Source organism: Heterodontus francisci, chromosome 7 (assembly GCF_036365525.1).
Source record: "Heterodontus francisci isolate sHetFra1 chromosome 7, sHetFra1.hap1, whole genome shotgun sequence".
NCBI classification, from domain to species: Eukaryota; Metazoa; Chordata; class Chondrichthyes; order Heterodontiformes; family Heterodontidae; genus Heterodontus; species Heterodontus francisci.
In genome coordinates, this window is record NC_090377.1 from 74,017,249 (window position 1) to 74,979,823 (window position 962,575).

The 962,575-nt window shown below is 43.2% G+C and overlaps 5 protein-coding genes and 1 long non-coding RNA gene across 13 annotated transcripts in view; 3 read left to right on the forward strand and 3 right to left on the reverse strand.

Annotated features, from left to right (window-relative positions):
* Positions 1 to 22,521: 22,521 nt before the first annotated feature.
* Positions 22,522 to 186,485, forward strand: LOC137372068 (mitogen-activated protein kinase kinase kinase 20-like). Of its 3 annotated transcripts, XM_068035428.1 has the most exons (20): positions 22,522 to 22,637; positions 23,723 to 23,903; positions 38,294 to 38,381; positions 61,684 to 61,785; positions 72,614 to 72,679; positions 74,567 to 74,595; positions 74,686 to 74,823; positions 86,980 to 87,066; positions 103,934 to 104,008; positions 106,774 to 106,880; positions 113,686 to 113,821; positions 122,533 to 122,577; positions 123,176 to 123,206; positions 123,298 to 123,437; positions 126,055 to 126,117; positions 144,182 to 144,274; positions 162,529 to 162,645; positions 170,356 to 170,430; positions 176,678 to 176,822; positions 181,182 to 186,485. In XM_068035428.1, exons 2-20 carry the CDS (start codon positions 23,745 to 23,747, stop codon positions 182,033 to 182,035), a joined length of 2,550 nt encoding a protein of 849 aa, XP_067891529.1. In that variant the 5' UTR covers positions 22,522 to 22,637; positions 23,723 to 23,744; the 3' UTR covers positions 182,036 to 186,485. The 3 variants fall into 3 exon arrangements, with proteins under 3 accessions (XP_067891529.1, XP_067891531.1, XP_067891530.1); XM_068035429.1 differs by lacking the exons at positions 22,522 to 22,637; positions 23,723 to 23,903; positions 38,294 to 38,381 and adding an exon at positions 44,665 to 44,756; XM_068035430.1 differs by lacking the exons at positions 122,533 to 122,577; positions 123,176 to 123,206; positions 123,298 to 123,437; ... (4 more) ...; positions 176,678 to 176,822; positions 181,182 to 186,485 and adding an exon at positions 114,955 to 117,673.
* A 26,255-nt stretch (positions 186,486 to 212,740) lies between these two features.
* Positions 212,741 to 228,688, forward strand: cdca7a (cell division cycle associated 7a). 4 transcript variants are annotated; one of them, XM_068035432.1, is made up of 11 exons: positions 212,761 to 212,863; positions 217,466 to 217,570; positions 218,778 to 218,897; positions 218,998 to 219,123; positions 219,805 to 220,074; positions 221,083 to 221,160; positions 221,719 to 221,904; positions 223,797 to 223,937; positions 226,460 to 226,609; positions 227,180 to 227,316; positions 227,408 to 228,688. In XM_068035432.1, the coding sequence occupies exons 3-11, from the start codon at positions 218,838 to 218,840 to the stop codon at positions 227,436 to 227,438; spliced, it is 1,179 nt and encodes a 392-aa protein (XP_067891533.1). In that variant the 5' UTR covers positions 212,761 to 212,863; positions 217,466 to 217,570; positions 218,778 to 218,837; the 3' UTR covers positions 227,439 to 228,688. The 4 variants fall into 4 exon arrangements, with proteins under 4 accessions (XP_067891532.1, XP_067891535.1, XP_067891533.1 ...); XM_068035433.1 differs by lacking the exon at positions 212,761 to 212,863 and adding an exon at positions 213,480 to 213,500; XM_068035431.1 differs by lacking the exon at positions 217,466 to 217,570 and having other exon boundaries at positions 212,741 to 212,863.
* A 1,344-nt stretch (positions 228,689 to 230,032) lies between these two features.
* Positions 230,033 to 793,498, reverse strand: dnah9l (dynein, axonemal, heavy polypeptide 9 like). Its single transcript, XM_068036275.1, has 83 exons — positions 793,450 to 793,498; positions 792,622 to 792,661; positions 791,485 to 791,688; positions 784,187 to 784,358; positions 781,723 to 781,822; positions 770,135 to 770,346; positions 763,034 to 763,267; positions 747,099 to 747,266; positions 746,718 to 746,834; positions 744,350 to 744,484; positions 736,005 to 736,010; positions 733,074 to 733,198; positions 732,756 to 732,951; positions 732,522 to 732,626; positions 719,083 to 719,472; positions 716,937 to 717,269; positions 710,260 to 710,514; positions 692,484 to 692,650; positions 690,987 to 691,209; positions 688,530 to 688,646; positions 668,771 to 668,857; positions 668,502 to 668,660; positions 667,288 to 667,371; positions 667,048 to 667,206; positions 666,813 to 666,935; positions 666,606 to 666,728; positions 663,001 to 663,225; positions 662,613 to 662,704; positions 654,554 to 654,680; positions 629,119 to 629,271; positions 627,482 to 627,715; positions 626,572 to 626,703; positions 616,986 to 617,146; positions 612,698 to 612,854; positions 612,081 to 612,226; positions 611,879 to 611,995; positions 609,158 to 609,296; positions 608,972 to 609,064; positions 585,746 to 585,940; positions 580,758 to 580,835; positions 578,401 to 578,533; positions 557,073 to 557,200; positions 529,113 to 529,261; positions 528,855 to 529,005; positions 528,425 to 528,556; positions 517,660 to 517,833; positions 515,328 to 515,532; positions 511,904 to 512,069; positions 511,021 to 511,123; positions 496,029 to 496,268; positions 481,462 to 481,623; positions 476,741 to 476,934; positions 469,306 to 469,468; positions 469,099 to 469,222; positions 437,298 to 437,440; positions 431,507 to 431,668; positions 428,945 to 429,178; positions 428,365 to 428,511; positions 427,644 to 427,757; positions 427,415 to 427,558; positions 424,992 to 425,174; positions 387,782 to 387,883; positions 380,574 to 380,708; positions 380,034 to 380,207; positions 353,718 to 353,953; positions 344,723 to 344,845; positions 344,413 to 344,617; positions 321,392 to 321,556; positions 316,317 to 316,457; positions 316,053 to 316,223; positions 315,699 to 315,821; positions 307,857 to 308,050; positions 305,244 to 305,392; positions 286,223 to 286,350; positions 280,379 to 280,606; positions 271,370 to 271,561; positions 268,069 to 268,188; positions 262,807 to 263,049; positions 259,929 to 260,111; positions 257,203 to 257,318; positions 231,537 to 231,649; positions 230,428 to 230,568; positions 230,033 to 230,284 (listed from the first exon to the last, which is right to left on the reverse strand). The coding sequence occupies exons 1-83, from the start codon at positions 793,496 to 793,498 to the stop codon at positions 230,037 to 230,039; spliced, it is 13,113 nt and encodes a 4,370-aa protein (XP_067892376.1). The 3' UTR covers positions 230,033 to 230,036.
* Positions 793,499 to 827,015: 33,517 nt separating this feature from the next.
* LOC137372070 (transcription factor Sp3-like) lies at positions 827,016 to 906,297 on the reverse strand. Of its 3 annotated transcripts, none has more exons than XM_068035437.1 (7): positions 906,033 to 906,297; positions 905,781 to 905,872; positions 905,502 to 905,597; positions 877,844 to 879,314; positions 860,604 to 860,823; positions 840,825 to 841,024; positions 827,016 to 827,782 (listed from the first exon to the last, which is right to left on the reverse strand). In XM_068035437.1, the coding sequence occupies exons 1-7, from the start codon at positions 906,280 to 906,282 to the stop codon at positions 827,454 to 827,456; spliced, it is 2,658 nt and encodes an 885-aa protein (XP_067891538.1). In that variant the 5' UTR covers positions 906,283 to 906,297; the 3' UTR covers positions 827,016 to 827,453. The 3 variants fall into 3 exon arrangements, with proteins under 3 accessions (XP_067891538.1, XP_067891537.1, XP_067891539.1); XM_068035436.1 differs by having other exon boundaries at positions 905,502 to 905,606; XM_068035438.1 differs by lacking the exon at positions 905,502 to 905,597.
* Positions 905,663 to 933,553, forward strand: LOC137372072 (uncharacterized). Its single transcript, XR_010975360.1, has 3 exons — positions 905,663 to 907,124; positions 926,381 to 926,456; positions 932,831 to 933,553. It is a non-coding gene; the product is annotated as an uncharacterized lncRNA (long non-coding RNA).
* Positions 931,023 to 962,575, reverse strand: part of ola1 (Obg-like ATPase 1) — a 246,597-nt gene continuing 215,044 nt past the window's right edge. Inside the window, exons 8-11 of the mRNA XM_068035439.1 lie at positions 951,277 to 951,417; positions 949,490 to 949,586; positions 945,962 to 946,084; positions 931,023 to 932,282 (exon numbers count right to left, since the gene is read on the reverse strand). Of these exons, the coding sequence (XP_067891540.1) occupies positions 932,181 to 932,282; positions 945,962 to 946,084; positions 949,490 to 949,586; positions 951,277 to 951,417 (463 nt within the window). The 3' untranslated portion in view covers positions 931,023 to 932,180. The remainder of the gene's footprint in view (positions 932,283 to 945,961; positions 946,085 to 949,489; positions 949,587 to 951,276; positions 951,418 to 962,575) is intronic.

A 962,575-nucleotide genomic window follows, 5' to 3' on the forward strand; every position in this document is an offset into this window, starting at 1 on the left:
TCCAGTGTTTATACAAGGTCTATTTGGTTTCCACAGGACTCCCATATCAAATAGGCTCCTGAATTCCTCGGTCTTGAGTAGTAACCAGAAGTCAGTTTAAAGGACCAACTGATTGATTAATTCTGCAGTTTTGAAACTATTACTATCCCATTTAACTTTTTTCTCTCTCTCTCTCCTGGCAATGGTTAAGTACTAGTTAGCTGTAGCCTAAACCTGCCTCCACTCCCATCCACGCATGCTAAAATACAGAGTAATGGAGATAGTATGAAGTGGCATTGAGCAGATGCTCCTTACAACCACTTTCTTCTACATCACTGCTAGTTCATTAGCCATCAAATGGGGTCAGGTGCTGGGCTGCTCCATCACTTGTCTGCAGATTCATGGCTGTTCGTGGGGTTTCCTTTTCCCCTTTCACCTGTGACGACTTAGTCCCATTCTCTTCTTGAGAAAACATGCTAATGGGTTAAAACACCTTTTGACATTTCTAAAGTTCCCCCTTTTCCCCACCTTACTGTGACATTTCCCTTTAATTTTCCCAGTCACCTTAAATTTCACAAACACAGAATCTCCAACTCCTGCTGAAAAATGTTCTATACACCTACCTGGATTTGTGAATAATTGTGCAAATGGACTGACAGGAAATTTGTGATATTAGGATCTTATCAGGAAATCGTACCAGTTCTTAACCATTTAGACACTTTGTCAGTGAATGACAAACAGCCTCATTTTTTTTCATCATCAGCTGCAGCATCAGCTTACAACTGATACAAAAATAAATGCAAGAAATGATTTTACAATATTTGACTCTGTCCTGCATATGCTACTAGGTGCATATTGAAGATTGCCATTCACCAGCAAGATTCAGGTTAACTGTTTTGTCTACTTAAATCCAATAAAGAGTTTGACACAGAGCTGGGAGAATCACAATAAAACTGAGTCGGAGCTGCGAATTTGGTAAGACTAGGAATTCGGTGAAGAGGGAGGCAGATCCTCATGCCCAACTCAAAAGGAGTGGAGCTGCAGAACCTTCGAACAGAGTGGTTGAGTCTTAGGATTCGAAGTGAAGTATCTAGATATCTAATTGAGGTTCTTGGCAGAACTTTCTCAAGTTAGTCCCTGGCCAAATGGCAGGACCATTAGCAAGTCAAGAACCCACTGAAATCTCTAGTGGGCTTTGCTGTGGCTATTTAACTGAGCTATGGCATTAGCAACCCGCTTCCAGGTTCCCCATCTAATCAGAGAGTGTGGGCAGGATCACGCTCTGAATCTGTCAACGGAACATAGGAGTAGGAGTAGACCATTCAGCCCATCGAGCCTGCTCCTCCATTCAATATGATCATGGTTGATCATCCACTTCAATGCCTTTTTCCCACACAATCCCCATATCCCTTCTTGTCATTGGCATTTAGAAATCGGCCAATCTCTACTTTAAACATACTCAATGACTGAGCTTCCACAACCCTCTGGGGTAGAGAGTTCCATGTGGCTGAGGAGAAGGTTGCTGGTGTTTCTTCTGCTGCTGCTGTTGGTTTTCTCTTATTTTTCATCAGAGGTACAAGGTTAAGCTGCTCCCATGCCGGTGAAGGTTGACTGCAGGGAAATACAGCTGAAGGTGAATGAAGCGCAAGACACGTGAAGTGACTTCCAAGCAGTTGGCAATCACCTGCTAAGCATTGAAAGAATGCTCTGAGAAGGGGTGCTGTGAACAGCAGCCTCTCACCTGGCCATTGCTGCAGATCTTCAGTTTCACTAATTAAAGGCTTCCCAGCCTGTCAGTTTCACTGCACAATCACTCCCAGTTGTGCACTTGCCTCAGTGACTCTGGCAAGTTGCTGACAGCTCAGGCAATGGGTCTGCTGGTTAAACCAGAATCTTTGGTTAAAACAGAACCTACTGATGTATTCGAATATTTAAATACCTTACCTGACAGCTGTACAGGGCTTTGCCATTCACCTTTGAACCTACTGGGTAAAACCCGGAAGAGGGAGGCTGATGTCAGGTTCCTGATCTAACGCCACTTTTAGGAGGTTTAACTCCCCGCATGCACCCAAACCTGCCTCCTCCCCTTTCCTGTAAGAAGTCCATCCTGCTTGTTTAGTATCTCAGTGGTTCATGTTAAACTTGGGTAAATAATTTACTCTTATGTTAGTTTGCTTTGAGGAGCAATGCAATTAGATAAATAATCACCCTATATTTCAGGAGTTTATTTTAAGTTTCAAATTAGAATGGAGTGACATCTACGACCTGTAGCTTGCAATTCTTGTGCCATATGGGAACTTAAGGACACTTCAGATGTCTTGACAGCTCATATTTGCAGGAAGTGCCTCCTGCTGCTCGAACTCATGCTGAGGGTTTCTCAGCTTAAGGAGCAGCTGGATTCACTGCAAGGCACGTGGGTGGTTGAAGGTTTCCTGGAATGCAGGTTATAGCAGGAGATAGTTACCTCACAGTCAGATGGAGTTCAGAAATAGCAAATGGATGGCCGTATGGAAGGTAGGAAGAGGCAGGCAGTGCAGAAATCTTTCAGGAGTGTGGCCTATCAAACTGACATTCAGCATTGAATACTGATGAGGATGACATCACTTTGAAGGAGTGCAGTCCCAAGCCTGGAACCTTGAGGTAAGGGACTGCATCGGGGTACAGAAAAATGTAGGAATGCAGTACTAATTGCAGATTTAATAGGGGGCTAAACAGACAGTTCCACCACTGTCAGTTTGAGATCTGTATGTTATGTTGCCTCCCTGGTGCCAGAGTAAGGGACATAAAATGGTTACAGCACAGAAGGAGGACATTTGGCCCATCAAGTCCATGCCAGCTCTCTGCAAGTGCAATTTAACTAGTCCCATTCCCCTGCCCTTTCCCCGTTGCCCTGCAAATTTTTTTTCAGAAACACTTCCCTCTAACTTCCCTTTACACTAGTATTATCACAGTCTATATTAGGATAATTAAAGTCCCTCATTATCATTACTCTATAGTTCTTATATCTCTGTAAATTCCCTAAAAATATTTACTCTTCTATATCTTTCCCACTAGTTGGTGTCCTACAGAATACACGCAGTAGTGTAATGGACCTCGATTGTTTCTTAACTCTAACCAGGAAGAATAGAAAAGCAGCATATTATCTAAATGGTGACAGATTGCAGAATTCTGAGATGCAGAGGGATCTGGGTGTCTGAGTACATGAATCGCAAAAGGTTAGTATGCTTGTTCAGCACGGAATTAGGAAAGCTAATGGAATGTGATCATTTGTTACGAGGAGAATTGAATACAAAAGTAGCGAGGGTAATGCTTCAGTTATATAGGGCATTGCTGAGACCACATTTGGAGTACTGTGTACAGTATTGGTCTCCTTATTTAAGGAAGGATGTAAATGCGTTGGAAGCAGTTCAGAGAAGGTTTACTGGACTAATACCTGGAATGGGCGGGTTGTCTTATGAGGATACGTTGGACAGGCTAGGCTTGTATCCGCTGGAATTTAGAAGAGTAAGAGGCGACTTGATTGCAACATATAAGACCCTGAGGGGTCTTGACAAGGTGGATGTGGAAAGGATGTTTCCTCTTGTGGGAGAATCTAGAACTGGGGTCACTATTTAAAAATAAGGGGTTGCCCATTTAAGACAGAAATAAGGAGAAAAATTTTTCTCTGAGGGTCCTGGGAGTTTGGAACTTTCTTCCTCAAAAGGCAGTGGAAGCAGAGTCTTTAAATATTCTCAAAGCAGAGATTCTTGATAAACACAGTGGTGAAAGGTTATCGGGGTAGGCGAGAATCTGGAGTTGAGGTTACAATCAGATCAGCCATGATCTTAGTGAATGGTGGAGCAGACTCTAGGGGCCAGGTGGCTTACTCCTAATTCAGTTACAGCCAAGATGAGGGGGGGAGGTCACAGTCACCCCTTTTGCCCTTCCTCTTATTTGACAGCAACAGGGTTTATTCCTTTTAAACAGTGGTTGTGCTTACCATCTTAGTGAGTGTTTTACCTTTTTCCTTTAATGTGATCATGAAAGAACCAATCGGACAGGTTTTCCTCAATTTAAACAAGAATGAGGGAGATCTAAACCCGATTTTAAAATAATAAAAAATACGCTATGCATTCATGCACACACTCACACGAGAATCACAAACACAAATAGATTATAAAGTGTAAAGTCGTTTTTTTTTGGTTGCATTGATGTCCAGAATAAATAAAAGTTAAATACACCGTTGGTGTGGTTGGATGATTTGGTGGTCTTCTGGCTGTAGCTGCATTTTTGAAGTCTTTTGCTGCTCAAAGTGCACTTTGTGGCTGGCCTGCTTTGCTCAGGGTTTTCTTGAAGGCATGCTGGTCGCTGGCTGTCTTTCCCTGGTCTCTGGCTGTAGCAGTCTGTAGGCTTGGAGTTTCCACAATCGCAGATGGTTTTCAAATTTGATGTTTTCTGGGGAGAGAAAGAAAGGGAGGCACACAGCTTTCTCTGCTGTTACAATCTCCGTTATTGCTTGTCTCTTTGTCCAAGGGGGAAAAAAGCTTCCCTGAGATAGATAAATGGTCACATGACTGCTTCAGATTTTCTGGAATCTTCTAATGACATTCAAGGTCAGGAATTGGCTCCACATGCCCAGGATGACAATTACACTTGGAGGTGGTTTGCCCTTTCAAAGTCAAGGTGTTAGGATTGCCTTGACTGCTGTACTAATGAAGCAATTTTAGGTAATTCAATCACTTAGAACAAGCAAGCCTCTGTCCTGGGTCCATGCTGCTCAAACCTCTGGCTCCGGGTGAATCTTCTGAATATGAAAAGGTGTTTCAGATGCAAATTGCAGTGGCCATCTTGGTTGCCAGTTTTTTTAAAAGTTAACTATAGGGGTTTTCCCAGCAAAAGTTTGATGTAAGATTTCCACCGATGAATGAAAAATTCCTCATTTGGCATTTCAGGTTTTCTTGACAATTCATATGTGCGTATGGCCTATCCCACCCCCGGGAGAATCCGAACCGGGAATCCTGGCATTGGGTTTCACGAAACCCGCCGTTGTCATGAGAACAAGATCCAGCCCCATTTCTGGGAAAAAATTAACAGCCACTTGGGCAAACCTGGAATAATAAGGGGAAGCAGCACTTATTTGTTAAGGGCAAATCATGTTTGATTAACCTGATTGAGTTTAATGACAAAGGAACAGAGAGGGTGGATGAAGGCAGTGCAGTTGATGTTGTGTATATGGACTTTCAAAAGGCGTGTTACAACATATTCGGCTTGTTAGCAAAATTGAAGCTTATGGGATAATGGGGTAATAGCAGCAGCAACATTGATCCAAAATTGGCCAAGAGATAGAAAACAGTGGACAAGAAATTGCCTCGCATACAATGGACGCTTTGTGTCGCTCCAGTTGTGTCCTCTGCCACTTTCTGCGCGGTATTCTGGCAGGATAAGGGCGCATGCAGCCCAACCGGTTGACTCCAGACTCCCAAATTTGGAGAACAAATGTCCAGATAGCATCTGCATTGTGTACTCAAGAATAAACAATCATGAAGCTGCAAAATGGGCCCTGCAATGGTATTATTTAAAGGGCCAGATTGATTGCAGGTAAGGTAATATTTTAATACTTTTTCTTTTGCAAAGAGTTTGGAAGTACTTTGGAGTGCTTTTGATAATTTTCTGGATTGTCAGAGAGTGTTACTGCATTCTTACAGTAGGGCAGAAGGATAAATGACCTGTCCACACAAGTTTAGTTTAGAGATACAGCACTGAAACAGGCCCTTCGGCCCACCGAGTCTGTGCTGACCATCAACCACCCATTTATACTAATCCTACACTAATTCCATATTCCTACCATATCCCCACCTGTCCCTATATTTCTCTACCACCTACCTATACTAGGGGCAATTTATAATGGCCAATTTACCTATCAACCTGCAAGTCTTTGGCATGTGGGAGGAAACCAGAGCACCCGGAGGAAACCCACGCAGACACAGGGAGAACTTGCAAACTCCACACAGGCAGTATCCAGAATTGAACCCGGGTCGCTGGAGCTGTGAGGCTGCGGTGCTAACCATTGCGCCACTGTGCAACAGTGCAAGGCTGCAACGAGTAGGGGGATGCAACAGTGGCTGTGCCTCTGACAGGGAGGTGGAGCAGAGGCTGTGGAGAGAGTAAGCTTTGCGCCATCCCCTTTGCCTCTCAGTGACCTGGCAAGTGAACCATCCTTTACCCCTTGCCTAGCAGCAGACCACTTGTGTCTGATGACTCACCATGTACTTCGCTGGACCAGGACTAACATCCTCACAGGGAGATTTTCTTGTGTTGCTGGGGAGGGTTTAAACTAGGTTGGCAGGGGTTTGGGAATCTGAGAGGGAGCTCAGATTGGAGGGAAGCAGAACTGTTAACAGGAAGTAGAATAGTGAAATTAGAAGGCAGACAAAACAAAGGCAAACATCAAAAAGGATCAGAACAAGGAATAATGTTACGATGAAGTTTAGGGCACTCTATCTGAATGCATACAGCATTCCCCAGATGGTAGATGATTTGAAGGCACAAATAGATGTAAATGGGTATGATTTAATTGCCATTATGGAGACCTGGTTACAGGGTGACCATGACTGGGCACTGAATATTCAGAAATATTCGTCATTTACAAAGGAGGGGGAAAGGAGGTGATGTAGCACTGTTAATGGGGGACAAGATCGGTATATTAGAGAGAGAGGATCTTAGATTAAAGGAGCAAGATGTAGAATCAGTTTGGGTGGAGCTAAGAAACAATAAACATTGGTGGGAGTTATTTATAGTCCACCAAACTGTAGTGGTAATGTTGGGCACAGTATAGAGCAGGAAATTAGAACTGTATGTAGCATGAACAATACAGTAATAATGGACGATTTCAATTTACATATTGATTGGGTAAACCTAATCAGCACTAATGCTGTGGAGGATGAATTCCTGGATTGCGTACGAGATGGGTTTCTGGAGCAGTATGTTGAGTAACCAACTAGGGATCGGGCTATTTTAGATTTAGTATTATGTAACGAGAAAGGGCTAATTAATAACGTGCTGTAAAGGAGTCAATAGGAAATAGTGACCACACTATGATAGAATTTTACATTAAGTTTGAAAGAGATCTAGTTCATTCTGAAACTAGGGTCTTAAATCTGAACAAAGGAAACTATGAAGGTATGAAGGGCAAGTTGGCTATGGTGGATTAGGAAAATACATTAAAAGGTTTGATGGTAGACAGGCAATGCCTAGTATTTAAAGAAGTATTATATGGTCTACAACAAAAATACATGTCTCTAAGACACAAAAACCCAATAGGAAAGTTGTATTAACCATGACTAACGAAAGAATTAAAGACTGCATTAGATCAAAAGAAGTGGTTTATAAGGTCACCAGAAAAAGTGGTAAGCCTGAGGATTGGGAGCAATTTAGAATCCAGCAAAGGAGAACCAAGAAACTGATAAAGAAAGGGAAAAGAGAATATGAATGCAAGCTAGCGAGAAAGGACTATAAAAGCTTCTTTAGGTATGTGAAAAGGAAAGGATTAGCAAGGACGAATGTGGGCCCATTACAGGAAGAGGCAGGAGAATTTGTGGTGAAGAATGAGGAAATGGCAGAGAGACTGAACAATTAATTTGTGTGTGTCTTCACGGAGGAAGATATAGAAAATGTTCCAGAAATACTAGAAAACCAAGTGACTTGTAAAAATAAGGAGCTGAAAGAAATTAGTATCAATAAGGAGGTAGTACTCGAAAAATTATTTGGATTGAAAGCTAATAAATTCCCTGGACCAGATGAGCTACATCCCAGAGTATTGAAGGAGATGGCTATAGAGATAGTGGATGCATTGGTGGTTATCTTTCAAAATTCTGTAGATTCTGGAAAGGTTCCTGCAGACTGGAAAGTAGCAAATGTAACCCCACTATTTAAGAAGGGAGCAAGAGAGTAAACTAAGAACTACAGACCTGTTAGTTTGATGTCGTTAGTAGGGAAAATGTTAGAATCTATTATAAAGGATGTGATAACTGGACATTTGGAAAATAATGGTATGATTGGGCAGTCAACATGGATTTGTGAAAGGGAAATCATGTTTGACAAACCTGTTGGACTTTTTTGAGGATGTTACTTGTAGTATAGATAGGGGAGAACCAGTGGATACGGTGTATTTGGATTTTCAGAAGGCTTTTGATAAGGTCCCACACGGGAGGTTAGTAAACAAAATTAGAGTACATGAGATTGGGGGTAATATACTAGTGTGGATTGAGAATCGGTTAACAGACAGAAAGCAGAGAGTAGGAATAAACGGGTCATTCTCATGATGGCAGGTTGTTATTAGTGGGATATCACAAAGGTCAGTGCTTGGACTACAGCTGTTCACAATGTACGTAAATGATATGGATATGGGGACCAAATGTAATATTTCCAAATTTGCTGATGACACAAAACTAGGAGGGAATGTAGGTTGTGAGGAGGATGCAAGGAGGCTTCAAGGGGATTTGGACAGGCTAGGTGAATAGGCAAGAACATGACAGATGGAATATAATGTGAATAAGTGTGAAGTGATCCACATTGGTAGAAAAACAGAAAGACAGAGTATTTCTTAAATGGTGAGAGTTTGGGAAGTGTTGATGTCCAAAGGGATCTGAGTGTCCTTGTTCATGAGTCACTAAAAGCTAATATGCAGGTACAGCAAGCAATTAGGAAGGCAAATGGCATGTTGGCTTTCATTGCAAGGGGTTTTGAGTACAGGAGTAAAGATGTCTTGCTGCAATTGTACAGAACCTTGGTGAGACCACACCTGGAGTATTGTGTACAGTTTTGGTCTCCTTATCTAAGGAAGGATATGTTTGCCATAGAGTGAGTGCAACAGAGGTTCACCAGACTAATCCCTAGGACGGTGGGATTGTCTTATGCGAAGAGATTGCAGAAACTGGGCCTGTATTCCCTAGAGTCTCGCAGAATGAGAGGTGATCTCATTGAAACATAGAAAATTCTTACTGGGCATGACAGGGTAGATGTAGATAGGATGTTTCCTCTGCCTGGTGAGTCTAGAACCAGGAGACACAATCTCAGAATAAGGGGCAGGCCACTTAAGACTGAGATGAGGAATTTCTTCACTCAAAGGGTAGTGAATCTTTTGAATTCTCTACCCCAGAGGGCTGTGGAAGTTCCATCATTGAGCATGTTTAAGCAGGAATCGATATATTTCTGGATACTAATGACATCAATGGACATGAGGATAGTGGGGAAAAATGGCATAGAGGTCGATGATTAGCCATAATCTGTTTGAATGGCAGAGCAGGCTCAATGAGCCAAATGGCCTACTCCTGCTTCTACTTCCTATGTTCCTACTGATCCCAACTCTACATTAGCCTCCAAGTACAAAGGCAGTATCAGAGCTGGTGTTTGCAAGTGTCAGATCAAGTGATGGGGCCTCTTCAGTTGTGCTGTGCAGTTGCTCTCTTTTCTGCTCCTCTGCCTGGGCAAGTGGCATTTACCGGGTGCCTGAAAGCAGGAACTCAGAAAGGGAAGGTTGGTGGGGTGGGAAGCAAGAGATCCATGGTCACACCATCTGCAGCTTGCTCATCATGCCAGATAGCAGGATGAGGGTATGCTCGGACTGGAGAAGGGCATAAAGCAGAAACGTACCATCATCCTCAATGTTCTCAGCGATGCAAATGCCCAATGATGCGGAGAACCATCTCCTCCATAGGGCTCAGTGGATGCAGGCGTCCTTGTCCCTCACCAGTTCTGCTCTGCTGCTTTCTATTGTGTGCTACATTGTCCTGCAAGAGAAAGGCAGAATGTTGGTGTTACGACCATGTGGTGTGACATGGGTGGTTCCCACTGTTCAACTCCCCAACTAACTGCAGCAAGTGTATTGGAGTTTAGCCCCTTGGGCCCCTTGGTGTTTTATTTTTTCAAATAAATAGACAGCAACAGGTTTTCTTGTAGGTTTTAAAAAAACAGAAAGTCAATTGTTTATTGATCAATACGCCTTATCCCGAAATTGTCACAATCGCATCCACTCATGCATTTGCTCACACACACAGACACACGCACAGACAAGAACAGACAGATAGAGAAGAAAAAAAGGAAGGCGACTTTTAGTTGGTGGGTGGGGCAGGGGGGGAGAAGATTATGATAAACCTGTTGAGTTTTCTTGGAAATCAAGTTGTTGATGGAACAAAAACAAAAAGTGCTGGAAATACTCAGCAAGTCAGGCAGCATCTGTGGAGAGAGAAGCAAAACCAACGTTCCAGGTCTGTGACCTTTCACAGTTCTTGATGGATGCAGGCCTGAGATGACTGCAGATTTCTCTCTTGATTGAAGGTTCAATTGAAGACGGTGGGTTACTTCTAGCTCTCACTGCTGTATAATGTAGATGTCGGAGTCTGCAATAGGTCATGTGATTTCTGGCTTGACTGGAACACAAGTTGTTAGGATGTTACTTCTCTCTCTATCTGGCTGTCTTTTTTTAAGGTAAAGCTGTTATCGCTCACCTCCTATTAGGAGATGCTCTGGTCTCTTCCTCATAGTGATCATACAATGCCTGAGGGCGTGGCTACTTCACACCTCCTTTGTTTCAGAAGAAAACATTCAATAATGGAATGTTTTATGATAGGTGTAGGATGGGTTCAATTGACACTTCTTAGCTCTGAATATTTGTCCGTTGTCTTTGTTGGACAGTTTGAATACACAAAAGGCCAATCCCTTTTTCTTTGGTGGCCATTTTGGACCACTATTCACTTTTTAAACTAAAAGTTTATTTTTTGAAGACAAAGTCTGTTTTTCATAACTGTGATGAAAACCACACCTGCCAAAATGAGACATATTAATTCTGTCATATGGAACATTATTTTTGAGCTGATACTGGACTTGAAATAACTTGTTTAAAAAGATCACAACAGTGGCTGAAAACATGGCTGCACATTTGCATCCTAAAAGACAGTTGCCTGAAGAAGACAATGGGAGTGCCTCCCTGATTCAATTAGCCAGATGGGTTTATCAATAGAGATGATCAAGACACATTGAATGTGTGAGAGCCAGCATTCCACCTCCCCAACCCCCCACTCTCGACTGACAGCGTCTAGTAATCTGGGGGGAACCCACAAACCTCACAGGAGAGATTGTTCCAAATAAGGAGCTAGTCACATGACTAACCTGCTGGGCAACCTGGGGTTGTTTGAACTGTGCCACACAGAAAGGAGGAGACTGCAATTTGAAGACAAAAGAAAGGAAGGTCTCTCCCTGTCTCTCAAGCAAAGTTCCAGGGACTCACGGAAGTAACTTAAGCCTCAAGACAGAAGACCAGTGAAACAAGTTTGAAAGTGTGCACTGGGCCCCACTGAGAACTGCAAGACTTGACTTCAATCAAAGACTTTACATTCAATCCAAAACCAGTAACTGAACTCCAGCTATTACTTCAAACCTTTCCCCTTCTTTCTCCTCCCCTGTCTCTATATGCATGTGTGTTTATCGCGTATGCATGCTAGTGTGGTCACGTTGCGTATTCTTAGTAGTTTTAACTGAGTTAGAGTTTTAAGATTAATAAACTTACGCCTTTCTTGTTTAAACCTGATAAAACCTGTCTGGTTGATTTCTTTGCCATTACAATTAGAGAACAGTCAGCAAGGACTCACTGAGAGGGAAGCTAAAACACAGTGTTTTAAAAGTTAAACCCTGTTGCAGCCAAACCAGGAAAAGGCTGATAGGGGAGCCCTGGACCCCTGCCTCACCTGGTCATAACAATAACTCTTCGGAGTTAGTCCATGATTGTTGTGTTATCCCACTTCTGGTGTCGGTGACGTTGGTAATTATGTGGTGCTGTGTTTGGGTGATGTGTCTGCTGTAACTGAATAGTTGGAGGTATGTGGAGGCACGAAGTGTTGGGTATCATGCTGGCAGCATGAGTAAGTGTGTGAGGGTGATGTGACGTCTCCAGATGTTAGGCATGCGGCCTGAGTGTCAGGGAGTGCTGCTGGGTGAGTGATGGGGGTGTGGTGCATTGAACAGTGAGAGAGGTTGGTCTTGTGGTAGGTAGGACATGTCATGTGAAGATGTATTCACCGATGTTGATCACCCGCACAAGGTCATTAGACTGCTTATGCTTCAGGTCCTCAGGTCCAGACTCTGGAAGTTGACATTCCTGGCCACCTACTCCCACTCCCTTCTGAAGGTGGTCTTTGAGTGTCTCCTGCACCACCTCACCCATCCCACAGACCTAAGGTGTCTCTTCTCCTACTCACATGCACCACAATTGCCTCCAGCATAAGATCCATCACTATGGATTCCCCTCTGCCCTGGTGTTGATTTTGCATTGCATTTTGCATCTACATTGCAGCAATATTATTGAGTTCATCTTCCCTTTAAGTTACAGCCTGTCTTTAAGAAGTGCAGGCTGGCTATATCACATGGTCAACAAACAACACAGCCTGGCCCTCCTGCTATATGCAGAAGCCTCAGGCAGTATTTGGGGTCGACAGCAACATGGGAGCCACTTGGGCCAATGCCACAATCATTCAGATGAGGTGGGTACATGAAGTTTGTGTGTTGCACCTTGATCTGAATAGACACAGGAAAGATGCCAATTGTGACCCCTGTGTCCAAAAAAATGGGGTTAACTCATTCTTAGCCCAGAGAGCTGTGGTGAATGGCTGTTTTTTGAACTGGACGGAGTTATACATTGGAGTTCCCCAAAATTCAGTACTAGGAAAACTGCTGTTTTTGATGTACATTAATGATGTGGACTTGGGGTTACAAGGCATAATTTCAAAAAATGCAGGTGACACAAAACTTGGAAGCATAATAAACGTGAGGAAGATAATAATAGACTTCAAGAGGACAGACAGACTGGTGGAATAGGTGGACACATGGCAGATTAACTTCAATGCAGCAAAGTGTGAGCTGATGCATTTTGGCAGGAAGAATGAGGAGAGATACAAGCTAAGTGATACAATTTTAAAGGGGTGCAAGAAGAGGGAGACAGGGGTGTTTTTCATAAATCTCTGAAGGTGGCAGGACAGGTTAATAAAGCAGTTAATAAAGCATGTGGGAATCTGGAATTTATTAATAGAGACAGGAAGTTATGCTGAACCTATATAAAACTCTAATTTGCTGAAGTATTGTCTCCATTTCTGGACACTACACCTAAGGAAGAACATGAGGGCTTTGGAAAGGGTACAGAAAAAATTTAATAGAATGATTCCAGGTATGAGGGATTACAGTTGGGAGCACAGCTGACTGGTGAGTCCAAAGAGCACAGCTGACTGGTGATTAAGTCCTGGTGGGTATTTTTCAAACTGGATTGAATTGTAAGTCATTGATTTTGCAAGACTTAGTTGTTTTTTTTAAATTATAGCAGTCTTCTAAAGTTTTAAATTTAAAGGGTTTAGTGATGGCAGGAGAGCTTAAAGCCGTGGTTTGCTCCTCTTGCTGCATGTAGGACTCCGGGAACATTTCCAGTTCCCGGGACCAGCATGTGTGCAGGAAGTGTGTCCAGCTGCAGCTCCTGGAAGCTCGTGTTTCAGAGCTGGAATGGCGGCTGGAAATACTGTGGAGCATCCGCGAGTCTGAGAGCATTGTGGATAGCATGTATAGAGAGGTGGTCACACCGCAGCTGAAGGGACTTGAGGAAGGAAGGGAATCGGTGACCACCAGGCAGTCCAAGAGAAACAGGCAAGTAGTTCAGGAGTCCCCTGGGGTCCCGCTAGCAAATCGGTATTCCATTTTGGAGGCTGATGAGGCTGGTTCCTCCAGGGAGTGCGGACAGAGCCAAGATTCTGGCACCGCAAGCAGCCTGTCTGTATAGAAAGGGGGAAAGAGAGGAAGAGCAATAGTAATAGGGGATTCTATAGTCAAGGGAACAGATAGGCGCTACTGTGGCCGTCAACGTGACTCCAGGATGTTGTGTTGCCTCCCTGGTGCCAGGGTCCGGGATGTCACTGAACGGCTGCAGGGCATCCTGAATGGGGAGGGTGAGGAGGCAGAGGTCATGGTACATGTTGGTACCAATGACATAGGTAGAAAGAGGGATGAGGTCTTGCATCAAGAATTCAGGGAGTTAGGCAGTAGACTAAAAAGCAGGGTTGTAATCTCTGGATTACTCCCAGTGCCACGTGCTAGCGAGTATAGAAATAGGAGAATAGCACAGATGAACGCGTGGCTTAAGAGTTGGTGCAGGAGGGAGGGTTTTAGATTCCTGGACCACTGGGACCGTTTCTGGGGAAGGTGGTACCTGTACAAGCGGGACGCTCTACATCTGAACCAGAGGGGGACTAACATCCTTGCTGGCGGGTTTGCTAGTGCTGTTGGGAAGAGTTTAAACTAATTTGGCAGGGGAGGGGATGCAGACTCCTAGCAGAATAGGGACACAGATAAACACAGGAAAGCGAACAAGTCAGAGGGAATACAGCGGAAGTAAGTTTCAAGGGAGTAAGACCAGGATGGATGGCCTCTACTTTAATGCCAGGAGTATTGCAGGTAAAACGGATGAGTTGAGGGCAAGGATTGACACGTGGAATTGTGATATAGTAGCCATCATGGAGACACGGTTGAGGGAGGGGCAGGATTGGCAGCTCAATATCCCGGGATATAGAATCTTCAGGCGAGACAGAGGAGGGGGTAAAAGAGGAGGGGGCATTGCAATATTAGTTAAGGAGTCAGTTACTGCAATAAGGAGAGATGCTATCTTGGAGGGGGCATCAAATGAAGCTTTATGGGTAGAGTTTAGGAATAAAAAAGGGACAGCCACATTGCTAGGTGTTTATTATAGACCCCCAGATAGTCAGCAGGAAATTGAGGAGCAAATATGTGCGCAATTTGCAGAGGTGTGTAAAAATAATAGGGTAATTATATTAGGTGATTTCAACTTTCCCAATATTAATTGGGATAGTCATCGTGTTAAGGGCTTAGATGGAGTGGAGTTCTTAAAATGTATACAGGAGAACTTTTTAGCTCAATATGTAGAGGATCCAACAAGGGAGGGTGCAGTGCTGGACCTAATTCTGGGGAACGAAGCCGGACAGGTGGTTGATGTGTTGGTGGGGGAGCATTTTGGTGATAGCGACCAGAAAATGGTACATTTTAAGCTTGTTATGGAGAAAGAAATAGACAAGTTGCAAAAAAAGGTTTTGGATTGGGGAAGAGCGAATTTTAGTAAAATAAGGCAGGATCTGGCCAAGGTAGACTGGAAAGAGTTACTTGCCGGGAAATCTACAGAAGAGCAGTGGGGGTCATTCAAAAAGGAAATGGGGAGGCTACAGGCCCAACATGTTCCCTCTAGGGTAATAGGTAGGAGCAACAAGCCCAGAAAACCATGGATGACCAGAAACATTCAGGGTACGATGAGAAGGAAAAGAGAGGCTTTTAGAAAATACAAGGAGAGCAAATCAATGGAAGCATTAGTAGAATACAGAAAGTGTAGGATGGAGCTTAAGAAAGCAAATAGGAGAGCAAAGAGGGGATATGAGAAAGCTCTGGCTGGTAAGTCAGGAAAATCCCAAGATATTCTATGTATATCAATGGGAAGAGGATAACCAGGGAAAGAGTAGGACCCATTAGGGACCAAGGGAGAAATTTGTGGGTGGAGCCAGAGGACATTGGTAGGGTGTTGAACGAATACTTCACATCTGTCTTCACCCAAGAGAATGAGGATGTTGATATGGAACTCAGAGAGAGAGAGAGATTGTGAGGTTCTTGAGCAAATTGTCATAGGGAGTGACAAGGTATTGGAGGTTTTGGAAGGCTTAAAAGTGGATAAATCTCCAGGTCCGGACAATTTGTGTCCCAGAATGCTGTGGGAGGCGAGGGTGGAGATTGCAGGGGCTCTGTCCCTAATTTTTAATTCCTCTCTGGCCACGGGGGAGGTGCCAGAGGACTGTAGAACAGCTAATGTGGTCCCACTATTTAAGAAAGGTTGTAGAGATAAGCCAGGGAACTACAGACCAGTGAGTCTCATCAGTGGTAGGGAAACTATTGGAGAAAATTCTGAAGGAGAGAATCTATCTTCACTTGGAGAGGCAAAATTTAATTAGGAATAGTCAGCATGGCTTTGTCAGAGGGAGGTCATGCCTAACAAATTTGATTGAATTTTTTGAGCATGTGACCATGTGTGTAGATGAGGGTAGTGCAGTTGATGTAGTTTACATGGATTTCAGCAAAGCCTTTGACAAGGTCCCACATGGGAGACTTATCAAGAAAGCAAATGCACATGGGATACAGGGTAACTTGATAAGGTGGATTCAAAATTGGCTTAGCTGTAGGAGATAGAGAGTGATAACATACGGCTGTTTTAATGACTGGAAGCCAGTGTCCAGTGGCGTACCACAGGGATCTGTGCTGGGTCCCCTATTGTTTGTCATTTATATAAACGACATAGATGACTATGTGGGGGGTAGGATCAGTAAGGTTGCAGATGACACAAAGATTAGCTGAGTGGTTAACAGTGAGGTGGAGTGTCTTCGGTTACAGGAAGATATAGACAGGATGGTCAAATGGGCAGAAAAGCGGCAGATGGATTTTAACGCTGAAAAGTGTGAGGTGATACACTTTGGAAGGAGTAATGTGACACGGAAGTATTCAATGAATGGCTTGACACTGGGAAGTTCCGATGAACAAAGGGACCTTGGCGTGTTTGTCCATAGATCTCTGAAGGCAGAAGGGCAGGTTAATAGGGTGGTGCAAAAGGGACACTTGCCTTAATCAATCAAGACATAGATTACAAAAGCAGGGAGGTCATGTTGGAGTTGTACAGAACTTTGGTAAGGCCACAGCTGGAGCACTGTGTGCAATTCTGGTCGCCACATTATAGGAAGGATGTCATTGCATTGGAGGGAGTGCAGAGACAATTCACCAGGATGTTGCCTGGGATGGAACATTTAAGCTATGAAGAGAGGTTGGATAGGCTTTGGTTGTTTTTGCTGGAGCAGAGAAGACTGAGGGGTGACCTGATCGAGGTGTACAAGATTATGAGGGGCATGGACAGGGTGGATAGGGAGCAGCTGTTCCCCTTAGTTGAAGGGTCAGTTACGAGGGGTCACAAGTTTAAGGTGAGGGGCGGGAGGTTTAAGGGGGATTTCAGGAAGAACTTTTTTACCCAGAGGGTGGTGACGGTCTGGAATGCCCTGCCTGGGAGGGTGGTAGAGGCAGGTTGCCTCACATCCTTTAAAAAGTACCTGGATGAGCACTTGGCATGTCATAACATTCAAGGCAAATGACTGGTGCTGGAAAATGGGATTAGGTAGACAGGTCAGGTGTCTTTAATGCATCAGTGCAGACTCAATGGGCCGAAGGGCCTCTTCTGCACTGTATTATTCTGTGTGATTCTGAGATGGTGGCACAGTGGTAATGTCATTGAACTAGTAAACCAGAGACCTAGGCTAATGCCCTGGTGACATGGGTTCAAATCCCACCATGCCAGCTGGTGGAATTTAAATTCAACTAATTAATAAAAATCTGGAATTGAAAGCTAATGGTGCCATGAAACTATCATCAATTGTCATAAAAACACAACTGGTTCACCAATGTCCTTTTAGGGAAGGAAATCTGCTGTCCTTACCTGGTCTGGCCTACATGTGACTTCAGATCCACAGCAGTGTGGTTGACTCTTAACTGCCCTCTGAAATGGCCTAGCAAACCATTCAGTTCAAGGGCAATTAGGGATGGGCAACAAATGCTGGCCTTGCCAGTGATGCCCACATCCCATGAAAGAATAAAAAATAAAATTCCATGGATAGACTAGAGAAGCTGGGGTTTGTTCTCCTTGGAGCAGAGAAGGCCAAGAGGAGCCTTGATAGAGGTGTTTCAATTATGAAGGGTTTAGTTCGGGTAAATAAAGAGAAACTGTTTCCAATGCTGAAGGGTTGATAACAAGAGGGCACAGGTTTAACCTGATTGGCAAAAAAACCAGAGGCGACATCAGGAAAATCTTTTTTACGCAATGAGTGGTTAGGATTTGTAATATACTGCTTGATAGGGTGTGGATACAAATGCAATAGTCACCTTCAAAAGGGAACTGGATAAATATCTGAAGGAGAAAACAATTGCAGGTATAATGGGAAAAGAGCAGGGAGTGGGACTAACTCGACTGCTCTTTGAAAGAGCTGATGCAGACTCGATAGGCTGAATGGCCTCCTTTGCACGAGCAATCTATGATTCTATGAAAGAGTAACATTTGAATAGAATGTTTGCCAGCCACTGCAAGTACGTCCTTTTTTTTGGTTGTTTGCCTTGAGTTCTAGTTTGGTTGTATTCTGTTTTTGCCCTCCATATAGTGCAAATTTAAAATGCTTCATTTTTTTTCTTGAAATGTATTTTTCTCCTTACAACTTGTGTCCTGTGGCACATGATTGCTCCTCGAGAAGGGTGCAAGTAGCCAGGGGTGTTCCTAAGCCTCTGTAAATGTTTTTCTTGAGTTGACATGTCAGCTGACATTATGTTGATTCATCCATTAATTTTATCTTCGCTTTCGGAAAACATTAACCATCTGTTTGGTTCTCCTCTTCAACCATAAAATGGTCAAGATCAGGACCTCACTGCATGGGGTTTCATAAGTATTTACCTTTTAATGGAAATGTAGAATGCAGATGCATCAATTATTTTACTTGACAGATCGCTCTGCATCCTATCCAAGGATTAGAACCCTTTGTGTGGAGTTGATTCTGTGTTCTGTCCTCCATAAAGATTAATGCACTAAAATACCTTTTCTTTGACCACACAGCATTAAACATAATTAACCCAGTTACAGGGATTTAAAAGCTACCCTGTTTCAATTTTGCGTAGCTATAAACTTTCACTAAAGAATCAATACTTGCAACATTGCCCCAGTATATCATGTTATAAAATGAAAAGTTCATTAAAACTGTCTTGCTGCATGCAGACTGAGCACAAATACACAATGTTGTTTTCCAGCTAAACATCTCCCCACATTTAGTCATAGAGTCATTTATGGCACAGAAGGAGGTCATTCAACCCATCAAGTCCATGCTGGTTAATAAGGTACATGCACACCTGTCCAGGTTTGTGTATCACCATTTATCAGTATGTATGAAGCAGCTATTTTGCCCATTCTACTCCTCTTGGATCTACATTTTCTGCTTGACTATCTTTGAACTCAGCTAGCACGTGGCTAGCATCTGGCTCCAAGCCCTGCAGAATTCCATTTGTCTACACACAGACTTTGTTCTCCCAATGTCTCCTGGTTCTCTTGCGTTCAGAATTTTGATTCCTTTCTCTCCTCCCTTTCCTCAATTTCAATACCTAGATCCTTATCTAACATAAGGTGCATTTTATGTGTCCATTAGTGTGTGCACTGCTGCCACTCTGGATCCAAAACTCCACCTACTCTCATTTCCTTTTTTCCCCTCTCATGATCCTACTTTGCTCTTTCCTCCTCTTCCTCTCACATACTCACCTTTCACCTCTGCTTACTCCGGCATCACACCTTTCACAAGTTCATCCCACTGTAACTCTTCAACCTCCCTCAATAGATTCATTGCTAATATCAAGCAAGAAATTGTATACACAACTGAAACCTAACAAGATGGTTCAGAATTGAGGTGCAAGTCTCTCCTGTCTCCCCCTTCCTCAGTGAAGAGGACGCATATCTCAGCCTATTTTTTGAAAAAACTTTGTCAATAAAACAATGGACATGTTATTTTGAATAGTTTTTATTGATTTACCTCAAATATTAATAATCTAGATATGAAGTGTTCTAATTAAAACTTTCTGCAATTTGAGGCAGAGGAAATGTTCAAAACTTAAAAGATTAAAACTTGAGTTATTTTCTCCTCAGTCTGTAAATTGTTTTTTTTTTTAAAAAGCAACAGTAAGCCTGGATTAGAGGACATAAAGTGATTTGAAACAGTAATTGAACCTCTAATCTTTGTGCAATTTATTTGTTGAATTGATTCAAATATTCAGAAGTAACAAATATGTTAGCTAACTATTTTAAAGCAGGAATGAGGATGGTTTACAGATGAATCTCCAAAATTTACCACAGGTGGTCACTGAGGAAAAATCTATAGTATTGTTTAAAAGTAAGCTGAATAAGTCATAGAATCAGTCTTGAGTAAGCAATGGTACTTTGTTCAACCAGAACAAAGCCTAAGCAATTTCTTGGGATATGCTACAGTAGAATCATAGAAGTTGCAGCACAGAAAGAAGACTTTAAAAGATTGAGTCCTATTAACTCTGATATTTTTCTAACTCCTTTGCTCTTATGCTAACCAGAGAATCATCAAATGATACACCACAGGAGACCATTCAGCCCATCTTGCCTATACATGCTCCTTGAAACAGCTATCCAATTAGTCCCACACCACAGCTCTTTCCCCAATTTCTGCAAATTGCCCACATTCAAGTAATTTATTCAATTTACTTTTGCAAGTTATAATGGAATCTGCTTCCACCACCCTTTCAGGCAGGGCATTCCAGATCATAACTCGCTACATAATTTTTTCCCCTCCTTTCACTTCTGGTTCCTTTGCCAATTACCCTCTGGTTACTGATCTTTCTGCCACTGGAAACAGTTTCTCCTTATTTACCCTATCAAAACCCTTCATAATTTTGAACACATTTATCAAATCTCCCCTTAACCTTCTTTGCTCTCAGGAGAGCATTTCCAGTTTCTCCAGTCTTTCCACATAGCTGAAGTCTTTCATCCCTGGTATCATTCTAGTAAATCTTGTCTGTATCCTCTCTTAAGGCCTTGTTATCCTTCCTATAGAATGGTACTCAGAAATGGCCACAATACTCCAGCTAGGGCCAACCAGTGTTTTCTAATGGTTTAGCACAGGATTGTCCAACATATGGCCTGTGGGCCAAGATCTGGCCCGCCAAAGGTTTCCATCCGCGAGGAAGAGGGGAGGGGAGGGAAGGGAGAGAGTGTGATCAAGATCACTCCTGATGGAACGACATCTATCTGGAATACTCCACATTGCTACATTAAGTGTGTGAGCAAACACTGACTACTTGTGGAAGCAAAAAATGCCAGGTATCTCACTAAATCACTAAATTACTCTTCTCATTTAAAGCTTCTTCACAAAAATTTACATTTGTTGATGTTTTGATGACTAGTAAGATACATTTTTAATGCCTTTATCTTTCCAAAATTGTCTCGCTGGCCCCCTATGTAAGACACAAATTGTAATGTGGCCCCCCACACGAAAAGGTTGGACAACCCTGGTTTAGCATAACTCCCTTGCTTTTAAATGCTATACATCATTTATAAAGCCAAGGATCCTGTAAGCCCTATTAATAGCCTTTTCAACTCACTCTGCCACCTTCAGAAATTTATGTATGTACATCCCCAGGTCTCTCAGTTCTTGTACCCCCTTTAAAATTGTACTATTTAGTTTATATTGCCTTTCCTCATTCTTCCTACCAAAATGAATCACTTCACATTTCTCTGCCTTAAATTTCATCTGTCTCGTGTCTCCTCATTTCTCCAGTGTGTCTACGTCCTCCTGAAGTCTGTTACTGTCCTTTGCACTATTTAAGAAATTTCTGAGTTTTGTATCATCTGCAAACTTTGAAATTATGCCGTGTATACTCAAGTTGAGGTCATTAACATATCAAAAAGAGCATGATTCCCAACTCTGACCTCTGAGGGACACCAGTGCACACTTCCCTCTAGTCTGAAAAACCGCTCGTCACTACTCTCTGCTTTCTGCCCCTTACCCAATTACATGTCCTCACAACTATTGCCCCTTTAATCCCACAGGCTTCTATTTTGTAAACAAAAGGTTATTATTTTTTAAGTCCATATACACATCAACCCTTCCTGTTACTTCATCAAAAAACTATGAGTTTATATCATAAAAGCAAAATACTGCGGATGCTGGAAATCTGAAATAAAAAACAAGAAATGCTGGAACCACTCAGCAGGTCTGGCAGCATCTGTGGAGAGAGAAGCAGAGTTAATCATTACTTTTTTTTCCATACAAATGCCAGAAAATATTTCTCTATTTAAGTAAATTGTTTGTTCTATTACCGATTAACAGAACTCTTTTTTTGTGGTACAGGTAGTGTAAAGGGCATTTTGCCAGTGTAGAAATTGTGTCCTTAGATAAGATAAACCCAATTACTTCAAAGTATGCCTTGAACATAAATTGAAATTAGTGAAAGCAATTTTAGAAAGGTATCAGGAAAAGTTTACTTACTGAAGGTTAGATTGGAATAATCTATAGAGCAAGGCAATAGAAGCAAATACATATTTAAAATCTAATTGGATAGCCTGATGGGAGAATGAATTTTAATAGACACATACCTTTTCTCAGTCTGACTTCCTTATGTTTGATGGGTGGAAATATTAAACCCCTGGGGAAATAGCACCCTCAAAAGCTCTCTCCCTGCTCCTTGGCCATATACCTGCTCATAGTCATATGTGTCAACTTCCAAAAAAATATTAGCTTACCAATGGCTTCAAAAAAAGATGACACAAGCACCGGCAAAGTTGTTAACTTCCAGAAGGGCCGAAGTGATTGGTGCCGCCACTCGCTGACAGTGCGGGTTGCCTGCAGGAGGTGCTGCTGCACTCATTGCTCTGCTGCCGGTGGAAGGGGCGGGTTTTCGGTGCAGGGAGGCTCCTGGTAAGCTTGTTTCCAGCAATTCTCGTCCGTGCTCCGCTTCTAGCTCATTCCCAGTCGGAGGCCCAGGTTGGAGCAAGTGCAGTAGAGGTAAGAAATGTTCCAGAACCGAAAGTCTTCGTTTAATCAATTCCCTTCTAGTTATGATCGTGTTATTTTTAAGTGAAGCATAAAAATAAGAAAGGTTGGTGCCTGCAACTATGTCTGAAGTTAGGCTACGACCGGTTGTACTTTCCTCAGCCTTATGCAATCGAATGATTTTTGTCAAATAGAAAGTCCATGTGTTGGGCAGCTTTTAGCTGGTTGAGGTTTTTCACTTTCAGGGATCCCAAACATTGAATAGGGCACTCACGTGACGGGTTTCGGCAATACGGCCTCCCACTTCCCAGAAGTGTGGATTTTACTTCAGGGAATGGCCATAAGTTTCACAAAAGTGGCATATTTTTTTAGGAGTTTGTTGCTGACATGTGATCTTTATATTGTTTAAATTTTCGGTAAGGGTTTTGTGGAGGTGCCCTGCCACTATGTCCAATTGTTCGCTCGGTGTGCGGGTAGTGATCACAGCGCCCAGTGATTGCGATCTTCGCGTTCCATAGCCATGATCAGCCTCAAAGCTGACAGACAGCACGTTACCCATCAGGGTCAGTGGAAGTACGACAGATCTTTTGGCGCGGGCTCTATTGGAAAAACAAGAACTTGCACTTACATAGCGCCTTCCACAGCCTCGGGACGTTCTAAAAGCGTTTTCCACTCAATTAGGTACTGTTGCTGTGTAAAAAGCCTACAACTTTAAAGTGGAAAACATGGGATAGTAACACTAACAATCGTTAAGGTTGACATTCTGATAACACAAACTTAACTCTGTCTATATAATAAAAGCAAAATACTGCAGATGCTGGAAATCTGAAATAAAAACAAAGTGCTGGAAATACTCAGCAGGTCAGGCAACATCAGTGGAAGAGAAGCAGAGATAACTTTTCGGGTCTGACCTTAAATCAGAACTGGTAGCTTTCTATTAACTTTTTTTGTTCGAACTCCCCCTCCCCTCCCAAAATGTACACGCTACTGGTGTGCATTTTAAGACGTTAACTTGCTGTGGTGGAGTTAATATAGTTTGGTTATAAGCATGCTGATTTCAATGGCATTTAATTCCTTACTTATTTTATATTTTACAGATTTTGAAATTGTCAGTATGCAATGTTGTCCTTCAGTCCATCGTTTTTGCAAATCAAGTTTGATGATTTGGAATTTTATGAAAACTGTGGTGGAGGGAGCTTTGGTAGTGTTTACCGAGCAACATGGTTGTCCCAGGACAAAGAGGTGGCTGTAAAGAAATTGCTAAAAATAGAAAAAGAGGTAAGGTTTAGGCATGTCATTTGTATTTTGTAGCTCTGCTTCCCATTGTCCTGTTGTCACTTTTTTTTTTAAAGGAATGTCTTGAATAAGAACAGACTGATTGCTTGAGCACCTTAACCCTTTCATTGCAATAATTCCATTGTGGTTTGGGGCAGTTCCCCTTCTGAACATCCCTTCAGTTTGTAGGGAGAGTCAGAACATGACCACGGACTAATATTACTTTTTAATCTAGATATTCACAGAATCGTTACAGTACAGAAGTAGGCCATTCAGGCCATTGTATCTGCACTGGCTCTCTGAAAGAGCAATTCACTTAGTGCCATTTCCCCGTCTTCTCCCCGTAACCCTGCACATTCTTCCTTTTCATATAACAATCTAATTCCCTTTTGAATGCTTCAATTGAACCTGCCTCCACCACACTCTCAGGCAGCACATTCCAAACTTAACTACTCACTGCACAAAAAAGCTTTTCCTCATGCCGCTTTTGCTTCTCTTGCCCATTTCTTTAAATCTGTACCTTCTCGTTCTTGATCCTTTCACGAATGGGAACAGTTTCTCTCTATGTACTCTGTCTTGATCCTTCATGATTTTGAATACCTCTATCAAATCACCTCTCAGCCTTCTCTTCTCCAAGGAAAACAGTCCCAACTTCTCCAATCTATCTTCATAACTGAAGTTTTTCGTCCCTGGAACCAATCTTGCGAATCTTTTCCGCACTCTCTCCAATGCATCTTTCCTAAAGTGCAGGACCCAGAACTGGGCACAGTACTTCAGCTGAGGCTGAACTAGTGTCTTATATAAGTTGCTCTTGTACTCTATGCCCCTGTAATAAAGCCCAGAATGCTGTATGCTTTATTAATCGCTCTGTCAACCTGTCCTGCCACCTTCAATGACTTATGCACATATACACCCAGGTCCCTCTGCTCCTGCACCCCCTTCATTTATTATCTGTACCCTTTATTTTATATTGTGTCTCCATGTTCTTCCTAACAAAATGAACCACTTCACGTTTCTCAGCATTGATCTTTATCTGCCACCTATCCCACCCATTCCAGTAACTTGTCTATGTTCTTTTGCAGTTCTACACTATCCTCCTCACAGTTCACAATGCTTCCAAGTCCTGTATTATCCGCAAATGTTGAAATTGTGCCCTGTACACCAAGGTCTAGGTCATTAATATATTTTAGGAAAAGCAAGGATCCCAACTCTGACCCCACCATTACAAACCTTCCTCCAGCCAGAAAAAACATCCATTAACCACTACTCTTTGGTTCCTGTCACTCAGCTAATTCTGTATCGTTTTGTTACCGTCCCTTTTATTCCGTGAGCTATAATTTTGCTCTCAAGTCTGTTGTGTGGCACTGTATCAAACGCCTTTTGACAGTCCATTTACACCACATCAACTGCATTGCCCTCATCAACCTCTGTTACCTCTTTAAAAAAACGCCAGCAAGTTTGTCAAACATGATTTTCCCTCAAGAAATCCATGCTGGCTTTCTTTACTTAACCCACATTTGTCCATGTGTCAATTAATTTTGTCCTGAATTATTCTTCCTAGAAGTTTCCCCACCACCAAAGTTAAACTGTGGTTGCAGGGCTTATCTTTACACCCTTTTTTGAACAAGGGTGTAACGTTTGCAATTCTCCAGTGCTCTGGCACCACCCCGAGTCTAAGGAAGACTGAAAAATTAAGGCCAGTGCCTCCACAATTTCCACTGTCACTTCCCTCAGTATCCTTGGATGCATCTCATCCAGTCCTGGTGCTTTATCCACTTTAAGTACTGACAGCCTATCTAATATGTCCTCCTTATCAATTATAAACCCTTCTAGTGCCTGAATTGCTGCCTCTTTCACCATTGCCTGGATTGCATCATCTTCCTTGGTAAAGACAGATGCAAAGTATTAATTTCCTACCTCAGCATGCCTTCTACGTCCATGCGTAAATCCCCTTTATGGTCCCTGATTGGCCCAACTCCTCTTTTTACCACCCTTTTACTTTTTATATGTCTATAGAAAATTTTGGGATTCCCTTTAATGTTAGCTGCCATTCTCTTTTCATACTCTCTCTGCTTCTCTTATTTGCTTTTTCACTTCCCCTCTGGACCTTCTATATTCATCTACTAAAGGCACACACTATTGAAGTTCACCAACTATACACCGTCACACTTATGTAAAGTAATATATTAAATGTAGACTTACTAGACCTGCCTTCTTGAACAGCCGCAGTCTTTGGTGGTGAACATAAGAACTAGGAGCAGGAGTCGGCCCTACAGCTGCTTGGATCTGTTCTGCCAGTCAATAAGATCATGGCTGATCTGATCTTGGCTTCAAGTCCACTTTTCTGCCTGTTCCCCATAACCCTTGACTCCCTATCAAAAATCTGCCAATCTCAGCCTTGAACAAATTTACTGACTCCACCACCACAGCTCTCTGGGTTAGAGAATTTCAAAGATTCATGACTCTCTGAGAGAAGAATTACCTCCTCAAGGGAAGAATTACCTCTTCAGCTCTGTCTGAAACGGGCAGTCCCTTATTCTGAAACTGTGTCCCCAGTTCTAGATTCCCACATGATGGGAGACGTCTTCTCAGCATCTACTCTGCCAGGCCCCCTCCGAACCTTCTGTTTCAATACGATCACCTTTCGCTCATCTAAGCTCTCATGAGTATTGGCCCAACTTGCTCAATGGATTGCTCTACAGAGAGCTGATATGGAAAGGGATGGGCCAAGTGGCGGCGGCCTGTATTGTAATAACTCTAGGACTCATGACTTTATATGTAGCTTCAGTGGTTCTGTTGATTTAAGTCAGGAAGTGTATCTTGTCACTGAGATATTCAGACAATTAATGTGTTGCTGTAATTGATTGTGTTCACTTGACATATTTAACCTGACCAGTTTTTCTGCTGCATGGAAGCACAATATTTTTGTGGTATTAGTGTCCAGTCTGTGTCAGTTTTTTCTTCTATTCGTTCATGGGATGTGGGCGTCACTGGCTAGGCCAGCATTTATTGTCCATCCCTACTTGCCCTTGAGAAGATGGTGGTGAGATGCCTTCTTGAAACACTACAGTGCTTTGGGTGTAGTTACACCCACTGTGCTGTTAGGAAGGGAGTTCCAGGATTTTGACCCAGCGACAGTGAAGGAACGTTGATATAGTTCCAAGTCAGGATGGTGTGCAGCTTGGATGGGAACTTGCAGTTGGTGATGTTCCTCAGCATCTGCTGCCCTTGTCCTTCTAGGTGGCAGATGCGAATGTTGAAGTTGGTGAATTGGGTGCCAATCAAGCAGGCTGCTTTGTCCTGGATGGTATCGAGCTTCTTGAGTGTTGTTGGAACTGCACCCATCCAGGCAAGTGGAAAGTATTCCATCACACTCCTAACTAGTGCCTTGTAGATGGTGAACAGGAGGTGAGTTACTCACCGCAGAATTCCCAGCCTCTGATCTGCTCTTGTAGCCACAGTATTTATGTGGCTGGTCCACTTCAGTTTCTGGTTAATGGTAACCCCCAGGATGTTGATAATGGGGGATTCAATTATGGTAATGCCATTGAACATCAGGGGGAGATGATTAGATTCTCTCTTATTTGAGATGGTCATTGTCTGGCACTAGTGTGGTGTGAATGTTACTTGCCACTTATCAGCCCAAACCTGGATGTTGTCCAGGTCTTTCTACATCTGTACCTTTGACTGTCATTGTGCTTGAGTCAAATCACTACAATTCCTGGGGGGAGTGGGGAAGAGGAGAAGTGAGAGGCCATTTTCCAGCTGGCTCGATATAGTTGGATTGGCATACATGACCACTTTGGTTTCCTCATAGCGAGTTCTCACAAGGAATGCTATGAAGAGAGAGATGGTGAACAACAGACTGAAACTTTTTCTGTGGGCATCTAAGCAGCTGTCTTTCTATGTTGACAAACAACTGACAATCATCATATGACAGAACATAAATAGTTGTACCAAGCTGGCAACATGTTATGAAAGAATACATTTTCCAGCCCTCTTGATCCTAGAGCCTCATTTAGTGCTACTACTGTGTTAGGTGTTTCCACTAGAATCAGTTCGATGGATTTGATGGGAGCTGCTTTGATTATGCTGATAGAGAGCTCTAATAAAGCTTGACGAATAAAATTCTGTATATGTTCTCACAATCTGCATGTGTGTAAAGAAATTCATTTCTGAATTAAATTTGTTTTTAATATATTTCATGCTACTGTGTTGCAAAAGACTACCTTTTATTTCATGGGATGTGGGCGTCACTGGCAATGCCAGCATTTGTTGCTCATCTGTAATTGCCCTTGAGAAGGTGGTGGTGAGCTGCCTTCTTGAACCGTTGCAATCCATCTGATGTAGGTACACCAAAAGTGCTGTTAGGAACGGAGTTCTATGTTTTGACCCAGCGACAGTGAAGGAATGGCAATATAGTTCCAAGTCAGGATGGTGTGTGGATTGGAGGGGATCTTGTAGGTGATTGTGTTCCCATGTGTCTGTTGCCCTTGTCCTTCTAGCTGGTAGAGGTTGCGGTGTTTGAAGGTGCTGTTGAAGCAGGCTTGGTGAGTTGCTGCAGTGCATCCTGTATTTGGTACACACTGCTGTTGGTAGTGGAGGGAGTGAATGTTTAAGGTGATGGATGGGATGCCGATCAAGCGGGCTGCTTTGCTTTGGATGGTGTCGATCTACTTGAAAGTTGTTGGAGTTGCACTCAACCAGGCAAGTGGGGAGTATACCGTCGTACTCTTGACTTGTGCCTTTGGATGCTGGAAAGACTTTGGGGAGTCAGGAAATGAGTTACTTGCCATATTACTTGCCATAGAATTCCCAGCTTATAGAGTCATAGTGAGATACAGCTCCAAAGCAGGCCCTTCAGCCCACCGAGTCCGCGCCGACCATCAACCACCCATTTATACTAATCCTACATTAACCACCCATTTTCCCTCTCACATCCCCAACTTCCCTCAATTCTCCTACCACCTACCTACACTAGGGGCAATTTTTACAATGGCCAAGTTACCTATCAACCTGCATTTCTTTGACATGTGGGAGGAAACCGGAGCACCCAGAGGAAACCCATGCGGTAACAGGGAGAACTTGCAAACTCCGCACAGGCAGTACCCAGAACCGAACCCGGGTCGCTGGAGCTGTGAGGCTGCGGTGCTAACCACTGCGCCACTGTGCCGCCCTGCTTCTGACCTGCTCTTGCAGCTACAGTATTTATGTGGCTGTGTGACTGTCAAGGGGAGATGGTTAGATTCTTTCTTGTTGGAGATGGTCATTGCCCGGCACTTGAGTGGAGCAGTTGTTTGTTGTGCTATGAATGCTGGACTTTTGTAACATGAATATGTTTTCAAAATTGAGATTTTTAAAAAAAGTTTGAGATGGAGTCCAAAAGTCAGGTGATCTCGCATCCACTCTGCTAAAGGACAAGACAGATCAAATACTTTTTTTTTAAATAAAAAGGACTGCAGGGGTAACACCTGAAGAACAATTGGTTTTGCCCTCCCTTTTCGTAAAACAAGGAGTCAGTGATTCTGAAGATGCAAATATACCGTCGATCGTGTTGTGTGGCACTATCACTGTGCTAAATTGGACAGATTTCGAACAGATCTAGCGATGCAAAACTGGGCATCCATGAGGCACTGTGGGCCATCAGCGGCAGCAGAATTGTACTCAACCACAATCTGTAACCTCATGGCACGTCATATCCCCCACTCTACCATTACCATCAAGCCAGGAGACCAACCCTGGTTCAATGAAGAGTGCAGGAGGGCATGCCAGGAGCAGCACCAGGTATACCTCAAAATGAGTTGTCAACCTGGTGAAGCTACAACCCAGGACTACTTGCATGCCAAACTGCGTAAGCAGCATGCAATAGACAGAGCTAAGCGATTTATTAACCAACGGATCAGACCTAAGCTCTGCAGTCCTGCCACATCCAGTCGTGAATGGTGGTGGACAATTAAACAACTAACTGGAGGAGGTGGCTCCACAAATATCCCCATCCTCAATGATGGGGGAGCCCAGCACATTAGTGCGAAAGATAAGGCAGAAGCATTTGCAACAATCTTCAGCCAGAAGTACCGAGCTGATGATCCATCTCGGCCTCCTCCTGAAGTCCCCAGCATCACAGATGCCAGTTCAGCCAAATCGATTCACTCCGCGTGATATCAAGAAACGACTGAAGGCACTGGATACTGCAAAGGCTATGGGTCCTGACAATATTCCGGCAATAGTACTGAAGACCTGTGCTCCAGAACTTGCCGCACCCCTAGCCAAGCTGTTCCAGTATAGCTATGACACTGGCATCTACCCAGCAATGTGGAAAATTGCCCAGGTATGTCCTGTACACAAAAAGCAGGACAAGTCCAATCTGGCCAATTACCGCCCCATCAGCCTACTCTCAATCATCAGTAAAGTGATGGAAGGTGTCATCAACAGTGCCATCAAGCAGCAATTGCTTAGCAATAACCTGCTCAGTGATGCTCAGTTTGGGTTCCGCCAGGGCCATTCAACTCCTAACCTCATTACAGCCTTGATTCAAAAATGGGACAAAAGAGCTGAACTCAAGAGGTGAGGTGAGAATGACTGCCCTTGACATCAAGGCAGCATTTGACCGAGTATGGCATCAAGGAGCCCTAGCAAAACTGGAGTCAATGGGAATCGGGGGAAAACACTCTGCTGGTTGGAGTCATACCGAGTGCAAAGGAAGATGGCTGTGGTTGTTGGAGGTCAATCATCTCAGCTCCAGGACATCACTGCAGGAGTTCCTCAAAGTAGTGTCCTCAATGACCTCCTTTCAATCATAAGGTCAGAAGTGGGGATGTTCGCTGATGATTGCACAACGTTCAGCACCATTCGCGACTCCTCACATACTGAAGCAGTCCAGGTAAAAATGCAGCAAGACCTGGACAATATCCAGGCTTGGGCTGATAAGTGGCAAGTAACATTTGCGCCACACAAGTGCCAGGCAATGACCATCTCCAACAAGAGAGAATCTAACCATCTCCCCTTGACATTCAATGGCATTACCATGGCTGAATCCCCCACTATCACCATCCTAGGGGCTACCATTGACCAGAAACTGAACTGGAGTAGCCCTATAAATACCGTGGCTACAAGAGCAGGTTAGAGGCTAGGAATCCTGTGGCGAGTAACTCGCCTCCTGACTCTCCAAAGCCTGTTCACCATCTACAAGGGACAAGTCAGGAGTGTGATGGAATACTATCCACTTGCCTGGATGGGTGCAGCTCCAAGAACACTCAATAAGCTCGACACCATCCAGGACAAAGCAGCCCGCTTGATTGGCACACCATCCACTAACATTCACTCCCTCCACCACCGACGCCCAGTGGCAGCAGTGTGTACCATCTACAAGATGCACTGCAGCAACGCACCAAGGCTCCTTCGGCAGCACCTTCCAAACCCGCGACCTCTACCATCTCAAAGGACATGAGCAGCAGATGCATGGGAACATCACCACCTGCACGTTCCCCTCCAAGTCACACACCATCCTGACTTGGAACGATATTGCCGTTCCTTCACTGTCGCTGGGTCAAAATCCTGGAACTCCCTTCCTAACAGCACAGTGGGTGTTCCTACCTCACAAGGACTGCAGCGGTTCAAGAAGGCAGCTCACCACCACCTTCTCGGGCAATAGATGCTGGCCCAGCCAGCAACGCCCACATCCCATGAATACATTTTTTAAAAGCTGTTAATACCTGGGAACAATGGAAGGCCCAGGTGCCTCAGCGAAACCGGACTTCTGGGCTTTGTATATTCGAACAGGACAATAAGCTATTGAATTTTGAGTCCAGATAAATGTAACCGATTTTCTGAAAGCCGGCAGGCTATAAGGGAAACAACCAGCTGAGGTGGCCTCGAGAGAGAGCGGTGAGGAGGAGGGGAAAGCACCTATTCTCAGAAGCCTGATGCGGCATACAGAAAAAGGCTGTGAATTCATGAGCCTGTTTTGAAAGTTGAAGCTGCAGATAAGTAGAGGACAAGCAGGATCACCAGGAATTGCCTTATTGATGGATGTCCAGGTCGGGAGTGCTCGGAGGAGAGAGCAAAGAGGACATTGATTTTTGAAAAGATCTGGGAGATCCAACCCATTGCAACGGGAGGAGTTTGGGACTTCTAACAGCAAAGGATTTTGCTGTCAAAAAGGATTGTAATGCATTAGTGTGGTGTGAGGTTTTCGTGTAATTTAATAAGTAAAGAAAATACCTTTCTTTGTAAACTGGGGTGTCAGCTACTTACAAAGTTCAATTTAGTTAATGGGGATTTCTTTTAGTTTAGTTGTTATAATGAAAGCCCTAAAATGTGAAATCTTGTCATGTCAATCTTTAAATTGGTCTGGGGATTCATATCTCTTATTTTAACATTAATGATCTCACTGAGGTTGTAACACTTGCCACTTACCAGCTCAAGATTGAATGTTGTCCAAGTCATGCTGTGTGTGGACACGGACTGCTTCAGTATCTGAGGAGTCATGAATGGTACTGAACACTGTGCAATCATCAGCGACCATCCCTACTTCTGACCTTGTGATGGAGGGAAGGTCATTAATGAAGCAGCTGAAGATGGGTGGGCCTAGGACACTACCCTGAGGAATTCCTGTCGTGATGTACTGGGACTGAGATGATTGGTCTTCAACAATCACAACCATCTTACTTTGTGTTTTAAAAATGACTCCAACCAGTGGCGAATTTTCCCCGATTACCATTGACTCCGATTTTTCTGGGACTCCTTGATGCCATACTCGGTCAAATACTGCCTTGATGTCAAGGGCAGTCACTCTCACCTCACTTCTTGAATTCAGCCCTTTTGTTCCATGTTTGGATCAAGGCTGGGAATGAGTCGAATTGCACTGGCAGAACCCAAATTGAGCATCGGCGAGCAGGTTATTGCTGTGTAAGTGCTGCTTGATTGCACTGTTGACGACCCATTCCATCACTTTTCTGATTGAGAGTGGACTGATGGGGTGATAATTGGTCAAATTGGATTTGTTCTGGTTTTTGTGGACAGGACATACCTAGGCAATTTTCCACATTGTTGGGGAGATGCCAGTGTTGTAGCTGTTCAGGAATAGCTTGGCAAGGACCACAGCTAGTTCTGGAGCAGAAGTCTTCAGTACTACTGCTGGGATGTTGTCAGGGCCCATAGCCTTTGCAGTATCCAGTGCCGTCAGCCGTTTCTTGATATCAACCAAATTGGTTGAAGACTGGCATCTGTGATGTTGGGGACCTCAGGAGGAGGCTGAGATGGATCATCCACTTGGCACTTCTGGCTAAAGGTGATTTTAAATGCTGAATTCAGTCTTGTCTTTTGCACTGACGTGCTGGGCTTTCGCCACCCCCCCACCCCATAACCCATCATTGAGGATGGAGTTTCCTCCTCTGGTTAGTTGTTTAATTGCCCACCACCATTCATGACTGTATGTGGCAGGACTACAGAACTTTGATCTGATCCATTGGTTGTGAGATTGCTTAGCTCTGTCGATCATATGCTGCTTCTGCTGCTTACCATGCATGTAATCCTGTATTGGAGCTTCACCAGGTTGGCACCTCATTTTTAGGTAGGCCGATTGCTGCTTCTGGCATGCTGTCCTGCACTCCTAATTGAACCAGGGTTGATCCCCTGTCTTGATGGTAATGGTACAGTGAGGGATATGCTGGGCATGAGGTTACAGATTGTGGTCAATACGATTCTGTTGCTGCTGTTGGCCCACTACGCCTCATGGATGCCCAGTTTTGAGCTGCTAGCTCTGTTCTGATTCTATTCCATTTAGCACGGTGGTAATGCCACACAACACGTTGGAGGGTATCCTGTGTGAAGACAGAACTTTGTCTCCACAGGGACTGGTCACTTATACCGATGCTGTCATGGACAGGTGCATCTGCGACAGGTAGATTGGTAAAGACGAGGTCAAGTAGGTTTTTTCCTCTTGGTTCTCCCACCACCTGCCGCAGGCCCAGTCTGGCAGATATGTCCTTCAGGATATGGCCAGCTCAGTCAGTAGTGCTGCTACCAAGCCATTCTTGGTGGTGGGCATTGAGGTCCCCCACCCGGGGTACATTGTGTGCCTGTGCAATCCTCAATGCTTCTTCCAAGAAGTGTTTAACATCGCGTATTACTGTTTTATAGCCGATGGGATTGGTAGGTGGCAAGGTGCCGTGAGATTTCATCGGGTTTGAAGTCAATGTTGAAGACTCCCAGGGCAACTCCCTCCTGACCGTATACCACTGTGTCGCCAACTCTGGTGGGTCTGTCCTGCTGGTGGGACAGGGCATACCCAGGACTAGTGATGGAGGGGTCTGGAATGTTGGCTGTAAGGTATGATTCAGTGAATATGACTGTCAGGCTGTTGCTTGATTAGTCTGTGGGACAGCTCTCCCAATTTTGGCATAAGTGCCCAGAATTTGAATAAAAGGCATATAATACTTAATGGGATTGAGGACGTAAATACATTTGGGCATGCTGGACCAACATACCAAGACGCTACAGGGTCAGGGTTGTCAAAGCTTACATTTAGGAAGTATTTCTTTACACAAAGTTAATCTGCTGCATGGTTTCTAGGAAAGGTGGTTGAGTCCAGGGCACTTGACTCATTTAAGAAACTGCTGGCTGCTGAAATGTGAATGCAATGTACATTTGGTGTTCTGGAACGGTGATTGAAGTGAAGGGCCTTCTTCATGATTGTATTATTTAAAAAATGAAATATTAATGCCGCTGCTAATCTAGCGAGATATGAGTATTTCGTTTATACTCCAGGGATATCTGTGTGCATTTGAATCAGTCCTAACACACGACTTGTAACTTAGGGTTTAGTTAATGCCGGGAAAAGCTTTTGGGGTATATCTGACCTCCACTGACATACTTCCTTTGGAGTAATGTAGATGCTGAAAGCCATATAGGAGTTCCATTACATGTGTACTAGCAACATTGTGATACATATATTTTTTCAAGCAGTTACTATATGAAAAACAAAACACTAGAGTGCAGTGTCTCATTAATCACTCTATCCAATCCAAGGACCAGCACCAAATAGGCACCCGAGATCAGATAGATGGTGAGTTAAAGGGTGCTGCCCAGTATGAAACCCTCTGCACTACTGAGTAGGATTAGGGCAACCCAGGATATGGCTCACCGGAGGACAAGCCTGGGTGCCAGTTCTGCTAAAGTGATACTGATTTAAGGGCTTAGCGTTCAGAAGAGAGTCACTTTCTGTGCACCAACAATTGTTCAAGGACAGCCTGCCTCAGAGCTACTGCATCCTGTCTGACAGTATGAGGAGTAAAGCCTGGTTCGAGTATAAAATTAAAACCCGACCCGGGCCCAACCCAAAGCCGACCTGGGCCGAGTCCTTCAATTTTTTTTGTCATGCCTGACCCAACCCGAAAATATCAAACCTGTTATTAGTACAGAAAAAAAATCGCGTCAAAACGTAGATTTGAAAGCAAACAATACAAAACAAAACCTGACAACAGCCAACCTGACCTGACCCGAGCCCAAATGCTGGACACAAAATACAGACCTGACCTGACCTGAACCCAACACGTAGTCGAGTTGGTCAGGCTTGGGTCGGGTAACCCGGCTTTAATGAGGAGTTAGCTTCTAGCTTGTGTAACGCTCGGGTGCAATGCATCAACTCTTCTACCTACTGGAGTGTATGGTCAACTCTGTGGATGCTGCAATCAAGATCTCAAAACAGGTGGCCATTGCACCAGCTCTTGCAGCTTTGATCAATGGTGAAACTGGTGCTATTTGGCACTGTGCTTCACCATCTTCTGTAGGCTGGGCGAGTATGTTGATAAAAGCTTCAATCACATTATGGACCACCTACATTCTGCTCTTCTGCAAATCAGTGAGATTGCTTAGTCACAGCCCCTTGGGACGGGCTTACATTGCCTTCTCTCTGACAGCAAGCCTGTCCTGTTGCAAGGAAGTCAACGTGGCCTGATTGTGCAAGCGGCATTTTTTGTTTTTGTTTTGAGATTTTCAGTGTGTGCAATTTTTTGTTTGTATTACAGTTGAATTGAGTCATTTTGTATGAGGGGAGGACAAAGTTTGGTAGTAAATGTTCTTTGCTCTTATGAATGAAGGAATGGAGTCAGAGGAAAATTAGTTCTCGAATCCTATAGATAATCTTATCACACATTCCTACAGCTTTGCTGTAAAGCTTCTTAAAGTCCAAGAAAATCTGGTTACCAAACATTTAGAATGACTCGTATTTCTTTAAAATTAAATATCCAGAACAAAATATTTATTCTTGAAATAAATTATAATACTTTGTAGAGCAAACTGTTAGCAATTTTACTCAGCTTAAATGATCCACTTCAGTTTGAAGGTTGTGATATCCTTACCAGTACAATTTATTATGGGGAAAAATGACTTTAAAGTATTTGAACATAACACTGTGTATAATTTATCATATTATTGAGTTTAGTGTTTAGTTAATGAGATCTAGCAGATAACATTAGAATTAACTTATTGGAGACTAATAGTAAAGAGTTCCAACTTTTCTTTGAATTAAATCTGACCTATAAATAATGAGTTAAATAATAAAATAAAGTAACTGATAAACAGAAACAAGGAGCAGGTAGAGCAGAAGGAAATATACACTCCCTTAAGGAATTAAAAACCCATGAGAAAAGTAGTCCATCTGTAACTAACTAGAGAAGTTAAAGATGGTATTAGATTAAGTGTTGCCAAAAAGAGGAGTAAGCCTGAGGATTATTAGCAAAAGTAAACGTGGGTCCAATAGAGGCAGAGACAGGAGAACTTATAATGTTGAATGAGGAAATGGCAGAGACATTAAACAAATACTTTGCCTCTGTCTCCATGGTAGAAAACACACACAATAATTCCTGAAATAGTGTGGAAACCAAGGGTCTAGTGAGAATGAGGAGCTTAAATTGATATTAGTAAAGAAGTAGTATTGGCGAAACTAATGGAACCAAAAGGTAGGAAAGTAAGCTGTTTGGATGCAAAGAAGCTGTAAAGCTGTATAGACAGGTTAAGTGAGTGGGCAAGAACAGCCAGATGGAATATAATGTGGGGAAGTGTGAAGTTATTCACTTTGGTAGGAGAAATAGAAAATCAGAATATTTTTTAAATGCCTCTAGCTGGGAAATGTTGGTATTCAGAGGGACCTGGGTATTCTTGTACACAAATCACAAAAGGTAATCATGCAGGTAGAGCAAGTAATTGGGAAAGCAAATGGTATGTTAGCCTTTATTAGAAAGGTATTGGAATATAAGAATAAAGAAGTCTTAGAACAATTATATAGGGCCGTACTTAAACCATTCCTGGAATACTGTGTACAGTTTTGCTCTCCTTACGTAAGGCAGGATATACTTGCCTTAGAGAAAATGCAATGAAGGTTCACTAGACTTATTCCTAAAATGAGAAGATTGTCTATGAGGAGAGATTGAGTAGATTATGCCTATATTTCCTGGAGTTTAGTTGATCTAATTGAAACATATAGAATTCTTAAGAGGTTTGATATGGTAGATGCTGAGAAGATGTTTCCATTGGCTGGGGAATCTAGATAAGAGGTCGGCCATTTAGGACTGAGATAAGAAGAAATTTGTTCACTCAGTGAGTTGTGAATCTTTTGAATTCTCCTCCCCAGAGAGCAGTGGAAGCCAATTATATTCAAGAACAGAGATCAATAGATTTTTGGATACTGAGGGAATTAATGGATATGGGAATAGTGCAGTAGGTGAAGTTAAGGTGGTAGATAGAAGGGCGGCGCAGTGGTTAGCATTGCAGCCTCACAGCTCCAGCGACCCGGGTTTGATTCTGGGTACTGCCTGTGTGGAGTTTGCAAGTTCTCCCTGTGAATGATTGGGTTTTCGTCGGGTGCTCCGGTTTCCTCCCACAGCCAAAGACTTGCAGGTTGATAGGTAAATTGGCCATTATAAATTGCCCCTAGTATGGGAAGGTGGGGATGTGGTAGGAATATGGGATTAATGTAGGATTAGTATAAATGGGTGGTTGATGGTCGGCACAGGCTCGATGGGCCGAAGGGCCTGTTTCAGTGCTGTATCTCTAAATAAAAAATTAAAAAAATAATAAAAATAAATAAATAAATAGATCAGCCATGATTTTGTTTAATAGCAGAGTAGGCTTGAAGGGCCAAATGGCCATCTTCTACTATTTCTTATGTTCTTAACAACTTTGTTTTTTTTTTCAATTCCTGCCAATAGTTTGGGGCTTTTGGAGCAGTCATGTCACGTTTAACTCCAATATTTTACAATTTTAAAATGTGGAGCTTTTAAAGGCCCAAAAGTACTGCAATGAAATTATTATATCCTCTTTGTATTTTAGTTGTTTGCGTTAAAATACCATAGTTTATTTTTGTTTGAATAACCTATATTGTGATTTCAAATTAGGCTGAAATTCTGAGTGTTCTCAGCCACAGAAACATCATTCAGTTCTATGGAGCTGTCCTGGAGTCACCCAACTATGGCATAGTAACTGGTAAGTTTTTTTTTATAACGTGCCACACAATTTTTCTCCAGAACTTAAAATGATCAGTGCTTTAGTGCAGTGCCATTCCTAGCCTTGTTACCTGTCATAATCCAGAAATTAATGTTTGTGTTTGTCTATGTCAATATTCTCCGATTCAAGAAAATATATAGTAGATTCTATTTTTACATGCATTACAGATCCATAGTTCTTGTGCTTGTAAATGTTGCCCAAACATATACTACACTAAATTCCTTTTGTACAAATTTAACACATATATTGCTTTCAATAAATAATGCAGTCTGCAATATTGGCTCTAAATTTCTCCACTTCTGTAAATTTATGTGTTTAAAAGGACTACCAAGACATGGTCTACTTTACCTCACAATCTCATTAGAATTTGTTTTTGAAATTAATTACATAATCTGTTCCATTTTTTCATGCATTTACATTTTCACCATGTATGAGTGTGTGCATTTATACCATTGAAAATTGATACTATAGCCGGAATTTTACACCCCATTCCCCCCCAAAAGAGCGGGAAGGTGACTGGAGGGTGGGGGTGCGTAAAATGGAGTGGGAGGCTCTGGTTTGGGGGGGGGGGGTGGTGGGGCCCTTCCCTTCCCAACCCAACCCGCTCCTGCCTCCGCTGCCACTTTACACAGGGCGGTAGCAATAAATGGCCTGCCTGCCCCAGGCCAATCAAGGCCCTTAAGTAGCCACTGGGTGGGTGTGGAGGGGGCCCCGCATGATCGGGCACCCTGTGCCCGACGGAGGGCCACCCCCGCTGCCCCAACCATCCCCAACACCGAACACACCTCCCAATCGACCACTCTTGCCTCGCCGGGGGTGATTGTTCGGACCCCAGTGAGGCAACAAAAACTTGCCTTCTTTTTCTGTGCTCCCCGACAACATCATCGCAAAGCTGCGTTGCAGTCCTAGCAGTGGGCACTGCTCCCAGTGGCAATGCTGGAACTAAGAGCCGATTGGCCGGCAGCTCCATTAGGTGGGACTCAGTGCCTCAAGCGGGTAGAAGTCCCGCCTCAGAACAATTAAAGGCCGGGGAACCGCAAAATACGGGTTGGATCCCCAGACCAGGCAGAAGCAGGTTCGCCACCGACTTTTCAGTCAGTGGACGGCTCCCATCCGCCAAGGGAAAAATCCTGGCTTATGTTGTAAATGTAATTTGGATCATTGCTATAGATACCATTTTTTAGACTGAAATGTGCATCTTTCATGTTTTAAATACCAAATTAGTTAGTCTTTCTAGCAAAGGGAAGTATTTTGGAAATGACATATTTGGATACTGTAAATTTTGTTATTTTGTTTGTAAGTATTCTGCAAAAACACTCATTTTACCCTTCTTGTGATGATTATCCTTACAATGAATGTTAGCAAACCCATATCACCTTTACCATGTCATTTTTGCACCATATTTCTCTTCCAGTTGTTCCAAAAACTTACAACAAAGGAACTGCACTACTAGTTGCAAATATGTGTGTTCTAACTTACGTAACACCCCCCTCCCCCCAACTGCAAATGTGTTGCTGAAGCACATGTGGAACATATCCCAATCTGAAAAAGGTGATGTTCAGTCTCTGTCTGAAACTGGAGAAACATCAAGCAGTCTGGAGCTTATTCCAAGAGACCAGCTCCTACCCCTTTCTCCCCCCACAATCCACCACAGATGATGAATGATAAGACCGCAATTGACATGACTGCAAGTAAGCATAACCGCATTCTAATCTGCCCCCTCCCCACCACTCCACCTCCCCATACTGATGTAAAATAACTAATACAAAGCAGGTTAAAGATCTTGGAATTGGATGCTATGAATTACTTGAGGATGAATTATCTTGTAACTCATTCCCAATCTATTCTGCATTTGGTAAGCAAGACCCAAATGCTGCATCCGATGCTAAATAATATGTGTAGGATGGGACAGGGTAGATAGAAGCAGATACTTTCTAGTAGTTGGGTCAAGAATGAGGGACAATAGATACGAGATGAAATGTAAGAGATTTAGAGTAGAGGGAAGGCGATACTTCTTCACTCTGAGAGGTTGTGGAATTCACTTCCGGGGTTGATAGTTGAGGTAGAAACTATGTCAGCATTCAAGACTGGATTGGGTAGATGGGTGCAGGAAAAAGATTGTAGGGATAGGGATACTGAGTGGGTAAGTATGATTAGCACTGTTTGCTCGCACAGAGTGTAAATGTTGACCAGGATTGATTAGGCCCAATGACCTGTTTCTATGTATGTCTCCTGTGTTTACTACCATTAAAAAAAGCTGATCTTATTAATAGACCATAAATACTGACAAGGCAAAGAATGTACTATCGTTGAATTGCATTATTGATTAAAGAGACAATTACTGCTGTAAGGAGGGATGATATCTTAGCAGGTTCCTCTAATGAGGCCATATGGGTAGAACCTAAAAACAAAAAGGGGGCTATTACTTGGCTGGGAGTGTACTACAGGCCTCCAAACAGTCAGGCAGTGGTATAGGAGCTGATATGTCGGCAAATCTCAGAGAGGTGAAAAAATAATAGGGTAATAATAGTAGGGGATTTCAGCTTCCCCTATATTAGAGGGGATAGTATTAGTGCATAAAGCTTAAAGGGGGTAGAATTCTTCAAGTGCATTCAGGAGAGCTTTTTGAGCCAGCACGTGGAGAGTCCTACAAGAGGAGGGGCGGTACTGGACTTAATCCTAGGGAATGAAGCCGGACAAGTGGTAGAAGTGGCAGTGGGGGAGCATTTCGGGGATAGTGACCATAACTCTGTAAGATTTAAGGTTGTTATGGAAAAGAACATAGAGGGACCAGAAATAAGAGTACTGAATTGGGGTAAGGCAGATTTCAATATGATAAAACAAGATCTGGCCAAAGTGAACTGGGAGCAGCAGCTTATAGGAAAGTCTACATCAGACCAGTGGGAGTCATTTAGAAGGGAAGTTGTGAGGGTTCAGGTGCAGCATGTTCCTGTAAAGGTGAAGGGTAGGACCAACAGGTCCAGGGAACCCTGGATGGCAAGGGATATAGAGGATTGGATCAGGAAAAAAAAAAGGAGGCGTATGACAGATTCAGAGCGCTGAAAACAGCGGAGGCATTGGAGGAGTATAGAAAGTGTAGGGGAGTACTTAAAAAAAAAAAAGTAATTAGGAGAGCGAAGAGGGGGCATGAAAAATCACTGGCGGACAAGATAAAGGAAAATCCTGAGGCGTTCTATAAGTATGTTAGTGGCAAGAGGATAACCAGGGAAAAAGTAGGGCCCATTAGGGATCAAAGAGGCAATCTGTGTGTGGAGCTGGAGGACATAGGTGGGGTTTTGAACGATTACTTTTCATCTGTGTTCACTATGGAGAAGGACAATGTAGGTGTAGTGATCAGGGAGGGGGATTGTGATGTACTTGATCAAATTAGCATTGAAAAGGAGGATGTATTAGCGGGCTTAAAGGTGAATAAATCCCCAGGCCCAGATGAGATGTATATCAGGCTGTTATGTGAGGCAAGGGAGGAGATGGTGGGGGCTCTGACACAAATTTTCAGATCCTCTCTGGCCACAGGAGAGTTACCAGAGGATTGGAGAACAGTGACTGTGGTACTATTATTCAAGAAGGGTAGCAGAGATAAACCAGGTAATTACAGGCTGGTGAGTGGTAGGAAAATTATTGGAAAAAATTCTGAGAGGCAGGGATTAATCAGGGATAGTCAGCATGGCTTTGTCAGGGGGAGATCGTGTCTAACAAATTTGATTTTTTTTGAGTTAGTGACTAGAGGTGTAGATGAGGGTAAAGCAGTTGATGTAGTCCACATGGACTTCAGTAAGGCTTTTGATAAGGTTCTGCATGGGAGATTGGTTAAGGAAGTAAAAGCCCATGGGATCCAAGGTAATTTGGCAAATTGGATCCAAAATTAGCTTAGTGCAAGGAGGCAGAGGGTGATGGTTGAAGGTTGTTTTTGTGAATGGAGGCCTGTGACCAGTGGGGTACCGCAGGGATCGGTGCTGGGACCCTTACTGTTTGTAGTGTACATTAATGATTTAGACATGAATATAGGAGGTATGATCAGTAAGTTCGCAGACAACATGAAAATTGGTGGTGTCGTAAATAGTGAGGAGGAAAGCCTTAGACTACAGGACGATATAGATGGGCTGGTAAAATGGGCGGAGCAGTGGCAAATGGAATTTAATCCTGAGAAGTGTGAGGTGTTGCACTTTGGGAGGACTAACAAGGCAATGGAATATACAATGGATGGTAGGACCCTAGGGAGTACCGAGGGACATTGGGGTGCTTGTCCATAGATCACTGAAAGCAGCACAGTAAGGTGGTTAGGAAGGCATACATGATACTTGCCTTTATTAGCCGAGGCATAGAATATAAGAGCAGGGAGGTTATGATGGAGCTGTATAAAACGCTGGTTAGGCCACAGTTGGAGTAGTGTGTACAGTTCTGGTCACCACACTATAGGAAGGATGTGATTGCAATGGAGAGGGTGCAGAGGAGATTCACCAGGATGTTGCCTGGGCTGGAGCATTTCAGTTATGAAGACAGACTAGATAGGCTGGGATTGTTTTCCTTGGAACGGAGAAGGCTGAGGGGGGCCTGATTGAGGTATACAAAATTATGAGGGGCATTGATAGGATAGATGGGAAGAAACTTTTTCCCTTAGTGGAGGTGTCCATAACCAGGGGACATAGATTTAAGCTAAGGGACAGGAAGTTTAGAGGGGAGTTGAGGAGGAATTTTTTCTCCCAGTGGTGGTTGGAATCTGGAACACACTGCCTGAAGGGGTGGTAGAGGCAGGAACACTCACAACATTACGAAGTATTTAGATGAGCACTTGAAAAGCCATGACATACAAGGCTACGGGCCAAGTGCAGGGAAATGGGATTAGTTTGGATGTGTGCTTGATGATCGGCGCAGGCGCGTTGGGCCACAGGGCCTGTTTCTGTGCTGTAAAACTCTATGAATCATGGATATGAAATTGTTATAACTTGTAGGCATCCTAAGTAAAGTGATTCCATTTAGTTGAAATAAATCCACAAATGCTATTTTTTGAAATTGAACTCTACCATTTTTAAAAAGAAATCTGGTGAAATCTGACTTTATGGGCAATTGGCAACAAAATAAAGTTGAGGGAAAGAGGTGGCAACTCTTAAAGGTGTGTATTTCATTATGGTGTGCGTTCTTGGGTTATATTTATACTGCAATGTTAAACTTGCTTAACTGCAGGAGGCAATGTCTCACTATTTGAGTTTAACATTACCTGAAGTATAAGTGTAGCACTCTGGCTTTACAAAGTGTTCACATGGTCCCTTGAGCCCCCTGGATACTTAATAAAGTTATTCAGAGGTTATTTAAATGTATTTCGAGTGCAAGCACTCACATCTGCACTCAATAACATTGGAGAGTAAGCTTTTCTTACATGTGGTTTCTTCCTCACAACCCAGTACAGTTTACCATATGTTTAGGATGTACTAATACTTCTTGTGCATATAAGTAAAAACATTATTTTGTACAGTTGCATTATATATATTTACAAATAGGCCTATGAGAGAAGAAGGTGGGAAGTTTTAGGCTCATTCTATTACGCTCTCAAGGTATATTTATGCTGCCTGAAAGAGGCTTGGGTTTACCCATATATGGAGTATTATTGTAGCACAGTGTCTGTAACCAATTAAGTGTACATTTGCCAGTTGAAATGCCCAATTTAAAATAGCATGCTTCACATTGATGTAAAGGATGCACCCATAAGTTTTTTTCAAACTTGGAAAAGATTGATTGTACTGATGCAGAAGCAGCATTCACAAAATTTATAAGTGATTGACGAGATTTTTTTTAGTACTTATATACATAACAGTTCTAATTTTGCTAAATATCCTGAGATGTTCTGCCACGTGAGGGCTGCTACAGATGGTGACGTTGTAGTTATGGAACCGCAGAGGCCATTCAGTCCATCATGCCTGTGTCAACTCCTTTTCTGGAGCCCACCTTCTTATCTTCATATCACTGTGCATCTTCCTCTGCTTCAACTATTTATCAATTTTTCCCTTAAATGCTGTAATAATCACTGCTATAACCATTCCCTATGTCAGAGCAATCCATGCTCCAACATTTTGCTATGTATCTAGAAATTTCTCCTAGCCCTTCTCTTTTTTTTTTTGAGTAGCAATTTTCAATTGATGATTTCCCAACCAGAGGAAATAGTCTTTCTCCACTTACTGCATCGGAAACATTTCATAACTTTAAAACCTTGTATTAAATATTCTCTTATTCTGCTCCATGGAACTAATCCTAGTATCTCTGCCATTTGTCCAAAATGCTCAACTCAGTAAACAGCAGCAACACACCACAGACAAAGCCTTAAATGGGAGGGGAAGCTAGGTAAGTACATGAAGGCGGAAGGAATAGAGGATATATTGATGGGATGAGATGAAGGAGGGTGGGAGGAGGCTTGCGTGGAGCATAAACACTTGCATGAACCAGTTAGCCCAAATGGCCTGTTTCAGTGTTGAAAGTTCTATGTATATACATGTGATATTGCAGAAATATAGTAATATGGACTTTTTGCCTATTTATATTCAAATATGTAGTCTCTGAATATTTGTCTGCAAGATGTAGCACAGAAGTGTTTTCCAGATAGTGGCTCCTTGAAGGAGTTGGCTATATCTAACTCTCTGCTTCTCTGTTTGAAGTCAAGCTTATCAGAAATGATCAGCTCAGAAATCATTGACTCCATAATTAAACATTGGTCCTTGTTTGGAAATAAACTTGACGTAACTTGTATACATGGCTTTTGTATGTGTAAAGGTATCATTAGAAGATACTGACATTCTACATTATTGGACTAAAAAGTAGTTTTTGTTCAAAATACTGGGTACTGTGGGTTACTAGCTTACTTTTTAGATTTTATGATAGATTTTTCATTATGTGCATCAGGAATTGTTCGTGGGTTTTACTGGATAATGAGTTAGATACATTACGAAGAGCCCTGGGATTTGTTTTATAATCCACAAGTGATCTATTTGCTGACGAATGATAAAATTGTGCATTGCGATCGGAGAGACAAGTGGAATAGTAAAAGTGTTTTGCAATTTTTCATAATTTATCTTATTTACACATGCAGTAAAATGAATTGGATTAAAAAAAGATTTAATATTCTTTGCTGCTGTGATTCCAGTGCACTTGGGAACAAAGTAAGGGTTAATTTGCTAGCTGTGCAGGGTGGGTTTGAATTTCTCTTCAAACACAAATGTTCTAAAGAAGAATAGCCCAGTAATTAGAATGTTAATGTGTTATCTCCACAAAATATGATGTCTTATGCACATAAGAACAGGAGCAGGCCATTTAACCTCTTGAGCCTGTTCCACCATTCAGTTAAATCATAGCTGATCTGTACCTCAACTACTTAGAGCATAAGAACATAAGAAATAGGAGCAGGATTAGGCCATTCAGCCCCTCAAACCTGCCCCACCATTCAATAAGATCATGGCTGATCTGTCCCAGGCCTCAACTCTTTCAGGCCTGCTCCGCATAACCCTCGACTCCCCGAGATTCAAAAATCTATCTACCTCCTCAAATACATTTAGTGACCTAGCCTCCACAACTCTCTGAGGCAGAGAATTCCAGAGATTCACCACTGTCTGAGAGAAGAAATTCCTTCGCATCTCAATGTTAAATGTGTGCCCCCTTATTCTGTAACTATGTCCCCTAGTTCGAGATTCCCCCACCAGTGGAAACATATTCTCAACATCTACCCTGTCGAGCCCCCTTAGAATCTTATATATTTCAATAAGATCACCTCTTATTGTTCTAAACTCCAATGAATAAAGGCCTAACCTGTTTAGCCGTTCTTGATAAGACAACCCCTTCATCCCAGGAATCAGCCTAGTGAACCTTTTCTGAACTGCCTCCAATGCTAGTATATCCTTCCTTAAATACAGGGACCAAAACTGTATGCAATACTCCAGGTGTGGCCTCACCAACACCCTGTACAGTTGTAACAAGACTTCCCTATTTTTAAACTCTAACCCCCTAGCAATAAAGGCCAAAATTCCATTTGCCTTCTTAATTACTTGCTGCACCCGCATGCTAACATTTTGTGTTTCATGCACAAGAACACCCAGATCCCTCTGTACTGCAGTATTTTGTAGTCTTTCTCCATCTAAATAATAATCTGCCTTTTTATTCTTCCTACCAAAGTGGATGACCTCACACTTTCCCACATTGAACTCCATCTGCCAAGTTTTTGCCCACTCGCTTAACATATCTATAATCCCCTTGCAGATTCTTTGTGTCTTTTTCACAACATGCCTTCCCACCTATTTTTGTATCATCAGCAAATTTGGATATACTACACTCTGTCCCTTCCTCCAAGTCATTAATATAGATAGTAATAGTTGAGGCCCTAAGACCGATCCTTGTGGTACCCCACTAGTTCTGGCTTTCCAATCTGAAAAAGGACCCATTGATCCCGACTCTCTGCCTTCTGTGTGTTAGCCAATCCTCAATCCACGCCAACGCGTTACCCCAGTACCATGAGCTCCTATTTTGTGCAATGCCTTTTATGTGGCACCTTATCAAACGTCTTCTGAAAATCCAAATACACTGCATCTACCAGTTCCTCTTTATCCACTCTGCTTGTTATATCCACAAAAAACTCTTAACAAGTTTGTCAAACATGATTTCCCTTTAATAAAACCATGTTGGCTCTGTTTGATTGCATTATGTTTTTCTAAATGTCCTGCTATTTCTTCCTTAATAATGGACTCTAGCATTTTCCCAATGACAGATGTTAAACTAACTGGTCTATACTTTCCTGCTTTCTGTCTCCCTCCTTTCTTGAATAGGGGTGTCACATTAGCGGTTTTCCAATCTGCTGGTACCCTACCGGAATCCAATGAGTTTTGGTATATTATGACCAATGCCTCCACTATCTCTGCAGCCATTTCTTTTAAAACCCCTGGATGCAGGCCATCAGGTCCTGGCAACTTGCCTGCCTTTAGTCCCATCAGTTTGTCCAGCACCTTTTCCCTCATACCTATATCCACTTTTGCTCCATATCCCTTGAAACTGAAGCCCTTACCTCAAAAAAATCTTAACGTTTCTGGTCTTGAAATTTTCAAGTAACTCTGTCTTTTGTGGGAGGGAATTTCAATTTTCCAATGCCTTTTGTATGAAAAATGCTTTTTGATTTCACTACTAAATGGCCTAGTTCTAATTTGAAGATTATGATCCCTTATTCTGGATTCACCCACTTCAGATGGAGAAGAACTATCAAATCTTTTTATCATTTTAAAGACTTCAGTTGGGTCACGTCACAACCTTCTAAACTCAAGGGATAAACAAGCCAAGTTTTTTTTTTTATTCCTTCATGGGATGTAGGAATCACTGGCAAGGCCAGCATTTGCTGCCCATCTCTAATTGCCCTTGAGAAGGTGGTAGTTGGCCACCACTTTAAACAGTTGCGCTCCAATTTTGCAGATGCACCAACAGTGCTCTTAGGGAGGGCATTCCAACATTTTGACCCATTGACAGTGAAGGAACGGTGATATAGTTCCTAGTCATGGTGGTGTGAGATTTGGAGGGGATCTTGCAGGTGGTGGTGTTCCCATGTGTCTTCTGCCCTTTTCTTCTAGCTGGTAGAGGTCATGGGTTCGGCAGGTGCTGCCGAAGGAGCCTTAGCGAGTTGCTGCAGTACATCTTATAAATGCTATACACTGCTGCTGCTGTGCACCACTGGCGGAGGAAGTTAATGTTTAGGGTGCTGGGTGGAATGCCAATCAAGTGGGGTGCTTTGTCTTGGATGGTGTCAAGCTTCTTGAGTGGTGTTGGAGCAGCACTCATCCAGGCAAGTGGACAGTATTCCATCACACTCCTGATTTGTGCCTTGTTGGTTGTGGGCAGGGAAGTCAGGAGGTGAATTACTTGCCACAGAATTCCTAGCCTCTGGCCTTCTCTTATAGCCACAGTATTTCAGTTTCTGGTCAATGGTAAACCCCAGGAAGTTGATGGGGGATTCAGCGATGCTAATGCTATTGAATGTCATGGGGAGACGGTTAGATTCTCTCATTGGAGATGGTCATTGCCTGGCACTTGTGTTGTGCGAATGTTACTTGCCACGTATCAGCCCAAGCCTGAATGTTGTCCAGGTCCTGCCGCATGCAGCATGGACCGCTTCAGTATCAGGCATTGTGAATCCTAGAATAGTTGTAGTATAGAAGGAGACCATATGGCCTTCTGTGTCCGTGCCACTCTCTGCAAGAGCAAATCAGCTAGTCCCACTCCCCAACCTTTTCTCCATAGCCCTGCAAATGTTTTCTCTTCAGGTGCCTATCTAATTCCCATTTGCAAGCTGCGGGATGGAACAGAGTGGAACGCAGCACTATCACTCATCAGCGAGCATCCCCACTTCTGACCTTATGATGGAGGAAATGTCATTGAAGAAGCAGCTGAAGATGCTTTGGCCTCGGACACTGCTCTCAGGAAATCCTGCAGCGATGTCCTGGGACTGAGATGATTGGCCTTCAGCAGCCACACCCATCTTCCTTTGTGCGAGGTATGACTCCAGCCAGTAGAGAGTTTCCCCTGATTCCCATTCACTTCAGATTTACTAGGGCTCCTTGATATCATACTCGGTCAAATGCTGCCTTGATGTCAAGGGTAGTCACTCTTACTTTACCTCTAAAATTCAGCTTTTTTGTTCATGTTTGGATCAAGGCTGTACTGAGGTCAGAGCCGGGTAATCTTGGCAGAACTCGAGGTGAACGTCAGTGAGTAAGTGCTACTTGATCACATTGTCAGTGACACCTTCCATCACCTTTGCTGATGATTGACACTAGACTGATAGGGCGGTGACTGACTGGATTGGGTTTGTCCTGCTTTTTGTGGGCAGCATATACCTGGGCAATTTTACATATTGTTGAGTATATGCTAGTTTTGTAGCTGTACTGGAACAGCTTGGCTAGGGGTGTAGCCAGTTCTGGAGCACAGCTGGGATGTTGTCAGTACCCATAGCCTTTGCTGTGTCCATTGCACTCACCTGTTCTTAATGTCATGTGGAGTGAATCGAATCTGTTATCGCTGGGGACCTCAAGAAGATGGGTCATCCACTCAGCACTCTGGCTGAAGATGGTTGCAAATGCTTCAGCCTTGTGCTTTGCACTCATGTGCTGGGCTCTGCCATCCTTGAGGATGGGGATGTTGTGGAACCTCCTCCTCCACTTAGTTGTTTAGTTGTCCTTCGCCATTCACAACTGGATATGGCAGGACTGCAGAGCTTTGACTCATCTATTGGTTATGGGATCATTTAGCTCTATCGCATGCTGTTTCTGCTGTTTAGCATGCTTGTAGCCAGTGTTGTAGTTTCACCAGATTGGGCACCTCATTTTTAGATATGCTGCTCCTGGCATGCTATCCTACACTCCTCATTGAACCAGTGTTGGTCCCCTGGCTTGATGGTTGTGTTGGAATGAGGGATATGCCGGGCCATAAGGTTACATATTGAAGTGGAATGCAGTTCTGCTGCTGATGATGACCCACAGCACCTTATGGATGCCCAGTTTTGAGCTGCTAGAACTGTTCTGAATATATTCCATTGAGCACAGTGGTATTGCCACACAACAGAATGGAAGGTGTCCCTCAGTGTGAAGACAGGGCTTCGACTCCACAAGGATTGTGGGGTGGTAACTCCTACCAGTACTGTCATGGACAGATGCATTTGCAACAAGTAGATTGGTGAGGACGAAGTTCATTATGTTTTTCCCTCGTCAGTTCTCTCACCCTCTGCCACATGCCTATTCTGGCAAATATATCTTTCAGGACATAGCAAATTCCATCAGTAGTGGTTCTATCTGTTATAATTTAAATCTTTAAGCTGTGGTAGCATTCTGATGAATATATTTTTCCTGAGCTGTAGTGCCCAAAATTGAACAAAATACTCCAAATGAGGTCACAACTGGAGTATAACTTTCTCACTTTTGAATTCCAATCTCTTGAAAATAAAAGGCAACATTCAGCTAACTTTTTTGATTACTTTTTGTACGTGTGCACTAATGTTTAGTGATGTGTGTACTTAGACACCTAAATACCTTTGCTGCACCACAGCTTCTAGTCTTTCACCATTAAGAAAATATTCTTTTGTCTGACTGTGATCCAAAGTGCATGACATCACACTTTCCCACATTGAAATCCATCTGCCATAGATTTGCCCACTCACTTACTCTATTTCCCATTGTAACCTGGTGATTGCATCTACACAACTTGCTATGTCTCCTAACTTGGTGGCATTTACAAACTTACATAATTTTTCATTTAAAATAACTCTCAAAAAACAATTAGCAGAACCTCGATGTCAACAACTTGTATTTCCATACAAGTTTCCAACATCAAGAAATATATGGTAAGGGTGAAAACTGTAAGAAGGCAAGGCAGGCAGGAAATAAACAGATAAAAGAACGTGCATTTATATAGTATATAAAAACAAGAAATGCTGGAAATACTCAGCGGGTCCGGCAGCATATGTGGAGAGAGAAGCAGAGTTAAAGTTTCAGGTCAGTGACCTTTCATTAGGAGTTCTGATGAAGGGTCACTGACCTGAAACGTTAACTCAGCTTCTCTCTCCACAGATGCTGCTGGACCTGCTGAATATTTCCAGCATTTTTTTATTTTCAGATTTCCAGCATCAGCAGTATTTTGCTTTTATTTAAGTGCATTTATATAGGCCTTTCAATTGTTTGGGATGACCCAAAATGCTTCAGGGTCACTGAATTACTTTTTGAAGTCTGATCACTGTTATGTAGGTAAACATACAAGATGGAATGGAAAAAAATACTTGATGTAGAGTAATTAAATCTGTCACAGATTTCTTGCAACTCACTGAGAATTTCTGTACTATGATTTGGTTTGAGTTTTGACTGCGTTTTTTATAACTTTTAAATTGTAACTACTGGTAGAGTTCTGAGAGGTGGCTCCTGAACAGAATTGTGGCTGGAGTGAGGCAGTATAAGCGATACAGCACCTAGCTGAAATGTGGCTGTTGGTTATGCTGGCTTGGTATTTCTTTCTCTTTTTCTGTCTACTTCTGGTACTTAATTGTTACTCCAGCTACAATTCACAACTGCATCCTCCAATGCCAGCAATCTATCCACTGTTGCCACTGCATACCAGATCCACGTTTCGTATGTTTTACTTGCATGCAGGCTCTCTTCAAATTTTTTGTCAAAGACTAACACAAAATTTGAAAAGAGTCAAGGATGTTTTAAAAAAAAAAAGCAGATCCACGACGAAGGTCTCCTCCCCGAACAGCTGATCAGTGCATATATACAGAAAGTTTTCTCTGGTGTCTCAAACGGCTGATCAAATTAATATAAGGATAGTGTTTGGAATAGATATTGGACACTAAAGCCTGTGAGATGCACTGTCGCCATCTAAATTCCTGCTATGCACTCCCAGCATGTGAATCTTTATGTTGCGAGTCCGAATGATAGAGTAGTTCCCTGAACAACTCATTTGTGTTTTCTGCTTGCTGAACTCTACAGAGTAATCCAGATATAGTAGCTTTGTGAGCTGCCAGTTGAGAAATTTTAGCTGAGGGTAATACTGGCCAAGCATATAGGAAAGTTATTTTTTATCATCAGGCAGCGGCAGAGTTACTAGCAGATCATATGCTACTGTCGTCATTAGAGAAAATTCCACTTCATATAGCCATGTGACCTGTCGCTCGACCCCTGCTGATCACCATGCATATCCAGGATAGTTGGTCTCAGCACAAGTGCCTTCCTGTTTAGTTATGAATGCCCGTAATCATATTTGAAATAAATCATTCTGTCTACTGGGAAATATACTTTGTTTACTTAAGTTGCTCTTATTTCCTGCAGTATCAAAGTCAAATTACTGAGAAATGTCATGTTGCTAGGAATCTGTCTGAAAATTCAATACTGATAAAGGCTGATGAATATATTGCAAATAACAACTCCAAGCCATGTACAAACTCTTTTAGTTGTGCACACACAGTACTTCAGATTTGATTGGCTGTCAGATTTGAATTCAAACAATTAATGGTTATAGTGACATGCAAATTAAATGTTCATTTCTAATCATTGTTGAAAGAATCATTTATTTTTCTGTGTAACTTCCGAATATGTAAAAGGCATGTTTTTTCTTTCATCAAACAAGTAAATGCTCCTAGTATTTGCATAATGTGCTATCATGTGAGTGAGAGACCGAACATGCAGTAACTTGGCTGTATTACACCTCTAAGTATATTAATTTGATAGTTGATCTGTCAGCTTGCTCACAGAGTTTTAAAAACATTATTCTCCCTCCAGGTATATCTGTTCACACTTGTGTCCCACTTGCTCATTCTTTAAGCACATCTGGAACAGCTTATGTTATTTGCATCAGCCTTTATCAGTAATGAATTTTCAGGCATATACCTAGCAACATGGCATTTCCCAGATTTAACTTGCATGCTGACTTTTATAATCTCTCTCTCTCTCTCCCTCAATTTGTTGCCATCATGTATTTGTCTCTGAGCTCCTGTCGGTCTTCCTGCCTCCCTTGCAGTCCAGTTTCCTTCTTCCATGTATTTCACACACTCGCTCACACTACTGCTTTACTGATTTAATGCCCAGGGCATGCGGCAACATGGCATCCAACATTTTGTGGAAACTGGGACTAAGTGAGGAATAGACTGAACAAGAAAGGGAGACTTTGTGTAGGAGCTGCTGTTTCACAAGAGCAAGAGAGAAATTGAGAGCTGAGGCTTGGGTGTGGAGGGAGAGGTGGAAGGTAGAGATGAAAAGATGCAGCAGGGCTAGGGCTTGGGACAATTGGCATACCGGGTAGTGTATTTACTAAGTCATTGTAGAGTCCTCTACATAATATTTTTTAAATTGTTACATCCACATATGTACTTCTATCAGATGCAGTGCAGAGAACACTACTACAAAAGTGGTCTGACAGCTTTAGATATTGTTGTAACCAGCTTTCATCTTGATACCACGGAAAAGCAAAGTTAGTCTTTTGAGGAGATGCATAAAGAATCCATGACAATTCACAGATTAAGTTTATCTTATAATTTTGTGCAGACACTACATAGTTGCTGCTGCAGACCCTTTCTCCGCAAACTTCAAATAGCAAGGGTTTTGCATAATTAAATGGGGGAAAACTGCTATAGCAACTGTGTTCCATGATTGCTCACCCTAGTTTCTGCCAGTTAGTCGTCATTTCCTCATAGTCAAGGTACTAACTCCCAATCTTTCTGGTCTCCATAGAAATTCCTTAATTTGGCAGTGTAGAGTGGTCCAGGCTATTACAATTCATGACAACTGAATTGATGGAAATGTCATTCTTAAAAGTATCACTATATAACTATACCTATCCATAATATCTAAAGTAAGTCACTTCCTGCTGTTTCCTCTGATCTTTAAATGGCCTCAGGATGTACTTCGAAGTAATTGGCCTTTAATTGATGTCCGGAAGTTACAACAGCTGGATCTGTGGCTTTAAAGAGATGCACGTTACACACAACTGCACCTTGGCAACAGAATAATACATTGTGCATTACATGGTGTAATGCATTACATGGTGTAATGCACTGAACCTTATGACAAAGCATATTGTACAACTTACTGTGCGTAAGTACTTGGAGAAGAGTCTTGAGCCAGATATTTTAAATGCTGCAAGGACATAGTTAATAGTGGGTACAAGCAGGCCATTTAACTCAGTCTCTGAGCACAAAAGCAGAATCCTGTGACTTGTATCAACAGGCAGGATTACCAAACCCTTAATGTGCAGATTGTCTGTGATTCCCTGTATGGAGCTGCCAAAATGCCTTTATCATCCACCGTTCAGCTATTGCCCAGTTATTCAGCTAGGATAGGTGACTTGACGGTTGAATCCTGAGGGACAAGTCCTACCCATTGATACTCTGGCTGCTGACAACATTCCAAATGATGGAGCAGAGGAGCCCATGCAGTGACCAGGCAGGTCATGGAGAAAATCTGAAAACTCTTCTTTGTAAAAAAAAAGACTGGCATTTATATAGCACCTTTCATGATCTCAGGACATCCCAAAGCGCTTTACAGCCAATTAAGTACTTTTAAGTGTAATCACTATTGTAATGCAAGAAATGCAGCAGCCAATTTGCACAAAACAAGCTCTCAAACAGTAATTTGATAATGACCAGATCATCTTTTTTTGTGATGTTGATTGAGGAATAAATATTGTCCGGTACACCGGGATAACTCCCTTTCTGTTCTTCGACATAGTACCATGAGATCTTTTATGTTCACCTGAGAGGGAAAAGGGCACTTTGTTTAATGCCTCATTTGAAAGATGGCACTTTCAATGGTAGAGCACTCCCTCATTACTGCACTGGAGTGTGAGCCTAGATTTTTGTGTTCAAGTCTCTGGAGTGGAACTTGCACCTGCAACCTTCCTACTCAGGAAAGTGTGCTATCAACTGAGCTGCAGTTGACACCATCATGGCCAAACATAGAACATTACAGCGCAGTACAGGCCCTTCAGCCCTCGATGTTGCGCCGACCTGTGAAACCATCTGACCTACACTATTCCATTTTCATCCATATGTCTATCCAATGACCACTTAAATGCCCTTAAAGTTGGCGAGTCTACTACTGTTGCAGGCAGGGCGTTCCACGCCCCTACTACTCTCTGTGTAAAGAAACTACCTCTGACATCTGTCCTATATCTATCACCCCTCAACTTAAAGCTATGTCCCCTCGTGTTTGCCATCACCATCCGAGGAAAAAGGCTCTCACTATCCACCCTGTCCAACCCTCTGATTATCTTATATGTCTCTATTAAGTCACCTCTCCTCCTCCTTCTCTCTAACGAAAACAACCTCAAGTCCCTCAGCCTTTCCTCGTAAGACCTTCCCTCCATACCAGGCAACATCCTAGTAAATCTAGGTGCCTAGACAGATCACTGAGTGTCCTGCAGTATGCTCTAGAGGAGGTGGTAAAAATTTGTGGTTACTACACACTGCAGAATTTACCTGGACATCCCTGGTGTGACGTCCATGGAATGAGAAGATCCTGAGATGCAGATCATGGATCTACGATCACGACCATTCAGGCGAGTCATCCCTTCAGGTTGCTAGGGCAGTTGGAGAGATGCTGAAACTGCCTGCATTAATCACTGAATATGAAAGAATAAAAGAAGGGTGACTGTGCAAATAAACAGTCACGATAATCTTTTGAGACACCACATTTTCGCCAGTGCCTAGATGAGCCTTTCAACCACATTCTCTCCTGCTGTGTCTGTCTCCTCGATGGAAAGTGGCAGTTTTTTGAAACTACATTCCAGGACCATGGGGCTGAGGTGGCTGTCACATACAAGGCAGCTGGCTGCAAGCATGGAGTTACTGCTGGCTGCTTTGCTGAATGGAGCTTCTGGGTTACCTCATGTTGCCTGGCATATCCCACTGATGTTGTGGTCGAAAAGGAACCCTGGCAAGTGCTGCCATTATGAAAGTCAACAACGTCAGAGCCTTAGGCTGTATCTGCTGCTTTGCCATTTCACCGTGGATCTACGGCCTCAGGCATCTGCTGGATGGCTGTGTGATGGCAGACACCAAATGCTGTAAGCCCAGAGTCAGCTCATGTCAGCAATTGGAAGGCATGAGTCAACCCTCAAATCTATCCCCCCCGCTACCCCCATTGCTGAAAAATTGCAGTCAGAGCCTCAAGTCATAGATGTGGGCTGCTGCATATTACTGGATATGGTTTCCAGAGCATTAAGGTACCTGTTCCTGGGTTTGGGTCCCATAACTCCGGGTCCTTGGCAACCATTCATCTTGCCTTTGACTCTTCCTGGTCTCTTGGACTATATGACTCAGTTGATTAGTTTACCTGGCTACATCTAACTGACTAACTACCCCTGAGCACTTGTGACTCTGCTGATCCCTGGAACAGCTGAAATGGTAGACGCTGATGTGGGACCTAGGAGCTGACGAGGAAGGTGCACCCCTAAGCTCTGGTTTTCTGCCTCCTCCACGTGAATCTCCTGCTCCGCCTCCTGGAGGTCCTCTCCTTTCTCCCATCCCCCCCATTCCCTCTCCTCCTCTTTGACTTTCAGCTTCCCAGCATCTATTGGAGGAAATGGCAAAGCCAAGCTTTTCCAGTACTGCTACAATGCTGGCATCTACCCGATAATGTGGAAAATTGCCCAGATATGTCCTGTACACAAAAAGCAGGACAAGTGCGACCCAGCCAATTACTGCCCCATCAATCAACTCTCGATCATCAAAAATTGATGGAAGGGGTCATCGACAGCGCTATCAAGTGGCAGTTACTCAGCAATAACCTGCTCACTGACGCTCCGTTTGGGTTCCACCAGGGCCACTCAGCTCCACACTTCATTACAGCCTTGGACATCAAGGCAGCATTTGACCGAGCGTAGCATCAGAGCCCTAGCAAAACTGGCGTCAATGGGAATCGGGGAAAACTCTCCACTGGTTGGAGTCATACCCAGCGCAAAGGAAGATGGTTGTGGTTGTTGGACGTCAGTCATCTCCGTCCCAGGATATCACTGCAGGAGTTCCTCAGGGTTGTGTCCTAGGCCCATCCATCTTCAGCTGCTTCATCAATGACCTTCCCTCCATCATAAGGTCAGAAGTGGGAATGTTCCCTGATTGTGCAATGTTCAACACCATTTGCGACTCTTCGGATACTGAAGCAGTCCGTGTCCATATGCAGCAAGACCTGGACAACATTTCAGGCTTGGGCTGATAAGTGGCAAGTAACATTTGTGCCACACAAGTGCCAGGCAATGACCATCTCCAACAAGAGAGAATCCAACCATCTCCCCTTGACATTCAATGACATTACCATCACTGAATCCCCCACTATCAACAGCTTGGGGGTTACCATTGACCAGAAACTGAACTGGACCAGCCATATTATTAATACTGTAATTACAAGAACAGGTCAGAGGCTGGGAATTCTGCAGTGAGTAACTCACTACCTGACTCCCCAATGCTTGTCCACCATCTACAAGGCACAGGTCAGGAGTGTGATGGAATACTCTCCACTTGCCTGGATGAGTGCAGCTCCAACAACACTCTAAGCTCAACACCATCCAGGACAAAGCAGCCTGCTTGATTGGCACCCCATCCGCCACCTTCAACATTCACTCCCTCCACCACCGACAGCAGTGTGTACTACCTACAAGATGTACTGCAGCAATGCACCAAGGCTGCTTAGATAGCACCTGCCAAACCCACGGCCTCTACCGCCTAGAAGGATAAGGGCAGCAGATGCATGGGAACACCACCACCTGCAAGTTCCCCTCCAAGCCACACACCATCCTGACTTGGAACTATATCGCCGTTCCTTCACTGTCACTGGGTCTAAATCCTGGAACTCTCTTCCTATACCACAGCAGCTCAAAAAGGCAGCTCACCACCACCTTCTCAAGGGCAACTGGAGATGGGCAGTTATGCTGGCCTAGCCAGCAATGCCCACATCCTGTGAAAGAATGAAAAAAAAGCATAATTTTAGAATGGTTGCGCATGTCTCTCTTGGCATGCAGCTTTTCATTTAAAGGGATGAGTAGTGCTGAGAGCACCAGAGATAACTGGCTTAGGTTCTAGCCTCACTACAGCATTATGCCACTGATCTTGGAGCTAAAATGGAGTGGCAAGCTATCAACTTCTCTTGGTGGACAATTGGGATTCTTAGCAGTGGGATCAACCCCCCAACAGCCAGCACAGTTCCTTTTGCTTGGGGTTGTCTGCAAATTTGCTCAGCAAAGATGAGAGAATGAAGGATGCAGGTCAGGCTGGTGGTTTATTACTGCATTTAAGGTGTTGCAAAGGTGGTGTGTTAATTGTTGTGAGGTTAGGGAGCTATGTAGACGTGAAAACTATAAGGTTGTATGATGGCTATGACTTTGAGACAGTTTGAAGTGCCAGATATGTGAGTCCTGCTTTGAGAGTTTGAAGTGTGTGGTATTCAGTGTGAGAAAGGAAAAAAGGGAGGGCATGGTTGAATGTATTACTTTTCAAGCTCAGCTCAGGTCAGATCACCTGATTTTTTTTTTTCCCCTGGCACTATTCGGCCGATTTTGAGTTACGTATGTGATGCTCCATGCCTCTGTCACCTCCCTCCACGTGCCTCAGTTGACTATTTGTCTTCTGGAAACCAGGTCCTGGTCCTACTTGGCTTTTATCTCCACAGGAGGGTCTGTAGGTCTACCTCTACAAGGTTACAGGTCTTCCAACAGCCAGATTGCCTGAAGACTCCTGAGAGCTCATTTCGCTCTGAAAATGGAAAAAATTATAAAACGTTGAAAAATATTCTGAATAAAGACATTTTTAAAAGAAATTAGAGCGCATTCTGCCACCTGCCTTACGCTCTCAAACCTCACTCGGAACGATGGCTGCTCCATGCTTTTATAGTGCTCCGGCCAAGACTCCTCTGGCCCCTATTAATTATGCAGAATGTACATGGTTTATTTATGCCAATTTTACGTTCCAGCATAGGCAAGTAAGATCTGCAAGAAATGCCCATTGGCAAGATTGGCTTGCAAACTGGTGCAAATAACAACGTATTCACATAGCAATTTTAATGTAATAAAACATCCCAAGCTGCTTCACAAAGGACATTATAAACAAAACTATGACAGCAGTCACATCAGGAGATATTCGGCAGATGCCCAAAACCTTGGTCAAAGAGGTAGGTTTTAAGGAGTGGCTTAAAGGAGGAGAGCGAGGCAGAGGGGTTTATGGAGGGTATACCAGAGCTTCAGGCTCGGGCAGCTGAAGGCACAGGCACCAATCGTGGAGCAATTAAAATCGGGGTTGCTAAAGATGCCAGAATTAGAAGAACACACATCTATTGGAGGGTTGTAGGGAAGGGGCCAGGAAGGGATTTGAAAACAAGAATAATTTTGCATTCGAGGCATTGCTTAATCAGGGGCCAATGTAGATCAGCAAGCGTGGGAATGATACGTTGGATTTGGTGTGAGTTAGGACAGGCAGCGGAGTTTTGTATGGCTTCAGGTTTACAGAGAATAGAAGGTGGGAGGCTGGCCAGGAGTACATGGAATAGTCCAGACTGGAGGTAACAAAGGCATGGATGAGGGCTTCAGCAGCATATGAGCTGAAGCAGGGATGGAAGCGGGCGATGTTATAGAGGAAGAAATAGGTTGTTCTTTGTGATGGTGCAGATCTGTGGGCAAAACCTCATCTCTGGGTTAAATACAATATCAAGATTGTGAACTGTCTGGTTCAGCCTCAGCTAGTTACCGGGGAAAGATATGGAGTCGGTGGTTAGGGAAGAGTTTGTGACGAGAACCGAAGACATCGGGCTGGATCTTATGGGCCCCCCTGAGGCTGGGTTGGGAGGTGGGGGAGGTGTGCCATAGAATTGAGGTGGTGGAGGGCCCGTCGCCGAGCAATTTTGCAGGGGCGGGATAGTCCGACGACAGCTTTCCTGTTAATGGCCACATAAGGGCCTCTTCCCACCGCCACTTGAATCTAACCAGTGGTGGGGGGTGCCTCAGCCATGCAGGGAGGGCACCTTGTAAAATGAGGCAGTCTGCCTGCAGGCTTGGGGGAAGGGTCCCTCCTTCATGGGCAATCTGTGGCCCACGGAGAACACCCGCCAGTTAAAACTACAACTCTGTGGACACCCTCCCCCTGGACTTCACGCCCCCTCCTCCCCCGTCAGGGCCTTCTGGACTGGCACCGGTGACCCCGCCTCACTTAACTGAGGTCGGGGGGTTCCAGTGCTGGGCCTGGGTCCGGCAGTAGCCACTGCTCCCAGTGGTGCTGCCAGTACTGTTGATCTGCTGGCCCTGTGATTGGCCGGCAGCTCTTGGAGGCGGGATCCCTGTCTTTAAAGAGTCAGGAATCCTGGCGTGGCATACTTAGGCAGCAAAACAACACAGGATCGCGGGGGGGAGGCGTGATCACAAAAAGGCCAAGGAGGGGTTCCTCCTGCCTTTTTGGCCCAGTGCCGAGAGCCCTGCCTCCTCTACAAAATCCAGCCCAATGGCTTTGGGCCTCCCAATATTTAGTTTCTGCTCATCCATTACTGGATGTCGTCAAGCAGTTTGACAATTTTAAGACAAGTGGAAGGTCGAGACAGGTGTTGGTGTGGTAGGGCTGGGTGTTATCGGTGTAAATGTGGAAACTGACAGCTAATGTCGCTGAGGCACAGCACGCACATGAGAAATGGGGGGCAAGGATAGATCTTTGGGGGCATTAGAGTTAACAGTGCAGGACTGGGAAGAGAAGCTATTCAAGGTGATTCTCTATCTATGATTAGATAGGAAAGAATGGAACCAGGCGAGTGGACGACATTGGAGAGGTGTTGGAGGCGAATGGTGTGGTCAGCCATGTTAAAGGCCGCAGGTGGGTTGGGAAGGACGAAGAGGAATAGTTTACCTTTGTCACAGTTGCATAAGATGTTATTTGAGACTTGGATAAAAGGTGTTTCAATACAGTGATGAGCAGAAACCTGATTGGAGGAATTTGAACATGAGTTCAGGGAAACAGGGGCATGGATTTGGGAGCCAACAACATGTTCAATGACTTGGGAGAGGAAAGAGAGGTTAGAGATGGGATGGTAGTTTGCAATGATTGTGGGGTTCAAGGTTTTGTTTTTGGAGAGAGGTGATGATGGCAGAGTTGAAGGAGAGGGGGATAGTACCGGAGGAGAGAGAGCCATTAACAATATCAGGTTACATGGGAGCCAGGAAGAGAAGTTGGGTGGTCAGCAGTTTAATGGGAATAGGGTCGAGTGAGCAGGAAGTGGCTCTTGGAGAGAGCGTGAATGGAGATAGGAGGGAAACTGGAGAAAGCTACAAGTTCAGGGCTAGTGCAGAGGAGATCCTTTGAGTAAGTTTGGCCAAGTGGGGGAAGGCTGGTGATCAGATGGTATAATTCTATTATAATGGCATAAGTCTGATTCCAGAAATTTATTGTCATTAAGATCTAAATGGAATAAAGTTATTCTGGATATATTGTGAATGACCTACAGCCCTGGGATTCAAAGTCACAATCTGTTTTCGATGCTAGTATTGTAACTATTGGTCTACTTTGCTACTTTTATTGTCACTTTCAATAAATATTTAACTCGTATAGAAACAAAATATATGTACAATGGTACTAATTTGTGCTTTAGTGTCTGTGGGCTGTTAATACCATTTTCTGTAATAGGTAACAGTTGTTTCGATTCTATATTGTACTTTTTAAAAAAAAAAAATACAGTAGTTGTATTTTTTTTAAACATTTTTTACAAAGTAATGGTTGATGGATTTTCTTTACCTTTCTTTATAGAATATGCTCCTGGAGGGTCACTGTATGATTATCTGTCGAGTGCTAAAAGTGAGGAAATGGACATGGATCAAATTATGACTTGGGCAACAGATATTGCTAAAGGTAATAAATCTTCATGGTCTCATTTTTTTTAAACAAAAAGACATATATATCTTCATATATTCATGTATTCAGAAACATGGGGAGCAAATCTTCTACGCAGTGTTATGTTGCTTTCCTGTGCTGTGCAAACCCACCTGAGTAAACCATTTCACAATACTTTCAAATCCAGATTAGTTATAATTTGATGATGCTTTTTAAAAATTCAGTGTTCCTGGGTTATCCACCTTCTCTCATTTAATATATATGTAATATATGCATTTTGCAAGTTACCTAATCCTGCAGAAGTAAAGAAAGGCTTACAGTGCCTTTCACAACCTCAGGATGTCCCCAAGCTCTTCAAAGCCATGAAGCACTTTTCAAGAGTTGTCATTGTTGTACTGTAGAAATCAATGTATCAGATGGCTCAGTGACTGTAGAGATCAGTTACAGGACAGTTACAGATATGTTCCTGCTTTGTGATGAGCTAACTGATCTCAGCCAAGGCAATGGTTCAGTCAGTGCAATTGACTTCAATCCTGGCCTAGGGGAGGGGATAAAAATTTGTCTTTTTTAAAAACTCCTGGTCCACTACTCAGTGACTCTGTTCGAAAGTTAATGTATGTGTAGACATTAAGTGAGGATTGAATCAGGCTCAGCGTAGGAAAACAATGTCTAGGTTCACATCTGATAAATAGCCATGTTGCTGAGATACTGGAAGGCTGCTGGCAACCATTCCTGAGCATGAATCATGGTGCTGAAGAGGGGAGAAAAGAAGAAATGGAGGGTTTGGGGGAGAAATTCTTAACAGTGCTGAGGTGATGGGTAGAAAATGCAGTAAATTGCTACAGACCTCACTACTTCCATATCAGCAGAGATTCCTATTTTTAACTCTAATCTCCAAACAAAAGCAGATGTGGACAGGAAGTTGGCAAAACCCTTTTTTGCAGTTACACAGCTATGTTCGGTTTCAAGAATTACAGCTGAGTTTATTTGAGAATCTCAGCCATTTTGAGCAGTGATCGTGGTTCTCTTACGGTTTGGAAGCTTAATATAACAGTGCATATATATATTAGAACTATACTTGATGTAGCTTATTACTGGGTCACAAATGTAGAATGGCTAATTGGGTAAAGTATAGTAGGCTGCCTGCTCCCGATAAACCATATCCCATCCAGTTACTACAGCAGGCGGAGATTGTATTTTTTAAAGCCCTGTTCTGCCCCACATTTTAATCTCTCTACATAATCTTTTATCTTTCCATTTAGTTGACTCATTTTGCTTTTGTTATTGTGTGCACTTCTGTTTGTTCATGTTTATTTATATGATTTCAGTCTTTCATTTTGCCTCTGCTGAGTTATGCACAACTTTCCCAGGAGTACTTACAGTGGCTGAGAACAGTACAAATTCAGCTAGTGCTGCTTGAAAATAGCAACATGGAGGGCATTGCTACTTACTATTGCCTGGCAGACATCCTGCATGCCAATCCTTTCACTTAACATCATCATCTTAATTTCTAGATCCCTGGAGCTGCAGAACAGCTGTTTGCTATGAAACAGGGACGCTGAGAGATATGAACATAAAAATCAGGAGCAGGAATAGGCCACTTGACCCCTCGAGCCTGCTCCACAATTCAATAAGTTCATGGCTGAACTGATTACTCCACATTTCCACCTACCCCCGATAACTTTCCACTCCCTTGCTTATCAAGAATCTATCTACCTTAAAAATATTCAAAGACTCTGCTTCCATTCCCTTTTGAGAAAGAGAATTCCAAAGACTCGCGACCCTCAGAGAGAAAATTTCTCCTCATCTCTGTCTTAAATGGGCGACCCCTTATTTTTAAACAGTGACCCCCCTAGTTTGAAATTTTCCCACAAGGGAAACATCCTTTCCACATCCACCCTGTCAAGATCCTTCGGGATCTTGAACGTTTCAATCAAGTCGCCTCTTACTCTTCTAAATTCCAGAGGATACGTGCCTAGCCTGTCCAATCTTTACTCATAAGACAGCCCATCCATTCCAGGTATTAGTCTAGTAAACCTTCTCTGTACTGCTTCCTACGCATTTACATCCTTCCTTAAATAAGGAGACCAGTACTGAACACAGTACTTCAGATGTGGTCTCAGCAATGCCCTGTATAGCTGAAGCATAACCTTCCTACTTTTGTATTCAATTCCCCTCACGATAAACGATAACATTCATTTAGCTTTCCTAATTACGTTCTGTGTCTGCAGACTAACCTTTTGCAATTCATGCACGAGAACACCCCAATCCCTCTGCATCTCAGAGCTCTGCAATCTCTCACCATTTAGATAATATGCTTTTTTATTCTTCCTGCCAAAGTGGACAATTTCACACTTTCCCACATTATACTCCATTTGCCAAGTCTTTGCCCAGTCACTTAACCTATCTGTATCCCTTTGGAGCCTCCTTATATCCTCATCACAAGTTACTTTCCTACCTATCTTTGTGTCATCAGCAAATTTAGCAACCATACCTTTGGTCCCTTCATCTAAGTCATTTATATAAATTGTAAAAAGTTGAGGACCCAGTACAGATCCCTGTGGCACACCACTCATTACATCTTGCTCACCAGAAAATGACCCATTTATGCCTACTCTCTGTTTCCTGTTAGCTAGCCAATCTTCTCTCCATGCTAATATGTTACCCCCTACACCATGAACTTTTATTTTCTGCAATGACCTTCGATGTGGCACCTTATCAGATGCCTTCTGGAAATCTAAGTATAATACATCCACCGGTTCCCATTTATCCACAGCACATGTAACTCCTTCAAAGAACTCCAGTAAATTGGTTAAACATGATTTCCCTTTCACAAAACCATGTTTTATAGGACTATTGAAAGGCATTGTGCATATGAATTATTATTAAAGTACTTTTATATTCCAAAAAATCCCCCTACATTTGACATTTCTATCTGTTTCGTGATGTGGTTTGCTATATTGTACTAGTTTATGAAAAATCTTCACTTTAATATTATGAGTTGTAACGTAGAACAAAATGATGTAAGCATGCAGCAACCAGGTTTATAAATTATCATATACTGTTGTTCCAGCATTTCATAGCAATCCTATTAGTGGTCTGTATGTATTATGGTCATAGAGTCATTTACGGCATAGAAGGAGACCATTCGGACCATCAAACTCATGCTGGCTCTCCATGGACCTATGCAGTCAGTCCCACTCCCTGGCTCAATCCCCGTAGCCCTGCAATTCTATTTCTCTAAAGTGGCATCCAACTTTCTCTTGAAGTCAGTGATCATCTCTGCTTCCACCACCCTTATGGGCAGCGAATTCCAGGTCATTACCACCCGCCGTATAAAAAAAAGTGTTTCCTCATATTCCCCCTGCATCTTTTGCCCAAAGCTTTCAATCTGTATCCCCTAGTCATTGTACCATTTGTTAATGAGAACAGTTTTTCCTTGTCTAACTCTTGTACACTTCTATTAAATCTCCCCTCAATCTCCTTTGTTCTAAGAAGAACAAACCCAGTTTTTCCAACCTATCCTAGTAACTAAAATGCACCATCTGTGGAATCATTCTGGCAAATCTCTGCACCCTCTCAAGGAAACTCTCATCCTTCTGAAGTGTGGTGACCAGAACTGGACGCATTAATGCAGTTGGGGCTTTATAAAGGTTCAGCATAACTTCCCTGCTTTTGTACTCAATGTCTCTATTTATGAAGCTCAAGATCTCATATGCTTTACTATCCACTCTCTCAATATGTCCTGCCACCTTCAAAGATCTATGCACTTGCACCCCCAGGTCCCTCCGTTCCTGCACACTTTTTAGAACTGTGACATTAAGTATATATTGCCTCTCTCTATTCTTCTGCCAAAATGCATCAACTCACACTTGTCTGTATTAAATTCCATCTGCCACCTCTCTGCCCATTCTGTTAGCCTAGCTATGTCCTGTTGCAGGCGGTTCAGATCATCCTCACTGTTTGCTGCTCCTCTTAAGTTTGGTGTCATTAGCAAATTTTGAGATTCTACTCTGTATTCCAAGATCCAAGTCACAAAAAAGGTCCCAGTACTGACCCTTGGGGAACACCAGTCTGAAAAGCAAGCATTTACTATGTCTTGCTGTTTTCTGTCCTTAAGCCAATTTTTTATCCAATTGGACACTGACCCTCCTATTTCATAAGCCTCAATTTTGTTAACCAGCCTTTTATGTGGTACCTCAGCAAATGCTTTTTTGAAATCTATATAAACAACATTCATTGCATTCCCTTCATCAACCTTTTCTGTTACTTTATTTAAAAATTCAATTAGATTAGTCAAGCATGATCTGTCTTTTACAAATCCATGCTGCCTATCCTTAATTAACTCAAACTTCTCTAAGCGTTCGCTGATATTTTCCCTGATTATTGTTTCTAAAGCCTTATCCACTACTGATTTTGTACTAACTAGCCTATAGTTGCTAGGGCTGTCCTTGCACCCTTTCTTGAATAAGGGTGTCACATTTGCCACTCCAGTCCTCTGGTTTCTGCCCCATTATCCAGGGAAGATTATAGCAAGCCCTTCCACTGTCTCCATCCTCACTTCCTTTAGTAACCTGGCATGCAAGCCATCTGGACTCGGTGACTTATCTACCCTAAGCATAGCCAACCTTTGTAGTACCTCCCTCCTCTCAATTTTTATCCTATCCATTGCCTCTATTCTTCTTCTTCTGATATTTTTCAGCTTCCATTTCCTTAGTGGACACAGGTACATTAATTATATTAGCCTTGCCCTGCACCTCTAAGCATATATTACCCTCTCTGTCCCTCACTCCACTTCTTACTACTCGCTTACCATTGACATGCCGGTAGAAGATCTTTGGGTTCCCTTTTATGTTGACTCCATTCTATTTTGATATTCTCTCTTTGCCAGTCTTATTTTCCTCTTCACCTCCCCTGTCAACATACTCTATGTGGCCTGATTCTCACATGATGAGTTCACCTGACGTGCATCATAAACCCTCTTTTGTTTTTTTGTTTCATCATCATCTCTATCTCCCTTGTCAACCATGGAGCCCTGGTTATGGTTCCCTACCTTTCACCCTTGTTGGAATGTTCCTAGCCTGTACCTGAAACATCTCCTTAAAAATCACCCATTGTTCCATTACGGTTTTCCCTGCCAGTCTTTGGTTCCATTCTACCCTGGCTAAATGCTTTCGCATTGCGTTGAAATTAGCCCTCTTCCAATTTAGACAATCTACCTTATTTTGCTCCTTGCTTTTCTGCATTACTAGTCTAAATCTTAGGTAAGAGTGATCATCGTATCATAAGTGCTCCTCAACAAACATTTGGTCCACCTGATTTCCCAGCACCAGATCCAGCAATGCCTCTTTTCTAGTTGGGCTGAGAACATACTGATCAAGGAAGTTCTCCTGAACACATTTCAGAAATTCCTCCCCCTCCTTTCCCTTTACTCTTAAAATTATTCTAATCAATATTTGGGTAATTTAAATCCCCAAATATCACCACTTTATAGTTCTTGTATATCTCTGTGATTTCCCTGCAGATTTGCTCCTCTCTCTCGCTATTTGGAGGCCTATAGAATACTCCTAGTAGTGTGATCAAACCCTTTTTGCTCCTCAACTCTAACCAAATGGATTCTGTCCTTGCCCCTCAAAGACATCCTCCCTTTCCGGTACTGCAATGTCTTCCCTAATCAGGACTGCCACTCCACCTCCCTTTTTTTCTCTTCTCTATCTTCTGAACCCTTTGGGCTGAATTTTACCAGCCCTCCAACGTCAGGGGTCGTGGCAGGGGGCCCGTAACAGTCTTCCGGGATAGGCCCACCACGACCCCTGACGCCGGGAAGGCCCCGCTGCATTTTCTCGGCGGTGGCAAGGCCTTGGTGCGGCCGCCCCGTGTTACAAGTAAAGAATAATTACTTACCTGGTAGCGAGAGTAAGGAGGGGGGGAGGAGTGAAATTTTCAGCGCAGTGGGTGTGGGAAAACTGCTCCGATTGGTTGTGGGGATTGTGGGAAGGGGTTGAGGGTCAAAGGTGCTGATGTTGGGGGGGTGGGTGTTGAAAGTCCGTCATTTAAAAAAATTGGTTTTGCAGGGGGATGGGTTACTTTATTAATTGAGCACTCAGTGCAGGGGGGTGGGGGCGGGGAATTATTTCTCATTTCAGTGTGGCGGCACCTTTAAAAAACATTTTTAATCTACCTGAAGGGCTTGAAGCCCTTTAAAAATGGCTCCTGCCAGACGCTGTTACCAGAGACTGAGTGACCACCCCCTCTACTTCATTGGGGGTGGCTGTTCTGCCCCCTCCATTTAAATGAGGCCCCGCGTGAAATATTATAGGAGCTCAGCGGCGGCCGTTCTGCGCGGCTGGACCGCCAACTTCAAAGCGCACTACCACAATTTGCGGTGTGCTGCTAAAATTCAGTCCTTCGTATCCTTGTATATGATGTCACTATTTCCAGAAGGAGTTGATTCGATCTGATTTTTATGTTGTGTGATGACATTGAAAGCTGTTTTGTGAGCACTTGCAACTATGCGGACTTAGCAACTGAAAATTTAACCTATTCCTTACAGGGAGATGGTGCATAAAAAATAGGAGCTGGAGTAGGCCATTTGGTCTTTTGAGCCTGCTCCGCCATTCAACATGATCATGGCTGATCTTCTACCTTAACTCCACCTTCCGTACTATCCCCATATCCCTCAATTCCCTTTAAACACAAAAATCTATGAACCTCGGTCTTGAATTTACTGAATCCACTGAGCATCCACAGCTCTCTCGGGTAAAGAATTCACAACTCTTTGAGTGAAGGAATTTCCCCTCAGCTCAGTCCTAAATAACCAATCCCTTATTCTGAGACTGTGACCCCATGTTCTAGATTCCTCAGCCAGTGGAAGCATTTTCTCAGCATCTACCCTGTCAAACCCCTTTAAGAATTTTATTTTATTTTTTTTTTACTTGGGTCACCTCTCATTCTTCTAAACTCTATACTATATAGGCCTAGTTTACTCAATGTCTCCTCAGGATAATTCCCTTATCCCAGGAACCAGTCTAGTGAATCGTCCTTGCACTCCCTCTCTGGCAAGTATGTCCTTTCTTAGGTAAGGGGACCGAAACTGCACACAGTACTCCAGGTGTCGTCTCACCAATACCCTGCACAATTGTAGTAAGACTTCTTTACTCTTATACTCCAGTCCCTTTGTAACAAATGCTTTGCCTTCCTAATTGCTTACTGTATCTTCATGTTAATGTCCTGTGATTCATGTGCAAGGACACCCAGGTCCCTCTTAATATAAACATTTCCCAGTCTCTCACCATTCAAAAAAATATCCTGCTTTTTAAAATTTTTCCGACCAAAGTAGTTAAATTCACACTTCGCCACATCGTATTCCGTCTGCCAAGTTCTTGCCCACACACCCAGCCTGTCTATATCCCTCTGCAGCCTATTTGCGTCCTCATGGCTTACTTTCCCACCTAACTTTGTACCGTCAGCAGACTTGGATACGTTACACTCAGTCCCCTCATCTGAGTCATTCATATAGACTGTAAATTGCTGAGGCCCAAGTACTGATCTTGACATACCCCGCTAGTTACAGTCTGCCAAACCGGAAATGTCTTGTTTATTCCTATTCTGTTTTCTGTTGATTAGTTAATCTTCAATCCATAATAATATATTGCCACCAATCCTGTGAGTCCTAATTTTGTGTAATAACTTCTTGTGAGGCACCTGATCAAATGCATTTTGAAAGTGCAAATACACCACATCCACTGGTTCCCCCTTATCCATCCTACTGGTTACAGCCTCAAATAAAAACTCTTAACAGATTTGTCAAACACGATTCCTTTCATAAATCCATGTTGACTCTGCTAAATCATATTATGATTTTCTAACAGTCCTGTTACCATGTCCCAAATAATAGATTCAAGCATTTTGCCACCTTCTGATGTTAGGTCAACTAGCCTATAGTTCCTCTCTTCCCCTCTTCCAATTTACCTACCCTTCAAAACACCTCCAATCTGTTTTTATATCTCTTGCTAGTCTAATTTCTTGGTCCTTTTTTATCTTTTTTTTAATCAATTTCTTGGTCCTCCTTTTCTGAATTCTAAAATCCTCCCAAGCCTCAGGCTTGCTGCTCTTTTTAGCAACATTATAAGCCTCTTCCTTTAAAATAATAATATCTTTAACTTCTCTTGTTAGCCACGATTGAACCACTTTTTCTGTGGATTTTTTGTGCCTTAAAGGAATGTATATTGGTTGCAAATTGTATATTAAATCTTTAAATGCTACCAATTGATTTTCTATCATCATGTCTTTTATTGTAGTTTGCCAATCCACTTTAGCAGGGACATGACGTGCTGTTCCAAAAGCTCTGAGTAAATACTTTGTATGGTGCAGCATTGACCAGGAAATTCCTGGGTTTAACCCTGTGCTCAGTTATGTTAACTTGCTTCGGTTAATCACTGAGATCAGTAAACTCACAACTGGTAGTCTCCGTCTCCCTGAGCTGGGGAGAGAGAAATCTGCTGGAGTTTCTACTCTGATTGCTATCCAGTAGTTCTGTTGAAAATATGTGCAGACAGCACAGAAAGTGCTTTGGTTAAAGTCACCAACAGCACCCTTTTTGACTGTAATCACAGCACTTTATCTCCTCTTTCCTCATTCTTCAGTTTTCAATATGGTTGACTACTACACACACCTCCATAGCCTTTCTTTCATGGTACTGCCCTCTCAGTGTTGGCTTCCTGCTTCCAAAAACGCATTGCCCTAACCCACCCTCCTGATTCTGACCCCTTCCACAGCTGCTTAATCAGGTTGAACCCAACCATACACATTCTCTGTCTCTTGTCGAGTTTGATTCTGAACTGAGCTTCAGACTCCATATCTTGTCCATCACCAAGACCATTAATTTTCAACTTAACTAATATCGCCACCTCTGTCACTTCCTCAGAATTCTGTCAGTGAAACTCTCATTCACATCTTTGTCACCTCCAGGTTCAACTCTGCCAGTGCCCTTCTCAGAGATCCCAAATGCTACCAAAATCTTCCAGAAGTTCCATCACTTCAAAAATCTGTCATTTGTATCTTATTTCACATTCTCATCTCACCTTCATCTTAGGTAGTCCCTCAGGAACGAGGATGACTTTTTTCTACTCCAGGGTTGTGAGTTCTTAGGTGACTGAATAGTTCAGTTCTGGATCTGCACACTCTGCCACAGATGGGGCAGGTGGTGTTTGGGGAGGCGAGTGAATGGGATTCTCGAATTTACGAATGCTCCTTCCGCTGTTTGCACTTGGTCACTGCCTGGGCATCTCGACGTTGCTCGACCTGGCTGGCACCTTCGCGGATCCTTCTCCATTTTGGGCAGTCTCGAGCAAGAGATTCAGACGAATTAGTGGAGATGTCACATTTTTTCAGGGAGGCTTTAAGAATATTAAACCTCACTTATCTATCACTTCTGACCTTACTGGTTTTGTGTCTCCTTGTGCACATTGATTTCAAACATCTCATTTTCATCTACAAGTCCTTACATAGCCGTGTCCCACCCAACCTCTGAAACTTTCTAATCCACACCATCTACTCTTGTGTCTTTGCTCTACTATGCACCTCCATCATCAGAGATTGATTCTTCAGTTGTTATACCACTGAATTCTGGAATTCCTTCTCTGGTCCCTCTGCCTCCATAGATTTCTCTCTACCTCCTCAAAATAAATCTCTCTGACCAGATTTTTGGCCAGCTCTCAATTATCTTTTCCCCCTCCCTGTCCCTTAAAGTGCCTTGGGATGCTTTTCACTGCATTAAAGCACTATATAATGTAAATTGTGTATGTTCAGGTGCAGATCAAGTGAGGACAGCTTAGGCTTGCCTGTGATATCTCAATAGTTGAATAGCCTGACATTGGCTGCTCCGGTTTGGACAAAAAGAATGGCCATTCGAGCATGGTACTGTTGGCCTCTCAGCACTTGAGGGGGATGGAGAACAAATGAAAAGGGCACTTGCCTTTCACTTAAGTCATATAACTTTTTATATTTTAACTTCTCCTTATTGTGACTTTTGCCATGACATGCCCTTCAGCTGCAACAGTGGCTGAGTGGACATTTCAATGCTGTTACTCACTCACTAGGTAATCTGTATTCTGTGGAATTTTTTTTTTAATACCTCTCCCATACTTGTCAAACATGTGGTTACTAAATTCAAGTGGCATTCCAAAATATCTTTAGAATATTTGCCATGGTATGTTAGCGAAGAGCTGTGATCCATCACTAGTTGAATTAGTTCTTATTTAGTCATTAAATGTAATACTACAGTGGGATTATCTTGTCAACTGATCCACACCGTACGTGCACGAAATAGAAAAATATATAAATATTGTTTGCCCATTGAAGGAATTTTTGAATCAATTTATAGAAATACACTGTCAATTTTGAATGGCTGCATAGACTTTTCTATATTTAGTAGTGTTGCTCTCACAGGTTTTCCTAGCTGGGTTTAAAAGTTGAACCTTAGAATTGGCCAGAGTAATAGAGATCACATTGATTTGACCATTTGGAGCTATATTTGTTAAGAATGACTGTGACAGGATACATCACACTTCTAAACCAAAAAGAGTGATTCACTTCTGATGAGTGACGTTTGGCTGTTCTGTATTTTCATCCCTTGATTCTTGGTGCTCTCTCCTTTCTGGGCTGCTTTCTGCAGTTGGTCTTGGTCTACAGAAAAACTGTTAAAATTCAACAACTGTTGTCTCTGCTGCCTTGCCTTTCTTTGTATCTCCTAACAACTTGCCTTTGCATTTTGCAGACTTGCTGCACTTGGGTGAATCCATTGTGTTACAGTATCTTCTGAAAGACTGTTTCATTTTTCCTACAGGTATGCATTATTTACATATGGATGCTCCGGTAAAGGTAATCCACAGGGATCTCAAATCTCGAAATGGTAAGCTATTAATGCACTAAATAAAAAATGTAAAATCCTTTCTGTAACTTTTTCTTCAAATAAATACTTTAGTATAAAGCTTTACGAATTAATTACATCAGAGGTCTGCAGGGAGGACCGCAGCCTCACAGCTCCAGGGACCCGGGTTCGATTCTGGGTACTGCCTGTGCGGAGTTTGCAAGTTCTCCCTGTGACCGTGTGGGTTTCCTCCTGGTGCTCCGGTTTCCTCCTACACCCAAAGACTTGCAGGTGATAGGTAAATTGGCCATTGTAAATTGCCCCTAGTGTAGGTAGGTGGTAGGGAATATGGGATTACTGTAGGGTTAGTATAAATGGGTGGTTGTTGGTCGGTACAGACTCGGTGGACCGAAGGGCCTGTTTCAGTGCTGTATCTCTAAATAAAATAATTTAAAAAAGAATGTTAAGTACAATGTCTTTGAATCATAGAATGGTTACAGCATGGAAGAATGCCATTCAGCCCATCGTGTCTGTGCTGGATCTCTGCAACAGCAACTCAGCTAGTTCTACTCCCCTGCCTTTTCCCTGGAGCACTGCAAAGCTTTTCAGATAATTATCCAATTCTGTTTTGGAAGCCATGATTGAATTAGCCTCCACCGCACACTCGCAGGCAGTACATGCCAGATCCTAACCACTTGCTACATAAAGTTTTTCTTCACATCGCCTTTGGTTCTTGTGCCAATCACCTTAAATTGGTGTCCTCTGGTTCTCAACTCTTCTGCCAATGAGAACAGTTTCTCTCTATCTACTCAGCCCTGGTCCTCATGATTTTGATTTTGGTGCAAAGAGATGTGTTGTTTTTCAACTGAGGTACAGGGGAATATGGCAAGGTTATGTCCTGTCATCCAAAGTTGTAAATTGCAAAGCCCACAAAACTTTAAAATTGTAAACTTCAGTTTAAGCTTTTAAAGCATTTCTTGCTGTATTCTGAATTAAGACTGAAGGATAAGGTTATTGCAGTCCTTGCCCTGGAGTATTCTTTAAAGAGATTTAAAAATAATGGCAGCATTCAGTTATAATAAATGTTTAAAGATAAAATATATATAGCATCAAGTAGAAGGAAAAGAAGCCCACGTGTTTCAAGGTGCCTTCCTATCACACTTTCTGTGGTATAATTTGTTTTTATTATGGTAAATCTGTTTCAGAAACACGCTTTGTATGCTCAATCCACTAAACTGTAATCCTCATCAGTGATGGCCAGCACATTCACGTAGAGAGCAGTATATCAATATACTAATTACTACATTTGACTTGCACTTTTGAAAAGTTACGTTATTTTAATCTTGGGCAGTGTTACAAAGGGCTTGTTTAACTGATCTTTAGTTCCTATGTACAAACTGAAAACTGCTCTCACTACTGTTCTCCAGCCTTGGCTACACTGTGTAGAGGCAGAAAGTGGAAACCAGGCCCTTTATCAAGTGAGAGAAAATCAATGGAAGTTGTTCACAGGACAAACTCCTGCACCAGTCAGTAGCTTGTTTGGAGCAGGTTGATAAACAGGTGAAGAAAGGATGAGGTCAATGTTCCAAACAAATCATGCCAACTTTAAGTAATTGAATTTTAGAACTACAAAACTGGGCATATTTCTGCAATTTATTCCTTTTGATAATGTAGCTTTATTGTACAATAAATGTTGTGATTCCAAGAATATTTCTGAACTGAATATTTTTCTGTTATTAAGATGATTTTGGTGACAAAAATGGAGGAGTGTTTCATTCCCCAGAGCTAATGTCTCATATCTTAAAAAACCGCAATATTAATTCACTAAAAACATTTGTTTGGTTTTGATTCTGTTCTGTGCATTTGAGAGAAACTTCCTAACTGAAATAATATCTGATCTGTTTCATTTTATTTTAATGTTTTATCTAGTGGTGATTGCTGCGGACAGTGTGTTAAAGGTGAGTCATCACAGTTCTATCTGAGCCTCTTTCGCAGTATTGTGGTTGAAAACGTGGATACTTTACATGGATGCTTTTGCTTTTCTCTAGATATGTGATTTTGGTGCCTCAAGATTTCACTCTCATACAACACACATGAGCCTGGTGGGGACCTTCCCATGGATGGCACCAGAGGTTATACAGAGCCTGCCAGTGGCTGAAACCTGTGACACATTCTCTTATGGTGTGGTAGGTATATCATGCAACACAAAATATGCCATTCAATGAACATTTTAATTATCAAAGCTGTTTATACTTAAAAGTGTTAGACTGTTTCACATCTGCAATATCTCTTAGAATAAGTAAAATCTTGAGAGAGAAAAATTAACTTTTGTATGTGTAATAGATAAAATCCAAGCTATCAAGTTTAGCTACTGTAGTAAACAAAACTTTTGGCGTGTTAATCATATCTAGGTTTCGCTGTGTATTTTTAATGCATTCCAGTATATTTAGGAAGAAAACTAAATACGCCATTTCCACATTTGGGAAAGGAGCTAATGTGGGTATAGATAGAAAAGCTGAATCACTAAATGTGTTGGACTGGAAATTCTGCTTTGGGCACATTCGGCAATTTAAGTACAAATTGTGCTCAAAACTGTGCAGGTTTTGACAGGTGTGGCTGAAATAGGCTGGGATTTTACAATAGGCGGATGGGAGCCGGCCACCAATTGAGAAGTCGGTGGGGAACCCACTTCTGCCTCGCCTGGGAATCCGACATATTTTGCAAGTCACCAGGCTTCAATTGGTGTGAGGCGGGACTTCCACCCGCTTGAGGTAGGAAGTCCTGCCTAACAGAGCTGCCAGCCAATCAGTGGGCCGGCAGCTCCTAGTCCCAGCAGCGCCACCGGGAGCAGGGGCCACTGCTGGGACTACAGCCCAGCTCGAAAAAGATGATGGCGGGGAGCCGGGAAGGCAGGTAAGTTTTGGTTGCCTCGCTGGGGGTAATCAGTTGGGCCCTGTCAAGGCAAGGGTGGTCGATTGGGGGGAGAAGGGGGGTGTGTTGGGTCTTGGAGGTGATTGGGGTAGCGGGGGTGGCCCTCCATCGGGCACAGGGTGCCCGATCATGAGGGCCACCCTGGGACGCTCGAGAGCCACCTGTGTTTGCCAGGCAGCTTCACTCGGTCCTCGGCCACCTGACCAGCCACGTTTAAAATCCACTTGGAGGCGGGCGACGGCCCTTAAGTGCCTTGATTGGCCTGGGGCGGGCTGGCTGTTTTTCGCCCCCACCGCCCTACGCAAAGTGGAGGTGGGAGTGGGTCAGGAAGTCCTCGCGGAGTCTCCCGCTTCATTTTACACCCACCACCCCCCCCCCCCCAACCCGTCACCGTCCCTCTCTTTGGGGGGACGTAAAATTCAGCGCGTAAGATCTGCCATGAACCAGCACAATCTGGTAACATCATAGAATGTGATATTTTTTAAAACTTGTTTTAAAACAAAAACTACTGCATATATTTAGAGTGGTAACTTGCTTCAGTTTTAATAATACAATTGAAAATGGGTTTCTCACAAAATAAGCATTTTTAGTCAGAGTAACGAGTACACCATGCAATCTTAAATAACTGAAAATTACTTTTTAAAAATCTGTACAGAACCATTTGCTTGTTATGTTGGTGTACAGTAGTCAGTTTCTTAGTAAATTAAAAAAAAATTAAAAGCTTTTAAAACATGCCCTACCCCCTTTTAAAAAAAATAGCTTAGTTTTTAAGAGCTTCCTCAAAGGTCTGCAAACAATTAACAGAAATTCCTAATGGTGATTAATTCGATCTGGGGATATGTCCAGTTTTATGGGTGGAGCCAACTTCTAGCACAATTTCTTTTAAAACTAGCACAAAAGATGACAGAAATTTGACTTGCACCGAATGTAATTTGCACTTAAAATTCTATATTCCTTTGCACTGGTTTGGCTGATTTCGGACAAATTGCGCTCAAAAAAAACTAATTCAACCCAGTGGAAACTCCTGCCACTTTTGTATTCAAAGCATTTAGTGCTCTGGTGGCAGTTTTTACTTTAATTGGATTGTTTGAGCAGTTGATTTAGTAGCTTTAAAAATATTTTTGTGTGCCTTGAAAGTTTTCCTCCTGTAGTACTTTGTTTAGTGTTCTCATTGATTAGCTTATTCAGTACAAATCTAGTTTTGGCATTTAACAGCTGTTTATCTTTTTTAGTTCAATTCCATTTTAAAGTATTAAAGTATTTTTAAATAACTACATTTTAAAGTGATAACACTAACCCTGTAAAATTAAAATGTACCCCTGCATTGGCGGTATATCAGTTTGTAGTAAGTAGCTTCTTAAAAAGGATTGTATGTTTAAGGTTTCAGCATTTTGGAGCAATCCCGTGCCCTACTTTCTCTCCATGGCCCTTAATCTTCCTCTGCTTTAAATATTTATCCATTTTCCCTTATAAGATACAGTGGTCTCGACTACTCCCTGAGGCAAAGCATGTCCTACTCCCAACAACTCTAAAGAAATTTCTGCTAACCTCTTCCCACATTCTGCGATCATTTGACATTACTGACCTCTTTGTCATCGACTCCCCAAACACAGGAATTCAATCCCTCTTCAACTTTTCAGCATAGAAACATAGGCTGAATGGACTCCTTCTGTGCCATAAATCTATAATTTACATGCCAACCGATAAAGAGCTATCTAGCCGAATCCCACCTTCCAGCTCTTGGTCCATAGCCCTGTAGGTTACAGCACCTCAAGTGCACATCCAAATATTTTTTATATGCGATAAGGCAATGGGTGCCAGACCCTCATCACCCTCTGAGTGAAAAAATTACTCCTCCCCACTAATCCTTCAACCACTTACTTTAAATCTATATCCTGTGGTTATTGACCTCTCTGCTAACGGAAATAGGTACTTTTTAATCCACTATATCTAGGGCCCTCATAATTTTATGTACCTCAAATCTCCATGTTGAGGCGCTCTCTTGATCCTCAACCTGCCTCAACAGTGCCCACCTCTGCCAGTGGGACTGCCAGCACTCTGATTTGGCTGGCAGCATAGGGAGGCTACCCATCGTCTTTAATTGGATGGCGAGCCCAGAGGAGGCCAATTAGGAGCCTGCCTCTGGTAAAATTGCTGAGCTGATCCTGCTGTCAGCATGTGTGGACTTGGGACTCCCATTTCATCCCAACGTCGGGATCCCAAAGCCTGTAGTAAAATCCTGTCCATTGAGTCATTACGGCACAGAAGTAGGCCATTTGGCCCACTGAGTACATGACGGCTGTCTAGAACAATCCAGTCAGTCCCACTACCCCGCTTTATCCCTGTAGTCCTGCATGCTTATTTCCCTCAATTGTCTGTCCAGTTTCCTTTTAAAATCATTGACCATCTCCACTACCACCACCCTCACAGGCAGCGAATTCCAGGTCATTGCCACTCATAGTAAAAAGGTTCTTTCTCACATCGCCCCTGTAGCTCTTGCCCAAAACCTTAAATCTGTGTCCCCTAGTCCTTGTACCATCAGCTAATGGGAACAGTTTTTCTTTTTCTACCTTATCCAAACCTATCATAATCTTCCACACTTCTATTAGATCTCCCCTCAATCTCCTTTGCTCCGAGAACAACACCAGCTTCTCTAACCTAACCTTGTAGCTAAAATCCCTCATCCCTGGAACCATTCTAGTAAATCTCCTCTGCACACTTTCAAGGACATTCACATCTTTCCTAAAGTGTGGTGACCAGAACTGGACACGATACTCTAATTGTTGGCTAACCAGAGCTTTATAAAGGTTCAGCATAACTTCCCTGTACTCAATATCTCTATTTATGAAGCCCAAAATCCTATATGCTTTGCTACTCTGTCAATATGTCCTGCCACCTTCAAAGATCTATGAACATGAACCCACCCCGCCCCGCCCCAAACAGGCCCCTCGGTCCCCTGTACACTCTTTAGAACTGTGCCATTAAGTCTGTGTTACCTCTCCCTATCCCTTCTGCCAAAGTGCATCATATAACACTTCTCTGTATTAAATTAGGGTCTTTAAAGAAGTAGCTGCTGAGATAGCAGATGCATTGGTTGTAATTTTCTAAAATTCCCTAGATTCTGGAAAGGTCATATCGGATTGAAAAATAGCAAATGTAACTCCTCTTTTCAGGAAAGGAAGGAGACTGAAAGCAGGAAACCAGTTAGCCTAACATCTGTCATAGGAAAATGCTCGAATCTATTATTAAGGAGGTTATAGCAGGGCACTTACAAACTCTTAACGTGGTCAAGCAGAGTCAACATAGTTTTGTGAAAGGGAAATCCTGTTTGCCTAATTTTATTAGAATTCTTTGAAGAGGTAACAAGCACAGTGGATAAAGGGGAACCTGTAGATGTGGTGTACTTGCATTTCCAAAAGGCATTTGATAAGGTGCCATATCAAAGGTTACTGGACAAAATAAGAGCTCATGATGTGGGGTGTAACATATCTGTATCAATGATTTGGATGAAGAGACCGAATGTATGGTAGCTAAATATGCGGATGACACTAAGATAGGAAAGTAAGCTGTGAATAGGACATAAAGGGGGAAATTTTATGCTGTTCCCCATGGCAGGTTTGGAGGTGGGGAGAGCATATAATCGGGTGGAATGGTGGCGAGGTCACTTTTGGGATTGTTTTGACTTTCTGGTTGGTTTGTGGACTGATTTTGAGTTAGTTGGAGATCAACCTGCCAAGGGAGAAACACCCAGCTCATCTTTCCTGCACCTCTCTAAGAGGCACAGAGAAATCCAGTGTCTCGGCTCCTCTTTCTCTACCTCTTTGGAAAAATTTGCGAATCCAGAGTGGGATAACTGAAACCCCTGATGCCACATTTCTCCTGGAAAGCCTACCAGACTACTTCTCGACATCTCCAGAACGAACTGCTCCAAAAAAGATCCCAGTGATCTGTCTCCGTATACCCTGACACCAGACAAAAAGGGACAACGGACATCATTCTATATCTTTTTTTTTCAATAATTAGCAAGTATTTGTCCAAAGTATTTTTTTTTTGTAAAAGAGCTCAGCAGAGAAAATCTCTTTATTTTTCAGTTAACCTGTGTGTGTGTGAGGGGCTAAGGTAAAATGGGAACTTTCATATTTCAATCTGTGTTAATGTGTTGCTTTGTTACTGCTAAGTCTGGTTTTATAATAAACTGATAGTTTGTTTATTAAAAAAACCTGGTTGGTGTATTTTATTCTGGGATAAAGAGTAGAGTATATGATTGACCATATTGGTAACTGGCTAAACATTTAAATATATGTTGTGACCTGTGGGAAAGTGGAACTAGAAAAGACAGTGCACTCCTCCCACCTCAGTTGTAACAGTATATTACTTAAATGGAGAGAAATTGCAGAATTCTGTGGTACAGAAGGATCTGGGTGTCCTGGTACATGATTTACAAAAGGTTAGTGTGCAGATACAGCAAGCGATTAGGAAGGCAAATGGAATGTTGTAATTTATTGCAAGGGGAATGGAAAATAAATGTAGGAAAGTTTTGCTACAGTTGTACAGGGTGTTAGTGAGACCACACCTGGAGTGCTGCATACAGTTTTGGTCTCCGTACTTAAGAACATATATAATTGCATTAGAAGCAGTTCAGAGAAGGTTCACTCCACTGATTCCTGGGATGAAGGAGTTATCTTATGAGAAAAAGTTGGACAGGTTGGACCTGTATCTATTGGCGTTTAGAAGAATGAGAGGTGATTTTATTGAAACATGTAAGTTCCTGAAGCGACATGACAGGTTGGATGCTGAAAGGACGTTCCCCCTTATAGGAAAGACTAGAAGTTGGGGACACAGTTTAAAAAATTAGGTGTTTCCCTTTTCAGATGGAGATGAAGAAGTTGTTTTTCTCTGAGGGTCGCTAGTCTGCCTCAGAGAGCAGTGGAGGCTGGGCCACTGAATATTTTTAAGGCTGAGTTTGATATATTCTTGATTGACAAGAAAGTCAAAGGTTATAGCAGGCAGAGAGGAAAGTAGAGTTGAGTCCGCAATCAGATCAGCCATTATCCTATCAAATGATGGAGCAGGCTTTAGGGCTCGAATGGCCTACTTCTGCTCCTAATTCATATGTTTGTACGTATGTAATTTCATTTGTCACTTGTCTGTCCATTTTGCGAGCCTATCTATGACCTGTTTTCAGTCGATTGGTATCATCCTCACTGGTTGCCACACATCCAAGTTTGGTATCATTGGTAAATTTTGACATTTTACTCTGCACTCCAATATCCAAGTCATTCATATATATCAAAAAAGGCAGTGTTCCTGGCATTGACCCTTGGGGAACAACACTAACCATCATCCTCCAGTCTGAAAAAAACAGCCATTTATCATAACTTGCTGTTTTCTGTCCTTAAGCCAACATTTTATCCAAGCTGACAATGATCCTCCTGTTCCATGAGTCTCAATTTTGTTCACTAGCCTTTTATGTGGTACAATGTCAAATGCTTTCTTAAAAACTATATAGACAACTTGCACTGCTTTCCCTTCATCAGCCTTCTCTCTTAGTTCATCAAAAAATTCAACTAGATTAGTCAAACACAATCTGCCTTTTACAAATAAAAGCAAAATACTGCAGATGCTGGAAACCTGAAAGAAAAACAGAAAGTGCTGGAAACACTCAGCAGGTCAGGCAGCATATGTGGAGAGAGAAGCAGAGTTGATGTTTCAGGTCAGCGACCTTTCATCAGAACTGGCAAAGGTTAGAAGTGTAATAGGTTTTAAGCGAATAAAGCGGGGTGGGGGGAAAAGAGGACAAAAGGGAATGTGTGTGATATGACAGAGGGCCAGAGAGATTAACTGACAAGGAGGTCATGGGGCAAAGGCAAAGAGAGTGTGCTAATGGTGAGGTGAAAGACAAAGCATTAGTGCGGAGGGAGTGTTAATGACAGAATAATGAGCAGCCCTAGCCAAAAGCACAAACATGAAAAAAAAGTAGGCAGGCACATGGTGAAAGACAAAAAAAAGGAACTAAATAAAATAAAAATAAAAAAGGGCCAGTCATGCTCTGAAATTATTGAACTCAATCTTCAGTCTGGTTTTGACATAGTACCACATAAAAGGCTAGTGAACAAAATTGAGACTGTGGAATAGGAGGGTCATTGTCAGCTTGGATAAAAACCAGATCATTGAAACACATCCTGAAGTGTCTTGCACTTCCCGCCTCTTCCTACTCTTCCAGATGGCCACCCATCTCCTGTCCTGAACACACACTGCCTGTGTGGTGGCCACTTCATGGAACGTATAATCCAGGAAACACTCATCCTCCCTAATGCTCCACAGTGACTCCAGCTGCCCCTCAAGCTTAGAAATCCTGAGCTCAAGCTCAAGCAGCTAGAGACACTTCCTACACATGTGGTCCTCCAAGACACATTAAGTGTCCTGAAGTTCCCACATGGCACAGGAATTGTAAGCAACAGGTCTCAGCTGTCCATCAATGATCTAAAGAAAAACTCTTTCCTCTTTTAGATTCTAGTTAGCACCTTGTTTAAACAATTGATTTAATTTTTTTTTTGAATACCAGAACAGCACCTCTTTCCTCACTGCACTGAATTCCCTCACTCACCAAATTCTCCGAGTTTAGTACTCTGTAGAAACAGTACTCTGTAGAAACAGTACTCCATGCTACTTACTTTTAGTAAGGTTTAGCAAAACTTTCTTGCTTTTGCAGTATATTCTTCTGTTGATAAAGCCAAGGATCCCATATCCTTTCTTGACAGCTTTCTTAACTTCATAGGTCAGTAATTGTTTGGGAGATTGGAAACCGAGTAGGGATAGACAGTTTGTTCTCTAATTGGTGGGATGTAATAAATGATGTTCCCCAGGGATTTGTTATGAGGCCACAGCTTTTCACCATATATAGTAGTGAGTTAGATGAAGGAATAGACTGTTGCACATTCAAGTTTGGAAATGATGTGCAGATGGGAGCAGGAAAATGCAAAGGAACTTCGATTAAGTCAGGACAAACATAAAGCAGATGGATTTCAGCGTGGGGAAGTGTGGGGTTATCCAGTTGGGATCTGAAAAAGACACATCAGAATATTTGTGAGACTGCGAGCTATGGAGGAGTAAAGGGATTTACGTCTCCAGGTACACAAATTGCTAAAACCTACTGCACAGGTGTAATAAGTAATCAAAAAGATTGTTTGCTTTTATCTTGAGGGTTGGAATTTTAAAGTGAGGAAATTTTGCTTCAGTTGTACAGGACTTTGGTCAGACACTATCTGGAGTACTGCATTCAGTTTTGGGCACCGAACCTCAGGAAAGATGTATTGGCCTTGGAAGGGGGTACAATGCAAATTCACCAGAATGATACCAGTGCTCAAAGGTTTAAATTATGAGGACAGAGTTTTTCGAGAAGGTGACCAAACAGGTGGATGAGGGTAAAGCAGTGGATGTGGTGTATATGTTTTTCAGTAAGGCGTTTGATAAGGTTCCCCACGGTAGGCTATTGCAGAAAATATGGAAGTATGGGGTTGAAGGTGATTTAGAGCTTTGGATCAAAAATTGGCTAGCTGAAAGGTGGTGGTTGATGGCAAATATTCATCCTGGAGTTTAGTTACTAGTGGTGTACCGCAAGGATCTGTTTTGGGGCCACTGCTGTTTGTCATTTTTATAAATGACCTGGAAGAGGGTGCAGAAGGGTGGGTTAGTAAATTTGCAGATGACACTAAGGTCGGTGGAGTTGTGGATAGTGCCGAAGGATGTTGTAGGGTACAGAGAGACATAGATAGGCTGCAGAGCTGGGCTGAGAGATGGCAAATGGAGTTTAATGCGGAAAAGTGTGAGGTGATTCACTTTGGAAGGAGTAACAGGAATGCAGAGTACTGGGCTAATGGGAAGATTCTTGGTAGTGTAGATGAACAGAGAGATCTTGGTGTCCAGGTGCATAAATCCCTGAAGGTTGCTACCCAGGTTAATAGGGCTGTTAAGAAGGCATATGGTGTGTTAGCTTTTATTAGTAGGGGGATCGAGTTTCGGAGCCACGAGGTCATGCTGCAGCTGTACAAAACTCTGGTGAGACCGCACCTGGAGTATTGCGTGCTGTTCTGGTCACCGCATTATAGGAAGGATGTGGAAGCTATGGAAAGGGTGCAGAGGAGATTTACTAGGATGTTGCCTGGTATGGAGGGAAGGTCTTACGAGGAAAGGCTGAGGGACTTGAGGTTGTTTTCGTTGGAGAGAAGGAGGAGGAGAGGTGACTTAATAGAGACATATAAGATAATCAGAGGGTTAGATAGGGTGGATAGTGAGAGTCTTTTTCCTCGGATGGTGATGGCAAACACGAGGGGACATAGCTTCAAGTTGAGGGGTGATAGATATAGGACAGATGTCAGAGGTAGTTTCTTTACTCAGAGAGTAGTAAGGGCGTGGAACGCCCTGCCTGCAGCAGTAGTAGATTCGCCAACTTTAAGGGCATTTAAGTGGTCATTGGATAGACATATGGGTGAAAATGGAATAGTGTAGTTCAGATGGTTTCACAGGTCGGCGCAACATCGAGGGCCGAAGGGCCTGTACTGCGCTGTAATGTTCTAATTCTAATTCATCTAATTCTAACAGATCACATAAAATTGGTTTAAATTCACTTGATTTTTAAGGGTTGAGGGGTGATCTGATCAAAGTGATTAAAATGATAAATAGATTCAATAAGGTAGATACAGAGAAACTGTTTCCTTTGATAGAATCCAGAGCAAGGGGACATAATTGTAAAATTAAGTCTAGTTCATTTAGGAGTGAAATAAGGAATCATGTTTTCACACAAAGGGTAGTGGAAATTGGGAATTTTCTTCCCCCAAAAATCTATGGGTTCTAGGACAGTGGGAGCTTTTAAGACTGAGATTGGTAGATTTTTGTTAGGTAGGGTAGCAAAGGATATGGAACAAAGTGGGTAAATGGAGGTGAGGTACAGAGAAGTAATAATCTAATTAGATGACCGATTAGTCTCTTCGTGTGAATAGCCTACTCTTGTTCCTGTGTTCCCAAGTATTATCAGGCTATTTTAACGCTATATCTATGGTTGGGATTGGGTGATAATTCTCCCTTTACACAGAGTCGTGAGGCTATGGAATTCAATTCCAGGATCAGTGCTTAATATAGAAACTAATTCAACATTCAGGATTAGATCAGATAGGGCATGAAGGGATAGGGAACCAGGTGGGCAAATGTGAACAGGACTGTTAGCTCATGTGGAGGATAAATGTTGATTAGACTCGTTAGGCAAATGGCGTTTTTCTATGTTGTAACTTCTGTGACTCTGTGATATCATCCTTGGCATTCTTGAAAATAAATGTTATTGTTTCTCTTTCTTTTAATCAAATTTAGTCAAATTAGTTTGACCTCTTTTTGCCATCCTTTTGCTTTCATAGCAGAATAGTGTTTTTGAAATGTTGACCTTTACATTTGTTGTAAGTAGTTATGTTTGTCTTCAGGTATTCTTAGTTGCAATGAAGAAATATAGTTTGTTGATCTGTAGTTTCCATCTTAACCACTGATCCTGGAATTTATTCCAAGGCCTTCTGACTCTGTTTTTCACCTACCTGAGCCCCCAGATTTATCTGGCTGTGTTGAAAACAGTCACAATTATAGAATCCTAAAATAGCACAGCACAGAAGGAGGCCATTTGGCCCTTCGAGTCTCTGCTGGCCCTTTTGAAGAGAAATACAGTTAGTCCCACTTCCCTCATATCCATGCAATTTTCCTGCTTCAAAAATTTATCCAGTTCCCTTTTGAAAGCTATGATTGAATCTGTTTTCCCCCACACTGTCAGGCAGTGCATTCCATTCCGAGTTTGATCAATTGTACCAAGCTCAGTGCACTGATATGGTCTTCTGGTATATATATATATATATATATATGGAATCACAATCCAATTAACTTCTGGGCGGTGTTATGGGAGTGGTCTCTTGCAAAGAAAGCTGCATGTAGTATCTGTATGTCACTAGAAGCGAGCTGCTTTTCTCTTGTTTGTGTTGATAATCCAAGTCAAAAAGCATCATCTGTAAAGACATTAGTAGATCTGTATTATCACCCAAACTCCTTTCTTAGACATGGTATCTCTAAATGTCATTAGTAACGACCTGCTTAATAACTGTTGTTGTTCTAGCTGTAGTCCCAAAGAACCATAGGCATCTCTCCCTATTAGAGACAGTTGGCCAGATATAACGAGTGGTGTGCCACAGGGATCTGTGCTGGGGCCTGGACTTTTTACAATTTATATAATGACTTGGATGAAGGGACTGAAGGTATGGTTGCTAAATTTGCTGATGACTCAATGATAGGTAGGAAAGTAAGTTGTGAAGAGAAAATAAGGAAGCTACAAAAGGGATATAGATAGGTTAAGTGAGTGGGCAAAGATCTGGCAAATGTTGTATAATGTGGAAAAATGTGAAATTGTCCATTTTGGCAGGAAGAATAAAAAAGAAGCATCTAGATGGTGAGAGCTCTGAGATGCAGAGGGATCTGGGTGTCCTGGTGCATGAATCTCAAAAAGTTACTATACAGGTACAGCACGTAATTAGGAAAGCTAATAGAATGTTATCGTTTATTGTGAGGGGGAATTTAATACAAAAGCAGGGAGCTTATGCTTCTGCTATACAGGGCATTAATGAGACCACATCTGGAGTACAGTGTACAATATTGATCTCCTTATTTAAAGAAGGTTGTAAATGTGTTGAAAGCAGTTCAAAGAAGGTTTACTAGACTAATACCTGGAATGGGCGGGCTGTCTTATGAGGAAAAGTTGGACAGGCTAGGCTTGTATCTGCTGGAATATAGGCGACTTGATTGAAACATGTGAAATCCTGAGGGGTCTTGACAGGGTGGATGTGGAAAGGATGTTTCCCCTTGTGGGAGAATCTCGAATTAGGGGGTCACTGTTTAAAAATAAGTGGTTGCCCATTTAAGACAGATGAGGAGTAAATATTTTCTCTGAGGGTCGTGAGTCTTTGGAACTCCCTTCCTTAAAAGGCAGGGGTAGATAGATTCTTGATCATCAAGGGGGTGAAAGGTTATCGGGGGTAAGCGGGAATGTGGAGTAATCAGTTCAGCCATAAACTTATTGAATGGCGGAGCAGGCTCGAGGGGTCAACTGACCTACTCCTCCTAATTCGTATGTTCGTATCTGTAGCTTGAAGGTTACCACTCTGCAAGCGTGGGGCAAGGCAAGGAGGAAGGCCTCCATGGGCTACCACAGCCGGTACAGGGGTTGAACCCGAGTTGTTGGCGTTTTTCTGCGTCCCACTCCAGCCATCAGCTAACTGACCCACACAATGACCCCCTTAATAGCTAGAAAAGCTAGAGAAATTATCAGCATTTTATTGTTTTTGTGAATAGGATTGGATATACATTCAAAGGTGCACTCTGTTTTGCAGGTTCTTTGGGAAATGCTGACGAGAGAGGTCCCATTTAAAGGCCTGGAAGGCTTACAAGTGGCCTGGCTAGTAGTGGAAAAAAATGAGGTACTTAGTATATTCTTATTAATACAATATAAAAAAGCTTGTTTTTCTGTGTGTTTTAATAGGTTTGAGTGTTTGTTATTTCTGTTGAAGCAGTATATATTTCTAAAATTTTGTGGTGACATCTCTCTCCAATACACACATGCACGCACATGCATAATTGTGTAGTGATTATTTACTGATTTTATAATCCGGAGGTCTGGACTAATAATCCAGAGAACATGGCAATTTTAGAACTTGAATTCAGTTTTTAAAAATCTGGAAATATAAAGCTTTTATCAATGAAAGTGATCATGAAACTGTTGGATTGTCATAAAAACCCAGCTTGTTCACTAATGTCCTCTAGGGAACAAAACCTACTGTCCTTGCCTGGTCTGGTATACGCGACTTCAGTTCCACATCAATGCGTTGACTCTTTACTACCACTTGAAGTAGTCTAGCAAGTCATTCAGTTGTATCAAACTGCTACAAAGAACAATGAGAATAAAACCTGACTGACCACACGGCTGCAACCGAGGCATTGAATCAGGACACGACAAAGGTGTGCTCAGCCCAGCCGACCCTGCAAAGTCCTCCTCATTAACATCTGGGGGCTTGTGCCATGCTGGGGGAGCTGTCTCATAGACTAGTCAAGCAACAGGTTGGCCCAGTCAAACTCACGGAATCATACCTGTTGGCTGTGTCTTGGAACTCTCCCACCCACGGAACAGATCCGGCAGAGGTGGTGGCAGCGGGCAGGAGGGTTGGTTCTGGGAATCCTCAATATTGACTCCTCACTCCTTGAAGCCTCGTAGCTTCTGGTCAAATATGAGCACGGAAATCTCTTGCTGATTATCACCTCCTGCCTTCCCTCAGCTAATGAATCATATCCTTCCTGTTGAACACTACATGAAGGAAGCAGTGAGGTTTGCAAGGACACAAAATGGATTCTGGATGAGTGAATTCAATGTCCATCACCAAGAGTGGCTTAGTAGTACCACCAGAAATCGAGCTGGCTGAGTCCGGAAGAACATAGCTGCTAGATTGAATTTGCAGCAGGTGGAGAGAGAACCAACACAAGGGAGTAACCAACTTAAACTCGTCCTGACCAATCTCCTCGTAATAGATGCATCTGTCCATGACAGTATTGGTAGGAGTGACAATCGAACAGTCCTTGTGGAGATCAAGTCCTGTCTTCAGACTGAGGACACCCTCCCATCATGACACACTCATCATGCTAAGTGGGATAGGTTAAGAACAATTAGCATCTTAAAACTGGGCATCCATGGGACGTTGGACCATTAGTAACAATAGAATTGAATTCAACTCAATTTGTAATCTCGTGCCCAGCATATCCGTCACATCTCCATCTTATCAAGCCAGATGACCAACCCTTGACCAATGTGCAGTGCAGAAGAGCGGCACCAAATGTATCTGAAAATGAGATATCAACCTGGAGAAGTTACAACGCAGGTTTGTATACATGCTAAACAGTTAAAAGCAGCATGTTACAGAGGGAGCTAAGCGATCCCACAAACAATGGATCTGGTCAAAGCTCTGAAGCCTTGCCCTATCATTAATGAATGGTAGCAGACATTAAGCAACTAATGGGAGCAGGAGACTCCATGAATATCCACAACAATGGATGAACACAGGCAAGGCTGGAAGTGTTTACAACCATCTACAGCCATAAATGCCAAGTGGATGAGCCCTCTGAGTCTCTTCCTGAGATCCCCACCATCACAAATGCCAGTTTTCAGGCCTTTCAAATCCCTCCACATGACATCAAACTATTGAATGTGCTGGACACAGCAAAGACTGCAGCCCCGCAAATTTTCAGGCTGCAGTGTTGAAGACCTGTGCTACAGAATTCAACATGCTCTTAGCCAAGTCGTTCAGTAGATCTCTTAAGTCAAAAAGCAGGACAAATCCAATCCAGCCAATTACTGCCCCATCAGTTTGCTCGCAATCAGTAGCAAACTAATGGAAGCAGTTGTCAACAATGCTATCAAGTGGCACTTACTCAGCAAGAATCTGGTCACCGATGGGCCACTTAGCGCCAGACCCCATTACAGCCTTGGTACGAACATGGGCCTGGATGGGTGCAGCTGCACAGCATTCAAGAAGCTCAGCACCATCCTGGACAAAGTAGCTTGCTTGCTTGGCACCCCATCAAATAGCCTGAACATCCATCCACTCTTCTGGCATATTGCGGCTGCATTGTCTGCTATCTGTGGGATATAATGCAGCAACATGCTAAGGCTTCTTCAGCATCACCTCCTAAATCCACAGTCTTGACCACCTAGAGGGATCAGGGCAGTGGGTGCGTGGGAACCTCCAAGTTCCCCTTCAGGTCACAGCATTCTAACTTGGGCTAATATCCCTATTCCTCCATCATCGCTGGGTCACATCCTGGAGCTCTCTACATAACAGTATTGTGGAAATTTAGACTGTACCAGTTCAAGAAAGTTCACCACCCTTCTCATAGCAACTAAAGATGGGCATTAAATGCTGGCCTTACAGCGAATGGCTATATCTTGAGAACCAAGACTTTTTTTTTTAAAGTTCATCAATGAATAATAGGTCTGTTTTGAGTTCAGCCGCTTAGTCTAAAAATTTACAATTTTTAATGACCTTATTGAAGCCTGCTTGGATTGGTGTCATCATAAATTACATTTTAGTTTTTAACTGAAATACTTCTGCTGCAAAACTAAAAATGTAATAAGAGCAAAATACTGTGAATTCTAGAAATCTGAAATAAAAACAGAAGATGCTTGAAATACTCGAGGTCTGGCAGCATCTGTGGAGAGAGAAACAGTTAAACCCTCAGGTCCGAGGACCAGTTTTGATAAAAGGTCATCAGCTTGAAATGTTAATTGTTTCTTCTGCTATTTCCAGAATTTTCTGTTTTATTAAAAATGTAATGAGTCTGTTTCATTTTCTGTAGAGCATTGCATCTGTAAGTGCCTGGATCTCCTTTTTAGTTAGTATTACATTATTGAAAGAAAATGGCTACGGAATATATGTGCATGTTTTGAAAAAGGAGAAGGTCTTTTGGGATTGAAAGGATTAATTGACTACGAATGATGAGCAAAATGATTGCATCTGAATTCGATGTGCCATTTTCAGAGGAATTTGCTGATAAATTTCACATGCTTCCTGCTGATGTCTAAAAACCAGAAGTAGTATTGTCTTTATTGTAATAAAGGAACTGGTTGTACAATATTCCTCTGTGGAGAGATATCTCTTAGCAACTAAGATACATCAGGTTTTAACCCCATTTGTCATGAATTTTGAAAACTTCTCTTAAAAAAGAAACTGTATAAAATATGCCCAAGTGTCTCACTATCAACATATAGTTGACAAGTTAATCCTTCTTGTTACAGATTTCTATTTTTTCTATGTTAAGGTCCTACAGTCTGAGGTGGTAATACATTTATATTTCTTTGCTTTTTTTCTCTGAACTGGGGCTAATGTGTGTTTGAAATGGTCTCTTTACAAATTATGTTACTGCATTTATTTTATTCATTCATGGGATGTAAGTCTTGCTGTCAAGACCAGCATTTGTTGCCCATCCCTAATTGCCCTTGAGAAGGTGGTGGTGAGCAGCCTTGTTGAACCACTGCAGTCCCATCTGATGTAGGTACACCCACAGTGCTGTTAGGAAGAGGGTTCCAGGATTTTGACCCAGCAACAGTAAAGGAAAGGCAATATATTTTCAAGTCAGGATGGTGTGTAGCTTGGAGGTGAACTTGCAAGTGATGCTGTTCCTATGCATGTGCTTCCGTTGTCTTAGGTGGTAGAGGTCGTGGGTTTGAAAGGTGCTATTGAAGGAGGCTTGACAAGTTGCTTCAGTGATGATTGTATCTGGTACACACTGCTGCCACTGTGCACCAGTGGTGGAGAGAGTGAATGTTTGAGGTGATGGATGGGGTGCCAGTTATTCTTTCACGGGATGTGAGCATTGCTGGCTAGGTCAGCATTTATTGCCCATCCCGAATTGCCCTTGAAAAGTTGGTGGTGTCCTAGATGGTATTGAGCTTCTTGAGTGTTGTTGGAGCTGCACTCATCCAGGCAAGTGGAGAGTATTCCATCACACTCCTGACTTGTAAATGGTGGATAGACTTTCACGAATCAGGTGAGATACTGCAGAATCCCCAGCCTCTGACTTGCTCTTGTAGCCACAGTACTTATATGGCTGGTCCATTTCAGTTTCTGGTCAATGGTAAACCCTGAATATGTTGATGGTGGAGGATTTAGCGATGGTACTGCTGTTGAACGTCAAGGGGGGATGGTTAGATTCTCTTGCTGCAGTTGGTCATTGCCTGGCACTTGCATGGTACAAATGTTAATTGCCATCTCTCAGCCCATGCCTCCATGATGTCCGTGTCTTGCTGCATGCGGGCGTGGACTGCTTCAGTATCTGAGGAGTTGAGAATGGTACTAAGCACTACAATTATCCCCATTTCTCACCTTATGATGGAGGGAGGGCCATTAATGAAGCAGCTGAAGATGATTGGGCCTAGGACACTACCCTGAGGAGCTCCTGCAGTAATGTCCTGGGGCTGAGATGGTTGGTTTCCAACAGCCACAACCATCTTCTTTTGTGTTACATATGAGTCCAACCAGTAGAGAGTTTTCCCCCTGATTCCCATTTGCTCCAGTTTTACCAGGGCTTCTTGATGCCATACTCAGTCAAATGCTGCCTTGATGTCAAGGGCAGTCACTCTCGCCTCACCTCTGAAGTTCAGCTCTTTTGTCCATGTTTTGGACAAAGGCTGTAATGAGGTTTGGATTCGAGTGGTCCTGGTGGAACCCAAACTGAGCATTGATGAGCAGGTTATAGCTTTGTCCATGACACCTACCACCACTTTGCTGATGATTGAGAGTAGACAAATGGGCCAATAATTGGCTAGATTGGATTTGTTACCTGGGCAACTTTTCACATTGTCGGGTTGCTGCCAGTGCTGTGGCTGTATTGAGCAGCTTGGCTAGAGGCACTGCTAATTCTGGAGCACGTCTTCAGTAATACAGTACTATAATGTGATCTTTTCTAAGTGGAGTATATGAAATAGTATATCTTGTGTCTGTCATTTGTTTTCAGTACAGCAAAATATCCAAAGGCTATGAAACTCACCCAGGAATCTCAATTTAAAAAGAATTCTCCCGAGAGTTCAGATTTAGGGCTTTGGTGATTTTTTTTTCCTCCCCCCCCCCCCTCCCCCCCCACCCAGTATTTACACAGTAATGATGAACTAGCTCTGTGAACTCGCTGCTCAGTCTCCTACTGTGTTCACACATGCGTGATTTTTTAGGCCTCTGTACACATGCAACTCTCCCATATGGTTTTCTCCCTCGTCTTTTAAATGTTTACTGTTTTTGTGCCAATTTTTCCGAACAAGTTATCAAATTTGCCCTGGATGCGGTACTGGTTTGTCTTACTAAGTCTCATTGACTGTAGGAAGTCCCTCAGGAATCTCCAGTTGTACATTGTAATTCTCCCCGCTATTTGAAGCCGTAGTGGAAATGTGGCAACTGGCATGTATCTAAAGCAACATGATGTTAGTCTCGTGTTTTGGTAACTTCTGCATTTACTAACAATTGAACTAAATCTTTCCTTACACACATTAATAAAAGGTTTTCAGTTTTGAGTATTTGCTGTATATCTATCAGAGGTAGAAGTGAACAAATAAAAAGAGGGACTAACGGCAGTGATTATTTCATAAATTTGAACTCTTTAGCAATGAAAATGTTTTTTTTTAGTTTTAACAGCGAGGAATCCAAAGCTAATCTTTTGGTCATCATGTAGGATAGAGGCAACCAATCCTTCAGCCTGCCAGGCCATCTGCAAATGTTGATGCAATCTTAGGGATTCCTGTAGATTTCGGCCAGAATTTTATGCCCCCCCAAAGAGCAGGTGTGGGGTGGAGGAGGTTGCGTAATATGGTGTGGGAGGCTTGGGGGTCCCTTCCTGATCCATTCCCACATCCTCTGCCATTTTACGCGGTGAGGTGAAGGCAAGAAACGGGTTCCCCCCCCAGCCCCAGGCCAATCAGGGCCCTTGAGTGGCCAATTAACAACCACTTAAGGACCTCCACCTGCTGCCACGAGGATTTTACGGTTGGCAGGTGGGTAACCAAGGCCACACAAAAGCCACCTGATAAAAGTAGGAGGCTTTCTGACGGCCTGGGGAGGCCCTCCTGATCGGGCACCCTGTGCCTGACGGAGGGCTCCTCCCGATGCCCCAACACGCCCCAGCCCACCCTCCCCCCACCCCCCACCTTGCCTGGGCCTGACTGATCGCCCCCGGTGAGGCCCCAAAAACTTACCCGTTCTCCGGAACTTCCTGACATCTTCAGTCTTCAACTGGGTTGCAATCCCAGCATTGGCCACCGTTCCTGATGGACTATAAGCTGCTGGCCCACTGATTGGCTGGCAGCACCATTAGACGGGACTTCCTGCCTCAATGAGGTGGAAGTCCTGCCTAAGACCAATTAAGGGCCTGGGGTACTGTAAAATCCAGTCTGGAACCCCAGGCCCAACAGAGGCCTTTGGATGGTGGACAGCTGCTGTCCGGCCACCGTAAAATTCTAGCCTTTTTAGACAATTTAGACCATTCCAGGAATCCTCCTCCTAACTTCCTGAGGATGTCCGCTACTCAAAGAAAAAACAGTACAATTATTTTAATGTTAGTATATAGCAATAGAAATATTGTGCCAGTAAATCAACAGAACCTTGCGAGATCTCCTGGTGGACCTCTTATGTCTAAGGACCCCAGTTTGAAGACCTATTATGGAGGGTATGATCACTCGTGTTCACTATGAAATCATTGTGGAAGGAATTTATTCAGATTTTTTAAAATGATCGAGCAGAAAGTTAAAGTTGTCACAAATGCAGACTCTACACGAAGCTGTTGTATAAAAAGCCTTCCCCAGGTGGATTGCTGTCAGGTTCAGGCATGCCTTCCCAGCCCCAAGTGCAGTTAGATCCTCCTCTCTACTTGGTAGCACTGCTAGGCCCTATTGAGTACCATAAGAGGCTAGGCTCCAGTGCCCCCTCCCTTACATCATCCCAAGCTGCCACATCCTTCTAAAGTAGTACTAAGCTTCATTGTCCTGCTAGGTCCCATCTTTCCCCTGCCTTACTCACAAGTGTTTTCACACCTCAACACTCCTTCACCCAAGTGGTCAGGTCCCAATTTTTCACTCCCCTCCCACAATTAGTGGCAGATCCTACCTTGTCTCCCACACAGCGAATGCTGCCGAGGCCCAAGCCGCCTATTCTATTCCTAAATTCATGCCTGAGCCATAAGTTAAACACATGTGCCAGACCCCCCACTGCCTCTCTTCATCTCATCCTATGAGCCTGTGCTAACTCCACACACCATCCTACTCCCAGCTGCTGTAACCTGGAACACGGATAGCTCAGGCGGTAGAGCATCAGACTTCTGAGGGTCCAGAGTTGTAGCATAGTGGTTATGTTACTGGGCTAGTAATCTAGAGGCCTGATCTAATGATCTGACATGAGTTCAAATCCCACCACAAAAGGTGGGGAATTTAAATTCAGTTAATCAATATCTAGAATAAAAAGCTGATATCAGTAATAGTTACCATGAAACTATTGGATTGTCGTAAAAACCCATCTGGTTCACTAATGCCTTCTTCTGTCCTTACCTGGTCTGACCTATATGTGACTCCTGACTCAAAGCAATGTGGTTGACTGTTGACTCCTGACTGCTCTGTGAAATAGCCTAGCAAGTCACTCAGTTGTATTCAAGAGATGGCTAACCACCACCTCCTCAAGGGTAATTGGGGATTGGCAATAAATACTGGTCATACCAGTGATGCCCATATCCTGTGAATGAATAATAAAAAAAAAAATCTCTTCACTGCACATGTTGCACTAGCTTCCAGGTGGCTTGGTCCTATGTTTGACAAAAGTAAGCAGTAGCAATTCAGTACATTAGTAAAAGGAGGCATGCTGAGTTATTCAAAGACATCGGAAGACGTACAGAAAATGTCCATAAGCCATGGGCATTTCCAGAGGCAACAAATCATCCTTGGTTCATTTTTGTCAAACCAAAATTACATAATATTTCACTTTCTGATTTGGTGAATACCTGGCAAAAGATACCAATGATTATCCAGCAAACCTCACAAAATCAACCAGTCGCTTGCTTAAAAGAAATTTCAAACTAGTTTGACATCCCACTAAAAGCACTTTTTTTTTTAATCTGTAAAATATAAAAACAAAATAACCACACCTTGTGCCACCAAAGCTAAGGGAGATCTCACTATGCCAGAAAAGGACTCTCTGCAATGTGGAAGAAAGCACTCCTGCCAGCACTTGAACCAGCAGCTGTTCACGTCAGTACCTATGAGAAATTGGAGAAAGGCTGATTGCTTCCTACTCAAGACAAGAGGAGAGTGGTTATACTGATCAACAACCACCTTCCCTTCAGTTTGTCGGCAAATGCCCTCAGATTTCCATCTTAATAAAATGTCAAATAGCAGGATAGCCCATATTGATGTTTCCATGTTCACCACATCAACATTGGGACAGACTGTCCACAAGCATAGGGAAGCCAGTCTAAAAGCACTGTAATGACATGAGCTTGAAGATGTTGGTGGACCCTCCACCCTACAGAAAAGGAATTAACATAGGAGCAGGAGTAGGCCATTCAGTCTGTCGAGCCTGCTCCGCCATTCAATTAGATCATGGCTGATCATCTACCTCAATGCCTTGTACTGTAATCCACAAAAGGATATACTATTACTTCTGAAGTAATACCACATTATCGCAAGCCGTACACCGTTAAAAGAGCCAGTAGTCATCTCAGAACAATTCCAAGTTATGTCCTAACCCTCCTCCAGATATTGCTGCCTCAGCTATGCCCTCCATGCTAACCTGGACTTCTGATCCAAACTAAACTCACTGTATTGCTGAGAACAGCTGTGAGTACTATCGAGCAATACTCTGATGAGGTCACCGTCTTCATCTTGCCAAGGATGATTTGCAATATAGAACAGAAAATAAAGTTAGAGTCTTAATCCTGAAAAGGTCATAATACAGGAAAAATGGGAACTAAACAAGTTACCAGTAGGTGCTGAAAACACCAAAGTATACCAGAGCCAGATATTCCAAAGAGAGTAATATGCTGAGGAGTCATCTCCCATACAATCTATGGCAGAAAATGCAAAATAGCAATATTTCAACATTTAAATGGGGCAATGGTAACATTGCCACTGCTGCTAATAAGAGAACGAGTTTGCAAAGTACTATGTCTTGTACTTGCACTAGTAACAAACCATGCAACAGGAAATTGGACAATACTTATATAACCGCCCCCTTCAACCGACCAAGGAAAGTGCACAGTTACTCAATGCCCTGTTCTCAACCAAGAACATTAGCTGCGGTTAGAAGCTTCCAATGTGGGAAAGTCTCAGGACTTAATGACTAACCTGCTGATTTTTACAAGTTTGTTCCAAGAACTTGTTTGTGGATTTTATTCCTCTCACTGAAATGTTACACTATGTGTTGGAGATAAAGACTCTCCCACATATTCTAAGGGCAGACACAATCACAATGCATAAGATGGATAAGGATCTGATGCAGTGCTCATCATGCAGAACTATATCCATCCTCTTTGCTGATTATGAAAACGGGTCAAGATTCTGACTTTCAGATTAAATGCAGTCACACTTGGCTTAGCCCACATCGACTGAACTGAAGTTTGTACGAGACCATCTCCTGAAGGAAACCAGTATGTGGTGATTTGGCGTGGTGCATCACTGGAATAACTGCAAAATGCTTATTCTAGTATTCTCCCTGGCAGCGAAAATCGCATTCCATTGGGTGGAGTGACAATTCCTCTTCACAGTGATCAAGAGAATGGCCTTTGACACATTTAGGAAATGGATTGCAATCCTAAACTCACACCCCACATCCACAGTATTTGTCAGTGGATTTGGATAACCTGAATACCCATTCTACTGGGGATCAGACAGCAATGCTGTCTATCCCCTCCTATCTGGCCTTGCATTGAATCTCTGGTATCATGCGTCAGAGTGAACCCATGCATCCCCAGAGTAGAAGCAGAGGGACTGAACATAAAATATCTGTTTTCAGCCCAACTATCTCAACCCCCAACATCTTTCAAAGCTTCAAAACATTTTGGTGACTTTCTGGTTACAAACTAAATTCATCTAAAACAGACAGGACAAATAAGAGAATATGGCCACTTTTCATAAGCAGGGGCCATCTTTAGATATCTTAGTAAAACTGTATCTTACTGAAACTTGCACCTCGACTGCTCCTGGTTAGGATGCAAACAATAAAGGCAAACAGTGTCCCTACTTCCTCTGCCTTTTTCAAATAGAAACATGCCTAATCATTCTGAGACCTAGACAGTTGCATCTACACTTTTTCTAGGAGAGCAGGAGGCCATGAATACAATACAGCACTTGCAGTTTCCAAAACATGAAGAGTTGGGCACTGTTAATGGACAGATCATATCCAAGAGATTGTGACCCAAATACTAATCCTTAAGAAAAATCCATGGCTTGTATTGGTCATCTCTGCATAATTTGATCATACTCCTGCACTCAGTCATACCATGACCTTACAATTCCAGGAGCCATCTCAGTATTTGTTGAGTCCCTGCCCACTGGAGAGGGTGGGTCCATTGCAGTGAGCAGGCTAGTGCAACACTCTTGCTGCTATCTACAAGAAGATGCATCCCCCTCTAAGATGAAATGTAAACCTCTCCACAACTGGTTGAAACCTGGACGATATATGCCAATCCAAACAGTTGGGGAAGTGGGGGGTGGCAATGTTTTACTATGGCTTCTACCTAATCTTGGGAAGTATCAACCAGTCTGGAGCCTGTCCTTTGGATTTCAGTCAACAGAAACTGCCCTTCTTGCCAGTAAAGCAACCTACTGGCCATAAATGACGCCTCCAACCAGCATATCCATTAAAATATCGGGCTTCTTTCTCCCCCACCCCCCCCCAACCCGACCCCAATCTCCAGGCCTAATTCACCTTGAGAGACCAAGACCAGACAAGTTGCTTCAAACCCCAACCCACATTGCTCCCAATGGAAGCAGGGTAATGGCAAAAAAAACCTGCATCAATTCACTCACCTCATAAACACTGTGCAATCAATTACATGACTTCATGTAATATGTATGTATATATACATGTAAATGTGTAATAGCTTCTTAAAATATGTCGATGTACTGTTTGAAAAATCTACTTTTAAATAAGATGAGGGGTCGGATAAGCTATTGGGGTCTTTTATATACAAAGTAAAGCAATTATGTAAATTAACACATTACTTTTGCTTTATTGCAACTCTAAGTACAACTCATGGATCCTCTTATATTTCAAAGCCTCTGACTTTTATAAAAATGCTCCACTGAGCTATTTGTGATAGTACTTGATTGGGATTTAAAATGGGTGAACTTCATGCAAAAATTGGATGAACAAATTTTTGTTTGTTTATATTATCTAAGGTAAACAAAGTGCTTTATGCGAGAAGTTTCAAAAGAATGCTGGCACAAGCAGCTACTGGATTACAGATCCCAGAATGGACCTTAGCTGCCATCCTCTAGCAGGGCTGATGTTTAGGAGGTTGTGGCACATGCTACAATCAGTCTTGCTCTAGATGATAAAACTGTATTGGAGTTTTAATGACTCAATTAATACACAACTCAACTTTCAGGTATTCAACATATTTTGGAGGGGGGAATTAAACATGTTATTTGATTAACATCTGACTTCTTGTCTATATGACCAGCCTCCATGTGCAGTTTTTCATACCCAAATGAATGTAGCAATCCCAAGCCCAGCATGTGACCAAGAAAATAAGAGCAAAGGAACTGCTCCCTTTGATCATGATGCCCAGAGCTCCTTATCCACAGGCTGCTGCAATGGCAGCAGGTACTGTGACCATGGTTGGGCTCTTGTATGAAACAGGATACATGAAAGAAATGAAAAATAAATTACAATAATAGTTAAAGAATTACAAAGCAATAATTATAATCTGAATACAGCAAAATAAATTGTTACAAATATGACTGCATTTTATAAATCACATTAAATAACTATAAAATGAAATGCTACCTATGCATTAGGATATTATTTCAATTATATTTCCCCACCCATTCTGCTTTTGCCCAGTGCCAGTGCCTGGCAACTGTTTCCTTGCAGAGTAAGGTTCCAGCTGCTTGATATCCCCCAAACTCCAGCCCTTGCTTCTGTTCCCTTCTAGTTTGAGACACCTTTGTCTTCCACCGACATGCTGTAGCAGCTCCTATACAGTTATTCCATATCTGGCCCTTGGAGCTTCCTGTATCTCAGTTGCTACTAAACAGATACACAGTAACAGTGACTTCACTTCAAAAGTATTAGATTGATTGTAAAGCAATCTTGGGGTGTTTTGTTTTATTTATTCATGGGATATGAGCAATTGCTGGCAAGGCCAGCATTTGTTGCACAACCTCAACGACCCTTGAGAAGGTGGTGGTGAACTGCCACCACAATGTTATTAGGAAGAGACGTCCTGAGGTCATGAGAGATGCCATATAAATGCAATTCTTTTTATTTAATGATAAGATTTCATTATTATTTACAAATTAATAAACTGAATACTGAAATGAATAGATCTCATTTTTAAGTTGATGTCTCTATTTGAATGTTTGCTGTTGTAACTCACCTACCTGCACACGTTCTCCGATGCGCTCCGCTCAGCAATGGGCCTGGCTTCACTCCATTTTGATCCTGGGCCAATGTTACTTACAGGTTCTTCACTACCCACAACCTGCACACTGCCTTATTGCCCACCTCTACACTTCAGAAGCAGTACTGCAGGAGATCCCCTAGTAAAATATAAATGGACAGTGGAACCTCACTAATGCTCCTTACATGAAGATACCGAAGAACAACTAATCATCAGGCATAATTTTTTTTTCAAGTTCTTTCATGGGATATGGGCACCATTGGCAGGACCAGCATTTGTTGCCCATCCCTGATTGCCGTTGACAACTGAGTGGTTTGCTGAGCCATTTCAGAGGGCATTTACGAGTCAACCACATTGCTGTGGGTCTGGAGGTGCATGTAGGTCAGACAGGGTAAGGACAGCAGATTTCCTTTCCTAAAGGACATTGTGATCCAGGTGTTTTTTTTTACAACAATCGATGATAGTTTCATGGCATCATTACTGAGAGTTTTCAAATCTAGATCTTTATTAATTAACTGAATTTAAATTCCACCAGCCGCATGGTGGGATTGGAACCTGTGTCCTCGGCATTAGCCTGGGCCTCTGGATTACTAGTCCATTATCACTATGCCACCGTCTCCCCGCCAAAAATAGAAATATACATTTGGGTCAAAGCCCTTCAGAAGTCAAGTTTGAGGAACGATCCCTATTGAAGATATTAGCCTATTTCAACTGATTGTAAATTTCCAGCATTTCTTTATTCCGAGTGTTCATTTATTTTTCTTTTAGTGACTAATTCCTTTCCCAGTGTTGCACAGGTTCATACCTAATTCTTGAAATTTTTCAATGAAGTAAAATAGGCTTGATCATTTTCTAATTTAGATACTATTCCCAATATTAGGTAATGCTATGAAAAATGTATCAATTGTTCGGACTAGTTGTCAGTGTGCATAGAGTCAATTAACAGTGATCTCAAGAAGAGCATGGTCCACTTGATACAATATTGCAATCACTCATCACGTACTTAAGTAGTGACTTATTTGTTCAAATTCTTAATTTCACTCTTTTCCTCCCTCTCGCCCCTTACCCACTCCTTCATCCTGTCTTCCTCCCCCTCTCTCACAAAGCTTGGGTGAGACCAGGCAGCCTGTAAAATAAATTCACAATCAGCTAACTTTTCAGCAAGAACTTTAAAGTGAGCTTGTGCCCAGGGCATCAGTAAAGTCGCAACTTTGTTGTTTTTCATTAACTGAAGCCCATAGGTAATTGATTTCATGAGGAAAAGAGCATTCTGTTCATTTATGTATTTTACATAAAATAAGCCAGTCTGTTGGGTGCAGTCATGCTTGTCTCAATAAAATTCTTAGTCTGTTTTCTGCGGAGAGAGAGGAGAGTACACGTGACATTTCTATAGGTGCTATATGGAATAGGCTTTTATGTTATGGTACCAGATCAAGCTATCATTTATCAGGTCGTTAAAATGCACTCCTAATTGGAGGGAACAAAAGGAGTGATCATTGACACAGAATCCAGGAAAATATCTATTGCAAAACCTGAAAATTGAGACAATGATGTGGAGAGTCAATACTGATTTTATAAATTACCGTGTTTGACATCCTAACTTTTTGTCCTTGGCTGTACACGATTGCGTTCCAAAGCCTCTGGAGCATTTATTTCCAAAAGGCCTATATTAACATCTTCCCCCAGTAACTTAGTGGGTAAATGTACTATGTGGTGTGTTTAAAAAGCTACATAGGGTAGTGACGCCGCAACTTTGATCTAAGTCCATGCTGAGTTAACTGACACGTGGCGCTGATAAAATTGATTTTAGTGTCCATTGGGTAGGATGGGAAAATTTGGCCTGGGCTTTCGCTCCTGTTTGGTATTCAGTAATTCTCGCTGGAAGTTGTACATGTGGACATTAGGTGAGGACACAAGCAGAATTAGTAGTAATGCTTCCTACAAGTAAACCAGGGCTGTCCAACATACGGCCCGTGGGTCACCATCTGGCCTGCCAAAGGTTTCCATCTGCCCGCAGGTGTATTTCAGAGATGAGAAATTTTCCATTGTCGTCGTCTTTCAGACTGGCTTTTGAATAAAATCATGCTGTCAGTTTCACTGCTGACAAGTGCTGACATCGGGAACAGCGATTTCCCAACTTCAGATAGATTTGGGATTTTCTGGTGGGTTCTGACTTCAGCCCGAATCTGTCCAAAGTTCAGAAACTGCTGTTCCTGATGTTAGCAACTGTCAGCTGTGAAACTGACAGCGCAATTTAAAAAAAAACTGACCAACTACAAAGTTGCTGTGATGAGCGCTCCCACACCCTGCAACTGTCAGAGAGGGTGGGAGGGACAGAGAGAGACACGCGCACGGGGGGTGCAGAGAGAGAAAGGGCATGGACAGAGAGGGGGGGGGAAACAACACAGAGAGGGGGAAACACATGGAGCGATAGACACAGAGAGAGAGGGAGAGAGTGACCAAGATCACTCCTGACAGACATCTATCCAAAATACTCTGCATCGCTACAGTGTGTGGGCAAACATTGACTACTTGTGCAAGCAAAAAAATGCCAGGTAGCTCACTAAATCAGTGTCTAACATAATGATGAGAAAGTAAGTCAATAAATTAATCTTCTCATTTAAAACTTCTTCACAGAAATGCACATTTGTTGTTTTGATTAATAGATAAATTTTTAATAACTTTATCTTTTTAAAAAAAAAATTGTCTCACTGGCCCCTTATGTATGATAAAAATTGTCATGTAGCCCTCCACACGAAAAGGTTGGACACACAGCCTGTGAAAGCTCACCAATGAAGATAAACTTCAATCGAGCCTTGGTCCAATCATACACAAAAGAGCTGAATGCCAGAGGTAACATGACATCAAGGCAGCATTTGACCAAATATGGCATCAAGGAGCCCTAGCAAAGTTGAAATCAGTGGGAATCCGGGGAAAGCTGTCCACTGGCTGGAGTCATACTTAGCACAAAGGAAGATGGTTGTGCTTGTTGAAGGCCAATTATCTAAGCCCAAGGACATTGCTGCAAGGGTTGCTGAGGGTAGTGTCCTAGGCCCAACCATCTTCAGCTGCTTCATCAATGACTTGCCCTCTATCGTAAGGTGATATTTGCTGATGATTGCACAATGCTCAGTATCATTTGACATTCCTCAGATACTGAAGCCATCTCTGCCCGCATGCAGTAAGACGTGGACCACATTCAGGCTTGGGCTGATAAATGGCAAGTAACATTTGCGCCACACGAGTTCCAGGCAATGACCATCTCCATCAAGAGAGAATCTAACCATCTCCCCTTGATGTCAACGGCATTGCCATCTCTGCATCCCCCGCAATCAACACCCTGGGAATGATCATTGACCAGAAACTGAACTGGACCAACCACATAAATACTGAGGCTACAAGAGTAGTTCAGAGCTGGGAATTCTGCAGCAAATTACTCATCTCCGGACTTCCCAAAGCCAGTCCACCATCTACAAGTCAGGAGTGTGATGGAATACCCTCCACTAGCCTGGATGGGTGCAGCTCCGACAACACTGAAGAAGCTCGACATCATCCAGGCCAAAGCAGCCTCCTTGATTGGCATCCCATCCACCACCTTAAAGATTTTCTCTTTCCACCATAGGCACACAGTGGCAGCAGTGTGTACCATATCCAAGTTGCATTGCATCAACTCACCAAACCTCTTAGAACCTTTCAAACTCACAACCTCTACCACCTAGGACAAAGGCAGCAGATGCACGGGAACACCAGCACCTGCAAATTCTCCTCCAAGCCATACAACATCCTGATTTGGAACGATATTGCCATTCCTTCACGGTTGCTGGGTCAAATTCCTTGAACACTCTCCCTAACAGCACTGTGAGTGTACCTACTGTAGCAGTTCAAGAAGGCGGCTCACCACCACCTTATCAAGGGCAATTAGGGATGGACAGCAAATGCTGGCTTTGCCAGTGATGCTCACATCCCAGAAACAAATAAAAAAAAATTGAATGAAATACAGAGTGGTGCTGACACTCTTGAAACCACACTACAGTACGATGTTGCTGTCTTCAGGAAGGAAGGAAGAAAATTATAAAGTACCAGCTTGGTTGATTCTACTATCCATGTTTTCTTAGGTTTACTTTGTGTAATAATTTGCTATTATTACAGAGATTGACCATTCCGAAGGGCTGTCCTGCCAGTTTTGCAGAACTACTGCATCAGTCCTGGGAAATGCATCCCAAAGTAAGTACTGAGATCTTAAACTATTTTTTACATTGAGAGAATGTGTTTGATGACAGAGTTGGATTGGGGGACATGGGCTATTGGGGAGGTTCTTCTACTTACAGCATTATCTAGTATAAATTTTGCAGCCTTGGAGACCCATATTTTCATGGGACCCAAAAGCTGCTGTCAATCAACACGTCACTTTCTACAAATGAATTAAATGGAAGAGAGCACTTCTCAGTACTGTTGGATCTCTGCTACAATGCACACATTGGGGACCTCTGTACTTGTCATAGAGTTATACAGCACAGAAACAGGCCCTTCGGCCCATCGTGTCTGTGCCGGCGCTATGTTTTTTAGAACACCAAAAGTATTCATGGGCTTGACAAATGTAACCATTCATCAGTTATGGTTCCTTCACACAGCCTGAAGCACCTAATGCAATGTTCCTAAAATGAACTGATTGTGAGATTGAGCAGTGTACTGTGTTAAAAACATATAGAAAAAACAGCTGCGGCTCTCAGATACACATTCCTATAGGGGGCTTTTATTTTGTAATCCTGTTATATTATACCAAACTCCATAGGCTGCCATCTCCCATTTATGTTACTCATCCAATGTGGTTCTCCTTAGGCCCTTAGGAGGTATGTTTGAGAAGACTGACTTGTTTTCCTGTGCATGCATGCAGCAAAATGATGCCACTCTAGCTCTTTGTTTCCATCAGTTTCTAATTGGGCAGCTTGCCATGATCAGCAGTATGCCACATCTCGGAGCCGCCACTATCCTTCTCGAAGCCAATATTACTAAATAGAGCTGCACGCTTCCCTCCTGTACAAATACAATCAGCATCAATTATCTGAAAAATCAAATACTATTCTTGCAGAAAATTACTGATAAGATCTTCGCCACTTAGCATGGATGAACTGTATTCTTGCTGCTGACATTGATGCCATGACTCACATTTAATAGGCCAGAATTAGAGCCAGTGAATCTGGCAGCAGCTTTCAAGATGGACACAACAGTGGTCTACTGCTGTCAGAATAATGAAGGTCATATTTATGAGTGCAGCTGCCAACAGGAGAAGTGTGCATTTACTATCAGCTATGCTCTTTTAACATAAAAAGACCTATAGAACTTTTGAATTCGGTGGACTTCACCAAAATAATTGTAGACTTCAGATATTGTATATTCAGCACGTGGATATTTAAAGCAAGTATTTCCGACATATTTTCTTTTCAAGTTTGTGTTGTTGGAAGTCAGTGCTTCACACATCCACCTTCCTTCCTTTGGAAAGGAACAGTAGTACTGTCAATCACAGTAACTACAATGTTGTCCATGTTTTGCGATTATTGCAGAACTGGGTTAAATTACACTGCAACATGCTGTAGTTAGCTTTGACATACTGATTCAATACTAAAAGATGTAAGTAGTGTGAAGGAAATAAAAGGTTTCAGTGATGTTATCCATAAATAATAAACTATTTGATATAAAAAAGAACATAAGAGCAGGCCATTCAGCTCTTGAACCTGTTCTGCCATTCATTTGAGATCATGGCTGATCTGTATCTTAACTCCATCCACCTGCCTTGGTTTCATATCCTTTAATAACTTTGTCTAACAAATGTCTATCGATCTCAGATTTAAAATTGTTAACTGAGCTAGCATTTACTGCTTTTTGTGCAAGAGGTTTCTACACTTCTACCATCCATTGCATGAAGAAGTGATTCCTAATTTCTCCCTTAACGGCCTGGCTCTGATTTAATGGTTATGTCCCCTGGCCCTAGATTGTCCCACCAGCTAAATTTTTCTCTCTAACCACCCAGTCAGGATCTTTCAAAATCCCAAAAAACTTCAATCAAATCACCGCTTTAATCCTCTTTATTCTGGGGAATACAAGCTTAGTTTATGTATCTCTCCTCACAATCTAACCCTTGGACCCCTAGTAATATTCTGGGGAATCTGCAATATACTTCCACGGCTAATATCTCCTTACTGATGTGCGATGCCCAGAACTGTGTGCAGCCAGGACTTTGTATAGCTGTATCGAAACTTCGTTCCCTTTGTATTCTAGCCCACTATGAAGGCTAACATTCCATTAGCCTTTTTAAATTATTTTTTGTACCTGACTACTACATTTTAATAAAAGCAAAATACTGCGGATGCTGGAAATCTGAAACAAAAACAAGAAATGCTGGAATCACTCAGCAGGTCTGGCAGCATCTGTGGAAAGAGAAGCAGAGTTAACGTTTCGGGTCAGCGACCCTTCTTCGGAAGGGTCGCTGACCCGAAACGTTAACTCTGCTTCTCTTTCCACAGATGCTGCCAGACCTTCTGAGTGATTCCAGCATTTCTTGTTTTTGTACTACATTTTAATGATCTGTGTACTTGAACTCCTAAATCGCTATGGATCTTCACTGTTCCTAGCTTTTCACCATTTAAATAATACTCAGATCTAACATTTTTTTTGGTCCAGCAGGGATGATCTAGTACTTAACTGCAATAAAATCCATCTGCAACAGTTTTGCCCATTCACTTAATCTATCAACGTCTCTTTGTAATTTTATGCTCTTGTCTACACTATTTTCTTTAGTACCAATCTTTGTGCAATCAAGTGCTATGGTCAGTCAGTTCTGGGACATCTCAACTTCAATGCAACATATAAATTTGTGCCAACTATCAACATCCTCATCTTCCATTTACATTAAATTTATAGATGACACTGTGCACAGTATAAGAAGTTAATTGATTATTGCATTTACATTTACTTCTTGTTGGTTCCTACAGAAAAGGCCAAATTTTAAGCAGATCTTAGGGATTCTTGAGATTATGTCACATGACAGCAAACTTCCGGACCAGTGCAACTCCTTCTTGCACAACAAGGCTCAGTGGAGGTAGGATTTTATCCTCTTTCAGCATGTAGGATGGTTAGTTTAATCTATTAAGCCTTTAAGCTTTGGAATATAGGGGAAATACCACAGCTAGGCTACTGTTTCTATATCATTGGTATGGTACCAAAAAAATGGCATACAGTCAGCGACCTGCAACCTGAGTGTAACTATCCTATTGTGCTACTTGAGGGTTTGTAGAACAGAGGCCTGCTGTCTCTGATGCAGTGTAAAAGGTGAGTTTTCCTCCCTTATATTCATGTTGTGCTGTCAACAGCTTGGAGTGCTGCATATCTATGGTCAACAGCACACTGTCAAGACAGAAACTTTATTCTGCAGTTCCACAATCTAAAATATGTAAATATGTTAAGTACTGATAGCTTTATCCTGTAAATGCTTTTTTGGAGGCTTCACTGGGGATTATCACTTTGAAATTAACTTGATTCATTCACCTCACAAAGTAACTTTAAACATTCCTCAGCTTTGTCATTATGTTTGATAATATGATTGACTACTGAAATGAATTAATAAGCACAACAGATGGTGGGCTGGAATACTGAAAGCATTGCCTTGACTATGGGAGGAGTCATGGATTTTTACTTTTTAACCTGTACAAATTTTATTAACTCAGCTATAGTCCGAAGGATTGAGTGATGCCTGATGAAATGAATTGCTATCTCCTTGGTGTCTTTGAGGGGTTGTATATGTTGGAAAGTCTTTGGTCATGAACACAGCAAAAGCTATGAATGTGGCATTATAATTTATTTACAGTTGATCATGATATATTGCCATTATTTCTTTTTTCTGAACTAAAATGAATTTTTAAGTATCAATAAAATTGAAATGCCGACCAACACTTACTGTTTGGGCTCACAGCTGAAAAATGATCACTTGGCTATGACATATGGAACCAAAATCAGTGTTTTCAGAAAAGGAGGGTAGAAAATTATTGAGAGGAAAAAAATATTAGTAAAGGACTATCAAAGCAAAAGATGTACAGGTGTATGAGATGAAGACCAAGTAGGATATTAAAATTATTTGGAATGATTCATTGACAGGAAGTTTAAATAAAATTCCAAGTTACATTGTTGGGATCAGTTGATGTGATATCTTCAGATTTCAGGTATGGGAAGTAGTTATATTTTGTATGGACTATAATAAATACTTGTTTGATGGTTCTCACTCACATCTGTTTTAAGCAAATGCTGGCATTATTCTAGGCAACGGTGATGTTAATTCAGGACTGTGTTGTGACAGCAGCTATGGTCAAAGTAGAAAGAAAATCTTGGCAGAGGAAAATGTTTAATTAAAAGTAGAACACACAAATGGCTTGTAATATATTCCATAAGTTTTGCAACCAAATTGTCACACCAAGAAACTCAATTAGAGCAAACATTTACTGTCTGCATGGAAAAAGTGAGCATGAGGTGAAGAGTTATTTTTATGTGTCACATGAGACCATATAAATAGCATTGCTCAATGCTGAAAACGTAGTGGCAGTGACTCAGTGGAGACTAATGAGCACTGCAAGGCTTGCATGTTGCAGCTGTATAATGATGACATCTGCGTCATTCTTACTAAAGTGTGCAGTTTGTTGCTGTGATCAATATACTGCACTATGTATTATCTTGTTTTAAGGATTGGGTCAGTACTGGGATGGGGATAATCATTTATAGATTGGACCAATTATTCATAGCTTCAATAAGATTAAAAATATTAAACTAATTTTCTTGAGCAGGAACGGTGGATTGCAAAGATGATGGATGAAATGGATGTAAGAACTAGTAAATTGTAGTCCAGTTTGAATAAAATGTTTTGGGTAAATGGCTCATTGGAAAACAAATCTGGCATGTGGGTTTCACAGAAAAATGCAGCTGACAGTGGAATATGATCCCAAAAATGATGATGAAAATCATGCAACCACATGTAATAAAAATTGGCTTTGATTTATTCCGTCAACGTAAACCTGGAAATAAGATATAAATAATATCAGGTTTTATAGTTAAATGTTAACTTACTTATCCCACAAATAATTGCTTAACAAGTTAAAGCAAAGGCTTTTAATTTAATTTATTGCTTAGTTGAGAGCCTGCCTGCCATGATGAGTTTGTTAGTGCAGGAGTAGTCAAGAATTATTAAAAGGTGCACAAGGGAAGGCTATTTTCCTTGCTGCTCAACACTTTTCGTCGAAGATGTGATTGAGATCAGGAACTCGTCTTGTGGCAGGTGGAAACATGCATTTTACCACAGTGGCTTTCGATAAGCTTAATCATGCAGAGGTAAGCTAGGCGCAGTAACAATTGAGTAACCTTGTGTGAAGCACTGAACTGGACAGCATAGTTCAATCAGGAGAGCATGCCTGGAGCAACACCATGCATACCTAAAAATGAAGTGTCAACCTGGTGAAACTACAACACAGGACTACTTGCATGCCAAACAGCGGAAGCAGCATACAATAGACAGAGCTACGCAATCCCACAACAAATTGATCAGATCAAAGCTCTGCAGTCCTGCCACATCCAGTCGTGAATGTTGGTGGAAAATTAGACAACTAACAAGAGAGGAGGCTCCACAAATATCATCATCTTCAATGATGGGAAGCCCAGCACACCAATGCAAAAGAAAAGGTTGAAGCATTTGTTGAACCTTCAGCCAGGAGTGGCGAGTGGATGATCCATCTCGGGCCTCCTCCTGAGGTCCCCAGCATCACAGATGCCAGTCTTTAGCCAAACAGCTGATGGCACTGGATACTGCAAAGGCTTTGGGTCCTGACAACATCCTGGCTATAGTACTGAAAAGTTGCACTGCAGAACTAGCCGTGCCCCTAGCCAAGCTGGGCCAGTACTGCTAGGACATTGACATCTACCTGACAATGTGGGAAATTGCCCAGGTATGTCCTATCCAGAAAAAGCAGGACAAATCCAACCTGGCCAATTACCACCCCAGCAGTCTACTCTCAATCATCATCAAAGTAATGTAAGGTGTAGTTGACAGTGCTATCAAGCACCACTTAAACAGCAATGCTCAGTTTGGGTTCTGCCAGGACTGCTCGGTTCCCGAAATCATTACAGCCTTGGTGCAAACATGGACAAAAGAGTGTTACGGCCACGTAGTGTGAAGTGGATGGTTCCCTACTGTTCAACTCCCCACCTGACCACAGAAAGTGTATTTGTATTAAGAGTTCTCCCCCACCCTTGGGGTTTTAGTTTTCAAATAAACAGACAGCGACAGGTTTTCTTGTAGGTTTTAAAAAACAGAAAGTCAATTCACCTTAACCCAGAATTCTCGTAACCTCATTCGCTTACGCATTCACTCACTCTGTCTCCCGTGCGCACATACACACACGCACAAGAAGAAACAGATATAAAAGGGAAGGAGGTAGGTGGGGTTTTGTAGGGGAGAAAGGTTACGATAAACCTGTTGAATTCTTTTGAGACTCAAGTTCCAGATAGTTGCAGGCCAAAGATGATTGTAGATTTCTCTCTTAATTGAAGGTTCTGTTGAAGATGGTAGGTCACTTCCAGCTCTCTCTGCTACATAATGTAGATGTTGGATTTTTTCAGCAGGGCATGTGCTTTCTGGCTTGCTGGAATGCCAGCTGTTACAAGTAGCTTCACCTCCTGGGTCAGTCTCTGTCTCTCTCTGTCTGTCTCTCTCTGGCTGTCTTTGTTTTAAGGTAAAACTGTGTTACCTCTCACCTCCTGTTAGGAGACACTCTGGTTTCTTTCTGGTAATCACACAATGGCCCAGGACGTGGCTACTTCACACCTCCTTTGTTTTAGAAGAAGACATTCAATTCTGGAATGTTTGTATGATAGGTGTGAGATGGGTTTCATGAACACCTTTTGGCTTTGAAGACTTGTCCTTTGTCTTTGTCAGACTGTTTAAGTACACAAAAGGTTATTCCCCTTTTCTTTGGTGGCCATTTTGGACCATTGTTCACTTTTTAAAATAAAGGTTCATTATTAAAGACAAAGCCTATTTTTTCATAACTCTTCAGAGTTGGTCCATGAATTTTGTATCATTGCACTTCTGATGTGCGTGACAAGAGCTGAACTCGAGGTGAGGTGAGAGTGATGGTCCTTGATGTCAAGGCAGCATTTGACCGAGTATGGCATCAAGGACCACTAACAAAATTGAAGTCAATGGTAATCAGGGGGAAAACACTTCCCTGGTTGGAGTCATAGCTAGCACAAAGGAAGGTGGTTGTGGTTGTTGGAGGCCAATCATCTCTGCTCCAGGACATTGCTGCAGGAGTTCCTCAGGGTAGCATCCTTGGCCCAACCATCTTCAGCTGCTTCATCAATGACCTCCCTCCATCATAAGGTCAGAAGTGGGGATGGTCGCTGATGATTATACGATGTTCAGTACCATTTTCAAAGTGAAAGGGGAAAAGTTTAGGGGGGATATGCGTGGAAAGTTCTTTACGCAGAGGGTGGTGGGCACCTGGAACGCATTGCCAGCGGAGGTGGTAGATGCGGGCACGATGGAGTCTTTTAAGATGTATCTAGACAGATACATGAATGGGCAGGAAGAAAAGAGATACAGAACCTTAGAAAATAGGCGACATGTTTAGAGAGAGGATCTGGATCGGCGCAGGCTTGGAGGGCCGAAGGGCCTGTTCCTGTGCTGTAATCATCTTTGTTCTTTGTTCTTTGTTCATTCGCAACTCCTTAAATACTGAAGCAGTCCATGTCCATATGCAGAAAGACTTGCATAACATCCAGGCTTGGGCTGAGAAGTGGCAAGTAACATTCGCGTCACACAAGTGCCAGGCAATGACGATCTCCAATAAAGAGAATCTAACCATCTCGCCATGACATTCAATGATATTACCATTGCTGAAACCCCACCATCAACATCTTGGGGATTACCATCGACCAGCCACATAAATGCTGTGGCTACAAAAGCAGGGAATTCTACGGCGAGTAACCCACTTCCCGACTCCCCAAAGCCTGTCCACTCTGCAGGTCAGGAGTGTGATGGAATACTCTCCACTTGCCTGGATGGGTGCAGCTCCAACAACACTCAAGAAGCTCAACACCATCCAGGGCAAAGCAACCCGCTTGATCGGCACCCCATCCACCACCTTCAACATTCATGCCCTCCACCACTGACGCACAGTGGCAGCAGTGTGTACCATATACAAGATGCATTGCAGCAACTCACCATGCCTCCTTCGAGAGCGGAGGGGGGTGGGGGGATTCCCCGTCTTTAAAGGGACAGGGAGCCTGGAGCCGGCCTGTTAATTGGCCCAGTGCCGTAGAGTCACTCCGGGGGTCTCCAGATAGCCGAGGCGGGATTCGGCCCGTCCTTTCAGTCCACCGTCGGGAGCCCTGTCGTGGGCACAAACTTCAGCCCACCAACTTCTGTTTTCTCAATGGCTCAGTGAGTAATGTACTGGCCAGTATGTTACTGAGCCATGGAAATCAAGAAACTCCCAGCTTGTCAATCCTTGATCTGTGTGAATTTAGCTGATCTGACCTGGCATAGCTGCAGGGGTGCTACAAATAGCCTCAGCACTCAGTCCACACTCTCAACATTTAAAATGAACCAACTTTGATTTCTAGTTGAGCGTTTGTTAAAATTTAAATCTCAAGGTATACAGCTCCTAAAATGGGAAATACAACAATTAGAAATCAACTTTCTGTTATATAAAAAAAATCAACATTAGAAAACTATAAAAGTTATGAAATTTGAGTAGCTGAGTCAAACAAATTCAGTTGCTCATCGTTTCAAATTACAGTCATGGTAGGGCAACTGAAAAGACATCACCAATATTTATAGATTTTACATCAATACTAACCTATCAGAAGCATCTGTGTGCTATGAGAGATGGCAAATCTATTTCTCAACAGGGATGTCATATGCATTGCTTTCAAATGGTCTCAGCAGGTCAAAACCAGCTGCTGCATTCTGCCAGTGAGCAATGACGTTAGGGACTTTCAGTTAAGTTTTTATAAAAACATAACAAAAATTCAAAATTTTTGTTACAAAATATATTTTATTATCCTTTCCTCTATAATCTCAGTTTTCCAGTAGTATGCAGCTTCTCAGCTATTCAAACATAAGTTGTTCATACTCAAGGAATGGGGGAGAAGTATTAGACTGTAGAACTGGGAGGTTGTGCTAGATATAGTGACGGTGGGATGGTTTACTTGAATTGTGGTAGTGGGAATGACAATGGTGGGTTGGGATTTTGTTGAAGCTCCTAACATCGGGCTGCATGACTGGGAGAGGGGGTAGGGGTGTGCGGAAGATTGCAGTGGCAGTGGCACGCCATGGAACCTGTGCCGGGATTGTCGGGCCCGATCTTCCCAGTGGCAGCGAGGCTCTGTGACGGCCCCCCGCCACTCTGTATAAAGGAAATATGTAGTCTGTTGAATTACCATATATTCCTAAGTGACGTATGCTGACCTGCTTAGCCTTGTTAACCATCTTATGCTTTAAAATTGGTGTTTAGGAACAGCCTGAGATTATTTTATGTAGAGCTCTCACAATAATACCAATTTCTACTTCCATGGCATGAATGGAAATTGTGGCCAATAGACCAATGCCACTCTGGGAAATGTTTCATACAAAATTTCTGCTCCTAGCCTGTTTTAAATATAAATCATGGTACTATAAGAATCATTTTTGTTTATATATTTACATTTATAAAATATTTAGCACTTTGTGGTAAATTCAAAATGTTGTGGCGCCAACCCAATACTTGTGATTACCTTGGAATTCAGTGAAATTTAATTAGAATTTAAGTGGGAATCCAAAACAATTTGTTCTGATTAGTGAGTGCTATGATTGTTTCCTACAGATGTGAAATAGAGGCCACTTTGGAAAGACTGAAAAAACTTGAACGAGATCTGAGCACAAAAGAACAGGAGTTGAAGGAACGAGAAAGGCGCTTGAAAATGTGGGAGCAAAATCTGGTGGAACAGTCCAGTGCTCCTGTAAGTGTTCATAGCTATGTACTGTCTTATTGTTCAGATGTTACATAACCTAACTGTTTTTAATATTGCAACTATTATTCACATTTTACTATGGTAAAAAAGATCACTTAATAAATACCTATAACATCAAAGAAATTATAACTCTTCGTTTGTTCTCTTGCATGTAAAATGGGTAATCTTTTTTACCAGCAAATATGGGACAAAGATTTTGGGTCTTCTGTTCTGTAAAGAATATATTTGCAGCCGAGCTCTGGAAGCCTTCTGCTTCCTATGCTTTACAGTGCTCCACTTTAACTTCTGAAAATTTTCTTCTATCTGCATCATTTGTGATGTGGTATTCCTGTATGTGAGAGAAAATCAATTTGTGACTGTATTCAACCACTGGCTGTACAGCATTTGTTAAAATATTTTTAGCTTTATGCAAGTTGAGGCAATTGAAAAAGCCGAACTGTACAAGCCTTAGTTTCAAAATCTGTATACTTTTCAGGAAGGTCTTCCTTATCACAGACTGTTTCAAATAGTGACAATGTTGTCTTAGTACATTTTGGTTCTTCAACGTTTTCCAGGGACGATCATAGTAGGTGCAGGGGAGACTGTTTTAACCAGTATCATAACTTAAGGAATATGTCTGAAAAGCCAATGCATTAGGAAATGATGAGACCAAAGGTATTACGTGCATATGCAAGTGATGGAAACAAATGGTCCCAATCTGTTTACACATATCTGTGTTCTGTTATGTAATTAATAAAATTAACATTGGTCTTCATCAAAAAAATCCAAAAGAAAATAGGAGAGATTCCTTGGATTACAGTAAATGCAAACTTACTAAATTAGTTTCTGTTGAAAGAAAACAACTGAAAAAGTTGTCTGGGGCACCCAAAGACAAAGCGATGTGTTGTTATAGGGCTTGTGGTCATGAAAAATCTCCAAATAAAATTGGTTGGCTGGTAATATTGCCCAAATTACATGGAAGAGAACTTAATTGGAAGATTAAGAACTGCTGCACGTATGGTGAGCAACCACAAAATAGAAAAGCATGTCAGTTTTGTGTTTTTTCTAAATATTCTCCAGTGCTGATATTTAACCTTTTCCCTCTTGTGTTCATCTGTGATCTTTCTCCTCTTTTTACTTAGCCTTTCTTACCAATTACTGCAAAATTTTCTGAAGAGTCTTTCTATGAGTCTAAGACAGAGGAGTCAAACAGTACAGAGCTGTCATGTCAGATCACAGCTACCAGTAACGGGGAGGTAGATGGCATGAACAAAAGTCTGCAGGAAATGATGAAAGGTTTTGGCAATATCCTGTCTATGAACCTAGCAGGACCTGTCATGCAGTCTGGGATTCAGATAAATATGCAAGCCAAACAGAATTCCTCCAAATCTACCTGTGTCAGAAAGGGGAAAAAAATCAATATGACGATGGATTTTGGTCACTGGTCACATGATAGTGATTAAATCTAAGCATATAGAGCTTTTGAACATTATTAAAGCAACACATAGTATTAAACTAGTGAATTGTTTGTTCTTTTTCCACGACAATTCTAATTCTTACACAAAAAATTTAACATTTCCGGTCTAGTGCCTTATTTTATGTTGTGAGCTTACATTATTTTTCTAAGCAGAATTTGTATGCATGGCAAAAACTGAAGCATTGTTACTTGTTAGAGTATCAATCTAAACACTGAAGAATTGCAACCATTTATGAAAAGAAATGTTCTAAAATTTTAAAATTCAAAAGTGGAAATATAAATGTAAGTGAAGTATTTCAACATTGAGTTTTCAATACAAAATCATTTTTATAAGATCTGAAACTTATTTATACAACATTTGAGAATATTAACATTATTAAAGGCTGTTTTGAAGTGGCGTGCTTTTCTGTGTTATGTTACCTATTTTCTATTTCCTGTTTTTCAATAAACTTAGTGGCTTATTTACTGTTGTCTGGGTTCTCTTTCCTTCTGGGTAGTAATTTTGAAAAAAAAGTTTGGTGTATGTCTACCTTCCAAAACTCTTTATACTATTTTCACTTCTATTTATTGCGCCCACGCTTTTAATCTACTCTGCTTTACAGTGGATGCCTACTTACAGATTCTCCTCTAACAAGAGTTCAGTCACCTTCCTAGCTCAGTTGGTGAGAGATATCCCTGCATTCTACCGCTGCTGAGTAAATCAGTATCTAGGACTCCAAATTATTAAAAGGCTGGAGTTTTGGCCATTTTTGAGAACCGTCCTCTGGACTATGATGTAAAGCAAACATCTTTGCTGCTCTGGTATGGAGGACTAGGTGATTCTCTTGCATTTAATTTTGTCAGATCAATAAATAAGTACAAGATTTTGTTGGTTTCTTCATTTGGGTTATTGTCCATTGCCCACATATTCTTGGCAATAAAATGCCAAATGCACAACAATCTAATTACTGCCATTTTGATCACCATGTTTTAATGTATACTTGTGGAAATCTGCTATTCTGGTCTAGTGCTGGGACTTAAACAGAGCTTACCTAATATTTACAGCAAATATCCAAGAGTGAATATTACTGTCAATCAATGACACAAGATAGAGGGAAACGCAGTGATCTACAAACTAATTTTAATGGGATTCAATTAAAGCTTAACTTATCTTAAAAGGAATTAACCCCAAATAGTTAAGTTGGATATTTCATTACATTCACCTTTTACTTCCTTTGCTTTCTCTGGTGTTCCTGTGGTCAGAGCACTCTATAATTGCTAATGTTGGCCCTAGAGAGAGTGGAAATATTGTTGAAGCCAAGCTTTACATTGTGATTAGAAATCCTCTGTGCGAGCATACTACTTGTGATTTTAAGAGAAAGTTAAGCCAGGATGACCTTGGAGCTTTAACTAAGCAATTAGAGTGCTCTGGCCATCATAATAAGAAGCTACAGAATAGCAGAGGGGAATAAAAATGAGTAATGTGAACACTGGCTTCTTGACTTTGTCGTTCATAGATCATTCATTGATCTCTGCTCATGTAGCTCATCAAAACCCTCATCAAAATCAGATTTAATCTTTTAATATCCTAAATTTACTCCTTAGGATATTGGGACAGATCTTCCATTTAAATTAACTGAAGAAAATGGAGTTTGTTTCATTTCTAGGCATACACTACAATCTGCCCAAATTTCCCATTCCCATTGTGTTATCTCCACACAATTCAGTAACCCTGGGTGCAAACCTAGAAAAATCTCTCCTATTATGTCTTGTAATAAATGTAAAGCTATAGCAATGTATTTAAAGGTATTTAACTGCTAATTATTGTGGTCCAATTAAAAACCAGCAGAAATGGAAATCCGAGTATCTATAACAAATGGATATAGATTTGAATTGTTTGATTCATAAATCACTACTGCAATCGTTTTATTAAGTCCCAGATAATTTATCAGAGTAATGATTAGCAGAAAATAAATCTGATTCCATTTTTGGGAAAGAAGTATTTTTTAAAAAACAAGTCTTATCGTATCCAAGTCTGCTATAGATTATTTTGCACAGCATTACATACGTTACCTTGTCTTACAGCAGGTAACTATTCCAGCAATAGATACTCCCTTGTTATAAAGTTCCTCCTCATATTCTTTCTTTGCTGCATGGAAAAACACTAGGAGAATACTGAATTCAAATAATTGCTTTTTCTGCTCCAATCTGTATCAAAACAAATTCGTCAAAGCATGGCCATGAACAAGTAAATATTTAATGCTGATCAGTTGTAATTGGTGTTGTTTCTGTTAGTCATCAAATTCTTGCTTATACCAAACATTGCAACGAAGAAACCAAACAGCAACTGGCATTTATATAGTACTTTTAAAGTAGTAAAATGTCCGAAGATGCTTCTATTTGATTTTGAGATAATAGATTATTTTAAATTGTAACTTTTTCTCTGCATTACCTAGTGTTTAATAGACAAAATAAAATGTAAAGAACACTCTGACTTTGTTATCTTGGTCTTAATGAAATTGCATAGTAAATGTGGACCACATGTGGTCGGTGTGGAATACTTGATAGATATGAGTGCCACCTACTGGATTTAAGATATTTATCACAAGTTCATGGAAAAATTAAATTTCTCCGTATTTCAGTCCAAATTCACTTTATTCCTCCAGTAACTAGAAGCATTACCTGATGTAACACTGACCTATTCAGACCAGAACATCCCACGATCAACACCTGGTCTTTGCTGAATTAGTTTTACCAGCTCGGCAGTCCAATTGGGCTCTGTGTTATTTGGTTAGAGAAAGGGAACATCAACCAGGGTTCCTGCTCGTGACTGCTAACCAGTGGCAAAACAACAACAACTTGTATCGATATAGCACCTTTAATGTGATAAAACATCCCAAGGCATTTCACAGGAGAGCAACCAAGCAAAAATTAGAACCGAACCAAAGAAAGAGATATTAGGACAGGTGATTAAAAGCTTGGTCAAAGAGGTAGGTTTTAAGAAGTGTCTTAATGGAAGAGACAGATTTAGGGAGGGAATGCCAGAGGTTAGGGTCGAGACAGCTGAAGGCATGACCATCAATGGTGGGGCGAAGGAAGTGGGAGCTGTACAAGAGGTCAGAGTTGAAGAAACACAGAATCACTGAGGGTTGTCGAGCTGGGGGCGGTTACAGAAGTAGCAGGGGCAATAGAAATGGGGAGAGACCTGACAATCTAGGTTCACTCATGAAAATGGTCTCGTGAAGAACTGGATGACTTGTCATCCGTGGACCTGTACCGCAATGTGAATTAATCTCTTTAGGAGAGAGGGATAAGGGGAAAAACTGATAAGTGAATGTTATCCTTCACTAAATTGATTCTCATTTAATGTCATATTTTTAGAGAATGGATGGGTAATCTTGGTTACTGCAATTATTTTACCTTTCAGTTTTTGGAATGTTTTTATCAAAGTGGTTAAGTGCATTTTTCACACAGTGTAGTTTTCCTTCAGTGGTCACAGTGATTAATAGTACCTTTTACCTAGTATAGCTCTATTCGTTTCCTGTTTAGCCTTCCCTACTTCCAGGCAGATACTGCCTCGGTGAAGACTTGAGAAGAGTATTGTCACCAGCAGGAGAAGATTGTTATTACTACTGGCTAATATAGTGTTGCTTTATGCACTGCTGAACATGATGAAACCAGATAAAAGTTAACCTCATCTCTGCTGCCTGAGTTGTTGCAGGTAATTTTCACATGCTAGATTCTACCCCGAGCAATATAGTGCTTTAGCTATGGATTACAAAGAAAGATCATTTTAATTTAATTGTTGGGGAGGAGGAAGAATACTTATTATCCTTACATGACTGCTACCTGCTGGAGTTTTCACAGAAGCTATCAAAGCAAATGGTCACTGCAGTGCACAAAGTTTACTTTGCAGAGGCTAATTTCTTTATTTAATCAAAGCAAAAATTTGGATTTTGCAAGATATATTCAGACAGAGCAGATGCCATATCCATTGCCATTTCTCAGAAGAATATTACACATTATGTGCGGTATCAATATGATTAGTATAGTGAGTATTTCTAATCTTTCAGTGTTCTAATTTGCCAGAAATACAAAGCATTCCATTTTCAGTTCATCCTAGTTTACTTCTGTAACTTTCAGCATTTCTAGATCAGTTATAAATTAAATAGTATACTTGAGCCAAGTTTAAAGGGAATTTTTGATTCATTCACAAATGATGGGTTGAAGAGGAAAATGCTGCAAGTGGTGACATATCTGGTGTTTAGGTATTTTGTATAAGCATAAAATGTTATTCTCCATGGTGAGATTAAAGTTAGTTGACCACATGAAGCATCGTGACTGAAGCAATTTTGGCTTTTATTGAAAACATTTGCTATAGTAGTAGAAGACTTATGTAGTTTATGGCATTCACCAGTACAATGTGACCATTACAGATTCCCCTGTCCTTTGTTAGTGAACTTTGCATAAACTGAAGACCACCAAATACAATTTTTTATAACACACATTCCATAATTAAGTACAAAATAATTCCCACCAAAATACTTAAAATATTTGCACAGAAATAAGTAAAATTGTACAAATCTGCTTGGTGAGAAGACGGGTTAGACACTAGCACACAAGTGAAGCTGGCCTGCATAAGTCACTTCTCTGTTGTGTATTAAAGTGGGTATTCTTTCGAGTTCTTTGCTGTGGACTATGTAATTGTTGATTTATCAAGGATTAGGTTAACTTACCACAGTTCCATACTGAATATATTTGTTAAATATCTGCTGTAGGGCTGAATCTTGTTCTCTTGTTGGAAGCGGATTCGGTGGCATGGTGAGGAGTGGGGGGTGGGGGTGGGGGGCGGAGAATCTCCATAGAGCCATCCAGCATGAAATCCGGCTCCATACCACAGTGTGCCGATTCTGTCAGAGGCAGAGTAGTATCGTAGCAGTACTGACGCTCCGACGCAACAGCATAATAATGTAAATATTTGAAATGCTGCTTTAAATGAATTTGAATCTAATTCACTGCAATCCAGTGAAGCTTCCTCAATTTTGTGGTTGACGTGCGACATTCACGTGCCTTCAGTTTTGTAACTTTGAAAAGCTGGTGCCACCAAGGCAAGAACCCTCAGTGCCACGAAAGGGAAGGTAACCTAACCAGAATAGCATAGGGGAAGTGAGATTTACAGTGGCCATTGCCGCTATGCCGAGTGTCAAAGCGGCTTATATGTGAATGGGGGGAACTCTGCTAGGGGCTTGTGTGTGTCTTGGGGGGACATGGAGGGGAGATCTGAAAGGGGCTTGTGTGTAAACGGGGAACACTGCAAGGGGTATGTATGTGACTTGGGGGGGCATGGAGGGGGGATCTGAAAGGAGCTTGTGTGTAAACAGGGGGAACGCTGCAAAGGGCGTGTGTGTGAATGGGGAGAGCATCAGTTGATGCTGTGAACAGCGTCATAATTGCCAACCCCGCCACATGATTGGGGCAATGGCCACCGCCATTATGCAAAATGGTGGCGGCGCAGCCACTCACATCAGAAGAGGGACTACCATCTTTTTGCACACCTGCTGCTGCTGGCAGCAGAATCATGAAATTCAGCCAAAATCATAAATCACTTTAAAGGTTCTGTGCATTCAAAACAGATACACCTTCAAATACTAATAAAATAACTATTTAATCAAATTAGTTCAGGCAATTTTCTAAATATTAGCAGTATTAGAATCTCTGAATATAATGTTTTCTGCATAGCCTTTTTCAGCATCGTAATCCAATCTAAAAAGTAATTTTTCTGTTCTGGAGATAAATTGTGTGAGAACTTGCTAAATTACTTATTTTACTGTAGTCCCAGGACCATTTTTTGTAATATGAATATCTGCAGTTGATATATGGAACTTATATTTCATCAAAATTAAAAATTATTTTGTTATATTTCCTTAATCTAATGCAACAAATATAGCTAAACACAATAAATTGCAAATGGATACCATGGGGTTAAAATACAAAATCTGCAAATGTTTAAAGGCAGTGCAGTACAGGAAGATTATATCACTGAATAATATATATGATGATGTAATAAAATGTAGTGCTATACAATGCAGATAAAGTATGTATTTTTTAAATGCTAGTGTCACTATGAAAGATAGATCCTTGCCCCAGATGATTAGTTATCTGGTCGAAGAAATCTAAGTGCATATTTTTAAATGAGACCTATTATTCAGATGTTAACAGAAATTTAAATAACTAATCAACACTTCTAAGTAATGCAATCAGGCCTCTATGGAGGTAAAAGCACTGTAAAATAAAAATCCAGTTAGCATTTTCTATTTCTATTCATAGGTATTGTGCAACTTTGGTGTTTGGAAAATATTCTTTAAAGTTAACCATCTGAGGTGACCAGGTACCTCTTTTATTATAGCATTAGATCCATCTCTGGGATCCAAGTTAGAGAATACTAGTGCTGACTGACATTCACGCCTCGCTACCTGATGTGCACAGTTACCCAGTCCTCAAGCTCAGCTCTGGGTATTGTCTGTCATATCAGACCATTTCACTTCAGGTTAAAAGAAACATGTTGGTCTGTCATGATCTATAATGCATTTCTCTTATTAACCAATAAAAAGCAATGTTGAAAACAACCATCTGGAATTTCAAATGTAAACGGTACCACCCAGTTAAAAGAGGAAGGTGTGGAACTGAGAGATATGAAAAGGGAGAAACTACAAAGATGATAAAAAGCAGCAGAGCTCTTCATTATTATGCTTTACAAAGTAGTCACCAGCTGTGTTACTAAAGTAAACATTTATGCCATGAAATTCCATCTTCATGACTAAATTTAAATTTCAAACGGCTGTAGTGATTTTACTCAGTGTATGTAGAAAACTGAAAATGCCTCTCAATTGCAATGCAGGAACATGACTTACACTCTAACAAGGTAGACAAGGTAATGGTGGTGGGGAAAGTACATGAATGTATGACAGCAAGCATTGATTAGTTTGAGATCTCAGCACAAAATCTCTTTCATATGCTTACTTAGATGTTCTTTTTGAACAAGGTTATTATGTCAGCTAATATTCAGAGATAACATTTAAAATAATATGTATGGGATGCAACACCTTTAACAAAGATATTAGATAGACAGCCTTTAATGTTCCATAGAGTGCAGTTTAAAAATCATTCCCCTGATTTTGTTTAACCTGTAAATCCTCATTTGTAGCCACTTCATTTGTTCCAACATGATCACATTGTAATATTTATACTTTAATTTTGTTTTCAGTTGCTGCCATCCTTAGATATATATTCTTGGACAGAGGAGGATGTGGTAAGCATATGATTCTCTCTTTGAAATTAAAACTCTGAACTTGGATACAACAATTAAATTGAGTAATAAAAGACAAACAATATGATTAGTAAGGAATATAATTTATCACAAAAGAGATCAAGTATTTTGGCAAGGCACATATATAAAAAAAGTTACTTGGGCAAGGTGATGGAGGGTTGCTGTAGCCTTTGGACAGTACAACAGCACAATATATCATCTTGGGAAGACGAGAGAATTGGATAAATCATCACAGTGTTTGTCATTTAGGCAGGATTAATGATGATTCAGCACACACATGTAGACTGCATTTGAGCCACTTTAACCAAACTATTATTGTTTTTGGATACAGCTGCTTGAAAGTATCACATTTATCAGTATTAGTATGAATTAACATTTATATCTCATGTTTCTTAACCTTACAATTAATATTTTCTTTCCATTGCTAATGTGAGCTTTTTCATTGGCATTAGCAATTGAAAATTTATTTATTTATGATCACCAGTATTTTGGAGATAAAGAACAGAAGTATATAAAATTAGAGATTATGTTTTGTCTTGTCTCAAATTATAATCCTGTTCCTTTTATTTCTTTTGTGCAGTACTTTTGGATACAACAACTATTAGATAAAGGTAAAACAGTTTGCTATCTCTTTGCATTACTTACTGGAGTTTCAGTTACTTTTGCAGATAGTATGTATTTTTGTAATTTTTTTGATCATAGGTGACACAGATTGTTTCGGGAAAGGTTATGCTGAACTGTTTAAAAATCATCACATCACTGGGCAAAGGTTACTTTTGCTAACAGAACAAGATATGAAAGACATTGGAATACAATCCAAAGGACATACCATTCACTTAAAGGTATGAAAATAAGAAACTCAAATGTTATACGGTAAGTGCAGCCAACAAAAAATTGTAAACTCGACAGTTCGGGAGCTTGAGCTGCAGACATTTTAAGTTTGTGAATATTTGCACTCATGAAGGTGAGGGATGCTGAGGAATAGAAGGCTCCCCCCACCCCCAGCTTTGATATCTAATGTCGACACCAAATACGTTAGTATTTTCTATTTGTATTTTGCACTTCCAACATTCACACTTCGTCTTTTAATCTTTTCTTATCAATTCAGTTTATTAATTTTTCAAAGATGTTCTGCAAATACTCCATTCCTGTTTGGAGAGTTGTGCTGTTCCCTAAAAACAGTGAAAAAAATTTTTTTATTCATTCATGGGATGTGGGCATCGCTGACTAGGCCAGCATTTATTGCCCATCCCTAATTGCCCTTGAGAAGGTGGTGGTGAGCTGGAGGGACAGAAGATGTTGATATTGTTCTTAATGAATATTTTGCATCTGTCTTCACAAAAGAGGGGGACAATGTAGATATTGTAGTAAAGGAAGAAGGGTGTGAAGTATTGGATGTGGTAAACATAGGGAAAGAGGAAGTATTAATGGGATTAGCATCCTTCAAAGTTGGTAAATCACCAGGGCTGTTAAAAGAAGCCAGGGAAGAAATAGCGGAAGATCTGACCATCATTTTCCAGTCCTCACTGGATACAGGTGTGGTGCCGGAGGATTGGAGAACTGCTAACGTTGTACCTCTGTTTAAAAAGGGAACAAGGGATAGACCGAATAATTACAGGCCAGACAGTCTAACCTCAGTAGTGGGCAAATGATTGGAATCAATTCTGAGAGACAGGATAAACTGTCACTTAGAAGGGCACAGATTAATCAAGGATAGTGAGCATGGATTTGTTAAGGGAAGATCTTGTCTGACAAACTTTTAGGAAGAAATAACAAGGAAGATTGATGAGGGTAGTGCAGTTGATGTGGTCTACATTGATTTTAGCAAGGCTTTTGACAAGGTCCCACATGGCAGACTGGTTAAAAAATAAAATCGCATGGGATCTAGGGAAATGTAGCAAGGTGGATACAAAAATTGGCTCAGTGGCAGGAAACCAAGGGAAATTGTTGACAGGTGTTTTAGTGACTGGAAGGCTGTTTCCAGTGGCGTTCTGCAGGGCTCAGTACTGGGTCCCCTGCTTTTTGTGGTGTATATATAAACCATGTGGACATAAACGTAGGGGGCATGATCAAGAATTTTGCATAAGACACAAAGATTTGCCATTGGTAGATAGTGAGGAGGATAGCTGTAGGCTTCTGGGAGATGTCGATAGACTGGTCAGGTGGGCAGAAAAGTGGCAAATGGAATTCAACTTGGAGAACTGTGAGATGATGCATTTGGGGAGGTCAAACAAGGCAAAGGACTACATGATTAATGGGAGAATACTGAGAGGTGTAGAGGAAGAAAGGGACCTTGGAGTGAATGTTCACAGATTGCTGAAGGTAGCAGGACAGGTTGATAAGGTCGTTAAGAAGGCATATGGAATCCTTTCCTTTATTAGCCAAGGTATAGAATATAAAAGCAGGGAGGTTGTGCTGGAACTGTATAAATCATTGGTTAGGCCACCACTTGAGTACTGTATGCAGTTCTGGTCACCTCATTGCAGAAAGGATGTAATTGCACTAGAGAGGGTACAAAGGAGATTTACGAGGATGTTGCTGGGACTGGAAAAATGCAGCTATGAGGAAAGATTGGATAGGCTGGGGTTGTTCTGCGAGGAAAAGATAAGGCTGAGGGGAGATTTGATTGAAATCTACAAAATTGTGAGGGGCCTGGATAGAGTGGAGGTAAAAGGCCTATTTACCTTAGCAGGGAGATCAGTGACTAGGGGGCATAGATTTAAAGTGATTAGTAGACTGGTAGGGGAGATGAGGAAACTCTTTTTCACCCAGAGGGTGGTGGGGGTCTGGAAATCACTGCCTGCAAGGGTAGTAGAGGCAGAGACCCTCAACTCATTTAAAAGGTGCCTGGATATGCACGTCAAGTGCCATAACCCACAGAGCTACGGACCAAATGCTGGAAGATTAGACTCGGTGGCACACTTTCGTCCAGCGCAGATACAATGGGCCAAGTGGCCTCTTCCTGTGCTGTAAACCTTCTATGATTCTAACGTTGGTGTTTTCGTTTCTGGTTTTGCCCCTGTTTGTATACTGCAAAAAACTGCTCTGTTCTCAAGAGTGGGGGAAAGGGTTTCCAGATGTGTGTTTGGACAAAATCCATTGCTATTTGAATTTCAGAAAACATGTATTCATACCAAGATGCATAGTGAATGAAATGTTTTGCTACAGGTATATATGCATTATCTGACTGAATGACAGATAGGCTTGAGGGGCTGAATGGCCTAATCTTGTTCCTATGTACCATTACACAAAAATAAAATTATTTCCATAGTAAAAAAAAAAGGAATATTTATTTCTGGAAGATAAGACACTCCAGTAGTCAAAAAATCAACCGTTTGAGCTCTCTCTCAAATATTTTCTAGTAAATTGACGTGTTGACTGTTAACATGTAGGTGGAAGTTGTTGAAAAAATGGAAGAGATTACCTGCTTTTACCAGACCCATCTGTGCTCTCTTTCAGACTGAAATTGAAAAACTGACCCTTGACTACTTGAATCTATTTCACTTTCCTCCCTTAATCAAGGTAGGCAAAGAAAAGTAATGTTATTTTCAACCACAGCATACACAATGTATTTTCAGAGGCCTTACTAATTTCTTCTTTGGTGCTTTATTGGTACTGTTGCATGCTGGATCATTTGTGATTTTTTTACTTCCATTTATCTGCTTTGTGAATAATGTGGACCTGCTTTTTTAATAATGAGAAAATGTCAGATGCAGAAGATTTGTAGAAACCTTATCACAACATGCATATGATAGATCTATTAAGCACCTGCTGATAAACTATAAATATATTTTGAATTATTAGTTCCAAACTGTGAAGATTTTTATATTTTGTACAGTCATGTTGATTACTTGATCATGTGGGTCAGATCTATAAGAGAATGCACAGCTACTGTCTATGGTTTAAAATTTGTATAGCACCCAATGAACCTGACCACAAAACCAGCAAGCAATGAAATAAGCTGATTATACTGCTCTGTGGTATAAAATTATAGACTACAACTAGCAATCGTGCAATGTCTTTTTACCATGGTTCATTTTTCTTCTGTATCAGCTGTCTCTGACTGATTCATAGTATATGACATTTATAGCATTAGTCCACTGATCAGATGAAAAAGTTAATAACTTCCTGAAAAAATACTTTATTTTTGGTGTGTTTTATATTTAGTGTGCAATCCTTTTTGGTCATCTGGGCCTTGAAATGACTGTGGCTGAGTTTGGCTGGCCAGTGCTGCTCTGTGTCAGATACCAAACAGTGATAGTGAAGATATTGTGCCCTCAGATTTGCTTTCCTTCCTGTGAGGACTTGCCTAATTTCTGCTCGATACCTCGCCACAGCAGTTCAGATCAGATTGGAATCATAGTCGAATGGGGATTAAATCAGCAAACCCCATTATTATGGTGTTAGAGTTGATATTCTGAAAGGATCAGATACAATGGCTTTAAGTTGTCTCATGATGATGCAACGCACTCCTGTTGCAATGTACTTCACTCATTATGAGACAAAGACTTTAATGTTTGTTACTATGTTTTGGCAATGCCCGTGACTCAGCAAGTTTATCCAGTCAGTAACTGGACTGGAGAGACCAAGCAGGTTCAGATTTGATCCCCAATCAACACTGAGTAGCTAATGTCTGGTGGAATGGTAAATCTATGCTGCACTCCCTCCAAGGCCAATATATGCTTTCTCAGTGTGGTGCCCAGAATTGCTCATGTGGTCTAACCAGGGCTTTGTATAGATGAAGCATGACTTCTATCCACCTTGTATTCTATTCATCTAGGAATAAAGGCCAGCATTCCATGAGCCTTTATGATTATTTTCTCTACCTATGCAAGACGTTTTAATGATCTCTGTTCTTGAACACTCAAGTCTCTTTGGACCTGCAGTGTTTCTAGCTTTTCAGTATCTAGAAAGTACCCTGTTCTATCCTTTTTAGGTCCAAAGTGGATGACCTTACATTGAAATCCATTTGCCCCAGTTTTGCCCATTCAGTTAATCTATCAATATCTCTTTGTAATGTTACGCTTCCATCCAAACTGCTTACAATGCTGTCAAACTTGGTGTCATCGGCAAATTTGGATATGTGGCTTTCTATCCCATCATCTAAGTTGTTAATAAATATGGTGAGTATTTAAGGCCCCAACACAGATCCTTGTGGGACACCATTAGTCATATCCTTCCAAATAGAGTACCTGCCCATTATCCCTACCCCCTGTCTCCTTCCACTCAGCCAGTTTCCTAACCAGGTCAATAATTTGCCTTCAGTTCAAATGTCTTCTAGAAGTCCAGATAAATAACATCCATAGACATCCCCTTGTTCACTAATTTAGTCACATGTTCAAAACATTCAATCAGATTCTTCAGGTACCCTTTACAAATTCATGTTGCCTCTCTCAGATCAGCTAAAATTTTTCAGGGTGTTCAGTCACCCTATCCTTAATTATAGACTCGCAATTTCCCAACAACAGATGTAGACTAAGTGGTCTATAATTCCTTGGTTTTCCTCTCTTACCTTTCTTAAATAGCACAGTGACATATGCAATTTTCCAATCTAAAGGTTCCCGAATTTAGAGAACTTTGAAAAATTATAATTAGGGTATCTGCAATGTTCTCACCTACTTCTTTCAAAACCCTAAAGCAAAAACAAAGCTTGTTTATTCTCACGACCTGTTATTCTCAGAGGTCTTTGTGGTCTCTGAAGATTTGGCTTACCATATGTGTCAATAGATTGCTGTTTAATATGTCATATTTATTATTTGAATGTTAAATGGATGCAAAGTCAGTTTTCCTGCTAATTCATGAAACTGCCCTAAGAATACCGGAACATGCTTTAAATACCATTTATGTGGGGAAACAAATGTTTGTCACTGTTCACCCTGAGCACTGGTACTTTTTTTCTCATACAGAGACTTGCCGGAAAAACTGAGTTAAAATTTTGATGAAAAATTTACAATGCTGTATGTAATGACTTACTTATGTTGTCTGATGCAACATAAATGAGATGCATGGAGTCCAGTTATGCTGAAGATCTCAAACAGGTTTATTACAACTAAACTAATATGTACAGTACAGAGCAAACTATTTACAGAAGCTTCTTCTAGATTTTACAGTTGCAGTCACTCTAGCTTGTAGTCACATGACTACCTCTTATTGCCTAGGTCATTAACATACTAGGTTCTTAAAGCAACATCACTCTTAAAGGCAATCATACAGCACCCCCTTGATTTACATAGAAACATAGAAAATAGGAACAGGAGTAGGCCATTCGGCCCTTTGAGCCTGCTCCACCATTCATTATGATCATGGCTGATCATCCAACTCAGTAACCTGTTTCCGCTTTCCCCCCATATCCTTTGATCCCTTTCGCCCCAAGAGCTATATCTAACTCCTTGAAAACATACAATGTTTTGGCCTCAACTGCTTTCTGTAGTAGTGAGTTCCACAGGCTCACCACTCTCTAGGTGAAGAAATTTCTCCTCATCTCAGTCCTGAAAGGTTTACCCCGTATCTTTAGACTATGACCCCTGGTTCTGGACTCCCCCACCATCGGGAACATCCTTCCTGCATCTACCTTGTCAAGTCCTGTTAGAATTTTAAAGGCTTCTATGAGATCCCCCCTCACTCTTCTGAACTCCAGCAAATATAATCCTAACCGATTCAATCTCTCCTCATACGTCAGTCCCGCCATCCCAGGAATCAGTCTGGTAAACCTTCGCTGCACTCCCTCTATGGCAAGAACATGCTTCCTCAGATAAGGAGAGCAAAACTGCACACAATATTCCAGGTGTGGCCTCACCAAGGCCCTGTATAATTGCAGCAAGACATCCCTGCTCCTGTACTCGAATTCTCTCGCTATGAAGGCCAACATACCATTTGCCCTTTTTACCACCTGTTGCACCTGCATGCTTACCTTCAGCGACTGGTGTACGAGAACACCCAGGTCTTGCTGCATATTCCCCTCTCTCAATTTATAGCTGTTCAGATAATCTACCTTCCTGTTTTATCATTATACTGCACCTGCCATGCATTTGCCCACTCACTTAACTTGTCCAAATCACCCTGAAGCCTCTCTGCATCCTCCTCACAACTCACCCTCCCACCCAGTTTTGTTTCATCTGCAAATTTGGAGATATTACATTTAGTTCCCTCATCTAAATTATTAATATATATTGTGAATAGCTGGGATCCTAGCACCAATCCCTGTGGTACCGCACTAGTCACTGCCTGCCATTCGGAAAAAGACCCGTTTATTCCTACTCTTTGTTTCCTGTCTGCCATACAGTTTTCTATCCATCGCAATACACTACCCCCAATCCATGCGCTTTAATTTTACATGCTAATCTCTTATGTGGGACTTTGTCGAAAGCCTTCTGAAAGTCCAAATAAACCACCTCCACTGGCTCCCCCTCATCAAATCTACTAGTTACGTCCTCGAAGAATTCTAGTAGACTTCCAAAGATAAGTCTCGTATGCTACAAGTAAGAACACGTGATATTAAATAACATCAAAATTATTTACACAGGTATAGGGATTATGAACTTTAAACGTGCTGAAGCTTAAGAGTCCATATATTGTTTTGGTGGTTTGACAACTCTTCCAGATGTGGTTATGATATAACTGGCTGGGGATGTGGCTTTCACCCGTGGCTGTTTTGTGTTTGCAGGCATATTGTCCATGTTTGGTTGTTGTCCTGTTGTTCTGTCACACCCTCAACATTGGAGTGTGTTCTTTCAAGTCCGCTGTGCGCAATTGGAGTATTGCAAACTTCTCTGAGTTGGCTTCGGTTCCTTCTCAACACTGCTTCACAAGATGTTGTAATCTCATAGGACCTAGGCATACTTTGGATACCTCTGCGGGTAACCATGTTCTCATTGTGGAGTGTATGAACCTGACCTTTTGTCCTACATGTAGCTGTGGTAGTTCCGCCCCTGCGTGTCGGCCATGCACCATCTTCATTCACCCCTGTTTTTCCAGCAGTGTCTCCTGCATCTCCGAGAATTTGGACAGATGATGGCTTGGCAGAGTCATCCACACTTTTCTGCCAAACATGATCTTTGCTGGTGACGGTAAGCCCATATCCATAGGTGTTCCTCTGAGGTAGAGCATGGCAACACGAAAATCTTGTTTTGTTGTCCTGCAGTTTAGGATAAGTGCTTTGACTGTGCGAACCATTTGCTTGGCAAGACCATTAGATCTAGGGTAATGTGGTGAAGACGTCACATGATTTACGCCCCATTTGGCGCACATATCCCTGAAAGGTTTGCCCGTATACATTCTCAGAAATGATTTCTTCAGGTGCACCAAATAGACTGAATATGGCACTTAATGTGTCTGCGACGACCACACTTTAAGTGTCTTTTACCTGTCCGGTAATTGGAAATTTGGAGAAATAATCAGTGACTAAAATAATGTCGTCTCCATTAACGGTGATCTTGGACCAAGGGACTGATGGAATCTCGTGAGGGTGTAGAGGTTCTTTTGCGTTGTTGTGGCTGGTGGCTCTGGCATGCCTTGCACATCCTTACTAACCTTTCGTGTCAGAAACAGTGTCTTGTGCCAGTCTTCTTGTTCATTCATGCCCATATGGCCTTGGTGAAGTTATGACAAGATGTCGGAGATCTTTGGGCGCAATCACTTATTTTCCCTTGAGGGTGACGCCTCTCAAGACACCAAGATCATCTCTATAAAGCCAAAAGCATCTGAGGGTTCTGGCACCCCTTTAGATAAGCCAGAGGTATTGATTCTGTGTAATTCCTCTTTTCTAACTGCTATCAGTATTTTTAGAGCCTGTTTTTCTGGTTCTGCAATCACTTTGTCTGTGAAGCAGAACTGCATTCTTTGTTTGAAAAGTTTGAATTCAGATAGGATATCAGTGGCCTTCCAGTTCATGCTGTGAAATTTGGTATCCATCTTTCTGCTGTTCTTTTGCTTTAAAACCTGCTTTAAAACTTGTTCTATGACTCTGCACTGTTTCTCCTTTAAGAAACTGTTATTTAGACCAGCTGCATGGATTTAGAGGAGCAGGTGTTTGATAGTGTCCTGTGTTTATCTTGCTTTCAGCACTTAAGCTTGTCTGTTTACACAGCTGTTCACTAGACAGTTCGATTGTTTTTTTTTGCTAGAGTTTGTTTTTGTTCTTCACGCTCAAGTGGTTTAATGTTATTTTTATAGTTGTGGCTGCGTGAATGGAAGCTCTTCTTCACACTCAAGTGATTTAATTAGTTTTTAAAACAATCATACAACAGAGTAAGCATAATTAATGAGCACTTTATTCACCTTCATTTTTTATTTTAAATTTCTTCAGCTAGTCTTTGTGCATCAGCCAACAAAAGAAGGCAGCTGTGGTACATGGGGTGAGAGCGTTTGGAATGTGGCCTTGGATGTGGAACTTACTGCCCAAGACTCTGATTTGAGCCAAGTCTTAGACCAAAGTCTTGAGCAAAGTCTTAGGTGGCACAGTGGTGCAGTGGTTAGCACCGTAGCCTCACAGCTCCAGGGACCCAGGTTCAATTCTGGGTACTGCCTGTGCGGAGTTTGCAAGTTCTCGCTGTGACCGCGTGGGTTTTCACCGGGTGCTCCAGTTTCCTCCCACAGCCAAAGACTTGCAGGTGATAGGTAAATTGGCCATTGTAAATTGTCCCTAGTGTAGGTAGGTGGTAGTGAATATGGGATTACTGTAGGGTTAGTATAAATGGGTGGTTGTTGGTCGGCACAGACTCGGTGGGCCGAAGGGCCTGTTTCAGTGCTGTATCTCTAAATAAATAAATAAAATCTGATGTGGGTCTGAATCGATTTAGAATTTGGAAGGGCTGTTTTCCAATTCCTGATTCAGTCAAATTGATATACAAGTCTCTCAATTTGAATAATTGCCATGTTGGGCGAGATCTTACCAACATTGTTTATAATTGCAAGTCGGGACCATTTCTGGGTGCCAACCCCCCCATGGGTTAGAGGCAGGCCAACATAGGGAACCTTCAGCTGGCCAATTAAGAGGCTGCCTCCATGTTCACTGGCCAATTAAAGACAGCAGTGAAGTCCCGAGGCAGGATGCCCAATAGGAGGGCCTGCAGCACTGTATAGCTGGCTGCCCATCAGGAGAGGTAGAACCTCTCCACAGATAAGGTTCTGGCAAAGGCTGCGGCCTTTTCAGTCCTGTGGCTCATTCATTGGGCCAGTGACAGGAGGCACCGATGGCCCTCTAGCCTGCCACCAAAATACCATTGACGTCAGAAACTAGTCCGTAAGTGGAGCTTTAATTGGCCTAATTGGCTACCATCTGCTGGGCATGTAGCTGCTGCTGCAATAAGCCTATCTCTGTCAAAAGCGCACGGAGGCGGGAACATGTTGGGGAACACACCTGAAATGCAACTCTTCAAATTTCCCCTCCTCCATCTCCAAAGCCACCTCCGTGGGGCCAAAGTTCTGTCTGTTAAGGTTTCAAAATTAAAATATTTAGCAATATTCAATGGTTATGTTGACCGGCTCCAAATTATTCTTCTCTAGGATTTCAGAACTACGGCAATGGATTTTAAGTTCCCGACGCACTGGGAGCCAGGGGCCAAGTAGCATGTGGGAAACCAGGAAGTAAGTGCAGCAGTTTTGTCACTGACCTGTTAACCGAGCCACTGAATTGCCATATTATTTCCCGGTTTCCCAACCAATTAGCCAATTGAGTGGGCGTGCTGATGATCCACGTGAGTCAATCTCAACTCCAGTACTTAAAGGAACACTTCAAACATGAAATTTGATTGATTTTGGAGTCAGGAGCAGAACAGAAGGAATTGGTAGAATGAAGTCAAGATATTCAAAGGCTGCACCTCGTCTTAGTGATGCCTCCCTGGGTGTGATGCTGAGGGCTGTAAGGGCCTGCTGGAAAATACTCTTCCTGAATTTCAGGAGGAAGAAGCCTGCCAGTGAAACAAAGACAGTGTGGTTGGAGGTTGCCAATGAGGTCAACAGCAGAACATGGTGCCACGCTCATGGATTCAATGCAGGAAGCAGTTTAATGATGTAAGCAAGACAGGAAAGGTGAATATAGTGGCACATTCACCTACATATCACTCCAACCCCCCCCCCCCCCCCCTGCACTCTGCCTTCTCAGGCCTACTCCAGCACAGCACTCCTCACACCTTGCAGGAACACCCATCCTTTTCTGTCTGTGTACTTCCTCACATCCCCATCAATCTATCCACCACTGACATTCACCCTCATCCTTAAGCAAAGTTATGCCTCCTTCTCAAAGTCACCATCAATAAATGCTTTCCATCTATCCATTCAACACATGGAATTACTCTTACTCTTACTCATAGGTCTCTCAAACTTCTTGCAGAAGAAGAGAACACAGAACATTTGGGTGAGGCAGAGAACCATGTGTGGCTCTCCCAGCCACCTCTCAGCTGACAGCTGCAGAGGAGAGGGTGTTGGACATCAGTGGAGTCTCACCAGAGATGGGTAGATGGGGCTTCCAAGCTACTTGGTGACAGAATTAAATATCAGGCATACAACTCAGTCATGCTGACTTGATGTCAGCAGTAAGTGAGATATGGGCCGGAATTTTACGCCACCCCCCCCCAAAGCGTAGGAAGTTGGCAGTGGCGGTGGGGGGCGGGCGTAAAATGGAGCAGGAGGCTCTGGGGGCACTTCCCTACCCTCTCCTGCATTCGGCGCCACTTTACGCAGGGCGGCAGCAGCAGAAAACAGCCCACCCGCCCCAGGCCAATCAAGTTCTTTAAGTGGCCACTTAACGGCTAACGACCACTTAAGGGCCTCTGCCAACCACCACGGGTATTTTATCCGTGGCTAGTCGAGCGGCCCGGGCCAGAGAAAAGCCGCCTGACAAAAGCAGGCAGCTCTCTGACGGCCTGGGGGAGGGGTCCTCATGATCAGCCACCCCGTGCCTGACGGAGGGCCGCCCCTGCTGCCCCAACCACCCCCAACACCCACCCACCACTGATTTGCCGGCAGCTCCATGAGGCGCGGGACTTCCTGCCCCAAGCAGGTGGAAGTCCTGCCTCAGAACACTTAAAGGCTGGGGAACCGTAAAATGCGGCTCGAATCCCCAGGCCAGGCGGAAGCATGTTCGCCACCGACTTTTCAGTAGATGGACGGCTGCCATCCGCCGAGGGAAAATCCCAGCCATAATCATAATGATTACTTGAAATTTTTTTACCTTGACAGTGTTATGAAAGTGCTTCTATTTTTAATATTTTTTGTGGACCCATGTTTTAGAATTGTGAAGATGGGTTCATTGGAGCACTGAGGTGATTCCATGGATGTTGGACTTTGTTTTTTTAAAGGATCACTGGAAGGACTTTGTTTAAAAAGAACATTTACTGGATGTCACGTCCTCAGCTAAGTAAACAACAGGTGCCTTCTGACTATGGGAGTTGTTTCCAAGAGAAGTGACATGTCAAGATTTATGGTGCTCAAGAATGGGTTTCATTGTTGAATACTGTTTTGAGTCAGGTGGAGGTCAGCCTGCTGAAAGAGAAGACCAGTTCATCTTTTCTCCACCTCTCTGAGAAACCCTGCAAAAAATCCAGTGCGTGATAGCTGTAACCTGAGAAGCTTCTGGAAGACTTCCTCTAGACATCTCCAGAACAAACTACTTCTGAAAAGATCCCAGTGACCCGTCTACGCATATTTGGGATGCCAGACTGTATGCCATCTGGAACATTATAGATCTTAACCTTTTTCTTCAAGAATTAACACCTTTAACTGGTGCGTGTGTCTATGTGTGTTGGGTATTTGGAAGGGAATGTATATATTTACTGTCATATTTCAAACTGTGTGTTAGAGCTTTGGATCTTTATTGATTAAGTCTTAATTTATAATAAATTAATACTTGTGTTGTTTATTAAAGAAACCTGGTTGGTGGATTTTATTCTGAAACTAAAATAGATAGAGTATATAATTGGCTGCATCGGTAACTGGGTACAAATTTCAATATGCGTTGTAACCTATGAAGAAGGGGAACTGGAGAAAGACTGCACTTCTCCCGCCTTGGTCGCAGCAACAGTTATAGTTCCTGTCTTTAATCTCCTAGAAGGTCTTCAAGCATCCCACAGAAGGTGGTGTAGAGGGCACGACGACTTCTCAGAGGAGGTCACTTACTTGGAGCATGCACCATCACAGGCCTCATGCTGACCAAGCACAGATCAGATACTCCCCTTGGTTGGACCGGTAAGGCAGTTAGCTGGGTTTTCACCTTGGATCTCACGCGTCTCAAGTGAACAAGAGCAGATGGTGGAGACAGGGACAGCAGTCAGGACACTCCAAGCTCTGCTCAACTGGACCACAGATGCTGTACCTCGGGGATTGTTAACAAAAAACATACTTTTTTTTATATTTTTCCATGGGATTTGAGTGTCGCTGACAAGACCAGCATTTGTTGCTCATCCCTAATTTCCCTTGAGAAGGCGGTGGTGAGCCACTTTCTTGAACCGCTGCAGTCCTTGTGGTATAGGCACACCCACAGTGTTGTTAGGAAGGGCACTCCCGGTTTTTGACCCAGGGACGCGAAGGAACGGTGATATAGTTCCAAGTCAGGATGGTGTGTGGCTTGGAGGGGGATTTGCCGGTGGTGGTGTTCCCATGCATCTGCTGCCTTTGTACTGCTGGCTGGTAGAGGTCACGGGTTCGGAAAGTGCTATCGAAGGAGGCCTGGTGAGTTGTAGTAGTGCATCTTGTGCGCCAGTGGTGGAGGGAGTGAATGTTTAAAGTGATGGATGGGGTGCCAATCAAGCGGGCTGCATTGTCCTGGATGACGTTGAGCTTCTTGACTGTTGTTGGAGCTGCACCCATCCGGGCAAGTGGAAAGTATTCCATCACACTCCTGACTTGTGCCTTGTAGATGATGGACAGACTTTGGGGAGTCAGCAGGTGAGTTACTCGCTGCAGAATTCTCAACCTCTGACCTGCTCTTATATCCACAGTATTTATGTAGCTGGTCCAGTTAAGTTTCTGTTCAATGCTAACTCCCAGGATGTTGATGGTGGGGGATTCAGTAATGGTAATGCCACTGAATGTCAAAGGGAGATGTTAGATTCTCTCTTGTTGGAGATGATCATTGCCTGGCACTTGTGTGGCGCGAATATTACTTGTCACTTATCAACCTAAGATGAATGTTGTCTAGGTCTTGCTGCATATGGACACAACTGCTTCAATATCTGGGAGTCGCAAATGGTACTGAACACTGTGCAGTCGTCAGCGAACATCTCCACTTCTGGCCATATGATTGGGGCAAGGTCATTGATGAAACAGCTGAAGATGGTTGGGTCTAGGACACTACCCTGAGGAACTCTGCAGCAATGTCCTGGAGCTGAGATGGTTGGCCTCCAACAACCACAAGCACCTTCCTTTGTGCTAGGTATGACTCCAACCAGTGGAGAGTTGTCATCCTGGTTAACAGTGTCTTCAATTTTGCTGGGACTCCTTGATGCCACATTCCGTCAAATGCTGCCTTGATGCCAAGGGCAGTCAGTCTCACCTTGCCTTCTAGAGCAGCAGCAAAGAATGTATGATGGACCGCCAGGTATTCCAGCCTCTCTGTGCATGCTTGCAGAGAGATTGAAGGAATTCATCTCAAGCATGAGTGCACGATGTTGCAGGCCTTTGTGATGATGTCTTTGTCCATATTGCAGTGGCCACCTGCAAGGAGCGTCAAACATGGCAATCAAATGAGGGCATGCAGGCCCTCACCAATGGCTTGCACACTGTGAGGGATGGTAGTATACTGGTTTTGTTGTCGGAGGAATAATCCAGGACCTGGATTGATGATGCAGTGACATGAGTTCAAATCCCACCATATCAGCTGGGGAATTTAAATTCAATTAATTAAATAAATCTGGAAGAAAACACTAATCTCATTCATGGTGACCATGAAACTACCGCATTGTCAAAATCAGTCCAGCTCACTAATGTCCTTCAAACAATGGCAAACCCAGCCCTGTTGACCCTGCAAAGTCGTTCCAACTAACATCTGGGGGCTTGTGCCAAAATTGGGAGAGCTGTCCCACAGTCTAGTCAAGCAACAGCCTGATATAGTTAAACTCACCGAATCATACCTTACAGGTAATGTCCCAGACATGACCATCACCATCCCTGGGTATGTCCTGTCCCACTGTTAGGACCGACCCAGCAGAGGTGGCGGCACAGTGGTATACAGTCGGGATTTCGAGAAACGACTGAAGGCACTGGATACTGCAAAGGCTATGGGTCCTGTGCTCCAGAACTTGCCGCGCACCTAGCCAAGCTGTTCCAGTACCGCTACAACACTGGCATCTACCCGGCAATGTGGAAAATTTCCCAGGTATATCCTGTACATAAAAACCAGGACAAATGTAACCCGGCCAATCAGTCTACTCTCGATCATCAGTAAAGTGATGGAAGGTGTCATTGACAGTGCTATCAAGCGGCACTTGCTTAGCAATAACCTGTTCAGTGACGCTCAATTTGGGTTCCGCCGGGGCCACTCAGCTCCTGACCATATTACAGCTTTGGTTCAAACATGGACAAAAGAGCTGAACTGAAGAGGTGAGGTGAGAGTGACTGCCCTTGACATCAAGGCAGCATTTGACTGAATTTGGCATCAAGGAGCCCTAGCAAAACTGGAGTCAATGGGAATCAGGGGGAAAAGTTTCCACTGGTTGGAGTCATACCGAGCACAAAGGAAGACAACACTCAAGAAGCTTGATACCATCCAGTACAAAGCAACCTGCTTGATTGGCACCCCGGCCACAAATATTCACTCCCTCCACTACCGATGCACAGAGGCAGCAGTGTGTACCATCTACAAGATACATTGCAGCAATGCACCAAGGCTACTCAGGCAGCACCTTCCAAACCCACGACCTCTATCACCTAGAGGGACAAGGGCAGTAGATACGTGGGAACACCCACCACCTGCAAGTTCCCCTCCAAGCCACACACCTTCCTGATTTGGAACTATATCGCCGTTACTTTACTGTCGCTGGGTCGAAATCCTGGAACTCCCTTCCTAATTTAAGGAGTTAGGGGCTAAATTAAAAAGCAGGACCTCAAAGGTAATAATCTCAGGATTATTCCTGTGCCACGTGTTCATGAGTATAGGAAGAGGAGAATAGACCAGATGAATGCGTGGCTGGAGAAATGGTGCAGGAGGGAGGGATTAGATTCCTGGGACATTGGGACCGGTTCTGGGAAAGGTGGGACCTGTACAAGCAAGACGGGTTACACCCAGGTGGGACCGGAACCGATGTCCTCGCAGGGGCGTTTGCTAATGCTGTTGGGGAGGATTTAAATTAGAATGGCAGGGGGATGGGAATCTGAGCAGGGAGACTGAGGAGGAGGAAACAAGGATAGAAACAAAAGACAGAAAACAAAAAGGCAAAAGTAGAAGGCAAAGAAATCAAGGGCAAAAAACAAATAGGCCCATAGTGCAAAATAATGCTAAGATGACTAAGAATGTTAAAAAGACAAGCCTAAAGGCATTGTGTTTCAATGGGTGGAGTATTCGCAATAAGGTAGGCGAATTAACTGCACAAATAGTTGTAAGTGGATACGATATAGTTGCGATTACAGAGACATGGCTGCAGGGTGACCAAGGATGGGAACTGAACATCCAGGGGTATTCAATATTTAGGAAGGACAGGCAAAAATGGAAAGGAGGTGGAGTAGCGTTGTTAGTAAAAGAGGAAATCAATACAATAGTGAGGAAGGATATTAGCTCAGAGAGTCCTGATGTGCAATCTGTATGGGTGGAGCTAAGAAACACCAAGAGGCAGAAAACATTGGTGGGGGTTGTATATAGACCACCAAACAGCAGTGGTGATGTAGAGGATGGCATTAAACAGAAAATTAGAGACCTATGCAATAAGGATGCAACTGTAATTATGGATGACTTTAATCTACATATAGATTGGGCAAGCTAAATTAGCAATAATACTGCAGAGGAATTCCTGGAGTGCGTACGTGATGGTTTTTTGGACCAATACGTTGAGGAACCAACTAGAAAACAGGCCATCCTAGACTGGGTATTGTGTAATGAGAAAGGATTAGTTAACAATCTTGTTGTGTGGGGTCCCTTGGGGAAGAGCGACCATAACATGATAGAATTCTTCATTAAGATGAAGAGTGAGAGAGTTGATTCCGAGACTAGGGTCCTGAATCGAAATAAAGGAAACTATGAAGGTATGAGATGCGAGTTGGCTATGATAGATTGGGGAACGTTACTTAAAGGGTTCACAGTGGATATCTAATGGCTAGCATTTAAAGAGCACATGGATGAATTAGAGCAATTGTTCATTACTGTCTGCCGCAAAAATAAAACAGGAAGGGTGGCTCAACCATGGCTTACAGAAGAAATTAGGGATAGTATTAGATCCAAGGAGGTGAAATATAAAATGGCAAGAACAAGCAGAAAACCTGAGGATTGAGATCAGTTTAGAATTCAGCAAAGGAGGACAAAGGGATTGATTAAGAAGGGGAAAATAGAGTATGAGAATAAGCTTGCAGAGAACATAAAAACTGACTGTAAAAGCTTCTATAGATATGTGAAGAGAAAAAGATTAGTGAAGACAAATGTGGGTCCCTCACAGTCAGAAATGGGGGAATTTATAATGGGGAACAAAGAAAGTGCAGGCCAATTAAATACATACTTTGGTTCCGTCTTCACAAAGGAGGACACAAATTACCTCCCAGAAATGTTGGGGATCATAAGGTCTAGTGAGAAGAAGGAACTGTATGAAATCAGTATTAATAGGGAATTGGTGTTAGGGAAATTGGCGGGATTGAAGGCCGATAAATCCCCAGGGCCTGATAATCTACATCCCAGAGTACTTAAGGAAGTGGCCCTAGAAATAGTAGATGCATTGCTGGTCATTTTTCAAAATTCTATAGACTCTGGAACAGTTCTAACGGATTGGAGAGTAGCTAATGTAACCCCACTATTTAAAAATGAGGTAGAGAGAAAACAGAGAATCATAGACCGGTTAGCCTGACATCAGTTGTAGGGAAAATGCTAGAGTCCATTATAAAAGATGTAATAGCAGAGCATTTGGAAAACAATGACAGGATCGGACAAAATCAACATGGATTTACGAAAGGGAAATCATGCTTGAAAAATCTACTGGAATTTTTTGAGGATGTAACTAGTAGAATAGATAAGGGAGAACAAGTGGATGTGGTGTATTTGGACTTTCAGAAGGCTTTCGATAAGATCCCACATGAGAGATTAGCGTGCAAAATTAAAGCACATGGGATTGGGGTAAGGTACTGACATGGATAGAGAACTGGTTGGCATTCAGGAAACAAAGAGTAGGAATAAACATGTCTTTTTCCAAGTGGCAGGCAGTGACTAGTGGGGTACCGCAGGGATCAGTGCTAGGACCCCAGCTATTCACAATATATATTAATGATATAGATGAGGGAATTAAATGTAATATATCCAAGTTTGCAGACGACACAAAGCTGGGTGGGAGTGTGAGCTGTGAGGAGGATGCAGAGAAGCTCCAGTGTGATTTGGACAGGTTAAGTGTGTGGGCAAATGCACGGCAGATGCAGTATAATGTGCATAAATGTGAGGTTAGCCACTTTGGTGGCAAAAACAGAAAGGCAGATTATTATCTGAACAGCGATAGATTGGGAAAGGGGGAGGTGCAGCAAGACCTGGGTGTCCTTGTGTACCATTCGCTGAAAGTAAGCATGCAGGTGCAGCAGGCAGTTAAGGCAAATGGTATGTTGGCATTCATAGCGAGAGGATTCGAGTACAGGAGCAAGGATGTCTTGCTGCAATTATACAAGGCCTTGGTGAGACCACATCTGGAATATTGTGTGCAGTTTTGGTCTCCTTATCTGAGGAAGGATGTTCTTACTATGGAGGGAGTGCAGCGAAGGTTCATCAGACTGATTCCTGGGATGGCAGGACTGACGTATGAAGAGAGATTGGGTCGATTAGGCTTGTATTCGCTCGAGTTTAGAAGAATGAGAGGGGATCTCATAGAAACCTACAAAATTCTAACAGGACTGGACAGACTTGATGCAGGATGGATGTTCCCGATGGCAGGGGAATCCAGGACCAGGGGTCACAGTCTAAGGATAAGGGGTAAGCCATTTAGGACTGAGATGAGGAGGGATTTCTTCACCCAGAGAGTGGTGAACCTGTGGAATTCTCTACCACAGAAAGCAGTTGAGGCCAAATCATTAAATATATTCAAGAAAGAGTTAGATATAGTTCTTGTGGCTAAAGGGACCAAAGGATACGGGGAGAAAGCGGGAACAGAGTACTGAGTTTGGATGCTCAGCCACGATCGTATTGAATGGCGGTGCAGGCTCAAAGGGCCGAATGGTCTACTCCTGCTCCAATTTTACTATGTTTCTAATAGCACTGTGAGTTTACCTACCCCACATGGACTGCAGCGGTACAAGAAGGCAGCTCACCACCACCTTCTCATGGGCAATTAGGGATGGGCAATAAATGCTGGCCTGGCTATCAATGCCCACATCCCATGAAATGATTTAAAAAACAAAATCTGCCATCCTTATCCGGTCTGGCCTACATGCAACTTCAGACCCACAGCAATGTGATTGACTCTTAACTGCTCTCTGAATTAGCCTAGCAAGTCACTCAGTTGAAACAGTCTAATAAGAATATAAGCAGACAGACTACTTGGCATCAACCCGGGCCTTCATGATAGTTTGGTCAGAATCTTGGAACTCCCTACCTAACAGCACTGTGTGAGTTCCTACACCACATGGACCATAGCGGTTCACCACCTTCTCAAGGGCAATTAGGGATGGGCAATAAAAGCTGGACTTTCTACTGACACCCGCATTCCAGAAGCAAATATAAAAAAAGGCACCTTAAATAGGATGCATTTGGCCATTTATCACCCCACTGATCTGCCGCAAAATGTTCTGCCGCTCATTGCTGGTAGGGAAGTGCGGGTGGGTCATGAGAGAGATGATGGTAAAAGTGGATGTGGAAGTGGGGACTCCAATCAAAGCACTTCCACTTCTCACGCAATGCCTGCCTCCCCAGTCAGTACCCTATATGCTGCCTCATTTCCCAATGTCCGAGTCTGCTTGCAGGTATGTTTTGAGTTGGAGAGAATGGGACATGTGAAGAGAAAGAGAATGGGACCAGTGAGAAGAGAGGTGGATTGGGATCAGTGAGAGGTGGAGGTGAAGTGCAACCTTTGAGGAGAGGGAGACTGGGATCAGTGGGAGGAGAGCAATATTCCCTCTAATGTGCGCATGCGTGTAGCTGGGTAGCAATCTAGGATTTACCACACATTGAAATAAAGAAGCCACTTACACTTCGTGAGGCCACTGTGAAAGTTCAGTGACTTTTAAATGGAAGTTGCCCGTGGACAAGAATGGAGCACTCAGAGAAGTTTGTAGCCTGCCCAGTACAAAGAAAATTTAGAGGGAACATTGATCGAGAGGCAAAGACGTTGAGGGTGGCGGTGATTTTGACAGCCACCAGTAAAACGTGGCCACCAGGTCCATTTGACAACAGGTCTTGTTCCAGCAGGCTACAAATGTCTGCCACCACCTGACACGACACTCTGAGCCTCCTGAGACACTGATGTTCCAACACGTCCAGGAAACCTATCCTCTATCTCTACACCCTGTGTAGCGGCTATAGTTTCCTGCGAGCTGTGCCTCTCCGCTGATGCCTTCTCTCCTGTGGAGTTGCAGGTCTGTTGCTGCTATTACTGGTCATCTTGGTCCTCAACTGAAGTCCAAAGTAAAACAGCATAAGTGGCATCCATGCTAATCTGATAGATCAGAGCTCCAAAGTGGAGAGCAGACATACAAACCTCTAAAGTTGTCAAAGTAAACTCTCAGCACAAGTGAACAAAGCCTTTCACACAAACAGGCAAGAAAGCAGCTGTGAGGTTTTGATACTTATTGGCATCTTTCCCTATCATGTCTTCAGCCTCCTCAGTTGTCACTGTGTTCTCGCCTTGATTTCGCTGGTGAGTTCCAGGAAGTCCAGGAAACTCAGGGACCCTTGGTTAAATTGAAAAAGACAGGTAAACATCATTGTAATTAAGTGATTAACATATGAAATTGATAACCTGTCTGTCCCAAGAGGGTTGCTTGCTCACAGCTTAACATACTGCAGTTAAATGTGGAAGTCGGCGGGTTGGAGTCAGCAACTCAATGCACTGTCGATTTCCTCTATTTTAACGTCGCACCGCCCCCCCCCCCCCCCACCCCCACCCGCTCCCAAAGCCATGTACTCCTCTGCATGTTAAAATTCAGTCCATGGGTTCCGAAGTTCTCTCCGACCTTTCTTCCTCTACCACCTTCAAAATTTTAAAACCAATTACTTGCATCACCTACTCACCACTTTCTGATTGAACTTTCCTCTTTTTTTTTCAGCCCTTGTTGGACTTGCCTCTTCATCTTGCTCTTTTTAAAAACAAAAACAAGATTTCTGCCTCACTTTCAGTAATAGTTTCAACGCTTCAAGTGTTCTTTGTAAATTTCTTTACCAGTACTATTTTACACAGGAGTACTATATATCCTTTGCAGTGCTATAATTAATAATACTTTGTTAGAAAAAACAAATATAAATTATTAAACATTTTCTTTGAAGGGAGATGATTCTGAGGAAGAAGATATTGGAGAAAAAATTGTGAGTCTGGATCTGCTTTTCGGTTATCATTTAAAACCAGGGCGAGGAACTCAGGTAAATCATTTCTGAATGCCATTTATGCTACTGTGCAATGGTAGGTATATGAGCTCTGCATAATGTGTCAAATCTCGAAACATTTGCTGGGGTTTCAACCTTATTACCTTTTCCCCAAAAGGTATAAAGTGCCACTCATTGAGAAAATACTGCAGAGACTTTGCTCCCAGCAAAAAGTTAGTAGTTGCTGGGTTTCCCAGTTCAAAAAACCCTACTAATAGCCTTGTTAGGGGAGATTTTCCATGATTGGTGCAACTGAGGCATCTTTGCTGCATTGCTGGAGCAAATCTAGCCAGCAGTGCAGCAAACTGACTGCCCCCAATTTTCCACTGTCAGTTGTTTTGAATAATTATTCATAGTTGCTTTTGCACTTCTGGCCTTGGAAACAAGCCTAATGTGGGAAGTGGAAAATCTGGTCAGCAAATCCAAGTTAAAGGAGTATCTGCATTAAAAGATAAATGGTTGCATGTGGGGATGAATATTGTCTCTGCATTTATTTCTTCAAAATTGACTTTTGATGTTTATCAGCTTTGACTAAGAATGACATAAATAATGTGAAAGGAAACCCAATGTGGAGGCACAAAGAAAATTCTTTGGACAACTAATGGAGTTTAATACCACTCGATCACTGCTTAGATGGCCAAATATACTTGCAGCTGCATGAGGTGGGAGTAAGGAATGTTGCCCCATTTGAAACCCTGGGCAGCAGTGCACAATTCCTGGCAGAAGGTGCTGTGTTTAATAAAAACAGAAAGTGCTGGAAATATGCAGCAGGTCAGGCAGCATCTGTGGAGAGAGAAGCAGAATTAACGTTCCAGATCTGTGACCTTTCATGAGAACTGGCAAAGGTTAGAAAATAATTAGGTTTTAAGCAAGTGACGGTGGTGGGGGGATGGGGGGTGGTTGGTGGGAAAGCTTTGGTGAGGAAGAGAACAAAAGGGAAGGTGTGTGAAAGGGCAGAGGGCAGGAGAGATTAAATAACAAAGATGTTATGGGACCAAGACAAAGAGAGTATTAATGCCTGTGGTGAAAGAAAAAGCATTAGTTCAGAGAGAGTGTTTATGGCAGAGTAACGAGCAGCTCTGTCTAAAAGGAGGAGTGGACCAGGGTGTCACGGAGGGAACAATCCCTTCGGAATGCTGACGGGAGGGGAAGGGCAAATGTGTTTGATGGTGGCATCACGCTGGAGGTGGCAGAAATAGCGGAGGGTGATCCTTTGGATGTGTAGGCTGGTAGGGTGGAAAGTGAGCCGTGGGAGTCGGCTACCTTGACTACACTTCCTCGCACCCTGTTTTCTGTAAGGACTCCATTCCATTCTCCCAATTCTTCCGTCTCCACCGCATCTTCTGATGATGCAACCTTCCACAACAGCACTTCTGATATGTCGTCTTTTTTCCTCAACTAGGGATTCCCCCCCACTGTAGTTGACAGGGCCTTCGACCGTGTCCGACCCATTTCTTGCACTTCTGCCCTCACCCGTCCCCTCCCTCTCAGAATTGCGACAGAGTTCCCCTTGTCCTTACTTTCCACCCCATCAGCCTCCACCCAAAGGATCATCTTCCGCCATTTCCGCCGCCTCCAGCATGATGCCAACACCAAACAGATCGTCCCTTCCCCTCCCCTGTCAGCATTCCAAAGAGATCATTCCCTCCACGACACCCTGGTCCACTCCTCCATCACTCCCGACACCTCGTCCCCTTCCCATGGCACCTTCCCATGCAATTGCAAGAGGTGTAATACCTGCCCTTTTATCTCCTCTCTCCTCAACATTCAAGGCCCAGGTGAAGCAGCGATTTACTTGTACTACTTTCAATTTAGTATACTGTATTCGCTGCTGACAATGCAGTTGCCTCTACATTGGGAAGACCAAACATAGATTGGGCGACCACTTTGCAGAACACTTCTGCTGAATCCGAAAGCATGACCCCGAGCTTCCAGTTGCATGCCATTTCAACACACACCCTACTCTCAGGCCCACATTTCTGTCCTTGGCCTGCTGCAGTGTTCCAGTGAACATCAACGCAAGCTTGCGGAGCAGTACCTCATCTTTCGATTAGGCATTCTATAGCCTTGCAGATTCAACATTGAGTTCAATAATTTCAGAGCATAACTGGCCTTTTTTATATTTTTCTATTTTATTTTATTATTTAACCATGTGCCTGTTTTTCATTGTTTGTGCTTTTGGATAGAGCTGTTCATTACTCTGCCAATAACACTGTCTCTCTGGACTAATGCTTTGTCTTTCACCAAAAGCATTAACACTCTCTTTGCCTTGGTCCCATGACATCTTTGTTATTTAATCTCTCCTGCCCTCTGCCCTATCACACACCTTCCCTTTTGTTCTCTTCCTCAACAAATTCCAACCCACCCCCCACCACCATCCCTTTCAATTGCTTAAAACATAATTATTTTCTAACCTTTGCCAGTTCTCATGAAAGGTCACAGACCTGAAATGTTAACTCTGCTTCTCTCTCCACATATATTGCCTGACCTGCTGAGTATTTCCAGCACTTTCTGTTTTTATTTCAGATTTCCAGCATCTGCAGTAATTTACTTTTATTTGCATTTTGTGGTTGCTACCTGTTGGATCTGAGAACAGTTGTACAGGCCTACAGTAAACTAAAAGGAATCTGGCATGCATGTCATCGCTAAACCAGGACTCCATGCTAGTATTATCTACCAGCCTGTTTGTCTGTTCCATCATTACTTATCCATTGCAAGCCCTCAGACCACTTTAAAGCTCTTACACTGCATTGCATGCATATTCATACCTTAGTACAACATGTCTTCAAGTTGCCATGTATAATTGAAAACATTGCCACACTCACAACATCTAAACCCATCATACCTCAAGTAATTTGTAAAAGAACCTAGCTGCATGATGTGCAATTATGTGCTGATACCCAGGTTGTTCACAGATATGTCATTGTGCATGTGCTTCTTCAACTTCCAACTATTTGAGACTTCCTTTCGCTTATATAACAAGATGATACATGCAGAATTACAACCTGGAGAAAGGCATTTCCTAGTTAAACGTGGATTGGGAAGGCACACCTCCTCTGATATGCCAAAGTAGTTCTGTGCTGTCTTTGGACTTGCCTACTTAGGTAGCAGACAGTCTGTCCAATCTGTTTCAAGTACAGGCAGACCTTCCGCTGATTATTCCTCTGGAATTCTTTCTTGTCCTTCAGCTGCCTGAGGTCAATTCCAAAAGAAATACCCATTCTAACAGCAGGGCCTGTTGCAAATCACAGTGAAAGCTCCCTGAATAGAAGTTGATAAAAGGTAAAAGAAAAGGCAAAATTAAACTAAATACAAAAAATTACATTAATGGGAAATAAACTGGAAAATTTACTGACAAGGAAAGATGGAACAGCAGTGGGAAACAATTTAAAACAGTGATTGATAGAGTCCAGGAGAAATATATCCCACTGAAAGCAAGAACTAACAGTAATGACACAACATGGATGAATAAAGAAAAAGGCATACACTAATTGCATAGACAACAAAGGAAATACGAAAAAGTGAAGAAAGAATTGAAAAAAACTTAATTAGGAAGGCAAAGTAAAACTACAAAGTTTAAATTATCAAGGAATATAAAAGGAAATAATAAACTATTCTACGGACACATAAATAACAAAAGAAAAATAAGAGTAGCGGTAGGGGTACTAAGGGAAATACATGATAAACTCACAGGTAATGACTGTGAAATGACAGAGATGTTAAATAATTATTCCGCCTCAGTATTTACCAGACTAACCTGGTTGCCATGACGTTAGAGGAAAAGATTTAAAAAAAAGACATCAAGACATTTAAAATAGAAAGGGGGGAGGTAATTGACAAACGAATTAAGCTTCAAGAGGATAAAATCCCTGGTCTAGATGGATTGCATCTGTGCATATTAAAAGCAGTTGGGAAGAGGTATCAGAGGCACTATTTTATATATATGTATGTAAAAATTAATTAGAAATGGGAAGAGTTCCAGAGAACAGGAGGACAGCTAATGTGATTCCCATATTTAAAAAGGGAGATAGAGCAAATCTGGAGAACTATAGACCAATTAGCTTAAAATTAGTGATAAAAAAAAGAATCCTTACTCAAAGATGTAATAGAAAAACATTGAGAAACTAAAAATGTAACAGAGTAGTCAAAATGGATTTCAAAAGGGGAGATCATGGTTGACCAACCTTATGGAATTCTTTGAAGAAGTAACAGAAAGGGTAGATAATTGTAATACTGTGGATAGATTTAGATTTCCAAAAAGCCTTCAGTAATGTATTGCATAGTAGACTCATGACTAAGGTCAGAGCATATGGAATCAGGGTACAAGTGGCAGAATAAATAGCAACCTGGCTACAAAACAGAAAACAGAGATTAGGCATTAAAGGTAGTTACTCAGATTGGCAAATGATGGGAAGTAGTGTTCCACAAGGATCAGTGCTGGGATCACAACTGTTCACCATTTACATAAACAATTTGGACTTGGGAATTGGAAGTACAATTTCAAAATTTGTGCAAGACTCAAATTGAGGGGTATAATTAATGCAGAGGATGACTGATAAAATACAGAAAGATATTAAACTTGCATGTAATTGAAAAATGAACTTCAATATAGATAAGTGGGTGGTGGTACATTTTAGTAGGAAGAATAAAGAGGCGACATGTATATATAGGGTAACGAAGCAGATGGATTTGTGGGTACAGATACACAAATCACTAAGTGTAGTGGTGCAGATTAATAAGGCCATAAAAAGTAAACAAAGCACTCTGATTCGTTTCTAGAGGAATAGAATCGAAAAAATGAGAAGTTATATTACGTTTGAACCTTGGTTAGACCACACTTTGAGTACTGTGAACATTTCTTGTCTCTACATTATAGAAAGGATATAGAGGCACTGGAGAAGGTGCAAAAAATTTACGAAAATGATACCAGAACTGAGAGGATATACTTATCAGTTGAGGCTAAACAGGCTGGGACACTTTTCTCTAGACAAGAAAAGGCTGAGGGGTGATGTGATAGAGACCTTTAAGATTAGGAAAGGGATTGATAGCGTAGACATAGAGAAGTTATTTATTTATTTTTTTTATTCAGAGATACAGCACTGAAACAGGCCCTTCGGCCCACCGAGTCTGTGCTGACCAACAACCACCCATTTATACTAATCCTACATTAACCCCATATTCTCTACCACATCCCCACCATTCTCCTACCATCTTACCTACACTAGGGGCAATTTACAATGACCAATTTACCTATCAACCTGCAGGTCTTTGGCTGTGGGAGGAAACCGGAGCACCTGGTGGAAACCCACGCAGACACAGGGAGAACTTGCAAACTCCACACAGGCAGTACCCAGAACTGAACCCGGGTCGCTGGAGCTGTGAGGCTGCGGTGCTAACCACTACGCCGCCCCTTTGTGAGGATACCAAAACTAGTGGCCATAAATTTAAGATAGTCACTAATAAATCCAATAGGGAATTCAGGAGAAACTTCTTTACCCAGAGAGTGGTTAGAATGTGGAACTCGCTACCACAAATAGTAGTTGAGGTGAAACTAGATAAGCACATGAGGGAGAAAGGAATAAAGGATTCTGCTAATAGGATTAAATGAAGGTGAGTGGGAGGAGGTTTGTGTGGAGCATAAACAGTGGCATGGACTATTTAGATTGAATTAAAACTTGGCTCGGGTATAAAATTAAAACCCGACCCGGGCTAAACCTGACCTGGGCCCGAGTCCTTCAGTTTTTTTTCATGCCAACCCAAACCTGACCTGAGCCTCAATGCTGGGCATAGAATATAGACCCGACCCGAACCCGACGCATGTAGTCGGGTTTTGTCGGGTTTGGGTCAGGTGGCCAGGCTTTAGATTGAATGGCCTGTTTCTGTGCTGTACATTTTATGTACCAAAAACACTAGTTCTCAATCAATTGTAAAACCAATTGACACATAGTTTTAAATAGACAGAAATTCACATTTCACATAAGTTTATGCTGCAGATTTTTTAATGATCTTATGATGCTCAAACATGCCAGGAATGCAAGCTTTCTGCTTCCGATCACTGCCAAATGCGAAGCAATGTCTCACTGCTGCTGTATTACTGGTGCTCTGCCTCAGCACCCAATTCTCACCGCCCAACCACATGCAGAAAATCTCCCCTCTTATTTCAAAAATCAGCTATATGAAGCAGTCTTGATGGAGACTACATTTTGTATACTTCGGTAAATGTAGTAAATGCTAGTTCTATAGTTTGGTGAAGGATGCTTTATGTTGGTTGTTTGGTAGAAGAGATCATGAGTTCCATAGATTCATAGAGGAGATAGCTTGTCATTTAGTTTGGCAGGGGATTTTGCATGTTCTGAAATTTGGTGAACAATTGTGCATGATCTGTACTTTGGTGAAGGATGCTGACATTTCTGTGGTTTGGTGGTGGTTGCTAGTTCTGTGGTTTAGTGGAGGTTCCACAGTCTGTGGTTTGGTGGAGGGTTTGAATTCTGTGGTTTGGTAGAAGTTTCACGGTATGTGATTTGATGGTGGTTGTTAATTCTGTGGTTTGGTACCACGGGAGCGGAGTGGAGAGGAGCAGAGCAGACCTGTGGGGAGAACGCCGAGAGCGGAGCCTATAAATCGAGCCCGAGGATCGAGGCCCAGTCTCTTACCTTCTGGGAGCGGAGAGTTCTTCCAGTGCGCCGGAGTTTTGAAAAAAAAAGAAAAAAAAGCTAACAGTGACGTCACAGGAGAGCTGCAAGGTGATTGGTTGGTGAGTCACTGCTGTTAGGGAATAGCTCTAAATAGCTGGGTAAGTATCTCAGGTAAGAAAAGTTTAAAGTTTATTTCAAATAAAGTAAGTAGTGCATTTTAGGGAGTTCTGTAGCAACGACGACCAGCGAAGAAGGGCCCTAGAGTAACTGATTTTATTGGACATTAAGATTTTCCAGAAGGTTTAATTTAATTTAAAGGGTTAAGTCATGGCAGGACAACTCAAAGCTGTGGTGTGCTCCTCGTGCTCCATGTTGGAAGCCGGGAACAATTCCAGTGCCCGGGACCAGCATGTGTGCAGGAAGCGTGTCCAGCTGCAGCTCCTGGAAGCCTGGGTTTCGGAGCTGGATCGGCAGCTGGGGACACGGTGGAGCATCCACGAGTATAGTGGATAGCACATATAGAGAGGTGGTCACATCGCAGGCTCAGACGCCACAGGCAGGAGGGGAATGGGTGACCACCAGGCAGAGCAAGAGGACTAGGCAGGCAGTGCAGGAATCTCCTGTGGCTATTCCCCTGCAAAACAGATATACTGCTTTGGATACTGTTGGGGGGAATGGCCTCTCAGGGGAAAGCAGCAACAGCCCAATTCGTTGCACCACGATTGGCTCTGCTGCACGGGGGAGGAGTAAAAAGTGTGGGAATGCAATAGTTACAGGGGATTCAATTGTAAGGGAAATAGATAGGCGTTTCTGTGGCTGCAAAAGAGACTCCAGGATGGTATGTTGCCTCCCTGGTGCTAGGGTCAAGGATGTCTCAGAGCGGTTACAGGACATTCTGAAGGGGGAGGGTGAACAGTGGTCGTGGTACACTTTGGTACAAACGACATGGGTAAAAAAAATAAATGAGGTCCTAAAAGCGGCATATAGGGAGCTAGGAAGTAAGTTGAAAAGTAGGACCTCAAAGGTAGTGATCTCAAGATTACTACCAGTGCCACGTGCTAGTCAGAGTAGAAATAACAGGATATTTCAGATGAATATGTGGCTGAAGAGATGGTGTGAGGGGGAGGGTTTTAGATTCCTGGGACATTGGGACCAGTTCTGGGGGAGGTGGGACCTGTACAAACTGGACGGGTTACACCAGGGCAGGACCAAGACTGATGTCCTGGGGGAGTATTTCCTAGAGTGGTTGGGGAGGGTTTAAACTAAAATGGCTTTGTGCCTTAATAAAGTGGATGAATTAATCACGCAAATAGATGTAAATGGGTATGATATAGTCGGGATTACAGAGACATGGCTGCAAGGTGACCAGGGATGGGAAATGAACATCCAGGGATATTCAGTATTTAGGAAGGACTGACAAAAAGCAAAAGGTGGTGGAGTTGCATTGCTGGTTAAAGAGGAAATTAACGCAATATTGAGGAAAGATATTAGCTCTGACAATGTGGAATCTGTATGGGTAGAGCTGAGAAACACTAAGGGGCAAAAAACGTTAGGGGAGGTTGTATATAGACCCCCAAACTGTAGTGGTGATGTTGGGAATGGCATTAAACAGGAAATTAGAGAAGCATGAGATAAAGGAACATCTGTAATTATGGGTGACTTTAATCTGCATCTCGATTGGGCAAATCAAATTAGTCACAATACTGTAGAGGGATGGTTTTCTGGACCAATACGTTGAGGAACCAACTCGAGAACAGGCCATCCTAGACTGGGTATTGTGTAATGAGAGAGGAATAATTGACGATCTAGTGGTGTGAGACCCCTTGGGGACGAGCGACCATAATATGATAGAATTCTTCATCAAGATGGAGAGTGACGTCGTTGATTCTGAGACAAGGGTCCTGAATCTTAGTAAAGGAAACTACGAAGGTATGAGGCGCAAGTTGGCCATGACGGATTAGGAAACATTACTTAAAGGGATAACGGTGGATAGGCAATGGCAAACATTTAAAGAGCACATGGATGAACTGCAACAATTGTTTATCCCTGTCTGGCGCAAAAGTAAAACGGGAAAGGTAGCCAAACCATGGCTTACAAGGGAAATTAGAGATAGCATTAGATCCAAAGAAGAGGCATATAAATTTGCAAGGAAAAACAACAGACCTGAGGATTGGGAGCAGTTTAGAATTCAGCAAAGGAGGACCAAGGGATTGATTGAGGGGAAATTAGAGTACGAGAGCAAGCTTGCGGGGAACATAAAAACTGACTGTAAAAGTTTCTTTAGGTATGTGAAGAGAAAAAGATTGGTGAAGACAAATGTAGGTCCCTTATAGTCAGAAACAGGGGAATTTATTATGGGGAATAAAGAAATGGCTGACCAACTAAATGCATACTTTGGTTCTGTCTTTACAAAGGAGGACACAAATATCATACCAGAAATGTTGGGGAACACAGGGCTTAGTGACAGAGAGGAACTGAAAGAAATCAGTATTAGTAGAGAAATGGTGTTGGGGAAATTGATGGGATTGAAGGCCGATAAATCCCCAGGGCCTGACTGTATGCATCCCAGAGTACTTAAGGAAGTGGCCATAGAAATAGTGGATGCATTGGTGGTCATCTTCCAAGATTCTTTAGACTCTGGAACAGTTCCTACAGATTGGAGGGTAGCTAATGTAATCCCACTATTTAAAAAGGGAGGTTGAGAGAAAGCAGGGAATTATAGACCAGTCAGCCTGACGTCGGTAGTGGGGAAAATTTTTAGAGTCCATTCTCAAAGATTTATAGCAGAGCACTTGGAGAACAGTGGTACAGAGTCAGCATGGATTTACAAAAGGGAAATCATGCTTGACAAATCTACTAGAATTCTTCGAGGATGTCACTAGTAGAGTTGATGAGGGGGAGCCAGTGGATGTGGTTTATTTGGACTTTCAGAAGGCTTTTGACAAAGTCCCACATAAGAGATCAGCGTGTAAAATTAAAGCGCATGGGATTGGGGGTAGTGTATTGCGATGGATAGAAAACTGGTTGGCGGACAGGAAACAAAGAGTAGGGATAAATGGGTCTTTTTCAGAATGGCAGGCAGTGACTAGTGCGGAACCGCAGGGATCGGTGCTGGGACCCCAGCTATTAACAAGATACATTAATGATTTAGATGAGAAAACTAAATGTAATATCTCCAAATTTGCAGAGGACACAAAACTGGGTGGGAGGTTGAGTTGTGAAGAGGATGCAGAGAGGCTTCAGGGTGATTTGGACAAGTTGAGTGAGTGGGCTATTGCATGGCAGATGCAGTATAATGTGGATAAATGTGAGGTTATCCACTTTGGTAGCAAAAACAGGAAGGTAGATTATTATCTGAATGGCTATAAACTGAGAGAGGGGAATATGCAGCAAGACCTAGGTGTTCTCCAGTCGCTGAAGGTGCAACAGGCGGTAAAAAAGGCAAATGGTATGTTGGCCTTCATAGCGAGAGGATTCGAGTACAGAAGCAGGGATGTCTTGCTGCAATTATACAGGGCCTTGGTGAGGCCACACCTGGAATATTGTGTGCAGTTTTGGTCTCCTTATCTGAGGAACGATGTTCTTGCTATAGAGGGAGTGCGGCGAAGGTTTACCAGACTGATTCCTGCTTTGGCGGGACTGACGTATGAGGAGAGACTGAGTCGGTTAGGATTATATTCGTTGGAGTTCAGAAGAGTGAGGGGGTATCTCATAGAAACATATAAAATTCTAACAGGACTTGACAGGGTAGATGCAGGAAGGATGTTCCCAAAGTTGGGGGAGTCCAGAACCAGGGGTCATAGTCTAAGGATACGGGGTAAACCTTTCAGGACTGAGATGAGGAGAAATTTCTTCACCCAGAGAGTGGTGAGCCTGTGGAATTCGCTACCACAAAAAGCAGTTGAGGCCAAAACATTGAATGTTTTCAAGAAGGAGTTAGATATAGTTCTTGGATCTCATGGGATCAAAGGGTGAGTGGTGAATGCAGGAACAGGTTTCTGAGTTGGATGACCAGTCATGATCATAATGAATGGCGGAGCAGGTTCGAAGAGCCAAATGGCCTACTCCTGCTCCTATTTTCTATGTTTCTATGTTGGTAGAGATTTCACGGTCTGTGGTTTGGTGATGATTGCTAATTCTGTGATTTGGTGGAGGTTTCACAGTCTGTGGTTTATGGAGGATGTGCTTCATGCTTCACAAAGATGGTATGTCGATGGTTTGCTTGAAGTCTCATTTATGTTACTTGATAGTATTCAAAGGAGCTGCAGTTAGAGTATAGAGCTCAAACTTTAAATATACCCTCAGTTTCATAAATATAATTGTTTTACTGGCATTTATGTATCTTATACATATTGAAATGAAGCTAGTTAGCACTGGGGAATTAAGCATTTTTCATATATTATTTTACCCAGTGACACTTTTAAGCACACCTCGATTAAAGCCTACTGTAGATTTGCTGCAGTGTAGAGCTCCCCCTACATCTTCCAAAAGTATTCCATATCCAGTCTCCAAGAAATATCCTTCACCAATATGGCATTTTAATTTTTTCATACCTGCTGTTCTTGTGGCCTATTAGTGTGACGTTGCTCAAATTCTGAAGGTTTGAGAAATATTTTGCTTTGTTGATTCCTGGTAACTTGGTCATGAATTCAATCTGCTTATCCACCATTGAAATCCTTATCCACCATCAAATAAAATATTATAACAAAAATTTTAAGCAAGTGGGTTATTGTAAACAGCTTAAGATTTTTGGTTTGTTTAACAGCTGGTCTTTCATACTTTTTCTAGGTCAGTGACTTTATATTCAGTAGAGTCTGTTAGATCTGATTTTCTGAGATGTTCATGATTCTAAAACTGTTAGGTACATTTTCAATCAACAATCCTATTTTTCTGCCTCCTGCTTATGTTAATTTTGCATTGTTGTTGCTAGTACAACAGAAATCATAATTAAAAGCTAATGGGCAATATGCTATCCTTTTGACTGTGCATGGGAGAAATCTTGACTTTAGACTTCATTGTAATCTTAATAGTTACTATATTGTAATTACATTTTTCCAATAGATTTATAAATGTTAAAGTTTTAAGAAAACCTTTCTTCTGTGCGTTTGTATATTTCAATATACAGTGAAATACCAAATTGCTTCCTCAAGTTGCATTTTATTTTCATGCTTTTTTCTGTAAATGACTCATTTTGTGTTCTCTAAGGATCCTATATCACATAGGCAGGCCCCATTTAAAACTGCTGCGCTGAGGCTGGTTGAATATAATCAAAAATGCCCCATTTAGTCAGAAGTCATTTTCTTTTCAAAAGGCAAATGTTATTTAATCTTTCAGCTGTTCATTGTGCCATCATAAATACTTTCTTTTTGCTGCAGTTGTGGGGCTGAAATGAGCCCACTAATTGCCTCCTATTTCCAATGACATGTGGTGGTTTAGTGGGAAGAGAACACAGCAGGGAGGAGGAAATAGGAGGCTGAGAAAATGAGAGCTAATTATTTTCACTTGCTCATGTCAGGTTGGTGTCAGGCTTGTTTTTACAAACTAGAAGGTTTAGCACTAAATAAAACAAACTGGCGTCATGTTTTTATATACTGGCAATGTCATGAAAGCAGCTGCACTGCAAATAATGCCTGCAATTGCATGGACACCATCTGACTTCCACTGTGTGTCTGTGCTAATGAGTATATCACAGTGGTGCCAAGTGAAAGGTGCTGAATTATGTATGATTCTTCATTAGTGCAGTAATAGTTCTGTACATCATTATGGGACATTGTTTCTCCTGAGGCGATTAAAAAAAATCCTCTGTTCAAGACCTAGTTGTAACCTCTACGTGCTAGTGAGGTCCACTTGTGTAGTTCTATGGGAGCAGTTTCCTGTAGATTCTTTTTTTATTTACAATTGTCCCAAGGGATGTTAGAACAGTAGGCAATGGCATTGTAAACAGAATGGAGTAACACAGATTAACAGATACTTATCTGATCTCAGGCCTCATTTCCACTTAAAACCAAGCACGATGACATTTGCTGATCTGTAGACCAGGATAATGATGCAAACTATAAATGTGCCTGCGCTTAGATGTTTGTCGTGTATTTTCAGTTAATACAGACAGTTTCTAAAGTTTTATTTCAGAACTTTCATGAGTCCTTTAGTATGCTAAATGAAAAGCTTTATTAAAAAGTTTAATTGGTAATTGTGAACTGTTTCAAGCATGCCTTGGTTGAGATATGTACACAAAACAGTTGCTACATTAAAAGCATCACAATATATTTTTCCATATAATGGCATTATTTGCACAATAATCTTCGGCCATAGAAAGTGGTGTGGATAACATTTGATATCTGGTCGATAATTTACAGGTGAAGTGGAGACAGCTGAACATTTTTTTTTACCTTGCATATCTTTCCCTTCCCTACACCACATATTGTTCCCTAATTAAAAAGATGGGCAAGAGACACCTGTTCCCTAGTTTCAACTTCATAATTGATTGTCATGAAGTAAATAAAAGTGGAAAGATATAGTGGCTAGGGTGGGGGTATAGCACAAATTCACTAGAATCATACTAAAGTTTAAAGGGTTAAATTCTGAGGACAGGTTGCATAAACTTGAGTTGTATTCCCCTGAGTTTAGAAAGTTGAGTGGTGATCTAATCAAGGTATTTAAAATGATTTAATAGAGTAGATACAAAGAAAGTGTTTCCTGTTGTGGGCGATTCCAGAACAAGAGGAAAGATCTATAGAGCAAGAGTGAAAAGAGTGAAATCAGAAAGTTCTTTTCCACAAAAGGGTGGTGGAAAAATGAAACGCTCCACCAAAAGGCTGTGGATGCTGGGTCAGTTGAAATTTTCAAGACTGAGATTGGTGGATGTTTGAGGTAAGGTTACCAAAGGATATGGAAGAAGGGCAGATAAATGGAATTGACGTAGCGATTAGCCATAATCTAATGGTGGGACAAGCTCAAGGAAGCTGAATGGCCTACTCCTATTTCTATATTTCCATGTTTTTATTGAAGAATTTGGCTGTGAGCCCAGTGACAAAAGAGGATGATTGTTCTTTCTGAGGTGGGAGCAGAATTTAACTGCACAGTGGGTTTTGAACCACAGTGGAGTTATCAGATTGTACATTGGCTGGTGTCCTGATATGACTTCTCCCATTTTTGTGCTTTCCCGTAATGCAGGATTGACATCAGGAATTCACTGTGTTTGTCATGCGAGTAAATGCAGACCCTCATTTCACTGTTCTCTGGCACCTTGGTGTCATTTAATTGTCCACAAAGTGATGATTTCACAATTCTATAAGAGGCCCTGTTTTTATTGCTGCAGGCACATGTATGTAGTTGGAAGTAAGGTATTAGCAATTGGGACTGATAAGAATCAATGCAGAAAATCGTATCATGCGAAAAAAGGAAAAAGGAGGATTCATTCATTCATGAATGGCATTGCTTGTGTGGCATAAAAATCCAGTGTATTTTTGCAATTTTGGGGTGTAGTTAGCCAAGGAGCATCGTTTGTACTAATAAATTGCAAGCATGGTTTACATGTCACAAAATACCTGCACAAATATGGGATTTATGTACCAGATTTTACAGTTAGTGAAGTGTGTGCATATTGGTATAATGAGTTTTGAACGGGTGACTGGGAGGAATGGATGCACAAAAGTATTATCTTATGAATTGGTATACCTTTCATAGTTTTTTTTTAGCTTTTTCAATGTAGAATCTACTCCACTTCAGCCTGCTGCTGTGTGGAATGCCTATTTCTACAAAGGATGAAAGTCATCAGACAGATTTAAACAACTTTTCTGGGGAGGGGGAAGGGGATCAAGAGTTCCACTTGCATAAATGCACACACTGCTGCCAACAGCGAACAAAGAGAAATCATCTGGGGCTGACAAAGGACATGTCACCTTGTCATGCCTCTCTTATAGATAATGCAATTCCTATGTACATCATGAATAAGCATTAAAAGGGAATGATTTGTACCCCTTCTGTCCACAAATGCATTTGTAACTTAAGCATGCAAGTTCAGTGAAAATACCTCCGTGTGTGCTCATATTATGAATGTGTCAAGTCACATGGATGAAAATCAATTCTGGCTCATTTTTAGCAAAAAAAATTAGAACACCGCTTTAGATTTGTAGGGAAGATTTCACATGAAAATTAGAAATGTTTGATGTGCAAGAAATGTTTTTTTTAAATTGCATGGTTTTTAACAAAACTAATATTATAGATATGAATACGATTTTTCCAGATGAGAGACAGTTGCAGCTGTGAAGTCTATGTAATGGTTTATGCTGGTCATTGAAATAGTTGAGAAAGATACAAATCATAGAATCTTACAAGAGTGTAAAACTATTCGACCAGTCATGATTTTGTCAGCTCTCTGAAATAATGCCTGTTACTGGCTAGTTACATAACCATTTGTAAGGAAAATAAAGTGTGCAACAAAAATCTGTTAATGGTCCATCTTAGTGAGTAACTACATTACTTGGTATATTACTAAACCTTAGATTTCAGAGAGAGTCCAGGTTTTGATCTCTGGTCTGTGCAGATTAGCTGATCTCAGAATCGCATTAGCGTCTCACAATCAACCTTAGTGTCTCCTGATTTCAGGAGGAAAGAAAATCAGCCAGGGTTTCCACTCCTGATCACTTCCACTGTTCCCTGCTGGAAGGTGTGCATCTGTGAACATCAGGACTGAGCCAGGTTACAACACCCTCACAGCCAAATAATCTACCCAGACTCAGTATCTGGGTTCATATGTGGAAAAACAGTAAGTTGGTGAGATTGTAGAAGATTAATGGCACCAGTGGAGCCAAGTTTAAGCACTAGTCACAACAGCCTGCAGAGCAAGAGAAACATTTTAAGTAAATGTATCGGCTACTACAATCAAAGTCAAATATTTAAATAGTTTTTTTTGACTGTTTCTGAAATATTGGGCTGGATTTTACAGCCCCTCTGACACGGGGGGTGTAGCGGAGTGGGGGGGGGCCAGAAAATGCCTCCAGCAGAGGCCTGGGGTCGCAGGGGAGGGGGATCGGGCAGCAAGGACAGGCTCTCAGTGAGCCTCCCCTTCCCGGTGCAGGTCCTTTGATCAGGCACTACGTGCCTTTTAATGAGGGACCCCCCCACCCCCACCCCCCCCCCCCCCCACTGGAGCTGGTAGGCAACCCACATGGTTTTGCTTAGCTTGCTCCCCATGTGGTGACAGGCCCACCCAATATTGCCGGCGGTAGTGAGGCCTTTTGGCAGTCCCCCTGTCGCTTGGCGACGGGAGCCAGATTTACATATTTTTAAAAATGCAAATGAAGGAATTAATTACTTACGCTCTGATGCCGTCCGTTCGGCTCTGATATCGGTGCCGATGGCCGGCACTTCCACGCCTGTGGATGTCCGCAGACCGAGGCGGAACACTGGTGGGGAGAGGAGGGAGCAGGTAAGTCTTTCTGTGCAGGGGTGGGGGAGTGGCGTCAGAGTAATTTAATTGGTCAAGGGGATGGTGGGAAGGGGTAAAGTTTAGAGTTTATGGACTTTGGGGGGAAAGGTAGGGTGCACCAGGTAAATGTTTTTGGGGGTGAGAGGGCAGGTACTTAATTCTATGGTTATTGGGGGTGTGGTGGTGGGAGAGGGTCAGGATCAAGTTATTTAATTTTTTAATTAAAAAATGTCCCTTTAAATTTTAAATTGATATGTAGGGCTTGAAGCCCTTTAAAAATGGCATCGGTGCCTGACGCCATTGCCAGGGACGAACAGCCTGGCCTTCCATGTCATCGGGATGGGCGGTCCGCCTTGGCCATTTAAATGAGCCACTGCGCTGATTAGCCCGGTGGCTTCGCGACGTGCAGTCCGTGTGGGCAGACCGTCATTTCTGAAGCTCACCGTCGAGATCGGCAGTGAGCTTATAAAATCCAACCCATTATATTCTTTATTTCAATTTTGTAACATCTAGAAAAAGGCTGATTTCCATAATAGATTTGGCTAAAACGCTAGCGAGAGCCCCGCGTCGCCTCCTCTGGAGAAAGCCTGCCGCATTACGCACCAATTAGGCACTTAAGTGGACAACGGTGGGCCTTCCCTGGGATTGAGGACCCCAGCAATGGAAATCCTGCTTGCTAAATCCTCTTTTACTGAGCAGCGCCATCGCAAAGGCGGTGGCTGCTGCCGGTGCTGGACTCACTGGAAGCGAGGGACCCAGTTCACAGGTGAGTCATGGCGGGAGGGTCGCTGTACGGTGGGGGTCACAGGGAAGGGGGATTGGGCAGCTAGAGCAGGCTCTCAGTGAGCCTGCGCTTCCCAATGCAGGTCCTTTGATCAGGCAGCCTTTTAATGAGGGACCTCCCCACTCCCCCCCCCCCCCACCAGCCCACCGGAGCTGGCAGGCAGCCCACATGGTTTTGCTTAGCTTGCTCCCCATGTGGCGACAGGCCCACCTGTTGCTGGGCTAATACCAGTGGAGACAGAATGAGGCCCTTAACTGGGCATTAATTACCCACTTATGGGCCTCAATTGGCAACGAGGCAGGTCGACTGTTCACAGGCCTTCCCTCCCCGGACTTAATTAGGGTGGAGACAGCAAGGTGGTGGGGTCTCCCCCCATCACCATCCTGCCTGATTAAATGCTGTCCCCCCCCCCTCCAAACCTGTGGTGGGGAAGAGCATAAAATTTCCCCCACTGTGTTTCATTTGCTTGCTTTTTTTGAGAAAGAAAATCACCAATCTATTAGGACGTACACGAATAGCTACTGTGCTGCTCTACTAGTAAGATGGAATGTATTGTTAATGTTGCTGGTTTTAGGCACTTTTAAATGGTTTCTCAACATATATAAAGCAAATGTAAAGCTTATTTGACCATTTAATATATGCTGAATATTTTTGTAATTATTCCATTTGGTTTAGATAATTTAACAACTCAATTTATATATTGCTCTATAAAGAGCTAATCCCTTGAGTCATCGTCTTTAACACAGCACACTCGTATGTCAATACGAACCTCTAGGCTGTGCTGTTGAATTAGCTTTCCCATGGTGAATAATGTTTATTAGATTGCCACTGGTACAAAATTAATTATAATTAATAAAGATTTTCTGAATAATTTCAAGTTAGGTATTGCTCCTTTTACATCCTTAACTATATGAAAAAAGATTTAATTTGAAATTTAAAGTATTGCAAAATTATATTTGCCATGCAATGTGCACATAGATGAGACTCATAATGATGAATGCATGCACTTCTGTGAAAACATTCGATCACATTTTTATAAACTATAGAAAGGAACAATATGTTACTTCAATAAAATAAATTTCTGTTGTAAAATATAGTAACATAAATTTGGTTAAATCAAAAATAACTTGGAAATCTAGAAATACTTGGAAAGTTAACTTAATGATAAACAAAAATAATTGTTTCAGTTTGGAAGTTTTTGCACATTCAAGTATGACAAACGATGTTTTTAAATCGAGTGCCAGGCCAACTCCCTCCGACCAAGTTTCAGTTGAAATGTTGCTTGTCATTGGACTTTTGAAAGAAGGTACAATTGGCATTTATATATGTCAAAATCCCATCTCTCTTTGATGGGACAACATACTCATGCAATTCTGTTACAACTTGTTTTTGTTCTTGTCAGGATGCTAAATGGAAAATGTATGTGGAAGTGGATGGTGACGATATTGCATTGACCTACATCAAGGATATAACTTTTAACGTTAATAGGCAAGATACAGATGTAATTAAAATAACCAAGGTAAAGATGTTTGTGCAGACATTTCGTGTAAATTAGTTTGATGCTGAATATTTAAGAAAATGTGCTTTAGCATTTTTGTGTATTAAGTTGGGTGTCATGTCATCAAATTAGAGTCTAGTTTCAAGAATTAGAATTTCCTGTAATTTTTCGGCCCCATATTCTTCATGTTTCTATGTACACAGCTTTATAGTAGAATTTGTAAATTATTACTGGAGATAAAAATGAAACAATATATAGCTTGAATTTATTTCTTTTTGTTGTGTCAGCTCCCAAGTGTGAGTGTATCAGAGCAATGATTCATCTGCTTAACTGTACCACGCAAAATATTATTTTATAGTACAGTATGTCTGATTGTCTCAGTGGTAGAAATCTTGTCTCTGAGTCAGAAGGCTATGGATGCAAGTCCTACTCCAGCACATAATCTGAGACCCCTTCTGCCTGTGCCAGTGGATGTAGAAGATCCCATGGAATTGTTTGAAGAAGAGCAGGGAAATTCCACTGATGTGCTGGTCAACATTTATCCCTCAATAAGCACCACAACGAATAGTTAAATTCATCTCATTGATATTTGTGGAATCTTACTGTGCACAAATTGGTTGCCTTATTTGCCTACAAAACAGCAGTGACCTGAGCATAATTCATTGGCTGTGAAATACCTTGCGATGTAAATCAAGATTCCTTCTTACAGTAATAAAACAGCATTATTTTGCTTGTACATCATCATGGAAATTGCACAGAATTACAACACTGGTCCTCCCTGTCTATGTTGGTGATTATCGCCATGACAGCAGCAAACCTAATTTCATGTGGCTGCCTTGAACCCATATTCCTTATATCACTTTCCATCAACCACCTATCTAACCTATCTTAAAAATTGACATGGTTTCTACTTCAATCACTAACTATGCATTCCATAGCCACTCTTCTGCTCTCTCTCCTAAACGTCTGACAATTAATCCTACATCTGTAGCCAACTATTCTTGAACCCTCAACTGTGGAAAATAGTCTATTTCTATCTAAAGTGTCTCGTCCCATTATAATTTTAAACACTTTTCTCAAATCAGGATCACTGACATACGCCAGTGTTGTAATCTGAGAAATGATTCCATTATTGATATTATATTTGGTGATACAGATTTTGCTGTATTAATGACAGCAAGACTGTCAGCACTTACTGTTATTACTGGGTAAAACTGACAGCAACTTGTGTCTGCACATGTGCAGTTAAAAGTGGAAATCTGGCAATTGCTGTCAGTGAAACCTTGCTCCTCCACAGCCGTACTGTTGCAATCTTCGCCAATGGAATTTGCACAGAGATCACTGGAATGGCGTAAGCCTAGGCAAATTACACACTATTCTCACTCTATAAACAGATAAAAAAGTCCGGGCTTGTACAGTCAGGAGTTACTGCGTTTTTAGTGACGTCGTAAGTGATCAATACTGCTGAACAACTTCTCTGGCACACAAAAGTTAATTGTACAGTTGTGGAGTCTGATTCCCTCAGAAGAAAATTAACATTGTACATTTAAAAATAATAATCTTTTCTTTGGTTTTGTATTTCTCTTTAATCTCTCACTTAGACGTAACAAATCCCCTGTAGTGGGCACCACATTCAAACAGCCGCCAGATGACTCGACGTCTTTGCTGACAATCCCACTAAAATTCTTGCGGCAACTTTAGGGAGGTGAACGACACAGAAAAAGGCCCTTCGACCCATCGTGTCTGTGCTGGCCATTAAGCACCTATCTATTCTAATCCCATTTTCCAGCACTTGGCCCATAGCCTTGCATGCTATGGCATTTCAAGTGCTCATCTAAATACTTCTTAAATGTTGTGATGGTTCCTGCCTCTACCACCCCTTCAGGCAGTGTATTCCAGATTCCAACTACCCTCTGGGTGAAAAATGTTTTCCTCAAATCCCCTCTAAACATCCTACCCCTTACCTTAAATCTATGCCCCCTGGTTATTGACCCCTCCGCTAAGCGAAAAAGTTTCTTCCTATCTATCCAATCAATGCCCCTCATAATTTTGTACATCTCAATCAGGTTCCCCCGTCAGCCTTCTCTGTTCTAAGGAAAACAACCCTAGCCTATCCAGTCTCACTTCATAGCTGAAATGCTCCAGCCCAGGCAACATCCTGGTGAATCTCCTCTAAACCCTCTCCAGTGCCATCACATCCTTCCTATAGTGTGGTGCCCAGAACTGTACACAGTACTGCAGCTGTGCCCTAACTAGCGTTTTATACAGCTCCATCATAACCTCCCTGCTCTTATATTCTATGCCTCAGCTAATAAAGACAAGTATCCCAAATGCCTTCGTAACCACCTTATCGACCTGTGCTGCTGCCTTCAGTGATCTGTGGACAAGTACGCCAATGTCCCTCTGACCCTCTGTACTTCCTAGGGTCCTATCATCCATTGAATATTCCCTTGCCTTGTTAGTCCTCCCAAAATGCATCACCTTACACATCTCAGGATTAAATTCCATTTGCCACTGCTCCGTCCTTCCTACCAGCTCATCTATATCATCCTGTAATCAAAGGCTTTCCTCCTCACTATTTACGACACCACCAATTTTTGTGTCATCTGCGAACTTACTGATCATACCTCCTATATTCACATCTAAATCATTAATGCACACTACAAACAGCAAGGGTCCCAGCACCAATCCCTACGGTACACCACTGGTCACAGGCTTCCACTCGCAAAAACAACCCTCGACCATCACCCTCTGCCTCCTAAGCCAATTTTGGATCCAATTTGCCAAATTGCCCTGGATCCCATGGGATCTTACCTTATTAACCAACCTCCCATGCGGGACTTTATCAATAGCCTTACTGAAGTTCATGTAGACTACATCAACTGCTTTACCCTCATCTACACACCTAGTCACCTCCTCGAAAATTCAATCAAGTTTGTTAGACATGATCTCCCTCTGACAAAGCCATGCTGACTATCCATGCTTAATCCCTGCCTCTCCAAGTGGAGATTAATCTTGCCCCTCAGAATTTTTTCCAATAGTTTCCCTACCACTGATGTTATACTTACTGGCCTGCAATTACCTGGTTTATCCCTGCTACTCTTCTTGAATAATGGTACCACATTCGCTGTCCTCCAGTCCTCTGATACCTCCTGTGGCTAGAGAGGATTTGAAAATTTGTGTCAGAGCCCCTGCTATCTCCTCCCTTGTTTCACATAACAGCCTGGGAAACATCTCATCTGGGCCTGGGGATTTATCCACTTTTATGCCCACTAAAACAGCTAATATTTCCTCCCTTTCAATGCTAATTTGTTATGTATATCACAATCCCCCTCCCTGATCTCTACACCTACATCGTCCTTCTCCATAGTGAACACAGATGAAAAGTGATCATTTAAAACCTCACCTGTGTCCTCCGGCTCCACACACAGATTGCCACATTGGTCCCTAATGGGCCCGACGTTTTCCCTGGTTATCATCTTGCCCTTAATATACTTATAAAATGCCTTGGGATTGTCCTTTATCTTGCCCACCAGTGTTTTTTCATGTCCGCTCTTCCGTCATGACTTATACCAGAATCCAGACCTGTGTTATTGAAGGAGACTATTTGATCCTTCAAGACTTCTGAGGGTTTAGCTCCACACCAGCTACCTCAGTTTTAATCCCTGTTTTGTCTCCATATTCATATGGTAGCTGTTATTCCCTTTGAAAATAATATATGGACCTTGAATCAACAACTCCTGTGGTGGAGAATTCCATATTCCAACCACCCAATTTGTAAAGAAATCTTTTCTGAACTTCCCTTGACCTCTTTAAAGCTCAGCTTGGGGTCAAACAGAATGCTAACATTTCATATCATTTAATTCATCCTAAACAAGTGACCGGAGGAGAGTTGCAGTCAGTCACAAGGTTCAGGTGAAGGGAACTTGGACACATCCACAAATTGACATTTGGCAGGCAGTCCGACAGCAAAGATGTAGCCTTGGGGTTGAGAGAAGTAGTGGAAAGTGTCATTAGTATACATATGGATAAAGACCCTGTACCTATTGATAATGTCCCTGAAGGACAGCTATAAGTGCTGACTAAGGATAAATCGGGGTGGTGTTGGTGTTGGTGTTGGTGGGGGGGCGGGGGGGTGGCGAACATCATAAGTGACTGCTGTGAAGGGAAAAGAAGCAATTACTGGAGATAAACAGGCTGCATTCTGACAGCTAGGAGTGAAATCAAATGAGGACAGTTCTATGGAGCTGGGAGGAGAGACGTTGTGGGAAAAGCAGTGCGGTTAAACACATTGAACACTGAATATAGGTTCAGGAGGACAAGGAAGAATAATGCACTGCATTCATAATCACAGAGGATATCATTCAAGACTGGCCAGGGTAGTGTCAGTGTTATGAGAACTGAAACTTCACTGAAGGGATTTCAATGAGGAGATTTGGCAAGCTGCAAAACTTAGAAAGGAAAAGGAGATCCGAGATGGAGTGATAGTTGCAGATAATGGATGGAAAGATAGACCAAGGGTAGGGAAGAGAATGATAATGACTAGTCTCAAGAAAATACAATCATCAGCTATCCACTTTCCAAAGGAGGCTTGCAGTACACTGGAGATTTTGCTTGTAGATGGAAAATTTCACGAGATTGCTTCAGACGATGTAGGTAAGAGTTCATATGTGAACTGTTTAAGAAGGGAGGGAGAGAGAAAACAGGGAATTACAGACCTGTTAGCCTTACATCAGTCGTTGGGAAAATGCTAGAATCTATTTTAAAGGATGTGATAAATAGACACTTGGGTAATAATGCTCTGATTGGGCATAGTCAACATGGATTTATAAATGGGAAATCATGTTTGATGAACCTGTTAAAATTTTTTGAGGATGTTACTAACAGAATTGATAAAGGGGAGTCAGTGGACGTGGTATACTTGGATTTTCAGAACACTTTTGATAAAGTCCCCCACAGGAGGTTGGTTAGCAAAATTAAAGCACATGGGATAGGAGGTAATATGGATTAAGGATTGGTTAACAGGCAGAAAGCAGATAGTAGGAATAAACAGATCATTCTCGCCTTGGCAGGCTGTGACTGGTGGGGTACCACAGGGATCAGTGCTTGGGCCCCAGCTGCTCACAATATATATCAATGATTTGGATGTGGGGACCAAATGTTGTATTTCCAAGTTTGCGGATGACACAAAACTAGGTGGGAAAGTGTGTTATGAGGGAGATGCAAAGCGGCTTCAAGGGGATTTGGACATACTTAGTGAGTGGGCAAGAACATGCAGATGGATTATAATGTGGAAAAATTTTAGGTTATCCATTTTGATACGAGGAATAGATGTGCAGAGTATTTCTTAAATGGTAAGAGATTAGAAAGTGTAGATGTACAAAGGGACCTGGGTGTCCTCGTCAATAAGTCACTGAAAGCTAACGTGCAGGTGCAGCAAGCAATTAAGACGGCTAATGTTATATTAGCCTTTATCACAAGAGGATTTGAGTACAGGAGTAATGAAGTCTTGCTTCAATTGTATAGAACCTTGGTTAGACTGCACCTGGAGTACTGTGTGCAGTTTTGGTCCCCTTACCTTAGGAAGGATATTATTGCCATAGAGGGAGAGCAACAAAGGTTTACCAGACTTGTTCCTGGGATGAAGGGACTGTCCTATGAAGAGAGATTGGGGAAACTGGGCCTGTATTCGCTAGAGTTTCGAAGAATAAGAGGTGATCTCATAGAAACCTACAAAATACTTAAAGGGATAGACAGGGTGGATGCAGCTAAGATGTTTCCCCTGTCTGGGGAGTCTAGAACCAAGGGACACAATTTCAAAATAAGGGGATGCTACTTAGGACAGAGATGAGGAGAAATTTATTTTACCTAGAGGGTTGTGAATCTTTGGAATTGTCTACGCCAGAGGGCTGTGGAAGCTCAGTCATTGAGTCTGGTTAAAGAAGAGATTCTTTATCTAAATACAAATGACATAAGGGGATATGAGGATAGTGTGGGAAAAAGACATTGAAGTGGAAGATCAGCCATGATCATATTGAATGGCGGGGCAGGCTCGATGGGCTGAATGGCCTACTCCTGCTCCTATGTTCCTAACCCATGGGAATGCTAATTAGCTCGTGTAGGTGTAACTGTCAAAATCTATCCAAGATTCTCATGCCGTATTCTGATCTACATTGGATCAAAGGAGCTGGAATCTGAGGAATGATTGAATTGCAGATTATTCCATCCAGCCTAGAAATGAAGAATCAAAAGGTAGAAAAGTTTCAATCTAATTTATTTTTAAAAATGACGACATAATGGTTTCTGCAGATACATGATCTAAAGTTTGTTTTTAAAACGATTCCTGTCAATTTTTCACCACTTCTGTCCTGAACCCGTTCATTCTTTGCATGGGAGCCAGTTACTCTTCAGTATCTTGCTCAATTGGCCATTGTCTATATCTTGAATGTGAGCGGCAGCAGGCTATTAAATTCGGGGTGGAGGGCACCCATTCAACTGGATTCTGTTCTCAGCCAATATCCACACACATGTGCTTGCCAAGAGTGATCTCTAGAAAATGATGAGGACCAGAGATCCTATCTAAATTTCCCCTCCCTATTTTAGGGGTGCTGAGGCCAATTGCAGAATCCTTTTGCTAGCTCTGATCAGTTAACTCAGCTGAGACTTTCTTGGTCCGTATAACTCAGCCACTTACTGAAATTTCAAAAATAAGGGGATGCTACTTAGGACAGAGATGAGGAGAAATTTATTTTACTCAGAGGGTTGTGAATCTTTGGAATTGTCTACGCCAGAGGGCTGTGGAAGCTCAGTCATTGAGTATGTTTAAAGAAGAGATTCTTTATCTAAATACTGAAAACAATCTTGGGTATTTAACCTAAGTTTAATAACATTTCACTGACAGCATTTTAGGGGTTCAGCCGTTTAGGACTGATGAATAATTTATTTACTCAATGGGCTGTGAACCTTTGGAATTCTCTGTCGCAGAGAGCTGCGAATGTTCAGTTGTCAAGTATAATCAAGACAGAGATTACAGCTTTTTGGATACTAGGGAAATCGAGGGATATGGGATGGTGTAACTGAGGTAGAAGATCAGGCATGGTCTTCTTGAATGGCAGAGCAGGCTCGAGGGGCCGAATGTCCTACTCCTACTCCTATTTCTTATTTTCTTATGTTAAGCTTCATTAATGCTGCCTCCATGCTTAGTGCACCACAAATCATTTGAACAGGAAGCTGAATTTAACTTAAAATATATTTATGCCATGAAACGTTCATTAAATTTATTTTTGTTGTATTGAAAAATAGATTTTAGCCCAAAATGCTATTTTTTTTAATTAAATGGAGCCACCCAAGGAGTATTCACGATTTCTGTGCACATTTGTGGCAGAAGTATGTGTGTTATTACTTGTTCTTAAAAAGTAAAAGTAATGGTGCAAATGATCTAGAAAACTTTAATTGTGTGCTGGTGTTGAGTCAAACAGTAACTTTTGTTCTAGCAATTATTATTTAGAAATGGTCATTACACCCTGTGTGGTTCTTTCACTAGTCACTATATTGAAAACCTGTACAAACATTAAGCCATCATATTCAGGCAAAGGTGGACGAAGTTCACATCAGTTTAATACGATGAATGGTCCAGAACCTTCCACTTCTTAAAAGTTCCAAATTAAATATTTAATGTGATGTCATGTTTTAAAGTGGTTCACCTATTTAATAAATATTCTATTTTCACAGCCTCCCTACCTAATGGAAAAGTGGATCATGGGAGTTAGTGACAACCAGATTGTCGAATGTATTGTTACTTATGAGGTGAGTCTTGAAAACAAGAAGTTTGTTTTATTTAAGAAGATCCACATATGTTGTATGTGAAGGAAGATTGAAACTTAGTGCTTTGAGAATAGTTTGAGAAGCCTGAAGAGATTAATTCTGATGTGATTTTGGCAGCCTTCAAATAATTTCTTTCTCCCTGCCACCATCTTTTAAAATGACTCTTGGGCCATTCCAGCCCTCCCACCAATCCCATGCTATTAGTTTTCTGCAGCCAAAGTGGCTGACAAACCAATTTCAAGCATTTACCAGTGCAATTCTGAAACTAACTACTGGAAGGTACATAGAACTGGTTCAACGTTAGCTCTCAATTTTCTTTCCCTCCCATAGGTAAGACCTCGCTTTTATATCAAGTAGACACAAAAATATGAGATGCGGAGCAGAGCCATGTTAGAGTGAAAGTAACAGTAACTAAAATATGCAGTTTATTTAGCTATAAAACTGAATTTACCTCCATCTGAACAGCATGCAGGATGAAATGGACTACTATTTAGTTCTAATAATCCTGTGCAATTATTCATACAAATTCAGGTCCTCACTATTTGTTGTGGTCAGATTTCAGCAGCATCCCGTTCCCTTTTTCTGTCTGATTCAAATCTGATAGCTTTTAAATTATGAACAGTTCATGCAGCAGAGTAGATAGAGCTTTAACTGTTTTTCTAACCATTGTTAAACCTGACCTGCAATATTGTTACAGGATGCCTGCAATGAAACATGTTCCAGCCCCCAATACTAATATCCCTCATGAAATCAGGAAATACTCAGTAGGTCAGGCAGCATCAGCTCTGAAGTTGTTACCTCCACACCAGAACTTCCAAAATGTCCTCCCTTTTTCATCCATGGATTCCCATTCACCATGGTAGACAGTACCTTCGAGCAGGTCTGGCTTATTTCCCATGCTTATGTTCTCATCCCTTCCGTGCCTCCCAGTTGTAAATGACCTCATCTTGTACCCAACCAATCTCCAGATCTAACAGACCATCTTCCACCATCTGCAATATGATGCTTTCGCCAAACATACCTTCCCCTAGCCACAATTCTCTGCATTCTGGAGGGACCATTCTTTCCTGTGACACCCTGGTTGCAAGTGATGGCGTTTTCATATATTACCTCTACTACCTGCTCTCCTTCCGTGCCACCTCCCCATGGAAGCTGCAATTCACTTCCTCCCACACCAATGTTCAGAACCCCAAACACTTCTTATGGGCAAGCCATCAATTACTGAGTATACTGTATTTCCTGATCATGGTGCAGCTTCCTCTACATCAGGGAGACTAAATGCAATTAGGAGGCCACTTGCTGAACACCATCATTCTGTCTGCAAATGTGACCACATGCAGGAACAGTATGGGTGGCAGGGGAGGGCTGCAGAGCTAGCTGATCAGTAATTTAGCAATTGCTGATCCTGCCAACTGCCGCACTAAGAGTTAGTGCTACAGTGACTTAATAGTCATCTCTTTTTTTATGTGTTGTTTCCTTCACTGTTCACAATCTGTGTCCTATTGAACACTCAGCTGAGCTCAATCCCACATATTTCCAGCTCTGCAGCATTGACAGCCTCCACGTTCTCAACCCATCTGCTGCTGAAATCCTCGACCATGCCTTTGTCACCTCCAGATTTGACTATTCCAATGGTTGCCCTCCCATCCAGCACACTCCGTAAACTTCAGTTCATCCAATGTTTTGCTGCCCTGGCCCTACTCACCCATCATTCCTATACTTGTTGACTTCCATTTGCTCCCAGATCCGCCGATGCCTCTAATTTTTCAAATTTTCATTCTCATGTTTAAGCCTCTTCATGGCTTCATTCCACCGCATCTCTGTATCCTAATCCACCACTACCAACCCATTCCCTAAACCCCCAAAATCTCCATTCCTCTGGCTCTAGTCTTTTGTGCATTCCCCCTCCTTTTGCCTCACCATTGGCAGCTGTGTCTTCAGCCATCGAGGCCCCACCCTAAATCCTTCTGCCTCTTCAATGCCCTCTTCTCCTTTAAGACTCACCTCTCTGACCCTCTTAATATCTCCTTCTTTGGTTTGGTGCACATCTTTTTCTGAACATGCCTCCATTTAAATAAAAATTCTAGATTTAAGGCACGATATAAATGCAAGTTGTTATGGGGCTGGCATTTTAGATATCTAGGCTCATGTTCCTAGATCTATCTTGTAGGTTCTCCACTTTACAGGGGAAGGACAGAGGGTACCAGTGCCTCCTGGGGTGGTCATTGTAAAGAAAAAAATTACAGCACAGGAACAGGCCCTTTGGCCCTCCAAGCCTACGCCGATCCAAATCCTCTATCTAAACCTGTTTTCTAAGGGTCTGTATCTCTTTACTTCCTGCCCATTCATGTATCTGTCTAGATACATCTTAAAAGACGCTATCGTGCCCGCGTCTACCACCTCCGCTGGCAAAGCGTTCCATGCACCCACCACCCTCTGCGTAAAGAAATTTCCACGCATATCCCCCCTAAACTTTTCCCCTTTCACTTTGAACTCGTGTCCCCTTGTAATTGAATCCCCCACTCTGGGGAAAAAGCTTCTTGCTATCCACTCTGTCTATACCTCTCATGATTTTGTACACCTCAATCAGGTCCCCCCTCAACCTCCGTCTTTCTAATGAAAATAATCCTAATCTACTCAACCTCTCTTCATAGCTAGCGCCCTCCATACCAGGCAACATCCTGGTGAATCTCCTCTGCACCCTCTCCAAAGCATCCACATCCTTTTGGTAATGTGGCGACCAGAACTGCACGCAGTATTCCAAATGTGGCCGAACCAAAGTCCTATACAACTGTAACATGACCTGCCAACTCTTGTACTCAATACCCCGTCCGATGAAGGAAAGCATGCCGTATGCCTTCTTGACCACTCTATTGACCTGCGTTGCCACCTTCAGGGAACAATGGACCTGAACACCCAAATCTCTCTGTACATCAATTTTCCCCAGGACTTTTCCATTTACTGTATAGTTCACTCTTGAATTGGATCTTCCAAAATGCATCACCTCGCATTTGCCCCGATTGAACTCCATCTGCCATTTCTCTGCCCAACTCTCCAGTCTATCTATATTCTGCTGTATTCTCTGACAGTCCCCTTCAGTATCTGCTACTCCAGCAATCTTAGTGTCGTCTGCAAACTTGCTAATCAGACCACCTATACTTTCCTCCAAATCATTTATGTATATCACAAACAACAGTGGTCCCAGCACGGATCCCTGTGGAACACCACTGGTCACACGTCTCCATTTTGAGAAACTCCCTTCCACTGCTACTCTCTGTCTCCTGTTGCCCAGCCAGTTCTTTATCCATCTCGCTAGTACACCTTGGACCCCATGTGCCTTCACTTTCTCCATCAGCCTACCATGGGGAACCTTATCAAACGCCTTACTGAAGTCCATGTATATGACATTTACAGCCCTTCCCTCATCAATCAACTTTGTCACTTCCTCAAAGAATTCTATTAAGTTGGTAAGACATGACCTTCCCTGCACAAAACCATGTTGCCTATCACTGATAAGCCCATTTTCTTCCAGATGGGAATAGATCCTATCCCTCAGTATCTTCTCCAGCAGCTTCCCTACCACTGACGTCAGGCTCACCGGTCTATAATTACCTGGATTATCCCTGCTACCCTTCTTAAACAAGGGGACAACATTAGCAATTCTCCAGTCCTCCGGGACCTCACCCGTGTTTAAGGATGTTGCAAAGATATCTGTTAAGGCCCCAACTATTTCCTCTCTCGCTTCCCACAGTAACCGAGGATAGATTCCATCCGGACCTGGGGACTTGACCACCTTAATGCCTTTTAGAATACCCAACACTTCCTCCCTCCTTATGCCGACTTGACCAAGAGTAATCAAACATCTGTCCCTAACCTCAACATCCGTCATGTCCCTCTCCTCGGTGAATACCGATGCAAAGTACATTGTAAAGTCTTGTTTTCCACTGATTGTGGAATTGTATGAAGTATATGTGGTTTTTTCTGTCTAGTTCTGCAAGGAAATAAATTTGCAAAAATTGACAATGAGGTCTCAAAATCCCCGATTAGAGTCATAGAGTCATGCAGGACAGAAACAGGCCCTTTGGCCCATTGTGTCTGTGCTGGCCATTAAGCATCTACCTATTCTAATCCCATTTTCCAGCACTTGGCCCATAGCCTTGTATGCTATGGCGTTTCAAGTGCTCATCTAAATACTTTTTAAATGTTGTGATGGTTCCTGCCTCTACCACCTCTTCAGGCAGTGTGTTCCAGATTCCAACCACCCTCTGGGTGAAATAATTTTTCCTCAAATCCCATCTAACCCTCCTGCCCCTTATCTTATATCTATGCCCCCTAGTTATTGACCCCTCCGCCAAGGGAAAAAGTTTCTTCCTATCTAATCTATCAATGCCCCTCATAATTTTGTATACCTGAATATAGTCCCCCCTCAGCCTTCTCTGCTCTAAGGAAAACAACCCTTGCCTTTTCAGTCTCTCTTCATAGCTGAAACGCTCCAGCCCAGGCAACATCCTGGTGAATCTCCTCTGTACCCTCTCTACTGCAATCACATCCTTCCTATAATGTGGTGCCCAGAACAGTACACAGTACTCCAGCTGTGGCCTAGCTAGCGTTTTATACTGCTCCATCATAACCTCCCTGCTCTTATATTCTATGCCTTGGCTAATAAAGGCAAGTATCCCATATGCCTTCCTAACCACCTTATCTACCTGTTCTGCTGCCTTCGGTGATCTATGGACAAGTACACCAAGGTCCCTCTGTATTTCCTGGGGTCCTACCATCCATTGTATATTCCCTTGCCTTGTTAGTCCTCCCAAAATGCATCACCTCACACTTCTCAGGATTAAATTCCATTTGCCACTGCTCCGCCCATCTTACCAGCCCATCTAACCATCCCATCTATATCGTCCTGTTATCTAAGGCTTTCCTCCGCACTATTTAAGACATCACCAATTTTCGTGTCATCTGCGAACTTACTGATCATACCTCCTATATTCACGTCTAAATCGTTAATGTACACTACAAACAGCAAGGTCTCAATCCCTACGGTACACCACTGGTCACAGGATTTCACTCGCAGAAACAACCCTCGACCATCACCCTCTGCCTCCTGCCACTAAGCCAGTTTTGGATCCAATTTGCCAAATTGCCCTGGATCCCATGGGCTCTTACTTTCTTAACCAATCTCCCACGCGGGACCTTATCAAAAGCCTTACTGAAGTCCATGTAGACTACATCAACTGCTTTACCCTCATCTACACATCTAGTCATCTCCTTGAAAAATTCAATCAATTTAGTTAGACACGATCTCCCCCTGACAAATCCATGCTGACTATCCCTGATTAATCCCTGCCCCTCCAAGTGGAGATTAATCCTGTCCCTCAGAATTTTTTCAAATAATTTCCCTACCACTGATGTTAGACTCACCAGCCTGTAATTACCTGGTTTATCCTTGCTACCCTTCTTGAATTATGGTACCACATTCGCTGTCCCCCAGTCCTCTGGTAACTCTCCTGTGGCCAGAGAGGATTTGAAAATTTGTCTCAGAGCCCCTGCTATTTCCTCCCTTGCCTCACATCTCATGGGATACATCTCATCTGGGCCTGGGGATTTATCAGATTAGCACTTGCCAGATCATGATGTCATCAGAAGTTCTGAGAATACATTATTTCAAATAATTTTTGCTTGGGCCACTTTGTCTTCTGGATATGCAAATACAATTTGAGTCTGGTGAATCTAAAGGTAGTGCATAATTACTTAGCAGGAGAAGTTAATGTTCCCTGAGGGCACAGTGGGTCAGTGCACCATATATGGAATTCAGTATTGAGCCAGCAATCAGGTAGATTCCAAGTTTGATCCCTAAGGCACTACATTTGGCAAATGCACAAATGCAAATACTGGACAAAGATAGGGTCAGGCTTCCCCATCCTTCTCTCTCCCTCCCCCTTCCACCCCACCATAGTTGGATAGCAGATTCAATTTCTAGGCTCATGCATAAAGACGATTTCCTTGGACAAGATATCAGAGGAGAACTGGCACCAGTGGACTGTACCTCAGCATGAGGCACTATCTTCGGTGGTGGTGCGGGGTGGGGGGGGGGGGGGGGGGTGGGGGAAGAGGGGAAATGTTGGGTTTAAATCTACTAAAAAAGATATCAGAGTATATTTCAAAAATCATGGTCAGAGTGTCTAAGATGTCTCTGAAATGTTTTCTATTGAAAATTATTCAACAGAATGATGTCAAAGCTCCAAAAACAACTAAGCACAATCACACCGTTAAACTGAATACTTTGAATACAGAAATGAAGGAGGTGGTGCTAGTTATCCAAGCCACGTCAGCAAACACAGAAAACAAGTTTCAGAGCAAGTGCCAGTCAAGTAAGTCATTTATTGAAACCGTTAAACTGTACTTTCTAGAATTGGAGGAAATCCAACAATATTATAGTGCAATTGATTTTGATGTCACTAATCCATATCAAAATAAACAATGCCAGAAAGTGTTCCTGCATGTACATCAGGGATAAGTTTAGTTGTGATGCCCCCAAATTGATGCTGACATTCATGCTGGGAATTTCCTCAGGGGTTCTCCCGATACTTGACTCAAAAGAAAACCCCAGATAAACTGTGTAAATGGGTTTCCTCCAATCTCCTGAAGTTCCATAAGAGCATAAGAAATAGGAGAGGAGTAGACCACACAGCCCCTCGAACCTGCTCTGCTATTCGATAAGTTGATGGCTGATCTGATCTTGGCCTCAACTCCATTTTCCTGCCTGTTACCCTTAACTCTTGACTCCCCTATAGTTCAAAAATTTGTCTATCTCAGTTTTGAATATATTCAATGACCCAGCCTCCACAGCTTTCTAGGGTAGAGAATTCCAAAGATTTACAGCCCTCTGAGAGAAGAAATTCCTCCTCATCTCCTTCTTAAATGGGTGACCCCTTATTCTGAAACTATACCCCCTAGTTTTAGATTCCCCCATGAGAGGAAACATCCTGTCAGCATCTACCCTGTCAAGCCCCTCAAAATCTTATATGTTTCAAGAAGATTACCACTCAATCTTCTAAACTCCAATGAGTAAAGGCCCAACCTGCTCAACTTCTCCTCATAAGACAACCCCCTCATTCCAGGAATCAAGGCAGCATTTGACCAAGTGTGGCTTCAAGGAGCCTTAACAAAAATGAAGTCAGTGGGAATCGACGGAAAAATCTCCACTGGTTGAAGTCATACCAGGCACAAAGGAAGATGGTTGTGGTTGTTGGAGGTCAATCATCTCAGCTTCAGGACATCACGGCAGGAGTTCCGTAAGGTAGTGTCCTAGGCCCAACCATCTTCACCTGCTTCATCAATGACCTTTCCTCCAACATAAGGTCAGAAGTGGGGATGTTCGCCGATGATTGCACAGTGTTCAGTACCATTTGCAACCCCTCATATACTGAAGCAGTCCGTGCCCACATGCAGCAAGATCTGAACAACATTCAGGCTTGGGCTGATGAGTGGTAGTGACATTTGACCCACACAGCTGCCAGGCCATCACCAACAAGAAAGAGTCTAACCATCTCCCCTTGACGTTCAACGGAATTAACTGCTGAATACCCCACCATCAACATCAGGAAGTCACCATTGATGACAAACTGGGAGAGGCTGGGAATTCTGCTGAATCCCCAAAATCTATCCAAGGCACAAGTTGGGAGCATGATCGAATAATCTCCACTTGCCTGGATGGGTGCAGCTCCAACAACACTCAAGAAGTTCAACACCATCCAGGACAAAGCAGCCTACTTGATTGGCACCCTATCCACCACCTTAAACATTCACTCCCTCAAGATGCGCTGCACCAACTCAGCAACGCTCCTTTGACAGCACCCTCCAAAACTGCGACCTCTACCACTTAGAAAGTAGCAGATACATGGGAACATCACCACCTGCAATTTCCCTCCAAGTCACACGCCACCCTGACTCGGGACTATATCGCTGTTCCTTCACTGTTGCTGGGTGAAAATCCTGGAACTTGTTCCCTAACAGCACTGTGCGTGTACCTACATCAATGGACTGCAGCAGCTCAAGAAGATGGCTCACTACCACCTTCTCAAGGGCAATTAGGGATGGACAATAAATGTCGGCCAGTGACGCCCACATCCCATGAATGAATAAAAAAACGTGAACCTTCTCTGAACTGCCTCCAATGCAAGTATATCTCCTTAAATAAGGAAAAGTTGTGTCAGATGATTGGACAAATCCCTGAGGAAATCCCCTGAGCCACTGTCTTGGCTTATTTAAGAAGAATGGCTGAGGTACTGGAAAACTGTTGATTTCCATGGATCTATATCCTAGCATAGAGCCAATGCATTTGAGAGAGGGATAGGAAAAAATAATTATCATGTAAATGATTTATACATGCTCGCAAAGATTCCCTCATATACTTGAAGGAGAATTGAGTTAGTACTATGAACAGCATAAAAAAAAGCTTTTTTGTGTGCATGAAAACTAATGATACAGCAGTAAAGTCTCCACTGATGAGCCATACAGATCAGCAAGGTCCCAGATTTGATTCCCAGACTCTGAGCTTGCTGATTTCTGCCAGAGCAGCAGTAGAGGCCCTTCAAAGGACTGTAAAATCTTTATGTAGTTGGGGGCAGTGGGTTTGCTGGTGGGGTGAGAATGACCAATACTACTGCTCCTGATCACTGGACACTGACCCCTCCAAAAGCCTGTTTGCAATCACTATCATGGGTCATGCACTATTGGCTGTTTGAGAAAGATACTGCAGTATGATCACAGGCTGTGGAATTGTACCTCAGTGAGGGAGGCAGTGCCTTCAGAAAAGGAAGGCTTCTTGATCTGGCATCGCATTATGAAGGACGTTGGCTCAGTTGATAAATTCACAATGGGCTGTGGTACTAAAATCCTAGCTTGAGGACACTAATTGGCCTCAACATGTAAGAGCTATCCAACGAGCTCTCATAATCGTGTGCATGTGTATGTGGACAGAAGGTGAAACTACGATTGGGCTCAGTTGTGTTGGTCCCATTTTCTGCCTTAAAGAAAGAAAGTCACTTGGATAAGGCTGCTCCTTCCAATGGAACTGCAATTTTGGTTGTCAGCTTCATGATAGGAAGGATAAGGAAATTGAGGCAATTGTTTTTGAAAAGTGCATGAATTTTGTGTGTATGTAGAAACTTCTTTGGCCTCCTTGTCTCGAGAGACAATGGGTAAGCGCCTGGAGGTGGTCAGTGGTATGTGGAGCAGCGCCTAGAGTGTCTATAAAGGCCAATTCTAGAGTGACAGACTCTTCCACAGGTGCTGCAGAAAAATTTGTTTGTCGGGGCTGTTACACTGTTGGCTCTCTCCTTGCGCCTCTATCTTTTTTCCTGCCAACTGCTAAGTCTCTTCAACTCGCCACACTTTAGCCCCACCTTTATGGCTGCCCGCCAGCTCTGGCGAACGCTGGCAACTGACTCCCACAACTTGTGATCAATGTCACAGGACTTCATGTCGTGTTTGCAGACGTCTTTAAAGCGGAGACATGGACGGCCGTAGCTGTATCATGTGTTTTTTCAACTTCCATTTATCACTGCAATTAAAGTATGTAACATAACTAGATATAAGTTATCAGAAACCTTAAGCACAATGTGACAGTAGTGCTGCTTTCCCTGCCTTAATTCTTTGTGCAGTGCTCTAGTTATGACAAGTCAGCTACAGAAGTTTTTATATGCACACAAAATTACCCAGTTTATCTTCTCATGAAGAATTATCACTGGAGCTTAGACTTCAGTGCATATTATAGGTTTATGATCATGTTAAGGAGTTATGGAAATTATTTTGCTAGCACATTATAGTATTGACATATTATGGTAGAAATCAGAATAACATTACCAAGTGGACAAATGTCTTTAACGTAATGCCATCTCTGAAGAATTTATATCAATTTCCTTAGACATAGACTGTTCATTCTCTCAGGACAGTACGATTTTTGTACAAATCAGTTATTCTTCTGTTTATTGATGAGAAATTATTGTTGTAGGAAGCTTATATTTTATATAGTTGCTCAAAATCTAGAATATAAATTTTTTAAACTTTATAAAAAGTAGAGAAGACATTTACAGGAGCAACTATGGTTCAATCTTTATTTAAAAAAACAAACAGTTGCAATTTATATAATACAAATATACTGTTCATGAAATAGATGGGGCAGATTCTCCTAAACAGTGAAATCTTAATGAAGTAACATTATACATGCCTATAAACAACTTTTCTTCAGCCCATCCACTGATCACTTGTTCCAGGTTGCTATGATCCAGAGCTTTTGATTGAGCAAATGCTAATGATGACTATAGGGATTAAAAAGATATGAAGTGCATAAATAGCCTAATACATTTACAGTTATTTCTTCATCATCTCACCATGACTTCAGGAAGGCAAATTTGCCTTTATGAAAAAGAACACTTGCTTCACAAACCATACCTCTAGGCACTTACCCATTGTCTCTCGAGACAAGGAGGCCAAAGAAGAAGAAGAAAAAAGAAGTGCATAAATAGCCTAATACATTTACAGTTGTTTCTTCATCATCTCACCATGACTTTTAGAAGGCAAATTTGCCTTTATGAAAAAGAATACTTGATTAACAAGTCAAATTCTAATAGATAAAAAAGATTTCCTTTGCAGAAATGTAATCTTCAAAATCACTGATTTCAGATGCTGGATTGACAATACCTTTTGTACATGTTCTTGTATTCCAGATATTCGTCAACAGTGGTTCAATGCTTTAAAGTTGTGCAAAATATCTACAAGCGACTCTCCACAATATTGTGCAATTTTACCGCCTAACCATAGTGCTTCCAGTTCCATTACACTACCTCAATTTTTCACGTTATTTGATAATCAAGATACTTATGCTGCCGTTGTAAGACGGGTGCAGAGCCCTAGCAGATATCACATCAGTAATACTACTCTGGCTCAAACCAGACGAAGCTCAAGCCCATCACCTACAACACCAGGGTTAAGCAGTCGCCTTTCTGCAGTACATCTGAGCTCAGAGGGAAGCAGCCTATCAAGCACAGCCTCCAACAGCATTTTGGAAAGAGACCATATCAACAGCAGACAAAGCAGTGGCGATAATAGTAATGATTCCAATGACTTTTTGTTTAATAAAACAACTAGTTCTGAGGGATTAAACCACATTAGTAGAAAAGGAGTTAGCCCAATATTCATACGTGGTAGTGGAACGGGGAACAAAAAGAAGGAATATGGCAGGGAGAGAAGCAAAAGCTCACCTGTCGGACATTACTCTGGCTGTCAACCATCAGAAAAGAGGTTTTCTCAGTCCACCCGTTCTCATCATGCTAAGTCATGGGGCCCTGATAGAAACATACATAAGCGATTTCAGCAACATTTAGATACAGCTATTAGTACAGTCCCAGAGGTATCAGCTACTAGTGTTAACAGTAGAAAAGACACAGGTGAGGAGAGGCAAAGCAAACCTAATGAAGGAGATTGGATTAAAGTTGAACGGCACAGAAAATCTCAAAAGAATGACTGTGCTAAAGTATCTAGAGGTAGAGGACGAGGAGGGGGACGCAGCCGACTGTACTGACAAAGCACCACAGCAGTTCATTTCTGTTTGTGTCAACTGAATGGCATTTTTATTTGTACATCTTTTTGCAATCTATAATTCTTCAAAGCAGATGGATATAATCTGCTAATGGAGAGCACCACAGATTTGACTAGGATTGGGAGTGTTTGAAAAAATTCAAGTCATTCGCTGAGCCGATTTAAATTATTGGGTCTAAACTCAGTGTTAAGCAAATGGAATCCGGGTAAGTTTGTAGGATACTGTATCCCATAGAGCTTTATCTCTATGCTGGCACAGATTTCAATGGATAACTACAATTCTTTGGTTTCTATATTAGAGGAAGTGAGTGAAGGGACAATCTGTGTGTAGAGTGTGTACTGCACAAAAGATGGTAGGCATGTGTGAGTTGAATGTTGTGTAGAGAGGGACGGGCATGGAACCACTCCCATACACACAAATACACACACTGCCTTGACACTGTATGACTATAAACATGAATATGTCAATCTTGACGACTCTTGTTTGCCATCCCCATTGATGGTTTGGATTAAATCAAGAAACCAATGTATGGGAAATCAGAAACCCATAGTGAACATCCTACCATAGAATGGAAGGAAAATTAGTTGATGCTCATGGAATTGAAGGAAAATTATTGACCTGGTTAGGTAATTGGCTGAGTGGCAGGAGACAGAGAGTAGGGAAATGGGCAAGTACCCCAATTTTCAGGATGTGACTAGTGATGTCCCACAAGGATCTGTGTTGGGACTGCAATTATTTATTGGATTTATTAACGACTTAGATGATGGGATAGAAAGCCACATATCAAATTTGCTGATGATGTAAAGACAGGCAGCATTGTGAGCAGTGTAGATGGAGGCATAAGATTACAGAGATATTAATAGTGTTACAACCGACCGCTCCAGTCAAAGCCCCCAATCAAAATATACAATTCTGATTGTGGTGGGAAAAACGCACTGTTAATTCAATCCCGTCCCTCCACAGATCGCCCAACATATCATTTTAAACTTTCTAAATTTAAAGACAGACCCAGCCAAATTGTACCATCTATTAGCTCCCGAATGAGGCTAATCAAACCAGGTGTCTTTAGATCAACAAATTAACTGTTTAATTAGAAAAACTAAATTCTTAAACACTACTAAGTTATAAACAACATTTGAAGTAGAAAAAATTAGAGTCCTTGCAGATTTACGCCCCTGCTGATGTGGAACAGTCCAAGGTTGCTTCAAGTGCTCACAGCCATCCAATGGGGGAGAAAAAAAGGTTCTTCAACAGTAGAACAGTCCGTAGTCTAATTCAACAGTAAGTGACGCTTTCCTTCTCCAGGCATGAATTTCAACAATTAACAACTCGCAAACACTTTTTAATGAATCAATTTGGCTTTAGAATTTTTTTGAGGGATAAAGGATTGGCACAGTCTAACTTCCTTTCCTTCAGTTTAAATTATCAGAGATCTCTGTTTTGGCTTGACTTTTTAGAATTTTGAGAGAGAATAATAAACAGACTAAATTCTCTTCCTTCAGTTTAAATGGTCTGAGAGCTCACCTTTCAGGTGCTAACACACAGCAGTCTGTCTGTTTTCCCAGTTAGAACAGTCTGTTTCAACTAAAAAGCCAGTTCAAAAGATAATTGCAACATTGTATATCCAGTCCTTGGTCTCTGAATGGCTGTTGCTGGGTAACCAGGATGCATTCTTTGAAGCTGTTTGGTTCCCTCTTTGTATGGTTGTATTCAACGGCAACCAAAATGCACTCTCTCTAACTCCTGAGGCTTGCTGGTTCTTAAAGCAGTACGGCTCCTTTTCCAGCCTTAAAGGCACACTGCATTCTTCCCGAGAAAAAAACTATAGGATCTTAACAATAGATTAAGTGAATGCGCAAAACTGTGGCAAATGGATTTCAATGTAAGCAAATGTGAAGTCATCCACTTTGGACCTAAAAAGGATAGATCAGATTATTTTCTCAGTGGTGAAAAACTAGAAGCAGTGAAGCTCCAAAGAGAGTTGGGGTCCATGTACACAGATCATTAAAATGTCATAAACAGATACAGAAAATAATCAAAAAGGCTAATGGGGTGCTGGCCTTTATACCTAGAGGACTAGAATATTCCAGCTGTACAAAGCCCTAGTTAGGCCACACCTGGAATATTATGAGCAGTTCTGGGCACCACATCTTAGGAAGGATCTCTTGGCTTTGGAAGGAACACAGCATAGGTTTATCAGAATTATTCCTGGACTCCAATAATTAAATTATGAGGAGAGATTACATAAACTAGAGAACTTAGAAGTTAAGCAGTGATTTGATTGAAGTTTTCATGATTAAGGGGGACAGATAGGGTAGATAAAAAGAAACTATTTCCACTGGTTGGGTAGTCTAGGACTAGGGAGCGTAGCCTAAAAATTATAGCCAGAGGAAGAATTTTAGGAGTGAAATTAGGAAACACTTCTTCATGCAAGGGTGGTAGAAAGTTTGGAACTTTCTTCTGCAAACAGCAGTTGATGCTAAATCAGGTGTTAATTTTAAATTTGAGATTGATCGTTAACCAAAGGTATAATAAAGTTGGGTCGCATATTAACTGTGATCTCGCTGAATGGTGCAACAGGCTCGAGGGTCTAAATGGCCTACTCCTGTTCATATGTTTCTATGTACCATGTTTGCATATTTGATTTTGTAAATTTGTTTGATGTACTTTTGATTGCTAGATTTACTGTAGCATTAAGAGGACTCCTATCTTATGGACACAGAACTCTGTTTATATTCTAAATGTAATGCATTCATTTTCCTTTGATTTTTTTGTCATAATTTGGCAATAAACCAAAACAATTATATTTTATTTGACATTAACTTAATGAATTTAGAACCTGGAAATTCTTAAAAACATGCATTACAGATTAGACCTCCAAGAGGTTAAGATGTATGAATATACCCTTTGCACTAAACCAGGCTCCTGGCCAGTTCCAACCATTAGGACCGGCAAGGACTCCTAGTTCCATGATCTAACTGACAACGATTAAGGTGTAGTTAGCTTCCATTCTCATAGCCAAGCCAATAACTGATTTTTCTTGGGAAATATGGTCGCCAATCTCCATCCTACCACTGCTTGATCTGCGACATTAAAAAGACTTCTATCTTATGGATACAGCACAACAAATTGAAGGACCTGTGCTCTAAATGCTCCTGTGAGGACCTTTGTAAGTACATCTGCTTTTTAAAATTTCTCCATCCTGCATTTGCCTTTCCCTCTGTGTTTCTCCTCTAATATATCTTTGTCCTCTGTTTCTTTTGGAAACAGTTTTTGGACAGTTAATTATCTATTTGTGGTGGCATTTATTAAGAACTAATTGGGAGTGAGGAAATGATACTAAAGGAAACAGAAATGAAATTGAGACAGTGTTACACTCCATCAGAGAAAGGAGTATTATAACTCTTACAATCTTCTGTGTAAGTGCAGATCTTAGGAAATAGATAAGATGCCACTAGAATGCTTGCAAATCAGAAGTAACGCTATTGCATCAAAGATTGTTTGGAAATTGCTCAAAAATTACATAGTTTTGCTTTTACGATTGATACTCATTGGGTTGGCCACTATGTTTCAGATGGAAATTCAATTATCTTTTTTGTTGTGAAAGAAATTAAAACATTTATGCACTTAATGCCCAGTATAATCTTCTTGTATCCGTCAGATAGGATATTAATTTAAATTGAGATTCAGTCTGCTTCTTCAAATGGACGTAAATGATCGCATTATTTAGAGAAGGGCAGGGAGTTCCCCAAATGTTCTGGCCAACATTGATTGCTCAAGTAATGCCACTAAAAAGACTAACTGGTCACTTAGCTCATTTGCTGCCTTTGGGACCATACTGTAAACAATTTGGTGCCATATTTACCTAAAAACAACAATAACAACGCAACAAAAGTAATTCACTGGCTGCAAAATACTTTGGGAAGTCCTGAAGACATGAAAGGCACTATATAAATGCAAGTTTTTTTCATTCTTTCCTTAAAAAATCTTGTCAATAGGTAGCTCAGTGATAGACGTGACAGACCTATGACCTTGAATCCACCAACATTAGCCTGATGAATCTTGAAAGTTCTGATTGGGTTGCTGTTCATTAAATGTTCCATCTCTGTGTGAAGGAAAGGAAGAACTGACATTATGTAATTTACATCGCTTGGATCATACCACTACTATTCAAATGGATTGGCATTGATGGCAATTGTGTATTAAGGCCTGGCCTATTCCATGCTTCCCTACAAAGAATAGGAGATGTCTCAGTTACAGTAATTAGCAGGCATTTCCTGAACTGCTGAGTGTGTGTTTTTGAATAAATTCTCAACACCAGTGCTTTTGGCATAACATGTAGGAATGTACGAGAGAGATAGGAATAATTTGTATATGCTCTGCAATTGTTGCAAATATATTTATATGCTGATCAATAAAGAGCAAAGTTTCAAAAAAGGGTAATTTAATTGAATAAGCAATAGTATGTATAAACATGCAGAAGTATTTTATTTGAATTTCACTTGCACTTAAAATAAAATGGATTCTGCAGGCTTAAGTTAACTCTTTAAGGGATATAACTATCGCTGCATCGGCCAATAAACTAGCAGAATTCCTCTTCTTAGAATTCTGCTTCAAATAGTGTCGTGGGATCTTTAGCATTTCTTCTGAAAGATGGAAACTCTAACAATGCAGTGTCCCTATAGTAGCAGCGTTTGCCTTGCAGTGACTCCATGCAAAGGATAAGTTTGGAGCCCCTGCATTTAATATACAATGATACCAAATGCTACCTACTTAATCTGGTGTCAAATCTGCATAGGTACAATTGTGAAAAGGAATGTTTGCCATAGGTATGGTTATGAAAGTGATTCTGTTTTCGTTAAAAATATTTTTTAAAGGAATTTATAGTTAAACTGGTCCAACATTTATTCAGTTTTTTTTTGAAAAAAAGAGAGCCATCAAGGGGGCACCGAAAAAACTGGATCGGAAACAATGTTACTGGTTGTCACATGACTCAAATTAAAGATAGAACAGAAATCCTGGTAACGGGCAGAGAAATGACCAGCGTCCCTTGATTGGACAAGCCCAGTAACAGCAGAGCGCACATGGGATGGGCAGAAAACTCACAAGCTTTTTGGTTGTGGGTCAGTGTGTGTGTTAACTTCTGGAGTGAGCAGTTCATAAAGTCAAATGTGCTGAAGGAGTGTAAAAAGGAGAGAAGACCACAACCCAGCTCGCTTTCCAGCCTCTCTGATGGATCCTAAGAAGTCCACTGTGTCAATTCATCTTGTTTCCTGTCTTTGAAGAAAGCCTGTTAAATTACTTTTCAACACTGCCCAAAAAGAACTGTTCTAAAAGATCTCAGTGACCTGTCTATTTGTACTCATGCCAGTTTTGGAACAACATATCTCATCTGTTGTTTTCTTCAAAAATGAGTAAGTAATCTGCCCAAGTTTTTTTTGTCTGTAACAGAGCTCTGAATTTATAAAAATCCCTTTTTTTTGGTTAACTGGTGTTTGTGTGTGTGTGTGTGTCTGTCTGTCTGTGTGTCTGTGTGAGTGAGTGTGAAGGGACTAAAGTTACAAAAAAGGAGAATTGTAAAATTTCAATCTGTGCATTTGTTTTACTTCATTACTAGTTAAGACTTGTTTGATAATAAACCGATAAATTTGTTGTTCATTAAAGAAACCTGGTTATTGTGTTCTATTCTGGGAAAAGTAACAGTATATGATTGACTGTATCAATAAGTGAGAAAACTTAAAATATATGTTATGACCTGTGGGAAAGACTAGAATAAACAATGCACTCCTCCCAACTCGATCTTAACATATTAATTGGGGGCTCTCTTGCCAGGATAAATCCAACGTCAATGACGTACAATTGTAAGTGGGGTAATAATTGATTGAAAAAGAAAAAAAAAGAACCAGTTTTCTTGTGCAATAGAGTAAAGTTTACACCACTGGAATGTCTTTGCGGGTTGCTGCGAACTTTTCTGGGGAAGGAGGATGTATCCCTGAGTGATTTGAGACACTTAATCAAGGTTAAACTAAAGGATTTGGCAGAACTCTTGGTGTTAGAGTTAAAACCAGGAGGTAAGAAAGCAGACATAACTGAAGTAATAGCACACCATTTGAAATTGGAAGAAGAAGAAAGTAAACCAGAGGGTAGTGCAGTTGAATGAGCTAAAATTCAGTTACAGATGAAGCAATTTAAGCTTGAGCAGGAAAAAGAATTAAGAAAACTTGAGCTTGATGAAAAATTAACAATAAAAAAGCTTTAACTAGAATTGCAAAGAGAAAGAGAGAGAAGAAAGGGAAGTTGAGATTAGAAAGCTGGAATTAAGTCAAAAGAGTGATCTTGACTCCAGTGAAAGTTCTGATCGGGAAACATCTATCTCCAGCTCAGCACCCAGTGGAGATCTGTTTAAATTTGTACAAGCCCTCCCTAAATTTGAGGAAAGGGACATAGAGGCATTTTTCATTGTTTTTGAAAATATAGCCAAACAAATGAAGTGGCCAAAGGAAAGTTGGACAATGCTTATGCAAAACAAGTTGATGTGTAGAACTCACAAAGTTTATGCCATACCTTCTGAAGAGGCTTCTGCAGATTATGAGATGGAAAAAAAGGCTATTCTCGCTGCTTATGAGCTAGTCCCTGAAGCTTACCGACAGAAATTTTGGAACCTCTGGAGATTATCTGGGCAGACTTATATAGAATTTGAGAGGGTAAAACAAATTAATTTTGATCGTTGGGCACTAAAGATAGACGCCATATATGAGAATCTCAGGGAACTAATTTGCTCCCTCTGTTAGTAAGAACCCATGTAGAGAACCAGAAGGTTTCAAAGGCCAGACAAGCAGCGGAAATTGCTTACGATTGTGAGCTTGTGTATAAGCCTAAACCCTTTGCTTATCACCCCCACAAACCAGAGAAGGATACAAAATGGGAGAGTGAAAGGAAGGCAAGTAGCTGGGGCCAAGAAGGGACAGCTGGGAATGCCCCAGGATCTCCTCCTCAGGCCAGAAAAGAAGGTGCTGAGAGTGGAAGTGAGGTCCGCAAACCTAAATGTTACCATTGTCACAAGGTAGGACATCTTTGTGCAGATTGCTGGAAGTTGCAGGGAAAACATGGGACTTATTGGGGTGCACAAAGCCAATGCAGTGAAAGGGGCCCTGACTGAGAGTACAGCAGATCAGGCTGTAGTTCTGACTGCAGCTGTAAGGCCAAATACAAAAACCACTGTGAGTACAGGGGTTGTGAATAAGAGTTATAAGGAATTTCTGTCGAAAGGAAAAGTAACTCCTTATCCCTCAAGTGAGGCAGGTAAACCTATAGTTATACTTGTGGATACAAGAGCCACCCAAATTCCTTTGCTGAGGAAAGGCATAACATTTCCACCAGAGAGCGCACGGAATGCTAAGATTTTAGTAAATGGTAATGGCAGGGAGTATATACCCTTACCTTTGTATTGGGTGCACATAGGTGTGACCTAATGTCTGGAACGGTAACTGTAGGAGTTATATATAGCTTGCCAGTAGACGGAGTTGACCTACTCTTAACGACTGATTTGGTCGGAGTGAAAGTAGCAGCTTCGCCAGTAGTCACAGAAAAACCAAGTGAAGTTAAAGAGACATACAGTTACAGGAAAAAGTTCCAGGAATGTTTCCTTCATGTGTAGTAACCCGAGCAATGGCTAAACAAGTTCCATTGTCGGAGATAAAATTGGCACCACAGACAGAGAGTCAAATATCTGAAACTTTCTTTGGGGATTTGGATAATCCAAAGGAAATATTTAACAAGTCTTCTATGATCACAGCTCAGCATGCTGACCCAGAATTAAATAAAGTGGTCAAGAGAATTAGTGAAGTAAATTATTTGATTGACAACCCCAGATCACCAGAAAAAGAATCAGTATGTCATATCAATAGGTTTAAAACAATATTATCACTGGGAGGAGAATAAGCAAGCACAGAGGGACAGCGAAAGATGAAAGGGGTAGTGAGGATGAGGCAGAAGGAGGCCTAGACAATTCTCAAATTGAACCTCCTACTATCCGGTTAGCTAATACTGAATTGCTAGGGAGATTGGACACGATGCTTTCATATTTAGATGCAAACCAATGAGAACATTTAAGAAGGCTACTCATGGCATTTCAAAGAGTCTGTAGGGATATGCCAGGATGTACAACTTTAGCCAGACATGATGTGGCTATAGGGGAATCCATTCCTATAAAATAACATCCTTACTGCTTAATTCTAGAGAAACTGGCCCAGGTAAAAGCAGAAATCCAGTACAAGCTGGAGAACCACCTAATAGAACCCTGTCAAAGCAGTTGGAGTTCGCCAGTGGTAATAATGCCTAAACCTGATGGTTCAACCAGACTTTGCATAGACAACAGAAAAGTTAATGCAGTAACAGAGGCACACTCCTACCCAATCCCAAGACTGTCTTGACAGAGTGGGCAATGCCATGTTTCTTACAAAAATAGATTTGTTAGAGGGATACTGGCAAGTTGCTTTAACATCCCGAGCTAAAGAAATATTGGCTTTTGTCACACCAGATAGTCTTTTCTAATGCCGGGTGGTACCATTTGGGATGCCCCAGCAACCTTTCAGAGACTAATGAACCAAGTGGTAGCCAATGTTCCTGACTGTGTAGTTTACCTTGATGTGCTGGTCTATAGTGACACTTGGAACAACTAGAAACTCTGTCCAAAAAATTACAATTGGCTGATTTAGCAACAAGCCTTGCCAAAAGTGAATTTGTGAAAGCGAGAGTCACCTATCTCAGGCATGTAGTAGGGCAAGAACAAGCGTTACCAAGAACTGCAAAAGTACAAGCTTTGGTGGAGTTCCCTACCCTAAGACTAAACAAGAAAGAATGAGGTTTTTGGTGATGTGTGGTTTCTACCGAATTTCAATATCATAGCTGCTCCACTGACAGATTTACTACAGAAAAAGGAAACCAAGGTAGTGTGGTCAGGGGAGTGCCAAGCATCCTTTGAGAGGCTGAAAGCTATTTTGATTAATGAACCAGTGTTGGCTGCTCCAAATTTCACTAAGCCCTTCAAGGTAGCAAGTGATGCTAGCGACCTGGGGATCAGTGCAGTCCCATAACAAGACGATAAATCAGGCATAGAAAGGCCAGTGGGATACTTTTCCAAAAAGTTAAATCAACACTAAAAAATATATTCAACAGTGGAAAAAGAAACCCTAGGTTTATTATTGACTCTTAAGCATTTTGAAGTCTATGTCTGCAATGACTACAGAGACACTGGTATATACTGATCATAACCCCTTGTCTTTGTGAAAAAATGTAAAAACCAGAAAGCCAGGCTGTTCCGATGGAGTTTACTGTTACAACCTTATCACTTAAAGATTATCCACATTGGGGGTAAAACTAATGTTATTGCAGATGCTTTATCAAGAATCTAACTTTGTCCAAGTTATTTGAATGAAAAGCAGGTACAGAGCAGAATTGTATTGATTACAAGAAAAGAGTGAATGAGTATGAGTGTGAAAATGTGTTTACTATTTTTCCCACATTTTGTAATGAAACACATTTTAAAATGGCATTTCATTCCTCTGAGGTGAAGGTGTTATGAAAGTGATTCTGTTTTTGTTAAAAATATTTTAAAGGAATTTATAGTTAAACTGAATAAAAGTTGGACCAATTTTTTTTTAAAAAGAGGGAACTGAATTGGCAACAATGTTACTGGTTGTCATATGACTCAAGTTAAAGATGTAACAGGGGAAGAGAAGCGACAAATGTCCCTTGATGGACAAGTCCAGTAGCAGCAGAGTGCACCTGGGATGGGCAGAAAACTCAAGTTTTTTGGTTGTGGGTCAGTGTGTGTTATCTTCTGGAGTGAACGGCTGATAAAGTCAAGTCTGCTGAAGAAGAGTAAAAAGGAGAGAAGACCACAACCCAGCTCATTTTCCAGCATCTCTGAAGGACCTTGAGAAGTCCACTGTGTCAATTCATCTCATTTCCTGTCTTTGAAGAAAGCTTGCTAAATTACTTTTCAATGCTGTCTGAAAAGAACTGTTCTAAAAGATCTCCATGACCTGTGTACGTGTACTCAGAAATTAGACTGTATGCCAGTTTGAGAACAACATATCTCATCTGCTGTTTTCTTCAAAAATGAGCAAGTAATCTGCCCAAATTTTTTTTGTCTGTAATGGAGCTCTGAATTTATAAAAATCTATTTTTTTTTCAGTTAACCAGTGTATATGTGTATGGGTGAGTGTGAAGGGACTAAGGTTAAAAAAAAAAGGAACTTTAAAATTTTGATCTGTGTATTTATGTTTTACTTCATTGCTTGTTAAGACTTGTTTTATAATAAACTGATAAATTTGTTCATTAAAGAAACCTGGTTAGTGTGTTCTATTCTGGGAAAATAGAGTATATGATTGACTATATAAATAAATGGGAAAATTTAAAATATATGTTGTGACCAGTGGAGAAGTGGGACTAGAATAAACAGTGCACTCCTCCCGCCTCAGTCTCACAGTATATAAAAGAAGTTAACAAAATGATCGTGGATCAGCTATTATCATTGTGTAGCTGTCCTCTCATTGGATCCTCTCAGGGCCCCATGCAATTGCACTGGTTGCACAGTTCTAATTTTGCCCGACTCTCTAGAATGCAGCCTAGACTGGAAGAGCTGATTAGATGCCGTATCATGGGGCTTGTTTAGAATACAGTGGCATTCCATGGTGGCAGCATTAATGTGCTAGAGGGATGAGTTTTGGTCGGGCAAATTGTCTTTTTTTTATCCCTGATGAAAGTCTTGCTTTCTACATTCCAATGAATATTAATTGCTTCCATTATTAATGAATTACCCCAACCCTAATTCAGTTATTCAATTTTGGTTGGTTGGCATCCTTCCATCCATGAAAGATGATAGACACAGAGCAAACAATCCATTTTGGTGGGGTGTCTTCTCTTGGTGCACCTTTGCTGATGACTGTGAAGGCCAATGAGTGGGGCAGGTTCTGCCACAAGTGCCACACGTGAAGCTGACAATTGACGCTATGAGTTGTTGGTTTTGAAGTTGGCACCTGTTGCCAAGCTGCTGTAGCAACTGATCATCATGGTAGTGAACCCCAGTCCACAAGATGTGTTGGCATTTCCCTCTTTCGCCAACTAGTGACTCCCAGGTGTGATAGTCGACATTTAGGGCCCTCATGTCACGCTTGCAAGCATCCTTGAAGCGGAGCTTTGGGCACCCCACTGGTCGTCTGGCCCTGGCTACCTCAACATATAGAAGGGCCTTGGATATGCGACCATCTTCCATCCTGTGTATGTGTCCAATCCACCAAAGCCACCTCTGTTTGATTGATGTCAACACACTCGGGAGTTCTGCCTTTGAGAGAACTGCAGCATGTGATTTTGTCCGGCAAGGTATATCCATAATATGCCGCAGACAGAGAAGATGGAAATTATTGAGTTTCTTTTCCTGCCAGCTATAAGTTGCCCATGTTTCATAGTCATACAGCAAGGTGCTGAGAACACAGGCCTTATAGACCATCAGCTTGGTCCTAAAGGTCAGCTTGGTATTATCCCATGCATGTTTCATGAGTCAGTCAAAGGTGGTAGCTGCTTTCCCCATGTGTGTATCGAGCTCTGCATCAAGGGACAGATTGTCTGTCACCATGGACCCAAGGTAGCAGAATGTGCTAACCACTTACAGTGGGATGTTATTTAGTGTGATCAGGGGTGGAGATACAACACCTTGTCTCATGACCATGGTTTTCTTGATGCTTTTGGTAAGGAGAACAAGTTACAGGCAGGGAGAGACAGTCCATGAGTTTTTGTAGCTGAGTTTCTGTGTGAGCAACTAGCACAGTATCATCAGCGTAGAGGAGTTCTCTGATCAGGACGTGATGTGTTTTTGTCTTCACTTTCAGCCTGAATAGATTGTAGAGCTTGCTGTGTGATCTAGTGTGCAAATAGACTCCTTCCATATCTGCAGGGAAGGCGAAGGTCAGGAGAATGGAGAAGAAGATGCCAAACAGAGTGAAACAATCATGTTTCACTCCATTCTTCACTCCGAAACTGTCGGAAGTGGATTCATCAAACTGTACAGTGCAGTGCATGTTGCCATGGAATAGTGGATGAGACTGAGGACCTTTGGTGGACAGCCAACTTTTCCCAAAATCTTGCACAGCCTGCTCTGCTGATGGTGTTGAATGCCTTAGTGAGATCAATGACAGTAAGGTAAAGGGGTATACTCTGCTCCCTACACTTCTATTGTAGCTGGCGTATGGAGAAGATCATGTCCACAGTAGATCTGCTGGCACAGAAACCGCAATGTGCTTCCCGGTAAACTCAGTCTGCAAATAAATGGAGTCTTTTAAGTATGACCCGAACTAAGGTCTTCGCCGTGACGCTAAGAAGTGAGATGCCCCTGTAGTTGTTGGCAGTCTCCTCAGTCGCCTTTGCTTTTGTTTAGTGTGATGATTTTGGCATCACACATCTCACGTGGCCCTCATCCTGATGACCACCTTCGTGTGCGGCTGCATCAAGCTGTGTGTAGATCTCCAGTACGCAAACTCCAAGTGTCACTACGTGCTGAGGTTCTATCTGTCCCCGGTGTTGCGAAGGATGGGCCTGGTCACATTGCCGCGGAACGCTCCATGCAGTTGGGCCGTGCCGTACCACCTATCCTTCGTGGAGCAGTTTCTGCGGGAAAACACCTTTGACCACTGGTCCATCAGGCAGTAGTCTGCACGGAATGTCCTCAAGGCCCTACGGGAAAAGGCGACGGTGGATCCTGTCGGATGGTTCCTCGAGCAGACCGTCAAAGTCATTTGGCGGAATGCCTCATCACCAGAACTTTCAAACAAGCACCAAGACGTAGCTTGGCTGGTGGTGAGAAGGGCCCTCCCCGTCAGATCCTTCATGCACACCCGAAGTCTCGCCCCCTCCACACAATGCCCCCGTGGTGGCTGTGGTGGGGAAGAGACAGTTGCCCACCTCCTCCTGGAATGTGTCTTCGCAAAGCAGGTGTGGAAAGAGATGCAGTGGTTTTTGTCGAGGTTCATCCCAAGCAGCTCTGTAACACAGGAGTCTGTGCTCTACGGGCTGTTACCAGGGACGCACACCGAGACAAACATCAACTGCTGCTGGAGGACTATCAATTCGGTGAAAGACGCCCTTTGGTCTGCCCGAAACTTGCTGGTCTTCCAGCGCAAAGAGTTGTCCACGACCGAATGTTGTAGACTGGCACATTCCAAGGTCCAGGACTACGTGCTGAGGGACGCACTAAAGCTTGGGGCAGCCGCAGCAAAGGCTCAATGGGGAAAGACCACAGTGTAAGGTCCCCCCACCAAGCTGAACTGAGGGGCTAGATCCATGGGAAACCCCTCGAGTTGTATCGGAGAAATTTTGTGTGCTGTAAATGTAAAAATATAAATGGCATGACAATGAAATGGAAGGGTTGTGAGGCAACTCATGATTGTATAGAAGGTAACTGATCACCTTTGCACTGTCTGTATTCTTTGACTTGATGCTGTTTTAAACTGTTTGGGAATGTAATTTTTACAGATTTTTATGAATAAAGTATATTTTGGAAATAAAAAAAAATCTCCTGTGCATTCAATTAATATGCAAATAAAACTATAGGGGTTCATTTGTCCCGGGAAGTTTTGCATTCTAACATTCTGCTTTCTTGTTTTTTTCTGAGGTTTTCTGTTTTATTTTTCTTTGATTTATGCACTTTTCTGATCTTTTTTTATAAATAAATAAATTTATTACAGTTCTTTCCTCCCTTGTCCTTTGGATAATTTATGTTCTTTGTTCATCCCATTACAAAAAGTGCAGGGACCAGTCCTGCGAGTGAAAAGTAAGTGAAAAGACCACAAATTTCAATTGTTTTAGGACTAACACGGAAACCTTTTCCTATATTTAAATCTATATATAGTTAGTATCAATACAGACTCAATGAATGTTTGCATTATCATTAGTTTGACACCAGAAGTAATATTATAAAACTTATGGTACAACTTGTTTAAATTATACATATGAAAAATAGCAATCCTCAACTAGTTACTGAATTACAACATATTGTAAATTAGCAGTGATCAGTTCACTGTAATCCCTCAGTTGAGAAGCTTACATGACTGACAGGATAACCCAACTGATAACCCTAAAAAGGATTTCCCACCAACTCCATAGTATACTTATCCATATAATTGAGAGTTTTCTGTTTAAATACTTCCAATCACCATCTTTGATTCCTGAGCAACACAGCAGAAGCATACGATAGGAACTTGAAATTGGTGGTGAGATGTGCAGTCAGAAGCGCAGCAGGATCAATACACTGAGCCAAAGTGGCTGATAATGCAATCTCTATCAAAAAGCTTGAATGTCTGCTGATTTTCATCCAGACACAGACAGTATATCTGAAATATTGACTGACTACTTAAAATGCAGACAGTTGGCATGCATATTGGAGACTGTCACTTAAATGGCTCTTGCATTAATCTGGCAAATCTACTGTATTTTATGATTTATTCATTCACAGGATGTGGGCAGCGCTGGCATTTATTGTCATCCTTAATTTCCTTTGGGAAGATGGTAGTAAGCTGCCTTCTTGAACCACTGCAGTCCATGTGGTGAAGGTATTCACGTGGTGTTATCAGGTAGGAAGTTCCAGGATTTTGGTCAGTGACAATGAAGGAATGGCAATATATTTCCAAGACGGGATGGTTTGTGACTTGAAGGCGGTGGTGTTCCCACATGCCTGCTGCCCTTGTCCTATGTGGTAGAAGTCATGGATTTGGGAGCTGCTGTCCAAGAAGCCTTGGTGAGTTACTGCACTGTATCTTGTAGATTCAGCTACATCGTGATAGTACTATCATGTATGGAATCAAGTAACAAAAGTGCTATTCCTTTGTTCAGATTTTAGATTACGTTTCCTAGATGGAGAGGATTGTACATGATATGTAGAAGAAGCAAATTTAATGTGCCAAATGGTCTTTTCTGATTCATTGTTTACCCTATATTGTACTGTGGAAATAAATATTGTGGGCCAATAAGGTTTATTTCCCATGCAAGGGTAATTATTTACATGCAAAATTGAAAAGAATTGTGGAATTTGATCTCCAAAATAGAAGTAATATTCACAGAATTCTATGTAATAAAGCAGAATTTGACTTGTATAGTCAACATAGGTCATTTATATTTGTATACACGTACAGTACAGTTGTAGTATACACATTGTTACAACTGAGGCTGGAGGAGTGCACTGTCTTTTCTAGTTCCACTTCTCCACAGGTCACAACAGATATTCAAATGTTTACCCAGTTACCGATATGGTATACACACACACACACACACACACATACCTATCAACCGAAAAAGAGAGATTTACCCTGCAGAGGTCTGTTACAAAAAAAAGACAAAAAAAAAATATTTTGGCCAAATATTTGCTAATTCTTGAAGACAAAAGAGAAGATATGGAAAGCTGTCAGTTGTCCTTTTATGGTTTGGCGTCCCAAATACACGTAGATGGCTGTCATTGGGATCTTTCAAGAACAGTTCTTTTCAGGCAATGTTGAAGATCGGTTTCCAGGCTGTCCCAGAGAAATACAGCAACATGGGTTTCTGGCAGGCCTTTCAGGAGAAATGCAGCATCAATTTGTCTATTTTTTACACTTGATTCTCAGGAAGTTCTCAGAGATGGAAGAGGGTGCTGATGGTGACTTCTCTCTTGGCTGGTTTTCTCCAACTGACTGTCCAAAGCGAAACCAAAACAATATCTCAACAGTCAAGCCTCCTGACCCCTATAAATCGTAACCTGTCACTTCTCTATAAACATCTTCTCCAAGTCAAAAAGCGCCTGCTGGGTATTTATCTGAAGACAGGTGACTTCCAGTTTACAAACCAAGTCCTCTCAGTGTCCTTTCAATGACCCCATTGAAAAAAACATCCATATCATGTTTTATTCAAACTCTTTTTAAGGCCAAAATCAGAAATACCAAATGGGAATCTCCACATTCCTATACTTATGGCACACCATAATACAGTCAACTATAATGTTATTCACTTTCCTTCAGTTAAATATTTTCTCTGTTTCGTCAATAAACTGGGAAGATACAAATGAAGCTGTGCTTTTCTTCAATATGTCCACAATGCTGTCTATTTTGGTGTCACATCTTCACATTATGAATACAAAATTTGAGCAACAAATCAGAACTCTTAACTATGAAGATAATATACCAAAAATAATAACTGAATCAATTAAATTACTCAAAAATAACTTTTTGTCCATTTTTCTCTGTCACAAAATTAAATATTCAGCATTCAAAGGATGATTTCTAATATGAATAATATAAAAATAAACTTACCTAAAAAAATTATCTTTGCATACCTCTATCAAGGTTTTTACTGAGGCCTTAGCCCTTTACAATAGCTAATGTTTGAGATAATATTCTCCCAGAGCTATTGTGCTGTCAGCTGAAAGGACTTCTCAAATCCAACTGTGTCTGCAAATCCCAGGACACTGCAGGCTGATCATATGCAGTGTGGACAATCTCCCAGTGTGCATCAGTATGATTCAGTGCATCTGAATCTCGTTATTTATGTTGTTTTTCCAAATATTTAGAAACTAGCAGGGTCCTGAATTTTAGAACATTTTTGGAGATGACTGTTTCCTTTTACTTTTTTTAGCTTCAGAAAGAGAAGTTGCTGAGTGTGGCAGACAAGATGTGATTCAAGCACCTTTGCTTAGTTTTTGAATTCTCCGTATAAAGAAAATAATCTTTGTTTGCATAAAGATTTATTGCTCAATGCAAGTCAACAAGTGTCGAGAGAAGGCCACACTCAATTTTGTTGTCACAGAATTATTTTATTTTCATGTTTTGTTAGAACATTCTCACGGGCAGTTCCACTCACATGATAACTTCATTCATATCTGTAAATAACTAAAAACAGTACCTGTTCTTGTATTTTGCTATGATTCTTTTCTCTCTCTATACAAATGTACACAGCATTTTATATATATATGTGCACGTATAGCTCAATTGCAAACTTGACTCAGTTGGTAACACTCATGCCTATGAGTCAGTTGTAAATTCAAGCCACGTCAAGACTAAATGTTAATGAAGATTATGTGCTTAAATTGGCACATAATCTTGGCCAATTTTTAATACTAAAGGAGTGATACATTGGGATAAGTGTTGTCTTTCAGATTACATTAAAACGAGACCCTGCCTGCCTGTTCAGGTCGAATGTAAAGATCCTTCGGAACTATTCACAAAGGCAGGGAGTTTGGTGTCCTGGCCAACAGTTAGCTCATTCAGCACCAGAGAAACAAATTATATGGTCACTTATATAAAAATAGAAAATGCTGGAAATGCTCAGCAGGTCTGGCAATATCTGTGGAGAGAGATGCAGAGTTAACTTTTCAGGTCAATGATGTTTTGTCTGAACCCAGGTAAATGGTCACTTATTGCTATTTTTGGGGCACTGCTATATACAAATTGGCTCCCTGATTTGCCTGCACAGCAGCAGTGAGTACACTTCACAAGTAATTCATTCATTGTGAAGCTCTTTAGAGAGTGTGCAAGTGCTATATAAGTGCAAATTTGTTCTTTCTATGTTTTTCTTAACGCATCTGCGAAGTGTGCCTTGAGATATTTCTATGTTAAAGGCTCTACTTAAATACCAGTTGTTTTTTGTCTCTTTATCTGTAAATCTGTTTTTCTTCTCTAGCTGTGGTTCTGTGTTTATCAGATGGCCGAGTCCCTGTATATTTCTTTCCACTTTCCCTCCCTGTGTTTCTTTGCTTTTCTTTCTCAGTGGGCCTGTGTTTCTCTCATTTAAAATGTAGCTGGCGAGCTGTGAGTGCCAAACATGTATGTGCTCTGTTGCAGCTTGCTGGTTGTGGGTGGATGGGAGGGAAATTGCCTAGTCTGTATGCTGAGCTAACCAGGTGTTGGGAAGCTGATCCCAGATCAATAGTAGCACCCCTGCTCCTCCAGGCCCCACAAACAAGCACAGTCAATAAAAAAAAAAGTTTAAGGCCCTTTTGTGGCGTGGTTACCAGCAGACCCTTTAAGGATCACTAACTGCTCACCACTGGTTGGTATCATACCTAGCACAAAGGAAGATAGTTGTGGTTGTTGGAGGCCCCAGGATATCACTGCAGGAGTTCCTCAGGGGTAATGTCCTAGGTCCACCCATCTTCAGCTTCATAAGGTCAGAAGTGGGGGTGTTCGCTGATAATTGCACAGTGTTCAGTACCATTCGCGACTCCTCAGATACCGAAGCAGTCTGTGTCCATATGCAGCAAGACCTAGGCAATGTTCAGGCTCGGGCTGATAAGTGGTAAGTAACATTTGCGTCACACAACTGCCAGGAAATGACCATCTGCTACAAGAGACAACCTAATCATCTCTCCTTTACATTCAATGGCATTATCATTGCTGAGTCCCCACCATCAACATCCTGGGTGTTACCATTGAGCAGAAACTTAACTGGACCAGCTATATAAAAACTGTGGCTATAAGAACAGATCAGAGGCTCGGTATTGTGTGGTGAGTAACTCATCTCCTGGCTCCCCAAAGCCTGTCAACCATCTGCAAAGCACAAGTCAGGAGCGTCATGGAATACTCTCCACTTGCCTGGATGGGTGCAGCTCCAACAACACTCAAGAAGCTTGACACCATCCAAGACAAAGCAGCCCGCTTGATTGGCACCCCATCCACCACCTTCAACATTCACTCCCTCCACCATCACAGTTGCAGCAGTGTGTACCATATATAAGATGCGCTGCAGTAACTTGCCAAGCCTCCTTTGACAGCACCTTCCAAACCTGTGATCTCTACCACCTAGAAGGACAACACCACCACCTGCTAGTTCTCCTCCAAGTCACGCACTATCCTGACTTGGGTCTGTATCATCATTCCTTCACTGTACCTGGAACAAAAACCTTGAATGCCCTTCCTAATAACACTGTGGATGTACCTACACCAGGTGGTCTGCAGCAGTTCAAGAAGGCAGCTCACCACCAACTTCCCAAGGGCAATTAGGTATGGGCAATAAATACTGGCATTGTCAGCAATGCTCACATCCCAAGAAAATGTTTTTTAAAAGCATGGTAGACATGGGTGAAGCTTGTACGACACATGCTCCATCCATTTGTACTTTGGCATTGAAGATGCCGTCTTTGATTTTCAACTGCCAGCAGTTCAGTTTTCAGATAAGAAACTGGTGGCCAGCAGCTGAAATCACCCCACCCATTTTTCTCTGATAGATTGCATGAAATCCCTGCCTTTCTAAGGCCAGTCACATCCCACCTTTATCTCAGTGAAAATTTCAATTTTCTCCACTCACTCCTTTCTCTCTTGAAATAGAATCATTTAGTCTCACTCATTTTAGTTCAAAATACAACCTGTTTTAATGCGTTTACTTTTATTGCCTGTTCAGAGTTAATGGGCAGTATACGTTTAAATGGTTTTGCAATTGGTTTCAGCACTTTTGATTATAAATCTCATTACTAACATTTCCTTGATGTTGGCAGCTCTGCCTAAAGGAGCTAACTGATGTTACAGTAAAGATCCTGAAAAGTGCAGTGATCTTCTGGTAACACATCCAAGTACTAAATTGTCTTATGAGCCCCCACAGAAAATGTTAGCAAGATAATTGACTTTACAAGCTACCACATGCCTTGACCTCTCCTCATCCAGTATCCAGTTCCAGCAAGAACTACCAGATTGTGATCAGATGTGGGAACAGCTATCCCCTCGTCCTTCTGCCCCCCCACCCCCCCCAACCAACCAACCAACGCTCATTTAGGCTAATTGTTCACCCCCACTGCTGCCCTGCTTGAGATTACTTAAGTGAGTACAAAGCAAGAATGAACCTGGCATTTTTCTGGTATGACTCAACACCAAAATATGTACATATTTACCTTCTGAGCCATCAGGTAGGTGGGAGCTGTTTTCTACATATTTGCTAACGAATCCAGGATGGAGAAGTAATATGGCAGTCCAATGTTCAGCAGCTTGAAAAAGAAGGCACAAGCCAAGCCTAGAAATAAAGGTGTATGTAAGTCATGTATAATGGACAGAATATACCCCACTATTTAACCATGTCAATAGGATATGTCAATAGTGGCAGTAAAAGGAAAAAAATTGGCTGATCAAATTAAAAACTCTTCAGTAAACATAGTAACATAGGAAATAGGAGCAGGAGTAGGCCATTTGGCCCTTCGAGCCTGCTTTGCCATTCAACTAGATCATGGCTGATCATCTACCTCAATGCCATTTTCTGCACTAGACCCATATCCCTTGATGCCTTTAATATCTAGAAATCTATTGATCTCTGTCTTGAACATACTCAATGACTGAACCTCCACCACCCTCTGGGGTAGAGAATTCCAAAGATTCACCGCCCTCTGAGTGAAGAAATTCCTTCTCATCTTAGTCCTAAATGGCCTACCACTTATTCTGAGATAACGTCCCTTGGTTCAAGACCCCCTAGCCAGGGGAAACATCCTTCCTGCATCTACCCTGTTGAGCCCTGTAAGAATTTTATGTGTTTCAATGAGATCACCTCTCATTCCTCTAAAATCTATTCAGGCCCAGCCTGAATATTTCCATTAATTGGCTGTGAAGTGCTTTAGGATATTCTGAGGTCATGAAAGATACTATAAAAATGCAAATTCTTTGTTTCTTTCACATGACCTTGGATGGTACAATCACAAACTCAGGGACATGCAAATACTGTATTATTCTGTATATCCTATCCATGACCAAGACTACTTACTTCCAACTGCTTAGCATCTCCTATCTCTGTCATTACCTGATCCTACCACTGCTGAAATTCTAATCCATGCTGTAGCTGTTTCCAGATTCTTCGCTAACAGATTGCTTCCCAGCCTCCCAAGGTATACTCTTGCATAAACCCCCATGCCCGAAACCTGTGCTGCAGTAAGTTTCACTCTCCCATCTACTTTGTCCGTGTTGATTCCCATTGGCTCTCTATCCCCCAGTATACGGAATTCAAATTCTTTGTCCTTGTTTACAAATCTCCAGTCTCACTCCAACCTTCTTTTGCAAGCTCTTTTTCCCAATGGCTTAGCCTATGTCTTCTGTTTCTCCTTACTCTTGCTTCCTATGATTCTCAATTGTACACCCCACCATTGGTGGCACAGCCATTAGCTATCTCAGTTCTATTCTCTGGAATCTCTTCCAAAACCCCACTTTATTACTTATGTCCCCACGTTTAATGTCTTTTTTAACTATGATTTCAATTAACTCTATAACAACTTCTCACATCTCTTGCTCCTCTGTGAAGTATATTGAGAATTTTACTGCATTAAAAGTACAACATAAACGCAAGATGTCATATTTCTCAAGTACTGTAGAATTGTATAGATTGGAAATATGGCTAGACTCTGCATTACAAAATCCTAGAAGATTGTATAGTACAGTAATATATTACACCCTTTAAAAAGCAGAATTGTGGTATTTAAATATGCTGAAGAAACCTCATCTTTAAAAGGTAGAACCATTTTCTAAGATGAACCGTCTGGTCTTTGCAATTGTGTTTTCTTACACTACTGGACATAATGGGAGTGCTAGCATGCCAGCATAAAAAGAGATTCTGAAAGATGCAATTTTACTGCCTTCTCACGCTGTCATTTGTCAATGGGAGCACGTGCAGTAACATATTTTAATTAGCATTTTTGAATGCACACCTGCTGATGCTGATTTCAAGCTTGTTGTAATGAGGAGACTGGAGATTCCTCATCTAAACTCCAAAATGACACAAATTACTCACTGAGCCATTGTCAGATAATCTCCATGAAGGGAACAACATCTCCTCCCAGAATCTCTTCAAAATTCAAAGGATGATCGAATTGACTTGCATTGTTTGCTATAGAAATTGTTGGCGATGAGAGTTTTTTTGTTTAATATCTAATATGGAACTTGCTCTGCACCTGATTACAAGAATTGTTTTGGAAATATATAGGGGACAGTATTTTGGAACAGGAATGCTAGATCTTCAGTGTGCTGCTTTGTGTTGTAGTAGGATGTGGATTGGCATTTGAAGTTCCCTACTTACGAATTAGGAGCAGGAGTAGGCCATTTGGCCCCTCGAGCCTTCTCTGCCATTTGATAAGATCATGGCTGATCTGATTGTGGCCTCAACTCCATTTTCCTGTCTATCTCCATACCCTTTCACTATACATACATACAAATTGATTTCAGCCATATTATCATCGGAAAGTGGCAAGAATAGACCAAGCATTTTCCTGCAGAAACTGTCAGAAAGAGAGAGTTACCCTAGGCTACTCTCATGCAGTTTCTAGTGAGCAGAATAGCATTACAATGGAACAGGCCTAAGAACAGATCATTTACTCGTTGCCTTGAATAGGGATGATATGTGGCACAGGAGTTCCTCAAAGAAGAAGAATTATATCTTTAAAAAGGCACATTTTGGAAAATCCCTAAAACCTTAGTGTGTAAATAGATTATGTATTATGACACTAAACCATACAGAATAAGAAGATCCCAGCTTCAATTCCTGACTGGCTTAGAATTGGAATAAAAGCAAAATACTGCGGATGCTGGAAATCTGAAACAAAAACAAGAAATGCTGGAATCACTCAGCAGGTCTGGCAGCATCTGTGGAAAGAGAAGCAGAGTTAACGTTTCGGGTCAGTGACCCTTCTTCGGAACTGGAATTGGAATGATCAGTTAGAGTTCCTGTTTGTAGCATATTCTAGAAGAACATAAAAAAGTTTGAAATAAGAAAATCTGCACCAAGAGATGATCATCTGACCAACTGTAGCTCAACCTGAATGTTCCCATTTCAGTATCCAACTGCAGTTTGAACAAAAGTAATATAAATAAAATCACTAACACATTTTCTGCCAGCTACCCCAATTCCTTAACGAAGTCTTACACAATCGGTTGGCATCCTTCCATCTAACAAAAGATGGACATGCAGTAAACACTCCATTTAATTGGGGTGTCTTCTCTTGGTGCATCTTTGTTGATGGCTGTGAAAGCCAATCGTTGAGAGGCTGTTCTGCCACAAGTGCCGTACATGATGCTGCCAAGTGACGCTGTGTTTGCTTTTGACGGTGCCTGCTGCCAAGCTGCTGTAGCAACTGGTCATCGTGGTAGTGCACACCAGACCACAGGATGTGTCACAATTTCCCTCTTTTGCCAGCTAGTGACTCACAAGTGGGATAGTAGACATTTAGGGCCTTCATGTCACCCTTGCAAGCGTCCTTGAATAGGAGCTTTGGGCGCCTCACTGGTCATCTGGCCTCAGCTACCTCACTATATAGAGGGTCCTTGGGTATACAACCATCTTCCATCCTGCGGATGTGTCCAATCCACCAAAGCCGCCTCTGTTTGATTAGTGTCACCACACTTGGGAGCTCTGCCTTTGAGAGGACTGCCGCATTTGTGATTTTGTCCTGCCAGGATATACCCATACAGCGCCGCAGACAGCTAAGATGGAAATTATTGAGCTTCTTTTCCTGGTAGCTGTAAGTTGCCCTTGTTTCACAGTCATACAGCAAGGTGTTGAGAACACAGGCCTTATAAACCATCAGCTTGGTCCTAAGGGTCAGCTTGGTGTTATCCCATGCATGTTTCCTGAGTCGGTCGTAGGTGATAGCTGCTTTCCCTATGAGTGTATTGAGCTCTGCATCAAGGGAAACATTGTCTAGCACTGTGGACCTAAGGTAGCAGAATTTGCTAATCACTTCCAGTGGGGTGTTATTTAGTGTAATCGGGTCGAGATGCAACACCTTGTCCCATGACCATGGTTTTCTTGACGCTTATAGTCAAGGAGAACAAGTTACAGGCATGGGAGAGATAGTCCAGGAGTCTTTGTAACTGAGTTTCTGTGTGAACAACTGGCGCAGTATCATCAGAGTACAGGAGTTCTCTGATCAGGGCGTGATGGGTTTTTATCTTCACTTTCAGCCTTGATAGATTGTAGAGCTTGCTGTGTGACCTAGTATGCAAGTAGACTCCTTCCATATCTGCAGGGAAGGAGATGTCAAACAGAGTGGGGGCTAGTACACAACCCTGTTTCACTCCATTCTTCACTCCAAAACTGTCAGAAGTGGAGCCATCAAGCTGTACAGTGTAGTGCATGGTGTACAGGAAAGAGCGGATGAGACTGAGGAGCTTCGATGGACAGCAAATTTTTCCCAAAATCTTGTTGAGTCCTGCTCTGCTAACAGTGTTGAATGCCTTAGTGAGATCTATGAAAGTAAGGTAAAGGAGTATACTCTGTTCCCTACAGTTCTCTTTTAGCTGGTATATGGAGAAGATCATATCCACAGTAGATCTGCTGGCACGGAAACCACACTGCACTTCCGGGTACACTTGGTCTGTAAGTAAATGGAGTCTTTTAAGTATTGCCCTAGCAAAGGCCTTCCCCGTGACGCTAAGGAGTGAGATGCCCCTGTAGTTGTTGCAGTCTCCTCTGTCGCCTTTGTTTTTGTATAGTGTGATGATTTTGGCATCACGCATCTCCTGTGGAGCAGAACCTACTTTCCAGCAGAGAAGTAGAAGGTCATAAAGGTGTGGCAACAGATGGGACTTTCTGTACTTGAGCAGTTCAGCTGTGATTCCGTCCTTGTCTGGTGCCCTTCTGTTTGCCAGGCAGTCCATGGCCTTCTCAAGCCCCAGTGATGAGGGTTCTTCAGCTAACTCATCCATGACAAGAAGTTGTGGGAGAGCATCAAGCACAGACTGGGAAATGTCCGACTCACATGAATACAGCTCACAGTAGTGTTCAGCCCAGCGGGACATCTGTTTACTTCTGTCGGTGAGTACTTCACCATCTGCCAACTTCAGAGGAAAAACTTTGGTGATGGCAGGGCCAAGTGCCCTCAATCCCTTCATACATAGCTCATAGATTTCCTTTGTCACGTGCAGTTTGGATTTCTTGACATAAGCTGATCCAGTGTTTGTTCGCGCAGTATCTCCCTCTCCTTTGCACGGTTGTCTTGACTACTTTCAGGTCATGCAGTGTCTTAGCTGTTGGGTTTATGTTGTGCATCATGTAGGTTTTGTTTTTTGCATCAATGACAGAGATCATCTCAGCTGAGTAGGTCTCAAACCAGCCTCTGTTGTGCGTTCTGCCTTTACCAAATGATGCTTCTGCTGCTTCATAGATGATTGAGCTTTGTGACTTCCAAGCTTCATCAATGCCAGCATCGTGCTTCCGTTAAGGCTTTGGTGGGTAGCAAACATTATAGCGACAGTGCAAAGTGCTAATATTTGGCATAATTGCTTACACAAGGCATATTGATACATGGTGGGCCGTCGTGTTTGGAGCTGTGGAATTTGCGGGGATGCACCTTCACCCTACTGCTGATGAGAGTGGTCAGTGTCGCAATCTGTTCTATGGTAGGTGCAGGTGTGAAGAACACTGGGCAGATCACGCCTCCTCATGATGGCTAGGTCTAGTTGGTAACCAATGACCAGACCTTGGGTGGCGCCATGATACCTTATGGTGATGTCTGCCCTGGAAGAAGGTGTTGATGGTGCAGAGTTCATTCAACACAATACAAGTAACCTGGAGGATATAGGAGTGATTTTGTAATGTTTGGAATACCTTTCTGAAATTGGGATAGAGGGACAGGACTAAAATTGACCTGCAAAATTACAATCAGAAACAACAAAAATGCTAGCATGGTTGCGATGAATTTTTATAGCTTCTACAGGCCAGCCTTTGTTAATGCGTGAACATATTCTGATTAACATTCAGTTTTAGTGATCATTTGGTTATTTGTTGATAATGATCAAACCATCCTGCCAAAACTACAATCCATAAGTATCTTTATAGTTACACTTGTTTATAATGATAAGTGGGGTTCGGTTATACAGATGAGATTGACCTGTAATCATAGTCTATTGTTTCAGCACAGAAAAGAATTTCACAGCTTGTTCATAGAAATTCTTTCCCATGCTGAAATAATAGATTATGATTAGAGGTACAATACCTTAAATCTGTTTGCATTTACAAAGCAAAACTGGCATATTTTAACTGTTTGGTTTCTCACAGTCTAACTCCTGATACTTTGCCTCTACCATCACCCGCCTTCACCCTAAAGTTGTCTCTTCCCAGATTTGGGCGTTCCGGTGCTCTGGTGTGCTCTCCCCATTCATCAACCTGCCTGAATGTGAAGAAAATTCAGAAAAAGAAGCTTTGCTGTGTACTGAGAAGAACATATGTTATTGATTGTGTAGTACCAACTGGTGTTACATCCACAATATATTGTTATGGAGCAAGCAAGTTAGTGGTAGCATTCCTGCCCCTGAATCGGAGTTGCAGAAAGTCCTGGCATGTGGAGACCATAGCTCCAGCTATGAATTCTGAGTTGATATCCAGTGGGATACTTTTGTTCAGTGTGTGTGGGTGAACTGCCTTATTTTGTGTGTTTTGGGATCCCATAAAGTCCTCCCACTATATAGGACTAACCATCCTAATAGCTGCAATAATGATGGTTACAAAAGGAGTATACATGCTTGGCCTGCCAGACTTTTAATTAGCCTGAATATCTAAGGGATGAAGAAGGAAAGATATTCTCCAAGGGAAGAGTTTGAAGATATGAAAATAACCACCACCATTATATGCTAAAACTTATAGACTGGAAGGTAAACTAGTCAGAAGGAACCAATGGCATAAAACAGAGTAGGATTTAATCCTGCAAAGGAAATATGAGCAGTTAGATTCCAGATTGATGTGCAAGACCATGAGACTAGTAATCTCAGAATCACTCCTGATGCCATGTCCTAGGCTAGGCAGGCAGATTAGATATGTTAACATTTGGTTAGAGAAATAGCATAGAAGGGAGGGCTTTGAATTTAGGTCAACTAAAACTCTCAATTGAGCCAATTAATTAAGGAGTATTGTAATACTGAATACCATCTAATCTTAATTCAAAGTTGCTTAATTAGGCTACAGACACATTGACAAAGGTGGGAAAAAAGATTCACAAGTATGATACCAGAGCTGAAAGAATATACTCATCAGAAAAAGCTGAACAGACAAGGGCTGGCTCTCTTCTCTTGAAAAGAGGAGGCTGAGGTATAACCTGATAGAGATCTTAAAGATAATGAAAGGATTTGATAGGGTAGATTAGAGGAAATGTTTCCATTTGTAGGGGAGTCCTAAATTAGAGATCATAAATATAAGATAGTCACTAATAAATCTATTAGGGAATTCAGGAGAAACTTCTTTATTCAAAGAGTGGTATGAATGTGGAACGCAGCAGCAGCAACACCAATTTCTGTTTATATAGCGTCTTTAACGTAAAAAATGTCTCAAGGCACTTTACAGGAGCATTATTAAACAAAGTTTGACACCGAGTCACAATAGGAGGTATTAGGTCAGGTGACAAAAAGCTTGGTCTAAGAGGTAGGTTTTAAGGAGCGGCTTAAAGGAGGAAAGCGAGGCGGAGAGATGTAGGGATGGTATTACAAAGCTTGGGGCCTAGGCAACTGAAGGCGCAGCCACCAATGGTGGAATGATTAAAATCAGGGATGCACAAGAAGCCAGATTCAGAGCAGTGCAGATATCTTGGAGGGTTGTGGGGCTGGGGGAGATTACAAAGATAGGGAGGGGTGAGGGCATGGAGGGATTACCACAATAAGTAATTGCAGAAAATTGCATAGATGCATTAAAAAAAAGCTAGATAAGTACACGAGAGAAAAAGGAATAGAAGGATGTGCTAATAGGATTAGATGAAGAGGGGTGGGAGGTGGCTCACAAGCATAAATGCCGCATAGACCAGTTGGACCAATGGCTTGTTTCTATGCTGTCGTCTCAATGGAACTGGATGTAGCACTGGGACATGCTCTTGGGCTGGAATTAAGACAGAGTGAGCTAGATCCAAACTGGATTGGTACAAATTCTTTCAGACAGGGTAATTAGGCCTGTGGGGAAGGTTTTTCGGAAAGTTGGCAGTGGAGGAGCAGAGAGGGATATAAAAAATCAACCAAAAAGACAGGAAATTAATAACTGAGATCAAATAAAATAGGAATACTTGAGGTTAGGTTATTAAGGTGCAGCTTTATGAATATACATAGGAAGCATTTGCAATAGGGGAAAGGAATTGGAGGCTGTTGTTGCAACTGGGAACAATGATGAGCTCAGAAACATGTTTAACATTCTATAAAGGAGACAAGTAAAACATACTTGTATTTAGGAAGGACAGACTAGAAATAAAAATGGGTAAAGTAATTCTACATGCCACAACCGTCTAAGATATAAACAAGTAGACTCATACATACAATACATACAAACTTTCCAACAAGATAGTATTGTCTGGAAGTATGCAGCGCAAGGGTGAAAAGATAATTGCAGAAGTTTGATAAAGGCCCATGGCGGACTGACCATAATAGAAATTGGGATATTTCCTGAGTAGCCTGTGAATATTTCCATAACATTGTTTGATCAGCACACCACTTCTTCCATGTGAATCCCACAGCTTTTTGGGGAGCTGGTATACCCCTGTATGGATCACTGGATAAAATAAACAAAAGGAAAGATTATTCTATGAAGAAGTAGGGAACATATGTGAAAACAAAAAGGTCATACAAATGGGATCTTTAACCAACCTGATATAAAAGGAGAACGTCCAAGTGGTCTAGAATTTGAGTTATGAAATATGTTTGCTTTCTGACCCAGGGCGTTTTTCAACTTGATCTGGTAATGGCAAATTATATGGATTGTAGACTGAGCATAGTAGTAGTTGTATCCCTGTGTGATTATGACCATAATATAATTAATTTTGATGTAATCTGACATAAACCAATACCATAAAGTCAATACTCAGGATTGTAGCTTTAAATAGGTCAACTTTGAGGTTATGAGAGAGGAGCTTAAACAAATAAATTGGGGGAGGGGGTTGTATCCACCAACTTCAGTTGAGGTTATGTTGAATCCATTTAAGAACATTCTACTCAGCATGCAGTTTAAGTGCATAGCAAGGACTAGTATGCTTGGGTTAAAGAAACACAACCTTAAATAGATTAATTAGATAATACAAAGTGATTTAAAGAAACATGGTAGTTGGGGAAAATGATATCAGGTTCGGGAAGCATATTGAGTGTTTCTACCAAGGAATTGGGGCTGGAGCCCTTACTGTTTCTGATCTCTAAATCAGTAGGATTTAGAAAAGTATAGGAAATTGATCAGACTTGCACAACACCGAACTCAGGGAAGGAAAAATGCAGCAGCAGGGGAGGAAGAATGAAGCAGAAGGGTCTACCAAATTGCTGAAGAATTAGAGAACGTCTCACCTGATTGTTATACAACTTCAACAGGGCAGTCCCAGACTTATTCTCAGACTCTACTAGTTTGGCAATATATCTTAGTACTCTGCTTGTTTTTGCTGCTGTGCAATGACTGCACATGGTTAGTGGCTGTGCCTTATGTAGTAAGTTATGTGTACCTCCCCAAAACAAGCTATAACCTAAATTATTTTTGTGTGTATATCTCGCAAGAGATGTCAGGATCAGACACATCGTATGATTATAATGTTCCCTATAATTCAGATGTCCTCTGAGTTGTTCCTTTATTGTTGCACATTGGGTTAGAATGAACATTGCTGTATTAGACATTTTGAAAATTTTAGTTATTTTACAGTTGCTATATAAGGTTATAGCACAGACAACTAATTAGTTTTAATGTTAATATTTAACTTACTTTAAATATTTTCCAGATGTCATTAAGTTTGTAGAGGTAATAACAAAAATAGCTAATATTTGAAATCTGATCTAAAAACAGAAAATGTTTAAAAAAGAGACCCAGTCACAAGCATCTGAAAGAGGCTAAATTAATGTTTTAGATCTGAACGTGAAAACGTGCTTTGCTCTAACTTTACTTTTTGTTTAAAAAAAAATATATATATATCTCTTTGTGTTATGTGACTTATTGGGTTTTTCCAACTCTCCATAGCCTCACCCTTCCCTATCTCTCTAACCTTTCTCCAGCGCTACAACCCTCTAAGATATCTGCACTTCCAATTCTGTAAATCTCAGATTTCCTTTGCTCTGTCATTGGCAGCTATGCCTTCAATTGTATCATATCTGGGTTCTAAGCTTTCTATTTTTTTTTGCCTCACTACCTCTCTACTCAAAACCTTTTTGAACAAGCTTTCTGTCACCTGTCCTAATGTCTCTTTTTGTGGCTCGGTGTGAAGTTTTGTTTGATAACACTTCTGTGGGACATTTTACTACAGCGCTATATAAATGCAAGCTGTTGTGCAGCAAAACACTCTCAGTTTCAGTCATTATGCAGTAAAAGAGTGGAAAGTTAATCATTGGCGGTCGGAAAGGATCGGTTGGTGTGAATTTTTTTTATCTTCCAATCAAGTCAAGCTGAATATTTGTTTGGTGGGTTGGGTTTTTGAACTGAATCCAAATGTGAAGAAGTTTTTAAAATGAATTCTACCATTCTTCTGTTACGAATATTCATCCAGAAAGGAGGCGTGGCCTTTGTCCTAATTAGTGCATAGTAACTATTTTGTAAATGAAGGGTAGCTGCAATGAATAAAAGCTCTTAGTGTGTAATGGAAGTTTTGCACGCTATGGGATGCAGGCTGGCAATAGTGCTGCAGGCTGCTTCATTCATGGCACCGCTGCCTCCTGGCGCGCTCTGCACCTGGCAGGATCTGACAGCGCGGGAAACTCGGACGCGGCTCCGCCTTTAGATTAGTAGCATTGGCAGTCGAAAGCAGTCAGCATCTTGCGGTAATTCTGCAACAGATAAGTTGCTTTTTCTCAAAATAAATGTTGTTGGAAAGTAAATACAATGAAGAAATTGCGCGCTAAGGTAAGCGTACACGTTGCATTAATCCAATTCTCAGTGGGTTAAGAGAAAGAACTTTTGCTGCAGAGTGCTTTTATTGCACTTGCATTAGTTTGAAGAACAAATATCTTTGCTTTGTAAGCTCTTATACTCGGTTATTTGTGTTTTTAATGATTAAACTTTCTAAGTACTGTGATTCGTTTTCTTTACTTAAAAGATTCTTTCCAACCAAGTGGCCAAAAACCAATTACTGCTGTTCGTTAACGCTTTGTTGCCCAAAATAAAGCCAGGAGCCGTAACTTTTAAACATGTTTGTGCTTTTAAATATCGCGTTTTTAGTTTGAAATTTCTGCTTTGAATTTTGGACTCGGGGTTTAAAAATCTGGGAGTGGTCACGTGACCCGACTTGACGCGGGAAAAGCCGGGGATGATTGACAGGTGGCGGAGCGCGCGCGGCGTGGCCCGGGGGCGGGCGGGCAGGCAGAGGGAGTGCGCGCGCGCGCGGCGTGGCCCGGGGGCGGGCGGGCAGGCAGAGGGAGTGTGCGCGCGCGGCGTGGCCCGGGGGCGGGCGGGCGGGCAGGCAGAGGGAGTGCGCGCGCGTGGCGTGGCCCGGGGGCGGAGGGAGGGAGTGTGTGTGTGTGCGCGCGCGCGCGCGATCCTGGTAAGCGGGAGACTGGTATGAGGAGCCGGTGTGGGAAGAGTGATTCTGAGCGGTTTGAAGTTTTTCCAGTGGCTGGTCGCGCTGCTCTGGCAGATTGCAGCCAGCTGTGGGGCGCTTCAATCAGCTGGCCTGCCAAATCTGAGCTCGCTGCAGCCATGACTTTAACCCCCGAGTCGTCCCGCAGAATCTGGCCTTTATATTTGCTATGGGGACGATGCTGATCCAACTTTCCATCGCTGGCCGGCAGTCTTTTCCTTCTCCTAAAATGTCATTCTGTTCACCTGAGATGTGTCCCCACTAAATAAGTTTTTTTTTTAAAAAAAATGTAGTCGAAACATGCGCTGCAACTTTAGCTTTCAAGTAAAAGGAGAAAAAGAAAGACTTACATTTATATAGCGGTTTTCAGGACCACCGGCCGTCAGGACAAAATTAGAAGTCAAATTTTCAACCGTTCTTTTCAACAGTCTTCCATTGTGGACAATATTAAACACTTATGGATAGAGATAAACACCCACTATGTGAACCTAATATTGCAGTTTTTTAAAGTAGGATCTCAAATTTATTTTTGTATTTATGGTTCTATTATTCTACCAGACACCGTTTGTGGTCGCAACTTTGAGTCTGTGGTCGTTGATCTACATGAGCTTCCGGTTAAGTTGTAAAATTCGTGTACGTACTTTCAAATCCCTCCATGGTTTCACCTCCTTATCTCTAACCTCCTCCAGCCTTGTAACCCTCTGAGATCCCTGTGCTCCTCTCAATTCTGGCCTCGAGTATCCCCCCAATTCTAATCACTTTACCATTGATGACTGTACCTTCAGCTGTTGAGGCCCTAAGCCCCAGAATTCACTCCTTAAACCTCTTCACCTCATTTAAGACACTCCTTTAAAACCTACCACTGATTTGGTCATCTGGCCTAATATTTCCTTTTGTGGTTTGGTGTCATTTTATTTGTTAACACTTTTGTGAAGTGCCTTGGGATGTTTTACTACATTAAATATGCTATCTAAACACAAGTAAAAGTGATTTAGCAATAGCTGTGATAGTACAAGTATCCATGCACACTCTAAATGTGCTTCACACTGTCTGGAATGGAAGATTTGAAGGCATGGTTGAAAATTTGACTTCTAGTTTTGACCTTCCACGACCCAAAGGAAATTAGGGTTAGAATTGAAATACAATGTTTCAACTATTAAAGAGCAGCTACTCTTGTTTATAAGTGCAGTTTACTTGGAAAGTTTTTTTTACATATGTTTAAGTGTTGAGAGCTGGAAGGGGTAGTGAAGTATTTAATTATAGTCATAAATTTAGTCCCAGATTATTTAACAAAATAAATTAACAAAATGCTAGACTATACAGCTAAAACATTGAAATACAAACCTAATGAGGTTATACTGAGGCTGTACATTGCATTGATTACTCCAATGTAGGAGTAGTGTTCAGTAAAGGCCTGCTCGGGTCTGCAAATGAGACCCAACCTGAGCCTGACAGAATTCCATCCGAGCCCGACCTGGCCCGAGTCCCTCCACTTTTTTTCCCACACCCAACCCGACCATCAGTTAACCTACCTTGTGATTTTCACTTTGTTCCTTACCTGCACAAGCTTAAAATAACGGTAGCAAAACCACCTTTTAAAGTCCAAAAAGTAAGTCACTTACCTGAGGTGGTGAAAGAGCATGTCCGGTCTGACCTGACCCAGAAGTGCCCACCATGTCTGGTTCGGGTGGGGTAGCAGGCCTTTAGTGTTCAGTGCTTGTCATAATGCAAAGGTTGAAGGCTTAGAGAAGAGCAACAATAATTATTCCAAGTTGAAGAGGGATGAATGCAGCTATGATGAAAAAGACTTAAAAATTTCAATCTCTCCACGGCCTGGAGAAAAGGCTGTAAAGGGTGATCTTTAAAGTGTGATATTAAATGGTTTAGATACAGTAAATCCTGACTATTTCTTTAAAATAAGGCACGAAATAACCACAGATTCTAAGAATGAGCAAAAAAAATTACAGCTACTAGAAGGAACAATTTCACAAAGGGTGAAAACGTCTAACACAAATTGCGCATTAACAGACTTTTGGGATGTTCAGTGCAGAATTAAATATAGGCTGAGAAAGTAAGAATACTAGAAGGACAAACTTCAGTGCGCTGAATGGCCTTTTCTGCCCTTGACTAAAAATGATATAGTAAATTACCTGTTAGTAAGCCAAACACAAACTTAATGACAAATGGACAGAACTCATTACACTCCTTGAACGCCCTAATAGACCCCAGTTTGAAAACTGATACCCTAACCTACCACTGAGACCATTTTCAGTGCGTCTTCCCTTCCATCCTGTTTTGTGGCAGCATATTTGTCTAAAGCAGCTGGAATGACCTCTTGTTCAAATTCCAATCAGTAAAAGCCAAGCAGTCATCCCAATATTAATAAGAAAGTGGTCTTGTTGAGTTAATATTTAGCTATTTTATCTAGTAAATTAATGAGCGATAATGTTTTGTATATCTATACATTTGAATGCTTTCTTTGTTGGTAGGAATGTTTATAGTGTGACTTGTAATCAAAAGCAGTTCCAGTGCACAGCCCACTTAACCATTAGATTTATTGTTGTGGGACAAATGGGTGTACTTTGTGACCATCCCTTCAAACTAACAAAAAGGGAAGAGAAATGATCATGGTGTTCACATACATCATTTCACATTATGCTAATCTGCATAAGATGTTAAATTCAGTGCTTGGATATTTGCTTTGGCACCAGTCTTAAAGAAATTCCAGTGAGAGGTTTTATGTACCACTAGTGCAATAGATGTTGATTGCTGATATAACTGCCATTTTGTGATCACTTGTTACAGTTTTACCATTTTCTTTATCAGTATGCTAACAAACGTTATTGGCTATTTAAATTAATAAATCATTTTACATTACATTATTTATTGCATTATACTTATTTCTTGCTTTGGAATACAGCAATATATTTTGATAAAATAAATCTCTGCTGGAAATCTGAAAGAAAACCAAAAATGGTGGAAATACTGCAACAGTTCAAAAAAGGATCTGAAATGCTAAAAATTGTTTGTTTGAATTTTTGAATTCAGCATCCTTTAATTATAAGTAATTTTACCACGATTACTTGTCCCATAAATCAAACTATTTGAATTAGATTTCCTTTTAAATATCATAAGGAAAAGACTAGATTGGTCCATCTAATCTAGCCAGTCATATCCAGTCATAATGTTTTGTGCATTGTGATTCAGATGCTCCCTACCCATTTGAAGACGTATAATTTCTTTCTTGGGAGAGGCAAAACAAAATCTGGGTTTGTTAGGTAAGGGGGTGGGTGGAATCTGGATATTTCCACTGACCTTTTTAGATAGTCAAAACAAGTCTTAGGAGACCATATTGACCCTGACATTTACAGGGTATCTACATCTTGTATGACTTGACCACTAGTCTGGCGCTCTTGAAGAAATGGAATGAATCAGCATTCGTTGGCTACCTGTTCCATAGCTTTGCTATTCTGAGGAGGGGTGGGGGAATTGCCTCACATTAATTTGCCTTTTTAATATATTAGGCAAAATTCATGTGAATATTTATATTTAAACGGAGTATTAATGAATTCAGTATGAATTGCCTTGGAGAAATTAATGATCTCGACATTATTAGGAATTGAATTGTTGTAATTCAGTTACCCAGAGTGCTTAAGTCATTTTCACATATTAACTGTGCATGTTAATTCAGCACCCTCACATTACTAGGCTTATTAATACCTCATCAGCCCTTGCTGTTTGACAGAAAAAAAATCAACAGAAAGGGATGTTGCAGGTCAGTTTTTTTTTAAATATTGTTGGTGATGACCATCTGTTGAAAGCTGATATTGTGCTGCTGTCTTTGTCCTATTATACTTCATAAAGTTTAAATAAACATTGGCATCAAAAGATGCTCTTTTCTTAATCACTGTGCGTGTAATGTTTTCCAGGTACTCGTACCTTACTACCTAATGTTATTTTCAGTGGATTGAAATAAGATATTTGAATTTTTGACTTTACTTGGCTTAAGGATGTTACTTAAGTCCTTTTAAATAGTAAGTCCATTCATTTCAGTATGTTTGTTATTGTATCATTTTAAGAGTACTGTGATATTCCTATTGCAGATACCTGCCAGGATGGTTTCTGTCACCTTCTAGATTTGATTTGAATTTCATGGTGTAATTTGTGCATCAAAAGTATAAATGTAGTACATGTGAATGCACTGTAAACTTGCAGTATTCATGTATTGTTGCCTTTTAACAGAAGTACAGGATATAGCTTAAAATCTTCTACTTGAGGCTTTACATTATAGGAGAGCATGGTTTTCTTTTGTGGTGAAAGGAAGAGTGTTCTGTATTTCCAGATAACTTGTGTTGATGAAAACCTGCTAATGATCTGAAAGGCCTAGTGACATTACCATTTCAAATGTGAAAGCCCAGTGGGGCACCACGCATGATTTTTTTTTCGTTGCTTGCAGAGAACCTTGAAAAGACTTGCAGGCTGTCATGTCTGTTGGAAACCGTGCAACCATGTCTAGGTCAGGGTGCAAATACAGCCTGTCTGACCCTTTCTCCAGTTTGTTCAGTTCTTACCTTTTGGGCATCTGTTAGTTACTCTGATTTTTAAGGGGGAAATTTGGGTTATTTGAAACCTTTTATATTTAAAAAGTTAATGATTGTACATAATTGTAAGTGTTGTATCTGCAACTGGGAACTTTATTCAGTGCACTTGTGTTTAAGCTACATGCTGCCAGTAAAAAAACTTTAGTGGCTCAGAAATTCTTATGTAAACCTGTCTGCACAATGCTGTGGGAGATGCACGACTAAAGTTTTGATAAACTTTTTTTTGGTGAAATTTGCAATCGTAAAGAAATGCAGTTTGCAGTTCCATTTGATTTGCTTTCAGCTCACGTTACTATCGCAGATCAGCTACTCTTTTCCTAGTTGTGAATGTTCCAGCTGGTATTGAAGATTTCTGTGTGCAACAAAAACTTTTATCTGTCTACTTTAGTTACTCAAACCAACCTAAACATTCTATTTGAATATCGAATAAGCACAACTGATGATAAATATCTACAAATCTCAAAGCTCGTCTGCAAAGCTAGAATAAATTGGCTCTGCATTCCATTTACATAGCACAAAGCAGATTCAGAGTAGGACCACGTGTTATGCAAAGCGAATTCCTTGCAACTCATATCATTAAAACTGACACTAAAGAAATTATTTAAAAGGTATTCAAGATTGTATTTTTTTTATCTTGCAGCATATAGACCTTTCTGGAAAGGAAGAATTTAAAGACTTCAGAAACGTGGCATTGGTTCCCATGGAAACATCATCAGATGATAGCTGTGATAGTTTTGCTTCAGACAATTTTACGAACAGTGTAAGTGTAATTTAAGATTGTGAATGCAAAAGAAGTCGACTACAATTACTTTCAATATGATAGTTTTATATAATATAACAAGTTTTCTATTTCTTCTCAGAAAGCTAAATTCAGAGCAGAGATCCTGACGGATGAACTGGCTCAGATTTTTAATGAGGATTCTGACGATAACTTATCATTCGATGGTTTTTCTGAAAGTGACCTCAAAGATGTGATGGAAGCAATGGTACACTGAGCAATGAAACTTGATTAAACATAAAGTTCACAATTTATGTCATCCATTTAAGCATGGGGATAATTTACAACAATCTATTTCCAGTTTTTGTAATAATTTGATGCCAGTAGGACAACAGAAAGTCTGTATTCAAAATCCTGAATCAACAACTTAATTTTTTGCCAAAGTCATAATTCTCTTGTTTTAGTTGGAACTATTATCACACATTTGTTGAAAGTGATGTAGTGAATGTTGCCAATGATCTTTTTGTATTGTTATCCATAGACCATTGTCCTCTGTTGGGGTCAAGATAAACTTAACAGAATGATCTCTCTGGGTTTGTTTGTGAACTGCCTCTTGACTCAGTCTGAGAGCAGATTTTTAAAAAAATAAACAAACTTAAAGATGTGTAAATATTTTGTGTCTTTTATAGCATGTGAATATTTATAGGGCTTTGTTTGACTTGGAGTTTGCATTGTTCACACCTTGCTCAATGCTGTAATTTAAAAAGTAAAGGCTGTATTGGAACTTTTCATATCGTATAGAATATTTTTTTAAAAGTGTTGAAATTTGTTTGCTTTTTCATTTGATTACAATTCACATTTTGGTGTGCAGTTGTTGGATATGTTTTCAGAGCAAATACTCATGCTGCATAAATTGTTTAAGATAATATTTTAATTATTTCTTTTATAGAGTGTTGAATCATCTGAATCAGAAGAGGAAATGACTTATGAGGATGGTGAAAAATCTGGAAAGAATCCCAAAACGCGGAGCAAACGATCTTTTCCACTGCGTGTGGCTTTTAGGTTTCCATCTCGCAAAAACAAAAATATGCCAATACCAGATACTCGTGCTGCCTTAAATAAGGAGTCAGCTTCTGAATCTGATTCTGACCTCGATGAACCCAGCGGAACAAGCTTTCTAGAGAAGAGAGCTCTAAATATTAAAGAAAACAAAGCTATGGTAAATACTGCATTCATATCTACTATAAAACGTTTTGCTTATTTGTAGAAATTTCAGCACAGAAGGAGGCAATTCACGCAACTGTCAGTGCTGGTGCTAGCTTCATATCAAAGCTGTTGTGAATGGTGTTTGTACTGCATGTAAAAATGTTGCTTTCACACCAGAATATTACCTGCTGTAGTTTTAAAAATGACCCCTGGTAATTTTAATGGAGATGATGTCTTGACATTTGCCTGCTACCCTTGAAGCTGGTGAATGATGTGAGGAGAAAATAAAATAATTTGACTTAAGGAATGAATTGTTATGCCTGGTAGTGCACAGTTTATTATTCCGCTCAGCTAGTTACGTTCAATCTGTGTCTTTTTTTAAGAAAGCAGAGTTTAACGCATGCCAATCTAAACTAGAGGCTAATTGTAAACACAGGTATTATTATGGAACCAAGGCAAATAGATGGAGCCATGATCTAATTGAATGGCGGTACAAGCTTGAGGGGCTGAATGACCTACTCCTGATTGTATGTTCATACATTTCTGAGCTAAATTTGCTTTGACTGAGGGAAGATTGGATCAGAGAAAACATGAAAAGAAAATACAGAAAGAGAAACAGGAAAGGACACTGGAAGAATCAAAGGATGGGCAAAAAAGAGAGAAAAAACTCATTCTATGTATAAGATACTAATAAATCCAGTAAGGAATTCAGGAGAAACTTCTTTATCCAGCAAGTAGTTATAATGTGGAACTTGCTCCCACATGGTGTGGTTAAAGAAAATAGCATAGATAAATTTAAGGGGAAGCTAGATAAATGCGTGAAAGAGAAAATAATAGGATATGCTGATAGATGAGTAAGGCAGGAGGAGGCTTAAGAGCATAAAAACTGGCACAAACTAGTTGGGCAGAATGGCCTTTTTCTGCATTGTAAATTCTATGTAATGTAGAAGTCTGTTGGAAAATCCTGGAAATTAAATGTCTTAATATAAAATGTATTTATATCTTGCTGCTTTTATTCAAGCTGGCTAAATTGGTAGCAGAGCTGAAGACTGTGCCAGGACTCTTTCCACGCAGAGTTTCTGTTCAAGGAACACCATCAGTAAGTAGGGGAAAGGCTAGATTTGTTGCAATATGCTCAAAACTGTTTAGAAATGATGTGAAAATTCCTATATGCAGTTGTTGGGCTTGCACTATCAAATTATTGGAGATGTTTTTGCACGTTAAATTGGGCATTTAAAAAAATTTTAATTGTTGACTCTTCGCTATGGTGAATATATAGCTTTATGTCATACTGTGAACAAGATATGTAATATGGTGTGCCTCATGAAATGATCTACCAAATTATATAAATATTCTCAAGGTTACTGTACAATGTATAATAGACTGGATTTTAAAATGGAGCAACATCAAACCATATATTAAATTTAAGCAGAAGTAATTAAAACATAAAGGGACAATTGTATATTAAATTAAAAATAAATATTTTTGGATCAACACACAGCACCTAATGAAGTTACATTTTAAATTTCAGAAGTAAAGTATTGAAAAGATTACCTTTAAATGATCAAGTTAAAGATTGGTGCAGCTACCTCACTCTATTGGCATAATACTTTTGGATATAAGTTGCGAAATTACCTGTGATTGTTGCATTTTTCAGAAACCGAAACGTCCACCAAGAAATGCATTCACAGAAAATGCTTCTAGACGAAATCCTGAGCGCAATGCTCGACCTCACACTCGGTCAAGATCCTTGATTGATGGTCCTCCTTCTCCGACATTTGAGCAAGAAGATAATGTCAGCTTTATGAGGAAAAGAAAGTTTCTAGATAATGACTTCTCTGAGGTCGAGTCATTAAGTCATTTGTGCTGCTATTAACAACACCTTTCATGGTGCACTGACTTTACCAGCTTAATCTGCATTTCTAGTGGTCACTTGTAAAGCCTAATAACCTTTACAGTTAAAGACTTTATGTTCATTAAAAATTATAGAGATCTATTTCAGTAGTGTCTGCAGTGACTGCAATTAAACACTTGGGAATAAATGCCTCATTAAGAAATCTTGAAACCTTTAAAGTCAATATATTTTGTTTTGAAGCTCTATGTAGTACTTGACTTTACAGGTTGGCAGGCAGTTTAAAAACAAGTATGATGAAACAGCTTGTCTTTAGTATTAACTTACCAGTTGGAAGTTCAATATAATAGCTTTTGCAAATTAAAAAGTAGTTGTGCAGACAAATGTTTAATTACTTCTTGAGAATTCACATTTTTCATGTCCTAGACAGCGATAATTAAATTTATTGCTTACAGCTGGAGTTTGTCTGAAGACAATCGCTGTGTTCTCTTCCACTCCAAACTGATCTTGCAGCTCCATAGGCCCTCCATCTCAGACTGCCTACTTGCATCTCTAATGTTGCTCACCTCAGCCCATCTGCTGCTGCAACCCTCGGCCATGCCTTTGTCTCCTCCAGAATCACTTCATTCCAGCGCTCTCCTAGCCAGTCTCCCATCCTCCAGAAACTTCAGCTCATCGAAAACTCTGCTGTCAACATTCTTGCAACACGTTCTCCTCACCCATTATTCCGGTCCTCGCTAAACTACGTTGATATTAAAATTCTAATTCTTTTGTTTAAATATGTTTGCTCATCCACCTCCTTTTGTAACCTCCTCCAGTCCTCCAACCTTGGTTCCTCTGACTCTGGCTTTTTGAATGTCTTCTCCCCACTGAATCTTTTGGGTTTTCAGTTTCACAATTTGGAAAGACTGCTGCTGTACACCAAATCTAATATTACTGTTACCTAATGCTGTAAAAAAAAAGATACTATATGCTCTATAATATTTTTCATGTCCTAGACGTCGACAATTAAATATATTGCTTAAAGCTGGAGTTTGTCTGAAGATGATCTCTGCGTCCTCTTCCACTCCATGCTGATCTTACAGCTACATAGGCTCTCCATTTCAAAGACTACCTACATCCACCTCTATAATGTTGTTCACCTCAAGCCATCTGCTGCTGCAATTTCAACTATGACTTTGTCTCCTCCAGAATCAATTTATTGCAATGCTCTCCTAGACAGTCTCCCATTCTCCAGAAACTTCAGCTCATCCAAAACTCTGCTGTCCATATTCTTGCAACAAGTTCTCCTCACCTATTATTCCTGTCCTTGCTAACCTTAAAATGTAGGTTGTGAGCAATGTATGTGGAACAACTGCATATTTTCTTTCAATCAACCAGCAGTACTTCCAAGTAAGGTATAACAAAAGCCAGATAGAGGGTAAAGGTTCCTTGGCTATTATCCCAACAATGTAGCTTGACATAATCCTCAAAAGAGAAACCTAAAGCACTAGTGTGAACTTTTGCAATTCTCATATCAACCATAGTTTGGCAATTAGTGCTGAATCAGAAATGCCCATATCGTTGGGGTGTTTTATTTTGGGATTAGCTTCAGACTGGCCAAACACAGCAGGTCTATCATGGATTTATTGTTGGCCTGTGTGTTTACTGAATTGTACAATCCCCAGCTGCCTGTCTGTGGCTGAATGACTGACTGTTGCATTATTATATCAATGTATTTGCATATGCTGAACACCACATCTGTTCATTTAATCAGTTTTCAGCTGTTGGATTAGCAGGTTGAATATTTAATATTGTTTACAGATGCCTATGGATCGCTCAAAGAAATTTGTGATCTGTGTATCAAGTTTGTGACTCCATTCCTTCTCTCCCCACCATCACAGGCTGAAGTGCCTCATCGCAGGAGAAGCCGACCCAGCATACTTACCACCCCACATGTGGTGCGACCAGTTGAGGACATCACACAGGAGGAGTTGGAAAATATTTCTTTTTCAGCTAAAGAGAAAGTTTATAATAGAACCACGGTAAGTTTTTCTGTTCTACTTGTACTTGAAAAAGGAAATATGATTTATGTTTTTATACATCACATTCCATCTTGTGCAGTTTTATCACTTTCAAAAAAAAAACCTTAATTTCTGCATACTAGAAGGCCAGGTAACTGGCGTTAATGTTAAGCTTTTCCTTATTTCCATATCATATAGGTTAAATCCACATTAGTGGATGTCCTGTACCGTTGCTTGAGTCAGAAGTTGTACTGTTCCTGTAGAGTGATTGGTTCGAATGGTGAATTGAATCTGAGTACTTGCAGCTGGGGAGGGGAAGCGACAGGAGTCTAATGTGCTAAAAGCATTTTAATTAATTCCTAATATATCATACTCCTCATTCCAATTGAAATGACTGAATATATTCTAGTTCTAGCATTGCACTCCATTTCTGGTTGTAAAAGAACATTGAAAGCAATTTGTTGATGCTTATCAACCGGGGTGGTGGTGGAAAAGGAATCCTGTTAATATGTGTAACAGAAATAAATGATGAGACAATTGTTGACAGATATTTTCTTCAAACGGAATGCTTCCTCGTCAAGCATTCGAAGTCATTTTTCTTGATGGACCTCAATGATGCCTGATAGTTTGCTTTTAGGTTTAAGAGTAGAATGATTGGGGCGAGTAATTAAAAGAATTGCAAAATAGGGCAGCAGCTAAGCTGACACTTCACACTGCTAGGCTTGAAGCTTGCATTCTGGTGTGGAATGGCCATTGGGAAAAGTAGCTATGTGACAGGCACCAAGCAGTAATGAGGAGCACTGACATTTTGTGTGAGCACAGAAGAATAGAAACTCTGAAATATCCAGGTGAAAACTCGAGGCTCTGAGAACAGAGCACTACTTAAAGTTAAAATTATGGTGAGGGATTTTAGCATTGAGAAATAATCAGTTTTCCATTGAAGGCACTTTGTCAGCACTAAGTCCTCTAGGTCAAGTATAGTGTAGTATAGTCGAGATAAATGACCAGTTAGCCTGTTTTATTGGTACTAGTTTGGTTGAATGATGACTTGGCCAGGAAACTGGGAGAATTCCATGCTCCTCTTCAAATGCTGCCCTGGGATCTTTATGTTCATCTGAGCTAGCACCTTTTTAATAAATTCACAACTTTTTGAATGATAGAGCTCCAATTCTGCCTTGAAATAGTGTGTTGTGTCTCAATCTTAAGTGATGTTTGTGTTCCTCACCAACCATCATTGAGTGGGATTCCAAATAGTAGTTATATGCTGTGGACTCACATGCGCACTGAATTTAAAAAAAAAAATTGTTTACAAGATATGGGCGATGTTAGGAAGTTGCATTTATTGTCCATGCCTAGTTTCCCTGAGAAGGTGGTGGGCTTTCTTAAATTGCTGCAGTCTTTGTGATGGTTCTCCCATAGTAGTGATATTTTTAAAAATTATGGGTTCGTGGAATGTGAGTGCCGCTGCCAAGGCTAGCATTTACTGCCCTTGAGAAGGTGGTGGTGAGCCGCCATCTTGAACTGCTGGAGACTGTATGAAGTAAGTGCATCCACAGTGCTGTTAAAGAGGGAGTTCCAAGATTTTGACCCAGCAACAATGAAGGAACTGTGGTTATACAGCCAGATATGATTTGGAGGTGAACATTCAAGTGATAGACTGCTTAAACCTATTTCAGCCACATCCCTTTTAAAGCCCACTAGGAGAGACTGCTTTTACATTCATGTGGACTGCATTCATACTGTGGACTCCTAAGATAAATGGAGAGTGCCGTCTACTTCTTATATGCAATTTATTACAGCGCTGCTAATATATCTTGCTACACCTTTAATCTGACACAATTTGAGTTTCAGTATTACATTTCCATTCTCTGAGTTATTTTATAAAGCATGTTTCATTTTTCTTTTAAATGTTATGAGCCTTTAATTCATTGAAAGAAATCTGAAGCAAAGCTTGTGTGCAACTGCTTTTGCCTTTTTTAACATGGGGAAAAGTGTTTTTCTGTTTTTAAAAACTATGCCTTTTTACTAGTCTGGAAAAAAGGATTCCGTTTATTTCCCTTTATCTTGTTTGTCTGCATTACCTAAGCAGTCCAGAGTTATAAAGCACTAACCCATTTTTCCCTTCCCTCAAAAAAAGAAACATTGTGAAATAGGATGGTAAGCATTAACGTCTAATAAGCAGTGCTGGTAAAAGCTGTAAAGAAGCAGCAAAACAAAAACTGAGGAGATGGGGCTATATATAATAGCATCTTATTTTTATTGTTTGGGGGAGTCTGAACCCAAAATTTGTGAGATTTACATATTAATCGATGAAGCTAATCAAACAAAGGAAAATTGTAAAATAATGAACTACCAAAGGGACGTCTGTAAAAGAAAAAGAGCTGATGGAAACATTCTGCATTCCAATCACTTTCTCAGTTATAACTATTAGCATCTCATTGTGCTCTGCTATTCCATGCAATCTTGGGACATGCTTTACTTTTACAAAAAAAATGTAAAACTAAAATGTTGCCACAAAAATTTGGATGTATGTGTCCTTGCAGGGTTCCACTTGCCACCAATGCCGTCAAAAAACTATTGATACTAAAACAAATTGTCGAAATCCAGAATGTGTAGGAGTCCGAGGACAGTTCTGTGGTCCGTGTCTTCGCAACCGCTATGGTGAATTTGTTAGGACTGCTTTACTGGATCCTGTGAGTACTGAATTGTTTTTAGTCCAAATATAGTAATTTCATTTTTATATTGAAATAAAGCCCCCTCTTTATTGATCTTTAAAATAATAGGACACACACATGGTTATATACAGTTGTTTTCAAGCTAACAACCATGTGACTAAGGAATTAGTTTGTATCTGAGAAGCTTTCATGTCCCTTCTCCCATAGTTATTTCAATTCGAAGTCTTCTATATTTATTTAGAAAGTAATAATGGAAAATATTTATTTCATTTACAGATAACTTGAATTCAATAATTTCTTGTAATTAGAAGCAAATAGTAAACCCCTTGTTTACCCCTTGAGCAACCTAATGAAAATAAATAGAAACTGCAGTGTTTATCACTGCAAAAAGTAATTTCCTTTTTCAGCATGACATTGTAACATACTTGATAACATTTTTCTGAACAAAAGTAGAACAGTGGAGCACGGAACCTTTGTGTCTGGTTGGGAATTTTAAAAATTCATTTAAAAGTGCTTCTGTGTACTGCTGTTTGAGAAATTTTAACAACAAACATTTCATGCTCCTGATTCTCTTTCCTCCCTAATCAGAGCTGGCATTGTCCACCTTGTAGAGGAATCTGCAATTGTAGCTTCTGTCGACAGCGTGAAGGTCGCTGCGCTACAGGTGTTCTTGTTTACCTGGCCAAATATCATGGATATGACAATGTTCATGCTTACTTGAAAAGGTAAGTTTTTTTTTTTGTTGTGTTTTTTGCTTACATTAATTTTTATGTAGCTTTTTTTTTCCAGAGTTAAAATCTGAATTTTATTTTTCAGCCTGAAAAAAGAACTTCAAATGGAAGACTAGAAAGAGCTGCAGTGTGCCAGTTTCATGGAAGCAAGTCAAACGTTTTGATGCTTTATTTTGTAGTGTTCACAATCCATACTTTAAAAAATTGCTAAATACTATGAGCTAGATTTACAGAAATGTGCTTAAATATAGAGCTTCATCTACAATATTTTGCATAGTGAACTTACTTGCATTATTTTGTTTGCTACCATTTTTGCAGGTTAACTAAGAGTACTGCTGGAGGAGGCGGGGTTTAACAGTTTTGCACATGCTCTTGCAGATTTATAAATTTGATTGTTCCGTTTTGTCTAACATACCAGGCTGTAGTCATTATTATTTTAGACCATCGACATCAGCAAAACCATTTGCACAGTCGCATGCTTATGACAGCAAGTAAATCCCTCAGTCCACTGTCATTTATTCTACTTTCATGATAGCCTTGTTCTATAATATCACCCAATTTTAAATATCCAGCTGCTCAATTGTAAGTGTCAAATCACTTGTATTTAAGTCAAAACCAATTGCTCAATACACTCTTAATCTCAGCTGGCTCCAAAATCCAGCTTGAGAATGACTTTCGCTTTTTAAAATTCTACAGCTGGATTTTGAGGTTTTTTAAAAAGATAGATTGATTCATTTTAATGATTTTTACCCATTTTCTGGTGATAAATATGAATTATAAATATCAATCCAGCATTGCACTTAATAGTAAATTTGTATTCACTTTTCTTTTTAGCTTTGCATTGGTGCAGTTTCTATCAAGATTGTACTCCTGCAGAACTTTGAATATTATAGGTGCTTACAATAAATTTCATACAGGAAGATCACAACCACACCGATGCCCCACTTTCTCAGGGTCCAAGTGGAAGTCAAATTTTTGCAACTCGGTCCCCCACCCCCACCTTACTTGTATTGTGTGTGAGGGATTTACATCACAAAATGCACTCTAGTGAAGCCATACAAAATTGAGCAAATTTACATCTAAAAGGTACTTGAATGCCTGGGAAGGAGGGAGAAGTGTTGGTCTCTTGCATTTTAATGTCATGTTTTGCCAATTGTACCGTGTTAGTATTGGTATTATGTGGTCTTTTGCTATTGTTGGCTATCTGCAATATAAGATGAATTTAAGCAGAAGCCATAAATTGGATCAGTGTAAATTATGAAGTATACTCAGGTTGTTACAGTCATTGTTTTATGCTAGTGGTAGACAGCATTAAAAATGTTTAATGTTCAGAATATATTTTAATAAAAACTTTTTTATTTTTGAATATTTACCAAACTTGCAAATACTTCACATCCAACTGAATTCTGTTATGAAAAATGCTGGCAAAGATGTAAATGTTTTGTAACAATCTTATAACTTGCACTCCGTTGATTTGAGTATTGTCAACTATTGTTAACAGTTGGTGCAATCCAGTTATAGTGACGGTTAATGTAGGAAGAAATGCACTGAAATTGAAACCCATCAATTCATTGGAGGTATATTCATAGTATTCTGTTTACAAATGTCTCCCAATCCAAGATTGCTAGAAGTTCCATTAATACATTTACTCAGGGTTTCTATTGATATGCCAATGATACAGTAACCTTTTGAGACTCAGAAAAATTTCTAGCGATTAGTCACAAGCTGGTTGAGAAACTTTGTACTGTCAGACTTTAAAATGGCGTTTATGCTGAGAAGAGGAAAAACTGACAGCTGATCAGGATTCTGCAGAACTGACTTGAGAAACAATCTTTGGGTTGTGACTACTCTCTGAAGCTGCATGGGGGAATATGAACATACCCGAAATACAAAAGTCTTGCACAGACTATCATATTTATCTTAGTTTACAAAATGAACTTCCTACAAATTGACTGACTAAATGTATACCGGGGAAAAACTTGACCAAGCCTACAGATAAATTGATCCAAAAATGGTTGTTGCTGCAAGAACAAAAGAATAGCAATTTAAGGCACAGAGTGGGAATAGTTTTACAGTAAAATAAAAGCTGCAGTTCAGGTAATACTTCATTGTATTGATAAAATCATTCCCAGCTTTTAATGTATGGTAATTTCCTGCAAACTGTATTACGAACAGCTGTTTTTGGTCACCTATCTAAAGGAGGATAGGTTGAGGAAACACAGGAGCAGCTGAAGTTTACACTAGATGCTAATCCAGGACCTGTACAGGACAACTTGTATACTTGAGTTCTAATGCCAACTGTGTATCATGCTTAGTAGGCAGCAGAAAGCCTACACCTGTCACTTTGCAGTTCAGGTATGGTGAACTAATCTCTAACTTGTGCACCTTTCTTGTTTGAAGCTGAGTGTTCTGATTTGTCTAATGTACTTAGCTAGGGCTATCTTTTAATAATAAAATGTTCTCATAACTTTGACCATGCTATTTATCCATATTCTTAATACTCTGGTTTATTCTCTCGTCTGAGATGCCTTGGGATGTTTCATTGCATTAAAGACATTCTACAGCTGGCAGTAGTGCAGAGGTTGAGATATTGATGAAGGATGCAGTTGAATTACAGAAGTTGACCTAGCTCCAGTATCGAGCACAACAACCCACCTACAATTCCCACACTATCACATTTGCCTGTGACAAAAGCAGCATATAAAACACACTTTTTACACACACAACAGCAAAGCAACACCTGCAAGAATCCATTTTGCAGATCTCTCTTTTGTTTTCAAATTGAAAGTCCAAACATAGGTAGGTCCTCTAAGTTTTGTCTTATAAACAGGACATTCATAAATATTTCTCATTTCCTGTTTGTCATTGGGGATTGCCTTAACAAAAATAACTGGCATCAGCGGTGTCAGTTCTTTCAATCGGGCTTCTGCTATGTGGCCATTCTGGATGTCCCATCGTGCTCCTGTGATGTAACATGAAAGGAAAAAATTAAATAATTTTACAATGGCACAAGCTTATTTGTTTAACTAGGATGTACTACATTTAGAATGCTGTAAACAGCATAAAAAGCTATACACTAGTAAATGTACTATCCACGTTGTTTACCTTCCATATAGAGACCAGAAATGTATGCTCCTTCTCTAGCAGGTTGTGCAAAATCTTCCTTCAGCTTTTTAGTGACATCCACTATCAGGTGCATCTTATCTAGGGGCCATTCATTTTTCCTTGCCAAACTTTGCATTACAGCTAAAACAAATTTTGGAAATTTAAACAAATCTTATACTTTTTAAAAAAATTATCAGATGGAATGTAATGCATTACATTGGCACTTATATACAGAGCTATAGGCACAAAGACATGATAATACCAGCACAGTCCCCCACATGGATTAAATGCTACTTTCAGCTCTGCCGTTGGGCAAAGTATTGAACATTAGGCTTGGTGCATTCCCAAGTAGAAAGGATAAACTGAAAGTTATGTCACTTAGAGGGAGGTTAACAGATACTTAGCCAGTGATTAATACTTCATTTTGAAATGTATTTTTCTGTTCATTTATACAATATTGTATATGTTATTGGGCTGTGATACATAGAAACTACATCTTTTAATGACTGGTTTAGATAAGTTTAAATTGCTGTGTGAATTAATCCATTGCGAATGTATTTTGTCACAAATATAACTTACTATATTTTATAGACATCAGTAAAATACATTTAATGCTGAATTGAAAGACATTATAAATTTCAATAATGGAGTTAGCTCCTACCACCTATTAAACCTCCTTGCAGCCAAGTACATCAGAATATAATATCCAACCAGAAGGCTGCACATTAGAATTTAGGATTGGTTTGTCCAAAATATCCCATCTAGCCACCTACAAGGAAGATTAATAGTAAGTAGACTAAGGGAAAATCTTACTTTAAAATAACACAGTTAACCAAAACATTTTGGCAATTGGCAGACCTAAAGTTTTTCAAAGAATTACAAAAGCTATGCAAAATAAAGTGCACAACACAACACAGTATTTCCACTGCGATTTGTTTGCTCTCCATAACTATGCCAAACTATTTCCTATAAAATACTATTTGCATCTTTTAGCAGAATTGTATTCTGCACTTAATATTGAGATTTAAAGAATTTTTTTTTGTTCAAAACAACTAAGTTTCCAAATAGACTAATATACTTTGAAAACAAGTATGATCCTTTATTATTACCAGTAAGAAAGGATTGTGGGTTGAAAAAACCTGATATCCAGATTACACTAGGAAGAGATAGATCCTGTGTCCAACTGTCAAGTTCGCGGCAACGAAGGAGGAGATCACTGTACCTTCAATACATAAAGTTCATAAATGATTTCTTGAATGTACACAGATGTGACTTGATATTTGTTAATTGCTCACTATGTACAGTAAATCGAAACTATGGCACCCTGGTTAATAGTGACCACAGCATGATCAGGTCTGTCATTCAGTTGTACCAAATATCTAGAAATAGACCTTTAAAGGGACAATGCTGAACATACACATATTAGAAATTTGGGTCCGCCATAAATACCACCTTGGGCTTATGGTGTTATTTTCTCTCTTAAGCAGCCTGAGCATCTTAATTTTGTGGAAGTTCAGTCACAGTGCCTTAGTTACATGATAGCATAATCCAGTGATGTAACACTATTACACATTTGTGAGCATGAATGGATATGCATATCTTATTCATACGTATTCAATCGGTTTGAAAGCAAACTGGGTAAACACTTGGTGATATGAAATGTAGGCTGCTTTATTTTCCATCAGTTATGCCCATAATACAACTTGTCTTTGTGTAATAATATAAAAATAATTAACACATTGCACTGCCCCCAGCAGAGGGTTGACTTACCTTTTTAAACTCACTTCTGTAACCCAACATTCTTGCAGCATTTTGCTATCGGACCATGTACCGCTTGCGCAGTTCTCATCTTTTTAAGGCCCAACTCCAATGCCAGCTTTAAGTATATTGACCAACCATACACCACCCTCCCCACCCCCAATGTAGCCACCAGCTGAACTTGACAAAAGTGACATCTGCTTTGCGTTTGCATAAATAGCCATGATGCAACAGCAATAAGTGTGAACAATTTGCAGATGATATCAAACCAGGAGGGGCAGTGGAATCAATGGAAGAAGCTCTGAAATTGTGGCAAGTGTTGGATAAAATATGGATGTGTGCAGAAAAATGCCAGGTGAAATTTAATGCTAAAAATTGTAAATTACTGCATGGAGGCTAAAAGAATTCATGATCAAACTATAGTATTCCAGCCTGGCCAGACTAGACCTTGAGTACAGTGGTTGTAGAGACATGAGGTGTTCAAGCACAGAAGGCAATGCAGAATTTTGAGGTGAAGACAGGTTCAAATTAATAAAAAGGTAAATTTAAGAATGATGTCAAGAAATTCTTTGCACAAAGAAAATGACCAAAACTTGAATTGAACTTCCAGATAAAGTGTTGAAGATAAACAACCTGGCATCATACAAGTACCAATTAGATGTTGTGATGAGTGGACTATTGTCTTAGAAAGGATAGATTAACATGGGCTGAACAGCCATTCTGGTTTTGTAAAGAATAAAAGAGAGCAGTCACTCTTCCCCACTAATCATCTTCTTCTTTGGCCTCCTTGTCTCGGGAGACAATGGGTAAGTGCCCGGAGGTGGCCAGCGGTTTGTGGAGCAGCGCCTGGAGTGGCTATAAAGGCTAATACTAGAGTGACAGACTCTTCCACACACGTTGTTCAGGCCTCGCTGCCGTAGAGCAAGATGCTGAGGACACAGGCTTGATACACGCGGACTTTTGTGTTCTGTGTCAGTGCGCCATTTTCCCACTAATAGGCTGAAACTAAAGGGTTCTTCCCACTACAATGATTTTAGATCTGAGCTATCTCGCACTCTATCCAAAATCATACCCTTTCATTTCACGGGGGATACAAGATCAAGATTTGTATCATATACTTGCGATGTATAACTGGTCATGATTTAGTATCCTGCATTGAGCAAGGTTTTTTAAAAAAGCTCTTAAACTTCTGAAGCTGTGACGTTACCATCTCCATCTGGTTGGAGTCATACCTAGCACAAAGGAAGATGGTTGTCATTGTTGGAGGTCAATCATCTCAGTTCCAGGACATCACTGCAAGAGTTCCTCAGGGTAGTGTCCTAGGCCCAGCCATCTTCAACTGCTTCATCAATGACCTTCCCTCCATCATAAGGTCAGAAGTGGGGATGTTTGCTGATGATTGCACATTGTTCACCATTTGTGACTCCTCAGAAACTGAAGCAGTCCATAACTAAATGCAACAAGACCTGGACAACACCCTGGCTTGGGCTGATAAGTGGCAAGTAACATTTGCATCATACAAGTACCAGGCAATCAACATCTCAAACGAGAGAATCTAACCATCTCCCCTTGATGTTCAATGGCATTACCATTGCTAAATCCTTCATTATCAGCATCCTGGGGGTTACCATTGACCAGAAACTGAACTGGACGTGCCTGGATGGGTGCAACTCCAACAACACTCGAAGCTCGACACCATCCAGGATAAAGCTGCACGCTTGATTGGTACCCCATTACCTTAACATGCACTCCACCACCGACGCACAGAAGCAGCATTGTCTACCATATACAAGATGCACTGCAGCAACTCACCAAGGCCCCTTCGAGAGCACCTTCCAAACCTGTGACCTCTACCACCTAGAAAGACAAGGGCAACAGATGCATGGGAACACCACCACCTGCAAGTTCTCCTTCCTGACTTGGAATAATATTGCCGCTCCTTCACTGGCTGGGTCAAAATCCTGGAACTCCCTAGCAGCACTGTGGGTGTACCTACAGCCCAAGGACTGCAGTGGTTCATGAAGGCAGCTCATCACCACCTTCTCAAGAGCAATTAGTGATGGCAATAAATGCTGACATAGCCAGCGACGCCCACACCCCATGAATGAATTTTAAAAAAACACATTTAGATTCACTTACACTACTGGCAGAATCACTACCAAAAGCCGGTGTGTTTTTTTCTTGAGTCTCCATGACTTAATCCAGTTAGGAAACCAAAATCTTATTGAATTCATTCTCTTGGGTTATCACCATGCATAAGCTAAACTAAGTAAAGAGCTTCAAATTTTTCAATAATTGATGAAGGCAAAGACAGCCAAATAATCTAGTTACAACATTTTTGCCCCTTCTAAAGTCCCTATTATTTGTTACCTGTTTAATCTGAACAGGGCACTTTGCTAATTTTCCATTCCAAGAATGAATTGAGTCATTTGTTATTTTATTTTGCAGTTATATTACATGTTTGATGTTCATGTTAAATGATGTAATGCCATACATAAGTACTGCTTAAAACACACATATGCCATTCAGCTGCTTTTAAATGTCTAATGATTGACGTGAGCTGACTATCACGTTCATTCTCTTCTCATTAGAAATTTTATATGCAGTTCAGACTGTTATATGTTTAAGTATGCATTCATGAGCTCTGCCTTTCCATTCAATAATGATAGATGTAGCAGAAGAAATGCTGCCAATCATAGCTCCTCTTAAAGAGACTCAGCATTGATGCAGTGTAACCAGAGAATCAGAGCTCCTACCATAAGGTGGTTTATTCTGAATATCTATAGGTGCAAAGCATAGACTTAATGACCATCATTTTCATCTTCCCACCCTTCTACACAGACACAGTTAAGCTGAAGTACTTGGTCAGCTGTGACCTGAGCCCTCCTTGTTTTCCAAGTTCAAGTCATTAGCATTGGCTGAACTTTCCCCAGGCACAGGTCTACCCCTTGGCAGGAGCCTGTGCCTAGATGGAGCAGAAATTCAGCACACTTGCAGACTTAAAAGACTTGTAATAGCAGCTATGATTGCCAATTATGGGTCTTTCTGCCTGTTGTCCAAACCTGGCAGCCAGAAGGCATCCAACCCCGATTTGTGTTCGGTTGGTCTTACAGAAGAAAACTATTTACTCTCTGGCAGTACCCACGTCCCCCTCAGATCAAGAGCTGAGCAAAAGGCCTAACGCAACACCTATTTTTGGGCAGTCATCATCATTGCCACTGGCTGCTGTACTTCCAGGAGAATGAGGCAAATGTGGCGTTAGCACCCAGCTTTGAGTCAGTGGGTTGTGGATTCAAGTCCCACTCTCAAACTTGAGCACAAAATATAAGTTTATACTCAGTGTAGTAGTGAGGGAGTGCTGCACTGTTGGAGGAGCCATCTTTTGGATGAGATCTTAAACCAAGTTCCCATGTGCCTTCTCAGGTGGGCTATTTTGAAGAAGAAAAACTGGGCAATTCTCCCCAGTGTCCTGGCTAATATTTATCCTCAACTAGCACCTATAAATACCAATCTGACCATTATCACATTACTGTTTGTGAGCCATTGTGTGCAAATTGGGTGCTGCATTTCCTACACTGTGACGATGATTACACTACAGAAGTACTTCATAGGTTGTAAACAGCTTTCAGATGTCCAGAAAGGTGCTATATAAATGCAAGTTTTTCTTTCTTTTCTCAATTGTATGACTGTCCAGGCATGCACCTCTCCTCAAATGGGAAAGGGGAAGTTATTCTGTTCATCACCATGGCAGCACTAGGGTGAATGTATAAGTCTAAATCTACTTAGAAATGGTGTGCCCCCACCCTGATGTTATTCAGGAGGTGCATCAAATGTGAGTATTTTACTGCTGAAATAACCCTTTGGTTTTAGGACCAGAAGATCTCTGAGGTGAAGGTCAATAACAGAAACATTTCTTACAGCAGTATCATTTTGAAATGAAAATTAAGCCAACATAAACATCTGAATTTATTCCAAGAATCACTGCGGGAACAGAGGTGGGGACCACAAAAATAATGGCGCCGAGTGGCATGTCAATTTCAAGACGCAAACCCCGGCGCCAGCAATAATCACCAAGGTGGGGGGAGGGCAGGACAGGAATCCTGTTCTCCCAATTGATGCCAGTTGAACTATTTAAAAGCTTGTTAAGTGCTTGTGAAGATTTGTGATTCAAATGTTTAAAGGAGTGGACCGGTTACACATGCTTTCAAAAACTGATCATCTCAAGGGAGCTGGGTACAGACTTGGAAGCCAGTCATGGCTGCCTCAGGGAATCCCGTCAGCCCCATAAGAAGGTCAGTAGGGCAAAGGGGACTGGGCACTGGGTAAGGGGTACCCTGGGCACTGCACAGGCAGCAGGGAGAATGAGCTTAGTGCCTGGAATTTGAATGGGGTCGGCACACCCCCCCCTCCCCCAGCATTGCGGGGGCAGAAGAGCAGGGGGCAAGGTTGCCAAGGACAATTGGGTGGCCACCTGCCAAGAAGGAAGGCTTTAGCTGGTGATGAGGGTACAACTGTCAGATTTTGGGCCCAGTGGCATTGAGGGGCAACACACTCCGCAGGAAAGGAAGAATGCCAGGCATCAGGAGAGTACGGAAGAGGAAAGAGGGGCAGGAAGGCAATGGAGGACGAACCCTTAACACAAGATCTACCGCTGAAGACAGCACTATCTGGAAATGACCAAGAACCATTGTCACAGGAGACTGCAACTCCAGGCAAATGGTCACAGACATTTGTGCCCTCGTCACCAAAGAACTCGCAGCATGGTCGCCATGCCCTGCCAGTGGCCATCAAAGTCACTCTGGCCTTGAACTTCTGCGCTTCTGGTTCCTTCCAAGGATCAGTGGCATCTGAAAAACGGGTGCATACCACTGCATCTCACTGGTCACTGACTCCTTCATCCTCTGCCAGCCCAGGCTGCTTCAGATCTTCACTCCAACCTCCAAAGTGCATGGATGGATCCTAGGCGACACAGGATATCCCTTGGAAGAGTTGGTTACTGACCCCTCTGTGGGAGTCCCAGACAAAGACACAGAGGCGATACAAGCAATGCCACCTACTCAGAAGGACAACCACTGAGTTGGCCATCAGGTTTCTGAAGATGTGATTCCAGTGGCTAGACCGGTCGGGTGATGCCCTCGAATACCATCCTGCAAGGGTCTTAGTCATTGTGGTGGTCTGCTGTGCTCTCCATAATATGGTTCTCCAGAGAGGTGTGGACCTTGAGGACAATGAAATCCTGGAAGGAGACAGCTCATCAAGGGAAGTGAGAGCGGAGGAAGAAGAGGAGACGGAGGGAGATGACAATGAACAGAGAGGTGCCCCTGCTGCACGACAAGGTGGTCTCCTCCTGCCACCCTCTGGGAAGAGAACCTCCCTCGATACCTCCAGCATTAGATTCAGGTTGGCATTAATGAAGCCATGGGCTGCCCTTCCCTGGGCGCTAGGCCTCCGGCTCCCCAGTGACAGCTCACTTCCCTCTGGTGCAGTGGAAGGCTTTGGCACAAACCACAGATCTCTCCTTCAGGACAAAGAGCAGCCTCAGTGATGGCTGCCGTAGACTTCATCTACCTCCCTTCCTGCCCCCAGCGGCTCTAAGTGGTCAGGAAACCAATTTCCATACCAATGAAGAGCTTCTCCATGCAAAAATCTGAACTTTAATCAGTTTCCTCACTGAGGCTGTTCCCAAGAACAAACCCGGCTCCTATTTCCCACCTCCGTGGTGAAAGTTCAACCCTATGTGTTCATTAGAAATTCATTGTTTTCTCTTTAAATTAAACACCTATGCAGACTCTTGGGTGTGTTTTCCAAATACAGAAGGTTGAATTTTATTCGTATTATGTGCATCAATTGTAGTTCATTTCCATATAATATGATGGCTTCTATTTAACAATGTGAAAACACCTAAGTCTGCAGTTAAATGTTGATGTTAACACAGTGGTGTAATTCCAGCAAGATGCCATTTTTCTGGATGAAATGGCAGAAAGATAAAGAATTCATTTCCACCCTTGCCATTGAGCAGATACAGCACCTCAAGTTGTGGAAAAAGTCATGAAGATATCAAAGTAACATTTTTCTCATAAAATGTTCTCCATTCTTCTTCTTAGTACTCTTGCTGAACTCTACAATTTGATGGGCATGCTCCAGGACCTTACCCAAGTGATCATAATTCAGTTACAAGCCTTGGTAGTGAGTGTCAGCAGGCTACTTGAATGTGGTGGTGATATGAGCTGGGGGTTGGGAGAAAGCATGACCCTGTTCACACATGATCCACTTGCATCAGAGATCCTGGATAACAAGTTAACTAGCCTAGTGTCTCCCAGATCCATTGTAGCACTTTTAGTTAACACAGCAGATACTACAGACTGAACCTGTGAAACATCCTGGTTTCTGCTGTTAACTATGAACTTGATAAACTCAGTAAGTTACCAGGGGACCTAAACGTAAATTACTTCTTAATCTAAAAGGTTGCTTTTAGATTTATTGTACTGGTTTTCCCAGGGAAACAAGTTACATGCCAATTGGCATGTTTGGTGGAATTTTATTTTATTGGACCTGTAGGCAGTGGGAGCTTGGGAGCGGGTTAGGAACCCATTTGTTCTGTTAGTGGCCTTTGCTGTGTCTCTTTAACTCAGCCATTAGCATCCAGCTTCTGGGTTTCCTGAAGAAAAAAGAGGGTGGGTGGGATGGCACGCTGAATCTGTCAAAGGAAGGATTCTTAGTTAAAGGGACTCTGGCAGGAGTCAGAATGGCTGAATTATGGCTATATTGATTCCTGAGGTTTCAGCAACCATAGGAATGGAAAGGAGACCTGGGAAGGCTGCCCCAGGTTTTGGACTCTTACCAGGAGGTCCTGCTGCAGGATCTGAGGACCTGATGTGAGGTGATGTTTGCTGAGGACGGGAGGAATAGGCCAGCTTCTCAAACCAAGCAAGCGTGGATCGAAGTGGCCGAGAAAGTGAGCAGCAGGAATGTGGTCCCTCGAGCTAGGAGACAGTTCCCTAGAGGTTCAAGGACCTGAGGAGGGCAGGAAAGGTGAGTGGCATAACACATTCAGATGCCAAGTCACACACACTGACTTTCCCGGCATTCTCCTGCACAATACTCCTTGCAGCTCCACTCATTCCTCTCTCTCCAGGGACCTCCTCACATCCCCATCTGAACAGCTAACAGTCCCACTCTCATTTTTGTGCCCTCTCATGCCCATGCCTCACAGTCGTCCTCCACAATGTTGTCCTTCCCTCCTCTCCAGACAATCCATTTCTCACACTCATAACTCTCTGCTTTCTCTCCTTGAAGAGAACAGAGCATAGAAACTCCAGGGAAAGGCAGAGAACTGGCAGTGGTGGGGGGTGGTGGAGTGGACAGGGGTACGGGGGCCCTCCACTGATAGTCACCTTGATGGCCACTGGCAATGCATGCCCACCTGGTCAACTGGGAAGAAGTTCCTGTTGCAGGAGGCTGCAGATGTCAGCAATGACCTGCCATGGAAGTCTGAGGCACTGGTGCTCACACATGTTGAAAGAGCTGATTGTCTGTTTGCAGACCCTGTGTTGGGGTCTCACCTCCTTTGAGCTGAATCTCTGTGTCCCACCCCTCTGTCCTGTGGAGTGTCTTAGGAGGAGGCTGCTGCTGCTGGTGTTGTTCCTGCTCCTCCTGGTGCTGTTAGTATTGCTGATGCTGCTCCTCTTGTTCCTCATCAGCGATCCAATATAGAGCTGCATAAGCTGCTCCCATGTCGTGGTGAAGGCCTGACAGCAGGGAAATGCAGATCAAGGTGAGTGAAATCCAAGGCAGTTGAACTGACTTCCAAGAAGTTGGAAATCACCTATCAAGCAGTAAGAGCACACTCTCAGAACAATGCTGTGAGCACCTGCCTCCAGGAATGGCTGCAGTGCTTCTGTTTCACTGTTTGAAGGCTTCCCAACTTGCCATTAATTGAAGTAGCACTCGGCACTGTGCAGTCACTTGGTTGACCCTGATGAGTTCAACACAGTTTGGGAAACCTGTGCATGGCTGTTAAAGCCAGTCTGCTGGGTTAAATCCTCAGGTAATTGCCTCTTTCAAATTTTAATTACTTAGCCGACAGCGCCTCTTGCGTGGGCAGGAGGTTCACTCCGTTACACGTTGGCGAACCCGGCGGACAGGCATTTTGCACCGTCCACGTCGGCCACCCCGCGAGCTAAAGCGAGACAGATGGGTTCCGTCACACATGCGTACTGCATGAGAGAGAGCGATCTGAGAATGGGGATTTGCTTACCTGCAAACCCACCCGTCTTTAATTTGGAAGTGGGTGGGATCATGTCGGGTTTCCAACCCGACACCATTTTTCGGTGCTTTAACCCCCACCACCCACACCTGAACCCACCTCCCCTTGGCAGTTAAAATTCTGCCCATTGACACTGCCCCAGCATAGCAATGTACTGGAAATATCATCTCTCACTGTAACTCGGGTGGACACACCACAGGATCCCTAGGAAAATGGCAGGAACCCAGTTATGCCAGGTCTCTGCTGTTTCTGAGATTTTCCTGGTTGCCTTTTAAGGGATGTAAAGATGTCACGGGCTGGGGACTCCCAATGGTTTCCTGAGGTTTCCACAGGCTCAGTCAGAAGCTGGTAATTATGTAGAGGATGGCACGCATAGAGGGCGAAGCCTACAGGCTTCCACAAGACCACATGTGAACCCTAGCAGTAAGGTCCAGGACAAGCAAGCATTTTGAACAAATCAGCCGGCTAATACAGGGAGGTTAGGATAGGTCAATGTTGAAAATCCACCTGTCATGGGAGATGCAACTGAAATGTGCCTGCACCAATCTCCTCATAGGGCAGTTTGCTAGTGCTATGGGGGAGGGTTTAAAATAACTTGGCAGGGAGATGGGAACCAGAGTGTAACATTAGAAAGGAAAAACAAGGTACACAAAGTACTGGGAGAGACAGATAGCACTAGAGTAGGAAATAGTACGGTATTAGGTGGGGTCAGAGTAAGAGGGAATGCAATAAAGTCAAAATTAGGTTTACTGTGCATGTATGCAAACACAGAGTGTGGTAAATAAAGTTGGTGAGCTGCAGGTGCAGATAGCCACTTGGGAACATGACGTCATGGCAATAAAGGAGACCTGGCTCAAAAATAAAGGATACAATTCTAAAGAGGGTGCAGGAGCAGAAGGACCTGGGGGTATATGCGCACAAATCATTAAAGGTGCAGGGCAGGTTGGGAAAGTGGTTAATAAAGGCATACGGGATTCTGGGCTTTATAACTAGGGGCAGAGAGTATAAAAACAGGGAAGTTATGGTGAACCTTTATAAGACACTGGTTCAGCCTCAATTGGAGTATTGTATCCAATTCTGGGCACCACACTTTGGGAAGGATGTGACTACATTAGAGAGGGTGCAGAAAAGATTCATGAGAATGGTTCTAGGGATGAGGGATTTCAGTTACATGGATAGATTGGAGAAACTGGGGTTGTTCTCCTTAGAGAAGAGAAGGTTGAGAAGAGATTTGATAGAGGTGTTCAAAATCATGAAGGGCCTGGACAAAGTACATGTGGAGAAACTGTTCCTATTGGCAAAAAGGTTCAGAACCAGAGGTCACTGATTTAAGGTGAGTGGCAAAAGAACCAAAGGCAACACGAAGAAAAACCTGTTAAGCAGTGAATGGTTAGGATCTGGAACGCACTACATGAAAGTGTGGTGGAGGCAGATTGATTCATGGCTTTCAAAGGGGTATTGAATAATTATCTGAAGAGAAAAGGTTTTCAGAGTTGTGGGGAAAGGGTGGGGGAGTGGGACTAGCTGAGTTGCTCTTGCAGAGAGCTGGCACGGACATAGCGGGCTGAATGGCCTCCTTTTGTGCTGTAATCATTCCATGATTCTATATAAATGAGATACCCTCCCTCCGAAGCACATCTCCAGCAGGATAGGTGCCGGTGGACTAGATGGTACCCTTTGGAATCACAACTTGAAGAATTTGGGGGCCCATATATCCTTGCTAAGTGGATTAATATGATGTATTATTTGCATACTGAAAAACTTGTTTCATCAATGAACTTTCCTCCATTATAAGGACAGGAATGGGACTATCCACTGATGATTCCACAGGATTCAGTTCCATTTATAACTCCTTCAATAATCAAGCAACCTGTATTAGCCTACTGCAGCATCTTCACAACATCCAACTTTGGACTGACAAGTGAGAGTTAACATTTGTGCCATCTACTTACTATTTCCAAATGAAAAACCCCAGCCATCTCTCCCACCATTACTAAGAGCCACAGCTTCAACATCTTGTGAATCACTATTGATCAGAAGCTTAACTGGACCAACTATAACAATACCATGGCCACAAGAAAAGGGCAGAGACTGGATACTCTTTGCATAATAGATCACCCCTGACCCCACAAAGTCTCTCCACCATCAACAAGGCTAGTCAGGACTGTAATGGAATGCTTGCCATTAGGTTGATTGGGTGCAGCGGCAACAACACTCAAGAAGTTTGACACCATTTAGAATAGAGCAGTTTACTTAATTGACTCTTGCAACTGAACTCACTCTCCACCCCCTCTGCGGCTGGGGTGCATACTATCTACAGGAAAGCAGGGCAGTACCTCAGCACCGCACCAAGGTTACTTTGCTGGCACTTTCCTCTCCTGTGATCTCTACTGCCAAGAAGGAATAGAGATGCAATATTATGGGAACACCATACTCTACAAGTCATACACCATGCTGCTTGCCATTCCTTCATCATTGCTGGGTCAGTGTTCTGGACTTGCCTACCCAAATTCATCATGGGAGCACCATCAGCACAAAGACTGTAGCAGTTCAAGGAGAAATTCCATTATCACCCTCTCAGGACAGCTAGAAATGGGCAATAAATGTGACCCTGCCAGTATCATTGGGCGGCACAGTGGCGCAGTGGTTAGCACCGCAGCCTCACAGCTCCAGCGACCCGGGTTCAGTTCTGGGTACATCCTGTGTGGAGTTTGCAAGTTCTCCCTGTGTCTGCGTGGGTTTCCTCTGGGTGCTCCGGTTTCCTCCCACATGCCAAAGACTTGCAGGTTGATAGGTAAATTGGCCATTAGCAATTGGCTGATGGGTCTATTAGGAAGGATGCGAGCATAAGAGGGGTGACAATCCCAGGTCCCTAGTATAGGTAGGTGGTAGGGAAAATATAGGGACAGGTGGGGATGTGGTAGGAATATGGAATTAGTGTAGGATTAGTATAAATGGGTGGTTGATGGTCGGCACAGACTCAGTGGGCCGAAGGGCCTGTTTCAGTGCTGTATCTCTAAAACTAAAACTAAAAAACTACATCCCGAACACAAAGAAAATGAGACAGCGGAGTCAAATTTACTCGCTTCTTCTAGTCGATGACCACCATAATTCTGGCAGAACAGCCAATGCACATATATTGATCCTTGCTATAGATACTAGGAAAAAATGATGGTTCTGAAAAGACAATCCTTTCCAAGGGCAACTAACAGTTTAATGGGTTGCCACAGGCAAGACTAGCTGATTCTGAATAGTGTCATTAGCTACTTTGTTATGCTAACAGCTTTGGGTAGTGTTACACAAACTGCTCTACACAGACATCAGTAGCGCAGTCTCAATCAAAGGGTGGGAATCGGAAAGTTTCCCGATCCAATCTGGAGTCAAACAGGGCTGTCCTCTCTCCCCGGTCTTGTTTGTTTGCTGTATTGAACCCTTTGCTGAGTCTATTAGGAAGGATGCGAGCATAAGAGGGGTGACAATCCCAGGCAGTGGAGGCACTCAGGTCAAAACCTCCTTGGAGATGGATGACGTCGCCGTCTTCTGCTCGGATCCGCTGTCTGTGCGCAGACTGATGAGCATCTGCGACCAGTTTGAACTGGCCTTGGGAGCCAAAGTTAACCACGGCAAGAGCAAGGCCATGTTCTTTGGGAACTGGGCTGACCGATCCTTTGTCAGACTACCTGAAGGTGCTGGGGATATGGTTCGGAAGAGCTGGGGCGTGCACCAAAACCTGGGAGGAGCGAGTAGCTAAGGTACAACACAAGCTGAGAATGTGGGGGCAGCGATCTCTCTCCATTGTGGGTAAGAACCTGGTCATCAGGTGCGAGGCGCTCACGTTGTTGCTGTTCATGGCGCAGGTTTGGCCCATACCCCACTCCTGCGCTGTGGCAGTCACCCGAGCCATTTTCCGCTTCATCTGGGGATCCGAAATGGACCGGGTCCGGAGGGACACGATGTTCAAACCTCTGGATAAGGGCGGGAAAAATGTACCCAACGTGGCCCTCATCCTGATGACCACCTTCGTGTGCGGCTGTATCAAGCTGTGTGTAGACCTCCAGTACGCAAACTCCAAGTGTCACTACGTGCTGAGGTTCTATCTGTCCCCGGTGTTGCGAAGGATGGGCCTGGTCACATTGCCGCAGAACGCTCCATGCAGTTGGACCGTGCCGTACCACCTATCCTTCGTGGAGCAGTTTCTGCGGGAAAACACCTTTGACCACCGATCCATCAGGCAGTGGTCTGCATGGAATGTCCTCAAGGCCCTACGGGAAAAGGAGACGGTGGATCCTGTCGGATGGTTCCCCGAGCAGACCGCCAAAGTCATTTGGCGGAATGCCTCATCACCGGAACTTTCAAACAAGCACCAGGATGTAGCTTGGCTGGTGGCGAGAAGAGCCCTCCCCGTCAGATCCTTCCTGCACGCCCGAAGTCTCGCCCCCTCCGCACAATGCCCCCGCGGTGGCTGTGGTGGGGAAGAGACGGTTGCCCACCTCCTCCTGGAATGTGTCTTTGCAAAGCAGGTGTGGAAAGAGATGCAGTGGTTTTTGTCGAGGTTCATCCCAAGCAGCTCTGTGACACAGGAGTCTGTGCTCTATGGGCTGTTCCCAGGGACGCACACCGAGACAAACATCAACTGCTGCTGGAGGACTATCAATTCGGTGAAAGACGCCCTTTCTGCCCGAAACTTGCTGGTCTTCCAGCGCAAAGAGGTGTTCACCACCGAATGTTGCAGACTGGCACATTACAAGGTCCAGGACTATGTGCTGAGGGACGCACTAAAGCTTGGGGCAGCCGGAGCCATGCCTCACTGTGTAAGGTCCCCCCACCAAGCTGAACTGAGGGGCTGGATCCATGGGAAACCCCTCGAACTGTATCGAGAAAATGTTGTCTCCTGTAAAATGTAAAAATATATCTGGCACGACAAATGTGAAATGGAAGGGTTGTGAGACAACTCATGATTGTATTGAAGGAAATGGACCTCCTTTGCACTGTTTGTAATTTTTGACTTGATGCTGTTTGAAACTGTTTGGTAATTTTTTTTTACAGATTTTTATGAATAAAGTATATTTTGGAAATAAAAAACCAATGTGCGTTGTTGAATGATAATTTTCTTTAATCCACTGACTGGAGATCTGAATTTATATTTTTTTTAAAGACATTTTTAAAAGACAAGCTGCCAGCAAAGTCATCCTTTCAGTTTAAGATGATCACCTGGTTTGCTACACTCTATCCCACATTGCAAAGGACTGTGAGGAGAGAGACGAAATGTCTGTGCATTTCCCAGCAAGAACCAAGACCCAGGAAGTTTAAAGGAACTACCTGTTCTCTCAGCAAGCAGAGAAATACTGCGAACTGCTATGTTTGAATGACTGAGTGACTGTCATGTGACAAGCCCCTCCCTATCTGATGCTTTAGCTGGTGTTTTCTCTGCAGCACAGGAGAAGCAACTGGACTCTGACAGGAGCAGAACCTAAGTGGGGGTCTCTCTCTCTTGCTCTCTCTCTCCATTCCAGCTTGAAAGCTTTCAAATCCTGCTTGTTGACTGACCACCCTCACATACTCTGACTACAATCAGAAATCTGTGGGAGGAAATCATCCGCTTCGCTATCTCCAAGAGACTCATTGAACCAGTCATCCACCTCTTCAGACAAAAAGACTCAGGACCACTAAAGCTGGCTAGATGCCAGCTGAATCACCAAAATTAAACAGACAGTATACCTTTTTTGTGGACTCGAACTCAACCAATCTACCTTTCCCCACAACTATTTGTGCGTGTGTAAACCTCCAGTGCGTGTAAACTGCTTTCGAGCAGAGAAATCCACCACTGACATGCTGTTCTCCCTTCGCCAGCTACAGGGGAAATGCCGCGAACAACAGATGCCCCTCAACGTTGCTTTCATAGATGTCAGCAAAGCCTTTGACCTTGTCAGCAGACGTGGTCTCTTCAGACTACCAGCAAAGATTGGATGTCCACCAAAGCTACTAAGTATCATCACCTCATTCCATGACAATATGAAAGGCACAATTCAGCATAGCGGTGCCTCATCTGACCCCTTTCCTATCCTGAGTGGCGTGAAACAGGGCTGTGTTCTCGTACCTACACTGTTTGGGATATTCTTCTCACTGCTGCTCTCACATGCGTTCAAGTCTTCAGAAGAAGGAATTTTCCTCCACACAAGATCAGATGGCAGGTTGTTCAACCTTGCCCGTCTTAGAGCGAAGACCAAAGTATGGAAAGTCTTCATCAGGGAACTTCTCTTTGCTGACGATGCTGCATTAACATCCCACACAGAAGAGTGTCTGCAGAGACTCATCGACAGGATTGCGGCTGCCTGCAACGAATTTGGCCTAACTATCAGCCTCAAGAAAACGAACATCATGGGATAGGACGTAGAAATGCTCCATCCATCAATATCTGGAAGTGGTTCAAGAGTTCACCTACCTAGCCTCAACTATCACCAGTAACCCTGTCTCTTGATGCAGAAATCAACAAGCGCATGGGAAAGGCATCCGCTGCTATGTCCAGACTGGCCAAGAGGGTGTGGGGAAATGGCACACTGACACGGAACACAGAAGTCCAAGTATTTCAAGCCTGTGTCCTCAGTTCCTTGCTCTACGGCAGAGAGGCCTGGACAACATATAGGAACATAGGAAGATAGGAACAGGAGTAGGCCATTCAGCCCCTCGAGCCTGTCCCACCATTCAATGAGATCATGGCTGATCTGCGGCCTAACTCCATATACCTGCCTTTGGCCCATATCCCTTAATATCTTTGCTTAACAAAAATCTATCTATCTCGGATTTAGCTTCAACTGCTGTTTGTGGGAGAGAGTTCCAAATCTCTACCACCCTTTGCATGAAGAAGTGCTTCCTAACATCTCTCCTGAACGGTCTGCTCTTAATTTTTAGACTATGCCCCCTAGTTTTAGAATCTCCAACCAGTGGAAGTAGTTTATCTTTAGCCAGCCTGTCTTTTCCTGTTAATATCTTGAAGACTTCGATCAGATCACCCCATAACCTTCTAAATTCTAGCGAAAACAGGCCTAATTTGTGTAATCTCTCCTCGTAACTTAACCCCTGTAGTTTTTTTTATTCATTCACAGGATGTGGGCGTCGCTGGCCAGGCCAGCATTTATTGCCCATCCCTATTTGCCCTTGAGAAGGTGGTGGTGAGCTGCCTTCTTGAACCGCTGCAGTCCATGTGGGGTAGGTACACCCACAGTGCTGTTAGGAAGGGAGTTCCAGGATTTTGACCCAGCGACAGTGAAGGAACGGCGATATAGTTCCAAGTCAGGATGGTGTGTGACTTGGAGGGGAACTTGCAGGTGGTGGTGTTCCCATGTATTTGCTGCCCTTGTCCTTCTAGTTGGTAGAGGTCGTGGGTTTGGAAGGTGCTGTCGAAGGAGCCTTGGTGCATTGCTGCAGTGCATCTTGTAGATGGTACACACTGCTGCCACTGTGCGTCGGTGGTGGAGGGCGTGAATGTTTGTAGGTGGGGTGCCAATCAAGCGGGCTGCTTTGTCCTGGATGGTGTCGAGCTTCTTGAGTGTTGTTGGAGCTGCACCCATCCAGGCAAGTGGAGAGTATTCCATCACACTCCTGACTTGTGCCTTGTAGATTGTGGACAGGCTTTGGGGAGTCAGGAGGTGAGTTACATGCCTCAAGACTCCTAGCCTCTGACCTGCTCTTGTAGCCACGGTATTTATATGGCTACTCCAGTTCAGTTTTTGGGTCCAGGTATCATTCTTGTAAACCTACGTTGCGCTCCCTCCAAGGCCAATATATCCTTCCTAAGGTGTGGTGCCCAGAACTGCTCACAGTACTCCAAGTGGGGTCTAACCGGGGTTTTGTACAGCTGCAGCATAACCTCTGTGTCTTCATACTCCAATCCTCTAGATATAAAGGCTAGCATTCCATGAGCCTTTTTGATTATTTTCTGCACTTGCTCGTGGCATTTTAAAGATCTATGCACCTGAACCCCCAAGTCTCTTTGGACATCCACTGTACTTAACCTCTTCCCATTTAGAAAGTACCCTGCTCTATCCTTTTTTGGTCCAAATGGATAACCTCACACTTGCCTGCATTGAAATCCATCTGCCACAGTGTTGCCCATTCACCTAGTCTGTCAATATCTCCTTGCAATTTTATGCTATCATCTAGACTGTCTGCCTAACTTTGTATCATCAGCAAATTTGGATATATGACTTACTATGCCATCATCCAAGTTGTTAATGAATAATGGGAATAATTGAGGCCCCAACACAGATCCCTGCCAATCAGAGTAGTTACCCATTATCCCCACTCTGTCGCCTACCACTCAACCAACTTCCTAACCATGTCAATAATTTTCCCTCAACTCCATGGGCTTCTACCTTAGTTAACAGTCTGTTATGTGGGACTTTATCAAATGCCTTCTGGAAGTCCATATAAATAACATCCATAGACACTCCCTTGTCTACTACCTTAGTCACCGCTTCAAAAAATTCAATGAGATTTGTCAGGCATGATCTTCCTGTTATGAATCCATGCTGGCTGTCCCTGATTAACTGAATTTTTTCTAGGTGTTCAGTCACCCTATCCCTGATTATATACTCCAGCAACTTGCCTGCCACAGATGTCAGGCTAACTGGTCTGTAATTTCCTTGGTTCCCCCTTTCACCCTTCTTAAAAAGTGGAGTGACATGTGCAACTTTCCAATCCAGAGGGACCACTCCTGAATCTAGGGAACTCTGAAAGACTATAGTTAGGGCATCTACAATGTGCTCCCCTACTTCCTTTAACACCCTCGGATGGAAACCATCAGGTCCTGGCGATCTCTCACTCTTTAGTTCCATTAATCTCCTTGTTACTGATGTTTTACTTATGTTAATTGTATTAAGTCCTTGTCCCCTATTGGCTATTAATTTTTTCAGGACTTCCGGCAAGTTATCCTCCTTTTCAACTGTAAATACTGAGGCAAAGTAATTGTTCAACATGTCTGCCATTTCCCCATTATCAATGACAATATCTCCATTTTCAGCTTTTAGTGGGCCTACATTGCTCTTGACCACCCGCTTTCTCTTTATGTAACTATAAAATTTCTTCCTATTGATTTTGGTGTCCCTTGCAAGTTTCCTTTCATAATCCCTTTTAGTAGCTCTTATAAGCTGCTTTGTGACCCTTTGCTGGTGTTTGTATCGATCTCATTCGGCTGGATCTGTGCTGCGTTTTGAATTTTTGTAAGCCCTTTTAGTTTTATGCTATCCCTAATCTCTTTATTTGTCCATGGCTGTTTTTTCTGTGAAGTGGAGCTTTTTCCTCTCAGGGGTATATACTTGCTCTGTATTTCGTTAAATGTTTCTTTAAATATTCTCCACTGTTCTTCAGTCGTTTGACCCATTAACAGATCTTCCCAGTTTACCATGGACAGTCTCTGTCTCATCCCGTTAAAGTCAGCCTTACCCAAGTCTAAAATTCTAGTAGCTGATTCGTGCTATTCACTTTCGAACGCTACCTTGAATTCAATCATGTTGTGATCACTATTTGATAAGTGTTCACGCACAGTTAGGCTACTAATTAAATTTGGCTCATTACTCATAAGTAAATCCAATATTGCCTGTCCCCTGGTTACATCTAGGACATATTTCTGTAGGAAACTATCCTGGACACATTCCAGAAATTTACTACCTTTCTGACAGGTGCTCGATCTCCCAATCTATGTGTAAGTTAAAATCCCCCATTAATACTACTCTGCTTTTGTTACACATTTGCCTAATTTGTGCATTTATACAATCTAACACCTCAGAACTGCTACCAGGGGGTCTATAAACTACACCTATTACAGTTTTAGATCCTTTTCTGTTCCTCAGTTCCACCCATAAGGTCTCCACTGGATGCTTTCCCCTCTTATATCCTCCCTCACCAATGAGGTGATATTATTTCTAATCAGTAAGGCTACTCCACCCCCTCTGCCATTTTCCCTGTCCCTCCTGTAAACTTTATAACCAGGTATATTTAGTTCCCAGTCCTGACCATCCTGCAGCCACGTCTCCGCAATGGCCACCACATCATAATCTTCCATTTGAATTTGCACCTGCAGCTCATCTAGTTTATTCCTTACACTCCGTGCATTTGTATATAGAACTCTTATTTGGGCTTAACCCCCTAACCTGTCCCTCAGCAGTGATGCTTTATTCGCCTGTTTATTATTTCTCTCTTCTGGTTTAATCAGTATACTTCTTGCAGTTTTGCCATCAAAGACTGTTTCTCTACTCTCTGCCCTGTTACTTGTTTTTGAAACTGTATTGACTTCCCCTGAGGCCTCCCCCTCCCCCCCATTTACTAGTTTAAAGTCCTTGTGCCCACCCTATTTATCCTTTCCACTGGGACACTGGTCCCAGTTTGGTTCAGGTGGAGCCCGTCCCAACTGTACAGTTCCCTCCTGTCCCAATACTGATGCCAGTGCCCCATGAAATGGAACCCCTCTTTCCCACACCACTCCTTTAGCCAAGTGTTTACTTCCCTAATTTTCTTATCCCTATGTCAATTTGCATGTGGTTCGGGTAATAATCCAGAGATTAAAACCCTTGAGGACCTGTTTTTTAATTTTGTTCCTAATTCCTGATAATCCCCAAACAGGTCCTCTTGCCTAGTCTTCCCTATGTGTTTCTATGTTGTTTGTCCCAACATGGACCACAACAACTGGATCCTCCCCTCCCTCTCCAATATCCTTTCAAGCCGGTTAGAGATGTCCCGGTTAGAGAGGGTTCCGAAGAAGGGTCACTGACCCGAAACATTAACTCTGCTTCTCTTTTCACAGATGCTGCCAGACCTGCTGAGTGGTTCCAGCATTTCTTGTTTTTATTTTATATTAGAGATGTCCCTCACCCTGGCACCGGGTAGGCAACATACCATGCGGGACTCTGGGTCCTGCTTACAAAGGATGCTATCAGTACCCCTCATTATGGAATCCCCTACCACTACCACTTTTCTTTTTGCTCCCCCCGATTGAATGGCCTCCTGTACCACGGTGCAGTGGTCAGTTTGCTCATCCTCCCTACAGTCCTTTTCCTCATCCACACAGGGAGCAAGTACCTCGTACCTATTAGACAAGGTCAAGAGCTGAGGTTCCTCTATTGCTGAATTCAGGATCCCTCCCCCTGCCTCACTTGCAGTCACACCCTCCTGTCCCTGACCACTGGCCAAATTTGAGATACTTAATCTGCAGGGTGTGAATGCCTTAAGCACAGTGTCCAGGAACCTCTCCCCCTCCCTGATGTGCTACAGTGAAGCTCGGACTCCAGCCCATCAACTCTGAGCTGAAGTTCTTCGAGCTGCAAGCACTTGCTGAAGATGTGGTCACTGTGGCTCGCAATGGGATCGACCAGCTCCCACATCATGCAGCTATGGCACATCACCTGCCCTGCCATCTCTACTTTAGTTAATTAGTTTTTCAAATTAGTTTTTCAAATTTAGTGCAGATTCCCTACCAGTTTTCCTGTGACGTCATTTTTTTCAGGTTTTTCTCAGTTTCAGTTGGAACACTGAAGCAGTGAAAGCAGCTCCGCCCCTCCGGGTCCGCTCTACCACTGCTCCCCGGTGACTAGGCTGCGAAATTCTCGAGGTAAGTTATTTATGCTCACAGCTCTGATGCAAACAGGTAGCTTCTTCCCTGCTCTCTCTGTTGATTGTGACGTCTCTATGATGTCACTTTTCAATTTTTCCCCTGCTCCGCTCTCCCACTCTCTCAGACTCCGGTCTCCGACTCTGATTTGGCACGCTTTTTAAACCTCCAGCTCCTCAGGGCATGCTCCGCTCTCCCACTTTCTCAGACTCCGGTCTCCGACTCTGATTTGGCGCGCTTTTTAAACTTCCGGCTCCTCAGGCTGTGCTCCGCTCTCCAATTCTCTCAGACTCCGATCGAGTCAAGAGCGACGTCTCAACACATTCCATCTTCGCTGCCTCCGGAGAATCCTTGGCATCAGGTGGCAGGACCATATCTCCAACACAGAAGTCCTCGAGGCGGCCAACATCTCCAGCATATACACCCTACTGAGCCAGTGGAGCTTGAGATGGCTTGGCCATGTGAGCCGCATGGAAGATGGCAGGATCCCCAAGGACGCATTGTACAGCAAGCTCGTCACTGGTATCAGACCCTCTGGCCGTCCATGTCTCTGCTTTAAAGTTGTCTGCAAACGCGACATGAAGTCCTGTGACATTGACCACAAGTCGTGGGAGTCAGTTGCCAGTGATCGCCAGAGCAGGCGGACAGCCATAAAGGTGGGGCTAAAGAGTGGCGAGTCGAAGAGACTTAGCAGTTGGCAGGAAAAAAGACAGAAGTGCAAGGAGAGAGCCAATCGTGTAACAGTCCCGACAATCAATTTTATCTGCAGCACCTGTGGAAGAGTCTGTCACTCTAGAATTGGCCTTTATAGCCACTCCAGGCATTGCTCCACAAACCACTGACCACCTCTAGGCACTTACCCATTGTCTCTCAAGACAAGGAGGACAAAGAAGTAGTAAACCTCCAGAGTGTATATGTGTGAAAGTTGGTGCGTTTGTTTGTTATTTTATTAGTTTGGTTTAGGTACAATAAAGTTAACCTCTTTCTTTGTTAACTTAAGAAAACCTGTCTGAATGGTTCTGGTTATGATCGTAGCAAGTAAATAATCAAACACCTACTGAATTGGCCAGTACATCCACTTTAAGAAAGAATTAAACCTGTCAAACAAGGAGAGTGTTACGACCAGGTGAGAAAGAGGTAGGGTTCCCTTTCAGCCTTCACCTGATCTTACCGTAACAGGGTTTAATTTTAAATACATGGTGTTTTTAACTCCCCCTTGGTGAATCCTTGTTCACCACTTTCCAATTATAGGGCAAAGAAACCAGCACAACCAGGTTTTCTTAGGTTTAAAGAAGAATGACTGAAATTTTATTAAACTTAAACTCTAATTCAGTTAATTCCCAAGGCTACTTGACGCACCCACGCTAGCATGCATACGTGATACACACATGCAAATAGAGACGGAAAAGAGCAGAAAAAGTGGAAATGTTTGAGGTAATATCTGAAGATTTTTTGTTCTGGTTCTTTGAACTCACTGTAGAGTCCTTGATTGTTGGTAGATCTTGCTTTTTGTTGGGGCCTAGTATTCTTCTTAAACCTTGTTCGCTGCAGTAGACTTTTCTCCCTTGGGGTTCATGTGCCTTCAGTGGATTTGGAGTTCTGTGAGAAAGAGATGAAGAGCCGGACAGGGGAATCTTCTCAGTCCAGGAGCAAACAGATACTCTCATTCAAACTGTTTAAACAATTCAGAAAAACCCAGGTTGCTAACCAGGTTAGTCATGTGACTAACTGGTCCAACCACGTCTTGGATTGTATCACTTTAGCAGTCTCGGGAATGCTCCTCTTACACACAATACCTGGTGATCAATGTCCATTGTGGGTTGAATGTGTCAGGGAATAGTCCTTTGCCCTTCCAATCACCGTCTGTTAATATGCAACTATCTTTTCCAGCCACAGCTGATCTGTTTAACAAGTCCTTTCTTCACTCTAGTAACAGTTTAAAATCAATGCTCATGACAAAATTAATGTTCCCCATTCTTGGCAGGTGGGGGCCTGTCGACCCGGTGTCCCTATCTTTAAAAATCACATTAGTGATCACAACTTGATATCACATAGTTCTGATGGTCACTGACCCGAAACGTTTTTTTAGTTTTTAGTTTTAGAGATACAGCACTGAAACAGGCCCTTCGGCCCACCGAATCTGTGCCGACCATCAACCACCCATTTATACTAATCCTACACTAATTCCATATTCCTACCACATCCCCAGCTGTCCCTATATTTCCCTACTACCTACCTATACTAGGGGCAATTTATAATGGCCAATTTACCTATCAACCTGCAAGTCTTTGGCATGTGGGAGGAAACCGGAGCACCCGGAGGAAACCCACACAGACACAGGGAGAACTTGCAAACTCCACACAGGCAGTACCCAGAATTGAACCCGGGTCGCTGGAGCTGTGAGGCTGCGGTGCTAACCACTGCGCCACTGTGCCGCCCCACGTTAACTCTGTTTCTCGCTCCACAGATGTTGCCAACCTGCTGAGTATTTCCAGCATTTCTTGCTTTTATTTCAGATTTCCAGCATCTGCAGTATTTTGCTTTTATTATATTGATATCCCATAAAATGGATCGAAAAATATTCTGAAAATAATACCACAGATCAATAATAACTGAATTGAATCTGATGGACCATTTTTCTATCAGTAATATTGGGGACGATTTTCGATTCGTGCATAAGTTGAAATGGGCAACTGGTATGTCTGTCTATTGCAAAATCATGGTAGGTTGAATATTGGCAGGAGTGGAACAGTAAATGGGGTGCTGCAATTTTCAGCCTGCTACCACTCCATTCACGTTCGAAAATCACTCCCCAAAAGGACAATCATTACGAAATTCTGGGGCAGATTTTCAACTTGCTGCTTGGTTTCGTTTCTGTATAACAGGTGGCCGATTGTGTCCTATCGCATTTTTTTTTCTAATTAGTCCTGGGCATTTTGAAACCTCCTAAGAATTTTGTTTTATTGTTCATTAATTACTCAAATTCAAAAACAATGAAATACCTATTGTCTCAATGACAATTTTGCAGGGGACGAAATTACAATAAAAAAAAAACAATTTGCACTTTTAGTGCTATTGCCACAATTAAATACAAGTCAAAAAATACAATTCAACTGCATTTATATGACTGACAAGGTTTTTTACTTCACTCATTCACAACTAACAATGTCACCAGATGATGGTGGATTACCGCAACACTAGAATGAATCCAGGATATAACAAGTAATCTCACAAGACAGCACTCAATCTGTCATACAAATGTTATTTGTGGAAACTAGTCAGTTTCAGGAAGGAGCTGAAGTATGTCTCATAACATAAAGGTTCAAATATGATTGTTTTTCAATTTCATGCTTTCTCTGGTGTGTATTGCATCGTACTAAAATAAACAGCTTCATGTACCGATGGTTTAAAGGATAATTATATTCTGTGGAGTATTTTGTCTTGTGAAGATTAAAAAATATATGTGCAACCATTTGCAGTAGCAGTTATGCCTTGCAGAAGAAATGGCATTAATGATAAGTGGGTCTATTTATAGTGTGAAATCCCAGACTGTGCTTAAAATGATTGAGCCCTGGCAGATCACATGCTTGATATAATTGGTATACAACAGTGGCTAGCCCAAATTGTACCTGATTATTAATCAAAGTATCCTGAGAGAACTAAATTTTGTATTGTACTGCTGATCTGGCAAACTGTTATTTTTCTTCACCTGTGGTCATTTCTGACAATGGATACAAGATAAATGTAAACTTATTTATAAACACAAAATGGATGGTCAGGAATGAATTATAGATATGCACAGTGTCTGTCATTTGCTTTTTAATTTATACATCAGTAAGCAGCTGAGCCACTCATATTCAGAAGCTCCAAACTATCCTGAAAATCGAATTCACCCTGGTCATTATTTATTCTATTTATATTGAACAGTTTGTTGTTACTTTAATTTTGGAATTGTTGTCTATTGATCCACTGCTACATTAGAGTATGCATTAAAATCAAGAACATTTTATACAACTTCGAATTTTTCTAAGCAATTTAAAAGTAGCAAATTTAAAGTAATTTTATATATACTTAGCAATTTTACTTAGTGTTTGATGGGGACTGGGTGGCTAGGTGCCTTTTCATATCTTGGCCTGGATTTGAATTTAGTCCAAGCTAATAGTTTGACCTCTAGATGTAAGAATCCTGTACAAAATCAGTTTGGGCTGTCTCAACCCAGTACCCTGCTCCCAGCAGGTGTAGACCCACAGATTGAAACTGCCCAAAACTTGACACTAATGCCAGCTTTCAGACCAACATTAGCAAATGGAGGAAAATTACTTTATCTACCTCACATATCCAAACTTTGAATGGACGGTAACTAAACTACCTTTCGGTAGAGAATTTCCTGAGGTTAACTGTTTTTGAATAGTAAAGTTTTTTTGACAAAGGAAACAGAAAATATGTAATCTTCTACCTTTCATAGCTGATACCTTTCCTATGTACTTCTCTTTAAGGAACTGGGTTCTTTACTACATCTTATCACATTAAACAACATTGCAAGAGAAACACTTGACTGTATTGAATGCCCTGTTTTTTTCCGACAACATCCTATGATTAAATGATTTCCAACAATTCCAAACTTTTTCATGCAGGTCCTCATTAGCATTGTATAATGTTGGTATATTACAGATAACTAGGAGAAAGGATTACTCCATAGTAAGGATGATGAAATATTGGTAAAGAAATTAAGGGATGGCTATACAGTATAATTTTCATAGTTATTATTTGGTGGAATAAATGTTGCTGTACTGCATGCTGTCATGCACATGAGCACACAAAGTCTTCATTTGGAGTGGATAAGACATTTTCTATTATGACTACTATTAAACATGATTCCTTGCTTGCATTTCTCATACCATACTGGTCCCAGGAGACTCGTTATGCATTATGCAAGTAGATACCGAATGGTTTGTGACTAACAGATCAGTGTGATGTATAATAGCTACATCAAAACACTGTCGTAGTGGGGGGAAAAAATCACAGCAAAAATCCCAATAAAAGACCAAGCAACCCTAATTTCCATACAAGAAATACTGAGCAATTCTAGTGGCGCTTTGACAGACAGAATGCCATGCACAAGCTGTTTGTGTCTTGACATGCTACTTACCACTGTGCTAGACTGTACGTTGATGGATATGCCAGCTTGGTCCAGGTGTCAGGAACATTATCAAAGAAAAGTGCTGTCTGTAGTAGCTCCATCTCAGAGGAAATTGCCAACTCACCCTAACAAAAGCAAGAAGAAATGCATTGTTTGTAGTTTAAAGGAGGTTGTGATACGAAGATGTGATAAATAACCCAGTCTTTTCAGTGAAGAACATATTTAAGTGTAATATTTGAAAAAGGCTGCTATTTCATCAGCTATGAAAGGTAGAAAATTACATATTTTCTCTTTCCTTGCTTTTAGATTGCCTCCAATCGAGTTAAAGTTTGTTCAAAATGCAGAGAGTACAATAACATTCGGTAGTCAGGCATCAGTGTTCCAAACAGAAAATCGGAATTAAGATTACAGTTTGCTTTGCTTGCTTTGATAGCAGTAGGATCAATTGTAAGAATAAGCTAACAGGAAATTATTTAGGGTTATATTTTCTTTTTTGATAACTTTAGCAAAAACTAAATATGTATGTAACATAGGTGACTATATTACTAGTGAACTATGCCACTTTGGTTAGTGCTGTTCTTGCCATTTTTATCCTCAACATGGATTTATGAATGATAGCAAAAAGTGAGAAAAAACATATATTTCTATTAATTAAGATCGTCACTAAGAAACTCATGCAGTATGCTGCAGTTGCACATTCAACTGAAAAAGTGAGTATTTTACTCCAGATCAGATTTGGAGTTAATGGGGAATAAATTGCCCCATGTCATATTTAACTAACTTGATTGATTTTTTTTGATGAGGCAATAGAGAGGGTTGATGAGGGTAGTGTGGTTGATGTGGTGTACATAGACTTCCAAAAGGAATTTGATAAAGTGCCACATAACTGGCTTGTCAAAGTTGAAGCACAATGAATAAAAGGGGCAGTGGCAGCATGGTTACAAAATTGGCTGGTTGACAGGGAATAGAGAATAGTGGAGAACAGCTGTTTTTGTGACTAGAGAAAGGTATACAGTGGGGTTCCCCACGGGTTGGTACTCAGACAACTGCTTTTCTTGATGTATATTAATGACCTTTACTGGGGTGTACAGGGCACAATTTCAAAATTTGCAGGTGACACAAAACTTGCAAGTATTGTAAACTGTGACGAGGATAGTGATGGACGTCAAGAGGACATAGGCTGGTAGAATGGGTGGGCATGTGGCAGATGAAATTTAATGCAGGGAAGGATGAAGTGATACATTTTGGTAGGAAAAACGAGGAGAGGCAACATAAAATAAAGGGTACAATTCTAAAGGGGTCTGGACAGAGTAGATGGAGAGAAACTTCCCATTTTGTGGAAGGGTCGAGAACTAAAGGACACCAATTTAAGGTGAATGGAAAAAGAACCAATGGTGACATGAGGAAAAGCTTTTTTACGCAGTGAATGGTTAGGATCTGGAATGCACTGCCAGAGAGGATGTTGGAGGCAGATTCAATTGTGGCTTTCAAAAGGGAATTGGATAAGCAGCTGAAGAGAAAAAAGATTGCAGGGCTATGGGAAAAGGATGGGGGAGTGGGACTAGCTGAGTTACTCTTGCAGAGAGCTGGCACAGACACAACAAGCTGAATAGTCTCATTCTGTGCTGAAACCATTCTATGATTCTATGCTGCGTGCATTTTGTGGGTACAAAATGAGATTCAGGTGGTGGTGTCCCAGGCCAATGTCCTCCCCTTACCTGAAAGTGCGCTGGTTGTATTATTGGAAGACACTGACTTTCAAGTATCTAGGACACCTGTCTGAAACAGGCATTAGGCCCCTTGAGCATGCTAATCAGGGTCCTAATACTGGTTTTAGGATCCCACTCCCAAATATGACAAAAACTGGGCACAGCAGTTTTTATTTTATGCTGCAGTCTAATCAGTGGTCCTTAAAGGGACTGCTGGAGGCATCAAATGAAAAGGCAAGTAATTTTTTTTGTAAAAATTATATTTATTTGGAGCTAGAAAGAGCAATTGTGTTCCACCTGGCTCCAGAACAGTCGGTGCAGGCCACTACTGGTTAGTGCTTGTTCCCCTCCTGTTTGCCTCTGCTCCTCTCAGGGCTTACCAATGGGAGAGCTCAATGTCAAGCGGACTGATTTTGAGAAGGCCCTGACCAGTGAGCTGCATTGGGATACCTGACTGGCACTTGCAGGAGATGGGGAAGGCAACTGGGGAGCATAGCAGGCAAGTAAGGCCCATGACTTGCAGTAGGCAGTGGGGTATGCAATAAAGTTTGGTCTTGACAGTAATGCCCACATCCCAAGAACGAAATTAGAAATGTAGCTCCTTGCAATGTCACCACAGATAGCAACTACAGTAAATCTTCTTACACTTTTTTTGATAACCTGTGCAAATCATAAGTCTGTACATTTTTTTTGCTGAAGTATTGAGTACATTTAGAGAAAGATAAAGATAACCCCTTTCTTTTGCAGTATTTTCTAAGCAAAATGTTACAATTAGTATTAGCATTGGTTGAAAAACTGTTATTGTAATCCTTCAGGATTGAATGTGCTCACTGATGTGCAATACAGAAAATGTATTGTACGACTTTATAACTTTGAACTGTCCATTGTATAATACCTCAGTTTAATCAGAAAGAAAATGGGATGAAATACAATAAAACCCTTTGATTGTCATTATTCATTTAGAAAAACATACTGGAACATATTTCTTTGTATTGTACACTGTGTGCAATTTTATGCAAGTCTTACCTTTAGCCCCAGATCAAGTTCCTTTAATGAATGTCTCACTTCTTGAATTAGGATATTCATTCTTTCACACTCTTGGAAACAGACCAGAATGTAAGGGGAATGCTCAGCTGGTTTAGAGGTTATATCAGCCATGTTGTATTCCTCTGGTAGTTTTTCCATTATATCATCCAAGATAGCCTTTACCTTTAAAAGTAGTACAAATTGATTGATAAGTCTGATTCTTATTTAATTTTATAATATTAAGAGTTTATTAAGAGTAATATAAAACAATTTTCCTCTGTTCTTAATGTGAAAAGATTCCTTCAGTTTCATTTTCTTCAGGAATCCTACAAAAATATCAATAGATTTGTGCCAACTAAATTTTGAATATGAAATTAAATATCTTAATTCAGTAAAGCTTCACGCAGAATAAACTCTAGCTTATTTGGCTACCTTTTCTAGCCAATACATATGCCAAATAGTCAGCTGTTTAGCAAAGCAATAAGAATATTAAAACTTTGTTTGTTGCCAATAAAAAATCAGCATCTGCTGTGAATACAACATAAAGGCCAATGTAAAATATTTGGCCATTTTTTCTATTCCAAAATCTTTGGGTCAGACTAGCTTTCAAACAGATCTAGCAACTCAAAACTGAGCATCCATGAAGTGCTGTGGGCCATCAGCAGCAGCAGGATTGTATTCAACCACAATCTGTAATCTCATGGCCTGGCATATCCCCCACTCTACCATTATCATCAAGCCGGGGGACCAACCCTGGTTCAATGAAGAGTGCAGGAGGGCATTCCAGGAGCAGCACCAGGCATACCTAAAAATGAGTGTCAGCCTGGAGAAGCTACAACACAGGACTACCTGCATGCTGAACAGTGGAAGCAGCATGCAAAAGACAGAGCTAAGTGATCCCACAACCAACGGATCAGATCTAAGCTCTGCAGTCCTGCCACATCCAGTCGTGAATGGTGGTGGACAATTAAACAACTGACAGGAGGAGGAGGCTCCACAAATATCCCTGTCCTCAACAATGGGGAAGCCCAGCACATCAGTGTAAAAGACAAGGCTGAAGCATTTGCATCCATTTTCAGCCAGAAGTGCTGAGTGGATGATCCATCTCAGCCTCCTCCTGAGGTCCCCAGCATCACAGATGCCAGTCTTCAGCCAATCCGATTCATATGATATCATGAAACGGCTGAAGGCACTGGATACTGCAAAGGCTATGGGCCCTTGACAACATTCCGGCAATAGTACTGAAGATCTGTGCTCCAGAACTAACCACGTCCGTCGCCAAACTGTTCCAGTACAGCTACAACACTGGCATCTACCTGACAATGTGGAAATTTGCCCAGGTATGTCCTGTCCACAAAAAGCAGGACGAATCCAACTCGGCCAATTACCGCCCTATCAGTCCACTTCCGATCATCAGCAAAGTGATGGAAGGGGTCGTCGATGGTGCTATCAAGCGGCACTTACTCAGCAATAACCTGTTCACTGACTCTCAGTTTGGGTTCCACCAGGGCCACTTAACTCCTAAACTCATTACAGTCTTGGTCCAAACATGGACAAAAGAGCTGAACTCCAGAGGTGAGGTAAGAGTGACTGCCCTTGACATCAAGGCAGCATTTGACTGAGTTTGGCATCAAGGAGCCCGAGCAAAACTGGCGTCAATGGGAAGCGGGGGAAATCTCTCTGTTGGTTGGAGTCATACCTAGCACAAAGTAAGATGGCTGTGGTTGTTGGAGGCCAATCATCTCATTCCCAGGATATCACTGCAGGAGTTCCTCAGGGTAATGTCCTAGGCCCAAACATCTTCAGCTGCTTCATCAATGACCTTCACTCCATTATAAGGTCAAATGTGGGGATGTTTGCTGAGGTTGCACAATGTTCAGCACCATTTGCAACTCCCCAGATACTGAAGCAGCCCACGTCCATATGCAGGAACACCTGGACAACATCCAGGCTTAGGCTGATAAGTGGCAAGTAACATTTGTGCCACACAAGTGCCAGGCAATGACCATCTTAAACAAGAGAGAATCTAACCATCTCCCCTTGATGTTCAATGGCATTACCATCGCTGAATCCTCCACATTTAACATCCTGGGGGTTACCATTGACCAGAAACTGAACTGTACCAGCCACATAAAAGCTATGGCTACAAGAGCAGGTCAGAGGCTGGGAATTCTGTGCCGCGTAACTCACCTTCTGTTTCCCCAATGCCTGTCCACCATCTACAAGGCACAAGTCAGGAGTGTGATGGAATACTCCCCACTTGCCTGGATGGATGCAGCTCCAACAACACTCAAGAAGCTCAACACCATCCAGAACAAAGCAGCCCACTTGATTGGCACCCCGTCCACTACCTTAAATTTTCATTCCCTCCACCACCGACGCACAGTAGCAGCAGTGTATACCATCTACAAAATGCACTGCAGCAACTCACCAAGGCTCTTTTGACAGCACCTTCCATACCCGCGATCTCTAACACATAGAAGGACAAGGGCAGCAGATGCATGGGAACACCATCACCTGCAAGCTCCCCTCCAAGCTACACACAATCCTGACTTGGAACTATATTGCTGTTCCTTCACTGTTGCAGGGTCAAAATCCTAGAACTTGCTTCCTAACAGCACTGTTGGTGTACCTATACCCCAAGCACCACAGCGGTTCAAGAAGGCAGCTCACCACCACCTTTTCAAGGGCAATTAGAGATGGGCAATAAATGCTGGCCTCGCCAGCGACGCCCACATCACTCAAATGAAAAAAAAAGACACAACTCAACTACCTGGTAATTTTACATTTTATTTTCATTGATAGAAAATTAATTAATAATAAAGAAGTGAATAGTCTAAAAGAATTGTTTTAATTCATAAGTTTTGAATGTTCTGACCTTTTCTTCAACAGTCTGTGTTGCTCCTTCACCAGTTCTTGAATCTCTGGGCTGCAGTTCCAATAAAGTATGGAGAAGACTGTCTGAAGTTACAGTCAGGAACTCAATCTCTGCATTTGAGTGGAGACCATAATGTACAGGGCTTTCGGATGGTAACATTTCATCAATGTACCTGTGATAACCATTGTAATCTAGATTTGAATGGGCTACAAAACCAGGAGCTAAAGCCATTTTTCTTTCAAACTGTAACAAAGCAAGAAACAAGATAAAGTGTGAACGAAATCAATGCAAATTATCTAATTTATGAAAGTATGTTCACCACCTTAATTTAGGGTCTCAATATATATTGTCTTCCTCATTTAAACAATCATCCAGTCAATATTAGGCCCATTATTAACTTCAATTTGAAGAGAAGCACACAAATTTTGGAGCAAGAACAGAAAGTGGCTGAATTATGCAATTGATTCTTCAGCATCTGTAAAGAGGAAAACGGCCAATGGTTTGGATGAAGACCCTTCATCAGAATTTGGAAAAGTAAAGCAAGTAAGATCTTCTGAAAGTATAGTACTGAGCAAACATAGAGGTCAGTGAGGACAAGATCATGAGTAAGATATGCTAATTATGGGTTTAATCGACTGGAATCAGTTTTTTTAATGATTAAAAAGTTGAAGATGTGTGTTGATAACAAAGGTCATCTCATTAAGGATGTGAAAAGGCATTGGAAAGGCAAAAGGTCAATTGAAATGCTTCAAAACTGGAAGGGAATTAAGTGAAATGTGAATGGGAGAAAGTAATACAAAACTGGCACAGACAGGCAAGGGCTAAAGCAGGTAAAGTTAATGTTCAAATGTAAAAGCAAAATACTGCGGATGCTGGAAATCTGAAATAAAAACAAGAAATGCTGGAAATACTCAGCAGGTCTGGCAGCATCTGTGGAGAGAGAAGCAGAGTTAACGTTTCAGGTCAGTGACCCTTCTTCAGAGGTTAAAGTTAAAGTTCAGATCAGAGAGTTACAGTATGAAAATGAAACACTGGGTCGAATTTTACCAGACCTCGGTGATGGGATTGGACACATGGGAGGGCGCGGTAAAATCGCGGAGGAATGTTTCGGAATGGAACCCCAGTGTATTCCTGATGCCGGTCAATTTTCCCGGAGGACATTGGGCAGTGGGGCTGAGAGGATGCGTAGTGGTGGTGGGCAGACAATCAAGCCTTTTAAGAAGACAATTGATTACTATTTTGAGGTGCTTTTTAAGTTTTACCGGGGGCGCATGGGATCCATGGAGCTTCAGTGACTCGCCTGCTATAAGGAGGCGAGAGCTCAGCGGCAGGGGAGTGGTGGCTGGAGGTGGAAGCCATTGAGAGCGGCAGCGGTGCAACACAGGAAGAGTGAGAAGAACTAAAGCATGGAAGGGATAAGCTGGAGTTACTGCAAAGTGGGTGCACACATTGGAGGCAGATTATTTGAAGGTTCTCTCCGAGGTGCAACTCATGCATGGAGAGTTAGGGGATGGAAAGGCTTTGAGACCTGAATACATAAATTAGCAATGGGTTTTATGCACTCAAATAGATTTCTGGAGACTAATGGCATCAAGGGATATGGGGATAGTGTGGGAAAGTGGCGTTGAGGTTGATGATCAGCCATGATCTATTTGAATGGGGTCAGGCCCAATGGGCTGAATGGCCTACTCCTATTCCTATCTTCCTAAGAGAGGAGATTTGATAGAGGTATTCAAAATCATGAGGGCTTTCGACAGAATAGATAGGGAAAACCTGTTCCCCTTGGTGGACGGATCGAGAACAAGAGGGCACAGATTTAAGGTGACTGGCAAGAGAAGCAATGGCAACATAACGAAAAACTTTTCCTGCAGTGAGTGGTTAGGATCTGGAATGCATTGCCTAACATTGTGGTGGAGGCAGGTTCAATTGAGGCATTCAAGAGGGAATTGGTTTGTTACCTGAAAAGGAAGAATGTGCAGGACTATGGGAAGAAAGCCGGGTAGTGGCACTAGGTAAATTGCTCCTTCAGAGAGCCAGCACAGACATGACAGGCTGAATGGCCTCCTTCTGTGCTGTAACTATTCTCCATGAGGGACAGGTGTAGTCACAGGTGTCAGGCAGCAGGCTCATGAGGGTGAAAGGGGACGTGGATGAGGAGGCAAGGACGAGGGAGAAGGTGCTATGCAGCTGAAAAGATATAATGACAAAGACTCTGCTTCATGGAGATGTTGGAGCATCAGTGCCAATGAAGACTGTGTCTGTCTAGGCAGGTGGTGTCAGAGTGGTGTGCAATACTGGAGGCGGATTTAAGGCCAATGGGATGTGGTGGCCACCCATTGCCTGTGGCAGTGAAGCTCCCTGTGGCCCTCAACCTTTATGTCTCAGGATCATTCCAGGGATCCTCTAGTGACATCTGTAGGATCTCCCAGTCAGTGGTTCATCGCTGCATCAAGCTGGTCACAGATGCCTTGTACCCGAGGGCAGGCCAATAATATGCTTTTGTACAGATCAGGTCAGTCAGGCCAAAAGAGCGGAGGGATTCGTGGCCATCGGTGAATTCCCACAGCTGTAGGGAGTAATCGACTGAATGCAGAGCAGCCTGGAGCCTTCAGCAACAGGAAGGGTTTCCATTCGCTGAATGTACAACTAGTATGCAACCAACAACAACAACAACGTATATTTATATAGCGCCTTTAACAATTTAGCAACAGTGGAGGAGTCGAGAGAAGTGGGGATGAGGTAGAGCTGAGTGTCGTCAGCATATATGTGAAAACTAAAGCTGTGCTTTCGGATGATGTCACCGAGGGGCAGCATGTAGATGAAAAATAGGAGGGGGCCAAGGATAGATCCTTGGGAGACATCAGAAGTAATGGTGGAAGAGAAGCCTTTGCAAGTGATTCTCTGGTTATCATTAGATAGATACGAATGGAACCAGGTGAAAGCAGTCCCAACCAGCTGGACAACAGTGGAGAGGTGTTGGAGGAGGATGCTGTGTGGTCATCCCTGTCAAAGGCTGCAGATAGGTCGAGAAGGTTGAGGAAGGAAAGCTTACCTTTGTCACAGTCACATTGGATGTCATTTGTGACTTTAATAAGAGCTGTTTCAGTACTGTAACAGGGGCAGAAACCTGATTGGAGGGATTCAAACATGGAGTTCCGGGAATGATGGGACTGAATTTGGGAGGTGACAACATGTTCAAGGACATTTAGACAGGAAAGGAAGTTTGGAGATAGGGCAGTAGATTGCAAGAGCAGTGGGGTCGAGGGTTAGTTTTTTGAGGAGGGTGGCAGATTTAAAGGAGAGGGTCAACACCTGAAGAGAGAGAACAGTTTACAATATTGGCTAACATGGGGACCAGGAAGGGAAGTTGGGTGATCAGCCCTTTAGTGAGAATATGATTAAGGGAACACTAGGTGGGTCTCATGGACAAGATGAGCTCAGAGAGCGCATGAGGGGAGATAGGAGAGAAATATTGCCAAAGGATCCTGCAGGAGTGTGCAAGGTGCCTAGAAAGCTGTCACAACTCGTTCATCCTGAGACAGTCCCAGGTGCCTCAGTTTTACAGGCCACCTGAGCGCCTTTATGAATGAATATTGGGTGACAAGGGCTATGTGCTAAGGACGTGATTCCTTATACCTGTGTGGAATAGCAAGAGAACACCTTCAACCGCTGCCACGTGACTATAAGGGCAATCTTTGAACAGGCCATAGGCCTTCTGAAAATGAGGTTCAGATGCCTGGATAGATCTGGGGGAGCTCTGCAGTACACCCCATCCGGAGTCTCGCGTATCGTTGCGGTATGTGTGCTCTGCACAAACTGCTGCTCCTGAGAAGAGTAACCCTAATGAATGTGGACCACCTTGAGCACGCTGCCTCATCTGAGGAAAAGGAAGATTTGGAGAGGGCTCATGACCAGGTGGGCAATGGCAAATGCACCCAAGGGGCCGGGAGACAGCCGAATCACTCATACAGACATGTTTCTCCTGAGCCTCCCTTAATGTCCATGTAAACGATTCACTGCTGTCCCTCATATCGTCTTGGTGGCCTTTCCTTGAATGTCCATCTCAGTGGGCCCGTCATGACATTAAGCCAAGGAATACATTTACTATTTCCCTCATGCAGTGCAGACCTTTTCATGACCTTCTTCTCAAGAGCTCACCAGCTGCTGACAGCCCAATACTGCAGAAATGAGCACTTGAAACATTATGTGAAGCAAAACATGACCTTTCATTTGACACATTAAGCCAATCATTTGACAGTCAACAATAAACTATCACCCATTGACCCAAGTGCAACTAGGTGGTTTTACACGAACGCTCGTGGGTGCTGCTACATTGTGCTGTGCCGGCGCGTGCAGCTGAAGTGGAGGCAGGCTGCTTGCCTTTCTCCTCCGGTGCATCAGATGATCGTGGCAGATGTCTTCTATGTGCCTGAGGTCTAGAGGAGCCCCGACACGTGGTGGGGGGGGGGAGGGGGAGGGGGTGCTACCTGCATCTGTACAGGAGTCGCCTCTGTTATAGCAGCTTCACGAAGCATTGGTACAACTGTCAAAGGGGCCAAGGAGCTGCCATCGACACCAGGAGCACCCTGTGAGGAGACTCCAGGAGCTTCAGGCAGCCCTCATTCACCCCTTCAAGGCCCACCTGTCCTTCAGTGTTTCAGCACTCGGCGAGAGGTCCAGATGTCTTGGACCCATTGCGCCCAAGAGCTCATGGATGAGACAATAGATAGTATGCAGGCCAGCGTGGACCTCCTGTATCCACTGGGTGGTATGCTGCATATGGCTCTCCATGAGGCTCACCACTCTCTCAGTGGATGAGGCCATTTGTTCACACACTAGATACATGGCATTACAAAAAGATAGAGAGAAAAGTGGAGAAGAGAGAAAATGACAAGTGAAGAAGACCAAAAGAGAGAAAAATGAAGAGAACCAGAGGTGATTGCGAAGATAGTTAATGTAAGATTTGCTGCTATTTTTTCATAGACTTATCAATGTCCATAGCTATTCAATTGTGACAGGTAGTGCAAAACTGCTTGTGAATTAATAATTTACATAAAATGTGAAAACATGGAAAGGTTAATATTTGATGAACAATTTGATTGCACATAAATGTTGATTTAAGATGAAAGATTTATTATCTAGATGTTATTCAGTACTAGATAACTGGACACAAATTTCCAGTAGGGGGAGACCCAGCTCCAGTAACATGAAATTTCAGACAGCCTTGCACAATTCAGAATCACATTCACCAAGACAGAATACCTGGTTAGGTTGCATGTACTCTTCCAGATAAGTACGACACAGCCTTCGGTCCCAGTCATCAGTAATATGACCACCATACATAATTTCACCAAACAGGTAGCGCAGATCTTCCCATGGTACCTAAAACCTCAAATAATTTAGTCAAGGTGTATATTTAAAACAGAATATTAATACATTCTACATTTATGAATGAATACTTTACACATATCATTTATTAATGTGGTCATAATAAACATAACTTAGTGAGCCTTATGCTTTAATAATAGTGAGACAATTAAAGAATAGGAAAAGTTACCATCAACAGCAACCTCACAGCTTTTTTTTGTTTCATGCGATGTGTCACTGACAAGGCCAGCATTTGTTGCCCATCTCTAATTGCCCTTGAGAATGTGGTGGTGAGCCTCCTTCTTGAACGGCTGCAGTCCATGTCGTGTAGCAATACTCACAGTGTTGTTAGGAAGGGAGTTCCAGGACTTTGACCCAGCGACAGTGGAGGAACAACGATATAATTCCAAGCCAGGATTGTGCGTGGCTTGGAGGGGAAATTGCCGTTGGTGGTGTTCCCATGCATCTGCTGCCCTTGTCCTTCTAGGTGGTAGAGGTCGCGGGTTTGGAAGGTGCTGTCGAAGGAGACGTGGTGAGTTGCTACAGTGCATGTTGTATATAGTATACACTGCTGCCACTACATGCCAGTGGTGGATGGAGTGAATATTTAAGTTGGTGGATGGGGTGCTGATCAAGTGGGTTGCTTTGCCCTGGATGGTGTCGAGCTTCTTGAGTGTTGTTGGACCTGCACCCACCCAGGTAGGTGCAGAGTATTCCATCACACTCCTGACATGTGCCTTGTAGATGGCTGACAGGTTCTGGGAGACAGGAGGTGAGTTACTCACCACAGAATTCCTGGTCTCTGACCTGCTCTTGTAGCCACAGTATTTATGTGGCTACTCTAGTTCAGTTTCTGGTCAATGGTAACCACTAGGACATTGATAGTGGGGGATTCAGCAACAGTAATGCCATTGAATGTCATGGGGAAATGGTTAGATTCTCGCTTGTTGGAGATGATCATTGCCTGGCACTTGTGTGGCACAAATGTTACTTGCCACTTATCAGCCCAAGCCTGAATGTTGACCAGGTCTTGCTGCATATGGACACAGACTGCTCTCATATAAAACGATCAATCATTCATAGAATAAATACAATACTGCACCATTGATGATGAATTCTTGATATTCTTTCACTCTTGCACAACTGACTAACTGAATTATGGATATTTCACACTCTAAGCAGAATTCCAAAAATGAGACATCACTGACATGAGATCACATAATTTTAAACCAAATTTATCATCTGTTTAACAATAGGATGATCAAGGTTGTTCAATAAACAAAGTCAATTTTATCTGCCTAGTTATTGACACACTTATGGGGACCTCCTGTCTTAACACCTGAAAGGCAGCCTCAGATGCCAAAGGAAAACAATGATGTTATTGCAGAAAACATGATCATTAATGTATTAATATTTATATATCTATAGAAATAGGAACAACATTCTTGTAAGTCAGAAAATAAAGAAAAAAATACAGAATTATAAAGACACTGTGCTCATGCTGGGTGGTTTACTCAGTCCCAGATGACCAGAAATCAGATAACTTCATGGACCCTCCAATAACCCCTGCAGGTACCCAGAACCCAGTTTCAAGATCTAAGGTCTGGAAAAAAAATCTTAAGTTTCATTTGATGATCTGTTTTTGGAAATTTACATGAACCTTTCCTTCTAATTAAATTTCGTTTTAAGTTTGTGAAAAATAGTAAAATGTGTTTTAAGTGATGACAAATAAAGGTCATCAGTTCGATGACTTTTTGCCATATCTTTGTAGACATGTGTCCAAAATGCCAAAACTGTTCCTCAATTCATCAATTTCAGCTTACAGTTGTCAGGCTGACTGAAAAGAATGGAAATGTCACCCAGCACAACAGAGTGAAATCCATCAACTGAGACATAAGTATTGCAATCGGGAAATCAGGGAGGGCTGGCAGTTCAGTAATAGTATTGGATCACTGTTAGAGAATAATGGTGACATGTCTGCTCGTAGTATCACAGTCTTGCCTGTTCTTCCATCCATATCTTAATGGTTTAATCATAATATTTGAGCCCTATCCATTAGGTTAATGTGCTATCAATGAAGTAAAGTTAATTCATGCACTGCTGCATAGAGTTTATAAGGAATTTAACAAAAATTGTTAATCGAGAAAAAACAACACCCTGACCATTTTCCTTGCTTGCCAGTGAACTGGCCAAGAAAATAGTTCTATAAATCCTAATAACCTAACAAAGTAGTCCTTTTGTGTGCAACAGATAAAAGTTCAACGTATTTGAACCATAGATAATAAACATTGGGAATATGACAGGCAACACATTTTCAAAATATATAGGAAATATGTACCATTTGCTCTGTCTCTCAGCACATTCATTTGGATCCCATTCAAAATTCTGAGATTAAATAATTTTGATTATCAGAAGCTTGGCAACTCTTGTAATTTTCAATGCTTCTTGCATTTTCAGAATTATGATCAGAAACTGGAAGAATTTCAGACATCCAAACGAGTGCCACCATTTCATGCTATAATAATTGGGGTCAGCAACAATCATCCAACTGCAGCTGCAGTCAGCAGAAGCCATAAAATCATTTGAGAGTCATGGCACACTCCATACACAAACTATCAAACCAGAATTGCCAGTTAAACTTGCGAGTAGGAGGTGCAGGGTGTGCTGGGGGTTCAGGGTGAAGGGGAAAGAGAGAATGATAGAAAGGATGTAAGAGTGGGAGAGAGACTTCTCTGCTAGGCTTTCATTGTACTTTAACCCAAGGTTATGATCTGGGCTACTTAGAATTGTGACTGTTCTATTTAGTTTTTACCAGAAATATTAGAGCATAAAGACAGGGCTAAAATGTGGCGAGTCGAAGAGACTTAGTAGTTGGCAGGAAAAAAGACAGAGGCGCAAGGGGAGAGCCAACTGTGCAACAGCCCCGACAAACAAATTTCTCTGCAGCACCTGTGGAAGAGCCTGTCACTCTACAATTGGCCTTTATAGCCACTCCAGGCGCTGCTTCACAAACCACTGACCACCTCCAGGCACGTATCCATTGTCTCTCGAGATAAGGAGGCCCAAAAGAAAAAAGAAAAAGAGCAAAATACCTAGTTTTGTATTATTTTCACCACATACTGATACCATACTGTATAGATAAAACTCCTACAAACTAATTTCAGTACAATTAGAATCTCATATGTGTCCACAGTACCTGAGCATTAGCTTCCAAATAGCTGTATAAAATATGGACTGAGATTGTTAGGTCTCCTGTATTAAAAGGATACTTTCGATTCCAGCCCTGAGGTCCAAATTTACGTCGTTCAGCAACACAGGCATGGAAGTAGCATAGTGAAAACAGCATTGTCTTAAACTCATGTTCACGAGAGCATTGATCTAGAATATCCTGCGATGAAGATACACAAAATGTGCTTAATACAACAAATGTAAGTTAGATAATAATTTCCAGAGAAAAAAAACTGATCTAGTAATATGGCTTTGTCCAAAATATCCAGACAATTGGATTTTTGGTTCTATTTGATCAGAAAATCAAACTTAAACCATCCAGATCAGATAACCAGATTTGCACAAATGACAAACACAATGCCTTCTTCACAAAAATTTAAATACAGCATTCATTCTACTATTACGAGTAAAATATCTTAAAAAATATAATGGAATCCTTCATGTCAGCCGGAGGTGTATGGGGTCTTTTTATTTGGTTTTCAAGTAAGCACAATATCAAGGTAATTGTAGTTTTAATGTTCATTTCCCCTATCAGTAAAGTGTCAGTAAAGAGCTCTGCTTGCATATAACATTGAGTCCATACCAGGACTAGATGCTGTTATGCACAGCTACAGAGCTACACCATCACATTGTACGTTCCCAATTTGTAAAAAATCTACATACAGGACATAGATGGGGAAAAGTAAGAAATCAAAAATAAATAATACAAAGGGCAGGATTTTGCATTTGGGGCTGGGCACTTAACATTGGAACCATTTCCGGGTCCCGACCCCACACTGGTGTTGAGGGAAGTAGTCACAGCCTACGATTTTCCCCAAGGTCGGCTGCTAATTGGCTGGAGGGTGGGTTTGGCAGCTAATCAGTGGCGGTGGACGTGGGATGGAGACGGGACTTATAAAAGTGTGGGCCCAATTTAAAGGCATGACACAGCCATTACTGTGGTAGCCGTTTTGCATTACAATGAAAGTCGAAGGTCAGCAGGAGGAGAGGCAGAAGCCTGGCACCTGGGGCAGGGTTGCCCTATGGTTTTCTGATGCAGCCTTTGAGGTTCTGTTGTAGGCAGTAAGAGAGAGGCAAGAGGTCTTGTTCCCGGAGGGGTGTCGCAGGAGAAGGCCACCCAGCCAAACAAAGCAGGCCTGGCTGGAGGTGGCAGAAAGCGTCAGTGGACAAGTTTTTGTCCAGAGGACCTGGGTGCAGTGCCACAAGAGGTTTAATGACCTTCTTTGTTCTGGCAAGGTGAGTGCAATGCTAGATCCTTCAACTCTGCAGCCAGCAGCAGACACACCAGTTGAGCAGCCTGAGGGCACATGGTGCTCATGAGCATGGGAGAAATGTGTGTCCGGGGTAATCACTGAGCTGTCAGCAAAGCCCAGAACCCCTTGCACTGTTGAGGAGCTGGCAGCACAGATACATGCAGCTTCTTATTTAAATGTGCTTCTGGCATTGGTGAGAGAGACCAACAATGCCTTATCTCTCTCTCTTGTCATTGCAGGAGAAGAGGGTGCATAATTCACAGGAGAGGGCACGGACAGGACAGGGAGTGCCCCAGCTCGACATCAGGCTACAATGGACATCAGGCTTCAATGGAAATTGGCAGGATGACCCTGCATGATGAAGTGGGAGATGGAGAGATGGGAATACCTGGAGGGGGAAGGTGAAAATATATTGAATTCTGTAGATGAAGGGGTGGATTACACTCAGAATCACAGAATTACAGAATTGTTACAGTGCAGAAGGAGGCCTTTGGCCCATCATGTCTGCACCGGCTCTCTGAAAGATCAATTCCCCGAGTTCCATTCCCCTGCCTTCTCCCTGTAACCCTACACATTCTTCCTTTTCATGTAACTGTCTAATTCCCTTTTGAATGCTTCAATTGAACCTGCCTCCACCACACTCTCAGGCAGCGCATTCCAGACCTTAGCCACTCGCTGCATGAAAAAGTTTTTCCTCATGTCACTTTCGCTTCCCTTACAAATACTTTAAATCTGTGTCCTCTCATTCTTGATCCTTTCATGGGTGGGAACAGTTTCTCTCTGTCTACTCTGTCCAGACCCCTCATGATATTGAATACCTCTATCAAATCACCTCTCAGCCTTCTCTTCTCCAAGGGAAACAGTCCCAACTTCTCCAATCTATCTCCATAACTTAAATTCCTCATCCCTGGAACCATTCTCGTGAATCTTTTCTGTACTCTCTTCAATGCCCTCCTGTCTTTCCTCAAGTGGGGCGTCCAGAATTGAACGCAATACTCCATATGAGGGCGAACTAGTGTGTTATACAAGTTCTACATAACTTCCTTGCTCTTGTACTCTATGCCCCTATTAATAATGCCCAGGATACTGTATGCTTTAATAACCACTCTCTCAACCTGTCCTCCCACCTTCAATGACTTATACACATATACACCTAGGTCCCTCTACTCCTGCACCCCCTTTAGAATTGTTCCCTTTATTCTATATTGTCTCTCCATGTTCTTTCTACCAAAATGAATCACTTCACATTTCTCTGCATTGAACTTCATCTGCCACCTGTCTGCCCATTCCACCAACTTGTCTATGTCCTTTTGAAGTTCTATACTATCCTCTTCACAGTTCACAATGCTTCAAAGTGCGTGTCATCTGCAAACTTTGAAACACCAAGGTCCAGGTCATTAATATATATCAGGAAAAGCAAGGGTCCCAACACTGATCCCTGGGGGACTCCACTACAAACCTTCCTCCAGCCCGAAAAACATCCATCAACCTCTACTCTTTGTTTCCTGTCACTCAGCCAATTTCGTATCCATGTTGCTACCATCCCTTTTATTCCATGAGCTACAAGTTTTCTCACAAGTCTGTTGTGTGGCACTGTATCAAATCCCTTTTGAAAGTCCATGCACACCACATCAACAGCGTTGCCCTCATCGACTCTCTCTGTTATCTCATCAAAAACTTCAGCAAGTTAGTTAAACATGATTTTCCCTTAAGAAATCCATGCTGACTTTCCTAAATTAACTCGCATTTGTCCACATTACTATTGATTTTGTCCCGAATTATTTTTTCTAGAAGTTTTCCCACCACCGAAGTTAAACTGACTGGCCTGTAGCTGCTGGCATTATCTTTACACCCTTTTTTGAACAAGGGTGTAATGTTTGCAAATCTCCAGTCCTCTGGCACCACCCCGAATCTAAGGAAGACTGAAAAATTATGGCCAGTGCCTCTGCGATTTCCACCCTCACTTCCCTCAGTATCCTTGAATGCCTGTCATCCGACTCTGGTGCTTTATCCACTTTAAGTACAGACAACCTATCTAATACTTCTGCTTTATCAATTTTAAACCCCTCTACTGTCTGACTTACCTCCTCTTTCAAAATTTCCTGGATTACATCTTCTTCCTTGGTAAAGAAAGATGCAAAGTATTCATTTAATACCTTACCTATGCCCTCTGTCTCCATGTGTAAATCCCCTTTCTGGTCCCTAATAGGCTCAACTCCTCCTTTTACCACCCTTTTACGATTTATATGCCTATAGAAAACTTTGGGATTTCCTTTAATGCTAGCTGCCAGTCTCTGTTCATGCTCTCTTTTTGCTTCTCTTATTTGCTTTTTCACCTCCCCTCTGGACCTTCAGTATTCAACCTGGTTCTCAATAGTATTTTCTACCTGGCACCTGTCATAGGCACACTTTTTCTTCTTTATCTTAATCTCTACCTCTTTTGTCATCCAGAGAGCTCTGGATTTGTTTGCCTTACTTTTCCCCTTCGAAGGAACATACCTCGACTGTGCCCGAACTGTCTCTTCTTTGAAGGTAGCCCATTGTTCATCTACCAGTTATCCTGCCAGCTTTTGACTCCATTTTATTCGCCCCAGCTCCATTCTTACCCCATTGAAGTTGGCCTTCCCCCAGTTAATTATTCTTACCCTGGATTGCTCTTTGTCCTTTTCCATAGTCAGCCTAAACCTTATGATACAATGATCACTATCCCCTAAATGCTCTCCTACTGATACTTGATCCACTTAGCCCACCTCATTCCCAAAAACCAGTGCCTCCTTTCTCGTTGGACTAGCAACATACCGCTGTAGAAAATTTTCCTGAACACACCCTAGGAACTCTTGTCGCTCACTGCCCTTTACACTACTATTATCCCAGTCTATATTTGGATAATTAAAGTCCCCCATTATAACAACACTATAATTTTTGCACTTCTAGTAATATCCTTGCAAATTTTTTCCTCCACATCCTTCCCACTAGCTGGTGGCCTATAGACAATACTGAGCAATGTAACTGCACCTTTTTCTATTCCTTAGCTCGAGCCAAATTGATTCTGTCCTCGACCCCTCTGGGACATCCTTTTTCCCCAGCACTGCAATGCTCTCCTTAATCAATAGCACCACCCCTCCCCCTTTTTTCCCTTTCCTATCTTTCCTGAACACCTTGTATCCTGGAATATTTAACACCCAGTCCTGCCCTTCTTTGAGCCAGGTTTCTGTTTTAGCCACAATATCATACTTTCACATGGCAATCTCCGCATGTACCTCACCAGTCTTATTAACTACACTCTGTGCATTCACATACATGCACATGAACCCGAATTCAGATTTTATTACTTTCTCCCTTACTCTGACCCCACCCAATAACATACTATTCCCAACTCTTGTGCTATCTATCTCACCCAGTATTCTGTGCACCTTGGTATTTCTCTCTAATACTTACTCCTGGTTCCCACACCCAAGACAAGTTACCAGTTTTGCTTCCCTCCAACCTGAGCTCCCTCTCAGGTTCCCATCCCCCTAACAATTTAGTTTAAACCCTCCCCAACAGCACTAGCAAATCTCCCTGCAAGGATATTTGTCCCAGTCCTGCTAAGATGCAACCCATCCATCTTATACAGGTCCCACCTGCCCCAGAACCGGTCCCAATGTCTCAGAAATCTGATGCCCTCCCTCCTACACCGGTTCTCCAGCCACGTGTTCAATCACTCAATTCTCCTATTCCTATGCTCACTTGCATGTGGAATTGGGAGTAATCCTGAAATTACTTCTTTTGAGGTCCTGCTTTTTAATCTCCTTCCTAGCTCCCTAAAATCTGCTTTCAGGACCTCATCCCCCTTCTTATCTATGTCATTGGTAAGACACTCAGACACTCCTCCCTGTCAGATTGCTTGCCAATGCCTCAGCTGCATTGGGAAGCCTTTGCTCTGCAGAGGCACCTGATGTCAGAGGCGAGTTCTCATGATCTCCTTCCTGTATCTCCCACAAGGTCACTTGTAAAGGGGCTGCATGACAGTGCAGCAGCATCACCAGGGACCTTTCAAGAAACCGAAATAGCAGCGCCAGAACCATCACATCATTCAAGCGCACATTCTACCAATGCAAATATACTCACATCTGTGGGTTCAGCGTGGTTAGCAAGGGTGGCACTGGGTGAGGAGAGCATGTCACAAGTGAGCAGGAGGAGGCGAGAGAGACAGTGGTAGCTGTGGGCAGTCCCCCTTGGAGCACGGAGGACATGAGTTGCCATGACCAGCTTGGCGCAGATATGGGGCCTCAGGAGACACAAGCAAAGGCAGCTCTACTTTGACCAGCTGCATGAGATGTGTACCCACGTGTTGGAGTTCACTGAGGCAGTGTGGACTCATGGGCTGAGAATGGAGGAGTCCATTCAGCTCATGTGCACCACCACGGCTCAGGGCTTTGAACGCATGAGCTCCTCCACTGACAGAGTGGCCAACTGCATGGAGAACCATATGCAGTAGTACTCCGCTTGATATCATGAAATGGCTGAAGGCACTGGATACTGCAAAGTCTATGGGCCCTGACAACATTCTGGCAATAGTATTGAAGACCTGTGCTCCAAGCTTTTCCAGTACAGCTACAACACTGGCATCTACCCAGCAATGTGGAAAATTGCCCAGTTCTGTCCTGTACACAAAAAGCAGGACAAATCCAACCCAGCCAATTACCGCCCTAATAGTCTGCTTTCAATCATCAGTAAAGTGATGGAAGGTGTCGTCAACAGTGCTATCAAGAGGCACGTGCTTAGCAATAACTGGTTCAGTGACACTCAGCTTGGGTTCCACTGGGGCCACTCAACTCCTGACCTCATTACAACCTTGGTTCATGGCCAAAAGAGCTGAATTCGAGGTGAGGTGAGGGCAACAGCCCTTGACATCAAGGCAGCATTTGACCGAGTTTGGCATCAAGGAGCCCCAGCAAAACTGGAGTCAATGGGAATCAGGGGAAAATCCTCCGCTGGTTGGAGTCATACCGAGTGCAAAGGAAGATGGTTATGGCTGTTGGAGGTCAATCATCTCAGCTCCAGGACATCAGTGCAGGAGTTCCTCAGGGTAGTGTCCTAGGCCCAACTCTCTTCAGCTGCTTCATCAATGACCTTCCTTCAATCATAAGGTCAGAAGTGGGGATGTTCGCTGATGATTGCACAATGTTCAGCACCATTTGTGACTCCTCAGAGACTGAAGCAGTCAGTGTAGAAATTCAGCAAGACCTGGACAATATACAGGCTGGGGCTGATAAGTGGCAAGTAACATTCGCACCACACAAGTTTCAGGCAATGACCATCTCCAACAAGACAGAATCTAACCATCTCCCCTTGCCATTCAATGGCATTATGATTGCTGAATCCTCCACTATCAACATCCTGGGGGTTATCATTGACCAGAAATTGAACTGGAGTAGCCATATAAATATCGTGGCTACAAAAGCAGGTCAGAAGCTAGGAATCAGCTCTTTTGTCCATGTTTGAACCAAGGTTGTAATGAGGTCAGGAGCTGAATGGCCCTGGCAGACATGCATGGAGTGAATGTGCCCCAGTGAACCTGAGCACCATCCAAGGGCTGAGGCAGTCACCGAAAAGGATGAGGGTGCCCCCCCGCCCCCAATAGGCAGCATTATTATCGACCTCCTTGGCCCCTCTGACTGAGGGACCATCTATGCAGCAGGGCCTTGTGACAGAGGCTGCTGTTGCATTGATGCCAGTGCCCCCACTTGCACCTCCAGCATGAGGACGACCATCACATGTATCTCAGCCACAAATAGAGACATGTGAGCAGGCTGCCTCCACTTCATCCGAGGCCACAAAGGAATCATGGTGTAGGTGTAGTCGAGAGTGGGGGCCACAATGTCAGTCAGAGCACTGAGTGGTTCACTGGGGTTTACTTCACTTGTAAATGTACATATTGTAATTTATTATTAACACTGGAAATGTTGAGCCTTGATCCCAGACGTGTGAGCTTCCATTCTTTCAGGGCACTACTGCAAGAAAGGGAAGAAGTAGTGAAGGGAAGCCAAGGTAGTGGTGGGATGTGGGGGGTAGGGGGCAGGTCCAGCAGTAACAGCAGCAGTGGGTAGTGGGGTTGGGGAGTCCAACAGTAACAGCAGCAGTGGGGAGTGGGATGGGGGTGGGTCCAGCAGTAACAACAGTTGGGAGTGTGGGGGGGTGGGGGGTCCAACAGCACTCCAGAGACACTGGAGCAGTGAAAAGCAGCAGTACAAGCAGGGCTGATAGTGCTTTAAAGTTGGCGCCAGAACCTGTGTTTCCGTCATCTGATGCCACCAATGCCTTGTAGCCCACCCCCGTTTTGCAATAGGATGGGCACTGAGCTTCGGTTATGGTAATTGACCAACTGCGCGTGATCTCAGGCAGCTGGCCGCACACATGACATGTGGCGACAGAACCCACTTCCGGTTCTGCCTCTGGTATCTGCGATGGGCTGATAAACTTCAGCCCAGTATCTGCACCCAACGGCATGCTGAGGTCAGCAAATCTGCATGGAGTATCTTAGACACAGATCCCCTGCATGACTGAGCTCCAAGACATGGGGCTGGATTTTACGGGCCTCCTGATGTTAGGGATTGCGGTGGGGGAGCCCAGAAAATGTCTCCGGCTGAGGCCTGCCACAGGCCTCAACACCGGGAAGGCCCAGCCTGATATTGCCGGTGGAGGCGAGGCCTCATGGTGGTCTCCCTGCTGCTTGGTGACAGGAGGCCAACCTAAATATTTAAATTTATTAAAATAAATGAATTATATACTTACCTGCTCCCGCCGTCCATCCCGCTCCATTCGGAGATCCAATGCGGGACACTGGTAGGGAGAGGGGAGCAGGTAAGTATTTCAGTGTGGAAGGGGGAAGTGGGTCAAATTAATCTGATTGGTGGAGGGAATGGTTAAAGATAAAAGTTTGTGAACTTTGATGAGTGGGGGAAGCCAGGTACAGAAGCTAAGTATTTTCGGGGGGAGAGGGCACGGAATAGAGTGTATGTTAATTGGGGGGGCTGGGAGAGGGGCTAGAAACATTTATTTAATTTTTTTAATTTAATGCTTTTATCTTTAAATATGTAAACGAAATGGAAGGGCTTGAAGCCCTTTAAAAATGGTGTCGGTGCCTGCGCAATGGCACCTGACGCCGTTGCCGGGGACGCACTGCCCGCCCCCTCCACGTCATCGGGGGCCAGGGAGGCAGTCCGCCCCGGCCATGTAAATGAGCCGACACGTTTAAGATGGTGGTGGCTCGACGGAGTAAAGCCTGTGCGTGCGGGCCGCCATTTTTTACAGCTACCGCCACAACATAAAATTCAGCCCGTGGTAACACTAAGCCATGTTTAAGCTTTTGCAGTAACACAAATATAATACACACTGCTTTGAGCTTGAAGCCAAATGGAAAAATCAATATCTACATTTCACTGATGAAGAGTTAAAAAGGGCCTCACTTTCAAGACCAATGTGTTTATCAATGACTCAAAATTGAGGAAGAAGCAACATCATAATCAGCAGTATCTCCCTTCTCCCTCCTTCACCAGCAAAGCTGAATGTCCCACACCTGGAATTCCAGGCCAATAGTTTTAACAATATGGCTCAACAGTTCTTGTGAAACAAGTCACTGTTCCCAGTTCCCATCTTTGTTTCTGCCCCATGCACAGAATATTTAAGTTGCAAATCATTCCTTACTGTCTGCCAAAATATTGAAATGCTATCAGCCATACCTGATCAAAATTATCCAAAGCTGCATGGAGATTAGCTAGCATACCAGTTGGTGGTTCATTGGTAATTTTAACAGCATTCTCAAGGATTCCTTGCGGAATAATGTGCTCTTCAGGAGTTGGAGCAGATTCTGCACTCATGAACACACGGTAGTCTGGATGGGATCCTTCACTGTTCTTCTCAAGAAGCTGTTCTAAATTGCTGAGCCATTTAGCTACTAAGTGAATATTCTGCAGGGCATTTGAACATTTTTTGACATTAAAAATTGCTACATTCAAACAAATTATATACATATCTATTTAAGTTTATACATCACATTTCAATTGGTAATACCTAAAACGTTGCTGCTACTTCTTAAATATGAGACCATTGGAAGACAGAAAAAAGAACAGCTCAAATTAATAGCTATATATTAAACTTACGAATGTATTGAAATTCAGATTACTCATTGCTCTTAAGTAAAATGAGAAAACAAGAGAAAAAGAAGATAGGTTAATCTTTCAAAAAATTGAATCAGGATTGTGTAAAGGCACAAAGCATTCAAAACGGAACAGTGAGGAAGACTGTAAAATACCTCATGAAAGGATTAGCAAGTACTTTAATGTCGTTAAGTGTGAGGTAATGCATTTAGGGGAGAAAAAGGGAATGAGAGTATACACTCAATGGCAAGATGCTGAAGCATGTGAATGAACAGAGGGTTCAAATACATAATTCCCAAAGTATGAGTGCAGGTGGATAAAGCCGATAGAATTTTGAATTTTTAAAAAAGGGGCATAGAGTTACAGAGTACAGAAGTAATAATGGATTTATATTTTAAAAATGGTTAGGTCACATTTGGATTACGTTGTGTAGTTTTGGGTACCCCATTGCAGAAACAACATTAAAGCATGGAGAGTGTACGGTGTAGATTCACCTGATTGCTGCCAGGAATGGGAAACTATAGTTATGAGTAGAGACTTGAGATACTGTGATTATTTCCACTGGAGCAGAAAAAGCTGAGGAGACTTAGAAATTGTTTGTAAAGACTTTTGATATACTGAATAGGAAATATTATTTCCTTTGGCTGGAGAGGCACTGGCAATGGTTTGTCAAATTGAAATTATCAGTAAGAGGGTGAGGAGAGAAGTTAGGAGATATATCTTCAACCAGAAGATAATTGGAGCATGGAATGCTTTGCCATAGATAGTGGTTGAGGCAGAGAATATTACACCTTTTAAAGGAAAAATGGAATAAATGTTTGAAGCAGGGGAAGATGCCAGGTTATAGGGAAAGAACATTGAAATGGGAATAGTTTTGGATTGCTTTAGCAAAGACCAGCACAATGATCTATGGTTCTGCACATTATATCATGTTTACAATTTAATCTGAACTTTGGACTTGGAGTGGGAGCTTGTGAATTACATTGCATTTTCATTGTTTCTTCTTTTTTTCCGGCATTCAACAGTGACAGTAACTCAAGATGAGAAAGCACCTAATGCAGCAACAAAATGAGGAAGTATTACAATTGGAGTTTAAGCAGTTTGAGTAAAAACAGGCCCTCAATGGTAGTAATCTCACATTTACTCCTGGTGTACAGTTAGGCCACTTAGGGAGATGCAGATTAGACACACCAGTAAGTGACTTCACAAATGGTAAAGGAGAGTTTTGGTCTTCTACAGCATTCGGATGAATTCTGGGGGGGGGGGGGGGTGGGGGGGAAGTGCTCCTAAAAGAATAGGTGTTACTTAAACTGAATTGGTGCCAATATCCACAGAGAGTGGCAAATATAGTTTAAATACAGGTAAATGTGAAGTTGTACATTCTGGAGGATGGGGGTGGGGGTAAGAAATGATAAACAGATGTATACCCTTTATTTTAAGATTCTTAAAAGTGGAGGAACACAGATCGATTTTGCATCTTTAAAGATAAAAGAGGAAATAGAAAAAGTCAAGTAAAAGCACAGAGAGGTCACCTAAAAATGGACCCAATAGCTTTGACTTTCCTCTTTTTGGTGGCAGAGTTCCCTGGCAAAAAGCAGAGGGGAAAAAGGCTCGAGATCATTTGCATTGCTCTGGGATTTCTAAGGATTTCCCCCAAAGAGGAGTGGAGTGCTTGTACCTGGAGCAGGTCCTTACATTAAAAGTGTATTTACAAGAAATAGGAATGATGTAACACCTTGAAGAGTGGTGTCCCTTTAGGATCTTAGTATGCTATTGAGCTAAGTACCAGGATGGAGTTATGTGACTACAAGTGTGAGTCACTCTACAATTATAACACCTAGAGTAAGGTTCTGTAAATAATTAGCTCTGTACTGTACATAATAGTTAGCTGTAATACATCTCTTTTGAGATCTTCAACTAACTGTACTCCACGCATCTCATTTATGTTGCATCAGACAACATAAAAAGAACTCATGATATGGTGGCAGCTGTGATGAGAAGACAAAGTCTAGGTTTGAAGACCACAGGTAAAGTAGCTTTGAAAATGACTTTCCTACAGCCACTGGACAGAAAGTTCAAAAAATACTGACTCAAACAGTTAAAAAAAAAGAGCTCACCTCAAGCTATAGAAGACAGAGCGCTGAATGACAGGCTGCAAATCAATCACTGCAATTGGGTGAGTCACTGTCCCGACGGTCCAGGAATCCCCATTGAAAAAAGCTTTGAGGTGCTTAGAAAATTGATTTTTTTTAAAAAAAGCTCCGTCGTAGAAAAAACAGGGAAGACCAGACTCCTTCCCCATGCTGATCAATGTCGGCGCCATTACAGGAGGCATCTGACAGAAAAAAGCACGGGAATCCTCCTTTCATGCAGCCCGCAGCTAAAGCTATTAAAAAAAACATGAGATCACTCAAGCGGGAAGAGCCTTCATTTACTCAGCCAATGTTTAACAAAACCCATAAAACCATTCAAGTGTGAAGAATTGCCTAGTGAACGGCTGTATAAACAAAGTCTAGCAGACAAAAAAGTACTTGAAATACCTATTGCACAGCTGTATAAACAGACAGACTAGAGCACTGGAAGCAAAATGAACAGACCAACATGCTAAACACCAGGTCCTGTCGATCAAAGCAGCCAAGAGTTTCTTAAAAGGGAAACAGTAGAGAGTCATAAAGCAAGTGCGTAAAGCAAGTTTTAAGCAAAGGAACAGTAGGAAGATGGATATCAAATTTCCCAGCATGAATTGGAAGGCCATGGATATCCTATGAGTTCACTTTCCAAACAAAGAATGCAGTTATGCTTTACAGACCACGTAATTGTAGAACCACAGAAACAGGCTGTAAAAATACTAACAGCAGTTGGAAATGAGGGATTACCCAGAGTCAATACCTCAGGCTTATCTGACAAGGACCAGCAAGATCCTGCAAATATATGGAAAGTGCTGGAATATCAGCTCCGATTAAGAGTGAATTTTAGAATTCACCACCTGGAATTGATGTCCTACAGGCAACAGCCACAGGAATCAATAGACCAGTTCATCAGTGGATGCCGTAATAAGGGCAATGAATGTGATTTCTCAGAAACTGAACAGTCAGACTGAATAATGGAGTTGGTGATTGTATCAACACCCATTGAAGCGTTTCAGAAGGACCTCTTGGGGTAAAAGAAAGGTCACAGCATTGATACACTGCTAAAAGATGGCAGGAAATTGTAGCTGGACAATAGCAACTGCAAGCACTAGGTGTAGCCAATAGTATTGGCACGATAACCAGGTCGAAAAGAGCAAGCAAGCTGCTTGGTAAGTGTGGTTGGTTCCACTCACGGCGAAGTTGTCCTGCATGTCAAGCCCTGTGCAAGGCGTGTGGTACAAAAGGACACTGGGCTCACCTGTGCAAGAAATCTGGCTCCTAAGGTGTAGCCGGAAGTCATGGTAGAACACAAGCAAACAGAAAACAGGGCAACCGCAGCAAGAAAAGCACCAGGAGACCTCCATAAACGCAAGCCGATACATGAAGTCCACAGCAAAATAGACTTGAGACAAGACCCAGAGAGAAGTAATTTTCAGCCAGAAGACAAACAGGCATTCCAGATTGTGAACCTGATACATCATGTTGATGATGTCAAACAACTGAAAACTTTCGCCACTATTACATCATGTGCCCGAAGAAAGCTGGCAAACATACACTCAGGGTCAAGATTGACACTGGCGCTGGTTGCATCAGACAAGATAAAAAGAACTCATTACATTTCTCACCTAATTTTTCTTTCCCAACATCGATGGGCATTCGTTTGCAGGAGCACCAAGTAAAACTGGGTTTTGAGCCTGGATGTGTTGTCTAGAGAGGCAATTGCAATTGTCCTGCACAATGATAATGTTAGCCTGGACAATAAAAAAGAGTATCCTTACTGAAGTAAAAGAACATATGCCTTTTCATGGGCCTGGATATTGCCGTCAGTGGTGAAGCAAAGGAGCTCACTGTTGACCTTGCAGAAAGGCTTGCTGAGCGGTTTAGCGATCTCTGTGGCAAGATCTAAACCTCTCTTAATGTGCTAGTTTGCAACATTCTTTAATGGGTATTCCCAGAGTGGAGCTGCAGTGATGTCATCAAGCTGTCCAAGCAGCCAATCACATTAAAAAATTCTCACAGGCAACCAACAAAGAAATAAAAAGCACTAAAATCAAATTGCTTTAAAAATTTTATCTAGAGTAAAATAAAGATTGGGACATACACATGGAGTGAAGGGAGAAGTTGAAATATCATGAAAAACTTCTTAAAAAGTTTTTAAAAATTTAGTTTTTACAAATCTAGTAATTAATCTTAATGGTATCATTTAACAACATTCCCAAATACAAATTAAAAGTAAAATACTGCGAATGCTGGAAATCTGAAATAAAGCTAGAAAGTGCTGGAAATACTCAATAGGTCTGGCAGCAGCTGTGGAAAGAGTTAACATTTCAGGTCGATGACCTTTCATCAGAAATGGCAAAGGTTAGAAATGCAATAGGCTTTGAGCAAGTGAAGGTGGGATGGTGGGGATGGAATGAAGAACAAAAGGGAAGGTGTGTGATAGGACAGAGGGCAGGAGAGATTAAATGACAAAGATGTCATGGAATAAAAGGCAAAGGGAGTGCTAATAGTTGTAGCAAAAGACAAAGCATTTGTCCAGCGAAAGTGTTAATGGCAGAATAACGAACAGCTCTGTCCAAAAGCAAAAGTGGGGCGGTCATCCACTGAGCAACCTGTGGAGGAGCAGTGAGTGACAGACTGGAAATTCAGGCTTTCTGCGTTCATCCTGAAGTTGTGGTCAGTTTCAGAGGGGTAATGATGACGAATGCTGACAATCGGCCATCAAAAACTCCTACAAAATCCGGCCATACTGTTACAATTTATATGATTTTAGCATTAAAGTTTAACATTCGCTTATACGATGGGAGCCCTCCTATGAAATAGGGGCAGAGTAGGTCTTTCGCCCCTTCGAGTCTGCTTTGCCATTCAATAAGATCCCGGTTGATTATCTACCTCAAATCCACCTCCCTGCATTATCCCCATAACCCTTGATACACTTAGTGCTCAAAATCTATCGATCTCTGTCTTGAATATACTCAATGACTAAGTATCCAACTGAAAAATGTTTTAGTCTAACTGTAGGTACTGATCACCTACTGCAACATTTTATTTCATAAAAACATCCAATTTCTTGAAGCAATCCAAGGGTTTGGCAACAAAAGTTATAAACCTGAAGCAAAGTGGAAAATTAGAAATTATAGTTTGGCTGGTTAGTATGTTACAACAGTGTAATGCCGATGCTAGAAATAGAGTTATACCTCTTAATGAGCTTCTTGATCCACTGCAGCTCCCTTTTAAATCAAGTCATAAAAAGAATATCCATCGCAGTACAACTATGCTTCACACAAAACTAACTTGCCTGCAGGATAACCCAGTGTCCTTCTTTAGACGCTTTTGCCACAGCTTGTTCAGCTACTGCCTCTTGCCCTTGCCCAAGGGAGACATTGTGGAGTTTTCCAGAATCAATGGTGAAGCCAAGCTTTTTTCCTGTGCAGTACAATACTATATATCAGGGAAAAATTTGTTCAACAAATTAATTCCAGTTTAAACTAGAAAGGCTAAAGTTAGGGTGTATTTTTCCCATCTGCTAATGTTAGCAAACACGTTAGCATCTTCGGCATCCATGTAATAACTCATAGAATGAGAACTATGTTGATGCCTTTGGTATCTCTATCTCCTTATCTACAAATGCTAGGAGCAGGATTTTCCCTGCAGACTTTTGAACCCTGCTGTCAGGCTCAAATATGGGTCAGAAGCCCGCACTGAGTGGGAAACAGTCACTCATTGTGATTTTTCCCATAGTGGCCAATTAATGGCAGACAGCGGGCAAAGGCTGGTGGGTGGACTCTTGAGGCTGGATGACCAATCAGAGGCCCTCCAGCATGAAAGAAGCAGCTGACCGTGATGGCAAGTAAGTAAGGGACAGGGGGCTTCAAAATGGAGGTGCCCTCTCTCCAATCCAACTTTTTAAAAATTTAAACAAAGAAGTGTCTTTTGTAGCTGTGGTGGGTTGAGAGGTGGTGGTGGTGGGGGGGGAGGTTGTGCAGGCTGAGAAGTCCCTCTACAGGGCGGCCTGCAGCTGCTGCAGCACCTAGCAGGGAGGAGCTCTGGGCCTGCCTGGAGTGCTGACCTCCCATTCTGCTGCCAGGAGGCCACCTCCAGGCAGTTAAACTCGCCCCTGCCACCTGCGGGAACCTGCAGGACAACTGAAAAATCCCAGTTAGCCTCCTTAAATTGGCCTTAAGTAGCCCTGCTGCCCTGCCCATCCTGCCTCCGCGAAGATAGCCCGGGGGTTGGATGGAGCAACGGAATACGCCTGCACCCATCTCCCTCCGATCCCGCCCCCAGCAGGGACTAGAAATCCAACCCTAGATACAACAATTTTAATCCCAAAAGATCTGTTCAACATATGCACATCATATGTCTGTCAGTGTCTCATTGAGCTTCTCCGCCAGCTATTTTGTCTGATAATGGCATGGGATGGTGCAAAATGGTTTGATTTGGAGCCACTTCCACAGTTGCATCACAAACTGAGACATAAGATTTGTACTCCAGTTTGACAGAATTCCTTTTGGAAACCTAATTTGCGACATTTACTAGCAGGTCATTGGCAACTCTCCTTTGACTGACATGAGCTCAACCACATCTGGATGACCAGGCCATCAGGGCCGCAAGGTACTTTATCCCTGAATTACTCCAGAAAAGCAAGTTTGGCATGATATGAACAAAACATAGACAAAACATTGAAGCTACATTAACTTGGTTGCGACTTCACTCCTCACTTGAATCTTTATGATGGTATGTAGTACCTCCTGATTAGAATCTAAATCTTAACTCATTAAGGAAGTATTAGAAATCAGTATAGTGAAGGGGGAAAAGTTGTATAAAATAAAGTGCTAGGGAGATATTACCCATGGGGAAAAAACGAGAGAGGTTCAGCAGTTTACGGAAAGAAGAAATGGGTAGAATGAAGAGCAAATTGAGGTACTATGAATGGCTTAGAGTTGCAGCTTGTTTATAGGAATGTTCAAAATATTAGATATGAAGTTGGTGAACTAGAGGTGCTAATTAGAATGTAGGATAATAATATTTGATGGAAACTTAGCTAAAGCAAGGGTGAAACTGGAGTTTCTGCTGAAGTTATAGTGGGAGACTGGTAGCCCTATGGAATTTCAGAGTCTTAGAGTCCAGAATGTAGGATGAAATTAATTAGCACTGACAGATATAGGCTTTGTAAAGAGGTCATGGTTTACTAATTGGATTTAGTGATGAAATCTGAATGTACGATAATGGAAATGTGGTGGATGCTTTACCCATGAATTTTCAGAAGGCATTTGATAAAGTGCCACATAAGAGGCATTAAGGCATGTGTTATTAAGGAGAATGTAGATGCATGGACAAGAGAGAAAATAAAGGTGGGGGTAAATGAAAGTTTTTCAGAGTGGTGGAAAATGTATTGATCTTCATGGATCTCAGCCTATGTCCAAATAATGTTTATAAATAGAAAACAAGTAAAGAGGAATGATATCACAATTTGTTATCAGCAAATTAGAAGCATGGAAAACTGTAAGGAAGAATGCAAAAGACAGACAAATTAGTGGAGTGGGTAAATAGTTGGCAGACCCAGTCCAATGCAGAAGAATATGAAGTAGTATATTGGGAAAAAGTGAAAAATTAACCTTAAATTATAATATTTTTTAAAAGGGAGGAACAGATACGTTTTAAACAGTATAATCACTGAAAGTGTTTCTGAAGCTGCCGGATTGTTGCATATAGTCAACTAGTTCACTAATGTTCTGAAAATCTGCTGACCTTACCTGCTCTGGCAAATACATAACTACAGTTCCCCACCAATGTGATTGACTCTCAATTGCCAGGTAAAATGGCCTAGCAAGCCACTATACCCAACCACTCAGCGGTTCAAAAGGATAGTTTACCATCACTTCTCAGGGCAACTGAGAATGGGCAATAAATGCTGGCCTTGCCAGTAACATTCCTATCCCAAGAATTGGTAATGTAGAAGAGATACATTTTTAAAGGTCTGGATGTACGTAGAAAAGCTTATAAAAACAGACTTGTTTTGAAGTTACTATCTGGAGCAGTGAGAATTTTCTACACCAGTATGTTTCAGGAGAATTTTCGAAATGTTTCCAATGTGTTTCCAGTCCAACGAGGAAGGTGGTATTGGTAGATCTGGTTCTGGGGAATGAAGTGGGGCAATTGGATCAAATGTCAGGAGGGGAACATATAGGGGACATTTAGGATCCTAGTATCATAAGGTTTAGGTTAGCTATGATAAAGGACAAGGAGCAATCCAGAGTAAAAGTAGTTAATTGGGGGAGGACCAATTTCCATGAGGTGAGAACGAATCTGAGATAAATTGGAATCAAAGATTGGAAGGCAAAAATATAATGGACCAATGGGCTGCCTTTAAAGAGGAGATAGTTCATGTACAGTCGAGGTACATTACCACGAGGGGGGAAAGGTAGGACAAACAAAGCCAGAGCTCCCTGGATGATGAACGAAATAGAGAGAAAGATGAAGCAGAAAAAGGGTGTGTATAACAGATGTCAGGTTGATAATGCAAGTGAGAACCAGGCTGAATGTAGAAAGTTCAGAGGGGAAGTGAAAAAAGAAATGAGCAGCAAAGAGAGAGTATGAGAAGGGACGGAGATACAACATAAAAGGGAATCTAAAGATCTCCTGTAGGCATATATATAGTAAAAAGGTGATAAAAGGAGGACTGAGGGTGATTAGGGACCAAAAAGGATATTTTACATGGAGGCAGAGAGCATGGCTGAGGTACTAAATGAGTACATTGCATCTGTCTTTATCAAGGAAGAAGATGCTACCAAAGTCACAGGAAAAGAGGATGTAGTTGAAACACTGGATGGGCTAGAAATTGATAAAGAGGAGGTATTAGAAAGGCTGGCTGTACTTAATGTTACTAAGTCACCAGGACTGGATCAGATGCATCTAAGTCACAGAATCATAGAGTTATACAGCACAGAAACAGGCCCTTTGGCCCATCGTGTCCATGCCGGCCATCAAGCACCTAACTATTCTAATCCCATTTTCCAGCACTTGGCCCGTAGCCTTGTATGCTATGGCGTTTTAAGTGCTCATCTAAATACTTCTTAAATGTTGTGAGGGTTCCTGCCTCTACCACCTCTTCAGGCAGTGTGTTCCAGATTCCAACCACGCTCTGGGTGAACAAAATTTTCCTCAAATCCCTTCTAAACCTCCTGCCCCTTACCTTAAATCTATGCCTCCTGGTTATTGACCTCTCCGCTAAGGGAAAATGTTTCTTCCTATCTAACCTATCAATGCCCCTCATAATTTTCTATACCTCAATCATGTCCCCTCTCATCCTTCTCTACTCTAAGGCAAACAACCCTAGCCTTTTCAGTCTCTCTTCATAGCTGAAATGCTCCAGCCCAGGCAACATCCTGGTGAATCTCCTCTGCACCCTCTCCAGTGCAATCACATCTTTCCTATCGTGTGGTGCCCAGAACTGTACACAATACTCCAGCTGTGGCCTAACTAGCGTTTTATACCGCTCCATCATAATCTCCCTGCCCTTATAGTCTATGCTTCGGCTGATAAAGGCAAGTATCCCATATGCCTTCCTAACCACCTTAACTACCTGTGCTGCTTCCTTCAGTGATCTATGGACAAGTACACCAAGGTCCCTCTGACATTCTGTACTTCCTAGGGTCCTACCATCCATTGTATATTCCCTTGCCTTGTTAGTCCTCCCAAAACGCATCACCTCACACGTCTCAGGATTAAATTCCATTTGCCACTGCTCCGCCCATCTTACCAGCCCATCTATATCATCCTGTAATCTAAGGCCTTCCTCCTCACTATTTACGACACCACCAATTTTCGTGTCATCTGCGAACTTACTTATCATACCTCCTCTATTCATGTCTAAATCATTAATGTACACTACAAACAGCAAGGGTCCCAGCATCGATCCCTGCAGTACACCACTTATCACAGGCTTCCATTCACAAAAAAAACACTCGACCATCACCCTCTGCCTCTTGCCACTAAGCCAATTTTGGATCCAATTTGCCAAATTACTCTGGATCCCATGGGCTCTTACCTTCTTAACCAATCTTCCATGTGGGACTTTATCAAAAGCCTTACTGAAGTCCATGTAGACTACATCAACTGCTTTACCCTCATCTACACATCTTGTCACTGCCTCGAAAAATTCAATCAAGTTAGTTAGACATGATCTCCCCCGACAAAGCCATGCTGACTACCTCTGATTAATCCCTGCCTCTCCAAGTAGAGATTAATCCTGTCCCTCAGAATTTTTTCCAATAGTTTCCCTACCACTGATGTTGGACTCACTGTCCTGTTTCCCTGGTTTATCCCTGCTACCCTTCTTGAATAATGGTACCACATTCGCTGTCCTCCAGTCCTCTGGTACCTCTCCTGTGGCCAGAGAGGATTTGAAAATTTGTGTCAGAGGCCCTGCTATCTCCTCCCTTGCCTCGCATAACAGCCTGGGATACATCTCATCTGGGACTAGGGATTTATCCACTTTTACGCCCGCTAAAATAGCTAATACTTCATCCCTTTCAATGCTAATATGTTCAAGTATATCACAACCCCCCTCCCTGATTTCTACACCTACATCGTAATCATTTAAAACCTCACCGATGTCCTCCGGCTCCACACACAGATTGCCACTTTGGTCCCTAATGGGCCCCACTCTTTCCCTGGCAATCCTCTTGCCCTTAATATACTTATAAAATGCCTTAGAATTTTCCTTTATCTTGCCTGCCAGTGTTTTTTCATGTCCCGTCTTCGCTCTCCTAATTACGTTTTTTAGTACCCCCCTACACTTTCTATACTCCTCTACTGCCTCCGCTGTTTTCAGCGCTCTGAATCTGCCATAAGCATCCTTTTTTTTTTCTGATCCATCCCTCTATATCCCTTGACATCCAGGGTTCCCTGGACTTGCTAGTCCTACCCTTCACCTTGACGGGTACATGTTGTCTCTGAACCCTCACTACTTCCTCTTTGAACGACTCCCACTGGTCTGATGTAAACTTTCCTACAAGTAGCTGCTCCCAGTCCACTTTGGCCAGATCCTGTTTTATCATCTTGAAATCGACCTTCCCCCAATTCAGTACCTTTATTTCCGGCCTGTCTTTGTCCTAAGTATACTGAGGGAAGTAAGGGAGGAAATTGCAGAGGCACTGGCCATAATCTTCCAATCCTCCTTAGATACAGGGGTGGTGACAGAGGACTGGAGAATTGCAAATGTTACACCCTCGCTCACAGCAACTACAGGCCACTCAGTTTAACCTCGGTGGTGGGAAAACTTTTAGAAACAATAATCCAGGACAACATTAATAGTCACTTGGACAAATGTGGATTAATTAAAGAATGCCAGCATGAATTTACTAAGGGAAAATTGTGTTTGACTAATTTGATTCAGTATTTGATGAGGTAACAGAGGAGATTGATGAGGGTAATACGGTTGATGTGGTGTAGATGGCCTTCCAAAAGGCGTTTGATAAAGTGCCACAAAACAGGCTTGTCAACAAAGTTGAAACCCATATAAGAAAAGGGACAGTGGCAGCATGGATACAAAGTTGGCTGAGTGACAGGAAACAGACAGTAGTGGTGAACGGTTGTTTTTCAACTGGAGGACAGTATACAGTGGGGTTCCCAGGGATTCGTATTAGGACCATTGCTTTTCTTGATATATATGAATAGGACCGTATCTCCAACACAGAAGTCCTCGAGGCGGACATCATCCCCAGCTTATACACACTACTGAGTCAGCGGCGCTTGAGATGGCTTGGCCATGTGAGCCGCATGGAAGATGGCAGGATCCCCAAAGACACATTGTACAGTGAGCTTGCCACTGGTATCAGACCCACCGGCCGTCCATGCCTCCGCTTTAAAGTTGTATGCAAACACGACATGAAATCCTGTGACATTGATCTCAAGTCGTGGGAGTCAGTTGCCAGCGATCGCCAGAGCTGGCGGTCAGCCATAAAGGCGGGGCTAAAGTGTGGCGAGTCGAAGAGGCTTAGCAGTTGGCAGGAAAAAAGACAGAAGCGCAAGGGGAGAGCCAACTGTGTAACAGCCCCGACAAACAATTTCTTCTGCAGCACCTGTGTAAGAGTCTGTCACTCTAATATTGGCCTTTATAGCCACTCCAGGCGCTGCTCCACAAACCACTGACCACCTCCAGGCGCTTACCCATTGTCTCTCGAGACAAGGACGCCAAAGAAGAAGAAGAAGAAGACTTGGGAGTGCAGGATACAATTTCAAAATTTGCAGATGACACAAATTAGTTTTATTCGTTCATGGGATGTGGGTGGCACTGGCTAGGCCATCATTTATTACCCATCCCTAATTGCCCTTGAGAAGGTAATGGTGAACTGCCTTCTTGAACTGCTGCAGTCCTTGGGGTGTAGGTACACCAAAGTGCTGATAGGAAGGGAGTTCCAGGATTTTGACCCAGTAACAGTGAAGGAACAGCGATATAGTTCCAAGTCAGGATGGTGTGTGGCTTGGAGGGGAACTTGCAGGTGGTGGTGTTCCCATGCATCTGCTGCACTTGGCCTTCTAGGTGGTAGGGGTCGCGGGTTTGGAAGGTGCTGTCGAAGGAGCCTTAGTGAGTTTCCACAATGCATCTTGTAGATGGTACATACTGCTGCCACTGTGCATCGATGGTGAAGGGAGTGAATCTTGAGGGTTGTGGATGGGGTGCCAATCAAGCAGGCTGCTTTGTCCTGGATGGTGTTGAGCTTCTTGAATGTTGTTGGAGCTGCAGCCATCTAGGCAAGTGGAGAGTATTCCATCACACTCCTGACTTGTGCCTTATAAATGGTGGACAGGCATTGGGGAGTCAGGAGGTGAATTACCCGCCGCAGAATTCCTAGCCTCTGACCTACTCTTGTACCTACTGTATTTATGTGGCTGGTCCGGTTCAGTTTCTGATCAATGGTAACCCCCACGATGTTGATAGTAGGGGCTTCAGCGATGGTAATGCCCTTCAATATCAAGGGGAGATGGTTAGATTCTCTCTTGTTTTAGATCGTCATTGCCTGGCACTTGTGTGGCGCGAATGGTACTTGCCACTTATCAGCTGCATCCGGACACGGACTGTTTCAGTATCTGAGCAGTTGTGAATGGTGCTGAACATTATGCAATCATCAGCGAACATCTCCACTTCTGACCTTATGATGGAGGGAAGATCATTGATGAAGCAGTTGAAGATGGTTGGGCCTAGGTCACTACCCTTAGGAACTCCTGCAGTGATGGCCTGGGCTGAGATGATTGACCTCCAACAACCACAACCATCTTCCTTTGTGCTAGGTATGACTCCAACCAGCGGAGAGTTTTCCCCCTGATTCCCCTTGACTCCTGTTTTTCTAGGCCTTATGCCATACTCAGTCAAATGCTGCCTTGATGTCAAGGGCAGTCACTCTCACCTCACCTCTGGAGTTCAGCTCTTTTGTTCATGTTTGGACCAAGGCTATGATGAGATCAGACGCTGAGTGGCTCTGGCAGAACCCAAACTGAGCATCAGTGAGCAGGTTATTGCTGAGCAAGTGCCACTTTTTAGAACTGTTGACGACCCCTTCCCTCACTTTGCTGATGATCAGGAGTAGACTGATAGGGCGATAATTGGCTGGTTGGATTTGTTCTGCTTTTTGTGGACAGGACATACTTGGGCAATTTTCCACATTGTCAGATAGATGCTAGTGTTGTAGCTGTACTGGGACAGCTTGGCTTGGGCGCTAGTCCTCGAGCACAAGTCTTCAGTACTACACTTGAGATACTGTCAGGGCCCATAGCCTTTGCAGTATCCAGTGCCTTCAGACGTTTCTTGATATCACGTGGAGTGAATCAAAGTGGCTGATGACCGACATCTGTGATGCTGGGGACCTCAGGAGGAGGCCGCGAGGGATCATCCACTCGGCACTTCTGGCTGAAGATGGATGCAAATGTTTCAGACTTGCCTTTTGCACTGATGTGCTGGGCTCCCCGTCATTGAGGATGGGGATATTTGTAGAGCCATCTCCTCCTGTTAGTTGTTTCATTGTCCACCACCATTCACGACTGGATGTGGCAGAACTACAGAGCTTAGATCGGATCCGCTGGTTATGGGATCGCTTAGCTCTATCACATGCTGCTTACACTGTTTGGTATGCAAGTAGTCCTGGATTGTTGCTTCACCGGGTTGACACTCATTTTGAGGTATGTCAGGTGCCGCTCCTGGCATGCCCGCCTGCACTCTTCATTGAATCAGGATTGGTCCCTGGCTTGATGGTAATAGAAGAGTGGGGTACATGCCGGGCCATTAGGTTACTGATTGTAGTTGAATACAATTCTGCCGCTGCTGATGGCCCACAGCACCTCATGGATGCCCAGTTTTGAGTTGCTAGATCTGTTCAAAATCAATTGGAAGTATTGTGAACTGTGAGGAGGATGGTAATAGACCTCAGGAGGACATAGACAGGTTTGTGGAATGGGTGGGCATGTGGCAGATAAAATACAATGCAGAGAAGTGTGAAGTGATTCATATTGGTATGAGGAAAGGCAATATAAAATATAGGATACAATTCTAAAGGTGGTGCTGGAGCAGATAGACCTGGGGGTATCTGTGCACAAATTGTTGAAGGTGGCAGGGTAGATTGAGAAAGTAGTTCATCAGGCAAAAGGAATGCTCAGCTTTATAAATAGAGGTATAGAGTACAAAAGCAGGGAAGTTATGGTGAACCTTTATAAAACACTTGTTCAACTTCTACTGGAGTATTGGGCTGAATTTAACAGGCTGTCGCGGGTCCAGGCGATGGCACTGGAAGTGGGTGCCGTCACTGCAGGTCATGTGTGCGGCCTATTAACATAACCGAGGCACAGAACCTGTCCTTTACTATATTCAATGCCTTCATTGCTCTCTGGGGAATAGATTTCCACAGAATAATGACTCTCCGAGAGAAAATATTTCTCCTCACCTCAGTCTTCAAAGGGAGACCCCTAAGTTTTAAACTGTGCCCCCTAGTTCTAGATTCCTCCACAAGGGGAAACATCCTCTCAGCATCTACCCTATCAAGTTGCCTCAGGAACTTATATGTTTCAATAAGATCACCTCTCATTTTTCTAAAATCCAATGGGTATAGGCCCAACTTGCTCAACCTTTCCTCCTAAGAGCACCTAGATAATAGACATGGGTTTTTGCGGTTTTATTAATAGTGGCCTTGTCATTGGATTTTCAAGATGGCTCCTGGGCTGGAAGCTCCCTAGGAAGCTCCCTTGCTGTTCAACTCTATCCATGGCCATCTGCTCCCATCCCTAACGTTTTCTCCCCCAATCTGCCCTCTTAAACTGTTTAAATTCCCCTGGCTCTTTAAATCAGTTCATTTTAGCCCTATCTAAAAGTTAACAGTTAGTTTAGTGTATGTTACCTGGGCCCACTGCCCTCCCCCAGCCACACCTGCTCTTTGTTTTCTCAATGAAATTGATCCGGATGAAACTGACGAGCACAGCTGCCGATACTTTAATCTCCGATCCTGCTGTCTTCACAGTCCAGAGTGTCTGCAGCCACGGCGTGCGGTAAGTCCATTGAGGTGAAGAAGGAGCTGCGGGACCCGAGAGAAGTCCTGTGAAAAGGTGCCCCGAACACCCAAAACATCCACGAACGGCCCCCCCGGCCGCAACTTCAAAGCGCCCGCGGGAGATGGCTCGGAGAGCATCTGCAGCGCACTGTCGGCAATGCTGCATGCCTTTATTTAAACCACTGCAAAAAAAAAAAAACCCTCAGCAAATGTAATCACCTCTAAGTCTGCCAAATGATGCTTCACCTCCCGAAGGACGTGGATGAGCTTTCCGGACGTCGATGGTGGGCACTGAGGAAATGGCTTATTACCTGCACCAGATTCCACCCCCCTCCCCCCCCCCCTTTACCCCCCTTCCACCCCCCCCACCCCCGTCCCCTTCCCTGCTCCACCCTCTCAGCTCACCCCCTCACAACCCCGTCCCAGCCCGCCCCCCCCTCGCACCATCTTCACCCCGCACCCCCTTCCCCTGCACCCCCCCCCCCACCCCCTCCCTCTACCCCTCCACCTTGCATCCCCTCCTCCCACCGGCACCATCCTACACCTGTGTAGGGGCCCCAACAACCCCACTGCCTTGTGGGCGTCTCGGGAGAGACCAAGGCTAAGGGAGTAAACCCTAACAGAAAATCCGGAGCGGAACCCCGTAGGCGGTCATGTGTCACCTTTGGCATGTTTCCGGCAGTTCCTGCAGCCATACTGGTGCCAAACGTCGTGTCCTGCACTCCTTTGGACCCCACCAGAAAGGCCGAGAGGGGGGTTTTGACGACTGGGCAACTCTCAACCTCCATAAATTTGCCCAGGCATGCGCCATGGAGAGGTCACTCCATAGTTGCCTCACAGCGACTGAAACAACACGGAAGGCAGCAGTTACGGGTTATAAGTCCAGATAAATTGGCGTAGAAACTGGGCGCCACGGGTTGCCTTTGTCGGTGGGAGAGGTCATTGCACCTCACTGGACAGCTACCGCCCGCCTCAAACCGGGCAGCCCCCGGTCAATAAGGTTCTGTCCCGCCACAGTCTGCCTGCTTCAATGGGTGCTTGGAGCTCAGGGTCATTGCCCGAAAGGTGGACTGATACACCGCACCAAACAACATGAAAAAAGGAAAGAAGGTACCAGCCCTTCGCTTTGCAAGCTGGAACGTCAGAACTATGTGTCCTGGCCTGTCGGAAGACCTTACACAAATCAACGATTCTCGGAAGACCGCCATCATTAACAACGAGCTCAGTAGACTCAATGTGGACATTGCAGCACTTCAGGAGACTCGCCTCCCCGCGAGTGGCTCTCTAGCAGAGCAAGACTACACCTTCTTCTGGCAGGGCAGGGATCCTGAAGAACCAAGACAGCATGGAGTGGGCTTCGCCATCAGAAACTCCTTGCTCAGCATGATAGAGCCTCCCTCAAATGGCTCGGAACGCATACTGTCCATCCGACTGCTCACCACCTCTGGTCCAGTACACCTACTCAGCATCTATGCTCCAACACTCTGTTCCGCACCTGAAGCTAAAGACCAGTTCTATGAACAACTCCATAACATCATTAGCAGCATCCCCAACACCGAACACCTATTCCTGCTGGGGGACTTTAATGCCAGGGTTGGGGCTGACCATGACTCATGGCCCTCCTGCCTTGGGCGCTATGGCGTTGGAAGGATGAATGAGAACGGGCAGAGACTGCTTGAGTTGTGTACCTATCATAACCTCTGCATCACCAACTCGTTCTTTCACACTAAACCCTGTCACCAGGTTTCATGGAGGCACCCAAGATCACGTCGTTGGCACCAGCTAGACCTCATTGTCACAAGGCGAGCCGCCTTAAACAGTGTTCAAATCACACGCAGCTTCCACAGTGCGGACTGCGACACCGACCACTCCCTGGTGTGCAGCAAGGTTAGACTCAGACCAAAGAAGTTGCATCATTCCAAGCAGAAGGGCCACCCGCGCATCAACACGAGCAGAATTTCTCACCCACAGCTGTTACAAAAATTTCTAAATTCACTTGTAACAGCCCTTCAAAACACTCCCACAGGGGATGCTGAGACCAAGTGGGCCCACATCAGAGACGCCATCTATGAGTCAGCTTTGACCACCTACGGCAAAAGTGCGAAGAGAAATGCAGACTGGTTTCAATCTCATAATGAAGAGCTGGAACCTGTCATAGCCGCTAAGCGCATTGCACTTTTGAACTACAAGAAAGCCCCCAGCGATTTAACATCCGCAGCACTTAAAGCAGCCAGAAGTACTGCACAAAGAACAGCTAGGCGTTGCGCAAACGACTACTGGCAACACCTATGCAGTCATATTCAGCTGGCCTCAGACACCGGAAACATCAGAGGAATGTATGATGGCATGAAGAGAGCTCTTGGGCCAACCATCAAGAAGATCACCCCCCTCAAATCTAAATCGGGGGACATAATCACTGACCAACGCAAACAGATGGACCGCTGGGTTGAGCACTACCTAGAACTGTACTCCAGGGAGAATGCTGTCACTGAGACTGCCCTCAATGCAGCCCAGCCTCTACCAGTCATGGATGAGCTGGACATACAGCCAACCAAATCGGAACTCAGTGATGCCATTGATTCCCTAGCCAGCGGAAAAGCCCCTGGGAAGGACAGCATTACCCCTGAAATAATCAAGAGTGCCAAGCCTGCTATACTCTCAGCACTACATGAACTGCTATGCCTGTGCTGGGACGAGGGAGCAGTACCCCAGGACATGCGCGATGCCAACATCATCACCCTCGATAAAAACAAAGGTGACCGCGGTGACTGCAACAACTACCGTGGAATCTCCCTGCTCAGCATAGTGGGGAAAGTCTTTGCTCGAGTCGCTCTGAACAGGCTCCAGAAGCTGGCCGAGCGCGTCTACCCTGAGGCACAGTGTGGCTTTCGTGCAGAGAGATCGACTATTGACATGCTGTTCTCCCTTCGTCAGATACAGGAGAAATGCCGTGAACAACAGATGCCCCTCTACATTGCTTTCATTGATCTCACCAAAGCCTTTGACCTCGTCAGCAGACGTGGTCTCTTCAGACTACTAGAAAAGATCGGATGTCCACCAAAGCTACTAAGTATCATCACCTCATTCCATGACAATATGAAAGGCACAATTCAACATGGTGGCTCCTCATCAGAGCCCTTTCCTATCCTGAGTGGTGTGAAACAGGGCTGTGTTCTCGCACCCACACTTTTTGGGATTTTCTTCTCCCTGCTGCTTTCACATGCGTTCAAATCCTCTGAAGAAGGAATTTTCCTCCACACAAGATCAGGGGGCAGGTTGTTCAACCTTGCCCGTCTAAGAGCGAAGTCCAAAGTACGGAAAGTCCTCATCAGAGAACTCCTCTTTGCTGACGATGCTGCTTTAACATCTCACACTGAAGAATGCCTGCAGAGTCTCATCGACAGGTTTGCGTCTGCCTGCAATGAATTTGGCCTAACCATCAGCCTCAAGAAAACGAACATCATGGGGCAGGATGTCAGAAATGCTCCATCCATCAATATTGGCGACCACGCTCTGGAAGTGGTTCAAGAGTTCACCTACCTAGGCTCAACTATCACCAGTAACCTGTCTCTAGATGCAGAAATCAACAAGCGCATGGGTAAGGCTTCCACTGCTATGTTCAGACTGGCCAAGAGAGTGTGGGAAAATGGCGCACTGACACGGAACACAAAAGTCCGAGTGTATCAGGCCTGTGTCCTCAGTACCTTGCTCTACGGCAGCGAGGCCTGGACAACGTATGCCAGCCAAGAGCGACGTCTCAATTCATTCCATCTTCGCTGCCTTCGGAGAATACTTGGCATCAGGTGGCAGGACTATATCTCCAACACAGAAGTCCTTGAAGCGGCCAACATCCCCAGCTTATACACACTACTGAGTCAGCGGCGCTTGAGATGGCTTGGCCATGTGAGCCGCATGGAAGATGGCAGGATCCCCAAAGACACATTGTACAGCGAGCTCGCCACTGGTATCAGACCCACCGGCCGTCCATGTCTCCGTTATAAAGACGTCTGCAAACGCGACATGAAATCGTGTGACATTGATCACAAGTCGTGGGAGTCAGTTGCCAGCATTCGCCAGAGCTGGCGGGCAGCCATAAAGACAGGGCTAAATTGTGGCGAGTCGAAGAGACTTAGTAGTTGGCAGGAAAAAAGACAGAGGCGCAAGGGGAGAGCCAACTGTGCAACAGCCCCAACAAACAAATTTCTCTGCAGCACCTGTGGAAGAGCCTGTCACTCCAGAATTGGCCTTTATAGCCACTCCAGGCGCTGCTTCACAAACCATTGACCACCTCCAGGCGCGTATCCATTGTCTCTCGAGATAAGGAGGCCCAAAAGAAAAGAAAGAATGTCATTGGTTGCTCCAATTGTGTCAATAGATGGAGGTCAAAATCATTGTTGTAAGTGGCTCGTACTTTCATTGCTAACTTGTCAGATGCAAGCTTCACCCTTGCTCCCTCAATGGGCTGCCAGGATAGGCACAGGCTGCATTTGGTCAGCTTCTAAGATATGTCAGAGCGTGTGGTGAACCTCAGTGTTAGGCCCTAGTGTGCAATAGAAAAGAGGCGACAGGCAGAATAATGTGAGGTGAGTATTGAGTTCACTTTGAGAGGCCATTATGGTGGCAGGAACCGGTTATGTATAAGATTGTCACCTGCCTCCTTTGCATATCTCTCAATGGCTCTGGCCTCCAATGCAAGGAGTTCAAGATCCAGTGCTGGCTGCTCAGTAGCTCCTCCTCGTCATATGAGGACTGTTGATCAATCATGTCCTCTTCATGCAAGGCCTCCCCCCCTCTGCTGTGCTAGATTGTGCAGAGTACAGCAGACCCACCACGATACATGAGACCCTTGCTGGGGCTTACTGCAGGGCTCCCTGCATCGATCAAGGCACCGGAATCTCAGTGGCCTGCTTGAAGGTTGCTGGGATGGACCCGTGGCAGGTGTTATACCTCTCCTCTGCTGCAGTGTGAGGGCTTCTCACAGGTGTGAATCACCATGTCTTCAATGGGTAGCCCTTGTCCCCGAGAATCCATCCCTGAAGGCGAGCGGGTGGCCTGAAAAGCTGAGGCACCTGGAACTGTCGAAGTATGTAGGCATTGTGGCCGCTTCCCGGGAAGCAGGTACACACCTGCAGGAAATACTTTTGGTGGTCGCAGAGTGTTGTAGGTTGATGGAATGGAAGCCCCTCCTGTTGATGAAGGTGGCTGGCTGCTCCCTGGGAGCCTCAATGGCCATGTGCGTGCATTTAATAACACCTTGCACCTGGAGAAATCCAGCAATGACCCCGAATCCGATAGCCCTCTTGGCCTGACTGTCATGGTCAGTTTGGTATCACATATAGTCGCCAGACCTCTTGAACATGGCATTGGTCACCTCCTAGATGCAGTGATAGGCTGCTGCCTGGGAGACCTCACACATGTCCCCAGAAAATCCCTGGAAAGAGCTAGACATGTAGAAGTTGAGTGTCACGGTGATCTTCAGGGCCACAGGCATTGGGTGTCCACTGAAGCTCATGAGTCGTAGCCAGTCCTGCAGCATGGCACATAAGTCGGTGACGGCCTCCCTGCAGAGCCGTAGTCTTCCCTGAAACTGCCACTCGGATATTTGCAGATAGTTGAGGCAAGTCCGGTGCACTTTCTGGTGTGGATAGGCTCTTCTTGATGTACCCGGCAGCTAGTGCCCCACTGTTGGAGCTTCACGGGTGTGCTGAGCTGGATCCTGGTCCTCCCTCCCTCTGAGCTATTCCTGCGCAGCACAGGGGTCCACAAAGAGACTGAATGAGATCCATGCCAGCTGGTCTCTGCCCCTCCCATGTGCTGTCCTTGGAGAGACGATCTTGTCTTGGGACCTTTCCGTTTGCTATTCCCCTCTGAAAATGTGCTGATGCCCCTCAGTGCCCACCATTGCATATAGCCCAGCACACAAAACTGTGCACACCCTTGCAGAAAGTCCAGCTCTGCAGGCCGGTACTGGCCTCTGCTCTCCACTCTTCCCATATCCACTGTTCACCATGGCTGCCACCCCACGGCACCACTGAGGCTTTCAAGCCCAGATATCTGAAGGCGTGTGTTCCCCATGTGGCGTTGACTACATTTGGAACCCCCCCATAAAATTGGCTTCAATTCAATGCTAATGCATTTTAACTAGTTGTTCAACAATTCAAATTGAAAAGGCCGCCTTGGAGCTTTCCCGCCGCTGACAAATTCAGGTACTGACGTCACGACGTTGGGTTTCCAGGTGAGCGCATCCACCTCAATTTTCCAACCCCCGAAGCCTCCAATCCCGCTCCTGGTGGGCAGATTATAATTCAGCCCATTGTGCCCAATTCTGGGCACCACACTTTAGGAGGAATGTGAAGGCATTGCAGAGGGTGCAATAAAGATTTACGAGAATGATTCTGGGGATCAGAGACTTCATTTACATGGATAGATTGGTGAAACTGGAACTGTTCTCCTTAAAGAGAAGGTTGTGAGGAGATTTGACAGATGTCTTCAAAATCATGAGGGATCTGGACAGAATAGATAGGAAGAAACTGATTCCATTGGCAGAAGGGTCGAGAACCGGAGGACACCGACTTAAAGTGATTGGCAAAAGAACCAACAATGACATGAAGAAAAACTTTTGTACGCAGTGAGTAGTTAGGATCTGGAATGCACTGGCTAAGAGTGTGGTGGAGGCAAATTCAGTTCTGGCTTTCAAAAGAGAATTGAACAATTATCTTAACAGAAAACATTTGCAGGACTATGGGGAAAAAGCAAGGGAATTGGAATGGATGAGTTGCTCTTGCGGAGAGCCAGCATGTACACGATGGGCCAAATTGCCTCCTTCTGTGCTGTTACCATTCTATGATTCTACATAAAAGCAAGAAAGATATGCAATTTTGTGCAACGCATTGATTAGATCACAATTGGAGTATTGTGCAGAGTTCTGGGCATCTCATTGTAGGAGTATATTAAAACCATAGAAAAGGTACAGTGAAAATTCACTGGAATGAAAAGTTATAGATAAGAACCATTAAAACCATTTTATTTTTTGGACTAGTGGATCAGTAAAATGCAATTGTCTTTTAGAAAAATCTCCACATTTCTCTTATTCTTGTATCACTCATAGCACATTTAGCACATGATGGCATCATGTGATAGACATGCATCTTGGCACCCATTTTTTGTGCCAGAGAGAGCAGCATCTTGAATTGAGATCCGATGTAACTATTTTCTGTTCTGGCCCACCATGGCAGTATTAAGGTTTAAAAAAAACACAAGAGCTGAAACAGTCCTGGTACTTTTTATTTCCCTGTTGCTTTGTTCAGTGTTATTCTACGCCACAAGTATCAAGTTTGAGGCAGTGTTAGGTGTTTAGTGCTATCCCATGTTAGGTATCGTTCTGTAATTGTTAGAAGCTGAAGCATGCCTTGCAGCTATCCCATTTAAATATCTATGAATATTGACATTGTACCCTGTTAGCAATATATAAAATGACCCAAATGACAAAATTTGCAACAAAGCACCACATGTAAACAGTTTTACCAAAATTATATGGTATCAAGATTCCACAGAACTTTAGGAGGTGCTTCATGTGAGTATGGTGTTTTATCTTTTCCTGAGGGTTTAAACATTGTACTCTGAATCTATAGAGGCTGTGCAGATGTCTACATTTGTGCTGGCAGATCTGGCTTTTAACGCTGACCAAAATATTGTGCAGGAAAGACTGACAATGGAGTATGCCTTTTTCTCTGGAACAGACGGAAAAGTGGAGTAATTCTAGGAATGCTAATATGTTTAATATTGTGGCTCATAAAAGTGGCATGTGTAAATCTTGTTAATAATAGTAGATTGTCATTTAGCTTAACTGTGACATTTCGGACAATTGCTCATTTTCAAGTTGTAGTGATTGTTCCATTTAAAATCTGATGTTTACTCATTTTTCTCTGACTTTAGTTTTTTTGGGGGGTTCTAATTTTCCCTGATTTTCTTTCCACTTTGATGCTAAAAACAGCTCTCAAAACATGCAAAAATCTAGTTTCCAAATTTATTAAAAAGCAACTTTAATTATTCTTAGCCATTGTTATGAAGAAAGGGTTTATAAGATGAGACCTTTTCACTAATATGTCGGAAGATAAAGGAGGGGGGTGAGGGGAGAGATCCAAGAGGTTTCTAAACTATGAAATGGTGAAATGAGTTATAGTGAAAGATTGTTTCTGCTAATTAATGAATTGGTAACAATTAAACTTTCATTATTATCCCGATAAGAATGAAGGAGGAAATTAGAAGACTTTTTTTGCTTTACACAGAGGTTTATTGGAACTGATCTGCTAATAACATCACATGTCACGACTACCATGTGTTTACTCATCCAAAGTGGATAATTCAGGATTACCTTTGCTATTGGCCTTTCCATAGCCCATAAAATACCATTAATACAGACAATGAGCGACTCATAACAAGTGCGGATGTATGAATCTGAGATTCCACCCCATATCATATAAGGATACTGTCTGATCATTCACCATAATTGAGTACAAGTACTGCATTGTATTCCACAAGGTATGGAAATGGCACAGGTTGCAAGACAACTGAGTGTCACATCTTCCCAAATGCAACTGGATCTTGTCTTCAACCAATAGCCACTTATTTTCTTTAATAAGATTTAAAACATGCAATGTCCCTGGACTCACACCTTTGAGGTCTGTAGAGCTGTGCAATTCCAGCTCATAATGGTTCACTGAACACATATTAATTTGTACACACTATCTGGTGATATGCCTGTTCTTGTAGCTTACTCACCTAAGGCCTCTACATCTTTCAGTGGATCAACCCCAGAAGAGAGAATGAAGAAGATTGGAGATGCTGGACCACTTTCCCTAAATGATTTAGCAAATTCTATTTGGCGTCCCTCAATGTATTTTGTCCCAAGCTTCTTTTCCACAAATTTTCTGTAAAGGCATACATCGTAAGCTACTTCTAAATGTTAGAATCACAAATCCCTTAGAAATCACATTGCTTATGAAGAAAGAAATTGAAGGAATATTGTAAATTTTAATCACTGAAATTCAGACAATATTTTAAACATATTACTGCAGTTTGCAATAAAGTTGTGTGATGATTATGAAAACCTTTGTAATAAAATCTCTTGTGACTGTAATCCGCAGCTTAGCTGTTAAATCTGTTGATGCCCTTCTCGGCTAAGTGTCTTGTCCAACTGTTTTTCATTTTCAGGTAAAATTTAATATCTTTTTACTGCCTTCACAAGTAGCAGTGAACAATTACGACTGCAACAGTACAAATTTCACTCAGGCCTGCAATTTACTAAATTAGTAATAGTTGTTTTTTTAAGTTATTATCTTTCCTTTCTCAAAAGAAAGGCAGTCTTTGTCTGGTTCAAAGTATTTACCTCACTTTCTCAGAGTTTCATTGCACAGTTGGACATCATCATTATGCTGGCTAAGTCACCTCACAGAAGGATCTGACTGATCCACCTTGGCTCAGAACAGCATAGGCTTCCTGAGCTCAACAATACACAGGGGCGGCAGAGCTGACTTAAGCACTCACAGGGAACAGTTGCTCATTCTCACTGATTTAAATTTAGTGATGTGACTGTCTTGATTAAAAAAACAATTTTCGCCCTCCTCCCCAAGTACTCCCAGGGATATCCATCCACTCCCAGTTGTGTTTCACGTTCCTAAACCAAACACTCATAATCTTAGGTCCCAGCCCCCACCCTTATGTCTTTTCTCTCCCCAGCTATCTCTTAGATCCCTCTCAATTCCAAGCCCTGCTCTGTTGCTTCCTTCCTAAGCCTCTACTTCTTGGATCCAAGCCCCAGTTTCCCTCAGATCCAGGTGATGCACAAGAGGCACCAACTGCTACATGCTTTTAAATTCGCAACTTCTTTGTGGCACAACTCAGCACCCTACTCAGTATACTCCACCTCTCCATCACAAGACACAGGCTACTGGGAGTGCAAGCTGGGACATCGACTTTCATGGGGAGACTAGAAGCAGATGCTGAAACTGAATTTCACAATCTCCATCTGCAGCTGAATGAGGCAGGTCAACACAGAATCTCCTACTGCATTTTTCTTAATTCTTGACAGACTACTACCCAGGGCAGTTGAGGGCTCCTGCCCCATCCTCCAGCTGTGGAATGCTGGAAGGCACTGAAACACCGATGAGGCTAACCATTCCCCAATCTCATGCAGACTCAATTTATTGCCAGCAGTGGAACACATCCTTACCACTCTCAAGTTCACACAGATCTCATACTTGGCAGCAAGATACATCCCCATCTTGGCACAAGGCAACATTCCCTACAACAAACATGTAGTCTCAGCATGTTTAGGACAGCTGATAACCAGAGCGAGTAACAAATAGGCTGCACATAGAGTGAACAAACAAAGGTCATAGAGTCATACAGCACTGAAACAGGCCCTTCGGCCCACCGAGTCTGTGCCGACCAACAACCACCCATTTATACTAATCTTACATTAATCCCATATTCCCTACCACATCCATACCATTCTCCTACCACCTACCTACACTAGTGGCAATTTACAATGGCCAATTTACCTATCAACCTGTAAGTTTTTGGCTGTGGGAGGAAACCAGAGCACCCGGTGGAAACCCACTCAGTCACAGGGAGAACTTGCAAACTCCGCACAGGCAGTACCCAGAACCGAACCCGGGTCGCTGGAGCTGTGAGGCTGCGGTGCTAACCACTGTGCCACTGTGCCGCTGCCCCTCACCACCCCCCCCCGCCCCCAGTATGGGCTACTTCCTGAGACCACCGTCCCACCCACTCCAAGCGCTCACAGAGTTATTTGCCGTGAAGCAAATCCTCACAATGCCAACAAGGATCTATTGCTGCTGTAACTATTGCAGCACCCTAAACCCCATCCCCACAATCAGGCTCCATTGGCCCTCATTCTAATGTATAAAACTACATAACTATGAATGACTTTCATTGAATTTCCCGGCAAATATCTTGAAATGTATACTAAGCATTTACTATGTATGGAAACTTTCCCTAAAAGCATGTAAACGTCTTGTATAAAATGAAGTTACAAAAAAAGCTACTCTGTGTTATAATATTTCCTGGAGCATTCAAATGTAAGGGGATTGGGAATGAGGCCAGGATCACAGTGAACACCAGACATTTGCTGTCCCAAGCTTTGGGCCAAGTCATCTCCAGGAGGTGTGGTTTTTTGGATAAGATGTTAAACTGAGGTTCCATCTATCTATCTGTTTAGGTGGATGTAAAAAAAATTCCATGATACTATTTGAAGAACAGCAATTTATTAACTGTGAAGCACTTTAGGGAAATCCTGAGCATGCGAAAGGTATTGTGGAATCTGTAAGAAAGAACTTGCATTTATAATTTATTGCAGTATGATCAGATTACCTGATTGCATATGTCATGCGATCTGGACGTAAAGCACGCATTATAATAAGCTTCTGAAGGGAGCTTTTATTTTTCCATTCTTGAGGAAACTTCTCTTTTTCTGGGCATTCAGATTCAACAACTTTTTTCCAACATTTGGCTGAACCTTCAATATCCCTATCCAATCCACGAAACTCATCCATAAAGCTCATTGTCTGAGGACAGAATCAGGGGGAATTACATTTCTAATTTATTAGTAATTTCTCTTTTTTTGAATTAATAAAGAAGTTCAACAGTTGATGTTTTGATCTTTTAGAACCTAAACCCATTTTCTAATTTCTTTCTTACAGGATAGAAATATTTACTAGGTATCAAACAGAACTTGCATAATCTCGTACTCCCAGCCAGGAGCTACACTTGCAGGCAACATGGCTCACAGAATCTGGAATATAATGCGGTAGCCGTATCTTCAACCTGTGCTTTCGAACACAGCTGCAGTGTTGGTGGTATAGGATTGTCCCATGATGTTTTAAATGTAAAGTCACTATTATAAGTGCAAGAAGGAATTAGATTTAAGCACTATATTTGTTAAAATAAATATCCACATATAACTGGAGTCGATTTTAACTCCAGCAGGCAAGAGATTGAAGAGTGCAAAATGCTTTGACTGGAGTAAACTAAGTCCCATGTCTCATTAACATGCTGCTGTCCACTCTGCACCCGAAGGATGGTCTCCCAGCAAGGAGGACAGGTGATGTCTGGGGATTGGGCAACTTCAATATTCCTTGTGGGAGTTGGAGGAGAACTCCAGCTTCCACTGTACAGGCAGGGTTCAAATCACTATTTTCAATATCAGAATATTGTTACTTGGCACATACGTTTTTAATATCAATTCGCAATTAAAAGCATGGGGTAGAAAATCATTATAACTCATTTTTGGGCACTTGACTAACTCTCTGTTTACAGCACATGTCCGAACCAGGAGGCCCAAGACCTCACTATAAGAATTGAATCAAGCTGCCAACACCTGTCACATATTGAGAGGAAGCTTGGCCATTTTCATCCATCCAATTTGGACTGTTTGCCTCACTGGCCTGGCCAGACCCAGTGCTCACACTGCCAAGGATGGCCAATTTCAGGAAGGTGTCCTAAAACAAGTATTAGGCCCCTGATTAACTTATGCAAGGGTTTAATGCAGTGCTGTTTAATAGGATTTCGATGCTCACCAAACCTGTGGTGATCTGGTTACCATTCTCGCCAGAGGATACAAAATATATGCAATATTAATAAAACATATGTGCAATCTTTTGAAAATAGATGTTATGTTTTAAACCATCAGCAATTAAGACTGATACACAGTAAAACATGGTAACTTTAGGAGTTTAGAATGATACACAGTAAAATACAGTAACTATTATTTATCCAGAAAAAAGCATCAACAGTAGTATGTATGTACCAGCAAAATAAACATAGCATAATAGTCAGATACTGGTTATTCTATTGCAAATTTAAATGTTCAGTGTGACACTTTGCAATCTTCTTTTTCACCAACGTCCTGAAATTGGGTAGAAACTTTTGGCAGACTAAGCATCTCAACTCTGCCTCCAGAATCACATCCAGTATCTGCAATCGACATTTCAACTTCATGAAAGTTACTGCAGAAAAAGTGGATTTACAGAGCCACGCTGAGCCGAGCATCGAAAACAGCTTTTCGATGCTCAAGTGGAGAACCATGAATTCATTTTCCTTCAAAAGCTGACTCCACAGCATCAAGACAGATTCATCTTTTGGCTGATAATTGATCAGGCTTTGAAACAAAAGCAAATCCGCTACCTGTCCAAGGACAGCTTACTGAAGAACTCTTGAGATAGTCGAGAATTATAGATGTCAAAGTGAAATGAATCTTGCATGAACTAAAAGGCGAGCCCGAAACTTTCAAAATCAGAGAAGCGCTTGTCAAATTTGCTGAGCAGATTCTCCAACCACTTCACATAGCGCTGCCGGTCACAATCAGCATCTTCTGAATACTGCTGCAGATTTGGAGAGTGCATGAAATCCTGATTCTTCATATGCGCCACAGAAAGTTTCAGTTTTGACTGAAACTCTCACTCATACTGTGCCAAATCCTCAGATATTGAAGCAGTCCGTGTCGAAATGCAGCAAGACCTGGACAACATCCAGGCTTGGGCTGATAAGTGGCAAGTAACATTCGCGCCACACAGTGTCAGTCAATGACCATCTCAAACAAGAGAGAATCTGAACATCTTCCCTTGATGCTCAATGGCATTACCATTGCTGAATCCCCCAATATCAACATCCTGGGAGTTACCATTGACCAGTAACTGAACTGGACCAGCCACATAAATGCTGTGGCTAAAACAGCAGGTCAGAGGCTAGGAATTCTGCGACGAGCAACTCACCTCCTGTCTCCCCAGTGCCTGTCCACCATCTACAAGGAACAAGCCAGGAGTTTGATGGAATACTCTCCACTTGCCTGGATGAGTGCAGCGCCAACAACACTCAAGACGCTCAACACCATCCAGGACAAAGCAGCCCACTTGATTGATCCACCACCTTCAACATTCACTCCCTTCAGCACCGATGCACAGTGGCTGCAGTGTGTACCATCTACAAGATGCACTGCAGCAACTCTCCAAGGCTCCTTCGACAGCACCTTCCAAACCCACGACCACTACCACCTAGAAAGACAAGGGTGGTAGATGCATGGGAACACCACCACCTGCAAGTTCCCCTCCAGGCCACACACCATCCAGACTTGAAACTCTATCATCGTTCCTTCACTGTCTCTGGGTCAAAATCCTGGAACTCCCTTCCCAACAGCACTGTTGGTGTACCTACACGCCAAGGACTATAGCAGTTCAAGAAGGCAGCTCACCACCACCTTCTCAAGAGTAATTAGGGACGGGCAATAAATGCTGTCCTAGCCAGCGATGCACACATCCCATAAATGAATAAAAGAACATTGCAAAACAGCTTTCCCTTTCCCTGAAGTTTCAGGTTCAGTTCATTCAAGTGGGAGGTGATGTCAGTCAGAAAACGCATGTCACATTGCCATGCTTCATCCTCAATCATAGAGTAAATTGTCAACTTTCCTTTCTCACCAGGAAAGTCTTGGATTGGAGTGAGGAAGGCAGAAAATTGTTGCAAGACCTTTCCATGACTCAACCATTGTACATTCGCAAAGTAGTTGACCGGTACAATCTGACTCCACTTCTTCCAACAACTACTATGGTTCCGAGCGCTACCACAAATAAAATTGACTATTTGGACAACCGGGTTCATCAAAACTTTCAGTGTGCGTTTCCCTGCCATTTGAGCACAGAGATTTTCTTGTTGCAGAATGCAGTGAAATGAGGCCAAATCATTGCCATCAAGGCCGTTCGCAGTTAGATGTTGCTTCAGCAGACTGACAAATCCACCACAGCAGATGGTAAAATTTGAATTCAATGAATAAATCTGGAATTAAAAGTTAGTCTACAGGTGACCATAAATCCATTGTTGATTGTTCTCTAGGGAAGGAAATCTGCTGTCTTTACCTGGTCTGGCCGACATGTGACTCCAGACCCACAGCAATGTGGTTGACTCTTAAATGCCCTCTGAAATGGCCTAGCAAGCCACTCAGTTCAAAGGTAATTAGGGATGGGCAATAAATGTTGGCCTAGTCCATGATGTCCACATCCCCCAAACGAATAAAAAAGGGAGGGGTAGCAGTATTAATTAAGGAGATCATTACTGTGCTGGGGAGAGAGAATATCCTAGAGGGGCCAAGGAGAGAATCTATTTGGTTACAGCTAAGAAACAACAGAGGTACCATTACACCACTGGGTGTATTCTATAGGCCACCAACTAGTGGAAAAGATATAGAGAAACACATTACCAAGGAAATTACAGAGAGATACAAGAATTATAGGGTAGTTATAATAGGGGACTTTAAACATCTTAATATAGACTGGGATAGTAATAGTGTAAAGGGAGACAGGGGCAAGAGTTTCTAGAGTGTGTTCAGGAGAATTTTCTACATTAGTGTATTTCCAGTCCAACGGGAAAGGTGGCATTGCTGGAATAAAAACAACCTGCTGACCTGCTGAGTGATTGCAGCATTTCTTGTTTTTATTTCAGATTTCCAGCATCCGCAGTATTTTGCTTTTATTTTATTATTATTATGGCATTGCTGGATCTGGTTCTGGGGAAGGAGGTGGGTCAAGTGAATCAAGTGTCAGGAGGAGAACAATTAGGGAGTGGTGATCATAGTGTCCTAAGGTTTAGGTTGATTATGTAAAAAGGACAACGAACAATCCAGGATAAAAATAATTAATTGGGGGGAGGGCCAACTTCAATGTGGTGAGAACGGGTCTGGCTCAGGTAAATTGGAATCAAAGATTGGCAGGCAACACTGCAACAGAACAATGGGCTGTCTTTAAAGAGGAGATAGTTCAGGTACGGTCAAGATACATTCCCACCAGAGGAAAAGCTAAGGCAAACAAATCCAGAGCTTCCTGGATGACGAAAAAGATGGAGAGTAAGATGAAGCAGAAAAAGTGTGCATATGACTGATGTCAGGTGGATTTTAGAAGTGAGAACCAGGCTAAATATAGAAGGTTCAGAGGAGACGTGAGAAAACAAATAAGAGAAGCAAAGTGGGAGTATGAGAAGACACTGACAGCTAACATAAAAGGGAATCCAAAAGTCTTCTATAGGCATATAAATAGTAAAAGAGTGGTAAAAGGAGGAGCAGAGACAATTAGGGACCTAAAAGGGGATTTACACATGGAGGCAGGGAGCATTGCTGAGATACTAAATGGGTACTTTGCATTCTGGCTTTACCAAAGAAGACACTGCCTGAAAGAGGAGGTAGTTGAGATTTTGGATTGGCTAAAAATTAATAAAGAGGAGGTATTAGAAAAGTTGGCTGTACTTAAAGTTGATAAGTCACCCGGACCAGATGAGATCTTTCCATGGATACTGAGGGAAGTAAGGGTGGAAATTGTAAAGGCCATAATCATCCAATCCTCCTTAGATATAGGAGTGGTGCCAAAGAGCTGGAGAATTGCAAATGTTATACGCTTGTTCAAGAAAGGGTGTAAGTATAAGTCCAGCAAAAATAGGCCAATCAGATTAATCTCAGTGGTGGGGAAGCTTTTGGAAAAGATAATTCGGGACAAAGTTAACAGTCACTTGGACAAATGTGGAGTAATTAAGGAAAGCCAGCATGGATTTGCTAAAGGCAAATTGTGTTCAACTAACTTGCTTGAGGTTTTTTTGATGAGGTAACAGAGAGGTTTGTTGAGGGTAATGCAATTGATGTGGTGGACATGGACTTCCACCAGGCATTCGATAAAGTGTCACAAAACTGGCTTGTTGGGAAAGTTAGAGTCCATAGAATAAAAGGGACAGTAGCAGCATGGATACAAAATTGGCTGAGTGACAGGAAACAGAGAGTAATGGTGAACGGTTGTTTTTTGGACTGGAGGAAAGTATACAGTGGGGTTCCCCAGGGGTCAATGTTAGGACCCTGCTTTTCCTGATATGTATTAATGACTTTGAAGTCTACAGCGTACAATTTCAAAATTTGCAGATGACACAAAGCTTGGAAGTATTATGAACTGTGAGGAGGATTATGATAAACAAGAGGACATAGACAGTCTGGTGGAATGGGTGACAAATGGCAAATAAAATTTATGCAGAGAATTGTGAAGTGATTAATTTTGGTAGGAAGAATGAGGAGAAGCAATATACAATAAAGGGTACAATTCTAAAGGGGTTGCAGGAGTTGTGGGACCTTGGGGTATATGTGCAAAAATCATTGAAGGAGGCAGGGCAGGTTGAGAAAGCGGTTAATAAAGCATATGGGATCCTGGGCTTTATAAATAGGGACATAGAGTACAAAAGCAAGGAAGTTATGATAAACCTTTATAAAATATTGGTTCGGCCTCAACTGGACTATGGTGTCCAGTTCTAGGCATCGCACTTTCAGAAGGATGTGCAGAAAATAATGACAAGAATGGTTCCAGAGATGAGGAACTTCAGTTACATTGATAGACTGGAGAAGATGGGGCTGTTATCCGTGGAGAAGAGAACATTAAAAGGAGATTTAATAGAGGTGTGCAAAATTATGAGGGGTCTGGACAGAGCAGATAGGGAGAAACTGTTCCCATAGGTGGAAGGATCGAGAACAAGAGGGCACTGATTTAAAATGATTGGCGCAAGAAACAATGGCGACTTGAGGAAAAACATTTTTACACAGCGAGTTGTTAGGATCTAAAATGCACTACCTAACAGTGTGGTGGAGGCAGATTCAAACATGGCTTTCAAAAGAGAATTGGAATATTATCTGAAGAGAAAAAAGTTGCAGGGCTACAGGGAAAAGACAGTGGAGTGGGACCAGGTGAGTTGCTCTTGCAGAAAGCTGGCATTGACACAATGGGCCAAATGGCCTCCTTCTATGCTGTAACCACTCTATGATTCTAAATTTCCAGCATTTCTTCGTAAATCTCTAAGTCATCAGGCACAAACCGAATCCAGAAAACGAGCTGTGTAGCGTCCCGGATGTCTCACGACTTGCTCAATGCCATTGAAAATGACACACAGTTCTTCACCTGAGCACGCACCAAATCTTGTGATCGACAAGCAACTGTCTGGTGACTCAGTCGCAGATTCCGAACCTTTTGCATGATGTCACTTTTTTTGTCTTTGCTTCATAATTTTCGAGCAAAGTTTCCATAGTCATACAGATGTTTTTTTTCACTAACTCTCCATCTGAAATTGGTTTGTTTTTCAAGCCAGAATCCACGCCACTTTGTAGCTAGCCAAATTCACCAGCTCAGACGACGAAAGAAATTGTTTCAAGTTCGACTGCCTCTGATTCAAACTCAACTTCAAATGAGTGATTTTTGTTGCCAAGCGGAAACTTCCTAGCAAACCCATTCTGCACTCTTTGGAAATGCTTTTTTAAACTACCCACCTTGTTTTCGTTGAACCTTTTTTACATAGCATACACAGCAATTTCTCGGTCCTTTTCATAATGGCCATTCATCACAAAATTTTTGCCTGACTTTCTTCTAATCTCTCTGTTTCTTTTCTGCAGTTTCCACTAAAGTACAGGCTTGTTTATCATCAGTCTTGGGTTCGTGTTGCCATTTGATGATAACAAACTTATCCATGTTTGTAACGTGGGAAAACATAATTAGCAAATTAGAGCATCAATTCACCACATGTCTGTGGCCAATTTGCCACATGTGGCGAGTGTATTGGACAACACTAACATAATGCCTGTTTTAGGTGTCCTCCAGGGCCACCTGAAAAATTGCTTGATCCAATAGGGGAGTGGACATATTTATGGAATCTTTGGTGTGCAGGACATAGTTGTGTGAAATTGGTCCTTTTTGTCCTTGTTTTATACCTAGAAAATGGGCTCAATGTGGACCAATTCCTACTTTGTTATCTTCCGTAAGCAAAGGTCTGAGTACTTTAGCATGTTAATACAAGGCTTTTCCAAGGTGATTAGGAAGGTAACGTGTGGTAAGTAGTTCTGCTTGAGTCTCATGCACTAGATTGTGTCTCTTTGAACAGTAACAATGGTGCAGTCCTCTGAAAAGGTTGGTTCCTTCGGCTCAGGAATGGCATGTTGCAAAGAACCTAAACAGCAGGCAAAATATAATCTCAAAAAGTAGAGAGAATCACTTTTTTTAAGTTAATAACTATGTTTCAACAAAGATAAGATACATAAACTGCACTGAACAAATACATGGAGCATTCATAGTTAACTTCCTTCAGAAGCGTTATATATCATTTCCTCCTTCTACCCTTTTCTAAAAAACAAATCTGCTAGATGCAAATGCATACCTTTATTGCACTCCATGCTGTGTTTGGCAGGAAGTCCACAGGACTGTTGTAATTATGGTCAAAATTAAATCTGAGCAAGAAGTCAAGTTCACGAGCATCTATTTCCTTTTTCAAAAGTAAAAGCTATGCAAGGAAAATTGGATATTTATATGAATTGTTATTTAATATCCATTTCTACAGAAAATCGTGGCATGCAGTCAATATATTGCCTAATGCTTAGTTTATCTGATATGAGAACATCAAAACTAATCAAATATCAAAATTTAGTCATGGAGTCTGTTATATAACATAAATTCTCATTTGTAAAAATATTATGCACCAGCTAATATTTAATAAAGTAATTCAAGTTCATACCTGAAAAGTCATTTGAGCTGTAAAGGTAAGTTTATCCCTTTCAAACAGCCCACGACTAATGTAGATGAATGTTGAATATGTGATCTCATCAATTAGATTAGTTACCCTCACTCTCACATCATCAGACTCTTCAGCCTGTTGTACAGCTTTGTGAAACACAGCAGCAAATGCCTACAGTTAAAATAAATCACTAGCTGTTCATTTATTGCTATTTTAATTGTGAAAAACATATGTACAAATAGTGCTGCATAAATTAATGGCAACCTTGAGTGAGAACCGATACATAGGATTGATCATATTAAGGTCATTCATGATAAAGTAGAGCAGAGAAGCTCTGACAGCCGCAGGACGGTAGTGTTCACGAGCTTCATTGATCTTTACTTCATTAACTTTAGCTTCAAGCACCTATATAGAAAATAGTAACAGTTAAAATGTGACGTTAAATAATGATTTTCAATAATTTCCTCCCTCCCAATGACACACCCCCCTTTTTTAAGCATGATCTGGTGGATATCAATGCCTACTGGAACCTTGATCAAATGGCCAATATTCATGTGCAAGTCTTGATGCTGAATCCACAACAGGACATCACAGCCACCTCAAATTCTGTCCTTAGCTGAAATCCACACACTCGCACTTCCAGCAGGCGTTATTGGATAACAATCAGGAGTGAGAACTGTAGCCAACCTTCCTCATTGTAAATCAAGATTGCTGGAGCCAATTGTGGTACTATGTTGTCTTAGCTAAGATCTGTTTCTTCAGTACAGACCAGAATTGAACCTATTATCTTCCTGCTCCGTTTGGTTCAGGTACTTATTGAATAAATTTGCTGAGTCTTTGGGGGAGCAATTTGAAAAAATATTTAAATCATGATTTACAGACCGAGCAAATGATTTGAGCTTTTTCTATATCATTTTGTTGTTCTAAAATCATTTTTAATTCAAAATACAAAAGCAGCATCAATGCTTCATATAATTTTGATTATAAATGTGGTTTTATGTTGTATCATGTCCCACATCACGATGCATCTCACGTTGTGTCACATATCTCATGTCATGTCACATGCCTCATGTCATGTCACATTTCTCATGTCACGTTTTAAGTGACAACATGTTTTAGGCTCCTATTAAATGAGTACAATCATTAATATCCTGAATACATACATTAGACATTGTTATAATAAAGGCAACAATAACTTGCATTCATCAAGTGCCTTTAACTTAGAAAACTTCTTAAGACACGTCACATTGATATAATTGGACAAAAGATCAACACTGGGTCAAAGAACAAGATATTAGTGGGGGGGGGGGGGGGGAAGGGGGTGTGACCAAAAGCTTGTTCAGGAGAGAAGGAATTTAAGGAGGGTCCTCGTGGAGGAGAGTGTGGTGGACAGGTTGAGAGATTTAGAGCATGGGCCCAAGCAGCTGAAGAAACAGCCATTAATAATGGGGCAAAGGGAGGTATGGATGCACACAAGGCCAGAGTCAGAGGAACGGAGAGTTCGAGGAAGGTGAGTCAGGGTTGGAGAAGGTTACTGATATAGGGAGGGACCAAGAGTGTGAAGGAATTTAAATACAATGATATGTAGAGCATAATGAATTCAAACAGAACATCTAAAGTGACCATTTTTCCCAATGTGCTCTGGTGGGACCACAACAGGTGAGCTTGCAGCATTTTGCAAAAGCAATAACATTTTGCAAAACATTTTGAGAGTCTAACCACAGAATCTTGTGGGGAGTTTTATTTTTGATTATGACAGACAGAGCTCAGACATGGGCCGGAATTCTAATTTGGGCGGCAGGCCCCGCTTACCAGCCAAAAAGTCGACAGCGGGCCTGGAAGCCACTCTGATTTTACGTGGCTAGACCCTTAATTGGCCTCGGGAGGGACTTCACTCAGCGGGCCAGTAGCTCTCAGTTCCTGCAGTGCCACTGGGAGTGGTGGCCACTGCTGGGACTACAGCCAGGGAGTGGAGCAAGAGGGACACCGACCCCAGAAAAAAGATAAGTTTGTGGGGCCTCGCCGGGGACAATCGACCGGTCCCCTGTGACGCAAGGTGGGGGGGCCGGTTTTTGGGGGGGGGATGTCATGCAGTGGGGCGGTTGAGCCATGGGGTGGCCCTCCATGGGGCACAGGGTGTCCAATCAGGTGGGTTCCCACCCCCCCCCCAAGCCTGCAAGGAGGCTGGCAGATTTTACTGAGCAGCCTCCTGCGGGTCCTGAGCCGTCCGCCTGCCTCTGGAAATATACCAGCGGCAGCAGGAGGAGGCCCTTAAGGGCCTCAATTGGCCTGGGGCAGGCAGACGATTTCTTGCCATCGCCGCCAGTAAAATTGCAGCGGGGGCGGGAAGGCAACGGGAACAGCACCCCCCGCCTCGCACTCAATTTTATGACCCGCCTCCAGTCCACTTCTGCGGTGGGGGGTGGGGGGAGGGGGAACGTAAAATTTTGGCCATGATATCAGTTAGAGTGAAATCACAATAGCTGACTGCAAAGATAAGGAAACAAGTGGTGGATTTCACTGATGGATTTCGCTGAAGAAGCCAGACGTGCGATATACCTTATGGAATCATGTCTGTTAAATTCTTAAGAGGAGTAAACAACATCAGTCTCCAAGGTTTGTTGCTACAGCAGGGTAGTTTAGTCAGCTACCTGAAGACTACAATCAACTTGGTGACCTCTTGCCGGTGGTTGTAAGTTGTATCCTTCATGCGGCAACTGGTGGGGTATTGCATTACAATTTTATCTCCATAGTGGGCATTGTATTGTAGGACTGGTTATTGAATTGTTAAATTAACCTAGTGATTGATTAACCAGAACAATTTGGGTTTGTAGTCAGTGTTTCCTGTCATTCTCAGGTTCAGAGTTAATAACTCAAGGGAGTAGAATTCCCTACAGATAAGAATTTTAAATTTGAGGCAATGGGGGAGCAGGAGCTTATGTAGGTCAGTGAGGACCAGAGTGATGGATGAGCAGGATTGGTGTAGAATAGGATATAGGCAGCAGAGTTTTGAATAAGCTGAAGTATATGGAGCATGGATAGACAACCAGCAGGATAACATTGGAAAAGTTGAGTCTGGAGGTGACAAAGGCATGGATAAAGTTTCAGCAACAAATAGGCTGAGGCAGGGTGGAGATGGTTGATGTTTCAGAGTTAGATGTAGGCAGTCTTTGTGACGGAGAGGATGTGGCATCAGAAGCTCAGTTCAGGATCAAATATAATGCCAAGTTTCTGAAAGGTCTGATCCAGCCCCAGACAATGGCTAAGCTCCTGATGAGGGCTCTGTGGCAGGGGGTGGCTGGAAGATCATTCCGGCAGTGGCCCACCACAGAGCCCGCGCCAGGAGGGCTGGACTTGATCCTCCCAGTGGCGGCGAGGCTCCGTGGTGCCCCCCCCCCCCCCCCCCCGCTGCTGGGCGACAGGACCCGGCTTCCATATTGAAATGAGCATAATGCATACATTTAAATAAATTTACCAGCGATCCTACGGTTGGGCCGCAATCTTCTGAACGGTGGCTGGCCCTCCTGTGCCTTCACTTTCCCATCTGGGAAAAGCAGGTGCCGCAGTGGCGGGGAAGGGGGGAACATGAGAGTTTTAGTACGGTGGGGGTTAATGGGGGCGGCGCAGTGGATAGCACCGCAGCCTCACAGCTCCAGGGACCCGGGTTCAATTCTGGGTACTGCCTGTGCGGAGTTTGCAAGTTCTCCCTGTGACCTCGTGGGTTTTCGCCGGGTGCTCCGGTTTCCTCCCACCGCCAAACACTTGCAGGTGATAGGTAAATTGGCCATTGTAAATTGCCCCTAGTGTAGGTAGATGGTAGGGAATATGGGATTACTATAGGGTTAGTATAAATGGGTGGTTGTTGGTCGGCACAGACTCGGTGGGCCGAAGGGCCTGTTTCAGTGCTGTATCTCTAAATAATAAATAAAAATAATAAACTCTTGTCATTAGTGTAGGGGATGGTGGGAATGGGTGAACTGTGAACTTTGTACAGTTTGGGGGATGGTGGTCATATTTGTAAGCAAGTGTTTTTTGGGGGGGAAGGCAGCAGCTTAATTTTATTGTTATTGGGGAATGGGAAAGGGGCGACAGAATTTTGATTTGAATAGTGGGGGGGCGGTGGTTTCCTTTAAAAATTTAAATTATGTGGCAGGGCTGGCTGCCCTTTAAAAATGGTGCCAGCGCCTGCACACAGGCAGCTGACGCCATTGCCAACATCAAAGAGCCCGCCCCTTCCAAGTGATTGGGGGGATGGTGGGTTGACCAGGGTATTTAAATGAGCCACTGTGCAGGCCACCATTTTTTTACACCCGCTGCTGCTCCCTTTTTTAAAATTTTTATTTCCAAAATATACTTTATTCATAAAAATCTGTAAAAAATACATTACAAAACAGTTCCAAACAGCACCGTCAAACAATACAAAGAGTGGAAAGGAGATCAGTTTCCTTCAATACAGGAATGAGTTGCCTCACCACCCTTCCATTTCATTTTTCATGCCATGTATATTTTACAGCAAACAAATATTTTCCAGATACAGTTCGAGGGGTTTCCCATGGATCCAGCCCCTCAGTTCAGCTTGGTGGGGGGGAACCTTACACAGCGGTCTTTCCCCATTGAGCCTTTGCTGCGGCTGCCCCAAGCTTTAGCGCACCCCTCAGCACATAGTCCTGGACCTTGGAATGTGCCAGCCTGAAACACTCGGTCGTGCTCCCAGCTGCAGGTTCTTAAAATCCAGCCCAATGAATGGAGCACAAGATGGAATTTGCAGCTTGAATGGGCTGGATTTTAAGTGCCTATTAAGAAAATGGCGGCCTGCCTGTGCGGGCCGCGTGCTGCCATGCCACCGCGATCTCCTGCTCATTTAAATACCCTGGTCGGCCTGTCCCCCCAATTGCAGCCCGACTGTTAGATCGCAGGCAGGTTTGTTTAAATGTATGCATTTAATTAATTACCATATGTTAATCCAGGTCCCATCACCCAGCGGTGAGGGGGCTGCCATTGAGCCTCGCCGCCGCCGGTAAGATCGGGCCCAGCCCTCCCGGCGTCGGGCTCCGTGGCGGGCTGCTGGCGGAATGATCATCTGCCCCCAGCCATCCCGCCATGGAGCCCGATGTCGGGAACCCTGTAAAATCCAGCCCAATGTGTGTAGAAACTGAAAATATAACAGCTTTGACTTTTAATAAAAAGGAATTGACTTTGAGTGGCTGCTAACTTTTATAAAGTGTAGAAGGGTGGATTGTACATCGTCCACTTCTAAGAAACAGAGAAGGAATGGAGTTGCTAAAGGCATAGGACAGACTTTCAACAAGGCATTTAAGACTATGCTTGCTTTTTCATACCTTCCTTTCTATTTCAGCTGCTGTGTGCTTTGTGGTTTCAAGTTTTTCCACCAGTAATGTATCTCCCAAGAAGTTCCAGTCTGCAGCTGAAAGTCTTGTCAAAAGCTCATCCTCAAGGAGTTTTAGTTCAATTTTGAAATCATTCTGTTGCTTGGTGAGTTCAGACTAAGAAAATTAAAGTATGGCTCTGATGCTGTTTTCAATAAACAGAGTAGCAACATAGCCTTTTTCATCTCAGCAGTGGGTATACAAATAACAGGAATGTAAGTCTAGCGGATCCAGATTTATAGTACTAACTAAATGTCCTGCTCTAGTACATTCATTATAACTATTTGAGTGGTAAATCACTTTTATAGTTGCAGTAAAACCTATATACACATTATATAGAAATTATACAGAAAAGGCGGTTTCATTGAGATAGCAAAGCAGCTAAAATGTACTGCAATATATGAAGCAAGATACTTTATTTCTTAATGTGTTCAATTCATATTAACTCAAAATGGTATTACAAATATATTATACTACACCAGAGACTTACATACATATTATGCTGTGATAAGGGGTGGAAACAGAATTGTAACTGTAGGCCTCATTGAAGTACAACACAGCTTCATAGAATAATAAGGCTGAATTTTGTTCTGGTGACTGGGGTCCCAGCGGCAGGCTGGAAGGTGGGGGAAGATAACTGCACCCTCGCCCCCTCCCCCCCCACCCGGGCCCTCCATCAGACACCTGTTGCAATTCCACAGCACGCAGGCAATTAACTGCCCACCATCGGGACTGAGTCCCTTTAAGGGACAAGCTCCTGCCTTCAAGAGCTGCTGGCCAATCAGAAGGCTGACAATGCAACTGGGAATAGTGGTGACTGCTGGTCCTGCACGAGGCCTGCAGTACTGAAGACATTGGAGACCCTGAGTAGGGTGAATGGGGTCTGGGTCGCCGGAGCCATTCAGGCAGGCCCTAGTAATGGGGTTGGGGGTGGGGTTGGTGAGGGTGGGGGGTGTCTTCGCAGAGGGCCGGCGATTGCTGCTGGGGAGGGCCTCCAGGGGCCCTAGGTTGCCCACAAAGGAGGGAACCCCTCCCCAACCACGCTAGGAGGCCACCAGGTTTTACCTGGCAGCATTTCCCTGTGGGAGCGGGCCCCTCCGCCTTTAATTAAATGAGGTGGAGGAGGGCAGAGGCTCTTAAGTGGCCATTAATTGGCCACATAAGCGCCTCAATTGGCCTGGGGCAGGAAGGCTGCCCTCAGCCTTCCCTGCCCTGGACTAAATTGGAAGGCGTCGGGAAGGTGATATGCACTCTGTACCCCACCTTCCAATGCAATTTTATGGACCCCCGCCACCTCTGTTCCCATCCCTAGGGGGCCCATATAATTCAGCCCATAGAATCTTACTGTACAGAAGGATGCCAGTTGACCCATCAAGCCTGTGGGTGGCTTTTTGAAAGAGCTATCTAACTAGTCCCACTCCCCTGCTCTTTTCCCCACAGCCATACAGTTTTTTCCTTTTCAGGTAACTATCAAATTCCCTTTTGAAAGTCTTAGTTGAACGTGATGTCATCCTGATGGAAATAACACACAGCTGTCCCAGCTTTTCTCAACCCCACATCAATACATGTTTGTTAAGTGTTTTTCATGAAGATTATCCCATTTGTAGTTTGTTTCTCATTAATTTTCTGAAAGCATTCCTGCTGGACCCAAAGGCACCAGGCCCACTGGACTCAATATCTACCACCTTCATCACTGGCATACTACGGCTGAAGTATGTATAATGTACAGGATGCACTCCAGCAACTCACCAAGGTTACTTCAACAACATTTGCCTCAGTTTTAACCTCTACTACCAAGAAGGACAAGGGCAGAAGTATCATGGGAACATCATTACCTTCAGGTGAGCTTCCAAGTCACAAAGCACAAACTTGGACATATTTTTTATCTGGGCCAATATACCTTATATACCAATATAAATTCCTTACCTAACACTATTGTATGAACACCATCATCACAAGACTACAATGGTTCAAGTATGTGGCCCACTATCACTTTCTTGGGCCAGCCAGGGAAACATAATAAATGTGGTTTTGGCAGTGCAGATCACATCCAAAGAACAAATTAAAAAAAAAAATCCAACATGAACTGTTATTTTGGTAATTCTTTTCCACTTCCCTCCTAAAGTTGTTTGTCCTCCAGAACTCCCTCAGGGCTGCTACAGTCTTACTTGTATATATAAAAAAGGATCTACCATGACTATAAAACTTTAACTAAATAGCTGGCCCTCAGGTCCAACTTAATAATGTCTATTTTCAGATCCATGTGTGAAACTGTTGGATGTGGTGGGATATAGGATCCACTGGATTGGCTGAGTCCTGATCATGACTGCATTCCTGGAGTCGGCTTCATTGTAATAATTTAAACAAGCTTGTGGCCCATATTTGCCTTAACGCTGAAAGCTTTCCAAAGGAATCTGTATTTGGCTGCAGATGATGGGCAATTTTAAAGGTACTTGATTGTATCTGGGGCATAAATTTTGATGATCATTAAAAGAACTAAAATAATTTCAAAGCATATTTCAGGCTTTTGAAAGACTTTTTGGACAAAAAATGTGTCTGGCCATATCCAGTGGTTGGCACAATAAATATGGAGCTAGGAAACAATAAGGATGTGCATTTATTGATGTTCCTCACTTGCAGACAAACGTCTCTGATTATTTTACAATAAGGAAGGGGTATTTTGCATATTCAGTTGAGAAAAAAAGTCAAAGATCTTAAATTTACCATCATTCAAATGTGTCGACTCCCAAGGTGCTGTTTCCGCCTTGACTCTTCTGAGGACTCCATACTAATGGAGGATTACCAGGGCCCATCTTATTATGTCAGTGGAAGCACACTCACCTCAAAGACAAGAAAAATTGTGGGTTCAAGCCCCACTCACAAGACTTAATCACATAATCTCAGCTGACACTCCAGTGCAGTACTGAAGGAGAGCTGAACTGTCCAAAGTGCTGTCTTTTGAGTGAAGCTTTAAACTGTGGCCTCATCTGTCCTCTCGGTGGGACATAAAAGATCCCATGACATTTCTTAAAGACTAGCAAGGGAGCTCTCTTTTTAAAGAAGAACATTGATGATCTGGTCACTGAGCTTTTTGCTGTTTATGCGAACAAGCTGTGTGCAAATGAACTGATGCATTTGCTACATTACAATAGTGACTGCACTCCAAAAGAATGTTTAGTGCTTTGGGACATCTTGAGGTCATGAAAGGCTCTATATAAATAAAGTTCTTATTTCATGACAGAAAAGAGAGGAAAAAAGAGAACGAAAGGTAAAAAAAAGGAGAAAAATGTATATAAGAGAAAGAGGAAGAAAATAGAAAACATAAAGCTAAAGTGAAAGGAAGAGAGAAACATGAAACAAGGATGAGAGTGAACAGCGGAGAAAGAGAAGTGAAGAATAAGAACAAGAATGATGGCAATGTAAGTTTCACAGATATTTGTTTTATGAGACTTACCAGCACCAGTATCCATGGATATTTGAGCACAAGAACCTGATAAATTCTTGCTGGTATTTAGCTTGATAATGCTCAAGAACCACTGTTTTAAACAATCCAACCACATTCCACTAGACCCACACTTATATTTTACTAATGCCACCAAAAGGTCACAAGTGATCAAAACCACCAAATTGTAGCATTAAGTCTAACCACTTGGAAAAATGTTTCTAATATTTCCTGAAGACAGCCACAAAAAAATCTTTCATATTCAAAGACACAGAACTCTAAAACTCATTAGTCTTCATCAGATTTAATACTTCACATAGAAAAATAATCTCAGGCAGCATGTCCCCAAGGGGCTGGTTTAAAATCATTCAGTAATTCATCAACAACGACCATGTTGCTGCACAAATCAAAAATATTCAAATCAGACATTTTTTGTCAAGTTGAATTATTTTCCACCAGCTTAGAACAGAGCTCTCCTCCCTCTGAAGTTTATAATCGCAGCCTAAAAAGATCCATAAGCATTTATTTTCTGCATGCCTTTTCTACCATAATGACGCACAGAAACACAGACTGCCTCAGAGCAGGCAGAACTCCTGAAACCACTGGAGGATAAAGAATGGGAGTTGCTGTGCAGAACAGCTCAGTCTTAACATTCAACAAAATGAGGAAGAAACACTAAAAGATTTATGTACAGAGCACATCATACACCCTACAAATTACATAGGTTTAACCCGACCCTGCCAACAAAAGCTAGCAAGAATGCACTCATATAGACACAGTGCTGGGCATAGACAGCACTGAGTTACTGGTTCACTACAGAACCACATTTTCTGAAGACCTAAAAGCACTCTCACCCTCACAGAGCTTCAAATCTGCCATCTAGGAATTATACACAATAAATCAGAAATGCTTCTATAGATACACCAATTGATCTAGTTCTACTCTTCACTGTGAGAATATATACCCACCTGTTATGACACAATACAGCAATCACTAATATAAATTGTGGCTCAAAGATCTTTGTCCATACTCCTATAGAAGCAAATGTTATCTAAATCTGCTCAAACACCAAGGAATTTAGACCAGTTTATCTCTATACCCCTCAATAGCAATCCTACTGTATAATAAATAGAAACCTTTTGATAACATATGACCATATGAAAAGGTGGATAGGAACAGAACAGCTGCTCCATCAAGCCCGTCCCATTCAACCATGTTGCATCTAAGCATTGTGTTCTTCAATGCTCCCCAGACACCAGCAGCTCTGTAATCTCTGGGAAAGGCAAAAGAAAAACTTTAAAAAAAAAACCCTAGGCCCGTTCAGGGGGAAATATTTCTGCGAAATTACTCTTCAACGCCAAAAGGCAATCAAAAATGAGTTCAGGAGATAACACTAAACACAAGTATATCATCTCATCTACATTTTGTATGCTGCAGTATCAACTCCCTTTTTAATGTTTACAGTGAATCTGCACTGACTGCATAAACTGGAAACTTATTCCAAAAGTCCACAGTCAAAAATGATATCTAACATATAATCTATTTCTTTGCTTCTGTAACGTAATACCATTTTCCAGGTGCGACATTAAGCCGAGGCCCAGTTTGCCCTTTCAGGTGATCACCATTTCAAAGAAGAGCAGGGGTGTTCTCCCCAGTGTCCTGGTCAAAATTTATCCCTCAACCAACATCACAAAAACAGATTATCTGGTCATTATCTGGTGGGGTCTTGCTGTGCACTAATTATCTGCTGTTTGCTACATTGCCACAGTGGCTACACTTCAAAAGTACTTAATTGGCTGTAAAGCGCTTTGGGACATCCTGAGGTTGTTAAAGGCGTTATAATAAATGTAAGTGTTCCTTAAGCAGAATGGAGGAATGCCTCACCTTGGCCATTCAGTGCCTCACTGAAGTGCAGCAAAGTGCTCTCCAGCTCTTGGCTAGCAGGGAAATGTGGGTGAACCATGACAGGGGAGATGGAGAAAGGGCACATGAAAGCGAGGACTCTGCTCAAAGTACTTCCACTGTCCTTCCCTTGCCTTCCCTCACCCCCAGCTCCCCCCACCCCCACCCCATCTGAGCCCCACATGCTGCTTCCTGTCCCAATGCTGAGTCTGCTCCTGCCCAGTTGCAGGTGGGGCAGTCTTTGGTGGGGCCTCATGGGCTCTAAAGCCTGGTGGACATTGGCCAAGAGCATCTGAGCAGTCAGAGCAGGGAAACGAGCAGCCTGCCTCTAGCTCTGATGAAGCCACAGAGGTTACACCATGTAGGAACATGGGAACATAGGAGCAGTAGGCCATTCAGCCCTTCAAGGTTGCTCCGCCATTAAATACAAATGAATAATAGGAGTAATAGGAAAGGTAAGAGAAAGGATTTGTAGTTGCACAAGGGTATTTGTTCACTTGGAAATTTTACACTGTGAGATATTGTCATTTCTCTGTTCAATTTTCATCAACCATAAACTTGATTTCAAAGCTCCATTGTCCCGTCCTCTTCCTTGTTGCATGTTGCCGAACGCCTGCCAAATGACTTTCTGCATTTTGAAAAATTGTATAACAAGAATAAAGGATAAGCAATGGGTGTCTGTGAGAGAGATGGATTGTTGATTGTGGGGTTGTTTTGTGTTGGGGTCACAGTATGTTCAGAATTGGTATGTCAGATAACTGTGCTAATTGATAATTGAAACATACCTGAATCACTCTGTCCTGGGCATCCCTGTCAGTTAAATAAGCAGCTACAGGTGCTCTGGCCATATCAGGCTCCTCCTCCTGTTCCTCCACTGGAGATGCAGAGCAGTCACCCACCTTCCTCCTCCTGCAGCTCCAGTCCTCATTACTGCACAATGTTGTGCAAGGAGCAGCACACCATTATCATTCTGGAAACCTTTGCTGGTGAAACTGAAGGGTGCCCCCAGATCTATTGAGGCACCTGAATCATATCCTCAACATACTGATGGCATGGTCAATGATCATTCTTGTGTTCACGTGGCTTTGGTTGTCCCTGTCCTGGGCATCAGTGGTAGGGTTCTCATAGATGCCATCAGCCACATCCTTAGAGGGTACCCCTGATCTCCAAGGAGTGACCCACTGACTCTGCTTGGAGCTGCAAATGTGGGAGGCTTGACTGGTGCCAGATGAAGTCATGATGGTAGCTCCCTGGGTATCTTGAACAGACATGCATGATGACCTTTCAATGGTTGCATACCAGTTGAACATTTAAGGAGTGTGATCCTTTTTGATTGATACTGCATATTTTATTTATTTAAACAGCACTGAAACAGGCCCTTCAGCCCACCGAGTCTGTGCCGACCATCAACCACCCATTTACACTAACACATTAATCCCATATTCCTTACCACATCCCCACAATTCTCCTACCACCTACCTACACTAGGGGCAATTTACAATGGCCAATTTACCTATCAACCTGCAAGTCTTTGGCTGTGGGAGGAAACTGGAGCACCCAGCGGAAACCCACACGGTCACAGGGAGAACTTGCAAACTCTGCCCAGACGGCACCCAGAACCGAACCCAGGTCACTGGAGCTGTGAGGCTACAGTGCGAACCACTGCACCACTGTGCTTCCCATATTGATCTGAGAGCTTCTTGATTGCCACATGTATGCAACTTATGACACCCTGTACCTGTGGAAATCCAGCCAGTTCAACAACTCCAAGGATACTGAGGGAAGTAAGGGTGGAAATGGGGTGGGGGGAGTGGTGGTGGTGCCAGAGGACCAGAGAATTGCAAATATTGCACCCTTGATCGAGGAAGGGTGTAAGGATGATGCCAGTCAAGTTAACCTCGGTAGTGGAAAAGCTTTTAGAAACAATAATTTGGGACAAAATTAACAATCACTTAGACAAATGTGGATTAATTAAGGAAAGCCAGCATGGATTTGCTAAGGGCAAATCATGTTTAACTAACTTTCTTGAGTTTTTTGATGAGGTAACAGAGAGGGCTGATGAGGGTAATGCGGTTGATGTAGTGTACATGGACTTCCATCAAGCATTTGATAAAGTGCCACATAACAGGCTTGTCGGCAAAGTTAGAGCCCGTGGAATAAATGGGACAGTAGCAGCATGGATACGAAATTGGCTGAGTGAAAGGAAACAGAGAGTAGTGGTGAACAGATGTTTTTTTGGACTGGAGGAAGGTATATAGTGGGATTCCCCAGGCGTCAGTGTTATATTAAAATTCTGTTAGAGCCCAGTAAATTTTTCAAAAAGAAATTTGAACTCCCCGTTATTGCTGAACGAATTACAGCATGTTTTAATTTCACCTTTGAAACAAAAAAAACTTTACTGTGCATGAGTTAAACAAAATCGGAGCAGAGAGGAGCGGAGTGGACCTGTGGGGAGAATGCCGGGAGCGGAGCCTATAAATTAACCCCGAGGATCGAGGCCCAGTCTCTTACCTTCTGGGAGCGGACCGGACCTGTGTGAGAGCAGTCAGAGCTCTTCCAGCGCGCCGGAGTTTTGAAAAAAAAAAGGCAAACAGTGACGTCAGAGGAGAGCTGAAAAGTGATTGGTTGGTGAGTAGCAGTTGCTGAAATATCTTTAAAAAATAAGGGGAAAGTTGTTTTTTTTTGTTGGAAAAAAAACCTCTGGTGATAAGGTAAGGTGAGTACTACTAAAGTGTTTTTTTTTAAGGACTTTAGATTGTAGTGGGTAGAACAAGGCCCCTAGTATAATTAGTATTTTTTAATTCAGGGAGTAACTAATTAACCTAAGGGTAAGTCATGGCAGGAGAGCTCAGCCCCGTGATATGCTCCTCCTGTGCTATGTGGGAAATCAGGGACCCTCCAGTGTCGCTGGTGACCATGTGTGCAACAAGTGTATCTAGCTGCAGCTACTGGCTACCCGCATTATGGAGCTGGAGCTGCGGGTGGATTCACAGTGGAGCATTCGCGATGCTGAGGAAGTCGTGGATAGCACATTTAGTGAGGTGGTCACACCGCAGGTAATGGCTGCACAGGCAGTAAAGAGATGGGTGACCACCAGACGGAGTAGTAGGCGCAGGCAGGTAGTGCAGAAGTCCCCTGTGGCCATTCCCCTCTCAAACAGATATACCGCTTTGGATACTGTTGGGGGGATGACCTCCCAGGGGAAAGCAGGAATAGCCAAGTTTGTGGCACTATGGAGGGCTCTGCTGCACAGTAGGGGAGGAAAAGGGTTGGAAGAGCTATAGTGATAGGGGATTCTATCGTAAGGCGTTCTATCATTAGGCGTTTCTGTGGCCACAAAAGAGGCTCCAGGATGGCATGTTGCCTCCCTGGTGCTAGGGTCAAGGATGTCTTGGAGCGGCTGCAGGACATTCTGAAAGGGGAGGGTGAGGTGCCAGAGGTCGTGGTCCATATTGGTACTAACGACATAGGCAGAAAGAGAGATGAGGTCCTGCAAAGTGAATATAGGGAGTTAGGCAGAAGGTTAAAAAGCAGGACCTCTAGGGTTGTAATCTCAGGATTACTCCCTGTGCCACGTGCTAGTGAGGGTAGGAATAGGAGGATTAGGCAAATGAATGCATGGCTGAAGAGCTGGTGTAGGCGGGAGGGCTTCAGCTACTTGGATCATTGGGATCTCTTCTGGTACTTGGACAAGAAGGATGGGTTGCATCTAAACTGGAGGGGGACCAATATCCTTGCGGGGAGGTTTGCAAGTATTACTCGGGAGGGTTTAAACTGGTCTTGCAGGTGGGTTGGGACCCAAAGTAGTAGTCTCTCAGATGAGATAGTTGAGGCAAATGTAGAGGTTAAAGCAAGCAAGACCAGTAGGCAGGCTGGGCAGGGGCAGGACAGGGAGCGTGGAAGGTCTGGTAGGCTAAACTGCGTTTACTTTAATGCAAGAAGCCTTACAGGTAAGGCAGATGAACTCAGAGCATGGATCGGTACATGGGATTGTGATATTATAGCTATTACGGGAACATGGTTGAGGGATGGGCAGGACTGGCAGCTCAATGTTCCGGGGTACCGATCCTTCTGGCGTGACAGAGGTGGAGGTAAGAGAGGAGGGGGAGTTGCACTATTGATTAGGGAGGACATCACAGCAGTACTTTGTTGATCTTTATGTCGTCATTGTCGACAGGAGTAGTGCCGGAAGACTGGAGGATAGCAAATGTTGTCCCCTTGTTCAAGAAGGGGAGTAGAGACAGCCCTGGTAATTATAGACCTGTGAGCCTTACTTCGGTTGTGGGTAAAATGTTGGAAAAGTTTATAAGAGACAGGATTTATAATCATCTTGAAAAGAATAAGTTCATTTGCGATAGTCAGCACGGTTTTGTGAAAGGTAGGTCGTGCCTCACAAACCTTATTGAGTTTTTCGAGAAGGTGACCAAACAGGTGGATGAGGGTAAAGCCGTGGATGTGGTGTATATGGATTTCAGTAAGGCGTTTGATAAGGTTCCCCACGGTAGGCTATTGCAGAAAATACGGAAGTATGGGGTTGAAGGTGATTTAGAGCTTTGGATCAGAAATTGGCTAGCTGAAAGAAGACAGAGGGTGGTGGTTGATGGCAAATGTTCATCCTGGAGTTTAGTTACTAGTGGTGTACCGCAAGGTTCTGTTTTGGGGCCACTGCTGTTTGTCATTTTTATAAACGACCTGGATGAGGGTGTAGAAGGGTGGGTTAGTAAATTTGCGGATGACACAAAGGTCGGTGGAGTTGTAGATAGTGTCGAAGGGTGTTGTAGGGTACAGAGGGACATAGATAGGCTGCAGAGCTGGGCTGAGAGATGGCAAATGGAGTTTAATGCGGAGAAGTGTGAGGTGATTCACTTTGGAAGGAGTAACAGCAATGCAGAGTACTGGGCTAATGGGAAGATTCTTGGTAGTGTAGATGAGCAGAGAGATCTTGGTATCCAGGTACATAAATCCCTGAAAGTTGCTACCCAGATTAATAGGGCTGTTAAGAAGGCATATGGTGTGTTAGCCTTTATTAGTAGGGGGATCGAGTTTCGGAGCCACGAGGTCATGATGCAGCTGTACAAAACTCTGGTGAGGCCGCACCTTGAGTATTGCGTGCAGTTCTGGTCACCGCATTATAGGAAGGATGTGGAAGCTTTGGAAAGGGTGCAGAGGAGATTTACTAGGATGTTGCCTGGTATGGAAGGAAGGTCTTACGAGGAAAGGCTGAGGGACTTGGGGTTGTTTTCGTTAGAGAGAAGGAAGAGGAGAGGTGACTTAATAGAGACATACAAGATAATCAGAGGGTTAGATAGGGTGGATAGTGAGAGTCTTTTTCCTCGGATGAGGATGGCAAACACGAGGGGACATAGCTTTAAGTTGAGGGGTGAAAGATATAGGACAGATGTCAGAGGTAGTTTCTTTACGCAGAGAGTAGTAGGGGCGTGGAACGCCCTGCCTGCAACAGTAGTAGACTCACCAACTTTAAGGGCATTTAAGTGGTCATTGGATAGACATATGGATGTAAATGGAATAGTGTAGGTCAGATGATCGGCGCAACATCGAGGGCCGAAGGGCCTGTACTGCGCTGTAATATTCTAATTCTAATTCTAATTCTAATTCTAATACTTAGAGAGGATATCCCGGGGGGAATGTCCAGTGAGGCCATATGGGTAGAACTTAGAAATAAAAAAGGGGTGATCACTTCGATGGGATTATACTATAGGCCCCCCCAATAGTCAGAGGGAAGTGGAGGAGCATATATGTAAGGAAATCACAGATAGGTGTAGGAATTTTAGGGTTGTAATGGTAGGTGATTTTAACTTCCCTAATATTGACTGGGACTGCCTTAGTGCTAAGGGATCAGATGGGGAAGAATTTGTTCAGTGTCTCCATGATAGTTTTCTGAAGCAGTATGTGGATGGCCCTACTAGAGAAGGGGCTACACTCGATCTCCTGTTAGGAAATGAGGCTGGGCAGGTGGTTGATGTGTCAGTGGGGGAGCACTTTGGGACCAGTGACCATAACTCTATTAGCTTCAATATAGTTATGGAAAAGGATAGGACTGGTCCTCAGGTTGAAGTCCTAAATTGGGGGAAGGCTAATTTCGATGGCATCAGACAGGAACTCTCAAAAGTTGAATGGGAGAGGCTGTTTACAGGTTAAGGGACGTCTGGCAAGTGGGAGGCTTTTAAAAGTGAGATAGGAAGAGTTCAGGGCCCCTGAATTTCCTGAAGATGGAAGGGCAAGGCTGGCAAGTTTAGGGAACCTTGGTTGATGAGCGATATTGAGGGTCTGGTCAGGACAAAGAAGGAGGCATATGTCAGGCATGGGCAGCTGGGATCGAGCGAGTCCCTCAAAGAGTATAGGGGATGTAGGAGTACACTTAAGAAGGAAATTAGGAGGGCGAAAAGGGGCCATGAGATTTCCCTGGCAGGTAAGATAAAGGAGAATCCTAAAAGATTCTATAAGTATATTAAGAGTAAAAGTGTAGCTAGGGAGAGAGTAGATCCCCTTAAGGATCAGTGTGGCAATCTATGTGTGGAGCCATGGGAAATGGGCGAGGTCTTAAATGAATATTTCTCATCCGTATTTACCGTGGAGAAGGTCATGGAAGCTAATGAGTTCAAGGGAGGGAACACCAATATCCTGGAGCATATCAACATTACAAAGGAGGAGGTATTGGAGGTTTTGAAACGCATTAAGGTGGATAAATCCCCAGGGCCTGACCAGGTGTATCCTAGGATGCTATGGGAAACAAGGGAGGAGATTGCTGGGGCCCTGGCAGAGATTTTTGTATCAACGTTAGCCACAGGTGAGGTACCGGAAGACTGGAGGATAGCTAATGTTGTGCCTTTATTTAAGAAAGGCAGCAGGGATAAGCCAGGGAACTACAGGCTGGTGAGCCTTACATCAGTGGTGGGAAAGTTATTGGAAGGGATTCTGAGAGACAGGATTTATATGCATTTGGAATGGCATGGTCTGATTAGGGATAGTCAGCATGGCTTTGTTTGTGGGAAATCATGTCTCACGAATTTGATTGAGTTTTTCGAGGAGGTGACCATGAGGATTGACGAAGGCAGGGCGATGGACGTTGTCTACATGGACTTTAGCAAGGCTTTTGACAAGGTCCCGCATGGTAGGCTGGTCCAGAAGGTTGGAACACAAGAGATCCAGGGTGAGCTAGCAAATTGGATACAAAATTGGCTTGGTGATAGGAAGCAGAGGGTGGTAGTGGAGGGTTATTTTTCAGATTGGAGGCCAGTGACCAGTGGTGTGCCGCAGGGATTGGTGCTGGGCCCTCTGTTGTTTGTCATATATATTAATGACTTGGATGTGAATGTAAGGGGCATGATTAGTAAGTTTGCAGATGACACCAAAATTGGTGGTAAAGTGGACAGTGAAGAAGGTTGTCTAAGGTTACAACAGGATATAGATCAACTGGGAAAGTGGGCAAGGGAGTGGCAAATGGAATTTAACACAGACAAGTGTGAAGTTATGCATTTTGGGAAGTTAAACCAGATCAGGACATATACAGTGAATGGCAAGGCCCTGGGGAGTGTTGTTGAGCAGAGAGACCTTGGGGTGCAAGTACATAGTTTCCTGAAAGTGGCAAGACAGGTAGACAGGGTGGTGAAGAAGGCATATGGCATGCTTGCCTTCATCGGCCGAGGCACTGAGTACAAGAGTTGGGACGTCATGTTACAGTTGTACATAACGTTGGTTAGGCCGCATTTGGAGTACTGTGTACAGTTCTGGTCACCGCACTACAGGAAAGATATGATTAAGCTGGAGATGGTGCAGAAAAGATTCACAAGGATGTTGCCTGGTTTGGAAGGCTTGAGTTATAAAGAGAGATTGGATCGGCTGGGTCTGTTTTCCCTGGAGCGAAGGAGGCTGAGAGGGGACATGATAGAGGTATATAAAATTATGAGAGGCATAGATAGGGTAGATAGCCAGAATCTGTTTCCCATTGTAGGGGTGACTAAAACTACAGGTGAGAGGAAGGAGGTTTAAATGGGATCAAAGGGGTAAATTTTTCACATAAAGGATATCTGGAATGAACTGCCTGAGGAGGTGGTGGAGGCAGGAACAGTAGCAACATTTAAGAGGCATCTGGACAGGTACTTGAATGAGCAAAGCATAGAAGGATATGGAATTAATGCAGGCAGGTGGGATTAATATAGATAGGCATTATGGTTGGCATGGACACGGTGGGCCGAAGGGCCTGTTTCTATGCTGTACGACTCTATGACTCTGACTCTAAAATAAACACTACTAACTGAACATGCCAATTTGAAATTACTTACTTTTAAATTTAAAATCTAACAGAACATGAAGATGTATATTTTAAACTCTAAATCTCAACAGAACACTCCCGTTTGACTTTTACTTCCACCCCAAGGGTTTCCCTATACGTCACAGGATCTTGGTGGTTTGTTCTGTTGGGACCAATCCAAAGTATACCACAGCTCTAAGGAATTCACTTCGATTTTCCTTAGTTTCTGAGCTATCTTCTGAGGTATGAGATTTCCTGGGGGTTCTCCCTTAGCATTTGGCTAGCAACCCTCTTTCAACACCTCACAAATCTGGAATTCCCAGCCTGAACCTGGACCTTATTCAAATCAGAAACACCCCTGGTTCCTGTTGGCCTTCCTGCTCCTGAGTCCAGATGCTTTCAAAGCCAATTGCCTTTTTGAACCAACTGCCTGTCTGCAAGCAAGCTCAGGGATAAAATACCTGCCCAACAGGCATCTCCCCACATCATCTATCTCCATAGCAATGTGGTACATCTGGGATGTCCCAGATAGCAATTTAAGCTAATTACCTCCAACTCCAAAACATCTCTTTGATTTTGGATACCCACATGAATAATTAATACTGCTAACAATGACAGGACAATTCTCTCCAGATGTACTGGGTTCAGATCCCTAACTAAATGAGCCCACTAAATGCTTTATGGCTCTCACCTCTCTAATAATGTGCCTTGTAAGTACACATGGAAAGATCTTTGAAATGAAATCTCTTGGGTGGTCCTGCAACCTTTAGAATTCTAAGCTTTCAAGTATCTTACACCTACACATTTAATTTCCCCAAAACTAAAAGTGACCTCTAAAATATCACTACAAACCACAAACTAGATGATCATAACAGTTAGGACCCCTGGTGTTCCTAATATATATTAATGACCTAGGTTTGGGTGTACAGGGCACAATTACAAAATTTGCAGATGACACAAAACTTGGAAGTATTGTGAACTGTGAGGAGGATAGTGATAAACTTCAAGAGGACATAGACATGCCGGTGGAATGGGCAGATACATGGGGCTGAATTTTACCAGCCCCTCGACGTTGTGGGTTGTGGCAGTGGGTTGTGCCAGTGGGAGGTGGGGGGGGGGGCCTGTAAAATACTTGCGGGAGAAGCCCGCCATGAGCAACGATGCCGAGAAGACCCCGCCACATTTTACCGGTAGCGGCGAGGCCTTGGTGCGGCCTCCCCCCCTCCCCCCACCACCGCTAGGTGGCGGGGCCTTAATTTACATATTAAAATTAATTAAAACAAAATGCAAATAAACTTACCTGGTCCCGGCGGCCGTCCCACATCGATTTTACGGCCACCAGCCGTAACTCGTAAACCTTTGGAATTCCATTCAGAGTTCCGAGACGAGACACCGATGGGAAGGGGTTGGACTGAAATTATCAGAGCGGGGGGAGGCTATTATTGGCCACTTAAGGGCCTCTTCCTGCCGCTGCTGGGATTTAACCAGAGGCTGGTGTGGGGCCTCCGTCACCCTGTAAAACAAGGTGACCTCCCTATGGGCTTCGGGGGGTGCGGTGCCCTCCTCCGTGGGCAATCTGTGGCCCATGGAGGACCTCCACTGGGAAAAACTCCACCTATGCTAACTCCCCTTCTCCTGCACTAAACACCCACCCTCCGCTACACCCTCACCGGGGCCTGCCGGTCTAGCACCGGCAACCCTGCCTCACTCACCGTGGGTCCAGAAAAGGAGTTATATAGCCTTGTGGGTACATGCAGTGGAACGCAGCCAAGAGTCTTCAATTTATGATTTGAAGTTAAACACATCATGGAAATGGAAAAGATTGACAGTATATGTGCCCTTCAAGTGCAGCTGAAGAATACTGGCTATGGATTTTTGCATATGTATTAATAATTTTATAAATTATGAGTAAACTGCTTAAAGTTGATGGTATGAATAATATTTTAAGCTACCTTTAGACCGCATAAGACCTGTACTAATCCTACGAGCTCCCAATGTGTGGCCTTGCATCAATGGCAGCAACTTCAAAAAACTCTCCCAGTTTCTCTGTCTCCGATGCATCTGCTCTGATGATGCAACTTTCCACAACAGCGCCTCTGATATGTCTTCCTTTTTCCTCAACCGAGGATTCCGCCCCCCTGTGGTTGACAGGGCCTTCAACCGTGTCCGGCCCATTTCCCGCACTTCTGCCCTCACGCCTTCCCCTCCCTCCCAGAACCACGACAGGGTTCCCCTTGTCCTCACTTTCCACCCCACCAGCCTCCACATCCAGGGGATCATCCTCCGCCGTTTCTGCCACCTCCAGTGTGATGCCACCACCAAACACATCATCCATTTCCCTCCCCTGTCAGCATTCCAAATGGATCATTCCCTCCCCTGTCAGCATTCCAAAAGGATCATTCCCTCCGCGACACCCTGGTCCACTCCTCTATTACCCCCGACACCTTGTCCCCTTCCCATGGCACCTTCCCATGCAATAGCAGGAGGTGTAATACCTGCTCTTTTATCTCCTGTCTCCTCACTATCCAAGGCCCCAAACACTCCTTTCAGGTGAAGCAGCAATTTACTTGTACTTCTTTCAATTTAGTATACTGTATTTGCTGTTCACAATGCTGTCTCCTCTACATTAGGGAGACCAAACGCAGACTGGGTGACCGCTTTGCGGAATACCTCCGCTCATTCCGAAAGCATGACTCCGAGCTTCCGGTTGCTTGCCATTTCAACATTCCTCCCTGCTCTCATGCCAAAATTTCTGTCTTTGACCTGCTCCAGTGTTCTAGTGAACATCAACACAAGCTTGAGGAACAGCACCTGATCTTTCCATTAGGCACGCTACAGCCTTGCACACTGAACATTGAATTCAATAACTTCAGAGCATGACTGGCCTTTTTAAAATATTTTATTTTTTAACCATGTGCCTGCTTTTCATGTAGTCATGTAGCTGCTCATTATTCTGCTATTAACAGTCTCTCTGGACTAATGCTTTGTCTTTCACCACAAGCATTACTTACTTAGAGATACAGCACTGAAACAGGCCCTTCGGCCCACCGAGTCTGTGCCGACCAACAACCACCCATTTATACTAATCCTACATTAACCCCATATTCCCTCCCACATCCCCACCATTCTCCTACCACCTACCTACACTAGGGGCAATTTACAATGGCCAATTTACCTATCAACCTGCAAGTCTTTGGCTTTGGGAGGAAACTGGAGCACCCGGCGGAAACCCACGCAGACACAGGGAGAACTTGCAAACTCCGCACAGGCAGTACCCAGAACTGAACCCGGGTCGCTGGATCTGTGAGGCTGCGGTGCTAACCACTGCGCCGCCCAAACCTTCTGATGAAGGGTCACTGACCTGAAACGTTAACTCTGCTTCTCTCTCCACAGATGTCGCCAGATCTGCTGAGTATTACCAGCATGTCTTGCTTTTATGTTATAATCATTGTTTCCCAAATATTCTGCTACTGAAATATGCTCCACTTGTCCCACTTCACTCCTCAGAACTAGATCCAGCACTGCTTCCTTTGACATTGGGCTGGAAACACATTGATCAAGAAAGTACTCTTGTACACATTTCAAGAATTCCTCCACTTCTTTGTCCTTTACATTGTTACTATCACAGTCTACATTAGAATAATTGAAGGCCCCCATTATCACTGTAGTTCTTGCTTTTATCTGTAATTTGCCTGCAATTTGCTCCTCTATCTCCTTCCCACTATTTGGTGGCCTATAGCATGCACTCAGTAGTGTAATAACTCCACTGTGCAGTGGACAATATGTTTGTTTTAGATCCACAGAAGTGTTATATTAAGCAATTCAGAATGTTAAATAATGTTGTTTTCCAATGAAATTCTAAATTAGTTTTGCATAATTATTGACAATCGTTAGTTTCCTGTAAAAACCTTTAACTCATTTTGCAATATTTAATTACATTGAAAGCTAATACTTAAGTATGGGTTATGCAGACTGGCACTGAGCATGTACAGAACAAAATGGTGGGGAAGATTTCCTCTATGCAAAAAATCATAATCATATTTATAAAGATATTTATGATCATTTTGCTCTACCCAGAGCACTAAAGATATCAGCTCCATAATTTGTTGGAATGTACAATTGCTTGCATGAAACATCAGAAGCTGTGGAGAATCTTAACCCCCAAGAATAGATAGGCTGGGAGTGGATGGGAGATAAAGATCATTGCTTTTTAGAGTGGGAGCGCAACCCAGCTCCAACATTCAGACTTTAACGGAGGCACACTTAGATGCTGGCAAGAAACCTACATGCCAAAGTCAGAGATTTCATAATTTGAGAGCAAAATACTGCAGATGCTGAAATCTAAAATAAAAACAGAAAATGCCGGAAATACTCAGCATGTCTGGCAGGATTTGTGGAGAGAGAAATAGAATTAACATTTCAGGTCAATGACCTTTCATTAGAACTGGGAACATTTAGAGATGTAATAGGTTTTAAGCAAGTACAGAGTCAGTGAAAGGGGGAGGGTGGGGAAATGAACAAAAGGGAAGGTCTGTGAGAGGGTGGAAGGCAAGAGAGATTAAATGATGAAAGGATTGATGGTGTAAAGGAAAACGGAGTGGGGTAATGGGACAAGTAAAGATACAAATGATATGTCCAGAGGAGTTGTGAACGGCAGAACCATGAAAAGTTGCCATCCAAAAACAAAACAAAAGGAAAAAAACAAAGACCAGGAAAGAAAAAGGAACAAAATGGGGGATGAGGCCACGCTCTGAAATTATTGAACTCAATGTTGAGTCCAGAAGGCTGTATAGTGCCTAATTAAAGATGTTCCTTGAGCTTCCATTGAACTTCATTGTAATGCTACAGGAGGCTGAGGACAAAGAGGTCAGCATTGGGTCAATCCCCCAACACACCCTTCCCTTCCCAGAACACCTTTCCAGATAAGCGCAGGAGATGCAACATTTGCCCTTTTACCTCCTCCCTTCTGACCATCCAAGGCTCCAAATACACCTTCCAGATGAAACAGCGATTTTACTTCTTTCAATTTCGTATACTGCATTCACTGCTCAAGTTGCGGTCTCCTCTGCATCAGGGAGACCAAATGCAGATTGGCTGATCGCTTTGCAGAACACCTCCATTCAGTCCGCAAGCATGACCCCGAGCTTTCTGTTGCCTGTAACTTCAGTTCTCCTGCTTGTTCCTATGTTGACCTCTCTGTCCTCAGCCTCCTGTAATGTTCCAATGAAGCTCAATGTAAACTGAAGGAACAGCGCCTCATCTTTTGAATAGACATTTTACAGCCTTCTGGATTCAACATTGAATTCAAAATTTTCAGACAGCAATCTCTTCCCCCATTTGTTTCCTTTTTCTTTTCTGGTTTTGGTTTATCTTTTTTGTTTTTGGATGGTAGCTGTTCATGTTTCTGCCATTCACACCTCCTCTAGGCACATTTTTGTTTCTTGTCCCATGACCACTCCCATTTGCCTTGACCATCAACGCTTTTGTCATTTAATCTCTCCTGCTTTTCATCCTATCACAGACTTTCCCTTTTGTTCTTTACTCCGCTCTCCTCTCCTTTTACTGACTCTGTACTTACTTAAAACCTAATATATTTTCTATCTTTTTCCAGTTCTGACAAAAGGTCATTGACATAAAACTGTTAACTTTGTTTCTCCCAGCACAAATGCTGCCAGACCTGCTGAGTATTTCCAGCATTTTCTATTTTTATTTCATAATTCAATACAGTAGGCATTTATTGGCTCAATTAACATCCTGAAGAGCTGTCAATGTGCTCTTTTTCACTTGGCTCCAAATTTAATTTCAGTAGCACTGATTCCCGAACTCGGGAAACTGACCAGGAAAACGGAGGCAGGTTTAGGCAACAGTTCATGTGGTTATTTAAACTTGACATTGTTCCATCTGAATAAAAGGTCTTGTATTGCAACTGATGTTGCCGTTCCCTCTGACAAATGTTTGGCAGAGAGTGCGTGGATAGCCTTGTTTTCAAACTTGGAGAATTTCAAATTGACAAGATCAGATGGAAGGCACCTTGAAGCAGTTAAGAGGTCAACCATCAAAGGTTTAGGAGCATGGTAGCAGAGTTGTTATGCTATTGGACTAGTAATCAAGAGGCCTGGACTAATGATAAGGAGACATGAACTCATATCCCACACAGCAGCTGGGTAACTTAAGTTAATTTAATTAAATAAATCTGGAATAAAAAGCTACTGGATTGTCATTAAAAAAAACCCTCTGTTTCACTAATGTCTTTCAGGAAAGGTAATTTGCCGTCCTTACCTGGTGCGGCCTGTGTATGACTCTAGATCACAGCAATGCAATTAACTTCTATTAACTGCGCTTGGAAATGGCCTATCAAGGCACTCATGTATCAAACTGTTACAGAAAAGTTGAATAAAAATAAAACTTGACGGACCACCCAACATTGACTTTGGCACACCCAGCTCAGTCGAACCTGCAAAATTCTCACTAACATCTGGGAACTTGTGCCAACATTGGGAAAGCTGTTCCACACACTATCCAAGCAACAGCCTGACATAGTCATACTCATCGAATCATACCTTACAGCCAATGTCCCAGACTCCTCTATCACATTCCCTAATATGTCCTGTTCCACCTGTAGGACAGACCCACCAGAGGTGGCGGTACAGTGGTATAGAGTTGGGAGGGCGTGGCCCTGGAAATTCTCAGCATTGACTCCAAACCCCATGAAGTCTCATGACACTAGGTCAAACATGGGCAAGGAAACCTCCTGCTGATTACCACCTACCGCCCTCCGTCAACTGATGAATCAGTGCACCACCTTGTTGAACACCACTTGGGAGTAGCACTGAGGGTAGTAATGGCACAGAATGTACACTGGGTGGGGGACTTCAACATCTATTACCAAAAATGGCTCTGTAGCACCACTACTGACCAGGCTGGCTGAGTCTCAATTGACATATCAGCCAGACTGGGGCTGCGGCAGGTGGTGAGAGAATGAACGAGGGAAAAACCTACTTCACTTTGTCCTCACTAATCTACCTGTTGCAGATGCGTCTTTCCATGACAGTATTGGTAGGAGTAACCACTGCATAGTCCTTGTAGAGACGAAGTCCAATCTTCACACTGAGGGTACCCACCATTGTGTTGTGTGGCAATACCGCTATGCTAAATTAGATAATTTCAGAATGGATAGAGCAGCTCAAAAGCTGGGCATCCATGAGATGTGTGGGCCATCAGCAGCAGAACTGTATTCAACCACAATCTGTAACCTCATGACCTGGCATATCCCTCACTCTACGATTACCATCAAGCCAGAAGACCAACTCTGGTTCAATGAGGAGTGTAGGAGAGCATGCCAAGAGCAGCATCAGGTATATCTAAAAATGTCAACATGGTGAAGTTACAACAGAGGATTTCATGCATGCTAAACAGCATAAGCAGCAAGCTATAGGAAGAGCTATGCGATCAGATCAAAGCTCTGTAGTCCTGCCACATACAGTTGTGAATGATGGTGGACAATTAAACAATTAACCAGAGGAGGAGGCTCCACAAATATCCCCATCCTCAATGATAGCAGAGCCCAGCACATCAGTGCAAAAGACAGGGCTGAAATATTTGCAACAATCTTCAGCCAGGAGTGCGGTGTAGATGATCCATCTTGGCCTCCTCCTGAGGTCCCCAGCATCACAGATGCCAGTCTTCAGCCAATTCCATTCACTTCATGCTGAATGCACTGGATATAGCAAAGGCTAAGAGCCCTGACAACATCCCAGCTGTGGTGCTGAAGACTTGTGCTCCAGACTAGCCATACCCCTAGCCAAGCTGTTCCAGTACAGCTACAACACTGGCATCTACCTGACAATGTGGAAAATTGTCTAGGTACATCCTGTCCACAAAATGCAGGACAAATCCATTACCATCAGTCTAATTTCAATCATCAGCAAAGTGATGGAAGGTAAGGTCGACAGTGCTATCAAGTGGCACATACTGAGCAATAACCTGCTCACTGATGCTCAGCTTGTATTCCGCCAGGGCCACTCAGCTCCAGATCACATTACAGCATTGCTCCAAGCATGGACAAAAGAGCTGAATTTCAGAGGTGAGATGAGAGTGACTGCCCTTGACATCAAAACAGCATTTGACCTAGTGTGGCATCAAGGATCCCTAACAAAATTGAAGTCAATGGCAATCAGAGGGAATGCTCTCCACTAGTTAGAGTCACACCTAGTACAAAGGATGATGATCTTGGTTGTTGGAAACTAATTATCTCAGCCCCAGGACATCACTGCACATGTTCCTTAGGGTAGTGCCCTAGGCCCAACCATCTTCAGTTGCTTCATTAATGACCTTCCTTCCATTATATGGTCAGACGTGTGGATGTTTGCTGATGATTGCACAGTGTTCAGGACCATTCCCAACTCCTCAGATATTGCAGCCATCCATGTCAGCATGCAGCAAGACCTGTACAACATTCAGGCTTGGGTTGATAAGTTGCAAGTAACATCTGTGCGACACAAGTGCCAGGAAATGACCATCTCCAACAAGAGAGAACCTAACCATCTCCCTTTGATGCTCAATGGCATTACCATCGCTGAACCCCCAGCATTAATATCCTGTGGGTTACTATTGACCAGAAAATTAACTGGAGCAGCCATATAAATACTGTGGCTACAACAGCAGGTCAGAGGCTGGAAATTCTCCAGTGAATAACTCACCTCCTGACTCCCCAAAGCATGTCCACCATCTACAAGGCACAAGTCAGCAGTGCGATGGAATACTCTCCACTTGCATGGATGAGTGCAGCTCCAACAACTCGCAAAACTTTTTACACCATCCAGGAAAAAGCCACCTGCTTGATTGGCCCCCCATCCACCACCTTAAACATTCACTCCCTCCACCATGCTGCACAGTGGCAGCAGTGTGTCTCATCTACAAGCTGCACTGAAACAACTCGCCATAGCTCCTTCAACAGCACCTGCCAAACCTGCAATCTCTACCATCTAGAAGGACAAGGGCAGCAGATGCATGGGGACACCACCTCCAGGTTCCCCTCCAAGTCACATGCCATCCTGACTTGGAACTATATCGCCATTCCTTCACAGTTGCCGTGTCAAAAACCTGGAATTTCCTTCCGAAAAGCACTGTTGGTGTACCAACACCACATGGACTGAAGGGGTTCAAGAAGGTGGCTCATCACCACCTTCTGAAGGGCAATTAGGGATGGGTAATAAATGCTGGCCTAGCCGGTGATGCTTACATCTCATGAATGAATTTAAAAAAATGCTGCCCCACCTGCTCAGTGTTTCCAGCATTTTCTATATTTAATACCTAGTTATTGTATGATGTATAGAAGGACGGATGCAAGGGAATTACCTTCAGCTGTTCCAGATCAGGTCTTTCAAGGCTCACCACTTCTGCAAGTAGCTGGTCTTCTAAGCCATCACGGGTGACTGTAAAGTTAATCAGAGTAGTCTGTGCCTGTATTTCAGGTTTGTAGTGAGGATTAGCCAATTTGGTGTGTAGAATTAGATGGAAGTTGGGATGGAAGATACATTCTTTATCTCCAATTCTAATACACCTTTGAAAATAAGAATCAGCTGTGTTAAATTTCTATATTTTTTATCCAAGCAAATTGAAAGCTCATGCTTAATTAATAAGCATTAAGATTCAAATCCAATAATACCTTCCCTTCTTAATGGTGTGTCTGCCAAGTAATGGATCCAGCACAGGATCAATGGTCTCTTCTATGTTTTCTATTAAAACAGGGTCCCCTACAACAAGTGCTTCTTCTATAATATCCACATACCTGAAAAAAATGGAACCCAAGATTGTAAATGGAAGATCTTTAAGATCTGCAATAATTTTAATGATATAAATATTATTTCAGGTATAAGAGGCAACCAAAAAGTAGGTTAATCATCCTCTTCACATAGTATTCTTTATTCTTAAATGAAGTTACCATAGTTAGGCATGGTTTTTAATGATATCTTCATACTACATGCTGACAAAGGTATGGAAGTTGAGGGAAAGATTGAAGAAACCATGAAAGCCCAGGTGTCCTATGCTGCTGCTGTAACCATGGCAGAGCGGAACATCCATCCATTGGTTCTAGGCATCCATGACATTTACGATAAGTGGATGGGAGCCCGTCCCAATATCGCCACAGCATGTGCATCTGCTAGATGGCGGATGGGAGTTGCGGGGGTGGGCTGGCAACACAAGGGAAGAAGTTAGCAGCTTACCGCAGCAGCTCAGTCAACAGGTCTGGATGAAATCATTGATCTTTTTGAATGCAGTCTGTTTCTGTAAAACGTAGGCATCCTTATGGCAGCTGATTGCTTCAGAACGGACTACTATAAAGGAAACTGGCTTACAAATTTGGTGGTCCCCATTTCCACCAGAATGTGATACTAGCGAATAATGAACACCAGCTTCACGCAAGCATACACTATGGTGGAGGCACCAGAGATGGAACAAGCAAGAATTATGCTGGGCAACATCATCCTTACAATCCTATCTCTTTCCCTGATTCTCTGAACTAGTAATCTAGGGGCCCAGGCAAATGTCCTGGAGATATGGGTACAAATCCCACCACAGCAGCTGGTGGAATTTAAATTCAATTAATTAAAATTGAAACTATCAATTGTCATCAAAAGATGCTGTCTGGTTCACTAGCGTCCTTTTAGAGAAAGAAATCTGCTGTCCTTACCTGGTCTGGCCTTCATGTGACTCCAGACCCACAGCAATGTGGTTGACTCTTAACTACCCTCTGAAATGGCCTAGCAAGCCACTCAGTTGTCAAGGACAATTAGGAATGGGCAACAAATGCCAGCCTTGCCAGCGATGCCCACATCCCATGAAAGAATTTTTTTAAATCACCAGAAAAGGGGACAACACTAGAAGCACTCACAACCTCCACTCCTTCAGGCAACTCTCCTGCAGCCTAAACATGTCAGAGACTAGATTGGTTCAACCCCAAAATCTGCCACTCTCCATTCCCATTGCACCTGAAATATTGCAGATCTTCAAGGCCCAGACATAAATACCCCAAAGCCAGGAATAATTGCCAATTACAGTCAAATTGGCTGTGAGGTCAGTTGAGCTATTACTGGAATTTGCTTGGTAGAGATTGAAATGTGAAAATATGTAATAACATGGTATAGGCAATTGCTTTATAAACTACTTCTGTACCTTTCTTCAGCAATATCCAAGAAATGAAAGAAAGTATAAAGGGGAAAGGGGGAGGCTGACAATAGGTCAGGAACACAAAATTTAGTGGAGCAGGCTTTGATGTGGCTTTTAATTTAAACATAGCCACAGCATTAGCATCCCGCTTCCAGGTTTCCTGACCAGAGTGGGCAGGTGTGGACCACAACCCACATCAGACTGTTAAAGCCTCAATATTTAAAAGGGATCCTGGCGAGGGACACAATTGATCCATGCAGCAATTCTCAGAACACAGACAGGAACATCACTGATGGAGTCTCGATGTGGGAAGGTTGCCTTGGTTCTCAAAGGTATCGCTGAAGGTAAGGCTGCAGGCTGTAAGGACCCGAGATAAATGTTATTCCTGCAACTGGGAGGAATAGATCAGCCTCCGAGAGCAAGCAGGTGTAGCTGGAAGTTGCGGAGGAGGTGTGCAGCAGGTGTGTGGTCCTGCGCTCATGGATACAGTACTGAAAGAGGTTCAATGACCTCATCAGGGCAGAAAAGGTGAGTGGCATGCCGCATTGAAGTGTCAGCTTCCTCACTCTGACTTCCCCAGCTGCCATCTACACAGTATTCCTCAGACCAACACACTTTTCAGCTCCCCTCATTGCTCTTTCTCGAGGCACCTCTCACATCCCCATCTGAGTAGCCACCACTGACACCTTCATTTTATTGATATCTCACAGCCATCCATCACAGTCACCCTCCACTAATGTTGCCCTTCCATCCTCTCAACACATTCAGTTTCTCACACTTAAAATTCTTTTCTTTCCCTCCTTGCAGGAGAAGATATCGCAGAACATCAGGGAGAAGCAGGGAACCAGGCCTCCTCCTGTCATCGCCACCCTGACCACTGCATAGGAGGAGGCTATGGAGATGAGCAAAGTGGTGTAGTGCATGGCCATTGAAGATGAAGAGATAATGGGACTACATGGTGAAGGAATAGGCCTCGGAGGCCTCAGAGGAGGTCTCGCACTTTGAGGAAGCACTGTCACATGACTCATGTGTACCTTCCACCAGCTCAGATACACCTCCGTGTGGCCTCCCAGGCAGGTTATCACATGGTGAGCCACACATCACGGCAGCAGGGCAGGTGCTGGAGAAAGGGACAGCAGTCGAGAGTCCCTGTCGAAGGGCACAGGACACTCCAAGCTCTACTCAGCTGGAGGCAAATGCCTCAGGGGTTATCGGCCATGAGGACTATTCTGGAGCAGTAGCAGGAAATATGTGAGATTGTTTCAGTATTTCCAGACACACTGCGGACCATTGGAGAGAGATTGCAGGAGTCCAACTCTAGTATGTGTGATGATGTCTGAGGTCTTTGTGCTGATGTCCATCTCCATGGAAAGAGTGGTCACCTGCATGAAGCATCGGATGTGGCAGGCAACCAAGTGCATGCTGGATTGGACCAATGGTTTGCCAGTTTAAACAGGATGGAGGAAACACTTGCCTTAGCTGTTCAGCGCCTCACTGAAGCGAAGGAAAATGCTCTCCAACTCTTGGCTAGGTGGAAAGTATTGGTGGACCATACGAGGGAAGATGGAGAAAGGACACACAGAAATGGGGACTCCATTAAAGGTGCTCCCAATCCTCCTCCCTTGTCACCCCCTCAGTCAGAGCCCCACATGCTGATTCCTGTCCCAATGGCTGAGCTTCTGGTGAGACTCTAATACGCTCCAAAACACAGAGGATGTTGGCCATGAGCATCTCAGCAGTCAGAGCAGGGGAGCAAACAGCCTGCCTTCAGCTCTGCTGAAGCCACAGGGGTAACACCACATAAAAGTAATAGGAAAAGGAAGAGAAATACTTTGTAGTTTCACAAAATAAATTAACTCTGTGTTTGAAAGCGTGTTAATGTGTCAAATTCAATGTATGTGTTCATGTACCATAAACTTTATTTCAAGTCTCCATTGTCCAGTTATCTCTATAGTTACCTCTTGCCTGCCAAGTGGACATCAGCCTTGAGGAAAATGGTGTGACAGGAATAGAAGATGAGCGGTGGGTGTTAGTGAAATGGAAGGATTATTGACTGCAGGAATGCTTTATGTTGCAGGGGTGGTCGTTGTGCAGTGGGTTCAGCATTATTGAGCCACATGGCTACACAGCTTTAGGTTAGCTGAATTGTGTCTGCATAAACCTTCCTGGGCATCTCTAGCAGCTGGGGTACATCAGGCTTATCTCCTGTTCCTCCTCCAAGGATGGTGATCATCACTTTCCTCCTCCTGCAACTCCAGTCTTCTCTGCAGTACCATGCTGTGCAAGAAACAGCACCCTTGCTGGTGCATATTGAAGGGCAGCCCCCAGCTCTGTCCAGAATTGCAACATCAGCAGTCAAATGGCTTCCTCAATGACCATTCTTGTGCTCATGTGGGCTGGAATGTTCCTGACTTATAAAATGCTCAGGCGTCGGAATCATTTCCAGATTCCGACACTGCTCGTGTCAGTGGTGCACCCTCCAGCAAAATCCTATGGGAGGTGGCCAATTAACAGGCTGCCTACACATTTGCCATCAAATAGGGACATAGGGCGGGAGACTGGGTCAGCAGCACGATTTGAAAGCGTTATGCTTAAATGGATGTCAGCAGCCTGTACCATGTAGCCCTCACCCACAATAATGATTGACTCTCTCAAAAATGACCATCATTGCTTCACATATCTACCCCCTTGGCTCTCTCAGTGCTCTCAGAGAAGTAATGGACAAACTTTGTTTTGAGCCCTTTTACTCTGTCTCAAGCTTCCAGCTGATTTCTGCTAAATTAGTTCTACTAAGAGTAATGCCACTGTGGGAGAGTGTGGTACTCAGTATTTATCCTAGTATTCACTTGGAAAGGAATCATTTATTATACTGTCTTGGGCTCAACCTCAGATTCTATTTTGTTTACATCTCTTCACTTACCTCCTTACTGTTGTATAACTAAAATACTAATTTAATGTGTATGTTTTATATCTCCAGTTATAGTTTTACAGGTCCTTCTTTGACCCTCTGTTCATCCTCTTATCATGTTTCCGTATGTTCTGCATTCATCCCAGTGACCTCCTTCACTTTTCTCTCTACAGGATTTATATATGCTATTCTTCCTTCTTAATTGGTTCTGTATAATTTGACAATTCATTTAGCCCTGCCTGAGCCTTGCCATTTTGTTCCTTTGTTGACCCAAATTCCTGCCAGTTGCAGGCAATGATGACTCCCTGCTGTGATTTCCACTTCTTGGAGCTGACAAGCTGCTCACATTGCTTGGGACCTATGCGATGTTCGGAAAATTTCATTCAAGTGCCAACATAGGCACTAATTGAGGTTTTAAATGCCTTAATTGGCTATTTACTGCTGCTGGAGGGGCTAGCCATTGCTGCTGGGAACCTTCCTTCGGGAAAGGCTCACAGCCCAACGTGCTTCTTTTTGATTTTCTTCAATTCGCTCCCCCACCCCCCCAACCACCAAAGCCACCTCCATGCAGCTGGAGAATTCTGGCTGTGGTTTCTGTTGTATCTTCCCTGTGCATTAGTGGAGGGCTTCTCACAGGTGTCATCATCCACATCCTTAGTGTGCACCCCTAGCTCCAAGAAGACACCTGCTGAGTCTGCATGGAGCTTGGAAGATCTGTGGGATATTCAATTGGTGCAGAATGAAGGCATCATGGTAGCTTCCTGGATATCTTACATACCAGCTGAACCTTAACGGAGTGAAATCCCTTTTGGTTGACAAATACTGCTGGCTGATCTGAGAGTGCCTTGATTGTCACAGGGGTGTAATCTATGACTCCGTGGACCTATGGGGATCCTTTTAGGGAGCCAGAGATGAAGGAATTAAGGGCCATGATGATCTTGACAGCCACTGGCAATACGCACCTTGCTGGTCCATTGGGAAGGAAGTCTTCTTCCAGGAGGCAGCAGATGTCAGCAACCACCTGTTGAGAAAGTCTGAGCTTCCTGAGGCACTGTTGCTTAATCATTTCCAGAAAACTGATCCTCTGTCAGTATGTCTATGCTGGGGTATCACCTTCTGCGAGCTGGAGCTCTGTGTTCATCACATCTGCCCTGTGGAGCAGCAGGTGGTCGAGAAGGCTGCTTCTGCTGGTGTTGCTCCTGCTCGAAAGTCTTTGCTCGAGTCGCTCTGAACAGGCTCCAGAAGCTGGCCGAGCGCGTCTACCCTGAGGCACAGTGTGGCTTTCGTGCAGAGAGATCGACCATTGACATGCTGTTCTCCCTTCGTCAGATACAGGAGAAATGCCGTGAACAACAGATGCCCCTCTACATTGCTTTCATTGATCTCACCAAAGCCTTTGACCTCGTCAGCAGACGTGGTCTCTTCAGACTACTAGAAAAGATCGGATGTCCACCAAAGCTACTAAGTATCATCACCTCATTCCATGACAATATGAAAGGCACAATTCAACATGGTGGCTCCTCATCAGAGCCCTTTCCTCTCCTGAGTGGTGTGAAACAGGGCTGTGTTCTCGCACCCACATTTTTTGGGATTTTCTTCTCCCTGCTGCTTTCACATGCGTTCAAATCCTCTGAAGAAGGAATTTTCCTCCACACAAGATCAGGGGGCAGGTTGTTCAACCTTGCCCGTCTAAGAGCGAAGTCCAAAGTACGGAAAGTCCTCATCAGAGAACTCCTCTTTGCTGACGATGCTGCTTTAACATCTCACACTGAAGAGTGCCTGCAGAGTCTCATCGACAGGTTTGCGGCTGCCTGCAATGAATTTGGCCTAACCATCAGCCTCAAGAAAACAAACATCATGGGGCAGGATGTCAGAAATGCTCCATCCATCAATATTGGCGACCACGCTCTGGAAGTGGTTCAAGAGTTCACCTACCTAGGCTCAACTATCACCAGTAACCTGTCTCTAGATGCAGAAATCAACAAGCGCATGGGTAAGGCTTCCACTGCTATGTCCAGACTGGCCAAGAGAGTGTGGGAAAATGGCGCACTGACACGGAACACAAAAGTCCGAGTGTATCAGGCCTGTGTCCTCAGTACCTTGCTCTACGGCAGCGAGGCCTGGACAATGTATGCCAGCCAAGAGCGACGTCTCAATTCATTCCATCTTCGCTGCCTTCGGAGAATACTTGGCATCAGGTGGCAGGACTATATCTCCAACACAGAAGTCCTTGAAGCGGCCAACACCCCCAGCTTATACACACTACTGAGTCAGCGGCGCTTGAGATGGCTTGGCCATGTGAGCCGCATGGAAGATGGCAGGATCCCCAAAGACACATTGTACAGCGAGCTCGCCACTGGTATCAGACCCACCGGCCGTCCATGTCTCCGCTATAAAGACGTCTGCAAACGCGACATGAAATCGTGTGACATTGATCACAAGTCGTGGGAGTCAGTTGCCAGCATTCGCCAGAGCTGGCGGGCAGCCATAAGGACATGGCTAAATTGTGGCGAGTCGAAGAGACTTAGTAGTTGGCAGGAAAAAAGACAGAGGCGCAAGGGGAGAGCCAACTGTGCAACAGCCCCGACAAACAAATTTCTCTGCAGCACCTGTGGAAGAGCCTGTCACTCCAGAATTGGCCTTTATAGCCACTCCAGGCGCTGCTTCACAAACCACTGACCACCTCCAGGCGCGTATCCATTGTCTCTCGAGATAAGGAGGCCCAAAGAAGCTCCTGCTACTAGTGATGCTGCTGTTGTTGCTTCTCTTGTTCCTCATCAGTGGCCAAGTTAGAGCAGCATAAGCTGTTCCCATGCTGCTGTGAAGGCTGGCAGCTGGAAGTGCTCATCAAAGTCAAAAAAGTCTAAGGTAGCAGAAATTACCTTTAAAGTTTTGGAAATCATTCTCAGAATAAGTCCTGTGAGCAAAAGCCTTTCAACTTAGGCAAAGAAGCAGCTGACCTGATTCAGTATTTAAAGGCTTTCCAGCCTTTCAAATTCACAGCTCCATCAATCCTTCAATTCTCGCCGTGCTCTCACCTTGTGGACCCTGGAGAGTTCCAGACAGCCCGGGAAACCTGTGCACTGATAATTAAAGTCAGAATGTAGGGTTAAATCTTCACCCAATTCCCTTTCTGCATATTTAATTTGCAGATCCACCTGTACCACAGGAGGTTTCTACACACGTCGAAATGCATACTGATTAAGTGTGGAAATCAGCAGGTTCACGTTGGGGTCCTGACACATCAGCATTATTCCTTATTTAAACCCCCACATGCATCTACAGCTGGCCCACCTTGCAGGTTAAAACGTCCCCCAATGTCTTGTGCATATTTTAGTCCTGTGAAATTTCTAGTGGATAATCAGGAAGCTGATGAATAGGACTGTAGGTAAAGGAAGTTCTACTGTAAGTTATTTCTTATCCTCCTCAATGTTCCATGGCCAATTTGTGCTCCAGAGAACGAGATCAAGTAGGTAACTTGATGTTTCACTTGGCAAACATCTTAGGCTTGGCCATGAAGAAAACAGGCAGTTTAGGCAACTTGCATTTAACCAACTATTGAAAACATCACAATCTTGAAATTTTGACGTTTCAAACATTGGAGAGTTTTCACAACACAAGTATGTGATCCATGGGAAGACACTGGTCTTGACTAAATATAATAGAGGTTATTCTGCAATCAACACAGCCAACATTTTTTTTGTAACAATATGGCCTTGACTTTCCACCTATCCTGGCATTGCTCTGTTGGCCGCAGGCATATTTCTTGCCGAGGGGTCATTGACATGCAGGTTGCAGGCTCCCCAGCCTCTACCAGGGAATGCCTATGAGAATGATAAACCATCCATGGTTAACTAAGGATGTTAAGGGTGGTATCAAATTGAAAGAAAAGGAATACAATGTTGTGAAGATTGGTGGTAGGCCAGAAGATTGGAAAATTTTTAGAAACCAACAAAGCAAGACTAAAAAAAATGTTTTAAAAATGCTGTCACATTCACAACTTCTGCCACTTCTGCCAAGCCTGTTAATCAACTTGACTTGGCACCTACCAACCATCTGAGGGGAAGATGTCTTCCTTTCCCTCCTGAATCTCTGGCACTAGCCTATCCATGAATACATTTAAAAACCTCAGGGTCCCACTGGAATTCTTTTGACCCAGGGACATTTTCTAAGAGCTGCACTGGCTTGTTTTGGACATGTAAAATGCATCTCCCCTTTTATCAGCTGCAAATTTTTAAGAACATTCAACAGTTCTAATTTCCCACATCTGAATTGGCAAACTACATATGGGGAGCATATTTCATGCTGGCAGCTTTCATCGCCTATGTAAATGAGAGGTGACTTGGAAACCTCTCCAGGCAGCCATTCATCTCACCTCACCCATCTCCTGTCATATTCTTGCTGAGAGACCAAAACCAACCCAATGTCATTATCAGAGTAGAAAAGGATGCTGCTGTTTCTATAAAGGACAGGAAGGATGTTTAAATGAAGGATGATGATCCCTTTCTACGAGTGTTTCATTTTTAAAGATCTAACTTCTTTTTCTTGCACATTCTGGTTGCAGATTAAACAGCTGTCATCTCACCCTTTTTGACCCAAATTGATGACTTTCAAATTTGTGCCATATTTGCTTTTGATCCACTTAATTCCCTGGAGTTGAGGATCAATCAAGAGTGGCCATCGTTCACAGTTGGTAAAAATAGTGGCATTTTCCGTGGATGTTTTATCACTGGGCAAACCTTCATTGTTCCAAGCTGCAATTGTTGCATCATCTGTGAGCAAGGCAACGGCATCCAAACCTTCAGTCATTGGAATTGGAACCTAGGACAAGAAGTGAATTCATTTAATGCATTTTTAACTGTTTTCTGTTAGAAGTTTTGCTACAGGAAAGCCAGACTTACAACTCAATTGCTTATAGTTGCTAGATTTTAAACTAACAAAAATAAAAACCAAGAGACCAGGTGGACAATTTATCTTGGATTTTCCAATTTAAGTGAAGCTAATACATTCTTTTACCTAAATTCTACATTTTTTCCTGCATGGGAGAGTGAGTTATTTAAACATAATTTTAAAAATCTCAGTCCTATCAGGATAAGGAAGGTCCTATTATTTATTAGGATGCAAAATACAACTGTTTGAATTATATTTTTGTCTGGATGGGTAATAATAGTAATTGTACCATTTACCCACTTTCACCATTTTTGTATTGAGCCAATAACTGGCACATTAGAATATATAAATATCCTATGGGTCCAAATTAAATGGGTAAATACTGGTCACAACAACCTATGTAGGTTAGAGATTAGGGTATTAACTAATTCTTTAGTTTGTAAGACAGGTAAAACCCAGCAGTCTCAAATAGTTTTATATTCAAGATATATTTACAGTTCAGATACTTGTCTCCATGAAAAAGTAACTTTGAATACAGTGCCATTGCGGACACAAAGGTCATAAAATTGGACTCCATAATGCTGCTGGTGCTGAAAATGGCAACCGCTCCACTTCCGAGCACTGATTCTGGGCCTGCACCGATTGCCATGCTTGGAAGGATGATAGTGTGGGCCTGTTGTGCGTGCTCTGGAAGCATGCAGAGTAGGCAGATTGTGACGTCACTCAGCGTCTAGCGCTGATTTGGTGCCTGACATGCAATGTTGGACCTTGCAGGCCGTGTTAATGCCCTCTCTTAACATTCACAGCTGAACATATGCTGAGCTATATGAGGGACCACCCCATGAGTGCTGGGTAAAGGCATCAGCATGGGACTTTCAGGTGAGGTGCTTTTAACTTTTCTTTGCTGCTGCAGAGTTAGTGGAAGTACTGTGCATCAATTTGTTGTTCAAGCTCTCACAAATTGTTGGAGTCAGAAGGGAGTTGTGCTGGACTTTTCCAAGGAGTTCAGTGTAGTTTGAAGGCCACTGAACAGAAAGCCTGTTATCACTCATGGGGGCTTTGTTGCAGTTGCACTTGGGCTGCAGTATGACAGGGAGATAGAGCTCAAGCTGCAGAGAGGGGAGGCTGTGTGCAGAGGATGGAGGAGGAGGGCTCTCAATAGAAGGCCCTACCATGAAGAATTTTCAGGGATGACTTCTCCTACCTCCACCTCAGCCAGGAGCAGTGTTTGAGGTGTCTATGATTCACCAAGGAGGTGATCACTGCACTGTGGCACTTCTTAAAACCTGACCTGCAGCTGCAGAGCAGGGAGCAGACGGTGCTGCCAGTGGCCATTAAATAATCATGGCCCTCAATTTCTACGTCTCAAGATCCTGTCAGACTGGATTGGCAACATCGCCACATCTCACAGTTCGCTGTGCATCACTGCATCAACTAGGCAACGGAGGCCCTGTGGAGAAGAGGAGGGGACTTCATTGTCTTCTCTCTGAGCAAAGAAAAGCAAGGGGAGGAGACTTCATACTCTTCTTTTGAAATAGAAAGAAGCAGGAGAGGGCATGTGGCTTTGCCGGGGTAGCAGGATGCCCAATGGCCCAGGGAGCCATCGACTGCATGCACATGATTCTGTGGGCGCTGTATCTCAACAGGGAGATGTATTGGAACTGCAAAGGAATCCACTCCCTTAATGTGCAGTTGGTGTGTGACCATGCATGGAGCATCATGTTGGTGGATGCCTGCTATCATGGCAGCAGCCGAGATGCTTCTATTCTACACCTATCAGCTGTACCCGGCATATTCGAGCCACACCAACGAACCAGGGGGTAGCTGCATTGTGACAAGGGCTACCCACTCTACGGACTTGATTTTGTTGTCCTGCCGCCGTGAACGGCAATGGGTGCAGAAAATGGCGGCATGGGACCTGCATTGCTGTGATTCTGCAACATGGCCACATCTCACAGTTCGCAGTGCATCATTCCATACTGATGGCTGACGGCCCCCCAATCACGTGGCGGGGGAGGCATTGGCAATACTGTGAACGGTGTCACCTGATGCAGGAGCAGGTGCTGGCGCCATTTTTAAAAGGCTGCCAGCCCTGCAAACAAAATGCAGAGTTGACGCCTGCATCTCCCCCCACATCTGCAAAGTGCAGAGTTGACCCCTTCACCCCCCATCCAGAAACAAAATGCAGAGTTGACGCCTGCATCCCCCCCCCACATCTGCAAAGTGCAGAGTTGACCCCTTCACCCCCCATCCAGAAACAAAATGCAGAGTTGACGCCCGCACCCCCACCCCCCCCCATCCATCAACACAATTCAGAGTTGACACCTTCCCCTCCTTGGTGGCGCCAGCTTCTCATGGACGGAAAAGTGAAGGCACGTGATTGCCGCACATCGTGTTCAAGATCGGGAACAGATGGGAAGATCATGGTGGATGACACTGTGATTTATGCAGTGGTATTTTAAATATTTAAACTAGGGTCCAGCGGCAGAGCGGCGGAATTGCCATCATGGAGCTTCCCCACCCCCGGGAAGATTAGAGTCATAGTCATAGAGTTATACAGCACAGAAACAGGCCCTTCGGCCCATCATGTCTGTGCCGGCCATCAAGTATCTAACTATTCTAATCCCATTTTCCAGCACTTGGCCCGTAGCCTTGTATGCTATGGCGTTTCAAGTGCTCATCTAAATACTTCTTAAATGTTGTGAGGGTTCCTATCTCTACCACCCTTCAGGCAGTGTGTTCCAGATTCCAACTACCCTCTGGGTAAAATTTTTTTTCCTCAAATCTCCTCTAAACTTCCTGCCCTTACCTTAAATCTATGCCCCCTGGTTATTGACCCCTCCTCGAAGGGAAAAAGTTTCTTCCTATCTATCCTAACAATGCCCCTCATAATTTAGTATACCTCAATCAGGTCCCCCCTCAGCCTTCTCTGCTCTAAGGAAAACAACCCTAACCTATCCAGTCTCTATTCATAGCTGAAATGCTCCAGTCCAGGCAAAATCCTGGTGAATCTCCTCTGCACCCTCTCCAGTGCAATCACATCCTTCCTATAGTGTGGTGCCTAGAACTGTACACAGTACTCCAGCTGTGGCCTAACTAGCATTTTATACAGCTCCATCATAACCTCCCTGCTCTTATATTCTATGCCGCGGCTAATAAAGGCAAGTATCCCATATGCCTTCCTAACTATCTTATCTACCTTGATGCTGCCTTCAGTGATCTATGGACAAGTACACCGAGGTCCCTCTGACCTTCTGTAGTTCCTAGGGTCCTACCATCCATTGTATATTCCCTTGCCTGTTAGTCCTCCCAAAATGCATCACCTCATACTTCTCAGGATAAAATTCCATTTGCCACTGCTCCGCCCATCTTACCAGCCCATCTATATCATTCTGTAATCTAAGGCTTTCCTCCCTCCTCACTATTTACGACACCAACAATTTTCATGTCATCTGTGAACTTACTGATCATACCTCCTCTATTCACGTCTAAATCATTAATGTACACGACAAACAGCAAGGGTCCAAGCACCGATCCCTGTGGTGCACCACTGGTCACAGGCTTCCAATCGCAAAAACAACCCTCGACCATCACCCTCTGCCTCCTGCCACTAAGCCAATTTTGGATCCAATTTGCCAAATTGCCCTGGATCCCATGGCCTCTTACCTTCTTAACCAATCTCCCATGTGGGACCTTATCAAAAGCCTTACTGAAGTCCATGTAGACTACATCAACTGCTTTACCCTCATCTACACATCTAGTCACCTCCTCAAAAAATTCAAGCAAGTTTGTTGGACACGATCTCCTCCTGACAAAGCCATGTTGACTATCCCTGATTAATCCCTGCCTCTTCAAGTGGAGATTAATCCTGTCCCTCAGAATTTTTCCAATAGTTTCCCTACCACTGATGTTAGACTCACTGGCCTGTAATTACCTGGTTTATCCCTGCTACCCTTCTTGAATAATGGTACCACATTCGCTGTCCTCTAGTCCTCTGGTACCTCTCCTGTGGCCAGAGAGGATTTGAAAATTTGTGTCAGAGCCCCTGCTATCTCCTCCCTTGCCTCACATAACAGCCTGGGATAAATCTCATCGGCCCTGGGGATTTATCCACTTTTAAGCCTGCTAAAACAGCTAATACTTCCTCCCTTTCAATGCTAATTTATTCAAGTATTTCACAATCCCCCTCCCTGATCTCTACACCTGCATCATCCTTCTCCATACTGAACACAGATGAAAAGTAATCATTTAAAACCTCACCTATGTCCTCCGGCTCCACACACAGACTTTAGTCCCTAATGGGCCCTACTCTTTCTCTGGTTATCCTCTTGTCCTTCACATACTTATAAAACGCCTTAGGATTTTCCTTTATCTTGCCCGCCTGTGTTTTTTGATGTCCCCTCTTCGCTCTCCTAATTACTTTTTTTAAGTACCCCCCCTATACTTTCGATAATCCTCTAGTGCCTCTGCTGTTTTCAGCACTCAATTCAGTACTTTTATTTCCGGTCCCTCTTTGTCCTTTTCCATAACTACCTTAAATCTTGCAAAGTTATGGTCACTATCCCCTAAATGCTCCCCCACTGACACTTCTACCACTTGTCCGTCTTCATTCCCTAGGATTAGGTCCAGCACCGCCCCTTCTCTTGTAGGGTTTTCTACGTACTGGCTCAAAAAACTCTCCTGCATGCACTTTAAGAATTCTGTCCCCTTTAAGCCTTTTGCAGTAAGACTATCCCAGTTGATATTGGGGAAGTTGAAATCCCCTACTATTATTACTCTATTATTTTTACACCTCTCTGCGATTTGCCTACATATCTGCTCCTCTATCTCGCCCTGACTGTTTGGAGGCCTGTAGTACACGCCCAGCCAAGTGATTGCCCCCTTTTTGTTTTTAAGTTCTACCCATTTGGCCTCATTTGAGGAACCTCAGATATCATCCCTCCTTACTGCAGTAATTGACTCCTTGATCAACAGTGCAATGCCACGTCCTCTTTTACACCCTCCCCTGTCGCGCCTGAAGATTCTATACCCTGGAATATTGATTGGGCCCAGCAATCCCGGCGTTGGATTCCGTGGCAGCTGCTGTTGCTCTGATTCTCCACGCCCCCCCCTCCCCCAACCCGTCACGGAATCCAGCGTCGGGCTGACAACAAGGTCCAGCACTATATGTGGCTCATGAGTCCCCTCCACCACCCAACCACAGTGCACGTAGAATGAGAGCCATGCTGAGAACAGAACTCTATGGATCAAACCATCGGCTTTCTTGAACAATGGTTCCGCTGCATGGACCACCTGGGGGAGCCCTCCAATACTCGCCGGAGCATCTCCAAATTTGTGGTGGTCTGCTGCAATCTACACAACCTAGCTCTCATGAGCATGCAGCCCTTGCCATCAGGCCTTTGGCGAGGACCTCGAAGGAGGAGGAGGAGGATGATTACGAGGACGCGTAAGAGAAGGTGGTATCCAGGACACCTGCAAGTGGCTATTCAGATATCTCCACATCACTGTTGCTCTAAAACATCCCCCCTTTCCATCCTTCTGCTGCAGACCATCAGGATCTTGACCAAAATCCTGAAACATAAGGCACCACAAGAAAACCATTCCTTAACAGCTTTATCAACAATACTTCCAATAATACAAACCAAACTGAACTATTCACCCTTATGCTTTCCCTTAGTGCCTGTCTTGCACGTGCCTTTGACTGGTCTAGGGCTCCTATGCAGTGCCACAGTATAGCTGGTGGAAGGCTGCTGACTTTCACTGGGGGAGACTGCAGATGATCTTGGAGGACAACCTCGAGCAGCTCTGGGTTTTGAGGACCCGGCTTTGGACTGCACTATCTCAGCATTCCCTTTGAGCACTGGTATCCGAAGTCATGGTAGCAGCACTCTTAGTCTGCATGGAAACAAGCTAGGCTTGCATGGCAACAAGCATGGATCATATGACATTAGTCTGAGCTTCCACTGCAATACTGAGGTGTTGGGTTACCTCCGCCTGTGCTGCATTGGAAGCTGAGACATCAACCACCAGGTGCTACATCATCGATTTTAAAAAATTCTTTCATGGGATGTGAGCTTCGCTAGCAAGATCAGCATTTGTTGTCCATCCATAATTGCCCTTGAAAAGGTGGTGGTGAGCCACTTTCTAGAACCACTGGAGTCCATCTGGTGTAGGTACACCCACAGTGTTGTTAAGTGAGTTCCAAGTTTTGACCCAGCGACAGTGAAGAAACAGCAATAAAGTTCCAAGCTAGGATGATGTGTGACTTGGAGGGCGACTTGCAGGAGGTGGTGTTCCCATGCATCTGCTCCCCTTGTTTGTGTAGGTGGTAGAGGTCATGGGTTTGGAAGGTGCGATCGAAAGTGCCTTGGTGCGTTGCTGCAGTGCAGCTTGTAGATGGCACACACTGATGCTACTGTGCGTCGGTGATGGAGGGAGTGAATGTTTGTGGATGGGATGCCGGTCAAGCAGGCTGCTTTGTCCTAGTTGGTGTCGAGCTTCTTGAGTGTTGTTGGAGTTGCACCCATCCAGGCAAGTGGAGAGCATTCCATCACACTCGTTCGGTTCTGGGTACTGCCTGTGTAGAATTTGCAAGTTCTCCCTGTGACCGCATGGGTTTCCTCCGGATGCTCCGATTTCCTCCCACATGCCAAAGATTTGCGGGTTGATAGGCAAATTGGCCATTGTAAAAATTGCCCCTAGTGTAGGTAGGTGGTAGGAGAATTGAGGGAAGGTGGGGATGTAAGAGGGAAAATGGGATAGTATAAATGGGTGATTGACGGTGGGCATGGACTCGGTGGGCCGAAGGGCCTCATTCAGTGCTGTATCTCTCTGACTCTGACTTTGACTCCTGACTTGTGCCTTGTAGATGGTGAACAGGCTTTGGGGAATCAGGAGGTGAGTTACTTGCCACAGAATTCCCAGCCTCTGACCTGTTTTTGTAGCCACTGTATTGATGTGGCTGGTCCAGTTCAGTTTCTGGTCAATGATAACCCCCAAGGTGTTGATGGTGGGGGATTCAGCGATGGTAATGCCATAGAATGTCAAAGGGAGATGGTTAGATTCTCTCTTGTCGGAGATAGTCATTGCCTAGCACTTGTGTGGCACAAATGTTACTTGCCACTTATCAGCCCAAGCCCGAATGTTGTCCAGGTCTTGCTGCATGTGGACTCAACTGCGTCAGTTTCTGAGAAATTGTGAATGGTGCTGAACACTGTGCAATCATCAGCAAATATCCCCATTTATGACCTTATGATGGAGGGTAGGTCATTGATGAAGCAGCTGAAGATGGTTGGGCCTAGGACACCACCCTGAGTAACTCCAGCAGCGATATCCTGGGGGTGAGATGATTGGCCTCTAACAAACACAACCATCTTCCTTTGTACTTGGTATGAACCCAACCAGTAGAGAGTTTTGCCCTGGTTGCCATTGACTTAAATTTTGTTCGGGCTCCTTGATGCCACACTCAGTCAAATGCTGCCTTGATTTCAAGGGCAGTCATTCTCACCTCACCTACTGAGTTCAGCTCTGTTGTCCATGTTTGGACCAAGGCTGTAATGAGGTGTGATGCCGAGTGTCCCTGGTGGAACCCAAACTGAGCATTGAGAAGCAGGTTTTTGCTGTTAAGTGGCGCTTGATAGCAATGTTGACGACACCTTCACTTTTCTGTTGATTGAGAGTAAACTGATGGGGTGGGAATTGGACAGATTGTATTTGACTTGCTTTTTGTGAACAGGACATACCTGGACAATTTTTCACATTGTCTGGTAGATGCCAGTGTTGTAGCTGTACTGGAACAGCTTGGCTAGGAGTACGGCTAGTCCTGGAGCACAGGTCTTTAGTTACACTGCCTGGGATGTTGTCGGGGTCCATAGACTTTGCTGCATCCAGTGCCTTCAGCCATTTCTTGATATTTCTTGATATCATGTGGAGTGAATTGAATTGTCTGAAGACTGGCATCTGTGATGGTGGGACTTCAGAAGGAGGCCGAGATTAATCATTCACTCAGTACTTCTGGCTGAAGATGGTTGCAAATGCTTCAGCCTTGTCTTTTGCACTGATGTGCTGGGCTCCCCCATCATCGAGAAGTATAACAGGTAAGGCAGATGAACCTAGAGCTTGGATTAGTACTTGTTGCTATTACAGAGACTTGGTTGAGGGAAGGGCAGGATTGGCAGCTAAATGTTCCAGGCTTTAGAACCTTCAGGCGGGATAGAGGGGGATGTAAAAGGGGTGGGGGAGTTGCATTACCTGTTAAGGAGAATATCACAGCTGTACTGCGGGAGGACACCTCAGAGGGGTCATGCAGCGAGGCAATATGGGTGGAGCTCAGGAATAGGAAGGGTGCAGTCACGATGTTGGGGGTTTACTACAGGCCTCCCAACAGCCAGCGGGAGGCAGAGGAGCAGATATGTAGACAGATTTTGGAAAGATGTAAAGGTAACAGGGTTGTGGTGGTGGGTGATTTTAACTTCCCCTATATTGATTGGGACTCACTTAGTGCTAGGGGCTTGGATGGGACAACGTTTGTGAGGAGCATCCAGGAGCACTTCTTGAAACAGTATGTAGATAGTCCAACTAGGGATGGGTCCATTCTGGACCTGGTATTGGGGAATGAGCCCGGCCAGGTGGTTGAAGTTTCAGTGGGGGAGCATTTCGGGAGTAGTGACCATAATTCCATAAGTTTTAAGGTACTTGTGGATAAGGATAAGAGTAGTCCTCAGGTGAAGGTGCTAAATTGGGGGAAGGCTAATTATAACAATATTAGGCAGGAACTGAAGAATTTAGACTGGGGGCGGCTGTTTGAGGGAAGATCAACATCTGACATGTGGGAGTCTTTCAAATGTCAGCTGATTAGAATCCAGGACCAGCGTGTTCCTGTGAGGAAGAAAGACAAGTTTGGCAAGTTTCGGGAAGCTTGGATAACACGGGATATTGTGAGCCTAGTCAAAAAGAAAAAGGAAGCATTTATAAGGGCTGGAAGGCTAGGAACAGACGAAGCACTTGAGGACTATAAAGACAGTAGGAAGGAACTTAAGCAAGGAGTTAGGAGGGCTAAAAGGGGTCATGAAAAGTCATTGGCAAACAGGATTATGGAAAATCCCAAGGCTTTTTATACATATATAAAGAGCAAGAGGGTAACCAGGGAAAGGGTTGGCCCACTCAAGGACAGAGATGGGAATCTATGTGTGGAGCCAGAGGAAATGGGCGAGGTGCTAAATGAGCACTTTGCATCAGTATTCACCAAAGAGAAGGACTTGGTGGTTGATGAGCCTAGGGAAGAGTGTGCAGATAGTCTCAGTCATCTCATTATCAAAAAGGAGGAGGTGTTGGGTGTCTTGCAAAACATTAAGGTAGATAAGTCCCCAGGGCCTGATGGGATCTACCCTAGAATACTGAGGGAGGCAAGGGAAGAAATTGCTGGGATAAAAACAAGAAATGCTGGAATCACTCAGCAGGTCTGGCAGCATCTGTGGAAAGAGAAGCAGAGTTAACGTTTCGGGTCAGTGACCCTTCATCGGAACTCTGGGGCCTTGACAGAAATCTTTGCATCGTCTATGGCAATAGGTGAGGTTCCAGAGGACTGGAGAATAGCCAATGTTGTTCCTTTGTTTAAGAAAGGTGGCAAGGATAATCCAGGAAATTATAGGCCAGTGAGCCTTACGTCAGTGGTAGGGAAACTATTAGAGAGGATTATTTGGGACAGGATTTACTCCCATTTGGAAACAAACAAACTTATTAGCGAGAGACAGCATGGTTTTGTGAAGGGGAGGTCGTGTCTTACTAATTTGATTGAGTTTTTTGAGGAAGTGACGAAGATGATTGATGAAGGAAGGGCAGTGGATGTTATCTGTATGGACTTCAGTAAAGCCTTTGACAAGGTCCCGCATGGCAGACTGGTACAAAAGATGAAGTCACACGCGATCAGAGGTGAGCTGGCAAGATGGATACAGAACTGGCTCTGTCATAGAAAACAGAGGGTATCAGTGGATGGGTGTTTTTCTGAATGGAGGGATGTGACTAGTGGTGTTCCGCAGGGATCAGTGCTGGGACCTTTGCTCTTTGTAGTATATATAAATGATTTGGAGGAAAATGTAGCTGGTCTGATTAGTAAGTTTGCGGACGACACAAAGGTTGGAGGAGTTGCGGATAGTGATGAGGATTGTCAGAGGATACATCAGGATATAGATCGGTTGGAGACTTGGGCGGAGAAATGGCAGATGGAGTTTAATCGTGACAAATGTGAGGTAATGCATTTTGGAAGATCTAATGCAGGTGGGAAGTATACAGTAAATGGCAGAACCCTTAGGAGTATTGACAGACAGAGAGATCTGGGCGTACAGGTCCACAGGTCACTGAAAGTGGCAACGCAGGTGGATAAGGTAGTCAAGAAGGCATACGGCATGCTTGCCTTCATCGGTCGGGGCATAGAGTATAAAAATTGGCAAGTCATGTTGCAGCTGTACAGAACCTTAGGCCACACTTAGAATATTGCGTGCAATTCTGGTCGCCACACTACCAGAAGGACGTGGAGGCTTTGGAGAGGGTACAGAGGAGGTTTACCAGGATGTTGCCTGGTCTGGAGGGCATTAGCTATGAGGAGAGGTTGGAAAAACCCGGATTGTTTTCACTGGAACGACGGAGGTGGAGGGGCGACATAATAGAGGTTTACAAAGTTATGAGCGGCATGGACAGAGTGGATAGTCAGAAGCTTTTTCCCAGGGTGGAAGAGTCAGTTACTAGGGGACATAGGTTTAAGGTGCGAGGGGCAAAGTTTAGAGGGGATGTGCGAGGCAAGTTTTTTTTACACAGAGGGTGGTGAGTGCCTGGAACTTGCTGCCAGGGGAGGTGGTGGAAGCAGATACGATAGCAACGTTTAAGAGACATCTTGACAAATACATGAATAGGAAAGGAATAGAGGGATATGGGCCCCGGAAGTGCAGAAGGTGTTAGTTTAGGCAGGCATCAAGATCGGCGCAGGCTTGGAGGGCCGAATGGCCTGTTCCTGTGCTGTACTGTTCGTGTTTTGTTCTTTGATGGTCAGTTTGGGTTCTGCCAGGGTCACTAGGCTCCAGACCTTATTAGAGCCTTGGTCCAAACATGGACAAAAGAGGAGAATTCAAGAGGTGAGGTGAAAATGATTGCTTTTGACATCAAGGCAGCATTTGACTGAGTGTGGCATCAAGGAGCCCTAGCAAAATTTGTGCAGCCTTCTCCTCCAGTTAGTTGTTCAATTATCCACCAGCACTCAGGACTGGATGTGGCAGGACTGCAGAGCTTGGATTTGATCCATTGCTTATGAGATCACTCAGATCTGTCTATCACATGCTGCTTCTGCTGTTTCGTATGCATGTAGTCCTGTTTTGTAACTTCACCAGGTTGGCACCTCATTTTCAGGTATGCATGGCGCTGCTCCTGGCATGCTCTCCTGCACTCCTCATTGAACCAGGGTTGATCCCCTGGCTTGGTGGTAATGGTAGAGTGGGGGATATGCCGGGCCATGAGGTTACGGCTTGTGGTTGAATACAATTTTACTTCTGATGATCTATAGCGCCTCATGGATGCCCAGTTTTGAGCTGCTGCATCTGTTCTGAATCTATCCTATTTAGTATGATGGATGGTATCCTGAGTGGTGAAGTTGGGTCTTCGTCTCCACAAGGAATGTGGGGTGGTCAATCCTAGCAATACTGTCCTGGACAGATGTATCTGTGACAGGTAGATTGGTGAGGGCGAGGCCAAGCAGGTTTTTCCCTCTTTTTGGTTCACTCACCACCTGCTGCAGAACCAGTTTAGCAGCTATGTCCTTTAGGGCTCAGCCAGCACAGTCTGTAATGGTGCTACCGAGCCATTCTTGGTGATGGGCATTGAAGGCATGGATTAATCAGGGATAGTCAGCAGAAATTTGTTAAGGTAAAAGCAAAATACTGCAGATGCTGTAAATCTGAAATAAAAACAAGAAATGCTGGAAATACTCAGCAGGTCTGGCAGCATCTGTGGGGACTGAAGCAGAGTTAACATTTCAGGTCAGTGACCCTTCTTCAGAACTAACAAATATTAGAAATGTAAAAGGTTTTAAGTAAGTAAAGCGGGGGTGGGGCGAGAGATAACAAAAGAGAAGGTGTTGACAGGACAAGGTCACAGAGGTTGATAGGTAAATTGGCCATTATAAGATGGTAGGAGAATTGAGGGAAGTTGGGGATGTGGTAGGAAATATGGGAATAATGTAGGATTAGTATAAATGGGTGGTTGATGGTCGGCACAGAGTTGGTGGGCCGAAGGGCCTGTTTTAGTGCTGTATCTCTCTATGACTCGATGAAAAGAATAACTGACCAGAAGGTCATGGAACAAAGGCAAGCGGTATGTTAAACCATTAAACATGGCAGACTGGTCAGTAAAATGAAAGCCCATGGGGATACAGGGGAATGTGGCAGGTTGGATCCAGAATTGGCTCAGGGACAGGAAACAAAGGGTAGTAGTCGACAGATGTTTTTGTGAATGGAGAGCTGTTTCCAGTGGCATTCCACGGGGATCAGTATTGAGTCCCTTGCTGTTTGTGATATATATTAATGATTTGGACTTAAATGTGGGAGGCAGGATTCTGAAATTTGCTGATGACACAAAAATTGGCCGTGTAGTTGATAGTGAAGAGGATAGCTGTAGACTCCAGAAAGATATCAATCGTTTGGTTGAGTGGGCGAAAAAGTGGCAAATGGAATTCAATCCAGAAAAGTGTGAGGTAATGCATTTGGGGAGGGGAAATAAAGCGAGGGAATACACAATAAATGGGAGGATATGGAGAGGGGTAGAAGAAGTGAGAGACCTTGGAGTGCATGTCCACAGGTCCCTGAAAGTGGCAGGACAGGTAGATAGAGTGGTGAAGAAGGCATAGGGAATGCTTTCCTTTATTGGTCGAAATATAGAACACAAAAGCAGGGATGTAATGCTGGAACTGTATAAAATGCTGGTTAGACCACAGTTGGAGTATTGTGTATAGTTCTGGTCAACACGTTACAGAAAGGACATAATTGGTCTGGAGAAAGTACAGAGGAGATTTACAAGAATGTTGCCAGGGCTCAAATGTTGCAGCTATGAGGAAAGATTGGGTCAGCTAGGGTTGTTTTCCTTAGAACAGAGGAGGCTGACGGGTGACTTAATAGAGGTGTACAAAATTATGAGGAGCCTAGATAGAGTAGACAGGAAGGACCTGTTTCCCCTAGCAGAGAGGTCAATTACCAGGGGGCACAAATTTAAGGTGATTGGTAGAAGGATTAGAGGGGACACGAGTAAAAGCTTTTTCACCCAGAGGATGGTGGGTGTTTGGAATCCACTGCCAGAAATGGTGGTGGAAGCAGAAACCCTCAATTCTTTTAAAGGTACCCGGTCATGCACCTGAACTGCTGTAACAGGCAAGGCTATGGACCAGGTGCTGGAAGGTGGGATTAGATTGGGCAGCTAGTTTTTTTCCAGCCAGCATGGACACGATGGGCTGAATGGCCTCTTCTGTGCTGTAATTTTTCTATGATTCTTCTAAGTCCCCCACCCAGAGTACATTCTGTGTCCTTGCTACCCACACTGCCTCTTCCAAGTGATGTTCAACACGGCAGAGTACTGATTCATCAGCTGAGGGAGGGCAGTAAGTGGTAATGAGTAAGAGGTTTCCTTGCCCATGTTTGACCTGATACCATGAGACTTTATGGGGTCCGGAGTCAATGCTGAGGAATACGAGGGAAACTCCCTCCCAACTGTATACCACTGTGCCACCACCTCTGGTGAGCCTGTCTTGCTGGTAGGAAGGACATACCCAGGGATGGTGATGGAGGATTCTGGGACATTGGCTGTAATGTATGATTTGGTGAGTATGACTATGCCAGGCTGTTACTTGACTGATCTGTGAGATAGCTCTCTCAATTTTGGCACATGTTCCCAGATGTTCTTGAGGAAGATTTTGCAGGGTCAACAGGGCAGTAAGTGCCATTGTTGTTTCCAGAGCCTAGGTTGATGTCGGGAGGGGTCTGTCCAGTTTTATTATTATTCAACTTTTCTGTAGCTGTTTGGTGCAACTGAGGGACTTGGTAGGCCATTTCAGAGGGTAGTTAAGAGTCAACCACATTGTTGTGGGTCTGGAGTCACATGTAGGACAGACCAGGTAAGGATGGTAAATTTCCTTCCCTAAAGGGCATTAGTGAAACTAGCTTTTTGTTAAATTCCACATTTATTAATTAACTGAATTTAAATTCCACCAGCTACCATGGTGGGATTTCACCTCACATCCTCAGAGCAATAGTCAGGACCACTTTATTACTAGTCCAGTAACATTACCATTACACCGCTGTTCTGTCAAGGTGGGGCTGCAACTGCTGTCATGGAGTTGGCCACTACTTCCAAGCTGGAAAGAATGGGCACTAAGCTCTGTGCAAACCTCTATGTCAAGTTGGAGTTGGACTCCTCTATGCTTCTTGACAGTGACAGGAGGCTGTCTGGCAGGCCTGACAATGGATCAAGCATTTTTATGTGCACGGCCATCAGCCTTTTCCCGTATGCCGCCCATCAAGGTTCTCATCAGAGTCTTCTGCAGCAGAATTCATCTGCAACATTGTCCTCCACTGAGCTGGCACGTGTGCTATCCTTTAGAATCATAGAATCATATAATTTTTATGGCACAGAACGAGGCCACTTGGCCCATTGTGTCTGTGCTGGCCCTGGCCTGGATGCAGCCCATTTGTCCCTGGTGAATCAACATATGCTGATCCCACCTCTATATTACTATGTAAAGTACACACTGTGCAAGTATCTGAGCTGGTGGCTGCAAGTGCAAGATTAAGTGATGGTTCTTCATCAGACATGTGTGCTTGCTTGCACCCTTCATGGTGAGGCCTGCACTGGCTGGCCAGGTGGCAGTTATCGGGCATAAATACAGAAGGGTGAAGGAAGTTGGGGTGGAGGGGGGGGGCATTGGGTGGAAAGCAAGAGATCCATGGTCACTTCATTTGAGGCTTGCACTTCATGCTCAATTCTGGGATGAAGCTGAAATGCGATTTGACAGGGGGCTTGACAGGGTAGATGCTGAAAGGATGTTTCCTCTTGTTAAGGACTCAAAATAAGGGGTCGCCCATTTCAGATGGAGACGAGGAGGAATTTCTTCTCTCAGAGGCTCGTTAATCTTTGGAATTCTCTTCCCTAGAGATCAGTGGAGTCTGGGTCATTGAACATATTCAAGGCTGAGTTAGATAGATTTTTGATCTACAAGAGAGTCAAGGGTTATGGGGGCCTGCAGGAAAGTGGAGTTAAGGCCACAACCAGATCAGCAATGATCTTGTTGAATGACAGAGCAGGTTCGAGGGGCCGAATGGCCTACTGCTCCTATTTCTTTTGTGCTTATATGTAGGGTAGGAATATACAGTCATCCTGGACGTTCTCGGTGACACCAGTTGCAATGGCCTCAGTCACTAATAATTCACAGCACCGTCCCGCCAAAGGGCTCAGGAAATGCAGGTATGCCTGGCCCACTCTAATTCTCTGCTGTGCCTTCCTGTTATGTGCCACCTTGTACTGTAAGAGAGAATGGAGAGTGTCAGTGACTGCGTTGCAATGTGTTTAGATGATGTGCTTGTCATAGCTGGAGCTATGTGGAAGCTGCGATACATGGGTGTGAGGCTTGCAGTAGTGGTACTGTGAGGGTAAGGCGAAGCATCCGAATGGTAAGCACGAGTCCTGATTGCTAGAGATTCCTGATGAGTGTGTGATGGGGGTGTAGTGCATTGAGTGTCATGTGTGGTCGGTAGGATATGGCATTTGAAGATGCATTCACTGACCTTGACCACACATGTGAGGTCATTGACCTTTTTCTGGCATTGGAGCTAGGTGCTCAGAGCCAGACTCCTTGAATTGACCTCCGTGGCTATCTGCTCATCATTTTGCAGTGTGTGCCCGAAAGGCCTCCTGACCCCCTGTGGAAATATGACCTGACTCCTCCTTTCCACCTCCTGGACTGAGGCTTCAGCACAGCATCAGAGAACCAGGGAACTTTATCTGGCCTGCTTCATTGCTCCTCTTTCTTCCTTGTGAGAAATAACTTTGGAGACAGTTCCAGCACTTGATGCAGTTTCCCTTTTAAGAGGTGTAGGCTGGCTTTAACTCACACTAGCCACACACACACTTGGGCTCCCTGATGAATACGCAGCCACTCAGCAGTGTGTTTAGTGCTGGGCTGCATGCTGCAATCATGGTGATAAGCAAGCAAGATGAAGTGCGCATGCTGTCTGCATCATCTTGATCGGGCACAGGGTAATCGCACATCGTAATCCCTATGCTTGAAAACTGGCACTATTGAATTTTTAGCTCAAAGTGCGTACAACTTCCGTTTAAACCTAAGATTCCCCACATAGAGAGAGAGAAATTCCTTTATTTATCCTACAGTCAAAGACAGCTAGCCACTGCCCACTATGATTTTTCCCAGAGGATAAAATAATTTTAAGCCAATATCAGCTGAAACCATTTGGAAAGGAGGCAAGTGAAGATAAAATCTTGTTCGAGAGAAAGTAAGTTATGTGAACCAACTCATATTCTTCAACTACAAACTCCTTATTAGCTCATTAGACAGTGGCATTGGTGGCAGCAGAGAGCCTAACAGGATCATAAACAACTTTAAAAATATTAAATGTCACACTCAGACTGAATTTAAAGACTACTATACAGAACATCGAAATTTATAAATAAATCTGTAACAAAGGCAGATTAATTAAGAGTGTGACAACATATTAAAATCTGTGCTACTGAATAAAGTTACTGGATGGAAATTGACTGTGTACCTGTGATAAAGTTTAGTCAATTTCTGATCTCAGAAGTGCCACCTTGTGCAAGTACTATGCAGAGGCCTACAGATTCTCCTCAGACAGAATGGGAAACATCGGATAGAGAGTCACTCTTGGCCACTGCCAACCACAAAGGGCTGGAATGTACTTCCACTACCTTGCCTGGAATTGGCAGAATAGGGAGCACATGTGGACAGTGAGGCCTGGTCTAATTACCACCCTGACCTGCCATTGCAAGGACCATTACATACAAGTGCCGTATTTCCTTCCCATCACGAGACGGCTTGGAGCAGCCTGTTCTCCATCCATTTTGTCTCCTGGGTACTTACCTGTTGAAGGTTTTGATCTTCTGCTTCTTTGGATTTTTAAATCTTTTTAACATGGCTCCTGTGACACCACCTGGCTTTTCCACTGGGCCACTGGTGAACCCCCAGTTGTTGTCAGGAATCCTGCACCATAAATGCTTAACAACCCACAACCCAGGAAGCTGGGCTGGGGTTATGGCGAGTTCGGGTAGAAGGTGGAGGTCCCACCCCAACTCTGCAAGGCAGGACAAGAGAATACCAGCCACAAATGCTTATTTACAGTCCAACATAGGCAAACAGTTTGGGAGAAGTTGTTTGCATGTTCTCTAGGCTGGGATACAGCATTTTCCATGAAAAGCAGAGGGGAAAGGAAGAAAAATTTAAAATCTTTAGAAACATAAATTTTCTCTAGTTTCTGCCGAATTAACTGATCACGACTGGAGCAACATTATTCTCGGTAAATTGGGTTCATTATTCTTCAGTTAGGGGAAAAAAGATTCCTGATTACTTTGCAATGACCTTTGTTTGACATGTGTGTAAACATCTGGTGGACCGACGCACAGTGCCAGCAGTGTACACCATCTACAAGATGCACTGCAGCATTGCACCAAGGCTCCTTAGACAGCACCTTCCAAACCCGCGACCTCAACCAACTAGAAGGACAGGGGCAGCAAATGCATGGGAACACCACCACCTGCAAGTTCCCCTCCAAGTAACACACCATCCTGACTTGGAACTATATCACCGTTCCTTCACTGTCGCTGGGTCAAAATCCTGGAACTTCCTTCCTAACATCACTGTGGGTATACCTACCCCAAATGGACTGCAGCGGTTCAAGAAGGCAGCTCACCACCACCTTCTCAAGGGCCATTAGGGATGGGCAATAAATGGTGGCCTGGCCAGCGACGCCCACATCCCATGAATGAATAAAAAAAATATAGACTTGGGTTCATTATTCCCCTCCTATTGTTGAATAGCTTGCAGGCATTATCTATCAAGGTTTATGCATGAAGAGCTGCCACTCAGCAAGGAATGAAGAGTGCTCAGTGCTTGTAGAGGTAGTGCCCAACAAAGGAGGAGAGGAAAAAATATGATAAGAAAAGGAGGAAAAAATATATGGGGCTAGAAAATGCGTTTGCCCAGTGTAAGTGCTGGGATAGGCCTAGTCATATTCATGGCGCCAGCTGGAGGTGAGATAACATAAATATGACAGTCATATGTCCGTGCCTCTATGGGTGCATCTTCAGTGTCTGCCTACTTCAGGGCCAGCAAATTTTGCATTGTGTGCCGGGGTGTCAGAATATCCTCCAACCAGCGCCAACACATCCATGAAATGGCCCTTCAGTCTTCTTTTGTAAGGAGGCTGTGAGACTGTGGCAGATTTCTACAATCTTGAGGATTCAGACCATAGTCCAGACCTGAATCTTTGACTGTCATATTTATGTTACACCTACTTTTACATGCCCTACTGAGTTACCACTATTCGACCAAGCTGGGAACATTGGAACTACTCATTTGAAAGACAGGGTTCCAAACATGTGCCTCCCGTATCCTGCGAGCCTTGTTTAAGGTGGGCAGAAACTTTGCCCCTTAAATGGCCCAGTGGAAATGTTCTAGGAATGCACAGTTCTGGCCTAATTTTTATCTCAATAGATTTTATTTTCTTTGAAATGTTTTTTTAAAAATATTCATTCATGGGATGTGGGCATCACTGCAAGCATTTGTTGCCCATCCCTAATCACCCTTGAGAAGGTGATGAGCCGCCTTCTTGAACAGCTGCAGTCCTTGTGGTGCAGATCCACCCACAGTGCTGTTAGGAAGGGAGTTCCAGGATTTTGACTTAGCGACAGTGAAGGAATTGTGATAAATTTCCAAGTCAGGATGGTGTGTGACTTTGAAGGGAGCTTGCAGGTGGTGTTCCCATGTATCTGCTGCCCTTGTTCTCCTAGGTGGTAGAGGTTGCAGGTTTGGAAGGTGTTGTTGAAGGAGCCTTGCCATGTTGCTACGGTCATGCAGGCCCCCACCTGCCAAGAATGAGTCACATTAATTTCGCAACATGGACATTAAATTTCAAATTGTTGCTGGGAAGAAAAGAAGGCTTGTGACAAAGGGTTGCCAGGTGCCTGGCTGGAAAGACATTTTTGCATAACAACAGACAGTGCTGTAGACAAAGGAGCTATTACCTGCTCCAATTCAATCCACAAACAGACGTGGTCAGACCAGTTAGTCACATGACTAACTGGCTGTTGCAGTTTTGAACTGAGAGTCTGCAAAAAGAAAGCTGAGTGTTCCTGGACTGAAGAAGACCTCCCGTCTGTCTGCCTGCTCCTATCTCTTTCTCGCCAGCTTCTGAATCCATTGAAGACACATGAACCCCAAGAGATAAAAGTCTCCTACAGTGAACAATGCTTAAAAAGAATATTGGGCCCCAACGAAAAACAAGATCGACCTACAAGCAAGCTTGAAGACTCATAACAAAAACTCTCCAGATATTCTCTCAAACTTTTCCACTTTATTTCTTCTTCTCTTTTCTGTCCCTATCTGCATGTGTGTATTGCATTTGCATGTTAGCGTGGGCGCCTCGTGAATCTGTAGGTGTTAACCGAATTAGAGTTTAAGTTTAATAAAATTTCACATTTCTTCTTTAAACCTAAGAAAGCCTGTTTGTGCTGGTTCCTTTGCATTATAATTGGAAAGCAGTGAACAAGGATTCACCAAGGGGGAGCTACAAACACAGTGTGTTTAAAATTACAGTAAGACCAGGTGAAGGCTGAAAGGGAACCCTAGACCTCTTTCTCACCTGGTCGTAACACTACAGTATCTCATAGATGTGCCAGTGGTAGAGGGAGTGAATGTTGAAGATGGTGTATGGGGTGATGATCAAGCAGGCTGCTCTGTCCTGGATGGTTTTGAGCTTCTTGAGTGTTGTTGGAGCTGCACCCATCCAGACAAGCGGAAAGTATTCCATCACACTCCTGACTTGTGCCTTGTAGATGGTGGACAGGCTTTGGTCAGGAGGTAAGTTACTCACCACAAAATTTCTAGCCTCTGACCTGCTCTTGTGGCCATAGTACTTACGTAGCTGGTTCAGTTCAGTTTTTGGTCAATGGTATCCCCTCAGGATGTTGATATTGGGGGATTCACCAATGGTAATGCCGTTGAATGTTAAAGGGGGATGGTTAGATTCTCTCTTATTGGAGATGGTTATTGCCTGGCATTTGTGTGGCACGAATGTTACTTGCCACTTATCAGCCCAAACCTGAACGTTGTCCACGTCTTGCTGCATGCTGGCGCGGAGTGCTTCAGAATCTGAGGTGTTCCAAATGGAACTGAACACTGTGCAATCATCGGTAAACATCCTCAGTTCTGTCCTTATGATGGAATGAAGGTGGTTGGGCTTAGAACACTATCCAGAGGACCTCCTGTTGTGATGTCATGGGGCAGAGATGGTTGGCCTCCAGCAACCAGAACCATCTTCTTTTTTGCTACTTATGACCCTAACCAGTGAAGAGCTTTCCCTCTGATTCCCATAGACTTCAAATCTGTTATGGCTCCTTGAAGCCATACTTGGTCAAATGCTGCCTTGATGTCATTCTCACCTCACCTCTGGAATTCAGCTCTTTTGTCTATGTTTGGACGAAGGAGGTCTGGAGCTGAGTGGACCTGACGCAATCCAAACTGAGCATCGGTGAGTAGGTTATTGGTGAGCAAGTGCCGCTTGATGGCACTACCAATGACACTTTGCTGATGATTGAGTGTAGATTGATGGGGCAAGAATTGGCCAGTTTGGATTTGTCTTGTATTTTGTGGATAGGACGTACCAAGAAATTTTAACATTGTCGGATAGATGCCAGTACTGGAACAGCTTGGCTAGGTGTGTGGCTGGTTCTGGAGCACAAGTCTTCTGCACTACATCTGGGATGGTGTCAGTACCCTATCCAGTAAACTCAGCCATTTCTTGATGTCACGCGAAGTGAATCAAATTTGCTGAAGCTTGGCATCCGTGATGGTGGGGACCTCAGGAGGAGGCCAAGATGGATCTTCCATTCAGCACACCTGGCTGAAGATGCTTGCAAATGGTTCAACCCTGGCTTTTACACTGATGTGCTGGCTTCATCATTGAGGATACAGATGCTTATGGAGCCACCTTCTCCTATTAGTTGTTTAATTATCCACCACCATTCACAACTGGATGTGACAGGACTACACAGCTTTGATCTGACCTGCTGGTTGTGGGATTGCTTAGCTCTATCAATAACATGCTGCTTCTGCTGTTTAGCATGCATGTAGTCCTGTGTTGTAGCTTTACCAGGTTGTTATCTCATTTTTGGTATGCCTGATGCTGGTCCTGGCAAGCCCTCCTACACTCCTCATTGAACCAGGGTTGGTCCCTTGACTTAATTGGAATGGTAGTGTAAGGAATGTGCTGGGCCATGAGATTACCGCTTGTTGTGGAATACAATGCTGCTGCTGATGGCTCACAGCACCTCATAGATGCCCAGTTTTGATCTGCTAGATCTGATGTGAATCTAGCCCCTTTAGCATGGTGGTACTGCCACGAAACATGATGGAGGGTGTCCTCAGTGTGAAGACAGAACTTTGTCTCCACAGGGACTATGTGATGGTAATTCCTCCCAATACTATCATGGACAGATGCATCTGCGACAGGTAGATTGGCGAGGATGAGGGCAAGCAAGATTTTCCCTCGTGTTAGTTTTCTCACCACCTGCCGCAAGCCCAGTCAGGCAGATATGGCCTTCAGGACTCGGCCAGCTCGGTCAGTAGTGGTGCTACTGAGCCACTCTTGATGATGGACATCGAAGTCTCCCAACCAGAGTATATTCTGTGCCCTTGCTACCCTCAAGTTGTTTTTAACATGGAGGAGTACTGAGTCATCAGCTGAGGAAGGGCAGTTGGTGATAATCAGCAGGAGGTTTCCTGGCCTTAAGACTTCATAGGTCCTGAATCAATGTTAAGGACTCCCAGGGCCATTCCCTCCTGACTGTACCAGTTTTCCTCCAGTTCTGTTTGGTCTGTCCTGCTGGTTGGGCAGGGCAAACTCAGGGATGGTGATGGAGGAGTCATGCTACAAGGCATGATTTGGTGTGTAAGACTCTGCCAGGCTGTTGCTTGACTAGTCTGTGGGGCAGCTCGCCCAATTTAGGCACAAGTCCTCCAGATGTTAGAAAGCAGGAATAAAAACAGAAAGTGCTGGAAATACTCAGCAGGTCTGGCAGCATCTGTGGAGAGAGAAGCAGAGTTAATGTTTCAGGTCAGTGACCCTTCATCAGAACTCTAGACCTGACCTGAAACATTAACTCTGCTTCTTTCTCCACAGATGCTGCCTGAGTATTTCCAGCACTTTCTATTTTTATTTCATATTTCCAGCATCTGCAGTATTTTGCTTTTATATTATTGGGTTTTCCTTTTATTTCATTTACTGAGCCTTTTCAAAAAAAATCAACTTTTGCAAACACCTCACAGCTTTTTTTTTAAACTGGGGTTCCTGTGCTGACAGCACACTGCTCACAGTGATTGATTTGCAGCCTGTTGTACAGAGCTCTGTCCTCTGCAGCTGGAGGTGAGTTTTCTTTCCTTCTTTACACTATTTGGGCAGTTTTTCTTTTAACTTTCTCTGTTTTAGCTGTAAATAGTTTTTAAAGCTGTTTTTCTGTGGTGATCAATCTTGCATCTTGTTTTCTCACCACAGCTGCCCTCATGTAATGAGAAACTTTTTTTATGTTGTCTGATGCAACATAAATGAGATGCGTGGAGTCCAGGTTGTTGAAGATCTCGAACAGGTTTATTAAACAGCTAACTAACATATACAGTACAGAGCTAACTATTAACAGAACTGGTGTTGCAGTTACAGAGTGAGACTGGCATGTTGTTACATGACTGTATCCTGGTACTCAGCTCATTAGCATACTAAGAACTTAAAGGGGCATCACTCTTAAAGGCAATCATACAACAAAACTAATACCGTTAGATATGCATTATCCCCTGAGGAAGCTGGCTTATAAAGATAGCAGTAAGAAAGGTGAAATTAATTTTGAAATTGCGGAAATAAATGCTGGCCGCAGAGCTGCAGAAGACAGGCAACTGAGCTGCTTCAAGAAACTAACATCCAGCCAAGTTTCTTATCTAGTTTGAGGGGGGGGAAAAAAAAGAGTAACTGTCCTATCCAGTTATGGTCAATCCACAAATATAAAAGTTTCATTCTGTTGTGGTGTTAGCCTGTCAGAAAAGGAGACTGTATCTGTTAGATTTTGCTTATTTCCAAGATGGTTTAAGCGGAGTCAAGATTGTAGGTCTAATCATCTGCACTACAGTCGGTGGACTAAAAATTCAAGTACCTCTGTTTCAAAGCAGTGCCACATAGCCTACATTGATTGCCATGGGGTAGATAGTGACACCGGCCGCTACTTGCATGGACCTCCCAGATTTCTTCAATGGTATCAATGAGGAAGACTACAGGGGCTGCACAAGTAGAGGTTAGCAGCACTGTCTGCCCCAGGGGAATCAACGTAGTCTACATGGCACCGTTTTGAAGTGATACTATGCAAACAAAATATTAGCCTGTATTTATTTGTCTCCATTCTGGATTCTGACTGAGTCTTGAGGAGAACTAGAATTGTTGCAAAGCCACATTATCTGTCAAAGAAAAAGAACAAAGAACAGTACAGCACAGGAACAGGCCATTCGGCCACCCAAGCCTGCGTCTATCCCGATGCCTGCCTAAACTAAAACCTTCTGCACTTCCGGGAACCATATCCCTCTATTCCCATCCTATTCATGTATTTGTCAAGATGCCTCTTAAACATCGCTATCATACCTGCTTCCACCACCTCCCCCGGCAGCAAGTTCCAGGCACTCACCACCCTCGATGTAAAGAACTTGCCTCGCACATCCCCTCTAACCTTTGCCCCTCCCACCTTAAACCTATGTCCCCTAGTAACTGACTCTTCCACCCTGGGAAAAAGATTCTGACTATCCACTCTGTCCATGCCACTCAACTTTGTAAACCTCTATTATGTCGCCCCTCCACCTCCGTCGTTCCAGTGAAAACAATCCGAGTTTATCCAACCTCTCCTCATAGCTAATGCCCTCCAGACCAGGCAACATCCTGATAAACCTCTTCTGTACCCTCTCCAAAGCCTCCACGTCCTTCTAGTAGTGTGGCGACCAGAATTGCACGCAATATTCTAAGTGTGGCCTAACTAAAGTTCTTTACAGCTGCAGCATGACCTGCCAATTTTTATACTCTATGCCCCGACCGATGAAGGCAAGCATGCCGTATGCCTTCTTGACTACCTTATCCACCTGCGTTGCCACTTTCAGTGACCTGTGGACCTGTACTCCCAGATCTCTGTCTGTCAATACTCCTAAGGGTTCTGCCATTTACTGTATACTTCCCACCTGCATTAGACCTTCCAAAATGCATTACATCACATTTGTCCGGATTAAACTCCATCTGCCATTTCTCCGCCCAAGTCTCCAACCGATCTATATCCTGATGTATCCTCTGACAATCCTCATCACTATCCGCAACTCCACCAACCTTTGTGTCGTCCACAAACTTACTAATCAGACCAGCTACATTTTCCTCCAAATCATTTATATATACTACAAAGAGCAAAGGTCCCAGCACTGATCCCTGCGGAACACCACTAGTCACATCCCTCCATTCAGAAAAGCACCCTTCCACTGCTACACTCTGTCTTCTATGACAGAGCCAGTTCTGTACCCATCTTGCTAGCTCACCTCTGATCCTGTGTGACTTCACCTTTTGTACCAGTCTGCCATGAGGGACCTTGTCAAAGGCTTGACTGAAGTCCATATGGACAACATCCGCTGCCCTTCCTTCATCAATCATCTTTGTCACTTCCTCAAAAAACTCAATCAAGTTTGCGAGACACAACCTCCCCTTCAAAAAACCATGCTGCCTCTCGCTAATAAGTTTGTTTGTTTCCAAATGGGAGTAAATCCTGTCCCGAAGAATCCTCTCTAATAATTTCCCTACCACTGACATAAGGCTCACCGGCCTATAATTTCCTGGATTATCCATGCTACCCTTCTTAAACAAAGGAAGAACATTGGCTATTTTCCAGTCCTCTGGGACCTCACCTGTTGCCAATGAACTATCACATATTGCAAGAAGCCGAAGACTGTGTAAATACTGGATTGCCAGACCAACTTTTTCAAGTTGGGCTTCTGCTTGTGGGGTACATCCAAAAGAACCAAGAGACATGATTAAACTGGTTAAGGTAAAAAAAAAAGCAACTAGTTTAGCTGGTAGACTCAGCAAAAACCAATTACATAATAGTATAGTGTTTCGCCTTTATGTTGTCTTCTGGTTCCCAGATGTTGGAAAGAATCACACTTTAAAACTTGGAAAAGGCTGGAGTCAGTCTTGTTTATTTCAGCACCATGATCTGGTGATAGACCTGATTCAACTGGTTCTAGTGTTACATATAACATGACTCCCCAGTGCAGCTGTGAATGTCCCCCTCCACTGGAACACTTACACATAACAACTAGTTCCCAGCTAATTAGTTCCTAACATTTTACAGATAGTATAACAATATATAACATATAGAGTCGTAAACATATGTTTATCTTGCTTGTGATTTTTGCTGTGCAGATAATTCAGATTAAAAACAAATTTATGATCAACTAAATATGCTTCAGTTCCTAAAGATAACCCCTAAGTTTACCAAACCAAAGGTTTTTGAAACTGTCTATGGTCTGGGTATAATTGAAAATTTTAATAGGTGACATAGGTACAATAAAGACCAATACTGTTGTGGTCAGGTTAATAACATTCATGATAAAAATAGTTCCAGGAACTGTTGCATGAAAACACATTTCACTACTAGCAACTAAAATATATACCTTTTGGCTTCTCAGGTAAGGCATCCACATGGTTTGAACAAGCTCATATCGATACCTCTTTGAGAAGGAGCCAGCATAAGAAATGAAAGCTGCCATCAAAAGAACATCGCCACAGAGAGTTTCCTCCTGCTCATGATACTGTGTGACAGACTGAGCCCAGCGCACATTCTCTGACTACCGTATGAAAATCAAAAAATGTAAAACATTAGTAAATGTTCACACAACAGAATATGAAAAAATATAGACTGGTGAATTATCCTTATTTTCTTTTGATGTAAATGAAGCTAAGCAGCATACATCTTATAAACAATATCATGACAAATGTTCCCTTTTACATTGCAGTATTTCGGTTTTAACAACTGTAACAATATTTTATTAAAAGGCTGAAGAGTATGTTAAAATAGAACTAAGGATAGCCAAATGTATTAATGTATTTAAAGCAGTTTGGCTGTTTTGAATTATTACGACCATTTTGAGATGAACAGCACACCATAAAACAATAAGTACATTACTGCACTAGGTAGTTTCATACGGTCTCACCTCTAGACCTTTCACTAATCTGTTAGCCAGTTCAATCGACTTATTGGTTCTGTTCACTTCATCCTGACAACGAATTTTTTCAGATGTGGCCCTTTCAAAGGCCGCTGTCAATCCAGTCAAGCTCATGTCTAATTCCTTTCAATAATGAAAAATAGTTGAAAATAAAACAAAGTCTCCAGGTCAGTACTCCATTACAGCAGCCCTGCTCCTCCTAACAGAAACGGAAAGTCTAAAATAAACTTCTGGGCCATTTCTGGCTCCTTTTCCCACTGTCTCCATCTGGTGGGAAAGCCACAGTGGCTTCATCTCCCAGGCCTCCAGTTAAAATTGCTGTTAGGTAATCAATTACATCATCGGGACATGACATGCATATGTAAAGGAGGATTCCACTGGCTTTGGGTGGGTATCCTTGCTGCTGCTCAGTAGAACAGGTTAAAATTCAAACAATGGTATTATGGCAGCTTTCTGACATGTATGTAACCTGGGTGATTTAACTCCTCACCTGTCTGGCAGAAGGGTTAAAACTGCTCGCATGCATTCACTTGAAAAGTTCAAACATTGTTCTGTGCCAGAATGTTCTTTCTGCAGAACTTATGCCAGTGAAATATCCCTGGTATAGAAATCTGCTACAATTTTCAATAGGCATCATTGTACTTGTATATCTTGTGTATGCATATCATTTATTATTCATGTAAATAATATTTGAATAATTAATGCATTTTGACATCTATTGGCGATAATATATGGCACGCTATAAGAACATGGTCACGCAACCATTGGTTGCTTACTAAGGCAGCCAATATGTCTGCTTCACTCTAAAAGGAGGAGAAAGCTGCATCATTTCCCAGTCAAAATAAAAAGTAAACCGTGTCCATGAGGGGAAAAGAAATGAGAAAAGACTACTTTTATCTGCAACCTCTTCAGAGGCAAGATTGTGCAGAAAAAAATGAAAAAGCGAAATTACCTCACAGAAAAGGCACGTTCCATAGTACTTTAATTTCTGAAATAGTTTTAAGCTAAATAAAACCTGCCAAATCAACACTCACTGAGGACGAGAGTACTAAAGAATAAAATGGTAATGAGTACAACTTGTTTGAGTTCTTAGCTATCACAGCTTCTGCATTTTGATTCAATTTTTATTCCTGCTGACTCTGAATTTAACCAGTGTTGAAGACATATATTACCACGTTTACAAAAGCAAAATACTGCGGATGCTGGAAGTCAGAAATAAAAACAGAAAATACTGGAAATAATCAGGTTAGTTAGCATCTATGGGGATAGAAACAGAGTTAATCTTTTAAGTTGATGACCTATTGTCAGAGTAAATGGTGTGCAAATGTAAAGGATCATTTCCAAGAATACAAGGTTTTTACTACAATTTTTACATATTACTATGCATACTTGGAAATTATCTTTTAACTATTGTACACAATTTAGTCTCAAGATTTTATTTAAATAAGACAGAATGTACAGATCAGAAACTATTTTTCATGTTTCAAAAACAATGCATTAAATTTCATACTGTAATGTTAAAATGAAAATAGGAATTAAAATACATAAAATATTAATATGTATTTACTATTTCAAATGTATGAAGAAAATGCTGCCATATCTATGCTGTTTGAGTATTACAAATGATTTTAAATATGAAAAAGCATATGTACTTTGTTCTTTACATATTAATATGAGTAGTCTGAGAATAAATGCACATGCATATTGTGATGTTTGCAGATAATTTCAAAGTAGCTCCATTTTCTCTCTGAATCTCTTTGTATTTGAAGTGCTGCCCTTTTCAAAACAAGTGAAAGTTCAATCAAGTTTTGGTGCCATGATGATCAAACAGTGTCACATCACTATGGCAATGTCTGCCAGGGCCACAAATGCAGATCAGCTTTAATTGTACTAGGCCTTATTGCTGGTGCATGTCAATCAGAACCTATGAATTGAAGAAAATTTGCTCTGTTCATTCTGTTAAATGATGTATCCAATTAAACCTGTTAGAATTCATGATCTTCAGTCAAGGTTAAATGAAAGTAGTTACTCCTGTCAGCTATGTGATTAAATGCTGCCTACATCAGGCACATTTATGTGCGAAATTAAAATTTTGTCTAAAGCATGAATCTTTATGCATGCCAGTTAATTATCTTGCAGTCCTTCTACACATTAAATGCCCAGTACATTTGTTCTTAATCATCAGGTGCAATTTAAAATACACTTCATACCCAGCATTTAACTAGATTCCTCCATTTTAATGAATTCTGTTATAGCTGAAAATGTTACTCTTTTCGTGGGTTTGGCTGTTGCTACATTATTATAGATTATCAAAATTCAAAGGTGTAGAAACTATTCACCTTACCAAAAGTAAAATTTTTATTATTTGAGAGAGAAATATTTAAAAGGAATCCTGTTTGATACAACTTAGGTAACGATCCATGATCTAATGTACAATGGTATGGTGTCTTGCATTTTTAGGTGTTCATTTTCTAATATCCTTGGTGCTGTGAATCCATGCAGTCCTTTGAATGTCACACCCTGAAAGTAGTTACAACTGTAAAATTCTCTGTCAATGACATTTTTGTTAAATGGGGCTGTGCGATTTTTTTAAAATTCAAGATAACAGTTGAAGTTCTGTTTCCAGCATCTACGCATACCTGTATAAGGGGCAGGCAAAATCAGTGATTAAAAATCTTAGCTCTGTCTAAGCCCATCTGAGTTTATTGGAGTTCTTAAATATTATACTTCAAGTGTGATTTTGTAGCTGATTCAAATGGAAGAGTTTTAAATACTTAACACATTTTATCCAGAAGTACTTTGGGGCATTTTTACTTTTTAAAATTTTCTTCTTAGCTATGTCCCCAAACCACAGTGACCTTCTTGGTAAGAAGGATGCACTTTTGCAACTCAGAGATATCCAAAGACACCATCAATGCCAGCCGTTGACTGTGCTTCATGATGGAATGATGTAGAAAGGCAGGGCTGAATTATCACTTCAGGAGCAGGAAACAGGAGTCAGGTCTGTTTCCGGGTCCAGAATCCACCCCAGTGGGGGGAAATAGTCACTTGTTGGAATTTTGACCAGGGCGCCCCCTTAGTTGGCATGGAGACAGGTTTCCTGTCCAATTAAGAGCGGTGGGTGGGTTCTTGAAGCTGGAGGGCCAAACAGAGACATTGCAGCTTCAGAGGAGCACCCAGCTGCAGTAAAAGGTAAGTAACTGAGAGGATGTGTCAACATGAAGGTGACCTCTTAGCCACTTTTTTAAAACTTGACTTAAAAAAATACAAAAAGCTGCCAGGCCACCACTGTGGGTTGTGGGGGAATATTCCAGTCGGCATCGGCAGAGTGGCCTTAATAGACCTTTCATGATGCCCAATTGGCTACCCACCACTTTCGGGTGGGTTGCTGTCACCTTTCTGAACCGGCATTCCAAAACGGCCCAGGCGGGAACATGCTGACAAACCAGCACACCGGCTGGTGGCAGGAAATTGTGGGCCTGTCTGCCTCCGGTCCCGCCTCTGCGGCCATTTAAAAATTCAGCCCTATTTTAGTTTATCCGCACCACCAAACGAGCTCTGCCTGATCCACTATTTTATTTTAGTATTATGTGGCATGATATAACAGTTTAATATTAAGAAATCTGTTTCATCATCTACACTTTTCAAAGCAGGTCCTGGAATATTCCAGTCGGCATGCAGGCCTCCCACTGAGGAGGATCATGGGATGCCACAGCTGTGGCCACAGGATCCCCCTCCACATCAGCAGTCTGTCAACTTTCAAAAAGTCTTCAGAGGGTGCTTCCATGTAGCCCTCCCTCTCCCATATACCTAGGCAACTCCAACGACTGACAGTGGGATGCCGATCTCTCAGGGTTGGGGGCCCACCCACCTTCCTTAATTGGACGGCGACATGCTCCCCTACCACTAATTAGCCAGCTGATAAAACATTGAAACAAAAGCAGAAAATGCTGGAAATACTCAGCAGGTCAGGCAGCATCTGTGGAGAGAAAAACAGAGTTAACATTTCAGGTCTGTGACTTTTCAGCAGAACTGACAAAGGTTAGAAATGGAACAGGTTTTCAGCAAGTGAAGTGGAGGGGGGGGGGGGGGGGGTGGAAGAAAAACTAAAGGGACATCTGTGATAGAGTGGAGGGCAGGAGAGATTAAATGACTAAAGGTTTCATGGTACAAAACCAAAGCAGGTAGTCAGGGGACAAGTGAAGAAACAAAAGATGCTTTTGGATGAGGTGTAAATGACAGGATAGCAGCTGTCTGAGCACAAAGTAAAGGCATTAAGAAAGAAACAAGGGGTGGGGGAAAGAAAACGAGCCAGCACAAAAAAACTAAAATGTAAAAAAAATGGGGGCCGAGGTTATGATCTAAAATTATTGAACTCATTGTTGAGTCCAGAAGGCTGTAAAGTGCCCAGTCAAAAGATGAGGTGCTGTTCCTCGAGCTTCATTGGAACACTGTAGCAGGCCAAGGATAGAAAGGTCAGTGTGGGAGCAAGGTGGAGAATTAAAATGACAAGTGACAGAAGTGCAGGGTCGCGCTTGGAGACTGAACAGAGGTGTGCTGCAAAGCAGTCACCCAGTCTGCGTTTAGTCTCCCTAGTGTAGAGGAGACCACATTGTGAGCAGTGAGTACAGTAAACTAAACTGAAAGAAGTACAAGTAAATCGCTGTTTCACTTGGAAGGAGTGTTTAGGGCCCTGAATGGTGAGAAGGGAGGAGATAAAAGGGCAGGTGTTCCTGCATGGAAAGGTGCCACAGGAAAGCAGGGAGGTGTTGGGGTGACTGAGGAGTGGACTAGGGTATCACAGAGGTAACGGTTCCTTCAGAATGCTGAAAGAGGAGGGGAAGATGTGTTTGGTGGTGGCATCATGCTGGAGGTGGCGGAAATGGAGGAGGATGATCCGTTTAATATGAAGGCTGGTGGGGTGGAAGGTGAGGACAAGGGGAACCTTATCATGGTTCTGGGAGGGAGGAGAAGGGGTAAGAGCTATCAGGTGCTGATTTGATGTGGGGTCAGGACCCAGAAATGTACCCGACATCAGGGTCCCAACTCCAGAACTAAAATCCAGCCCATAGTCGCAACACATCATGGAGTTACAAGAATTGGATTTTCATTCTCAATTCTCTACATGTCAATCTATCTACAACTGAGAAGAGGCAAGATAATTCTCAACGGGGAAAAACTGGGGAATATCACCCAGAGTCTTTTGGTGCAGTGCTGTGTGTAGGTTTATAAAGCAAATTTCATAGGTTATCTGTTCACCTTCTCTGGTTTTAGTTTAGTTTAGAGATACAGCACTGAAACAGGCCCTTCGGCCCACTGAGTCTGAGCCGACCATCAACCACCCATTTATACTAATCCTACACTAATCCCATATTCCTACCACATCCCCACCTGTCCCTATATTTCCCTACCACCTACCTATACTAGGGGCAATTTATAATGGCCAATTTACCTACCAACCTGCAAGTCTTTTGGCTGTGGGAAGAAACCAGAGCACCCGGAGAAAACCCACGCAGACACAGGGAGAACTTGCAAACTCCACACAGGCAGTACCCAGAATTGAACCCGGGTTGCTGGAGCTGTGAGGCTGCGGTGCTAACCACTGCGCCGCCCTGGTGTGGAAGAGTGAGAAAATAAATAAAAAATGGAAGGTTAAAGGAAGAGTTGCATTAATGCGGCAGGTTTTTATGATACTAGTTACTTCATAGGACAGATTGCTCTCATTAGATGATGCTTTAGCATGCTTATACACTGAATTCCACTCTTCACTTCAGACACAGAAGTCTTTGGCTGCAACAGAAGAAATGACTGCAGTGGCATAATATTACTGACTTAAACAATATGCTATTGTGCCACTCCATAATTATCAGTGTTAATTGGTGAAATCTATCTTTAATATACCGTAAATTAATGAAAAACTTGCCATTTGTTTGCAAAATGTTCTTTTACTGTGCAACAACAGGTTTGCATACTTTCATTCTTTCTTTGTATTGAAATATATATTGCGCAGGGCTACAGGAAAAGGGCAGGGGAGTGGGACTAGCTAAATTGCTCTTGGAGAGCCAGCATGCACTTAATGGGTCAAATGGCCTCCTTCTGTGCAGTAACAATTCTATGATTCTATGACAATAGATTTTGTGATATCTAGTGGAAATAGATCTAAGCAAAGATTTGGTATTCATAATACATTTTCTCTTTTATTTTCCTTAAGTAGCTGTTCATAGGCATAAGTCAGTTGCCAGCGATCGCCAGAGCTGGCGGGCAACCATAAAGGCGGGGCTAAAGCGTGGCAAGTCGAAGAGACTTAGCAGTTGGCAGGAAAAAAGACAGAAGCGCAAGGAGAGATCCAACTGTGTAACAGCCCCGACAACCAATTTTATCTGCAGCACCTGTGGAAGAGTCTGTCACTCTAGAATTGGCCTTTATAGCCACTCCAGGCGCTGCTGCACAAACCACTGACCACCTCCAGGCGGTTACCCATTGTCTCTCGAGACAAGGAGGCCAAAGAAGAAGAATTACAACATCTGTAATACAATATTTTCAATCAAACCTTTGAATAAATACTTTCAGCTGTGAAATATGTACTTTTTCCAGTGTACATTATCCATAAGTAATTCTTATAAGCTCCCACGATGAGTGTTATGCGTACAAATTAAATACATGCTAAAACAAAGAATATGTTTTTAAATGTATATTAATTTCAGGACAAATCAATTAAAAAGAAATGATTTATTAATGCTTTTGACATTTAATAGCTACTGTATTATTCAAAAGTGTTAGCAAGGATCAATTCACCAGGAACTAGATTTCACAGTAGTCAGTGTAGTAATTGGTTTATGATCCAGCCACAGCAATATCAGAGTTCCTACTGCATATGACTTGGTAACTAACTTAACCTGTGGCCTTGTGTTATACATTGCACATTATCCACATCGAAGGAATATGAGGATTAAGGAACCAGCATTATCAGAGTTACTTATTGATTGTTGCGTTGGTGAATGTGTCTCACTGTAGCCATTAAAACATAGATTTGTTTTATCAAGTTGACACTGCAATGATATTACACTTATAAATTACACTGATGTAATTCATCAAAAGTTAATTGGCAATGCATATTATAGACTTTTAATAAGAGTTCTTTTTTATAAGAGCAAAGTATATTTCACAGGAGGTGAAGTACAATTCATATTACTTACTGCAAGCTTTTTTCTAATGACCTCAAGTTTCTCTGCAGCAGCAGCTAAATCAGAATTAGCTTGCACAAGTGCTTTACGTTTGAGTTCCACCTCACAGTAAACCTGGCAGTACATAAGCATATTCAGCATTAATGCTATTCAACTTATATCAGTGGAGATGAGCACAGAATGAAGGTAAAGTGAAAAGATTTATTTGAAATATATCAGCAATCTATAAACCAATAAGAAATGAGTTGCAAGTGCAAAGCTTTAAGGAAGTACATTGACTACAAATACAGTACATATATTCCACTCTTTCTGCTTCACTGATCTCTCCTACCTATCCCTTGCATACATGCTATCCTGTGCTTTTTCAAGCATGAGATACTCTGGCATGCCGACAGCACCATGGATACTGCCAATAATGTTTCTTTATTCACCCTGTCAATGTGGGATGAGATTTTTCTCCCACCCACCCCACCTCCAATGTTTCATTTTAAACATAGCAAATGCACCTTCAAAACACAGCTACATATGACTGACAGTAAACCCAGATATTGAGCTCAGCTTTCCTCCTTTAGCAGTCTTATACTGTTGCTACTGTGTGATTATCATACCACTAATATTTCTATCACCTTTTTAAAGCTTGTTTTTGCATACAGACAAGATTTTAGGGAGTCACAGAGTTCAGGAAGTTCCAAGTAAAATCAGTAACTTAATTCAAGAAGGAGGTTGACAATGCAGAGAAGCCATCATTAAATTTCTGCATATATTAGATGATTAAAATGGTTAATAGTACATACAGAACAAGAACTGGATATTAATTAATAATGTGCATCTCTTTTCATTGTGTTTTTTAAAATATGTTTAAAAATAAGTTCTGGTACATGATTGATCACAAATGCTGGAGTTCAAAAATGCTGTTACAAGCCAACCTTGTAAAGGAATACTCAAACTGCAGGCAAACATTAAACCAGGTTAATACTTACATAGATCTTTTGGAAATGACATCGATCGTGATAGGCATGCAGATAGAGAAAAGGTAACAAAAATGTTGAAAATGCATCACAACAAACAATGAAAAATTATTCTGTGGAAAAAACATTAATTATGCTGTGGTAAGATGAATTAGCCACTTATCATTAATGAGAATGTACATTTTGTGTAAGTTTTAAGTCCATTTATGATAGATGTACTACTGCTGGCAAAATATATCATGATAACATTCACGACAGCAGTGAAATGTTCAGTTGACATGTGTTCTCTTGCATAGCATTCAATCATGCCTAAAACAAGTACTTTTGATTGGTTAAAAAGATATATTTCAAATATAACTGTAATATGCCTACCGCAGGTCTGTATAGATTATAAGTAACATACCTTCTACTCGTCCATACGGTTTATGAGTGAAAATATTTACAACTCACTATAGTTCATTGTATTTGAAATTCAATTGCAACTTTAAATAAAGCTGTCAAAGGATAAGGGAAATATGACGAAAATAGACTTTTATTAATAGGACTATAAAAATTAATTGGAACCACTTTTAAAAACATAACACATCAAAACTAATCTTAGCAGTTTGATTTTATAGAAAGATCCTAAATCTCAAATTTCATGACTCACATTCCACCTAAAATGACATTTGTATTAATTCTAAAATTAAATAGTTTCACGAGCATTAATTGAACAGATATAAAATAATACTCCGCTAATTGTTGTTTCAAAGCACCTGTTCAAGGTGAATAATATTAGTGTTAGAATAGAACACAGTTTTGTCATCCCGTTCCAGTATCAAGCACTCCCATCTCACATAAGCTACAGGGATAAAGGCTGTGAAATGGAGCTCTGTAGCGCTATTGGTGCTGGAGCTGTGGAAGCTCCAAACTGAAAAATGTTGGCTGATTGCTTCTGGCCTTTTCCAGCACAGAAGTGCCATGTGTGTCTCGGAAGTATGCAGAGTGGGCGGACAGTGACGCCAAACAGCATCTAAAGCTGATATAGTGCACGTCCTGTCATTTTAGACTGCGTAGTCCAGTTATCTCCATCTCAATCACTTTCAGCTGAACAAGCATTCAGCTGTACGTGGGATCCCCCTGCTAGCGACAATTTAAAGGCCTACCAACTTCCAGGTGAGGTACTTTTGACTTATTTTTGCTGGTGCAGAGTTTGTGGAATTATTGTGTTGTGTTACTGGAGGAGCTAACTTTGGATTTTCAAGGGACTGAAGGTCAGAGGAGTTGTTTGGCCTGTTAGGAGAAAGTCTGGTTCAGTAATGGGGGCTATGGTTGTAGTCCCTCTTGGGCAGCAGCAGGAAATGGAACTCTGGCTGCACAGAGGGGAATCAATGCTCAGAGGGAGGAGGAAGCTCTCAATCGAAGGTTGTACCCAAAAAGAGTATTTAGGTAACACTTCTCCTACCTCCATCTTGTTCCATCAAGGAGGTAGTCACTGAACTGTGCCATCGCCTACAACCTGACATGCAGTTGCACGGCAGGGCAAGGACAGTGCTGCCTCTGGCCATCAAGGTCACCGTTGCTCTCAATGAGTATGCCAGTGGATCCTTCCAGGTGGAAGCAACATCTCAGCTTGCCTTCGATCGTGCAACAGGGAGGTGATAGAGGCCCCATACAGAAGGACAGGGCACTTCAGCATCTTCTCACTGACCAGACAGGAGCAAAAGGAGAGAACATGTGGATTTTCCAGGCTGGCTGGATTTCCAATGGTACAGGGTGCAATCGACTCTATACACGTAGCTCTGCAGGCCCTATATGTTAAAGGTGAGATGTTCCATAACCAAAAGGGCTACTATTCCATCAATGTCCGATTGATATTTGAGCATGCCCAGAAAATCCTCTGTGAATGCCTGCTATTCTGGCAGCAGCCACGATGCCTTCATCCTGTGGCAGTCAGCCATATCCACCATCATTAAGCCACAACAAAGAACCAGAGGCAGTCTGCTGGGTAACAAGGGATATCAATTATACACTTGGCTAATGACTCCCTTCTGCCACCCACCCATAGGAGGACAGCGCACTTGTAATGAGAGCCATGCAGCTACAAAGAAAGCTGTGGAAAAACCATTGGGATTCTGAATAACAGTTCTGCTGCCTGGTCCGCTAAGGGGGCACCCTCCAGTACTCACCAGAGTGTGTGTCCGGGTTTGTCATGGTCCTGTGTATCCTCTGCAACTTAGCCACCATGAGGGCACAGCCCTTGCCACCAGACATTGAGAGGCTAACCCAAGAGGAAGAAGAGGAGGGGGAGGAAGAGGAGTTTTTTCCCCCAAAATATACTTTATTCATAAAGATTTGTTTAAAAAACAATTCAAATTGGACATTTCAGAAAGTGCAATAAAGATCAGTTTCTTTTGATACAGAACATGAGGTGCCTCATAACTCTTGCCATTCCATTTTATATACAATGTACATTTGCATTACAAAACATTCTCTGGTGCATACAGCCCGAGGTGTTTTACACAGGTCCAGACTCTCGTTATCCTATGGCAGGATGGCCTGACACAGTAGCCTTTCTCCATTGCGACTTTGCGGCGTCTACCCCAAGCTTTAGTGCGTCCCTCAGCTCGTAGTCCTGGACCTTGGAATGTGCCAGTCTGCAACACTCGGTCGTGGACAACTCTTTGCACTGGAAGACCAGCAAGTTTCAAGCAGCTCAAAGTGCACCTTTCGCTGAGTTGATATTTATCTCTATGTGCGTCCCTGGGAATAGCCCGTACAGCACAGAGTCCTGTGTTATGGAGCTGCTTGGGATGAACCTTAACAAAAACCATTGCATCTCTTTCCAGACCTGCTTTGCAAAGGCAAATTCCAGAAGGAGGTGGACAACGGTCTCTTCTCCACCGCATCCGCCTCAAGGGAAGGACCTGACGGGAAGGGCCGTTCTCACCGCCAGCCAAGCTACGTCTTCGCGCTTGTTTGAAAGTTCTGGTGATGAGGCATTCTGCCAAATGACTTTGACAGTCTGCTCGGGGAACCATCTGACAGGATCCACCACCTCCTTTTCCCACAGGGCCTCGAGAATGTTATGTGTGGACCTCTGCCTGATGGACTCCAGGTGTCATTACTAGTCTCAGTCCTTGGGTATGTTCCTGCATACCCATAGTTTTGGCAAACTGTTGCACAGTTGTTGGGCTCAGAAAATTGTCCTGGTCACTCACGGAGGGTTTGTCCTACCAGGGTGACATTGATTGGTGGTGGGGGGGACTTGTAGGCAGCAAGGTTTGGACTGTCCTCTGCTGGTGGTTTCTCTCCCTTCTGTTCTTCCTCAAGGACGTTGCTGCGCCTGGAATCCTGCAGCTGGGGTGCGCTGGGCCTCTCACTGCTCTTGGCACTTAGGGGTTGGGGTGCGCTGGGCCCTTTGTTGCATCCAGTGTTTCGGAGTGGCGGGAGTGGTGTGGGGGGGGGGGCTTCTCTTCCAGCTCCTTTGCATTCTGCCACTTCTTTTGCTGGTATCGTCTTTCTGGCCGTTCCTCATCCAATGAGGAGCAGCTGCTATAGTCCATTTCAGACACTGGCCTCCTCTTGTCACTGGTTTGGGTGGTGGCCTGTTCACTTTTTTGGGCCTTCTCCTTTGTGGTTTCTCTCTTAACCACTTGCCACTCACTAGGTTGTCCCCCTCCTGGCTCCTCTTCCATTGATTCTGTCTGCTGAGGAGGAAGCTCGGGGTACCGGGTTGGTGTTTGGCAGCTTGCTGCAGCTTCATCTTCCTTCTTCTCCTTGTCTTCCTTAGATACATTTTCCTCTCTGGGGGACTTGGTGGGGGGAGGTTGCTGGTCTCCTTCACAGCAGCAGCCATGTTCACCATTCCTTCCTCATGCCTCTCCTTGATTCTCACTGCCTGTGCGTAACAGAGGTAACATTCTGTGCAGGTCTTGTAGAGAGATACAGCACTGAAACAGGCCCTTCGGCCCACCAAGTCTGTGCCGACCATCAACCACCCATTTATACTAATCCTACATTAATCCCATATTCCCTACCACATCCCCTCCTACATTAATCCCATATTCCCTACCACCTACCTACACTAGGGGCAATTTACAATGGCCAATTTACCTATCAATCTGCAAGTCTTTGGCAGTAGGAGGAAACCGGAGCACCAGGCGGAAACCCACGCGGTCACAGGGAGAACTTGCAAACTCCACACAGGCAGTATCCAGAACCGAACCCAGTTGCTGGAGCTGTGAGGCTGCGGTGCTAACCACTGCCCCACTGGCCTGCCCCACCACACAGGTTGCAGCACTTACTCTGCTTGCAGTCTTTTGTCATGTGGCCTTTCTGCTGGCAGTTCCTGCAGAGCACCGTGCTGCAGTTAGCCACCATGTGACCAGATTTGCCACAGGTGCAACAAACTCTGGACTTCACCGCATAGACTAAGTAGCTCCGGTTTCCCCTGATAGCGAAGCTGGAGGGAGGATCGAAGATGGCTCCACTGGCATCCACCTTCAAGGTCACCTTGGCCTTTTGTTTGCTGGTCGAACTCTCACATGGATCGTAGACCTCGATGCTGCTCCCAGCCACCTCGACGTACCTGGTGAGGAAAGTGAGCACATCGATGAAAGGAATATGGGGATTGTAGAGGTGGAGGGTGACCACCCGGTGCCGTTGCGATGGCAGCGTAAACAGTGGCTCCGCCGTGAGGACCGACAACAGTGCCTGACTTTCTCTCTCCTTGAAGATCTTCAGGAACTTCATACATCCCACCATATTCTTGAATGTCATGTCAAAGAAGCTGCTGCTAGGGAAGTCCTGCAGACAGAAGATGTCCTCAGCTTTGAATCCACAGCATTCAAAAAGGACTCTCTTAATGAAGAAGGTCCAGTCCATGGTGCACCTCCTTTGCGATTTTTCACCACCACCCTAATGGTATTACGCATCCCCTGGCCTGGAGCTCTGGTGTTGGTTGAAGTCTTCCCAGGACAGGCACCAAGACCTAAAACAGCAGGAAAACAACAACCATTGGAGAACAACACCAAAGGGGTGAAGAGCCAAAAACAGTGCTGAATCCCTCCACAACCCCCCCCAAACAAAACCATCTCCAGCAGGATCAAGGTCTCTTCCCCCTGCCAGGTAAGAGGAGTCAGGGAGGAGGTATTTTGGCCCCTTTGCTCTGGAAGGACTGACCATCAGCGAATACTCAGACTCCAGTTCCCAAGATGTCATCTCAACATCACAGTTGCTCCATTATTCCCCACCTATCAATCCATCTGCTACAGACTATCACAGTTTTCTCTTGGCCAAAATCCTGAAATAAAAGCCACCAACAAAAAAAAAACATTCCATTTCAACTTTATCCACAACACTTCCAATAATACATATAAAACTGAACTATTTACCCTTGTGCATTCCCGTAGTGCCTGTCTTACGAGTGCCTTTGCCTGTCCTAGTGCTCCGACGCAGTGCTACCTCAGGGGCTGCAGCTTTGCCTGCTAACTTTCACTGGGGGAGATGGCAGATGGCCTTGCAGGATGACCTCAAACAGCTCTGGGTCTTGAAGGCCTGGCTTCAGATTGCACCACCTTGGCCTGGGCAGCAGCGGTCTGGCTGGCCAGCTGACAGGCAACAGCAAGGTCACTGATGAAGTGGCAGGGGTGGGAGCACGAATGTTTCCATCCTGAGAGAGAACAGCAGGTTTGTGCTCCACGGAGCTACTGCCACTCCTCGGATGGCACCTCAGCAATCATAATAAAGTGTTGGAGCACAGATTGCTGAACTGCTATGAGACCCCTTTGAGCAGCGATGATGGCAGCAGTCTGAGCCTGTATAGCACCAATTGTGGATCCCATGGCATCAGTCTGAGTTTCAACTGCAGCACTGAGATGTTGGGTGGCTTCCACCTGTACTGCAATGGAAGCTGAGACTTGGCCACCAGATGGTACATCATGGGTGGGTCTGCAGATGCTGTCATGGAGTTGGCCACCACTTCCCCACTGGAAAGGATAGGCTCCAAGCTTTTGTGTGAAGTCCTGTGCCAAGTTGGAGCTGGACTTCTCCATGCTCCTTGACATTGAACACAAGCTTTCTGGCATGCCTGTCAATGCACCAAGCATCTCGGTGTGCATTCCCATCAGCGTTCTCCATACACCGCCCCATCAAAGTCCTCATCTAAGTCCTCCGTGGTGGAACTCATTTGCAACCTTGTCCTCGAGCGAGCTGGCACATGAACTATCCTTTCCCACTTACCTGGCTGCAGCTCACTCAATCTCAGTGAATCACCACATGCTGATCCTGACTCTATACTACTCTCTAAAGTTTGAGCAGTGCCAGTATCTGAGCTTGTGGCTACAATTGTCAGATGAAGTGATGGTTCTTCTTCATTAGAAGTCAGATGTAGCTGTCACCCTTCACCATGAGGCTCCAGCGGTCGGCCAGATGGCAGTTCTTGGTCTTCTGAAAGCATAGATGTAGAAGGCGAGGGTTAGAATGAGGGAAGGCAAGTGGGCTGGAAAGCAAGAGGTCCATGGTTACTCCATGAGCAGGGGCACAAGGTAGGAAGGTACCAATCAGGCACTTACGTGGACAGCGGTGGGCCTTCCACAGGATTTAGGACCCCATCGCCAGAAGTCCCACCTGTGTAGAGCTGCCCACGAATCAGGGGCTGGCAACTTCAGCGCCACCTCGGAGGCGGTGGGCTGCTGCTGTAGCTGCACCCACCGGAGGCTGCAGAGCATCGCTGGAACCAAGCCTCAGGTTGGTCAGGGTCAGGGCGGGAGGGGTCTCACGGGGTGGGGTTGTGGGGGAGGGTGCAGAGGGGGGTCAACAGCAAGGGCAGGGGGCTGGCCCTCAGCCGGCCCACCACCTTCCCGATGCCAGGTCCCTCTTTCAGGCACAAATGCCTTTGAATGAGGGACCCCTCCCCCGCCCCCTCTCCCCCCACCGGAGCCGGTCAGCAGCCTGCATGCTTTTTCCGACCGTGCTTCCTGTGTGGCGAAAGGGCCACCCGCCGCACAGGTAACTGTGGCTGTGGCAGTGAGAGACCCTTTTTTGGGGGTTAATTACCCAGTTAAGGGCCTCAATTGGCAGCGGGAATGCCATTCACAGGTCTTCCAGGCCCGGACTAAATTTCGATGGAGGTGGGATGGTGGCAGCATCCCCCACCCTCCCCACTACCATCTACGATTTTATGCTCTCCCCGCCTCCAACCCCACTGCGGGGGAGAGCAAAAAATTCCACCTTATATCTCTCCTCCTTTCCACCTGCTGGACTAATGCCTCCATCAGAAAACCTGGGAGTCCTCTCTGTTGCCTGTTGAACTATTTTCCATGCTTTTCTTTCTATTCAAGTCTTCCACAATCTGATGCAGCTTCTGCAGAATGAGTGTAGCTACCCTTTAAAAGGTACAGGTTAGCCGTGTGTTGGTGCTAGCCATGCATGCTGTTGGGCTTCCTGTTGAGCATGCAGCAAGTCAGCAGTATGTTCTCGCTGGGCTGTATGCTGAAATCATTTAGGTGAGGAGGCAGCACGCAGTTTGTGTGTTGCTGGCCTGAACAGGAACAGGCCCAAGGGATCGATTCCCCCTTTCTGGAAATATGCCTTAATGAACTTTTCCCCAAAGTTTCCTTTGCATTTAATTGCAATCAGAAAAGCATCCTCTATTGCATGGATAGAAATTTTCTGCTGTCCACACCAGCCATCCTCACAGGAACAGTTGTAGGCCATTCAGCCTTTCAAGCCGGTTCCACCATTCAATCATTTCATGGATGATCTGTACCTCAATTCCATTTACCTGCCTTTGATGTGTATCCCCTACTGTTACTGAACAAAATTCTATCAACCTCAACCTTGAAAAAGGCATCCTCAGTCTTTTGGGAGAGGATGTTAAGGATTTCCATCCATTTGTGTAAAAAAACTGCTTCTGATTTTCCTCCCAAGTTTGTGCCCCTGGTTCTAGTTTCCCCCACCAGAGGAAATAGCTATTCTGTATATACCCTATTAAATCCTTTAATCCATTAATCGCTTTGATTAGATCACCCTTCAATCTTCTAAACTCAAGTGGGTGCCATCTGTCCTCATAATTTAACTCTTACAGCCCCAGTATAATTCTGCATAGTCTGTGCTGTACCCGTTCGAAGGGTAGTAATCCTTCCTGAGAGGTTACAAAATTAAATGTCATAATCCTGATGGGGTTTGATCAGGATTCTATTCAACTGAAATGTAACTTCCTCCCCTTTGTAATCATAAAAACATAGAAACTAGGAGCAGGAGTAGGCCATTCGGCCCTTTGAGCCTGCTCCACCATTCATTATGATCATGGCTGATCACCCAACTCGGTAACCTGTTCCCATTTCCCCCCCATATCCTTTGATCCTTTTCGCCTCAAGAGCTATATCTAACTTCTTCTTGAAAACATACAATGTTTTGTCCTCAACTGCCTTCTGTGGTCGTGAATTCCACAGGCTCACAACTCTCTGGGTGAAGTAATTTCTCCTCATCTCAGTCCTGAAAGGTTTTCCCCGTATCCTTAGACTATGACTCCTGGTTCTGGACTCCCCCACCATCTGGAACATCCTTCCTGCATCTACCCTTTCAAGTCCTGTTAGAATTTGATAGGTTTCTATGAGATCTCCCCTCACTCTTCTGTACTCCAGTGAATATAATCCTAACCGATTCAATCTCTCCTCATACGTCAGTCCCGCCATCCCAGGAATCAGTCTGGTAAACCTTCGCTGCACTCCCTCTATAGCAAGAACATCCTTCCTCAGATAAGGAGACCAAAACTGCACACAATATTCCAGGTGTGGCCTCACCAAGGCCCTGTATAATTGCAGCAAGACATCCCTGCTCCTGTACTCGAATCCACTCGCTGTGATGGCCAACATACCATTTGCCTTTTTTACCACCTGTTGCACCTGCATGCTTACCTTCAGAGACTGGTGTACGAGAACACCCAGGTCTCGTTTCATATTCCCCTCTCTCAGTTTATAGCCGTTCAGATAATAATCTGCCTTCCTCTTTTTGCTACCAAAGTGGATAACCTCACATTTATCCACATTATACTGCATCTGCCATGCACTTGCCCACTTACTCAACTTGTCCAAATCACCCTGAAGCCTCTCTGCATCCTCTTCACAAATCACCCTCCCACCCAGTTTTGTGTCATCTACAAATCTGGAGATATTACATTTAGTTCCCTCATCTAAATCATTAATATATATTGTGAATAGCTGGGGTCCTAGCACCGATCCCTGCGGTACCCCTCTAGTCACTGCCTGCCATTTGGAAAAAGACCCATTTATTGCCACTCTTTGTTTCCTGTCTGCCAACCAATTTTCTATCCATCGCAATACACTACCCCCAATCCCATGCGCTTTAATTTTACAGGCTAATCTCTTATGTGGAACTTTGTCGAAAGCCTTCTGAAAGTCCAAATAAACCACATCCACTGGCTCCCCCTCATCAACTCTATTAGTTACATCCTCGAAGAATTCTAGTAGATTTGTCAAGCATGATTTCCCTTTCATAAATCCATGCTGACTCTGTCTGATTCTACCACTGTTCTCCAAGTGCTCTGCTATAAAATCTTTGATAATGGACTCTAGAATTTTTCCCAATACCCAACTATTCCAGTCCCCTTCAGATAAAGGTCAAAATTCCATTATTCTTTTTGTAAACTTTATCTGTCTATTGGCTTTTTAGTGAAGGTTGCCTAAAATCTTTTGCCCCTCCAAAGTTCCTAATCTTTTGCCATTAAGAAAATATTCTCAATTGTCTATCTTGGATCTAAAGTGGATGACCTAGTACTTCTTCACATTGAGGTCCATCAACCTCAGTTTTGCCCACTCACTTAATCTATGTCCCTTTGCAATTTTTTGCTCCCATCTACACAACTTACTGTACCTCCTAACTTCGCTTCTAAAAATTTGGATATATAACTCTCTATTCCTTCATCCAAGCCATTGATATACATGGCGAAAAGCTAAAATCTCAGTATAGATCTCTGAGGAACATCACTCATCATATCCTGCCAATCAGAATACTTTGGGTTTATTCTTACTCAATGGGCGCAAAACTTATATCTGTAGTGCTGCTGTTCCTCCAGCCACTTCTGGTGTGGTCCATATGGCGCCACATTGCTGAGAAGGGCGCTTGCATGGACATCCCCTGCCAGCCTCCCAACTGGTGCTGACATGACGTCACTCAGCCCTACAGGGCCATTCCACATATTTGCTTCTCGCTCACCAAAAAAAAACATATGTTCAGCTGCGAGAGGCCCAACAAGAGAGTTATTTAAAGGGCCAGACAACAACTTGCAGGTGAGGTGCTTTTCACTTACTTCGGCTTAGGCTGAGTTTGTGGAAGTAATGTGCAGTGTTTTTAGAGGTGTTTATGGAGAGCTGGTGCTTACAGTCAGGGAGGACACAGGAATTGTTGAATGAGGTATGGGGGCTGCAGTTGCAGTGCCTCTTGGTCTGTAACATGACCATGAGATTGAGCTGAGGCTGCAGAAAGGGGAAGCTCTACAAGGATGAAGGAGGTGGAGGGTTCGCCACAGAAGGCCCTACACACCAAGGGCTTTTCAGGAACACTTCTCCTACCTACACCTGATCGAGGGGTTGAGGTGACTCAGATTCAACAAGGAGGTGGTCACTGATTTGTGCCATCTCTTACAGCTCAAACTGGGGCCTCACATCAGGGTGAGAACGGCTCTGCCGGTGGCTGTGAAGGTCACCAACGCCATAAATTTTTATACATCCAAGTCTTTCCAGACAGGAATGGGAGATGTCACCAACATGTCCCAATATACCATCCATTGGAGGGGGGAGGGGGGTAGCCTGACAATAGATGCTGAAGTGGGTTTCAGAGTTCTTTGTGTTCTGCTGTGTCCTCCACAACATTGCTATTATGGCAGTGCAGCTGTTACCTCCAGGAATCTGGAAGCCAGCTCAGAAGGAGGAAGAGGAAAAGGAGGAGGAAGAGGAGGAGGAGGCAGGGAAGAGGCATCCTGGACTTCTTCTAACTGGTTGGACTGTCAGAAAGTGCATTATCAGACTCTGTTTTCAGTGAAACTACTTCTCCTGATCACCATGGATCCACCATTCCCCACTGTCACATTTTTCTGAGACTCCTCATCACAGCATCCGTTTGGCCACCATCCAACAATAAAGGCCACCCAACAAAAATCTTCTCAACAAAATCTTCGTCCAACAAAATATCCAATAATTCAGATAGAAATTGACTATTCACCCTTGTACAATCCCTTAGCATTTGTCTTTCGAATGTCCTTGACTGTCCTAGTGTTCCTACGCAGAGCTATCTAGTGGCTGCAGCATGGCTGGTGGAAGGTTGCTGACTTTCACTGGAGGAGACTGCAGATGGTTTTGCAGGACGTCCTCGAGCATCTCTGGACCTTGAGGTTCGGCTTCAGACTGTAGAATCTCAGGATGAGTGTCAGCAATCTGGGATGGCTGGCTGAGAGGTAACAGGAAGGGCACTGGTGGAGTGACAGTGGTGGAAGCATAAATGTTGTCATCCTGCAAGAGAACAGGAGACTTATGCACCATGATGCGACTGCCACTCCCACTGGGCAGCACCCCAGTAATCCTCGTAATCTGCTGGAGCCCAGATTGCTGCATTGCCATAAGAGCCTACACAGCAGCAAGCATGGATTTCATGACCCCCATCAGAGCTTCTACTGCACAATGAGAAAATGGGTGGCTTCTGCCTGTCCTCGATTGATCCGGTGAAGTCCTGCAGTATGCCCCAGCAAGGATCTTGTGTATCATGGAGGTCTGCTGTGCTCTGCACGATCTAGCACTGCATGAAGAGGACATGATTGATCACAAGTCCTCATCTGATGAAGAGCATTTTACAATGAATTTGAGCTCCATTTATAATACCAATTTCAGAAAACTATTTAAAGGGCAAATGTAATTCACCCATGAATTCCCAAGTGCACCTAGGTGCTCTTCTTTATATGTTTTTGTGTGCTTCTACAAGGTGTGACCCATGCAGCAACAGCTGGGATGGAGGCAGGCTGCTGGTCAGACTGCCCCTTGGTCTGGGATGTCTTCAGTGGCCGTCCTCTGGGTGCCTGAGGCCTGGAAAGCCCCCGGCGGCTGAGGGGTTGCTACGCAGATGCAGGACTCTCCTCAGGTATCGCGGCTACTGGAACTGGGGCTCACTGGCGGAGGGGCTGAGGAGCCGCTGTCCACACTCAGTGCACCCAGAAGGGATCCACCAGCTGTGGAGGTCAGCCTCTCCTCCTGTTTTTCAAGACTCACTTGAACCTCCCTGCTTACCAGGAAGGACGAGGAGCTGCAGAAGACTCCAGGTGCCTTGCCCTTCTTTCTCCTTGTCGCTGCTGAGTTGAGCTTATGGCCAAGGCAATGGTGTGCAGGTCTGCACACATCAGTAGGATCTGGCTCTCCATGAGGGTCAGCAAACTCTTGATGGAGGAAGGCATGTGCTCACATGCCTGAGACATGGCAGCACTTATGGCATGGATGGACTCCTCCATTGTCCGTTCATGGCCGCACATGGCCTCTGGAACTGCAGCATCTTCTGTGCTATTGACACCAGAGGCTCATCATCGGCTGGGGGCTCAGCATGAGCCTGGCCTCCCACAGTCCTCTGACTGTCAGTGGCCTTGGCTGTCACAGCCTCCATCAGCAGTTTGGGTGTGTGTGTGATGCTCTCACCAGCTTGTGATCTGAATCTAAGCCCAAGCGCATACCCACCGACGTGAAAATATCTGTGCTTGTGGAAAGTGCAGGGGAATGTAGTGATGGTGCATCCTCTGACTGCTGCTGCTCCTCCTCAGAGGTCGACGGCAGGCCCCCTGTCGCAGTGGCTGTGCTTGCCTCTGGCATTCAAGTCCTGCATGAGAGAACACAAACATTTGTGGGTTAGGTTGTGGAGCTCTCTTCATGCCAACCATGCATGATGTGGATCTCCAGAAGTGTGGTGGAGGTCAAATGAACACAATCCTCATTCTCTTGTGCGAAGACTCCAGTCTCACTGTCTGGTTTTGAACGGCCGCTCTGGGCCCCCACCAGCTCCAGAGCCTCCTCAGCCGACGTTAGAGGATGAAGGTTGGGGATCCCTCCGCCAGTCCTCAAGGTCACCTTGGTGTTATAGGCCTGTTTGTCCTGCAAGTGGATAAAGGGACATAGTAAGACTTTGTAGGAAGAGCAACAGTGCAGTTATGCTAGTGGCAGCCCCTTGTCCCCTGATGGAGTTTCCTGCATGGCTCTTCCCCATGTCCGCTCTTGGGACAGAATGGAGCTGAACTGTGAAAGAAGGCAGCCTGTTGCCAAGATGCAGCCATGCATCTGCCAGGATGTGATGATGCCTCACCCTCCTGCCACCACCTTTGTAGTCATTCCCTCCCCATATCACGCTCCCTCCTGCATGGCCACTTGCAAGCTCCAAAGAGGAGAGAGATATGGAGGCCTCACCTTGCAGAATGAAAGAGGTCACTGACCCTCTTGTGATACTGGACCCAGTTCCGTGGGGTGACCCCACAGCTGCTGATCTCCATCCAGGCTTGCTTGGCCAGGCGGGAGATTCTCATCTTGCCATCCCTTGGGAACAGGACCTCTTAGTTTTCCATTGTAACCTGGAGAAGAATCTCCAGAAAGGCATCACTAAACCGTGGGGCCACCCAGTGTCGTGCCTCGGACATGGTCCCAGTTTGCTCAATCTCTGTCCTGATGGTCAGCAGTCCTAGTGCAGTGGGGTCCAGGAATTCAAAATACCATCAGAGGGGTCCAGCAGCACTCCAGGTTCACTGTCTCACTGAAAGGCATCAATACAAGCAGGGCTGGCAACGCATTAAAAATGGTGTCAACATCTGTGTTGCAGTCATCTGACGCCACAATCTGCACCTTGGAGCCCGCCCCCATTGTGCAATTGGACAGGCCCCATGTCTCCAATATGTTAAATGGCCGGCCACCATGTGATCGTAGTTCTGATGAAAGGTCACAAACTTGAAACGTTAACTCTGTTTCTCTCTCCACAGATGTTGCCAGACCTGCTGAGTATTTCCAGCACGTTCTGTTTTTATTTCACTATCCTGCATCCGCAGTATTTTGCTTTAATTATTATGTGATCGTGGTTGGCTGGCTGCACACATCACATGGAGCGACAGCACTCGCTTCTGGGTCTGCCGCCGGGACCTGCGATGGGCTCACAAAATTCAGCCCAAATAGTACAGCACTCACTCAGTTTTTGCACAGAGGAGGCAGCTCTGGAATCATATCCGTCATATCTGGATCGGATTGTTAACCAATGTTAGCAATTGTAGCATTCCAATTCTGTATGTCAATTCAGAGCTTCAGGTTCTGCTTCTTTAAGCCAGTATCACAACAATCTCATCAATCCTCACCATTTAAATGTAAGAGTTCAACAAAAGACAACAGGAATATATCATTAACTTGAACTCAGAGTTAATGATATTAACAGACACAGTATTGGTGAAACATTGGCTTGAATTTTGTGCCATGTTTGCTAAGGCCCCAATGTATGTCCAATTTGACACTGATGTGGCCAGTCTGACACAGTGCTCACTGCTGTTAAGGAGTAAATTGGACAGCAATTTCAGCAATCCGTACATGTGCAGGTAAACACGGAAATCAGAAAGTTGTTGTTTGATGTCCCCTGCTCCTCCACAAGCTTTGCTATTCCGGCATGTTACTGAGAGACTCGGCATTCAAACAGATGAAGGGCTGACGATGCTTTACTTACCCATTAGATACCCATTAAACAGAAAAGTTAGGGCTTATCCATTCAAGTGTAAGGGAATTTTTAACGATGTGATAAGTCTTAATGACTATCAAATATCCTCTTTGGCACTGCAAATTTACTGTTAAAAGTAATGAAGTCTCATTCCTTCAGATTTTAATTATTGTTGGAGATTTAAACTTTTAAAAAATATTTTTCTTTACTTTTTCTTTCTGTCTCTTATCTCAATCAATGATTTTACATTCAATTAAATATTCCAACCTACACTTATGATTTAGACTCTATGGGCAGAATTTTGTGGGGGGAGTAGGGGGCATGGACGGGCGGGGGTTCGGGTGCAGGCGGGGAGGGTTACATGGTTGAAAAATGTCGGCGTGACGGAAACCCGACATGAACCCGTCCACTTCTGAGTTTTACCAGAGCGTGTTCCTAGACGAGTAGGAAACCCCTGTGGAGCTGTCGGATCAGTCACTTAAATATTCAAACAAGCAATTAATTGTGGCTTTACTGAAGATTCTGGCTTTAACAGCCAGCTCACGGGTTTCCTGAGCTGTGTGGAACTCTCCAAAGTAAGCAAGGCAAGAAAAGGGATAAGGGCTCATGGAGTTGGGGGTAATATGTTAGCATGGACAGAGGATTGGTTTATGGATAGGAAGCAAAGAGTAGGCATAAATGGGGCATTTTCATAAATGGGAATGCAAGGATCAGTGTTGGGGCCTCAGCTATCTACAATCTATATGAATGACTTAGACGAAGAGACAGAGAGTAAAGTGTATAAGTTTGCTGATGATACAAAGGGAGGTGGAAATGCAAGCTGGGAGGAGAACACAGAGCGGCTGCAAAGAGATATAGACAAGTTAAGTGAGTGGGCAACAAGGTGACAGATGGAGTATAATGTGGGGAAGTGTGAGGTTATTCATTTTGGTTGTAAAGGTGTGAAACTTGTAAATGTTGATGTTCAGAGAGATCTGGGTGTGATCATACAAGGAACACAGAAAGTTAGCATGCATGTTTCAAAAGGCATTTAATACAGTGCCACACAACAGACTTGTGAGCAAAGTTATAGCTCATGGAATAAAAGGGACAGTAGCAACATGGATATAGAATTGACTGAGCGACAGGAAACAGAGTAGTGGTTAATGGATGTTTTTCGGGCTGGAGGAAGGTTTGTAGTGGAGTTCGCCAGGGGTCAGTGTTGGGACCCTTGCTTTTCCTAATATATATTAATTACCTAGACCTTGGTGTACAGGGCACAATTTCAAATTTGCAAACTGAAGAGGATAGTGTGGAACTGCAAAAGGACATAGACAAGTTGGCGGAATGGGCAGAGAGGTGACAGATGAAGTTTAATGCCGAGAAATGTGAAGTGATTCATTTTGGTAGGCAGAACATGGAGTTACAATATAAAATAAAGGGTACAATTTAAAAGGGGGTGCAGAAGCAGAGGGACGTGGGTGTATACCATTGAAGGTGGCAGGACAGGTTGAGAAAGCAGTTAATAAAGCATACAATATCCTCGGCTTTATTGATAGGGGCATAGAGTACAAGAGCAAGGAAGTTATGCTGAACTTGTATGAGACACTAGTTCGGCCTCAGCTGGAGTACTGCATCCGGTTCTGGGCGCTGTACTTTAGGAAAGATGTGAGGGCATTGGAGAAAATACAGAAAAGATTCACGATAGAAGATAGATTGGAGAAGTTAGGACTGTTTGCCTTGGAGAACAGAAGGCTGAGAGGTGATTTGAAAGAGGTATTCAAAATCATGAGGGGTCTGGACAGAGTAGAGAGAGAGATGCTGTTCCACTTGTGAAAGGATTGAGAATGAGAGGGCACAGATTTAAAGTAATGGGTAAGAGAAGCAAAAGTGATATGAGGAAAAACTTTTTCATGCAGCAAGTGGTTAAGGTCTGGAATGCGCTGCCTGAGAGTGCAGTGGAGGCAGGTTCAATTGATGCATTCAAAAGGGAATTGTACTGTTATATGAAAAGGAAGAATGTGCAGGGTTACGGGGAGAAGGCAGGGGAGTGGCACTAAGTAAATTGCTCTTCGGAGAGCTGGTGCAGTCACAATGGGCTGAATGGCCTCCTTCCATGCTGTAACGATTCTGTGATTCTGAGGTACAGCAAGCATTTAGGAAGGCAAATGGCATTTTGACCTTTATTACAACGGGATTGGAGTACAAGAATAAGGAAGTCTTGCTACAATTGTACAGGGCTTTGGTGAGGCCACACCTGGAATTTAGTGGGCTGAATTTAGTGAGGCCATTTGGAGTGGGAGTGGAGGCGTGGGAGGTCGAAGGATAGTGTCGGACATGTCCACCCAGAAATTGGATGGCATGACGTCTGTTCTGGATTTAGTCAGCAGCGGTAAAGCACCAAAGCGGTGTTGCTGCCTTGATGCAACACGAGTGCAAGATAAATTATAGAACAGTTAGTTATAATACATTTGCATGCAATTGATCGCAATTCATTGGGGAGCTTGGAATTAAGTGGATGATCATGTGCCTTTGGGTTCTCAGCCATTGCAAGCAGTGACGGGTAAGCAGCCATGACCAGCACTGGATAGGGGAAGAGGGGGGAGTGGAGGCTGTTGTTAATCTGCAGTACAGTGCGCGCTGCATGGGTGGGCTTGGTCTCGGCTGGCAGTGCTGGGTGGGCTTGGTTTCAGGTGGCAGGGTTGGGTGGCCATACTATCGGATGAGAGGGTCGAGTAGCCATACTATCGGGTGAGACTGTTGGCTCTCAGCAAGGGTGGGCACTGAGGCCTATTAGCACGTAAACTGAGAGGAGTAGCAAAGGCGAAGTGGCCAAGGAACTTCATCTCTGCAAGGACAGCGCTCTGGAGGCCTACTGATCACCTGGCATGGGTCTCATACACTCTCTCTTTGTGGACCTCCGTGACATGATGCAGCACCCCCAACGGAGGAAGAGCCATGAGGCAGCTGCACCAGCCCATGAAGCTCCATGACAAGAGCAGCTGCAGCTGGCCATGCCAAGAATGGCCCACCTGCACCAGAGAGTGTACCGGACTTGAATCAGCTACCTCCAAATGTCCGAGTGGCATTGCCAGCAAAGACTATGGCTCTGCAGGGAGGACGTAACTGACTAATGCGCCATGCTGCAGGACAAGTTGTGACCTATGGGATTCGATGGTCACCCTATGCCCGTGGCCTTGAAGATCACTGTGACACTTAACTTTTGCATGTCTGGATCATTCCAAGGATTCACTGGGGACATGTGTGGGTCTCCTAGGCAGCAACCCACTACTGCATTAAGGAGGTGACCAATGCTCTGTTCAAGAGGGCCGGCGACTCTGTATGCTCCTGGACCGACTCTGCCAGGTCGAAAGGACCATCGGATTGGGGGGCCATCGCTGGAATCCCCCAGGTGCAAGGTGTGACAGACTGCATGCATGTGGCCATCAAGGCTCCAACGGACCAGCCAGCTGCCTTCATCAACAGGAAGAGCTTTCATTTCAACACCAAAGTTCTGCAACCACTGAAAGCGTTTCCTGCAGGTGTGTGCCCGCTTCCTGGGAAGCAGCCATGATGCCGACACACTTCAACAGTCCCAGGTGCTGCAGCTTTTCTGGACCCCCTGCTCACCTTCAGGGATGGATTTCTGGGGACAAGGGCTACCCATTGAAGACATGGCTACTGACGCCTGTGAGGAACCCTCATACTGTAGCAAAGGAGAGGTACAACACTCGCCACGGCTCCATCCAACTGACTATCGAGCAGGTCATCGGGCTGCTGAAGACGAGGTACCGTGGCTGGATTGATCCAATGGAGCCCAGTGAGGGTCTCGTATATCATGGTGATCTGCTGTGCTCTGCACTATCTAGCACTGCAGAGGGGGGAGGCCTTGCATGACGAGGACATGACTGACCACCACTCCTCAAACAACGAGGAAGATGTGAAGGAGGCTAATGAGCAGACAGCACCGGATCCTGAACCCCTTACACCGGAGGACAGACACATTGAGCGATGGGCCAAGGAGGCTAGAGACAGTCTCATACTTCCAGCCACCACGATGACCTCTCAGAGTGAAATCAATAAAGACTCACCTAAAAGCATTCAGTCTCACTTTTGTTCTGTAGTATAATGTAATATAGGGTTGTTACTGGGCAGAATATGTAAACAGACTGTGAACATCATCACAGGAAATTATGTAATAGAACTTGGACAGAACCTCGTGTAGTGTGTAAGTGGAAGCCATAGGTGCAAGATGTGTGTAAATAAACTCCTGCTCTTGTAACCATTAGTCTCTTAGATATTCTGCACTAAACTTTAATAGTTATCAGAATATTACACTTTCTATTTGGGCTCTGTGCATGGCACCCAGCTTTACCACGTGCTCTGGCCTATGTGAAGACACTTACCAAAGGAGGGCTGTGCCTACACTGGCAGCCCGCTAAGGGAGAAGGGTGAAATCAGCATCTCACAATTAAGGCATGAAAGAATAGGTATTTTCCACAATAAATGTTAACTTTAATAATGAAAAAACGTTATAACACGAAACAAAGAGGATAACTAGGGAAAGAGTAGGGCCCATTAGGGACCAACGTGGCAATCTTTGTGTGGAGCCGGAGGACATAGGTGAGGTTTTAAATGATTACTTTTCATCTGTGTTCACTATGGAGAAGGACGATGTAGTTGTAGAGATCAGGGAGGGGGATTGTGATATACTTGAACATATTAACATTGAAAGGGAGGAAATATTAGCTGTTTTAGCAGGCTTAAAAGTGGATAAATCCCCAGGCCCAGATGAGATGTATCCCAGGCTGTTATGTGAGGCAAGGGAGGAGATAGCAGGGGCTTTGACACAAATTTTCAAATCCTCTCTGGCCACAGGAGGGGTACCAGAGGACTGGAAGACAGCGAATGTGGTACCATTATTCAAGAAGGGTAGTAGGGATAAAACAGGTAATTACAGGCCGGTGAGTCTAACATCAGTGGGTTGTGGAAATATTGGAAAAAATTCTGAGGGACAGGATTAATCTCCACTTGGAGAGGCAGGGATTAATCAGGGATAGTCAGCATGACTTTGTCAAGGGGAGATCATGTCTAACTAACTTGATTGAATTTTTCGAGGAGGTAGCTAGATGTGTCGAGGGTAAAGCAGTTGATATAGTCTACATGGATTTCAGTAAGGCTTTTGATAAGGTCTCGCATGGGAGATTGGTTAAGAAGGTAAGAGCCCATGGGATCCAGGGCAATTTGGCAAATTGGATCCAAAATTGGCTTAGTGACAGGAGGCAGAGGGTGATGGTCGAGGGTTGTTTTTGCGATTGGAAGCCTGTGACCAGTGGTGTACCACAGGGATCGGTGCAGGGACCCTTGTTGTTTGTAGTGTACATTAATGATTTAGATGTGAATATAGGAAGTATGATCAGTAAGTTCGCAGGTAACACGAAAATTGGTGGTGTTGTAAATAGTGAGGAGGAAATCCTTAGATTACAGGGAGATATAGATGGGCTGGTAAGATGGGCGGAGCAGTGGCAAATAGAATTTAATCCCGAAAAGTGTGAGGTAATGCATTTTGGGAGGACTAACAAGGCAAGGGAATATACAATGGATGGTAGGACCCTAGGAAGTACAGAAAGTCAGAAGGACCTTGGTGTACTTGTCCATAGATCACTGAAGGCAGCAACACAGGTTGATAAGGTGGTTAGGAAGGCATATGGGATACTTGCCTTTATTAGCCGAGGCATAGAATATAAGAGCATGGAGGTTATGATGGAGCTGTATAAAACGTTAGTTAGGCCACAACTGGAGTACTGTGTACAGTTCTGGTCACCACACAATAGGAAGGATGTGATTGCACTGGAGAGGGTGCAGAGGAGATTTATCAGGATGTTGCCTGGGCTGGAGCATTTCAGCTATGAAGAGAGACTGAAAAGGCTAGGGTTGTTTTCATTGGAGCAGAGAAGGCTGAAGGGGGACATGATTGAGGTATACAAGATTATGAGGGGCATTGATAGGTTAGATAGGAAGAAACTTTTTCCCTTAGCGGAGGGGTCAAGAATCAGGGGGCATAGATTTAGGATAAGTGGCAGGAGGTTTAGGGGGATTTGAAGAAGCATTTTATCACCCACAGGGTGGTTGGAATCTAGAACGCACTGCCTGAAGAGGTGGTGGAGGCAGGAACCCTCACAATATTTAAGAAGTATTTAGATGAGCACTTGAAACTCCATAGCATACAAGGCTACGGGCCAAGTGCAGGAATATGGGATTAGAATAGTTGGGTGCTGTATGGCCAGCACAGAATCGATGGGCCGAAGGGCCTGTTTCTATGCTGTATAACTCTATGACTATGACTCTACGACTAAATTGCAAATGTCAAACCTCTGTAAAACCCTAAGTGTTTCTAGGTAGTTTTCTTTATACATTTTCAAGAGCTTCTATGGGGTTTAACACCTGTGCTAGCAGTTGGGCTGGATTCAGGCTGTTGATCAGGCTGTTCCTTGGCCTGTGATGACTTTGGCGGCCGTCCTCTGGGTGCCTGAGGCCTGGAAGGTGCAGGACTCTCCCCAGGTGTTGCATCTACTGGAGCTGGGCTCACTGGTGGGCGGGGGGCCGAGGAGTCGCTGTCCTCACTCAGAACACACAGAGAGGAGTCCCATCTGTGGAGGTCAGCCTCTCCCCTGTTTCAAGGCTCAGGAACCTCCCTACTGACTAGAGAAGGACAAGGAGCTGGAGAAGACACCAAGTGCCTTGTCCTCTCTCACTCGGCCCCTGCATGCGTTGAGCTCATGGCCAAGGCGATGGTGTGCAGGTCTGTGCCCATCTGTAGGATCTGGCTCTCCATGAGGGTCGCCAACCTCTCGATGGAGGAATCCATAAGCTCACGTACCTGAGACATGGCAGCACTCATGGCATGGATGGACTCCTCCATTGTCCACTCACGGCTGTGCATGGCCTCTGGCATCTCCGCCAGACGAAGATGCCTTACCTCTCTCTGCAAATCCAGCATTCCCTGTACTGTCAACACCAGAGGCTTGTCATCAGTCTGGGGCTCAGAATGGGCCTGGCCACCCATAGTCCTCCAACTGTCAGAGGCCTCGGCAGTCTCAGCCACAACTAGCTGCTTAGGTACATGTGCGGTGCTCTCAGCAACTTGTGACCCTGATTCTAAAGCCGAGGTGAAAGTATATACACTGGTGGACAGTGCAGGAGTGTCATGTAATGGTGTTTCCTCTGACTGCTGATCATCCTCAGAAGCTGACTGCTGTCCACCTTCCACTGGAGTCGACCGAAATGAGAGAACACAAACATGTGTGGGTTAGGCTGTGCAGATTTTGTTATGCGTGATGTGGATCTCCAGAAGTGTGCCTTACGTTGTTTGAAGACAATCCTCACTCTCTTGTGCAAAGACTCCAGTCTCACCATCTGTTAGTGAGCGATCACCCTGGGTCCCCCTAACTATAGTGCCTCCTCTTCAGCTGTCGATAGAGGCCGTATATCTTGAATTCCTCTGCCAGTCTGGGCTGACTTCCTGCTGTTATGGGCCCTCTTGTCCTGCAAGTGGAGAGAGGGAGAAGGTCATACTTTGCAGAGAGATCAACATGACAGTACTGCTAGTGGCAGCCCCTCGTCCCCTGCTGAGGTTTCCTATATAGCTCATCCCCACGTCAGCTCTCAGGGGAGTTAATGGGGTGAGCTGTGAAAGAAGACGGCCTGTGGCCAGGGTGCAGCCATGCATCTGTCAGGATGTGATGCTTAAACCCCTTTGCCAGGGCTTGTGGTGCCTCCCTCCCCATGTCCTGCTGCCTCCTGCATAGCCACATACAATCCCTAAAAAGGAGAGAGAAATGAAGCACTCACCTTGGCAGAATGAAGGAAGTCATTGACCTTCTTCCGGCATTGGACCCATATTCGGAGTGGGGTGGGGGGAGGTGACTCCATGGCTGCCGACCTCCTCTGTGATCTCCACCCAGGTTTGCTTGGTCAGGCAGGAGGACCTTTTCTTGCCATCATTGGGAAAGAAGACCACCCGCCTTTCCCTCCAGGAAGGCATTGCTAAACCATGGAGCCACGCTGTGCCTTGCCTCTGCCATACTTCAGCGTCCTTACCCGGGAGGGAGGGTGGGGGGTCCAGGAGTCACTACAGCAAAGGCTTCAACAGAGGACAGGAAACAGCAAATGACTCAAAGGCAGCAATGCAAGCACGGCTGGCAGGGCTTTAAAAACAGCACCAGTACCTGCTCTGGAGTCATATGATGCTGTATTCGATGCCTCAAATCCTGCCCCCATTCTGTGATTGGCCAGGCCCTGCATCTCCATCATGATAATTGGTCACCTGCTGTGTGATTGTGGTGGGCTGGCAAGCTTCTGGGCACACCGCTGGGACCCGCAATGGGTTCATGAAGTTCAGCCTATTGTGTGCTGTTTCGGTCTCCATATTTAGGGAAGGATATGCTTGCATTGGAAGTGGCATAGTGAAGGTTCACTAGATTGGTCCCTGGGATGAGGGGCTGAGTAAATTGGGTTAATATTCGCTGGATTTTAGAAGAATGGGAGGTGATCTCATTGAAACTTACAAGATTTTGAAAGGGCTTGACAGGGTAGACACTGGGAGGCTGTTTCCCCTAGCTACGGAATGTAAAACACGGGGGGCACAGTCTCAGGATAAGGGGACGATCATTTATGACTGAGATGAGGGAAAATTTCTTCATTCAAAAGGTTGTGAATCTTTGGAATTCTCAGCCCCAGAAGGTAATGGATACTCCACCATTGAACATATTGTCATGCAGACCCCCACCATTCCCTGACACAGTCAACCCACAATAGACTTTGATCACCAGACATTGAAGGTGAGGAAGCACATTCCAGGATGACTGCTAAGATGGCTGAATCCACAAACTGACGTGGTCAAACCAGCTAGTCACATGACTAACCTGCTGGGCAACATGAGGTTTTCTGAATTGTACAGACAGTTTTGAGAGAGAAAGACTGTTTGCTCCTGGATTGTAAAGACCTCTCCTGGTTGGCCCACCACAGCCTCTCCTGTCTGCTCCCATCTCTTTCTCAAAAGCCTCTGGACCCACTGAGGACATGTGAGCCTCAAGAGAGAAAAGTCTCCTACATCAAACAAGGTTTAAGAAGAATACTGGGCCCCAACGAAACGCAAGACTTACCTACAATCAAGGACTCTACACCAAGCTTGAATAACAGTAACCAAAACAGTAAACAGTGGGCGGCACAGTGGCGCAGTGGTTAGCGGCGCAGTGGTTAGCACCACAGCCTCACAGCTCCAGGGACCCGGGTTCAATTCTGGGTACTGCCTGTGTGGAGTTTGCAAGTTCTCCCAGTGACCGCGTGGGTTTTCGCCGGGTGCTCTGGTTTCCTCCCACCGCCAAAGACTTGCAGGTGATAGGTAAATTGGCCATTGTAAATTGCCCCTCGTGTAGGTAGGTGGTAGGGAATGTGGGATTACTGTAGGGTTAGTATAAATGGGTGGTTCTTGGTCGGCACAGACTCGGTGGGCGAAGGGCCTGTTTCAGTGCTGTATTTCTAAATAAAATAAAAACCATCTTCAGATATTGCCTCAAACTTATCTGCATGTGTGTATCGTGTATGTATGCTAGCGTGGGCATGTCGTGTATCCGTAGGCGTTAACCAAATTAGAGTCTAAGTTTAATAAAGTTTAACCTTTCTTCTTTAAACCTAAGAAAACCTGTTTGTGCTGGTTTCTTTGCCTTATAATTGGAAAACAGTGAACAAGGGGGAGATTAAAAACAATGTGTTTAAAATTAAACCCCGTTACAGTAAGATCAGGTGAAGGCTGAGAGGGAACCCTAGACCCCTTTCTTACCTGGTAATAACAGAAATTTGGGGGCTATCATCTGAGATTTTATCCACAGACAAATGAGAGAAATTGGAAGTAGGAAGCCAAATTGTTCCCAGTCAAAAAAAGAGCAAGATTCCAATACAGGTTTTCTTGTGGTTGTGTGTGCTTGAATACTAACATGTCTGCGACGGAACTGAGTAGCTCTCCAAGCCAGGGTGAAGTAACTTGAGATAAGTTGAAAGCACTGTCTGTGGAGGAGTTGAGGAAAATGGCTGAGCAGTGTGGGATCACTGTATCTGGCAAGGCTAGGAAGTCTGAACTCCTAAGGTTAGTGGCCAACCATTTTTGCCTTGAATCTGAAGGAGCAGAAACAGAGTTTGAAGTAGCCTCTGACAGGATATTGTTAGCAAAGATACAGTTGGAACAGAGGAAACTTGAATAAGAGGAGAAGAAAGAAAGAGCCTTCCAGAAGGAACGTGAAGAAAATGACAGGAGAGGCGAGGAGAGAGAAAGAGAAAGAATATTCTGGAAGGAATGCGAAGAGAGAGCTGAGGCGTCTTGAGTTAACAAGCGGGTGACAGAGTAACCCCAGTGAAAGCATGGCCCATATGGAAGAGTGTAATTCAGGGCTGGGTACAGAATTGTTAAAACTATTTCGACTAATCCCAAAATTCAATGAGGACGATATGGAAGCGTTCTTTGTGTCTTTTGAGAAACTGGCAAGGCAGCTAAAATGGCCAGCTGAGACCTGGCGTCTTTTACTACAAAGCAAGCTAACTGGAAAAGCCCATGAGGTTTATTCCCTGTTGCCAGATGAGAGTTCATCAAATTATGAACTGATGAAAAATGCTATCCTCGGGACATATGAATTAGTACCCGAAGTCTATCGCCAAAAGTTTAGAACCCTCAAGAAGCAAGCTATTCAAACATATCTGGAGTTTGAAAGAAGTAAGCAGCTGGCTTTTGACCAGTGGCTGAGGGCTCTTAAAGTACAGCTCAGCTATGAGAATCTCAGAGAAATAATTCTGTTAGAGGATTTTAAAAGCTCTCTCCCACTCTCCATTAGGACACATGTGGAGGAGCAACAGGTTGAGAGAGCCCGGCAAGCAGCCATTCTGGCTGATGAGTTTGCTTTAATTTATATGTTGGTTTCCAAGGGGAGAACCTTTCCTAATCACCCCCACAAATCACAAAAGGACAAAGGGTGGGAAGGTGACAGGATCCCAAGCAGTCCTGGGAGAGAAAGAAAAGCAGGAGACACAGGGAGGCCTCCTCTAGCCAAAAAGGAGCGTGCTGTGAGCAGGAATGAGATCCGGAGACCTGTGTGCTTCCATTGTAATAAGGCAAGTCATCTAAAGGCTGAGTAAAGGGAAAACCTGTAGGGTTAATCAGGGCACAGCCACTCAGTGAAGATGGGACCCTGATGGAAAACACAGCATAACAAGCTGTGGTTTTAACTGCAGTAAGAGTGAGACCCAGGAAGTCTACCGCAGCAAAATTTAAAAGGGTTCCTGAAGGTTATCAGGGTTTTGTGTCTGAAGGGAAAGTAATCCCATACCCTGCGAGTGGGGCAAGCAAGCCGATAGTGATTCTCAGGGACACGGGCCACTAGATCCCTTTTACTGGGAAAAGGCCTGACCTTTCCCCCAGAGAGTGCAGTGAACACCAGAATGGTAGTGAATGGTATTGGAGGGCAGTGTATGCCGGTACCTGTACACTGGATGCACCTGGAGTGCGACCTAGTTTTGGGACCGGTGACCATAGGGATTGTCCCCAGTTGGCCTGTGGACACGGTTGAGCTGCCCTTAGGTAATGATCTGGCGGGGTTAAGGTGGTAGCCCCCCGAGTAGTGAAGGAAAGACCACAGGAGGTCAGCGAGACAGGGCAGTGGCAGGAGACTGCAGTTTCCCTGAATGTGTAGTGGAACAGGCCATGATCAAACCAGCTCCCCCAGAGAAAACTGAATTGGCACTGCAGGCAGATGACCAGGTCTGTCTGTCTGAGACTTTCTTTGGAAAGTTAGGAGACCCAGGGAATGAATTAAATGGATTTTCCATAGCTGAGGCTCAGTGAGCCGACCCAGTATTGTGAGAGTTAGCACAGGCTGCCCAGTCTGAAAGTGAAGCAGAGTGAGTCCCTGATTGCTACTATTTAAAGAATGAGGTACTGATGAGGAAATGGAGTTCTCCTCACAGACCTGAGAGCAAGGAGTGGTTCACCAGTTAGTGATGCCGCAGAGGTACCGGAGAGAAATATTAAGAAGGGCCCATGAGACTACAGTGGCTGTACATGCCAGTATACAAAAGGCCAAAGCCCGCATAAGACAACAGTTTGACTGGCTAAAACGCCACAAAGGTGTGGTGGAGTACTGCAGGAGTTGCCACTTGTGCCATGTTGAGGGGAAACCCCAACCTACAGTGAAACCTGCACCGCTAAGTCCTGTACCTGTGTTAGGAGGACCCTCCAGCAGAGGGCTGGTGAACTGTAAGGGACCCCCACCATAGAGGTATGCAAAGGAAACCCGACGCGAGCCTGAATTCCGGACCCGGAAGTCCGACCTGACCCGACCCGAACCTGACACATGTTGTCGGGACCCGTTGGGGTCGCGTCGGGTGGCAGGCCTTTACATCAGTACGTGGGTAAAGGCCCGCTACCCAACCCGACACCGACAGGAGCCGACGGCATGTGTCGGGTCAGGTCGGGCTTCTGGGTCCAGCATTCGGACTTGGGTCGGGTTTCCTTTGCACACCTCTACCTTACCGAGAACAAAAGGAGACAGGCAGGCACAAGACTGGCAAAAGTTTAGAAAGGGAAGGGGTAAAAGTGAGCAAGAGGGCAGGCTAAAGGAAGTCCGGGAGGAATCACGGATGAAAGCCCCTACTGTCTGGTCAGCCAATCCCGAAAAATTTGAATAGATAGACCCCACATCCTCCTATGTAAATGCAGACACTAGAAGCACCCCACTAGAATTCCTAACTATATTTACCGGAACATGCAGAGACAAAGAAAGACCTGCAGGGGGCACAGAAACGGTGAGGGTGATGCCTCACCTAGTCGAAGTGCCACAGGAGAGTGCAGTAGAATCTGCACAAATATCTGCAGGCAGTAGTGTCCCAGAGGACTAAGGGGAGATTAGCAAAATATCCTCCCCCACAGCCAAAAAAAAAGAACCACTCATCCCCCTAAGTCAAAAGCCTTTGCATGATTCAGCAAAGCACTGAAGGAGAGTTCAGGATAGACCCGCCCACTACTGACTCTCCTGGAAAAAATTCCAACTTAGGGTAATTAAATCTAACCACCAACCCCACCCCGCCCCCCTTTGCAGACCTCAACAGGAACAAAGACCCTGGGCAGTCATGGAAATGGGTAAACTGAAGAAAAACCTCCCCAAAGAACCACATGTATATTGGGACGTCAAAAAGGGGGTAGCTAAAGCAGCACTGGCACCAAGAAAAGACAGGCTGTAATAATTTTTAAGATTTATGAATGAATGTGAATTAATGAGAGAGCCTTTTTCCTGTATCTTACATTTTTTCTCTCTACCTTTTTAACGAAATGCACTTTTCTCAAATTGCATTTCATTCCGCTGGGTGTGGAGATGTCATGCAGATTAGAGGTCTGCTTTAGGTCGGGAAAAAGAACCCGACCCGAACCCAACCGAACTACAGCTGACCCGAGCCCGCCACTACTCGACCTGACCCGACCATGCGTTCACTTACCTTCCTAACATCGAACCTGAAAAAGCTGCAGCGCAAGCGCAATGATGTCATAGTGACGTCACTTGCTCACTGCGCAGACTCAGTTTTGTCCCGGACACCCAGCACAGGTAAGTTTTTTTTTATTCCAATACTTACCAGCAGTGCACTTACCATGTGTGTCCGGCCCGACCTGACCCGACTCGACCTGGACTCTGCCCGACCCGACCCGAGCCCGAAAGCCAGACCCTGAAGATGGGCCCGACCCGACCCATGTCGTCGGGTTCGCATCAGTTAGCAGGCCTCTAATGCAGATCCCCACTTGCCAAGAATGAGAGATATTAATTTTGTCATATGAATATTGATTTTACACTGTCGCTGAAGCGTGGAAATGACTTGTTAAACAGATCAGCCGTGGCTGGAAAAAAACATTTACATACTAACAGACAGTGCTTGTGGAGACAAAGGACCATTCCCTGACACATTCAACTCACAATGGACTTTGATCACCAGACATTGAAGGTGAGAAAGCACATTCCAGGATGACTGTTAAGACGGCTGAATAAACAATCTGGCGTGGTCAAACCAACTAGTCACATGACTAACCTGCTGGGTAACCTGAGGTTTTCTGAATTGTACAGACAGTTTTGAGACAGAAAGACTGTTTGCTCCTGAATTGTAAAGACCTCTCCTGGTTGGCCCACCACAGCCTCTCCTGTCTGTTTGCATCTCTTTCTCACGAGCCTCTGGACCCATTGAAGACACATGAACTTTAAGAGAGAAAAGTCTCCTACATCGAACAAGGTTTAAGAAGAATATTGGGCCCTACAAAACGCAAGACCTACCTACAATCAAGGACTCTACACCGAGCTTGAAGGACAGTAACCAAAATTATCTTCAGATATTGCCTCAAGCTTTTCCACTATTTCTTCTGCTTTTTTCTGTTTCTATCTGCATGTGTGTATCGCATATACATGCTAGTGTTGTCATGTCGTGTATCCGTAGGCGTTAACCAAATTAGAATTTAAGTTTAATAAAGTTTAACCTTTCTTCTTTAAACCTAAGAAACCTGTTTGTGCTGGTTTCTTTGCCTTATAATTGGAAAGCAATGAACAAGGATTCACCAAGGTGGAGCTAAAAACACATTGTGCTGAAAATTAAACCCTGTTACGGTAAGACCAGGTGAAAGCTGAGAGGAACCCCTAGACCCTTTTCTTACCTGATCGTAACAATATTTAAGGCTGGACGAGACAGAGTTTTGGTTTCTCAGGGAATCAAGGGATATGGGGAGCAGGCAGCAAAGTGGAGTTGAAGCCCAAGATCAGCCATGATCATATTGAATGGGGGGCAGGTTCAGCAGGTCGTGTGTTCTACTCCTGCTCATATTTCTTATGTTGAGCAAATCATTGGGTTGATGAAGGTGTGATTCAGGTGCCTGGGCAGAGCTGGGGGCACCCTTCAGTGTGAATCAGCAATGGTCCAGTATCCTGCTGTGTCTGATTCTTCAAGCAGGTAGCCACTCGTTCCATGGAGATGGACATTGGCGCAAATGCCTGAGACGTCATGGCACTTATGTCAGGGATGGACTCCTCCAATTTCTCTCCAAGAGTGCACACTGCCTCTGGAAATGCTGACAGAGCATACACGTTTCCTGTTGCTGTTCCAGAAGTGCCCTTTCCTTAAATGACACCCAAGGCTCAGCATCTGCAGCTGAGCAGTGCTTGGAGTGTCCTGTGCCCTCCAAAGTGGTCTCTCCAATGCTGTCTCTGTCTCTAGCACCTGTACGCCTCTCCATGTGACAACCTAGCTGTCTCTACTGCAGTGACAACCAACATGTGTATATCTATGCTGGTGATAGGTGCACATGAATCTTGTGACAGTGTAATAATAAGTGCTTGCCCCTCTCCTGCTGTTGCTCCTCCATCAATCTTGAAGGGTCTGTGGGAGATAAAAGACATGAATTTTTGTTGACATGGGGTGAGGGTTTCAGATTCTACATTGTGCATATAAAGACATTTCAGATAGTGGTGATATCAATTCAGCATCAGTGAGTGTTATGTGTCAAACGGCAGTGTGGTATCTAATGCTGTCATTAGGAGCATAGTATCATTGGAAATAGGAGCAGGAGTAGGCCATTTGGCCCCTCGAGCCTCCTCCACCATTCAACTAGATCATGGCTGATCTTCGACCTGAGCGCAATTTTCCCACACTATCCCCACATCCCTTGATGCCTTTAATAACTAGAAATCTGTCGATCTCTGTCTTGAGCACACTCAGTGTGAGCTGCCGCCACCCTCTGAGTAGAGAATTCCAAGGATTCGCCACCCTCTGAGTGAAGAAATTCCTCCTCGTCTCAGTCCTAAATGGACTATTCTGAGACTGTGTCTCATGGTTCTAGATCCCTCCCCCCAGTCAGGAGAAACATCCTTCCTGCATCTACCCTGTGAAGCCCTGTAAGAAATTTCTATGTTTCAATGAGATCACCTCTCATTCTTCTAAACTCCAGAGAATATAGGTCCAGCCTCCTCAGTCTCTCCTCATAGGACAATCCCGCCATCTCAAGAATTAGTCTGGTGAACCTTTGTTGCATTCCCTCTATGGCAAATATATCTTTCCTTAGGTAAGGAAACCAAAAATGTAAACAATACTCCAGGTGCGGTCTCACCAAGGCTCTGTACAATTGCAGCAAGCCATCTTTACTCCTGTACTCAAATCCTCTTGCAATAAAGGCCAACATACTATTTGCCTTCCTAACTGCTTGCTGTACCTGCATGTTAGAATTAGAATTAGAATTAGAATATTACAGCGCAGTACAGGCCCTTCGGCCCTCGATGTTGCGCCGAGCTGTGAAACCATCTGACCTACACTATTCCATTTTCATCCATGTGTCTATCCAATGTCCACTTAAATGCCCTTAAAGTTGGCGAATCTACTACTGCTGCAGGCAGGGCATTCCACGCCCTTACTACTCTCTGAGTAAAGAAACTACCTCTCACATCTGTCCTATATCTATCACCCCTCAACTTGAAGCTATGTCCCCTCGTGTTTGCCATCACCATCCGAGGAAAAAGACGCTCACTATCCACCCTATCTAACCCTCTGATTATCTTATATGTCTCTATTAAGTCACCTCTCCTCCTCCTTCTCTCCAACGAAAACAACCTCAAGTCCCTCAGCCTTTCCTCGTAAGACCTTCCCTCCATACCAGGCAACATCCTAGTAAATCTCCTCTGCACCCTTTCCATAGCTTCCACATCCTTTCTATAATGCGGTGACCAGAACTGCACGCAATACTCCAGGTGCGGTCTCACCAGAGTCTTGTACAGCTGCAGCATGACCTCGTGGCTCCGAAACTCGACCCCCCTACTAATAAAAGCTAACACACCATATGCCTTCTTGACAGCCCTATTAACCTGGTTAGCAACCTTCAGGGATTTATGCACCTGGACACCAAGATCTCTCTGCTCATCTACACTAACAAGAATCTTCCCATTAGCCCAGTACTCTGCATTGCTGTTACTCCTTCCAAAGTGAATCACCTCACACTTTTCCGCATTAAACTCCATTTGCCATCTCTCAGCCCAGCTCTGCAGCCTATCTATGTCTCTCTGTACCCTACAACATCCTTCGGCACTATCCACAACTCCACCGACCTTAGTGTCATCTGCAAATTTACTAACCCACCCTTCTACACCCTCTTCCAGGTCATTTATAAAAATGACAAACAGCAATGGCCCCAAAACAGATCCTTGCGGTACACCACTAGTAACTAAACTCCAGGATGAACATTTGCCATCAACCACCACCCTCTGTCTTCTTTCAGCTAGCCAATTTCTGATCCAAAGCTCTAAATCAGTTAGCTTTCAGTGACTCATGAACAAGGACACCCAAGTCCCTTTGGACATCAACACTTCCCAGTCTCTCACCATTTAAGAAGTACTCTGCATTTCTGTTTTTCCTACTAAAGTGGATACCTTCACATTTTTCCACATCATATTCCATCTGTCATGTTCTTGCCCACTCACTTAGCCTGTCTAAATCCCCCTGAAGCCTCTTTGCATCCTCCTCACAACTCACATTCCCACCTAGCTTTGTATCATCAGCAAACTTGGAAATATTACATTTGGTCCCCACATCCAAATCATTGATACAGATTGTGAATAGCTGGGGTCCAAGCACTGACCTCTGCGGTACCCCACTCGTCACAGCCTGCCAACCTGAGAATGACCTGTGTGGAACCCTATTGAAAGCCTTCCGAAAATCCAAAAACATCACATCCACTGGCTCCCCCTTCTGCTAGTTACTTCCTCAAATAACTCCATAAGGTTTGTCAAACATGATTTCCCTTTCATAAATCCATGTTGACTCTGCCCATCCTACCATTATTTTCCAAATGTCCAGTTTTCACATCCTTTATAATAGATTCTAGCATTTTCCCTCCTACTGATACAATCTAACAGGTCTGTAGTTCCCCATTTTCTCTCCCTCTTTTTTTAAATAGTGGGGTTACATTTTCTATCTTCCAATCTGCAGAAACCTTTTCAGAATCTATAGAATTTTGGAAGATGACCACCAACGCATCCACTATCTCTACAGCCACCTCTCTCAACACTCTGGGATGTAGATCATCAGGTCCAGGTGATTTTCCAACTTTCAGTTCCATTAATTTCTCCAGTACTACTTTTTTACTCATACTAATTTCTTTCAATTTCCTGTTCTCGCTAGTCCCTTGGTTCTCTAGTATTTCTGGGAGGTTTTTTTTATATCTGCCTCCATGAAGACGGACACATTTGTTTAGTTTTTCTGACATTTCCTTATTCCCCATTATAAATTCTCCTGTGTCTGCCTGTAATGGGCCCACATTTGCTTTTGCTAATCTTTTCCTTTTTACATACCTATAGAAGCTTTAACTGTCTATTTTTATGTTTCTCGCTAGTTTACTTTCATATCTATTTTCCCTTTATCACTTTCTTGGTCCTCCTTTGCTGAATTCTAAAATGTTCCCAATCCTCAGGCTTACTAATATTTTTTGGCAACTTTATAAGCCACTTCCTTTGATCTAATACAATCTTGTTAGCCATGGTTGGATCTCTTTTCCTGTTGGGGTTTTGTGCCTCAAAGGAATGTATATTTGTTGTAAACCATGTATTAATTCTTTAAATGCTAGCCATTGCCTATCTACTGTCAGACCTTTTAATGTAGTTTCCCAATCTAACCTAGCCAACTTGCCCCTCATACCTCCGTAGTTGCCTTTGTTTAGATTTAAGACCCTAGTTTCAGATTGCACGACATCACTTTCAAATGTAATGTAAAATTCTATCATATTAAGGTCACTCTTCCCTAAAGGCTGCTTTACAACAAGATTACTAATTAGCCCTTTCTCATTGTACAATACTAAATCTAAAATAGCCCATTCTCTAGTTTGTTCCTCAACATACTGTTCTAGAAAACCATCTTGTATACATTCCAGGAATTTGTCATCGGCAGCATTAGTGCTAATTAGGTTTATCCAGTCTATATGTAGATTGAAGTCCCCTGTGATTACTGTATTACCCTTGTTACATGGATCTCTAATTTCCTGATTTATACTGTGCCCTACATTAGCACTACTGCTTAGTGGCCTGTAAACATTTTCTGCCAACGTTTGTTGCCCCTTGCTGTTTCTTAGTTCCACCCAAACTGATTCTACATCTTGAACTTCCGATCTAAGATCTTCTCTCACTAATGTACTGATCTCATCCTTTATTAACAGTGCTACTCCTCCTCCTTTTCCTTTTTGCCTATCCTTCCTAAATATTGACTACCCTTGAATATTCAGTTCCCAGCTTTGGTCACCTTGCAGCTACATCTCCGTAACAGCAATTAGATCATACCCGTTTACTTCTATTTGTGCTGTCAATTCATCTACCTCGTTACAAATACTGTGTGCATTCAGATAGAGTGCCTTTAATTTTGCCTTTTTTCACATTTTTCTGTATTTTGACCCTGTTTCATGCTGGCATTTCTGTCCACTTGCTACTTTTCTTCCTACCATTTTGTCCAATCTGAAATCCCGCTCACTTTCCGAAACCCCTGCCAAGCTAGTTTAAACCCTTCCCAAAAGTACTAGCAAATCTCCCTGCGAGGATATTGGTCCCAGTCCTGCTAAGTTGTATCCTGTCCTGCTTGTACAGGTCCCACCTGCCCCATTACCGGTCCCAATGCCTCAGAAATCTAAAGCCCTCCCTCCTGAACCATCTCCAGTTATGCGTTAATTTGCTCTATCCTCCTATTTCTGTGTGACAATAATCTATGTATGTGGGTGACCCCACCTCTCCATCACCTACGCCCATGGACTGTGCCACCCTGTCAATCTCTAATGCCTATTCCTCTACAGAGGTCAATGTGGCTATGACTTTAGGTCTACTCCCAGTTTTCTGCCTCTTCCCTGGAGTTGCGCGGTCCCCTCTTGCAATGAGAGAAAGCAGAGAGTATGAGTGTGAGAAGTGGAATGTGTGGAGAGGATGGAATGAGAATATTCGTGGAGGGTGACTGTGAAGGATGGGTTTGAGTTGACACTAAGAGGAATGTGTGTGTTGGCTGTTCAGATGGGGATGTGAGGAGGTCCCTGGAGAGAGAGGAATGAGTGGAGCTACAAGGTGTGTTGTTCTGAGGAGTGCTGTGCATGGGAATACTGGGGAGTGTGGATGTTTGGCATCTGAAAGTGTTATGTCACTCCCTTTCTTGCCCCCATTAGGTCATTGAACCTCTTGCAGCACTGAGTCCAGCTGAAATGGGCTGCTGCTCAAACTTCTGATACCTCCAGCACATCTGTTTAGTTTGGATGGCTGGCCTCTTCATCCTGTCTGCGGATCTTCTGGTCCTTACCGTCTCCAGCAGCATCTCCAAGGAAAAGTCAGAGAACTGGAGGACTGCATTCCCATGTCTTCCTGCCATCATTCCTCTTCCTGCAACCTTCAGAAAAAATGCAGGATGCAGCCATTCTGGTTGCTGCTAAAGTCCCTTTTAATTGAGAGCCTTCAATAGACAGCTGCGGATTGTCATCATGCCTGTAGTCTATCATTGGTGAGGAAACCAGAAGCGGGATACTAATACTGTGGCCAAGTTAAACAGCCACAGCAAAGGCCACTGCTGAAACTAATGGATTTCCAACCTGCTGTTGCATCCCTCCACACCTCTGTAATGTGCTGCTGTGAGCAGGTATGCTGAAATAAAATTTTCCCCTTTGTAGAATCCTTACTGAAACACAATCTGATTGATTGAGGAGGCACACTGTTCACATAGGTCCCAGATTGCCTGTATAGGGCACTGCGCTGCATCAGATTTCTGATGACCATATTGCCAATCAAAAGCCCACAAAAAGTCTGTGGGCAGCTGTCAATGCAATGAATGGCGAACATCGTTTGATCGCTACTGGCCGTAAAATCTGGGCCAATCTCTTTTTATAGTTTTTTTTATTAAGCGTCACTTGTCGGTAGGAATAGATTTTTTTTTTTACCTCTACGCTTTTACAGTATCTGTATTTCTTTCTTTCTTCTGATAAAACATTTTTAATGTTTCCAATTTTTGAGTTTGGTGCCACTAGATGGAATAAACTGAAGTTGGTGTTTACTTCAGTAACACTGACAAAACCCAGAAAACCTAACATTAATTGGTTGGAAGGCACTGTGACATGGCTGTAATGAACTATTTCAATGACATTGTTTTCTATCTGGGGTCTCCTCTCAGCTCACCCAATCAAAGGATATGTTTTCAGATACAAATATCCGAATTTAGAGGAGGAATGTGGAGAGCAATTCGGCCATAAAAGCGGTTGTGAATACTGCAATATTGAAGTAACAGACTAGGTCCCATTAGCTAAGGAGGTGACACTGACAGGTGGGGGATAAATGAAAGCTCAGGAGCCATTATTTCAACATAAATGTTTTCTGAAAATACCCACAAAACTAGATTTAATAAAAACCTCAGAGCTAATTGTTTTAAAAATCGATAAAACAGATTTTAATGCAACCTGAAAATTGGTTAAAAATAGTTATTAAGTTCCCTACCTCATGGAATTTAATAATATTTATAACCCAAGAACAGAGTCCAGCAGCAACTGATGACTTTGTTCGCACAAACTCTGGATTGAACTCAGGATCTTTAAGATATTCTTCCTTTATCGTTTTGATAGCAGTTTCAGGGATATGTTCTTTATCAAAGTTAACAATAGCCTGTCGGAAATCATCCACCTGAGACAAAATTTAAACCAAGTCAGGTGAATGGCATATAATTAACTTAACTACCTTCTCTGTACAAAAATAAACAAAGCAAGAGAAATAAGCATTTGTTATCTGAAAGTTATAACAATATTTTAACATGGTGAAGCACTTTTAAGATTGCCTTCACTTTAGTTGGTTTCAGAGACCTCAATCTATTATTGCCAATCTAGCTAGGTTCCCAGCAAATAAGGCTGCCATTGTACTACCACATGTCAGTGCAAAGTGCTCATCAATGCAAAAATGGCAGATTAAGTCACATCTGATATCTGACTCCTGGGTGCATTGAGACAAGAATCGTAAAATCACAGCCTGCACAATCCTGATACAAGGTCTTATTATACAGTGTCCTCTGAGAACTTCGTAAACATACTTTTTGCAGTTTTATTGCTGTAAGTAATGCTCTTATCATGCTCTCCCAACATTAAAATAAAGCAATAAAGTGGAGCTTCTTGAATGTCTCTTAAGCATGAATTGCAAGGACTCCTTTGTCATGGATTTCAGTGCAATCCTTAGTGAGGTGCAACCACCAGCATGGCTTGTTTTTTCAACTGTACATCAAACTCTTGAGATACTGGCTGAGGCTGGTATCTGCAGAATAACTGCAGCTTAAGATTGCTAGACAAAAACAATAAATTTTATTTGCTGAAATTTCAATTTTGATTTAATGATGTCTGTTTTTGTTTTAGTTTCTTTTAGTTGTAGGGATATGAGACAAAGTCATGCTGTGTATTTCACTTTTTCAGGGCTATAGTACTGATGTTTACTCTACTTAATAAGGTTGGATCAAAAATAATTATTGTTAATGATGGGAATGAGTAATTACAATAAAAAATGATTGCAGATGTGTTTCAAAACCTAGCCCCAGGGATAAGCATACAGAACTACATTGTTAGACAGAAATGTAAATCAAATTGATTAAATTAAAATGCATTAAGTCTGCTATTTGTTAACTGTATAAGTATTTTAGCAATAACTCTTGCAGGTTTTATTTGCATTTGTGTTAGTTTGCAAATTGTCTTAAATGTTCTTATGAAGCCTAAAAATGTATATTTCAGTAGATTGTGTTCATAAACATCGTCTTTCCGTTCAAAGTGTGGCAGTGAGATATTGACCATGCATATTGATGATGGGGGTTGATCCCAAGTACTGCCACTGTCGCATCAAATGAAAAAATATAGTTAGCACCATATTCTTGTTAAACACCTCCAAACTAGTTACAAACTAGAACTATATATTTTAGCGGAGCTCTGTATGTATACACCGAGAAGTAAATGGCAGAACTGCATTCTCAAGCTTGAAATTTAATTTGATTTAAATACAATTCTGAAATTGAATCTTTTAACATGCAATAAGTAAGAAGAGATAAAACACATAATAACTGACTATACTATCACTGATTATGAAAATAGCAAATGGATGTTCGGTAACATTTCACATATATCAAGACATTAACAGGGATTTTCTTGAATCGGATATAATATATATGAACTTGACATTGTAAAGAACCAAATATGAAGTCTAAACTATATAATGTTCAGAATTTTTATTTTATATCAAACAATTCTATTATAATATGCTAACTCATATTTTCATGAACACATAAATCAATATGCTAGTCATCTTGTGCGCAATTATTAGCATCCCTATAGTGTGAAGAGAATCAATTATAAAAGTCTGTGATTATGACTGCACAGAATAATTTGCCTGTTAATGATTTTGTTTCCAGACCAAAGATTTTTCAGTGTGATATTTAGTATATTTTCTTCACATATTAAGTTGCAGGCTTTATCAACAAAAATAAGTATGTGATATCAATTTTACATATTTGCTGTACAGTGGTCAATATCAGTGAATTTCTTCTATACACATACTACTGTAAATGTACCCCCTTATTCATATTACACTTTAAAAAAAGTAAAACAAATCTACAACACAGTCAGAAACATCTTCTGGGGGGGGGGGGGGCGGCATTTTATTTGCAACTGAATTCTTTGTGGCAATGTGAAAAATCTGATTCTAAATCCAGCAAAGATAAAAAAAGAATAACATGTTGAACTCTTACGCAGTTTTTGAAAAGCTGCAGTGTTTATATGGTTCTTATAAATATCACACATATACATTAATAGTGTCTTGATTAAATTGCTTACTTGAAATAGATTTAATGTTGTAAACTTAGTAGCATTTACATGTGATTATTAATATTAGGTTACCTTGCTCAACAATATTTTAGCAGTTTTCCAACTTCGATCTTTCGGAATTTTCCCATTAGGAGCTAAAAGCACTTGCACTGCAGCAGTAACATTGGTAACGATTGCAGGTGGATTTGGAAAAGTTCTTAATTCTGTCAAATTTGACTATAAATACAAAAAAAAAGTTATGCAATGTGGTAAAAATGCTAATGAATCACCTCTTGCAAACATTGTAGCCTTGTCTTCATACCCTGTTTAATGTGTTCAAGGCAGCATTTGCAGCACAAAGCGCAGGCTCAGCTTTAGCGAGGTCTTCTTCAGATTGCTGTTGTTGCTTTGACACTTCTGCTCGGATAGCAGTCACCTGCAACAACACTTTGTCAATGAATGATTAGAGGGTTTATTGTTACCCTTCATATAATTACTTGGTTAAAGTTTAACTTTGCACTAGCAAATTATTGTCGTCAATTTTCTCCTAAATCATATAATAGCTTTTGTTATTTTTCTTTTAAAGTCTTAAAATAACATTGTAAATCTGCCTGTTGGGTTTTATTTTTCCAATTTTAAAGATGTTACTACAACATTGTATTGTGTACTTTTTAATCCTCTTATGCTTTTAAAAATGCAATGTTAAATATTATTCCAATAGAAAAGAACTGGATTATGCAGAACCAAATAATAGGTAATTTATGGAAATGCCTTTAGACAATGATTCATAAAAACTGATCAATAAGTATAATTTCACATATTTTTACACCTGTATTTTATGTTTTGACTGGTACTTTGTCCATCTCGCAAAGCATTTTTCTAGTACTTTTAAAGAATTCTGGCTGAAAGCAATTTTAATGATAACTAATTATAGATGTATGCAATTTTATGGACTATGTTGAAATTCTCAGCAACTTTTAGCTTCTAAAAATTCATATTCTTGCAACCTTTGCTGGACAAACAGTCATCAGTCACTCATGTACCCTTTGCTCTTCAGCATCTGCAACAGCCTTCTCTTGATTCAGTTTCTCAGTCTGCTGCCCTACTTTGGTGATCAGTGCCTCAGCATCTTTGTTCCTTTGGTGAAGTTCCATTTCTTGAACAGCTAGTTTTGCCTTCAGATCTTCAACCTAGATAATTAAAACCCAAGACATGCACTGTTTAAAATATAAAAAGCAGACTATGGTAACTGAGTTTTAAATTTTATTATATAATAATTCATTATCTTTGGGGTCAGAAAACTAAAAGCAGTTGGTGTCTGGGGAACTGTAAAGCATCCTTTTGTGTCTTGGTTGAAACAGTTTAATTATTTTCAGTCCTCAATGGCTACATTCAATGTTTTACATTTCTCTACAAGTCCAATAGAGACAAATACACATGAGAAAAACTACCAGTGAAAAGCAGTAACGGATGTTACTTGAAAGCTCACTTTTGGCTTGCTTATGTGTGTCACGGCATCCAAATTACTTAATCCCTGCTAAATTTTGTAAATACCAAGTATACCTTTTCTCATCCATTCAGCAGTGCAATTATGTCCATGATAATTTTGTTTCAAATACTCACTTGTGAAGCTGTAGTCTGTAGTTTTTGAAGACCATTTTCCAGTCGCTCCTTCTTCTGCATTAGTTCTTTTCTCTTCTTATTCAGCAGATTTTGGTACAATTTAATTTGTTCTAGGAAGCTTTTTGGAGTGGTATAGTTATAATGTTTCTCATTCTGCTGATATTTCACACTGACTTCATTCACACTGATGTGTGCATGAGTAATAAACTGACCAATAGAAGATTTCATTTCAGGCTAGGAGAGAAACAGAATAATGGGGAAATGTTTATTATAAACTATAAAATACAATGCATCCGCATTTATAGCCTACATTGAAGTATTTACGGGTATACCTAATGCTTTTTTTAGGTTAGTCTTTTCTCAGTGCTCTGCAGAAATTTACTAAATTTGATCACAGTAAATGTTAATTTTATAAATTAATACTACATTAAAGAAATAGCTCACATACTGAGATGTGCTTGAAATAACAATAAAATGTGTATGTATTTGCATTTATAAATATACTTAACTTTAGCCATTACTATATTAGGTACTTTGATAAGGATTCTACGAAATAACTCCAAAATATATTAACAGTTATCTAATCCTTAATTCTGAGTGCAAATGAATGATATAATTGTTTAGATAGTCTTATGATCTAATAATATGCTAGCAAATTTCTTGCCTGCAGTATCAATACACTATAAACTGATGATCCACTTCAAATGTTTGGGATTCAACAAAGATAGAATTTATGAAGCAAAAATCAAATTATAGGACTTTAGCTTGGCATATACACTGCTACAAAACAAACATTGAAAATTACACAAACTGGACAGTATTTATCTATGATAGAAAACAGCAAAAATGTAAATCTTTTATCTACTGCAAAAGAAAATTATATGGAATATATTTTTACTTTACTGCATATCTACATTCTGCATTCCAATACTAAAAACACACAACACTTCTGGAATAATAAAGCTTCCATTTCAAAGATCTTATTTGAAGAATCAAACAAACTCTTTGACATGCCCTGCTGTTATACAAATACTTTTTGCCCTATTTCTACTTTGCATGGAAAATGTATTTTCACAGTTGTCAGAATGATGGACAGGAAAAGAATGATCAGACTGTGGCTATGTGCTTGTACCTATACACAATGGCTCAGCAGGAGTCATGGTGTGTTGGTGAGACTAACTGTGTCCCGTTTTTTAACATATTAAGTTTGTCTCCAGGACACACATGGCTTCACTAGGGTGCCTAACCTCATTCATAATAGATGCTAATCTTTTCAGGGCTGACTGATGACAGCACTTCCTGCCCTTCACGGAATTAGAGCTGGGTTTTATCAAAGGACTCGAACTGCTTGCTAATTAGAGTAATTTCCTTCATCATGAATTATTTATTTCCATTGGTAACTCGTCATTAATAGGATATTCTAAACTCAGTTTTCACACTAATGCACACTGTATCATAAGTGTTTAAAAAGAGTGTTTAAAAAACTCTTTAATACATGCCTCCCAGTCTAGGACAATATGCTCCCATTTTAGATAAATTAACTGTCACCCTTCTTGACTTATTAAAAAATATGGGGTCAATTTAAGCCTGACAAGCAATAAATTTAAATTACCTTATCTGAATGCAAATAAAGTTAACAAACATGCAACTTCTCTGAAGAAAAATAGCTTTTAAGTTCCTTAGGAATGTAAATATAAAATTCAATGCAGCATAAAACTCTGCATGGTGCATAACTATTATACAAGAACAACATAAGAGTTTTTGGAGTCCATAAGTGCATGAAGGACTCTAAATATCTAATATAAAAACTAAGGTTTATAACTATGCATTTAAGACAAGAGGCATACACTATGAAAAGGATTTTCAGAGGTTGGATTTTCAAATTCCACGGGTGAAAAAGTTGTATTTCCAAGTTAGATCCTAAGATTTTTAAGCTTGCAGTTATTTGCATTTATGAGAAATTAAACCATACTATGACTTATTGCACACGCAAAAACATCCAGAGGTGTCACATTGGTATGAGCATTTAGTTATGGATACAAAAACTTCATTTTGAATGATATTAATAACTGTAAAATTTCAGTATCTGTTTCTATAATGTACAGTAGACTAACCTGAACTCTTCTACTATACCTGGAAAAGTTCTGAATAGTGGATATTATTACAGCACTAATATAAAAAATCCTTTTATTCTTTGTGAAACTGTTGGTTGATTGTTGTATATTTCAATAAATGCTTTAAATTGTTGGTGTACAATGGAAAAATATGTAAACTAGTAAAGTTCAAGGAAAAAATGTCATTGTCCATTTAGGATAAAGGTATTGACTGAAGTTTGAACCCAACAATTGGCAACGACATCAGAATCATTTCATTGGAGCAATGCAGGGTGCTATTTGTGCTCCTGGAATGAAATACCAGTTGCTGGCTTATTTATCATTCATTGGGTCTACAAGGCTTGGAAGGGGAAAATCAGTTTTTCATATCATAATTAAATAACTCTGTAGGTGATAAACTGGAAACAACATCTTGCACAATATAACACACAAATAATATTAAGTTTACCTCCAATCCATCAATTTTTTCAATGAAACTATGGCTTACAGATTCCAGTGCTCTCTGAGGCCATGGATGAAACCAATCAATGGCTGTACAGTTTACCACAGCTGGGAACTTCCTTGCTCTCAACCGAAGAACAAAACCCACAGGGGAGAAGCATAGAACAACCTGAAAAATAGATGTTTACAATCCAACTTATGTGTAAGAGAAATTAATATGAACTTTTTGAGGATCTAGTCAGGCATTCCATACATTCAACTGATGATTAGAAGAATGTCTTGCATGGGAAAGATACAGTCAGGAGAGACACAAGTGTCAACATTAATGATATAGGAGTAAAAACAGAGTTAATTTGCTACATTAATAAGCCAGCTCCGTAAGTATGCTCTCCGGACAATAGGAATGAATTTTTACCAGTTCTCGGCTTGTCCATCATAACTTTGGAGGAATAGCTACAGAAACCCTAGAAAAATTATTTACGCCATTTTTCTGGGGTTATGAGGCTTTTATAACAAAGTTACAACAGAGGAACAGAAGATGCCCTGTGGAAATTGCCACCATTCATAATGGAAAATAGGCTGATGGGAAACTTAATAAAAAGATGTCCTTAGGACTTTAAGTAGCCTTGAATTCAATTCCAGTTCTGTAATAAAGCAGTCATTGAGACAGCAATCATTGCAGAGAGAAATGTAATGGGAAACATCTGCGTTTCGAACTTTCAAAGATGCCAAATTGTCCTCCTTCCCAACACATAATATAAAGTAGTAGAAAATGCTGAGGCAAACTGCAATATTATTTGGGTTTCTCAGTAATATGGTGCAATGTATCTCTAAATACAATATTTGATTCCAAATCATATTGCAAAAATGGTTAGAAAATGTACTCATATTTAACTTGCCCACAAAATTCGGTTGTGTTGCACCTGTATTTTTAGTGCTACAGGTGCCGTTTTGGGTCCAAAATAGTGTCCATACCACAGGCTGGATTTTGTTCCCAGCCCAACATTGGGTTCCGTGGTGGGGTGGAGGGAGAGGGCAGGAAAAATAGAGCGGTAGTCGCTGCCATGGAACCTGACACCAGGATTGACGGGCAGATCTTCCTGGCGGTGGACAAGCTCCATGGCGGACCCTCCGCCACTCTGCGACGGAGCCGAGTTAGCATATCTAAATTACATCTTTGCATGAATTAAAATATAAATCACAGCAATCTTACCTTCAGTTCCCAATCTTCAGCGCAACGTGCTGCACTCACGTGCCTTCACTATCCCGTGCAGGGAAAGCTGGCGCCACTGAAGTGGGGAAAGGGTGACCCCTGCACTCTGATGGGTATGGGTGGGAGAAGGGGTGAACTCTGCGTTATGGTGTGCTGTTTGCAGGCTGACAGCCTTTTAAAACTGGAGGCAGCAACTGCACTGTCAATACGTGACACTGAGAACAGCGTTGCTGAGGCTGCCCCTGCCACGATATTGGAGGGTGGGGCTGCTGTCAATATATTATTTGGCCGCCTGCTGTGTAATCACGTCAGTGCGGGTCCTGTGGGGGATGGCTGCCATGTTCCTCATTTGCCACCACTCCCGGGACTACAAAATCCAGCCCTACGTGCACACTTCTGATGCTGGCCACACTGGAGGCCATTTTGGTAATGACATTAGTATGGGCGCTGGGAGTGTGCACTGGAAATAAGCAGAGTCGGCAGATCGTGACGTTAGTCCGCATGTAACGTTGATTTGACTCTAACCATGCCATTTTCAACCTGAACACTCCAGCTAATGCCCTCTGTTAATCTCACACAGCTAAATATGCATTCAGCAGCAGCAGGAAGAACCCTTATTTAAGGGATCATCAATGACATTCATGTTAATTACTGATTTATTTCTGCCAGCTGTTACTGAGTTAGTAGAAGTGTTTGCAGGTTTGTACTGCAGTAAAGTTGGTGAAGTCTACAGGAAGTGCTGCAGCACATGGTAAAGGCCTTGGTTCTGACTTCAAGGGTTCTGTTCACATCACTTGATCCTTGCCGTGGGTGCTGTAGTTTCTATCCCACTTGGCCTCCATGACAGGGAGAATAAGCAGAGGCGACACAGAAGATGACAAGCAGCTCATAAAGGGAGGAAGAGTAGGAGAAGGGCACTCAGCAGGAGGCCATATTCACCCAGGATCTTAGGGAACACTTTTCCATCTCAACCTCAGCGAGGAACAGTGTGTGCAACATTTCTGTATCACTAAGGAATTCACAGAAATCTGCCACCTGGTGCTGGCAGGTCTACAACCTCAGAACAGAACGAGGATGATGTTGTCAGTGGCTGTAAAGGTGACCATGGCCTTAAAATTCTTCGCGCCAATTTCCTTCCAGGTTAGAGCAGGCGACTGCTCCAATATCATGCAATTCATGGTCCATTGTTATAATAGGGAGGTTACTAACTATCTGTATGCATTCTCTCTTTTCATAGAGAAAAGAAGGCAGAGCAAGCAGGTAGCTTTGCTAGGATACTGGGCTTCCCCATGGGGCAGGAGGTCCCCTGACAGAACACATTGCTTTGTGGCTGCCGCATGTAAATTCAGAGATGTAACACCACCACAAAGGGGTCCACTGGTGTATGATCATACTGAGTGCATCATGCAGATCAATGCCCACTATTGTGACAGCAGCCATGATGCCTTTATTCTGTGTCAGTCTGCTGTACTATCAACATTTGAGCCACCATGAGAAATCAGAGGGTGGCTACTGGATAACAAGGGCTATCCATGGACCACCTGGCTCATGACTCTGGTGCACAACTTACACACACATAGCCAGTAACTGTATGAGAGCCATGCTGCCATATGAAATATCAATGTGCAGATAACTGGGGTGCTTAACCAACACTTCTATTGCCTAGCCTACTCTGGAGGAGCTCTGCAGTACTCTTGAGAGCACGTCACAATTTGTCGTGATCTGTTGTATCATGGACAACCTCACCATGATGAGGGCACAGCCCTTGCCACCAGGTATCAGCGAGTAGCTGAGGAGGGGGAAGAGGAGGAGACAACCAACATAGCCCCTTTCCAGTCAAATGATTCATCTGACTGCGATACCAGTGAATGAAACCCCAATTTCCCAGCAGTCCCATAGCTTACCTTCCCTCTGCTACTAACCATCAAAAGCCTCTTGGCCTCAATGCTGAAATAAAAGCCACCACAAAACAAACAGTCCAAACCAACTTTATAAATTAAACCATCGAAAATTCGATATAAAAATCAACTAATCACCCTCAGTGTATATCTTCCTTGCACCTTTGCCTGTCCTCGTGCTACCCCAGTGGCTGCAGTATGACTGGTGGAAGGCTGCTGACATTCAATGAGGGTGACTGCAGATGACCTTGCAGGATGACCTTGAGCAGTTTAACCTTAAGTGGCCCGGCTTTGGACTGCACCACCTCAGCATGACTACAGGCTTTCTGGTAGGCCTGCCTATGCACCAAGCATTTGTGTGTGCATACCAATCAGCCTTTTTCTATAGGCCACCCCATCAAAATCCTAATATGAGCCCTCTGAAACAGAACTCTTGTGCAGCCTCGCCCTCCAGTGAGCTGCACCTGTGCTACCCTTTGCGCTCGTTGCAGCCAACCGTGCCCAGTATCTCACCACATGCAGTTTCTGCCTCTAAGTTAGCCTCTAAATTATGTGCAGTGTCAGTATCTGAGCTGGTGGCTGAGAGTGTGATGTGAGTGAAGGTGTTTTATCTTCATCACTGTCTTCCTGCTCTTCCATCACTGTCTGGCCAGATGGCAGTTCTTAGATATCTAAGGAGAGAGGCACAAAGGTAGGGTTGTGGTGAAGGGAGGAGTGTAAAACAAGAGGTGCATGCTTAGACCATCTGTAGCTTATATATAATGGGATGAAGGGGAAGTGGGAGGTGAGAAGGAGAACTGGATATGAGCATATCATCATGTTTGATGCTTTCAGGCCCACTGCTGGCCACAGCCTCAGTCATGGCTACTCCAGTGGTGGCCAGTGCCATCTTCTTCATCAGAGTGAAGGCAGCAAGCATGCCTGACCCCACTGGTTCATTCTTGCTGCCTGCAGTTGTACATCATCTTGTCCTACAAGAGAGGGGAAAGTGTGCTGGTGAATATGGTGCAATTTGTTTGGCTGATGTGACTGTCATTGTAGGATATCTGGCAGTGTGTGTAAGCTATGAGATGTGGGTGTGAAACTTGCAGCAGTGCTAAGTGTATGAGGGTGAGATGAAGCTATGAATGTGAGATATGAGTCGTGATTGATGGATATTGTTGTTAGGTGAATGATAAGGGTGCAGTTCATTAAGCAGTGTGTGAGGCTAGTAGTGCTGTTGGTGGGATATGGCATTTGAAGAAGCATTCACAAACTTGACCACTTGTGTGAGGTCATTGAATTTCTTGTGGCACTGCACCCAGGTCCTCAGGGCTAGACTGCTGGCATTGACCCTCACAACCATCTGCTCCCACTGCCATTGCAGTGTTTATCTAGAGGACCTCCTGTTCACTTGTGGATAGAGGACTTCTCTGTCGAATTCCTGCACCATGGGCTCCAGTGCTGCATTGGAAAATATTTGAGTCCGTTCTCTCCAATTTTGCACTTTCGTCACACTTCTTGAAGGTCAGACACTCTTCCCCAGCCACTTCCAGCACCTGCTCCAGTCAAAATACCCTCCCTTTTAAGAGATATGGACTGGTTTCAAGTGGTTCAAATTAGTTTGAACTTGTGCTAGCCTCTCACGATTTTGCATTCCTTGCTCTGGCATGCAGCCACTGAACAGTGCCCTTAATGCTGTAATTGAGCAGGCAGTACAAAGTTTGCACGCTGCCTGCATCAGATGAATGGACGGAGGTTAAATGGTCTCACAATCCCCCCATGCCCAAATCCCCTGCTGTGTATTTTTTTTTAACAGAATTCATCTTGCAGCAAAATGTGTTAACAAGCTGGACCATGGTTGTGTTACTAAATAAATAATTTCATAATGCATTATTTGTAATTGCATTATTCAAAATTTCATAAATCATCCCTCCTTGAACTTACTTGTGTTAAATAGGAAGAATGGAAATGAAAGAAAATATTAACATTACTTTGAGAAATGCTAATAATTGAAACATTGAAAATTGTCAATCAGTTTACCACACTTGCCTGTTATTGATAAGACAGTATAGGTTATCAATCTCTGTTGCAGACCACTTCACAGACCTTAATGAGGTATTACAATTTGACACCTATTGTCAATTTCAGTGTTAAATATCAATTCAACAATATTTTTGTTTGTGCACCTATGCAAATGATAAAACCCAGAAAAATTGAATCCACAATTTATAATATCTTCAATATAATGTTGCAAAAATATTTTGTTATGGAATATACAACCAGAAAGATAGAATTGCATTCTCTCTGATTCTTGACAAATATTTAAATACTACAATAATAAATAAAATATGACTGACTGTTGGCTTAATAATAAAAATGGGAAATGACTATTTTTTCCTGTAATTAACAATCCCCTAATAAAATTGTAAGAATAGGAACTTTGAAATGTGGGATGACATAGTACAGGATTTTGTTTGTATTTCCTTAGTTATAAGAGAAAAACATGTATTCTCATTCTTTTTTGTTCAAACAAAAATTGCACCACATAGCTGTTCTTATGCCATACATGGATTTCTAAAATTGGAATCAAAAGCACAACTTATTTTCTGGATAGAAATATATTTAAATTTTAATGATGGCATATAAATAAGTATATTGGACTTTATTTATAATTAACAAAGTAAATAGGGACAATGCAAAATGACCTTTAACTGTTGCCGAATCCGGTCGATAAAGAAACGCCAGCAATTCTCTCTGGTGTCCAATAATCCAAGACCTCGTAATTCCATTCTCATGGTAGAGATAATACCATCTGCCTCATCATCATTGAACAAATCTGGAATATCCCCTGAAACACAGTAGTGTTTTTATGTGTTAAAAATTTGAGTACAACATTCTCTTTACTTCTCTACATAAATAATAGAATAATAATAAAAGTCAAATATATGCAAACACTGTAATGCTATCAAAGAATATGGGCTGAATTTTATCGGCCCCTCGGCACTGCGGGTCGCAGCGCGGGGGCTGATAAAATGCTGTGGGGAGAGGCCTGCCACGACCGGCGATGTCAAGAAGGGCCCATCGCATACTACCGGCGGCGACACCACAATTAGCATATGGTAAAGAGTACTTACTTTTGCTGATTATGCAGCCCGCTGCCTCTCCACTGACACTTCCGGATTTTTCGCTGAAGGGGCAGCCGTCACATGCCGTCCCATTCATGATTTGAAAAGCCGGCAGGTCCTCAGAGGCAGAAGTTGTCACCAGCGAAGGTAAGTTCTGTTATTCAGGGGTCTCACTCTGCATTATGGGAGGGAGGAGGGAGGGGAGATATTCAGGGATCTAACTCTGCATTCTGGAAGTGGGGGGGGGGGGGGGGCGGGATATGCAGGGGTCTCATTCTGCATTCCTAAAGAGAGGAGGGATATTCAGGGGTCTAACTCTGCATACTACTTAAAGGGAGGAGGGAGGGGGATACACAGGGGTCTCACTCTGCATTCTAGGAGGGAGGGGGATACACAGGGGTTGCACTCTGCATTCTTAAAGGGAGGGGGTCTGGGATTACTGGAGGGAAAGCTGTGCTGGCATGAAGGGAGGTACTGTGTACCATCCCTCCATTAATAGTGTACGCTCTGTGTTTGTGAGGGGGGCAATGGCATACTAGGCACCCTGTGTGTGGGGAGGGTGCCAGAAAGGGCAGGAGCATTAAGATTATATGGGTGGTGGGGGCAATCGATTTAGCTGGTAGGATCTTGATGTGGTCACGCTGTGCCAATCTGAGTGTTGGCCAAGATGGGCAATGCCATGGCACGCCACATAGATAATCCAGGAAAGCAACTGATGTCCCCTTCAACACCAATCCATGCCCTGTTAGGAACCTTCGAATACATGCCAGGTTCAACTTTATTTATAACATGGAAATAGGTATGGCTCATCCTACATTATGTGATCCTCTGCACATGAGGATCCGTATGTGCCAGATATAATACCAGCAGGCAGGTGTGATCCACGTAGAGGCCCCCAGTCATGAGCAGCAGCTCCCAAGGGGAGCTCGCCATTACGTTTGCCGTGCATCTACAGGCCCCACATGACATGCCATCAGATGTCAGAGCACCAGTGTCAGAGGAGATTGTGCATATAGAGAGGGTGGTGACACATCTCTGTGCCCTGCTCAAGAATGACCTGCAGCCTATGGTCTCCAGTGGACATCCCATGCCTTTGTTCCTCATAGTGGCAGCGGTTCTCAAGCCTGACACCTCTGCAGCCTTTTAGGGGCCCACCAGAGACCTTTGTGGGGTCACACAGTCAGCAGTGCACTGCAGCATCAGGGAGGTCACCAATGCCCTGCATAGAGGGCCAGTGAGTATGTCCGCTTTAGGATGGACTCATAGCCAGGCCCAGAGGGCCATTGGTTCTGGCACCATTGCCAGAGAACCATAGGTTGTAATGTTCATAGACTGCACTCATGCGGCCATCAGGCCTACTGCCTGCAGCCATCACCATTAAAGGAGCCCTCAATGTAGGTGAAGCTGGTTTGTGAACATGGCAGAGGCTTGCAGCGAATGTGTGCCCGCTTCTCAGGCAGCTACCATGACTCCTGGGTCTTGTGCCAGTCCCGGCTGCCACCGCTATTCACTGAACTGGCTCAGATGGAGGGGTGGCTTCTTGGAGATAAGGGCTATCCTTTGCAGACATGGCTCCTGACACCAGTGAGAGACTCCACCACTGCTGCAGGGGAGAGATACAACGCCAGCCATTGAGCTACATGAGCCACCATTGAGCAGGAGATTGGCATGCTGAAAGAGCGTCTCCAATGCCTGTACTACGGGCCAAAAAAGGCCAGCTCCTTTCTTTGCTGCTCTGCACAACTATGCACCCAATAGGGGCCAGGCCTGGCATGATGAGGAGAGAGTTGTCAGCATGTCCTGTTGCAGGAAGCTGAAGAGGTCTGCAACAGCCTGTGTGAGCCTCCTGCTGAAATACTCTTCACCTAGAACCAAGAAACTGACTCAGCTTATGCATGCTGTATGCCCTCCTAAAGTCATCTTCTCCTGCTGTCTTCTAATAGGCCCAACTCCCGTTCATGCTGGTTACTGAGGATGCTGCTGCTGCAACACTTACTCAACTGCTCCTCAATTTAAATGAAGTTGCCAGTGTAGCACACATGCTAAGCACATAAAGCCTTACTGAGGGCAAGGAAGGCCAAAAAAACTCAAAGAAGTAATCTAGATACTGGATACCCTCCTCGCACTCCAAACAGCACAATGATCCTCTGATCCAATTACTTGCAGCTGACTGCCCTTCATATGCTGTTTAGGTGGTTCTGAGAAACCAATCTGATTAGGATTTACTGGTGGGTGCCTAGGTCAATAAAATAAACTGCTCATTCAACATGGCAGCTGGCAGGAACTCAGCAGGAACAAAGTGGTAAGTACTCTACAGCGCTTTTAACCACCTGCTTGCCTTGTTCCTGCTGGTGGGCCAGTCTAAAATTGTTCCTTATGTTTCCAATGTTTAGACCTATCTGTGATTCCTTCCAGTATGAACTGGAGTGAATTGACAAGATAATTGTAGTATGTTACGTACTACTTAATGCTGCCATTGAAAGAACTAGGGGATTATTTGCCATAGAGGCAGGATGAGGATGAGGAGTAATATGAACAGCACATTAGTAAGTTCCTTAAGCAGCAAAGCTACAACAGGCAATGCTAAACATCTTTTTCCCCCTTAAAACTTGCACACTGGCATTTCTGGAAACAGAATAGAATTTAAATATAATTGACTAAAATTGCTCAGTGGCTAGTTTCAGTAAAAATCCAAGTGCTTTGTTTTTCCACTGTTACTTGCAAGATAACATTTTAAACAGTAATTGGCATTATAAAGTGCTCATTGCAAACTTTAGAGTTCAACATTTGCTTTTATTAATTTAAGAAGCATCTATTGTAATATGTTTAACATCTATACTGATGCATTGTCCACTTGTGATCATGAACTTGTGCACCACATTTTTCTTCAGGTACTATTCCAAAGTGATTCCCTATTAAATGGAATAGGTGTGGAGTAACCTGAAGACTTGCTTGTAATTCTGCTGACAACCAACTTGAGAAAATGGTATTTTTCAAAGTTTGTCTTTTTCTGTAAAGATAAACAAAGTATGCAATGTGTCAGGTGTAATTTTACGAAAAGCAAAAATTGTACAACAGTGTTACGGCCACATGGTGAAGGGTATGGATGGTCCCCACTGTTCGACTCGCACCTGACCGCAACAAGTGTTTTTGTTATGAGGGTTTTAATCGCTTTGTGTTTTATTTGTCAAATAAACAGACAGCGACAGGCTTTCTTCTAAGTTTAAAAGAGAAGATTAATTATTTATTGAGCAATATGCCTTATCCAGAAATTGTCGCAACCGTACCCATTCATGTCTTCACTTGCACACACACACATACACATACAGGAGACAGAGAGAGAGGAAAAGGGATAAGTGGTTTGAAGTGAGTAGGGTTTTGAGGTTCACGGTAGACCTGTTGAATCTTCTCAGAGGTCAATTTCTCTTTAGTTTCAGGCCTGGGTGTTTGTAAATTTCTCTGTTGGTTGGAACTTCAGTTTGAAGACGGGGATCACTTCCAATTCTCTGGTGCACAAGTTGAAATGTAGAATTGACAGCAGGGCACCCTCCTTTTGGCTTGTTGGATTTTCTCCCACCTCTCTGCTGGACAGGCTTTGATGGATCTCTCTCTCATTCTCTCTCCAGAGAGCTACTTTTTAAGCTAAATGTCTCTCACATCTTGCCTCTGTTGGGAGGCACAGATCTTCCTCCCTGTGATGACTTACAATGGCCCAGGATGTGGCCACATCACACCTACTTTGTTTCAAAAGAACTCATTCAATACAAAAATGTCTCTTGATGGGTTCAGGATGGGTGTATTTGACACCTCTTAGCTTTTGAATGCCAGACAGCATGAAAGTTTGAATATACAAGACCAGATCATTTGACCTTTGGTGGCCATTTTTAAGCACATTGATGACTTTTTTAAAAGAAAAGTCAATTTTTATGACTCTTCAGGTTGAGTTCTTGTATTTTCAATCGTGCACTTTACTTTAGCGTAACACCTCCCCCGCAAGTTTAGAAAGAAAGAAAGAAGGTTTAGAGGTCACACCACTGCACACATGGCACCCACACCTCAATCTCACAACTGCTACTACTGGCATTGTCTGTAATAGCCATTTCTTGTTCAAGTTTAAGTTTTATATCATCCTTTCTTTGGATGAGGTTATAATAGCATTTTCATTTCTGGGCATTGAAGTTTTTGCTCCAGGAAAGCTTCTGGTTAGAACATTTGATGCTTTTTAAAAAAAAAAATCCAGTTCCCACTTTTACCGTTCCAAGGCTTGTAATATGCAAATGTCCATTACTGCTTTGCTCTTGGTTTTTTGAAAATTTCACTGCCTGTATAGTGCTTAACCCCCTAACTGCTGCTTCCGCAACACATGGGTTTAATAGTTCAGGTTCTGACACGTTGATAATTCTCATCTCTAGGGTGATAGTGAGTGATAAATTATTTTTTAGCCCGTGAGGCGTCCGGGTTCTCCACCTGCATTTTGTCCTTAGTGAGTTCTGAATCTTTTTTGGCTGGGTTCAGTTAGCTCAGGATTTAGAACCTGACCCTTTGATTTTTAGTGGGCACATCCACACTGACCTCACTTTTAGTTTACTGGTGCTTTCACAAGTGTTGTTTACCTTAGAATATTTCACCTTCCCTTTTCCTTTTAATTTGGGGATGGGTTTTTCCCTAATCTGCCCCATGTCCTCTGGGACACGACTGCTTGGAGGTGGTATCTAGCTTCCGCTGCACTCCCCTGTGGCACTTCAGTTAGGTGAGGCATCTCCCTCACATATGGCTTGCCTATTTGACAATACCTGGTGCTCAAAGTCCATTGTGGGTTAAATTGGAGCAGAGAATAGCTCCTTTGTCTCTACAAGCACTGTCTGTTAGTATGCAAAAATTGTTTTTTCAGCCAAGTGTCTGGTGATTTTTTAACAAGTCCTTTCTTCACTCCAGTAACAGTTTAAAATCAATGTTCATATGACAAAAATAATATACCTCATTCTTGGCAGGTAGAGGCCTGCATGACACCCAGCAATAGGTTGACCCTCTGCATTGGTAAACTCGGAATGATCCCAACCATCACTACCCTGATGACCAACTTACTCTGTAGGTCAACTTTAACTAAAAGGAACTTTCAAGCATTTGCCAGTAAGCCTTTTTACCAATATCGTGGTATGAGTTCTGCTTTCGTGTGGCACTTCTGTAAACTTGCCTGCAAGTAGGGTTTGAAAACAACCAGTATCCCTGAGAATGGTTATCTCTTTGCTTGGTGCCTCAGATACAAATGGAGACATTTTTCCTTTTTGTTAGAAGTTCTGGTATGTGCTTTGTTCTTGATTTATTGTAGAACACATGCTAACTACTTTCATAGCTAAGGAATCTGGCTTGATTGCAGAACCTCCTGTTGGTTTTTTGGAATACCAACAATTGGCCTGGGCATGCCCAAATTTGCCACACTGGAAACACATCAGGCATGCCCCTACTGGTTTATCACCTGGGTTCCTTCTTTTAAATGTTGGAGACTGCTCTGGTTTTCCTTCCCTACTCACCTTTTCTCTTGAGCCCATTTCTGCTTCCTCGGCATCACTGCTGTCTCTCCCTGGCCTGTAAGTGTTACTGGATCCAAATTTATTCTGAGTTAGGGATTTTTGTATTGACTCGTAATCGTCAGCCATTTCTGCTGCTTCTCTTACCCTTGTAACTCTTTGTTCTTCAATGTGGGTTCTTGTATTAACTGGGATGCTATTTTTTAATTCTTCCAGCACCATCACTTCTCTCAAATTTTCATATGTGGGTTCTAGCTTTAGAGATCGTATCCAGCGATCGAAAGCCATATGTTTAATTCTTTCAAGTTCAACTTAAGTCTGTGCAGGTCTTTTCCTGGTGTGTCTGAATTGTTGTCGATATGCTTCAGGTACTAACTCATATGCATTTAGAATTGAAGCTTTAGTTTGTTCATAGTCAGAGGAACTCTCTTCTGATAACAGAGAAAAAGCTTCATGAGCCCGACCCACAAACTCGCCTTGTAACAGGACAGTACAAAATTCTTTTGGCCATTTTAGCCTGGTAGCTATTTTCTTAAAGGAAATAAAATACGACTCAATCTCCTGCTCATTAAATTTTGACACTAACCGTGAGTGTCTCAGTACATCAAAGTTTTGTTCTGAATTGGGGATAAGGTTTGAGTGGCTTGTGGCATTTTCATTTTGGATTTGCAGCCTTGCTAACTCAAACTATATTGCCTCTCTTTTCTCTTTCTGCTTCTGAAACTCACTGTCTTCCTTTTCCTTTTGAAATGCTCTCTCATCCTTTTCCTTCTGAAATTGCAGCTCCTCTCTTTTCAACTGCAACTTTTTTTCTTCCCTTTCATCTGCAACTGGATTCCAGCTCAAATTATTTTTTCAGACTCTGATTCCATGCTTTCTTCTTCTGGTTCAAGGGTAAGTTTAAAATGGTTAGCTAGAATCTTCACCAGTTCAGGTTTCTTTGCTTTTGGTATAAAAGTGATTCCCACCTCTGTAGCTAAGCTTTTTACATCTTCAGTATTTAATTTATTTAATTTATCATGGGATAAGTCTCCCTGCTCTACAAACTCCTTAGCACTAAATGTGGCCATCTCTTTAGTTTCTAGCAATGTTGAGAAAAAAACAGAAGAATACAACAAAACCTGTTTGTTTACTTTTCCACAATTTTAGAGGTCAATTTTCATCCCGTTTCAAATCTCTCATTTATCTGATGGTTCAGATCCCGGACAAGCCCCCAACTTGTTACAGCCAAGTGCTGAGGGGTGTGGGTGGTCCCCACTGTTCAACTTACACCTGAGGTTAGGTTTTTAGGTTTTTAATCCCTTTGTTTGTCAAATAAACAGACAGCGACAGGTTTTCTTGTGGGTTTAAAAACAGACGATTCATTATTTATTGAGCAATATGCCTTATCCCGAAATTGTCACAACTGTACCCACTCACACATTCACTCACGCACACACAAACAAGAGGAGACAGACAGAGAGGAAAAGGGATAAGTGGTTTGAAGTGAGCAGGGTTTTGGGTAAACATGTTGAATCTTCTCAGAGGTCAATTTCTCTTTAGTTGCAGGCCTGGGGTGTTTGTAGATTTCTCTGTTGGTTGGAACTTCAGTTTGAAGATAGAGGATCACTTCCAATTCTCTGGTGCACAAGTTGAAATGTAGAATTGAGAATAGGGCACCTTCCTTTTGGCTAGTTGGATTTTCTCCCAGCTGCACAGGCTTTGGCGATACTTTGTCTTGGGTCTTTCTCTCGCTCTCTCTCCAGAGAGCTACCTTTTAAGCTAAAAGTCTCTCACATCTTGCCTCTGTTGGGAGACACAGATCTTCCTCTCTGTGGTGACTGACAATGGCCCAGGATGTCGCCACTTCACACCTACTTTGTTTCAGAATAACTCATTCAATTCAAAAATGCCTCTTGGGTTCAGGATGGGTGTATTTGACACCTCTTAGGTTTGGAATGTATCCTTATCTCCTTGCCAGATAGCAGGACAGTCTGAAGGCCAGGTCTTTTGACCATTGGTGGCCATTTTGAAGCACACTTTATTAACAAAAAGTCAATTTTTATAACTCTGCAGATTGAGTTCTTGTATTTCAATTGCTGCACTTTACATGAGCATAACTACAGTTATTGATTGGCAGGTGTAGTAGAATGAAATGATAGCCTAAAATGGAAAAACAAAAATGAATATGTTGTGCACTCAGTTCATCTGTGTATTAGGAAAATTGGAGAACAGTATTTCTTAGTTGTTGGTAAATAGGCTTGTGTTTTCTAGCCTGTTCGATAATTCAGAAATATCCTTATCTCTTTTTCATACCTCATTTACAGCAGTTTAACAGTATGATAAAACTACTCATGAAAATTTGGCCGACACCGGTAATTTATTTGGTTGGACATTTCTACCAAGGTAAGATAATTGGCACCAATAACCAGATATAGCATTATAAAGTGCTATCGTGTTGTGTGGCATTACCACCATGCTAAATGGGATAGATTCAGAACAGATCTAGCAATGCACAATTGGGCCATCAGCTGCAGCAGAATTGTATTCAATCACAATCTGTAATCTCATGGCCCGGCATATCTCTCAATCTACCATTACCATCAACCCTGGTTCAATTAGGAGTGCAGGAGAGCATGCCAGGAGCAGCACCAGGATTACTTAAAAGTGAAATGCTAACCTGGTGAAGCTACAAAACAGGACGACATGAATGCTAAACAGTGGAAGCAGCATGCCCTGGCCACAGCAAAGCGATCCCACATCCAATGGATCAATTCAAAGATCTGCAGTCCTGCCATATCCAGTTATGAATGGTGGTGGAAAACTAAACAATTAACCAGAGGAGGAGACTTCAAAAACATCCCCATCCTCAATGATGGGGGAGTCCAGCACGTAAGTGCAAAAGACAAAGCTGAAACATTTGCAACCATCTTCAACCAGAAGTGCAGTGTGATGATCCATCTTGGCCTCCTCCTGTAAGTCCCCAACATCATAGATGCCAGTCTTCAGCCAATTCGATTCACTCCACGTGATATCAAGAAATGGCTGAAGGCACTGGATACAGTAAAGGATATGGACCCTGACAGCATCCTAGCTGTAGTACTGAAGACTTGTGTTCCAGAACTAACCGCGGCCCTAGCCAAGCTGTTCCAGTATAGCTACAACACTTGTATCTACCCAGCAATGTGGAAAATTGCCCAGGTATGTCCTGTCCACAAAAAGGAGAACAAGTTGGAGTCATACTTAGCACAAAGGAAAATGGTTGTGGTTGTTGGAGGCCAATCTTCTCAGCCCAGGACATTGCTACAAGAGTTCCTCAGGGTACTGTCCTGGGCCCAACCATATTCAACTGTTTCATCAATGACCTTTCCTCTATCATAAGGTCAGAAGTGGGGATGTTCGCTGATGATTGCACAATGTTCATCTCAAATGAGAGTGAATCTAACCATCTCCCCTTGATATTCAATGGCACAATGACATTCCCATCGCTGAATCCCCCACTATCAACATCCTGGAGGTTACCATTGACCAGAAATGGAACTGGACCAGCCACATAAATACTGTGACTACAACAGCAGTTCAGAGGCTGTGAATTCTGTGGCGAGTACCCACCTTCTGACTCCCCAATGCCTGTCCACCATCTACAAGGCATAAGTTAGGAGTGTGATGGAATACTCTCCACTTGCCTGGATGAGTGCAATTCCAACAACACTCAAGGAACTTAACAGCTTCGAGGACAAAGCAGCCCACTTGATCGGCATGCCATCCACCACCTTAAACATTCATTTCCTTCACCACCGACGCACAGTGGCAGCAGTGTGTACCATATACAAGATGCACTGCAGTAACAGCACCTTCCAAACCTGTGACCTCTTCCACCTAGAAGGACAAAGGCAGTAGATACATGGGAACACCACTACTTGCAAGTTCCCCTCCATGCCACACACCATCCTGACTTGGAACTATATCGCCGTTCCTTCACTGTCACTGGCTCAAAATCCTGGAACTCCCTCCCTAAGTGTACTGTGGATGTACCCGCACCAGATGAGCTGCAGTGGTTCAAGAAGGCAGCTCACCACCACCTTCTCAAGGGCAATTAGGGATGGGCAACAAATGCTGGCTTTGCCAGTGATGCTCACATCCCATGAAACAAATTTTAAAAAAATCCAATCTGGCCAATTTCCACCGCATCAGTTTACTTTCAATCATCAGCAAAGTGATGGAAGGTTTCATCGACGGTGCTTCAAGTGACACTTACTCAGCAATAACCTGCTCAAAGATGTTCGTTGGGTTCCTCCAGGGCCACTCAGCTCCAGACCTCATTACAGCTTTGATCCAAACATGGACAAAAGAGCTGAACTCCAGAGGTGAGGTAAGAGTGACTGCCCTTGACATCAAGGCAGCGTCTTAACAGTGTGGCATCAAGGAGCCCCAGCAAAATTGAAGTCAATGGGAATCAGGGGGAAAACTCTCCACTGGTTGCAGTCATACCTGTTGTTGGAACACCTTAACAGGCTGTAAATTAAGGTCACTGGAGCAAATGATGTCACATCACACATGACCAGGGAAGTTGTGGGTGCAGTCCAACAGAGTAAGATGTGGTTCATTATATATAAATATATATATGTTCCAGTTAAGTTATAATTTTAAAAAACATGTTTTCTTTGGATAGTACTTGGAGTCCTGTGAATCTTACAATAATTCACATACCAAACAAATGAGTAATATTATATGGTAGCAATGTTTGGGATTTTATTTGAAGGCCACCAACTATTACATCGTGACAATGTTTGATTTTTTTCTGAAGAACACACTAAAAGAACAAGGAACAGCCAATTGCCCACTGAGAGTGGCTGAAAATCCAGGCGAAGAGCAATTGGCAGGAGACCCCACAACAATGCAGCGAGCTACAACTGCTGACAGGACCCTGGGAAGTGTTGAAACTCTTGAGTACAGTAGGCAATTTGCCAGGACTTCAGAGATTTCAATTAATCTGACAGTGGGTCAAAAAAATGTTACATAGGAAATACAGCCATAACTGCTTTAGCTTTCTCTTTTTTTTGCTTCGTGGGAGGGGTGGAAGCTGCAAAGAGTGGGAAGAGCTCAACAGTGTCTTGAAGATTGACCTCATGAGTTTTGGACCCCACAAATGCAAGCAACTAAGGAGATAAGATAGCACGTGACCCTACCCTATTGTTTTTGTGGAAGGTGATTGCGGAAGGATAGCCTGACACCACACAGGAAGTAATTAAATATCTACGCTGTTTCTGGTCATATCGAGAAGAGTTCGCCATATCACAAGGGGTGATTTTCAGAGGGAAATAAGTCCTGATACCCAAAGCTCTGCATTCTAATATTCTAACCCAACTACAACAAGGGCATTTAAGAATAGAACGTACCAGACACCTTGCCAGAGAGATAGTCTAATGACCAGGAATCAGTGATGTTGAGACGGTGATGTTGAAATCCTGTGAGGCACGCCAAAGTTGTCAGCCAAACCAACAGAGGAACCCTTGATTCCACAAGAAGCACCTTCACATCCATGGGTGAAGATCAGCAGAGGTTTATTTCATGTTCAAGGTGATAATTTCCTCCTTGTTACAGATTACGTCACCAAGGAGGGAACTTTATGCTCTCCCCCACGTCTGTTATGGAGGCAGGGAGAGCATATAATCGGGTATGATGGTGGTGGGGGAGGGGGGCCCGCCAACTTCCCACCTTTGCCGAAATTAAGTCCGTGGTAGGAAGGCCTGTGAATGGCCTTCCCGCCCTGCCACCAATTGAAGCCCTTATCTGGGCAGTTAATGCCCAAGGGCCTCATCCTGCCGCTGCCGCAATTAACCGAGCGGCAGGTAGTCCTGTCACCACACGGGAAGCATGGCAGGAAAAACCATGGGGGCTGCTTGCCAGGGGTGCGGTGGGGGAAAATTGAACAAGGAACCCATGCTGAGAGCCACCTCCCTGCCCTTGCTGCCGACCCTCTACACTGCCCCTCCCCCGCAACCCCCACACAGTGAGACCTCTCTCACCCTGACCTACCTGTGGCCTGGGTCCAGCGCCGCTCTTAACCATTGGGTGGATGCTTCATTGGCAGCAACCATCGCCTCCATAGTGGCACTGCTCAGTTTAAGAGCCAGCAGCTCATGGGCAGGACTTCCTTCACTGGGCTCCTTGATCCTGTGAAAGGCCTATCGCTGTCCAATTAAGTACCTAATTGGCCCTTGATTTGGTGGGCCTCCCATTGGAAGAGACGATGCGGGGTGCTCGGCTTTTGCTTTTGCTGGACATCAAGACCCCTGTCGCCAGGATAAAATCCCAGCCCAAGTTTCCGATTATCAGGCAGCTACGAGATATGTCAAGTACAGTGGTTGCTGATATGGTCAGTGCCCTATTCAGCCTATTTGGCATGCTGGAAAAAATTATCTCCAATAATGAGCCACAATATGCAGAAGGACCATTCCAAGACATGCGTGCCAGGTGGCGAGTCAGTCACGTGACATTGTCACTGCATTATCCAAAGTCCAACAGCATGGATGAATGTCTGGTGCACATCATCAAATCACCAATTTTAAAGTATTAAAAATTTAAGCAGACAGGACATGATCTCAACTTTGCAATGCTGCACCTCCAAGCTACTCCATCGCACGTGGGCCTACTGTTGCCTGCAGAGTTGATGTTTGGAAAGCAGGTTAAAAACTACCCTGCCCAGTCATCATCTCTAAGTTTTCTACAGTAAAGGATATACCTCTTTCTAAACAAGGGAAGATGAGTGCATCATATAACAGGCAAGAAGGACCAGAGTTAGCTTGATTGCGAGTAGTACAGAAGGGCAATGTCCTCAACCATGTGTCAGGAACTTGGTATCCTGCAGCGTTTCCTAGGATATGTGACCAACCCAGATCATACAAGGTCCAGACACCAAATGGTGCGATTCTCAGACGGAACCAAAGTCAGCTCAGAGAGCTGTATGACAACACTACATGTGACAACCATGTGGCATCACAGAAACATTCAAAGACAAAATCTGAAGATGAACTTACAGAGGCTACAAGCACAGAGGAAGAACATGCCAACCAGAGTTCCGAGTCACCAGAGTCTCAGAGGAGTTATAGTGTCATAGTCATAGTGAGATACAGCACCGAAACAGGCCCTTCGGCCCATCGAGTCCAGGCTGACCATCAGCCACCCATTTATACTAATCCTACATTAATCCCATTTTCCCTCTCACATACCCACCTTCCCTCAATTCTCCTACCACCTACCTACACTCGGGGCAATTTTTACAATGGCCAATTCACCAATCAACCCACAAGTTTTGAATTGTCAAGAATGAGCTCAGCTCTGGGAAGAGGTTCATGATAATAAGATCAGGACGAATAAGAAAACTTCCTCTATGTTTTAAAGAGTGTTAAACTTGCTTACTTGAAAATAACTTTTCATTTTAATCATGTATAGTTAGCTTGAACCACAACATCATTGTATATTTTAGATATGTTTTTATCTTTGGCAAAAAGGGAGATGTCGTGGAACCACCTTAAGAGACTGTAAATGAAGGTCACCGGAGGAAGCGATGTCATGTCACACATGACCAGGGAGTTGTGGAGGCAGCCCGACAAATAAGATGTGTGTTGGTGTAGCTCCTGTAGTAGCTGGGATATATGTCCTAGTTAAGTTATAATAAAACCCATGTTTTCTTTAGATATTACTTGGAGTCCAGTGAATCTTACAATAGTTCACAATAGAACAAGTAATATTACAATATCTAACACAAAGGAAGAAGGTTGTGGTTGTTGGAGGTCAATCATCTCAGCCCTGGACAACCCTGCTGGAGTTCCTCAGGGCAGTGTCCTAGGCCGAACTATCACCAGTTGCTTCATCAATGACTTTCCCTCCATCATAAGGTCAGAAGTGGGGATGTTCGCTGAGGATTGCACAATGCTCAGTACCATTCATGACTCCTCAGATACGGAAGCAGTCTATGCCCACATGCATCAAGAGCTGGCAAGTAGCACTGACACCATACAAGTGCCGGGGAATGGCCATCTCCAATAAGAGAGAATTTAACCATCGCCCCTTGACATTCAATGGCATTACCATCGCTGAATCCCCCACCATCAACATCAGGGAGTCATCATTGACCGGAAACTGAACTGGACCAGCCATATAAATACTGTGACTGCAAAAGCAGGTCAGAGGCTGGGAATTCTGCAGCGAGTAACTCACCTTCCGACTCCCCAAAGCCTGCCTACCATCTACAAGGAACAAGTCAGGAGTGATGGAATGCTCTCTACTTGCCTGGATGAGTGCAGCTCCAACAACATTAAACAAGCTTCAACACCATCCAGGACAAAACAGCCCACTTGATTGGCACTCCATCCAGCACTAAAACAAATATTGACGTCCTCCACCACCAGCACACAGTGACAACACTATGAACCATCTACATGTTGCATTGCAGCAACTCACCAAGCCTTCTTTGTCAGCACCTTCCAAACCTGGGACCTCTATGACCTGGAAGAACAACAGTAAAAGGAAAATGGGAACATTACCACCTCCTGGCCACACACCATCCAACTTAGAACTATATTGGCGTTCCTTCACTGTCACTGGGTCAAAATCCTGGAACTCCCTTCCTAACAGCACTGTGGGTGTACCTACACCACATGAACTGCAGCAGTTCAAGGCGGCGGCTTGGAAATGGGCAATATATGCTGGCCATGTCAGTGACACTCACATCCCATGAATAAATTTTTCAAAATTGAGTCATACTAATATGTAACAGTGTGACATATTTAACAGTGATGCTTGTCAATTATTTCCATTGGTAGGTAAATTGAATACAAGGGATTATGATCTCCAGATAAGCACTAGATGCATAAAAATGAATATTAGAACAAGCTTTTTCATGCAAAGCGTTACTAGAATATACAATACTTTTCCACAAATGGTGATTGATGCTTAATTGATTATAACATTCCAAAAGGTACCACATAATTACTTAAGGAATATAAAATGATAAACAGGACCGTACAATGTCAGTCCACAAGAGGGGACTAAATTCAACACATGCCCAACAGGATCAAATGACTTCTTCCTGTGCTAAAAATAAAATCTAGGTTTCCAGGCTCATTGCTTTTCTTGGCACTTAGTAAACTAAAAATCGGGCACCTTCTTCAAATTGGGCACTTTATTCCACACATCTCTTCAGATAGGGCTGGATCTAGAGAGACCATGTGATTTTCTTCATGATTGCTTCCCATGTGTTCTGTATCCTTTGTTTCGTGGTGTGTCAGTTTTCATATCAGTCGAGGTAATTTCCAAGTTCCTACATGCTATTCATAATAACTTGAAGGATTTCAACAATAAAGCAGCCTTCTACACCATTTTCCCAATTGGAATTCAATCTAACTTAAAAATACATCTTTTAATGAGCAACAAATCACATCAAAGACAAGCAAGTCACTCAGAATCACATCAAATAAATATTACAATCTGCTGTGCTGAAGACATTTTAAATTACGCAGGTTACATAAACTAAGCGAAACTCAACTAGAATGCAACGGTTCAAGAAGGTGGCTCACCACCACCTTCTCAAGAGCAATTAGGGATGGGCGACAAATGCTAGCCAGCAATGCTCATATCCCATGAAATGAATAAAACAAAAGTCTGGCAAATATAAGTCAGACATCAGTTGTGACTTATGAACAGACTAACAGCTTGATGTATCACAACTTACAATTATATAGCATTGTTAATGTAGGCAATATTTCATGGGTATATTACAGAGGCTGGGTGGGATGGAGTGTGGGTGGGGGGTGGAATGGAGGGAGGAAAAAAAGAGATAAGGGAATGGATATCAAACCACAGAGGAAGAGATTGCCAAAGTGAAATGAAAGTTTGCTCAAAAAGGTGTCTTTAAAAAAAAAATTTCTAAGAAGTGAGAAAGTAGAGGTAGAGTGGCTAAGAGAAGGAATTCCAGAGGGCAAAGCAACTGAAAACTCTGCCATCAATAATGGGGCAAAGGGAGGTGAGAGAATGCACAAATTGTCAGAGTTGGAGGACTGAAAGGTACAAGAGTATGTATTTGGCTGGAGTCGGTTGCGGAGTAATGATGGGGTGAGGCCATAAAAGCATCTAAAGATGAGTAAAAAGAATTTAAATTTAATGCATTAAGAAACTGGAAGCCAATGTAAATAATTGAATGCAAAGGCAAGCAGAATGTAGGGCAAGGCAGGATATAAATATTTGAGTTTTGGCCAAATTAGAGTTTGTGGAGGGTGGAGGATGGGAGGCAATATCAAATGCTACAGAAAGATCAAGGAAGAGGTAGAAGAGGAGGGATAATGCAGAATGGTCACAGTGACAGAGGATCTAAGTCATGACATTGGCCAAGGTGCCTTGTTGTTGTAATAGAGCAAAAGTCAGATGGACAATTTGAAGAGACATTCTTGAGAGATGGACAAAAAGTCTGGATGTCAGAGCACAAATTGGAAGTCAACAGCACTGAGAGATCTTTAGGGAGGAAAGGGAATGCAGTATTTCGAGAAGGGAGACAACTAATCCCAGATTTTGCAGTAGTAATGATGCCGAAACTGTTAGCGTTCACCGTCATTACTTCTCTGAAACCAACAGCAACTTCTGAAATTCACACATGTGCAGTTAAATGCGGAAATCCAGAAGTTGCTGTCAGTGATTCTAAGCTTCTCCAGAAGGTGAGCTATTGAGGGCCCACCCAGCAGCAATCAATTGGAAATCATTGAACTGATGAGAACTTCCATTGTTACGCTAATAGTCTTGCTGCTTCTTCTTTGGCCTCCTTGTCTCGGGAAACAATGGGTAAGCGCCTGGAGGTGGTCAGTGGTTTGTGGAGCAGCGCCTGGAGTGGCTATAAAGGCCAATTCTAGAGTGACAGACTCTTCCACAGGTGCTGCAGATAAAATTGGTTGTCAGGGCTGTTTTGCAGTTGGCTCTCCCCTTGCGCTTCTGTCTTTTTTCCTGCCAACTGCGAAGTCTCTTCGACTTGCCATACTTTAGCCCCGCCTTTATGGCTGCCCGCCAGCTCTGGCAATCACTGGCAACTGACTCCCACGACCTGTGATCAATGTCACAGGACTTCATGTCGCATTTGCAGACGTCTTTAAAGCGGAGACATGGACGGCCAGTGGGTCTGATACCAGCGGCGAGCTCGCTGTACAATGTGTCTTTGGGGATCCTGCCATCTTCCATGCGGCTCACATGGCCAAGCCATCTCAAGCGCTGCTGGCTCAGTAGGGTGTATAAGCTGGGGATGTTGGCCTCCTCGAGGACTTCTGGGTTGGAGATACGGTCCTGCCACCTGATGCCAAGGATTCTCCGGAGGCAGCGAAGATGGAATGAATTGAGACGTCGCTCTTGGCTGAAATATGTTGTCCAGGCCTCGCTGCCATGGAGCAAGGTACTGAGGACACAGGCCTGATACACTCGGACTTTTGTGTTCCGTGTCAGTGCACCATTTTCCCACACTCTCTTGGCCAGTCTGGACATAGTAGTGGAAGTCTTTCCCATGCGCTTGTTGATTTCTGCATCGAGAGACAGGTTACTGGTGATAGTTGAGCCTAGGTAGGTGAACTCTTGAACCACTTCCAGAGCGTGGTCGCCGATATTGATGGATGGAGCATTTCTGACGTCAAAGAACAAAGAACAGTACAGCACAGGAACAGGACATTCAGCCCTCCAAGCCTGCACCGATCCCGATGCCTGCCTAAACAAAAACCTCTGCACTTCCGGGGACCGTATCCCTCTATCCCCATCCTATTCATGTATTTGTCAAGATGCCTCTTAAACGTCATTATCGTACCTGCTTCCACCACCTCCCCCGGCAGCAAGTTCCAGGCACTCACCACCCTCTGTATAAAGAACTTGCCTCGCACATCCCCTCTAAACTTTGCCCCTCTCATCTTAAACCTATGTCCCCTAGTAACTGACTCTTCCACCCTGGGAAAAAGCTTCTGACTATCCACTCTGTCCATGCCGCTCATAACTTTGTAAACCTCAATCATGTCACCCCTCCACCTCCGTCGTTCCAGTGAAAACAATCCGAGTTTATCCAACCTCTCCTCATAGCTAATGCCCTCCAGACCAGGCAACATCCTGGTAAACCTCTTCTGTACCCTCTCCAAAGCCTCCACGTCATTCTGGTAGTGTGGCGACCAGAATTGTACGCAATATTTTAAGTGTGGCCTAACTAAAGTTCTGTACAGCTGCAGCATGACTTGCCAATTTTTATACTCTATGCCCCGACCGATGAAGGCAAGCATGCCGTATGCCTTCTTTACTACCTTATCCACCTGCGTTGCCACTTTCAGTGACCTGTGGACCTGTACGCCCAGATCTGTCTGTCTGTCAATACTCCTAAGGGTTCTGCCATTTACTGTATACTTCACACCTGCATTAGATCTTCCAAAATGCATTACCTCACATTTGTGCGGATTAAACTCCATCTGCCATTTCTCCGCCCAAGTCTCCAACCGATCTGCTGTATCCTCTGACACTCCTCATCACTATCCACAACTCCTCCAACCTTTGTGTCGTCCACAAACTTACTAATCAGACCAGCTACATTTTCCTCCAAATCATTTATATATACTACAAAGAGCAAAGGTCCCAGCACTGATCCCTGCGGAACACCACTAGTCACATCCCTCCATTCAGAAAAGCACCCTTCCACTGCTACCCTCCGTCTTCTATGACAGAGCCAGTTCTGTATCCATCTTGCCAGCTCACCTCTGATCCCGTGTGACTTCACCTTTTGTACCAGTCTGCCATGAGGGACCTTGTCAAAGGCTTTACTGAAGTCCATATAGATAACATCCACTGCCCTTCCTTCATCAATCATCTTTGTCACTTCCTCAAAAAACTCAATCAAATTAGTGAGACACGACCTCCCCTTCACAAAACCATGCTGTCTCTCGCTAATAAGTTTGTTTGTTTCCAAATGGCAGTAAATCCTGTCCCGAAGAATCCTCTCTAATAATTTTCCTACCACTGATGTAAGGCTCACTGGCCTATAATTTCCTGGATTATCCTTGCTACCCTTCTTAAACAAAGGAACAACATTGGCTATTCTCCAGTCCTCTGGGACCTCACCAAAGATTTCTGTCAAGGCCCCAGCAATTTCTTCCCTTGCCTCCCTTAGTATTCTGGGGTAGATCCCATCAGGTCCTGGGGACTTATCTACCTTAATGCTTTGCAAGACGCCCAACACCTCCTCCTTTTTGATAATGAGCCATGTCCCATGATGTTTGTTTTCTTGAGGCTGATGGTTAGGCCAAATTCGTTGCAGGCAGCCGCAAACCTGTCGATGAGACTCTGCAGACACTCTTCAGTGTGAGATGCTAATGCAGCATCGTCAGCAAAGAGGAGTTCCCTGATGAGGACTTTCCATGCTTTGGTCTTCGCTCTTAGACGGGCAAGGTTGAACAACCTGCCCCCTGATCTTGTGTGGAGGAAAATTCCTTCTTCTGAAGACTTGAACGCATGTATTAGCAGCAGGGAGAAGAAGATCCCAAACAGTTTGGGTGCGAGAACACAACCCTGTTTCACGCCGCTCAGGATAGGAAACGAGTCTGAGGAGGAGCCGCTATGCTGAATTGTGCCTTTCAAATTGTCATGGAATGAGGTGATGATACTTAGTAGCTTTGGTGGACGTCCGATCTTTTCCAATAGTCTGAAGAGACCACGTTTGCTGACGAGGTCAAAGGCTTTGGTGAGATCAATGAAAGCAACACAGAGGGGCATCTGTTGTTCGCGGCATTTCTCCTGTATCTGACGAAGGGAGAACAGCATGTCAATGGTCGATCTCTCTGTTCGAAAGCCACACTGTGCCTCACAGTAGACACGCTCGGCCAGCTTCTGGAGTCTGTTTAAAGCGATTCGAGCGAAGACTTTCCCCACTATGCTGAGCATGGAGATTCCACGGTAGTTGTTGCAGTCACCGCGGTCACCTTTGTTCTTATAGAGGGTGATGATATTGGCATCGTGCATGTCTTGTGTTACTGCTCCCTCGTCCCAGCACAGGCAAAGCAGTTCGTAGAGTGCTGAGAGTATAGCAACCTTCGCACTCTTGATTATTTCAGGGGTAATGCAGTCCTTTCCAGGGGCTTTTCCGCTGGCTAGAGAATCAATGGCATCACTGAGTTCCGATTTTGTTGGCTGTACATCCAGCTCATCCATGACTGGCAGAGACTGGGCTGCATTGAGGGCAGTCTCAGTGACAACATTTTCCCTGGAGTACAGTTCTAGGTAGTGCTCCACCCAGTGGTCCATTTGCTTGCGTTGGTCAGTGATTGTGTCCCCTGATTTAGATTTGAGGGGGGCGATCTTCTTGATGGTTGGCCCAAAAGCTCTCTTAATGCCATCATACATTCCTCTGATGTTTCCAGTGTCGGAGGCCAGCTGAATATGACTGCATAGGTGTTGCGAGTAGTCATTAGCGCAGCACCTGGCTGTTCTTTGTGCAGCGCTTCTGGCTGCTTTAAGTGCTACGGATGTTAGCTCGCTGGGGGCTTTCTTGTAGTTCAACAGTGCAATGCACTTAGCGGCTATGACAGGTTCCAGCTCTTCAAAGTGAGATTGAAACCAGTCTGCATTTCTCTTCGCATGTTTGCCATAGGTGGTCATAGCTGACTCATAGATGGCGTCTCTGATGTGGGCCCACTTTGTCTCTGCATCCCCTGTGGGAGTGATTTGAATGGCTTTTTCAAATGAATTTAGAAATTTATCTGACAGCTGTGGATAAGAAATTCTGCTCGTGTTGATGCGCGGGTGGCCCTTCTGCTTGGAGTGATGCAGCTTCTTTGGTTTGAGTCTAACCTTGCTGCATACCAGGGAGTGGTCAGTGTCGCAGTCCGCACTGTGGAAGCTGCGTGTGATTTGAACGCTGTTTAAGGAGGCTCGCCTTGTGACGATGAGGTCCAGCTGGTGCCAACGACGTGATCTTGGGTGCCTCCAAGAAACCTGGTGACAGGGTTTAGTATAAAAGAACGAGTTGGTGATGCAGAGCTTGTGATTGTTACACAACTCAAGCAGTCTCTGTCCATTCTCATTCATCCTTCCAATGCCATAGCGCCCAAGGCAGGAGGGCCATGAGTCATGGTCGGCCCCAACCCTGGCATTAAAGTCCCCCAGCAGGAACAGGTGTTCGGTATTGGGGATGCTACTAATGATATTATGGAGTTCCTCGGAGAACTGGTCTTTAGCTTCAGGTGGGGAGCAGAATGTTGGAGCATAGATGCTGAGTAGGTGTACTGGACCAAAGGAGGTGAGCAGTCGGATGGATAGTATGCGTTCTGAGCCATTTGAAGGTGGCTCTATCATGCTGAGCAAAGAGTTTCTGATGGCGAAGCCCACTCCATGCTGTCTTTGTTCTTCAGGATCCCTACCCTGCCAGAAGAAGGTGTAGTCTTGCTCTGTTAGAGATCCGCTCGCAGGGAGGCGTGTCTCCTGAAGTGCTGTAATGTCCACGTTGAGTCTACTGAGCTCGTTGTTAATGATGGCGATCTTCCGAGAATCGTTGATTTGTGTAAGGTCCTTAGACGTTTGAAAAAGTTACACCTTGTTGAATGAGGTGTAACTGGGTTTTTAATGGCTTACTCAATTCTTAATTACTGCTAACCAGCCTACTGGACTTGAGAAAGTAACATTGGGCTGCGTTTTATGCCCCCCCCGAGGCAGAGAGCCCATAGAATTGTGACAGATGTGGGGAGGTGGACGGCCCGTCACCATGCGATTTTCCCCGGGGGTGTGAGCCACTTAAGGGCTTCTTCCCTGTCACTGTGATTTAACCAGCAGCGGGGAGCCTCTGCATGTGGAGAGGGCACCTTGTAAAACGAGGTGCCCTCCCTGTGGGCTTGGGGGGCTGGGTCCCTGCTGCATGGGCAATCTGTGGCCTGTGATGGGCCCTGTCCAGGAAACAATGCACCTCCCAGGACTCCACTCCCCCTGGACTTTATGACCACTCTCCCACTCCCTTCACTGGGGCCTTCCAGCCTGGCCCTGGCGACCCTGCCTCACTTAGCAGAGGTGTGGGGTTCCAGTGCTGGGCCTGCATCCAAGGCCTCTGCAGTACCAGTAGTGGCCACCACTCCCAGTGGTGCTGCCGATATTGCTGAGCTGCCAGCCCTGTGATTGACCAGCAGCTCTTGGAGGCGGGATCCCCGTCTTTAAAGGGATGGAGATCCCAATGCTGGAAACATTGCCTCCAGAACAACGGAGGATCTCGCTATGGGGGGCACAAAAAGGCCAAGGTGGGGTTCCCCCGCCTTTTCGGTCAGCGCTGGGAGCCCTGCCTCCTCCACAAAATATTTGTTGAATGTCAAATCACTCCATTGTGATAAAAATTGTGGAATTGTTGAAGTTTATAATGTTTTAGCTTCTACCTTAATCCCATGTATATGTCCCAATTATTTATTTCACTATCTATAAAATTAAAAATGAAAAGTGAAGGTATTCAGTAGTGTTTACTTACGGTTTTGCTGTGAGAATACTCCAATGTAGTGTTTGCTTACCCTGCATGATGACATCACTGCTGCTGAACATCTGGAAATCTCCTTTACCTGGCACCGTGAAAGGAGAAAACCATGCCACAGAGATAGCTAGATCTTTGTGGGCAGCTTTCTTCAAGGGCGGCACAGTGGTTAGCACCGCAGCCTCACAGCTACAGCGACCCGGATTCAGTCCTGGGTACTGCCTGTGCGGAGTTTGCAAGTTCTCCCTGTGACCGCGTGGGTTTTCGCCAGGTGCTCCGGTTTCCTCCCACTGCCAAAGACTTGCAGGTTGATAGGTAAATTGGCCATTGTAAATTGCCCCCAGTGTAGGTAGGTGGGAGGAGAATTGTGGGGATGTGGTAGGGAATATGGGATTAATGCAGGATTAGTATAAATGGGTGGTTGTTGGTCAGCACAGACTCGGTGGGCCGAAGGGTCTGTTTCAGTGCTGTATCTCTAAAAAAGTGTGGCGAGTGCCATAACTTTGTTGCTGAACATGACATCCAGCCTCTTGTGTTCCATTTGTTATTTTTGCCCACTGTTACGACCAGGTGAGGAAGTGGGCTCAGGCTCCCCTCTTGTCCCTTCTCTGGTTTGGCCGTAACAGGGTTTATCTTTTTAAACACAGTGACTTTAGCTTGTGTGACTTTAGCTTACCACCTCAGTCAACCCTTGCTCTCTGCACGCTAATTACAATTGCAAATGAACCAATCAGACAGGTTTTCTTGAGTTTAAACAAGAAAGATATAAGTTTATTACCCTTATCACTCTAAACCAGTTAAAATTACTAAAATACACGATGCATCCACGCTCACATGAATACAAGAGACACACACACACACACACAACAGATACAGAGGGAAAGAAAGAGTTGGGAGATTGAAATACAGTTGGTAATAAATGGAATTCAAATACTGTCCTTAATGTCCTTATTGTAATGTCTTTAATTGAAGTTAAAGTCTTGGAGTCCTCGCTGGGGCTTGTGCACAATTTCAGGCTTGCTTCTCTGGCACCAGAAGGCTGAAGAAGCTTTGTCTGTCCTTTTGGTGGTCGCCTCAAAGGCCTGTAGTCTTCAGGTGTCGAAGCTGCCACTATGGTTTTGCTGGGCCTTTGCTGGAAGAAGAGAGACAGAGAGATCCTTCCTCATGGAGTTCTCCTGTTCACTCTGAGGCACAATTCAAAAAACCTCAGTTCTACCAGCAGGTATGTCATGTGACCATCTCTGTCTGAAACAGCAACTTTGAGAGGGGTCTTTGAACTTCAGAGTCCATCAGGCATACTTGGTAGTGGGGGCAAGGTGGAGGGGTGGGGGGTTGGCTCTTTCAAAGTAAAAGGGTGTTGATCACCACTATTGCCAAGACCAATCTTGCTAATTGACTCAGGGAGCCCCCTGTAAAATTATGGTGGATGCCCTTGCCTGGAAAACTGACGTTGTGATGCTGGTTCCAGATTTTGTCAGTGGAGGGAAAGCTCCAAGGTGGTGTTGCAACCATGATATGGTGGCACTGCAATTTGAATTGGTGAACACTTGTTAGAATGCATTTGCATTGAATTGAAGCCAAGTTGATGGGGGGTTTCCAATTTGGTCAACGGTGCACGGGGATCACGTGCTTTCAGATACCCTGCACTTTAAAAGGTGGCAGCACCGAGGCGATGCCTCAGTGCTGCCACGGGAAGGCAGCTGTGGTGAGCAGTAGATAGGGGAAGAGGGGGGAGCGGAGGCCATTGTCGGCCTGCGGTGCTCGGCTTTCTGCAAGGGTGGGCACAGTCTCAGATGCTGGGCTCTCTGCAAGGGTGGGTTCTGAGGAGAACTAGCACTTCTTCAGAGGGGAGTAGCAACAGGAAGGTTCCAAGGCAAGATCGTCTCTCCAAGGACAGCGCATGGGAGGGGCAGAGAACAGCTGGCATGAGTCTTGTGCACCCAGTCTTTGTGGAACTCTGTGCTGTGCAGGAGTGGCTAAGAGGAAGGGAGGGTGGGATCTGGCTGGGCAGGCTGGTGAATCTCCAATAGGGTAGTGGCACCAGCTGGCCTCAACAAGAAGGGCCTATCCGCGCCAGAGTGTGTACCGGACTCACCTCAAAGCTGCTAATGTCTGAGTGTCAGTGTCAGCGAGGACTATGGCTCTCCAGGGAGGCAGTCACTGACTTATGCACCATGCTGCAGCACAAGCTGTAGCCCATGGGCTTCAGCCTGCAGACACCCAAGGCCCTGAAGATCACCGTAGCACTCAACTTTCTTTCCAGGGATCCCCTGGGGACATGTGTGGGGTCTCACAGGTAGCAGCCCATCGCTGCATCAAGGAGGTAACTAATGCCCGGTTTAAGAGGGCCAGGACTATGTGTGATGCCGAACCGACCCTGACAGTCAGGCAGAGAGGGCATCGGCTTCGGTGCCATCGCTGGATTTCCCTAGGTGCAAGGTGCCATCGACTGCACACACGTGGCGATCAAGCTCCCATGGAGCAGCCAGCGGCCTTCATCAATAGGAAGGGCTTCCATTCCATCAACGTTCAACTGGTCTGCGATCATCAAAAGCCTTTCCTGCAGGTGTGTACCAGCTTCCCGAGAAGCATCCAAGGTGCCTACATACTTTGACAGTCCCAGTTGCCACAGCTTTTCAGCTCCCCCCACCCTCCCCCCCCCCCCCCGCACACTTGCCTTCAGGAATAGATTCTCTAGGGACAAGGGCTACACATTGACAACATGGCTACTCACCCGTGAGGAACCCTCACACTGCAGCAAAGGAGACGTAATATGTAAAACAAAAACTTCAAAACAAAGTAAATGCAAAAGTTCCATAATCTGTACAAAGCATTATATTGCAAGATGCACCTCCGAGGACCCCTAACAATTTCTCGGTTTGTTTTGCAAAAAGCAATGCACATAGGAACAGTTTATGACTTACATCCATCCATTTAAATTTTAGAGATTTCCTTTCTGTCCAGCATTTGTTTCAAGCCAGCAAGGTCAATTCATATCCTTTCCTTACTCACACTTTTCGTAGAGTGTACATTATCCCACAACGAACGATTATCTACGTAACATTCAATGAGTATCCTATTTTCAGTATGCTCATTGTACAGAATATCACAAAAATATTTTACAAATAGAATCCCATATCTAATGCCTCCATTAGATCCAGTGGTTCACCAGCCAAAGTACTTAACAGAACCTTCATATTTTCTTCACTTCCCAAGCTAAAGGGGAGTATTTCCCATTTTCATCCATCAGAAATATTATGGAACCAGCTGCACTAGAATATCCATCCAGATTAGCATATGAAGCATCACTAAAAATGACAAGTTTCATTTTCTTTGGGTCACCTAAGGATGGGAACTCAAGAACACATTACTCCAGATTTTTAATTGTTTTATTTGCCTTTAAGACATTCTCTACTCTAGGGTGTTTCATCATAGTATTTAATTCCAATACATTACAACTAGCATCTGGTCTAGTCTGAGAGCACAGCCAGTTCAATTGACCAATCAAGGTTCGCAACTGCTTTGTCTCTTCTTTAGATATAACATCATCTTCCTGTGAGGACCTAGTACAACTAACTGGGATGAGAGCAACTCTCTAAATAGGATTGTCGATTTAAAATTATTCTCGAACTATTTTGCTTAATATCTAAACTAATATATTTAAAAGCCCCAGAAGCCTGACTCCCAATTTTAAATTCTACTCTAATCTCATTAATAACACATTTCTCAAAATCCACAGTACCACCCATAAGAAATCAACATGCATCCTTTATAATTTTTCCTTTATGATACCGATTTCAGGATCTGCTTTTATTTGAACACAGCCTATTTTCGGCAAAACAGATCTCACTGAAAAATACACCCTGGAAGCATCATTCAGGCCATAGCCAAATTTGTTTAGTTTCCATAGTTTTCCTTCTGCATCTGCTGCCTCTTTGGGCAGTTTCAGAAACACTTCTCTCTGAAAAATGTACCCCTACAGAAATGCGGCTTGATCTACACTCCAATGAATATGTGTCCAAAAGAGCAAAAAGAAAATTCCAGATTACTTTGTCAGCAGTGGAACAGTCCACTCTAACATTTGTATCACCCAGTCACTTTTCAAAACCCCTAGCAACTAGCCTTTCTTTAGGCTATGAGTACCATCTGCAAGCACTTTTTTCAATACAAAATTCAACTATCGACAAAGCACCTTTATCTGGTACTTCACAATAAACATCGATCTCTCTCCAACTATCTAATTCCCTTTGTTTTACCTCAAGTTTATTGGCAGCCACCAAAACTTTATGATAATGAGGTCTTCTGCTTCTAATTATGTTTCAGGACTGTTCTGTAGCCTTCATTTCATTGGGTAATCTATTCAAACTATGGCCTCTACGTCCACTTTTCTCTCTATCAGGACTACTATGGGGAGATCTCCCTTTTGCACTAAGGGTATGTGATTGTTTTCTGACACAAGAGTCACTATCAGTATTTGCACTTTCTTAATCTCCACTCTTTCATCCTGTTCTACTAGTCCATGGACCTCACTTCTTGACCATCATCCTGAACATTCAACCAATATTTAAACTTACCTGTAGCTTTCCCTGCACATCCCACAATTCCTGTATCCCTCAATTCACTGGCTCCCGGTGGAATATGACTGCCCACTCTGATCAATTGGCCTTTGGATGTGTTAACTCTGTTCGATGTCAAGATCACTCATATTGCCACTATCCAGGTTCTACTGAGATTTACACTCAGTTTGTTGGATTCAGAGTCCAGAGTGCTCACCATTACACAATGGAACCCAGACACATCCTTCTTGAAGCCAGCTCCACAAGCATTGAGGCAAAACTCCTGCAAAACCAACTTTGATGGACTGGACACTGTGTCCGGATGGCCGAAAACCGTCTTCCCCGCCAGGTCCTGTTTTCTCAACTCTCAAACGGCCTGCATTCCAGGAGAGGACAAAGAAAATGCTTCAAAGACACTTTGAAGCCCTCTTTGAAGCATAGCAGCACTGACTGATAACTGGAGGAGCTTGCTACCAATCGTTCAAAATGGCGACAACTTGTCCATCAAGCTGCATCATGTTTTGAGTTCAAACGCCTTAATGATGAGGCAGAGCGCAGGCAGAGAAAGAAAAGAAAACAAATCCAGCTCTGGATCCCATTACCTCGTGGGACATCCTGCCCATGTGCCCAAAGATCTGCGGGTCAAGAATCAGGCTGTTCAGTCACCTGAAGACCCATGGCAGAAACTAGTGACCTTGAGTGAGTGTCATCCTCGAATTGAGGGACAGCCGACGACCACTATCCAGCCTTCAATCTGACATATTCTGTTCCTCAGGACCTTCATCACAAAGCACATGAGCACTTCAGGTACAAGGTGCCTCGTTTACTTCTTTCAGCTGTTCAGAGTCCTATATTTTGTAATTAATTCTGATTAATTGTAAGGAATGAACCTTAAATAGTTTGAATGCCATGTTTGATAAGTACTGTCTTGCCATTATGACCTTACCAGGACCTTTCTAATCCCTAAGACCCTCTTTTTATTATACACCAAATCTCCTGAATTAAATTCTGTCTTGGATGGTCCTATATAATGCCTCAGCGCTCTCCGAATTTTCCCAGAGACCTCAGCCTCAATGAAAGCCCATCTCCCTGCATGTAAACCATTCAAAATGCAGAAAAAATGGAAATAATTGTAGTACCTTCTAGAACAGGAGGACTATCACACAGCACCAAAGCAATTTGGGATTTTGCGCATTAACTATACCCTCCAACTGTCTGCAGCGAATTCTTTGCACGAATCAGCTATGCCTGGGCAATTGTCAACTTGCAGTATGGTTGATCAGCTCGAATTTCATGCAGCACTTATCAATCACCATGTGATTGCTTTCACTGAGTTGTTAAGGACAGGTGGGAAATGGTGTGGGCTGCTTCCACTTTTCAGCTCTCTACTGACTGCAGATGGTGTTTTAAAAGTTGTGTTTTAGTCCCTGAGTGTTTAAGGATCAAATTAACAGACAAACGACAGGTTTAAAAAGATAGATAACTATTTATTAAAACAATACGAAAATGTTCACAACCTCACCCACTTATGTATTCACATCACACAAGAAAAGATAGAGATTAGAGGGTAGCATGCAATTAGAGTTAGTTTGTAAAGAGAGTTCACTTTGAAACCTTCTAGGTTTTCTGGGAGGAATTTTTAACAGCGTTGCCTGAATGTTCCTTGTCTTGGAATTGATGAAGGGTCACAGACTCCTTTAGTTAAAACTCTGTCTGAAGATGATGGTGGAAGTCTTGGTTCAATTTCTCAGATAGGGAGTTTTCAAGGTCAGTCACCTTGCAATCACTCTGCCTCAATAGTTTAAAGATGGTGCTGGCAGGGCTTATTGCTTAGCTGGATTGATCTTGCAACTTCTCCATTTTGATAAATAGGTGTTATTTCACACCTATTATTTTGGCCTTGGCTTCAGAGTCAGTCTGTCTGCAAAAGCCTTTGAAATCTGAATTCAATTAATAAATCTGGAATTAAAAAAGCTAGTCTACTGGTTAACATGAAACCATTATCGATTGTTATAAAAACCTATCTGGTTTACTAATGTCCTTTAGGGAAGAAAATCTGCTGTCCTTAGCTGGTCCAGCCTACATGAAACTTCAGACCCACAGCAATGTGGATGACTCTTAAAATGCCCTCTGAAATGGCCTAGCAAGCCTCTCAGTTCAAGTGCAATTAGGGATGGGCATTAAATGCTAACCTAAGTGACACCCACATCCCACAAAAAAACAAATTAAAAAAAAACCATTAGTGCTTAGAAAATGGCTTACTCCAGCTGTTTTACATGGAATTACAATTCTCTTTAGTGACATCAATGTGTTGTCACAATCAAACCTAAAGTAAGTAGTATTTTTATATTCCTTAACCTTGCATCTATCCTCACCATTCGTGAAGCATGGTAACGTTTTAATCAATTTGTTCTACATGCTGTTGAAGTGCAAGCATTATCCAGCACTGCACAGTTAAAAAAAGAGTCCATAACTAACACATTCATCACAAGACTAAAACTTGTTGTGACCAGGATAATTTGTTTGGATTCATCATTATTTTCTTCCTCAGAATTCTCTTTGCCATCCGTCATTTTAAGAACCCTGCCTGTCTGTTATAGATAGTTCATTGCATAATGGTACTTCACATCACACCTGAAACACCTATTAATTGTTCCTTGGGCATTCTGGGGATTAATTCACCTATTATTGCTGTCTTCTGCTGTGATAGCCAGATCTGCTAAAGGTGCTGTCATCCTCATTTGGCCAGTCTTTAATCCTTCCATTGTATTAGTGCCTGTGTCCAGTATCTAGACCATTCCGAATTCCTCTGTTACTGTAGAATGTCCCAGTTGTCCTATGAAAGCTAAAGGAAATGACTGTTTCCCAGGATTTCTTTTCTTCAAGGCAGCAGACATCTGATCCAACAGGGCCTCCCTCTGAGAACCGAACACCAGTTAGAACCAGTCGCCTGTCTACATGAGACACCTTAGTACCAATACAGAGATCCCCAAATTAAATTCCAATAATCTTTTATACAACCCGTTACAGTCTATGATATATTCTTCCATGAAATGCCCATCTGTTTTCCAAAATCTATTAAAGTCCAACCATGCCTCATCGGCACTTAACAGATCAACTTTCTTGTAAATTTCATCGAAGAACCAAAATAGAAAGTCCAAACCTTCATTATTCAACTGATGGGCACCCAGCTCACAAAATACTTTACTTCTGACTTTACTTCCGGTGGGAAGCAACAACATCAAGGCCCTACCTTGTTTCCTCTTTCACAGGGACATAACCCCTGTCCACATATCCATTTCATTCTTCCACTGGCCATGTGGTTCAGAATCTTGAGAACAGAGGGTAATGATACTCTGACAATTTACACTTGCTTTCTGCCATATTCTATAATGGCTATTGGGATTGTAGTTTTCTGTCTGAATTTTTTCTTCTTAGCTTCCAATCTTCACCTTTAGGCAGCCATCCTCTGGTACCATGTTACATTCCAGAAAGCCAGGTGGTGAAGGACAGAACTGGAGCCAATCTTTTACACTTTAATATTTATTTACAGAGTTACACATTACAAGCATGCACCTCCTAACCCCACAACCACAGTTTCAGTCTATATCTATTTATCGGGATTCAATTGAATCCCCAGTTAATGCTCACCACCTGCATACAATTAAACACAATTAATATACAAGTAACAGTGACTCTTCTGAACACTTTGTAAACCCAGTTTGACGGTGCACTGGAGTTACATTCTATGCGGTGTCACATTCTAACGCCTCCTCCAGTCAGATCCCATAAAATCATCACTTAGTTAAGGACCAATTCTGGAATTATGCTATCTCTTTTGCATCACTGTGAAGAAAAACACTCATTAGTGATACAGAAGTGGTGGTATAACTATACGTCATTGTAGCTTTGATCAAGAATTAGACACAAAAGCCAATTGCCAGATGAAAGGTGAGAGCAGCTGCCTCAATATCAAGGCAACATTTGAGTATATTTTTAGTACTTATGCTTATTGGTGCCAAAAAATGGCTACCAGTACTAATCATAGTGTTGTTCAACCACTCATGAGTTTTCTTTAGATTTTCTTTTGGAACACCTGATTAAGAAAAGCACTTGAAATGGGTTTAAAATAGTTTGAATATATATAGCACTGTTTTTATGTCTGCTTCTTCTTCTTTGGCCTCCTTGTCTCGAGAGACAATGGGTAAGCGCCTGGAGGTGGTCAGTGGTTTGTGGAGCAATAGCTTGATTTGCATCCAGATATAACAAATGCATATAAATTAATGCAGAATAAAGCAACAACAAAGAAAACCCTTCTGGTGTGGTAAAGACCCCACTGATTCAATACATACATATTTATGACGAAAACAGTTGCACTACTTTTTCCTATATAAAGCTATACTTACAACTGTAATGTCTCAAAATTTATCAGAGAAAATAAACTCCTAAAACTTGTCTCTGAAATCTTTTAATAAGGTTTGCGCATTAGCTATGCTAAAATATTGTAAAGATCTTTCTTGAATGCATTCAGCATTTATTGATTGCAGCAAATTATGTTTGGTTTGCATGCTTTAGGAGGGTCACAAAAGGTGAGGTAATGGATGTTGTATAACTAGTCTTTATGGCCGACCCGTCACCTCTACTGATGAAGCCTATTCAGTAATCCAATGACCTCTGCTCATTTTAAATATCATATGTCTGAACTGTTCTAAGGATGAATATTCCTGTCAAACTCTTTATGCAGAAATTTGTGGTGCTATTACCAGAAAGTATCAAACTGAATTACTTACATTTAAATTAAAATGATCTATTACCTGAAGCCAACATGTCATTAATTAGAACAAGGAATCGTTCATCTGGTATTTGAGCATCTGTATGAAGGAATACTGTGCCAATGTTCTTCACTCCAACTTTAATGTATAAAGCAGCAATGTCACTCTGTGTAATCATTAAGATAAAAAAGTAGTAAGGAACTCATAAGTCAAAACATAGTTGCCTTGTTTAGTAATCAGAATTCTTACCCTGAGATCGGGAATGCCATAGTTTTTGCGTAGTGTAATCTGAAACACCTCCAACGAGCTGAGAAATGCAGCCAAACGACACAAGCTTTGTTTGCCACTTCCTCCAACACCAACTAAAAGGGCGTTGCCTCGTGGAGCCTCCAAAATACGACTTATACGACAGCTGTGCCAATTAAAAATTACTTTCTTAGAAAAAAATATTTTTTAGTCAAGCATGTAATGCATGTCTAAAATTGTAACATCAGCTCAAATTTAAACACTTTCCCTGGTCAGCAGTAATGGAAACTTCTTATGTTACCAGAAAAACATATTTCACTAAATATTGTTGGTCATGGCATTACTACAATTCATAAAAGTGGTGAATTAAGTTATCTTCTCATACATCCATAATATAGAATGCACCTATAATTAGCCACTGAACTGACAAATATAGTTGGAAAAAAATTAACTCCAAAAGTAGATAAATTCATCTCAAACCTAAATGGAAGAACCAGGAATTATTATGACTGGCAGGACTGGCATTTATTGCTCATCCCTAGAGGTGTTGGTGGTGGGCCTTCTTCTTGAACCTCTGCACATAGCAGTTTGATTCAACGGAGTGGTATCCTAAGCCATTTCAGAGAGCAGTTAAGAGTCAACCACATTGATGTGGATTGGAGTCCCATTTAGGACAGATCGAGTAAGTTCAGCAGACCTTCTTCCCCAATGACCATTAGTGAACTTATTGGGTTTGTATGACAAATTGAAAGCTTCATGGTCATTTTTTATTGATTTTACAAAAACTGAATTCAAATCCTCAAACTGCTATGGTGAGATTGAACTCATGTTCTCTTGATTGTTGGTTCAGGTCTCCAAGTTACTAGTCCAGTATCATAATGATCAATTATTGTATCCATGATTTTAAAGCAGTATTTTCCTCTCAGAGTTTAGATGAGATGGTTAACGATTACATAGGTTTATCAACTGATAACTTAAAGGAATACATTATTCTATAGATATATATATGGTACAGCCAGAAAATATTAAGGCCCAGAAATTGCATCACTCCCAAATCAGGGTTTCATCCGGGTACAATGCATGCTGCACATTCCTGATGTGGCCAACAGCATGACCACAGCAAACTGATTTGATGGCTTCATTAGTATAGTACCAACATGCTTCGGGCACAGGTTGAGGACCCAAAGACAAATCAGCAACGGTGAGGTGGTCAGGGGGGGTGGGACAGTCACAAAATGGGCCAAGTGGATACTGACCAAGGGCTAGTGAGTCTGGAAAGGAAGCGACTGATGGCCTACCGTGCTCTGCAGGTTTAATGTGGAGCCAAGAGAACCTTCTAAATATATATGTGGTGGGCTCTATTGGTCTCTTTTAAGGACTATTGGTTAGACTGCATATAAACCAAATAGTCTTGAATGCAGCAGGCCAGGTCCCTTATTAGCATATTTAAGGGCCTAATGTCTGTTTTAGGTGGTTCGCAAGGTTGCCTCTACAGTGTCCGAACCATTATCATATTGGATGCACTTCTGAGATGGAGGTTGGCCACTGAGTTGGACCTCTTTGGACATCGTTTCCATTCAGAAACCACTATTTCAGCCCCAATGTATTTGGTACAATTTTTAGGAAGATTCTTTCCTACCAAAACATAGTTTCACTACAATGGATATTTATCCTGTGTTATTCCATTTTAACTGACAAGAAAACCTATCTACTTTTAGACTTTTTTTGTACAAACCTAATGGCTTACAAGCTTTTCTCCTGTTCCAGAAGACGATGATAATTAAACTGAGTGAATTCAGTTATCATTTACAAAAGATATTAAACCATCTAAATAGAATTTTCTTATTAAATGAAATGCTGAAGATCAATTATTCCATTCTACTTCATCAGTCAGCAACAGAATATGGACAAGAATTTCACCAATACTGTTTAAAAGTCTGATAGGTGGAAAATGTTATGCAGAAGATTTCACAGCAGCATATATTTCCAGTGTTCAGCTGTCAATTTCAGGAATGCAAAACTAACCAATTAGAAAATAAAATTCTGCTTAAGCTAATTTAGTCTAAAATATAATTTTATATTCAGTTTTGAAAGAAGTGTAAATATACAGAAAGAGCAGTTACTTTACATAAAAGACCCAGGGAAGTATGGAACATAGTAGTTGTTTTACTGGACTAGTAATCCAGAGGCCTGGACTAATAATCCAGAGTCATGAGTTCAAATCCCACCACAGTAGCTGGGGAATTTAAATTCAGACATGGTGCTTGAGAATTTCAGCACAATCTGGCCCCTCAATACACTGAGGCATAAATATGGTCCAAAAAAAAAGAAACTGTATAACAAGAATTTCCAATGTCATCCAATTGAAGTGCTGTTCTAAGTGCTAATGAGTTTCTAATGATGGATTGCCATTCAGTATGATCTACAACAACATCTTGAACCCGTCTCAAAAGGTTTGCGTGGTGAGGATGGATTAATTCTGTGAAGCTCTGTGAAGGCTCATCAACACCCAAGCAAGCAACCGTAAGTTCCATGTCTAGCTTGGTGACAAGACCAGCTAAACACGGACAGTCAACTATGGTCTGCCACAGGGGTCGCTGCTCACGTTGGCCTTCCTCAATATCTATATGGCGGGAATGCTCTGCACCAAATCCCAGAAGTTCATCTATGCCGATTGGATAGCACTGCTGATGCAGGCATGGATGCTAGAGAAAGTGAGTAGGATGCTCACAAGTGACCTGGGCCTACTTGAATGCTACTTCTGGACCTGGCATCGCTGGCCCAATCCAGAGAAGACAGATATGTTGTGTTTCATCTGAACAACAACGCCAACGGTAAAGAACTTAACATTTCCTTCTACAGAAGGCAACTTACTCACATAAGTTAGAGTAGGCCATTTGGCCCTTTGAGTCAGTTCCACCATTCAATAAGATCATGGGTGACCTATTACCTCAACCCCACCTTCCTGCACTATCTCCACATCCCTTAATATCCAAAAATCTTAAACCTCTGTCTTGAGTATATTTATTGACTGAGCAGCCACAGCTCTCTGGGGGAGAGAATTTTCAAAGATTCACAACCCTTTGAGTGAAGAAATTTCTTTTCATCTCAGACCTCAATAGGCAACCCCTTATTCTGAGACTGTGACCTCATGTTCTAGATTCTACAGCCAGGGAAACATTTTTTCTGCATCTACCCTATCTAACCCCTTTAGAATTTTACATGTTTCTATCAGATCATCTGTTATTCTAAATTCCAGGGTATATAGGCCCAGTGTATTCAAAGGACAATCCCCTCATCCCAGGAACCAGTCTAGTGAACCTTTGTTGCACTCCCTCAAGAGCAAGTATGTTCTTCCTTAGGTAAAGAAACCAAAACTGCAGAATACTCCAGGTGTGGCTTCACCAACGCCATGTATAATTGTCATGGTAGACCCCCCACCTGCCAAGAATAAGGCACATTAATTTTGTCATGATCATTGATTTTAAACTGTTACTGGAGTGAGGGGAGGACTTGTTGAACAGATCAGCCGTGGCTGGAAAAGACATTTGCATATTAACAGATGGTATTTGGAAGGACAAAGCAGCCATTCCCTGACATTCAACCCACAATGGACTTTTGATCAACAGACGTTGAAGGTGGGGGAGCTTGCATTCCAGGCTGACTGCCACGATGGCCAAATACACAAATGGACATTGTCAAACTGGACGATATAGATGGGCTGGCAAGATTGACGGAGCAGTGGCAAATAGAATTTAATCCTGAGAAGTGTGAGGTGATGCATTTTGGGAGGACGAAGAAGGCAAGGGAATATACAATGGATGGTAGGCCCCAAGGAAGTACAGAGGGTCATATGGACCTTGGTGTATTTGTCCATAGATCACTGAAGGCGGCAGCACAGGTAGATAAGGTGGTTAGGAAGGCATATGGGATATTTGCTTTTATTAGCCGAGGCATAGAATATAAGAGCATGGAGGTTATGATGGAGCTATATAAAACGTTAGTTAGGCCACAACTGGAGTACTGTGTACAGTTCTGGGAGCCACACTATAGGAAGGATGTGATTGCACTGGAGAGGGTGCAGAGGAGATTCACCAGGATGTTGCCTGGGCTGGAGCATTTCAGCCATGAAGAGAGACTGGATAGACTAGGGTTGTTTTCCTTAGAGTAGAGAAGGTTAGGGGGGACCTGATTGAGGTATACAAAATTATGAGGGGCATTGATAGGATAGATAGGAAGAATCCTTTTCCCTTAGCGGAGGGGTCAATAACCAGGGGGCATAGATTTAAGGTAAGGGGCAGGAGGTTTAAAGGGGATTTGAGGAAAATGTTTTTCACCCAGAGGGTGGTTGGAATCTGGAAAACACTGCCTGAACGGATGGTAGAGGCAGGAACCTTCACAACATTTAAGAAGTATTTAGATGAGCACTTGAAACGCCATAGCATACAAGGCTACAGGCCAAGTGCTGGAAAATGGGATTAGAATAGATAGGCGCTTGATGGCCAGCACAGACACAATGGGCCGAAGGGCCTGTTTCTGTGCTGTATAACCCTATGACTCTACCCAGCTAGTCACATGACTAACCTGCTGGGCAACCTGAGTTTTTTGAATTTGTACAAACATTTTGGGCAGAAAGCAGTTTGCTCCTGGAGTGAGAAGATCTCTTCTCCCTGCTCCCATCTCTTTCTCACAAGCCTCTGAATCCACTGAAGATACATGAACCCCAAGAGAGAAAAGTCTCCTACAGCGAACGGGGTTTAAGAAGAATACTGGGCCCCAACAAAAAGCAAGATCTACTTACAATCAAGGACTCTACAGTGAGCTCAAAGAACTATAACAACAACTCTTCAAATATTGTCTCAAACCTTTCCACTTTATTTTTCTTCAGCTCTTTTCTGTCTCTATCTGCATATGTGTATCGCGTATGCATGCTCACGTGGGGTGCGGCATGTATCCAAAGGTGTTAATTGAATTCAAGTTTAAGTTTAATAAATTTCAACTTTTCTTCTTTAAACCTAAAAAAGCATGTTTGTGCTGGTTTCTTTGACTTATAATTGGAAAGCGATGAACAAGGATTCACCACGGGGGAGCTAAAAACATGCCGTGTTTAAAGTTAAACCTTGTTACAGTAAGACCAGGTGAAGGCTGAAAGAGAACCCTAGACACCTTTCTCATCTGGTCGTAACAATAATTGTAGCAAGACTTCTTTACTCTTATATTTCAATCCCTTTATAACAAAAGCTAACATACCATTTGCCTTGCTAATTGATTGTTGTAGCTGCATGTTAACTTTCTGTGATTCATGTACAATCCCATCCAAAATACCTGGGAGTCACTCTGAACAGCCTCATCACATCAACACCAGCCAAAAACCAAAACACTAGGTTGAACCTGGTCTAAAAACTCACTGGAATGTCACAAGGAGAGCATAGCCAGTACACTTCACACTGCAACAGTGGCCCTAGTCTACTCTGCTCTGCCTCATGGCCCTGCAACCGCCAAACAAAGATCATGGTCGTGCAGCTAATTGTTGCCATGAGGATGGTGTCAGTGATGTTTAATCCACTCCAACTGAGTGGCTTCTGGTGCAGTCCCCTGTTGCCACTCCTGCCATTTGCCGCGACATCATCGAGCTGCATGAGATGGAAAAGCTCATGTGCAACACTGACCTTCCCATTTACAAAGACTCGAAAAACCCACCACAAATGTGCTTAAAAATTATGCAGACCATTATGGGAAACAGCAGCTAATACTCATGCAGCTTGTATCAATGATTATCCAGAGAGACAGAATCTTGGGATGCATACAGCATAAAAAACCACCACCTCATCATTGACCCAACAGGAGACAGGGCATGAGATGTGCTTTTTTGCCAGATCACATGAAACAATTTGTGCCACAATACGTTTCGTGGTGTTCCACAAATAAAAACAGCTTGTATTTAAATAGCACCTGTAAAGTAATAAAACATTCCAAAATTTGACACTGAACCACAAAAGGAGATACTAGGACAGATGACTAAAAGCTTGGTCAAAAAGGTAGGCTTGATAGAGCTTCTTTAAGGAGGAAAGAGAGATAGAGAGCCAGAGGGATTTAAGGAGGAAATTCCAGAGCTTAGGCCCTTGGCAGCTGAATGTACGGCCACTGATGGTGGAGTGATTAAAATTGGCGATACTCAAGAGGCCAGAATTAGAGGATTGCAGATATCTGAGGGTAATGAGGCTGGAGGAGATTACAGGGATAGGGAGGGGCAAGCCATGGAGGGATCTGAAAACAAGCATGAGAATTTTAAAATCAAGGTGTTGCCCTACCAGGAGCTAATGTAGGTTAATGAGCACAGGGGTGATGGGTGAATGGGATTTTGTGCAGGTAAGGACACAGGCATCAGAGTTTTGGATGGCCTCATGGTTTATGGAAGGTAAAATGTTGGAGACCAGACAGGGGTGCATTAGAATGGTCAAGTCTAGAAGTAACAAAGGCATGAATGAGGATTATGGCAGCAGATGAGCTGAGGCACTGGCAGAGTCAGGCAATGTTGCAGAGATGGAAATTTCTGCTCATCTAGTACTGGATGTTGGACAAGCGGGCTGATAATTTAGAGACAGTGGAGGAGTAAAGAGCTGTGGTGGTGAGGTAGAGCTGGGTGTCAGTGTATGTGAAAACTGACGCACTGTTGTCAGATCATGTTGCTGAGGGGCAGCATGTAAATGAGAAATAAGAGGGGGCTAAGGATAGATCCTTGGGGCACACCAGAGGGAATGGTGTGGGAACGGGAAGAGAAACCATTGCTGGTGAATCTTCAGTTACGATTAGATAGAGAAGAATGGAACCAGGTGAGGGCAGTCCCAGCCAGTTGGAGGGGCTTTGGAGGAGGATGGTGTGGTCAACTGTGTCAATAGCTGCAGACAGGTTGAGAATGATCAGGGTTAGTTAATCTTTGTCACAGTCACACAGGACATCATTTGGTGACGTTGATAAGAGCCCTTTCAGTACTGTGGCAAGGTTAAACCTGACTGGAGGGATTGAAATGTGGAGTTCTGAGAATGATGGGCATGGATTTGGGAGGTGCCAACATGCTCAAGGACTTTGGAGAGGAAAGGGAGGTTAGAGATGGGGTGGAAGTTTGCAAGCACAGAGGGACCATGGGTTGTTTTTCTTTGGAGAGCAGGTGAGAGGGTGCCAGGTTTGAAGGAGAGAAAGACAGTACCTGAAGAGAGAGAACCGTTAACAATATCGGCTGACATGGGAGCCAGAAAAAAAAGCTGCATGGTCAGCAGTTTAATGGGAATAGGGTCGAGAGAACAGGAGATGCATCTTGTGGCCAAGATGAGTTGGAGAGGGCATGAGGGGAGATAGGAGAGAAACTAGAGAATTATGCAAGATGGTAATAATAATGCTATAAATGGTAAGAATCTTTTCTATAGTTCAGCATACTTACATATGCTGCATGGCTTCTTTGAATAGGACAAGGTTCATTACTGCATGCAGTTCATTGTAATGTTCCAGGGCATCTGTAAGAATTCTACGTAGCTTTTTCCAATCAGTTACAGGCAAATATCGAGGTTCTCCAACACCTTGAGCAAAGTGGCAGTAAATCAATGGCTTTTCGGTAAAAATATGTTCATCAATAACCTAAAGCCAAAATAATAACATAAATTAGTGGCATTCACACAAGATTAAGCTGTTCAAACATTAGCTTTACACTCTGATCATATTAGATATGTGCTCAGCAAATAGATTTATAAAGTAGATGAATGATTAACATTACCATCTGATTTCCTTCATTGAAAGTAAACATTAAACATGGTTTTAACTGAAGATACATTTCTGAATATTGCATGCAACAAAAAAAATCTGAGGACAAAATACTTTAGCTAAGAAGATAGACTCAAGATTCATTAAATTATAAATTATTCTCAATTTAATGATAATATTAGTTGTTTTCTCATGTATCATGAATTTATATGGATCAGACTATTACCTCTCACCAGTGCTGCTGGTGGCCAATGCTCAGTGTATCATCACAAGCGGCTTTCTGGCAACATCTTCATATGTTTTGTGGTTGCTCCCCAGCAATATTTTGAGAATATACAAATACTGAACCGTTATATATAATAACACATTCTAACATATAATAATAGCCGATCACCTGTGACACCATCAAGGTGAGTTGGACATTACACTGTTGTGTAAGGACAGGAGCATGATACTATATAATGGACATGTATATTAAAAGGCATTGTTTCTAGCAGTCTGTTAGTTCACACCTTTCATAGGCATCACACTGGAAAGTATCATACCTCTGTAGGCTACTGCTGACTGGCTTAAATAAGGACATATCTCCTTAAAACCTTTTAAATGGTTAATTAACCGAATGTGAACAAATCAAAAGCACTTAACAATTCAGTTGGTAAGTACCAAAAAAGAATAAGTAAGCAAACAAATTGCTTATTTTTTTTAAACTAGGAAGCAGCAGGAAGTGACCAATCAAATCAATTTGGACCACTTGAATTATTGTTCCTTTGTTGCCCATTTCATTGGCAAATGTCCTGGTTCCTCCTGACTGCCTACTGTCCATGTCAATCACAGCAAGCTACTCCTCTGTTCATAAGAACATAAGAACTAGGAGCAGGAGTAGGCAATTCAGCCCCTCGAGCCTGCTCTGACATTCAATACTATCATGGCTGATCTCATCTCAGCCTCAACTCCACTTTCCTGCTCGTTCTCCATAACCCTTCAACCCATTACTAATTAAAAATCTGTCTATCTCCTTCTTAAATTTACTCAATGTCCCAGCATCCACCGCACTCTGGGGTAGTGAATTCCACAGACTCACGACCCTTTGAGAGAAGTAATTTCTCTTCATCTCTGTTTTAAATCTGCTACCCCTTATCCTAAAACTATGACCTCTCGTTCTAGATTGCTCCACCAGAGGAAACATCCTCTCTACGTCTACTTTGTCAATCCCCTTAATCATTTTATATACCTCAATTAGATCTCCTCTCATTCTTCTGAACTCTAGAGGGTAAAGGCCTAAACTGCTCAATCTCTCTTCATAAGACAAACCGCTCATCTCTGGAATCAATCTAGTGAACCTCCTCTGAACTGCCTCCAATGCAACTTCATCCCTCTTCAAATAATGTATGCAATACTCCAGGTGCAGTCCCACTAATGCCTCGTACAGTTGCAGCAACACTTCCCTACTTTTATACTTTTTCATGCACTGCAGATCAGGTAATCGGAACACATCCATCTTTGCTGAATTCCGATGTCCTGACCTGCTTTACATGCTTCCTTCATTGGCCCATCTGGGTGGTCTTAGATCCACCATTGCCCACCTGGATTAATTCAAAGTCTGGTTAGTCCCATCTGGAGTCATTTCTGGTCCTCCCCCACCCCACTTAGAGTCCCTTAACTAACTTGCCATTGAAATCAATGGAGAGTAAAATTGGATAGGGCGTAAAGTGGGTGTCAGATTTGAATTTGCCTCATTTCCACCAAGTGGGTTCTTTTAAAATCAGGGCTTTTGGGTCTATTTCAACTGAAGCAGGAAGATAAAAAGAAAATTTAACAAAGGATCTTAAAATAATGAAGGGTTTCAATAGGGTGGAAAGGGAAAGACCAGTTGAGAGTCAGTGCCAAATTAAAATTGGCATTAAGAGAGTGAGAAGACAGGTTCAGAGGAATTTCTTTATGCAGAGAGTTGGAGCACGGAATGCTGTGCTGCAGACAATAGTTGAGGCAAAAATCATTGTATCTTTTAAGTAAGAAGTCAAAAAATATTTGAGATCGATGTAGAGGGAGAAACAGACCTTAAGGAGAGAGTAGACCAGTATGAAATATGTGGGATTACTCTAGCAAAAAGCTGGCACAAGCATGAAGCATGAAGGACCACAAGCATGCTGTAAACTCCAATGGTTCCAAAAGCAATATCCTCGAGAGATCTGATCAGGTAAAAATTGATTTGGCTTTTGGAAGATGGGGTAGATATGCACAAGTATCCCTTTTTGCAAAATGTTTTTAATATGTTTATTCTGTCATATTTTTAATTTCTAGATGTATAAACTGGGCTGAATAGAAGAGCAACATAGCCACTGAAATTTTGAAACAAATTGTTTTTGTGATGATTTCCATTTGTTCATCTGCCTGTCTTTTAGTTATTTTTGACTGATTGAGTCAAATGCCATGTTGACAGAAAAAGACCCAGGATGTATTGCTGTACAGAGGCTTTTAGATAGAGACTTTTGAGATATGGGGCAGGATTTTGGGTTTTAGGTCGGGACCCCGATGTCAGAGTAAATAGGGGTCAGGACCTCTCACAGTGTGGAAAATCCAGCAGTTATTTTCCCTGAAATGGCCAATAAGTGGCTAGAGGGCAGGCATGTCGATCAAAGCTGGAGGGCCAATAGGAGGCCCTCCAGCTCAGAAGGAGCAACAGCCTGCAGTTCAGGTAAGCGAGAGAGAGGGGGCCTCCATATTGAGGTTCTCTCACCAACTTTTAAAAGTTTAAACTTTAAAATTGGCCTCAGCAGCTGGGCCACCATCGTGGAGGGGGGAAGGGTCTCAAAGTCTGTCTGAAGCACTGGCACCCTCCCACTCCAGTCTGCCACCGGCAGGCTGCCTCGAGGCAGCTGGCTGAGGCCCTGAAACCACGGTGGGCCCACAGACTGACTGGAAAATTCCAGTTGACCTCTGTAAATGGTCAAGTAAGGCCAATCAATTCTCCCCAATTGGCTACTTGCCATTTGCAGATAGGTAGCCCTTCCAGCCCCCATCCTGCCTTAGGGAAAATGGCCCAAGGGTGGAATGGTGCTGGCAAAACGGCATACCAGCTGGCAACATGAATTTTCACCCCCGCCCACCTCTGGGGGCGAAAATTCAACCCATGCTATCTATGGATGCATGCTAGACACAAGGGGCTGGAATTTATTTGCGAAAAAATGCGCCGCCATGCCACTGCGGCTCATTATAATATGCAGGGCGGAGGACCCCCAATCACATGGTGAGGGTGGCCTCAGCGATGCCATCAACAGCGTCGCCTGTTTCTGCACAGGCGCTGGTGCCATTTTTAACGGGCTGCCAAGCCTGCATTGACAGATCAAAGTTGACCCTGTTCCCCTCTACTGCAACAAAAAAAGTTTGATCCACCCCCTAACTACACCAGAAAAGCCCTAATTACCCCTTTTCCATCCCAAATGCACTAAGTGCGGAGTTGACCTCTTTCACCCACCCCCCACTGACCTAAGTGCAGAGTTCAACTCTTCCGCCCTCCCCCCACTACACTGACAATGCAGAGTTGACCCCTTCCCCCCCGACCGACTTTACAACAAATGCAGAGTTTCCCCCTTCCACACCTTGGTGGTGCCAGCTTTCCCTGGACGGGAAAGTGAAGGCTCGGGAGTGCTGCACATCACTCAGAGGATCTGGAACTGCCAGTAAGATCGCTCCGGCTTCCATTTAAATGTATTTGAATAGCTGATTTTAATATTGAAATCCGGGTCCCACCGCGGAGCGGCGGATGTGCTGACACAGGGCTTCCCGAGAGCCAGGAAGCTCGGGCCCTGCATTCCCGGCTTCGGGCTCCGTGGCGGGCTGCTGCCGCTCCAATCTTCCTGCCACGGAGCCCAACGCTGGGAGCTCAACAAAATCCAGCCCAAGACTTCTGATTATATAGGTGGTTAATTTTCCATGGTACAGATCACAATTTTTTTTTAAATCAAGCAAATGAAGAAATAAATACATTTATGGAATTTATCGATTTACTTAGGTCAGCCCCTCAACTACAGGTAAATAAATCTATGTCCCTCAACATTAAAAAAATTAAGCTCATCTACTCTAGTTAAGCAAATAAAATATATCCGTGTCCCTCACCTGCCCAAGTTACACAGAAAAATCTGTGTCCTTCACTAACAAGTCTCAGATTGCCTGCTTTGCATTGACACTGCAGCCTATGAACTGAAAGACCACTGCAAAATGGGATGCTGTTTTATCATTGCTAATAGTTTCTTTATTACTAAAACCAGCCATGTTATGGCTATGGGAATATAGGTTTCTACTTTGATGTTGATGGTAGTTACGGATACCTTTCTGCACTTAGGAGATAGTTTGTAAAACAATCAAAAAAAATCTGTACTTAAATACCATAGCATTGGACTGTACCTCAAAGTATCTCTTTGCAGTATCAATAAGGATTTTGTAAAATTGTTCAATATCTTTTTCTTCCATTAGTTTGTCAGCATAGACTCTGGATGATTCATGAAACCATAAACGAATCAAGTCTGTAGGCAGCTGTAAACAATCTGGAGTTACAGAAAGGATACCCTAGAAACCAAAACAACAAAATGTTGATAAGTATTCTAAGTATAATGATGATTCCTTGTGTTTCCTTTAGAAAATAATTATGTACTAGCAGAGACCCAGAAAATATTTGCAGTCAAATTAGTGAGCTGAATTTTACCAGTCCTCTAGGGACAGACTGGCACGTGGGAGGGTAGGACCTGTTAAATAGCAAGGGAAGGCAGTGGGTAGAGTGCCCGCTGTTCTCCCACTGCCATGCCACTTTGCCAGTGGTAGAGAAGGTGGAGGATGTCCCTCTTGCCCAGAGGCCAATTGAGCACTTAAATGATCAATTAAAGGCTTCTGCCTGCCGCTACTGGCATTTTCCCAACAGTGGGTGGGCCCTCTGCCGCTTGGGGAGACGACCAAGTAAACCCTGGCAGCCTCCCAGTGGACTCGGGTGGGGGGGCATTCTGTTTGGGCACTGTTTGGCCCTCGGAGGGGCCACACCGGCGACAATGGCCGCCCCCACAGCAACGGTGCCATCTACCCTCACCAACCCGCTGCCCCCCTCAACTTATCTGGTTGGGAGGGCACCATCCTTCCATGGTGTCCTATTCTTCCAGGTACAGTCCCAGCAGTGGCCACTGCTCCCAGTAGCGCTGCTGAGACTGCTGAGTTGCTGGCCTTCTGATTGGCTGACAGCTTCTGGGGGCTGGCGGCCATTCTTTAAAGGGACGGCAGCCCCTAAGCAATTAGTTGCCTGCCCCCTACCTCCCACCCCCCCCACATACCCCTGTAAAATGCAGCTGTTGGTCCTGCAAACGGCTGAGGTGGTGTCACCCCGGCCTACCAGCCCATCATCTGGACCTCGAGCGCGAGAATAAAATTCAGCCCAGTATCTTTATTGCAAGAGTACTTCTTTAAATACATGATTTCTAGTTATTCTTTCACCAAAGGCTTTAACAGAATTCAACTTCTTTCTCTGGAAAAATCTACATCAAGCTTTCCATGTATAAAAACAAGCCTAGGAATATAAATACAAATTTTGCCAAGAGTCTGGCCTTGTGACTTGTTTAAAATGATAAAATATGCAAGTCTAATTGGGAACTGGTTTCTCGTGAATTGAAACGGCAGGTTTACATCTGATGGGCTTAATATTATTTGAGGAATAAACACTCTATTTCCCTGAAATCTGCCTTTTATAATTTCAGCATCTATCATTGAAGAAAACAGCTTCCTAGCTACCAATCTTGTTTCAAGACAAAGTCTTTGTTCAGGATTCAAGTTTTCTTTTAGCAACATTATAACTACACTTTCCTTGAGTCTAAGTTTGTGCGGTGACATGTCCTTTGGAGTTAGACTGTGTAGAAACTCTGGAGGGTATAGACTGTTACCATCTTCTTCATCTATCACTGAATCAACACTGTATTCTGTTAATTCACCTGACAGCTGATCTAAAACTTTGTTTTACTCAAATCTAGTGAATCCTCATTTTTAGCACAAAGAATAAGTTGTTTTAAATAATTGTCCCTGCCATTTTGCCACACTTAACCAATTCCATCATCTCATCCACCCCTCCTATGCCATCCCTCCCTCCCACACCATCTGCATCCCTCGCCATTCGCATCCCATGCCATTCCATCCTTTCCATGCCATCCCTCTCGGCCATGCCACCCTATTCCTTTCATCCCTCCCATGCCATCTCCATCAATCCCATCTCATCCCTCATGGAAACATACTCTCCAGCCAGGGTAACCTTGTTGTTGGGCTCCCCTTTACTTCCAGTGTTTTTGGTCTTCGCCAAACAACACCCTCCATCACCTCACAGCTGCCTCCACCAACCATTAGCAGCTGCACGTGCATCACGCACTCCAGTCCGCACACGCATGTGCCTCTGTGTGCGCCAGGCACCACCCACCACATAAACCCACCCACAGATGCACCCCTTAAACTGACCAATCAAAACAGTCCTAACAGATTAAAACTGAGTATTATTATTATGTATACAAGCAGACTGCTTGTCGTGCTGCTCAAAGTAAGTCACATTATATCCTATTTTGCAATGGGAGGAACTTTATCCCATATAATGCAAGATATATTTTTCAGCTGCAACAGTCAAACTGTGTGTAAACTTGATTGTTCCTTGAAAGCCACTAGATCTACTTTCCATATATAGATAAATACTGAGATCAACTGGTGGCTAATTCTGGGGATGTTTTACCATTGAGGCTGTCTAAGGTTGAACCAGATTGTGTGGTATCTTGGGATCTATTTGACCCCACGCTGAGCTTCCAACTCCATATCTGTTTCATCACCAAGACCGCCTACTTCCACCTCCATAATATTGCCTGACTCAACTCATCTGCTGCTGAAACCTGGGCTGGAATTTTACACCCCCCACCCCCCAAAGAGTGGGCTGGGGGTGGAGGCGTGAAATGGAGTGGGAGGCATGGGGGGCTCTGCCCGACCTGCTCCCACCTCCACCGCCCTTTTATGCGGGACGGCGCGGCGACAAATGGCCCACCTGCCCCAGGCCAATCAAGGCCCTTAAGTGGCCAGCCACTTAAGAGCTTCCGGCTGCAGTCATGGGGATTTTACCATTGTCAGGCAGGCGGTCCAGGCCTGAGAAAAGCCGCCTGTAGAAAGTAGGCAGCCTTCTGACGGCCTGGGGTGAGGGGGGACCTCCTGATCAGGCATCATGTGCCCGATGGAGGGCCGCCCCCAATGCCCCAACGCCCAACATGCCCCCCATCACCCCAATCAATCCTCGCTGCCTCGCCGGGTGCCCACTGATTGGCCGGCAGCTCCATTAGACAGGACTTCCTGCCTCAATGAGGTGGAAGTCCCGCCTAAGACCAATTAAGAGCCTGGGGACCGTAAAATCCGGTCTGGATCCCCAGACCCGGAGGAGGTGGGATTGCCACCGACTTTTCGGTAGGTGGACGGCTCCTGTCCGACAAGCGCAAAATTCTGGCCCCTGCCTTTGTTACATCTAGGTTTGACTATTCCAATCTATCCTGGCCAGCTTCCCATCTTGCATAAGCTTGAGTTCATCTAAAGCTCTGGTGCCCATAGGCTAACTCGCATCAATTCCCAATTTACCTATTACCCCTGTGCTTGCTGACCTACAGTGGCTCCTGGTCCTGCAATGGCTCAATTTTAAAATTCTCATCCTTGTTTTCAAATCCCTCCACGCCCTCATTACTCCCTATCTTTGGAACTTCTACCAGTCCTAAAACCCTGACAGACCTCTGCATTCGTCCAATTCAAGCCCCTTGTGCAAACCCATCAGTGGTGGCCATGTGTTCAGTTTACTAGGCCCCAAGCTCTGGAATTCCCTACCTAAAACTCTCTGCCTCTCCACCTCTCTCTCTCCTCCTTTAAGATGCTCTTTAAAATCTACCTCCATGGCCAAGCTTTTGGTCACATGTCCTAATATCTCCTTATGTGGCTTGGACTCACATGTTATGTGATAACATTCTAATGGAACACCTTGCAACATTTTACTACATTAAAGGCACTATATCAATACAAGCAAAATACTGCAGATGCTGGAATCTGAAATAAAAACAAGAAATGCTGGAAATGCTCAGCAGGTCTGGCAGCATCTGTGGAGAGAGAAGCAGAGTTAATGTTTCAGGTCAGTGACCCTTCATCAGAACTGACAAATATGAGAAATGTAAAAGGTTATAAGCAAGTAAAAAGGGGGTGGGGCAAAAGATAACAAAAAAGGTGTTGATAAGACAAGGTCACAGAGAATAACTGACCAGAGGTCATGGAACAAAGGCAAACGGTATGTTAATGGTGTGGTGAAAGACAAAGCATTAGTACAGCGATGGTGTCAATTGACTGTAAAATGAACAGCCCTGGTTCCAAGCACAAAGATTTTAAAAAAAAGTGGGTAGGCACAGTAGAAACAAACTAAAATAAAATAAACAAATAAAAAAGAAAAAAGAACTAAAAAATAAAAAGTGGGGGCCCATCATGCTCTGAAATTATTGAACTCAATGTTCAGTCCGCAGGCTGTAGTGTGCCTAAGCGGTAAATGAGATGCTGTTCCTCGAGCTTGTGTTGATGTTCACTGGAACACTGCAGCAATCCCAGGACAGAGATGTGAGCATGAGAGCCGGAGGTGTGTTGAAATGGCCAGCAACCGGAAACTCAGGGTCATGCTTACGGACTGAGCGGAGGTGTTCCGCAAAGCGGTCACCCAATCTGTGTTTGGTCTCTCCAATGTAGAGGAGATCACATTGTGAGCAGCGAATACAGTATACTGAATTGAAAGAAGTACAAGTAAATCGCTGCTTCACCTGAAAGGAGTGTTTGGGGCCTTGGATAGTGAGGAGAGAGGAGGTAAATGAGCAGGTATTACACCTCCTGCGATTGCAGAGGAAGGTGCTGTGGGAAGGGGACAAGGTGGTGGGGGTAATGGAGGAGTGGACGAGGGTGTCACGGAGGGAATGATCCCTTCAGAATGCTGACAGGAGAAGGGAGGGGAAGATGCATTTGGTAGTGGCATCACGCTGAATGTGGCGGAAATGGCGGAGGATGATCCTTTGGATGTGGAGGCTGGTGGGGTGGAAAGTGAGGACAAGGGAACCCTGTCACAGTTCTGAGAGGGAGGGGAAGGGCTGAGGGTAGAGATGTGGTAAATTGGCTGGACACGGTTGAGGGCCCTGTCAACCACAGTGGGGGGGAATCCTCGGTTGAGGAAAAAGGAAGACATATCAGAAGCACTGTCGTGGAAGGTAGCATCATCAGAGCAGATGCGTCAGAGACGGAGAAACTGGGAAAATGGAATGGAGTCCTTACAGGAGGCAGGGTGTGAAGTGTAGTCGAGGGAGCTGTGGAAGTCGGTGGGCTTATAATGAATATTACTAGACAGCCTATACCCAGAGATGGAGACAGAGAAGTCAAGGAAGGGAAGTGTCGGAGATGGACCACGTGAAGGTGACAGAAGGGTGGAAATTAGAAGCAAAGTGGATAAAGTTTTCTAGTTCCGGGCAGGAGCAGGAAACTGCACCGATACAGTCATCAATGTACTGGAAAAAGACTTGGGAGAGGGGGCCTGAGTAGGACTGGAACAAGGAATGTTTGACATATCCCACAAAAAGACAGACAATTGCAGGAGGTGTAATACCTGCCCATTTACCTCCTCTCTCCTCACTTTCCAAGGCCCCAAACATTCCTTTCAGGTGAAGCAGTGATTTACTTGTACTTCTTTCAATTTAGTATACTGTATTCGCTGCTCACAATGTGATCTCCTCTACATTGGAGAGACTAAACACAGATTGGGTGACCACTTTGCGGAACACCTCTGCTCAGTCCGTAAGCATGTCCCCGAGTTTCCGGTTGCATGCCAGTTCAACACCACCCTCCCACCGCTCTCATGCTCACAGCTCTGTCCTGGGATTGCTGCAGTGTTCCGACGAACATCGATGCAAGCTCGAGAAACAGCATCTCATTTACCAATTAAGCATGCTACAGCCGGCCGGACTGAACATTGAGTTCAATAATTTCAGAGCATGACGGGCCCTGCTTTTTATTTGTAGTTCTTTTTTATTTGTTTATTTTATTTTAGTTTGTTTCTACTGTGCCTACCCACTGTTTTTTTTAATGCTTGTGCTTGGAGCCAGGGCTGCTCATTTTACAGTCAATTGGCATCCTCTGTGTACTAACGCGTTGTTTAGTTTAGTTTTTAGTTTAGTGATACAGCACTGAAACAGGCCCTTCGGCCCACCGAGTCTGTGCCGACCATCAACCACCCATTTATACTAATCCTACACTAATCCCATATTCCTACCACATCCCCACCTGTCCCTATATTTCCCTACCACCTACCTATACTAGGGGCAATTTATAATGGCCAATTTACCTACCAACCTGCAAGTCTTTTGGCTTGTAGGAGGAAACCGGAGCACCCGGAGAAAACCCACACAGACACAGGGAGAACTTGCAAACTCCACACAGGCAGTACCCAGAATTGAACCCGGGTCGCTGGAGCTGTGAGGCTGCGGTGCTAACCACTGCACCAGTGTGCCGCCCTATTAATGTACCGTTTGCCTTTGTTCCATGACCTTCTGGTCAGTTATTCTCTGTGACCTTGTCCTATCAACACCTTCTCTTTTGTTATCTCTTGCTCCAGCCCCACTTTACTTGCTTATAACCTTTTACATTTCTAATATTTGTCAGTTCTGATGAAGGATCACTGACCTGAAACGTTAACTCTGCTTCTCTCTCCACAGATGCTGCCAGACCTGCTGAGTACTTCCAGCATTTCTTGTTTTTATATCAATACAAGGTCTTGTTGATTGACAGCCACCAGAAGTCTCCAGCTCCTACTGAAAATCAGAAGCAACTACCAGGAAATAACTGACATTCCTCTCACTTTTAATATTTTTATGTTGTGTTAAACTGAAATTGCCATGTTTAATATAGTGTGATATCTACTTTTTATTTATACTTAGCGCTGATTCCAATGAATAGATAATAGACCGATCATCCTTATTTTATAAAAATAGGAATGATTTGACACAAAGTGTAAAAGTATCATCAAGGCCACTGGCTTAAGGGGACTTCTGTCTGTTGGGAACAAGGTGGTAGTGGGGATGAAAATCACAGAGCACCATTTACTACATCATTCCTGCTCCTAATATGGTCACTGCCATTTCCGACCCACAGTGGCAATGGGTGGCTACAGCACACCCCTATTTCTGACAGGAGTCTTTTAATAAGCAGGTTTGGGTCCTATGCAACACATTTTTGAACCACCACTGGGCAGAGCAAGCATTGTGCACACACTACCTCTTGGTACTAGCTGTTGAACGGCCTAACCAGCACTCCTTAAAGTTTAGACCTGGAAATAGGTAAATAAATATTTTACTCATGATTTTGTCCAGTAAAACCTGATAGAATTGGTGAATCAGAGCCACTGAAGTAGTACTTAAAGGCTCAGTCATCTGCAGCTAATTGAATTATAGGATCTTTATGCTATTTGGATTGCCAGGAGAATTTCCAGCTTCCAGACTGTGTCTTATGCACTTTCCTTTTGCCTCATCATCCTCAATAAATTTTATCTGCTTATAATGGGTGCTATTGCCAGTTTCATTTGGCTGGAGAAACAATTGGAGGAAGTGAGGCAGCAACCCAACAGCCAGCATCAGGTGATCAGGTGGCTTTTAGGAGGCCATACCATGCACACAGGCTATACATGCCAAGGCTCATTTTCTTGGATGTATCTGAAGTACAGTGACTTGGGAGGTTGCACTTCTGCAGACTATCACAGACCTCTGCAGCCTTCTGGATAAGACCTGTTGGCCTGCTTGACCAGGGGACATTGCTTTGTCTTTGGCTGTCAAACTTTGTCACTGGCTCCTTTCGGGTTTCTACAGGGGACATTAGCCACATCTCCTAGTCTGCAGTTTACAGCAGCATTAAGTAGGTCACCACACCCTGCTCGCACAGTTTTTCAGGATGCATCAGTAGCATTTGAAGTAAATGGTGGAATGCTTCTCTCTCAGTCTGTAGCACCCATCACTTTCCCTGTTGACCTTGACAGTCAACACAAGAGTGTGTGATTTGCAACAGTGGCTAGATTTCCTTTTGTCCAGGGAGTCATTGACTGCATGTGTATTGTCATCAGTGCACCAGAGCACCAGCCAACAGTACATCAATAGAAATGGTCAGCATTTTATTAATGCCCAGCTAGTGTGGGATCACAGAAGTGGAAACATGCAAGTTAGTGCAAGGTACTCATGCAAGACTATTGCTACACATTGCTAAATTTCCTGTGGCATCGTTCATAGTGAGTTGGAGGATATACGATGTTGTATTAGGGGACATTATACCATTTAGAGCATAACCCAAGGTCCAGTGATTTTATCTCAGGTTTCACTGGTTTGTAACTTTCTAAGAGAGTCGAAGAGACTTAGTAGTTGGCAGGAAAAAAGACAGAGGCGCAAGGGGAGAGCCAACTGTGTAACAGCCCCGACAAACAAATTTCTCTGCAGCACCTGTGGAAGAGCCTGTCACTCTAGAATTGGCCTTTATAGCCACTCCAGGTGCTGCTTCACAAACCACTGACCACCTCCAGGCACTTATCCATTGTCTCTCAAGATAAGGAGGCCAAAGAAGAAGAGAGTTCCATAAATATTAAATTTGATGGTTTGTGATGGTTCCTGGAAGAATAATTCTATGCATGTTGTTCTCTTTCTCTCTACCTGCATCTGTTTGTGTCTCAAATGTCAGTAACTAGAATGCTTACATTTTCTAACTTTGAATAAAATACAGGTGTTTATCTTTGATAACTAAGGGCCTTGATTTGCTTTCAAAATTCAACCTATTTGTTTGAAGAAAGAACTCAAATTAGGATAAGGAAATATACTGAATATTCAGGTTTCTATCTCAGTGTAGCATGCATTCTGAATTTAAAGTGTTTACAATTCTAACTTCAACTGAAGCTGCAAGAGTTATGCAGTCACTACAGTCTATTATTTTTTCTCTGCTTTGCTGTTTAGAATAGACAGTATCACAGGATTGACTCTCAGAATTCAGTCCCTATTTCAAAGGCCTATCCCCTTCAATGTACAGTCATGCTCCCTCAGTTTTTCTGCATGAATTGTATTTCCATTCAGTATCACTATTACATTTTAAAGAGATCTGTATCTTCAATAAAACTGAAAAATTTTGCACATTTGTATTGAAATTTCCCCTTAGCTTGAATTGGCATTGAAGAAGTTCCATCTAAGTTAAAGCGGGTGTAGGCCTGAGGGTCTCTGGGCTAGATGGAAAAAAATAAGGCAAGGAGACTAATTGTTATCTTTAGCAACACCTGCTGGAAAAGTGTACTTGTCTAGACATCAGGATCAGGCTGTGACAGCCATTTGCTTACTTACACTTGTTGTCAAGACTTTTCTTTTTTTTCATTCATGGGATATGGGTGTCACTGGCTAGGTCAGTATTTATTGCCCATCCCTAATTGCCCTTGAATCGCCTTCTTGAACCGCTGAAGTCCATGTGGTGTAGGTACACCAACAGTGCTGTTAGGAAGAGGGTTCCAGGATTTTGATCCAACGACAGTAAAGGAATGGCAAACAGTTCCAAAGCAGGATGGTGTGTGACTTGGAGGGGAACTTTCAGGTTATGGTTTTCCCATGTGTCTGCTGCCCTTGTCCTTCTAGGTGGTAGAGGTCACAGATTTGGAAGATGCTGTGGAAGAAGGCTTGCCAAGTTGCTGCAGTGCATCTTGTAGATGGTGCAAATTGCTGACACTGTGTGCCACTGGTGGTGGACTTGATGTTTAAGGTGGATGGGGTGACAATCAAGCGGGCTGCTTTGTCTTGGATGATATCGAGCTTCTTCAGCGTTGTTGGAGCTGCACTCGTCCAGGCAAGTGGAGAGTATTCTATCACACTCCTGACTTGTGCCTTGTAGATGGTGGACAGACTTTGGGGAGTCAGGAGCTGAGTTACACCACAGAATTCCCAGTATCTTACCTGCTGTTGTAGTTACAGTACCTATATAGCTGGTCCAATTAACTTTCTGGTCACTGGTAACCCCCAGGTTCTTGATAGTGGGGGATTCAGCGATGGTAATGCCATTGAACATTAAGGGGAGATGGTTAGATTCTCTATTCTTGGATATGGTCACAGTATGGCACTTGTGTGGTGAGAATATTACTTGCCACTTATCGGCATAAGCCTGAATGCTGTCCCGGTCTTGCTACATGCAGGCGCAAACTGCTTTATTATATCAGGATTACGAATGGTACTGAACACTGTGCAATCATCAGCGAATATCCCCACTTTTGACCTTATGATGGAGGAAAGGTCATTGATAAAGCAGTTAAAGATGGTTGGACCTAGGATACTACCCTAACAATCTCCAGCAGCAATGTCCTGGGTCTTAGATGATTGGCCTCATCTAATCTCTGGAATTCAGCTCTTTTGTCTGTTTGGAACAAGGCTGTAATGAGGTCTGGAGTTGAGTGTCCCTGATGGCCCATAATGCCTCATGGTTGCCCAGTTTTGAGCTACTATATCTGTTCTGAATGTAATGAATCTCAAATCTCTGAAGAGAGGTGAGGTGAGGGTGATCGCCCTTGACATCAAGACAGCATTTGACCGAGTATGGCCTCATAGCAGCCCTAACAAAATTAGCGTCAACAGGAATCAGGGGAAAAACTCTCTGCTAGTTGGAGTCATACCTAGTGCAAGGAGGATGGTTGTGGTTGTTGGGCTGATAAGTGGCAAGAAACATTCACACAACACAAGTGCCAGGCAATGACCATCTCCAACAAGAAAGAATCTAACCATCTCCCCTTGACATTCAATGGCATTATGATCGCTGAATCCCCCACTATCAACCTCCTGGGGGCTTGCCACTGACCAGAAACTAACTGGAGTAGCCATATAAATACCGTGGCTAAAAGAGCAGGTCAGACGCTAGGAATCCTGTGGTGAGTAACTCACCTCCTGACTCCCCAAAGCCTGTCCACCATCTACAAGACACAAGTCAAGACTGTGATGGAATACTGTCCATTTGCCTGGATGGGTGCAGCTCCAACAACACTCAAGAAGCTCGACAACATCCAGGACAAGGCAGACCGCTTGATTGTCACCCCATCCACAAACATTCACTCCCTCCACCACCAACGCATAGTGGCAGCAGTGTGTACCATCTACAAGATGCACTGCAGCAACACACCAAGGGTCCTAGACAGCACCTTCCAAACCCCTGACCTCTACCACCTAGAAAGACAAGGGCAGCAGATGCATGGGAACACCACCACCGGCAAGTTCCCCTCCAAGCCACATACCATCCTGACTTGAAACTATATCGCTGTTCCTTCACTGTCACTGGAACTCCCTTCCTAATAGCACTGTGGATGTACCTACCCCACATGAACTGCAGCGGTTCAAGAAGACGACTCACCACCACCTTCTCAAGGGCAATTACGGTTGGACAATAAAAGCGACACCCACATCCTACAAACGAATGAGAAAAAATCTCTGAAGACTCATGCATAAAGAATGGCCACAAGATTATACATTGCAGACAATGCAAAGTCATGGATATCTAAGCAGCAATGGAGAGGAGAAAGAAAATGACAAAAAAAAAACTATGCCACTGTATTTAATGGTGATACTGTGCTTTGCCAATAAATATGTATTTGACTAACAGTTCTCATTTGCAAGATTTTTTTGGCACAGAAGAAAAGCTGCCCTTGAAATAGTATTGTGAACAAAACAGAGGCTCAGCTGTATCAATGAAGAGAGAACACAAAGAAAACAGATTACAGCAAACAAAAAGGATTAAGGTTCCACAAAACTGAAAGGGGGCACAACCTAGAATGATGCCAAAATGCACCTGCTGAAAATCTCAAACACTGACCCGTTTGCCTTTCTGTGAGCCGTGCCTGTGTTTCCCTGTCAACGGTGGGTACCTATGTCACTGGGGGCTGGGGTGTGGTGGGGAGGAGGGTTGTGGGATGGGGTCCACCTGTTAAAGAGGCTGGATTGTCGAGCTAACAGTGGCCTGCTGTAGAGCGGTGCTGGATCTCCCTCTCCACACCTCCCAACCCCAGAACCAATTTATGAATATCTTTCTTTACCGCCTCGTCCCCTGCCCCATTTGCCTCCATTCTAAGGTGTAAGTAACAAAGAAACATAGTTAAACCTTCATTCCTCCTCATGTTTGTTTCCTATTTTCTGAGTGCTTATTTACACAACATGCTGTTGAAAAAAGTGATGCATGCTACTATAGTTTAGGAAATCACATAATATATAGTAAAAGATAAAATCATCACACATTTTCAGAGGATGAATGATCATGCCTATTCTGACTATACACAGGAAAGCTTGTGGTAGTGTTTCTATGTTGGGCTCAACTGGCAATCCCAGCCCAAATTGCTTCCAAATTTGTGCTGGTTTTGAGAATGCTTTTTTTCCTCACGTTTCTGCTCAGACTCATTTGTATATTGCCAAACGTAAGATCTGCCATGAACCAGCACAATCAGGTAGTGTTTTAGAATGAATTTTTTATTTTAAGATTTTTTTCTTTAAAAAAAACTGATGTATTTAAGAGTGGTAAATTGGTGCAGTTTGATTAATACAGCTGAAATGGGCTTATCACAAAAATAATCATTTTAATCAGTGTCTATTCCACAACCTGTGTGTAACCTGATTTTGAGGAACTGAAAATCACTTTAAAAATATACAGAACGACTTGCTAGCTATATTGGTGTGCAGTAGTCAGTTTCTTAACTGCAAATTACATTCAAAAGCTTTTAGAACATTCCTATACTGTCCCTCTAAATTTTAGAACTTCCTCGAAGGCCCGCAAATGAGTGCAATTAGTGGAAACTCGCAATGGTGATTAATTCAATCTAGGGGTGTGGCCAGTTTTGTGGTGAAGCAGTTTCTAGCATGATTTTTTTAAAAACTAACACAAGGATCAATGATTGGCTCCAATTTCCCAAGCAGTATACTTCAGACTACAGACATGATGGATAAGTTGGTCAATTTTTCACTCCCTATGGCCTGTAGCAGACACAAAGCATCTTTAATTGATTGATTATAAAGATTGCTTTGAATTATTTCTAACTGTTGAGCAAGTACTCCTAACATGGAAAAGTAACTCTAATAGTAGCATTATATACGGTAGCTTAAAATTCAAAATGTTTTAGCTTGTTCTGAATTAAATACCATACCCTTTAAAAATAAAAATTAAAAAATGTACTTTTTGGGAGTCTTAATGAAGAGGAAAGTTCTATATGTCATTTAGAAAGTAGCACATTTTTTACAATTCCCCCTCTCCAAACAAATTTTCCCTCCTTTTCGGCTCTTTTTCTGAAGGCATGTTGAATCCAAATGATTAAAGTTGTGCATAGCTGAAATCTTAATTATTTTCTGCTTAAATTTACTGATTAGGTCTGTAAAGCTATCAGGCAGCTAGAACTAAATGTTCATTTTTCATAAAAGTGACTACGAACATTTTCTGATTAGTTTGTTTATTCTTTTTGGTGTAACTCAGTGCTATGCATTATTCCAAAACCAAGAGGTTGCCAGGCTAACTGCTGCAAAGCATCTGTCTCTGTATCTCTGGAACATCCTGGAGAGATGAACTCAGTCGCTACTTGCCATTTTGGCACTCTGAAGATTGAAATTGTTTTCACTCATGGAAATAATGGACTGGGAAAAGAAACAGGCTGGGAGGTGGGAGTGCCTGACATCTTCTTGCCATCATGCCATATTGCCAGCAGCGGTAAATTTGGCAGCTCGGATACCAGCCTGGAAGCTAATTGACCCAATTAAGTGGCCACTTACCACCACCACGGGTGTTTTGCCAATGTCGGGAGGGCCCACCGCCACGCGAAGAGATGCCCATTGAAACTTGGCGGCCTCCAAGTGGGTTCTGGAAGAGGGGAGGCCCTCCTTTAGGGGCACTCCATGGATCATGGAGGGGCCCGCCCAAGGCATGGCCACCCTCGTGGCAATGGCGCCGCTGGTGCACAGTGACACCACCCACCCAGATTGGCAAGGCCTGCCTACCTGGCCCTGGCATCCCTCAATCCAACTTACCTGTTTTTGAGGGTGCCCGGCCATTCAGATGTCCTCTCCCTAGAGTTGTAGTCTCAGCGATGGCCACCGTTAGTGGTGGCGCTGCTAATGCTGCTGGTCCTCTGATTGGGCTGCCAGCTTTTGGGGATGGGTCACTGTCCCTAATTGGACAGCAGCCCCAGTGGTGGCCTCTTAATTGGCCACTACCAGCAATATTCTGCCCTGGGTCCTGCCACTGGCTGAAGCGACGTCGCCTCACACTTTTGGCTCCGGTGGTGTGACTTCCCAGTTAATGGCAAAATTCTGCCTAATGTTTACTGGCAATAAATATTACAGCAAAAAATTATAACCTACTGACTTCAATCTCTCAATTGTAAACAATTAACAACATAGTTTGTAATAATGTAATTTCAGAGTTCTTGCACATCATAATTAACTTTTGGTGTACAGTAGATGTAAATAGTAGCATGGTAAATAATATCAAAAGAAAAAAAGAAAAACTTGCATTTATATCGCACTTTTCATGATCACGGGACGTCTCAAAGCACTTTACAGTCAATGATGTACTTTGAAGTGTAGTCACTGTTTTCTGACCTAAACAGTGACTTGAGTACTAACATATTAATCTTGCATTTTCATGAGTAAAATTATATTTCAATTGCACAAATGGTAAGGGCTAATGTTAAAACATCGACTAGAAATGTAAAATGTATCAAGAATGTCACATACAATTATAAAATGTGCAAGTAAATAAATTAATTTTAAAACATTTGTGTTATTAAGATTTGTGTTAAAATGTTATTTGTAAGAACATTAGTATGGCATCTAATCACATACAGTTTCATGAGTCAAAGAAACAGGTAAATAATATTCAACCAGCCAATATACCTGGAAAATGTTGGACAGATCTCGTAGGTTAAAAATATAATGGAACCTTATTGCTGTAGGTAGGAAGTTCTGAGTCATTTTCTGATGAAGACAGATAGCAGCCTCAACGACAGTATTAATAATTTTCATTACACTGTAACTGAAGCTGTATTCTTTAAAGTGAGCATTGAGAATGTTGCTGTATATTGTGGCCAATGAGTCTGCTCCAGGGAAATTGATTGCAAAAACAGAGAAATGTCTCTGCAAAACAGGAAAACATGAAATCAAAATCCAAGATTACCAAATTTCATAAGCGCAGTTTACAAAATGAATGTAGCCTATTGCAGAACATAACAATTTTTGATTTGAAGAACCCATGAATCTGATGCTACTAGTTCCCATTGTTTGAGAACTTTTTGGAAGTTTGCCCCCTGCTGAACAATTCATGAGGATTGCATGTGCAGGTAACTCACAGGGAACTAGAGTTACGAGCTGGACCCCATTGAAAGGGTGTAGAGGTGGTGAATGCAATTATGAGCTTTTGAAGTTTCCTATTCTGGCAAATGCATCCAGTTGTGTAGGTTCTGCTTAATTGTTTCTGAATTGATGGTTAGTTGTTCTCCTGAAAGGGAGGTTGGGTGTAGAAACGTTGTTAGTGTTTCTTCAAACAGTTTAGCAATGTCTCCGCTTTGTCTCTAAAGATACCTTTACTATCATAAGGTAGTTATAATAATTGTTAATACAACTCGCCAGGTAGAGATGTTTAGAGATGTTGTTTAGTCATAGAATCATAGAATGAAGCAGTGCAGAAGGAAGCCATTCATCCCATCTTGCTTGTGCCAGCTCTTTAAAAGAGCCATCCAATTAGTCTCACTCACGTGCTCTTTCCCTATAGCCCTGCAAATGTTTCCTTTTTGTACAAAGCCTGCCCACTGGACCTGATGTGAAGAAATATTATTTAGTTGGAACCTTGAATGAATAAACATCAAATAATTATGTCCAGGTGCTTAGATTTACAGTCTCAAGTTTGAGATTGGAATCTTGTGTAGAAGGACTACCAAAACACAAAACTACTTGCAGAACAACAGGCAAACAAAATCTGCAATGGGAACGTTATATCAGGTTTCCTCAGAGATAGAGTATAATTTACAGTTCTTTTCAATTCATAGCTGACAGTCAGAAAGTTTACAAGTATCCCCACAGATAGTGCTTACTATATTCAAGGCAGAAAATGTTGAGATAAATCTGGAGGATAAAAGTGGGTGGAATTTATCTAACATTTGCAAAATGGTCCCTGTCTTCGAGTCAGGTACCTGATCTGGAGAGACATTCAAGGTTTGAATGACCTTTAGAGTAAAGACTTCTAAAAATTTGGGATTGAGACCTCGAAGCTTCTTTTTATGTGGATCTCCAGAATCATTGGTAGTTTCAGAATCAATTGTAGTCACAACATCCTGCTACCAATCAGAGTGTATAGGATGTGACAAGTTGATGACACTATATTGAATTGAATAAATGCATTAATTGACATACCTAAGGAGCCAATTTGGTATTGAGGAATCAGTTGTCCTAATTACACAGGATAAGATCTGTACATGCAAAGGAAATATTAGAGGGATCTGTATGTATTGGGTGTGGATGTTTACATTGTTTTGTCTATTTGTGAACATCTTGATTTATAAATTAAGTTAAGAATCACTAGATTATTCAGATCCTGCATCAAGGAAAAGGTGTGGTTCATGGGAGATGAGTAAGGCAATCAACACATCCATGGTTGAATGATGAGGAAATGTTGATTGGAGATTTGTAAAGCATTGATATTTGCAGGAGGTGTGATTCCACCCTGAGATTGAAAGGTATTATTTGAAGATTGGCAACAACATCGTTAAAGATATGGGACCAGATTTTCAAACCCCATCGAGAGCGAGAACGGCTGTGAGCATGATTTGAAGATTGCATTTTTGGAGGTCGGTACTGGGACCCTCTGCCTCCAGAATGTGATGCTATTTTCGAAGTGCCGCAAGCAGTGAAGGGACACGTCAGCCACTTGCCTCCAATTAAGTGCATGTTGAGCTCATTAAAAAGCTCATTAACAGGCTTGTCAGGACCAGGGAGCAGTTTTTAAAGGCTGGGAACAGGGAACACTCCATGGGGGGGGGAAACAAAACAGGGTTGTGAAGACGTGAACAGTGTGGAGGGCCATGAGCAACATGTCCGTACATGGACACCAGTGTCCGTGGTAAAAGATTTTGAGGTTCGTGACTGGTAATTTCAGGAATACAAAGCTGGCACATCATTGTTTTCAGAGAGTATAAACACATGGGACTCTCTGTGCTGCTGGAAGGCACAGAGTGGGAAGACAGGAGTTTGGTAAGTGAGGGAGCTTGGTAAGGAGGGGAACTATAAATTAATTAATAAAAAATAAACTTAATGAAATTAACACAATAAAGATGGCAGGACAGATGATGTGTCATGGCTGTAGTATTTGGGAGCTCCTGGATGCCACAGAAAGCCATAGCAACCACGTCTGTAGTAAATGCTTGAAGCTTGAGGAGCTTCGGCTCACAGTCATTGAGCTGGAGGCCGAGCTGCAGACACTGCGATGCATCAGGAAGGGGGAAAGTTACCTGGACACCTTGTTGCAAAAGGCAGTCACACCCCTTAGGATAGCGTCATCTGTTTTGGTCAGTGCTCAGGGACGGGAGGGTGTGACTGCAAGTCAGGCAGGTAAGGGAATCGAGAAGGTGGGAGTGGAGCAGCCTCATCCCTTGCAAGTGAGCAACAAGTTTGAGGTTCTTGTAGCTTGTATGGACAAGAGCGAGGGCCGTAGTGTGGATGAGCAGACTGAGTATGCCACCATGGTAAGGAAGCTGTTCAAGTAGGGGGAGCGAAAAGGAAAGTAGTGGTAGTACAGAACAGTATAATGAGGGGGATTGACAATGTTCTCTGCAGCAAAGAGCAAGAGTTCAGAAGGCTGTGTTGCCTGCCCGGTACCAGGGTTCGGGACACCTGCTCAGGGCTGGAGAGGAACGTACAGCGGGGGGGAAGGATCCAGTCATCATGGTCTATGTAGGCACCAACAACATAAGCAGATCAGGGAAAGAGGCTCTGCACAGTCAATATGAGGAGCTAGGTACCAAATTAAGAAGCAGAAACTCAACGGTAATAATCTCTGGATGATTACCTGAGCCACGTGAAAATTGGAGTAGGGCAAATAAGATTAGAAAAATGAATGCGTGGCTCAAAGACTGGTGTGGCAGAAGTGGATTCCGGTTCATGGGGCACTGGCAACAGTACTGGGGAAAGTGGGGGCTGTACCGTTGGGACAGTCTATACCTGAACCATGCTGGGACCAGTGTTCTCGCGAGCTGCATAATTAGGGAAGTAGAGAGGGTTTTAAACTATATAGTTGGGGCAAGGGATCAAATTTGGGAAGACGTGTAAATCAAAGAGTAGAGACATGGAAAAAGAGAAAGGTATTAATATGGGACAAGATAAACAGACTGTGACAGGAAGGGACAATGAGTACAAATTTAAGAGTAAATCAGCCAACAAGGCTGGAGGTTACAAAAATAATAAAAAGGACAAAACTGAAGGCTCTGTATCTGAATGCACGTAGCATTTGAAACAAAACAGATGAACTGAATGCACAAATAGAAATAAATAAGTATGATCTGATAACCATTACAAAGACATGGCTACAGGATGGCATAGATTGGGACCTGAATATTGAAGGGTACATAGCATTTAGGAAGGACAGGAATCTAGGAAAAGGTGGAAAGGTGGCTCGGCTAATTAATGATGGTATTAGCACAATAGAGAGGGATGACCTATGTTCAGGAATCCAGGATGTAGAAGCAGTTTGGTGTGAGATGAAAAATGATAAAGGTAAGTGGGAGTCGTGTACAGGCCCCCTAACAGTAACCACATGGTAGGATGGGGTATAAAGGAAGAAATAATGGGAACTTGTCAAAAAGGTACGGCGATAATCATGGGGGATTTTAATCTACATACAGACTGGAAAAATTCGATGGGCAAAGGCAGCCTTGATGAGGAGTTAATAGAATGTTTTCCAGATAGTTTCTTAGAACAGCATGTTCTGGAGCCAAGCAGAGAGCAGGCTATACTAGACCTGGTATTGTGCAACGAGATATGATTAACTAACAACCTCATAGTGAAGGTGCCCCTCGGCAGCAGTGATCATAATATGATTTACGGGGAGGTGGTGGCGTACTGGTATTGTCACTGGACTAATAACCCAGAGACCCAGGTATTTCTCTGGGGACATGGGTTCGAATTCCACCACAGCAGAAGGTGGAATTTCAATTCAATTAATAAATCTGGAATTTAAAGCTAGTCTAATGATGGCCATGAAACCATTGTCGATGGTTGTAAAAACCCATCTGGTTCACTAATGTCCTTTAGGGAAGGAAATCTGCTGTCCTTACCTGGTCTGGCCTACCTGTGACTCCAGACCCACAGCAATGTGGTTGACTCTTACATGCCCTCGAAATGGGCTAGCAAGCCACTCAGTTCAAGGGCAATTAGGGATGGGCAGTAAATGCTGGCCTGGCCTGCGACGCCCACATCCCATGAAAGAATTTTTTTTAAAATTTGAATTTTACATTCAGTTTCAGGGTGAGAAGAGTGGGTCTAAACTAGTATTTTAAACTTAAATAAGAGCAATTATGAGGCCATGAAAGCAGAGCTAGCAAAATTGAATGGCAAAGTAGATTAAGGGATAGGTCAATAGAGATGCAGTGGCAGACATTTAAGGGGATATTTCAGAATACACAGAATATTCCATGAGAAAGAAAAATTCCAAGGGGAGGACCCACCATCCGTGGTTAACTAAAAAGTTAAAGATAGTGTCAAACTTAAAGAAAAAGCATATAATTGCACAAAGATGGGTGGCAAGTCAGAAGATTGGACAGAATATAAAAAGCAGCAAAGAACAACTAAAAGATTAATAAGGAGGGAAAAATTAGAGTACGAGAGAAAGCTGGTGAGAAATATAAAGACAGATAATAAGAGTTTCTATAGATGGTTAAAAAAGAAAAGTTAACAAAGTGAGCGTTGGTCCTATGGAAAGTGAGTCTGGGGATTTAATAAGGGAAAATAAGGAGAAGGCAGATGAATTGAACAGGTATTTTGCTTTCACCATAGAGGATACAAGCAACATCTGAGAAATAGCTGTAAATCAGGCAATGGAAGGGAGGGAGGAACTCAAGAAAATTACAATCACCAGGAAGTAGTACTGAGCCAATTGTTGGAGCTGCGGGCTGAAAAGTCCCCGGGTCCTGATAGACTTCATCCTAGGGTCCTGAAAGAAGTGGCTAGTGAGATAGTTGATGAGTTGGTTTTGATTTTCCAAAATTCCCTGGATTCAGGGAAGGTTCCGTTAAATTGGAAAATAGCCAGTGTAACTCCTTTATTCAAAAAGGGAGGGAGACAGAAAGCAGGAAACTACAGGCCAGTTAGCTTAACATATGTCATAGGGAAAAATGTTAGAAGCTATTATTAAAGATGTTATAGCAGGACACTTAGAAAAATTCAAGGTAGTCAGGCAGAGTCAACATCGTTTTGTGAAAGGGAAATCATGTTTAATCAATTTATTGGAGTTCTGTGTAGAAGTAGCATGTGCTGTGGATAAAGGGGAACCAGTCGATGTACTGTACTTAGATTTCCAGAAGGCATTTGATAAGTTGCCACATCAAAGGTTTTTGTGGAAAATAAAAGCTCATGGTGTAGGGGGTAACATTTTGGCATGGATAGAAGTTTGGCTAGCTAACAGGAAACAGAGAGTACGCATAAATGGGTCATTTTCTGGTTGACAAGATGTAACAAGTGGTGTGCCACAGGCATCAGTGCTGGGGTCTCAACTTTTTACAATTTATGTAAATGACTTGGATGACGGGATCGAAGGTATGGTTGTTAAATTTGCTGGTGACACAAAGATAGGTAGGAAAGTAAGTTGTGAAGAGGATTTACAGAGGCTACAAAGGCATATAAATAGATTAAGTGAGTGGGCAAAGATCTGGCAAATGGGGTATAATGTGGGAAAATGTGAAATTGTCCATTTTGGTAGGAAGAATAAAAAGAAGCATATTATCTAAATGGTGAGAGATTTCAGAGCTATGAGATGCAAAGGGATCTGGGTGTCCTAGTGCATGAATCGCAAAAGGTTAGTATGCAGGTACAGCAAGTAATTAGGAAAGCTAATGGAATGTTATCATTTATTGCGAGGGGAATACAAAAGTAGGGAGGTTATGCTTCAGTTATACAGGGCATTGGTGAGACCACATCTGAAGTACTGTGTACAGCATTGGTCTCCTTATTTAAGGAAGGATGTAAATGCATTGGAAGCAGTTCAGAGAAGGTTTACTAGACTAATACCTGGAATAGGCAGGTTGTCTTTTGAGGAAAGGTTGGACAGGCTAGGCTTGTATCCGCTGGAGTTTAGAAGAGTAAGAGGCAACTTGATTGAAACATATAAGATTCTGAAGGGTCTTGACATGGTGGATGTGGAAAGGATGTTTCCTCTTGTGGGAGAATCTAGAACTATGGGTCACTATTTAAAAATAAGGCGTCACCCTTTAAGACAGAGATGGGAGGAAATTTTTTCTCTCAAATGGTCGTGAGTCTTTGTAACTCTCTTCCTCAAAAGGCAGTGGAACCAGAGTCTTTGAATATTTTTAAGGCAGAGGTAGATAGATTCTTGATAAGCAAGGGGGTGGAAGGTTATTGGGGGGTAAGCAGGAATGTGGAGTTGAGGTTACAATCAGATCAGCTATGATCTTGTTGAATGGTGGAGCAGGCTCGAGGGGTCGCGTGGCCTACTCCTGCTCCTAATTCATATGTATGTTTGTATGCAGATTGGTTTGTTTGGCAGTGTTTAGACCAGCAAGAGAGGGAACTGTGGAGACTGAAATTAATTAAATCTGTTGAATTAAGTTCAGAAGCAGAGATAAGTAAATTTTGAACTCCAGTTTATCTAATTGAAGATTTTTTAGAAAGGAACTTTAGTCTTGGCATTGGTCTTCTACATATTGGCAAGTCAGATAGCTTGTAGATTAAGGATGCATGAAAAACCTGAGGTAGGGACAACAACTATTAATGTTGTGAGGTGGAGGCAGACATTCAATACAGAAATCATACCCTTCTATAGCACAAAATGTACCTTGATGTTCATGACAATGTTTAAATCCTTTAGCTGATGCTGTCAAAAACATATTAATGGTTTATTGGATATTATCACAGATATTTCGAGATAAAGAATAAAGTTGTCTAAAACTAAAAAGTTCAAATCAACTTGTAGCTAGGCCCAGAAGTTAAGGTAACTTGTGTAATATCCAGTCATAAAAGACAAAAAAATTCGAGCTGGGAGACAAAATCAACAGATGACCAAGCACATTGTCAGCCCTTTATCGAGAAAGGCAGCAGCCGTACACATCCTGACAAACAAAGTTTAGAGATACAGCACTGAAACAGGCCCTTCGGCCCACCGAATCTGTGCCGACCATCAACCACCCATTTATACTAATCCTACACTAATTCCATATTCCTACCACATCCCCACCTGTCCCTATATTTCCCTACCACCTACCTATACTAGGGGCAATTTATAATGGCCAATTAACCTATCAACCTGCAAGTCTTTGGCATGTGGGAGGAAACCCACGCAAACACAGGGAGAACTTGCAAACTCCACACAGGCAGTACCCAGAATTGAACCCGGGTCGCTGGAGCTGTGAGGCTGTGGTGCTAACCACTGCGCCACTGTGCCGCCCCAAACTGCTGCAATATTGAGTACGTGATCCCCTATAGCCAACGAATAGCAGATATACGAACATATGAATTAGGAGCATGAGTAGGCCTGAAAAGTACTGGTGGGTTGGAACCTGACATGATCCTGCCCACTTCTGGGTTTAACCTGACACGTTTGGAGGTGAGCTGGAAACCCCCTTGGAGCTGTCGGATATGTAATTTAAATAGTCAATTAATTGTGGATTTAACTCAGGATTCTGACTTCAACAGAGTTTTCCGAACTGTGTGGAACTCGCCAGGGTAAACAAGGACAGAACACAGCGGGGAGCCATTGTGCAATGAAAATGACAGTCTTGATTGATAGATGAAGAGGGTCGGTGTGAGAACTGATCCCTGTGGGATCCCATTGTTGGTGATGCTTGGGCAGCTGATTTGATCTGCACATGGAACTGTCAGTTGCTGATCATAGAGTTGATTAGTTGTAGGGTTTTCACACAGCAGATGATTTTGGAGATTTTCAGTACATGCCTGTACACCACACTGTGTCATAGGCACGGGATAAGTCAACAAAGTCAGTTCCTGTCTTCAGGCCTTTCTGAAAACCAGCCTCAATATGTGAGGTCAGTGTCAGGACCTGCTCAGAGCAGTTGTGGCCTGTTCGAAAACCTGCCTGTAGGGGGGGCTTCACTGCTTCCAGGATGGGACTCAGTCTGTTTAACAGGAGGCGTTCCAGGACCTTATATGTTATTGTGAGCAGAATGATGAGGCGGTAGCTGCATGGGTCATTGAGTGGTTTCCCTGTCTTGACAATGGCCACTATCTTAGATTGGTGCCAGATGTTTGGGATGGTGCCTGTGTGATGGATGTTGGTGAACAGATTTTCTAACCACTTCCTTCCCTGTGATCTGATGTTCTTCAGGAATTCTCGATAAATCCCATTGACTCCTGCTGCTTTGCCTGGCTTGGTAGCCGACAGGGAGTTGTCTACTTCCTCTTGTGTGTAAGGGCTTGAAAAGTCTGTCTGCCCTGGAACTGTCTTGAGAGACTGTATCAGGGCTGCTTTTACCATCCACTAGAGAGTAAATCTCATAAGGAAACTGGCAGGTAGCACTTGAGGCAGCACAGCCAACACATTACTCATTGCTTCCCTCGCCCTGGTCTACCCAACAGCAGGGTACTGCTGCTCAACCTGGTTCAGGAGCCGCTACATAAACGTGGTAGATATCCACCTCGGGAAATCATGAGGATTATTTCTGGAACATTGAGACTAACACAGATCTAGTGGCTTCCTGTGCTAGTACATATTGAACCTCCTGATGTCTGCAGGCTAAACATTCTCCTTAAAGAACGCCATTGGCTTACAGCTAACGAAACACCTCCATTGATGCAGAACCTCAAAATAAACCCCAAGTACTCACCTGAAATCTTGTAGCCCCTACTGGAACACACTCCACACCCTGCAAACCAACAACCACCCCACCTCTCGATTGCGCACCTCCTGATTGACTGCAACCTGGTAACTGACCTGAGCGGTGAAGACCCAGGTTTCAACCTTCTATGGAAAATCTGTACAACCCTCAACCACTTGAGGACGGACCAGGGAAGATGTGGTGACCTGCTCCACAAGTGGAACATGAGGACCAGCTCAAATTGTGACTGTGGTCAGATCATCGCCCACATATTGAACTCTTGCCCTCAGAGATCCATTCGTGGTGGCATCACAACCATTCATCCTGCATCAGCTAAAGCCATTGAATGAAATGTTAACCTCGACATTGAACTATAATAGCTTCCCCAGCCATACGAATATATATAGCCTCAACTGGAGTATTGTTCCAGTTCTGGGCACCACACTTTAGAAAGGATGTGAAGGTGGGTGTCATGCAGGCCCCCACCTGCCAAGAATAAGGAATATTAATTTTGCCACATGGACATTAATTTTAAACTGTTACTGGAGTGAAGAAAGAACTGGTTAAAAAAAACCCTCAATGGATCCTTGGCTGGAGAGACATTTTTGCATATTAACAGACAGTACTTGGAAAGGACAAAGGGACTACTCCCTGCTCCAATTTAATCCACAATGGACTTTTGATTACCAGAAGTTGAGGGTGGAGGAGCTCGCATTCCAGGTTAACTGCTAAAGTGGCCGAATACACAAACGGACATGGTCACACCAGCTAGACACATGACTAACCTGCTGGGACACCCCTGTTTTTTTTTTAATTTGAACTTGCCACAGGGTTTTGAACTAGCAGAAAGTGGTTTGCTCCTGGACTGAAAAGACCTCTCGTGGCTGGTGCGCTGCAGCCTCTCCGGTGTGCTCCCATCTCTTTCTCACGGAACTCCAAGACCCATTGAAGACACATGAACCCCAAGAGAGAAAAGTCTCCTACAGTGAACAAGGTTTAGGAAGAATACTGGACCCCAACGAAAAGCAAGAGTTACCTACAAGCAAGGACTCTACAGTGAGCTCGATGCATAGTAACAAGAAACTCTTCAGATATTGCTTCAAACCTCTCCACTTTATTTTTCCTCTGCTCTTTTCTGTCTCTATTTGCATGTGCATATCGCGTATGCATGCTAGCCTAGTGCACGGCGTGTATCCGTAGGCGTTAACCGAATTAGAGTTTAAGTTTAAGTTTTAATAAATTTCACTTTTCTTCTTTAAACCTAAGAAAGCCTGTTTTGTGCTCATTTTTTTGCCTTATAATTGGAAAGCGGTGAACAAGGATTCACCAAGGGGAGCTCAAAACACGGTGTGTTTAAAATTAAATCCTGTTACAGTAACATCAGGTAAAGGCTGAAAGGGACCCCTATATACCTTTCTCACCTGGTCTTGACAGTGGCCTTGCAGAAAAGATTCACAAGAATGGTTTCAGGGATGAGGAATTTAAGTTACATGGATAGATTGGAGAAGCTGGGGCAGTTCATCTTGGAGAAGAGAAGATTAAGAGGAGATTTGATTCAAAATCATGAGGGGTCTGGACAGAGCAGATAAAGAGAAACTGTTCCCATTGGCAGAAGGATTGAGAACCAGAGGGCACCGATTTAAGGTGATTGGCAAAAGAAGCAGTGGCAACACTTTTTTACACAATGACTTGTTAGGATCTGGAATGCACTGCCAGAGAGTGTGGTTTCAAAGGAGAATTGGACAATTATCTGACGAGAAAAAATTTGCAGGGCTATGGGAAAAGGTGGAGGAGTGGGACTAGGTGAGCTGTTCTTGTAGAGAGCCAGCCTGGACACGACAGGCCGAATGGGCTCCTTCTGTGCTGTAGCCATTCGAGATTCTATGATTCTATATTGGAGGAGGGAACAGAAATAATGGCAAGAACCATATTAATCAGATACTCTATGATCTGGAGGTATGTTACCTGAATGTGGTAATGCATGTGTTGAAACGGTACATAAATGGCCATTTGTGCTTATGTTATACAAAATGTGCCATTTGCTGTCTTCACAGATCAACGACAACCCAGTGATCCACCACCCACATTGAAATAGCACCACACAACTGAGCACAAACCATCACCACTCCACTTGAAAGCACACACCAGCACAGTTGACAGACAATGAGACTTGTCGGCATTGATGGGGATGAGGAAGCACAGGGTGAAGTGCTCAGCACTAGCAAGGGAGCGGTACCATTAATGGAAGTTGATGAGAGACAATCAAGTACAGTGCTACTTCCTCCTGCTGAGTTTTAATGGGATACAGACATTTGCCTCCAAACAGGCAATTAAAGCTAAAAGATAATCACCTTTTTTATGCATAAAAATGGACTGGGTGGTTTGGAGTAGTAAGACTTCCAGATATGCATGTTCTATATCAGAAAGTCAGTTGGTGAAGGATAGAATTAGAAACAACCTTTACACACTTTATGAACCTCCTCACCCACCAACACAGTTTCAAGATTTTCCTATTTATAGGAACACAAGTCAATCCCCAGTTAATACCCATCAACTGCATACAATTAAACACAACTAATATGCAATTAACAATGCAGAGGATTCTCCTATGAGTGATATAAAGGAACAACTGTTCCATGCTATGCCTTTTGTTACATGAGTAGGACAAAATATGAACATTTTTCAAGCATACCCACAACTGAGAACCTACCACTTGATGCTGTGAAACTTTGCAATCCCAATTCTATGAGGTGACAGCTAATTGAATTCACTTGGGAGAACAATTATAGGTGCCTGTGATGAAGAGGTTTCAAAATCTCTTAAATGCTCATTAGCACTCATTTGCCATCATATGGTCATCAAATGTGTCAGCAGGCATCTCTAAAAGTATAAGCCCACAGGGACTGCAGCACCAGAAACCCCTTGCAAAGTTAGGGAAGCATCAAGCTTAGTCACAGAAAAGGGACATGTCTTATGTATACCTTGGAGCCATCTGCAGTGCTACTGTTTGCACTCTCAGTAATGTGCTCTTTCACAATCAGCACGGGAAGGTTCATGACACATGATGGGCAATCATAACAGTAAAACATACTAAAGTCATATAGCACTAGGATGACACAGTTTAATGAAGTCAAGTCATTTCTAGTAGATCTTTCATAATTTCATTGTGGAGAATGTGAAGTGACAACTGTCTAAAAGACAAACAAAAGATACGTAGTATGTATCAAATACGAGAAAGGATGGCAAGTAGTTATTGTGTGATTGTAAATTTGTCCAAAGCAGCAACAACACTTATATTTATATAGCACCTTTAATGTAATGTCTCAAGATGCTTTACAGGAGCATTATTAAACAAAATATGGCGCTGAGCCACAAAAGGAGATCTTAGGTCAGATTATCAAAAGCTTGGTCAAAGAGGTAGGTTTTAAGGAGTGTCTGAAAAGAGGAAAGCGAGGTGGAGAGGCAGAGATGTGTAGGGAGGGTATTCCTAAGCTTGGGGCCTAGGCAACTGAAGGCGCAGCCACCAGTGCTGGAGTGATTAAAATCAGGGAAGCACAAGAGGTCAGAATTAAAGGAGCATAGATACCTTGGAAGGTTGTGGGGCTGGAGGGACGAGATAGGGAACGGCGAGGCCATCGAGAGATTTGAAAACAGGGATGAGAATTTTAAAATCAAGACGTTGATGACTGGGAGCCACTGTAGGACAGTGAACACAGTGGAGATAGGGGGAGGGGATTTGGTGTAAGTTAAGACAAGGGCAGCAGAGTTTTGGATGACCTCAAGTTTACGGAATGTAGGAGATTAGCCAGGAGTGCATTGGAATAGAAAGAAAATAATAGTGCTCATGGGGGGGCCATGAGGGCTATGGGAAGGGCTGATTAAAATACTGCAGAGGCCCAGAAAAAAGCTGAGCCGCTTCAAAAGTGCCGCAGAGTAGCCATTGCTGCAGTTGTAAGACTTGCTCTTCTCAGTCTGACATCAGTTGGGAAGCTGGGGTTGGCAAGGGAAAACCTGGTGAACTCAAAAAGCCCAGCTGAGGGAGTTCAGATTAGAACAGGTTACTCTGACATTGGACAGAGCAACCAGGTTAACCTGCGGCAGATGCAACCTCCTGGAGAGCAGAAGGCCAGAGGAGCACAGCAGGAGGCTGTAAGGGAAGGAAGGCACTACCCATCAGATGCACAGCCCAAGAGTCAGATACCTGCAAATGACAGAGTGTCAGTGCTGTAAGAGCCTGCGCTGATCCAGGCAGATGGTCTCGGACTTGTGTACTCTGATCCACAATGACCTGGACTTCATGGCCCCCATGGCAGTCCCCTCCCTGCAGTCTCTGTCGCCCTAAACCTCTATGCAACTGGGTCATTCCAGGGATCAGCTGTGGACCTAGATGACATCTGTCAGTGAGCAGCTCATCAGGCCATCAGGCAGGTTACGGATGCCATTTTCAGGAGGACAGGGGACTACATCCACTTTGGCATAGATGGACCTGAACAGGCACAGAGGGCATTGGATTTAGCCTCCATCACTGGAAATTCCCAGAAGCAGGGGATCATCACTTGCGCCCACCAACCAGCGAGTGATCCATCAACAGGAACGGCTTCCACTGCCACAATGTCCAAATGGTCCGTGACCACAGGAAGAGCTTCCTCTATAATGTGCGCTCACTTTCCTGTCAGGTGCCATGATTCCTCCATCCTCCACCAGTCAGGACTGCCTCGGTACTTCACTCCATCCCCAAAAGTGCATGGATGAATCCAAGGGGACAAGGAAATCCCTCGAAGAGATGGAGCCCCAAGACAGAGGCACAGAGATGAAACAACTAATGCCACCTGCACAGCAGGCCAACCAGTGAGCAAGCCATCGGGTTTCTGAAGAAGTGATTCCGGTTCCTGGACCAGTTGGATGGCGCCCTCCAATACCCTCCGGCAAGGGTCTCAGGCATTATAGTGGTCTGCTGCGGTCTCCATAACATGGCTGCCCAGAGAGGTGTGGACATTGAGGACAGTGAGGCCCTGGAAGGAGACAGCTCTTCGGGGGAGGAGAGGAGGTAAGAGAGGAGGAGGAAGAGGAGGCAGAAGGGAATAACACTGAACAGAGAGATTCCCCTTCTGCACGATAAGGTGGCCTCCTCCTGCCACCGTCTGAGAAGAGGACCTACTTCCTCTCCCTCATAGCCTCCAGCATTAGATCCAGGTGGTCATCGATGAAGTGAGGATCTGCCCCGCCCCTGGTGCCCAGCCTCTAGCTCCCCTGTGCCATCTTGCTTCCCTCAGGACAACCAGCAGCCACTGTGATGGCTGCTGTGGAAGTCTACATGAGCCCCACAGTTGATCTGACCCACTGCCATTTTCAATCCCACTGGCTGTAAGAGAACAGGAAACCTGTTTCCATGCCAGTTAAGGGCTTACCCATTTGAAAATTGCAATCTGAGTCAGCTTCCCACAGGATGCTGGTTTCTGACCCAAAACCAGACCCCACCTCCATAATGAAAATCTCGTCCTACAAAATTACTTACAGGTATGTCAAGCCAGTTGGATCAGAGGGTTTAAATTTAACTTCATGCAAAGTACAACTAATACAGAGATTAGAAGAAAACTCTTTACTAAACAGATTGCCATTGTTTGGAATAGTCTGGCAGACAAGTTACTGAAGTAAAAAAGAAAGTTGTTCCAACACATCACCCATGGGAGATACCAAATGTCATCTGGATGTTAAGTTGGATTAATCAGAAGACTAGAGGGATGGGCTGCAAAGGGCAATGATGCCTTCTCTTGTCCTACCTTTTTCTTATATTCTGATGTGAGCAGAACTATTCTTTAAAACATAAATATTCCTACCTGAAGACGCATATTGATAGAAAAACTGCCAGCAGCAGGATTCATACAAGTGATATATTGGCAATTATGAATCTCTTTCAGAGCTAACTTTTGTCTGTCGTACCTAATGATGAAAAGAGATAAGAGTCAGTCAACTTTTTAACATGTTAAAGGAGATTTTCCTTACATTTTCCTCTTTACTATTTATTACGGTAGTACAGTATTCTGTTTTTCTATATTTTTGCAATTAACAAAATAGGTTCATCCAAGTTTCTGGTGAGATTTAACATGAATTCTTTAGCTACACTCTACAGAAATGTGCCAATTGGAACACAGCTGTAAAATTCCTCATTTATGTACCTGTGAAACAGCTAACAAGTTGTTCAATTGCTTTAAAGCCTTAAAAAGTCAGTAATCCAGCTGTACACTGAGGAGATTCAATGTTTTCAGTAACATCACAGCACAGCATATGACAAGATCACTTTACAAATTACAATGTCAGTTTTGATGGATAGTGTTTGGCAGAAGCAAATTCTGGACCTAAAAATGAGCTAATTTCTTGCCAGTTATTCGAATTCTGAAAGTATCAGCTCACTCTTGCAGTGGTGCACTTGATTAGCCCATGCAAGATAGCTCCATTCTCCAACACTCTTGTTTTAAGATAAACTATAGTATAAAGTGAAGCCTGAAGTGCTTTAAACAGAAGGTATGTTGTTGGTGGTATAAGCATATCGCTTTGCCCAAACAATCTGTGTGTACACATTATGCTCTATATGAAATATTTGGTTTAGCTACTTTCGGGTTCCATTTTTTTAAGTTCAAATGGGGCTGTTTCCTTCTTTACACTCATGGCATTACAGACATCATTAAAAGTAATGCACTTACTCTAACAGAAGAGACTTACCAATGGCTGTAATCTAGATGTTGTCTGATTAGAGTATGTGGTTGAACAGTACCATAGGCATCTACTTCAGGCATGTTAAGATCATCAATAAAATAAATCAGCCTTTTTGTGCCTGCAGGAGCATAATTTCTTCCAGCCTTTTTTTCTAAAGGTTTTTCAAGAACTCCTGTGTTAATAACAAATAGTTGCACAACAATGATTGCTATATGATTGTTGAACTTGGAGAACTTTTCAATATACATAATATAATTTGTATTACTACAAAAAAGAAAAGCAAATTAATTATAGGTACATTTAACAGCTATGAGATAAATAAACCATTTTCTGACAGCTGTAGAAATTAAATAATTATAAAATAACAATGGGGTTTTTAGATCAAATATCTAGGTGATGCATTGTTTCAATGCAATCTGCTATACATTCGAGATTTGAGTATGAAACACTGCCTCTGCAGGATTCTTCCAGATAGTGAGTAGTTGATGTCATTTCAGTTCTCAGTTTCAGCAATAATGAGAGGAATGGAGCTGAACCAAAGCAAAAGGAAGAGTAGGTGACCTTCATGCACAATCACAATATTCCTACATGCCAAAGTAGGAGCTGAATTGTTGGTTCCACAGAATCAGTCCAGACCATGCATGTCCCTTCATTCTAAAGTTATCATCTGAGATGTAACATTGTTTTCTGAAGGCATGTGTCGCGTGTCATGGAAAGGCCATCCTAGTCTGCGTAGCAAAATTGGCAGGGAAGGGAATGTAACAGTAGATATAAGGCATAGTTTCCATTGATATAATTCTGTGTAGTGCATTAATTAGATCACATTACCATTCAAGGTACGTGACTGCGACAAAAATATTTTTGAATTATAATTTTGAATTCCTCATTGATTGTAACAATACGGAGTGTGTTAAGATCAGTTATTGCTAGTTGCTTTCTGAAACCTGGAAGTAATTACTGCCTGTTTTAATATTAGCACCTCAAGCAAAGGCATGTGTCATGTCAGAGGTCATTGATATTCATGGTCAGAATGTGGCTATTGTACATGAATGGGGGCAGGTCATTTAAAGTATTCAGTAATGAAACTGGCCATCTCACTCAATTTTAGAACCTTCTAGAATTGACCTAGTGGGTTATGATTCTTGATTGATAGTTGTGTCTGACAGCTGTGTCTGGGGTGAAGATTTCGATAGACTTGCAAGCAGAAGTGGAATCAATGCTAATATGTATGATCCTACTTTACAAAAAAATAATTAACTTTCATCACAATATTTTTTATGTTGAAAGTTAATTACTTAGTTGCAAAACAATATCAAATGAGAATTTTTGATCAAGAAGAAAGATCACTGACAGTGATTCTTAAAGGTACAAAGCAGCCTAACACATCAGTTAACTCTCATAATTGGTTGGTTAACTGAAAATAGTCTTTCAGAGCAAGACTCGTGTTCTAAAGTAACATAGAACAGGAAACTGAACAGTATTCAGCATAAAACTATGGATTAATAAACTTCACTATCCTTCAGGATACATACTTGAAATCAATACATCTAGTTCCTCTGAGCTTTCTTTCAAAACTAGAATCTTAAAAATGGTTTAGCTGTTATATGACACAAAACAACCATGGAATCAAACTATCCCAACTCCTCTGCTGGCTGAAGACTGATGAGGAGATAGGTAGGCCAATATAACGCTATAATTGGAAATCTTGCCTGGCCACAGAGTTGTCCATCAAAAGGACTACAAAGAAGCTTTGTTTCAATCCTACTCACAAGCCTGACCCACATTTTCACCTCAAGAATTACTACCCCACAAAGTTTTAAAATTGAATGAGATGACCAGTTTCATTGATCTTTCCAAAATACTTTGAATAACCTGCCAGATGGACACCCTCTTATGTACAATGGCTACAATCATGCATCAAAAACTCCAAAACTACACATGCCTCTCTGCCTTGCTCTGGGATGTGAATATTAGCAAGACAGTAATGCCAATTCATTTCAGATTGCATAGGAAAGCTAGCAATAACTGTCTTAACCCTGTGTGCTCTGTTACTATTATTAAGGAATTCAAATCAAATCAATAATCTAATTGACAAAAATATATTTTTGTTACTATAACTAATTGATAGAATTTTAGAATTAGAACATTACAGCGCAGTACAGGCCCTTCGGCCCTCGATGTTGCGCCGACCTGTGAAACCATCTGACCTACACTATTCCATTTTCATCCATATGTCTATCCAATGACCACTTAAATGCCCTTAAAGTTGGCGAGTCTACTACTGTTGCAGGCAGGGCGTTCCACGCCCCTACTACTCTCTGAGTAAAGAAACTACCTCTAACATCTGTCCTATATCTATCACCCCTCAACTTAAAGCTATGTCCCCTCGTGTTTGCCATCACCATCCGAGGAAAAAGACTCTCACTATCCACCCTATCTAACCCTCTGATTATCTTATATGTCTCTATTAAGTCACCTCTCCTCCTCCTTCTCTCCAATGAAAACAACCTCAAGTCCCTCAGCCTTTCCTCGTAAGACCTTCCCTCCATACCAGGCAACATCCTAGTAAATCTCCTCTGCACCCTTTCCAAAGCTTCCACATCCTTCCTATAATGCGGTGACCAGAACTGCACGCAATACTCCAGGTGCGGTCTCACCAGAGTTTTGTACAGCTGCAGCATGACCTCGTGGCTCCGAAACTCGATCCCCCTACTAATAAAAGCTAACACACCATATGCCTTCTTAACAGCCCTATTAACCTGGGTAGCAACTTTCAGGGATTTATGTATCTGGACACCAAGATCTCTCTGTTCATCTACACTACCAAGAATCTTCCCATTAGCCCAGTACTCTGCATTCCTGTTACTCCTTCCAAAGTGAATCACCTCACACTTTTCCGCATTAAACTCCATTTGCCATCTCTCAGCCCAGCTCTGCAGCCTATCTATGTCCCTCTGTACCCTACAACATCCTTCGGCACTATCCACAACTCCACCGACCTTCGTGTCATCCGCAAATTTACTAACCCACCCTTCTACACCCTCTTCCAGGTCATTTATAAAAATGACAAACAGCAGTGGCCCCAAAACAGATCCTTGCGGTACACCACTAGTAACTAAACTCCAGGATGAACATTTGCCATCAACCACCACCCTCTGTCTTCTTTCAGCTAGCCAATTTCTGATCCAAAGCTCTAAATCACCTTCAACCCCATACTTCCGTATTTTCTGCAATAGCCTACCATGGGGAACCTTATCAAACGCCTTACTGAAATCCATATACACCACATCCACTGCTTTACCCTCATCCACCTGTTTGGTCACCTTCTCGAAAAGCTCAAAAGGTTTGTGAGGCACGACCTACCCGTCACAAAACCGTGCTGACTATCGCTAATTATCTTTAAAACAAATGGAAGACAGAAAGTACTTACGCTGGAGCATGGCGGATGTCGTATAGTAGTTGAAAGGAACCTTAGTTATTATATAATGTTCGGTTAACTTTGAAATTTCCTCTGATACAAGGATAGTCTTTCCTACCCCTGCATTTCCAACTAGCATCACTGGTTTTCCCTTTTCCACAAGTAAATCAATGAAATATTTCAGGCCAACAGTTTCTTGAGTATGAACTAGTACATCCTAGTTACAGAGAAGAAAAACATACAACTGAAATGGTGCAGTGATGTTACTATGAAGTGCTATCGATTAAAATAGTTCTTATAACAGGATATATTTCCCAGCTAGTAATATATAACTTGCATCTACAAAGCATTTTTCACATCCTTAGAATGTCCCAAAACAACACAACCATTTTTTGAAGTACTGCTTTATAAGCAAACAGAACAGCCAATTTGCATACAGCAAATGAGCTAACTGACCAGCAAATCTTTTGATTAGTGTTGTTTGAGGATACTGGGAAAATTCTCTGCTTTTCTATAAATAGTGGAATGGGATCATTTACATCCACCTGGAACAAGCAGAGACCATCTCAGTTTAACATCTCACACAAAAGTTGGCACCTCAGATTATGCATCCTTTCCTCAGTACTGCTATGAAGTGTCAGCCTAGGTTATGTTCTCTGGTCTTCAGTAGATCTTGAATCCGCAAACTTAGAGGCGATTGTTACCAGGCTGATTTATCAACTGAAAATCCCAAAATTGTTTCCATTGAGAACTTTGAAAAACAGATCAGTTTTTAAAAGGTATTATTCAGTACCCTACAGGTAGGGTAACAAGTAAATGATAAGAAGGTCTTTTATGCATTCTTTATGAATGCAAGAACCATAAAAAATTAATGTTACATTAGAGATTATGGTATATCCGAATCCTTCTTTATAAAGAAGGGTTATTGTAGTTGATTTTAGTAAAGTCAGACATGCTTTTACCATTTAAACGCATGTGAATAAGTTGTAATGCCTCTTTAAGAAAGCAAAGTAAAAGTATAGTGAATTGTAAATAATAGCTGTATCTCTTAATGTTTGATGGATAAAGCAGGGAGGGCAGGGCGGGGTGGAAAGGGAATACCGTATATTAAACACAAAAGGCAGAAAATCCAGAAAATTATTTCAATGGTGATTAAGCACTTTTTTTAAGGTAATTCTTTGCAAAGTACATTTTAAGCAGGACGGGTTTGAATAGTAAATTTGAAAATGAGTAGAATTTTTTATTTGTTTAATTTACAGAATAAAACAACATAAAAAAATTGTACCAAAAGAGTTGGGTTTAGAATTCTGCCAATAATGTCCGATTGGGCAAACCACCTTAATTTTCTGTGGAGTTTATCTTGTAATTTATACAGTTTGTAAGCTATTTCAAAACTGTTCCAATTAAAGTTGATTTATTTTTGTCCAATTGCAGTATAATCAATGGTTGTTGGGCAGTGTCCTAGCACCAACAAAGCAACCAGGCTCTTGCCAGTCCAACATTTTTTCTCTCCCTCTGCAATGATGATTATAAAGGCTAGTTGAAACAACACGAGTTTCTGTAATGTTAAAACAAAAACAATGAGTAATGCAATATGGGTGAACATTCTGAAGGCAGCATCTACGAAAGCTAATCTGTAATCGGAAGAACTGCTATTTTATATTAAATGTTTCAAAGTTTTTTTTAAATCGCTGTCTTTTATTTATTCTAATGAAGAGCATTAGCAATGAAGCCTTGCACAGAGGTAAGCATTGATCACATCATTAATCACACATCATGGACAGTCACAAATCAAGTTCTAACAGCAAGCAGTGAATCAGAGGCAATGAAGCATAAACTCCTTCACAATTTATGATCTCTCAAATTGCATCTTTTCAACCATTAAATTGCAAGATACCATAAATTTTTATCTTCTTCACTTCAGTCACATTATTGATTCTGCCTGGTGGAATATAGAAAAGCAGTAAATCTCCAGTGTTGAATTAAATTCGAGTCCTTTTTCAGAAAAGAAACTTAAGAGAAAGATCAAGGCTGTTAATTCACACTTAGGAACAAATGATGGAAACATTAAAATTTAAATGTACAACTGGGAGTTGAAAGGGCCATATCAATGCCAATTCCAGTCACCATCAACCTTGAATTTTTATGTAACTGTACTTTGTTCTGCTGAATTCCATGTCCTACCTCAAAGAAAAGCAACATGTAATAGCTGACATTTAGTTGGCCAAAAGCCAGTTATACACTACTTCGTTTCTGTTTGAAACAATCAAATAAGTAATTTTATTCTGTATGGATGTCTTTCCATTTTCAAGCCTACTATTACATTTGTTCTGATATAACCTACCTGTAGAGGGGCATCTGGTTCCATTTCAAAATTTGGGATCTTTTCTGTCCATGGAGTAAGCTTTTTAGTATCAGAGTCAACATAATAATCAAAGACAGTCCCTTGGGATGGGAATTTGATGGTTCTCATTTCTTTGGTCCACCATCTACTGAATTTGCCACGGTAATCAATTAGCTAGTTAAAGAAACAACCACAATTTAGCCGATTATATAATTGTAATACTGCTGATAGGTACAACTAGACTCAAAATAAACTAATATGTTTTTTCCTCCCCATAATATAAATCCAGATTGACACAGCTGTAATGGACCTAAAAGGCTCCTTCTATGCTTTAATTTTAAGACCCTATGAAAATATATATAACCATAACCAACATAAGAACTACTTTAAAAAGAACTTTAAAGAAATTGAAATTGGTAACAATAACCTACATACCAAATCAATCATAGGTGTCATAGAAATGCCGAACACCTGAGAGAGCTATTTTAAAGAACACTACCTTAAAATATTAGTCAGTGATATGAATATAAACTGGGTACTTAATGGTCATTGCTGTCTATTGATGATTGTACCCAACAACCATTGATTATATTGTTATTGAACAAAAATAAATTAACTTAAATTGGAGTAGTTTTGAAATAGCTTACAGACAAACTGTGTAAATTACAAGATAAACTCCATGGAAAAGTAAGATGTTTTGCCTAATCAGACACTATTGGCAGAAGTGTATCATTTTAAATCCAACTCTTGCAGTACAATTTTTTAAAATTTCTTTTTATTCTGTAAATTAAACATAGAATATTCCACTCATTTTCAAATTTATTTTTAAACCTATGCTGCTTAAAATGTACTTCGCAAAGAATACTCTTCAAAAAGTATCTGATCACCATTTTCTGGGTTTTCAGGGTTTTGTGTTTAATGGACAGCTTTCCCTCTGCTCTCCCGACATTATCCAGCAAATGTTCAGAGATATAGCTATTTATTTTCATCTCACGTTACAGCATACACTTTTATGCAATTGAGATATTAAGATGGTGAGCAAGTATATCAGTTGTACATAGAAAAGTTTCCTCCGTGAGCTATCCCTGGCCATTCCAAGATCATTGCAAAAAAAGCAATACACAGCAATGACTATTTAAATATCCAGGTTATATTCATATTCAATGAGATAGGGAGGGCAAGTATTGAGGTTCTATGGTCAGGCTTTCAGGAGCTAGGGTGAAAGTTAAAAAGTAGGATCTCGAAGGTAGTAATCCCTGGATTGCTTCAAGTGCCATGTGCTAGCACAAGTAGAAATATGAAGATAGGGAGGATCAATGTGGGTCTCAAGGCAGGGTACAGGAGGGAGGGCTTCAGACTCTTGGAGCATTGGGATCAGTTCTGGGGCAGGAGGCACCTACTCAAAAGGGATGTGTTGCACCTCAACAGGACTGGGACCAATGTATTTGTAGGGAGGTTCACTAGTGTGGTTGGAGTGGGTTTAAACTAAATTGGCAGGGGGATGGGAACCAGCATATAGAAGTAGTAAAGAGGAATAAGGTGCATAAAGTGAGAGTGTTGGATAGCACTAGAAAAGAAAGTAGTACCATATTAGATAGGAGCAGACTAAGAAGAACGACGAAGAATACAAAGACAGGTTTAGAATGCACATATGCAAACGCAACAAACAAAGTGTGGTGAATAAGGCTGGTGAGCTACAAGCACAAACAGCTGTGTGGGAATATGATGTAGTGGCAATAACAGAAAAAGGTTCTCAAGCGAGAACCAGGGCAAATACAATAAGTTGAGAGAGGAAATTACGAGGAAAATAAGACTGACAAAGAGAGAATATAAAAATAGAATGGCAGGTAACATAAATGGGAACACAAAAATCTTCTACCAGTATGTAAATAGTAAGTGAGTAGTAAGAGGTGGGGTGGGGCACATTAGGGCAAAAGAGGGTGATATATAAAAGGGTGCAGAGCAAGGCTAAAATATTTACTGAGTATTTAGCATCAGTTTTTTAAATTCATTCATGGGCGTCGCTGGCTAGGCCAGCATTTATTGCCCATTCCTAATTGCCCCTTGAGAAGGTGGTGGTGAGCTGCCTTCTTGAACTGTTGAGTCCTTGCGGTGTAGGTACACCCACAGTGCTGTTAGGAAGGGAGTTCCAGGATTTTGATCCAGTGACTGTGAAGGAACAGTGATACAGTTCAAAGTCAGGATGGTGTGTGGCTTGGAGGGGAACTTGTAGGTGGTGTTTCCATGCATTTGCTGCCCTTGTCCTTCTAGGTGGTAGAGGTGGCGAGTTTGGAAGTTGCTGTCGACAAAGACTTAGTGAGTTGCTGCAGTGCATCTTGTAGTTAGTACACACTGCTACCACAGTGCATCGATGGCGAAGGGAGTGTATATTGAAGTGGTAAATGGGGTGCCAATCAAGCAGGCTGCTTCATCCTGGATGGTGTCAAGCTTTTTAAATGTTGTTGGAGCTGCACCCATCAAGGCAAGTGGAAAGTATTCCATCACAGTCCTGACTTGTGCCTTGTAGATGGTGGACGGGCTTTGGGAGGTGAGTTACTCACTGTAGAATTCCCAGCCTCTGATGTGCTCTTGTAGCCACAGTATTTATGTGGATGGACCAGTTCAGGTTCTGGTCAATGGTAACACCTCGGATGTTGATAGTGGGGGATTCAGTGATGGTAATGCCATTGAACATCAAGGAGAGAGATTAGACTCTTGTTTGAGATGGTCATTACCTGGCACTTGTGTGGCGCAAAAATTACTTGCCACTTATTAACCCAAGCCTGGATGTTGTCCAGGTCTTGCTGCATCTGGGCACAGGCTGCTTCAGTATCTGAGGAGTTATGAATGGTACTGAACATTGTGCAATCATCAGTGAACATCCGTACTTCTGACCTTATGATCGAGGGCAGGTCATTGATGAAGCAGCTGAAGATGGTTGGGCCTAGGACACTACCCTGAGGAACTCCTGCAGTGATGTCCTGGAGCTGAGATGATTGACCTCCAACAACCACAACCATCTTCCTTTGTGCGAGGTATGACTCCAACCAGTGTTTCCCCCTGATTCCCATTGACTCCAGTTTTGCCAGGGCTCCTTGATACCACACTCGGACAACTGCTGCCTTGATGTCAAGGGCAGTCACTCTCACCTCATCTCTTGAGCTCAGCTCTTTTGTCCATGTTTGAACCAAGGCTGTAATGAGGTCAGGAGCTGAGTGGCCCTGGCGGAATCCAAACTGAGTGTCAGTGAACAGGTTATGGCTGAGCAAGTGCCACTTGATAGCATCACTTTTCTGGTGATTGAGAGTAGACTTATAGGGCAGTACTTGGCCGGGTTGGATTTGCCCTGCTTTCTGTGGACAGGACATACTTGGACAATTTTCCACATTTCCGGATAGATGCAAGTATTGTAGCTGTACTGGAACAACTTGGCTCGGGGCACGGCTAGTTCTGGAGCACGTCTTCAGAACTATTGCTGGAATGTTGTGAAGGCCCATAGCCTTTGCTGTATCCAGTGCCATCAGCCGTTTCTTGATATCACGTGGAGTGAATCGGATTGGCTGAAGACTGGCATCTGTGATGTTGGCAACCTCAGGAGGAGGCCGAGATAGATCATCCACTCAGCACTTCTGGCTGAAGATGGATACAAATGCTTCAGCCTTGTCTTTTGCACTGATGTGCAGGGCTACCCCATCATTGAGAATGGGGATATTTGTGGAGCCACCTCCTCCAGTTAGTTGTTTAATTGTCCACCACCATTCATGACTGGATGTGGCAGGACAACAGAGCTTAGATCTGATCTGCTGGTTGTGGGATCTCTTAGCCCTGTCTATCGCATGCTGCTTCCACTATATAGCATGGAAGTAGTCCTGTGCTGTCACTTCAACAGGCTGACACCTCATTTTTGGTATGCCTGGTGCTGATCCTGGCATTTATTAGGTATGCGTGGTGCTGTTTTTGGCATGCCCTCCTGCATTCTTCATTGAACCAGGGTTGGTCCCCTAGCTTGATGGTAATGGTAGAGTGGGGGTATGCCGGGCCGTGAGATTATAGATTGTGGTTGAGTACAATCCTGCTGCTGCTGATGGCGCCTCATGGATGCCCAATTTTGAGTTGCTAGATCTGTTCTAAATCTATCCCATTTAGCACGGTGGTAGCGCCACACAACACAATGGTGGGTATTCTCAATGTGAAGAAGGGACTTTGTCTCCAGAAGGACTGTGCGGTGGTCACTCCTACCAATACTGTCATGGACAGGTGCATCTGCGACAGGCAGATTGGTGAGGACACGGTCAAGTAGATTTTACCCTCTTGTTGGTTCCCTCACCACCTGCCGCAGACCAGGTCTGGCAGCTATGTCCTTTAAAACTTGGCCAGTAGTGGTGCTACCGAGCCACTCTTGGTGATGATCATTGAAGTCCCCCACCCAGAGTACATTCTGTGTCCTTGCTACCCTTAGTGCATCTTTCAATTGAAGACTTGAAGCACTGATTCATCAGCCAAGGGGGGCAGTGTGGGGTGGGGGGGGGGGGTGCTGTGGGGGTTAGGGAGTAATCAGCAGGAGGTTTCCTTGCCCATGTTTGACCTGATACCATGAGATTTCATGGGGTCCGCGGTCAATGTTGAGGGCTCCCAGGGCAACTCCCTCCTGACTGTATACCACTGTGCCGCCACTTCTGGGATGGTGATGGTGGTGTTAGGGACATTGTAAGGTATGATTCCATAAGTATGACTATGACGATGTCAGGCTATTGCCTGACTGGACTGTGGGACAGCTCTCCCAATTTTGGCACAAGTCCCCAGATGGTAGTAAGGAGGACTTTGCAGGGTCAACAAGTCTGGATACGCCGTTGTCGTTTCTAGTGCCTCGGTCAATGCTGGTGGTCCATACAGTTTCATTCCTTTTATAAGATATTGTAGCGGTTTGAAACAACTGAGTGCTTACTAAGCCATTTCAGAGGATATTTAAGAGTCAAGCACATTGCTGTGGGTCTGGAGTCACATGTAGGTCAGACCAAGTAAGGATGGCAGATTTCCTCCCCTAAAGGACATGAGTGAACCAGATGGGTTTTTATAATCATCACCATTAGACCAGCTTCTTAATTCCATATTTTCATTAATTGAATTCAAATTTCACCATCTGCCGTGGTTGGATTCAAACCCATGTCCCAAGAGCATTAGCCTAGGCCTCTGATTACTAGGAGAGTGACATTACCATTGTGCCACTGCATCCCCTAAAGGAAGAGGGTGCTGCCAAAATATCGGTAGAAGTGGAGATGGTAGAGATAATGGATTTGGTGAAAATTGATAAGCAGGATGTACTGGAAAGACTGGCTACGCTTAGAGTGAATAAGTTGGCATGTCTGGATGGCATGTATCCCAGGTTGCTAAAGGAATTGGGAGTGGAGATAGTGAAAGGGCTTGCCATAATCTTCCTTAGATATGGGGGAGGTGCCAGAGGATTGGGGAGTGGCAAATGTGACCCCCATATTCAAGAAAGGGTGTAAGGATATTCCTAGCATCTACAGGTCAGTCAGTTTTAGCATCAGTGGTGGGTAAGGTTTTAGAAAATAATAATCAGGGAAAGAAATCCACAGGCACTTGGTGAGTTTTGAGTTAATTAAGGAGAACCAGCATGGATTTGTAAAAGGCAAATCATGCTTGACTAATCTAATTGAACTTGTTGATGAAATAACAGAGAAGATTGATGAAGGGAGTGTGGTGGATCCTGTCTATATGGATTTCAAGAAAGCCTTTTACAAAGTACCACAGACAAGGCTGATTAACAAAATTGAGGCTCATGGAATAGGAGGGCCAGTCTCAGCTTGGATAAAAAATTGGCTTGACAGAAAACAGTGAGTTGTGGTAAATGAAATAAAAACAGAAAGTGCTGGAAAAACTCAGCAGGTCTGTGGAGAGAGAAGCAGAGTTAACATTTCAGGTCTGTGACCCTTCTTCAGAACTGCAGATATAAGAAATGTAAAAGATTTTAAGCAAGTAAAGCGGGGGTGGGGCAAGAGATAACAAAAGACAAGGTATTGATAGGACAAGGTCATAGAATAGCTGACCAGAAGGTGATGAAGCAAAGGCATCAATATGTTAAAGGTGTGCTGAAAGACAAAGCATTAGTACAGATTGGGTGTTAATGGACTGAAAACTGAACAGCCACAAGCATAAACATGAAAAAAGTGGGTAGGCACAATAGAAACAAACTGAACAAACTAAAATAAAATAGACACAAAAAATAAAGGAAAAAAGAAAAAAAAACTAAAGATAAAAGTAAAATGTCATGCTCTGAAATGATTGAACTAAATGTTCAGTCCGGCAGGCTGTAGCGTGCCTAAGCGGTAAATGAGATGCTGTTCCTCAAGCTTGCATTGATGTTCACTGGAACACTGCAGTAATCCCAGGACAGAGATGTGAGCATGAAAGCAGGGGGGTGTGTTGAAATGGCCAGCAACCAGAAGCTCGAGGTCATGCTTTCAGACTGAGCGGAGGTGTTCCGCAAAGCGGTCACCCAGTTTCTGTTTGGTCTCCCCAGTGTAGAGGAGACCACATTGTGAGCAGCGAATAGAGTATACTACATTGAAAGAAGTACAAGTGAATTGCTGCTTCACCTGAAAGGAGTGTTTGGGGCCTTGGATAGTGAGGAGAGATGAGGTAAATGGGCAGATATTACACCTCCTGCGCTTGCAGGGGAAGGTGCCGTGGGAAGGGGACGAGGTGCTGGGGGTAATGGAGGAGTGGACCAGGGTGTTGCAGAGGGAACGATCCCTTCAGAATGCTGACAGGGGAGGGGAGGGGAAGATGCGTTTGGTAGTGGCGTCACGCTGGAGGTGGCGGAAATGGCAGAGGATGATCCTTTGGATATGGAGGCTGATGGGGTGGAAAGTGAGGACAAGGGGTACCCTGTCGCGATTCTGGGAGGGAGGGGAAGGGGTGAGGGTAGAGGTGCGGGAAATGGGCCGGACAAGGTTGAGGACCCTGTCAACCACAATGGGGTGGAATCCTCGGCTGAGGAAAAAGGAAGACATATCAGAAGCACTGTCATGGAAGGTAGCATCATCAGAGCAGATGCGTCGGAGACTGAGAAACTGGGAGAATGGAATGGAGTCCTTACAGGAGGCAGGGTGTGAAGAAGTGTAGTCGAGGTAGTTGTGGGAGTCAGTGGGCTTCTAATGACAGCCTATCCCCAGAGATGGAGACAGAGAAGTCGAGGAAGGGAAGGGAAGTGTCGGAGATGCACCATGTAAAGGTGAGAGAACGGTAGAAAATAGAAACAAAGTTGATAAAGTTTTCCAGTTCCAGGCGTGAGCAGGAAACGGCACCGATACAGTCATCAATATACTGGAGAAAGAGTTGGGGGAGGGGGCTTGAGTAGGACTGGAAAAGTAATGTTCGATATATCCCACAAAAAGACAGGCATAACTAGGACCCATGCGGGTACCCATAGCAACACCTTTTACTTGAAGGAAGTGAGTGGAGTTGAAGGAGAAGTTGTTCAATGTGAGAACAAGATCAGCCAGGCGTAGGAGGGTGGCGGTGGATGGGGACTGGTTTGTATTTTGCTTTTATTATACAGTTGTGGTAAATGGTTGTTTTTCAGACTGGAGCATGGTAGACAGTGATGTTCGCCAAGGGTCAGTGCTCGGATCACTGCTTTTTTGATATATATATATATATATATAAATGATTTGGACATTGGAATAGAGTAAAACTTCAAAATTTGCTGATGATACCAAACTTGGAGGTGTGGCAGAGAGTGAGGGTGATATAAATCGACTGCAAAAGTACATAGATAGGCTAGCAGAATGGGCAGACAAGTGGCAGATGATATTTAGTCGAGAAGTGAGATGATGCATTTTGACAGACGGGATAGGAATAGGCAAAATAGACTTAATGGCGCAGTTCTAAAGAGTGTGCAGGGACAGAAGGACCTGAAGATTCATGTGCATAGATCCTTGAAGGTGGCAGGGCATTTGAGAAAGTAGTTAGCAAAGCAGAAAGTGCTGGAAAAACTCAGCAGGTCTGGCAGCATCTGTGGAGAGAGAAGCAGAGTTAATGTTTCAGACCTGAAGGGTCACTGACCTGAAACGTTAACTCTGCTTCTCCCTCCACAGATACTGCCAGACCTGCTGGGTTTTTCCAGCACTTTCTGCTTTTATTTCAGATTTCCAGCATCTGCAGTATTTTGCTTTTGGTTAGCAAAGCATATGGGATCTTGGGCTTCATAAATCCAGATATGAATTACAAAAGCACAGAAGTTATGTTCAGCCTTTATAAAGTTCTGGTTAGGCCACAACTAAAGTTTTGGGTCCAGTTCTGGTCACCACACTTTCGGAAGTTTGTGAGGGTCATTGAAAGGATACAGATATTTACCAAAATGGTTCCATGGATGAGGGATTTTAGATACAAGGTTAAGTTGGTGAAGCTGTGGTTGTTCTCCATGGAGCAAAGGAGATTGAGGGTAGATTTGATAGAAATGTACAAGATTATTAAATGATTAGATAAAGTAGACAAGGAAAAGCTTTTCCCAATAGCTGATGGTACAAGGGCTGGGGACACAGATTTAAGATTTTGGGCAAGAGACGCAGGGAGTATGTGAGGAAGAATATTTTTACGCAGCAAGTGGTAATGTCCTGATACTCGCTGCCTACAGATTTCAGAAGGAAATTGGATGGACACTTGAAGGAAATAAACTTGCAGAGCAACAGGGATAGAACAGAGGAATGGAACTGACAGGATTGCTCTACAGGGAGCCAGCACAGACTCGATGGGCTGAATGGTCTCATTCTGTGCCAAAATGACTCTATGGGCCGGATTTTATCCCGGTGATGGAGGTCCCAGCAGCAGGATGGAAGGTAAGAGGTGGTCTTGCCTCGGCCCTCAGTCGGACCCCCACTGGAATTCCACAGTGGGCAGCTAACTAACTGCCTTCTTTTTAAGAGACAAACTCCCACCTCTAGAGCTGATGGCCACTTGGTGGGATTGGTGGGCTAGCAACTCTGCAGTACCAACAGCACCACTGGGAGCAGTGGCCACTGCTGGTATTGCAGGAGGCCTGCAATGGCAAAGATGTCAGAGACCCCAGGGCACAGGTAAGTTGGGTTGGGATCGCTGGGACCAGTCAGACAGGCCCAGCAAGAGGGTGGGTTGGGCGATTGGTGAGGGTTGGGGTGCGGGGTGGGGTGGTGGCGGGAGGTCTTGTTGAGTGCACACACATCGTTGCCAGGGCATGCCTGTTAATTGTGTCATTATATGCAGGTGAAGGGAGTTAATTGGAGTTTTAGTTGAGCACTTAAAAGCAGACACTCACTGGGACTAGGAGAGGAATTTGTGTGACAAGCTACAGCTTTGTAATCCTTTTACCCTGCACAATAAATGTGAAACTGAGTAAATATAGGCTCCAGCATTATCCTTCCATAACAAGCTTTCTGGAGTTTAACAATGCTCTCCATGGGCCATGGGTTGCCCGTAGTGGAAGGACCACTACTTGAGCCCACCAGGAAGCTGCCAGGTCTCATTTGTCAGCATCTTTACATGTCAGCCAGCCCCTCTGACATTGGTAATATTGGAGCGGAGGCAGGAAGTTGCCCTTACGTGGCCTTTAATTGGCCACTTAAGTGGTTCAATTGGCCTTGGGTGGAAGAGCTGTCCTCCAGCTTCCCTGCCAGGCACAAAATGGAATGGGGACAGGATGACATCAGGCATGCCACTCGATGCCACCCCACGTCATTTTGTGCGCCCCTGGCCTCCATTCCCTTCTCCGAAGATGGAATAAAATCCTGCTCTATGACTATCGGGGTGAAATTTTGGGTGTCTGCAGGAGCGGGATAGAAAGCAGGGGTGAGGGTGGAATGCGCGTTGCCTTCCTGCCATCATTGCAATTTGCCAGTGGCAGAAAAGGTGGAGGATGGCCAGAGGCCAATTGTGCCACATACATGACCAGTTAAGTGCCTCTTCCTGCTACCACTGGCGTTTTGCCAGAAGCAGGATAGGTGGAGGATGACTCAGAGACCAAGTGTGCCACTTACATGACCAATTAAGGGCCTCTTCCTGCCACCACTGGCATTTTATCAGTGGCAGCTGGGCCCTCCGCTGTGTGGCGAGGTCACCTGTTGAACCCTGGCGGCCTCCCTGCGGGCTTGTGGGACTGCCCTCCTAATCAGGCACCCTGTGATCCATGGAGGGGCCCCCTGGCAACAATGGTCATCCAGTGGCAACACCCTCCCTGCCCTCACCAATCAGCACTCCCTCCCCCCTCCTAAATAGGGCATGCCTAACTGGCCCCGGCAACCCCTGACCCACTTACCTTGCTGCGAGGCTGGCATCCAGCACTGTGTCTCTCAGCTGGGTGCAGTTCCAGCAGTGGCTAAAGCTCCTGGTGGCACTGCTGGGCCTGGAGAGCTGCCAACCATCCTTAAAGGGACCGGTGCCTCGGAGGCAGCTGTTTAGCCGCTAGAATGATATAGAATCTGGCCAGGGATCCCCCAAACAGCCAAGGTGGGATTGCCCCAGCTTTCCGACCCGTCGTTAGGGTACGGTCGCCCCACCAACGTCCAGCCCTATGACTCTATGACTCATATCACTGACTAATATTTTTAAGGTAGTGTTCTTTTAAATAGCTTTCCATCAGGTGTTTAGCATTACTATTATGCTTATGATTGGTTACAATTTTACATTTAAGCAACTGTTTTATTTAACTGTTCCAATTTTTAAAAAAATTTTTAAATTAAAAGCAAAGAAATGTCACATTAATACTTACTTGGTCTTGGAATAATGCTCCACCAAAAGCCCAGACACAAGCAAATATAAAGTACATCTCATAGATTTCACGAGACGAGTCCGGGGGAGTATTTTCTGGGGTTAATAAGCAGTCTAGTAGAGAACATAAAGTCTACAGGAAGAAGGTAATTTGGTGAAACAATGTAAAGTTTAGAGTTCAGCACAACATAATAATATAAATCTAGGCTGGCACAGGTGTAATGGGACCTAAAGGGTTCCTATAATTTAATTTTTAAGACCCTATGAAAATATATATAACCTTAACCAACATAAGAACTACTTTTCAAAAGAATTTTTAAAAATTGAAAATGGTAGCAATAACCTACATGCCAAAAGATTATCGCTCTGAAAAGAAACTTTCAAAAGACCCATTCATATATTGTGCTCGAGTTGAAAATGCTACTTTGTACCTGCACAATACTGTTTTCAGGAATTCGAGTAATAGTTTTAAGATTACAACGCACTTGTTCCAGACAGAACGGAACATACTTGTCAAACAGTATAGTAAGATTAGCTCGCTCTGACTGGGCTTTGCGAGTGTCAATCCAGCTGGTGACATACCTACAAAGAAATGGAATTTGATGGCATATATGATTACAAGTACAATTTTAGAAAAATGAAACAGCAAGGAGAATTCAGTGTAAAGTATAAATACATCAGCTACTTACGGACTCCATCCTAAATCCTGTGGGTTGACATATATTATACCAGCCCTGGATACTGTAGCAGGAGTTGCAGCATGTAGATGACTGATTTCAAATAATAAACGCATGGAAGGTGTTAAAGATATACGTTCATTGCTAGCTAAAGTCAGTACCTAGAGACAGAAAAAAATTAGTAAAGTGAAGAATTATTTATCTGTTGTTACCAATTATAAACATCCAATAACTAAACTTGAATTAACGCTATGACACGTACCAATATCTAACGAGTAGAAGAAAATTGCATAATGAAAATAGCAAGCAAGTTGACAAGCAGCATAAACTACTGAATAAATGTGTGAATTTTGTTTGAGAAACATCTTGACTTTCAGCTGACTTAAAATATACACATGTAGTATTTATAACATATGTAATCCATAAAAATTAAGTATAGAATGAAATTCTTAGTCAATGTTGTTTGTACAGTGTTGTAAAAGGTAGGCAGAGACCTACTCCTGTTTTGGTTAGTCTGGGACTTAATTTCAAACTCTTGATTATAACTTGAATTATTGGGTTGGATTTGCTTAATGTGTTATTTTCTCCCTCCAATGCATCTATCCTTCCCCGTACCTTCATGCCCCAGCCTACTTCCTTCCTTGTACCAATGTACTTTTATTGCTGCCACCTCCCTAGTGCTCTGCAATTCCAGTCCCCAGTTTCCAAAACCATCTCCCTTAAAGTCCATAGATGCCAGTATCACGACAGTTCTCCAAAACCTTCAGTGAATTCTCCCAGTCACCACAGTCCCTTTAAGCACTTTCCCCTTCAACCCATCTCATCACACCATCATCACCCCACCCCCCTCCTCCATCCTTCTGTGAACTTCCAGGCATCAATTCTCCCAAAACAGAGTAATGGTTATAGTAGTGGACTACCAATACAGAATGTGAGTTCAATAAAACTGGTCATATGTTGGCTGGGTACCAGAAAAACTACCAGGAATGATCCAAACAGACAATAAGTATCCAAGTAATTCACTAATGTCTTCAAGGAATGAACCCGGCTAGTCCTATCCTTACACACTTCCAGTCCCACACAAAATAGTGACTCATGAAGAAATGAATAAAAAATGGTTCCAGCCCCTCTTCTCCCACAACAGTTATTGCAGTGAATGATGCCAAAGCCAATGTCCTCCCAACTCTATGCTACAATCTCACCAAGGGTTTCAAGATCCCACTACTGCCATACCCCATCCCTCACGATTATTCCCAGGTCTAACCCTCCCACAATTCTCCAAATCCAAGTCTTTGCTTTATCCCAGCTGCAGTTCATATTCCTACCCCAGTCCTGCTATGTTGCCAAACCTGACTGACTGCCTCTCCTGTCTCACTTCCAACCCAGTAAAATACAAAAGGTTCTATTAAGTATAGTACAAATTTTGTTTGTTAGTGATCTGGGGCAGGAGTTTTCCTTCTGGGGTCGGGAAACCGATGTTGGGGCCATTTCCAGGTGGGGGGTGTTGGGGGGAAGTAGTCTCAGCCCACAATTTTTGTGGACGCCTTTTAGTAATTGGTTGGAGGGTGGGTTGGGCGGCCAATTAGCAGCCACGGGGGCGGGATTGAAGAAGCGTGGGACCATTTAAACACACTATGGCAGCCATTAGTGTGGCTCAGTTTGACTGAAAGAATGGATGCACCAGCGCTTCAATAAGAGAGACAGAGGGCTGGCATCCAGGGCAGGGCTGCCCTCGATTCTCTGATGCTGATCTACAGGCTCTTCTGGAGGCAGTTAGGGAGAGGAGGGAGATCCTCTTTCCAGTGGGTGGAAGGAGGCCATCCTTCCAAACCAAGCTGGCATGCTGGCTGAGACCAACAGCAGAAGAAGTATGGGCTGTATGAAATGGATGCAGTGCTGGAAGAGGTTCAATGACCTTATTGGCTCTGGCATGGTGAGTGCAACACCAGACCCTGATGACAAGCCTCTGGATATTCAACCTCCAGCTGAAGAGCCTGAGGGTGCATGCTGCTTCTGCACATGGGAGATATGTGTGGCCAGCGTACTCACTGACCACTTAGCAAGGCTCAGAGCCATAGCACTGTTGAGGACCTGGTAGCACTAATATATGCAGGTTCCTATGTCAGAAAGGCCTGTTGAGACTCATCTCTCACTCTCTCTTTTGACCTTACAGGAGGAAATGGCCCACAATGCCAGAGATAGGGCTCAGACAGGAGCAGGAGTGACCTGTCTCCACATTGTGATTGCCATGGAGGAGGCAGCCATGGAGATCACAAGGGTGGCCCCAGCAGCAAGTCGGGGAAGGAGAGATGAGCATTCCTGGTGGAGAGGGTGAAAAGGTATTGCAATCTGTAGATGAAGAGAGTGGAATGCACTCTTCCCCGTCCAACAGCATGCTAAAGACTCAAATGCATTGGGAAACCTCAGCACTGCAGTGATTTCTGCTGTCAAAGGCTAGTTGTCATGATCTCTTCTTGTGTCTCTCACAGGTTCTGACATGGATGGGGAAACGCCAGAGTCCCGCAATGGCACTGGGACACTTGGAAGAAACAGAGGGCAGAATTTTATGTGAAAAAATAGAAGAGCCACCGTGACTCCAAGCACGGTGGCTCATTTAAATAACCAGGGCGGGCCGCTGCCCCCCTCCCCCCTCCGATCATGTGGAGAGGGTGGGGTGTCCGTCCCTTGCAATGGTGTCAGCTGCCTGTGCGGTAGGCGCTGATGCCATTTTTTAAGGGCTGTAAGCCCGATTGGCATATTTAAATATTTGAAGAAAGGTTTAATGAAATTAACTAAATACATTTCTTTTGCCCCTCTCCCACCCCCCAATAACAATTAATTATTTGCCCTTCCCCCCAAAACACGCCTTTACTGTCTGACCTTCCCCCCCCCCCCACCCACCAAACTGCACAATCTTTAAACTACAACCCTTCCCACCATCCCCTACACCCATGATGTTAATTTGACCCTGTTCCCCCGCCGCCCCCACCCCTCCACTGACTCCCACACTGAGAAACTTACCTCCTCCTCCCCCCCCCATCAGTGTTGCGCCTTGTTTCCCCGGAGGGGGATTTGAAGGCACAGGAATGCTGGCTCCTGGGCCGAAGATCACAGCGGGACATCAAGATTAATGGTAAGTAGATGCAAATCTATAAAGTTACTTTATTTGCATATGGTGATTGTGCTCTTGTTGCCAAGTGGCAGGGGAGCCGCCACGGTGCCCTGCGGCCATCAGTCATACTGTGACGGGCACTGCTGGCAACGAGGTCCGTGGCGGGCCTCATTCGGGGCTATCTTCAGGATCCCCCTGCCATGGATCCTGACATTGAGGGCTCCTTAAAATCCAGCCGAGAGACACGCCATCCAGCACCGTCACATCCTACAAGTGCACCCTCCACCAGCAAAGATACACTCACATTGGTGGGTTCTCAAGCGCAATTTGATAGGGTGGCACTGGGTGAAGAGGACGTCATGAGGAAGTAGCAGAAGCAAAGGAAGCTGTTTGCAGTCCCCTTCAGAGGATGGAGGACAGACACAGCCATGCTCAACTGGGGGCAGATGCACAGCCTCAGGATGCACAGGAAAGGAGGCTCTACTTAGATCAGCAGCAACAGATGTGTATCCACATGTCAGAGTTCCCTGAGGCAATGCAAGATCATGGGTTGAGAATGGAAGAGTCCATTTGTTGTATGATTGCCTTTAAGAGTGATGTCCCTTTAAGATCGTAGTGTGCTAATGAGCTAAGTACCTGGACACAGTCATGTGACTATAAGCCGGAGTCACTCGGCAACTGTAACACCCAGAGTAAGGTTCTGTCAATATTTTGCTCTGTACTGTACACAATAAGTTAGCTGTAATAAACCTGTTTGAGATTGTCAACCAACTGGACTCCACGCATCTCAATTGTGTTGCATCAGATGACAAAAATAACTCATTACACCATGCAGTTCATGTGCGCCACCATGGCTCATGGCTTTGAACGCATAAGCTCCTCCATTGAGACAGTGGTCAACCTCATAGAGAGCCACATGTGGCAGCACTCTGAGCACACTGACATTCACAGTATGCATGACACACTCTGCAGCATGGACTATTCAGTGGCATTGATGGTACAGCCATTCGGAGCGCCACCCAAGGGCTGTGGTAGTCACCGAAAAGGATGAGAGTGCCACGCAACATGGGCTGCCATCATCATCATCGACCTCCTTGAACCCTCTGACTGAGGGACTATCTGTGCAGCAGAGCCCAGTGATGGAGGCTGCCCCTGCACTGACACCACTGGCACCTATACAATGAGAACGACCACCACGTGCATCTCAGCCACCAGCAGAGGCAAGTGCGCAGGCAGCCTCCACCTCATGAGGCCACAAGGGGAGCACCGCGTAGAAGTGGAGGCCACCGCGTTGGCCCGAGCACTGAGTGGGTCACTGGGGTTTGCGTCACCTGTAAATGTACCCTTTTTCGCTTTTTGAATACAATGTAAATATTGAGACATGACACCAGACATGTGAGCTTCCATTCTTTAATGGCGAGACTGGAAAAGAGGGAAGAGGTGTGAAGGGAAGCAAGGGTCGTGGAAGGAGGGCTGTGAAACCTCAGGATAGATATGCATCATCTATTGGTGGCAAGAGTGGATCTATTCAAGGTTTCATCTTCAATGGAAGTGCTCTCACATGCAGCTGAGAGTTAGTTCCAGACTATGCTGTCCTTCTGGGTTAGAGGGACTCAGCTGAAACGTGCCTGGATCAGATGATCTCTGACATTGACGGCATCCTGACGAGACCCTTGAGTCCTGCACCAGGACCGGTCACTTCCCTGTGCAGCCGTGGCAACTCTGTGTCCTGCATCTTCCTCCTCCTCTTCCACGTCCTACTCCTCTGATGAGCTGTGACATTCCAGTGCCTCACCTTCTCCAAGGTCCACACCTCTCACGAGGGCCACCATGATGCGCGAGATCCTTGCAGGAGTGTATTGCAAGGTGCAACCCGACCAGTCCAGGCACGGGAACCACAACTTCAGAAGCCCGACGGCCTGGTGAGCAGATGGCTTTGGTTGTAGCACCTCTGTGGATTCGTCTCAGTATCACATAAAGGGGTGAGGAGCCATCTCTTCAAGGGATAACCCTTGTCCAGTAGAATCCATCCACAGAGTATGGAGGACGCAATGAAGAGCTGCAACAGCCTGGACTGGTGGAGAATGAAGGAGTCATGGCAGCTGCCGGGAAAGCAAGCACACACATGGAGGAAGCTCTTGTTGTGGTCACAGGCCATCTGAATATTGAGGGAGTGGAAACCCTTCCTGTTGATGAATCTCACTGGCCAGTCACTGGGTGCCTTGATGGCCACATGGGTGCTATTGATGACACCCTACACTGGGCGGAATCCAGCAATGGAGGCGAATCCCACTGCCCTCGGTGCCTGCAAGGTCCCAACTGTTTGAAAATGTATGTACTGTCTAGCTTTCATGAATAGGGCATCAGTGACCTGTGAGATGCAATGGTGTGCTGCCGCTTGTGTAACAGCATCAAGGTCTGCAGTTAATCTTTGGAAGGAGCCAGCGAATTTGATGGCTACATGCAGGGCATAGTGAGCAGTGCTGTGAGGTGTGAGGTCTTCTGCGATGAGGGCTTAAACCTCTGTGACCATCTGCCTGGATAGATGCAGTCTCCTGCGGCACTGGCTCTCTGACATGTCCAAGTAGTTCCTCTTCACTGGTAGATCTTTTGCCAACGGTAGCCTCCATTGCTTTGCTACCCCTCATCCCTCTCCTCTGCCCTCCTCATGTCTGGGGCTCTGCCTCTACTGCTGAGGATGTTCACCCTCATCACCACAAGACTGAAAATTTAAGAATCGTGCTCCCATTACCATCTTCAGCTTTCCTTGCGCTCAGCTGGACTCCCAATAATGTCTGGAAGATTAACCCCCTCCTCGTATGCCCCCGTGATGCCCAAGCTTGTACAGACCACTATCCCTGCAACCTCTACACACCCAATTGCACCTGTGTTCCTATGGCTGAATACCCCTCTCAGCCATGCTCCCTTTTATGGGCCCACATGATATCATGGCGCGGCCATGACTCCCCGCTATGTTGCTGCCTCTACACACCTGGTCTGTCGCTGACACAGTGTGCAACATGTGTGCCCCACGAAAAACCCAAACTGCTCCTTAACAAACTGACAATGAGCTCTTTAACATTGATTGGCCTCATTCCCAAATCGCGCAAGTTTCTGGGTCATGCCTTCTCCCGCCCTAAGGAAAATCGCCAGCAGCAGGAATAGTGATGGGAAACTGGCAAGCCAGCCAGCATTGCTATTTTTAGCACCCACTCACCTCCGCTCCTGTCCCCATCGGGACCTAAATATCCTGCCCCTCTTTACTTGATAGTATAAATATGTTCCAGATCTACATCATTTCAGTATTTACATCAGCAATGTTTGGCCTTTCCTCCATAGTACTACCTCTGAAGGACAACACAAGATACATTAATATGAGATAGGTACTCAGTTCCAACAGACACTGGATTAAAACTACCAAAACACCATTTAATAATGATCAACTACTGCAAGGATTGTGAGGGAGCCAGGGATATCACTTGTTGCACTGGTTATTGACACATTCCAGATCCCCCACACCTAATGCCAAAAGAAAAAATATAATAATAATGCTTGATCTGAATTCTCTTAGAATATACCATGGAGATGTTGAAGCCATATTTCCTGGATTTAGGCAGATCAGGAGGAATCCTAATCTACAGCACCGAGAAAGTTTTGAAGATCATTTTATTCTGCGTTGTTCTGTACAACTTCGCTATTAGCAGAGAGGAATTCAGGTAAGCAGAATGGCTGGATATGCAAGTAGAATCATAGAATCATAGAAAGTTTAAAGCAAAGAAAGAGGCCACTTGGCCTATTGTATCTGCTGGCCAAACAACGATCCACCCATTCTAATCTCACCTTCCAGCATTTCGTCTGTAGCCCTACAGATTATGGCACTTGAGGTGCCTATCCAGACTCCTTTTGAATGAATTGAGGGTCTCTGCCTCAATTACCCTTTTAGGCAGTGAGTTCCAGACCCCCACCACCCTCTGGGTGATTTTTTTTTTCCTCATCTCACTTCTAATTTTTCTACCAATCACTTTAAATCTATGCTCCTTAGTCACTGACCTCTCTGCTAAAGTGAATAGGCCCTTCACCTCCACTCTGTCCAGGCCCCTCAAAATTTTGTACATTTCAATCAGATCTCCCCTCAACTTCCTGTGTTCCAAGGAGAACAACCCTAGCCTATCCAATCTTTCCTCATAGCTGCACTTTTCCAGTCCTGGCAACATCCTCGTAAATCTCTTCTGTATCCTCTCTAGTGCAATTACATCCTTTCTGTAATGAGATGACCAGAACTGCACACAGTACTCAAGTTGTGGCCTAACCAATGAATTATACAGTTCCAAATTAACCTCCCTGCTCTTATATTCTATACCCTGGCTAATAAAGGAAAGGATTCCATATGCCTTCTTAACCACCTTATCGACCTGTCCTGCTACCTTCAGGGATCTGTGGACATTCACTCCAAGGTCCTTCACTTCCCCTACACAGTATTTTCCCATTAAGCTTGTATTCCTTTGCCTTGTTTGACCTTCCCAAATGCATCACCTCACACTTCTCCGGGTTGAATTCCATTTGCCACTTTTCTGCCCATCTGACCAGACCATCAATATCTTCCTGCAGCCTACAGCTATCCTCCTCGCTATCTACCACATGGCCAATCTTTGTGTCATCTGCAAACTTCTTGATCGTGCCCCCCGCATTTACGTCTAAATCGTTAATATATACCACAAAAAGCAGGGGACCCAGTACTGAGCCGTGCGGAATGCCACTGGAAACAGCCCTCCAGTCGCAAAAACATCCGTTAACAATTACCCTTTGTTAATAAAAGCAAAATACTGCAGATGCTGGAAATCTGAAATAAAAACAAAAAATGCTGGAAATAGTCAGCAGGTCTGGCAGCATTTGTGGAGAGAGAAGCAGAGTTAACGTTTCAGGTCAGTGACCCTTCATCAGAACTGGGAGAGGCTAGAAAGGTATTAGGTTTTAAGCAAGTAAAGTGGGGGTTGGGCAAGAGATAAAAAAAGAGAAGATGCTGATGGGACAAGATCACAGAGAATAACTGACCAGAAGGTCATGGAGCAAAGGCAAACGGTATGTTAATGGTGTGGTGAAAGACAATGCGTTAGTACAGAGAGGCTGTTAATTGACAGAAAATTGAACAGCCCTGGTTCCAAGCACAAACATGAATAAAACAGTGGGTAGGCACAGTAGAAACAAACCAAACAAACTAAAATAAAACAAATAAAAAAGAAAAAATAACTCAAAAGAAAAAGAAAAAGGCGGGCCCGTCATGCTCTGAAATTATTGAACTCAGTGTCCAGTCCGGCAGGCTGAGCATGCCTAATCGGTAAATGAGGTGCTGTTCCTCGAGCTTGCGTTGATGTTCACTGGAACACTGCAGCAATCCCAGGACAGAGATGTGGGCATGAGAGCAGGGGGGAGTGTTGAAATGGCCAGCAACCGGAAGCTTGGGGTCATGCTTTTGGACTGAGCAGAGGTGTTCCACAAAATGGTGACCTAGTCTGCGTTTGGTCTCCCCAGTGTAGAGGAGACCACATTGTGAGCAGCGAATACAGTATACTAAATTGAAAGAAGTACAAGTAAATCGCTACTTCACCTGAAAGGAGTGTTTGGGGCCTTGGATAGTGAGGAGAAAGGAGGTAAATGGGCAGGTATTACACCTCCTGCTATTGCAGGGGAAAGTCCCATGGGAAGGGAGATAATGGAGGAGTGGACCAGGGTGTCGTGGAGGGAACGATCCCTTCAGAATGCTGACAGGGGAGGGGAGGGGAAGATGCGTTTGGTAGTGGCATCACGCTGGAGGTGGCGGAAATGGTGGAGGATAATCCTTTGGATGTGGAGGCTGGTGGGGTGGAAAATGAGGACAAGGGGAACCGTGTCGCGGTTCTGGGAGGGAGGGGAAAGGATGAGGGTAGAGGTGCGGGAAATGTGCCAGACACGGTTGAGGGCCCTGTCAACCACAGTGGGGGGAAATCCTTGATTGAGAAAAAAGGAAGGCATATCAGAAGTGCTGTCATGCAAGGTTGCATCATCAGAGCAGATGCGTCGGAGACGGAGAAACTGGGAGAATGGAATGGAGTCCTTACAGGAGGTAGGGTGTGAAGTGTAGTCAAGGTAGCTTGACAGCCTATCCCCAGAGATGGAGACAGAGATGTCGAGGAAGGGAAGGGAAATGTCGGAGATAGACCATGTAAAGGTGAGAGAAGGGTGGAAATTAGAAGCAAAGTTGATAAACTTTTCCAGTTCCGGGCAGGAGCAGGAAACGGCACCAATACAGTCATCAATATACCGGGGCGGCACAGTGGCGCAATGGTTAGCACTGCAGCCTCACAGCTCCAGGGACCCAGGTTCGATTCTGGGTACTGCCTGTGCGGAGTTTGCAAGTTCTCCCTGTGTCTGCGTGGGTTTTTGCCGGGTGCTCCGGTTTCCTCCCACATCCAAAAGACTTGTAGGTGATAGGTAAATTGGCCGTTGTAAATTGCCCCTAGTGTAGGGAGGTGATAGGGAATATGGGATTACTGTAGGGTAATACTTGGCATCAGGTGGCAGGACCGTATCTCCAACACAGAAGTCCTCGAGGCGGCCAACATCCCCAGCTTGTACACACTACTGAGTCAGCTTGAGATGGCTTGGCCATGTGAGCCGCATGGAAGAATACAGGATGTCCAAAGACACATTGTACAGCGAGCTCACCACTGGTATCAGACCCACCGGCCGTCCATGTCTGCGCTTTAAAGACGTCTGCAAACGCGACATGAAATCCTGTGACATTGATCACAAGTCGTGGGAGTCAGTTGCCAGCGTTCGCCAGAGCTGGCGGGCAGCCATAAAGACGGGGCTAAAATGTGGCGAGTCGAAGAGACTTAGTAGCTGGCAGGAAAAAAGACAGAGGCGCAAGGGGAGAGCCAACTGTGCAACAGCCCCGTCAAACAAATTTCTCTGCAGCACCTGTGGAAGAGCCTGTCACTCTAGAATTGACCTTTATAGCCACTCCAGGCGCTGCTTCACAAACCACTGACCACCTCTAGGTGCGCATCCATTGTCTCTCGAGATAAGGAGGCCAAAGAAGAAGAAGAAGTATAAATGGGTGGTTGCTGGTCGGCACAGACTCGGTGGGCTGAAGGGCCTGTTTCAGTGCTGTATCTCTGAATAAAATAAAAAATAAATTTAAAAAACCATCCTGGTGGGGGATAGAGGTGTAGAGAGATTGGACGTCCATAGTGAAGAGGAGGCGGTTGGGGCCAGGAAACTGGAAATTGTCAAAATGACATAGGGCGTCAGAAGAGTCACGGATGTAGGTGGGAAGAGACTGGCCCGGGGAGAAAAGGTAGGCAAGATAGGAAGAAATAAGTTCAATAGAGCAAGAACAGGCTGAAACAATGGGTATGCCAGGAGAGTCCTGTTTGCGGATTTTGGGAAGGAGGTAGAAGCGGGCTGTCCAGAGTTGCGGGACTATGAGGTTGGAAGCTGTAGAGGGAAGATCTCCAGAGGAGATGAAGCCAGTGACAGTCCTGGAGACAGTGGCTTGATGTTCAGTGATGGGGTCATGGTCCAGGGGTAAGTAGGCAGAAGGCGGAGCCTCTGCAAGGTAGAGGGCAGACAACAACAGCACCACCCTTGTCTGCAGGTTTGATGACAATGTTGGGGTTAGACCTGAGAGAACGGAGTGCAGCAAGTTCAGAGGGGCACAGGTTAGAGTGAGTGAAGGGGGTAGAGAAATCGAGATGGCCAATGTCTCACTGACAGTTCAATGAAAAGATCAAAAGCGAATCAGACGCCAGAGGGAGGGGTCCAGGTAGAGGGAGAATGCTGGAGGCGGGTGAATGGGTCGGGGGGAGGACTCCTGGTCAAAGAAGTGAGCCCGGAGGTGAAGGCAACGGAAGAAGAGCTCAACGTCATGCCGAGCGCAAAATTCATTGAGGTGGGGGCGTAAGGGGATAAAACTGTGTCCTTTGCTGAGTACAGAACGTTCAGCATCAGAGAGGGGAAGGTCAGAGGGTATAGTGAATACACGGCAAGGGGTCAGATCAGAAAGGGTGGGGTCAGAGGGAAGTGAAGGGGAAGAAGGATCTGGAGGGGCATTAGTTCCCATCAGCTGCTGGAGCTTGCGTTCCTTAACATCTAAAAGGAAGAAAAAAGTTTTTTGTTAATGCGTCGGATAAGATGAAGGAGAAAATGAAACTGCGGAGTAGAACAGCTTTGAGATAACTTTGAGATAGCTTTCAACAGCTTTGACAAATTATCCTTTGTTTCCTGCTACTGAGCCAATTTTGTATCCACTTTGCGGCATTTCCCTGGATCCCATGGAATTTTAACCAGTCTGCCATGTGGGACCTTGTCAAAAAGCCTTGCTAAAATCCATGTGAACCACATCAACTGCACTAGCCCCATCTATCTTCCTTGTTACTTCTTCAAAACATTTGATCAAGTTGGTCAAACAAGATCTTCCCTTAACAAATCCATGCTTACTATCCTTGATTAACCTATGCCTTTCTAAGTGACACTTTATCCTATCTCTCAGAATAGATTCCAATAATTTGCCCACTACTGAGTTTAGACTGACTGACCTGTAATTATTTGGTCTATCCTCGCTGCCTTTTTAAACAGAGCTACATGTTAGCAGTCCTCCAATCCTCCAGCACCACACCTGTATCCAGTGAGTACTGGAAAATGATGGTCAGACCTTCTGCTATTCCCTCTCTTGCTACTTTTAACAGCCTGGGGTACATTTTTATCAGGTCCTGGTAATTTATCAACTTTCAAGGATGCTAATCCCATTAAGACTTCCTCTCTCCCTATGTTTATCACATCCAATACTTCACATTCCTCTTCCTTAACTACAATATCTGCATCGTCCCCCTCTTTTGTGAAGACAGACGCAAAGTATTCATTAAGAACAATACCAACATCTTCCATCCTGACACATAGGTTACCTTTTTGGTCTTTTATGGGCCTTACTCTCTCCTTACTTATCCTCTTACTCTTAATGTATTGATAAAACATCTTTGGGTTCACCTTGATTTTGCTTGCCAATATTCCTTCATGCCCTCTCTTTGCTTTCCTAATTTCCTTTTTGATTTCACCCCTCCACTTTCTATACTCCTCTCGGCTTTCTGTAGTATTGAGTTCTCGGTGTTGGACAGAAGCTTTCCTTTTCTATCTTATCTTACCCTGTAAGCTCCTTGACATCCATGGGGCTCTAGTTGGTCAAATAAACTATTCTGGTTGTCTCACCCTTTTTCTTTGGGGGAATATGTTTACTCTGAACTCTTTGAATCTCCCCTTTGAATGCCTCCCACTGCTCTGACACTGATTTACCTTCAAGTAGTTGTTTCCAGTCCACTTCTCAGTTTAGTAAAATTGGCCTTGCCCCAATTGAGACTTCTAATTCCTGTTCTATCTCTGTCCTTTTCCATAATTATGTTAAAACTGACTGAATTATGATCACTCCCATTGCCACTCCTTCCACCTGCCCAGCTTCATTTTCTAAAACTAAGTCTAAAACTGTGCCCTCTCTTGTTGGACTTGGTACATACTGGCCAAAAATGTTCTCTTGAATGCACCTCAAGAATTCTGCTCCATCAATTCCTTTCACACTAAAACTATCCCAGTTAATATTGGGGTAGTTAAAATCCCCTACTATTACTGTCCTATTGTTCTTGCACTTCTCAGAGATTTGCCTACATATGTGCTCTTATATCTCCTTCTGACTGTTTGGGGGTCTATAGTACACTCCCAACAGTGTGATTACCCCTTTTTTGTTCCTTAGCTCAATCCATGTGGCCTCATTTGATGAACTTTCCAACATATCATTCCTCCTCACAGCTGTAATAGTTTATTTGACCAAAATTGCCACTGCTCCTCCTTTCTTATCCCTCTCCCTATCGCATTTGAAAACCCTGTAACCAGGAAGGTTGAGCTGCCATTTCTGTCCCTCCTTCAGCCATGTTTCTGTAATAGCTATGATATCATACTGCCATGTGTCTATCTGTGCCCTCAGCTCATCTGCTTTAGTTGTTATTATCCTTGCATTGAAATAGATACTTTTGAGCACTGCCAAACTCTTTTTTTTTAAATTTTCTAACCTTTGTTGCCTCTGTCTTCCAGACTCATCCATTAATTTTCTGCCTTCCATTTTCATTTCTGATTTTGTCCCAACTGAGTCTACCCTCAGGTCCCTATCCCCCTGTCAAACTAGTTTAAACCCTCCCCAACAGCACTAGCAAAACGTCCCACAAGGAACCCAGTCCCGGCTCTGGTCAGGTGCAACTCATCCGGCCTGTAGAGGTCCCATCTCCCCCAGAGCCAGTTCCAATGTCCCAGGAATCTAAAGCCCTTCCTCCTGCACCGTCTTTCCAGCCACACATTTTTAAAATTTTTTTTAATTCATTCATGGGATGTGGGCATCGCTGGCCAGGCCAGCATTTATTGCCCATCCCTAATTGCCCTTGAGAAGGTGGTGGTGAGCTGCAATTAGGGATAGGCAATAAATGCTGGCCTGGCCAGCGACGCCCACATCCCATGAATTAATAAAAAAAAATGCGTGGCTAGAAAGACAATGCAGGAGGGAGGGCTTTAGATTCCTGGGACATTGGAACTGGCTCTGGGGGAGATGGGACCTCAGCAGGCCGGATGAGTTGCACCTGAGTTCCTCTGTCTTATCCTTCTATTTCTATAATCACTTGCGCGTGGCACTGGGAGTAATCTGGAGATGACTACTTTTGAGGTCTGGCTTGCTAATTTCTTACCTAGCTCCCTAAATTCTTATTGCAGGAACACATCCCTCTTTCTACCTATATCATTGGTTCAAATGTGGACCATGCCTGTTGGTTGTCCATCCTCCCCCTTCAGGATGTTCTGCAACCACTCAGTGACATCCTTGACCCTGGCACCATGGAGGGAGCATACCATCCTGGATTCACGTCTGCAGCCACAGAAATGCCTGGCTGTCCCCTGACTATTGAATCAGCTATGACTATGGCTCTTACAGTCTTCCCCGTACCTCCCTGTGCAACTGAGCCAGCCGTGGTGCCATGGCCTTGGCTCTGGCTGCACTCCCCAGGTGAAGCATCACTTTCCTCAGTATTCAGAACTGAATACCTGTTGGAGAGTGAGATGCACTCAGGGGTCTCCTGCACTACTTGCCTGATTCTTTTTGACTGCCTGGTCACCCATTCCCTCTCTCCCTGCATACTCTTAAGCTGTGGGGTGACCACATCTATAAATGTGCTACCTACATAGCTCTCATCCTCACGAATGCACCACAGTGTCGCCAGCTGCCACTCAAGTTCCAAATCCCAGAGCTCAAGCTGCCGCAATTGGCAACTCTTCCTACACAAATGGTTCTCTGGGATACGGGAAACATCCAAGAGCTCCCACATAGCATAGGAGGTGCACTCTCGAGGTTGAAGCACCCCTGCCATTCCTTTATTGATTAGTTGACCCTTTGCTGCTGCTAAAAAAAATACTACAACATCTTAGAATTATTAATCAAACCTTACTAGTACTGATAAATCCTACTAATAATCAATACAGTTCACGAGTTAAAATAAACCTTACTCAAAAAAAGAGATAATACTCACCAGCTACTCACTTGTTCCTTATTATTAATACTTAATTTTTTACTTGTTTTTAGTCCTCTCTGCTACTCTCCTGGAAGGTAAGTGTTGTAGGCCGCGATCCTCGGGCTGTATGTAACTGTTCGCCAATCTGTGTTCCTCCCGCAGGTCTACTCCTCTCCACTGCTCTCCCAGAAGGTAAGTTTTGTAGGCCATGATCCTCGGGCTGTATTTAACTGCTTCCAGTTCTGTGTTCCTCCCGCAGGTCCGCTCTTCTCCGTTACTCTCCTGGAAGGTAAGTCTGTATCAAAATTATGAGGGATCTAGGCAGAGGAGATAAAGAGAAACTGTTCCCCTTGGCAGAAGGGTCAAGAACCAGAGGACACAGATTTAAAGTGGATGGCAAAAGAACCATAGGCAACATGAGGAAAAACTGTTTCATACAGCAAGTGGTTATGATCTGGAATGCACTGCCTGAAAAGGCAGTGGAGGTAAATTCAATTGTGGCTTTCAATAGGGAATTAGATGAGAAACCTGAAGGGAAAAAAATTGCAGGGCAACAAGGAAAGGGAGGGGGAGTGGGACTACCTAAATCGTTCTTGCAGTGAGCTGGCATGGGCTCAATGGGCTGAATGGCCTCCTTATATGCTGTAACCATTCCATGATCTATTCTCTGATTCTACTTTTTTAAAAATTCATTCATGGGATTTGGGTGTCGCTGGCCAGGCCAACATTTATTGTCCATCCCTAATTGCCATTGAGAAGGTGGTGGTGAGCTGCCTTCTTGAACCACTGCAGTCCATTTGGGGTAGGTATACCCACAGTGCTGTTAGGAAGGGAGTTCCAGGATTTTGACCCAGCGACAGTGAAGGAACGGTGATATAGTTCCAAGTCAGGATGGCGTGTGACTTGGAGAGGAACTTGCAGGTGGTGGTGTTCCCATGCATCTGCTGCCCTTGTCCTTCTAGTTGGTAGAGGTCGCGGGTTTCAAGGTGCTGTCTAAGGAGCTTTGGTGCATTGCTGCAGTGCATCTTGTAGATGGTACACACTGCTGCCACTGTGCATCAGTGGTGGAGGGAGTGAATGTTTGTAGATGGGGTGCCAATCAAGCGGGCTGCTTTGTCCTGGATGATGTCGAGCTTCTTGAGTGTTGTTGGAGCTGCACCCATCCAGGCAAGTGGAGAGTATTCCATCACACTCCTGACTTGTGCCTTGTAGATGGTGGACAGGCTTTGGGGAGCCAGGAGGTGAGTTACTCGCCACAGGATTCCTAGCCTCTGACCTGCTCTTGTAGCCACTGTATTTATATGGCTACTCCATATTCTGGTCAATAGTAGCCCCTAGGATATTGATAGTGGGGGATTCAGCGATGGTAATGCCATTGAATGTCAAGGGGAGATGGTGAGATTCTCTCTTATTGGAGATGGTCATTGCCTGGCACTTGTGTGGCGCGAATGTTACTTGCCACTTATCAGCCCAAGCCTGGATATTATCCAGGTCTTGCTGCATTTCTACACGGACTGCTTCAGTATCTGAGGAGTCATGAATGGTGCTGAACATTGTGCAATCATCAGCGAACTTCTGACCTTATGATTGAAGGAAGATCATTGATGAAGCAGCTGATGATGGTTGGGCCTAGGACACTACCCTGAGGAACAACTGCAGTGATGTCCTGGAGCTCAGATGATTGACCTCCAACAACCGCAACCATCTTCCTTTGCGCTAGGTATGACTCCAGCCAGCGGAGGGTTTTCCCCCTGATTCCCATTGACTTTGGTTTTGTTAGGACTCCTTGATACCATACTCTCACATCACCTCTTGAGTTCAGCTCTTTTGTCCATGTTTGAACCAAGGCTATAATGAGGTCAGGAGCTGAGTGGCCCTGACGGAACCCAAACTGAGCGTCATTGAGCAGGTTATTGCTAAGCAAGTGCCGCTTGACGGCACTGTTGATGACACCTTCCATCACTTTACTGATGATTGAGAGTAGGCTGATGGGGCAGTAATTGATCGGGTTGGACTTGTCCTGTTTCTTGTGTACAGGACATATCTGGGCAATTTTCCACATTGCAGGGTAGATGCCAGTGTTGTAGCTGTACTGGAACAGCTTGGCTCGGGGCGCAGCAAGTTCTGGAGCACAGGTCTTCAGTACTATTGCCGGAATATTGTCAGGGCCCATAGCTTTTGCAGTATCCAGTGCCTTCAGTCGTTTCTTGATATCACACGGAGTGAATCGAATTGGCTGAAGTCTGGCATCTGTGATGCTGGGGATTTCAGGAGGAGGCCAAGATGGATCATCAACTCGGCACTTCTGGCTGAAGATTGTTGCAAATGCTTCAGCCTTATCTTACGCCCTGATGTGCTGGGCTCCCCCATCATTGAGGATGGGGATATTTGTGGAGCCACCTCCTCCAGTTAGTTGTTTAATTGTCCACCACCATTCACAGCTGGATGTGGCAGGACTGCAGAGCTTAGATCTGATCCATTGGTTATGGGATCGCTTAGCTCTGTCTATCACATGCTGCTTACGCAGTTTGGCACGCAGATAGTCCTGTGTTGTAGCTTCATCCGGTTGACACCTCCTTTTGAGGTATGCCTGGTGCTGCTCCTGGCATGCCCTCCTGCACTCTTCATTGAACCAGAGTTGGTCTCCTGGCTTGATGGTAATGGTAGAGTGGGGAATATGCCGGGTCATGAGGTTACAGATTGTGGTTGAGTACAATTCTGCTGCTGCTGCTGCTGATGGCCCACAGCGCCTCATGGATGCCCAGTTTTGCATTGCTAGATCTGTTCGAAATCTATCCCATTTAGCACAGTGGTTGTGTCACACAACATGATGGACGGTATCCTCAATGTGAAGGCGGGGCTTCGTCTCCACAAGAACTGTGCAGTGGTCACTCCTACCAATACTATCATGGACAGATGCATCTGCGGCAGGCAGATTGGTGAAGACAAGGTCAAGTATGTTTTCCCCTCTTGTTGGTTACCTCACCACCTGCTGCAGACCCAGTCTAGCAGATATGTCCTTTAGGGCTCGGCCAGCTCGGTCAGTAGTGGTGCTACCGAGCCACTCTTGGTGATGGACATTGAAGTCCCCCACCCAGAGTACATTCTGTTCCCTTGCCACCCTCAGTGCTTCCTCTAAGTGCTGTTCAACATGGAGGAGTACTGAGTCATCAGCTGAGGGAGGGCGGTAGGTGGTAATCAGCAGGAGGTTTCCTTGTCCATGTTTGACCTGTTGCCATGAGACTTTATGGGATCCAGAGTCGATGTTGAGGGCTCCCAGGGCAACTCCCTCCCTACTGTATACCACTGTGCCACCACCACTGGTAAGTCTGTCTTGCCGGTGGGACAGGACATACCCGGGGATGGTGATGGCAGTGTCTGGGACATTGTCGGTCAGGTATGATTCTGTGAGTATGACTATGTCAGGCTGTGGCTTGACTCGTCTGTGGGACAGCTCTCCCAACTTTGGCACCAGCCCCCAGATGTTAGTAAGAGGACTTTGCAGGGTCGACAGGGCTGCGTTTGCCGTTGTCATTTCCGGCGCCTAGGTCGATGCCAGGTGATCCGTCCAGTTTCATTCCTTTTTATTGACTTCGTAGTGGTTAGATACAACTGAGTGGCTTGCTAGGCCATTTCAGAGGGCATGTACGAGTCAACCACATTGCTGTGGGTCTGGAGTCACATGTAGGCCAGACCAGGTAAGGACAGCAGATTTCCTTCCCTAAAGGACATTAGTGAACCAGATGGGTTTTTACAACAATCGACAATGGTTTCAAGGCCATCATTAGACTAGCTTTTTTAATTCCAGATTTATTAATTGAATTCAAATTCCACCTTCTGCTGTGGTGGGATTTGAACCCATGTCCCCAGAGCAATACCCTGGGTCTCTGGGTTACTAGTACAGTGACAATACCACTACGCCACCGCCTCCCTCGGGGTCTGCAGAGGAAGGAAGGAATGAGGAGGTGAAGGAAGAGAAGAGAGGGAATTGGCCCCAGCTGATCCATGGCTAGCTGGACTGATGTATGAAGGATAGATTAACCAGACTTTTAGTTGAAAGCAGCCCTGCAGCCTAAACATGAACAGTCTTAAAGGCTTCTCTGTACTCTACTCATCCCATACTAAAATGCTGTGCCAAATCTTCTCAGCTTCACTAATTGCCTTCCTTAACAGCAAAGGTCAAACCAACAAATCTTCACCAAACATCTGTAGGAAGGTCCAATCGGTTTATTTCTCTACTCTATGTGTCTCTGCATCAATGTTTGCCTCTTCAGTGAAATTGTAGGGATGGGACATGTGCTTCCTAATCTCTTGCTTCTTGTAAGTGCCACCTTAGCTGGAGGAACAGGTGTGGTGTCATCCTGCTGTTCCTTAATGAGAACCTTGTATTTCACTTGTGACTATTGCCTCATTTCTTCTGGATCATGAGATGGCCTATCCACTGCTACCAGCAGCTTGATTTGTGCTATGTGACTGCTGCTGTTCACTACCTGCCTTCTGCAGAGTCTTCAAGAGGGCTGCTGGGGAGGCATGGATGCGTTCTCACCATCACTCCTCCCATCAAGCAAAGTTGCAGGTTGCCCTTTTCAAATGGCCTAGGATCCATGTGGGGACAGATCCTGGATTGGAATTAAAGAATGTGAAACGTGTCAGCAAGGTGCTCTCAAGCCATTCTCCTAGAAGTAAGAGTCTCCGGTCAAGATTTCAATTGCGTCAGGTGCAGTGTTGGCGAGGAAAATTGCATCAGAATTTGGGTTCTCGCTCAGTGTGGGCTCCCTTGCAGGATTCCCTGGAGTTACCATTCATGTCATGGTGCTCTGCAAGTTCTCAAAACTCTCTCATTTACATACATTGACATTGGGGAAGCACCGCTGTATGTATTCTGGCATTCTATATAGGGAGCTATGAAGAGGTTCAGCTGATTAATGAGTGCAGCTGGGGCTGGAGCCCCTTTGAGTTAGAAATGAATGAACCCTGTAGAAGCTGCCGAAATGGCTCTAAGCTTCCCTCCTCTCATTGCTGTTCATCTGCTGCCATCTACGCTTGCTCTTTCTAACTGATGCTCAGTGCTTCAGCTGGTGCTTCTTCCTTACATCCCACCTGTCCCCATAACTATTTCCCTGCAGTGGATGTATCTGGCTTGTTGCTTGCAGTGTCTGAAGTGCTTGATGTGATGCTGCATCTTCTTCACCTTGTTCAACTGTGCCAATGCTTCATCTTAGGAGGCCCTTAAGAAAAGAGAAAGGGAACATATGTGACCATAGGGTATGCAGCAAATGGTTTTACCCACAGTAGCAAGATCACAATAGTGCCTTGCATTAGATGAATAGGTATGGCTGAGAGGCAGTCATTGATTGAATATGAGGTGCTATCAAAATGAAATTGAAATGAACACGTATCATTGGGCTACCACAAAGTCACCAATTTGGAGAGCCTGTTCCTCATTGCCTATTGGCTCCAACAACACTCAGGAAGCTCAACACCATCCGGGACAAAGCAGCCCACTTGATTGGCACCCCATTTACCACCCTCAACATTCACTCCCTCCACCACCAACGCACAGTGATAGCAGTGTGTACCAACTGCAAGATGCACTGCAGAAACACAAGGCTCCTTCGACAGCACCTTCCTAACCCACGACCTCTACCACCTAGAAGGACGAGGGCAGCAGATGCATGGGAACACCACCATCTGCATGTTCCCCGCCAAGCCACACACCATTCTGACTTGGAACTATATCGCTGTTCTTTCACTGTCACTGGGTCAAAATCCTGGAACTCCCATCCTAACAGCACTGTTGGTGTACCTACATCCCAAGGACTGCAGTGGTTCAAGAAGGCGACAGCGGGAAAGAAGGAGACTGAGTAAGACCAGCGGTGTTTAAAAAGTGCAGAGACAGCGGGAAAGAAGGAGACTGAGTGAGACCAGCGATGTTTAAAAAGAGCAGCGGCAGCGAGGCTGAGTTTTGAAAATAAAAGCCAACAGTGACATCACAGGAGAGCTGCAAGGTGATTGGTTCGTGGAGAGCAGCTGTTAGAATATCTTAAAAAAATAAGGGGTAAGTTTTTTTTTGTTGAAAATAAAATCTCTGGTGATAAGGTGAGTACTACTATAGTGTTTTATTTTTAAGGACCTTAGATTGAAGTGGGTAGAACAAGGCCCGTAGTGTAATTAGTATTTTTTTAATTCAGGGAGTAACTAATTAATCTAAGGGTAAGTCATGGCAGGAGAGCTCAGCCCTGTGATATGCTCCTCCTGCGCTATGTGGGAAATCAGGGACGCTTCCAGTGTCCCTGATGACCATGTATGCAGGAAGTGTATCCAGCTGCAGCTACTGGCTACCCACATTACGGAGCTAGAGCTGCAGATGGATTCACTGTAGAGCATCCACGATGCTGAGGAAGTCATGGATAGCACATTTAGTGAGGTGGTCACACCGCAGGTAATGGCTGCACAGGCAGAAAAGAGATGGGTGACCACCAGACAGAGTCGTAGGCGCATGCAGGTGGTGCAGGGGTCCCCTGTTGCCATCCCCCTCTCAAACAGATATACCACTTTAGATACTGTTGTGGGGGATGACCTCCCAGGGGAAAGCAGCAATAGCTAAGTTCGTGGCACCACGGAGGGCTCTGCTGCACTGTAGGGGAGGAAAAAGGTTGGAAGAGCTATAGTTATAGGGGATTCTATCGTAAGGGGTGCAGATAGGTGTTTCTGTGGCCACAAACGAGACTCCAGGATGGTATATTGTCTCCCTGGTGCTAGGGTCAAGGATGTCTCGGAGCGGCTGCAGGACATTCTGAAAGGGGAGGGTGAGCAGCCAGAGGTCGTGGTCCATATTGGCACTAACGACATAGGCAGGAAGAGAGATGAGGTCCTGCAAAGTGAATATAGGGAGTTAGGCAGAAGGTTAAAAAGCAGGACCTCTAGGGTTGTAATCTCAGGATTACTCCCTGTGCCGCATGCTAGTGAGGGTAGGAATAGGAGGATTAGGCAAATGAATGCGTGACTGAAGAGCTGGTGTTGGCGGGAGGGCTTCAGCTACTTGGGTCATTGGGATCTCTTCTGGTGCAGAGGTGACCTGTACAAGAAGGATGGGTTGCATCTAATCTGGAGGGGGACCAATATCCTTGCAGGGAGGTTTGCTAGCACTACTCGGCAGGGTTTAAACTAGTCTTGCAGGGGGGTGGGACCCAAAGTAGTAGTCTCTCAGGTGAGATAGTTGAGGCAAATGTAGAGGTTAAAGCAAGCAAGTCCACTAGGCAGGCCAGGCAGGGGCAGGACAGGGAGAGTGGAAGGTCTGGTAGGCAAAACTGCATTTACTTTAATGCAAGAAGCCTTACAGGTAAGGCAGATGAACTCAGAGCATGGATCGGTACATGGGATTGTGTTATTATAGCTATTACAGAAACGTGGTTGAGGGATGGGCAGGACTGGCAGTTCAATGTTCCGGGGTACCGATCCTTCCGGTGTGACAGAGGTGGTGGTAAGAAAGGAGGGGGAGTTGCACTATTGATTAGGGAGGACATCACGGCAGTACTTAGAGAGGATATCCCGGGGGGAATGTCCAGCGAGGCATATGGGTAGAACTTAGAAATAAGGGGTGATCACTTTTAATGGGATATTACTATAGGTCCCCCAATAGTCAGAGAGAAGGTAGAAGAGCATATATGCAGGGAAATCACAGATAGGTGTAGGAATTATAGGGTTGTAATAGTAGGTGATTTTAACTTCCCTAATATTGACTGGGACTGCATTAGTGCTAAGGGATCAGATGGGGAAGAATTTGTTCAGTGTGTCCATGATAGTTTTCTGAAGCAGTATGTGGATGGCCCTACTAGAGAAGGGGCTACACTCGATCTCCTGTTAGGAAATGAGGATGGGCAGGTGGTTGATCTGTCAGTGGGGGAGCACTTTGGGACTAGTGACCATAACTCTATTAGCTTCAAGATAGTTATGGAAAAGGATAGGACTGGTCCTCAGGTTGAAGTCCTAAATTGGGGGAAGGCTAATTTCGATGGCATCAGACAGGAACTCTCAAAAGTTGAATGGGAGAGGCTGTTTACAGGTAAAGGGACCTCTGGCAAGTGGGAGGCTTTTAAAAGTGAGATAGGAAGAGTTCAGGGCCGGCATGTTCCTGATAGATGGAAGGGCAAGGCTGGCAAGTTTAGGGAACCTTGGTTGACAAGGGATATTGAGGGGTTCCGAAGAAGTGTCACTGACCCGAAACGTTAACTCTGCTTCTCTTTCCACAGATGCTGCCAGACCTGCTGAGTGATTCCAGCATTTCTTGTTTTTGTTTCAGATTTCCAGCATCCGCAGTATTTTGCTTTTATTTAAGGGATATTGAGGGTCTGGTCAGGACAAAGAAGGAGGCATATGTCAGGTATAGGCAGCTGGGATCAAGCGAGGCCCTCGAGGAGTATAGGGGATGTAGGACTACACTTAAGAAGGAAATTATGAGGGCGAAAAGGGGCCAAGAAATTTCCCTGGCAGGCAAGATAAAGGAGAATCCTAAAAGATTCTATAAGTATATTAAGAATAAAAGGGTAGCTAGGGAGAGAGTCAGTCCCCTTAAGGATCAGTGTGGCAATCTATGTGTGGAGCCACGGGAAATGGGCAAGGTCTTAAATGAATATTTCTCATCCGTATTTACCGTGGAGAAAGTCATGGAAGCTAGTGAGTTCAAGGGAGGGAACACCGATATCCTAGAGCATATCAACATTACAAAGGAGGAGGTGTTGGAGGTTTTGAAGTGCATTAAGGTGGATATATCCCCAGGGCCTGACCAGGTGTATCCTAGGATGCTATGGGAAGCAAGGGAGGAGATTGCTGGGGCCCTGGCAGAGATTTTTGTATCATCGTTAGCCATGGGTGAGGTACTGGAAGACTGAAGGACAGCTAATGTTGCCCCTTTATTTAAGAAGGGCAGCAGGGATAAGCCAGGGAACTACAGGCTGGTGAGCCTTACATCAGTGGTGGAAAAATTATTGGAAGGGATTCTGAGAGACAGGATTTATATGCATCTGGAAAGGCATGGTCTGATTAGGGATAGTCAGCATGACTTTGTGCGTGGGAAATCATGTCTCACGAATTTGATTGAGTTTTTCGAGGAGGTGACCAAGAGGATTGACGAGGGCAAGGAGATGGACGTTGTCTACATGGACTTTAGCAAAGCCTTTGACAAGGTCCCGCATGGTAGGCTGGTCCAGAAGGTTCGAACACATGGGATCCAGGATGAGCTAGCAAATTGGATACAAAATTGGCTTGGTGATAGGAGGCAGAGGGTGGTAGTGGAGGGTTGTTTTTCAGATTGGAGGTCAGTGACCAGTGGTGTGCCGCAGGGATCGGTGCTGGGCCCTCTGTTGTTTATCATATATATTAATGACTTGGATGTGAATGTAAGGGGCATGATTAGTAAGTTTGCAGATGACACCAAAATTGGTGGTATAGTGGACAGTGAAGAAGGTTGTCTAAGGTTACAACAGGATATAGATCAACTGGGAAAGTGGGCAAGGGAGTGGCAAATGGAATTTAATGCAGACAAGTGTGAAGTGATGCATTTTGAGAAGTTAAACCAGGGCAGGACATATACAGTGAATGGCAGGGCCCTGGGGTGTGTTGTTGAGCAGAGAGACCTTGGGGTGCAAGTACATAGTTCCCTGAAAGTGGCAACACAGGTAGACAGGGTGGTGAAGAAGGCATATGGCATGCTTGCCTTCATCGGCTGAGGCATTGAATACAAGAGTTGGGACGTCATGTTACAGTTGTACATGACGTTGGTTCGGCCGCATTTGGAGTACTGTGTACAGTTCTGGTCACCGCACTACAGGAAAGATGTGATTAAGCTACAGAGGGTGCAGAAAAGATTCACAAGGATGTTGCCTGGTTTGGAGGCCTTGAGTTATAAAGAGAGATTGGATAGGCTGGGTCTGTTTTCCCTAGAGCGAATGAGGCTGAGAGGGGACATGATAGAGGTATATAAAATTATGAGAGGCATATATAGGGTGGATAGCCAGAGTCTGTTTCCATGGTAGGGGTGACTAAAACTAGAGGGCATAGATTTAAGGTGAGAGGGAGGAGGTTTAAAGGGGATCAAAGGGGTAAATATTTCACACAAAGAATAGTGGGTATCTGGAAAGAGCTGCCTGAGGAGGTGGTGGAGGCAGGAACAGTAGCGACATTTAAGAGGCATCTGGACAGGTACTTGAATGAGAAAGGCATAGAGGGATATGGAATTAATGCAGGCAGGTGGGATTAGTATAGATAGGCTTTATGGTTGACATAGACGCAGTGGGCCGAAGGGCGTGTTTCTATGCTGTACGACTCTATGACTCTAAGGCAGCTCACCACTACCTTCTCAAGCGCAATTAGAGATGGTCAATAAATGCTGGCCTAGCCAGCAATGCCCACATCCCACAAACAAATAAAAAAGGTTACAGGTGAAATGATGAGCAACCAAGGAGCAATCCATGGAACTGATCTGAAAGGATAAGCAGGGAGCACGCAAGTTGTTCTCTGATATAGTGAGTTAGTCAGAAAACATGGCAGAGTTCAGTCAGTGAAAGGAAGTCTAGCTTTCAGGCTAGCTTTAAGGTAGCTATCAAGCAGTTTAAGAAGTTAGAGATGGGGCCAGTAATTTACAGGCTGTATTACAGCTATATCAGCATACCCTGGGCTGAGTGATTGATGCATACATCCTTTTGCTTTCAGTGCAAACCAATTAGTTTTCCCACTCTTGGTCTCAAGAAATTCTTTCTCATTTGTTTCCATGAGTGATGCACTGAGGAAGGAATATTCACACTACCTCTAGCCATTATTTCTGTACAATAGCTCTATTTTATGGGTTTCTCTCAGTGTCAATAATTTCCATAACTATGAAAGACCTGAAGTTATTTGACTCATAATGCAACCATATAAACTGGTGGATGATTTAATGTATGTTAATACTTCTCCCTTAAACAATAACCCCTCCAGACTACCCCACTGATGTTGACAGTAATGCTTATCAAAAAAAAGACAAGCAATTCTAAAATGAACTGACATAACGAGAGATATTAGATGTAATAGTAATTCAAAAAGAGCAGGACAGAAAATAATTGAGAGAAGCAGTCAAACAGATAAGGAAAAGGCACAATACTTCTTTTTTGTTCAAACTTCTGTCCAGGAGCTGAATTTGTTTACTATTATAATTTTTTGTTATAAAGGTAGAAATACTCCTTGCTTCCATGAACAATATTTTCATTGAAATAATTTATATAAAAGGGGCCTTAAATTAAAAGTAAAACTACACTGAGGTCTCCTGAGGGCCAAAATGGCAGTAGGAATTGTGCATACACCTCCGATCAGAAGTTACCCCCACCCTGCCCCACCATATTGGGTAAGAAGGAACAAGAGGTGTCTTTTTGCATATGCAAATAAGGTGCCTAAGGTGCAACTTCGGTTTTCCCTGAGGCAGCTAATGCCAGGTTAAACAAACATTGCACAAATTGAAAAAAGGCTAAGTACTTACCACAATTGCCTCCACTCACTATCCCACGATCCCCAGGCCTGACCATCAGCAAACTCCCTGATTTCCCTCACCACCTCTGCAACATCAATCCAGAGACCCTGATCTCCCTCCCTACCCTTCCCAACTCTCCTCATCACCTCACCCTCTCCACCACCCCCACAGCAATCCTGAGACAGAATCACAGAATTGTTACAGCACAGGAGGCCATTCAGCCCATTGTGTTCTTCCCATAACGCTGCACATTTTTCTTTTTCATATAACAGTCTAATTTCCTTTTGAATGCTTCAGTTGAACCCGCCTCCACCACACTCTCAAGCAGTGCCTCCCAGACCCAATGTCGTTTTTGCTTCTTTTACCAATTACTTTAAATCTGTGCCCTCTCGTTCTCGATCCTTTCGTGAGTGGGAACAGTTTCTCCCTATCTACTCTGTCCAGACCCCTCACGATTTTGAATGCCTCTATCAAATCACCTCTCAGCCTCTTTTCTCCAAGGTAAACAGTCCCAACTTCTCCAATCTATCTTCATAACTGAAGTTCCTCATCCCTAGAATCACTCTCATGAATCATTTCTGCACCCTCTCTGATGCTTTCACATCCTTCCTAAAGTGCGGTGCCCAGAACTGGATGCTCTAGCTGAGGCCAAACTAGTGTCCTATACAAGTTCAACATATCCTTCTTGCTCTTGTGCTCTATACCCCTATTAACAAAGCCCAGGATAAGGTATGCTTTATTAAACGCTCTCTCAACCTGTCCTGCTACCTTCAATGACTTATACACATAAACACTCAGGTCCCACTGCTCCTGCACCCCCTTTAGAATTGCAGCCTATATTTTATATCGTCTCTCCATGTTCTTCCTACCAAAATCTATCACTTCACATTTCTCCACATTGAACTTCATCTGCCAATTGTCCGCCCATTCCACCAACTTGTCTATGTCCTTTGGAAGTTCTATACTGTCCTCCTCACAGTTCGCAATGCTTCCAAGTTTCGTATCATCTGCAAACTTTGAAATCGTGCCCTGTACACCAAGGTCTAGGTCATTAATATATATGAGGAAAAGCAAGGGTCCCAACACTAACCCCTGGGGATCTCCACTACAAACCTTCCTCCAGCCCAAAAAACATCCATTAACCACTACTCTTTGTTTCCTGTCACTCAGCCAATTCCGTATCCAAGTTGCTATTGTCCCATTTATTCCATGAACTGTAACTTTGCTCACAAGTCGTTGTGTGGCACTGTATCAAATTCCTTTTGAAAGTCCACGTACGCATCATCAACTACATTGCCCTCATCAACTATCTGTGTTACCCCTTCAAAAAACTCCAGCAAGTTAGTTAAAAATTATTTTCCCTTGGAATATCCATGCTGGCTTTCTTTGATTAACCTGCATTTGTCCATGTGACAATTAATTTTATCCTGAATTAATCTTTCAAGAAGTTTCCCCACCACCAAAGTTAAACTGACTGGTCTGTATTGCTCCATCAATGTACCTACCTGTGGGCAACAGCCCCAGCAGTGGCCCAAACTTTGACCACTTACCTGATTGCTGCCTTCTCCCACAATGCATTCATTATGATAAGGCTTGAAGTCCAATATCTCGGATTCCTTGGGCCTTATCCTTTGAGCATGGGGGAATAATGCTGCACCAAGCTGGGGGCGGGTGACAAAAGTGGATTCTCCAGAATTTAACCCCACTGTATTATAACAAAATATGAAACTATGCACAACAGATTGCTCCTGATGTTTTAACAATTTAATGACAAGTTAACTACTAACCTTGTTATCATCCATTACTGTGTTGAGTGACTCTATCCACATAGGGTCAATATCTCCATCTAAAACAATCCACTTTGGACCCTCATGAGCAATGCTGGAAAGTTCCCGCATTGTAGTTGAAAATAAGCCTATTCATTTGTGGAAAAAAATAAACATGCATTACTGACAGAATGTACAATTACTTGTGGTTAAAAACAAACATTTCCATGAAGACTAAAATACAAGAAGCCTCCTTCAGAATCAACAAATCATACACTACAACCTTAGTCCACTGGTAGCTGAAAATATACAACAACTCGTATACTAGTTTCCTCCTCTCTCATTGCCCCAATGCAAGTCAAACAGCACACTTTTCTTGTACCTGACTTGACTCAGCTGAACCTGGTGACAATTCTGGGTTCAGCTGTTTTAACTGGCTTGGGTAAGCATCAGGCAGAAATACTGTTCAGGACTCAGCAGTCACTCCAGATTGAGGGAGAGCAGTTGTGCAGTGCTGCTGGCCTTAAAAGCTTTCTCCTGGTGTCCTGGCCAACAATTATTTTTCAAACACCATCACCAAAAGCAGATTGCTGTTTGTGGGGCCTTGATGTGTGCAAATTGGCAACCAGATATTCCTACTTTACAGCAGAGACGGCACTTCAAAAGTACTTAGTTGACTGTAAAGTGCTTTGGGATGTCCACAGGTAATGAAAGGTGATATATAAATGCATTTTCTTTCTTTCTTTAACTCCTTGTTTAGCTATCTTTGATCTGGTGGTCAGGAGGGATAGGATGAGTGATTGGTGCTATGATGGCAACCCTGGACCAACCCTGGTTCAATGAAGAGTGCAAGAGGGCATGCCAGGAGTAGCACCAGGCATACCTCAAAATGAGGTGTCAATCTGCTGAAGCTACAAGCCAGGACTACTTGCATGCCAAACTGTGTTAGCAGCATGTGATAGACAGAGCTAAGCGATCGCATAACCAACGGATCAGATCTAAGCTCTGCAGTCCTGCCACATCCAGTCGTCAATGATGGAGGACAATTTAACAACTAACTGGAGGAAGTGGCTCCACAAATATCCCCATCCTCAAGTAAAAGCAAAATACTGCAGATGCTGGAAATCTGAAATAAAAACAAGAAATGCTGGAAATACTCAGCAGATCTGGCAGCATCTGTGGAGAGAGAAGCAGAGTTAACGTTTCAGGTCAGTGACCCTTCTCCAGTTCTGAAGAAGGGTCACTGACCTGAAACGTTAACTCTGCTTCTCTCTCCACAGATGCTGCCAGACCTGCTGAGTATTTCCAGCATTTCTTGTTTTTATCCCCATCCTCAAATATGGGGGAGCGCAGCACATCAGTGCAAAAGATAAGGCTGAAGCATTTGCAACAATCTTCAGCCAGAAGTGCCGAGTGGATGATCCATCTCAGCCTCTTCCTGAAGTCCCCAGCATCACAGATGCCAGTCTTCAGCCAATTCGATTCATTCCGCGTGATATCAAACAACTGAAGGCATTGGATACTGCAAAGGCTATGGGCCCTGACAACATTCCAGCAATAGCACTGAAGGCCTGTGCTCCAGAACTAGCTGCACCCCTAGCCAAGCTATTCCAGTACAGCTACAACACTGGCATCTACCCGGCAAGGTGGAAAATTGCCCAGATATGTTCTGTACATAAAAAACAGGGCAAGTCCAACCCAGCCAGTTACCGCCCGATCAGTCTACTCTCAATCATCAGTAAAGTGATGGAAGGTGTCGTCAACAGTGCTATCAAGCAGCACTAGCTTAGCAATAACCTGCTCAATGACGCTTAATTCGGATTCCACCAGGGCCACTCAGCTCCTGACCTCATTACAGCCTTGGTTCAAACATGAACAAAAGAGCTGAACTCAAGAGGTGAGGTGAGAGGACTGCCCTTGACATCAAGGCAGCATTTGACTGAGTATGGCATCAAGGAGCCCTAGCAAAACAGGAGTCAATGGGAATCAGAGGGAAAACTCTCTGCTGGTTGGTATCATACCCAACACAAAGGAAGATGGTTGTGGTTGTTGGAGGTCAATCATCTGAGCTCCAAGACATCACTGCAGGAGTTCCTCAGGGTAGTGTCCTAGGCCCAACCATCTTCAGCTGCTTCATCAATGACTTTCCTTCAATCATAAGGTCAGAAGTGGGGATGTTCGCTGATGATTGCACAATGTTCAGCACCATTTGCAACTCCTCAGATACTGAAGAAGTCCGTGTAGAAATGCAGCATGATCTAGACAATATCCAGGCTTAGGCTGAGAAGTGGTAAGTAACATTTGCACCACACAAGTGTCAGGCAATGACTTTCTCCAACAAGAAAGAATCTAACCATCTCCCCTTGATATTCAAGGCATTATGATCACTGAATCCCCCACTAGCAACATCTTGGGGGTTACCATTGACCAGAAACTGAACTAGAGTAGCCATATAAATACTGTGACTGCAGGTCAGCAGGTCAGAGGCTGGGAATTCTGTGGTGAGTAACTCGCCTCTTGACTCCCCAAAGCCTGTCCACCATCTACAAGGCACAAGTCAGGAGTGTGAGGCAATATTCTGCATTTGCCTGGATGGGTGCAGCTCCAACAACACTCAAGAAGCTTGACACCATCCAGGACAAAGCAGCCCGCTTGATTGGCACCCCATCCACAAACATTCACTCCCTCCACCACCGACGCACAGTGGCAGCCGTGTGTACCATGTACAAGATGCACTGCAGCAATGCACCAAGGCTCCTTAGTCAGCACCTTCCAAACCTTTGACCTCTACCACTTAGAAGGACAAGGGCAGCAGATGCATGGGAACACCACTACCTGCAAGCTCCCCTCCAAGCCTCACACCATCCTGACTTGGAACTATATCACCGTTCCTTCACTGTCGCTGGGTCAAAATCCTGGAACTCCCTTCTTAACAGCACTGTGGGTGTGCCAACCCCATATGGACTGCGGCGGTTCAAGAAGGCAGCTCACCACCACCTTCTCAATGGCAATTAGGGATGGGTTCCTCCCACAAGCCAAAAGACTTGCAGGTTGATAGGTAAATTGGCCATTATAAATTGTCACTAGTATAGGTAGGTGGTAGGGAAATATAGGGACAGGTGGGGATGATTGTTGGGAATATGGGATTAGTGTAGGTTTAGTATAAAATGGGTGGTTGATGTTCGGCGCAGACTCGGTGGGCCGAAGGGCCTGTTTCAGTGCTGTATCTCTAATCTAAAAAAAATGCTGGCCTAGCCAGTGATGCCCACATCCCATGAATGAATAAAAAAAATGTAAGGGTAGGACCAGATTCACTGAGGCTTGTGAGTTCTTCCTCAGGCATATCAAAAGGAAAGAGGAATGGTTTCCTGAAGTATGGACAGAATTTTGTACAGGTAGTGTAAGTCCTGACACCGGACTAGGAAGGCAAGGGGAACCCCCGGCTGTTTTAATCTGTTACAACCAGGTGAGAAAGATGTCTAGGGGTCCCTCTCAGCCTTCACCGGTTCTTACCGTAACAGTGTTTTATTTTTAAACACACCGTGTTTTTAGCACCCCCTTGGTGAATCCTTTTTCACCGCTTTCCAAATGTAAGGCAAAGAAATCAATATAAACAGGTTTTCTTAGGTTTGAAGAAAAGAAAGATTAAATTTATTAAACATCAACTCTAATTCGGTTAATGCCTCTGGATACACGACGCACCCACGCTAGCGATACACACGTGCAAATAAAGACAGAAAAGAGCATATGAATAAATAAAGTGAAAAGTTTGAGGCAACATCTGATGAATTTTTGTTACGGTTCTTCGAGCTCACTGTAGAGGCCTTGATTGCTTTTTGTTGGGGCCAAAATTCTTCTTAAACCTTGTTCGCTGTAGGAGACTTTTCTCTCTTGGGGTTCATGTGTCTTCAGTGGATTCAGAGACTTGTGAGAAAGAGATGGCAGCAGACAGGAGAGACCTTCTCAGTCCAGGAGCAAACAGACACTCTGAGTTCAAACTGTTTGTACCATTCAGAAAAACCAGGTTGCCAAGCAGACTAGTCACGTGACCAGCTGGTCTGACCACGTCTGTTTGTGGATTTGGCTATCCCAGCAGTCATCCTGAAATATGAGCACTGTCACCTTCAATGTCTGGTGCTCCAAGTCCATTGTGGGTTAAATTGGATAAGGGAAGTAACCTTTCTTGTCCCTATGGGTATGCAAATGTCCTCCATCATGTTTGACGGCCCTTGTAACAGGCCTTCTCTTCCCAGCAACAATTTGAAATTTAATGTCCATATGGCGAAATTAATACGCCTCATTCTTGGCAGGTGGGGGCCCAGCATGACAAAAGGCATTCGGGCAATTAACTGCCCAGTTCTGGGATCCCTGTCCCTTTCAGGACGGGGGATCCTGTCTCTCACAGCTGCTGGTCAATCAGAGGGTCAGCAGTTCAGCAGTCCCAGCAGTAGCACCAGGAGTGGTGGCCACTGCTGGGGTTGCAGGTAGGCCCAGCACCATGAGCAGCACTGGAGCAATGGACTGGAAGTAAGTGAGGTAGACTAGCCGGGGCCAGTTAGGCAGGCTCCAGCAATCTGGGTGGGTGGATGGCCATTGAGGGCAGGGTATGTGCTAGTGTGGGGGTGGCCTTTACCACTGAGGCTCTCCGAAGGCTACAGATTGCCCACCGAGGAGCCCCCCCTGCCCCCAACAACCAGCCCACAGGGAGGCTGCCTGCCTTTACTGGGTGGCCTCCCCACGTGGCGGAGGTCCCACCCGCCGCTGGTTAAATGCCTCTGAGCAGGAAGGCTGTCCTCAGCCTCCTGCACCCCGAACATAATTGGGGGGGAGTTGGGAAGATGACGGGCACTCCACCCCCTCCGCCTGCTCCAGAGGGAGGTATTGACTTCTGCCCATGGAGTTTATATCTAGCTCACAGTAAGAGTGACATAAAGGTTTCATGATCAAGCTTGATGACAATTAATATGGAATGAAATAGGAAGAGAAGCAGAAGTTTTCATGGACCCAGAACAGCCCATAGCATCCTCCTGTCCCAGCTGTGACACCCTCGATGACCTCTCCCCAAAATCTGAAGCTTTCATTCTCAAGGGGGGCTGGGGTGTGAGGAGTAAGAGGTTTGGTGCTGAGCCTCGAGAAGGTGGTGGTGATTCACCTTGAACAGCTGCAGTCTCACAGACCTAATTGGAAGAGAGTTCCAGGAGTTTGACCCAGAAATATTGCAGGAACGGCAATACATTACAAGTCAGGAAGATAGTGCGATTTGACAGTAGGCATCATGGGGTTGGGAGTGCTGTTGAAGTAACCTTGGCGAGTTCCTGCAGTGCCTTATGTATGATACACACTGCAGCCACACTTTGCTGGTGGTGGAGGGAGTAAATGTTTAAAGCGGTGAATTGGGTGCCAACAAGTGGGTTGCTTTGTTCTGGCTGATGTTGAGCTTCTTGACAGTTGTTGGAGTGGCACTGATCCAGGTTAGTGAGAGTATTCCATCACACTCTTGACTTGTGCCTTTTAAATGGTGGAAAGGTTTTAGAGAGTCAGGAGGTGAGTCACTTGCTGCAGAATACCCAGCCTCTGAACAACTCTTGTAGCCACAACACTTTTGTCGCTATTCAGTTAAGTTTCTGGTCAATGGTGACCCCAGAATGTTGATGGTGGGGGATTCAGTGAAAGGAATGTCGCTGAATGTCAATGGGATAAGTGGTTAGACTCTCTCTTATTGGAGATGGTCATTGCCTGGCACTTGTGTGGTGTAAATGCTACTTGCCACTTAACAGCTCAAGCCTGAATGTTGTCCAGGTCTTGCAGTATGTGGGCAATGACTGCTTTAGTATCTGAGGAGTTGCAAATGGAACTGAACACTGTAAATCATCAATGGACATCCCCACTTCTGACCTCCTGTTAGTTGTTTAATCATCCACCAAAAGGGTGAAAGGTTATCGGGGGGTAGGTGGTAATGTGGAGAAATCTGTTCAGCTATGAACTGATTGAATGACGGAGCAGGCTCAAGGGGCCGAGTGGCCTACTCCTGCTCCGAATTCATATGTTCGTATGTACCATTCATTAATGGATACGGCAGGACTGCAGAGCTTCAATCTGATCTGTTGGTTACAGGATCGCTTATCTCTGTTTGTTGCTGCTTCCACTGTTTGACATGCATGAAGTCCTGTAGCGTTGCTTCACCAGGTTGGCACCTCATTTTCCGATACACCTGATGCTGCTCCTGGCATGCTCTTCTGCACTCCTCATTGAACCAGAGTTGATCATCTGGCTTGATGGTAATGGTAGAGTGAGGGATATGCCAGGCCATAAACTTATAGATTGTGCTGGATTGTAATTCTGTTGCTGCTGATTGCTCACAGTGCTTCATGATACCTAGTTTTGAGCTGTTACATCTGTTCTGAATCTACTTCATTCAGCATGGCGCTACAGTTGACAGTCCTATGGCCATGCTGCTACAGGATTTATCTGGTGTTCTGAACCTATGCCTAGAAAAAGAATGCAAAAAGTGAGAATTTCCCTTTGTTGTCACAGCCTACACTAAAACCGAGGTTGCCTTGGAAGGAGTTCAGCATATGTTCACCAATGAGACCAGAGCTTCAAGGGTTAGATTATGAGGAGAGATTACATAAACTAGGCTTGTATTCCCTGGAATATTGAAGGTTAAGGGGTGATTTGATTGAGGCTTTTAGAATTTGGAAAGGAATTACTGGAATAGAGAGAGAAAGTTGTTTGTATGTTTGTTTGGTATACTGCGATCTGAATATGCTTAGTTAGTCTAACTTAGAGAGAGTCCTTAGTCTGGAATAATTAGAAGATTAATTTTTATTATATTATGACTATCTGCAGCTTCACACCAGTCTGCGTGACTCCTCCAAAGCCGCTTTGTATCTATCTTCAAATCTCTCTCACATGTGATCTCTTACATCATCATGGTGGGAGGTATTCTTTACACTCTCTCAACATTAACCCTTTCAGACCCTTATACTACAAAAGTTGGTGGGGCAGTCTAGGCCAACAACAATTTATATTTATATAGCATCTTTAATGCAATAAAACATCCCAAGGTGCTTCACAGGAGCATTAGAACACAAAATATGACATCGAGCCACAAAACCTTAGTCAAAGAGGTAGGTTCTAAGGCATGTCTTAAAGGAGCAAAGCAAGGTAGAGATGGGGAGGTGTAGGGAGGGAATTCCAGGGTTTAGGGCCTAGGTAACTGATGATGTGGCCACTAATGGTAGAGCGATTAAAATCAGGGATGCTCAAGAAGCCAGAATTAGAGGTGCGCAGATATCTCAGAGGGTTGTGGGGCTGGAGGAGATTTCAGAGATAGGGAGGGGCGAGGCCATGGAGGGACTTGAAAATAAGGATGAGAATTTTAAAATCAAGACATTGTTTGACTGGGAACCAATGTAGGTCGCACAGGAGTAATAGATGAACGGGACTTGGTGTAAGTTAAGACACAGGCAGCAGAGTTTTGGATGACCTCAGGTTTATGAAGGATAGAATGTGGGATACCAGCCAGGACTGCATTGGAATAGTCAAATCTGGAGGTAAAGAACAAAGAACAAAGAAAATTACAGCACAGGAACAGGCCCTTCGGCCCTCCAAGCCTGCGCCGATCCAGATCCTCTATCTAAACATGTCGCCTATTTTCTAAGGGTCTGTATCTCTTTGCTTCCTGCCCATTCATGTATCTGTCTAGATACATCTTAAAAGACGCTATCGTGCCTGCGTCTACCACCTCCACTGGCAACGCGTTCCAGGCACCCACCACCCTCTGCGTAAAGAACTTTCCACGCATATCCCCCCTAAACTTTTCCCCTCTCACTTTGAACTCGTGACCCCTAGTAATTGAATCCCCCACTCTGGGGAAAAAGCTTCTTGCTATCCACCCTGTCTATACCTCTCATGATTTTGTACACCTCAATCAGGTCCCCCCTCAACCTCCATCTTTCTAATGAAAATAATCCTAATCTACTCAACCTCTCTTCATAGCTAGCTCCCTCCATACCAGGCAACATCCTGGTGAACCTCCTCTGCACCCTCTCCAAAGCATCCACATCCTTTTGGTAATGTGGCGACCAGAACTGCACGCAGTATTCCAAATGTGGCTGAACCAAAGTCTTATACAACTGTAACATGACCTGCCAACCCTTGTACTCAATACCCCGTCCGATGAAGGAAAGCATGCCGTATGCCTTCTTGACCACTCTATTGACCTGCGTTGCCACCTTCAGGGAACAATGGACCTGAACACCCAAATCTCTCTGTACATCAATTTTCCCCAGGACTTTTCCATTTACTGTATAGTTCACTCTTGAATTGGATCTTCCAAAATGCATCACCTCGCATTTGCCCTGATTGAACTCCATTTGCCATTTCTCTGCCCAACTCTCCAATCTATCTATATTCTGCTGTATTCTCTGACAGCCCCCTTCACTATCTGCTACTCCACCAATCTTAGTGTCGTCTGCAAACTTGCTAATCAGACCACCTATACTTTCCTCCAAATCATTTATGTATATCACAAACAACAGTGGTCCCAGCACGGATCCCTGTGGAACACCACTGGTCACACGTCTCCATTTTGAGAAACTCCCTTCCACTGCTACTCTCTGTCTCCTGTTGCCCAGCCAGTTCTTTATCCATCTAGCTAGTACACCCTGGACCCCATGCGACTTCACTTTCTCCATCAGCCTACCATGGGGAACCTTATCAAACGCCTTACTGAAGTCCATGTATATGACATCTACAGCCCTTCCCTCATCAATGAACTTTGTCACTTCCTCAAAGAATTCTATTAAGTTGGTAAGACATGACCTTCCCTGCACAAAACCATGTTGCCTATCACTGATAAGCCCATTTTCTTCCAAATGGGAATAGATCCTATCCCTCAGTATCTTTTCCAGCAGCTTCCCTACCACTGACGTCAGGCTCACCAGTCTATAATTACCTGGATTATCCCTGCTACCCTTCTTAAACAAGGGGACAACATTAGCAATTCTCCAGTCCTCCAGGACCTCACCCGTTTTTAAGGATGCTGCAAAGATATCTGTTAAGGCCCCAGCTATTTCCTCTCTCGCTTCCCTCAGTAACCTGGGATAGATCCCATCCAGACCTGGGGACTTGTCCACCTTAATGCCTTTTAGAATACCCAACACTTCCTCCCTCCTTATGCCGACTTGACCTCGAGTAATCAAACATCTATCCCTAACCTCAACATCCGTCATGTCCCTCTCCTCGGTGAATACCGATGCAAAGTACTCGTTTAGAATCTCACCCATTTTCTCTGACTCCACGCATAACTTTCCTCCTTTGTCCTTGAGTGGGCCAATCCTTTCTCTAGTTACCCTCTTGCTCCTTATATATGAATAAAAGGCTTTGGGATTTTCCTTAACCCTGTTTGCTAAAGATATTTCATGACCCCTTTTAGCCCTCTTAATTCCTCGTTTCAGATTGGTCCTACATTCCCGATATTCTTTCAAAGATTCGTCTTTCTTCAGCCTCCTAGACCTTATGTATGCTTCCTTTTTCCTCTTAGCCCGTCTCACAATTTCACCTGTCATCCATAGTTCTCTAATCTTGCCATTTCTATCCCTCATTTTCACAGGAACATGTCTCTCCTGCACGCTAATCAACCTCTTTTTAAAAGCCTCCCACATATCAAATGTGGATTTACCTTCAAACAGCTGCTCCCAATCTACATTCCCCAGCTCCTGCCGAATTTTGGTATAGTTGGCCTTCCCCCAATTTAGCACTCTTCCTTTAGGACCACTCTCGTCTTTGTCCATGAGTATTCTAAAACTTACGGAATTGTGATCACTATTCCCAAAGTTGTCCCCTACTGAAACTTCAACCACCTGGCCGGGCTCATTCCCCAACACCAGGTCCAGTATGGCCCCTTCCCGAGTTGGACTATTTACATACTGCTCTAGAAAACCCTCCTGGATGCTCCTTACAAATTCTGCTCCATCTAGACCTCTAACACTAAGTGAATCCCAGTCAATGTTGGGAAAATGAAAATCTCCTATCACCACCACCCTGTTGCTCCTACATCTTTCCATAATCTGTTTACATATTTGTACCTCTATCTCACGCTCACTGTTGGGAGGCCTGTAGTACAGCCCCAACATTGTTACCGCACCCTTCCTATTTCTGAGTTCTGCCCATATTGCCTCACTGCTCGAGTCCTCCATAGTGCCCTCCTTCAGCACAGCTGTGATATCCTCTTTGACCAGTAATGCAACTCCTCCACCCCTTTTACCTCCTTCTCTATCCCGCCTGAAGCATCGATATCCTGGGATACTTAGTTGCCAATCATGCCCTTCCCTCAACCAAGTCTCAGTAAGAGCAATAACATCATACTCCCAGGTACTAATCCAAGCCCTAAGTTCATCTGCCTTACCTACTACACTTCTTGCATTAAAACAAATGCACCTCAGACCACCAGTCCCTTTGCGTTCATCATCTGCTCCCTGTCTACTCTTTCCTTTAGTAACAAAGGCATGAATGAGGGACGTAACCTTAAAGTCAGAGCCAGTCCATTCAGGAAAGAACTTGGGAAAAACTTCTCCATGCAAAGGGTGGTATAGGTGTGGAACTGCCTCCCAAATAAAGCAGTAGATGCTAGCTTAATTAATAATTTTAATTCTGAGATTCATAGATTTTTGCTGGCTATTAAGGGATATGAAGCCAAGGCTTCAGATCAGCCATGATCTCATTGAATGATGGAACAGTCTCAAGGGGCTTAATGGCCTGCTCCTGTTCTATACACAAATAATGTTTTTGGCCATCTTTCAGCACTTTTCACTATTAACTGTTTTGTGAAATCATTGCAATCAACTGTTTGATATGTCGAAAAGGGCAAGGTAAAAGCGGAGCCCTGAAAAAGGTAAGGCTGAAAGTGGAACACTGAAAAGGGCGAGGATGAGAGTGGAGCTCTGAAAAGGGCGAGGACAAGAGTGGAGCTCTGAAAAGGGTGTGGATGAGAGTGGAGCTTTGAAAAGGGTGAGGACAAGAGTGGAGCTCTGAAAAGGGTGAGGACGAGCGTGGAGCTCTGAAAAGGGTGAGGAGGAGAGTGGAGCTCTGAAAAGGGCGAGGACGAGAGTGGAGCTCTGAGAAGGGCAGTCTGTGAGCCAGCGAGCGGCACAAGAGGAAAAAAAATTACAAAGTGACGTCACAGCAGAAGGAGGGGCGGCGGGGTGAGTTACAGGTAAATATTTAATTTAACATACCGATAACTTAAACTAGTTCAATTAATCAGTTTAAAAACTAAAAAAAGCTCAGTTGCTGCGATACATCGACTCTAATTAACTAAAAATATACAACAAGGGTTGGAAATGCTGGTGATATGCAGTAACTACAACCTCTGTGAGTTTGTGGTGATGCTGAACAACCACATCTTTAGGCATGTCTGCAGCTCAAGGAACTTCAGCTCAGAGTTGTTGAGCTGGTGTCTGAGGTGCAGACATTGTGGGGCATCAGGAAGGTTTAAGAGCCACCTGGACACTCTGATCTAGGAGGTGGTAACACACCTTAGGTTAGGCAGTGGTACAGGTCTGGTTAGTGGTCAGGGGCAGGAGGGTATGATTGCAATCAGATGGGTAGGGGGACCCCAGGTGGAGTGCTGGAAGAGCCTTGGCCTTTGCCCTTATCCTCAAGAAGGCTCTTGCTGCCTGTATGAATGAGGGAAAAGTCTGCAGGTTGGATGAGAAAACTGGCCCTGGCACCGTGATACAGGAGACCATTCAAATAGGGGAAGTGGAAAAGAATGTAGTAGTGGTAGGGGACAGTATAGTCATGGGAATAGATAGACTGCGAGTACCGAAGTTTGTGTTGCCTGCCCGGGACTGCCAGGGTTGAAGATATCTTCTCACAGCTGGAAAAGAACTTGTAGTAGGATGGGAAGGATCCAGTTGTCATGGTCCACATAGAAAGCAACAACATAGGTAGAACTAGGACTGAGGCTCTGCTGAGAGAGTTTGAGGAGCTAGGGTCGAAATTAAAATGCCGAAACTCACAGGTAATAATGTGTGGTTTTTTATCTGAGCTACATGCAAATTGGCATAGGGATAAACAGATAAAAAGGTTAAATGCTTGGCTGAAAGAGTGTTATGGATGTCTGCAGTTTCAATTCACAGGGCACTTGCACTACTACTGGGGAAAGAGGGAGCCGTTCCATTGGGATGGGCTCCGCTTGAACCAGGCTGGGTCCAGTGGCCTGGTGGTAGATAGGGCTTCAAACTAACAAAGTGGATAGTGGGAGGACTCAGGAAAGGATAAACTCAAAAGCAGTTATGAGAAAATGTCAAGGTTGTACATCAGGAAAAAACAGAAATTTAGTTAAAGCTAAAGGCACTATATTTGAATGCATGAAGTGTTTGCAACAATATAGTTGAACTAATACAACAGATAGAAATTAATGGGTTTGATCTAATAGCCATTATGGAGACGTAGTTGCAGAGTGACCAAGGTTGGGAACTAAATATTCCAGAATACGTGACTGTTAGAAGGGATTGGCAAAATGTAAGTTGAGGAGAGAAGCCCTGATAATAAAGGATAGGATAAAGACAGTAGAGAGAAAGGACCTTAGCTTGGAAAATCAAGATGTAGAATCAGTTTGGGTGGAACTAAGAAACAACAAGGGGCAGAAAACACTAGTGGTGCCCTAAGAGTTGTGTGGGACTGAAGTTTGTGCCTACGGCAGGGGTCGAGATGCCGGGTCAGAAAGCCGGGGGCAACAACACCTTGGCCATTCGGGGGATCCCCCGCAGCATTTTCTGGCACTCAGACAATTAACTACCCGGCACCAGGGCTCCCGTCCCATTAAAAGATGAGATCCCACCTCCAAAAGCTGCTGACCAATCAGAGGGCCGGCATCTGTTCAGTCTCAGCAGCAACACTGGGAGCAGATAGCCTAGACCAGCCAGCATGGAGCTGGCCCTGGAATCAAGGTAAGCTTGTAGGGGTTGCTGGGTGCAGAAAGACAGGTCCCGTGAGGGTTGGGGTGATGGTTGGTCATGAGGGCGGGGGGAGGCTTCCTGAAAAGGTGGCTCTATGGGCCACAGGGTGCCCGATCAGGAGGGCCAAACCCCTCACCCCGAACCCACAAGAAGGCTGCAAGATTTTACTGAGTGACCTTCTCACATGGCGAAGGGCTCCCCCCGCCCCCCCCCCCCCCCCACCAACCCACCGCTGGTAAAATACCAGGGGGGATGGAAGAGACCCTTACGTTGTTCCCCTTAATTGGCCAGTTAAGGGCCTCAATTGGCCTCTGGGCAGGAATACCATCCTTAACCCTCCCCGCCACTGGTAAAATTCCATGGTGTCAGAGACTCTACCCCTACCTTCCCTTGCCATTTTATGTCCCCCATCCCTGCCGCCTCCCAGCCTGTCCCCAGAGGGCTGGTGAGATCCGACCTGTAGTGTCGGAAAAGGTATAATTCAAGAAATTAGAGGTGTATGTAACAAGATTAATACTGTGATAATAGGGAACTGTAATCTCCATATCGATTTTGCAAACAAAATCTATAATTTCTTTTTTATTCATTCATGGGATGTGGCAAGGCCAGCACTTATTGCTCATCCCTAACTGCCCTTGGGAAAGTGGCGAAGAGTCGCCTTCTTGAACCTCTGCAGTCCATGTGGTGTAGGTACACCCACACTGCTGTTAGGGATTTGACGCAGCGAGTGAAGGAATGGCAATATAGCTCCACGTCAGGATGGTGTGTAGCTTGGACGGGATCTTGCAGATGGTGGTGTTCCCATGTGTCTGTTGCCCTTGTCCTTGTAGGTGATAGAGTCACGGGTTTGGAACATGCTTTCGAAGGAGCCTTGGTATATTGCTGTACTGCATCTTGTATATGGCACACTGCTGCCACTGTGCACCGGTGGTGGAGGGAGTGAATGTTTAAGGTGGTGGATGGGTTGCCGATCAAGCAGGTTGCTTTCTCTTGGATGGTGTTGAGCTTCTTGAGTCCCAGAGTCATAGAGTTATACAGCAAAGAAAGAGGCCCTTCAGCCCATCGTGTCTGCGCTGGCCATAAACTATTCGAATCCCACTTTCCAGCACTTAGCCCGTAGCCTTGTTTGAGCCACACTCATCCAGGCAAGGGGAGAGTATTCCATTCCATCACATTCCTGATTTGTGCCTTGTAGCTGGTGGACAGGATTTTGGGGAGTCAGGGGGTGAGTTACTCACCACAGAATTCCCAGTATCTAACCTGCTCTTGCAGCCACAGTATTTATATGGCTGGTCCAGTTAATTTTCTAGTCAATGTTAACCCCTAGGATGCTGTGTGGACGATGCATTCATGGAATGCATTCAAGGTAGTTTTCTAGATTAGTATGGTCAAATAACCAATAGGGAACAGACTATTTTAGATTTGATGTTGTGCAATGAGACAGGGTTAATTAATAACCTTGTAGTAAAGGAGCCTCTGGGGAAAGAGTGATCATAATATGATGAATTTTATATTGAGTTTGAGAGTGATTTAGTTAAGATTGAAACTAGAGTCTTAAATCTGAACAAAGCGAACTGTAGGTATTATGGGTAAGTTGACTAAGGTAGATTGGGAAACAAGACAGGTGAAAAGATATGATGGTAGATAAACAATGGCAAACATTTAAATAATTAATTTATAATTTGCAACAGTTATATATTTCTTTAAAGAATGAACACCCAACAGGCAAAGTGGTCTAACAAGAAGTTAAAGGTAGTACTAGATTAAAGAAAGCAGCTTCTAATGTGTCCAAAAAGGGTAGTAACACTGATCGGAAGGATTTTAGAATTCAGCAAAGGATGACCAAGAAATTGATAAAGAAAGAGAAAATAGGATACAAGAGTAAACTAGCAAGAGGCATAAAAACAGATTTTAAAAGTTTCTATAGGCACATAAAAAGGTAGATATTAGTGAAAGTAAAAGTGGCTCCCTTTCAGGCAGAGACAGGAAAAATTATAATAGGTAATAAGGAAATAGCAGAGATACTAAACAATATTTTGTATCTGTCTTCATGATAGATGACACAAATAACATTCCAGAAATAGTGGGAAGCCAAGGATCTAGAAAGAATGAGGAACAAAAGGAAATTAGTATTAGTAAAGAAATAGTACTGGAAAAACTAATGGGACCAAATGCCAACAATCCACTGGACCCGATGGCCTACATCATAGGGTTTTAAAAGAGGCGGCTACAGAAATGGTGGATACATTGATTTTTGATCTTCCAGAATTCCCTAGTTTCTAGAATGGTCTCCATGGATTGGAGATAGCAAATATAACTCCACTATTCGAGAAATGAGGGAAAGAAAACAGGGAACCAGAGGCCAGTTAGAAAGACATCAGTAGTGGAGAAAATGCTTGAATCTATTATTAGGAACGTGATATTAGGACATTCAGAAAATCATAGCATGTTTGCACAGAGTCAACACGGATTTATATTGACAAATCTATTAGAATTTTTTGAAGTTCTAATGAGAAGAATGGATAAGGGAGAACCATTCTAGAATGTAGTGCGTTCTAATTTTCAAAAATTATTCAATAAGGTGCCACACATACGGTTATCACACAAAATTAGGACTCATGGGATTGAAGATTGTTTAATGGACAGAAAACAGAGAGTAGGAATAAACAATCACTTTACCAGCCTGATTTCTTTTGCAGCCTCTTTATGTCCACCTCATAGCTTACTTTCTCACCTAGATTTGTATCAACAGCAAGCTTGGGTACATTACACTTGGTCCTCTCATCTAAGTCATTAATGTAGATTGTAAATAGTTGACGCCCAAGCATTGGTCTTAGCAGTACCCAACTAGTTACAGCCTGCCAACCCGTAAATAACCTGTTTAATCCTACTCTCTGTTCTCTGACCATTAACCAATCCTTACACCATGCTAATATATTGCCCCCAATCCCATGAGTCCCAGTTTTGTGTGTGTGACACCTTATCGATGTCTTTTGAAAATTCAAATTCACGACACCCACTGGTTCCTCTTTAGCTACCCTGCTAATTACAACATTAAAACCCTCTAATAGATTTGTTAAACACAATTTCCTTTCATAAATCCATGTTGACCCCGCCCAATTATGATTTTTTAAGTGCCCTGTTATCACAACCCTAATAATAGATTCTAGCGTTTTCCTTATTACTGATGTCAGGCTAACTGTCTTCCTCCTTTCTTGGATAGTGGGGTTACAACTGCTGCCTTCCAATGTATGGGGACTATTCCATAATCTAGGGAATTTGGAGGATCAAAACCAATACATCCATTATCGCTGTACCTACCTCATTTAAAACCCTAGGATGTAGGCCATCAGGTCCAGTAGATTTGTCAGCTTTTAATTCCATGAATACCTCCAGTACTATTTCTTTACTAATACTAATTTCTTTAACTTTCTCATTCGTACTAGACCCTTGGCTCACCACTATTTACAGAATGTATTTTGTGTCTTCTACCATGAAGACAGATACAAAGGGCAGCATCTTTAGGTCCCCATGAGGATGGGAACAGTGGCAGGTGGACGCTAAAAATAGCATTGCCAGCCGGCATGCCAGTTTTACATCATTGTTCCTGCCGCTGGCGATTTTCCTCAAGACAGGGGAAGGCAGGCCCTGGAAACCTGCCTGATTTGGGAATGAGGCCAATTAATCCTGTTAACTAGCTCATTGTTGGCTCGCTAAGGGCCTGTTTGGGAGTTTGGTGCGGCCACATGGGTTGCACGCTGGATCAGGGGCAGACCAGGTGCATGGAGATAGCAACACAGCGGGGAGCCAGTCCATGATATTACGTGGGCCCATAAAAGGAAGCACGACTGAGAGGGGCACTCAGCCATTGGCACATTGGTGCCATCAGGTGTTTAGAGTTTGCGGGGAAAGTGGTCTGTACGCGCTTAGGCAGTGCAGGGTCATCAACCTCCTGGCATCGTGGGGGCAAAAGAGGAGGGGGTTTGCCTTCCAGACATTATTGTGAGTGCAACTGAGCACAAGTAAGGCAACAGCTGGTGCTGGGATTACAGTTCACAGGCATGAGGAGGGCAGAGGAGAGGGAAGAGGGGCAGGAAGGCAACAGAGGCCATACCCTCAGCATAGGGTGTACCGCCAAAGACGGAACTACGTGAACATGTCAGAGAACCAGTGCCGCAGGAGTACCTGTCCGGGCAAATGGTCACTGAGATTTGTGCCCTCTTTGTGGAAGACCTCACACCACTGCTCGCTATGCCCTGCCAGTAGCCATCAACATCACTGTGGCTTTGAACTTCTTCACCTCTGGCTCCTTCCAAGGATCAGCTGTGAATCTTGGTAGCATCTTGCAAGGAGCAGCACACCATTGCATCTCACAGGTCACTGATGCCCTTTTTGCTAGAACTAGGCAGTTCATACAATTTCAAACAGATAGGGCCCTCCAGGCACAAGTGCAGTGGAATTTGCCTCCATCACTGGATTCCCCCTTGTAGCTATCAAGGCACCCAGCGACCAGCCAGTGAGATTCATCAACAGGAAGGGCTTCCACTCCCTCAACATCCAACTGGTCTGCAACCACAACAAGAGCTTCCTCCATGCATGTGCTCGCTTTTCTGGCAGCTGCCATGACTCCTTCATCCTTTGGTGGTGCAGGGTGCCGCAACTCTTTGTTGCACCCTCCAAACCTTGTGGATGGATTCTAGAGGACAAGGGTTATCCCTCGAACAGATGGCCACTCACTCCTTTGTGACCCCGCGACAGAGCCACAGAGGCACTATAACCGCAGCCATCTTCTTACAAGGACCACCATCGAGCAGACCTTCAGGCGTTTGAAGATGCAGTTCTGATGCCTGGACTGGTTGAGTGGCGCACTGCAAGGGTCTCGCGCATTGTGGTGGCCTGCTGCACTCTCCATAACATGGCCCACCAGAGAGGTGTGGGCCTTGAAGAGGGTGAGGCTCTGGAATGACGCAACTCATTGAAGGGAGAGGAGGAGCAGGAGGTGGAAGAGGAAGAGGATTAGGAGCAGGAAGATGCAGAACACCAAGGTGACCCAGCTGCCCAAGGAAGTGGCCAGACCTGGCACAGGACTTGAGGGTCTTGTCAGGATGCCGTCAACATCAGGGATCATCTGATCCAGGCACATTTCAGAAGAGCCCTTCTAACCCAGGAGGACAGCATGGTCTGGAAGTCACTCTAAGCTGTCTGTGAGAGCACTTCCATTGAAGATGCAGCCTGGAGTAGATCCACTCTTACTGCAAGAAATGATGCACATCTATCTAGAGGTCTCACTGTACTCATTCAAAGATCTTTCTTCCTTCACCACCTCTTCCTTCTTTTCCAGTCTCGCCATTCAAGAAGTGAAGCTCATACATCTGGTGTCATGTGTCAATATTTACAATGCCTTCCGAAAGTTACAAAGTGCACATTTACAAGTGGAGCAAACCCCAGTGAACCACTCAGTCCTGTGCCCGCTAAGGTGGCCTCTGCTCTTGGCCACTTCTATGCAGTGCTTCCCTTGTGGCCTTAGATGAGGTAGAGGCAGCCTGCTCATGTGTCTCTGCTTTCAGCTGAGATGGTCATCCTCATTGTGGTGGTCCCAGTGAGGGCACCTCCAGAGGCTGCTACACCGGCATCAATACAGGAGCAGCCTCCGTCACAGGCCCTGCTGCATAAATGGTCCCTGAGTCAGAGAGGCCAAGGAGGCCGATGATGATGATGCCGCCCCATGAGGGATGGCAACCTCATCCTCCTTGGTGATTGCCTCAGCCCTTGGCTGGCACTCTGGATGGCTGGAAGGGAGCACCAGCTGGGGCGCAACTGGCATCCACTCCAAACATCTTTGCACCATCAGCACCACTGACCAGGTAATGCTACAGAGTGTTGCATGCATTCTGTGAATGTAAGTGTGCTGTTCCTGCATCCACTCCAAGTGATGCCGCATATGGCTCTTCATGAGGTTAGCTTCAATGGAGGAGCTCATGTGTTCAAAGCCCTGAGCCATGGCAGCGCACGTGAGGTGAATGGACACCCTTCATTCTCAGCCCATGACCCCACACTGCCTCAGGGAACTCTGACATGTGGGAGCACATCTGTTGCTGGTCTAGGTAGATCATCCTTTCCTGTTATTCCTGAGGTCCTGCATCTGAGTCCAGCTGACCATGGCTGTGTCTGTCCTTCATTCTCTGAGGGGGACTGCCCACAGCTGCCTCTGTCTCTCTCACCTTCTCCTGCTTACTAGTGCCATGCTCTTCAACCAGTACCACCCTATTTAAGCATGTGTGAGGATCCACTGATGTGACTGTATCTGCCTTTGTAGAGGGTGCGCCTGTGAGATGTGATGGTGCTGGCTCGGCTGTTTAGGTCTCTGGCAATGGCCCTGGTGCTATGACAGGACTCAGGCATTCCCCCCTCCACGTCAGGACCTGTGGAAGACGCAAGATGAGATCATGAGAAGTAGCCTTTGACAGCAGAAGCCTCTGCAGTGCTGAGGCTTCCCAATGCAGCTGAGTCTTTGGCACGCTGCTGGACAGGGAGGAGTGCACTCCACCCCCTTCATCTACAGAATGCAATATCTTTTCACTCTCTCCATCAGCTATGTCCATCTGTCCTACCCCAACATGTTCCTTATGATTTCCATGCCTCCCTCCTCCAGTCAGAGCCCTCTCCTTGTTTGTGTCCCCTTTTCTCCTGCAAGGACAAGAAGAAAGAGAGAAGAGGTACTTCTGGCCTCTCTGACCAATGCCAGTGGCTCATATACAAAAGAAGTTGCATGTATCGATGCTGGCAAGTCCTCAACGGCGCGAGGGCTCTGAACCTTGATGAAGGGTCAGTAAATATCCTGGGCACACATATCTCCCATGTGCAGGAGCAGCATGCACCCTCAGGCTCCTCAGCTGGTGTGTCTGTCAGATTGAATACCCAGAGGCTTGTCATCAGGATTGGGCATTGCACTCACCTTGCCAGAACCAATAAGGTCATTGAACCTTTACCTGCACTGGACCCAGTTCCTACGGATGACACTTCTGCTGACTGTCCCTGCCAGTTTTGTTTGGCTGGGTGGCCTTCTCCTACCACTCTTCCTCACAGGCTCCAGGAGAACCTCGAGTTCAGCATCAGAGAATCAAGGAGCTGCCCTGCCCCAGATCCAGGCCTCAACCTCTCCTCCTGACTCCCTGGTGATTGCATTTTTCCTTTCAAATGGCAGCAGGAGTAATGGATGCCATGATGCCTTTAAATGCGGCCCACACTTGAATAGTCCCGCCTGCATCCCGCACTCGAAGCTGCTAATTGGCCATTCAACCCACCCTCCAACCAATTAGCAGCCTGCCTCTGCAAAAATCATGGGCTGTGACTACTCACCCCCCTACCCACCCCCCACTGGGGCATGTTTGGGACCTGGAAACAGTTCTGGCATGGGTTTCCCGACCCTGGAGGGGAAATCCTGCCCAAAGTATTTGTTTAATGTCTTTACCATTTTCTTATTCCCCAATATAATTTCTTCTGTCTGTGCCTGTAAGACACCCATTTACTTTTGCTAAACTCTTCCTTTTTACATACCTATATAAACTTTTACAATTTGTTTTTATGTCTCTTGCTAGTTTAACTCTAATATTCTACTTTCTGTCTCTATCAATTTCTTGGTCATCTTTTGCTTAATTCTAAAATCCTCCCTTCCCCAGGCTTACTATTACTCTTTTTAGCAGCATTAGAAACCTCTTCCTTTAATCTAATACTATCTTTAACTTCTCTTGTCAGCCACAGATGGACCACTTTTCCTGTGGCGTTTATTCCTTAAGGAATGTATATTCATTGTTTAGCACAGCTGCAAAACCCTTTTTTTTTGGTCTTATTTAGCTTGGAATTACTTAGCTTTTAACTCATTGTAGCTGTATTTTTCTGTTTTGATGTGAAGATGTAGTAGAAGACAGGATTTCTGTAGCAGTCAAGGACAATTTCCAATGATCATCAAAAGTTTATTTTCAAAATCACACAGAAATACTTCAAATTTGAATTGATTTTCCCAACATAGCAATTTCTTTAGCAAGAATTTCCTTCACTTTATTAGGTCCCAAAGAATTGACAAGATAGTGATAAACTTGTTCTCAAGAATGCACATTTGTACGCAGTTTCTGTTGCCAATGATATTAGTTGCACCAAAACAATAAATAGTGCAAAATTTGAAATAGCCTTTCATTTTGACAGATGCACAATAAAGACGAGGATTTATTCTGAGAAGCAGAAATACTTTTACCCACTGAATAATTAGGGTAGATAATTCTCAATGGAAAGTTACATTCATCCAATGACAATTTGAGATTTAAAATATCACTATTGTCTCTGTTTTATTCAAAAGCTTAATTTTACAATTTCATTTTACTTACCATCTTTCCATTCACGTGTAGCGGGATGCAAAAATCCAAATAGCTCATCTGTGGTCACAGCCTTGGGGTTTATGTCACACCACATTGGCTTTAACTTCATGTTGGCATACGTCCGGTGAAGAGTTCTTAATATCTGTAGGCATTAGACAAGTGCAGTCATATTGTTTATAATTTTGTAGCTACAGAATACATTTCTATAGATTCTTTGGCATTGACTTATGACTTTCATTGATTCTTTATGGCCTTGGGAGACTGGTGCAGTAGTATTAGACACTGTTTCTTCACCTGGTCTCAACTCCAGCTCAGACTGATGGTCTCCTTTAACTTAAGCATCCCTCGAGTATGGGAGGTTTTGAGTTGCTTGTGCACAAGGGCCTCAAGTTCTTCCAAGCTTCAGGTCCTATCTCCATTGTTCTTCCAAAGCCCAGGTTCCCCTTCCACAGTGATGTCAAACTTTGGAATCCCCTCCATACCATGAACACATGCAATTTTCTGCCACTTCCTGACTGGGTAGGAAGTCAGCAGTGGGATTTAAATGAAGCCCATTGTTAAAGTCAGCTGTGTCTTATTCTTCTGCAGGCTGAAAATTAATTTGACTGCATATTTTGCCTTGCTGCCAATCCAGTCCAGCCAGTTTAATAATTGTTCATGAGGCATAGTACACATTTAGCAGGAAACAAAGAAATTATTGGCAAAGCATACTAATTCACAAATCTTGAGGAAACATTCTTAAATTTAGGCAGAATAAAACTGAGAGTACATATCTTAAGGAATCAAATTCTGCATATTTTAATGGCTGTTCTATACGGGATAGAATTTGTTGGATCCCTCTAAGACGAAGTAATATGCAAACAGAACATAAAAATGCACAAGACCCAAGGCTGTTAATTACAAGAAATGGTTTCTTAAAGTAATGGATGCAAAAAACAAAATGTGAGCAAGTAAGCCTGGGAAAATATTTATCTACTTATTGGTCGGCTCCATAGCGGTTGATGCAACCCTCATAACCTACTGATGATCAAGTTATTCAATGACCTCAAGAATTCAAAAAAAAATCCCATTTTTAAATTAAGTTTAAATTCTGTCCCTTTCTTGAATCTTTCCCTGCCATTTTTTGGTCTCAGTCCAGCCAATGAGTTGCATGAGAGTAGACTGGATTCACTTGTCCATCAATTTCCCCTACTTCCCTGTGGGAACTGCCTGGTTTCAGAATGGCTTCTCTTACTTGAGATGAAGAGCTCACTAATAGTAAATTGAGTATGAACTCTTGTCCTAACATTCTATAGTAGAGAGTGTTTGTGACAATTTAACATCAAAACATGTGTTTTTAAATTTTCTTATTGAAAAATCATCATGCACAAGGTAGATCTATGTACTTAAGGAACCACAGTTCTACTTGGTCTACATTCCTTTATGTCATGCTAGACCCCCCACCTGCCAAGAATGAGGCATATTAATTTTGTCATATGAACGTTGATTTTAAACTGTTGCTGGAGTGAAGAAAGGACTTGTTAAAAAAATCATCAGGATGGAAAAACATTTGCATACTAACAGACAGTGCTTGTGGAGACAAAGGGCTATTCCATGATCCATTGAACCCACAATGGACTTTGATCACCAGGTATTCTGTGTAAGAAGAGACATTCCAGGTTGACTACTAAGATGGCTGAATACACAAATGGGCGTGGGCAAACCAGCTAGTCACATGACTAACCTGCTTAGCAACCTGGATTTTCTGAATTGTACAAACAGTTTGAATTCAGATAGATTGTTTGCTCCTGGAGTGAGAAGACCCCTCCTGTCTGCTCCCATCTCTTTCTTGCAAGCCTCTGGATCCACTGATGACACATGAACTTCAAGAGAGAAAAGTCTCCTACATCGAACAAGGTTTAAGAAGAATACTGGGCCCCAACGAAAAGCAAGACCTACCTACAATCAAGGACTTTACAGCGAGTTTGAAGAACAGTAACCAAAACAATCTTCAGATATTGCCTCAAACCTTTCCACTTTCTTTCTTCTGCTCTTTTCTGCCTCGATCCGCATGTGTGTATTGCGTATGCATGCTAGTGTGTTCATGTCGCATATCCGTAGGTGCAAACCGAATAAGAGTTTAAGTTTAAAAAAGTTCAACCTTTTTTCTTTAAACCTAAGAAAACCTGTTTGGCTAAGTTTCTTTGCCTTATAATTGGAAGTTAGTGAACAAAGATTCACTAAGGGGGAGCTAAAAAAAACAGTGTGTTTAAAATTAAACCCTGTTACGGTAAGACCAGGTGAAGGCTGAAAGGGAACCCTAGACACCTTTCTCACCTGGTCGTAACACTTTAGATTTGTGATACAACTGGAGTACCTTCACTTACCTGGCTTTTGCCAGTTCCAGCAACACCCACAACAAAAACTGAATGTCGCACTGCCAACAGCTCCTCTAGTTGCATAGCCTGACACAAACATAAACAACAATCATGAAAGGTTGACAACTAAACTAATGAAATAGACAACTTCACTTATCAGAACAAACCTACTATCTGTAGCATAATGGGACAGTGGGTGAATTTCCTCAGGGATTTTCCTGCTTCACCTCTGTAACTTTGGCAGAAACTTCATTTATATCTGTAAATGGTTCCAAAGACATGGTGGCGAGTAGCCCTGAGGAAAAGAGCTTTTGACCCATTTGCAAAAACACAACAATTTGTAGTTGCTGACTGTAATATTAATCTGTGACTAATACAGCTGTTATTAAGAGAAATGTTCACAATCGGATAGCATTATTAGCTTCTCAAACAAAGATTAAAACAGTTGGCCTGCTCTGCTAATAGAGTTGTCAAAATTCAATTTTTTAAAATCTTTTGAGAAAAAACCTTTCCAGTAAACAGAAAACAAAGACAAAAAATATATATTTCACAGTTGGTCCGTTCGCTCCCACTTCATGTTCACACAAAGAATGCAAGATAAAGAGAGACAATGAAAAAGAGGCTATAGTGTGATTCTGAAAGACAGTGGTGAAGGTTTTCTGCTTGTGCATGAACCAGTCCTCTATTATTCACACATTAAATAAGAAGGAAATTGTGGACAAGCGAGTAGAAATGTGGAAAACACCAGCGAGGAATCCTCAGCAGGATATGTAGGATATTCTAGCTTTCCATCATGCAAAGAGGAGTGAAATAACAAGGCGAGTATTATACTCCAGAAAGCCAGGTGGTGAAGGATAGAATTGGAGCCAATCTTTACATACTTTTATAATCATTTATTTTCGGAGATACACATTACAAACATACACCTTCTCTCTCAACAACTACAGTTCCAGTCTGTTCCTATTTATAGGTACACAAATTAATCCCCAGTTAATGCCCACCACTTGCAAACAAATACAATTCATATACAGAGACATTTTGGCAAAGCTTTTTGTCTTGCACTCATCAGGACAATTTACAAGAATACCAATGCAAGGGAAAGCAACAAATTTATATTGTATGAGAAGAGAGTGCTGATTGGTTGGCATTGCCATGGAGAATGCACCCGTTTATGGTGACTGACAGTTAATTGCCAAGCTTTGTTTGAAATTTACACACATGTACACACATTGCGCCTGTTTCAGCTAAACTAAATAAGTGACAGCCATTCACTGGCCTATTCCTCAGGGCAATGTCTTGACCAATCAGAGTCAAGCTGCCTGGTTTAAATTTCAAACAAAGCTTCGCAATCGCTCTATCTCTTCTTTAGCTACAACATCATCTTTCTGTGATGACCTAGCATAATTAACCAGGAGAGCAGTAATATGCTCTAAATAGAATTGTTGATTTAAAGTTATTCTACGCCTACTCTGCTTAATATCTAAACCAATATATTTAAAAGCCCCACAAGGCTGACTCCCAAGCTTAAAGTCTATACTAATCTTTTTAATAACACATTTCCTAAATTCCACAGTACCTCCCCATTAGAAATCATCAACATGCATCATGAAGATGCCTGAAACCTTTCCTTTATGGTACAAAAAAAACATTGTGGGATCCACTTTTATTTGAACACAACCTATTTTCAGCAAAACAGATCTCACCGAAAAATAGCACACCCTGGAAGCATCATTAAGGCTGCAGATACATTTGTTTAGTTTCCATAGTTTTCCTTCTGCATCTGCTGCCTCTTTGGGTGTTTCAGAAACACTTCTCTCTGAAAAGTATCACTCTGCAGAAATGTGGCTTTTATGCCGAATGATCTACACTCCCATGAATATGCAGTCAAAAGAGCTAAAAAAAATTTAAGATTACTTTTCCAGCTGTGGGAGAGTCCACTTTAACATCTGTATCATCCAGTCACCCTTCAAAACCCCTCACAACTAGCCTCACTTTAGCCATACAAGTCCCATCTGCAAAGACTTTTTCTGTACAAATTTATCTGTGTGACAAGGCTGGCTGTCTCCTATCTGGCACCTCAGAATAAACTCCAAACTCTCCGCAACTATTTTGTTTTGCCTCTCTTATTAGTTTATCCTCAAGTTTATTGGCAGACACCAAAACTGCATGGTCATGAGGACTTCTGCTTCTTGCGAGACTGTTATGCAGCCTTCATTTCATTTTATAATCTATTCAAGCTATGCCTCTACTTGCACTTTGAAGTCTGTCGGGACTTTTACCGTGTGATCTCCCTTTCGTACTATCGGAAGCTCTATCTCTGGTTCATGATCGTTTTCCGATACAAGAGACACTTCCAAACCCTCTATTAGAAATTGCCAGTAGCTGTTCCTGTTCATCCCACTATTGTCATCTCCCTCCATTCATTAGACCCCTCTGCAATATATGTCACCCAAAGACCCACTCTGGGCAATTGGCCTTTGGATGCGATAGCACTGTTCTGAGCGACATGATCAATCAACATGACTACTATGCAGCCCTTAAACCATCACAGCCTATTACCTTATCAGGGCCTTTCCATTCCCTATGACCCTTTCTTTTATAAATACACCAAATCTCCTGAATTAAATTCTGTCCTGGATGGTCTTATAGAATGCCTCGGAGCTCTCCAAATTTTGTCCAAGACCACAGCCTTGATGAAAGCATGTCTCCCTGCATGTAAAGCATTCAAAAGTGCAGAAAAAATTGAGCTATTTGTAATACCTTCGACAGCAGGAGGACTATCACACAGCACAGAAGGCAATTTGGATTTTTCCCAATAGGCTAATTGACAGGCACTACATTCTCCAACCATCTGAATTGAATTCTTTGCATGAATTGCCCATAGTTGCCAACTTGCAGTCTGGTTGAGCAGTTAAGATTTTATGCAGCATTTTATCGATCACTGCATAATTCCTTTCACAAGCTCCATTGCTAAAAGAACTTTTAACTGCGGTATTCACGGCCATGATGTTCATAGTTTCACACATGTCTCTGAACTCGTCATAGGCATATCCCCTCTGTTATCAGTCAGAAACTTAGTTGGTTCCCCAAGTCCGGTCTCTATCCATTTCTCCATGATCTTGTCGAGAATCACTTTTTGTCCTTCTTACGGATTAATGTAGAAAGACAGAATCTGGCTGCCAGGTCTATAAAATGTAGACTGAAAATATTTCTGTCTTTGTCCCACACCTTTAGATCCCTGGCAACAACCTCGTTAAAGTCACATGCCAATGGAAGGCATACAGTAGGATGTGGTGGAGTCTTTTGATACTTCAAATCACACCTGAAGCACCTATTAACTTTTCCTTGAGCATTCATGGGATTCATTCACTATTTTTTTTTTCCAATTTTGTCTTCTGCTGTAATAGCCAGATCTGCTTTCATCTGTTTTCATCCTCATTCTGCCTGTCTTTAATCCTTCCATTGTATTGATGCCTGTGTTTGAACTATTTTGAAATCTGGCAATCATTGATTGTTCTGTTCTTTGTGTCACTGCGGAATGTTTCATTTGTTCCATGACAGCTGAAGGAAATGACTGTACCATCAGGAATTTTTTTTAAAGCTGATCCACCACGGTCTCCTTCTCCGAAAACCAAACATCAGTGAGAACCAAAGGCCTGTTTATGTGAGAAACCCTAGTACAACCAGTAATTTAAACACTAGTACCAATCCAGGGATCCCCAAATTGAATTTCATCAATCTTTTATACAATCTGTTAAAGTCCATGATATATTTTTCCATGGATTGACCACCTGTTTTCCAAATCTATCAAATTCTGTCCATGCCTCATAGGCATTTAGCAAATAGTCCTTCTTGTAATTTTCATCCAAGAATTCTAAACAACGTCCAAACTTTCATAACAGTCCAACTGACGGGCATCAATCTCACAAAATACTTTATTTCTTATTTTAATTCTTGTCGGAAGCAACAATGCCAAGCCCATACCTTGCTTTCTCTTTGGAAGGGACATAACCCGTATCCACATATCCACTTCTTTCCTCCACTGGTCATATGATTCAGATTCCAAGAACATGGAAGGGTAATCATACCCTGACAATGTACACTTGCTTTCTGCCACTTTCCACAATGGCCACTGGGATTTTAGTTTTCTGTCTGTATTCTTTTTCTTAGCTTCCAACCTTCATCTTTAGGCAACCATCCGTTACTACCATATTATACTTCAGATAACCAGGTGATGAAGGATAGAATTGGAGCCAATCTTTACACACTTTTATAATCACTTATTTATAGAGATGCACATGACAAACATGCACCTCCTAACCCAACAACCACAGTTTCAGTATGTTCCTATTTACAGGTGCACAAGTGAATTCCCAGTTAATGTCCACCACCTACATACAATTAATATACAATTAACAGAGAGCAAATCAAGTTCAGGAGAAATACCAGACAGCATTGAATCTGGAAGAAATCCATAGACAGCATAATAGCCTGTTGCAGGATTTGGGAGCACTGGAGATGGTGATCGAAAATACAAGGAAGTGGATGCCAGGGTGGGAGAGGGATTCAAAGACGGGGTTGTCAAGAAAAGGCTGCATACTCTTCAAGCATATTTGTGAGCTTTTACAATTTTTAAAGTTTTGTTTTAAATGCATCGAAAGCCTACTTAAATAAATTTCATGTGCCTCTTTCATATAATTGAACTACCAAGATTAGAAGCAAATTTACAGGAATACATTTTAATCAAGACACTAATTATACAAACTAAGCAACAAATAAGTTACCCCACTGCCTAGAGAAAATGCAGAGAACAGATTTAGTAGGTTCAATATAGGTGGAATGTTTGTTAGTTTATGTTCATGGTTTGGCTTGGTAAAAACATTAGCCAGCTGTTAGAAATGCAGGCCTTGACACACATTTTACAACAGTGAACATTACAACCTTTAATCAGCTCATTTAGATTTTTGATAAACTAAGCATAAAGCTATTATTTCAACCTTTAATATGAAGTTGTCCTCTGGCTGCAGGTGCAGTTCTGAAATGGACCGACGCACCATCTGTTCCAAATCTATGTCTCTCTTGCGTGGCACCTCCAATGATGGAAAAAGATCACCAATCAGACCCAGAAAAATGGGAACATCATTGGTAACAATTTTTGGCAGATTAAAATCTCTCAGAGCACGCATTAGGACCTAGAAAACAGCAAAAGCACTATAAAACAGTAACAGAACAATAACATTATAACAAAAGACATTAAGTTAACAAACATGCTAAATTATTACATAATTAACCAATTATAGTTCATATGGTTTGTTAAACTCAATCTGTTGTAGACTAAGTCATTGATGGCACATATATAAATATCTCAAAAAATTGAAGCTGATGACCGAAATATCTATGTTGAATTCTATTCCCTTTTTGTACATAACTAGACCAACTAGGGTTAGAGATTGGTCATAGTGTGTGTAAGAATATTGATTTGCTTTTACAGTACTTTTATTTCTAATAAAGAAAGAATAGTAAGGTACACAGCATTAATTCAATGTATGTTCTCAAAAAGCCCCTCCTTTCCCCTCAATGATGCTGATATTATTGGAGAAGGATAAATTTCAAGAGCAAGGACATTGTAGTGTAATGATAGGCACATATAAATAAATAAGCTAGGTAGATAATATTGAACTTAAAGAGTTATTAAGATTGAAACACATAGGGCCCAATCTTAACTGGGCAATTGGGTGACCTTTTATTACAGAAAAGGTAGTGCAAGAGAAAGAGATTGCTGCAATATAAAAGTAATATATTGCTATAAGCATACATCAAAGGTTGTTTACAACAAAGCTATGGCTCAGTGAAAGCAATGATAGGAAGTAACAGTATGTTGTGAAAAGGCATGAGGCCCTCATTTTTATGTGGCAATCTGTTTAAACAACTGGATGGTCATAAAATACCAGCTAATGTTGCATTCAGCAAGAAGATGATCATAAAGAAAATTGTATAAAAAGAAATGCAATGTTTTTGACTTATTTGGAAAGACCATTTACTACCTCCAAGACCCAGAGGCGTGAACAGGCTTGGAGAAGCCATGTTCACAGTTCCTCATTAAATCGATACGAGTGTTAGATGCAAGACTGATGTGTGCTGGTTTGCATGGGTGTTTAAGATTAATATTTTGTCAATAATAAATGAAGTGAGTTATCAGACATATCACTGTCGCTAGCTTTTTGAATAGGTGAAAAAGTAAATGATTTATCCAACAGTGTTTTATCATTGAGCAATTTCATTTTTCATTCTTAATGTAGTTTTGACCATATTTAAATCACAATAATAGTGCAGACATAATTTATGATTTACAAAGATTGTTATATAAAAATATTGCTAGTTGTAAACAGAGGCTAAACTGGGCAGCCCCCGAAAAGGGGCGCAGGGTTCGCTACGTGCAATTACCCTGTGCCCATTCAACATGATGCAGTTGTACATAACTAGACCAATATATCAATTTGGTGCTACCTGCTCATTACCATGATTGTAAGCATGCAGCCTGCGCTAACTATCTATTGAGTAGCTGCACGCCTCAGCAGGGGGCCCAAAATCAAGGCAGGCTGGCACAAGTTAGAGCCTCTTAAAGGGAAGGTACGTTGTGGCTGGAGCTGGTGCTGGAAGTCCTTGTACAAGTCACTCTGACATGGAAAAAGACTGAATAATGGCATAACATGGGAGAGAGCATGTTCCAAGATTCTCAGAGGTCCAAGGTCCTATCAAATTGGAAGTTGGCAAATGTTAGACCACTTCCCATGAAAGGAAGGAAAGAGAAAACAGCCATGATCTTATAGAATAGTGGAGCAGACTTGAGGGGCCAAATAGCCTACTCCTGCTCCTAGTTCGTATGTTTATATGTAGTGTCGCAGTTCTGTCAAACCAAGAGTCATAGTTGATGAGACATTGCCGACAACCAGTGGATACACAGTTGCATGGTCCAGGCAGGACACAACTGAAAGTAAAAGGCAAACTGCAAGCAACTCTCCAACAGAGGGAGACAAATCGTGGAGATCTTATATGTCTTGCATAATCAAGAATTTTCCTTACTGAATAGAAAAGCACGCTTAGACCTACAATTGATCAAGAAGATAGACGAAGTCAAGCAAGCAGAATACCCAAAGCTGTTCACAGGGCTCGAAAGACTCAAGATGGATTACAGATTCACACTCAAGGAAGGGGCCATGCCAGTGTGTATCTTTACACCCAGAAAGATACCTCATCCATTATTAAGCCAAGTTCAAGACCAATTGGAAGAGATGATAATGATGGGTGTTATCTCTCCTGTAACACAACCAATGGAATGGTGTTCAGCCATGGTACCTGTCCCAAAACAGAATGGAACTCTGCTCAACAAAGCAGTCGTGCATCAAATTCAACCAATGTCCACAGTTGATGACAGCTTAGCTAAACTCTCTCAGAGCCCCGTTTACAAAACTCAATGTCAATAGTGGGTTTTGCCAGGTACCCCTAGATGAGACCACAAGATTACAGATTACATTTATAATGCCATTCTGGAGATTCTGTTTTAATAGGTTACAGTTTGGAATAACTTCTGCACCAGAGATCTTTCAAGGGTCCACGTCTAACATCTTAGAAGAGCTCAAAGGAGTTATTTGTCACATGGATGACATCCTGATACATGGGCAGTCAGTACAGAAACATGACCAAAGAGTTCGAACGGTTCTACAGAGACTTCAAGACACAAGTCAGACAGGCTAGTCATTCCTAGTCCACTGAGATCAGAGATCTTAGATCATTTACACCAAGGCCATTTGGGTATTACCAAGTGCAAAGCAAGGGCACAATCTTAGGTATGGTGGCCTGGAATATCTAAGGATATTGAGAATGTGATTCAAAACTGTCAGACATGTGCAGTACAGAGACCAGAACAACGTGAACCCCTGTTAACCACACAGTTTCCAACCAGACCGTGGTAAAGGCTGAGTATGGATTTATTTATGTTCAGCGGGAAGTCATATATAATCACCATCAATTACTTCTCAAGGTGGACAGAAGTCAGAAGATTGCATTTTATGTCGACCAGAAACAGTCATCAGAACTCTTTAAGACATCTGTGCGACACATGGTATCCCTAACGAAATATTGTCAGATAATGGACAGCAATTCACAAATTAATATTTTCTCACTTTGCGACAAAGATGGGATTTTGACATCTCACAAGTTCGCTAAGGTACCCTCAGTTGAACGACAAAGCAGAAAGAGGTGTAAGAACCATTAAGTCACGACTGAAAAAGAATGAAGATCTTCCAATTTCACTTTTAATTTATAGAACTACACCACTGATGTGTGGATTATCACCAGCAGAACTACTGATGGGAAGGAAGAGAAGAACACAGCTTCCTATATTGCTGAACAACTTGCTTCCTGGATTGAATGTCCAGGACTATGAAAAGGTAAGAGGCAGGGAGAACTCTTACAGAAGGCAACAAACCTAGACTTATAATAGAAGATTTTGAGCAAGAAACTTACCTGAACTAAAAAATGGTGAAAGAGTATGGATACATGATCTGGAAAGAGAAGGTACAGTGATCCATAGACACAGGAACAACCAGCGATCATATGTTATATATACGAGTGAAGGAAACGTAAGAAGAAGTTGGAGAACTATTATCCCTATTACTCAAAAGCAACAGCCAGCCATTCATTTGGAAGATTCAGATGAAGAGGAACAAACCCAATCCGAACAGAAAGCTACAATCCATAGTAAAAAGCAACCAAGTCAGCGATCCAGACTTACAACAAAGACTACTGATTGTCCCAGTCAGACTACAACCAGATCAGGGAGAATTGTCAAACCTCCTAATGATTAAATCTGTGAAATCAGAGACTTGAGGGGAGAGAGGGTAGTAGATAAGTCAAGTATGTTTGATAAAATGTTGGATAAAGAATTGGGGGGAGATGTAGGATAAGGATGGAAAGGGTTAATGCTGAAGACAGTGAGTGCAACCCCCCCACAGTAACAGTGATGATGTAATAGTCACATGAGGTTAGGCTGGAGAGAAGAAGAGAGCAGCAGGAAGGATGTTATCTTAGGAGGCTTGATGAGAGTGTATATAGTATCTTGTAAATAATGAACAGTTCCTAGTTGACCTTATCCTGAGTCTTTCTCCAGAACATCCCTGTTTCTACTAAATATACAACAACACACAACACTGGGGAAAACCAAAGCTTTAAAAATACAGCAGGATACATTATAAATGCCAGCAATGATTTTGTGTGCAACTTTGTCCGTGATTGCATTTAACAAACTAGTTCCTGTGAATTATCATTAGGAAAATGAAATGAAGTAATGGAGCTAAAAATGGTCTCAAACCATTACAACCTTCAGTTCCTAATAGCATTGGCACTTTGGTGATCGTTAGTATCAGAGTCCAGCATAACATGTAGGATAATACAAAGCAAAAGGCTAAGCACATGTTTCTGATTTTGAAGATCAACTCCTAATGATGCAGTCCAAGATACACTGGCCTAGAAATTTGAGTGTGCCCATTTTTAGGCAAGTGGGGGATACAGAAATAAATTCCTTCACCTGAATATGATTGGCCGGAGATGCACCAGATATTGGGTCTTATTATTACACCTAATAGGCATCTACAGGTGAAGATAATCAGATTTCTGCAACGGCAGCTGTGGTCCTCAGTTAAGTGTTTAAAAAGGACAGAGAAGGAGGGCACAATCAGATCAGAAGGGTAGGTGGTGGTGATTGGAGGATAGAGGTAGCAGACCACATGCTTTGAATTTAACTGCACCAGCCACATAAATACTGCGGCTACAAGAACAGGTCAGAGGCTGGGAATTCTGCAATGAGTAACTCATCTGACTCTCCAAAGCCTATCCACCATCTACAAGGCATAAGTCAGAAGTGGATGGGTGCAGCTCTAACAACACTCAAGTAGACTGACACCATCCAGGACAAAGCAGCCTGTTTGATCAACACCCCATCCACCACCTTAAACATTCACTCCCTCCATCACATGCACACAGTTTAATGCAGTGTATATCATCTATAAGACACACTGCAGCTACTTGCCAATGCTCCTTCGACAGTGACCTCTACCACCTAGAAGGACATAGGTAGTAGGCTCATGGAAACATCACCATCTGCAAGTTCCCCTCCAAGCCACACACCATCCCGACTTGGAACTGTTTCTTTACTGTCACGAAGTCAAAAACCTGGAACTCCCTTTCTAAAAGCACTGTGGGTGCACCTACATCACATGGACTCCAGTGGTTCAAGAAGATGATTCGCCATCACCTTCTCAAAGGCAATTACGGATGGGCAATAAATGCTGGCCTGGTCAGCGATACCCACCTCCCATGAACAAACAAAAACATGTGGAGTCGGAAGGATTACAAACAAATATTTAAGCAGCAATGAAGTCACTGTCTGAGGGTTTCCCTCTGCTCATCTCAGTGTTTTAGGTACACAGAATGTGAGACAAGACCAGGCAATTGTAAATCAAACACCAACAGGGTGCAAAGGCAGCTGTTACAAAGCCTGCACTGGTTGTGATGGCTTTGTGATATAATATCGTCCGGGACAGGACTTTTACAACTTGTGATTGATGAACATCCTGCTCCTCCCAGCTCGACATTCAGGGAAATATATTTTAAAATCTTACCTTGTTGGTCCTTTTAAAGACTGCTTATTAGGCCATATGTAAACCTGGTTTTCTAGAATGCAGCTCATGCTGGCTGCCTCAGGGCAAATCAATATTGTGCAGGGGATTCAAACAGGCATCAGACCTTTTATTTACAAAGGAACTAACACCTGTTTCAGGCATGGACCTTGGACGCTGATTTTTTTTGCCTAAACATATGTGTAGTGCACTTACAGCTCCGAATGGGCATGTGTTTCCCGCCCACCATGTTGGAGGCTTAGGAGGCTGTTTAGCTCCTGCAAAACTGCTGCTGCACACCTGAATTTTTAGGACACTGAATCAATGCCCGAATACCCTTTTACTATCCTTCCTACAAAGTTACTAATTTTAACTATATTGTTTTGAGAATGCTAGAATCCCAGTGGCCTGATAATGGTGTAGACCGTAGGCCAGTATTAAGCACCTACCCATTCCACTCCACCCCAACCCCACCCTGCCACTCTTTCAGCTGGGGATGGTGCTTTTTGGGAGAAAATATATTTTTTTAAAACGCAAGGTAATTTCACACCTAAACAAATACAGAAATGATGATCTAGCCAGGTATTTATTTTCATTCGTTCATAGGTTCATGGGATGTCGGTGTCACTGGCATTCATTGGCCATTCCTAAATGCCCTTGAGAAGGCGGAGGTGAGTTGCCTTCTTAAACTGCTGCAATCTGAGTCGTGAAGGTACTCCCACAGTGCTGTTAGGTAGGGAGTTGCAAGATTTTGACAAGCAACAATGAAGGAATGGCGATATATTTCCAACTCGGGATGGTAAATATACAAAACAAATCCATAGTGAATTTAAGTAAGGGTCAGGGATCATCACTGGATAATTTCCACACCTGTTGCTAACTATCATTTCTTGCAACGAAAATGATGTGGAACCACACACTTTCCTCCATGGCCCATAATTTGCTGTCAAAATAGTGCTAAGGCTTAGTGCTCACAATTAATTATGCACAAATGCGACAGCAAATTCAGGCAAGGGCAGATGCATGGTTAAAAGTGGACATACAAAAGTTACTATCTGAGATGTACTGCTCTGCTGCGAATTTCATGAAAACGGCATCTTGCTACCTGTCTCACCATTGAAATGCATTGCAATTTCATAAAGTTGCTGTACCAAGGTGGTAGATATAAACTAAACTCCCAAGAAAAAGTTAGAGCTAGTCTGAAGTGACACAAGGAGCCTGTTCTGAACCCATTTAAGGTCCACTCACATTCAGTTAAGCTTGGATTAGCTGTCAGAGATTTACATCAGATTTACTTTATGCTCTATGAACTGGTGTCAGTTTTGTAAAACGTAGAAAATATTTCCTGGAGTTTATACCATAGTTGAGTACAAAATGCAGTGAGAAACATAACTCACCATGATTACCAGAACCAGTCTGCAACCTTCATATCAACATAACTTGAGTTCAGAATCCCATTTTCAAAATTTTAACATTTTCAACTAATGTGGGGGTGCAATTTACATTCCACTTGCACTCTACTTTCTTTTGAACTTTTAAGTCAACAAATTGATGTGGCACATAAATGCCAGCTCTATATAGATGGCACAGTCAGCATTCTGCAGGCACTCTCCATGTGTCAGTGTTTGTGGGCCAAAATCAGTATGGAGCAAGTCCCTCAGTCCTGCTCCCAAGTTTCTGCCTGCTGGCAATAATCAGGTTATCAGGAATTTCGACCCATGTTGTTCTGTGCTATTCATAGCTGGAGTGCAAGCAGGTAAAAACCTGGGAATGGCCTTGCAACAACTTGTATTTATATAGTGCCTTTAATGTAAAAAAGCATCTCAAAGCACTTCACAGGGGCGTTATAGAGAAAAATTTGACACCGAGCCACATAATAAGGCGATATTAAGGCAAATGGTCAAAAGAGGTAGGTTTTAAGGAGCGTCCTAAAGGAGGAAAAAGAGGTGGGAGGGGAATGGTTTAGGGAATGAATTTAAGAACTGAGGGTGTGGCAACTGAAGACATTGGGGATGCTCAAAATGCCAGAATGAGATGAGCGCAGATAACTCACAGGGTTGTGGTGCTGGAGGAAATTACAGAGATAGGGAGGGCAAGAACTTGGAGGGACTTGAAAACAAGGATGAGAAATTTATAATCGAGGCATTGCTTGACCAGGAGCAGAAAGGTCAGAAAGCACAGGAATGATGGTTGAATGGGGCTTGCCGTGAATAAGGACGTGGGCAGCAAAGTTTTGGATGACCTCAAGTTCACAAAGAGTAGAATGTGGGAGGCCAGCCCAGAGTCTGTTGGAATAGTCAAGTCTAGAGGTAACAAAGGCATGGATGAGGGTTTCAGCAGTAGATGAGCTGAGGCAGGGGCGGTGTTGGTAACATTATGGTAGTGGAAATAGGTGATCTTAGTGGTGGCACTGATATGTGATCATCTTGGAGTCAAATATGACATCAAGGTTGCAATCAATCTTATTCAGCCCCAGAGAATTGCCAGGGAGAGGGATAGAGTCAGTAGCTAGGGAACAGATTTTGTAGTGGGGACCGAATACAATGACTTCAGGCTTCCCAATGTTAGGTTGGAGGAAATTTCTGCTCATCCAGTACTGGATGTCAGACAAGCAGTCTGATAATTTAGAAACGGTAGAGGAGTCGAGAGATGTGGTGGTGAAGTAGAATGGGGTATCGTCAACGTACATGTGAAAACTAAAGCTGTGTTTTCGGATGATGTCACCAAGGGGCAGCATGCCGATGAGAAATAGGAGGGGGCCAATGATAGATCCTTGAGGAACACCAGAGGTAATGGTAAGGGAGCAGGAAATGAAGGCATTGCACGTGATATTTTGCCTATAATTAGATAGATAAGAATGGAACCAGTGAGTGCCACGTGCTGGACGACAGAGGAGAGCCATTGAAGAAGGACGATATGGTCAACTGTATCAAAGGCAGCAAACAGATGGAAAAGAATAAGGAGGGTCCATCTACCTTTGTTGCAGTCACAAGGGATGTCATTTGCAACTTTGATAGGAGTTGGGGCAGATGGGATTTATCCTAGGATTCTCTGGGAAGGTAGGGAGGAGATTGCAGAGCCTTTGTCCTTGATCTTTATGTCGTCATTGTTGACAGGAATAGTGCCGGAAGACTGGAGGATAGCAAATGTTGTCCCCTTGTTCAAGAAGGGGAGTAGAGACAGCCCTGGTAATTATAGACCTGTGAGCCTTACTTCGGTTGTGGGTAAAATGTTGGAAAAGGTTATAAGAGACAGGATTTATAATCATCTTGAAAAGAATAAGTTCATTATCGATAGTCAGCACGGTTTTGTGACGGGTAGGTCGTGCCTCACAAACCTTATTGAGTTTTTCGAGAAGGTGACCAAACAGGTGGATGAGGGTAAAGCAGTGGATGTGGTGTATATGGATTTCAGTAAGGCGTTTGATAAGGTTCCCCATGGTAGGCTATTGCAGAAAATACGGAAGTATGGAGTTGAAGGTGATTTAGAGCATTGGATCAGAAATTGGCTAGCTGAAAGAAGACAGAGGGTGGTGGTTGATGGCAAATGTTCATCCTGGAGTTTAGTTACTAGTGGTGTACCGCAAGGATCTGTTTTGGGGCCACTGCTGTTTGTCATTTTTATAAATGACCTGGAAGAGGGTGTAGAAGGGTGGATTAGTAAATTTGCGGATGACACTAAGGTCGGTGGAGTTGTGGATAGTGCCGAAGGATGTTGTAGGGTTCAGAGGGACATAGATAGGCTGCAGAGCTGGGCTGAGAGATGGCAAATGGAGTTTAATGCGGAAAAGTGCGAGGTGATTCACTTTGGAAGGAGTAACAGGAATGCAGAGTACTGGGCTAATGGGAAGATTCTTGGTAGTGTAGATGAACAGAGAGATCTTGGTGTCCAGGTGCATAAATCCCTGAAGGTTGCTACCCAGGTTAATAGGGCTGTTAAGAAGGCATATGGTGTGTTAGCTTTTATTAGTAGGGGGATCGAGTTTCGGAGCCACGAGGTCATGCTGCAGCTGTACAAAACTCTGGTGAGACCGCACCTGGAGTATTGCATGCAGTTCTGGTCACCGCATTATAGGAAGGATGTGGAAGCTATGGAAAGGGTGCAGAGGAGATTTACTAGGATGTTGCCTGGTATGGAGGGAAGGTCTTACGAGGAAAGGCTGAGGGACTTGAGGTTGTTTTCGTTGGAGAGAAGGAGGAGGAGATGTGACTTAATAGAGACATATAAGATAATCAGAGGGTTAGATAGGGTGGATAGTGAAAGTCTTTTTCCTCGGATGGTGATGGCAAACACGAGGGGACATAGCTTTAAGTTGAGGGGTGATAGATATAGGACAGATGTCAGAGGTAGTTTCTTTACTCAGAGAGTAGTAGGGGTGTGGAACGCCCTGCCTGCAACAGTAGTAGACTCGCCAACTTTAAGGGCATTTAAGTGGTCATTGGATAGACATATGGATGAAAATGGAATAGTGTAGGTCAGATGGTTTCACAGGGCGGCGCAACATCGAGGGCCGAAGGGCCTGTACTGCGCTGTAATGTTCTAATTCTAATTCTAACTTGCTTCAGTACTGTGGCCGGGGTGGAATCCTGATTGGCAGGATTCAAACATGGAGTTTTGGGAAGATGTGCATGATTTTGGGACCTGACAAAGCAATCAAGGACTTTGGAGAGGAAAGGGAGGTTGGACATGGGGTGATAGCTTTCAAGGACAATGGGGTCAAGGGTTGGTTTTTTGAGGAGAGGGGTAATTTAACAATATCAGCCAACGTGGAGACCAAGAAGGGAGGTTGTGTGGGAACAGGATCGAGGGAGCAAGTGGTGGGGCTCATGGCTAAGGTGAGCTCAGAGAGGGCATGAGGGGAGATAAGAGAGTAACTGAAGAGAGATGTGAGTTCAGGGCTAGGGTAGGAGTGAACTTTAGAGAAAGTTTGGCCAGTGAGCTAGGGGAAGGGAGAGAAGAGGCAGAGGCAGCTGATCGGATGATCTCAATCCTAGTGACAAAGAAGTCTATGAGTTCCTCACCTTATTGTTGGAGGTGAGGGTGGAGGAGACAGGGAAGAGGGGTTTAAGAAGACAGTTTGTGATAGAGAAAAGTAGCTGGGGTGAAAGTGAGCAGTTTTACCGGACAAGAGCAGGACCCTATTGCTGTCTGATTGCCTATGCTAATGAGCTGAGTACCAGTCATGTAACTACATGCCAGTCTCCCTCTGCTACTGTTCCACCAAGAGACAAATCATGTAAATAGATAGCTCTGCACTGTATATACTTGTTAGCTGTTAATAAACCTGTTTGAGATCTTCAATCAACAGAACTCCATGCATCTCATTTATGTTACATCAGACAACATAAAAAGCATCTCATTACACCTATAGCACTTTATGTGGTCCCGTCAGACCTGGTGGTGAACGGCTAAACTAACTGTCTGCCATTTCCATTCATGTCCAAGGCTGTACCAGGGGGAAACGGCCAGGGTGAGAGAGAATAATGGTTTTTTTAGGCATCAAAGATGGAGGTGAGTGCGCGGTTGAGCAAATGAGTCACTACAGAAATGTTGTGGCAAACAGAGAGCCAAAGGCTACTCCGCTGGGATTGCAGGAACAAGCAGCAGCCTTTGGTGGTGGAGAGAGGGAGAGAGTGGGAAAGAGGTAGGAGAGAGGAGGGGGAGAGAGGGAAAGAGTGGGGAGAGAGTGAGGAGGGGGGGAGAGAAGGGGAAAGGGGGAAGAGCGGGAAGGGGAGAGAGAGGGGGAGGAGAGAGAGAGGAAGAGAGAGCGCGAGGGAGAGAGAGGGAGGGAGAGAGGGAGACGTTATATATTTGGTTCTTTATCCTGCCACCATAGAGTCTAGCCAGAGACTGTATTGTTTAAACATTAATATTTACTACATAATAACTATACACACTCCACACTAGTCTGTGTGTCTCCTTCAAAAACCACGCTGCAACTATTCTCGAGTCTCTCCCACATGATCTCTTACATCATCATGGTGGACGGTAATCTTTACATTCTCTCAAGATTAACCCTTTGATACCCTTATAGTAGATCTCCCCCCAAGTCTTTATCCCAATATATATTTACATACATTCACTTTTTTATTTGCATGTTATCCCATCTCCCCCAAGTCTCTGACTTCATAGATTCAACCTATCAGGAGGCTTCACAACCCTCCCTGATCTTGTTGTCAGATGTGGAAGATTGATAGTCTTTCTCTGATCCCTTGTTGCTTGACTTGGACGGCCTTCGTTGAGGTTTGTGGCATTCGGTGCTTTTTGAATTTTTGGTTCATCATCTGAGTCGTCTAAATGTGTGACCGATTGACATCTTTGATGTAAAGGAATAAGAGTTCTTCTATTTCTACGTATAGAACCTTCTTGAGTTTGTACTGGATAAGATCGCTGTTGATTCTTGTCTTTCTGGAATTGCATTTCATTTCCCTGGTGTTCATGTGTCTTCATTGGATTCCGAAGCCGGTGAGAAAGAGATGGGAGCAGACAGGAGGAGAGGAGGCCTGCTTCGGTCCAGGAGCTAAGAGCTTTCTGAGTTCAAACTCTCTGTGGCAAGTTCAAAAAAACCTGCATTAGCCAGTTAGTCATATGACCAGCTCACCTAACCAGTCCTGGCCTTTGTGGATTGTCTTGTCCTAGCAGATCTTGGAATACCTGGTGATCAAAGATCCATTGTGGGTTAAATTGGAGCAGGGAATAGCCCCTTTGTCCTTTCAAGTACTGTCTGTTAATATGCAAAGATGTATTTCCAGCCACTCTGGCAGCTCTTGTAATAGGCCCTCTCTCCTTCCCAGCAATAATTTGAAGTTTTAATGTCCATGTGGTGAAATTAATGTGCCTAATTCTTGGCAGGTAGGAGCCTGCATGACAGGTCCATTATTAGATATTTTCTGATCAGGTATATCATTTGTTGCGAAAACATCTTGTAAAACTCTGATGACTGCTTCAGTTGTTGTTGTGTACATCCGCTTAACTTCGATCCATCTTGAGAAGTAATCAACTATAATTAGGTAAGATCTTCCCTCAAAGAAGAATAAATCCATCGCCAACTGTTCCCATAGTCTAGTTGAGAATTGGGTCGAAAGTAATGGTTCTCTTTGCTCTTGTCTGTGTACCTGACAATTTTGTTGGACTTACTTCTTCCCAAATTCTCTATCCGTGTAGCACTCCTGTAGGAACTTGCTATATTTCTTTTTCTCGCTCTTGTAGTCTTTGATTGGCATGGCAGGCTGTGCTGTGTTGTGCGGGTTCTCTCCGCATTGTGCGGGCTCTCTGGCGGACTCCGGACTCTCTGCAATGCTCAGGTCAGGTTGGAAGACTCTCCCTCTGTTCTGTCTTCTGGATTCTTCTTGTTTATCTTCTTTAACTTTCTTTATAAGCTGAAGGTCAATACAAGTTCTTCTACTTAAGAGTGAGAACGCCTGATTGCTTTGGACACACAGTGTTTCTAATATCTGCTTTCCCTTATATTGAAGCTCTAACTTCCCCTTTATTTCAAATACAACACCTCCTGGGCTATGTAACTGAGTTTCTGTTGGTTGCAGAATGTGTGTGAATAGCCACGGCTCTTTATCTAACAGGACCATCAGACTTGCTCCGGTGTCAAGTTTGAAATTAGCACTATGTCCATTGACATATTTGTCTGCTGACCAAAATGTTTGTTTTGGATCATTGATCTCGCCCAGAAAATATTTCGATTGGTCTGCTGCAGGAGGTTATGGACCTTCATTTACCTCTCTATTCTTAACTACTTTTCCTTTAGAGGTTGAGGTAGTCGAGATTTTATTTTGGCACGTCTTACTGAAATGCCCTATTTTTCTGCAATAAAAGCATTCCGTTCTATTGGCGGGACTCTGTTCACCCCTGTGGGAAGGTTTTACACCACAGCGTTGGCAGGGCTTAAAGGTGTATTTCGCTTCCCCCACCCTTTTTTCCTGGTGCCTTTTGTCCAGCCCTCAGGTGAAGTAACTGGACAGTTGCAGAAGGTTTTCTGTACTGAGGTCATTTCTCATCTCGCAGAATTGGTCTGTTGTTACTGTGCAAATTGAAGTAGGAATCACAAGCGTTTAAGACTTCGTCGAATGTGGCTGATGTTTCATTGATACATTGTCTTGCTATTATATCATTAGCTACAGCCCAATTAAATAAAACAATATATTCACTTGCACTGTTTCGGACTTGCTATCCAATTTCGATGCAATTCTGTATCTGAGGAACCTTTTCTTCCATAGCACCCAGTTTTGAGTCTGATTGGATTCTTTGTAACTTTTGAAACTCTCTGGCACTCCTAAATTTTGATCCATTTTTAAAATTTTTATTGACTTTTTAGAGTGTTCCCCTTTCAGAAACTTTTTTTTTAAGGCTAGCTTGCTTTGATGGAGTATAGCAGGTGTTTGACAGTGTTCCCAGTTTGTTTTTTATGGCCTTCTGGAAAGGACTTCCCCTTCCTTTCAGCAGTTCACTGAAATGTTTACACAGCTGTCTAGTGTAATTGACAGAGCTGTTCAATAAACAGTTCAAGGGTTTTCCCCTTTGATTTTCTTTGCTAGAGTTTATTTATTTTGTTCAAGCTTGACTGCTTTAATGATTTATTTTCTTCAGCTTAGCTGCGTTAATGGAGACTGCTGTGTTCGGGGGTTTCCACACTTTTTTTCCTTCACTATCGGACTTTGCTTTTCAGTTTGCACGCTTTTCAGGGTTTTCCTGCTCTCCGCCCTCGCGTTCAGCCCGAGTGAGGGATCGGGTTTACCCTTTTTTTTCTCTCTCGCTCTCATTGAGACTATAGAAAATTAATTTTTTAAGTTCTTCGAAGGCTTTTTTTTAAACCGAGGTTTTTTGGTTGGCGGCACAATGACTCACCCGACTTGCTTTTCAGCCACGCTTCCATTCTTTGGAGCTTTTCTCTGCCTTCTAAGGTATGTACTTTGTTTTAAAGTTTCTTCTCTTCTGGCTGAAGGATGATTGTTGCTTGATATTTTTTCTTCTAGGTATAGGACTTCGATCCCAGCGCTGTTCACCATGTTATATATTTGGTTCTTTATGCTGCCACTGTATAGAGTTTAGCCAGAGAGGTTCTTAGACTGTATTGTTTAAACATTAACCTTTATTGTATCGTAACTATATACACTTCACACTCGCCTGTGTGTCTTCTCCAAAAGCCACACTTTAACTGTTCTCAAGTCTCTCCCACATGATCTCTTGCATCATCATTGTGGGCAGTAATCTTTACATTCTCTCAGGATTAACCCTTTTATACCCTTATACTGCAGGAGAGAGGGAGAGCAGGGGACAAACAAGAACAGTACTTTTGGGGCTGTCTGGAGAAAGGGTAGAAGTCAGAAGTAGCACTGGGGTGGTGGGTGGTGTGTGTGTGTGTGGTGGCAGGGGGGAGGCAGTGTGGCCAGGGGAATGAAGAAGGCAGCAGTACATGGGGATGGTGAGGGAAACTTGAACTAGTACTTTGGCGAAACTGGGTTTAGTTGGTGTGTTCGAAAGCCAAAAGGTAACTTTGAATTTTCATCTTAAAAAAAGAAAAAGGAAGCAAGTGTGAATTATCAAGATGTTCAAAAATAATCAGAATACACCAGTGTAAAACATTTCCAGGAAAGCACACCCATAGGTGCATCTAGAATTGCACTACCAGTTGAGGATGGCAACATTTAGAAGGACTGTTTTACAATTGTAAATTTGCTGCCTGCAGCCTTCTGTCCTTGGGCTGGATTTAGTGAACCCGTTGCAAGTCCCAGCGACGGACCCAGAAGCGGGCGCCATCGCCTCTTGTCACGTGTGCAGCCAGCCCACCGTAATCGTGTGGCAGGCGGCAAATTATCATAATGGAGGCACAGGGCCCAGCCAATTACATGACGGGGGCGGGATTCGAGGCGTTGAATACGGCATCAGATGACTGTTAAGCAGGTGCTGCTGCCATATTGAAAGTCCTGTCAGCTCTGCTTGCATTGCTGCGTTTGAGTCATTTGCTGTTTACTGCTGAGACTGGTGCTGGAACATAGGAGCAGGAGTAGGCCATTCAGCCCTTCAAGCCTGCTCTGCCATTCTAGGTCATAGCTGATAGTCTACCTCAAAGCCATATTCCCTACTATTCCCATATCCCTTGATATCATTAGCAACTAGAAATCTAGCAATCTCTGTCCTGAACTTATTCAGTGACTGAACTTCCACCACCCTCTGGACAGAGAATTCCAAAGATTCACCACCCTCTGAGTGAAGAAGTTCCTCCTCATCTCAGTCCTAAATGGCTTGCCCTTTTTCTGAGATTGTGTCCCCTGGTTCTAGACCCTACAGCCAGGAGAAACATCCTTTCTACATCTACCCTGTCTATCCCGTTAAGAATTTTGTAAGTTTCTTTGAGAAAGCCTCTCATTCTTCTAAACTCTAGAGAATACAGGCCTAGTCTCCTCAATCTCTCCTCATAGGACAATCCCACCATCCCAAGAATCAGTCTGGTAAACTTCCGCTGCACTCCCTCTATGGCAAGTATATCCTTCCTCAGGCAAGGGGACCAGAACTGCACACAATATTCCAGGTGCGGCCTCACCAATGCTCTATACAATTGAAGCAAGACTTCTTTGCTCCTGTACTCAAACCCTCTTGCGATAAAGTCTAACATACCGCTTGCCTTCCTAAGTGCTTGCTGCACCTGCATGCTAGTTTTCAGTGACTTATGAACAAGAGCACCTCGGTCCCTTTGGACATCAACACTTTCCAATCTCTCACCATTTAAGAAATACTCTGCACCTCTGTTCCCCCTACTAAAGTGGATAATCTCATACTTATCCACATTATATTCCATCTGCCATGTTCTTGCCCACTCACTCAACCTTTCTAAATACCCTTGAATCCTCTTTGCATCCTCCTCACAACTCACATGCCCACCAAGTTTTGTGTCACCACAAAGTTGGAAATATTACAATTGGTCCTCACATCCAAATCATTGACATAGATTGTGAACAGCTGGGGCCCAAGCACTGATCCTTGTGGTACCCCACTAGTCACAGCCTGCCAACCTGAGAATGACCCATTTATTCCTACTCTCTGTTTTCTGTTTGTTACCCAATCCTCAATCCATGCTAGAATATTACCCCCAATCCCACATGCTTTAATTTGGCTTAGTAACCACCTATGTGGGACTTTATCAAAAACCTTCTGAAAGTCCAAATACATCAAATTCACTGGTTCCCCCTTATCCACTCTGCTAGTAACATCCTCAAAAGTCTACTGGTTCCCCCTTATCCACTCTGCTAGTAACATCCTCAAAAGACTACTGGTTCCCCCTTATCCACTCTGCTAGTAACATCCTCAAAAGACTAACAAGTTTGTCAAACATGATTTCCCCTTCATAAATCCATGTTGACTCTTCCCAATCAGAGCATTATTTTCTAAGTGTCCAGTAATCACATCCTTTATCATAGATTCTAGTATTTTACCTACCACCTACGTCAGGTTAACGGGTCTGTAGTTCCCCGTTTTCTCTCTCCCTCCTTTCTTCAACACTGGGGGTTACATTTGCAACCTTCCAATCTGCAGGCACCCTTGCAGAATTTACAGAATTTTTGAAAGATGATCACCAATGCATCCACTATCTCTGCAGCCATCTCTTTCAGCACTCTAGGGTGAAGATCATTGGGTCCCGAGAATTTGTCAACTTTCCGTCCTATTAATTTCTCCAATACTATTTTTTTTACTAATCCTAATTTCTTTCAGTTCCTCATTCTCACTAGACCCTTGGATCTCAAGTATTTCAGGGAGACTTCTTGTATCTTTCTCCGTGAAGACAGACACAAAGTAATTATTTAGCTTCTCTGCCACTTCTCTGTTTTCCCATTATAAATTCTCCTATCTCTGCCTATAATGAACCCACATTTGTCCTTGCCAATTTTTTCCTTGTTACATACCGACAGAAGCTTTTACAATCCATATTTATATTTCTTGCCAGTTTACATTCATATTCTATTCTTTCTTTATTAATTTCTTGATCCTCCTTTGCTGGATTCTAAAATTCATCCAATCCTCCAGCTTATGACTTTTTTTTTGACAACTTTATAAGCCTCCCCCTTTGATCTAATACTATCTTTAACTTCCTTTGTTAGCCACGGCTGACTCACTTTCTTTTGCTTTAAAGGAATGTATGTTTTTTGAAAACCATGCATTAATTCCTTAAATATTGCCTGTCTACCATCAAACCTTTTAATGTATTTTTCCAATCCACCATGGCCAACTTGCTCCTCATACCTTCATAATTGACCTTGTTTAGATTTAAGACCCTAGTTTCAGATTGAACTGTATCTTTTCAAACTTAATGGAAAATTCTATCATACTATGGTCACTTTTCCCTAAAGGTTCTTTTACCACCAGATTATCAATTAGACCTTTCTCATTGCATAATACTAGATCCAAAATAACCTGTTCCCTAGTTGGTTCCTCACCACCACCCCCACCTGCCTGACAAGGAAGCTGCAGTATGGCACAGGCAAGACACTGGGTTCTCCCATGGTTTTGTCTCCCTCGAGATTCTCCTCCAGGCTGCAAGGGAAAGGCGGGAGGTCCTCTTCCCCAGCGATGACAAGAAGAGGTCCTCCCGCCTGACCAAGCAGGCCTGGATGGAGATTGCTGAGGAGGTCAGCAGCCATGGGGTCACCATCTGAAAATTGATCCAGTGCAGGAAGACAGTCAACGACCTCCTTCGGTCTGCCAATGTGAGTGCTGCACATCTCCCTCCTTCTTGGGGATTGCATGTGGCTATGCGGGAGGCTGCGCAACATTGTGGGGGAGGGGGTGGTGGGGGTGGGGGGAGGGGGAGGCATCGCAAAGGCACTTAGGCATCACTGCAACTTGCCAGCTGCATAGTTGCATCTTGGCCACAGGCCACCTTCTTTCACAGCTCACCCCCATTGCCACCCCATAGGGCTGGCATGGCAATGAGCTATATAGGAAACCCCAACAGGGGACGAGCGCTGCCACTAGAACACCTATTCTGTAGCTCTTCGTGTGAAGTCTGACTATCTCCCTCTTTCCACTTGCAGGACAAACAAGCTCATAACAACAGAGACCTCATGGACTGGTGGAGGAATTGCAGACATATGGCCTCTCTCAGCAGCTGAGAATGAAGCTCCGGAGTTAGCAGGGGCCCAGCGCAGCTGCTCAATAGCGGACGGTGACACTGAAGTTACATGCAAAAGATTGAGGATTGTCTTCAATCAACACCCAACGCACTTCTGGAGACCCACATCATGCATGGCTGGCATGATGAGGTCTGCACACCCTAACCCACACGTCCTTGTATTCTCTCACGCAGGTCGGCATCCACAGAAGATTCCATCAGAAGGAGGACAGCATTCAACCTTGGAGGAGAAGTAATCAGAGGATATACAGTCACATGATTCTCTTGCATCTTTCACCAGCACAGATACTTTCACCTGGGCGGGTATGCATTCAGTCATGAGCATCTGGCTAAGGCTGAGACAGCCAAGGCCTCTGACACTTGGAGGTCTGTGTGTGGACAGGCCTAAGCTGAGCCCCAGACTGATGATGAGCCTCTGGTGTCAACAGCACAAGGCATGCTGGAGTTGCGGAGAGAGGTAAGGCAATATCTGGCAGAGATGCCAGAGGCCATGCATAGTCCTGAGCAGATGATGGAGGAGTCCATCCATGCCACGAGTGCTGCCATGTCTCAGGCATATGTGTATGACTTCCTCCATCAAAAGGCTGGCGACCCTCATGAAGACCAGATCCCACAGATACACGCAGACCTGCACACCATTGCCTTGACCGTGAGCTCAATGCAGCAGTAGCAAGGCAAGAGAAGGACGAGGTGCCTGGAGTCTTCCCTTGTCCTTCTCTGGTCAGCAGGGAGGTTCAAGTGAGCCTTGAAAGGGAGGAGGAAAGGCTGACCTGCACAGCTGGGGGCCCCCCTCAGGGCTCTTTGAGTGTGGTCAGTGACTCCTAAGCCCCTCAGTCAGTGAGCCCAGCTCCAGTAGCTGTGACACCTGAGGAGAGTCCTGCAACTCTCCGGCAGCCAGGGTTCTCCAGGTTTCAGGCTTCAGGCAGCCAGAGAATGGCCACTGAAGTCATCCCAAGCCAAGGGGCAGCCTGCCAACAGCCCAGCTGCTAGCGCAGGGGTCACACGTCATAGAAGCATACAAAAACGTGTAAAGAAAATTACCTAGACACACTTTGGGTTTTACAGGTGTTTGATATGCCGTTTGTTTTCGGTTATAAGGTTTTTTCATTATTGAAGTTAACATTCATTATGGAATATGCTTATTCTTTCATGCCTTAATTGTGAGATGCTGACTTCACCCTTCTCCCTTAGTGGGCTGTCAGTGTAGGCACAGCCCTCCTTTGGTAAGCGTCTCACATGGGCCAGAGCTGGGTGATAGGCACAGAACACAAATGTAAAGGAGGCGACAGAGTGCATTGAGGCAAGCCTTTATTGAGTTCACTCTAAGAGGCCATTGTGGTGGCTGGAAGTGGGTAAGTATGAGACTGTTTCTTGCCTCCTTGGCCCGTTGCTCAATGTGCCTGGCCTCCAGTGCAAGGGGTTCAAGATCCAGTGCTGCCTGCTCAGTAGCCTCCTCCATATCCTCCTCATCAGATGAGGACTGGTGATCAATCATGTCCTCTTCATGCCAGGCCTCCCCCCTCTGCAATGTTAGATTGTGCACAGCACAGCAGATCATCCCACATTACATGAGACCCTCGCTGAGGCATACTGCAGGGCTCAGCTGGATTGATCCAGGCACCAGAATCTCATCTTCAGCAGCCCACTGGCCTGCTCAATGGTAATTTTGGTGGGCCCATGGCAGCTGTTGTATCTCTGCTCTGCTGCAGTGTGAGGGTTTCTCACAGGCGTCAGTAGCCATGTCTTCAATAAGTAGCCCTTGTCCCCGAGAATCCATCCCTGAAGGTGAGCAGGAGGCCTTAAAAGCTGTGGCACCTGGGACTGTTGAAGTATGTAGGCGTTGTGGCTGCTTCCCGGGAAGTGGGAACAAACTTGCAGGAAACGCTTTCGATGTTCGCAGACCAGTTGAAAGTTGATTGAATGGAAACCCTTCTTGTTGATGAAGGCAGCTGGCTGGTCCATTGCAGCCTTGATGGCCACTTGTGTGCAATCTATCACACCTAGCACCCAGGGGAATCCAACGATGGCCCAGAATCCAATGGCCCTCATGACCTGGCAGGGTTGGTCCGGTAGCATACATAGTCGTCGCCCTCTTGAACATGGCATTGGTCACCTCCTTGATGCAACTGTGGGGCTCTGCCTGGGATACCCCACACATCTCCCCAGTGACCCCTGGAAAGATCCAGATATGTAAAAATTGATTGCCACTGTAATCTTCATGGCTACTGGCATAGGGTGACCACCAAACCCCACAGGTCGCAACTCATCCTAGAGCATAGCACATAAGTCAGTGACGGCCTCCGTGAAGAGCCGCAGTCATCGCTGACAATGCCACTTGGACGTTTGGAGGTAGCTGATCTGAGTCCGGTACATTTTCTGGTGCAGGTGCACCCTTCTTGGCATGGCCAGCTGCTGTTGCTCTCATCATGGAGCTTCACGGGCAGGCGCAGCTGCCTCCTGTCCCTCCTTCCATCAGAGGCACTGCATCATGTCATAGGGGTCCACAAAGACAGGGCATATGAGACCCACGCCAGGTGATCAGCAGGTCTCCAGAGCCCAGTCCTTACAGAGACAAAGTTTTCTTGGCATATTTGCCTTTGCTACTCCTTTTGGCTTACAATCGATGGCCATCAGTGCCACCCTTGGTGATAGCCAACCCTCTCACTCGATAGTATGGCCACCCGACCCTCTCACCCAGTAGTATCTCCACCTGTGCCAACTACCCCAGACCAAGCCCACCCGTGAAAAGCTCACAACACTGCAGGCTGACAATGGCCTCTGCTCCCCCTCTTCCCCTATCTGGTGCTGGTCATGGCCACCTTCCCATTGCAGCACTGAGACCTTGCCACCACCTTTCAATGGTTGGGAATCCGAAGGCATGTGAGGGCTGCCTGTCATCCGCTTAATCCCAAGCCTCCCACTGAATTTCTTTCAGCTGCATGCAAATGTATTATAACTAACTGTTCTATAATTTAACTGGTATCGAGCTTTCCCGCCACTGACTAAATCCACAAACAACGTCAGATTTCCGGGTGATCGCGACCAACCCTATTCTCAGGCCCCCCAGGTCTCCATTCCCACTCCAAACAGCCTCACTAAAGTCAGCCCCTTGTGTGCTGTGAAATTCAATATTCATTGTAGATTACAAAATATGAGAAGATGTTCATAATGTGCAAAAATCAAAAGTTTCTGAGGGCAGCAGCATACCCCAACACTCCTCATAGGAAATAAATGTTATACTCTCATGTACTTATGAAAGAATGTTGGGAAAATTCACATCTAAAATTATGGTCTCATATGCACACTACCGTTTGTGGATTTAACTGTTTTCATATAAAAGCTTATTTTTAGGGGCACTTTTGAGCTATCAGCTTCTTTGCAGCTGTTGGTCAGTTTATGTAAATTCTCTAGATTGGGATGTATGGTGATATGAATTATGGCCCACAATAATTAATCTTGTAGACTCTCCAAAGGTTTGGACAAACTCCACTATTTTAGTTGGACTGGCTTATTCACAACTCCAACAATGTGTAACATTGGCTTGGATTCTGTGGTGGTATAGACAGTGAGACCATCAGCATTCACTGTCTTTACTCCACTGATACTGACAGTAACTTTGGCAGTCCGCACACACGCAGAATAATGTGAAATCCAAAAGTGATTCTACGCTCCTCCAGAGGACATGCTGTTGAGGTCCTCTTAGACTCTAATCAATGGAAATCTATGACCTGACGAGAACTTCCATTCTTACACGGTTAGTCTCACTGTAAAAATCCTTGAAAAAGTTACATATTATTGAATGAGATGTACCTGGACTTTAGCAGTGTACTAACTTTATAATTACTGCTAAATACCCTCATTGGCCCTGAAAAGCTATTTTTATATTCACGGAATGTCAAATTTCTCCATTAAGATAAAAAAAATCCACATTTTTAAAAATAATTTTTAAAGTTAATTTTTATTCAATCCGATCATGAATTATTAATTTCCTGGTCTGAAATTTTAAACTAAAAGTAACAGGATTCATTGCTTTCAACTTCTTGGTTTGCTGTCTATGAGAATAAATCATTATGATTGGCTGTTTACCCTGCTTGCTGACAACACTGCTGCTGCATGCCTGGAGATCCTCTTTACTTGGCACCAGATTCAAACTGCCATCAGATAAGGGAGAGTCTGCACCACAAGATAGCTAGATCTTTGTGGGCAGCTTACTTCAAGGTCAGCAGCGAACACCGTTGCTTTGCTGCTGTCTGAAAAATCCAGGTCAATAACTCCCACAGTATATCTATACAGAACACATCAAGCCATTCTTAACCCTCCGCCATTATACCACAATTTCTATCTCAAGGTCACATGGAGGTCAGAACTGATCTCTTAAACCGACATCTAAAACTACAACTTCTAATTACCTGTTCCTCAGGCCTGTTTCGATCTCCTCTCTTCAGAGAGCCAGCAACCACTAATACAGATTTTATAGCTCTCAGGCCCCAGTCATAATGGTCCTACAAGATGATAAGAGTTTAAATAGGAAGCAAATCAATGAAGAAAAAATAGATGTTTGATAAGAATGCTTTCCTTTCTAGCATCTACATTACCTGCTTTGACAGCAGCTCACGGCAAAGTGTGTAGAGACTTATAAATTTTCTGGCAAGCAGCCTAGCATCTATAAATCCCTCTGCCACCAACATTATTTCACAGATCAGCTCAAAGTCTGGAATCACCATTGCACAAGGTCTGACAAATGTAAAAAATTTAAATTATAAAAGACACATTAAAAAAGATGGAAATAACCAACCATTTTTCATGAAACTCCGATCTCTCTTTAACCTTTCCAAGGCCTTTGATCATTCCATCCTTCTTCCAACTGCTCTCCATTGTGACATTTTTCTCTCCTGGATCTGGTCATACTTGCTGTGATGCAGGTATTACATTGTCTTTAACAGCTTTGCCTACATAATCACCTCTGGTCTCCCTTGGAGTACATTCTTGGTTCTCTTATCTTGACCATTTTAAGTTTTCCCTTGCAACATCTGCAGAATATTTTTGCCTTCTCTACTGGGATGGTAATCTAGTGGGTTGGATCACATGCCCAAAATAAAACCCCCTCAGATTTTATTACATTGATATTACTGGAATGTAAATCAGGTGGGTTCTATAAAGGGCTCATGACGGCAACACCTTAGCCCTTATCAAAGGCACCCCACCTGGCTGTATTTTCCACCATCTGCCCCACTCATTGCCACTGTAGCCGTGTGGCTCTCATAACTAACTCACACTTTGAACTCTCATCCTATGTCTCCGTAATCTTCTCCTCAAAGCAATTCACCTTGTTACCATTCACCCACCCCCTCCCCAAACTACCCCACTTGCCTCGCCTTTAAAATCCTTATTCTCTACCATGCCCCCAAAGCCCTTCCCACATTTGTCATGAAAATACTCTCCCTACTTTCCTCTCAGCCTCTACACAGAGGGCTGGATTTTCAGAGCTCGACGCCGACTTCAGTGGCGAGCTCAAAAAAAGGCGGCCCGCCCATGCGGGCCGCACACCAAAGAACCACCATAATCTTAAGCACGGCAACTCATTTAAATAGCCAAGGCAGCCCACACCCCCCAAACACGTAGGGGGTGGGGGGAGGTGGGGGGAGGTGGGGGGGGGTTGGGCTGTCCATTTATGGCAATGGCGTCAGCTGCTTGTGCGCAGGCGCTGATGCCATTTTTAAAGGGCAGACAGCCCTGCCAGCTTAAATATTTAAAGACATATTCAATAAAATTAAATAAATACATTTCTTTTGCCCCTCTCCCACCCCCCCATAACAATTACATTAACTATTTTCCCTTCCCCCTCAAAACACTTACCTTTAACATCTGGCCTTCCCCCCACCCCCCCCCCAAACTGCACAAAGTTTAAAGTATGACCCTATCATACCCTACACCCACGATGTTTATTTAACCCCGTTTCCCCCCATCCATGCTGATAAACCTACCTCACCCACCCTCCCCCACCAGTGTTGCGTCCCGTTTCCCTGGACGGAAAACCGAAGGCGCAGGAGTGCCGGCCGCCATGCCGAAGATCGCTGCGGGCCCTCAAGATCTGAGGTAAGCATATGTAAATGCATTCATTTTATTAATTTGAATATGGTGATTGTGGTCCCTTTGCCGAGTGGCGGAGGCGGTGGTGCTGGGGGATGGGGGGGTTGCCACAGTGCCTCGCTACCACCAGGAGGATCGGGCCAAGTCCTGCCAGCGTCGAGTTCCATGGCGGGCCTCATCTGGAGCCATCTTCAGGCAGCCCCTGCCATGGATCCCGACGTTGAGGGTTGCTTAATATCCAGCCCAGAGTCTATCATCCTTGGAGATTTCAATCTCTATCTCAACTTACAGTGTCATCACTCTTCCATCCCTCCTATTCTGCCTTAGTTTCTGTATGTGTATAAACTCCTCCTCTCCATGTTCATGGTTCATGGCCACCTTCCTGACTTTGGTTTGTTATGAGCCCTCTTTGCTCCCATTGTTTGAATCACAGACAAGGCTGTCACAAACCAATTCCTTGTATCCATCTCCCCACTTTCTCTCGCCAGCTTCAACCAAAAAGTAAAAACAGAAAAAGTGATAATGGGTTCGAATCATATTCCACGAAGGCCTAGTAATAGTTTTGCGAGTTGAATGTAACATCGACATTACTTCTCTTGACTGTAGTCTTCCCCTTTGATTAATTATAATTTCAACTGATAGATTCCTACTATTATTTGTTGGACATGGTGGAAATTTTATACCTGAGCTACATCACAGATTTACATCTGCCACCCAAAGGAATTGCTTCCAATCATCACTAATGAGGAAATCATACCCAATATTGTGTACCCATGGAACAAAAGTGAAATGTGTTAAATATATTAGATAAAGTAGAACATTATGGAGAAATATTAAATGAGTTCTATATTTCTGTTCAATGTTGCATAACATAATGCATCGTATTTTCTTTAGGAAACAAAATAATCCTATGATGCACACACACATTATTTCCGAACATAGAATATTCAACTTCAGCATATTACAAATAAATTTTAGGAATTTATAAAGTTCTAATAAAAATATGCTGAATTGATCCATCTTAGAGTTCACACATTTAGTAACTATGACCTTGGTTTAATGAAAGGCTTCATAGGTTGGTTAATGGAGAAGAGGATATTCGACATTAGGCCGAAGCCTTCTCAGTCATTGTTCTATCTTCTAGTAAAATATCGTAGAATTTCAGAAAAGAAGGTAACACTTTTATAGAACACATTACACTTACTAGCTCAATGATAGCTACATACCTAAAGAGGGCTTTAAGGTTTTCTGGAAGCTCTGCTCTCCCAGCATATCCAGGATTTAGGGTAATAAATATACCAACAGAAGTTTTCAGTTCAATAACTTCTCCTAGAAAATAAAATCTATTGATCCAAAAAGCACATTAGTACAAAATTGAGATCAATGGATCTTCGATTTAAAAGATTAGGTACATGAAACACTGCATACCGGTTTTTCTTGTTTCTAATTGCATCTTGAATGGTCTTGACTTGTACAGCTACAACTGAAAGAACTTCCACTGAAATACGGTTGAATTCATCAAAGCATCCCCATACTCCTGTTTGTGCAAGACCTTTATATATATTTCCTATGGACTATATTGTACAAAACATGTTTAAAAACATACAAAGAACAATCACTCTCGAGTCATAACAAATACAGAATTAATTTTTTTTTAGAATAATCATAGCTACAAGCAAGAAAAATAGAAGTATCGGGAGAACTACATGTTATATACCATGGAGTACCCTTGTCTCTGAGGTTGTGGAGTCAAGTCTCACTTCAGAGTAGGGAGGGGTTTTTGAGAAAGAACCCTTTTCTGCAGTGAGTGGTAATGAACTGGAACTTACTGCCTACAAAGGGAGTGGATGTGGAGATGAAAGATTTCAAAAGGTAATTGGATAGGCACTTGAGGGAAATAAACTTGCAGGACTACAGGGATAGAGTGGGGAATGGGACTGACTGGATTGCTTTACAGAGAGCTGGCATGAACTCGATGGGCCAAATGGCCTCCTTCTGTGCCATTATGACTCTATGAATTATATTGCAGAAATGCACATTGTTACCTTGTAATCCATCTGTTCAGAGCAGTTGAAAACGTATACCATAATGCCCAGAGACCGCCCCAAATCTTTGGTGGTCTCAGTTTTACCCGTCCCAGCAGGTCCTGATGGTGCTCCACTCATTGTTAAATGTAAAGATTGAGTCAAGGTAATGTAACATCTGTAGAACCATTAAAATCGCAATCAGCAGCAATCAATAGCGTAAATGCAAAGCTGAACTATATGGCAGAAAAGCAGTGTACAAATCAGAGGAAGTTGTGCTCAAACTGTAATTCTGTGGTCTGACCACATGAGTACAGTGGCCAATACTGGTCATTGTGCTGCAGTGAAGATATTTAAGCCCAGAAGGTGGTTCAAAGATAAACCATGAGACTGATCTCCGATGGCCAAGTCACAAGAAAATACTAAAAAAGATTTTTTTTTTGGGGGGGGGTGGTGGGGGGGAAAGGTTTTATCCTTGAAAGAAGGTAAATTTTATTACAGAATTAAGAGATAAATTGTATGGAAAAGGCAATCTCAAAAAACACAGACTAAACTGTGACAATAGGGACAAGGAAGCATCAGTTTAGAGCAGCAAACGACAAATTTCAAACTAATGTCTGGAAACTTATCACAAATAACCAAGACGTGGAATGGAGTTTTGGGTACAGAAATGAAGATGAAAAGATTAAAATCATTTGAACAGTTAGATTTAATGAAGGGGCACTGTACAATGAGCTGAAATGGTTGTCTTCATCTGGAGCTATCTTGTGAACATGTATCAGGAGTGGTATAGTAGTTAAATACATCACTGATGTATTATAAGCCCAAATCAGGTCAGGGTGGTGAAGTGTCTGTTAACCTCACAGCCTGATTTCAGGCAGGATTGCACAGGAAAATCCTGCTATTAAGTGTTAAATGCTAATATCATTAATAGCATTTTCTAGGTTATTGTTTCCAATATTTCTGCAAGACTTACTATAAATTGAAACATCTGTACACCCCACCCTCCAATTACTTTGAGGAATATGAATATTCTACATTTCTGAGCCACCTTTATGGTTTGGTCCCCAGATGATTTTTCTACCTATCCCATCTCTTTCATTGATTCTGCATAATCCACAATACAATATTTGCTCATGATTTATATTACTAAATTGGTTCTGATGTTTCTGAAATATATAGGCCCATAGTTTGCTGTCAGTGGAAAAGGAATAACCGTTCACCTCCCTCACAGTTGCCACAGAGTTTCTGTGGGCCTCGGGGTACAGACTTACTCTAATCCGGTGCCCTCAATAGGGGGTCTGTGGCATCTGTGAGCCGGACAAAAGACAACAAGGATTTAACATAAGAACATAAGAAATAGCAGCGGGAGTAGGCCATTCAACCACTCGAGCCTACTCTGCCATTCAATAAAATCATGGCTGATCTGATTGTGGCCTTAATTCCACTTTCCTGCCAGGACCTCATAATCCTTGACTCCCTTGTCAATCAAAAACCTGTCCAACTCAGCCTTGAATATATCCAATGACCCAGCCTCCACTGCTCGCTGGGGAAGAGAATTCCAAACACTAACGACTCTCTGAGAGAAGAAATTCCTCCTCATCTCTGTCTTAATTGGGAGACCCTTAATTTGAAACTGTGCCCCCTAGTTCTAGATTCCCCCACGAGGGGAAATAATTTCCAACCAATCAGATTAAAAATTCCTCACTAGCACATGAAGAGTCTAAACCAGGAAGTATAAAGCAAGAGATATTTTTTAAAAATGGTGTACAGGAAACAAAATAAAGATTGGGATTAAGGGAGAGGGATGAGAGACAGACAGAAAAAGTAAAAATAATTTTTAAAAAGATCTCCAACACTAATTTTCTTCTGAGGGAATTCGACTCCGCACCTGTGAAATTAAATTGTTAGGCCAGAGAGATTGTTCAGCAGTAATTATCACTTATCACACTGTTGAAAACTCACTTCCTCCTTGATGCACCAGTCTTAACTTTTTCAGCCATTTTTAACATAAAACCAGTGCCCAAATACCCTAAGTTCATGCCATTGCAGTCATTTCAATGCTAAGTGTATCGGCGTGGACTGCAACAGTGGGCCTTGCCGAGGAGCAGGTTATCTCTGACAGCAATTTCTGGATTTGTGCATTTAACTGCGCATATGCAGGCGGCAGAAGTTGCTGTCCATTTTAGCCTGTTATAACAGTGCGCCCTGTTTGTCTCATCATTATTCTTACCCCAAAATCTGGTCCAACATGAGACAGCAAACAGAATAATACTCATCAAGACCTATGTTATGTTTAAATCAACTCAATATGTACCTCCTAGGAACCTGGCACTGATAGAAGGGACCAATTTAATTGTCAATATTAGTAAATATTTGCAGTACTCTTATTCATTAAATACTTAGGATACATAGTTATCAGGTTTGCCAGTTCTTATTTTCAGTATTTATTAACTTAGCAATTTAAACAGAAATTGAGTAGATGTAAACATAGAAGAGATAGAAAATGGAATAATGTGAAAGTATCCTCTCCCTTATTGCTTTATTAATGGGGTTAGGAGAATCTAGATTAAATTCAACAACTGTAAAGCTGCACAATAAAAACAGGGATAGCACAGAAGGCTATGGTTGGGCATTTCATCAAACTGCTGTTGCTCCACTGCCATAACTCAACGGAAGTGCACCAGAAACTCTTTTTACAAACACTTAATAAAAAGTCTCTGCTGCGAGGTTATGGCAGCAGAGCAATAGCAGCTCTGAGGAACCTATGGGCTCATGAAATGCATACCTCATGAGAAAACGTGGGAAACTACTAAAGACATTGAAGAATGAAACACGAAAAAATACTGTCACACAAATGGAATATTATTATAAACAAAGTATCACAAAGCACTATGGAAATCTACATTCTTCACAATAACATTGCATAGACATCTTAGTCTGGAGACTGGTATACACCAGCTTTTGAAAGTAGATGGCCCTGTTATGTTCTTGTTCTATTCAAATATTTTTCAATCATGCATTATTGTCTTTGGCAGATTAATAATTTCTAAGAAAATATCTGATAAAAATACCACTAAGTTGCATAGAGTGAAAAGAAAAAAATAGCATAATGTGTATTCAACATTATATTCCAGTGAACACATGAGAAAAAAATTACTTCTCAAGGAAGCTGCCTAATAATTGTACTATATACCTCTGGACCATGCTATGTGAAAATAGAAATCACTTTTCATGACCGATGCATAACTCAGGACTTTGATGTCTTTATACTGGCAGCTGAGGAAGTCAATACTCAAACCCACATGGGCCGGAATTTTATGGCCCCCAAACGAGCAGGCTGGAGGCGGGGGGGAGGGGGTAAAATCAAGTGGAAGGTAGGGAGTCTGTTGCCGACCCCCTCCTGTCCCCACTGCAATTTTTCACAGGGTAGCAGCGGCAAGAAATGGCCCACCCACCCCAGGCCAATCAAGGTCCTTAAGTGGCCAACTAACTGACACTTAAGGGCCTCTGCCTGCCGCCGTGGATATTTTACCCTTGGCTGGCGGGCAGCTGAGGCCTCAAAAAGCCTGCCTGATGAAACCAGGCAGCCTTCTTGTGGGCTGGTGGGGGGCCCTCCTGACGGGGCACCCTGTGCGCCATGGAGAGCTGCCCCCAAAGCCTCAACCATCTCCAAAGCCCCAACTGCTCCAAAAGCATTACACTCCCCCCGCCCATTAACCAAGCCCCCTTGCCTCGCCGGGACCCGATCGATTGTCCCTGGAAAGGCCCTAAAAACTTACCTTCATTCTGGGGTTGTCCTTCATCTTGTTTCTGATGGATTGGTATAGTCGCAGCAGTGGCCACCGCTCCCGATGGGGCTGCTGGGACTAAGAGCTGCTGGCCCGCTGATTGATCAGCAGCTCCATTACGCAGGGCCTCCAGCCTCAAGTAGGTGGAAGTCCCTCCCAAGACCAATTCAGGGCCTGGGGTGCAAATAATCCCGGTCTGGCTCCCCAAGCCCAGCGGAGGCAAGCTCGCCACCGACTTTTCGGCCGGTGGGCGGGGCCTCTGCTCAACGAAACGCTCCGGCCATGGTATCTGATAAATTATGAAGAGAAATATAAAAAAGACTTTTTTTTTGATTTTTGAAAATAGTAAATTGTACAAGTGACCTGTCATTAAACAGTCATAGTCCTGGCTTTGCAAATGTTCAAATAGCAAATTATTTCAAGTTTTCAACTTAATGTGCTTTGACACAAGAATCTATGAACACTAAAACTCTTCAAACAGCTGGTAAAACAATTAAATGAATCAATACAGGGCTCACCTGTCAGTCAGAGGAGTAATTACCAATCGAGGTGTATTACCAAGGTACTCGTATGAATACTGAAATTGAGCATCACAGATATTAACAAAGCAGTGTCTTTGGTTATCATCCCATCTGTGTCGTAGTTGCGATAGCCAGGCAAATGCCTGACTATTAGTGACCTAGCAAAAGATTAACATTGAAAAATTATGAATAACATATCTGAACAAAGTGTTTTCCTCTCAATTTCTTAAATACAATGGATATCCCTTTTTATATTTTTCCTCATACTTTCTCAGACACATTACGGTTTTGAGTGAAAGTAAATTGATTTTATCTGTAAAGCAAATAATCTCTAATTAAAATCTCTATCTTCTGAAAGTCTTTTATTTGAGAAATGAACAACAGCATGCCCCTTTCATCAGAATCTAATTGGCAACTGCTGAACTGATGTTTTTACACTGACACTGGTTTTTCCTTTAATCTTTTTAGACTTACTGTCCTGAAGATGCTAACTTTTGAAGTCATAAAGCTCCACAAATAACTTCGTTATTTTGGATACTTCGTGCATGTGGAAATTCATTATCTGCAACACTGGACAGTGAGTGTCAATAGACTATTCAGCTATCAAGGCATCACAGTTGATCCCAATCCTGTCCTCAACAGACATCATGGGCTGAATTTTTAGGTCCAGCTGGTGACACGAATAGAGGCCGGTGGGGGATGAAAATACCGACGCTGGCTGGCGTGCTGCTTTCCCATCACCGTTCCCGGTGCAGGCAAGTTTCACAGGATGGGCGGGGGGGTGGTGGCCCTGAGAACCTGCCTGATTCAGCATTAACAGTAATTAAGCTTGTTAAACAGCTCATTATGAGCTCATTGAGGGCCAGGTTCAGATTTTGGTGGGGGCGTACAGGCTGCATACTGGGTCTAGGGCAGACCATGTGCAGAGAGGTAGATACACAGGGGGGAGCCAATCATGGCCGGCCCAGAGAATGAGCTGGGGTATGAAAGGCAGGACGTTGCCATTGGCACACAGGTGCCATCGGGTCAGCGCAGGTAGTGGGGAGGCTGGTTGTTGTGTTATTGGCTCTTAACATAGACGTTCCAAACAGGACTAGACAGGCTAGATGCAGGGAGGATGTTCCCAATGGCTGGGGAGTCCAGAACCAGGGGTCATAGTCTCAGGATACATGGTATGCCATTTAGAACCGAGATGAGGAGAAATTTCTTCACTCAGAGGATGGTGAACCTTTGGAATTCTCTACCATAGAAGGCAGTGGAGGTCAAGTCATTAAATATATTCAAGAAGGAGATGGATATATTTCTTAATGCCAAAGGGATCAAGGGATATGGGGGAAAAGCGGGAACAGGGTACTGAACTAGACAATCAGCCGTGATCTTTTTCGAATGGTGGAGCAGGCCCGAAGGGCCGAATGGCCTACTCCTGCTCCTATTTTCTATGTTACTATAACAATGATTGGTAAGCTAAATGAAGGGTTCTTTATTGAAGAATAACAGCATTCTAGGGGAGCTCTTCAATACACATGCTACCTCCTGACTACCTCATGCTCCAACTCCTGTATCACATGTTAACTTGCATCATTTCCTGTGATGATGTATACTAAACTATTTAAATATTCAGTAATATGTCAATCATATTAAAGCAAATAAAACAATATCACAACAGCCCCTTTCCTTAAATAGAAAAAGCATATAAGTTATAAGCTATGTACATAATGAAATAGGATAACAGGTGAACAGTTTTTACCCGTGTATGGACTCTCACATTAATTATTCAAGTGTCTCTGAAACATACAGGTGCTCTGCTGACTTGACCTGATTTGGTAACGGTGAAACTTTGCTGAGATCTGGTATTGTCAATTCTTTTCTCCTGACTCGTAGGTTTAGACTGACAATTATCTTGTATTTGAGTGTCGTATGTGTCATCTTCCTCAACTCCACTCTCAGAACTTAAATGTGAATGTGTTCTTGATGCTACAGGAGTGTTAGGTGTGATGCTGTTGGATAACTCTGTCAGCTAACATTTATTCCTCCTGAATGTTGCTCCATTTGGGGTGGTTACCTTGTACGAATGTGGCTCATTACAGATCTTTGACACTTACGCAGGTGGATCACTCTGACCTTCTGTCCTACATGCAGAGGAGGCAAATCATGCCTGCATGTTTGTCGTATGTGATTTTCATTTTCTCTTGTCTTACCAATAATTTGTCTTGGACTGACGACAACCTGATCAAATGATGACTCAGAAGAGTTGCCCTGCCTTGCCTTCCAAAAATGATCTTTGCTGGGGATGGTAATGCCTTATCTAGTGATGTTGCTCGTAGGTGCAGCATTGCTATTTGGATGTCTTGATTGGTTTCCTTACATTTCAAAATTAGTGACTTTACCATCCGCACCATCCTTTATGCTAGTCCACTTGACCCTGGATAGTGTGGAGATGACGTAATGTGATTTACAGCCCAATTGGCACACATTTCTCGAAATGGCATACCAGTGTACTGTAGACCGTTATCCTACATTATCTCCTCCGGGGAACCAAAAAGACTGAAAACTGCACTTGACGTATCCCTCTATTGGCGAATGATAGGAAGTTTGGAGAAGTAGTCAGTAATATGTAAGAAGTCATCACCTCTGACAGTAAATAAATCTGTAGCTATTCTTGACCATGGATGTGATGGAACATCATGAGGATGAAGTGGCACTTTATGTTGACTCAGCTGATGCTTCTGGCATGCATCGCACATCCTCACAGCTAATTTTATGTTGTTATTAATCCCTGGTCAATAAACTGTCTCACAAGTCATCTTGATCTTTCAATGCCCATGTTACCTTGATGTAATTGGGTAAGGATATCTTGACAAAGCGCTTTTGGTGTCAATATTTGTCTGCCCTTGAAACTGACTCCACTTGATATCCCTAATTCATCATGATATGGCCAAAAGGTTCTGAGGTTTTTTGGAACCTATTGCATTGTACCTGGCCATCCACTGTTGATGAGCTGCCATAATGCCCTGAGGCCAGGATCTTTGGAAAACTCTCTTTGGAGCTCCTTGCATTTGTTCTGTCCAAATCCCATTAGGCCAATGTTGTACACATCTACTTCGTCTATTTGGACATGCAACTGTACATCTTCTGTCTTATTGAGGTTGGTTAGCCCACTTAATGTGTCAGACATAACCATGAGGTTTCCAGGTTTGTATCGTAACTCGCAATCATACCGCTGTACTTTGAGTAGCAGTCGTTGGAGTTGACTGGCGCCAAATCATTGCTAATGACTTGTGATCAGTCTCGACAACAAAATGTTTGCCAAATGGGTACATATGGAATCTGGTGATACCAAACACTGATTGCCAGTGTTTCTCGTTTTTTGTTCCAATAGTTCACCTGACGGAGTGACAAATTTTTAGAACCGAATGCAACTGGTCTACCTTCCAGTAACAGATATGGTCTGCAGCAACTACCTTGAGCATGGTTTTTTGCCTTGGGTCGTAGTACTGCAAACATACTTCAGCAGAAAGTGACTGTTTTACAGAATCGAATGTGAGCTGATGATCTTCATGCTACAAGAATGGCGTATCTTTCTTGAGACGTCAGGCAGTGATGATGCTTTCTCAGAGAAATTCCAGATATATGGTGCTACGAAGTTAATCAGGCCCCAAAATCTCTGTAAATCTTCTTTGTCTTGAGGAGTAGGCATTGATTGTACATCCTCAACTTTACTGGGATCTAGATTGAACCGCAGAAATTAATATGGTTCACATTGATAGCACATTTTTTGCTATTAAACACAAGACCTTCTCTTCTAGCCGTCTCCATTAGAATGTGAAAATTCTTGTCATGCTATTCCTTGGTAATTCTTATGATCACTATGTCATCTGCAATGTAAACACAGCCAGGAATACTCTCAGTAATGTGATCTATATGTTGAACAGGTCCTGACTCACTGATAGATTGAATGGTAACCATAGAAAACAATACCTCCCAAATGATGTTCAGAAGGTTGTTAGTTCATGTGACTCCTCGGAAAGGTGCACCTACCAATATCCATGCTTCGTATCGATCTTTGTGAAGAACTTGGCTCTAGCAAACCTTGGGTTGAGTTCCTCTACAATAGGCATCTTGTGAGGACACCTTTTCAGTGCTCAATTTAATCTTCTGGGATCCAAGCATACTTTAATGGTACCATCCTTCTTAACTACAGTGGTTATAGAACTACACCAATCAGTGTGTTACTGAACACGGCGAGTAATCCCTTGTCATTTCATCATGTCAAACCCGGCCTTTATCATGTCCGTTATGTGGACACTGCACTTTCGGGGTGGATCTATGGTGGGAACTACATCCTCTTTCAGATGAAGAATGGCATCTCCTATAAAACTGCCCATGGTGTCAAATCTATCTGGGTATTTCTGTTGCAGATCTTGAATAGACTCAATAGGGTCACACTTGCCTTAACTATCTAGCATTGGCACTTTACTGATCTCATGAATCGTCATGATCTGGAGTTCACTGTATGCTGGTAGTCAACAACATAGAAGATTTGTGGTGACCATGCAGAACTTCCATATCTGCACTTCCACAGCAATGCTCCCACCCAATAGATTGGTAAACCATTATATGCAGTGAGTCTAGCTCTTGTTGGCTGTAACATAGACTCCCATTGTGCTAGGTACCTGCAAGGCATGTGTTCTAAAGGGGCTCTGGGCAAGACTGTGTAGAAAATCTGGCAGCGAAGAAGCAGTCAGAAGCCACAGCATGGCACAGTTCATCAAGAAACAGATGACACCTGGTGACAAGCATAAAAAAAAAAGTTCAACAAGTACCATTTCAAGTGGTAAAATGTTGGCGTTTGCCCCACTATCTGTCTTCAGTCATAGCTGTGCTTGCCACTTTTGTTAGGATATATAATTTCAATTGTGGTGAAAGCTTCCAGTCGTGTGATTGCATTCCTCTGCCGTGTGACTGTCACTGTACGGAAAGTTTGTTCACTTTCTAGCTTGAGTTTGCCTCTTTCAGTGATTTCTTTGCTGTCCAGATCTCTGCCAGCCTCATGGACATGCCTGTGCTTGAAATGGTACTTGTTGAACTCTTTTTTTATTCTTGCCACCAGGTGGCATCTGTTTTTTGTTGAACTGTGTCTTGCTGTGGCTTCTGACTGCTTCTTCGCTGCCAGATTTTCTCCACAGTCTTGCCCAGTGCCCCTTTAGACCACAAGCTTTGTAGGTATCTCTGAATATAGGATAGTTATACAGCTGATGCATTAGACTGTGCTTGCTGCATGCCTTACCCTGTCGAGGTGCCTTGGCTACCTCACCTATGGTTGTTGCTGCTCCAAGTGCTTGCATATATTGTCTGCTCACCTCTATGGCTTCGTATTTTCTGCCATCTTTAAGTAGACTGTCAATGTCATATCCTTTTTTCTTATCAAGCAGATCCTTTTGGAATCCCTCTATTGAAATCGATACAATTACCAGCTCCATTATTCTCTCAGAAAGCTCCGCGTCTGACAAATTGCAATCTTTGCTTTTTCTTGCCATCTACTGACTAAGTGGTCAATAGTTTCTTTGGCCATCAGTTCAAGTTTATAGATTCTGAAGCTGATCTTGATTTTTAATTGATCTTCCAGCATTGTCCAGAATTTAGATGAGTATTTCAAGTTTGTTACTGACCGTCCAGAAGTGTTGATGTGATAGAGACCTTCATTGCCAATTGCGTGTTTTATTTTTATTGCTTGTTTGTCAGGTTCTGCAACTGCAAGGTCAAAAAAGCATAACTCCATACACTGTTGAAATAGTTGGAATTCATGAAAGACGTCCAGAACCTTCCAATTCATAGCTGGATATTTCGATGTCATGGCATCAAAATTTCTTGCTTCACAAGAATTCTTTTTGCCAGGGCTTCCCCCTTAAACTACTTTTACCTTAATGATTTTTCTTCGAGAAAAACAGTGCAGATCAACTGTGCCTGTAGCACTGGACCTCTGCCACAACCTGAGCTCTGTGGCTTTACTGATCTCGTGAATCATCATGATCAGGAGTTCCCTGCAAGCTAGTATGTCTGATTTCAGCCTCTGCATGGGGAGATTCCACCCACAGAGCTCTTTTCAGCGGGAATCTCACGATGCTTAATGGCAGTGCAGTCTCGCAGTCCCGATCTGATCGACTTTTTTTTGCCCAATTCCACCAGAAAGCTGCCTTTCTGGTCAACTACCATTCCAATAAAATTTCACTTTCGATTACTCAATCTCTCGGAGTACTGATTCCTGAGGGTGATTTTCAAATCTGGTCCTAAATCGCGCTGCTGCTGCTTCTTCCAGATGTTTTCAGCATTGTCCCAGGCTTTTATGGCTTCTCCTTGTTGTCCATGATGTTGCACTTGTGATTGCTGTCACTATGTTGGACACCACTGCTAACACATTGTGCTCATCCCACTGCTGCCACCATATCTTAACACAAACATACCGCATGCTATAACAATGATTGATAAACTAAACAAAGCGTTCTTTATTGAAGAATAACAGGATTCTAGGAGCATTCATCAATACACGTGCTACCTGCTGACTAACACTGCTCCAACTACTGTATTACATATTAACTTGCATCACTTCCAGTGATGATGTATACTAAACTATTTACATATTCAGTAGTATGTTAATTGGCATTAAAGTAATATCACAACAGTGGTCACTAAGTGCTCAGGCAGCACAGGGGCCGTCACCCTGCTAGCATTATGGGGGCATAGGAAGAGGGAGAAAGGTTTCCAAACATATTTGGGAGGCCGCCTGAGTGCAACTGAGGGAGAAAGGCAACAGCTGGCAATGGGAGCATGACTCTCAGATTTCTTATCCAGTGGAGATGTGGAGCAACATCCTTCGCAGGAAGGGCACAGCCTCAGGCATCAGGAGGGCTGAAGAGAGGGACGAGAGGTAGGAAGGCCACAGAGGCCATACCCTCAGCATAGGATCAACCAATTATGATGAAGCTACCTTGAGTTAACTAAGAACCCAGTCCCGCAGGAGTCTGTGATTCTCCAGGCAGATGGTCAGAGAGATTTGTGCCCTCATCACTGAAGACCTCACACCTTGCAACACTGCTTTTTGCAAGAGCTGGACAGTACATTGAATTCCAGACAGGTGGAGCCTCATGGGCCCAAAGGGCAATGGGTTTCACCCCATCACTGGATTTCCCAGGTGCAGGGCATCATTGACTGCACCCATGTGGTCATCAAGATACTGACTGGTGCCCAGTGAGATTCATTATTAGGAAGGACTACCACTCCCTCAATATTCAGCCGGTCTGCGACCACAAAAAGAGCTTCCTGGCAGGCTCGCTTTCCTGGCAGCTGCCATGACTCTGCTGGCAGTCCAGGCTGCCTCAGAATCTCACTCCAACCCCCAAAATGTGTGAGTCCCTATCAAGCTAACTGTGTAGATTGCAGTCTGATTGGGGCTGGTGCATAGCTGATTAGGGTATACTGTGCTCCCTAATGCATGAACAGGCTACAACACTTTAGTTGAGTTTACTAGCTATGGACATGGGAAGAATTAAATTGTATAGTTTAAAAAATCAAATGCATTTTAAATCCTTTGAATAATGGAAGTTGATACTTCTGGCATTTTTTTCTAGGAGTCACAGAAATATCAATCTCATACACTGAAACTTTCCAACAAAACTTCTGAAAGAGCCAACATTTTAAAATTGAAGAAATAATTTGCATTCATAAAGTTGTTTTCATGATTTCAGGATGTCCCTAAGCATTTCACAGCCAAAGTGTAGTCACTGTTGTCATGTAGGAAGATGTGGCAGTCAATTTGAGCATGGCAACAACAATGTAATAAATGGCCATATAATCTATTTTTTAGTGATGGTGGCAGAGAGGTAAATGTTGGCCAGGACCCAAAAAAAACTACCCTGCTCTTCTTCAAATATTTTTATATCCACCTAAGGGGGCAGACAGGTACCCTGCTTATCAACTCATCTGAAAGTGCAGCACTCCTTCAGTACTGGCATGGGATGTCAACCTAGATTATGTGCTGACATCTCTGGAGTGGCGTCTAAAGCCACGACCTTCGGACTCAGGCAAAAATGGTACCACTGAGCCACGGCTGACATGCAATTTCAAAATACCCATAGCAAACAGATCATGGTACAAAAGCCTTATTTGTCACCTCAAGAAACAAAGTTTAAATTTATCTATTCAGTGGCATTCAATATTTGACCATAAAACTGTTGGTAATGTTACATTTTATGGCCATTTTATAGTGTTTATGAAATGGTATAATAAAAAAAAGCAAAGATTACAATGGTAGCAGTGCAGAGGCAACAGAGTGCATAATTCATGACTGACCTAAGGAGGTAAGCAATTTTTCTTCCATAGTTTTATCATTTTAATTTTATGCATTTTCAAATCATCTTTAATCCCAGCAAAATTCAACAGTGCTTAATACAAAAGCTGAATACATCTCTTCCACATTCCACACAGGCACATGGGATGAAGCTGTCAATTTAGGAATTTGGAAAAAGAAATTGACTGCCATACGACTCAATATGAGCCATTGGACAATTTGGGAGGTTAAAATTAGTATGTCATATAACAAATACCATCTCCTCACATGGGTAAAATCTAATTAAAAAAGATCTTGCAAAAAGAAGATAACAAAGTACAGAAATAGAATACAGAATGCAAAACAGCAATTTTATTTGCATTTCAGCCCCTCTGGCCATCTAGCCAAACCTTTTATGTTTCTTCCAAAAAGTCATTATTTTCTGCAGTGATTGCTTGCAGGAAAAATATATTTTCAAAATAACACAACAGTCTCAAATGTTTTAAGGATTCTGCCCTAAACTTTTGTATACTATGCTCTCTGCCTGACTACAACAGTGAATGGATCTGGCTTTTGAAAACAAGGTATGGAATAGCATTGACCTGGCAAAAATATCTTATAACTAGCTATATGGTAGGAATAATGTATAAATTAAAAGAAACAGAAAAATAGTTTTCTTACAGCTCCATATAATTCATACATATTCGACACCAAACATCTTAATCTACCATCTGTTATCCTGCACATGACAGAATTATTAATGGATTGAATGCAATTAAAATGGGCTTCATTTATTCAGCAGCAGAACAGATTTCTCTTCAAGATCATTTTAAAACACTAGCATAAATACTGTGGTAGGAGAGATTGAAGATTGAAATATCTTTTTAAAAAGAGAAAATATCAAGAGTATTCAATATCTAAATGAGTAGTGATGTGCAATGTGTAGAACCAGTTCAGTTGTATGGCACTTGTGTAAGCTCTGACTGCAAAGACAAAAATAAAAAGGATATGTATTAAAACTGCATTCACTCTGAAAGCAATGTAAACAAAACTAAGGAATTTATACTTAATACTGCAAAGTCAATCTTGTACTTTAGCTAGTAAATGTAATTATGTAGCATATCAATGGAAAAGACCCAACTGACTGAATCAAAACATTGTCATTTCTTTCCAGAAGCAACTGAACAGCCCCTTTAGAAGGAAATTATGTTTATTTTATGCTTTTAAGAATGCATTAGGGTAATTGCTACAACAAATTACCTTCTGTGCTATGAGCTTTGCTACAACATCTCTGGCATGTACATCAATTGTACAGATTGTCATAATCTTCTGACGATCACCATGGGTGAGCTCCCCTAGTAGCATGTTTATAAGAGCATTTAGCTGAACAATCTGCAATAAAAATAATTATATTTGACTACTCAAAAAGATAGGGTACAGTACACTACATGTCATACATTGATTACTTATTCCAGGACATGCTATACTTGCAAGGCATCCCTGTTTATGTATTAACGAAAATACAGAAACTGTGCTTATTGAACAACTGAAGCAAAATTAATGGATAGTGGGGGAGGCAAATTAGTTCAATCTTATACTTTACACATTATGAAGATTATTACCAGAACATTACAGAAGAATAAAAGATGGATGGGATTGTTTTACAGCCTGTAATACATTCTCAATAAACTTTCAAACCAAAAATAATGACTGCTTTTGTCAATCATTGGTCAGCCTTCCCTTTTTTGAGTTATGTACCTAGAGCTTGCAATAATGAGAGGAAACAATGATGCGAAATAGAGGCCCACTGTGTGACAATAATGTAATTAGTAAACCACTCCAATACATTTGCTGGAAATTTCTTCAGGACTCTCCCGATCAGCCGCAGGATCTTTGGTGGGTGATCAATGGAAATCCCAAATAGATTGCATAAATATGGTCACCGGTGAAGTTACAGTGATCAATTGGGAGAACCGCTGAGGAAATTCTCTGTTTTCGGTTTACCACGATTTTGCGATGCTATGCAATGTACAGGTAAAAGTACATAACTGGTAAAAGTAGAACTAAATCAGTATAGTCAAAGGTCTACAGTACTGTAGAATCAATATTACAATGCAACTGCTGGTCTTTACAGGTTTGATCAGGAAACTTCTGTTTAAAGGCAGCTCACTTGTTTTTTGTTGTAATCTTTTAAAGCAGTTTCAAAGCCTTCCTCAAGATGCTCAAAAGCAATTCCAACATCTGTGGTCCACCAAATCTGAGTGCCTGTCAAAGCCACTTGTGCTGGGTAATCAAACAACCACTGATCTCTCGGTTTCTCTTCATATGCTGCTACTGCTTCCATGATTTCTTGCTGCATTGTGGTTCGCATTGTCTCCTCAAGATTACGCAGCCAACATTCAGTCTAGTAATGAAGCAAGATTCAGCTTTGTTAGGAACGTAACTTTTAACTTTTCTATACAAAACCCTGGTTCGACCATACCTGCAGTACCCGTTCAGTTCTGGGCACCACACCTAAGGAAGGAAGTGCAGTGTAGATTTGCTAGAATGGTACCTAGACAGCAAAGTTAAATTACAAGGAGAGGTTGCACAAACCAAGGTTGTATTCCCTGGAGCTCAAAAGGTTAAGGGGTGATTTGATTGAAGTTTATAAGATATTAAGGGGAACTGATGTGGTAAGACATAGAGAGACAATTTCTGTTGGTTGGGGAATCTAGGACTAAGGGGCACAGCCTAAAAATTAGAGTATGGCCTTTCAGGGAAGAAGTTTGGGGACACACAAAGAATGGTAGAAGTTTGGAAATCTCTCCTGCGAACAGCAGTTGATGCTGGGTCAATTGATAATTTTAAATCTGACATTGATAGATTTCTGTTAACCAAAGATATTAAGAGATTATGGGACAAAAGCAGATATATAGAGTTAGGTCACAGATCAGCCATGATCGCATTAAATAGCCGAACAGGTACGAGGGACTAAATGGCCTACTCTTGTACCTATGTTCCTACGTCTAGCATAACTTCCTGGCTTTTGCACTTGGCCTGAATTTAATGAACCTGCCACCGGTCCTGGCAGTGGGCTCAGAAATAGGTTTCATTCCTGACCGTCATGTGGGTGGATACCCCACCACGATCAAGCGGCGGGTGGCTATTATGCATAGTGGAGACATGGGGCCCCCCAACCCCCCAAACATGTGGTAGGGGCGGTACGCAAGTTGCCAATTGCGGCATTAGATGACTCCAGTGCAGGTTTTTTTTATTCATTCGCGGGATGTGGACATTGCTGGCTAGGTCAGCATTTGAAATCTGCTGTCCTGACCTGGTCTGGACTACATCTGACTCGAGATCCACAGCAATGTGGTTGACTCTTAACTGACCTCTGAAATAGCCCAGCAAGCCACTCAGTTGTCAAGGGCAATTAGGGTTGGGCAACAAATGTTGGTCTTGCCAGTGACACCCACATTCCATGAAAGAATTTTTTAAAAAACAATAGAAATGCTGTCAGGTGGTAATCAAACTAATTTAGATGCAAGATTTAAAAAAATTCTCCATTTGACCATGACTTCCTTTGTAGAGGAAGTAAAACTGATATTTGATTATTTAATGAAAGATTTTCAAGACAGCACATTTAATCAATTCGTTGTTTTACAGATTATTTTATGAATTTTTCCATACACTTTATTTTCTGCAATATATGCAAAAACAAAGAATCCATCAAGGAGATGGATTAATGTCTAATGTCAAACTAGATTACAACATTCAGGTTTTCAAATATATTGCATTAGAATGCAAACAAACAAAACAACCTACCTGTCCTTCACAGAAACAGGGTGCTGAAAGCTGTACACATTCTCCTTCTCTGCTGTACATTCCCACTGCTTTACAGGTATCACCATTCTCGTCATTATTTTCAAATTTTAAATCAGCTAAATTATCAAATAGCTTAAGCAAATGCCTCGTCACCTGTTCAGAGATTATAAATACATATTAAAAGTAAACCAAGTTCATCCTTTAAAGTTTATTTTCTCCTCTGCTTAGACCTTCATACAACTTGCATTTATATAGCAGCGTTAATATAATAAAATGTCCCAAGGTGATTCACAGAGGCATTATAAAGCAAAATGTGACACTGAACCACATAAGGGAATATTAGGGCAGATGACCAAAAGAATGGTCAAAGAAGTAGGTTTTCAGCGTTAAACTCCAGAAAATTTGTTCTGGAAGGATATTTCTGGAGCCTACCTTAACTCAGTTTCACATTTATTGTGCAGAGGAAAAGGATTACAAACATATTGTTCCTCACTCAAACCCTCCACCGTCTCAGTGAGTGTCTACTTATAAGTGCTCAACTAAGACCCCAATCAACAACCTTCAACTGCATATAATCAAACCATTGATACACAATTAACAGATTAACATTAAGGAGTGTCTTAAAGGAGGAAAGTGAGGTAGCGAGGCTTAGGGAAGAAATTTCAGAGCTCTGAGCTGAAGGCGCAGCCACCAATGGCGGAGCAATTAAAACTGAGGATGCTCAAGAGGCCAGAATTAGATGAGCACAGTTTTCTTGGAGGTTTGTAAGGCTGGAAGAGATTACAGAGATGGGGAGAGGCGAGGCCATGGAATAATTTGAAAGCAAGAATGAGAGTTTTAAAATCAGGGCATTGCTTAATGTAGGTGTAGTGGAGGTCAACGAACACAGGGATGAATGGGATTTGGTCCGAGTTAGGACACAGGCAACACAAGTTTGGATCATCTCAAGTGTAAGGAATATACAAGGGTGATTTATATATTTTTAAATCTAGGAAGCATATTCAATAGTACAAAGTATATTCATGCTTTACACAATATTGACAAATCACACTTCACTAAAGTGCTGACAAATATTCATTTGACAGGATTTAATCTAAGGTAAATAAAGGGTAAAGAGGAGCACCCCGATGATCCATTCAGACCAGGAAGCTTCCAGATTTGATCTCCAGTCTATGATGAGTTAAGGACGGCAGTGGGCCACTACAGTTTTCCACAGTACCCCTTGATTTAAGGAGGAGGAAAATCAGCCAGTGTCCTGCTCTTGATCACTATACAATGTGCCATATTGAAAATAATTTGTCATGATCAGATAAGAACATGAATAGATTTGAATGTATGACTCACTGTTCACACATAAATTTAGGCCATATGGATGAGGCACTGCAGGGTAACTGGTGCCAATGGAACCTTACCCTAGCATGGAGTTAACACCTGGATAAGGGGAGAAAATTGGCTGAGAAAGTTAGAAGAGACAAAGGGCTGGATTTTACCATCCCTTTGCAGACAGGCAGGGAAGTGGGAAGGCTGCCAAAATGACGTGAGAAGATGGCGGGTGGCATGCCCATCATTTTTTCTATTCGTTCATGGGATGTAGGCATTGCTGACTAGGCCAGCATTTATTGCCCAATCCTGATTGCCCTTGAGAAGGTAGGTAGTGGTGAGCTGTCTTCATGAACTGCTGCAGTCCTTGGAGTGTAGGTACACCCAAAGTACTGTTAGGAAGGGAGTTCCAGGATTTTGACCCAGCGACAGTGAAGGAACAGCAATATAGTTCCAAGTCAGGATGGTGTGTGGTTTGCAGGGGAACTTGCTGGTGGTGGTGTTCCCATGCATCTGCTGCCCTTGTCCTTCTAGGTGGTAGAGGTTGCAGGTTTCGAAGGTGCTGCCTGAGTAGCCTTGCTGCATTGCTGCAGTGCATCTTCTAGATGGTACACACTGCTGCCACTGTGCTTCGGTGGTGGAGGGAGTGAATGTTTGTGGACGGGGTGCCAATCAAGTGGGCTGCTTTGTCCTGGATGGCGTCGAGCTTCTTGAGTGTTATTGGAGCTGCACCCATCCAGGCAAGTGGAGATTATTCCATCACACTCCTGCCTCGTGCCTTGTAGATGGTGGGCAGGCTTTGGGGAGTCAGGTGAGTTACTCACTACAGAATTCTAGTCTCTGACCTGATCTTGTAGCCACACTAATTATGTGGCTGCTCCAGTTCAGTTTCCAGTCAATGGTAACCCCCAGGACATTGATAGTGGGGAATTCAGCGATTGTAATGCCATTGAACATCAAGGGGAGATAGTTAGATTCTCTCTTGTTTGAGATCATCATTGACTGGCACTTGTGTGGCGCGAATGTTACTTGCCACTTATCAGCCCATGCCTGGATATTGTCTAGGTCTTACTGCATCTGGGCACAAGCTGCTTCAGTATCTGAGGAGTTGTGAATGGTACTGAACATTGTACAATCATCAGCGAACATCCCCACTTCTGAGACGGAGGGAAGGTCATTGATGAAGCAGCTGACGATGCATGGGCCTAGGACACTACCCTGAGGAACTCCTACAGTCATGCCCTGGAGCTGAGATAATTGACCTCCAACAACCACATCCATCTTCCTTTGTGCTAAGTATGACTCCAACCAACGGAGAGTTTTCCCCCTGATTCCTATTGACTCCAGTTTTGCTAGGTCTCCTTGATGCCATAGTCAAATATTGCCTTGATGTCAAGCACAGTTACTCTCACCTCATCTCTGGCATTCAGCTCTTTCGTCCATGTTTGGACCAAATCTGTAATGAAGTCAGGAGCTGAGTGGCCCTGGCGGAACCCAAACTGAGTGTCAGCGAGCGGGTTATTGCTGAGCAAGTGCTGCTTGACGACACAGTCAATGACCCCTTCCATCACATCTTTCTGCCACCATGCCATCTTGCCAGCAGCAGGAAAGATGGCAGATGGCCCTGCCTGGAGCCTAATTAAGCTACTTGTGGCCAATTAAGGACCTTTTCCCTCCTCCGCTGGCATTGTACCAGCGCTTGGGGCCCTGCTTTTCATGGATTCTTGGCTCCACGGAGGGGCCCCCCCCCAATGGCAATGGCTGCCCCACGTTAACAGTGCTGCCTGTCCTCAGTGACCCCCGCTCCTTCCTTGCCAGGGACTGCCTGACTGGCCCCGGCGCCCCCAGACCCTACCTACCAGCCTTTTAGAGCGCACGGCCATCGATGCACCCTCATCCAGCAAGTGCAGTCCCAGCAGTGGACGTCACTAGCAGTGATGCTTTTGAAGCTGCTAAGCTGCTGGCCCTCTGATTTTAAGGACAGCTGCCAGCCAAATGTCGATGGCAGCCCTGGCAACAGTCACTTATTTAGCTCCCGCCAGCAAACTGCGGCCCCAGGCCCTACTGACCACTGAAGCAGGTTTGCCCCCGCCTGCCTCCATAAAGTCTACCCAAAAGGTCAGTAAAACTGTTAATCACAGTTATTTTAAAGTAAAATTCAAATTTCTTTTAGAATGCATTTTCCAGTGTTACCATTCAACTGATATATTTCATAGTGTTACAAATTTCACAGGTCTGCAGTAAATATTCCATTATGTCTGGTAATATCAGTCACTGCCATAAGTGGACATCATGGACAGAATTTGATTGAAACAGGCCTGCTTGCAGCACAGGGCCGGCAGTGCGTTGCCAATCTGTTTGTTCCATCAGCGGGCTTTGCAAGTGGATGTTTAACTCAGCCATGGTATTAGCATTCCACTACCGGCTTCCCAACCAGAGACAGAGTGCGGGCATGATAACAACCCGCATCTGTCAATGGAAGGGTTCAATTTAACAGACCCTGGCAAGGGTCAGAACATTGCTGCTGAATGCTAGAGGAAGGAGAATAGAAGGAAGACGTGGAAAGGTGTACCACCTCCCCCACCCCACACTTCTCTGACTCTTCCCTGGAGATCATGCTGGAGGTGGTGAGGGCCAGAAGGGATGTGCAGTTTTCTGTGCAGCGGAGGAAGAGGCCAGCCACGCAGACTGAACAGGCAGGGATGGAACTTTTGGAGGCAGTTACTGGCTGAAGTGTGGTCCCGAGGACATGGATCCAGTGACGCAAAATATTTAATGATTTAATCGGGTCAGGAAAGGTGAGTGGCATACCACTTTCAGGTACCAAACACCATTCTCTGACTTCCCTGCATTCTCCTGCACAGCACTCCCCAGAACAACACATCTTGCAGCTCCAGATATTTCTTTCTCTTGAGGCACCTCCACAAGTCTCCATCTGAACAGCCAGCACTGATGCTCACCCACATCTTAGTGCCATCTCACACCCATCCTTCACAGTCACCCTCCACAAATGTAATTCATTCATCTCCACACATTGTACTTCTCACACTCATAATTCTTTGCTTTCTCTCATTGCAGAAGAGAGCGCACAACTCCAGGGAGAGGCAGAGGATCAGGGTTGGACCTGTATCCATAACCACCCTGACCACAGCGGAAGAGGATGCCTTTGAGATCGGCAGGGTGGCGCAGTCATTGGACATAGACGATCAAGAGATGGGGATCTCCCACAGACCTAGTGACAGCACTAAATATTACTCTGCCACTTGGCACATAGCATTCACTAGTTTAGAACTGCTGTCACCACGAACTTAAATGTCAAGAGCTGCATAATGTAGTCTTTTGAACCTTTTCCTCTTGTCAGTTCTAATCAATATCTTTCATCTGCCACAGGTCCTGCAAGGGTGACAGAGGAGTAGTAGCAGGAAGAGGCTGAGGAGTCCTCAGAGAAGCGTGAACATTCTGAGGATGCGCCATCACTTGACTCATGTGCACACTTCACCAGCACAGAAACAAACACCTCGATGGGTACTGCAGTAGAAATTACTAAGTTGTTCCATGATGAGGCACATATCACATAAGAACATAAGAAATAGGAGCAGGAGTAGACCATACAGCCCCTCAGCCTGCTCCGCCATTCAATATGATCATGGCTGATCTTCTGCCTCAACTCCACTTTCCTACCTGATCCCCATATCCCTTGGTTATCTGAGAGACAAAAAATCTGTTTATCTCAGCCTTAAATATACTCAACGATGGAACATCCACAACCTGGTGTAGAAAATTCCAATGACTCACAGCCCCTCTGAATTAGTTCATTTCTCCTCATCGCAGTCCTAAATAATCGACCGATTATCTGGAGGCTATGCCCTCGTATTCTAGGTTCTACAGCCAACCAACCTCTCGGTGTCAACTTTGCCAAGCCCCTTCAAAATCTTGAATGTTTCAATGAGATCATTCTTCTAAACTCCAGAGAGTATCGGCTTAATTTACTCAGCCTCTCATCATAGGACAACCCTCTCATCCCAGTAACCAGTTCAATGAACCTTCAATGTGCTACCTCCAAGGCAAGTATATCCTTCCTTGGATATGGAGACCAAAACTGCACACAGTATTCCAGGTGTGGTCTCACCAAAGCTCCGTACAATTGTAATAGGACTTCCTTGGTCTCGCACTCCAGCCCCCTTGCAAAAAAGGCCAACATGCCATTTGCTTTCCTAACTACTTGCTGTACCTGCATGCAACGCTTTGGTGTTCCTTGTATGAGTACACCCAAGTCTCTCTGAACATCAACATTTACAAGTTTCATGCCTTTTAAAATATATTTTGCCTTTCTAGTCTTACTATCAAAGTGAATTACCTCACACTTCCCCACAATATATTCCACCTGCCACCTTGCTGTCTATTCACTTAACTTGTCTATATCTCTTTGCAGCCTCTTTGTGTCCACCTCACAGCTTACATTTCCAACTAGCTTTGTATCATCAGCCAACATAGATAGATTACTCTCGGTCTCTTTATCTAAGTCATTAATATAGACTGTAAGTAGATGAGGCCCCAGCACTGATCCTTGTAGCACACCACTAGTTACAACCTGCCAACTTAAAAATGCCCTGTTAATCCCTACTCTCTGCTTCCTGTCCATTAACCAATCTTCCATCCATGCTCACATATTACCCCCAACTCCATGAGCGCTTATCTTGCTTATTAACCTTTTGTGTGGCACCTTATCGAATGTCTTTCAGAAATCCATGTATATTACATCTACTGGCTCCCCTTTATCTACACTACTATTACATCCTCAAAAAACTCCAACAAATATGTCAACAACGATTCCCCTTTCATAAAACCATGTTGACACTGTCTGATCATACTCTGGTTTTCTAACTGCATCATTAAGACTTCCTTAATCGTAGATTCCAGCATTTTCCTGACATCTGATGTCAGGCGAACTGGCCTGTGGCTGGAATTTTACAAGGAGGCGGTAGCCCCGCCCACTGGCTGGAAAGCCAGGGGTGAGCCCGTTTTCACTGGCCCTGGAAGACATGGCCATATTGTAAGTGGCTCAGGCAATTAATTGTCTACTTATGTGGCTTCTGCCCCTCTGAGGCAGGATGTTCAGCCTCCAAGAGCTGCTGGCGAACCAGATAGCTGGCAGCTCCTCAGTCTTAGGAGCTTTGGTGACTGCTGGGACTGTAGCAGTCCCTAGACCCAGCCAGCGATGAAGCCAGAGAAAAAGGTAATTGGGGTCGGGGCACCCATCAGCCAGGCCCGGCAAGTGGGAGGTGCCCAATCAGGAGGGCTGTCCCAGCCCACAATGAGGCCACCAGGTATTACTGGGCTGCCTCCCCAGGTGGCAAAGTGCCCATCTGCCACTGCTGGGGGAAGAGACCCTTAATGGCCCTTAATTGGCCGCTTAAGGGCTTCAATTGGCCTAAGGGTGGTAGGGCTGCCTGTCACTTCCCTTGCCACTGGTAAATTACTAGTGGGGGTGGGTGGACGATGGGCACAGCCATCCCACCCAATTTTACGCACCCCCCCCACCCCACCTCCCAGCTCGCTCCGGGGGGAATGGATGTAAAATTCTGGCCTATAGTTTCCGGTTTTCTCTCTCCCTCATTTCTTGAATAGCAGTATTACACTTGCTAACTTTTAATCTGATAGGACTATTCTACAGCTGCCTCTTGTCGCCCACTGGTATGTAGGCCATCAGGTCCTGGGGATTTGTTGGCTTTTAGTCCCTTAAGTTTCTCTAATAGATTCTTTCTGCTGATGTTAATTACTTTAAGTTCCTCACTCTTACTAACCTCTTGGAATGTAAGTTGCGTCTTCTACTGTGAAGACAAATACAAATATTTGTTCAACATCTTTGCCATTTTCTCATTCCCCTTGCTAATTTCCCCTGTCTCTCCCTCTAAGGGATCAAGGTTTACTTTAGCTACTCTCCTTTTTATATACTTGTAAAAGCTCTTACAATCTGCTTTTATGTTCCTGGCTAGTTTATTCTCATATTCTACTTTTTTCCTTTTCAGTCAACTTTTTGGTCCCCCTTTGCTGGTTTCTAAAACTCTCCCAATCCTCAGTCACAGCAAGGAAATGGGCAGCCTGCGTCTAGCTCTTCTGAAGCCACAAGGGCTGCCCCATGTAGGAACAATAGGAAGCAGACGAGAAGGACTTATAAATTTCACTTGGGGTGTGTATAACAATGTTCATGGCATTATATATATGTTTATTCAAATAAATCAAGCACTTTACTTGAACTCTTCATTCTCCTGAAATCTACTTTGTTGCAAGCTGACTTTCAAATGGACAGTAGTCACTAGGCGAATGGTATAACCAGGCTGGAAGATGAGCAAAGGGTATGAGTGTAATGGTTGGATTTTTGACTGTGGGAATGATTTATGTTGAGGGTTAGGGGGTGCAGCAGGGTTTATTATTGCTCTGCTTTATGGCCTTACGCACTCAGAATAGCAGAAGCTGCCTGTATGAGGCCGCCAAGGGCTTCTCTGGCAGCCGGGTGAGCGGCTGCAGGTATGCTGGCCACATCTGCCTCCTCCACCTCAAAGGAGGAGAATGCCGAGTGGTTGGCACCTTCCTCTTCCTACAGCTCCACTCCTCTCTGCAGTGCGATGTTGTACAAGGCACAGCAGAACACAATCATTCAGAAGACCCTTGATGCAGCACACTGAAGGGTGCCCCAAGAGCTGTGCAGCCACCTAAATCAGTGGCAAGGCTCCTCACAGGAGTCATCAGCCAAGGCATCAGAGGGAAGTCCTCGTCTCCAAGGAGCAACCTGCTCATACTGTGTGGAGGTGTCAAAACCTGTGGGAGATGTGATTGTCCCAGAATATATGAATCATGGCAGCTTTCAGGATGTCTTGCACAGACATGCATGATAACCTTCCAGTGGTCACAAATGAGCTGAACACGGAGTGCAGGATTTGTTCCCAGCCTGACATCAGGTCCCGTGGCCGTGCAGGGGGAGGGAGGGTGGTGAGGAAGGGGAGGGGGGGTCAGGGGCCTGAAAAATCGGAGCAGCAGAGGCCGCCACAGAACCAGACACCGGGATTGTCGGGTCCAATCTTCCAGGCGGGGAAACTCCATGGTGGCCCTCCGCCGCTGTGCGACGGGAACCAAGTTAGCATATTTACAAACACATTTGCATGGATTAAAATATAAACCGCAGTGATCTTACCTTCAGTTCCCAATCCTCAGCGTGACGTTTGGCACTCATGAGTCTTCACTTTCCCGTCCAGGGAAAGCTGGCGCCACCGAGGGGGAAAAGGGGTAAACTCTGCACTCTGGTGGGTATGGGAAGGGAGAGGTAAACACTGCACTCTGATGGCTATGGGGGGAGGGGTAAACTCTGCACTCTGATAGGTATGGGGGGAGGGGTGAACTCTGCACTCTGATGGGTATGGGGGGAGGGGTGAACTCTGCACTCTGATGGGTATGGGGGGGGGAGGGGTAAACTCTGCATTTTATTGAACTATCAGCAGGGCTGGCAGCCTTTTAAAAATGGCACCAGCACCTGGTTCCATATTGGTGACGCCGTGAATGGTGTCGCCAATGCCACCCCCGCCACATGACTCGGGGGGACGACTACCGTGAATATATGAAGTGGCCACCCACCGCAGAATCACGGCAGCGCGGGTCCCAAGCAGGGCATCCGCCATTTTCCACGCCTGGCGCTGCTCCCAGCAGCAGGACTACAAAACCCAGCCCGGAGAGTGGAATACCTTACAATTGATGAATATTCCAGGATTTTTAAAAATTTGTTTCAAGGGATGTGGGTGTTGCTGGCAAGGCCAGCATTTATTGCCCATCCCTAATTGCCCTTGAGAAGACGCCTGCTTGAACTAAAGCCTGGCTACCTGACCCGAACCCCACTGGACCAGACTACGTGTCGGGTTCAGTTCAGGTCAGGTCGAAATTCCGAGTCCAGCATTCGGGCTCGGGTCAGGTTGGGCTGGACACTGCTTCCGGGAAGTCACAGGATCAGGCTTACACATGATTCCCCACAACTCCAGCTGCAGGAATAGCCTACTGCTGGAGTTGTGTCAGGTCGGGTCCAGCGCAAAAAAAATTAAAGGGCTCGGGCTCGGTTCGGGTTCGGGTTGGCTGTGGTCGGGTCAGGCCCAGGTCGGCTTTTAATTTTATACCAAAGACAGACTTTATCTTGAACCACTGTAGTCCATTGGTGTGGGTAAACCCACAGTGCTGTTAGGGAGGGAGTTCCAGGATTTTGACCCAGCGACAGTGAATGAATGGTGATATAGTCCCAAGTCAGGATGGTATGTGGCTTGTAGGGGAACTTTCAGATGGTGTTATTTCCACGCATCTGCTGCCCTTGTCCTTCTAGGTGGAGTAAGTCACAAGTTTGGAAGGTTCTGTCGAAGGAGACGTGGTGAATTGTTGCATTGCATCCTGTATATGATACACACTGCTGCAACTGTGCATCGGTGGTCAAGGGAGTGAATGTTGAAGCTGATGCATGTAGTGCCACTCAAGCGGGCTGCTTTGTCCAGGATGGTGTTGAGCTTCCTGAGTGTTGTTGGAGCTGCACTCCGCAAGTGGAGAGTATTTCATCACACTCCTGACTTGTACTTTATAGGTGGTGGACAGGCTTTGCGGAGTCAGGAGTTGGGTTACTCGCCACAGAATTTCCACCCTCTGACCTGCTCTTGTAGCCACAGTGTTTATGTGGCTGGTCCAGTTCAGTTTCTGGTCAATGGTAATGCCATTGAATGTCAAGGGGAGATAGTTAGATTCTATCTTGTCGAAGATCGTTATCGCTTGGCATTTGTGAGTGAAAATGTTACTTGCCACTTATCAGCCCTAGCCTGGATGTTTTTACAGGTCTTGCTGCATATGGACACAGACTGTTTCAATATCTGAGGAGTTGTGAATGGTACTGAACATTATACAATCATCAGTGAACAGCCTCACTTCTGATCTTATGATGGAGGGAAGGTCATTGATGAAGCAACTAGGCCTAGGACACTACTTGAGGAACTCCTGCAGTGATGTCCTGGGGCTGAGATGATTGGCCTCCAACAACCACAACCATCTTCCTTTGTGCTAGGTATGACTCCAACCAGCGGAGAGTTTTCCTTCGATTCTCATTGACGTCAATTTGGCTAGGGTTGCCATACTCAGTCAAATGCTGCCTTGATATCAAGGGCAATCACTCTCACCTCATCTCTTGAGTTCAGGTCTTTTGTCCATGTTTGGACCAAGGCTGTAATGAAGTCAGGAACTGGGTGGCCCTGGCAGAACCCAAACTGAGCATCAGTTGCTGTCTAAGTGGTGCTTGGTGGCACTGTCAATGACACCTTCCATCACTTTGTTGATGACTGAGAGTAGACTGATGGGGTGATAATTGGTCGGGTTGGATATGTCCTGCTTTTTGTGGACAGAACATACGTGAGCAATTTTCGACATTATCAGATAGATGCCAGTGTTGTAGCTGTACTGGAACAGCTTGGCTAGGGGTACAGCCAGTTCTGTCGTGCAAGTCTTCAGTACTACAGTTGAGATGTTGTCAGGATCCATAGCTTTGCAGTATCCACTGCCTTCAGCTGTTTCTTGATATCACCTGAAGTGAATCGAATTGCCTAAAGACTGGCATCTGTGATGCTGGGGACCTCAGGAGGAGGACGAGATGCATCATCCACTCAGCACTTCTGGCTGAAGATCATTGCAAATGCTTCAGCCTTTTCTTTTGCACTGATATGCTGGGCTCCCCCATGATTGAGGATGGGGATATTAGTGAAGCCTTCTCTTCCAGTCAGTTGTTTAATTGTCCACCACCATTCACAACTGAATGTGCCAGGACTGCAGAGCTTTGATCTGATCTGTTGGTTGTGGGATCACTTAGCTTTATCGCGTGCTGCTTCCGCTGTTGGCATGCAAGTAGTCCTAGGTTGTAGCTTCACCAGGTTGAAACCTCATTTTTAGGTATGCCTGGTGCTGCTCCTGGCATGCTCTCCTGCACTCTTTATTGAACCAGGATTGATCCCTTGGCTTGATGGTAATGGTAGAGTAGGGGATATGCCAGGCCATAAGGTTACAGATTGTGGTTGAATACAATTCTGCTGCTGCTGGTCCACTGCACCTCGTATGCCCAGTTTTGAACTCCCAGATTTGTTCTAAATCTAAACCATTTAGCACGGTGGTAATGCCACGATGGAGGTTATCCTCAGTGTGAAGACGGGAATTCATTTTCACAAGGATTGTGCGGTGGTCTCTCCTATCAATACTGTCATGGACAGATGCATCTATGACAGGTAGATCAATGAGGGCAAAGTCAAGTAGGGTTTTCCCTCTTGGTTCCCTCACCACCTGCCACAGGTCCAGTCTGGTAGATATGTCCTTCATGACTCACCAGCTCAGTCTGTACTGGTGCTACCGAGCTACTCTTGGTGATGGACATTGAAGTCCCCCACCCAGAGTCCATTCTGCACCCTGACCTGAAGGCACCTTGATTGCCACATGTGTGCAGTCAATGACTGTATCTGTGAGAATCCAGCAAACACAGAAAATCCGAGAGCCCTCTGTGTCTGTGGCCTCATCAATGCCAAAGTGGACCTAAGTGACAGCCTTGGCAAACAAGGCATCGGTGACCCCGTAGGTATATTTGTGGGCAGCAGATTATGAAATCTTGGAGATGTCACCAGCAGATTCTTGGAAGGAGCTAGAGGCAAAGAAATTCAGGGCTTTGGTGACCTTGACAGCCACTGGAAATGTGTGCCCACCTGGCCCTCTTGGAAGGAAATCTTGTAACAGGAGGCTGAAGATGCCTGCCTCGTGAGGCACTGTTGCTGCATCATGTCAAGGAAGCTTATCCTCTGCCTGAATATCTTGTGCAGGATGGATTGCCTCCTTCAACTTGGAACTCTAGGCTAAATTTTATGAGGCCATTTGAGACGGCAACAGAGGCGGGGTGGGGCATAAAATTGGGATGGAAGATGTCAGCAAGTCCGATGTCCCTACCGAATTTTCTAGTCGGCAGCCAACATTGGGGCAGGCTTTGCACATTCACGAGGCAGGTAGCCAATTACGGTATTTAAGAGCCCAATTTATGGCAATTTTATTGTAAGTTTTGAATTTTCCTGATGGTGCACAGGAGCCATGGAGCCTCAGGGCCTCGCCTGGTAAAAGGAGGCAACAAGGTGGCGGGAGTTCGGAGTTGGCCTCACAGGGAAGTCATCAGGTGAGGCAGCGTCGCTTGGCAGGAAGGGTGGAGGGGGGCACAGGAAACATTGTCAAAAATGGGAGCCAAGGTGCCAGCTCTGAGGGCAGCCACACCAGGGTGGCATCGGGGCTGTGCCACCTCAACGAAAGTCAGGAGTAGGGGGTGGGGGGTGGAAGGCCTGTTTGGCCAAGCACTCAGGGAGAGGCAACCTCTTGTCATGAAGACCCCCACCTGCCTAGAATGAGACATATTAATTTTGTCATATGAACATTAATTTTAAACTGACACCTGGCTGGAGGACATTTGCATACTAAGAGACAGTGCTTGGAGAGACAAAAGAATTGCTCACTGATTCAATTAACAGAGATTGGGCTGGGCAATGGTGATCCCCACACATGCAGGAGTTTGTTTAAACAGTTAGTCACATGACTAACCTGCTGGTCAAGCTGAAGTTTTGAATTGTGCTCACTGGACAGTTTGGTCAGTCTGCAGATTGTAACTGAACCTGGAACAAGACAGCCTCTCTCCTCGCTGGCGCTCTCTCGCTTTCTCACAAGCCTCCAGACCCACTGAAGTCACTTAAACCTCAAGAGAGAAAAGACTCCTACATCGAAATAAAGTGAAGCATGCACTGGGCCCCAACGAACAGCAAGACTTACCGGCAACCGAAGACTCCACATTGAACTCAAAGGACCATAAATAACTACCAGATATTGCCTTAAACTTTTCCCCTTTATCCTTTCTACTTTTTCAGTCTCCGTCTGCGTGTGTGTTTATTGCGTCTGCATGCTAGCATGGTGGCATCACTTACTCGTAGTCGTTAATCGAATTAGAGTTTAAGATTAATAAACTTCCACCTTTCTTGTTTAAATCTAAGAAAACCTGTCTGACTTCTTTGACTACAATTGGAATGCAGTGAACAAGGATACACTGAGGAGGAGCCAAAACACGGTTTAAAAAAAAATTAAACCCAGTTACGGTTAGACCAGGCAAAGGCTGAAAGGGAACCCCTAGACCCCTATCTCACCTGGTCGTAACACACTCATGGGCCTCTTTCACCCTGCTTTGAGGCCCCAGTGGAGGAGCAGCAGAGTGGGACAGAGCTTCAGATATGAGCAGGGGGACGCCAGCAACTTGGGGGCCCACAGAAAGATCAGGCTCGGGCACAAGAGGCTGCTGAAGGTTGAAGAGGGGATCGCTAACAACCTCCAGTGTGCAGAAGAGGTTACTTTCCAGATAGAGTCTACCGGCCGCAGCTCAACTACCTGCAGATGTCCGAGCGGCACTGTCTCCGTAGACTGCACCTCTCCAGGAAGGCTGTTAATGATCTATGTGCCATGACGCAGGAGGTGCTCAGGCCCATAGGACATGATGAGCACCTGATGCCAGTAGCACTGAAGGTCACAGTGGCACTGAAGTACGACGCCACTGGATCATTCCAGGGATTCACTGGAGATATGTGTGGAATCTCCCAGCCTGCAGCGCATTGGTGCATCAAGGAGGTCAACAATGCCCTGTTCAGGCGGGCTGGCAACTATGTGCGCTTCCGCGCTGATGCAAACAGTCAAGCTGAAAGGGCTTTAGGATTCGGGGCCATCACTGGATTCCCCTGGGTGCAGGGGGTAATTGATTGCACACATGTGGCCATCAAGGCTGTCATGGACCAGCCGGCTGCCTTCATCAACCGGCTTCTACTCCCTCAATGTACAACTAGTCTGCATCCACTGCAAGCGGATCTTACAAGTGTGCATACAATTTCCAGGAAGCAGCCATTACACATATATAATAAGGCAGTCCCAGGTGCCAGACCTTTTCCATATCTTCACAAGCCTTCAGGGATGGATCCTTGGAGACAAGGACTACCCACTGAGAACATGACTACTGATGCCTGTGAGGAACCCATGCATGGATGCAGAGGTGAGGTACAATACCTGCCACAGGTCAATCGGTGTAACCATTGAGCAGGCCATTGGTCTCCTGAAGATGAGATTTAGGTGCCTAGATCAATCCAGTGGAGACCTTCAGAATGTCACGGCGAGGGTCTGTACAACCTAGCACTACAGAGGGAGGAGGTGGTGACCAGTGAGGATATCATGCAGTGAGATGTCTTCTCCCATGACAAGGATGCAGAGGAGGATGCTGCCTAGGCAGTGCCAAATGAAGGGCCCCAGGCACACTAGGAAAGGCGCCATGAGATACGCGCAAGGAAGGCCCAAATCGTCCTTATACATTCACGTTTCTTTTGGTCCTCACCAACTTCTGGAACCAGAACAATGAAGCCTTACATTTAAGCAGCCCTGTTATTGCCTCCTTCCCTCAGCACTCCAGCACCCAGGTGCACATCGCACTGTGACAAGGCTGAATCTTTGAGCGCTGGGGTTGGTCCCTCACTTCAAGCCCTTTAGGATGAAGGTTTCCAAGGAACTCCTAAAGGGAATCAACAACAGTAAGGAGACGTGGTGAGTGAACGACGTAGTTTTATTTTGTGTAACCATCTCTAGCATTCCCTTTTCTATAGCTTTATCACCCGAGATCCTCTAAGTGCTCTTCTTACATCTTTTCTGGGTATTTATTCCCATGGCTAAAAGTGCAGGTCAGAGGCTAGGAATCCTGCGGCGAGCAACTCCTCCTGACTCCCCAAAGACTGTCCACCATCTACAAGGCACAAGTCAGGAGTATGATGGAATATTCTCCATTTATCTGGATGGGTGCAGCTCCAACAACACTCAAGAAGCTTGACACCATCCAGGACAAAGCAGCCTGCTTGATTGGCACTCCATCCACAAACATTCACTCCCTCCACCACAACGCACAGTGGCAGCAGTGTGTACCATCTACAAGATGCACTGCAGCAACTCACCAAGGCTTCTTAGACAGCATCTTCCAAACCCGTGACCTTTACCACCTAGAAGGACAAGGGCAGTAGATGCACGGGAACACCACCACCTGCACGTTCCCCTGCAAGCCACACATCATCCTGACCTGGAACGATATCACCGTTCCTTCACTGTCGCTGGGTCAAAATCCTGGAACTCCCTTCCCAACAGCACTGTAGGTGTGCCTACCTCACATGGACTGCAGCGGTTCAAGCAGGCAGCTCACCACCACCTTCTCAAGGGAAATTAGGAATAAGCAATAAATGCTGGCCTAGCCAGCGACAGCCACATCCCAGGAATGAATAAAAAAATATATATTTTCTGGGTGCACCTACATGGTGCTCCCCCTGCACTCTCAGCTGAAGTGGAGGCAGGCTGCTGACCTTGCTGCTCCAGGCTTTGGGATGACCTTGGCGACTGTCAGGCTGCCTGAGGCCTGGAGGGCCCTGGAACACTGAGGGCCTCCTGCAAAGGAGGAGGGGCAATCTCAGTTGGCAGGGATGATGGAGCCATTGGCAACACTGGCAGAGGGGCTTTGGAGAAACTGTCAGCACCAGCAGCACCCTACAAGGAACACGCAGATGCAGCAAGCAGCCGCTCCTCCTGTCTTTTGAGGTAACACTTGTATTTTCTGCTGACCTGAGAGGGATGTGGACCTGGTGGAGACTCCAATTGCTTCAGCCACCTCTCACCTTGCCATCGCTGTGTGGAGCTCATGGACAATGCGGTGGCTTGCAGGTCTGCGCACATTTCCGGCAGCTACTGATTGGTCTGCTGGATCTGGCTCTCCACGAGGGTCGCCTGTCTCTTAATGGAGGAAGCCGGCAGAGACAGTGCAGCACCCAAAGCCTGGATGGATTCCTTCATTATCCGCGCTTAGGTACGCAAAGCCTCTGGCATCTCTGCCAGATGTTGCTTCACCTCTCTCTGCAGCTGTACCATTTCCCATGTTGCTGTCGACAACAGAGACACATCATCAGCCTGGGGCTCAGCATGGACCTGGCCTCCCACTGTCCTCCAACTGCCATTGGCCTCGGCTGTCACAGGCTCTGTCAGCTGCAGGGGCCCATCTGTGCTGTGCTCACCAGTGGTGTGCCTAAATCTAAATGCATGCAACAACCCACTGACGTGATAGTATCTGCGATGGTGGAGGGTATGGAGGAATGATGTGATGGTGGATCCTCAGAGGCTCTCTCCTCCTCCTCATAGGTGGCCGATTGCCCCCAAGCCTCTGGAGTTCCTCTCCACAGTCATCGTGACCTGTATGAAAAATCATAGACATAGAAAGATTAGGGTCTGTCCATCGTGACATTCCTACCACCCCAAATGTACCACCCACAGGCGCTACATGGCTCTTTGCCACCAAATACACCCTATTTGCCAGGAGATACTCACTCACTCTCTTGGATGGGTGCCCCATCTTGCCATAAGCTATGGCACAGCCACTTTGCTGCCCTGCCAGTTTTATGGCCTCCTCCTCCATCGGTGTTAGGACATGGAGAAAAGGAACTCCACCACCGGTGTTGGCACGCTCCTTCCTATTGTGGACAGTCTTCTCCTACAGACACAACGATGAACAAGGTTAGTCTCCCAGCGGGTAAAGGCCCAGACCTCTGATAATGATAGTCCATCAAGCCACGATGGGACACACATATGTCTTCTGTATGCGGCCACTCTCGAGGGACTGTGCAGGAGAATGCATTGACAGACAGGCTCTTTTAACTAGGTGCAGCCATGCATCAGGCCCCATTGGCAACTCCAGAACACCACTGGCATGGCAGGGTGATCCCTCCCTCTCCATTAAACACATTCTTTAGCTCTGACACAAGCATTGCCCAAAAGGTTGGAATTGAATGGAACACTCACCTTGGCAGACCAGATCAGGCCATTGACCCTTTTCCAGCACGGGATCCAAGTCCTTTGGGTGACTGCATGGCTGCTGACTTCCTCCACTATCTCCGTCCAGGCTTGCTTGGTCAGGCTGGCTGGTCTCCTCCTCCTATCCTGAGGAAAGAGGACCTCCTGCCTGAAGCAGAGTCTCAAGGGAGGCATTGCTGAACCGTGGGACCACCCAGGTCTTCTTCTGCCATTTTTCCCACAAGCTTCCAAGCCAATGCTTGCCACTCCTGAATGCAAGGGCTGTCTTGAGGCTATCAACAGTCAGGGTAGGGCCATCAGCTCTTTAAATATGGTGCCTGGAGCATCCATGGTATCACCTGACATTGCCTTTGCTGCCTCCGCTGCCGCCTCTGTCCTCTGACAAAAAAACTGTCCCTGTTCATTAACATAAATAGGCTAGTTTGTTGGTTTATGATGAGCCTCTTCTTACTGAGCACATTTTAGTCCACTTCGTGAAAAGACAAAAGAAGGGACTTGGTGGCATGTGTGATATCATGATATTTAGTATAAACAGCAAGGGGTCCAATGTGATTACTTCTGGCTCACACTATTGTTTAACTAGATATTGGGCAATAAATGTGCCTGTCAGATAATTGGAGATAGAGGGCAGAATTTTAACTGCCAAGGGTGAAGGTGGGGGGTTAAAACCCTGAAAAGTGGCATCCCTTTGGAAACCCGACATGATTCCACCTACTTCCGGGTTTAACCGGGGCACGTTCGGAGAAGGTTAACAGCGATAACAGTTTTAATCGCTGGCCCATCCTTATTAACACTCAAATATTTAATATATCTCAGTTAATGCCTTGTAAGCTGAATCTGATCTCATATTAATAGTATAACATAATTCCAGGTCATGTAAGTAAAAGTCCCAAAATGTTACACCCAGTCTTTGGAAAAAATATGGCATTCATGCAACATTATGTTGGACTTCAATTACTGAGGGGCAATCTAGTATTTTTTATTGAAAAGTAATGTGCTTCTTCAGAAAGCTCTTTAGTTGTTTGGCACAAGTGCCCCAACGGTTAATACTTAAGTGAAATGTCCCACATACTGGGAGATCTTGATTTGAACCCTAGCCTTGGCTGAAATTTGTGCTCATTATTTTCCACACTACAAGTCACCAATCTCAAACACAGTGGTAACCAGTGTCAAAGTCACTAGCTGACAGAAAAGTGGAAAAAAAACCAGCATGGGTTCTGCTCAAATTGTATCTTTTTACCCTCTAGAGTAAGCCGACTATTTAATTTTCAACTGTGATCACAAAGTTAAATGGCTAGTAAAAAATCAACAAGACTCCGAACAAAAATGAGAAGAAATCTCCCCTTCAAAGATAAATGAACTATACTCTCATCAGAAGTCATTCACAATAATATTGCTTAACTCTTAAGAGAATGGAATTGGTATATAGTTAAAAATAGGAATGGAGGCAACAAAGATAAGTGTAGACACAGGTGATGAAATCTGTAATGTATATTTTCTACATGATATTCATGCCTAATTTGGACATTGTTATTCTGTAATATGCAGAAATGCCTGCAGCTACACACTCCACTTTATGCAGCTACATAATCCCATAACCTCAGAGCTCAACCCATCATTGTGATCTTCCAAAATTCCCCAGACTCTGGAAAGGTCCCAGCGGATTGGAAAATAGCTAATGCAACACCTCTATTCAAAAAAGGATGGAGACAGAAAGCAGGAAACTATAGGCCAGTTAGCCTACATCTGTCATAGGGAAAATGCTAGAATCCATTAATAAGGAGATTATAGCAGGACATTTAGAAAATCATAATGCAATCAGGCAGAGTCAACATAGTTTTGTGAAAGGGAAATTGTGTTTGACAAATTGATTCGAGTTCTTTAAGAAAGTAACAAGCAAAGTGGATAAAGGGAACCTGTAGATGAACAAACAAAGAACAAAGAACAGTACAGCACAGGAACAGGCCATTCGGCCCTCCAAGCCTGCGCCAATCTTGATGCCTGCCTAAACTAAAACCTTCTCCACTTCCGGGGTCCATATCCCTCTATTCCCATCCTATTCATGTATTTGTCAAGACGCCTCTTAAACGTCTCTATGGTACCTGCTTCCACCACCTCCCCTGGCAACAAGTTCCAGGTACTCACCACCCTCTGTGTAAAGAACTTGCCTCGCACATCCCCTCTAAACTTTGCCCCTCACACCTTAAACCTATGTCCCCTAGTAAATGACTCTTCCACCCTGGGAAAAAGCTTCTGACTATCCACTCTGTCCATGCCGCTTATAACTTTGTAAACCTCTATCATGTCGCCCCTCCACCTCCGTCGTTCCAGTGAAAACAAGCTGAGTTTATCCAACCTCTCCTCATAGCTAATGCCCTCCAGACCAGGCAACATCCTAGTAAACCTCTTCTGTACCCTCTCCAAAGCCTCCACGTCCTTCTGGTAATGTGGCGACCAGAATTGCACGCAATATTCTAAGTGTGGCCTAACTAAGATTCTGTACAGCTGCAACATAAGTTGCCTATTTTTATACTCTATGCCCCGACCGTTGAAGGCAAGCATGCCGTATGCCTTCTTGACTACCTTATCCACCTGTGTTGCCACTTTCAGTGACCTGTGGACCTGTACGCCCAGATCTCTTTGCCTGTCAATACTATGTGGTGTATTTGGATTTCCAAAAGGCATTCGATAAGGTGCCAGATCAAAGATTACTGCACAGAATAAGAGTTCATGGTGTTGGGGGTAACATAATAGAGGATTGGTTAGCTAACAGGAAACAGAATTAGAGATAAATGGGTCATTTTTGGGTTGGCAGGATGTAACTAGTGGAGTGCCACAGGGATCAGTGCCGGAGCCTCAACTATTTACAATCTATATCAATGATTTCGATGAAGAGACTGAATGTATGGCAGCTAAATTTGCAGATGACACAAAGATAGGTAGGTAGATAGATAGTAAGTTGTCAAGAGGACATAAAAAGTTTGCAAAGGGATATAGGTAGGTTAAGTGAGTAGACCAAAATTTGGCAGATGGAGTATAATGTGGGAAAATGTGAACTTGTCCACTTTGGCAGGAAGAATAGTAAAATTTTATTTAAATGGAGAGAGACTGCAGAATTCTACGGTACAGAGGGATCTGGGTGTCCAGGTACATGATACCTGGTACACAAAGTTAGTATGCAGGTACAGCAAGTGATTAGGAAGGCAAATGGAATGTTGTCATTTATTGCAAAGGGAATGGAATATAAAATTAGGGAAGTTTTGGTACAGCTGTACAGGGCATTGGTGAGACCACATCTGGAATGCTGTGTACAGGTTTGGTCTCCTTATTTAAGGATAACATTGCATGAGAAGCAATTCAATAAAGATTCACTTGACTGATTCTTGGGATGAAGGGGTTATCTTATGAGAAAAGGTTGAACAGGTTGGGCCTGTACCCATTGGAGTTTAGAAGAATGAGAGATCTTATTGAAATATACAAGATCCTGAGGGGGCTTGAGAGGGTGGATGCTGGCCGAGACGAGAACTAGGAGACACAGCTTAAAAATAAGGGGTCTCCCATTTAACACAGAAATGAGAAGAATTTTTTTCTCTCAAAGGGTTGTTAGTCTGTGCAATTCACTTCCTCAGAGAGCTGTAGAGTCTGGGTCATTGAATATTTTCAAAGCTGAGTCAGATTTTTGATTGACAAGGGAGTCTTGTGTAATGGGGTGGCAGACAGGAAAGTGGATTTGAGGCCACATTGAGCTCAGCCATGATCTTATCAAATGGCTGAGCAAGCTCAAAGGGCCAAATGGCCTACTCCTGCTCCTAATTCACATGTTTGTATTACCTACTCCTTGAATGGAACTCAACCATCATTATTGTATTGCCTCCTTGTGTGGTTAGTTTTTTTTTCATTTCTCGTCTCCCTCATTGTGATCCTACCATCACTATCAACCAACATTCCCTACTTCAGGCTTCTTGCTGCTTCCACCATCACCAGACTTCTACAAATTCATTCTCAGCCACCATTGCTTCGCAGCTCAACCATTTTGGCCATCACTGTTAACCTGCCCTTCTCCCGGCTGCTTCTCTCCTGGTAATGTTCCAGCCTTAAACCCTTTCTCACCATCTCTGTCCACAGTCACTGTTCACCCAGTCCCCCACCTGCATCCAAGACTCTTCATCCACACCAGTGATCTCTGCCACCCAGAAAAATGTATTCACAGAAATTCATGCTGAAGGCTCTATTCTGGCACCATTCCCCATGAAAAACATTTTCTCAATACTGAGTAATGGCCTCCACTTCATTTCCAAGTGAAGAAAATATATTTTTGAATATGAGCTCAGATAAGGAAAGTAAATTGAGATATTTTAAACATTTATTCAATGTCAAACTCAATACAAAAATGGCATAATATGGTGTCAACCATGGTTCAGTAGGTAGCACTCTCACCTCTGAATCACAAGGTTCCAGGTTCAAGTCCCATCCACTTCAGGGCTTGAACACAAAAATGAAGGCTGAAACTCTAGTACTGAGTAGTACTGAGGGAGTACTGTACTCTCGGAGGTGCTGTCTTTCAGATAAGATGTTAAACTGAGGCCCCATCTACCAGGCACTATTTTGAAGAAGAGCAGGGGGTTATCCCTGGTATCCTGGCAATATTTATTCCTCAATCAACATCACAAAAACAGATTATCTGGCCATCATCACATGGGTGTTTGTTGTATGCAAATTGGCTGCTGTGTTTCCTACATTACTACAGTGACTACACTTCAAAAGTATTTCATTGGCTGTAAAGCACTTTAGGACATACAGTGGTTGAGAAAAGTGCTATATAAATGCAAGACTATTTTTATCTCTTTTGTTGACGATCTCTGTAGTTCCTGCACAGCTTATCTGTTTGGAGCTCTACCTGGTGCCTCATCAAAATGAAAAGCAGCCTAATAACTTCTATCATTTACAATATACCACCGTGTGCTGAGACTATACTTGCTTTGCAGCTACTAACCACTTTCTGCATGTTGCCTTCACCACCAAATAGCCCTACAACAGCATTTAGTTTCCTGCACACAGACCCCTATGAGCTTGTGCCAGTTATTCCCAAGCTACCATGGTCCACACTGATCTTGGAGAAGAACACCCAACAGTTTATCTGCACCACAATCTACAGCCGTACGATACACCTTATTCAACAAGTGAAATAGAATGTTTAAGTTTTATCTGGGGGAAGCACAAATATTGGGCTGAATTTTGTTGCGCTCTGACATCAGGTTCCGTGGCAGGGGGTCCCGGATGTTTGCAGCAGCGGTGGCAACAGCCTGCCACGGAGCCCGATGCCGGCATTGCCAGGCCCAATCTGCCCAGCAGCAAGAGGCTCCGTGACGGCCCTCCCGCTGCTCGGTGTCGGGACCTGACTTTAAATAATTAAATGGAGTGTTTGCATGCATTAAAACCTAACCCACAGCAGTCTTACTTGCAGTTCCGGATCTTCAGTGCGATGGATGGCACTCATGTGCCTTCACTTTCCTGTAGAGGGAAAGCTGGCACCACCAAGGTGAGGAAGGGGGGAACCCAGCATTTTTAGTGTAGTTGGGGAGGGGGGGGGGGGGGGTGGAAACGGGGTCAACTCTGCATTTTTAATGTGGGGGGGTGGGCGGAAAGCGTGCACTCTGTATTAGTGCATTCTGCCACTGTCCAAAGAGAAGGGACCTATGAAAACATATGCTAGATCCAAAGGGCGAATGAATCAAAAAATGTTCTCTGTTCATTTACCAGGTACGTTATGAATTTTACCTAGATATGCAAGGAATTAGTGCTCACTTACAAGACTGGTCTGAAGACACAAGCCCTTAATATCCTGAGGAGAAAGGGCAAAAAGTAACACCAAAACTTAAGTCTTATACATTACAAGATTAACCCGCATTAGGACTTTATTTTTCCTTATGCTGCTTTAATGACAGCAAAGATACCATGTCAGTTTAAGATTCCAGAAATGTGAATGACAACTGCCCTAAAATCTGCTAGGCATCCAGGAAATCATTCCACAGCTAGATCATGTCCAGGAGTCAGAAAGTGACCAATTTGCTCCAAAGCAAAATTGCAAACCAAATAGAATTTTTTTTCCAATTGAGAAGTTGCACCAACTTCTGATTCAATGTTGCGAAAGACATATATACTTCTCTGGGCTAATGGATTGGTTTGTCTTTAATCAAATAAATGTCTGTTTTGAATATAGATGTTCAAACTGAGTTTAACATCCCTATAATAGGAATCATTTTTTAATGTATTTATTATATGCTCAGAGATGGGCGGCACAGTGGCGCAGTGGTTAGCACCGCAGCCTCACAGCTCCAGGGACCCGGGTTCAATTCTGGGTAGTGCCTGTGTGGAGTTTGCAACTTCTCCCTGTGACCGCATGGGTTTTTGCTGGGTGCTCCGGTTTCCTCCCACCGCCAAAAAGACTTGCAGGTGATAGGTAAATTGGCCATGTAAATTGCCCCTAGTGTAGGTAGTGTAGGGAATATGGGATTACTGTAGGGTTAGTATAAATGGGTGGTTCTTGGTCGGCACAGACTCGGTGGGCCGAAGGGTCTGTTTCAGTGCTGTATCTCTAAATTAAAAAAAAATAAAAAATAAAAGATCACCAGGAGAAGGCTCTTGAGAGCATCTGGGAAGGATGGTCTTAGAGATTAGGTGTATCGGGGGCGGTTCTAAGTTCAGGAAGCCACGTAATTAAGGCATTAAAAACACGAAAGAGAACTCACTGTTTAAATATAAATCATGCTATTGTAAAATATATGTTTTTATTTTACTTGAAATGTTATTTTGGTTTCAACCGTTCCTGAAAAAACATATATCAATAAAATTTTACATCTATTTGCATTTCCTGTCTCCAAAATCTTACTGCCTGTTGTCATATTTTTGTCACACTTCTGCCAACTTTCTCCATTGCAAAGTAATTTAACTTTATTGACAACAGAGCCCCCCCCCCCCCCCTCCCTCCACTGCCCTACACCATTCCGGCCCCATTACCATTTCAGTAGGCCTTCAACTCTCCTATTTAGCCCCATTATAGCTTATTACTGTTTCCTTCTAGCTATGGTTCACTTATTTTTAAAGTGTTGCAGCCCTCTCTCCCACAACTAGCTCTACAACTCATCAATTATTTAGTCAGGACACCTATTTGGACTAACATTGCATTCAAAAGCTCCCCAGTGAGTATTGTCCATATTCCCTGCCATTTCCTGCATGTCATTAAATAATCTCATCGTAATTCACTCCAATTCACTGAATTCATTAAATTATCTGTGCTTCAGTGACTGGAATCCAGCAAATTCTTTAAATAATGTCTTGCTGAGTGAATCAAATCCAATGAATTTATTACATTTTCTGCATCTGAATGAATGCCATTAAATGATCCCTTGTTAAATCAATCCAATTCATCAAATTCATTAAATTTTCTATGACTGGAAACCAGAAAATACATTAAATTGTTGGAAAAAACACTGAAGATGGTGAAAATCCAAAATAAAATCAGAGAATGCTATAAGCATACAGAAGGTCAGTCAGCATCTGTGGAGAAAACAGACAAGTTAATGTTTCGAGTGTGGGCCCTTCAGCAGAACAGAGAGTCCACAACAGAACCAGTTACTTGTTCTCTTCACAAATACTGATTGACGTGCTGAGCGTTTCCAGCATTTGCTGTTTTTACTTCATTGCGTTATGTCTGAGTGAATCAAATGCAATAAATTCATTAGATAATCTGTTCCTCAGCTAGTTTAACCCAGAAAACTCTATAAATTATGTATAAAAAATTGAATGAGATCTACCTGAGTTTACTAAACAGTGTCTGACTGAGTGAGTCAAATCCATAAATGTTATATAATTTTTGTTACCGAGATAATCAAATTATTACTCAGTGGATGCAACCATCTAATTCATTAAATAACCTAGAGCAAAATCCAACAAATTAATTAATCTCTGCCTCAATCAATGCAATCCATCAAATTAATTAAATAATCTTTGGTTCTGTGAAATTCAGCACGACATCGGGATAAAATTCAGTAGGGATACAAAACCAGCTGAAGTGAATTGGTTACCCATTATACATCCCACACAATTTTACTTTCCATTTGCACATCCATTAATTCTCAGGATGTGCAGTGTACAATGGAATCTTTACCTGTTTTGGCTGACCTCCTTTGGAAATAATTTCCAATAAATCCATTGCAGAAACAAAGTAAAATCTTGGAAATGTGAGTCGTTTTGTCTCAAGATATTCAGCTAAAGCCTTCTCGCAGCAAGTCAGTCTGCAAAAAAAAATTGAGAACTTACAATTTTATTATCACAATAGTTGCTCCTAAAAGTATAAAATGGGTTCTTTTTAGTAGGTGGGGCATTGTAATTATAAAGGGGAAAATTTGGTGCCACTATATTTAAAAATAGGTTCAATTATAAAGTACTAAAATCAAACAGCTTTATATCCTAAACTAAAACAATAAAAAAGGCACTCCTCTCAAATAAGTTAGTCCATGACAGCTTACTTAAGTTAGCTGCTTTAATTCTTAACTTATTTGGGACATCTCCAATCCTACCCAAAATATAAAAGGTTGAGAAAAAAAGTTGCAAAATATTTTTGTGAGAAAGCGGTTATATGTGTCAGCTCATTATTGTGCCGCACCCTTCTCCACCATTCTCAAGGTAAAATGGGCCAAAACATTGAAACATTATTAGTTTGTGTATACATTGCTCCCAAATGTCACAGTACCAGAATAAGTAGGGCAGTTCAATGCAAACATGTTCAGCAAATATGGTACATGAAAGGAACAATAAAGGTTATTTTCTTTAAAATAATTTGAGGACAACAGATTAAGTCAAAAATAATTGGGTGAGGGATTTTTTAGATTTAGATTTATAGATTTAGATTTAGAGATACAGCACTGAAACAGGCCCTTTGGCCCACCGAGTCTGTGCCGACCATTAACCACCCATTTATACTAATCCTACACTAATCCCATATTTCTACCACATCCTCACCTGTCCCTATATTCCCCTACCTATACTAGGGGCAATTTATAATGGCCAATTTACCTATCAACCTGCAAGTCTTTTGGCTGTGGGAGGAAACCAGAGCACCCGGAGGAAACCCACACAGACACAGGGAGAACTTGCAAACTCCACACAGGCAGTACCCAGAATTGAGCCCAGGTCGCTGGAGCTGTGAGGCAGCGGTGCTAACCACTGCGCCACTGTGCCGCCCTATGAAATAATAAATGCAGTGGATTAACATACACTCGCCTTCATCTCTGAGCCAAGTGTTTGAATTTTGCCCAGCCATGTGATAAAGATCTCTACAGCTGGTGTAAATATATAATATAAATGAATACAGGTAGGCCCACAACACAGAGTGACAATTTGTTACAAATGAGGAATCACAGAATGGCTTCATGAGTACAAAATGGGAAAAAATCATTCTGGTGCAGTAGAGGGTGTTCTTCTGAAGGTAAGGTTAAGACACAGAATAGAAATTTTATCCTGCATCCAACCATGACATACCTGTCAAGGAAATTCCTTGCCAAAATTTGAAAGTATTCCATCTTTCAAAACAAAAATGCCTCATTTTGATAAGCACTATTTCTTTATAAAAAGCACAAATGATTCCCCCCCCACGCCTACATAGTATCCCATTTTGAAACCTAGGGCATGATTTTGGTCCCGATATGGGGGCAGGAATGGAGGCGGGCACAGAATTTTCCAATGCCAGCCAGCATTGTGGTTCCTGCAGTATAAAGGTATCAAAGGGTTAATCTTGAGAGAATGTAAAGATTACCGCCCACCGTGATGATGCAACAGTTCATGTGGGAGAAAATCCACAACAGTTACAGCGTGGCTTTTGAAAGAGACACACAGGCTAGTGTGGAGTGTATATAGTTACTATACAATAAAGATTAATGTTTAAATAATACAGTCTAAGAACTTCTCTGGCCAGACTCTATACGGTGGCAGCATAAAAACAAAATATATAACATGGTGAAAAGCGTGGGATCAAAATTCTATACCCAGAAGAGATAATTTGAAGCAACAATCATCCTTCAGCCAGAAGAGAAAAAACTTTAAAACAACTAGCTGACCTTAGAAGGCTGACAGAAGCTCCATAGAACGGAAGTGTGGTTGAAAAGCAAGCGATTGGGTGAGTCATTGTGCCCCGATTGAGAAATCCCAGTTAAAATAAAAGCCTTTCAAGAGCTTAAAAAATTAATTTTCTAAAGGCTCCGTGTGATCAAGAGAAAAAAAGGGAAAAACCCAATCCCTCACTCAGGCTAAACACAAGGGCGAAGAGCGGGAAAACGCTGAAAAGTGTGCAAACTGAAAAAAAAGTCCAATACTGCAAAAAAAAGTGCGGAAACCCCCGAACACAGCACAGTCTCCATTAACGCAGCTAAGCTGAAGAGAAAATAAATCATTAAAGCAGACAAGCTTGAAGGTAAATAAATAATCTATTGCTCTCAAAAAGCAAAGGGGAAAACCCTTGAACCATCTATCCAACAGCTCTGTCAAGTCCAAGAGGCAACTGTGTAAACATTTCAGTGAACTGCTAAAAGAAAGGGGAAGTCCCGACCAGAAGCCTATATAAAAAAAACAGAGAAATCTGTTAAGCACCTGCTGCACTCCATCAAAGCAAACTAGCCTGAAAAAAGAGTTTCTTAAAGGGGAACATTCTAAAAAGTCTATAAAAATTTTAAAATAAAATCAAAACTTGGGAGTACCAGAGAGTATTAAAAGTCATGAGGGATCCAATCAGTCTCAAAACTGGGCACTATGGAGGAAAAGGTTCCTTAGATGCAGAATTGCATCGAAATTTGACAGCAAAACTGAAAGACAGCAAGTGAAGCAATTATTACATTGAATTGGTACTGTAGCTGATGATATAATAGCAGACAACATATTGATGAAACATCAGCCAGATTCGACGCTTGTGATTCCTATTTCAATTTGCGCAGTAACAACAGACCAATCCTGCGATGTGAGAAATGACCTTGGTGCAGGAAACCTCCTGCAACTGCTCAGTTCCTTCACCAGAGGGCTGAACAAGAGGCACCAAGAAAAAAGGTACACCGGGGTGGGGGATGTGAAAGATGCCTTTACACCCTGCCACGCTGTGGTGCAAAACCTTCCCACGGAGGTGAACAAAGTCCCGCCAATAGAACAGAATGTTTTTATTACAGAAAAATAGGGCATTTCAGTAAGATGTACTGAAATAAAATCTTGACTACCTCAACTGCTAAAGGAAAAGTAGTTAAGAATAGAGAAGCAGATGAAGTTACGCAACCTCCTGCAGCAGACCAATCAAAATATTTTCAGCTCGAAATCAATGATCCGAAACAAGCATTTCGGTCAGCAGGCGTATATGTCAATGGACATATTACTAATTTCAAACTCCACACCAGAGCAAATGTGATAGTCCTGTCAGATGAAGAGCCGTGGCTATCCACACACATTCTGCAACCAACAGAAACTCAGTTACGTAGCCCAGGAGGTATTGTACTCAAAGTAAAGGGGAAGTTACAAGCAACGCTTTAATATAAGGGAAAGCAGATATTAGAAACACTGTATGCCCAAAGCAATCAGGAGTTTTCACTCTTAAGCAGAAGAGCTTGTATTGACCTTCAGCTTATAAAGAAAGTTAAAGAAGATAAACAAGAAGAATCCAGGAGCCAGGAAAGAGGCAGAGCCTCCCAACCTGACCTGAGCATTGCAGAGAGTCCAGATTCCACCAGAGAGCCCACACAATGCAGAGAGAATCCACACAACACAGCACAGCCTGCCATGCCAATCAAAGATTACCAAAGCGAGAAAGAGAAATGCAACAAATTTCTATTTGAGTGCTACACAGACAAAGAACGTGGAAAGAAGCAAATTCAACAAATTTGTCAGGTACACAGACAAGAGCAAAGAGAACCATTACTTTTGACCCAATTCTCAACTAGACCATGGGAACAGTTGGCGATGGATTTATTCTTCTTTGAGGGAAGATCCTATCTAATTATAGTTGATTACTTGTCCGGATGGATTGAAGTTAAGCGGATGTACACAACAACAACTGAAGCAGTCATCAGAGTTTTACAAGAAGTTTATGCAACACATGGTATACCTGATCAGATAGTATCTGATAATGGACCACAATTTGCAAACAATTATTTCATGCACTGCGCAAAAGAATGTGGATTTGTTCACCTAAAAACTCTCCTAAATATCCACAATCAAATGGAGAAGCTGAGCGAGCAGTCAGAACCATTGTTGATGAAAAATCAAGATTTCCAATTAGCATTACTGACATATAGACCTACTCCATCATTGTGAGTAATAGCGCCATCAGAACTCTTAATGGGAAGAAAACTTCAAACACAACTTCCAATTCTACCCAAGAAATTACTTCCAGGATTGCAAAGCAAGGATTATCAGAAAGTACAAGGCAAAGAAAAATCATATCAAAAGAGCAGACCCATAATTATAACAGAAGATACCATACAAGAAACCTACCAAAGTTGTCAGAAGGGCAAGAGGTATGGGTACGAGACCAAAATAGAGAAGGAGTAATTCTCCAGAAAGACTAGAATCAACAGCGATCTTATCTAGTATTACCTCAAGAAGGTTCTGTACAGAGAAATAGAAGGAATCTTATTCCTTTACATCAAAGACATCAATCGGTCACACAGTTACACAACTCAGGCGATGAACCGGAAATTCAAAAAGCACCGAATGCCACAAACCTCAACGAAGGCCGTCCAAGTCAAGAAACAAGGGATCAGAGAAAGATTATCAGTCTTCCACATCTAACAACAACAAGATCAGGGAGCGTTGTGAAGCCTCCTGATAGGTTGAATCTATGAAGTCAGAGACTTGGGGGAGATGGGATAGCATGTAAATAAAAAAGTGAATGTATGTAAATATATATTGGGATAAAGACTTGGGGGGGGAGGGGGGGGGAGATGTAGTATAAGGGTATCATCTTGAGAGAATGTAAAGATTACTGTCCATCATGATGACATAAGAGATCATGTGGGAGAGACTCGAGAACAGTTACAGCGTGGCTTTTGAAGGAGACACACAGGCTAGTGTGGAGTGCATATAGTTACTATACAATAAAGATTGATGTTTAAACAATACAGTCTAAGAACCTCTCTGGCTAGACTCTATACAGTAGCAGCATAAAGAACCAAATATATAACAGTTCCAAGCCACAGTCCCAATTCCGAACCATTTTCCAGGAGGTCGGATCGGGCAAAGAAACCCGCCCGCAAGCGAGATGTAGCTTGTTAGGTCAATTAAAAGGCCAATTAAGCCCATCGATCAGAGGCTGACTCGAATTTTCCAGTCGACCTGTGGGCCCCCATGGTGTCAGAAGCATGGCAGATTCCTGGAGGTGGCCTCCCAGTGGCAGAACGGGGGCCGGCGCTCTTGGAGCGCTTTGATGCCAGCCCCACGCCCCCCCACCGCCACCCCCCCCACCCCCATCCCAATAGCTGCCATACCTACCTGGCCACGATTGCAGCCTCAAGCCACCCTGTTGATCTGGCAGCTGTGGCCATTTTTAATTTCAAATATACTAAAAGTGCTGAGAAGACACCTCAAGATGGAGCCACCCTCTCTCACCCATACCTGCAAAGGCAGGCTTAAGTTCCTTCAGTGCTGGAGACCCTCCTATTGGCTCTCCAGCTGAGAGCCTGACCACCTTCCTTAATTGGAATCCTTAATCCAGCTTCTGACAAGGTGCGGGGTCGGGACCTGCTTTTGACGTCAGGATCCAGACTCAAAACAGAAAATCCTGGCCTTAGTTACAGATTATTATTCAAAGCAATAATATATATAAATACATACAAATATACATACAGTTAATTCGTGGTCGACAATAAACAACTAAATATTTCCAAATCCCTTAATATCCTTGTTTCCATCTTATTTTTATAACTTCCTGCACATTTCCATCTCCCACTTCTGGCCTTCAGTGCTCTATGCACAAACAGTAATGGTAGAGCCTTCAGCCACCTGAGTCTTACACTCTGGAACTCCCTTCCTAAACCCATTTACCTCTCCAAACTCAAAAAAACTTTTCAACTCCATATTTTTGAGTAAGCTTTCAGTCACTTGGCCTTACACACCGTCTATAGCTTAATCTTTTTCTCCCCCTTCTGTAAAGCTCTTAGGGGCATGTTTTACTTTAAAAGCTGTATATAAGTGCAAGTTGTTGTTTCCATTTATACAGGCTTGCTGAAAGTCAATGTGCGAAAATACAATAGTTACAGAACTGCACATATTATAAAATTACTTTTTGGCCATTCTATAAATAAAACAAAGCTTCAAATTTGTGGGAAATGATAATATATAAGTGAGGAATTATAAAACTGCTCTGACTTTCAGATGCCTCACACTGCTGAAGGGGGCATTATCTTGATGTTTGAACTTAAGTATCAGCTTATTGGCAAAGATCAAAGAGTTCTGTGCCAGAAGAGCTGGCATTAGAGTGGGTCAGGTGAGAAAGAGATCACAGTGGAAAGATCAGCGCCATCACAACACGTAAAGGACCACAAAAATAGATGCATAGAGTGTGAAGGAATCCTGGCAGAGAGAGAAGGCAGCATCTAACAGTGGAGCATTAGAGGTCGTGGGCTGATAATGGAGTTAGAAAAGCAGGCAGGGTGGCAACAAACAAAGTAAAAACAATATGTTAAATAATAAAAAAGTGACACAATAAAATTAGGAAGTTAGTTTATTTAATAGTAAAAAAATAAGGTGGTGAGAGTTGGGAAAAATAATTCAGAAATTTGGTCCACAGAGCCACCTATTCATGTCTATAAAACTTCCTATTGTCACTCTAATCATAGCCCATTCTGAATTACTATCTTCACATTTATAATGGAAAATGCCTTTGAAATTCATCACCTATAATTACAATTTAACCACTACAGGCACTGCATTATCTATTCCCCAAAATGCTTTCTGACATTTTTTTCTCAGCAACTGTGAGGAATAATTGCAGTTGGAAAAAAGGATTCATTTTAAATGATCTGTGGGAACCAGTGGTCAGGTTGCACAGAGTATATAGTCAAGACTCATTATGAATGTGAACATAAGAAATTATAATGAAAAGATTTAGCACATGATGTGACAAAACATGGCAGCAGGAAGCAATGACACCAAGATAGGAAGGGAAGTAAGTCGTCAAGAAGAGGTAAAGAGTCTACAAGAGGATACAGATAGGTTAAGTGAGTAGGCAAAAATTTGGCAGATGGAGTATAATGTGGGAAAATGTGAACTTGTCCACTTTGGCAGGAAGAATAGACAAGCTGTATACTATTTAAATGGAGAGAGATTGCAGAACTTGGTGGTACAGAGGAATCTAAGTGTCCTGGTACATGAATCACAAAAGTTAAGTATGCAGGAACAGCAAGTGATTTGGAAGACAAATGGAATGTTGACATTTATTGCAAGGGGAATCGAGTATAAAAATAGGGAAGATTTACTGCAGCTGTACAGGGCCTTAGTGAGACCACATCTGGAGTACTGTGTACAGTTTTGGTCTCCTTACTTGAAAAAGGATATAATTGTGTGAGAAGCAATTTAGAGAAGGTTCGCTCAACTAATTCCCAGAATGAAGGGCTTATCTTATGAAGAAAGGTTGAACGGGTTGGGCCTTTACCCATTGACGTTTAGAAGAATGAGAGGTGATTTATTGAAACACATAAGATCCTGAGGAGACTTAATAATGTGGATACCTGAAGGATGTTTCCACTTGTGGGAGAGACTAGAACTAGGGGACACAGTTTAAGAATAAGAGGTCTCCTTTTTAAGACAGAAATGAGGAGAAATAGTTTTCTCAACGGGTCATTAGTCTGAATTCTCTTCCCCAGAAAGCAGTGGAGGCTGGGTCATAGAATTTATTCAAGGCGGAGTTAGATAGATTTTTGATAGACAAGGGAGTCATGAGTTCTGGGGGGGCAGACAGGAAAGTGAAGTTGAGATCACAACCAGATCAGCCATGATCTTATCAAATGGTGGAGCAGGCTTGAAGGGTTGAATGGCCTACTCCCGCTTCTAAGTCCTATGTTCCGATGTTGTGTAGGCAGAAATTGTGTGCAGATGCAAGATTTTTAAAATGAAACTAATAAAATGGACACATAGCAAAAAATGTCTTACTATAGATAGCTGGGAATGCTGATACAAAGTTGATGAGTAATTGTTACCTTTGTTGAAGGGCTTCTAATTTTTCCAGTAATCCCAGATTGTTTGTTGTCTCAACTACTTTCCTTGTCTCAACAGTCATAGCCATTAAGTCCTAAAATGAACAGAGCAAAAAGTTATTTCAATATCTACAGATATAAATTTGCCAACAAAATCAATTCTACTCTACTATTCTGCAAGTGTTTGACTATATAGTTTCAGTGGTTGCACTTCAAAAGTCATCCATACAAATGCACACTTTCTAGAAAACATTTTGATACAATAAAAATTATCTTTTTTAATTGAAAATGGAACGATTATCTTGATTGTCTTTATGAGAAAACAAAACATGGAGCATCACTACACAGATAAAATGACATTTGCTTATCAGTAGCCCGGATTGAAAAGTACCTTGAAGCTCAAGTCAATCTCATCAAATCGTTTAGTATCTTCAGAAAGTTGATTTCTGATGTCCTCAGAACCAGTGAAAATACCCTGCAAGTGAGCCCATGTTCGCTGGACCTCCATCCAAATGGAGATGACTACATCACTAATCATTAGTTTCTTTTGCCAACTACTGACATCCACCAAGAAATATTCCACATATTTGCTCATCAAAATGTTTTGCAGCTGAACCTATAAATCTCAGCAAGGAACACAAGGATCATAATTTTTGCTTTATATAACAAATCGCCATTTTAATAAGCCACAACCATGTGCAGTAAGAATGTTTCAATTATTACCTTTAACATGTTGTTGCAGTTAGGAGTTTTGCAAAAAGCTTCAGCGGACTACAAATGCAGTTTTAAAAAATTAACTACAATAGTATTGGAGCCACCTGGCAGACGACCACTTTACAACACATATTACCATGGATAAAGCTATTATAGAACCACGACAGTCATACTTGCTAACTGCAAATGAAAATATGTGCTGCAGCACATGAGGCTGTGGGCAATGAATAAAAACTAATAAATTATACTTACTTTTAATGTTTTTAAGCAGTTAGAAGCTTATTGTAGTGGGAGAGGATCTCTCCTCTCATGTAATCACATTTGGAACCCCACAAACATATTAAATCCAAACTGACTCAACTTAATATAGAATTACATAGAAGTTACAGCACAGAAATGGGCCATTCAGCCCAACTGGTCTCTGCTGGTGTTTATGCTTCACACGAGTCTCCTCATTCCCTAATTCATCTATTTCATCAGTATATGCTTCTTTACATTTCTCTCTCATGTGCTTATCTAGCATCTCCATTCACTTCAACTACACCATATGGTAGAAAGTTTCACATTGGGCTGAATTTTATCAGTGCACCGCACTGTGCAGCGGCGCGCTGTGAAGTCGCTGGCCTTCTGACACGGAAGTGCCTCCGCAGAGCCCCTGCGATATTACGCGCGAGGTTCAGTTAAATGGAGGGGATAGAGCGGCCGCCCTCGATGACATAGAGGGGGCGGCCGCTGCGTCCCCAGCAACGGCGTCCATCGCCACTGCACAGCGCCGGCACCATTTTTAAAGGGCTTCAAGTCCTTACATGACATTTACATTTTTAAAGATAAAGGATGGTGCAAATGGAAGTGAAACACCTAATAACATTCTCACTGCCCTCACACACACCCCCAAGGAAGAATCGATGGATTAATTGGACATTCTCCCCAAAAGATTTTTGGTCTGATCGCGACCTCTCCCCCCCACCCCTCCCCTGACCTTTAGCTACTTTAAACCTTGGCACCTTCCCACCATCCCCCACACCAATCAAAAGTCTTTTCCCCACTTCCCCACCCCCGCCCTGAAATGTTCACTCCTTCCCCCTTCCCACCAGTGTCTTGCCTCGGAACTCCATACTGAGTTCTGAAGGCGCACGAGCTGCTGCCGGTGGCCGTAAAATCGACATGGGATGGCCGGCAGTGCCAGGCAAGTTCGTCTGCATTTTAATTGCCCACATTTGAATATTTTAATGAAGGCCCTGCCGCTTGGTGGTGGGGGGCTGCAACAAGGCCTCGCTGCCGCCGCTAATATCCAGCGGGGCTTTCTCAGCATCGTGGGTCGTGGTGGGATACTCCTGCTAGCGTTTTCCGGGCCTCCCCGCCACAACCCACGGCGTCAAGGGGCTGGTAAAATCTAGCCCATTGTAACTACTCTCTGGGTAATGAAGCTGCTCCTGAATTCCTAATTCGATGTATTTGTGACCTATTAATCCCTTAGTTATGGGCTCTCCCACAATTGGAAACATCTTCACCATATCTAACTTATCAAACCCCTTCATAATTTTAAAGATCTCCATGAATTGCAGCTCTAAGCTGCATTAACAAGAAGTAAAAGCCCAGCATTTGCTATACGTGTGTAAATAGGTGAGGAAAATTTCCACTGATTATTACTACAGGCTGTTATAGTCCTAAAAGGATATACAGCCCATCAAACCTACTCCATGTATGATTGATTATTCCATCATGGACTTCTCTCCCACTTCACCTGTTCACCCCCTAATTTAGGGCACGAACATCTTCTCCCATGATCTCCGCTGACTAAAATACAATCAATTAGTATTGTTAATATCTCAATATAGTTTCTTAACTGACATCGTCTTAGCTGCTAGTTGATCCCGAAGCAACTACCTTCACTGGGAAGTTGTTTCACATAACCATTATACTGTGGGGGGAAAATTGTTTCTTTATGTTTAACCTTGTTCAAGAATTGTGAATTTTGCATTTGTGTCCTCTGCTCCCTTTATTTACATCTTATCGGAAGCTTTCATTACCTGTACCACATCTCTCAGTCTTATTTTCTCCAGCAAAAATAAGTGTTGCCAATTGAATCCTTCTTCATTACTTAGTCCCTTAAAGCCTGGAATTATCCTGATCACTTTTCTCTGATTTTTTTCAAATACATCTATTTAACACTGCTAATAGGACGCCCTATTCCATGTCATTCATCAGCACTGTAGATAGCAGGGTAGTAGGATAGAACCTACAGAACATCACTGGTTTTGTTTTCCCATGCAGGACATTTTTCATTTGAAAACATCTTCTGCTGCCTAGTGAGCTCTCAATCAATCTAAACAATCTGTCAATTATTCCTTACTGTCATCACATGGGAAATTTGTCAAGTACCTTTTGAAAATCAAAGTAAACTACATCTGTTGAATTATCCTCATCCAGTAGTTTAGTTGCCCCTCAAAAGAATCCCTGTAGTTTTGTAAGGTATGACCCAGCACTTCATTAAGTTCCTTATGTAATACTCGGAGAATAGCAATACAATTGCACATTTCAGAAATACTTCATCTGAGCATACGAGTTCTCAGTCGGCTGTCAACTGAAGTATACTACTAGTTTAATATACTAGAAGAAAGCTTGACCCTCAGGAACAGAGAAAGATTGACTACTTTAATGTAAGTTTTTTTTAAAAAACATATTTGAATTTTTTGAAGGGCATCAGACCTTTCTATAATCACAACAACATGCATAATGTCAGTTGGTGCCAGTGGCTGTATAAAGAATTAACCAACAAAAAGTATAAATGCACTTTTACATCAAATAATTGAAAGCATTGAATGTTTATGGCCTGGAGCTCATACTATAATTACCTTCTTTAAATCATCCAACTTTTTAACATCCAATTTTTAAAAAATAAACCACTTTACCAGCCTTGCACAATAAATCAATTAAATTCTACAATCATAAAATACATTTAAAAAGGTATTACCAGTTCATCTCACCATATGAGGTTTAAGCATCAACATAATCATACAACAATTTACTCAGGATGAACAGAGCAAATGGAATTAGGTTTAACTGTGAAAAATGTATTTTTTAATTAAAACATACTGGGAGTGACTATACCCATAAATTCTCATGTAAAAGTTACTTTGAACCTTTGGTGGGAAGTATTTAAAATCTGCCCCAAACATGTGGCTAAAATTATTTAAAAGTTATACAGAACAATGCAAGAAAGTATCTATTTTTAGAAATGTATAATTATTTCTGATAAATAAGTTAACTGTAAATCAGCACCTGATTATCTTCTAGTGTTTCAATAAGATTCTCATCAGATTTGAGCAACGGAGTTCCTGTACTGTAGTGTTTTTCATATGAAAACTCCATTACATTCCATATTTGACTAATCTCTGCCAGCACCTGAAAAAGCAGGTTTTTCCACTCTTTAGTTTGTATGCTATTGCCAAAGAATTGTGATAAAAGAGACAAAAATACTTGTTTCACCTTTTCTATTGCCATTTCCTTTATTGCTTTGTCCACTATGTTTTTTACTTCCTCTTCTACTCTGTACAGCTGCAGAGCTAACAAGTCCCCCAGGGTAGTGTCTGCATCCATGACAAAGCTGACCTGTCAGAATAAAATACAAGCTCAGATTGTTTAAGGAAGAAAAATTAAGCCTGCGTTTAGGAAGTAAAAATAAATCAACTTTATACAGACGGTAAAATATCTGGTGACTCACCCCTGTTGCATTCATTAATTCCTGCCAGTGCCTCATTCTGACTGCAGGATTCTGCAACTCAGTAACAGCCCGAAGCGAAGTCAGCATATTTTTAACCATAGATGCTAATCCAACATAGACATCCCAAACTCGAACTTCCTTATCAAGAGTTTTCATCTCCTACTAGGAAAAGCAGAGTTTTTAAAATTACAACATTATGTATATTCCAGGGCAATCAGTTTACATTCAGATCATTCATACCTTTGCAAATCTGCGCAGTTCCATATCCATTTGTTCTACATTTATTTGTTTCCACTGTGTTGTGGTCCAATCATCAATGCTAGTCTAGAACAAAAACAATTGAAAAAAATACTCTGAAACATGACAAACTACAAAAGATTTGGCAACAATGATAATACACACACAAGGAGCTGAATTTTACGCCACCCCAAAAAGTGGGATGGTGGCAGGTGGGGATGGAGTAAAATGGAGCGGAAGGCTCCAGGAGCACTTCCCAATCTGCTGCCGCCTCCACCGCCACTTTACGCAGGCTCTCGAATGTCCCGGAGGGGGCCCTCATAAATGGGCACCCTGTGCCCGATGGAGGGCCACCCTCGCTACCCCTATCACCCCCAACACACCCCCTTGCCCCCGACCGACCACCCTAGCCTCGCCGGGGCCCAACTGATTACCCTGGCGAGGCAACCAAAACTTACCTTTGCTCCAGGTTCCCCAACATCTTTTCTTCACGCTGGGCTGTAGGCCCAGCAGTGGCCACTGCTCTCGGTGGCACTGCTGGAACTAAAAGCTGCTGGTCCGCTGATTGGCCGATAGCTCTATTAGGCGGGACTTCCTACCTCAAGCGGGTGGAAGTCCCGCCTCAGAACAATTGAAGCCCAGGGACCCACAAAATATGGGTCGGATCCCCAGGCAAGTTGGAAGCGGGTTTGCCACCAACTTTTCAATCGGTGGCCAGCTCCTGTCTGCCTAGAGTAAAATCCCGGCCAAGGTCTTTCCAGTTAACCAATTTATCTAAACATTTTATGAAACTCTGGTACAATAACATGGTGATGGAACTACTATTGTCACTGGTACAGCCAAGGGTTTGCCATATTCAATTGCTTGACCATTGTAGCACCATAATTACAGCAACTATTATATGAAAATAATAGAGTGGCATATTACTCACTTTCATATTCTCCAGCAATCTGAATAGACACGTTATTTTTGAAAGGCAAATCTGACTTAAAAATAGCTTTATTTTTAGAAAAACCAAAACAAGAACCTTGCATGACAAGATGTTCAAAAATCATGAATGTGGCGACTCATCTATAATTGCTAGGACAGTAAGCTGGTTCCAGATAAACCTCAAAGCAAAGCAGTAAAGGGAAACTACAAATTTAATAACTTATTTAGAATAAATATTTAGTCACTTCACTCACCTTTGTAGTTGTAGGTTGACAATTCAAACCTACCTGAACAAAAAATACCATGTCCCAGACAGATTTCAAAAGAACAATATCTGAACTGCATTGCTTCAATTGTTTATAATCTGGTACGGACACTTCAAATAGCTCTGCTGTTTCCTGAAGACTGTGCATCTCTGTTTCTAGCTTCATGATATACCAATGTGCCTACAGCATATGAGAACAATCAGATTGCACCAGAAAAAACAGCTATAACAATTAATGCATTGCAAAAAATTGCCAATAATATACAGTTGAAATGTCAAATGTGCTCTCACCTTGTCTAAAAGTGTATATGGATTGTGTGCATTACAACTAAAAATGGCTTCATTCCTAAACTGTTCTCTGAACTTGCATTGGTTTTCCTGAAAAAGCAACAGAACAACTAATGATATTTCCCTTATCAAGCACTGCAAATATTCGTGAATGAAAGCAGATAATTCTTTCACTACATTATCACTTATCATTTCCATCATTTAGTTTCAAATTAACAGAGCTGGTGGGCCAAAGTGCAAGTAACAAAGAGCAAATATGAGCATTGTTGTTGGGAGAGAAGAAATAGAAGGTGGGGGAGAGAAAGGCAAAGGGAAAAGGAACAGACAGCAGCAATTAAATATGATTAATTAATATTGGGTAGTATTATGAAAGTTATGATTAAGCAATTAATTGCAATAACTTGAAGCAAGAGAATTTGCAGGACATCAGGTGAAGGTTTAATGCCAAGAAGATTGTGAAGGAGATAATAGCATTTAACTTCCAGAATTATGGGGCTGAATTTTGAAATGCCGGTGGGTGCGGGAGTGAGCGCATGTGTGATTTGAAAATTGTGTTCTTGGAGATCGGCACCGGGTCCCGCTGCCTGCAGAACGCAAAGCGATTTTTAAAGGGTCACTGGGCGGAAGGGAACAGGAAGGCTGCATGCCTCCAATTAATTGGCTGTTGAGCTTGCTGAGGAGCTCATTGAAAGGCTGCTCAGGAGCAGTTTGTAAATTTCAATAGAAGGGCATGGGGAAAATGTCATGTCTGGAACACGGCAGGGTGTACAAGTTGTGAACACTGCAGGGTGCCAAGAGGGCGATTGGAAAGCCTATTTAACATATTGTAGAAGCGCAGAATAAGGTTCAGCTGCTCAAACAGTAACACAGACTAGCTATCCCTGGAGCTGGAAGACTTGCTTTTCTCAGTGGTGAGTGGTAGGAATCTGGGGAGGGACTTTTGGCCACTGGCATCACTTGGACAGCTAGGGTTGGCAGGGGAAGGCCTGGTGAATGAATGAACCCCAGCTGAGGAAGTTCAGATGGGAACAGGCTACTCTGACATTGAAAAGAGCTGCCAGGATGAGCTTCAGCAGATGCAAACTCGTGGACAGGAGGTCAGAGGAGCGTGGCAGGGGTGGGGGAGGGAGGTTGCAAGGGGAAGAAGATGTCGTGTCTACCACCCAAGAGTCAGATACCTGCAAATGACAGAGCACCAGTGCAGTAGGAGGCTATGCCTATTCAGGCAGATGGTCACAGACATTTGTGCTCTGATGCATAATGATCTGAGGGCTCACGGCCTCCATAGCAGTCTCTTGCCTGCAGCCATCAAGGTCACAGTTGCCCTGAATTTTTATGCAACTGGGTTGTTCCAGGGATCAGCTGTGGACCTAGATGGCATCACGCAGTCGGCAGCTCATCACACCATCAGGCAGGTCATGGATGTCCTATTCCAGAGGGTAGGGGACTACATCCACATTGACACAGATGGGTCTGCACAGGCACTGATGGCTTTGGGCTTTGCTGCCATCGATGGATCCTTCAGGTCTAGAGGGTCATCGATTGCACCTACATAGCCACTAGGGCACCAACAGACCAGTCAGTCAGATTCCTGAACAGAAAGGGCTACCACTCATTGAATGTCTAGCTGATCTGTGACCACAGGAAGTGAATCTTGCAGCTCTGCACCCGGTTCCCCAGCAGCTGTCATGACTCCTTTATCCAGCGAGAGTTGCAGGTGCCGCACCTCTTCAGGCCCACATCCAGACTCTGTGGGTGGCTTTTGGGAGATAAGGGTTATCCCCTAAAGAAATGGAGAGGCGCTGCAACCACCGCCAGCTACTAACATGGACCTGCATTGAACAGACCATTGGCAGTTTGAAGATGCGCTTCCATTGCCTTGACTGGTCGGGTGGTGCCCTCCAGTACGAGCCAGTGAGAGTGCCAGGTATCGTGGTCATCTGCTGCGCCCTGCAGAACACGACAATGCAAAGCGGCCTGGAGATAGAAGAGGAGGAGGAGCTGGAATGCCACTCCACCTCAGAGGAGGACTGGGAGGAGGAAGAAGAGGAGGAAAGGAGGAGGAAGGAATCGCTCCAGAGGTGGCCAGTGCCTAGGCATTGGAGAACAACCATCGATGCCATCCCAGACGTCAGGCTGAATGGCAGGCTGGCATTGCTGCAAAAGCCACGCTGATTCAGCAGCATTTCACCTGATGACCTCCGAGCCCTTATGACAGATGACCCCATAACTCATCTTCCAGCATGAAGGGCCATCATTCCACGAGGGCCCACACCTATGAAGTCCCATTGCCAACCATGACCATGGAGAATGAGGGTTCATCCACTAACCTTCTCCAACATCACAAAACATGGAAATACAGCAATCCCAGGGCCTAACTGCAACCACCCCCCCCCACCCCACCTCCCGGCAACCTACCTACAAAACTCTATCCCCTTTTAATCTGAAACATCAGTAACACACATATCAGATTGATAGCATAAGCAAGTGACATTAATGAAAACAAAAGCACCCAGGTGACCCATTAAGTGAACTCAACGCATGGCGCCTTTCTTTCTCTACCACTTCTACGGGGTGCTGCCCCTCTGGCAGAGGATGAGGGGAGGTAGCCTGCTCCCTACTCTCTGCCTCTGGCAGAGTTGCCCATGGCTTCTTTCCTTGTCTCGGAGGTGCCCATGAAGCTCCTCCATAGGCTACCACGCCTGTGTCATTGCAGGGGCAGCCTCTGTCTCAGGGCCTTGGCACACAGATGGCTCCTGAGTTGGAAGGGCTGAGGGGCTGAAGGGTGACAACAATGCCCCCTGAGGAGTGGCCCCTTCATCTGCCTCAACCTTTCATGCTGGAAGTGGTCACTGACTGGTTGCAGCTGGCTTCCATGCCAAGCATCTCTGTGCCATCAGTGACACTGAGCGGTCTATGCTGCAGAGAGTTTCACTCTTTCTGTGCATATCAGTGTGCTGCTCCTGCACCCACTTAGAGTGGTGTTGCATTTGGTTCTCCAAGAGGTTAGAACCATAGAAAAATTACGGCACAGAAGGAGGCCATTCAGCCCATAGTGCCCGTGCCGGCTGAAAAAACTAGCCTCCCAATCTAATTCCACCTTCCAGCACCTGGTCCATAGCCTCGCAGGTTACAGCACTTCAGGTGCATGTGCAGGTACCTTTTAAATGAGTTGAGGGCTTCTGCCTCCCCCACCATTCCTGGCACTGAATTCCAGACACCCACCACCCTCTGGGTGAAAAAGCTTTTCCTCATTTCCCTTCTAATCCTTCCACCAATCACCTTAAATCTATGCCGCCGGTAATTGACCACTCCACTAGGTGAAACAGGTCCTTCCTGTCTACTCTATCTAGGCCTCTCATAGTTTAGTACACCTCAATCCAGTCACCGCTCAGTCTCCTCTGTTCTAAGGAAAACCACCCTAGCCTATCCAACCTTTCCTCATAGCTGCAACTTTCAAGCCCTGGTAACATTCTTGTAAATCTCCTCAGTACTCTCTCCAGAGCAATTATGTCCTTCCTGTAATGTAATGACCAGAGCTGTATGCAATACTACAGCTGCGGCCTAACCAGCGTTTTATACAGTTCCAGCATTACATCCCTGCTTTTGTATTCTATACCTCGGCCAATAAAGGAAAGCATTCCATATGCCTTCTTCGCCACTCTATCTACCTGTCCTGCCACCTTCATGGACCTGTGAACATGTACTCCAAGATCTCTCACTTCTTCGACCACTCTCAATATCGTCCCTTTCTTTGTTTGCCCTCCCCAAATGCATTACCTCACACTTCTATGGATTGAATTCCATTTGCCATATTCCCGCCCACTCAACCAAACCATTGATATCATTCTGGAGTCTACAGATATCCTCTTCACTATCAACTACATGGCCAATTTTTGTGTCATCAGTAAAGTTTCCAATTCTGCCTCCCACATTTAAGTCCAAATCATTAATATATACCACAAACAGCAAGGGACCCAACACTGAACCCTGTGGAATGCCACTGGAAACCGCTTTCCATTCACAAAAACATTCATCGACTACTACCCTTTGTTTCCTGTCACTGAGCCAAATTTGGATCCAACCTGCCACATTCCCCTGTATCCCATGGGCTTTCATTTAACTGACCAGTCTGCCATGCGGGACCTTGTCAAATGCCTTACTAAAATCTATGTAGACCACATTCACTGCACTACCCTCATCAATCCTCCTTGTTACTTCCTCAAAAAGCTCAATTAAGTTAGTAAGACATGACCTTCCCTTAACAAATCCATGCTGACTCTCCCTGATTAATCTGTGCCTTTCTAAGTGGCAGTTTATCCTATCTCTCAGAATTGATTCTAATAATTTACCCACCACCAGGGTCAGATTGACCGGCCTATAATTATTTGGCCTATCCCTTGCACCCATTTAAACAATGGTATAATGATCGCAGACCTCCAATCCTCTGGGACCTCGCCTGTATCCAGTGAGGATTTGAAGATGATCCTCAGTGCATTCGCTATTTCCTCCCTGGCTGCCTTTACCAACCTGGGATGCAATCTATCCAGCCCAGGCGATTCATCCACTTTCAAGGATGTCAGACCCTCTAGTACTTCCTCTCTCATTATGCTCAACGTATCTAATATTTCACATTCCTCCTCTTTAACTACAATGTCTGCATCAACCCTCTACTTTGTGAAGACAGAGACAAAAAACTCATTAAGATCCCTGCTCACATCTTCTGCAACCACGCAGAAGTTCCCTTGTACATCACTAATAGGCCCGACCCTTTCCTTAGTTATCCTCTTGCTCTTAATGTATTGATAAAACATCTTCGGGTTTTCCTTGACTTTACCTGCCAATAATTTTTCATGTCCTCTCTTTGCTTTTCGAATTTCCTTTTTAACTTTGCCCCTGCACTTTCTATACTCCTCTCGGCTTTCTAAAGTATTAAGTTTTTTGTGATCGTCATAAGCTTTCTTTTTCTGCTTTAACTTACCCTGTAAGCTTCTAGATAGCCAGGGGGCTCTAGATTTGGCAGTGCCATCCTTTATCTTTGTGGGGACATGCCTACACTGTGCCTGTAGTATCTCACTTTTGAATGCCTCCCACTGGTTTGCCACTGATTTTCCCTCACGTAGCTGTATCCAGTCCTCTTTTGCCAGGTCACTTCTCAGCTTCGTAAAAGTTGCCTTCCCCCAATTTAGAACTTTTACTCTTGTTTTATCTTTGTCCTTTTTCATGATTATGCTAAAACTAACTGTATTATGGTCACTATCTTCAAAATGGTCACCCACTGATACTTCATCCACTTGCCCAGCTTCATTACCAAAGACTAAATCTAGAATTGCGCCCCCTCTCATTGGACTTTAGATTTAGATTTAGAGATACAGCACTGAAACAGGCCCTTCGGCCCACTGAGTCTGTGCCGACCATTAACCACCCATTTATACTAATTCTACACTAATCCCATATTCCTACCACATCCTCACCTGTCCCTATATTCCCCTACCACCTACCTATACTAGGGGCAATTTATAATGGCCAATTTACCCATCAACCTGCAAGTATTTTTGGCTGTGGGAGGAAACCGGAGCACCCGGAGGAAACCCATGCAGACACAGGGAGAACTTGCAAACTCCACACAGGCAGTACCCAGAATTGAACCCGGGTCGCTGGAGCTGTGAGGCTGCGGTGCTAACCACTGTGCCGCTGTGCTTACCAAAAAGGTTCTCTTGAATGCAGTTCAAGAATTTTGTGCCCTCTGTGCCCTTCACACTGTTTGTATCCCAGTTGATATAAGGGTAGTTGAAATCCCCAACTATTGTTGCCCTATAGTTATTGCACTCAGAAATTTGCCTACATATTTGTTCTTCTATCTCCAGCTCACTATTTGGGGGTCTATAGTACACTCCGAGTAGTGTGGCTGCCCCTTTATTAGTTCTGAGCTCCACCCATATGGCCTCATTTGATGATTCATTTAGCATATCATCCCTCCTCAAAGCTGTTATTGATTCCTTAACTAATAATGCAACACCCCCTCCTTTTTTATCCCCCTCTCTATCTCGCCTGAAAACTCTATATCCAGGGATGTTGGGCTGCTATTCTTGTCCCTCTTTAAGCCAAGTTTCCATTATAGCAATGATATCGTATTGCCATGTGTCTAACTGTGCCCTCAGCTCATCGGCTTTATTTACTATACCCCTAGCATTTAAATAAATACCCTTTAACACTGCCAAATTCCTGTGCTGCACACTTTATAACCTTTGCTTCTTCTGTCTTTCAGTGTCACCGGCTAATTTCCTGCCACCCGTTCCCTGCCCTGAAATTGTCCTATCTGAGACTGCCCTCAGGTTCCCATCCCCCTGCCAAACTTGTTTAAACCATCCCCAACAGCACTAGCAAACTTTCTTGCAAGGATATTTGTCCCAGTCCTGTTCAGGTGTAGACCGTTCGGCTTGAACTGGTCCCACCTTCCCCAGAACCGGTCCCAATGCCCCAGAAATCGGAAGCCCTCTCTCCTGCACCATCTCTCCAGCCACGCATTCAGCTGGTGTATTCTTATATTTCTATACTCACTAGCACGTGGCCTTGGGAGTAATCTGGAGATTACTGCCTTTGAGGTCCTGCTTGCTAATCTCTTTCCTAACTGCCTAAACTCAGCCTGCAGGACCTCATCCTTCTTTCTTCTATATTGTCGGCACCTAAGTGGACCACAATCTCTGGCTGTGCACCCTCGCCCTCCAGAATGCTCTGTAGCTGCTCGGTGATATCGATGACCCTTGCACCAGGGAGGCAACATACCATCCTGGAATCACGTTGGTGACCACAGAAACGCCTATCTGTTCCCCTAACTATAGAATCCCCTACCACTATTGCTCTCTTGTCTTTTCTCCTCCCTCCCTGCACAGCTGAGCCACCCATGGTGTTCTAGTCATGACTCTCACTACACTCTCCAGAGGAACCCTCTCTCCCATCAGTACTATGAATACCAGTTAGAAAGTAGGATGCCCTCTGGGGACTCCTGTACTAGCTGTCTTGACCTTCTTCTCTGTCTGGCAGCCACCCAGTCCCTCTCTGCCTGTGCTCTCTTAAGCTCCAGGGTGACTACTTCCTGAAACATGCTATCCACGTAGTTCTCTGCCTCGCAGATGTGCAATAGTGACTCCAGCCACCGCTCGAGTTCCAAAACCCGGAGCTCAAGCTTCTGTAGCCGGTGACACTTCCTGCAGATGTGTTTGTTAAGGGCGCATGGTGCATCCACGACTTCCCACATACCACAGGAGGCACATTCCACTTGGCCGAGCTGCCCTACCATTACTTAGTTTTACAAACTAATTATTGCTAGTGTAATAAGAAGAATAACTTACCAGTTACTTGCCAATCAACTTCTTCTCCTGTACCATGGAGGCTGAAAAGGCAGAAAAGAAAAGAAAGACTGCAACGGGGTTTCCCAATCTCTCAATGGAGGAGCTCAATGGATCAAATCCCGGAGTCATGACAGAGCACACCTGCTGCTTAGACTCCTCCATTTCCTACCCATGGCTCCTCAAGGCCTCAGGGAACTCTGACACACAGGAACTTATCTGCCTCTGGTTCTCGAGGAAGATCCTCCTTGTTTGTGACACCCGAGGTCCAGCATCTTCACCCAGTGGAGAATCGCTGTGTCTGTCCTCCCTCCTTCAAGTGGGACGGCCCACGGCCGACTCTGCCTCACCCTCCTCCTCCTGCTCACGCGTGATTTCAGGTTCGCCCAGTGCTTCCCTTTCTACACTACTATGGGGTCCAACCGAGGTGAGTGTGTCTGTGCTGGTGGAATGTGCCGAGGTATGATGTGACCATGCTTGTTCTATTGAGTCTCCCCCACCCACCCCCCACTCCCCACCGCCCCGCCGAGGACAGCAGCGCCAATTGTGCTTGTCCACTCTGGTACCCGTCTGCAATTGGTCCTGTGGGAAACACAAGAAAGTGGAAATCAGAACTTGTCCTACTCAACAAGTGCCCCAGCACAACCATCCCCTTTGATGTTAGCGGTCGAAGATCCACAGCACACACTGGGCAGGAGTCTCCTCCATGTCCTTCACTTCAAGAAAGAACAATCAAATGACCCTGCTGTTCATGGTCTCCCATCTCGCCATCCCCCACAGACCAAAGCATTGGCACCTTGGCGATCTCCAGGTCCACCTCCTCCTCTGGGTTAAGTGTGTGAAGATTGGACACACCACCATCCATTCAAGCCAATTCCCATGCATTGTGGGCTCTCTTTTCCTGCAGGATGAGGAGAGAATTATTCATGAATAGGCTGCCCGCCCTCATCTCTTCCAGCATGACATCTTTTTGGCCTCCTTGTCTCGAGAGACAATGGGTAAGCGCCTGGAGGTGGTCAGTGGTTTGTGGAGCAGCGCCTGGAGTAGCTATAAAGGCCAATTCTAGAGTGACAGACTCTTCCACAGGTGCTGCAGAAAAAATTGTTTGTCGGGGCTGTTACACTGTTGGCTCTCCCCTTGCGCTTCTGTATATTTTCCTGCCAACTGCAAAGTTTTTTCGACTCGCCACACTTTAGCCCCGCCTTTATGGCTGCCTGCCAGCTCTGGCGATCGCTGGCAACTGACTCCCACGACTTGTGATCAATGTCACAGGACTTCACGTCGCGTTTGCGGACATCTTTAAAGCGGAGACGGCCGATGGGTCTGATACCAGTGGCGGGCTCGCTGTACAATGTGTCTTTGGGGATCCTGCCATCTTCCATGCGGCTCACATGGCCAAGCCATCTCAAGCGCCGCTGACTCAGTAGTGTGTATAAGCTGGGGATGTTGGCCGCCTCGAGGACTTCTGTGTTGGAGATACGGTCCTGCCACCTGATGCCAAGGATTCTCCGGAGGCAGCGAAGATGGAATGAATTGAGATGTCGCTCTTGGCTGACATACGTTGTCTAGGTCTCGCTGCCATAGAGCAAGGTACTGAGGACACAGGCTTGATACACTCGGGCTTTTGTGTTCCGTGTCAGTGCGCCATTTTACCACACTCTCTTGGCCAGTCTGGACATAGCAGTGGAAGCATTTCCCATGCGGTTGTTGATTTCTGCATCGAGAAACAGGTTACTGGTGATAGTTGAGCCTAGGTAGGTGAACTCTTGAACCACTTCCAGAGTGTGGTCACCGATATTGATGGATGGAGCATTTCTGACGTCCTGTCCCACGATGTTTGTTTTCTTGAGGCTGATGGTTAGGCCAAATTCGTTGCAGGCAGCTGCAAACCTGTCGATGAGACTCTGCAGACACTCTTCAGTGTGAGATGTTAAAGCAGCATCATCAGCAAAGAGGAGTTCCCTGATGAGGACTTTCCGTACTTTGGTCTTCGCTCTTAGACGGGCAAGGTTGAACAACCTGCCCCCTGATCTTGTGTGGAGGAAAATTCCTTCTTCTGAAGACTTGAACGCATGTGAGAGCAGCAGGGAGAAGAAATTCCCAAACAGTGTGGGCGCGAGAACACAGCCCTGTTTCACGCCACTCAGGATAGGAAAGGGGTCTGATGAGGTGCCGTTATGCTGAATTGTGCCTTTCATATTGTCATGGAATGAGGTGATGATACTTAGTAGCTTTGGTGGACATCCGATCTTTTCTAGTAGTCTGAAGAGGCCACGTCTGCTGACGAGGTCAAAGGCTTTGGTGAGATCAATGGAAGCAACGTAGAGGGGCATCTGTTGTTTGCGGCATTTCTCCTGTATCTGGCGAAGGGAGAACAGCATGTCAATGGTCGATCTCTCTGCACGAAAACCACACTATGCCTCAGGGTATACGCGCTCGGCCAGCTTTTGGAGCCTGTTTAAAGCGACTCGAGCAAAGACTTTCCCCACTATGCTGAGCAGGGTGATTCCACGGTAGTTGTTGCAGTCACCGCGGTCACCTTTGTTTTCATAGAAGGTGATGATATTGGCATCATGCATGCCCTGAGGTACTGCTCCCTCGTCCCAGCACAGGCAAAGCAGTTCATGGAGTGCTGAGAGTATAGCAGGCTTGGCACTCTTGATTATTTCAGGGGTAATGCCGTCCTTTCCAGGGGCTTTTCCGCTGGCTAGAGAATCAATGTCATCACTGAGTTCCGATTTTGTTGGCTGTACATCCAGCTCATCCATGACTGGCAGAGACCGGGTTGCATTGAGGGCGGTCTCAGTGACAACATTTTCCCTGGAGTACAGTTCTAGGTAGCGCTCCACCCAGCGGTCCATTTGCTTGTGTTGGTCAGTGATTGTGTCCCGATTTAGATTTGAGGGAGGCAACCTTCTTGATGGTTGGCCCAAAAGCTCTCTTAATGCCATCATACATTTCTCTGATGTTTTCTGAGGCCAGCTGAATATGACTGCATAGGTGTTGTCAGTAGTCATTTGCGCAGCGCCTGGCTGTTCTTTGTGCAGTGCTTCTGGCTGCTTTAAGTGCTACGGATGTTAACTCGCTGGGGGCGTTCTTGTAGTTCAACAGTGCAATGCGCTTAGCAGCTATGACAGGTTCCAGCTCTTCAAAATGAGATTGAAACCAGTCTGCATTTCTCTTCGCACGTTTGCCATAGGTGGTCAAAGCTGACTCATAGATGGCGTCTCTGATGTGGGCCCACTTGGTCTCAGCATCCCTTGTGGGAGTGTTTTGAAGGGCTTTTACAAGTGAATTTAGACATTTTTGTAACAGCTGTGGATAAGAAATTCTGCTCGTGTTGATGCGCGGGTGGCCCTTCTGCTTGGAGTGATGCAGCTTCTTTGGTTTGAGTCTAACCTTGCTGCACACCAAGAAGTGGTCGGTGTCGCAGTCCACACTGTGGAAGCAGCGTGTGATTTGAACACTGTTTAAGGAGGCTCGCCTTGTGACGATGAGGTCCAGCTGGTGCCAACGACGCAATCTTGGGTGCCTCCATGAAACCTGGTGACAGGGTTTAGTGTGAAAGAACGAGTTGGTGATGCAGAGGTTGTGATAGGTACACAACTCAAGCAGTCTCTGTCCATTCTCATTCATCCTTCCAACGCCATATTGCCCAAGGCAGGAGGGCAATGAGTCATGGTCAGCCCCAACCCTGGCATTAAAGTCACCCAGCAGAAACGGGTGTTCGGTGTTGGGGATGCTACTAATGATATTATGGAGTTCCTCGTAGAACTGGTCTTTAGCTTCAGGTGGGGAGCAGAGTGTTGGAGCATAGATGCCGAGTAGGTGTACTGGACCAGAGGCGGTGAGCAATCGGATGGATAGTATGCGTTCCGAGCCATTTGAGGGAGGCTCTATCATGCTGAGCAAGGTGTTTCTGATGGCGAAGCCCACTCCATGCTGTCTTTGTTCTTCAGGATCCCTACCCTGCCAGAAGAAGGTGTAGTCTTGCTCTGTTAGAGATCCACTCACAGGGAGGCGTGTCTCCTGAAGTGCTGCAATGTCTACATTGAGTCTACTGAGCTCGTTGTTAATGATGGCGGTCTTCCGAGAATCGTTGATTTGTGTAAGGTCTTCCGACAGGCCAGGAGACATAGTTCTGACGTTCCAGCTTGCAAAATGAAGGGCTGGTACCTTCTTTCCTTTTTTCGTGCTGTTTGGTGTAGTGTTGCAGTCCACCTTTCGGGCAATGACCCTGAGTTCCAAGCAGCCATTGAAGCAGGTGGACTGTGGCGGGACAGAACCTTATTGACTGGGGGCTGCCCGGTTTGAGGCGGGCGGTAGCTGTCCAGTGAGGTGCGATGACCTCTCCCACCGACAAAGGCAACCCGTTGCGCCCAATCTCTCCGCCAATTGAGCTGGACTTATAACCCGTAACTGCTGCCTTCCGTGTTGTTTCGGTCGCTGTGAGGCGACTATGGCGTGACCTCTCCATGGCGCATGCCTGGGCGAATGTATGGAAGTTGAGAGTTGCCCAAGCGTCAAAACCCCCTCTCGGCCTTTCTGGTGGGGTCCAAAGGAGTGCAGAGCACAACGTTTGGCACCGGTGTGGCTGCAGGAACTGCCAGAAACATGCCAAAGGTGACACATGACCGCCTACGGGATTCCGCTCCGGATTTTCTGTTCGGGTTTACTCCCTTCGCCTTGGTCTCTCCCGAGACGCCCACAAGGCAGTGAGGTAATGTGTCCCTCAGTGATATCCCCTTCAGAATAGTGCCCCATATGTGAGGGTGGCTGCTGTCTCTGTGATGCGACTGGACACTTGATCTGACAATGTTAGGGAGAACTATGGACATTCTGTGAAGTCAGCTCGTATCCATGCGGGTGTTTACAGAGTTGGTGACCTGTCACCCAGTTGCCGCTTGCCACTCACCTTTCCAGACATTATCAGGTCATTGAATCTCTTCCTGCACTGGACCCACGTCCTTCTGGTGACTCCCCGGCTGCTGACCTCCGTTGCCACCTCCATCCCTGCCCTCTGGGTTTCTCTCAGTGGATTCCTTCTTCCAGGCACCTGGAACAAAACATCTCTCCTGTCTGCTGTTAAAGCCTCGAGGGAGGCATCAGAAAACCATGTTGCTGGCCAGGGATGGCTGCCCATGCCAGCGCTGGCCCTCTGTGGTCCCTGCTTCTCCATTGCTTCAATGGACAGCAAGCCCAGTCATGGTTGCCGTTCCCCTTTTCAAAAGTTACTGGGTCCCGTCTCCAGGCCACTCCTGCACTACTAATTGGGTGCCAAATTCACCCCCAGGCCAATTAGGTCCTTTGCATTTGAAAATAGCACCGGGGAAACGTTCCGGTCATCGGGTTCCCGACCCCAAATTGAAAATTCAGCCCATAGAGGCAGAAGAACATGCTCTCTACATCAGATGACCCCAATACCCACTGAGAGCAAGTGCATGAGCTTTTCACTCTCAGTCTGTAGAAAGAGCATGTCAGGCACTAGAAATTTATGAATAAAGAATTTTTCAATAAATATGATATACAATACAAAATATGACCTTACATCCATAATTACCTATATCTCCATATATTTATCAATATTATAGACCCTGCAATCAAGTACAGGATAGCACATTCCCTTCCTGTTTCAATTTGTTTGTCACATTTTTATGCCCTGCCTGGGTGTAATGCCTGGATATTGCTTTAACTGTATCATTAGACTTGCCTTTGAACCTCCCAACTCAAGGTGGCACTGCTTTTCCTCCAAGTTCCTTGTCTGTTCCTCTCAAACTTTTTATTTAAGGTTGTTATTTCTTTCCCGGATTGGCAGTGCCTCTCTGCAGCTATACATTTTTTAAAATTTATACCACTGCTAGCTAAGCTTGTCCAAGTATTCATCCTGTTTCACTTGCTCCACTTTCCACTTTCCAGCTCAGGCCTCTGGTCACCCAACCTCCTTGTTGACAATGCTTACCAATTCCTATATCCACAGTTATCAACACATTAAACAAGTAGGAAATAAAGTGAATTTATATAATGCCTCTCATACCCTCAGAATGTTCCAAAGTCCTTCACAGACAATAAATTACTTTTACTGTTTTTATATAGTCAAACATGACAGCCAATATGTGCAGAGCAAAGACACACAAATAACAAATAAAATTAAAATTTAGCGAATCTGTTTTGAGATACTGAGAGAACTCCCTGCTCTCCTTTGAATAGTACCAAGGAATGCTTTATGTCCACCTGAAGTGAAAGCCAGGTCATTTGTTTAACAGGTCATCTAATAGAAGGCATTGTAAATGGTTTCCCATATTTCACATTAATGTAACTTCTACGCCTTTTGATGCTAAATTTCAACAATTATATATATTAAAAAACTTTCAAAAAAAGATTAATCTCATTTCTAAATTAGTTTAATTTCAATATCTATATAAGTTCAACATCAATATAATTTCTCTCGGCCTTTTATTCTATTTTACTTTGCTTCTATTATCTCTAGCTAAATTTCTTTTATTCCCAATACCTAAAAATACCATTAAGAAATTATATTCCCAATTACACCATATAATCCTTCTGTTATTAAACACATTGGGCTGAACTTTGTCAGCCTGGCGTGGGTCCACATAGCAGCATGTCATGTGGGTGGCCGGCCAATTACCATAACTGAGATGTGGGGCCTGACCTATTGCAGGACAGAGGCAGGCAATGAGGCATTGATGGCAGTGTCAGCAGATGAAAATGGAGGTGCTGGCGCCATCTTTAAAGCACTGTCAGCTCTGCTTGTACTGCTGCCTTTCACTGATAGCGAATCTGGTGCTGCTGGACCCCTCTGCTGTTGCTGCTGGATCCCCCCTCCCCCTCTGCTGTTGCTGCTGGATCCCCCCTCCCCCTCTGCTGTTGCTGCTGGATCCCCCCTCCCCCGCTGCTGTTGCTGCTGGATCCCTCCCTCCCCCACTGCTATTGCTGCTGGATCCCCTCCCCCCCTCCCCAGCTGCTGTTGCTGCTGGATCCCCCCCTTCCCCCGCTGCTGTTGCTGATGGATCCCCCCTTCCCCCGCTGCTGTTGCTGCTGGATCCCTCCCTCCCCCACTGCTATTGCTGCTGGATTCCCAACCCCCCTCCCCAGCTGCTGTTGCTGCTGGATCCCCCCTCCCCCTCTGCTGTTGCTGCTGGATCCCCCCTCCCCCGCTGCTGTTGCTGCTGGATCCCTCCCTCCCCCACTGCTATTGCTGCTGGATCCCCACCCCCCCCCTTCCCCCACTGCTGTTGCTGCTGGATCCCTCCCTCCCCCACTGCTATTGCTGCTGGATCCCCACCCCCACCCCCACCCCCCCTCCCCAGCTGCTGTTGCTGCTGGATCCCTCCCTCCCCCACTGCTATTGCTGCTGGATCCCCTCCCCCCCTCCCCAGCTGCTGTTGCTGCTGGATCCCCCCTTCCCCCGCTGCTGTTGCTTCTGGATTCCCCTCCCCCCATCTGCTGCTGTTGCTGCTGGACACTCCCCCCACGCCACTTACACCAAAATTGAGAACTCATTGGACAGACCAGGAGCCAATTGGGATCATGTCCGAGGCAAGTCACTGGGTGGCCTCACGGTTTAGCAATGCATCCCTGCAGATTCTCCTCTCGGCTACAAGGGAAAGGTCCTTTTCCCAAGGGATGGCAGGAAGGGACGCTCCCATGGGACCAAACAAGCCTGAATGTATATATGGAGATCGCAAAGCAGGTCAGCAGCAATGGGGTCATCCCGCCCCCCCCCCCACCCCACCAGAACTGGATCCAAAACCGCAGGAGGGTCAACGACCTCCTTTGCTCCAGAAAGATGAGTCCTCCATACCCATCTCCTCTTTGGGGCTTGCATGTGGCTACATGGGAGGGAGTGTAACATGGGGAAGGAGTGAGCATATAGGTAGTGGCATGAGGTTGAGGCATCAGCACATCCTGTCAGATGCATGGCTGCATGTCAGCGACAGGTAGACTTCTTACAGAGATCACACCCACAATGTCCCCTGAGAGTCGACATGAAGAGGAGACATTTGGGATCCCCCATCAGGGGAGGAGGGGCTGCCACTAGCATATGTGTCCTGTTGTTCTTTGTCCGAGGTCTAACTGCCCCCCTCTTTCTGTCTGCAGGAGAAACAGGCCCATAGCACCAGGGAGACATTGAGGACTAGAGGTGGGATCCCTGCTGTGCGTGTTCTGATGCCAGCAGAGGAGGCGGCTCGCTGGGGCTCAAGGCAGCCGAGCAATCGCGGACAGCGAAATTGGAATGTCTACACAAGAGAGTGAGGAAACATTGTGTTCCTGTTTGCTCTACCACACTTCTGGAGATCCACATCACACATGGTTGTCATGAGGAGATCTGAACAACCTAACCAACAAATGTTTGTGTTCAGTCATGCAGGTCATGGAACTTCAGAGGCAAGCTTAGCAGCTGGGAAGGGGACCTGCCTTGGAGGAGAAGGAACAGTCAGAGGATGCACCATCACATCATTCTCCTGCACCCTCAACCAGTGCAGAAACTCTATGACGTTGGTGTGCGCTCGGGCTTAGATTCAGGGTCACAAGCTGGTGAGAACAGCTGATGAAAGCTGTGACAGGCAAGACCACTGACAGTCGGAGGACTGTTGGTGGCCAGGCACATGCTGAGCCCCAGACTGATGATCCTTTGGTGTTGGCAGCACAGAACATGCTGCAGTTGCAGAGAGAGGTAAGAGAGCATCTGGCAGAGCTGCTAGAGACCATGCGCAGCCATGAGCAGATGATGGAGGAGTCCATCCATGTCATGAGTGCTGCAATGTTTCAGGCATGCAAGTCCATGGCCTCCTCCATCAAGAGGGTGGGGACCCTAATGGAGAGCCAGATCCCGGAGATGCATGCAGATCTGCACACCATCACCTTGGCCATGAGTTCAACGCAGCAATGACAAGGCAAGAGAGGGACGAGGAGCCTACATTGTCCGTCAGGTCCACGTTCTTCTCAGGTTGGCAGAGAAGTTCAAGTGAGCCTTGAAAGGGAGGAGGAGAGGCTTCCCTCCACGTTTGAGGGTGTCCCTCAGGACACTACAACTGTGGACAGCAGCTCCTCAGCCCCTCTGCCAGTGACCACAGCTCTAGTAGCTGTGATGACTGAGAAGGGTCCTGCAACTGTGCAGGAACCCCTCAGCCAGCTGGGGCCCTCATGCTTCAGGCAGCCAGAGGATGTCTGCCAAAGTCATCCCAGGCCGAGGAACAGCACGATCAATGGTGACAAGTAGAACCAAGCATTAAAGAGAATTTGTGTTCTTCAACCAGCTTTTCCAGCCATCCTTGACATTTGTTTTCCTCAGCTTAGATCAGATGCAGTTATGAAGTCAAGAAGCTTTATATTTGTTATGTAAGTGTTCACAGTATCTGTGATTAATTAAAAGTGCTAAATGATAATAACACCATCACTGCAGACAATCCCACTGCTTATTCCTTTTTGGTGATGTAGAATGTATGGTTGTAGATTGATATAGAAATAGCTATAGAAACAGAAATCAATTTTCAATAGGACCTCCAAAACATTCTTCTGCTAGGTATTTCAAGTGAAATACAAATAACTCCAGTACTACAAATATCATTGCAGCAATATAAAAATACTCAACATTATTCAGTAAGGGAAATTAAGTAGGTTATTACTATTTACAACTCAGATTTATAATTCCTTTAGAATTACTGTTGGGGCTTTAAATTCTACAAACTCTAAAACTTATATGAAACTAAATTGGCAGGGGGTTGGGCACCAGCATATGGAAGTAGAAAAGAGGAATAAGGTGCATAAAGGAGTGAGTGTGTTGGATAGTAGTAGAGAAGGAAGTAGTACCACGTTAGATAGCAGCAGACGAAGAAGGACTATGAGGAATACAAGGATGGGCTAAGAGTGCATGAGTATAAACACACCAAGTGTGGTGAATAAGATTGAATAAGCACAGATAGCCATGTGGGAATATGATGTAGTGGCAATAACGGAAACGTGGTGTAAAAATGTTGAGAACTGGCTCTTAATATTGAGTAATACAAAGGGTTCAGAAAAGATAATCAGTGTAAAAAGGGAGGTGTGGTGACAGTACTGATTAGGGAAAACATTATAGTGTTGGAAAGAGAGGATATCCTTGAGGGGGCAAGGACAGAATCCATTTGTTTTTTTACTGAGTCATGGTAAATGCTTGTTTTTCAGAATAGAAGATGGTAGACAGTGGTGTTCCCCAAAGTTCAGTGTTAGAACCTGCTTTTTTGATATGTATAAATGCTTGGATATTGAAATATGAAGTAAAATGTTAAAATTTGCTGATGATACCAAACTTGGAGGTGTGGCGAACAGTGAGGATGATACGAATCGACTGCAACAGGACATAGATAGGCTGAAAGAATGCACGGACAAGCAGCAGATGGAATTTAATACAGACAAGTGTAAGGTTACACATTTTGGTAGAAACGATAGGGAGAGACAACATAGGCTTAATGGCACTGTTTTAAAAGAGTGTGCAGGGACAGAGGGACCTTGGGGTCCATGTGCATAGATCTTTGAAGGTGGCAGGACATATTTACAGAGTAGTTAGCAAAGAATATGGGATCTTGGGCTTCATAAAAATCGTGATATTGAGTACAAAAGCAGAGAAGTTATGCTGATCAACCTTTATAAACCTCTGGTCAGGTCACAACTGCAGCATTGCAACCCGTTCTGATCACCACACTTTAGGAACGATGTGGGGGTCCTTGAAAGGGTGCAGAGAAGGTTTACCAGATTGCTTCCAGGGATAAGGAATTTTAGCTACAAAGTTAGGTTGGAGAAGCTGGGGTTGTTCTCCTTGGAACAAAGGAGATTGAGGGGAAATGTGAGAGAGGTGTACAAGATAATGACAAGTTTAGATAAGGTAAACAAAAAAAACTTCCCATTAGCTGATGGTACAAGGGCCAGGGGACACAGATTTAAGGTTTTGAACAAGAGATGCAAGGGCTATATGAGGAAGAACTTTTTTATACAGTGAGTGGTAATGACCTAGAATTCGCTGCCTCTGAGGGTGATGGAAGCGGAAGCACTGAAAGATTTCAAAAGGAAATTTGATGGGCACTTGAGGGAAATAAACTTGCAGGGCTGCAGGGATAAAGTGGGGGAAATGGGACTGACTGGATTGCACCACAGAAGAGCTAGCATAGACTTGATGGGCTGAATGTCCATCTTCTATGCCGTAATGACCCTATGGCTGGAATTGTACACCCTCTCCCCCTCCAACCGGGAGCGGCCTAGGAGGCAGGGGGGTGCAAAATCTAGTGGGGTGGGGTGCCGTTCCTGTTGCCTACACGCCTCCGCTGCTATCTTACCAGCAGAGGGGGAGCTGGCAAACAGCCCATCACCCCAGTCCAATTAAGGCCCTTAAGTGGGCAATTAATTGCCATTTAAGCCTCCTCCCACTGCCGCTGGTATATTACAAGCAGCAGACGGGCAATTCACCACCTGAAGAGGCCACCCAAGGATACCTGGCTGCCTTCTTGTGGGCTGGGGGGGGGCCCTCCTAATTGGACATCCTGTGTCCCATGGTGGACCACCCCCCACAGCACACCTCCCCCCACCCTCTCAATCAATGCCACCACCCCCCCCCCCCAAACCCCGCACTGCCTCACCGGGACCAGCCGATTGTCCTCAGTGAGGCTCCACACACTTACCTGGGTTCTGGGGCCTGCTCCATCTTGCTGGTCCTGGCTCAGTGCAGTCCCAGCAGTGGTCACCTCTCCCAGTGGCGTTGCTATGACTGAAGAGCTGCCTGCCCTCTGATTGGCTGGCAGTTCTTAGAGGCGAGCCATCCTGCCTCAAAGGGCTGGAGGTCCCGACCGAGGCCAATTAAGTGACTGGATCATGTAAAATCTCTGTGTCGTTTTCAGGCTTGGCAGAGGCGGGCTCACCCTCAATTATTTAGATGGTGGGCGGGGCCACATTACATTGTAAAATTCTGGCCTATGACTCTATAGTAACATAAATTCTGTTTAGTGTATAAGCTGTCATTTAATGATCACATAACATGACAGTTTGTGTTGGGATATTAAGAGCAAACATTTTCATTTTAGCGTTGCTAATAAAAAAAATTCATGTTCCACTGCAAAGCAAGCTATAAAGAATGACTATATGGTCTGCAACCAATTACCAAGAGAGATTCATAACCTACCAGATTAAGCATAATTCACATTGAAAGGGGAGGAAGCACTACTCCCATTTTATAAACTGGGATTTACATTTATCAGATATATTTAGAATTCATTACCATCAAACACATAATTGTTATCTCTGGACATCCCCCTCTCACAGAGTTTACAATTTCTCGGTTCACTGGAGCTTACCTCTAACTTGTTAGCAGAACAAAAAATGTGAAATCATTTGGTTCAAAGCACTGAGCTAAAAGCTGATCCCACCTCAAACTGTACACATTTCCTTCTGATAACAGATACTTCATTGGACTGCAAAGGTGCCACTTCATGCTTTACAGTTAAAGCAATCTTTTTAAGGTTCTTCCACTTTTCTGGCAGCTCCTAAAATATTTCAGATGAAGAAAATATGCATAATGTATTAGTCACGCATTCAAAATTATATTTGTGTAAATATTTTAGTTACACACTGTGGCTGGATGGTTTAGACAAGAAACAAACTCTTGACTCCCTTAATATGCATTTACATGCATGATTTTCAAATAACCCTTAAAGTTGCATAAACCTATTTGAGCACTTCACAAGAAGGCTTTTCAACACAATCATGGTTGCAGCTGGAAACCAGAACTGTAAGTCTACATTTTTTTTAGACGTTTGTTTCAATGGCTGTAGATAATATGCAAAGCATTTTAAAATCTCCACCCTGATCAGCCTATTTGTTCTTTTAATTTTTTAACAGTTTGTTTTCCATGACCTTCTGTTCACATTGAGTTTCCTTTATTTGCCTCCTGACCACTTAGAATCATAGAATAGTTACAGCACAGAAGGAGGCCATTTGGCCCTTTGAGCCAAATGGCTCGCTGCAAGAATAATTTAGCTATTTGCACTCCCCTTCCCTGTCCCCGCAGCCCTGCGTTTTTTTTTCCCCTTCAGGTGCTTATCCAATTCCCTTTTGAAAGCCAGGATTTAATCTGCTTCCACCATCCTTTCAGCTATTGCTTTCCAGATCATAAGTACTCACTGTGAAGAAAAGCTTTTCATCATGTCACCTTAGATTCTTTTTCCAATCATTTTAAATCTGTGTCCTCTGTTTCTCAACTCTTCCACCAATGCGAACAGTCACTTACACTTTCTTTCCTAAATTTCCAATGTTTAAATTTCCTACAACACCCTCACTTGTTATTGCCAATCTCCCTCCTTTGTGACTGATGAATGAATATCCAGTGGGGGAATGGATTTATGTATTGGACAAAACACGTTCCTTTCACCTTTGAGAACTGGGTTTGAATCAAACAGTGAGATTCTTGAAGCCAATGGGCAACAGTCTTCTCTCTACTGGCAGAGTCATCCGAACTGAAAGGAGTTTGGGCAGCTCAGAATTAAGTTTCTAGTAGATGTGAATTCATTACACAATACCACCTATGAACCTACTTCAATTGATACCAAATAAGAATCGCAAAGAGAGGTCATAGGTTAATAAGTGTGCAGAATGGAAATCTCGGTGTTGCAAAAGAATGTGCTCTTGAAGACTGAGGTAGGATGAATTGTTTATGCAGTGCAGAGTAAATTCAGGGACGTGTATTTAAATCTTTGATGCAAATAGTGAGTGAGTGTTCCAGTTCCCCTGCACCGGCATCTTGGTTCTCACATCAAGGTAACAATAATTGTCTGCACTACTATCTAGTCTCCAGCAGGCCAAACTACCATTTCAAATGCTCTATAAACAGACCATTATTCATCCACTACTTTCATATACTTCACTTGTTTTACATTGCAATCTCCATGACAGGAGTTTATTCTACATCATAAAATATGACATGTTTGATCACTGGTTTTCACCAAATAGTTGTTGGAAACCACCTTCATCTCAGAGGATACCCATAACTTGGTAAATAGGTGCCCAGAACATGATCAAGAACACAAGAAATAGGAGCAGGAGTAGACCATATGGCCCATCGAGCCTGCTGCACTATTCAAAACGATCATGGCTGATCTTAGGATTCAACTCCACTTTCCTGCCTGCTCACCATATCCCTTGATTCCCTGAGAGACCAAACATCTGTCTATCCCAGCCTTAAATGTATTCAACGATGGAGCATCCACAACCTTCTGGGGTAGAGAATTCCAAAGATTCACAACTCTTTGAGTGAAGTAATTTTTCCTCATCTCAGTCCTAAATGATCAGCCCCTTATTCTGAGACTATGCCCCCCATGTTTTAGATTCCCCAATCATCAGAAATGATCTCTCAGTGTCTACCCTATCCAGCCCTTGTAGAACCTTATATGTTTCAATCAGTCAAAATACAAGAATACATGACATAAAAATGAGCTTATAACACTTGCACGTAACAATACCAACTCTATTAGGTGTCTAATAGACCAGCATACGTTCAGGAAGGACAATGTTATGTGATCCTGACTTAGGTGTATATGTTAGAATCCAGAATGAAAGAAAATAATATATTTGTATTGCCACATTATTTTGAAGAACAGAACCGGCTGGATGAATTCCTCACTCTAATTTTAAAATATTCTGGATATTTACTAATTTGAAAGTTGTAATGTACAAATTTAAAAGTTTTATGAAATAAAGCCTCAAAGGACCAAAGTTAAAAGAATTGTAGATGCTAAAATTAAAAGCAAAACAAATGCAATATTTAAATACAGTACCAAAAAAATTTCAATAGATACCAAAAATTATTGTTTCAACAAAAATGTATTTACTTCGAACTCTGCATAAACATATTCAGGAAGCTGCTGTCCATAGGTTTTTAGCAATTCTGCTGTTTCTTTCAGAGATTCAAAAGTATCATCTGCAGCCGATTGCCTGTCCCGGACTGCCATTAGGTGTGCCATGATTTGAACCAGTCCAACATAATCACCAGCCTTGACCTTCTTTGCAATGCCCTCTTCAGTTACAGCAATAAATGATACCAATTGATTTACACTGAAAAGACAAAGCACCAAAAATCTTCAAGAGTTAAGCTTCAGTATTATTAAAGTTGCAACCATATAGCTGGCTCCAGAGAAAGGCAACTCAGGTCCAGGTACAGAATTTCAATATACCAGATATTTCCCATTTATTCCTCTTTTGGGACAGGATTTTGGGTTTTGGGTCAGGACCCTGACATCCGGGTCAAATGGGGGTCCTGACTCCGCACTGTGTCAGGAACTATCACCCAGCAGTGATTTTCCCTGAATTGGCCAATTAGTGGCCAGAGGGAGTGCTCGCCATCCAATTAAGGACTGTTTGTGGGCTCTCAAAACTGGAGGGTCAATAGAAGGCCCTCCAGCACGGAAAGAGCTACAGCCTGCCTTTTCACGTAAGGCAGACAAAGGGCACCCCCATCTTGAGGCACTCTCTCAGCACTCTCAAAACTTTTACAATAAAAAATGGTTGCAGAAGAGGGATCAAGAGTAGTAGTGGAAAGGTAGAGCTGGATGACATCAACATACATGTGGAAGCTGACCCCAAGTCTGTGGATGATTCCACCAACCTGGCAGCAAGTAGTTGATGAGGTCAAGGATATACCCATGAAGATCTGTGCAGACAACTGTGCCAGATAGGAAGAGAAGTCATTGCTGGAGGCACTCTGGATTCAATCAGATAGGTATGAGTGGAACCAATCAAGGGCAGTCCAATGAGCTGGACAACAGAGCAGAAAGATAGTGTGGTTTACCATGTTAGAAGCTGCTATGTGGTCAAGTGGAATGACATAGGATAGTGCACTACAATAACAGTCATAGTGGATGCCATTTGGGACTTTGGTCAGGGCCATTTCAGTTCTGTGAGAGATTTAAACACAGAGTTGCAGAAAAGGTGGGCATGGATTCCAGAAACAGCAACATGTTCAAGGAATAAGAGAAGGGGAGGTTGAAGATGGGGCTGTCGTTTGTAAGGCCAGAGAAGTCAAGGATTTTTTCTTTGAGGGGGACAGGACCATGATGATGGCTGTCTTGAAAGAGAAGTTGTTACACCCAAGGAGCAGAACCAATGGCGGTAAGAAATATAGTACTTTTGCTTTGAGTTATGAGATATATTACTTCAGTAAATTTTATGTAATTTAGAGCTCAAAAGGTGGACACACATCTAGGCTTTAAAGATCCCTAAAATCTAGATTTCAATTCAGTTGGCTTTTACCTTGTGTCTATTTTGTCTCTTATAGCTTAAAAAAACATGATAAATTCGATTTAGAAACTAGTGCAATAGCATTTCCTTACCTATCAATCACATGGTTTAGAAGGTGTTCCTTAAACATCCAGCTCCATCGTTTAATTGTATTTAACAAAGATGATTTGAATGGTTTAATGCACACTTGAAACCATCCAAACGTGTGGACATCTTCAAATGCACTAACTTGGACATATAATGTTTCATAAAAATTGATCTAGAAAAAGGATAAAGTAATTTTAAAAATTATTTTTACAGGTTACCATTTTATTGCATACCTATAGTGACTTGTATTGCATCTTTACTGACGTATGTCTCAAGATTTATTTTCAGCTGTTTCAGACCCTAATTCATTCATTTCTTTAAGAACTGAAGTGTTTCATACACTCCGAGACCAGAATGAGTAATTTAGCAACGTTTTAAAGTAAAGTGGCCTATAACATGAGCTTATGCCTATTAAACATTAATTGAAGTAGTTTACTATGACATGGCACACAAAAAAGGTTTTGCTGAAATATTTAGTTGAATAAATGAAAATATATCTCCATGCTGTGTACAAAAAGTTCAAGAATATTCCCAAATTAATGAAATGTACACTGAACTTTTAATAAAAAATTGTAAAGATACTACTGGTTACAAGTTTAAGGTCTTGCCTGAAATTTTATCTTGGATACAGCAAATCTAATCACTCCAGTAAGTAGTCAAAGTGTCTTTTGTTTAGCAGCGTGTCATTACTACTCAATATGTAACTGCACAATAATATATGGTGGGGTGTAACAACAGTAGCCTTTGTAATTGGAACTAGAAATTGAGGGTGGGGGGGGTGCTAATTTTAACCTGCCAGGGTGGCCTGGTGTTGGTCCATGTTGGCATGTCGAAAAGCCAGCTGGAACCTGCCAACTTCCACATTTAATTCAAGCACATTTGGTAGCATGCAGGAAATCCTCATGGGACAGGCAGGTCTGCTGTTAACATATGCGAACAGGCAATTGAGAAGAAAAAGACTTGCATTTATACAGCGCTTTCACAACCACTGGATGTCCCAATGCACTATACAGCCAATGAAGCGCTTTTGAAGTGTAGTCACTGTTGTAACATAGGAAATGCAGCAGCCAATTTGTACACAGCAAGCTCCCACAAACAGCAATGTGATAATGGCCAGTTAATTTGTCTTTGTGATGTTGATTGAGGGATAAATATTGGCCAGGACACCAGGGATAACTCCTCTGTTCTTCTTTAAAATAGTGCCATCGATTGTTTACATCCACCTGAGAAAGCAAGCAGGGTTTCAGTTTAACTTCTCATCTGAAAGACAGCACCTCAAACAGTATAGCACTCCCTCAGTACTGCACTGTGGTGTCAGCCGTTATTTTTGTGCTCTGTGACAACCGCATGCCTCAGAGACAAGACCAACCCCAGATTTTGTCTTTAACTGTCAGCACATGAGTTTCTCGGGCTTTCTGGAACTTGCCAGGTTGAAAAGGTAAGAGGTTTGTGAGGATAAAGAGGCTGAGCAAATAACAGGCTAGAGAGCCTTAAAGTACGGAGATATGATAGCTGCTTTTGTGCCTAAGTGAAAGGCATTTGTTCTGAGGACTTGTTCTGAGAGTGTGTGTTCACTGCTTTAGAAGTGATTTCCAAGACTTTGGAGGCCATTTCTGTTCCCTTGGAGATTTTTGCCTCTGATCTACACTTCCCAGCTGTCAGCCTTCTCAGCAGCATGGGAGCCGCTTATGCAACTCTATCTTGTACCTCTGACGAGGAACAAGAGATGCAACACCAGGAGCAGCAGCACCCTTTTCCTCATTAACCTGCTGCTCCACAGGACAGAGAGAATAAGCAGGAGGTAATACCCGCCAACATAGGGTGTACAGGCAGAGGATGGATGAGCTTTCAGGACATGACAGAGCAACAGTGCCTCAGGAGGCTCAGACATCCATGGCAGGTCATTGCTGACATTTTCAGTCTCTTCAAAGAACTCCTTCCAAGTTGACTATGTGGGCATGCATTGCTAGAGGCAGTCAAGGTCATCACAGCCCTGAATTTCTTCCCCTCCAGCTTTTTCCAGGCATCAGCTGGTGATATCTGTAGAATCTCACATTCTGCTGTGCACAAGTGTATCTCCCAGGTGATGGATGCCATGTTTGCCAAGGCCACCAGGTATGGCCACTTCGCTATTGATGAGGTCAGTCAGAATGAGGGTTCCCTCGGATTTGGCTGGATTTCCACAGGTACAGGGATTCATCGATTATATCTATGTGACAATCAAGGTGCCCTCAGATAAACCAGCAGTATTTGTCAATAAAAAGGAATTCCACTCCATTAGTTTTTGGCTGATATGCAATCACCGAAAAATTATCATGCATGTCTGTGCATGATACCCCAGGAAGCTGCCATGATGCCTTCATTCCATGGCAGTCAACTCTCCCACAGATATTTGTGCCACCAACCAGAGTTAGCAGAAGGTTCCTTGAAGACAAGGGCTAGCCCTAAGGACATGGCTGATGACATCTGTGAGGAGCCATACCACTGACACCCAGGAAAATCAAAGCCACACGAGCACAAGAGTGGTCATTGAGCAAGCCATTGAGATGCTGATGATGCAATTCAGGTGCCTGGACAGATCTGGGGTTGCCCTTCAGTATGCACCAGCAAGGGTTTCCAGAATGATAGCGGTGTGCTGAACCTTGCACAACATAGTGCAGCAGAGAGGACCGGAGCTGCAAGGGGAGCAAGATGACCATCGCTCTGCATTTTTGGAAGAGGAGGAGCAACAGGAGGAAGTGGAGGAGGAGCCTGATCTAACAAGGGTAGCTGCAGTCACTCACTTAGTTACCCGGGATGCCCTGGATAGTCTCATTCAGGCACACTTCACTAATCTGAGGCAGTGCAGTTATCTGGCACACCAATGCTGAACTCAATGTGCACCCGCCCCCCCCCCACACCCCCCATCCCACCCCCAGCAACCAGGACAAAGCAGTTCCACAGTCAACAATCCATCACTCTCACTGGCACCCATTCCTCATCTTTTACTCTTGTCCTACCATATTCCGCAAGGCTGAAGGCCACATGGCATGCAGTAGACAACAATGGGGAGGGCAGGGCAATGGAGCTTTGAGATAAAGTTTATGTTTCATAAACATTGAACATATAAGTGACAGTTCAACACAATGTTAAACACCCAAGTAGTCCCCTTTGTGCAACTACAAATTCTCTTCCTTTTCATATTACAGCTACGTGGTGTTACCTGTGTAGCTTCAGCAGAGCTAGAGGCAGGCTGTTCAGTTCTCTGCTCTGACTGCTCAGATGCTCTTGGCCAACATCCTCTGGGTTTTAGAGTTCCCCACCAAAGACTGTCCAAACTGCACCTGTGCAGGGGCAGATTCAGCCCTCGGGACTGCAGTCAGCATGCAGGATTTGAGCAGAGTCCCCACTTCCATGTGCCCTTTCTCCATCTTCTCTCTCACGGCCTACCCGCACTTCTCTGCTAGCCAAAAGTTGGATATCACTTTGCCTCACTTCAGTGAGGCACTGAACAGCCAAGGCGAGGCTTTCCTCCATCCTGCTTAAGGTGGCAGTCTGAGTGTGCAGGCCATTGGTCAGGACCAGCATGTACTCATTGGCTGCTGCATCTGATGCTTTAAGCAGGAGGCCACTGTTTCCATGGAGGTGATCACAGTGCAAAGGCCAGAGACATCATGAAACTCATGGTAGCAACAGACTCCTCCAATCTCTCTGTAATTGAGCACAGTGCGTCTGAAAAGGCTAACAGAACACCACATGTTTTCTGGTGCTTCTCCAGAATAGTCCTCTTCATTGATGGCCCCCGAGGTTCAGCATCTAAGTCCAGCTAAAAAGAGCATGGAGGGTCCTGCACCCTCCGACGGGGACTCTCCACTTGCTCCTGCTCACTTTTGATGTGTGCCTCACCATGTGACAACCCAACTACCTGTTTTGGAGGCCCCACCAAGGTGTATGCATTTGAGCTGGTGGAGGGTGCACAAGTCGTTTGATGGTGCTTCTTCAGAATTCATGACCTCCTCAGAGGATGCTTTATCCTCCTCTGGCTCCAGCTTCTGAGGGACACTTGCAGGACCTGTGGGAAATGAAAGATATGGGGATGAATTTAGTTCTCCCCCCAGGCATCAGGGTCTGTGGCAGGGGAGGCCTGAAGATCACTCAGGAGGAGGCCCGACCCCGACCCCTACGCTGTGAGGGCCCGGCCCAATCTTCACGGAAGCAGTGAGGCCTCGTGGTGGCTCCCCTGCTGGTTGGTGACAGGCCCGGCATTTAAATATTTAAATCTATATGCAAACCTGAGTGAATTGCAAGCCTGCCTCTGGCTCCAGTCCGGTTGCAACTTTAGTGCCGCTGGCCGGCACTCCCACGCCTTCCAATCCCCATCCAGGCAATCGAGGCGCCACACTAGCTGGGAGGGAGGCGTAGGTCAGTTTTTCTGTGCAGAGGGGGGAAGCAGTGATTAGGGCTCTCATTGGTGGATGGGATAGTGCAAAGGGATAAAGTTTATAGTTTATACACTTTGAGGTGGGGGGGGGGGGCGGGTGCGGGATGGTCATTTGGAAAGGGAAAAGTGTTTTGGGCTGGAGAGGACAACCATTCAATTTTATGGTGATTTGGGGATGAGAGAGGACCAAAAGTACTGCTTGTAACTGTTCTTATTATTGTCTCCTCAAATATGCCCAACCAGGCTAAAGCGTGGTCGAGATGAATTCGAAGATTCGACAGGTACCGTTCCGCATCAGGTTTAACAGCATGACCGGACAAAGAACAGGTCAGTGTTCTGCTTTACGCCATGGGAGTCAGTGCAGATGACATCCTGACTACCCTGGGGATCGACAAAAAAGAAACTCCATACGACAAGGTGATTAAAGCTTGGTTACTTTCGGATCAGGAAAAATGTAATCGTGGAGAGAACCAAGTTCAACAGACTCACTCAAAAAGTCGGTGAAAGTATTGATTTGTTTATTAATGATCTGCATAAAGTAGCGGAGGATTGCAACTATGGGAGTCTGCGAGAGGAACTGATTTGGGACAGAATAGTAGTTGGGTTATAGACGAAACGCTGTCCAACAAGCTTCAGTCGAAAGAAGATTTGGCTTTGAAAAAAGCCATTTTATTGAGCAGGCCGGCAGAAGTACGAAAGAGTCATTGACTACTATTTTGGGGGGATCGGGGGAATCCAGCCTTGAAAATTCTAGAGTCAGTCGGTTCCATTCAGAAGGCAGAGAGTAATGGCACCAGAAAGCCTGAGCGGAGGGAAAGACACCTTCAGGCAGCAACACTGAATTGCAGTAAGTGTGGCCGGGAGCAGCACCGGCGGGAAAATTGCTCAGCCCAGGAAACTGAATGTTTCTGGTGCAAGAGAAAGGGACATTTTCAGCTGGTCTGTCGCAGCTGAAAACAAATGCTGCAGACTGGTATAAAGAAAGAGGAAATAAAAGGAGAAGTGCAAGGAAAAAACAAAGATTGCTGGGAAGCAGAAATTTTAGTGGGAGAAAATAAAACCACTTTCAAATTTGATACAGGAGCAGCAGTCTCTATCCTGTCTGATCAAACACCTTGGCTGAGGAAAGAAAGGCTTAGAAAAACCAACAAAAAATTATATGGGCCAGGAGGGATTCAGTTGAAAGTTGTGGGAGAAATACAGACAATCTTAACACACAGAAACGACACAATCCTGGAAACCCTATGTATTACAAGGAACCAAGCCTGTTTACTCCTTAATAAAAAAAAGCATGCCTAGCCTTACAGCTGTTATGAACGGTGGAAAAGATCAAGGACAGAGAGACAGCTCAGTGATTTTAGAGCAGAATTCCCCAAACTATTCAAGGGCTTAGAGAAATTAAAAACAGAGCACCATATTACCCTCAATAAAGAGGCAGAACCGGTATGTTGGTTCACACCGAGAAAGGTCCCACATCTGCTACTGGAAAAGGTAAAGAAGGAAATTGATGCCTTGCTAAACCAAGGAGCTAACTCCACAGTGACAAAACCCACTTGGTGGTGCTCTAGGATGGTCCCAGTAAGGAAACCAAACAGGTCTATTAGGATTTGTGTGGACCTTACCCGACTCAATAAAGCAGCAGAGAAAAATTCACCCAATGGCGTCAGTCGACGACAGCCTTGCCAAATTGGGAAAAAGCTCCATATTCTCAAAGTTGGACGCAAATAGCGGATTCTGGCAGTTGCCTTTAGATGAGGAGTCTAAATTGTTAACCACTTTTATCATGCCCTTCGGCAGATTGTGCTTCAACAGATTGCCATTCGGTATTGCGTATTGAGATATTCCAGCAGACGATGTCAACAATCCTAGAAGGCTTGGAGGGAATCATCAGCCACATGGATGATGTTCTGATTCATGGAGGAAACCATGAAGAGCATGATGCAAGTGTAAGTGTGGTATTACACAGATTACAAGAGGCAGGGCTCACATTAAATGACAAATGTGTATTCTCACAGTCAACAGTGAGGTTCCTTGGCCACATAATTGATGGATCTGGAATCGGGAGAGAGCTACAGAAGACGAAGGCAATAAAAAATTTCCCTGAGCCAAGGAATATAACAGATCTAGAGCGAATATAACAGATCTACCAAATCTAGCAACTATTAACGAGCCTCTATGACAAATGCTAAAGAACAGCAGTGCCTGGTGCTGGGGAGACGGCAAGAAAGATTCTTTAGGGAAGATCAAAGAAATGTTGACTTCACCAGCGGTTTTGGTACATTATAATCCGGAACTAGTGACCATTATTGCAGCAGACACATCATCAACAGGATTAGGTGCAGTCCTGATCCGGGTTCAAAAAGACGGACGACGCAGGCCAGTGTACTTTGCCTCTTGTTCGCTGTCAGAGACAGAACGAAGGTACGTAGTGATTGAAAAGGAAGCATTAGCAGCAACATGGGCCTGCAAATAATTCTCAGACTGTGTACTGGGCCTCAAGGTCAAGATCGAAACTGATCACAAGCCACTAGTAATGTTGCTTAATTCCAAGGAGTTAGCAAAATTACCCCCAAGAGTACAGAGATTTTGACTATGACTAATGAGATATGTTCAACAACTGAACATGTCCCAGGAAAGCATCAGGTGACACATTATCAAGAGCATCAAGTGATCTACCTGAACTGGGAGATGTCTCACTCCTGGAGGAAGTGGAAGTCTTTGCTTTAGCTATAACCAAAGATTTGCCGCAACTGCTCAAATTAGAGATCTACAGAAAGAGGACGAAGTCTGTGGAAATGTAATACAATTCTGCCAAGAAGGTTGGCCAGAATATATGCCGAATAACCCAATCCTGAGAAAGTATCATCAGCAATGAAGCCATCTTTCTTTTGTTGATGACTTACTACTCTACAATGAAAGACTAGTTATTCCAAGGGCTTTAAAATTAGACCTCCTAGAGAAACTACACCAAGGGCACCTAGGAATCACCAAGTATCGAGCAAGAGCTAGGAACTCAGTATAGTGACTGGGCAGTTCCAAGGAGTCTGAGGACATGATCTCCACGATCTATATGTGCTACTACCAGACAGGACTCTAGAGAGCTACTGATATCGTCTTTGTTTCCATCAAGGCCATGGGAGTGCTTAGGAATGGACCTGTTTGAATATAAAGGGAAGATTTTCAGCATTGTCGATTATTACTCTAGATGGGTTGAAGTCAAACCAATACAGGGCCAGAGTTCTGAAGCCATAATAAAGTCACTAAAATAAATTTTCACCACACAAGATATTCCAGATCTAGTGACCTCTGATAAAGGTCAAAATTTGTGAATGAGGCCTTCCAACAGTTTACAGAAATGTACGGGTTTGCCCTTGTTACGAGTTCACTGAGGTACCCCCAGGGCAATGGAGAAGCAGAGGGAGGTGTTCGAACTATGAAAATGCTACTGAAAAAGAACAAGGATTTTTAGCTAGCACTGTTAAATTACCAATCAATACCACTCTAGAACGGGTTGGCTCCATATGAGTTGCTAATGGGTAGGAGGTTGAGGACACAACTACCCACAGTTCCAAGCACCTTTCAGCTACGAGTCGGTGCTGAGGACTGGAGAAGGGTGAGGAAAAGAGAAGAGAAAGGTCATCTAAAATGGAAAATCATGACAGACGTTACAGAGCAAAAAACCAAACAGACCTAACACCTGGAGATTTGGTTTGGATCAAAGACCAGGGTCAATATGGAGAGTGATGGAGAACCTCTCCATAACCTTGATCCTACAAAGTCCAGATGGATCAAGGATGGATAAGGAGAAATAGAAGATCTTTGGCATTGGCATCTCCGAATAAAGATTGATGAAAGATGAAGAGAATCAGTTACCAGAGAGAGCTGATGAACTGGTGACACAACCAACAACAGATCACCCAGATGACAGTGAAGACAGAGAACATGCGTCATCTGGTAGTTGCACTCACACAGGAAAGTGAGGAAGAAGAACTGAAAAAAGGGAAACAAGGGATAGAAGAACACATTATGGCAGAGATGTGAGAACCCCACTGCGTTACAGGCCTGATGAATGAAGTCAGAGTCTTGTGGGGAGATGTAGTATAATGTACATAAACTGTTGCTAGGTAGATTATGTATATAGACCTTAAGCATCATCACAGAATGTGATATCACAAGTCTGTACCTCGTGTTGCTCAGTGTTCATGTAAGATGACTCCTGTAAATAAACTCATGTTACTTTGACCCAGAGTCTACTTTCCTCATTCAATGCTAATAGTACATTGACAAGATAGTACAACTAGGTCACTGGGAGACCCCAATCTCTCCATCTCCAATGGCCATGCATGGTGAGACTCTGCTTATCTCCAATACATCCTCGCAGCAGCAATCAGGGCCGCACTGACTGGCAGGCCACCTTGGTTCTCTGCCCTCTTCTCCTGCAAGGAAAAGGACAGCTACGTGTGTGAGAAGTGGAATGGTTTGAGAGGATGGAAGGACATTTGTGGACGGTCACTGTAAGGGATGGGTGTGACTTGACATTAAGATGAGGGTGAGTGTCAGTGGTGGCTGATCAGATGGAATTGTGCGGAGATGCCTCAAGCAAGAAGAATGGGTGCACGTGCAAGCTTGTGTTGTTCTGAGGAATATTGTGCAGAAGAAAGACTGGGAAAGTCAGAATGAGGGTATTTGCGCTTCAATGTGGCATGCCTCTCACATTTCCAGCCCTGATGAGGTCATTGAACCTCTTGAGGCACTGTATCTAGGAGCAAGGCACCACACTCCTGCTGCTCACCTCTGTCACTTCCAACCATGCTTGCTTGGTCTCCGAAGCTGCCTTCTTCCTCCCGTCCATAGAGAACAGAATTTTACCCTTACCACCTGCAGCATGATGTCCAGTGATGAGAACCATGGGGCAGCCTTCTCTTGTTGACACATCATCACTCCAGTAGCTGACTCTCTCCTGACAGTTACGGAATGCTTTCATTTTGACCCTTGCAGGGTCCCTTTAAATAATGAAGCTTCAACAGTCAAGTGCGGGTCATCATCAAGTCCGCTCGCTCTAATTGGTTGAGAAACCCAGAAGTAGGATGCTAATGCTGTGGCTCAGTTTAAAAGCCAATAACAAACCTGCTGCTCAAACCTCTGGGTTCCTGACAAGCTGTCGGTTTTCCCCACTGTAAGCAGGTCAAAACGTTAAAATTCAGCCCTTTGAGTTTCATGTGCTCCCATCTCTTTGAAATTGAAAAGTGAAGACTTGGTAAGATGAAGGCAGGTGCAAGCCATCGAGCTACTTTATTCCGCAGCAACTGAACATACAGAGCAACAATTATGATTGGACTTGCTTAATCCATAAAACATGTCTTCACGTAGTAATACAAAATCAATATTGTACACCTACCAAATCAGTGGGTCATTTTGCTTGACTTAAACAAAATAACTTCCAACTACAGTCCTGCATTCTAACCTTCTGACTGTGGCAAAAGCTTTCCCAGCAGTCTTTGCATTAAAAATCTGGCCATCAGTGAGTTTTTCTGTCTTTGTTTTTAATCTCCCTATGCTCACAAGTGCTCAGGACCAGAGATCTCCCGACACAATGGGTGTGAAATGTTTACTCATTATTAAGACAGGCTAACACATTGCTTATTGCTTACAGACTTTAGGGAAATAACTTCAATGCCTAGCCCATTAATATTTTAGTCACTTTTTATTTTAAACTTGCGTGAATACACTTTGCTTAAAAGAACTCCATTTCTTTCCAACTTATTTCTGCAGAAATAATTGGTCAAATAATCCCAAAACCTAACTACAGTATAGGATAATGAGAGCCACACACTGATCTAAGAAATTGTCAGTGTCACCTGCTTTATGTTAATCTGCATTAAAGAGTGCACAGGGCCATAAATGTATTTAAGAATAGAAAATCAGAGTTGTATTTTCCTAAATTACAGCTAAGGAAAAAAGGTGTAAATGAGGTTTGAAAATGTCAAAAAAGACAAAATTCAAAAGACAAAGATGTCAGACTATCAAAAATATTTTCTATATATTTACCAATGTTTGGAATAAATTTCAGCAATAATCACTTTACAATACAGGTTATCATGGCTACATTTTTGTTCACATTCTCAACAAAACCAGTGAATTATAAGAGGCTTATACATGAAGAATGCCCACTTGGGCAATGTACTGAAGAGCTGTTATAGTCCAGGAATCATACTGCAGCAAGAATCAGCACATTCAGGAAAGGACAAAATTGGAAGAGAAAACCAGCATCATCGTAGAGCCTGGTCAGATATTCTCGCTACCTGGACAGGTAATATCTGGGGGCTCCAAATTTATAATGTTTTGCAGCATTGACAACCTCAAGAAGAATAGAAGTTAAACAAAAAAGATAATTTTCACCAGGGGTTCTCAACCAGGGATCTGCCAAAAATAACCAAGGAATGTGTAGAAAAAAAAAGATTGATGTGATAATAGACCAATCAGAATTGGAGCTGGGACAAGCAGCGGTCACATTTCCCGTCAATCAAGGAATGCTGTCCAATGAGAGTAAATCATAGCCAGGGTCTCTGTTTTCAACAGGTGTTGGTTGAAGTGTGGAGAGAGAGGAAAAAAGTAAGCTAGTCTGTGCATGAGGCAACAACGGTGGTTGGTGTTTGAATGCAGCACACCGAGGGAGACTTGGAGGAGGGAGAGATGTTTGTAAGATCATTAAAGGCATTGAAAAAGTTAACCTAGAATATTACATTAAATTAAGCTGTAGGAATAGAACTAGACCACACAGTCCTTTTTTAAAAATTCGTCCATGGGATGTGGACATTGCTGGCAAGGCCAGCATTTGTTGCCCATCCCTATTTTCCCTTCAGAAAGTGGTGGTGAGCCAATTTCTTGAACCACTTGCAATCCATGATGTGTAGATACATCCAGAGTGCAGCCCATATCAGGAATTTGTTCTTTACACAAGAAATTATCTACATATGGAAAATGCTTCCAGTTAGAGTAATGGAGGCAATATTCCAGAATCATTTCAGAAATAATTGGATGATGCAAATGAAGAACATTAGGATCTCTCTGGATGGATGACTAAAGATGAGCTGAACAGCCTTCCTCATCTGTAGTTACCTTATCAATAAGAGGGTCTTGTTAGTAATGGTTAAACAACAACAACATTATATTTATATAGTGCCTTTAATGTCATAAAGTGTCCCAAGGCACTTCACATAAGCATTACAAGACAAAATATGATACTGAGTCATGTAAGGATATATTAGGGCAGAGGACCAAAAGCTTGGTCAAAGAGGTAGGTTTTAAGAAGTATCCTAAAAGAAAAAAAAGCAAGGTAGAGCGGCGGAGAGGTTTAGGGAGGGAATGCCAGAGTTTAGGGCCGAAACAGCTAAAATCAGGAATGCTCAAGAGGCCAGAATTAGAGGAGCACAGATATCTCGAGATTGTAGGGCTGCAGGAGATTACAGAGAGAGGGAGGGTCAAGGCCATGGAGGGATTTAAAAACAAGGATGAGAAATTTTAAATCGAGGTTTAAGCCAGAGGCAATTTAGGTCAAAAAGCACAGGGGTGATGGGTGAACGGGACTTGGTGCAAGATAAGACACGTGCAGCAGAGTTTTGAATGAGTTCAGGTTTACAGAGGGTAGAATGTGGAAGACTGGCCAGGAGTGCATTAGAATTGTCAAGTCTGGAGGTAATAAAGGCATGGGTGAGGATTTCAGCAGCAGAAGAGCTGAGGCAGGGCAGAGTTGGGCGATGTTATGGAGGTGGAAATAGGCTGTCTTAGTGATGCCATGGATATGTAGTTGATAGCTCACCTCAGAGTCAAAAATGATTAAGAGGTTGTGAACAGTCTGGTTCAGCCTCAGACGGTTGCCTGTGAGAGGGATGGAGTTGGTATCAAGGGAACGGAGTTTGTGGGAGGGACCAAAGACAAGGGACAGGAGTTTTCAGAGGCAGCATGGATCCCGCCACTGGAGCCAAAAGTAAGGGGTGACCCCATGATGACGTGAAACAGGACCTTCGGCTGCATTTTACATGTGGCAGTCATTAAGTGGTTGCTGCCAGGACTGCCGTCCAATTAAGGATGATGATGTGCCCCATAGAGCTGCCGGCCCAATAAGAGGACCAGCAGCTCAGCAGCCTCAGTCGCGTCACTGGAATAGTGGCCACTGATTGGGCTGCACCTGGAGGATGAGGGCACATCAAGGATGTGTGCCCTCAACGTAAGGTAAGTTGGGTCTGGGGGTGCCAGGGCCAGTCAGGCAGGCTCTGGCAAGGCTGTGGACCTGGGTCGCTGAGGTAAGGCGGCATTAATGCTGTGGAAGCACTCAATGCTTCCAGGGAGCCCCTTCATGGGCCAAAGAGCACCCAAAAAAGGATACCCCGCCCTCCCCACTGGGCCTGTTCCCACCTCCACTAGTGGCAGGCAGAGGACCCCCCCCCCCCCCCCCCACCACCTGCCACTAGTGGAGGTGGGAACAGGTGCTTAATTGGCCACTTATGAGGCTGAATTGGGCTCCATGCGAGTGGGCCATCTGCCATCCGACACTGTCCCATGTCCTTTTGCCAGCCTTCCCACCTTGAGCCCATCCACAAAGGCCCCATAAAATTCTGGCCAATGGCTTCCATCTTTCCAATATTTAATTGAAGGAAATTTCTGCTCAACCAGCACTAGCTGTCGGACAAGCAGTCCAATAATTTAGTGAGAGTAGATGAGTTGAGAGAGGTGGTGGTGAGATAGAACTGATGTTGTCATTGTACATATGAAAACTGACCCTGTGCTTTCAGGTGATGCTGCTGAAGGGCAGCAGGTAGATGAGAAAAAGGAGTAGGCAAGGATATATCCTTGGGGGGACACCAGAGATAACTGTGTGGAAATGGGAAGAGAAGACATTGATGACGATTCTCTGGCTACAATTAGATAAATAAGAATGGAACCAGGTGAGTACAGTTGCACAAAGCTGGATGACGGTGGAGAGACATTGGAGTCATTCCAGACCCCCATTACCCTCTGGGTAAAAAAAGCTTCTTCTTGATTCTCCTTTAATCCATCAATTACTTTAAATCTATAACCCCTGGTTATTTACCTCTCTGCTCATGGAAATAGATCCTTCCTATCTCAGTCCCTCATAATTTTATACAATTCAATTAAACCTCCCCTCAGCCTCCTCTGTTCCAAAGAAAATAAACCCAGCCTATCCAATCTTTCCTCAGAGCTAACATTGTCCATTGCTGCTAACATCCTCGTAAATCTCTTCTCTAGTGCAATTACATCCTTCCTGCAATGTGGTGACCAGAACTGTATATAGTGCTCTAGCTGCGATCTAACTTGTATTTTACACAGTTCTAGTGTAATCTCCCTGCTCTTAGGCCTCGGCCAATAAAGGAAAGTATCCCATATGCCTTCTTGTCCACCTTATGTTCCTGTCCTGCTACCTTTAGGGATCTGTCGACATATACATCTTGGTCTCGCTGTTCCTCTACACTTTTCAGAATTCTACCATGTATTGTGTATTTCTTGCCTCGTTTGTCCTCCCTAAATGAATGACCTTACACTTCTCTGGATTGAATTCCATTTGCCACTTTTCTGCCCACCTGACCAGTCCATTGATTTCTTTCTGCTGTCTACAGCTTTTTCCTCACTATCAAACACACAGCCAATTTTCATATCATCTGCAAACTTCTTAATCATGCCTCCTACATTTAAGTCTAAATCAGCGATATATACCACAAACAGCAAGGGACCTAGTGCTGAGCTCTGCAGAACCCAACTGGAAACAGCCTTCTCGTCACAAAAATACCTGTCAACCATAACCCTATGCTTCCTGCCATTGAGACAATTTTGGATGCAAGTTTTACCTTCGCTTGGATCCCATGAGCTTTAAATTTACTGATCAGTTTGCCATGTGGGACCTTGTCTAAAGCTTTGCTAAAATCCACGTAGACTACCTTAAATGCTCTATCTTCATCAACCCTCCTTGTTACCTCCTCAAAAAATTCAATCAAGTTAGGCAGGCATGACCATCCCTTAATAAATCCATGCTGACCTTGATTAATCCATGCCTCTCTAAGTGACAATTTATACTGTCTCTCAGAATTTTTCCCAATAATTTGCCCACCACCAAGGCTAGGCTGACTGGCCTGTAATTACTCAGGCTATCCCTGATCCCTTTTAAACAATGGTACAATGTTAGCAGTGCTCCAGTCTTCTGGTACCACACCTCTAGCCAGAGAGGATTGGATAATGATGGTCACAGCCTCCATTATTTCTTCCCTCACTTCCCTTAGCAGCCTGGGATACATTTCATCCAGGCCTGGTGATTTATCCAATTTCAAGAATGCTAAACACCTTAATATTTTCTCCCTCACTATGCTTATCCCATCCAATATTTCACACTCCTCCTCCTTAACTACAATGTCTGCTTCAACCCTCTCTTTTGTGAAAACAAATGCAAAGTATTCATTAAGAACCATGTCCACATCTTGCACCTCTACATACCTTTTAGGTCTCTAATTGCCCCTAACCTTTCCTTAGTCATCCTCCTGCTCTTTATATACTTATAAAACATCTTTGGGTTTTCCTTAATTTACTTGCCAATATTTTTTCATGCCCCCTCTTTGCTCTCCTAATTTCCTTTTTAATCTCACCCCTGCACTTTCCATACTCCTCTAGGCTTTCTGTGCTATTAAGCTGTTGGCATCTGATGTAAGCTTTCTTTTTTTTTGCCTTATCTTACTCTGTATGCTCCTTGACATCCAGGTGGGTCTAGATTTGAGAGTCCAAACCATTTTCTTTCTGAACCCTCTCCAGCTTCTCCTTGAGGGCCTCCCACTGCTCTGACACTGACTTACCTTGAAGTAGCTGTTTCCATTTTACTTTTGCCAAATCACATCTCAGCTTAATAAAATTTGTCTTTTCAAATGTAAAACATTTACTCTTGGTCTACATTTATCCTTTTCCATAATTACTCTCAACGTAATTGAATTATGATCACCACCACTAAAATGCTCTCCCACTGACACCCCAGGTGCCCAGATTCATTCCCTAAAACCAAGCCCAGTACTGCCCCTTCTCTTTTTGGGGTTGCTGCATACTGGCTAAAAAAAGTTCTCCTGGATACATTTTAAGAATTCTGTGCCCTCTGTACCTTTTACACTGAATTTATCCCAGTTAACATTAGGATAGTTGAAATTCCCTACTATTACTGCCCTGTTGTTTTTGAACCTTTCAGCAATTTGACTACATATTTGCTCTTCTATCTCCCTCTGGTTGTTTGCAGGTCTGTAGCATAATTTGCAGCAGCATAATTGACCTTTTTTTTGTTCCTCAATTCAACTCATATGGCTTTATTTGAAGATCTTTCTAGCATATCATCCCTTCTCACAGCTTTAATTGTTTCTTCAACCAAAATGGTGACCATCCCCTCCTTTTTTTATCCCCCTCTCTATCCCATCTAAAAACTCTGTAACCAGGAATGTTGAGCTGCCATTCCTGCCCTTCCTTAAGCTACATTTCTGTAATAGCTATGATAGCGTACTATCATGTGTCTATCTGTGCCCTTAGCTCATCTGCCTTATTCACTAGACAGCTAGCAATTGTGTCAAAGGCTGCAGACAGATTGAGAAGGATGTGGAAGGATAGTTTTCTTTTGTCACAGTCACGTAGGATGTAATTTGTGACTTTAATAAGAGCCATTTTGGTACTGTGGCAGGGCAGAAACGTGACTGAAGGGATTCAAATGTGGAGTTCCAGGAAATATGGACACAAATTTGGGAGGCAACAGATGACCATGGAGAGAAAAGGGAGGTTGGATATGGGGCAGGTGTTTGCAAGGATGGAGGTGTCAAAGGTTGTTTTTTTGAGGAGAGGGGTGATGAAGGCAGATTTGAAAGAGAGAGGAACAGAGCCTGAGGAGAGAGAACTGTTCATAATGCCAGCTAACGTGGGAGCAAGTCACAGTATACATAGGGCTGAATTTTACCCTCAGCGGACAGGAGAGCGAACCCGCCTCCACCTGGCCTGGGGAACTGGACTGCATTTTGCAGTCCCCAGGCCTTTAATTGGTCTCAGACAAGACTTCCATCTCACTGAAGCAGGCAGTCCCACCTAATGAAGCTGCCGGCCAAACAGCAGGCCAGCAGCTCTCTGTCCCAGCAATGCCACCGGGAGCAGTGGCCACTGCTGGGACTGCAACCCAGCTGAAGACAGAAGATTTGGGCAGCCCTGGAGAACCAGTAAGTTTTTGGGGCCTCACCGGGAGCAATCGGTGAGGCCCAGTGAGGCAGAGGTGGTCGATTAGGGGGACGGGGAGTGTGTTGGGGATGGTTGGGGCATTGGGGATGGCCCTCCGTCGGGCACAGGGTGCCTGATCATGAGGGTCACAACCCCACCCCCAGGCCATCAGAAAGCCGGCTGCTTTTGTCAGACGACTTCTCTCAGGCCTGGGCCACCCAATTAGCCAAGGGTAAAATACCCGTGGTGGCGGGCGGAGGCCCTTAAGTGGCCGTTAACCTGCAAGTTCCCCTTCAAGTCACACACCATCCTGACTTGGAACTATATCGCCGTTCCTTCACTGTCGCTGGAACTCCCTTCCTAACAGCACTGTGGGTGTATCTACCCCACATGGACTGCAGCGGTTCAAGAAGGCAGCTCACGCCACCTTCTCAAGGGCAATTAGGGATGGGCAATAAATACTGGTCTGGCCAGTGATGCCCACATCCCATGAATGAATAAAAAAAAACTTAAGGGCCTTGATTGGCCTGGGGCGGGCGGGCCATTTGTCGCCGCCGCCGCCCTGCCTAAAGTGGCAGTGGAGGCGGTGGCCGGTTGGGAAGAGCCCCCTGAGCCTCTTGCTCCATTTTACGCCACCCCCCCCACCACATTTCCACTCTTTGGGAGGGGATTTAAAATTCAGCACATAGTGTTTATGTTTTAGTATTGTTAAAAATGAATATTGAATGTAATTTTACAATTTAAGTTTTCTCTTCATTTTGAAAGCTATTTGTCCATTCCATTTCAGATTGGTGGTTGCAACATACCATTCTCCAACTGAGAGAATTTGCAAGTGATTTCCCCCATACTTCTGTATTTCTGCAAGTTGACCATCCAATAGTACCTCCTTCCGGCTGGGAAAGTTGGCAGCTATTTGCCATTTCCTCAGGTATGGCTGAAATTATGAACTCACAGGAAGAACTATGTAGTCAGTTCTGTGTCTTACGTTTTCATGGCATAGAACACCAATGCAGCAAAGTTATGCCTTTTGTTCATTGCTGATGAATTGTAAAGAGCTAAAACATCCAACACAACTGGGAAAGATGGGGAACAAATGAGCAAACTTTTATGATAACTTATCTTACCTGCTCTCTGTACTGCGCCAGCTGTGGAGGACATTTTGGAAGTCCACCGTCTGCTTGACCCTCCAGCTCTTCTGAAGTAAGGGAGAGACCATAAAGGAGAAACTGCCTCATGAAATCTACTTTGTCATTCATCCATAGATAACTATATTTGTCAAATGAAGTTTGGTATTTTTTTGCTTTGTCAATAACTCTTTTCACTCTGTCCATGATCTCTTGACGCATCTCTGCCAAATTGCTCATTTTATCCACTTCTTGCTGTATGCAGAAATTAAAACATATTCAACCTTTTGCTACAAATTGGTAAAGAACAAATGAGTGTTTTGGCTTGCACAAATCTATTTTGCTAGCCAAATTTCATTTGTCAAAGTTTCACAAGATGCATTTAATATTAGGTAAATATAACAAATTATTCAAGCTAACCCTGGATTGAACAAATGGATAAATGTGATAAACTTTGAAAATAAACTGAATTTATCAATAAAAAAAATTGAATATGAACACATTGCAAAAACAAAATATCAGTTCGGATGAAGGAAACCCTTCAGCTCCTTTAATCGCATACTTCCAGAATACTATTCTACTATCTTCACATTACAGGAACTGTTTAAAATTTCAGTATCTTGGCCTACTACCCTCCCTGACAACCCATCCCAGTTATAGATCGGCATTACCTTCATCAAAGTACTATTTTGGCTTGATTTCTGTATCCTATTAGGTATTTTCTTTTCTTTTACAAGGTCCCCTCAGACATCTCTCAAGCCTGGACAGCCTTAGCTTTTCTTTTTGCCCTTCGGATGTAATACTAGCAAGGCAGTATTTATTGCCTGTCCTTAGTTGCCTTGGGGGGATTAAGAGTTACTATGTAGTTAATTCTTAATACTCAATGTGCGATGCTACCCGAGGGCATTAAAAGGCAGCCACATAGTGACAGTTAATGCCCTCGTGGGTGGTATCTTCACATCCCTCTAGGACATTAGTGAACCAGTAATGGGTTTATGACAAAACTACAGCTTTCATGATTATTTTTTGGTTCTACCCCACATCTTACCAGATAATTTTTAATTCAATTTCACAACTTGCCATAAGATTTGAACCCACACCTGGACTAGTTGTTATTCTAGTACGATAACCATTCAGCTATTGTACTCAGGGTAAAATCTATAAAATTGAGAAACTGCCACTGCTCAGCTCTACACTGCCTATGGTTTCATTGTTGCACAGTGACTAGAACTACATGCAGCCTGATTGTGACACTGTACAGCTTCAGTATAATCTCTGAGGGTCTGAACATAACTGATGTAGCAATATAACCAAGAATCTTATTTGCTTTTTGTTTTGCCTCAATTTTCTTTGCATATGGTGGGGGACGAATCAATTAACGCTCTTAGCAATCTTTTAACATTTTCTAAGTGCTAATATATCCATGGAGTACATGTCCCTTCCCTTTGTACTTCGAACATGCATTACCTTATGTTTATCTGCATTGAACTTCATGTACCATTGATGATCCAAGATACAAACCTTGTTGAGCTCTATTTGTAAAATCCTGGCTGCCTCCTTTGAGTGAGAATTCCACTAACTTGGCATCACCTAAAAATGTAACTACCTTGAAATTCCAGAATATTTACATATACCAAAAACAGGTGGGATAGCAGCAAAAACCCTTGGGACACTCAATATCATCCTGCATTGCAAACCAGCTCCCATTATAGCAATTCTCTGTTTCTCTCTCTTTAGCCAGTTTGTAAGGATTTATTTAGAAGCCAAGTTAAACACAGAATGTAGCATTCTCCATAAATTCTGTTTGTCACTGCATCAGAAAAGTGCATGTGGTTGCTCAGACAAAATCTAACAATTCTAAAGTTGTGCTGCTTGTTACTTATTATGTATTTTCTTGCACTCTTCCATCTTGTTTCTGATTAGTGATTCCATTAATTTTCTTTTTATTGTAGTTAAGCTACTAGATCTGGAATTGTCTCCGTATCCTTCTTGAATATGGCAACTACTAATTGCCCATTTCTAGCCTGCTGGATTCTCCCCATTAATTATTGCCTTCCTCAAAGCAACGGTCACTGCTTCACAAATCTCCTTTGTCTAAGTACCTTCGAGTATAAAGGATTTTATTAGTTTTCAGTTCCTTCATCCTCTGCAAAATCTCCACTTCACTAATCCAGAATCCTGGGCCCACACAATGAGGGTTTAATGTTTAATGTAAGCCTGGATTTTCCTCCAGTTTATCGCTCTTTCTTTCTGATAGCTTCATGTTAGATAGTGGAGGAAATTGGGGCAAGGATGCCTGGTAATGAAACCCCCACTGTAAAAAATAGCTGTTGCAATTTTCCTTCACACACAATATGACAACTCGCTGGAGGCAAATGGAATCTCATTACATATTGATGTCTAAAGCTTGATTTCCCTCCCCTACCGCTTGTGGCTTAACTAAAAAAAAAAAATCAATCACTGTAGAAAACGTATTGCTGGTTATTAGGTGGTATCAAATAGGCAGAGGCAATTATAAAGGTTCATTTTTTCAGGTTACTGTATTTGCTCAAACTTCACTGCTAAAAAATTATTTTTGTTGCTTTACTGGAGCTTCTTCCACATCAATTTTCCTACTCATTTTAGCACTCATGGTTGCAGAGAATTTCGTCTGGGACGTTCAGCAATAATGCACAAGACATAATGCTTTTTCCATTAGAGATTCCGTGTAGCTTTGACGAGGAAGTACTACACAGTACAATTCAGATAGTACAGGCTCATCAGGCAGTATCAGAGGTAACTGGCACTTACTCATAGGTATCTATGCCTCCTATTTTTACAGACCCAGGCAGTCATATCTTAATCTCTCCCAAAAAATATGCTGTGGCTTTCTTGTGGGGCTAGAGAATGCTGTGTCATCTGTTTACTCTGGACCTGGACCTCTATTTCCACCAGAACAGTACTGCCAGCATCAGTAGAAGTCACCATGTTGCTCAACATCCATTCACCAGGTTCCTTTCAGGTTGCATCAGAGGACATATACAATAGCCAGTTCAGCTGTCTACTTATGTATTAAACAAGTGACAGATGAATTTGTTTCATAAACTACACAGTTAATTCTCTTTCCAATGGGCCAGGCATAACACTTACCTACCTGCAGATTACCACCTGCCTCCCTTCCCCAGCTGATAGTATTGCTCCTCCATGTTGAATACCACTTGGAAGAAGAACTGAGGGTAGCAAAGGCACAGAATGTACTGAGTGGGGGATTTCAATGTCCATCATCATGAGTGGCTTGGCAGCATCATCACTGACCAAGCCCCAAAGGCCATATCTGCCAGACTGGGCCTGTGGCAGATGGTAATAAAAGCAACATGAAGGAAAAACCTACTTGATCTCAGCCTCATCAATCTACCTGTCACAGATGCATCTGCCACAATAGTATTGATAGGAATGACCACTGCACAATCCTTGTGGAGATGAAATCCCATTCTTCACACTGAAGACACCATCCATCGTGTTGTGTGGCACAATCACTGTGCTAAATGGAATTGATGCAGAACAGATCTAGCAGCTCAAAACTCGGATTCCACAAGGCGCTGTGGGCCATCAGCAACAGTGGAATTGTATTCAACCACAATCTGTAACCTTATGGCCCAGCATATCCCTCACTCTACCATTACCATCAAGCCAGGGGAACAACCCTGGTTCAATGAGGAGTGCAGGAGGGCATACCAGGAGCAGCACCAGGCAGACCTAAAAATGAGATGCCAACCTGGTGAAGCTACAACACAGGACTACATGCATGCTAAATAGAGGAAGCAGCATGTGATAGACAAGAGCTAAAGCAATCCCACAACCAATGGATCAGATCAAAGCTCTGCAGTTCTGCTACATCCAGACATGAATGGGGATGGACAATTAAACAACTAAGAAGAGAAGGAGGCTGCACAAACATTCCCATCCTCAATGATTACGAAGCCCAGCACATCAATGCAAAGAACAAGGCTGAAGCATTTGCAACCACCTTCAGCCAAAAGTGCTGAGTGGATGATCAATCTTGGCCTCCTTCTAAGTTCCCCAGCATCACAGCTGCCAGTCTTTAGCCAAATCGATTCACTGCATGCATTATCAAGAAGCGGCTGAAGGTATTGGATAATGCAAAGGCTATGGGTCCTGACAGCATCCAGAGTATAATATTGATGACTTGTGCTGCAGAACTAGCCGTGCCCCTAGTCAAGCTGTTTCAGTACAGCTACAACACTGGCATCTAACCGACAATATGGAGAATTATCCAGGTTGGTCTTGTCCACAAAAAAGCCGACAAATCCAATCCAGCCAATTCTTGCCCTATCAGTGTATTCTCAATTATCAGTAAAGTGATGGAAGGCGTCGTTGACAGTGCTATCAAGCGACACTTACTCAGCAGCAACCTTCTTATCGATGCTTCGTTTACATTCCTCCAGGGCCACTCAGCTCCAGACTTCATTACAGCCTTGGTCCAAACATGGGCAAAAGAGCTGAATTCCAGAGGTGAGGTGAGAGTAACTGCCCTTGACATCAAGGCAGTATTTGACTGAGTGTGGTATCAAGGAGCCCTAGCCAAATTAAAATCAATGGGAATCAGGGGAAAACTCTCCACTGGTTGGAGTCATATCTAGCACAAAGGAAGATGGTTGTGGTTGTTGGAGACCAACCATCTCAGCCCAAGGACATTGCTGCAGGAGATCCTCAGGGTAGTACCCAAGGCCCAACCTTCTTCAGATGCTTCATCAATAACCTTCTCTCCATCATAAGGTCAGAAGTAGGGGGGGATCGCTGATGATTGCATAGTGTTCAGTACCATCTGCGACTCTGCAGATACTGAAGCAGTCTGTACCCACATGCAGCAAGATCTGGACAACATTAGGCTTGGGCTGATAAGTGGCAATTAATATTCACGCCATACAAGTGCCAGGTAATGACTATCTCTAACAAGAGAGAATCTAACCATCTCCCCTTGACATTCAACGTCATTACCCTTGCCGAATTCCTACCATCAACATCCTGGGGGTTACCATTGACCAGAAACTTAACTGGACCAGCCATGTAAATACTGTGGTTACATGAGCAGGTCAAAGGCTGAGGATTCTGCAGCGAATAACTCACCTCCTGACTCCCCAAAGCCTGTTCACTATCTACAAGGCACAAGTCAGGAGTGTGATAGAATACTCTCCACTTGTTGGAGCCACATCTAGCACAAAGGAAGCAGGTTCTGGTTGTTAAAACATTCACTCCCTCTACCACTGGTGTACAGAGCAACAATGTGTACCATCTACAAAATGCACTGCAGCAACTCACCAACTCGGCATCACCTTCCAAGCCCATGGGCTCTGCCACCTAGAATAAGGGCAGCAGATGCATGGGAACACCAACACCTGCAAGATCCCCTCCAAGTCACACACCATCCTGACTTTGAACTATATCACTGTTCCTTCATTGTCGCTGGGTCAAAATCCTGGAACTCCCTTCCTAACATGAATGTGGGATAGGTGTACCTACACCACACAGACTGCAACGTTTCAAGAAGGCGGCTCATCAACAGCTTCGCAAGGGCAATTAGGGATGGGCAATAATTGCTGACCTTGCTAACGATGCCCATATCCCAATATAAAATAGTGTGAACTTACACTGAATCGTAGGCTTTTCCTAAGTGCAGGGTACAGTTGATCACACCTACAACACCATCCATGCTCCATTTGAGTACACCATCAGCTTTTGAACAGGAAAGGGTTTCACCTGCTCAATGTCCAACAGGGGTGCAATCTGAAGCACCTCAATACACACTATCTGCTGTTAATTGTGTTTAATTGCATGAAGGTGGGGCAATCACCTGAGTCCCCTTTATATAGACATGGACTAAAACTGTGATTATTAGGTGAAGAGGCGTATTATCATAATGTGAAACTCTGCAAATAAATATAAAAGCATGTAAAGATTGGCTCCAGTTCTAGCCTTTACCAACTGGCTTTCTGGAATACAACATCTGCTGCCATTATTCTTTTATTTTACACCAATGCAACCTACCCACACTGTCGACTGATGTCAGACAAGTATATGGATGGCTGAATGAAGATCCGGATTACCCTCTGCAGCACTGGGTCATGATTCCAGTTCACTACCCAACATCTCTGATGCAATGCAACAAAATTTATGTTGTTGATCACTATGTCTTTCACTCCCTAAACCTGTACTCTCTCATTCAGTTTTATTTTCTCTATCCCATTAATTATCTTAAGAGCCACTCTTGGATCAATAGTAGCATTCTCACATCTGAGTCAGTAGGTCATGGGTTCAAGTCCCACTCCAGGGACTTGTGCATATAATCTCAACAGTTAACTCAATGCAGAAATGAAGCAGTGCTGCAGTATCAGAAGCACCATCTTTCAGATCAACTGAGTCCCTGACTGCCCTCTCAGATGGACATAAAAGATTCCATGGCAATATTCACAGAAATTCTCCACCACCAAAAACAGATCATCTGGTTACTTATTGCAAGTGGGATCTTGCTGCTGCTTTTCTGACATGACAAGTGACAACTCTGCAAAAGTACTTCATTGGCTGTAAAGTATGTTAGACAGCCTGAAATAATATAAAGGAACTACATAAATATAAGTTCCTTCTTTTAGCTGAAATTAATCTAGTGAAAGTTATAGTACCTGATAGGTGTCAATTCCTAGATGTTTTGCAACTGGTTTTACGTTAGAGGCCATTTTGTATATATCATTTATTAATTCCTCTATGAGATCATAAAAATTATTATTCATTTCCAGGTCCAAGTGAGGATTGAATGACAATTCACAGCCATTAAGAACCAGCTGCACTTCAAACAGAGGTGATGATTTTGGCAGCATTTCTGTACATTGAATTAGATATTGAAGGAAGGATTTAATAGCAATGAAGAATCCATCTAAAATTATGTGATCAATGTACTCAGTGTACACCTTCCATTCATCAGTTTGGGAATCTGCACGGAACAAATGAAGATTATCCTAGAAACAGAAAAAAGCATGTCAATTTCTTACAACATGAGGAATGGTTAACTTCTGCAAATGTTGATTGCAATTCCATTCCGGATACCAAGACAGTGTAACTAAAAACAAAGGTTGGGGGGGAAGGAATCATGTCTCAAAAAAACTAAAAATGCAACATTGCTTTACCAAACTGCTGTACTAAAATTTAAAAAAATTTACAGGAGAAGGTTTCAAAATGAAGGTAATTTAAGATCAACATTTGCCAGAGAAAAGTCAAAAAATATACTAGTCCATCAGTGTCTTTTATAATTGATGAAAATTTAGTTCATCACTAATATTTTAAGTCTGGTTTATACAACTACATAATCTTTCAACAGAAAAGTACCAGTTAAGTGTAAACAATGCAGATTCCCTCAGATGGCAGTTTAAGACAAAACTTTCACCTTTTAAGCTAAACGATAAAACTGATTAGAATGGTATGTGTCTCTGATATAAATGTCCTGCCAATTTCCACAGGAAAAATGTACACATTTAAGCATCAATATGGCATGTTTGGTAACTTAAGTATCACTCAACCTGCAAATTTAATCTACGTTTTAGAAAAAAGCAGCAAACATGAATCCTGGAAGATCAGATGTCGTGCAGATCAACTGGATTCAAAATAAGTCAGATTTGCAGAGGTCAGTAATATAAAAGGTATTAAATTATGAACTTTACACACACAAGGAAACTCCTGGGCTGGAATTTTCCAGGCCCATTGCACAGGCTGAGAGGCTGGAGGGCTGGCAAAATGGTGGGGGAAGGTGTTGGGAGGGGAGCCCGATGTCTCCCCACTACATGCCATATTGCCAGTGGTTGGAAATTTGGCAGCTCAACCTGCCTGTCAGGTGTCCAATTAAGGGCCACTTCCCGCCTCTGCAGGCATTTCTCCTGCGTCGGAAGGGCCTGCTGCTGTGTGGGGAGACCAGCCAGTAAAACCTAGGAGCCTCCCAGAGGGCTCCAGGAGACGGGGTCCTCCTTTAGGGGCACTTCATGGCCCACGGATGGGCTCCCCGGCAGCATAGACTGCCCTTGTGGCAACGATGCTGCTAGTGCTTCACGACTCCACTCCCCTTGCCGATTGCTGGAGCCTGGCTGCCTCTGATTGGGCCAGCAGCTCTTGAGGGCGGGCCACCGTCCTTAATTGGATGGTGCCTCTGGTGATGGGCTGTTAATTGGCCGCTTTCAGCCCCAGTGGAGGGACTTGACTGTAATCTGCAAAATTCATCCCCGGATCTCTAAATAGTAGCAATACATGTGTGATGCACAAAGTCATTTAATCGCTTATTAAAGCAGAGATACAGGGAGCAATGCATTATCTATGTTGACAGCAAACATCCTGTTCATATCAGTTATACAACACTATAAACTTAAACGCTGAACATAAAAGGGTTCCTTGTAACAAAGGGCATTTTTCTGCACAGATTCCTGAATGGATAGAGAAAAGGAGGAGGAGCAGTCAGTAGTTATGGAAAAGTGGTACCTCCCATCTTTCCACCACCAGTACCTAACCCAAAGTTTTTGTAGATCTTAATGATCCTTAAATTTTTACAGTAAATGCAATACTGCTTTTTTTAGATTTAGATGATTCTAAAAGCAATAATGTAACACATGGCAAAATTATTTGCAATTAAGAAGTCAGTGAAAGAATTTTGATATCAACCAGGATTTTGCCTTTGACCAATCCAAAATCGGGCATCATCTATGTCAGTGTATGCTGTACCCCCAAGCTCTCTCCAAACAATTGTATCAAAAGCCCAATTTATATATTATAGTGCATAACAACTCTGACCTTGACCAGTTGGTGAATTGATTCTCCTCCATCTTGAATTAATTTGTAGTATTTCAACATTTTCTCCTCCATATCAAGGCAGAGCATAGCAGATTCATTTTTTGGGGACAGAAAATACAATGCTTCATTCCAGTTATGCACTATTGCATGTATTGAATCCACATTACATTTGGTTTTCTGCACCCTGCTGTTCACATCTTGCATCAGATCTCTGGTCTGCTGGATATATTCCCATGAATCCTCAGTCTGCCACGTTAGGATTTCTGTAGCAGGTCTTAACTGTTGATTAATCTTCTCCAATTCATGTTCAACAAGTGGAAATTCCACTTCCAATACAGAAATATGTAGTTTGTTGTACAGCTCAGTAATGAATTTCCAGTTTCCAAGATACTACCAAAGAAATACACTTGCCAGTTTGTCAAATAAATCAAAAAAATTAAAATTCATTTCTCATTTTAAATACTTTTATCCTAAAATGCAAATTTTATTTTGGCAGCTGTTTAAGTAAATCCAAAAACAAACACAGTACATTAATATAGGAATAGAACTAAAGCCGGTTTTATTTTTGAACCAGAAAAATCTAACCATGATGCTTATTTTTATTATTATATACAAGCTGTTTTTCCTTTGCATCATTCAATTAAATAAACCCTAAGACCACAAGATAAAGCCAATTTGTCTCATCCATCCAGAGAAACATTATGTTGTCTTAAATAATTGCAAAGTTTTTGCCTCCATTACCTCTATCCTAAGGTCAACTAGTTGCTCTTTGTTGAAAGAACAAAATATCTGTTCCAAATTTGCCTGATTCTACTTTGAATCTGTGCCCTATTTTCCTATCATCATGATTTAACTTTCTGGATTTACCTTTTCTATACTGTTTAATATTAATATTTATATTAATTTTCCTCTATAAAGGTCCCCTGTTCTTGTGAGACACCTCATTTGGAGGTTCTAAATCTAGGTTTCTGCAGTACTATCTCATAACATTTCCCACTAATGCTAGGGATAAGAGCCTCATGGCTCTCCAGGCTACAATGTGTAGTGTTTTGAGAATTGCATTGTACATATTGTTCACTTGAGGCTACCATGCATACATGAGCCAGCAGAGGGAGCTGAAAGAGACAGTGAAAGTAAGACAGAATAAAGAAGGATCCATTATGTTCAACATCACACTGTCTCAATCTTTGCCTCATATTTTTTACTAAACACAGATAAATCTTACTCCAGTGCTGAGAACATCACACAATGTATTCCTTGTGTGTCATAGCTGAAAAATGAACACAGTATCCAAAATGTTCTGTAATGAGAACACTGCATGGTTTATGCATCACTTTCACCGATTTGGCCCAGATTTTGTAGTTAACGGTGAAGGAAGGGCACTTACTGCTGACCTTGAAGAAATCTGCCCACAGAGGTCTTGTGATTTCTATGGTGTGGTTTTCTCCTTTCATGATGGCAGTTTAAATCTGGCGCCAAGTCAAAGGGAAGACAAGCAGCAGCAGTGATGTCAGCAAGCAGGTGGCAGCCAATCACAATGAAGTATTCACACATAGCATCCAGTAAGTTAAAAACACTTAAAATCCTTCACTTTTAATTTAAATTTTCAAATAGTAAGATAAATGATTATGCTTGGATTAAGATTAAAATATCAATAAAACAAATTTAAAGGAAAATTGCGTTTAAGCAACTTGACTGAGTTTTATGATATTTGATGAGGGTAATGTGGTTGATTTGGTCTATATGAAATTCCAAAAGGCGTTTGATAAAGTGTCAAATAACTAAACTATATAGTGGAGGAGGGGTGGGAGGGAGGGTTCAGATGAGGGAAAATTTAGCAAGTTAAAGATAAAGGAGCAGGCAATAGTGCAGTGTAGCAATATGGGTAGTGATAACTAGAGTGTGACAGAAAGGGACAGAGCATATAAATACAAGAGTATACAAGCAAATAGGGTCAGATTGGGGAAAAACAGTACAAAGACAAAAACAACTCTTGTCAAAGTCACAAACAACATCCTATGCGACTGTGACAAAGGTAAACTTTTCCTCCTCATCCTTCTCAACCTGTCTGCAGCCTTTGGCACGGTTGAGCAGACCATCCTCCTCCAACGCTTCTCCACTATCGTCTGGCTAGGTGGGACTGCTCTCACCTGGTTCCATCTTTCTCTATCTAATCGTAGCCAGATAATCACCTGCAAAGGCTTCTCTTCCTGCTCCTGTACTGTTGCCTCTGGTGTCCCCCAAGGATCTATCCTTGGCCCCCTCCTATTTCTCATGTTTCTCATGCTGTCCCTCGGCAACATCATCCGAAAGCATAGCATTAGTTTTCACATGTACGCTGACAACACTCAGTTCTACCTCATCACTACTTCTCTTGACTCCTCCACTGTTGTTAAATTATCAGACTGCTTATCAAACATCCAGTACTGGATGAGCAGAAATCTCCTCCAATTAAATATTGGGAAGACTGAAGCCATTGTTTTCAGTTCCTGCTCCAAACTCTGTTCCCTGGCTACTGACTCTATTCCTCTCCATGGCAACAGTCTGAGATTAAACCAGTCTGTTTCACAGCTTTGGTGTCACATTTGACCCCAAGATGAGTTTCCGACCTCGTATTCATGCCATCACTAAGACTGTCTATTTCCACCTCTGTAATATCACCCAACTTCACCCCTATCTCAGGTCATCTGCTGCTGTAACCCTCATTCATGCCTTTGTTACCTCTAGACTTAACTATTCCAACACCCCTGGCTGGTCTCCCACATTCTACTCTCCATAAATTTGAGGTCATCCAAAACTCTGCAGCCAATGTCTTAACTCGCACCAAGTCCCATTCACCAATCACCCCTGTGCATGCTGACCTACATTGGTTCCCGCTCAAGCAACGTTTTGATTTTAAAATTCTCATCCTTGTTTTCAACTCCTTCCATGGCTTCACTTCTCCCCATCTCTGTAAGATCCTCCAGCCCCACAAACCTCCAAGATACCGGCGCTCCTCTAATTATGGGCTCTTGTGCATCCCTGATTTTAATCGCTCCACCATTGTTGGCCACGCCTACAGTTGCCTAGGCCCCAATCACTGGAATACCCTCCCTACACCTTTCCACCTCAGCTTCCTCCTTTAAGACACTCCTTAAAACCTACCTCTTTGACCAAGCTTTTGGTCATCTTACCTAATATCTCCTTTTCTGGCTCAGTGTCATACTTTGTTTTATAATGTTCCTGTAAAGTGCCTTGGGATGTTTTATTACGTTAAAGGTGCTAGATAAATATGAGTAGTTGTTGTTTTTCTGAATGCACATAGCATTCATAACAAAGTAGATGAACTGATGGCACAGAAAGAAATAAACTGATGATTTGTTTGCCTTTACAGAGATAGGGTTGCAGGATGACCAAGGCTGGGAACTGAATTTTTAGGGGTACTTGACATTTCGGAAGAATAGGCAAAAAGGAAAAGGAGGTCAAGTAGCACTGATATTAAAGGATGAGATCAGCATGGTAGTGAGAAATGATCTTGGCTCAGAAGATCAAGATGTAGAATCAGTTTGGGTGGAGATAAGAAATAGCAAGGGAAAGAAGCCACTGGTAAGAGTAGTCTATAGGCGCCCAACAGTAGATACACTGCAGGACAGAGTATTAATCAAGAAATAATGGGGGGTTTTAAGAAAGGTACTGCAATAATCATGGGTGACTTCAGTCTTCATATAGTTTGGACAAATCAAATTGGCAAAAGTAGCCTTGAGGATAGGTTCATAGAGTGTATTCGGGAAAGTTTCTTAGAACAATACATTGTGGAACCAAAAAGGGAACAGGCTGTTTTAGACTTGGTAATGTGTAATGAGACATGATTAATTAATGATCGCATAAAAAAGGATCCCTTAGGGAAGCGTGATCATAACATTAATAGAATTTCACATTCAGTTTGAGGGTGAGAAACTTAGTTCTAAAATTAATGCCTTAAATTTATATAGAGGCAATTACAAAGATATGCAGAAAGAGTTAGCTAAAGTAGACTTGGAAAATAGATTAAAAGTTAAGACAGTAGATCAGCAGTGGCAGACATTTAGGGAGCTATTTCATAATTCTCAAAGATATATTCCATTGAGAAAGAAATACTCTACGAGAAGGATCTGTGGCTAACTAAGGCAGTTAAGGATGGTATCAAATTGAAAGGAAAGGAATACAGTGTTGCGAAGATTAGTGGTAGGCCAGAAGGTTGGAAAATTTTAGAAACCAGCAAAGGATGATTTAAAAAAGGGAGAAAGTAAATCATGAGAGTAAATTAGAAAGAAATATAAAAACAGACAGTAAGAGCTTCCACAAGTATATAAAATGGAAGAGAGCAGCTAATGTAAACATTGGTTGCTTAGAGTATGGGAATGGAGAATTAATAATGAGAAACAAGGAAATGGCAGAGACTTTGAACAAATATTTTGTATCTATCTTCAAAGTAGAAGGCACTGGGCTGAATGTTATTCAGGCGTGTGCTTCGCGGCGGGGCCCTTTAAACTTAGCACGGCGCCTGCATTCAGCAGCCTCTGAGGAGCCCCCGCAATATTTCGCGCCGGGGTTCATTTTAATACTGGGGGCAGAGCACCCGCCCCTGATGATGTAATGGGGCGGCCTCCGCATCTCCGACAATGACGTCTGGCGCCACCGCGCATGCGCAGGCGCCATTTGTAAAGAGCTTTAAGCCCTTACCAATAAGTCTAATTTTTAAAGGGATAATGGACATGACTTTTATTACATATAAAAATAAGTGATGGAGGCCTTTCCCCAACCCCTGCAATGGTTATTTCAGGCAATGATCTTTTGCCCTCCAACCCCTTCCCACATCCAATTGATTTCCCTGCTCCTCCATCCCTTCCGCCCTGAAAATTTTATTCCTCCCCCCTCCCCACCATACGGAGTTCCGAAGGCACGCGGAGCACGAACGGCGGCTGTAATATTGGAGTGGGACGGCCGCCACCTACATGTAGGTTTATTTAAATATTTTAAATGTTAATTTGCATACTTAGATGAAGGGCACGCCGTCATGCAGCGGGGGAACCGCACCGAGGTCCCGCCACTGCCGGTAATATGCGGTGGGCCCTTCTTGACTTCGCGGTGAGAGGCAGGCCTCTCTTCACAGCATTTTAAAGGCCCCCGCACAGCAACCCACAGTGTCGAGGGGCCAGTAAAATTCAGCCCACTAAAAGAATCCCAAGAACAAGAGAAAATCAGGGGGGGAAAGGGAGGTAGGAAATTAAACCAATTATCACTAAAGAAAAAGTACGAGAAAAGCTAATGGGACTAAAGGCTAACAAGTCCCCTGGACCAGATGGCCTGCATCCTAGGGTCTTAAAAGAAGTGGTTGCAGAGATAGTGGATGCATTGATCCTATCTTCCAAAATTCCCTAGATTCTGGAAAGGACCCAGCAGAGTGATAAACTGCAAATGTAACACCCCTATTCAAGAAAGGAGGGAGACAGAAAGCAGGAAACTAAAGGCCAGTTAGCCTATCATCTGTCATTGGGAAAATGCTGGAATCCATGATTAAAGAAGTAGCAGCAGGACACTTGAAAAATCATATTACAATCAAGGAAAATCAACATGGTTTTATAAAAAGAAAATCATGTTTGACAAATTTATTAGAGTTCTTTGAGGATGTAACAAGCAGGGTGAATAAAGGGAAACCAGCAGATGTAGTGTATTTGGATTTCCAAATGGCATTTGATAAGGTGCCACATAAAAGGTTACTGCACAGATAAGGACTCATGCTGTTGGGGGTGATATATTAACGTTGATAGAGGATTGGCTAATAAACAGGAAACAGAGTCGGGATAAATGTGTCATTTTCAGGTTGGCAAACTATAACTAGTGGGATGCCACAGGGATCTGTTCTGGAGCCTCAACAATTTAAGATCTATATGAATTCCTAAGATGAAAGGACCAAGTGTATTGTAGCCAAATTTGCTGACAATACAAAAATAGGTGGGAAAGCAAGTTGTGAGGAGGATACAAAGAGTCTGCAAAGGGCTATAAATAGGTTAAGTGAGTGGGCAAAACTTTGGCAGATGGAGTATCATGTGGGAAAATGTGAGGTTGTCCACTTTAGCAAGAAGAATAGAAAAATAGAATATTATTTACATGGAGAGACACTGCAGAATGCTGCGGTACAGAGGAATCTGGGTGTCCTCGTACATGAATTACAAAAAGTTAGCATGCAGGCAGACCAAGTAATTAGGAAGACAAATGGAATGTTGGCATTTATTGTGAGGGGGATGGAGTATAAAAGTAGGGATGTCTTGCTACAACTGTTCATGGCATTGGTGAGACCACACCTAGAGTGCTGTGTACAGTTTTGATCTCATTTTTTTTATTCTCTCATGGGATGTGGGTGTCACTGGCAAGGCCAGCATTTGTTGCCCATCCTTAATTGCCCTTCAGAAGGTGGTGGTGAGCTGCCTTCTTGAACCACTGCAGTCCATCTGGTGAGAGTACACCACAGTGCTGTTAGGGAGGGAGTTCCAGGATTTTGATCCAGCAACACTGAAGGAACAGCCATATAGGGAGGGATATACTTGCATTGGAGCTAGTTCAGAGAAGGTTCACTGGCTTTCTGACCTATTGCTGCTCCTGTTTCTTATGTTCTCATGTCCTAAGCTTGCCAGCAAAGTTGAAGCTCATGGAATAAAAGAGACAGTGGCAGCATGGATACAAAGTTGGCTGAGTGACAGGAAACAATGGTGAATAGTTGTGAGGGCCACCATTTTTTCCAGCCCCTGGTTTTCAAAAGGGAATTGGATAAGCACCTGAAGGAAAACAAATTGCAGGGCCATGGGTAAAGAACATGTGAGTGGGACTAGCTGAATTGTTCTTGCAGAAGTGGCATGGACTCAATCGGCCAAATGGCTTCCTTCTGTGCTTTTATGATTCTATGATTTTATGATTTAGTATAGTCTGTGATTTGACCAATTTGCAAGAGTTCTGAATCCAAGTTGTTGATTCAAGTTAGAAACACATGACACAAACATAAAATCTATATTTTCATCACCTCTGCTTTTACATCTCTTCCTGCAAAAAAAACCTTGTTTACATAAGAACATAAGAGCAGGAGTAGGCAATTCAAACCCTCGAGCCTGCCCTGCCGTTCAATTATGGCTGATCTCATCTCGGCCTCAACTCCACTTTCCTGCCCATTCTCCATAACCCTTCAAACCATTACTAATTAAAAATCTGTCTATCTCCTCCTTAAATTTACTCAATGTCCCGGCATCTACCGCACTCTGGGGTAGTGAATTCCACAGCCTCATGACCCTTTGAGAGAAGTAATTTCTCCTCATCTCTGTTTTAAATCTGCTACCAATTATCATGCAACGAGACCTGGGTGTTCTCGTACACCAGTCGCTGAGAGTTAGCATGCAGATCCAACAGGCGGTAAAAAAGGCAAATGGTATGTTGGCCTTCATAGTGAGAGGATTCAGGTACAGGAGCAGGGATGTCTTGCTGTAATTATACAGGACCTTGGTGAGGCCATACCTGGAATATTGTGTGCAGTTTTGGTCTCCTTATCTGAGGAAGGATGTTCTTGCTATAGAGGGAGTGCAGCGAAGATTTACCAGACTGATTCCTGGGATGGCGGGACTGACATATGAGGAGAGGTTGAGTCAGTTAGGATTATATTCGCTGGATTTCAGAAGAGTGAGGGGGGAATGTCATAGAAACCTATAAAATTCTAACAGGACTTGACAGGGAAGATGCAGGAAGGATGTTCCCGATGGTGGGTAGTCCAGAACCAGGGGTCATAGTCTAAGGATACGGGGTAAACCTTTCAGGACTGAGATGAGGAGAATTTCTTCACCCAGAGAGTGGTGAACCTGTGGAATTCGTTACCACAGAAAGCAGTTGAGGCCAAAACATTGTATGTTTTCAAGAAGGAGTTAGATATAGCTCTTAGGTTTAAAGTGATCAAAGCATATGGGGCGAAAGCGGGAACAGGTTACTCAATTGGATGATCAGCCATGATCATAATGAATGGCGGAGCAGGCTCGAAGGGCAGAATGGCCTACTCCTGCTCCTATTTTCTATGTTTCGAAGACCTCTCGTTCTAAATTGCCCCACAACATCCTCTCTACGTCTACTTTGTCAATCCCCTTAATCATTTTATATACCTCAATTAGATCTCCTCTCATTCTTCTGAACTCTAGAGAGTAAAGGCCTAAACTGCTCAATCTCTCTTCATAAGACAAACCCCTCATCTCTGGAATCAATCTAGTGAACCTCCTCTGAACTGCCTCCAATGCAACTACATCTCTCCTCAAGTAAGGGGACCAAAATTGTACAGTTGCAGCAACACTTCCTTACTTTTATATTCTATTCCTTTAGCAATAAATGCCAAAATTCCATTTGCCTTCCTTATTACCTGCTGTACCTGCGTGCTAGCTTTCTGCGATTCATGCACAAGGACACCCAGACCCCTCTGCACCAAAGCACTCTGAAGTTTCTCTCCATTTAGATAATAAGTTGCCTTTCTAGTCTTCCGACCAAAATTGATAATCTCACACTTATCCACGTTAAACTCCATCTGCCAAATTTTGGCCCATTCACCTAACATATCTATATCCATTTTTAAATTTCTTATTTCTTCATTGCAACTTACTATCCCACCTATTTTAGTATCATCTGCAAATTTGGCTATAGTACCTCTATCCTTTCATCCAAGTTATTAATATAGATTGTAAATAGTTGGGGCCCAAGAACTGAACCCTGTGGCACCCCACTAGTTACATCTTGCCAACCAGAAAAAGACCTATTTATCCCAACTCTGTTTTCTGTTGGTTAACCAATCCTCTATCCAAGCTAATAAATTGCCCCTAACCCCGTGTGATCTCACCTTGCGGATTAACTTTTTGTGTGGCACCTTATCAAATGCCTTCTGGAAGTCCAAATATACTACACCTACAGGATCCCCATTATCCACTTTGCTTGCCACAGCTTTGAAGAACTCCCGCAAATTAGTCAAACACGATTTACCCTTCATAAAACCATGCTGACTCTGATGGATTGCTTTTTGACTTTCTAAATGTCCTGTTATTACTTCCTTAATAATGGATTCTAATAATTTCCCAACAACAGATGTAACTAACTGGTCTATAGTTTCCTACTTTCTGCCTCCCTCCCTTTTTGAATAAGGGCATTATATTAGCTTTTTTCCAGTCCACTGGAACCTTTCCCGCATCCAGGGAATTTTGGAATATTATAACCAATGGATCCACTATCTCCGCTGCCACTTCCTTTAAGACCCTAGGATGTAGGCCATCAGGCTCTGGGGACTTGTCTGCCTTCAATCCCAATAGTTTGCTCAGTACTTTTTCCCTAGTGATGATTTTTCTAAGTTCCTCTCTTTCTAAAATCTCTGCATTACCTGTTACTATTGGGATGGTACTCGTGTCCTCCACCATGAAAACTGAGGCAAAATACAGATTTAGCGTCTCCGTCATTTCTGTGTTCCCCTCTATTAACTCCCCAGTCTCATCCTCCAAGGGACCAACATTCACTTTAGCTACTCTCTTACCTTTTATATACTATTAGAAGCTTTTGCTATCCATTTTTATACTTTGCGCTAGTTTTCTTTCATAATTTACCTTTGCTCTTTTTATTACTTTTTTAGTAACCCTCTGTTGATCTTTAAAAGTTTCCCAATCTTCCAGCCTGCCACTGGCCTTTGCAATATAGTATGCCTTAGTTTTTGTCTTTATGTAATCCTTAACTTCCTTGCTTAGCAATGGATGTTTTTTCCCCTTTTTACAATCATTCTTCCTCTCTGGAATATATTTGAGTTGGGAGGAATTGAATATCTCCTTAAACGTCTGCCACTGCTCATCAACTGTCCTACCTTTTAGTCCTCCTGCCCAGTCCACTAGGGCCAAATCTGTCCTCATGCCTATTAAATTACTTTTGTTTAACTCCAGAACGCTAGTGTGGGACTCCAGTTTCTCGCCCTCAAATTGAATTTAAAATTCTAGCATGCTATGACCACTCTTCCCTAGAGGATCCTTAACTATGAGATCATTAATTATTCCCACCTCATTACACAATACCAAATCTAGAATAACCTGCTCCCTGGTTGGTTCCACAACATATTGCTCCAAAAAACAATCTCTAATACATTCAATGAACTCTCCCGAGGCTACTTTTGCCAATTTGATTAATCCAATCTATATGCATATTAAAATCACCCATGATTATTGCCGTACCTTTCTTACAAGCCCCCAGTATTTCCTGGTTTATACAGTGCCCCACTGCGGAAATACTGTTTGGGGACCTATAGATTACTCCCACCAGGGACTTCTTTCCCTTGCTATTTCTTATTTCTACCCAGACTGATTCTACGTCTTGATCTCCAGTGCCTATATCGTTTCTCACTACAGCACTGATCTCTTCCTTTACTAACATAAGTACACCTCCTCCTTTTCCTTCCTGCCTATCATTCCGAAATACTGAATACCCTTGGATATTCAATTCCCAAATCTGGTTTCCCTGCAACCATGTCTCAGTAATCGCCACTAAATCATACCCATTTGTCTCTATTTGCGCTGTTAATTTATTTATTTTATTCTGAATGCTTTGTGCATTCAGATACAAAGCCTTTAAGTTTGTTCTATTATCAAATTTCCCTACTCTTGTACGATTCCTTGGTGCAATATGACATTCACACGTTCTGTCCCTTCCTTTTATTTTCTGGTAACAATCAGCCTCATCACGAACCTACACTCCTACCTTCTCCTTTAACTTTGACTTCCTAATTTTCCATGCAACTGAGCCCTCGCCCCCAATATTTAGTTTAAAGCCCTATCTGCAGCCCTAGTTATGTGATTTGCCAGGACTCTGGTCCCAGCATGATTCAGGTGTAGCCCGTCCCATCGGAACAGCTCCCTCCTTCCCCAGTACTGGTGCCAATGTCCCATTTCTCCCACACCAATCTTTGAGCCATGCATTTACCTCTTTAATCTTATTGACCCTGTGCCAATTAGCTCATGGTTCAGGTAGTAATCTGGAGATTACCACCTTTTTGGTTCTGCTTTTTAATTTACCCCCTAGCTGTTCATATTCCTTCAGCAGAACCTCTATCCTCGTTCTACCTATATCATTGGTACCTATGAGGACCACGACAACTGGATCTTTCCCCTTCCACTCAGTTCCTCTGCAGCCCCAGATGAGATATCCTGAACCCTGGCACCAGGTAGGCAACACAGCCTTCGGGACTCTTGATCTTGGCCACAGAGAACAGTGTCCATGCCCCTAACTATACTATCCCCAATTATGACTACATTTCTCTTTTCTCCCCCCACTTGAATGGCTCCCTGCACCATCGTGCTATGGTCAGTTTGCTCATCCTCCCTACAGTCCCTGCTCTCGTCCACACAGGGAGCAAGAATCTTGAACCTGTAGGACAAGGACAAGGGCTGAGGCTCCTGCAACACTACCTCCTGGATCCCTCTAACTGCCTCACTCATAGTCACACCCTCCTGTCCCTGACCACTGGCCGAATTCAAAGTAGTTAATCTAAGGGGTGTGACTGTCTCCTGAAACAGTGTCCAGGTAACTCTCCCCCTCCCTGGTGTGTCGCAGTGTCCGAAGCTCAGACTCCAGCTCATCAACTCTGAGCCGGAGTTCCTCGAGCAGCCAACACTTGCTACAGATGTGGTCACTAGGAACCACAATGGGGTCCACCAGCTCCCACATCATGTAGGTACAACACATGGCCTGGCCCTGCATCTCTATTTTATTTAATTAGATTTTAATATGTTTTTTAAATTTCTGACTGGTCTTTAGATTTTAATCCGCTTTAGTTTTTAGTTTATATACTAATAAATCGATCAAGTCTTACTCTATATTTGATTTCAATTAAATTTAATTTAAAAGCTTACCTGAATACTGACCCCAGCTGCTCTCTGTTTCCCTGCTCTCACTGTTGAACATGACGTCACTCTGATGTCACTTTTCAATTTTTCCCCGGCTCCGCTCCTGCCGCTCCCGCTGCGCTCCTTTCTCTCTGTCTCTGACTCTCCGCTCCTCTCTCTCTCTGTCTCCGACTGGCTTGGCGCACTTTTTGAACCTCCGCTCCTCTCTCTCTGTCTCCGCATAATTAAGCCCACTTAAGTGGGTTATTCACTTACCAGATATTCACTTAAGTGAATGAAATCTCTGCAGAAATTGTTCCTTTATGACTCCCCATGTTTTACAGATCATTTCAGTGAATTAAAAGTTACCTACTTCAACTACAATCCCTACCTGGAAGCAGTTTTCAACATAACAGCTGACCCTGCTCCTTCTGCTTCACTTGCCATTTTAACCAGCGCAGCAGTTTTCAACATCACAGTTGACTGAACAGCTGCTGGAACACAAATATTCCAGTCAGCATGCTTCAGAAGAACATTGATCAGTTCTTATTAAGATGTAATATTGAAAACTACTGTGTTGCATTAAAACAACAATGCAATGGAAAAATGTGAAGTGAGAATTATGAAAGCAGAATAATCCACATAAACAAATCATTTCGGGGACAAAAGCCTTATATGGGCTCCACATATTAAGGCAGAAATATATCAGGATTAAGATGGGCGGCGCAGTGGTTAGCACCTCTATCCTCACAGCTCCAGCGACCCGGGTTCGATTCTGGGCACTGCCTGTGCGGGGTTTGCAAGTTCTCCCTGTGACTGCGTGGGTTTTCGTCGGGTGCTCCGGTTTCCTCCCACAGCCAAAGACATGCAGGTTGATTGGTAAATTGGCCATTGTAAATTGCCCCTAGTATAGGTAGGTGGTAGGGGAATTGAGGGAAGGTGGGGATGTGGTAGGAATATGGGATTAATATAGGATTAGTATAAATGGGTGGTTGATGGTCAGCACAGACTCGGTGGGCCGAAGGGCCTGTTTCAGTGCTGTATCTCTAAATAAAAAATAAATAAGATGAGTTTGATACATTACTCAAGCTTCAATTTTGTGGTATCAATCTCACCTCAATTCTTTGGAATGTTGATTCCTTGTAATACAGACTGTACATTATCATGCATGTGGAACAGGAAGAGATACAGATGAACCGAGTTAGGAAATTATGAGATGTAAAAGAACACTGTGAAAAGGAAACACTATTTTGCGAACCATTTTTTCTTTGGAGAAGGTGACTCAGAAGATTATTGCATTATGGCAGCTTCACACATATGCCACAAAGATGCAACATTTGCCAACAAACTTTTTTCATGAGAACAGTGTTCCTTCCAACAAACATAACTGCAAAATGTGTCAACTAGTTTACTCAAATTTTAAACATTTTAAAAGAATACTAAAATACCATTCAGAATTTCAATAATAAATCAGTGCTAACATATATGTTACAGACAAACAGCAGATATGTATCCAGAACTAGATCATAACACAGGTATAATTCATATATTTACCATATGCAGAATCTCTCTTTTTGAATACAAATTTATTGCCATGTCCAAGATGTTAAATCCTTTTAACAACCCAAGGTATTTGACCTCACGAAGCACAGATGAAAGCTGAGTGAAAATAATTATAATGTGATTCAGGAATGGGATTGTCTCTTACATGATATGAAATATCCATGCTGTAACCATGGCGAGATAATGACACCATTTTAAGCCCCAAAAAAGAGAAAAATGTCTTACCTCAGGGCTGAAGTTCACAGAATATAAACCAGATTCTTTGTTCCATTTGAGAAATGGCTGATTCAAGTTCACCTGACAAAGAGCATCTAGATTTTCTGTCCACAACGCATAGATTTTTTCATCATGGTGATCGATCAAGGTTAACATTCTGTCACATTTTTGGAAAACTATGCTTATTTCCTTTGTTTGTAGACTCCTAGAAATATGCAAAATATACAAACATTTTATTATAAAAAGCTATTATAAATAACTATGAACTACAATTTGAAAAATATTTTGTATAAACATGATAAGTTCTCCATTTGAAGTTATATTTACTGATGATTAATATGTCTGAATTGATTCCTCTGACTTATTATTCTTTCACGAAGCTCTTGGGACCACTTCAGATTGCCTGCTATCATTGGCATATTCTTATGCAATACTACATAATTCCTCTTCACCTGCAAGAACATAGATGTAAAACAGATATCTAGTCACCAAAAACAATTAAACTGACACATGATCAAACATTTGTTCAAAACGTACTTTTATTAACAGAAACATCACATGGGCGGAAATGAAAAATATTAGAATTACTCAACAAAATTGAATACCAAGTCATTCTTATTAAAAATGCTGCATTTGTAATTAAATCAATCCTTCAGCATTTTCTCATGTTAAAATGTTAAATACAACTTTTGAGAAATTTTAGCTTTTATGACTTGAATTTATTTTGGACAAGTAGCAGCAGGTTGCCAACAGCTATAAATCAAGCAGTCTGTTTTTGACACTTGCCACAGTGGCAGTAACCATCAGCTATTGGCTAAAAGTTAAAAAAGATTTCCTGTGTGGTATTTGTTACATAATTATACACTCATTTATAAAGAAAAGGTTGATGACTTTATTATACCGTGCACAGAGCCGATCTTCCCCCACGGATACTTAAATCTCAGAGGGCACTTCCAACAGTGTACAATTTTTTTCTTTCCATAGGAAATACTGGTACTGTATATTGGCTGCTGGTGAGGGTCAGGTTGCTAATGATCAAGTACATTTTGGCACCTTTGTCTCCTCTTCCATCCCCATTCTAGGTATGTCCAAGGACCTGGATGCAGTACCAAAAGAAGTTCAATGACCTCACATAAGCGGTAAAGGTCAGTGAATGTATCTTCAAATGCCATATCCTCTCAACTGCACCACCAGCCTTATGCATTGCTCAATACACCACAATTACTCACCTACTAACAATCTCCATCAATCACAACTCATGCCTAACATTCATTGCTTCATCTCACCCTCACACAGTTAGCACTGCTGCAACCCTCAGTTCTCACAACTTGCACACACTGCCAGCTATTCAAACACGTCAGCCACATTGCCCAAACACATTGCTCCAGAGCTGCTTGAGGTCAGCCTGCGAGGCAACCCACAGACTCCCCACTGAACGTCAGCAGCCTTCCACCAGCCATGTTGCAGCCACTGGGGTAGCACTGCATAGGGGCACTAGGACAGGCAAAGATACATGGGAGACGGGCACGAAGGGAGTGGAATCCCTTCCAGTTGAGGTACATTTCAGAATTTACATGTAGTGCCCACAAAGCGACTTGTGTGCAGCCAATGGTACCCTGCACTGTGGGAAGCCTGCAATCCTGGCCAAGCTGCACGCTCATTCCACCTGTTTCCCTCTGGTAAGAGACGTTAATCTGTTAATTGTGTATCAATTGTTTGATTATATGCAGGTGGAGGGTGTTAATTGGGGTCTTACTTGAGCACATAAGTAGATACTTACTGAGACTGGTAAAGAGCTACATGTTTGTAATCCTTTTACTCTGTACAATAAATGTGAAACTGAGTAAATATAGGCTCCAGCATTATCCTTCCACAACAAGCTTTCTGGAGTTTAATAAGAGAGAATGAAATGTACTCAGCTCTCTTTGCACACTCTGACCTCTCTTATGTAATAGTGGATGGTGAACTGAAAGATGTTGAAAATACCAGCTGCTCCAGCCTGGAAGAAACTCGACGCATAAAAGTTCATGGCTACGGTCACCTTCACAGCCACTGGCAATGCTATCCTCGCCCTGTTCTGAGATTGCAGTTTGGGTTGCAACAGATGGCAGATTTCATGCACGGAGGCAATTAACACACTGTTCCTCATTGAGATTGAGGTAGGAAAATATGCCCTTCCCTTCCCTCTTCAAGCAGCTTGTCCTCTGCTGTGTTGCCTCTGCTCATTCTCCCTGTCATGCTGCAGGCCAAAGAAACAAACTACCGTATCCATGTCTGGGAGCAAGTCATAGAGTCATAATGGCACAGAAAGAGGCCATTCGGCCAATCGAATCCATGCCGATTATTTGCAGAGCAATCCAATCAGTTGCATTCCCCGACTGTATCCTTGTAGCCCTGTAAGTTTATTTCCATCAAGTGCCCATCAAATTTCCTTTTCGAATCATTCATCATCTTCGCTTCCACCACCCTCTTAAGCAATGAGTTCCAGGTTATTACCACTCACTGCATAAAAAAGGTCTTCCTCCCCTGCATCTTTTGCCCAAAACCTTAAATCTGTGTCCCTTAGTCCTTGTACCATCAGCGAATTGGAATAGCTTTTCCTTGTCTATCCTATCCAAACCTGTCAGAATCTTGTACACTTCTATTAAATTTCCCCTCAATCTCCTTTGCTCCAAGGAAAACAACCCCAGCTTCTCCAACCTAATCTTGTAGCTAAAATCCCTCATCCCTGGACCCATTCTGGTAAATCTCCTCTGCACCTTCTCAAGGACTCACACATCCTTCTTAAATTGTGGTGACCAGAACTGGATGCAATACTGCAGTTGTGGCCTAACCAGAGCTTTATAAAGGTTCAGCATAACTTCCCTGCTTTTGTACTCAATACTGCTATTTATGAAGCCCAAGATCCCATATGCTTTGCTAACTACTCTCTCAATATGTCCTGCCACCTTTAAAGATCTATGTACATGAACCCGCCGCCCCCACCACCACCAAGGTCCCTCTGTCCCTGTACACTCTTTAGAACTGTACCATTTAGTCTATATTGCCTCTCCCTATCACTTTTGCCAAAATGCATCACTTCACACTTCTCTGTATTAAATTCCATCTGCCACTTGTCTGCCCATTCTGCTAGCCTACCTATGTCCTGTTGCAGTTGATTGGTATCATCAAAAAAGCAGTGGTCCCAGCACTGACCCTTGGGGAACACCACTGTCTACCATGCTCCAGTCTGAAAAACGACCATTTACCACGACTGACTGTTTTCTATCCTTAAGCAATTTTTTCACCTAAGCTGATGCTAACCCTCCTATTCCATTAGCCTCAATTTTGTTAACCAGCCTTTTATGTGGTACTTTGTCAAAGGCTTTCCTAAAATCCATACAGACAACATCCATTGCTTTCTCTTCGACCCTCTCTTTTACTTCATCAAAAAATTCAATTAGATTAGTCAAGCAGGATCTGCCATTTACAAATCCATGCTGGCTCTCCCTAATTAAAGTAAACCTCTCCAGGTACCTGTTGATTCTTTTCCCCTGATTTTTGTTTCTAAAATCTTACCCACCACAGATGTTAAACTGACCAGCACATAGTTACTCGGAATGCCCTTGCACCCTTTCTTGAATAACGGTGTTACATTTGCCACTCTCCGATCCTCGTATCTAGGGAAGATTAGAAGATTATGGCTAGCCTTTCTGCTATCTCCACTCCCATTTCCTTTAGCAACCTGGGATGCAAGCCATCTGGACCAGGAGACTTATTCAGTCTAAGCATAGCCAGCCTTTTCAGTACATATTGCCTATCAATTTTCATCTCATCCATTATCTCTACCATCTCTGCTTCTACCAATATTTTGTCAGCATCCTCTTCCTTTGTAAACATCGACACAAAGTACTCATTAAGTATTCTAGCCTTGCCCTGTGCCTCTAAGCATATATCACCCTCTTTGTCCCTAATAGGCCCCACCCCTCCTCTTACAACCCGCTTACTATTTACATGTTGGTAGAAGACTTTTGGGTTCCATTTTATGTTAACTGCCATTCTGTTCTCATATTCTCTCTTTGTCAGCTGTATTTTCCTCTTCAGTTCCCTCTCAACTTATTGTATTTGGCCTGATTCTCACTTGATGAATTCACCTGACATGCATCATACACCCTCTTTTTTTTGTTTCTTCACATTCTCTATCACCCTCGTCACGGTTCCCTTACCTTTCGTTCTTGTTGGAATGTACCTAGCCTGTACCTGAAACATCTCTTCCTTAAAGATCACCCATTACTCCTCTACAGTTTTTCCTGTCAATCTTTGGTTCAATTTATCCTGGCTAGATTCCCTCTCACAGCATCGAAGTTAATCCTCTTCAATTTAGATGCTCTACTTTAGATTGTTCCTTGCTTTTCCCCATTACTAATCTAAACCTGATGATACAAATCATCATTCTTACCCAGGTGTTACCCACAGACACTTGTCCCGCCTCATTCCCCTGCATCAGACCTAGCAATGCCTCCTCCCGAGTTGGACCAAGAACTTACTGGTCAAGGAAGTTCTCCTGAGCACATTTCAGAAATTCCTCCCCCACCTTTCCCTTTACTCTAACATTATCCCAATCGATATTTGAGTAATTAAAATCCCCCAATATCACCACTCTATAGTTCTTGCACATAGAAACATAGAACAATTACAGCACCTATGGAGGCCATTCAGCCATCGTGTCTGTGCCGGCTGAAAAAACTAGCCGCCCAATCTAATCCCACCTTCCAGCACCTGGTCCATAGCCTTGCAGGTTACAGCACTTCAGGTACATGTCCAGGTACCTTTTAAAAGAATTGAGGGTTTCTACCTCCACCACCATTCCTGGCAGTGAATTCCAGACATCCACCACCCACTGGGTGAAAATGTTTTTCCTCATGTCCCCTCTAATCCTTCTACCAATCACCTTAAATCTGTGTCCCCTGGTAACTGACCTCCCCGCCAGGGGAAACAGGTCCTTCCTCTCTACTCCATCTCAGCCCCTCATAATTTTGTACACCTCAATCAAGTCACCCCTCAGCCTCCTCAGTTCCAGGGAAAACAACCCTAGCCTATCCAATCTTTCCTCATAGCTGCAACTTTCAAACCCTGACAACATTCTTGTAAATCTTCTCTGTACTCTCTCCAGAGCAATTATGTCCTTTCTGTAATGTGGTGACCAGAACTGTATGCAATAGTCCAGCTGTGGCCTAAGCAGCCTTTTTGCAGTTCCAGCATCACATCCCTGCTTTTGTATTCTATACCTCGGCCAATAAAGGAAAGCAATCCATATGCCTTCTTCACCACTCTATCAACCTATCCTGCCACTTTCAGGGACCTGTGGACATACACTCCAAGGTCGCTCACTTCTTCTACCCCTCTGAATATCCTCCCGTTTATTGTGTATTCCCTCGCTTTATTTGCCCTCCCCAAATGCATTATCTCACACTTCTCTGGATTGAATTTCATTTGCCACTTTCCTGCCCACGCAACCAAACCATTGATATTCTGGAGTCTATGGCTATCCTCTTCACTATTAACTACACAGCCAATTTTTGTGTCATCAGCAAATTTCCTAATCATGCCTCCCACATTTAAGTCCAAGTCATTAATATATACCACAAACAGCAAGGGACCCAACACTGAGCCCTGTGGAACGTCACTGGAAACAGCTTTCCATTCACAAAAACATCCATCGACTACTACCCTTTGTTTCCTGTCCCTGAGCCAATTTTGGATCCAACCTGTCACATTCCCCTGTATCCCATGGGCTTTCATTTTACTGACCAGTCTGCCATGCGGGACCTTATCAAATGCCTTACTAAAATTCATATAGACCACATCCACTGCACTACCCTCATCAATCCTCCCTGTTACTTACTCAAAAAACTCAATTAAGTTAGTAAGACGTGAAACAAAAACAAGAAATGCTGGATTCACTCAGCAGGTCTGGCAGCATCTGTGGAAAGAGAAGCAGAGTTAACGTTTCGGGTCAGTGACCCTTCTTCGGAACTGACAAATATTAGAAAAGTCACAGATTATAAACAAGTGAGGTGGGGGTTGGGCAAGAGATAACAAAGGAGAAGGTGCAGATTGGACCAGGCCGCATAGCTGACCAAAAGGTCACGGAGCAAAGGCAAACAATATGTTAATGGTGTGTTGAAAGACAAAGCATTAGTACAGATTAGGTGTAAATATACTGAATATTGAACATCAGCAAGTGCAAACCTGAAGAAAAACAACCTGAAAAAAACAGTGGGTAAGCAAACTGAACAAACTAAGATGAAATGAAATAAATGCAAAAAAAGATTGTAAAAAATGTAAAAAGGAATGCAAAAAAAAAAAGGAAGAATAAATAACTAAAAATGACTAAAAATGAAAGTAAAGTGGGGGGCTGTCATGCTCTGAAATTATTGAACTCAATGTTCAGTCCGGCAGGCTGTAGTGTGCCTAATCGGTAGATGAGATGCTGTTCCTCGAGCTTGCGTTGATGTTCACTGGAACACTGCAGCAATCCCAGGACAGAGATGTGAGCATGAGAGCAGGGGGGAGTGTTGAAATGGCAAGCAACCGGAAGCTCAGGGTCCTGCTTGCGGACTGAGCGGAGATGTTCCGCAAAGCGGTCACCCAGTCTGCGCTTGGTCTCCCCAATGTAGAGGAGACCACACTGTGAGCAGCGAATACAGTATACTACATTGAAAGAAGTACAAGTAAATCGCTGCTTCACCTGAAAGGAGTGTTTGGGGCCTGGGATAGTGAGGAGAGAGGAGGTAAATGGGCAGGTATTACACCTCCTGCGATTGCAAGGGAAGGTGCCCTGGGACGGGGACGGGGACTTTACTTTCATTTTTAGTCATTTTTAGTTATTTTTTCTTCCTTTTTTTTTGCATTCCTTTTTACAATCTTTTTTTGCATTTATTTCATTTCATCTTAGTTTGTTCAGTTTGCTTACCCACTGTTTTTTTCAGGTTGTTTTTCTTCAGGTTTGCACTTGCTGATGTTCAATATTCAGTATATTCACACCTAATCTGTACTAATGCTTTGTCTTTCAACACACCATTAACATATTGTTTGCCTTTGCTCCGTGACCTTTTGGTCAGCTATGCGGCCTGGTCCAATCTGCACCTTCTCCTTTGTTATCTCTTGCCCAACCCCCACCTCACTTGTTTATAATCTGTGACTTTTCTAATATTTGTCAGTTCCGAAGAAGGGTCACTGACCCGAAACGTTAACTCTGCTTCTCTTTCCACAGATGCTGCCAGACCTGCTGAGTGAATCCAGCATTTCTTGTTTTTGTTTCAGATTTCCAGCATCCGCAGTATTTTGCTTTTATATTAGTAAGACGTGAACTTCCCCTAACAAATCCATGCTCACTATCCCTGATTAATCTGTGCCTTTCTAAGTGGCAGTTTATCCTGTCCGTCAAAATTGATTCTAACAATTTACCCAGCATCGAGGTCAGACTGACTGGCCTATAATTATTTGGCCTATCCCTCGCACCCTTTTTAAACAATGGTACAACGTCCGCAGACCTCCAATCATCTGGTACCTCGCGTATATCTAGTGAGGATTTGAAGATGATCCTCAGTGCATCCGCTGTTTCCTTCCTGGATTGCTTTAACAACCTGGGATGCAATCCATCTGGTCCTGATGATTTATCCACTTTCAAGGATATCAGATCCTCTAGTACTTCCTCTCTCATTATGCTTGTCATACCTAATATTTCACCTCCTCTTTAACTACAATGTCTGCATCAAACCTCTCCTTTGTGAAGACAGAGACAAAAAAAACTAATTAAGAACCCTGCCCACATCTTCTGCATTCACGCAGAAGTTCCCTTATACATCTCTGACAGGCCGTACCCTTTCCTTAGTTATCCTCTTGTTCTTAATGTACTGATAAAACATCTTTGGGTTTTCCTGTGACCCTTTGATTTCCCTGCAGATTTGCTCCTCTCTCTCTCACTATAGAATACTGATGTCACAATGTTCCGACTCTACATACTTCATTTGCACACTCCCTGCACCTACACTAATGCCCTTACCAAAATGGTGTCTGGCGCAGCCAACACCAGAAGTCTGCATGTGCGCAGCTAATGGCTCCACTCTACAACAATAACCTGTTGCTCTACATATTAATGACACTTACACAGTCACACACTCCTTACTTCACCATGGTCCAATCAGGAAATAACAGGTACATTTACAAGGTAAGTGGAATGAAGTTCTAAATTCTTAATCTTTAGCAAAGGACTAAGTACAATTTGATTGTAACTGCACAAGAGAATCCACAAATCGCAGTATGAGTGTTGTGTCAACAATGAGAAAACTGGAACACCTGTGCATGTTGCTGATTTAATGGGGCAACAGCTGTAGTTACTGCTGCTTAGTTCCACACGTAAATCTTACTTCTTCCAACAATAACGACAGCAAACTCAACAAGTTGTATTTGTATAGTGCCTTTAGCATAGTAAAATGCCCAAAGTGCTTCACAGGCGGGTTATCAAAGAAAATGAGTCACATGAGGAGATATTAGGGCTGATGACCAAAGGCTTGGTCAAAGAGATAGGTTTTAAGGAGCATCTTAAAGAAGGTGGAGAGGTTTAGGGAGGGAATTCCAGATTTTAGGACCTTGGCAGCTGAAGGCACTACCAGCAACAGTGGAGCAATTAAAATCATGGATATTCAAGAGGCCAGAATTGGATCAATGCAAATACTGGAGGGTTGTAGGTTAGAGGAGATGACAGAAATAGGGAGGAGCGGGCCATGGAGGGATTTGAAAACAAGAATTAGAATTTTAAAAGTTGCTTAACCGACAGCCAATGTAGGTCAGCGATGGGTGAATGGAACTTGGTGCGAGTTAGGCACAGGCAGCAGAGTTTTGGATGACCTCAAGTTTAGAGGGTTGAAGGTGGAAGACCAGCCAGGAATCTGTTGGAATGGTCATGTCTAGAGGTAACAAAGGCATGGATGAGGGTTTCAGTAGCAAATGAGTGAGGCAGGGGCAGAGTTGGGCCATGTTATGGAGATGGCAATAGGTAGCCTTAGTGATGGCATGATATATGGTCAGAAGCTCATCTGGGGGTCAAATATGACACAGAGGTTGCAAACATCTGGTTCAGCCTCAGATAGCTGCCAGGGAAAGGGATGGAGTTCATAAGATCATAAGAACTAGGAGCAGGAGTAGGCCGTCCGGCCCCTCGAGCCTGCTCCGCCATTCAATAAGATCATGGCTGATCTTTTCGTGGACTCAGATCCACTTACCCACGCTCCCACAGTATCCCTTAATTCCTTTATTGTTCAAAACGTTATCTACCTTAGCTTTAAAGATGTTTACTGAAGAAGCGTCAACTACTTCACTGGGCAAGGAATTCCAGAGATTAACAACCCTCTGGGTGAAGAAGTTCCTTCTTAATTCAGTCCTAAATCTGCTCCCTCTAATCTTGAGGCTATGCCCTCTTGTCCTAGCTTCACCTGCCAGTGGAAACATCCTCTCTACTTGTATATTATCTATTCCCTTCATAATTTTATATGTTTCTATAAGATCCCCCTTCATTCTTCTGAACTCCAATGAATATAATCCCAATCTACTTAGTCTCTCCTCATAAACCAACCCCCTCAACTCCGGAATCAACCTAGTGAACCTCCTCTGCACCCTCTCCAGTGCCAGTATATCCTTTCTCAAGTGAGGAGACCAAAACTGCACACAGTACTCCAGGTGCGGCCTCACCAGTACCTTATACAGCTGCAACATAACCTCTCTGCTTTTAAACTCAATCCCTTTAGCAATGAAGGACAAAATTCCATTTGCCTTCCTAATTACTTGCTGTACCTGCAGACCAACCTTCTGCGATTCATGCACAAGGACACCTACGTCCCTCTGCATAGCAGCATGCTGCAACTTTTTACCATTCAAGTAATAATCCTTTTTCCTGTTACTCCTACCGAAATGAATGACTTCACATTTATTAACATTGTATTCCATCTGCCAGACCTTTGCCCACTCACTCAATGTATCTATGTTCCTCTGCAAAGTTTCACAGTCATCGGCACACTTTGCTCTGCCACTCATCTTAGTGTCATCTGCAAACTTTGACACCCTACACGTGGTCCTCAACTCCAAATCATCTATATCAATTGTAAATAATTGCGGTACCAACACCGATCCCTGAGGCACACCACTAGTGACTGATTGCCAACCAGAATAGCACTCATTTATCCCCACTCTCTGCTTCCTGTTAGTCAACCAATCCTCTATCCATGCTAATACTTTACCCCTGACGCCATGCATCCTTATCTTATGCAGCAGCCTCTTGTGCGGCACCTTGTCGAAGGCCTTTTGGAAATCTAGGTACACCACATCCACTGGGTCCCCATTGTCCACCTTGCTCGTAATGTCATCATAGAATTCCAAAAGATTTGTCAAGCATGACCTGCCCTTCATGAACCCATGCTGCGTCTGCCCAACGGGACAATTTCTATCAAGATTCCCTGCTATTTCTTCCTTGATGATAGACTCAAGCATCTTCCCCAGTACAGAGGTTAAGCTAATCGGTCTATAATTCCCCATCTTTTGTCTACCTCCCTTTTTAAACAGTGGTGTCACATCTGCTGTTTTCCAATCTGCTGGGACTACCCCAGAGTCCAGCGAATTTTGGAAAATTACCGTCAGTGCACCTGCTATTTCTCCCGCCATCTCTTTTAGAACCCTGGGATGCATTCCATCAGGGCCAGAAGACTTATCAATCCTTAGCTCCATTAGCTTGCCCAACACTACCTCTTCCGTAATAATGATTGGTCCCAGGTCCTCACCTACGTTCGTCTCTTTGTCAATTACTGGCATGTTATTAATGTCCTCCACTGAGAAGACCGATACAAAATACCTGTTCAATGCCTCGGCCATTTCGAGTTGGTGGCTAGGGAATGGACTTTGTGGTGAGGAACAAAGACAATGGCTTCAGTCTTCCCAATATTTAATTGGAGAAAATTTCTGCTCATCTAATACTGGAAGTCTGACAAGCAGTCTAACAACTTACAAACAGTGGAGGGGTCAAGAGAGGTGGTAGTGAGGTAAAGCTGGGTTTTGTCAATGTACACATGGAAGCTGACCCCGTGTTTTCAGATGATGTCATCGAGGGGCAGTATGTAGATGAGAAATAGGAGGGGCCAAGAACAGATCCTTGGGGCAACACCAGAAGCAAGAAGAGAAGCCATTGAAGTTGATTCCCTGGCTATGACTGGATAGATAAGAATGGAACCAGGTAAATGCAGTCACACCCAGCAAGATGACAGTGGTGAGGCGTGAGAGGATGATGGTGTAGTCAACTATAGTCAACTGTGTCAAAGACTTCAGACAGGCCGAGAAGGACGTTAAGATAAATATTCCAAAAAAATTATTTTTTTTACTCTATCCTCCCACCCCATCTGAATTCAAAGCTCTTTTCCTCTTGGCATGGCAATTCATCATATTCTGAAGCAATCAATGATTCTTAGATTGAAGTAGAAATAGTCACAGCACTAACAGCTCATACTACTACAGTTTGTTGATAAAAGTTACATTTTTGAAATTTACCATTAGTAAAAATGAAAATGTTACTTTACCTTTGTTTGATTATCAAACATTTGTTTGCAGCTGTCAAGTTCTGCCTCGAACATTGAGAGAAGGTTGGCATAATTCAAAGCAAAAATATTGGCAATGACTGGTCTCTCTAGTAATGCACCAAATACTGACAAAAGCTAACAGAGAAAAGATTTTTTAATTATAAATTATAACTTAATTTCTACTGACAATTAACAAAACACTGAACATTTTATAGCTACAACATTTCTATATTATCACCTCCACCATCTCCTCAGCCTAAAGGAAAAACATGGTACTACATCCACACAGGCCTTAATATCCTATTTGGTCAACTTGCCTATCGATACATGGATGAACAGCATGAAATCAGAATGTTTTATTAATGGGGAGAAACTATGAGCTATGAAGGAGCAAAGGGATTTAGGTGTCTATTCAAGCAAATCACTAAAAGCTAATGTACAGTTACTAAAAGTAATCAAACAGGTTAAAGGAATGTTGGCCTTTCTCTCAAGGGGGCTGGAATGCAAAGGGAGGAAGTTCTGTTTCAATTGTAAAGAGTCTTGGTCAGACCCCATCTGAAGTACTGATTCAGTTTTGAGAACCACACCTCCTGAAAGATATATTGGCCTTGGAGAGAGTACAGCACACATTCACCAGAATTATACCAGGGCTTAAAGGGTTAAATTAGGTCAAGTCACAAACTTGCTATGCATTCCCTCAAATTAGAATGTTGAGGAGTGATCTGACCAATGTCTGTAAAATGATAAAGGGATTCAATAGGGTAGATACAGAGAAACTATTTCCTCTGGTGGTGGAACTCAGAACTAGGAGTCATAATCTTAAAATTAGAGATTGTTTATTTAGAAGTGAAATCAGGAAGCACTTTTTCCTTAGATATACAATAATGGCAGTGGAAATCTGGAACTTTCTCCTCCAAAAGGCTATGGATGCTGGGTCAATTGAAATTTTTAAGATGGATATATTTTGTTAGGCAAGCTTATCAAGGGATATAGAGCAAAAACGGACAAATGGAGTTGAGGTACAGATCAACTATGATCTAAATGAATGGCAGAACATGTTCGAGGGGCTGAATAGCCTATTCCTGTTCCATCCTAAACATTTTCCTTCATTTTGTTCAACAACTTGGATAAATCTGGTTTAACTTATCCTCATGGAAGATTCCAAGGGCAGAATTTTCAAAATGGGGTCGGGAACCTGGCTCACGGATGATTTCCAGGTCCCAACCCCACACCTCAGCTGCGTCACTAACGCGACATGATCTTTAAATGTTAATGCCCTAATTGGGCAGAAAGTGAGCTCAGTACCCAATCAGTGGTGCCAAATGTCTGCAGGAGGCAGGAGTTGCCTGCAGAGTACAAGCGGCAAAAGCAGGTGGCAGCCATGATGGGGCCTGCTGCTGCCTTGCCGATGAGAGCAGGCAGCTCAATGGAGGGCCCATGGAATAAAAAGGTGAGGCAATGCTTCCAAAATAAAACAATGGATATCATGCACTTGGCTTGGCTCTAGATCCCTGTGGACCCAAAATATTTCATCTTCCAACAGTAAAGTTTGCCGTCTGCCTGCTGTGCACCAGAGTGATCAGGCTCAGCGGAATCACAATTGAAAATTACAGTGCGAACTTCCTGGCCCTTTAACGAGCTCCTCCATGAGCTTGATGGGGCTTAATTGGAGGTGAGCAGCTTCCCTGTTCCCTCCCTCCCTCTCACCCCACCCACACACCCCCCCCCACCCCACAACCCCAGCTCTCACATTGAAAATTGCGGATTATCCCGGAGATGACCGCAATTTTCAAATCACATCTGCATCCAGTTCCGACCATTTGAAAATCCAGGCCTAAAGTCATTTTTTGCAATAAAGTTTTCAACTTGGGTCTGCAGCAAGATAGATCAGTGCTACAGCAATTGGATCATCATAATATTGTGTATGTAAAGTACAGTGCTACATTAAAACGATAGCAGTTTACAACACACAAAAAAGGACCATCATGTCTGCGGTAGGTCTTTGCTAGAGCAATCCAAAGCTAATTCTACTGCCTCATGCTCTCCCCACAAGATTTGTAATTTTCCTACTTAAAATATATGGCAAATTTTCCCTTAAAAGATGTAATGGTCTCTGCCTCAACCAGTTTCTGTGGCAAAGTGGAAGAACACTTATATAAATACTGTATACAAAGATAACGTAGTCACTTCAATAGCGAAAAGCTTCTCCCCCTGCATTTTTGTACCTTATATTTTAAACCAAAATATACATTTAGTACTTTTATGCACCACCTAATAAATCATGACAATATTAATGTAAAGATATTTTAAAAAAGGTTATTTGTTGCTTGTTTTTTTAATCTTAGACAAAGCAAAGCACAATCAGTACCTTAAAAGCTGATTTCAGAGATCCTGCATCCTGAAATGCATGGTTCAGCACTGAGCCTATGCGTTGGTCAAAATCATATATCTCCTCCATGTATCTGCTGTGATCAGACAAAAATTCCTACAAAGAATGCAATGAATAGTTTTAGATTTGTGAATAAGATAGCATTTGCTTAATTTAATTTTCACAAATTGAAGTGCACATATTCAAATGTTAATAAATCAAAATTCTGAGACTTAAATTAGTCTCTAAAATCAAATTAACATTAGCTTTATTATAATGTTCTCAAAAAAATCTAAGATTAATTTTAGAAGGTAGATATTATTGTATGAAGTGCAAATCAAAATGGATATGAAGTTTCCTTGTTTCAAAATAGAGCAATACCTTATTGTTGTAATCCAGTGGATCATATTTGCTTTCCCCAAATACTCGCCAACATTCCTGAAATTCTTCATTGATACGGTAGACCTTTTCACTGAAAGCTTTTCCTTTGGAACCTCCTATTTCAATTTTCTCCAATTTAAGAAACTCTATAGCTGTATTAAACAGTTCCTGAAAGCAATTTACCAGTGAGCAAGTAACATTTAAACATATCAATATCATGTGTGAGATTTTTTTGTTTCATAGAATCATAGAATGTTACAGCAGAGAAGGAGCCATTCAGACCATCTCTTTGGTAGAGTTATCGAACTAGTCACTCCCCTTCCTTGTCCCCTAAGCCCTGGAACTGCTTTCCCTTTAAATATGTATCCAAGTCCCTTTTGAAAGTTACTACGGAATCTGTTTCCACCACCCTTTCAGGCAGTACATTCCAGATCACAACTCACAAACTGTTTCCTCATGTCCTCTCTGATTATTTTGCCAATCACTTTAACTCGATATCCCCTTCTGCCACTGGAAACAGTTTCTCCTTATTTATTCCAACAAAACCGTCATGATTTTGAACACCTCACAGAATCACAGAATAATACAGTGCAGTAGAGGCCCTTCGGCCCATCAAGTCTGCACCGATGCATTAAAGACACCTGACCTATCTACCTAATCCCATTTGCCAGCACTTGGCCCATAGCCTTGAATGTTCATCCAGGTACTTTTTAAAAGGATGTGAGGTAACCCGCCTCTACCACCCTCCCAGGCAGGGCATTCCAGACCATCACCACCCTCTGGGTAAAAAGGTTCTTCCTCAAATCCCCCTTAAACCTCCCGCCCCTCACCTTAAACTTGTGACCCCTCGTAACTGACCCTTCAACTAAGGGGAACAGCTGCTCCCTATCCACCCTGTCCATGCCCCTCATAATCGTGTACACCTCGATCAGGTCACCCCTCAGTCTTCTCTGCTCCAGCGAAAACAACCCAAGCCTATCCAACCTCTCTTCATAGCTTAAATGTTCCATCACAGGCAACATCCTGGTGAATCGCCTCTGCATCCCCTCCAATGCAATCACATCCTTCCTATAATGTGGCGACCAGAATTGCACACAGTACTCCAGCTGTGGCCTTACCAAAGTTCTGTACAACTCCAACATGACCTCCCTGCTTTTGTAATCTATGCCTCGATTGATAAAGGCAAGTGTCCCATATGCCTTTCTCACCACCCTATTAACCTGCCCTTCTGCCTTCAGAGATCTATGGACAAACACGCCAAGATCCTTTTGTTCCTCAGAACTTCCCAGTGTCAGGCCATTCATTGAATACTTCCATGTCACATTACTCCTTCCAAAGTGCATCACCTCACACTTTTCAGCGTTAAATTCCATCTGCCACTTTTCTGCCCATTTGACCATTCCATCTATATCTTCCTGTAACCCAAGACACTCCACCTCACTGTTAACCACTCGGCCAATCTTTGTGTCATCCACGAACTTACTGATCCTACCCCCCACATAGTCATCGATGTCATTTATATAAATGACAAACAATAGGGGACCCAGCACAGATCCCTGTGGTACACGACTGGACACTGGCTTCCAGTCACTAAAACAGCCGTCTGTCATCACTCTTTGTCTCCTACAGCTAAGCCAATTTTGAATCCACCTTATCAAGTTACCTTGTATCCCATGTGCATTTGCTTTCTTGATAAGTCTCCCATGTGGGACCTTGTCAAAGGCTTTGCTGAAATCCATGTAAACTACATCAAATGCACTACCCTCATCTACACACCTGGTCACATGCTCAAAAAATTCAATCAAACAAGTTAGGCATGACCTCCCTCTGACAAAGCCATGCTGACTATTCCTAATCAAATTTTGCCTCTCCAAGTGGTGATAGATTCTCTCCTTCAGAATTTTCTCCAATAGTTTCCCTACCACTGACATGAGACTCAGTGGTCTGCAGTTCCCTGGCTTATCTCTACAACCTTTCTTAAATAGTGGGACCACATTAGCTGTTCTCCAGTCCTCTGGCACCTCCCCCGTGGCCAGAGAGGAATGAAAAATTAGGGTCAGAGCCCCTGAAATCTCCATCCTTGCCTCCCACAGCATCCTGGGACACAAATCGTCCGGACTTGGAGATTTGTCCACTTTTAAGCCTTCCAAGACCTCTAATACCTTGTCACTCCCTATGACAATTTGCTCAAGAACCTCACAGTCTCTCTCTCTCTCTCTGAGTTCCATATCTACATCCTCATTCTCTTGGGTGAAGACAGATGTGAAGTATTCGTTCAACACCCTACCAATGTCCTCTGGCTCCACCCACAAATTTCCCCCTTGGTCCCTAATGGGTCCTATTCTTTCCCTGGTTATCCTCTTCCCATTGAAATACTTATAGAATATCTAGGGATTTTCCCTACTTTTACCAGCCAGCACTTTCTCATATCCCCTCTTTGCTCTCCTAATTGCTTTCTTAAGCTCCATCCTACACTTTCTGTACTCCACTAATGCTTCCATTGATTTGCTCTCCTTGTATTTGCTAAAAGCCTCTCTTTTCCTTCTCATCGTACCCTGAATGTTTCTGGTCATCCATGGTTCTCTGGGCTTGTTGCTCCTACCTATTACCCTAGAGGGAACATGTTGGGCCTGTACCCTCCCCATTTCCTTTATGAATGCCCCCCACTGCTCTTCTGTAGATTTCCCGACAAGTAACTCTTTCCAGTCTACCTTGGCCAGATCCTGCCTTATTTTACTAAACTTTTGTCTCCCCCCAATCCAAAACCTTCTTTTGCAACTTGTCTATTTCTTTCTCCATAACAAGCTTAAACTGTACCATGTTATGGTTGCTATCACCAAAATGCTCCCCCACCAACACATCAACCACCTGTCCGGCTTCATTCCCCAGAATTAGGTCCAGCACTGCACCCTCCCTTGATGGATCCTCTACATATTGAGCTAAAAAGTTCTCCTGTATACATAAGAACATAAGAACATAAGAACTAGGAGCAGGAGTAAGCCGTCCGGCCCCTCGAGCCTGCTCTGCCATTCAATAAGATCATGGCTGATCTTTTCGTGGACTCAGATCCACTTACCCGCTCTCTCACCGTATCCCTTAATTCCTTTATTGTTCAAAAAGATATCTACCTTAGCTTTAAAAACGTTTACTGAAGTAGCGTCAACTACTTCACTGGGCAAGGAATTCCAGAGATTAACAACCCTCTGGGTGAAGAAGTTCCTTCTTAATTCAGTCCTAAATCTGCTCCCTCTAATCTTGAGGCTATGCCATCTTGTCCTAGCTTCACCTGCCAGTGGAAACATCCTCTCTACTTGTATCTTATCTATTCCCTTCATAATTTTATATGTTTCTATAAGATCCCCCCTCATTCTTCTGAATTCCAATGAATATAATCCCAATCTACTCAGTCTCTCCTCATAAGCCAACCCCCTCAACTTCGGAATCAACCTAGTGAACCTCCTCTGCACCCCCTCCAGTGCCAGTACATCCTTTCTCAAGTAAGGAGACCAAAACTGCACACAGTACTCCAGGTGCGGCCTCACCAGTACCTTATACAGCTGCAACATAACCTCTCTGCTTTTAAACTCAATCCCTTTAGCAATGAAGGACAAAATTCCATTTGCCTTCCTAATTACTTGCTGTGCCTGCAGACCAACCTTCTGCGATTCATGCACAAGGACACCCAGGTCCCTCTGCATAGCAGCATGCTGCAACTTTTTACCATTCAAGTAATAATCCTTTTTACCGTTACTTCTACCGAAATGAATGACTTCACATTTATTAACATTGTATTCCATCTGCCAGACCTTTGCCCACTCACTCAATGTATCTATGTTCCTCTGCAAAGTTTCACAGTCATCTGCACACTTTGCTCTGCCACTCATCTTAGTGTCATCTGCAAACTTTGACACCCTACACGTGGTCCCCAACTCCAAATCATCTATATAAATTGTAAATAATACAATACATTTTAAGAACTCCACTCCATCTAAGCCCTTAACACGATGACTATCCCAATTAATGTTGGGAAAGTTGAAATCACCTAATATAATTACCCTATTATTATTTTTACACACCTCTGCAAATTGCGCACATATTTGCTCCTCAATTTCCCGCTGACTATCTGGGAGTCTATAATAAACACCTAGCAATGTGGCTGTCCCCTTTTTATTCCTAAACTCTACCCATAAAGCTTCATTTGATGCCCCCTCCATGATATCATCTCTCCTTACTGCAGTAACTGACTCCTTAACTAATATTACAATGCCCCCTCCTCTTTTACCCCCTCCTCTATCTCGCCTGAAGATTCTATATCCCGGGATATTGAGCTGCCAATCCTGCCCCTCCCTCAACCATGTCTCCATGATGGCTACTATATCACAATTCCACGTATCAATCCTTGCCCTTAACTCATCCGTTTTACCTGCAATACTCCTGGCATCAAAGTAGAGGCCTTCCATCCTGGTCTTACTCCCTTGAAACTTACTTCCGCTGTATTCCTCTGACTTGTTCGCTTTCCTGTGTTTAGCGGTATCCCTATTCTGCTAGGAGTCGGCATCCCCTCCCTCTGCCAAATTAGTTTAAACTCTTCCCAACAGCACTAGCAAACCCGCCATGTTAGTTCCCCCTCTGGTTCAGATGTACACCGTCCCGCTTGTACAGGTCCCACTTTCCCCAGAAACGGTCCCAGTGGTCCAGGAATCTAAAACCCTCCCTCCTGCACCAACTCTTAAGCCACGCGTTCATCTGTGCTATTCTCCTATTTCTATACTCGCTAGCACGTGGCACTGGGAGTAATCCAGAGATTACAACCTGAGAGGTCCTGCTTTTTAGTCTACTGCCTAACTCCCTGAATTCTTGATGCAAGACCTCATCCCTCTTTCTACCTATGTCATTGGTACCAACATGTACCATGACCTCTGCCTCATCACCCTCCCCATTCAGGATGCTCTGCAGCTGTTCAGTGACATCCCAGACCCTGGCACCAGGGAGGCAACACACCATCCTGGAGTCACATTGACGGCCACAGTAGCGCCTATCTGTTCCCCTGACTATAGAATCCCCTATTACTATTGTTCTTCCTCTCTTTCCCCCTTCCTGTGTAGACAGGCTGCTTGTGGTGCCAGAAGCTTGGTTCTGTCCGCACTCCCTGGAGGAACCAGCCTCATCAGCCTCCAAAATGGAATACCGATTTGCAAACGGGACCCCAGGGGACTCCTGAACTACCTGCCTGTTTCTCTTGGACTGCCTGGTGGTCACCCATTCCCTTCCTTCCTCAAGTCCCTTCAGCTGTGGTGTGACCACCTCTCTATACGTGCTATCCACAATGCTCTCAGACTCGCGGATGCTCCACAGTGTTTCCAGCCTACGTTCCAGCTCTGAAACCCGAGCTTCCAGGAGCTGCAGCTGGACACACTTCCTGCACACATGCTGGTCCCGGGGACTGGAAATGTTCCCAGATTCCCACATGCAGCAAGAGGAGCAAACCACGGCTCTAAGCTCTCCTGTCATGACTAAACCCTTTAAATTTAAAACTTTAGAAGACTATTATAATTTTTAAAAAACAACTAAGTCTTGCTAAAACAATGACTTACAATTCAATCCAGTTTGAAAAATACCCACCAGGACTTACTCACCAGTCAGCTGTGCTCTTTGGAAACTCTCGGCTCCCCTCACTCTGAGGACAGGGAGGAAATGAAAGGAGCTCCTCACTGAACTTCCTCAGTCACCAAACTTCCACTTTAGCACTCTAATGCAACCCAAGTCAGCACTGTAAGATGGCCCACTTTTATACTGACTGACTCTAACCCATGAAAACTGGTTTAAGCCAATTCTCTAATTAACAAGGTGCAGCTGCAAGCAGAGCCTGAGTGAACCCTGTTTAAAGCTGGTTTAAAACTCACCTTCTCCAACCCAAACAGCAACTGTTAAGTTAATCTGCTAAATAAAAGACAGACTAGACTTAAAATAAAATTAACCCTTAATTATCCTCACTCACCAAACTTCCACTTTAGCACTCTAATGCAACCCAAGTCAGCACTCCAGTGCAAACTCTATCAAATTTGTTCTTAAACTTCTCTGCTCTAAAGGAGAACAACCCCTGCTTCTCCAGTCTCCTCATAATTGAAGTCCCTCAATCCCAATACCATTCTAGCAAATCTCTTCTCTAAGGCCTTGACATCCTTCCTAATATGTGGTTCATTCCTCAGGCAATGCCTTGACCAATCAAAATCAAGCTGCCTGGTTTAAATTTCAAACAAAGCTTAGCAATTAACTGTCAGTCACTGTTAACTGGTGCATTCTCCATGGCATCGCCCCTAACAATCAGAGTTCATCTGCCAACAAATCAGCACTCTCTTCTCATACAGTATAAATTTGTTGTTTTCCCTTACTTTGGTATTCTTGCGAATGTTCTGATGAGTGCAAGATGAAAAGCTTCAACATCATGTCTCTATTTTCAACAATATTTAAAGAATTGATTTTTAAAAATTAAATACATTTATCTTACCCCTCTCCCACCGCCCCCAATAACCATAGAATTAATTACTTGTCCTTTCCCCCCCAAGAACACTTACCTTGTCCACCTGACCTTCCCCCCGCCCCCAAAGCGCATAAACTTTATACTATAACCCTTCCCACAAAACCCTACACCAATGATATTAATTTGGCCCCACTCCCCCACTCCCGCATTGAAAAATGTACCTGCTGCCCCCTCCACCAGTGTTCCGTCCTGGTTTCCCGGATGGGGATCCGAAGGCGCAGGAGTGCCGGCCACTGGCACAAATATTGCATCGGACAGATAGTGGGAGCATGAAGGTAATTAATTTGTATTTAAATTTATTTAAATATTTAAATTGGGCTACTGTCATCAAGCGGCAGGGTGGCTGCCACAGGGCCTCGCTGCCGCCGGCAATATCGGGCTGGGCCTTCCCGGCGTCGAGGTCCATGGTGGGCCTCTCATGAAAGCATTTTCTGGCACCCCCGCCACAACCCCCGATGTCGGGGGGTCTGTACAATTCAGCCCTTTATGTGGCATCTTAGTGAATGCCTTTTGGATATCCAAATGCACTACATCTACTGGTTCTCCTTTAGCCATCCTGCTTGTTACATCCTCAAAGAACTCTAATAAATTTGTCAAACACGATTTCCTATTCATAAAACCATGTTGACTCTGCCTAATTGCACTATGGTATTCTAAATGTCCAGCTACTACCTCCTTAATAATGGTTTCTAGCATTTTCCCAATGTTAGATGTTAAGCTAACTGGCCTATAGTTTCCTGCTTTCGGTCACCACCCCCCCACCCCCCTTTCTTGAATAGAGGTGTTACATTTGCAGTTTTCCAATCTGCTGGGACATTTCCAGAATCTTGGGACTTTTGGAAGATTACAACCAATGCATCCACTATCTCCACAGCTGCTTCTTTTAAGGCCCTGGGATGCAGGCCATCAGGTCCAGAGGACTTGTCAGTCTTCAGTCCCTTTAGTTTTCCTCGTACTTTTTCTCTAGTGATAAGTTCCTCTCTCACTTTTGCCTCTTGTCTTTCTGATATTCTTTAGTGTCTTCTACTGTGAAGCCAGATACAAAATATGTGTTCAAAGTCTCTGCCATTTCCTTTTTTCCCCATTACTAATTCCCCAGTCTCATCCTCTCAGGGACCAACACTTACTTTAGCTTTTTTATATTTCTTGCTAGTTTACTGTATACTCTAATTTCTCCCTCTTAATTACTTATTTAGACATCCTTTGCTGGTTTCTAAAATTTTCCCAACCATCTTGCCTACCACTAATCTTTGCAGCATTGTACACTTTTTCTTTCAATTTGATACCATCCTTAACTTCCATAGTTAGCCATGGATGGTGTATTGTTCTCATAGAGTCTTTCTTTCTCAGTGGGATATATCTTTGTTGAGAGTAATGCAATATCTTCTTAAATATCTGCCACTGCTTCTCTACTGTCTTAACTTTTAACTTAATTTCCCAGTGCACTCAATCCAACTCTGTCTTCATATCCTTGTAATTGCCTTTATTTAAGTTTAAGACACTAATTTCAGACCCAAACTTCTCACCCTCAAATTGAACGCAAAATTCTATTATGGTATGATCACTCTTGCCTATAGGATCCTTTACTGTGAGATAATTTATTAATCCTGTCTCATTACACATTACCAGGTCTAAAATAGTCTGCTCCTGGGTTGGTTGCACAACATATTGTTCTAAGAAACTGTCCCTAATACACTCTATGAAATGATTCTTCAGGCTACCTTTGGCAATTTGATTTGTCCAATCTCTATGAAGCCTTTAATTCTGTCTTTTTACCATTTTTCCTTACTCTGACCTTATTTGCTGGTGCACACTTCTGTTCATATGCTCTATTCCTTCCTGTCACATTCTGGTTATCAATACCCGTATCGCTACCTTCCACTATTGCCTTGTCTTTTCTCGCTAAGTTTCTAAATTTTCCCTGAGCTGAACCCACCCCCCCTCACTATTTAGCTTAAAGCCCTCTCTACAGACCTAGTTATATGATTCGCCAGAACACTGATCCCAGCACGGTTCAAGTGAAGGCCATCCCAATGGTATAGCTCCCTCTTTCCCAGTACTGGTGCAGTGCCCCAAATATCGAAACCCATTTCTCCCATATCAATCTTTGAGCCACGCATTCAACTCTCTGATCTATTAACCCTATGTCAATTTGCTCGTGACTCAGGTAGTAATCCAGAGATTATTACCTTTATGGTTCTGCTTTTTAATTTAGCCCTAGCTGCTCATACTCCCTCAGCAAAACTTTATTCTTAGTCCTATTTATGTTGTTGGCACCTACATGTACAACTGGATCCTTCCCCTCTGATTCCAAGTTCCTCCACAGCTCTGAGGCAATGTCCTTAACCCTGGCACTGGATAGGCAACACAGATTCCGGGTCTCAGGCTCTCAGCTGCAGAGTATCTATCCCCCTAACTATAATGTCCCCTACTACGACTGCATTCCTTTTTATTCCCCCAACTTGAATGGTTCCAAGCACCATGATGCTGTGGTCAGTTTGTTTATCCTCCTTGCAGTCACTACTCTCGTCCACACAAGCTGCAAGAACCTCGAACCTGTTAGACAAGTGCAAGGGCTGAGGTTCCTCCATGGCTACTTTCTGGCCCATACCTGCCTCACTCGTAGTCACACCCTCCTGTCCCTGAGAATGGACCAAATCTGAATTACCTTGCCTAAGGGGTGTGAATGCATCTCTGTCTTCACGGAGGAAGATACAGAAAATCTCCAAGAAATACTAGGGAAGCAAGGGACTTGTGAAAATGAGGAACTGAAAGAAATTAGTATTAATAAAGAGGTAGTACTTGAAAAATTAATTAGATTGAAGGTTAATAAATCTCCTGGATCAGATGAGCTATATCCCAGAGTGTTGAAGGAGGTGGCTACGGAAATAGTGGATGCATTCGTTGTTATCTTTCAAAATTCTATAAATTCTGGAAAGGTTCCTGCAAATTGGAAAGTAGCAAATGTAACCCCACTATTTAAGAAAGGAGGGAGAGAGAAAACGGGATATGACAGACCTGTTAGTTTGACGTCAGTAGTAGGGAAAATGTTAGAACCTATTATAAAGGATGTGATAACTAGACAAAGAACAAAGAACAGTACAGCACAGGAACAGGCCATTCGGCCCTCCAAGCCTGCGCCGATCTTGATGCCTGCCTAAACTAAAACCTTCTGCACTTCCGGGGACCGTATCCCTCTATTCCCATCCTATTCATGTATTTGTCAAGATGCCTCTTAAACATCGCTATCATACCTGCTTCCACCACCTCCCCCGGCAGCAAGTTCCAGGCACTCACCACCCTCTGTGTAAAGAACTTGCCTCGCACATCGCCAGACACTTAGAAAATAATGATATGATTGGGCAGAATCAACATGGATTTATGAAAGGGAAATCATGTTTGTCAAACCTGTTGGAGCTTTTTGAGGATGTTACTTGTAGCATAGATAAAGTAGAACCAGTGGATGTGGTGTTTTTGTATTTTCAGAAGGCTTGATAAAATCCCACACAGGAGGTTAGTAAACAAAATTAGAGCACATGGGATTGATGGTAATATACTGGTATGGATTGAGAATTGGTTAATAGACAGAAAACAGAGAGTAGGAATAAACGGTCATTCTCAAGATGGCAGGCTGTGACTAGTGGGGTACTGCAAGGATCAGTGCTGGGGCCACAGCTGTTCACAATCTCTATCAATGATTTGGATATGGTGACCAAATGTAATATTTCCAAATTTGTGGATCACACAAAACTAGGTGGGAATGTAAGTTATGTGGAGGATGCAAGAAGGCTTCAAGGGGACTTGCACAGGCTAAGTGACTGGGCAAGAACATGGCAGATGGAATATAATGTGAATAAGTGTGAAGTTATCCACTTGGTAGAAAAAACAAAAGGCAGAGTATTTCCTAAATGGTGGGAGGTTGGGAAGTGTTGATGTCCACCTGGATACCCTTGTTCATGAGTCACTAAAAGCTAACATGCAGCTGCAGCAAGCAATTAAGGCAAATAGTATGTTGGCCTTCATCATAAGGGGTTTTGAGTATAGGAGTAAGGAAGTCTTGCTGCAATTGTACAGAGCCTTGGTGAGACTGCACCTGGAGTATTTTGTATAATTTTGGTCTCATCTAAGGAAGGATATACTTGCCATAGAGGGAGTGCAACAGAGGTTCACCAGTCTAATCCCTGGGATGGTGAGATTGTCTTATCAGGAGAGATGGAGGAAACTGGGCCTGTATTCTCCAGAGTTTCGAAGAATAAGAGGTGATCTCATTGAAACTTACAAAATTCTTACAGGATATGACACGGTGGATGTAGATAGGATGTTTCCCCTGGCTAGTGAATCTAGAACCAGGGGACATAGTCTCAGAATAAGGGGTAGGCCATTTAAGACTGAGATAAGAAGAAATTTCTTCACTCAGAGGGTGGTAAATCTTTGGAATTCTATACCCCAAAAGGCTGTGGAAGGTCAATCATTCAGCATGTTCAAGACAAAAATCGATGGATATCTGGATGCTAATGACATCAAGGGATATAGGGATAGCACGGGAAAGTGGTGTTGAGGTAGATGATCAGCCATGATCTAATTGAATGGCGGAGAAGGCTCGTTGGGCTGAATGGCCCACTCCTGCTCCGATGTTCCTATGTTCGCAGCAATGAAGGCAGTCACCCAGTGCACATGGATGCAGAGATTCTGGTCGAGGGGCAGGAGGGGCTGGAAGGCGATACCCACAGGATCAGCTTCATGAGCGTGTCGGAGTCGCAGTGCTGCTGATGGCTTCGCTTATTGAGGCAGATGGTGACTGAGTTGTGCGTGGTTCTGAAGGATGACTTTATGCCACAAGGCATAAGGGAACTCTCTAAGTGTCTGCTATATATAAACTGGCCATCTGGATTAGATTATTCCATTGTAGGATCTGCTAGCTGTCAAGTTGACAGTGATGTTGAACTTTCTAGTTTCTGGCTCATTTCAGGGGTTGGCAGCTGACCTGTGTGGGATGTCGCAAACGGCTGCCCATAGCTGCATATTTCAGGTGATGGGTGCACTTTTTCTGAGGGCATCTGACTTTGTCGCCTTCAGTACAGATGTGGCCAGTCAGCCGCAGAGGGCTGTGGGATTTGCCTCAATGACAGGATTCCCTGACAGATGTAGGGTGTGATCGACTGCTCACAAGTGACCATCAAAGCCCCTCATCTCAGGCTGGAATATTCATCAACAGGAAGGGGTTCCACTCATTAAACGTGCAGCTGATATGCCGCCATTGTCAGCAGTTCCTTCAGGTGTGCACAAGGTTTCCTGACAGCTGTCATAATTCTTTCATTCTGAGACAGTTGCAGGTGCTGCAGCTGTTCATCCCACCACACAGCCTCTGTGGATGGCTCCTGGTGGACAAGGGGCACCCGGCAAAGAGATGGCTGCTGATGCCTGTGCGAAACCCCACAACTGAGGCACAGAAGCAATACATCTGCTGCCATCTCAGCATAAGGACCACCACTGAGCAGGCCATCAGCCACTTGAAGATGCATTTCTGGTGCCTTGACTGGTCGGAGGAACCCTCCAATACCCCCTTCAGGGGTTTGCTGCATTGTTGTGGTCTGCTGTAGTCTGCACAGCATGGCCATTCAGAGAGGAGTGGTCCTGGAGGAAGTCCATGGGGAAGACCATGCTGCCTCATTGGAGGATGAGGATTTTGATGAGGACCAGCTGGAGGAACGTCAGGGTCACCCAGAGATCGGACTCATGGAGACTCACTGGGCAGGATAGCAGGGAAGTCTGGGACACCCTGATCCAGGAACACTTCTCCTGAGCATGGTGGATCCTCCAATGGAGGAATCTAATTCAGATAGCCAGTTTATATATAGCAGCCCCTATCCAGAGTGCAAATACAGATCCACTTCACATGGGGTTTAGCACTCATGATGCATAGAGTCATCTGTGAATGCACGTGGCCACCTGGCACTCTTAGACCTCACACACAGGCAGGACATAGTGACGAGGTTGCACATTTTCCCAGAACAAACAAACTGCTCGAAAGGGTGACCCGGTGCCTGAGATTCCTGTGGTGCCCTTCTTTGAGGTCGCGGTGTACATGATGACACCGTGACAGGATGTGCCAACTGCATTTGTGCAGAGACAGGCTCAGTCAGAGGAACATGAGGTTTATCGTGGGTCTCAGTCAGAGGGGGTCAGGGGTCAGCTTCTGAAGATGGGGTCCTTGGGCAGTGGCACCATCTACATCATCCCTTCCTGCCTCAGTCCTTTCATGGCACAGGTACACGTCTGCACTTACCAGGTGCGGGAGAACACCTGATTGGGTGTGCATACATCCATGCAGCATCACTGCAACAGACCGGTCAATGCTACAGAATGCATCGTAAAACCTGATCATGCTGCTCCTACATCCAATCAGTGGAGTGCTTCAGATGACTCTCCATGAGGGTGGCCACTCTTTCAATGGAGAAGCTCATGCGCTTATATGTCTGAGACATTGCAGTATTCATGTCATTAATGGACTCCTCCATTTCCTCAGGAAACTCTGAGAGATGTCCACACATCTCCCATTGCTGCTCCACAAGCACCCTGAGGCTCAGCATCTCTGGTCGGGTAAGCATGGCTGAAGCTGTCCTCCAAGCTCCGATGGGGACTGCCCACAGCAGCCTCTGCCTCCACCACCTACTCCTGCTCATGTGCTGTGATATTCGTATTACGCCACCCATTCTAAAGTCACCTGAGGTCACATCAAGGTGCATGTATCTGCACTGATGGAGGGTGCACTTGACTCCTATGACGATGGTTTGGCAGAATGCAAGTCTTCCTCTGAGGTTTCCACAACCTCCACACTCAGCTGCCGCTGATCCTCTGGCATCGACCCTGTGCAAGAGAGAAAACTTCAGGTCCTTGCACTTTATCTCAGCAGATGCTTCATCAGACATCTGTCAGCACATCAAGTGGCATCTACTGGAAATGCCTTCACAAAGTTGGAAGCTGCTCCAAGGCACATTCACAGAACATTCAATAAACTTTCACCCTCTCTCTGCTACACACCAATCTCTTTGTCACTGCAGCCATCCTCCCAATGTCAAGATCCTCCTCCTTGTGCATCAATATTGCCAGGTTGGCCACTCCACCCCCTGAATGATTTCTCTCGCAGGCGTTGTGTGTTCTTTTCTCCCACAATGTGAGGGTGAAGAGTTCAGTTACAGTTACATTTGCTCATCATGATCCACAATCAGAAGTGATGATCCTATCATTGCACTGGCCAAGGGCTTACATTACTATCCTCTCAAGCATACATGCCTTTGATCCCTTCCCTCGGGTGATGGATGTCACTGGGCATACATCTCCTTGGTGTACCTATTGTTATGATCTCCATGGAGATCACCAACAAACCAAAAGAGCCGAATCCACTGACTAACCCCAATTTAGGAAACAAAAGACAAACGGACAAGATTTCACTTTTATAACTTTTACTTTAACACTCAAACTAAAACCAGCATAAATTAAATATGAACTATCAATTAAATCATGGTCAACTTATATATCTTAAAGGTTACACTTTAATCATCAGATGCAACAAAGATAGTTCTAATGAATCGTCTGAACAGTCCTTTCAGCAAGATGTGCTGAACAGTCCCAAAGTACATCAAAATCAAGAACTCCCTCAGGTAGTTTTCCAAGTCCTGTCCTCCTGGATGCAGATATGGAAGAAATGATGTCCCGTAAATAGCGTGCAATGTAATCTTACCTTTAATGATTTGGTCTGGTCACCTCTCAAACAACCTCAGCGTCGCCCACAACCGTCCTGATGGCATGGTTCCACTGATAACTCTTTAAGTCACCAAAGACAGCTGCCGTAAGTCATATTCACCTATGGTCAGCTCTTAGTTCAGGTTCCTCTGCATGCTGTTAAAACAACTGCTCCAACTTGCTGCTTTGCAATTTGTCATCACAGCTAGCAGCCTGTTTCAAATCCAAGCAGCTTTTCTGGAAGCACAACATGCAGCTCCCAGGTTGTCTCTTTAAAACAACAGCTGGCTGTTTTTGCTTCCACCCACTGCAGAGTGTTCTTCCAAACCTGAAACCAGAGCTCCAGTCACATGTCTCTGATCATAAGGCTGTGTGTTTCAAACTGGTTTGGACCAGCCTCATCCTTCCAGAACTCTCTGGAGCTTTCAGTTTCAGTTCAAGTGAATGACTGCCTCAGAAAAAAACACAAGCTTTGAATCCAAAGTCATAGCACCTAACAGTCCATTCAACAGGTCAGCTGTATAGAATGCAGTCTGCACATGAAGACTCCATCACACTTTACACTACCTGCCTTCAGGCCCTCCTGCTCAGACGTGTACAATCCCTTCAAGACCCTCATGGCTGACTGCTTGGCTTTGCACCTTACTCACCTTGCCAGACTACAGGTCATTGAAGCACTTTCTGCACTGGACCCAAGTCCTGCTAACCACGCTGCATTTGCTGACCTCCCTGGCAATCTCCAACCATGCCTTTGTTTGTCTGGCAGGCCTCTGCCGTTCTCTAGAAACAAAATGTTCCTCCTCTCTTGAAGCCCTTCTAGCATCATTTCCAGGGAGGTATCAGTGAGACCTGGGGCTGTGCTACCATGACAGACTGCAATCTTCCTGATCTGAAAGCCTTTTCCCTCATGCCTGACAGCCCCTGGCTCCATTCACTTAGAAGGCTGACAGACACCCTTTAAATGGGGCCCATCACTTCCAGCTCCTGCCTCCTGATCACCCTCACAATCCATAATTGGATAGATATCGAGGCGGCGACTCACTAATTGGTCACCTCTCACAAAATGCTGATGTGCAGCACACTTCAATCTCCAGCAGGGTCAGGACCTGGAAATGGCCCCAACATCGGTGTGCCGGCGATTATGGGAAAATCCAGCCCATTGAGTCAGATGACTGCCACTTTGGAGCAGAAAAGAAGAGGGGTTATGAACAGTCAGCAGGGACTAGAAGTCAAGAAAACACCTTGGCTTGTATGGGTGGACATAATGCTGGCAGGAGTCTAACATCCATCTGGCTAAAGAAGTTGACCAAGAAGAAGTGGACAATGCACAATACTCTGTCCTGTAATCTAATGGGTGATATCGGATCTGTTCAGAACTGTAACTTATTGCCTGGACACTGAAATGTGTTGAGCTCTGCTGTGTGCCAATAAAAGGTTTGCTGTGACCAATTGGCATCAAGTTTAAATCCCTAGAAATTCTGACAGCCTCTATTAAAACAGCCAAAATTAGCTTTGGTTTCTAAAATTAAAGAAGCATTTAGGAATGAATATATCTTACTTTTTTATGACTTGCTGATAATGCTGAGATGCAATAGTAGAAGTACAGTTAACGTATTTAGGTGAAACACATGTATAACCTAGTTTCACATACCTCAATTTTCAACAATCGGTCAACAAATCTATGAAAACGAGCAAAGACCATCTCTGTGGGAAAGTCCCAAAGTTTCACTTCCATGTTGTTGCTGTAGTACCAGGAAATGCTTAATCTGTGTTGATGAAAACAATTCTTAAAGCTTTTCAAAATATGAATAGTAAGCTGCACCTTCTCTAATGCTTCTTCTATCTCAACTTTAAAAATCTCTTCCGGAACCAGATAGTTTAAAGCCTGTTGACAAAAATATTGTTCAATACAAAAAAATTAAAAGTAATATGCATGAATATACACACATAAATAAAAATAGCAATTAGAAGATCCCTGAAATACAAAAGCTTCACAACAGAATCTTTTGACAGATGACAACCAGACTAAGATTTTTAAAGACCACTGTCCTGTTTTAGCTGTCAAATGCTGTACTCACGCTAATTAAATTCAAGGAAGTTTTGTAGAATAAATTTAAAAGCACTAATTTAATCTCATCAAATGTCAGACATAAAACAAGATTGAAATCTGCATAGAAATTTTACCCTATTATAGAGAAGATGGATCACAACAGTTCAGACCATTTTTTAAAAAAATGTATAAAGGATTTAATGTAATATTAACAAAAATATAAAAACAGAAGTGTACAGAGTACAGTGCAGTGACATCATAATTGAACTCTTACAGCATTGCCTTAACAAGCTAGATTTATAATATATTTATTATGCTGAAAAATAACCTATAATATATTTATAATACAGAAATTCAACACCATTCTTTTTAAAGAATTGCTGACATTTACAATACCAATTCATCACCCGGTACAGGAAAAGGAGGTGCACAGTTTCATCATACATATTGGATGATGGAACTTCAAAAAGCCTATTCAAAACACATTCATCTGGATCCCTTTTCCTTTGTCTGCCCATACGTTACGAACAATATCTGTTACACTAGTTCATCACTAGTGGCACTGTACCCAATCAAGACCTGTGCAGTGCCGAGAAGTTTTATCACAATGTTCTCAAAGACTCGAATAACAATATAACCTAAAACAATGGACAACAGAAGCTGCAATTCCAAATACATAGAGATTGAAGAAAATAAACATAATAAACTGAAGAACGTAAATTAGAACAGAATACATTACTGTTTTCTTTTGACACCATATAATCCAACAGCAAAACTAAACTTGCAGAAATAAAAACAAACCACATACATCACAACTCACTGACAACAACAAACCAAACATTGTATCACTGAATCAATAACATCATAGAGCAGGGGTCGGCAACATGTCCATACACGGACTCCAGTGTCTGTGATAAAAAATTTTGAGGTCCGTGGTTACCATCCGGCCCGCCATTCCTCTGATTGACAGTGGGCTGCCCGTGGCTCGGCTTTGTTGACAGCTCTCCTATTAAAGTGTATGTCAGGCGAAGGTAGAGAGAGAGAGGCCGAGGGAAGAACAGGAAGCGGGTTAGCACACAGCCAGAGGCACAGAGGGAGTACGCTGAAAGCCCTTTAAACACGCATCGGCCCAGGGAACGGGCGGGGAGTGGTGGGTGGGAAAGAGAGATGGAAGCAGAGGAGGGGGAGGGGGAATGGACATAGAGTGGAGGGGGAGGGAGAGGGTGAAGGACACGGAGGTGGGGAAGAGGAGGATGGGCACAGAGGGGGATGGACACAGAGAGGGGAGAGGGGGATGAACGAGGAGTAATCAATTAATACAGCAGCAGACACTTGTGTCATGCCTAGCACAAAAGGAAGATGGTTGTGGTTGTTGGAGTACAAACATCTAAGCCCCAGGACATTTCTGCTGGAGTACCTCAGGGTAGTGTCCTAGGCCCAACCATCTTCAGCTGTTTCATCACTGACCTTCCTTCCATCATAAGGTAAGAAGTGGGGATGTTCACTGATCATTGCACAGTGCTCAGTTCCATTTGTGACTCCTCAGATACTGAAGCAGTCCATGTCCACATGCAGCAAGACCTGGACGACATCCAGGCTTGGGCTGATAAGTGGCAAGTAATATTCGTGCCACACAAGTGCCAGGCAATGACCATCTCGAACAAGAAAAACTCTAACCATCTCCCCTTGAGGTTCAATAGCATTACCATCACTGAATGGAGGGATGTGACTAGTGGTGTTCCGCAGGGATCAGTGCTGGGACCTTTGCTGTTTGTAGTATATATAAATGATTTGGAGGAAAATGTAGCTGGTCTGATTAGTAAGTTTGCGGACGACACAAAGGTTGGTGGAGTTGCGGACAGTGATGAGGAGTGTCAGAGGATACAGCAGGATATAGATCGGTTGGAGACTTGGGCGGAGAAATGGCAGATGGAGGTTAATCCAGACAAATGTGAGGTAATGCATTTTGGAAGGTCTAATGCAGGTGGGAGGTATACAGTAAATGGCAGAACCCTTAGGAGTATTGACAGGCAGAGAGATCTGGGCGTACAGGTCCACAGGTCACTGAAAGTAGCAATGCAGGTGGATAAGGTAGTCAAGAAGGCATACGGCATGCTTGCCTTCATCGGTCGGAGCATAGAGTATAAAAATTGGCAAGTCATGTTGCAGCTGTACAGAACCTTAGTTAGGCCACACTTAGAATATTGCGTGCAATTCTGGTCGCCACACTACCAGAAGGACGTGGAGGCTTTGGAGAGGGTACAGAGGAGGTTTACCAGGATGTTGCCTGGTCTGGAGGGCATTAGCTATGAGGAGAGGTTGGAAAAACTCGGATTCTTTTCACTGGAACAACGGAGGTGGAGGGGCGACATGATAGAGGTTTACAAAGTTATGAGCGGCATGGACAGAGTGGATAGTCAGAAGCTTTTTCTCAGGGTGGAAGAGTCAGTTACTAGGGGACATAGGTTTAAGGTGCGAGGGGCAAAGTTTAGAGGGGATGTGCGAGGCAAGTTTTTTTACACAGAGGGTGGTGAGTGCCTGGAACTTGCTGCCAGGGGAGGTGGTGGAAGCAGATACGATAGCGACGTTTAAGAGACATCTTGACAAATATATGAATAGGAAGGGAATAGAGGGATATGGACCCCGGAAGTGCAGAAGGTGTTAATTTAGGCAGGCATTAAGATCGGCGCAGGCTTGGAGGGCCGAATGGCCTGTTCCTGTGCTGTACTGTTCTTTGTTCTTTTGTTGTATCCCCCCACCATCAACATCTGAGGGGTTACCATTGACAATTGGACTAGCAATAAAAATACTGTGGTTACAAGTGCAAGTCAGAGGCTGGGGATTCTGTGGTAAGTAACCCACCTCCTGACCCCCCCCCAAAGCCTGTCCACCACTTACAAGGCACAAGTCAGGAGTGTGATGGAATAGTCTCCACTTGCCTGGATGGGTGCAGCTCCAACAACACTCAAGAAGCTCGACACCATCCAGGACAAGGCAGCTCATCTAGCACCTGAACCACAGGCAGGTTTCTGACCCCCAACCAGACCTGTCTCCTGTTTCCCACATCTGTAATGAAAATCCAGCTCCATGTAATAACTGACTTTAAAGCTATGTTAAAAAGCTAAAAAGATTATCTAAAATAAGAGTCTTTTAATTGACAAGCGAATTAAATAATTGTACCAGTAAACTGCCCTTGGCACTGCACATAATCTGTCGATGAACTTTATTTTTTGTATTTACACATCAGAGTTGGGAAAGAGAATCCAGAACCCCATGTCACAGAATGGCCTAAAGGTCAGATCCTTTAACTACATTGTTACAATTGACATATGAAAATGTTGGCATTGTAATTTACAATGGTAAACATTGTCATGCAGACTCCCCACCTGCCAAGAATGAGGCATATTAATTTTATCATATGAACACTGATTTTAAACTGTTGCTGGAGCAAGGAGATGACCTGTTAAACAGATCAGCCATGGCTGGAAAAAAGCATTTGCATACTAACAGACAGCGTTTAGAGGGACAAAGGGGCTATTCCCTGCTCCAGTTCAACCCACAATTAACTTTGAGCACCAGGTATTGTGTGTAAGAAGAGACATTCGAGGGTCGGCTAAGACAAAAGAATCTACAAACAGACGTAGTCAGACCAGCTAGTCACATGACTAACCTGTTTGGCAACCTGGGCTTTTCTGAATTATACAGTTTGAACTGAAAGAAAGACTGTTTGCTCCTGGAGTGAGAAGACTTCTCCTGTCTGCTCCCACCTCTTTCTCACAAGCCTCTGGACCTTCTGAGGGCACATGAATTTCAAGAGAGAAAATTCTCCAATATCAAACAAGGTTTAAGAAAAATACTGGGTCCTAACGAAAAGCAAGACCTACCTACTATCAAGGACTTTATAGCGAGCTCAAAGAACAGTAACCAAAACCATCTTCAGATATTGCCTCAAACTTTTCCACTTTATTTCTTCTGCTCTTTTCTGCCTCGATCGGCATGTGTGTATCGCGTATGCATGCTAGCGTGGGTGCCTTGCATATCCATAGGCGTTAACTGAATTAAAGTTTAATAAAGTTCAACCTTTTTTCTTTAAACCTAAGAAAACCTGTTTGGCTAATTTCTTTGCCTTATAATTGGAAGTCACTAAGGGGGAGCTAAAAAAAAGTGCGTTTAAAATTAAACCCTGTTACGGTAAGACCAGGTGCAGGCTGAAAGGGAACCCTAGACTCCTTTCACACCTGGTCGTAACAGAAATTTGTGGGCTACCATCCTGGATTTGATCCACAGACAAACGAGAGAAATTGGAAGTGGGAAGCCAAATTGTTCCCAAACAAAAAAGGGCAAGATTTCAATACAGGTTTTCTTGTGGTTGTGTGCTTGAATGTCTGCAACTGAAGCTAGTAGATCCCAAAGCCTCACAGCTCCAGCGACCCGGGTTCAATTCTGGGTACTACCTGTGCGGAGTTTGCAAGTTTTCCCTGTGACCGTGTGGGTTTTCGCCGGGTGCTCCGGTTTCCTCCCACAGCCAAAGACTTGCAGGTTGATAGGTAAATTGGCCATTATAAATTGCCCCTAGTATAGGTAGGTGGTAGGGGAATTGAGGGAAGGTGGGGATGTGGCAGGAATATGGGATTAATATAGGATTAGTATAAATGGGTGGTTGATGGTCGGCACAGACTTGGTGGGCCGAAGGGCCTGTTTCATTGCTGTATTGCAAAATAAATAAAAATAAAAGGAAACTTGAATTTGAGGAAAGGGAAAAAGAGAGAGAGAGGCAGGAGAGGGAGTAAGAAAGAGCCTTCCAGAAGTAACATGAAGCTAAAGAGAGGGAGAAGAGACAAAGAGAAAGAACCCTCTGGAAGGAATGCAAAATGAGAGAGCTGAAGCGGCTTGAGTTAACTAGGGGGCGACAGAGTAACCCCAGTGAAAGCAAGGCCAATAAGGAGGAGCATAATTCAGGACTGGGTACAGAATTGTTAAAACTGTCTCAACTAATCCCAAAATTCAATGAGGAAGATATGAAAGCATTTTTTATGTCCTTTGAGAAACTGACAAGACAGCTAAAATGCCCAGCTGAGACCTGGCCTCTTTTATTAAAAAGCAAGCTAACCGGAAAAGCCCAAGAGGTTTATTCCCTGTTGCCAGATGAGAGTTCAACAAATTATGAACGGACAACAAATGCTATCCTCGGGGCATATGAATTAGTACCCGAAGTCTATCGCCAAAAGTTTAAAACCCTCAAGAAGAAGGCTAATCAAACTTATCTGGAGCTTGAAAGCAGTGAACAAAGATTCACCAAAGGGGAGCTAAAAACATGATTGGTTTAAAATTAAACCCTATTGCAATAATACCAGGTAAGGTTGAGAGGGTACCCTATACCCCTTTCTCATCTGGTCTTAACAACATCGACCCAGAAGTATAGCCAAATAATTATAATAGGAAGTAAAATTTGCAAACAGGAAGTGTGTGCCCCACAGAAGATTTTTGAATAACATATAGATAATTGTATAATATGAATTTAAGTGCTTGTAAAGAAAGATTCCTGGTGCTTAAATTTGAAAGGTATCTGGCATCAAAACTCTAAGATAAAAAGGAGGGGCGCTAATATGTAGGGGGGAGTGGAAGAAGATAGAGGGGGAGGAATTTGAGGTAACAGCTGTTTGAAGGGAGGAGTATAAATGATTATGGTGGGGTCACAAGGTTTGAGGAAGCTGGTCATGATGTGTGGTGCATAAAGCAGAAAGTAGGATTGAGGACAGCCACTATTCACCAGAAAAAACAAACAAGGCAGGAAGGCCATCCTGAAAACTGGATGACCAACCACTTTACCACTGGGAAATTATGGCTCTAACCAAAAATCAATGGATGGGATGGTAATGGTAAGGGGAAAGGCTTCAAATGAGCATGTCTTGGGTGCTCCATTTATATCAAATGTTAGCACCCAACAAGTGGTAAAAATTGGATAGCAGTGATTGGGGTGATCTGCAAATGGGCAACGGTTACCAATAATGGGAGAAAATGCTTAAAAATCAAGGAAAAATGGTTGTTTGAATTGGAAGCTGGAGTTGAGGAACCCATGATACTGCACCACTTAATGGCCAGAGCCTACAGCTGCATTGTAGCCAGCAACAACAGTTCAGATAGGAATGTTTACATACTAATTTCAATTATAATTAATGACATAGGCAGTTTCAAAGTTAACTTCTGAGATAAAACCCATGACTTCAAATTGTAACAAAACAAGTAAGGTTTATGGACAGGAAGTATGCACTAATTCATTATTTGTAATGATGAATGACTTTTTATGGAGAAACACACATTATGTTGACATTTTGGTTGAAGATATACGAAGTTCTGCATGGATATTTAAAACTAGCAATTCAGGGTACACAAAGCTTTACAGGTATATTTTTAAAAATCATCAATTGCTTCAATTAAATTATTTACACATTTTTATAAGTTTCTAACTGTTATGGAAACAATATCTGATCTTCAGAGAAGCATTATTTTCAGGAAAAGTTGCTGGAAACCTTTTTATACTTTATGAAGAAAAGCCAGACAGCTGTACATAATCTTTTTTCACAATAGTATGGCGCCCAAGTAACGCAATTTGATAAGATTTATGACTGTGTTGTATATTCATAATAAAATTAACTAAAGATTTGTTTAATTTTAATATATCCCCACATAGTATACACATACCTGGTTGATGATAAGATTGCAGAATTCCTGTAGCAAAACAATAATTCTTGATGGGAAGCAATAGTATCTGGAATGGCTCCATATCAAGCAAATAGTGTGGAAAAGAGGAGCAATAAGTGGCTCAATTTCAGGAAAGTTTGATTCCTCCAGATGGGATAGATGATATTTCAAAGGTCGGAGATGCAATTCAATATCTTGAGCCTCGGAGAGAGCTACAAATATTTAAGAGTATTATTCACATCTTCATAACATTGAAGTTTACTTTGTTAGATCATGCAAACTGACTAACTGTTTGAGGACTGAAAGATTTCCTGCGATATTGCTCAAGGCAAGCAAATGATAATTAATTACTGTTTGGGTTAGATTGGAAGATGTTTGAAAATTTCCAATCATAAGGCAGGAAAAATAAACTGAAATGACTTTATTTTTATTGTTACTTTTAACACTTTGAAGTGTGAAGTCTTTAGTATAATGGACATAACCTAGACTGAACAATTATATAGTACAGGTTTCTTGTGGCGTGTGAAGGTTATGCTGTTTTACAGGGAAGAGGGATACACATATCCAAAGAAAGAATTTTAAAATGTTGTCAGTTTAGCTGCTTAATGGCAATAAAGCAAATGCTTTAGGATTTTTTTCAGGAAAATTAGTCTTTTTTGTAGTCATTGCATGTAGATAAATAGATACTTATAGACATTTTTTTCAAGACAACTCTAGTTACATTGCAAAATATAAAGATTTCATATTGACATTATTTAATTTGTCAACCATTGAATTCAGTAACCTAAATAGTGTTTTTGCAAGAATTACCTCATAGAAATTTGAAGCATTTTTGATTTACCAAGCGGAGATTAACTGGAGGAGTTGGAGGAACAGCAAGTAAACACGTGGGAACTTTAATAAACATAAATTATACAACAATCCTAAGTACGTATATTTAATAAAGCAAATGCTGGAAACACAGTTAGTAGTTAGGCAATAGCTGGAAAGTTCTATTGGCCAACCCCAGACAGAATTAGAGGGCAATTACCAATTTCCTGTGCACTTGCAGGACAAAAGAAAGTTGAAGCATGTGTTTGAGGTCAGTTGGTAACATCTGCTGAACTTGGCAGGTACAAATCTAAGCCAAAATACCACAAGAAAAGAGCTGCAGGCTCAGGATAATATTTGGTCTGATTTTGGCTGATCAAAATAAATTTTTACTTAGCCCATTAACAGAGGCAATGTGGCAAGCTTAATATTTTCTTCATACCAAGGAGGGATTGGAATTAAGTTAAAGGTAAGATTTGCTGTAACAGTTATTCTGTACAGTCACTTGCTGATTATAAAGTAAAACAGCTTTGCATTTTGCGTCCTTGACTATTGGAGAAATTCACATATGTGCAAGTTTATGGCATCTAGTTCTTACAACAAGGTGGTCTCTCACACACACACACACACACACACACACACAATTACTGACACCGACAGGTGTTAATCTGGGGCTTTTTCCTAACACCGAGTAGCTCATTGGAATAATTTGCATAAGCAGTCACCGAACAGTTAGAGTGATGTTCTATCTTCCATGTTCATGCACAAACTCTCATGGTCCATGCTTCTCTCCTTTGTGTATGCTCATTTATTCTCATGGTTTTTTTGTACATTCACACTGGAACACATACTTTCATGTGTATGCTCTCTCTCACTCTCTCATGGGCACAGTTTCTCATTTGCCCTTCCCTCAAATGTTTGCACACACGCAATCTCTCTCTCTCTCTCTTATGCAATCTCTCATTTATGTGCACTCACTCTCCAACATGCAGTCCCACACAGGCATTCTTTCGCATGCACTCCATTTGTCTCTTGTGCTCTTTCTCCCACATGCTCTTCCCCATGGACTCACTCCCACGCACTTATTCTGCTGCCCTAGAGCAATTGCTCTCTCACAAGCTCACTCTCTCTCATGCTCACTCACTAATGCCATAATTCTTTGCCTCTGTATTTATCCACGAAGAGGGAATCTCTTGGACGTAGTTGATCTATAAAATGGATCTAAAAGAACATGAGCCTAGAAGAAATAAAATCAAATGAATGAGTGAAGAGTATTTTTAAAGATATAGTAGAAGAAAATTACCCTAAATCACAGAATTTCAGGATTGTTAGCGCAGAAGGATGCCGTTCGGCCCATCGTGTCTGCACTGGCTCACCGAAAGAACAGTTTAGCTAGTGCTACTCCCCAGTCTTCTCCTGTAGCCCTGCACAATCTTCCCTTTCAGATAACACTCTAATTCCCTCTTGAATGCATTGATTGAACCTGCCTCCACCGCACTCTCAGGCAGTGCATTCTAGATCCTAACCAGTTGCTGCGTGAAAAAGGTTTTCCTTATGTCGTCATTGCTTCTTTCACCAATTACCTTAAATCTGTCCCCTCTTATTCTCGATCTCTCCACCAAAGGGAACAGTTTTTCCCCATCTTCTCTGTCCAGACCCCTCATGATTTTGAATACCTCTATCAAATCTCCTCTCAACCTTCTCTTCTCTAAAGAAAATAGTCCCAACTTCTCCAATCTATCCTTGTAATTGAAATTCCTCATCCTGGAACCATTCTCGTGAACCTTTTCTGCACTCTCTCTAATGCCTTCACATCTTTCCTAAAGTGTGGCGGCCAGAACTGGATACAATACTACAGTTGAGGCTGAACCAGTGTTCTATACAAGTTCAAAATAACTTCCTTGCTTTTGTACTCTATGCCCCAATTAATGAAGCCTAAGTTATGCTCTGTTAACCGCTCTCTCAACCTGTCCTGCCACCTTCAATGTTTTTTGCACACATACACCCAGGTCCCTCTGCTGCTGCACCTCCTTTAGAATTGCACCCTTTATTTTATACTGTCTCTGCATTCTTCCAAGCAAAATGAATCACTTCACACTTCCCTGCATTAAATTTCATCTGCCATTTGTCCGCCCATTCCACCAACCTGTCTATGTCTTTTTGAAGTTCTACACTATCCTCCTCACAGTTCACAATGTTTCCAAGTTTTGTATCATACTAAAATTTTGTAATTGTGACCTGCACACCAAGGTCTAGGTCATTAATGTATATCAGGAACAGCAAGGGTCCTAACACTGACCCTTGGGAAACTTCACTACAGAACTTCCTCCAGTCCAAAAAAACATGCATTTACCACTACTCTCTGTTTCCTGTCACTCAGCCAATTCCGTATCCATGTTGCTACTGTCCCTTTTATTCCATAAGCTATAACTTTGCTCACAAGTCTGTTCTGCAGCACTTTGATTGGCATCCTTCCATCTATGAAGGATGATGGCCATGCAGCAAACAATCCATTTTGGTGGGGTGTCTTCTCTTGGTGCACCTTTGCTGATGGCTGAGGAGGCCAATCCTTGAGAGGCAGGTTCTGCCACAATTGCTGCACGTGAAGCTGACAAGTGACGCTGTGAGTTGTTGTTTTTGATGTTGGTGCCTGTTGCCAAGCTGCTGTAGCAACTGGTAATCATGGTAGTGCAAGTCCATGTACACCACATCAACAACATTGCCCTGATCAATCTTTTCTATTCCCTCATCAAAAAACACCAGCAAGTTGGTTAAACATGATTTGCCCTTCACAAATCTGTGCTGGCTTTCCTTAATAAACCTGCATTTGCCCAAATGCCTATTAATTTTGTCTTAATTTATCGCTTCTAGAAGCTACCCAATCACCGAGGTTAAACCTGTAGTTGCTAGGCTTATCTTTACACCATTTTTTGAACAAAGGTGAAACATTTGCAATTCTCCAGTCCTTTGGCACCATCCTTGAATCTAAAGAAGACTGGAAAATTATGACCAGGGCATCCGCAATTTCCACTCTCACTTCCCTCAGTATCCTTGGAGGCATTTCATTTGGTCCTGGTACCTTATCAAAGATGTTGATAAGCATTTGGAATAATTTATCAGACAGGATAATGTAGTCAAAAAATATTCGAGCATTAAAACTGTACTTGCATCACTATTTCTTGCATCTTCTGCCGTTCTCGAAATAACTGTCCAAATATTAGAAGTGCTCACTTACAAACTGAAACTAGTCAATCCAGGAGCCAGTTCCATTTGTCAGTTCTAGATGGAAGAATTTCAGCAGATGCCATGCATTGTGCATAGTGTAGGATCTCACTAAAACAAACATTACCGGTGGGAAATAAAATCCAACTAAACCAGGTGACTCATAGTAAAAGTTTAGAGTATCTTGGCAGGCAATATTTATCTTATCTTTCCATTCTTACTGTTGAATTGAATAGTATTTTGTACAATACAAAAGCTGTTATTTTGTTGATGTCATATAGTCACCAATAAATCCAAAAGGTAATTCAGGAAAAATTTCTTTACCCAAAGAGTGGTAAGAATGTGGAACACAAGCAGTAATTAAGGGAAGCTAGATAAGCACATAAGGGAGAAAGGAAGAAATGGATATGCTGATAGAGTTAGATGAAGAAGGGTGGGAGGAGGCTCATGTGGAGCATAAACGCCAGCATAGACAAGTTGGGCTGAATGACTTGTTTCTATGCTGTACATTAGGAACATAGGAACACAGGGACATAGGAGCAGGAGTGGGCCATTCAGCCCATCGAGCCTGTCCCGCCATTCAATATGATCATGGCTGATCATCCACTTCAATGCCTTTTTCACACACTATCCTCATATCCCCTTATGTCATTTGTATTTAGAATCTGTCAATCTCTGCTTTAAATATACTCAATGACTGAGCTTCCACAGCCCTCTGGGATACAGAATTCCAGTTTCCCCAATCTCTCTTCTTAGGACAATCCCAAGGCTTTTCATACATATATAAAGAGCAAGAGGGTAACCAGGGAAAGGGTTGGCCCACTCAAGGACAGAGATGGGAATCTATGCGTGGAGCCAGAGGAAATGGGTGAGGTGCTAAATGAGTACTTTGCATCAGTATTCACCAAGGAGAAGGACTTGGTGGATGATGAGCCTATGGAAGGGAGTGCAGATAGTCTCAGTCATCTCATTATCAAAAAGGAGGAGGTGTTGGGTGTCTTGCAAAGCATTAAGGTAGATGTCCCCAGGACCTGATGGGATCTACCCCAGAATACTGAGGGAGGCAAGGGAAGAAATTGCTGGGGCCTTGACAGAAATCTTTGCATCCTCATTGGCGACAGGTGAGGTCCCAGAGGACTGGAGAATAGCCAATGTTGTTCCTTTATTTAAGAAGGGTGGTAAAGATAATCCAGGAAATTATAGACCGGTGAGCCTTACGTCAGTGGTAGGGAAACTATTAGAGAGGATTCTTCGGGACAGGATTTACTCCCATTTGGAAACAAACAAACTTATTAGTGAGAGACAGCATGGTTTTGTGAAGGGGAGGTCGTGTCTTACTAATTTGATTGAGTTTTTTGAGGAAGTGGCGAACATGATTGATGAGGGAAGGGCGGTGGATGTTGTCTATATGGACTTTAGTAAAGCCTTTGACAAGGTCCCGCATGGCAGACTGGTGCAAAAGGTGAAGTCACACGGGATCAGAGGTGAGCTGGCAAGATGGATACAGAACTGGCTCAGTCACAGAAGACAGAGGGTAACAGCGGATGGGTGTTTTTCTGAATGGAGGGATGTGACTAGTGGTGTTCCGCAGGGATCAGTGCTGGGACCTTTGTAGTATATATAAATGATTTGGAGGAAAATGTAGCTGGTCTGATTAGTAAGTTTGCGGACGACACAAAGGTTGGTGGAGTTGCGGATAATGATGAGGATTGTCAGAGGATATAGATCGGTTGGAGACTTGGGCGGAGAAATGGCAGATGGAGTTTAATCCGGACAAATGTGAGGTAATGCATTTTGGAAAGTCTAATGCAGGTGGGAGGTATACAGTAAATGGCAGAACGCTTAGGAGTATTGACAGGCAGAGAGATCTGGGCGTACAGGTCCACAGGTCACTGAAAGTGGCAACGCAGGTGGATAAGGTAGTCAAGAAGGCATACGGCATGCTTGCCTTCATCGGTCGGGGCATAGAGTATAAAAATTGGCAAGTCATGTTGCAGCTGTACAGAACCTTAGTTAGGCCACACTTAGAATATTGCGTGCAATTCTGGTCGCCACACTACCAGAAGGACGTGGAGGCTTTGGAGAGGGTACAGAGGAGGTTTACCAGGATGTTGCCTGGTCTGGAGGGCATTAGCTATGAGGAGAGGTTGGAAAAACTCAGATTGGCGCAGTGGTTAGCACCGCAGCCTCACAGCTCCAGCGACCCGGGTTCAATTCTGGGTATTGCCTGTGTGGAGTTTGCAAGTTCTCCCTGTGTCTGCGTGGGTTTCCTCCGGGTGCTCCGGTTTCCTCCCACATGCCAAAGACTTGCAGGTTGATAGGTAAATTGGCCGTTATAAATTGCCCCTAGTGTAGGTAGGTGGTAGGGAAATATAGGGACAGGTGGGGATGTGGTAGGAATATGGAATTAGTGTAGGATTAGTATAAATGGGTGGTTGATGGTCGGCACAGACTCGGTGGGCCAAAGGGCCTGTTTCAGTGCTGTATCTCTAAAACTAAAAACTAAAAACTGGAACAACGGAGGTGGAGGGGCGACATGATAGAGGTTTACAAAGTTATGAGCGGCATGGACAGAGTGGATAATCAGAAGCTTTTTCCCAGGGTGGAAGAGTCAGTTACTAGGGGACATAGGTTTAAGGTGCGAGGGGCAAAGTTTAGAGGGGATGTGCGAGGCAAGTTTTTTTACACAGAGGGTGGTGAGTGCCTGGAACTTGCTGCCAGGGGAGGTGGTGGAAGCAGATACGATAGCGACGTTTAAGAGACATCTTGACAAATATATGAATAGGAAGGGAATAGAGGGATATGGGCCCCGGAAGTGCAGAAGGTGTTAGTTTCGGCAGGCATCAAGATTGGCGCAGGCTTGGAGGGCCGAATGGCCTGTTCCTGTGCTGTACTGTTCTTTGTTCTTTGACAGTCCCACCATCCCAGGAACAAGTCTGGTGAACCTTCGTTGCACTCCTTCTATGGCAATAATATCCTTCCTCAGGTAAGGGGACCAAAGCTGTACGCAGTACTCCAAGTGTGGTCTAACCAAGATTCTATACAATTGAAGCAAAACTTCACTACTCCACATTATATGCAATTCTCTGTCATATTAGCACAAACAGCAAGGCAAGCAAAACTCAAAAAAGTAGAAAATCGGTCAACCTTGACAAAAACATCAAGTACACCATAGGAAACAATAGCCGGTCTGTGCTGTGTTTCATCATTAAAACTCTATCTAGAGGCTTAAATGGATTTAAAAGATAACAGCAGTGAAACTGCACTTCCTTGGAACTAATGGATTCTTGTTCTAGCTCTGGTAGGGAACCAAACTGGAGATTCAAACATACAGATACCTACAATTACATTGTATTGGTTCATGTAACTTATTCACTTAAAAATGTAGTTTTGGGAGAAAAGAATTATTAATATGACAGATATGGCACCCCACTGATTTCCTAGGGTGTAACATCTTGCATGCCATACTTTCCCTATATTAAGTGTGGGTGGTACAGTATCATTGGCAAGTTGATGTAGGGTTTCCGTTTTCGTTTAGTAGGAATGAAAAACTTTGAGTCTTCAAATTCTGTTTCTCCTTAATTAGACGTCTTGTGTCTACAACACCTCCATGACATCACACCTCAAAAAAAGATTGGCTCCAGTATCCGTCATCTGTTAATTACAGCGCTGATCGGATTGCAGTTAACAAATAAGAGATCTGAACCAATGAAAAATCAATTCTATCACTAGACAATTGATTGAAAACTATTTGGTCAATTCTATGGTGTCCAAAGTAATCATTCATAAACTCCTTTCTCTGGTGTGTGGGGCTTGACTTCTACCTGGTTCTCAGTGCTTGTAGTGTTTGCCTAGTCTATCCTGTACCTCAGTTTGTAATATGAGACAATTAGGAGAATATTATTTTAATGACCAGCAATATTGCTCTCTTTACTGCTGCAAAGATATATACATATTCCAGAGATCTAGCAACCTGACTTAAATAATGAATGATGGCTGTACAGAAGTATATGGAAATAATAGGCTGTGTTTAATTTACAAAAAGGCATTGCAAAGTCTTCTAACATGGGTCCTACTTAGGAATAGTTTGAGTACTAAAAAAACCATACATTTTCGGAGTTCTGTTGATGTTCTGTGATTGCCTTTAAGACCTTTAAGATCTTAGAATATTAATGAGCTAAGTAACAGGATGCAGTCATGTGACTACAAGCCAGTCTCACTCTGTAACTGTAACACCAAGATGCAAGTCCTGTAAATAGATAGCTCTGCACTGTATATACTTGTTAGCTGTTAATAAACCTGTTTGAGATCTTCAATCAACTGAACTCCACTCATCTCATTTCTGTTGCATCAGGCAAGATAAAAAGCTTCTCATTACATGGTGGCAGCTGAGGTGAGAAGACAAAATCCAATTTTGAAGACCATAGGAAAACTACCTACAGCTAAAAGAGAGAAAGTTAAAAGAAACACTGTCCCAAACAGTGTAAAGAAGAAAAGAAACTCACTTCCAGCTGTAGAAGACAGAGCAGAACGACAGGCTGCAAATCAATCACTGTGATCGGGTGAGTCAGTGTGCCATCGGTACAGGAACCCCAGTTAATAAAAAGCTTTGAGGTGCTTGCAAAGATTATTTTTTTTTTTAAAGGCTCAGGAGAAGAAAAAAACATGCAACACCCAATCCCTATCTCAGGCCGATTGATTGTTTTCAAAGTCTCCCCCAGGCTGATAGGATCAGTGCCATTACAGGAGGTGTCTGACAGCAAAAGGTACGGGAATCCTCCATTCACGCAGCTCACAGCTAGAGCTATAAAAAGAACCCATTAAATCAATCAAGCCCTAAAGAGCTTTCATTCACTCAGCCTGAGTTTAACCACTCAACCATGGAATTGCCTTTTGAACGGCTGTATAAACAAACCCTAGTTAAAAAGCACTTGAAATACCTATTGCACAGCTGTATAAATAGACAGAATAGCATGCTGGAAGCTAGATAAACAGACAAGCTGTTCCTGTCAATCAAACCAGCCAGTCTAAGGAATTTTTTAAAAACAAAATCGGTAGAGAGTCACAGTGCAGAGTCTTAAAGCACATTTTAAAGCAAACTGCAGGAAGATGGATACCAAACTTCCCAGCATGAACTGGAAGGCCATTGATATCCTACCTGAGTTCTAATTGTTCAAACAAAGAATGTAGTTATGCTTCACAGACCAAGTATTCACAGAACCAGAAAAGCAAGCTGTAAAAAATTATGGCAATTGGAAATGAGGGACTCCACAGAATCAATACCTCAGGCATATCTGAAGAGGACGAGAAAGATCCCACAAAATATGGAAACTGCTGGAAGATCAACTCAGATTAACAGTGAATTTTAGAATTCACCACATAGAATTGATGGCCTCATGACAACAACCACAGGAATCAACAGACCAGTTCATCAGCAGATGCCATAGTAAGGGCATTGAATGCGATTTCCAGAAGCTGAGCTGTCAGACTCAGTAATGAAGCTAGTGATCGTATCAACATCCATTGAGGCGTTTCAGGAAGACCTCTTGGGGAAAAAGAAAGGTCACAGCATTAATTCGCTGCTGGAAAATGGCAGAAAATATGAAGTCATTGTAGCTGGACAACAGCAACTGCAAGCACTAGGTGCAACCAACAGTACTGGCACCATAACCAGGTTGAAAAGAGCAAGCAAGTTGTGTGGTAAGTGCGGTCTGTCCTACTCATGGCGAAATTATCCTACCTTTTGTGACCTGTGCAAAGCATGTGATGCAAAAGAACACTGGGCCCGCCTATGCAGGAATTCTGGCTCCAAAGACACAGCCAGAAGTCACGGTCGGACGCAAACAAGCAGACAACAGGGCAGCAGCATCAAGGAAAGCGCCAGAGACTGGTGTAAACGTAAGCCGATCCACAAAATCCACGGCAAAACAGACCTGAGACAAGACCCAGAGAGAAGTAGTTCTCAGACGGAAGCCGAGCAAGCGTTCCACCTTGTGAACCTGTCACATCATGTCGATGAAGACCAACACCTGGAAGCTTTTTCCACCATTAACATCATGTGCCCAAAGAAAGCTGGCAAACATATACTCAGGGTCAAGATTGACACCGGCGCTAGTTCAAATATCCTACCAGTCCGAATCCTCAAAGATATGTACCAGAGTTGCTGGAAATCCATGATACAACCGACAACTGCCAAGTTATCTGCATACAATTGGTCACCCATTCCATGCAATGGCACATTAACAATGCTATTGCTATGGCAAGTCAGAATGGAAACCACAAATGTTCTACCTAGTAGACACAAACAGACCAGCAGTGGCAGGACTACCAGCGTGTATGAACCTCAACATCATAACCATCCACAAAAGCATTGCCAAGGGAAAATCTCCAAGGATCGGAACCCATACGTAGACTCTGGCCTGCATCAAACGGTGCAGTCTGGAAACCCAGCAATAGCACAAATATGCCACGCTTTCACTTCTGCTCTCTAGAGAACCGCCAGCACACAACGAGCCAGAATGGACAGGTATCTCCAACAAGTCCTCAACCTAGAGCCCCACGCCTTCAGACGTGGAGGATGAGGCGAGGCAAAGGACACGCAATGTCCTGAGGAGACAGAGGAGGAATGAGTTGAAGTATTGTCTGTTGGATCTTCGAGATGCCGTGCCAGAACTTTCAAAGAATGACAAGGCCCCAAAAGCATTCATCTTGAACAAAGCAACAAAATATGTTAGCAGGCTGAAGGCAGAGCAACAGAAAATGAATGCAGAGAGGGAGAACCTTCAGAAAGAACAGCAACAGATGAGACACAAACCCCCTGAGCAAGGGTTGTCAAACCATCGAGATGATACATGAACCTTTGAGCCTCTATATTTGTAAAGTTCATAATCTCTATCCATGTGTAAATAATTTTGATGTTATATAATTTTATATGTTTTGCTTTTAGCATACGAGACTTATCTTTGGAAAGGGGGATGTTGTGTGATCGTCTTTAAGAGTAATGTACCCTTAAGATCTTAGAATACTAATGAGCCAAGTACCAGGATGCAGTCATGTGACTACAAGCCAGTCTCACTCTGTAACTGTAACACCAAGAAGCAAGTCCTGTAAATAGATAGCTCTTCACTGTATATACTTGTTAGCTGTTAATATACCTGTTTGAGATCTTCAATCAACTGAACTCCATTCATCTCATTTCTGTTGTATCAGACAAGATGAAAAGATTTTCATTACAATTGAGAAAGCCAATAGTCACCAGAAGAAAAACTATAACACGCGTAGAGCCCCGATATTCATCCATTTTGTGATCCTGTTGTCTCTAGGCCTCAGTCCAAATCCCAACCTCAATCCTCCAACCCTCTCACACACCAATTGCAATTATAAGCAATAATTTACAAGCACAGTAAGAAACCTGGTCAATACTTTTTCAAATTACTGTTTAGATGCTTAACTCGAATTACAAGTCTGGCAATGTTATGTATCCAATCATCCGGTTATTTAATTTTGAAACATTCTATACAACATTACATGTTCAAAATATAATGCCGGTGAGTTACCTTCTGTGACCTTCAAGATAGTATTTTTGAAGGTAGAATAATAGCTGCTTTTCACAATTTTCAAAATATTAGCAATTTTGCAAACTTTGGGATTCTGGAGCTGTACAAAACAATTGCAGAGTTAGTATCATTGTAAGTCACTTCAGAAAAAAAAAGTCAACTCTTCCATCTAAATTTCCCAAATAATGTCTTATGCAAGAGACATAAACTGTAATATTTCCCTGCAATGATAATGGGCAGGGAATTTATTCATCAACTTCTGCCAATGTCAATAGGTAAATAAGAGCTAGATGATGACTGGGATAGTGTAGGGGAGGAAATATGCCTTCACATTTTTCCTTATTCTTGTTGAGAAGCTTCTCATAGAGTCATAGAGTGATACAGCACTGAAACAGGCCCTTCGGCCTACCGTGTCTGTGCCGACCAACAACATAAAATTAGCATTTATGCTAATCCTACATTAATCCCATATTCCCTACCACATCCCCACCATTCTCCTACCACCTACCTATACTAGGGGCAATTTACAATGGCCAATGTACCTATCAACCTGCAAGTCTTTGGCTGTGGGAGGAAACCGGAGCACCTGGCGGAAACCCACATGGTCACAGGGAGAACTTGCAAACTCTGCATAAGCAGTACCCAGAACTGAACCCGGGTCACTGGAGCTGTGAGGCTGTGGTGCTAACCACTGCGCCACTAATGTGATGAAGCAGAGGAAATTGTGAATTTGCCCTGTGAGGAATCACAAGTGTGAATACACCTATATCTCTGTATCATGGCACATGAGTACACCACCCATTGCACCAGTCACAAGCAACTAAAGTTTATGTGCAAAAATAGAAAACAAACTGCAAATGTTGGGGAAAAGAATTTTAAATGCAGAAAATACACAGCAGGTCTGTCAGCATCTGATGAGAGAAAAGTCAGGTTACTATTAGCTACATCTATGTTTAAATGCTTTGCCTGAGCACTAATAATTATACTGTTATATACCTTATATATATCATTGATACTTTACAAACTATATTTAAAATACTAAAAATATTTTTAAATTGTGTTACAGCAAATTATTTCATGTCAGTATTTTATTTTAAATTGGAAGCAACATACCAAACACTATCAAAATTGCAGCTTTATCATTCATTGTTGCCTTTGTAGATCTAACATTGTCAGGAAAACCCCCCACCTGCCAAGACTGAGGCACACATTATTTCACCACATGAACATTAAAACTTAACATTGCAAGCCCCTGACGGGAAAGACATTTGCATGGTAACAGACAGTGTTGAAACAAGGGACAAAGGACCATGCCCTGACCCATTCAACCAACAATGGACTTTTGATTACCAGATGTTAAAGGTGGGGGGAGCTAGCATTCCAGGTTGACTGCTAAGATTGCAGAATCCACAAACACAGTGGGCGGCACAGTGGCGCAGTGGTTAGCACCGCAGCCTCACAGCTCCAGCGACCCGGGTTCAGTTCTGGGTACTGTCTGTGTGGAGTTTGCAAGTTCTCCCTGTGTCTGCGTGGGTTTTCGCCGGGTACTCCGGTTTCCTCCCACCTCCAAAGACTTGCAGGTTGATAGGTAAATTGGCCATTGTAAATTGCCACGAATGTAGGTAGGTGGTAGGAGAATGGTGGGGATGTGGTAGAGAATATGGGATTAATGTAGGATTAGTATAAATGGGTGGTTGTTGGTCGGCACAGACTCGGTGGGCCGAAGGGCCTGTTTCAGTGCTGTATCTCTAAATAAATAAAATAAAAATAAAGTGGTCAGACCAGTCTTAGTCACATGATTAGCTGGCTGTTGGAATTTGGACTTCCAATGGAGTGTTTGAAATGAGAAAGCCGTGTGCTCCTGGAACTGAAGCAGAACCTCTCCAAACCGGCCTGCCTCCATCTCTTTTCCACAGAACTGAATCTTGTGAAAACACATGACCCTCAAAGAGAGAAAAGTCTCCTATCTGAACAAGGTTTAAGAAGAACACTGGGCCCAACGAACAGCAAGACTACCTACAATCAAGTGAGCTCGGTGCACAGTAAGCAAGAAACTCTTCTGATATTGCCTCAAACCCCTCTCTACTATATTTTCCTCTTCTCTTTTCTGTCCCTATCTACATGTGTATATCACATGTGCATGCTAGCGTGGGCGTGTCATATATCCGTAGGTGTGAACCGTATTAGAGTTTAAGTGTAAGTTTTAATAAACTTCACTTTTCTCCTTTAAACCTAAGAAAACCTGGTGTGTTGGTTTCTTTGCCTTATAATTGGAAAGCCATGAACAAGGATTCACAACGGGGGAGCTTTAAACAGTGTGTTTAAAATTAAACCCTGTTACAATAAGACCAGGAGAAGATAGTAGCGGACCCCTAGACACCTTTTGCACCTGGTCACAACAACATTTTAAAAAACTGAGCAACAAAAAGGAGAAAACTGTTTCAGTTTGGTTCTACATACCAACCTGTTTATATATTCCAAGCAAGTTATCCTTCCTTGCCATCCAAAAGTTAATTTCTGCACTTGGAATAGGATTTATTTCTTCAAATAAGACATGAGCAGAATCCCGTTTCATAACATCGGTTATCTGATGCATCCACTGGATCACCATGGACTCAATAGAATGAAGTACAGACCTGTCCATTTGTGGAAGGCTACAAAAATAAATAAAGAGCCTCTCAATAAGTTAGATCGATTGGAATCATTCAGTCAGTTTATTTCGTCTGCATCTATCTGTATATTGCTAAAAGGTTGGGCAACATTTAACCTTGAAACTACTGATGTAAAGATTAATTATGACATTTTTCAATAGCCAGTTGCCCATCATAAGGTGGTGCTATGGCAGATTTGCTTAGGTTTGAAAATCATTTTGTTTCTTTCCCTACCCCCACCCTGCCCTTCCACCTGCCCTTCCCTGTGAAAAAAGTGAGGCAAGTTGATTTAAAAATGTTTAATTGAATGACATTTTTTGCTGCTTTTACCTTTCATTCACTTTAGCACCTCCTGCCATTTCTTCACAACTCTGTTCTGTATTCCACCTATTGTCAACCAACCTAATAATGCTTTAGGCCCCAACAGTCCTGCCTCACCTTCACTTCCTTCCTGTTGGCCACCTTAGACCAGTTCTCTTCTTGTTCATCATGATTTCACCCACCAATAGCCTTATTTGAAGACCACAATCCTGCTTTGACCCAAGCAGTTGGCCACCCTTTTCCCATTTCCAATTGCTTCCACAACCTGATCCTGTGATACACCTTTTCCTCACCAAATCAGGAAAACTAACTTTTTATTTTTTAAAAGCTCAAAGAGCTTATACTACATTTGCCAACTTCCAGTGATCATTTTCAAAACAAAGTAATTTTTCCAACCACTGGGAGGGCTGAGACTGAGGCCTGCAGAAATTTGGAATCACTGCCAAGGGGAAACAGAGAAGATGAGGAGAGGGAATGCATAGAGTAAGGGGACACCATCAGATTAGGCGATGGGATAGAAAGGGGAGGAAAGCCTTGGGGATTTATAATTTATCTACTTACACAGATATAATTGGAAGGCAGCTACAGAGGGGAAGCATTGAGCAAAGGGAAAATGTTGAGGATGTTAAGGGAGATGCAGATGGGAGACCGTGGGGGGAACAGCAAAATTACAGGACAGTAACAAGAATGCACAATAAGAACAATGGGTGAAGTTGCAATGGGACCAGAACAACACAGCAAGAATGCAAAGGTGTTGGAGGACACAAGAGGCTCCGGTGAAACAAAAAGATTTGCAGCAAGGCAAGGAGGGACAATACTTAGGCATCAGGAAAAACTGGCTGACAAAATCACAAGGCAACGAGAGCACTACTAACACCAACATGACAAAGATGAAACAAAAACGAAATACGTGCAACAGAGGTGCAGGAAGTTACTGAAGGACCAAAGACAAGACCTAGATGAGCGAAAAAGGGACAAAAATTACCAAAGCATCCGGAACAGAGCACAATAAAGATACAGATACAATGATAAAGAAGAAAACAGAAATAAAACAACATGACATACAAAAAAGGAAAAGGAAAAGACATAAAGGGGGAAAAAAACAAGAAACAGACATACCCAGCAATGCAAAGACCAGCAAGCAGGCAAAACCAACATCTATCCTTCAACTTACTATAAGCAACATCATGAAATATATAGTTAAATTCTCCCAGCTTGTGTGCAGTTCATCAGTCACATATAATACCTATAAAACATTACCCATCACACTTAAACCCTACCTGTTATAAATACATGCATTGTCCAATGCAATCCTTCAGAAGATTTACGAGTACATAAGAAGGTAGGAGTAGGTCATACAGCCCAGCGAGCCTGCTGCCATTCAATAAGATTATGGCTGATCTTTGACCTCAATTCCACTTTCCTGGTTGAATCCCTATATCTCTTGCTCCCCTAGAGTCCAGAAATCTATCTTAGCCTTGAATATACTCAACGATTGAGCATCCACAGCCCTCTGGGATAAAGAATTCCAAAGATTCACAACCCTCAGTCAAGAAATTCCTCCTCAGTCTTAAATGATAGACCCCTTATCCTGAAACAATCCCTGCTTCTAGACTCTTCAGCCAAAAGGAACAACCTCTCAGCATCTACCCTGACAAGCCCCTTCTTATAAGGTTCAATGCAATCACCTCTCATTCTTTGAAATTTCAAAGAGTATAGGCCTATTCATATAAGTATTTGAGTACAGGGCCCACTTCCTGTTAGAATTTTCCATCACCCTTTCATCACATCAAAACTTAGATGAGAAATTCCATAGGAAAACAGTCAACATTTTATAATTGGAAAATACGCGCGTTAACATTTTAATCCCACTTTGTGGATGAGCCAATTGAATCAACTAAAGTACTTTCAAAAAGAAAATTCAGCCAATAAGTGAATTTCTAACAACAAAAATAAGATTTTGTACAAAATAATATTGCTGATTACATATTTCATATGAACATAATTAAATCTAGCCACTGGATTAACTTTCAATGCTTTCCTTAAAGTCTTTCGTCTCAAAAGCCTGGGCTTCAGCTAGTGATAGAATAATATTTGGACAGTTGCAGAGAGCTTTTAATCTGTGCATTCAGAGATTCCACAGTTTGCAGATTTTCATAACTTGTAATCTTTCCATCCACAGTAGCTGGAGGAAGTTGCAGAGTCTTGTGAAGAATAAGAGATTTTGTTTTCGCCAAAAGACTTTGAATGGTGATTGAATTTTCAAACATTTCAAACAAGTCTAAACATTTGTTTAAACTTATTAGCAGGTATTGCTTTTCTATTAGAAACTGCTCATGAACAGGGGGTACCTGTGTGATTTTGTTGTCCAAAGTGAGAAAACAATCAATTAAAAAACTCTCTTCCAAACCAATTCGGGTCTTAAGGAAAAAAAACATAAATCTGGAAACTGCATAACTAATAATTTTGAGTATTTTACAAGCATTTTTGTTCATGAAAAATTATGTTGATTAAAGATTATACAAATTATCAAACTTACTAATAGTGCATTTAAAAACAAATTTCCAGCTTCTGTGCTTTTGGTGCATATTGTGTACATGCATCAGGAAATTATTGCCCGAGTCCATGATTTTGTATCCATTAGTTTCAATAGATGAAAAGATACAAGGTGGAGGTTCTTGGGCCACAGAAGCAGAAAATTTACCCTTTGAAATGGAAATGTAAAGACAGGAACTGGCTGATGACTGGCAAAATAGTGAAGGGGTATCAGTGAGGGAAAAAGGGGGCTGTGAATGGGTTAAGGGGGAGGCTAATTGAATGAGAATATGGTGACAGAAGACAACAGCAACTGGTCTGAAAAAGGCCAAGAACAGTTTAAGTCCCATTTGCCTGGATCCTTTGTCGTCCCCCAATACCACCTCGCAAATAATGGAAAATATTGACAAGTCCATGCATGTGTGCAAATGTAAGAGTTTAAATATAAATATTCTGTCCAACTCCAACAATGAAGTAGTCCAGACTTCTGAAAATCCTCTACAATCAACTTATTATTTCCCACCAGATCTGAAAAGAGGATTGGACATTCCTAGACCATAAGCAGTAATGCAGCATTACTTTTGCCACATCCAGTACTTGTTTTTCAGCAGTAGCTTTAACATGCACAACCCAAAGTAGTTTTCTGGATTTGACAACATCTTAAATTCTTGCAAAAGTTTTATTGGTTTTTATTCTTTCATAGGATGTGGGCATCACTGGCTAGGCCAGCATTTGTTGCCCATCTCTAATTGCCCTTGAGAAGGTGGTGGTGAGCTGCCTGCTTAAACCGCTGCAGTTCATTTGGTGCGGGTACACCCACGGTGCTATTAAGGAAGGAGTTCCAGGATTTTGATCCAGTGACAGTGAAGGAACAGCGATATATTTTCAAGTCAGGATGCTGTGTGACTTGGAGGGGAACTTGCGAGTGGTGGTGTTCCCATGCATCTGCTGTTTTTGTTCTTCTAGGTGGAAGAGGTTGCAGGTTTAGTTTAGTTTACAGATACAGCACTGAAACAGGCCCTTCGGCCCACCGAGTCTGTGCCGACCATCAACCACCCATTTATACTAATCCTACACTAATCCCATATTCCTACCGCATCCCCACCTGTCCCCATATTTCCCTACCACCTACCTATACTAGAGGCAATTTATAGTGGCCAATTTACCTATCAACCTGCAAGTCTTTTGGCTTATGGGAGGAAACCGGAGTACCCGGAGAAAACCCACGCAGACACAGGGAGAACTTGCAAACTCCACACAGGCAGCACCCAGAATTGAACCCGGGTGCTGGAGCTGTGAGGCTGCGGTGCTAACCACTGTGCCACTGTTTGCAAGTTTGGAAGGTGCTGTCAAAGGAGACATGGTGAATTGCTGCAGTGCATCTTATGAATGTACACACTGCTGCCACTGTGCATCAGTGGAGGAGGGAATGCATGTTTAAGGCAGTGGATGGGGTGCCAATCAAGTGGGCTGCTTTTTCCTGGATGGTGTCGAGTTTCCTGAGTGTTGTTGAAGCCACACTCATCCAGGCAAGTGGAGAGTATTCCATCACACTCCTGACTTGTGCCTTGTAGATGATTCTTGTAAAGGTCCCAAAATAAATGCATATCTTTTCTTCCTTGCAATAAATTAAAATCGTTACATTTCAGATGGCTCTTGTGATGGAGTCTATGGTTTCGAGGGTCCAGTGGGGAAGCATGTGCAGACTTTTGTTGGAACAGATGATTTGTTGAATTCTGTTAAGTGCACTGACTCTGGTTTCAAAGCTCGCTTTTTTGGAGACAGATCCTAACTGAAAGGGAAACTAAAACTTCAGGTTTGTGTGGAAACAGAAACTGGTTGGAACCAGATAAGACACAGTCATTTGATCAGAGGCATGTGACTAGAGCCATCCAAGCTCAAATTTCAGGCTTGTAGGGTTTAAGCAGGCTGCAGGTTTTTTGGCAGACAAGCTGCAGAGAGAAAACTGATTCTGGGACCTGGCCATTGGCAAATACGAGTTGCAGCAGCTGCTTTCAGTGACTTAAAGAAATGCTCGTGGAACCATGACATCGAGACTGTCATGAGTAGGGTCGAGGATGTTAAAATGTTAACAAGACCGAAACATTGATGGGAAGACTGCAACACTCTCTATCAACGAGGAGGTATTACATCAGTGCCTGCATCTTGGAGGACAGGAGCCGGAAATCTACCTGAAGTAGTTCAGAGTTTTGAAGAACTTTGTGGCTGTTCAGTACCTTCTTTGCTGAGAGGACGGCTCAGTAAATCTGAGAGATCTATCTGTTGCATCGTATAATTAATGTGTAATCTGCAAATGATATATATTGACTGTGATTTGTCTGTTATTTCATGTTTAATTTATGTTGATTTTGGTTTGATTGTTGGAGCAAATTCATAAAAGTGAAACCTTGTCCGTTTGTTTTTTCTATTGGGGTTGGTCGGTAAATTTGATTCTTTTGGTTTGTTGATCTCTACAGGGATAATAACACTCTGTAGTATCTCTTCACCTACTTGGCATGCATAACAAATTACAAAAGCTGATCTGAACAAATATCAGTTTCTCAAGTGTCTGTGATATAATAAAAAGATGAAGGAGAATTGCATTTTTATAGTGCCTTTCATGACCACAGGATGTCTGAAAGTACTTTACAGACAATGAAGCATTTTTGATTTGTAGTTGCTGTTGCAATGTAGGCAACATGGCAGCCAATTTGCACACAGCAAGGTCTCTGAAACAGCAATGTGATAATGACCTGTTGTTCTGATGTTGATTGAGGGATAAATGTTGGTGAGAACACCGAGGATAACCCCTCTGCTGTTCTTCAAAATAGTGCCATGGGATCTTTTACATCCACCTGAAAAGCAGATGGGGCCTCTGTTTAACATTTCATCCAAAAGATGGTACCCCCGACAGTGCAGCACCCCTTCAGTACTGCACTGGAGTGTCAGCCTTGAATTTAGTGCTCAAATCCTGGAGTGAGATTTGAACCCACAACCTTCTGACTCAAAGGAGAGACAGAGTGCTACCAACTGAGCCATGGCTGACGTATTTTAATCAGAAAGCAAGAGATGAGTTTCTGAGATTCATATTCCTTGTGTGGGTAGATTACTAATAAGGTTACACTTTCACTGAGGTGGTGATTCACCATCATGTTGATATAATGAAGCTTGAAAAGAAAAAGACTATGGGCAGGATTTTGTGCTGCCCTTGGAGGCTGGCAAGGAAGGAGGGAGCAAACAAAATGGCAGGAGGCAACATTCCCGACATTGCCTGGGCCCCCTGCCATTTTGTCTGGGACGGGAAAGGCCAAGGACGGCCTTCCTGCCCAGCCCAATTGATGCCTTAAGTAGCCAATTAAATAGCTACTTAAGGGCCTCTTCCCACCACCACCTCAATTTTGTTGAAGGCAAAGAGGCCTGCCATCATGGGGAGAGGCTGCTAGGTAAAGCCTGGTAGCCTCCTAGCGGGGTCAAGGGCTGGGTCCCTCCCTTGGGGGAAATCCAGGGCCCCCATCCCATTGCAGAGGCCTGCCTGAATGGCCCCAGCAACCCCAACCCCACTTACCTATCCTGGGGTCTTCTCCATTCTATTCCTCTGCAGGGCCTCTTGCATAATTGGCAGTGGCCACTGCTTCTGGTGGCGCTGCTGGTTCTGCAAAGCTACTGGCCTTCCAATTGGCCAACAGCTCTGGAGGCTGGAGCTCATCCCTTGAAGGGACAGCATCCCGAATGGCAGGTGGTTCATTGGCTGCTTGCAATTTCATTACAACGGGGGTCCAACAGAGGACAAAGGCGGGGTCTCCCCCTGCCTTCCAGCCCACCACCAGGATCCCCATCGTCAGAATAAAATCCGGCCCTATAAACATCAATTTCACATTATCAGAATATAATGCATCAGTAGGTGTTTCTATGACATGATGAGTAGTAACACAAAGTGTGCAGTCATATTTATAACTATCATTTTCAGTTTCTGTAATTTTCTAGATGCATTAAAAACAGTTCATCAATCTTCTCCCTTAATTTCCTCAAGTTTTATTCTAAATATTAAAATAGTTATGCTTTGATTACAACCCATCACAATATAACATCAAAGACCTTCAAAGATTGTGATAGGCAGGATTGTCATTATTTTATGAAATCATGAATAACTTTTTCCAAAACCAAACAAAGAACTTGCAACATTTGCTAATGAGTACTTATGAGAAATCAGAAAGTCTGAAATTAAGTGTCAGAATCCTGGAGTGAAAAAACATACTTATCTTGAATTTCCATTTCTTGGTTTTCAAAGATACTTTCAGGAACAGGAGGCAATGGCAAAATAGTTTTCCCTTCCATTTGGCCATGAACAACAAATATTTTGCCTTTTATCATTCCAATATGTTTCTTGATATCATGGGATACTGCCTGTGGCCACCCCAAATGATTACTTGTATTGGACAAAACAGGAACCAGAACCTGGAAATGCATGAATTACTTAAGTAAACAAAAACAATATAAAAGACTAAAAATGTAAAATCAAAGTAGAAATAAGTACAGTTCAACATTAAATTAACATATGTAACGTTAACCACCACCACCTTCTCAAGGGCAATTAGGGATGGGCAATAAGCGAGGCCCACATCCCATGAAAGAATTTTTAAAAAAATTAAGCAGCAGCTGAGTACACTGGACACAAGAAAAGCTACAGGCCTGGCTGTGGGCTCAAGACCTATAGAACAAAACTTATCAATTAGTCATTGAGCATGCTAGCCCAGTGCAGTTATGCTATATGAATCTACCAGATAACATGGAAAATTGCCCAGGCATGGCTGTCCCACAAAAAGCAGGATGAATCTAACCCAGCCAATTATTGCGCGAGCAGTCTCCTCCCAATCATAACTAAAGTAATGGAAGAAATAGTCAATAGTGTCATCACATAAAATCTACTCACCAATAACATGCTCAGTCAGTCAGTTCAGGTTCCACCAGAACCAGTCAGCATTGGACCTCAATATAACCTTGATCCTGATATGAAAATTTCAGAGCTGCATGCCAGAGGGAAGGTGAGAGTAACTGCCCTCAATATCAAGGCAGCATTCAACTAAGTCTGGCACCAAGGAGCCCTGTAAATCTGGTCAATAAGAGTTAAATGAAAAACACCCCAGTGACTGTTGTTATACCTGGTGCACAGCAAGATGCTGTGGTAGTCACAGCCAATCACCATAGCCCCAGCTCTTGGTCCACAGCCTTGTAGGTTCCACAAGGCTGCATTCTTGGCTCAACAATTTTCACATACTTCATCAATGCCCTTCTCTCTGTTATCAGATTGGGAATGGCAGCATAGTGATAATGTTACTGGACTAGTAATCCTACCATGGCAGCTGGAGAATTTAAATTCAATTAGCTAAATAAATCTAAAATAAAAGCTAGTGGCTGTAATGGTAACCATGAAACTACCAGATTGTTGTAAAAATCCACAGTTCACTCATATTCTTTAGGGAAGGCATTCTGCTGTCCTTACCCACTCTGGCCTACATGTGCCTCCAGCCACATAGGTATGTGGGTGACTCTTAACCACCCTCTGAAATGGGCTAGGAAGCTACTCAGGTGCATCAAACTGCTATGGAAAAAGAAACAGACATTGACCGAGGCATTGGATACAACAAAGGTACATGCACCCCAGTCAACCCTACAAAGTCCTCCTCACTAACAGCTGGGAATTTGTGGGAAAATTGGGAAAGCTGTCCCACAGACTAGTCAAGCAATAGCCTGACATAACCATACTCACAGAATCCTATCTACAGCTGTTGTCCCTGATGCCTCCAGCACCATCCCTGAGTATGTCTTGTCCCACCACCAGGGCAGACCGACCAGAAGTGGCAGTGATACACAGTTGGAAGGGAGTGGCCCTACCAACATTGACTCCTGACCCCATGAAATCTCATGGCATCAGGTCAAATATGGTCAAGGGAACCTCCTGCTGATTACCACCTACTGCCCTTCCTTAACTGATGAAACAGTACTCCTCCACATTGAACACTACTTGGAAGAGGCACGGAGGGTAGAAAGGGCACAGAAAGTACTCTGTTTGGAGGACTTCAATATAGCACCACTACTCAGCAAGCTGGCTGAGTCCTGAAGGATATAGCTGCCAGACTGGTCTTGTGGTAGGTAGTGAAAGAACCAACACAAGAGAAAAAACTATTTGACCTTATCCTCACCATTTACCTGTCGCAGATACATCTGTCCATGATAGAATCATAGAAATTTCCAGCACGGAAGGACGCCATTTGGCCCACTGTGTCCGTACTAGTCTACAAGGAGCTCTGCAGCACCCCACTGGAAACAGCCTTCCAGTCACAAAACACCCAACCATTACCCTTTGCTTCATGCCACTGAGGCAACTTTCAATCCAAATTGCCACTTTGCCTTGGATCCCACGTGCTTTTACTTTTGTGACCAGTCTTCCATGTGGGACCTTATCAAAGCCGTGCTAAAATCCATATAGACTATATTAAATGTATTACCCTCATTGACCCTCTTTGTTACCTTCCCATTACAAATCCATGCTGATTGTTTCCGATTAATCTGTGCTTTTCTAAATGAAGATTTATCCTGTCTCTCAGAATTTTTTCCAATAATTTTCCCACTACAGAGGTCAGGCTGAGTGGCCTGCAATTACTCAGTCTATCCCTTTCTCCCTTTTTAAACAATGTGTTACGACCAGGTGAGAAAGGGGTCTAGGGTTCCCTCTGAGCCTTTACCTGGTCTTACCGTAACAGGGTTTAATTTTCAACAGACTGCTTTTTTAGCTCCCCCGAGTGAATCCTTGTTCATTGCTTTCCAATTATAAGGCAAAGAAACCAGCCAAACAGGTCTTCTTAGATTTAAAGAAAAAAGCTTGAACTTTACTAAACTTAACTTTAATTTGGTTAACACCTATGGATACACAACGCACCCACGCTAGCTTGCATATGCGATACACACATGCAGATAGAGACAGAAAAGAGCAGAAGAAATAAAGTGGAAAAGCTTGAGGCAATATCTGAAGATGGTTTTGATTACTGTTCTTCGAGCTCCATGCAGGGTCCTTGATTGTAGGTAGGTCTTGCTTTTCATTGGCGCCCAGTATTCTTCTTAAACCTTGTTCGATGTAGGAGACTTTTCTCTCTTGTGGTTCACATCTACAGTGGATTTGGAGTCTGTGAGAAAGAGATGGGAGCAGACAGGAGAGGCTGTGGCAAGCCAGCCAGGAGAGGTCTTTACAGTCCAGGAGCAAACAGTCTCTCTCAGTTCAAAGACTCTGTGGCTAATTCAAAAAACCCTGGACCAGCCAGTTAGTCATGAGACTAGCTGGTTTAACCAGTCTTCACTTTTGTGGATTGTATCACCTTAGCAGTCTCTGGAATGCTCTTCCTTACACCTTCAATGTCTGGTGATCAAAATCCATTGTGGGCTAAGTGGACAAGGGAATAGCCCTTTGCCTCCACAAGCACTGTCTGTTAGTATGCAAATATCCTTCCAGGCAAGTGTCTGGTGATTTTTTTTTAACAAGTCCTTGCTTCACTCCAGCAACAGTTTAAAATCAATGTTCATATGACAAAATTAATATGCCTCATTCTTGGCAGATGGGGGCCTGCATGACACCTCCACTCCCAGCAGAATGAAATGTGATTTTTAAAGAGAGCATTTCATTAAAAGGGTCGAGAGATAAAATATAAGATACAGGGGGAAAAACACACGTCTCTCTCTCTTTCATTCATTCATATTCATTCATATATCCTAAATCTTATTACAGCCTGTCTTTTCTTGGTGCCCAGTGCTGTTTTAACTGCCCCCTTTTTGGCATCCCAGTAAACATGTGTTTTTTTTGAGGAAGCTCTTCTTCAGTTTGCCCATTTCCATGACTGCCTAGGGTCTTTGTTCCTGCTGAGGTCTGCAAAGGGGCGGGGGGAGGAGGGGGCGGGATTAGATTTAATTATCCCTGAGTTGGAATTTTTTCCAGAAGAGTCAGTAGCGGGGGGGCGGGCAAGTCTATCCTGAACTCTCAGTGCTTTGCTGAGTCATGCAAAGGCTTTTGACTTCAGGGGATGGGTAGTTCTCTTTTTTTCAGACTGTGGGGAGGATTCTTTGCTAATCTCCCCTTTGTCCTCTGGGAGACTCCTGCTTGCAGATATTTGTGCAGAGTCTATTGCACTCCCCTGTGGCACTTCGACTAGGTGAGACATCACCTTCACGGTTTCTCTGCCCCCTAGAGATCTTTCTTTGTTTCTGCAGGTTCCTGTAAATGCTGTTAGCAACTCTGGTAGGGTGCCTCTAGTGTAGGCATTTTCAATGCAGGAGGTGGGATCTACCTTTTCAAATTTTTCAGATTTGGCTGACCGGACAGTAACGGTTTTCATCCGGGATTCCTCCCGGACCTCCTTTAACCTGCCCTCTTGGTCGCTTTTTCCCCTTCCCTTTCTAACCTTTTGCCAGCCTTATGCCTGCCTGTCACATTTGGCTCTCGGCGGGGTCCCTTACAATTCACCAGCCTCTGCTGAAGGGTCTTCCTAACACCAGTACAGGACATTTCTCTGTAGGTTGGGGCTTCCCCTCAACCTGGCACATGTAGCAACTCCTGCAGTACTCCACCACATCTTTGTGGAGTTTTGGCCAGTCAAGCTGCTGTCTTATGCAGGCTTTTGTCTTTCATATGCCAGCATTTACAGTCACTGTAGTCTCATGGGCCCTACTTAATATTTCTCTCCGGTACCTTTGCAGCACCACTAACTGGTGAACTACTGCCCACTCCTTGCTCTCAAGTCTGTGAGCAGAACTCCACTTTCTCATCAGTACCTCATCCTTTAGGTAGTAGCAATCAGGGACTCCCTCTGCTTCAATTTCAGACTGGGCAGCCTGTGCTAACTCTCACAATAATGGGTCAGCTCACTGAGCATCAGCTAGGGAAGATTTATTTAACTCATTCCCTGGGTCTTCTAACTTTCCAAAGAAAGTGTCAGAGAGACAGCCCTCATGGTCATCTGCCTGCAGTGCTAATTCAGTCTCCTCTGGGGGAGCTGGTTTGATCATGGCCTCACTCATTAAACATTCAGGGTAACTTCAGGGAACTGTCTCCTGCCACTGCCCTGTCTCTCTTACCTCCTGCAGTCTCTCTTTCACTACTGGGGGGGGCTACCACCTTCACTCCTGCCAGATCATTACCTCGCAGCAGGTCAACCCTTTCCACAGGCAAACTAGGGACAACCCATACCGACACCAGTCCCGAAACTAGGTTGCACTCCAGGTGCAACCGGTGCACAGGTACAGGCATACACTGCCCTCCAATACCATTCACCACCATTCTGGTGTTCACTGCACTCTCTGGGGGAAAGGTCAGGACTTTTCCCAGTAAAAGGGATCAAGTGGCCCCTGTGTCCCTGAGAATTACTATTGGGCTTACTTGCCCCACTCCAGGGGTATGGGATTACTTTCCCTTCAAACATAAAACCCTGATAGCCTTCAGGAATCCTATTAACTTTTCCTGCACTTGCAGTTGTCATCCTGCCAAGACTGAGGCATACATTATTTCGCCTCATGAACATTAAAACTTAAAATTGTGGCTGGGAAGAAAAGAGAGCCTATCACAAGGAATTGTCAAGCCCCTGACTGGAAAGACATTTGCATGCTAGCAGACAGTGTTGGAACAAAGGACCCAGTCCCGGCTTCTCCAATACACAGAAGACCTGGTCAGGCCAGTTTAGTCACATGACTAACTAGCTGTTTGAATTTGAACTTGCAGAGAGAAAGAAAGTCAGAAAGCTGTTTGCTCCTGGACTGAGAACCCCTCTCCTGTCTGCTCTCATCTCATTCTCACCAGCTTCGGAAACCACTGAAGACACATAACCTCAAAGACAGAAAGGTCTCCTACGTGAGCAAGAATTAAGAAGAATACTGGGCCCCAACGAAAAGTAAGAGCTGTCTACAATCAAAGACTCTACGTCGAGCTGGAAACACAGAAACAGTAAAAAGAAACCCCCTTCAGAGACTGCTTCAAACCTCTCTACTTTATTTATCTTCTGCTCTTTTCTGTCCCTATTTGCATGCGTGTATTGCGTGTGCATGCTAGTGTGCACGCGTCGTATATCCGTAGGCGTTAACTGAATTAGAGTTTAAGTTTAAATAAATTTCACTTTTCTTCTTTAAACCTAAGAAAACCTGGTGTGCTCATTTCTTTGCTTTATAATTGGAAAGCGGTGAACAAGGATTCACCAAGGGGGAGCTCAAAACACAGTGTGTTTAAAAATCAAACCCTGTTACAATAAGACCAGGTGAAGCCAGTAAAAGACCCCTAGACACCTTTCTCATCTGGTCGTAACAGAGTAGTAAACTTCCTGGGTTGTACTCTTACTGCAGTTAAAGCCACAGCTTGTTTTGTTGTGCTCTAATCCAGGATTCCTTCTTCACTGTGCGGATGTGCGCTGATTAACCCTACAGGTTTTCCCTTCAGTTTCCAGCAGTCAGCTTTTAGATGACCTGCCTTGTTACAATGGAAGCACACAGGCCTCCGGGTCTCACTCCTGTTCACAGCACCTTCCTTTTTGACTAGAGGAGGACCCCCTGTGTCTCCTGCTTTTCTTTCTCTCCCAGGAATGCTTGGGCTCCTATCACATTCCCACCCTTTATCCTTTTCGGATTTGTGGGGGTGATTAGGGAAGGTTCTCCCCTGGGAAACAACTTATAAGTGAAAACAAACTCATCAGCCAGAACGGCTCCTCTACTTGGGTCTTTATGGAGAGTGGGAGAGAGTGTTTAAATTCCTCTGACTGAATTACTCATAGCTGAGATGTACATTAAAAGCCCTCAGCCACTGGTCAAAAGCCAGCTGCTTACTTCTTTCGTGACTCCTCAGATACTGAAGCAGTCCGTGTAGAAATGCAGCAAGACCTGGACAATATCCAGGCTTGGGCTGATAAGTGGCAAGTAACATTCGCGCCACACAAGTGCCAGGCAATGACCATCTCCAACAAGAGAGAATCTAACCATCTCCCCTTGACATTCAATGGCATTACCATCACTGTATCCCCCACTATCAACATCCTAGGGGCTACCATTGACCAGAAACTGAACTGGAGTAGCCATATAAATACCATGGCTACAAGAGCAGGTCAGAGGCTAGGAATCCTGAGGTGATTAACTCACCTCCTGCCTCCCCAAAGCCTGTCCACCATCTACAAGGCACAAGTCGGGAGTGTGATGGAATACTCTCCACTTGCCTGGATGGGTGCAGCTCCAACAACACTCAAGAAGCTCGACACCATCCAGGACAAAGCAGCCCGCTTGATTGGCACCCCATCTACAAACATTCACTCCCTCCACCACCGACGCACAGTGGCAGCAGTGTGTACCATCTACAAGATGCACTGCAGCAATGCACCAAGGTTCCTTAGACAGCACCTTCCAAACCCGCGACCTCTACCAACTAGAAGGACAAGGGCAGCAAATGCATGGGAACACCACCACCTGCAAGTTCCCCTCCAAGTCACACACCATCCTGACTTGGAACTATATCGCCGTTCCTTCACTGCCGCTGGGTCAAAATCCTGGAACTCCCTTCCTAACAGCACTGTGGGTATACCTACCTCAAATGGACTGCAGCGGTTCAAGAAGGCAGCTCACCACCACCTTCTCAAGGGCAATTAGGGATGGGCAATAAATGCTGGCCTGGCCAGCGACACCCACATCCCATGAATGAATTTAAAAAAAAACTCCAGATAAGTTTGATTCGCTCGCTTCTTACTTTTGGCGATAGGCTTTGGGTACTAATTCATATACCCCAAGGATAGCATTTGTTGTCAGTTCATAACTTGATGAACTCTCATCTGGCAACAGGGAATAAACCTCATGGTCTTTTCCGGTTAGAACTTCAAAGGTAATAATCTCTGGATTATTACCTCAGCCACATGCAAATTGGCATAGGGCAAATAAGATTCGAGAAATTAATGCGTGGCTCAAAGACTGGTGTGGTAGAAGTGGGTTCCAATTTGTGGGGCACTGGCAACAGTACTGGGGAAAGTGGTGGCTGTACCGTGGGATAGTCTACACCTGAACCATGCTGGGGCCGGTGTTCTAGCGAGCCGCATAACTAGAGAAGTAGAGAGGGCTTTAAACTGAATAGTGGGGGAAAGGGATCAAATTTGGGAAGATGTGGTAAATCAAGGAGTAGAGACAAGGCAAGAGAGAAAGGTATTCATATGGGAAATGATAAACAGACTGTGAAAGGAAGGGAGAGAGCGTACAAATCTATGAGTAAATCAACAGGTAAGGCTAGAGGTTACAAAAATAATAAAAGGACAAAACTAAAGGCTCTGTATCTGAATGCAAGTAGCAATCGAAACAAAACAGGTGAACTGAGAGCACAAACAGAAATAAAGAAGTACAATCTGATAGACATTACAGAGACATGGCTGCAGGATGACATAGAATGGGACCTGAATATTGAAGGGTACATGGCATTTAGAAAGGATAGGAAGCTAGGAAAAAGGTGGAGGGGTAGCTCTGTTGATTAATTATGGTATTAGCGCAGGAGAACAGGGTATAGAAGCAGTTTGGGTAGAGATGAGAAATCATAAAGGCAAGAAGTCACTTGGAGTGGTGTACAGGCCACCTAATATTAACCACACTGTAGGACGGGGTATAAAGGAAGAAATAATGGCAGGCTTGTCAGAAAGGTACAGCGACAATTATGAGGCATTTTAACCTACATATAGATTGGAAAAATCAGATGGGCAGAGGTAGCCTAGATGAGGAGTACACAGAATGTTTTCGGGGTAATTTCTTGGAACAATACGTTCTGGAGCCAACCAGAGAGCAGGCTATTTTAGACCTGGTATTGTGCAACGAGAAAGGATTAATTAATGACCTCATAGTTAAGGTGCCCCTAGGTAGCAGTGATCATAATATGTTGAATTTTACATTCAGTTTGATGGAGAGAAAAGTGGGTCCAAGACTAGTATTTTAAACTTAAATAAGGGCAATAATGAGGGCATGAAAGCAGAGCTAGCTAAAGTGAACTGGCAAATCAGGTTAAATCAGGTCAACAGAGATGCAGTGGCAGACAATTAAGGGGATATTTCACAATACACGGAATAGATACATTTCATTTCAACGAGAAAGAAAAATTCCAAGGGTGGGACCCGCCATCTGTGGTTAACTAAAACAGTTAAAGATAATGTCAAACTTAAAGAAAACGCCTATAATTGTGCAAAGATGGGAGGCAGGTCAGAAGATTGGACAGAATATAAAAAACAGCAAAGAATAACTAAAAGATTGATAAGGAAAGTAAAATTAGAGTACAAGAGAAAGCTAGCTAGAAATATAAAGACAGACAGTAAGTGTTTCTTTAGATGTTTTAAAAAAAGAATTAACAAAGTGAGCGTTAGTCCTATAGAAAGTGAGTCTGGGGAATTAATAACGGGAAAAGAAGGAGATGGAAGATGAATTGAACAGATATTTTGCATCAGTCTTCACTATTGAGGATTCAAGTAAATGCTGTAAGGCAGGAAATGGAAGGGAGGGAGGAACTCAAGAAAATTACAATCACCAGGGAAGCAGTACTGAACAAATTGTTGGAGCTGCGGGCTGACAAGTCCTCGAGTCCTAATGGACTTCATCCTAGGGTGTTAAAAGAGGTGGCTAGTAAGATAGTTGATGCGTTAGTTTTAATTTTCCAAAATTCCCTAGATTCGGGGAAGGTTCCGTTAGATTGAAACATAGCAAATATAACTCCTTTATTCAAAAAGGGAGGGAGACAGAAAGCAGGAAACTACAGGCCAGTTAGCTTAACATCTGTCTTAGAGAAAATGTTAGAAGCTATTATTAAAGACAGTATAGCAGGGCATTTAGAAAAATTCAAGGTAATCAGGCAGAGTCAACACCGTTTTGTGAAAGGGAGATCATGTTTAACCAATTTATTGGAGTTCTTTGAGGGAATTACATGTGCTGTGGATAAAGGGGAACCGGTGGATGTATTGTGCTTAGTTTTCCAGAAGGCATTTGATAAGGTGCCACATCAAAGGTTATTGCAGAAAATAAAAGCTCATGGTGATGGAGGTAACATATTGGCATGGATAGAAGATTGGCTAGCTAACAGGAAAGAGAGAGTAGGCATAAATGGGTCATTTTCTGGTTGGCAAGATGTAATGAGTGGTGTGCCACAGGGATCTGTGCTGGGGCCTCAACATTTTACAATTTATATAAATGACTTAGATGAAGGGACCAAAGGTATGGTTACTAAATTTGCCGATGACACAAAGATAGGTAGGAAAGTAACTTGTGAAGAGGGCATAAGGGGACTGCAAAGGGATATAGATAGGTTAAGTGAGTGAGCAAAGACCTGGCAAATGGAGTATAATGTGGGAAAGTGTGAAATTGTCCACTTTGGCAGGAAGAATAAAAAAGAAGCATGTTATCTAAATGGTGAGAGATTGCAGAGCTCTGAGATGCAGAGGGATCTGGGTGTCCTAGTGCATGAATCACAAAAGCAGGTACAGCACATAATTAGGAAAGCTAATAGAATATTATTTATCACAAGGAGAATTGAATACAAAAGTAGGGAGGTTATGCTTCAGCTATACAGGGCATTGGTGAGACCACATCTGGAGTACTGTGTACTGGTCTCCTTATTTAAGGAAGGATGTAAATGCGTTGGAGGCAGTACAGAGAAGGTTTACTAGACTAATACCTGGAATGGGTGGGCTGTCTTACGGGGAAAGATTGGACAGGCTAGGTTTGTATCCACTGGAATTTAGAAGGGTAAGAGGCGACTTGATTGAAACATATAACGATCCTGCGGGGTCTTGACAGGGTGGATGTGGAAAGGATGTTTCCCCTTGTGGGAGAATCTAGAACTAGGGATCACTGAATAAAAATAAGGGGTCGCCCATTTAAGACAGAGGTGAGGAGAATTTTTTCTCTCTGAGGGCCATGAGTCTTTAGAATTCTCTTCCTCAAAAGGCGGTGGAAGCAGAGTCTTTGAATATTTTTAAGGCAGAGGTAGATAAATTCTTGATAAGCAAGGAGGTGGAAGGTTATCAGGGGGTAGGTGGAAACATAGAAACATAGATAATAGGAGCAGGAATAGGCCATTCAGCCCCTCGGACCTGCTCCGCCATTCAAAAAAGATCATGGCCGATTGTCTAACTCTGTACCCTGTTCCCGCTTTCTCCCCATATCCCTTGATCCCTGTGCATTAAGAAATATATCTATTTCCTTCTTGAATATATTTAATGACTTGGCTTCCACTGCCTTCTGCGGTAGAGAATTCCACAGGTTCACCATCATCTGAGTGAAAAAATTTCTCCTCATCTCGGTTTTAAATGGCATACCCCGTATCCTTAGCTGTCATCCAGTCCTCTGTCACCACACTTGCAGTCAGAGAGGATTGGAAAATGATGGTCAGATCCTCCACTATTTCTTCTCTTGCTTCCCTTAACAGCCTGGGATACATTTCATCTGGGCCTGGGGATTTATCCACTTTCAAAGATGTTAAACCCCTTATAACATCCTCTCTCGCTATGTTAATTTCATCTAATATTTCACATTCCTCCTGCCTGATTGCAATGTCCATTGTCCTCCTCTTCTGTGAAAACAGACACAAAGTATTCATGAAGAACTATACCATTGTCCTTCGCCTCTACACGCAGGTTACCCTTATGGTCCCTAATAGGCCCTACCCTTTCTTTAGTTAACCTCTAGTTTTTTATGTATTTATAAAAAAATCATTGGGTTTTCCTTGCCAATATTTTTTCATGCCCTGTACTTGCTTTCCTCATTTCCTTTTTGATTTCACCTCTACACTTTTTATACTCCTTTAGGTTTTCTGCACTATTGAGCCCTCTGTATCTGTCATAAGCTTCCCTTTTTTTCTTTATCCTCTTCTGTAAGCCCGTGACATGCAGGGGACTCTGGATTTGTTAGTCCCACTCTTTTTCTTTAAGGGAACATACTTGCTCTGAACCCTTCCTTGAATGCCTCCCACTGATCTGGCACTGAGTTACCTTCAAGTAGCTATTTCTAATCCACTTTAGCTAAATCACATATCAGCTTAGTAAACTTAACTTTCCCCAATTGAGAACTTTTATTCTTGGTCAATATTTGTCCTTTTCCATAAATCTAACTGAATTATGATCACTTCCACCAAGGTGCTCCTCAACTGATACCCCTTCCACCTGCTCAGCTTCTTCCCCTAAACTAAGTCCAGAACTGCCCCCTCTCTTGTTGTGCTTGCTCTTATACTGGTTAAAAAATTTCTCCTGAATGCATTTTAAGAATTCTGCTCCCTCTGTGCCTTTCACACTAGTTCTATCCCAGTTAATACCAGGGAGTTGAAATCCCCCACTATTACTGCCCTATTGTTTTTGCACTACATATCTGCTCTTCTATCACCCTCGGGCTGTTTGGGGTTCTATATACACTCCCAGAAGTGTGATTGTCCTTTTTTTGTTATTCAGTTCAACCCATATGGCCTCATTTAATGATCCTCCTACCATATCACCTCTCCTCACAGCTATAATTGTTTCTTTAATCAATATTGTGAACCCCCCTCCTTTTTATCCCCTTATCTCATTTAAAAACCATGTGACCAGGAATGTTGAGCTGCCTTTCTTTCAACCATGTCTCAGTAATAGCTATATCCTACTCCCACGTGTCAATCTGTGCTCTCAGCTCATTTGCCTTACTCCCTAGACTTCTTGCATTGAAGTATATACGTACATATGAACATACCATTAAGCTCCCTTGTTGTCTGTTTTCTAGCCTTTGTTTCCTCTCCCATCTAAACATGCTTACTAATTTTCTGCCTTCCATTTCCAACTTTTTTTCTCTCTCTTCTGAATCTAATCTCTGGTTTCCATCCCCCTTCCAAAGCTAGTTTAAACCCTTCTCAACAGCACTAACAACATCCCACCCCCACCCCCCCCAACCCCCGCAAGGATTTTGGTCCCAGTCCTGTTGCTGTGCAACCCATCTGGATTGTACAGGTCCCAACTTCCCCCAGAAGTGGTCCCAATGCCTCAGGAATCTAAAACCCTCCCTCCTACACCATCTCTCCAGCCACGTATTCATCAGCTGTATCTTACTGCTTCTGTGCTCTCTCGCACGTGGTACCAGGAGTAATCTGGAGATTACTACCTTTGAGGTCCTATTTTTCAGTCTCTCTCCTAGCTCCCTAAACTCTGCCTTCAGGATCTCATTCCTCTTTCTGGTGCTGATATGGACCATGACCTCTGGCTGGTCACCCTCCGCCCTGAGAATTCCCTGCAGCCGCTCAATTACATCCTTGACACTGGCATCAGGTAAGCAACATATCATCCTGGAAATGCGTCTGCGGCCGTAGAAGTACCTGCCTGATCCCCTTGTTATTGAAACCACTACTATTATTGCTCTTCCACTCTTCTTCCTCCCACCCTGTGCAGCTGAGCTACCCATGGAGCCGCAGTCTTGGCTCTGCCTGCTCTCCCCAGAGGACCATCACTCTCACCAGTATTCGGAACTGAATATCAATTGGAGAGTGAGATGCGTTCATGGGGTCCCTGCCCTGCCTGCCAGTTCCTCCTTGTCTTTCTGGCAGTCACCCATTCCCTCTCTGCCTGCGCATTTTATGCTGCAGGGTGACCACCTCCAGAACCGTGTTATTCATGAAACACTTAGCCTTGTGGATGCCCTGTAATGACTCCAGCCACAGCACAAGCTCCAAAACCTGGAGCTCAAGCTGTTCCAGCTGGCAACACTTCCTGCACATGTGGTTGTCCAGACCACGAGAAATGTCCAGGATTTCTCACGTGGAACAGAATGTGCATTCCACGGGGCTTAGGCGCCCTGCCATGCCTTTACTTTCTAGACTATTAACTAGAAACACTTACCAACTACTCACCAATCAGCTCCTTCACAGGTTGTGATAGCTGTTTTGCAGCTGTTGTTTTTGTTGCTGGTGATTTTTCTGGAGGCTGTCTCTCCCACTTTAACTCCTCCGTCGCTGCGCTAGGTCTCCCCCCATGTCCACCACCTCCACTGCTGCCATTGGTAGGAGTCACGAATGCACAGTCCTTATGGAGACAATGTCCCATCTTCACACTGAGCACACCCTCCATTGTATTGTGTGGCATTACCACCGGACTAAATGGGATAGATTCAGATCATAACTGGGCATCCATAAGGCACTGTGGGCCATCAGCAGCAGCAGAATTGTATTCAACCAAAATTTGTAACCTCATGGTCCAGAATATCCCTCATGCTACAATTAACATTAAGCTATTGAAAACCTGGTTCAATGAGGAGTGTAGGAGAGTATGCCAGGAGCAGCACCAGGCACACCTAAAAATGAGGTGCCAACCTGGTGAAACTACAACACAGGACTACAAACATATTAAGCAGTGGAAGTGGCATATTATAGACAGAGCTAAGCAATACCACAATGGATCATATCAAAGCTCTGCAGTCCTGCAACAGCCAGCCATGAATAGTGGTGCACAATTAAACAACAAAGGGGAGGAAGAGGCTCTATCAACATCCCCATCCTGAATTTTAGCACAGCCAAGAATGTCAGTGCAAAAGACAAGACTGAAGCATTTGCAACTATCTTCAGCCTGAGGTGCCGGGTGGATGATCCATCTCGACCTCCTTCTGAGGTCCTCAGCATCACAGGTGCCAGTCTTCAGCCAATTTGATTCATTCCACATAATATCATGAAACACCTAAGTGCACTGGACACAGTAAAGACTATGGGCTCTGATAGGATCCCAGCTCTAGTGCCAAAGACGTGCTCTAGAACTATCCGCACCCCTAGACAAGTTGTCCTAGTACAGCTATAACATTGGCATCTACCCGACAATGTGGAAAATTGCCCAGGGATGTCTTGTTGATAAAAAGTAGGACAAATCCAATCTGGCCAATGACTGTCCAATGAGTCTACTCTCGATCATCAGCAAAGTGATGGAAGGTGTCATCAACAGTGCTATCAAGCGGCACATATTCAGCAGTAACCTGCTCACCGATGCTCAGTTTGGGTTCCTCTAGGGCCACTTGGTTCCAAACCTCATTACAGCCTTGGTCCAAACATGGGCAGAAGAGCAGAATTCCAGAGGTGAGGTGAGAGTGACTGCCCTTGGCATCAAGGCAGCATTTGACTGAGTTTGGCATCAAGGAGCCCCAGCAAAATTGAAGTCAATGGGAATCAAGGTGAAACCGCTCCACTGGTTAGTCATACATAGCACAAAGGAAGATGGTTGTGGTTGATAGAGGCCAATTATCTCAGCCCCAGAACATTGCTTCAGGAGTTCCTCAGGGTAGTGTCCTAGGCCCAACCATCTTCAGCTGTTTCATCAATGACCTTCCCTCCATCATAAGGTCAGAAGTGGAGATGCTTGCTGATGATTGAGCAGTGTTCAGTCCTATTCATAATGCCTCAGATAAGGAGGCAGTCTGTGCCCATATGCAGCAAGACTTGAACAACAGTCAAGCTTGCGCTGATAAGTGGCAAGTAACATTGGCACCTCACAAGTGCCAGGTAATGACCACTTCCAACAAGAGATTTCTCCTTGACGTTCAGCAGCATTACCATCACTGGATTGCCCACCATCAACATCCTGGGGGTTACCATTGACCGGAAAATGAATTGGAGCAGCCACATAAATACTGTGGCTACAAGAGCAGGTCAAAAGACTGGGAATTCTGCAGTGAGTAACTCACCTCCTCACTCCCCAAAGCCTGTGCACCATCTGCAAGGCGCAAGTCAGGAGTGTGATAGTCTCCATTCCACTTGCCTGATGAGTGCAGCCCCAAGAACACTCACGAAGCTTGACACAATCAAGGACAAAGCAGCCTGCTTCATTGGCATCCCATCCAGCACCTTAAAAATTCATTCCCTCCACCAACGGCACATAGTGGCAGCAGTGTGTACCATATACAAGATGTAATTCAGCAATTCACCACGGCCCTTTCAACAACATATTCCAAACCAGTGACCTCTACCACCTAGAAGGACAAGGGCAACAGACGCTAGGGAACACCACCACCTGCAAGTTCCTCTTCAAGTCACATATCATCCTGACTTGGAAATATATTGCTGCTCCTTCACTGTCACTGGGTCAAAATCCTGGAACTCCTTCCCTGACACTACTATAGGTGTACCTATGCCTCAAGGACCTCAGCGGTTCAAGAAGGTGGCTCACCACCATCTTCTCAAGGGCAATTTGGGATGGGCAATAAATGCTGGCCTTGTCAGGGATGCTCACATCCTGCGAATGAATAAAAAAAAGGAATGGGCCTGTTGGCTGACAATCCTGTAGTGTTCAGCTCCATGCACAATTTCTCATATAGTGAAATGGCCCATTCAGATTTACAGCAAGATCCAGGCTTGAGCCAAAATATGCCACAAATATTATCTGTCACTGAAGTATCAGGCAATGACCATCTCCAACCAATAAGGCACAGTGGCGCAGTGGTTAGCACCGCAGCCTCACAGCTCCAGCGACCCGGGTTCAATTCTGGGTACTGCCTGTGTGGAGTTTGCAAGTTCTCCCTGTGTCTGCGTGGGTTTCCTCTGGGTGCTCCGGTTTCCTCCCACATGCCAAAGACTAGCAGGTTGATAGGTAAATTGGCCGTTATAAATTGCCCCTAGTGTAGGTAGGTGGTAGGGAAATATAGGGACAGGTGGGGATGTGGTAGGAATATGGAATTAGTGTAGGATTAGTATAAATGGGTGGTTGATGGTCGGCACAGACTCGGTGGGCCGAAGGGCCTGTTTCAGTGCTGTATCTCTTAAAAAAAAAAGGCCCAGTCATCTCTGCCCCCCAACACTGACCTTCAATGGCACAACTGTCAAGTGTCCCACTATCAACGGGTTCACCATTGACCAGAGCTAAACTGAGCCAGCTAGATCAATAACATGGCTGCAAAAGCAGAGTACAGACTGATTGCCCTGCAACAGATGGCTCACCTCCCAATCTCTCAAAACACTTCCCATTATCTCCCAGGTTCAAATCAGGAGTGTGATGGAATACTCAGAGTTCACCTGGCGCCACTGCAATATGCAAGAAGCTCAAAATCACCTAGGACAAAGCAGTCCACTTGATCAGCACCTCTTAGCTTGATATCCACTTCACACACTGTGGCTGCAATATGTACCATCTACAAGATACACTGCAGCAACTTATTAAGCTTACTTCAGCAGCATTTCCCAGTCGCATGACGAGAGCAGTAATGTTAAGGGAGAACAATCAGCTCCAAGTAACACTCCATCCTGGCTTGGATGTATACTGCTGGGACTAAATTGTAGAATTCCCTCCCCAAAACCATCACCATCAGGACTATGGCAGTTTAAGGATAACACTCACCCCACCTTTACAAGGCAACTGGGGATGGACAATAAATGCATCTTGCCACGGCTGCCTACATCTCAAGAACAATTTTTTTTTAAAGTTACTTTCCTGCTTTTTTATTACCTTCCCTATACCCTTTGTCCCTTCTGTTTTATTTTCTGCTGCTTCATCTTTTTTACTCCCCTATCTCCCTTTCATATTAGTTTAAACTCTCTCTACAAAACTCTAGTTATTCTTCCAACAATTACTTTTTAAATAAAGCCTGCCTGTTTTATACAAACCACCTCTGTCTCAAAACTGATCGCAGTATCCCACGAATCTGAACACTTGCCTGCTACACTGATTCCCCAGTTCCATATTTATTCCTTTTATTATATTCCTTTATTAACTAAGGCATGACAAGAGAAGTAATTGAGATTACTACTATTGAGGTCCTGTTCTTTAATCTATTCCCTAACCTGAAATTCCTGCATCTGTTATCAACAATGTGTAATTTTGCATTAGAGTAACATAACTGTGGCGGCACAGTGGCGCAGTGGTTAGCACCGCAGCCTCACAGCTCCAGGGACCCGGGTTCAATTCTGGGTACTGCCTGTGCGGAGTTTGCAAGTTCTCCCTGTGTTCTCGCCGGGTGCTCCGGTTTCCTCCCACAGCCAAAGACTTGCGGGTTGATAGGTAAATTGGCCATTGTAAATTGCCCCTAGTGTAGGTAGGTGGTAGGGAATATGGGATTACTGTAGGGTTAGTATAAATGGGTGGTTGTTGGTCAGCACAGACTTGGTGGGCCGAAGGGCTGTTTCAGTGCTGTATTTCTAAATTTAAAAAAAAGATATGGAATCAGAAAAAATTAAGATTATCTGATGGATCATCCTGCGAGCACTGTATGTGAAAAGAGTTGCAATTGCTTAATGAAGCCTGTTTGTTCAGACACAATATACATTATTCACTGTTATTTGATGAGAGTCATATTAGATTACTTTGCAATACAATCTTAGAATTGGTCATTCTTTTTGACAAATGATTGACATGAAAGTAGCTCAGCTTGTTCAATATATCAACCTTGCTGCTGGTGACATGTGTAAATTTAATGCCTTGGAATGTTCTCACATATAAATTGTTACCAAGTTAATTTTGATATTTAGCTGGCTACAATTTATGTCAGATGATAGGGTCACTAAATTTACCCTATATACACAAGTTATTTGGGATCTTATGCAGTACTATTACAAATGGTAACACAATTGTAAAGTGTTACGTTTACTTCATGTGGAGTCCAGATCACATTTAAACATCATACTGTGTATACGGCAGTCCATCAAGAAACCCACATCATATGAATACCCCAACTACACTGCACAAAGGAATGCAGCACCAAGATTATCTAGATCAGTGGTGCAAGTAATATTCACTCACATTGCAGTGCTGGAGTTCTGCTTGCTGACTGGATGAAATTTCTAAAGCTTGAAAATAGCAGATAAGGTAGATAGTCCGTTATGATCAATAGAGTTGAAAAGGTAGCAGAACAGGCTGTATAAGCTGAATTAAAAAAACTACAGCCACAGAGCTGGATATAGGTGTTGGGTGCACGAGCTGCAAATTTGCAGAAAATACGAAGATCTGTGTAAGTGTTAGGATTGTAGACAATGCACATCTGCTTCAGGCAGATCTTAATGTGTTGGGAGATTGGGCTCATGACTGGCAAGTGATGTTTAATTTGGCTAAGTGCAGTGTCACACATATGGGCAAGGCTAATGCTCAACATTCATACACTCTTTAGGGAAAAGCATTCAAGCAGAAAGAAAGAGATCTGGGTACTCTAAAGCATACATCTCTAAAGGTACATGAGCAATGCCATGAAGCAATAGCTAGAGCAAATAGGGTGTTGGGGTGCATTCTTAGGACAATTATTTGTAAGATGAAGCATGCTATTTTGTCCTTATACATGACCTTGGTCAGGCCTCACTTGGCATAATATGTCTAGTTTTGGATGATATTATGGCTTTGGAAAGGATGCAGAGGAGGGCCAGTAGACTAATTCCCAGTATAAAAGCATCTTAGGTTAAAAGAGTTGGGACCCTACACTTTAGAGAATTATAGACTTAGGGGTGATCTGATCAAGGTTTATAAGGTAATGAAGGGACTAGATTGTCAAGTTGATGGTTTACTCCAATTAAATAGGTTAGAGAGGAAAGGAGTCACAATATGAAGATGTGTAAGGCCAGATCTAGGTTAGATGTCAGAGAATACTGAACTTCTAGAACAGGCTGCTGTCTCATGCAACGGGCACTGACTTGATAAATTGCTTTAAATTAAAGCTGGACGTGTTTCCAGTTGGGGTGGGCACCACCTCATACAAAAGTTAGGTCTTCTCTTCTTTGGCCTCCTTGTCTCGAGAGACAATGGGTAAATGCCTAGAGGTGGTCAGTGGTTTGTGAAGGTAGGTACATGAGAGAATTCAGGGCCAGAGGGATCTCCTTGATTAGTTTTGATTGCCTAGATGGATTGGAGAGGAATTTCCCAGATTTTTTCATCCAAATTGGCCTGGGTTTTTCACCTCTCCCAGAAGATCACCTGGTTTCAGAAGGGGTGGGGAGTGTACGTATTGTGATACACAAGGTAATGTAATTGTGTTGGACAGACTGGATGGACCAGATGGTCTTCACCTGTTTACCACTGTCTGTATGATTGGTCAGTTTCTGCCAGTCATGATTATCAAATGGATGGGGTACAAATGTGACCGGAGGAAATGGAGATGCAACCACTAGTCTGATCGGCAGATGCTATTCACCAATAGAAACATTACAATTGTGCTTCTTAAAGGAGAAGAATATATTATCTAATCTGTTGTCAGTGTGTTATTGGGTTGCTTTACCTCACTGATTAAAACTGTAAGGTGTTCCACTGGGTGCTGCAAGATCTCGCCGAGCATCAGTTCATTTTTGTGGTCATTACTTGACAATTTTCCACTACAGTTTTTGAAAATATAAAGCATTTTGCTTTTTGATGGGAAGGACAGCTTTAGAAAAAAAAATGAAAATGATTAAAATTATACTGGTCAGAAAAATGGGCTTATTTCACTTTTCACACATTGAAATCACTATACAAAATTTAAAGCTTACTTATTTTTTAATTTAATGTATACCTGATAACAATTAATTAATTGGGTTGAATTTAATTCTCCCGCCGCCAAAAGCGGCAGCGGATGAAAAAATGGCGACCCGCACGTGCAGGCCGTGATGGCCCACCATGATCTAGCACACGGTGGGCCATCTGCATACGCTGGGCAGCCCAGTTCCTCCCCCCACCTCCCATCACATGGCAGGGGCGGACTCTGCGACACTGTCAATGGCATCAGCTGCCTCTGCGCAGGCGCTGGTGCCATTTGTAAAGGGCTGCCAGGCCTGCAGTGACAGATGAAAGTTGTCCTTGTACCCGCACCCTCCACCAACTGCAACAAAAATTGAAGTTTGACCCACCACCTCCCCACTAACTACACCAGAAAAGCCCAGATTAACCCTTTGCCATCCCAACTGCACCAAGTGCAGAGATGAACCCTTTCATCGCCCTGCAACTGACCTATGTGCAGAATTCAACCCTTCTCCCCCCCCCCCCCCCACTACACTGAAAATGCAGAGATGACGCTTTCCCCACCTCGGTGAACTGGATGGGAAAGTGAAGTCTTGGGAGTGCCAGCTGTCGCTCGGAAGACTGTGGACAGCCTGCAAGATCGCAGTGAAAGGTATGTAAATATATGCATTTCCTTTAATATGTAAAGTTGGGTCCCATCGCCGAGCGGCTAGTTGGGGCAGGGAGGGCACCACGGAGCCTTGCTGCCAGCAGAAAATTCGGCGGCAAACCCGGCGTCGGGCTCCGTGGTGGACCGCTACCGATGCAATCTTCTGGCCCTCCCCCCGACTTGGGGGCCGATGTCGGGACCTCAACAAAATTCTGGCCATTGTCTTCATAATTACGGATATTTAAAATAAGTTTTTAATTAATTTCGCCTGATAAAATTCCCAATTTAGTTTTTCTAAAAAAAGGGAATAAACGGATGTTTAAACTGGCAATAAAAACTGACTTTATAAAGGTCCTATGATACACCATGTAAACATTTATACAAATACGGTACTTTTTTCGGAGGTTTTTTTTCGTACCTGTACGTCAGCATGCAAGGCTCCTCCTGCTTCAGTAAATAACAACAGTCTTCCATGTTGCCTCTTATCGACAAAGTCCAGCAGCAGTTTTTTGTTTTCATCCACAGCAATGAATCTATTCCACCTTTCAGATTTTACTTTTAACGATTTAAACGCCTGCTCCTTTATAAAATCTATTCGCTTGTCTTCAACACGAGCACTGGGTGTGCGAACATACGCGCCAACTTTTTCTTCAGTCATTGCATCAGTCTTAAAGGTAATACTAGGGGAGAAAAACAGATATGACTGAAAACTGAACAAATAAGTTAGCAGCTTTTTAAAGTTCCGTTTAGTAGGATTCCATAATTAAAATGCCAGCAACTGTTTGCCACCTCGCTTTGCAACTGAAATAACAACAAAAAATACTGGAAATACTCAGCAGGTTGGTGGCATTTGTGGAGAGAGTTAACGTTTCAGGTCGACGACCTTTCATCAGAACTGGAAAAGGTAGGAGATGTAACAGGTTTTGAGCAATTCCAGAGCAGGGAAAGGGGTGGGGAGGAAAGAACAAAAGGGAAGGTCTGTAATAGGATAGAAGGCAGGAGAGATTGAATGACAAAAGGGGTGATTGCCAAAGCAAAAGGAGCTAATCGTGGTAAATATCAAAGCAAAATACTGCAGACACTGGGAATCTGAAACAAAAACAGAAAGTGCTAGAAATTCTAACCTTTACCACTTCTGATGAAAGGTCACAGATGTGAAATGTTAACTGTTTCTCTCTTCACAGATGCTGCCAGACGTGCTGAGTATTTAGAGCTAATAATGAGTGGTCATCACACGAGAGTGACTCCCTGGGACAGTCACCATTTATAATTTAGCCAATATGGATACACTGGGATGCCCCAGTGATATCAATGGAAAACCAAGTAATAAATGTGCCACCTTTTTAAAGGGGCACAAACAATAAAAGAACAAATGGAAACTTGTCAAACTAAATACTATGCCAGGGGTCGGGCAACAGCTGGTACATTAGCCGTGGAGGTTGCTCATGGTAACTGGCTGCACTCCTCTCTAGCTGGATAGCCTGGCACGAGCAAAGCGCTCTCCTGCTCCAGGAGTCTGCTCACATTAGTACTCGACTGAGTGCGGATAGGTGTACAACGTGCCATCCTAGGATCAATAACAGATGAATAAAGATAAAATGTAAATGAAAGAACTAAACTATCAAATTTAGATTATGAAACAATCAGGCAATGTTGGGTCTCCAAGAATAAATTGTATTGTTTAAATTGGTGACAATGCCAATTTGTCATTTGAAGGGTACATGTTGCAAAATAATACTTGTATTTCATGGATAATTTATATGCTAGTTGATATCCTATGGTGTTTGTTTGCATGTCTCTACTGCCTCTTAAAATTTTGTGTCAACCTGTAACTTTCTGAATTGTTTTGGACTGGTAAAAGGGCAGGGTGGATCTTGAGTCAGGGGAGATTAAGCTCTGGCAATGTATTTCAAGTTTGTGTATCTCTTGCCACTGCATCTTCTTCTTAACCCTACTAGGTTGTGCATCTTTGGTATTTTCCTCTTGCTGTTTTGCCTATATGCAGTGCACCCATCACCTCTACCTCATTGATATATCAATTTCCTTTAGGTTAACTGGTTATTCATCTCATTGATATTGCTAGAGGCAAATTGTTTGCTATATTTGGCAATTAAAACATTGATACACTTCAACTGCAATTGGCTGTAAATTGTTGGCAGGACAGGAAAGGCACTTTGTAAATCCAAGGTCTCTTCCTCACATGACCCCTCCCCTTTCACAACTGACAATTTGTAAGGCATCTGTAACTGAAAATGGCCCAAGGCATTTGACAAAGCTATAATCGAAAAATATACCCAAAGCCAAAGGACGTATTAGCAAGGGTGACCAAAATCCTGGCCAAAGAGATGGGTCCTGAAGAGAGGAGTTTAGGAAGCGAATTTCAGAACATGGGGCCTAAGTGGCTGAAGACAAGGCCACCAATGATTTGGTGAAAGGAAGGGGAAGGCACAAGTAGCCAGAATCATAGGAATCTAGAGTTTGTGGGGGTGGGGGTGGGGGCGAGTATTATGGGGCTAGATCAGTTACAGAAAGAGGAAGGTGGGGTGATGAATGGATTTCAACACAAGGCTTTGAAGTTTACATTTGAAATGTTAAGGGACAGAACCAAATTTCATGAAGATGCCCACCTGTAAAGAAGGAGGCATATTAATTTTGTCATGAACATTAATGTTAAACTGTTGCTGGAGTGAAGAAATTACTTGTTTAAAAAGAGATCACCAGACACTTGGCTGGAGGACATTTGCATACAGAGAGACAGTGCTTGGAGAGACAAAAGAATTACTCACTGATTCCATTAACAGAGATTGGGCTGGGCAATGGTGATCCACATCTTGTCAGGGCAAGAGACAGCACTACACCCCTCCCCACTGAGAGCTTTGGAATCCACAAATGCAGGACTGGTTAAGCCAGTTGGTCACATGACTAACCGGCTGGTCCAGGCTTTTTGAACTAGACACAGGACAGTTTGGGTCAGACTGCAGATTGCTGGAACAAAAGAGCCTCTCTCCTGGCTGTCTCTCTCTTTCACTTTCTCACAAGCCTCCGGACCCACTGAAGTCGCTAAAACCTCAAGAGAGAGAAGACTCCTACATTGAAACAAGTTAAAGCGTGCACTGGGCCCCAATGAACAGTAAGACTTACTGGCAACCAAAGACTCCACATTGAACTCAAAGGACCTGTAAATAACTACCAGATATTGCTTCAAACTTTTCCCCTTTATTCTTTCTACCTTTTCTGTCTGTATCTGCATGTGTGTTTATCGCATATGCATGCTAGCGTGGTTGCGTTGCGTAGTCATTAACTGAATTAGAGTTTAAGATTAATAAACTTCCACCTTTCTGAATTAAATCTAAGAAAACCTGTCTGATTTCTTTGCCTTACAATTGAAAAGCAGTGAACAAGGATTCACTGAGGAGGAGCTAAAACACGGTGTTTTTAAAAATTAAACCCTGTTATGTTAAACCAGGCAAAGACTGAGAGGGGACCCGTCTCACCTGGTTGTAACAAAAATTTGGGGGTTCGTCTGGGATTTGACCCACAGACAAACGAGGAATTGGAAGTGGGAAGTCAAACTGATCCCAAACAAAAAGAGAAAAAAATTAAATACATGTTTTCTTGTGGTTATGTGTGCTAGAATACTAACATGTCTGTGACTGAAGCTAGTAGCTCCCCAACCCAGGGTAACTTGGGATAAGTTAAAAGCACTGTCTATGGAGGAGTTGAGGAAAATGGCTGAGCAGTGTGGGATCACTGTATGTGGCAAGGCTAGGAAGTCTAAACTCCTAAGACTAGTGATCAACCATTTTTTCCTTGAATCTGAAGAAGCAGAAACAGGGTTAGAAGTAGACTCCGACAGGGTATTGCTAGCAAAGTTACAATTGGAACAGAGGAAACTTGAATGAGAAGACAGGGAAAGAGAAAGACGAGAGAAAGAGAGACAGGAGAAAGAACCTTTCAGAAGAACCTGAAGAAAAAGAGAGGACAGAGAGAAAGAAAGAGCCTTCCAGAAGGAATGCGAAGAGAAAGAGCTGAGGCAGCTTGAGTTAACTAGCGGGCGACAGAGTAACCCCAGTGAAAGCATGGCCAATATGGAGGAGCGTAATTCAGGACTGGATACAGAATTGATAAAACTTTCCCAACTGTTCCCAAAATTCAATGAGGGAGACGTGGAAGAGTTTTTTCTGTCTTTTGAACTTGTTAACTCAAGCCGTTTCAGCTCTTTCACATTCTTTCTGGAAGGTTCTCTCTCTTTCTTGCCTCTCTTTATGTTCACATTCCTTCTGGAAGGCTCTTTCTTTCTCTCGCTCCTGTCTCTCTCTTTCTCTTTCCCTGTCTTCTAATTCAAGTTCCCTCTGAAGCTAGTACTTTTGGTAGCAATACCCTGTCAGAGTCTACTTCTAACCCTGTTCCTGCTTTTTCAGATTCAAGGGCAAAATGGTTGGCCACTAGTCTTAGGAGTTCAGACTTCCTAGCCTTGCCACATACAGTGATCCCACACTGCTCAGCAATTTTCTCAGCTCCTCCATAGACAGTGCTTTTAACTTATCCCATGTTACGTCACCCTGGCTTGGCAAGCTACAAGCTTCAGTCACATACATGTTAGTATTCTAGCACACACAACCACAAGAAAACCTGTATTGAAATCTTGCTCTTTTTGATTGGGAACAATTTGGCTTCCCACTTCCAATGTCTCTCATTTGTCTGTGGGTATAATCTCGGACGATAGCCCCCAAATTTCTGTTATGACCAGGTGAGAAAAGGGTCTAGGGTTCCCTCTCAGCCTTCACCTGGTCTTACCGTAACAGAGTTTAATTTTTAAACACACCGTTTTTTAACCACCACTTAGCAAATCCTTGTTCACTAATTTCCAAAAATAAGGCAAAGAATCTAGCCAAACAGGTTTTCTTAGGTTTAAAGAAAAAAGGTTGAACTTCATTAAACTTAAACTCTAATTTGGTTAAAGCTTACGGATACGCGAGGCGCCCACGCTAGCATGCATACTCGATACACACATGCAGATAGGGACAGAAAAGAGCAGAAGAAATAAAGTGGAAACGTTTGAGGCAATATCTGAAGATGGTTTTGATTACTGTTCTTCGAGCTTGCTGTAAAGCCCTTGAGAGGTCTTGCTTTTCGTTGGGGCACAGTATTCTTCTTAAACCTTGTTCCATGTAGGAGACTTTTCTCTCTTGAGGTTCATGTGTCCTGAGTGGGTCCAGAGGCTTGTGAGAAAGAGATGGGAGCAGACAGAAGAGGTATTCTCACTCCAGGAGCAAGCGGTCTTTTTTTTTCAAAAACTCTGTAGCTAGTTCAAAAAACCCTGGACCAGCCAGTTAGTCATGTGACCAGCTGGTTTAACCAGTCCTGGCTCCTGTGGATTGTATCACCTTAGCAGTCTCTGGAATGCTCATCCTTACACCTTCAATGTCTGGTGATCAAAATCCATTGTGCGTTGAATGTGTCACGGAATTGTCATTTTGTTTCCACAAGCACTGTCTGTTAGTATGCAAATATTTTTCAGCTGAGCGTCTGGCAGCCCATGTAACAGGCCTTCTCTTCCCAGCAACAATTTGAAATTAATGTCCATATGGTGAAATTAATATGCCTCATTCTTGGCAGGTGGGGGCCCAGCATGACAGCATGTTCAGGTGTCAGTCAAGGGGAGCCTGGGCAAAATTCGGGATGGGAAGCAGCAGAGGCAACTGAATGAATGGTTTCAATCCTCCCATTTGGAAGGTGAGGATGGAGAGGGTTTTAAAGAGATGATTGCTAGTGCAGAAAGGAAACCAGTGTTTATTTTTACTCTCCAGGGTGATCCTGGAGCAGAGAAGTTTTGCAAAGTAGAATGAGGCCTGATAGCATTTGATGGAGTCCAGACAGAATATTGGATGGATAAACCAGTTGTGTACTAAATAAGTCTGTACCCCTTAGACTTGGGGGCGGTGAGATGGGGATCAAACCAAGAGGTCGCAGCAGGATTTGAGAAAGCAAAGTTTTTGCTGCAAAGACATCAGAGGTGCAGGTAAGGATGGTGATTGTTAATGCAATTCCTAACCGCGGAGTCTCATTTCTTCGAGATAAATCATTCTTAGATTTTGAAAATGCCAAATTTTATTTTTTCCCCATACTTTTCCTTTTTCTACTCTTTCTTAATCCAATCTTTCTGTACCTGATCTGACTCCAATATACCCTCCTTCTCTGTTGTTCCTCTGCTCCTTTCTCAATCCTTCATAGAATTACATTGGGCTGTTTCTGTGCTGTATATTCAATCAGTCCATGCCCACATTTATGTTCCACTCAAGCCTCCTCCTGTCCTTCCTCATCCAACTATCAGCATAACCCTCTATTCCCTTCTCCCTCATATGCTTATCTAGCTTCTCCTTTAATGCATCAATACTATTCACCTCAACAGTTTCCTGTAGTAATGAGTTCCACATTCTTAACACTATGGATAACAAAGCTTCTTCTGAATTCCCTATTTGATTTCTTGGTGCCTATCTTATAGTGATGGCCTCTAGTTTTGCTCTTCTCGACAAGTAGAAACACCCACTCTGTATCTACTCTATTAGAGAACTTTAAAAAAATGAAATGTTTTATTAGGTCACCCCTCAACCTTCTCTTCAAGAGAAAAGAGACCCAGCCTGTTTATCCTTTCCTGATAGATATAACCGTGTAGTTCTGGTATCATCCTTGTAATTCCTTTTTGCACCTGCTCCAGTGCCTGTATGTTCTTTTTATAATACAGCAACCAGAACTGTGCACAGGTACTCCAAGTGTGGTATAACCAAGGTTCGATACAAGTTAAGCATAGCTTTTCTATTTTTTAATTGTTTGCTTTTGTAATGGCCTTATTGACCCCCGTCACGACTTCTAGTGATGTGTATTTGTACTCCCAGATCCCTTTGCTCCTCTACCCCATTTAGATTCTTATTTTCCAAGTAATGTCTTACCTCCTTATTTTTCTTATCAAAATGCAATATCTCACAGTTGCTTATGTTGATATTCATTTGCTAAATCTCATCGGTTAAGGAAATGCTGTTGGTCCCACCATTCACTGAGGTACCAGATGCCCCATTGTCCTTGTGTTACAACTGAGTCGGGAGGAGTGCACTGTTAATTCAGTCCCACTTTTCCACAGGTCACAGCATATCAATAAATTTTCCCACTTACTGAAACAGCCAATTAGATACTCCATTTGTCTCCAGAATAAAGCACACCAACCAGGTTTCTTTAATCAACAACAACAGTAACCATTTCCTATAAAACCAAGTCTTAACCAATAATGAACTTAGATATAAAAGCTCCTTATTTTTTCCTAACCCTCATGCACACGCACATACATCCAAAAACCAGTTAACCTGGAAAAAAAGGGATTTTGGTTTACAACTGTTTCATGGAATAAAAGGAATAAAAAAAACTTAGACTGCCATGATCTGGAAGGAAGTTCTTCGGTTTGGCGAGGTGCCCCAAAGTAGAGTAGTTGAATGCCACTCGGTCATTCTAGGTGAGGTTGACGAACAGTCTGTGATGTGTAGGCAAAGAATTTCAATGGTAGAAGGCTTCACATAGGTCTTCCATCAGGGGTGTGGCAACTGTTTTCAGTTCTCACCTTCGATGCAAAAGTCCTTTTTTAAAGATGCAGATTTCTGCAAATTCAGAGTTTCTTCAGAAACGCAGGAGGCAACAGTACCACTTCATACAAGCTTTTGCTTTTCGAGAGCAAGAATTCTTTACAGAGAGGTAATACTTTTCTGGTTCTTCGTCTGATCTCCAGGCAGGTCAAAATCAAATTCCAAATGCCTGCTTGAGTCTAAATCCACTGGCTTTTAAAGTTCAAAAATGAAACTAAAATTTTCCAGAAACAAGTCACATGCTAAGTCATAAACTCTCTTTTGTCACACAAAAGGGTAGCTCTTAGGTCAAACCCCCTGCTGGTTTCCTTGAAATTGCCTGGTTTCCAGTATTTGTTTGCTGGTCAAAACCGGAAACCTCTTGTTGACCTTGCTTTTTTTTTAAAAAGCATCCATAAAGTTCAGCTATCTTCAGATGTTCCAATGTCCACTGAAATCATTTTCAGTTTTTAAAAATATAGAATCCCAAGTATTAATACAAAAATGGCAATCCTCATAACACTTGCCACACTGCTTCAAACTTGAAATGTTTTTTATAAGCTGCTATGACAGAAAGCTAAAACTTCTAACCTTTAGCTGCAACTTGTTTCATTTATGCATTTTAATTTTTTTTGCCCTCAGTGTTCCCCAAAAACTGGTATGGGAATTAGAGGTGCCGGTTTCTGACAGGTTGCAATTTTCCCACAATCTGGCATGTTTTACCAAACAGCACCATGTCCTGATAAAGAACTGGCCAGTAAAAATGTTGACTGATACAGGATTGGGTCTTCCAGATTCCCAGATGTCCTGCCATAGGAATTTCACGGGCTATCGTTAATATTTCCTGGCGATACTTGGGCAGTACCACTATCTGGTGAACTACTGTCCTTAGGTCTGGGAGGAGGTCTCCACTTCATCAGAATCCCATTTTTAATATAGTAGCCTTCCGGAATTCCCTTTACTTCATCTTCAGTCAGAGCCGATTGTGCCACTTAATTTAACTCTGGATCGGCTTGCTGAGCATTGATCAAAGAAGACTTATTAAACATTTCCTTTGGATTCTCCAAATCCCCCCAAAAAGTTTCAGATATTCGGCTATTTGTCTGTGCCGCCAATTTGACCTCCAACAATGAAACTTGTTTAACCATTGCTCGGGTCACTACACATGAAGGAAAAATTCCTGGAACCTTTTCCTGCAACTGCTCTGTTTCTTTAACTTCACTTGGTCTTTCCGTGACTACTGGAGAAGCTACTACCTTTTCTCCGGCCAAATCATTCCCCAGGAGTCAATTCGGTCTACAGGCAAACTATGGACAACTCCTACAGTTACTGTTCCAAACATTAGGTCACACTCTAGGTACACCTGATACCCAGGGGTCAACTCTGCCATTACCATTCACTAAAATGAATTCAATGTGCTCTCTCTGATGGAAAAGTCATGTCTTTCACCAGTAAACAAGTTTGGATGGCTCCTGTATCCCCACGTATAACTATGTGTTTACCTGCCTCACTTGAGGGATAAAGGAATTACATTTCCTTTTGACAAGAATTTCCTATAACTCTCGGGTAACTTGTTCATGGCCCCCGCACTCACAGCGGTTTTTGTACTTGGCCTTACAGCTGCAGTTCGAGCTACAGCCTGGTCTGTCATACACTCGGTCAGGGCCTCTTTCTCTGCATTGGCCTTGTGTACCCCCAATAAGTCCCATGGGTTTAGCCAGCAACTTCCAGCATTCTGCACCAAAGTGTCCTAATCTTGTGGCAATGGAAACTTAGGCTTTTAGACCTTACTTGCACTTTCAGCACCTTCCTTTCTGGCCAGAGTAGGAGATCCCTGGGCATTCCCAGCTATCCCTTCTTGCCCCCAGCTACTTGCCTTCCTTTCACCCTCCCACCTTTTTTCCTTCTCTGGTTTGTGCGGGTGACAGACCAAGGATTTGAGCTTGTAAACATCAAAAAGCTCGTAATCACCAGCAATGTCAGCAGCCTTTCGAAACCTTCTGGTTCTCTACATGGGTTCTTACCAACGGAGGGAATGAATTTTTAAATTCTTCTGTAAGAATTATTTTGCTGAGGGTCTCATACGTGGCCTCTACCTTTAGTACCCACATCCAACGATCAAAATTAATTTGCTTTACCCTCTCAAATTCTATAAAAGTCTGCGATGGCTGTTTCCAGAGCTTCCAAAATTTCTGCCTGTAAACTTCAGGGACTAACTCAGCTAACTCATAAGCTGTGAGAATAGCCTTTTTTGCCATCTCAACCTGCAGAAGCCTCCTCAGAAAGCATGGCATAAACTTCATAAGCTTTGCCCATCAACCTGCTTTGCATAAGTAGTGCCCAGCTTTCCTTCAGCCACTTCATCTGTGAAGCTATCTTTGCAAAAGAAATGAAAAATGCCTCAATGTCCCTTTGCTCAAACTTTGGGAGAGCTTGCATAAATTTAAACAGCTGTCCACTGAGTCCTGGGCTGGAGTCAGTTTGTTCAGCACCAGACTTCTCATCAAGGTCAAGGCCACCCTGTTTTTCAAGTTCTAGCTTTTTTAAAAATTTGAATACCATTTCTTCTTTTGCTTTTATTTTCTCCTGCTGCTCTATTCTTTCCTTTTGAAATTGTAGTTCAAGTTTTTTCATTTCCTTTACCTGTTGTCACAGTCCTGTAGTTTTTTTCCCCCCAGGAATATGCAGTTTGCCTTTAAGGCTTGCAAAGGATGAGTATTGCTTTAAGAACCAGCAAGCCTCAGGAGTTATAGGAAGGTGCATTTTTGTTGCCTTAGAAACAGCCATTTGGAGACTGTGATTCAAAGGGTGCATTCTCAATACCATGGAAACAGCCACTGGGAGTGAGCCTGGTGTGATGCATTTGTTACAATTCAGTTTGAACTGGCAGTTAATAACACAGTTTGAACACAGACAGAAGACACAGAGGACACATCTGTGATTAGCACACCTGAAAAAGAGCTCTCTACCATTTAAACTGAAGGAATAGGATTTTAGTCTGTTTATTATCTCAAAATTCTAAAAAAAAAGTCAAGCCAAAACACAGCTCTCTGGTAATTTAGATTGAAGAAAGGGAAGTTAGACTGTGATAATCTTTTATCCCTCAAAAACTCTAAAGTCAGATTCATTCTATCGAAAGTGTTTGCAAGTTGTTAATTGTTGAAATTTGCTGGAGAAGGAAAGCAACATTAGACTGTAAACTTGCAAGGACTTTAATTTTTTTCTATTTTAAATGTTGTTTATATCTTCATAGTGTTTAAGAATTTAGTTCTTCTAATTAAAAGTTAATTTATTGATTTAAAGACACCTGGTTTGGCTAGCCTCATTCAGGGGTTAATAGATGGTACAATTTGGTTAGGTCTTTCTTTAATTTGGAAAGTTTTAAATGATAGGTTAGCCGATCTGTGGAGTGACGGAGTTGAATTAATAGTGCCTTAGTCCCATCATAATCAGAATCATATATTTTGATTGGGGGCTTTGACAGGAGCGGGCGGTCGCAACACCTTTCAAGCTCAAGTTTTTTAATTCCAATTCTCTTTCCTGTTGAAGTTGCTTCATCTGTAACTGAATTCTAGCTAATTCAACTGTATTATCATCTGAATTGCTTTTTCCTTCTTCCAATTTCAAATGCTGTGCTATTATCTCAATAATATCTGCATTCTTAGCCTCTGGCTTTAACTTTAACTTTTCTGCCATTCTTTTAGACTAACCTTGGTTAAGTTTTTCAAATCATTCAGGGATAAGTCCTCTCTCTGCCCAGAAAGGTCATAGCAACTAACAAATCCATTCTGGTAGTGCAAACTTTACTCTAATGCACAAGAAACATAGTGTTTTCCTTTTCCCCATTTCAATTATTACCACCTCACTTGTAATTGCACATAGTCAGCTTTGGGTTATCCCGCACAGAGCCACCAACTATGTTATGACTGAAGCGGGAGGAGTGCACGATCTTTCTCTAGTTGCACTTCTCCATAGGTCACAACATATATTTAAATGTTTACCCAGAAACTCTACTCTTTATTCCTGAAAATACACCAACCACGTTTCTTTAATAAGCAACAAAATAATCTGTTTATCAAAACAAGACATATCCAGTAATGAAGCAAAGCATTAGCAGATTGAAATATGAAAGTTCCCTTTTTAAATTGGCCCCTCACTCTCACTGGGAAAAAAAAATTCTCTCTTTGCAGAGGTTTGTTACAAAAAAAAATACTTAGGCCAAATACTTGATAATTCTTGAAGAAAAAAAAAGACATGAAGAGATGTCGGTTGTCCCTTTTTTGTCTGGCATCCCAATTACGCGTAGACAGCTGTCACTGGGATCTTCCTAGAACAGTTCTTTTCAGGCAATGTTGAGGATCGGTTTGGCAGGCCTTTCAGGAGAAATGCAGCAACAGTTTGTCTGTTCCTTACACTTGCTTCTCAGGGCTTCGATAAGAGATCGAAAAGCTGGCAGGCTTTTCAAAGAGATGGAACAAGCGGAGTTGGGATTTGCTCCCTTGGCAAGTTTTCTCCAACTGTTTTTTTTTTTAAAAAACTGTCCACACCCCCAACTCTGTCCAAAGTGAAACCAAAAATAATCTCTCCAAAAGCAAAACTCCAAACAGGTCAAAAAAAACCATACTCTCATAAATCTTGCCTTGTTGCATCTCTGTAAATATCTTCCCTTAGTCCAAGGTTTCTTTTGTTTATTTATCTTAAATCATATGATTTCCAGCAAAAGGTTTTCAACATCTCAAGTGTCCGCTTGTTGAACTTTAAATAGAGTCCAGTAACTATTAAATCTTCAGCCTCCAAAAAAATGTAAGCACTGTCGTAATAATATTTAAATGTTTACCCAGTTACCAATATGGTCAATTATATATGCTATTTTTATTTCAGAATAAAATCCACCAACCAGGTTTCCTTAACGAAATCAATTTATTTTAAAACAAGACGTATTCAGTAAAGATGCAAAGCATTAACACAGATTGAAAGATAAAATTTCCCTAAGCCCAACACGCACACACATACAAGTTAAAGAAAATAAGTTATCTCTGCAGAGATCCCTTACAAAAAAAAATGGCCAAATACTGGTTATTTCTTGAAGGAAAAGGATAAGATATGGAATATCAGTTGTCCCTTTTCTGGCATCCCAAATACGCATAGACAGCTGTCACTGGGGTCTTTTTGAGGCAGTTCTCTTCAGGTGATGTCAAGGATTAGTCTGGCAGGCTTTCCAGAAGAAATGCAGCATCAGGGGTTTTAGCTATCACACACTGGATTCTCAGAGGTGGAGAAAGGATGAGCAGGGTGCTTCTCTCAGCAGGCTGCAAACCCAACTGACTCAAAAGAATTTGCAAACCAAAACCAACTTGACCACCATAAATCTTGACATGTCACTTCTCTAAACAACTCCCATAGTCAGAAGACACCTGCTGTTTACATATGACTTCCAGTAAGTGTGTTTTTCAAGTCCCCAAATCCTTCCAGTGACCTTTTAAAAAGAAAACCAAAGTCCAGCATCTATGGAATCACTTCAGTCCTCCAAAGGAATCCATTTCCACAATTTTAAAACATGAATCCTCACAATATTAAAAAATGGAAGTACTTTCATAATAGTATAATCTTACTTTATTAGCATTTAATTTATATTTATACATTTTGAAGGAACATGTATGACTAGACACAATTACCACATGGCAATGTATATATTTTTATTGAATTTTAAAATCAAGTTTCATCATTGTTTTAAAATACCACGTTAACTTTTTTGGGAGGGAAGAGGTAGGGAGAAGAGTATGATCTATATTAGCTCTAAAACGCAAAGAAAACTGCTCAAACAACCTATTTAAAACATTAACAAAAAGTTTAAAAAAAGATGCAATAGGTCACTACAAAATGGTACTATCCATTATATATTTTCACATGTAACATACACTTTACCCCCTACTGTTGGCACTTCCACATATAACACATCTTAGTTTGAGGCCCATTTTTCCAATGCAAGTTGACACACCTTGAGGAAAAAATTTACTGCAATAAAGGAACTATAGTTGAACTGCAAATATCACTGTGGGAAATCCTCAAAGGTCTTGAGTCCTATGTTGAAATACAATGCGTAATGTATGCTTTTTGGAGAGTACTAGACAATCAACTCACTTTTACTAAAGAGTAACTGGATTAAAAATAGAAACAATGATCAAATGACTCATAGTATAAATGTTTTTCTATATTTGTGTCTTTATGTACACAATACTACTTTTACTATAGGAATAATGCTACATCACGTGACACTGAATCCCTTCATAGTAGCGGTTCCTCAAATGATTAGAACCAAAAAAAAATTGAAACCACAATTCATTTCAGTTGGTTCATCAAAGCTGGTTTATATTGTAATCTGAATGTTTATTCTGCGCATTTGATTTCATTACAAAAAGGACAAGACAGTTAAAAATAAATTTCAATGGGGTACAAACCACGAGGTGATGCAGTACTTAAAAAAACAAACTGGCACAAAATGGCTCTAGGAAATTCTGGAGCAAAGTGCAACAGCGATATTTAATAGTACTGCACGTCTGGAGGCAATAGTGGTCACCCTAGGGGTTTGGGAAGAAAAGTCAAATGGTAGCATCTTTACCTCAACTTCTATGGTGCTGAAATAATGATGGGGATTAAATAGTTAAGCATTACCTCTGTAGCCTTAATACATAATAAAAATACAAACCGAATATATATATATATGCGCAACAAATAGTTAAGGTAAAAACTTGTATAGAAAATTACAAAGTGTAGATGCATAAGGATCTGCAATGTGTCAAAGAAGCTTTATGTATTAGTTACTTTGAAACCAAGGTTAATTATAATCAACACAGTCATTTAGCAGATGACCCTTAACATTAGCAAAAAAAATGGCTTTTAATAAATTGAAAAAATAGATTAAGACTTCAGATCCCATTTTTACAATATTCCTCTTTTATAAAGAGCTTAATGATACACAGAAATGCATACTTTGACATTTAAATTGCAAATAGCTAGTTTACTATGAGCTTATAGAATGCAGACCATCAGTGACCCTTTATGGTTGAAATATGCTTATTTGTATCAGAAAATGCAATGCACTGAATTAGAAAATTGCTGTGAAATTTAATAGAAAACAGATTTATCACAATAAATTGTGTTCAAGATGTACATACCAATAACTTTCCCATTCTGAACTGCATCATCCCCAAACCTTTTCATTTTCAAGATTTCCCCATCAGTCTTGCATAGCTATTTCCCTGTGTTTATAATCTTATCATGAGTTCTGTTTTTGAAAAATTGCTACATGTGGTGAGTATCTGCAAAATGTACATGCAACATTGCCAGTGTTCAATAGATATATGAATACTGTATTACAAATACATAGAAAATAAGGCATTTTAGTGACATTTGTCACTTTTCCATAATACATGAATTTTTTTTTTAAACCACACTGATAAAAAGACTGCAGAAAAAGCTTAAAATTTACTAGCCTTTTGCTCCATTATAAAATCACTAACATTTTTTCTATAAACTGCATTTTTCAGTCCATACAGTCATCTCCACCAATAGTGACTAACTGTATATCAGTATTATGTAACATTTCTTCAGTATTTGCACCATCAGAATGATCAGTTCCAATCCCTTCCATGTGGCCCTGCTGAATGCTTGCTATTACAGGTGACATAATAGTTCCTCCTGAAGTAAGGATACCAACATCAGAGGCAGATGTCACTTCCATTGATGATATAGCTGCACTGTTGTTGCTGGAAAGGTTGCCCCTCTTGTTCTGATGTGTTTTGATGTGCTTTGAAAGGTGGTCGCTTCTTATAAAGCGCTTGGAGCATTCTGGACAGACAAATTTTTTCTCACCTGCATAGTATAAATTCACATTTTAAAAAATTCTGAAAGCAATACTTGCATTTATATAGTGCCTTTCACAACCTCAGGACATGCCAAAGCACTTTACTGTCAATGAATTGCTTATCATGTAGGAAACTCAGCAGCTAATTTGCGCAAGATCTAAAGATTAGTCATGTACAAAGTATATGAAAGTTAATTTGTGAAATCCTTTGCAGCTTGGTGCGCTTCTGTATAACTAATTCAGAGAAACTAAACATTAATCTCGACAAAAATATTACATTAACATACTAAAAATTTTACATCTGCATGCAGTTCCCATCAACTGTTTCCATTATAAATTATTATGCCCATATACCTTCTACTCATGGTGACACTGAAGTGCCAGTTATGTCTTCCAACTTCTCAGCCTAGACTAGAGAAATTTGTGTTCTAACCAACTCTTTCCCAAATTACTGTGAATTCTGCCATTTATCTATAAATTTAAAAGTAAATGTAAAAATAGGCACAGAATGTATGACATTAAAATGGCACCTGAGTTACATCTGTGTGCTCACCAACCTCTAACCCTGTTTCATCCAAAGATTACACTTGTCTTGCCTCAGTGCGCAAAATAGGAAAACTACTAGTGTTTACTGCCTTACATGAACGAGAACATTCATGTATTTTTATTTTAAGGTTAATAGGCAGAGAAAATGTGGTTAAAATGAAGATAAAGAGACGAATTTAAACACTAGCCTTTTAGCTCAAATCTGGGTTCAAATTCAGCTCAGACTGACATGAAAGCATCCTGTATTTTGTGTGAAATATTGTCACTAATTCAACACTAAATTGGCACTTGTTTTCAGACTACATGGGAAATGGAGAAATGTGACACTAATGTATTTTTAAGACTGGGATTGAAAACAAATTGTTGGGGCAGGCTAGAGGAAGTTTTGTTCGGCTATGTGTGATCAGATAGGGTTTGAAGCTGACATGGAAGTGGAAAGTGTTGCATTTTCCTTAATAAACAGACCGATAACAACTTAACAGAACAAATACAAGTGCATTCGAAATACTTTGCCCCATTCAGTAAACTAGCTAGATTGAATAGCTATCATGTTCATAAGCTAGACTGTATTTGGATCGGAGAGTTAGATTACCTATTCTGTAGAATCATTAATTCTTCAAATGATATGGATCGTTTGTTCTGGACAAAACCATTTACTATGCACACACAAACTGACTATCATGACATTGCAGATAGGCAGTACTACACAGCTGATTCCAGTTCCACACTACATTCGTTCATTGTGACCTGAAGCTTAACAGAAACTAATTACTTCTACATAATTTGCCCCCTCCCCCAAATAAGTAGACGCAGGGTTTGTGGGAATGCATTGGTGGGATTATAATCTTCTTCTTAGGCAGTCCCTCGGGAACAAGGATGACTTTCTTCCATTATAGGGTTGTGGGTCCTGAGGTGACTGAATAGTATAATTCTGAATCCGCACACTCTGCCACAGGTGGGGCAGGTGGTGTTTGCTGAGGCGAGTGGATGGGATGCTCGGATTTCCGAACTCTCCTTCCACTTGGTCGCTGTCTGGGCATGTCGAGGTTGTTCGAAGTGGTCGGCACCTTCGCAGATGCTTCTTCTCCATTTTGGGCTGTCTCGGGCAAGAGATTCCCACAAATCAGTGGATATATCACATTTTTCAGGAAGGCTTTAAGGACACCCGTGTAGCGTATTCTCTGCCCTCCTGGTGACCTCACTCCGTGACAGAGCTCAGAGTAGAAAGCTTGTTTTGGGAGTCGTGTGTCAGGCATGTGGATGATGTGGCCTGCCCAACGTAAGGGTGTTGACCTTAGAGAGGACACTGATATTGCAGCGCCTGTCCTACCACTGAATTTGCAGGATCTTGCACAGGCACCACTGGTGCTATCTCTCCAGGGCTTTGAGATGTCTGCTGTACCATGTCCATGTTTCCAACGTATCCAGGAGGGCAGATAACACTGCTGCCCTGTAGACCATAAGCTTGGTGCCAGGTTTGAGGTCTTTGTTGTCAAACACTCTTTTCCTCAGATGACCGAAGGCTGCGCTGGCACATTGGAGGCGATGTTGAGTTTCATCATCAATGTCTGCCCTTGCTGAGAGGAGGCTCCCAAGGTATGAGAAGTGATCCACGTTGTCCAGTGGTTCGCCGTGGATCTTGTTAGTCGGGGGGCAATGTTGTGCTGCGGGAGCAGGCTGGTTGAAGACTTTTGTCTTCCAGATGTTTAGCTTAGATCCATTCTTTCATATGCCTCCATGACGAGGGTTTGAAGCTCGACCTCAGTGTGCGCTTATGCAAGCATTGTCAGCGTACTGCGGCTCAATGACAAAGGTTGGGGTGACCTTGGTTCTGGACTGGAGGTGATGTAGGTTAAATAGTTTCCCGCTCATCCAGCAGAGTAGATCTACTCTGGCAGGGAGCTTCAAGGAGATGAGGTGGAGTGTTGTGGCAAGGGAGATGGAAAAGAGCATTGGTGCAATGACACCGCCTTGCTTGACCCCAGTTTGCACTCTGAGTCACTGGCAGATCCGTTGGCAAGGATTACAGCTTGCATGTCGTAGTGCAGCAGGCGGAGGATGGTGCTGAATTTCTCTGGGCAGACAAATTTGAGGATGTTCCATAATCCCTCATGGTTGATAAGAGTTGAAGGCCTTTGTGAGGTCAAAAGCGGCCATATATAAAGGACGCTGCTGCTCCCTAAATTTTTCTTGGGAGTTGTCTTGCTGTGAAAATCATGTCCACTGTGCCTCTTGATGGACGGAATCCACATCGTGATTCCGGTAGCAGCTCTTCAGCCATGGGGAGGAGGCAGTTGAGAAAATTTGTGATGACCTTCCCTGTGGCGGACAGCAGGAATACCCCTCTGTAGTTGCCGCAGTCGGTCTTGTCGCCTTTTTTGAAGATGGTCACATTACAGCGTCTCGGAGATCCCCTGGCATGTTCCCCTTCCAGATGAGGGCGATGAGTCCATGTATTTGTGTTAAGAGTACCTCTCTGTCATATTATAGAATTTCGGTGAGAATTCTGTCTATCCCGGCAGCCTTATTGTTGTTTAGCTATCAGATGGCCTTTTCAAACTCATGTTGGGCTGGGATTCTGCTGAGGTCGTGGCGGGTAGCATGCTGTGGAATGTGGTTGAGGGCATTCGCATCAAGGACTGAATCGCGATTGAGGAGATCTTCGAAGTGCTCCTTCTAACGAGTGCTCACTGCCTCTCTGTCCTTGATCAGCGCCACTCCATTCTTTGCTCTCAGTAGGGTAGGTCCTTGGCCATAAATGGTCTTGCCTCTGCTGAAGAATCCACACGTCATGCCTATCAGCGAGTTGCAGTACCTCCTGTGAACTTTCAGCCCACCAGCTATTCTTTAGGTCACAGGTTTTTAAGTTGGACCTCTGCCTTCAATTGTCTGTATACCTGCTTTTTTTTGCCTCAAATTTGGTGATGCTTCCAGTTCAGGAATGCCTTGCATTTGCGATTTAGTAGCTCCTGGATCTCCTGGTTGTTCTGGTCAAACCAGTCATGATGTTTCCTGGTCGAGAAACCAAGAGTGTCTTCGCAAGTGCAGATTATGGTAGCTTTGAAGGCAGACCAGGCATTGGACATTCTGTGGTTCTGTTGAGCGTCGCCAAGTTGCTTGTAAGACCCTGCCCAAGCAGGTCTTTCTTCACAGCATCCTTGATACCATCGACATTGATATTCCTGCTTTTGGACTGGGTTTATGGAGTTGGTAGCTTAGATTGGACAACAAACCCAGAAATTATTGATATCTGCAGAGGGTTCCCACATAAGTTTGAAAACCACTGTTAGATAATTTGGTGTCCTGTTTTATGTAAACTGTTCAAGTCTATTGATTTAGGTCTTGTTACAATTTCTGCATTTCAGGCTTGTTTAAACATGAAACACAAACAAGAAAAGCTGGAAATACTCAGCAGGTCTGGCAGCATCTGTTCTGATGAAGGGTCAGTGACCTGAAATGTTAACTCTGCTTCTCTCTCCGCAGATGCTGCCAGACCTGCTGAATATTTCCAGCATTTCCTGTTTGTGTTTCAGATTTCCAGCATCTGCAGTATTTTGCTTTTATTTTATTGTTTAAACATGAATTGAAGGCAGTTCTGAACTGTTAGTAAAGTTGAACTGTTAGTGAAATACAAGCACTTACTGTAGAGCAGCTGTGTGATCTGGCATTCTTGCAGCTTAACCAGAGGTTTTACTTAAATAAAGTTTTCCCATTTCCATTTGGCTCCAGAAGTTGTGCCATTGTTTTATCTGCACAATGCAGAATTGGATATTGGTTCCACTGTATTGGAGGCCTGCTTTAAGTCGGGGAAAAGAACCCGACCGACCCACAGCGGGCCCGAGCCCCTCCGATTTTGCCCCGAGCCCAACCCAACCCGCCACTAGTCGGCCCGACCATTCCCTTTACTTACATTCCTGACATCGAACCTGCAAGAAGCTGCAGCGCATGCGCGAGACGTCAAAGTGTCGTCACTCGTTCACTGTGCAGACTCGGTTTTGTCCCAGACTCCAGCTAAGGTAAGTTTTTTTTATTTTTAATACTTACCAGCAGAACACTTACTGTGCATGTCCGGCCCGGCCCGACCCGGCCCGGCCCGACCCCGAAAGCCAGCCCCAGAAGATGGGCCCGACCCGACCCCAACACATGTCGTTGGGTCCTGTCAGGTTGGGGTCGGGTAGCAGGCCTCTACACTGTGTAAATGTCTATTCTCTTGTGTGGTTATAGTGAGCAATTTATGAAGAATGGATCGACAGTTCACATTGTTCTGTAGTACAAAGACTTGTGGCAAACTAATAACCAAGTAGCAGCTAGCTAAGTGTGTAGTTGGGGCCATTCTGCAGTGTTGAGCCATTTTCCTGAGGGAAGGTCCTTGGGCAGGTTAAAGACAATACCATCAATTCCACATAGTTCCTGGCACTTTTAGTCGGGTTTTAATTGATGCCATCTGTGAGGCTTCACAGTCCTCGCACATTTATTAAAGATTACCATCTAGCTTTAACTTCAGCACTTCACAACATATTTAACAAATTGGTCCTGAACACAGGTGTTAAAATAGCTTCATAGGGGCCACACCAACTGAATTAGTCACTCACGCAAAAGCAAAATACTGCAGATGCTGGAAATCTGAAACAAAACAGAAAATGTTGAAAATACTCAGTAGATCAGGGAGCATCTGTGGAGAGAGAAAGAGTTAATGTTTCAGGTCACACAGACCTGAAACGTTAACTCTTTTTCTTTCTCCACACAGACACTGCCTGACCTGTTGAGTATTTCCAGCATTTTCTGTTCTTGTACCAACTGCATTAGTACTTCTTTGATATGTTTAGTGTGTGGCGGATGTTTTATAAAGATGAAAAAAAAGGTCTGTATTCTCCATTTAAGTATCCTTTCAAGCATTAAGTATCCTCTTACTACAAGGCCAGCTCAAGGAATAAGGTGTTGGATACACCTTCTTCTGGAACGGTAAACCAGAAGACCGCTGATTCCATAGGCATGGTTTAGTCATAAAAAATGAAATTGCCGACTGTCTCAGCGAGTCCACTTGTGGGATAAACGAACATCTCATAACCCTCCGACTCACCCTAGCCCAGAAACAGCATGCCACAGTCGTCGGCGCGTACGCCCCAATCCGAGAAACAACGAATGAGGCCAAAGAGGAATTCTACTCCAGCCTTGATCACTTGCTGTCTCAAGTCCCTAAGGAAGACAAGCTGATCCTCCTCGGAGACTTCAATGTCAGAGCTGGGAGGGACACAAACCTTTGGAAAGGTGTGATTGGCAAGGAACGCGTTGGAAGGGCTAACACCAAGGGAGTCATTCTTCTGATGAAATGCTTTGAACATGGTCTGATCCCCTCTGTTCTTGCAAACCACTGGGTTATCTCCAACCTTTTCCTCTCCTCCAAATTCTTGAGCATACGGTCACTCCCCAGATGCACAGCCTTCTCTCCCACAACTCCATCTGAATTTCTCCAGTCAGATTTTTGCCCCTTCCACGACAGTGAAACCGTCCTAGGAAATCACAATTGACAGCTGCTGACAGTGACCATGCTGCATTATCTCCCCTTATTCTACATTCTTATGCAACCTTTGACTCAATGAACCACACTACCCTCCTCCAATGCATCTCCTCCATTGTCCAACTTGATTCAGCCTCCCTCACCTCTCTTCCCACTCCATGCTGTCACCTTGGGAGTCTCCCAATGATCCCTTACTCTTTCACATTTACATGCCTCTTGGTGACAACTATGCATACGGGGTCAGCTTTCACAGTACACTAATGACACTCAGCTCTACCTCTCCAATACCTCCCCATTGCATGTGTAGTCTGCCTGTTTGACATTCAGTCATGAACAAGCCAAAATTTCCTCCACACTGGCAACACCAAAGCCAGCAAGGGCTTGATGTGCCAGAAGGCCACCTTCTGAGCTGTAAATGACACTATCTTAAGGCCCTATCACAATCCCCGTACCCTTCCCAGCCACAGTCTCAGGCTAACTCTGACTGTATGCAACCTCTGTTCAAAATGACTCCAAGTTGAGCATCTGACCCCATATTCTCTTCATTACAAAGACTGCCTATTTCCATTTCTGTTCTATCTTAGCCAATTGCTGTTGAAACCTTCATCTACATCTTTCAGCTCCAGACTCAACTCTCCTGGTCCGCCTCTAAACAGGGGTCCAACCTTTTCATGTGTGTGTGTGTGTGTCTGTGTGTGTGTGTGGGGTGGGGAACATTACAATTTTGTCTTACATAGAGGGCCGTTGAGACAATTTCAGTAAGATAAAGGCATTAAGAAGTATTCTTACTATGAATCAAATCAACAAATGTGCATTTTTGTGAAGAAGCTTTAAATGAGAAGATTAATTTATTGACTTACTTTCTCTTCACTATGTTGGACACTGATTTAGTGAGATACCTGGCACTTTTTTTTGCAAAAGTAGTTAATGTTTGACCGCACACTTCTTGTAGCGATGCGGAGTATTCCGGATAGATGTCAGTCTGTCAGGAGTGATCTTGATCACTCACTCTCTTCCACCCACACTGTCTCCCCCTCCTTCCCTCTGTTCCCTTCCTGCCGCCCCCCACACACTCCCCTCCCCCCTCTCTGTTGCAGGGAGCGGGAGCACTCTGCAGTCGTTTTGTGGTTGGTCAGGTTTTTTTTAAAATAAAGCCACGCTGTCAGTTTCACAGCTGACAGGGGCTGACATCGGGAACAGCGATTTCCCAACTTCGAACAGATTCAGGGTTTTAAAAAAAATTCTGAAGCCGCTGGAAAAGCCCGAATCTGTCCAAAGTTGTAAAACAGCTGTTCCTGATGTCAGCACCAAAACTGACAGCGTGGCTTTATTTAAAAAAAAAGCGCCAATCTGAAAGGAGAGAGTGAAAAATTTCTCTTCTCCGAAATACATCCACGGGCTGCATGGAAACCTTTGGCAGGCCAGACCCTGGCCGTATGTTGGACAACCCTGCGCTAAACTTTAGCTCATCTACAGTTCTGCTTCCCATATCTTATCCTCTCACCTATCACCCGTTCTCACTGACCTATGTTGGCTCTTGATTCCCCCTCCATCAACCCCCACAAAAGACCCAAATTTTTTTAAATTTTGTGTTCAAACTCCAAGGATTCATCCCTATTTCTGTAACCGTCTCCAGTGCTACAATACGCTACGCCCAAACAATCTATTCCTGGCTCCAGCCTCTTGTGCATTTCCCTTTCCTTTGTAACCAAAACTGGCTCCCATCAGTTCTTGGCACCAACCTCTGGAATCTCCTGTCACATTCCAGCTCTCCTCCTCCTTTAATACCCTCCTTAAAACAGAGTTTTTGTCATCCCATCTAATGTTTCCTTCTTTGGCTCTGCATCCATTTATTTTCCCCTTATATCTCAGAATACACTTTGGTCCACTTTTCTATGTTTAAGATGGTACGTAAAAGCAAGTTGTCAAAATAGACACAAGAACCGAACAGAATTACAAAGCTCCAATTGCACAGAAAGAAGTCATTTGGCCCAACTGGTCTTTGCTGGCATTTATGCTCCACATGAGCCTCTTCCCATCCCTCTTCATTTAACGCGGTCATATCTTTCTATTCCTCTCTCCCTCATGGACTTATCTTGCTCCCCTTTAAATTCATCTGGTATTCACCTTAACTACTCCTTGTAGTAGTGAGTTCCATATTCTTACTGCTGTTTGGGTAAAGTATCTCCCGAATTCCCTATTGGATTTATTGGTGATTATCTTATATTTATGGTCCCTAGTTGCAGTCTCTCTACATCTATCTTATCAAAGCCCTTCATAATTTTAAATACCTCTATTAGGTGATTCCCTCAGTCTTGTCTTTTCCAGAGAAAGCAGTCCAGCCTGTTCAGCCATTCCTTATAAGTATATTCTTAGTGCTGATATCCTTGTGAATCTTTTTTGCACTTTCTCCAGTGCCTCTATATATTCTTTTTAAAATATGGAGACCAGAACTGTGTAAAGTATTCCAAGTGGGAATAGATTTAGATTTTAAACTGTCAAACAAATGCTGAAAATACTCCAAGATGCGAAGAAAATCACGAGACAGGACTAACCAATTTAAAAGCTCACTGCAGAAAGTTATTCTTTTGTGTTATAATCTCTATTAGTATAGAAAAGGGAAATTCTTGAACAGACATGTCAATAACTAGGACGTCATCTGGAACCTTCCTGGGTTCAGGTTTAGAGACTGCCCCTAATTAAGGAAGGAGCTCTCTCCTGCTTGACAATGGAATCCTACCCCTGCTCATCTCAAGGATATCCTAGAACCAGTTTTCATGGTTAGCAAAGAGCCACCAACATATTTCTTTTATTTAGAGATACAGCACTGAAACAGGCCCTTCGGCCCACCAAGTCTGTGTCGACCATCAACCATGCATTTATACTAATCCTACATTAATCCCATATTCCCTACCACATCCCTCAATTCCCTTACCACCTCCCTACACAAGGGGCAATTTACCTATCAACCTGCAAGTCTTTGGCTGTGGGAGGAGACCGGAGCACCCGGCGGAAATCCACGCGGTCACAGGGAGAACTTGCAAACTCCGCACAGGCAGTGACCAGAATCGAACCCGGGTCACTGGAGCTGTGAGGCTGCGGTGCTAACCACTATGCCGCCCAATATTTTGCCCTCTCCACTTACACCTTTTGAATTACTCAAGATCAGTTCAATCGGAAAACAGATGTGTACATTTATTTGTTCAGAATAAGATACCGCCCAGCATCTGATAATTAGAGAAAACCTACAGGACTATTTAGCCATCCAGGGAAATAAACTGATCCATCTCTGTGCAGTCCCAGAGCTGAAAATTTCTTAGGCAACCCACAATGCATGTTCCACTTGTAACAGTAAATTGTGCGATGACCATATCTGAGATTACATTGCCTGTTCTAGCTTAATAGTGCAGCAGTGTACCAGTAGGATTATGCCCTGGCAAAAAGAGCACACAAACTTGCCCTGTGCTAGGAGATGGAAATGTTCCACAGCTAATCTCACTGCCCATATTTCCAGATAACGGATTGTTCTATTGCCGATCAGTCGTGATCCCGATCCCCTTGCAAGTCAGTGCCCAGTCCTGTCAGGTTAGAAGAGGAGAGCTCTTAGTCCATAGCTGGGCAGGCTCAGCTGCAGTGATCTTAAACAAGTAAGCACAAACATTGTAAGGGGAGCTGGAGGCGTAGTGGCAATGTCACTGGACTAGTAACCCAGAGGCCCAGGCTAGTGCTCTGGGGACATACCACCATGACAGATGGTGAAATTTGAATTCAATTAATAAATCTGGAATTAAAATCTAGTCTAATGGTGACCATGAAAACCATTGTCGATTGTTGTTTCAAAAAAAATCCATTTCATCACGAATGACTCCAGACCCAGAGCAATGTGATTGACTCCTAAATGTCCTCTGAATTGGCCTAGCCAGTTGTATCAAACCTCTATGAAGTTTAAGAAAAGGAATGAAAATACATCGACCGAGGCACTGGAAATGACAATACGAACCCACCACTGTTGACCTGCAAAGTCCTCCGTACCAACACCTGGGGGCTTGTGCCAAAACTGGGAGTGCTGTCCCACAGACTAATCAAGCAATAGCCATACTCTCAGACACCACCATCACTATCCCACCAGAGGTGGTGGCACAGTCAGAAGGGAGTGGCCCTGGGAGTCCTCAACATCGACTCCGGACCCCAATAAGTCTCTCAGCATCAGGTCAAACATGGGCAAGGTGGTGATTACCACCTACCTCGTCTGATGAATCAGTGCTTTTCCATGTTGAACACCAATTGGAAGAAGAACTGAGGGTAGCAAGGGCACAGAATGTACTCTGGATGGGGAACTTCAGTATCAAAGAGTGGCTCGGTAGCACCATTACTGACTGAGCTGGTCGAGTCCTAAAGGACATAGCTGCTAGACTGGGTCTGCAGCAGGCGGTGAGGGAACCAACAAGAGGGAAAAACCTACTGACCTTGTCCTCACCAACCTACCTGTTGCAGATGCATCTGTATAGTATCGGTAGGAGTGACCACCACTCAGTCCTTCACATTGAGGATACCCACCATCATACTGCGTGGCACTACCATTAAATGGGATAGATTTGAACAGATCTAGCAACTCAAAACTGGGCATCCATGAGGCACTGTGGGCCATTAGCAGCAGCGGAATTGTATTCAACCACAATCTGTAACCTCATGGCCTGGCATATCCCCCACTCTACCATTATCATCAAGCCAGGGGACAACCCTGATTCAATGAAGAGTGTAGGAGGGCATGTCAGCACCAAGCACACCTTAAAATGAGGTGTCAACCTGGTGAAGCTACAATACAGGACTACTTGCATGCCGAACAGTGGAAGCAGCATGCAATAGACAGGGCTAAGCGATGCCACAACCTACGGATCAGATCTAAGCTCTGCAGTCCTGCCACATCCAGTCATAAATGGTGATGAGCAATTAAACAACCATCAAGAGGCAGCTCCACAAATATCCCCAACCTCAACGATGGGGGAGCCCAGCACATCAGTGCAAAGACTAGGCACTTACATCCATCTTCAGCCAGAACTGCTGAGTGGATGATCGATCTTGGCCTCCTCCTGAGGTCCCCAGGATCACAGATGCCAGTCTTCAGCCAATCCGATTCACTCCACGTGATATGAAGAAACAGCTGAAGGCACTTGATACTGCAAAGGATATGGGCCCTGCCAAGATTCCTGCAATAGTACTGAAGACCCGTGCTCCAGACCTAGCCAAGCTTTTCCAGTACAGCTGCAACACTGGCATCTACCCGGCAATGTGGAAAATTGTCCTTTGTACAAAAAGCAGGACAAATCCAACCCGGCCAATTACTGCCCATCAGTCTACTCTCAATCGTCAGCAAAGTGATGGAAGGGGTCAAGGGGCATTTGCTCAGCGACGCTCAGTTTGGGTTCCGCCAGGGCCACTCAGCTCCTGACCTCATTACAGCCTTGGTCCAAAGAAAAGAGCTGAACTCAAGAGGTGAGGTAAGAGTGACTGCCCTTGCCATCAAGACAGCATGCTACCAAGCATGGCATCAAGGAGCCCTAGCAAAACTGGAATCAATAGGAACAAGGGAGAAAACACTCCGCTGGTTGGAGTGATACCTAGCACAAAGCAAGATGGTTATGGTTGTTGGATGTCAATCCTCAGTCCCAGGACATCATTGCAGGAGTTCTTCAGGATAGTGTCCTTGGCCCAATCATCTTCAGTTCCTTCATCAATGACCTTCTCTCCATCATAAGGTCAGAAGTGGGGACGTTTGCTGATGATTGCACAATGTTCAGCACCATGCGCGACTCCGCAGATACTGAAGCAGCCCAAGTCCAGTTGCAGCAAGACCAGGACAACAACCAGGCTTGGGATGAGAAGTAACATTCCTGCCACATAAGTAACAGGCAATGACCATCTCAAACAAGAGAGAATCTAACCATCTCCCCATGACATTCAATGGCATTAGCATTGCCGGATCCCCCAATATCATCCTGAGGGTTACCATTGACCAGAAACTGAACTGGGCCAGCCACATAAATGCTATGGCCACATGAGCAGGTCAGAGGCTGGGAATTCTGCAGCAAGTAACTCACCTCCTGTCTCCCCAATGCCTGTCCACCATCTACATGGCACAAGTCAAGAGTGTGATGGAACACTCTCCACTTGCCTGGATGGGTGCAGCTCCAACAACACTCTAAGCTCAACACCGTCCAGGACAAAGCAGCTCACTTGATTGGCACCCCATCCACCACCTTCAACATTCACTCCCTTCACCAGCGATGCACACTGGCAGCAGTGTGTACCATTTAAAAGATGCACTGCAGCAACTCACCAAGGCTCCTTTGACAGCACCTTCCAAACCCATGACCTCTACCACCTAGAAGGACAAGGGCAGCAGATGCATGGAACACCACCTGCAAGTTCCCCTCCAAGCAACACATCATCCTGACTTGGAACTATATCGTCGTTCCTTCACTGTCGCTGGGTCAAAATCCTGGAACTCCCTCCCTAACAGTACTGTTGGCGTACCTACACCCCAAGGACTGCAGCAGTTCAAGGCCTTCTCAAGGGCACTAAGGGATGGGCAATAAATGCTGGTCTTGTCAGTGATGCCCACATCCCACAAATGAATATTAAAAAAAAGACCTACTAAACTTAAATATCCTTTCACTGGGACACATGACCCTTCTTGTGAGCTTCATTTCAATTCCTTGAGTACTATTAACTGACCTAAAGTCAGAAAAACCTTTTATTGAGCAGCCAAAATGATACTAAAAGTTATGCCTTGCCCAAGTTGTAGCTGTGCTTCTTGTAACCAATTATGAAGTTTAGCTCTTAGACTATATTTAACTCAATAGCTCAAGACTTCAGGAACAAAGCTCTGTTGGAGGATAATTGGGAATTGATGAGGGAAAAACAGCATCTGATATCAAGATAATGACTGAAATGTGCTATATTAAAGGTAGAAATATGAAATTAACCTGTATGTGTTTTTCTGTGTCGCTGCAATTCATCACTGCGAGTGAACCGTTTTCCACAAAAAACCCAGTTACAGACAAAAGGCCGTTCTCCCGTGTGCCAGCGAAGATGAGCTCTAAGGTGGGACGTTTTTCCATATGTCTTTCCACAACCTGGAAAGTGGCAAATGTGCTGTTTCTTCTTGCCTAAATTACTGGAGGATCTGAGGAAAAATATGAATACAAATACTGTAAGCATTTTTAGTTTTATCCTCAATCCTGTAAACGTTTAATAGTTTCAAAATTTTCTATAGAATTAACTGTCAATTGAATTTAAAAAACACAACAGCAGCCACTGAAAATATTAACTTTGTAAGTACTTCTAAACAAGTCATGACTATTCTGAGGAATTGCAAAATTATACTTAGCAAGCTTTGCAAAACAATAAGATTGGAGGAAAAGCACTGTGCTTTTGATTTTTGCAGTCGGATTTCTTTGAATTTCATAGACTAGGTTCCATAGTCTGTAATTATTCTGAAAATCACTGTCACTCACCTTATTTCACATTTCTAAATATTATGCAAATACAGCTGTATAAATGAATACCTAATAAATTACATTCAATTTTTAAATAACTAGAACCTGAAAACAATGAGGTATTTGCTGTCCACATCTCTAACAAATTTACTTATCCAGATAAATAAAATTCAGGCTTTCATGGTTGCAATGATGCAGCTTACAGCAACTTGCATTTACACAGTGACCTTAATGTCCTAACAGGAAAAATAGACACTGAGCCAAAAGGAGGAGATTAAGAGATATGACCATAAGCTTGACTAAAGAGGTGGGTTTTAAGATGAATCTTAAGGACAGGGTGGTGGAAAATAGAGCAGCAAAAGCATAAATGTCAAAGTCAGAGCAACAAAGAATTAAGAAGGGAGTGCAGGGATGGATAAAGTTAAGAGTTAAGAGGCAAAACCATGGAGATTTGAACATAGGACTGAGACATTGGAGGACAGGGTGCAAGCACTGGGCAACGAGAATGGAAGTGGGGCAGCAAAGAACAGGATATGGGCAGCAATATTGGGTGATCTGAACAGTGAAAACCAGGTGCGCATTGGGGTCATTTATTTTTATATTTATTTAGAGATACAGCACTGAAACAGGCCCTTCGGCCCACCGAGTCCGTGCCGACCAACAACCACCCATTTTTATACTAATCCTACATTAACCCCATATTCCCTACCACATCCCCACCGTTCTCCTACCACCTACCTACACTAGGGGCAATTTACAATGGCCAATTTACCTATCAACCTGCAAGTCTTTGGCTGTGGGAGGAAACCGGAGCACCCGGCGTAAACCCACGCGGTCACAGGGAGAACTTGCAAACTCCGCACAGGCAGTACCCAGAACTGAACCCAGGTCACTGGAGCTGCGGTGCTAACCACTGCGCCACCCATGTAAGCAACAATGTTAGAGGTGGAAGTAGGCAGTCTTTGTGATAGAGGATAAGAGGTCAAAAACGCAGCTTGAGGTTGAACTGGGCAGTTGAGCTGTGAATAGTCTGGTTCAGCTCAAAATAGTGGAGTGTTTGTGGTAGGGGCCAAAGACAATGGTTTCAATCTTCTCAATATTTAGCTGCAGGAAGTTACAGCTCATCCAGAACTCAAATGTTGAACAGCTAGACCAACAGCACAAAAGCTGTAGAGGAGTTCAGAAGGTGGTGGAGATATAGAGCTGGGTTTTATTAGCATATATGTGGAAGCTGACCCCATGTCTGCAAATACTTCCAGCATGGGGCTACATGGAGCAGGAACAGAAGGGACAAGGATGCATCCTTGGGGGACACTGAATGTGACAGTGCAAGGGTGGGAAGAGAAGTCCTTGCTAGAGATAGTGCACCTATGACAGATGAGTGAAACCAAGAAAAGCTGGAAAAAAAGAGGACTGGCACTGCAGAAGGATGATGTGGTCAGCCTTGTTGCAGGCTGCAGAGCAGTCTGCAATAAGAGGGATAATGCATAAATTAGTAAATATTGTTCCTTGCTTACAACATTTTGCTGCTGTGGGAGGGATGCAAACTTGATTGGAGGAATTGAAACTGGGAGTTAGGCGAGAAATGGGCACAGATTCAGAACAGATCTAGCAGCTCAAAACTAGGAAACCATGAGGCTCTGAGAGTCATCATCAGCAGAATTGTATACCACCACAATCTATAACCTCCTGGTCCAGCATATCCCTCACTCTACCATCCCATCAAACCAGGAGAACAACCCTGGTTCAATGAGGAGTGTAGGAAAGCTTACCAGGAGCAGCACCAGACATATCTAAAAATGAGATGCCCACCTTAGCGAAGCTACAACACAGGACTACATGCATGCTAAAGAGCGGAAGCAGCATGCTATATACAGAGCTAAACAATCCAACAACCAACAGATCAGACAAAGCTCTGCAGTCTTACCACATCCAGTCACAAATAGTAAACAATGAACCAGAGGAGGAGGCTCCACAAACATTTCTATGCTTAATGATGGGGATGCCCAGCATATCAGTGCAAAAGACAAGACTGAAGCATTCGCAACCATCTTCAGCCAGAGGTGCCGAGTGGACGATCCATCTCAACCTCCTTCTGAGGTCCCCAGCATCATAGGTGCCAGTCTTTAGCCAAATTGATTCACTTCATGAGATATCAAGTAACAGCTAAAAGCGCTGGATAAAGCAAAGGCTATGGGCCCCAACAACATCCTGGCTGTAGTACTGAAGGCTTGTAATCCAGAACTAGCCCTGTTCCTAGTTGAGTTGTTTTAGTACAGCTACATCAGTGGCATCTACCCAACAATGTGAAAAATAGCCCAGGTATGTTCTGTCCACAAAAAGCAGGAGAATTCCAATCTGACCAATTACCACCTCATCAGTCCACTCTCAATCATAAGCAAAGTAATGGAAGGTGTCAACAGTGCTATCAAGAGGCACTTATTCAAATAACCTGCTCACCAATACTCAGTTTGGGTTCTGCCAGGGCCACCGGGCTCCAGACCTCATTACAACTTTCATCGAAACATGGATACAAGAACTGATTTCCAGAGGTGAGGTGTGAGTGATTGCCCTAGACATCAAAGTAGTATTTGACTAAGTGTGACATCAAGGAACCTGAACAAAACTGAAATCAATGGGAATAAGGGGGCAACCTCTCCACTGGCTGGAGTTATACCTAACACAAAGAAACATACGAACATGGAGCAGAAATAGGCCACTCAGCCCTTCGAGCCTGCTCCGCCATTCAATAAGTTCATGGCAGAACGGATTACTCCACATTTTCACCTACCCCCAATAACCTTCCACCCCCTTGCTCATCAAGAATCTATCTACCTCTACCTCAAAAATATTCAAAGACTCTGCTTCCACCGTCTTTTGAGGAAGAGAATTCCAAAGACTCATGACCCTCAGAGAAAAGATTTCTCCTCATCTCTGTCTTAAATGCGCGACCCCTTATTTTTAAACAGTAACCCCTAGTTCTAGATTATCCCACAAGGGGAAACATCCTTTCCACATCCACCTTGTCAAGACCCTGCAGGATCTTATAAGTTTCAATCAAGCCGCCTCTTACTCTTCTAAATTCCAGCGGATACAAGACTAGCCTGTCCAATATTTCCTCGTAAGACAGCCCGCCCATTCCCGGTATTAGTCTAGTAAACCTTCTCTGTACTGCCTCCAACACATTTACATCCTTCCTTAAATAAGGAGACCAGTACTGTACACAGTACTCCGGATGGAGTCTCACCAATGACCTGCATAGCTGACGCATAACCTCCCCACTTTTGTATTCAATTCCCCTCGTGATAAACAATAACATTCTATTAGCTTTCTTAATTACGCTGTTCCTGCAGACTAACCTTTTGCAATTCATGCACGAGGACACCCAGATTCCTCTGCATCTTAGAGCTCCACAGTCTCTCACCATTTAGATAATATGTTTCTTTTTTATTCTTCCTGCCAAAGTGGGCAATTTCCCACTTTATTCTCTATTTGCCAGGTCTTTGCCCACTCACTTAACCTATCTATATCCCTTTGTAGCCCCCTTATGTCCTCTTCACAACCTACTTTCCTAACGATCTTTGTCTCACCAGCAAATTTAGCAACCATACTTTGGGTCGCTTCATCTAAATCATTTATATAAATTGTAACAAGTTGAGGCCCCAGCTAAGATCCCTGTGGCACACCACCCATTACATCTTGCCAACCAGAAAATGACCCATTTATGCCTGTTTCCTGATTGGCTAGCCAATCTTCTATCCATGCCAATATGTTACCCCCTACAACATGAGCTTTTATTTTCTGCAATAACCTTTGATGTGGCACCTTATCAAATGCCTTCTGCAAATCTAAGTACAGTACATCCACCAGTTCCCCTTTATCCACAGCACATGTTACTCCCTCCAAGAACTCCAATAAATTGGTTAAACATGATTTCCCTTTCACTAAATCACGTTGACTCTGCCGGATTACCTTGAATTTTTCTAAAAGCCCTGCTGTAACGTCTTTAATAATAGCTTCTAACATTTTCCCTGAGATAGATGTTCAGCTAACTGGTCTGTAGTTTCCTGCTTTGTCTTCCTCCCTTTTTGATTTTTTTTTATTCATTCATGGGATGTGGGTGACGCTGGCCAGGCCAGGCATGACGTGCCTTCTTGAACTGCTGCAGTCCATTTGGGGTAGGTACTATTAGGAAGGGAGTTCCAGGATTTTGACCCAGCGACAGTGAAGGAACGGCGATATAGTTCCAAGTCAGGATGGTGTATGACTTCGAGGGGAACTTGCAGGTGGTGGTGTTCCCATGCATTTGCTGCCCTTGTCCTTCTAGTTAGTAGAGGTCACGGGTTTGGAAGGTGCTGTCTAAGGAGTCTTGGGGCATTGCTGCAGTGCATCTTGTAGATGGTACGCACTGCTGCCACTATGCGTCGGTGCTGGAGGGAGGTGAATGTTTGTAGATGGGGTGCCAATCAAGCGGGCTGCTTTGTCCTGGATGGTGTCGAGCTTCTTGAGTGTTGTTGGAGCTGCACCCATCCAGGCAAGTGGAGAGTATTCCATCACACTCCTGACTTGTGCCTTGTAGATGGTGGACAGGCTTTGGGGAGTCAGGAGGCGAGTTACTAAATAAATATAAAAAGGAGTTACATTCGCTATTTTCCAATCTAACTGAACCTTCCCCGAATCTAGGGAATTTTGGAAAATTAAAACTAACGCATCAACTATCTCACCAGCCATTTCTTTTAACACTCTCCGATGAAATCCATCAGGACCCGGAGACTTGTAAGCCTGCAGATCCAACAATTTGTTCAGTACCACTTCCCTAGTGATTGTAATTTTCTTTAGTTCCTCCCTCCCTTCTCTGACTTACAGCTATCTCTGGGATGTTACTTGTATCCTCAATAGTGAAGACCGATGCAAAATATCAGTTCAATTCATCTGCCGTCTCCTTATTATCCATTAATTCCCCAGACTCGCTTTCTATAGGACCAACGCTCACTTTGTTAATTTTTTTTTTTTTAAAGAGATACAGCACTGAAACAGGCCCTTCGGCCCAAGTCTGTGCCGACCATCAACCACCCATTTATACTAATCCTACACTAATTCCATATTCCTACCACATCCCCACCTGTCCCTATATTTCCCTACCACCTACCTATACTAGGGGCAATTTATAATGGCCAATTTACCTATCAACCTGCAAGTCTTTGGCATGTGGGAGGAAACCGGAGCACCCGGAGAAAACCCACGCAGACATTCTTTTTAAAATATCTATAGAAACTCTCACTATCTGTCTTTATATTTCTGGCCAGCTTTCTCTTGTACTCTACCTTCTACTCTTTTACTTTCCGGATCAATCTTTTAGTTATTCTTTGCTGTTTGCCCAATCTTCTGACCTGCCTCCCATCTTTGCACAATTATAGGCTTTTTCTTTAAGTTTGATACTATCTTTAACTGTTTTAGTCAACCACAGATGGTGAGTCCCACCCTTGGAATTTTTCTTTCTTGTTGAAATACATCTATTCTGTGCATTGTGAAATATCCCCTTAAAATGTCTGCTACTACATCTCTATTGACCTACCCCTTAACCTGATTTGCCAGTTCACTTTAGCTTGCTCTGCTTTCATGCCCTTATTTAAGTTTAAAATACTAGTCCTGGACCTACTCTTCTCTCCATCAAACAATGTAAAATTCAATCATATGATCGCTCCTACCTAGGGGCACCTTAACTATGAGGTCATTAATTAATCCTATCTCGTTACACAATACCAGATCGAGTATAGCCTGCTCTGTGGTTGGCTCCAGAACGTATTATTTCAATGGAATTATCCCAAAAACATTCTATGTACTCCTCATCTAGGCTACCTCTGCCCATCTGATTTTTCCAGTCTTTATGTAGGTTAAAATCCCCCATAATTATTGCTATACCTTTCTGACAAGCTGCCATTATTTCTTCCTTCATACCCCGTCCTACAGTGTGGTTAATGTTAGGTGGCCTGTACACCACTCCAAGTGGCTTCTTGCCTTTATGATTTCTCATCTCTACCCAAACTGCTTCTACATCCTGGTCTCCTGAACTTCAGTCATTCCTCTCTATTGCGCTAATACCATCAATAATTAACAGAGCTACCCCTCCACCTTTTCCTAGCTTCCTGTACTTCCTAAATGCCATATACCCTTCAATAGTCAGGTCCCAAGGTGGTTCTGATTGTTGAAGGCCAATCATTTCAACCCCAGGACATTGGTCCAGGAGTTCCTTAGGGTAGTATCCTAGGACTAACCATCTTCAGCTGCTTCATCAATGACCTTCCCTCCAACATAAGGTCAGAAGTGGGGACGCTTGATTGGCGCTGAACATCGTACATTCACAACTCCTCAGATACCGAAGCCGTACGCATCAGCCATGCAGCAAGAAGTGGACAATGTTCAGGCTTATGCTTATAAGTGGCAAGTAACACTCTTGCCAGGCAATGACCCATCTCCAACAAGAGAGATTCTAATCATCTCCCCTTGTTGTCTAAGTGCATTACCATCGCTGAATTCCCCCATCAACATCCGGGAGCTACCACTGACCAGAAGCTTAACTGAAGCAGACATTTAAATACTGTGGCTACAGTAGCAGATCAGAGGCTGGGAATTCTGCAGTGAGTAACTCACCTCCTGACTCCTCAAAGCCTGTTCACCATCTACAAGACACAAGTCAAGAGAGTGATGGAATACTGTCCACTTTCCTGAATGAGTGCAGTGCCAACAGCACTCAAGAAGCTCAACACCATCCAGGACAAAGCAGCTCACTTGACTGGCACCTAATCCACCACCTTCAACATTCATTCCCTTCACCACCAGCACACAGAGGCAGCAGTGTGTACCATCCACAAGATGCACTGCTGCTACTCACCAAGGCTCTTTCGAGAGCACCTTCCAAACCCAGGACCTCTACCACCTAGAAGGACAAAGGCAGCAGACGCATAGGAACACCACCTGCAGGTTCCCCTCCAAGTCAGACATCATCCCGACTCGTAATCTTGTAAACTTCAGTGCTTCTTCCATGTGGTTATCAACGGGGAGGAGCAATGATTCATCAGCGAGGAAGGGCGGTAGATGCTAATCAGCAGGTTTTTTTCCTTGCCCGTGTTTGACCTGATGCCATGAGACTTCACAGGGTTCTGAGTCAATGTTAAGGACGACCAGGGCCACTCCCTCCCACCTCTAGTGGAACAGGACATACCGAGGAATCGTGGAGAAGTCTTGGACATTGGCTGCAAGGTTTGAGTCGCTGCATACGACTAAGTCAGGCTGTAACTTGACGTGCCTGTGGGACAGCTCTCCCAACTTTGGCACAAGCCCCAGATGTTAGTAAAGAGGACTTTGCTGGGTTGACTGGTCAGGGTGTGCCTTTGTCATTTCCGATGCCAAGGTCGATGCCAGGTAGTCCATCCAGTTTTCTTATTTGACTTTTTTGTAGCAATTTGATACAACTGAGTGTCTTGCTAGGCCATTTCAGAGGACATTTAAGAGTCAAATACATTGCTGTGGGTCTGGAGTCAGATTTCCTGCCAAGGACATTAGTGATCTAGCTGTGGTTCTTTTTATGACAAGCCGGTAGAGTCATAATCAGTATTAACTGAAGTCTGAGAGCAATTGCAGAGTTTTTTTTTAAAATCAGGGCAGATTGGCTGGCAGAGGACAGCAAATGTGGTACCATTATTCAAGAAGGGTAGCAGGGATAGACCAGGTAATTACAGGCCGGTGAGTCTAACATCAGTGGTTGGGAAACTATTGGAAAAAATTCTGAGGGACAGGATTAATCTCCACTTGGAGAGGCAGGGGATAGTCAGCACAGCTTTGTCAGGGGAAATCATGTCTAACAAACTTGATTGAATTTTTCAAGGAGGTGAACTAGATGTGTAGATGAGGGTAAAGCAGTTGATGTAGTCTACATGGACTTCAGTAAGACTTTTCATAAGGTCCCGCATAGGAGATTGGTTAAGAAGGCAAAAGCACATGGGATCCAGGGCAATTCAGCAAATTGGATCCAAAATTGGCTTAGTGACAGAAAACAGAGGGTAATCATTGAGGGTTGTTTTTTTTGAGTGGAAGCCTGTGGTGTACCACAGGGATTGGTGCTGGGACCCTTGCTGTTTGTAGTGTACATTAATGATTTAGATATGAATATAGGAGGTATGATCAGTAAGTTCGTAGATGACACAAAAATTGGTGGTGTCGTAAATAGTAAGGAGGAAAGCCTTACATTACAGGACGATATAGATGGGCTGGTAAGATGGGCAGAGCAGTGGCAAATGGAATTGAATCCTGAGAAGTGTGAGGTGATGCATTTTGGGAGGACCAACAAGGCAAGGGAATATACAATGGATGGTAGGACCCAAGAAGTACAGAAGGTCAGAGGGACCTTGGTGTACTTGTCCATAGATCACTGAAGGCAGCAGCACAGGTAGATAAGATGGTTAGGAAGGCATATGGGATACTTGCCTTTATTAGCCAAGGCATAGAATATAAGAGTAGGGAGGTTATGATGGAGCTGTATAAAATGCTAGTTAGGCCACAGATGGAGTACTGCGTACAGTTCTGGGCACCACACCTGGGAAGGATATGATTGCACTGGAGAGGGTGCAGAGGAGATTCACCAGGATGTTGCCTGGGCTGGAGCATTTCAGCTATGAAGAGAGACTGAAAAGGCCAGCGTTATTTTCCTTCGAACAGAGAAGGATGAGGGGGCATGATTGAGGAATACAAAATTGAGGGGCATTGATAGGAAGAGACTTTTTCCCTTCGCAGAAGGGTCAATAACCAGGGGGCATAGACTTAGGGTAAGGCGCAGGAAGTTTAGAGAGGATTTCAGGAAAACTTTTTTCATCCAGAGGGTGGTTAGAATCTGGAACACTTAGCATTTAGTTTGTACAGACCAGGTGATGTCGGGAGCTGAGATTAATGACGCTAGATAATTTAGTGACCTGCCCAACAGGTAAACTATGAAAGGTGTTTTGGTCTCCACATTTAAGAAAGGATATACTTGCAATGGAGGCAGTACAGCGAAGGTTCACTAAATTGGTCCCTGGGATGACGGGTTTGTCCCATGATGAGGGGCTGAGTAAATTGGGCCTATACTCTCTGGAGTTTAGAAAAATGAGAGGCAATCTCATTGAAACACAGAAGATTCTGAAGTTGCTGCGTAGAGTAGACACAAATTGTTTCCACTGGTCAGGGAATCTAAAACACAGGGGCACAGTCTCAGGCTAAGGGGCTGATCATTTAGGACTGAGATGAGGAGAAATTACACCACTCAAAGGGTTGTGATTCTTTGGAATTCTCTATCCCAGAGGGTTGTGGATACTCCATCGTTGAATACATTTAAGACAGGGTGAGACAGGTTTTTGGTCTCTCAGGGAATCAAGGGATTTGGCAAGTGGGCAGGAAAGTGAAGCTTAAGCCAAAAGTCAGCCATGACCGTACTGAATGGCAGAGCAGGCTCGATGGGCCATATGGTCTACTCCTGCCCCTACTTCTTGTGTTGTGTAAAATGCACTAACAACTGCGTAGAAAAGCAATTTCGCCTGACTAAAGATTTTGAATACCAGATATTTGTTCTATTACAATGAAGAGGGGAAAATAACAAGACTAAAATCCAACCATGCAGGGGAGATTCAGCAGCAGAAATCATAGAATGCTGGTGCCCCTAACTGTAGGGAGGGGAAAAAGGCAAAGAAAATAGGACCATCTGGATAAAAGCCTGACATTAGTAAATCTGTCTTGAGATTTCCTCAATATGATGAATGCTTAATGGATTATAAGCCTCACTGTCACTATTGTCTCCTGGAACTCATTTTAATCACCTTCAAGAATCAGACGAATTTGCCAGAATTCTTTTCCCCCTGAACTGGCCTAGGTTTTTAAAATATCTCTCACTTTGTGTCTCCCAGGAGATAACATGGCTTCTGGTGGGTAGAGGGCATTATTGGAAGTCATGAACATGACTGTATGGAACAGCCTTGGTGAACCAGCAGGTTGTTTCCTGTTCATATTGTTTCTATCGTATATCAAAAAGTGAAATTTGTCAATTAGATACATGGTATTAAAAATAGACTAAGTTAAAATGGAACATTTCACAATGTAAAATGGAATCAGGCTACCGTCAGGAAAACAGACCAGACAGATAGTTTGATCTCAAAATTAGGAAAATAAGGGGCTTTGTTTTTGTTTTAAGGCCATGGCAGAGAGCCATTTGCAAGGCGGCAAATCTACTGCAGCATCAACCCCAGAAAGTTAGGGTTCTGTTCTCCTCTCAGTGGAGTGTCGGAGTCTCTGGACTTCAAAAGGCATGACTGCACCTTGGGGAAGAGGGGTGGGGAATAAATCCCATGGCAATAAATCACAACTCTTAGCTTCACTTCTATCTAGAGACATGAACTCAGTGAATTGGTTATTCACATCACCTACATACAACCTTACGTAATGAAAGTCTACAGAAGACTAGCATTCAAGAGTTCAATCACTTATCAGGCGAAGAAAAAATAGTCTTGAAAATGATTTTAACCCTTTGGGGATGGACTGTTTTAAATACTGCAGTTTAAATGACACGTGTCTTACTACTTCTGAGGTCATTTATAAATAAATCTGAATTTTTGACTGAACATAATAGTCTGACTGATATTTTCATCTTTCAAAAGCAGCTGGGAGAAGTTGGAGAGCAACCCATGGGATCACCAGTAACTGATTTATAATATGATGCAGTTTTTGTCTGTCCAGCTGTTTTGATTGGTCAGTTTAAGGGGTGCATCTGTTGGTCGGTAATTTGGTTGGTGTTTTATTGTAACAGAGTATAACAATTTTTTTGATCCATCTGATACAAGGTACCTGGTGAAGGTGTGGTTCTTCTAATCTCTTTGCAGCTGCTAACTGAAATTTTTAAAACTTCTCACTGTAGTTTGTGGAACTTTGCTGTGCACAAGGGTTGCCACTTTATCTCTTGGAACTGCACCAGATAATTAATACTGTAGGAGATGCTGTGAGATATTCAAAAGAGTGAGTGAATAGATGCAAATCTTTTTTGTCTTTAGGAAGAATCTGCAGTGTAAACTACAGGGGATTAATGGCCTTTTCTTATTCCATCATCTCTCATGCAGCCAAGAATCTTATAAGGAAGTTACTGACTGGCCAGCTGAGTTCAAAATCTGTAGAATTACTTCAGAATAATGCATTAAACCAACAGAGATGAAGAATGTTGTTCCAGTGAAGTGGCTGCTAATTTTTTTTAAAATCCAGTTCAGTTTATTGCATCCAATAAACTTTGAGCAATGTGAGCATGATCCATGTGGGGCGCATTTACTTTTCGGCGCCATTTTAAACCCAATGTTTTTATATAAGCACAGCTTTATGTAGGATTTCCCTCATCCCCGCCCGCACTCCCCCACCCCACCCCCGTCAAGCTCAGAAGTTTTGATTTTGTTAAAGTCTTTGGAGAAAGAATAACTAGAAATCTTGTATTTAATAGAGTGCTGTTGCAATAAAAAAATACTATTTGACTCCAAATATTTTGCCAGTCTCTCCATGGTGCATGCAGAGGAGCAGAGTGCATTTAAGCCCAATTCTATTTATTGTGTCTAATTAAAACACAGATATGACAGTCTTGGCCATGTGGGGCATGTTTAGTTTTCGGCACCACTGAAATTTTTTTTTTAAACCCAATTCCATTTATTGCATTCAATTAAACTTTGAGATATGATGTGTTTCAGGGAAGTGATTGCTAACTGCAATTTATACTAGACCTAATGTTTTCACACATGCACAGCTTTATGTGGCTTTTTCCAGAACCAGAAGTTTTGATTCTGTTAAAAAAAAACTTTGAAATACAGAAATTCTAGTTATTGCAAAGTGCTGTTGTAATGAAGATAATACTTTGACAGCAAAGTTTTTGCTGGTCTCTATGACACATGCAGAGACTCGTGGAATGTGCCGAGAACCAGAGCCAGTGATGAATGCAAGGCTGCTAAATGGTTGGTGGTGGTGACAAAACAGCATAAGGGTGTGACCATTATGTGGACTGTAATATAATTGGCATCTGGAGGAGTTTCATCTCTAGACCAATTTAACATGCACTGTAGGCAAGATTGTATGAAACCCAAAATGTTTCCAAACGTGTTTCAGCGTTACACCACTTTGCTATTCCTGCTACTTACATTAGGTGAGAGATATACAACCACCCATCCTTCCAGTTTCCACCACCACCAGTTTCTCCAGATTTAATTTAAGCTTGGAAGGACAAAATCTATAATTATCCACTTGAATACTGAAAGTCAGCAGTACAAAATTTTACATGTCCATTGTCAGGCTATGTTGAAATCTCAATGACATCATTTGTTTTTTTTAAAATTCATTCATGGGATGTGGACAGCATTTATTGCCCATCACTAATTGCCCTTGAGAAGGTGGTGGCGGCTGGAGACTATTTCCACGAGGGATGAGATTGATGGTGCAACGGGGATGGCAGGAGAGGAATGGAAGGAATGGATGAACTGGTGGAAATGGTTATGTGTGGCAAGAAACTCTCATTTTCTATTACTATAAACAAGCCACAAAGGCCAGACTCCTGACAAACTTTGTATTTGTATTCCTAGGCTTGTTTTTTTTTCCACATGGACAGCTTTATGTAGCTTTTTCCACAGTGAGAAGTTGCGATTCTGTTGATGTCATTGGCGACTGAAACTGAAAGTACTGCTGTAATCTTTTTGAAATGCCTAAACAGCAAGAAATATATCCAACAAATGTAAAAATGGAGAGAAGGGCAAGCAACAGAAAATGAATTGGCTGAAGAGAGAACATTTTGAAGCTGATCGAAAATGGCACCAACAGCAAATAGCTAATGAATCAACTGAGCCTCGACATAGATGTTTAGAAGCTGAAAGAAACAGACATCAATTTGAATAGAAAGACGAAGAGATAGCCAAGATTTATTAGCATTCATAAATGGAGATGTACAAGCAGATGAATTCAATTGTGGCAGAACAGAAACAGACAATTATTGTGGAGTCAAATATTTTCAAAAATAATTAAATACACCAGACTGTTATACTGACTGTTGTTATAGTGCCAAACTGAAGTTAAAGTAGACTCAAAAAATTTGCTGACTACACCAAACTTGGAGGTGAGGCAGTGATATGAACTGCCAGCAACAGGACACACAGACTAGCAGAATGGGCAGAGAGGTGGGAGATGAAATTTAATACTGACGAGTGCGGTAATGCATTTTGAAAGCAGGAATAGGGAGAGGCAATATATTCTAAATGGCACAGTTCTAGAGAGTGCGCAGGAACAGAGGGACCAGGGGATGCATGTGCGTCCATCTTTGAAGGTGGCAGGACATATTGAGAGGGGTTAGTAAAGCATATGGGATTTTGGGGTTGGTTTATAAATAGAGGCAGTGAGTAGAAAAGCAGAGAAGTTATGCTGAACCTTTATAAAGCTCTGGTTAGGCCCCAACTAGAGGTCTGTGTCCAGTTCTGGTCACCACACTTTAGGATGTGAGGGCCCTTGACAGGGTGCAGAGGAGATTTACTAGAATGGTTCCTGGAATGGAGGATTTTAGTTACAAGATTAGATTGGAAAAGCTGGGTTTGTTCTCCTCAGAACAGGCGGTTGAGAGGAGATTTAATAAAAATGTACAAGATTTATGACAGGCTTAGATAAGGAAAAACAGTTCCCATTAACAAATGGTACAAGGACTATGGGACAAAAGATGCAGGGGAATATGAGGAAACACTTTAAAAAAAAACAAACAGTGGGTGGTAATGACCTGAACTCGCTGCCCACAAAAGGGGGGGCGGGGGGAAAGGAGAAGCAGAGACAAAATCAGTGACTTCAAGAGAAAGATGGATGGTCACCAGAGAAGACGACTTGCAGGCATACAGGGAGCGAGCCAGGGAGTGGGACTGACTGCATAGCTCAGTGAAGAGCTGGCAAGGACTTGATGGGCCGAATGGCCAGCTTCTGTGCCATAAATGACTATGATTCTACCAGCATTACAGGAGTCTCCTGATTTGATAAAGACATTGTTAACTTAAGCCTCCCCAAAAGCCAGAAACAGGAGACCAAATAAGGTCTATAACAGCGCTCTTGCTTTTGCCTCCAAGAGCGAAAGCAGTGTTCTCTCCCAGAACTGTACTATTTGTTCAGACAAGTCTATCATACAGTTTCTTTGTTGCATGGTTCAAGTAGATAGTGGTTCTTATGATCAACTTTATATACTTGATGGATCAGAAGCACTAGATTTACAAAGAGAAATACAAAATGCATAAAGTCCTACTCAAGAAAGTCAATCCACCCATGCTTACAAGAACAAGCTTGAAGTTAAGATTGAAAACAAGGCAGCGATTAAGGAAGGCAACCGAGCAGAATGCATTTTAAAGCTGACAACAGGAAAGATCAGACTTTACAATAATCCAATCGCAGGTGGGTCATCAGACATAGCAGTAGCATTTGTAGGAGAGGACAGGAACCCTCCACTACATAGAGATATATGTATCGAGCCCGTGGAGATACGTGCCAGAATATTAATGTTTTAAGTCCTAACTGCTATCCCATGGCTTATCCTTTACTACTTCCGCGTGGGAAGCAAGGATGATCGGTTCACTGGGAACATGAGGAAAAGCGAACAGCAATTAAAAATAAGGTAACAACCCTTCAATTTTTATACAGACTTGCTGTAAGGGAAGCCATTAGCATACTCCATAGTTGTGCAAAACTGTTTTGGCAGTATGTTGACGATGCTTATGTTTCAGTTGAAGGCAACAGGGTTAATTATATCAAAAAAAAAATCAAATGCTTTAGCAGTTGAGCTTTATCAAGGCCAGTTATACAAGGGATGGTAGGACCCGAGGAAGTAGAGGGGCCTTGGTGTACTTGTTCATAGATCACTGAAGGAAGCAGCACAGGTAGATAAGGTGGTTAGGAAGGCATATGGGATACTTGCCTTTATTAGCCAAGGCACAGAATATAAGAGCAGGGAGGTTATGATGGAGCTGTATAAAATGCTACTGAGGCCACAGCTAGAGTACTGGGTACAGTTCTGGTCACTACACTATAGGAAGAATATGGGTGCAATAGAGATTCACCAGGATGTTGCCTGGACTGGAGCATTTCAGCTATGAAGAGAGACTGAAAAGGCTAGGGTTGTTTTCCTTAGGGCAGAGAAGGCTGAAGGGGGACCTGATTGAGGTATTCAAAATTATGGAGGGGCATTGATAGGATAGATAGGAAGAAACTTTTTCCCCCTTAGTGGAGGGGTGAATAACCAGGGGGAATAGATTTAAGGTAAGGGGCAGATGGTTTAGAGGGATTTGAGGAAAATGTTTTTCACCCAGAGGGTGGTTGGAATCTGGAATACACAGCCTGAAGGGATGGTAGAGGCAGGAACCCTCACAATATTTAAGTAGTATTTAGGTGAGCACTTGAAACGCCATAGCATACAAGGCTACAGGCCAAGTGCTGGAAAATGGGATTAGAATAGATAGGTGCTTGAAGGCCGGCATAGACACAATGGGCCGAAGGGCCTGTTTCTGTGCTGTGTAACTCTATGACTAAGATATGGGGAGAACAGCATAACATTCCCAAGGGGGTCATACAGAAGTTAATAGACACCACAGATATTTCTAAGCTGATATGAGGGAGTCTTCCAGTGCCTAGTGCACCCTCTTATCTGTACAAGTGTCTAATGAAAGCTAACATTTGGCCTCCAGTATGAAGCAAACAAAGATGATCTTGAGTTGAAGTGATGGACAAAGGGGAGGTGACGATCAGTCAGCTCGGGTACCTGTCCTGTATTTATTGGTTAGAAGGGTTCTAACAAGGTTAGACTCCCAACTCCTAGAAGTATATAAACAGGCGCACGGGAGGAAAGTAGTCAGTCAGTCTTCTTCAGACAGAAGGAGAGCCTCCCAAAGCTCAGCTTTGGCCGAGTGTTAGGCTTCAGCCTAACACTTCGGTTAGCTTAAGACGACCGAGGATCCAGAGGACTGAACAGCCCACCTATACCTCGCCTATTTCATCCATCGAGGAGATTGTCATCATTCTGTCCCACTGTATGATCTGGGATTGGTGCTCCGTTCAATCGGTTATGGGTCGTATGTCTTTTCTCGCTATTCAGCTTATGCACATCATATTTAAACTGCTGCTATTTAATATACGTTATATTTAAATTACTCAAACTATAAGCTATTTTAAAAATCACATTATAAGGTCAACTCCCTTCTTTGGGTATCTGGTGACTCCGAACCTAAATCTTAGATTACAATTCTGAATATGAAAATACTTTTAGATGCAACTCTACATTCAATGCCTTCTAGGCTTTGAACACTTTTTGCTACCATTTGCATTTTTTGCAATCCTAAAGATCCTCCAGCGCTAGGAAATAAATTTAAGCAGGCAATGTGTGAAGACTTTTTAAAGACTTAGACGAAACAGCTTATTCTCATTCACTATTGAAGAATTTTTAAAGTGTAATAATACAAGTTTACAAAACCTCAGATTGCCAGCTTGCACTTTGACTAATGCATTACTCTGACTCCAGCGCAGCCTTCGGTCATCTGAGGAAAGGAGTGTTTGACGACAAAGACCTCAAACCTGGCACCAAGCTCATGGTCTACAGGGCAGCAGTGTTACCTGCCCTCCTGTATGCGTTGCAAACATGGACACTGTACAGCAGACATCTCAAAGCTCTGGAGATATATCACCAGCGGTGCCTCTGCAAGATCCTGCAAATTCAGTGCCAGGACAGGCACTCCAATATCAGTGCCCCCTCTCAGTCAAACTTTCCCAGTATCAAGACACCCAAAACAAGCTTTCCACTCTGAGCTCAGTCATGGCAAAAGGCTACCAGGAGGGCAGAGAAAACACTACAAGGATGCCCTTAAAGCCTCCTTGAAAATTACATTGCCACTGATTTGTGGGAATCTCTTGCCTGAGACCACCCGAAATGGAGAAGCATCCACGAAGGTGCCAGTCAGTTCGAACAATGTCGACATGCCCAGGCAGCGACCAAGTGCAAACAGGAGGAGCATTCGGAAATTCGAGCATACAATTCACTCGCCTCAAACACCACCTGCGGTAAAGTGTGCGGATCCAGAATTGGACTATTCGGTCACCTAAGGACCTATAACCCTGGAGTGGAAGAAAGTCATCCTCGTTCCTGAGGGACTGCCTAAGATGAAGACTCGAAGAAGATAACTTTGACAGAGGTAATCTTGATCAAGAAAAGCTAAACCATGATCAAAAGGCAATTGTTGATGAGGTCTTCCACACTATGAAACCAGTCTTTTTGGATGATTTCATGGAAACAGGGGAAACCTTGGTTTCCAACACTCTCATACGCATGACATAAGGCAAGCAGATGTAGTTTTGCAATGCACTTCAACTGGCACAAACTCAACTCTTCTCACTGGAGGCTGAACAGCACATTTGCTTTTTAAAATTCCAATACCAACTCATGAGTCTTCAATGTGCAAATTGAAAGCAAATTCTGGAGAAGCAGAACTGATTAGAAAGTCAAAGCTTTTTTTTATTCTTTCATGGGATGTGGGCATCGCAGGCAAGGCCAGCATTTGTTGCCCATCCCTAATTGCCCTCAACAATTGAGTGGCTTGCTGGGCCATTTCAGAGGGCAGTTAAGAATCAACCACATTGCTGTGGGTCTGGAGTCACGTGTAGGCGATACCAGGTAAAGATAGATTTCCTTCCCTAAAGCACATTAATGAACCAGATGGGCTTTTACAATAATTGATAATAGTTTCACGGCACCATTACCTTTAGCTTTCAATTCCAGATTAGCTCAATTTAAAATTACAGCAGCTGCCGTGGTGGGATTTGAACCAGTGTCACCAGGGCATTAGCCTGGGCCTCTGGATTACTAACTCAGTGACATTAGCACTATGCCACTACCTCCTCCATATGGGATGAAGCTCCAAAGATGCCAACATATTGCTTCCTGGCAGTGGATCGTTCACTTAAGTTTTCATAAATAATGATATAGTTGGAGTGAAAATTGTTTTGCTGGGAGGTGATTCTTGGCAGCTTCTACCAGTTATTCCTAGAACGTCGAGAGGCTATATTTCAGGAAGTTGTATTAGCAAAAGCAATATATGGCCACAATTTAAACTTAAAGAAAACTTAAGAGTAACACCCAATGAAAAAGTGTTTGCAGATTAGCTTCTTAAACTAGACAATGGAAAATTAGGAGATTCAACTGAAATACCGGTTAATTGTTTTTCCAAGGAGTCAAACTGTGTTGATTTCCTATTTCGTGCAAGTTACTATGTGAAAGCTATTCTTTGTGCTAAAATTGAAGATTCACTCGATTTGAATGAAAATGTTTTCAGAACAGCTGTCATGTGAATTAAAATACACCGTCGTCACCTCTATAGATGATAACAGTCTGTACCTTAGAGTTTCTGCACAGTCCAACTCCAATGGGCATGTCAGTGCATAAGCTTAGACTCAAGGAAGGCGCACTTATAATACTGCTACGAAACTTGAATCCTAAACAAGGACTGTGTAATCGAACAAGATTGGTAGTTAGGAAGCTTCTTTTTTCAATGATGGATGCTAAAATTATAACAAGCAGATTTCAAGGAAATAATGTTTACTCCTTGAATAATATTGAGCCCATCAGATGTAAACCAGCCTTTTCAATCAGTTCCCAATTAGACTCTAATAGTCATTGACTATAAACAAGTCACAAGGCCAGACTTTTGACAAATTTGTATTTATATTCCTAGGCCTGTTTTTACACATGGACAGCTTTATGCAGCCTTTTCCAGAGTGAGAAGTTTTGATTCTGTTAACATTTTTGGTGGAAGAGTAGCAAGAAATCCTACATTTGAAGGACTGTTGCAATCACGATACCAATATGACCACAAATGTTTTACGGATCTCTGCTAGTATTACAATGGAAGTGTCACTGTCAACCTGTGGCACGTTATCTCAGACATTGCATGCACAAGAACTCAGGTTTTGGCTCTTAGGAAATCTGGCTTACAGAAATTGTTGCCATTTTTTACTGTATAGAAATGTTGGGAGAAAGTTTTAATTTACATGCAATTGGTTTGCCAAGCTTACCCATGGTTTACAACAGATAAAGGCTATGGAAGCACTTATTTACCATTGTACATTTCCCCTTATGAGACATTTGATTATGTAGTAGATCTGGTGCTCACAGAAGCTTTACAGCACTTAAAAATATTTAATTTATACAAAACAGAAACATACCTTCCCAAAACATCCTTACAGTTAGGACAAGTACATGCTACTCGACGGAGTCGTTTTCCAGGTTGATACTGATCATTGCCATCCTCATCCAGGTTCACAGACACTTGTGCTAAATCACTGGAACTAAGGACAGTCGCAGTTCCCACATTAGTGACGGAGGAAGGCTGTGATGCTAGCTGCCAGGATTCAGAATCATCCTCCTCTTCTTTTATCTGTACACCTGAAATAAGTAAAAGGCATGTTCAATCCTCATCTGCAACTTCGAGACTATAGCAATTCTTTTGTTTAATCCTTCCAAACCATTGTGCCACGGAAATACAAAGTAAGTTTAAAATGTAACTTTATTGTATGTAATAAGGCTTAGTTACCCAGTTTTCAGAATGTATTAGGAGATTTTATTCAAAGTCTTTATTCAGTTTTACTAAATCTGGTGTTTTTATAGTATTTTTTTAAAATCAAAACATCAAGTAGTGCTGCAAAATCAAGTTTAAATATAGGTATCTAGCTCCAGAAGAGGAAACCAATTTCCTGGTACAACTGTGCAAACAGGATTTATGGACAACTTCTGCTAAGAACTCTTATACTGAAAACACTGAAGATTACAGGGTAACAACTCAGAAAAATGTTCATTTCAATCTGAAATCTCAGAACATTAGATATAGCCTCAAGATAATCAATGTAGTATTCAAGGTAAAGCAACTTAGTTGGCCATACAAGGTACATTACCAAATCCTAATACATAAATTGTTACAAGACTAAGAGATCCCCACGGAGAGTGAAAAAGGGAAGTAATTTGTACACTGATACTACCAATCTAATACAAATAAAGTTACTGAAATACAAAAATGGTCCTTTTCAACCCATTTCCATTTGTGAAATATGGATTACACCATAGTGAAATATCCTACTGAAGTGGCTATTCTCCTTTAACACATACTTGTAAGTTTAATCAGCAGCCACATCATTGCCAACTACCTCAGGACTCAAAGGGCTGCAGCTAAACCAGTGTAAGGAGATCACAGACTGGGGGCTACTGGGACTGAGCGCATCCAACGACGGCCGTCAGCCAGATGGGAAGGCGGGCAATAAATGAGCAGAAGTTTCAGCAGGACCTTGGGCAACATGGGGTTTTTTGTTCCTCCCAAACAAAGCAATGAGAAACCCTGAATCATAAGTGAATCTAAGCCTCAAAAGGAGAAAGAATAATCTCTACTCAGTGCATTGATGCGTTTTACGCTCTAACAACCTCTACCAAACTGATGGGACACCAGTATAACTAGTGAAGGTGCCCTGAGACAGCAGCGATTATAATATGATCGAATTTTACACTGTTTGAGGGAGAGAAGAGTGGATCTAAGACTAGTATTTTAAACTTATGAAGGCATGAAAGCAGAGCCATCTAAGGTGAACTGGTAAAATAGGTTAAGGGATGGGTCAATAGAGATGCGGTGGAAGATGTTGAAGGGGATATTTCAGAATACACAGAATAGATGCATTCCAACGAGAGAGAAAAATTTCAAGGGGAGGACCCACCATCCATGGTTAACTAAAGAAGTTAAAGATAGTATCAAAAAATTAAAGAAAAAGCATATAATTATGCAAAGGTGGGTTGTAGGTCAGAAGATTGGACAGAATATAAACCGCAAAGAATGACTTAGATTCATGAGGGAGAAATTAGAATATGCGAGAAAACTAGCTAGAAATAAAAACACATAGTAAGAGCTTCTACAGATATTTTAGAGTTAACAAAGTGAGTGTTGGTCCTATAGAGAGAGAGTCTGGGGAATTAATAATTGGGCGGCGCAGTGGTTAGCACCACAGCCTCACAGCTCCAGCGACCCGGGTTCGGTTCTGGGTATGTCTGTGCGGAGCTTGCAAGTTCTCCCTGTGACCGTGTGGGTTTCCGCCGCGTGCTCCGGTTTCCTTCCACAGCCAGAGAATTGCAGGTTGATAGGTAACTTGGCCGTTGTAAATTGCCCCTAGTGTAGGTAGGTGGTAGGAGAATTGAGGGAAGGTGGGGATGTGGTAGGGAATATGGAATTAATGTAGGATTAGTATAAATGGGTGGTTGATCGGCACAGGCTCGGTGGGCCGAAGGGCCTGTTTCAGTGCTGTATGACACTATGTAATCACTATGAAATTAGCTTTGAGGAGCTAAACACATTGTCACTCAGCATGGCCCACGAGATAACAAAAGCAGTCTCCATCACAACGCACTGCCAGTGCACAGAGCGACTTTCCTTCAGTCACTGTGGCTAGCTGAACAACCAAGGGATGACTGCTGCTGGAGCCACATGAAGTTGCTGGCGCATCTCGATTTTATCAAAGCAGAAGTTGTCAGCAACCAGGTTCTGGAAGTACTTGCAGAAGCGCAAGTGGCTGAAGAGTCTGGACATCCCTAAAGCAGTGTGTTGACAAATGCAGACACTGAGCACGTCCAGTTGCTCCTCCCCAAGTTCACCAGCATCCAGGATAGATACTTGGGCAGCTGACCTGTCTCAGGACTGGATGGCAAGTCAAACATGGGCCTGGAAGACACCGCTCCTAATCCCCAAGCAGTCAAAACCAGGCTTTGAAATACTGACTGAATGGGTGTTGGGGCCCGTGAGCAAAGTCTAACTTCAGTAACGTGATGCCCAACTTTTACTTCTGACGCAGCTCACGCATTACTGCAGGTAGTTTAGCAAATGTTACTAGCATTAGATGAAGTAGTTTGGGACTAGACTCATATGGAGTATAAACATCTAGTTGGGCTGGCAGGCCTGTGTTACAAATTCGACGTAATCAGAATATAGCAGAACAAAAACAGACAAATTCAGGTAAAATCATGTGGAAAAGAGATTTTCTTTTCCTCTCAGTCCTCACCTTCGAACATCTCCTCAAATCCTATCTCCTGAATTAAGTGCTTGCCCTCCTCTCTAACCTTTGCCCAATCATAGGAACATAGGAACATGAGTAGGCCATTCAGCCCCTTGAGCCTGTCCCGCCATTCAATGAGATCATGGCTGATCCACGGCCTAACTCTATATACCTGCCTTTGGCCCATATCCCTTAATATCTTTGTTTAACAAAGATCCATCTACCTCAGATTTAAAATTAACTGTTCTAGCTTCAACTGCCGTTTGTGGGAGAGTGTTCCAAACCTCTACCACCCTTTGCTCGAAATGCTTCCTGACATCTCTCCTGAACGTTTGGTCCTAATTTTTTTTTAGACTATGCCCCCCTAGTTTTAGAATCTCCTACCAGTGGAAATAATTTATCTTTATCTAGCCTGTCTTTTCCTGTTAATATCTTGAAGACTTCAATCAGATCACCCCTTAACCTTCTAAATTCTAGCAAAAACAGACCTAATTTGTGTAATCTCTCCTCATAACTTAACCCCTGTAGACCCTACTCTATCCTTTTTTGGTCCAAAATGGATAACCTCACACTTGCCTGCCTTGAAATCCATCTGCCACAGTTTTGCCCATTCACCTAGTTTGTCAATATCGCTTTGCAATTTTATGCCATCATCTAGACTGTCTACAATGCCGCCTAACTTTATATCAGCAGCAAATTTGGATATGATTTACTATGCCATCATCCAAGTCATTAATGAATGTGAATAATTGAGGCCCCAACACAGATCCCTGCGGAACACCACTAGTTACATCCTGCCAATCTGAGTACTTACCCATTATCCCCACTCTCTGTCGCCTACCACTCAACCAACTTTCTAAGCATGCCAATAATTTGCCCTCAACTCCATGGGCTTCTACCTTAGTTAACAGTCTGTTATGTGGGACTTTACCAAATGCCTTCTGGATGTCCATATAAATAACATCCATAGAAACTCCCCTGTCCACTACCTTAGTCACCTCTTCAAAAAATTCAATGAGATTTGTCAGGCATGACCTTCCATAGCAGCTTTGTAGTTGGGGTACCTTGGAAGTTAATGACTATATACTATTGGTGGTAATTGCTGTTTAATGCTAAAATGTTTGCACCAATGGCTCAACAGAGCCACTGAAGCAATAAACAAATAAGTTTATTCACCTTGCATACTAATGCCAAGTTAACCTACAGCTTGACAGATTACACAGGGAGCAGATAAAAGCAGGTGCAAACAGAATGATATTCACAGTGGATTTTAACAAAATATAAATTGAGTAATCCAACCAAACTAGAATTTGAACTAGCAAACATAATGCATGGTCATTTTCTAATTCCATTTGTCACGGATGTTGAGATGTTTACCATTACTGTCAAGATGCTGGGTAAGTTAGAAACAAAGTATAATGGAGGTAAACTGGGTAAAGAAGAGTGTATCTATTAAAGAGACTCCTACTGAACACTGAATAATCTTAATTGAAAGCCTTGATTAAAAAAAAAATCATTGTACTAGGAAATAACAAAGCTAGCAAAAGTCATCAAATGTTCATGTCAACTAAAAAGAAACCTAGACCATATATTTTAAGACACAGGGATTCGCAATAGAAATCAGCAACCTGCCCACCTGAACAGGGATCAGCAACCAGGCAAACACACCTGGAAACAACTAAAGATGTCATGCTCCCTGTAAACCAAACAGGAAGCAGCTCAAAAGTGGCACAAAAATCAACTTGCAACAATCATTCCTCCAAGTAAAATCCCCCACAAAATTAAAAAGATTGCAAAACTTTTAATTTTAATTATATTAGAAGTTCTACATTTGCATGCACTTTTCTATTTTAAATAGAAATGGTCATTTGGTAGTACAGAACTTGAGTATTGCTGAAAATAGAGACATTATGTCGAAGCTTTTCGTCTTGCACTAATCAGGACACTCTGCAAGAATAGCAATGCAAGGGAAAACAACATTTATACTGTATGAGATCAGTGCGCTGACTGGTTGGCAAGCGAACTCTGATTGGTGAGGGGGGGGGGGAGATGAAAAAAAGAGCATTTTAAGGAGGAATTCTAGTGTTCATGCTAGTAAGTGGGGATGCAAAAGTGTTGGAGGAATGAAAAGTTCTTTGAGGTCTGTAGGGATTGCAGAGACAGGGAGGGGCAAAGCCATGGAGAGATTTGAACAGGAGGAAAAGAAATAAAGCATTGCAGGTCTGGGAGCCAATGTTGATCAGCAAGCACAAGAGTGTTGGGTCTTGGCATGAGTTACGTTACGGCCAGCAGAGTTTTGGATGAGCTTCAGTTTATAAAAGGGTGAAAGACAAGAGGGTCAGTTCGGAAATCAATGAAATAGTTGATGGTATCAGAGTTAGTGGCAGCGAGTAAAGCCAACGGTTTCAGCCTTCCCACCGTTTAAATGGATGGAGTCAGACAAGCAACCTGACAACAATGAAGCAGTGGATGGGTCGAGAGGGGTGCTGGTGAGGCAAATCTGGATATCGTCAGCTTGTGTAGAATTGGACATGCTTTTACATACATACGAATTAGGAGCAGGCAGCCATTCGGCTCTTTGAGTCTGCTCCACCATTTAATAAGATCATAGCTGATCTGAATGTGGCCTCAACTCAACTTTCCTGTCCTCCCCCCCCCCCCCCCCATAACACTCGACTCCCTTGTTTATCAAGAATCTAACTCAGCCTTGAATACATTCAATGCCCCAGCCTCCACTGCTCACTGGGGAAAAGAATTCCACAGACTAACAACCCTCAAGAGAAAAAAATTCCCACGTCCATCTTAAATGGGAGACCCCTTATTTTTAAACTGTGTCCCCCCCTAGTTCTAGTCTTACCTGCAAGTGAAAACATCCTTCCAGCATTCACCCTGTCAAGTCCCCTCAGGATCTTGTATGTTTCAATTGGATCACCTCTCATTCTTCTAAACTCCAATAGGTATAGGCCCAACCTTTCCTCAAGATAATCCCTTGATTCTAGGAATCAGTCACCTGAACCTTCTCTGAACTGCTTCTAATACAATTTTATCCTTTAAGTAAGGAGACCAGAACTGTACACAGTACTCCAGGTGTGGTCTCATTAAGGCCTTGTACAGCTGTAGCAAAACTTCCCTACTTTTATATTCTATTCAGTTTGTAATAAACGACAACATTCCATTTGCCTGCCAAATCACTTGCTGTACCTGCATACCAACTTATTGTGATTCATGTACCAGGACACCCAGATCCCTCTGTGCTGCAGAGATCTGCAGTCTCTCTCTCTCTCCCCATTTAAATAACATTCTGCTTTTCTATTCTTCCTGTCAAATGGACAAGTTTGTACTTTCCCACATTATACTCCATCTGCCAAATTTTTGCCCAGTTAACCTATCTAAATCCCTTTGTCAACTCTTCACCTCCTCTTGACAACTTACGAGCATACAAATTAGGAGGAGTAGGCCACTTCACCCCTCAAGCCTACTCTGCCATTCAATAAGATCATGGCTGATCTGACTGCACCGTCCACTCCACATTCCCGCCTACCCCCAATAACCTTTCACCCCCTTGCTTATCAAGAATCTATCTACCTCTGCCTTAAAAATATTCAAAGACTCTGCTTCCACCGCCTTTTGAGGAAGAGTTCCAAAGACTCACGAGAGAAAAAATTTCTCCTCATCTGTGTCTTAAATGGATGACCCCATATTTTTGAAGTTCTAGACTTACTTACCTTCCTATCTTTGTGTCATCTGCAAATTTAGCTACCGTACATTCAGTTCCTTCATCCAAGTCATTCATGTAGATTGCAAATAGTTGAGACCCCAGCACTGATCCCTGTGGTATTCCACTGGTCACATCCTACCAACCCAAAAATATCCCACTTATCCCTGCTGGCTGCTTCCTGTTAGCTAACCAATTCTCTATCCACGTTACTCCCTACACCATGAGCTCTTATTTTGATTTGGCACCTTATCGATTGCCTTTTGGAAATCTAAGTACACCACATTTACTGGTCCCTTTTATCCACCTTGCTCGAAGAACTCTAATAAGTTAGTCAAACACCACCAAGCTGGAACGTCCGAATTGTGCATCCTTGCCTGTCAGAAGATCTTACGCAAATCGACGACTCTCGGAAGACTGCCATCATTAACAACCTCAGTAGACTCTGTGGACAGAGTCTCCCTGTGAGCGGATCACTAAGAGAGCAAGACTACACCTTCTACAGGCAGGGTAGGGATCCAGAAGAACCAAGACAGCATGGAGTGGATTTCGCCATCAGAAACTCGTTGTTCAGCATGATAGAGCCACCTACAAATGGCTTGGAACACATACTGTCCATTCGACTGCTCACCGCCTCTGGTCCAATACACCAACTCAGCATCTGTGCTCCAACACTCTGCTCCCCACTTGATGTTAAAGACCAGTTCTACAAGGAACGCCATAATATGAGTAGCATTCCGAATACTGAACATTTGTTCCTGCTGGGGGACTTTAACGCCAGGGTTGGGGCTGACCATGACTCATGGCCATGCTGCCTCGGGCACTATGGCATTGCAAGGATGAATGAGAATGGACAGAGACTGCTGGGGTTGTGTACTACCACAACCTCTGCATCACCAACTCATTCTTTCAAACTAAACCCTTTCACCAGGTTTCATGGATACACCCAAGATCACATCGTTGGCACCAGCTAGATCACATCGTTGGCACCAGCTGGAACTCATCACAAGGCGAGGCTCCATAAAGTGTTCAAATCACACGCAGCTTCCAGTGTGGACTGCGACACCGACCACTCCCTGGTGTGCAGCAAAGTTAGACTCAAACCAAAGACATCACTCCAAGCAGAATGGCTGCCCGCACATCAACACTAACAGAATTTCTTACCCACAGCTATCACAAAAGTTTCTTAATTCCCTTGAAAAAGCCCTTCAAAACACTCCTGCAAGGGATGCAGAGACCAAGTGGGCCCACATCAGAGACACCATCTATGACTCAGCAATGACCAACTTTGGCAAACATGAGAAGCAAAATGCAGACTGGTTTCAATCTCACTTTGAAGAGATGGAACCAGTCCTAGCTGCCAAGCACACTGCACTGCTGAACTACAAGAAAGCCCCCAGCAAGTTAACATCCTTAGCACTTAAAGCTGCGAGAAGCACCGCTCAAAGAACAGCCAGGTGCTGTGCAAATGATTACTAGCAACACCTATGCAGTCGTATTCAGCTGGCTTCCGACACTGGAAACATCAGAGGAATGTAAGACAGCATTAAGGGAGCTTTTGGGCCACCCGTCAAGAAGATCACCCCGTGCAAGTCTAAATCAGGAGAAACGATCACTGACCAACGCAAGCAAATGGACTGCTGGGTGGAGCACTACCTAGAACTGTACTCCAGGGAAAATGATACCGCCCTCAATGCAGCCCAGTCTCTGCCAGTCATGGATGAGCTGGACGAACAGCCAACAAAATCAGAGCTCAGTAATGCCATCGATTCTCTAGCCAGCAGAAAAGCCCCTGGAAAGGACGGCATTACCCCTGAAATAAATCAGGTGTGCCAAGCGGGTTATACTCTCAAAACTCCATGAACTGCTTTGCCTGTGCTGGGATGAGGGAGCAGTACCACAGGACATGCGCGATGCCAATATCACCACCCTCTGTAAGAACAAGGGTGACCGCAACAACTACCGTGGAATCTCCTTGCTCAGCACAGTGGAGAAAGCCTTCGCTCAAGTAGTTTTAAAGAGACTCCAGAAGCTGGCTGAGCACGTCTACCTCGAGGCACAGTGCAGCTTTCGAGCAGAGAGATCCACCATTAACATGCTGTTATCCCTTCGCCAGCTACAGGAGAAATGCCGCGAACAGATGCCCCTCTAGGTTGCTTTCATAGATCTCACCAAAGCCTTTGACATCAGCAGCAGACATGGTCTCTCCAGACTACTAGCAAAGATCGGATGTCCAAAGCTACCAAGTATCATCACCTCATTCCATGACAATATGAAAGGCACAAATCAGCAGAACGGTGCCTCATCAGACCCTTTCCCATCTTGAGTGGTGTGAAACAGGGCTGTGTTCTCGCGCCTACACTGTTTGAGATCTTCTTCTCACTGCTGCTCTCACATGCGTTCAAGTCTTAAGAAGGAATTTTCCTCCACACAAGATCAGATGGCAGATTGTTGAAACTTGGCCGTCTTAGAGCGAAGACCAAAGTATGGAAAGTCCTCATCAGGGAACTCCACTTTGCTGACGATGCTGCATTAACATTCCACACGGAAGAGTGTCTGCACAGACCCATCAACAGGCTTGCGGCCGCCTGCAATGGATTTAGCCTAACCATCAGTTTCAAGAAAGCGATCATGGGACAGGACGTCAGAAATGCTCCATCCATCAATATCAGCAACCACGCTCTGGAAGTGGTTCAAGAGTTCACCTAGCTAGACTCAACCATCACCAGTAGCCTGTCTCTCTATGCAGAAATCAACAAGCACGTGGGAAAGGTGTCTGCTGCTATATCCAGACTGGCCAAGAGGGGGTGGGAAAATGGCAGACTGACACGGAACACAAAAGTCAGTGTTTCAAGCCTATGTCCTCAGTGACTTGCTCAATGGCAGCGAGGTCTGGACAACGTACATCAGCCAAGAGCAACATCTCAGCGCATTCCATCTTTGCTGCTTCCGGAGAATCCTTGGCATCAGGTGGCAGGACTGTATCTCCAATACCGAAGTCCTCGAGGCAGCCAACATCCCCAGCATGTATGCCCTACTGAGCCAGCGGCGCTTGAGATGGCTTGGCCATATGAGCCACATGGAAGATAACAGGATCCCCAAGGACGTATTGTACAGTGAGCTCGTCACTGGTATCAGACCCACCGGACGTCCAAGTCTCTGCTTTAAAGAGTTTGCAAACGCAACATGAAGTCCTGCGACATTGACCACAAGTCGTGGGAGCCAGTTGCCAGCGATCGCCAGAGTGGTGGACAGCTATAAAGGCGGGGCAGAAGGGCAAGTCAAAGAGACTCAGCAGTTGACAGGAAAAGAGACTGAAGTGTAAGAAGAGTGCCAACTGTGTAACAGCCCCGACAACCAACTTTACCTGCAGCGCCTGTGGAAGATTCTGTCACTCTAGAATTGGCCTTCATAACCAGGTGCTGCTCCACAAACCACTAACCACCTCTAGGCACTTACCATTGTCTCTCGAGACAAGGAGGCCAAAAAGGATCTCCCTTTCACAAAACCATGTTGACTCTGCCTAATCACATGATTTTTTTTTTTAAATGTCCTGCTATAACCTCCTTCTGAATGGATTCTAGCATTCCCCTATGACAGATGTTAGGCTAGTTTCCTGCTTTCTAGCTCCCTTTCTTGAATAGAGGTGTTACATTAGCTATTTTCCAACCCGCAGGGACTTTTCCAGAATCTAGGGAATTTTGGAAGATCACAACTAATGCATCTACTATTTCTGCGGCCACTTCTTTTAAGACCTTAGGATGCAGGTCAGCAGGTCCTGGGAACTTGTCAGCCTTTAGCTCCAATAGTTTTCCCAGGACCGTTTCACTGGTGATTGTTTTAAAGTTCTTCCCTCCCTTTACCTCTTGTTTTTCAACTATCTTTGGGATATTTGTGTCTTCTCCAGTGAAGACAGACACAAAATACCTGTTCAATGCTTCTGCCATTTACCTGATACCCACAAATAATTCCTCAGACTCTTTCTCTGGAGGACCAACATTCATTTGAGTTACTCTTTTCCTTTTTAAATACTTGTAGAAACTTTTATCTTTTAATAATTACCCAGTTCACTTTAGTCAACTCTGTCTCCACACCCTTGTGACTGCCTTTATTTAAGTTTAAGGCACTAGTCTGAGACCCATACTTCTTACTCTCAAACTGATTGGACGATGTTATTAAGGGGCAGCAAATCAGATGGGAAATTAAATTATAAAGATATAAGGTAGCACCGCAAAGCAAATAGCGAGTCTGGGACGGTCAAAAGCTTTAAAATGATATACGAAGCTGACTAGAAAATGCAAGGCCTTTGACATCATAGTCTGAGTAGTGAATGAATGTTCAATAGAAGATCAGCGACACATGGCTGTCATCAGATGCCGATAAACCTGTGTTTATTGCGAGCAATCAGTAGAAGGCAAGAATTACCACATTTTTGTAGTATAATGAAGCTTCCACATGTACTCTTGGATAAAGTATGAAGTAGTATCCAAATCTTCAGTTCACCCATTTCAATCATATTTCTAAACAAGTACAGCAAGACAGTGTTTCATGAGCTTAAGGACATGTACTTACATAAAATAAAAGAACTCGAGGGAAAAAATGTTCAGATACCCAAAACATTCTACTTTAATCATTAGAATTATCAGAGAAAGTGAAGTATTGTGCACTTGTTTTGTTGATTTATTTTGCTTCAGTTTAAATTACTTACGATACAATATTTAGTCTGCAAAATATAGTTAGTCAGCATGGAGCTTTTCCCTCTACCTTTCGGAGCGATCAGGTGGGTGCAACTCTTTCCAGTGTGTAACTCAAGAAAAGAGTGTTCAACAAGCCAGTGGCATATTCCACACGAGGAGCAAGTTTCCATTCGTTGAAGGCATGTGTTCAGTTTTGGCAACAGTCTTAGTCTGAGCACAAATAAAGTGCATTGGGAGAAACACAAATTTTAGTATCCCCAACATATTATCGGGCTATAGCGTAGTATCAGCTGTGGATCAGTTGGTAGCACTCTCGCCCGAGCCAGGTGGTTATGGGCTCAAGTCCCACATCCAAAACTTGAGCACAAAACTTGAGGTTGACAATGCACTGCAGTGCGACACTCCAAAGTGCCATCTTTTGGATGGGATGATAAACCAAGGTCCCATCTACTCTCTTAGGTAGACATAAAAGATCCCATGGCATTATTCTGAAGAGCAGCAGCTGGGGTTATCCCCAGTGTCCTGGCCAATATTTATCCCTCAATCAACATTAATGAAAACATGGATTATCTGGTCATTATAACATTGCTGCTTGTGGGGCTCTGCTGTGTGCAAATTGGCTACCATGTTTCCTACATAACAGCAGTAACTACACTTCCAAAGTACTTCACTGGCTGTAAAGTGCTTTAGAACATCCTGGAGGTCACAAAAGGCACTATATTAATGCAAGTCTTGTCCGCTAACAAGTATGGGAGGCATTGCAAAAAAAGAGAGAATCATAAATCAAATGGGCATATAAAAAGGTGGGATTGGCATCTGATTGTTGTTAATGAAATCTTTCCAGTGGCTGAAATGCAATAATCATTGTCTTCATAAGAACTTTAATTCTTTACTAAATGTTAGATTAATCTCTCCGCAAAGCTGTCAAGAATTGCTGCACATGTAGTTTAAGTAGATTAGCACATGTATTTTAATCACGTTATATTCTTGTTTCCAACATAAGCCAAAGGCTCAGTAATAATTCTAACTGTTGCACAGGGTGAAGAGCTGCAGGTGTTGTGCAGTTTTAGAGTTGCATTCAAAAAACTCTTTCATAAAAGGGATCTGTAGTTGTGGATAATTCCAGTCAAAGAATGTTGCAAATCTTTAAAGTAAGGCAATTATCTATTCAGCACTTTCCAGAATCTATAACAGACCCAATAAGTAGTCAAAACGGAAACAGGGTTTTTCAGTAGAATGTACTCAAGTTTGGAGTTAATGCACTGTTGGGCAGAGTAAAAGGAGCTTTTCTCTAAATCCAACTGTTAAAAAAGGACAAGTGCTAACAACTCACTAAGCCTAAAAATTTAGGAATAAGTAGAAATGGTATTTTCCACTGTAACTGAAATTCTAGTACCCATATCAGATAAAAACTTGGGACAAGGTCAAGGCCTCATGGTTACCAAGCTACGTGACACAAGACGAATATCGTTCTCTGAACCTCAATGTCTCACTATTTACAACTAGTTTAGCAAAATGCCACTTTTTATTTAAGGAATGAGAAACTGCAAGAAACTTGAAACTGTGGGTACAAGTTTATAGAGAATTCTGTAAGCTCCAAAAGGGAGAAATGCAACAAATTACGGTAGTCTGTGAAGCTTGAATATTCATCAAGACAAAACATTTTAAAATTTTAAGTCCAAATTTCAGTATCTGAAGATAGTCTATTGTAGTTGGGCCCCAGCTATACTCAGTCTACTGTACTACTCAGTGCATGGGCCCCAGCTATTCACAATATATCTTCATGACTTGGATGAGGGAACTAAACGTAACATTCCCAAGTTTGCAGATGACACAAAACTAGGGGGGGGGGGGGAATGTGAGCTGTGAGGAGGATGCAGAGAGGCTCCAATGTGATTTGGACAAGTTGGGTGAGTGGGCAAATGCAAGGCAGATGCAGCATAACGTGGATAAATGAGGTTATCTACTTTGGCTGTAAAAACAGAAAGGCAGATCATCTGAATGGTGACAGATTGGGAAAGGCGGAGGTGCAAGGAGACCTGGGTGTCCTTGTACACCAGTCGTTGAAAGCAAGCATTCAGGTGCAGCAAGCAGTTAGGAAGGCGAACGGTATGTTGGCCTTCATTGCAAGAGGATTTGAGTACAGGCGCAACAATGTCTTACTGCAGTTATACAGGGCCTTGGTGAGACCACATCTGGAGTAGTGTGCGCAGTTTTGGTCTCCTTATCGGAGGTAGGATGTTCTTGCCATGGAGGGAGTGCAAAGAAGATTTACTAGGCTGATTCCTGGGATGGGAAGATTGGCATATGGAGGAGAGATTGGGTCATTCACTGGAGTTTAGATGAATGAGAGGGGATCTCGTAGAAACCTATAAAATTCTAACAGGACTAGACAGGCTAGATGCAGGGAGGATGTTCCCGATGGGACTCCCAGCCAAACCAGGGGTCACAATCTCAGAATACGGGGTATACCATTTAGAACCGAGATGAGAAGAAATTTCTTCACTCAGAGGATGGTGAACCTGTGGAATTCTCTACCGCAGAAGGGCAGTGGAGGCCAAGTCATTAAATATATTCAAGAAGGAGACAGATGTACTTCTTAATGCCAAAGGGATCAAGGGATATGGGGTGAAAGCAGGAACAGGGTACTGAATTAGACAATCAGCCATCATCTTTTTTTGAATGGCGGAGCAGGCCTGAAGGGCCGACTGGCCTACTCCTGTTCCTATTTTTTATGTTTCTATGTACCTGCTGTTTCAAATATGGATCCACTTCTGTGGGAACAAACTGCTAACTTTCAGTTGACCTTACGGGGTAGAAGATATGCTGAACACCAAAATTCAGACTACAAAAGGCACATCTTTTTTCTTGAACTCAGTTCAAATCACCAAAGTATCAAATTTGCCATATTGTGAAAAATCCAACACACTAGCAGTTGATTGGGGTCTCTCTTATATAGTATCATTCAGTGCAAGAGTGATGAAAAGCCAGGACTGGAGGTCAATCAATATATTTTGTCTCTGCTCAAAGATCAAAAGGAAAATGGATATGCAGAAGAATCTGAGCTCAAAAGTAAAAGAAAATTCCACCTAACATTCAAACTGACACATTGAGGCTAAAACTAGAACTGGTAACAAGTCTCTGGAAAATCACCTTAAGAAAGATGGTGGTTATCTTCAACACTCCACTGAGGACAGAACTATCAAGACCCAGTAACTTGTCAGCACACAACTCCAGTACCACGCCCCTGATGAGTCATTTTCTCAAGTTCCTCCCTCCCTTCCATTTCCCGATTACAGCTATTTCTGGGATGTTACTTGAATCCTCTATAGTGAAGACCAATGCAAAATACCTGTTCAATTCATCTGCCATCTCCTAATTTTTACATAGTGATTACATAGTGTCATACAGCACTGAAACAGGCCCTTCGGCCAGAGTCTGTGCCGACCAACCACCCATTTATACTAATCCTACATTAATTCCATATTCCCTACCACATCCCCACCTTCCCTCAATTCTCCTACCACCTACCTACACTAGGGGCAATTTACAACGGCCAAGTTACCTATCAACCTGCAAGTCTCTGGCTGTGGAAGGAAACCGGAGCACGCGGCGGAAACCCACGCGGTCACAGGGAGAACTTGCAAACTCCGCACAGGCAGTACCCAGAACCGAACCCGGGTCGCTGGAGCTGTGAGGCTGCGGTGCTAACCACTGCGCCGCCCTATTAATTCCCCAGACTCACTCTCTATAGGACCAACACTCACTTTGTTAACTGTAAAATATCTGTAGAAGCTCTTACTATGTGTTTTTATTTCTAGCTAGTTTTCTCGCATATTCTAATTTTTCCCTCATGAATCTAAGTCATTCTTTGCGGTTTATATTCTGTCCAATCTTCTGACCTACAACCCACCTTTGCATAATTATATGCTTTTTCTTTAATTTTTTGATACTATCTTTAACTTCTTTAGTTAACCATGGTCCTCCCCTTGAAATTTCTCTCTCGTTGGAATGCATCTATTCTGTGTATTCTGAAATATCCCCTTCAACATCTTCCACTGCATCTCTATTGACCCATCCCTTAACCTATTTTACCAGTTCACTTTAAATGGTTCTGCTTTCATGCCTTAAGTTTAAAATACTAGTCTTAGACCCACTCTTCTCTCCCTCAAACAGAGTGTAAAATTCAATCATATTATAAATCGCTGCTGCCTCATGGCACCTTCACTATGAGGTCATGAATTAATCCTACCTCGTTGCACAATACCAGGTCTAATACAGCCTGCTCTCTGGTTGGCTCCAGAACGTGCTGTTCTAAGAAACTATCCTGAAAACATTCTATGAACTCATCTAGGCTACCTTTGCACATCTGAGTTTTCCAGTCTATATGTAGATTAAAATCCCCCATGATTATCGCCATACCTTTCTGACAAGCTCCCATTATTTCTTCCTTTATACCCCGTCCTATCATGTGGTTTTTGTTAGGGGGCCTGTATACCACTCCCACAAATGAATTCTTGCCTTTATCACTTCTAATCTCTACCCAAACCGCTTCTACGTCCTGGTTTCCTGAATTTAGATCCTCCCTCTTTATTGCACTAATACCATTAATTAACAAAGCCACCCCTCCACCTTTTCCTAGCTTCCTGTCCTTCCTAATTGTCATGTACCCTTCAATATTCAGGTCTCAATCTGTCATCCTGCAGCTATGTCTGTTATGGCTATCAAATCGTAATTATTTATTTCTATTTGCACTATCAGTTCATCTGTTTTGTTGCGAATGTTACATGCATTCATACGAATTAGGAACGGGAGTAGGCCACTCGGCCCCTTGTCTCCCATTAACAAGCCATCCTGCCCCATCTCCTCATTTTGAACACATGAAACTATTGGCTTAATGAATCCAAGGACAAATGCTTTAGGACCTATTAATACTCTAGCCAAGGCAATAGCATTCACCAATTGATGCAGCATCAGAATCAACTTTTCCTTCTTGGGACCTTTCTCTATTTGGGATGTCAATTAGCAACAGGAATACATTTGATCACCTTCTCCTTGACGTGCACTGCCTCATCTCCCTTACCAGCATTTTCCCCCCCTGCTCCTACACCAAGGTACAGTTTTTAAAAAAATTCCCTCGACAACCTGAACTGATTCTTCAATGATGTGGAAGTAGCATCAACTGAGCAATATACTTGTAGCTTGGATTATTTCAATCTTTTTATTCCCCATAAGACATTTTAAACCTGATTCAGTCCACTTTACACTGGTCACACCAGAACTATTTCTCCTCCCTACCAAAGCTACATTAAAATAGGTCTCTTACAACATCTAAAACTTAACTACTAAAAATATTTGGTTGGAACATATAGCACCTAACTGTCCTCAAATGGGGCAAGATTGACAAGGCTCCTATACGATTAAGGTGCACATGGGTCCAGTTTTGAACAATTATTCTTTAAAGTTCATAGCAAAGTTTAAAGAAACATTAAGTTCCTTAAACTAACCCATAACACTTCTATACTTCAAAGTTATAATTATAGTACACAGCATCTGTTATGCAAACATGGCAGGTTAAGTCCAATATGAAGTTGTGCACATATATATTAATAAATTTGCGTTATATAATTAACTGGATAGCACAGTTCACTGCAGTCTGAATATGTGTTCCCATAGTAGCAAAACAGCAGTCAAAATAAACAGAGTTACAAATCTTAGCCATATTGTAGTGGGGAAGCCAGGCAGGTCCATAATGAAGGTCAAAAAACATGTCAGGTGGCTCTCATACACCACCCAGTGCTCAATTTTAGAGCAGCAATGACAGAATCTTGGAGGTCGGTTGCACACCTGATGATATAACACAGGAAAACCACAGAGGATGTTGGAGAATATAACAGATTCACACATTCTTAATCTCGAATTTAAAATAACAGATTTCATTACAGATCAAGTTAATTCAAAATACTTACTTGAATTGTGTGTACCTTGTTGCAACTGCATGCTTGAAGAAGCGAATGAATTCACAGTTGCTGTCTGCAATTGTGGGCTACTAACAGTTAATGGAGCTGGTGCAATTGGTGTCAATGCCCCACTGGATGCTACTTGGCCCAACGTAACAGTATGCACTGGTGTAAGAGTTATCTGCTGGGTTGGCGCATTCTGAATTTGCACATTTTGCAAGTTCTGGATGTTCTGCACCTGAAAGGTTTGCCAGGTAATTTCTCCAGATGGAGTTAATGTTGGGGCTCGTAATATCAGGGAGCCTGCATTTTGCACTACTTGTAGTTGAAGATTTTGCAAGGCTTGCTGAGGAACTGCTTGTGCAGTAATTGTTTGCCCTGCAATAGTCTGTATTGCCTGCTGTGGTATACTCTGAACAATCTGAGGCTGGACAGTAAATTGCTGATGTGACTGATATTGAATCTGATGGTCAGCTGTTTGAGAGGCTGAAGCTTGTATGTCTTGTAACTGTGTTTGATCAACAGTAGTTTGATTCACATGCAGAACATTTGTTGCCTGTATCTGATCAGAGGTTGCAGTAGAATTACTAATGGCTGAAGTTTGCTGCACATCATCAATATGGTCATCAGAAACTACCATGTGACCCACTGAAGTTGTTGGCACAAATGAAGCTATATTAGTGTTAGAGTCACTAGAAGCAGAGTTCTGCAATGCTACAGTAATACTTTGCTCATCTGTCCTTGTTGAGGTATCTATATTATTTATAGCTTCTGATGAAACAGGTATAATCATCTGGCTTGACGTAGTAATCGCTGCAGCATTACTCTGAGTCATGGACTGTGAAGTCGGTGATGTTCCAAGAGAATCAACATCAACATTTCCAATGGGCACAAAAGCAACATTTCCTGTTAATCCAACAGGAACATTCGTTAGAAGCTGAGCTTGACCAGGATAAGATGTACCACTGTAAGCTACTCCTTGAATTTGCACAGGGACATGTGCATTGCTCTGCTGTATCTGAACTGAAACAGTTGGTGACATAAGATTTTGGGTTGTCAGAATGTTGCCTGAAGGAGTCTTACCAGCAATTATTGCTTGGTTGGTGCCAGGAATAATTTGAATATGGCCATTACCATCTTGCTGCAATGCTGTTTCTGCACCAGAAGGGGCTAAGCTCAGTTGCAAGTGTTGCCCATCTCCAGTTTGAATTTGTGGAATAACTTGATATTGAACACTAGGCACTACACCAGTTGGAGCTGTGGATGATCCTGGAGCAACAGCAAAGACCTGCTGGTTCTGCAAGCTTTGTAAAACATACTGTCCACTTGTTGGTACAGAAGCAGTAACTGGAGATCCTGGAACCTGTCCAGTAATTTGCACAAAATTACCAGCAGTATCTTTTGTTACGACAGTGGGTGTTGGAGTTATTAACTGCCATCCATTTGATGCTGCAAGTTGTGCAGAGGCCAAGTCAAGGGGCTGGGAATAAAAAAACATGATTTACATTAGTCCAAGCATTACAAGATGCCATTATAATTACAATGCACACTCTTTTCAATGTGAAGAAAAAACAAATCAATTCAGCCGCTTTAAAATTTGATCACTGCTTTAAATCCTTACTCCTGAAATACAAGAACCACGTTGCTTGCGTTAAAAGTATTACAACTCTTTTGCTCTCCATTGAGTCAATGCCCTTCTATCCTCCCTCCATATAGACTTCGCTACCCATATTCACGACCATCCCCTTGCCTGGCCTCACTATTTCCATCATATCAATCACAAATACGATATCACTCTCCACCCACATTCCCTCCCAACCCACTTCCTTCTAACTAGTAAAATAGATAAAGGAGAACCAGTAAATGTGGTGTATTTGGACTTCCAGAAGGCTTTCGATAAGGTCCCACATAAGAGATTAGCGTGCAAAATTAAAGCACATGGGATTGGGGGTAAGGTACTGACATGGATAGAGAACTTGTTGGCAGACAGGAAACAAAGAGTAGGAATAAAGGGGTCGTTTTCCTGAGTGGCAGGCAGTGACTAGTGGGGTACCGCAGGGATCAGTGCGAGGACCCCAGCTATTCACATTAATGATATAGATGAGGGAATTAAATGTAATATATCCAAGTTTGCAGATGACACAAAGCTGGGTGGGAGTGTGAGCTGTGAGGAGGATGCAGAGAAGCTCCAATGTGATATGGACAGATTGAGTGAGTGGGCAAATACATGGCAGATGCAGTATCATGTGGATAAATGTGAAGTTATCCACTTTGGTGGCAAAAACAGAAAGACAGATTATCTAAACGGTGATAGATTTGGAAAGGGGAGGTGCAGTGAGACCTGGGTGTCCTTGTGCACCAGTTGCTGAAAGTCAGCATGCAGGTACAGCGGGCAATTAAGGCAGCAAATGGTATGCTGGCCTTCATAGCGAGAGGATTCGAGTACAGGAGCAAGGATGTCTTGCTGCAATTATACAGTGCCTTGGTGAGACCACATCTGGAGTATTGTGTGCAGTTTTGGTCTCCTTATCTGCGGAAGGATGTTCTTGCTATGGAGGGAGTGCAGTGAAAGTTCATCAGACTGATTCCTGGGATGGCAGGACTGACATATGGAGAGAGATTGGGTCGATTAAGCTTGTATTCGCTAGCATTTAGAAATATGAGGGGATCTCATAGAAACCTACAAAAGTCTTAACAGGACTGGACAGACTAGATGCAGGAAGGATGTTCCCCATAGCAGGGGAGTCCAGGACCAGGGGTCACAGTCCAAGGACAAGGGGTGAACCATTTAGAACTGAGATGAGGAGAGATTTATTCACCCAGAGAGTGGTGAACCTGTGGAATTCTCTACCACAGAAAGCAGTTGAGGCCAAATTATTAAATATATTCAAGAAGGAGTTAGATATAGTTCTTAGGGCTAATGGGATCAAGGGATACGGGGAGAAAGCGGGAACAGGTTACTGAGTTTGGATGATCAGCCATGATCGTATTGAATGGCGGAGCAGGCTCTAAGGGCTAAATGGCCTACTCCTGCTCCTATTTTTCTATGGCCATCCCTGGAAAAAAAAATTCTTCCCCCAAGTCACTTACAACTACACTTCCAAATTCCCAACTGTCTGGCCTGTGGCCCACCCACTATTCACAACATTTCAACAGCTAGCAATCTGCTCCATCAAACTCTCACGTCCACCTTTGGTGCACCTATTAAAGCCATTACACACTCATACTGTTTGTTCTCCCCATTACAGCCCTCACCATTGCTTCCTCAAATCCAAGGGATGCAGACTTGAACAAGTACAGAGGACACATGGCTTAGCCATTCATCTGGTTCAATCACAACAAATCCTGCTCTCCTCTGCCAAAATCACTCACTAGTCCAGGTCTATCCTGGAATGCAAGGATAACCCCCGGCTTCAGAATCCCCTCTTCCCAACCTCCTCCACCCTCACTCCCAAGCACGAGGAACTCATGGATTTCTTTGTCACCAAGACCATTCATTCAGATGCTTCTGCCACTTCCCTCGCTTTCCCTACCCCACTGGGTCAAATATCCAAGTTACCCCCCTCCCCACCCTGAACTCCCCATCTCCCCTCATGTTCTGTCCAAACTCATCTTGTCCACGAGACCCACCTCCCGCACCCTCAACCCTATTCTCACTAAACTGACCACCCAACTTCCCACAATGGTTCCCATGTTAGCTATTAAGTTTTCTTTCCTCACATACTGTTTTCCCCCTCCCAATCAAATCTATCAACATGCTAGTTAAAAAAACTCACCCTTGACTTCCCAGACAGAACGATCAATTAGAGAAAGTAGTTACTTGAATAGGGACTAGTGCAAAGGTGGAGGTGAGGTTGTGATTGAGCAGATCACTCACTGCCAAAATGGTGGTGAAAGGTGGAATTTGGAAGTGCAGCTTTAATTGACTTGGGGGAAACGTTTCTCACCCCCACCCAAGGATGACCATAGAAGGAAGTGGGTTGGGAGGGGGATGTGGGTGGAGAGCGATACTACGAAACCATTCCATGTCCCAACATCTTTCCTCAAAGTCCTTGAATGTGGTGTGACCTCCCAAAACTGTGGCCATATTTCCTGGAGGTATGTTTGAATCCCTCCAATTATGCTTCCACCCTAACCAGTCCAGGTATGGCCCTCAAAGTCACAAATGTTATCCTGTGTGAAGGCGACAATGGTAAAATATCCCTCCTCGTCCATCTCAATCTGTCTGCAGACTTTGACACAGTTGACTACACCATCCTCCACCCTCCAGCTTGGTGAGACTGCACTCGCCTGGTTCCATTTTTATCTATCCAATCATGGTCAGAGAATCACCTGTAATGGCTTCTCTTCCTTCTCCCACGCCATTACCTCAAGTCTCCTTGCACTCATACATACTGCTCCTCAGGAACATCACTGGAAAACAGCAGTAATTTTCACAGGTACACTGACCCAGCTCTATCTTACCTTCCTACTGTCTCTAATCTGTTACACTGCTCATCTGACAACCAGATAAACCCCAGTCCCCGCCACAAACTCTGTTCCCTAGCTCTCTCCCTGGCACCTGGCAGGATGCCAAACCAGATCGTTCGCTACCTTGGTCTCATCTCTGATCCAGAGATAAGCATCACCAAGACTGCCTCCATAACGTCACCCAACTCCAACTCAGCTTCAGCTCATCTGCTACTGAAACCCTCAAACATGCCTTTGTCACCTCTTCACTTAACTATTCCAATGCCTCTCATTCTCTACCCTCCATAAACACAAGCTCATAGAAAACTCTACTGCCTGCATCCTAACTCACACCAAGTTCCATTCACCCATCACCCCAATGCTCACTCACATACACTGGCTCTTGGTCTGGCAATGCCTCAATTTTTAAATTCATATCTTTTTTCTAAATATTTCCATGACCTCACCCCCTTCCTATGTAATCTCCTCCAGCTCGACAACCCTCAGATCTCTACACTCATCCAATTTTTTCCTCCTGCACATCTCCTATTTTAATCATTCCATCACAGGTTACTGTGCTTTCAGCTGCCTCAGCCCCAAGCTCTGGAATTCCCCCTCTAAATCTCTACCTCTAAAACCCCTTTAAAAACAAATTCTTTGACCAACTTTTGGTCATCTGTTCTAATATCTGCTTATGCGGCTTAGTGTTAAATTTTGTTTGATAACACTCTGTAAATGAATAAAAAGGGGGAAAAATACTAGTTCTGCCTCTAATTTAGAAAAAGATTGTTTACTTTGATAGCAAGTTATCTTAATTTATTCTACATTTCGAAGTGCTAATCATGCACACATCTCCTGCAATCAAGCAATTAGTACATTAACCACAAATAACACATTCTGAAAAAAGCAGCCATTCACCAAGTCTCCAACATTTTTTGGGGGGGGCGGGGAAGAGGGGGGCAGCATTTACCAATCATTAACACCATGGCTACAAGAACAGGGCAAAGATTGGGTACCCCGCAAAAAGCTGCTCACTTCCAAAGCCTCAAGTAAACAGCATTATGGCATACTCACTAATCAATGGTCAAGGAGGGGACATCATTCTATTTACTTAATCAGTGCTTATGTCATAGACCCAATGGCATACTAGCGCTGCAGTACATACAATACATAGGATACACTGCAGCAACTCATTAAGGTTACTTTGCAGCACCTCATCCCTATGACCACCACCACTGAGGCAGGCATGAGCAGGAATGTCAAGGGAACACCATCACCTCCAAGTTCCTATCCAAGTCATAAACGACCCGTACTTGGACATACTTTGCCATTCCTTCAACGTCACCAGGTCAATATCCCAGAATTTCCTATCCAACACCTCATGGAGTGCCACATAACTGTGCATTCTGAACATGTGCAATTGGCAAAATTTCCCAGTAAGCAACCCAAGTTGAAGGGTAGGATGGCATGCCCTCATATCCTGCGACAATTTGTATTTCATTGCATTTTCATTCTAAAAATATTTGCAAGAGATTGGAGATTGAATTTTATTTCAGCCAATTTTTAATATTTTTGTTTATCCATTATGAACAAACGGATTACAAGAACAGCTATCATTGTGGTTTCTTTGTTTATGGTTAGAAAGCAAAAATTCCTTAGAATAGTTTTTTTTAAGCCAATCACCATTTTTGGTTTGTTAGAGTCAGAAAATCTGTCTTGTGAACCATTCTTGAGATTAAGGATTTTCTTGATTTAAAAACTGCATAAACCAACTGAAATTTGAGAGGTTTTGTGTTTGTTTACAGATACTTACGTTTGAGTGTATAAATCAAACTTGATATATTAAAAATGCAACTTCTGTTTGACTTAATCTGTTTTGATTATTAATTCCCATATCCATATTTATAACAAACTATGTAAACTTTGCCAGACATTCAGTAAGATGCCACACAAGAGATGGCAGCGCAGTGATAATGTCACTGGACTAGCAATCCAGAGGCCCAGGTGAATGCCCTGGGGACATGGGTTCAAATCCCACCATGACAGCTGGTGGAATTTAAATTCAAGTAATAAAAATGAAATTGATTTAAAAAAAAATCTGGAATTGAAAGCTAGTCTCAGTAATGATGCCATAAAACTATCAATGTCATAAAAACCCATCGGGTTCACTAATGTCCTTTAGGGAAGGAAATCTGCTGTCCTTACCTGGTTTGGCTTACATGTGATTCCAGACTCTTAACTACCCTCCGAAATGGCCTAGCAAGCCACTCAGTTCAAGGGCAATTAGGAATCTGCAACAAATGCTGGCCAGCGACAGCCACATCCCATGAAAGAATTAAAAAAAAAAAAGAGGTTGTTGCATAAAGCTGGGCTCATGGAGTTGGGGTAATAAATTAGCATGGATTGAGAATTGGTTAACAGACAGAAGAGTGGGAACAAACAGGTCATTTTTGGGTTGGCAGATCTTAACTATTGGGGTGCTGCAAGGATTGGTGCTTAGGCCATAGCTATTTACAATCTGTAGCAGAGTCAGAGTCATTACAGCACAGAAGGAAGCCATTTGTCTCAAGTCCATGCCCCTCTCTGTACAGCAATCCAGTACTGCCATACCCCCGTTCTATCCCTGTTGCCCTGCAAAATTTATTTCCCTCAAGTGCCCATGCAATTTCCATTTGAAATCATTGATGGTCTCTGCTTCCACCACCCTCGTCGGCAGCGAGTTCCAGGTTACTACTCAACGTGTAAAAAAAAAGGTTCTTCCTCACATTCTCCCCACCCCTTATCTCTTGCTCAAAACTTTAAATCAGACTTAGATGAGGCACCTAAGTGACAACACAAAGCTAGGTGGGAAAGTAAGCTGCGAAGACACAAGGAGGCTGCAAAAAGATATAGACTGGTTAAGTAAGTGGGCAAGACTATGGCAGATGGAATATAATGTGGGAAAATAGGAAATTATCCACTCTGATAGAAATAAAAAATATATATATTTTTTAAAAAAGGTGAGAAACTAGTAAATATCGGCATTCAGAGGTATTTGGATGTCCTTGTAGACAAATCAAAGTTAACGTGCAGGTACAGCAAGCAATTAGGCAAGAAAATGGTATGTTAGACTTCATTACAAGTGTGCTGGAGTACAAGATTAAAGTAGTTTTGATAGGTTTGATATATATATATCATCACCCTCTATAAAAACAAAGGTGACCGCGGTGACTGCAACAACTACCGTGGAATCTCCCTGCTCAGCATAGTGGGGAAAGTCTTTGCTCGAGTCGCTCTGAACAGGCTCCAGAAGCTGGCCGAGCGCGTCTACCCTGAGGCACAGTGTGGCTTTCGTGCAGAGAGATCGACTATTGACATGCTGTTCTCCCTTCGTCAGATACAGGAGAAATGCCGTGAACAACAGATGCCCCTCTACATTGCTTTCATTGATCTCACCAAAGCCTTTGACCTCGTCAGCAGACGTGGTCTCTTCAGACTACTAGAAAAGATCGGATGTCCACCAAAGCTACTAAGTATCATCACCTCATTCCATGACAATATGAAAGGCACAATTCAACATGGTGGCTCCTCATCAGAGCCCTTTCCTATCCTGAGTGGTGTGAAACAGGGCTGTGTTCTCGCACCCACACTTTTTGGGATTTTCTTCTCCCTGCTGCTTTCACATGCGTTCAAATCCTCTGAAGAAGGAATTTTCCTCCACACAAGATCAGGGGGCAGGTTGTTCAACCTTGCCCGTCTAAGAGCGAAGTCCAAAGTACGGAAAGTCCTCATCAGAGAACTCCTCTTTGCTGACGATGCTGCTTTAACATCTCACACTGAAGAATGCCTGCAGAGTCTCATCGACAGGTTTGCGTCTGCTTGCAATGAATTTGGCCTAACCATCAGCCTCAAGAAAACGAACATCATGGGGCAGGATGTCAGAAATGCTCCATCCATCAATATTGGCGACCACGCTCTGGAAGTGGTTCAAGAGTTCACCTACCTAGGCTCAACTATCACCAGTAACCTGTCTCTAGATGCAGAAATCAACAAGCGCATGGGTAAGGCTTCCACTGCTATGTTCAGACTGGCCAAGAGAGTGTGGGAAAATGGCGCACTGACACGGAACACAAAAGTCCGAGTGTATCAGGCCTGTGTCCTCAGTACCTTGCTCTACGGCAGCGAGGCCTGGACAACGTATGCCAGCCAAGAGCGACGTCTCAATTCATTCCATCTTCGCTGCCTTCGGAGAATACTTGGCATCAGGTGGCAGGACTATATCTCCAACACAGAAGTCCTTGAAGCGGCCAACATCCCCAGCTTATACACACTACTGAGTCAGCGGCGCTTGAGATGGCTTGGCCATGTGAGCCGCATGGAAGATGGCAGGATCCCCAAAGACACATTGTACAGCGAGCTCGCCACTGGTATCAGACCCACCGGCCGTCCATGTCTCCGTTATAAAGACGTCTGCAAACGCGACATGAAATCGTGTGACATTGATCACAAGTCGTGGGAGTCAGTTGCCAGCATTCGCCAGAGCTGGCGGGCAGCCATAAAGACAGGGCTAAATTGTGGCGAGTCGAAGAGACTTAGTAGTTGGCAGGAAAAAAGACAGAGGCGCAAGGGGAGAGCCAACTGTGCAACAGCCCCAACAAACAAATTTCTCTGCAGCACCTGTGGAAGAGCCTGTCACTCCAGAATTGGCCTTTATAGCCACTCCAGGCGCTGCTTCACAAACCACTGACCACCTCCAGGCGCGTATCCATTGTCTCTCGAGATAAGGAGGCCCAAAAGAAAGATATATATATATATCAAACCTATCAAACCTATGAATGAACATGCATACATCTATGACTTTAAAATAAGGAATTAATTCTGCTTGCTCTGATCCAATTATTTCACGCCCTTAAACCTACTTCATTCGAAAGCTTCAATCCCGATGTACAACGCCACAAGATTCATCCAGTGGTATACTAACTTTCCCACTTCTGCACTCCCGGCGATTCTCCATCGATAAATTTTAAGTAGACAATTTATGTATAAAATGCTTTAATGCAATAGCAAAGACAGGAATGGGCTGACAATGGGAAAAGTGGTGGTGGAAACACTTGAAGGCACAAAAGTGGTCGCGGACTGGACAGAAAGAAGCTGACATGAGAACAAGAGGATTGGAGTCAATTGTTCTAAATGGGCCAACAGCAGTCTGGGTCCTTTTTTCCCTCAAGCTTATTTCCTGCGCCCCCAATAATACCAGATTCTGTCTACATCAAATATCACCTTCCCCTCACTCCAATCTGAAAGGACCTCCTATATAGCCAGAATCACCCCTATGCTCATAGATCCGATGAACTCCCTCCCCAATTGCCCCAGATCCTAGGATTCTTCCAAAAATCTATCCCAGTTTTCTTGGTATCCTTGAACCAATGTTCCTAGACCTATCAAAATACTGTTAGAGCTCATGTGACAAATGTCAGATTATAGACCGTCAGGCAAACCCCCAGCTGCCGAGACGGATGCACACATTATTTCACCACATGAACAAAAACTTAAAATTGTAAGCCCTCACTGGAAGGACATTTGCATAGTATCAATGTTAAAACAATGGGGACCCAGTAGTTGCTTCCCCAATACAAAGAGGTCAAACCAGTTTAAGTCACATGGCTAGTTGGCTAGAGTTTTTGAATTTGAACTTCCTGAGTTGGTTGGAAATGGGCAGCAGAGGAACCTCTTAATTTAAAATTAAATTTTAAACTAAGTGCAAAAAAGGCTTGGAGGTGTTTAGAAGCAAGACAACACCAGGAAAGTCCTAAAGTATAAAAAAAGTAACCACCTGCTGTAATATGTTGGGGGATAGTTTAAAAATATAAAAATTAAAGTTAGATGCAGCGTCACAAAGGCAAATTGACCTCAAACAGAACTTGAGCAGCTGTGCCACTTAATACTGGGTGGACTGAAAGGCAAGTATAATAATGTGTATCTACTGTACAATTAAAAGTAACACTTGCATGACATCTAGGTGTGACAAGTGTGATACAGTAAGTATGATAAGTGCAAGACTTAGATTTTGCCATGGCATTGCTCACTGAGTCTGGATACTGAAGTGTGATGCCAAAATTGTGACTGGAAATCCAATTGGCACAGGTGTGCGCTATTAGCAATTCTACCATGGCACTACTGATGAGTTAAGAGGTTTCATAAGGATAGGGGTGTTGAGACTCAATTCTCTGCTGCATTGTCTTGATTCTAGTATCTGGCCTTTTCCTTTTGTCCTCTGTTTTCTGCTCTTCAGGGAAATTTTCACTATACTGAGCTACCTGATCTGTTCCTGTTGGTTCCCATTCTGCTGCATTGCTGCTTTCCAAGTGCCAGTCTTGACGCAGTAGTAGCACTCTTGCCCCTTAGTCTGAAATGTTGAGGGCTCAAGTCCTGTAATATTACTTGTTCGTTTGATATGTGAACTATTGCAAGCTTCACAGGACTGCAAGTAATATCCAAAGAAAGCATGAGTTTTTAATTATACTTTAACTGGAATATATATATTATATATATAATACATACATACACACACACATCTACTACAGGAGCCACACCTACACACACCCACAACTCCCTGGCCATGTGTGACGTGACATCACTTCCTCTGGTGACCTTCAATTACAGCTTCTTAAGGTGTTCCAACAACAAGTCCCACTCCAGAGACTTGGATAAGACATTAAATGGAGGTCCCAGCTGTCCCCTTTATTGGGTATAAAAACTATTTCGAAGAACAGGGGAGTTCTCTTCGGTGTCCCTTTCAATATATATCACATCACCACCAAAACATTATCTGGTTATTATTTCATTTATTTCACTGTTTGTGGGATCTTAACTGAGTATAAATTGGCTGAAGATGTCTCGAACACCTTCTTGAGCACATCAACTTGTTTCACCCATTTTCTGTCTCCTTTATAAAATTCTCATTCTCTACCTCCACACAAACCCCATTCCTAAGTTCCTCATATCTTCCCTCCTTCAGCCTCTGCACTGTCTCCTAATCTGGCAAAGATCCTACCACAGGCTTGTGCGATATCACCCCTGCTGTACTCTAGGTCTGGGTCAGTAACTTACCATTTTTGGGAATGCTGCCTCCTGAGTGCCCTGGTGCAACTCTAATCTAAACCCTTCACCTCTCTGCCTCAAATGCCATTCCATCGATCAATCTTCTGCTTTCAAATACAAGTGAACTTCAGCTGCTAGCATTTTCTGCTCGGAACATATTCTTCAAATACTTTTTGAAAATAGTTGAAACTTCAAAAGCTTTAGTAGACAGATGTACTTTTTTTTTTAAAAAGCTGAGTGTAGAAGACTGTTCAGATGAGATTTTTGGTTTGTATTCCATACATTTTAAAAATGCAGAGATTTCATTAACGCTTTCAATTTTCATGAAACTAATTTTAGCGTGCAGGTGGATTGCTCCCAGTGCCACGTGCTAATGAACAAAGGAATAGAAGGATTAAGCGATTTAACACGTGGCTGGAGAATTGGTGCAGGAGGGAGTGCATCAGATTTCTGAGGTAGATGGGACCTGTACAAGATAGACTGGTTGCACGTTAGCATGACCAGGACCAACATCCTCGCAGTGAGATTTGCTAGTACTGTTGGGGAGGGTTTAAACTAAATTGGCAGGGGGTTGGAAACCTAAGAGGGAACTGAGTGTGGAGGGAAGCAAAACTGGTTTCAGGAAGTAGAAAAGTAGTAAGCGGAATTGGAAGGCAGACAAGATGAAGGCAAACATCAAATAGAATTGGAATGACGAATAATGTTAAGACAAAGTTAAGGGCACTCAATCTGAATGCATGCAGCATTCGCAACAAGGTAAGATGACTTGAAGGCACAAAGAGAGGTAAATGGGCATGATTTAATTGCCATTACGGAGACGTGGTTACAGGGTGACCAGGACTGGGATCTCAATATTCAGAGATATTTGTCATCTAGGAGGGATCGGCGGAGGGGAAAAGGAGATGGGGTAGCACTATTAATAAGAGAAGCGATCAGTATATTAGTGAGACGGGATCTTAGATCGGACGAGCAAGATGTAGAATCATTTAGGGTGGAGCTAAGAAACAGTGAGGGGCAAACATTGGTGGGATTTGTTTATAGGCCAAACTGTAGTGGTAATATTGGGGCATGGTATAAATCAGGAAATTAGAGGTGCGTGTAGCATGGACAATACAGTAATGGGAGATTTCAATTTACATATAGATTGGGTAAACCTAATTAGCACTAATACTGTGGAGGATGAATTCTTGGAGTATGTACGAGATGGGATTCTGGAGCAGTACATTAAAGAACCAACTCGGGATCTTGCTATTTTAGATTTAGTATTAAGTAATGAGAAATATCTAATAAACACTGTAAAGGAGCCATTAGGAAATAGTGACCACAATATGATAGAATTTTACATTAAGTTTGAAAGAGATACAGTTCTTTCTGAAACCAGGGTCTTAAATCTGAACAAAGGAAACTACGAAGGTATGAGGGGCAAGTTGGCTATGGTGGACTAGGAAAATACATTAAAAGATTTGACAGTAGACAAGTAATGGCTAGTTTTTAAAGATGTATTACACCATTTACAACAAACATACATTCCTCTAAGACACAAAATCTCAACAGGAAAGGCAAATCAACCAAGGCTAACAAAAGTTAAGGATTGCATTAGGTCAAAGGAAGTGGCTTATAAAGGTCGCCAGAAAAAGTGGCAAGCCAGAGGATTGGGACCAATTTGGAGTCCAAAGAAATACCAAGAAACTGATAAAGGGCAAGAAAAGATTATGAATGCAAGCTAGCTAGAAACAAAGATGGACTGCAAAAGCTTCTTTAAGCATGTGAAAAGGAAAAGGTTAGTAAGGATGAAAATGGGTCCACTGCAGGCGGAGACAGGAGAGTTTGTGGTGGAGAATGAAGAAATGGAAGAGACTCTAAACAATTAACTCGCATTTGTCTTCACAGAGGAAGATATAGAAAATGTTTCAGAAATACTAGGGAACCAAGGGACTTGTAAAAATGAGGAACTGAAAGAAATTAGTATAAAGAAATAGTACATGAAAAATTAATTGGATTGAAAATTGATAAATCCCCCGGACCAGATGAGCTACATCTCAGAGTGCTGAAGAAGGTGGCTATAGAGATAGTGGATGCATTTGGTGGTTATCTTTCAAAATACAATAGATTCCGGAAGGGTTCCTGCAGACTGGAAAGTAGCAAATATAACCCCATTGTTTAAAGGGAGTGAGAGAGAAAACAGAAAACTACAGATCTGTTACTTTGATGTCAGTAGTAGGGAGAATGTTACAATTTATTATAAAGGATGAAATAACTGGCCACTTGGAAAATAATGATAGGTTTGGGGCAGATGCAACATGGATTTGTGAAAGGAAAATCATGTTTGACAAACTTGGAGTTTTTTTGAGGATGTTACTTGTTGCAAAGATAAAGGAGAACCAGTGGATGTGGTGTATTTGGATTTTCAGAAGGCTTTTGATAAGGTCCCACACAGGTGAGCAAACAAAATTAGAGCACATGGGATTGGGGATAATACACTGCAATGGACTGCGAATTGGTTAACAGACAAAAAGCAGAGAGTAGGAATAAACGGGTCACTCTCAGGATGGCAGACTGTTACTAATATGGTGCTGCAAGGATCAGTGCTTGGGCCACAGCTGTTCACAATCTATTTAAATGATTTAGAAAGAGGTACCAATTGTAATATTTCCAAATTTGCTGGTGACACAAAACTAGGTGGGAATGTAAGTTCTGAGAAGTATGAAAGCAGGCTTCAAGGGGATTTGAACAGGATAAGTGAATGGGCAAAAAACATGGCAGATAGGCTATAATGTGAGTGAGTGTGAAATGATCCACTTTGGTAGAAATGGTGAGGGGTTGGGAAGTGTTGATGCTCAAAGAGAGCTGGGTGACCTGGTCCATGACTCTAGCATGCAGGTGCAGCAAGCAATTAGGAAGACAAATGGTATGTTGGCCTTCATTGCAAGGGGATTTGAGTACTGCAGTAAAGATGTCTTGCTGCAATTGTATCGAGCCTTGACGAGACCACACCGAGAGTAGTGTGCACAGTTTTGGTCTCCTGGTCTAAGGAAGGATATACTTGCCATAGAGGGAGTGCAACAGAGGTTCACCAGACAAATTCTCTCCCACGGCATTTTCGTTTGTCTCTTAGCTTGTTCACCTTCATTGCTTTCTATTTCCCTCCTGGTATTTGATTAAGTGTATTCTCAGTGGGGAGGGGGGGGGGGAGGAGAGAAAGAGTGGGGAGGGGGGGGGAGGAGAGAAAGAGTGGGGAGGGGGGGGGGAGGAGAGAAAGAGTGGGGAGGGGGGGGGGAGGAGAGAAAGAGTGGGGAGGGGGGGGGGAGGAGAGAAAGAGTGGGGAGGGGGGGGGGAGGAGAGAAAGAGTGGGGAGGGGGGGGGAGGAGAGAAAGAGTGGGGAGGGGGGGGGGAGGAGAGAAAGAGTGGGGAGGGGGGGAGGAGAGAAAGAGTGGGGAGGGGGGGGAGGAGAGAAAGAGTGGGGAGGGGGGGGGAGGAGAGAAAGAGTGGGGAGGGGGGGGGAGGAGAGAAAGAGTGGGGAGGGGGGGGAGGAGAGAAAGAGTAAGGAGGGGGGGGAGGAGAGAAAGAGTAAGGAGGGGGGGGAGGAGAGAAAGAGTAAGGAGGGGGGGGAGGAGAGAAAGAGTAAGGAGGGGGGGGAGGAGAGAAAGAGTAAGGAGGGGGGGGAGGAGAGAAAGAGTAAGGAGGGGGGGGAGGAGAGAAAGAGTAAGGAGGGGGGGGAGGAGAGAAAGAGTGGGGAGGGGGGGGAGGAGAGAAAGAGTGGGGAGGGGGGGGGAGGAGAGAAAGAGTGGGGAGGGGGGGGGAGGAGAGAAAGAGTGGGGAGGGGGGGGGGAGGAGAGAAAGAGTGGGGAGGGGGGGGGGAGGAGAGAAAGAGTGGGGAGGGGGGGGGGAGGAGAGAAAGAGTGGGGAGGGGGGGGAGGAGGAGAGAAAGAGTGGGGAGGGGGGGGGAGGAGAAGAGAAGAGGAGGAAAATATATAATGTTGTGACCTGTGGAGAAGTGTGACTACAATAAACAGTGCACTCCTCCCGCCTCAGTCATAACATTATATTCTTGAGTTTCAAAGAATGAGAGATGATCGCATTGAAACTTATAAGAAGTCTTACAGGGCCTGACAGGGTAGATGTGGATAGCATGTTTCCTCCGACTGGTGAGTCTCGAATGAGGGGACACTGTCTGAAAATAAGGGCCAGGCCATTTAAGATGGAAAGAGGACGAATTTCTTTATTCAGAAGGTATTCAATCTGTGGAATTCTCTACCCCAGGAGGGCTGTGGAAGCTCGATCATTGAACATGTTCAAGAAAGAAAATCGACAGATTTCTGAATAAAGACATCAACGGATATGGGGATAGTGAGGAAAAATGGCATCGAGGTAGATGATCAGCCATGATTTGTTTCAATGGCGGAACAAGCTCGACGGGCTGAATCCCCTACTTCTGCTCTTATTTCTTATGATCCTATGAACATTTCAAGTAATAACGCAGTTCAGTTCCACAGCCCAAATCTGATTTTTTTTTAAATAATTTGAAATTTGACAAAAACAGCTTCTGAGGGAACTAGGTTCAAGGTAAGTAGGCTTCTCAGTGGAGCATGTGGGGGACAGGGGAGGAGAGAACTGAATGGACAGTCAAGCGTGAGATATTTGAGAGCAGAGGGAAAAGATAGATTGGAGTAAAGGGATTGTAGAATTAGCAATCAGTAGCAGGAAAGGGGTGAAAATGGAGTTAGGAGGTGCAGTTGTCTGGGACAGGAGTTGAAAAAGGGACCTGCCAAAGGTCATATTTTCCCACAATTTCCACCCAATGACCCCTTTGCTAGCCACATCAGTCATCAATTTACACCTGAAAGGAAAGCAAAGAGGAAAGACAGCCAAAGTAAAAACTGAGAGGAGAGCAAGAGCACAGGCTAGGAGGGCAAGACACCAAGTATGTATGTACACAAGAATACCAGAGAAGCAGAGAATGAAATTCCAAAATCAAGTTGTAAGCATTTGAGGGAAATCAACAAAGAGGAATGAGAAACAAAACCAAATATTTTCCACCCCCACCCAACAGGCAGGTTTCCAGTACTGCTCCCCAACACCTCAGAAGGTCTTCCTGGACAACCACACAGTTTACTGAATACCGCCCCTGTCCAATCATCACATTCCCCATGCTACCCATCTCCCCTAACTTCTTTTCCCTCTTCTCCAGTTTCTATCAATTCAGCGCTCTCCAGTTCTTTTAAGTTCCTCCTCACATACATCCAGAGTCGGGCAGCAGCGCGACAACAATGAAACTGCATCGACTGTTCTTGAATTTAAACTACTGTTACGAAAGTACTTCCATTTTTTGTTAATTTGAGAACTTGTGTTTGCTTTGGGAAAACGGAAAAGGATTCTATGGATTTGTTTTCCCCACTGGGGTCACTGAAAGGACTGAGGGTTTGCAAACACAATGTACTGGAAGTCACCAGTCTTCAGATAAATACCCAGCAGGGGCTTTTTGCCTCAGGGGAGATGTTTACAGAGAAGTGACAGGTCAAGATTTATAAGGATCAGGAGGCCTGACTCTTGAGATATTGTTTTTGCTTTCGCTTTGGACAGAGTTTGGAGTTTGAAAAAACCAACCATGAGAGCAGTCACCCCAGCTCAGCCTGTTCCATCTCTCTGAAAATCCTGCCAGTTTTTCCATCTCTGAGAAACACTTAGAAGAGTGTAAGAAATAGAGAAACTGATGATACATTCCTCCTGAAAGGCCTGTCTGAAACCCTGGTTGCCACATTTCTCCTGAGATGCCGGAAAAACCTGCCGGACAAATCCTCAGCGCCGGTTGAAAACAAAAACTGCTCTCGAGAAAGACCCAAGTGACAGACGTCTACACATATTTGGGACGCCAAACCAAACTGTGGAAATGAGATCCACAAGCCTAAGTGTTACCATTGCCACAAGGTGCAACACCTTCGTGCAGAATGCTGGAAGTTGTGGGGTAAACCCATGGGACTTATTGGAGTACACAAAGCCAATGGGGTCCTGACCAAGAGTACGACAGATCAGGCAATAGCTCTGCCTGCAACTGAAAGGCCAAGTACAAAAACTTGCTGAGAGTGCGGGGGATATGAATAAGATACTTCAGTTATAGGGAATTCTTGTCAAAAGGAAAAGTAACTCCTTATCCCTCAAGTGAGGCCAGCAAACCTATAGTTATACTTAGGGATACAGAAGCCATCCAAACTCTTTTGCTGGGGAAGGCATAACTTTTCCACCCGAGAGCTCACTGAATGCCAAGGTTTTAGTGAATGGCATCAGCAGGGAGTATATATCCGTACCTTTGTATCGGGTGCACCATATGTGACCTAATGTCTGGAACGGTAACTGTAGGAGTCGTCCATAGTTTGCCTGTAAATGGAGTTGACCTACTCCTGGCGAATAACTTCGCCAGAATGAAGTGACCAGCTTCTCCAGTAGTCACCGAAAAACCAAGTGAAGTCAATGAGACAGAACAGTTGCAGGAAAAGGTTCCAGGAATTTTTTCATTCATGTGTAGAGACCCGAACAATGGCGAAACAAGTTCCATTGCCAGAGGTAAAGTTAGCACCACTGACAGATAGCCAAATATCTGAAACTTTTTTGGGGGATTTGGATATACTGAAGGAAATGTGCAATAAGTCTTCTCTGATCAAGGCTCAGCAAGCCAATCCAGAGTTAAATAAAGTGGCACAAATCGGCTCCAACTGAAGCAAAAGGGAGTTCTGGAAGGCTACTATATTAAAAATGGGATTCTGATGAGGAGGTAGAGACCTCCTCCCAGACCTGTGGATGAAGAATGGAAAGTTTTTCATCAAATAGTGGCACCACAGAAGTATCACCGGAAAATATTAAGGATAGCCCATGAAATTCCTATAGCTGGACATGTGGGGATCCGGAAGACCCAAATCATGTATAGGTCAACATTTTTACTGGCCAGATCTTTCCAAGGACGTGGTGCAATTTTGTAAGACGTGCCAGACTGTGGGAAAATCACAACCTACCATAAAACCGGCACCTCTAATTCCCGTACCAGTTTTCAGGGAACCATTTAGCAAGATGTTGGTAGACTGTTTCGGACTTTTACCAAAAACAAAAGCGGAACACCAATATATGCTCACTGTTATGGATATGGCTACTTGGTTCCCAGAGGCCATTCCTTGAGAACAAGTTCTGCTAAGGTAGTGGTAGCGAGGTTAACCCAGTTCTTCACTAGACATGGGTTACCGATTGAGATTCAGTCAGATCAAGACTCCAATTTTATGTCTATCAGACCCTCAAAACAACGATCAGAGCACACTGTCAAGAATATCCCCATGATTGGGACAACAGGCTGGAATTTCTTTTGTTTGCAACTGGTTTCAGTCCTTTTGTATTAGTTTATGGACATGAGATAAGAGGTCCTCTGAAACTAACTGAAGAAAGCTTTTTAGAACAGAGTGACGAATCTTCTGTGCTAGATCACGTATCAGTGTTCTGGGAACGGTTCACGCGAGCCTGCAAAGTGGCTCAGGAACACCTAAAAGCTTCCCAAGCAACCAGGAAATGGGCAGACAAGCATGCCAAGACGCAAACATTTCAACCAAGGGATGCGGTGTTAGTATTACTGCCTTTACATGCTAAAAGCACGATTCAGTGGTCCATATAAAGTGGTCTAGAGAATTGGTAAAGTAAATTATTTGATTGACACCCCAGATCGCCACAAGAAGAATAGGCTGTGTCACATTAATATGTTGAAACACTATTGCCGGGAGGAGAGTAAGCAAGCAAAAGTATATCAGGACATAGGGACAGTGAAGGATGATAGGGATAGTGAGGATGAGGCAGAAGAAGGACCTGACCATTTTCAAATTGAACTTCCTACTATCCGGTTAACTAATACTGAATTGTTAGGGAGATTGGACACTATGCTTTCATATTTAGATGCAGAACAATGAGAAAACCCAACAAGGCTACTCTCAGTATTTAAAAGGAATCTGTAGAGACAAGCCAGCATGTAATACCTTAGCCATAAACGATGTGGATGTTCTTTTTAATTCGTTCATGGGATGTGGGCATCGCTGGATAGGCCAACATTTATTGCCCATCCCTAATTGCCCTTGAGGTGGTGGTGGCGCGCTGTCTTCTTGAACAGCTGCAGTCCATGTGGGGTAGGTACACCCACAGTGCTGTTTGGAAGGGAGTTCCAGAATTTTGACCCAGCGACAGTGAAGAAATGACAATATAGTTAGAATGGTGTGCGGCTTGGAGAACTTGCAGGTGGTGGTGTTCCCATGCGTCTGCTGCCCTTGTCTTTCTAGATGGTAGAGGTCGTGGGTTTGGAAGGTGCTGTTGAAGGAGCCTTGGTGCGTTGCTGCAGTGCATCTTGGAGATGGTACACACTGCTGCCACTGTGCGTCAGTGGTGGAGGGAGTGAACGTTTGTGGATGGGGTGCCAATCAAGCAGGCTTTGTCCTGGATGGTGTCGAGCTTCGAGTGTTATTGGAGCTGCACCCATCCAGGCAAGTGCAAAGTATTCCATCACACTCCTTACTTGTGGCTTGTAGATGGTGTACAGGCTTTGGAGAGTCAGGAGAAGAGTAACTCTCCACAGAATTCCCAGCCTCTGACCTGCTCTTGTAGCCACGGTATATGGCTATGCCAGTTCAGTTTCTGGTCATGGTGATCCCCAAGAAGTTGATAGTGGGGGATTCAGTGACCGTAATGCCATTGAATATTAAGGGGAGATGGTTAGATTCACTCTTGTTGGAGATGGTCGTTGCCCGGCACTTGTGTCGCAAGTGTTGCACGCCACTTATCAGCCCAAGCCTTGCTATTTCTACATGAACTGTTTCAGTATGAGTCGCAAATGATGCTGAACATTGTGCAATCATCAGCGAACATCCCCACTTCTGACCTTATGATTGAAGGAAGGTCATTGATGTAGGGGGATCCTTTCCTATAAAACAGCATCCTTATCACTCAAGTCCAGAGAAACAGGCCCAGGTAAAAGCAGAAATCCAATACATGCTGGAAAACCACCTAATTGAACCCTTTCAAAGCAGCTAGAGTTCCCCAGTGGTGTTACTGCCTAAACCAGATGGTTCAACTAGATTCTACAGGGTTAATGCAGTAACAAACACAGATGCTTACCCAATTCCTCACTTGGAAGATTGTATTGACAGAGTGGGCAGTGCCACATTCCTTACAAAAAGAGTTTTGTTAAAGGGATACTGGCAGGTTCCTTTAATACCCCGAGCTAAAGAAATATCAGCCTGTGTCACACCAGCAGTCTTTTCCAATGCCAAGTGATGCCATTCGGCCTAAAAAATGCCCCAGCCACTTTTCAGAGACTAATGAACCAAATGGCAGCCAGTATACCTGTGATTTACCCTGACGATGTGTTGGCATACAGTGACACTTGGAAGGACCACTTGAAACAACTAGAAGCTCTGTTTAGAAAATTACAATCGGCTGATTTAGTGATAAACCTAGTCAATAGTGAATTTTCAAAAGCCTGAGTAACCTACCTCGGGCATAAAGTAGGGCAAGAACAAGTGTTGCCATGAACAGCAAAAGTACAAGCATTGGCGGAGTTCACTATCCTTAGGACTAAGCGAGAAATCATGAGGTTCTTGAAGATGTGTGGTTTCTACTGCAACTTGTACCAAATTTTAGTACTACAGCTGCTCCACTGATAGACTTGCTACAAAAAGAAAACTAAGGTAGTGTGGTCAGGGAAATGCCAAGCATCTTTTGAGAGGCTGAAAGCCATTTTGAATAATGAACCAGTGTTGGTTGCTCCAAATTTCACGAAGCCCTTCAAGGTAGCAATTGATGCTAGTGACCCAGGGGTCAGTGCAGTCCTGTTACAAGACGATGAATCAGGCGTAGAAAGGCAAGTGGAATACTTTTCCAAAAAGATATTCAGTGGAAAAAAAAGAAACCGGCTTATTACTAGCTCTTAAGCATTTTGAAGTCTATGACCGCCACGACTACAGAAAGACACTGGTATATACTGACCATAACCCCTAGCCTTTGTGGAAAAACTCAGAAACCAGAATGCCAGACTATTCCGATGAAGTTTACTACTGCAACCTGGTCACTTAAAGATTATGCACATTGCATGAAAAAAATAATGTAATTGGGAAGCTTTGTCTAGGATTTAACTTTGCTTTGAGTTATGAGTGCAAAGATGGTACAAAGCAGAACTGTATTAGCTACAGGTAAAGAGTGAATGAGAATGTGTGCGCAAATAATATTTTTTCATCTTTTTTCCATACTTTGTAATGAAACGCATTTAAAAATGGTGTTTAATTCCTCCAAGGGTATAGGTATTACAAAAGTACTTCCATTTTTTGTTAAATTTTGAGGACTTGTGTTTGCTTTAGGAAAACGGAAAAGGATCCCATGGATGTTTTTTCACTGGGGTCACTGAAAGGACTGAGAGGTCTTGTTTGCAAACAACATGTACTGGAAGTCACCAGTCTTCAGCTAAATACCCAGCAGGGGCTTTTTGCCTCAGGGGAGATGTTTACAAAGAAGTGACCGGTCAAGATTTATAGGGGTCAGGAGGCTTGACTCGAGATATTGTTTTTGCTTTGGACAGTGTTGGGAGTTTGAAAAACCAACCATGAGAGCAGTCACCCCAGCTCAGCCTATTCCATCTCTCTGAAAATCCTGCCAGTTTTCTCATCTCTTTGAGAAGCTCTTAAGAGTGTAAGGAGAAATTGATGATACATTCCTCCTGAAAGACCTGCCTGAAACCCTGGTTGCTGCATTTCTCCTGAGATGCTGGAAAAACCTGCCAGACAAATCCTTAACACTGCCTGAACAAATTGCTTTAGAGAAAGTCCCAAGTGACAGACGTCTTACACATATTTGGGATGCCAAACCAAAAGAGGGACAACTGATATCTTTTCTTTTTTCTTCAAGAATTAGCAAGTATTTGGCCAAAGTATTTTTTGTCTTTTTTGTAGCAGAGCTCTAAAAAGAAAATCTTTTTCGGTTAACCGGTGTGTGTATGGGGCTAAGATATAAGGGAACTTTCGTCTTTCACACTGTGTGTTAATGCTTTGCTTCATTACTGGTTATGCCTTGCTTCATAATAAACTGATAATTTTGTTGTTTATTAAAGAAACCTGGTTTGGCGTATTTTATTCTGGGATAAAGAATAGATTGACCCTATCGGTAACTGGGTAAACATTTAAATGTGTTGTGACCTGTGGAGAAGTGGAACTAGAACAAACAGTGCACTCCTCCCACCTCAGTCATAACACTACCTTTGCTCAGTTAACACCCTCCCCCCACAAACTGATCATTTTACTGCAACAGTTCCTGCATGATTATTTTCCAACCCATGGTTGTTCCCCAATCTCCTCCCGCTCTCCACTCCCACACTTCCATTTCGCTCCTTCCTCCTCTTCCACCCTCCACAACACTGGTTTTATTATCCCCTGCCCTCTAACTCTGAATACTATAATTTGGACTTGACTATGCATGTATAACACCATGAAATATCAACTAGTAAAGATTCAACTGAGTAGTTGTGCTATTTCACATGAAATCTCAATCTTTTCCGTTACTGCACACCCCACCCACACCGTCACATACAACTTTCCTCCCCAATAACTCATATATTGCTGTTAAATCCTCAAACCTCTAGTCCTGCTGGACCCCATGATTTCCCTCCCTTGCATTACAAACCCTACTATATCCCCCTCCAAGTATTGCCACACCTGCAGATTTCTACTGTGAGCAACAGAAGTAGTTGGCTCTATTGTGCATCAAGAAACTAGCAAGACATATTTTTCAGATCCACAGGAAATCCTCACTCAGGTTAGCATCACTAACCACCCCACAAGCAGACCATGAATCTGCTATGATCAGGAGTGTACACTTATTATGCAGGTTATACAATAGCGTGACCCGACAGACAACAATAAAACTCTAGTGTGTACTCAATTAGGTGATCATGCACATAGCTAAGATGCAGTTCTCCAATTTTATAGGGGAGAACTGATCAGCAACCTACTAATGAGACAATCTGTTAATCAATGGACTAATTTATTTTCCATGAAAAAAAGTGACTGAACAGAATATTGTTTTCAAGGCAAATTTTAATTATTTCCCGTTGCTCAAACTTAAGCAAATTCTTCTCCATTTCACTTCTTACAAATCAGCATAACCGAATTGACTGGTACTAATTTTAGGGTGAAAAAGACTTTGCTCTAGACCCAAAATTTGCGGCTGTCATTTCTTGCCCAAGGAAAAAGGCACCTGCTTAATCCTGACTTCTTTCCCAGTTGAGTCGAAAAATGGCCCATCAAGCTGCTGGGGGAATAAAGACATTGCATTGCCTGTTTTGCTCAAACTTTTTGTTGCGCTCAATGAATGGGAGCCATTTTAACATTATAGGTAAAAAATCTCTTGGGAGATGTCAAATGAACCATATTGTCTCAAGCTAATCTGATAAGCAAGAAACAACTTTGTTAACTCCTTCAATTAGTATTTCAACTAACAGGACCTAATCAGTATCCCAGACAACTTTTACTTTGTTGGGCAACACTTTCTGGTCCAAATTTAAATACATAACACAATATAAACTAACCCAACATCTCTCCTGGATAAAGCAGATTAAAGATCTTCAAAAACCAACAAATCGCAGCCTCTCCAGGGGTCGGTGTTAGGACCACTGATTTCCTAGATAGATATTAATACCTTAGACTTGGGTGGACGGGGTACAATTTCAAATTTTGTGGATGACACAAAACTTGGAAACATTGTGAACTGTGAGGAAGATAGTGATAAACTTCAAAAGCACATAGAAAGTCTGGTAGAATGGACAGACAAGTAGCAGATGAAATTTAGTGCAGAGAAGTGTGGGGCAATTCATTTTGGTAGGAAGGACGAGGACAGGCAATTTCTAAAATAAAAAGAGTAAAATTTGAGAATGGGAGCAGGAGCACAGGAACCTGGGGGTATGTGTGCACAAATCATTGAAGGTGGCAGGATAGGTTGAGAAAGTGGTTAATAAAGCATACGAGATCCTGGGCTTTATAAATAGGGGCACTGGGTACAAAAACAAGTTATGAAAAACCTGCATAAAATACTGGTTTGGCCTCAAATAGACTACCATATCCCATTCTGGGCACCACATTTTAGGAAGGATGTCAAAGCATTAGGGGGGGGTGCAGGAAAGTTTCACTACAATGATTCCAGGGATGAGGAACTTCAGTTACATGGATAGACTGGAGAAGCTAGGACTGATTTCCTTGGAAGAAAGGTTGAGAGGAAATTTGACAGAGGTGTTCAAAAACATGAGGGATCTGGACAGAGTAGATAGGGAGAAACTGTACCTTTTGCTGAAAGGAGCGAGAACCAGAGGGCACAGATTTAAGATGATTGCAAAAGCGACGACTTGAAAAACTTTTTTTTTTTAAAACACAGTGAATGGTTAGGATCTGGAATGCTCTCCTGGGAGTGTGGTGGAGGCAAATTCAATCGAGGCCTTCAAAAGAGAACAAAAATGAGAAGATTTGCAGGGCTATGTGGAAAAAGCAGGGGAGTGGGTCTAGGTGTGTTGCTTTTGCAGGGCTGGCAGGGACACGATGGGCCGAATGGTCTCTTTCTGTGGTTTAACCATTCTACGATTCTATAAGCAGCCAAATAAAATTTTTTAAAAATCACAAAACTTGACACGTCCCCATTTCCCCAGTACCAGTGTACCTTCAAACTCCTGATGTAACTAGCAAATCGTCCATTTCATGCTGATCTGAAGATGAAATTTATGAACAGTTACAATCACCCTCTAATTCACCAAAGGTTCACAAGCAGCTACAATTTCCACAGTGTGTGTTAGCTAAACATTGCAACCATACCACAGGACATCGGCTAGTGGCAAGGTAAAAATGTTAGTCCATATATTTTGATTTAAATAGGTTTCAATAAACATTTTACTAGTCTATCAAGGTAATCACTTCCATAATACAAGGATACAAACTACTCCAATTTTAGTTGCAGCCTTAAGTTTGCCGAGCCAACAAGAGATTCTAGGGGTCTTGGTACATACTACCAAATTTAGTAAGATTCGGTGCATTATCATGGTCAGAGGTAAGTGGAAACTCATGTTCTTCCTATTGAAGGTCAAAGTGCACTAGACAATGTTTTGAGCATCACAATGTAAAAAATTTGAAGGCATCTGTTCTCATTCTTCAGTTGCAGAGATCCAATCCCATACATATTTGGTTGTCCTAATTAGAGTAAACATTGAGTGTGTCTGCACTCAAGTTCTAGTAAATCATTTTCATCACATTCAGGCAAGATGAATACTGCTGGGAATGCACAAGGGCTACATGTCCATGCCTTTTCTACAGTGTAGGATATATTTGTTTTTTCTTTCCCCTCTCCAGTCAACAGGCATGTTTCCAGAAACAATGAAGGATTAGACAAACAGCAATTTTAAATTTTGTGTCATTTTACTTGGTACTCTTGGATCATTTCTTCCCACAACTTTAAAATAAAGATCTATGGTTTCTGGTGAAGCCCGAGACCTTTGCAGTATAGGGGTCTTCCAAGATCACAATTAGATGATCTTGAATCAACAGACGAGTCCTGGTAGAGTGGAAGATATAGGTGCATTCCGAAGGTAAATGCACCAAGGCTTGCCTGGAATAGGTGCATGAATTACACAATACAGAAGCTAGAAAGGCAATAGTTACTCTACCATTGCAAGACATGACCTTTGGAGAATTTGGAAAAGCAATGATGATTCAGAATCTGATCAAGAAAGCACTGCCAGTTGAGACAGATACCTGCACTCTATGAATTCAAGTATTAAACAGCTGGTATTTTCTTAGGTTTAACAAGGTTTAATCAATAGGAAATTTGATTATGTCAGTTTCACTGCAGCTGGGGGAAGGCAAAGGAGAAGAATAATTAAGAACTAGGCGAGCAGTTATTTGTTGCTAAAAAATAAATTGACAGGCATTTAGGGAGGCTAAGCTAAAAGGCAGCACTCGGATTGCAGTGGTTTATTAACTGTCAAGAAGCAGCATTGACAATTTAAATTTTTTCTAACTCCACTGGGCACTTTTGTTACTTTTACATATCACCATGGGATACTCTTGATTTGTAAACTGATGTGTCAAAAGACATGGCAGAGATCTGGGCAAACTACATTACATTCAATAACTGCAGAGTTAGTTGTTGGTACACCACCAGTTGCTTCACAAATCACTAAGTATGCTTGACCACATTAACCTTTTTCCCTAGCAATAACACTAAGTTTCCAGAAAATTTAGATAACTGTTTTGAAACAAATATTCTCAATCACATTGCATATCTGAAAGAGAAGTCCTGAGGTGGCTAGGAAATTGCCATCTTAACAGCAAATTTTGGGACGGCAAATAGCTTAAACATTTGCTGAGCCTTCCGTTCAAATATTCACTTTGCACGCTTAAATAACACGAAATGGATAACTGGAGAAACAAAGCCATGATTAAGGGTATGGTTAAAATATTGTGCAATGAGTGCATAGTTTGACAAAATTAACTTGGCTTTTTGGGGATGGGTAGTAAATGGAAGATTTCATACAATTTCTCCTTGTTTGAAAAAGTTGTCTTGGTCGCTAAAGTTTATTTCCCCAGGCAGGGAAACAATGCTCGTTACTGTTATAGAAAATTTATGAGCTATAACGCACTCAGGTGCATAATCGGCTAGGAGGCGCAACATTTACTTGGGGTTTAGGAAGCTGCGTTAAGCCATCATTTTAAATAGTTATAATTTCATTTTTATTGTTTATATACACGTACTTTGGAAATAAAGACGAGGGGTTATAAAATGCTTAGAAAATTAAAATAAGGCCAATTGAAGTTTTTCAGCCTATTTTTCCGATAGCATTTTAGCACCACAGAGAATAAAGCTGCATGAAAGCATATACATCGTCGTCTTCATTGATCATTTCGTAACAAACTTGCCAGACGGTTATGTCTGCATAAAAATGGCAGTTTTATACGTCGGTATCAGGAACTGAATTTGCAGAACTTCACCGCACCAACAATTGTTTGTTGTAGGATGTTTTGCGGGGTAGGAAGCAGTTTTATTTTGCGGTATTTGTTTTTTTTTAAATGCGTGTTCACACAGTATCTGATTGACTCACCAGCCCGGTCCCAACTGTTGTGGTAGCTCCAACGGTCTCCGATGGCGGCGACCCGATCTTGCTGCACGTAGCTGCCAGCAATGCAAGCGGTGACGGCTGAATGTTCTACCCACAGGGGGCGGGTTTAGGAGGAAAGTGGGTGTGAATTAGTCCGGGGCTTACACAGGAAGTAACCGTACACATCAAAATTTAAACATGTGAACACACACCAACATACAGATTCTGTTTATTAGCAAGCTGCAAGACAAAAGAAAGCGCGCGAATTGGGGCCGGCCTTACCTGCGCCCCGGCGTTCCTGTGCTGCAGATACTCGCTCTGCTTGTCCACGTCCAACGCAGCCATTTCCTCTTGCTTCACTGGCTTTTCTGGAGCTGCAAAAACAAAGGAGGGAAGGGGGATAGAAAAAAAAGAAAAATCAGAAGACGACTTACAACCGTCTAAGGAAATATTATCAGACTGAACAGCCAGGCCCATCCGGCTCGGCCTTGCCGCCACAGCGCCAGTTGCTGCACCGCCTTTCTACAAACCTACCAGTCATAGCGGCTCCTTGGCGGCTCACACGGACTCGGTTTATACGGTTAACATGGTGTCTTTCGGACGCTGGCGCCAGGCGAGCGTCGGTCAGGGTTTTTTTTTGTTGTTGCTTTGATTGACGGTGCAAGAATCGGCAAAGGGTGGGGCTTCGAGCCGGGACCGTCCGGGGGTCGGCAGAAAAACCACGACGTTGTTGTAGGTTCAACCGAACATGATAGCGGAAGCCCCGCCCTCCATAGAGTTTCATTGGTCGGTCTGAGCTTTCTTCTCCCGGTTAGCTAACCTGTGATTGGCCAATTGGGAAGTCAATCGCGCCACTTCCGCTCAAAGTTTGGTTGAGTGACTGCTTTTTTTTTAAGGTTGGGGGAAGGGCAGAGGATCGATTAGAATCGAGATGTGATTCGGTGATATTTAATTGTTGATGGACATGACGCTGTATCGAGCGCTTACCTTCCTCCTAGCAGATGGACATTTTTGAGTGACTTTTGTCTTGGGGGCTTCCTGCTTCGAACAAGCAGTGTTGAATGGCTGCTCAGCGAGAAGCAGCATAGGCCAGGCGCCGAGTACAGCAGAACATAAAAAATAGGAGCAGGAGTAGGCCATACGGCCTCTCGAGCCTGCTCCGCCATTCAGTGAGATCGTGCCTGATCTGATCTTCGTCTCAACTCCACTTCCTGCCTTTCCTCCGTAACCCTACACTCCCCTACAATTCAAAAATCAGTCCTGAGACTTGAATATAGTCAATAATTCAGTCTCACAGCTGTCTCGAGTAGAGAATTACAAAGATTCACAACCATCTAAGAGAAGAAATTTCTTCTCATCTCTGTCTTACAGGGGCAACACCTTATTCTGAAACAATGCCCTGTTCTAGATGCCCCTGTGACGAGAAACATCTTCAGCATCTACCATCAAAACTGTCTCAGAATGTAATGTTTCAATAAGATCACCTCTCATTGTTCTAAACTCCCATTAAGTATAGGCTCAACCAACTGAATCTTTCCTCATAAGGTAAACCCTTCATCCCAGGAATCAACCTAGTGAACCTTCTCTGACCTGCCTCCACTGCAAGTATATCCATATTTAAACAAGGTGATCAAAACTGTACGCAGTACTCTTTTAAGTGTAATTTCACCAATGCCCTGTACAGTTGTAGCAAGACTTCCCTACTTTTATACTTCACTCCCCTTGGAATAAAGGCCAACATTCCATTTGTCTTCCTAATTGCTTGCTGTACCTGCTTACTAATTTTTGTTTCATCTATGATGCCACCCAGGTCCCTCTGTACCACAGCATTCTGTAGTCTCTCTCCATTAAAATTTTTGCTATTCTATTCTTCCTACCAAAGTGGATAACCTCACATTTTCTCACATTATACTCCATCTGCCAAATTTTTGCCCACGCACTTAATCTATCTATATACCTTTGCACACTCTTCGTCCTCCTCAAAACTTGCTTTCTCACCTATCTTTGTATCAGCAGCAAATTTGGCTACAATACACTCAGTCCTTTCATCCAAGTCATTAACATAGATCATAAATAGTTGAGGCCCCAGCACTCATTCCTGTGGCACCCCACTAGTTACAGTTTGCCAACGTGAAAATGACCTATTTATTCGAATTTTCTATTTCTTGTTAGTTAGCCAATCCTTTATCCATGCTATTACCCCCAGCAGCATGGGCTCTTATGCACTATCCTTTTATATGGCACCTTACCAAATGCCTCTTGGAAATCCAAATACACTACATCTACCGGTTCCCCTTTATCCACCTTGTTTATTGCATCCTTAAAGAACTCTAATAAATAAATCAACACTATTTCCCTTTCATAAAATGATGTTGGCTCTGCTTGATTGCATTATGATTTTCTAAATGTCCTGCAACTATTTCCTTTCTTTCTCAACCTTTCCTGAATAGGGGTGTTACAATTCCAGATTCTAGGGAATTTTGGAAAATTACAACCAATGCATCCACTATCTCTACAGTCACTTCTTTTAAGATCCTAGGATGCAGGCCATCAGATCCAGGGGGCTTGTCAGCCTTCAGTTCTATATGTTTGCCTAAATCATTTTCTTGATTGATAGTGATTGTTCCTCCCTCCCTTTTACCTCTTGATTTTCGACTGCTCTTGGGATGCTTTTAGTGTCTTCTACTTTGAAGACAGATTAATTCCCCAGTCTCATCCTCTAAAGGACCAACGTTTAGTTACTCTCTTCCTTTTTATGGACTTGTATAAGTTCTTACTGTCTGTTTTTCTATTTCTTGCTAGTTTATTCGCAATCTATTTTCTCCCTTTTTTCAGTAATTCTTCGCTGGTTTCTAAAATTTCCTGATCTTCTGGCCTAACATTAATCTTTGAAACATTGTATGCCTTTTCTTTCAATTTGGTACAATCCTTAACTTCTTTAGCCAGGGATAGTTCATCCTTCTGAGTCTTTCTCAATTGAATATATCTGTTGAGAATTATAAAATATCGCCTTAAATGTCTGCCACTGCTTACCTTACCTTTTAATCTGTTTTCCCATTCCATTTTAGTCAACTCTGTCTTCATACCTTTGTAATTGCCTTTAAGTTTTAGACACTAGTCTCAGACCCAAGTTTCTCACCCTCAGTGAAATTGAAATTCTATCACTTTATGATCACGCTTCCCTAGTAGATCTTTTACAATGAGATAAAGAAGAAGAAAGCTGTAAACTGCAGGAAGATATCAATGGACCAGTCAGGTGGGCAGAACAGTGCCAAATGGAGTTCAATCTGGAGAAGTATGAGGTAATGCATTTGGGGAAGCCCAACAAGGCAAGGGAATACACAATAAATGGTAAGATACTGAAAAGTGTAGAGGAACAGAGGAACTTGGAGCATGTCCACAGATCTCTGAAGGCGGCTGGACAGGTAAATAAGGTGGTCAAGAAGGCGTACGGGATACTTGCCTCTTAGCTGAGGTACAGAATATAAGAGCTGGGCAGTTATGCTGGAACTGTGTAAAACACTAGTTAGGCTACAGATTTTTTAAATTCATTCATGGAAAATGGGCGTCGCTGGCCAGGCCAGCATTTATTGCCCATCCCTAATTGCCCTTGAGAAGGTGGTGATGAACTGCCTTCTTGAATTGCTGCAGTCCATGTAGGGTAGGTACACCAATAGTGCTGTTAGGAAGGGAGTTCCAGGATTTTGGCCAGCGACAGTGAAGCAATGGCGATATAGTTCCAAGTCAGGATAGTGTGAGCCTTTGAGGGGAACTTGCAGGCAGTGGTGTTCCCATGCGTCTACTGCCCTTGTCCCTCTAGGTGGTAGAGGTTGCGGGTTTAGAAGGTGCTGTCTAAGGAGGCTTGGTGCATTGCTGCATTGCATCTTGTAGATGGTACACACTGCTGCCACTGTGTGTTGGTGGTGGAGGGAGTGAATGTTTATGGATGGGGTGCCAATCAAGTGGGCTGCTTTGTCCTGTATGGTGTTGAGCTTCTTGAGTGTTGTTGGAGCTGTACCCATCCAGGCAAGTGGAGAGTATTCCATCACATTCCTGACTTGTGGCTTGTAGATGGTGGACAGGCTTTGGAGAGGCAGGAGATGAGTTACTCGCTGCTGGACCTTTGACCTGCTCTTGTAGCCACGGTATTTATATGGCTACTCCAGTTCAGTATGTAGAAACATTGAAAATAGGAGGAGTAGGCCATTCGGCCCTTCAATCCTGCTCCGCCATTCATTATGATCCTGGCTAATCATCCAACTCAGTAACCTGTTCCCACTTTCGCCCCATATCCTTTGATCCCTTTAAACCTAAGAGCTATATCTAACTCCTTCTTGAAAACATACAACGTTTTAGCCTCAACTGCTTTCTTTGGTAGCGAATTCCACAGGTTCACCACTCTCTGTGTGAAGAAATTTCTCATCTCAGTCCCGAATGATTTACCCCATATCCTTAGACTATGACTCCTGGTTCTGGACTCCCCCACCATCGGGAACATCCTTCCTGCATCTACCCTGTCAAGTCCTGTTAGAATTTTATAGGTTTCTATGAGATCCCCCCTTATTCTTCTGAAATCCAGTGAATATAATCCTAACTGACTCAATCTCTCCTCATACGTCAGTCCCGCCATCCCAGGAATCAGTCTGGTAAACCTTCGCTGCACTCCCTCTATAGCAAGAACATCCTTCCTCAGATAAGGAGACCAAAACTGCACACAATATTCCAGGTGTGGCCTCACCAAGGCCCTGTATAATTGCAGAAAGACATCCCTGCTCCTATACTCGAATTCTCTCACTATGAAGGCCAACATACCATTTGCCATTTTTAATACCTGTTGCACCTGCATGCTTACCTTCAGCGACTTGTGTACGAGAACAGCCAGGTCTCATTGCATATTCCCCTCTCTCAGTTTATAGCCGTTCAGATAATAATCTGCCTTCCTGTTTTTGCTACCAAAGTGGATAACCTCACATTTATTCACATTATACTGCATCTGCCATGCATTTGCCCACTCACTCAACTTGTCCAAATCACCCTGAAGTCTCCCTGCATCCTCCTCACAACTCACCCTCCCACCCAGTTTTGTGTCATCTGCAAATTTAGAGATATTCCATTTAGTTCCCTCATCTAAATCATTCATATTATTGTTAATAGCTGGGGTCCTAGCACCGATCCCTACAGTACCCCACTAGTCACTGCCTGCCATTCGGAAAAAGACCCATTTATTGCTACTCTTTGTTTCCTGTCTGCCAACCAATTTTCTATCCATCGCAATACACTACCCCCAATCCCATGTGCTTAAATTTTACATGCTACTCTCTTATGTGGGACTTTGTCAAAAGCCTTCTGAAAGTCCAAATAAACCACATCCACTGGCTTCCCCTCATCAACTCGAGTTACATCCTCGAAGAATTCTAGTAGATTTGTCATGCATGATTTTCCTTTCGGAAATCCATGCTGACTTTGTCCGATTCTACCACTATTCTCCAAGTGCTCCACTATAAAATCTTTGATAATGGACTCTAGAATTTTCCCCATTACCGATGTTAGGCTGACTGGTCGATAATTCCCTGCTTTCTCTCTACCTCCCTTTTGAAATAGTGGGGTTACATTAGCTACCCTCCAATCTGTAGGAACTGTTCCAGAGTCTATAGAATCTTGGAAGATGACGACCAATGCATCCACTATTCCTAGGGCCGCTTCCTTAAGTACTCTGGGATGCAGACCATCAGGCCCAGGGGATTTATCGGCCTTCAATCCCATCAATTTCCCCAACACCATTTCTCCACTAATACGGATTTTCTTCAGTTCGTCTCTCTCACTAAGCCCTGTGTTCCCCAACATTTCTGGCATGATATTTGTGTCCTCCTTTGTGAAGACAGAACCAAAGTTTGCATTTATAATAAAAACATGAAATGCTGGAAATACTCAGCAGGTCTGGCAGCATCTGTGGAAAGAGAAGCAGAGTTAATGTTTCGGGACCCGAAACGTTAACTCTGCTTCTCTTTCCACAGATGCTGCCAGACCTGCTGAGTATTTCCAGCATTTCTTGTTTTTATTTCAGATTTCCAGCATCTGCAGTATTTTGCTTTTATTTCAAAGCTTGCATTTAGTTGGTCAGCCATTTCTTTGTTCCCCATAATAAATTCCTGCTTCTGACCGTAAGGAACCTACATTTGTCTTCACTAATATTTTTCTCTTCACAAACCTATAGAAACCTTTACAGTTAGTTTTTATGTTCCCCGCAAGCTTGCTCTCGTACTCTATTTTCTCCTGCTTAATCAATCCCTTGGTCCTCCTTTGCTAAATTCTAAACTGCTCCCAGTCCTCAAGTCTGTTGTTTTTTCTGGCAAATTTATATGCCTCTTCCTTGGAGCTAATGCTATCTCTAATTTCCCTTGTAAGCCATGGTTTGACTACCTTTGCCTGGCCTGGTCCAATCTGCACCTTCTCCTTTGTTATCTCTTGCCCAACCCCCACCTCACTTGTTTATAATCTGTGACTTTTCTAATATTTGTCAGTTCCGAAGAAGGGTCACTGACCCGAAACGTTAACTCTGCTTCTCTTTCCACAGATGCTGCCAGACCTGCTGAGTGAATCCAGCATTTCTTGTTTTTGTTTGACTACCTTTCCCGTTTTACTTTTGCGCCAGACAGGAATAAACAATTGTTGCAGTTCATCCATGCGCTCTTTGAATGTTTGCCATTGCCTTTCCATTGTCGTCTCTTTAAGTAACGTTTCCCAATCCATCATAACCAATTCGCGCCTCATACCTTCGTAGTTTCCTTTACTAAGATTCAGGATCAATTATGTCACTCTCCATCTTGATGAAGAATTCTACCATATTATGGTCACTCATCCCCAAGGGGTCTCGCACAACTAGATTGTCAATTATTTGTCTCTCATTACACAATACCCATTCTAGGATGACCTGTTCTCTAGTTGATTCCTCAACATATTGGTCCAGAAAACCATCCCGTATACACTCCAAGAATTCCTCCTCTATGGTATTGTGACTAATTTGATTTGCCCAATCGAGATGCAGATTAAAGTCACCCATAATTACAGATGTTCCTTTATCGCATGCGTCTCTAATTTCCTGTCTAATGCCATTCCTAACAGCACCACTACAGTTTGGGGGTCTATATATAACCCCCACTAACGTTTTTTGCCCCTTCGTGTTTCACAGCTCTACCCATACAGATTCCACATTGTCAGAGCTAATATCCTTCCTCATTATTGCGTTAATTTCCTCTTTAACCAGCAATGCCACCTCACCGCCTTTTGCTTTTTGTCTGTCCTTCCTAAATACTGAAAAACCCTGGATGTTCATTTCCCATCCCTGGTCACCTTGCAGCCATGTCTCCATAATCCCGACTATATCATACCCGTTTACATCTATTTGCGCGATTAATTCATCCACTTTATTGTGAATGCTCCGCGCGTTAAGGCACAAAGCCTTAAGGCTTGTCTTTTTAACATTACTTGGCCCCTTCCCATTGTTTTTCACTGTGGCCCTGTTTGATTCTGACCCTTGATTTCTCTGCCTATCACTTTTCTTATTCCCCTTACTGTCTTTTGTTCTTGTCTTTGATCTCCCCTCCTCTGACTCATTGCAAAGGTTCCCATCCCCCTGCCATTTTAATTTAAACCCTCCCCAACCACTCTAGGAAATACTCCCCCAGGACATCAGTCTTGGTCCTGCCCAGGTGTAACCTGTCCAGTTTGTACTGGTCCCACCTCCCTCAGAACCAATGTCCCAGGAATCTAAAACCCTCCCCCTCACACCATCTCTTCAGCCACGTATTCATCTGATATATCCTGCTATTTCTACTCTGACTAGCACGTGGCATTGGTAGTAATCCTGAGATCACTACCTTTGAGGTCCTACTTTTCAACTTACTTCCTAACTCCCTATATTCTGCTTTTAGGACCACATCCTTTTTTTTTTTACCTACGTCGTTTGTACCAATGTATACCACGACCATTGGCTGTTCACCCTCCCCCTTCAGAATGTCCTGTAACCGCTCTGAGACATCCTTGACCCTAACACCAGGGAGGCAATATACCATCCTGGAGTTTCTTTTGCGGCCACAGAAATGCCTATCTATTCCCCTTACAATTGAATCCCCTATAACTATTGCATTCCCACCCTTTTTATTCCTCCCCTGTGCAGCAGGTGCAACAAATTGGGCTGTTGCTGCTTTCCCCTGAGAGACCATTCCCCCCAACAGTATCCAAAGCAATATATCTGTTTTGCAGGGGAATAGCCACAGGAGATTCCTGCACTGCCTGCCTATGTGTTCAATGGTGACGCCCAGGATTTTGATAGTGGGGGATTCAACGATCATAATGCCATTAAATGTCAAGGAGAGATGTTTAGATTCTCTCTTGCTGGAGACAGTCATTGTCTGGCACTTGTGTGGCATGAATGTTACTTGCCCCTCATCAGCCCAAGCCTGGATATTGTCCAGGTCTTGCTGCATTTCTACATGCACTGCTTCAGTATCTGAGGAGTCGTGAATGATGATGAACATTGTGCAACCATCAGCGAACATCCCCACTTCTGACCTTATGATTGAAGGAAGGTCATTGAAGAAGCAGCTGAAGATGGTTGGGCCTAGGACACTACCCTGAGGAACTCCTGCAATGATGTCCTAGAGCTGAGATAATTGAATTCCAACAACCACAACCATCTTCCTTTGCGCTAGGTATGATTCCAACCAGCATAGAGTTTTCTCCATGATTCCCATTGACTTCAGTTTTGCTAGGGCTCCTTGATGCCATACTGGATCAAATGCTGCCTTGATGTCAAGGGCAGTCACTCTCACCTCATCTTGAGTTCAGCTCTTTTGTCCATGTTTGGACCAAAGCTGTAATGAGGTCAGGAGCTGAGTGGCCCTGGCAGAACCCAAACTGAGCGTCACTGAGCTGGTTATTGCTAAGCAAGTGCTGCTTGATAGCACTGTTGACGACACCTTCCATCACTTTACTGATAATTGAGAACAGACTGATGGGGCAGTAATTGGCCGGATTGGACTTGTCCTGTGTACAGGACATAACCTGGACAATGCACATTGCCAAGTAGATGCCAGTGTTGTAACTGTCCTGGAACAGCTTGGCTAGGGGCACAGCAAGCTGTGGAACACAGGTCTTCAGTACTATTGCCAGAATGTTGTCAGGGCCCACAGCCTTTGCAGTATCCAGTGCCTTCAGTCGTTTCTTGATATCATGCGGAGTGAATTGAATTGGTTGAAGACTGGCATCTGTGATGCTGGGGACTTCAGGAGGAGGCCAAGATCGATCATCCACTCGGCAATTTTGACTCAAGGTTGTTGCAAATGCTTCAGCCTCAACTTTTGCACTGATGTGCTGGGCTCCCCCATCGTCGAGGATGGGGATATTTGTGGAGCCACCTCCTCCAGTTAGTTGTTTAATTGTCCACCACAATTCACAACTGGATGTGGCAGGACTGCAGAGCTTAAACATGACCATTGGTTATGGGATCGCTTAGCTCTGTCTTTTGCATGCTGCTTCTGCCGTTTGGCACGCCTGTAGTCCTGGGTTGTAGCTTCACCAGGTTGACACCTCATTTTGAGGTATGCCTGGTGCTGCTCCTGGCATGCCCTCCTGCATTCTTCATTGAACCAGGGTTGTCCCCCGGCTTGATGGTAATGGTAGTGGGGGATATGCCAGGCCATGAGGTTACAGATTGTGGTTGAGTACAATTCTGCTGATGGCCCACTGCACCTCATGGATGCCCAGTTTTGCATTACTAGATCTGTTCAAAATCTGTCCCATTTAGCACAGTGGTAGTGTCACACAACACGATGGAGAATATCCTCAATGTGAAGGCGGGACTTCGTCTCCACAAGGACTGTGCAGTGATCACTCCTACCAATACTGTCAGGGATAGATGTAGCTGCGGCAGGCAGATTGGTGAGGACAAGGTCAAGTATATTTTTCCCTCACCACCTGCCACAGACCCAGTTTAACAGCTATGTCCTTTAGGACTCAGCCTGCTCGGTCAGTAGTGGTGCTACCGAGCCACTCGGTGATGGACATTGAAGTCCCCCACCCAGAGTACATTCTGCGTCCTTGCTACCCTCGGTGCTTCCTCCAAGTGCTATTCAACATGGAGGAGTACTGATTAATCAGCAGGAGGTTTCCTTGCCCATGTTTGAGCTGATGCCATGAGACTTCATGGGGTTTTGAGTTGATGTTGAGGACTCGCAGGGCAACTCCCTCCCAACCGTATACCACTGTGCCGTGGGACAGGACATACCCGGAAATGGTGATAGCTGTGTCTGGGCCATTGTAAGGTATGATTCGGTGAGTATGACTATGTCAGGCTGTTGCTTGACTAGTCTGTGGGACAGCGCTCCCAACTTTAGCAAAAGCCCCCAGATGTTAGTAAGGAGGACTTTGCAGCGTCGAAAGGGCTGGGTTTGCCATTGTCGTTTCCAGTGCCTAGGTCGATGCCAGGTGGTCCATCCAGTTTCATTCCTTTTTGACTTCGTAGCGGTTCGATACAACTTGCAATCGAGTGGTTTGCTAGGCCTTTTCAGAGTCAACCACATTGCTGTAGGTCTGGAGTCACATGTAGGCCAGATCAGGTAAGGACAGCAGATTTCCTTCCCTAAAGGACATTAGTGAACCAGATGGGTTTTTACAACAATCGACAATGGTTTCATGGCCACGATTAGACTAGCTCATAATTCCATATTTATTAATTGAATTCAAATTCCACCTTCCACTATTGTGGGATTCGAACCCAGAGCAATACCCTGGGTCTCTGGTTTACTAGTCCAGTGACAATACCACTATGCCTCTGCCTCCCCAGCTGAAGTACTACATGCAATTCTGGTCACTGCACTACAGGAAAGATGTGATGTAAAATCAGAGTGCTGGAAATATTCAGCAGGCCAGGTAGCAACTGTGGAGAGAGAAGCAGAGTTAATGTTTCAGGTCTGTGACCTTTCATCAGAACTGGCAAAGGTTAGAAAAGAATTAGATTTTAAGCGGTGGGGAAGAGAACAAAAGGGAGGGTGTGTGATAGGGCAGAGGGCAGGAGAGATTAAATAACAAAGCTGTCCTGGGACAAAGGCAAAGAGTGTGTTAATGCTTGTGGTGAAAGACAGGAAATATATGATTGCACTAGAGAGGGTCCAGAGGAGATTTACAAGGATGTTGCCTGGACTGGAGAATTTTAATTATGAGGGAAGATTGGACAGACTAACATTATTTTCTTTTGAACAGAGGAGGCTGAGGGGAGACCTAATTGAAGTGTATAAAACTATGAGAGTCCAGATAGCATGGCTAGGAAGGCCCTATTCTCCTTGGTTGAGGGGTCCATAACAAGGGGCATAGATTTCGAGTAAGAGGCAGAAAATTTAGAGGGACCCGAGGGGAAATATTTTCACCCAGAGGGTGGTGCAGATTTGGAGCTCACAGCTCGCAAGGGTGGTAGAGACAGAAACCCTCATAATATTGAGGCTTGATGTGCCGTAACCTAAAAGGCTATGGACCAAGAGCTGGAAAGTGGGATTACACCAGTGTAGACACAATGGGCTGAATGGCCTCCTTCGTGTTGTATATTTCTATGATTAATTAATACTATATCTTTACACATTATCAGATCTAAAATAGCCTGTTCCCTGCTTGGTTCCACAATGTATTGTTCTAAGAAACTGTCCTGAATACACTCTATGAACTTGCCCCCAAGGCTACCTTTGCCAATTTGATTTATCCAATCTATATGAAGATTAAAGTTTCCTACGATTATGGCAGTACCTTCCTTACAAGCCCCCATTATTTCTTGATTAATACTGTGTCCTACAATGTAGCTACTGTTAGGGGGCCAATAATCTACTCCCACCAGTGATTTCATTTTATTGCTATTTCTTATCTCCACCCAAACTGATTCTACGGCCGGAATTTTACACCACCCCGATGAGTGGGATGGTGGCAGGTGGCTGGCGTAAAATGGAGCAGGAAGCACCGGGAGACCTTCCTGACCTGTTCCCGCCTCCGCCGCTACTTTACGCAGGGCGGTGGCGGTGAAAAGCGGCCCACCTGCCCCAGGCCAATCAAGGCCCTTAAGTGGCCACTTAAAGGCCTTCGCCCGCCTCCACGTGGATTTTACATGTGGCAAGCAGGCGTCCTGGAGCCGGGAGAAGCCGCCTAACAAAACCAGGCAACTTCCCAGCGTCCCAGCGCATGGTCAGGCACCCTGTGCCCGATGGAGGGACGCCCAGCCTACCCCAACCACCTCCACGACCCAACATGCCCCCCTTCCCCCCAAACGACCACCCTTGCCTCACCAGGGCCCAACCGATTACCCCTCAATGAGGCAACCAAAACTTACCTTCCTTCCTGGGTCCCAGGCATCTTCTCTACATGCTGGTTGCAGTCCCAGTAGTGGCCACTGCTCCCATTGGCACTGGTTGGCCAGCAGCTCTATTAGGCAGGACTTCCTACCTCAAGCGGGTGGAAGTCCGGCCTCACGCCAATTGAAACCCGGGGACCCGCAAAATACGAGTTGGGTGCCCAAACGAGGCAGGTGGGTTTGCCACCAACTTTTCAATCGGTGGCTGGCTCCTGTCCGCCTAAGGTAAAATTCCGGCCTACATCTTGATCTTCCAAGCCAAGATCATTTCTCGTTACTATACTGATATTATCCTTTATTAACAGAGCTACCCTAGCTCCTTTTCCTTTCTGGCTATCTTTCCGAAATGTCAAGTAGCTCTAAATATTCAGTTTATAGCCTTAGTCACCTTGTAACCATGTCTGTGTAATGGCTGTCAGATCATAACCCATTTATTTCTATTTGTGCTATCAATTGATCTATCTTATTATGAATGCTACGTGCATTCAGATAAAGAGCCTTTAATTTTGTATTTTTAACTCCTCTGACCCCGTTTGCTGGTGCACGCTTATGTTTGTACGCTCTATCCCTTCTTGACATATTCTGGTTATCAATACCCATATCGCTAACCTGCACTATTGCCTTGTCCTTTCTCTAACTTTGTGTAAATTACCCACACTTGAACCCTCCCCACATTGCCCCCACCCTCCTCTATTTAATTTGAACCCTATTCGATTTACCAGGACACTGGTCCCAGCAGGGTTCAAGTAAAGCCCGCCCCAACAGAGCAGCTCCCTCTTTCCTCAGTACTGGTACCAGTTACCCCATGAATTGAAACCCATTTCTCCCACAATAATCTTTCAGTCACGCATTCAACGCTCTGATCTTATTGACCCCATGCCAATTTGCTCGTGGTAATACATACAACCTATATAGCACATTCAGCAACCACTAGTAAGAAGTTCATAGCAGAAACAGAGGACATTAGTTTACAATTTAAGATAGCCTTTTTCTGAAGAAAGAAGGTGGATTGTGGAGTTAAACACCCAGCTCGAAATGAAATGGAGGCAATAATTCTTTATCTCTTTTCCCCACTCCAATGTGCTATCTAGTCCAGTTAGCCATTTTCATAAAAGTAGGCAAAATTAGATATTAAAGATACTCTATCATGTTCTTAAAAATAATAACACTGTCCCTACTTAAAATTAATTTTGCAAGACTCAAATAAAAACAGAAAATGCTGGAAATACTCAGCAGGTCTGGCAGCACCTGTAGAGAGAAAAACAGAGTTAAAGTTTCAGGCCTGTAACCTTTTATCAGGAGGTCTCAAAACTGGAACTACTTGCCTCCCTCAGTTTACCTTCAATCTTCAGACTTGGGGAAAAAACCCAATTAATCTAGGGTTCTCTAATTCTTCCTCGAACAGAGGCCCAACCAGTCCCCATCCATCGCCACCTTCCTCCCCCTGGCTGATTTTGTTCTCACATTGAACAACTTCTCCTTCAACTCCACTCACTTCCTCAAAATAAAAGGTGTTGCTATAGGTACCCGCATGGGTTCTAGTTACGCTTGTCTTTTTGTGGGGTTTGTCAAACATTCCTTGTTCCAGTCCTACTCAGGCTCCCCTCACCCCCAACTCTTTTTCCGGTACACTGTTAACTGTATCGGTGCAGTTTCCTGCCTCCCGACATGTCCCTTCCTCGACTTCTCTGTCTCCATTTCTGGGGATAAGCTGTCTACTAATATTCATTATAAGCCTACCAACTACACTTCCTCACACTCTACCTCCTGTAAGGACTCCATTCCATTCTCCCAGTTTTTCCATCTCCGTCATATCTGTTCTGATGATGCAACTTTCCACAACAGCGCATCTGTCTTCCTCTTTCCTCAACCAAGGAGTCCCCCCACTCACCACTGTGGTTCACAAGGCCCTTGACCATGTCCGACCCATTTACTGCACTTCTGCCCTCACCCCTTTCCCTCCCTCCCAGAACTGCGACAGTGTTCCCCTTGTCCTCACTTTCTGCCCCACCAGCCTCTGCCATTTCTGGCACCGTTAGCATGATGCCACCAAACATATCTTCCCCTCCCCTCCCGTCCCATCCCCTTTCAGCATTCCGAAGGGACCATTCCCTCCATGACACCCTGGTCCACTCTTCCATCACACTCGACACCACCTCCCCTTCCCACAGCACCTTCCCATGCAATCGCAAGAGGTGTAATACCTTCCATTTTACCTACTCTCTCCTCACCATCCAAGGCTCCAAACACTCCTTCCAGGTAAAGCAGCGATTTCCTTGTACTACTTCCAATTTTTTAAAAAATTATTTTTATTTAGAGATACAGCACTGAAACAGGCCCTTCAGCACACCGAGTCTGTGCTGACCAATAACCACCCAATTATACTAAGCCTACATTAATCCCATATTCCCTACCACATTCCCACGCTAGGGGCAATTTACAATGGCCAATTTACCTATCAACCTGCAAGTCTTTTGGCTGTGGGCGGAAACTGGAGCACCGGCGGAAACCCACGCGGTCACAGGGAGAGCTTGCAAACTCCGCACAGGCAGTACCCAGAACTGAACCCGGGTCGCTGGAGCTGTGAGGCTGCGGTGCTAACCACTGCGCCACCCATTTGCTGCTCACAATATGGTCTCCTCTACACTGGGGAGACCAAATGGGTGATTGCTTTGCGGTACACCTCCACTTAGTCCAAAAGCATGACCCTGAGCTTCCGGTTGCTTGCCATTTTAATTTAGCACCCAGCTCTCATGCCCACATTTTTGTCCTCAGCCTGCTGCAGTGTTCCAGTGAAGCTCAACACAAGCTCGAGGAACAGTACCCCATCTTCTGATTAGGCACTCTACAGCCCTCTGGAGTCAACATTGAGTTCAACAACTTCAGACCATGACTGCCATTTTGATTTTTTTTTTAACTATGTGCCAGACTTAAACACGTTTTTGCTTTGGGACAGAGCTGTTTATTCTGCCATTGACATTCGCTGGACAAATGCTTTGTCTTTATTACGGCTATTACTACTCCCTTTGCCTTTTGTTCCATGACATCTTTGTCATTTAATCTCTCCTGCCTTTTGCCCTATCACAGACCTTCCCTTTTGTTCTTCTTTCCCCCCCTCCCATTACACTTGCTGAAAGCCTATTACATTTATAACTTTTGCCAGTTCTTATGAAAGGTCACAGATCTGAAATGCTAACTTTATTTCTCTCTCCAAAGATGCTGCCAGACCTGTGTATTTCCAGCACTTTCTACTTTTATACCAATTAATCACATGTTTTATCTCTTAAACTTTGATAGTGCTTTGTCAGCTTTGTTCCACAATTATAAAACCATAAGGAGAAAATGAGCAAAGCCATTTAGTCCATGAACTCATCTAGTCAGCTGTGGCTCATTTGGTAACACGTCTGATTCAGAAGGCCGTGGGTTCAAGTTCACACCAGAGACAACACGAGTACAAAATTTAGGCTGATACTCCAGTGCAATACTGAGGGAGTGTTGCACTGTCAGATGTACCATCTTTCAGATGAGACATTAAATTGAGGCCTCATCTGCCCTTTTAGGTGGGCACTTAACAAAAAGCAGGGGAGTTCTGATGAAAGGTCATCGACCTGAAACATTAACTCTTTCGCTCTTCACAGATTCTGCCAGACCTGTTGAGCATTTCCAGCATATTCTGGTTTTATTCACCACTATATTTGTATGTCCTTGTATCTTACAACAGGTGTATCCAACCTTTGGGAGTCGTGGTTTACATATCCACATGCTACAACTAGGGAGTTGCTTGCATATGATTAAATTGCTTTTGAGGCAGGACAGTGATCAAACATCAACTGGCATTGATACAGCCCCTTTAATGTAATAAGTCCCATGACACCTCACAGGAGCATAAACAGCACGTTCGACTACTCTAGGTGCTTCTTTGACCACATCATTTCCATTATCTTCACTTTTTTCCTTTCTCCACTCCTTCACAGATCAGTTTCTACTGCATTTCTGTCTTTATTTCAGCTGCCTTCTCTCCTTTGCCTGACCACCTTTCCTCTTTGTGTCCTATTGCCCTCAGTTTCTCAATTTCTGTTCCGTTTTCTTATTTTTCTGTTTTTACATGACTTCACTTTGCCTCTAGAGCTGTGGGGTAGGATAAGAGATAAGGACTATTTCATGACTGTAACTGGCTAGAGCAGCCACATTGGTGGTAACTGAGGTGTAGTGGTAAGAGATCGTGGAGGAGGGAAACAAGTGTCTTTGAATCAACTAGTTAATGGCATTATGGCAGGAGGGGGGTGGAAGTACTGAGGGGGCAGTGAAAAGCTGTTTGGTATCAATTGTTAGCTTAAAGGCTTATCCAAATGCCGACAGTATATCCTCCCTGTTGCTGCCAATACACAGCTACAGATAAGCGAGTTGACTGTATTAATGAAAAGCACTTGTCTCCAAGGCAAAAATAGTACTTGCAGAAACAGTTTATCTGCCAGTAGGTTAAAAGAATAAAAGTTTTGGGCTATACTGCTGGGTCTATCAGCAGAATGACCTTTGCCTAATGCTTCCAGCAGCACTACAGGACCTGCCTCAGCAAAGCAAAGATAAAGTTACTATAATTTGTTTGGAATATGACTATCCTAACCTGGAGTTCCACACTAAAATACTGTGCTTATAATCCTCAGAAATTCTTTAATATCTAAAGAACCAAGTGACCTCAAACTCGCCCTCAAAACAGTTGTGGCAACTTGCAGTTTCCAAGATAGTCAACCATAATAACTTGCATTTATACAGCACCTTTTAAGTTAGTAAAACATCCCAAGGCACTTTACAGGAGCGTAATCAGACTAACTAAATCAACACCAAGCCAAAGAAGGGGACAATGGGCTGGGTTTTGCAGTCAGCAGCGAAGCTACTGTACTCATTGCCGACCTCGAAGAAAGCTGCCCACAAAGATCAAGGGATCTCTGTGCTGTGCTTTTCCCCTTTCCTGGCAGCAGTTTAAATCTGGTCCCAAGCCAAGGAATCTCCAGGTGTCAGCAACAGTAATGTCAGGGTATGCAGCCAAACATGTTAAAGTATTCTCAGACAGAAAACCAGGAAGTTAAAAGTAAAGATTCAATGCTTTTAATTTAAATACTTCCAATAGTGAAATAAATTATTCTAATTAGATTAAAATAGAAGCTAAAATATAAAATTTTAAAAAGTGAAATAATTGTATCATAAGTTGTAGGGCTACGGGGATGGAGCAGGACGAACGGAACTGATTGGGTTGCTTTATAACAGATCTGACGTGGACTGGATGGGATGAATGGCCGCCTTCTGTGCCGTAATGATCAAGTGAAATTTGGCATTCCACAAATATAAATTAGCTTTTCAGTGAGGATGCTCAGCATTAATTATGAACTTAGCATGCTGTTAAAAACCCAGTTACACCTCATTCAACAATGTGTAAAATTTGGATTTCCATGTTATTCTGTGCATATGCAGATTCCTGAAGTTGCTGTCAGTTTTAGTGGAGTAATGGACAGCCAACACTGACAGTTTTGCTGTCATGACCATCAAATCAGGACCAACAGAACACGTGACCAAATGTTTAGTCACAGAGGTAGATTTTAAGGAGTGTCTTAAAGAACTATAGAATAGTTATAACACAGGAGGCCAATTGGTCCACCGTGTCTGTGCCAGCTCTCTGCAAGAGCACTCAGCTAGTCCCACCCATGTCATTTACCTGTAGTCCTGCAAATTTTCTCTCTTCAGACAATTATCCAATTCTCTTTTGAAAGCCACAACTGAATCTGTCTCCACTACGCTCTCAGGCGTGTATTCCAGATCCTAACCACTCGCTGCATAATTTTTTTTTCCTCCTGTCACCTTTGGAAGAGAGGTGGAGGGGTTAGGGATAAAAGTCCGAAGCTTAAGGTCGAGACAGTTGATGGCACAACAGCCAATGGTCAGGCAAAGGAAGTCAGTGATGCATAAGAGGTCAGAATTGGAGGAATGCAGAGTTCTTGGAAGGCTGTAGAACTGCAGGAGATTACAGAGATAGGGTGGGGAGAGGGATTTGAACACAAGGTTGGTGTTGCTGGACCAGGAGCCAAGTAGGTCAGCGAGCACAGAGTTGATGGGTAAAAGGGGCTTGACTCAAGTTACTATATGGACATTTATTAAAGGGCAATATTTTTAGGATATGATAGAAAATTATGTATAATTCTTGAAAAACAAAATTTTCTGCAGAGGTAAACATGCATGTTTCTGATTCTCAAAGTATTTTTTTTCTCATACAGTGCTCATCAGTATGTGATGTATTGTAGTTGGAGTTTGGGTTGAAAGCACAGTGCAACTAGTGCCAACTCTGTTTCCCCAAGATCAATTTATGCTTCCATAGAATCATAGAAAAGTTACAGCATAGAAGTAGGCCATTCAGCCCATCGTGTCTGTGCTGGCTGAAGACAAAAACTAGCCGCCCAATCTAATTCCATCTTCCAGCACCTGGTCCGTAGCCTTCCAGATTACAGCACTTCAGCTGCATGTCCAGGTACCTGTCCAAGTATCTTTTAAATGAGTTGAGGGTTTCTGCTTCCGTCACCAATTCGGGCAGTGAATTCCAGACACCCACCACCCTCTGGGTGAAAAAAAGCTTTTCCTCATATCCCCTCTAATCCTTCTACCAATCACCTTAAATCTGTGCCCCCTGGTAATTGACCTCTCTGCTATGGGAAACAGGTCCTTCCTATCTACTCTATCTAGGCCCCTCATAATTCTGTACACCTCAATTAAGTCACCCCTCAGCCTCTTCTGTTCTAAGGAAAACAACCCTAGCCGATCCAATCTTTCCTCATAGCGGTAACATTTAAGCCTTGGCAACATTCTTGTAAATCTCCTCTGTACTCTCTCCAGAGTAGTTATGTCCTTCCTGTAATGTGGTGACCAGAACTGTACGCAATACTCCAGCTGTGGCCTAACCAGCGTTTTATATAGTTCCAGCAATTCATTCCCTGCTTTTGTATTCTATACCTCTGTCAATAAAGGAAAGCATTCCATATGCCTTCTTCACCATTTTATCTACCTGTCCTGCCACCTTCAGGGGCCTGTGGACATGCACTCCAAGGTCTCTCACTTCTTCTACCCCTCTCCATATCCTCCCGTTTATTGTGTATTCCCTTGCTTTGTTTGCCCTCCCCAATTGCATTACCTCACACTTCTCTGGCTTGAATTCCATTTGCCACTTTTCTGCCCACTCAACCAAGCCACTGATATAATTCTGGAGTCTACAGCTATCCTCTTCACTATCAACTATACAGCCAATTTTTGTGTCATCTGCAAATTTCCCAATCATACCTCCCACATTCAAGTCCAAATCATTAATATATACCACAAACAAGGGACCCAACACTGAGCCCTGTGGAACACCACTGGAAACAGCTTTCCATTCACAAAAACATCCGTCGACTACTACCCTTTGTTTCCTGTCATGGAGCCAATTTTGGATCCACCTTGCCACATTCCCCCCATATTCCATGGGCTTTCATTTTTCTGACCAGTCTGCCATGTGGGACCTTGTCAAATGCCTTACTAAAATTCATGTAGACCACGTCTACTGCACTACCCTCATCAATCCTCCTTGTTACTTCCTCAAAAAATTCAATTAAGTTAATAAGATATGACCTTCCCCTAACAAATCCATGCTGACTATCCCTGATTAATCTGTGCCTAAGTGGCAGTTTATCCTATCTCTAATTGATTCTAATAATTTGCTCATCACCGAGGTCAGACTGACCAGCCTATAATTATTTGGCCTATCCCTCGCACCCATTTTAAACAATGGTACAACGTTCACAGACCTTCAATCCTCTGGTATCTCGTGTATATCTAGTGAGGATTTGAAGATGATCCTCAGAGCATCCGCTATTTCCTCCCTGGCTTCCTTGAACAACCTAGGATGCAATCCATCCGGCCATGGTGATTTATTCACTTTCAAGGATGTCAGACCCTCATGTACTTCCTCTCTCATTAAAAGCTCATCGTATCTAATATTTCACACTCCTCTTTTACTATGTCTGCATCATCCCTCTCCTTTGTGAAGACAGAGACAAAAACTCATTAAGAACCCTGCCCACATCTTCTGCATCCACGCATGAGTTCCCTTGTACATCTCTGATAGGCCCTACACTTTCCTTAGTTATCCTCTTGCTCTTAATGTACTGATAAAACAAAACATCTTTGGGTTTTCCTCGATTTTACCTGCCAATAATTTCCTTTCTTACTTCACCCCTGCACTTTCTATACTCCTCTAGGCTTTCTAAAGTATTAAGTTTTTTGTGACAGTCATAATCTTTCTTTTCTGCTTTATCTTACCCTGTATGCTTCTAGCGGGCTCTAGATTTGGCCCTTTATCTTTGTGGGGACATGTCTACACTATTATTCCAAACAAGAAGCATTGATATAATAGAGGCAATAGTTTATGTAGTCTTAAGCATCTAAGCTTGCTTCAATATTAACCTCTTATTTACAGGGTAACATACAATTACAAACTGACAGAGACAGACATTGATTTAAGCTTACACAAATTTTGATGGTAGTGAAGATCGGTAAGTTTTTTAATGATAAAATTTTTGTTGTTAGCCCCTTTTGGTAGACATCTGCTTCGAGGGTACAGTCCTATAAATGTGGCCAGTATTCTTTTGACTCCTGACTATGTTGGCAGCTATTCCATCATGAGATATCATAGCAAAGACTGATTTTGACTGTATAACACCCAAATATTTACAGCAGGGGTCCTTTGGACATCAATTAGGAGCTGGAATCCTACCTTATTTTTCAGCACCTAAAGCAGTGTTGTCTAATATGTTAGCCACTAGCCACATTTGGCAATTTTCCTTCATAAATAAAAAAACGAGTAATGGGTACCATTGATAGGAATGTGACCTCAATACACATTTGCGTGGTGTATGCATATGTGTTTTATTCTTCTTGTATGTTTGTTGGTAAAACAGTAATGCGAAAACAGCAACTTATATTTATATAGCGTTAACATAATAAAACGTCCCAAGGTGTTTTACAAGAGCAATTATAAAACAAGTATGACACCGAGCCAGAAAAGGAGATATTAGGTCAGATGACCAAAAGCTTGGTCAGAGGGGTAGGTTTTAAGGAATGTCTTAAAGGAGGAACGTGAGGCAGAGGGGTGTAGGGAGCTTGTGGCCTAGGCAACTGAAAGCAGGTCCATCAATGGTGCAGCAATTAAAATCAGGGATGCAGAAGAAGCCAGAATTAGAGGAGCGCAGATATCTTGGCGGGTTTGGGGGCTGGAGGAAACTAGAGAGATAAAGAGGGGCAAGGCCATGGAGGGATTTGAAAACAAGGATGAGAATTTTAAAATCAAGACATTGCTTGACCAGGAGCCAATGTAGGTCAGCGAGCACAGGGGTGATAGGACTTGGGCAGCAGAGTTTTGGAAGACCTGAAGAAAAGTGAGTATTTTATTTCCTTGGTTACTGAATGGCAGTACATGTCCATTAAATATGCACATTAAGTACATTTACCTGTATTGTGAGCAAATGCAAAGCATTTTCAACTAAAGTTAGTGCATGTGACGAAAACAACTTCACTGTAGTTACATCTATGGGTAGTCAGCATTTTCTAGTGGGCAACACTGCCCTAAAAAAGTACTGAGGCTACTTGTAGCACTTTTACATCCAGCCTGCCTGGGTTCAACAATGTATTACTGACTGAACCTGGCACCTTTCTAGTCGGTGTAGCTCATCTACTCACTAAACTCTGAGCTCCCAAGGAACCCTGATGGACAGTAAATTACCCACTGGTCCATCTAGCCTAGTGCATCACAGTACGATGCATCTTGACCAACCTGGCGTCATAATCTCCTAGTGAGGCAAACGAGAGATAAAAACACAAGCAAGTTAGGGAAAAATTTGGGAAAATTCCCCTCCAAACCCTTTAGGAGATCAAAACTAGTCCAAGAGATCACAATCACCCTAATTTATATTACAGGAATTTTAAATTGCAGCAGCATCACTTCAATGTTTATAGATGGACACAACATATGTAGAATTTCTATTATGAGCATTTCAAAAGGAACCAAGAATCAGCTGAGAACACCCAATGAACCATTTAAACATTGAACTGCCAAATCAGTACTAAGAACGTTCAACCAGATGCAGTTAAACACACTGATGATACCCAACATACCCTTTTTCAAGAGATGTAAAAGCAGAAGCTGTTAAAAGAAAATTGCTTTAAGATGTAAAAATTGAACAACCTTTTAAATTATAGAGCCAGTTTCTAATAGTTACATATGAATGGGTTAAATAGACATGTTAGGAACCTACATCTGATCGAGAGTTATCTATAAAAGTTAATGAAAATCGAATGTTTTGCTAAAGCCCACAATATACCACGTGGTTAATTCCCAGTATTAGTTAGATTATTAAAGAAAGATATCAGTTGTGCTTCAGATGATATAATCTCTCTTTTTGGTGATTTCATAAAATTGGTTTTCAACGTGCATTGAATATTTCCATATTTCTATTAAATATTCTTTCAATAACAAATTTAACCAGCAGCAGACATTTGTGGGGCCTAATACTCATTAAAAGTGGCACAATAGTATGTGCTTTCTTTCTCATGGTATCAAATAGTTCATCGTTTATGTTGCCAAAATGAACTCTTTCACATCTCTGTCAAAACTACACTGCATCCAGGTTTGTGTTGGTCATTACCCTCTCTGTGAACATTTATCTTTTATACACCCTTCTCCCACTGATATTGCTGCATTTACTCCAAATTACTGTGGCTCTTCAGTGTGGTCAGTCACATGTTGCAAACTCCAAATATGTTTTATAAAATCTAAGATTCACAACTTTAATTATTTGAACATGAAAATGAATACCAAACATCTACTTAACATACTTGGTAGTCTGTTACGTCTTCATTAACTTCACATAAACTTGTATTTATTGTTTGACAAAACAGACCATTTAGATCATGGCTGATTTGTACCTCAACTCAATTTACTGACTTTGACCCATATCCCTCAAAATACTCTTACCTGACAAAAATCTATTAATCTTCATTTGGAAGCATCAATTGTCCCAGCATCCACAGTGTATTGCAGGGGGAACAGGGTTCCAGATTTCTACCACCCTTTGTGTGAAGAAGTGCTTCCTGATTTCAATCCTAATGTCCCCTAGTTCTGGATACCTCCAAAGAAAATAGATTCTCTATTTACCTTACTGAATCATTATATTGTTTTAAACACTTTGATTAGATCACCCCTCAACCTTCTATACTCAAGGGAAAACAAACCAATTTTATGCAAACTGTCCTTATATTTTAACCTTTAAGCCACCAGTATCATTCTGGTGAATCTGCACTACACCCTTTCAAATCCATCCTGAGGTGTGGTGCCCAGAACGGAAAACAGTACTCTGGATGGGGTCTGACCAAGGCTCTATACAACTGAAGCAAAACAATTTCTCCTTGGTATTTCAGTCTCCTTGAGATAAAGGCCAACATATCATTAGCCTTGGATGGATGGGAGCCGGACTCCGACGTGAAAATTGGTGGCGAGCCTGCTTCCGCCTAGCCTGGGGATCTGTCCCGTACTTTACGGATCCCCAGGCTTTAATTGTCCCAAGGCGGGACTTCCACCCACTTGAGGGAGGTGGTCCCCTCTCAGTGAGCTGCCGGCCAATCAGCGTGCCGGCAGTTCTTAGTCCCAGCAGCGCCACTGGGAGCGGTGGCCACTGCAGGGACTGCAGCCCAACCGATGCCATGGATCGAGGAGGGAAGGTAAGTAGGGGCATGCCTCACCAGGGGGATCGGTCCTTACCGGGTGAGGCTGGAGTGGTCGTTAGGGGGAAGGGGGTATCCTGGGTCCCAGGGGTGGGTTGGGAGGTAGGGGCGGCCCTCAATTGGGCACCCTGTGCCCGACTGCCATGCCCCCCACCAGGGCGCAGAAAGACCGGCAGCTATCACTGGGCGGCCCTTCATGTCCCCAGCACACCCGCTTGCCACGGGTAAAATACCCGTGCAGGCGGGTGAGGGCCCTTAAGTGGCTAAGCAGCGGTGGCACGGGGGGTAAAATGGAGCAGAGGCTCGGTGCCCTTCCCGATCCACTCCTGCCGTCACTTTACGCCCACTTGTCCCAGACCAATCAAGGCCCTTAAGTGGCCATTTAATGGCCTCCGCCCACCGCCATGGGGATTTTACCTGTGGCAGGTGCCTGACTTTGTCAGACGACTCTCTGACGGGCGTGGGGGCCCTCATGATCAGGCACCCTGTGCCCGACAGAGGGCCGCTCCCGCTACCCCAACCACGGCGAGGTACCAAAAACTTACCTTAGTTCTGGGGCTCCCCAACATCATCTTTGCGATGGTTGAGTTGCAGTCCCAGCAATAGCCACCGCTCCCGGTGGCGCTGCTGGGACAGAGACCTGCCAGCCTGCTGATTGGCCAGCAGCTCCATTAGGCGGGACTTCCTGCCTCAATGAGGTGGAAGTCACACATCAGATGAATTAAAGGCTTGGGGACTGCAGAATGCAGATCAATCCCCAGGCCAGGTGGATGCGGGTTCACCACCAACTTTTCAGTTGGTGGATGGCTCCCGTCCACCAAGGGTAAAATTCCGGCCCTGACTTCTTGAATACACATTCTGTCTTACCTGTAAAGCTCTAGCAATAACAAAGAAAACTTCCTGATCAGGAGGCAAATTTCAGTTCAATAGCACATACCCTGTTTCCAACAGCTACTAGACATAAAATTGCTCATTATTGTTTCACTGCAAATTTCAACAAAAGTTTAAAGGTGGCTGAAAAGCAGAGGTTCAAACTGAGTTTCTTAGTGTAGCTGCCCATATCAGGAGTTAAAGGCTGAGATTTCAACTCATTCACAACCACTTAAGAGTTAAAAGTGGGCACAAAATGTCCACTAGCACCCTGTGTGAACTGCAAATGACAGAAATGCATAGATCAGTTAGCATCTGAAAGAGAAAAATATAGGTTATAGTTTCAATGTGACCCTTCACTGATTTCTCTCTCTTACAGATGCTGACTAACCCTGATTCCAGCTTGTTTTTGCCTTTTCCTTTGTAGCTTGTTTACTGGAAAATGGCATAAAATAATTACAATGGCAAATCCATTGTAAGTGAATGAATTTAATGAAGGGCATATGATAAATATTTCCACAAAGTTACAGACCAGTATTCAACACTAACTTAGGAATTCAGCAAAAGGCAACATGCAAAGTATATCTGGTGATAAATGTATTATGGTAGTAGAAAGGAGCTTTAATCACCAGCAGAGGAAAATGCATTTATAAATATCTAAAGAGGTCAACTGTAAATGAATAAAAGCAAACCACTGAGGTGGATCTCCTAGTTGTATACAAAAATCAAATATCTGCCAAAAAAGCATAAATTTATGCTTCTGCATTATACCCATCTAGATCATGAACTCTTATAATACAGACATGAAAGTACTTATTCTCACAACAAATGTCCACCTATTCATGCTTTCAATAAATCACAGTACCCTAATCTTTATCTTTTGAGAAGAACCATTTCTGAAATATAATAAAAGCTGCCCATACTGGCAGTTACTGTATCATACACACGTCTTTAAATTCTGTAATCAGCAACCACCAGGTGCCATATCACATTTAACACACCACAGTCAGTCAATACAGACATCCCCAAACACACCAAGACTGTTTTTGTCAAATGTTTTATTGACTGTAAACATCTGGAGTACTGTAAAACATGCATTATCTGTAGATTCAGAATGGAGCAAGTGGTATTGTCTTTTCTGTCAAATGTGTCAGATTTGGCATCTAGTGATGGAGATTAATGAAGTATCATGAGAGTAATATGGTTCTTGAAATGTTCCAATTTAGAGTAGAGCTCTAATCTTAAATTAAAGCTGTCGACATTTAGTGAACCTACATTTTCATTGGAATAACATTATCTCAATCCAGAACAAACATGAGGGATATAATTAAAGAACAGGCTGTCCCCAGACAGGTCTGAATCATGATTTACAGCCAAATGTATCTAAAAAATTAACACCAAATTCAACAATAGTTCAGTTTCTTTAGAACATAGTTAAATCCACATAAGTAATATTAATAAGCAGAATCCTGTCAATGTCCCAATTTATGCAAATTGTTGCCAGTTACCAATCTGTCCCTTACATAGTCTGTGACCATATAGTTAAGTCCTTTTATTTGCAAGTCTGGATGTGTGCAACTTCTTGGCCATTATGTACTACTGCTATGACAGGAGTCAGCTGTACTTTAAATTCACTTCTTTTTTGCTTGCTGTGGAGTATTGAATTTGAAAAAGATAATGTCTCCATCTTCAACAATGTAATTTCTGCCTTGCTGTCTATATTTTCCAGCACTCTGCAAACAATTACAAAAATGAATATGATTAAATCACAAACAATCACAATACAGATGAGACATAAAAAATATATCTGTTTTCAAAAACAATTCAGTTTCTTTTCCCCCCGCACCCCCCCCCCCCCCCCAAGAACAAATCCATATAATTTTCAAATATTTTAAATATTTAATTTACCAGTTGCAAATTTAATTCATTTCCTAATCTACATTTAATTTCCTAGATTTCTTAAATTAACTTCAAACAGAAGGCACGGGAGATTTTATTAAAAGCAAATATTTTTGATTATTTATTCTTTCATTTTGCTGCGATTATCAGCCTATCAAATTGGCATCCAGAAAATGCACCAATTTATCTATTAGTGAGCAGCCTGTACAAAATGAGAACACACAATTACAGGCACTTCTGAAATGATCTTTCTGGGATTTAACAATGCACTCTATCTTCAAACTTGTCTCATAGTATACAAGAAAACTGTAAACTTCATTTACTGCCTATTATGAGAATCAAGTTTTTTCCATTGTTCACTGTAGTTTTGTCTCCTCTTTAGGGGTTGTAATATTGCAAAAGAAAAAAACCTCAACGGGGAGCAGATATCAGACCCATTCTGTGAATTTTGCCACAGGCAAATTTGAACACAGTACTCGTTGGTGCTAACTCTACTCTGATTTTCTCTGCATCCTCTAGAAATGCCTGGCACCCACCCAGATGGCAAGACTTTATGTAGAATCAGAGATCCCAATTTGAGTTCTACCACTCTGGTGCAGCATGTTGGTGGTGCTCATCTTATATTTCCTTTTATTAAAGTTTGATCCTATAGTGTTTAATGGTTTAAAAAAAGGAAATTGTCACTTCAAGCAGTAACTAACCAGCTGAAAATTCAATGGATTAGAATGTATAAACTACAATACATTATATATAAATCTGAGGTTGCTTTTACAAAATTGTCAGTGCACACGTGAATCTGATAAGCACAACTGTTATCAATTTGACATTCAAATTATAGGGATAGAAATGGCAAAATGTTAATTGTGCATAACAAACATAGTATAGTTCAAAATAATTTTCAAGTGAAAGTCTGTAAAAGCAAATTAATATGAAGCAATATGACGTTTACTGGTTATATTAAAAGTGATAAGCAAAAATTAAAGCAAAATATATTATCTTAGGTGGAAGATTAATACCGATTTAAATTATTTTGAAAATGACACTGGCATTACTTGAATACTGTTTATTAATTCATATACAATGTGCTCTTTTGTCTACAACTAATTAAAAGACCAACTGTCCTTCTAATGTTCAGGGGGCCATTTATTCCATTCTTGATGACACTGCAGAAATAGTATTTAAAAAAAATTTAATGACTATTTGTGAATCCTAAATATGTATTAAGCTAGATGGTATATAACCAGTTCATTTGCACTTGAAAGCAGCCATCTGGAAAGGCCGGCATTTCACAACCAGATATGACTGCTAATAATGCAACATCCCTGTTGACTACAAAGCCCTCACAGAGCCATTCAATGTGAAGTTCACAGAACAAACATTAAATGCTATTAGTCAAACCATTGGCACAAAATGCTTTCCTATAATGATTTTACTAGATAGGCTCATATTATAGCTTCTCCATACAGTATATCTTAGACCCTTTAAGTGGCAAGGATACTTATCTTTCAAAAGTACATTTCTTCTGTATAAATCATTTTCTTTAATGTTTGATGGCAATGTAAATATATTTTGAATTAACTACAATAACTTACACTATATAGCACCTTAATCTTAATAGAACATTCCAAAGTGCTTAACAAAGACCAAAAATAACCAGAGATGAAGAAATTGAGGAACGATTATGGGTTGTGATCAAAAGCAAGACAGGGGAAGTAGGTTTTGAGGATGCTTTTGAATGAGGGGAGGGAGCAAGCAAGGTGAATGGGCTTAGGTCAAACGTTGCCGAGAGCAGAATTCAAACGTTTAAGGCTCTGCAGCCAAATATGGAATGAAGGGAAAGTGGGAAACAGAGGAAACTAGAATCAGAATAAAAATAAATAATTGTTACTACAATTCATCAAAAGTTTCAAACAATTGACTTAGTCCATATATTCAAGCCATTAAATGTAATTGAGGGATTATTATGCATGAAAGCTAATAATTAAACCACTTAAAAATTAGAATTGCATTCCACAATGCTTTTTGACTAAAATTATAAAATATGCTTGACATTTGCAGTTTTACTTGTGTCCGACTTCTAAGCTTTGCAGGCCTCTCGTGGCATAGTCTGAACTGCAAAATAATTCTTCAAAACTATCAACACACTTGGGTAAATTTGATATGGTCAGTGTTCCTCACATCCAAATAGCCTGCCCACTAAGAACATTTATGTGTTTGACAAGAGAATTGCTGAAATTCACAAAGGAGAGTCAAATGAACCAGAGTGCAGGGTAGTTCTGAGAATTCAGGAAATAATTCTGTTGGCATCAAATAATTCAACTGATTGGAGTCAAGTGAAAGATCAGCGACAATTAAATTTAAACTGGCAATTTTGTTACAGCAAAGTAAATGATTAAATTAGCTGCCAAGCTATTACCAACACTTCCATATTTATATGTGGCAGGTATTAAACCTTGGGCATGCCTAGGCAAGCCATTTATGATTACTGGCAGGCTCACTTTGAAACTGTAATGGATTCACTAAACCAAAGTACTACTAGCAATAGGATTTAAATATGATGTACTAGCTCTTCTCTTGCCACTAAGATAGTGCAGACCTGGCAGAGATGATGCAGGAGACCCATGTAAAACAAAGGAAAGACAGCTGGAAAAAAAAGTTTAAAATCAAAGAATGCAAAATTTGAAATAAAACACTAGAAACATTGAAGAGAGTATTAGAGAATCTTGTTAATGTAGCATATTATATAAACTTAAAATGTATTAATGTGAAATCTGTAATAAGTTTTCAGATTCTTTTGAACATTTACATTTAAAGCCAATCATTTTATTGGTTCTTTTCTCCCCCCCCCAAAAAGTGATTCATATTTTTGCCATTAAAACCTTCCTTAGGTTCCGATATAGCTTGATAAAAACGGTCACGTAGCTAACTACAAAGGTTTTGCTAGTTTAAATGTTTATTGTATATATTTAAAACTGTTAATGTTTGGATATCACCATAAAATATTTTCAAAATTGACCCATGTAACAAGAAAAAGCCATTTATGAAGGTACAGTTCAAATATTTATATTTAAATTATAAACCAAAATTATGCATACATGAAAATTAAGCATCCATTTGTGAAATAAACCCAACACAGGATTGCAGAAATCAAATGTGCAGCTGAGTTAAATTAACGAAAATGCGTGCAATGTAATACATTGTTCCCCAGATATACTGTTGGGGTGTCTTCCACTGGCAGTGAGTTATTTCACCAAAGGATAGGACTTGCATTTATATCCTGCCTTCCATGAATTCAGGACATCCCAAGGTGGTTTACAGAAAATAAAATAGTCTTGAAGTGTAGTCACTATTGCAATGTAGAAAAATGTGGCTGTCAATTTGCACATAGCAAGGTCACACAAACAGCAATGAGATAAAGACAGCAGATAATCCAGGTCTCTTTCTTTTACCTCCAAGTGACTAGTTATGGAATAGGACAGTCAAGAGGTAGGTACTATATGTCTGGCTTCTCAGTCAATGGTGACACAATTGCAAGTGTAATTCACAGAGTGGCCGTATACAACTCTTTTTTAAAAAAAAAGTCAAAGAGTAAACTTTTTTAAAAATTTCTTTCATGGGATGTGGGCGTCACTGGCAAGGCCAGCATTTGTTGCCCATCCCTAGTTGCCCTTGACAACCGAGTGGCTTGCGAGCCCATTTCAGAGGGCAGTTAAGAGTCAACCACATTGCTGTGCATCTGGAGTCACAAGTAGGCCAGACTAGGTAAGGATGGAAGATTGGATTGTAGTTCAGTGACATTACCGCTACGCACTGCCTTAAGAACACTACCCTTAGAGATTAGAACTTGTAATATAGCAGCATTATGTAACCTACTAGTATACATTCACTGGGATCAATCAGGGTGGGATTCAGGTAGGCTCAGCATCAATATATAGAGCGGCTGCATCTCAAAGCATGATGCAACCTGTTAAAGGAAGGAAGTTTTTTTCCCCCTTGTTCTTGAAAATAGAGAGGTCTGCTAAAGCACAAAGAAAGTTGCTAAGATTTTTAGACACTGTCCTTGAGACTTTGATGGAGCTAGCGAGGAGTTGCACTTTTTGTCCAGTAGGGCTCGACTCCCAAGGCTGACACCGTGGCAGGCCTGGAGGAAATATCTGAGCAGTTGAATGCAGTGAGCTGCATCTGCAGGACATGGTTGCAGTGTCATAAAATGATGAATGCTCCAACATGCTCTTCCAAGGTCAGAATTAACTGTTCAGCCATCTCCTTCTCTGCATCACACCTTGCCACAGCACTGTTCACCCTTCCATACTACCAAAGCACTTCAAATACCCCTCTCCACCTATTTCTATTCTAATTGGCAATGGGAACCAAGTCTACTTTCCACATAGTTTCCAGCTATCAGCAGCTTTGTTGCCCTCACAGCAAACTCATGCAGCATGACTTTGCCAGAAATGCAACAGAAACCCCATTTATGCATGGAGGCACAGCCATAACTCTGCGGTCCACCCCATATCCGAAATCAAGTCCTTTATCCACCACCCTTGTCTTTGCTGACCGAGATAGGCTCTGGGTCCCGTAACTCCTCCAAACTAAAATTCTCTCATTTAAATCCCTTCATGGCCATAATTCTCCCCATCTCTTTCAGCCCTACAATCTCTCTTTCCTCCTCCCACCCAAATTATCCGTAAATATAACTTTAGCCTTGATGCATCTTCCTCTCCCTTCGCCCCATTACTGGTGGCTGTGATTTCAGCCAACTAGGGACCCTTGAATGCCCTTGAATTATTTCCCTAAACCCCTCTGCCTCTCCAACCTCCCTATTTTCAATTAAGGCCATCCTAAAAACCCATGTCAAGCTTTTGGTCACTTGTACTAATTATCTTCTCCTTTGGCTTGGTGTTCACTTTTGTTAGGAGTGAACTACTGAGCTATCATAATTTTTAATTCTTATTAATTAGTGTAAATGCACAAAAAGCAGAAGGTTACAACCTTTTGAAAATTACTTGCTGAAAATTACCCCAATACTTGAATTAAATTCAGCAGATCTCAAATTCAGCATTACATTCATAACGCTTCAAATACAACAATTATAATGGTATATTACTCACAAACACAAGAACCTCAAAATGTTAAATTTCTTATCTTGAGATTTTTATGTCAATACTGCTGCAGAAAGAGCCTTGGAAATAGAAATAAGGTCACAAAGGAACTTCAATCCTGTATACGAATTTTAAAAAGTGAATTTGAAAGTTACTTATATATTTCTATTTTTATATGAAGCGGCCAGCTTTAAAAGGAAGAGCAAAAGTAAGCATTGGTCCCTCAGAGGATGAGATTGAGGTATTAATAATGGGAAACAAGGGGCTGAATCTTCTGTTCCCGCCACTGATGTCAGCGGCAGGGGAAAAAAACGGCAGCCCGCGCATGTCACGGAGCGGCCGCAATCTTCCATGCAGTGGCTTATTTACATAGCCGGTGTTGGCCGCCCCTCCCACGATCACATGGAGAGGGCTGGCTGTCCATCCCCAGCAATGGCGTCAGCTGCCTGTGCGCAGGCGCTGACCCCATTTTTAAAGGGCTGTTCGCTTTACTGGGAAATTTAAATATCTAAAGATAAAGTAAATAAATATAAAGACATTTCTTCTGCCCCTCTCCCAACCCTCATTGATTAATTTTTTGCCCACTCTCCCCACCAAAACACTTACCTTGTCCATCTGACCTTCACACCCCCCACCCCCCGAAACTGCATAAACTGGAACCTCCAACCCTTACCACCATCCCCTACACAAATGATGTTACTTTGACACTGTTCCCCACACCTGCACTGAGAAACTTATCTCTTCCCTCCTTCCCACCAGCGTGGCGCCTCGTTTCCCCGGTCGGGGATCCGAAGGTGCAGGAGTGCCGGCCACCGGCCCAAAGATTGCAGCGAAACATCAGGTGGCGGCGCAAGTATCATTTATTCATTCATTCTAATTTATTTAAATATGCAAATGGGAGCCCTGTCACCGTCCAGCGGTGGGGGGGGCACCGCCACGAGGCCTCGACGCCGCCGGTACAAACAGGCTGGGCCCTCCCGGCGTCGGACTGCATGGCAGCCCTCTCCTGGAGGCATCTTCAGGCCCACCTCCCACCCCACCCCCGGACGCCGATGCCTGGGGAAGAACAAAATCCAGCCCAAGGAAATAGCAGAGACTTTGAACAAGTAAGTGTTTTGCATCTCTCTTCACAGCAAAGAACAAAGAACAGTACAGCACAGGAACAGGCCATTCGGCCCTCCAAGCCTGCGCCGATCTTGATGCCTGTCTAAACTAAAACCTTCTGCACTTCCGGGGACTGTATCCCTCTATTCCCATCCTATTCATGTATTTGTCAAGATGCCTCTTAAACGTCGCTATCGTATCTGCTTCCACCACCTTCCCCCAGCAGCAAATTCCAGGCACTCACCACCCTCTGTGTAAAGAACTTGCCTCGCACATCCCCTCTGAACTTTGCCCCTCTCACCTTAAACCTATGTCCCCTAGTAACTGACTCTTCCACCCTGGGAAAAAGCTTCTGACTATCCACTCTGTCCATGCCACTCATAACTTTGTAAACCTCTATCATGTCGCCCCTCCACCTCCGTCGTTCCAGTGAAAACAATCCGAGTTTATCCAACCTCTCCTCATAGCTAAAGCCCTCCAGACCAGGCAACATTCTGGTAAACCTCTTCTGTACCCTCTCCAAAGCCTCCTTCTGGTAGTGTGGCGACCAAAATTCCACGCAATATTCTAAGTGTGGCCTAACTAAAGTTCTTTACAGCTGCAGCATGACTTGCCAATTTTTATACTCTATGCCCCGACCGATGAAGGCAAGCATGCCGTATGCCTTCTTTACTACCTTATCCACCTGCATTGCTACTTTCAGTGACCTGTGGACCTGTACGCCCAGATCTCTCTGCCTGTCAATACTCCTAAGGGTTCTGCCATTTACTGTATACTTCCCACCTGTATTAGATCTTCCAGAATGCATTACCTCACATTTGTCCGGATTAAACGCCATCTGCCATTTCTTCACCCAAGTCTCCAACCGATCTATATCCTGCTGTATCCTCTGACAATCCTCATCACTGTCCGCAACTCCACCAACATTTGTGTCGTCCGCAAACTTACTAATCAGACCAGCTACATTTTCCTCCAAACCATTTATATATACTACTAACAGCAAAGGTCCCAGCAGGGGGATATGCGTGGAAAGTTCTTTACGCAGAGGGTGGTGGGTGCCTGGAACGCGTTGCCAGCGGAGGTGGTAGATGCGGGCACGATGGCGTCTTTTAAGATGTATCTAGACAGATACATGAATGGGCAGTAAGAAAAGAGATACAGACCCTTAGAAAATAGGCAACATGTTTAGATAGAGGATCTGGATCGGCGCAGGCTTGGAGGGCCGAAGGGCCTGTTCCTGTGCTGTAATTTTCTTTTGTTCTTTGTTCTTTTGTTCTTTAATCCCTGCAGAACACCACTAGTCACAGCCCTCCATTCAGAAAAGCACCCTTCCACTGCTACCCTCCGTCTTCTATGACCGAGCCAGTTGTGCATCCATTTTGCCAGCTCACCTCTGATCCTGTGTGACTTCACCTTTTGTACCAGTCTGCCATGAGGGACCTTGTCAAAGGCTTTACTGAGGTCCACGTAGACAACATCCACTGCCCTTCCTTCAATAATCATCGTCACTTCCTCAAAAAACTCAATCAAGGTAGTGAGACATGACCTCCCCTTCACAAAACCATGCTGCCTCTCGCTAATAAGTTCATTTATTTCCAAATGGGAGTAAATCCCGTCCCGAAGAATCCTCTCTAATAATTTCCCTACCACTGACTTAAGGCTCACCAGCCTATAATTTCCTGGATTATCCTTGCTACCCTTCTTAAACAAAGGAACAACATTGGCTATTCTCCAGTCCTCTGGGACCTTACCTGTAGCCAATGAGGATGCAAAGATTTCTGTCAAGGCCCCAGCAATTTCTTCCCTTGCCTCCCTCAGTATTCTGGGGTAGATCCCATCAGGCCCTGGGGACTTAACTACCTTAATGCTTTGCAATCCGCCTAACACCTCCTCCTTTTTGATAACGACATGACCCAGACTATCTACATGCCCTTCCCTAAGCTCATCATCCACCAAGTCCTTCTCTTTGGTGAATACTGATGCAAAGTACTCATTTAGTACCTCGCCCATTTCCTCTGGCTCCACACATAGATTCCCTTCTCTGTCCTTGAGTGGGCCAACCCTTTCCCTGGTTACCCTCTTGCTCTTTATATACGTTTAAAAAGCCTTGGGATTCTCCTGAATCCTGTTTGCCAATGACTTTTCATAACTCCTTTTAGCCCTCCTGACTCCTTGCTTAAGTTCCTTCCCACTGTCTTTATATTCCTCAAGGGCTTCGTCTGTTCCCAGCCTTCTAGCCCTTACAAATGCTTCCTTTTCCTTTTTGACTAGGCTCACAATATCCCTCATTATCCAAGGTTCCCGAAACTTGCCAAACTTATCCTTCTTCCTCACAGGAACATGCCGGTCCTGCATTTTAATCAACTGACGTTTGAAAGACTCCCACATGTCAGATGTTGATTTACCCTCAAACAGCCGCCCCCAATCTAAATTCTTCAGTTCCTGCCTAATATTGTTATAATTAGCCTTCCCCCAATTTAGCACCTTCACCCAAGGACTACTCTTATCCTTATCCACAAGTATCTTAAAACTTACGGAATTATGTCACTGTTCCCAAAATGTTCCCCTACTAAAACCTCGACCACCTGGCCAGGCTCATTCCCCAATACCAGGTCCAGTACGGCCCCATCCCTAGTTGGACTATCTACATATTGTTTCAAGAAGCCCTCCTGGATGCTCCTTACAAATTCTGCCCCATCCAAGCCCCTAGCACTAAGTGAGTCCCAATCAATATAGGGGAAGTTAAAATCACCCAACACTACAACCCTGTTACCTTTACATCTTTCCAAAATCTGTCTACATATCTGCTCCTCTGCCTCCCGCTGGCTATTGGGAGGCCTGGAGAAAACCCCCAACATTGTGACTGCACCCTTCCTATTCCTGAGCTCCACCCATATTGCCTCGCTGCATGACCCCTCCAAGGTGTCCTCCCGCAATACAGCTGTGATATTCTCCTTAACCAGTAATGCAACTCCCCCACCCCTTTTACATCCCCCTCTATCCCGCCTGAGGCTTCTAAATCCCAGAACATTTAGCTGCCAATCCTGTCCTTCCCTCAACCAAGTCTCTGTAATGGCAACATCATCATAGTTCCAAGTACTAATCCAAGCTCTAAATTCATCTGCCTTACCTGTTATACTTCTCGCATTGAAACAAATACACTGCAGACCACCAGTCCCGCTATGCTCAGCACATCTCCCTGCCTGCTCTTCCTCTTAGTCTTACTGGCCTTATTTACTAGTTCCCCCTCATTTATTTCACCTGCTGTCCTACTGCTCTGGTTCCCACCCCCCTGCCACACTAGTTTAAACCCTCCCGAGATACGCTAGCAAACCTCGCAGCCAGGATATTTGTGCCCCTCCAGTTAAGATGCAACCCGTCCTTCTTGTACAGGTCCCACCTGTCCCTGAAGAGATCCCAATGATCCAGATATCTTAAACCCTCCCTCCTAAACCAGCTGTTCAGCCACGTGTTTAGCTGCACTATCTTCCTATTTCTAGCCTCTCTGGCATGTGGCACAGGAGGTAATCCCAAGATTACAACCCTAGAGGTCCTGTCTTTTAACTTTTAAGCAGAAGACACAAAAAGCATCCCAGAATAGTTGAAAATCAAGAGGCAGAAAGGAGGGAGGTACTTAAAACAATTATCACTAGAGAAAAAGTACTGGGAAAACTAATGGGACTAAAGGCTGATAAGTTCCCTGGACCTGATGGCCTGCATCCTTGGGTCTTAAAAGAAGTGGCTGCAGAGATAGTGGATGCATTGGTTACAATCTTCCAAAATTCCCTAGATTCTGGAAAGGTCCCAGTGGATTGGAAAACCACAAATTTAACAACTCTATTCAAGAAAGGGGGAAGACAGAAAGCAGGAACTTATAGGCCAGTTAAGCCTAACATCTGTCATTGGGAAATGCTAGAATTCATTATTAAGGAAGTAGCAGCAGGACATTTAGAAAATCAGAATGTAATTAGGCAGAGTCAACATGGTTTTATGAATGGGAAATTGTATTTGACAAATTTATTAGAGTCCTTTGAGGATGTAACAAGCAGGTGGATAAAGGGGAACCAGTAGATGTAGTGTCTTTGGATTTCCAAAGGTATGCAATAAAGTGCCATATAAAAGGTAAGACACAAGATAAGAGCTCATGGTGTTGGGGGTAAAATTCTAGCCAAATTTGTGGACAATACAAATATAGGGAAGAAAGCAAGTTGTGAGGAGGACACAAAGCGTCTGCAAAGACATATAGATAGGTTAAGTGAGTCGGCAAAAAATTGGTAGATGGAGAATAATGTGGGAAAATCTGAAGTTGTCTACTTTGGTGGGAAGAATAGAAAAGCAGATTATTTACATGGAGAGGGACTGCAGAATACTGCACTACAGACGGATCTGGGTATCCTTGTACATGAATCATGAAAGATCAACATGCAGGCACAGCAAGTAATTAGGAAGGCAAATGGAATGTTGGTATTTATTGCAAATGGGGGTGGAGCATAAAAGAAGGGAAGTCTTGCTGCAACTTTACAGGGCATTGGTGAGACTGCAACTAGAGTACTGCATACAGTTTTGGTCTCCTTACTTAAGGAGGGATATACTTGCATTGGAAGCAGTTCAAAGAAGGCTCACTAGACTGATTCCTGGGATGAAGGGGTTGTCTTATGAGAAAAGGTTGAGCAGGTTGGGCCTATACTCATTGGAGTTTAGAAGAATGAGTGATGATCTTATTGAAACAAATAAGATTCTGAGGGGGCTTGACAGGGTAGATGCTGAGAGGATGGTTCCCCTCGTGGGGGAATACAGAACTAGGGGAAATGTTTCCAAAATAAGGGGTCTCCCTTTTAAGACGAGATGAGGAGGAATTTCCTTTCTGAGGGTTGTTAATCTTTGGAATTCTCTTCCCCAGAGAGCAGTGGAGGCTGGGTCATTGAATATATTCAAAGCTGAAGGAGACAGATTTTTGATCTGCAAGGGTGTCAAGGGTTATGGGGGGTAGGCAAGAAAGTGGAGTTAAGGCCACAATCAGATCAGCCATGGTCTTATTTAACCTCAGAGCAGGCTCGAGGGGTCGAATGGCTTACTGCTCCTTCTTCTTATGATCTCTGCAACTAACTGCCAAATAAAGAAAAACGCTATTATTCTTGGGCAAAGTAGTCAATTGGTGGCTTTCTGGGACAAAGTCTAAAGTGTAAACTCTTCTTGAAATTACTAGACTTGTACCACCAACGCAGAGTGTTGAAGGCACAGGAATCAATGAGGATTAAATTACCCAGCAAAAATGAAGGTATTTACCAAAATCTATTCTACATTTTTAATAGATAATTTTTAACACAACAGGAGAATAATTTCCATAGAAAATACTTCTCTCAATCTTTTCTTCTCCTTCAATCCCATTTAGGACACTTCCATAACAATCTGAATAGAAATAACTCATGACATAATGGGAAGCATAAATCTATTCTTCATACTCTCAATAGTTTACATTAAAAAAAGTATTTTAAGTGTGTTATAAATGGAACATCTTATGGCTAAGAAACTATTTTTACTTTCACTGTGTAGCTCAGCATATCAGGCTCATACAGAAATAAAAATTAAATTTCATAGCTGGTTATGATATTATTCATTTTATAACTGATACTGGTACAACCAAACTAAGAATATAGCTTCCTGAAATCACAATCTAGAAAAAATTGAAATGTTTTCAAATTGTGTTAAAAGTATAGAAGACTAGAAAAACATTCTAATTAATGTCAGGCAATTATATAGCATGGTATCTGTGCTCACAGGGGAGTTTCATATTACACTTTAAATTTACACATTTGATTCACATGTAAGTGCATAGCAATAATTCCAATTGCATATTTTGCAGGTTAGTGCCTATTTTTGTTATCTTTAACATATAGATTGGGTATTCCATAAGATTTAAAAGTAAAGAATAACCAAAGTAACTACATTCCTATATTTATCAAATTCTATACTTTGTATAGTAGAATAGCTGTTGGCAATTAATAGAAATAACCCATGGTGGTGTCATTAGTAGCTTAAAGTGAAAGAAACTTAACCTGTGTCTTTGTACGGAAACTGCCATCTAGTGTTAAAAAAACAGATTAACTATGTGGGTATCGATTGTCCACTTGAAGTAGTACATTACTGCTTAACATTTTTTTTTAAAAATTCCTCCAAAACTGGGATTAGAAAGTTCCATTCTTTGTTTCGTACAGATACTTGTCTCCTCCCCCACCCAATCCCGGGCAAAAAAATATAAACCCATTCATTGATTCATTCATTGGTTTAACACACAACCATACTTTAAGACAAGAAGATGCTTTGGCTTGCACGCATTTATGGTGTGATGAGCTGTTCTGGAGGAAATATAATTGACTTGATTCAGTGCTCAAACATGAACTCAAATTGTATCTGTTGATGTTATATATAACTGAGAAAGCAAAAGTATTATACTACAGACAGTTTAAACGGCGAGATGCCAACAAATTAGGTAAGAAACAAACATGTAAGCAAGTTTAGTTTAGTGATACAGCACTGAAACAGGCCCTTCGGCCCACCGAGTCTGTGCCGACCATCAACCACCCATTTATACTAATTCTACACTAATCCCATATCCCCACCTGTCCCTATATTTCCCTACCACCTACCTATACTAGGGGCAATTTATAATGGCCAATTAACCTATCAACCTGCAAGCCTTTGGCATGTGGGAGGAAACCGGAGCACCCGGAGGAAACCCACGCAGACACAGGGAGAACTTGCAAACTCCACACAGGCAGTACCCAGCATTGAACCCGGGTCGCTGGAGTTGTGAGGCTGCGGTGCTAACCACTGCGCCGCCCCTAAGATGGTTGATATTAAATAAAAGTTTCAAAATATGACCTTTTTAAAATGCTATCCAACTATAACGCAATTAACTATATATATATTATGCTGATTTGTCCCTGAAATTGATATTGGATTTCCATAGTTGAAAATAAGGGGCACATTTTCATTCTAAAGCAACACTAAAAATCAATAAAGAAAAAAAATCAAACATTAGTGTAAAACACAAGCTGTTTTTACAACCTTTGCACTGAATTTGAAGTACAGTATCTGTGATTTTTAAACTTGCATTCACTCTTGGACTCTGTTACCCTGCCATGTCTTCTGTAATGGAACTAGGGTAATTCTTTCCCCAGTGTAAATCCACAGCATATTTGTATCAGCAGCCATTCTAAAACTGAATGTGACTGCCATGGTCACTTATCGCTAGAGACTTCTCTTAATTCAAAGAAATGTCTAAAAAGCTGCAATAGTACTCTCACCTTGACAGCAGTTTCACTGCCTTCTGCTTTAAAATCTTCAAATTTCATTACATCGGCCATAATGAAGCCCTTTTCGAAATCTGTGTGGATCTTGCCAGCAGCCTGAGGCGCCTTCGTCCCTTTCTGTCAGTAGAAGACCAAAGGAAAATTAATTGTTTTTAAGAAGATGGATTACAGGAGAGATGCACGTCCCTTTGATACAGTATCAGGCTTCAGAGAAACTTTGCTTCATACCACTTGACATGTCACATATACAATCAGCCTTATCCTGATATTGGATACCCATTTAGGAAACCAGAGATAAAGTAACCCCTGTTATCAATGCAAAGCAGCAATTTTTGATACAGATTTTGAAGGTAGTATTGATTTTAGATGAAGTAATCTTGTCACTGTGAGCCCAGCTACATCTCTTCTCATTAAAGGTGTCTGAAGCAATGTTTTGGTTACATGATCTGAGACTATAATTGAATTTATTGACCTAAAAGGGCACAAACAACATTTTTCAAAATGTTAGACTTGCTTTGCTCGCTACATTTCCACAGTATGTATATTGGTACTCAAACTCTCAATACAAAAATCAATTCAATGGGTTTTCAGATTTTAAAATTCTTTTCAAGAATGTTTGTTAGAATGACTGCTGCAAAGGGAAAAATATAAACTAGATTATTTATAACCAAACGACTAGACTAGTCTTAAAAGGAAAAATGTACAATAAAACACCGTCAATGTTTAAACATTACCTATCCAAAAGGATGTTTGCCATGTCATTTTTATAGGTTTGTTGCACATGGGCAAAAATGAGTAACTTCAGGAAATGGACAAAAATAAGCTTTAAAAATGCTATATTGTTCTATTTTATGTTTGTGCATCATATGTTTTATCTGCACATCTTTACAATGTGTTAATTAACCACATTTAGTGGTTAGAGCTAAGCTTGCATTTAATTTCTGAGAACTGTAATACAAGGCAGCACCCAACTCAAAAAAAGCACAGAAGAGAAATGTAGCCAACATCCAGTGTTCAATTGATGACTTTAATCTTTTACAATCTACAAAGCATAAAGTAATTTCCTTGATAGAGTAATGATAAATGTAACTATCATAAATCAGAGTTTAGGTTTATGCAGGAGGACAGGAATACAATATTATGTAATTGCTCATATGCTGAATTCTGATGAGTCTACAATGTCCAAAAAGGCCATGCAAGGAAAGTTGACACATAATGTTAACCTCAAAGATGTTTATCAGAACATGTTAAGAGTGTCAAGCATTAGAAAATTCAGTTTTCACAATAGAAGATATATTGAGTTAATATGGGTACTCCCTGATGCTTAACTGACTAAATATCCTGAAAATTTCAAAGTGACTAACAGTATCTGAATAAAATTGTACCCATAATCATGCCAGATCCTACTCTTCCCCTCCACCCCCACCCCACCACAAAGTTGTCTATATTGGTAACGCCCCATATTGAGATTATATTAAAGACAGGACTGCCAAAATTGCAGGTTTTTAGTTTAATATGGTATGCAAAGCTTATATCGACTATAATACTGCCGAACAGAAGATTACTGAGATCAGCATTTGGTTTTTCGTTCTCCAATATGAAGCTAAATGCAGATACAAGATTAAAACTATTTGACATCCACGAATTCTAAACTAATATGCTAGCAATATCTAATACTGATAAGCTGTAATATTATGATTCTACTACCAACTGTTTCTCAAATGAAAATACAAATTTTGTTAATTGCAAGAGTGGTCATGGTATGCCTCTTCTCCGAGGTGAATACTTTCATGCCATCTAACTTTACTTTCCAGACAGCATGTGTACAGTAACTGACACAATAGTTTCAATATTACATCTCACTTCAACTGGCCTGGGCAAAGTGGAAAGATGCTATATTGGCTGTCATGGTAAATTAATTATCCTCTTCATGTAAAAAATGTTTTTTTTTTCAAAATGATGCCCTCATAAAAGATATGTGTAGACACTCAAAATATAATTTAAATGCAAGTTTCAGACTTTAAACGACAGTTGATAAAGTGATATTAATTTGGTTGTGTCACTGTCATAAAATAACCAATGTTCATTTTTAATGCTTTAAAAACTTTGCACCTCCAATTTGATACAACTGTGGCAAACCAAAAAGGCGGAACAAACTCAAGGAATGGCCTACTCCTGTTCTTATGCTACAAACAGCATCTCATTCAGCACCATTTCCTTTAAAGTTGTGTGCGCAGAACACACAAAGGAATTTACCATTTTGTTTTACTTCAGCTGCCGTCTGTGTTATCAGCCAGTAATGGGCTGAAGTACCAATTTCAGCTTCTGAGCAATAAATACCAATGAAACAAATGCCAATCCTTGCTTCTATAATACAGGTATCCATTGACTGATAATTTTGCAGGTCTCCATCTAATAAAAATTATTGGGTCACTTCAGGGCTTGATTTCAGAAATATAAATCACAATTACTTCCAACAGGTAAGAGATTTTTGACCACTACTGTGTGAGATATAAAACAGAAAAGAAATCTCAATTGAAGCCAATTCTACAGAGTGCCCTTTTCCTTGAAATTATTCAACATTATAATTTACAATAACGCCACTGAATGTAAAAGCTTTCACGTTCACATACAGTGAGAACAGGAAGTCTTTACAAGTAATTTGAAATCTTTACTGTTGGAAGCTACATCATTAAGCAGAGAACTGTTGCAAAGCAAGTTTGAAAGTAGAAAGTTTGTAACAATGTGACAGCTACCAAAATGCTCCAATAATTTAAATGTAGTCATGTACATAAATTTAGCTATCCACCCTAGTTATAAACAACTTATGCCAATTTAATACTCTTTATTAAACTTTAGTCTGTACATTCAAAATTTTGCACACACAAATTGAGACCAAGATTGAAAACTAAGAAAAAATGATTTGACATTGCATATAGTAACATTTTGAACTAAAAGTCACAAAGAACTCAATTGTGCCACACTTAAAGTACTACAAACATTAACCTGTAAGAGATCAACATAAATCAGTACATTCATGAGCACTGCTGAATAAAAACACTTTGCATATTAACAGATTATATTAATACAATACTGTTAGTTTAAAAAAAACTTCATGTTACTCAAGTAAAGCAAGAGAAGAAGCCACGCGCAACCCAAACAAACTTAGCAAATACCAAATGAAAAGGAACATCAATTTCACTGGCGACAAACCCAGTCACACAGATTAAGCAAGCACAATACTGAGGTGCCTTATCTCTGACCACAGGAGGAGGGAAGATAGATTCTGCAGGATGAAGAAATTCATACTATGTAATAGGCAGAATCAATTGCTACCTGCCTCAATCAATGCACTCCACTTTCACTGTTCAACAGCTCACAAATAATTAAAGTTAACGCGAACAAAACCTCATCTATAATGACTAGCTAACCACTGCCGTGACAAACTTAAAAGCCGGTGATATCAATCTGAATTCAACAGTGTGGAACTGTGTATGGCTGACAACAGACTATGAAACATACCTTTATGGTCCATGCTCGCACTTCATCTGGGCCTGCAGTAAAAAAATATTCAAGCTGCAGAGATGAGAATCCAGTCTTGATGATCTTGGGCAATGCACTGAAATTACAAACATATCTTTTAAGGTATATTCAATTTATTTCAGTGTAACATTTTAAAAACAATTTGTAAACTCTTTAGGATTTTGCAAATGTGTATTCCAAAATACAAATATGTGATACCTAAATATCTTTCATAAAGCCATCAAATGATAAAATATTTTCTAAATGTTTTATTCTCTATTTAGGCTTGTGTATTAACAGTAATCACTTTTCATAATTTGTATGTGGTTAGTAAATATACACATTGAAAAGTCTAAAATAGTGTGTATTTACAGTTTGCAACATATGTATACATATAATATTCTTAAGCCCCCCACCCTTCCATGCCATAACACATGTAACAATAAAGGCTTTGCAGGGAAGATGGTTTTGAGAAGACAATATCCACAGCCTGACATGAACCTCCCAACAGCTGTAACTAGATTATAATCAATCACTTAGTGTTGAGAAAAATAATTTTAGGCTTATAGGGGCGGCACAGTGGTTAGCACCGCAGCCTCACAGCTCCAGCGATTCTGGGTACTGCCTGTGCGGAGTTTGCAAGTTCTCCCTGTGTCTGCGTGGGTTTCCTCCGGGTGCTCCGGTTTCCTCCCACCTCCAAAAGACTTGCAGGTTGATAGGTAAATTGGCCATTGTAAATTGCCCCTAGTGTAGGTAGGTGGTAGGAGAATGGTGGAGAATATGGGGTTAGTGTAGGGTTAGTATAAATGGGTGGTTGTTGGTCGGCACAGGCTCGGTGGGCCGAAGGGCCTGTTTCAGTGCTGTATCTCTAAATAATAAAATAAAAAATAAATAACATTTGTAAGTAAAACCTGAACAGGGTCCCTACGGACTAAAATCCAATAAAAATTATTAGTATGGGCATGAACAATGCATAAGTTCAATTATATATCAGCTTTATCAGTAAAAACACACATGATTTTAATACTGTGTCTTAAATAATGTATTAGAATCTTATGCCATTTTCTGCATGTACTAATTTAATGTGGCACAATACTACCTATTGTGGATACATGCCAGACTTCTGCTACTTCACATTGGCAAAGAATTGCAGTGCAGCAAGAAATGTTTCATTTTTAAATAGTGAGGATGCAAGTATCATGCAAGCGTTTCCCATGATGAAAGAAAGTTGACTCTAAGCTCCAGTTCAATCTTGAGCATTTCTTAATTTACTAAATACCTTCTGGTCAGCTTCTTGGAAAAGTAGGATTATGTGCAGTGAAGAACAAGGAAGAAAACAAGAACAAAGATAACTAAATGAGGGGAATACTAAGAAATTTGGTCCTGTCCTTGGAAACCTCCTCAATACAACTCACCTCATGCCCTCAATTTCTAAACACTTCCCAAGAGCAGAAATCAGATCAGCTCCGGAGGTGATTGAGCCAGCAACAACTCACTAACAAGCAGCGAGACCACAAACAACGAGATTATGAGTAGGTAAGGACCGCATGCTACCTGACTCAGCTGAACCCCAGGAACCTAGAACAAACAAATTGCTTAAACCTTTGCTTCACATAAGAAAGGATCCAGACTAAACTAATTTATTTACATACTCCTGTCACAAACACTGAGAAATCAAAATGCAAAAAGTTTTGTAAAGTATCTAATTTAAGAACAAGTTCCAAGCTTCAATTAGCTAAAATCATTCAAAATTCTTAATAGAAGTTTGCAGAAAAATGTCTGATAACCTTTGAGTTTTGTTTTCTTCCAGGTATTTCATTGTTTCTTCTTCACTCGTCTCCTGTATCTTGAGTTCCAGTACTCCACTGAAAGGTATGACCAATGCTCTTGGGTCATGCTTGTCCACCCACTCTTTAATTTTTACCAACCTGTACACAAAAGGCACAAAAAACATTATCATGTGCTGCATGCATCACTGTATCACATTAATTATCCAGTAGGACATAAATATTCATAAGTAATGTGTGGCTTTTATGATGCCATTTTTCTGTATATGTCCAAGGTCAAGTCATTTTCAAGTAATGGTTACGCTAACAACCTGAAATACCACTACAATGTTACAGTTGGCTTTTACTCAATCTCCAGTTGCAGAAACTAAATTAGAAGCACAAGTTATTTTACATTAAAATAAAAAATACAATAAAGCCCCTTCCAAAGAAAAGCATGTCTGATAACAGCTAATACGAATTTCATTAAAAATTTTGAAGGCTCATTTGAGCCAATTATCTGCATTTTTTCTAAAATTTACTTATCTTTAGAATTTCCCCAACCTATTGCCAAACTGAAACTATTTTTAATGCGTCAAAATTGTCATTAAAGACCATAAAATGTAAATTTAAAAATTGAATGCTAGAGGATGTTCTAAAAGCAAATCCTAACCCTGTATTTAACTGATGAAACCCGTGTACAGAAGAAACCACAGGACTTCAAAAAAGTTAAGTTTTGTTGACAAATTATACTTCTTTATATGAAAGCCATTATTAATAATAAAGGTTTCTGGATGCAAATGTGGCGGAGGCTGTGCCCAAAAAGATAGAAGTAAATTATTCAAATATGAGAGAGAGATAGTTGAGGTCATCTAATCTCAACTACATTAAGCACTTCTTTGGCACTTTGGGCTGTCTTGAGGTTGTGAAAGGCGCTATATAAATGTAAGTCTTTCTTCAGAAAGAGATTGTAGAGAGTTCATTCAGAACGTTAATTCTTAACAAAACAGTAGGAGGCAAGAATAATTATGAGGTTAAGCACACACTCATTCAGTGCAGCTTTGGATTGATCCCAAGAAGTTAGATGCAGTCTAGTTCATACTTCAATTTCTTTAAGTTGGCATATCATAGTTTACTCACAGAAAATCCACAGAAAAACCTATACTCATTATTTTCAATTAAAAGCTGTGAACATGGTGTGCAAAATTAATAGCATTTAATAAATTCACCAAACTAGTCCCAGGACCTCAGGAACATAACATAACGATAAATCAAGATACTTTTTGTTTTCAGACAACAACACTGATGCTAATCAATCTTGAAATATTTACCCACTTTTTTTTTTAAAAAGAGACCATGCTTAAAATCCACCAGGACTTCAATTTAATGGTTCATGTTTTACAGCAATATATCCCAATACACATAGACCCAACTCACAATGGAGACCATACACACATGGATCGCACATAGAGAAAATAATCTCTTGTAAGGAAGGATTTGTTGCAACGTAGGATACAATAGATGAGAATGTTTGCAGGTGTAAGTTATTTGGTTTCAATAAATGAGAGAAGTGGTGGTAAGAATATTGGGGATTGGAGGGGCGGTGGTGGAGATTGGTTTGTGAGAGATACTTGATACTTGGGATGGAGTGATGAAAGGGGAAGAGTGATTGTGAGTAGTTGAGGTATAGAGGAAGAGGGAAGAAATAATAGGGTAGCAAGGTATTGGCTTATGTAGAGTGAAATACTTAAATTTTGTGTTGGCAGATAGAGAAAAATATGAAAATAGGGGATGGAAAAGGAGTTTTAAAAAAGGGAAAATATTTTTTAAAATAAGGCAGTAAGAATAGCCTTTCAAAAGAAGAAAGCATAACCTTTCAATGACGCTTTTGAAGCAGTGCTATTAATAGTAAGGTTAGAAAAAACAGGTGTACAACCAAGGTATTTTTCAATCATGAACTACTGGATTATTTTTCTTTAGCCTCTTAGATCAGTTTCTGCTGAATTTCTTTTACAAAATTACTTAAAGAAAACCTAGAGTACAAATTATAAGAGCTTAACCTTTTGGGTAGAGTTTCCGCTTTGGATGCAGCAATCCAGGCTGCCCATAAAATTATGAGAAGTCTTTTCTTCGGGTTTCCACTCAAATTCATTTGTATATTACCGAATGCAAAATCTGCCATGAACCAGCACAATCATAGAGTTTTAAATGTAATTTAAAAAAAAAATGCTTTAAAAATATTACTTGATACAGTTAAGAGTGGTAACCTGGTAACAGCTGAAAATGGGTTTTTCACACAAAATAAGAATATTTACTCTGTGAGTAACCACATTTTAAATGATTGAAATTGAGTTTTAAAATCTATACTGAACCATTTGCTACTTATGTTGCAATAATCAGTTTTACTTAAATAAAAAAATTCAGAAGTTTTTAAAACATGCCTAATAATGTCCTTGCACCCAATAGAACCAGCTTTAAGAGCCTCCTCGAAAGGCCTGCAAACGAGCACGATTAGTAGAAACTTCCAATGGTGATGAACTTATCCTAGGGGCATGACCAGTTTTGTAGGGTAGTGGTGGTTGGGGTGGGGGTTGGTGGCATCTAGCACAATGTTTTTTAAACCAGTGAAAAAGATGGCAAAGACTTAAGTTGCGCTGAACATAATTTGTACTTAAAATTACAAACCTGGGGGAAAACCTCGCCAGTAAAGCTTCTCAAAGCTTTTGTGGAAAATTCTCAAGTATTTTGAGATTGTATCATTTACAAATTTAAGGATAATTACAATTGATACTATAGTGCTTAGGGTTATTCTTGCAGACTGGAAATCTGGACTTTGGGGACTCCACCTATTCATCTGCTTTGAGAAGAAAAAGGCCACACAAAGTGGTATCCAAATTTACACCTGATAATACAGTAGGAAACAGAGTAAATATTTCTGAGCAGCAAAGCAGTGGGCGGCACAGTGGTTAGCACCGCAGCCTCACAGCTCCAGGGACCCGGGTTCGATTCCGGGTACTGCCTGTGTGGAGTTTGCAAGTTCTCCCTGTGTCTGCGTGGGTTTTCTCCGGGTGCTCCGGTTTCCTCCCACAAGCCAAAAGACTTGCAGGTTGATAGGTAAATTGGCCATTATAAATTGTCACTAGTATAGGTAGGTGGTAGGGAAATATAGGGACAGGTGGGGATGTTTGGTAGGAATATGGGATTAGTGTAGGATTAGTATAAATGGGTGGTTGATGTTCGGCACAGACTCGGTGGGCCGAAGGGCCTGTTTCAGTGCTGTATCTCTAAAACTAAAAACTAAAACGAAAAAGGAAACCGATGGTTGAATTGACTTAAAAAAGTGGCAAACAAAATTCCATGTAGGTAAATGAGAGATGATACATTTTGGTTAAAAAAAAGCAATAATTATCTTTGAATTTGGGGTTGGCTGGGTAACAGAAGAACAGAGCGATCCTAAATTTACTAGCGTGCTGCCTGGTATGAGGAAATACAAATGAAGAAAGCTTTTTGAAAAATTGTGTTTTTATTGGAACAGAGATGATTGTGGGGTGACATGACAGAGATGTCTAAAATTATAGAAGTTTGGGATATGGTACATAGCAACCAAATATTTCTAGTGATGGGAGAGGAGGCGTCTAGAATGAGGGAACAAAGATATGAGATTAAATGAAGCAGATTTAAAACAGAAGGCAGGAGGGAAAAAGTAGGGTTGTGAGGCTGTGGAATGTACTAACTGGAAAGTTAATAATTGAAGCAGAGACTATGCCAACATTTAAGAAAATGTTAAGATAGATAATTGAAGGAAAGGTAAATAAAGGATATGGAGCGGAGCAGAGCAGGTACATGATATTAGGACTATTGCCCTTATAGAATATAAATACCAACACAGACTAATTGGGATGAATGATCTTCTTTCATTTTATCATTTATAGCGATTCTATGGAAGAGGAGGAGGATCAGGAGGACAACCACAACACCGTCAGGCTGTGCAGGCACAATATGGGATCTCTGGGTCTTGTCCTCCCTGCTTGCAGATCCCAGCGCACTACCTCACCATAACTTCTGGCAATACTTCAGAAAGCTCCGTTTGTCTCACAAAGCCAGAATTAGGTTGTGCCAGCTGTAGGCCTATCTCATAAGAGAGACTGCCAACTGACAAAGATACACCCAATCTTACTGTCAAATGGTTCCCTTTAGGCAACAGTCAATTCAGTTGTTCACTAACATTAAGCTCTCCTCCACAACTACCGAGGTTCCCATGTGGAGATCATCTGCTACTACTTTGTATAGGCATTCCTTCATCTTGTCCCAATTCACTCTACCTATAACCCATTATGAAAAATAAAACCTCACTGATAACAAATCTGACGACCTTGCTAATTAAGATCTCTTGGTGGAGAAACCTCTGTGTCCTTTCAAACATAGTGTCCTACTCCTAAACTGGCAGAATTTTCTGATGTGAGGGAATTGAGGCAATACTGTCTTATCTTAAATTGTGAGCATTTCCCCTTTACGAAACTAGATTAAGTCTTTGGAAAATTATAAACAGTAACATCTCACCTGAAGAATCTTTATATTTGTGGACTGGTTGCCTAGAAGAGATATCAGTCTTATATAGTTCAATGAGCCACTTTGTTATTAGCCCTTTCAGCTGCTACAGGAGGACTGACTTCTCCCAAACTGAGACGGACTACTGTGGAGGTTCCCTGGGAATCTGCAATTCAGCAATAGCTACACTGCCCATCAGAAGTGCAGTTTCAGGGCTATTCCAATGCAAAATTTACAAGAGGAAAATTGAGCACAATACTTTTTTTTTGAAAAATGCAAGGGTAGGAGAGAAACAAGGTAGAGGGGACTCTGACCTTTCACTACCTGCTTTTAAAGGAGAGCAAATGGGAATGGGGCAGAGTGAATGGAGTATTATGGGTGAGGTGATTCACAGCAGAGCAATGGGCAGGTGGAGAAACAGGATTGTGTGGGTAGTTCAAAGATAAAGAGGTACAGGTGGTTATGGAAACCAGGAGGTGGTTGGAAAGAGTAAATGTAGTGGGAAGCTGAAATAGGGATGTGATGGAAGTAAGAGGCGAAGCACAAGTGATGAAAGGCAAAAATTGCAATAAATGTGGATGCAAAAGTTTATAATAGAAAAACTTGATCCAAAAAAATGTAACAGCAGGAAGTCAAGTGACACAAACAGAAAATGCATGCAGATTAGAGAGCAGAGTTTGGATTCTGCATTCTGCACATCTGTAGAGCACCTCATTTCCCAGGGCATAACAGATGCAATATTTTACTTCAGCTTCTTCAACTTTCTGCTTAGCAGGTTTTAATCAAACAATTTTGAAAACAAAGAGAGCAAATTTAAGAGTGTGTGCCAATGTGCACCTCAGTATGGAAGAACGACCAAGTATCAGCTAAACACTGGGGCTGAATTTTACCAGCCCCTCGACGTCATGGATCGTGGCGGGGGAGGCCCACCACAATGCCAAGAAGGACTTTCCGCATTTTACCGGTGGCGGTGAAGCCTCGGTGCAGCCCCCACCTCCCCCCCGCCCCCACTGCCGCTTGGTGGCGGGGCCTTCATTTACATATTAAAAGTATTTTAAACAAAATGCAAATAAACTTACCTGGTCCCGGCGGCCGTCCCATGCCGATTTTACGGCCGCCAGCCGCAACTCGTGTGCCTTGTTCAGAGTTCCGAGGAAAGACACTGGTTGGGGGGAAAGAGGGGAGGACTGAAATTATCGGGGGGGGGAAGAGCAGGAAAAACACTTCTTATTGGCTATGGGGATGGTGGGAAGGGGTTGAAGGGCAAATGTGAAGGGTGGGGAGAGGGGATGGGGAGTTCTGGATGGGACTAAAATAAATTTTCTGCATATAGGCCAATAAAAAAACCATGGCGGGGGGCGCGGTTGGGAAAGGGCCTCCAGCTTTTAATTTTTTTTTTAAGGAAAATGAACAATATACCTTTAAAAATTCAAATTTTTGCTAAGGGCTTGAAGCCCTTTTAAAAGGCACCGCACCTGCACAGTAGCGCCAGATACCATTACCGGGGATGGAGCAGCCGCCCCCTCTATGTCATTGGGAGCGGTTGTTCTGCCTCCTCCATTTAAATGAGACACCGCGCATAATGCGGGGGCTCAGTGGCGGCCGATGCGCACGTGCATGCCGCCTTCAGAATGCGCCACTGCAATTTGCGGCACACTCAAAATTCAGCCCCTGTTGTGAGCTTCAAAAATACATTCAACTGACAAAGAGCAAGAGGAATGTGACGAGACAGACAGTATAGTGCGTGAGCAGGTGGGGGAAGGGGGAAGGTCACAGTTTGGAAGGTGCAACTCTAGGTGGAGTAGAGGAACAAAGGGATCTCGGAGTACAAATACACCAATCACTAAAAGTTGCGCCACTGGTTAGCAAGGCCATATAAAAAAATAAGCGCTAGGCTTTATTTCTCGAGGGACAGAATTGAAAAGTAGTGAATTTATACTCAACCTGTATCGAACCTTTGCGACACCACACCTAGAGTACTGCGTGCAGTTCTGGTCGCCATATTATAAAAACTACCTAGAGGCCCTAGAGAGGATGTAGAGAAGATTTACAAGGATGATACAAGAAATGCAGGAAAGGATGAACAGTCTGGGTCTCTTTTCTCTTGAGAAAAGACTAAGGATTGATCTAATAGACGTCTTTAAAATTATGAAAGGTTTTGATAGACAGAATGTTTCCACTTGCAGGGAAGAGCATAACTCGAGGCCATCAATATAAGATAGTCACCAAGGAATCCAATAGGGAATTCAGAAGAAACTTCTTTATCCAAAGAGTGGTGATAATGTGAACTGGCTACCACAGGGAGTGGTTGAAGAGAATAGTATAGATGCATTTACGGGGAAGCTAGACAAGAATATGAGTGAGAATAAATTAGAGGGTTACGATGATAGATTTAGATGAGGAAAGATGGAAGGAGGCTTGAGTGGAGCATAAACGTTGGCATGGAGTGATGGGGCCAAATGTGTTTCTGTGCCATATATCCTAAGTAATACTATGCAAATGCGAGCGGGCAGAGGAGGGGAAACAAGAGCAGACGGGGAGGTGGGAAACACAATCAAATGGGGGAACTGGGAAATGAGATCAAGAGACAAGCAAGAGCGAAATTCCATCTCTCATTACAATTGAAAACACAAGCCAATAGGAAAACCTATCATAAAAGCATCATTTACCCTCTACACCTGTAGGTGGCAATACAATTAGCATTTATAATATTTTTAAAATCATGTAACGTTAGCTCCAAACCTAGCACTGGAACTAAATTTTCACATTTAGTCAGCATGCAGCTCCACTACAAATCCACAAGGTGGCAGTGAATAAATAATGTCTGTACACTATAACTCTTAACAGCAACAGCAATGCAATGTCCAAAAACTACACACCAATTCAGAAGTAGAAGAAGAAGCCTTAGCTTCCAGTCTAACCCCATTATCTTAGGCCACCTTTTCTCAATACTACTTCACTCTTTGACAACCAGCACTCTTGCACTTAGTGCACAAGCACTTTTCAGACCTAGCTCACTCCCTCACTGAAAGACTTCTTAGGTCCCATTCAGTCCTATTAAAGGAGAGTATTTGGGACCAAACAAACCCCTCATTAAAAAGGTACATTCACTTGCTAGAAGCATCCCAAAGAACCAGAATTCCAGTCCACTGAAGGAGTTCCGAACCTCACGGAGGGAGGGCGCTTTTCTGTCATGGAACTCCTCATCCCCAATCTGCTAATAGTCCTTTTGGCTATAACTTCCAATTGATAACACTATTTTATACTTTTTTCTCTCTGGAAAAAAAACACTCCCACTCTCCTCCTGTATCCTCTTGTTCCTGCCCTTTGCCTTCCCCTACCCCTCTGACCCATCCTGTCCCCCTTTGCACATTCTCCTCTCATTTTCCTCGCTCACTCTTCCCCCTCCTCCCCACTTTCTCCTTCACACAACTTCCTCACCTTGGTACAGTTATCCAACCCACCCTCTAACCACACTTCACCTGAAGTCTAGATTTGGTTTTGACACGCAATGTGCAACACCAGGGTAGACCAACTTGTATACTTGTACATTAAGAGCCCTGCCTCTGCATGCACGTCCTGTTATATAACATTTTTTGTAACTTGGTTAACTCAAAAGAAATTATCAAACCAGAAATGGAAAGATAGAGAACGTATGAATTCGGCCCCACCACTCCATGCCAGCGTTTATGCTCCCCTCAATCAAAAATAAAGTGGCTAAGATACCACTAATGAAAAACTAGTAAGGAATTTGAAAATGACCAGGAGAAAATACCAATAAAATCAGTTTAATAAAAGCAAAACACTGCGGATGCTGGAAATCTGAAACAAAAACAAGAAATTCTGGAATCACTCAGCAGGTCTGGCAGCATCTGTGGAAAGAGAAGCAGAGTTAACGTTTCGGGTCACTGACCCAAAACGTTAACTCTGCTTCTCTTTCCACAGATGCTGCCAGACCTGCTGAGTGATTCCAGCATTTCTTCTTTTTGTTGAATAAAATCAGTTTATTAGTAAACTGAATTTTTAAAAAAATGTTCACAAGCTTTTAAAACATGTCTAATATTGTCCTTGTGCCCACAAGAACCAGCTTAATTTTAAGAGCCTCCTCGAGGTCCGACAAATGAGTGCAATTAGGGGAAACCCACAACAGTGATAAATGCAATCTGGACTGTGGCCAGTTTTAGGGGCTGGACCAGTGTCTAGCACAATGCTTTTAGACCAGCACAAAAGACTGCAGAAACTCTATTTGCGCTGAATGTAATGCGTGCTTGAAGATCCACAATCTTTTGCACTAGTTTGGCTGATTTTGGACAAATTCCACTGATAAAAACAAAGCAACTTAGCAGAAACCCGAAGCCCATATATCGATTCCCAACTGGTACAATTTACATGCCATCTTGCTTTATATCCTCAACTTCAAAAACGAGTAAGAATAAAAAGTAATAATTTTAGACAAAGAAATAAAAAATGCTACACACAGAAAAATCACAGAATGGTTACAGCACTGGAGGGCGGCCATTCGGCCAGTCGTGTCCGTACCAGCTCTCTGCAATTCAGCTAGTTCCACTCCCCTACCTTTTCCCTTTGGCCTAGCAAATTATTCTCTTCCAATAATCATGCAACTGATAATCACGCAACAGATAATCATGCAATTCTCTCCTATTAAATCTGCCTCCACCACTCTCAGGCAATCCAGATCCTAACCATTCACTGCATAAAAGGCTTTTTCATTTCGCCATTGCTTCTTTTGCCATTCACCTTAGTGTCCACTGGTTCGCAATCCTTCTGCCAACGGGAACAGTTTCTCCCGATCTACTCTGTCCAGATCCCTCATGATTTTTAACACCTTCATAAAATCTCCTCTTAATCTTTCTCTTCTCTAAGGAGAACAGCCCAGCTTCTCCAATCTATCCACATAACTGAAGTCCCTCATCCCTGGAACCATTCTCGTACATCTTTTCTGCACCTTCTCCAATTCCTTCCTGAGGTGCCAGAATTGGACACAGTTGAGGCCAAACCAGTGTTCTTCCAAGTTTTGTGTCACCTGCAGATTTTGAAATTGTGCCCTGCATTCCCAAGTCTAGGTCATTTATATATTTCAAGAAAAGCAGGGATGCCTTCCTCTTGTTCAAAAAACAATTGTTCACCACTACTCTCTGTTTCCTGTCACTCAAGTCAGCTTTGTACCCATGTTGCCACTGTCCCTTTTATTCCATGAGTTTTAAACTTTGCTGACAAGTCTGTTATGTGGTACTTATCAAATGCCTTTTGGAAGCCCACATCAACCTTCTGTTAGCTCATCAAAAAACTCAATCAAGTTAGATAAACACGATGACCCTCAACAAATCCAAGCTGGCTTTCCTTATTAATTCACATTTGTCAAAGTGACTGTTAGCTTTTGGAAATGATAATCTGGGACAAAACTTTCTCATCAGCATGGCCTGTAGTTGCTGGGCTTAGCCTTACACAAAGGGTGCAACATTTGCAATTCTCCAGTCCTCTGGCAACACCCCTGTTTCTAAGGAGGACTGAAAGATTATGGCTAGTGCCTCTGCAATTTTCACTCTTACTTCCCTCAGTGTCCTCGGGTATATCTAATCTAGTCCTGGTGACTTATCAACTTTAAGTAACTTTAAGCCAGCAGTTCTAATACCTTCTCTAACAATTTTTAGCCCATCCAATGTCTCAACTACCTTTCACTATGACTTTGGCTGCATCTTCTTCCTTGGGAAAGACAGATGCAAAGTTCTTATTTAGTACCTCAGCCTTGCCCTCTGCCTCCATGCTTAAATCCCCTTTTCGGTCCCTCATCAACCCCACTCCTCCTTTTATCACTCTTCTACTATTTATATGCCTCTAGAAGACTTTTGGATTCCCTTTTAAATTGACTGCAAGTCTCTTCTCATATTCTCTTCTTAGTGTTTTCATTTCTTTTTTCACTTTCCCTCTGAGTTTTCTGTATTCAGCCTGCTTCTTGCTTGTACCATCAACCTGACATCTGTCATACACACACTTTTTCTGCTTCATCTTACTCTCGATCTTTTTCTTCATCCAGAGACCTCTGTCTTTGTTTGTCCTACCTTTTCCCTTCATGGGAATGTACCTCAACTGTACCCAAACTATCTCCTCTTTAAATGCAGCCCATTGTCCCACTACAGTTTTGCTTGCCAATCTTTGATTCCAATTTACCTGGGCCAGATCTTTCTCACCGCATTGAAACTGGCCCTCCCCCAATTTATTATTTTTACTCTGGATTGCTCCTTGTCCTTTTCCGTAACAAACCTAAACCTTATGATACTACGATTATTGTTCCTGTACTGACACTTGATCCAAGTAACACACCATAGTCACCAGAACCAGATCCAGCAACACCTTTATTGTTGGGCCGGAAACATACTGACCTAGAAAATTCCCCTGAACACACTTCAGAAACTACTCCCCCCTTACTACCCTTTACACTACTACTATTTCAGTTTATATGAGGATAATTGAAGTCCACCATTATAACTACTCTATAGTTTTTGGACTTCTCAATCATTTCTTTGCAAATTTGTTCCTCTATAACAGGGTAGTGCAACATACGGCCCATGAGCCAGGATTCAGCCCGCAGATGTAAACTGTACCCAGGTCATTCCTCAACCTCACCAGGGGTCTGTGACTGGAGATGAGAAATTTCCCTTTGTCTTCTTCTTCCAGACCGGCTTTTAGAAAAAAATAGCAAATCAGTTTCACAGCTGACACCTGCTGACAGCTGTTTCCCAACTTTGAACAA

Excerpts from the sequence above, each read along its gene's own strand:
- LOC137372068 (XM_068035428.1), top strand. The coding sequence starts at position 23,745 with ATGTTGTCCTTCAGTCCATCGTTTTTGCAAATCAAGTTTGATGATTTG. Across the intron at positions 123,438-126,054 it reads GACATACCATTCACTTAAAG|ACTGAAATTGAAAAACTGAC; the intron begins GTATGAAAATAA and ends GCTCTCTTTCAG. Across the intron at positions 126,118-144,181 it reads ACTTTCCTCCCTTAATCAAG|GGAGATGATTCTGAGGAAGA; the intron begins GTAGGCAAAGAA and ends TTTTCTTTGAAG.
- cdca7a (XM_068035431.1), top strand. The coding sequence starts at position 212,843 with ATGAAGAAATTGCGCGCTAAG. Across the intron at positions 218,898-218,997 it reads CAGACAATTTTACGAACAGT|AAAGCTAAATTCAGAGCAGA; the intron begins GTAAGTGTAATT and ends ATTTCTTCTCAG. Across the intron at positions 219,124-219,804 it reads AAGATGTGATGGAAGCAATG|AGTGTTGAATCATCTGAATC; the intron begins GTACACTGAGCA and ends TTTCTTTTATAG.
- dnah9l (XM_068036275.1), bottom strand. The coding sequence starts at position 793,498 with ATGGCGTCCTTCCGTGCTGGAAATTTCTATGATTCTATCATGGACAGA. Across the intron at positions 476,935-481,461 it reads CTGCAAAGAGATACTTTGAG|GTTATTGATGAACATATTTT; the intron begins GTACAGTCCAAT and ends TTTTGGCTTTAG. Across the intron at positions 437,441-469,098 it reads TAATGACATGTTGGCTTCAG|GGGATATTCCAGATTTGTTC; the intron begins GTAATAGATCAT and ends ACTGTGTTTCAG.
- LOC137372070 (XM_068035436.1), bottom strand. The coding sequence starts at position 906,282 with ATGAAACTCTATGGAGGGCGGGGCTTCCGCTATCATGTTCGGTTGAAC. Across the intron at positions 905,873-906,032 it reads CCAAGGAGCCGCTATGACTG|CTCCAGAAAAGCCAGTGAAG; the intron begins GTAGGTTTGTAG and ends TTGTTTTTGCAG. Across the intron at positions 879,315-905,501 it reads CAACAGTTGGGACCGGGCTG|CCCCTTGACTTGGCCTCTGC; the intron begins GTGAGTCAATCA and ends TTTTATTCCCAG.